This window comes from Hippopotamus amphibius, chromosome 11 (assembly GCF_030028045.1).
Source record: "Hippopotamus amphibius kiboko isolate mHipAmp2 chromosome 11, mHipAmp2.hap2, whole genome shotgun sequence".
Taxonomy (NCBI): Eukaryota; Metazoa; Chordata; class Mammalia; order Artiodactyla; family Hippopotamidae; genus Hippopotamus; species Hippopotamus amphibius.
In genome coordinates this window covers 55795262-56948694 of record NC_080196.1, presented here as the reverse complement: position 1 = coordinate 56948694, position 1153433 = coordinate 55795262, and the positions used below count along the sequence as shown (strand labels likewise).

The 1153433-nt window shown below is 36.4% G+C and overlaps 1 protein-coding gene, 1 non-coding gene and 2 pseudogenes across 2 annotated transcripts; 2 read left to right on the top strand and 2 right to left on the bottom strand.

The window, feature by feature from the left end:
• The first annotated feature begins 315110 nt into the window (after positions 1-315110).
• On the top strand, positions 315111-315608 carry LOC130832101 (centrosomal protein of 19 kDa-like; annotated as a pseudogene).
• A 188745-nt stretch (positions 315609-504353) lies between these two features.
• LOC130832200 (U6 spliceosomal RNA) lies at positions 504354-504456 on the bottom strand. The gene has a single exon (XR_009048272.1). It is a non-coding gene; the product is annotated as a U6 spliceosomal RNA (small nuclear RNA).
• A 6694-nt stretch (positions 504457-511150) lies between these two features.
• On the bottom strand, positions 511151-1112633 carry RIT2 (Ras like without CAAX 2). The gene is given in 11 exon segments (XM_057698203.1): positions 511151-511318; positions 511320-511379; positions 548062-548084; positions 706840-706859; positions 765444-765592; positions 823858-823875; positions 867153-867167; positions 877116-877146; positions 883645-883654; positions 920456-920516; positions 1112535-1112633. Coding segments are annotated over 11 exon segments (654 nt in total).
• Positions 635781-636461, top strand: LOC130831470 (YEATS domain-containing protein 4-like; annotated as a pseudogene).
• Positions 1112634-1153433: the final 40800 nt, after the last annotated feature.

Here is a 1153433-nt window from a genome sequence, read left to right as displayed (position 1 = left end):
TCATCCCCATCAGAAATGTATGAAAGTGCTTGTTTTCCCACAGCCTCACCTACAGGTTGTGCTGTCCACTTTGGAGTCTTGCTAATCTAATATATAAGAAATGATATCTTGTGTTTTCAATCCTCATTTCCCTTATTGTGAGCAACTTTTTATACAGCTAAGGACTCCTTGAATTTCTGTCTCTGTGGCTGTATGTTTACTTCTTAGCCCATTTTCCTATTGGGTTGTTGGGCTTTAGAAGCTATTAGTATATTAGGGACATTAATTATTTCTCTGCTATGTTAGTTGCAACTATATTTTCCCTGTTTTTCATTTATCTTTTTGCCTTTTCCCTGCCCTCATCTCATCCCATGATTTTCAGAAACTACCCCTCTTACCAGGCATGACCAAAACTACCTTCTTTAGTTTCCAGGACCAAAATCATAATAATCACAACATTAAAGTAGATTATTACAAAAATAGATTCTCAGTTCCCTTTGAGTTCAAATGCAACAGTATTGTAATATCTCAGTTTTATTCTAGTTCAATAGTTTAAAAAATTTTTAAGTTTGGTTAGGTTTAGTCAGAACTGCCTCACTGAAAACCCATTCAAACATTTTTAGTTTAGCTGAAGGTACGACTTAAAGTATAAGTTTATATCTATTGAAATTTCAGTAAATAACCCTTTTGACTGGGCTCCTTCTATATCAGTGATGAGAAGAACACACTTGTGTGGCTCTAATACACCATCCACCTCTTCTTGTTTTTGAGAGGTTTATCTATAAATGGAGGCATGATGGTAAATCTAGCAACCTCACAGGGCCTTGTACTTATTCAATGATAGCCAGATAAAAAGAAAGCTTTGAAAGACATAATGCATTTTAGGAATGCACCGTGGCTAATACTGGTGACCAAGATGAACTCAAAAATGTAGGAATGAATTTGTCAGTATTGACCAGACAACTTAAAAATGATCGCGTCTCTCTCATTTGTCAGTAAACGTTCTCAACCTGTCTTACCCAGGGGCTGCTCTCATATCTCACCCAAAACTTTTTTCTGCCTGTGTGCTTATATCCTGAATTTCCCCGAGAAAATAAGGAAAAGAATGTGTGTCTATTTGTACACATGTGACTCTGGTGGGCAGAATTTGGGAGGGTGTGGAATATTGGAAAGTCATGGAAGCTTTACCTAAATGATCTAATTTGGCTTTGAAACCAGTTATAGGGCTCAAAGCTTTAGATTGCCCTGCTAAGATTCTAACAGACAAGGAAGGGAGAGAGAGATGCAGAAAAAGGTTATCACTCAAACCAAGATGGAAGAAAAAGAAAATGCCACAGGCTATCAAAGAAACTACTACTGATGTGTCATTTTTCAGAAGCCCCACAGAATTTAAGCCACTGAAATATAATTTTGATCTTTTCTCATCACTTTATAAAGTTGTCTTGCTTAAATGTCCAGGATTTGTCCTGTTTCCATGACCATGTTTTAACATCCTTTGTTAAAATACTCTGCTCCCCAAACCTGTCATTTAGGACATGGGTCATTTTTTCTTGTCCTTATAGTCTTGCCACCAATTAATTCAGTCCACCTTAATGCATTTTTTTTACACAACTGAATTACATCATGGTTTTTAATTAAATGGCCTTTTGGTTTAATACCAGACAGATCTGTGAATTAAGAGGCCAGAACTGGAAGAAACCTTGAAGGTTATCGAGTTTAAAACCTCATTTTACTCATAAGGAAGCTGCAATCTAGAAAACCAGAGTCCTCAAAGTTTACACATATTTCCAGCTTGACAGAACTAAGGAAAGAATCAGGTTCCTTGATTCCAGCCTGGGGCTCCTTCCACCACACCTCCTACTCTCAGCTCTTGCTCTGACACAAACCTGCTTGTGTGGCCACAGGCAGTTCATGTGACCTCTCTTTGCCTTGGCTTTCTTGTTTAAAAAAATGGGGGCAGTGTAAATCTCATTCCTTCTATTGCAGATGTGCTTTGTGGATCAGAGGAGACATGTGAATTTGCATTTACACAACTGGACCTAAAAATCACTTTGATAGAATAAAATTCTATCCAAAGGTAATATATCATTCTATTGAGATAGCCATGGACCAAGCTTATGTGGAATTGATTCTGGTTGAGAATAATGATATTGACAATGCTGCAAAGATGTCTGTGTGTGTGTGATCCTGGGGTTCGTGAAGTGAGGAATAACATGAGGGCAAAGTAAAACAAAACAAACCAAAAACAAACATAAAACAGAATATAAACCTGAACACCTCAAAACAGCCTCCCAAAGACCCCAGGAATATGTGATCTAAGGAGATTTCATTAAAAGGAAGTATAGGGACTTATAAAACAATAGCCAGTATGTGGTAGATTAAACATCTGCTGCAGATGTAAATGGAATCCCACTTGGAAACAGCCATATCCCCTCTAGAAACAACACTGTTCATAAGAACACAATATACAGTACAGAGAAGACACATTAACCCATTAATTTAAAGACTTTCAATCTCATTTTTATTTATATTTAAGCTTTTAATTCTGGAATAATTCATCATTGCTGGTACTTAATGACTGGCTTGATGATCGTATATCCCAGGATGGAGCTGAGAGCAGTTAACACACTGACAAACTGGTCATTACCTACCTTAACGATCAAATTCTCTGGAATTACAACTATTACAAGCCATAATTAACAGTTTATAACCCTTATGTTTTGTATTTTTTTCCTCTTAGTGAGGAAAAAAAGAAAGGAACTCTTCTTGAGCCTCAGACAGACACAATGAGTGCTGGTCTATCCAGTATTTCCTTTATCAGGGAGCACAGCTTCTGAGGCAGGTCTTGTTTCTTTAATCATCATTAGGACTCAGCAAAATAAATGCTGGTCTGGTTGACTGAACAAACAGGCCCAGTCTTCTTCTCATTAGAGCATCACGCAGGGCTTACTCCTGGACAGTACAGCCTCCCAAGTGCCAGAAATATTTCCATCAGTTCTTATTTGGTACTGCAAACTGCAAGCTTGGGCAGAATTTATTCCATAGAAAAACTCCTAGACCTCATGAAGGCTTGCAAAACTTGGGCTGTGCTAGTGAAATTTATCCTTTTCATACATCCTTTCTTCCCCATGTGAAGTAAATATTTTATGCCATCTCATTCTCTCTCCCTGCTCTTAAATACCTTCTTTCCAGAATGGCTAATGAACATCAGCAGATGTGAATCAATAAAGCTTCTTTTTTTTTAGCTTTTATTAGAGTATAATTGCTTTACCCTGTTGTGCCAGTTTCTGCTGTACAACAAAGGGAATCAGCTATATTTATACACATATCCACATATCCCCTCCCTCCCATGGCTCCTTCCCACCCTCCCTATCCCGGCCCTCTAAGTCATCACCAATCATTGAGTTGATCTCCCTGTGTTATGCAGCAGCTTCCCACTAGCTATCTATTTACATTTGGTAGTGTATATATGTCAATGCTACTCTCTCACTTCGTCCCAGCTTCCCCTTCACCCCCTGCTCACCCCGTGTCCTCAAGTCTGTTCTCTGCATCTGCGTCTAATAAAGCTTTTAAGCCAGTGATAAAGTCTTAGTGGCAGAATTCGCTCCACACCCTTGGCCTTGAAGACCAGCACTGACCCTGCTAGGGATGAAGGTAACGTGGATGGGGTGGGGGGCACAGCTTTCTTCTGGAGCATCATCCTCACAAGTGAGGACCCCATTGTGAACTGAGAAACTTTCTATTAACCTGTGATGGCTCTACCACCTAGTAGTTTCTTTAGTTCTTAAAACAGTTTTTATCCTTAGAATACAGTGAAATGATGGGGAACGAAATATTTACTTTAAAAAATTTGTGGTCAGCTATAAATTTTTTTTTATTATAAAGCAAGTTAAGTTCTGTGGTTTTAATTTTTTCTGAAGAAAAATCTTCCAGATAGAAAAATACATATTTCCATGATTAAATCTGATTAGAAATTTCCTGTGATAGCTGAAACTTAAGATTTAAAATATATTATATAATTTATGAAATACATAAAAATATAACATATAATGTAATGTAATATAGTTTGTATATAACATATATGAAAGTGTGTAGTGAAGGATATGCTCCATCTGACTTGGGTACACATGTGTACCATGACTGTACCCCAGGTGTCTCTCTGAGACTCTGGTTAAGCAGGAGCCCAGCACTGGCACCTCTCTCACCGTCCAGTGCAGGAGATCATTGTCAACAAGCCGTGATAAATGAGGAATCTCTGGGTTTTATGGAAGTGCCTGTTGGTGTGGGAGGGTGGGGGCTAACCTAGATTGGGGTCTGAAGAAGGACTTTTGGTGAAATGAGGTTTCAGTGAAGAGGTGGGCCAACATTCTCTTTTAGCAAAGACCCCAGAACCTTGAAGGAAGGCAGGGGGTCTACTAAGCAGAGACACCAGCAGCACTTTCTCAAAAGAAACCGAGGATCATTAGCATGGCTGGATTCTAGACACAAGATGAAAAGTAACTGTAGGGGCTTCCCTGGTGGTGCAGTGGTTAAGAATCCGCCTGCCAATGCAGGGGACATGGGTTTGATCCCTGGGCCGGGAAGATCCCACATGTGGCAGAGCAACTAAGACTGTGTGTCACAACTACTGAGCCCATGTGCTGCAACTACTGAAGCCCGCCTGCCTAGAGCCCCTGCTCTGCAGCAAGAGAAGCCACTGCATTGAGAAGTCCGTGCACTGCAACGGTGAGTAGCCCCCGCTTGCCACAACCAGAGAAAACCTGCGTGCAGCAACAAAGACACAACACAGCCAATAAATACATACATACACACATACATACATACATAAATTTAAAGAAAAAAAGAAAAGAGAAAATAACAGACATATACTTGGTCCAATATTAGAAAAAAAAGTAACTGTAAAGTAACTGTAGACATTGGAAGGGTGGTGGGGTGGAAAAACGAAGAAAAAGATATATTTGAGTCACAAAAGTATTGTACTCAGCCTGAAAATTGGGGCACCATTTTGAAATATTAGGAATTTAGAAGGAAAGGTTTTCATGCAATATACTTACTACTAGAAGAGGGGAGGTTCTTGTTGCTAGCTACTTCTTAATGCCATCAGAGAAGGAAAGTCTGATTAACATTTCATTGCACCAGTCATGGCCTTTACCTCATTCACAGCCATTACCCAGTAGGGTAATGAGGACCCTGCTCAACTTCATACATTGTAAAGACTATAATGGTTGACAGAAAATGGCCAAGCTCTTCCTTGTGAGTCATCTATTACCAGAAGCCTCCCCTTTCCTGGAATTCATTTTTTTGACATAAAAAAAAAATCTGGCCAAATTTTCACTAACACAGCTATGCCTCTATTCCTAGGGCATGCTTCAAAAAGCTTCCTAAAGGACATTTTCCTTTAAGAAAAGTATATGTAGTCTCATGGGGGGATGATGTAGGGGATTTCTTAATGTTTTTCCCTGTGTACTTAACTGTCACATGTTCTGACACCTAATTATGACTTTTGAAAATAGCTTTCATTTACAGGGCAGTAAAACAGTGAAAGTTTCAACTATGGTACCCAATTAAGCAAGTATTTTGCTTTGGTCCACTGAAGATAGTGGAAAAAATTGTTTATTTTACTCCTATTATAACTTCTTTTCATCAGTTTCTTGACAAATGGTATCATTTATCCGATTTTCTTTTAATACTAGGATGATAACTCTGAATTTTAGCAACCGTTAAACTTTTAAGATGTGTACACAATTGAATTTTCTTGCATGCTTTAGTTTTGTTCCCATATATTCTGTATTTCATGGCTTTGTTCTTTACTGCCTTCATTATAAGTTAAACATACAGTCAGCTTTGTTTGGAATTAATATCCAAGATGCTGCTCCTAACTATTGATCACAATTCATTTTAAATTAGTGAATTCATTTAAATGAATTAATTGGCTCATTATTTATCTATAGTTGATTCCAAATTTTATTGAGAATAATGTAATAAGAGATTTGGCCCTGATAATTTTGGCATCTCCATAACTCAGGACAAGAGATGGCTCATTGTCTCGCTCCTCATATTGCAGCCCCATAATTTCTCCACTTACTGCTGCGTAGAAAAATCAACATGGTAATGAGTGGTTGGCAAATAAACAAGGGAGGTTAAATTGCCCGTCCCAGAAACAATTGCATTTTGTCATGTGGCAAAAGATATATATTGTTAGAGTGAGGGTAATGTAAAAATACTAACCCGAGCCAGCACAAAAGCCAACACTCCTTCAAGAAAACTGTGCTTTTCCTTCACCTGAGCTTCCTCAGCCTTCCTGATTACTCCAGCTTTTTATAGTTCCCCTTGGCTCTTTATTCATGAGGCATTTACTGTAGTGTTCTTTAGCCTACCTCAGTTGGTCTTTAATTTTCTCCCAAATAAACTCCTTAAGAACAAATACCAGGGACTCCCCTGGTTGTCCAGTGGTTAAGACTTCGCCTTCCAATGCAGGGGGTGGGGGTTTGATCTCTGGTCAGGGAGCTAAGATCCCACATGCCTCACAGCCAAAAAAAAAAAAAACAAATATAAAACAGAAGCAATATTGTAACAAATTCAATAAAGACCTTAAAAATTGTCCGCATCAAAAAAATCTTAAAAAAAAAAACCCACATACCATTTAAAAATATTTTCTTCTCGCTTACAGTCAAGCTCAGCTACATGTAGGCAAAGATAATAGCCAAATAATCTAATAATCAGCATGTTGTGGCAATGGCACAGGCTCTAGAGACCCCCAGCTTTGTCAGGTGTTGACCCTTTAGTTGCTGCATTGTGGTAACATTTAGGAGGTGCTTGAGTTGGGGCTGGAGTAGTTAAGGACAGTCACAAATCAGGTTGGAAGTATTTCAATATCTTAAGTGGATTTTTAACCCTAGATATGAAAAATGATTACTGTTGCTAGAACTCAGATATCTCAGACTTCAGCAGCCTGTGACTAAAGTCATGTCTTCTTTTGACTTTCAGATCATTATGACACAATCCCCCATGTTGCAAGCCTACAAAAGCTCAGACTTTTACCATGTCCTCCTCCTCAAATGTCTTTGGATATGCTCAGGATGGCTGATAGGCTAGTTCCATGGATACACTCCAGGTTGTGGCTGCCTACTGCAGCTAGCTATTGGCTTCAGACTGCTATACTGTTCCTCTGTAGTTATTTCTGCCACTAGGAAACCACTTTTTTTAGACAGCTGCTATTTCCTTTGCACTTTTAACTTTAGTTGTAGGCCAGGCCTTGCTCATAAATCCACACAGTAATGGTGGAAGACAGCCTCTAGTGCTTATAAGACTTCACACAAAGTTAAAGGAAACATGGAGAAACTAAAATCTGGAAAATGATATGATTCTTGCCAAAGTCCATTAGCTATGGACCTCTTCAGTGGAATCTCCAATGGGTCCCTTCTCCTTATCTCTGCTTATTGTAGGGACCAACCACAACCAGTAGGTAGCTTTTGAACAAGGTTCTTCTCAAGACCTAGAACTCAGTTCTCTAAAGTCAAAGAAAGTCCTTTTTTATTCCCCTCCAGAGCTTCTAAGTCTATCTCCTTCACTGACCCCTTTGCACCCAACTGTAAGACCATTTCTAGCTTCTACAGTTTTCCGAGTTGGGACCACTTAGTTCTGGATCACCCCACAAGCAGAATGCTAGAGGTCCACTCCAAGGTTAACCTGAGTCCAGCCCTGTTAATAACTTTTAAAGACTTTTCTCTAGCCTGAAAGGCAGAGAGAATGAGGACTGAACATACCTTCTGCCTTTTTATTGTATTTCCCAATTTTCTGTTAGCAAACATTGAACAAGAGCACATATGTGCACATCTCAAGAGAGAAAAGAACTTTTGATGTAGGGGAGTTTAGATCCTGATCTGGGAAGACAATATAAGAAGCAGATGTTATGATTTACATAATTTTGCAAAATTATGCCCATTTTACAGCACCCTAATAAACAGAACATGATATCTGAGTCTGAAGTACCTGTATTTGGATTCTTGCATAACCTTCCCTTCTTCTATAAAATAATACGAAGACAGTAATCTTAGATGGAAATAACTAAGACCATCCATCAGATTGACCCCTCCTAGAAGAAATGGACTGTTTATATCAGTTGAAGTGTCTTTCCCAGGTTCTAAACCAACCTTCCAAGAAAATCTAGAGGTCTACTCTTTATCTGATATTCTGTGACACTGATGAATTTGATGTTATTTTAAAAAGCTAGAGTTACAGAGAAAATTTTCTCTGTGATAGTTTTTTTTTTCCTCCTAGAGTACATGTAACATGGAACTGTGGTGTTTATGAGATACAGTTGGCCCCTAAGAATGAAAATGTTAAAAAGCCATGGAGGAGGTATAAGCATAATAGGGGTTAGAGGGCAGGTGTGAACAGGTAATATCGGGATACGCGTGTGTAGGCAGTATGACAAGCCTGTTCTGTTTTAATGCCCAAGATGTATTTTATCACATGTATAGGATACTATTTACAGATATTAATGGGTATTCCTACTCATGAACATCTTTAATTCCTTCCCCCTCTCTTGGGCAGCAGAGGCAGCTTTCTGTAGGCACTGCCTTTGGGGAAATGACAAATATGATGGGAATAAGGAATAATTGGCCAGCTTTGACTTTGTCAAGCCCATCACAGAAACAACGGTCTGGAAATCAGGCTTTTCATTTGTAAGAGGAAAGATTTTTGATATTAAAAAATAAGCATGGAGCCAACTCTTGGAGGACTGAATAGAGTTTTTATTTGTTTGTTTTTTACTAACAGCTAAAACAAAGGGCAAAGAGAACCTGGAAACTATGGATTGGTGCTTAAAATTTCTGCCCAAAAGTGGCATAAAAACACTTCCATTCACATACCATTGGCCAAAGTAAGTAGTCATATGATCTTATAAAATGGGCTTAATTTTATAGAATTATGCAAATTATAATATCTGATCTTTATGTTCTATAATAAGCTTGATCTATAGATTTAATGCAATCACAATCAAAATCCCAGAAGGTTATTTTGCAGACTTCACCAAACGGATTCTAAACTTTATATGGGGAGGCAAAAGACACAGAATCCCTGAGATGATATTGAAATAGAAGAACAAAATTGAAGGACTGACACTTCTCAACTTCAAAACTTACTATAAAGGTACAATAAGCAATACAGTATTGTACTGGCAAAAGGGTAGACAAATAAATCAATGAAACAGAATAGAGAGCCCAGAAATAGGCCCACATAAATATAGTCAATAGAAATTTGATAAAAAACAAAGACAATAAAATAGAGAAAAAGACAGTCTCTTCAACAAATGATACTGGGAAAGCTGGACATTCACATACAAAAAAAAGGAATATAGACACACACTACACTCTTCACAAAAATTAACTAAAAATGCATTATAGACCTGAATGTAAAACAAAATAAAACAAAAATCTAAAAAATTCCTAGAATATAACATAAGAGAATATCTAGATGACCTTGGATGTGGCAATGACTTTTTAGATACAACACCAAAGGCATGATCCATGAGAGAAATAATTGATAAGCTGGACTTCACTGAAATTTAAAATTTCTATTCTACCAAAGACACTGTCAAGGGGATAAAAAGATATTTGCAAAAGACATATTTGTTAAAGACTGTTAGCCAAAATATAAAAGAATTCTTAAAACTCAAAAATAAGAAAATGAACCCCTTGATTAAAAAATGAGCCAAAAACCTTAATAGAGACCTCACCAGAGAAGACATATGGATTGCAAATAAGCATATGAAAAGATCCTCCACATTGTATGTCATCAGAGAAATGCAAATTAAAACAGAGACACTATTACACAGCTATTAAAATGGTCAAAACATCTGTTGACATCAAATGCTGGTGAAGACGTGGAGCAGAAGAAACTCTCATTCATTGCTGCTGGGAATGCAAAATGTACAGCTACATTAGAAGAGAGTTTGGCTGTTTCTTACAGAACTACACGTACTCTTACCATATGATCCAGCAATTGCTCTTCTGATATTTGCCCGGAGGAGTTAAAAACTTATGTCTACACATAAACTGTACACAGATGTTTATAGTAGCTTTGTTCATGACTGACAAAACATGGAAGCAATCGAGATGTCTTTCAGTAGGTTAATGGATAGCCCAGACGATGGAACATTATTCATCACTAATAAGAAATGGGCTATCAATCCATGAAAAGACATGCAAGAAACTTAAATGCATTTTACTAAGTAGAAGAAGCCAGTCTGAAAAGGCTACATTTTTTATGATTCCAACTATATGACATTGTGGGAAAGGCAAAATGATGGAGACAGTAAAAAGATTAGTGGTTGCCAGGAATTGAGAGGAAGAAGGGATGACTAGGCAGAACACAAAAGATTTTTAGGGCAGTGAAAATACTCTGTGATACTAATAATGGACACGTCATTATAAATTTGTCAAAACCCACTGAAGGGGGGTGGACCTTAATGTTTAACTGTGGACTTTAGATGATAACAATGTATTAATGTAGGTTCATTAATTGTAACAAATGTACCACTCTGATGGGGGATGTTGATAATGGGGGAGGCTATGCATGTGTGGGAAAAGGGACTATATGGGAAATCTCTATTTTCTGCTCATTGTTGCTGTGAACCTAAAATTGCTCTGAAAAACAAATTATATTTTTTTAAAAATTACATTTAAAGGATCCTCCCTAGAGAATGGAAAAAGCATGTCCTGGTTGATTAGTTGTTTGATTCCCCTCCTCCCCCACCCACCCACACACTTGTAACTCAGACACAATGCTTTCTAGGTGTATTGTATGTCTGACTGGTCCTGGGATTGCTGAGGAAGCCGAAACCTGTGAGATTCTTCCACAGAGAAGTTTCTGGCTGGAACCATATCCAGTCAGCTTCTTTTTCTCTATTTTAGTCAAGAAGGAAATAACCTGACAAAAAAAGAAAAACAAATTATAAAGTCAAAATGACAGGCAAGGAGTGAAAGAATCAGGCCAGTAGTGATGAATGAAATGTCCTACTTTTGATTTTCCATGTAGTAAACACTTAAAATTGATTTTCGGTATTTCTTCCAATATTCTTAGCTACTACTCTCTATTTCCTGTGACAGGTTGGATGTCCCATCTTATGTCAATCTCCCTCCCTCTTTTTCCCTCCCTCCTTTGCTATTTAGTTAACACTTGGTATCCTTTAAATACATTTAAATGTTCTTTCATACAGTCTAAAAAATAGCTTATTTGCATATTAATCCAGCAACTACAGAAGACATCAAAATGTCTAAGATGGATGAGTTTAGCACTGAATGTAACACAGGCATTTGAATCTTAGACCATGGTAAAATGAGAAGTGACATTTCACAGAAGGAGAAAGCTATTTTTACCTTAGTGTTTAGAGATGGCTTTTTAGAATTGTTGCTGTGTCCCAGGGTTTCCCAGATGTGGCCTGGAAACATTTCAGGAAGTCAGTCAGCCACTCCCTGGGGCTTTCTAATGACTGGCCTCCTGTCTGAACTGGTTAACTCAGCTTCAATGTATGTGGCTAATTCAGGAAGGAAAATGAGACCAGTGCCATCCAGGGATTTGATTTTCTTGTTTTTTTTTTGTTTGTTTGTTTTTTCTTTTGTTTTTTTCTCACAGAAAAATCACTTCCAACTTCTTATCTACTTAAAAATATGCACTATTGGCCTAAGGAGAGAAATCTAACGCAGTGGGGACATAGCTGTACAAACTACCAGTTGCCTCTCCCTTCTGGGATAAAATACACTTTTAGTATATGTGGTGGATCAAGGCTGTCTTCTCCGTATATAAGCATTAGTTTCAATTTAATAGGACAGGAATAGAAGAATTTGCAACAAAACCTGGCTCACTTCAGCTGCTGCTGTGCAGTGATGTCAGTGGCTAATCCCTGACCGTCCATTGCAGTTCAGTGTTCCTGATCAGGAAATGTGACTGGTAATGATCAGTCAGGCTTCTTACTGGACAGTCAGTGGACCCACGCTCCCCACTGGTTGGGTCATCTGCTTCATCAGGACTGCAGACTGATGTGTGCCTTCGCTTCCTTCAGTAACAGGAGGTTGTTTCCTGTTCGGCAGGCCTTTCTAACTCTTCCAGAACATGACCTTGACTCTCCACTGGCTTCTAGAGTCAACCCTGCTGAATGCTCCTCTGAAAACCCCTAGACCTTAAGGAGTGGCACAATCTATAAATTAATGTTATTTCCCTTTTTAGTGAAGGTAATATGGCATTTCTCCATGTCCGGACATTTTTATCTGTATCATGAATGGTTTGATTCTAAATCAAGAGCAAGCACAACCCAAAACAATTAGCCCATTTCCTCCCTTCAGGGCCTATGGAATCCTCATGGCAGGAAGTACTTGTTAGGCACGGATCGACACTGGCGAGGAGGCTTTGCTGACTCAGGTTTGTGTTCTCTCACATTACCTTCCTCTTGGTGAACTATCACCACTGTGTCTGCAGCCTGGACTTACTGTTAGCATTATGGCCAAGACTTTAATATCAAGGATACAAGGTTACTTTTGAGAGCTCTTCATCAATCTGTTAGCTTTACATATCAGGAAAAAAAACTGTTCTGTGGTCATAAAACTTCTGGACACAACCACATCACTTAATATTTGCAGTCAGCCATTAAGAGAATCATGCTTAGTCTTGACAAGGTTGAGTCAGACTAGTGAATCAAAGGTAAAATAGGGATTAGGAAGTCTAGGGTTTGCTGAATCTGTCACAAATTTCTTTGTGTCTCACTTTTGTAAACTGAGTGGTGCATATACTAATTAAAGAATCTGACAAGATGTAGAACTTTTCAGGTCTCTTCCTTAAAAAGATTCAAAGTACCCTAACATACTTCATAAACATAAGATATGATTGTGTTTGCATCTTGTGAGAGCTTCAGGGCCTGACTGGTGGGGGAGGGGGGAGGGAGGAAGGGCGGAATATGATTTAAAGCTTAAAACTCCTTCTTCCTTTAAGATTGATTCTTGCAACTCCCCTTTGTAATCTTGATTGTAAACTAAGGGCGGAGTCAAGAAATTTTAAATTCTGATGAATACCATGACCCTCTCGGGGAACAGATCAAACCTTAATCCTCAGGCTAAAGTCATTGTTTTTAGCAATCAATCCATTGCTGCTGTAAATTCCTATTGTTAGAGGTAACTCCATCAAACTAGGAAGTGGGATTATAATTAACTCCTCTTTTTAGGGTATATAAGACGCATGTACTACGCATGTACGACTCCATCGTGGGTCTCTCCACCCCCTCCTGGTGTCTGTGCCAGAAGCTATTGTACTTTTTCTCCTTAATAAACAGTTACTCTGCTGCTTAAACCTGAGCAGCGGCTTGCTACTGATCCTGAGGAGAAATTCTTTTCCTTCGAAGATCACGAATCCGCACCCCTAGACGGATTTCACGGCATCACTTGGCTTATTAACAGAGACAAGATGCAAACTGCCGAAGCCTATCTGATCTCATTGGCCATTTGCCCTCAGTAAGGGCTCTACTGCAAGCTCTACTGCCTTCACCCACTCCCCGCCCTGTGGCCCTTTTGAGGAGAAGGAAATTATAGATGCTAGAAACACCAGGCCACCTTTCTCCTTCCCCCATATTTTCATTAAATTAAACAACAGTTTCAAAAAAAAAAAAAAAAGCCTTTACACAAGCTCTTAGGCTATCTGTTTAAATAATTTATTTGATGTTTAGTTTAACCTGATTTCACTTGCTCAAATAATACTGTGGGGGGTGGCAATAAAGTGTGAAAAAGTATGAAGTTGAAGTTTGGAGGTAAAAATGAGAGAACAGGAGCCCTAGCTTGCCTCATCTATTTGCAAGCTTCTACAACTGCTGGAAAGCCTATCACATCTCCAGGGAGCACTGAATTTAAAAATGTCAGTCACCTCTGCAGTGGGACCAGTCTCTAGAGCTGTGTTGTACAATCAGATAGTTACTAAACACATGCGGTTATTTAAATTAAAAATTTAAACTTAAATAGAATTAAAAATTCAGTTCCTCAGTTGCACTATGATATGTCAAGTGCTTAACAGACGCATGTAGTTTTATGGGTACAGAACTGGACAGAAGGTTCTTTTGGACAGTGTTGTTCTAGAGAATTTGAGAATCAGGGCCTTCGCTCGAATATTAAATGCATCTTAGATAATACTTTCTCTAGAAATATTTTTTCTTGAGTTTTTTCTGAAAATATTTTATTTTATTTAATTTTTAATTTTTTTTATTGATCAGATATTTGTGATTATAAAGCATGGAAAATAAATCTTTTCTCATCAAATTGATAATAACAATGGGAAAGGGAAGTGCTGATATTAATGGAACGCCTCTTAACGTGTGTTAGACATTGTGCTCGGCATATTAAAAATCACCTCACACACACAAAAGTCACCCCACTTATACACAGCAGATCTATGAGAGAGGTTTCTGCAAGTATGTCCATTTTTACAGATGGAGAGAAGACACAAGTTCTACAGTTAATGATGGAAGAAAAGAAGAACAAATTCAGCTTTGTCTCACAGCCAAATTAGCCCCCCTAATCAATACACACACACAGCACACAGGCAGTTATTGTCTTAAACTAAATATTACCCTCATTTTAGTACTAGTACTAAAGTGCATAGTACTTTCTGGACTCTAAGTATTAGATTTGCTTTATATTGCTTGCACGGATCTCAGATTTGAATTAAAAAGAACTGCCATCAAATCAGGAATCGAACAAAGTTTGCCATGATTAAAACTCCTCTTTCTATTTGGAAAACCCTCCCTTCAGGATGAGATGAGAAACATTCAGTGTAAAACGTATGTAGATTAATACAGTCATCAAAGAGACTGGAGTGAGAAAGATGTAAAAGGGAAAACAGTAAAAAAAAAAAAAAAAATCAACTGTTTCCTCTAATTACCTGGTAGTGAAGAGCTTCCTGTACTTGTCATGTATGGCTTGAGAAATTCAGTCCTCAAGTAAACCAGCTGGGACACACAAGGAAGAAAGGCCAGCACATCTCAGATGTGTGCACAGACTCAATTCCGAATCATTAAATGGCTGAGATGCAAAGAGAAGCATGTAGCTAGTCCTGCCTATTCTTATGAACAAGGCAATGAGAGATCCTTTTGCCACAAGATGTCAGGCAGTAGCTCACCAAGAAAGACTTATTTCTGCAATAGTGGAGAGTTTTTACAGAGTCTGGATGTAGCCTGTTTGATTGCTCAGAAACTCTGTCTGGGAGGTAGTAGAACATAGTGGTTAATGACCCTGGCTCTGGAGCTGGAAATATTTGGGTTTGAATCATAACTCCACAGCATACTAGTTGTATGGGCTTGGAAAAGTTACTCAACTTCTCTAATCTTTGGTCCTTCTCTTCCAAGGATGGAGAGTTCCCACCTCTCAGGGTGGTGGTAGAAACCAAGTGGGATGTCACATATAAAACACTTGGCAATCTGGCTGCATAAAGTACTCAGGATTAGCTAGTATTATCATCATCATTATTATTAGCAAGTCATTTTTATTGAGACTGAACTGCCATTTTTAGCTAGAACTCACTAATCTTATTTGTCCCTCAAGATTTATAAAGAAGAAACCTATTCTACTATATGGTAACCAGTCCAACACATCAATCAGATCTAGTTCTTTCAACAATTCCTCATATGACAAGATCTTGTACTAACCTTTTGTATACTAATAATTACTATTCATTTAGAAAATGTAATTCTTAAAATGGAATCTAGCATTTTAGATACAGTGAGACAACAAGATCACTTCCCAAATTTAGATAGGACACCTTTGTTAATAACAAGTAAGGTTACTTTATTTCCTTTAAAAGTTAGCCATAAGAGGACTTTCCCATTAGGGAAAATCAAATAGACATACTTTTCTTTACTCCTCCCACTAAGTATGATTAAAAATCCTGGACATAACATATACAAGAAATATAAACAGACTCTGAAAGATGAAGGAAAGTAAGCAGATCAACAAGGGAACTTGGGACACAAATGGAGTGGTTGGTTCCCTGGGTTTCCTTTTTTGGATTTATATAACTCAGATTGTGTTCTAGAGAAGCTGGCAACCTAGGAACACCAATGGTTACACACCATAAAAATCCCCAATAAAAGCCCTTTCTCTCTAGTTAAAGGGCCAGGATGACAATGAGGGACCCCTCCCGCATAGCTTTAGACTGCTTGGACAAACTGAAAACAATCATAGTCTGGGTACTTAAACAGCAGTCTTTATTTCTCACAGTTTTGAAGTCTGGAAGTCTGAGATAAACATTCTAGCATGGTAAGGTTCTGGTGAGACCTCTCTTCCTGGCTTGCAGAGGGCTGCCTTCTTGCTGTCTTCTCACATGATGGAGAGAGAGAACAAGCTCTTTGGTGTCTCTTTGGATAAGGGCACTAATCCCAACAGCCCAGGCCCCCTGCCCTTGGCCTAATTACCTCTCAGAGGCCTCAAATGTCATCACATAAAGGGTTGGGGCTTCAACATACACATTTTGGAGGGACACAAAATTGAGTTCTTGTCAGGAGAGGCCTAGTGGAGAGTCAAAAGTTTTACCACATCCCAGCAGTAATAAGGCCACCTCCACTTCTACTCTGTGGTGTCAGCAGAGACAACATGGAGACCAGAAATGCTACACCTTTACCCCTCTCAACCAAAGAGGTATCATGCATTAACTGTAACTGATATTAAAACATCAGCTAAAAACCAGCCATTGGACATCATCAACCAACAGGATCTAATTAATATTTATAGAGTGTTCCACTCAACAAGAACCGATAAACATTATTTTCAAATGCCTACAGAACATACACCAAGGCAGACCATACCCTGCACCACAAAACAAATCTTAACAAATTTAAAAGAATTAAAATCATCCACAGTGTATACTCTGACTTTGAATAAAACTAGAAATCAGTAGCAAAGTGATAATAGGAAAATCTCCAAACATTTGGGAACTAAACAAGAAATTTCTGAATAATGTGTCAATAAGAAGTCTCAAGTCAAATAAAAAGTATATTGAACTGAATTAAAATTAAAATACAATTTATCAAAATTTGTGAGACACAGCTAAATCAGCGCTGAGAGGAAAAATTTTATCCTTAAATACTTAAATAAGGGAAGAGGAAAAAATCTCAAATCAATAACTTAAGCACTCATTAAGAGAGGCAAAATAAATAAAGCAAGAAGAAGGAAATAATAATAAGGATAAGAGCAGAAATCTGTCAAATTAGAAACAGAAAAAACAGCCAAAATCAATTAAATAAAAAGCTCTTTTTTTGAAAAGATAAATTAAATTGACAAATCTGTAGCAAGACTGACAAAGAAGAAGAAAGAGAATACATAAATTACCAATAACAGGAATGAAACCGAGGACATAATTACAGACTATGAAGACAATAAAAGATTGCTACAACCATATCTCTACAAACATATTTGATACCTAGATGAAATCTACCAATTCCTGAAAAAACACAAACTATTATGACTCACCACTATGAAACCAGTTATTTTGAATAGCCCTATAACTATTAAGAAAATTGAATTTGTAATTGAACAGCTACCCCAAAAGAAATCTCTGGCCCCATACGGTTTATACTGGAGAATTTTATCAAATATTCAATGAATAATTAGCATGAATTTTATAATCTCCTCCAGAAAATAGATGAAGAGAGAATGCCTTACTTATTTTATGAGACCAGTATTAACCAGACAAAGCACAAAAAAAGAAAACTGTGAAAAGAAAAGAAAAAAACATCTCTCATGAACTTAGACAAAAAATCCTCAATAAAATATTGGAAAATTGAAATCCTATGATTTGACCAGGTGGGATTTATTTCAGGTATGCCATATGCCTTCCTTCACCAATTCATAGCCTCAATTCCCTCATACTTCCCTTAATCCCTCCTTGAAAATCTATTCCTTAGCAAAGGTTAAACCAGTCTTGCTCTTTGGAAGCTGCATTTAGTCTCCTTTGTTTATGGTCCCCAGCTCAACTGTCATTTTAGCTGTATCTCTAATTCAGGAAGAAATGGTTTGGATCCCTTGACAAAGGGAACTCAGGTATAAGTTAAGCAGAAGGAGATGAGTTTTGAGCAAGGGCCCCTCATCCCTTGAGACTCTGAGATTGTTCATTTTAGGTGGCTGGTTCTATTTGAAGAGCCAGCAATATCGAGTCTCCATATTGGTATTCAGAACCTTCTGGGGGCTATGATCTGTCACTTTTAATTGCTGAGTCTATGGTACTTAAAATTGCTTTAACATTGTGGTCTGTAATCCATTTGGATTACTTATTCTTTTTCGTTACTTCCACAGCCAAACTTATGCTTTCATAACTGGCTTTTGTTGCTAGTACATGGAGGCTTATAAGAAGGCCACATTTAAAGATAGAGACAGGGGAGGATGTGGCTGAGATGGTGGAGTAGGAATACCCTGAGCTCACTTTCTCCCATGAGCACACCAAAGTTACAGCTATTTATAGAGCAATCTATAAGAACAATCTGAAAACGAACAGGAAAGATTTTCCACAACTGAAGATATGAAGAAGGAAACACAGGGTGGGTTGGAGGGGCAGAGACACAGTACAGTCAAACCCACACCCCTGGGTAGGTGAAACACAAACAGGAGAATAATCACAATTGCAAGGGTTCTCCCCAAGGACCGAGAGGTCCATTCCATTAGGCTCCCTAACCCAGGGGTCCTGAACCAGAAAGACAAGATCCCAGAACATCTGGCTTTGAAGGCCATTGGGCTTGCATGCAGGAGAGCTGGAGGGCTGTAGGAAACAGAGATTCTGTTCTTAAAAGGCACACAGAAATCTCACATGCTCCAAGTGCCAGTACAGAGAAAATAATCTAAAAAAAGCCTGGGTCAGACCAACTTTCTGATCTTGGCGAGTCTCCTGGAGAGGCAGTAGGAAACTAAGAATCCCTCTAGAGACATAGATGCTGGTAGCAGCCATTTGGGGGGTGGGGTGCTACCTCTACCATAAGGACATCGGTGCTGGCAAGTTTCCTTTAGGAGTCCTTCCTCTAGCTTACTAATTCTAAGGGCTTACCCAACCACCAGCAGACTGACATCAATCCTGGGACCCTGCAGCCAGCCAACTGGGACCTAGCCCCAGCCACCAGCAGACCAGCAGCCACTGCATGCACAAGGCATGGTATGGCAGTCAACTGGGCAAAGGCCCAGCACCACCTACCAGTGTTCCCACAGTAGTCAGCCCTACTACAACAGAAGGGCCCATATACCCCAAATAGAGGGCTGTCCTAGGGCATGTAGCTCTGGTGACCAGTGCTTCTGAGCATCATAGGACATCTCCAACATAAGGCCACTTCTCCAAGATCAGGAAGCATAACTGATCTACCTAATACATAGAAATAAACACAGAGAATTAGGCAAAATGAAAAGATAAAGGAATATGCCCCAAACAAGGGAATGAGACAAAACCTCAGGAAAAGAACTAAGTGAAGTAGAGATAAGCAATCTTCCCAATAAGGAGTTCAAAGTAATGATCATAAAGATGCTAAACAAACTAGGGAGAAGAATAGACACATACAGTGAGAAATTTAACAAAAAGTAGGAAAATGTAAAGAAGAACCAAATGGAGCTGAAGAATACAATAACTGAAATAAAAAATACACTAGCGGGAATTAACAGTAGTTTAGATGATACAATGGAATGGATCAGCAGACTGGAGACCAGAGTAGTGGAAATCACCCAAGCTGAACAGAAATAAAAAAGAATTTTAAAAAATGACGATAGTTTAAGAGACCTCTGAGACATTATCAAGCATACTAACATTCAGATAATAACGGTCCCAGAAGAGAAGAGAGAGAGAGAGGCAGCAAACTTATTTGAAGAAATAATAACTGAAAACTTCCCTTACCTAGGAAAGGAAACAGACATCCATTTCCAGGAAGCATAGAGTCCTAAATTAGATGAACTTAAAGAGGTTCACACTGAGACACATTGTAATTAAATGGCAACAATTAAAGATAAAGAATATTAAAAGCTGCAGGGAAAAGCAACTAGTTATATATAAGGGAACTTCCTTAAGATTATGAGCTGACTTTTCCTCAGAAACTTTGCAGGGAGTGTCATGATATATTCAAAGTGCTGAAAGGGAAAAAAAAAAAAAAAAAGCACAAAACAAGAATACTCTAGCTGATAATTCAGATTTGAGGGAGAGATAAAGTTTTGTAGACAAGCAAAAGCTAAAAGAGTTCAGCACCACTAAACTAGCTTTACAAGAAATGTTAAAAAGACTTCTCTAAGTGGAAAAGGAAAGACCACAGCTAGAAATATGAAATTACAATAGGAAAAATCTCACTGGTAAAGAAAAACATATAGTAAAGTTATTAGACCAACCGCTTATAGAGCTAGTAGGAAGGCTAAAAGACAAAATAAGTAAAATCATCCAAATCCACAAAAAAGTAATTAAGGGAGACACAAAACAAAAATATATAAAGTATGATGTCAAAAATATTAAACATGGAGTGTAAAAATGCAGGATTGGTATAATGCATTCATATTTAAGAGATTATCAGCTTACAATAATCATATATATATGATTATATATAAATCTCCATAAACCAAAAACCTACAATATTTACATGCCAAAAAATAAAGACAAAGGAATCCAAACATTACACTAAAGATGATCAAATCACAAAAAAAAGAGCAAAAAAAGAAGAAAGGAACAAAAAAGAGCTACAAAAACAACCAGAAAACAATTAACAAAATGGCAATAAATACATCACTATCAATAATTACTTGAAAGGTAAATGGACTAAATGCTCCAATTAAAGGCACAGAGTGGCTGAATGAATACAAAAACAAGACCATAAATATATGCTGCCTACAAGGGACTCTCCTCAGATGTAAATACACACACAAAGAAGCTGAGGGGTTAGGAAAAAAATCTTTAATGCAAAAGACATGAAAAGAAAGCTGGAGCAGCAATACTAAGGAAAAATAGACTTTAAAACAAAGACTGTAATAAGAGACAAAGAAGGACAGTACATAATGATAAACAGATTAATCCAACAAGAAAATATAACAATTATAAATATATACGCACCCAATATGGCAGCAACTAAATACATAAAGCAAATGTTAACAAACATAGAGAGAGAATTTGATAGTAACACAATAATTATAGGACATTTTAACACCCATGTATATCAATGGACAGATCATCCAGATAGAAAATCAATAAGGAGAAACTGGCTTTAAATGACACATCAGATCCTTTGAACTTTATATATATATGAATGTCATATATTATATACATATATAAAATTCCATCCCAAAGCAGTAGAATACACATTCTTTTCAAGTGCATGTGGAACATTTCCTAGGATAGGACACATATTAGGCCACAAACAAGATTGAATAGAAATAAAAAGGTAAAATCATAACAAGGATCTCTTCTGACCACAATGGCATGAGACTAGAAATCAGCTACAAGAAAAAAACTGCCCAAAACACAAACACATGTAGGCTAAACAACATGCTAACCAATGGGTCACTGAAGAAATCAAAGAAGAAAGAAAAAAAATGCTTGGAGAAAAATGAAAATTGAAATACAATAATCCCAAAATCTATGGACATAGCAAAAGCAGTTGTAAGATGGAGTTTAGAGCAGTACAATCCTACCTCAGGAAACAAGAGAAATATCAAACCACCGAACCTTACACTTAAAGGAACTAGAAAAAGAAGAATAAGGAAACCCAAAGTTAGTAGAAGGAAAGAAATAAAAAAGATCAGAGCAGAGATAAACTAAATATATACTTAAGAAAAACAATAGAAAAAAATGAAACAAAGCTGGTCTTTGAAAGATGAACAAAATTGACAAAACTGTAGCTAGACATATTAAGAAAAAAAGAGAGATTGCCCAAATAAATAAAATCAGAAATGAAAGAGGAAAAGTTACAAGTGACACCACAGAAATACAAAGGATCAGAAGAGATTACTACAAACAATTATGTGCCAACAAAATGAACAACCTAGAAGAAATGGAATAAATCCTAGAAATGTGCAATCTCCCAAGACTGAATTAGGAAGAAATATAACATATGAACAGACAGATTATCAATAATGAAATTGAATCAATATAATAATAATAATAATAATAATAAAAACAACAAACAAAATGCCAGGACCAGGAGGCTTCACAGGTGAATACTACCAAATATTTAAAGACAAGTTAACACCTATCCTTCTCAAGCTATTCCAAAAATTAAAGAGGAGGGAATGCTTCTAAAACTCATTGCATTAAGCAAGCATTGTCCTGATACTAAAACCAGATGATGTCACCACAATAAAAGAAAATTACAGGCTACTATTATTGATGAATATAGATGTAAGAATCCTCAACAAAATATTAGCAAACAGAATTCAACAATATATTAAAAGGATCATACACCATGATCAAGTGGGATTTATTCAAGGGGTGCAAAGATGGTTTGAGATCTGTGAATCCATCAATATGATATCCCACATTAACAATCTGAAGAATAAAAATCATATGATTGTTTCAGTAGATGCACAAAATCTTTAAAAAATTCTACATTATTTATGACAAAAACTCTTTTGACAAAATGGAAAAAGAGGGAAGATACTTCAACATGAGAAAGGGTATATATGACAAATCTATAGCCCACATCATACTGAACAATTAGAAACTTGAAAGCATTTCTTCTAAGATTAGGAACACAAGAATGCCCACTTTATTCAGCATAGTATTGGAAGTCCTAGCGACAGCAATCAGACAAGAAAAAGGAAAAAAAAAAAAAAGGTATCCATACTGGAAAGGAAGAAATAAAACTGCTAGTGTTTGGAGAATACATGATACTATATAGAAAATCCTAAAGACATCACCAAAAACTATTAGAAGCAATGAATGACTTCAGTGAAGTTGAAAGATACAAAATTAAAATACAGAAATCTGTTGCATTTCTATACTATAATAATGAACTGTGAGAAAGAGAAATTAAGAAAAGTATTCCATTTACAATTGCATCAAAAAGTATAAAATACCTGGAAATAAATCTAACCAAGGAAGTAAAAGACTTGTACACAGAACATTATATGATACTGCTGAAAGAAACTGAAACCCACACAAATAAATGGAAAGATATACCATGCTCATAGATTGGAAGAGTAAATATTGATTAAATGACCATACTAACCAAGACAATCTATAGATTCAATGCAATTTCTATCAAAATACTAGTTCCATTTTTCACAGAACTAAAACAATTTTAAAATTTTTATGGAGACAGAAAGGATTGCAAATAGCCAAAACAATCTTGAGAAAGGACAAGACTAGAGGTATGCTTCCTGATTTCAAACTATGCTAGAAAGCTAGACATCAAAATAATATAATACTGACACAACAACAGACATAGATCAATGGAACAGAATAGACAGCTCTGAAATGAACCCACACTTATATGGGTAACTAATCTATGACAGGAGGCAAGAATATACAATGGGGAAATGAGCCCCTTCAGTAAATGGTATTGGGAAAACTAGATAGCTACAAAAATCAAAGTGGACAACTTTCTCACACCATATGCAAAAGTAAACTCAAAATGGATTTAAACCTTAAGTATAAGACCTGAGACCATAAAATTCCTAGAAGTAAATATAGGCAGTATGCTTTTTGATATTGGTCTTAGCACTACTTTTTTGGATTTCCTCAGCAAGGGAAACAAAAGCAAAAATAAATAAATGGGACTGCATTAAACTAAAAAGCTTTTGAACATTGAAAGAAACTATCAACAAAATGAAAAGGCAGACTCCTGAATCAGAGAAAACATTTATAAACAATATATTCAGTAACAGGTTAATATTCAAAATATACAAAAACTTATTTGTCAACATAAAAAAAACCCAAACAACCTAATTTAAAAAATAGGCAGAGGGCCGAATAGACATTATTTCAAAGAATACGAGATGGTCAAAAGAAAAATGAAAAGATGCTAAAAATCAATATTTATTAGGGAAATGTAAATCAAAACCACAATAAGATACTACCTCACATATGTCAGAATGGCTATCATCAAAAAGAGCAAATAATAAATGTTAGTGAGGATGTGGAGGAAAGGGAAGCCTTGTGAACTGCTAGTGAGACTGTGAATTGGTGCAGGCACTATGGAAAATGTTATGGAGCTTCCTCTAAAATATTAAAAGTAGAACTGTCATATGATCTAGCCATTTCACTTCTGGGTATTTACCCAAAATAAACAAAGATGCTAATTCAAGAAGAATATAAGCAACCCAATGTTTATTACAGCATTGTTTACGATTGCCAAGCTATGGAAGCAACCTAAGTTTCCACCAATAGATTGAATAGATAAAGAAGTTGTGGTATATATATTCAATGGAATATTACTCAGCCATATAAAAAGATTGAGACCTTGTCATTTGTGACAACATGGAGGGACCTAAAGGGTATTATGCTAAGGGAAAAAGTCAGACAAAGAAAGACAAATACTGCATGATCTCACTTATATGTGGAATCTAAAAAACAAAACAAATAAGCAAAACTAAATGAAAACACTCATAGAGAACAAATGGGTGGTTGCTAGAAGGAGGGGTGGTGAGAGGTGACAAAAACAGGTGAAGGGGATTAAAAGGTATACACCTCCAGTTATATAATTAATAAGTCACATGGATATAATATACAACATAAAGAATATGGTCAATAGTATTGTAATAACTCTGGGGACAGATGATCACTAGACAGCTTGGTGGTCATTTCATAATGTATGTAAATGTCAAATTATTATGCAGTATACCTGAAACTACTATAATATTGTATGTCAACTATATCTCAATTAAAACATTTAAAATAAAAAATAGATAAATAAACATAGCATCTGGGGCAAATTCTTCTACTCTTTCACTCTGCCTCATCCCTTTTGCAGGCAACATCACTCTGTGATCACTTCAGCCTTAGGTCAGTTGCATCTCCTAGATTTAAAAAGCAGACAAAACTCAACAGCCTCACTCTTTGAAAAGGTGACAGTCACATCAGTGTGATATTTTTTTCTTCGAAGAGTGAGCTGTTACCTCAGGCTGCCAAGTGTCCTCCTACTGAGAAAAGAAAGTGATGGCAGTTGAGTACCTCATGCTCAGCCCTGAAGCATACACCTGCTTATTCTCCCCAAGTACCAAACCCAACACCTTGTCCCATTTCTGGTACACTACATAGTAAATGGAAATCTGCTTTCATCATCTTTTCCTCTGAGAAGAGAGACAGTCCTTGGGCAGCCTGACTTGAAATTAATGAGATTATGGTATACTTCTTCCTAATCAATAGACAGTCAAATTATTGTTTCTTCCAACCCCCTATGCTTAAAAAAAAAAAAAAAAAAAAAAAAAAAAAACTATAAGATAAATAAGCAAATAAAACAATATAACCTATGTGGATAAAACCAAATGTATGTGGTGGATGGAGGATTTGTGCTTAATTTACATGTCTTAGTCCTCTATTCTAAATTGAAGAATAATCAGGATTGACTCCAGGTTTTGAAGAGCAAAGGCATGGTGCTCTGGGGAGGGTCACTGTACCACCTCCAGGAGCATAGAGGAAGGAGACCTCTCTGAGGTGTTAGCACCCAGAAAAGGAGATCACCTGTGGAATTTCCTCTGGTCCCTGAATGTACCTTTCTTAAGGCAGGACAAAGGAAATGCATCATTTTTCAGTTTTGAAAATATCTGAGGTTTGGATTTCAAAGCACTGAAGTTTTCATTTAATTTTATTTTTTATTTTTCAGTTTTCTTAATATGGACAGTTTTTCCCCCTGGAGCACCTAGGTTCCAGAAGCATGAGGCAGAAAAAAGACATCTTTAGAAGGTTATTTCTGCTCTTTTTACCTAGAACAGGGCAACAGAGGTTGGGGGAGGAGGTGGTGGCAGGTCACATGGAATTCTGATCATTGGACTGGATATAACAGGCAGATCTGAGCAGGGATTTGGGGGCTCATAAGGAGAGAAAGTCTCTCTTGTGGTGTCTCACCTGAGTGGCCTGCTGGAAACTTTATCCCTCTTCTGAGTGTTGACTGCTGTGTAAAGCAATAACCCGGAGCTTGGGTGACCACTTCCAGCTCTCCAACCCAGACCAGGTGTCTTTCCTTCTACCATTTGTCTTTGCAGCCTCGTTCTCATCCTTTTTAGTGTTCTGGGTTCCTCGAATTGACAGGTAGTATATATTTGATATTGCAGATAATTTTGTTTGGGGGTAGGATCTCAGCTTAATATTTTGGTTAGCAACTTCTTATATTACCATTTTGGTTGTTTTATAGAGGTGACCTTTATTTTAGAGATGCACATACATACTTACATATAATAAATAGGTTCTGGCTAATAACACAAGTAATTTTACATCTAATAATTCTACATGTATTACTCTATACTCAGAAATGTTATTTCTACTGCACCATTGACTCAGAGGTGGCATCCTTAAAATGTGTTGTGGTATAGGAAGCAGACGCTGGCACAACTTGAGGATTTTTTTTCGCATAGCCCTCTAAACCACAGCAAGGAAATTTACTTAAAATAATTTATTTTTTGGTATACACCTTCTAGCTTATGCAGTGCTTTCACATATAGTATATTGGCTATTTTCCCTGAAAAAATAATTGTGGGAAACAGGATATGTTTATTCATAATTAATAATAAAGAAACTGAGTCTCAGAAATTAAATAGCCAGTCTATGGTTACATTGTTGGAAACTGCCTAATAAACCCAGCTTTTGATTCCCCAGGCCAGCTTCTCATTCTGTCACATCTATCCTACCTTCTTACAGGTATAGACTGTCAATGCATAACTGATATCAGTTTGGGGGCCATAATGGAAGGAAAGCATAGGCGCCTATTATTGCCTTCATTGAATAACTGCTTATATGCCTGTGTCCCCTTGCATGTTCTCTGAAGAAAAAGGGAAAATAAACAAAAGGATAGCATCTTATTCATCTCGTATGACACATAGTAGGCACTACAAACATAGAGTTTGGGATTGTAGTCCAGATTCTTTTTTACATTAAAAGATTTTAAAAATTAATATATGAATACATACTCATAAAAAAATTTCAAGCTACAGACAAGACGTATAGGATAAAAAAGCTACAATCTTTTCCCCATTAAAAAAATGTCAGTATAGTATTCCATAGTGTGGATGAAACATGATTTAACCATTGAGCTTGCCACCATTTTTTCCTATGTGACAAACAATGCAGCAGTGGACATTCTCATGCATTTGTCTTTGTGCACATGTACAAGTATTTTGGTAGATTTCTAGAAGCAGAATTTCAGAATCAAATTATAAGTTCATAAGTAACATTGATAAATAATGTTAAATTGCCTCCTGAAAAGCTGTGTCCATTTCTAATACCACTCACTTCCCATATCCTTGTGAACAATGGATTTTGTCAGTCTTTAGAACTTCTGTCAGTGCAGTCTTGTCTTTCACAGCAATTTTTCTTAAGACCTTAAGCAATGTTATTATTTTATCCTGTAAGCAAAATCTATAAAGTGGGTTTATAAATCATACTCCAGGAAAGTAATGAAGCTCAAAGAGGGAATGACTGTGAAGTGTGATTGTTGCATATTTTCATGGAAACTCAGACTAGAATCATATTCACAAATGTGGCCTAAACCACTGTTTTCAATAACTCAGAGATGAAATTCTTCCTCTTCCAAGGCTGTTTGTGGGATATAGATTGTAAAGCTTTTAGAAGCATGAAGACCTCACATGCACCATCTCCATGCGACAGACACACAATCATTCTCACTGCATTATGGAGCAGGCACTGAAGTGGGACTGTAGCACCCATCTCAGTTTACGCCAGTTACTCGTGTGCCCTGAGGATAAGCCCCCACTGTCCCTGTGGAGTTTGCTGAGAACTGAGAGTTTCGAGAGTTCTTAATAGGACCATGCGGTCCTCTCTGAGAAATGCCAGAGTAGGCTAAAAATGCTGATGTTAGATGAGTGCTTCTGCTTCCTATATGAAAATGTTGGTGTTATGTGACCATAGTCATGAGTGGGGCACCATAACTTGCTCTGAAATTTAATTTAGAAGTCTTCTGTGCTGCAGAGGATACTGAAATTCTGCTTCTGCAAGGAGGAGGAAGCGGGGTAATGGATGTTGAAGTGTATTTTTAGTCTGCATGGGCCACCATTTTGGATTTGTCATGGAGGGAATTTTCTAGCTGTGACTCGATGCGACAGATGAGACTGTGGCTCTAGCCCATTCTCTAACTCAGGCGGATGAAGGGATTGCACTCTGTTATTGCTCACTGAGGAGGCTAACACAAGACAGGTTCTTTTCATGTTAGCCAATCAACAGTTATTGATGGAGCATCCTGTGCTAGATGTGGAAATTAAAGGAAAAATTAAGGACCTATTTTGCACAAAACAGTTGGCAAACTTTAACATTTTGCTAGAATGCCTGGTGCAAGTCAGAGTTGTTCTTCATCTCCTCTCTCTGGTGTTCCCATTGCTACCACTCTAATTTAAGTAAGTATTGATTTTCTTAAGTCTGTTGACTCTGTTTGTAATTTCTTTTATTGTAAAACATATACACTGCTGCAATATTAGTCTTTTTTTTGTAAAAAAAAAAGTTTTATTGAGATATAATTGGCATGCAATAAACTACACATATTTAAAGTGTAAAATTTGATGTTTTGAAATATGTAAATACACCCATGAAACCATCTCCACAATCAAGATGGGGAACTATATACCACCCCTGAAAGATTCCTTCTGACCTTTTGCAATCCCATTGCTCTCCTTCCCACCTCTACTGCCCGCTAACTGTCTAACAAACCACTGATCTGATTTCTGCTATTACTGATTATAGTTGACCATTGAACAACATGGGTGTGAACTGTGGGGGTCCACTTACAGGAGGATTTTTTTTTCGGTAAATGCATACTCCAGTACTTCATGATCCACAGTTGGTTAAATCTGGGGATTTGGAACCTCATATCCAGAGTTTGGATGTAATATGATACTCAACTCTGTGTTTGGGGGTGTTGACACCCCTAAGCTCTGAGTTGTTCAAGGGTCAACTGTCGCTTGTCTTTTCTAGGGTTTCATGTAAACAGAATCACACAGTGTGGATTCTTAGTGGCCTGGCTTCTTTGACTCAGCATATTTATTTTGGTGGTCAAACACTGCATGTATCAGTAGTTCTTTCTTGTTTATTTTCAATATTAGTCTTTATGTAACTTCTGCTGAAAAGGCTTCAAAGTCACGCACAGTTTAAAGTTACCCACAGTTTAAAGTCCACATTCTTAACACATTTAATTCAAGGGTCTGCATTATCTGATTCTCACCACACTTTCTAGTTTTTAGCTTTTACTACTTTTGTCCTCCAGTTTGTTACTCTTTCCATGTTATATTCTTTGCAGTTCTACCAACATTTTCCCTCTCATTTTTCTGGAGAGTCCTTACCTCAAGGATCATCATCAAAAACATTGTCACTTCCATGAAGCCTCTCTTGATTACTTAAATAGCAATTCTTCCTCCCATTTCTATATTCCTACAGCCATTGGTTTGCAAGTCTCATGATACCTAACCTCCTGCTGCCTTTATGTATAGGCAATGGCAGAGGGTAAATATCCAAAAGGAAAAAAAAAAATATTCTTCTTTATATCTTCTTCCCAACAGCAGTGATTGGTATATTCTAAAGAAGAATTTTAAATAAATTAATGATTTTTAGACTGCAGAAATACAGAGAAGAGAGCTATCTGTATGAGTTGAGATAATTAGAAGAGATGTAAATGTGAGATTGGATTTTTCAGAATTCCTTATATGGTCAGCCATCCAGTTTCCCTGTTTGTGGGGTTGTGTCTGGAGTTATTTGAAGCCTTTCCTGAGAATGCTTGGAGACAAGGTAGGCAAAATCTTATTCTACTAAATGTGGCACTTAATATTACAGGATCTGGTTGCAATGTTTTAGGCCTCAGCACAACTGCATAACATTTTACGGGCTCACTTAATATAGGGATTTCTCATTTTCAAAGAGAGTCATTAAAAATATTAAGCTATTAAGTGTTTACAAGGTGATTGTGTGGTTGTAATTACAAATGTTCTCTTCATGGTAGACATTTAGACAAGGGACCATTCCCACCTTCACAGAGCAGATTTTGCTTTTAGCTTTTTCTCCCAGATATAACTAAGTTTCAGCTTTGTCTTTTTCAGGAAAAAAAAAAAGTTTTCATAACGTTTACTATTTGTGAAGAGATTTGATTTACTTGAGGGAAGATTATAGCTTCATATGAACTCCCGGAAGATTTCTTCTCTTCTCTAGCGCACCAAGTTTCAGAGGGGGCAGCTGTGGACTTGCCATATATGCAAGGGTAGGCATTTTCCAGGATGTTCCCAATGCTGCCCAGAACATTACTTAAATCAGCAGGAGCAGAAGGCAGATGAGGGAGCATAGCAACATCCAGAGGAGCCTCTGGCTGCCCCTCTAAGCCAGAGCACTTGGAGAAAGCACAGATTCATAGTACACTTCAAGCACACCCCTGCCTCCTGGCCTTTGTACTCGGAGTTCCTTCTACCTAGAATACTTCTCCTCCAGATACCTGTGTAGTTAACTTTCTCACTTCATTCTGCTCTCTGCTCGGATGTGACCTGATCAGAAAATGCTTTCCCGACTGCCCCAAATTAATTAGCATCCTCCTTCCCATCCCACCCCTACTCCCAGAATCCCACTCTTTATTCCATTTGCCCTACTTAACTTCTCTTCACAGTACTTACTGCCACTTGACATAATATATATTTACCTTTTTTTTTTTAACTCTCTATCTCTACCTATTAGAAGGTACACTCCAAAAGGGCTAGTCTTTTGTTTGTTTTCAAATTACAGTATCCCTAGAGTTTTGAACAATACCTGGCATTATTAGGAACTAAATAAATATGTATTGAATGAAAAAACAAAGTTCTTTAAGACACTGGAAAATAATAGTTTTAGACTCAAGGGGATCTTAGAGATAATTTAGTGCAACCCTTTCCCTTCACAGAGGGAGAAATTGGAGACCAGAGAGGTGGCGTGGCCCCCTGAGGTAACGCAATGGTAAAGCTGGGACCCAACCCTGCAGGCCTGACTTCCAGACCACACCCTACCCCACATGGTCATCTCAATCCCACACGAGGAGCTCTCTCTCATTTTAAACCTTTTGACAAGGAAAATAAAAAGCCAGTTTCCTTCTAAGGGAATATAATCAAGATGGGTGTCTGGGGTTGATTATTTGCCAGGGCAAAGAGTGAGTCCCACATAATTGAGGACCCAGGAATAAAGCTTCTGTATCTCCTTGGTGTATTTAACATATAGTGTTGCTGTTGTAACCAAAGCAATTGAGCAAGCAGGAAACACACTGAGAAATCAATATCCCTCGCCACTTAATAATGACATATCATTTTGTAAAATGGGATGCTGCAGCGTGGGGGCAGCTGAAGCCATTTGTTCTCGATGGTGACATTTTGTGCAGTGTAACAACACACCACACATAGTTAGCAGAGGCTGAGGTCCCAGCCCATCCTAACAGGTTGATAGAAAAGTTTACCAAGAAACATACCCTATTCTGAATGGCTTGATCAGACCCACTCAAACACAAGGTGTTGGGAATGTTTTACAAAATAGCATTCTAATGTATCATATTTTCTTTGGGACTGGAATCAAGTTAACCTAGCCCCCTCAGCCCTGATGATGCCTCTGTGAAGCTAGTGGCATGATTTCCTGCATACACTGTCTCCATCCTTTTTATGGTTCTTGGAACTGTTTCTGTGCCTGTGATTACCCTTCTCTTCTCACCAATTCACATCTTTTCTGTTCTTCACAACACTATTCAAACTCACATTTGACTGTTGTTTTCCTCAAACTGATTCATAATTCCTTTGTGTTGCTCCTGCATCCCATTCTCGCATGTTCTGTAGCTATTGTGTTCATACTGCATTCATGCCTATTCTTGTTTGTGAATGTTCCTTTGCCATCATGTGAGTGGGGAAGGGTAGGAAGAAAGGATAAGACTTCTCTCCAGGAGTTTCCAAGCTTCTTGTAAGGGAACTCTAACAGTCTTGAATCAGTTAAAGGATAATTAATGGTAAATAGCATAGCATTGATGGGGTGATTCCCTGTCGTGAATGTTACCAGTGGGCATCCCATGGGGATAATGATGAAAAAGAAACAATTCTCTATCAAGAGCAACCTGATGGGTACCAGGAAATCCTCCATATATACAAAGGTTTCCTCCAGTCAACCCCTGAAAATATACCCTTAGTTATTGGTTCCTTCAACCTAAAAACTTTCACATTTTTTAGAATGCTCTTTTAAAATAAATATGTCCTTGAGATTTAGAGCCTTTTACTGTCCACATTATAGGCAGATAAACCCATACCTTGAGGCTTGCTGCCTGCAGAGTACTGGAAGTGAAGGATGGAAGTTGAAAGATCCAGAAAGGCAAGAAAAAGAAAGTCACCTCTGGTTAAAACGGTTTCTCTCTTTTTCATTCACAATTTTGTTCAAAACTCTTCCTACTGATAGGAATTGTTTAGAGAGCCACATCCCTTGCTTTAATGCCCTTGTATTATGGTAAACAAGAAAAAAAATGCTTATGTGTATTTGGGGGTTTGAATTCTTTATTATAGGAACTTTCATTTTTTTAAAGTAATTTTTCTTGGAAAAGGTTTAGTACTTTTTCCAAGTTTTAGAAATATCAGCCTTGCTCAAATGGAATCCATAATTGGCACTTGACAGAATCACTCCCTAAACATTTCCTGAGAGTGCACCCCAGAAAATAACTGGCTTCTCTCAATGCCAGGTTTGCAAATGATCCAAGACAAACTTGGTTTTCTGTCTGTGAATGTGTGGATGTAATACAAGAGGGACGATGGGGCTCAGTCTAGCAGAAAGCAGCACAGGCAAAAGGGCCTGATGCTTTGTTATCAGGAAAAAATTCCTGTCCATCCTTATGGTTAAATTAAAATGAAGGCCCACGTTATCACCTTGGTGACATGGTTGTCTGTCTGCCTGCTCCTTCCATTCTCCACAGGCGTTAGAGTGTGGGATGAACTGGGAAGCAGGTGTTTGAAAAGAAAGACACAAATGCAATTTTCTCCTAGTGTCAGAGCTTCATCACAAATCTCCCCAAAATAGGGATTGTCCCTGCTGGAGCCAGGAGCCCGATTACCATTTCTAGAGAACAGGAACAAAAGGGCTCAAATCACAGGTCTTTTCCAAGCACACCCTCTCTACTTTGCCTTGTGTTCTCTTCTCTGAAGTTTTTCCCATCATCAACTTCTAACATAATTATTGGGGCATGAGAGTGTTTGGCTGGGCCCACAATGGCCTGGGAATTTTTTAAAAATGGGCGAGCTTGTGTTGCCATAATAATGGCTACTCTGTGCACCGAGGCCAAATAGAAATACAGAGACAGATTTTGGAGGAAGAGAAAGATGGCTTTATTTTTCTGCCAGGCAGAAGGGATGACACAGCAGGCTAGTTCCTCAAGAACTGTGCCCACCCTCCTTGGGAGTCAGGGAAGGTTTTATACATGAGGCTCGCAGTCTGGGTAATAGTCGATGTGGTGAGGGTCTTGTATTCTTTTCTTCAGTAAATTCATAGCCAAAGCTGGCACCAGGCAGCACAGCAACCGGGTCTGGTATTCCTGAAGTTATCAGCCCATGACCTTCTTTCTGAAATGAAGAGTGCTACAAGGGAGTGTAGGGGGGAAAGGAATGCCAGGTGCAAAGTGTAATTTGTATAGAGTCAGACAGTAATCAGTTTTGTGAAGGACAAGTCTAGCTACAAGTATTTGTTAGTAGTAACAGCTAAAGAATAACCAAGATTGTTTAACTCTTTCAGGCCTGGTTATCTTTCTCCTCTAGCCTGTTCAGTGTTCTCTTTGTTTTCCTTGCTCTCAAGAGGAAAAAGGAATAATCACCTCTATTTGCATTGTAACACTGGTTGTACATTTAAGTAATGCTACGTTGTTCAGATGCTGTATGTTTTTCACAGCACTTCCAAATGCCTTATGTCTTGTATTCCTCCCAGGCTCTGTGAGTTAGCCAGGACAGGAAAGGAATGACAGAAAGTGGGAGACCATCAGCAGAGATCATTGTTTTCTCTCTACCCCTCCCCTATTCTGATTATTGAGGAGCCTGAGACAGAGAAGGGAAGTAACCTGCCTGCAGTCACACAGACAAGAGAGAAATCAGATCTCCCAACTCTCAGCCCAGGCTGTTACTGTTGAAAAATGATAGAGAGACAAGCAGAAAAACAGGAAGGTGACATATGTATGTAAATAAATTATGTTGATTTGCAGTTAAGGGAAAAAGGAGCTTGGTTCAGAAATATCATAGCCTGAGTGGCTTAAACAGCAAACATTTATTTCTCACAGTTCTGGAGGCTGGGAAATCCAAGATCAGGGAACTGACAGATCCAGTGTTTGGTGAGGGCCTGCTTCCTGCCTTGTAGAAGGCTCTCTTCATTGCAGCTCTTTCCTGACCTCATCTAATCTCAATTACCTCCCATAAACTTCACCTTTTAATATCATCACAATGAGGATAGAGTTTCAACATTAAATTCGGGGTGGGAATGGGGGTGGAACACACATTTGGTCCATATCAGGAACTTCAGAACCTCAGATGAGGAAGGTGAGTGTAGCTTTATATTCGGAAAAAATGTGCCAAATGTTTTTAATCGACACACTCCTCCCCCACTGTAGAGAAAAAAGCATTTAATCCTTCTGCACTTTAAATGTCTATCTCCAAATATGTAAGGAAAAATGCATGTGGATGTGTGTGGCAGTGGGAGGTGGACTCATGTGAATGCGTCCCCAAAGGTGCTGGTTACCTGTGGAGCTCCATGATGCTATGTTGACTCTATTGAAGGTAGGTGGAGGCTCCACATCCTGGCTCTCCTGGGAGTTTGGGGAAGACAAGGCATAATATTTCCCCAGCATTCTCTTTGATTCCTCCTCTCCATGATCACTTTTCAGTGCAGCCTCTGGGTTTTCCCCTTGGGAGATGACACACACCACCTGGAGAATGATGACATCTGCAATGAATCGGATTATTTTATTGACCATTGACTAGCTCTATAACCTTGTGCAACTTACTGTCCCAGTTTGCCTTATTTTTTCCATCTGGAAATTTTAGAAGGTAATATTGAGTTGGCCAAAAAGTTCATTCAGGTTTTTCCATAAGATAGTATGGAGAACCCGAATGAACTTTTTGCCCAACCCAATATCTTCCTCATTGGGTGTCTTTGAAGAATACACATGTTAGGTATGTGTAGTGGACATCTGTCATATTTTCTGGCTCCCAGGAAACCTCCACTATGAAGCAGGTTAATAACAAAACAGGGAAGAACAAAGCAAAAATAGGAAAATACAAGCCCCAGGGAATAAAGAGCTTATGGCCTCTTTCACAAGACCCTGCCAGGGGCAGCACAAACATCTGGGTCAATGAGATAAGAAAAAAACTAATGTATGACCCAACACAGCCAATAATAAATAAATAAATAAATAAATAAATAAATAAATAAATAAATAAATAATGTATTTTAAAAACCCAACAAAACAAAACATCGCTTTTAGACTTGTTGGTTTTAAAGTGGAGAAAAGATGTAGGGAAAAAAAAAAACTAACGTATGCACTCTGGCTTCTGAACATTGCTTCTGCATAGATAAACATAGCTATAGGCTCCCAAAAGTGCAGGAACTAGTCTACAAAAGGAGAAGCTCTCCTTAAGTTCAGGGTTCAGTCTTTGGATATGAATCTACTGAGCCTGTGCCAGTACAATAAACATTGCTTCCTACATTATAAGCCTCAGTGTCCTGCCGACCTCTACCGATTCCTCCAACAGCTATGTTTGGGGAATGTACAGCCTTATTAGTCCTTCCTCTTACAGAAGCAGCTAAGAGCTCATATCCCAGTCTTCATGGAAGCAAAATCAGAAGCTCTTTCAATTAGGTGTATTCTTTTTTTTTTATAATATGCATATCCTTTTTAAAAATTAATTAATTAATTAATTTTTATTTATTGGCCGTGTTGGGTCTTCATTGCTGTGAGTGGGCTTTCTGTATTTGCGGAGAACAGGGATTACTTGTCATTGTGCTGCATGGGCATCTCATTGTGGTAGCTTCTCTTATTGTGGAGCATGGGCTCTAGGCACATGGGCTTCAGTAGTTACAGCATGTGGGCTCATTAGTTGTGGCTCATGGGCTCTAGAGTGCAGCCTCAGTAGTTGTGGTGCACAGGCCCAGTTGCTCCACAGCATGTGGGATCTTCCCAGACCAGGGATTGAAACTGCGTCCCCTGCATTGGCAGCCAGATTCCCAACCACTGTGCCACCAGGGAAGCCCCAATTAAGTATATTCTTGAGATTGGTTTAGAAAGGAGTAACTTGAGAGAAGAGGTTACAGTGGATTGTATTATTTGTTGGCAGGGTTGGCTACTGCCAACCTGCTCAGTTGGTTACTGAGCCTTTTTTTGTTGGTCATTGGTGATTTGAAAATAAAGTTTCTGGTCTAAAATTGATATCAGTGAGGGTACCATTTATGGTTTTGATAGGGACAGAGTAATGGGACAAAATAGGTGATTAAATAGTTAATCCCACTAGGGGATTGTAAGTAGGAAAAAGTATGGGACACCCCTGTAAGCTAATGATTACTCAAGAAAGCAGGTCTGCTTAACCACAAAACCAAGCAGGCTTGCTTAGCAACAAGACCATGTGACACAAGCACGAGACATGCCCCCAAACAATAAAACAATTGTGGCGTGAGACGCACATTCTGCCCAGTGATCTCAAGTTAATGACCCCTAGGACATGCTCTCCGCACACATAAAAATACAATAACTTATGGAAAAGTGCTCACTCTACAGAGACCTGAAATAAGATTTACAGTCCCAGTTTGACCATATAGGGACAAAAAACTCTCTTGCCCAACCTGGAGGAGGCGCTGATGATGGGAGCATAACATCAACTCAAGAAAGACAAAGAAGATCCTTTCCCCCTCCCCATCTTTCCTTTGATTATAAAACTGTAGCCCAGTAAGTTCTCAACATGGCACCCTCTTGCCCGCCCACTTGTAAGCCTCACAAGTATCCTATTCTAATAAATCACTTCTTATCTATCATTTTGCCTCTCACTGAATTCTTTCTGCACTGAGACATAAAGGACCAGGCTCCTCAGAACATCCCCTGCAACCACACCTATCCATTTCAGCTTCTGGTCATTCTTATCAGCTGACATATTGGTTAACCTAATATATTTTCTGTGTAAGCCTGGGTTGAGTTATATTTTTCAGTTTCCTTGTTCCCTGAAGATGTGTATATGTGTATTGAGTGTGTGTGTGTGTTTCCTTCTTGAGATCAGAGGCCAGTCCATTTGCATTTATATCAGAGAAAGTATGATGTTGACTACTTTTATTGTTTGATTTTACTCAAAAGGGTGCTTGTGAGTCCTTGACTTAAACTGACTGTCTTGGTGGACTTGCCAATTTGGATTTTCATTTTCTTAATCACTGCAAATTGTATTTTGACCTTCTTTTCCATGATGGCTCTCAAGGTTTTGAGGTTTTTCTTCTAGAATGATTAGTGTGTATATTCTAATTTGGATCTTTGAACCCACCATTTCACTAAAATTTCTTTATGTGTTTTATAGCTCCAGTCCCAGGACAGTTTTGATTCCCTGGTTCCATCTGCACAGATTTTAATCCCCTTGGGGAAAATTACCTGTTTTTCTTGGGAGTCCTTGATTCAAGTATATAATAATGGGCTTTGGAAGAAATGTGTCTTTAGAAAAACTGTGATAATCAAAGCAGTTTAGATCCTACTTGTATGTGAGGCAAATGTTTCCCTGGCCAGCAACCTGGTGCCACTCAAGGTGTTGCAATTTTAGTACCTTTTCACATGCTGGACCCTGGAAGTACAAGATGATAATGCACAGTCTCTGTGTGCCCTCACAGAGTCCGTGGTCTGAAAGGAGAGACACATAGATCTAACCTTGGTGTGCAGGTATAAGGAGATGTCAGTAAAGGCTGTCTGGAGGAAATATTTGAAAGGAAGCTTAAAAAATAAACAGACATTTGCCAAGGGATGACAGGTAGCAAAGATATGCCAGGGACGTAGAGCTGGGAAGACCAGTGTCACTCAAAATGCAGAGATATGAAGTGATCTGTTTAGCTAGGAAATTACAAGCCATGCTCAGGATTAAAGCAGAGGCAGTGAGTGGTCACAGGGGCTAGGGAAGGTGATCATGTAAAGGAAGAAAAACTCTGGTCCTCTTAGAGTTCCTGACTGGGTCTAAAAATTAAACTGACAAAGATAGATTAACAGGAGAAAAAGCATACAAATTTATTATATAAATTTTACATGATCCAAAAATCTTCATAAGGAAATGAAGACCCAAAGAAATGGTTAAACATGAGTGTTCTTACTTTGGGTTTGATAAGCAGTGGAAAGTTGTAGAAAGACATGATAGGGCAAAGAGTATGAGCTAAGTGTAATAAACTCAGGGAAACTTAACAAGGCCTGTTTGTTCATATTTTTCTCTGTGTCTCTTTTTCTTCAGAGATAAGTGTCCACTGGGGGAAAAATATATAACGCATAAATTGAGAATTATATTTTATTTGGGGACCTTATTGAGGGCTATAGCCTGGGAGAAAGCCTCTTAGATAGCTCCAAGGAACTGTTCCAAAGAAGTAAGGGAGGAATCAGGATATATAGGAGTTTTGCTGAAAAAACTATATTGAACATCAAAAGATAACTGCTAATCACAAAATACAGAAATCTCAACTTAACGATTTCTACATGTGGGAAGATGCAAGAGTCTGGGTTCATTGAAACTATTCCTTTGATAAGCATCTTAAATATTTAGGGCCAGTATCCTGTTTTTCTCCACCCTGAATTCCCCTCAGGGCACCATTGGGTGGCTGAAGTAGCTGATGCCTTGATGGTAGGCAACATTTTTTTATCCACAGTACCTCCTCTTGGTCATAAATTCGACCAAGGTTTGGGAGACATTTTATGACCAATTTGACCCACTGCAATAGGAAGTCTCATTCCTAGACTAGGTGAAGATTTTGTTGATAACATTAACAATATGTTAATTTTTGGATAAGGGCCTTTCGATAACCTAAAATTCTCTGGATCTTATTACATCTTACAAAGTCTATTATGATCCAGGAAAAGTTTTCCCTTGTTGCTTCTTCCCATATCTGGTATTGCATCATTACAATTATTCTATCTACATAGTATATATGATTGACTGCCTCAAGACATTTAGCCATCAATGATTTTGTTGGAGGCCTGCTTACACATTGGATAATGCAAGAGACACCAATCTTATAAAATAGACAGGATATAAGTAATGTACTTAATAACATTAATAAAGTCATAGTACAGCAGAGAGTGGCATAAGGCATAAATAATTTGAAAACAACAAGAGAGGACAAAGTAAAACAATGATTAGTGTAACTAATTGTAATCTGTTTGATTAAGCCATCACGACCACAGGGGAACCAGCTGAAGAAGCCAAATTCTGGAGGGATTAGGTAGAGAGAAAAACATAAATGTTTCATTTTTGTTTACAAAGTATACTTTATCAATTTGTAGGTCATAGTGTAACAGGAAAGATTATCTGGAAAACAGATCAAAAGCCAGTATATTTCAGAGAAAAAAATCATAAAATTATAAATCATATTTATCAGTTCATTTTGTCCCATGTAATTTATTAATCAATAGTTATTAATTCAACCAAAGTGACAATAAAAAATCTTTAAGGCAAACATTGATCATTTAGAAGGCAAAGAAACTCACACTCTGTTATCAAAAGTAGGTCAACATTCTAAGAAAACTTTGTTCTCTTAACAGAGAGAGAAAATCAAACTCTAGTCCTGCATCAGCCCACCCTAGATAACAAAATTCATTTACCTAATTAAATTCAATCCAAATCCAGCCTGACCAGGCACCAAACTCTTTCACCAGGGCTCCCTTTCTATAAACATGCCTCAGCTTTCTGCATCCATATTAGTTTATCCCTTATTTTTCTTTCCCATTTAGAAACAACCAGCTTTAGGACAAAATCACTTTCTTTCCTTTTAACAAAAAACACTTCCATTCCTCATACCTTCTTTTGCTGAGAACATATTATCGCTTTAGCTTTAATTGCATATATTATAATTTTAACCCTTAAAAATCTTAATGTCTAGTGAAACCTGAGAAGTAACTAAATTGTGAACTGTTTGTCACACCGGCATTTCCTGATTATCAAACTAAGAGTATTCCATAATCTCTAGAAACATATATCTTCTCATAGCATAATTTCCTTCCTCAATGTGGTACAAAATATGTGCCAAATATTTGTAGCTTCCCTTTCATAAGAGGACAAAAGTAGGTAAACTTTGACCTGTTTAGCAGTCTATGTTCCAGTATTATATCTTATTTGAAATGATCTGGATATGCAATAAATTCCATAACTTAACTTAGCAAAACTCTAAAGTTTCAGGTTACTGAAAATGTGGAGAAACTATTTTAGATAGATATACCCAAAATATAATTATTCCTGAAGAGTTCACCTAAAAAACTCTTATCTCATTTACCTCTATTTTATAACTTATGGAAATATCATCATACCAATTTTTTTTTTTTTTTCTGACAAACTCTGCAACAGAAATAACATGAACTTATTGACCTTCTGTAAACCTAGGTAACATAACATTGGTGACTCCAAAAACATGTCCTCATCAATTAAATAAAAGTCTAAGCTAACTTTAATATATATGTATAATGTACACACAGACATACAAACAGACAAAACTAGAGACCTCATAGCTTTCACTTTAAAACTTAGGTGTTAAAATATAAACTTTCTAGTTTATAAATAACTGTTGGAATAAGTTAAGTTTATTTGCTCAGATGACTGAAGTTTCATTATTTGTGGAAAAGACTTTTAAGATTTGTGTTTGTCCTTGATAAACCCTTAAGGAGGCTATTAATTAGATTTTGGGTGAGGGAGTCTTTCCAGGGTTTCAGTTTAAAAAGTAACCCCCTCCCCACCCCCCACCTTTTTTTCCTTTAGTTTCAGGTTCTACCTGATTGAGCTAACTAGGCTCAGGGGCTATGTTTTGGGCTATATTTACACTTCTGATTTGTAGAGATTTGCAAGACAAAGACAGTTGCTTTTAATTCACAAAGAACTGGTCTGCTGCCTAAATAAGATTAAAAGATTAATTTGCCCAGCTACATTTTCTTTAATTTGCTTTTTTTGTATCAGTGAGAAGATTTGCAGCTAAACTGAAGATCAAGAGTTCTAGGTTCTAGAGTTCTAGGGTTCAATTTATAATGCCTTCAAAAGTTTCCACAAGGCATTCAACAATACCCTCTTTCTGGGGGCACCAGTTAAATCCAGAGCAGAAAAACCTATATTGTTGTTTTTATCAGCCCCTAAATATTATCTATGACTTTTTATTTCATATTGTGTGCGCTCATGTAACCCTGTTGTTTTCCTTTAGTATGTTTAATTAATATTGCCTGAGGGGCAGATCTATATGCCCTGTCTTATAATACCAAGAAGGGGAAGCATTCCCCAGTGAGACATAATATCTATCCCACAGTATAATTAGGCAAAAGAGATATAACTATCTTACAAAAAATCCACCTAAATATACCATTTTTTATAAACTTTCATCTCAATTCTATCAACTTTTATACCTTAAAGTTTAGTTTCCACTAGGACCCCATCAACAAGCCTTAGTCTTACAAGGAGTCCCAGAAGCTTTCATTTTTATCTATTTTATCTGTTTTTATAGAAAGGCTTTGTGGTCCCCAGTGAGGGGTTGAGCCAAGGGACTCAGGGCCTTTCGTTAATCTTTTAACTTGATTAATTGGCCTAACTGTTGCCCCAAACAATTTCTGGTTAGGTACTTCAGTGTAATTTTCTTCCAGCTTAATATATATAATATATTATATAAATATATATATAAATATATATATTAAATGGGATAAATAGAGCAGACTTGTTTGGGGTCCTTTAATGTTAGAGACTGATAAGAGGCCCCTTTAGCTCATCCAACCTTAGGTAGTATTGTATCAAAACCTTTTGTTTTAATCCTATTAATATCTGCTTTATTTATCCCATTTCTTAACAACCATCTAAAGATTTCTATTTTGTCGGCATGAGTCCCTTTAAAATTTTCACCTTTTTGGGAAGTAGTCTCTTGATTGTTCCCTCAGCTTCTTCTTATTCAACCTAATTAACAATTAATCTGATGTTTTACTAGGATGTATAAGACCCATTGAGGGAAAGCCAAGATGACAAATAAGGCTTCTCAAAACTTTTTTGTTTGTTTGTTTTAAACTAAGGGAGTTCTGGACTTTCCTGGTGGCACAGTGGTTAAGAATCCTCCTGCCAATGCAGGAGACATGGGTTTGAGGCCCGGTCTGGGAAGATCCCACATGCTGTGGAGCAACTAAGTCCATGTGCTGCAACTACTGAGCCTGTGTGCTGCAACTACTGAAGCCCATGTGCCTAGAGCCTGTGCTCCACAACAAGAGAAGCCACCACAATGAGAAGCCCTCACTATGCAATGAAGAGTAGCCCCCACTCGCCACAACTAGAGAAAGCCCACATGTGGCAATGAAGACCCAACTCAGGCAATAAATAAATAAATAAAAGACATTTAAAAAAATTAAAAAATAGACTAAAGGAGTTCTTATGTTTGCCATTATCAACATCTATACCTTTCACTAATACATATTTTTTTATGTACCAATAAAACAGCTGGTTATAATGAGAGTTCTCTAAAAATTTACCAATTTAGATGATTCTGTAATTTAATTGATCTAGCATTTGACCATTAATGAGTAGTCTCTTAATAGTGACTCAAACCAAGAAGATGCAAGAGGAGTCCCCACAAGAGAATGCAGGATGTAGCCTTCACAAGATCTAGAAAGTTTACTTCACCAAATAGTCTTTTTTCTCATTTTATTTTATTTATTTTTAAAAAAATTTTTCATCTTTATTGGAGCATAATTGCTTTACAGTATTATGTTAGTTTCTGCTGTACAACAAAGTGGATCAGCTATATGTATACATATACCCCCATATCTCCTCCCTCTTGAGCCTCCCTCCCACCCTCCCTATCCTGCCCCTCTAGGTCTTCACAAAGCATTGAGTTGATCTCCCTGTGTTCTGTAGCAGCTTTACACTAGCTATCTATTTTACATCTGGTAGTGTGTGTATGTCAATGCACTCTCCCACTACATTCCAGCTTCCTCTTCCCCTCTGTGCCCTCAAGTCCATTGTCTATGTCTGCATCTCTATTCCTGCCCTGCCACTATGTTCATGAATACCATTTTTCTAGATTCCATATATATGCTTTAGCATAAGGTATTTGTTTTTCTCTTTCTGATTTACTTCACTCTTTATGATAGACTCTAGTTCCATCCACTTCATGAAGAATAACTCAATTTTGTTCCTTTTTACAGCTGAGTAATATTCCATTGTATACATGTGCCACATCTTCTTTATCCATTCGTCTGTCAATGGGCATTTAGGTTACTTCCATGTCTTGGCTATTGTAAATAGTGCTGCAGTGAACATTGTGGTACATGTATCTTTTTGAATTATGGTTTCCTCTGGGTATATGCCCAGGAGTGGGATTGCTCGGTCATATGGTAGTTCTATTTTTAGTTTTGCAAGGAAACTTCATACTGTTCTCCATAGTGGCTGTACCAACTTACATTCCTACCAACAGCACAGGAGGGTTCCCTTTTCTCCACACCCTCTCCAGCATTTATTGTTTCTAGATTTTTTGATGATGGCCATTTTGACCCATGTGACATGATACCTTATTGTAGTTTTGATTTGCATTTCTCAAATGATTAGTGATGTTGAGCATCTTTTCATGTGTTTGTTGGCCATCTGTATGTCTTCCTTGGAGAAACATCTATGTAGGTCTTCTGCTCATTTTTGAATTGGGTTGTTTGTTTTTTTGATACTTAGTTGCATGAGCTACTTGTATATTTTAGAGATTAATCCTTTGTCAAGGATAGCCTTCTTAATGTCTTTCAACTGAAAATAACCCACTGAATTGTTGCAGGAAGCGGGACCCCTTCCAGGGCCCAAGAGTGGGCTCTTGTCTAACATTCAGAGACAAATTGTCTGAGGAGACACACCTGCTGACAAAGCAAGAGACTGTATTGGAAGTGGGTGCCTGGGAGGAAAGCAGCAGGGTAAGGGAAGCCAGGAGAACCGCTCTGCCATGTGGTTCACAGTCTTGGGTTTTATGGTGATGGGATTAGTTCCTGGGTTGTCCCTGGCCCATCATTCTGACTCAGGGTCTTTCCTGATGGTGCATGCATCACTCAGCCAAGATGGACTACAGTGAGAAGGATTCTGGGAGGTTGGTAGGACATGTGGTGTGGCATTTCCTCTCTCCTTTTGACCTTTCCAAAATTCTTCTGGTTGGTGGTATCTTGTTAGTGCCATGTTTCTTACCAAGACCTCCTGTTGTAAGATAACTCATGCAAGTGGTTACTATCTTGCTTGGCCAAGGCGGGTGGTTTCAGTCAGTGGTTCCCCTAACAGAGTGTCTTTCAATTGAACAAAATCTTTTCAGTGTCTTTCAACTGAGAATTACCCAAGTACCCCTTCTTTAAACTAAGTTTCAAGGCAAACCTACTCCTCCTGAGATTATTTTACCACCATGAAATAAAACTTAGGATCATCAGCAAATAACGGGAGATTCAAGACCCAGGAGAGACTCACCCAAATTTGTCTGGATTCTCTGAGAAGGTAGACAGGAACAAGAAGCCTCTGCTGGACCCAAAGGTCTGGTTCCTTACAGGGTTCAGCTGAAGGAGACAAGTCTGCTCTGAGTCCCTTTGTTGGCCACCAAAACCACTGACTGGAAAAAAAAATGCAATCTAAAAGTTGAGAGTTATTTTTATTTGGGGACCTTACTGAGGACTATAGCCCAGGAGACAGCCTCTCAGATACCTCTGAGGAACTCTTCCAAAGAGGTAAGGGAGGAATCAGGACATATAAGCATTTTTGCTGGGAAAATATATGTAGTCAAACATCAAAACAATACTGCTAATCACACACACACAAAACCAAAACCAAAAACAAACAAAAGACATCTCAATCTCATGATTTTAGTGCTTTTCTATGTATGGGAAGATCCAAGAGTCTGGACTCATTGAAATTATTCATTTGATATGCATCTTAACTATCTAGGGCCAGTATCCTGTTTTCCTCCATTTCCTCCATTCCCCTCATTGCCCCCAGGGTGCTGTCCGAGTGCCTGCAGTAGCTGATGGCTTGATGACTGGCAACAGTTGCTGTTTGTTTGCTGAAATGGCAGGCAGATATTTTTTGTCCCCATAGGGATGTTCGTTTTCTTCAGGTATAGGGAGGGAGGGTACCACTCACATGAGGGTTTTAACACTTGCTTCAGGGGAAGGTCAGAAAGTCCTTCCTACACATGCTGTTTCTCAAATTCCTTCATCCTGAAATATTCAGTATGGCAAGGTGCCATATTTTGGGGTATCTTGTCCTGAACCCTATCAGAACAGAGGGTCTTGTTTCTGATGGTGGGCACTGATACTTTGCTATGACTGTCAGCCTGAGCAACAGGCCAGGTTAGTGTGGACAGGCTTAGGTGATTGGCAGAGCTAAGGGGAGGCACACATAGCCTACTTCTTGCCCCTGAACTGGAGGTCAGCCTTGTTGTGAGTAGCTGCTTTTCTACTCCACAGGTACCTCTCTAGACCTGGCTTACTGAGGAAGCATCCCTTCCCCCAGCAGGTATGACTGGTTATGCACACAGTGCCTCCTCTCCTTACTGAGATAAGGAACACCTAGGGAAAACCCACAGCCCAGTCTGCAGCCTGTTTGCCTTTTATACCTTGGGTAGCTTTTTTCCTGTAATTTTTTACTCTGAGGATGCAAATAATCCTTATCTTCCTTGGGGGCACAGGTGACAGTTCTACTGCTAACATCAACCACTTTCCCTGTAATCAATATTCTGATCCCCACCCTTGAGAGGGTCTCAATGATTTTTTTCAGATTCTTGTAAGACTGATTTGAAGGTCTTCTAATATGTTATACATCACCCCCATCTAGGGGATTTTCTACAGTTCATGAAACATTCTGGGCTTTTACATTTTATTAGGATCTGGGTAATCAAGTTTAATCCTCAGACTTTCAAGACTACCAGGGTAAAAGTCAACTTTTCAATTATAACTATGCTTTGACATTTGAATGAGTTCTCACTGCAGGAATGCTTTTGAAAAGAGATCTGGCTCATCATGATGGACAGATGGGTGGAGCTTGTCAGCAAGCTACTTCCTTAGGATGTTAATGGAAGAACATCCCCATTCTGAGAATCACTGCTGGTAACTGAGATAATCAGATGTTGCAAAGATGGGCACTGTGAACAGATGAACTCCTCAGTGATGGCAGGGGACAGCATGTGACCTCAGTATTTATACTGTTTGACCATGATCATCAAAGCTCTCTTCTATTTTAAAACAGAAGAAACTATCATCAGTAGATAAAACTGGATTTAATAGTAAGCCAATGCAAGCTCATGATTTTCTGAACTATGTTTCTAAGGATGAGAGAAATAAATACTCCAAGCTACTTTTATAGATTTTTTTTTACGTTGATACTATTTTGGAAAGTAGATCTCACAGAACAATCTAGTAAAATGGATATTGTTACAGGGGAAAATACCACAAAAATCATCAACCTTCACTCTTGGATTAAAATTGATCCATCCTTTCTGATTGTTTTCCTTATTTATTCCAGATTCCTCAGGGTTAAGTTCTAGAAAGATTATGTTGTAATGACATTTAATTGGCATTTTAAATAAGGGGTTCATAGTATAGGTGAAGGTGTTTTATAATGGTTGTAATTTGGAAGCAGGCAAGAGCAAATATTATCCCTAGCTTGTGAGATAGTTGGGCTGAGAACGCTCTGTGTCTAAACAGCAGGGTCACCATCCCCTCCTTCCTGTGACAGTAAAACACTTTGTACAAATGTTAATCAGGCCTCCAATGGTTCAAGGTTCATTTAAGTTCTTTCACAATTATTTCTAACTCTAGACTCTCCTTTTGAAAACCTTTGCATATTAATAGTAAGTATTCCCACACTTCTGGAGGACATAGTGTGTACAGGTATACTCTTTACATCATGAACTCATTGAAATACTAATCCTGAACACTAATTACAGTTACTATAGCTGTGACAAGGAAGAGCTAAATGGGAATCCAAGTTAGATCTCTTTCTTTAACTTTAACCTGTGCTTTTAGTTGCTTTTGTTATTATAATTATACATAATGGCCTGCCTCAGGGAACCCTGCCCCTCTGCCTGAATGTTAACTAAAGTACCTCTGTTCAGCTCACAGGCAGACAATCTGCCCTGCCCACCTGTGAATGGCTTCAAGAAAAAAGAAATTAACACATCCCTTCACCAAGGCTGGTTATTCCAGGAGATGTTTTACAAGACTGACGGCCCTTTTTACTTTACTTTGCTACCACATTTCCCTCCCTGATTCTGTAAGAGAAAGTGGCATCCAGACCCCAATAAGATGGGTGGTTTGGGGGGACCCTAGCCCACCAACTTCTTGGTCTGTTGGCTTTCTGAATAAAGTAATCTTCTCTGCCTCAAAACCTCATCTACAATTTATTGGCCTGTTGTGTGGCAAGCAGAGCAAGCTTGGGCTCAGTAACATAATGATCTCACATATGAAAAATTAAGGCTCAGGCATGCTAATAAATTATGCAGGGTCAGCCATCTAGTATGCAGCTGAGCTAGGACTCAAATGCAATTCTCATGGACACAAAAGGCTTTTTATTCACAGAACAAGCTTCCATTCTCTAGCAGTATGTCAGTTAGTCTCTGCTATACAGAGTGTTGCCTGGCTTTTCTCAACTAATTTAGGTTTGTTGTCCCAGTGATTACCTTCAAATTCTATATGTTTAATAACCAGCTCTAGATTATTGCCAGCAATGGCCATTAAGCTCCTTGAAAACCACTGGATAATACTCTTTCCATGTTTTCTATCCTGGGCTTCATTTATTCTTTGGTGAGTGTTCTGCATATTCTTATTAGGACATAGTGTTCTTTAGAGGAAAAGATGTACAAAATAGGTGTGGAGATCTCTGTCATTTACTAAAGTTATCTGATCTTAGTTGCTGCTGACATCTAAGATTGTAGCACTCCCAGGTATCAGCAGGGCCATTACAGAGATTTCTCCATGATTGTCCCATTGACATTTGACTTGAAAAATCTGATCAAGTTTATGTTTAGATGGAGTATCAAGAGTAAACTAACCATAAAAGTAGCACAATCAATAACTGGTATACAATAAATTTATTTAAAAACAAACATAAGCCTGAATTTCATTCCTTCTCCAAAGGAGCTCTTCCTGAATTAAGACAAGTGCCTTTATCTTCTGAGCATATTTTTGTTAAAAAGGAATGAAGGTAATATTCAGTAGAATGCATTTAATTTTTTTTCCTTTCATGTTTGAAACACAAGTTAGAAAGAGGAATTGTCACAAGAGGGCTTGTATTTCCAGGACATTGTCTGTGCATTCATCTTAGGAATGTGATGTATCATGTAAAACATTGCAGTTTGTCTGTGGAATAAGGCCTATTGGGAATCCACAAAGCTATTCATGCAGAAATGCTCTGGAAGACCTATTTAGACCAAGCTTGAATACATTCTACTTCTTTTATCTTTGCCAGCTGCTCTATTTTGAAGCCAGCCTTGCTGTTCTCAAAGAGCTTATTATTAAAATTGAGCTAAGTGTGGCCCAGTTTTCACCATCTGTTAGAAGACGGATCAATGCTAGTGTGCTTACAAACTACCTCATACATTCTCTATCACCAGCATATATTTTAGAAATAATATAGATATATCTTTTCTTGATCATTTTTACTAAAACATTTGAGTGACAATATGGCATTCTGCTTGGTCAACATTTGGTGTAAATAATCAATAGGAAAAATACTTAAGTTGTTTCTGGTGGCTGATATATAGGTATCTTTACAACTTGTAAGCAATAACCAACCTGAGTGACTATCCTTGCATAATCACATAGTTTAGTGTTTGTGTGTGTTTTCTGGGTCCTGGGGACCTTTTGGATCCACCCATATGGTGCTCAGACAACAGTTTGATGAAAAGCCAGCCAACAGAATGTATGTATTTTGTTATTTTAACAAAAAAATATTATGTATGGTCAACCTTCATTCTTCCAGGAATATGTTTACAAAAAAGAATATTGCAATCACATGTATAGTCTGCTTAATCAGAATTAACCATTTTATACTTAGATTATCAGTTTCCAAAGAAATGAAATACAATGAAATCAATGTCCACTAAAATGCTGTGGAATATCATTGACAATATGATTAACATTCTAAAAACCTTCCAAAGCTTTAGGATCATTCTAAACATGAATTTAATTATCCAGAATATTAGCTAGAAACAGGGAAGATGAGGGAGTTGGGTTGCATTAACTTATTTTACAACAGATCCTGGAAGTTTTCTTTTTTCCTTAATGCATTCACAAAATCATGTATGTGATTTGATTGTAAAAGCTAAGTTATACAAGAACAAAGTTAGATATTTGAACTCTCGTTCAGGCAGAGATATTGGTGTGAGAAAAATTCAGCTTTATCTTAAGATATAGGTGATTTGGAGCCCCTACAACAAAACACTGTCTTTTTTGATGGTCACAAGTGCTTATGAAAGATAGTAAACATAGTGTTTTCCAAGGACAGACACTAATGTAAACAATTGTTGCTGTTTTATGTGTTATCCACGAGGAAGAGAGAGATGCCTTACAATAGGAAATGCCTCTCCTGCTTCTCCCCCCAGCCCCCACCCCCTGCCTCTTACAAGCCAATTTAACCAACATTTTTAGGGAACCAGCACCTATTCAGATGTTCAGTTTAAATAAATATTCTGTATAAAGTATTCAAAAGCCTAATGTGTCTTTTGAAATGACCATTCTTTGAATTATCCCAAGCCATTTTACTCCTAGCAATGGCAGTACTTCACTTTAACTTTAGAAGTATTTTCCTGTCCTTGCTCTCACTAGGTTTTGCAAACTAACTTGAGGTACTGTGGGATAGAGTTATAATTCCCATGCACTGGTGAAACAACAAACAAACAAACAAAAAAATGAGACTCTGAATTCAGTACAGGCAAGAAAGAAGTGTTTGAGAATCTACCAGGTGAGAAAAAGGAATATTGGCCAGTCGGAGAGAAGTAATCACATCATTACCATTTTCTAAATAACCCAGAATAATGACATTGGGCATTAAAATGCTTTATACATATGTCTTTTTCTTTAAGCTACATATTAGGTTTTCTTTTTATTATTATTTTTTCAACAACATTTTTTTATGAACTTTGGCAATCCCAATCTCCCAATTCATTCCCTCCCAAACCCCTCAACAACATGTTAATGAGCAAATATTACAGCCACTATTCTCTTGACTGGAATGGCCACCAACTGTGTTGCTGTTTCAAGTGGGAAAGCCCTACCATGGTCACTTACTCCACCTATGAGCACCAGCTTGGGGATGCCTCTCCACCATTGCATTGAGGCCTGAGGTCCCTATTTATTTATTTATTTATTTATTTATTTATTTATTTATTTAATTCTTTTTTTTCCCTAGATCTTTATTGGAGTATAATTGCTTTACACTGTTGTGCTAGTTTCTGCTGTACAACAAAGTGAATCAGCTGTATTTATACACATATCCCCATATCCCCTCCCTCTTGAGCCTCCCTCCCACACTCCCTATCCCACCCCTCTAGATCATCATCAATCACTGAGTTGATCTCTTTGTGTTTTGCAGCAGCTTCCTACTATTTCAGATTTTGTAGTGTATATATGTCAATGGTTCTCTCTCACTTTGTCCCAGCTTCTCCTTCCCCACACCGCATGTCCTCAAGTCTGTTCTCTACATCTGCGTCTTTATTCTTCCCCTGCCACTGAGTTCATCAGTACCATTTTTTTAGATTCCATATATATCAGTTAGCATATGGTTTTTGCTTTTCTCTTTCTGGCTTACTTCACTCTGTATGACAGAATCTAGGTCCATCCACCTCACTACAAATAACTCAATTTCATTCATTTTTATGGCTGCATGATATTCCATTGTATATATGTGCCACATCTTCTTTATCCATTCATCTGTTGATGGACATTTAGGTTGCTTCTGTCTTGGCTATTGTAGATAGTGCTGCAATGAACATTGAGGTCAAGCTCCCCATTTAAATAAAATTTTTAAAAAAGGGGTTTAATTCTCCCTGTTGAAAATAAAGGAAGAGTCTTCTCATCCTTCTCTTTTGTTAGAGCATATGCATTAGAAAACTTGTAAGTTCTTTCTCTGTCTCTCTGAAATGTATGCAGGTTTTTCTAGAAACTAAATAAGCCCCTTGACAGATTTATAACTCAGGAATGTCTTTCTTAAGGGTCTGGGAGCCATCTCTTTGAAAAGTGAACATTAACAAATGAATATTTATAACTGGAATACTTCCTGCCATATCAATAAAGAAAGGATGTCACAGTCATCAAGCATTGCAGCCCTGGCTGAAAAGAATACCTGTCGTCAGACTGCAGCTACTCCCTGTGATGAGCCCTGAGAAAACTCAGGGTGTGTCAAGATACTGGCCCAGATAGCTAAGGTGCATATCAAAGGAATGATTTTGGTAAGCCCAGACTCTTTCATCTTCCCATACATAGAATAGTGCTAAATTCCTTAACTTGAGATATCTGATTCTCTTTAATTAACAATAATCTCTTGAGGTTCCCAAATACCTGCCCTTTGTTGCAAAACTCCTAAATAACCCGGCTCCTCCCCTAGCATCCATGGAATAGTTTCTCAGAGCTATCTGAGATGCTGCCTCCTGGGATGCAGTCCTCATTTTGCCCCAAATAAAACTTAACTTACAACTTTCACATCAAGCATATATTTTTTTAAGTCAACAACATCAAAGGATGTAGTACCCCTATTCTGTAGCTTCTGTGGGACAGTCAGAGCCTAACTTCAGTGGGCACTTTGCTCCAAGTTGCAAAACTACCTCCCATCAAAAAGTTATGAGAAGTTTTTTTTTTTTCCTTTGTATAAACCAATTAAATAACACGGGTGGTCACTCCAATTACCAGGTAAATTTAGGGTAAGTGTGTGTATAATAAATGGTGCTGTTGTGTCCTCTTATTTGAGAATTAACTATTGCTTATCTAGAGACCACGTAGGTAGTGGGATGTATCTTCCTGGTTATAAACATATAAGACTTCTTTCTGTCTTGCAGTCTCTCAAAGGACTGCCTGTGATGTGTTTGACATTCTGGTTTAATGCTTATTCAATAAACTGTTTTCTTTCTCTACAGCTTTTATGAAGAGGTTTTCTGGGTTGGGAGAAAATTTTGTTTTTAATTAATACTTTCCCCAACTATTTAACATGTAACTTTGGGGCTTTGTGAGGAAACATCCCCATTAGATGGTAAAATAAGGTGATGAGAAGCAATTCAGTTCAGAGCAGGCACTATTTTTACTCCAAACAAAAGAGGACTCTTGGTTGATGGGGGGAAACTCTGGAGGCACTAATTCCCATGTAAGTGAAAATGGAAATACTGACTAGCAAGTTCACCTCAATTCGATCCCTTCTCTGCACATTTAAAAAATGTTCCTCGTATATGACCTCTACTCAGTCTACTTTTCAAGGCACTTATCAGACTGTAGACTCTATTCCAGGAAAACTCTCCTGGATTGGTTTCCAGACTTCTGGACCTTTCCATCCAAGACTGGCACCTATTCTTCAAAACATTCCCTTCTTTAATCCACAATTGCTTTCAAATGGCTTTTCAAAAAGAGCTAACAGCCAATTAACATATTTCCAGCTCAGGAAGACAGATGCAGATGTAGAAAACAGACATGTGGACATAGGGGTAGAATGGGAGGGTGGGACAAACTGGGAGACTAGGATTGACATATATTCACTACCATGTGGAAAATAGATAGCTAGTGGGAACCTGCTGTATAGCACAGGGAGCTCAGCTTGGTGCTCTGTGGTGACCTAGATGGGCAGGATGGGGGGAGTGGGAGGGAGACCCAAGAGGAAGGGGATATATGTATACATGTAGCTGATTCATTTTATTGTACAGAAGAAACTAACACAACATTGTAAAGCAATTATACTCCAACTTTAAAAAATGCTAAAAAAAATGCTAAAAATCAAAACAAACAAACAAAAAAAACAGCTCAAACCCTTAATAGCATGATTTTTTGAGGCTTTGCTTTTCAAAATTCAATAGGACCATGAAGATGGTGAAGTGGTGGTAGTGGTGGTGTCGAGGAGGATAGGGTAGTTTCTCCAAGTACAGATAATATACAAATAAATAATAAACAAAATTAAACAACATTGAAGTGTTCATGTTTCAAAAATATTTGAATTTTCCAATACTTTTTCAAGTGCATTTAGTTTATTGCTTCACATTACTTGAATCTGCACCTGTCTTTTGGAACAGAATTTGTGCTTTGTAATTCACTCAGTCAAGATACAGCTTCCACTCTATAATAGGGCATCTTGAATTCAAGGCAATTCTCACAGATTTGGGCATTTCCTTTCCTTGTCTTATCTCTGCCTCCAACAAAGTCACACTAAACATTAAAAGGCTCTGAATTATTTAAGCAATTTATATACCATTTGGGTAAATTTTCATTTTATTAAATGTTTCTCTGTGTGAGTTTTTATTACCTCCTTTGGCTCCAAAGGAATTAACACCTAATAGGCAGGAGGCTTTTCCCTCCTAGTATCCACCTCCAGGCTACTTGGCTTCTTCAGGGTTTTGCTTCAGTGTTTTCCCAACTATAGAGTGAGACATTCTTCTCAGTGTCTTCAGGAGCTAGCACTGGAGGGGATGAGTGATAGTCTTTCATCATGCCACTGTTGAATATTCACCTGGACCATTCTGTGTAATGCATTTACTTTCTTTTCTACACACTGTAGCGTATACCAGTTATAATATTAACAATAGTGTTAACGTAATTTGCCAGTTTCTAAGCTCTGACATTATACAAAGAATTGGAATAACTTTATATATATTGTTTGACTTCTAAAACCATGTGAGAAAGGTACTATTTGCATCTCGATTATCCAGAAAAGAAAATTGAGGGTTAATACATTGAAATAGCTTGTCCATGGTCACATTGACTTCAGAGCTGGACCTTTTAGCCAAGTTGCTATACTACTATAAGGTAGATAGAGTTTCTATTTAGTTACTAACCTTATTATAAATGGATTCAAAATAACATTGTTCCCCTTTTATGAACCAGGAAGCTGAATCAGTATCGCATGCTAATTAAGAATGTAGCTTCATTGTCTGAAGGACAGTGTTGGTTGTTTCTATTACTGTTATGCTATTATTAACAAATGAGGGAGTTAAAGATACTTCTTAAGTTTGGTAAGGGAACATTTCCAGTCCAGGATGTGTGTGTTTCTAACACGACACACTCTTTCTCTAGATTGCTGTAATGGAAGGGACTGTTTTGTTCTTTGGAGACTGTTTTCCACAAGACTATCCTAACCTACCAGGTTCATCCATGAACTCAAAATCAGTAATGTGAAGAACAAAATGAATTCAGGTTGTCTGAAAAAAGAGACCAATTTGCAACCAAAATATGAAATGAGTTCAAAATAGTATCAATGAAGAAATAGACCTATGATTTTGTGACAGTAAAATCCAACTATTCTGTCATTTTAGTTAACCCATTTCCCACCATAATTTTAGGTCTTCAGAACCCATTCCAGAGATCTTGTATGGAACTTCCAAATAATAACCTCAAAGAGTAAGATATTTAACTTCCCTGATATTGAACAATACTGAGTAATAATCTTTAATGGACTATTATTGGAATCTGACAGAGAAGGGATATCAGTTAGAATGAAAAGATAAAAGGAAATTTGTGTAGTTCATGAAACCAAGAAATTGACACACACTCAAGGCCTTTATCTATTAGCTCTATGAAAAATAACCCATCTGTCCTGTCTGCTTAATACGAAGGCCACCCTTTAGCAAAATGCAGCCTGGATTTGAACTGTAAGATCTCTTTAATGCCTTGTAGAGTTTTTGCTATATTTCATTTATAAACATAAAATAACAAGCATACTGTCCTGGAGAAAAGTTCATTTTTAGCAAGGCTGCTTTTTAATTCAGGTATAACACAATGCCCCAAGACTCTTCTAAACTTTTCCTGGTAGGTATTTTCAGATCTATTTATCATGGTCACAACATGAAGTAGTTTCTGATTTATGTGGTGAGCTTCAGACTTTTGGTATTTTCTCTCCTAGCCTCAATCCATCAGGAAGCAGAACTGCATCACATTTAACACTAAGACAGCACTGTGGATAGTGCCCCAGTACCCAGGGTGCATAACAAGGAGGACCCTGGAGGATACGGAGGGCTCAGGATGTGAGCTGGAAGTGTAAGCAGCTTAAACTGAAAATTTTCAAGTTTATAGGGTTTTTATGTATTTGGAGCAAAATAATGCATTCTGGTGAATTAGAAAAGCCAGAGCTTTCATGTATAAATGGAGAATTACAGCAAAACTCCATGATTTTTATATTGTTTGAACAAAAGCCTTTTAGGAGGTTTTGGTGAGAGAGAGAAGGCCTTCCTCAGAGCTCTGGGCCAATCAGACCATTAACCTCAATATCATCATATTCCCATTATCTGGCACAGGACCTCATATTAAAGGTGCTGGTAAAAACAGGTTGGGTATAACTCAAAGTCAAGTCCTTCTGTATTTGCTATACCCCCTAGGTCCCTAACTTGTACCACACCATCATTTCACATCTGTGCTTTACTTAGGGTGATACCTGAGATTTGTCGCACTATTTTCCCATCTAGTTTCCATTTTTGGTAGCGGAGCCGTGTTATATCCAAATTCTAGTTGAGGTTATTTTGGCTGAAGAAAGACATGGAACAAGTTGTATACTTGTAGTTGGGTATAAATATATGTCCTGAAGCCTAGCCAAATGCTCATCATGACATTACATTGTATCTCTGCACATGCTTGATACTAGATGCTCAGTAAATTTGCTAACAAGTTTAGACAGGTGTAATGAAAAAAATGTGGGGCTGTCATGTAGCTGTTAGAGGGTTTATAATAAATGCTGGCCAAAAGTCACTTGTTTATTTACCAAATGTTTACTGAGGACATACTATGTGGCAGGCACTAGGCTATACACTGAAATCTAGTCTTGACACTGGGAGCTCAGAGTCTATTGTAGTAACATCCAGATTAACAAATAATTATGACCCAGGATGGTGGCAGCTATGCCAGAGCATCAAAGAACACAGAGGACAGAGCAAGCAAATGGTGTGGGAATTTGGAAAGGGATTCATAGAAGAAAGCAAAACAAGTTGCATGAAATTGTTTACTTTTTATTATAAAACTTTTTTGTTGTGTAATATAACACACTTAAAAGTGCATAGAACAAAGATGTATAATGATTTATCACAAATTGAACATTCATGGAAAACAGTGCTTCTCAAACTATCTGTGGTGGACTGTTTATTTCCCTAATTCATCAGTTTAAAAGTTACAATTAAAGTGAAATACTAAAAAGGAATGGGAAAAATACAGATTTACAAAAACATGTACTTTTAGAAAACCAGTAAAAATGAACTGCAGAAAAGTAAAAGGAAAAAAAAAAGAAAAACAGAGACAAACAAAATCCAAATCTTTTTTAAAAATTTTATTTACAGTTGACCCTTGAACAATTTGGGGGATTGGGCCACTTCCAACTGCACAGACAAAAATCCCAGGATAACTTTACAGTCAGTCTTCCATACCCAAGGTTCTGTATCCAAGAACTAAACCAACCTTGGATGGTGTAGAACTGCAGTGTGCATTCACTGAAGAAAACCCAGGTATAAGTGGACGCATGCCGTTCAAACCCATGTTCTTCAAGGGTCAACTGTATTCATTCATTCTTAGGTAGAAAGGAACTTACTGTTTTGAGTTTTTATTGCTTTAAAATTTTTTATTGAGGTAAAATTTACATATAATATTATGTTAGTTTCAGCTGTACAACATATTGATTCAATACACATATATATTATGAAATGATCACTACAATAAGTCTAGTTAACATCTGTCACCATGCATAGTTCCTTTTTTTGTGAGTAGAGCTTTTAGGATCTACTCTCTTTGCAATTTTTAAATGTGTAATATCATATTAACTATAGCCACCATGACATCACCATGACTGTTTTATAACTGGAAGTTTGCCCCTTTCAATCACCTTCAAAAACCATAAAAATTACCTGGTGAAATAAAGATTCTGAAAATTTACTCTCAATTTCTCTACTTATCTCATGTGGATTCAAACACAAATGTTGGCAATTAGAGTTCAATTACTGAAAAAACTCATAAGACCCAAAATGACCATGCTTGCAAATACACATTTAGTTAGAGAAATGGATACAAGGATATAATATGACTACAACATCAAAGTAAGGCTGTCTCCCAGGGAGGCATCCAGAGAGGCCAGATACAGGCTCCAGTTGTCTTACCAATGCAGAACCTTACTGGACACACTTTCTCTTTTGGACCATTAATATGTGCATGGATTATTTTGGATCAGGGAGCCCAAACTGGAGTTCCAGCTGGTGCTTCTGATACGTGCTGGTCGTGTAGGCATATTCTTGCTATATAACCCTCCCCAATGGCTGAGCTCTCCAGGTGCCACACTGAGACTGGATACAAATCATCAGTCTCAATGTTATCAATAAATAATGCTGACAAGATGATACAAACTATCCCTAAATTCCTCAGACCCATGTTTACAAAGTGCTACTACTAATCAGTACATTTCATGTCTCGACCAATGGTCAGTGCCTTGCAGGTATGTTAGCAAAACAGCTCAGGCCATTTCCAGGCTTGCTGGAATTAAATATCACAGCATGACTCGTAAGAAACAGTTCATGGACTGGCACTGCTTTACAGATTATGCTTGGAGTGTCACTGATGGCTAGGTAAATGCCATGACCAGCATCCCTTCCGAATGTATGATCATCACTTTTTTGCCTTTCTTCATTGTTTTCACATGATTTTTGTTGTTGTTGTTTTGCTTTGTTTGTATATATCATTGGGATAATGAACTCTATGTTATTTTATGTCTGTATTCTTTCATTCAAAATCATTTTGTAAGATTCACCCATGCTGTTAAATACAGTTGTAGTTTGCTCACTTTCACTGCTGTAGAAGCTGTGCCCTATTTATCCATTTGAATGCTGATGGACATTTGAGTTGTTTTCCATTTTTTACTATAATGAATACTGTTGTTACAATGACTTTTTATGTATGTTTTCACAATTCTCTTGGGCATATAACTAAAGTGGAACTGTGAGCTAATGTGTTATGCACATGTTTAGCTTTGGTGGTTACTGCCAAATAGTATATCAAAGTGGTTGTCCGATATATCCTCTCACCAACAGTATAAAATTTTCTTTGCTTCAAATCCTTGCAATACTAGTATTGTTAATGTTTAATTTTTGCTGCCCTGATGAGTGTGTAGTTGAATTTCACTGTGGTTTTAATTGATATTTCTCTGAAAATGGAGGCGGTTCAACACGTTTTTATTCACTTATTGACCACTGGGGTAGAGACTTAACTTATTCAAGCCTCTTGCCTATTTTTCTATTGATTCTATTTTTCTCATTGATTTGTAGCAGAACTTTTTGTATTCTGGATATAAACCTTTCTTTAGATATATATGTTACAAATACATTCTCCCAGTGTGCAGACACATTTTCACTCTTCTAAAGGTATCTGACAGTATCTGTCATTACTCACCTTGTCTACTGAAGTTTAGGGATCCCTACAAGCAGGACTTGAGACAAGGATTCAAGTGCAAGTTGTTTATTTGAGATCTGATCCCAGGAAAAACTTGTTGAGAGTACAAGAGTGAAAGAAGACTGCTAATTAAAAGTTTCCTATCAAGCAATTTATCTTGAAAGCTTAATCACAGTGAGGAATTCACGAATCAATGTAGAAAGTGTGCATTAGAGTTACCACATCCAAGGGGTAAGCAAACTGAAGTATTTTCAAAATATTCTGTGCATCTGTGGTCCTAGGGGTAGCTTAATTCTCAGGGACAAATTACTTCTAGCCTGTCATGTGAGCAGATGAAATAACCCCAATAGTGCAAGAAAGTGAAGGAATGAAGGTGCTGCTAGATGGCTGGTTTTCACTGAAGTGCTAAAAGTGAGCTGGTATAGACAAAGCACCAATAGCACTTATTATACTTTCTAATGCTTATAGAATTTCTTTCTCTTGCCTTAGCATACTGGCTAGAACCCCTAGTCCACATCAGAGAGAAGAAAAGATAGTGGTCATCCTTGCATGGATATTGGTCTCAAAGGAAAAGCTTTCACTATTTTACCATTCACTCTGATGTTTCCTATAGATTTAGTATAAATACCCTTTATCAAATTAAGGAAGTTCTCTTCTATCCATAATTTGTTTGTTTTTTGAATCACAAATGGATGTTAAATTATATCAATTATTTCTTGCATCTAATGTAATGATGGTATAATTTTTCTCATTCTGTTAATGTGGTGAATTACGTTGATTAATTTTTAAATGCTTAACTAATTTTGCATTCCTGGAATAAACCCATCATGTTTGTTTTGGTTATTATATATTACAGAATTTATTTTGGTGTTATTTAGTTTAAGAGTTTCACATTTGTATTCCTGTATGAGATTGGCTTTTTATTTTCTTTTGATTCACTTATCAAGTTCTCTTATGAAAGTTATGCTGATTTTCTTAAACAATTGGAAAGTTTTTCCTTCTTTTTCTATTTTAGTGAAGAATTTGTAAGTTTTTGGCATTTTTCTTTATTTAAATGCTTGGAAGAATTCGCTGGTAAATACACTTTGTTGGCAAAGAAAGATCTAAACTGAGATGCATGAATTCACCCTATTTCTAATTGTGAAGCAACCAGAGTTGTATCTATAGTAAACCAAAGGACATAAGCTATTTCTGAATAAAAGGTCATGGGGTAAATGTCAAAATGCTAATCTTATTTTGAGCTATTAATATCTTGTTCCCATTTATTTATAACCTACTTATGCTCTAAGATCTACATAATCTCTTGCCTTGAAATGAAAAACACTTCATTATAATTCCAGCCCACACCTATCTGCTTCGAACTTATGTTCTATTGATGGACATTTAACCTAATGATATTTCTCAAATTGTTTTAATTTTTTAACGTGGAAATATTTTAAATTACAGATTCAGTTTCTTTAACAGTTGTATGAATATTCATATTTTTTGTTCTTTTTGCACCACTTTTATCAAATAGTACTATTTAAGAAATTTTTTCATTTTATTAAAATTTTAAATTTTATTAAGTAACTCATAAGAACCTTTTTATTATGTTTGTAATAAAAAATGTCTCTACATTTCTCACATTGGTTATTTTTGTCCTTTATCATTTTTTCTTCATTGGTGTCGCTGGAGCTTTAACAAATTTGTTGGTCTTTTCAAAGAACCATATTTGGCCTTATTGACGCTATTTTGTCCTTTTAATTTTATTGATTTATGCTATCTTTTTATTTTTCTACTTTTTTGGGCTTACTTTGCTTGACTCAACCCTCAGCCACTCAGGGGAAAAGTGGTACCAAATGTCAGGCTTTGCATTTTGGTTTGATATTTCCTTACTGTCTTGTTAGCTTTTCAAAACATTGTGGCAAATGTTTGCAAATTTTAAGTCTTTAGATTTTTCCAATTGTCCTCAGAGACAGAATTGGTACAAATTATCTGATCTACTATTACTAAAAGTAGAAGTCCCCAATTATTTATTTTTTGGCATTTTTGGGGACATTGTGTCATCTTTTATTTGTTTGTTTCTGAAAACATTCTCAGAGGCTCTTAGATAAAAACAAATTCTACAATTAAAACTGCATTAGTCAACAAATCAAACCTCCTAGAGGCAGTGTCTAGTAGGGAAGGGAACAAATGCCTTAAACCCTCAGGCTGGTAACTTCTTTATGGGCTTCCATCTGCTCTTATGCTTACCATTAAAGTTCAAGAGTGAGTCCAAAATGCATCAGTGTGAATGGAAGATAAAATATGTGGAGTGAAGTAACATTTCTAAGTGTTCATCACTCCTTCCCTACCTTTCCTTTAGCATTTCTTGAAGTCCTCTTTTATGCACCAGACTAAATTGTTAGACATAAATCACCCTTTATAAACTATAAACAAGAGCTGTAAATACTTGTATATTAAATAACTTCTGGGTTTAAACATGAGAGGAAAAGCTTCAGATGAACATTTACCAGATAAAAAGACACCAGGACTGAAGTAAGGATAAAGGAGCGTGGTTATGGATAGAGGAGGAGGGGACTGAGAAATCTGTCTTAGCTTGGGATCCTATAATGATACACCATAGACAGAGGAGCTTAAACAGCAGATATATTTCTCACAGTTCTGGTGGCTGGGAAATCCAAGGTCAAGGTCTCAGTTGATTCAATTCCTGGTGATGACACTTTGCTTGGCTTGCAGATAGCTGTCTTCTTGCTGTGCCTCACATGGGGGAGAGAGAAAGAAAGCACCTGCCAGTGCTACTTCTTTTCTTGTTTTTTTCCTGGCACCTCTTTTTGTAAGGGCACTAATGCCCTGTGGGGGCCTCACCCTCATGACTTCATCTCAACCTGATTACTTTCCAAACACTCTGCATCCAATGTCATCACATTAGGGGCTTCATCGTATAAATTTGGGGTCACAAACACAAACACATCTCTATAACAGAAACTGTGAGATATGCCGAAGCAAGAACCACCTGAGCTCGGGACCTTCATGGAAACTGAGTCAGCATGACTAGCCTTTACCATGAGCATCTGGTGAGATGGTCTTGCTGCCCTGGGTTTGCATGTTGTTTGCTCCACTTGAAATAGGATTGTCTGCATAGTATGATTTGGCTTACTGTGGCACAGTGCATCTCCTGTGGATACCTCACATTCCTTAGAATGGGCATTTATAAAACTCCCTCTGACCCACCAAAAGGATAGAGGTTTGATGGGTGTTGTTGGCACTAAGGTAAAATTCCATTCTTGACCAAACTGTGCCACCAGAACTAATTTGGGAAAATTTGTAATGGTAGCAGCAAAACATACCACTTCCATTCTGTATGTATAAAATGCATGCTTTAGTGTTTATATATGCATACTTATATATCATAACTCAATGTTCTTGCCCTTGCAGAATGGAATAGTTTGAGGGAAGATACATACACACACACACACACACACACAGGCAGAGAAAGGTCATTGGGTTACATGTCCATCAATAGCACAGAAATTCAAGGCAGATAGGGGTGGGATGGAGTTGTAAGGAAGTGTTTTTGTAAGACATGATTTTATCTAGATCTTGGGAAATGGGTCAGAGGAGGATCTCCATATCTTTTACTCTCTATCGGAGAGGAATATATTTCCAAGAATTATCCAGCAGAATATCTCTTAGATCTTATTGCCCTAGTCCTGCTGCCAGGCTTGGAAACTATCTACCAGTATTTTACTGGACATGGGCATTTCCAACAAGCAAAAAAGGCAAGGGGTATTGTGATCAATAATGGAACCACCACATTTAGTAAAACTGTTAAAGAAAATACAATCTTTTAATATTCGTCTAGGCTTTACAGTATTTTGAAGGTATCATATCACAGTCATGGAGAAGCAGGAGAAGACAATGGTTTTAATATTAATTTAATGATATTAATCATAACACTAACTGCTCCCAGTAATTGGCATGTACTGTGTACTAGTGACTGTACTACTTAATATTCTGTACATGTATTATTTCATTTATTTCTTTCCTCGTGAGGAGAAAATATAATTCACCTCAGTTTACGGATGAGAAAACTTAGGCTTAGAAAGGTGAAGTAATTTATTCAATATCTCTCAAATGGAAAGGGAGAAAATCACATTCAAATTCTGGTAATCAGCTTTCTGATTAGGAGTACCTAATGATTTACCATTCTACCTCCCTGTGAAATAATTGCATACCTCCAAGAAGTCAATGGTTCTTTTCTCTTGAAAGGGTTGGACTGTTCAGAATGGGGTATGGGGTTCATACTGACTACTTGAAGAACTGTTATCTTTCCACAACCTGTGTCTGAGCCTCTTTATTCCCCAGAACGAGAACCTGGCAGAAGAAACAGAGATAATCTATGTGCAAATCAACTGCTGAGATCAGAGGGTGTCCCGAAAATCTGTGAGTTCTTCGAGGATATGAATTCTGCCTTTCCTGTTCAAAGTAGCATTCTCAGTGCCTAGCAAATCACCTGCTGGGCTTCAAACAAATATTTATCATTTATTACCAGTTGGTATTACTTCTGCTGACCTCATATTGCATGAAATGAAAGATGCAAGCATTTGATTTAAACTATTTCTTTTTGTAATGTATTTAAAAATTGCTAGCACTTCTCAAAAATATTAGAAACGTAATAAGTAAGTAAGCCAGTTTAGGTATAAATTAGTTCATTAGGTCTCTATGTCCCTTTTTTTGAGACAGATCTTTAAAATAGTTAAGACATAATGGGGATAATAGGTGAAGTGCTTATGGAAGTAGAGAAGCATGAGGATGCTTATGGGTGGGGTGCTACCCAGTAAGGCTGAATGTGGACAGAGCCTGATTGGGTAGCATGAGCATCATGAAGCCTTGGTTAGAAGGGAGAGGTGTCATCAAGAGAAGAGGGAATACAGTTATTTCATCAGTATTGTTTCTACCTGAACTCATTAAGATATAGTAGGAAGAATTCCAGATAAAAGTAGAGACCCTTAATTTTAGATGTGATTCCATCAGTAGTTTTAAAAAGACTTTGATGAGTTTTTCTACTAAACTGGAATTTCAGTTCTTCTGCTATATAAAAAGCTCATACCTACAACTCTACTAGTCTGTGATGCTGAAAGAATAATTGAATTTACCATTTCACAATAACCAGAGATAACAAATGCATGACAGACACACAGATCACCATTCCCAGCACTGCTCCTATTGCAAGACATCACTTATTAAGTGCTACATGCTCTCCCAATGAATCAGGATGTGACCTCAGGAATTATTAACACAGCACTCCAAGAGGCCTCTACTTTACAATCTAAGCTGGCATATAGGGCAAAATATACTGTCATACAAGTTCCATAAGTAATATTTCAATGCTTATATTATTATTTAAATATTTAGGGTGCTATTTTAATTTTCTATTGCTTCTATAACAAATCATCACAAATTTAGTGACTCTAACAATACCAATTTATTACCTTATAGTTCCAGAGGTCAGAACTCCTAAAATCAAGTTGTCAGCAGGGTTTTGTTCCTTCTGGAGGCTCTAGGAGAGAATCCTTTCCTTTTCCAGCTTTTAGAGACCACTCGCACTCTTTGGACATGGCCTGTTCCTCCCTCTTCAAGGCTAACAGTGAACATCTTCAAATCTCTCTGGCTTCTACTTCCATTGTCACATTTTCTTCTCTGCCTCTGCCTCCTTATTCTCATGACCCTCATAATTATACTGGGTCCCTCAAGATAAACCAGGATAATCAGCCCATCTCACAATCCTTAACAATCACATCTGAAATGTCCCCTTTTCCATCTCAGGTAATGTATTCACAGGTTCTAAAGATTAGAACACAGACATCTTTGGGAGGTCATTTCTTTTCCTACTGCAGATGTTTAAAGTTTTATATGTTATTTAGCTCCCCTTGTTTATTCTTTTAAATATCATCAATAATGGAAATAGATGTCCCATAACCAGCTAAATATATTTTAAAATCAAGTTTAATAATCAAACTAAGCAAAACTTTTGAATCAAAAATAAGGTTTACCTACAAACAATGAGACAGATTTTTCTTTCCTTTCCATTGGAGCTACTAATCTGGTTCTGAAAGTATTTTATAAGGAGATGACCCAGAAATGCAGAAAAGAGAAATGCTATTAAAATAAGGGCACAAAATTCCAAAACAGATGTTCTGAATGGTGTAGTCATGTGCATGTGTCTGTTACCAGTCCAAGCAGAGAACCTGAGTTTAGAGCACTTGCACTGCTGTTTGCTGTAATACCACCACAGGACCTGATTCCTACATATATGCCAAATGATTGCATGGATAAGGTAATGATATAGACACCCAAATATATGTGCTAGTGAGTTGACATATCTAAAATTTTGTAAAAATGGAAAGTATCTTAATACACATTCCAATATCTTAGGGAAGCCCATGATATCAATATTCAAGCATGTAAATTCTATTTGAAATATTTTCCAACTACCTCATTTTCTTTTTTTAAAAAAGAGAATAACAAGGATTGCTTCATTTCTATTGTCCTCTTTGCTATTTTGATCATATTAATAGTAAGAGAGATATAGCTTCCTTTGAAAGGAGGAATAATGAGTTCAGTCCTTGGTAATTGTAATCACTTAGCTGCTTTCCTGAGAGCCCCATCTGCCCTTCTAGCCCATCTGCTAGTTGTTAACACTTAGTCAGTCACTTGACAAATCCAAAATCTGAACTGAGATGGGGGTGGGAAAGTGAAATCATGGTTTCTGATGATTAAATGTGATTGACAAACCCACACATACACCCCCCCTGCCCCACAAGATACTTCTATTCAGGCTCAGCTTGAGTGGGACCTGGAGCCAATTTGGTCCAAGAATATGTCAGAATAGCTAAGGGAAGATGCACCGAGACAGATGTTCATGGTTTTGCTAGGCATTAATTTGTTCAAGAATCAACTTTTCTTTGTCACAGAAGCTGATAATAAAATTACTTAATTGTTTAATCATCATTATATTAAAAAAGAGACAAAATTTACTCCAGTTTCCCAATGGAGAAAAATGTGGCTTTTGGAAACTGTAGACTGATTTATTTAACACAAGTATTCATCAATATTCAGAATAAATTATTTAGTGGACCACTTGAATGTACTCAGGAAGACTGTAGAGTCTTCTATTCAAAAGGGGGCATAGCAACTCTCCAGGTGAGTCTTTCTTATTTTAGAGTTGAGAAAACCAACATCCAGCAAGGTCAAGGGAATTACAGTGGCCATTTACAATGTTTATTAAACACTGGTTACACAGTGAGTATCTTTTTGTTTGGTGGAGTGGAGAACACCCTTTCAAATTACTCTCAAACCTTCTTGCACTCCAAGATTCTGAGCTGTGAGGACTCCACATGGGACCACCAGCTGACACCCTTCTCCACCTGACAGATTTTCACTCTAGTTTGAAAATTTTAGTAATGAGATGGCTTAAACACAATCAATGATGAAATAATTTCTTTGGGACAACCCATTTTATTGGACAGTTTTAATTATTAGAAGTCATTTATCTTTAGTGTAAATTTTTGCCATTTAAACCCAACTCATTACTTATTTCATTACCTGAAGATACACAGATTAATTTATTTTCTTTCCTAGCTGGTAGTCTCTTAGATATATGAGAATAAGTTTCAATCATTAGAAGAAAATTCTTATTTTCATATCCATATTTTTCAACAACTTTTCTCTAAGGGAGAAAAATTATTTCAACCTAATATCATCTCCCCCTTTGAAAATCTACTAGAAGAAGGTTAGCAGACTAACAGCAACAAATATCCAGGCAAGTTCAAGCTGCAAACACCTGAGTAAATAGTAATTTGCATGGAAAATATTTTTATAGGTATTTCTTTAATTTGAGCCTGGATTATTATGTTATATTAAAATAAATAGCATGAACTTAGACTTTGTTACTAGCAATATAGTGTCAAGAGTAGGCAAATCAATTCTTTCACTGAAATATGCATTGGTAAGATGGCATTTAGAGTTTTACATTTTGATATAATGACCAGATTAAAGAGAAAATTTGATAAACATCTTAGAGTCCAGGAAGAGACCAAAAGAATGACTAGGATATCTGGAAGTCATGTCACATGAAGAATAATGGGTAGAATGAGAAATATTGACTAGGTAGAAAAACATCTTAAGAGAGAGACGTGGTAAATGCCTTCAAGTAAATTCAGTAGTATCAGTTAAAATGAGTTGGACTTAATTTGTGTCACTTCAGAGAACAGAACTAAGGCTTTCCATTGGAAGGTGCTGGAAAACAGAATCTGTCTTACTATAAATAAGAAAGAGTTTAAAAAGTAGGTTGCTAACAGTAGAATGTTGAAGCACTTCCAGTTAAGGCCAGAATGCTTGGCATGACTAGAATAATAGAGAAGAAGTCTTTTGAGAAAAGATGTCCTTTACATTTCACCCAACTTAGATGTTAAAATAAAGAATTACCAAGGATATACCATGTAAAGTGCACTGATAGATTGTGTGGAGTTTCAAAAGGAGTGCACAACAATCTTTCTTTCTTAAAATGTTTCAGCAGTCAAAATATAAAAACATGAACATGTTACTGTATTATAAGCCTTTTGGAGGATGCATGATATTTAATTAAGAGGTTGGGGGACTTCCCTGGTGGTGCAGTGGTTATGAATCCACCTGCCACTTTGAGGATTAAGATGGCAGAGTAGGAGAATGTGTGCTCACTGCCTCTTGCAAAAGCACCAGAATTACAACTAACTGATGAACAATCATCAACAGAAAGGCACTGGAACTCACCAAAAAAGACACCCCACACCCAGAGACAAAGGAAAAGCTGCAATGAGATGGTAGGAGGGGCACAATCTCATTAAAATCAAATCCCATAAATGCTAGGTGGGTGACTCACAAACTGGAGAACAGTTATACTGCAGAAGTCCACCCACCAAAGTGAGGATTCTGAGCCCCATGTCAGGCTTCCCAATCTGGGAGTCCAGCAATGGGAGGAGAATCAGACTCTGAAAACCAGAGGGATTTGATTGCAGGACCTCCACAGGACTGTGGGAAACAGAGACCCCACTCTTGGAGGGCACACCAAAAAATGTGCTCACCAGGACCCAGGGGGAAGGAGAAGTGACCCCATAGGAGACTGAACCAGACCTACCTGCTGGTGTTGGGAGGTTGCCTGTGGAGGTGGGGGGTGGCTGTGGCTCACAAAGGAGACAGGGGCACTGGCAGTAAGGGTTCTGGGAAGTGCTCATTGGTGTGAGCCCTCCCAGAGTCCACCATTAGCCCCACCAAAGAGCCTGTAAGCTCCAGTGCTAGGTAGCCTCAGGCCAAACAACCAACAAGGTGTAAACACAGCCCCATCCATTAGGAGACAAACAGATTAAAATTTTACTGAGCTCTGCCCACCAAATTGGATTAAAGTCTTACTGAACTCTGCCCACACAGCCCTTCCCACCATCAGTCCCTCCCATCAGGAAGTATGCACGAGCCTTCTAGATAGCTTCCTCCACAAGTGGGCAGACAGCAGTATCAGTAGTATTTCATCTTGTGGAACTAAACACCACAGCCACAGAAAGATAGAGAATGTGAAAAAGCAGAGGACTTTGTAACAGATGAAGGGACAGGATAAAACCCTAGAAAAACAACTAAATGAAGAGAAGACAGGCACCCTTCCAGAAAAAGAATTCAGAATAATGATGGTGAAGATGATCCAGGACTTTGAAAAAAGACTGCATGCAAAGATCGAAAAGTTTACCAAAGACCTAGAAGAAGTAAAGAACAAACAGAGATATGCAACACAATAACTGAAATGAAAAATACACTAGAAGGAACCAATAGCAGATTAACTGAGGCAGAAGGGCAAATAAGTGACCTGGAAGACAGAATGGTGATAATCAGTGATGCAGAAAAGAATAAGGAAAAAAGAATGAAAAGAACTGAAGACAGCATAAGAGACCTCTGGGACAATGTTAAATGCAGCAACATTCACATTATAGGGGTCCCAGAAGGAGACGAGAGAGAGAAAGGACCCGAGAAAATATTGGAAGAGCTTATAGGTGAAAACTTCCCTAACATGGGAAAGGAAATAGCTACCCAAGTCCAGGAAGCTCAGAGAGTCCCAGGCAGGATAAATCCAAGGAGAAACATGCCAAGACATAGAGTAGTCAAATTGACAAAAATTAAAGACAGAGAAATGTTATTAAAAGCAACAAGGGGAAAACAACAAATAACATACAAGGGAATTCCCATAAGGTTAACAGCTGATTTCTCAGCAGAAACTCTGCAAGCCAGAAGGGAGTGTTGTGATATATTTTAAGTGATGAAAGGGAAGAACCTGCAACCAAGAATACTCTAGCCAGCAAGGATCTCATTCAGATTCAATGGAGAAATCAAAAACTTTACAGACAAGCAACAGCTAGGAGAACTAAGCACCACCAAACTAGCCCTACAACAAATGCTAAAGGAACTTTTCTAAGTGGGAAATATAAGAGAAGAAAAGGACCTACAAAAGCAACAACAAAACAATTAAGAAAATGGTACTAGGAACATACATATTGATAATTACCTTGAATGTAAATGGACTAAATGCACCAACCAGAAGACACAGACTGGCTGAATGAGTACAAAAACAAGACCCATATATATGCTGTCTACAAGAGACCCACTTCAGACCTAGGCACACATACAGACTGAAAGTGAGGGGATGGAAAAAATATTCCATGCAAATGAAAATCAAAAGAAAGCTGGAGTAGCAATACTCATATCAGATAAAATAGATTTTAAAATAAAAAATGTTACAAGAGACAAGAAAGGACATTACATAAAGATCAAGGGATCAATCCAAGAAGAGGAGATAAGAATTATAAATATGTATGCACCCAATATAGGAACACCTCAATACATAAGGAAAGAGGAAATGCAAGGCAGAAATAGAGACACAGGTGTGGAGAACAAACACATGGACACCAAGTGGGGAAAGCAGGGAGATTTTGGGGGGAATGATTTGGGAGATTGGGATACCAAATTGTACACTCTAAATATATGCTCTTTATTGTCTACTAACTGTATCTCAATAAAAGTTCTTAAAAAAATAATCCACCTGCCTAGGCAGGGGAAACGGGTTTGAGAACTGGTCTGGGAAGATTCCATATGCCGTGGAGCAGCTAAGCCCATGCACCACAACTACTGAGCCTGCATGCTAGAGCCTGCGAGCCACAACTACTCAGCTGAAGTGCCACAACTACTGAAGCCCATGTGCCTAGAGACCATGCTCCACAGCAAGAGAAGCCACCACAATAAGAAGCCTGTGCACCTCAATGAAGAATAGCTGCCGCTCTGCTTCAACTACATAAAGCTCGTGCACAGCAATGAAGACCCAATGCAGCCAATAAACAAATAAATAAATAAATTTATATTAAGAAAAGAAGTTGGATAATCACAAAGAGCAGGAAGAGTCAGAAAAAAATGAAGAAAAAAATGAATGGTAAGAGAAAGAGAAATGGGAACTATGAGGCAGATTGAGTGTGGAAGTGTGAATACACACACTACGATCAGAGGTTACAGGGTTGTTTTAGAAGAGCTGCAACTATAATACTGGAAAGGTGATTGTGAAGAGATTGTGTTATTGCTTGAAAGACATATTTTGGAGGGTGAACTTTATTTTTACACAGTTGGCCATTTTATGCCTTTGCTTGGACAGATAGATAGCATGATGAACACAGCACTGAAAGGAATAAATCTGGATGAGCTTGAATAATGAAAATCGGCAGTGAGCACAGTGAAACAGATTGCACTCTGGGAGGAGAATGGAAGAGTTCTCATGGTGGTGAATATGTCGTAGGTCACTTCAACAACTCCAGGCATCAACAATTGCCTTCACACTCATTTAGCAACTTGTCTATGTCAAATAATGAGAATTACCACTTTAAAGCCTTCAGCAACCTAGCAACCACAGAACCATAACAATGTTGTTTATTCTCTCCTTGGCCATCCTAATGATGAATGATTCTATTGTTTCTTAGGCTGAATTGGAAAACAAATATCTGTTGGAATACACAGTAACATTAAAATTTTCAAACAGACGAGGTTATTAAATGACTTTAGTTCTGAGAACTGGTTTTCATCACTAATTAGTGCCTGGAATTGTCAGAGAACAAGTGTCTTGCCCCTCCACTATATTTAGAGACTTGGTAAATGTTACAAGTCCAGGAATACACACACACACACACACACACATATATGTATATATATTTCTTTATACCCAACAATTTCTGAGCATAGGTTGATAAATAGGATTTAGTTACATTTACATTTGCTATGGAGATACAAATGTCAGAAACGTTCACATAATTTTCTAGCTTGGTCAAATTGTAACCTTAACCATGATGTAACTCCTTCTTGCTTAGAAAATGTGTTCCACTTGTTTAATTTTATGTTAAATTTCTTGTATTTATAACTTTCTTTCATAGATTGGCTGAGGGTAAACCTGGAATATGATAAATGGTAATGTTTTAGACTCCTGAGCCCTATTTTCCTCTACATGATCTGCTGGTAACAATAATGCCCTATTAAATACATTCCAGTGAGTATTCTGCATAGTCCAAATTAATTTGGTTGTAATGTTTGTTTAATTACAGCACTTAACATAAATTTTATAGTTGTCTATTCAAAGTGAAAGCCTGTTAGATTTTAATTTAAAAAGGAGAGAGTATATTTATTGTGCAATTGACTTCTCTTGTAACCATTGTGATTGCATAGCAAGGCAACTGGTGGATGCAATTTCCAGGAAGGTTCAGCTGCCTAACCAGAAATTCTCTCCTACCTTGCTTCTTAAGATAACTGAAATGCTGGCATTAATCATTCATGGATTCTTTTATTCTTTCCATAGTAATTACATAATTATTTTGGTCACTGTATGCGTCCAACTCTTTACCAGGAATTTAAAGGTAGTGAAGGCGGAATAGCATACAACATAGATAAGAGAGAGACATGAACATTGAGTAGCTCAAACCAAATAGCATCATAGAAACACAAATTTCCATTTATCATAGAATGCAGTGAGTTTTATAACAGACATGTGATGAGGATAATAGTGGTCTAGAGGAAGAATTAGCTCACTCTGCCTAGTAGAGATTGGAAGACTCCTCAGAGAAGTGTGAGGGGTTCCGGAAAGAAAGTTCCCTTGGAAGACATTATCAAGGCAAGAGTACACAGATGTGGCAAAGTTAAGAATATTCAATGAATGATGAATGGCTCTTTGTGAAGATGGAAATCAAAGGCAATGGGATGGTGAACAGGAGAGGTTTGCAAAACAGATAGAGTCCAGCATGTGGATGTCTTGTGTATAATGATTCAATGGGTTTGTTTTTAGCTGAAGGAGGAAAAAGATGCCTCTAGAAAGAAATGGAGGAATTGCAGGTGGGGTTAATAGAGGAAAAAAAAATAATGTGTGATATAGTTCTGGTTATGAAAATGGAGGACGTGAGACAGGAAGCAAAGAGGTGAGGCTGAATAGAGATAAAAATGAATTTTGAGATCATGATAATAGAGATTATTATTTAGAAATGTGTGGTTATGCTCTTTAGTAGCCCTCTATCAAGAGGCCAATCCTCTTTGGGTATAACAGGAAGTTCTCTTTAGCAGCAGTTGAGAACAAAGCTCCCAAGAATGGTGGGTGGGACAACTAACTGCCTGGAGTAGCAAGGGTGACAGGGAGCCAGGGCTTGGAATGTGGCAGGGAAGTGAGACAGGGACCTGAAAGGAAAACTTGTAGAACTTGAAGGATAAAATTTTTCTCTTAAAAAACTTTTTAAAGAGCTCTTGGGAAATCCATACATTAGTGTGTTGGCTCTTGCCAGCTCCTCTGAACCATGATTGGACCATTAAGCCCCACTCGATTTCCCCACTGGAAGTCCATCAAGATGTTTGGGCACTGAGAGAGTGCAATAGCCCAGCTTGCCTTAACTGTGGTTTCTATTCATACGGGGCCTTTAAAGGGTTATAGTGTAATCATCAAAGCTATTGCACAGATATTTTGGGGTGTTGGTGTAAAATTGTTATAAAAATATGAGCAAACAGGATTTAAGAAACTCCAAGTGCACCCTACATCTTATTGTGAACCCCTGGCACTTCATAAAAATCCTCACTAACTGAATATTAGACTTTATATGGTAGCAAGAACTAGGAACAATTTAGTATGAATGGGTTAATTGTGAAATTTTGGAGTGCTCTACATTTGCCACTAGGTCTTATTTGGTATCCTAGTTTTGTCAATTGTAGTCTTTAAATTTTTTTTAAAGTAGTAAGAACTAAATCAGATAATGTCTGCCACAGCTTTCACCCTCCATGTTAGGACTACTTAATGTCCATGGATTTCAGGTTTGAGTTTCCTCTGTAAAAACGCTTGTAAACATCAAAGAGTTGTACAAGTATATAACACATTAGTAGTAGTAGTACTATTTTTGTTTGTGAGACATGTGCATGTCTAACACGTATGTGCTAGAAATTATCAATCTCAGACTTAAATACAAACAGAATTCATTCATATTTCATATTTCAAAAATTATTTATTTTTATTATAAATGTAATGCCTGCTTATTATAGAGTTTACTACAGAAAAAAATAGATAAAAAGTTGTGTTTCTGTCACTCAAAGCCAACACATTCTGATGTGTTTTTCTTTAGAGATTTCCTGTGAAAATGTGTAGTTTGTTTTTTTATATGGTTGTGATCATATTTTATATCATGTTTAATTCTGACTTTTTTAATTTAACATTGTAGCATGAGGATATTCTTGTGTTATTTTAACCCTAAAGAATCATGATTTTTAGTAACTTCATAAAATTTTAACCATTGAATATGTCACAATCTGCTTATGAGTCTCATAAAAAAAATTAAGGATCTGTGATTTCTGCCATTTTAAGTTGCTCTTTTGTGAGAGTATTTTAATTTTTCTTATGTTGGAGTATATCCAACTTTATCAGCACAAAACGCAGAATGAGGTGGAAAATTATGGGAAGGATATGAGAAGTTAGAATCCATTCAAGCTTAATAGGCATAGGTCCCCAGATCTCAGTCTTAATGATGTGTAAAAAGTAGAGATATTTAAAAAGCCCCCAAGATTATTGTGATTCACAGTGAGCCATAAATACACTATAAATGCTCATGTCATCTTGACAGTGTAGAAGAATTTCTCTAATTAAATGGAATTCTCTAGATCGGGGGTCTACACATGTTGTCTGTAAAGGACTAGATGGTAGACATTTTGGGTTCTGCAGATCATATGCCCTTTTTGTAAAAGCAACCATGAACAATTTGTAAATGAATAGTTTCATTTATAAATGAAACTTACAATAAAACTTTATTTATAAAAATAGGCATTGGGTTGAATTTGGCTCCTAGGCAATAGTTTGCTGACACTTCCTCCTGGTCATGGTTCTAGGTATCTGTATTTTGAATGTGCTATATAGCACTCAAAACGTGGACTTTAAACCGGACAGATTTATTGTTTAAAGACATAACTATGATAAGGTACTTAGAGTGACAGTGTTGTTAATCACTTTCCCTAGAGGAGAGCATATTACAGATAGAGGTAGTCTTCTCATATTCATTCTAGACTAATAAATACTTAAGTAGCCCTTTTTATATGCCAGGTACAGTTGTAAGTGCATTAGATATATTTATTCAATGAAACTTTAGTAAAACTATGGAGTTTGTTCAATGTTGTTAGGTTCACTCATCTAATCTCTTTGATTCTTCAAAAATTCTTCATCCCCGGCTCCAGTGTACCTATTTTCTCCTCTTCCTTTCCAAACCTAGGTTATTGTTAGAGAGGATAGCACAGGTCATTTAAATCAACTCTAATGGTAATAGCATCAACAAACAGTGTCTCGTGGCATAATTTTCCACTAATGAGAGATTTGGAACAATCTTTCTTTGTCCCTACTTCTCACCTATAAAATGGGGGACATGATTAGATGAGTGGTTTTTATGGCTCACTGTGAATCAGAATAACCTTGGGGGCTTTTTAAATATCTCTACTTTTTAAGTATCATTACGACTGAAATCTGGACATCTATGCTTATTAAGCTTGAGTGGATTTTCACCAAGTGGTCCCCGTCGTCCTCAACCTTGCAGGTCCTCACTGTAGTGAGAGCTTTATAGGGTCTGATCCTTCAGTCACACCTCTAGAGATTCTTGTTTTATTGGTTTGAGGTTTGGTCTGGGCATCAGTACTTTTTAAGATTCACAGGTGATTCTACTGTGCAGCTCCTGAGCTATACTGAAGCTAGTCATCTGTTTGCAGACAGATTTGGAAAAAATGCCAAGATATTTTCTTTTCTCATTATTGAGAATAGGTGATTTCACATAATTAACTGAAAATACTACAGTGAAATATGGCATTTAGATTATGGATAACAATGGCTATTCAAGGTTATGTTTCTTCTGGGCATATCCAAACTTATCCAAATAATTTTGAGAATGTTACATAACTTCTTGGGGCCTTAAAAGTTTCTCTGAAAAGCATTTGGAGTCTAATAAATTTCATGATTTAACTCACGACCTTCTCCTGAAACTCAAAATGTAAATATAGCATATTAAATAACTTTGTTTTTAGAAAAAAAGTAATATCCTGAGACTGTATTGAAGGGCAGAGTCTAGTGCTGCTTGTTTAAAACTGAATTCAGTTAGGAGACTTGGATTTGTGTATTTGAGCCTGGAAGATTCAATAATCAATCTGTCAAGAAACTAATTTATCTCCTATATTGGTGTGTAAGAAAGGCACTATGTAAGGTGCTATGGAGAATAACAAACTGAAGAAAATAAAATTCCTACCTTGAGTAATTTATAATCTTACATGATGATACAATTTAAACATGAAATGTAAGTTACTAAATGCCAAGTGCCAACTGCTGTGTGAATTCTAAACCATAAGGCTGATCTGTGGACAAATGGTAATTAGAGGTGACTTAGATAGAACCATGCTATCTTATACAGTGCAAGCGACCTGTATAAGAACACCTGGAATGCTAGTTAAGAATGTAGATTCCTAAGACACATCCAGCCTACTCAATCATTCTCTCTGGGCAAGGGCATGGGAATTTGCTTTAAAAACAGAGTATTCAAGTATTTATTATGTATACAAAACTTGCATACTCTTCATATAGTAGATCCAATATGAGCTAGGCCTTAAAAGATGGGTTGGAGTTGTGTAATAGTGATGAGGAAACTCTGGAGTTCATACACAGCTAGAAAATAGCCTTATGCCTGCTCTGCTTCTGTAAAACCTGCCTGCTGCACTAGAGTGAGGACAAAATACTTTAACAATCAACTGGAACCTAAAAGATGATCAGATAAGTATGGAATGTTCTGTTCCTGTCCCTGCTTGCCTTTGTTTGAAAACCCTTTGTATGTAACCCCTAGCAACGCTGTGCTCCATAATCACCTGTATCCTATGGAAACTGAGTAACCAATCAATTAATCCAATCAATTAATGCCCACTGTAGCCAATCAAATAATGCCCACTGTAGCCAATCAATTAATGCCAACTGTAGCTATGTGTTTCAACCTATTTAAAGAGATAATTCACCTGTAATGGGGCCCAGAATTTTGGAGCATTAGCTCATGTGGGTCCGCCAGCTCAATAAACCTGAGTTCTCCAACCCTCCGAGTGTGGCGCTTGGTTTCTCATGGGATTGATTTCTACAACATTTTTGGAGGCTCCAGTGAGATTCCAACCACACTGGCCCCTTAAGCTGCTGAACTGGTGGTTTGGCTGGGTCGGGGCAAAGGAGCTCTGAGATGAAAGAGGAGGCATGTCACCTGGTGGTTTTCCGGGTTCTCTTTTGGACTGGTGCTCCGACTCTCTGGATGGCTGGGACCCAACTGGACTAATTGGAGGGATGGACCAACTCACCAGGAATGGCCACAGGATAAGGTAAGGCCTCAAGGCACTGAACCCACTCAGATCCTGTCTCAGGATGGAAGAGGAGGTTGATCACCTCCTAAGGTCTTTGATAAGAAGACTACTTTCCAGAGGGGGTAGGCACCCACCAGTTAGGGACTTTCCTAGAGGCGGGAAGCACTGTGATAAACTCTGATCTGAATGTGTCTGTGAGTGAGCACCCTGGTTTGTCCTCGTTCCGGGACAATTGTGTGGCTTCACGGCCTTTGTGGCCATGGGGTCCGAGTGGGCCCAAACCTGTGGTTCCATGGTGACCTCATACAGCTCAGGGCAGTATCTGCCTCTGGCCCCAGTCCCTCCCTGTGAGTCAGATTCAAGTCGGGATTCTATACCACCCACCAAAGCTAAGAGGCACCCAAGTTCCCCTTGGGGATGTGGTCAGGTGGGCACCTGAGTGGTCTCCTCTTTGGAGGGGGCACCCATCCTTGTTTGTTTCTGCACCATCGACACAGGGTGGGATACATGGGGAGGAAAAGAATAATTGCCCTTTGCTTTAGAGCCCCTACAACTTTGGATTATCCTCCCCTTTCCTCAGCTAATGTTCTGAGTCAGTATATTGGGTTTTCCCTTCTCCCTCCTGTTTAAGGAAGCAGGTTGCACTTGTTAGGGTGGGTGGAAATTCCTCAAAGCCAACTGTTTTGGATTATATGATGAAAAATTTTAAGAAAGGTTTCTCTGGAGACTATGGGGTTAAGATGACCATTGGAAAGCTCCACAAACTGTGCGAGCTGGAGTTGCCCACCTTTGGGGTAGGATGGCCTCCGGAGGGTACCCTGGATCTCCCTATGTTTAGAGCAGTGTACCAAGTGGTGACAGGGTCCCCCCGGGCACCCAGACCAGTTTCCATACATAATTCCTGGTTACAAATTGCTGTTCAGCTGCCTCCCTGGGTTCAGTTCTGTGCAAATAAGCAGGGACAGTGTAGGATATTTGTAGCCCAACCAGCTTCAAGAAAAAGTAAAGAACAACTGGCCAAGGTTATCCACCAAGAAGACCCTGAAGAAGAGCCCCCTCTACCTCTGCCCTATATACCAATGGCTCCACCAGCTCCCATTCAGCCTCCTCATCCTCTACCAGACAGCCCTCTGCCCTCTGTGTCTCCACTGCCTCCAAATCCAGAGCCCCCTCCAATCCTGAAGCAGCTTTGCTCAGCTGGCCAACCAGCACAGCCCTGCAGATGCCCCTGCAAGAGGCAAGAGGTCTGAGGCCCTCCTCAGGTCTATGAGGATGTCTCCGTCCAGCCAGGATGCCCAGTCCTTTATTATCAGCCCTTCAGTACTATCGACCTCCTCAACTGGAAACACCATACCCTGTCCTATTTGAGGAAGCCACAAGCAATGACTGACCTCCTTGAGTCCATTTTTCACACCCACCAACCTACCTGGGATGACTGTCGCCATCTCCTCCTGACTCTCTTCAACACCAAGGAATGCTGCTGGATTCTATCAGAGGCTCAGAGATGGCTCCAAGAACAGACACCAGCTGGTACAATAGATTCAGCAGCCTGGGTCCTGGGGGCCGCACCAGATATCCGGCCCAACTGGGACTGCAACACCCCAGATGGGACGCGTTCTCTTGACCAGTAGCCTTTGAGTGGGAAGACCCACACAGTGGAAGGAAGATGCAGCTGACTTGGACCTGACTGCCACAAGGCTTCAAAAACTCACCTACCTTGTTTGGTGAAGCACTGGCCACAGATCTTGCTGGCTTCCCTGGAAAGGCTCTGAATTGCATCCTACTCCAGTATGTAGATGACCTGTTCTAGCAAGTTCCACCCAAGAGGACTGCTGGAGAGCCCTATTGGCCCTACTCTCCAGCACAGGATACAAGGTGTCATGGAAAAAGGCTCAGATCTGCAGACAGGAGGTCAGATACCTTGGGTTCATCATCTCAAGGGGACATCGGGTGCTCAGACATGAAAGGATGCAAACCATCTGCTCAATACCCCAGCCAAGCATTAAGAAAGAGGTCTGAGAATTCCTCAGGGCTGCCGGATTTTGCCGGATCTGAATATTGGGTTTTTCTGAAATTGCCAAGCTGCTATATGAGGCCACAGCAGGATCTAGAAGTGACCCCCTAGAGTGGGGACCTAAACAAGAAAAAACTTTCAAAGAAATAAAAAGACATTTAACCAGCACTCTAGTGTTAGGGCTGCCAGATGTGACAAGGGACTTTAATCTCTTCATGCACGAGAGAAATCATACTGCATTGGGGGTCCTCACACAAACAGTTGGGCCATGGCAGCACAAGGTCACATATTCTGTGGCTGCGGGATGGCCATCATGTCTCCAGGCATTGGCTCCTACAGTATCCCTGGTCAGGGAAGCAGACAAGCTTACACTGGGGCAAAATATAAATGTAAAGTTTCCCCACACTGTTACTACGTTGATGAACAGCCAGGGGCATAAATGGCTGACCAATGCCAGAATGATGCACTATCAAGGACTGCTCTGTGAAGACCCACGGGTCCACCTTGAGACTGTGTGGACACTGAATCCTGCCACCTTCTTGCCTACAGAGGCCAGGACCCCTGATCACAGCTGTGAAGAGGTTTTAGATGAAATCTATTTGATCAGGCCAGACCTAATGGACACTCCCCTTCAGAACTCAGAACTAGAACTGTTTACTGATGGAAGCTGTTTCGTCCAGGAAGGACAACGCAAAGTAGGCTATGCCATAACAACAACAGAGGAGATAATAAAGGCTGAGCCCTTGCCCCAGGGGTGGTCAGCACAAAGGGCTGAACTATGGGCACTTATCTAGGTGATAAGGCATGCGGAAGGGAAGCAGCCAACATCTACACAGACTCAAGATATGCCTTTGCTACTTTACATGTACATGGAGCCATCTACAAAGAAAGGGGGACTACTAACAGTAGGGGGAGAAGAGAGAAAAAACAAAGAAGAAATCCTTCAGTTGTTAGAGGCAATTTGGAAGCCCTTCCAGGTGGCAGTCATCCATTGCAAAGGCCACCAAAGAGGAACTGACAAGGTCAGCAGAGGGAATCGGCTGGCTGACCAGGCAGCCAAGGAGGCAGCGGCCCAACCAAATCCTACAGTAAGCCTTGAACCAAACTCTGAAATCCTCTTGGCACCAGAATTGCCCTCATCTCTGAGGTATACCATAGAAGAAGACCAATGGGCTTAAATGAGGGAGGAACTAAGGGGAAGGAAGGCTGGTGGAAGCTTCCAGACCAAAGGCTCTTTGTTCCTAGTACTATAGCCATTCAGCTAGTAAAGCAACACCACAACACAACTCACTTAGGGAAAACTGTGTTAGAAAGTCTACTGAGCCACTACTATTTCGTTCCTAAGCTCCCAACCCTGTGTGCCCAGATCAGGGCTATGTGTGAGACTTGTGCTTGAAACAATGCCAACCAAAGACCAAGACCCAGCCTCGGGGTACAGAGAGTTGGAACGTTACCCTTTGAAGATTTAGAGATGGACTTCACTGAAATTAAGCCTTGCTGGGGCTATAGGTATTTGCTCGTGATAATCTGCCCTTACTCGGGATGAGCTAAGGCCTGCCCCACGCACACTGAGCAAGCACAAGAGGTAGCCAAGGCCCTACTAAGAGACATAATCCCCAAATATGGGCTACCTCTCTCCACAGGGCCTGACAACGGGCCAGCCTTTGTGTCTGAGATAGTCCAGACCTTGTCCAAGGCACATGGAATCAAATGGAAGCTTCATGCCACTTACAGGCCACAAAGCTCAGGGAAAGTTGAATACATGAATTGGACTCTTAAGACTATGTTAGCTAAACTCTGTCAGGAGACCCAGTTACCCTGGATTGACATGCTGCCCCTAGCCTTGCTCCAAGGCTGGTGCACCACGAGGTCTTCAGGATATTCTCCCTTTGAAATCTTATACGGGAGACCCCCTCCCCAGTGGTAGGGAGACTCAAGGGAGACCCCCAACAACTAGCTGACCTGGAGATGTCTCGACAGCTCCAGGCCCTGGGAAAGGTCTCTTGCCATATTACCTGAGAAGCCCTAGAAAGGACTCCCATTCCTTTGGGCAATTGGGTTCATCCCTATCAGCCAGGAGATGAGGTATGGGTAAAAGATTGGAGAAAGGAACCACTTCAGCCTGTTTGGACGGGCCCTCATACAGTTGTCCTGGCAACCTCTACTGCTGTTAAAGTTACAGAAGTAACACCATGATCCACCACACCTGGGTGAAAAAAGCAGCACCTCTAGAAGGGCAAGAGACCTGGACTGCAAAAGATCATCCAAACCAGCCACCTTGGGTCTTCCTATGGAGACACCCAAGTCCAGTCTAAGAGCTTCAGCCCTGCTCCAGTCACTCCAGGGCTGACTGGTCTACACATGGTGGAAGCTTGAGGAATTTGATGAAGGACAATCTGAAAATCAGGATTATGATGACACCCTGCCTTATAGAGACTAGTTACACTACTGGCCTTGATGTTCTCTATAGGCCAAACACAAGGGGTCATTTTGGCTATCATCTGCCCAAAAGTAGGGGAATTAAGTGGAATCAAATGTTTTGTGTAATAATAATTTATATCCTACTAAGCTGTAGTGCATTAGAAAGCAAGATGGACCCCTCATGTACTCCATGTATCCACATGACTAGATCAGGTCAGGGAATCACATGGACCACTATTCATGAGAGTGATTTCCAGCCTGGCTGAAGCCACTGCAGATAGTAGAGCCACCGTACACCTTCTGGCCCTGAGAGGTTATCAATCCATGGGCCTAGATGATCACGAAGTTGACACCTCATAAAGATTTTTAGGGGCGTCAAGAGGGGGAATAATGAGGGAACTCTGGAGTTCATACACAGCTAGAAAATAGCCTTATGCCTGCTCTGCTTCTGTAAAACCTGCCTGCTGCACTAGAGTGAGGACAAAATACTTTAACAATCAACTGGAACCTAAAAGATGATCAGATAAGCATGGAATGTTCTGTTCCTGTCCCTGCTTGCCTTTGTTTGAAAACCCTTTGTATGTAACCCCTAGCAACGCTGTGCCCTGTAATCACCTGTAACCTATGGAAACTGAGTAGCCAATCAATTAATCCAATCAATCAATGCCCACTGTAGCCAATCAAATAATGCCAACTGTAGCTATGTGTCTTAACCTATATAAGGAGAGAATTCATCTGGAACGGGGCCCAGAATTTTGGAGCATTAGCTCATCTGGGTCCACCGGCTCAATAAACCTGAATTCTCCAACCCTCCGAGTGTAATGGTTGATTTCTCATGGGATCGATTTCTGCAACAATAGCAGTTAAAATTTATTGAATGCTAGACACTGTTTCTAATGGTTTAAGTGTATTACCTCACTTAATCATGCCCCCCAAAAGTGCCAAAAGATGTTAGGCACTTTTATTGTTATCCTTATTTGACAGATAAGGAAACTGAGGCAATGGGAACCTAACCAGCCTGCCCAAGTCACAATGCTGGTAGCTGTCAGAGTCAAGATCCAGGGCCAGGCAGTCTACTCCAGAATCTATGCTCTAAACCACTTTTTCTCTAAATAAGAAGGAAGAAGAGCATATCAGTGCATATGAACACATGGATGAATTACATGTAAACAAAATTCATTAGTGGCCTGGAGAGTAAGTACTTTTATTGAAATTTTTGTTGAAAGCAGGAGAGAATTATGATTCAGTCCCTAGGCACACAGCTGACCCTGAGGTGCCACTTAGGAATGGAGAAAACATGATAAAAAGTTTGTAGTTCAAGCCATGATCCTGAAGCCAGGCTTCCCAGGGTTGAAGAGGTTAGCAGGTCTGTCACAAAGGATCCCTGAGTCCAAAGCGTATTTAACAAGGCTATAGATTATCAAGAGGCTGCTATTACCTTTATGGCCTATGTGACCTATTTGATATGGTTACAATGTAATCCATCTGGGGGACCCAGGTGTAGGCACAAAACCAGAGCAATTTAATTAACCACCCTTCCCTCTCTCCTGTGAGGCTGGAATCTGGAAGACTTATGGTAAAGAAAATGATGTTTTTTTCAGAGAGAAGAAAGTCAGTATTTCGGAGGTATTTTTAGCTTGAACAAGTATTATATTTTTGTGGGCATTCTGGGCATGATCATGGGAAACAAGGAAAGGCTGGTACAAGCAGGGCAGCTGCAGTCTTGAAGGTGGTAAGTGGGGCAGAGCTGAAGCTGGTGAGGGAAGAGCTGCTGGGACTGCGCCCGCTGGATCTGACTGCCTTCTTCCTGTGCTGTGTAGCAGCCTGCAGCACTGGCCGCGGAATTAATCTCTGAACCAGCACATAAACCAAAGATGAGACAGAACCAATCAGCTTGACAATGTTGCAGGGCATGTTAAAACTTCCTTTACTTTGTTGGTTTGCAAGGACCATTCCTTCTTCTTGGATATTTTCACTGGACTCCCGTATACACCCTTCTCAACATTGAACAGAAAAGCTGTTATATAAAGTCCATGTGAAATATGAAGCACATCAGACAGAAATTAGAGTTACTGTGACAGCTGGCATTGCTATTTAGTTGATCTTATCTAATCAGGACCCGTCAACAGGTGCTATCTGTCACCATATAGTGTTTTAAAATGTAGGTCTTATTATTACTCTAGCATGGTGAAGCCAGCAGGTGAGGAGAAAATTGCCATTGAAATAAGTTACTCACAGTTCCCAAGAAGAGGGGGCACACCATGCCACACAGGACCATACAAGGGGGCACCAGTGTGGATCAGGAGGCAGAGAGAGCCAGGAGAAATGTGGGCAAGAGACTTCACTGCAGTTTATGACAGAAGAAATGGGTGAGGTAAGGAAAGCTGACTATTTAGGGTTGACTAAATGAAAAATTTCATCTGATTCTAGGGCATTGGGCATGCTCCTAGGTGCTTAATACCTGGCACTGGGATGACTAGGGCAGGGGAATATTGGTGTAGCATATAACAGCCCCATAGAGGAAGCTGGGGGTTGGCTCTGGAGTGGTTAGTGTGCATATACATGGAAAGCATGCACTGAGTGCAAGTTCACTAACTAGGAATTAGCTGGCCCTGGAACAAGCAGTCTCTCCAAGATCATCAGGACTCCAGATGTCAAAACATCAGAAAATATAAAAAAGCATGATTAGTACCTATAGGGTGGGTGCTTTATTTTAGGACCTAATGCCACAATAACATTTGTTGAGAATGGCAGTCTATAAACACTACAGTAGAACCTGGCTTTTTTTGCATAGATTTGAATCAATTTATAGAATGGATGGTTTGTCTTGTGTGCACATTTCAATGCAACTGGAACGCTCTTTTCTTTTCTTTGCATACAATATAGTTGGGTGAACTTGGGTACACTCCAAAAATCTAATTCATCCTATTATATGCTCCAAGTTATCTCTGTTTGAGTTTCCTGATCATAAACATTTTTTTTGAATATTAGACCTCTGATGCAATATGGTTTATTTTGCTCACACTACATTTTATTAATTTCATAAACTAATTTTAAAGTCCTGTAAAATTATTAAGGATCTGAAAGATTCACTTAAATTTTTTTGTATAATACTCTACTATATTATAAGAGAAAATTTAAATGGCTAGAATGCTATTAAAAAAAAAAAAAAAGAATCCTCCAGTGTCTCAGAACACATCTTTTGAGAATATCAAGTGTCTACTATCTGTAGTTTTACTACTCAGTTACTTTAAGAATTATTTGATAAAACAGACCACAATTACTATAATGTGGGGCTCCTTTTGAGGAATCCTAATTTGAATTGTATACAAAAGAAATACATACTCTTTGTAGAAAATAATGACAAATAAAACAAACTCCAAAGATAATTACTTCTAAAAATTTGAAATGTATAGTTTTAGGTATAAAATATTTTTATAGGAAACTGAATCACCCCATGGGTGCCTACTATTTGTAACTTACATATTTAAGTTATGAATATATTGTCATATCTAAAAATAGTTACTACATAATAATAGCTAATATCTCATTATATGTTTACACTAAGATTTATTTAAGCAATCCCCTACTGTAGGATATTTACATTATTAAATATGTTGTTAATTTCCTTTGGTTATATTATTAGAACTGGGAATGACGAGTCAAAGAATATTCATGTTTTCAATTCTTTTAATAGATAAGACAAAAATAACTCCCAGAGAAAATGGTATAATTTACAGTTTCTTCACAAGTGGAGAAGTATTAGTTTGATAGTCAAGAAGATATTCATTGTTTTCATTTACATTTCTTTCATTACTTATGAATGCTACCATTTTTTCATGGGCCTATTGTTAGTTTGTATTAATTCTTCTGTGTAATGCCTGTCTGTATTTTATCCCTTTTGTCTTTTGGTGGGTTTATAATTTTTTATCTCCTAGGACTCACTATTTTTATAATACATTAACTGTAGCAAATTCTTTTGATGCCCCGCGTCACATACCCTTGACCTCCTTCTGATTTTATCCACAGCTGTGGAGAAGAGTTCTATGCAAGGTCAGATTTTCTGACATGCCCATCATATATGTCTGCCTCCTGTTTTAGGGAATTCTCCAAAGCCTTGCAGCCTTGTTGGGTGGTGTAGGTTAATCCTCACCCAATGAGGGATGGGAGAGAGTGAAGCAATGCTCCAGCCACCGTACATTGGATGGTTAACTCTGGGAAGCATGTTTTGTGCTTCTTAGAGGTCCCAGTGGCTACCATGCCCTTCAGCAGTGACACCAATAATGTACCATTCTTTGTTTCCTCTTCCTTTCCTGTTTCACCTCATCCCTGCTCTCTCACTCTTTCTTCCTGTCATCACCTCCTACATAAGCTACCTGCAGTCAATCTTTGTTCCAGTCTCTGTGTTTAAGGGACTTCTCTGTGCTGGGGTTCCAGACCCTCTGAGGTAGTCAGCATTTAGTTCTCTTTTATAATCTGTGACAAGTGGGAATGTTGAAAATCCACCCCCTTTGGGGGTGGTCCAAAGATGCCATGATACTTTCTGAAAAACACAATTCAGCCCTCTTTCTGGATGCTTCATCTCAGAGTTTTTCAGCTTAAATATTTCATATCTATATTAGATGCGCTTTAGTAATTGGCTTGGGTGGGATTTGAGGATCACTTACTGTCTTAGCTTCTTAAAGAAAGTTAAAATTATTGATTTTATAAGATTGGATCATGTTCTGCCTTAAGCAGTACAGTAGGCTAAGTCTGTGGAATACTGAAGTCAGTAACAAAGTTGGGTGGGCTGGAGTCTTAGGGAAAGAGCATTGTTGAAGTCAAAGATAAGTTTGAAGTCTAGCTCTTGTACCCACTGGCTGTGTGTCCTTCGGTAATGTATTTAACCTCTCTGAACCTTACTTTTCTTTTCAAGTTATTGGAGATGCACAATAATCTATTTCCTGGGGAAGAAGCAATTAGGGAATGCATGAAATTGTATGCAATATGTAGTCTAGCATCTGACATACTGTAGAGACCCAGGGAATTGTTGCCATTTTGGAATAATTACTTGGCAATTCTCCCTTTTCCTTCCTGCATCAGAAAATTTTCCTTTTGTTCTGTGTCATTTAAACTAACATACAAAATGACATTGTTTCTTACATCTAAAAATGACTCTTACTTAAACTGTACTTACCCCTTAAGATAATATCCACTTCTTGTCCTTTTCTCCCATTCATGGTAATATTTTCCAAAGAGTAACCCAGAGTTTCTATCTCCAATTGCTCTTCTCTCTGTGTCTATTTCTCCCTTACTGAGGTACAACTTATATATCATAAAATTTATCCATTTTGCATGCATAACTTGATGATTTTAGTGAATAAGGGTTCATGGAATGATGCTTTTGAATGAGATGTCCATGGTATCAGGCTGAGGCTGAGACGTGCTTGAATTTCTCCTCTTTCTTACCTTGATTCTCCCGCTCATTTACTGCTTTCTCCTGGGGACACTTACTTAATAAATCACTCCCACTTATGCCCTTGACTCTGTGTCACCTTCTGGGAGAACCTAACCTCGACAGATGGCCAAATGTCAGAACTTGTCACAGCCACAGTCAGGATTTATTTTCTAGGCTTGGAAGGAGCAGGCAGTCATCACAGCAGGCCTGGAAGCAAAGTTAGAATCTTGAAGAAATGTGGCATACTAAAAATTTTGGGGGGAAAGATGAGAAGACCAGGGTCTGCAGTGGATAGTGTGATCACTTACTCTGAACAGTGATTGAAACAGATGACCACTGGCCCTGTGTATTATCCAGATCCACCTTCTTTCCTTAGACCCATCATTTTTGTCTCCTGGGGCCAGGTTCTGTTATTCCATGTCTAGGTCACTGATGATGTAAGGTATTCTGCCCTTATCTGCCCAGGCACAACTTGGGTTTGTATTTGGGTCTTCTTCAAGGACCATATTTTGACAATACCAGGGAGGGTCCTGGAGCTCTTAGATATTCTTAGCTAAAGTCTTCTTCCCTCCCTCAAGGTGCCTCTCCCCCTCCCTCATGTTGGCCTTAAGAGTTACTTACCTACTTTCCAATACCTTAAGAATAATCTGTAAGATCTTTAGTTCAACCTTATATTATATGAAACAGTACACAAAGTGGAAGAGGAAGAGAACTTTTGGGAGAAGCACACCCATGAGGGAGGTGGAGAAAGAGTATATACTCACACAGCATTTTGGCCCTGCCCATCTCCATCACTCATGAGGGTATCCTCCTAATTATAACTCAGTAGAGGTCATGTAGGACTAAGGTACATATAGCAGTTTCTATTTACCATGGTAGTAAAGCATATGCCTTTAAATCACTGCTAATGTAATTGGATGGATAGATATTTAAGGAATAAAATTTAGTTTTATACAACACTTGTTCATGGGAAAAAACTAATTCTATTATGATTTTTACCATTTTCTGTCTGTTGAGTTTTACTCAAAAGTGTATTGACCCTTTAGGGATTTATATTTTTGATTATCAGCAATGTTCTGTTTGCATTTGATAATTATTCATCGCATCCTTATGATTAGGCTGCCTGTATAAAAGTAGCATCTTGTGTTCATAAATTGCTGATCTTTAGAGGCAGAGCCCTGTCTGCTAAGTCTCTGACTTGCCAGTTAATAATCATTTGTAAGAACTTGTCAACAAAATTTTCAAATTAATGACCAATCCATGTTATCTTAATATAAATATTCCCCTGTTTGTAAACTTCCTCATTTGCAATGAATTATCTGGAGAATTAATGGGGAAAGGTGAGTCAGATATAGCCCACTGATATTGACAGTGTTATTTTACTGTCCAAGCCATCTCCTGTTTACAATTCAAAAAAGGCTACATGGGTGTCTGGTGGGGGTGTATCAGTGGCACAGCATGAGGGAACAGGGCACATCAGTTCTGGATTGAATCACAGTCACCGGTTTTAATAAAGAAAATCAACCAGAAACCTGTCAAGTATTTGGGCAGCATCTTCCCTGATATTTTCCCTGCTATGCCTTCAGATTACTGAGCAGTAGCTCTAGCTCTGCAGACCACTAGGAAAAAGGACATCCTCTTGTGTGTGTGGTCAGGGCCCAAAACATCTCCTTGACAGATTAGGGCTTAGCCATGATTAGCAAAGGATCCTCTGAGCGCTAAACCTCCTTCCCATGTCACAACATTTTTCTGGAGTCTATAGAGGGTGTTGTGAAAGGGCAGAAATCCCTGACAAGGTCAGAGCCAAAGGGAATGAGAGAATGCTTCTTGTCACTGCTGTTGTACAAATAAAGAGCCCTGAAACTCTGGTGTCCTCATTAGTGGTGCAGAATATCAAAAGGCTTCCTCATGAGCCTTGGCACTGCCCTCTGCAGATGACAGCGGTTATTTGTTTTCTCATGCTGGTTATCTGTGAAAGTCCTCAGCTCTCTCTGCTGGATGGTAGCCTTGCTCTCTTTTAATGTTGTGTTTGTCCTTACTTCTTTCTTCTTGGTAACCATTCCTGACACACAGACTCTGAGTGGTGCTAGGGAAGGAACATAAGACAGAACAGAAATAAGACTCCATTTTTGATAATCAAGGGAAATGGAGGAGAGGAGTCTGTATTTTTGGTACCTCCTATGGGTTGTATATGCTGACAATGTTTTTCATATGTTAACTAATCTAGTCTTCATAACAGTTACTATTTATTCCAATATTGTGGGCAAATAAACCATGTTAAGTACTTTGTCAATGACCCTACAAGCCCAGGTCTTTTTGACTATGAAGCCCCTACTTACCTACTATTTCCTGCCACCCCTATGCTCATATTTCATACAGTCTGAAGTAGAGGGATTTCCTGCTGGATTCTCAGGCAGCTTTGTGGTGGGAAGATTTGTGTTATAGTGAGCAGCAGATGGGATGTAGAATTAGAAGACTTGGGTTGGAATTCCAGCTCTGGCACTTACTAACTGTGTGGGCTTGGATAAGATAGAACAAGATAAATCTGAAAGCAATGGGTGCATGTAAGATAATCAGTAATTTAGAAAAATATGCCTTGGATAAGTGAGTTAACATCCTTAGTTTCAGGGCCATCACCTGGAAAGTGAGGCAAGTTTTATTCCTGAGCAAACTGAGGTTCAGAGAAGCTCACATGCTCAACCCTCAGCCTTCAGCAGAACTGTGCAGGGAGAAAAACTGAAAGTGGACTTTCTCATTCTCCCTCCTGGATGCTGACATGCTCCTAAGGGCCCAAAGACTCTTTCTTGTCTGTCTTTTCTCCTACAAAGTTTTAGTTTTAGCTCTTTAATTTCAACTGAAATTTGACTCTTCCAGGGATTATTCATTTTAACAAGGGTTATTGTAAGCAGTGGGGGAGATGCTCTTAGGGGTAGCAGGCCCTTCTTAGTTTCCCCGAATTTTTCCAGGGGATTCAATACCATGTGAAGACTGAATCTTAATGGTCACTACTTTGATGTCATGCTGAAAACCACTGTGCTCAGTATCTAACACTTTCGTAGTGCTTACCACGTGCCAGGCATTGTTCTTGTGTGACACGTTACCTCATTTAATTTTCAGACATTCCTATGATATGGGTACCAATATTTATTCCCATTTTCCAGAAGATGGAACGGAAGAATGGATAGGTTAAGTAACTTGCTTAAAGTCATGGAGCTAACAAGGGACAGAGGTAGGACTTTACCCAAGTAGCCCCAGTGTATACTGTTCACTGTCTGCTCCTCTCTTAGAATAAACCAGGGTAAGTGATTGTATTGCAGTGTTTTATTTTTTATTTTTATCATCAATAGATAAGAGAGAGGTGCATTGAAGAAAAGGATACTTGAAGGTGGGTAAGCTTCCTTGAAAGAAACTGAAATACAGTATTAAGTTATCCCTTTGTTCAAAATCCATTTCAAAGAATATTAGGAATAAATATGTGGTCCACAATCTCTTATCCATGACACCCAAATCCAAAAGACTCCCAAACCCAAAAGTTTTGTTAAATTTGTGACAAAATAACTTGATAATCAAACCAGACCTGAACTTGAATGTGACTATTCATAGTTTTTATACCACTTTGTGTGAATACATATATATTTTTGCTGTAGAAAAAATTAATACATTTGATTATGAGTTACTGCCCAAATCAAACTTGGTATATTATGTAAGATATAGTATATACACAATATTTTCTTTCTGAAATTGAAAAAACAAACAAACAAACAGAATTTGAAACATAAGTGGCCCCAGCTCTTCAGGAAAGCCAGTGGATTTGTGTAATATAGCATAAATAATACTGAGTTCATTGCTTCCTGTGTGGTGCTGAGGCGGTTACAGTGTGTTTTGTCCTTTCCTACAGTGGAGTGGCCTGTCTTGGAATCCCTAACTAGCTCTGATTAGAGAATGGTGCTTAATCTCTACCATATCCAAATTCTCTCCATACCATGGTTCCTAACAACCTTCACAGGGCTGCAGATCGAGATGGTAGATTGAAAACGCTGGTCGCATTGGTAGTATTTTGGAGAATGATTTTTTTTTTTTTTGCGGTGGGATCTTCCTGGAGCAGGGATCGAACCTGTGTCCCCTGCATTGGCAGGCGGATTCGTAACCACTGCGCCACATAGGAAGCCCCCGCATTGGTAGTAAAGTTGGGAAGATTTCCCTTCTTTGTAGCACAAAGCCATCTGTAAATCATCTGTTCTAGATATTTATTAGGGGTTGATGTCCTGTGGGAAGACATTCAGAAGTCTTTCTGAAACCTTGAAAATGTTAAAGTGTGTGGGCCGAGCGACTGGATGCAGAATGTCCTGCTTGAGCAGTGGAGGAGCTAAGGGTGCGGGGCGTAGAGACTATGGGGGCATAGGCAGAAAATTGACCCTCTCTGGGGACGCAGCCCCTTTCTCACTGCGTTCTTTATATCACCCTGTTTGGCCCTGGAGGATGACTGGTTAGCCAGAGACGGGTAAGATTCCTCAGGGGAGGAGCAACCTAAGACAGCCACAGTCGCAGAGGGGCCAACAGGGGTGGGGCACAGACCCTTAATCCTTCTGAGAGAGGTCTCCTGCCCCCAGGGCTGCTTTGCTCTCCACGCCCAGCTCAAATCCGCACCCTGCTCAGATCCACACCTGCTCAAACTGGACCCAGGAGGCAAACAAAGATCATTGCCCCAGTCATGTGAGGCCTTTGGTTGTTTATGAGATTAACCTGGTGGGATGAATCAGCAAGGCTAACCTGGTGGGATGAATCAGCAAGGCTCTTGATCCTAGAGGTCTTGAGTCCCCCGGTCCCATCTTTCTCTTCAGTCTGTGTCTGTGTTTTCTTCAGTCTGTGTCTGTGTTTTCTTCAAGCTTGCGGCACCCGTCACTCACCTCGAGTCGCCGAGCTGGTCTCGGCAATGTCCATCTTGGGAATGTATAATTTGGACTTTTCCTTTTTGAAAATTGCTACATTTCCCTCTGCTGCCTGAGTTATTGCCTCTTTATTGTTTCCATCTATCATTATTCCCTCCTTGTCTCTTACTTCCCTCCTCCCACAATCTAGAAGGATGGGGAGAGATGCCCATCTCTAAGGAAGTCAGATAAAACCTGGAACACAGAGGTAAGGGAGAGTCTAATGCCAGGACAGACCAGAGGCAGGAGGTGGGAGATGAAGCTGCATCTATGACATAATGGGAGAGAGCATCTCCCTTGCTCCAGACTCCCTTTTAGTTTCCTGTCTTTTGAGCTCATACCCTCATTTGCTTCCAGCAGAATGGGACGTAGACCTGGAATGGCAGACACAGAATCTGAACAGAGAAGAGGTATGAGCACGGGAGAATCTGGCAGCTTATGTTTGAGGAAAATTACTCACAGGTAATCATAGACAAAGAAAGTTTCTGAGTTTCCACAGAGAAAGAAGGATTCTGGTCAGAAGGCTTATCCAGAATCCTCCAGCTTGGTGTTCTTAAGGGGCATATTCAATCCCTCCTCTACTGCTCTTTTTTATATTTCTACACATGCACCTTACCAGAGAACCCCTCACTTGTATGCATGTAGTTTTTTTTTAATAGTTTCTATTCTATTCTATTTTATTTATTTGTTTATTTAGTTGGTTTTGACTGTGTTGGGTCTTCGTTGCTGAGCATGGGCATTCTCTAGTTGTGGTGAGTGGAGGTGACTCTTTTGCAGTGCACAGGCTCCTCATTGTGGTGGCTTTTCTTGTTGTGGAGCACAGGCTCTAGGTGCACAGGTTTCAGTAGTTGCAGCATGTGGGCTCAGTAGTTGTGGTTTGCAGGCTCTAGAGCACAGGCCCATTGTTTGTGGTGCACAGGCTTAGTTGTTCCACGGCGTGTGGGATCTTCCCAGCCCAGGGATCGAACCCATGTCCCCTGCATTGGCAGGCAGACTCTTAACCTTTGGGCCACCTGGGGAGTCCCTGCATATAGTTTCTTTATAGGTCCTGATATACTTGCTTCAATCACGTTGGGGTCCAATGCCTTGCTTCATGCACAGGCAAGCGTGTGGACATGTGTGTGTGTGTTTTGATTTCTATAATTGGCTTGTACAAAGCACAGGCCACAGTTAGGTGACTGCATCTGGATTATGAGCTCAGGTATGTTTTCTCCTGTGTAAGCTTGGGAAAAGTGAATGGACTTTTTTTTTTTTTATGCAAGTACTTATGGGTTTAATGGCCTGTTGGCTTCATATCTGGATCTTCTTTTTGATAAGTACAACTTCTACTCAGGGATCATGGTCTGAATAATGAAGGTGAGTAGCAGGCTTGGAATATGATATTTGAGTCTGGTTTTTTCACCTGCACATGATAAGGAGATGGACGATGCCATAATGTTATGGGTAGAGACTGGCTCCCTTCTCAGATGCAGTGATTTGGAAACCTGGATCCCAGGCTCTTAGCTGAGCTAAGAGTACAAAAAAAGGCTTTGATATTTGCCATTTTACAATTCTACAATTATTAATAAAATGTATTTTCTTCTTTTAGTTTTATTTGTAAAATAGAAAGAGTAAGCTATTTGAGCTCCAAAAAATCTGTTTTGCTTACTCTAATATTCTGAAATAAAGATCTTAGCACCTGATCTGTCAGTCATCTGGCAAAATTAGAACAAATCGCTACCTAATATCTTCATCACTGTGGTGACCATAGGCCTTGATTTGTTTGGGGGCCATTCTGATTGATGTCTTTCGTGCTGAAATAATTATTGATTGATCTCATTTTACTCTCCAAGCGGTCTCATTTTAAATTACAACTTACATGGTTATCCTACTGATAGCACACTTTTGTTCCTAATCAGACTCTTTGTATTCTTCACAAATATTATCCTCTAAATAAGGGTAAATTGTGGTTGCTTTACTGAGTCTTATATCCGATTTGGTTCCCTTTTCCTTCCTGCCCTAACAGGTGATAAATAAATAAAACAAATGGCCTCTCAGGAGCTGTGGTCAACTTTGCTCCTATCCAGCCCCAATTTGAGGTATTTTTTGTTCCTGTCCCCATCACTCAGGCCTTGAAAGATGATAGATTGCTGATTTCTTCCTTGAAATGTGACATGATGTATAAGACTGCATACAGCAAGGGCCAAGGGAAAGAACTATAAAAAGGGACTGTCCTGTACAATGGGAAATTATTTAACAGGGTTGGCCTTTTGCATGGGGAAGAAATAGGAACCTTCATATAATATGATTTCAGAAGTTCAGGAAAATTATCTTCTCCACAGTTCTGATAGATGGATAACCTTGAACATTTTTTTGAACTAAGGATAAAACATTTACTCCTGCAAAAAGAGCATTGGCTTAAATTATAAACAATTCTGTGGGAGAGAATTCAGTGACATCCAAACTGAGCCTTCACCCACAGCAACCTAGTTCCCATAAATAGAAATAGAGGGCTCATATCTAGGGAGGGTACAGTTCCCCAGGTAAAGAGCCGCATCTGAAGTATTGTGACCAACTCTGGGTGTATCATTATCCATAAGAACTAAAAATCCCAGCACAAATTTGTTATTATTTACAGTATCATCTCTGTTAAGATGTGTTTGTTTTAGTTTTCTAGTTTACTAGTTAGGTTGCTTCTCTCTCATCACCTAGCAGATCGCAGCAGAGTTTTGAAGCAACAGTGGGAAAGGTTAGGGAAAGGAGGACTGAGAGAGGGTTGCCTCAGTTATGCTCTAGCCACAGATCTGGGTGATCTAGGAGCAATAAGAAGTAGTGCCCAATCTAGTTCACAGAACCTCTCACAATCACTTTGGTGTGTTTTGCATCTATCCACTTTTCTCTGTATTCTCAATCCTAATAATAAATGTATTGAGCATTTTACATGTAATAACATTTAATTCTCATAAAAACTCTAGGAGGGAAACTCTATCCACATTTTATAGATAATGAAAGTGAAGCTTGGACAGATTAAGCAACTTGCCCGAGATCACACAGCTCTTATGCAGGAGAGCCAGGATTCAAGCCCCCGCTTATGCATTCCAAGCCCACATTCTTTTTTTTTTTGCCTTTTGTTGTTTTTTAATTTTTTTCTACTAATTCTTTATTTTTACCTAGTTTCAGACTTAAAAGTTGTAAGTGAAAAAATCTTGTATGCCGTTCACCCAGGTTTCCCAAATGCTAACATTTTGGCATATCTGTATTTGCTTTACCATTTTCGATCTCTCTATATATTGCAGAGATAATGTCTCTTTACTTCTAAGTATTCCAGTGTGTTTTCTAAAAAGAAGGAATTTGCTTACACAGCCATAGTACAGTCATTAAAATCAGGACATTCATATTGTTACAATAATATTATCTAATGTGTAAACCTTAACTCAGATTTTAATTTTTGGCCCAATAATGTCCTTTATAGTTAAAGAAAGTCCTGGATCATGTTTCACATTCAGTTCTTGTGTTTTTTCAGTTTCCTTCAATTTGGATAAGTTCCACAGTCTTTCTTTTTATTTTGTAACATTAACTATTTAAAAATAATACAGGCCAGTTATTTTGTAGAATGTCCTCCAATTTGGGTTTGTTTGATGTTTCCTCACAATTAAATTTAGGTCATGCATTTGGGGCAGAAATACCACAGATGTGATCTTGTGTTCTTAGTGTGCTATGTCTGAAGACACCTGACTTGGATCTGTCCCTTTTTCTGCTGAAGTCAGCTTTGATCACCTGATCAAGATCATGTCTTCTAGGTGATTCCACTGTAAAGTCACTATTTTTGCTTGTATAATCAATAAGTATCATGTCAGAAGACACTTTGAGACTCTAAAATCTTCTGATATTCCTCAAATTTCACTTGGGAAAAATTATTAGCATTCACTTATGATTCTTGACAGAATCAATTATTATGATGATGAATGCCAATGTTAATTTTCTAATTCCAACATTCATTCTACATTTATTTGTTTGTCCTTCTACTATAAAGAGGAGCCTTCTTTCTCCTTCCCTTTGTCTTCTTCCCCATCCTTTCTTCTGTCAGGGAGGAAGAAATTTTTCTCTTCCCTTCTAGGTTCTCTGGCTGGACCACAAGACAGATTAACAAGAGGAAAACAAATTTAAATTTGTATATGTGGGACACCATAAGAATATTAGGCCCAAAGGACAGTCAGGCAATTTCGGCTTTTATGCTATTCTGAGCTAAAGAGAAGGGGGTGGGAGTCTAGAACATCAAAATGGACCAAAGATAATTCACAGGGAGATGTGAGAAGAAAATGTTTGGTAAACAAATGTTTTCCATGCCCTGTGGAGAAGTCTTTCTTATATAAAAGAAAGTTATATTTGGTAATAGCTCACTATCTGAATCCTTTTAGGAAGTTAAAGGGATGGTAAAAGGAAGAACTTCCCAAGCCTCTGTCTCTTTAGAATAAACAGCCTAAAATAATCCTCATGCCAAAGAGATACATCTTTGCGTGGCAAATTTTGTTCTCCTACACTTCCTCCTTCCCTTCTTTCCTCCCTTCCTTCTTTCCTTCCCTCCTTCCTTCCCTTCTTCCTTAAGATTAGACTCATGAATTCTTATTTAAAGCGTTACAATCCTTTTATATTCTTAAAAAAAATTTTTTTTTGATGCTCAAATTGTCCCATATTTGGTCAGAACCCATTCAAGCCCATTCCTAGTTCATTGAAGCTAACTTCAATGGAATAGGTGTTTTTGTCAAGTCCCCATCACTCTTTTGAGCGCTTCCTTACTGTCAAGACATTCTAGCCTCATCTTGCAATTTCCCAGCCCCAGCCCTGAAGTCTACCATTCTGCAAGTGGCCCTTGTTCTTATTGGAGAATGTATTTGAAACCTGTATTTGGGCATTAGGTTTGTAGAATCTGGACTCAAAACCATTGTGATGACTCAGCTTTCTTGCCTTTCTTCTAGGCTCTGATAGCACACTGATGATGTCCTTGCCTCCACCCTACTCCACTCCAGTTTGTCTTATACACTGTAGCATGACTGTTACTTTTGTTTTGTTTCAAAATGCTGCTATGATCTTGTAAACTATGTGCTTGTTAAGACCTGTTATGGCTTCCTTTTGCAGTGGAAACTTGAAAAAATACTTAACATGCCTCTGAAAACCAGCCTCTTCTCACTCTGCTCTCTTTCTTACTGTCCATCCTTTAGGCTCCCTCTTCTTTCTTTAAGTTCCCGGGAAAGCCCATATTACTCCCAATTCAGGCTTTGCCTGTGCCCACTCTTCAGTCTGAAATGCTTCCATTCCCAACTCTCCATCCAGTGTCTAGTCCTCAGATCCCAGCTCAACTGTCCGTTCTTGTGACCTCAGTCAGTCACCAGGTCCTGTTTCTTTATCTCAGTTTGTAATTATGTGCTTAATGCTGTGATACTTTAATTAAAGCCACTAACTCTCCATTGTAAACTCCATCCTTATCACTGCATCCCTAAAAACTGGGACAGGATCTACCACATAGTAAGAGTTCCATATAAATTTGGTGATGAAGTATGTACTACCCACATAGAGGCATGCCTTGATTTAAGTATTTCTACATTGGAAATGACCAAGTTTAGTTTCTTTTTATTATTTTTTTGTAATTGTCTTGAAGTAGCCATGTAGTTGTTATAATGAGTAGTTTCAGAATTAGTCACAAAAATATAATTTTTAAATTAAAAAATAACAGGAAATCTGATGTTGTGTGTTTTCAATAATAAGGCAACAAGAATTTAACTTAGGCTTTTGACTTGAAGGAGATAATATTTTAAGTAACTGATCTTTGAGGAAACAATGAGTGGTTCTAAAATAAGGTTTGTAATGGAAATAACTTCTCTCTCTCTCTTTTTTAAACAGTTGATGACGCTACTTTGGCTGTCATTGATATTAGATTTTCAGAATTATTGTCAGAAATATCCTAATATTATTTTGAATCAGTAGCACTGTAATTAATGGTATAATACTCTAAGCAATATCAGTGTCCAAAAATCATTGTGATCTCTCTAGCTGAATAATTTTTTCCCATGAGAAAATCGTTATCAAGCTATGTCCATATTCTAAGACTCATTTGTTCATTCAATCTGCTACCTTGCCCAGTGTTATGACAAAGGATTGCTGTCAGTTCAGTTTTACCTTAAAATGGTAGAAGGAGTAGGTAGTAGGTTTGCACTACTCTTTAAAAGGCTTTTTAAAAAACATCTTATTCCAGCCCTATCTCTTTCTAAGACTTTTTAATTTTCTTCTAGACTAATTTTTAATAGACTAGCAATCCACAGATGAGAAATAAAAACCCATAGAATCGGTGATTAAAATATAATGGAACATTAATTTTTACAAGTATCCTCAATTCCCATGGCAAATTACCAAATTTTACAGTTTTAAAACAGTGAGTAAAGAAAAGTTTACATTAGGGATGAAAAATGTACGTATGCATAATATCCTTAAGAAAGACAGTTACTGCACCCTTATTCATTGGCCAGTGGACATTTGTCTGATATGCACACAGGTCCTACGAAAAACCTGGCTCATTAGCCAAATGAGGACAGTGTAAGGACTAGGAGTGTGTTGAGGCATTTGTGTCTAGGCATGGTGACCAGGGCTTTAAAAGAGTTAAAATTTATTCTCCCTGGGACTTGGGCCTTCGAAGGAAACCCTGAAGCAAAGATGGGAATGCATGTGGATTTTACTCAATTCCTCTGCTTAGAGTTACTGTTACTTTCAGACACTTTTAAAAAATTGTAGCATAACCGTGTGTGGTATGCATAATAAAGTCTATAAAGTACACTAATATTATGAATAAAGCTCAATGAATTTTTACATATATGCACAAGGTACCTATAATCAGAAGATGAGGAACATTTCTAATGCTCCAGAAGGCTCTTTCATGCACCCTTCCATTTGGCTGCCTTCTTACCCCACCCCATTCCCATCCATAACTACTAATCTTATTTCATATAATAAAATCATACATTATACACCTTTTGTTTCTAGCTTCTTTCATTCAACACTAGCTATAAAAATCATTCTTGTTGTTGAATGTACCAGTGAGGGTTTTTTTATTGTTATACAATATTCCATTTTATGGAATTATTACCATTTGTCCATTTTCTTATTGATTGCCATTTGGATTACTTCCTGGTTTTTGGTTATTTGAAATAAGGCTATTATGAACATTATTGTACATGTCTTTCGGTGGCCAAATGTTTTCATTTCCCTTGGGTATATATCTAGGAGTAGAATTTCTGTGACAAAGGGTAAGTTAATGTTTAGTTTCACAGATGCTGAGGGTCTATAAAAATATAAATAGTTATACCATTTTACATCCATGTAGGCAATATGTGAGAGTTCTGATTACTTCAATGCTTGACAATATTTGGTACTGACAGTCATTTTAATTTTACCATTTTGGCATATAGATAAAGGGTTTTGAGGGGTAACTTTTGGCTTTGGATTTTCACATGGTCTATGACTATCTCATTTTAATCTTCAGATTTAGCATCTTACTTAGCTATCTTCGTAACTGGTCCTGGCCACCCGCTTTGATGGCAGTTTTCCCAATGTGCTCCAGTGTATGTTTGCTTGGAATTGCATTCTGTCTACAACACCACTCTGGCTTTCTTTTTCTTTTTCTCTTTCTAGGCACAAAAAGCTTTTAGTTATTTGGATGTACCTAAAAATAAGGTAGGATTGCTAAAATGTATAATAATCGTAAACATTATCACTGCTTATTTTTTAATTTAAAGGTCATGTAATTTACATAGATAAAATGCAGTCATTCCTCAGTATCTGTTGGGGATTGGTGCCAGGGTCCCTGCAGATACCAAAATTCACATGTATAAAATGGCATAATATTTGCATATAACCTACGCACATCTTCCTGTATTAAATTATTTCTAGATGACTTACTTAGGATATCTAATACAATGTAAATGTTATGTAAATAGTTGTAAATACAATGTAAATGCTATGTAAATTATTGCTGAGGCATGGCAAGTTCAAGTTTTGCCTTTTGGAACTTTCTGGATTTTTTTAAAAAATATTTCAATCCACAGTTGGTTTAATTCCCAGATGCAGAACCCATGGATATGGAAGGCCAACTGTGTGTAGAAAAAACACATAGAGAAAAAACTGCTACTCCACCAGTACCACCTGCTTTCAACACTGCCAATCTGAGATCACTGGAAAGAGTTAGACTGATGTTATTTATATACAGCTAAGTAGAATAGGAGGTGGTCCTCAAATGATGGCTAGCCTTTGTGTTACTGATCCAAATGCTTATCCCAATGAAAGGAAGTGGGAATACTTTGGTATTTTCAGCTCTGTTAGCCAAGTTTAAAAAAATAGAAATTACAGTAAAAACTAAGTTAAATCAGGACATATAAGGAGTGGGAAATTTCATCAATTATGGTTAATAGAAACAAGAATCTTAACCAGATTAACACATTTTTGTCAACCTTTCTTGTGGGCATTGCCTTTCTGTTCACATTTGTTTTATGTCTCAGTAAGGAGAGGCTATTGAACATGATTGATTTTGTCTCTGCAGACTGGGGATCTTAAAGAGCCTTGGTGACATCTTAATGGCCATGAATTTTCAGTGTTCTGTACTAAAGATAGAGACAGAAAATGAGGAGATCACACTGAATCTATAATGACTTGAGGATTTGCACTGGATTTGTGAAGTTAAATTGCTCCATTTGGTTTTCTTGGCTTCTGCTTCTTTCTCTTGAATTGAAGAAAATAACCCATGGAACTGAAGAAAATACTAAGTTTGTCAACTGTGGTTATTACAGTTTTAATTAACTGAGGCTTTACCATCACTTGCTAATAACTGCATTTTTCCAAAGTGGGAGGCAGACTGGGAAAACATGGATGAAAATAATAAATATTACACAAGAATATGCAAAATTGATATTTTATCGTGACTTACTGAAGTTCACTTTATTAAGTAAAAGCAATAAGTTCTGAATTTATCTTATACTGGAACTGAAAGAATTGGCTTAACCAAGGAAGTATGTTGTTAAGAAAATAACATGAGATTTGAAGTTTAAAGGCCAGAATCCAAACTCCAGATTGTGACATTGACCATGACATTAAATTATTTTGTGCACCAGTTTGTTCAGCCTCAAAATGAGAAATAGTATCAATAATAATAATAAACTTAAAGATTATTGTGATACTCAAATTGGAAGATATACATAAAGTTGTGTGTGATGTGTGAAACCTTAGGACAACAGGCGATGTCATTATCCAGGTATCAAATGGAAAGAAACAGGATTGCAAGAGGAGATGGAATGGGATGGGGTTGGGACACTGTCTTTACTGTGTTCATTTGACTGATCATATGTACAGAGATAAGGTGACATATCTTTTAGTAACTAGTGAGTTACTTAAAGTCTCCTTGAGCTATTTGATAGGAAGCAGCTGGGCTCATCTTCCCAATTTTTATCCTAAGTGCTTTGGTTATAATAAAGAAACTGAAACTCACCAGGTTAGGGGTTATATCTGATGAGGGAAACATTAAATTATCTGATTAAGCATAATTCGGGTGAGAAAAACTGTCCATCAGTGACTTGTTCCAAGGGCTGGGGGGAGCCCCTTGGTTATGCTTATAGCCTGAAACAGATGAAGAGCTGAGCTGTGCAGATTTCCAAGAGTAGAAAAAGGAAGAATTTTGTGCACTGGAAAAAAAGCTGACCTGAAAATCTAGAAATCTGGATTTAAGAAGCAAAGAAGCAGGTGATATTGGCAAAGTGGCCTCTCTTCTTTGCACCTCATTCTTATGTGTGTAGGTGGGTGGTCCTCACATTCTTCATCCTCGTCTACTCCCCCAGTAGATAGCCCTTATAATGTCTTATTGCTCTCCAATAATCTTCCAAGAAAGAATTTGAAACCATTCACGTTAAGATACGAATAACTGATGGGATTTCCCCTATAAAGGGGATGGAGACTTTAAGCTAAAGGAATGAAGCACCAGCTGTAGATTTCCAGGCATTAATCAAAAGGTGGGGGAGTTATTTTGGAAGCTAGGAGGAACCTTCCAACAGCCTACAATCATAGCTTGTAGGTAGCTATGCTTTCTTCCTGTGTTGTCATCTGGCACAAGTGGAAAGATGAATAAGAAGATGTGAGAAGCAATGACCCTGGGTAGCTAATCACAGTGTGCAGGCCCTGTATGGGTACCAAAAAAAGCAGATGAACCTTAGGGGGAAAGAACTCACCTTTCTGCCCTGCTTGTCTAGCTTGTATCCCAACTCCCTCTCTGTGGGTTCCAGGTTACTCTATTTAATAAAATATCCCATATTTGAAGCTTAATGCACTTTATGATTAAGCAGAATTATATGCAATTCTGGAAGAGAAAAGGTTTGACTAAGTATGTTTAGTCTCTGGACCACTTGGGAGATTGCTAGAAATGCAGAATCTCAGACTCACTTCAGACCCACTGTATAGGAATCTGCATTTGAACAAGTTTTCTAGATATTTTGTATGCATATAAAGGTTTGAGAAAGCACTGAATTCATATATCGGTACATCTATTCCCCAGTAATTAAAATCTCTGGTGAGTGTCACCAAAGGCTCTTTTCCCTAATTTAAGCAGTTCCTAACGCAATGCTGTTTTCATCCTCTAGCTACTAATATACAGTTGTCAGATTCCCCAGGCCTGCTCTGAATTGCTATGAAGCTCAGCTATACATATTTAGTTCTTTTAATGTTTGCTCATAAATCAAGTCCTGCATTCCCTTAATCAATCCAGCAACTTTCGCCTGAATTTGCAGCCATTTGTCAACATCTTTCTATATCTGAGAAGCCCTAGACCTGAATGTAATTTTCTATGAGGGGACACAGATATTACTTACAGGATTTAAAAGTCCTTTAAGATATGTGATCAAGGCTAATAATTAAACAAAGTGAAGGCAGTGTATGTGCAAAGACTAAATCAGTTAGAAACCCAACTGGCAGTAGAATTATCACCATCACCGTTGTGCTAACTACAGCTCAAAAGATAGATGGCTCTTAAGCTCTTATCATGTGCACATTAGGTGCTAAGGATATGAAGAGGTGTAAGACAGGACCCCATTCCATGGAAAGGTGTGAGTCTTGTCGGAGAAAACAGGTTTCAATAAAATAAATAATAGAAAGCTACAAAGGACTATATACCATGTGGGAAATAAGTGGTTGAGAAATGGTGGAGGAAGAGGAATTACTGTAGACCAACACTCTTAGGAAAAGTTTCAGAGAGGCCTTAAGAACATGCACAATGTAGATTAATGGAGAAAGTTAGAAAGGACTGTTTGAGAAGAGTAAATAAAGTAAAGGTATGCTTCTAAACAAAACTTTGACTTTTTTCTTTGTAGACTCCCCACTTGCTGTGTTCTGAGACTGACCATTTCTTTTCCTCTCTACACTTCCAGTATTCTCCAAACATTTTAGTAATCATATGTTGTTTTTAAAAGATAAAACAAATGATATGTATTTTATGAAGAAGAGGGAAAATACATGGTTTATATTTCTTTACATCTTAGTATCTCTTTCATCCAAAAGAAGAAGAAACTCAGCAAAATAGTGTGCACAGAGGAAAAAACGAGGTCTCCTTAGCTGCCCTCTGCTCCCCTTCAGTCTGGCTGCCAGAAAGGGGAGAAGAAGAACAAATGGCCCCCAACAACATTTTCTAGTGAACATTTGAAATGAGACTCAGAATACCTGAGTTCTATAGCTGGTCCTACAATGACCAATTTATATGATGTTGCATGTCACTTACTCTCTCAGGTGCCAAATGGGGGTTGCATTATGATTGTCCTGTACTCCCTACAGACCTTTTTTGGGTGATAAGACCTTCATATGGACTTCCAACATCCCTGATTTAAATCTGGGATATACTGTTATCAAATGACCATCTAATTTATTGTTCAAATCCAGACACCTGAGAATGAAAGGGGCCTTTGTCAATATTTACACCGGAACAGCTGTTATCAACTGGGGCCATACTGGCCCATCAAGCTTCTTGGTCACCCCAGCTAGTGCAGACCAGACCATCACTAGAACTCTTTCGGGGGAGAGAGAAGGGATTCTTTGTCTACACAGGAACAGATTGTTTGGCTTTGCGAAACTGAGAATTGTACTCTCCAGTTTAAGCAGTTCTGTGCAGAATTTGTGTTTTGTGTGAAGGACACGTTAGTGCATGGAGTGAAAGATGAGGATTTGCTAGATGTAATGATTTTCCCATCTCTCCCTATCACCTCTGGTTTGGCAGATTGAGTTAGAACTGCTCTCAAGGCCACTGAATAGATTGATGCATATTCTAATTCCTAATGCCTACAGGGCAATAACTCAGGCCTGATTCCTTCAGCTACAATAACAAGGTTTATTTGATTGCAGTTTGAAGGCTGTTTGGGGCCTTGGTAGGAGAGTATGTCCCCTGGCTCAAATAGGCTAAACATCTGCTAACTTCTTCCCCAACTTTCTCCTTAACTTTGCTTTATTGTTATTCCTCTCAGGAGGCCACTAAGCAGGACCTTGTGGTAGGAAGAATGGAAGTGACATTTGTATCGTTATTCAGCACATTTAGGCAGTTTATTATCAGGGAACTCATTCTCCCACACTCCCCAAGGAACTTAATATGAAATAATATTAACATATTAAGTACATATTGTGAGGCTGCATTAATTAATATAATGTTCAGCTCTCTTGCAAATTGTGATCCAGCTGTGTTTCTTTTACTGAAATCAAACGTGGAGGGGTGTTACATATGAGAGGTAACATGGTGGTCCAGAGAGTGACTAGGCATAGAGGATGCCGAAAACAACCTTGTGCAGTGTGAAGAAAAGAGCAATGTGAAAGTTATCTTCTAGAATCAGAAAGCATCCCATGGAGAAAAAGAGTGCTTTTGTGTGCGTGATGATCCAGAAGATGAAGTGAAAGCACCAGAAAAAAGAACGTCCAGGCTAGTGGACCTGAGGCCAACCCATGCATATGACAGGTGTTTTAGGAGAGGCTGGTTATTAGGATGGCAGAGTTTTGCACTGAGTTAGTGCAGATCTGTAAGGAATCTCTAAATCTAGGATTCTGTGGCGGTCTGTGATTTGTATACTAACCTGAAGTTATCTAGTTCTCCTCAACTGTAAATACACTTAAACCCATAGCACTTCATTGTCACAACATTAGATTACTATTCTTATTCTCTGCTCTGTAGAGTAGTACCTCATCTTAAATTTTCAACAGTGATCCCTTTCAAATTTGGAAAATACTTTTTCTAATTAGAATTGCAATGAAGTTTTTGCTCAGCTCCCAAACATTCCTTTCCTTTCACGTGAAAGAGATCTGGTTTTACTCAGGTTTCTATCTCTTCACTATTCAGCTATATTATTCAAGAAAAGCTAAGTCTACCCTCTGTTTCAAAGATACGCTCTGATTAAACTAATCATGGTGCTCTCTTGCCAGTCATTGGTCTAGGAATGTACATATGACTCAATTCCGGCTTGTGAGACTCAAGGAGAAAACGGTTGGAGGCCTTTGCAAAGATTCTTGCTCTTATGAGAAAGGAAAACAAGGGTTCATTTCTCTCTCAGAAAGCACAGGAGAAAGCTTGGTCTCAGTGACTGCTGGCATCCTTCAAAAGGCCATGAAGAAATCTAGCTTGAAGAGAGTCCATAATGAGAGAAGGAAAGAATAACAGAAATGGAGCTGGAGCCCCATTGGGCCAAAGCAGAAGGCCACCTACCTCTGAACTTTCAGGAAGCTAATAAAGTTCCTGTTTAAGCTAATTTCTATTGCTTGCATCTGAAAGCATCCTAATTAGTTCCTTCCAATCTTGATAACCTGATCCTCTAGGATGAACAACCAGATCTTTTCCCTAGCTGCCCCTTCAGTAATCTCCCTGTGTGACCAGCCTGTGTGGACAAGATAACACCTAGAGGAAGATCACAGGAGCAGCCACGCCTGCACACAAGCCTGCATGCAGTGGGGGATGCTGACAACTCTGATGCTCTATCTCAATTGTTAACTGAAATGACTTCCCTTCTTCTCTTCAAAAGTTTCATGGACAAGCAGAAGCTTCAGAGTGGTTTTGGGAGGACACTGAGTCCACCCTCTCCCCAGACTGCTGGCATTCTGATTAAAGATGCCTTTCTTTTCTACCGTTTGCAAGTATGTAACTGATTTTGTAAGGGGTGAGCAGCATGTCTCAATTTATTTGATAACATACAGACCTTATTTGTTTTTTTTTTTTGTTTTTTTTTTTTTTTTTTTCAATTGGTAAAATCATGTGATTTTTGTTCTTTACCATGTTACATAGATTGCACTTTCAATGTTGGAACAGAGTTGCAGCTTTGGAATTGTCAACTAAAAAAAATGCACAACATGAGAGTTGCAAGTCGAGTTTATTTGGGGCAAAATGAGGATTGCAGCCCAGGAGATAGCATCCCAGATAGCTCTAAGAAACTGTTCCAAAGAGGCAGGGGGCAAAATTAGTATATATGTAATCCTGGTGAAGGAGAAGAACATGCAATCTAACACATATTTTTGTAGTGTGTTTCTGCTAGTCACGAGGAGCAGACGTCACCATGTGGGGATTTAGTGCTTTTCTAGATATAAGGAGATGCAAGGGTTGAGCTCATAAAATCAGCTCCTAAAAACATCTAACTATCTGAAGACCTGTTCTTCCCATTTTCCAAAGCACAGAGTGCCTCATTCCCGGTCTCCACTTTGAATTTCCTTCAGGGGATGTTGAAGGTCAGCCACTGCAGCAGCATGAGTGATTTAATCCTTGTAGAGGTAGATGGCAAGTGCCCATGGCAAGTGCCAATTCGTAGTTGACAGAATAAAAACCTTATTTGAATTCTATCGGTTCTTCTGCTAATGTCTGTGTTCCTTTCCCAGGATCCTATCCAAGACTATATACTGCATTTATTACACTTTCTCTTTAGTTTCTTCCAATCTTGAACAGTTTCATAGTCTCCTTGTCTCTCAATATCTTGAGACTTTTGGAAAGTGCTGATATTTATTTTTCATGATCATTGATCAAAGCTCTACTCAGTCTTCATATTTGGTGAACTCATGAATGCAAATCGTTCAGTGTTCCTGACATCTTTGGTAGTAATCTCTCCTGGAAAACATTTTTCTTTACAAAGGGGTGGCAATCATCACAGTATAAGAGTTCATTTAGAGGATTTTTTTTAGTGTTATATTAACAAAAGGGATGCTGTCAATTTTTTTAAATTAAAAAAAAAATTTTTATAATTTTTTAATAAATTTATTTATTTATTGGCTGAATTGGGTTTTCATTGCTGCACATAGGCTTTCTCTAGTTGCAGAGAGCGGGGGCTACTCTTCGTTGTGGCACATGTGGGGTCCTCATTGCTGTGGCTTTTCTTGTTGCAGAGCACCGGCTCTAGGTGAGTGGGCTTCAGTAGTTGCAGGACGCAGGCTCAATAGCTGTGGCTCATGAGCTCTAGAGCGAAGACTCAGCAGTTGTGGTGCACAGGCTTAGGTGCTCTGTGGCATGTGGGATTTTCCTGGAGCAGGGATCAAACCCATGTCCCCTGCATTGGCAGGCAGATTCTTAACCACTGCATCACCTAGGAAGTCCCTGTCTTGATTAATTTTTAAGTCATTTCCAATAGTCCTTTTGAAGGTTTTGGGGATTTTTTTTTTTTTTTTTTAATTTTAGGCCACAAGTGTTCCTTTTAGGGAATATATATTGAACACTTATTATGAGCAAGGAATTGTACTTCTTATGAAGGACACAAAGCTGGTATGACATAGTCTCTGCCCACAAGAAAAACAAAACATTGGGCTACATCTTCAGAGGACAGTAAACAGTGATCCTTAGGTTCCTTTCATTAGTTGTGGCTAAAAGCCTATAAACTGTTATCTTAATCAGCATCAGTATCTGGGCCAGTTTTTTAGGAAAGAAATATTAGCTTGGAAAGTAGGAAGGGTGTCTTTCACTTCATTCTAGAAAAATATATAAAAGAGAGTAAGTATCTCCTGTGTCACCAGAACAAAGGAAGATTTGTCGATCATGGAAGATGTAAGCAGATGAAAATTTTTCGATATATATTTTCCAAGGCTTGAAAAATGTGGTATCTGGTTGCTGGACTGTCAGATTTTCTTTAACAGCCATTTAACATGAGTCATCCCTAAACCGTTGAAAGAAATGTGGAATCAACATTATTATAGCCTTTGCAGAGCAAGGTATTCATGAAATATACCTTGCAATAATGTTGAACATTCTAATTAATTATCATCAAAATGAATGTGCTATTTTCCTAGAAATAATTGTCACTTTCTGAAGCTCAAAAAATATAGTTACCGAGATTATAATTTGTTCTGAAATAGCAAAAAATGTGCACTCTTCATCTATAACGTCTTGTAGCCAGTGGAGACAGCTTGGGCTGCTGGCATTGATTAAATGTAGGCACAGAGCTGGTGCATTTAATCAATCATAAAAGTCACTTTAATGCATTGTATCACTCCAAAGCAGGAGCGATTAGAGAAGTTGTACTGCAGGAAAGAATACAAATGTGGGACATTAAAAGGGGAAGGAAAAAAGAATCACTTCCTTCTATGTCAGAGTCTTCATGTTTCAAGATGTGTGAAATGGATAAAGTTTTACATGCATTATGTGAATCATTTTGGCTGCATAGGTGTGACAAAACAACCATCATTCGCAACTTGTAGAGCGATGGCCACACCCGTGTAAGTGAGTGTAAATAAATGTAGTAGTTTGAAACAGAAAATAATAATAACATTAAGGACATTATTTTTAATGAACATTTTATGGTATGTCACTTCTCTTGAAAGTTACTTAATTCCTGCCCAAATGAGCATTTGTAATATCACTCATGCCCCAGCTACAGCAAAGGAAAGAAGGTAGTGGTAGAAGAAGAAGGACAAGGAAGAAAAGAAAGGAAGGCAGGGAAGAGAAGAAAAGGAAGAGGAAGAGGAAGAACTGAGGTGCTATGTAATTGGTATTTCAGATTGAATATAAGAAAATGGTCAGTCCTGTGAATCACCATGTGGCATGGAATGATCTGGGACTAAGAGAAATAATGATGACATATGATTCTATCATATGACAAAAGAAGATAGAGGGGTCATCTCATCTATTTGGATAGGTGGATTAAGGCTTTTCTTGGTCCGTTCTAAGGAAGAATTACAGTTAATGCCAAAACCATGTGGTATGCATGAGTGATACTTTGTATTACCTATATATATAAAGTGTGTCTGTCTATCTATCTATCATCTATCTATCTATCATCTGTCATCTATCTATCTATCATCTATCTATCTATCATCTATCTATCTATCTATCTATCTATCTATCTATCTATCTATCATCTATCTATCATCTATCTCTCTCTCTCTCTCTCTCTCTACCTCTCTCTCTCTATGTAACTTTAGTTAAGAATTAAACTGTTTATATCATGTGCTCAATTAATTTTTTTGTCATCTTTGTAAAGTCTTGACATACGAGAATCATTGAGGGTTGCTGAGGAGACAGTTTTGAAGGAGCTGAATCCAAATGACATCTGAAGTTGAAACTGTGGGTTCCAGAATTGGCAGAACAGGGAACTATTACCCCTGATAATGGTCCCTTCTTGTACCATCCTGCAGTATTTACTGCCAAAGTGTCTACCCATCTGTAGAAGGAAACTGAAGGGGAGTCTGCCTTCTCAGTGCTTACGTGGAGCCCTCTCTTACCTCCAGTTCTTCTTGCTCATCTTTTAGCCTTAGTGTTCTAGGATATATTTTAGTTCTTGATTATTTTTTAACCACTTTATTGAGGTATGATTGACATACCAAAAGCTGTACATATATATGTATAAGACTTGATGAGTTTAGACAAAAGTACACATCTATGAAACCATCACCACAATCTATTCCATAAACATATCCATCATCTCTAAAAGTTCCTTAATATTTTTCATGAACATTAGTTTTGATTGCACAATGATAGTCATTAAATAAGCATCTTTTAAATATTTAAAAAAAATCAATTCACAGGGTTTAAAGTTTTGAGCTGGTACTGAGCATAATAAACAGCCACTGTCTTCAAGGGATAGAGAGAAGGCAATGTTAATACATATGACATCACATGATGTGAATGAGTTGTGTAAGAGAGCAGATACGTGCCAATTGTGGGATAAAATTACTGTAAGAGCTGAGAGAAGTTCGAAGGAAAATACAGTCAGTGAGATTGCAAGTGGTCAGGGGAAACTTCAGGGAGAAGGTGGGATTAAACCTGGGCCATGATGATGGATTTGATTAACTGAAATAAATGGAAAGATTGACTGAGAGAAGCCATAGAGGCATATGAGCTGAAGAAGCTTCCCAAAGTCTCCTGTGAAACAACAGAGGGAATAGGGATCTTTGGGGGCGATCAGGAATGTTAGAGAAGACAATGACTGAGGATAATTGCCACAGAGACCACTCTTTCTGAAATGTTTCAAGATGTGTACTCATAGTATAGTGTCTGCTAATGCATTTCTCTTGATAACACAGCTCTGCTGAGGAAAATCCCAACAGAAAGGGGCCAGGGAGGACAGTTTTTTTTAAGGTAAGTTAAGGAAGAGGTCTGAAGGCAAATAGTGTTTAAAGACAGTTGGGGTCATGCGGTTAGGCAAGGAGAAGGACTCAGGCTATAGAAGACTGACCCTGTCCTTACTCAATCCTTTATGACAAGCTCTGGCCGTCCACATGTATATTGGCAATGGCTATTTGTCTCACAATTTATATTGTCTATCTTTTTCTTTTAGAATTAGAACCTCTAAATTTAGGAGGATATGTGGTTGCCTAAAGTAAAGACTAAAATTTCCAGATTTCCTTGCACTTAGGCAAAGCCATTTGTTTAAGTTTTGGACAACAGGTGTGAGAAAATTCACATGTTAAATTTCAGGGCATTCCCTTCATAGAGAGTGGGCATGACTTCTATGTCCTGTTGTTCCCCTTTCTGCGGGCTGGAATGGAGTGTGATGATGAGCTCTCTTAGACTATGAGGACGAGGCAGCACCCTAGAAAGTGCAGAACCACAAGGGCCTCCAACTCTGTTGTGTCACCATGCTAGGACTGGACTAACAGATTTACATGTGAAAAGGAAATGCACTACTCTTTGACTTGAACCACTATATTTTGGGGGGTTTCTTTCACTTAGTGATTGCAGCCAAGAAGTCTATATTTTGGTGTGTATTTACTAAAGACCTCTTGATTATGTGAGTAAATTAGAGAAAGATTTTTCAATATACATGCATAGCATGTGATCTGATCACATTTTCTTGTGAAGAATTTGATTTTTTTCTTGGACTCAGACAATTCACTCTGCATGAAGAATGGCAGCTTCATGGCTCCATCTATATTTTTACCTTATTTATTCATGTTGATAGTGGAATTAGGGACCATAAACATACAGCTTGCTGCTTCAGAGTGTTGTGTCACTGCTATAGTTATTAGAGGAATATAGCTGCTTATTTTATAATCCTTATTTTGGAATTTCTTTTGAAATTGGGTGTTAAAACATGAAAGCACGTAATTTCTTTACAAAGAATTGTCAATGTCTCTACTTTGAACTTTCAAAAGACCAGGAGAAAAGAAATAATCATTTGCCAGCAGCCATTGTGTGAGGTCATTCAAATCAGCCAGGGTCATCACAAATGGTGACACACAGGCTTGTTCTCTGTTGGGTTTCATGATTTAATTTCCCTGACTTCCCCGACACTGAATAACTTATAGTACAACATTTTAAAAGATGTGGGCATTGAACTCATAGAAGTTACAGGGCTGTGTTTCTCAAGGGAACAGACACTTCTCAAAAGTCAGTGTTGGCTCCTGCTTGGTTTCTTCTGCTTCTACCACCCTCCAAGTCCAGAGTCATTTCCGACTGAGACAAAGGATTAGCAACCTTGCAACAGTGTCCTTCCCAGTCGGCAGGGAAAGGTTTTATGACAACCCTGGACTTTGAAGCAGAGAAGTGTGGTCTCACTCAGCCACATAAAATCATAGCCTTTGAGCTAGTCTGGAGTGAAAAATGTCTGAAAGCGCAGTTTCTGGGTGATCAAACTTCATCAGAAGCAAGAGCAATGACTATAAAAATCATTTAATATTTTAAAAAATCAAAATTTCTGGGGTGAAACATTTTTCTTTCCCACTTTCTTTCACTGAGTTAATAAATACACTTCTGCTTCTGTTTATTCCTTAACGTTCTTCCTTTTCTGTCTTCCACCATTGCTTCTTCCTCTTGCTGGAGAAATAACACGTTTAAGATCATAAGGGCTAATATAATATGATATGAAGAAATCTAGATTCAATAACCCAAGGGTGCCATAGGGTAGAGGAGACAGGCAAGCATGTCGAGGAAGCTGCTATTCTTTCTGCCTCAGAAGCATCCCTGCTCAGTCTCCACACCAGCAAGTTACCCAGCAAAGATTCAGTGACATGCAAGTATATCAAGCAGATTTACTAATTTATGTCCATGGGATTTGCAAACTTCACTGTAATGTATTCTGAAAATTTTGCATTCTTTCGACAAGATATATTGAATCTCAGGCCCTGGGCTGTGATTGATCCTAATGCTAGGGTAATGTATTAGACTGTCACACAGTATCTGACAGGCTGTTATTATGGATTTTAAAAGGTTAGCATCCTGGGTGAAAATCCTCAAAGGTCATTCCCGGAAAAATAATTTAGGTTTTGAAATTTGAGGTGAAATGGAGAGCTGTTTCCACTCACAATGTGGGCAACATCAAATACAAGGTGTTGTGTCCAGCTGTCTGCTTCGAGGTGTGGCGTGTCTGTTTGGAGAGAACTGCCCAACCCAAGGTCATGAGATTCATTCCCAAGTGGGAGACATTGATTTTCTTATTTCTGATCTTTAAGATACCTGTAACCTAGGCCAGCTTTCTCTAAATAAGTATCCTTGGAACCAACAGGACTCCAGAGGAATGTTGATATGCCACATCACTATAGGCATCCCTTTGAAAAATTAGGCCATCAGCAAAACGCTTAGATTTTTCCCACATTTCCACCCAATTCCTTCTTCTCTCAGGTCTCTATCAGATGGCCCAATCTTAGAAATCTCTGCAAAGGATACTGGCAATAACACAACTCTGATGCTAGCAGAGGTTTAATCAATGTCTTGAGGATTAAAAGCCCTAAACCTCAAAGGAATAAAAATGTAATGACTGAATAAAAGCTTATTTGGTTAATGTTTTGGGAGAGAAACCAGGGCAGGGGCCCCATAAATCAAATTGTTGGCAGGCTTAGGTCTAGCCTGGCTGACCTCTTTCCTCCCCTGGGTAAAGAAAGCGAAACACTGGTGGCAGATCAAGAGTGCCAGTTGGCATAACACAGGAGATCAACTCAATGATGGGTGATGACTTAGAGGGGTGAGATAGGGAGGGTGGGAAGGAGTCACAGGAGGGAGGGGACATGGGTATATACGTATGAATACAGCTGATTCACTTTGTTGTACAGCAAAAACTGGCACAACAGTGTAAAGTTATTATACTCCAATAAAGAGATTTAAAAAAAAAAAAGAATGCCAGCTGCATGCGGGGACGTCATATGTGGTAAAATATACTTGGGTGACTATCCCGGGCCTCTTCTCAGACTAGCTGAGTTACTTTAGAAGTAATATTTCCTTAGTTGATTCAAAGGGGAAGTTAGGGTGAATGATTTCATCTAGTACTTCAAAGTTGATCTCTTTCGTTTTGGTGTTCTGTGGCATACACGGAAATAAGTTTGAGAATGAGAATGATAGGAAACATAAAAGCCCTGGGGAATTTTCCCTAGTGTAAGCAACTCCATGTGAGAAAAAAAGATGTCTTATTCAAGGATAGTTACAGGGAGATATTGCCCACAACATGCTTGAAGTGATGACATTCTTACTCAGTACTTTGGGCAGAGCTGATTCTAACTGTTCACTGAATATGATTTTGTGGAACTGTTACAAAGTGTCATTCTTTGCAACAGATGACGTTCCAGGTATATGGTAAAATTATCCTATCTTGTTTGGGCATCACCCAAATTTTAGGAGGTTGAAATGAAATGGTTTGGAACAAATTAGATATTTTTCCCCACCCCATCAGGTACAAATTTATAAAAATAAAGTTGTTTGTTGGAAAATATATGTATCTAAAGTCATAGAATACTATGAGGAAACTTTTTGAATTGTATATTGTCTGCTTCAGTAAAAAAGAACTAACACAGAGCTAAGCAGCAATATTATCCTTTAGCTTGGAAGGGAGAACACCAGAACCTACAGCTAGGGCTACCAGTTTTAAGGTATAAAGGAAACCGGGCTCTTCCTCTGTGGTATGATATGAGAGGTGAAGGTAAGGTCCCACCTGGACCAAAAGAATTTGTGTATTACAGGATGCTAAGATTGCAAGGATCCAGTGGTTTCAATCATAGGATATTGGCATGGAAGTAAACCAAGTACACAGCTAGACACATTCAATCCATTTTTAGTTTCCCTCATTAGAATTGTTGTTGCCAGGTCAGCAAGATTTCTCTGTGCGCATTTCACCCTTTGCACTTACCATAATATTTTATCATTATTTCCTTATGTACCTTTCTCATTACTTGACCACAGATCCCTAAAGGTAGGGACTGATCTTGCATAAGATATTTCTTAACATTCTGTGCTTATCTAAATTTGGATATTTGATACAAACAAGTAAAGCAAATTTTATTTGGCACATGAAAACTTTCATCTGCAGATGTTCTCCTTTCAGAGAAACATCGCACTCATGGTAAACCTAATACCCAAGGTTCAAGTAGTAAGTGGGTTTCATCTCAAAGCTGTATAACAAATCAAAACATCACTGCACACAGGTAAATGTGACTGCAATAGCTCCTGAGATAGGTTCATGCAACACCATTCCAACCTCCTTGTAGCCTGTTTCCTGAAGCTAAATTCTTCATTTGCTGGACTCCCTGGAGCTCAGATTGCTGTGATCTGACTCAGCCAAGCCGGTGCAACTGGATGAAACCCGGAAGGCAGATGTAAATATCAGAACACAATGACGTGCAATTTTGGTGTAAAATACATTGGTGGAGTCCCTCTTTTTTGTTGTTGTTGTTGTTTGTTTGTTTGTTTTGCAGCAGTTGTAGTGGAGGTTCTAGTGTTTTGGGTGTTAAGCAGCAGGTGGCACTATCAGTGGGATTCTCACCAAACACCTCTGTGGTTTGCATGGGTATCTCTTTTTATTAAATTAAGGTAAGAATAGATTCTGTCACCTGCAAGGAAGAGCACTGACTCACAGAATAACTGGGACCAGAAGTGGTTGCGGATAGCAGATTTACAAAGAAAAGGCAGTCTGTAATGAGCTTGCTGATCTGGATGGGGAAAGATCCAGTTACTGTTATAGGGTGGGGCACTAGCATTATTCCATGCCACCCAGTGCAAACTGCTATACTTAGGTTATCATCTGTGGTCACCAGAGGTGAAAGAATGATTTGGACAGACTGAAAGAACCCTGTAATAGAACATAATAGAGAACACAATTACAGTGGAAAATACTGTCTATTTCTAATTATATTGAAGAGCTTAAAGAGAAAAAAAAAAATAGTAGATTCAAGGTTTTAAATTCTAGGCCAGTTAGAGAATAAGGGCATTTAAATGCCCTACCTCAAACAATCTCCTGTAGTTCCAGGGCTGATGTGTGCAAAAATAGTCACAGGATCTTATCATGTGGGTTGCTGAATTAAAATGTAGATTAAATTCACAACTTCACTAGATCTTCAGATAAAAGACTACACATTTGTTGGTAAAGAGTTAGACCCTGAAGGAGTGGAATTGGAACATTTGGAGGAGTTTGAATAGCTCCACTCCTCCAAATATACTAAGGTATCAGAAATATTCCCTCTTTCCTGTGAGGTGAGGCCAACTGTGATGCTTGAAGAGACTGTGATGACTTCAACAGAAAAGGATGCCAGGTCTCCTGACCCACTGGACTGCTCCATGTGGCATCTGAAGTTAGATCACAGTGTGCTCTTGAGGATCAATTAAAAGTGTAACTTAGATGTTGACTTATACATTTCCATATTTTACATCCACAGAAAATCTTGGGATATTCATATGGGAATTGGTCCCAAGGGTGCTAGACCAGGGAGGGAGTAACATATTTTAGATCAGGTTGAATTTGTCAATTTTGGGGTACTTATAAGAGACCTTGGATTTAATATACTAGGGCAAACTAGCTCAAGTAACTGAAAGTGGATTTAATTGTTTTCTTGGATTGTTGAGTAAAACTAGATTCAGTAGTAACCTAAGCCAAAAGAAGTGAAGATGCCAGAAATGCCTTGGTTTAATGTATAGCAAAGAATCTAAAACCTTAGGAAAATATAAGATTTTGGAGTGGCTTTATTACATACGACTGGTCATGTTTTCCAAAATATGTCCTGCAAGACAGCCTAGATGATATTTATTACTGATGAGGGACATACCAGACACTTGAAAGTACTTCACTGGTTGTCCTCCTAGGGCGGGGTAACCGTGGAAAATGAAACCATTAATTGGATTCCTGATTTCAACGAGAATTCTGGGTACCCAGAGTAGCAGAGGCAAAGTATTAGTTATTAATACACAGGAGTAAGATTGCCACTGAAAGCAGCAGGGCATAGCTGGTCATCAGAATAATTTGATCTATGTGGAATTTTGGCAATGGCTAATTGACCATGGGTTTCCTAGAACTGAAACAGATGGACATTCTACTTGATCTGTACACCTGAAAAAAATAGCTCAGGGCTTAATGAATAGAAGGCTGACTTGAATCAACACTGTAGACAGTTGCAGCCCTTCAACCAGCTTATAAACATGATCTAACACCATTTAAGTGAAGGGGCAGTTGGGCACTTAAAGAAGATTCCCGTATATAACTTTCCAAGTATTTACTTTAAATTTTTCTCCTAACCATCCTCACATAGACCTGTGGCAAATTCAAAGTTAATTAAACCTTGATTAGGAAATACCTACTATTTGGAATTATTGAACTCTGGCTCTGTGAAAGTACTGCTCTGTGAATGGTACTGGGATTCAGAGATCAGAGTTGAGACTTACAAATACCAGGTAGTAAAGAGAACTCAAGCCTGACATTATCGCAGAGTAGGCCCATTGGATCTATAAGCCCAACGTGTCAGAATAGCCTTCCTGCCCTTCACCCCACTTTGTCACTGCTCCATCTTGCTTCACACGCATCATCATAGTTTGGCTTCAGATCAAACAACCTTTCTCTTTAGTCTAATTGCATTGTTGTCATTCTTTCCCTTTTCTCCTGTCACCTTTTGTTGCATTGATTTCTGACCTTTATTTAATTTACATTATAAAATTCTAGAATTCAGGGAATTAGAGAACGGAAGGAAAATACAAGAAAATGTTATGCAAAATTCGAATGATAAGATTATGAGACTATAGAAAATAATAATTTTTTAAAGCTCTTTATTGGAATATAATTGCTTTACACTCTTGTACCAACTTTTGAGGTACACCAGAGTGAATCAGCTGTATTTATACATATATCCCCATATCCCCTCCCTCCCGCGACTATAGAAAATAATAATTTTTATCCTGAGAGAAGTCCTTTAAATATCTGAAGACAGCTTTCATTTTCCTCTCCGAGTCTTCTTTCCCCAGGCTGAACAGCCTCAGTCTTTCCAAAGAGTCTTTGTAGGGCCAAGTTTTGCTTTCTTTTTATGAATCTATTACTCCTTTTGTGGGTGGGCACCCATTTTTTATGTGAACAAGTTTACCAATTATGCTTCTATCAGCACACACAAAAAAAAGATTATTCTTTCCCTGTTCTAATCTCTATATTTTTATTAAGGGTGCCCAGCTTTCTGCTACCTTTTCTTCTCTTTCTTTTTTTTTTTTAATTAGTTACACTTTGTATCTCTCTATTTCTTCCAGCTGAAACCTATAATGCCTTTTTACCTATATCTTCCTTTAGCATTCTTGAGTGCTTTTGAATTCCTGCTGCCCAACTAATATTGTTATCATCCATAGTTTTGCTCCAACCTATGAGATATACTCTTTATCACAGTTAGTGGTAAATTCCCCCTACTCTGACCTCTACTCCAGAGTTATACCATGACTACTGGTTTATAAGCCTGAATGTGGCTCAATCTGCTGTCCACACCTGTATAATTCTGCATTGCCCCTCTTCTGTCTGCATTCTATCCAAAATTTTGCTTTACACCTATATCTTGGTACTAATACATATTTATTTTAGTTTTCTTGGGAAGACACTTAGTTCCTCCCGATCCTATCTGAACACTAACAAAGACAATTCCCTGTCTTCTTCACCCCATGACTTTCACAGAGTTATTTCAATATTTTGACAGCTATAATGTTAGTATTGTGTTTCCTTTATTCCCTCCTTTGACTTAGATAGAACTCTATAGGCATTTGAGACCCCTGAATCAATGGTCCAGATCTTAACTTTTCACTAACTTTGACAACCATCTCATATTTCCCTTCCTCATCTGGCCCAGAGCTAACCTGCTGCCCCTTTTGCTGGAACACGGGGAGCCTTGGTGTTCTGCAGGCTGACAAGGTGAGACGCACTGAATATAGTCTGCCCTGATGGGGATGTTTTCAGATGCAATCAGCCTCACTAGAGGTACATGTGCTCAGAGAAGTCTGGTCCTGGATGCTCCTCCAGCAGCTGTCCTGCAGTCCTACGGCTGTGCACTGGCTGCCCCAGGCTGGCAGTGTGGCTAGCAGAGCATGGCTGTCACGGAGATCTTGAGATAATTCAGAGAAAAAGCCCAGCAATCATTTAGCAGAAGATATTATACATGCAGACTTTCCCAAACCATAAAGCTGTGAACATATTAGAAAACTAACAAATATGTGTTGGAGGTCAGACAGGAGGCATTATTCCTTTGGAAAATTACCAAAATGTTGAATTATGGTCATCCTATTTCCAAAAAAGGAGTGAGCAGAGTAAATGATGATTTATTTTGAAACATTATAACTTTAAAGCCCTCATATTGTGGAATCTGTGACTCACAGCTCCTTAATGCCTATGGTATCCACTCTAAAAAGGGAGACTATAAAATAACTGGACCAGTTAAACAAACTTGCCAGAATTTTCTAAATTTTCCAAATGCTCCAAAATACTTACCTCAGAAGACCACTCAACTATTCTAGAAACCATTGCTTAACATATCTAACTCCTAGTAAAATCAAAACAGAATAAAATAGAACAAGTTTAGCAAGCATTGCTCTACTCAAGTCTTCAATGTTCACCCACCACCAAATTTATAAGTTTACCAATTAAGGCACCTCCCAAGTTAGCCTCAACTCACCTTCCCCCTCTTACTCTTCACTGAGCAGTTTCAGCACAGTGAAGTTAACTCTAGAACTGTAGAAAATGTAAAAGCAAAACCTAGTTCTGCCTCTTACTTTTCCATGGCCTTAGAAAAATGTCTCATATATTCTGAGTCTCAATTCTCACATCAGTGAAATGGAGATACTGATATTTTCCTTTGTCACCATTATAAGTATTCAATTAGATAATATGTAATATGTGTGGATCGACACAGTTGACTCTTAATAAGTGTTACATCCCTTTCTTTTGCATTCCTCATATAAACTTATTACTTCTGCCATACTCACTGGTCCTAGTATTTGGAATGTTCATCCAATTTCTCTCTGCCTACCAGATTCTGATCACTTTTGAAGACTAGTTCAAGTTAGACTGCTGTCCCCTCTGGCCAGAGACGTCTCTATATATCTTTTATCTCTGGCTAGAAAGCTCTTCATATCTCTTTAGCACTTGTAAGACTAATAATGTATTTGCCCTTCACTGGCCTATGTTGTTAAGTAAAAACAAAATTCCTCATATATATTTATACTGGCCGTGCTCTCTAGTAAGGTATCATGCCTACGGGAGACACTGCAATGTAGGGGAAAGAGCAAAAGCTCTGGCTGCAACAGACCGGATTTCTACCTACAAAATCCCTGAAAGATGATATGTTTTGAGAGATAGACATGCGGACAGTTAGGTAGCTAAATATTCTGCTTCCCTTTTAAGTATGTATCTGTCTATTAAATGTAGACATGCAGTTTTCTATATGTGTATAGGTAAGATTGAATATAAAAGATTATAGGTAAATCAAAAAGTTCTTGTAAAAGTCAAAACTGAACCAAGAACAAGAAGTACTAGCTGTACCAGTAGTCCTTCAGAATAAATGAGATGGTGTTTAATATGATAGATCAGCCAAGAATCCCAAGAAAAGAACTGATCGCAGAAATTATGTCTGGAATCCTTTGGGTAGCCATCATCCTTGCCTGCCTCACTCTTTGTATCTAATTCCACACCCAAAATATGTTCCAACTATGTCTACTTTTCTCCATTTCCACAGCCACCACTCTAAATGAAGCCACTTCTCAATCACCAGATTTATTGCATAATCTCATCTGGTCTTTCCATTTCTATTAGTTTCCCCTTAGAATCCATTTTCAAGAGAGTCAGAATGACTTTTTAAACATATAAATCAAATTGTGTCACTACCCTAATAAAATGCCTAATGGCTTTCCTTTGAAATATAATATTTTAATCCTTCCAAAATCTTTTTTTTTTTTAACCAAGAGATTGTACTGCATGCAGATGCCTTGCATATACTTCTCTGGTAGAGCAGGTCAGTGCCTGAGATTAAGAGAAGTCCAGGGGGCCAATGGGAGGTTAGTTGATACTGTATTTTGCATGAATAAAGAAGTGACATTCTAGGCACTCAACATGGAGGAAATTTTTGTTTCAACATAAGCCATGTGTGAATAGTGACCAAACCAGAATAGAAAAGAGAATTCCACAAGCAGTCTTTCAAACTTGCTATCCTGTCTCAAGTCCTTCCCACTCTGTCCCAATTAAGCCCTTAATTGTGACTAGAAAGAAAGAAGCTGAGTTTTTATTTATGTCTTGAAAAGGCAGGAATGAAAAAACAATGCAGTTCAGTGAAACTTTCAGGTGAATATGTGTTACTTTATCTGGTTTATACAACACTTTCTATTAATTTCCCAGGAAACAAGAAACCCTGTGAGAGCTGAGACCTTTTGGTTTTCAGAGCTAATAAAATGCTTTTATTTAAGCCAAAATGACCCCCCCCCCCCAACACGCTTATGGTATCAGTTGGGATTGTGTGCACACTTGGATCCCCCTCCCACTTTCCAAACATGAAACATCTTATTTTATTTTTTTATTTTATTTCTTCTTAACCTTTTAAAAATAATTTAAAATGAGATGAAAGTTTCAATAACTATACAAACAACTTCTATTTACCCCTTGTTACTATTCCCCAAATGTTAAGATTTTACCATCTTTGCTTTCTACTCCCTGACCTTTCTATCTTTTTTTTTTTTAATTGGAGTATAATTGCTTTACAATGTTGTGTTAGTTTCTGCTGTATAGCAAAGTAAATCAGCTATGTGTATATATATCTCCCCTCCCTCTTGGACCTCCTTCCTACCCCCACCCCAATCCCACCCATGTAGGTCAGCACAGAGCACTAAGCTAAGCTCTCTGTGTTACACAGCAAGTTTCCACTAGCAATTTATTTTACAAATGGTAGCATATATATGTCAATATGAATCTCCCAATTTATCCTAACCTCACCTTCCCTCTCTGTGTCCACATGTACGTTCTCTACATCTGCGTCTCTATTCCTGCCCTGGATTTAGGTTCATATGTACTGTTTTTCTAGATCCCACATATATGCGTTAATATATGGTATTCATTTTTCTCATTCAGACATACTTCACTCTGTATGACAGACTCTAAGTTCATCCACATCTCTACAAATGACTGAATTTCATTCCATTTTATGGCTGAGTAATATTCCATTGTACATATGTACCACACCTTCTTTACAGTGTTCAGTCTTACATTTAGGTCTTTAATCCATTTTGAGTTTATTTTTGTGTATAGTGTTAGGGAATGTTCTAATTTCATTCTTTTAAATGTAGATGTCCAGTTTTCCCAGCACCACTTACTGAAGAGGCTGTTTTTTCTCCATTGTATATTCTTGCTTCCTTTGTCAAAGATAAGATGATTATAGGTGTGTGGGTTTATCTCTGGGCTTTCTATCCTGTCCCATTGATCTATATTTCTGTTTTTGTGCCAGTAACATACTGTATTGATTAATGTAGCTTCATAGTATAGTCTAAAGTTGGGAAGCCTGATTCCTCTAGCCCCATTTTTCTTTCTCAAGATTGCTTCCACTCTTTGGGGTCTTTTGTGTTTCCATAAAAATTGTAAATTTTATTGTTCTAATTCTATGAAGAATGACACTGGTAATTTGATAGGGATTGCATTGAATCTGTAGATTGCTTTGGGTAGCATAGTCATTTTCACAATATTGATTCTTCCAGTCCAAGAACATGGTATATTTCTCCATCTGTTGTGTCATATTTGATTTATTTCATCAGTGTTTTATAGTTTTCTAAATACCGGGCTTTCACTCCTCAGGTAAATCCATTCTTATATATATATTTTTTTCTTTTTGTTGTGATGGTAAATGGGATTCTTTCCTTAATTTTTTTCCTGATCTTTCTTTGTTAGTGTATACAAATGCATGAAGTTTCTGTGCACTAATTTTGTATCTTGCAACTTTACCAAATTCACTGATGAGCTCTAATAGTTTTCTGGTGGCATCTTTAGGACTTTCTATGTATAGTATCATGTCATCTGCAAATGGTGACAGTTTTACTCCTTTTCCAATATGGATTCCTTTTATTTCTTTTCTTCTCTGATTGTCATGGTTAGGATTTCAAAAACCACGTCGAATAAAAGTGGTGAGAGCAGATACCCTTCTCTTGTTCCTGGTCTTACAAGAAATGCTTTCAGTTTTTCACCATTGGGAATGATGTTTGTTGTGGGTTTGTTGCATATGGCCTTTATTATGTTGAAATAATTTCTCTCTATGCCCACTTTCTGAAGAATTTTTTGTTGTAAATGAGGGAGGGGGGGAATGTTGAATTTTGTCAAAAGCTTTTTCTGCATGTGTTGAGATGATCATATGTTTTTTATTCTTCAGTTTGTTAATATGGTGTATAACATTGATTGATTTGCATAGATTGAGGAATCCTTTTATCCCTGGGATAAATCCTACTTGATCATGGTGTGTGATCCTTTCAATGTATTGTTGGATTCTGCTTGCTAGTATTTTGCTGAGGAGTTTTGCATTTATGTTCATCAGTGATATTGGCCTGTAATTTGTGTGTGTGTGTGTGTGTGTGTGTGTGTGTGTATGATATCTTTGTCTGATTTTGGTATGAGGGTGATAGTGTCCTCATAGAGTGACTTTGGAGGTATTTCTTCCTCTGCAATTTTTTTGGAAGAGTTTGAGAAGGATGGGTGTTAGCTCTTCTCTAAATGTTTAACGGAATTTGCCTATGAAACCATCTGGTCCTGGATTTTTGTTTGTTGGAAGATTTTAAATTACAGTTTCAATTTCATTACTTGTGATTTGTCTGTTTGCATTTTCTAATTCCTCCTGGTTCAGACTTGGAAAATTGTACCTTTCCAAAAATTTGGCCATTTCTTTGAGGTTGTCCATTTTAGTGGCATATAGTTGCTTGTAGTAGTCTGTTATGATTCTTTGTATTTCTGTGGTGTTAGTTGTAATTTCTCCTTTTTTGTTTCTGATTTTATTGATTTGAGACCTCTCCCTTTTTTTCTCGGTGAGTCTGGCTAAAGGTTTATCAACTTTGTTTATCTTCTCAAAGAACAAACTTTTAGTTTTACTGATCTTTACTATTGTTTTCTTCACTTCTATTTCCTTTCTTTCTGCTGTGATATTTATGATTTCTTTCCTTCTACTAACTTTGAGTTTTCTTTGTTCTTCTTTCTCTAGTTGTTCTATGTGTAAGGTTAGATTGTTTATTTGAGATTTTTCTTGTTTCTCGAGGTGAGATTGAATTGCTATAAACTTCCTTCTTAGAAGTGCTTTTGTTGTGTTCCACAGCTTTTTGGTCATCATGTTTTCATTGTCATTTGTTTCTAGGTTTTTTTTTTTTATTTCTTCTTTGCTTTCTTCAGTGATCTCTTGGTTATTTAGCAGCACATTGTTTAGCTTCCATGTGTCTGTGTTTTTTACAGATTTTTTTTTCTATAATTGCTTTCTAATCTCATAGCATTGTGGTTGGAAAAGATGCTTTATGTAATTTCAGTTTTCTTAAATTTTCCAAGGCTTTATTTATGACCCAAGATGTGATCTATCCTGGAGAATGTTCCCTGTGCACTGGAGAATAAAGTGTATTCTGCTGCATTTGGGTGGAATGTCCTATAAATATCAATTAAATCTGTCTATTGTGTCATTTAAAGCTTGTGTTTTCTTATTTTCTGTCTGGATGACCTGTCCATTGGTGTAAGTGGTGGTGTTAAAGTCCCCCACTATTATTATGTTACCACCAATTTCCCCTTTTATGGTTGTTAGCATTTGCCTTACGTATTGAGGTATACCTATTTTGAGTGCATAAATATTTACAATTGTTGTATCTTCTCATATTGATTCCTTGATCATGATGTAGTGTCCTTCCCTGTTTCTTGTAACAGTCTTTATTTTAAAGTCTATTTTTATGTGATGTGAGTATTGCTACTCCAGCTTTCTTTTGATTTCTATTTACATGAAATATCTTTTTCCATCTCCTCACTTTCAGTTTCTATGTGTCCCTAGGTCTGGAGTGAATTTCTTGTAGACAGCATGTATGTGGGTCTTTTTTTTTTGTATCCATTCAACCAGTCTGTGTTTTTTCATTGGGGTATTTAATCCATTTACATTTAAGGTAATTATCAATATGTATATCCCTATTACCATTTTCTTAAGTGTTTTGGGTTTGTTTTTGTGGGTCTTTTTCTTCTGTTTCCTGCCTAAAGAAGTTCTTTTAACATTTGTTATAAAGCTGGTTTGGTGGTGCTGAATTCTCTTAGCTTTTGCTTGTCTGTGAAGCTTTTGATTTCTCCATCAAATCTGAATGAAATTCTCACTGAATAAAGTAATCTTGGTTGTAGGTTTTTTTTTTTTCCTTTCATCACTTTAAATATATCCTGCCACTCCCTTCTGGCCTGTAGAGTTTCTACTGAGAAATCAGCTGATAACCTTATGGGGATTCCCTTATGTGTTATTTCCTGCTTTACCTTTGCTACTTTTAATATTTTTTCTTTGAATTTAACTTTTGTTAGTTTGAGTAATATGTGTCCTAGTGTGTTTCTCCTAGTGTTTATCCTGTATGGGACTCTTTGTTTTTCCTGGACTTGGGTGGCTAATTCCTTTCCCATGTTAGGAAAGTTTTCATCTATGATCTCTTCAAATATTTTCTCAGATCCCTTTTCTTTCTCTTCTTCTTCTGGGACCACTATAATTCAAATGTTGGTGTGTTTAGTGTTGTCCCAGGTGTCTCTGAGACTGTCCTCAATTGTTTTTATCCTTTTTTCTTTATTCTCTTCCTTGGTGGTAATTTCCACCATTCTATTTTCCAGCTCACTTATTCATTCTTAGGCCTCAGTTATTCTAATATTGATTCTTTCTAGTGTATTTTATATTTCAGTTATTGCATTGTTCATCACTGTTTGTTCCTTAGTTCTTCTAGATCTTTGTTAAACATTGGTTGTATTTTCTCAATCCATGCCTCCATTCTATTTCTGAGATTTTGGGTTATCCTTAGTATCATTACTCTGAATTCTTTTTCAATTAGATTGCCTATTTTCTCTTCATTTATTTGGTCCTGTACATTTTTACCTTGCTCTTTAGTCTGTAACATATGTTTTATTGTCATCTCATTTTTTTTTTTTTTTTTTTTTTTTTTTGATAAGCAGGGCTGTGTTCTTGTCTTACTGGTTGTTTGGCTTGAGGCTTCCAGCAGTGGAGTTTGCAGGCTGTTGTGTAGGGCATGTCTTGGTGCTGAGATGAGGACCTCTAGGAGACCTCACTCTGATTAATATTCCCTGGGGTCTGAGGTCTTTGTTAGCCCAGTTGTTTGGATTTAGCACTCCTACCACAGGAGCTCAGGCCCAACCCCCAGTCTATGAACCAAGATTCTGCAAACTTTGTGGCATGCAAAAAAAAAAAAAAAAAAAAGAGAGAGAGAGAGAGCCTAACAATAATAAACAATAAAAAATAAAATAAAATTAGAAAAATAAAAATATATTAGAAAAAATATATAAATGAAATACCAACAATGAAGTAAAACAGAATGACCATAGTAAAAAGGAAAAAAATCCCAAAAGGCCAGAAAAGACCTTGGCTGTGGAGGGTGTGATGCTTATGTGGGGGGTGGGCTTAGATGGGGGCAAGACCTAGACTCAGGAACCTGTGGCCAGAAAAGGCCCTGGGGGGTGGAACATTAGGTGGAGCAGGTTTTAGGCAGGGGAGGGGCCTAGGTTCAGGATGCATGTGGCCAGAAAAGACCTTGATGTAAGGGGCAGGGCTTAGGCTCAGGGCACAGGGAGGAGGCATTGGAAAACAGAGAATCAGGCTGGGGACCTCAGCAGGCTCCCTGGGGCACAAGTGGGTGGGGGAAATACTGGCTGTGTTCCCTTCCAATCATCCAGTCCCCTGAGGGTCTCTCCCTATCCCTGTTGATCCCCCGATGTGTGGGCCACTCCTGAGCATGGGAACCCCTCTCCTCCCCCAGCCTCCACTTCTTCTACCCCCTGATTCCCCACCATGTCTTACCTGGTCATGGGTTCCTGGTCATGGGGATAAGGGGTTCCTCTTATCCCCTCAGATGTCTGAGGTCCCTCACCAGTGCCCAGTAGGTGCTCTAGTTGTGAGGAGACATCAACTCTGCAGCCTCCTACTCCCTGAAAAATCTTTCCTTGACAGAAATCCAGAGTTCTTGGGAGCTCAGTGACCCAGCTTTCCTGCCAGGTCCCTTTCTAGGCCTTAGTGTCATTCACATTTAAAAATGCTTCTCTTCTAGTCAGAACCTGAGAATATCAACACAATATTTTATGGAGACATCATAATAAATAATGAAGGGGAAATACAAGCATAGAGCTGCCCATCAAAGACCACAGGGTATAAGTAAACCTGTTGACTTACAGAAGGAGAGAAAAATGGAAGTGCTGTGTTAGGATATAAATAGAGAGAATTTCTTGTAGGGCTGGTTTGGTGGTGCTGAATTCTCTTAGCTGTTGCTTATCTGTAAAGCTTTTGATTTCTCCATTGAATCTGAATGAGTTCCTTGCTGGGTAGAGTATTCTTGGTTGCAGGTTCTTCCCTTTCATCACTTAAAATATATCACGCCACTCCCTTCTGGCTTGTAGAGTTTCTGCTGAGAAATCAGCTGTTACCCTTATGGTAGTTACCTTGTATGTTATTTGTCGTTTTTCCCTTGTTGCTTTTAATAACATTTCTCTGTCTTTAATTTTTGTCAGTTTGACTACTATATGTCCTGGCATGTTTCTCCTTGGATTTATCCTGCCTGGAACTCTCCGCACTTCCTGGACTTGGGTAGCTATTTCCTTTCCCATGTTAGGGAAGTTTTCAACTGTAATCGCTACCAACGTTTTCCCAGGTCCTTTCTCTCTCTCTTCTCCTTCTGAGACCCCTATAATGCGAATGTTGGTGCATTTAACGTTGTCCCAGAGGTCTCTTATGCTGTCTTCAGTTCTTTTCATTCTTTTTTCTTTATTCTTTTCTGCATCAGTGATGATCACCATTCTGTCTTCCAGGTCATTTATTCGCCCTTCTGCCTCAGTTAATCTGCTATTGGTTCCTTCTAGTGTATTTTTCATTTCAATTATTGTGTTGCATATCTCTGTTTGTTTGCTCTTTAATTCTTCTAGGTCTTTGGTAAACTTTTCGATCTTTGCATGCAGTCTTTTTTCAAAGTCCTGGATCATCTTCACCATCATTATTCTGAATTCTTTTTCTGAAAGGGTGCCTATCTTCTCTTCATTTAGTTGTTTTTCTGGCATTTTAGCTTGTCCCTTCATCTGGCACAAAGTCTTTTGCCTTTTCATTTTCTCTGTCTTTCTGTGGCCGTGGTTTTCAGTTCCACAAGACAAAATACTGCTGATACTGCTCTCTTGTGGAGGAAGCTATCTATGAGGCTCATGCGTGCTTCCTGTTGGGAGGGACTGATGGTGGGTAGGGCTGGGTGCGTGGAGCTCAGTAAGACTTTAATCCAATTTGGTGGGCAGAGCTCAGTGACACTTTAATCTGCTTGTCTGCCAATGGGTGGGACTGTGTTCACACCTTGTTGGTTGTTTGGCCTGAAGCTACCTAGCACTGGAGTTTACAGGCTTTTTGGTGGGGCTAATGGCATACTCTGGAGGGCTCACATCAATGAGCACTTCCCAAACCCCTGCCACCAGTGCCCCTGTCTCCTCAGTGAGCCATACCTGCCCCGTACCTCTGCAGGCAACCCTCCAACACCAGCAGGTAGGTCTGGTTCAGTCTCCTATGGGGTCATTGCTCCTTCCCCCTGGGTCCTGGTGAGCACACTTTTTTTGTGTGCCCTCCAAGAGTGGAGTCTCTCTTTCCCCCAGTCCTGTGGAGGTCCTGCAATCAAATCCCACTGGTTTTCAAAGTCTGATTCTCTGGGGATTCCTCCTCCCATTGCTGGACACCCAGGTTGGGAAGCCTGATGTGGGGCTCAGAACCCTCACTTTAGTGAATGGACTTCTGTGGTATAACTGTTCTCCAGTTTGTGAGTCACCCACCCAGCATTTATGGGATTTGATTTTAATGCGATTGCACCCCTCCTACCATCTCATTGAGGCTTCTCCTTTGTCTCTGGATGTGGGGTGTCTTTTTTGGTGAGTTCCAGTGTCTTTCTGTCAATGATTGTTCAGCAGTTGGTTGTAATTCCAGTGCTCTTGCAAGAGGGAGTCAGAGCAAATCCTCCTACTCCACCATCTTGATCCTCCTCCCAGGATCCCTTGTCTTCTAAGAGCTGTCCTTGGACCCACTCCTGAGATGCAGATACCTTTGGCTTGCTGAAAAGTTGAGAATTTCTTAATGAAATGTGAGCATAAGACCAGAATCACCAACTATATATTACTGAATGAATCCAACATTTCCTAACTGCATATCTTTCTAAAGCAGTATAATTAAGAAATGAAACATGAACATGTAGAACTGTCACTGTTAGTATTGAAAACAACCTTCCTTTTTTTAAAAAAAAATTTACAGAATACTTTTGAACAATTTCTTTTCTTTTTTTTTTGGAATATAATTGCTTTACACTCTTATACCAGTTTTTGAGGTACACCAATGTCAATCATCTGTATTTATACAGATATCCCCATATTCCCTCCCTCTCTTGACTCCCCCCCTGTACAATTTCTTAAAGTTGACTACATCATTTTGAAAGCAAAGAATATCAATAAATACTTTGACCTTCTATTATGTTTTCTATTTTTGGATAGACAATAGAGTAAATAGAAGAGAAATAAAAGAATTTTCTTTGCTCTGACAGAGTTTGTTGTCTTGGAAAGAAAATAAGTCTATAAAACAAGGCAGGGTAGCATCAAATGCTAGAGTTTTCAGAATAGCCTTCAAATGCTCTAACACTTTACATTTGTTAGAAATCGAATCACATTTGTCTCAAATACCATTCAATGTCTTAGAAAAACACTAATGTAGGAACGATGTGACTGTGGTGTAGTATAAAAATGTACTAGTCTACCTCTCCTCAAGGAGAGGTTAAAAAAAAAGGCCTCTACGGCTATTGGCCCAGGGTCCTAAGAGGATCACAAGTTCCTTTTTACCATTTGTATCCAAAAGTATCCTTCCTGAAGTATGTTAATTTGGAAGATTCATGCAATCATCTGATTTTTTTTAAGCTCTTTATTGGAATATAATTACTTTACACTCTTGTACCAGCTTTTGAGGTACACCAAAGTGAATCAGCTGTATTTATACATATATCCCCATATCCCCTCCCTCCCATGACTCCCTCCTGCTCTCCCTGTCCTGGCCCTCTAAGGCATCTGATTTTAAAAAATTGCAAATGTTTTTCATTTTCAGTGGCTTTTTAAAAAAGAATAACAACTGAAAATTCTTTTCAGCCTAACTCCAGCAATTTTACTTGCTATATCTAACTCTGATGGGAACCCAAGATGTGTGAATGAAAATTTGACCTAGTTACATTACTGTCTGTCATTATGTTCCTTGTTCAGAAAAAGAAGGGATTTATACCAGGTATCTAAATTCCCTTGCTAATCAAAATTTCTCTTTTAAAATCTCATGTATTTGGGACATTCTCCAAATGTCTTAATGTTTTTTCATCCATTAATGTATTTTTTGGTTATGGATATTCTCATTCTTCCCTGTCTCTCTCTTTTATTAGAGTTCCCTATGCTATACAGTAGATTCTCATTAGTTATCTCTTTTATACACAGTATCAATAATGTATATATGTCAAACCCATTTCCAAGTTTGTCCCATCATTGTTATCTCTTAGACATAAGATTCTGAAAGATCCAGAAGATAGCAAGTGTGGTAACAAACTAACCATTCAGAGTTCCAAATAACCCTAAGGCATAAATCCAAATCCAAAACTCAAAAGGACTTAATGTTCTTTAAATGAATAAGATGTAATATACCTATCTATCATCTATCTATCTATCTATCTATCTATCTATCTATCTATCTATCTACATCTAGTTTACTTTGGTCACTTACTTTCCTGTTCAATTGCCATCAGATTCCACTGATTTTAGATCAAATCTTCATCATCAGTGAAATATTCTATATTCATAAGTAAATTCCACTGCTAAATAGTTCTAGGCCTTGCTAAATTGCTTAACTTCTCAGTGCCCTGGCTTTCCCATCTCTAAAATGGGGGAAGTTGTAGTATCTTTTCCATTGGATTATGATGAGGAAAAGATGAGATAATACAATAATATAGTTAGCAATGTCCCCGGCATATACTAAAGTAAGTGCTAGCTATGATTATATTATCATCATTTGCTGGACTATTTAAAATACCTTCCTTTGTCATCTCCTTGGGATCAGTGTTTGAATTGCAACATTTCTTCCTGAGGGAAAACAGAATTATGTAAAATCAGAATTTTCTTTGCAAAAACTAGATTCTAATCAGCTACAATGATTTAAAACCTTCAGTACTTCCCATTGTGTATAGAATAAAGTCTAGACCCCTCACCAAGGTGTGGAGACTAATGGAACTAATTGAAACTAATGTTCCAGCCTTATCTTCAGGTAATAGTCAACTCTGCACCATAGATGATGCTAACTTGGACACATGGCAGGCAAGACTCATGGTCTCTAAGGAACCCACATACTGTGCTATGACTGCACGAGTCCTGATGTACTTTCTTGCCTCTGCTTTTTGCTCAATCTTCCTTCTGCTTGGAACATCCACTTGCCTCCTTTGTATGTCTAATGAATGTGAAATTGTCCTTCTAATGAGTTCCAGCTTTTCCATCCTTCCTTCTTTCCACCTATTCAGGTGACCTCTTCATTTTGAAGCCTTTCCTATGATCCACGTGTATGGAGTCTTTTGCTTCTTAATGTTCGCACAGCACTTTGTGTATATTTCTAATACAGCTCTGAACACACTGAAATGTTCTTGGTTGTTTTTTTATGTACATGCTTTCCCCTCTCCACTCAGCATTATAAAGTCACTGAGAGCAATGGGCTTGGCTGAGAGTGGGTGAGAGTTGGGAGGGGATGGGTCTAGGATAAACACTGTTCCAGGTGTTTTACTTATGCTTTCATTTAATCCTTACAAGAGGCTATAAGGATTAATGAGCCTGAAGTAACTTTAGAAGGCAAAGTTACTTGTCACAATTATGTAGTATAAAAATGCAACATAATTCTCAATTGAGGGGAATCGTTCTTTCAAAATGACTGAAGGTACTAACCAGGTAAATATAACTGTCTTTTTTTTTTTTTTTTTAATACTGAGGATTTTATTTTTTCTCTGTTTTTTTCCAGCCTTGTTGGGATGTAATTGGCATTTAATCTATAGATTCAATGCAATTCCTATAAAAATTCCAATGACATTTTTTACAGAAATAGGAAAATAAAATCTAAAATTTGTATGAAACCACAAAAGACCCTGAATAGCTGTGCAATCCTGAGAAATAAGATCTGGAGACATCATATGTCCTGATTTCAAATTATATTGCAAAGCTATAATCATCAAAACAGTATGGTACTGGCATAAAAATAGACACACAGATCAATGGCACAGAATCAAGAGCCTAGAAAAAACCTTCACATATATGGTCAATCAATATTTGATAAGCCAAGCCAATATTCAAATAAGAAAGGATAGTCTCCAATAAATGGTGTTGGGAAAACTGAATAGAAATGTCTTTTGGATAATTCACATCCCTATTTGTTTCCACCAAGAAGTGGTCCTTTTATCTTGATGATGAAAACTTAGGTTTAGAGTAACCCTTTTTACAGGGCAATGTTTTTTAATACCATCCCCAGAGTCCAAGATTGCATAAATGGGCTATTTTGAGAGAAGAAGTTAAAGCTCTTTTATCATTAACCCCCTTTCACCAGAGAAGCTATAATTTTGTTTGTCTTATAAATTGAGGTTCCTTGGTGTTTAAAAAATAAACTATCCAGCTTAAAATATTTAAAATTTGCTGATCTACAGCATCTTTAAAGCTTTAAATCTCATCATATTCCCTGAGTAAACTTTCACCAAAAGCCACCCACAAATAAGCAGTAGATCAATTTTTAATTTAGTTCAAATTCTATTTCTCATGCCAAACTATTTTGAAAAGCAGAGAGGGTAAATTAAAGTGTTGTGGGATGAAGAAATTTACAAATTCCAGTTTCACTGCAGATTGGCCTTGAAGTTCTGAAAATGGAAGCTGCAGGGCTAAGAGGAAGAAAACTCATTCACCCAGACCCCAATTTTGATTTTGGTGACAACTGCATCTTAAACCCCTTGGCTTTCCTCAGGTGGTGCCACAGCTGAATGCAGCCCTCTCTCGTAGCTTTCACGGTGGAGGGGACTGACTCTTTGGACCCATTTTTATGGTTTCCACTCCCTTTGCTGTGGAAGGTCTTTCTCCTTAATAAGTGTGAATGAATGTACAATTTCCCATCCTCAGTCTGAGGCTTGGCTCAGAAAGGACTTTTTCCTTTCTATGGGGCTGAGCCGCCCTGCAGACAGTGTCAGTAGGAAAGGTCACCCTCTGATACACTGCCCAAAAGCTAGTTCTGCAGGCCAAAATGTGTTCAGCCTCCCTGCTGAACTTAAAATTTACATATGTGAAGAGATGGCCTTGAGCATGTTGGGTTTTTGGAAGAGCTCTGTCTGGGGATGAAAATCCTGCCTATGGTGACAGAATTTATTTTCTGAGCAAAAGGAGTTTTTAAAGACAAATAGAAAAGGAAATTGGTGTTGAAACTTCCCTGCCTCTGTAATCCAACCCTATCTTACATGTTCAACCTTAGTCTTCTTTTTCTAATTTTTTTAATTTTTAATTTTTTAAATTTTAAAAATAAATTTATTTATTCATTATTCATTTATTTACTTTATTGGTTGCTTTGGGTCTTCGTTGCTGTGAGGGCTTTCTCTAGCTGTGGAGAGCAGGGCCTACTCTTTGTTTCAGTGCATGGGCTTTTCATTTCTGTGGCTTCTCTTGTTGCACAGCAAGGGCTCTAGGCCTGTGGGCTTCCATAGTTGTGGCTCATGGGCTTAATTGCTCTGCGGCATGTGGGATCTTCCTGGACCAGAGCTTGAACCCATGTCCCCTGCATTGCCAGGTGGATTCTTAACCACTGTGCAACTAGGGAAGCCCCAACCTTAATTTTCTTAATGTGTATCCTCATCTCTGGTCTTTGCCCTGAGAGTCTGTATACATTTCGTTCCTGTTTGAAGGGCCTCCATCCCTCCAACTTTTCTACCAATAAGCTAAAATCTCAGATATTTGTCCCTTGATTTTGTTGTTGGTGTTGTATTGTTTTTTTTTTTTTTTTTTTTTTTTTTTTTTGGGCATATTATTTCAATAATCTGAACTTTGATTGCTAAAAAATGTCGATAGTAATAAGGGATAATAAAATATCATTTATAAGGCTATTGTGATTATAAATAATATCTATTTAATGGGTCTACCATATATCTGATAAATAATAAAGGTTCAATAATTGGTAGCTACTATCAATTATTATTGGGGTTCTAACTAGTTAAAAGGTCATTTTAGATATATTTCAATTCTTTAGTGATCACTTTCTTTCTTTTTTTTTTTTTTTTTTATTTTATTTTATTTTATTTTTTTTATTATTATTTTATTTTATTTTTTTTGGGGGGTACACCAGGTTCAATCAACTGTTTTTATACACATATCCCCATATTCCCTCCCTTCCTTGACGCCCCCCCCTCGATTCCCCCCCACCCTCCCTGCCCCAGTCCTCTAAGGCATCTTCCATCCTCCAGTTGGACTCCCTTTGTTATACAACAACTTCCCACTGACTATTTTACAGTTGGTAGTATATATATGTCTGTACTACTCTCCCGCTTCTTCTCAGTTTCCCCTTCACCCCCCACCCCCTCCCATACCTCGAGTTCTCCAGTCCATTCCCTGTATCTGCTTCCCTGTTCTTGTCACTGAGTTCATCAGTACCATTTTTAGATTCCGTATATGTGAGTTAGCATACAATATTTGTCTTTCTCTTTCTGACTTACTTCACTCTGTATGACAGATTGTAGTTCTATCCACCTCATTACATATAGGTCCATCTCATCCCTTTTTATAGCTGAGTAATATTCCATTGTATATATATGCCACATCTTCTGTATCCATTCATTTGTTGATGGGCATTTAGGTTGCTTCCATGTCCTGGCTATTGTAAAGAGTGCTGCAATAAACATTATGGTACAAGTTTCTTTTGGGATTATGGTTTTCTTTGGGTATATGCCCAGGAGTGGGATTACTGGATCATATGGTAGTTCTATTTGTAGTTTTTTAAGGAACCTCCAAATTGTTTTCCATAGTGGCTGTACCAACTTACAGTCCCACCAACAGTGCAGGAGAGTTCCCTTTTCTCCACACCCTCTCCAACATTTGTTGTTTCCAGACTTTGTGATGATGGCCATTCTGATCGGGGTGAGGTGATACCTCATTGTGGCTTTGACTTGCATTTCTCTGATGATGAGTGATGTTGAGCATCTTTTCATGTGTTTGTTGGCCATCTGTATGTCTTCTTTGGAGAAATGTCTATTTAGGTCTTCTGCCCATTTGTGGATTGGGTTATTTGCTTTTTTGGTATGAAGCTGCATGAGCTGCTTGTATATTTTGGAGGTTAATCCTTTGTCCGTTGTTTCATAGGCAATTATTTTTTCCCACTCTGAGGGTTGCCTTTTAGTCTTGTTTATGGTTTCTTTTGCTGTGCAAAAGCTTTTAAGTTTCATGAGGTCCCATTCGTTTATTCTTGATTTTATTTCCATGATTCTAGGAGGTGGGTCAAAAAGGATGTTGCTTTGATGTATGTCAAAGAGTGTTCTGCCTATGTTTTCCTCTAGGAGTTTGATAGTGTCTGGCCTTATATGTAGGTCTTTAATCCATTTGGAGTTTATTTTTGTGTATGGTGTTAGGAAGTGTTCTAATTTCATTCTTTTACATGTTGATGTCCAATTTTCCCAGCACCACTTATTGAAGAGGCTGTCTTTTTTCCATTGTATACTCGTGCCTCCTTTGTCAAAGATAAGGTGCCCATCTGAGTTCTCTATTCTGTTCCATTGATCTTCCTTTCTATTTTTGTGCCAGTACCATACTGTCTTGATCACTATGGCCTTGTAGTATAGTTTGAAGTCAGGAAGCCTGATTCCACCAACTCCATTTTTCCTTCTCAAGATTGCTTTGGCTATTCGGGGTCTTTTGCGTTTCCATACAAATCGTAAGATTTCTTGCTCTAGTTCTGTGAAAAATGCCATTGGTAATCTGATCGGGATTGCATTAAATCTGTAAATTGCTTTGGGTAGTACAGTCATTTTCACGATGTTGATTCTTCCAATCCAGGAACATGGTATATCCCTCCATCTGTTTATGTCATCTTTGATTTCTTTCATCAGTGTCTTAAAGTTTTCTGCGTACAGATCTTTTGCCTCCTTAGGCAGGTTTATTCCTAGGTATTTTATTCTTTTGGTTGCAATGGTGAATGGGAGAGTTTCCTTAATTTCTCTTTCTGCTCTTCCGTTGTTAGTGTATAGGAATGCAAGAGATTTCTGTGCATTAATTTTGTATCCTGCTACTTTACTAAACTCATCAATGAGTGCTAGCAGTTTTCTGGTAGAGTCTTTAGGGTTTTCTATATATAGTATCATGTCATCTGCAAAGAGTGATAATTTTACTTCTTCTTTTCCAATTTGGATTCCTTTAATTTCTTTTTCTTCTCTGATTGCTGTGGCTAACACTTCCAAAACTATGTTGAATAACAGTGGTGAGAGTGGACACCCTTGTCTTGTTCCTGTTCTTAGAGGGAATTCTTCCAGTTTTTCTCCATTGAGAACAATGTTGGCTTTTGGTTTGTCATATATGGCTTTTATGATGTTGAGGTAATTTCCTTCTATGCCCATTTTCTGGAGAGCTTTTATCATAAATGGATGTTGAACTTTGTCAAAAGCTTTTTCTGCATCTATTGAAATGATCATATGGTTTTTATCCTTCAATTTGTTGATATGATGTATCACGTTGATTGATTTGCGTATATTGAAGAATCCTTGCATCCCAGGGATAAACCCCACTTGATCGTGGTGTATGATTTTTTTAATGTGCTGTTGCAGTCTGTTAGCTAGTATTTTGTTGAGGATTTTTGCATCTATATTCATCAGTGATATTGGTCTGTAGTTTTCTTTTTTTGTGACATCTTTGCCTGGTTTTGGTATCAGGGTGATGGTAGCCTCATAGAATGAGTTTGGGAGTGCTTCGCCTTCTGCAATATTTTGGAAGAGTTTGAGAAGGATAGGTGTTAACTCTTCTCGAAATGTTTGATAGAATTCGCCTGTGAATCCATCTGGTCCTGGGCTTTTGTGTGTTGGGAGATTTTTAATCACTGCCTCAATTTCTGTACTTGTGATTGGTCTGTTCATGGTTTCTATTTCTTCCTGGTTCAGTCTTGGAAGATTGTATTTTTCTAAGAATGTATCCATTTCTTCCAGGTTATCCAATTGATTGGCATATAGTTGCTTGTAGTAGTCTCTCATGATGTTTTGTATTTCTGAGGTGTCCGTTGTGACTTCTCCTTTTTCATTTCTAATTCTGTTGATTTGCATCTTCTCCCTTTTTTTCTTGATGAGTCTGGCTAATGGTTTATCAATTTTGTTAATCTTCTCAAAGAACCAGCTTTTAGTTTTATTTATTTTTCTGATGGTTTCCTTCCTTTCTTTTTCATTTATTTCTGCTCTGATCTTTACGATTTCTTTCCTTCTGCTCACTTTGGGGTTTCTTTGTTCTTCTTTCTCTAGTTGTTTGAGGTGTAAGGTTAGGTTGTTTATTCGATCATTTTCTTGTTTCTTAAGGTAGGACTGTATTGCTATAAACTTCCCTCTTAGAACTGCTTTTGCTGCGTCCCATAGGTTTTGGGTTGTTGTGTTTTCGTTGTCATTTGTTTCTAGATACTTTTTGATTTCCTCTTTGATTTCTGTAGTGATTCCTTGGTTGTTTAATAGTGAATTGTTTAGCCTCCATGTGTTTGTATTTTTTGCAGTTTTTTTCCTGTAATTGATATCTAGTCTCATGGCGTTGTGGTCTGAGAAGATGCTTGATATGATTTCAATTTTCTTGAATTTGCTGAGGTTTGATTTGTGACCCAAGATGTGATCTATCCTGGAAAATGTTCCGTGTGCACTTGAGAAGAAAGTGTAGTCTGTCGTTTTTGGATGGAACGTCCTATAAATATCAATTAAGTCGAGATGGTCTAATGTGTCATTTAAAGCTTGTGTGTCTTTATTTATTTTCTGTTTGGATGATCTGTCCATTGATGTAAGTGGGGTGTTCAAGTCTCCCACTATAATTGTGTTACTGTCGATGTCCCCTTTTATAGCTGTTAGCATTTGCCTTATGTATTGAGGTGCTCCTATATTGGGGGCATAGATATTTACCATTGTGATATGTTCTTCTTGGATGGATCCCTTGATCATTATGTAGTGCCCTTCCTTGTCTCTTTTAATAGTCTTTACTTTCAAGTCTAATTTGTCTGATATGAGTATTGCTACTCCAGCTTTCTTTTGACTTCCATTTGCATGGAATATCTTTTTCCATCCCTTCACTTTCAGTCTATATGTGTCCCTTGGTCTGAAGTGGGTTTCTTGTAGGCAGCATATAGAAGGGTCTTGTTTTTGTATCCATTCAGCCAGTCTGTGTCTTTTGGTTGGAGCATTTAATCCATTTACATTTAAAGTGATTATTGACATGTGTGTTCCAATTACCATTTTCTTAATTGTTTTGGGTTTGTATTTGTAGGTGTTTTCCTTTTCTTGTGTTTCCTACTTAGAGAAGTTCCTTTAGCACTTGTTGTAAGGCTGGTTTGGTGGTGCTGAATTCTCTTAACTTTTGCTTGTCTGGAAAGCTTTTGATTTCTCCCTCAAATCTGAATGAGATTCTTGCTGGGTAAAGTATTCTTGGCTGTAGGTTTCTCTCTTTCAGGACTTTCAGTATATCTTGCCATTCCCTTCTGGCCTGCAGAGTTTCTGTAGAAAGGTCAGCTGTTATCCTGATGGGTTTTCCCTTATATGTTGTTTGTTGCTTTTCTCTTGCTGCTTTTAATATTTTTTCTTTGTGTTGAATTGTCGTTAGTTTGATTAATATGTGTCTTGGTGTATTTCTCCTTGGGTTTATTCTGTATGGGACTCTCTGTGCTTCTTGGACTTGGTTCATTATTTCCTTTCCCATGTTGGGGAAGTTTTCCACTATAACCTCTTCAAATATTTTCACAGACCCTTTCTTGTTTTCTTCTTCTTCTGGGATGCCTATAATTCGAATGTTGGTACGTTTAAGGTTATCACTGAGGTCTCTGAGGCTGTCTTCTAGTCTTTTTATTTTTTTATCTTTTTCCTGCTCTGTGGCGTTTATTTCTCCCATTCTATCTTCCAACTCACTTATTCGTTCTTCTGCCTCAGTCATTCTGCTGGTTAGAGCATCTAGAGTATTTTTAATTTCAGTTATTTTGTTATCCATTGCTGTTTGTTTTTCTGAGTTCTTATGAACTGTTTCTTGTACTTTCTCTAATTTGTTATCGAGATTTTGTATCATTTTTACTATCATTACTCTAAATTCTTTTTCAGGCATTTTTCCTATTTCCTCCTCATTTATTTGGTCTTGTGGGTTTTTTTCCTGCTCCTTTGCCTGCATGGTGTTTCTTTGTTTCCTCATGGTTGTCCAAGCTTTTGGGGTTGCTTGTCCTGGTGATAGAGGTGTTTATAGAAGACTGTCCAAGCCTCAGACTAATGTCCAAGTATTGGATTAGACGAATATTCAGTCTAGGAAACACATACATGTATAAGACACACAATTATTGAATCCGTTAGGACATAAGGCTCTAGAAAGACCTGACAGAACCCCAGTGTGCTATCAGATATTCAGAGACAAACCCAGCAGAAATTGACAACTGAAACAGAACAAATCAGAGACAAAAGCAAAAGCAAACAAACAACAAATAACACCCTACACATACAAACATCAATCCAGGGAGATTTTGTAAGCTAGGATCAAATATAGAAAAGAGCCAGAGTACCACCAGAGAGAATGGAGATTCTCAGAATGTAATTAGACAACTGTACTAAGAACTAAGATAAAGACAAAAGCCTAATATTAATACCAAGGCAGTGCATCATCTGGAGAATAGAGCAAGGAGTCTGAGCAGACCGATAGTGTTGCTTATAAGTATGTTAAGATAAAATACACTTAAAATGGCTGGAAGAAAGGGGAACAGAAGAGCGTAATGTGGTTGGAAATATGCAAAGAAAAAGAAAGGAATAGAAGTGTATAAAAGAAAGGGATGAAAGGAAAGTATGAAAGATATTTTGTCCGTACTACCAAAAACTTAGCTAGATATAGAAGTATTTTAAAAGGCAAAAAAAAAAAATAAAAAAAAAAAAAATAAAAAAAAAAAAGAGTAAAAAATATCCTTATAAAATTATGTTGTAAAACTTGTAGATCCCTTAGGGCTAAGATCGTATTTAATAAATCAAAAAAAAAAAAAAAAAAAAAAAAAAAAAAAAAAAAAAAGAGAAAGGAAAAAAAAAAAAAAAAAAAATCCAGAACTGATCCCCGAATGGACCAGTTCAATAGGTATTGATACTACTATTTCTGTTTCCTTAGCGTCTCAGCTGTAAGTGTCCTTTTCCTTGCCTTGGGTTTTTTTTTTTTTTTTTGCGTTATTCTGTGACCAGCAGAGGTTCCTTTATTGTTTGTCTGTAAGCCTCGGTGTGTGGGGAGGGAGAGGGTGCAATAGTGGCTCCTTCTCCTGGGAGGGAGTGAGCAGTGGCGCACTGTTGCTTCAGTCAGGCTTGGAGGTGCCTGTTGCAGAGGGCGCTGGTGGCTCAGGCGTACACAGAAAGTCTTAGAGTTGGGCCTCTCTCGGGGTTTTTTCTTTTTGATGCTGGTTTTTTTTTTTTTTTTTCTCTCGGCAGCCTCCCTGCTGCTGGCGTTGCAAGGAGTTTTAATCTAGCCCCGCCCGAGCGCCTGAGGGTGCTTGTTATCCCTGAGCGCCTTATGTGGCCCCGCAGGGCATCTCTCCGCTGCCTGTTGCAGAGGCGCAGAAAGAGAGAGAGAGGCTATGCGCGCGGCTCCTCCCCCGCGCCCGGGAGCCTGCAGCCTCCAGCCGCCATTATGGCCGGGCAGCTCTCAGGGATCGGCACTCCTCTCCGCGGACCTCCTCCCTCCTGTCCTCTCGGTCCGTCACCCTACCGGCAACAATGTTTCTCCCCCTGAACCAGCTCTCCGGTTCCCACGCTCCCGCTCCTGGACCCTCCGTTCAGCCGCGGATCGATGTCTCGGTCCGGGAACGCTGAGCTGCGCTGCGGACCCTCCGTATGTTTCTCACTCCCTCCCGTCTGCCACAGCTCCGCCGCTTCACCCTCTTTGAGCCCTCGTAGATGCCTCCCTACCGGCTATGTCAGGTTCTCCGCAGCCCTTTCCGGTGTCCGAGGCCGTCTGCTGGTGTTCAGCTGGTTCTCTGTGGGAATGACTGTGTCCTTCCGTGCATTCCCAATGCATCTGTGGAGAGGGATGCACTCCACGTCTCTCTACTTCGCCGCCATCTTTTTCTCCCTCTGTTGTATTGTTTTTTGCTTTCAGAGACAAGGCTATTGATTTGTTCTGCTTTTAAACATATACCTTCTCCAGGTCTTTCCTTTATTATTGATATTATTGTTTATGATTCAATGTGAATGTTTACTGGAGTCACATGGCCTAAGAGAGATGGAACTACACACTTCATGAATTTATATCATAGGACCTACTAGGTCCCCAAGTTGCAAGCATAGCTGATAATGAGCAATTGCTTATTTATTCCCAAGAAGTGGCAGAGGAAGAGGCAGTTATTATTTTTCCAGCTGAGAAGATTAATGAATAAACTCTTTCATATTTGAAAAAAAGACTATCTTCCCTTTAGCAATGAGGTGCAGATTTTGTTCTTTTTTTATGATTGCATAATCTTCCATTGTGTATGTATACCACCATTTCTTTATCCATTCATCCATTGATGGACACATTTGTTGTTTCCATATCTTGGCTATTGTAAATAATGCTGCATTGAACATGGGGGGCATTATATATTTGAGTTAGTGTTTTTGCTTTCTTTAAATACATAGTCAGAAGTGCAATTGCTGAATCTTATGGTAGTTTTAGTCTTAATTATTTGAGGAAACTGCATATTGTTTTCCATAATTACTGTACCAATTACATTTCCACCAACAGTGAACAAAGGTTCTCTTTTCTCTACATCCTCACCAGCACTTGTTAGCTTTTATCTTTTTGATACTAGCCATTCTAACAGGTGTGAGGTGATATCTCATTGTGGTTTGATTTGCATTTCTCTGATGATTAACTATGTAGGCCATCTTTTCTTGTACCCTTTGGCCATCTGTATGTTTTCTTTGAAAAAATGTCTATTCAGATCCTCTGCACATTTTTAAATCAGATTGTTAGGGTTTTGCTTTTGTGTTCCATGATTTCTTTGTATATTTTGGATATTAGCCTCTTATCAGATATATGAAAATTCTCCCGTGCAGTAGGTTGCCTTTTCATTTTGGTAATGGTTTTCTTTGCAGTGCAGAAGTTTTTAGTTTGATGTAGTCCTACTTGTTTATTTTTGTTTTTGTAGATTTGAGCTGATTTTCTAACAATGAAATGGTTAAATGTCATTAAGGAAGCCTCAGTCTCTTGCCTAGTTCTTTTTGTAATCAATACCTTAAATTTAACTGAGTGATTGGAATTTGTCGAAAAAGGGCAAAAGTGGAGAGGGGTATAGTGATGAATCTGGACCAAACTTGGTCAGAGTTCTAACAGTAAACATTCAGAGAAAGTCTCCACAGATAAACAGTGAGTACGAGACACTTTGAGGAGCGTGCAGCATGGACTCAGACAGAATTGTTGGTGTTGCCAGCAGGACTCATGTTCTTGAAAGAAGGCATGAGAACAAGGATGGGGTCCAGTTCCAAAGAAATGAGGGTACATTTACGGCCTCACAGTAAGTATGTATGGGTGATGAGACATCATTGCTAGGGCTGTCGTATAGGAAGGATAGTCATCATGTTAGGAGTCCCCACATACGCAATACTTCTTCATATGCTTTCATTGTACAGTCCTAAAAAATACACTGTACAGTGACTTATTCAATCCCACAGAAAAGATAAAGATTACTATTTGACTTTGATTAAAGTCAGTATACCTAGACTCATCTTTAGCCATAGATGTTGTATGTATGTGTGTGTGTGTGTGAGATATAAATATTACCAGCTCATAAAATTAGTATGCAACTGAGTATATTTTGGAAATGCTGATCTAGATTCTGTGTTTTACCTGCTTTGTGGCCTGGACCTAAAAGTCTAGCACCTTAAGGGAGTCTGAAAGCCTTCAGCTATAGAGACTGCAGTGCTCAAGGGGCAAGAGGCTTGTTATATAACTTGAGTTAAATTTCATATGCAAGAGTGAGTATAAGGTCTTGGCATACACTGAGAGGATATGCATAAGGAAATTAAAGGGTGATGGAGAGAAGGAAATATTTCTCTACTAATAGATTGAGTGGGTAAAGTTAGCACTTATAGTTGGATGTTGTAGGAAAGAGGAAACGTGATTTTGAGCATGGAATGATGAGTATAAAATTGTACAAAAGGGTGATCCACTTGTAATGCCACACAGAATGGACTGGAGGAATAGAAAGTTCAGACTGAGCAGCCAAATGATATTCTATTGTACTAATAAAGCATGGGATGATATTGGTCTGAACTTGGGTGATCATATTGTGAGTGGAACTGAATATAAGAAGGAATGACTATAAGACCAGATACGTTATCTATCATGACAATTGAAAGAAAAAGAGAAATTATTATTTCGAAATTTAGAGCCCCAATGATGGGAGAATGATGGAGGTTCTCTAACAGAAAAGATACTATTCAATGGGCTACCAGGACTTGAAATGTCATTTGTAAGGGAAAACAGAACTGGTGCTGGGAATTTCTATAAGAAGATCAGCAGAGATAAATAAGAACATTATTAAATAAGTTTAGCATCATAAGCAAAATTAAATGTGTGTGCCATCTATATAAAAGTTGCTTATAAATTATGTTATTTGTTGGTTTATATTATTCAAGTTTAATTTTTTCCACTTCGAATTATTTGTGTTGACCACATGTTTATATCATGGAGTGAGAACTTTCATCAACTTCTTCTTTTGTATTATAAAGTAAATATCTTTCTCTTTTACATCTTGGTAAAGGCAAAAGAAGAAATTTGGAAATTGCTTTCAGACACTTCCTTGTGCTTCTCTTGGGGTATGGTTTCAAACATGTTAAAGGAATGTGCCATCTTACAGATCTTTAAACAACTAATGATTTTTTATGTATTTGCATCCTACTTGCACAATTAGTAAACTCAAAACTTATGGATATTGCAAATTAGATTTACCCAAATATTCAAATGTTGATCGAGAACTTAACTAAATGTTCCAAATCTTAATACGTCAGATTTTCTTAAATGCTTTAAAGTGCTTAAAAGATTAAAAAAGTGACTAAAGTCTTTGAAAACCAATTTTAGAAGTGATATTGGAAATATAGCCATTTAATTTATTTGTCACAGAGTTTTGACAAGAGGGGGTTTAGCAGATGAGTGGGGATTCTGTTCCAATGAGATATGTAGGGGCTTCCCAGGCATTGGCCAGAAAATCTGCACTCCAAGGCCTTCTCCACACTGAGAGTAGGCTCCTGAAGATATATTAAGTGAAACTTGTGTGATGAAAAGGCCCTAAAGTAGGGTGAAGATTTTTTTTTTAAATTGAATTTAGTCAAATAATTGGCTAGATAAGAGTTAACTTTTTCAGGACTGCTAAGTATCTGATTATTTGCAGGTATGCAGATATTTATTTATTTATTTATTTCTGTTAAAAGCAAATAGTCATTTGATGCACAGTTATTTTAAAACATACTTGAATATGCTTAGGATGGGTCTGTGATTACAAATTGTAAAAATTATGAATAGTAGGTTAGAGAATAGTTAAAAGTCTCCCTTCCAACAAATGCATAGTTAAAAATTTAAATTTGTAAAATCTTTTAAAAGATTTTTAAATATTTACATTTAAAGATTGAAGTTCAGTATATATTCTGGCTCTGTTTACTACCAAAAGCCAAAGTCTGTGGGGATTCTCCCACATTTAGAGATTAGGAAAATTAGGAGAAACCAACAGAGGAAATTGAGGAGTAGCCAATATAATACCAAGATGAGATAAACCAAGAGAGAGTGATGTCTTAGGAACTAATTGAAGAAAGTTCTTCAACAAAGAAGGAATGAGGCACTGTGACAAAAGCTACAGGGCAGTTATCTAAGATGAGAATTGAGGACTGAAGATGAAATTTAGCAACATGAAGATCATTGGTGAAGCTGGCAGGATCTACTCCTGTGAGGAGTGGGGATGAAAATCAGACTGAGGAGGGTTCAAGAGAATATCAAGAAGAAGAATTAAAACGAAGTATAGGCATCCCTTTCAAGGAGTTGTACTAAAAGCAGGACGAGAACTCAGGCATTAAGAGAGAGATGTAAGATCAGGAGAAGGTTTTATAAAATGGTGTCATATCAAGCACGTTGAATTACTGGTGGAGACGATCCAGTAGAGGGGTAAACACTGTTGATATAGTGGAGGGGGGGTGATTTCAGGAGTAAATCCCTGGGCATCTGAGTCTGCCTAAAAGAAGAAGCATGGACAGTCTGTTCACTGTTTCCTCAAGGCCGCATGCATGGGCACAGGTGTAGAAAGATTTGTAATTTTGAGGAGGGCATGTGTGGAAGTTCTTTTCTCATTGCTTGTTTTTGTTTGTTTGTTTGGGTTTTTCCCAATGAAATAAAGTCAACAGCTGAGATTGAGTTGTAGAAGTGCTGTTAAAGAGATATTGGAAGAAAGAAAATATGTTAAATGATTATTTAGGAAAATGAGTCAATTCCCAACTTTACCAGACAATTCTGTTGATCCTTTAGGCATCTCAGAATAGTGTGCACTTCTTGCTGGCTCAGGGAAAGCCTCTTCATTTTGTCTTTGGCTGCTGTGCTATAAGGAATAACCATCTCTTACATCAATCTGTAGGGGCTAGACTGAGAAATGTGGAGATCCTGGGCAGGCTAGTAATTGGGTATCCTTTCAAAATGATTTTATCTAAGTAGTGAAGGTAAGGCAGAGCTTGCTTTAATGCATCATGTAAATTGGCTCTCAGGCAGCCACCTAGATGGTTCACTCTGTAACTGAGATCCGACCCAAATGAATGTTCATAGTGAGACATGGTACAAGTAGCATATTGGGCTCATGAAAGTTGGAAGTAGCAGTGGGGCAGGAATCAAGAGATGTGGATTCTGGCCTGGGCCTTGTCACTACTCACCTTTCTACCTGCAACTTGTGAGCAATTTACTTGTTCTTATGTGCAATTCTGTCTCATCTAGAGTTGGATTAGATTATCTTTAACAGAAGTCTAAATTCTAATAGGTAAGTAATTTCATTACCAATCATAGGTATAGTACCTAAAGAGATTGCCTAAAGGAAGAGGGAAAATAATACATTGCAGAACAATGTTGCTTACCGTTTCCCTCTGCAACAAATGTTGAGATCATCTTACCAGGCTGCTTGCTCAGAACACCCTTGACACACCAGCTTATTTAGCAGATCCAGATCTTTTAGGTAACTTTCTGATGTCAATGGCCAATCCCCACCGAGATCTATCTAGCAGAAATGGGGGAGAGAAAAATCTCATCTGTTCCTACATGATTCTTTCCCAGAAGGACAGTTTTAATCTTATATTCTTGGTTTTTGCCAGATTCAGCACTCTCTGGTTTCTCTGTCTATGGAACTAAGTGTGAACATACACACACACACACACACACACACGCATACATGCACACACACATCTGTTTCCTGTGCATCTGCCTCTGTCCCGTCTGTGTACTTTCAGAGGGTATAAAATACCTGCACCATTAACATGTTATATTGTAATGAATTGGATTGAATTTATTAGAATTCATAATGTTCCTCAGGACCAGGCATATTCTGATTAAGGAGTAACATGTGACCTTGCCAGACCCTAGCACAAGTAGAAATCAACAAATGTGTGCCAGTTGACTTGGATTTTTGCCATTGAGCCAAAGTTTATGTCTTGATTGGCTCCAAATGAGTGTCCTACCTTATAGTCCAGGTAAAGATTCTGTGTTAATGTCCCCTTTTTCTCACGCCCTATCCTACCAAGCACAATGATTCTTAAACAATACATTTTAGTGAATAAGGAAATAGAATGCCTTCAATTGTTTGGGCATTCAGGAGAATATTGGTAAGGACCCAGCTTTGGGGGAGGCAGAGCTAATTCCTTAGTGATTATTCTGCAAATGAACACTGGCTAAGTTACAACAGAATTAATGTAAAATTAAATATTACAGTGAGGCTATTATCAAAAGAGGTCACGGTGATGAATGGCTTATTTAAATGAGACCACCAGAAGGAATTAGAGCTGGAACCTATTAATCCCAGTCAGTTTTCAAGACTCCATTTTTATGCAGATTAAACTATACTTCAGGTTGATAAATCAGCATGACATCTCTGTGACAAGAGCCAAATTTCTTTTCCATGCTTTATTTTATTTCTATGTTGTCAGGGCCACAGCTGAGTGGACACAGCTCAGAGAAAACATCCAGCATGGGCAGCAGTGATTAAGACTAGAGGGGCAGGCGATAGTTTGGTTCACACTGCTGGTCTGACTTCCTTTTCTTTGAGTGACAGCCAGTGAATTTAGGCCTGCCAATAATTGTAGAATTATTTATGTGTTGATTGTGTTGGCACCTCATGCTCTCTTTGCTCCTGGTGCTTTTTCTTAGGAACGTCCTTGTCTTTCCAAGATATTGTTTTTTTTTTTTTTCTCTTTGTAAAAGTCCTGGTGTCACTAACGTATTTTTTCCTCCATAAATTAAGCAAAACCCAGTTAGATATTTCTGAACAAATCTAAATGCTTTATGTAGAGCTTAAGATGAAACAATTGTGAACCTAAAGCACATAAATTCTGCTATTTGCCTGATTGAAAATGGTTGACTACGGAACATTGGATGGAATGGAATGATGGATAACGCAGCTGGGAGTAAGGGCAGCTAGTGTAGCCCTACACTAACTAGTTCTTTGATCTTGGACAAATCACTGAAATTGAAACACATAGCACAGCACATTGTGCACGGTAGGCTCTCAATGAATATTTAGTATTCAGTGGAGTGAACTTAACTTCTCTGATCCCAGACTTCCTTCTAAATTAGGCAGCATATCCTGCATGGATGGAAAAGTGTGACAACTGCAATTGACCTACTTGCCTTGGGAAATAGGCCCACTTGCTCTCAGTGGTGTCAACAAATGTTCTAGATGAACAACTACCTGAAATAATTCAATATTATTTAGTGTTTTAAAGTTTTTGAAAATGTTTTTCTCTCTCCGATAGCTGGGTATTCCTTGAAGAGGAGGAAGAGTAAGAATTCTTATTTGCTTGACGAGGAAGCACAAGCGCAGAGATGAGTGGATTCTCCAAAGTGACAGTTGATCCTCACACCCTCAGGGCTAGAACTCAGATCTCCCATGCCTAGAACCACACCCTGTCCTGCACCACTACTAACACAGGTTGTAACTGTTTCCTTGCACAGCAACTTAGAGAATGATACTATTTCATGAAAAACAAAAACAAAAACAAAAACAAGAGCGTGGCCAAGCAGAATTACCCTATAGGTGGGAAGGCCATGGGCACCTGGAGGTTGAAATCCCAGTTTGTCAGGGTGCACCTCACCTCGTTTTTGCTCGGCTGCACTCCTTGTCACTTACTGCACCATTGACTGGCCCACGGAGCAGTGAATGGGTTGGGGAGGGAAGGAAATTGGCTTGGTCCCCAGAAGCATCTTGTTGTGGTGTGACATGACCCAATTATGTCATGAGCAGTAAGTCTCACTGAGGGAAGTGGCCTGGAACCTGGCCAGGACAGGGGAGAAACCACATGGTTGGTGACTACTGGATGCTCTCACTGCAGCAAGAAGTAGCCTCCTAACTGGGTGCCATCTTGGGAGCCGGCATTATTGCCAAAGCTAAGAGCAGGCCTGGTTGTGTGCATAGCAGGTGATTCTCTTAGGACTATTATAACTTTCCCCACTAAATATACTACATCCATGTGACATGGGTAGCTGAGATTCCTTTGTCGGGGAACAAAGACTTGATTTATAGCTGGTAGTTAGGCTTATAGTGCAAGATCCCTGTACTGAAAATATGTGGCGTTTATACTCATTTATATCAGCCAATTTACATAACTGACTGCACTTACTTCAGAAGGAAGGTAGATATTGGAATTCCCATGCACCCCGCCCCCCACTATACACACAGGCACATACTGCTACGTATTCTCTTGACTTTTCGTGTATTGTTTCCTCTGCCTAGAATCTTACCGTAGATAGTTTCTAGTCACTTTTCAAGACAGTGATTCAAGTTTACCCACCTTGTACAGCCTTCCTTGATTTCCTGCCTGGGTTGAGTTTATCCTCTTTCTCTAGGTTCCCAGAATACCTCACCCATGCTGCTACTGCGGCATATATGACACTATATTTTCATATACTGTTCTTCTTAGGCATGCTGATAAGAGATACCATTATGGGAACAAAAATTTATTTTTAGGTTTTAAACATTTGTTTTTAATTTATTAAATTTATTTTTGTTAAATGTTACTACCAGAACAATATTTTTAAGGCTAATGATAATGTGATATGACATCTTTATATTAATTAACTGATATTGTTTTTGTTCTACCTTTATTGCACAATGGAGTTTTTATAACATTTTCTGAATATTGATGAGATTGAGGTCCAAGTGCTATCATGCTACTCTGAGCCATTTGCATAATGCATGGAAAATATCTCAAACAAAAGGAACTTATGAAGACTTATCAGTGGGATAGAAGGACTCTCTAAACTTGAGAGCAAAATTTTCCTTTTACCCCTGGATCAGAGGTGGTCTGGATCCTTTCAGGGATTCATCCAGGCTTCCTGAGGGCCTACAGAAGCCAGATTTAAATTAAAAATATTCATAGTGTAGCTATTGCAGTGATATGTACAGGGAAGAGACATCATTTAGACGTTTATAGATGAGGCAGACATTCCAGTATAAGGTCAAGGAAAAGGACTGGCCACTGGAAGGGAAGAGAGGTAAGCTCATCCTCCCAAAAAAGTCATTTTCCTGTCCCTTGGCAGTTGTACCTATGATACCCACTATCTTAGTGGCCATCTTCTCCCTAAGATAGCTGGATCTATGTCCTACAGATACAGAGATTTGGCTAGTCTTATGCCTGGCTACCAGATCCTTCCCAAATTGTAATTCTGAAATTCCTAGGAGTCCAATGTGTAAACCTGACCACACCGTCAATGCTATACTAACTTGTCATAATTGATTCTCCTAGTCCTTTGACCTTACTCCAAACCTGCTATTCCATTAGCCAGCTCATTACCCTGCCACCCTCACTCTTCTCTGGATAGTCAGGTACTGTTATCCATACCTTATGTACTGTGGTTCTAGAATTGATGTGTGAAATCATCCCTTTGACTCAAATGCAGTGTTGATGGGGAAAAAAAAGTCAACAGTCTAAGAAAGAAACAGAACATTTTATTGGAGCCAACCTGAGGATTATAACCTGGGAGACAGTCTTTCAGAAAGCTCCGAGGACTGTTCCACCCATTAGAGGTCAAAGCACAATTATATAAGTTTTTGAAATAATGGGTTATATGTCAATGATGTGTTGTTGACAGTTTACACAATCCAGATCTACACTCACAAAGCAAGTGGTTGGTCATGGGTCATCATGTCTCCTTACAAGATTAAGAAGGAAGGTTGTCTCCTAACGAGGTCTGATTAATGCAGATGAACAGCACACACTAAAGGAGAGTGAGAAGGCCCAGATGGGCAAGGAAAAATTCTGTCTCAATTTATCTTCTCTTGTCATAAAATATGAATTTTATTTTATGAAATCAAAAAATCCCATTCTTGGTACTCCTGTCACTTGACTGTACATGTGCATAGATTTTGGAAACCCAAATCCCCCTGGCTCTGAGTTTTTGTTTTCTCACCTTCTTCAGTGAGCTTCTGATCCATGCCTTAGCACACCTTCTGTGACATCAAGCCTGTCATATCAACATACATGCTTTTTCTTAGAAACCAATGTAAGTACTATATTAGCCAGTGAAGGAGAGAATGAGAATTGGTGAGAATGATGAGGAAATTGAAACTTCCTCTCCTCTATCTTGCAAAGGTCTGCTCACCACTCTCAGTTAAACAGTAAAATGAATTACTAAGAGTGATCAGATAAGGGAAGACTGTCTGGCTCTCAGGCACCCACCCCAAGCCTTTGTCTGAGACCCTTTGCACATAGACTTGTTAAGTGACCATTAACTTCAACCTGCAACCAATGTGAGAATGCAAATTGTGACCTTAGTCCTGATAGGAATGGAATGTCCGGCTCCTACAAGTTCCTGTTAGGACCCCCTACTATGTGTGTAACCCCTGGCAACTCCTGTGCTCTGTAACTGCCCGTGACCTATAGTAATTTGTAGCCAATCAGTTTGTACCAATTATAGCTGTATGTTTTAACCTATATAAGGAGAAGACTCCCCGGAAATGGGGCCCCAGAATTTTGGAGCATTAGCTCATCTGGGTCCGCCGGCTCAATAAACCTGAGTTCTCCAGCTCTCTGAGTGTTGTGCTTGGTTTCTCGTGGGATCAGTTTTTTTCTGCAAGAAGAAGGATGGGTCTCACAGTATGAGAACTAATTTAGAATTGACTATGACTATTTCCTTGATTCTGAAAAACATATACTTGTTTTCTATATTTTTTTATGTTTCTGAAATCAATGTATCCTATAATTAATAATTATACCTAATGTTTAAAATATCTTTTTTCCTGAAAAGCTTTTATTGAATCAGTATGTTGAATCAGTGCTGGGTTCTAAGAATGAAGGAGTAGAATATGTCTTCAAATATTTTGGTTACATTGCTTCTATAGCCCTAAGGAGTATGTTGTATAGCTGGGAAAGCTGAAATGAGTAGAAACCGAAAATCAGGGATCAGTCAAGGAGCCAGGGGACTGGTTTTTGTTTTAACCACCAATTCCTTCATAACTATTTACTCTGAGCATCTGGGCCTCCTTCCTGGAGGAGTATCTTGCATGCCCCAGGCTGCTTCTTTTGTGTTTTAAGCTGAGGTTAGTGGAAGCTCTGTCTGAATTCAATATTCTGCTTTCTCATGGTGAGCTGAGCCTTTCCAAGCACAGGTAATTGAGCACCAATTATTATATTATTTGCAGTTTTTGCATACTTCCTGTATGCCGAGCAAGCACTTCATATACATTTTATAATCTAATTCTTGCAACAAACCCATGAAGTAGTAACTATGATTCTTTTCACTTTTATGGATAGGGCAGAAGGTCTTGAAATCTAGAGATACTCAGCAAATTACCTCTTTTTTTTTCTCATGTATCTTTTATTTAGTCATTTATTCTTTTTCTTTTTTTTCTTTTTTTTGTGGGGGAGGCTGTGTTGGCTCTTCATTGCTGTGCACATGTTCATTCTGGTTGTGGAGAGCAGGGGCTATTCCTTCTTGTGGTGCATGGGCTTCTAATTGCAGTGGCTTCTCTTGCTGTGGAGTACAGGCTCTAAGCACATGGGCTCAATAGTTGTGCTTCGAGGGCTCTACAGCACAGGCTCAGTAGTTGTGGTGCATGGGCTTAGTTGCTCCGCCGTATGTGGGATCTTCCCAGACCAGGGCTTGAACCCATGTCTCCTGCACTGGTAGCCAGATTCTTAACCTCTGTGCCACCAGGGAAGTCCCAGCAAATTATCTCTTTTTTCAGAAGAAATTTGTAAGGAATTTATATCAGTCTGTGAACTATATCAGTCCACCTTATTAAATGGCCATTATTCCTATTCACAATAGATTTTATACCACCTTAACTGAATGTTGTTAAGATGGATATATTCTCAGTCACTCTCACATATGCATGCTGTGTGTATTATTTATCAGTGACTTCACTGAGGCAAGCTGAGATCAGGAAACAGGAGGAGAGGAGACAATAGCACCTGGGGGTTGGGGAACAAATGTTAGACCAAGGGGGAAGGTTCATGCCAGAGAGCCTGTGAACTTCAGTATCGGCTCACAAGCCTAGTGTGTACAGAGAGGAGACAGAAGCCACTAGTGCCTAAAACTGAGGAACAGGGAGGGATTCTGGGAGGTCATCTAATAGTTATCTTGTCTTCAGACAGCTCTAGATTTAAGCTATTCTGAAAGCATTTATAAGGAATTCAAAATGAAAAAATGTACCTTCTTGGTCTGTAGTAGAAGACAAACAAAATGCAGGAGTCTGTGGGTCAGTTCTGAGCAAGATGTCTTTTTAAAAATGCATCACAACAGGGGGTGAACACATACTTGAAATGGCTTGGAATACACACAGAGGCTCTGTACTTTGACCTTGACTAATGCCAGAGAATGCAAATCTCCCCGGCAAGGAATCTGCACCCAAATAAATAAATAAAATAAAAGGAAAATGAGAAATAAATGAGCCACATTTTGGTATTTTTGTAATGGATCCCTGAGATTGATAAGAGAAAAAAACATTTGAATTCATCTTGGAATGCTGAGTTCATAGCCTGTGTACAAAATGTAAATTCCATCCTTCCTAAAATTCCTTTACAGGCTGCTCCTCCATCATGTTTCATGAAAGAAAATGTGTTTGAGAAGAAAGAGAAAAGCACCACTCTAGGATCTTAGCTCTGCAACACTAATTCCTTCTTACAGTGACAGAGACCACAGCTGATGCTTTTGAAGTTAAGTTTAACTTAGGAAAAGATTTGTGAGCTTTTAAGAAGATCTCTGGATGGAAAAGCTGTATCAGAATTCTTTTTTTTCTAATCTAAACTTCACTGCACAAAGCATTTGGAGATAAGGGAAGTGGAGGGCATTATTAACTGGAGAAAAAGTGATGACTTCTTTTTTGTTCATTCTTAATAAATTATGTGCTTTCAGCTAAAATAAATGGTGCTGTGTGTTCATAGTGTTTCACACTTCATGTTAACTCTTTTTGTTGTTTCTCAGCTGCATGTGGGCCAGGTTCTTTATGAAGATTAACTTTTATTTTTCCATGAGGTGATCTAGAGCTCTGGATAATGAAAATTATTCCCTTAAACTGGGGATGAGAAAATGGACAAAGGTGAGGTGCTTTTCCTCTGGTCTCTGAATATGTAATAAATATAGTTGACACTGGTCTGGATTGCAACTGTATTTTGGGGGAGGCTTTGCCCAGTTGTGTATTGGTAAATGTTTAACAATGAGCTTTCCAGGAAAACCAAAACCAAACAAATAAAACCTTGATTATTATGTTTGCCAGTTACATCACTGATTTCAACCTACCACTGCTTTAACAACTGGCCCAGAATTTCCCCAAATTTTACCACTTGGGAGCTACATGAGTTGGCTCTGACACATCACTGACTTTATCTCTTTTAATAAGCCTTTTCCTCTCTAAAGCTTCTCAATCAAAATTGGGTTAGTCGTTCTAATAAGCAGCCACCATGTTCACTACCACAGAAACACGTTAAGAAATCAGGACTAAACACTGAGCCCTGAAATACATCACAAGGGGCTGGACCCCAGGCTTACTGCTTAGGTCCATTTGCGGTTCATAGAAAAGAGTGTATATCAAAATTGTGTCAGTTCTCATTCCTGGATGGCTGTGGATACTATTCAGTTTATTCCTTCCCTTTTATCAGTTTGTCAAAAAGGAGAAAAAAATACAACCAACTTTCATTTAAACAAAAGAGACATTACTTTTAACCAAAAGTCTATGTGCTTTGGCAGAAATATTGAATTTGTCCATCATTGTACAGTTCTAGCCGCTGAGTGCTTACTGCCTGAAATGCTTTGTCATACTTTCCACCTGGTCTCCTTCTTGGTCAGCTGCCCAAGGACACAAGGTTTATACCCAGCCGATGAGACAATCTGTAGATTTCAGCTGTGACTTTTCTGACCCCAGTTACTCTTTATTATTTGGTTTGTTTAGGAATGAAGCTGACACACTCAATGGCCACTCAATGATGAACTAGGGTAAATAATATTGACGCTTTTCTAATTGCTAGGCAGTGCAGAGGAAGTGACGAAGTTGGCTCATGGCTGGACTTTAGGTAGGTAAGGAGGTGAGTGAAGTTTGGGAATGGGGGCTGCTTGGTTGGTGTTAGGAGTATAATCAATACATTTAGAGAGCAACATTTAGGGAGAAATCGGAGGGTTAAGATTGCATATATCAGCCAAAGATAATGTAGTCTAGCCCAAATTATTGACTGACACACCTTCCCACTATCTCTTAGCCTTGCAACCAGGGTTATTTTCCTGGTAAAGAGCAAAAATACCAAAGTATATATAAGCAGAATGTATATATATATATATACAGTGTATATACATATCATCCTGATAAAATGACAAACTTGTCTTGGTTTGTTCAGGGTTTTAGAGCTCTAGATACCATGTCCTTGGAACCACCTCAGTTCTGATCTGAGCATCCAGGAAATAACATTCTCATTGTAAGTTTGTGTGTTTATGTGTAGCAAATCTATTGAATCAGGTCTTCCAAACTACTATGCTACATGTCCATCAATTGACATGTTGGCATGTACAAATGTTTAACCACATATTCTCCATCTGGTTATTCTATCAAGTCTGGATATTTTAATGTTGTCCACAAAGAAGTCACAAGGGGCTGGTTCCCTGAACTCAAAGTATAATAGACCAGCATGCTGGTTTGCACATCTTAACAGACACATCAAAAATGACATAAATTGTTATGAAGTGACAGTTCTTGGAATTTTGACAGAAATTGATATTAAATGTACTGTTTAATAAAATAAAGAAATTTGCCTTTTTGTTTTTCATTCATCACTTTTTCATTTTCCTGTCAGTTTAGTGATTTTTAAAAGGTTATGTGACTGCAATTTAGACAGATTGGGTCTTAAATTTTTCATCTTCTACTTGCCCCAGTCATTTACACACTTAAGCTTCCATTTTTGCTGTAAAACCATCCTTTGCAGGGGGCTTATAAGATTTTAGTGAGGTAATATGTATAAAACATCTGGTCCATAGTAGATGCTCCATAAATATTGGTTCACGTCCCTGCATTTTTTTGAACAGCACTATTTTGGCCATGTCCGGTATTCTAATCTCCCTCTTACAATCTGCTCACGCAATTAACAATGGTTTTATAATCACATGTATCAGCAACTGCTCTAGGAGATTGTCTTATAACAAAGAACAGCAATTCATTCAATGAAGCTTCCATTCCCACAATACTGATACACAATGGGCTAATAAACAAATGTGTCTGATTACTGTCTAATATGAGGCTAAATAAAGATGGATGTTCATTCAGTGCCTAATATAAATGAAAATATATCTACTTGAGACATAAAACAGAACTTTGATAAGGAAAATGAGTCCTTTCATGTTCATTCTACACTGTTTCTGAATATTATTTAGATATCTATACTTTAAAAATTGACTCTAATCATGGTAAGCTAAGTCCAGATGCCAGTCCTGAGTGACTGGTCATTTGACTGACTGGATTGAAGCCAGCCTGGATTAACTCTCCACATATGCAGAGCCAGTGATGGAGATTAGTGTGGAATACTAAATACAAGTACTAGATATAAAGAGGATTTGAAAATATGTTTAAGTTCATACAAACCTCCCATTTTCACAGATGAAAAAATTAATGTCAGAGTGGTGGTCTCAAAATCACGCAGAGAATTAGCAACAATCAGGGCAAAGGTTAAGACTCTTGACCTCCCAGTCAAGAATCTCTCTACCGCATTGCCTATTTTATGAGAAAGATTCAGGGAGGGACTTGAAAGCAATGTCTTTTTCCAACATTCAGGACACACTGATTTTTTTTTAGAAAAAATACATTTTATTTTATTTATTTATATTTAAGAATTATTAAATATAGGGACACTGATGAGCCAAATGGAGGGAAAGCTCTCACATTCCAGCTTGAACAATTCCACTGGAAATTTACTCCACTACTCATTTTTCAGGGGCTGTTACCCTGGTCAATTGGCTGCTCACCCCTTAAATGGCATGATTGGGTAATGGATGTCTCTCTTAAATCTTGACCTGTTACATTAATTGCCTGCTGTTGATAACTGTTTATGTAAACACATCCAGGGAAATGGGGAATAGCCTATTGAGAAACATCAGGATAAGAGCCCTTTAAGCAGTGAGAACCAAGAGGAACACAGCTCAGAGTGACATCTGTCACTATCTTAAACAGTGACTCTGTTATGAATATCACTCTTGGACTTACTACCAACAGACAGAAGAATCTTTTTACAAACTTAATTAGTAAAGGAGATTGTCCCACAACCCCGCAATGATAGGTATGACAAAATTGCAATGATCCCTGAGAAAATACAGCCGAAGGACAAAGGATTCATTACTGAAGCATGCAATAGGAAAAACAGACCAATGTGGACCTGAGAGCTGGTCAGGCACTGCTTTCCCTTCTCTTCTTCTTTTTATTTTATTCAGGTACAGACTTCCAGAGTGATTTTAATTGTACTAATGTTGAAGGATGTCTAAAGCTTGTAGATGTTTAGGGTTCATATGATTTGGAATGCCAAGCCCAGACAAGGCGAAAGGGAGGGCTGTCTGCTTAGAAAAGGGTTAGGAAGTTAAAGCTTAAGGGAACTAGTTAAAGGGTATTTTAGGTCCCCATTAGTTTGCTATGGAGCATTTACTATGTACCATACACTTTGCTAGGCATAGGGTAGGAATGGTACATAAGTTAATTATTACTGCTAAGCCATTTCCAAACTCAGTAGCTTTAAACAGCAATTATGTATTATAGCTCATGTGTCTTCAGGTCAAGAAGAGGTTAGTTGATTTGGTTGGACTCAGCTGAGCAGCAATTCTTCGAGCCACAGTCTTGTCCACACTTGCTCCACACTGAATTCTTGGCTCAGGGGCCCCTCCCTGTATATTTATTCTTGGGCACAAGTTGAGGAGGCAGTGACTGCCTGACAAGGCTCTTCTCATGATGCCAGGTGCACAAGAGGGCAAGCAGAAACACACAAGGCATCTTAATAGGCATTGGGATATGCACAATTCACCTCCATCTCATTTTATTGGCCAAAAAAATACTTTTAGCTAAGGGCAGTGTGAAAGGGCTTAGCTGTAACTCTATAGGATGAACTGCAAGGTCACATGACAAAGTTGGGGAAACAGATCAAGAGTTGGTGCCAATAATGCCACCTACCACAGATTATTTGAAGATATAAAGATGATTAATATGCTGTATTCAAGGAAATCATAATATTGTAAGAGATAGAGAAGCATTCAAGGAATAATGATATAGATTATCTGGTGCCTCAGAGGTGTATACAAGATTGTGGGCCAGTTATCTAGTGTAGGAATATGTATTCCACCTGTGTTTGACCAGTGGGTAAATAAATGAATACCAGAGATCCAGAGATCCAAGTTTTGTTAGTAAAAAGTAATGGTTGTATATTTGCTACAGATTCATTTTCCTTCCTCCCTTCCATCTCCCTCTCTCTTTTATTCCCTCTCTTCCTTTCTTTTCTTCTATTTCTTCTCCTTCTTCTACTTGCCCCTCATCCTCCACCAGTTCTTCCTCCTCTCCCTCCACCTTCTTTTCCTTCTTCATCTCCTTTTTTTCTTTTTCTTTTGCTGTGAGTTTTGGAAACCCAAGTATGAGAAATAGGGGGTCTTGGGATCCTGACTGACTCTCCAAATTTCCCTTTCTCCATATGGCCAGTATATATACCAACTACTTGCATGAGCAAATAGTTGAAAAGCACCTTTAAGATAGATGTGTTTAAATTTCACATGTGATGTATTACAGATGTGTTTTTCTTCCTAATTATGCTCTGGAAATTTTGGATTCTGCAGAAACTAAATAACATATCAGGGGGCAGCAATTCTTGAGGTCTGTCTCTGTGACCTTTTCCCCAGAAGACACTGAGATGAGTAAAACAAAGATCCCATTGTCCTAGACAGTAATACATGTGTGGTCTCATGTCTCCCTTCAGAGGTTTGAGCTGCTTTACAATTTATAAGTAGGAAGATATTACAAACCCCTTTACTAGCCAACCTAACATCAGGGCTGACCATCTGTGAAGGAAAAGTGCCTAATTTACTATGACAAATAATATAGGAATTTCTTTCTGTTTAAAGCCTTATTCATTACTTGCCTGTCACCAATGTCTAATATATTCTTTTATAGAACAGGGGCTGGTAAACCATGACCAATGGGCTGTATCACCCAGTGCCTGTTTGTAAATATAGTTTTAATGGTACACAGTCACATCAATTCATTTGCTTATTTTCTGTGTCTATTTTTGTGCTGTGATAGCAGAGTTGAGTACTTGTGGCAGAAACTATATAGCCTGCAAAGCCAAAAATATTTGCTATCAGACCATTTACAGACAAAGTCTGTTGACCTCTGTGTTAGAGACACATTCCTTTGAGTTTCAATTTATTATCCAATTGAAACATAAATACTGGGGGATAGTTTTCAGTACTTATGAGTAGGGGAAACTGTAGGAAATATAAACACCCTTAGGAAAGGGTGAGGCACAAAACACTTCTTATTTTTAACATAATTTGACTTTTCTCCTACTTTACATTCAAATATCATATTCCCCACCATTTCCTTGCTGTGCCCATTACTTCTCAATACCACCATTATTATTCAAGTGATTTATCAGGTTGAGGGCTCTCACAATAAATTGCTTTCATATGAAAGTGGTAAGAAGTGAAAAGAGCTGAGCGTCTTTTGAATTTCAGCAATACCACTTGATGGTGATGAAAACTTGAGCAAATTACTTAATTCCTCTGAGGGGCAGATTACTTATATTGTTGTTGTTGTCAATTTCACATTGCTGTAGAAATTGTTCTGTGTATTAAATACAATAACATATGAAATAAGTAAAGAAATAACTTCATGAAGCATAAGAATACATATAACAAAATTGAGAAGAAAGAATATTCAAACAGAGACTTGAAGATTAACTGTCAAGCTTAGAAATGAAACATACAATCACTAAAATTTAAAATCCTTTTCATTGAATATTTGCTAGTATTAAAAAGTATTAGATTCAGATATATAAACATACATGGGTTTAAAGAAATATAACATTGAGTGGAAAAAATGATATATACTCTGTTTTAATTATTTGTATAAAGTTTGACAAGCAAAACTATATTATATATTTTAATCTATTTATACATACACAATGTTATGATATTTTCTTACTTAAAAGATCTGAATCAATGGCAAAACACTACCATTTCTTGTTTTCCTCAAACATTTTATTTTGTTGAGTGAGTTAGTGTTGGGGGAATGGATTGCTTATTAATTGAAAGGACTACTGAATTGAATGTGTAGAGACCTGAAGATTTGTCTCAGTTCTGTCACCAGTGGAGTGTTTGATAGTGTATGGTAGTAATTATGCTTCTTAAATGCTTTACTATTTCTAAAGAATTTCATGGATTGTCTCATTTAATCCTCACAAAGGCCAGATAAGGGGGATGTAATTTGTTGTTTTATTCATAGTGACGCTGAGGCTCAGCTATGTTTTCTGCCAAGTCTATGTTTGCCAGATTTAGCAAATAAAAATACAGGATGCCCATTAAATATGAATATCAGATAAACAACATTTTTTTAGGGTAAATACATCCTATGTGGTGATTTATCTGTCAACTCTGTAAGTATCACAAAACTGCAAATGACAAAAGTAGTCCTGTGATAGTAACCACTGATTTCAGGCCCAGGTTCTCTCTGCTTTATCAGAACTGGTTCTTTGGCCATTCATTCAATATTTATTCTTTAATACAACAAATATTTATTGAACTCTGAGTTTTAAGTAGGGAGTGGCATGGTCTTATTTAGCTTCAAGAAAGTCACTCAGATGACTAAATGAAAAAGGATCAGAGAGCAAGATGAAGTCTGGGAGACCAACGAGGGGGCTGATGTTGGGTAGTTGTTAGCGCAGATCACCAAGAAAGGGGACAGAGGAAACAGAGCAGGGTTTTCCTAATGGAATCGGGACATAATGAACATGAAGTTTAGACGTGTTGAACTCATAGCACGTGGAATACTGAAGTAGGGAAGTCCAGTAGATGGTGTGAGTACTGAGTATGAAGATTAAGGTAGAGACTTCATTTGAAGGAATAGATTCAGAAGTCCTTAACATTTGGCTGGTACATATTCCAGCTATGTGCCAGACCCTGTATATTACAATATATTGCCTTGTCCTAGCTCTCAAGGGACTTGCTTTTAGTACAGTGAAGGAAACAGACAAATAAAAAATTAGTTAGAATACAGAGTGACATGGTCAACATTGAAAGAATATTTAAGGTTCTCTGGGATCCAAAGGAAGAAATGACCTCTAACTAGAGACTAGAAATGGGAGTGGAAATTTGTTCTGTGCAGAATGGTAGAAGAGCAGCATAGGCAGAAGGCCCAGAGTTAGTAAACACTTAGAGGTAGGAAAGAAAGCACAACACTTTAAAGAAGCTCCTTATGGATGGAGAATGGAAGGTAAAGTATTAGTAAAATGACATGAACTGGAGAAGTAATCAGGAATCCATTGTGAAGAGTGTAGACAGCCCTACAAAGGACTTTTACAGTCATTAAGGGATCTTTTTCAGGGAAGCGGCTGATCAGATTTGGGTCTCAGAAAGATCACTAAGGCTGTGTGAGAAATGGACTAGAGGGAAATAAAGCAGAAATGAGAGACACTGGACAAGAGGCTGTTCTAATAATCCAGGCAGGAGATGATGATGACTTGAAATAAACATTTTGAGAGTTCTTTAGCGGGTACAGTCAGTAGGATAGGAAAGTGAATGGAGGTGGAGAGCAAGAAAGAAGAATAATTCAAATCTGAAAATCTGGTGACTTGAGCAACCAGAAGATGGTGTGGCCACCCCTGAGACAGTGAGAACAAGTACTGGAAGTGGAACACATCTGGGGAGAAGAAAGAAGGATGTGGTTTTGAACACATTGAGGTTGAGGTGTCCGTGAGAGTCATTTGGTGCCAACTGGATACAGGAGTTTGGAATGTAGTAGAGAAATAGGTTGAAGCAAAGACTTGGGAATTATTACTAAGCTTTAGATAGGTTTTAAAGCTGCAGAAGTAGATGAGATTTACTATGAAGAACATGCAAAGTGAGGAAAGAAGAGGTCCTCAGGTAAAACTCTGAGGAATGGCAATATTGTACATATAAATAGAAAAAAACAACCTGTGGTGGAGGTAGAGGAGCTATCTAAGTAGGAAGAAAATGAGAAGAAGAATGTGGTGGACAGCTGAGTCCATTCTAAGTTGCAATAATACTGGAGAGATGTGATACAAGAAAATGGGGCAAAAATTACAAAATTACAGTAAGATGGTTGAAGAATCAGAAAATGGAAAGCAGGGTGGACAAAGAAAGAAAGATAGGAGGAAATAAACAGAAAAATAATAGAGGTCAAAGCTCATAAACTCCCAATGAGGTCAAAACAAAGTTGAGAGAAGTAATTGTATAACTACTAGAAGGGCAAAAGTTGTGTTCAGGGTATGAATTAATTAATTAATTATACTTTTAAAAATTACACAAATAATGTAGACTCCTGTTTGAAAGTATTTTTGGAGAATCACTAATTTATACTCCTGAAACTAATACAATATTGTATTTCAACTATATTTTATTTAAAAAAGTTAATTTTAAAATTTAAAAGCTAAGTAAAAAATTCACAGGATATGAATTTCAGACAGTAAAATACTGAAGTGTCTCCTCATCTTCCCCATGATCAACTCTTTCTTTCTCAACCATTCTTAGCAGTTTGGTGTTTATTCTTTTAGAAATTTTTCTATACATTTACATATACACTTATATACATATATATTACATGGTTGAACATAACTTAGTTTTTAGAAAAATGGATCATAGTACTCAGAATGGCTTTTTTCAATTAACAATATGTCTTAGTGAACTTCCACAAGTACATTTACATCTACCTCATTTGTTTAAATAATTGCATGATATTTTGTATCCCACAAGTATAATCATTTATTCAACCATTTTCCTATTATTGGGCAATTGAGTTGTTTGAGAATTAAATTTTAAATCAGATGTTTCAGAAGTGGGACAACACTGGGAACTAACAAAGTTCAGGGTGAGGGCATAGGAGTGGATAACATAAATAGAGCTCGGGAGACATTGGTGAAAAAAATGCAGCAGAGAGTACTGATGACTTAAAACCAGGGATACTGAGGCCACCCAGGGTAAAGGCAGAATTTGGTATGGGCCAAACGAAGGTGAGCTCTGAGTTGTATTGAAAATCATGTAATTAGGTGGAAAGAGTCACAAGACTGGCATCAGCAAATAGTTCTCAATGTTGGTCATTCTGGGTTTCTTAGGATTTTATATGAGGTATGACATTTATTTAGGTGGACTTATTTCTTTGTTGCTCCTATTTCTTGCTGACTAGACAGCTTTCCTTGGGGCCACTCATCTATGTCTATGCAATTCCATTCATCACTCACAGAATCATTACTTTTCCTGTGTATTGTTGCCTCCTGAGCTTTCCATTTTCTGAGTCAATAGAGTTGAGCACTACTGTACATTTCACAAATATTGCTGGGAAGGGACATGGGGCATGAGTTAGAAAGATAGTTCCCTTTCACTAAAGGATGTACATAATTCATTTCTTTGATATAAGTCTTAAGGAAGGCAACTCTCAGATTAAGCGTAGGACCTTTAAAACACATACCTATGCATATTACGTCAGGCAGAGCTGTGTTCAGTTAAGATCAAATCATGGGCAGTTATTGAGCACCTATTGTGAGCCAGACACTACGCTGGGCTGTCTAGGAGAAAGGAAGAAACATGAAATATAGTTTTGCTCTTGAAGTATTTACAACTAACTGGGGAGAGCAAAAATGAGCATGCAGGAAATAGGATAAAAAATATATCTCTCAATAATTAAGAAAAGGTGTTGTAAAGTATTAACTTGATTAATGGAAAAATGAATCACGTAGATAGGAACTGCCATAGACTTTGAAAGAAAAGTGAGATATTTCCGGCTGCAATAAAAAGGGAAGATTTGAAGGAAAAAATTCGTTTGGGCTTAGATCTTAGTGTCTTAAATGAATGTTTCAAAGTGTATGAAGGATTTGAATATATGGCCAAAATTAAGAAGGTAACATGTAAGATGACTGTTTGAGAATGATCTGAACATAGAGATTAAAGTAGCAAAATGTATGGCATGTCTTTAGAATAGACATATTAATAGAAACATTAGGAGTTAGAGCCAGACAATGGAGGTTATAGAAGCTAAGCTTAAGGAGTTTTGACTGCTTCACAGGACAGGGGCATAGTTAGAACTCTGATATAGGGAGACATTTTGAGTAACGGTAAAGAAAGAGAAAAGCCTGGAAGCAAGGAGACCATGAGAATGATGAGAATGCAGAGAGCCCAAGTGAGTAGGTCTGAGCAGATGCAGCACAGGAGGAATAGGGTAGAGAAACATTGGGAAGAAGAGAATTGGCTGAGCCACAAGAGCAGGGGTTCTTCCTGGTCCCCACACGTTTATCTCAGGGCTGTTGCACCAGTGGAGCCCTCCACCTGTTTTGCTCTTCTTTCACAATATTGCAGAGCTGGCTGTTTGTTGTCTTTCATGCTTTCAGAAAGCTCTTTCTATAAATGCTCCAGGAGCTTTCTCTCACATTATGTTACATTATTCTCATTGTAAAACCTTTTATTATTCCATAGTATCTTACTCATTATTCATTCACTCATTTATTTGCTTGCTTATAATCTGACTTACTTCAGAAAGTGTAACTCCTTCAAGCAGAGGCCTTGGCTACAATTATTCATGGCTATAATCTGCAGCACCCAGACGCTTCACATAGTAGATGCTCAATAAATACTGGTTGATAAAAGAATGGCAGAGAGAAAAAGAATGCAATGGTGTAAACTTAACTTCTGGAGTCTGTTGCCCACATTATTTTAATGGAGAAGACATGAGAATGAGTTTATGCTTTAGGGAATGCAATTGAGGATTTGGTGCCAACAACTATCAGAAATGTTACCCCCAGGAAATTAAATGTTATGTCAGAGAATGGGTGTAAGAATCTTTGTCCCCTTATGCTGAAAGCCTGTAAGACTAATTATAAATTCCTTCCACTGCACTGAAAGTGTTTCCTACAGGTTCTAATATATCAGAAATATCTCCAAGGCCCCTTTCCTTCCAATACCTACATTCTATGATTTTAATTTACTGAATTCATAATCCAGCTAAATATTCTTTTCATATAAGCGCTCAGCTAGGGTAGTCACACACTTATTCCACTGAAACTTCAAATATCTAAAATATTTATGAATGTTACCATAAGGGTCAATATTCATAGCCTATTTCAAGAACCACACAATTAAATACATCCCATAACTTTTACACTTGGTTTTTGTTTAAAGTTTTCTGACTAGGAATCACTAATTTTTAAAAATGAAATGCTTGCCAAGTTTGAAGCAGATTTCTCCTATGTAACTGAATTTTCTACAGTGAAAAGTGAGAAGAATAAACTGAACTTCATGTTAAACTACCCATTTTTGATTAAGTATTGTCTGATGAAGTAAAAGTCTAAAATTTATGTATATCCTTTGCTTAGGGTAAAAACAATATTTTAAATAGAAGGCATCTGAAGCATTTCAGCAAACATGTGTTTCAGTCTGATGAACAGCCTCTAGCAGACCCATATTTAGAAGGATTAAAGTTAAAAGACATCCACACCCCTCAAGGGGAATTGAAGATAATGGGTTATCCTGTCTCTGAAACAGCTGGAACAGATTCCTGACATGAAGATGGGAGAGAAGGAGCAGTAAATGAGTTGAGGTGACTAGTACTGATAAAAATTGCTACTGTATCTAAGCAGTACTCATTTATACTTAGATAGAAAATCCAGAAACCTCATTATGATTGCAAAAAGGATATGGTCTTCTGCTCCAAAAAGATTTTGTTTTTATTCATTCACTGCTTTCAGAAATACTTTTAGCAGCGGTCTAAGTATGCCATGATGATTTCGAAAGAAGGCTTAACAGTCCTATTAAGTGTAACTGACTTAAATCCATGCAAAGCTGGGTAGAAATGGTCTGAGAATCTCCCCTGGGAGCATTATTTGAGGAGTATGAGGGGAGGAGGAAGGAAGAAGTAAGAAAGGAAGAAGTAGTCCACTGAAGGGAGAATGCGGATAAAGCAAACCTGGGGCTTCCTGTGCTCAGCTTCACAATGTTATTCCAAGACCTTGCTCAAAAGTCACTTTCTTCTGAAAAGAAACTCTGGAAACCAAGAAAAATGAGTATAGCAGTGGTTTCATTTTCTAGAAAGTCCTACAGTCCAGCTTTGAGAAATTTCTCTTGATCTAGAAAAAAGTTAGGTAAAAATCCCATGAGGTAAAGCTGTTGTGACTTAATTATGGGCTTTCCCTCCTGCAAGGACCAGCCACCAAAACATACAAGAGCACAATCAGCCTGTGTACTCTGGGCCACAACAGCACATGTCTCAGTGGACTTGGCATAAGTACCACTACTACCAGGGGAGCAACTGGTGCCCTTCAGAAAATAAGGACTCCTCAGCCTATTAAACACAGACATGAAGAGGGATACAAGGCAAAACAAGTTTATGACTTGACCCTATTACTTAATCTTCTGAGGTGTTTATAAATAACTGATGTTTTCTCTGAGTGACAAGACTAGGATTTTTCTACTTTACATAATGTCAAAGGGCCTTGACTCTAATGTCTTCTGTGGAGCTCTAGGTGGCATCTCTGGATGGTGTTGATAACATCTCGGAGACTTATTCGAGGACCATCCCTCAGCCCCTTCCTTCAGAGAAGGCATGATCCTCATCCTATTCTATGGATATTACAAGGGAAATGCCATGCTGTCCAGTGAACTATTAATAAATGACACTGATTGAAGGCTAGTTGATAATGATGTTGCTGGACTTATTTGATTCCATCAGGACTTCCCTGGTGGTGCAGTGGTTAAGAATCTGCCTGCCAATGCAGGGGACACGGGTTCTATCCCTGGTCTGGGAAGATTCCATGTGCCATGGAGAAACTAAGCCCATGTGCCACAACTACTGAGCCTGTGCTCTAGAGCCCATGAGCCACGACTATTGAGCCCTCGAGCCACAACTACTGAAGCCTGTGTGCCTAGAGCCTGTGTTCCGCAACAAGAGAAGCCACCACAATGAGAAGCCCGCACACCACAACAAAGAGTAGCCCCTGCCCACTGCAACTAGAGAAAGCCCGCATGCAGCAACAAACACAGCCAGTAAATAAATAAATAAATTTATTAAAAAAAAAGAAATATATATATATTTCAAATTATATTCAGCCTTGAGCAAGGGTCTTCCTTGAAAATGAAGATGTCACATTTTTCTCCATACTCTGTAAAAGAATGCTTTCAGTTTCCCATTTATGTATAAAAATTTGAGAATAAGATTGTATCACCAATGCTTATATTTAGTTTTAATTAGCAATCACTTCTGAGCTGCACAATGAAATGCTTCAATAAAAGAAATGGAAAATTTTAATAGTCTGTCAGTATTGGTGCAAAATATTTTTTTCAAACTGCACAGATTAGAGAACTATGCTGAAATATAGATTTTTAACTTCTTATCCAAGCCATACATCTCTTTTCAGTCTCTAGGATTCTTAAATGCTAGTGTGTGCTGGATTTATTCTTGAATGCTCACAACCACCGTCCTTCTCCTCCAGCCTCCCCAGGCCACACATGAGATGCACAGTTTTCATGTGTGGTTGGGAAATTTCCTTTATTTTGGCTGGAGTTGTGCAGGCTAGAAATAGTTTTTTTCAAAGTAGTCTGGAAATAATTATAAAACTTGGGCAGAGAAAGGGGAGCATGGGTTTGCATAGTGGGTTATCTGGGCATAGGGGACAGAGGAAAGGTGGTGCAGAGACACATTTTATCCTAGGAAAATAAAGTAAAGCAAAATAGTAAAAATAAGTTTAATGTTTGTTCAAGTACATCTAAAAATAAATGGGGAGAAAGTGAAAACTGTGTGCCTTGTAGTTAAAGAGCAGAAGATTAGGACTCTCTCATTTTCATTTTCTTCCAATTAGCCTGCATAATAGGCAGAGCCATCAACAACCCATTCATTCATTGGGCAACTATTCACTGAACACTAACTATGTATCAGACCCTGTGGCAAGATATGCTATTTCAAGGCAGAATCAAATACTGTTCTTATCTGCCAGGAGCCCCTAGCTTGCAGAAAAGAAGGTATATACACAATCAGTTAGGGTAGGGAGGAAGTGGTTTGTAAAGACCCCGGGAAAGTGCCAAGAATAAAAGCACCCATCTGCAAGGTGGGGCACAAAGTGTCAGGGCAAGGCACAGAGGAGATGATAACTGAAGGATGAGCAGGAGTTTATTAAGCAAGGTGGGAAGGCTATTCCAGAGCATGACAGATGCATGGACACAGGCACTATGCAACGGGGTGGCTGAAAAGGCTGTGGGAAGTCTGATGTGATTCTAGTAGGTGCCCTTTTGGGGTCAATGATGGGTTTCGAGGTTTGCAAGGTAGGCAGACACCAAGTCATGGAAGACTTTTCTTGTAATGCATAAGGATTTGAGCATGATGAGTGAGACAACTCTTCTTAAAATCACATTTTTTGCAGACTTACACATGATGAAACAGCTACTAAATGAGAAGATATATAATGATACAAAGCAGTAATTCATTCAACACTGCACTTGTAGGAATTTGTCCTTTATTAATCACAACCAGAACATTTACTGAACACCTACATTGTGCCTTTCACTGTGCTGGGAAAGGGAGCTCACAGATTGGAAGAGACACTTTCTGTTCTGAAGTTGTTAGTGTTCAGCTAGGGAACCAGTAGTTAGCAAACCAGTGCAACATACTGTGTTAATTCATATGATGGAGGCCCCTATAAATATAGGAGGAATTAAACAGATGAGAGGATCCTAGGCTTTATTGGAGGTGTCAGGGAAAGCATCACTGAATAAGGCTTAATTTATCTTTTGAAAAAGGAGTAGAAGTTTTCCAGAAAGAAGCACCACTGTGAAGGAGGGTAGAGGGCATTCTAGGAGGAGGGAACAGCTTGTACAAAAGCGTAGAAGTAGAAAAAAGCAAAAATGGACTTACCGAAGCAGAGGTTGAAGAACTAATGAATTATGATTGAGAAGTCCTCCTTTTTATCTAATTGGAAAAATGGAAAGAAAAGTAGTGGATTCTCCAACTGTGTAAGGGGTGGGAAGATCCTTGACCATTTAGTTTGGTGTTAGGATGCCTGAGCATAAAAAACTTTTAGTTAAAATGCCTGGTTATTACTGAAATCTACAGCAACTCTCTGCTTGGTTGAACCTCACAATTAAAACAACAGAGAAAGCAGCTTTGTAGAATTAAACAATTTTATAAAAGTGGGAATAAAACTGAAATTATATATGCTACTAATTTGAAAATACAGATCAGAGAGAAAATATCAAAATGGTAACATCTGCATTTTTAAAAGTTCTATTTATCGCTGCTTTGCAACCTACTGTTCTTGGACTATTACCTTGATGATTAAACTTTTCAATTACATGTTGCTTTATACAATCGTTAATTAGTTCACTCACATAAAACCCAGTGAATAAGCAGAGGGATTTTATTACCCACTGTTTCACAGATGAGAAAGCAAAGGCAGCAATGTTAAGTGGCTTCCTGATTTCCTCCTGTTGGGTCTGGGGCCAGAGGATGGGAGTCTGCCTCCTGCTTGCCATCCTGGCTCAACTCCCTCAGTTCTGCTCCCAGCCCCACTCTTTCTACTAATTGGGAATGGGTGCCCCTGGTGTTCTTGAAAATTAATGGTATTCAGGGCTACAAGATGTATCTGTCACAGCCTATGTTTGTTTACTTGTGACAATTAGCTGGCAATTACCATCTGCTCTGGAGGTGATGGTATTAGTCCCTCCTTCTTTGGAAATGTTGACCTCTAGAAAGTAGAGCATTTGCAAAGGCCCAAGTTCTTAAGGAAGGACAGTGGACAAATGAACTGGACCTTGGGCCCTCTGGAGTGGTGGGGGAGGCTTCATGTCAGACATGAAAGGAAGCAAACTGAGTGGTTTTTTCTCTGTTCTTCTTGCCTCTCCTTTTTCTCCATCCTCTCTTTTCAAACCATGCTTCCCTTTCCCAGTTAGAGTTCCCATCAGACTATTAAAAAGGCTGCTAAAGATTAATGTGGCCTCCTTGGACTTTGGTTTTCTACTCAAATGACCAAGAATGGCAGTTTGGAGGACAAGGCTGTCTCCACACATGTTGTGCACCAAGGGGCTGCCTGTGGCATGAAAATGGCACTGAGGAGCCATGAGAGAGGAGAACCATAGGACCAGACAAGGGGCAGGATATGAGGAAAGAGTTGTATGGTGATAAGGAATGTCACTAGTGACTGCTTTGCAGGAATGTTCTGCTCCTTCTGGGATGATGGGCTTCTTGGGCTCTGTCAGGTAGTCTCATGCCTACAAGGAGACCCAGCCAGTGTATGAAATTACAAGGAAGTACTTTAATATATGTATACACATACACAAACTCAAAGGCATTATATTTACTTAATTTCAGCATATAGAACATCTGTCAAGTTCACTTTGTCTAGAACCTGGCTTAGAAAATCTAAAAAAATTTGTGAAATTCTGTAGAGTTGTTTTCAGACCAGTTCAAGTTCAGATGACTAACTTATCCGACTAACCACACTCCTTAGAGAGTTTTTCCTTCAGATAAAACATTTTTAGCAAAGTGCCTGAAAGTTGTCCTTCAAAATCTAAAGAACCTGTGTCGGTGAGGCAGGCTGGTAATAATTTGCCTTAATAGATGTGACACATTATAGATTTTATCTTGGAGACTTGAGAGTCATCATGAAAATGGCACTTACATTCTAATTTGTTGAGAGTTGTTTGTAAGATTCTTGTAAGTGTTTCCTTGGGAATTAACCTATTCACATTCAGGCTGAGTACAGGAATGTGCTTAGCTGATTCCTCCTAGAAATGTAAATGGAGTCAAGACGTACACATTTTTCTGGTACTAGGAAAGCAACACCCCTTCTCCATCACCCCCAGCATAGAAAGCAAACAGGGAGGGGATTTGATTGTTATTCTATGTGTATACCTTGAGGAGGCTGCAAGACCCATTCATGGTGAAAAAATACCTATCAGGGTTATTAATTCCATTCCTTTAGGTTAAGTTGTACTCCTGAGGAGAATGCAATCATGAGGTAGTAATTAGGCTGTCACATAACAAGGTCTCATTCACTGTATGAGCAAAGGAGAGACACTGAGCCTACCTTTGAAGGAGTGGTGGAAATAATTAGTGGAATGAGCTTGGGCTTTGAGGTCCTATAGCGTACTGGGCAACTTCGGGCTAGCTGCTGAACTTCTCTAAGTCTGCTTTTCACAGCTGAAATATAAGGAAGACATTTGCTACTTTTGGGAGTAATGACAAGGATTAAAATTGCTCTTGTATGGTGGTAGCGTATCAGGCACAGGTTCTAAACCAATAAATCTTCTCCCAAATCCCAAAGGTATTAATTATTAGCCCCTGTTTAAAAAAAAAAAAAAAAAAAAACATCAATGACCCTAGTTAAAGGGACCACTCTGATGGATTTTTGCAGTGGGGAGAGAGAGCAGGCTCCACTCATAATGCAACCTGGACAAGTGGTAATTTATAGACGAGGAACTGGGTGAGGGTCAGTGCAGAGAAATGGCTAAAAAGAAACATCAAGGGTAAGGAAGAATTCTGGCTAAACTGACCTGACAGGATTCCTGTTGAAGGCAGGCCAGGTTGATCAGACATCACCTGGCAGGGTGGGTGAAGGATGAGAAATCTAACCACATATGGAGGGTGGGAGTTCTGGCTAAAGTGATTTAGCAGAATTCTTGCTAAATTAGACCATGCAGAGATGAAATCCCCAAATCAGGCCTAGTTGGAAAAGAGTTTGGAGGATCCTGAGTGGAGTTTGATCTATGAAAATCTTTCTCACTCCAGAGGTTGCATTTGTCTGTGATTGCCAAGGCAATGACAGGTTCTGACACGGGGACAGAGGTAAAGACAGACCCAGAGCTAAGGGCGTTGCCCTGAGAGGTGGGCGTGTGAGGCAAGCCTTGGGCTTCCAGGTGGCCTGCTTATGGCAGGCATGGGTATAGCACAAGAGAGAGGAGCCTCCACTTCCTTGCATTTTTGCCTGGACCAAGTCAAGGAGCTTAGAGACCTCCTGCCTCTGGAACTGCTACAGAATTGCTTACAATTTTGGGACTCTACCTGGATTATAATTTAAAAGTGGTAGCCTCACTTGGACCCCTTACCAGAGGAAATGAATCTTTTGACTGACAATTCCATTTCCCAAGCTTAAAATAAAAGGAAAGAGTGGGACTTTTTAAAAGGTTTCCCAGAAAATATAATTGTTGTTTTTTTAAAAGAAGCATAAAACCAGCCAGATGGATAAGGACATATGGGTTAATGGCTGAATCTGCATTTCACCTGCATCTGTGGCAGATATGAATGTTTTATAGGTAATGAGGTCCTCACAGGAGAGCTATGGCATAATGTCCTGACATGTGTAAAGTTGTAAAATATAGAGGGAGATTTAACAAGCAGAATGAACTGCCCTCCTGCATATTAACACAATTATGCACCCGTGCACACATCTAGGAGTAAATAATATATTTATAGCATTAGGATTCTCCAAAGGATATTCAGCAGACTTTGCAATTTGCATTTTAATTTTCTTATGAGAAAACCTTTCTATTCGTCTTGAAACTTCCAGGAGCTCTAAGCCTTTTTAGATCTTCCTGTGGTCTCTGCCTTCTTGCTGTGTTCTGCAGCAGAGCTGTCAGGACTAATCGTACACTCAGGTTCCAACCTCTACTGTCCAGAATGGAAGCTGGGGTGGAGAGTGATCCAATCTTTCTAATATGGACATGCTGCTGCTCTGGGAGGACAGAGGTTCTGAAAGCCATGAGATGTCGATGCCCACCTCCATGTTTCTAACTATCGGTTTGCCCTATAATATTTGGCTTTTCTGTTCCTTGCCTAACGTCCTTCCCTAAAGCCTTTGGGGGACCCAAGACTCTGTTAGAATAGCCTAACTCTTGAAATATTTGTATTTAAAGTGTGAGAAGAAAGTAACATTCTTGGGCCACTAGCAGAAATGAAACAGGTTAGAGAGTCAGTTCAAAGAGGGAGAGGACATTTCAGCACTGGTCTTCCCTTGAATCATGTTCTTTTTGTTAAGATTGTGAAACCTCTTCCCTACCTGAGTTAGGCTCCCCTGAATCACAGAAGCTTAAATATCTCTTCTTGTTTTCTGAAGCTGTCCAAGTCTGAGTCCCCTACCTCCTACAGAAGCCCTGGGGGACTTTTAGAAGTTGGAAATCTTTGGTTTGTTTTTGATTTGGGTAGATCAAATGAAAGGTAATAACTTGTAAAGTTGAGAGTTCAGAGTTCTCTGTGCCTTTGCTTATACAGTCCTAATTTTCAGAGTGTCCTCATCTCCCATATCTTACCTTTCCTTAGAGGCTCAAAAAGACCAATATCTACATGGCTTGGCCTGACAAACCTGGGTAATGCTGATCTTCCTCACTAAGCTGCCATAGCATCATGAAGCAGGTATTCTTCAGCTTATTGTGCTCTAATTCAGTGTTTTTCAAACTATAATTTGTCTGTATATCACTTGGGGATCTTGGAAAAATACAGATTTTGGTTCTTAGGTCTGGAGTGAGTTCTGAGATTCCTCATTTCTGACAAATTCTCAGGGATATCCATGCCACTAGTCTTGAGGTTCTAATTGATTTGTGTGTGCTGGTCTTGAGTACCCAATACACATTTAATGGTCATGAACCATAAACACCTGGCCCTGTACTGCCTGTATGGCATGTTGATGAGCAAGTGGAGAGGGGCCCTGAGCTCACTCAGTAGTGGAGACAGGAGAGAAGGTAGTCAAGTGCTTGGATGCCAAGGCACACCGTGTCAAGAACTGTGAAGGGTCTGAGATTTTACCCTACTTGCAAGCTTACAAATTCATCTGCCACTGTGTCATGAATGCTGGCAGAAGACAGAGACTCCTGAGTCAGAGATAAAGGACAGTTGTTACTCACAGCAAAAAATGGTAGCCAGAGTATCATCATTTGTGTTGGTTTTCCGAGCCCCAGTTGCCACTGGCCATTGCAACAAGGACACAGTGACCCCTGCATATACAGTGGCCTGATTATAAGAGAGAGACCTCAAGCTTAGGGAATTTATAAAGGGGCTGAAAGCAAACCTTCTCAACTTTGACCCTAAAAACAGACATTATATCTGTTATCCTGGATAGCAAATACATCTGCCTTCTGCCCAGATGCAGATTCTCTGTCTTCCAAAGTTTTTGCTATTCAGGCATCCTTGAAAAGATAGTTCGGATCAAAAGCTGTCAGTGCCTCTGTTCACAAGATATGCAGGAAAGTGAGACACATGGAGAACTGTGTTCCAGTACACAGGTGAACATATTAGATGGATTGGATGATATTTGAGGTGTGAATTTGCTATGGCAGCTGTAACGAATTACCACAGAGTGGCTTAAAACAATAGAAATTTATTCTTTCACAGTTCTGGAGGCTAGAAGTCCAAAATTAAGGTGTTAGCAGGACCATGGTCCCTCCAAAGGCTCTAGGGAGGAATTATCCCTTGCCTCTTCCTACCTTCTAATGGAAGAAATCCTTGTCATTCCTTGACTTGTAACTGCATTACTCTAATCTCTGTCTCTTTCATCACATAACCTTCTTCCCTGTGTGTCTGTATCTCTATGTCTCTAAATATTCCTTTTCTTATAAGGACACTAGTCATTGGATTTAAGGCCCAAGGTAATCCAGTAAGACATTTTCTTAGCTGGATTACATCTGCAAAGACTCTATTTCCAGAGAAGGTACCTGGTTAGGACTTCAGTGTATCCTGTTGTGGGATACAATTCAATCCACAATACTTCAGTAATAAAAAGAAATTTACCATATACTTCCAGTATGAAAAATAAAAGTTGGGGAGAAAAAGATGGCGGCGAAGTAGAGAGACGTGGAGTGCATCCCTCTCCACAGATGCATTGGGAATGCACGGAAGGACACAGTCATTCCCACAGAGAACCAGCTGAACACCAGCAGACGGCCTCGGACACCGGAAAGGGCTGCGGAGAACCTGACATAGCCGACTGAATATTCGTCTAATCCAATACTTGGACATTAGTCTGAGGCTTGGACAGTCTTCTATAAACACCTCTATCACCAGGACAAGCAACCCCAAAAGCTTGGACAACCATGAGGAAACAAAGAAACACCATGCAGACAAAGGAGCAGGAAAAAAACCCACAAGACCAAATAAATGAGGAGGAAATAGGAAAAATGCCTGAAAAAGAATTTAGAGTAATGATAGTAAAAATGATACAAAATCTCGATAACAAATTAGAGAAAGTACAAGAAACAGTTCATAAGAACTCAGAAAAACAAACAGCAATGGATAACAAAATAACTGAAATTAAAAATACTCTAGATGCTCTAACCAGCAGAATGACTGAGGCAGAAGAACGAATAAGTGAGTTGGAAGATAGAATGGAAGAAATAAACGCCACAGAGCAGGAAAAAGATAAAAAAATAAAAAGACTAGAAGACAGCCTCAGAGACCTCAGTGATAACCTTAAACGTACCAACATTCGAATTATAGGCATCCCAGAAGAAGAAGAAAACAAGAAAGGGTCTGTGAAAATATTTGAAGAGGTTATAGTGGAAAACTTCCCCAACATGGGAAAGGAAATAATGAACCAAGTCCAAGAAGCACAGAGAGTCCCATACAGAATAAACCCAAGGAGAAATACACCAAGACACATATTAATCAAACTAACGACAATTCAACACAAAGAAAAAATATTAAAAGCAGCAAGAGAAAAGCAACAAATAACATATAAGGGAAAACCCATCAGGATAACAGCTGACCTTTCTACAGAAACTCTGCAGGCCAGAAGGGAATGGCAGGATATACTGAAAGTCCTGAAAGAGAGAAACCTACAGCCAAGAATACTTTACCCAGCAAGAATCTCATTCAGATTTGAGGGAGAAATCAAAAGCTTTCCAGACAAGCAAAAGTTAAGAGAATTCAGCACCACCAAACCAGCCTTACAACAAGTGCTAAAGGAACTTCTCTAAGTAGGAAACACAAGAAAAGGAAAACACCTACAAATACAAACCCAAAACAATTAAGAAAATGGTAATTGGAACACACATGTCAATAATCACTTTAAATGTCAATGGATTAAATGCTCCAACCAAAAGACACAGACTGGCTGAATGGATACAAAAACAAGACCCATCTATATGCTGCCTACAAGAAACCCACTTCAGACCAAGGGATACATATAGACTGAAAGTGAAGGGATGGAAAAAGATATTCCATGCAAATGGAAGTCAAAAGAAAGCTGGAGTAGCAATACTCATATCAGACAAATTAGACTTGAAAGTAAAGACTATTAAAAGAGACAAGGAAGGGCACTACATAATGATCAAGGGATCCATCCAAGAAGAACATATCACAATGGTAAATATCTATGCCCCCAATATAGGAGCACCTCAATACATAAGGCAAATGCTAACAGCTATAAAAGGGGACATCGACAGTAACACAATTATAGTGGGAGACTTGAACACCCCACTTACATCAATGGACAGATCATCCAAACAGAAAATAAATAAAGACACACAAGCTTTAAATGACACATTAGACCATCTCGACTTAATTGATATTTATAGGACGTTCCATCCAAAAACGACAGACTACACTTTCTTCTCAAGTGCACACGGAACATTTTCCAGGATAGATCACATCTTGGGTCACAAATCAAACCTCAGCAAATTCAAGAAAATTGAAATCATATCAAGCATCTTCTCAGACCACAACGCCATGAGACTAGATATCAATTACAGGAAAAAAACTGCAAAAAATACAAACACATGGAGGCTAAACAATTCACTATTAAACAACCAAGGAATCACTACAGAAATCAAAGAGGAAATCAAAAAGTATCTAGAAACAAATGACAACGAAAACACAACAACCCAAAACCTATGGGACGCAGCAAAAGCAGTTCTAAGAGGGAAGTTTATAGCAATACAGTCCTACCTTAAGAAACAAGAAAATGATCGAATAAACAACCTAACCTTACACCTCAAACAACTAGAGAAAGAAGAACAAAGAAACCCCAAAGTGAGCAGAAGGAAAGAAATCGTAAAGATCAGAGCAGAAATAAATGAAAAAGAAAGGAAGGAAACCATCAGAAAAATAAATAAAACTAAAAGCTGGTTCTTTGAGAAGATTAACAAAATTGATAAACCATTAGCCAGACTCATCAAGAAAAAAAGGGAGAAGATGCAAATCAACAGAATTAGAAATGAAAAAGGAGAAGTAACAACGGACACCTCAGAAATACAAAACATCATGAGAGACTACTACAAGCAACTATATGCCAATCAATTGGATAACCTGGAAGAAATGGATACATTCTTAGAAAAATACACTCTTCCAAGACTGAACCAGGAAGAAATAGAAACCATGAACAGACCAATCACAAGTACAGAAATTGAGGCAGTGATTAAAAATCTCCCAACACGCAAAAGCCCAGGACCAGATGGATTCACAGGCGAATTCTATCAAACATTTCGAGAAGAGTTAACACCTATCCTTCTCAAACTCTTCCAAAATATTGCAGAAGGCGAAGCACTCCCAAACTCATTCTATGAGGCTACCATCACCCTGATACCAAAACCAGGCAAAGATGTCACAAAAAAAGAAAACTACAGACCAATATCACTGATGAATATAGATGCAAAAATCCTCAACAAAATACTAGCTAACAGACTGCAACAGCACATTAAAAAAATCATACACCACGATCAAGTGGGGTTTATCCCTGGGATGCAAGGATTCTTCAATATACGCAAATCAATCAACGTGATACATCATATCAACAAATTGAAGGATAAAAACCATATGATCATTTCAATAGATGCAGAAAAAGCTTTTGACAAAGTTCAACATCCATTTATGATAAAAGCTCTCCAGAAAATGGGCATAGAAGGAAATTACCTCAACATCATAAAAGCCATATATGACAAACCAAAAGCCAACATTGTTCTCAATGGAGAAAAACTGGAAGAATTCCCTCTAAGAACAGGAACAAGACAAGGGTGTCCACTCTCACCACTGTTATTCAACATAGTTTTGGAAGTGTTAGCCACAGCAATCAGAGAAGAAAAAGAAATTAAAGGAATCCAAATTGGAAAAGAAGAAGTAAAATTATCACTCTTTGCAGGTGACATGATACTATATATAGAAAACCCTAAAGACTCTACCAGAAAACTGCTAGCACTCATTGATGAGTTTAGTAAAGTAGCAGGATACAAAATTAATGCACAGAAATCTCTTGCATTCCTATACACTAACAACGGAAGAGCAGAAAGAGAAATTAAGGAAACTCTCCCATTCACCATTGCAACCAAAAGAATAAAATACCTAGGAATAAACCTGCCTAAGGAGGCAAAAGATCTGTATGCAGAAAACTTTAAGACATTGATGAAAGAAATCAAAGATGACATAAACAGATGGAGGGATATACCATGTTCCTGGATTGGAAGAATCAACATCGTGAAAATGACTGTACTACCCAAAGCAATTTACAGATTTAATGCAATCCCGATCAGATTACCAATGGCATTTTTCACAGAACTAGAGCAAGAAATCTTACGATTTGTATGGAAACACAAAAGACCCCGAATAGCCAAAGCAATCTTGAGAAGGAAAAATGGAGTTGGTGGAATCAGGCTTCCTGACTTCAAACTATACTACAAGGCCATAGTGATCAAGACAGTATGGTACTGGCACAAAAATAGAAAGGAAGATCAATGGAACAGAATAGAGAACTCACAAGTAAGCCCAAACACATATGGGCACCTTCTCTTTGACAAAGGAGGCACGAGTATACAATGGAAAAAAGACAGCCTCTTCAATAAGTGGTGCTGGGAAAATTGGACAGCAACATGTAAAAGAATGAAATTAGAACACTTCCTAACACCATACACAAAAATAAACTCCAAATGGATTAAAGACCTACATGTAAAGCCAGACACTATCAAACTCCTAGAGGAAAACATAGGCAGAACCCTCTTTGACATACATCAAAGCAACATTCTTTTTGACCCACCTCCTAGAATCATGGAAATAAAATCAAGAATAAATGAATGGGACCTCATGAAACTTAAAAGCTTTTGCACAGCAAAAGAAACCATAAACAAGACTAAAAGGCAACCCTCAGAATGGGAAAAAATAATTGCCTATGAAACAACGGACAAAGGATTAACCTCCAAAATATACAAGCAGCTCATGCAGCTTCATACCAAAAAAGCAAATAACCCAATCCACAAATGGGCAGAAGACCTAAATAGACATTTCTCCAAAGAAGACATACAGATGGCCAACAAACACATGAAAAGATGCTCAACATCACCAATCATCAGAGAAATGCAAGTCAAAGCCACAATGAGGTATCACCTCACACCAATCAGAATGGCCATCATCACAAAGTCTGGAAACAACAAATGTTGGAGAGGGTGTGGAGAAAAGGGAACTCTCCTGCACTGTTGGTGGGACTGTAAGTTGGTACAGCCACTATGGAAAACAATTTGGAGGTTCCTTAAAAAACTACAAATAGAACTACCATATGATCCAGTCATCCCACTCCTGGGCATATACCCAAAGAAAACCATAATCCCAAAAGAAACTTGTACCATCATGTTTATTGCAGCACTCTTTACAATAGCCAGGACATGGAAGCAACCTAAATGCCCATCAACAAATGAATGGATACAGAAGATGTGGCATATATATACAATGGAATATTACTCAGCTATAAAAAGGGATGAGATGGAGCTATATGTAATGAGGTGGATAGAACTACAATCTGTCATACAGAGTGAAGTAAGTCAGAAAGAGAAAGACAAATATTGTATGCTAACTCACATATACGGAATCTAAAAATGGTACTGATGAACTCAGTGACAAGAACAGGGAAGCAGATACAGGGAATGGACTGGAGAACTCGAGGTATGGGAGGGGGCGGGGGGTGAAGGGGAAACTGAGAAGAAGCGGGAGAGTAGTACAGACATATATATACTACCAACTGTAAAATAGTCAGTGGGAAGTTGTTGTATAACAAAGGGAGTCCAACTGGAGGATGGAAGATGCCTTAGAGGACTGGGGCAGGGAGGGTGGGGGGGAATCGAGGGGGGGGCGTCAAGGAAGGGAGGGAATATGGGGATATGTGTATAAAAACAGTTGATTGAACCTGGTGTACCCCCCCAAAAAAAAAATAAAATAATAATAATAAAAAAAAAAAAAAAAAAAAAGAAAAATAAAAGTTGTGAACACATGCTCAGGCTAATATGTAGCGTTGTGTAACAGCAGCCCATTTTAGGGGAGATGGTTATGTAGCTTGCTGAATTTGATGCTATTTCAGCAGACATTTTCTTTGTTAGAGAATAGTTACTTAAGGTCTGAGAAAACCAGGGTGAAGTAATTCTCCAGTCCCTGATAAATCCAGACTTCATTCTCTGTGGACTTCATTGTTCACTGTGTTTATATTTTTATCCTTTAAAAGGACATCCTTCCACCCAACCCTCTTGACCTCCTACCCCCATTCTGTTTTCATATTTTACTGTGAATTTAAATTTCTGGATCTTCCCACCCCCTCAGGAGTAATTTGCCATTGAGAGCCACATTTCTTATGAAAGCAAAGACTCTCTCCTTCCTCAAAAAGAAGTGTAGGTATTGGTTATAGGTTAAAAAGGCATTTTGAGGTAAGAATCTTGTTCAGATGCTCTTATCATCATCACGGATGCCAGACCTAATTAATAAACCTTCATGTGTGCCTGGATACCGCACTCAATTTGTAACCAGACTTGCTTCTTCGCTTGAATGTCTGATGGCTTTGCTCTCTTTTATCTCATATCTATTTGAGATAAGACCCAGGGTATGCAATGAAAGGAGGGCAAAGGCATAGACAATCCCATAGTTAGGTGCTTTTGACTCCCTCTTATTTCTCAAGATGGCTTTATTTTTTCCTCTTAAGGAACAGTCCTTGTTCCACTCATGGGGTACACCTGGGACATGTATTTGAGTTGTAAGAGCATATATCTATTGAATGAGCAAGAGTATGGAATAGACAGCTGCCTCATTCGCCCTCAAGAATCCTACAAGAGGGTTGGTGCAGGGGAGTCCTGTACATCCTCTTATTCTCATAAAATTCCTTGAAAGCAAAGGCCATTCTGACAAAAGTTCCATATAACAAAGCTGTGTCTTTGTTTCAGAACATAAGCCTATAGTGAAAATTTGCTGATCTAGTTATAATTCACTGCAAAGAAAATCGCAAGACAGCTGATCAGAGGGTTTTATTCTTCGCCCAGCCAATGAAGCAGTCCCTGTCTACAGCACAAATCTTCTTGTGCTCTTGGCACTGTTTCACAACAGTAAAAGAGCCCATGGCTCTTCACTGCCCTCCTTTTTTGCTATCATGTTCATTCTTCTTAACCCGTCACAACCCAGTAAAAAATTTGCCCAAATCCACTAACATCACTCCCCAAAAGTGGACTCCTAAATAACCTAAATTTGGCTGAAATAATGTTTATATCTTATCCACTCACGCGAAGGCACAAACATAGATTCCTTTTTTTACTGCTTTGTTTTGAGGAAGCTCTCACTAATGTTCAGGACAGTATATGCACTAAGGATAGGTACATGAATGTTGGTCCCTGTCTTTCAGGAGTTCCCTGTGTGGGTGACTGCATGGGGTGTGGGTAGGATGAGAAGGAAAGATGGAGAGATGAAGTATAAGCAGGATTAAAAGAATGGTGTAGTGAACACATATAGTAGGGAACATTCATTTTGTGCTAACTGGGTCAGGAAGAGCTTTAGAAGAAACAGAGGACTGAAATGAGTTATGAAAACTACTTTACCTATAACCAGGTCAAACTGTGGAGTGGAGTTTTGGGAAATAGCACATGCCAAAGGCAGGAAGCTCTACTCAGGGTCTGGTGAAGCTTGGCCATCAGTAGACATTCAATTTATTGATTGATGTTAGGGAAGCCCCCATTCTGGTCCAATTCTAGCTTAACAAATAACATGAATGCCCAGTGGGGTCTATTAAAATGGATGTGAAATATGTTGCATGCAGAAATGTGAATGTACATTACAGAAGGTTGCAGTACATTCACATATTTAAAAAAATGGAAAGAAAAACCTGGACTTCTCTGATGAGCTATGCTACTTCTTTCCACTTAAAGTGATTAAAAGCAATACTTCATAGTTCCATGGAGCTTTCTGTGCTGATCCATTCCTCCTGGGTAGCGACCATCTCTTTTTACTCTGTATATGATGGTACAAAACAAAACAGCAATATGACATCAGCTATAAAAGAGAATCTGGGAAAAAATAAAATCACACAATACTGTGATTCTTTGAATTCAGGACTGTGGGGCAGGTTCTATACATATGTGTTTCTCTTTTATCTCTTTCTGTGAGAGGTCCCTGCATGTGCAGTTAACAAATGGACACCCTTGAGTGCTCTTGGGTGCTGTCTGTTGGCCATGCTGTGCTCTGCCTCTGAGTGCAAAACTGAATGGTCAGCAGCATTGCCAGCTGCCCACTCTCTGTGTGTCCTAGTCTTTGGGCAGTGTGCATGAACTTCAGGGGGTGTGTTTGTGTGCAGAGGGTGAGGATGGAGAACACCAGAGGCTTCCTGTCAAATGAACCTGAAGAGGAGGTCTGTGTGGGTTTAATTGACCTTGTAGAGTGAGTCAGCCAGCCTGAGACCTGCTGGGTGGAAAAAAAATAGAGTGTGAGAGGTGGCATGAGGGGTGCTGGGAATCTTCAGAGAAGCACTTTGAAGGTTAAAATAAAATACCCTCTTCATAAATCAGAGAAAGGACCGCCTAATGTGTAGATACAGTGACTTTTTTTTGTTTTGTTTTGGTATTGACTTTGCCTTGTCTATTTGGGAAGTTTCTGAAGAAAATACCTTCCAGAGGTGCATATGTATAAGTATTCAATAGACATGCCCAAGTTTTCAATTCGGTCTCATTCAAAATTCCATGTGCTTATTAAATGTCTGCTATGTGTCCTTTGCTAGATACAAGAGTAGAAGGTGCTGAGCTCACACTCTTGTTGGGGAAAATGAGAATGCACACCAGCAAGTGTGGTTAGTAAGTTCAGTTCAATGCTCCCCCAAGAAATTAGTATTATTTAAGTTTTACTGAGTGCAATGTAAGGAAGAACACGATATTTGCCACTTTCCGCCTGGTTTCTTGAGACTCTTTGAGCCTACCTTTCTTCATTTTTAAATGATAGAAAGCATCTTGTCACATTCTAATATGATGGTGGCAATTGGTTCAACACACAGCACAAAATGGGCACTTAATAAATACTGTTTTTTTCCCTTGCCCTGTCACTATGTCCCTACATGGAACTCTAAACTTTTAGGGGCTGAATTTCTTGACCTGAGCCCCAAGTTTCCTGGGAACAGGATTCGAATAGAGATGGTTCCACTGCTGTGGAGTCACTGCCCTACTTTAGCTTCTATTAGATGAGACATTCTGAATCTTAGGATCAGTGGAGAAGGACTATAACTTCCCAGCATCATCATTTGCCTCCACTACTTAACATGTGCTTCTGGAAAGTCCTGATTTGTGATCTATATTATTCCACATTATTTCCTTCTTCTAAGGCACCTACTTCTAGAAGATGCTCCCGATTAATGCTATTTCTTGTCGCCCACCATTTCAACCCTAATACTGGCAGTTCAATGGTTTTTTTTCCTATCTTTGTTTACCTTCAAAGGTGAATTTATTACTAGCACAGTCTGTTTCATGTGTCTGTGTATGTAACATGTTGAATATTTGCATTTTATGTACCACTTTGAGATTTTCAATATATTTGTTTCCACTATCTCACCTATTTTTTACAATGGCTTTAAGAAGTGGGAGATCAGTTTGAATCATATTCAACTACAGAAAAGGATGCAACAGCTCAGATAAGTGAGATTATTTGTCCAAGTTCACACAGCTAGTTAGACTCAGAGTTTAGATTTCAGATCTATTCATTCCAAATTTAATGTCTCTTTTCTGCACAATTATTTAATTTATTAAAATAATTTTCAATAAGGTGTTTTAGATAGAATAGGTCAACTTCTTTGGGGATCTTCACCTTTTAATGAAGACCTTGGATGCTTTGCACCAGAGGAGTCATTTCACATATAAAATGTTCCAGATGCCATAGCAACCCATAAGTGGTATAATGCAGTAGAGGGTCCTGTCATCATACATTTGGTCTGTTGCCTGTGCCACTACTAGCCTTGCTTATGATATCAGCTGATTTCAATCATGTATTGACAAATATTCCATAGAAGACTATACTGTATGCTAGAATTTTAAGCAAGATTTCAGTTAATCTTCATAAGTAATTTACAAGCATGATTTTAGTTAAAGTAACTCTGTGAGGTCTATTAGCATCTTCATTTTTAAAGTGAGAAAACTGAGATGGAGAAATGTTAATTAATCAGACGTTAAGCAGCTGACATTAATCTTTACATACAAGTTTGACTTAATCAATGCACATAAATGCTTGTTACACTTCTGGCCTCAGTTCTCGCTTCAGTAACTTAGCAGCAGCCCAGAGCTGGAATACGTTGCTTGAGGCTCTTTCAGAATCATAGTTATCCCACCCTCTCTGCTAATATTCCCTTATATCCTGTTGTCTTTCTCTATTGTCACCTGAAGCAGCCACATTAGGGGGGCAGTCCCTGGGCTAGGAGCCCCTGACCACTTCAGAAATGCTGCATGACGACCTTGTCTCCTGGGACTGGCCCAGTCCACTCTGTGATGGGATCCCCCACATATCACAGTCCTACTTTCCTGGTCCCAAAGCAGAACACGGAGCACCTGGAACCCTTTAGTGTCTGGTGCACTTTACTTTGAAGTCAGACTGTTAGCCACACCTGGGTGGTTCTTTTTGACAGCAGTTCCTATAACCAACCTCATGCCTCCCCAATACTCCCAGCTTTTGCTATATTTAAAGCCATACTTTTTTTTTTTTTCATGTAAAAAATTGACATCCTCACAGCAGAGGATGTCTCTGGCTCCACTGAAGCATGGCAACCTCTAACTAGAGGACAGGACTTACATGGATTTCTCAGCTGCAGTGCTCAATTAGTTTTTGAATATATATATATATATATATATATATATATATATATATATATATCCCATCCCCTCAACCCCATTTTCCCCTAACACACTGTCAAACATGTCAAACACAGTGCAGCTTTCTGATGTGGACACTGGCTCATTAGGCCCCAGCTGAGATCATTAAATTCTGTTTCTTTAAGGCCAGTGGAAAGGGCAGATTTGCACTTCCTTTGACAGAGCTCATCTTAAATTTCCTCCCTATTGTGAGATGGATAGTCGGGGATGAATCAGTGATATTTCAGACCCCACTGGGAGCAGACCAGCTATTCACAGGGTTGAGATTTCTGGGCTAGAACAGAAAACAAGGAGCCACTGAATGAGCATGAATTGCTGGTGTGGCCTCCTTCCAGGGGCCAACTCTAATAGCTTTACTTTGTTCCTATAAAACAGAGTTTCTCAATCTTGGAACTATTGCCATTTCGGGTCAGGTAGTTCTTTCTTGTGGGGAGTTATCCTATGCGTTGTGAGATGTTAGCAACATGCCTGATTTCTACCCAGTAGATACCAGTGACACATCCTCTAAGTTGTAACAACTAAAAATGTCCCATAGGGGCAAAATCAGGTCCAGTTGAAAAACAATGCTTTAAGATATTCCAGGAGTTTGTCTCCCTCAAGTCAACTCTTTAGAGAGAATCCAACCAGAAATCTAAGTTATGAGATAGTGGGCATTAAAGCATTTGATAGCTGTCACTAATATGGCCAGACAGGGAAGAATTGTGAATCAGGGGCTTTGCAGTGGCTTGCAAGTTCTGTTTTGTTTACCATCCTTTCCACTCCTACCTCCTTTATATGCTGCTCACTGATATTTAGGCTCAACTGCTGTCTTGTAGCATGTTAGAGTCCCTGTTATAGGTTGGACCAAAGTTGGATCTTCTGGTGACTCCATACATTCTCATGACTACTTTTCTTCCCGGAATACCTATGACACATTACTTTAATGTGTTTTGTCCTCCAAGAATCTTGTAGGCTAGAGAAACAATGCACATATTCATAATCTTGTATTAATAGTTAAAAAACATTCAAGATTTTTGTATATACATATATGTATTCTTTCAGTATATAACAACTAAAGAAATGGATAATGAGAGATTTAGACACCATAATAGGATTTCAGAGGAGTTATACAATTAGAAATTTTCAAATCACACCTCTATCTAATTATGAGACTAGCCTTGGTTCTCAGAGTTCAGAGTTGGGGTGCCTTAAATAGAATTTCTTTACTTATGATCCTATAGGACAGTGTTCTTAAACTGTGTTCTGTAACATCTGTACACTTTTTAAATGTGTGCCCTTAATATATGTGTTATCTACAAATAAGTGAAATTTTAAATCATGCTAAATATTAAGTTGATTTTTTTAAAATGTAGATACTTTTATAAGTTGAAATTATATTTTCTTTCTCCATTCCCACAAAGTCAGTTTATTACTCTAAGGCTGCTTGGATCCCTATCCTGGAAACCACTTTTTAGTCTTCCATGGATGAGCCTCAGGGGACCTGAAACTGGACACATAATTTTGTGATCTTAGGCACATGGTGTACGTTTCTGCAGAGAGGTCCACAGCATTCATACATTTTAAAAAGAGATCCCTAATTGAAAAGATGATAAGAGCCATGCAGTAGTCTTTGAGAGTGATCAAGCATTCATACAGGGAGCTGTGGTAGAGTCTATGCTTTTTTTTAAGGGTGCAAGGATACAGAGCAGCCTTCTCTTTAAATACTGGTCCTTCTTCATCCCCTGATCCTGAATCAGGGGAGTTTACTCAGTCCCCACCATCCCTCTGTGGTAATTGTGAGCTAAATCTTTTTAATTTTGCAAATAAACAACAACCTGGATTTGGAGCTAGAAGGATTTTAGTGATCCTGTCATCTTCCTTTCTACTTTTAGAGATGATAATAGCAGAGCACCCAAGATCATCCAGTCCTGCTCCTTGTGTCCCTTTGTCCCTGTGTGCCACAGAGCTACTACTTTCTGAAGGTTATTTTTATAGCTAATTCATGGTACAACTGTTTTAATATCAAAAAGCAAAAAATTACAATAAATCAAGGACCTCTAGTATGCAAGTGTTAGGAATATTTAACACGTTTCTAGAATTCATCTTGAATCTCACCCAGATCTAAGCAGCGTGACAAAATTACTGAAACAACATCCTCATCATTAAGATGGATGTAAGTGTTTGAGGGGAAACAAATTGAAAGGGTGAGTAAATCTCCAGTATCTTAAGGAGCTGAGAGGACCCTTTTTCTTTGTCTGTGATGGGGCTGTTTTGGGATGGCATTGGCAATGTGTGCATGCACATGTCCACATAAATATGCACTAATGCATCAGAATGGTTTCAAGTTAAAAGAAATGGGGAACAGCATAAATAACAGTGCTTTTCCTAGACACTGTCATTGCATAATCATATGACCTGGAGCAGAAAGAATTTCTGCTTGTTTCTGAGGTCAGTTGCTCATCTCTAGTGTTTCAGTCTCTGTCCACACAGTAGGAGACTGTGGTTGCTGGCATATCTGCTCCTCCTCTGGGGCAGGAAAGTTGTGGTGAGATGTGTGATCAGGCATCACTGCTGTGCTACACTTCTCTGTGCTCAGAGGACCATTGCCTCCCATTGCTACTGCTGGTGCAGACATCCACTCCTGGGGCTCTGAGCTCATGCTTTCCTTCCTCCTTAGAGCACTGCTCATGCTTAGGACAAACTGGGGACCACTACAGGTAGCACTTTTCTCACTGTGCTCCCAGGAGCCTCCATCAGGCCATGATACTCTTATCTGACGCACATTGGGGTTCTGAGTGAGCTTGTGCAGAGTCTGAAAACTACTGATTTAGCCCACCACGCTCATTACTCAGAGAGGGACAGTGATTTATCTATAGTCTCTTCTTATGGTCACTCCTCTGTAGTCACAGGGAATTCAAGTTCTGCTTCCCATCAGGTCTTTATTCTGTTAAGCCCCATAGCCGTTCTCTGTATTTCCCTATTTAAATTAGAAGCAAGAGAGTGGGTTTATATCCCAGATGTCCAATCCTGGGTTCCATAATGAGAAGATATGAAGTAGATTGTATCGGGCCCTTCACCTGGAGCCAAGTCCAGCAAATCCTAGCAGGACTTAGCAGAGTGAAGCCAAGCAGTAACAAGCGTGCACAAGAAGCAAATGCTTATTGTTATAAGCCCTGAATTTCTTTTTTTCTTTCTTTTTTTACAGTAACGTAACACCTGTGAAAGCTGACTAACACAAGCACTTACTATATGTCAGACACTGTTCTGAATCGTGGAGATTCAGTATTGAACAAAACAATCAAATTTCTCCCCCAGGAAAGTTGTATTCTCCCTCTCTCGCTTCTATGTGTGTTTGTTTATGTGTTTGTGTAGGATAATATATGTTCATAAGGGAGTGTTTTCTATATAATGTATGGATATGACTTTGTTCAAATGCCTGCAGACATGCAAGAAACTGTGTTCACTCATAAGTCAGGAGTAGTGACTCAGGGTGGGGGAGGGAAAATAGCAACTGAAACACAAAATAAGTTTCTAATCAGGTCAGTCAACCTCCGAAGGCTGTGCTCTTCCCTTTACACTACATAGCTTGCACTGCTGTCTTTTTAGACTCTTCTGATTGTAGGAGGCCATTCAGCAAATCTCTCAGGGCAGGGAAACAATAAAGATTTTCCCATTTAAGATGCTCCAGAAGTGTCCGTCCCTCCTCCACATGACAGCAGGAGCAACAGGGTCAGCTCACAGTAAAGAAGAGCAGGAACAGCCTCCATCGAAGGGCAGAATGCTCCCACGTTGGCTGCCCCACCTGTAGCAGCCTGGATAACCAGTGTTGATGCTTCATTACCAGGTGGAAGAAAAACACCTGCCTTATACAAGTGTGTCAACCTAATAAGGTCTTAACACAGAGATGAAGACTTTCATTCCCAGGAAGCTGGTAAATGCACATAATTGTGTGTCCCTGAGAACAGCTGTGGGTCATGCAATGTCTTTCTGCTGATCAAGCAGGTTTCAGCCTACTTGTCTCTATTTACACGGTTTCAGAATTGCCACAGCACCCATAGTACTGCAATCATGTGTGACCTTATAGGTGTACTGGTAACAATTATGTAAATACAATTTCTATAGTTTAAATGATATCTTTCTCACACTTCAATGTACTCAAAACACACACATACACACATACATATCTGTTTATCTCTGTAGAGCATACTATACATTTCAACCATTTTTACATAGATCACTTCATTTCCTCTTTATAGAAGCCTTGTCATGTGCATTGAACAGGGGTTATTTTGCAGTTCATTAATGGGCCCAGAAAGTCCCAGTAGCTGGGCTGGTGAGACACAGCTTCAAAAAGAAAGCTGTTTTCCAATCCCATTGTCTGGTATTCTTACCATTTAAGAATGTTTAGCAACCACTTCTTGTTCCATTTTATGAATATCTGAAGACCTTCACATTTTTAAAACCACGGTTTCCAAAAAGAAAGAGAGAATTGCTGTTTTACAGGTAAAGAGAACTGCAGAACAGCCTCCTCTGTAAGGACTGGGAAGTATGAACTTGGTCAGGATCTAAAGTAAGAAAACAGAAAGGACAGAACCCCAGTCTGTAGGGTGGCAGGCTAGTTGTACATTTTTATGGGGGGTGCCTGGTGTAGAACCTGACCCCGAGTGAGTACTTAACATGTTTCTGTTGAGTGAGTGAATGAATAAGTGTATGAACAAGTTTTCCAATCTAACACCATTACGGTAACCAAATCCAATCTAAGCCTCGTGGGGTGCATACTTAAGAAAATAATGTGCTATTTGAAGTTGGGCACATGCCCTTTTCCAGAAACACACATATCTCCAAGGAATAATCCCAGCCAGCCTCTCTACTTCCTCACACTCTCTTCTTCCCAGCATTCTGCAATCTGTGGAAATGCCATTTCTATGGTCAATGGTGACTTTTTCCTTCTTTGGGGTCTCTTGCTTCTGCCTTCTCCTCTCCAGCCCCATCACTACCACCCAAGTTCAATCCCTCTTTAGGATACACCTGAACTACTGCTATGACATGACTTAACCACACAGCCATGTCAGAGCTTGTGAGCTACTGCTTCCCAGTGATGAAGGTTGTACTTTAATATCTGTTCATTGGGATATAACACTTTTGCCTTCTCTTAACTCATGTGTTAGACATTGTTCAATCTACAGATTATACTGGTCTGCATCTGCTAACCCTGTTTAGTGATTCTGAGTCTACTAGAGCAAATGAGAGGGAGAGCAAGGCCGAATGTTCTGATGCCAGCTCGGTTCCCACCATCTATTAGACATTGGTTTATGTACAGCAAATGAACCTCTCAGGAAAACTGAAGATCAGGTTTGTGGTACAGGAAAAAGTATCCAAGATTTTAAAAATGTAAAACTCCATTTAAATGTAAAATAAAAAGTTACTATCTATTGAACATCTATGTATATGGCAGGCAATTGTGGTTTTTAAATCTATAATTCTTATAAAATCGTAAAATGAGATTTCCATCTTACAACTGAGGAAACAGAGCTCTTTCATAGAGTGTTCATCCAACTTTAGAATGTTTGGTTCTAGTAATCATGGCCTTCCACGTGTCGAAATATGATTCTACTCAGGAGCTTCAAAATCTCCCCATTGAACAACGAATCCAAGCCAAGCTTCTTGGTTTGACATTGCAGACCCTCACATCAATGTTTGTAAGCTTCTATGCCTGACCACTGAAGATTTCTTTACTTTTTTCCTGACTCCCTAAAATATACCTTTGGTTCAGGCTACAGCAATTTCTTTATTATGCCATTCCCCTCCCAGCCAAATCCAAAAGTATTATAAGCCCCTCCCTAAGACATCTTTCTCCTTAAACCTTTACAGAATAAAACCTAGTCTGGTCTCTCACTAAGAATAGAAGTGCCATGGAAACTCAGCTAATTCACACAAACATGCTATTGTTTAAAAAGTTTCTTAGAATTGTCCTCTTTGTTTTATGTGTTTATTCGCATTTTCCAAACTAAACTATAAACTATGAGCGGGGCAAATAACTGATTTTTTTTCCATTTATTTTATTTAGAGTGTACAATTTGGTACTTTTTTTCTTATTAGTAATGTATATATGGCAATCCCAATCTCCCATTTCGTTTTCCCCCAACCCTCCCTGCTTTCCCCACTTGGTGTCCATACGTTTGTTCTCTACATCTGTGTCTCTATTTCTGCCTTGCAAACCGGTTGATTTGTACCATTTTTCTATATTCCACATATATGTGTTAATATACAATATTTGTTTTTCTCTTTCTGACTCACTTCACTTTGTACGACAGTCTCTAGGTCCATCCATGTCTCTACAAATGTCCCAGGTTCACTCCTTTTTATAGCTGAGTACCACATCTTTTTTATTCACTTGTCTGTTGATGGACATTTAGGTTGCTTCTATGTCCTAGCTATTGTAAATAGTGCTGCAGTGAACATTGGGGTGCATGTGTCTTTTTGAATTATGGTGTTCTCTGGGTATATGCCCAGTAGTGGGATTGCTGGGTCATATGGTAACTCTATTTTTAGTTTTGTAAGGAACCTCCATACTGTTCTCCATAGTGGCTGTATCAATTTACATTCCTACCAACAGTGCAAGAGGGTTCCCTTTTCTCCACACCCTCTCCAGCATTTACTGGTTGTAGATTTTCTGATGATGCCCATTCTAACCAGTGTGAGGTGGTACCTCATTGTAGTTTTGATTTGCATTTCTCTAATAGTGATGCTGAGCAGGTTTCATGTGCCTCTTGGCCATCCGTATGTCTTCTTTGGAGAAATGCCTATTTAGGTCTTCTGCCCATTTTTGGATTGGGTTGTTTGTTTTTTTGATTTTGAGCTGGATGAACTCTTTATATATTTTGGAGATTAATCTTTTGTCTGTTGATTTGTTTGCAAATATTTTCTCCCATTCTGAGGGCTGTCTTTTCGTCTTGCTTATAGTTTCCTTTGGTGTGCAGAAGCTTTGAAGTTTCATTAGGTCCCACTTATTTATTTTTGTTTTTATTTCCATTACTCAAGGAGGTAGATCAAAAAAGATCTTGCTGTGATTTATATCGAAGAAATAACTGATTTTTAAAAATATTTCCTCAACCCTTTTCAGAGAACTCCCAATTATAGACAATCTTGCTCAATGAATTATTTATCTGAACATATCTTGAAAGACAGATTTTTCTTAACTCTTCTTTGGTGACACCTACTTGCCCCCTAAAGCTATTTAATAGTAACACTTTAAAATATTCCACATTCAAAGCCCTTTTTAATGTAATTGCTTAATGCAAGCTCACAGTCTCTTCATAAGGCATTTCTATTTTGCAGATGAAGAAACTGAAGTCCAGTGGCTGAAAGGAGTGCCCAGGCTTAAACAGAGTCAAAGAGGAAATCAGAACTGGAACAGAGGTCTTCTGATACCCTGTCCCAAAGTACTTCCCTCCACCCAGACAGCTTTCTACCTTCCATTGTATTGCATTCCTCTGGCGCTCTGTCCATTTGTAACTTTCCCTTCTGGCATGCTCTAAGGATGGCATTAGCATAATAAAAAAGTGATTTACAGTGACATACCAGATTCCACAAATTTCCTAGCGATAAAGGCCTACTGAATTTGGGCTTATAATTTTGATGAGTGAAACCATTGTACCCTTTTGTGTGAACAGGGTTACAAGAAATGTTTTCTGACAAGCTTGGTGAGGCATGGTAACCCGGCAGGGCTCGTACATCATCTGCCAGTTATGACATTTAGATCCAAAGCCTTCCTTCTGTGTCCTGTCCCTTCTTCTGTTCCTTTATGAAGGTGCAGCTCCCCGGTGAGGATGCATTATCATTCCTTCAGGCCGATCTGTCAGCTCGCTGAAGTGCAGTCAATGGCTTTTCAGACTCATGTGTAGTAAATTCACAGCCATCAGTGGAACAGCTGGAAAATCACAGGCCTCAATAAAACCCACGTGTCCCTGAATTCAGCCTCTGCACTACAGTTTCCAAGTTGCTTCATCCATTATCTCTTACAGGTGTGCTCTGGGTTATGCGATTTGACCACATTATACATTTAACATTTTCCTACTGACCCCAACATTACCAGATACGTCAAAGACAGTTTCCAAGTGCCAATTAATACTAAGGAATCTAAGAAGTAATAAGAAACATTTGATTGTTTTTAGTATGTATGTAAATATTCAAAGCATTTGTTGTTGTTTTTTTGAGTAAGGTGAAACTTACCACCATACTGTTCTGGAACAACAATGTTTTCTGAGTTACCTGAGTTAAATCAGATAAAGATTTCTGGAAATTTAATTTTAACCAGGTTTTAGTTATCAGTGTAACTAACCAAATAGTATATATTAATTCAATATAATCTAAAATGTAAATATGTTTATTTGTTTTAAAAACATTTCCCTAGAGGTCCAATAGAAATAGAAGTTGAGTCACATACGCAACGTTTACATTTTCTAGTAGCCACATTTTACAAAGGTAAATAACAATTGCAATTAATTTTAATAATACATTTTATTTAACCCAATATATCTAAAATATTATTTAAACATGCAATCAATATAAAGATACTGAGATAATTTAAATTATTTCTCTTTTTTCTTCCAGTAAGTCTTCAAAACATCGTGTGTGTCTTATGCTTAGAATGCACCCAGTATGCACTAGCAATCCCAGTGGTATGTTGGAACAAGCTTGTGCTGGATTTCCAGAGCTTGACATTAACTTTCAGAATTTCATGAGTCAGTGGTAAATTAAAATCGGCCACTGTAAGAATATTTATTCCACAGAAATCTTTAATTGCTCCAAATGTTTTGGAAGGTGGGGTGGAGTGGGGAGCTGATTGTTAAACATTTACCAGCACACCACCTCCTAATAGTCACTGTAGTTAGTGGCTACCATATTGGACAATGCATCCCTAGATAACAACAATAATTATATATTCTGTAGACATGTTTCTTAAGCATGTTTAGAACACTCTTTAATTTGTTCTAAGTATGGTGACAGGATGATGCTTTTCATAATGGACACCACTGGAAAAATACCAGAAGAGAGAAAAAACAATAAAACAGTGACTCATCACCTATTAGTTTTGAGACTCCGTAGCCACAACTGGCTAACTACCTGCCACTTCCATTCAGGTCCTGCTTTGGGCTTGGGGGAGGATTGCTTCTCTGGTCTTTAGGAATATGCCTAGTTGTGAACACTAGCATTGGTGAGGAGAGGACTAAGGAGAGAGATTAGCACAAAAACATTAGAAAGATACAAGCTTTCTTATAGATATTATAAGTAACAGTTTTGTTTTTGTGAGAAAACAGAGATTTTTGTCAAGATATTTGTTTATATATTTAAACCTCATTAAGGGTTATTAATGTTATATATTAAAATGCACATAATTCATTAACTTTTTAAGATTCCCTTATGTACTTCTAATATGTTAAATTTATTTATCTATTTTTAAATATTTATTTATTTGTTTATTTTGGCTGCATGGGTATTAGTTGTGGCACAAGGTATCTTTGTTGTGGCATGTTTAGTTGCAGCATGCAAGATTTTTAGTTGCAGCATTCAAGCTTCTTAACTATGGCATGCAGACTCTTAGTTGCCGCGTGCGTGTGGGATCTAGTTCCCCAGCCAGGGATTGAACCAGGGTCCCCTGCATTGGGAGCACGGAGTCTTACCCACTGGACCACCAGGGAAGTCCCCTAATATGTTAAATTTAAATGATTAAATCTAATTTTAGTGGACGAGGATCATGGGGTAAGCATTCTAGGATGTTTTACTATAAAAGTCTCTGACGTCTGTAACAAATATACATTCTTCCATAAAATCAACAATAGCTTGCTTTTGTTGGGTGTGTAACTATGCACCAGGAACTTTAAATATTTATTTCAGTTGATTTACACTATGATCCTAAGTGGTGGATATTATACAGATTCTAAAGAGCAGGAAGCTGGAGCTCAGGAAAGAGAGTTTGAAGTTAGCCATCTGGTAAATGGTACACCTGAGTGCTGAATTAAGGCCTTTCTTATTCCAAAGTCTGTGGTTTTTCTCTGGGTCATACTGGTTCCCTAGAACTTCAACTCAAGTTTACTGGATTTTACTCAGTATTTTTCTTACTGAGGAGACGGAACTAAGGTAAGGCTGGAAGCATCATGATCTTAGAAACATAAAGCCTCTTTTGTAAAAAGGGTAAGTGTGGTACACAGCTGAGGAAAAGAACAAGCTCAACATGTCTACTAGAAACTAAGCTTTATCTTGTTTACCCTACGATCCCTGGTAAATATGCTAATACTAGTATACTATGGATACTAAACAAACATACATAAAATGAAATTGTACTCTCATAGAAAAGAAAAAAAACAAAAGAAAAAACAACAATAACAAAAAAGCCCTTATTCTCCAAGTATGATAATGAAAGGTGGCATTTCCTGAGCACTTACCATGGGCCTGGCACTGTTCTAGGTGCTTTCCTTGTATGGACTCATTTAATCCTCATCAATTGCATAAGGTAGGTACAATTAATATTCCCATTTTACAGATAAGGAAAGATGAGGCACATGGAGGATAAGAAACTTTCCCATGCTACTAATAAGTAGCAGAAGTGGGATTTAAACCCAAGCATTCTGCATCCATGATGCATATTCTTAGTTACTACAACATATGGTAGACAAGCCACAGGCACCTCAAATGTTAAAAAAATAATAAATCATGAACATATTACTCCAAAGTGACTATGAAAAAGAGATGTACATAATACCATAAATCAGTTCAGTATTAACTGCCAAATTAGAAATAAGAAATTACTGCAGAGGGAGAAATCATGTCCTACTCTCAAAACGTGGATGATGGAGGAGTGGGGATTTAAACAGGCCGTTAAAGAATAAGTAGGATTTGCATAAACAGAAAAAGATGAAAGTATATTCTATCTGGAGAGAACAGTATGAGCAACTCTGAGTGGCTACGTGGAGAACAACTCTGAGTCAATATATCGCACTGAAAATTTTGAAAATGTGAGAGTGGTCAACAGCAGTGGAAAGGTAGTTATAAGCAAGAATAGGCTTACATCTGTCTCCTGTGCAGTGGAGAATTCAATTTTTTACACATTATAGACTCCTATTTGTGGGACATTCATTTCAGGCACTGCGAGGATATTAACACCTTCCCTGAGGTGCTAATAGTCCAGTGTGCTATAAGACCAATAAGCATGATGCCCGTCAAGCCAAGTGTCACAGAGGAAAAGAAGGAGAATGTGGAAGTAAAAGGAGGGAGAGGTGGAGTATTCTATTGGAGACTGTAGGAAAGGCTTCAAAGGTTATGCTGTGTTTAGAGAATAGTATTTGGTTTGTTTCAAGCATAATTATGGGATGAGGAACAGTGGGAGGTCAGACTAGAAAGGTCATTTGAGGTCATAGAGTGGAGAATGTTGAATGCTGGGTGTAAGAAATTTATACTTCATCAATAGCAATTGGTCAGTAGGCAGCCCTGAAGGGTTTTAAGCTTCAGAGCTAGAATTACATTTCTACTTCAGGAAAAGAAATCTGACAGTTATGAGTGGAATAAAGTGTAGTGGAGGGAGCTGTAGGCTGGAATTCATGTTGGTGGTTATTGTAGAAGACTGAACTAGAGATAATGATTTGTTCTGAGTATAAAGAGGAAAAACCCAAGATTTGAGAGCAGGGAAATAGCAAGATCAAAATTGTAAGACTTTCCAATTCTCTTATTCTCTCCTGCATCCATTAATATGTTCTGAGATTCAGAGACAGCAGGTGTGGTGAAAATGTAAGATTTTAGGGGTATCAGATAGTATCTGAAAGATTAGCCTTCTTTTGAGTAGGTGGAAAGTTGATTACTTATGGCATAGAGGTGGGGAAAAAGGAAAGGCATTCTCCCAGGATATAGTGTGAGAATAAATTAGACACTCTTCTTAAAAGGTGATCTCAGTTATATGCATTAGCAGAAATGCTACAAAAAAGTATTCATTTTTTCTTAGTCTAATCTAGACATTAAAGTATATCTAAGTGTATACCTCATGTCTAGATAAACTACATATCATTACTTCTTAAATTATCTGTGGTTAGAGCCCTTTCCTTTTAAAAAAAGTTTTCTTTCCATCACTGAATTGTATAAATTCCTGTAGAAATAAAATGAATAAATAACCGACATACATAACATACGGTGCTAATTTTCTCTACAATAACAATCATATTACAATATACAAAATATAAAATTAACATTTTGTATATCTTACATTTATATAATTTATATATCAAATATATTTCAATAAAAAACTGATGTGAATACAGACTCCAATTTTTTAATTATTTTATTCAACAAAAGTAAGATTACTATCAAATTGCTACAACAATTTCTAAATGCATATTGTCAATTTATGAGTTTCTCTTGTCATACCAGTGACAAACAGCTCAGGCACTAGCACCTGTTTGCATTGCCCACGCTTCAAATAACATGGGTCTGGAAGATCATTTCTACAATGTGATTTCCAAGATTTCAGGAAGGCCCAGAGGTTCTCTTTTCTCCTTTTCTAATCCTCTAGTTCTAATTTACCTACCTCCTGCATATTTGAGAGAATACTTAAAATTGTATTTTTTTTTCATGTAGATTTTTTGCTTAAGAATTAAGTGCAAATGCACTGACCTTACAACACATACTTGTGCAATCCTCATATATATCTCACTGAAGAGAAGTGAAATTAATAACTGGATAGAAAGAACACAAAACAACACCACTACTCTACATGAACCTACTGCCCAAGCCTGTGCTCCTTATTCACCATCTACTAAATTATCTTTAAGCCTTTTCCTTCTTAGGCCATCTCCATTTAGCAGGCTCCTTTTTCTTCCCCATTCACTAGAATTTTATCCTCCTTTAACTCCTATCTCAAGTTCTGGCGCCTTTGTTAATATATTCTTGACCATTGCAGCCCAGGGTCGTTACACTTTTCTCAGACATTTTTGGATTAACTGATTATACTCTCACTTGGAATTATTTATAATTTATTGCCTCTTGCCATTTCTTGCTTGAATATTGTTTTCTCTGCTTTAAAAATGTTTTATTTATTACCTACACTTATTTGTCTTGTTTTCTTTTTACACACCTACAGATGGACAGGGGAACAGTATTAAGAATAAGTCAACCACCTTTATTAAGAAAAAGAACTCAGCACCTAATGAACCCTTTGTGTGTATCCCTCATTACATCTTCTTGTTTCTAGCAGGTGCCTGCTATCCTGACCTTTGTGATGATTATTCTTTATTCTTCTGGACAGCTTTTCCACCTATGACAATATTTACAAATAAATTCCTAAGTGCACATAAATATGTAAACACATCACTTAAGCATTATGTATATATTTCAGAATCTATGTATCTATACACAGATGTAGATATATTCCTGATATTATATAAATATACATATATATATACATATAATAGAGGTTTGCCAGTTATGAACCTAATATAAATGGAATCATGCTATATGTACTGTTTTTTCCTCAACATTGTATTTATTAAATCCACTTTGTTTTGAGTAACTTAGGTCGGTTATTCATTTTCAATGCTCTATAGCATTTCTTTGTATAAATACTTTTATTATCTATTATATTGTGGATGAATTTTTGGCTGTTTCCAAAGTTTGCTGTTGTGAACAATGATTCTGTAGACCCATGTTCAATTTATTCTAGTACACATGTATAGTAATGATTCTATAGTATATACTCAGGGACAGGATTGCCACATGGCTAGGCATGGGCATGTTCCACTTCACTAGGCAACACCAAACTTTTATCACATTGGTTTTACAAGTCTTTAACTCTTCCAGCAGTCTATGACAGTTTCAATTGCTCCATATCTGAGCCAGCATTTGACGTGATGCATTTTACTAGTGTCCATCAATATCTTCTGTTCACGTCTCCTTCCAGGAGCATTTCCTAGCCTCTTTGAAGTTAGCCAAAAGCATGAGACTTAGTTTGTCCCTGCTTTGAATAATAAGTATTTCTGGGTGGAAGTATTTAAGGACTTTTGAATAATTCTTTACATTCTTTTCCTGCTGCAGCAAGTGTATATGGCAGTGTCATGCAGTAGTAAAACTTCTTTTAGCCTTGTCCCCAATTTATTATCATGTGCAGAATCCTTAGTCAAGCTCCTGTGTTGAACTTAGTGCATGATTAAGAAATAATCTTTTATTGTTTGAGGCCAGAGGATTTTTATTTTTAAATTACTGCTTAGCCTATGCCATCCCAGCTTAATACTCAATGTATTGTCAGACTTTGTAATTTTTGACAGCCTGATAATTCTGTAATTGTATCTCACTGACAGTTTAATTTGCATTTGTCTGATTATTGTGAATTGGTATTTTTCATATATTAATATTTATTTGAGTTTCCTCCTCTGTAAATGATCTTCAATAACTTTGTTCCCATTTTTCTATTAGCTTGTTTGTCTTTTCCTTATTGATTCATAAGATGTCTCTATATGTTATAGATAATATCTTTTGTCAGTTATGTGCTTTCAATTTGTTTTGCTTTTTCACTCTATGATGTCTTTTGAAGTTTAGAGAATCAAGTTTGAAATTGATTAATCAATCAATCTTCACCTTTCTGGTTAGTGTATATTGTGTCTTGTGTAGCCTTTCCTTACCCCAAGTTTATGAAGATATTCTGCTCGATTCTCTTCTGAAATTTTTGAAGTTTTGTCTTTTGGGCTGAAATCTGAAGGAACCCATAATTGAATTTCATATATCATGGGAAATAAATATCTAAATTTATTTTATTCCACAAGAATAACCAATTGTCCAGGCACTATTTTTATATAGTCTATCCTTTCTCTATAGATCTGCATTACAACCTCTGTTATAAAGCCCATCCACGTTCATATTTTACATCAGTCTGCTTATGGACTCTCCATATTTTTCCAGGGATATATTTGTCTATCCAACAGTTCCACACTGCCTTATTTACTATAGCTCTATAATAAGTCTTGATATCTAATGTCTCCTGTCCTCGATCCATTTCTTCACAATGTTTTGACCATTCTTTATATTTGTCCTTGCAAGCACCTAAATGTGTTTGCAAGGACAAATATCTAAATTAGCTTGCCCCATTCCATGGTAAAATCTGTGGGAATTTACATTGAATTTATAGATCAACCTGGGGAAGGACTGACCCAGGATCCAGGAACGTAGACTCTAACTCCATTTATTTAGGCCTATTTTAGTATCCCTCAATCATGTTTCATAATATTTTCCATATAGGACTTGTAAACCATTTGGTAGGTTGGTTTTCAGGTATTTCATATTTTTGATGCTATTGTAAATAGCAGCTTTTACATTTAAAAAAATTTTATTTGTTTTTGGCAAACAGCTTTGTACTTTATTTTCTTGTGGAATAATTTTGTGTCTAGTAATCTTGTTAAACTCCCTTACTAATGCCAATATTTTTCCCATAATTTCTTTTTGATTTTTTAAAAATAACACAAACACATCATTACCAATGACTGTTTTCTGTTTACAAATTTTATAACTTTTATTATTTTTTTTAAGTTCATTATTATGTTGGCAAATAAAAATGATGATAAAAGGCATACATAATTTTTTCTGAAAAACAATGCTTTAAATGCAGCAGTATTAACTACTGGATTTACTTTAAGATTTTTTTCCTTTTTTTTCTTTATCTATATTTTTTTCTAACCATATTTATACCAGGAAGAAGAAATTTTCTTCTTTTTGTAGTTGGCCAAAATTTTTTTTCATCATAAATATATGTTGAATTTTATTAAATGTTTCTATGACATCTATTGAAAAGTTCCTGTAATTATTTTTCTTTGATTGTGTATGCAGTGATTTATGTTCATTTCTAATGTTAAATCAATCACTAATTACTATGATAACCCAACATGGTCATAATTTATTCCTTTTAAAATTGTTATATTCCATTTAGTAATATTTTGCCCTAATTAATTGCATCTATGTACATGAGTCATTTTGGGCTGTAATTTTTCATTCACATAGTCTCCTTGCCAAGTTTGGTATCAAGCTAGGCCTCAACAGGGACAATTTTTACTCCTAGGAACATTTGGCAATATTTGAAGAAAGTTTTAGTTGTCACAAGTGGTAGGGAGATGCAATCTAATGAGTAGAAGTAGGGATGCTGTTAAATATTCTTTAATGCACAGGACAGCATGCCACAACAAAGAATTATCTGACCAAAAATATTAATGATGCTGAGGTTGAGAAACTTTGTTCTAGTCTCAAAATTGTATAATATGTCTAAAATTGGAATTATTTATTTTCTTAATGTATAGTATACTCATCAGTGAAGATATGTGGGCACAGGATTTTCTTAGCAGGGATTTTTGTTTTTTCTATTGGAGTATAATTGCTTTACAATGTTGTGTTAGTTTCTGCTGTACAATGAAGTAAATCAGCTATATGTATATGTATATCCACTCCCTCTTGGACCTCCCTCCCACCTCCCCACTCCACCCCATTCCACCCACCTAGGTTGTCACAGAGCACTGAGCTGAGCTTCCTATGCTTTATAGCAGGTTCCCACTAGCTATCTATTCTACACATGGCAATGCAAATATGTCACTACTAATCACCCAATTCGTCCCACCCTCTTCTTCCCCCATCTGTGTTCACATGTTCATTCTTTACATCTACATCTCTATTCCTGCCCTGCAAATAGGTTCAGCTGTACCATTTTTTCTAGATTCCACATATATGCATTAATATACGATATTTGTTTTCTTCTTTCTGGCTTACTTCACTCTGTATGACAGACTCTAGGTCCATCCACATCTCTAAAAATGACCCAATTTTGTTCCATTTTATGGCTGAGTTATATTCCATTGTATATATGTACCACATATTCTTTATCCATTAATCTGTTGTTGGACATTTAGGTTGTTTCCATGTCCTAGCTATGGTAACTAGAGCTGCAATGAACATTGGGGTACATGTGTCCTTTTCAATTATGATTTTCTCAGGGTATATGCCCAGGAGTGGGATTGCTGGGTCATATGGTAGTTCTAGTTTTAGTTTTTTAAGGAACCTCCATACTGTTTTCCATAGTGGCTGTATCAATTTACATTCCCACCAAGAGTGCAAAAGGGTTTCCTTTCCTCCACACCCTCTCCAGCATTTATTGTTTGTGTATTTATTGATGACGGCCATTCTGACTCGTGTGAGGTAATAGCTCATTGAAGATTTGATTTGCAATTTTCTAATAATTAGTGACGTTGAGCATCTTTTCATGTGCCTCTTGGCCATCTGTATGTCTTCTTTGGTAAAATGTCTGTTTAGTTCTTCAGCCCAGTTTTTAATTGCATTGTATGTTTCTTTGATACTGAGCTCCATGAGCTGTTTGTATATTTTAGAGATTAATTGTTTGTTCATGCTTCGTTTGCAAATATTTTCTCCCATTGTGAGGGTTGTCTTTTCATCTTGTTTATGGTTTCCTTTGCTGTGCAAAGCTTTTAAGTTTCATTAGGTCCCATTTGTTTATTTTGCTTTTATTTTCATTAAAATAAAGGTGGGTCAAAAAATATCTTGCTGTGGTTTATGTCAAAGAGTGTTTTTCCTATGTTTCTTCTAAGATATTTATAGTGTCTGGCCTTACATTTAGGTCTTTAATCCATTTTGAGTTTATTTTTGTGTATGGTGTTAGGGAGTGTTCTAATTTCATTTTTTACATGTAGCTGTCCAGTGTTCCCAGCACCACTTATTGAAGACACTCTTTTCTCCATTGTATGTTCTTGCCTCCTTTGTAATAAATCGGGTGAGTATAGGTGTGCATATTTATCTCTAGGCTTTCTATCCTGTACCATTTATCACCGTTTTTGTGCCAGTATCATATTGTCTTGATTACTGTAGCTTTGTAGTATATTTTGAAGTTGGGGAGACCTATTCCTCCAGCTCCGTTTTTCTTTCTCAAGATTGCTTGGGCTATTTGGTGTCTTTTGTGTTTCCATACAAATTGTAAAATTTTTTGCTCTAATTCCATGAAGTATGCCATTGGTAATTTGATAGGAATTGAATCTGTAAATTGCTTATAGCCATTTTCACAATGTTGAATCTTCCAATCCAAGGATATGGTATGTCCCTCCATCTGTTCAGGTCATCTTTGATTTCTTTCATCAATGTTTTATAGTTTTCTGAGTACACAAGTCTTTTGCCTTCTTATGTAGGTTTATTCCTAGGTATTTTATGTTTTTGTTGCAGTGGTAAATGAGATTGTTTCCTTAATTTCTCTTTCTGATTTTTCATTGTTAGTGTATAGGAATGAAAGAGATTTCTGTGCATTAATTTTGTATCCTGCAACCTTACTGTATTCATTGATTAGTTCTAGCAGTTTTCTGGTAGCATCCTTAGGGTTTTCTACATATAATATCATGTGATCTGCAAACAGTGACCTTTTTTTTCTTCTTTTCCAATTTGTATTCCATTTGTTTCTTTTTCTTCTCTGATTGCTGTAGCTAGGATTTCCAAAACTATGTTGAATAAGAGCAGCAAGTGTGGACATGCTTCTCTTGTTCCTAATCTTAGAGGAAATGCTTTTAGCTTTTCACCATTGAGAATGCTGTTTTCTGTGTGTTTGTAATATATGGCCTTTATTGTTGAGGTAGTTTCCCCCTATGCCCATTATCTGGAGAGTCTTTTTTTTTTCTCATAAATGGGTGTTAAATTTCGTCAAAAGCTTTTTCTGCATCTATTGAGATTATCATATGGTTTTTACTTCCTTAATCTGTTAATATGTTGTATCACATTGATTGATTTGCATATATTGAGTAATCCTTGCATTCCTGGGATTAATCTCACTTGATCATGGTGTATGATCCTTTTAATGTGTTGTTGGATTCTGCTCATTAGTATTTTGTTGAAGATTTTCGCATCTATGTTCATCAGTGATATTGGTCTGTAATTTTCTTTTTTGTGATATCTTCATCTGGTATTGGTATTATGGTGATGGTGGCCTTGTAGAACGAATTTGTGAGTGTTTCTCCCTGTGCAATTTTTCGGAAGAGTTTGAGAAGGATAGGTGTTAACTCTTCTCTAAATGTTTGATAGAATTTGCCTGTGAAGCCATCTGGTCCTGGACTTTTGTTTGTTGGAAGTTTTTTAATTACAGTTTTGATTTCATTACCTGTGATGTCTGTTTATATTTCCTAATTTTCCTGGTTCAGTGTTGGAAAATCGTACCTTTCCAAGAATTTGTCCATTTCTTTGAGGTTGTCCATTTTATTGGCATATAGTTGTTTGTAGTAGTCTCATAATCTGTTGTATTTCTGAGGTGTCAGTTGTGGCTTCTCCTTTTTCATTTCTAATTTTATTGATTTGTGTCCTCTCCCCCGCTTCTTTTTCATGAGTCTGGCTAAAGGTTTATCAATTTTCTTTATCTTCTCAAAGAACCAACTTTTACTTTTATTGATCTTTGATATTGTTTTCTTTGTTTCTATTTCTTTTATTTCTGCTCTGATCTTTATGATTTCTTTCCTTCCACTGAGTTTGGGTTTTCTTTGTTCTTCTTCCTCTAGTTGCTTTAGATGTAAGGTTAGATTGTTTATTTGAGATTTTTCTTGTTTCTTGTGGTGGGATTAAATTACTATAAACTTCAATCTTAGAACTGCTTTAACTGTGTCCCATAGTTTTTTGGGCATTGTGTTTTCATTGTCATTTGCTTCTAGTTTTCTTTTTTTTATTTCTTCTTTGATTTCTTCAGTGATATCTTGGTTATTTAGTAGTGCACTGTTTAGCCTCCAAGTATTTGTGTTTTTTACAGTTTTTTTTGTAATTGATTTATAATTACATTGTGGTCAGAAAAGATGCTTGATATGATTTCAATTTTATTAAATTTTCTGAGGCTTGATTTGTGACCCAAGATGTGATCTATCCTGGAGAATGTTTTGTGAGCACTTGAGAAGAAAGTGTAATCTGTCACTTTTGGGTGGAATGTCCTATAAATATCAATTAAATCTATCTGGCCTATTGTGTCATTAAAACTTGTGCTTCCTCATTTTCTGTTTGGATGATCTGTCCATTGGTGTAAGTGGGGTGTTACAGTCCCCTACTATTATTATGCTACTATCGATTTCTCTCTTTATGGCAGTTAGTATTTTCCTTATGTATTGAGGTGCTCCTCTCTTGGTTGCATAAATATTTACAGTTATTATACCTTCTTGGATTGTTCCCTTGATCATTATATAGTGTCTTTGCTTATCTCTTGTAACAGTCTTTATTTTAAAGTGTATTTTGTCTGATACAATATTGCTACTCCAGCTTTCTTTTGATTTTCATTTGCATGAAATATCTTTTTCCATCCTTCACTTTCAGTCTGTATGTGTCCCTAGGTCTGAAGTGGGTGTCTGGTAGACAGCATATATATGGGTCTTGTTTTTGTGTCCATTCAGCCAGTTTGTGTCTTTTGGTTGGAGAATTTAATCCATTTACATTCAAGATTATTATTAATATGTATGTTTTTATTACCATTTTCTTAACTGTTTTGTGCTTGTTTTTGTGGGTCTTTATTCTCTTTTGTTTCTTGCACAGAGAAGTTCTTTTAGCATTTGTTGTAAAGCTGGTTTGGTGGGGCTGAATTCTCTTAGCTTTTGCTTGTCTGTAAAGCTTTTGATTTCTTTATTGGATCTGAATTAGTCCTTTCTGGATAGACTAATCTTGGCTGTAGGTTTTTCACTTTCATCACCTTAAGTATATCCTACCACTCCCTTCTGGCCTGCAGAGTTTCTGCTGAAAAATCAGTTGAGAAACTTATGGGGATTCCTTTGTATGTTATTTTTTGCTTTTCCTTGCTGCTTTTAATATTTATTTCTTTATGTTTAACTAGTTTGATTAATATGTGTGTTGGTGTGTTTCTCCTAGGGTTTATCCTGTACGGGAATATCTGTACTTCTTGGACTTGTGTGACTATTTCCTTTCCCATGTTAGGGAAGTTTCCTACTATAATCTCTTCAAATATTTTCTCAATTTTTTTTCTTTTTCTTCTGCAACCCCTATAATTTGAATGTTGGTGCATTTAGTGTGTCCCAGAGTCTCTGAGATTGTCTTTAATTTTTTTCACTTTTTTTTCTTTATTCTGCTCCTTAGCAGTTATTTCCACCCTTCTGTCTTCCAGCTCACTTATTCATTCTTCTCCCTCAGATATTCTGTATGGATTCCTTCTAGTGTATTTTTCATTTCAGTTATTGTGTTGTTCATCTGTTTGTTTATTCTTTAGTTCTCCTAGATCTTTGTTAAACATTTCTTCTATTTTCTTGATCTGTGCCTTCATTCTATTTCCAAGATTCTGGATCATGTTTAGTGTCATTACTCTGATTTCTTTTTCAGTTAGGTTGCCTATTTTCTCTTCATTTATTTGGTCTTGTGAGTTTTTACCTTGCTCATTCATGTGTTACATATTTTTTGTTGTCTCAGTTTTTTGTTTGTTTATTTATTTATTTATTTTAATGGGTGAGATTTTGTTCCTGTCTTACTGGTTATTTGGCTTGAGGCTTCCAGCCTTGAAGTTTGTAGGCTGTTGGTTAGAGCTGGGTCTTGGTGCTGAGATGAGGACCTCCAGGAGACCTCACTCCAATGAATATTCCCTGGGGTCTGAGTTTCTCTGTTAGTCCAGTAGTTCAGACTCAGCACTTCCAGCACAGGAGCTCATGCCCAACCCCTAGCTCTTGAACCAAAATCATGCAAGCTTTGCAGGGTGGCCAAAAAAAAAAAAAAAAAAAGGAGCAAAACAATAATAAAGAGTAAAAAATAAAATAAGATTAGAAAACTAACAAATATGTTAGTATATATATATATATCTATATATCTATATATAGTTGAAACAACAACTGGACGTTAAACATTTCCAGAATCACAAAAAAGTGGAAAACAAACAAACAAACTGGAAAAGGCCTTGGCCAGAAAAGGCCTGTGGAGACAGGGCTTAGGCCAGGGCAGGATTTTGGTGGTGGGCAGGGTCTATGCTCAGAACCAACAGAGTTGGAAAAGACCCTGTGTGGGGTGGAGGTGGGGCTTAGGCTCATTGCAGCAGGAGGGACCAAGGAGTGTGTCTGGCCAAGGACCAGGTCTAGGACCTCAGTAGGCTCTCTGGGCCCAGATAGGCAGGGAAAATGCTAGGCACATTGCCCCCAATCCTCTGATCTCAGAGTGTTCCTATCTGTTGACTCTCTTCTCCTTCCTTGCAGCTCCCTCCTACGCCCCTAAGACCCACATGGCCAGCGGGGGCCCTGAAAAGTGGTGAACCAGACCTGGAAGCCCAACTGGCTTACCAGGGACAAGAGGGTGAGGGAAATACCCTCCAGACCTCCCCTGATTCCCTGGCCCTGGAGGGTACCCCTGTCTGCCTCTTCTCCTCTTCCCCCCTCCACCCTCCCTCCAATGCCTCTAGGATCCCTGAAGCCAGAGGGGACCTCAGAGGGCAGAGGACCAGGCCCAGGAGCCCAGCAGGCTTCCTGGAGTGAGAGTGGCTGGGGGAAACACACTCCACGTCCCCCTTGATCCTCTGATCCCAATGGGCCCCTCCCATCCGCCTCTCCCCTCTAGGACCAGTGCAGCTGGAGGGGGCCCCAAGAAGGTAGAGGACCTAGCCCAGGACCCCAGAAGGCCTCCCAGGGCCCAAATGGCTGGGGGAAATGCCTGCAGCACCTGCCCTGATCCTCCAGTCCTGGAGGGTACCCCCTACCATCCACCTCTCCTCCTCTTCCCCCCCTCTTCTCTCCCTGCTATGCCCCTAGGACCCATGAGGCCCAGAAGGGGCCTCAGAGGGCAGAAGACCTTGCCTGGGAACCTAGCAGGCTTCCCAGGCCCGATTGGGAGGGGGACATGCTAAGTGTGCTCCTTCCTGATTCTCTGAGCCCTCAATGATCCCTGCAGGCATGGGAAGCCTTCCCCTTTCCCAGCCACCCCTCAGGGGCTCCAGTCCTCTCTGGCATCTCCCTTACCCCCACCCGCCACACACACACCTCACATACTACTTGGTCACTCAGGGCTTCCTCCTGTCTCCTTGGACGTTAAGGTTTGCCACCAACATCCGGCAGGTGCCCTGGTTGTAGGGAGACACAAACTCCACATCCTCCTGTGTCACCATCTTGACTCTGCCTCCCTTTGTGGGGGTATTTTGACCTTATGTTGCTTTAATGGCTTTAGAATTAGTCAGGTTTTCTAATTCTTTAGGTAGGGGGTTTAGTAAACAATGTTTCCCTGATAATTAATTTATTGTATCCAATATGTAAAATTTATTGGCTAGAGTTGCTCATAATATATCTTATAAACTTTGTAATGTTTATGTGAGCTAATATATATATACATACACACACACACATATATATATATTTGTAGTTTCTTAAGAAAATAAGGAGAATCTCTTGTTCTAATATTTTGTCTTTGGCCCTATCCCTGGCATGGAACTCCTAAAATGCTTGTAAATTCCTAAATGATAGGAGCACTAAGAGTATATTTTGTTCTAATGAGGAGACTCTGGGCGGGTTCCTGGATGACTCCTGGTTGGAGGCTGGTCAACAAAAAGACCAAGCCATGATCAGAAGCTTAGAATTTTCAACCCCACCCCACTCTTCTCCAGAGAGGGAAGAAGGGATAGAAATGAGTTAATAATTGATTCTCTTGGGAGATCAAGATGGCAGAGTAGAAGGACACAGACCTGACCTCCCCCCATAAACATATCAAAAATAAATCTCCTTGTGGAGCAATTCTCACTGAACAGTTCCTGAAGACCAACAGAAAGACTTATACAACTAAAGCTGTAGGAAAGAGACACACAGAATTAGGTAAGAAGGGAAAGCAATTGGGTTAAACTTGTGCCTCTGGGAAGGAACACAGAAGAGAGTTAGATTACATGGGCTTGGAGATACTCCCTGGGGAGTGAACAGTTTGAATTACATATTGGATGCCCCAGTCCCCTTAGGGGAATAAGTCCCCTTTGCTGGTTTGAAAACAAGTGGGACTAATAAGAGGGCTGTAAGTAACCTAGACTTCACCCATGAAGCGAGCATAAACACTTACTTATGCCTGAAAAAAAGTTTGAGGAAGCAGATTGAAACTGCTGGGCAATCTGGCTGATTTCCTATAACCACCCTGGATTGCACCCCAACCTGAGCCAAGAGTCCACCCAGACCAGCTTGTTCCATGAGAGATGGAGCTGACTCAGACATGGAATAGCATCTGAACAGGACAAGGGCAGTCACTTCAAGAGCTTATGGAGGCAGCACATGGGCTATGATATGGAATTTTGACTGGGGTCAGGACTGCTTCAGCCCACACCCAACACCATGCTGAGCAGTTGCTCCAGGCCCTCTTGCTCCAGCAATGTTCCCCTCTGGGGTGAGGGTGCTGGTGCTGGGAACAGGAAGACCATGTACTTAGAGGGAATGGAACCAGTTCAGACCTGACCCTCAGGTTTTCTGCTGCAGCAACTTGGGGCATACCCCTACCCCAATAGAGTGAGGTTGATCACTGAGCAAAGAAGCCCTGGATCTCACTTGACTCCATGGCTCTAGCTTCTCCATCATGATCCGCACGTCCTACTAAGGTGATAGCTGCCAACATGCCCTGGGGGAAGACGTGACTTGTACTCACATCAGATCCAGCTCTCCCATCAAAGCCACTGGGTACATACAGACTGTATAGGGACACTCCTACACAAGGCAACCTTTCAGGAATGAAATAGGTAACTGATTCACCTAATTTCATAGGGACAGAAGGTTAAGCAAAATGAGAAGACAAAGAAATTTGTTTCAGTTGAAAGAACAAGAAAAACCCCTGAAAAGAAAAGAACTAATGAAACAGAAATAAACAATTTACCAGATAAAGAACTCAAAATATAGACAGAATTCTAAAAGGAAGCAAGAGAAAAACAAAGAGCCATATAAAAAAAAAGAAGCCCATAAGCCTATCAGCTGATTATTCTGAAGAAGTTTTGCAGGCCAGAAGGGAATGGAATGTTGTATTTAAAGTGCTGAAAGGGGAGAACCCTGAACATAGGATACTCTACCCAGCGAGATTATTATTTAGAATTGAAGGAGAGATAAAGAACATCTCAGACAAGAAAAAACTAAAAGAGTTTATTAACATTAAACCTACCCTAAAACAAATGTTTAAAGATCTAGTCTAAGTGGAAACAAAAAGGCTAAGACACGAAGTAAGAACCTACAGGAAAGGAGAAATCTCACTAGTAAAGGCAAATATATAGTAAAAGCTGAGGATCAACCATTTAAATAAGCTAGTATGAAGATTAAAAGATAAAAATATGTAAAATCAACCACAAATACAATAAACAGTGAAGTGGTAAACATGAAGATGTAAAATATAACATCAAAAAAAGGAGAAATAAAAAATGTGTATCTGTTAGAATATGTTTGAATTTAAATGACCACCAGTTTAAAACAAGTAGATATAGTTATGTCAACACATATGAACCCCATATTAACCATAAATCAAAAACCTTCAGTAGATGTACAAAAACCAGAGAGAAAGGAACATAGGCATACCACTAAAGAAAATCATTGAACTACAAGGGAAGTAATTAAAAGAAAAAGAAAGGAAGAGATAAGAACTACAAAAGCACCAGAAAACAAGTAACAAAATGTCAATAAGAACACACCTATCAATAATCCCTTTAAACATCACTGTACTAAGCACTCTAATCAAAAGACATTGGGTGCCTAACTGGATAAAAAAAAACATGATCCATCTATATGCTGCTTACAAGAGACTCACATCAGTGCTAAAGACACACAGAGTCTGAAAGTGAGGGGATGGAAAAAGATATTTCACACAAATGAAAATGACAAGAAAGCAGGGATAGCAATAGTCATGTCAGACAAAATAGACTTTAAAACAAAGTCTATTGCAAAAGACAAAGAGGGGCATTATATAATGATAAAGGGATCAATACATATATGCACCAAATATAGGAGTACCTAAAATATATAGCAAATGTTATCAGACATAAAGGAAGAAATTGACAATAATATAATAATAGTGTGGGACTTTAACAATGCACTTGCATCAATGGACAGATCATCCACACAGAAAATCAATAAGGAAGCAGAGGTCTTAAATGACACTTTAGACCAGTTGGACTCCATAACTATTTATAGGACATTCTATCCAAAAAGAGCAGAACACACATTCTTTTCAAGCACATATGGAGCATTCTCCAGGATAGAGCACAGGCTAGGCCACAAGTCTCAGTACATTTAAGAGAATAGAAATTATATCAAGTAATTTTTCCAACCACATGGGCATGAAACGGGAAATCAGTTATAGGAAGAAAACTGGGAAAAACACAAACGTGGAGACTAAAAAACATGCTACTGAAAACAACAACATCAACAATGGGTCAGTGAAGAAATTGAAGAGAAAATCACAAAATACCTCAAGACAAGTGAAAATAAAAATATAACTTTCCAAATATATGGGATGTAGCAAAAGAAGTTCTAAGAGGGAATCATATAGCAATACAGGCCTACTTCAAGAAGGAAGAAAAAACTCAAATCTATCTATCTAAAGGAATTAGATCTAACCTATCATCCAAAGGAATTAGAAAAAGAAGAAAAAACAAAGTCCAAAGTCAATACAAAGAAAGAAATAATAAAGATCAGAGAGGATCAATAGATGAATGGATAAAGAAGACATGGATTATGTATGTACAATGGAATATGTATATAGATAAGTCAGAGTTGAGTTGAGTCCTTAAATACCCTGATGGTGTCTGAGAATTGATTGTTTGTGTGGGGGAAACTTGCACATGTTTGGTAACCAGAAGTGTCAGAAGTGAAGCTTTCTCTGTGAAGATAAGAGACACAAAGGAAAGAAAGACATAAGGTAAACTTTTCTTTTTTCCCCCTGCATAGAAAAGTAGAAAACTGAGTTCCTTTTTATCAGTATACAACATCTGTTGTAATATCCCTTTTTTTAAAATTTACTAATTTCATTTATGTGTGCCTTTTATGTTTTTTGGTTTATTTGTTTCTCACCCTTAGCCAATCAAACTGAATTTTTTCTGTTTTATTCATTTTTTTTGAAAGAACCAACTTTGAGTTTGTTGGTCCTTCCTGTTACATATTTATTTTCCATTTTGTTAATTTTTGCACTTACCTTTATTATTTCTTTTCTGCTACTCTTTTTAGGTTTATTTTGCTGCATTTTATTAAGTTCTTAAGATAGATATTTGGTTCATTAGTCAGATTTTTATATTTCCTAATATAAGCATTTTAAAGCTATAGATTTCCCTACATATTTTTTTTATAATTACATACTACTGGTATTTATAAATGTTCAGTGTGAACTTAGAAATTATTGTATGTAATATTCTATATCAGTAGGTCCAGTGTAGTAATCATGTTGTGATTCTATAGTGTTAATTCTTTTTGTTCTGATTACTGAAGGATGTGTTATAATCTCATTATGATTGTGAATTGTCTTTTTCTTTTTGAAGATATGCCAATTTTATCTATAAACATTAAGACTACATTATTAGTTACTTGGTAAGCTTAAAATTATGTATTATTGATAGTAAAGCTTTTTGCTTAAAGGTATATTTTGGGAGGTGGGACAAGATGATGGTGTAGCAAGAATCTGGGTTTGCCTATTATCATGGAAACACAAAAATTACAACTAGATATAGAGAAATTATCTCTGAGAATGACCTAAAAACCAGCAGAAAAGATTTTCCACAGCAAAAGATAAAAAGGAGAAGCCACATTGAGATGGGTGGGGAGGAGACACCATCTGGCAGGGATCCATACCCTCAGTGCTGCAACATACAGGCAGAAGGGATATCATAGTCTCAGAAGTCCCCTCTGAGGAGAGATGGCTCTGAACCCCATATTGGATTCCCCAGCCCAGGGGACAGGACCTACATTGGGAAAATGAACCTCCACAATGTTTGGCTTTGAAAATCAACAAGGCATATGTCCAGGAGAACCAGAGGGCTGCAGAAAACTATGAATTTTCTCTTAAAGAGTCATGCAAAAATTCACTTGCTTCAAGTACCAGCACAGAGGCAGCAATTGGGAAAATGCCTAGGTCATATGTGAAGGGTATTCATTAATTTTAGGGCATGAGGGTATGCAACTGATGGGCAGGGATTTGGTAGAACTAGCTCTGGGTACAGAGGAGCTGTATATACTGGATATTCCAGCCCCAAACAGCAGGATACACATTATTTTCAATTAGGCATGAAAAATTCTCCAGGATAGATTATATGGTAGGCCACAAAACAAATCTCAATATATTTAAGAAGACTAAAATCTTATTGAGCATCCCTTCTGACCACAACAATATGAGACTAGAAATCAACAACAAGAAAGAAAAAAAAAAAACCCTGGAAAAAATGACACAACACATGGAGTTTAAACAGCATGCTACTAAACATCCAGTGGGTCACTGAAGAAATCAAAGAGGAGATCAAAAATATCTGGAGACAAATGAAAATGAAAACACAATGTTCCCAAATGTATGGGTCACAGCAAAGGCAGTTCTAGAGGGAAGTTTATAGAGACACAGGTCTACCTCAGAAAGAAAGGAAAACCACAAATAAACCTTACACCTAAAGGAACTAGAAAAAGAAGAACAGACAAAGCCTAAAACTACTGAAAGGAAGAAAATAGTAAAGTTCAGGGTGGAAAGAAATAAAATAGAAACTAAAATAACAATGGAAAAGATCAATGAAATTAAGAGATGGTTCTTTGAAAAGATAAACAAAATTGATCAAACTTTAGTCAGACTCATTGAGAGAAAAAGAGAGAGGACCCAAATAAAATCAGAAATAAATGGAAAGAAGTTACAACCAACACTATAGAAATACATATAATCATAAGAGGTTACTATGAAAAATTGTATGTCAAAAAATTGGACAACCTGTAAGAAGTAGATAGATTCCTAGAAATATACAGTCAGGAAGAAATAGAAAATATGACCAGATGGATTACCAGGGATTAAATTTAATTAGTAATCAAAAAACTCTCAACAAACAAAAGTCTAGAACCAGACTATTTCACAGAGAGTTTGGAATTCCTCCAGATGTTTAAAGGAGACAATGCTTATACTCCTCAAATTATTCCAACCTCACTCTATGAAGCCAGCATTATCTTGATGCCAAAACCAGACAAAGATATTCCCAGGGAAGAAAGAAAGAAAGAAAGAAAGAAAGAAAGAAAGAAAGAAAGAAAGAAAGAAAGAAAGAAAGAAAGGAAGGAAGGAAGGAAGGAAGGAAGGAAGGAAGGAAGGAAGGAAGGAAGGAAGGAAGAAAGAAAGAAAGAAAAAGAAAGAAAGAAAGAAAGAAAGAAAGAAAGAAAGAAAGAAAGAAAGAAAGAAAGAAAGAAAAAGAAAGAAAGAAAGAAAGAAAGAAAGAAAGAAAGAAAGAAAGAAAGAAAGAAAGAAAGAAAGAAAGAAAGAAAGAAAGAAAGAAAGAAAGAAAAAGAAAAATTACAGGCCACTATCCTGATGAACGTAGATGGAAAAATCCTTGACAATATATTAGCAAACTGATTTTAACAATACATTAAAAGGATCCTATACCATGACCAAGTAGTGTGAAAAATTTTGTGTGAGGTAAAGTTGGAAAGGTAGTTTAATCAACCTCAACCTCAACCTTTAAAAGTTTCCAAAATTTTGTTCTTTTTAAATTAAAGGGGTTTATTTAGAAATATTAATTACCTTTGATAAACAGATCAAATCATTGAGAGTTTGAAAGCAGGAAAATTTACTGTGAAACATATTAAAATCTGAGCTTGAGGTGGTTAAGAACTGGATAGGGGCACTTGTAATAAAAGTGGAAGTAAAGGAATGGATTCAGGACATACTGTGATGGAGGACATATCTTGAGTCCTGATTGGATGTGAAAAGGATAAAGATAAAAAGTAGTAAAATTAAACTATGGGATTTTTCAAGATAGTAACTAGGAGCAGGTTGTTTCACAACTAGAGAACAGAAACTGGGAAATATTTTGAGGGTGGAGACAGATGTAGAGATGGAGAGATAGAGCTAGAGATAGGGGAGACAGAGAATGTTGTTTGAGTGTGTATTAGGGAAATAGCACATTGAAAGAGGTATTGGTTGATGCTATGGGTCAGTAGTTGACAAAATTGTCTGCCTATCAGAAAAATTTGCATTGCTCTTTAATTAATAAAACATGGACCACACCTCTAGAGAGTGGTGGTCTAACTCAATACATCTATATATGTTTAAAATATACACATAATAAACCAATGAACCTAACAAACAAAAGCTTCCCAAGGGATTCTCAGGGGCAGGGTCCTTGCTAAGTTACATGACATTTTTGTGGAATTAGGGAAAGGTAATGCCCCCTCTCTCCCTGAGGCAGATTCGACCTTCTGCCAAGGTGCAGGACAAGGTGAATACAGTATTGGCTGGATTGCAAGCCCCACTCACCTCCTCCTTGACCATGTATTTGTGTACAGTACGTTTACCATACAACCAAGGGTATCAGCCCTGCTCATGGGCAACTTAGAGTTGGATCTGCTTACATAAGATCACAGAATATTAAGAGGTCTCACATATAAATATCTCCTGTGTATTCCAAAATATCAGCCACAGCCCTGGGATTAAATTCCAATTAGCAGAGGGAAGTTTTAAAAGCCTTTTTCTGTGTCACTGTGCACATTTCCCTTAATCTACCTTTTGTCATTTCTCATTGGACTACCTCATCTTATGCAGTACTCTGACTACTCCAATTGCTAGTGTAAGCTCAGGGTATCCTTGGATACCACCTGGGAATTGTCTCTCACTCCTGCCAGCCATTTATCCGAGATTAACCTCTCTCAAGAGATGAAGAAGAATTCATTGGTCATATTTAAGTGGACTTGCAAAGTTAGCTTATCATATTTTGCTTAATTTGTAGGATATAATCAATGGATTACTAAGCAGGAATTATGCTCTAAGTGATTTACTAATACTCAGGACAAAGTAAAAGGAGAGTGGACATTTTTACTAGTGACAGCAGTGATACACTGCTGTGCCAAAGGGAGATAAAGATGGATGGAGCACCAACCAGACAGTTATGCTGCTAAGTCATGGAACATCTTTAGGTAAATATCAGAAAAAGAGTTACCTTATATTTGCAAGTAAATGATAGTGCTTAAATTTGCTTCTAATAAAAACTATCTTCCCTGTGAGAGAGTATGCGTCACGTAGAGACATGTCACATCATGAGATTAGATTTAGTTTTTCTAAGTCTACCCACATTTCCTTCTATTAAGGCCTAAATTCTGCCTTAAATATTAATTCCTGGATCATAAACAATCCATGTGAGAAAACTAAAATTCAGACGAGTGAAGTTGCCAAGGGCCACATAGCTGTTTGTCCACAAAACTAAGGCAGAACTCCTGAATTCTACTTTTATGTGTTTTTATTATGACGTTACATTTCGGTTAACCACTATCTTGCCAGTATTCTAGTTCACAATAATTTCAGGAGAGACTGCGTAGTAAGTTCTTAACACTTTAGTATGAATGAATTATAGCTGCAAGATAGTAGGAACCAAAGTAAGATATTATTGGATCCTAAGAAGTGAGGAGAAATGGAAAGTGATAAAGGAAATGGAAGGTTGAGGAAAGAGAGGTTAAAAGAAAAGCCTTGGAGTGCCAGAGGGAATTTTTGGCTGACCTAATTTTCAAGTTTGCCCTGGGCCTGTATAGTTTTATAAAATATAGAGCATTGTTCATTTAATTGATTGCTTCCCAACACCACTGTTTATTATCTGTGAAGTTTTATGTTACCAGTTCATTTTATTCCTATTCCTTTTATTGTGAAGAAGGCAAACAATTGTGCTGTCATTGAAGTAGGCAGTGCCATCTGCAAAAGTGTTCTGCTCCCATGAGTGGGTATTTGTGCTCTTTTCAAAAGATTTTTAAATCAGAAGAGACTGTTACCCAGCACAAAGAGAAATTCTTTAGTTCCTTGATTCCCCACTGTCTTTTCTAACTTGCCACTGCAATCTTCATATAGCTGAAGGAAGTCAGGCATGAAATGGTGTTCTATTTAGTTTAATGGTTAACAGAGAGCTCCAACAGCTGCATTTAGTATATCACCCAATGCTGAAAGACTTGATAATTATTAATAAGGTGAAGAAAGATTTGGTTTATGACACTATATGGCAGAAATATCCTTAACCCTCTTTTTCTCTTCACTGTCACAAAATATATTGGAGAAGGATGCTCCATAATAGTGCTTTTCTAGCTTTTGCTTGCATAAAGCAAGTAGCTCATGGACCTGTGGAGTTCAAAAGAGAGTTAAAATTGCACAATTTCCTATAGATTATGAAAAGATCTTAGCAGTTCTCTAGTCCAAATCATTTTATTTGTCAGTTAAATAAATCAAACCCAGAAAAGTTGTGTGACTCCAATAAGTTAGTTAATATACAGCTTCTTTTTCTCTCCTTCCCTTCTTTCATCCTTCCCTCTTCCTTTTTTCCCTCCTTTCTACCATTTTTCCTTTATTTTTTCCTTACTCCTTTCCTTCTTTTCATCCTCCCTTCTTATCCTCCTTCCTTCCCTATCCCCTTCCTGCGTATCTTAGTGTCACAAGAAGATTATTTTTGATACCTGTCTTTCAATCCCATACTTGTAAAAACAATTTTTATTCAATATAAAGGATTGCTCCTCCCCACACTCACACAGTGGGTATTTTCTTGATAGATAAAATGTCCTTCTCCTGGGAAAATAAAAAAGAAAATTAACATGTAATATTTGATCTCCTTGCTCTAATTATTATTACATTTCCTAATCCCAATAGTCCTAACCTTCAAAGCCCTCAGTGCAACATAGTGCTATTTCAATATTCATTAATTAACTAGATGAAGAAATAGTTTTATCTAAAATTAATTAAACCTTTATCTTTCATCTCATAGGATTAAAGATTAAAGACTCTAAAAATGGTTACTGTAGTTATTGATAATTTTGACTGAAACATGAAATACACTGCAAATATGGATAATTATACTAATTTTTCAGAGTTGTCTCACATTATCATCTCATGTGAGCCTTATAACTACCCTCTTCACTAATATAGATAATATATCATTATTTAAATTTTGTAGATGGGAAATGAATTTCTGAGATTTTATATGATTTGGTCAAGGTCACATGGTTTATTAGTATTAGAGCCATGACTACAAACCAGATTTTCTAACACCCAGCTCTATGTTCTTCCCGCTATACCAAACTATTTCCACTCATGATAGCAATTACTGTCTAGGGATAGGGAGATGAACCAGAAAAACTGGACTGAGAAAGAATTGTGGGGAGAGTGAGACCTGAGAAAGCACAGCAGAGGAGGGCAGGGGAAGGTAGAATTTGCATATTTTCATGCAGGCCCATGTGAGTATGGTAGTGGGATGTCAAAGTAATGGAGAAATACCTGGTTCATGAGAAATAGACACCTCATCCTTAGGAAAATAAAGACTGGATCAGTCTGGAAAATTGAGTTGCAGGGTTGAGGTAAGCACCAAGGATAGCTCCAAAGCAAGCTAAGAATTCAGGCAACGGTCATACACAACACAGTGAAATTGATCCGGCAGGAAAAAATAGTAACTGGAACAAATAAGATTATATAGTACTACTGACAAGTTTCTGCTCTTTGATCTTAAAGAAATAGTCTATCCACACAAACTTTTCTTTTTCAGTGTTAAATTTATTCTCTTCTTTTGTGTAACCTGAATGCATCATTGATGTGCTTTCGAGAGTGATTAAGTTCAGTCCCATGATAGCCCTGCAATATCCATTGTCAGATACTTCCCATTCTAGGGCTCCGTGTCAGAAGTTGTGTGTGTAGCAAGATACCCTGTACTTAATAAATATATACTTAATTTTGCATTGGTACCTAGTAGGCAAATATTTTGTGAATGTAAAATTTACTCCAAGAACAATGGCGTATCATGTTACTGTTACTATGTTAATGACATTTCACTTCACTTGGAGGGCCTATTTAACAAGATGGTCTAAAAGATATGTCTTGAGCTACTTCTATAATTTTATGTAAATTTATTGAATATAAAATAATTTATTTTTCCAAAAGATGCTATCCCTTTTAAAGTAATTATCATGGGAGATTTTAAACAAATCCAAACAATATTCCTATTTTTGAACTCTTTTGTATACTTTAAAAAATTTACCACAGTGCTTTACAGGAGCTTGAACTAGAATAAATGCCACCCAAAATGCTTGTTGATAAGTATCACATATACCATGGAATTATGATTATGAAATAGAAAATAGAAATAATCCCCCCAAAGAATTATGGAGATTCTGATTCTTATTCATCTCATTTGATGTAAGTCAGGGACATGGTTTCTGAATCCAAGCTTTTTTATTAATTAACTGTGTAGCTTTAGGCAAATGTACTGACCCCTCAGTTTCTTCATCTAAAAGATAGGATTACATGATCTTTCAGTTTCCTGCCAGCTATATCAGTTTGTGTTTCTATTATCTATACGATGCCAAAGCCTATATCAGTTTCTCTTAGGGAAGGTGTGATCTTTAAAAAGTAAATTATGAGTAATAAGGGACATTTGCAAACTTCCAGTGAATAGAATGAAGTTCACAAATAAGTGGCCAATTGTACATATTTATCTTCACTTGGGACTTCAGGAAAGAGCATTGCCAAGACATAAGCTTTGGATGAGACAAGTAGTCAAGAAAAATGTCAGAGGGCAGAGAAAAGCAAAATGAATGAGAGTGAGAGAGTGGTTAGAGAGTTACAAATATTCAGAAGAACTAGTCAAATAAATGACACGGACATATCTTTAAACAAATCATGGATAGATTCAAATAAATATAACATAAAAATCAACATAAGGAGGAGAACAATTTCTGTGAAAGTTTGTACATTTTTTGACTTAAGAAGTAATTGAGGATAGATACCTGAGAATGGGATAAAAAAGATATCAGCAGAGGTCACCATACCAAATGAGAATGAAAAGCAATCAGCCCAATTACCTCTACATTTTATAGGATGTCACATGTTCTTTCTAAGACTTTTGTAAATCCCAGGGTCTTTCAGCTTCCTAAGCATTTCTTGTCTCATGTCTTCCCTCCATCCAGGCTTGGACCTTATTACAGCCTCCTTCCTGTGGTAAATCTCTGTCCTATGCTCTCTGTTGAGCCAACATTGAACTTAGTGTCTTGACATGACTGACTGGCTACCAAAGCCACTCTTCAAAATGGCTGTGAATTGCAAAATATTTGGCATAATGTTACAGAAGCAAAAACACCCTGTAATTGAATCTTTAACATTCCTGTTGTGATGCTTTTAGGCCACCCTACCATTTGGAATTCTTTTCTGGTCTCCTTAGGTATAAATTGGGCCCTTACACTTAGGCAAAACCTTTCCCTATTCAATTCCCTTCCTCTAACTAGCTCCACTGGGGACATGCTCTGCCTTTAACAAGGATGCAGATTGTACCCTTCATGAGGTCTGTGGTCAGGTTTCCTATTATCAAAAAAGCCTAATGCTATGTTTAGAGAAGTCAATCAATAACAGTATTAGCTGAGTAAACACAATACTATCCCAGACTGTTGAGTCTGGGAAATGTTTTTGAGTTTACCTCTTGAGATCTCTACAACTGCACATTGTTCTCAGACCATGAAACTATCACAATACTTATTGTTTGAATGTTTCCCCTCCAATCACACACATCTATCCAGAGATGTTTTTAAGCATGGAGACTTCAACACTGAAAATAAAGTAAACACAAAGCATGTGGCTGGTAAACATTACCTATCTGCAGAGAACATGAAAAGCTTGAATTTCTGTCAAATAAATCTTAGGTCAAAGTGCTAAAGTACTTTTGCACCCTTTAAAGGAAGGCTATATGTCAGGAATGGCACTGACAGCAGAAATAAATACATGAAACTACCATTATCACTAAGTAATTGCTTATTCTTTAACATGGGCTTGCAGTGTTGCATTATTTCTTAAAACATCATCCTGTAATCCCAAAATCCAAACTTGCAAATTCCTAGGAGTTGTCAAACTGCCATGCTGATTAAATGAGAAATCTGAGCATTTGCATGCAAAAGAAATTCTTAGGGCCTTACTCAGCTACAGGGAAGAATTAGAAGAATAATAGGACCAAGGATTGTGGTCAAAAATCATCACTAAGAAAGTGGATATGCTGAGGCTAGGAAAGGGAAAAGGATAAAAACCATGCAGGGGAGGATAGGCATGTAGGAGAATGAAAGCTTTTAAGTGCTGTGCTCCCAGTGCAGAGTCACAGGTTTGGGGGCAAAGTGATGATGAAAACAAGCTGGCAGGAATCAGAGAGAGTGGAGGGTGAGAAGAGGAGGGAGGGAGTGAAATGTGGAGGAGGGAAGGGAGGATGCTGGAAGGTGGATATGATTCTGAATGAGAATGTAATTACCATGTAAGTGCTTACAGCACCCCATTCCTCAAAATGAATTTGGGGCCTCTATCTGGTTAGGTTCCCCTTCTTCTCATTCCATTCTTCCCAAATGTTGTCAACATGTCTTCCTTGCCCCACTTATCTTTCTAAGGAGAGTTCTCTGTACAAGACTGAATCTTTTGACTTTAGAGATGAATTTTTAGGAGAAAAGAGTGAGTTGGATGGAAGAAGCTTGAGGGAAAGGTGAGATTCAAGGAAAGGCTTGACCCATATAATGAGGAACTAAAAAGAAGGAGAAGAAAAGTTAGCAAGCTGCACATTGAGGAAGGCTTTAATTTAGTTTTAGGCTTTGTTTTCTTTAACATTTCATTTTTTTTTTCCCAGAAGTTTTAAAAAGGCACCTGTTGGAGCACGAGTTGCAAAATGTAAGGAAGGTAGATTTGAGTCCATAGACTTTTAGTAAGTGCTGCTCATGGATTATTATTTAAATCATCATTTTGCTGCTTAGGAAATAAGAAGCCAAAATGTTGAGTTATTTTGAAATGCCTTTATTTGTTGGATTTTGTTTCTTGGTTCAAAAAGAAGTGTAACCCATAGATCTCAGATCTATTCAAATTGCATTTGAAATAGAGTGTCAGATCTTGGTACATGACACTTAGTTTGTTCAGTTGGAAAGACTACAAAAAGGGGTAAATGATTCTGGAGGGCTTCTTTAGTAGAACCATGAAGTGAATAAAAAACATGTAAGAGCCTTAGGCTACCATAATTTTACCTGTGAAAGCCAGACTTAAGTAAAAACATGACTTAGAATAGAACAGCTGGACTGCTTGTCTTTTTACACACTTAGAATAGTTTTAGTATCTTTTAACCCTGGTATTGATGCCTGTGGTCTTAACATTACAAGGAACACTAAGAGTAAGAAATATGAGTGGCATACCTGTGCTGTTTCTCATGGGGGTAGGATCAGGCTTTCATTTGGCAGAGAGAGAGAACAGATTTAAACCAATTAAAATGATTAATATTGACTAGGGATAAGGTTTTGTATTCTAGCAGATGTTTTTTAAATGTTTACTTATATACCATGATTGTGCATTTCCTATAAAGAAGGTATGTATTTCAAAATTATAACCATGCTTATATATTTGTTTAGTTTTCTATAATATCAAGTTATAGATTAATACCACTCTCCAAAATTACTAGCCACATATGAGAAAGTCAAAATCATAAGGCTTAAGCTATCCTAAATGATAAAAAAAAAAAAAAAAATCACCATTTTGCAGGTTTAACTGGAATTTGAGAAAAATCTCATAGGTAAACTACCAATCTTTAAAGGCAATTGCCCACAAAGAGTGCTCAATTTATGTCACATCAATTGCTGTATCATCTAATGGAAGTTGCATTTGCCATGTAATTTTTTAATATTTTTCTTGGCTTTTTTCTTATTTTTTTAGCATTGCTATGGAATATATACATAAAACATCATTTTCATGTCACATTTCTTTTGAAAAATATTTAATGAGTCTTTGTCATTGCCTATAGGATAAAGATCTAACCTATTACTTGTTTTTTTTTTCTATCTTTATTGGAATATGATAGCTTTACACTGTTGTGCCAGTTTCTGCTGTAGAACATAGCGAATCAGCTGTATTTATGTATATACCCCCATATCGCCTCCCTCTTGAGCCTCCCTCCTGAGCATCTGTCCCACCCTCCCTATCTCACCCCTCTAGGTCATCAGCAATCATCAAGTTGATATCCCTGTGTTAGGCAGTTGCTTCCCACTAGCTATCTATTTTACATTTGGTAGTGTATATATGTCAATACTACTCTTTCACTTTGTTCCAGCTTCCCCTTCTCCACCTCCCCATGTCCTCAAGTCTGTTCTCTACCTCTATGTTTTTATTGTTCCTCTACCAATCAGTTCATCAATATAATTTTTTTTAGATTCCGTATACATGTGTTAGCAAACGGTATTTGTTCTTCTCTTTCTGACTTACTTTACTCTCTATGACAGACTCTAGGTCCATCCAGAATAAACCTATCTAAGGAGGCAAAAGACCTGTATACAGAAAATTAGAAGACTGATGCAAGAAATCAAAGATGACACAAGCAGATGGAGAGATATACAACGTTCTTGGATTAGGAGAATCAATATTGTGAAAATAACTATACTACCCAAAACAATCTACAGATTCAGTGCAATCCCTATCAAATTACCAATGGCATTTTTCACAGAACTAGAACATTACTTGGTTTTATAAAATTCCACAGAATATTATTTTATTTTAAGTATCATCTTTTTACAGATTCCATTAATAAGTTTGGTAGAAAGAAAGCTGACCTGAAGGACCCATTCAAAATAATTTAATCCTTTATCCCAAGGAGAAAATATAATTTGCTGTATCAGTTTCAACTTACCCCATGATTGCCTTCTGCCTAGATCCCACTTGCCTTTGTCGGCCATGACCTACTTCCAGTACTTTGTCCAGTATGTGGAACTCCCATGTTCTCTCTTGCTTCTTGACTATTGCATATGCTCTGCCTGGAACATTTTGCCCCAAACTTGTAGGCCAGTTATCTTGTTTTAGCTACCTTTTACCCATCTTTTAGGTAACAAACCAATTTCCCCATTCTCTGAGAAACTTCTGGGATACTTGCGCTTGGATAGGTCTCATGCTATATGTTGCCGTATCATCTTGTCCTGCCTTTATCATATATAGATATTGTTATACTTCAGTGCAATTGTTTCCAATTATCTGCCTTCCAATAGACTGCAAAAATCTAGGATCATGTTCATCACATTCATCATATTTCAGTGCCTCCCATAGTTCCTTTATTACAGCATTCATACAAGCATGATTTGAAAACTGAGGCTGTGAAAGGTAAAGTTTTTGTTAAAAGCAGAAGGAAGCACCAAAGAGCAAAGTGATAAATACAAATTATAGTACCAAAACAATTTTTCAAATATTGTGTCTGAGTGGACGGTACAGTCATGAATAAGGAGCTGCAACCAAGAAGACTGGGCCAAGGAGTCTTCACTTTTACTCTAAAACCCACATGGGCCTAATATTTCCTCTAGATGGTTTGGATCACTTTCATAGTATGCCTACAGTTTCCAGTGTCATTCCTTTATTTTGATGTTCTAGTTTTTGAAGTTTATTTTCTTCCATCTATCGAATCCTAGTTTCAAAATCATTTTCAGTTTTAATTTTTACTGAGAACCTCCTCTGACACAGTTATCTTCTACCTCCCAACCTTAAATTGCTGTCCCAATACTTATTTTATCATTGATGTTATTATTATTCCCAATTTGATCCTAAACTCCTCCAGGGCATGAATAGTGCTTTCTTCACTTTTGGTTCTCTCTCAAATGACCACAAGTTCTGTCAACTTGTATGGCTGGTAGTCCAAAAACAAACAGCCTACTGGACTGCTCAGTTTTCCTGGAAGAAAAAATTATTATTTGGCAGGATCAATAATTATTTTAGAAACAAAGAATGCATAGATTAGAAAGTAACCATCTCATTAAAGATAATTATGTATTTCTTATTAATTAAACAATTTGTTAATTTATTATCTACCTTATTTTAACAGGATGTGAGGTAGGTAAAAACATATGGCAAAGTCAAAAGTAACTTGGACTCTGATTAAAAGATTTGGTTTAGACTCCAGACTTTGTGAGTGTAGGCAAGCCCTGTGAGCATTCTGGGCTTCAGTTATCTCATTTGCATAATTAAAGGCTTGGATCACAGAATTTTGATATCTTGACTAGCTAGAACAATTCTGTGAATGTCTCTATGCTGTGCAAAGAAAGAGCTTCAAATCTAGTAGGATAAGTACACATTTTTCTATCAAGAAGGTCAATATTTGTCCATGGAAAGTTAAAAAAAAATCTATTGATGGTAGAAAAACTTTGTCTGAATGTTTCAATGTGTTTATAAGTGTATTTATTATTTTATAGAGATCCTGTCAATAATAGATTTGGGAAACACTGAAAATCCCTATTACCCACCACAGAAACCCCCACAGCACAATACTATATATATATAAAACAACAATGACCAAAACTCTAATTTTATCCCATATCAGCAACTTGAATTTTACTTTGCTGCTCCAGTGAGTTCTACAAAAACATGCTGTGCTTGGCTAACTGCTGGACATAGTCACACCTATTTAACGTGGAGGAGTTTGCAAATGCCACATTCCAAAGTGGGTTGAGGGAAAAGTTTTCAGGAAGACAAGTCACAGCTAAATAATTACCACTCAGATCTTTTCAGCTTTCAAATATACAATAGCATTAAGCATAAATTAACTACATCAAGGCTGCATAATAGACACTGGGTAGAGGACCTTTGGTTTTATGTCTTTAGTTTGAATCTACCCCTCACTTTAAGATTGACTGAAAGTCATTATCCTTTGTCAACTGTTTGGTGACTTGTGAAATGAGTTATTGGTCTTAGTTAAGTTCTATAGTCAAAAACTTCACAATTGATGATCTTTGGTAGCTGCTGGAATTTAAGAAGGAGGGTGAGAGATTGAATTGGTCATGAAAACTGAATTAGTGTGTTTCTGATCCACCTTCTAAACATACATTGAGGCTTAGAGATTTATGCTTCTCTAGAAGAGAATGATTTAAGTCTCTAGCGTTGCTGATTAGACATCTTTCATTAGTATAATATTATGGAGACCATTTGTGGCTTTTTCTTCTAGCTAGGAAAGCACAATTATCTCTAATTTCTTTCTTCACATAAAGAGATATCTGAGGGCTTAGTCATTTCCAGGATAGGTTTTGTTTTTTTATTTGAAAATCTCACAAAGTACAGAAAAAGCACTGAGATCTCATACCCTTTCTTATAATCGTCTCTATAGGGGCAAGAACATGTTGGAATCAGATTGTTATTTCTAACTATCTAGAAATAACATGGTTTAGTAGAAAACATACTTGTTATGTGAAGGTTCTTGCTGCTTGGTTTTTAGTTCTTGTTCTGCCTCTGTCTGTAAAACATTGTGTGCCCTTTTACCTATAATCACAGGGCTAGTTTTTTTTGATATCAGCCTTAATGTCTTCTTAGGAAGGTCTTTCCCCACCTCCTCTTCCCTGGCAGTTAGTTACTTTATTCATCTGTGTACTACTGGGACTTTAATTTTATACCTTTTTGTTTACTTTTTATCTTTTTCTTGACCTATTAATGTAGAACCTAAGCTCCATAACAGAAGAAACTCTAGCTATTATGTTTAGTGCCACATATTTAGAATGGTTTCTGGCATACAGTAAGTTCTAAATAAATATTCAATGCTCGATTGACAGATTGAGTAAATGAATTAAGGGGATGCAGTATATTTGGAGGAGAATATAGCTCTAGGAAAAGAAAGCTAACTAGATGCCATCCAAGATCATCAGCCAATAGAAGGTTCTAGGTTTGACTTTGGTGCCACAGTGGAGATTAGGCCTTAAAGAAGAAAAAACTGGAGTGATGTGTCAGAGAGGGAGCCCAATTCAGTGTGGCTTGTCAATAAATGTGCTTTAGGGGCTTGATATTCTGACAAGAGTTTGCCCTGGTCAGGTGAGGCTTAGGCAACACAGGAATGCAGCAGGCAGATCAAGGTATAACTCCCAGCATAAGGCAAAGATGAACATAAGTGGAAAAGAGGGTAGGAACCATTATTGTCCTGTCCAATTTGGAATCCTGAAACTGTGGCTTAATGCCAGGCATTTAAGAAATGATTAGGAAAATTAGGCAAGAAACATGCATGAGTGTCAAATTAATGAATGAATGGTTAACCTATGTATATAAAAGCAATTACTGTAATGCCTGTTATGTTAGTCATTTGTCTTCACTCCCCTTTTCTCTGCCTTTATAAGTTGTAGCAAATGGTGGAGGTGATGCTGCTTTCAAACTTGTCAGGTATGCCCATGGGATGGGGATTGGCTCTTGAGGGACTGGCAGATACTGCTATGTGGAAGTTGGAAAAGACAAAGACGATGGGGAAATGAGGCAGAGCCAGAAGCACTGGTTGCTGCTGTAAGTAGAATCCCTAAAGAGAGTATTAATGTTGTCATTACTCAAGTGACATTTCTTCAGGAGTTTCTCAGTAACGTGAGTTAGATTAAGCTTTATATAATTAACCCTAAGAAATTATCTTTAATCAAGAATTCAATTGTGTAATTTCCTTGTCCCCTGATCTCTCTATTCCTTCCTAATCTTTTTGGTGCTCAATCCTATTTTATACTAGATTGATATCTGTTGAATCAACTGCCCTGGCTATCTAAATGACATTTGTTCTAAAGAAGAAATAACAGTCTTAATTCCCTTAGTATATTAGTTTTCTAGTGCTATAATAATAAAGTACCTCAAACTGGGTGCCTTAAAACAATAGAAATGTATTTTCTCACAGCTCTGGAGGCTAGAAGCCTGAAATCAAGTTTTTGGCAAGGCTATGCTCCCTATAAAGAGGGACTCTTTATAGAAAAGACTCCTTCTTTCCTCTTCCTAGCTTCTGGTGGTTGCCAGCAACCACTGGCATTCCCTGCCTCGTGGGTGAGTAACTCCAGTCTCTGCTTCTGTTTTCACAGGGCCTTCTCCTCTATGTTTCTGTTTCCAAATGTCTCTCCTTTTGTAAGACTCATGCCCTAATCCAGGATGACTTTATGGTAACACTATTACATTTGCAAGGACCCTATTTCCAACTAAGGTCACATTCGCAGGTTCTGGCTGCATATGAATTTTGGGAGGACCCTCTTGAACCGAATACATGTAAATGAGAGGGAAAGTACTATTGTGGGATAGACCCAGGCTTAGCACCATATTGAGAAAGGCCTGAAAAAATTTTCACAGTGAGTAGATTTATTTTACAGATACTTTTTCAAAAGGGAATGCGCCTTAATCATTTTTATAGTCTTCATTCTTAAAAATAGTTTTATATATAGTAGGTATTTATTGAATAGTGAATAAACAAATTTGAATAAATGAATATTACTAATGACCTTCTTGGCTGCCCCCCTCCATAGGCCAGTAACACCACCAATGGAGCTTTGTATTGACTCAGGGGCTAGGGTAGGAACTGCCTGGATTCAGACGCCTTGGTCTCCTGGGCCTGCCACACTTTGTTTCTGATATGTCTGTCACCTGGTCAATATGTTTATGATTGCTTTTAACACTTGAATTTTGAGACTGTGCTTTGAGAAACAAAGTCTGCAGCGTGAAGAATTATCTGTTCAACAATGTTACTGAAAAACTGGACCTTAAATGAACTGTTTTAAAATAATATTTGTATAGACAATCTACTTAATATAAGAGATAGTTGATACAAATAGCTGTTCTTCAGTTGATAACCAGCTTTTTGGCTAAACTCGACGGTATTGCTTTTTTTAAAAAAATATTTAGACAGCGTAATTCCAAGCCTTAAAACAAACGAGCCTGTAGAGGGAGACAACATTATTGTATTACATTTGCATAGCACTTTCTAATTATCTCATTTGATCAGTGCAAAGTAGGCAAGACATGGATAATTTTCTTCACTTCACCGAGAAGAAAACTTAGGCTCAGAGAGGTTGAGTAGTCATATTAAAAATAACAAGGAAATAATGACTTCACGTCTTCATATCCTAGTCCCCTGCTCTTTCCAGAATATTACCCTGCTTCTCATCACCTAGAGTATCTGAATGGTTAAATTAGAAGATTATTTTAGCAATGACTACTCAGTCTGAAGAAGTTATAGCTCACATCTGCATTGGTCATACAATGGATTTTGTTTTACTATTAGACTTTTCTTCTTCATATTCAATTAGTATTAGCATTATTTTCTTTTTTCAGTCATTTTATTACAACATAAATAAAAGCATAAAATTAAAGAAGAAGAAAGACCTGTGTAAAGAGTGTCAGATCCACAGGCTGATAGCTTGAGTTTAAGTCCTGTGTGATTTGGGATGAGCTGCTGCCCTTCTAGGGCGCTCAAATGAACTCCAATGTGGACCTCTGCACTTGCAGACCTTGTGATATTTCAGCATCTGGTTGGAGTGAGGGAGGAAAGATCTGGTGGGAGGAATTTGGAAACAATTGTTCATTCTAATTGCTTTGCCAGTTACACTTTGCCCAGCACATGAACAACTTTGGGCCTACTGATATTTGCTGTGACACTTAAATGTTCAGCACAGTATTGATTCCAAATGTCAAGCCCTCTGCTTGGGTGATATTTCTGTGTGATGAGCAGATTACCACAGAATATTAATCAAACCCTTTAAATACACACATACGTGCAAATGCACACACACACATTCCTATATGCACAGTACCAGCAAAGAGCAATTAAAGTGCACATTTAACCAGAGCCCATTCCCAAATTTAACAGAAGCAAAATAGCTATGTTTTAAGTGTCGCTAAATTGTTTGCAGTGAATTTTCCACCAAGATATTTAATTTACTGTTGTAAAATAAGGTTACATGGTTTGAAATGGTACCTAGGACAGTTAATAACCAGATTAGGAACAATGATGTAATAGAAAAATAATCTGAGAGAGAAAATATTAATTATTTTCCCATGTACTAACCAGAAAAAATTAAATGTAATTGACTTACCAGTTGAAAGAAACAAGGTTTTGAAGAAAATTTCTGTTTTTCTAAAGCATCTACAGAAAAGTTGATAAGAATATTTCAAATGGTTGAAAGACAGTTTATTGGTAAATATCTAGAAAAGACATGTATGTTGATTAATGTTAGTTTATGTTGGTGTAAAATCATTCTTAATATTCTGTAATTAACTGATTATTTGGCATCTTAGAAGCATGAGCCAAACTAACAACCAAAGTTGATTATATCCACATCATCTCATGTTTTTGGTGACACACAAATACCATAACATAGACTCTCTCCACAAACCTCAACATCTGTGTTTTTTTCTTGCCCAAAAGGAGATGACCTCTTCCTGACAATTTCCCGCACTATAGTAATAATGTCTCACATCCATGCTTTCCCCTCACTTCTCCTGTCTCCTGACCAACTCTGATGTTTCTTCATGTGGTTCTGCATGGTGCAGTGTGCCTCTTCATCTTGGGAATTGTAGGTAATTAACTCTTCTTCTGACCTTTGTGTCATGATTCAGTCATACCTATAAATTAAGTCTGGGTACATTTTAAAAAGTTGTTTTGAGATTTCAATTTTAAATGATTCAGTTGTAAGCTTGTTCAGCTTTTTTGAGATATATACATATGTATATATATAAACACGCACATATATATAGACCAATAGATACACAAATAGATATATTAAATCATTTTATCAGATAATTGTAGATGTTTAGTTTAAAATTAGCAAGAAAATGTTTAACCCACACTCACTTGAGAAATTCATGGTGTTTATATTAATGAACCAGAAATATCTGATCAAAATTAAACCAATATATCTTATGATTTAATAAATTAGCTGTGAAGTTCTATCTGATACTTAGATCATATGAGATGTCTTTCATTTATTATTATTATTTTAAATTTTATTTGTTTTTGGCTGTATTGGGTCTTCGTTACTGCTCACAGGCTTTCTCTAGTTGCGGCGAGTGGTGACTACTCTTCGTTGCAGTGCTCAGGCTTCTCATTGTAGTGGCTTCTCTTGTTGTGGAGCACAGTCTTTAGGTGCACGGGCTTCAGTAGTTGCAGCACACAGGCTCAGTAGTTGTGGCACATGGGCTTAGTTGCTCTGAGGGATGTGGGATCTTCCCAGGCCAGGGATTGAACCTGTGTTCCGTGCATTGGCAGGCAGATTCTTATCCACTGTGCCACCAGGGAAGTCCCTGAGAGGTCTTTCTTAGCCCCAGTCTCCTCTGATTCTGATGTGATAATGCAGATCAGAATGTCCTACAAATAAAAAATGAATTCTCTATTTAGCAGCGTCTTTCTTTGTTTTTCTGGTAGATTGTCCCATGTTTTTCCTAAAAGTGGAATTGCAAAGAAGCCTTTGGCTGTTTGGAAGCAGAACATGGGGCTTATTATTGTGCAAAGACAAAGATATCCAGCCAGAAACATACTTTACAATCAAAGCTTACATCATCAGTATTATCCCTTTGTTTGAGGTCCTGTGCCAGAAACTATGGTTTGAAATTTTCAGTTCCTCGAAGCTGAGGCAACAATATTCAAAATTGTCAGTGGATTTATTACAAAAGAGACCAATACAGACATTTAATGGAAAAAAAATGCATTGTTCTGATTAGTGGACCATCATATAGAACAGTGATGTGAATGTTTTACCACTAGAGCACCAAATTCACTCCTTGAAATAATAACACACAAAACCATGTGTTATTGAGTGTTAAGGATGTCCTTTTATGTTTCCTCAGAAAGGTGGGGATTAACGATGACTTGCCAAGCATTTATAGAGTAATCTTGTTTATAACTTCAAAAGGCACATTAGATGTGATAAAGCCAAATAGCCCAGCATTCTTATTTGCAGTGTTATCTCCTTTGTTGCATATGTGCAGCTGATGTACTTATGCTGTTGGAGCACTTTAATAGGTCACACTATCAGGAAAAAAGATGGAGTTTTAAAGGCCGGATTGGATCCTGCTAAGAGTAATCCAATACAGTAGATTTGATCCTATCAAGTACATGAGAAACTCTGGAGATTGTCAGGCAGCATGTGGAGTCCCCCTGAGCTCACTTGCTTCTGGTTCTGTGTGATTATAAAGCCCACAAGGCAGGGGTATCCAATCCAGTATCACCAAGAAAGTGACAGCAATACTGTCAATGGAATATATTTCCTTCCATGCTAAAGACTGTTAGATGCTGTTAAATGAACCTTCCAATTAGCTATTTTTTTTAAAAAGCTATTTATTGGAAGGAATTTAATTTCATAGCCTTAAGAAGTGAATTTGTTTGTAGTTCCAGCTGTAAGAAAAAATGTCATAAAGATATCATTAATATCATGTCCTGACTTAAAGAAAGTGGAATCCTTTTCTCTTAGTTTCTTCATCACTCTTGGTAGTAGATACAATTCCAAGTCTATGAATTTAGCTTTCAAGAAATATGGCTTTCATTATTTTTTTTAAATCAATTTAATTTCCAAACCTGACTTGAGGTTGGTAGAAATTTTAAATTACATCATTTGACCTTTATGCCCTAGTTTTACCAAGTCTTATGCCAAAGTTCCATGATTGTACACAGAGCTAATGTTCCAGAGAGGCCCATATGGTAATTATCTGTTTTGTCCATGCTGGTAATTGTGGAGATGGCTTTTGGCTTAGCTCTTATTGTCTTTGAGTCTTGAATCACCCACTTTCTGTGCCTTGAAAAGAACTTGGCATTTTTGGTGAGGTCTGGGATTTGCTTTGTTCTAAGTCCTTCCCTACTCCTCAGGGCATTGCCAAGATTAGGAGAAGGAATCTGCTTCACCAAGCATTTGGGGCCCTTTATCTTCAATTCTCAGAAGTCACCCTTCTCTTCTCAAATGCAGCTTTAGCGATCATCAAATCAAATGGCTCTTGAGGCCAAAGAAATAAATCATTGAGGCCATTAATTTAGAGTTTCAAAGGTCTCTAAAATGTCCTCTGTCCAGGACACTTGGGATATCATCTCAGTGACTGTGGAGTTTTTTGAGAAATGGAACATAGGGAAGGAAGTATCTTCCCAATAAATTCTTCACAAGCAGCATTTCAAACCGGCTGTGTGCTTCTGGGAAAGCAGCCTAAACTTATGCCTTTTGTGTCTTGATCTAATTTCCATGTCCTACAGGAAGTCTTCCCATGTCACGTTATGATCCATTTGATGTCCATGTAACAAATTCATATACAGTTGTGTATCACTGTCATATACTGCTATTTAGATTCTTATTCATCTATGTCATGCGTCTTATGGGATAAATGAGGTCATTTAGGAAAGCAACTGTTTCATATTTGAATTATTCAAAGCCATAAGCACAGAAATTTGACATTGTTGAATGTCTAGAAATAAATAATCACCCAACCTGTATAAGGGATCATTCAATCCAAACTACTCAGTTGACAAAGAGAGAAAAATAGGGTAGGGGTAGAGACCAAAGAGGAAAATAATTTACTCAGTCTGTTCAATGCCTATATTTCTTCCTTTCCAGAAGTCAAGGATAACTGTCTCCTAGTGACAACCTCAGTCATGCCATGCACAGTGATATTGTGCTTGTTTCAGATTAGAAGAAATTTAAAGAAAATTATGGCACAGAATCCATTATATTAGCAGTTCAACCTTACACTGGAACCATTCTAATTTGATATCTAGATTTTTTTCTTCCAGGTTTATTGAGATATACTTGGCATACAGAACTATGTATGCCAAGTATGCCAAAACTAAAAAAAATAGAAAAAATTTTTTTCTTGTATTGAAAACTTTTAGGATTTACTCTCTTAACGACCTTCATATACAACATACAGCAGTGTGAATTATATTTATATGTTATACAACATCCCTAATACTTAATTATCTTATAATTGGAAGTCTCTCTTTTAACTGCCTTTATCAAATTTCTTCTTCCCCTGCCCATGTCTGGTAACCACAAAGGGGACCTCTTTTTCTTTGTTTTTGAAGTATAATTGGCCTACAAAATTATGTTAGTTCCTGTTACACAAGCTAGTGATTTGGTACTTTTAAATGATCACCATGAGTCTAGTTATGATCTGTCACCATGTTAAGATATTACATATCTATTGACGGTATGCTCCACACTATATATTTAATACCCATGACTCATTTGTTTTGCAGCTGGAGGTTTTTACCTCTTAAGTTCCTTCACCTGTTTCTTTCCTACCCCCAACCACCTGATGTTTTTCTTTACCTATAACTCTCTTTCTGTTTTGTTTTATATGTTCATTTGTTTTGTTTTTTAGATTTGACATATAAATGAAATATATAGATTTGCCTTTCTCTGTCTGACTTAATTCACTTAGTATTATACCCTCTCGGTCCATCCATGTTGTTGAAAATGGCAAGATTTCATTCTATTTTTTACGGCTGAGCAATATTTCATTGTATATATGTACCACATCTTCTTTATCTACTGATGGACAGTGGGTTGCTTCCATATCATGGCTATAGTAAATAATGGAAACAATGAACCTATGAAGGCCTATATCTTTTTTAATTTTTTTGAAAATGTTATTGATGTATACTTGATTTACCACATAGTGTTAGTTTTAGGTGTATAGCACAGAGATTCAGATACATACACTGGGGCAGTGTGTGCCGCTAAGCCAGCAGCTGGGAAAGCTAAGGGAGCGCTGCGGTGGCTGATGGGCACCAGCCGCCATGGAGGCTGTGCCCCGCATGCCCATGATTTGGCTGAACCTGAAATAGGCTGGTGACTTCCACTTTCAGTCGGCTGTGAAGAAGAAACTTCAGCCACCTCTTCCCTCTGTTCGGTAGGGGGAATGATCAAGCCATAGAGGATTTTGTCAGAGTTTAAAAAATAACCTGTCAGGCTTCCTAGGTGGAGCAGTGGTTAAGAATCCACCTACCAATGCAAGGGACATGGGTTCGATCCCTGCTCCAGGAAGATCCCATTTGCCACGGAGCAGCTAAGCCCAAGTGCCACAACTACTGAACCTGTGCTCTAGAGCCCATAAGCCTCAACTACTGAGCCTCTGTGCCACAACTACTGAAGCCCTTGTGCCTAGAGCCTGTGCTCCACAACAAGAGAAGCCACTGCAATGAGAAGCCCGCGGCATGGCAAGGAAGAGAAGCCCCCTGCTCTCTGGAACTAGAGAAAGCCAGCATGCAGCAATGAAGATGCACCACAGCCAATAAACAATTAATTTAAAAGATACATACACACACACACACATTCTTTTCCAGATTCTTTTCCCTTATAGATTATTGTAAAATATTGAGTATAGTTCTTAGTGCTATATAATAGGTCCTTATTGGTTATCTATTTTATATATACTAGTTTTTGCATACATCTTTTCTAATTAGTGTTTTTGTTTTCTTCAGAGAAATACCCAACTGTGGAATTGGTGAATACTATGGTGGTTCTATTTTTAAGTTTTTGAGAAACCTCCTTACTGTTTTCCATAGCAGCTGCACCAACTTACATTCCCATCAACAGTTTACAAGTGTCCCATTTCTGCACATCCTCACCAACACTTACTATTTGTTGTCTTTTTGATAAGTCATATTCTGACAGGAGTGAGGCAATAGCTCATTGTGGTTTTGATTTATATTTCCTTGATAATTAGTGATGTTTAGCATCTTTTCATGTGCCTGTAGTCCATCTGTATATCTTATTTGGAAAAATGTCTATTCAGATCCCCTACACATTAAAAAAATTTTTTTCATGTTGAGTTGTATGTGTTTTGTGTATTTTGGATATTAAACCCTTATCAGATATATTTACTGCAAATATCCTCTCCCATTCAGTAGGTGGCCATTAATTTTGTTCATAGTTTCCTTCACTGTGCAAAAACTGTTTGGTATAGTTCCATTTGTTTATTTTTAATTTTGTTTCCCTTGCTTGAGGAGGCATATCCAAAAAGTCCTACTGAGTGATGCCAGAGAGCATAGTGCCTATGTTTTCTTCTAGAAGTTTATGGTTTCAGGTCTTTTTAAGTCTTTTAATCCATTTTGAATTTATATTTGTGCATAGTGTGAGAGAGTAGTCTAGTTTGATTCTTTTCCATGTAGTTGTCCTGTTTTCCCAACAAAATTTATGGAAGAGTCGATCTTTCCCCATGGTATAATCTTGCCTCCTTTGTCATAATTTCACAGAGAAGTGTGGGTTCATTTGTGAGCTCTCTATTCTATTCCATTGACCTATGTGTCTGTGCTAGTACTCTACTGTTTTAATGGCTATAGCTTTTTAATATAGTTTGAAATCAGGGCACATAATAACTCCAGCTTTGTTCTTTTTTTTTCAAAATTGATTTGGCTGCTCAGGGTCTTTTGGGTTTCCATACAAATTTTAGAATTATTTGCTCTAGTTCTTTGAAGAATGCCATTGATAGAGATTGCATTGAATCTGTTGATTGCCTTAAGTAGTATGGTCATTTTAACAATATTATTTCTTCTAATCCATGAACATCTGTTTCCATCCATTAGTGTGATCTTCAATTTTTTTTTTAAATCAATGTCTTGTAGTTTTCCAAGTGTAGATGTTTAACTCTTTAGTTAGATTTATTCCCAGGTATTTTATTCTTTTTGATGTGATTGTAAATGGTGTTGGTTTCTTACTTTCTCTTTCTGATAGTTCAGTGTTAGTGTATAGAAACACAACAGATTTTTGTATATTGTGTTCTGCAACTCAGCTGAATTCATTTATTAGTTCTAATATTTTTGGTGGCATCTTGAGGAATTTCTATGCACAATATCATGTCTTCTGAATTTAGTGACAGTTTTATTTCTTCCTTTGCAATTTGGATGCCTTTTATCTCTTTTCCTTGTTTGATTGCTGTGGCTAGGATTTTCATACTATGTTAAAACTGTTGAGAGTTGGCACCTTTGTCTTGTTCTTAATTTTAGAGGAAAAATTTTCAGCTTTTCAACATTGAGTACGATGTTAGCTGTGGGACTGTCATAAATGGCCTTTATTATGTTGAGATATAGTCCCTCTATGCCAATTTTGGTGAGAGTTTTTATTATGAAAGTATTTTTAATCTTGTCAAGGCTTTTTCTGCATCTCTTGAGATGTTCATGTGATTTTTATTGTTTCTTTTCTTAATGTGGTGTATCAGGTTGATTGATTTACAGATATTGAGCTATCCTTGCATCTCTGAAATAAATCTCACTTGATCATGATGAATGATCATTTTATTCTATTGTTGAATTTGGTTTGCTAATATTTTTTTGCAGATTTTTGTATCTATGTTTATCAGTGATATTGGCCTGTAATTTTCTTTTTTTGTGATACATTTGTCTGCTTTTGGTATCAGAGCAAAGCTGGCTTTGTAGAATGAGTTTGGAATGTTTCCTTCCTTGGCAATTTTTGAGAATTGATTGAAAAGGATAGGTGTTAACTTTTGTCTAAAAGTTTTGTAGAATTAACCTGTGAAGACTTTTAGTCCTGGGCTTTAGTTTGTTGAGAATTTCTTTTATTACTGATTCAATTTCATTATTAGTAATCTGTGTTTTTTTCTTTTTTTTAACAGATAGTCCTCTAAGTTCAAACACAGTGTAATAGATCTATATATATATATTTACTCCCTTTCCCAACACTTTGTGTTTTTGAAGTCATATTTTCCATCCTCATGTTTAACCCTTCACAGTTTATGGTATATATGGCTGATTTTATATGTTTTTGTCTTTTATTCTTCATACTGGCTTATTCAAATGATTGATCTTCAGCTTTTCTATATATTTGCCTTTACTAGTGAGATTTTCTCCTTTCCTATAGATTCTTACTTCTTTTCTTTCTCCCTAGGAGAAGACCTTTAAACATTTGTTTTAGGTTAGGTTTGGTATTGATGAACTCCTTTAGTTTTTGCTTGTCTGAGATGTTCTTCATCTCTCCTTCAATTCTAAATGAAAATCTTGCTGGGTAAAGTATCCTAAGTTACAGGGTTTTCCCCTTTTAGCACTTTAAATATAGCACTCCATTTCCTTGTGGCCTGCAAAGTTTCTGTAGAAAAATCAACTGATTGCCTTATGAGAATTCCCTTGTATATGACTCTTTGTTTTTCCCTTGCTTCTTTCAGAATTCTCTCTATACCTTTAACTTTTGTCATTTTAACTAGGGTCTGTCTTGGTGTGGGTGGGTTTGTGTTCATCTTGATTGGGACCTTCTGTGTTTCCTGTACATGGATATCTATTTTCTTCTTCAGGTTTAAGAAATTTGCAACTGTAATTTTATTACATTTTCAACCCTCATCTTTGTCTCTTCTGGGACCCCTATAATGTGAATGTTGTAATGCTTGATGTTACATCAAAGATCCCTTAAACTGTTCTGATCTTTAAATTCATTTTTCATTTTGCTGTTCTGATTGGGTGATTTCTACTTTTTTGTTTTTCAGATCACATATGCATTCTTCTCTATCACTTAGTCTGTTGTTCCTTCTTTTGTGTTTTTTTTAATAATTGTATTTATTTATTTATAAATATTATTTTTATTTATTGGCTGTGTTGGGTCTTTGTTGCTACACATGGGCTTTCTCTAGTTGCAGAAAGTGGTGGCTACTCTTCATTGTGGTGCACAGGCTTCTTACTGTAGTGGCTTCTCTTGTTGCTGAGCATAGGTTCTAGGTGCACGGGCTTCAGTAGTTGCTGCGTGTGGACTCAGTAGTTGTGGCTGGTGGGTTCTAGAATGTAGGCTCAGTAGTTGTGGTGCATGGGCTTAGTTGCTCCACGACATGTGGGATCTTCCCAGATGAGGGCTCGAACCCATGTCCCCTGCATCAGCACTGGATTCTTAACCACTGTGCCACCAGGGAAGCCCTATTGTGTTTTTTATTTCAGTTATTGTTCTCTTCATTTCTGACTTTTTAAAAAATATTTTCTAGTTCCTTGTTAAAATTCTCACTGTGTTCATCTATTTTTTTCATAATTCAGTTATTATTCTTACTAGTAATGCTTTGAATTCTTTATCTGGTAAATTACTTATTTCTGTCTCATTAGTTATTTTTTTCAGGGGTTTTCTGTTGCTCTTTCACTTGAGAGTAATTCCTCTGACATCATTTTGCTTATCTTTCACTATCTCTATGAAATTAGGTGAAACCTATGGTGGTCTTGAATGAGTGTTCTTATGTGAAGTGTCCCTATGCAGTCTGCATATGCCCAGTGGCTTTAGTGGGAGAGCTGGATTTGATGTGAACACAGGTCACATCTTTCCTCAGGGAGTGCTGGCAGCTATCATCTTGATACATGGTAGGGCTGGAGATGGATGAGCTAGAGCTGGAGTTAGATATAGGTGAGGTTTCTCCTTTATTTAGTGGCCATCACTGCACTATCAGGGCCAGGGTCAGGTCTCAAGTTGCTGAAGCAGAATCCCTAAGGGTTGGGTCAAAACTGGCTTGGTTCCCTTTAAGTGTGTGTGTAGTGTTCCCCCTCCCAGCATCAGCACTCTCACCCCAGAGGGGAGTAGTGCTATAGAAAGAGGTGTTGGTATGAGCATTCCACTAGTAATGATGTGCAGGCTGCAGTGGTCTGGCCATCATAGAGATCCAGATTGCTTCTCATGCACAGACTATGAAATTGCCAGTAATGACTGTTACTCCCTGCTTGGATGCTGCTTACTATTTGAGCTGTCTCAGTGTCTTGTGGCCAAGCTTTTTCCTCAGTCATTGCAGCTATTGCTCCAGTGTGGAACTGAAATGTGAGGTAAGCACTGCCTATGCATTCACTCAACTCAGGCTGGGGTATGCACCAGGACAGTGAAAGGAAACCAGTTAGCCACCCATGCAGTTTTAATCTTCCTTCACTATCCTGCTTTGGGAGAAAGCAAAAGTCCCTTCATTTCTCATGAGCAGAGTTGAGGCTTGCCACAAACCTCCTGTTAGTCCCATGAGCCCTCCAACCAGCCAATGGAGGCTTATCTTCCATTTGTCGGAGTCCAGGACTAGAATGCAAGAATATGGCTCAAATTACTCACTCCCTAGGAAGGGTCTCCACCATGTAATCTCCCTTTTCCTTTGAGTCCAATCCCAGAGGCACATGTCCCAACATGATGGTTTGTATTCCCTTCCTATCTGATTGCATGTGGGTCTCTTGCAGCTGTATTTGTATAAGATTCTTTCTGCTAGTCTCCAATTAGTTTTCAGTAAGAATTATTTCACATGTAGATGTATTTTTGATATATTTATGCAGAGAGGTGAGTCCTCTGTCCTAATCTGCCATCTTTATTTGAGTCACTTCTCTTGTTTTTTTCTTGATAAGTCTGGCTAAGGGATTATCAATTTTGTTTATCTTTTCAAAGAACCAGCTCTAAGTTTCATTATTTTTTTCTACCATTTTGTTGTTGTTGTTGTTTTGTTTTGTTTTCATTTCATGAATTTTTCTGCTCTTATTTTTATAATTTCTTTTCTTCTACTAACTTTAGCTTATGGTTGTTCTTCTTTCTCTAGTTCTTTAGGTGTGAAGTTAGATTATTTATTTGAGATTTTCTTGTTTCCTGAGATAAGTTTTTATCACTATACACTTCCCTCTTAGAACTGCTTTTGCTGTATCCCATAGATTTTTGATAGTTGTGTTTTCATTTTAATTTTTCTCCACATACTTTTTAATTTCTTCTTTGATTCCTTCCACTGGTTGTGATCCATTTGTTGTTTAGTAGAATACTGTGTTGCCTCCATGTGTTTGTGTTTTTTGAAGACTTTTCTTGTTTTTAGATTTATACTCTCCCAGTATTGTGGTCAGAAAAGATGTTGATATAATTTCAACTCTCCTAAATTTGCTAAAACTTGTTTTGTAACCTATCCTATGATCTAATCTGGAAAACATTCTATGTGCACTTGAAAAGAATGTGTATACTCCTGCTTTTGAATGCAAAATGTCCATATGCATATATATATAATCTCCATCTAGTTTAATATATCATTTACGGCCAGTGTTTCCTTATTGATATTCTGTCTGAAAGATCTGTCAATTGATGTTAGTGTGATGTTAAAATCATTTACTATTGTGTTAATTTTCAATTTCTGCCTTTATGGCTGTTAGTATTTGCCTTATGTATTGGGGTGCTCCTACATTGGGTGCATATATATTTACAATTGTTATATCACCTTCTTGAATTTATCCCTTGATCATTATGTAGTCTTTATCTCTTGTTACAATCTTTGTTTTAAAGTATATTTTTTCTAATATAAGTATTGTTACCACACTTTCTTTTCATTTCCAATTTAAAAAAATGTCTTTTTCCATCCCCTCACTTACAGTCTGTGTGTGTCTTTAGATCTGATTTCACTCTCTTGTAGGCAGCCTGAATATAGGTCTTGTTTTTCTATCCATTCAATCACTTTATGAATTTTTATTGGAGGCTTTAGTCCATTTAAATTTAAGGTAATTATTGATAGGTATGTACTTACTACCATTTTGTTAACTGTTTTTGTAGTTCTTTTTTGTTCCTTTTTTCTTCTTTTGTTTTCTTTGCTTGTGATATGTTGACTATCTTTAGTATTATGTTTGGAATCCTTTCTTTTTTTCTTTGTATGTGTCTATTATAGATTTTTTTTATGGTAACCATGAGATTTATACATAGATATCTCTAATATATGTGACAACATTAAGTTGCTGATCTTTTAAATTCAAATGCATTTTAAAAGCCCTGGATTTTTACTCCTACCCATGTTTAATTTTTTTGACATCATATTTTACATATTTTTGTTTTGTGTATCCTTTAACTACTTATTGTAGATATAGGTGCTTTTCCTAATTATGTCTTTTATCCTTCCTGGTAGCTCTACATGTAGTTGATTTACTACCTTTACTGTATATTTGTCTTAACCAATAATACTTTTTCTTCATAATTTAAATGTTTCTAGTTGTGGCCTTTTCTTTTTCACCTAGAGAAGTCCCCTTTACATTTTTAGTAAAATTGAATTGTTGGTGCTGAACTCTTTTAGCTTTTGTTTTTCTGTAAAACTTTTGAATTTTTGATAAAATTTGAATGGAGGCCTTACCAGGTAGAGTATTCTTGGTTGTGGGTTTTTCCTTTTAATCATATGATATGTCCTTTCTGGTCTGTAGATTTTCCAGTAAAAAGTAAGCTGATAGCCTTTTGGGAGTTTCCTTGTATGTAACTGGTTGATTTCTCCTTGCTAATTTTGATTCTCTCATTATCTTTATTTGCTACCATTTTAATTATAATGTGTCCTGTTGTGAATACCTTTTTTGGTTCTTTTTGGAACTTTCTGTGCTTCCTGGACCTGGATGTCCTTTCCCACATTATGGAAGTTTTCAGCTATTATGTCTACAAGTATGTTCTCTACCCCTTTCTTCTCTTTCTCTGACCCCTGTGCTGTTAATATTAGCATGGTTGATATGGTCAAATAGGTCAAACTGTCCTCATTGCTTTTTTTTTTTAACTTTTTATTTTTTTTTTTTATTTTTTACACTTAACTGCATATATTTAGAGTGTACAATTTGGTATCCCAATCTCCCAATTCATTCTCCCCCCCAACCCTTCCCACTTTCCTCACTTAGTGTCCATATGTTTGATCTCTACATCTGTGTCTCTATTTCTGCCTTTCAAACTGGTTGATTTGTACCATTTTTCTATAGTCCACATATATGTGTTAATAAACAATACTTGTTTTTCTCTTTCTGACTCACTTCACTCTGTATGACAGTCTCTAGGTCCATCCATGTCTCTACAAATGTCCCAGTTTCATTGCTTTTTACAACTGAGTAATATTCCATTGTATGTATGTACCACATCTTCTTTATCCATTCATCTGTTGATGGACATTTAGGTTGTTTCCATGTCCTGGCTATTGTAAATAATGCTGCAATGAACATTGGAGTGCATGCGTCTTTTTGAATTATGGTGTTCTCTGGGTATATGCCCAGTAGTGCGATTGCTGGGTCATATGATAGTTCTATTTTCAGTTTTGCAAGGAACCTCCATACTGTTTTCCATAGTGGCTGTATCAATTTACATTCCCACCAGCAATGCAAGAGCATTCCTTTTTCTCTACACCCTCTCCAGCATTTACTGTTTGTAGATTTTCTGATGATGCCCATTCTAAGCAGTGTGAGGTGATACCTCATTGTAGTTTTGATTCACATTTCTCTAATAGTGATGTTGAGCATCTTTTCATGTGTCTCTTGGCCATCCATAGGTCTTCTTTGGAGAAATGCCTATTTAGGTCTTCTGCCCATTTTTTGATTGGGTTGCTTGTTTTTTGATATTGAGCTGGATAAATTGTTTATATATTTTGGAGAGTAATCCTTTGTCTGTTGATTCATTTGCAAATATTTTCTCCCATTCTGAGGGTTGTCTACTCATCTTGCTTATAGTTTCCTTTGGTGTGCAGAAGCTTTGAAGTTTCATTAGGTCCCACTTATTTATTTTTGTTTTTATTTCCATTATTCTAGGGGGTGGATCAAAAAAGATCTTGCTGTTATTTACTTTGAAGTGTGTTCTTCCTATGTTTTCCTCTAGAAGGTTTATAGTGTCTGGCCTTACATTTAGGTCTTTAATCTGTTTGGAGTTTATTTTTGTGTATGGTGTTAGGGAGTGTTCTAATTTCATTCTTTTACATGTAGCTGTCCAGTTTTCCCAGCACCACTTATTGAAGAGGCTGCCTTTTCTCCATTGTATATCCTTGCCTCCTTTGTCATAGATTAATTAACCGTAGTTTATCTCTAGGCTTTCTATCCTGTTCCATTGATCTATATTTCTGTTTTTATGCCAGTACCATACTGTCTTGATTACTGTAGGCTTGTAGTATAGCCTGAAGTTGGGAAGCCTGATTCCACCAATTCCATCTTTCCTTCTCAAGATTGCTTTGGCTGTTTGGGGTCTTTTGCGTTTCCATACAAATCATAAAATTTCTTCTTCTAGTTCTGTGAAAAATGCCATTTGTAATTTGAATGGGATTGCATTGAATCTGTAAATTGCTTTCAGTAGTAAAGTCATTTTCACAATGTTGATTCTTCCAATCCAAGAACATGGTATGTCCCTCCATCTATTTGTGTCATCTTTGATTTCTTTCATTAGTGTCTTGTAGTTTTCTGAGTACAGGTCTTTTACCTCCATGGTTAGGTTTATTTCTAGGTATTTTATTCTTTTTGTTACAGTGGTAAATGGGATTGTTTCCTTAATTTCTCTTTCTGATCTTTCATTGTTGGTGTATAGAAATGCAAGAGATTTCTGTGTGTTAATTTTGTATCCTGAAACTTTACCAAATGCATTGATTAGCTCGAGTAGTTTTCTGGTGTTTCCTTAATTTCTCTTTCTGATCTTTCATTGTTACTATATGGGAATGCAAGAGATTTCTGTGCCTTAATTTTGTATCCTTTGAATTTATTAAATTCATTGATGAGCTCTAGTAGTTTTCTGGTGGTATCTTTAGGATTTTCAATGTATAGTAACATGTCATCTGCAAACAGTGACAGATTTACTTCCCTTTTCCAATTTGGAGATATTTTATTTCCTTTTCTTCTCTGAGTGTTGTGTCTGGGACTTCCAAGACTATGTTGAATAATAGTTCTGGGAGTGGACACCCTTGGACACCCTTATCTTGTTTCTGATCTTAGAGGAAATGCTTTCAATTTTTCACCACTTGGAATAAGATATGCTGTGGGTCTGTTATATATAGCCTTTATTGTGTTGAGGTACGCTCCCTCTATGCGCACTTTCTGGAGAGTTTTTCTCATAATGGGTGTAGAATTTTTGTCAAAGGTTTACCTGCATCTATTGAAATAATTATGTTGTTTTTATTCTTCAATTTGTTAATATGGTGTATCACATTGATTGAGTTGTGTATATTGAAGAATCCTTGCATCCTTGGAATAAATCCCACATTATCACAGTGTATGATCCCCTAAATGTGTTGTTGGATTCAGTTTGCTAGTGTTTTGTTGAGGCTTTTGGTGTCTATGATGGTCAGAGATATTGGTCTGTAATTTTATTTTTGTGTGCTGTCTTTGTCTGGTATCAGGGTGATGATGGCCTCATAGAATGCATTTGGGAGTGTTCCTCCTTCTGCAATTTTTGGAAGATTTTCAGAAGGATAGGTGTTAGCTATTCTCTAAATGTTTAATAGAATTTGCCTGCAAAACCATCTGGTCCTGGAATTTTGTTTGCTGGAAGATTTTAAATCTCAGTTTCAATTTTATTACTTGTGATTGGTCTGTTCATATTTTCTATTTCTTCCTGATTCAGTCTTGGAAGGTTGTACTTTTCTAAGATTTTGTGCATTTCTTCCAGGTTGTCCATTTTATTGGCATGTAGTTGCTTGCAGTAGTCTCTTATGATACCTTGTATTTCTACAGTGGCAATTGTAACTTTTCCTTTTTCATTTCTAATTTTATTGATTTGAATCCTTTCTTTTTTGCCTTCATGAGTCTGGCTAAAGGTTTATGAGTTTTTTTTTAATCTTCTCAAGGAATTGGCTTTACTTTCTTTGATCTTTGCTATTGTTTTCTTTGTTTCTATTTCATGTATTTCTTTTTTTTTTTTTTTACTTTATTTTATTGGAGTATAATTGCTTTACAATGTTGTGTTAGTTTCTGCTGTATAACAATGTGAATCAGCTATAGGTATAGATCTACCCCCTTCCACTTGGACCTCCCTTCCATCCCCTCCCCCATCCTGCCCATCTAGGTCATCACAGAGCACCAATCTGAGCTCCCTCTGGTATACCACAGGTTCCCTCTAGCTATCTTACACATGGGAGTGTATTTATGTCAAACCTAGTCTACCAATTCATCTCACACTCCCTTTCCCCTACTGTGTGCATGCATCTGTTCTCTACTTCTTGGTCTCTATTCCTGCCCTGAAAATAGGTTCATCTGTAATATTTTTCTTTTTTTCATATATATGCATTAATAGATGCTATTTGTCTTTCTCTTTCTGACTTACTTCACTCTGTATGACAGACTCTAGGACCACCCACATCTCTACAAATGACACAATTTCATTCCTTTTTATGGCCGAGTAATATTCTATTGTATATATGTACCACATATTTATCTATTCATCTGTTGATGAGCATTCAGGATGTTTCCATGTCCTGGCTATTGTAAATAGTGCTGCAATGAATACTGGTGCACATGTGTCTTTTTAAATCATGGTTTTCTCAGGGTATATGCCCAGTAATGGGATTGCTGAATCATATGGTCATTCTATTTTTTAATTTTTTAAGGAACCTCTATACTGCTCTCCACAGTGGCTGTGTCAATTTACAATTCCTACCAACAGTGTAAGAGGGTTCCCTGTTCTCCTCATCCTCTCAGGTATTTATTGTTTGTAGATTTTTGATGATGGCCATTCTGACAGTTAGGAGGTGACACCTCATTGTAGATCTGATTTGCATTTCTCTAATAATTAGTAATGATGAGCATTTTTTCATGAGCCCCTTGGTCATCTGTATGTCTTCTTTGGAGAAATGACTATTTAGGTTTTCTGCCCATTTTTTGATTGAGTTTTTTTTTTTTGTTGTTGTTTGTTTGTTTGTTTTTTTGATATTGAGCTGCATGAGCTCTTTGTATATTCTGGAGAATAGTCTTTTGTCTGTTGCTTCATTTGCAAATATTTTCTCCCAATTCTGAGGGTTGTTTTTTCATCTTGTTTATGATATCCTTTGCTGTGCTAAAAATTTTAAGTTTAACTAGGTCTCATTTGGTTATTTATGTTTTTATTTTCACTACCCTAGGAGGTTCTATTTCATTTATTTCTGTGCTGATCTTTATGATTTATTTCCTTCAACTAACTTTGTATTTTGTTTGTTTGGGTTTGTGTGTGTGTGTGTGTGTGTGTGTGTGTGTGTTATGTTGTTGCTGTTGTTCTTCTTCTTTCTCTAGTTGCTTTAGGTATAAGCTTAGGTTGTTTATTTGAGATTTTTCTTCTTTTTGAGGTAGGATTGTTTTGCTATAAACTTCCTGCTTAGAACTGCTTTTGCTGCATTCCATAGATTTTGTGTCATCATGTTTTCATCACCATTTGTTTCTAAGTGTTTTTTAATTTCTGTTTTGATTTTTTCAGTAACCTCTTGCTTATTTAATAGTATATTGTTTAGTTTCCATGATTCTGTGTTTTTTATAGCTTTTTTTTTTTTCTTGTAGTTGATTTCTAATCTTGTAGTATTGTGGCTGGAAAAGATGCTTGATATGATTTTAATTTTCTTAAATTTACTGAGGCTTTATTTGTAATCCAAAATGTGATCTATCCTAGAGAATGTTCCATGCTCACTTGAGAAGAAAATATATTCTGCTGCCTTTGGATGGAGTGTCCTATAAATATCAATGAAGTCAATTTGGTCTAATGTGTCATTTAAGGCTTGTGTTTTCTTATTAATTTTCTGTCTGGGTGATCTGTCCATTGGTGTAAGTGGGGTATTAAAGTCCCCCACTATTACTGTGTTACTGTGGATTTCCCCTTTTATGGCCTTATATGTTGAGGGCTTCCTATATTGTGTGCGTAAATATTTATAATTGTTATATCTTCTTCTTGGATTGATTCCATGATCATTCAGTAGTGTCTCTCCCTGCCTCTTATAACTTGTTTATTTTACAGTCTATTTTGTCTTATACATTTATTGCTACTCCAGCTTGTAATTTTCATTTGTGTGGAATACCTTTTCCCATCCCCTCACTTTCAGTCTGTATGTGTCCCTAGGTCTAAAGTGGGTGTCTTGTGGGATGAATTGGGAGATTGGGATTGCCATACATACATTACTAATAAGGAAAAAAATCAAATTTTATGCTTTAAATATATGCAGTTTATTTTATGTCAATTGTATCTCAATAAAAGTTCTTAAAGAAAATAAATAAATAAATAAATAAATAAATAAATAAATAAATGTGAGTGTCTTGTAGCCAGCATATATATTGGTCTTGTTTTTGTTTGCACTTAACCAGTCTGAGTCTTTTGGTTGGATCATTTAATCTATTTATATTTAAGGTAATTATCAATATATATGTTTCTATTACAATTTTCTTAATTGTTTTGGGTATACTTTGTAGTTTTTTTTTTTTTTTTTTCTTCTTATCTTGTGTTTCCTCTTAGAGAAGTTCCTTTAGCATTTGTTGTAAAGCTGATTTGGTGGTGCTGAGTTCTCTTAACTTTTGCTTCTCTGTAAAGCTCTTGATCTCTCCATCAAATCTGAATGAAATCCTTACTAGGTAGCATATTCTTGGTTGCAAGTTTTTCACTTTTATTTGTCACTTTCATCACTTTAAATATATCCTGCCATTCTCTCCTGGCCTGCAGAGTTTCTGTTGAAAAATCAGCTATTAATTTTATGATGTTCCCCTTGTATGTTATTTGTTGCTTTTCTCTTGCTGCTTTTAATGTTTTTTCTTTGTATTTAATTTTGTTAGTTTGATTAATATGTGTCTTGGCATGTTTCTCCTTAGGTTTATCCTATATGGGATATCTGCATTTCCTGGCCATGGGTGGCTATTTCTTTTCCCATGTTAGGGAAGTTTTCAACTATAATCTCTTCTAATATTTTCTCAGACCCTTTCTCTTTCTCTTCTCCTAGGACTCGCATAATTCAAATGTTGGTGCATTTAATGTTGTCCTGAAGGTTTGAGACTGTCCTGATTTCTTTTCATTCTTTGTCCTTTATTCTGTTCTGTGGTAGTTATTTCCACCAGTCTATCTTTCAGCTCACTTTTTCATTCTTATGCCTTAGTTACTCTACTATTGATTCCTTCTAGTGTATTTTTAATTTCAGTTTTTGTGTTGTTCATCACCTTTTGCTTGTTCTTTAGTTCTTCTAGGTCTTTGTTAAATATTTATTGTATTTTCTCTATCCATGTCGCCATTCTGTTTCTGAGATTTTGAATCATGCTCACTATCACTACTCTGAACTCTTTTTCAGGTAGATTGCCTATTTCCTCTTAATTTATTTGGTATAGTGGGTTTTTACCTTGCTCCTTCTGCAACATATTTCTCTGTCTTCTCATTTTGTCTAATTTACTGTGTTTAATGTCTCCTTTATGCAGGTTGCAGGGTCATTGTTCCTCTTGCTTCTTGTGTCTGTCTCTGCTGGGTGAGGTTGGTCCAATGCCTTGTGTAGGCTTTTTGGTGGGAGGGACTGCTCCCTTTGTTCTGGTGAGTAAAGGTGACTCTTTTCCCTCTGATGGGTAGGGCCAAGTTAAGTGGTATGTTTTGGGGTATCTGTGAGCTTATTACAATTTTATGCAGCCTGTCTGCTGATCAGTGAGTTTGTGTTCTTGTCTTACTTGTTTGGCATGGGGCTTCCAGAACTGGATCCTACAGGCAGTTATCTGGAGCCCAGTTTTAGAATTGGGATGGAGTCTTCTGGGAGAGCTCTCTCAGATTTATATTCCCTGGGGCCAGGAATTCTCTGGCTATCCAGGGTCCTGGACTCAGTACTCCCTCTCCAGAGGCTCAGGACTGACCCTTGGCTGGGGAATCAAGACTGTGTAAGGCACTTGGTTCAGCAAAGAAAAAGGCCAAAGGGAGGAAACAGATTAAAAACAAAGACAAATAGTAAATACAAAAATAAACAAACAGCAAGAATTTTAAAAAATTTAAACAAATAGACAAAATCCAAGAAAAGTGGAAAAAGCAGAAACAATTAAAAACAAAACTAACAAACACACATACACATAGAAAAAAAAAGGAAACAAAAATGAAGAAAACAAAAACCAAGAGAACAACCAGACAAAATAACCCCAAAATGAAATCCAACAATTAAAACTAATGAAAACAAAAACCAAAAAATAAAACAAAAGCAGAATGTAAACTGAAAATAAGAAAAAGAAAAAGAAAAGAAAACCTAAAACAAATACCCAAAAATTATCAAAAAATATTAAAAACAGAAACAGGAAAAAGGAAAAAAGGAAAACAAGGAAAAAACACAAAACAAAGAAAAAGTAAAGTAAAATTAGAAAAATAGAAAATAAAAGGTTCTTGTTTTATTTAAAGGTTTAATTAAAATTTTTAATTAAAAAACTTAAAAATAATAATAATAAACAACAGAACAAAACACAACATAAAAAATACAGTAATAATATTTTTTTGGGGTCTAAGCTGTCAATATCCTTGCCCCCACCATGAGCCACAGCCAACTTCTGCTTTCCCAGGAGGCCCTCCACTATCTCTATGTAGATCTCTGTACATGTTGTGGGCACTGTGGGGGCAGCTCAGACTCTGACCTGGCTCAACTCCCATGTGTACTTACCCCCAAAGTCCATGGCTAGACTGGTCTCAGTTGTGGGAACACTTGTAGTCCCTCAGATATTCCATCAACACAGAGTTCACCAAGCTGATAGTAGGGCTTTACTCTGTGGCTTGTGCAGCTGCACTGAAAGGTATTCATTCCTCTTCCTTAGTTACCCCACCCCTGGGGCTCAGCTGTGGTTTTAGCTCCACTTCTGCATGTGGGCCACCCACAGGGCTCTTCTCCCAAGGCTGGTCTCAAGCACTTGGGTCTGCCCTGGTGAGAATAGGGCACAGAGGCAGCACAGCTGCCAGGGTTGTGAGAGCCCTGGCTTTGACAAGTGTGTGAGGGGGTCAGTGGCCATGAGAGATCCAGTCCCACCAGTGAGGAGGTGCATGTGGAAGCTGGCAGCCATGGGCATAAGTGATCTGGCACTAGTGGGAGACTTTCCTAGCACCTGGCAGTCTTTATGAGAGGATCAGTGGCAGCTTTTCCTAGTGACTGGTGGCAGGCATGCAAAAGCCAGCCATAGTGGGGGTCTTTCCTAGCATTCAACCACAGGTGTGTGAGGGTCAACCCCAGTCAGGGCTTTTCCCAGTGCCTGGTGGCAAGTACATATGTGCCACCCTGGGCTTGGACCTTTTCTAGTGACTGGTGGCAGACACATGAGGGCCAGCCCTAGCAGGGCCCTTTCCTAGCATCTGGTGGGGGGGGGGCAGGGGCCAATGTGTGGGGAGAGAAAACCTGTATGGTGGCTCCACCCTCTACATGTCACTCAACAGTTGTGCCTTGTTTCTACAGCAGACCATGTTTCCTCCATAAGCATTCTTGATTGTGAATTTCCTTCCTCCCATCCCCTCAGGCTGTCTCTTTGCAGCCAACACCAGTCCTCAATCCAGGTTTGCTCTCCAACCCCCATGTCCCAGCCCTTGTACATACCAGTGGACACATGTCCCAATCTGGGGCACCCAGGGCTGTGGCATGTACTGTCTCTGTAGTTCTCACTCTGTTCTGTCTGCCACAGAGAAGCTGCTTCACCCTCCTCTGACAGCCTCAGATGCTTCCCTTCTGTCCCAACTGATTTCCCAGTCAGTAAGGGGGTTTCCTTGGATGCAGGAAACTCTCCTCTTCCTCAGCTCCCACCTCCCCCCCAGTGGCACAGGTCCCATCTTGCTTCCTTCCCTCTTCTTTTTCCCTTCTTTCTTTCACCCTACTCAGTTATGTGTGGATCTTTCCTGTGCTTTCTGGTATCCAAGGTCTTCTGCTAGTGTTCAGTCAGTGCTCTTTGAGAATTTTTCCATCTGTTGATGAATTCTTGGTGTATTTGTGAAGATAGATATACTTCATGTCTTCCTACTTCTCCACCATCTCTATTTTCACATTTTAATGAGACTACCTTCTGAATTTAACTCTTTGTAGTTCAATCCAGTACTTCCTTTTGTGGAACCTTACCTAAGTGATAGAGATAATGATTGAACTTATTAATGGTTCTGGAGTGGTAGTTGTGTTTCCCATTCTCCCTCTCTCCCTCTTTCATTTTTCTAAAAAGAACCATCAGATTCAAGAATGAATGGCCAAACTCTATAAGGGGCTTCCCCAGACAAGGGACTCTCCTCTCACATTCTTGCCCAGACTTTGCCCAAACCCCTTCCCATATACACATCACTTGATAATTGATACTTGCAATTTCATTAGTAAAAGCTTCTCTATTTTGTTTGTACAAATTATCCACTAAAAGCTGCTCTTAGATGCCCATGCCTTAATGTAAATGAACTCCTGATGCTTCACAAAATACAGGTTTATGAGATAGGGGCTGTGGACACTGACCACCATAAGAAGGAGGAGAAGACAGCAGCCAAAGAAAAACATCAGAGAGTGATAGAGGTCTGAGAGGCTGTCAATGTCAACAAAGAAAAGGACTTAATTCATTATTTTGCAAATGACATGCTCTTCCTTTTTTCTAAAATTCAAATTAGGATATTTCCACTAGAACCACTTATTCAGTGCTGCTGTTTGAAAAATATATACAGATATTAGTCCATGGCTGATGCTGGCTAGCATGGAATCAAAGCAGAAAGGAGACAGTGAAGGACCTGGTAGGAGATTCATTACAGGATGATATATACTGTAACATTTAGACTTTGTTTTTAAATAGATTTGCAATGCTTCATGTTTTGTTTTGTTTTTTTTTCACTTCCACACTTTTTTCCCCCAAACATGCCAACACAGTGTCCTCAAGGCATGATCTCCCCATTCAGGTAGTGCATAAGAACCAGAGATTTAAAAAAAATAGTCCCTAATATATTAAATTTAGGAGCAGATGCCAGAGAAGAAGTGACCAGATGCAGGTTTTGAATCAGTGTGATATCCCTGCTGTGTCCTCAGTTTGCCTTCTCTTTCATTCTCAGTTGCTTTAACAACCCCCACCTATTTCTCAGTGCCAGCTCTCTCCTCACAGTAGCAGAGCCTGGGAGATTGTATCCATTAGAAGAAAAATAAATTTTATTCTTCCAATTCTCCCAAGAGTTGATGCAAAGTCCTGCTATCAAATAACACAGGGAAGATGCCTCTCAAACCACTGATCAGTTTAAAAATATATAATAGGTGAAGAGGAAAATACAATTTGCTAATGGAAATTTTGAAGAAAGAACACCAGATATGAGGAGCCAGCATATAATTGAGCTATTAATTACCATCCTGGTCTTTAGGTAGTCACTTATTGGAGTGGGTAAGGCATGAGCAGGCTCATGTACTCTCATGAAGTAGAAGATGATATTCTCTAATGTATGTTTTCTTATTTTTTTGATTTCATGAGTTTTCATTGGAGAATAACATTCATTTTTGTAGGTTCTACCAATGTTCCAAGACCTGGCACCCATTCTCCCTCATGTTCTTGCTTGCCTGTTGTGGGATAAATTATCTGCAACACTCTCTATTGCTGTTGGAATTCACTCCAATAATAAAATCCTACCAAAATAATAGCTGCTAACAACTTAAAGAACCATCTTTCATTAGGATATTAATTGTATTGGGATTCTTTTTTTTTTTTTTTTTTTTTTTTTGGCACACGGGCTTAGTTGCTCCGCGGCATGTGGGATCTTCCTGGAGCTGGGATCGAACCCGTGACCTCTGCATTGGCAGGCAGATTCTTAACCACTGCGCCACCTAGGAAGCCCTGTATTGGGATTCTTAAGTGTGATTCTGAGGAATGATTTTGAGACAGTGATGAATAGTGGAATAATTATTTCTGATCAGAGACCATTTCTTATTAAATCATACCTGTTCCACTTCCTGCTAAAGCCAATCAGGCTTAAATGACTCAGTGAAATTCAGCCCTTGCCCCATTTAGCCTGGTCTTTATATCCTCATTTCTTCATTTGAATATGTTAATGATTACTCATGTATAGTGTTCTAGTCATGTACTTGGTATGCAGGAGAAAAGATACAATTCCTATCTTAAGGAAACTGCAGGTTTCCAACAACTAGCCTCTTCTGAAAGTGAAGAGGTGATTCAATGCTTTCTAGTTTGACCTCTTTGCACCTCCAAGTTGTCAGGAAAGCATGTTTGGAGGGTGGAAGGAAAAAGAAAAAAGTAATCTAGAGTCAACAAAACCTTTTTTATTGAGTGTGTAGATTCACTGGTGGCTCCTCCTAGCTCTTAGCTTGTGAATTAACATATGGTGACTTTTGTCAAAGGTCCAGCTGAAACACTGTCCTTGGCCCTCTGGAAGATAGAGCTTGATCAAGTACTGACTTGTGTGGCACTAAGTTCAAAGAAGTTCTTCGATGAAGGTGGGCCTTGAAGAGTTAGATTAGCACCAGGCTAAAAGGAGGTTATTCCAAGTGGGCCAGTGAGCTTGTCAAATATGGGACTAAATGTTTCACAAATGTGGGATAAGACTTATGTTTAATGATCTATTTCATCTTGGGAATGTAGCACTGGAAGATCTGTGGGGTCAGGCAGATCATATAAATGATTAAAGAGAGAGGGTGAGAATTAGAGGCTGATTGGCCCATACCAGAACTTGAGCTTAGCATGAAGTGAGTGTTCTCTTGGTCAAGAAAATTTAGAAAGCTGCTTTTGTGTATGTATACTCTTCCTATTTAAAATGTTGATCATGTAGTTTTTAAAACCTTGTGGTGTAAATGGGAGACATATTCTTGGTGGATCTTTTCTAAACACTGCCAGTATGCTTTTGTGCCTCTTCATGAAGGTATTTAGATTGACAGACTTTTCAACAGTCTTTTCAAAATGTCTTTCAAAGGGGTAAAAAACTCCAAGTAGAGAGAAAAATTAGAATGATGATACTTGGAATGTATGTATACAATGATAAAACAAAAACACAGGAAGAAATCCCTGAGAAGAAATGGTTCTATTGAAGATACATCTGACATTTATTGTGTATGATATTTCCACAATTCACAGTGATTAGCTTTGAGGTAGAAAATAGAGACAAATAAGACTATTTAGGTATGTTAAAGGTTTTTTTCCTCTCTATTTTTTGTAAAAACTGCCAAGTAATTTTATGGTATCCATAACTTTTCTATGCATTTCAGAACACTGACCTCTTGGAAAAAATAACACTTATTTGTTGAAGTTGTAAAATGCATAAATTTTATCTGAAAACTAAAACTTGACAGCAAGTTGTTTGTATCTTGTTTTTAATCAAACATTGCTGAAGAAAAAGTAATTCTCATTTTTATAGTTAGAAACAGGGTATCACATAATGAGAATAGAGCTTTTCAATTGTGAAAAATGATGCCAAGAATGACTGAAAAAGATAAATTCTCCACACACACACAGTGTTACAACTTTTATGCCATGTATATCTATTTTCCTAAGATAGCCTTAAGTGACAAGAAAACATATGTTTTCCCACAAAGGATAGAGTCCAGGCTGCTTGAGTTAAATATCAGATTTTGCTTTCTACAAGGTTCCATAGTTATAAGTATTCACTATAATGACATGAAATCACACCATAAATGTATGTAACCACTTCCTTTTACATTCATTATTTGGGAGCAGAGGAAAAGCTCAGAATTAGACATGACATCCACCTAGTCTGTTAAAAAGAAAAGGCTTGTAACATTTTTTTTTAAACAAACTCAACTTGACATATTATATAATAATGAGAATGTATTAGCCCAATTAAAATAGGAATAATTGGAAGATATTTCTTATCTGACAAAAAGTTATTTAAGTGATAATTGGTTTATTAATAAATTCACATGGTATAATTATTGCTGTTTCAATGATATCAGACAAATTTAGCTGTATTTATTTTGTCAGTCAAAAATCTCTGGGATACTGTGGGCATACATAATAAAAGTGAAGAATATAACTGCTATCTTTAGGACCAGCTTCTCAGTAAAATCTTATTAAATTTCCTTTGACTACTTGGGTTCTCATTCAAACTCTGTGTGTCTTTGAGACATTCTTACCCTTTTCTCAGATTCTCTGGAGGAGAGAACCTACCACAAGTTCCCTCATTCATGCCCATTATTCAAATTGCTGTCCAAATAGGCTTTCAAATTATTACATATTATTGACAAAAAAGTCAATTAGAAAGAAAGGAAAATTTTCATTCTAGCCAAATTGAGGATCATAACCTGGGAATAGCATCTCAGAAAGCTTTGAGAACTGTTCCTCCTGTTAGAAGAGAAAACACAGTTATATAAGTTTTTTGAGACAGGGTGTTGTACACTGATGTATCATTGACAGTTTACACAATCCAGATCTAAGCATCATAATGGCCCCTTATGAGATCAAGAAGGAACGTTATCTTTTAAGGAGTTGTCTTGTTGGTGCTAGAATGTTGCTTTTTATGTGAATGGGGGAGATTTAGTCAATGCATAATGTAGATACACAGTACACACTAGTGAGGAGAGAAGAGGCCAAAGGACAAAGAAAGTCTTTATGTTTAAATTTTTCTTGTCTTGCCTTAAAATATGAATTTCATTTCCCAATATTTATACTTCAGTGTGAGTTTATCACTCTCATTTTAAGGTATGTTTCTGTTTAATGAAAAGCTTTGGTTTATGGAAATGGAATCTCAGTCATTAAAAAAAATGGAGGAGGAGGAGGACTTGATGACAAGATGGCAGAGTAAAAGGAGGCGCGATCACTCCTCCTTACAAAAGCATTGAAGTCACAACTAACTGTTGAGCAACCATGAACAGACAAAATAATGGAAAGTACCCCCCCAAAAATAGCCTATAACCAAAAACAAAGAAGAAGCAACAATGAGACAGTAGGAGGGCTACAATTGTAATAAAAACAAATCCCATATCTACTGGATGGGTGACTCAAAAAACTGGAAAATAATTACAAATGCTCACATGTAAAGGCAGACATAAAGTAAAGGTAGGAAATAATCTGCACAGAAATACATCAAAACCAGCAATTCTGAGAAGAGAGTACAGATGCAGGATATTGGAAATGCATTTGAAATTAAAAGAACAGCAACTTAAAACAATTGTGTTTATATATAGACTGTTATATCAAATTCTCATGGTAACCTCAAACCAAAAATCTATAATAGATACACACACACAAAAAGAAAAAGTAATCCATATACAACACTAAAGTGAGTCATCAAATCAGAGAAAAAAGAAAACAAAAGAGGAAGGGAAGAAAAAAAGACATACAAAAACAAATAAAAAACAATTAAGAAAATGTCAGTAGGAACATACATATCGTAATTACCTTAAATGAAAGTGGATTAAATGCTCCAACCAAAATATATAGACTGACTGAATGGATACAAGGCCCATATATATGCTATTTACAACAGACCCACTTCAGATCTAAAGACATGTAAAGACTGAAAATGAGGAGATGGAAAAAGCTATTCCATGCAAATGAAAATAAAAAAAAAGAAAAATCTAGAGTAATAATACTCATATTAGACAATATAGCCTTTAAAATAAAGACTGTTAGAAGAAACAAAGGACACTATGTAATGATCAAGGGATCAATCCAAGAAGAAGATATAACAATTGTAAATATGTATGCATCCAACGTAGGAGCACCCCAATATATAAGGCAAATACTAACAGCCATAAAAGGAGAAATCAACAGTAACAATAATAGTGGGTGACGTTAACATACCACTTGAATCAATGAACAGATAATACAAACAGAAAATCAATAAGGAAACACAGGATTTAAATGACACATTAGACCAGGTGGACTTAATTGATATTTATGGAGTATTCCACCCAAAATCAGCAGAATAAACCTTCTTCTCAAGTGCACATGAAACATTTTCCAGGACTGACCACGTGCTGAGCTGCAAAGTGAACCTTGGTGCATTTAAGAAAATTGAAATCATATCAAGCATATTTTCTAACTACAATGCTATGAGATTAGAAATCAACTACAAAAAATAGTAAAAAACACAAACACATGGACACCAAACAACATATTACTAAACAACCAATGCATCACTGAAGAGATCAAAGAGGAAGTCAAAAAATGCCTAGAGACAAATGAAAATGAAAGCACAACAATCCAAAACCTATGGGATGTGGCAAAAACAGTTCTGAGAAGGAAGTTTATAGCAATAAAATCTTACTTCAGGAGACATAAAAAAAAATCACAAATAAACAACCTAACATTACACCTAAGGCAACTGGAGAAAGAAGAAAAAACAAAACCCAAAGTTAGTTGAAGGAAAGAAATCAAAAAGGTCAGAACAGAAAGAAATGAAACAGAAACAAAGCATACAATAGGAAAGATCAATAAAACTAAAAGCTGGTTCTTTGGAAAAATAAACAAAATTTATAAACCTTTAGCCAGAGTCATCAAGAAAAGAAGGGAGAGGGCTCATATCAACAAATTTGGAAATGAAAAAGAAGTTATAACTGACACCACAGAAATACAAAGAATCATGAGAGATAATTACAAGCAAATATATGGCAATAAAATGGAACATCTGGCAGAAATGGACAAATTCCTAGAAAGGTACAATCTCACAAGGCTGAAACAAGAAGAACTAGAAAATATAAACAGACCAATCACAAGCACAAAAATTAAAACTGCATAAAAACCTCTCAACAAACAAAAATACAGGATCAGATGGCTTCACAAGCAAATTCTGCAAAACATTTAGAGAAGAGCTAACCCCTATCTTTCTGAAAGTATTCCAAAAATTACAGGTGAAGGAATACTCCCAAACTCATTCTATGAGGCCACCATCACCCTGATACCAAAACCAGACAAAGATACCACAAAAAAAAAAAAAAAAAAAAGAAAGAAAGAAAGAAAAAGAAAAGAAAATTACAGGCTAATACTAGCAGTTCGAATCCAACAATATATTGAAAAGATCACATACCATGATCAAGTGGGATTTATCCCAGGGATGCAAGGATTTTTCAAGGTCCTCAAATCAATCAGTATGATATGTCATGTCAACAAATTGAAGACTAAAAACCATATAATCATCTCAATAGATGCAGAAACATCTTTTGACAAAATTTAACACCAATTTATGATACAGACTCTCCAGAAAATGGGCACAGAAGGAACATACCTCAACATAATAAAGGCCATATATGACAAACCTATAGTTAACATTTACTCAACAACAAAAAGCTGAAGGCATTTCCTCTAAAATCAGGAACAATACAAGGATGTCCTCTCTTGAAACTTTTAATCATCATAGTTTTGGAAATCCTAGCCACAGCAATCAGAGAAGAAAAGAAAAAAAAATCTAAATTGGAAAAGAAGAAGTAAAACTGTCACCGTATGGTATTATACATAGAAAATCCTAAAGATGCCATCAGAAACCTTCTAGAGCTCATCAATGAATTTGGTGAAGTAGCAGGATACAAAATTAAAGCACAGAAATCTCTTGCATTTCTATACACTAACAACAAAATATCAGAAAGAGAAATTAAAGAAACAATTCCATTTACCATTGAATCAGGAAGAATATAATACCTAGGAATAGACCTACTTAAGGAGGCAAAAGACCTGTACCCTGAAAACTATACAATGCTGATGAAAGAAATTGAAGATATAAACAGATGGAAAGATATACCATGTTCTTGGATTGGAAGAATCAAAATTTTCAAAATGACTATACTACCCAAGGCAATCTGCAATAACATTTTTCACAAAAATAGAACAAAAAAATATTAAAATATTTATGGAGACACAAAAGACCCTGAAGAGCCAAAGCAATCTTGAGAAAGAAAAGTGAAGCTGGAGCAATCAGGCTCCCTGGCTTCAGACTATACTGCAAAGATACAGTCCTCAAAACAGTATGATACTGGCACAAAAACAGAAATATAGATCAATAGAACAGGATAGAAAGCCCAGAAATAAACCCACATACCTGTGGTCAATTAATGTATGACAAAGGAAGCAAGACTCTACAATGGAGGAAAGACAGTCTTTTCAGTAAATGGTGCTGGGAAAACTGGAGAGCAAATGTAAAATTATGAAATTACAACATTCTTTAATGCCATACACAAAAATAAACTCAAAATAGATTAAAGACCTAAGTGTAAGACTGGATACTAAAAAGCTCTTAGAGGGAAACATAGACAGAACATTCTTTGACACAAATCACAGCAAAATCTTTTTTGATCTGTCTCCCAGAATAATAAAAATAAAAACAAAAACAAGTAAATGGCACCTAATTAAACTCAAAAGCTTTTGCATAGCAAAGGAAACTTTAAATATAACAAAAAGACAACCCACAGAATGGGAGAAAATATTTGCAACTGATGTGATCAATAAGGAATTAGTTTCCAAAATTTACAAATAGCTCATGTGGCTCAATATTACAAAGACAACCAAATCCAAAAATGGGCAAAAGATCTGAATGGACATTTCTCCAAAGAAGGCATACTGATGGCCAAGAGGCACATGGAAAAATGCTTAACATAGCTAATTATTAGAGAAATGAGAACCAAAACTACAATGAGGTATTACCTCACACTAATCAGAAAGGCCATCATCAAAATAGATCTACAAACAATAAATGCTGGGGAGGGTGTGGAGTAAAGGGTACCCTCCTACACTGTTGATGGGAATGTAAATTGATATAGCCACTATGGAGAACAGTATGGAGGTTCCTTAAGAAACCAAAAATAGAGCTACCATATGATATAGGAATCCCACTGCTGGCATATATCCAGAGAAAAACATGGTGTGAAAATATACATGCACCCCAATGTTCATTCCAGAGCTGTTTATGACACAGGTTGGAAGCAACATAAATGTTCATCAACAGAAGAATAGATAAAGATGTGGTACATATATACAATGGAATTTTACTCAGCCATTAAAAAGAATGAAATAATGTCATTTGTAGCATCATGGATGGACCTGGAGATTATCATACTAAGTGAAGGAATTTATACAGGAATTTGTCTCTCACAAATATCATATGATATCCATTATATGTGGAATCTAAAAAAAAAAAAATGATACAATTGAACTTACAAAACTGAAACACACTCACAGTCTTAGAGAATGAAATTATGGTTATCAGTGTGGGAGGGTGGAGGGGAGGGATAGATTGGGAGTTTGGAGTTGACATGTACTATATTTAAAACTATATTGTCACTACTATATTTAAAACAGATAACCAACAGGGACCTATGTATAGCATGGGGAACTCTGCTCAATATTCTGTAGTAACTTAAATGGGAAAAGAATTTGAAAAATAATAGGTACATGTACATGTATAATTGACTCACTTTGCTGTACATATGAAACTAACACAACATTTTTAATCAATTATTCTCCAATATAAAATAAAAATTAAAAATAATAAAATAAAAATAAAAAATGAGGAGGATATATTTAGGCTAAAAATGATACTTTTCAAAGTCCCTATAACCACTAAAAAGTGTAGCCACTCTATTATACTACTATCATGTCATCCCCACTTGTCCTCAAGGAGCATGCAATTTAAAGACATGATTGATGTATGCAAAATAATTGACAAACCAATGAATACATAATTAAGTGTTGACTCTGTTGAGGAGGAAGAAAATTTTCTCCATCCTTCCAGGTTCTTCTAGCTGGTCTAAGAATTAAATTAACATGAGGCAGATTAACAGGAAAAAAACAAAAATTTAATAACAAGTAAACATGGCAGAGACCCCAAAAACCTGAGTAACCCACCAAAATGGCTGAAATCCTTGCCTTCAATACCATCTTCATCTAAAGATGAAAGAGAATGTGGAGTATATGGGTTTGGGATGTCAAAGGGGATAAGGACAATTTATATGGAAATAGAAAAGCAAATATACTGTGAATAAATGTTTGCTGGGCCATGCAGAGACAATAGAGAACAGAAAGGAATTTTAACAAACAGACTTTGCTAGATTCCTCTCTGTCCACAACCCCTAGTTTATACTGCAGTTATATATGGTGTTAGTTCTATTATTGTAATTGGCTCCCTATTTAAATTCTTCAGGCAGTGTCAAGGGAGGTCAGAATTTCTTCCTGAGTCTTTCTTTGGGCTTTAATTATTTTCAGCTCAAAATAATCTCCATGACAGAGACTATTTGAATGTGAATATGTTTTTGGCCAATTTGTTTCCACTCTTTCCAGCCCCTTATGTACCAAATCCTCAGGCTCCCTTAGTTTTCTCCGAAATATCAGTATTATCTTTGAATTTAGAAGCTGTTAGAATTAGATCTAAGGAGCCATGACCATCTCTCATTTAGGCAGCTGTAAATGAATTCCATTAATTTATTAGTGAATCTTTGGACATTTCACTAAACAAGTTTCAATCAATTTGAGAATGTTCTTCCAGGAAAAAAATAAGTCCAGACACTAAAATAGACAGCTGGAAGAAATCAGCTAACACTATTTTATTTACTGACTTCACATGTCTTTTATTCTATTATTTTAGTGTGGGATTTGTAAAACTAAATCCTCCAAGTAGCAAATGTGCCTATCATGTCAGGTGTCGTCAATAGTTAAGACAGCCACCAGAAGCTTTTAAGAACCCATATGTAGAAGACTGAATTCCTTTGTCCTAGGAATGAAGCAAGATGTATATTGTATTTCAAGAGATTTCCACTCTGTTGTATCTCAAGAATGTTTCCTTTCTCCTGGCTTGTGTTCTATGTGTACAAACATGAGTATATGAGATTGTATCTCTGACTCTTCAATCCTACCCCATGTCTTTCTATAGCTGTTTCTCTTAGTTGAAGAGAACTCCCATATTTCTCATGTTAATAAATAAAATAAGCTGTTAGTCTTTAATTACTAAATGAACATTTCTTAACATGACAATAATTGAAATTATATACCTTTAAATGTATTAGTTAAAAAACAGAAAAATCTTTTATTCTTGTTAAAATTTAGGTTTTTGAAAATTTGACAAAAAAATTAGGTTAAGTGAAAACAACAAAGGAACTCAATATTGGACATGGTATCTTTAAGACTGAATCAACTCTTCATTGTAAAATTTAATCATGAGCATTTTATTATAGTTTAAATAACTAAAAAAATAAAAATTAAATGATTTAAAACAGTTTTCTTTGTAGGAAATTAATAACTGAAGTCCATGTACTCCATTTAATTCTATCTGAAAAATACTCAAGGAAACTTCATTAATGTAAGTTGGGTTTAAGTGAAAATATTTTTACAAGGTCCTTAGAGTCAAAATATGAGCCTCAATTGAGTGGATATCCTTAAATCTAATTTGAGATGAATTACAGATTTAAATATAAAAGGTGAAACAATAAAGCTTTTATAAGAAAACATAGAAAAATATCATGACCTTGTAATAGGTATAATTTCTTACACAGAATGTAAAAAATGCTAATTATAGGAATTAAAACAAAAAGTTCATCAAAAGATATTTTTAAAAGTGAAAGGCAGCCCAATAAGAGAGGAAGATGATCATTGAAAATCATGTGTTCAACAAAGGATTCATAGACAGAATATAGAAAGAATTTCTAACAGTCAATTTGAAAAATCAACCTAATGTAGAAGTGAACAAAAGTCTTGAACAGGCACCGAATAAAAGAAGATGTCTAAATGACTGATAAACATACAAAAAATAATCACAGGGAAATAAAAATTAAAACCATAATGCAATTTACCAAAACTCAGCACAATAATTAAAGTGAAATATAAAGACAATGTCAAACTGCTGACATTGATATGGAGTAAGGATCTCTCATGCATTGCTGGTACAAATCTAAATTAATACAATTACTTTGGAAAATAGTTTAGAATATCTACTAAAGCTGAACATATGCAAACCTTCTGACCCAGAAAGTCTACTTGTATTCCCAAAAGAATGAGCTTCTATCTATCAAAAGACATGTGAGAGAATTATTCACAATAACACTGTTGATTATTTCTTCATAATGAAAACTACCCAAAAGACTGTCAAGAATAGAATAAATATGTTATTATATATTCACAAATGGAATACTATATAGCCACTATAATGGATGAGCTCTGAATACATGCAACGTCACAGACATATCATCAATTAAAAGTAATTCTATAGTATTAGACACTAGGATAGTGGCAAAGTTAATCTATAGGATTAGAACTTAAGCTAGTGGTTTCCCTTAGTCTTGGTAGGAGATACCTGGTGATCAGAAGGAGATACAAACAGGGAAGTGCCTTCCACAATCTGATAACATTCTGTTTTTTGATCTGAGTGTCAATTAGAGAAGTGTGTTCCCTTTTTTGAAAAGTATTTAAGAATGGTTTGTATATTTTTTTTGGAAATTGAGTGTGATTTGAGTACTTTTCTTGTATGCATACCATATCTCTAAAGTGGGAAACAAAAAAAAAAGTATTGAAATTAATATATTCTAAATGTCCCCTCACTTTACCCCTCAATATCTGTCCTAGGAGAAAATAAGAATAAAGGTCCATAATTACTGAGAGAGAAATATCCCATAACACTTCCTCACCCTTCCCAACTAGGTAGATGCCTGGAGTCTACAATGGGAAGTACATTGAGATGAACTTGTTTTTCTCCTAAAGGAGGAAAAAGTTAGGGAGAAGCCTCTGTGAAAGATTTTCTGACATCTTCCCAAAAGGAGGTGCTATAACATTCTCAGTCCTGGAGAATGTGTGTCTTTCAAGAAGACCTCTTTTATTGTCACAGCAAGGAGAATGGGGTGAGTGAGGAACCCCAGAAAGAGAGTTGCAATGCTCCCTAAAGCTAGAACTCCTTGTACCAGTGCAAGGTCAGGAAAGGGGTAAGAGGAAGAGATGTACAAAGAGAATTTTCTGTGATAAACTTTGAATAGTTAATATATAATGAAAATAGATCTAATATCCTTGGATGGTGAGCTGCAAAACTGCAAAAAACAAATGGAGAAAGTTGAGTGAATCACTCCTTACTGTCTACCTAAACCAATTTCCAATGACCATAAAGTCAAACTGTGTATTCTAAAATATTTACATCTGAAAATAAGGATTTATAAATTATGTGAAGCATATACATAAGTACCCAATCATATTCTTAAGACTTTCCCATTTGTAGAATGATTTGTACTCCAAGATTTGCTTTTTACAGTGACTGGCACATGAGAACTTTTGTCTACCATCCTGAGAATCCAGGGGTTTGGCCACATAGGAATCTTATCATGATCCACAATTCTTTCTGAAAAAGGAAACTATCAGAACAAGCAAGTTCTTGATAGAGTTTTCCATAGGAACCTAGTGTTGTTTTTTTTTTTTTTTTTCTTTTTTAGTGGCCAAATGAAAAAACAATATTGAAACACTTGATATTGTCCATTTTCATTTCCTGACAGTATCTCATTATCCTCCAACTTCCTCCTTCCCTTTTGTATTCTCATTAGTCTAAGATAGTTCTAATACTACTAACTGGAAAAGCAATTATTCAGATAATTTAGGTTAAAAAATAGCACACAGCCTAGTTGACTGATTTTATTATTTCTCACAATATTTATTTTATTGTCCTGAATAACTTTAATAACTGTTCACTTGGCCTTGACATTTACATATCAAGACAGCTTCCAGTGATTATCAAACACAAGATGATATTTTCAAGTCTTTTTGGAGTGTTCAATTTCTTTTTGTCCTATAGTGAGACAGCAAGGCTTTATTTTCATGCCCCTGTAAAATCACTGCATTTCAGACAACACAGTTTGGAAAATGAAGAGGCAGGATGGAAATTTTTCTTGAAACTTCCCCTTTCTAGAAATGAAGAATTTCTTGACTTGAGCCTGATCATTGCTGTATCAGAAGAGATATTTGTGAAAACTAATAACATCAGATGTGCTTCAACATTTATATTTCCTGCTGAATTAATACATCCTCCTGAAAATGCTGGATATGTGCATATTTAGATAACTTTTATTAGCTAATGAATTAGAATATAGTGAAAGTGAACACCTTCCAAATCACTAGTTTACATATTTAATTAAAGCTCTGTTAACTTCATTTAATATGCAAAATAATGATCCTGGGATTTGGGGATAGGAGGGCTTTTGTTAGGGAGCTAGAATGTGCTGATATCATGAGATTTTTCATAGATTCTGTAAATCATATATATGGAAAATGTTGTTCTACATGTTTAAAGGTTTGAGGCAAAGAAAAAGAGGTTTGGGGAAAGTGACAATTTTTCAAATCTCCCTCACTTATATGTTAAATTTAGTATCCAAGAAAAAAAGGAAGAAAAAAAAAAAAACACCTCAAAATGAGGTCCTGTCTCCTTGATCAGCAGATGACAAGTTTTCCAGGAGTTACAGATGGGAACCTCATGTGTCAGAGACCTCTTTATAAGATGGAGATAATGAACCCCTGTGCTTTGCCAGAGCTTCTCACTTAAGAAGAAATGTGTCTTGGGACTTCTGAGGTGGAGCAATGAATAAGAATTCACCTGCCAATGCAGGAGACATGGGTTCAATCCATGTTCCAAGAAGATCCCACACACCACGGAGCAACTGAGCCCATGAGCCACAACTATTGAGCCCATGTGCCACAACTACTGAAGGCTGTGTGCCTAGAGCCTGTGCTCCACAACAAGAGAAGCCATGCATTGAGGAGCCCATGAACCACAACAAAGAGTAGCCCCCACTCACTGCAACTAGAGAAAGCCCATGTGCAGTAACAAAGACCCAACATAGCCAATAAATAAATAAATAAATTTATTTAAAAATGTGTCTCTACTTGTTCAGTTATTTCTTGGCATTGTTTAATGCTTTAAACTATTTTCAATGTATTTAAACACACATGTTTTTTAATTCCTCATTGTTGGTCCATGAGTTAGGAAGGGTAGTTTACAAACTTCATTTTTAACAGGAAATACTGAGGTCCAAGTGTCTTGAGGGCTCAAGACTATGTGTTTAAAGTCACACAGAGTAGAAATAGTAACTGTTAGCTAGGTACTACCCTAAGTCTAATGGGCCTGATGTCTGATAACTTAACAAAATGCCTAAGTATGATTCACTCCATGTAGTCACATGTGGCATTATATTAAGGAAAGAAAAAAAAATTGGGCTGGAGGTTGGGAGAGATTTCTTATTCTGTACTCACCCTTTCAGAGTCAAGGGAATTTCTCATATATTTTCTTTCTCAGCTATAGTTATGGGTATTAATGTGAAATGATTTTGTTGTGTTGGTGGTTGTGTTCTTAAAGTCATGTTCCTTTGGGGCCTATAAAATATGCAGAAACATATATTTTACATATACAGATAATAATACAGTCTACATCTTTCATGTTATCTTTATCCTTTTGGTTACTTGACTGGATGAATTAGAAATTCAATAAACCAGAATAAGAAACATTAGTTAATCAAAATATATTTACTTAGTATCTGGTTCTGTGATACATGCTGTGCAAGATACAGAAAAATCTGAAACATGGTTCAAATCCTGGTACTGACTATATTCTCTGAGGTAAGATATTCATGCATAAAACCAAGAACCAATGAAATTCTAAAATACTTTATTGACAGTAAGGATGAAGTGGGAAATCAATGTAAGAAACATTATCAGGTAGAGGCTAAATGCAAGAGTTCTGAAGCTAAGCTGTCCAGATTCAAACCCCAGTTCCACCAGTTACTAGCTCTATGACCTCACTCTTACCATCCCTTTACCTCCGTTTTCTCATATATCAAATAGAGATGATGATTTCAACTATTAGAGCAATTGTGAATATTAAATTAATTAAATTGTATAATAGAGAAACCAAGATGGTAGAGGAGTAGGGGGACATAGAGTTCATCTTTCTCCACAAATGCATCAAGAATACATCTACAGATGGAACAGTTCTCATGGAGCACCAGCTAAACACTAGTAGAGGACTTTGGACACCGGAAAGTACAAGAAAAATCCCTGCATAACTGGATAGGATGAAAGAAGAGAAAAAGAAGAGGAGAGTAAGTGGGACAAGATCTGTGCCTCTGGGGGTTGCTGAAGAAGAGGAGAGTTTCTCACATCCAGGGAAGCCCCCTCACTGATGAGGGAAATAAGTTGGGGCAGAAGGGGAGCATCTGAGGCTGTTGGAGGAGGTGAAATGGGTGGTCTTTGACAGACAGGACAGAGTAAGAGCTACACGGACAGTGTGTGCCACAGCCCTGTGAGCCCCCAGACTGGGAGATGTGTCCACCAGTGCACATGGGGGCTGAGAGCTGGAATGTGGGGATTGGAGGGAAACCTGGGGGAAGGACTGCTGTTGGCTGTAAGCAGACAGCCAGAGGGGATGGGAGGGAGGTAATCTACAACTGGAAATGCTTATGGAGGAAACCCAGACTGTCATAGAAGCAAAGCACAGCTGTTGAGTGATGCATAGGGTGTGAAACAACCATTGCAGCCTCTCTCTCCCTATGTGCCAGCCGCCTGCCCCATCAGACACTAAAAAAAGCCCACACCAGGGCAGACTTCTTGTACCTGCCACCAGGCTTTAAGAAAAGCCCCTGCCAAGGATGATCTTCTCATGCACAATGCCAGGGTGATAGGAAAGTTGCCCACTAGAGCCAGATCTCTTGCTCCCATGGCCAGTGGCTTTCCTGTACATTTGTCACCACTGGGGCCACTGCGACCCAGGCAGTCATGCCACCTCTGCACCCTGTCCTCACTCGAGTGCTCCAGGGCAGCCTTGGGATCAAACTCCTGTGAGTGGCCCATATGCAGAGGTGGAGCTAAAACCACAGCTGAGCCCCAAGGATGGGGTGACTAAGACATAGGGACAAAAATCTCCCCATGCAGCTGCACAAACCACAAATTAAATCCCTGTAATTGACTTGATAAATCATGCATCTATGGAATATCTGAATGGACAAAGAATGTTCCCACAATTGAAACTGGTCTAGCTGTAGCAGACAAGGAATTTTGGGCCTAGTACATGCTGGAGCTGGGCTAGGTCAGACTCTGAACTGTACCCACAGTGCCCACAGAGGGACCAGTGACTTACCAAAAGGTTTTGGAGGGCTCCCTGGGGAGGCAGAGGTTGGCTTTGACTCACAGTGGGTGCAGGACACTGACAGCTGAGACCCCAGGAAAATATAATTATTGCTGTTTTTTTATGTTGTGTTTTGTTCTGTTGTTGTGGGGTTTTTTCCTTGTTGTTGCTGTTGTTGTTGTTACTTTCTTTTTCTTTAGTTTTAAAATTTTTTAATATATTTTTTATTTTTTTATATTTCTATTTCTGTTACTTTTTTGTTGTTCTGTGTTTTTTCATTTTTTTCTTTCTTTTGTTCCATGTTGTTTTTGTCTTTCTTTTCCTTTGTTCTATTTGTTCTTACCTTTTCTTTATAATTGTGTTTCTATCATTTTTGTGTTTGTTTTGTTTTCTTTGCTTTTTCCTCCAGTTTGAATTCTTCTGTTTTTTTTGGGGGGGGGGGTTATGTTTTGATTTAATTGTTTGATTTTATTTTGGGGATTCTTTTCTTTGTCTGGTTGTTCTCTGTTTTTGTTTCTTATTTTGTATTTGTCTGTGTTTTTCTTGTTTCGTTTTGCTTTTACAATTTGTCTGTTTTATTTGTCTGTTCATTTGTTTGATTTAATTGTTGCTTTTGCTATTTGTTTGTTTTTGTCTTTGCTATTTGTCTTGAGTTTTGTTTGTGTTCATTTGTTTTCTACCTGCCCTTTTTTCTCTTTTTTTTTTCCAATTTTTTTGTTGAACCATGTGGCTGGCAGGGTCTTTGTTCCCAGGCCAGGAGTTGGACCTGAGTCTCTGGGGTAGGAGTGCCAAGTCCAGGATGCTGTAATGCCAGATAATTCTCTGCCCCAGGGAATATTAATCAGTGAGATTTCTCCTGGATGTCTCCATCTCAACTCCAAGACCTGGCTTCACCCAACTGCCTTCAGGCTCCAGTGCTGAATGCTCCATACCAAACAAGTAAAACAGGAAAACAAATCCACCAGATAGGCTACCTAAACTCATACTAACCCCACAAACACTCCAAAATACAACACTTTATATGGTCCTGTCTAACAGAGGGAAAATATCCAGCTCCACTGACCAGAATGCAGGCAGCAGCCCCTCCCACAGGGAAGCCTACACAAGCCACTGGACCAACCTCACACACTGGGAGCAAACACCAGAAGCAAGAGGAACTACGACCCTGCAGCTTGTGGAAAGGAGACAACAAACACAGTAAGTAATACAAAATGAGAAGACAGAGATATACATTGCAGGTGAAGGAGCAAGGTAAAAACCCAAAAGACCAAATAAAGAGAGAGGAAATAGGCAATCTACCTGAAAAAGAATTCAGAGTAATGGTAGTAGAGATGATCCAAGACTTTGGAAATAGAATGGAGGCACAGATAGAGAAAATACAAGAAATGGTTAACAAAGACCTGGAATAATTAAAGAAAAAACAATCAGTGAAGAACAACACAATAACTGAAATGAAAAATACACTAAAAGTAATCAATAGCAGAATAACTGAGGCAGAAGAAAAAATGAGTTGAAAGATAGAGTGATGGAAATAACTGCTGTGGAACAGAATAAAGAAAAATGAATGAAAAGAATTGAGACAGTATGAGAGATCTCTGGGTTGACATTAAATGCACCAACATTCCAATTATAGGGGTCCCAAAAGAAGAAGAGAAAGAGAAGGTCTGAGAAAATATTTGAAGAGATTATAGTCAAAAACTTTCCTAATGTGGGAAAGGAAATAGTCATTCAAGTCCAGGAAATGCAGAGTCCCACAGAGGAAAAACCCAAGGATAAACATGCAGAGGCACATATTAATCAAAGTAATAAAAATTAAATACAGAGAAAAAATATTAAAAGTGGCAAAGGAAAAGCAAAACATAACATACAAGGGAATCCCCATAAGGTTATCAGCTGATTTTTCAGCAGAAACTCTGCAGGCCAAAAAGGAGTGGCCAAATATATTTAAGGTGATGAAAAGGAAAAACCTACAACCAACACTGCTCTACCCAGCAAGGCTTTCATTCAGATTTGATGGAGAAATTAAAGCCTAACAGAGAAGCAAAAGCAAAGAGAATACAGCACCACCAAACCTAGATTTGCAACAAATGCTAAAATAATTTCTCTATTTAGGAAACACAAAAGAAGCAAAAGACCTACAAAAAATACCCAAAACAATTAAGAAAATGGTAATAGAAACAGACATATCAAAGGTTACCTTAAATGTAAATGGATTAAATGCCCCAACCGAAAATCACAGACTAGCTGAATGGATACAAAAACAAGACTCATATATATATTGTCTACAAGAAATCTACCTTAGATCTAGGGACTGAAATTAAAGGATGGAAAAAAGATATTCCATACAAATGGAAATCAAAAGAAAGCTAAGAGAGCAATACTTATATTAGAAAAAGTAGACTAAAATAAAGGTCATGACAAGAGACAAGGATGATCAAGGGATCAATCCAAGAAGAAGATATAACAATTGTAAATATTTATGCACCCAACATAGGAGCAACTTAATACATAAGGCAAATGCTAACAGTCATAAAGGGGGAAATCGATAGTAACACAAAAATAGTAGGGGACTTTAACACCCAATTACACCAATGGACAGATCATCCAGAAGGAAAATTAATAAGGAAATACAAGCTTTAAACAACACATTAGGCTAGATAGACTTAATTGACATTTTTAGGACATTCCATCTGAAAGCAGCAGAATGCACTTTCTTCTCAAGTGCACGTGGAACATTCTCCAGGATAGATAATGTCTTGGGTTACAAATCAAGCCTCTGTAAATATAAGAAAATTGAAATCATATCAAACATCTTTTCTAAGCACAATGCTATGATACTAGAAATCAATTATAGGAAAAAAATTTAAAAAACATAAATACATCGAGGCTAAACAATATGCCAGTAAATATCCAAGAGATTACTGAAGAAACCAAAGAGTAAATGAAAAAATACCTAGAAACAAATGCCAATGAAAGCACAGTGACCCACAACCTATGGGATGCAGAAAAACATTTATAAGAGGGAACTTTATAGCAATACAATCCTACCTCAAGAAACAAGAAAAATCTCAAATAAACAACTTAAACTTACACATAAATGAACTAGAGAAAGAAGAACAAACAAAACTCAAAGTTAGTAGCAGAAAAGAAATCATAGACTTAAGGGCAGAAAGAAATGAAATAGAAAAAAAAAATAGCGAGAACAATAAAAGTAAAATCTGGTTCTTTGAGAAGATAAACAAAATTGATAAACTCTTGCCAGACTCATCAAGAAAAAAGGGACTGCATGAAAACTGATAAAATTAGAAATGAAAAAGGAGAAGTTACAACTGATACCATAGAAATACAAAGGATCAGAAGGGACTCTTACAATTAAGTATATGCCAATAAAATGGCCAACATGTAAGAAATGGACAAATTCTTAGAGAGGCATAACCTTTCAAGACCAAACCAGGTAGAAATAGAAAATATGAACAGACTAAATACAAGTAATGAAACTGAAACTGTGATTAAAAATCTTCCAGCAAACAAAAGTCCAGAACCAGGTAGCTTCACAGCTGAATTCTATTGAACATTTAGAGAAGAGCTAACACCTATTCTTCTCAAACTCTTCCAAAAATTTGCAGAGAGAGGAGCACTCCCAAAGTCATTCTACAAGGCCAATATCACCCTAGTACCAAAACCAAAGTTATAACAATAAAAGAAAATTACAGGCCAATATCACTGATGAAAATGGATGCAAAAATCCTTAAAAATGTACTAGGAAACCAAATCCAACAGCACCTTAAAAGGATCATACAGCATGATCAAGGATGCAAGGATTCTTCAATCTACACAAACCAGTCAATGTGATACACCATATTAACATATGGAAGAAAAAATCCCATGGGATCATCTCAATAGATGCAGAAAAATCTTTCAACAAAATTCAACACCCATTTATGATAAAAAATTCTTCAGAAAGTGGGCAGAGAGGAAACCTAACTCAACATAATAAAGGCCATATATATGACAAACCCACAGCAAACCTTGTTCTCAAATATGAAAAACTGAAAGCATTTCCTCTAAGATGAGGAACAAGACTCTTGCCACTATTATTCAACATATTTTTGGAAGTTCTATCCAAGGAAATCAGAGAAGAAAAAGAAATAAAAAGAGTACAAATTTGCACAGAAGAAGTAAAACTGTCACTGTTTACAGATGACATGATATTACACATAGACAATCCTAAAGTTGCCACCAGAAAACTACTAGAGCTAATCAATGAATTTAGTAAAGTTGCAGGATAAAAAATTAATACATAGAAATCTCACATTTCTATACACTAACAACAAAAGATCAGAAAAAGAAATTAAAGAAACAATCTCATTTACCATTGTAACAAAAAGAATAAAACACCTGAGAATAAACCTACCTAAGGAGGCAAAAGACCTGTACTCAGAAAAATATAAGATACTGATGAAAGAAATCAAAGAGGACACAAACAGATGGAGATATATACCAAATTCTTGGATTGGAAGAATGAATATTGTGAAGATAAATATACTACCCAAAGCAATCTAAAAATTCAATGCAATCCCCATCAAATTACCAATGGAATTTTTCACAGAACTAGAACAAACATTTTTACTCTTTGTTGGACACACAAAAGGCCTTGAATAGCAAATGTTCTCTTGGAAAAATAAATGGAACTGGAGGAATCAGCCTCCCTGACTTCAGACTATACTACAGGGTGACAGTAATTAAAGACAGTATGGGACATGTGCTCACTCCCTCTTGCAAGAGCACCAGAATTACAAATAACTGCTGAACAATCATTGACAGAAAGACACTGGAACTCACCAAAAAGGACACCCCACATCCAGAGACAAAGGAGAAGCTACAATGAGATGGTAGGAGGGGTACAATGGCGTTAAAATCAAATTCCATAAATGTTGGGTGGATGTCTCACAAACTGGAGAACTGTTATATGGCAGGAGCTCACCTACTGGAGTGAGGGTTCTGAGCCCCATGTCAGGCTTCTCAACCTGGAAGTCCAGCAATGGGAGGAGGAATCCCCAGAGAATCAGACTCTGAAAGCCAGTGGGATTTGATTGCAGGAACTCCACAGGACTGGGGGTAACAGAGACTCCACTCTTGGAGGGAACACAAAAGAATATGCTCACCAGGACCCAGGGGGAAGGAGCAGTGACCCCATGGGAGACTGAACCAGACCTACCTGCTGGTGTTGGAGGGTTGCCTGCAGAGGTGAGGGGCAGCTGTGGCCCACCAAGGAGACGGGCACTGGCAGCAGGGGTTCTGGGAAGTACTCATTGGTGTGAGCCCTCCCAGACTCCACCATTAGCCCCACCAAAGAGCCTGTAAGCTTCAGTGTTAGGTAGCCTCAGGCCAAACAACCAACAAGGTGTGAACCCAGCCCCACCCATCAACAGAGAAGCAGATTAAAACCTTACTGAGCTCTGCCACTCAGCCCTACCTACCATCAGTCCCTCCCATCAGGAAGCATGAACCAGCCTCCCAGATAGCTTCCTCCACAAGAGGGAAGACAGCAGTATCAAGCAGTATCAGCAATATTTCATCACTGAAAACCACAGCCACACAAAGACAGAGAAAATGAAAAGGCAAAAGACTTTGTACCAGATGAAAGGAAAAGATAAAATGCCAGAAAAACAACTAAATGAAGAGGAGATAGGCACCCTTACAGAAAAAGAATTCAGAATAATGATAGTGAAAATGATCCAGGACTTTGAAAAAAGACTGGATGCAAAGATCAAAAAGCTTACCAAAGACCTAGAAGAATTAAAGAGCAAACAAACAGAGATATGCAGCACAATAACTGAAATGAAAAATACACTAGAAGGAACAAATAGCAGATTAACTGAGGCAGAAGGGCGAATAAGTGACCTGGAAGACAGAATGGTGATAATCACTGATGTGGAAAAGAATAAAGAAAAAAGAATGAAAAGGACTGAAGACAGCCTAAGAGACTTCTGGGACAGTGTTAAACTCACCAACATTCACATTATAAGGGTCCCAGAAGGAGATGAGAGAGAGAAAGGACCTGAGAAAATATTGGAGGGATTATAGTTGAAAATTTCCCTAACATGGGAAAGGAAATAGCTACCCAAGTCCAGGAAATGCAGACAGTCCCAGGCAAGATAAACTCAAGGAGAAGCATGCCAAGACATACAGTACTCAAATTGACAAAAATTAAAGACAGAGAAAAGTTATTAAAAGCAACAAGGGAAAACAACAAATAACATACAAGGGACCTCCCATAAGGTTAATAGCTGATTTCTCAGCAGAAACTATACAAGCCAGAAGGGAGTGACATGATATATTTAAAGTGAGGAAAGGAAAGAACCTACAGCCAAGAATACTCTACCCAGCAAGGATCTTATTCAGATTCGATGGAGAAATCAAAAGCTTTACAGACAAGCAACAGCTAAGAGAATTCAGCACCACCAAACCAGCCCTACAACAAATGCTAAAGGAACTTCTCTAAGCGGGAAACATAAGAGAAGAAAAGGACCTACAAAAACAAACACAAAACAATTAAGAAAATGGTACTAGGAACATACATATCAATAATTACCTTGAAGGTAAGTGGACTAAATGCACCAACCAAAAGACACAGACTGGCTGAATGGATACAAAAACAAGACCGATATATATGCTGTCTACAAGAGACCCACTTCAGACCTAGGCACACATACAGACTGAAAGTGAGGGGGTGGAAAAAGATATTCCATGCAAATGGAAATCATAAGAAAGCTGGAATAGCAATACTTATATCAGATAAAATAGATTTTAAAGTAAAAAATGTTACAAGAGACAAGAAAGGACATTACATAAAGATCAAGGGATCAATCCAAGAAGAGAAGATAATAATTATAAATATATATGCACCCAATATAGGAACACCTCAATACATAAGGCAAATGCTAACAACTATGAAAAAGGAAATGCAAGGTAGAAACAGAGACACAGATGTAGAGAACAAATACATGGACACCAAGTGGGGAAAGTGGGGAGGGCTGGGGGGGAATGAATTTGGAGATAGGGATACCAAATTTTACACTCTAAATATATGCTGTTTATTGTCTGTTAACCATATCTCAATAAAAGTTCTTAGAAAAAAAAAAAAGGATAGAGGGTGTAAGCATTATCTGGGAAGGCAACATAGTATAGTAGTGTAGGGATTGCATTCAGAGTCAGAAAATTCTGGTTTTATTCTGACCTCTGCCACCTAACAAGCTGAGTGACATTGGAAAGATATTTATCTCCTTGAATCTTGAATGGTGGACAGAATAACGGCCTCTCCAAAATGCCCACCTCCTAATCCCCAGAACCTGAGTCTATCACCTTACGTAGCAAAAGCATCTTTGAAGATGTGATTAAGTAAGAATTTTGAGATGACAAAATTATCCTGAATTTGAGTGCAGCCAATACAATCAGAAAATTCTTATGGGAGAAGGCAGGAAGTTCAAAGACAGAAGAAGGAGTTGGGACCAGAGAAGCAGTGGTTGGAATAATGCCGTTTGAAGACAGAGGAAGGCGTGAAGAATGTGGCTGGCCTTTAGAAGCTGAAAAACGCAAGGAAATATTCTCCCATGAAGCTACTGGAAGGAACACAGCCCTGCCAACATCCCTTTCTTTCTTTTTTTCTCTCTCTCTTTCTTTCTTTTTCTTTCTTTCTTTCTTTCTTTCTTTCTTTCTTTCTTTCTTTCTTTCTTTCTTTCTTTCTTTCTTTCTTTCTTTTTCTTTCTTTCTTTTTTAATAGAAGACTTTTGACTTCCAGAACTGTAAGAAAATAAATCTGCATTTTTCAAGGCAAAAAAAAAAAAAAAAAAAACAGTATGGTACTGGCACATAAACAGAAATAGAGACCAATGGAACAGGATAGAGAGCCCAGAGATAAACCCATGCACTTATGACCACCTAATCTCTGATAAAGGAGCCCATAATATACAATGGAGAAAAGACAGCCGTCTCAATAACTAATGCTAGGAAAACTGGACAGCTACATATAAAAGAATTAAATTAGAACATTCCCCAACACCATACACAAAAATAAACTGAAAATGGAATAAAGACCTAAATTTAAGCCTGAACAACGTAAAACTCTTAGCAAAAATCATAGGCAGAACATTCTTTCAAATAAATCACAGCAAATCTTTTTTGACCCACCTGCTAGAGTAATGAAAATAAAATTCAAAATAAACAAATGGGACCTAATGGAACTTAAAAGCTTTTGCACAGCAAAAGGAAATCATAAATAACATGAAAAAACAACCATCAATACTGGAGAAAAAATTTGCAAATGAAGCAACGGACAAAGGATTAATCTCCAAAATATACAAATAGCTCATTCAGCTAATATCAAAAAATAAAAAACCCAATAAAAAAATGGCTGGTAGACCTAAATAGACATTTCTTCAAAGAAGATATACAGATGGCCAACAAATACATGAAAAGATGCTCAACATCACTAATTATTAGAGAAATGCAAATCAAAACTATGATGGGGTATCACCTCATATTGGCACAATGGTCATCATCAAAAAACATACAAACAATAAATGCTGGAGAGGGTGTGGAGAGATGGGAACCCTCCTTTGCTGTGGGTGGGAATGTAAATTGATACAGCCACTGTGGAGAACATTATGAAGGTTCCTTAAAAAAACTAAAAATAGAACTACCATATAACAGCATTCCCACTACAGGGCATATATACTGAGAAAACTATAATTCAAAACACACATGCACCTCAATATTCATTGCAGCACTATTTACAATAGCCAGTATGGAAGCAATCTAAATGTCTATCAAAAAGCAACAGATAAAGAAGATATGGTACATATATACAATGAAACATTACTTAGCCATATAAAGGAACAAAATTAGGTCATTTGTAGAGATGTCGTTAAGCCTAGAGACTGTCATACAGAGTGAAGTAAGTCAGAAAGAGAAAGAAATATCATATATTAACACATATATGTGGAATCTGAAAAAAATTAATATACATGATCTTATTTACAAAGCAGAAAATAGAGTCACAGATGTAGAGAATAAATGTATGGATACCAAGGGGGACAGAGGAGGATGGGATCAATTGGGAGGTTGGGATTGACAATTGTACACTATTGATACTACAAGTAAAATAGATAACTAATGAAAACACACTGTATAGTACAGGGAATTCTACTCATTGCTCTGTGGTGACCTAAATGTGAAGGAAATCCAAAAAAGAGGGGATAAATGATTCACTTTGCTGTACAGTAGAAACTAACACAACATTGTAAAACAACTATACTCCATAAAAATTAAAAATATATTTAAAAAATAAATAAAATATATAATATTCTCAAACAGCATATACCCAATAATTGTTGGCAATTCTTATGTTCTGGGGCAATTCTAGAGGCTTGATGCAGGAGATAGCTCTTGGAATATATTGTACACAATAAAGGAATTTGAATGGAGGAGGAAATGGATTCTCAGTCAGGTTAGTGGGGATGTAAGTAGCTAACTCATGGGTTAGGGAGAAAACCAGGTCACTTGGAACACAGGAAGCAAGTAGAGGAAAAATAGTGCTAATCAGGTAGGTAGTTGTAGAAAAAACTGGTTAAGAAATGATTTCATGAAGAGCTGGCCTGACCTGTGATGTAGGGTTATTAACCAAACTGCCTGAAAACTGGATCAGAAACTTTACTCTTATCACTGCTTCCCAGGCTCTCACTGGATTCAAAGACATTTGCTTACACAGATAAGGCTGGTTGCATGACTTCTTATATAAGTATAGACTTAGTAGCAAATTATCTAAGAAAAATGATTCAGAAGTGATTATTCAATGTTAAATTCTAGAAATTAATATCTTTTTCTATAACTTCCCTGGACAACATTACAATACATGAATGAATGAATAAAGAAAATCACCAGTCCATTGGATGCTATCTCCATGCAGAATGTTCTGCTGACACACAGATCCTCAGTGTTAGCCTTTAGAGAGGGGTTATATTATATCCCAAAGTAAATGATTCTAACTTGTTTCTAATTCCTTAAGTCTTTCTGAGAGACACTAGCTAATTGCATATACATCAAACTAGATCATTAATGTATTGATTTATTTGCATTACTGTATATTATAGTGTATTATACATTGTATTCAATAAAGTTCACAGAGCAGGCTTAAAGTGGTGTACATCAGTGATTGCCTATGACAATTAAAAAAGAGTTTGCATCAGAATATAGATCTAAACATTTCCTCCTTAAACAATATATGTTTTGTTATGAAAAAATACTTTGGTTTCAACTCAGACATGCAAAAAGCTTGGACATCATCACTCCCATCTTCAAATGAAGTAAAAGTGTGAACAATCTGGAAATGAACAACTTTTCTTGGGCCTTTTGAAGAAGCGAGATTGTAGGGCAAACTGACACTCCAAAATCTGGAGAAGAAGGTTAATCTAGAGAATCACAGCTAAGATCTGCTTACCTGGAATGGAAGCTACTGGAGCCACAAACTGATAGGAACATTTAAGTGGAAATTTTGACAAATTGCTGGGAGCTGAGTGTAAACTAGTGTAAGTGTGATGCTCCTGAGGCCACATCCTTGTGGGGACTCCCATTTTTCTGTGGGTTTACCTCCAGAAAATACCCCTCATGGTTCTGGGTAAGTGGGGATAGAGTAGTGGTGGTGGTATGAGTAATCATTGTGAAATAGAGTGTTCTCCATAACAAAGGCCTACTTTCCAAGGGAGGAGACTTTGCATGAGACTTAGGGCAGTGTGGAGAATGGATTTTTATGGCAGTTTAGCCCCCTCTAGTTTTCCTGTCTCATGAAAGGGTGGAAATAAAAGCTAAACAACTGGAGAAATATTAATGAAGGCCCCAATCTATATACACAGTCCCACTAAAAAACTGAGATTTAATCATAATATTATAGAATGCTCCCTCTCTCCCATTATACACTTACCATCATGACAACAAGTTTCCAGTATAACACTAGTGGATTAGAGCTGAAAAGTTACAGGGCACATACTGCCTCTGAGAAGGAGTGCTTAGAAAAGTGCAAGTCAGGAAAGACATAAGCAAGGAGACCAGAAACTTTGTAGCCTCTGACACTTACAGGTACAAAACGAATTAAGGACAGCCCAACTTTTGGCCAAATTCACATAAATGCTAACAGTATAGGGACTATTTGCCTCTGTTCTTATACCTAATACGACATGTCTGGCTTTCAACCAAAAATTAGAAGTTTTGTCAAAAGGCAAGAAAACACAATCTGAAGAGACACAACAAACAGCAAAACCAGACTCAAATATGAAAGAAATGTTGAAATTTTCAGGCAGGGAATTTTAAATGACTACCATTAATATGTTAAAATCCTAATGGGAAACAAACAAACAAACAAACAAAAAACCCATGCAAGGACAGATGAGTATGGTAAGCAGAGAGAGAGAAACTCTAAAAAAAATTCCAAAGGAAATGTTAGAAATCAATAACACTACTACATCGGAAGATGTCTTTGACTCATCAGTAGACTGGACACACTTAAGGAAAGAATCAGTGACCTTGAAGATAGGTCAGTAGAAACTTCCAAAAACTTAAATGCAAAGAAAAATGAGAATGGGAAAAAAAAAAAAAAAAGGAATAAGACATCCAAGAACATGGGACAGTTTCAAAAGAATGTCCATGTATACTAGAATTGAGATAGGAGGGAAGGGGGCAGGGCACAACCTTTATAAGAATGACATAGCTGTTGAGGTTACAACAAAAACTGGTGGGAAGCAATTAGGCCCAAGATGGTGGAAGATGAGGCTTGCAGAGATCTTGAGCCTCACTACACGCTTGTTTACTACATTAGCATGCTAAATGACACACCCACAGGTGCCATGACAGTTCCAAGGCTAACAATAAATGGTCATAATTCCTGGAAATCCCTGCCCCTTCCCCAAAATAGTTGGAGTAATCATCCCATTCACTAGCCTATGAAATTACCCAGCTCAAAAAAACTAACCACCCCATAATTCAGGGCCACTCATGCCTTATGAGGTGGACCACATTCTGTCTATGTAATGTGTATCTCTCAGTAAGCCTGCTTTCACATTACTATGTTTAGCTCTTGAATTCTTTCTCTCTCTCTCCCTTTTTTTTAAAGGATTTTTTTAATAGTATTTATTTATTTATTTGCTGTCTTGGGTCTCTGTTGCTGTTAGGGGACTTTCTCTAGTTGAGGCAAGTGGGGGCTACTCTTCATTGTGGCATGCGGGCTTCTCATTGTTGTGGAGTAAGGGCTCTAGGCACATGGGCTTCAGTAGTTGTGGCACATGGGCTCAATAGTTGTGGCTTGCAGGCTTTAGAGCACAGGTTCAGTAGTTGTGATGCATGGGCTTAGTTGCTCCATGGCATGGGAGATCTTTCTGGCACAGGGGTGAAACCCATGTCCCCTGCATTGGCAGGCAGATTCCTAACCACTGCACCACCAAGGAAGTCCCTTGAATTCTTTCTTATGTGAAGCCAAGGACCCTCACTTGGTGACCTGACTCAGGAACGTGCCAGAGGCCTGGGACATGACCATCCTCTCACACCCCATTTCCCTGCACCATCTTTACAAAAGAAGAGGAAGAAGGTGGTCTTCTCTCCCTTCCTACTTTTCCTTGATTATAAAAATGTAATCCACTTAGTTTTCAGGGCAAAACCCTCTTGCCTGCCCAGTTGTATCTGTCATAAAGATTCTATACTAATAAATCTACTTCACTGTCACTTTGCCTCTCACTGAATTCCTTCTGCATGGAGACATAAAGAACTTGAGCTTCATTAAGTCTGAAAATGAGTTGTGTGGTTTTAGTTGGAAGATTGTGGGTTTGAGTGCCATATGAGGTGCAACTGGGATTGAGTCCTAACTGAGGTGTAGTTTCAGAATAAGAAGAAATAGAGAACTTAGCAGATGAAATATTGGAAGCAACACTGGCTTAGAAATTTCTCAATTGATTACAAACACCAAACAATAGATCCAAGAAGTTAAGAGAACACCAGGCAGGATAAATATCAACACATTGCATGTTAGGCATATCACATTCAAACAGCTGAAAATAACAAAAAGAAAGTCTTAGAAGATGCCAATGGGTAGGGGAAACTTACCAATAGATAACAAGGATAAGAATGGCTTTATGCTTCTCATTAGAATCATGTAAACAAAGAGAATAGAGGCAAATATATTAGAATATTTAAAATCTTAAAAGAAAAGAAACAACCAACCTAGAATTTTATACCCAATTAAATCTTCCTTCAAAAGTAAAAGATATAAAATTTCTTTGATAAATAAAAACAAAGTGAAGAAATTAATTGCTAGCTAATCTGCCCTGCAAAAAAATGTTAAAAGAAGTTCTTCAGGGAGAAGGAAAATTATACAGTTTAGAAAGTTGGGTAGAAAGAAAGAAAGAGAGAGAGACGGAAGGAAAGCAAAGGAAAGGAAAGGAAAAGAAAGGAAAGAGAAGGAAAGGGAAGGAAGGGAAGGGAAAGGAAGGGAAGGAAGAGAGGGAAGGAGGGAGGGAGGGAGAAAGAAAGAGAGAGAGAGAAAAGGAAGGAAAGGAAAGGAAAGGCGAGGAGAGGAATGGAGGGAAGGAGAGAGAGAAAGAAAGAAAGAAAGAAAGAAAGAAAGAAAGAAAGAAAGAAAGAAAGAAAGAAAGAAAGAAAGAAAGAAAGAAAGAATGAAAGAGAGAAAGGGAGAAAGAGAGAAAGAGAGAAAGAGAGAAAGAGAGAAAGGGAAAGAAAAAGAAAAAGAGAGAGAGAAGGCAGACAGGCAGGAAGGAAGAGAGGGAAGAAGGAGCAAAGAAAGAAAGAAAGGGAAGATTTAAATATAAAATATTTTAATTTTTACTCTTAATTGATCTGAACAATAGCTTTTTAAAGTGCTACTAAAAATGGGTAAATATAGCATATGATTAAGTGAAATGAATAACCACAATTTATTAGAGATGGGAGAGACAAATTGGTAATACTCTCTTCTAAGCTACCTATACTCCATGTGAAGTGGTATAGTATTATTTGAAGGTGAAATTAGTTTACTTAAAATGTGTATTGGCAACTCTAGGATAGCCACTAAAAAACAAAGAAGTATACCAATAAACATGAAAAAAAGAAGTATAATTAATATGCTAAGAGAGGAGAGAAATAGAATATTACAAAATGATCAAAGAAAACTAGAAAAGGCAGAAAGAGAAGGAGGAAACAAAGGATAAATGCAACAAATAGAAAAGAAATGCATAACATCATAAATATTAATCAAAACATACAAATAATCACATAAATGTGAAATGCTTAAGCATACTAATTAAAAGGCAGATAAAAAAATAAGATCCAGTGAATTTCCTGGAAGTCCAATGGTTAAGACCCCACATTTCCAATGCAGGAGGCATGAGTTTAATCCCTAGTCAGGGAACTAGGATCCTGCATGGTGTGCTGCAAGGCCAAAAAAAAAAAAAAAAAAAAAGTAATAAAGACAACATAATCACATAAAAAAGTAAGATCCAACTATACATCATCTACAAAGAACCCACTTTAAGTACAAAGACTCAAGTCAAAAGTAAAGGTGTAAAGATATACCCTGTTAATACTAATTAAAATAAAGCTAGAATGATCATATTGATTTTAAACCAGGAGACTTCTGAAATAAGAAAGTTATTGGGAAAAAAGGGACATTACATAATCATGAAGGATTCAATGTTTCAAGAAAACGTAATAGTCCTAAATGTATATGCACCTAACAATGGAATGCCAAAATGTATGAGGTAAAAACTGATAGAAATGAAAGGAGAAATAGACAGACACTATTATAATTGGAGACTTCACTACTGCTCTGTTAGTAAAGAAAAAAGTAATAAATTAATGAAATTAAAAGTAATGAGTTATTAATAAATAAAATTATTAAAAATAAAATAATTTAAAATTATAACTCTACATATAAAATAAATATCTTTAAGTCTACAGTGATCTGAATAAATAAATAAATGTGGGAGAAGAGACAAATCTCCCTTGCAAAAAATTCCAAATTCTATAGATTTTCTGCCCTCAAGATTGTAGAACACAACTCTCCACTTCTTAAGTGTGGGCTGTCCATAGTATCTTCCTCCCAAAGAGTACATTATGGGGGGTGGGGCATGGGGGAAAAGTATGTTTCCAGTGGTGAAACCTCACAAATACTATCTCAGCTAAGTGGTTAAGGTCAACATCAATAGTGATGTCATGTAGATAGTGTGTAATTTTTTTTTCTATCCTACTGTGTGTAAAGTGGTATCTCACTGTGGTTTTAATTTGTATTTCTCTAATGAATAATGATGTTGACTTTCATTGACTCTTGAACCTGTGCCAGTCAGATGGTTACTCCCACAGCTCCACAGAAATTGCTCTTATCAAGTTCACCAATGATATCCTTTCTCCTAAAACCAATAGCCAATTCTCAGGTCTCCTATTTCATGAGTCAGTAGTTTCTGAGACAGTTACTTACTCTCTCCTCTTTGAAATGTTTTCTTCACTTTTTCTTTCAAAATGCCATAATTGCCTTGCTTTCCCACTCAGTTTTCTTTCCTGGTTTCTCTTAATGTTGTTGACTGCTTAACTTTGGCAAGATCTCTTATTTTCCACTTCTCTTATCCATGTATACTCATTTCTCTGTGCATGAACACCTCTTCCGTGCTCCAAGCCTGGAGATGGGCCTCTGAAACTTACATCTTCAGATCAGACCTTGTCCCTGATTCCAGACTTGTATACCCAATTGCCTTCAAGACATTTCCACTTCGATACCTATTAACTAGACCCAACTGCTAATCTGTCCTCCGCTTCCTCCTCCTTAAACCCATGAAACCTGGTCCTCCAATGCTCTCCCTTGTCTCAGTAAACAGAACTCCATTTTCCAGCTTCTCAGGCCCAAAAATGCTAGAGCTGCACTGTCCAAATAGCCACAGTCATATGACACTATTTAAGCTTTTCATTCATTCATTCTTTGATTATCTCAATCAGTCACAACAACATTTACCAAATTCCTACTGAATTCCATACACTTTGCCAGGTTTGCGAATGCAAAAACAATTAATAGACAGAGTCTGCCTTCCAGGAGCTCCAAGTCAAATGAAACAAAGAGAATGTGATCCATAATTAAGCATATTTAGACACAATCTTCTAGGACTTTTGTTGTCACAGAAGGAGATGATTTAGATTTAAATTATTAAAACTATAAACATTTACAAATACAGATCCTCTGTTGCACTGGCCACATTTTACAAGCTTCAGGGCCACATGTCGTTTGTGGATAGATAGTGCAGGTCTACAACATTTTCATTAAGACAAGTTTCTACTGGATATTGATGCTGTCCTGACCATTGATCCTTGACCCTTTTCTTTCTCATACCCAAAATTCTGATCCATCAGCAAATCCCATAGATTCTACCTTAATTACAGATTTAGAATGACTATTCATCACCTTCACTGCCATCACTTTGTCTCCAAGCTGCATTTCTTGCCTCAATTTAAGTTGCTACCTCACACCTGGATTACTGCAGCACCTAACAGTGATCCCTGCTTCTATCCTTGCCCCCTACAGTTTGTTATCCATGTAAGAGCTGTGTAAGTCAAGTCAAATCATGACCTTCCTTGGGTCAAAAACCACCTATAATCTCATAAAGAAAAATCTAGACCTTACAGTGGCCCAGGTTTTGCATGAACTGGTCCCCTGTGTGCTCGCTGACCTCACTGCAGATAGTATGTACTCTTGATATGATGTGACAAAAATAGATCTTCCTCCCCAAAACACAAAACCCCAGTCTAGTCATGAGAAAAAACTTCATAAAAATCAAAATGAAGGGACTTTCTACAAAATACATAACCAGTACTCTTCAAAACTGTCAAGGTCATCAAAAAAGAGGGAAGTGTAAGAAACCATCATAACCAAGAGGAGCTTTAGGAGACTCGAGTCTTAAATAAATACAAAGTAGTATCCTGGATGGGATCCTGGAACAACAACAATAAAAAAATATTAGGAAAAAACTAAGGAAAACTGAATAAAGTATAGACTTTAGTTGATAATAATACACAAATATTGATTCCTTAACTATAAAGAAAAGACCATATTAACATAAGATGTTAACAATAGGGGAAACTGGGTATGAGGTACATGGGAACTCTGTGTGTGATCTTCTCAATTTTTCTATAAACCTAAGACTATTCTAAAAAATGGTTTTTAAAAAAGTGAGCCAAACTTGTGTGCATAGTGACATCAATGATTTACATGCTGATGCAATTATTTTTTATCTCACCACAGTAACAAGCAATTTGACCAGCTTTCTTCTTCTGTCACAAACCTTGGGGAGCACTTGTATACATCACTTCTACTCACATTCCAAACTAATCATGTCGCCCCATCTAGATTCAAAGGAAGCTGCAAAATAGTTTTCTTGTGTGTCCAGGAGGAAACTGTAAGAATTTATGGAACTCATGGGTTTGTCTGTGCCAAATACTTTCAATGGATCCTTTTGGGAACTGCTGAGAAAAGACTGAAATGGTTGCCAGGTAGGGGAATGGGAGCCCATTTATCAATCTCTTCTCATTGCCTGACAAGCTCACATAGTTTACATCTATGGCTGTTTTCTTTCCCCTTTAAGGTTTCCTTGACCTCCCTGGGTACATCATCCTGTTTTACACTCTCTCAGCACCAGATACCACAATTGCAATTTCACATTTCTGTGTGTGATTGGATAATGTTTGTCTCCTCCCTTAGATAGTAAGCTTGATTAGGGCAGAAACTGGATTTTTTTTTTTTTTTTGCTGATTTTTTCCCTTAACATTAACCCAATGCCTGATGGATAATGGCTGCTCAATAAATATTTGTCAAATGAATGTGTAGAAATTATTTAAAATGCTGCATCAGTTTGCTAGTCTGGCACACATAGTACTGGAGACTAGGTGGATTAAACAACAAAAATCTATTTTCTCATATTTTGGAGGCTAGAACTCCAAGATCAAGATGTTGGCAGGGTTGGCTGCTCCACAGTCCTCTTTCCTTGGCTAGCAGATGGCCGTGTTCTCCTCTGTCTTCACCTGGTCTTTCCTCTGTGTGTGTTTGTGTCCTAATCTCCTCCTTTTATAAAGACTCAAGTCATATTTTATTAGTGCCTACCTAACAGCCTCATTTTGACTTAATCATCTCTTCCCAGGCCCCTATTTCCAAGTTCAGTCACATTCTGAGGTACTGCATTTTAAGACTTCAACATATGACTTTTGAGGAAACACGGTTCAGCCCATGACAAATGTGTTGTCAGTGCTGGGACCTAAAAAAGTGGGTCTATGAGTCAGTGACTTGTTTAGGTACCTCCTAGATTTAGAGGGTTAAGGTTCTATTCTCATTTCATCATTTCTCATTCTGTGTTCCTGATATCTCCTCTACCTAGCAATTATCCATCTGTTTCCTTTGATCTGAGGGGTTGGCATGGGATCTTACACTTCTGACTCTCTTTAATGTTTAGGTCATTATCTTTTATTTAATGAATAGTTCTATTTTACATGCATACATTATAGATATTTCCCCCATTTTACTAATGAGCAATATACTTTATACATATGGTATTTCTCCATTTTGCTAATGAGCAATACAAACAAGCTATTTTTTTAATTTGATTTTTTTTATACTAGAAGCTTTCACATTTCTTTCAGAGTCTTTCTAGAAATCCTATAGTCAGTTACAGAAGGAAGCTCCCTGGAACTCCAAAATATGCTCACAAATACTGAATGCACATGGCATCCATCCCTTTGCATCACTTCCTCCTTGAGCTGGAAATCTCAGGAAAAATGGCAGTCCTGCACTCACATCCTCTTCTCAGGATCAGTCTGAGTGGTTCAGATAAGATGGGGAAGAGCTTTTAGACATCTGACTACTTAGTCTGAAAGACCATGTTTGATAAGGCTTGTCCATGGCTAAGGAGACCGTAATGTAACAATGGGATTTCTGTATCTTTGTAATGATTCCCCAGACTTCTATCCTTGAAACTGTTCTTCTCCACTCTCAGGGGGTGATTTATGCACCCTTCAGGTGTGGGTAGTAAGCCTCAAAGGCAGGATGATGGGAGAGGCTCAGTGAAGTCCAGTTCACTGATAGGCAGTTTCCTGCTGTTGGGAACTCAATTTACAGATTGGATTCCATTTTCTTCTTTTCCATTATTATAAGTAAGGAAAAGAAGAGTGAGGATGATGTTTTCTTTTACCTTTTCCTTTAGAAGAACATATTACAATATGAATATATTAATATTTATCTTCTCTATAAATGAGGCCACTAATGCTTTTTACTGTCTACCTAGATTCTCAAAACCTTGTTCTCACCATTTCCTTTCACTTCCAGACACAATCCTCTTTTAGAATTTAGTGTGTGTGTATGTGTGTACGTGGAGGGTATATATGTGTATGGGCATCTGTGTATAACTGTGTGTGTGTGTGGCTGTTGAGGGACACTGAGTAATGTTGTTTCCTTTTTTTTTTTTTTTTTTTTTTTGCCTAGGAATAATTGGTGTCAGTTTATGGTGGGAGAGCTTTTGTGTGTGTGCTGTTTTTTCAAAAGTAGATATTTGAAATGATTGTATTCAGATGACTGACTTTCCCTACCAACCCTCTAGGAAAAAAATCAAGCAAGAATGCTCTGCATTTTAATTAGTTGTTTTTCCCTCTTGAAGTGTGTTGTTTTTAAGGTCATCAATTTACAGTAGGAATATTCCTTTAAAACATTGGGATAAAATGGAAAGAGTGCTTTGATATAATTTTAGGAAAACCTCTTGGATCTCAATATTGATTGTCTAAATTAGGTCCATGTAACGTGATTATATAGCAAAGTAAAAGCAAAAAGTTGAATAATGTTGAATATAAAATGTCCTCCAGGGCACTGGACATCATGAGGGATTAACAGAAGTCCCTTTGCTATGATATACTGTAAATGAAAGAGACAGAATATCATTCAGTGTTATACAAAAATAGCAGAGTGAGCAAGACAATGAGAAAGAGATGTGCATGTACAGAGGATCACCAGGCCAGAGAATTTTAAGTGCTAATAGCTTTACTCCTGCATATTCCATCAGTGGGATAAGCTTTGTCCTTTCAGTCTCAGGGACACTTTGAAGGTCTTTGCATTCATTAAATTTTTATATGCTGCATTTTGTTCTTTTTACTCCTTTTATTTTATTCAACACACTAAAAAGGAACATGTTTTTTGATACATTGCTCAATAAATACAAATCTGTTGCAACACAATGCATACCATTTATTAGCATTTGCGTTAGTTCAAAAAAACAATCCATCCATGGATTTCATTCCCAGCATTAAACAAATGATATTAAAGGGAAAGCTCCCTTTGTACAAGAGAGAAACTGTTAGAAAAATGACTACATTTCAATATGAGAAATTGATTATGATAAATTTCTGTTTCAAAATCACCAGGTAAAATGCCAATGCCTAGGAATGTATTTTAGGAACAAGCCAAGGTTGGTCATTAAGACAAAGAAACATTAAACTAGTATTTACAAATGGAACTAACTATGTTCAATTCCAAAGAAAGGAATCCTGTGGTCAGGACAAAGCCCATTCTGGCTCTGTAAACAGATGTTAGCAGTGCCCTTGTCAGAGCCCTCTTACATTCTGGGAGAAAAGTAAACAACTCCAGGGATAATGAGGACTCCACATATGTCATTCCTCAAAAGTGAAAGGCGGTCCTCCCACTTTCCCTTGAGACATTTCTTCCCCAATGTGGGGATTTTTCAATTGCTGTTCTGGATGGCACACATATTGTTTCCATGTACGCTAAATCCCTCTCCTGGGTTTCTGCAAGAGTAGTTAATCTACCTAACAGCATTTTGATTAGACAAAAGGATCATCTGGTCCTATCTGGGGACAGGAAAGTGGCATGAACAAAGGCTCTGCTTATATCTCTTTTTTCTAAATGATTTCCTAATTTGTAGAAGGGTCCTTGAGAGCATAGTCTCTTAGGAGCTCTCTGCTGTGACTGTCTATTCTTCCAGGTTAAAGGCATAAAAAGCTTTCTGCAGTCTATTTGAAACTGTCTTCTGTGTCCCTTAAAAAATGGTATTAAAGTTCAGGAAAAGTAAATTTTGACTGTACATAGTTAAATAAGAAGGGGTTATAGCAGAAAAAAAAAGATTAAAAATAAGTTCTGGCTTAGTAAGGCTTTTAGTAAGAGAGAAAATCAGGAAGAGTCTGTTTTTTTGTTTTGTTTTTTGTCTTTTCTCTCTCTAGGAGTTATTATATCTGAACATGAGATCCAAGAAGCTGCTGGAAAGGATTATAGCCTTCATCACTTAAAGGTACTAGCTACAAATTGGATTAGCTCTCCTTATCAGTTTTGGGTTGATAAATACCCATGTAATGACATAGCCCTCCATAATGAAGTGCCCTGTTAATACCTATCAGTGGTTGGTCAGAAATAAATCCTTGAAGAGTGAATAATGATAGTAGCCATATTTCCCAAACTAAATATAATGAATAAAACTCTGAAAAAAATGCAAATTCTTATTTTAAAATTTATCTACAAATAAATGTGTGTTATTAACAGCTTCAGTTTGTTCAGTCCTCCCTGTGTCCTTCCACACTGACTCTGGGTTTGGCCATATGACTTGCTTTGACCAACAGGATGAAAGCAGAGACTTAACAAACCCTTTTTCTTTGGGCTTTCTCTCTTAGTTTCTATTGGAACACTACTACTAGGTGAGGGAGACTATGGAAATCTCTGGATACTGAATGGTGGGAGTAGAGATGCTTGGCCAGCAGTCAGCCAGCCCTAATCTGATCCAGCAGCTGTCAACAGACTCATGAATGAGCCCCAGATAAGACCAGCCAAGCCTAGTCTAGGACCACAGAATGACCCAGCTAAGCTCAGCCTGCATTGCTGACCTGCAAAAATGTGGGCAAAATAAGTTGTTCTAAATTTGGGGATGGTTTGTTACATAACAAAATCTGGCTGATACATTACAATTTAAGAATGTTCCTAAAATCCTAGAATGTCACAGTGGGAAACACTTCACTCCTTGATATTCTATATGAAGAAAGTGTGTTCCAGAGATGTGAAATGACTTATTTAAAGTCCCATAGCTAGTTAGTGACAGCACAGAAGCCTGGTTCTCTTGGCTCTGCACTAAGTGATCTTCCTACTAGATGATTACTGTGCTTTCTTTTGTTTATGCAAAAGATATTTTCCTCACAGTGTATGTGCTGGAGTTATCTCACTAACAATTAGAATGGGGTGTGCTGCACACATTCACCTGTGCCATTCCATGTCCTCTAGTGATGAGTTCCCGAACTAACCCTGGTTATGGTCAGTGGTTTGCCTGTGCCTGTGGTGTATGTAGGGATATTCCCCTCACCCCCATCTTGAACTCATTATCTCTCTAATCCTGGATCAAGTAGTTTCTAAGCAGCCGTTGTATGGCAGCTACTAGGCTGGCTACCCACACTTACATAGAGTTTGTAAAGAGACAATGAGTTCAAATATGTTTAGACAGTAGGCAGCATAAACTTTATGTTCATTTCAGTTGTCCTTGCCTCCAGATCCCATGGGCATGATGTAGAGATAGGACTTGGTGGATACTATGCATACAAGGATTTGTTTCACAGAGGAGGGACACTGAACTTAGGAAACTCCCAATCTTTTATAGAAATTGCTAGCAAACTTGGCCAAACTTTGTCCTGCAAGGAACACATTATCTTCATTATCTTTGTCAGGAAACAAACATACTGTCTGATCTGGAGGGGGGCACTATCTTTAGCTTCCAGGGATATCCAACATCGTTGAACAAAGTAGCCAAGGTATTTGGCTCAGAAGATGTGAAAAAATGCCAGATCCATAGAGAATTATTGTTACCGAGTCCAAGCTCACTCTGCTTGCCACACGACAGGCCAATGAATTGGAGACCAGGTGTTGAGTCAAGGAATCCAACTTTATTTGGAATGCTGGCAGACTGAGAAGATGGCAGACTAGTGTCTCCTAAAAACCACCTCATCAGGGTCTGGATGCCAGTTTCTTTTTTAGTATCAGAGAGGGAGGAAAGGGGAAGTAAAGTAAAAAGAGTTAACAGTCTTGCAAAACACCTCCTAGAATGACTAGCCTGGGGATGCGTTAATTTCTTCTTTTCTGCAGCCATTCACAGGTGGGTAGGGTTCCCTGAGGCAGACCATTATGTATATTATAATAACAAAAGCAATGAAAAGCAAAGGTTAAAGTCAAAGAAACAGATCCAACCTGGAGTCCAATTTAGCTCTTCCCTGTTATAATTCCCCACTGTCAATATCCATTCCATAATCTTGTGGGAAAAGGGGTGTCAACGTTCTAACTGGTCCATCAGATGGATTTTTCCAGGGGTGTCCACCATTGGTGTCAGTGTTTCAAATGTTGAGTTTTGTCTTTTGTTCCACTTTGGAAATGTCTGCTTTCCATCTGCAGATTTAAAAAATATTTACAAACTAAAAGTTGAGAGTTATCAGGAATTTTGAAGGCTTCAAGTCCAGGAGGCCACATCACAAGTTAAGGAATTTAACATTTTTCTATGTATGGGAAGATTCAAAAGGCTGGGCTCACCAAAATCATTTTTATTTTTCATATCTACCACAGCTGCCTAAGGCCTGCATCCTATATCTTCACATCATGAGTTTCCTTGGGGCTTACCATACAAATGGCTGCAGTCCAATGGCTGCTAGATGGCAGATATTCTTCTCTTTCCTGAGTTTTCTCAGGGTTCACCAGCTCACATTGAAGGGCTGCAGCTGCCGATGACCAATCCTCTCTTCTTGGTCAGGAATTTGACCAGTATTTGGGAGACATTTCATGATCAAATTTTGTCCCAAGGTGCTGGGAGGCTCATCCCAGTTCAGGCAAAAATTCTTGACATGCCACTCCAGGTGCTAATTTTTGGATTAGGCCCTATTGATAATTAAAGATTCTCTGGATCCTCTGTCTAATTGTGATACAGGAGATATTGTCCCTGTTGCTTCTTCCCATACCTAGAATCATATTATTACAATTGTTTTATGTTATAAATGTGATCTATTTCCTTAAGACCTTTAGCCATAGACATTTTGTTGGAGGCCTGATTACATACTGGGTACTGTAAGAGACAACAATCATAAAATAGAAAGGATATAAGTAATGTAGCTAGTGACACTGACAAAGTCATAGTGCAACAGGGAGACACAAAGCACAATTTGGAAACAAAGAACAAAAAATGATTAGTATAACTAGTTGTAATCCAGCTGCATTAAAACACCAAGTTCACAGGAGAGACAGCTGGAGACACAAAATTCTGGAAGGATCAGGTAGAGAGAGATAAAGAGAAATATTTTGTCTTTGTTTACAAAGGCATACTTATCAACTTGTTGTAGGTCAAAGGTTTTTCCAGAAAACAAGGATTAAAGCCAGTGTATTTTCCAAAGTCATAAAGTTATAAATCATATTTACCACTTCATTTAGTCCCATGTAATTAATTCCCATTAATCTGGATCAAATAATCAGGTTTCCCATTAGTTTTTGTCATTTGTTACCCAGTCCAATGATATGATCTAAGGACTATCAGAAACTTATATTTGTTAAAAATTTCCTTTTTATCAGTCTTCTTGAAAATCTTCATTTTGTTAAAGCATCAAGACAAGGCTTAAAACAACATGGTTAAAGATCTGAGTACAATGCAATTGGCAGGAAACTTGGATATAATATTTTAGAATAACTAGCATTGTGGGACATATCAGGACATATCAGATGTTAGGGATTCCATATAAATTTTGGAATATCTATATAAATGGCATTTATCCATACACTCTAACCTAAGGTTCATCTCCAATTACTTGACAATGTTTTGAAGTAATTTAACATATCAAATAAACTTAGTTTGACATCTCTTTCTGAGATGTCCCAGAGGTGTTCTTTTGAAATATCCCAGAGTCAGTTGAAGCCTAAAAGCTTTAGTCAGATTTTGATATTTTGGAAATTTGTTAAAAATATCAAAAATGTTTTAAAACACAACAGGATCATAGGTCACTGTGAAACAATACTTATTTATTTAACCAAAGTCACAGAATGATTGAAAGAAAACAAATACAGATCACCCAAGGGCACAGAAACTCATGCCATCTGTTAACAAAAAAAGAGCATTTTTAACAGACCAAATTCAGTCTTGTATTGGCTTACTTAACAAAATCCATTTACTTAGTTAACCTCAATCTAAATTTAGTTAATTCTCAGTAAAATGTAATTCCATTTTTCAAATTTTATTGACTGAAAACACACATTCTACCATACTGAAATGTTTTATTATTTTCAGTAGCTTTAATTATGTATTTACATTAGACCCCAACTCTTAAAAACTTTAATATCTCGTGAAAACAAACAGACAAGTAATGGTCACCAAAATCTGAAGAAACTATTTTAGATGATTTTTTTAGAACATAATTATTCTTTTTTTTCTTTTTCTTTTTTTTAAGCTTTTTATTGGAGTATAATTGCTTTACACTGTTGTGCCAATTTCTGCTGAACAACAAAGTGAATCAGTTGTATTTATACATATATCCCCAATCTCCTTCATCCTTCAACTCCTTCCCACACTCCCTATCCCACTCCTCTAAATCATCACCCATCATTGAGTTGATCTCCCTGTGGTATTCAGCAGCTTCCCACTAGCTATCTATTTTACATTTGGTAGTATACACATGTCAATGCTACTCTCTCAATTGTCCCAACTTCCCCTTTGCCCCCTCCTCACCCCGTAGAACATAATTATTCTTATAGTTTACCTAAAAGCTCTTATCTCATTTACATTTACTTTAAAATTTCATCCTATCAAGTTATTTTTCTTGCTGATAAATTTGCAACAGATATAACAAGATTTTATTTAGCTTATATTACACCTAGGCACAATAAAAGTATTATACTTAATGTTGATGACTCTAAAACATGTCTATATTAATAAAACCAACAAGCTTAAGCCACCTTCAATATCAGATATCAGTTTAGTACTGAACATTTTCCAGATCACATAAAACTGAAATTCATTCTGGCAGATAGTTTTCTATTTCTGAGTATTTGTATAAGCACTTAATTTTTTTTTAAAACCAATTAAGTAGAGCTCTTTTATGAATTCATTTTCATCAATACCATACACCTACAACACACATATAGATATATATGAACACACAAACACAGAGGCCTCATAGTTCCCATTCCAAAATTTTAGCCCTGTACAACATAAAACCACCAGTTATAAGAGGTTGGGTTCAAATTGGGCTTCTAGCAGATGGAACAAATCGAGGTCACCTGTCTAAATGGCTAAACCCTTTTTACTACTGTTTACAGAAAAGACACTTAGGATTTCTATTTATTCTAGACAAGTCAAGTTCTAAATTAATGTACCTCTTTTTTCAAATTTGCATTTAAAAAGATAGCAGAGATAAGAGTTCCTGAGGCACCAGGTAGGATATTTGCATCTCAAAGGTACAAGCAAGTTCCTCCCTAGATGACTTTGTTTCCCCTTTGTTTAATACTTATAAGCCTCATAAGATAAGTATGGAAGGTTTTGGGAGTGGTAAAAAGAATTGGTGTGTTTTGGATTATTTTTGGAGCCACAATTAGATCAAAAAACAGACATTACTAGTAGGTATTAATTTAATACTGAATATTTCCCAGTTCATGTGAACCTGAAACTCAATTAGCTTAATTTCTCCTGTATTTAGAATTATTTGGTTTGTAAGTGCTTACTTTTCTTTAAGCCAATTCAATCAAGTTAATTTACAAATTAACCTCAACAGTGTTATCCAAAGACAAAGACACATACAAACACACAGAGAGATCTCATAGTTCTCATTTCAAAATTTTAGCCCTGAGTCAGATACAGCAATGTAAAACTCTTCAGTTTACAAAAGGTTGGACTAAGTTTGGGTTTTGGCAGATGGAAGAAATCAAGCTCACTTGTCTAGATGGTTAAACCCTTTTTTACTAATATTTATGGAAAACAAGTCAAGTTTTAAATTACTGTACCCTCTTTTTCAAAATTTGCATTTTAAAAAGATGGCAGATAAAGGTTTCTGAGATGACCAGATAGGACATTTACATCTCAAAGGTGCAAGCTGTTTCTCCTAGGATGACTTTGTTTCCCCTTTGCTGGTCTCTGAGCAGACAAAGGCATTGAAATCATATGGGCCTTTAGCATATTTTTCTGAGTGCATTCAGCGTTTTCAGCCATATCACTTTTATTGAAAACTGAATAAGCCAATTGGATGTTGGAGTCTGAGGACAAGCAATTGTTTTCTGAATTTTGTACCTGATGTCTGGGGCAGACTGGACTATGAACTGACTAGCCAAAAGGGACTGTCCCTCAGGGGAGGAGGTATCCATGTTCTTTTGGGGTCCATGGGCCTGTAGGGTGAGGTCTTCTAGTTAGCCTTCTAGAGGTTGTAAGAATGAATGGTTTTATACATCTACAGAAAATCCCAAGACTGGAGTAGACTGAGATGTTTCCTGTGTCACTTTGGTGTTTACCAAAGAATATGTGGCACCTGTATCTATTACAAAGATAGTCAACTTGTTCCCCACTGTCAATGTTACCCAGGGCTTCTCTGGGGAAATCAGAATTGGATGCCTCAAGCCCATGGGAGTCCCCTGGCCCCTTGTAGGATCAGAGCAAGGGAAATTGACCTGCTGCAGAAGTGGCTCCCGGTCCAAACTGGGTGCCCCATTGAGTCTTATATGGTGATACTAAACCAGGTCTCTGTGCCCCAGGGCTAACATAGAAACCTCTATTTGATCCCCATATGTAGGGGAAACAAGAGGCTGTGAACATGCTGATGGCATGGAGGGAGCAGTTGGAACAAATGCCAGAGCAGCATGCTTGGCCATTGAGGGAGCTGGAATAGGCTGAAGGGGATTTAAATTTTGAAATAACATGTTCCCACTCACATTTTTTCCTCTTCCCTTGTAGAACAGGTTTCCCCTTGAGTTTATTTTCATACCACTGTACCATAAGGTGGCAACCCTCTGATTCCTTATCCTCCTGATGCAATAGCATAAATACTCCTATATACAGAATCTCATCTCTTTTCCCCCGCCCTTGGCAAAACACTTTTAACTGCAAGATGGTATAATAATTGAGTGAGCCATTAAGGGGCCATCTTTCTTCTGATCCTCTAATCCATATTGGGTTCACACCCTATTAAAATATTATAATATGTCTTTCTTAGTCATAGGCTTATGGCTATGTTTTGCCCATTTATCAAATATATGCCCCAAAGGGCTCTCTTTGGGGATTGATGGAGTATTCCCCATTTTTATAAGTTTGATAACAGCAAAACACAAAAGACACAGACAAATTCCAATACAAAAGGCATAAATAAATTTTAGCATCGATGCACACAAAACCAAGGCAAAACCCAACAAACTAGTTCCCAACTCAGGTAGACTTACCTCACAAAAACTAATGAACTAGTTCCCAATGAACTGGTTCACCAAATCAGGTAGGGTCTGACAACAATTCACCCCTCCAATAGGATACCCCAACCAGATTTGTTTGTCCCATAAAGGAAAAGCCCAGATTGAGGGGGAATATGCATAGTGGAGTGACTTACCCTCCAGAATTGAATGAGTCCATCGACTCGTAGCCTCAGATGGAACCAAAGTTCCCCAAATGGAACTGAAATTCCCCATATGGGACCGAAGTTCCCCAGATGGAACCAAAGTTCCAGAATTGAATTGAGTCTGTTTACTCATAACACAAAAGGATACACAAAACAGAAACAAGGCAAGACCAAGACAAATGAAGCAGTTACCAAATTGGGTAGACTTAATGTATAAAACTGAATCCATGAACTCGCAGAAGTTAGTCAGTTCCTTGCTTCAACTGCCAAGATCTGGGGTAGCCAGTGCCACTTCAGGGAAATTTGAAGGGAAGATCCTCAGGACAAATGGTCCTGGCAGCTGCTAGGGCCTTGCCCCAATATTCCCTGATTGTGGCTGGCTAGCTACTAGCAGCAAGGCTTCTGGATGGCTAAGCCAAATTTGTTACTGAGTCCAAGCTCACTCTGCTTGCTGCATGACAGGCCAATGAATTGGAGATGAGATGTTGAGGCAAGGAATATGACTTTATTCAGAAAGCCAGTAGAATGAGAAGATGGCAGACTAGTGTCTCCTAAAAGCTATCTTATAGGGATCTGGATGCCAGATTCTTTTATAGTATCAGATAGGGAGGGACAGGGAAGTAAAGTAAAAAGGGTTATCAGTCTTGCAAAACATCTCCTAGAATGACAGCCTCAGGGAAGGGATGTGTTAGTTTCTTCTTTTCTGAAGCTATTCACAGGTAGTAGGGTTCCCTAAGGCAGGCCATTATGTATGATTATAAAACAAAAGCAATGAAAAGCAAAGATTAAAGTAAAACAACAACAACAACAACAACAAAAAAAATCGGATCCAACATGGAGTCCAATTTAGCTCTTCCCTGTTACATTATCTCCCAGCAAGCACATGGGTTTGATCTTGGAGAGACAGCAGTGAGCAGTGGCTTGAAGTGAGATCTTAGTTCCCTGTCCAGGAATTGGACCTGGGTTACCTGGGTGAAAACCAGGAATCCTAGCTGCTAGTCCACCAGGTGCTAGTGGCTAGTAGTAAAGTTGCCCTTGTTCTTGCCCTGTTTGAAAAATGAATTTCTCAAGGAGGCAAAACTGTAAAAACAGGTACAAAGTTTATTATTGGAGACACAGCTCAACACTTGGGAGAGGACACAGAGAAACAGTTTGCATATTTAAGACAGAAGCAAGGCAGAAGTACACACCTGGAGAGAAAGAATGTGGACACCCTCCCTGATGAGAAGGAGTACAGTAAAGAGGTGGTTAAATCATTTACATAGGGCAGTTCTTCCAGGTCTTTTTCTACCTTTAGCCACTTATCTTGCTTCTTTTCCCACATCTTATCTGCCCTAGGACCGTCTGCAATACGTGTGCACAAATTTCTGCCATGATGGGTTGCAGTGCAGAGGCCTGTGGGAATTTTGATAACATTTATTATGGGGTGATGCCCCCTCTCTTTTTACCCCTGAGGAGCCTTCCTGCACATGTGCAGTCAGGGAGATATTCTTGACCTCAGGAGTGGTCATCTTATCTCTTTACTCTAGCAGAGCTCAACTTTGCCATTCACTTTTTCCTTGGAGAGTCTAGGGAAAACAAAGCTCCAATTTACTCTGCTTGGCAAACTCCAACTGCTCAGCCCAGAGGTCCTTCTATCTCCTGCCTCACATTTAGTTCACCTTCACATCTTTTCTGGTTTATTGCAATAGTCTCTGACCACTCTCACTGTTTCCATTCTTGATTCACATCCACTCTCTATAGTTGGTAGAATTAACTTTTTATAACAAATCTCATCCTAACAGTGGTTCTTCACTGCAGTGATGAAATCCTCAGCATCTTATATTATTATATGATCAGCCTCTGCTCTGCTCACCAGTGTCATCTGTGGTTAAAACAACCTCATTGCTCTCTGGATTCCTGAGACACTTTGGGTTTCTATTGCTTCCTCAAACCCACTAATTTGTTTTTCATTTCAAGGACATGGCACATTATTTCTTGGAATGCTAACTCCTACAATTAATCATCCACACTCCTCCCCACCACCCCACCAGCTTTCTGGTGGCTTCCTCCTTCTTAACTGATAGATGCCATCTCAGAACCTAGAATTGACTTGGCTACTAGTTTCATTATACTCACTGGTTTTATTCATTTTTTTAAGAACAGCTTTATTGAAATAAAGTTTATACACACCAAAATTCACCCATATAAAATGGACTATTCAATGGAATTATAAAACCATTAATCAATTCTAGAACATTTTCACCATTCCAGTGGTTTTATTGTTAACACTTGAAGAATTTTTAATAATATACATTAGTTGGCTTATTTTTTTGTCTCCCTCACTACATTGTAGGCTCCAGGGGGATAGGGAACAGGTCTCTTTATTCACTACAGTATATTTAACACAATCATATAATCTAGCACATAATAGATGTTTAAATATTTATTGGTTGAATGTGAAGAGGGATCTTAGGAGAAGAGTTTTATACATAAAGGGAATAGTGTGATTAAAAGCCCCAGATGGGAAATAATATGACAAGTTTAAAGAACTGAAAGAAACTGGAGTAGCTTGAAGAAGAGAGCAAAGGAGTCCTGGTATTAAGATAAAACTGGTGAGGCAGACAAGGGTCTTGCAAGGTTTTGATAAGAATCTCATTTTAATAACTATGCCTATTCCACTTTATTTTCTGCTTGAAGTTACTGAGAAGCCTTTGTCTAGATCAAATAAATGGCATTTGAGCTCCTTTTCCAACTATTTGAGTGTTTGAAGTTTCCCAGAGTTTACATATTTGCTGAAGTATTGTTGGGATGTATCCTCACATGATACAGGCTAATCTTTGTGCAATGTCTGAAGCATAGATTTTGCCATGATATTACTTAAATCATGGTAGAAAATATTCTATTGAATCAATGTCAGGCTTATGCCTATTTGGGTCCTCTAGTCTGGCCACTACTCCTGAGTACTCACTTAACGCTACTCCCCATTCTACCAAAGCCCAATCTGGAACAGGTGTCAAGATAGGACTTTGGAATTCAATCATCTGGACAACAAATCTGTGTCATGCCCTGGCCTCTGCTGACCTTCCACCTCTATTTTTCCTTTAGATTCCAGCCTCTTCTAGTAGAAACTTCTGATATAAAGTTGTTCCTTTGACTTCTATTTTCCGTAATAACACTGATGGCCCATCTGAAAAGGCATACAAATGATCAGTCATATCATGGGTCAACTTCTCCTCATCCATCCACAAGGAAACTGGGGTTTTTCTTATTAAAACAGTGGAAAACAAGACACAAGTTACTTTTTCAACCTGTCATTATACTAGTTAATCTTTGTTTCTACAGAAATTTTACCCTGAGAATAATGAGAAGAAAGATCAGTGAGGTGTTTTAAAGCACCTGGGAAGTAATTGTCAAAAGAAGTGAATTCTAATTTGGACTTTTTAGATCACTGAGGCTGGATTGGAGGGGACACAGACTAAATATTAAGTAACCATTTCAGTATGAAAACAAGAGATTGTTGGCAGCTTGGTTCTTGGGGAGTTGTGGTGAAAATGAAGAGGACAAACTCAGAAAATATTTAGAAAGTAAAACTGACTGGACACTGAGATGAGGGAGATGGTAGAGAGGGAAGAGTCACAGATGATGGCAAGGTTTCTGACTTGCATGACTGAAAGAATGGTGCTACTACTTATCAGATTGGGACCTGGGAGGAAAACAGGTTTAGACAATGAGGGGGATTAGCTCAGTTTAATCAAAAATGCTTATGTGATAACCAGAGGTTGGCAAGTAGAAGGTGGGTTTTATAGATCTAAAACTCAGAGGAAAGGTCTAGGATGACGCTATTAATTTCAGAAACAGTAGCCACTTTTCTGTCCCTATCTTACTTGACCTCTTAGCAACTTTAAACAGAACAAAAACTTCTATGTTTCTTAAAATAGTTTCTTAGTTGGCTTTTATGATACTTCATTCTCTGATTATCTTCCTGTATTTTTGGTCATTCCTTCCTTGTCTCTTTTGCTGCCAACTACTCCTCTTTTCAACCTTTAAATGTTGGGTTTGATATTGGGACAATTTATCTTCTCCATTACATCTCCCTTGCCAAGTAATTGCGAGTATTTTTCTGCCAGTGGCTTTCATATTTACATCTTTAGTCAGATTATCTCCCCCCAAATCCAGATTGATGTTAATATATTCACAATGGAATTCTTCCCTAACATTCCCCTTCTCAGTAAATGGTACCATCATCTATCCAGTTGCTCAGGTCAAGAATAGAGTTGATGTCAAACACTTAAATCATCATAAAGTCCTTTTGACTCTACCTCCAAAATAGTCCAAAATATGGCTATTTCTACTTTCTTTCAAGCCATCATTTGATTTCTCTGGGACTATTGCCATAGCCTCTAAAAATTTTGCACTGCTTCATTGCCCACCCTATTTATTTCCTTTTTCTATACAGTAACCATTTACATTTGATCTTTTTTCAAATGTAAATTAGATATCATTACCCTGCTCAACACACTCCTTTGAATCCCTAAGTATCACACTAAGTATCAAATCCTGTTTATAAACGCATTTGACCAGGACCCAGGAAATCTATTGAAACTCCACTACAACCTTTACCATACTTTGTCTCTATAATTCAGCCACAGTTGCTTTCTCCAAACCCTATTCCTCAAATGCATCAAGTTTATTTCCTCCTAAGGGCCTTTACACTTGTTTTTTATTCTGATGGATAGCTCTTTACATGTGTTGCTTTTCTTATCACTCCTGTCTTAGATGAAACATCACAACCTCTATGAGTCCTTTCCTGATTACCCAATCTAGAGTAGTCCTGATTTGCTTCCTGTCACATTAATCTATTTTATTTAATCATATCTTATTTGTTTATGTTTTATTGTTTGCCCTCTCCCCTAAATTTTAAGCTCTTTTAAAAAAGGAATATATCTGTTGGGTTCAGTGTTATATTTTAGCACTTAGAATAATGTTGAATGAATGAATGAATGAATGAGATTGGTAAACATATTTTGATAATTGAAGTCATAGACATAAATGAAATGACTCAGGGAGCAAGTACAGTGTAAGAACAGAAATTGGCTAGGACCATGTTTTAAGGAATGCCAATATTTTTTTAAAAGGCAGTGAGAGAATGATGAACTTGTGATGAGAGAGGAAGGTAGAAGCTAGGATAGGGTAGAATATGAAAACAAAGAGAAGAAAGAAGGAGTGCTCTTTTATGTGCAAGTTTCTTTTGAGGTCAAGTAGGATAAAACCTGACTTACGTTTATTAAATTTTCTAATATATAAATTTTTATGGACACTTAGGTACATCAATAGGGTTTTTTTTCTTTTTTAAACTGAATGCCCTAATGATTTCTTGTAAAAAGGGAATAACTGTGGACTTTATCATACTCGTAACTTTCTCAGTTTTAAGTCAGCCATGCACAAAAACCTCATTGTAGTAGATAAAGATGCTGCTGCTGCCTCATGGTCATCTAGTTGAATTATTAGCCAGGTTTTTGCTCATTATAAGGATTTAGCCTTATAAAGAACTTTTTTTTTTGAGGCTAGAAGTAGGACAGTATAATGAACAGTATAATATCAAGTTTGGCCCACTACTTGTTTTCATAAAGAAAGTTGGAGCACAACCATACCCACTTGTTTCTATATTGTCTTTTGAGCTATAAAGGGCCAGTAGTTGTGACAGAGTCCCCATGGCCCATGAAGTTTAAGAAATTTACTATCTGGCCCTTAACAGAAATTTTGTCAACCCCTGACTCTTGATTTAAGTCATGAGAATACCTATGTTTTCTCTGTGGGAAATCCCCCCTTCAGAATATGTTTCTTTGGAGTAGGGATATAAAAAGCAGTTCATGCTCATTTTTGTTTTCCTTGAAATCTAATGAGTCCTGGTTAAAAAATGTTGCTTACCACTGATGTAGTAATTATTTGATTAATATTACAAAGTTATCCTAGAGGTGAAGACTAAAAATGATTGTTACTGTTGAGAAATATTTATAGTACCTCTGGGAAACATTTACTAATAGAATATGTCTCAAATAATCAGAGAAAATTTAAAAAGAGTCAAATAATGATTTTTTTTTCCCTAGAACTTAAGGAAACTGATTCTATTGTCTACAGATTTATATTTAACTGAACAGAAGTTTAAATTTGAATATTTTCCTTATCCATTATGAATGGTAGATGGTGTAGAGAGACAAAATGGGAAGTCAGTCAAAAGCACACATAAGGGCGATTTTAATAAGATTATTTTAAATTTATTTACTAAAATTTTATGGGATTGTATGATATGTAATAAAGATTTAGCACTTCCTAGATGTTGCTTTGCATGTTTAAAAATAAAATTTATGAAAGATGAAAAAATACTCTGAATTTTTCACTCATATAAATCTGTCTATCTATTAGTTATCTAGGTGGTTCAGGCCAACATATTAGTTTGACAAAGAAATTTTCTACATGTTTATTGCCCTGACAACAAAGACAAAGACCTTGACTCCTTAACTAGGTAGAAGTTTTAAGCTGAAGTCAAAAGCAGTCTTCTGCCTCTAGTATCTGATAGAGCAATTCTTCAGTCTGAGAATAATCTTAACTTACAAGTTCAAGAAACAAAATAAACTCCAAGCAAGATAAATGGAAAGTGGAAATGTCTAATTAGGTCTTCCACTCATTTTTTGATTGTTTGTTTGTTTGTTTGTTTGATATTGAGCTGCATAAGCTGTTGGTATATTTTGGAGATTCATCTTTTGTCAGTTGCTTCACTTGCAAATGTTTTCTCCCATTCTGAGAGTTGTCTTTTTGTATTGTTTATGGTTTCCTTTGCTTTGTAAAAGCTTTTTAATTACATCCCATTTGATTATTTTTGTTTTTATTTCCATTACTCTAAGAGGTGGATCAAAACATATCTTGCTGCAACTTATGTCAGAGAGTGTTCTGCCATATTTTTCTATACGAGCTTTAGAGTATCTGACATTACATTTAGGTCTTTAAACCATTTTGAGATTATTTTTGTGTATGGTGTTAGAGAGTGTTCTAATTTCATTCTCTTACATGTAGCTATCCCATTTTCTTAGCACCATTTATTGAAAAGGCTATATTTCCTCTATTGCATATTCTGGCCTCCTTTGTAATGGACTAGATATCCAAAGGTGTGTGGGTTTACCTCTGAGCTTTCTATCCTGTTCCATTGATCTATATTTCTGATTTTGTGCCAGTACCATACTGTCTTGATTACTGTAGCTTTGTATTATCATCTGAAGCCTGATTCCTCCAGCTCTACTTCTCTTTCTCAAGATTGCTTTGGCTGTTCAGAGTCTTTTGTGTTTCCATTCAAAGTGTAAAAATTTTGTCATAATTCTGTGAAAAATACCCTTGGTAATTTGATAGGGACTGTATTGAATCTGTAGATTACTTTGGGTAGTATAGTTATTTTCACAATATTGATTTTTCCAATCTAAGAACATGGTATATCTCTCCATCTGTTTGTGTCCTCTTTGATTTCTTTCATCAGTATCTTATAATTTTCTGAGTAAAGTTCCTTTGCTTCCTTAGGTAGGTTTATTCTTTTTGATGTGATAGTAAATGGGATTCTTTCCCTCTCTTTCTGCTTTTTCATTGTTAGTATATAGGAATGCAAGAGATTTATGTGTATTAATTTTGTATCCTGCAACTTTACCAAATTCATTGATTAGCTCTAGTAGTTTTCTCATAGCATCTTTAGGATTTTCTATGTGTAGTATCATGTCACCTGCAAACAGACATTTTTACTTCTTCTTTTAAAATTTGGATTCTTTTATTTATATGTCTTCTCTGGTAGCCATGGATAGGACTTCCAAAACTATGTTGAATAAAAGTGGTGAGAGTAGACATCCTTGTCTTGTTCCTGATCTTAGAGGAAATGCTTTTAGCTTTTAACCATTGAGTATGATGTTAGCTATAAGTTTGTCATTTATGGCCTTTCTTATGTGGAGGTAGATTTCCTCTAGGCCACTTTCTGGAGAGTTTTTATCATGAATGGGTGTTAAATTTGACAAAAGCTTTTTTGCATCTATTGAGATAATTACATAGTTTTTATTCTTCAATTTGTTATTATGGTGTATCACATTGACTGATTTGCATATATTGAAGAATCCTTGCATCTCTGGGATAAATCCCTCTTGATCAGGGTGTATGATCCTTTTAATGTGTTGTTTGATTCAGTTTACTAGTTTTTTGTTTTTTTTGTTTGTTTGTTTGTTTGAGGATTTTGCCTCTATGTTCATCAATGATATTGGACTGTAATTTTCCTTTTTTTTTTCTTTCTTTTCTTTGTGATATCTTTGTCTGGTTTTGGTATCAGGGTGATGGTGGCCTCATAGAATTAAGCTTGGGACTATTCCTTCCTTGGTAATTTTTTTGAAGATTTCCAGAAGGGTAGATGTTAACTCTTGTCTAAATGTTTGATAGAATTCACTTGTGGAGCCAACTGGCCCTAGGTTTTTGTTTGTTGGAGGATTTTTAATCACAGTTTCAATTTCAGTACTTGTGATTGGTCTGTTCATATTATCTATTTCTACCTGGTTCAGTCTTAGAAGGTTGTATCTTTCTGAGAATTTGTCCATTTCTTCTAGGTCTGTTTTATTGGCATATAGTTGCCTGTAATAGTCTCTTTGTATTTCTGTGGTGTCTGTTTTAACTTCTCCTTTTTCATTTCTAATTTTATTGATTTGTGTCCACTCCCTTTTTTCATGATGAGTCTGGCTCACGGTATATCAATTTTGTTTATCTTCTCAAAGAACCAGCTTTTAGTTTCATTGATCTTTGCTATTGTTCTCTTCATCTCTATTTCATTTATTTTTGCTTTGATTTTTGTGATTTCTTTCCTTCTACTAACTTTGGGTTTTGTTTTTCTTCCTTCTGTAGTTGGTTTAGGTGTAAAGATAGGTTGTTTGAGATTTTCCTTGTTTCATGAGGTAGGATTGTATTACTACAAACTTCCCTTTTAGAACTGCTTTTGCTGAATCCCATAGATTTTGGATTCCAAAGAATACATACAGTTGGCCAACAAACACATGAAAAGATCCTCAACATCACTAATTATTAGAGAAATGCAAATCAAAACTACAGTGAGATATTACCTCACACCCATTAGAATTGTCGTCACCAAAAATTTTACAAACAATAAATGCTGGAGCAGATGTAGAGAAAAAGGAACACTCTTACATTGTTGGTGGGACTGTAAATTGGTACAGCCACTATGGAGAACAGTATGTATGTTCCTTAAAAACTCAAAATAGAGCTACCATAAGACTCAGGAATCCCAGCCCTAGGCATATATCTGGAGAAAACCATATGGAAAAGATGCATGCCCCCTATTGTTCATTGCAACACTATATGCAATAGCCAGGACATGGGAGCAACCTAAATGTCCATTGACAGAGGAATGGATAGAGAAGATGTGGTATATATAATGCAATGGAACATTACTCAGCCATAAAAAGAAACAAAGTAAGTGTCATTTGCAGAGATGCTGATGGACCTAGAGACTGTCATATAGCATGAAGTAAATCAGAAAGAGAAAAACAAATATTGTGTAATATTGTTTATATGTGGAATCTAGAAAATAGTAGAGATGAACTTATTTTCAAAGCAGAAATACAGTCACAGATTCAGAGAACACATTTATGATTACTAAGGGGGGAAGGGGTGGAAGGATGAATTGGAGAATTGGGGTGACATATATACATTACTATGTATAAAATAGGTAACTAATGAGAACCTACTGTATAGCACAGGGAACTCAACTCAATGTTCTGTGGTGACCTACATGGGAAGAAAATCTGAAAAAGAGTGAGTATATGCATACATATGACTAATTCACTTTATTGTACACAAGAAACTAACACAACATTGTAAAGCAACTATACACCAATAAAAGTTAATAAAAAAGATAAATACAAAGTAGAAACACATCTATAAAATCAGTGTAAATACTACATATTGATTTAACCTAATTTTATGACATAAAATATGGGGAGACAAGTGAATACTGGAGTCATAGTATGAAGGTTAAATTTTTATATTTCATAGTAGAAAATTAATTACAAAATTGTAGAACTGATAAATTAACATGCATAAATATAGCATATTATTTAGAAAACTCAATTACATATATGAAGAAATGGAAGGGTAGAAACTGACTCCTGGAAGCCTGAGATGTAAGAGAAAGTTTTAGGGCTAGAGAGGTGGAGTGACTGCTGTTTGACAGCATAGTCTTTTAGGTCATATTTGAAATTTTAACATATATATATGCATTACTTTGATCAAAATTACATTAAAATTTTACTTATATAAACATACAACTAAAATTCAGCTGATGGTACAGGAACAGAAAAAAAAAAAATAGTAATTAAGATGAATGTAAAACAATGCACCTACCCCAGAGGAAGGTGAGGGAATTCAGGGAAAAGAAGAGAATCGGAAATTAAATTCTAATTTACATCCTTAAGGAACATTAGAAGAATACTGCATCCAAGAAAATTAATAGGCTGCTATGAAAGGGGAGAAATCAGACAACAAAAATGACTTTCTGAATATCAAAATAAATTTAACCACTAAAATAAAAATAACCAATGAATGCGCAGGTTGTCAGTTGGGAAGACAAGTTAGGGACATCTGCAATTTATAGAAAAACTGTAAAGAGATGTAAAAGAGTTGAAAATCATGAGGAGGAATGCAAAATAGACTCAGGGTAGATATAACTCTGTGAAATCATTTCCAGAAATAGAGAAAACATATACTAGAAAAGATAAATATGAAAGAAATATAAAATAAAATTCCCCCAGGGCAAAGACAAAATTCAAACCTAAAGATCTATCTATAACTGAGGATGATGGACATTTAAAAATCATACCTAAACGTATTCTCTGAAATTTAACTTTTCCAAGGGAAAGAAGAAACCTTATAAACTTTTAGAAATAGATACAAAATAAATATAAAAATAGATTATATAAAGAAAGGTATGAGATAAAAATAACATCAAATTCTCACTAGCAATTTTGCCTAACTCCAAGAACAGTTAACTTTTCTTTTTTTAAGCTCTTTATTGGAATATAATTGCTTTACACTCTTGTACAAGTTTTTGAGGTACACCAAAGTGAATCAGCTATATTTATACTTATATCCCCATATCCCCTCCCTCTTGTGACTCCCTCCTACTCTCCCTGTCCTGGCCCTCTAAAGCATCACCAATGATTGAGTTGATCTCCCTTTGTTATACAAAAACTTCCCACTAGCTACCTATTTTACAGTTGGTAGTATATCTATGTCTATGCTACTCTCTGATTTCGTTCCAGTTTCCCCTTCACCCCCACCCCCACCCCTGTGTTCTCAAGTCCATTCTCTACATCTGCATCTTTGTTCTTGCCCTGTCACTGGGTTCATCAGTACCATTTCTTCAGATTCCATATATATGAATTAGCATATGGTATTTGTTTTTCTCTTTCTGGCTTACTTTGCTCTGTACGACAGTCTCTAGGTCTATCCACCTCATTACATATAGCTCAATTTCATTCCTTTTTATGGCCGAGTAATATTCCATTGTATATATATGCCACATTTTCATTATCCATTCATCTGTTGATGGGCATTTAGGTTGCTTCCATGTCCTGGCTCTTGTAAATAGTGCTGCAATGAACATTATGGTACATGTTTTTTTTGGATTATGGTTTTCTCAGTGTGTATGCCCAGTAGTGGGATTACTGGGTCATATGGTAGTTCCATTTTTAGTTAATTTTGTTGAATATTACTAAGCTGAATACACTATAAGTACCAATTTATCTTCACCACAATCCTAATATTAGTGTTCTCATTTTATGAATGAGGAAGGCGAGGTACAGAAAGGCAAAGTAATTTACTTCAAATGGCTGAGGAACTAAGAATCAGAGCATAACTTGAAATCTATGACATGTGCCTCCAAGGTTCATCTGCTTAAATATTAAAGATGATGAAGAAATTCCCGTAAAAGCCTGACGTGATCAGAGGTGTGGTCAAAACAGCAGAATAGGAAGATCCTGAGCTTACCTCCTCCCATGGGTACAACAAAAACAAAACTATTCACAGGGCAACTATCTACAAGAATGACCTGAAGATTAACAGAAATGATTTTTCACAACTGAAAATATAAAAACAAGAACCCCAGTGAGATGAGTAGAAGAGTGGAGACATGGTATAGTCAAGACCCACACCTTCAGGGAGGCAAACCACAAATGGGAGAATAATAAATATTGAAGAGGTTTACCCCAAAGAGTGAGAGTTCTCAGCCTCTCATTGGGTTCACCAGACTAGGGGTCCTGCATCATGATAATGAGCCCCCAGAACATCCAGCTTTGTAGGTCAGCAAGACTTACATACTGGAGAGTTGAAGGGCTGTAGGAAACAAAGACTTTGCTCTTAAAGGGCACATGCGAAACCTCACACGCTTCAAGTCCCAGTGCAGAGGCAATAATTTGAAATGTGTCCAAGTCAGATACACTTGCTAATCTTAGAGAGCCTACTGGTGAGACAGAAGGCAACTAGAAATAACCCTGGGGATATCATGCTGGAAACAGTCATTTTGGGGAGCTCAATCTATGAGAACACTGGTACTGGAAAGTGCCATTTTGGATTCCTCCCTCTAGCCTAATAACACTAGAGATTAACTGACCACTAGCAGGCCAGTAATAGTGCCAAGCACTCAGTGCCCCATAGCCAGGTGCCAAAAGAACAAGCCCTGCATCCAATGAGCCAAACACCAACCCCAGGACCCACCAGATCAACTGGCTGCTGAGATAAGACCTGGTCCCTCCCAACAGCCAGTTGGCACAAGCCCCAGGACCTCCTGGGCTGCACAGCTAATTGTGCCAGAATGTGGTCCTGCCCACTAATGGAGTAGCAACAACCACATGAGATGGGGCCTGGTAGCCAACCAGGGCATGGGCCAACCATGCCTGCCAGCTCACCCACAGGAGACAGCCCTGACACAACAGGCTCACCCATGCAGCCCACAAGGGGGTGTCCCTAGAGCATATAGCTCTAGTAACCAGAAGGTGATGTGCTGCTGGGCCCTGCAGGATGTCTTCCACTTGAGGTTGATTCTCCAAGATTGGGAAATGTAAACAACATATACCTACTACATGAAACTAAAAACAGAATTAGACAAAAGCAAGAGACAGAGAAATATGTCACACACACACAAAAAAAAAACAACTAGAAAACAAAAAACAAAACCACAGAAGAACAACAAAGCAAAGTGGGGATAAGCAATCTACTCAATAATGATTTCAAGTTAATTATCATAAAGATACTCAACAAACTTGGGAGAAGAGTGTATGAACATAGTGAGTAGTTTAACAAAGACTTAGAAAATATAAAGGAGAACCAAACAGAGCTAAAGAATACAATAACTGATGTAAAAAAATACACTAGAAGGAATCAACAGTAGATGATACAGAGGAATGGATCAGGGAACTGGAAGACAGAGTAGACGATATCATTCAAGCTGAACAAAAAAAAAAAAAGAAAAGAATAATAAAATGAAGATTGTTTAAGACACCTCTGTGACAAAACCAAGCATACTAGCATTTTAGGGCTCACAGAAAGAGGAGAGAGAGAGAAAGCAGCAGAAAACTTAACTGAAGATATGAGCTAAAAACTTCCATAATGGGGGGGGGGGCAAATATTCAGGTCCAAGAAGCACAGAGGTTCACAAGCAAGATGAACCCAAAGAGGTCTATACCAAGACAAATTAAAATTAAAATTACAAAAATTAAACATAGAGAGAGAATCTTGGAAGCAGCCAGGGAAAAGCAGCTAGTACATGGGAACTCCCATAAGACCGTCAACTCATGTTTCCATGGAAACTTGCAGGCCAGAAGGGAGTGGTGTGATATATTTAAAGTGATGAGAGAAAAAAACCTATAAGCAAAAATACTCTACAAAATAAGGCTGCCATTCAGAACTGAAGGAACGATAAAATGTTTTACAGGCAAGCAAAAGCTAAAATAGTTCATCATAACTAAATCAGCTCTACAAGAAATGTTAAATGACTTCTCTAAGCAGAAAAGTAAAGAACACAATTAGAAATATTTAAAAAAATGAAAAGAAAAAACTCATTGATAAAGGCAAACCTACAGTAATGGTAGTAGATCAATCATTAAAAGGCTAGTAGGCAGGTTAAAAAACAAAATTATTAAAATCATCTATATTCATGATAAGTAGTTAAGGAATACAAAAACAAAAAGATGTAAAACATGGGGTCAAAACTTTAAAGGTAAAGTTTGGGGGGGTAATGAAAATGCAGAATATAGTTAGAAAAAATTTTTCTTAAGAAATCAACTTAAAATAATCATGTGTGCATATATAGGATGTCATATATAAACTTCATGGTAACAACAAAATCTATTATATATATATATATATATATTATATTATATTACATACACAAAGGACAAAGTAATCTAGAAATAACGCTATAGATAATGATCAAATCACAAGAGAAGAGAGCAAAAGAAGGAAAAAGAAGGAAAAAGAACTACAGGGAATTCCCTGGTGGTCCAGTGGTAAAGAATCTGTCCTGCAATGCAGGGGATGTGTGTTCAATCCCTGGTCAGGGAACTAAGATCTCACATGACACAAAGCAATTAAGCCCACATGCCACAAATACTGAGCCCATGTGCCTCAACTAGAGAGCCCACATGCTGCAAAACTACAGAGCCCATGTGCTCTGGAGTCCTGTGCCAAAACTAGAGAGAGAAAACCCGCACACCACAACTAGAGAGAAGCCTGCACACTGCAACAAAGATCATGTGTGCCACATCAAAGATTCCACATGCTGCAACAAAGATCCTGCATCTTCATTGATGTGAAGATCACCTTCCTCCCCACAAATACATCAAGAATACATCTACATTGGGAGTAGCTCCTATAGAATACCCACTTAATGCTGGCAGGGGACCTCAGACTTCCAAAAAAGGCAAGAAAATTCCCACATAAGTGGGTAGGGCTAAAGAACAAAGGAAAAAAAGAGAGAGAGACAAAGGAATCAGGATTGGACCTCCCCCTCTAGGTGGGAACTGTGAAAGAGGAAAGGTTTCCACACACTAGGAAGCCCCCTCACTGGTGGTGATGGAGGGTGAGGGAAGCTTTAGAGCCTTGGAGGAAAGGGCAGCAGTAGGAATGCAGAGGGCAGAGTGGAGAGATTCCCACATGGAGGATCAGTGACAATAAGTGCTCACCAGCCTAAGACGCTTGTTTGCTTGTCCACTGGAGCGGGTGGGGGCTGGCGCTGAGGCTTGGACTTTGGAGGTCAGACTCCAGGGAGAGAACTGGGGTTGGCTGTGTGAGGACACCCTGGGAGGGCTAGTGTGTCACAGCTAGCCAGTGGGGATCTGAAGGAAAAACCTGGGCCTTCTGCAGAGGCAGATAACCTTTACTGCTTCCTGCTCCCTGCAGTCACAGATGGCAGGGCAATGCCTATGCAAGTGTGAGCCATGGCTGTTACCTTAGTCCCCAAGGCTGCCACCACTGCAACCAAGTATCCTGTGTGCAAGGCAGGTCAATACCCACACTCCCCTGATAGCCTGTGCAGCCCACCACTGCCAAGGATCACACAATCTGGGGCCAATTTCTCCAGGATAATGCACAGCACACTTCAGGCTCATGCTGACCTCTGCCACTTTAGACACTTCCCACACATTTCAATTGGACTGCCATATCCCTCACTCCCCTGGCCTGAGTGAGCAAGTGAGCCCTAATCAGCCACTGCTTTTGTCACCTCTTTCCTGGGTGGGGAACCAATGCCTGAGAGTGGCTCACATGCAGAGGCAGGTCCAAAACCAAAAATGAACCCCCTGGGCTGTGAGACCAAAGAAAAGAATGGGAAGTGTCTCTGTGCAGCCACAGGATGAGCAGATTAAATACCCACAATCAGCTTGGTAGACTCTGCATCCGTGGAATACCTGAATAGATAAGTGTTCCTACAACTGAGGCTGTGGAATTTGGGGGCAACTGTGGACTTTGGGCATGAGTGCATATGGGAGGAAGGCCAGGTCAGAGTCTGAGCTGACACCATAGTGCCCATAGCAGGTGCAGAGACCTACCTAGAAGTACTGGAGGACTTCCTTGTTTGCTTTCTGCTTTTGACTTGTTTCTGGTTCTATGTTTTTATTAGCTTAGTTTTTAGTGTATATTTTTGTATGTGGGGTTGCTTATTGGTTTGGTTGCTCTCTTATTTTTTTCTCCCTTTTTTTCTGTTATTTTTTCTTTTATTTTCTTTTTGTGAGTGTGTGTGTGTACATCTATTTGTGTGATTTTGCCTGTTTAATTTTGCTTTTAGCATTTGTCACAGGGGTTAATCTGCTCTTTTTCTTTCTTTCTTTTTTTCTTTTTTTTTTCTCCTTCTTTTTCCTTTTCTTCCATGCTGTGCAGCTTGCAGGGTCTTGGTGTCCCAGCTAGGGGTTGGACCTGGGCCTCCAAGGTGGAAGAGCTGAGTCCAGGATGTTGGACCACAAGAGAACTCCTGGCCCTATGGAATATTAATCAGTGAGAGCTCTCCCGGAGGTCTCCATCTCAACACTAAGATCCAGCTCCACCCAACAGCCAGCAAGCCCCAGTGCTGGATGCCTCATGTGTAACAACTAGCAAGACAGGAACATAACACCACTCATTAGCAGAAAGGCTGCCTATAGTCACACTAAGCTCACAGACACCCTGAAACACACCATCAGACATGGCCCTGCCCATCAGAAGGACAAGATTCAGATACGCCCACCAGAACACAGGCACCAGTCTCCCCCAACCAGGAAGCCTACATAAGCCACTGGATCAACCTCCCCACTGGGGACAGACAACAAAAGTAACAGGAACTATGACCCTGAAGCCTGAGGAAAGGAGACCCCAAACACAGTAAGTTAAACAAAATGAGAAGACAGAGAAAGATAGAGCAGATGAAGAAACAAGGTAAAAACCCATAAGACCGAGCAAATGAAGAAGATATAGGCAGTCTAAATGAAAAAAAAAAAAAAAAAAAAAAAAAAAAAAATCAGTGTAATGATAGTAAAAATGATCCAAGATCTCAGAAATGGTATGGAGGCACAGATAGAGCAAATACAAGAAATGTTTAACAAGGAGCTAGAAGAACAAAAGAGCAAACAAACAGTGATGAACAACATAATAACTGAAATTAAAAATAATCTAGAAGAAATCAATAGCAGAATAACTGAGACAGAAGGACGGATAAGTGACCTGGAAAACAGAATGGTGGAAATAACTGCTGCAGAGCAGAATGAAGAAAAAAGAATGAAAATAATTGAGGACAGTCTCAGAGATCCCTGGGACACCATTAAGGCACCAATATTGGAATTATAGGGGTCCCAGAAGAAGAAGCATAAAAGGAAGGGTTTGAGAAAATATTTGAATAGATTATAGTTGAAAACTTCCCTAACGTGGGAAAATAAATAGTAGATCAAGTCCAGGAAGTGCAGAGAGTCCCATATAGGATAAACCCAAGGTGAAACATGCAGAGACACGTTAATCAAACTAAAAAAGAAAAAAGAAAGAAAAGAAAAAAAAAAAAAAGAAAAGAAAAGAAAAGGAAAAAATATTGGCCCGGGCTGTGGCCTGACGCGGAGACCCCCACGTTGTGCGGGGAACCGCCCGGCCCAGCTCCCGGCTCCCAGCCCCGCTACCAGGTGTGTGCTGGGGCAGAATCCAGCCCGCGATCGCGCCTGCACAGCTGCGTTGGTCCCCTCTTTCCGCAGCGCCAGGCTCTGCCTGGCCTCGAAGTCAAGCGCTCCTGGGCGCGCTGCGGTCGGTGGAACAGCGCCTCACGGAGCTTTCGGACGTTCAGCTGCCGGAGATGCGTTTTGCGTCCCTCTCTGTGGGTGAGAGTGAGTCTCGCCCTGGTGGTTCGCGGGTAGGGAAGGCGTCGTCTGTCTGGTGGCTGAGCCCGCACACTTTAGGTGCGGCGTGGCAGATCACGCAGGTCCCGGGTCCCTGAGGAGAGTGTTCATGTCTAGGGGGAAGAGCTGGGTAAACGGATGGATGCGTTAAAGAAGAAAGATGTTGGAAGATGCGACCTGAAACTGACAGCAGTACAAGCATGCTCTTAAGAAATGTGGAGCAGGAAGTCATTGTGTGACTAACACATTTTCATCAGATTTCCTCTGATTTACTGTGAAGTGTATGTCAGAATGACGTGCACTGCCAAGAAATGTGGAATCAGGTTCCAGCCGCCAGCTATTATCTTAATCTACAAGAATGAAATGAAAGGGAAAAATCGCCAGCGCGTCATGCCAATCCGAAACTTTTCAAAGTATTCAGATTGCAGCAGAGCTGCTGAACAATTAAAGAATAATCCACGACACAAGGGCTACCTGGAACAAGTATCCCTGAAGCAGCTAGAGAAGTTATTCAGTTTTTTATGAGGTCACTTGTGGGGGCAGAGTTTGGCAGAAACAATGGAACAAATTCAACGGGAAACAACCATTGATCCTGAGAAAGACCTGAACAAACTAGATGACAAGGAACTTGCCAAAAGGAAGAGCATCATGGATGAACTTTTTGAGAAAAATCAAAAGAAGAAGGATGATCCAAATTTTGTATATGATATTGAAGTGGAGTTCCCACAGGATGAACATCTACAGTCCTGTGGCTGGGACACAGAGTCAGCTGATGAGTCCTGATAACGAAACACGAAAAAAAAAACTATCGGGTAGCAGAAAATCCCTGTTTATACAAGACCATAGATTGGTTGTAGAAAAATCTGTAAAGAACACTCTACATATTGGGTCACGTTTGGATTGACCATGTTATTTTGCAAAACCAAGATGTGTAGAGCATCTGCTATGTGGGTGCATGTGGAAATAGGAAAAATAATGCAGGAATCTTCCTTTAAGGAGCTTACAGTCTAATTGGAAGATAAGTGAAAGCTTGTGAAAAGCTAATTTAATGGTATTAGGCAGCAAAAACATTAGATCCAAATGCTTGATAAAGGCTAGAGAGGATCAGAACCTGGGTTACTGTAGGGTAGAATAGTCAGGGAGGACTTTGTCCTTCAGTGGCAAGATGATACTCTGCCTGGCCCCTGAAGTGGTAGTATTTGGATAGAAGCTTATATAGGGTTCCAGATTAGCAAAACTGGGAAGAAAAACAGGGGGATGTTACAGGGGATTGGTAAAGAGATAGGGATTAGAACATTTTATTTGAGGAACAGTAAGCAAATTGTAGTTTGATAAGGTCAGAGGGCATATGTGGTTGTCCGGGGATTAGCCTGTGTGCGTTGTCTTATCCAAATGTAGCTCTGGAGTAGAAGAGTGCCCCTGCAGAAGCCTTGCAGCTGCAAGTGGAGGTGATTTGATGGACAGCAGGGGATTTCTGCCCCCTATCCCTGCCCCAGTATCAGGAAATACATACTAAAGACATTCTGAGACCTTGAACCTCTTGCCATAAATAAGAGGTTTGTTCGTAAAATGGGAAATCTACCCATAGTAAATGAACATAGGTACTGCCAGTTTAAGCCTATTCATGAGTCTGTATCTCCAAAGAGAAGATCTTTGTTGAACAAGGTTATATGTGTGCAGATATATCTTTCTTCATATTAGAATATTATTTAATTGGTAGAGATCCTCTGTTTTCTGTAAGGAAATTAATACTTATTAAGTTAAAACTGTAAAAGTCATTCATTCTTTCTACCTGTCCATCCCTACTCTACCATTAAAAGCCTCATTAAAAAGATCGTTCTTACAGTGATACCACCAAGGACTTAAAATGGCCATGTCTCAAATGTATATTTGTCAAAGGTGGCAAAACAAATTTCAGAACTGGAGATCCTTCCATAACTACATAGTGTTTCACTGTATAGATGTAGATGATCTATTTTACAAGTTGACCTTAGGTTGTTTTCCCCTTTCACTATTCACAGTAAATAACCTCGTACATTCCCTATTTTGCTGAGCTAAAAATGATGCCTGGAGGGGAATTGCTGGGCATGTGCATCCTGAACTTTAATAGATATTGCTAGATTGTTCTGCAAAGAGTTTCATTCATTCAGTAATGTACTTAATAAGCACCTGCAACATGCTGAGCCCACACTCTTCTAGAGTCTGGGGATGCAGCGTGCACAGCAAGGTCCTGCCTTTACAAGGTGACAGTCGGCTGGGAGAGGAGAGACAATAAACATTCATAGGATGGTGTCATAGGATAAGTGCACAGAGTTAAAAACAGGGCAAAAAGAGAATGATGGTATGGGCACCATTGTTTTTGATAGGGCCTTCAGAGAAGACCTCACTGAAGAGGTGACATTTGAGCAAAGGCCTGAAGGAGGTAAGGAAAAATTCGTGCATTTCAGTGGTAGTGGAGAATGATAAGTGCCTAGGCCCCAGGGCTGGAGTGTGCTTGGTATATTTGAGGAAGAGTAAAGAGGCCAAATATGGCTAATACAGATTGAGCAAAAGAAAAACGATATGAGATGAGGTTGGAGTGTATTTTACCAATGCACAGTACACACCATGAAGGTTGTGGCAGCTTAAACTATCAGCAACACGTAAGAGTACCTGTCTTCCCCACGTGCTCATCGACAGAGTTATCAAACCTGATCTTTGTCAGTGTTATAATTTAAAAATGATATCTCATAGTTTTAATTTGTATTTCTTTTATTATGAGTGAGATGGTCTTCATATACTTTTTATGAGATAAGCCATTTTTTTATGAAATAAAAACTATGTCCTTCAAAAAAAAAAAAAAGAAAAAATATTAAAAGCAGCAAGGGAAAAGCAACAAATAACATACAAGGGAATACCCATAAGGTTATCAGCTGATTTTAGAGCAGAAACTCTGTAGGCCAGAAGGGAGTCCAAAATATATTTAAAGTAATAAAAGGGAAAAACCTACAAACAAGATTACTCTACCCAGAAAGGATCTCATTGAGATTTGATGGAGATATCAAAACTTTACAGACAAGCAATGTGAAATATCTTTTCTTAATCTGCTGTGGTATGTGAATTTCATTTTCACTTGAATCAAGGTGCATTCTTAAATTCTTTGGCTAAATTCTCATATCACATAAATATGCTTGTTCATTTTAAAAATCTTATTTACCAACTTTTAGTCTGATTTATATATAAATAAATGTTTATATTAAAATAACAAAAAAAATGCTTTACAGACAAGCAGAAGCTAAGAGAATTCAGCACCATCAAACCAGCTCTACAACAAATGTTAAAGGAACTCTCTTGGTGGGAAAACAAGAGAAGAAAAAGACCCATGAATACAAACCCAAAACAAGTAAGAAAATGGTACACATATATATAGATAATGACCTTGAATATAAATGGATTAAATGCTCCAACCTAAAGACACAGACTTACTGAGTGGATACAAAAACAAGACTCATGTATATGCTGTCTATAAGAGACCTACTTCAGACCTAGGGACACATACAGACTGAAAGTGAAGGGATGGAAAAAGATATTCCATGCAAATTGAAATCAAAAGAAAGCTGGAGGAACAATATTCATATAGACAAAATAGACTTTAAAATAAAGACTATTACAAAAGATAATCAAGGATGTAACATGACCAAGGGATCAATCCAATAATAAGATATAACAATTCAAAAAGATACATGTACCACAATGTTTATTGCAGCACTATTTGCAATAAGCAGGACACAGAAGCAACCTCAATGTCCATCAACAGATGAATGGGTAAGAAGACATGATGCATATATACAATGGAATATTACTTAGCCATAAAATGGAATGAAATTGAGTTATTTGTAGTGAGGTGGATGGGCCTATAGTCTGTCATACAGAGTGAAGTCAGAAGGAGAAAAACAAATATCATATGCTAATGTATGTATGTGGAATCTAAAAAAATGGAACTGATGAACCTAGCAACATGGCAGGAATAAAGATGCAGACATAGAAAACTGACTTGAGGGCATGGGGGGAAGGGGAGGATGGAACATTGTGAATGAGTGGCATTGACATATATACACTACCAAATGTAAAATAGATAGCTAGTGGAAAGCTGTTGCATAGCACAGGGAGATCAGCTTTGCGATTTTTGTTGAACTAGAGGAGTGGGATATGGATGGTGGGAGCAAGGCTAAAGATGGAGGGGAGGACTTCCTAGGTGGCACAGTGGGTAAGAATCCACCTGCCAATGCAGAGTTCATGGGTTTGATTCCTGCCCCAGGAAGATACCACACATCACGGAGCAACTAAGCCCATGCACCACAACTATTGAGCCTGCACTCTAGAGCCCATAACCACAACTATTGAGCCCATGTGCCACAACTACAGAAGCCCACATGCCTAGAACCCATGCTCTACAACAAGAGAGGCCACCACAATGAGAAGCCCACTTGCCACAATGAAGAGTAGCCCCTGCTCACCACAATTGGAGAAAGCCCATGTGCAGCAATGAAGACCCAACACAGCCAATAAAATAAACAAACAAATAAACAAATAAATAAATAAATTTATTAAAAAAAAGATGGAGGGGATATGGGGGTACATGTATAAATATAACTGATCCACTATGCTGTACAATGGAAACTGACACAACATTGCAAAACAAATATACTCCAATAAAGATGTATTAAAAAAAGATGCATATATATATTGCCTATAAGAGACTCACTTCAGATCTAAAGGCACACATAGACTGAAAGCAAGAGGATGGAAAAAGGTATTCCATGCAAATGGAAACAAAAAGAAAGCCAGGGAATTTCCCTGGTGGTACATGCTTAAGAGTCCACCTGCCAATGCAGGAGACACAGATTCAATCGCTGGGCCAGGAAGATCCCACATGCCACAGAGAAACTAAGCCCATGCACCACAACTACTGAGCCTGTACTCTAGGAATTCAAAGCCACAACTACTGAGCCCACACACTGCAACTACTGAAGCTCACACTCCTAAAGCCCATGCTCCACAAGAGAAGCCACCACACTGAGAAGCGTGTGCACTACAATGAAGAGTAGCCCTCACTTGCCACAACTATAGAAAGCCTTCATGCAGCAATGAAGACCCAACAAAGACAAAAATAAATAAATACATAAATAAATAAATAAATAAATATATAAATACATCTTTAAAAAAAGAAAAGAAAAAGACAGTCAGTAGATTTTAAAACAAACCCTCTAACAAGAGGCAAAGGACATTGTATCCATATTTTTTTCAAGTACACATGCAACATTCTTTAGGATAGATTACATGCTAGTCCACAAAATAAGTCTTAACAAATTTTAGAAGACTGAAATTGTATCAAACATCTTTGACCACAACAGTAAAAGACTGGAAATCAACTACAAGAAGAAAAAGAAAAAGCTGCAAAAAACACAAACATGTGGAGGGTAAACAATATGCTACTAAACAACAAATAGTTCACTGAAGAAATTAAAAAATAGCTGGAGAGAAATGAAAATGGAAACATAGCATTCCAAAATCTATGGGACACAGCAAAAGCAGTTCTAAGAAGGAATTTATAGTGATACAAGCCTACATAAGGAAATTTTTAAAATCTCAAATAAACAATATAACCATACACATAAAACAACAAGAAAAAGAAGAGCAAACAACACCCAAGTTAATAAAAGGAAAGTAACAATAAAAACTAAAGTAGAAATAAATGAAACAGAGACAAAAAAAAAAAAAAAAACACAACAGAAAAAATCAATGACAATAAGATCTGCTTCTTTAAAAAGATAAACAAAATTTATAAACCTTCAGCCAGTCTCATCAAGAAAAAGGCAGAGAGGACCCAAATAAATTAAGTCAAAAATGAAAGAGGAGAAATTGCAATGAACATCACAAAAATACAAAGAATCATGAGATTGCTCTGAACAATTATACACCAATAAAATGGACAACCTAGAAGAAATAGATGAATTCATGGAAACATACAATCTCCTAAAACCAAATCAGGAAGAAATAGAAAAATGTGAACCAAAGAATTACCAGTAATGAAATTGACTCAGTAATAAAAGAACTCCCCAAAAATAAAAATCCGGAAAGAGATTGCTTCCCAGATGAATTCTGCAAAACATTTATGAAAGAGTTAACACCTATGTTTCTCAAAACATTCTAAAAATTGAAGACAAATCAATGCTTCTAAACTCATTCTATGAGACCAGAATCACCCCATTACCAAAACCAAAGACACCACAATAAAAGAAAATTAGAGGCCAATATCACTGCTGAATATATACACAAAAATTCTAACCAAAACATTAGTAAGACAAATTCAATAATACATTTAAAGGGTCATACACCATTACAAAGCAGGATTTATTCCAGGAATGCATGATAATTCAATATCTGCCAACTAATCTATATAATACAACCCATTATCAAATTGAAGAATAAAAATCTTATGGTCATCTCAATACAAGCAGAAAATCTTTTGACAAAACTCAACATTTGTTTGTGATAAAAACTCTCAATAAAGTGGATATAGAGGAAAGATGTCTCAACATAATAAAGCCTATATATGACAAACCCACAGCTAACATCATACTCAATAGTGAAAAGCTGAAAGCATTCCCTCCAAGATAAGGAACAAGATAAGAATGCCCACACTCATCAATTTTATTCAACATTGCATTGGAAATCCTAGTCAAACAAGAGAGATAAACAAATCAGAACTGGAAAGGAAAAGTAAAATTGTCACTGTTTGTAGATGACATAATACTCTTCATAGACAATCACAAAGCATCCACCAAAAAATATTAGAACTTCTAAATGAATTCAGTGAAGTTCAAGATACAAAGTTAATATACAAAAATTTGATACTTTTCTATATACAAATAGCAAGCTGTCAGAAAAAGAAATTAAGAAAGAATGCCATTTATAATTGGATGAAAAAGCAGTAAATACCCAGGGGTAAATCTAAACAAGGAGGTAAAATACCTGTACTTGGAAAACTATGAGACATTACTGAAAGTAATGGAAGATGACATAAACAAATGGAAAGATATACCATACTCATGGATTGGAAGAATTAATATTGTTAAATTACCATACCCTCCAAGACAATCTATAGATTCAATACAATTCCTAACAAAATACCAATGACATTTTTCAAAGAACTAGAACAAATAATTCTAAAATTTATACGGAAGTACAAAAGACACTGAATAGTCAAATCATTCTTGAGAAAGAACAGATCTAGTGGTATTATGTGCCCTGATTTTGAACTATAATACAAAGCTACAGAGCTCAGAACAGTAAGGTACTGGCATGAAAACAGGCACATGGTTCAATGGAACAGAATAGGGAGATTAGAAATGAACCCACACTTATATAGTCAATTTATCTATGACAAAGGAGGCAAGAATGTATACAATTGGGGCAAAACATCCTCTTCAATAAATGATGTTGTGAAAACTGGACTTCACGCAAAATAATAAACCTGGACTACTTTTTCACACATTATACAATAATAAACTCAAAAGCGGATTAAAGACAAATGTAAGAGCCGATACCATAAATTCCTACAAAACAGGCAGTACACTTTTTGTCATGGGTCTTAGCAGTATTTTTTGGATATTTCTCCCCAGGTAAGGGCAACAAAAATGAAAATAAACAAATAATATTACATCAAACTAAGAATCTTTTGCACAGAGAAAGAAAATATCAACAAAATAAAAATGGAGAATACTGAGTGGGAGAAGATAGTTTTAAACAATATATCCCATAAGGGGGTTAATATCCAAAATATAAAAAGAACTCTTACAACTCAACATAACAACAACAACAACAAAAACCAACCCAACTACAAAAGGGCAGATAACCCAAATAGACCTTTTCAAAATAAGACATGCAAATAACCTACAGGTATATGAAAAGATCCTAGGCATCACTAATCATCAGAGATATACAAATCAAAACCATGAGATGACACCTCACTTCTGTCAGATAGCTATCATCAAAAAGACAAGAGGTAACAAGTATTGGTGAGGGTGTGCATAAAAGAGAATTCTCATGCACTGTTGGCATAGCTACTATGGAAAACACTAAGGAGGTTTCTTAAGAAATTAAAAATAGAATGCTCATTCAATCCAGGAGTTCCATGTTTGAGCATTTTTTGAAGAAAACAAAATACTAATTTGAAAAGATATATGCACCCCAATGTTCATTATTTAAAATAGCCAAAATATGGAAGCATCCTAAGTGCCCATTGATAAACAGATGGGTAAAGCAGCTATATACACACAGTGGGATACTAGTCAGCCATGAAAAAGAATGAATTCTTGCCATTTGTGACAACATGGATGGACCTAGAGTGTATTATGTTAGTGAAATAAATCAAACAGAGAAAGATGAATACCTTGTGATCTCACTTATATGTGGAATCTAAGAAAACAAATGAATAAACATGAAAAAACAGAGAAGACTCATAGAACAAACATGGTTGTCAGAGGGAAGGGTTTTGCGGGAGGATGAGTGAAATAGGTGAGGAAGATTAAGAGGTATAAATTTCCAGTCATAAAATTAATAAATCACTGGATCTAATGTACAACAACAAGAATAATATTATAATAACATTTTAGGGTGACACATGTTAACTAGACTTACAATGATGATCATGTTGTAATGTATTAAGATATCAAATCATTATGTTTACACCTGAAACAAATATAATATTGTAACTCAATTATACTTCAGTAGGAAAAACCATTCTGGGTGGGCAAATTATATTTTCAGTTATCTCTATGTATTGCACAGCCAATAATCAAGTGTGAAAGCAATAAACAAACATACACATGCAAAAACAACATTTTTCAAATATGCATGTTATTTGATATAGACCTATGTCCATTATACTCAATTTGAATATATTATTTAGGATATATGCTAGTAAACTAACAATGGCAATAACTCTAAGCTTGAGTTGAAACAATCAAAGTGAAAAGGTGAAGAAATCAAAGGAGGCTCTTGTGACGCTGAATGCCTGTGGCATTCTCTTTAAAGCAACAGAGATTTAGAGACAGACAAACCCATTTGCTTCCCTGTGGATATTATTTCACTGCCCAAGTAGTCCGTAGAGAATGATTTTTACATAATATTCATATTGTTAATCCTTTCATTGAATGATAAATTTTGTAATCAACTTTTAGAGAAAATATAGAAGATGATTTTAATCAGGCAACAAACTGTATATATTAAATATAAATAGAAATTTAAGAACAAGAAAGTAGAGAAGAGAGCAAGTGGAAGGACATGTATGTGCTTATCATCTTTCCTATTAAGAGTCCACAAATATATGCCGAGATTGTTATGACAAAGAATGGGAGTTTTAGTTTAATATCTAAAGTTACAACATTGACCACTAGAATAAAATATTATTATATTCTTATAATACTATAAGAAAAATCAGAAGACAATTTACTGTTAATGTGCTACATTTAAAAAAAATATTCAAAAATTTTAATGGAAACCCCAAGAAAACTTTAAAAACAACAAACACATTATAAAACAAAAATGGCAAACTACTAATAGTGGTTACTTCTAGGGGTAGGATAAGAGGAAGACTTAAAATTTCACTCCTTTTTGTGTTTTAATTTTTTAAATCATGCATAAACATATTTATTAAGAAATAAAAGCAATTGTAAAATGAAGTAAATGGCTGACCTACACAATAGGGAATTGATTGAACAAATAGTAGTATAATAGGTATCAGAGAATCCAATGTCCCCTTTGGAAAGAATAAGACAAGTCAACATTCTGTCACTGAAAGGTAACACTGGTTTAAGAAATATAAAAAAGTAAACTGCAATAAAAAATACAGAGCATAATCCAATTATGTTTAAAAGTATATACTTGTATGTGTTTTTGTGAGTGTAATTGTGTGTCTATGTTTATATTTCTATACAAAGGCATCTGGAAGAATGAAAGAGATCAGAGGATTTCCGCTTTTTAGTTCAGCCATTCAGTTTTATTTGAATTTTATAATGAGTATTTTATTATCCTAAAATGACTGTGTCATTACTCTCTGAAGAAAAGTTATTGAAGTTAAAAGACAAGCATAGTTAGATCTCTCTAATTAAAATAGAGGCAACAAAAAGTTTCAATATATTTTGAGACTCAAGGTTTCACAATTGAAAGTATTGAAGGGCTTCCCTGGTGGCTCAGTGGTTAAGAATCTGCCTGCCAAGGCAGGGGACAAGGGTTCAAGCCCTGGTCCAGGAAGATCCCACATGTGTAGAGCAACTAAGCCCATGAGCCACAACTACTGAGCCCATGTGCCACAACTACTGAGTCCATGTGCTGCAACTACTGAAGCCCCCGTGCCTAGAGCCCATGCTCTGCAACAATAGAAACCACCACAATAAGAAACCTGCACACTGCGGTGAAGAGTAGCCCCTGCTCTCCACAACTACAGAAAGCCCACTCGCAGCAACAAAGACCCAATGCAGCCAATAAATTAAAATTTTTAAAAAAAGTAACCAAAATCCTACCTAAAAAAAAAAAAAAAAGGATTTAAATCTCTTGCTTTATTTTTCCTTCTAACTTTGACTAGGACCTTTTTGACTAGGGTGCCTTTTCTTTCCACACCTACTTGTCTAGTCAATGGATTTGGTTCAGTGACAGGTGGGTTACAGTCTTCTAAGCATAATAGTTCTTATATGTTTTATAATCTATTCCTCTTCCAGATCTCTAAATGTATCATATCTCTCTCACACACACAGAGTTACCCAAAACTGACATGATAGCTCCAAAGAAATGAAGAAGATATCTATAGTAACCCTCCTTCAGGCTAGTTTCTCAATCTGTTAAAAGAAAAAAGTTATTTTTGGTAGAGTTATCTAGGTACTCTAAACTATATACAGTCACCTAGGGCCTTAATTATCTATCTATCTATCTATCTATCTATCTATCTATCTATCTATCTATCATCTATCTATCTATCTATATTTTGCCACTAACCAAATTAAAAGTAAAATGAGAAATTTTTCTTTTCCTAACAGCTAAAATTGGAAGTCCTTTTAAAGAAGCTATTTTTAGTGAAATCTGTTGCTAAGCTTCTGAGGGAGAAAGTGAGATCCTGGGGCATAATTTCTCTCTGTGTGGCTCATTGGCCTCCTGTTATCTGTCCAATATGACTGTTGAAATTCACATTCCTGAGTCCTACCTGAATAAACTGAAACAGAATTTCTGGCTGGGAGGCATCCTCTGAGATTTATCTCATAAATGTCTTAAGGAAGACTGACAGAACTTTTAAGAACAGAATTATTTTCTATGTAATTTGATACACAGCTATAATGGTAAATGCCCTCCACCTAGTATTTACTTTCTCCATTTATTAAGTAATGACCACTGCATTCTTAAATGTTTTTATTAGGAATTTTTTTTTATTGTGTTTTTTGTTTTTTGGTTTTGATTGTGTGTGTATATGTGTAACAACCAAGTTGGTGGTTCACAACTGGGTCAGTGCTATCGGGACCAAAGGAAGCAGACTTAGAGTTACTTGAAGGCAGAAGAGAGCCTTAGAATTTGAGCCTCTAGGGGACTACCCAAAGGCTTAGGAAGGCTTTGTGTGTCCATACACTGTGTATTAGGCTTCTAGTCAATCTCAACTCAAGGATTTGGTCTGGAGAGCAGCTAGGTCACATAATTAAACAATTTCCAGTAACCTCTTTTGTTTGTGTGGTACTAGCTGAGGCCTTCAAGAGCGGTCAGTGGATATTGCTGAATGCTATTTTCTCTACAGGAATTTCCCCAGGGAGTTGAGAGGCACCATGTTTGCAGCCCTGAAGATGCATATACTATCATTGCTCACCTACAATTTAGTAACAAGCAGTCCTGGCTAATGCTCTAGTGTGACAGATCCTCTACCCAGCCTCTCAATCAACCATCTCAGTAAAAGATAGAGTAGCTCCTTTGGGAATGGACTTTGTTTAGAAGTTCAGAAATCTCAGCTTTCTTCTTTCTGATTCACTAGAAGAGAAAGAGTACAGTACGAGAAACAAGAAAGATGAAGGACCCTTTCATGCAGGCAGAGTGCAGAGTCATGGGATTAGTGATATTCTTAAAAGCCACTTGGTATACAGGTGCTACAAGAAGACCTTGGGCCTTGTTTACAATGAAGCATGTGAAGGAATTCTTTGTGGTATGTAAATAATCATGACTTTCATGTGGCAACCTGTACAGATAATTTTGTAGAGGGAATTGATGTTAGAGATTAAGTTAGGCCACTCACCCTTAATTTTCAGAGAAACTGAGCTCCAAAGATTTTCCCAAACTCACAGTTTGATTGTAGCAGAGGTGGGATGAAGGAGAATGGAGAGTAACTGCTTAATAGGTACAATGTTTGCTTTTAGGGTGATGGAAATATTTTGAAACTTAGAAGTGGTTGCACAATATTGTGAATGGACAATATTAACTGCCACTGAATTGAACACTTCAAAATAATAAATTTTATGTTCTGTGAATTTTTCCTCAATAAAAATAAGTAAACATATATATGCCATATATGGTATATATATATATATATATATATATATACACACAGACACACACACACATATAGTCTCAAGCTTTTTTGTTCTTTTCAGCAAAATAGTTGGACAGAATTATCTAGTCTGCCATTTTCTTTTTTTGTCGAAAAGACCTAATAGGCAAATGTGCTTTTATTTATTTAATACAAATCCCTTGTGTGTTCTACTCTCAACAAGGGTTTTTCATCCTTGGCACTGCTGATATTTTGAGCCAGATAGTTCTTTGTTGTAGGTGATTGTTCTGTGCAATACAGGATGTTTAACAGCATTTCTGGCTTCTACTCACTAGATTCAAGTAGGAACCCAGCCTCAACTGTGACAACTAAAAATGTTTTCAGACATTGCCAAATATCCCGAAAGGCAAATTTGCCCCTGGTTGAGAATTTCTGCTCTAAATTAAGTGTTCTTAGCTTGGCTTGCATCAGCTCCAAGGAGGATCTATGAATGCTCTGAAATTGTATGTACCCAGGAAAGAAAGTATAGTAGGAGTTAACAGTTTCATTTGAAAAAAGTTTTAGAAAGTTAAAAACAGGTTTGAAACTTATTCTCCTCCAGGGGTGCTACATTAGGAGTCCAAGGCAAGACTCATTCTAAATGTTTTCCTTTTGCTTAGTAGAGGTTTAATCTGAGGTCTGGGTAGGCAGTTTTTGTGTGTTTGTTATTGTTATTTGTTTTGCTTTTAAAAATCACAAACAGAATTTAAAAAATAGAAGTAACTTGTAAGATATTATGATGTCTCAGTCAAGCCTCAGATCAGGAGACAGAACTTGCTTTAGGCATTTCAAATAGAAACAGGTTTAACAGATGAAATTGGATGCTATGAAAATTACTGTAAACTTCGAATTGTCATCAGTTTACTTCTGGGTCTCACCACCTCAGTCAGGGTACAGAGTTCAACAAGTTGCTGTTGTAATCACTTACACTTTATTTTTTCTCCACTGCAGTTGGCTCTCTCAATTGCAAAGTTTTTGGCAAGGCATTGGAATGCAGAGACCAGCTGCTGTAAAATATTGCTCTCCAATTGCTGGGGCATGCGGATTGGTCCCTGTGCATTTCTGCCTGCAAACACCACCCAAGTGCATCAAATTAGGAGAGCCAGAACCACATCCAGATTCTTAGCTAAAACAAAGTCTTGGAAATGTAGGTTTTTTTCCCCTTGATTTTCTAATCTTTTTTGGTAGAAGAAAGATGGAGTGGGAATTTCAAGAACCAATTTAAGCAGCTACTATGTAAGGATATTCACTTAGATGATGGATTGTGTGAGCATAAATACAAAAAACAAAAATCAAAGACCCACAAATTTTTTGAATACTGCTCATGAACATGAATATAGTAGAAAAATGGTCATTTTTACTAGTTTTCAAATAAACAGAATCTGACACAATGTTATAGCCTAGACTGGGACAGTGCAAATCTCTGGGCTATTCCTTCAAAACAAAGAAATAAGCTAAAAAGATATAGCTAAACTCTAGAGAAAATAGCAGCTTTAGATACCTAATGCTGAGCACTTTCACTTGAGAATTGACCTTATCTCAAGGGTCAAGCTAAATAGAATTGAAACAAATGTGCATCAATTTTACTGTATGTAAAACAACAAGTGACTGATACATTAAAAAAATCACATAAACTACCAACACAAATTTTTTGTTCTATTCCTCCATCACTTAACCCTCTTCATCATGTAATTTATGTAAATCTTTATTTGGATAATCCAAATAGTTTTCACACTATATTCTCTGGTTGAAGTTTCTTGTGCTGAGCAGAGTACTAAAGCTTTCTGATGAAAGTTAACTTGAATCCAATGGCCCGTCTTTCTCCATAGATAATAAAGTCCTTTACTTACCAAGAAACTTTTACAGAAGTATATTTTAAAGTGAGAAAAACCTGGAGAATCTTTATTTTATTGGAACTCCAGCATGCTAATTTTCACACAGGGCAGGAGAGCTCCTGCTAACATTAGGCAAGTCAATTTTCCATTCACCTGACTCCCACATGTAACCAATGATGGAAAGGGCTGCCTGGTGTGCATACTTGCTACACTGAGGATCTCTCTGGGGGATTACCTGCTATGTAGAATTGAACTGAAGACACTTTATTATTCTTTCTCCTTTTGAAGAAATACACAACACTCCCCATCAGATACTTTTGCTCATGAGGTACCTGACCCTTCCTAAAACAGATGAAATTAATCTTAATTAGATTAAATGTAAATTGTAGTGACTTGATGTTTTACTTTTCCTAGCATATTTGTGTTTGAAACTCAGTTCAGCATTATTCAGAAGATGTTTTTGGTCAGGGCAACTCCCAAATCATATTTTGTAGATTACAGCATTATTTATGCCTGCTTTGTTACTTGAGCAGGAGATTCATTGGGTAATATCTATAAAAATCAGTTGTTTTTATAGGCAACAAAGGACTATTCATCAATATATACATTTATACTGATTGTGATAGTATCCTGGTTATATGAAAGACATAAAATAATTGCTTTTTAAAGATACAACAGTCCAAATAGTATATTTTCACTAAAAGTTGACCAGATCTTACAAAATTTCAAAACAATCTAGTCTATGAGCCAAATGAGGTAAAAAGGTGATTCTTTACATAAACAGAAAATTCTTTACTAAAATATCCCTCACAGTATTTTTTCCAATAGAGAATATGTCTCCAGTAGTAAATCCACTTAAATACAACTGAAACATTTTAAACCATCTTCAAACATTCATAAATTATAGTCATTTTTTAAATTAGAAAACACTTAATCTTAGATTCCACAAGATTATTTGTTTTGTACAAGACATATTCTGACACCAGACAGCAATATCTAACAGTGTCATAGTACTGAATCTTTGGACAAATTAAATGTTTGATTTTTAGAGTTCATATTATGAAGAAGGAGATGTCAGAGATGTCAAAGAACAAAAATAATTTATTGCTTATTTAGGTGAAAGAGGCTGTGCTGATCAGGTACACTCTTTTAAAGCAGAGCAGGGCCATGATCTTATAAGATTTTTAGGAAGTCTGGCATTCAAGGTCTGTAAAACTTTCAGAAGTGTACTTTGATATCAGCTATAGAAACATGCATGCTCAAGTGAGGTTATTGTTCATGGGGTAACATTCAGAATCTTGTTTTTAGGTGTGAATGCACTCTGATTGTCTGACTTGGAAACAAGTTGCTGTCACTGATTCATTGTCTTGCAGAAATGTATTCATTGAGTTGCCCTCATTGATTAAATGCTAACATGGCTACAGAAATATAAACTTTTCCTAGTACTGAGAAAATATTTCTCTTTATAGCATAATTATCTTCAATACTATAGATAACAATAAGATATTTTGGGGAGGCTTTGTGCTACAAGTAATAGAACACTAAACTCAAATTAATTGGCTAAAGTCATTAGAAAATTTTTGGCTGACAAAAGAGAAAGTACAGTGAAAGGACCGTCTTCAAGGATTGAATTAACATCTCTGAATTTCTTTACCCAAATTTCCTGTTTCTCCCCTCTACAAAATGTTGGCTCCAACCTGTCTTTAGAGGAGGGAACACAGCTATTCTGTATTCTCATGTGACAGCATCCAGTGGAAAAAGGAGGTTAGCTTTATGTTATGAAGATACTTTCCCCTCAATCTAGTCTCCTTTCATGGTTGGTCTGAATTGGGTTACATGCACATTTTTGGATCAGTCACTGCAAAGGAGGAGGAATTATGTTTAGACAAATCAGGCCCATCTCAAGATTTGTTGGTGATTTCAGTATTCCCTGAGGTGTATAGGTGGTGGCATGGATAATGGAACAAAATCACAGGTTTAGAAGGATAGAGGAAGAGAGACTAGATAGGGGGAAGGGAACCAACAGAATCCACCAAATATAATAAAACAAACAAAAAAGTAGAATGCTCAATATTTGTATTACAATATGTAAAATTTACTATATATTTCATGTTTTATTTTATTTGATATTCACAACCACCACTGGTAGATATTTAGAGTAGTTACTGAATGTATTCATTTTTCTAACAATATTTTTTACCTCCTTTTAACCTACACTGCATCCATTCTCATTTTTTAGTTCCCAAGGAACTCTATGTTCCATTTCTGAAGACAAACCAGAAACTTTTTTTTCTATGACATTGACATATTTCAGTCCTTATCTTGAAAGTTTGTTTTGATTCTTTTTTTTAAAGTTAAAAGCCATTTCTTCTATTTTTTCTTCCATTTTTATTGAGATATAATTGATATACAGCACTGTATAAGCTTAGGTTGTATGGCATAATGATTTGACTTATACACATCATGAAGTACTATCATAATAAGTTTAGTGAACATCCATCATATATAGATGAAAAATAAAAGAAAAAGAAAAAAAAACTTTCCTCGAGAAGAGAACAACTTTCATATATAACATAACAGCAGTATTAATTACATTAATCATAATGTACATTACATTCCTAGTACTTATTTATCTTCTAACTGGAAAGTTGTACCATTTGACCACCTCCATTCAATTGGTGCCACTACCCTCCCCCCAACTCCCCTCCTCTGGTAGTCACAAATCTGATTTCTTTTTCTATGAGTTTGTGTTTTTTAGTTTGTTTGTTTATTTGTTTTATTTTTTTATTGGCTGCTTTGGGTCTTGGTTGCTGTACGTGGGCTTTCTCTAGTTGCAGAGAGTGGGGGCTACTCTTCATTGCAGTGTGCAAGCTTCTTATTGTAGTGGCTTCTCTTGTTGCAGAGCATGGGCTCTAGGCTCACAGGCTTCAGTATTTGCAACACGTGGGCTCAGTAGTTGTGGCTTGCAGGCACTAGAGTGCAGGCTCAGTAGTTGTGGTGCATGGGCTTAGTTGCTCCACGGCATGTGGGATCTTCCTGGATCAGGGCTTGAACCCCTGTCTTCTGCATTGGCAGGTGCATTCTTAACCATTGCACCACCAGGGAAGCCCTGTTTGTTTGTTTTCAAAGTGTAATTGACCCACAACACAGTTTGTGGTGATTTGATATTTCTATACATTACAAAATTATCTTCATGGTATATTTTGTTAACATCTTTCACCATACAAAGAAATTATAATAAAATTGATGATATTCCCCATGCTTTAGGGTTCATTTCTGTGACTCATTTCTTTTGTAACTGAAAGTTTGTGCCTCTTAGTCTCCCTCACTTATTTCACTCATTCCCTCAACCTCCTCCCCTCTGGAAACCACCTGTTTGTTCTCTGTATCTATAAATTCTATTTCTGTTTGTTTTGTTCATTTGTTTTCTTTTTAGTTTCCACATATAAGTGAGATTGTATGGTGTTTGCTGTTCTCTGTCTGACTTATTTCCCTTAATGTAATACATTCTAGTTCCAACCATGTTGTCACAAATGGCAAGACTTCATTCTTTTTGATGACAGAGGCATACTCCATTATATATATACCACATCTTCTTTATTCATTCATCTATCGATAGACACTTGGGTTGATTCCTTACCTTGGCTATTTTAAATAGTGCTGCAATGAACGTAAGTGTGCATTTATCTTTTGTAATTAGTGTTCTTGATTTCTTCAGATAAATACCCAGGAGGAGAATTGCTGGATCACACGCTGGTTCTAGTTTTAATTTTTTTTAGGAAACTCCATACTGTTTTCCACAGCAGCTGTGCAAATTTACATTCCCATCAACAGTGAACAAGAATTCCATTTTTCCATCACTTGTTATGTTTTGGCATTTTGATGCTAACCATTCTGATGGGAGTGAGGTGGTATCTCATTGTGGTATTGATTTGCATCTCCCTGATGATTAGTGATGTTGAGCATCTTCTCAAGTGTCTATTGGTCATTTGTATGTCTTCTTTGGAAAAATGTCTATTCAGGTCCTCTGCCCATTTTTAAATTGGATTGTTTGTTTCTTTGCTATTGAGTTTCTATAATTTGAATATTAAACCTTTACCAAATATATCATGTTCAAATATGTTCTTGCATTAAGCTGGTTTCCTTTTCATTTTATTGATGGTTTACTTTACTGTGCAAAAGTTTTTAGTTTGACACAGTCCCAGTTGTTTATTTTTATTTTTGTTTCTCTTACCTGAGGAAACAGATCCAAAATATATTGCTAAAATTGATGTCAAAGGGCACACTGCCTACATTTTCTTTAAAGCGTTTTATGGTTTCAGGTCTTACATTTAACTCTTTAATCCATTTTGAGTTTATATTTGTATACAGCATAAGAAAATGGTTCAGTTTTATTCTTTTGCATGAAGTTGTCCAGTTTTCCCAGCACCATTTATTAAAGAGGTTTTCTTTTCCTTATTGTACGTATTTGCATTCTTCATCATAGATTAATTGACCATGTATGTGTGGGTTTATTTCTGGGATCCTTATTCTGTTCTCTTGATATATGTGCCAGTTTTTGTGCTACTATCATCCTGTTTTGATTACTGTCACACTGTATTTTAGTTTAAAACCAGGGAATATACTTTAAGCTTTGTTCTTCTTTCTCAAGACTGATTAGCTATTCCAGATCTTTGTATTTCCATATGAATCTTAGAATTATTTTTTCTAGTTCTGTGAAAAATGTTATTGGTGCTTTAATAGGAATTGCATTAAATCTGTAGATTTCCTTGAGGTCTATGGTCATTTTAACAATATTAATTCCTCCAATCCATGATCATAATGTATCTTTACATTTGTTTGTACTGTCTTCAGTTTCTTTCATCAGTATCTTAAGTTTCCTGAGTACAAGTCTTTACTTCCTCAGTTATATTTATTCCTAGGTGTTTTATTCCTTTTTTTTCTTTTTGCAACTGTTTATGGGATGAAAATGAAAGATTTTTGTATATTAATTTTGAATCCTGAAACTTTATGAATTCTTTGATGAGTTTTAATAGCTTTTTGGTGACACTTTTAGGATTTTTCTATATATAGTATTATGTCATCTGCAAACAATGACAGTTTTATTTCTTTCTTTCCAATTTTGATTTTATTTTTTTTTCTTGTCTGATTGCTGTGAATTTCCAATACAATGTTGAATAAAACTGACAAGAGTGGGCATCCCTGCCTTGTTCCTGGTCTTAGAGGAAATGCTTTCAGCTTTTGAATACATTAACTGTGGGTGTGTCATATGTGGACTTTATTATATTGAGGTATGTTCCCTCTAAGACCTTATTGTTGAGAGATTTTCCATAAACAGATGTTGAATTTTGTCAAAGGCTTTTCATGCATGTATTGAGATGATTATGATTTTTACCCCTCAATTTGTTAATGATGTTTCACTGTAATTGATTGTGGATTGAACCATCCTTGGATCTCTAGGATATTTCCCACATGATCATGTTGTTTGATTCTTTTAATGTATTGTTGAATTTGATTTGCTAATATTTTGTTGAGGATTTTAGTATCTGTATTCATAAGTGATATTGGCCTATAATTTAATTTTTTGTGGTATCTTTCTGATTTGGAATCAGGTGATATTGACCTCATTAATTGAGTTTGAAAGAATTCCTTCCTCTTCAATTTTTTGAAATAGTTTGAAAAGTATGTGTTAACAGTTATATTAGTGTTTAATGAATTCACCTGTGAAGCCATCTGTTCCTGGACTTTTATTTATTGGGAGTTCTTTTATTACTGTATCAATTTCATTACTGGCAATCAGTCAGTGAATATTTTCTATTTCTTCTTGATTCAGTCTTGAAAGATTGTATGTTTCTAGGGATGTATCCATTTCTTCTAGGTTGCCCATTTTATTGGTGTATAATTGTTCAAAATAATCTCTTATGATCCTTTGTATTTCTGTGGTTGTAAATTTCCTCTTTCTTTTCTGATTCTATTGATTTAGGCCCTCTCTCTCCCCCTTTTTTTCTTATTGATGAGATGCTAACATTTTATCAATTTTGTTTCTCTTTTCAAACAACAATTAATCTTGTCTACTTTTTTTTAGTCTCTGTTTCATTTATTTCCCCTCTTACATGTATTGTATATTTCCTTCTACTAACTTCAGGTTTTATTTGTTCTCTCTCTCTCTCTCTTTTTTTGTTACTTTATGTGTAGTTTAGGTTGTTTATTTGAAATGTTTCTTGTTTACTGAGGTAGGCTTGTATCAGTGTGAACTTCCATCTTAGAACTGCTTTTGCTGTGTTTTATAATTTTGGGGTTGTTGTGTTTTCATTTTCTTTTGTGTCCATGTATTTTTAAATTTCTTCTTTGACTTCTTCAATGACCCATCAGTTGTTTAGTAATATATTGTTTACCCTCCACATGTGTGTAGTTTTTCCAATTTTTTTCTTATACTAGATTGCTAGTGTCTTCCTGTTGTGGTTTGAAAGATGCTTGATATGATTTCAGCCTTAAATGTACTGAGACTTGTTTTGTGGGCTAGTGTGTAATCTATTTTGAAGGATGTTCTATGTGTACTTGAAAAGAATGTGTATTTTGCTGCTTTTGGATGTAATGTGCTATATGTATCCATCTGGCCTAATGTGTCATTTAATGTCAGTGTTATCTTATTGATTTTATGTCTGGATGATTTGTCCATTGATGTAAGTAAGGTATTAATTTCCCCTACTAATATTGTGTTACTGTCAGTTTCTCCCTTTAGTGTGTTAATATTTGCTGTATGTATTTAGATTCTTTTAAATTGGGTGGATATATATTTACAGGTGTTACATATTGTTGTTTGATTCATTTATCATTATGTAATTATCTTCTTTGTCTCTTTTTACAATCTTTGTTTTAAAAGTCATTTGGAATAATATAAGTTTTTTGTTTGTTTTTTGTTTGTTTGTTTGTTTGTTTACCCTGGCTTTGTTTTTGTATCCATTCAGCTACTCTGTGTCTTTTGATTGAATCAGTCCATTTACAACTAAGGTAATTATTAATAGATATGTACTCATTGCCATTTTGTTAATTGTTTTCAGATTGTTTGTATAGTTCCTTTTTGTTTCTTTCTTCTTTTGTTCTCTTCCCTTGTGATTTGATGACTGCATTTAGTGTTATATAATGACTTTGTCATTTTTATATGTGTATCTATTATAGATTTTTGGTTTATAGTTACCATGATGTTTATATATAGCTATATGTGTGATTATTTTAAGTTCATTATTTATAATTATGATTATATATGATTATTTTAAGTTGAAATTCTCTTATGTTAAAATGCATTTTAACAACCCTGCATTTTCACTCCCCTCCACCTTTACCTTTAATGTTTTCCACATAATATTTTACATCTTTCTGTTTTTGTATTCCTTAACTATTTATTGTGGACATAGATGATTTTAATACTTTTTAACCTGCCTATTAGCTTTATAAGTGGCTGATCTTCTATCTTTACACTATGTTTGTCTTAGCCAATTAAATTTTACCTTTTTTTCCCTCATATTTCTAGTTTGGTATTTTCTTTTATGCTAGAGAAATCTCTTTAAAATTTCTTGAAAATCCAATTTAGTGGTGCTGAACTTTTAGCTTTCATTTGTCTGTAAAGTTCTTCATCTCTACTTCATATCTATATGATAGCCTTGTTGCACAGAGTATTCTTGGTTGTAGGTTTTTTCCTTTCATCATTTTAAATATATCATGCTACTCCTTTCTGACCTGCAAAGTTTCTGCTGAAATGCCAGTTCATAGTCTTATGAGAATTTCCTTGTACATAACTAGTTGCTCTTTCCTTGCTACTTTTAGTACTATCTTTTATTTTTAATTGTTGTCATTTTAATTACAATGTATCTTGGTGTGGACCTCTTTGGGTTGATCTTGTTTGGGATTCTTTGTCCTTTCAAACCTTCATGTCTATTTGCTTTCCCAGGTTAGGGATGTTTTCAGCTATTGTGTCTTCAAATATGTTTTTGACCCATCTCTCTCTTCTACTTCTGAGAACCCTATGATGCAAATGTTAGTATGCTTGCTGTTGTACCAGATGTCTCTTAAGCTATATTCACTTTTTTAAATTTCTTTTTTCTTCTCTCTCTCTCTTTTTTTTTTTTTCCGTTTCACTTGGGTGATTTCAACTGCTCTATCTCTCAGTTCACTGATGTGTTCCTCTGTATCATCTAATCTACTCTTGATTCCTTCTACTTTATTTTTCTTAACTTCAGTTATTGGATTCTTCAGCTCTGTTTGCTTCTTTATATTTTCTAACCCTTTGTTAAACTTCTCACTGTGTTCACCCATTCTTCTCCTGAGTTCTGTAAGCATCTTTATCATCATTACCTTAAGTTCTTTTTTGGGTAGAATTGCTCACCTTCACTTTGCTTAGCTGTTCTGGGGCTAATTACCAATAGTACACTTTTGTAATTTATTAAATTTTTTCAGATTTCAATGTAATAAGTTTAATAAACATTTCCTTCAACCTGACTTGTCTCTTAAAAGCACTATGTTCATTTGGCTTCCATGGCCACTAGAATGTAAATCTGTTTTTTCTATACTTTATGTTAATAAGAATAGTAGTGACCAGTACAGTACTTATGACAATAAGATTTTTTCATCTCAGGACTTTTTATCAAATACCATTGTGATAAATGTGACAATGCCTTTTATTTTTGACCAAAGCAAGATCAAAATTTTATGTTTATTATTTTAATGTCTGCAAGAGGCTAAATTTGACAACCTCTGACCCACAGCCCCAACAAATATATTCAATTCCTATATTTGTAATGTTATAATTCATGTTCTGTTGGGCTGCACCCTGCAGGCCTGCAAATACTATAATTGCCCAGCCCCAAGACAGAAGAAAGAGCCCATCAGTGACAGAGATGTCAATGGTTTAATAGATGGATGATCTTAAGCATTTGAAGGAAAAGAGTCATGAAGTGACACCCAACCATGGAAGGGACAGCAGATGGCATGCTGGACATTGCAGCAGCAGTCTTTGCTGGGGAAGGGGGTTGACTACCAGTTATAGGGGGAATTAATGGCTCATTGGTTACTAGAGAAACTAGCAGGCAGAGGTCTTCTCTTTGTTAAACTATAAAAGACAGCCATTCTGATTTAAAGATTAAAACAATCTCTAGCTGGGGCCCAGAGGCAAGTATGTAGGTATTTAATGATTGGGCTCTGCAATTAAGGGGGATGGTCAGTCATGTCGGTATGGTGTAGGTGAAGCTGGGTCTAGTCAAGCAGTGGATCTATAGAAAGCAATCAAACAGCCATCTCAGGTGGCCTGATCATATGTGTCTTGAATAAAAAGTACTCATAGATATCATTTTAAAAATGGTACCTTTTTTTAATGTTGTATTTATTCTTGTTTGTTTTGGCTCAGATTTCCACCTCTACATATCATTTTGATATGTGATCGGACATCTATGTTTTAGCCTGGTGTCCTTAAAGTCTACTAGAATGTCTTTTGTCAATTATTGATAACTATATTGCAAACATAAGGCCAAAGGGAGAATTCTTTGGCTGCTGGGAGACTTATATTAGATTTATTCCTCTTCAAATCTAGAGGATTAATATTACTTCCTGGACTGATGAAGACTAGTCTCTGGTTGTTAAATTCAAATTCTATCTCTGTCTCTCCCTCCCTTTCACATTCCCTCTTTTTCTCCCTCTCATTCTTGTCCATTAACCTTTCAGTCAACTTCTTTAGCTGGATTCTATCCTTTTTCACTTAGAATCTTTGCTTATATCCTTAATCCTATATCCAGGTCTTAGAGGATAAGGTGCTCAATTCTACACTACTCTTTCTGGTGTCATGAATCTATTGTGCAAATATTCTATCTGGGTTTGGGTAAATTTATCTGCATGTCCAATAGTATGGCATCTCTGAAATAGACTCATTTCTTTATCCTAATCATTAAAGACTGCCTATCTGTAGATATTTCTGGCACCCCCCACCTTTTTTTCTTCCTCTTCTTGTTATAAAAATTTGGCCTCTGTACACCAGTGCCAGGTTTAATCTCAGAGACAAAGTTTTGGGTGAAGTAGAAAAAAAATGGCTTTATGTCATGGCACCAAACCAGGAGTCCAGGGAAGCTAGTGCTTAAAAGACCCAAGCTCCCCAAAGGCTTTCAGGGAAAGGTTTATAAAGATGGAGTAAGCGAAGGGGTTTGTGGGGTATGTGGTCAGTTCATGGACATTCTTCTGATTGGTTGGTGGTGAGGTAATTGGGAGTCAGCATCATTAACTTTCAGGTTCCAGCTGGTCTGGAGTCTACGTGCTTGTGGGCAGCATACAGTTCTTCCAGCTGGTGGGGGTTTCAGTATCTGCAAAACAGCTCAAAGAACATGACTCAGAATATTATCTATAGTTCTTGAGGAAGAACTAAAGGTCCTTGACTTTGTTTAATGACTAAATTATTATTTTATCTTGTTTCACTGATTTCCTTTCTTTCTGCGTTTTCTCACTTCTCTGATTAAATTTATTCTTTAAAGTTTTTCTACACACAAAAGGCAGGCAGAGGACATGGGTGGGGGTCTGTTCTGGAAAGGCCTCACAGGTTCCTGCTCATTTATATTCCCAGTTGGCTCCTTATGTTTAAAAGCTCCTTCTACAACCAGTGTGCCTGGGCTGTCCTCTCAAACAGTCCATTTCTAATGTTGTGTTTCTCTGCTAAAACATGGATATTATGGACACAATTAAAATATTTATCACTAAAAGAGCCAGTCTTATTATGACCATAATCTTCATAATAACATAATTACCATCATCAGCTTGGTAGAAGTCAAAGGGTTGAATTAGAGCTATTAAGTGTCCTGTGGTAACGACATGATAAGGGAGTGAAAAATCACAAATACCAAGTTATTATTACCCAATCTTCTTCAATGTCAAATGAGCCTTTCTAAACCAACCCTGCTACATTCTCTATTGATTAGCATCACCTCTAAAATGGTAATTTATTTGAAATTGATCAGCCATTAATGTAACACTTTTAAATGCCAAGATTTAAAGCTGAATATTAAAACAGGAGACCATAAGCTGTATTCACCTATAATGGTTTCTTAGATAAGATTTAGAGTTCACGGAAACTCTCAAATCCCATGTTAGTTGACCAAAAGAAGCTCACAGGTCAGTTTAATTTTCCACTCAAAAACAAGAAAATTAACATTTAAAAAGTCACTTTTATTGTTTCAAGACACTTTATGCTTAATTATCACTAAAACTCTATTATTATACTTATCTCATAGATTTGAAGACAAAAGCTCAGAGAGATTAAATAGGTACTCAGAGAAATGAAATAAAAGAGCCAAGGCATGGATAAAAAACCTACATTCTTTCTATACTTTGCTGCCTTTCAAGGAGGAAAATTGCCAGAAACTTTACTAGTTATGTTACCTTAGGAAAGTTGTTTAACTTTTCTAAGCTGTAGTTTGTCTCATCTCTAAAATGGTTATAAGAAGAGCAACTACTCCACAGGATTGGCATGAAGATAGTTTCTATCATATAGGAGATTTTATCCATGCTATGTGATAATAAAGAGTATTATGAAGATTATGATTGCTGTAGATTAAACTATTCAGAAAAAAATCTGGAGGAAGTAAAGTGGTGTTTTTAGAAAGAACACAGTACTGGAAATATACTCAGGAAGAGGAAGAACAGGAAGATGCTTCTAAGATTTCAAGCCTGGCTGATGGGGAAGATTAGGATCTCATTATATAGGAGGAAAATAATAAGAGTAGGGATTCTTTTGGAATCAAAGATGTTGGACTTTTTGTTAGCATATGAAGTTTTTGAGTCTCTTAGACTGGCAAGATGAAGATGTCTAACCTAGAGTTGTATATGTGGGGATGGTGTTCAGGAGAGCAGTGATGGCTTAAAAGCTATGTCTGTGAGGTCTCTGCATACACCTCTGGCTGAAGCTAGTGGAATCAGTGATGTAGATCAGAATGAGAATTTAACGTGTGTGAAAGAAAGTAATGGGAATGAAAACTTCATATTCTCTGCATTAAGAACAGAAATAGGGAAAAAAATGTATCAGCCAAAAAGACAGAGACCAAGTATTCAACCTATTGACTGCAACTTGTAGACTGGAGCTTTTGGGGGAAAATATTTGCTCATATTTTAGCTTAAATTCAAAACAACTCTGCTAATTCAAAAGATGTAAAGACATTTTGGCCTCCCCAAATTTCTGTCCAGAGCACAGAGACCAATGATGGGTAACCTGAAGAAAAGTGAACTATTTTGTTCTATTTTCTGCTTTTATATGGTATCAGAGTAATGGTTGCTCATCATTTTTTAATTTTCCTTCCATTCAGACACTGCAGTTTTCAAATAACTAAGGCAGAAAGTTCAGGGTTGGAAGCCTGAAGCAGATGGTAGAGAATTTTAACAAGAGATACTTCCCTAGAATAATATTAGATTATAACTTCATCTACCTGACCTCACATCTTGAGGGTAGAGAACATTTTTTCACAGAGTAGCACTCAAATATTGTTAAGAAAATCAATGAGTGAATAATAAAAAAAATGAGCACATAAGATATGGCATGAGCCCAGGTAAAATGCTGTGGTTGAAACTATAGCTTTTCTTGTATTTTAACAATTTAGAGAATCAGATAAGCAAGCAGTGGGGAGAGGAAAGAATATTGCTTCAGACTATCAAAGCTCACTAGATACATGAGTACAAAACAGTGGAATTTGGGAAGAATCTTTTCAAATCTAGCTACACTGTAGCTGTCTGAGAAGTAGAATTCTCCATCATTCAAGTAAATGCTAAAGGAAGGCAAGGAACGTCTGTATAGAGACACTCTTTCTGTTGACAAGTATCAACAGTGAGTAGATTTGCTTTGTCCATGAGAATGTGACATGTAAACATAGAAATATACTGTAAAACATAAAAAAGGAAGTAAATATTATGAAGATCTATGAGACAAATACACACACATCTGAAAATGTTCTCCTAAAAATTTAGAAAACTACTTGCTATACTCAAAAGGATACAAGTTTTATTGCTCTATGTCTATAAGAGAGAATAATAAATACACAAAGAAAGAAAACAACTAAAGTGAAAGATGATACTAAAGTGTGTGAAGAAAATAAATTTTAATGGAAAAAGATCTGCCTGAGAAAAGGAGCAATTGTGTCATTTAAAATTGCAAGGGTAATATGTATACATATAGCTGATTCACTTCATTGTGCAGTAGAAACTAACACAATAGTGTAAAGCAATTATACTCCAGTTAAATAAATAAATAAATAAATAAATAAACTGCAAGGGTAATAGTTGGAAATACAATTCATCAAAATTCAGACTGCAGAAAGTTGAATCAGTAAGGTAGGGTATAAAATTGAAATACACTTCAATGTAAAGGAATAGAACTAGTACATGAAAACAGTAAAGAAAAAAGATATAAAAATGGTAATAATTCAAATTGAGATTTATGGCTATTTTTGAAAAGAAAAGTTAGGAGGGAAGCAATAATCTAAAATGTGAGGAAAATATTTCCAGAATTGGAGAAAGACACAGGTATTTACATTGAAAAGTTCTGTGTGTCTCAAGGAGATAAATTTAATAGAGCAACAGTTAGTAAAGAACATTTTAAAAATCTCAGGTATCAGTCAAAAAAGAATAATTTAATGTCAAATAATCAAAAATCATTCTGGCATAAGCATTTTTCTTAGCAATACTGTGTTAGAAGAAAACAAAACTTTACATGAGTATAGAGGTTACAGCAAAAGTATTGAGGACTAAGAACTATTTATTATTAGAAGAAGAAAAAAAAAGTGTCTCAGGTAAAAAGAAGTTTCAGAGAATATGCCCCTCACATTATTTTTCTCATGTGTGGCCCTGCCATCTCCAAAATTTCTGCTGTCTACCAAATGGAGTGGTAAATGAGAGCACATTGGGAATCTTGCAGATGTTTTTTTGGGCAGGCCTGAATGTGATCATCATCTCTTTGCCCACATTCCATCCTCAGGTACTCAATCATGCAGTATTTTTTTTAATCTTTTTCATCTTTATTGGAGTATAATTGCTTTATAATATTGTGTTAGTTTCTTCTGTACAACAAAATGAATCAGCTATATGTGTACATTTATCTCCATATACCCTTGCTCATGAGCCTCCCTCCCAACCTCCTTATCTTTAGGTCTTCACAAAGCATCAATCTGATCTCGCCGTGCTCTGCACCAGCTTCCCACAACCTACCCATTTTACATTTGGTAGTTTGTATATGTCAATGCTAATCTCTCACTACTTCCAAGCTTCCCTTTCTGTCCCTGTGTCCTCAAGTCTGTTCTCTACATCTGCATCTCTATTCCTGCCCTGCCACTAGGTTTACCAGTATCATTTTTCTAGATTCCATACACGTGCGTTAGCATATGATATTTATTTTCTCTTTCTGATTTACTTCACTCTTTATGACAGACCCTAGGTCCATCCACCTCACTACAAATAACTCAAATTTGTTCCCTTTTATGGCTGAGTAATATTCCATTGTATATATGTGCCACATCTTCTTTATCCATTCATCTGTCAATGGACATTTAAGTTGCTTCCACGTCCTGGCTATTGTAAATAATGCTGCAATGAACATTGTGGTACATGCACCTTTTTGAATTATGGTTGTCTCAGGGTATATGCCCAGTAGTGGGATTTCTGGGTCATTTGGTAGGTCTGTTTTTAGTTTTTTAAGGAATCTCCATACTGTTCTCCAGAGTAGCTGTTTTATCAATTTACATTCCCACCAACAGTGCAGGAAGGTTCACTTTTCTCCACACCCACTCCAGCATTTCTAGATTTTTTGATGGTGTGAGGAGATACCTCATTGTGGCTTTGACTTGCATTTCTCTAATGATTAGTGATGTTGAGCATCCTTTCATGTGTTTGTTGTCAATCTGTATGTCTTCCTTGGATAAATGTCTATTTAGGTCTTCCACCTATTTTTGGATTGGGTTGTTTATTTTTTGATATTAAGCTGCATGAGCTGTTTATATATTCTAGAGGATAATCTTTTGTCAGTTGCTTTATTTACAAATATTTTCTCCAGTTCTGATGGTTGTCTTTTTACCATGTTTATGGTTTTCTTTAGTGTGCAAAAGTTTTTAAGTTTTATTGGGGCACATTTGTTTATTTTTGTTTTTATTTTCATTATTCTGGGAGGTGGGTCAAAAGGACCTTGCTGTGATTAATGTCATAGAGTGTTCTGCCTATGTTTTCCCCTAAGAGTTTTATAGTGTTCAGTCTTGAATTTAGATCTTTAATCCATTTTGAGTTTATTTTTGTGTATGATGTTAGGTAGTGTTCTAATTTCATTGTTTTACAGGTAGCTGTCCTGTTTTCCCAGCACCACTTATTGAAGAATCAGTCTTTTCTCCATTGTATGTTCTTGCCTCCTTTGTCATAAATTAGGTGACCATATGTGTGTGGGTTTATCTCTGGGCTTTCTATCCTGTCCCATTGACCTATATTTCTGTTTTTGTGCCAGGACCATACCTTCTTGATTACTATAGCTTTGTAGTATAATCTGAAGTCAGGGAGACTGATTCCTTCAGCTCCATTTTCCTTTTGCAAGATTGCTTTGGGGACTTCCTAGGTGGTGCAGTGGTTAAGAATCTACCTGCCAATGCAGGGGACATAGGTTTGATCCCTGCTCTAGGAAGATCCCACATGCCACAGAGCACCTAAGCCCATGTGCCACAACTATTGAGCCTGTGCTCTAGAGCCCGCAAGCCACAACTATTGAGCCCATGTACCACAACTACCAAAGCCCACATGCCTAGAGCCTGTGCTTCACAACATGAGGAGCCACCACAATGAGAAGCCTGCACACCACAATAAGAGTAGCCCACACTTGCCACAACTAGAGAAAGACCATGTGTAGCAACAAAGACCCAACACAGCCAATAAATAAATTAAAAAATATAAAGAAAAAGATTGCTGTGGCTATTTGGGGTCTTTTGGGTTTCCATAGAAATTGTAATTTTTTTTGTTCTAATTCTGTGAAGAATGCCATTGGTAATTTGATAGTGATTGCATTGAATCTGTAGATTTCTTTGGGTAGGATAGTCATTTTCACAATGTTGATTCTTCCAATCCAAGAACATGGTGTATCTCTCCATCTGTTTGTATCATCTTTGAGTTCTTTCATAAGTATCTTATAGATTTTTGAGTACAAGTCTTTTTTCTCCTTAGGTAGGTTTATGCCTAGGTATTTTGTTCTTTTTGTTGCAATGGTAAATGGGATTGTTTCCTTAATTTCTCTTTCTGACTTTTCATTGTTAGTGTATAGGAATGCAAGTGATTTCTGTGCATTAATTTTGTATCCTGCAACTTTACCAAATTCATTGATGAAATCTAGTAGTTTTCTGGTTGCATCTTTAAGATTTTCTATGTTTAGTATCATATCATCTGCAAACAGTGACAGTTTTACTACTTCTTTTCCAATTTGTATTCCTTTTATTTCTGTTTATTCTCTGATTTCTGTGGCTAGGACTTCCAAAACTATGTTGAATAAGAGTGGTAAGAGTGGACATCCATGTTTTGTTCCTGATCTTAGTGGAAATGCCTTCAGTTTTTCACCATTGAGAATAATGTTTGCTCTGGGTTTGTCTTGTGTGGCTTTTATTATGTTGAGGTAGGTTCCATCTATGCCTATTTTCTGCTGAGTTTTTAATCATAAATGGGTGATGAATTTTGTCAAAAGCTTTTTCTGCATGTATTGAGATGATCGTATGGTTTTTATTCCTTAATTGGTTGATATGGTGTATCACATTGTTTGATTTGTGCATATTGAAGAATCCTTGTATCCCTGGGATAAATCCCACTTGATCAAGATATATGATCACTTTAATATGTTGCTGGATTCTGTTTGGTAGTATTTTCTTGAGGATTTTTACATCTGTGTTCATCAGTAATATTGATCTGTAATTTTATTTTGTTCATGATATCGTTGTCTGGTTTTGGTATCAGGGTGATGGTAGCCTTGCAGAACAACTTGGAAGTGTTCCTCCATCTACAAGTCTTTGGAAGGGTTTAAAAAGTATAAGTGTTAGCTCTTCTCTAAATGTTTGATAGAATTCACCTGTGAAGCCATCTGGTCCTGGACTTTTGTTTGTTGGAAGATTTTTTATTAAAGTTGCAAATTCATTACTTGTGTTAGGTCTGCTTATATTTTCTAATTCTTCCTGATTCACTCTTAGAAAATGTGTACTTTTCAAAGAATTTGTCCATTTCTTCAACTTTGTCCATTTTATTGGCATAAAGTTGCTTATAGCAGTCTCTTATAATCCTTTGTATTTCTGAGGTGTCAGTTGTGATTTCTCATTTTTCCCTTCTAACTTTATTAATTTGTGTCCTCCTGCCACTCCTTATCTTTTTTGATGAGTCTGGCTAAAGGTTTATCAATTTTCTTTATCTTCCCAAAGAACCAACTTTTAGTTTTATTGATCTTTGCTATTGTTTTCTTCATTTTTATTTTATTTCTTTATGCTCTGATCTTTATGATTTCTTTCCTTCTACTGACTTTGGTTTTTCTTTGTTCTTTTTTCTCTACTTGTTTTAGGTGTATGGTTAGATTGTTTATTTGGGATTTTTCTTGTTTCTTGATGTGAGATTGAATCCTATAAACTACCCTTTTAGAACTGCTTTTGCTGCATCCCATAGGTTTTGGATCATTTTCATTGTCATTTATTTCTATGTTTTGTAATTTCTTAGCTATTTAGTAGTGCACTGTTTAGCCTCCAAGCATTTGTGTTTTTTATAGTTTTTTTTCCTGTAATTAATTTCTAATCTCATAGTGTTGTGGTGAGAGAAGATGCTTGATAAAATTTCAATTTGCTTAAATTTTCTGATACTTGATTTAAGACCCAAGATGTGATATATCCTGGAGAATATTCAATGTGCACTTGAGAAGAAAGTGTGTTTTGCCACTTTTGAGTGGAATGTCCTGTAAATATCAATTAAATCTATCTGATCTATTGTGTCATTAAAACTTGTGTTTCCTCATTTTTTTCTGTTTGGGATGATTTGTCCATTGGTGTAAGTGAGCTGTTACAGTCCCCTACTATTATTGTGTTACTGTTGAGTTCTCCTTTTATGACTGTTAGTATTTTCCTTATATATTGAGGTGCTTCTATGTTGGGTGCATAAATATTTATAATTGTTATATCTTCTTCTTGGATTCATCCCTTGATCATTATGTAGTGTCCTTCCCTATCTCTTGTAACATCTTTTTTTAAAGTCTATTTTATCTGACACAAGTATTGCTACTCCAGGTTTCTTTTGATTTCCATTTGCATGGAATATCTTTTTCCATCCCTTCACTTTCAGTCTATATGTGTCCCTAGGTCTGAAGTGGGTCTCTTTTAGACACCATATATGTGGGTCTTGTTTTTGTATCCATTCAGCCAGTCTGTCTTTTGGTTGGAGCATTTAATCCATTTACAGTCAAGGTTATTATTGACATGTATGTTACTATTACCATTTTCTTAATTGTTTTGGGCTTGCTTTTTGTGGGTCTTTTTCTTCTCTTTTGTTTCCCACCTAGAGGAGTTCCTTTAACATTTGTTGTAAAGCAGGTTTGGTGGTGCTGAATTCTCTTAGCTTTTGCTTGTGTTTGAAGCATTTCATTTCTCTGTCAAATATGAATGAGATCCTTGCTGGGTAGAGTAATCTTGGTTATAGGTTTTTTTCTCTTTTATCACTTTAAGTCTATCCTGCCACTCTCTTCTGGCCTGTAGAATTTCTGCTGAAAAATTAACTGATAACCTTATGTGGATTCTTTGTATGTTATTTTTTGCTTTTCCCTTGCTGATTTTAGTATTTATTCTTTGAATTTAATTTTTGTTAGTTTAATTAATATATGTCCTAGTGTGTTTCTCCTAGGGTTTATTCTGTATGGGACTCTGTGCTTCCTGTACTTGGGAGACTATTTCCTTTCTTATGTTAGGGAAGTTTTCCACTATAATCTCTTCAAATATTTTCTCAGACCCTTTATTTTTCACTTCATCTTCTTGTACTCCTATAATTCGAATGTTGGAGTGTTTAGTGTTGTCCCAGAGGTCTCTGAGACTGTCCTCAATTCTTTTCATTATTTTTTCTTTATTCTATTCCTTGGCAGTTATTTCCACTATTCTATCCTCCATCTCACTTATTTGTCCTTCTGCCTCAGTTATTCTGTTATTGATACCTTCCAGTGTGTTTTTCATTTCAGTTATTATGTTGTTCATCTCATTTGTTTTTTTGTTCTTTTAGATCTTTGTTAAACATTTCTTATAATTTCTCAATCCATGCCTCCATTCCATTTCTAAGATTCTGGATTATCTTTATTATCATTACTCTGAATCCTTTTTCAGCTAGATTGCCTATTTCCTCTTCATTATTTGGTCTTGTATTTTTTTATCTTGTTCCTTCATCTGTGACTTTTTTTTTTGTCATCTCATTTTTCTTTTCTGATGGGCAGGATTGTGTTCCTATCTAACTGGTTATTTGGCCTGAGGCATCAAGTACTATAGTTTGTAGGTTGTTGAATAGAGTTGGGTCTTGGTGCCAAAATGAGGACCTCTGGAAGACCTCACTCTGATGACTATTCCCTGGGGTCTGGGGTTCTCTGTTAGCCTGATGGTTCAGACTCAGAGCTCCCACTGCAGGAGCTCAGGCCCAACCCCCAACTTGTGAATCAAGATCCCATAAGCTGCTTGGGATGGAAAAAAACAAAGAAAGTAGCAGTACAATAACAAAGAATAAAAAATAAAATGATTAGAAAACTAACAGATATGTTAGAAAGAATTTTTTTAAAAAATAGATGAAGTAGATGAAGCAACAACTGGAAGGTAAAACAGAACCACAACAGGAAAAAAGAGGAGGGAAAAAAAAAAGCCAGAAAAGGCCTTGGCTATGGGAGGTGGGGCTTAGGCAGGGGCAGGGTTTAGGCAGTAGGTGGGGCATTTGCCTAGGCCCCACAGGGCCAGAAAAGGCCCTTGGAAGGGTGGGGAGTGTGGCTTAGGTTCAACAAGACAGGAGGGCCCCAGGAGTGCCTCTGGTCTTGGGGGTGGAGAACCAGGTCTGGGATCCCAGCAGTCTCCCTGGCCTGAGTGGGTAGGGGAAGTGCTAGATGCTTCCCCCAGTCCTCTGATCTCAGAGAGTCCCTCCCCTTGGCCCCTCTTCTTAATGATGCAGTCTTAATTCAAGAAGTTTGAAAACACAGTGCTCCTATGTATTAAACAAGATCAAATAGAATTGGTGAATATCTCTCTACTAATGTTATGTTCTCCAACCTTTTCCCTTGGAACTATAAGTTCAGTAAGCACATGATCTGCCTTCTAAGTTATAATAAGTGGCAGTTTTAGCAAATATTTTGCCACCATAAAACAAAAATCTCTAGAAGGCCAGTCTACTATATCCCTTTCTTTACCACTTGATGCCTAACTTCTAAGCCAATGCCATATGCTTTAGGATTTTATTTCTGTGGCATCTCAATTTTAATATAAATATCTGGCTTGCTTGAGGCTACTCTCCAGCATCGCCCCTCCCCATACACCAAATCTCATGGTTTAACTCAATGGAAGTATATCTTTAGCACAGTTCTAAGTGGGATATAAGTGGTGTGGAGACTCTCCTAGCTGATACTCTTCCAAGTAAAGGTGCAAGGTCCTTGGCTTATTTCCTAGAGTGGCTCCATTACATCACACATGCAGAAGAAAACTGAGCATATGTAAAGTCACTAGATATAGATTATAGTTTTTAGGCTACTGTATGGAGAATAGGTTATAGGAGCAAGGTAGAGAAGGAGGAGACTATGTAAGAGATTATTGCAACAATCCAAGTGGGTGAGAGGTGATGATGGCTGAAGAAAAGAGTTAGAGATGGTGGTGAGAAGAGATAGGATACTAGAAAAAAATTTAAGGAACAACCAATAAGTTTTGGTGAGCAATAAAGAGTCAGGATTTACTTCAATGTTTCTGGCATAGGTAACTAGAAGGACAGAATGTCCCTGAATTGAGATAGAAAAGCCAGGGGAAAGCAGGTGTTTAGGGAAAGGTCAGAAGATGAATTTAGGGCATATTATGTTTCATGTGTTTGAAAGCTATCCATCTGAGATTTTGAGTAGCCAGATGGATAAATGAGACTTCTCCATCAAGTCCATGGCTTTATATATCACATATAAATAAAGAGCTGCGTAAGAGTAAAGAGTAGGAAAGACTAAGACTAAGGAATGGTAGGAGGGGTAGTAAAAGACTCATATATTTCCTTTGGGTGAGAAAAGGTATCTGAATATACCACTCAACTTTTAATTTTAATAACTATAAATACATAAGTACAAGAATATTTTGAAAAACTTAGAGGTAAATTTTAGTAGAGTTAAAGCATACTTTGTACCTTATAAATTCCTGTACAAGAAGAAAGCAAAGGAAATATAATTTATGTGGTGAAAAAATGAAAGAAAGCAAACAGCAAAAACATATTAAGGTAAATATTTTAAAAAAGAAAATAAAAATTAAGATAATAGGTGATTGAACATGTAAATATGTCAGTTATGACATAATTTAAACAGATTAAAATATGAAGAATCAAAAGGAGGTTTTTTAACTTTATTCTGCTTAATAAACAGAATACACTGAAAATAAAATGACATATGAGTTAAAAATGAAGTGTGAAATATACAAGCAAGAGGAAAATGTTGAAAATATTAATTTCAAGATATTTTAGTATTCAAGGCACCATAGATAAAAGAGGATTATTTTATAAGGATAAAAGGTAGAACCACAAGGAAGAAACAAAAAACAAGAACCTCAGGTATCAAATATAACTGCAATTGCACATAAAAATAAATATATCAGAAATCAATACACAACATTATTATGTTAGATTACCTGTCTCAGCCTATACTGAACTAAATAAAGAAATAAAGAATCTTTGGAGTAGATCAATAATACAATCCCAAATTTAAGTGAATAGATGGATATCAAATTTTGTACCACACAGATTAGTTTCCTTGTGTTTAAGAATGCATTATGTACTAGGCACAGAAAAGAGAAAGCAGCTAACAGTCACCAAGCCTCTGTTATGTGTCAGCAACTGTGTTGGATATTTTATGTTCATTATCTCTTTCAAATTTCTAACTTTCATACAACTATGTGAGATTGGTGTCACTCTTCCCATTTTACATACAGAGATTTCAAGAACATCAGTTCAAATTATATGTCATATAAATAGCAGAACTCAAATCCAGATCTGCTTGTTCTAAGGTCTGAGCTTATTGCTTTATTCCATGTGGCATTAACTTTACTCTTCCAACCTAAATGGCCATCAACAGATGAATGGATAAAGATGTGGCACATATATAAAATGGAATATGACTCAGCCCTAAAAAGGAAAGAAATTGAGTTATTTGTAGTAAGGTGGATGGACGTAGAGTCTGTCATACAGAGCGAAGTAAGCCAGAAAGAGAAAAACAAATACCGTATTCTAACTCATATATGTGGAATCTAAAAAAATTGGTATTGATTAACCCAGTGACAGGGCAAGAATAAAGATGCAGATGTAGAGAATGGGCTTGAGGACATGGGGTAGGGGCTGAAAGGGAAGCTGGGATGAAGTGAGAGAGTAGCATTGACATATATACACTACCAAATGTAAAATAGATAGCTAGTGGGAGGCTGCGGCATAACACAGGGAGATAAACTCGATGATGTGTGATGACTTAGAGGGCTGGGATAGGGAAGGTGGGAGGGAGTCACTGGAGGGAGGGGATATGGGGATATATGTATAAATACAGCTGATTCACTTTGCTGTACAGCAGAAACTGGCACAACAGTTGTAAAGCAATTATACTCCAATAAGGAGCTTGAAAATTTTTTTTTGTTACTCTTCCTCTTATGTATGGGATAAGCAAATACTTAAAGGTTTGGAAGGTAAAATCCACTTGCTCCTCACCCCCACCCCCCACTCCAGCCCTGTTGAGTCTTGGCCAGCAGGTTCCCAGTCTAGTTGTCTTTGGGGGTGGGGAAAGGCTCTCACCCATTGGTGCTGCTCATGCTTCTTGTTAGAGGATAAGCCCCATGACTCAATTGCTCAGTTAAGTGTTCTTCCCATAATCCTCACATGTTTGATTGTCTCTTCCATTTTCTTGTTTCCCAAGAGGCAGATCAGGCTGTCTGGTATGCTGACCCTCCTCTAACTGGGTCCAAGATGAAATGACTAAATTCAACTACATTGCTGAGACAATGTACAACCATTGTTCTTTAATTACTCCTACTTACTTTCACCACATATTGTGATTCGATTGCTTAAAACCATAGCAATAGTTGCCACGATAATAAATGCTTCCCTGAGTGTTAGATTAATGTTCCCCTTTGTTTCCAGCTTATCTCCAGCCTGTCTTCAGTAATATACTCAACCCAAACAAGCATATTTTTCACTCACAGCCTGCCTTTATGCGTCCCACTGACAGTTTCTTAATAAATAATGCATTTCTAAATGTTCCTAAGTTTTTCTCCTTATTAATAACTGCAGTAGATTTCCCAGGGCTGTAGGGTTTTATTGGTCACTGGCTATATTTTATTCTTCCTGTTCTTCTACATTTTACTTTCTTAGACTACTCTCTAGACAAGCAGAATGTAGTGACAACATTGCCCCATTCATAGCAGACATTCAATAATTATGAGTTAAGTATACACTAAACATTCAAATCTATAACATAGACTCCATTGTGTTATTTTTGCTAGTTTATTTTTGTAGCTCTGGCTCTTTTTTCATGGGAACCAAGGACAAGCCTTGGGTTCCATTGAGAGAAGCTTTGGGACTGGTTTTCTGGAGACATCATGTTTGCAAAATGCATTCTGAGGTCCAATGATCATGTTTGGACATGAGAACTTCATTTTTGGTGTTTGTACCAAACTATCTTTTCCTTATTTTATCTATAAGTGTGAGAAATTGTAACTAATGCCTGAAGATAGGCCTTTTTAATCAAAAGAACATTGGCTCGATACATTCAGAAAAACACTGGTCAATTCAATAGGGGAAAAAAAAGAGCAGATCCACAAAATTACTCATTCTTCACAATGTGTTCCTCTGTTCTCTTGATAATAGCACAGAGAACTCCACTTAATGCACTGTGGTGGCATGAATGGGAAAGAAGTCCAAAAGGGAGGGGGCATAAATATGTATGGCTGATTCACTTTGCTGTACAGTGCAAACTAATACACCATTGTAAAGCAACTATACTCTAACAAAAATTAATTTAAAAAAGATAATACTAATCTGGAATGTTCTCTCTGATATTCCTCCATGAAGTGTTTTCTGGATAGCCCATTTCATGACTCTCTACTCTGAAATCACCTGGCTATCTGCTACTTGACTATGTTCATATCCAGTATGAAATGAATATATGTTCTCTTGTAGGATTCTCTTATTATTTCAGTGTTATGATTTCTTCCAAGTAAATTTTGGGGAGGATAAGGCTTTGGCTTAGTCACATAACATTTAATATGTGATGTAGGAGAGTAAGGACACTCAAAGAAATGTGGCCTGATTCACTGATTTGTTTACATCACTTATGTTTCATCTTTTTTTTGTGTTTTGTATCTTCTTTCTTATGCTTGTCACGAATTTTCTTGATGGAATTTCCACAAGCAAGCAAATATGTTTTCAAGGTTCTTTCATATCTGTGCTGACAATCAGATTATTCTACATATAGTAGGTGTTAATATTGATAAATGATGTTGTACTACAGAAAGAGGGGAAATTTCACCATGATAAGGCAATGGTTGAAGTAAATTCTTATTTCTAGAAAAATTAAATAAATCTTTACTGACTACAATACAACATATAATCTATATCATGAGATTTCTTGTGCTGATGTAAAACTTGTTTAGCACCTAAACTGACTGCATATGCTCAGCTTATTAAAGAAAAAAAGAAATGTTGAAAAACAAAACAAAACAAAACAAAAACAAATACTTTTGGGTTCTAGGACGTTTTGGCTTGGAAATTCTGATAATTCTACTTCTCATAATTTATGACATATGCAATCTCACAAAAGCATTCAGTCTTTGGGGATAGATCCTAACAATTTGTATCCACATGCTCTAACCTTACCTCTTCAGTGAATACCAATTAACTGCCAGTATTTGGGTTTTTTCACACAAACACTTTCTTTGCCATGAGAAACTTCAGCCCTGCACCATTTGGGTGGAATAATTCTGAGGTGTGGATATTATGTTAACTCCCAGAGTTACCCTGTTGGCTTAAACTGCAGTGCTCTATGGTGGTAGTCGGCTTGAAAAGTTTCCCTTTGCTGTTTCCCTTCCTTTATTGTGCTTCTATTCCATATCTCAGCGCTCCACTCCCAAACCAGCATTCCCTTCACTGTCTGAATAAAATACTTAATGTTTGAATTTTTGAATCACCTATTTCTGGGGAATCCAAACTTGGACACTTATATACTACTCTTTTCAACAGAAATATACATTTTTACTTCAATTATTTTAATTTATTCATTTTATTTAATCATTTCTTTTATAGAAATCCATTCCTGACAAATATAGAGTCCATGTTGGTTTTTTTTTTTTTTTTAATTTCACTTGAGAAACAGGAAAAAGCATCCTCATGAAAAAAGAGTGTGGAACAAGCTCAACTTGTATACTTTTTGAGAACTGTGGCCTCTTACATATAGGACTGCTGAAGAAGTCAAGTAAAGACTTTGGAAACTAGCTCTGATATGGAAAGAAGCACTTGCCTTCAGAAACAAGGGACAATTTCAGTTTTTCTGTTTATCTTTGGGTTACTAATAGGATAGAAGCAAACCAAAGTTCTGATACCATGGGCATAACATCACTGAGACAAAAATGAAATCCTAAGTGATGCATTTAGAGTCCAAATCTTGTGTAATCCTCTAAATTGCCTTAATTTCCATTTCAGGGCTGATCCAGAGACACTGTTTCTTAGGAATAGCTGCAAAAAGTTTGTCCCTGAAACTGCAGTTGGGATGTGAGACACCGGCTCAATAAAAATAAAGAGATGGCATGAAATACTCTGGAGTTGATTTTCTTTCCTGACTATATATATCAGACCTTGGTTTACCACTCACTCATTTTATAATTAGAGTGTTGAACACTACCCATTCACTAAGAATGTGAAGCTAACTTACATCTCTGATTAGAGTTTGTTACATTTTATATTTTGGAGTCCAATAATTTTAAATACGATATTGTGTATATTATATATATGACATTACATGTATATATATAGAGATAGATAGATATAGATATACACACACATATGAATATACATACATATGCAAAATCCCAGTCATACTTCCACGAGCCTTCCTAAAGTCAGCTATTCTCCTCCCCAAACTTCTTTCCTAATTCTCAATCCCCAAATGAACACTCTGCCTCTTCCCCCTTCCTTAACACATTCTGCATCAATTATACATTGTATGTATCATATATGTGTATATATATGTATATATAATATCTGGACATGTTCTAAGAAGTTATCATCAAATACACTAATTTTCAAATTCAGGAGGCATTTTAGATCCTTATATTTCTGGACATCTCTGCTACATTGATTTTGTTAATCACTTTTCTCTTCTTCAAGATTCCCTTTTTTTCTTCTATTGCATAGCACCATTGTACAGTTGTGATATCTTCTTTCTCTGTGATGATCCTTTCTCTTCCACTTTGGTACCCCTCAGGTTTCTGCCCTCATCTCATTCTTCTTCTCTATGTGAACTCACTCTGTGTTTGATCTCATGTCTCCTTATGGTATCAATTAACATGTATATGCTGAATCTCAATCAGTATCTATAGTACAAAGCCTAACTTTAAGCTTCAGTTTCACATATGTGATTGCATGATGGGTACATTCAGCAAGTATCCCAAACACAGTAAGGCCAAAATAAACTATGTTTATTTTTAACTAATTTGCTTTTTTATCAATCACAAAATGTAATAGCTTTCCTCCCAGTTATCTCTCTAGTTCACCCTTTCTTCTCCATCCCTGTTATAGCATTCATCTCTCACTTGGACTGCTGCAGTAGCCTCTCGAATTGGCTACCTATCTATAGGACTGGATCTTCAAATCCAATCTCCACTGTGTCACTAAGGCAATCTTTCTAAAACATAAATTAGACCATGTTGTTCTGCTGAAAATCAATTGACCCCTCCCATAAAATATAGGCACTTAATACTGCATATATCTGCTGCCAGCCAATTTCTATATACTTATTTTTCTCTAATTCTTGTGTCAAACTTTTGTTTTAGCAACATAGAACTTATGTAGCTGCTTGCATTTCTTTTTACCCTTCCTCTGTGTCTTTGCTTATTTCTCTACTCTGTTGTGAATAAATAACATCTTCACTTCCCCAATTCCAACTGAGCACACTCATTATTTAAGGCTTAATGTCAGGTATATGAATAGACCACTTCACTGAAAAGCTTTATTACCTTCAGGAATTTCACATATAATGAAGGTGACATTAAATCAATTGGGGAAAGATAAATTAAATAATAAGTAATATTGAGAGAAACTAGTTGCCATTAAAATAAAATCAGTCTCTACATCTTATATCAAAAAAACTTTTGGTGGATTAGTTATTTAAATATCAAACAAAGAAATTGTAAAAGAAATAAAAGTAAAAATGATGGAGGAAACTTTTTTATTACCCTTGAGTGTGGGAGAGGCCTTTCCTAGCATAATACAGAGCAAATAATCCTTATAAGAACAAAGCCAACAAACAAATAAAACTCTGACACATAAAAAGAAAAATACCTGTATGGCAACACAGAGGTACAGAAACACACACACACCGAGTCCATATATTCCAGAAAAACAAAGACAAAATAAGAATGTCAAGGTATTTGCAGCTCATATAACATGTAAGTGGCTAGTTCTCTGAAATTTTCAGTCATATGATTCAATTAGTCAACAGAATGATAAAGGCAATGAACAGACAGATAGCCCTCTGAAAACAAAATACTAATACTTTTTAAGCTTAGGAAAATGTACTTGGATCCACTCTTAAAAAAAACGTACTTAAAAGTATTCACTTTGCTGTACAGCAGAAACTAACAGAACATTGTAAAGCAACTCTACTCCAACAAAAATTTTAAAAAATAGTATACTGTGGCACCATTTTTTTTTTTTTTTTACTTTTCTGAATGGCAAAGATAAGGTTTGATAGTGAGTTATGGAAGATTATAAGAAATAGGCAATCTTTATATTTTTGCTCAGTAATTTAGAAATATATCTCAAGAATAAGAAATGTAAAACACGTTGACCCAGCAATTTCTCTTCTAAGAATTTATTCTAAAGATACATTTACTCAAATGTGTGAAATGACCTGTATATACAAACATATTCACTGTAGCATGGCAGAATTTCAGCAAAGGTTTGGAAAATAAGTTAAATGTTCATCAACAGGGACTACTTAAATACATTATAGAACATTCATATGAGGGAATTTTATATAGCCTTTATAAAAATGAAGTTACTCTATGTACTAATATGAACAAAATTTCTTAGACACATTGTTAAAAGAAGATCTGAAACAATATGTAGTTCTGAGCTATTCCATATGTTGTCATTAGCCACATATGGCTATAGAGCACTTGAAATGTGGATAGTGTGATGAAGGAAATTAATTTTTAATTTTAGTTCAAATTTGCCTGATACTTGAGTTTAGTTATTGGGAAAAAATTAAGTATGTTTGCAATGATCTGTATATGTGAATTTGCTTTTGAAGCTGTTAATTTTATTAAACCTAGATAAAAAATCAAGTATTTTAGATGAAAATTCATTCTCTGAATTGACATTTTCTATAAGTATAAAACACACTAGATTTTGAAGATTTGGTACAAAATGTAAAATATCTCTATAATAATATTTTAACTATATTACACATTGAAATTATATGTTGGATGTACTGGGTTAAGTAAAATATATTAATATTAATTTTACTTTTTTATCTTTGGTTTCTAGAAAATTTAGAATTACAAATTTGGCTAGAGGTTTTATTTCTATTGGACAATACTTATATCCAGTGTGCTTTTCATGATAGAAAAAAATTATGTATATATATTATTAGAGCATAATTGCTTTGCAATATTGTATTAGTTTCTGCTGTACATTGAAGTCAATCAGCTATATATATATATCCTCTCCCTCTTGGACCTCCCTCCAATCACTCCATCCTGCCCATCTAGGTCATCACAGAGTACCAAGCTGAGCTACCTGTCCTATGCCACAGGTTTCCACTATCTGTTTTACACATGGTAGTGTATTTATGTCAAACCTAGTCTCCCAATTCATCCCACCATCCCCTCCACCCCTTGTGTCCACCTATCTGTTGTCTTGATCAGCATCTGTATTTCTGCCCTGGAAACAGGTTGACCTATACAATTGTTCTAAATGCCACATATATGCATTAACACACAATATTTGTTTTTCTCTTTCGGACTTACTTCACTCTGTATGACAGACTCTAGGTCCATCCACATCTCTACAAATGACCCAATTTCATTCCTTTTTATGGCTAATATAACACTGTATATAAGTGCCACATCTTTATAATCCTTTCATCTGTCAATGGACATTTAGGTTGTTTCCATGACCTGGCTATCATAAATAGTGCTGTAATGATGAACATTGGGGTACAAGTGTCTTTTTGAATTATGGTTTTCTTAGAGTATATGCTCAAGGGGGTGATTGCTGGGTCATGTGGCAGTTCTATTTTTAGGTTTTTAAGGAAAGTCCAGACTGTTCTCTACAGTGGGTGTATCAATTTGCATTCCTGTCAATAGAGCAAGGGGGTTCCCTTTTCTCCACTTCCTCTCTAGAATTTATTTATAGATTTTTTGATGGTGGCCATCCTGATCTGTGTGACGCGATACCTCACTGTAGTGTTGGTTTGCATTTCTCTAATAATTAATGATTTTCAGCATCTTTTCATGTATTTTTTGGCCATCTATGTGACTTCTTTGGAGAAACGTCTATTTAGGACTTCCTTTTTTTTTATTGGGTGGTTTGCTTTTTTGATATTGAGCTGCATGAGCTGTTTGTGTGTTTTGGAGATTAATCCCTGGTTAGTTGCTTCATTTGCAAATATTTTTTTTCCCATTCTGAGGGTTGTCTTTTCATCTTGTTTATGGTTGCCTTTGCTGTGCAAAAGCTTTTAAGTTTAATTAGGTCACATTTGTTATTTTTCTTTTTATTCTCATTACTCTAGGAGGTGGGTCAAAAAAGATCCTGCTGTGATTTATGTCAAAGAGTGTTCTGCCTATGTTCTTTTCAAAGAATTTTATAGTGTCCAGTCTTAAATTTAGGTCTTTAACCCATTTTGAGTTTATTTTTGTGTATGGTGTTAGGGAGTGTTCTAATTTCATTGTTTTACATGTAGCTATCCAGTTTTCCCAGGACCACTTATTGAAGAGGTTACCTTTCCTCCATTGCATATTCTTGCCTCCTTTGTTTACATTAGGTGATCATAGGTGTGTAGGTTTAGCTCTGGGCTTTCTATCCTCTCCCATTGATTTATATTTCTATCTTTGTGCCAGCATGATACAGTCTTGATACTGTAGCTTTTAAGTACAATCTAATGTTGGGGAGCCTGATTCCTCCAACTCTGTTTTTCTTTCTCAAGATTACCTTGGGGATTCTGGGTTTTTTGTGTTTCCATAGAAAGTGTAAAATTTTTTGTTCTAATTCTGTGAAAATGCCATCGGTAATTTGATAGGAATTGAATCTGTAGATTGCTTTGGGTAGTATAGTCATTTTCACAATATTGATTCTTCTAATCCAAGAACATGGCATATCTCTCCATCTGTTTTTGTCATTTTGGATTTCTTACATCATTGTTTTAGATTTTTCTGTGTACAGGTCTTTTGCTTCCTTAGGTAGGTTTATTCCTAGGTATTTTGTTCTTTATGTTGCAGTGGTAAACAGGATTTTTTCCTTAATTTCTCTTTCTGATCTTTCATTGTTAGTGTATAGGAATGAAAGAGATTTCTGTGTATTAATTTTGTATCCTGTGACTTTATCAAAATCATTGGTTAGCTCTAGTTTTCTCATAGCATCTGTAGGATTTTCTACGTATAGTATCATGTCATCTGCAAGCAGTAACATTTTTACTTCTTTTTCAATTTGTATTCCTTTTATTTCTTTTTCTTCTCTGATTGCCGTAGCTAGGACTTTGAAAACTATGTTGAATAAGAGTGGCAAGAGTGGACATCCTTGACTTCTTCCTGATCTTAGAGGAAATGCTTTCAGGTTTTCACCATTGAGAATGATGTTTGCTGTAGCTTTGACATATATGGCCTTTATTATGCAGAGGTAGGTTCCCTCTATGCCTACTTCCTGGAGAGTTTTTTTTTTTTTTTTTTAATCATAAATAGGTGTTCGGTTTTGTCAAAAGCTTTTCCTGTATCTATTGAGATGATCATATGGTTTTTATACTTTATTTGTTAATATGGTATATCACACTGATTTGCATATATTAAAGAATCTTTGCCTCTCTGAGATAAATCCCACTTGTTCATGGTGTATAATTCTGTTAATGTGTTGTTGGATTTGGTTTGCTAATTTTTTTTGAGGATTTTTGCTTCTATATTCATCAGTCATATTGGTCTGTGATTTTCTTTTTTAGTGATATCTTTGTCTGGTTTTGGTATCAGGCTGATGGTGGCCTCGTAGAATGAGTTTGAGAGTGTTCCTCAATTTGCGAATTTTTGGAAGAGTTTGAGAAGTATAGGTGTTAGCTCTCCTCAAATGTTTGGTAGAATTTGCCTATGAGGTCATCTGATCCTGCACTTTTGTTTGTTGGATGAATTTTAATCACAGTTTCAATTTCATTACTTCTGATTGGTTTGTTTATATTTTCTATTTCTTCCTGGTTCAGTCTTGGAAGTTTGTACCTTTCCAAGAATTTGTCCATTTCTTCCAGGTTGTCTATTTTATTGGTATATAGTTGCTTGTAGTAGTCTCTTATGATTCTTTGTATTTCTGTGGTGTCAGTTGTGATTTCCCCTTTTTTCACTTCTAATTTTATTGATTTGTGTCTTCTCCCTTTTTTTCTTGAAGAGTCTGGATAAAGGTTTATCAATTTTGTTTATCTTCTCAAAGAACCAGCTTTTAGTTTTATTGATCTTTGCTATTGTTTTCTTTGTTTCTATTTCATTTCTTTCTGCTATGATATTTATGATTTCTTTCCTTCTACTAACTTTGGATTTTTTTTTTTGTCCTTCTTTCTCTAGGTGCTTTAGGTGTATCGTTAGATTGTTTGAGATTTCTCTTGTTTCTTGAGGTGAGATTCAATTGCTATGAAGTTTCCTCTTAGAACTGCTTTTTTTTGCATCCCATGGGATTTTGTGTTTTCATTGTCATTTGTCTCTAGCTATTTTTTGATTTCCTCTTTGATTTCTTCAGTGATCCTTTGGTTATTTAGCAGTGCACTGTTTAGTCTCCCTTTATGTTTTTTACCTTTTTTTTTTTTTTTTTTTTTTTTAGAATTGATTTCTTATTTCATAGTGTTGTTGTCAAGAAAGATGCTTGGTATGATTTCAATTTTTATTTTTTTAATTTTCTAAGTGTTGATTTGTGATCCAAGATGTGATCTGTCTTGGAGAATTTTCTGTGTGCACTTGAGAAGAAAGTCTATTCTTCCACTTTAAGGCAAAATGTCCTATGCATATCAATTAAGTCTGTCTGGCCTATTTTGCCATTTAAAGCTTGTGTTTCCGTCTGGATGATCTGACAATTTCTGTAAGTGAGGTGTTAAAGTCCCCCACTATTATTGTGTTACCATCGATTTTCCCCTTTATGGCTGTTAGCATTTGCCTTATATATTGAGGTGCTCCTGTGTTGGGTGCATAAATATTTTTAATTGTTATATCTTCTTTTGGGAATTATCCCTTGATCATTATGTAGTGTCCTTTCTTGTCTCTTGTAACAGTCTTTATATTAATGTCTATTTTGTCTAATATGAGTATTGGTACTCTAGGTTTTATTTGATTTCCATTTGCATGGAATATCTTTTTCCATCTCCTCACCTTCAGTCTCCATGTGTCCCTAGGTCTGAAATGGGTCTCTTTTAGACAGCATGTATATGGGTCTTGTTTTTCTATCCATTCAGACTGTCTGTGTGTTTTGGTTAGTGCATTTAATCTATTTACATTCTAGATACTTATCAATATGTCTTTTCTTATTACCATTTTCTTAATTGTTTGGGGTTTATTTGGTGTGGTCTTTTTCTTTTTTTCTGTTTCCTACCTAAAGAAGTTCCTGTAGCATTTGTTGTAAAGCTGGTTTGGTGGTGCTGAATTCTCTAGCTTTTGCTCCTCTGTAATGCTTTTGATTTCTCTTTCAAATCTGAATGAGATCCTTTCTGGGTAGAGTAATCTTGGTTGTAGGTTTTCCCCTTTCATCACTTTAAGTACAACCTCCCACTTTCTTCTGGCTTGCAGAGTTTCTGCTGTGGAATCAGCTGATAATCTTATGGGGATTCCCTTGTATGTTATTTATTGCTTGCTGCTTTTAATATTTATTTTCCATATTTTGTTGTTTTTGCTGTTGTTGTTAGTTTGTTTAATGTGTGTCTCACTGTGTTTCTCCTAAGGTTTATCCTATATAGGATTCTCTGCACTTCTTGGACTTTGATGGCTGTTTCCTTTCCCAAGTTAGGGAAGTTTTTAGACTATAATATCTTCAACTATTTTTTCAGACCCATTTCTTTGTCTTTTTCTTCTGGAACCCCTATTATTCAAATGTTGGTGTATTTCATGTTATCACAGAAGTATCTGAGACTGTCCTCAATTCTTATTTTTTCTTTCTTTCTTCTTTCTTTCTTTCTTTCTTTCTTTCTTTCTTTCTTTCTTTCTTTCTTTCTTTCTTTCTTTCTTTCTTTCTTCCTTCCTTCCTTCCTTCCTTCCTTCCTTCCTTCCTTCCTTCTTTCTTTCTTTCTTTCTTTCTTTCTTTCTTTCTTTCTTTTTTCTTTCTTTCTTTGTAATTCTGCTCCTCAGCAGTAATTTCCACCATTCTATCTTCCAAATCACTTATTCATTCTTCTGCCTCAGTTATTCTGTTATTGATTTCTTCTAGTGTCTTTCTCATTTCATTTATTGTTTTGTTCATCACTTTTTGTTCTTTAGTCCTTCTAGGCCTTTGTTAAACATTTCTTGTATCTTCTTGATCCTTGCCTCCATTCTGTTTCTGAGATTTTGGATCATCTTTACTATCATTACTCTGAATTCTTTTTCAAGTAGATTACCTATTTCCTCTCCATTTATTTGGTCTTGTAGGTTTTTACCTTGCTTTTTCATCTGTAACATATTTTTTGTTATCTCATTTTTTTTTTTTTTCATGGGTGGGGCTGTGTTCCTTTCTTACTGGTTGTTTGGTCAGAGGCATCCAGCACTGGAGTTTGCAGGCAGTTGGGCACAGCCAGGTCTTGGTGCCAAGATGAGGGAGAACTCACTCCAATTAATATTCCCTGGGGTCTGAGGTTCTCTGCTAGTCCAGCAATTTGGACTCAGTGCTCCCACCACAGGAGCTCAAATCCAAACCTCAGCCTGGGAGTGAAGATCCTGCAACTTGCATGGTGTTGCAAATAAATAAATAAATAAGCAGAACAATAACAAAGAATAAAAAATAAAATAAAATAATAAAAATAAAACCTTTATTAGAAAAAATAAAAATATAAATGGAAAAACAAGGTAAAACAGAACCACAACAGCAAAAAAAAAAAAAAAAAAAAAAAGCTGGAAAAATGCCTTGGCTGTGGGTGATGGGGCTTAGGCAAGGGGTGGGACCTAGGTTCAGGACTCACACTGCCAGAAAAGGCCCTTGTGGCCATTTGAGGGGGGGGCAGGACTTAGGCTCAGCTTGGCCAGTGGGGGCTTTGGAATGTGGAGGATCAGGCCCAGAGGATCAGACCTTCAGCAGGCTCCCTGGGTCCAAGTGGGCAGGGAAAATGGCCCATTCTCTTCCAATCCTCCTATACCTCAAGTGTCTCCCTCCATTCCTGCTGATCTCCTCAATGTGGAGGGGCCTCTCCTAAGCATTGGAACCCTCCCCTTCCCCAGCTGCCCCTCAGGGACACCAGTCCCTTCTGGCCTTTACTTCTCCTCCCCCCTCCCTCCCCTCACTTCCTACCAAGTATCTCAGGGTTTCCTCCTGTCCCCTTAAGTGTCAGAGGTCCCCTACCAGTGCCTGGTAGTTGCCCCAGTTGTGAGGAGATGTAAACTCCACATCCTCCCATTCCTTCCTCTTGACTCTGCCCCCAAATTATGTATTTAAAAATGTATGGAGTATATCTGGAAAGACATACAAAAATTTGTTTATGTCTTGAGAAGGAAATTGGCTAGCTATAAGTCAAAAATATAAGAGAGGCTTAACCTTTACTCTCTTCTCATTTGTACTTTTTGAATTTGTTTTCCATGGGCTTACCACTTATTTAGAATTAAAATAATAAACATAAATTACAAAAATAAGATTTAGTGTTTGTGAAGGTTTCCAGGGGTCCTTCTCTGAGTCCCTTCACTAGTCAGGATGAGAAACCCTCATTCCTTCTATAATTCACAGATATGACTAACTTTATACTTATTGAGTTGTTTCATAATTGTCTATTTGCACCATTATGCCACACACACAGTGAGCTCTTTGAGGACAGGAATAAATCATTACCTAACTTAACACTATAGAATTCTTAGCAATAAATAATTCCTTAGGAATGTAAGGAAGGAAGGAAGGAAGGAAGGAAGAAAGACAAATAGAAAGAAAGAGAAAAAATTCTTATTTTTCTCTACTGTTGATCTTAACCTTGATATTCCATGCTGTGAAACTAAAGGAGAGAGATGGCAGAATTTTAAAAGTGAAAGAAAAAGAGAATTTTAAAGAGGAGGAGGAACTAGGGAAGCAGATAGGAGGGGATTTCACTTTCTCATCATCCTCCTTGCTCTATGGTCACCTTTGTTGTTGTATTCATGACCGAATTCATGTACAAGGAGTGAGGCCATGGATGGGCCCCATCATTCTGCTGCTTACCAGACCTTGGGAGATCCAGAACAGATGCCAGAGAAGGACCAATTTACCCACCTCTCAGTCAGCTACTTCACTTGTTCTCCTGTCCATGGCTTCTATTCATTGATCCTAGCTCAGTCCCTTTTAGGTAGGAAGAACAATGTGATTTCCTTTCATAAGGTGATCTCTTGTACCTTGAGAAGTTTACTTAAGTTGAAACTGAGAGCTGGATTGGCTTCCTGAAAATCTTATCCTCCTTTCACTGTCAACCAGAAAACAAAGTATCTTTCATTTAACTTCTTATAGATAATTGACCAGAAATGAAGAATTTTGTTTTGTCTGGAATCATTTATTTCGGATAAAATTGAAACATCTTCTTAAAATGTATTGACCTGTGGTAGCTAGAAGCTGAAATGCTAAAAATAAAATATTGTTAACAAAATGCATCACATTTCATAATAGGACTGGGGCAGTTGAAATACTGAGAGAGATGCCAATGCTTTAAATGCAGAGAATTTGTATGTTTTCTGTTGTTGTTGTTCTTTGGAAACAAACTGGCCCCAAGCACAGAGCCTATTAATGACCTTTAGAAGCTGAAACCATGCTAGAAATGTGTCATTCTCTTTTGTTCATGTAGGGACCTATATAATGGCTGGAGTTCCAAGTGCAAAATGACCTTCAAGAAGGATTGTATTCTCATGCTAGATCGGGATTAAAGATAGTTAGAAAGATGTCATGGTTGGGTCTCTATTTTGTCATTGGATGCTACGCCTTTTCACATTCTTGTAACATAACTCAGCATGTATGATGTTTATATCTCTTCTCTCTCGATCAAACTTAGAAAAGGGTATCAGGATATCCATTGTACTGAAGTCAGAAACCATATTTTGTTCAATAGATTGATTCATATTTTATCAAAATGTTACTGCCTTTCTTATACTAGCAGAGAACTCACATGTGGACAGGAATTAGAGAACTGCTAGGTCTGCAGCAGATGCACATTCTTTTTATCACATCCCTTTTGGACAGGTTCACAGAGAGTGTATTATGCTTTTAGACAGATCTGAATCATAAAACTCTTTTCCTTTAATGTATCTACATTCTGCTGCCCTGCAGCTTTCATCCTTAGTTTTTGCACAATTCTTTTTAACCTAGTAGAATAACTTCAATCTTTCTTTTTCATGGTGGTCTTTGCACCCTGAGAAAGTTACTTTATCTTTCTTTGCTTGTTTTCTCTTCTGAAAAATGCAGATAAATATTAGTATCAAGTTCTAGGGTTATGGCTAATGATATTTGTCATAGTAGTAGGTTGCTAATACCACTACTAAGTGAGATGTTACATATAAACATTTTATAATACAGTGTCTGGCACAGGTGAGCATTCAGTAAATATTGCCTATTTTTACCATTATTTAAGACAAGACCATGGTCTAATTGAATCTTCTCTTCTCTAGAATAAACGTTATTATCAGTCTCATCTCTGAATGGTTTCCATGAAGTGTAAGTATCCTCTACAGTGCAGCAAATAAAACTGAACATTCCATCTTGGTTGGGGCTAAATGACAACACAGAGTGGACTGTTTCTGGGAGTGCCCTCTGGGGACTACAATTCTAGAAAACTGCTTCAACCAACTTTACTTTTTCCGACAGCCACTAACTCATATAAAGTTTTCTATACCTTGAAACTAACTTCACATGATCTAGATTCTAATCTGTACCTTTTTCTGTTTTTTGTTTGTTTTTTATAAATTTATTTATTTGCTTATTGTCTGTGTTGGGTCTTCATTGCTGCACACCAGCTTTCTCTAGTTGCAGTGAGCAGGGGCTACTCTTCATTGTGGTGTGCAGGCTCCTCATTGTAGTGGCTTTTCTTGTTGTGGAGCATGGACTCTAGGTGCGTGGGCTTCAGTGGTTGCAGCACATGGGCTCAGTAGTTGTGGCTCACGGGCTCCAGAGCACAGGCTCAATAGTTGTGGCACACAGGATTAGTTGCTCTGTGGCATGTGGTATCTTTCTGGAGCAGGGATCGAACCCATGCCCCCTGCATTGGCAGGCAGATTCTCAACCACTGTGCCAGCTAGGAAGCCCTCTGGTTTGTCTTTTAACTTAAGAGCAAAACTTTGCATTTATCCCTAATAAAGTTTACATTGTTGAATTTCATTTTACCCCTTTGTAAACAGATTCTATTTTTTAAATAGGTATTTCTCATCAATTATATTTTTTAAAGTCATATAAGCATTGTACTTATTTCAAGCATGTATTTCAAGTCATTTTCAATAGAAACAGAGTATGGTACAAAAGGATTTGATTTGTTCTTTAACTGTACTCTCAATACTGTCTAGTCATCCCTGTGTTGATAAGAAGATCTGTTCAACTATCCAGAAATCTACAGTTTTGCTTCCTTATTGGCAATATTCATTATAATAAATAAACCTAAATTCTGTAACTTTGATCAATCCACACTAGAAACTGAAGAAATAGGAATCTAGAACCAATTACCAAGGTGTCCTAGAAAGGGCCCAACCCTACCATATCAGGGTTCATATCTTTCTGGATAAGGTGACTTGGGCCAGTATAAGAAATTAAGAACATGGATCTGTAGGTATCAGTTTGCTTTAGGCATTTTAATTTTTACTATAGGAAAGTTTGTTTTATCTTTATACATATTTTGTACTGTTTTTTAGCAAATAAATGTATATTGGCACTCTAGTCTCTAGGCTGTCAATTTAGCACTTAAGTTGATTTGCCTTTTTCTTTTTTTTTTAAAGAAAAATATCACTGGGAACAAAGGAAGCAATCAATTTCACATTAGCGAAAGAGCTAAGATTTAATTTTCTAATTTGAGTATTGCTGCACATCATTTCTGAAAAGGTGATTGGAAAATTGTGCACTAAGATGGTAAAAGACTTGTTCAACCAAAAAGAAATATTTAATACTCTGTCTATTAGGTAAAGTATTTGCTAAGAATTCAGAGATAGTCTGTCACTGAGCACAGAGATTAAGAAGAAATGGCTTCTGAAGGGACTAGGAGAGAAGACAAGTCAGATCTAGGTCAAGGGTTTTCTTAATGGGTCTGTGGTATCTTCTATAACTAAATGTACTCAGTTTCTGTAATAGAGATAAAAGCATTGTGGTCTTAAGGATAAAACTTTCTTTTCACTCTGATCCTTCCCTGCTATGAACAATCAGACAGTGTAGAAATATTGCACTTATTTTTATACTCACACAGCTCCTCCCATTGTACTGATGAACTTTGTAATATATTATTTCAGCAAAATATTTATAATTTAAAAATTCTTTAAAATAAAGTAATTACCTTATCTCACTAAGCAATTTTATTTGTCTAATCTTCTCCAATCCCTGGTATAAATGTAATAAAATGTAAAAGAAGTATAATAAGATGTTTGTAGATTCTCAAGTTAGAAAATACTTTTAACTGGGGTATTGGTTGACTGTGCTTATTGTTCAAAGAAGCAATGACACTCAACAATTTGATAGACTCAGCAATTCTTCACATTCTACTCCTAGAATCTATTTCCATCAGAGGCATTAGTGAAATTCATAATTTTATTAAGCAGTTGGCAGGAGAAATGGAAACATATTTTGCATACCATGCTCCTCATTGTAGTCCTTGATGAATTCCCATTAGCATATATTTTCTTACCAGTTGTCTTTTCTCTCAAACCACCAGCCTTTATGTTCCTCTTCCTCCTGCCCCTCCCCCATATAAAACTTAACCACCAATGAATTTCACTCCACTCTCTCTCTCTTTTTTCTTTTTGCAGAGTGCTTGAATTCAGAAAACAAAGACAACTTTAATTACCATATTCCTTAGAAAGATGGTGAAAATTAAGAATTAAATAGGTACAACATGTGTTCTCTTACATACAAGAGTAGAATTCATGGAATGGCTAAATATCAAGGTAAGAGCATTTTGAACTGTATCCCTGAATTAGAATTTTCCCCAGCATCCCTTCCACTAGACAGTACCTTAAAGAAAAAGAAAGTAGATCTCATTAGATAAAATGTATCATTTGCTCATATTTGAATTTCAAAAAAAAATCTTACATTTCCAAATAAAACAATAGCCATGAAGGCACACTAGTTTTACCAGGAGATCCTAGACTTGGCCTTTATCAACAACTACTTGATCTATAAAACAGTCAGAAAGCAATTAACACAATGGCAATGGTAAGTCCTTACCTGTCAATAATCACTTTAAATGTAAGTAGATTAAATTTTCCAATAAAATACATAAAACAAAATAGAGTGACTCACTTCAGACTTAGTGACACACATAGACTAATAGTGAAGGGATGGAAAAATATATTTTAAGGAAATGGTAACCAAAGAAAAGCATAGATAGCTACATTTATTATCAGCTGAAATAGACTTTAAACTAAACATGGTAAAAAGAGACAGAGAAGGTCATTATATAATGATAAAGTTTTGAATCCATCAAGATGATATAATAGTTGTAAACAGTTATGCATCCAATATCAGAGGACCTAAATATATTAAGCTAAAACTAACAGAGCTTAAAAGAGAAATAAACAGCAATGCAATATCTGGGGACTTTAATAGCCCACTCTCAGAAGTCAATACATATTCCAACCAGATAATCAATAAGAAAACAACATTATAGATGCTCAAAGAGGTTTGAACATCACTATAGACCAAATGGACCTAACAGACAGACAGAAAATCCCATCCAACAACATGAGAATAAACATCCTTCTCAAGTGTACATGGAATATTTTCTAGGATTGACCATATATTAGGCCACAAAACAAGACTAAGCAAATTCAAAAAGATTTAAACCATACCAAGTATCTTCACTGATCACAATGGTATACAATCAGAAATCAATAACAGGAAGAAAACTGGAAAACTCATGAATATATAAAATTGAGTGCTCTCCTGAATAACTAATGAATAAAAGTAGAAATTAAAGGTGAAATTAAAAATATCTTAAAATAAATGAAAATAGAAACACAAAATACAAAAACTTATGGATATAGCAAAAGCAGTTTTAAGAGGGAAGTTTATAGCAATGAACACTTACATTAAGAAACAACAGTTTTTTTAAAAAAATAAATCAAGATGGCAGAGTAAGAGAATGTGGAATTTCTAACCCCATGAACACACCAAAAATACATCTATATGTGTAAAAATTCTCATGAAAACTAACTAGAAATTGGCAGAGGAGTCCTGTACAACCAAGGCTGTAAGAAAGATACACATGTAATCAAGTATAAAGGGAAGAAAAGAAATCAGGCCAGGATCTGTGCCCCTGGGAGGGAACTCAGAGAAAAAGACAGATTGCACAAGCAGTCATCCACACTAGGGAGTGAGAGCTTTGAGCCAAAGATTGGGCACCCAGTCCTGAAACACCCTTGGCTGGTTAGAGGATTGCTGGGAAAAACAGAAGGGATGAGGGGAGACTGGACTCCACTCATGAGGTGGATGCTCACACTGGCTAGCCTCTGAGGCAGGGTAGAGAAAGGTCTGCTCTCGTAGTCTACTAAAGCAGCACCCCAAAATCTGCCTAGGTATCTAATAGTGGCCACTTCATCACAGTTCACCCCCCTGATACACAGAGAAACCATGTGGGCCCCCATGTCCTGTGGGGTGGTTCCATAACATGGTGGGAGCAATAGAGGCTGTAGACAGTGATTAGCTGTGAGAGACAAAGAGAACTTGGCAGGATGGGAAGAGGACTGCTACTGCAGTTGGTGGGTTTTTCACTACAGCCTCACTGTGCACTGTAGCCCAAGCTAAGCAAACTCTCTAATATCACTTACTCTATGCCACAGCTTGGAACTTGATCTGGGGTGCCCATGACCAGGGGTAAGACTCTACCATGGGATTCAGAGGTAACCTGGTCCCAGGGCAGAGCTTGGGTGAGGTGGTTAAACCTTTGTGCTTACTCAAATGATGCCTCAGAAGTCAGCCATATTTCTGAGAGCAGTTGTTCTATCATCACTTACCTTCCAATACAAGATGAGAATCCGTGTGGACACTGCTAGCCCTGCAGAGTGACTTGCATCATGTCAAATCCAGCTTTCCCATCAGAGGCACTGCACACACATAGTCTATACAGGGATGTTTCCTTATGAGAATATCCATTCAAGACCACAAAAGGTAACTGTTTCACCTAAATTGATAAAGGCAGAGAAAGTTAAACAAAATGAAAAGGTAGAGAAACTGCTCTCAATTGAAAAAGTAAGAGAAAAACACCTGGGGAAATAGTGAAACAGAAATTTTAAAAATTATGATAAAGAATTCAAACCATCAATATAAAAATATTAATTGAATTAGGCAAAAAATGATATAAACAGTGAACATTTTAACAAGGAACTAAAAAATAAAAAAGACCCAATCAGAAATGAAAAATTCAATAGCCTTAATAAAAAATATGCTAAAAGGAATGAATAGCTTACCAAGTGATTCAGAAGAATGCATAAGTGATCTGAAAGATAGAATAATGGGAATCACCCACTCAGAACAGCAGAAAGAAAAACAAAACATATTTTTAAAAAATGAAAACAACTTAAGAGATGTCTGGGATGACATTAAGTGTTCCAACATTCACATTATAGGGATCCCAGATAGAAAGTGAGAGAGAAAGTGTTCAAAAATATAGTTGAGGAAATTATGGTTGAAAACTTCCCAAACCTGAAGAAGGAAACAGGTATCCAGTTACAGGAAGGAGAGAGGGTTCCAAATAGACCCACACCAAGACATATCATAATTGAAATGGCAAAAGTTAAAGAGAGAATTCTAAAGGCAGCAAGAGAGAGAAACAAAGAGTCATATACAAGGGAATCCCCATAGGGCTACCAATAATTTCTCTGCAGAAACTTTGCAGGCCAGAAGGGACTGGCATGAAATATCCAAAATGCTAACAAGGAAAAACCTGTAACTTAGGATGCTCTACTCCACAAGAATATCATTTAGAATAGAAAGAGGATTAAAGAACTTCTCACACAAGCAAAAACTAAAACAGTCCATCAATACTAAACTGAACATAAAGAAAAGTTGAAGTGTCTTCTCTAAGTGGAAAAGAAGTAAGAATATATAGGAAAGAGAAAATCCCACTAGGAAGGGAAAATATATAGTAAGGACTGAGAGTCATCCACTTAAATAAGCCAGTAAATAGATTAAAAGACAAAAAAAAAATGTGAAAGCAACTGTAACTATAATAAACAGATAAGGTATTAGCAGGAAGATGTAAAATATGACATCAAAATCACAAAATGTGAGAGTGGAGAAATAAATGTACATCTTTTAGAATGTGTTTGAAGTTAAATGACTATTAGTTTAATAAGAGTAGGTAAAATTACAAGTCAACATATACGAACCCCATGGTAAACACAAATCAAAAACTTACAATAGATGCACAAAAACTAAAAAGATGGGAACACAAGCATACTGCTAAAGAAAATAATCTAACCACAAGGAAAGGAACAACAGCAAAAAAGAAATGAAAAGAGAAGAACTACAAAAACAACCAGAAAACAAGTAGCAAAATGGCAGCAAGTATATACCTATCAATAATTACTTCAAATGTTAATGTACTAAATGTTCTGATCAAAAGACATAGGCATGTTTGATTGGATTTAAAAAATACCTTTCAATATGCTGCCTACAAGAGACTCACTTCATGGCTAAAGACACACACAGACTGAAAGTGAGGAAACAGAAAATGATATTTCATGCAGATTAAAACAAGAAGGTGTGGAGAGCAGTACTCATATCAGACAAAGTAGACTTTAAAACAAAGTCTATAACAAAGAAAACATTTTATAATGATAAAGTAATCACTACAAGAAAAGGATATTATACTCTGTAACATGTATGTACACAATACAGGAGCACCTAAGTATATAAAGCAAATATTATCAGATATAAAGGAAGAATAGACCATAGTACAATAATAGTAAGGATTTTAACACTCCACTTACATCAATGGACAGACCATCCAGACAGAAAATCAATAAGACAGTGATGGTCCTACATGGTATGATAGACCATTTGCACTTAGTAGATTTCTACAGGATATTCCATCTACAAATAGCAGCATGCACATTCTTTTCAAGTGCACATGGAACATTCTCCAGCATAGATCACATGCTAGGCCACAAAATAAGTCTCAATAAATTTAAGATAGTAATTATATCAAGCAGTTTTCCAATCACAACTGTGTGAAACTAGAAATGCACTACAAATAGATAATTGGGAAAAGAACAAATAGTTGGATATTAAAAACATGCTAGTACAAAACAAGTTGGTCAATGATAAAATCAAACAGGAAATCAGAATATACCTCAAGACAAATGAAAATGTAAACACAACACTCCAAAATCTACAGGATGCAACAATAGCAGTTCTAAGAAGAAGGTTTATAGCAATACAGGCCTTCCTCAAGAAATAACAAAAACTTCAACTAAACAACGAAACCTACCATCTAAAAAAATATGGAAAGACTAAAAGACAAAACTCAAGGTCAGAAGCAGATAGAAAGTAATAAAGAACAGGCAAGAAATAAGTAAAATAGAGATTAAAAAACAATAGAAAATATCAATAAAACAAAGAGCTGAGTTTTTGAAAAGATAAACAAAACTGATAACCCTTCAACCAGGTTCACCAAGAAGAAAAAAGAAAAGACCCAAATAAACAAAATAAGAAATAAAAGAGAGAAAAAAATCTGATACTACAAAGTATAAAAAAATCATAAGAGAATGCTACAAACAGTTATGTGCCAACAAATTGAACAACCTGAAAGAAAGGGACACATTTTTAGAAAATACAACCTGCCAAGATGGAATCAAGAAGAAACAGACAAGTTGATCAGACCTTTCACTAGTAATGAAATTGAATTTGTAAACAAAACAAAACAAAACAAAACAAAACACCTGCTGCCAAACAAAAGTCCAGGATCAAATGATGTCACAGGTGAATTCTATAAGCCATATGAAAAAGAGCTGATACCTTTCCTTCTCAAACACCAAAGAGGCAAGAACACTTTCAAATATATTCTAAGAGGCCACCATTACCTTGATACCAAAACCAGACAAAGATAACACAGAAAAATTACAGACCAATATCTTTGATGAATATAGATGCAAAAATCCATAACAAAATATTAGAAAACCAAATCCAACAGTACATAAAAATGATCATACACCATAACCAAGTTGGATTTATTCCAGGGATGCAAAGATGGTTCAACATTCACAAATCAACTAATGCCATACCCAACATTAACAAAAGGAAAGATAAAAATCACAAAGTTCACCTCTCTTGACACAGCAAAATCATTTGACAAAATTTAGAATCCATTCCTGATAAAAACTCTTATAAAAGTGAGTATAGAGAAAATATATCTCAACACAATAAAGGCAATTTATGAAAATTCACAACTTACATCATACTTAATGATGAAAAGCTGAAAGCCTTTCCTCTTAATTCAGAAACAAGAGAAGGATACCCAATCTTGCCACTTCTATTTAACATAGTATTTGAAGGCCTAGCTATGGCCATCGGGCAAGTGAAAGAAGTAAAATGCATCCAAATTGGAAGGGAAAAAGCAAAACTGTGAGTATCTACAGATGACATGGTACTTTGTATGGGAAACCCTAAAGTCTCCACCCCAAAACTATTAGAACTAATAAATGAACTCAGCAAAGTGGCAGGATATAAGATTAATATATATAAATATATGCTTTTCTATACATGAATGAACTATCAGAAAGAAAATTTCAAAAATTTCCATATACAATTGTATCAAAAAGAATAAAATACCTAGGAATAAACTTAACCAATGGGGTGAAAGTCCTATACTGTGAAAATGATAACATATCAATGAATAAAATTGAAGATTATACAAATAAATGGAAATATACCCCATGTTCCTGGATTGGAAGTATTAATGTTAAAATGGCTATACTCCCACACCAATCTATAGGCTTAAGGCAATCCTTATCAAAATATCCATGTTATTTTTAACAGAACTAGAACAAATAACCCTAAAATTCATATGGAACCACAAAAAAGCTTCAAATTATGAAGGCAATCTTAACAAAAATAAACAAAGCTTGGGGTATGACCCTCCCAAATTTCAAATTGTACTACAAAGCTACAGTAATCAAAACAGCAAGGTACTGGTATGAAACAGACAAGCAGATCAATGAAACAGAATAGACAGCCTAGGTGTAAACCCATGAACCTATGGTCAGTTAACCTACAACAAAGGAGGAAAGGATATATGATGTAGAAAAGATAGTCTCTTCAATAAATGGTGCTGGAAAAACTGGACAGCTACATGTAAAACCATGAGATTAGAACATTCCTTCACACTATATACAAAAAGGAACTAAGAATGGACTAAACACCTACATGTAAGACCCGAAACCATAAAACACATAGACTACAATGTAGGCAAAACAATAAATTTTGCCTTTGAAATAATTTTTTTTAATATTTTTAAAATGTGTCTCCTAAGGCAATAAAAATAAAACAAAAATAAATAAATGGGATCTAATTCAACTTAAAAACTTTGCACAGCAAAGGAAACCATCAGCAAAACAAAAAGACATTCTTTGGAATGTGAAAATATTTGTAAATGATATAATCTACATGAGGTTAATATCCAAAATATATAAACAGTTCATGCAACTCAATATTAAAAAAGAAACTCAATCAAAAAATGATCAGAAGATCTTAAAGATATTTTTCTAAAGAAGACATACAGATGGCTAACAGGCATGTGAAAAAATGCTGAACATTGCTCATATTAGAAAAATGCAAATCAAAACAATGAGATATCATATCACACCTGTAGAATGGCTATCATCAAGAAATATTCAAATAACTGATGTTCAAGATGAAGTGGAGAAAAGGGAACCCCTGTATACTGTTGGTTGGAATGTATATTATGTAAACTGGTGCAGTAACCATGGAAAACAGTACAGAGGTACATCAAAAAACTAAATATAGAACTACCATATGTTCTACCAATTCCACTTCTGGGTATATACCCAGACAAAAATGAAAATACTAATTCAAAAAGATACATGCACCCCAATATTCATAGCAGCACTATTTACAATAGTCAAGATACGGAAGCAACCCAAGTGTTCATCAAGAGATGAATGGATAAAGAAGCTGTGGTGTATATATATATATATATATATATATATATTTAGTAGAATATTACTCAGCCATAAAAAAGAATGAAATATTGCCACTTTCAGCAACATGGATGGACCAAGAGAATATTATGTTTAATAAAATAAGTCAGAGAACAACAAACACTGTATGATATTACTTATATGTGGAATCTAAAAAATAAGACAAATGCATGTATATAGCAAAACAATAACAGAATCACAGATATAAGAAACAAACTAGTGGCTACCAGAGGGCAGAAAAAAGGGATAGGGGCTCATTAGGCATATGGGATTAAGAGATACAAACTACTATGTATAAAATAGATAAACAACAAGGATATATTGTACAGAACAGGGAATTATAGCCATTATCTTTTCCTAACTTTTAAAAGAGTATAATCTTTAAAAATACTGGATCACTATGCTGTCCACCTGAAACTAATATAATGTAAATCAATTATATTTCAATTTAAATAATGTAGAAAGAATTCAAACAATCTGACACTACACTTCAAGGAACTAGAAAAAGAAGAGCAAACAAAGCCCAAAGTTACTAGAATGAAAGAAATAAAGAATAGAACAGAAATAAATAAAACAGAGTGAAGAAAATAATAGCTATTTGGAGGCTTAACCATATTGCAGCCAATGCATGGGAAAAGCAAAAGAATGTATCATAAAAAGGGAGAGTTCAGGGACTTCCCTGGTGGCACAGTGGTTGAGAATCTTCCTGCCAACGCAGGGGACACATGTTCAATTCCTGGTCTGGAAAGATCCCACACACTGTGGTGCAAATAAACCCATGTGCCACAACTGCTGAGCCTGTGCTCTAGGGCCCGTGAGCCACAACTATTGAGCCGTGTGCCACAACTACTGAAGCCCACACACCTAGAGCTCCACAACAGGAGAAGCCACCACAATGAGAAGTCTTCACACTACAATGAAGAGTAGTTCCCACTCGCCACAACTACAGAAAGCCCATGTGCAGCAGTGAAGCCCCAACACAGCCAAGAAATAAATTAATCAATTCAAAAAAAGAAAAAGAAAAAGGAGTTTGTTTCACACAGGAGAAATTATCTTTCTTGTCAGTGGGAGGTGGTGCCAGGAAAGAATAGTGATATGCAAAAGGTCAGAGGCAAGTGTGAGTGTGGATATGGAACAGAAAATTCTGATGGTTTGAGAATATTCAGATATGTCTGATTTTTAACTTCTCCATCACAGGCATTAAAGATCATCCATATTTAGTAATTTAGGTATGTACAAGGCTATATGCTGAGGCAATTATCAAGTCAGAAAGGAAGGATTGGCCATTGACTTTAGCGACATCCTGTATCATGCCCAAAAGGCCAGGTAGAACCAGGCATATCTAACTGAAATCAGTCCAGGGGAATACGGGTGACGTGACCCAGATGGTATCATCATGGACACAACAAGAACCTGAAGCAGATGCCAAGATCATACAACTCTTCTCCAACTCCTGAGCTATGAAAGTTTCTCCCTGTCAGGGGTTGGCCCTATTCTTAGAAGGCAGAGAAGGATGGAATGAGGAAAATCTCAAAAGACCAAAAAATTGCCCCTCCCCACAAAAAAAAAAAAAAAAGAAAAGAAAAGAAAACAGGCTACAAATCTTAGGAGCCTAAAATAACTTTAATTAAGGTGAGAGTGGGGATGAAAGAGCTTTAACACAAAAATTAAATTAGAAATTTGGCAATCTGGTTAATATTTTGTAAATTTTGATCCCACTAAAATGTTTATAGTTAAGAGTTAAAATGAATTGTCAAAAGGAGTTGAGCTGGGAAAAAACACATACTGCGACAAGGAGAGAAGAAGGAGAGACAAAACAAAGGGGATGCTAGTGAACTTGAGTTGTCCATCAACTAGATCAAAAAACTCAAAACATCATACAAGTTAAGAGGTCAGAGAGGAGCAAATTAGAAATGATACAAAGAAAAGCAGCATTAAAGTGAAATGAGATGAGGTCAATGATCGATTTAGCAAAATTTTCATGATTTTTGAATTTTTTCTCTTTTTTTCCCCAGGCTTGGATTGACATTCAGCAGATAAGGGAAAAAGAACTTCAAAGCAGCAAAGCCATGCTTACTGGAAAAGGATGCCCTCACATGAAAATGCCTGATTTTTGACTGTCTTTTCTCATCTCTCCAGATGTAGGTTCCTTTCTAAAAGAAATGTTCTTCAATTTAAATAGAATATCCATGTTTTACTGATTTCTCAGTTGGAAGAGTTCTTTAGTTTTCAAAGCTGACAAATTTCCTTTAGGTTAAATAGCTCTCAAATAATTGAAAGAGTTCTTTTTTTGTTTTGTTTTGTTTTTCTTAAAGTTTTGCATAATTGTATAAAATTGTAAATAATTTACATTAAAGTTCACCAAAGTAGGCTTGTTCAAAAGTACTACACTGAACAAACAATGGAAAAGTATATGCTTGGAATCAAACTAAAGATTGGATATTTGTCTGCTGACAATGGTCATATAGTCATGATGAATTAAAATTGAATAGGAATATGCCTTGTTTTACTTATTGTATAAGTTTTTTGAAAGAGTAATTTCTCCTGATTCTAAGAAAATTGCTCTCTTTAAACTGAGATGTTTTGCTATATTCTTCATATAAAAATTTTTTCTAAGTTTCTGTTGATTTAGATTACCATTCAAGCGTAATTGACCCTCCAAACTTAACTGGTTTGGCTAGAAGAACTATTGCTGAGCAGCTCTCTGTCACAAATAGTCACTGTTATTTCACTCTCATTCTTCAAAACCACCACTGAGGACTGCTTCCCCAAATTTCTGATTCCACGTCATTGAATTTGGAGGCTTTGTGGGTCTCTATGCCTGCTTGCCTTTTTAGCACTGATTACTCTATTTTGTCTGTTCCTAAAGTTGGTTAAATAAGGTCTTCTTCCTCACTATAAATGATGGACTAATTTGTTTCTTTAGGCACTTCATGGTTAATTTGGTTCAATGCTTCACTTCATCTTTGAGTGACTCAACAGATATTTCTAAACACCCCCACACACAGCAATCTGCAGTAGGCATTCTGAAGGAAACAAATCAAAAGCAAAGCATGATATCACCCCTCAAGGATGGAGGGCCCAAGGCTTGCACTCTTCTTACTGGAAGAGGAAACCTATGTACTTGAAATGCATGTAGAATGTAGATATGCAGAATAGAAGTGCCATTACAAACCAGGTGACTGACAAGAATAGAAGGTTAACTGAGCCTGATGGAGGTAGAGAGTGATGTGGGTAACCCACAAAGAATCAACCATCCAAAGCATTATCTATGTAGTTTTCTGATATTAAAGTAATTATTTGCTCCCTAATAGATCAAATTTCCTAATTACTTAGACTTTTTATTTTTCTATTGTTGTAACAAATTACCATAAGCTTGGTGACTTAAAATAGCACACACCTATTCTCTTATAGTTTAAAGATCAGTAATCCAAAATTAGTTACACTGGGCCAAAATTGATGTGTCAACAGAGTTGTGCTCCTTCCAGAGGCTGAATGGGAGAATTGGTGTCTTTGTCTTTTTCAAAAAAGCCTTAAGAACTGCATTAATGGCACTGCTTGACTCATGGTGCCTTTTTCCATTTATAAAGCAAGCAGCATAGTATTTGGCCTCAGTGCTTACATTGCCTTCTTCTTCAGTGTCAAATCTTATCTTCCTCTTAGAATAGTTGTGGTTCAGGATAATCCCCCCATCTCAAAATGCTTAATTTACTCACATCTGCAATGTCACTTTTGCTCTATAAAGTAACATTTACAGGTTCCAGGGACTAGGATATCTTTGGTGATGGTTGAGGGGGGGATATCTATGGGAGCCATTATTCAGTCTATGACAGACTTCTATTGAACTGACTTCATATTCTAGGAGAAAATATCAGTTGAGGAAGAAGGCAGATGTTTTTGTTTTCCTTTGTTTTGTTTTGGAAAGGTCAGTTTATTTGTTCTCTTTTATTTAAATTATTTAGATAAGAATCTTCTAAATATAGATGACGGTATATTAGTTTTTTGTCATTGTTATTTAGAAAGGATGAATCTAAATTATCATTGCTCCCACATGCTTTATTATACACATAAAAAATCCCAAATAATTTACAAATTATTCAGATTAGTAAAATAGTTGTTATTGGATGCATGTTTAAAAAAAACAAACTGTTTTTCTACATGTCAGAGAACAAACAAAAAATAAGTTGGAAAAAATTACATTTAGCAAAGTAAAACAACAACAAAATGTTTTACAAAGGACCCGCACAGAACACAGTTTCCATTGTCATTGTTGCAAAGGTCTGAGTTCCCACATGGAATATAATGAACAGACAAAGGGATTGGTCCTGGCCTGGCAATGCAAACCTATGGAACTGAAATATGGTAGGTAATTTTCATACCTGAGCCTCAGTGGAAGTCTGTTGGAAATGGTAAATTTTTCACTTTCCTTGATGACTAGAATTCCATTGCATGGATATCTAACAGTTTGCCTATTTTCTTATTGATGGACAACTGCGCTGTTTTGTCTTTATGTATCTTTGGTACATATTATATTTAGGATTGGGATTGTGGGGTCACAGATAGATATACCCTGAGTTAGAAGCTGCCTATTTTCTTCTATTACACAGAATGCATGGCCTAGGACAAATGATTTGTTTCTAGGTCTCTCTGGCTGCATCTCCTCAACTGAAGTCATGAAATCATGGATCACATATCCATAAATGTTGTTTAGAGATTTAATCAATCAATTGAGGGTAATGCTCCAATCCAACTGTATATCTGCAAAGCTAGAAATTTCTACTTATCTTCCTTTTCTATATTTGTAGTGAGCTTTGAAAAATTGCAGTGCCAGGGAAGTGCTAAGTTGTATTATTATGCAGGAGACATAGTTGGGCTGAAGTATAAGTTGTGATAATTCCAGAGTCTTTTAAGATACCAAGAGGAATGGATTGATCTATGTTTTGAATGGTTTAGACACCTGTCTACACAGCTGCATTCTGGCTATTTGTCTTCACACAGTCACATGGCCCAGGACATCTGTCTGTGCTATTTCTACCCTTGAGAAAACTAATGAGGTCATCAGATGTATACTAGACATATCTGGAGAGGCTCAGCTAACATTGGTATTAATGCTGGTCTGGTTTTTTGGTTACATTATAGGCACATATTTTGTAAAGTATCATTTTCAGAGTGGCAATTCTGGGTACTATGATATACGACACATCTTTTGTTTGGAGTGAACACAGCATTTGTTTATCAGTTAATTTCAAATATCTGCTACTACCACTTAAATGAAAAGGCTGCATTTTGACAATGAAAGAAAATGGCTCTCTCCTTTCTGGAAAGGGCCTTCCTGAGAAACGGTATACATCTGCTGGAAGAGAAGACAGGAAATGTCTCCCCAAATTTGCAACAGCAGAAAATGTGGTATGTCCATCACCACTCTAGTACCAAAACCCTGATCCTTAAAAATTAATGAATGTTTGCTTCCTTTGCCCTCTTCACCTGTAAAATTACTCTTCCTCAACCCTACTTACCTCTACAGCTGCGTGTCTCTCAGCTCTACCTGTCCAAATTCTGCTCATTTTTCACACAGTCAAAATATTATCCCAGGTGTTAAGCCTTATTCATCCTTTAAGTATGTTCATATTCTCTTGGACAGAGTTTCCACTGACTTTTGTTTTCATCTTTAATGATATTTGTGTTATCCTTGTCCACCTTTCTTACTAGTGAAGGCCAGGATAATGTCTTATTCATCTTTGTCTCTGAACTGTGGCAGTGCCAGTGATTAACAATGTCCTGATACTTGTTAACTTATTTTATGTTTCTGGGTGACTTATGGAAGAATCCACTAAAATCATTCAGCAGGCCCTTTGTACAAAAATCCTGAAAACATATTATGTACCATAGTTACTAGAATATCCTTTGGGAGACTAGTACACTAAATAATGCTATCTGGAAAATAATTATATCATTTTTGTGAGCCTGGAAACTGAATGTAATCTACGCTATTAACACCAGGAATAAACTGAAGCATCAGGCTAGAAAATGGGCTGAAGAGGTAAAACCTTGAAGAATATGACTGCAGAATTGTATATTCCTGGTAACAAGCTGTAAACAAAGTAATATCTCAGGGACAAGATGTTTTTGAAAGGCTTCCTTCAGGTGTGTTTCTCTATTCATCTTTGGGTTTTTCTGGAAAAGTTTATTCTGGTGGATCTTTTGGTTTTGCATAAATTCTCTGGAATGGAGAGGCTCTAGAAAACAAGACACTAATATGTATGTCAAAATTATATGAGCAGCTGTCATCACTGGAGTAGAGTGACATCTCAATGGGATCAACTACAGGATGATCTTAAAGCAGGCTGAAGAAAGCAGGGTAGGGAAAGGGCGATTTTCTTTCTTGTTGGGTCCAAAAGAGGATTGGTGGCCTTTTTCCTGAGTCAAGAGGGACATGATCAAGAATATTTCTATGGATAAGATTACCCATCAATACATACCACCAAAAATATATGCATAAAATATCAAGCAATTTGGTGACAAGCAGGGGCTAAAGGAGGAGAAGACCGGGGGAAGACTCTTGCCGATAGTAGAACTGTGCTCACTGAACTCTGGTAACAGTATCCCTGGAAACACAGTTTTTTTTTTCCTTATCCCAATCCTAAGTGTCTAGGAGGTTTTGCTAAATTTTCAGGCTGATATTTGCAGTTCTGGGTGGAATAAATGGAGGAGTGTGCAGCCATGCTTGGAGTGAGATGGGAGATGAAGAACTAAAGCACTGTGCAGCAGGAGGGCAAGTGTGGACCAACAAGGAGGTGGATTAGGGAGACCAGAGACAAAGAACCACCACTAATGTCGAGCTTATTGTGGTGGGACTCCTGTTCCTTACAACCTGGGGATAGAGTTCCCTGTAACAAATCAGTGCCAGAGATTGAATGATAGTAACTGGATGTTAAAGGGAGGATGTTCTTCTGAAGGCTGGGAAACTCAGGGACATTTAGTTTTATTTATATAACCAGAAGAAATAGAAACAAAACTCTGGGAACACCAGTCATCCAGTCCTCTTCTCTTGAGTGGTCAGTTCATAGGTAGAAAATCTGAATTCAGCCAAGGAAGCATTAATGCAGTTGACCCTTGATCAACACGGGCTTAAACTGTACAGGTCCACTCACATGCAGATTTTTGCGATAGTAAATACGACAGTATTACATGATCCACAGTTGGTTGGATCCAGTGGTACGGTGTATACATGCAGGTGACTATACACAGATTTTTGGCTGAGAGAAGGGTGGGCACCCTTATCCCCCAAACTGTTCAAGGTTAACTGTTGTATAAAAATATAATTGGCCAACTTCACAAAGCAGATGACATCTAAGAGTGGATCACTGTGAGATTGACCTTGACATATACTGAAGAATGAAGAGAAGTGGAAACTTGAGAGTTATTTTCTTTTTGATCTATGAGGAGAACACGGAGGGGCAGCCTTCCAGTGAAGGTGTTTTCACTCTTTTTGTCACTAATACATGATGTGGGAAAAAAAAGACAACTAAATATGAAATATTTAGGAAAAATGTAATAAGAAGGTAATTTTCTTCCTTATCTCCCCTGTTTCAGATGATAATATATATATATTTAATAGTTTGACCTAAAGCAGTTGGATTTGCTTGATGAGGTGGGAAAATCTCTGAGAATAGGCTTCCTCCTGCGTCCAATAGTGGCAGTGATAGCTCATGTGTGACCTTTGATGTGGTACTGTAGGGCTCCAGTGTAGGCCCTGGCTAGGTCAGGCAGGTGCAGATGCTCTCCACTCAAAGTGCTCAGATAGGCCAAAGTGAGAGGCTCTTGGCTTCGCACATGGTAGTCTGATGGAAGTAGAAATTTAGACATAATTGCATCCATGTCATCCAAACTAAATGAAATTTTGAAACTCTGCATATGGATTTTGTTTCCCTTTTTGATTGTTACAGTTTTCAGGGGCCTCTGTGAGCACTTGTGGATATTCAAATCAAAGTGCTGTTGTGCAGTTTTGTAAAGGTTTTGTCTTCCAGAAAAGAGAGCACTGAGTTTAGAGTCAGACTGTCTTGGTAAACATTTTGTTTAGTAAACGTGTTACTATTGGCAAGTTGCCATAATTCTGAACCTCAGATTCCACATGTGTAAAATAAAATAGTAAGGATAGTAATATATTTTAGAAACAAAACAACCCTCACTTTCCCTTTAATCAAAACACTTCAAAACCTTAATCCAGCATCCATCCAGAGGGTCCTGATTCTCTTCCCACCTCTCTAATTTTATTTTTCACTCCTCTTCTACTTCTACCCCTCACAATACTCTTCTCTCCCTGGTCATTGTCACTACTTGCATCTGCTACCATCATGCTGCCCTGTTTCCTGCCTCCTTGCTTTTGTTCCCAGTGCTCTCCATGACTAAAACAGACTACCTTCCCTCATCCCTGGCCAATTGGATAACACTAAGTTCGTTTTGGAGATTCAAATATTATTTCTTTCATTTAAACAGCTCCTCCTTTTTTTTTTTTTTTTAATTTCCTAGTGGAAACAACAGCTTTTCCTTTGAGTTTCTCCTGACTTGAGTTTTTGTGCCCCCAGCATGTAACACAGAACTGAGCACAAAAAAGACACTTAATGCTTTTGTTGGATGAATGAATCACTGAATGGGGAGTTAGGAGTCCCAAGATTGTGTATCCATGATTCTGAACAAGACACACTTTTCGCTTGTTTGAACACCATTCTTACATCCCAGTCTTTAACACTCACTACAGTGACTCCAGCAAGATTAGTGAGCTGAGATAATGAGGAGCTCACCTTGTAAGAAAGCCCCCATCCACTCATCTCTATTGTGGGGATATAGCATCTTTTCCCAGCTAACTCCTCCAACACACTTCCTCCTACAACCCCAGTGTATGAGTCTAAGCTTCAAGAAACATGGAAATGCTTTCTTCTGCATGGGCTTTGGACACAGTAAAAGCACTCTCTTCTCCCAAGATAAGAGAGCACAGGCCAAGCCAGAGGTGAGCACAATAGTGGATGAGGCTGAATGCTGGCTGCTCCCTCCACCCATCCTTTCACTTCCAAACATATAAGTGTGCATCCATGACCTGTTCACTTCAGCCATGCACATTACCAGCCCCACCCTAGAAGGATTTGGAGATTTTACTCCTGATCAAGAGCTTTAAGGTTCAGGTATTGTTCTTCCAGGAAAGGAGAAAGGATCAGAGTAGAGCAGGTGATCTGTGGTAGAATAAGCTTTTCATGAGAACAAAATAGTGCATGTTTTTGCTACCATTTAAAAATGTTCAAATATATATTAATTGTAATTTAAATAAAAATTTAATGAAATTCCTGGTGCATTTTTTTTGAAACTCTAGATTCTAGATATCAAAGCATAAAATCTATTTATGTGTACCTTTCCACCAAACTGAACTCTCCAGAGGTTCAGAAATAGACCACAGATAGTGTAAAGGCCTTTGTCAGTTGACAAGTCCATTTTCTAGGATTTGTAGCAAATCCCTGTTTAGACTAAGGCTGTATTTTCACAATGCCTGAAAACTAGTCAAGTTAATTCCAAAAGCAGTCACTCAAGATATTTGCCTCATGAATTAAAAAAAGAAATTTTTGATGGACACATTAGAATCTCTCAATGAGCCCTTTGTGTGATGTACTGACACTCTTAGAAAAAGCTACATGTGTGAATTAAGGGGGAAAATATTCTTGTAGCAACAATTTATCATATCATTATATTAGTGTTTAGATTCTTGATAAAAAACATCTAGCTATACCAGGGAAACAAATGATGTATGAAGCATAGTGAGTTCTGCAGAGGTCTAAGGTATTTGGAAGTGTGATTTTGTGTGACCCACATCACAGTGAACATCTGTTGGGGTAGCACACCTCATAGTTTTATTTCTGATACCTAGAGATGAAAAGCACAAATACATGTCTCAAAATCTACAGCGAAGTCATGTGAATAAAACAGGACGCTTCCATCATCAAAGTCTGATTGAACAAGAGTTCAATATGTTCAATGAAAATCTTGGCTGTATTTTAAATTGTATTTACTGTTACAAACTCAGGAGCAACATATCCATTTAAACCCAGGTTTGCTTTCACTTGGTGAGAATAGATGTTTTTTGTTTTGTTTTGGGTTTTTTTGTTTTGTTTTGTTTTTCTTTTCTTCTTTTTAAAATGTGAGCACTGGGAGAAGAAAGATGGTGGTGAAGTAGAAGGATGTGGAATACATCCCTCTCCACAGATGCATTAGGAATACACCAAAAGATGTAATAATTCCCACAGAGAACCAGCTGAACACCAGCAAATGACCTAGGGCACCAGAAAGGACTGCAAAGATCCTGACATAACCGGGTAGGACAGAGGAAAAAAATAATGGAGAAAGAGGAGGAGGAGAAAGGAAAGGGATGGGTCCCACACACTAGGGTGGGGGGATCTGAAACAGAGGGGAGATTGCCAAACTCAGGGAAATATCCCTTATCTGATGGGGAAACCCCTTCTCGAATGGGGAATTTCCTTGGGTCAGTAGGGAGGCATTTACGACTGTTCAAAGAGGGTAAAGTGTCTGAGCTGTAGCAGACAGGAAAGAGTGAGAAACACACAGAGGGTCTGCACCAAGGCTCAGCATGCCCGGACTGAGACGTCAATTCACAGCTGAACAGGGCATCTGGGAGCAGGAGTGTGGGAATTGGAGAACTGGTTCAGGGTGAGAAACATTGTTGGCAGTGGGGAGACGGACCGAGAGGACAGGAGGGAAGAAATCCACAGTGAAGAGTGCCTACCACAGAAAGCTGCGAGACCATAGTGGCGGCTGGATACTGCTGACTCACAAGCAGTGGGGAGGAGCCTCGGGCATAGCCTCTCTCTTGCCTCCTGTGATGGACAGATGAAGAACCCCTGTGGGCCAAGCTAATGCACTCAGGGATAAAAAAGGCCCCTGGGCGGGGCTGGCTTAGAGTGCCTGCAGCCAAGAGCCAAAAGCCTGCACAGTGGCCCAACTCTGAGACCTTCTATTTATACCTGAGCTGCTGGCATCCCTCTGCAACAGGCACTGCCACAGCCGACTGAACCACCGTGACCCAGACAGGGCGCCACTGCTCACTCACCCCCAGGGGAAGGAGCCACTATTGTACCTTCTCTCTCCCCACACACCAGCACTTACAGATGAACAATAAAGGAAGCTCTGCTGGTAGCAGAATAATACAAAAACTCAAAGAGGGCAGAAGGACACTTACAGCTGAGATCCCAAGGAAATAGAAATATTAGTATTAATTCTATTGAACTGGTCCATTCTGGGGTCAGTTTTAGGTTTTTTTTGTTTGTTTGTTTGTTTGTTTTTTAATAATTATGATCTTAGTCCTAAGGGATCTACAAGTTTTATAACATATTTTTATCCTATTTTTATTTATTTTTATTTTCAGCCTTTTTATATATTTCTATTTCTAGCTAAGTTTTTTGTAGTCCTGACTGTATCTCTCCTACTTTCTTTTCATCTCTATTTTATACATTTCTATTTCTTTCTTTTTACTTTCATATTTCCAGTCACATTACGCTCTTCTGTTGCCCTGTCTTCTATCCTTTTTTAGTTTATTTTAGCTTAATATACTTATAAGCAACATTATTGGTCTGCTCTGTCTCCTTGCTTTATTCTTCTTGATGATACACTGCTTTGATACTTATTATTAGGATTTTGTCTTTATCTTAGTTCTTAGTATAATTCTCTAATTTCATTCTGAGAATCTTCACTCTTTTTTATATTTGATCCTAGCTTTCAATATCTCCCTGGATTTGTGTTTGTGTGTGTGTGGTGTTATTTGTGTGTTTGTTTGCTTGTTTTTACTTTTGTTTCTGTTTTGTTCTGTTTTGGTTTTGAATTCCTGTTGGTTTTCTCTTTGAAAGTCTGATAGTATACTGGGGTTCTTCTATCAGGTCTTTCTAGTGCCTATGTTCTATTGGATTCAGTATTTGTGTGTCTTATACATGTATGTGTTTCCTTGACTTAGTATTTCTTTGACTCAACACTCTGCCATTAGTCTGAGGCTTGGACAGTCTTCTTTAAACCCCTCTATTTCTGGGACAAGCAACCTTTGAAGTTTGGACTACCATGAGAAAACAAAGAAACACCATGCAGGCAAAGGATAAGGAAAAAACCCACAAGACCAAATAAATAAGAGGAAATAGGAAAAATGCCTGAAAAAGAATTCAGAGTAATGATAGTAATAATGATACAAAATCTTGATAACAAAATACAGAAAATACAAGAAACAGTTAATAAGGACTCAGAAGAATGAAAGAACAAACAAACAGCAATGGACAACAAAATAACTGAAATTAAAAATACTCTAGATGGTATAACCAGCAGAATAACTGAGGCAGAAGAATGAATAAGTGAGTTGGAAGATAGAATGGGGGAAATAACTGCCACAGAGCAGGAAAGAGAAAAAAAGAATAAAAAGAATTGAAGACAGTCTCAGAGACCTTGGGGATAACATTAAGCATACCAACATTCGAATTACAGGCATCCCAGAAGAAGAAGAAAAAAAGAAAGGATCTGAGAAAATATTTGAAGAGATTATCATGGAAAACTTCCCCAACATGGGAAAGGAAATAATTAACCAAGTCCAAGAAGCACTAAGAGTCCCATACAGAATAAACCCAAGGAGAAACACACAGAGGCACATATTAATCAAACTAATTAAAATTAAACACTAAGAAAAAATATTAAAAGCAACAAGAGAAAAGCAACAAATAATGTATGAGGGAAAACCCATAAGGATAACAGCTGACCTTTCTGCAGAAACTCTGCAGGCCAGAAGAGAATAGCAGGATATACTGAAAATCCTGAAAGAGAAAAACCTACAGCCAAGAATACTCTACCCAGAAAGAATCTCATTCAGGTTCGATGGAGAAATCAAAAGCTTTAAAGACAAGCAAAAGTTAAGAGAATTCAGTACCACCAAACCAGCCTTACAACAATTGCTAAAGGAACTTTTCAAAATAGGAAAAACAAGAGAAGGAAACACCTATAAAACAAACCCAAAACAATTAAGAAAGTGGTAATAGGAACACACATATCAATAATCACCTTAAATGTAAGTGGATTAAATGTTCCAACCAAAAGACACAGACTGGCTGAATGGAAACAAAAACAAGACCCTTCTATATGCTGCCTACAAGAAACCCACTTCAGACCAAGGAACACATATAGACTGAAAGTAAGGGGACGGAAAAGTTATACCATGCAAATGGAAATCAAAAGAAAGCTGGAGTAGCAATACTCATATCAGACAAATTAGACTTGAAAGTAAAGACTATTACAAGAGACAAGGAAGGTCACTACTTAATGGTCAAGGGATCAATGCAAGAAGAACATATAACAATTGTAAATATCTATGCCCCCAACATAGGAGAACCTCAATACATAAGGGAAATGCTAACAGCCATAAAAGGGGACATCAACAGTAACACAATAAGAGTAGGATAATTTAACACCCCACTGACATCAATGGACAGATCATCCAAACAGAAAATAAACAAGGACATACAAGCTTTAAATGACACATTAGACCATCTCGACTTGATATTTATAGGACATTCCATCCAAAAACTACAGAATACACTTTCTTCTCAAGTGCACATGGAACATTTTCCAGGATAGATCACATCTTGGCTCACAAATCAAACCTCAGTAAATTCAAGCAAATTTAAATCATATCAAGCATCTTCTCTGACCACAATGCCATGAGACTAGATATCAATTACAGGAAAAGAACTGCAAAAAATAGAAACACATGGAGGCTAAACAATATACTATTAAACAACCAAGAAATCATTAAAGAAATCAAAGAGGAAATCAAAAAATAGCTAGAAACAAACAACAATGAAAATATAACAACCCAAAACCTATGGGATACAGCAAAAGCAATTCTAAGGGGGAAGTTTATAGCAATACAGTCCTACCTTAAGAAACAAGAAAAATATCAAATAAACAACCTAACCTTACACCTAAAACAATTAGAGAAAGAAGAACAAAGAAACCTCAAAGTGAGCAGAAGGAAAGAAATCATAAATATCAGATCAGAAATAAATGAAAAAGAAAGGAAGGAAACAATAACAAAGATTAATGAAACTAAAAGCTGGTTCTTTGAGAAGATAAAAAAAAATTGATAAACCATTAGCCAGACTCATCAGGAAAAATGGGAGAAGATGCAAATCAACAGAATCAGAAATGAAAAAGGAGAAGTAACAACTGACACCACAGAAATACAAAAGTTCATGAGAGACTACTACAAGCAACTATATACCAATAAAATGGATAACCTGGAAGAAATGGACAAATTCTTGGAAAGGTACAAACTTCCAAGACTGAACCAGGAAGAAATAGAAAACATAAAGTAACAAATCAGAAGTAATGAAATTGAAACTGTGAATAAAATTCATCCAACAAACAAAAGTGCAGGATCAGATGACCTCATAGGCAAATTCTACCAAACATTTGAGGAGAGCTAACACCTATACTTCTCAAACTCTTCCAAAATTTTTCTGAGGGAGGAACACTCTCAAACTTATAAACATGAATTGTTTCTTAACTGTGATATTTGAGTCAAGGTGTTAATTTGACTCATACCTTCCCCAAGACAAATGCATTTTTTATTATGTAGACATTCATTATGAACATTGAGATACTGAAGATCTAATTGCATTTTGCCTCCATTTTTCAGGATTCCTATCAAACTCACTATCTTTTTATTTCCTCTGTTTACTTGGCTTTTCTGGAAAAGAAGATTTGCATCTGCTTGTATGTGGGTGGAACAATGTTCAGGTGGTCCTCCTTCAGAATGGGCCATCTCTTGGACTTTGGTAGTACCACTCTCTGTCTTGCCTTTGGGCTTACTTGTATGAGAAGAAATGGCTGGACAGCTTCTCAGTGGCAGTAGTATTCCATCATCTTCTCTGAAATAAGCCTAAGAATGTTAAATTTATGAGCCAAATAGTATAAGAATGAGGTTCAGCTGCATCAGACAACAAAAAGCTGGTTTTGTGGCAAAGTGGAACCAGGGAGCGGCCATTTCATGGTCAAGTTACTTCAGTTGTCTTACCCACTGGATTGTTGCCAACTTGCAAAGATAAGATGAATTATTAGGAGACTGACTTGCAAATGGTCAAACCAGTCAGTCATACAGCCATAGAAAGTGTAAAGTGGAGGTCAGCTCAGCTGGCAAGCAGTGAGGGTTTTGTAGCTCCAGATTATTTATATGGAATGATCCACATAGTGAAAGGGAGAAGGAAACTGTTTTACTCAAGAGCACTGAAACTGGGAATTCATAAAGATTCTGAAAAGAGTCTTGGAGAGTATCTAGTCCAACCTCTTCCTGTTATATATAAAGAGTTTTAAGTAAAGAGAAATTATAAGTTAGCCAGCATCATTACAGTTAAGCAGAGAGCCATGATTAGAACACAGGATTCTAACTTCTGATTCAGTCCTTTTACCATACCCTAGGGAAATGTGCTCTGCAGTCTCTTCCAATATTCCCTTCCCTAAAGTTGCAACTGAGGCAGTCATATATTCTACCCTATCTCAAGGCAGGTGTGAACTGATGGATGGGTACCTAAGAGGATGAGGGGTCTATCAGCATCGCAAGGAGATAACGATATCCGTGGACCTAGGGAAGAGTGTCTTCCTTTTAATGGCTTAACCTTTAGTTCAGAGTTCAGAATAAGACCCAATTATACATCTAACTACAATTATACATGTGACATTATTCTTAAAAAAATAGCTGCATGCATGTCTAGCACTAAAGAAAACAAGGTTTCAAAAATCTCATGTATGTTGTGCTGTTTTTGTTTGTATTTAATGCCACCTAAGTGATTTTTAAATGCTTATGGTTTTTCTAAACAGTGGATTTCTTGCTTTCTAGCAGGTAGAATTGGAAAATTGGTGGTTATGCTGTTTTGCAAAGACTAATCAGATAGAAGGGATAGCCTCAACTGTTATAGATAAACCCTAGGCCATGACCTTATAATACATTTAACAGAAATGTTTTTGCCTTTGTACACTTGTCCCTGTAATATTTTTTGTAATCAACAAACAAACAAATAAAAAGCCCTGACAAAGTAAATCATACACTTTATTGGCTGTGTATCTTTTTATTTGGTTCTTATGCAATATGTAAACTTCCTCACATTTTTTGAATTGTTTGAAAAAAGTATAAAGCATGAAAATACTTGAAATTATTTATTTCTTTATTTCTATTTTCGCCAAATTATTTGGTGAAACAATATGTTTTTAATGCCTAAAAGTTTATAACTTTTACTTTTTACCTATTCCTTAAGAAATTTAGGTGCTCAATTGCATTTAAGTTCTTTATATTGTCTAAGACTTTAATTAAAAATTTATAAAGGAATCAGAAAAGTTGGTGAATACCTGTGAGAGAAAGGCTCATACATTTTTCAGATAACTACCACCAAAAACTTGGGGGTTTGAAGAGAAAAAAATCATAGGAATGTCTTTTATAGCCATGTTCCTGTGACTGCATTTACCATAAGTGTCAGAATGTTATCATTGGCTATATCTTACTGAATAAGCAGGTGGCTCACCCGGCCTCCATCTCCAAAGCACCTAATAGATATTGTGGGCACACAGATAAATCTCATTTTATGTTATGCTCATTTACAAAAAAAGAGTTAGATTGTGTTGCTTTAAGGGACCCAAGGATATACATCCATTTCAGTCACCCGTAAAAATTACATAAAGTTTAGCCATTGAAAGCTTGTTGGGCATATGCAAAACCTGGAGAGTGTGCTTTGGCCCGTTTCATGTAGACTTGAGAAAAATATATGCCCCTAAGTGATTTGCCACTAGACCTTTAGAAATGAGACAAACTTGTGTATTTTCTTCCTGAGAATCATATTGCAAAGAAGAAGTATTGATTTTCATTTCATTCAGGCAAAATTGGTTATTTATTTTTACTTATGACTATTATAAAACAGGCTGAGCTGCCTTGTTATGATCAAATAAGAATGATCTATAATGTTTTCCTGGGTATTGAATAGAATCCAAACCCTACTGGGGTCAGCAGTGTTAGTCAATTTCCCAGTGTTGAGAGGCAACAAAAGGATGAACATAGATTTTGGACAGCATGTCTGATCAGAGCAATAAACTTTGGCTGTGCCTGCACTTTTATTAGATGCACAAAGGAATCAGCAGCCTCATTTCAGAAATAATAATGATGTAGACTTAGATGGCCATAATAAACTTGTAATTATTTTTCAGTCAATTGGCCTATTTGATCATTCCTGGAATGAAATGCTCTACTGACTCAACATTTATCACACACAGACACACACACACACAACCAAAATAAAGTACTATATTAGTGTCAAATGCCTTTGACTTTCAATACCCCAAAGGGTAGTGCATCTAAAAATATGTAAAATGAACTTTTACACATCTTTATCAAATACTTATCAAATATTTGATTTTATTATTCAACTCCCTAACATTCAGGATGAGGAAACTGAGGGTTATTTTTCTATTATTTCCATTATTTCTCTATGCCTCCCAAGTCCCAAATCAGTACTCATGTCACTAAACAATACTGGTATCTATTGCAGATATTGTAGAAAATGACTTGACAGTCTTTATCCATAGTGCTTCAATCTCTTTTGGTTTTAGTCTATCTTGTTTTTTCATTTCAGGTCTCAGCCTCAATTTTACCAGTTAGAAAGAACTTTAGTGATGACCCTGTCTTCATTTCGCCATTACTCTTTCACAATATCCTATCTATTTCACTCCTAGCACTTAGACAACTGTCTGATTATTCCATGTATATATTTTTCTGTAGGTTTATTTTACTCTTCCTACCATTATGAAAGTTCCCTGAGCAGGACCCACATCTGTGTTGTTCACCACTCTATTTTTAGCACACAGTAGCTGGGGCCATGTAGGTGCTCAATTCATTTTTGAACATTGAATAAAATTAGAGAGAATGAGACCAAAGGAGAAAATAATTAGTAGTGTTTAAAGTCCAGAGGGGAAAGGATCAAGAATGTTAATTGGCATAATATTTAGGAAAATATTTACATAACCTGTAGAGACATAAAAAATATACCCTCTGTGTGTGTGTGTGTGTGTGTCTGTGTGTGTATGTGCATGAGTGCACACATGTGGCTGTTGGGCATGAGGTAGTAGATGAAAGGAAGATTGAAAATGTTTGGAAAAAATCAAAAAGGATTGATAAAAGAGGTCTATGGTAGGCTGAATAAATGTCCCCAACAATGTCCACATCCTGATCCTTGGAACCCATGAATATGTTACTTTCCATGGCAAAAAGGATTTTGCAGATGGGATTAAGTTAAGGATATTGAGATGGGAAGATTATCCTGGATTATCCAGATGGATCCAATGTAATCACAAGGGTCCTGATAAGAGAGAATCAAAAGAGTCAAAGAAGATAAAGTGATAGAAGCAGAAGTGAGAGATAGAGTGGGAAAGAGATAAAGAGTTGAAGATGCTTTGCTGCTGGCTTTGAAAACAGAGAAAGGGACCATGAGCCAAGGAATGCAGGTGGCCTATAAAACCTGGAGTGCGCAAGGAAGTCCATTCTCTTTTAGAGCCTCCAGAAGCAATGTGGCCCTGCCAAGGCCTCTTAGACTTCCGACCTCTAGAACTATAAGTTTGTGTTGTTTCAAGCCACTGTTTCTTGTGACTTGTTATAGCATCAACAGGAAACTAATATGGGATCCTAATAAATATATTCCTTAAATGCTAGTTCCTTTACTCCTTTTAACTTTATTTCCTGAATAAAATAACACATACTCACTGCAGAAAACTTGGAAAATGCAGAAAATGTATATACAAGAAAATAAAATTTCCCTTTAATCTTATCACTGAGAGAAAGAAGTATTAACATTCATGTTTTATTTTTATAAATGGACTTTTGATCAATGAAGACAGGGAAGAGGGATATTAGAATTGACACTAAAAGGATTTTGACATATTGAAATGAATATTTAGTTAATTTTTTAAATTACATGTAATATTTAATGATTATTTCCTTAGCTTTAAGTATACAGAAGTTATGGGATAAAGGAAAAAATAATTAGTAAAAGCCTATATCTACTGCCATCCCCTTTATCAAGGTGAATTTCTCTTATAAAGCCCTGGCATGGCAGAAATACCATTGCCCACTTTGTTTGCTTTACCATCACATTCCATCCCAGGGAGCATGGTGAGTATTAGCCCAGAGTTACAGAATGAAGTTGACAGTCTTAGTACCTAGCTCTGTTCCTTACATGTCCTTTCTCTTCCCTGGAACTCAATTTATCCATAAAACATGTGTCTCCACAGAAATACAAAAGATCATGAGAGACTACTACAAGCAACTATATGCCAATCAATTGGATAACCTGGAAGCAATGGATAAATTCTTAGAAAAGTACAATCTTCCAAGACTGAACCAGGAAGAAATAGAAAATATGAACAGACTAATCACAAGTACAGAAATTGAGGCAGTGATTAAAAATCTCCCAACACACAAAAGCCCAGGACCAGATGGATTCACAGGTGAATTCTATCAAACATTTAGAGAAGAGCTAACAACTATCCTTCTCAAACTCTTCCAAAATATTGCAGAAGGTGGAACACTCCCAAACTCATTCTATGAGGCCACCATCACCCTGATACCAAAACCAGGCAAAGATGTCACAAAAAAAGAAAACTACAGACCAATATCACTGATGAATATAGATGCAAAAATCCTCAACAAAATACTAGTTAACAGAATCCAACAGCACATTAAAAAAATCATACACCATGATCAAGTGGGGTTTATCCCTGGGATGCAAGGATTCTTCAATATATGCAAATCAATCAATGTGATACATCATATCAACAACTTGAAGGATAAAAAACATATGATCATCTCAATAGATGCAGAAAAAGCTTTTCACAAAGTTCAATATCCAGTTATGATAAAAGCTCTCCAGAAAATGGGCCTAGAAGGAAATTACCTCAATATAATAAAAGCCATATATGAGAAACCAAAAGCCAACATCATTCTCAATGGGGAAAAACTGAAAGAATTCCCCCTAAGAACAGGAACAAAACAAGGGTGTCCACTCTCACCACTATTATTTAACATAGTTTTGGAAGTTTTAGCCACAGCAATTAGAGAAGAAAAAGAAATCAAAGAATCCAAACTGGAAAAGAAGAAGTAAAATTGTCACTCTTTGCAGATGACATGATATTATATATAGAAAACCCTAAAGACTCTACCAGAAAACTGCTAGCACTAATTCATGAGTTTAGTAAAGTAGCAGGATACAAAATTAATGCACAGAAATCTCTTGCATTCCTATACACTAACAACAGAAGAGAAGAAAGAGAAATTAAGGAAACTCTCCCATTCACCACTGCAAGAAAAAGAATAAAATACCTAGGAATAAACCTACCTAAGGAGGCAAAAGATCTGTATGCAGAAAACTTTCAGACATTGCTGAAAGAAATCAAAGAGGACACAAACAGATGGAGGGACATACCATGTTCCTGGATTGGAAGAATCAACATCGTGAAAATGTCTGTACTACCCAAAGCAATTTACAGATTCAATGCAATCCCAATCAAATTACCAATGGCATTTTTCACAGAACTAGAGCAAGAAATCTTATGATTTGTATGGAAACGCAAAAGACCCCGAATAGTCAAAGCAATCTTGAGAAGGAAAAATGGAGTTGATGGAATCAGGCTTCCTGACTTCAAACTATACTACAAGGCCATAGTGATCAAGACAGTATGGTACTGGCACAAAAATAGAAAGGAAGATCAATGGAATAGAATAGAGAACTCAGAAGTAAGCCCAAACACATATGGGCACCTTCTCTTTGACAAAGGAGGCACGAATATACAATGGAAAAAAGACAGCCTCTTCAATAAGTGGTGCTGGGAAAACTGGACAGTAACATGTAAAAGAATGAAATTAGAACACTTCCTAACACCATACACAAAAATAAACTCCAAATGGATTAAAGACCTACATGTAAGGCCAGACACTATAAAACTCCTAGAGGAAAACATAGGCAGAACACTTTATGACATACATCAAAGCAAGATTCTTTTTGACCCACCTCCTAGAATCATGGAAATAAAATCAAGAATAAACAAATGGGACCTCATGAAACTTAAAAGCTTTTGCACAGCCAAAGAAACCATAAACAAGACTAAAAGGCAACCCTCAGAATGGGAAAAAATAATTGCCTATGAAACAACGGACAAAGGATTAACCTCCAAAATATACAAGCAGCTCATGAAGCTTAATACCAAAAAAGCAAATAACCCAATCCACAAATGGGCAGAAGACCTAAATGGACATTTCTCCAAAGAAGACATACAGATGGCCAACAAACACATGAAAAGATGCTCAACATCACTCATCATCAGAGAAATGCAAGTCAAAGCCACAATGAGGTATCACCTCACACGGATCAGAATGGCCATCATCACAAAATCTGGAAACAACAAATGTCGGAGAGGGTGTGGAGAAAAGGGAACTCTCCTGCACTGTTGGTAGGAATGTAAGTTGGTACAGCCACTATGGAAAACAATTTGGAGGTTCCTTCAAAAACTACAAATAGAACTTCCATATGACCCAGCAATCCCACTCCTGGGCATATACCCTGAGAAGACCATAATCCAAAAAGGAACATGTACCACAATGTTCATTGCAGCATTATTTACAATAGCCAGAACATGGAAGCAACCTAAATGCACATCAACAGATGAATGGATAAAGAAAACGTGGCACAGATACACAATGGAATATTATTCAGCCATAAAAAAGAATGAAATTGAGTTGTTTGTAGTGAGGTGGATGGACCTAGAGTCTGTCATACAGAGTGAAGTAAGCCAGAAAGAGGGAAACAAATACTGTATGCTAACTCATATATATGGAATCTGAAAAAAGATGGTACTGATTAAGCCAGTGGCAGGGCAAGAATAAAGATGCAAACATAGAGAACAGACTTGAGGGCATGGGGTGGGGGGCGAAGGGGAAGCTGGGATGAGGTGAGAGAGTAGCATTGATATATACACACTACCAAGTGGAAAATAGATAGCTAGTGGGAAGTTGCTGCATATCCTAGGGGGATCGATCTGATGATTGGTGATGACTTGGGTGGGATAGGGAGGGTGGGAAGGAGTTGCATGATGGAGGGCATATGGCGATATATGTATAAATACAGCTGATTCACTATTGTAAAACAGAAACTAGCACAACATTGTAAAGCAATTATACTCTAATAAAGAGCCTAAAAAAAAAAAAGACATACAACAACAACAACAACAAAAACACACAAAAAAATCATGTGTCAGCTTTTCTTGAAAGCCCTCTGTAGCTCTAACTTCCCAGGGCCCAATTTAAAGCTCTCAAAGAAGAACCTGTATTATTTCAATCTCTGTTACCCTTGTTTGTTCCCAAGGGACTCTAGTGAGTACTCATCTGTTTCCCCAAATCACTGTGTAGGCATTTCATTTCTGAAGGAGTTAAAGAAATAAATTATTACTTTCTGGGAGGCACTGATGAGACTGTGAAGAAATCTGTCAGCCTACAACATTTTCATACTGGATACATTTTCAACTGTCCCTTTAGTTCTTAGAATTTTCTTCAGAAAGCCAAACAAATATCAGTAGAAATGTTGAATTACTACTTATTAAAGTCACTGCAATCTTACAAGGCTGGGAGTGGCAAAAGGAACGTTAAAAACACACATCATACCTGCATTCACCTGGGTTCTATAAAATGGGAGCTCTCAGTGTGGATGGCCCTAAGTTTTTATCTCACATTCAGAGTTTAAGAGGATAGAGAAAGAGTTGAGAAACCAAACAGACTGAAGTTGTGTCTGCGTATACAAACTGATTTGGGGGGAACTAAGGTGGAACTAAATTAAATTTCCATTTAGAATACAAACAACCAATTTTAAAGTAATGGGTCTTGCTGAATTCAGCTCCTTCTCTGAATTCTGTATGTGCAAAGACCCTAAAATTAGTGTGAATAGCAAAACTCCTTTACCTTTTTCAGATTTCCCTCTTGAGTCCTTCTTGAGTATGGCAGAGAGTAGAGGAGTGTTTTGAAGAGCCATTCCGTTTATTATGTACAGTAATAATGAAAACAATGAGTTGAATAATTTAAAGGTCTGGATGAGTCATTCAGAACCAGGATCTGAATGACAACTATTTACATTTGAAACAATCTTGAGCTTAAAAAAATTATGCCTTGACTGGGTAGATCAGAACAAGTAAAAAGTTGAAGGGATGATAAAGCTATTTGAAAAAGTGTTTAGAGATCTGAGAGACATTTTTGAAACACAGACCTCTATTTCATGAATAGAGAGAAAGGTCAAGGAAATAGCTATTTGGCAAGAAGAAGATTATTTACTTCTAATACAAGGACTACGTTATATTACATATTTCATAACTGTGAGAGTTTAATGGCTCAAGTTCTGGATTAGTACATCCAGGATTGACTCTTGGTGATGGACCCACTATAAGTGTAAAACCAATAAAATGTCTTATCTTCACTTTCTTGCCTGTACAGTGGGGCTATTAGTAGCACATAATTGTCCATTTCTGGTGAACTTTAGGGGAGATTAAGTGAGATTATACATGTGGTTCCTGGAAAACAGTAAGGGTACAACAACTGTTACCTCTTTGTAGCAGTTGTAGTATTTGTAAAGTACAACCTGAGCAATTCTTATGGGCAAACAGCAAGCTAGAATTTGAAGAGAGAGTGCCATTGAGCAGCTCACACTTTAATGAAACAAATATGTGTAAGAGGATTTGAATATAACACAGAATCAAAGAGAAACATGGGTAAAGCATTATGAGAGTATGGAATAGGAATTAAATCATGGCAAATGGTGATTTCAGGAAACACTATATACGAGCAGTGGTTATTTGAGATCTAATGGGTATGACAAATTGGAGTTTTCCATCAGGAAAATTATTGTGAGAAATGGTTGGCTTTTAATCTTAACAAAAGCTAAGTTAGCATGTGCATGTCATTTATCTAGCTGGGATTTCTGGAGATTGGAGAGGAATATAAAGGTATAAACCTGGCAAGGAGACAAGAGCCAGATTTTGAAAGATATCGTATACCAGTCTAGGACCTTAGATTTAATCTTTTAGTTAACAGGTAGCTAATCAAAATTTTACAAACTGAGGAGTGATGTGATGGCATGATATTTTCTGGTGTTTTATTGAGATCACCATGATAGCATTGTGTAGAATGAATTTTAGGTGAGGAAGATTATAGGTTAAAGATGGCCAAAATGTGCACTAAAAGATGCCCAATATCGCTAATCATTAGAGAAATGCAAATCAAAACTATGATGAGGTATTACCTCACACCAATCAGAATGGCCATCATCAAAAAGACTACAAATAATAAATGCTAGAGAGGGTGTGGAGAAAAGGGAACTCTCCTACACTGTTGGTGAGAACCTAAATTGGTACAGCCACTATAGAGAACAGTGTGAAGGTTCTTTAAAAAAACTAAAAATAGAGTCAATATATGATCCTGCAATCCCACACCTGGGCGTATATGCAGAGAAAACCATAATTTGAAAAGATACATGTATCTCAATGTTCATTGCAGTACTATTTACAACAGCTAAGATATGGAAGCTACCTAAATGTCCATAGACAGATGAATGGATAAAGAAGATGTGGCATATACATATTTTTTCATATATATATATATACACACACCCACACACACACACATATATATATATTACACATACACTGCAATATTACTCAGACATAAGAAATGAAATAATGCCATTTTCAGCAACATGGAAGGACCTAGAGATTCTCATACTCTAAGTGAATTAAGCCAGACAAAGACAAACATTATATAACATTGCTTATATGTGGAATCTAAAAAAATTATACAAATGAACTTATATACAAGACAGAAATAGACACACAGACATAGAAAACAAGCTTATGGTTACCAAAGGGGAAAGTGGGGGAGGGATAGATTAGGAGTTTGGGGTTAACATATACACACTACTGTACATAAAATAGATAACCAACAAACCTACTGTACAGCACAAGGAGCTATATTCAATATTTTGTAATAAAGTATAATTGAAAAGAATATAAAAAAGAATATACATATGTATAACTGAATCATGTTGTTTTACACCAGAAATTAACACAACATTGTTAATCAACTATACTCCAATATAAAATAAAAATTTTAAAAATAAGAAAGAAAGAAAGAAACAGAAAAAGGAAAAGGAAAAGAAAAAGAAGAAAAAAGTAAAAGAATCTCACTTGTGGACAGCCCTTTCAGTCCCTGTCCAAAGTGCCAGCCTGCTCTTCCCAATAGGCTGCCCTATGGATTTTGGACTTGTCTGGCCAGGCCCCACAATCATGTAAGCAGGTTCCTTGCAATAAATCTCATTTTATGTATATAATATATATGTGCCTGTGTGTGTGTATTAGTTTATATATATATATATACACACACACACACACACATATAGTCATATATATATATATATGCAATTATAGAGGAGGGAAATGCATAGAAGACTACTTATTAAGTCCAAGTGAGATACAGAGAGAGCTTTATTTAAGATAGTGAAAGTAGTGATGGGGAGATACATGTATTTCTGAGGGAAAGGGGTTTCAATTCTTAGAAATATGTGGAAAGTAAGAGAGACAGAAATGTCAAGAATCACCTAATAAATGGTTATAAGTTGGATTAACTGTTTTAATCACTGCTTCTATTAATCAAAAAAAGCATGCACATGGAGCTTGGATTGGGAAGTGGGGAGAGAGATTGTGTTCTGTTTTAAGAATGAGTGTAAAGTGGTTAGCTTTCCTAAGTGAGGAAGACCAGATGCCAAGTGCAATTACAGATGAGTAACTGAGTAGAGAAGTCTTTCGTGACCATGCTTGTTTGGGGATTGTCAAATCTGCAGGAGTTAGATGAGACCTAGGCAGTCAATGTACTTCACCAGAGACAGAGTTAAGAAGGTTGGAGGAATAAGCATTTTCTCTACTGGAAGTGAGAATTTAGAAGTGCCACCTGTATTTAATTAAATGAAAAGGTAAATGGAGTAGAATGCAAACAATTGGTGTCTCTCTGTAAAGATTATGTGGGAATTCCTTGTACTATGCTTACAACCTTTCTCTAAGTTTGAAATTATATTAAAAATATTACCAAAAAAAAGTCTTCTGTATAACTGTCAACAGAAATGCTACCAAATAATTACTCATGAATGATTTGAAATATAAAACTTTGTGTGGAATGTAGCCAATTGACCAAATTGCTGAAATATTTGTCTTTAGTAGTCTTTATTAGTCATTTTAATTAATGTTGCCCATATAAGATTTTAGCCTTAATGTTAAGCTCTATGGTAAGGATTAATAAAATTTAACTAGTTGTGCGATACTGTGGAATTCACTTGTCATGTAGAGTGAGGAATTAAGTAAGCTTGTTTACATTCCAGTCAATGAATATCAGTTAGATTTCTTTATGAAGATGCAGGAAGGAATAGAGGAATCAGTGCAGCTATGGGAATTCAGGTCTGTGAGTTTGGCACTCAGATGAATGTTGTTCACATTAAGAGGATTCAGTTCATTCACAGTCTCTGACTTGAGGTTCTTCCTTGGTAAAGGACACAAACAATGGCATAGCCCTTTTTTTTTTTTTTTTTTTCTGTAACAACTTCCCATTTTGTTTAGCTTGAAAAAATCTACTGGAGCCCAAGGGCTTGGAGGAACACCATGCCTTTATCTGTTTCCTTTGGGAGGATAAGGTAAAGAGACATGTTATTTGGTTCTCTGTGCATGGTCATAATGTGCCAGCCAGAAGGGATGTTTTATGGGTTTTCCTATACAAGATGAAGGGGAGTTTGTTATTAGAATATCAATTCCAGTGTACATAGCTCTTAAAATTGACCATTTAATAGTGTCTTCTGTCATCTGGCCTGTAGCCACAAATGTATATTTGAAAATAAAATTAACAAAATTAAATTTTAATGAGTTAAAACATCTGAAAGAACAATTTCATTTAAACTTACAAAAAGTTTACAAAGAGCATTTAATAACAAAATTTAATTTGATGTGGAAAAAATTTTCATAATTTACATTAGCCCTTACCTTTCTTCCCAATAACCTCATCCTGTGATACACTGTGTGACATAATTATTTTGTGTAGTTTTCAGTCAACATTTCTTGGTGGCAAAGCCTAACAGTGTTCTGTGCAGCTACATGATCTTGTGAAAATTATGCAACCATACTAGTCTCAGTTTCCCCCAAATGAAGATATTAGCAGCACCTACATCATCAGCTTATTGTGAGTATTAAATGAGGTAATGCATGTGAAATATTTAGCATGGTACCCAGTCTATGCTAACTGATCAGTATATATAGCTATTATTATCCTAACATGAAAGCTTTAACAATTTTATTCTTTCTCATTCATTTAGTGACACAGTGAATCAAAATAGTCACCTTGATCAATAATCTGAATTTACGCTTTATATATTTTTTATTCTGTGGCCAATTTAATTGAACTCACAATGATGTTTTGTACCATAATCAGTTAATTATATAGTCAGTCAGTTTTGGAAAAGCATCTGCATGTCCCCTTGTTAGCTATTGTAGAAGATACAACATTTATGTTTCTCCCTCAGGGCTACCCTTTCAGCTAGGAACTGAACATGCAGTTACTGTTGGGATGTTCCATGATGAACCTGCCACCCTCTCAATTATTTCAATAGTGTTTAATTCAACATGCTCTGTTTTCATACATGAGGGATATACAGGTTATAAAGGCTCAGGCACTAATCTCAAGAGTCAATCTGGTTGGGAAAATGAATGATCCTAGTACAGCATTATATGTAGCTCAATAAAAGTATATATATAGAGAGAGTAAAATGTTACCAAAGGGTGAAAGAAAAGAAAATTGTCAATTATTCCTAGTAGATCCAAGAGGGCTTGATTGGGAGTGAAGGGCTTGAGCTGGGATCTGAAGGATTGAGTAAGCTCTCAGTTTGGAATTCCAGGCAGAAGGAAGAATCTATATAAATACATGGAAGAATGAAATAACAAGCATGTGCAGAACAAGAACTAATCACTATTTGGTTCCTGAGTATTAAGTGGGTGGAAGAAAAGAATTGAGCATAGATGATATAGGCAAAATAATATGATGCTTTTTGATTGCTTCCATTCCTACCACATTTCTTTATAGGAAATCTAATTCTCCTTTCTTGTTGAGTTTATAGTAAAATGCTATAAACTCCCCATCTATTATTTCCCTGTTCCATGTGAGACAGTAATCTGTGTATTCCATTGTGGGTAATTTCCTTGGATGCAGGCATGTGGGAATGGACATCTCCAAACAATAAAATATACATTTTTCTAATGTCTCTCTGCTGATCTATAATGGAGCTTCTATTCTTTATTCCATTATTCCCAGAGCTACAGTGGCTCCTCCTGTATGGTTCCGAGGGATTTTTTAATTTCCGCTAGCAGTGTCAAATCAACCTTTGAATCTTTCTGAAAGACTATTCCAAAGGGGTTTCTGAGGAGCTTCAGTTAGCAGCTGTTTGACACCTGCCACTTTTTGGGAAATTGTCCAAAGTTTCCTGTCTTAATATCTGAGAAACAAGCCTATGAAATAGCCCATGCTGTCATAATTTTTGTTGATTTTAGCCTTGTTTTCCTATGTTTCAAGTCAGGTCAAATTTTACTATAGTAGCTAAGAGAAAGTTCTAAAGTTGGCTCCTGTAGATAACTTATTCTAAGATGAACGCTATTATGCCCAATTACTTTCTTCTACCCACTTCATACCTTATAACCAAATAATAATTAGTTCTTGTTCTGCACATGCCACTTCTTGGCAGCACACTAATTCAGTGTTGTGGAATGTTTGGCCACAGCACAAAGTTCATTTTTACATAGTTTTTTTTCCACTTACATGGGGCAGAGAAATATATGTAAAAATGTCTTAAATAGTCCTGAGTTTCCCATTTTCCTCCAAATTGAACAGGCAACCAGGTATAGATTTCTGGGCCTTATTCTTGACCCACTAAATCAACATCTCAAGTAGGGGGCACAGAATCTGACTTTTAAAACTACCCTATAGTGATTCTTTTGCTTGATAAAATTTTAGGAGGTCTAATGTAGAGTAAAAAATCTGAAGCTGCTGAAGATTTTTGAAAGTTGTGTTTTGGGAAGATTAATGTGCTAGCATAGTATAAGATGGATTGGATCAAGGAGAAATTGGGGGCTATAAGACAGAGTTATTGTACTTCTAAAGCAGGTGTAAGGGCATGAGAACGGATATTAATCTTGGTGTTTGGATGGATGTGTGGCTCTAAATCATGGTAATGAATAGAGGAGATCTCTATATAAAGGTTTATTTTGATGTGTTTAAAAGTCATCCTCTAGTGTACCAAACCCTGCCCCATCATTAAAAAATAGTGATGGTATGGGCATGTGATATGACTTAAAAGGGCCAAATGTTCCCCATGAACGTTGACAGGAAAGTTGGAATTGAATATGATCATGCAACATCTCAAGGAAAAACATGCACTGAATTAATGATTGAGAAAGCATCATCTTGCCAGAGCTGTGAATGTGACCAGATGGTCAGTCACACATGCCAGTGAGAAACACTGAAGCAGTTTTGTTTTGTTTTTTTTCAAACTAGCTTTTGTTTATTCTAAGTTGAAAGCTATTATGGGAAAAGTCCATAGAGATAGACCAACAATAAAATCAGCAGAGAAAGCATAAAAAATAAAAATTAGAGTTCTCATAAGGACAGGCATAAAGGCATGCAAGTCTGCTCTAGTTATCCAGGTAAATGTAATTTCAGAACAGTTTCTGGAAGAGCCTATTGAAGGGCCAATGTCTTTTGCTCTACAAATTGGAAAACAACAATCCAGAGGGCTCAAAGGACTTTTTTTTTTAAATCTGCAAAGTACTTAATGACAAGCCACAAGAAAAGCCTCATCTTCTGAGGATTTTCTTGAGTTCTTTCATCTACATCACAAAGCGTTCCTACTTTCTTCAAAATGAGTTCATACCAAGTCAACATAAACGTATTTTTTTTTAACTTTATTAATTTTTAAGTAAACCTTTTACTAACACATGGCATACATACTGAAAGATAATGTATACATTGTAAGCACTCTGATTAATGAATTGCCCCAAATGAACCAACCACATGAAAACAATGCAGTAAGGAAATAAAACAGTATCAGTAATTCAAAGTCCCTCCCTCTCTTCTTTCCCATTCACCACTATCTACTCTATTCTCCCAAAGGTAACTATTTTTAAAAATTTTAACAACAGATTAATTTTGCTTGTTTTTATATCTTAAAGGAATCATTCAGTATATATATATATATATATATATAATGTGTATTTTTTCAAACTTCTTTTGCCCAACATTATATTCTTAAGATTTGTTCCTGAAACATGTAACTGTAGTTCATCATTTTTATTTTCATTGTAGGATATTTGTGCTAAATAAATTTGTAGAAAATATTTATCCATTCTACTGTTGATGATCACTTAGTGTGTTTCTACTTTTGGTCTATTATAAACAATATTGCTTTGAAATATTTTAATAAATCTCTTTTATATACCTAGAAGTATAATCGCTGGATCATAAGACTTTTATCTTTGGTAGATTCTGTCAGTTTACTGGCCTATACTTGTGTATATGAACGTATGATTTAAAATCAAGTTAGCACTGCAGATCTGTGGGGAAAAGGATAATCCTCTAATAAATATCACTAGAACAATTAGATATATGAGTCTGAGTCAAAAATTATCTGCACTCTGGCTGTAGAATTTATTTTAATTAGCTTTTGGAAAAGACAAATACATTATTTTTTGGCATAATCTCCTTGCTGTCAATACACTTTGTCCATCTGTCAACAAGCGTTCATATTTCCTCATTAAAAAATGTTTTAGGCTGGGCTGAGGGCCACAATGCACCACTGTCTTCACTTCTTTATCAAAAGTGAAACTTCGTCCTCATAGGGCTGCTTTCAGGGGACCAAACAGGTGAAAGTCTGATGGGGCAAGATCAGGACTATAGGGAATTGGCTTTATTTTTTTTTAATTTTTTAAAATTTATTTATTGGCTGTGTTGGGTCTTCATTGCTGAGTGTGGGCTTTCTCTAGTTGCAGTGAGGGGGGCTACTCTTAGTTGTGGTGCACAGTTCTCATTGCAGTGGCTTCTCCTGTTGAGGAGCACAGGCTCTAGGAGTAGGGGCTTCACTAGTTGTGGCAAGAGGGCTTAGTAGTTGTGGCTCACAGGCTTTAGAGCACAGGCTCAGGAGTTGTGGCACACAGGTTTAGGTGCTCCGTGGCATGTGGGATCTTCCAGGATGAGAGATCCAACCCATGTCCCCTGCATTGGAAGGTGGATTCTTAACCACTGCACCACCAGGGAAGTTGCAGGGAAGATCCTTTAACACCTCAAAATGAAGCTTTTGCGGAATGTCAACAGTGTGGGCAGAAGTGTGCAGAGGTGCATTCTCATGCAAGATCACAACACCCTTGATAGCAGTCCTCTGGATCTAATCTGAAATTTAGGCTTCAGCACAAACTTTTTGAAACTTAAGTTTATCATGGATAATTTCATAGGCAGAGCCATGACTGATTTGCAAATGGTTTGCCACATAATCCACTGTCATGCATCTGTTCGACAGAATCATTTCATGTGTACGCTCAATGTTGTCATCAGCCATGGACGTGGACGGGTGTCTAGCTCCTTCTTGATGACTACCATTTGTGTGATCTTCCTTGAACTTCTGTATGCATTCATACACACTTTTCATGACAAACACTTTCTGCATACTGTGCACAAAGTCTTTGATAAATAATGGCACCAGGTACACCCTCAGGCTACAAAAAAGAATCACTGCAAGCTGCTCTTCTTTCATGCAAATCACAAGTGGGGCAACCATTTTTGCTTGCACTGCAGTTACAAATGATCTGATGTAACATGTTCACACCTGCACAGCAGTGGCTGGGGAGACAGTAGCCTTGAACAGAAAGTGCTGATAAGATAGTGCAGCCAACATAAGTTTTAATACAATGGAGTGTTGTACACTTCATATTCATGACATTTATTTTGCAACTGGAAGTTTGTGCCTCTTAATCTCCTTCATCTTTTTCTTTTTTCCTCCTACCTCCATCTTTTCTGGCAACCACCTGTTTCTTCTCTGTATCTATAACTCTGTTTCTGTTTTATTATAATTAATCATTTATTTTGTTTTTTAGATTCCACATATAAGTGAAATCATACATTATTTGTCTTTGTCTGTATGACATTTCACTTAGCATAGTACCCTCTAGGTCCATCTATGTTGATGCAAATGGCAACATTTCATTCTTTTTATGGCTAATATTCCATGGTATATAAGCACCACATCTTCTTTATCCATTTGTCTTGCTTCCATGTCCTGGTTATTGTAAACAGTGCTGCAATGAACATTGTGGTACATGTATCTTTTTGAATTGTGGTTTTCTCAGGATATATGCCCAGTAGTGGTATGTTGGGTCACATGGTAGTTGTATTTTTAGTTCTTAAAGGAACCTCCATACTGTTCTCCATAGTGGCTGTATCAATTTACATTCCCACCAACAGTGCAGGAGTGTTCCATTTCCTCCACACCCTCTCCAGCATTTACTGTTTCTACATTTTTTAATGATGGCCATTCTGACCAGTGTGAGGTGATAACCTCATGTGGTTTTGATTTGTATTTCCCTAACAATTAGTGATGATGAGCATCTTCTCATGTGCCTCTTGGCCATTTGTATGTTGTATTTGGAGAAATGTCTATTTAGATCTTCCATCCATTTCGTGATTGAGTTGTTTGTTTTATTGATATTGAGCTGCATGAGCTGCTTGTATATTTTGGAGATTAATCCTTTGTCAGTTGCTTCATTGGCAAATATTTTCTCCATTCTGAGGATTGTCTTCTTGTCTTGTTTATGGTTTCCTTTGCTGGGCAAAATCTTTTAAATTTCTTTAGTCCCCTTTGATTATTTTTATTTCCATTATTTGAGGAGGTGGGTTAGAAAGTATCTTGCTATGATTTATGTCATAGAGTGTTCTGCCTACGTTTTCCCTAAGAGCTTTAAAATGTCTGGCATTACATTTAGCTCTTTAATTCATTTTAAGTTTATTTTTGTGTATGGTGTTAGGAAGTGTTCTAATTTCATTCTTTTACATGTAGCTGTCCAGTTTTCCCAGCACCAATTATTGATAGTGTGTCTTTTCTCCATTGTATATTCCTGCCTCCTTTGTCAAAAACTGATGACCATATGTGCATGAGTTTATCTCTGGGCTTTCTATGTTGTTCCAATGATCTATATTTCTGTTTTTGGGCTAGTACTATACTGCCTTGATTACTGCAGCTTTGTAATATAGTCTGAAGTTAGGCAGCCTGATTCCTCCAGCTACATTTTTCTTTCTCAAGGTTGATTTGACTATTTGTTTCCATATAAATTGTAAAATTTTTGTTCCAGTTCTGTGAAAAATGCCTTGGTAATTTGATAGGGATTGCATTGAAAATGCAGATTGCTTTGGGTAGTATAGTCATTTTCACAATGTTGATTCTTCCAATGGTATATCTCTCCATCTGTTTGTACCATCTTTCATTTCTTTCACCAGTGTCTTATAGTTTTCTGCATATAATATTTTGCCTCCTTAGGTAGGTATTCCTAGGTATTTTATTCTTTTTGTTAGAATGGTAAATCGGATTGTTTCCTTAGTTTGTCTTTCTGATTTTTTGTTGTTAGCTTATAGGAATGCAAGAGATTTCTGTGCATTAATTTTGTATCCTTCTACTTAACCAAATTCATTGATGAGCATGAGTAGTTTTCTAGTGGCATCTTTAGGATTTTCTACATATAGTATCATGTCATCTGCAAACAATGAAAGTTTTACTTCTTCTTTTCCAGTTTGGATTCCTTTTATTTATTTTTCTTCTCTGATTGCCATAGCTAAAACTTCCAAAACTATGTTGAGTAATAGTGGTGAGAGTAGTTACCTTTGTCTTGTTCCTGATCTTAGAAGTAATGCTTTCAGTTTTTCACCATTGAGAATGATGTTGGCTGTGAGTTTGTCACATATAGCTTCTATGATATTGAGGTAGGCCTCTACGCACACTTTCTGGAGAGTTTTTTTTTTTTTTTTATCATAAACGGTTGTTGAATTATGTCAAAAGCTTTTTCTGCATCTATTGAGCTTATCATGTTTTTTTTTTTCCCTTCAGTTTGTTGATGTGGTGTATCACATCAATTGATTTGTGTATATTAAAGAATGCTTGCATTCTGGGAATAAACCTCACTTGATCATGGTGTATGATCCTCTTAATGTGCTGTTGGATTCTGTTTGCTAGTATTTTGTTGAGGATTTTTGCATGTATGTTCATCAGTGATATTGTCCTCTAATTTTCTTTTTTTGTGACATCTTTGCATAGTTTTGGTATCAGGGTGATGGTGGCCTTGTAGAATGAGTTTGGGAGTTTTCCTTTCTTTGCTATATTTTGGAAGAGTTTGAGAAGGATAGGTGTTAGCTCTTCTCTAAATGTTTGATAGAATTCACCTGTGAAGCCATCTGGCCCTTGGCTTTTTTTTTTTTTTTTTTTTTTTTTTTGCATTTTATATTATTTTATTTTATTTTTTTGGGGGTACACCAGGTTCAATCAACTGTTTTTATACACATATCCCCATATTCCCTCCCTTCCTTGATGCTCCCCCCTCGATTCCCCCCCACCCTCCCTGCCCCAGTCCTCTAAGGCATCTTCCATCCTCGAGTTGGACTCCCTTTGTTATACAACAACTTCCCACTGACTATTTTACAGTTGGTAGTATATATATGTCTGTACTACTTTCCCGCTTCTTCTCAGTTTCCCCTTCACCCCCCGCCCCCTCCCATACCTCGAGTTCTCCAGTCCATTCCCTGTATCTGCTTCCCTGTTCTTGTCACTGAGTTCATCAGTACCATTTTTAGATTCCGTATATGTGAGTTAGCATACAATATTTGTCTTTCTCTTTCTGACTTACTTCACTCTGTATGACAGATTGTAGTTCTATCCACCTCATTACATATAGCTCCATCTCATCCCTTTTTATAGCTGAGTAATATTCCATTGTATATATATGCCACATCTTCTGTATCCATTCATTTGTTGATGGGCATTTAGGTTGCTTCCATGTCCTGGCTATTGTAAAGAGTGCTGCAATAAACATTATGGTACAAGTTTCTTTTGGGATTATGGTTTTCTTTGGGTATATGCCCAGGAGTGGGATTACTGGATCATATGGTAGTTCTATTTGTAGTTTTTGAAGGAACCTCCAAATTGTTTTCCATAGTGGCTGTACCAACTTACAGTCCCACCAACAGTGCAGGAGAGTTCCCTTTTCTCCACTCCCTCTCCAACATTTGTTGTTTCCAGACTTTGTGATGATGGCCATTCTGATTGGTGTGAGGTGATACCTCATTGTGGCTTTGACTTGCATTTCTCTGATGATGAGTGATGTTGAGCATCTCTTCATGTGTTTGTTGGCCATCTGTATGTCTTCTTTGGAGAAATGTCTATTTAGGTCTTCCGCCCATTTGTGGATTGGGTTATTTGCTTTTTTGGTATGAAGCTGCATGAGCTGCTTGTATATTTTGGAGGTTAATCCTTTGTCCGTTGTTTCATAGGCAATTATTTTTTCCCATTCTGAGGGTTGCCTTTTAGTCTTGTTTATGGTTTCTTTTGCTGTGCAAAAGCTTTTAAGTTTCATTAGGTCCCATTCGTTTATTCTTGATTTTATTTCCATGATTCTAGGAGGTGGGTCAAAAAGGATGTTGCTTTGATGTATGTCAAAGAGTGTTCTGCCTATGTTTTCCTCTAGGAGTTTGATAGTGTCTGGCCTTATATGTAGGTCTTTAATCCATTTGGAGTTTATTTTTGTGTATGGTGTTAGGAAGTGTTCTAATTTCATTCTTTTACATGTTGCTGTCCAATTTTCCCAGCACCACTTATTGAAGAGGCTGTCTTTTTTCCATTGTATACTCGTGCCTCCTTTGTCAAAGATAAGGTGCCCATATGTGTTTGGGCTTACTTCTGAGTTCTCTATTCTGTTCCATTGATCTTCCTTTCTATTTTTGTGCCAGTACCATACTGTCTTGATCACTATGGCCTTGTAGTATAGTTTGAAGTCAGGAAGCCTGATTCCACCAACTCCATTTTTCCTTCTCAAGATTGCTTTGGCTATTCGGGGTCTTTTGCGTTTCCATACAAATCGTAAGATTTCTTGCTCTAGTTCTGTGAAAAATGCCATTGGTAATCTGATCGGGATTGCATTAAATCTGTAAATTGCTTTGGGTATTACAGTCATTTTCACGATGTTGATTCTTCCAATCCAGGAACATGGTATGTCCCTCCATCTGTTTGTGTCATCTTTGATTTCTTTCATCAATGTCTTAAAGTTTTCTGCATACAGATCTTTTGCCTCCTTAGGCAGGTTTATTCCTAGGTATTTTATTCTTTTGGTTGCAATGGTGAATGGGAGAGTTTCCTTAATTTCTCTTTCTGCTCTTCCGTTGTTAGTGTATAGGAATGCAAGAGATTTCTGTGCATTAATTTTGTATCCTGCTACTTTACTAAACTCATCAATGAGTGCTAGCAGTTTTCTGGTAGAGTCTTTAGGGTTTTCTATATATAATATCATGTCATCTGCAAAGAGTGACAATTTTACTTCTTCTTTTCCAATTTGGATTCCTTTACTTTCTTTTTCTTCTCTGATTGCTGTGGCTAACACTTCCAAAACTATGTTGAATAACAGTGGTGAGAGTGGACACCCTTGTCTTGTTCCTGTTCTTAGAGGGAATTCTTCCAGTTTTTCTCCATTGAGAACAATGTTGGCTTTTGGTTTGTCATATATGGCTTTTATGATGTTGAGGTAATTTCCTTCTATGCCCATTTTCTGGAGAGCTTTTATCATAAATGGATGTTGAACTTTGTCAAAAGCTTTTTCTGCATCTATTGAAATGATCATATGGTTTTTATCCTTCAATTTGTTGATATGATGTATCACGTTGATCGATTTGCGTATATTGAAGAATCCTTGCATCCCAGGGATAAACCCCACTTGATCGTGGTGTATGATTTTTTTAATGTGCTGTTGCAGTCTGTTAGCTAGTATTTTGTTGAGGATTTTTGCATCTATATTCATCAGTGATATTGGTCTGTAGTTTTCTTTTTTGGTGACATCTTTGCCTGGTTTTGGTATCAGGGTGATGGTAGCCTCGTAGAATGAGTTTGGGAGTGCTCCGCCTTCTGCAATATTTTGGAAGAGTTTGAGAAGGATAGGTGTTAACTCTTCTTGAAATGTTTGATAGAATTCGCCTGTGAATCCATCTGGTCCTGGGCTTTTGTGTGTTGGGAGATTTTTAATCACTGCCTCAATTTCTGTACTTGTGATTGGTCTGTTCATGGTTTCTATTTCTTCCTGGTTCAGTCTTGGAAGATTGTATTTTTCTAAGAATGTATCCATTTCTTCCAGGTTATCCAATTGATTGGCATATAGTTGCTTGTAGTAGTCTCTCATGATCTTTTGTATTTCTGAGGTGTCCGTTGTGACTTCTCCTTTTTCATTTCTAAGTCTGTTGATTTGCATCGTCTCCCTTTTTTTCTTGATGAGTCTGGCTAATGGTTTATCGATTTTGTTAATCTTCTCAAAGAACCAGCTTTTAGTTTTATTTATTTTTCTTATGGTTTCTTTCCTTTCTTTTTCATTTATTTCTGCTCTGATCTTTATGATTTCTTTCCTTCTGCTCACTTTGGGGTTTCTTTGTTCTTCTTTCTCTAGTTGTTTTAGGTGTAAGGTTAGGTTGTTTATTCGATCATTTTCTTGTTTCTTAAGGTAGGACTGTATTGCTATAAACTTCCCTCTTAGAACTGCTTTTGCTGCGTCCCATAGGTTTTGGGTTGTTGTGTTTTCGTTGTCATTTGTTTCTAGATATTTTTTGATTTCCTCTTTGATTTCTGTAGTGATTCCTTGGTTGTTTAAGAGTGAATTGTTTAGCCTCCATGTGTTTGTATTTTTTGCAGTTTTTTTCCTGTAATTGATATCTAGTCTCATGGCGTTGTGGTCTGAGAAGATGCTTGATATGATTTCAATTTTCTTGAATTTGCTGAGGTTTGATTTGTGACCCAAGATGTGATCTATCCTGGAAAATGTACCGTGTGCACTTGAGAAGAAAGTGTAGTCTGTAGTTTTTGGATGGAATGTCCTATAAATATCAATTAAGTCGAGATGGTCTAATGTGTCATTTAAAGCTTGTGTGTCTTTATTTTCTGTTTGGATGATCTGTCCATTGATGTAAGTGGGGTGTTCAAGTCTCCCACTATTATTGTGTTACTGTCGATGTCCCCTTTTATAGCTCTTAGCATTTGCCTTATGTATTGAGGTGCTCCTATATTGGGGGCATAGATATTTACCATTGTGATATGTTCTTCTTGGATGGATCCCTTGATCATTATGTAGTGCCCTTCCTTGTCTCTTTTAATAGTCTTTACTTTCAAGTCTAATTTGTCTGATATGAGTATTGCTACTCCAGCTTTCTTTTGACTTCCATTTGCATGGAATATCTTTTTCCATCCCTTCACTTTCAGTCTATATGTATCCCTTGGTCTGAAGTGGGTTTCTTGTAGGCAGCATATAGAAGGGTCTTGTTTTTGTATCCATTCAGCCAGTCTGTGTCTTTTGGTTGGAGCATTTAATCCATTTACATTTAAAGTGATTATTGACATGTGTGTTCCAATTACCATTTTCTTAATTGTTTTGGGTTTGTATTTGTAGGTGTTTTCCTTTTCTTGTGTTTCCTACTTAGAGAAGTTCCTTTAGCACTTGTTGTAAGGCTGGTTTGGTGGTGCTGAATTCTCTTAACTTTTGCTTGTCTGGAAAGCTTTTGATTTCTCCCTCAAATCTGAATGAGATTCTTGCTGGATAGAGTATTCTTGGCTGTAGGTTTCTCTCTTTCAGGACTTTCAGGATATCCTGCCATTCCCTTCTGGCCTGCAGAGTTTCTGTAGAAAGGTCAGCTGTTATCCTGATGGGTTTTCCCTTATATGTTGTTTGTTGCTTTTCTCTTGCTGCTTTTAATATTTTTTCTTTGTGTTGAATTGTCGTTAGTTTGATTAATATGTGTCTTGGTGTATTTCTCCTTGGGTTTATTCTGTATGGGACTCTCTGTGCTTCTTGGACTTGGTGAATTATTTCCTTTCCCATGTTGGGGAAGTTTTCCACTATAACCTCTTCAGATATTTTCTCAGACCCTTTCTTGTTTTCTTCTTCTTCTGGGATGCCTATAATTCGAATGTTGGTACGCTTCATGTTATCACTGAGGTCTCTGAAGCTGTCTTCTAGTCTTTTTATTTTTTTTTCTTTTTCCTGCTCTGTGGCGTTTATTTCTCCCATTCTATCTTCCAACTCACTTATTCGTTCTTCTGCCTCAGTCATTCTGCTGGTTATAGCATCTAGAGTATTTTTAATTTCAGTTATTTTGTTATCCATTGCTGTTTGTTTTTCTGAGTTCTTATGAACTGTTTCTTGTACTTTCTCTATTTTGTTATCGAGATTTTGTATCATTTTTACTATCATTACTCTAAATTCTTTTTCAGGCATTTTTCCTATTTCCTCCTCATTTATTTGGTCTTGTGGGTTTTTTTCCTGCTCCTTTGCCTGCATGGTGTTTCTTTGTTTCCTCATGCTTGTCCAAGCTTTTGGGGTTGCTTGTCCTGGTGATAGATGTGTTTATAGAAGACTGTCCAAGCCTCAGACTAATGTCCAAGTATTGGATTAAATGAATATTCAGTCTAGGAAACACATACATGTATAATACACACAATTATTGAATCCGTTAGGACATAAGGCTCTAGAAAGATCTGACAGAACCCCAGTGTGCTATCAGATATTCAAAGAGAAACCCAGCAGAAATTGACAACTGAAACAGAACAAATCAGAGACAAAAGCAAAAGGAAACAAACAACTATTTGTTTGTCACCTTACACATACAAACATCAATCCAGGGAGATTTTGTAAGCTAGGATCAAATATAGAAATGAGCTGGAGTACCACCAGAGAGAATGGAGATTCTCAGAATGTAATTAGACAACTGTACTAAGAACTAAGATACAGACAAAAGCCTAATATTAATACCAAGGCAGTGCATCATCTGGAGAATAGAGCAAGGAGTCTGAGCAGACCAGTAGTGTTGCTTATAAGTATGTTAAGATAAAATACACTTAAAATGGCTGGAAGAAAGGGGAACAGAAGAGCGTAATGTGGTTGGAAATATGCAAAGAAAAAGAAAGGAATAGAAGTGTATAAAAGAAAGGGATGAAAGGAAAGTATGAAAGCTATTTTGTCCGTACTACCAAAAACTTAGCTAGATATAGAAGTATATAAAAAGGCAAAAAAAAAAAAAAAAAAAAAAACAAAAGAATAAAAAATACCCTTAAAAAATTATGTTATAAAACTTGTAGATCCCTTAGGGCTAAGATCGTATTTAATAAATCAAAAAAAAAAAAAAAAAAAAGAGAGAGAGAGAGAAAGAAAAAAAAAAAAAAATCCAGAACTGATCCCAGAATCCCAGAATGGACCAGTTCAATAGGTATTGATACTACTATTTCTGTTTCCTTAGCGTCTCAGCTGTAAGTGTCCTTCTCCTTGCCTTGGGTTTTTTTTTTTTTTTGCGTTATTCTGTGACCAGCAGAGGTTCCTTTATTGTTCGTCTGTAAGCCTCGGTGTGTGGGGAGGGAGAGGGTACAATAGTGGCTCCTTCTCCTGGGAGTGAGTGAGCAGTGGCGCACTGTTGTTTCAGTCAGGCTTGGAGGTGCCTGTTGCAGAGGGCGCTGGTGGCTCAGGCGTACACAGAAAGTCTTAGAGTTGGGCCTCTCTCGGGGTTTTTTCTTTTTGATGCTGGTTTTTTTTTTTTTTTTTTTTCTCTCGGCAGCCTCCCTGCTGCTGGCGTTGCAAGGAGTTTTAATCTAGCCCCGCCCAAGTGCCTGAGGGTGCTTGTTATCCCTGAGTGCCTTAGGTGGCCCGCAGGGCGTCTCTCCACTGCCTGTTGCAGAGGCGCCGAAAGAGAGGGAGAGGCTATGCGCGCGGCTCCTCCCCCGCACCCGGGAGCCTGCAGCCTCCAGCCGCCATCATGGCCGGGCAGCTCTCAGGGACAGGCACTGCTCTCCGTGGACCTCTTCCCTCCTGTGTTCTCAGTCCGTGACCCTACCGGCAACAATGTTTCTCCCCCTGAACCCGCTCTCCGGTTTCCACGCTCCCGCTCCTGGACCCTCCGTTCAGCCGCGGATCGATGTCTCGGTCCGGGAACGCTGAGCTGCGCTGCGGACCGTCCGTATGTTTCTCACTCCCTCCCGTCTGCTACAGCTCCGCCGCTTCACCCTCTTTGAGCCCTCGTAGATGCCTCCCTACCGGCTATGTCAGGCTCCCCGCTGCCCTTTCTGGTGTCCGAGGCCGTCTGCTGGTGTTCAGCTGGTTCTCTGTGGGAATGACTGCGTCCTTCCGTGCATTCCCAATGCAACTGTGGAGAGGGATGCACTCCACGTCTCTCTACTTCACTGCCATCTTGAGATCTCCTGGCCCTTGGCTTTTGGTTGTTGGAACTTTTTAATCACAGTTTCAATTTCAGTGCTTGTGATTGGTCTGTTCATATTTTCTATTTCTTCCTGGTTCAGTTTTGGCAGCTTGTACTTTCCTAAGAATTCATCAATTTCTTCCAGCTTATCCATTTTATTGGTATATAGTTGCTTGTAGTCATCTTTCATGATCCTTTGTATTTTTGTGGTGTAAGTTGTTACTTCTCCTTATTCATTTCTGATTCTGTTAATATAAGTCTCTTCCCTTTTTTTCCAGATGAGTCAGGCTAATGGTTTATCAATTTGCTTTATCTTCTCAAAGAACCAGCTTTTAGTTTCATTGATCTTTGCTGTTATTTCCTTTCTTTATTTTTCATTTATTTCTGACTAGATTTTATGATTTCTTTACTTCTGCTAACTTTGGGGTTATTTTGTTCTTCTTTCTCTAATTGCTTTGGGTGTAAGGTTAGGTTCTTTATTTGAGATTTTTCTTATTTCTTGAGATAGGATTCTATCGCTATGAACTTCCCTCTTAGAACTTCTTTTGCTGCATCCCATAGGTTTTGGGTCATTGTGTTTTCATTGTCATTATTTTCTAGGTATTTTTTTAATTACTGCTTTGATTTCTTCAATGATTTCTTGGTTATTTAGTAGCATGTTGTTTAGTCTCCATGTGTTTGTATTTCTTATAGTTTTTTTTTTCTGGTAATTGATATCTAGTTTCATAGTGTTATGGTCAGAAAAGTTGCTTGATATGATTTCAATTTTCTTAAATTTATTGAGGCTTGATTTGTGACCCAAGATGTGATCTAACCTGAAGAATGTTCTGTGTGCACTTGAGAAGGAAGTGTAGTCTGTTTGTTTGTTTTTTTTTTGGGGGGGGTGGAATGTTCTATAAATATCAATTAAGTTCATCTGGTATAATGTGTCATTTGGAGCTTGTGTTTCTTTAATTTCTGTTTGGATGATCTATTCATTAGTGTAAATGGCATGTTAAAGTCCATGACTATTATTGTGGTACTGTCACTTTTCCCTTTTATAGCTGTTAGCATGTGCCTTATGTATTGAGGTACTCCTATGTTGGGTGCATAAATACTTACAATTGTTATATCTTCTTCTTGGGTTGAGCCCTTTATTGTTATGTAGTGTCCTTCCTTGTCTCTTATAATCATTTTTATTTTAAAGTCTATTTTGTCTGATATAAGTATTGCTACTCTAGCTTTCTTTGATTTCCATTTGCATGGAATATCTTTTTCCATCCCCTCACTTTCAACCTCTATGTGTCTCTCGTTCTGAAGTGTATCTCTTGTAGATAGAATATATATGGGTTTTGTACTTGTATCCACAATAATTTATACATATGTTTTTATTACCATTCTCATAAATTGTTTTGGGTTTGTTTTTGTGGGTCTTTTCCTTCTCTTGTGTTTCTTGCCTGGAGAAGCTCCTTTAACATTTGTGGTAAAGCTCATCTGGTGGTGCTGAATTCTCTTAGTTTTTGCTTGTCTGTAAAGCTTTTGATTTCTGCATCAAACCTGAATGATATCTATTCTGGGTAGAGTAATCTGGGTTGTAGGTTTTTCCTTTTATGACTTAAAATACATCCTGCCAATCCCTTCTGACCTACAGAGTTGCTGCTGAAAGATTACCTGCTAACCTTATGGCTTCCCTTGTATATTATTTGTTGCTTTTCCCTTGCTGCTTTTAAAATTTTTTTGTATTTAATTTTGATAGTTTGATTAATGTATATCTTGGCATGTTTCTCCTTGCATTTATCCTATATGAGACTCTCTTAGCTTTCTGAACTTAATTGATTGTTTCTTTCCCCATGTTAGGGAAATTTTTGACCATAATCTCTTCAAATATTTTCTCAGACTCTTTCTTTTTCTCTTCTTCTTCTGGACCCCCTATAATTCAAATGTTGGTGCAGTTAATATTGTCCCACAGGTCTCCATGGCAGTCATCTCCATTGTTCTATCTTCCAGGTATCTGTTCTTTTGTCTCAGTTATTCTGCTATTGATTCTTGCTAGAGTATTTTTAATTTCAGTTATTGTGTTGTTCATTACAGTTTTTTCCCCTTTTGTTCTTCTAGCTCCTTGTTAAACATTTCCTATATTTTCTCCATCTGTGATTCCATACTATTTGTGAGATCTTGGATCCTCTTTACTATCATTACTCTGAATTGTTTTCCAGGTAGACTGCATATCTCTTCTTCATTTTTTTGGTCTTGTGGGTTTTTACTTGTTCTTTCATTTGTTGCAGCTTTCTCTGTCCTTTCATTTCATTTAACTTACTGTGTTTGGGGTCTCCTTTCCTCAGACTGCAAGGTCATATTTCCTCTAACTTCTGTTGTCTGTCCCCAATGGGGAGGTTTGTCCAGTGGCTTGTGTAGGCTTCCTGGTTGGGGGGGGGCTGGTGCCTGTTTTCTGCTTGGTGGAACTAGATCTTGTGCTTCTGATGGGCAAGGCCACATCCAGTGTTGTGTTTTGGGGTGTGTGTGAACTTAGTATGACTATAGGCAGACTTTCCATTAATGGGTGGTGTTGTGTTCCTGTTTTTCTAGTTGCTTGGCATGAGGTGCCCAACACTGGAGCTTGCTGGCTGTTGGGTGGTGCTGGATTTTATTGTTGAGATGGAGAACTCTGGGAGAGCTCTCACTGATTAATACTCCTTTGGGCTGGGAGTTCTCTGGTGGTCCAACATCCTGGACTCAGCTCTCCCACCTCAGAGATCCAGGTCCAACCTCCAGCCACTACACCAAGGTACTGCAAGATGCACAGCGCAGAAGAAAAGGAAGCGGAAGAAGAAATAAAAGAAAATAAAAAGAAAGAAAGAGAACAGACAAAACCCCAAGACAAATGGTGAAAGCAAAACTAAACAGACAGAACACACAGACACACAGACACAGACACACACACACACACACACACACACACACGAAAAGAAAAGAAAAGAAAAGAGAGAAAACAAAGAAGAGAGCAACCAAACCAACAAACATACCCACATACAAAAATGTACACTAAAACCTAAAGTAAGAAAAACATAGAACCAGAAACAAGTCAAAAGCAGAAAGCAAACAAAGAAGTCCTCCAATACTTCTAGGTAGGACTCTGCACCTGCTGTGGGCACTGTGGTGTCAGCTCAGACTGATCTGGCCTTCCTCCCATGTGTACTCACCCCCAAAGTCCACAGTTGTCCCCAAAGTCCACAGCCTCAATTGTCAGAACAGTTGTCTATTCAGGTATTCCACAGATGCAGGGTCTACTAAGCCAATTGTGGGTATTTAATTTGCTTCTCCTGCAGCTGTACAGAGAAGTTTCCCTTTCTCTTCTTTGGTTCCCCATCCCTGGGGTTCAGTTTTGGTTTCGGTCCTGCCTCTGTGTGTGGGCCTCTCTCAGGCATTGTTTCCTTGCCCAGGCAATAGGGGGAGAAAGCAGTGGCTGATAAGGGCTCACTTGCTCACTCAGGCCAGTGGGAGGGAGGCATGGATGGATATGGCAGTCCAATTGAAATGTGCAGGAAGTGCCTGCAGTGATAGAAGTCAACATGATCCTGAGGTGCACTGTGCATTCTCCCAGGGAAGTTGTCCCCAGATTGTGGGATCCTTGGTGGTGGTGGGCTGCACAGGCTGCCAGGAGGGTGTGGATATTTACCTACCTTGTACACAGGACACTTGGTTGTGGTGGCAGCAGCCTCTGGGGTCCAAGGTAACAGCCTTGGCTTTCACTTGTGTAGGTGTTGCCCTGCTGTCTGTGACCATAGGGGGTGGGGAGCAACAAAGGTCACCTGCCTCTGCAGCAGGACTGGGTATTTTCCCCAGACTGCCCTGGCTAGCTGTGCTATGCTAACTGATCCCCCAGCCCCCTGCCCCAGCCACCAGGCTGTCCTCACACAGCCAACCCCAGTCCTCTCCCTGGGGTCTAACCTCTGAAGTCCAAGCCTCAGTGCACAGCCCCCACCTGCTCCAGTGGGCGAGAAGACAAACATCTTAGGCTGGTGAGTACTGGTCAGCATTGATCCTCCAGGCAGGAATCTCTCCACTCTGCTCTCTGCACTCCTATTGCTTCCCTTTCCTCTGAGTCTCCAAAGCTTCCCTTACCCTCTGTCCCCACCAGTGAGGGGTCTTCCTAGTGTGTAGAAACTTTTCCTCCTTCACAGCTCCCTCCCACAGGGGCAGGTCCCATCTCAATTCCTTTGTCTCTCTCTTTCTATCTCTCTTTTTTTCTTTTTTCTTTTGCCCTACCCCCTTATGTGGGGATTATCTTGCCTTTTTGGAGGTCTGAGGTCCTCTGCCAGACTTCTGTGAGTGTTCTGTAGGAGCTGTTCCCCATGTAGATGTATTCTTGATGTATTTGCATGGAGGAAGGTGATCTCCATGTCTTACTCCTCTGCCATCTTGAAGGTTACACACCACATCTTCTTTATGCATTTATCTATTGATGAGCATCTCAGTTGCTTCCATATCTTGGCCATACTCTGACAGTACTTTATTTTTGAAGGGAAATTCAAGATTATAACTTCTCTAACTCAGTCATATCCAAAATTATAATCCCTCTCTTCATTTATTAAAGTGGTATCTGAATTTATCAAAGTGGGAAAATGCTTGATTAAATAAATATTATGGAATGTTCCTTCTTCCACTCTTGAGATCACTGGTTCTGTTCCTGAATGGCTTCTGCACACCAGATTGCTATCTTCAGGAAAGCTTCATCCAAATCTGGCTCTTACTGAGTTGCAAGGAGGAGTGTAGGCACCCAAGACTGAGGCAAAAGAAGCTTCAGCATCAGGGACTCTTTTTGCCAAGGACTCACTGAAACGTCAGTGTTGTCTGACCTCTTATGTCAGAGAACATAGTGTCAGAATATCCCTGTCCTTGGACATTCTGTTTACTGACTGTTTTTAATAGGACATTTTGCTACCCATATTTCTCCCCAGATCTCTTGGTTGTTGACTGTTTTCATGGACAATTGACCCCTTGACTTGTTGTCTCCTCTATGTAGTCTCATCCTTATCATTTTCATTTTTGTTTTCATGGCCTCTGATCTGTTTATTTCTCGTGTGCTCAGCTTTCTGCATCTGGCTCCTTACTTGATCATTTAAACTCTTGTCCCCCCTGACTTAGCATGACCACTGTAGATAAGCACTTTTTATGCCTGGGGAAAATGTAAAGTTTTGGGGTACTGGTTTCATAATAAGAAGCAAAAATAAACAGTGAGGAGGCAAGGAAGGGAAAGGAATAGCCAGAATAAACAGTGAAAAGTGTATAGAAAAGTGTTAAAAAGAAACTTGCTTAGATATATGATTAAGAGTATTCAAGTTACTTAAGAAAAGTAGCTGCAGGAGACTAGAAGAGAGCGTATATTGATTAGAGGACCAAGTGATAGATCAAAAGGGAGAGGACAGATTGAAGAAAATTAATAACAACAAAATTTTAAGGAAAAATAAACTGCTCTAGTGTAAACCTGAGTTTAATTTCTATTAACAACACAGAAAGTACTTCTGTTCTGAAATTGAGACGGAACCCAGAAAGAACAGCAAATCCTCCAATACCAGAACAAAGCACCATATCATTGTATACTGTATTTTAAACTGTTTCTAGCGTATTTAGCAATGATGTAACAAATAATAGGGATTGAGGGAGAGGTACAGAATAGCAATTTTATAAAATTGTCCTTTGGTTAGATGGTATGAGAAGTTTTGTTGAAGACAAAATGAAAGGACAGGTTGCAGACTGTTCATGGTAAGCCAAAACAAAGAATCAAATTGAAATCTCTGTGTCACCTTTGACATCTCTGAGCCTCATGGAACATGACCTTTATCTGCTTTCCTATACCATCACCTGCATGGGTCAACATCCCTGTCTTTGTCCTTTTATTTTCCTTCAACAAATATAAAGCTATCTTCTTAGGTACTGGAGATGTAAACAACAACATGAAGCATGGAGCTTTCAGTCAGGTCTAGTGGTGACACAGAATACAAATAAATAATTGATCAATTAATTATCTAAATAATAGCTAGAAAGGAGAAGTACAGCTCACTAAGAGTGTATAATTGGACAAGTAATCTGGAAAGCATCTAGAAGATAGTAATACTTATGCTGAAATCAGCCTAGCTTAAAATTTTTAGCACATTCAGAATGACATCCATTTTCCTACTTCTCCCACAACACTTTTTTATCTTGTTCCTTCTCTGGAACTTATCCCTTGGTTCCTCATGGCAGTAGTCTAGTGGCTTTCTTTGAATGGTTGACTAGTACCCTGAACAAATTGTAAAGCTGCACGTCTAAATCATTTTTATATATTCATTTACTTTAGGTCATCAAATCTATCATATCATATTAAAGTAAAAAGTTTTGCTCAAAACAAATTAAATTTAAAAATGCTTATAACAGACAATGGAAGGTTTGAGGTACAGGGGACTGGGCATCACCAGTCACTATCACCAATTTGTGGTCTAAATACTCTTTTTTCCTTAAAGTAGAAGCTAACGTAACCAACAGTGAGTTCCTCTTTGAAGAGTTTGTCCAGTAACCATTTTCTGTCCTCAGTCCTGTAGTGGTTTCCCAACAAGACTGAAGAAACAGCAAGTACAAAATAAGAGGTTGAGCACAACATACTCAAAGAATCCCAAGGAGACACACCTTGGCTGACATGGCGTGCTGTCTCACTGCAAGGGAGAAAAGGCTGCAGTTAGTGTTATGTTTGGGAGACTGGACTTCTGATTCAGGGAACTGGGTTATATTCTGACCCTTTCTTATTCTACCAGTATGAATTTTGTAAGGTTACTTAATCAGTCCTTTCCTTAGTTCCTTCATTTGTAAAATAGAGATAAAAATTATACCATTGAAAGATTGTTTTAAGAATTTAATGGAATATTTTAACTATAACACTTAGCTCAGGATACGACTATACTAATAAAGAATATACATGTTGCAAATGATTGAAATCCAATTTAAAATAGTTTAGACAAACAAGCAACAGGATTTTTTGACTTTTATAACAGAGAAAGATAGAGATGGGGTTGATCATCAGGTCAAATACAGGGAATCAAATGTCCAATAGAACTGCCTCTTCATCACTCCCAACTTGCTCCATTGAGCCTCAGCTTCATTCTTTTCTGCTACAGACCAGTTTTTTCTGTTTGCTGGACGACATGACAAAGGTTCTTCCAGACTTCACCTTGCCTTTCAATGTCAATGGTTGGAAGTGGACTTCATGTCCATACCTCAGCAATATGGAGATCTCCAAAAGGATTTTGCTTCTCCTATCTTGGTCCACAACTCCACACTTGTAGCTATGCGGCAGGGGAATTTAGATTGGTATCCCTCACAGAACCACACGGTTGGAGTGGGGGGAGGTATCCTCTAGGAGGAACAAAGAGATATAGCCACAGAGAGAAGAAAGTAGCCAGATTAAGAAGCGATTGGAATGGTACCAAAGGTGAATGCCAAGTTTCTGTTATGGCATAATCATAAAGTTTGAAAGTGCTTGACTCCAAAATAGGACTGACAAATAACTTCAATAAAATGGGAAGGGGTGAAAAGGGAAATCCCAGCAAGTGCAGCCATTCCTGCATCTCATTTCACAATTTCCAATTAGCCCCCAAAACAAGGATAAAACAACACATCTGTGGCAGGCAGACTAACAGTCCCCAAAGATGTCTATGACCTAAATCCTTACAACATGCGATATATTATCTTACTTTTCAAAAGGGACTTTGCAGCTGTGGTTAAATTAAGGCTCTTGTGATGGGAAGAGTATACTGGATTGTCTTTGTAAACCCAATGTAATCACAAGAATCCTTACAATTGGAAGAGGGAGGCAGGGAGTTAGAGGTAGCAATGGAGATGTGATGATGAAAGTAAAAGTTGGAGTGATCCATTGCTGGTTTCAAAATGGAAGGGTCCAGAAGCCAAGAAATGCATGTGACCTCTGGAATTTAGAAATAATTCCGTCCCAGAGGCCCCAGAGGAATGCAAACCTATCAACAGCTTTATTTTAGCCCTGTGATACTCATTTCAGACATCCGATCTTCATAAATGTAAGATAATATATTTTAAGCCACTAAATTTGTAATAATTTGCTATAGTTGTCATAGGAAACTAATATGACATCAGTTCACTCTTCTACCATCTATCTCTTCTGCTCTCCTTCCCTGTCACCCTCCTTAATTTGCTAGGTCTTCCCCATCATAATGGTTTGTCATTCATTAGCTCATATTTCCCTAAAAAGTGGGGCCATATTTTTGAAAAATAACCTATCACTGAGTGCTCAGGAGAATAAACTCTTGTGCCATTTCACTTTCTACACACATGAGCACAGGACTTCTCTGTATTTTTGTGAACTCATCTAGACAGTGCCCAAGTTAAAGGCAGGCAACAGATGCTTTTATCTTCTCAGTTCATGCAACCAGGATAGGTACATTTATTTTGAATTTTCATGCAAGTCTCTCTGAAGATATTTCAAATAAAAATTATTTGAATATTTTTGAGTTAATTTGCCGGTTATCATTTCTCTAGTTCCAGGCGAATTTGTGGGGAGGAGAAGATGGCACATTACTGGCAGAAGAATGACACAATTGCCATGGAAAGAGTTGCAGAGCATACGTGGAAGAAGCTGGTCTTCACCTTTGTCCATCTCCAGTAATGTGCTGTCAGAACTATCACTAGATCTCTTTAGGCCTCTGCTCATTACTTGGCATATAACTGGTGTATTGAACAAAAAAGGCTTATGAATGCAAAGAGTGCATAATTTATTTTCTTCTCCAATTTCCTCAGTTACTTTGCTTAGGAGGTAGGGAGCTACTTTTCTCCCTTAATCTAGAAGAAAACTCATGCAGAGTCATAACTTTTCTATTATCTCAATTAATCCAATGTTCTGCAGTCAATTTGAGTCAAAACTAGACTTATCTCAGCACTCAGACTGTTCAATTTAATGGAATAGTCAAATTCATTCACCGTCTATTTTACCTGCCTCTCCAGCTGGAGGTTGCTTCAGTCCATGATAGAAATGTAGGCAGATTATTCCTTCTTCCCTTGATCCTCCCCCACAAACTTGCAGTTAATGAGTCCTCCAGGGTTGAATCTTAGTGAAAGAGATAGGGTAAAGGGATCAGAAAAGTTTTTACTTGGACAGTACAGTCACATCTAGCTTTATGCTTTCTGAGTCTGGCAGTGTTCAGTGCTGATGTGGGTTCCTCAATAGGGTTTCCAAATAAAGTAGAATTAAACATGAATTTCAAATGAATAGCAGTTTTGTTTTGTTTTTCTTTCTTTTTTTTTTTTTTAGTGTACTTATCTCCCATGCAAGATTTGAAACATACTAAAGTACTAATTGTTGTTTATCCGAAATTCAAATTTACCTGGTATTTTGTATTTTTATTTGTGAAATGTGACAACCCTATATCCTTAGGGACTTCCCATGATTAATGGGGATATTGAACTAGAGTTCCTCTGGGTTGGGTAATCTTTCCATTCTGACAAAAATACCATGGATGTCTTGGGGCTAAGGCCTGTTTGCTTCTGTAGGGGCTTTACTGGATAAGGTCTAAGATAACCCACAGCATTGCTCTCTCATACTTGACCCACATTTGGTTGGGTAAGAAACACTCATGAAACCTTTGCCTTAGTTAATGCTAGGAGTGAAGTTCAGCAGTTTTATTTCTCCATATATATTTCCTCTTTCCAAGCTGCTAGCCAGATGTTTCATGCTTTTAACTTTTCCAAGTCTATGGTTACACACCAATCCACTTCATTTCTTCACCTGCATGTGACACATATTTCACTCAGAAAAGTTAGGCTGTTGTCCATTCACCAAGCCTGAGGTGGCAGGCTGACACCTCCCACCTCTACTCCTTAAAGAGGTAGGGATTCAGAACCAAGAAATGCCTCTATCTAGAGAAATACTCTCCCGATTTTCTTACTCAATCTCCAATGACCAGATCTTCTTATTCCTTTGAGTCTTGTAATTGATTTTCTATGCTTTCCTTTGACAATGTAACAAGATACACTTTGGTGCATCTTATCTGTTCTATCTTCCAACAAAATTTCTAGTTTAACATTCTGTCTATGTGAAAGGAGAGGTTAGAGAAGATGATCCCTAAAGTTTCTTATCTCCTGTTCCAAGTCAATTTTGTCCTCTTGGATGTTGGACATCTCACTTCTACTGTACAAATTGGTTCTGATCCTGAAGCTTTTCTGTAAGCGCTCTTATTAGAACATTAGAGTTCTCACCTGAGTAACCACAAGAGCTACAAGAAAGCACAATTATTTTAAAAATATACGGGAATACATGTAATAACAGTGGGTACAGCTTCCTAAAAAAGCCAAATTATAAAAATATAACCCTCCTTAAAATTCTTCAAGGCCCCTTATTGCATGCAGGATAGAGTGCAAAATCCTAAGACATCCTTGCATTCCATGATCTGCTTCTTATTAGCCCTCTTATATTTACTTTTAGTCCTCTTCACCATGTACCCTCTTTTTAGCCATTACAAACTATCTATCATTTCTCAGATTAGTTAGGCTACTTCATGCCCCATGCCTTTGCTTACTGTTTCCTGATCTTAAATGCCTGGACCTTGTGTAAGTAGTAGATGATACAAGCCACCTCAACCCCCCAAATTATCTGTTCTTAACAGCCTTTGTTGACCTTCCATTATCCCCTGTTCCAAGAGCTGAAGCACCCTTCTCTGTGATCTTCATTACATTTTACAAACACTTCTAGAATGATCTTAGACAAGAAGGCTTTTAATTAGTACTCAGTCTTCTTTGATTACAAGTCTGTCTCCCTCTACCAGACCCTAAGTTCTTTGAGGCAGGATTTAAATCATTTTTTCTCTGATGCCAGCAGCTAGTTCAGTATTTTCCTCAGGGCATGTGTTGTTCAGAGTGAATGAATGGGGTGTGGGATCCCCTTATATATGGTTACTTGGGATGGAACACCATGATTCTGCTAATATTGCCAGCACCCAAACTCTTTAGGGAAATACTGTTTTGAAACTCTGAGCCATTTCAGAGCCATACAAGTAAAAGTCCTTGCTTTTATGTAACTTTAGGTTTTTGAAAATAAAATAAAACATACTAGAATAAAGCAAAATAAAAACCAAGCCCACCGAGAATATAAGGATTGATCCCCTTTGAGAAGGTTCAATACAGGCATTAAACAAGATTTGAAAAGAAGTAAATGATAGGGGTGAATATATTCCTTTAAAGACAGCATCCCACAGCATCTAATTGAATATTGAGAAGAATTTTAAAATAGAAAGAACAATCTTTTGTTTCTACAAGATACAGTTCTGATTTGATATTTTTTTCTAAATTACTGAGCAATGTTTGCAGAGTATCTCAAAAAGTTTAGTCCGTTTCCTACTAGATAGTATAGGCTCTGTGGCCATCTTGATCTCAGGTGGCCTTGGCCTGCAGCAGCTTGAAGCAGGACTTTGGTTTCCTGCCAGAAATCAAAGTCAGGTTGCGGCAGTGAGAGCGCTGAATCCTAGCCACTACACTACCAGGGACCAGAGGCCAGCAACAAAGATCTTGGACATTTAGCATTATAGAAATGAATTCCCACAAAGACAGAAAGTAGTGAAACAAGTAAAGTGTTTATTAAGAGGAAAAAGTGTATGTGTGGATAGATATACGGACACACTCAGAGAGAGATAGTCGTGCCTTCGTGGTCATCTGAATCACTCATATGGGGCATTTCTTCTAGGCTTCTTGTGGCCAAGCATCTTGCTTTGACTGGTTCTGAGTCCATATGTGGTTTATCTCAGGATCCTTCCATGTGTGTGAGCGCATCTCTTAGCCAAGATAGATTCTAGTGAAAAGGCCTATGGGTAGGTTGACATCACTCCATTTTTGACCTCCAAAGAGCTTCTCTGAGCATGTATAGTCAGGAAAGTCTCCTTGAGCTCAAAAATGAGAAATATGTTGTCTCTATCTTTTATTTGGGCAGGGCTCAGCTCTTCTCTTGCTCCTGCTATTTTGGAGTATCTGTCCACAGGGGATGAATTCCAGCTTCTCAGCCTGGGGCTCATCTATCTCCTGCCTCAATCTTACTATATTGTTGTGTGTTTCTTGATAAAATATACACATCTCTTTCAAATTTTTATAGAATTTAAAAGACTTTATTTTTATTGATGATCGAAATGTATGTGAGAGACTGAATTTACAAATGGAAAATGCTTAGGCCATATATAAAAATAGAGCTCTAACCCACAACCTGCAGCAAGCTGGCCAGGAAACCATCCCCTCATTACAATAACCCAGAAAGCCAGTCTTTTGTGAGTCATGCTTATAAGAAACTAGATTGCTATTTCTAATAATAACCCAGGAAGCTAAACAATAACTTTGGGGCTTCCCTTGTGGTGCAGTGGTTAAGAATCTGCCTGCCAATGCAGGGGACACGGGTTCCATCCCTGGTCTGAGAAGATCCCACATGCCATGGAGCAACTAAGCCTGTGGGCCACAACTTCTGAGCCTGTTCTCTAGAGCCTGCAAGCCACAACTACTGAAGTCCATGCACCTAGAGCCCATGCTCTGCAGCAAGAGAAGCCTCTGTGATGAGAAAACTCTTGCACCACAACGAAGAGTAGCCCCCACACGCCACAACTACAGAAAGCCTGTGGGCAGCAACAAAGACCCAATGCAGCCAATAAAATAAATAAATAAATAAATAAATAAATAAATAAATAAATAAATTTATTAAAAAACAAAAAACAATAACTTCTATAACAATTAATCCAAAATATCCAGGACCTGATAAATAACTGAGAGTTTCCCTAATTTTTGTCCCCACTTTCAACTTAAGACCAAAGAGAGAAAGTCACTTATGCACCCTTAACCAATCACATAAATGCCCCACTTCTAGTTAGCCCAACTACAGCTTCCCCAGGTCAATAGTCACCAGGGCATTTCTGAAACCTCTTCTTTTCCCACTATTAAGCTTTCTCACTCCTCTGTCTTTGAGTCTCTGCCAAACACATATGATGGTAGCTGACTCCATCAGCTATAGCAAGCTCTGAATAAATAGCCTTTGTATTTCCCATTTGATCTTATTTCCACATAGGTGATACTCATATTTTTTTCTGTCTTTAAAACACGATAAATACCAGACACTTAAAATTGCTCTAGTTTTGCTTGTTGTTGTTATTTGTTTGTTGGGTTTGTTTTTGTTTTGTTTTGTTCTGTTTTGTTTTTTATCAAGAACCATGTAGAATCATGGCCACAATTTACAGGGCAGTTCCTTTATTTTTAGATATAGCAGACTGTATTTAGAATCTGGTTAGATTCTGTTTTAACATAATAGCTCTTTTCAGTTTCCTCTCTTTTGTGCTCGTTGCTCCTGATTACGTAGACAGTAATTGCAGTTTTAATTATACTCTCATCTTTTCTGAAGATCAGAAACATTTTAAAAGAAGAAAAAAGTAGTTGATTGTCTGCTCACAAAGGATCCAAAAATACGTTTCATTTTATGAATCAGCAGTTTCAGTTGCTCTTTCTTCACAGCTCTTGTTTGAAAAGTTGCTTGATAGATGAGGACACTACAGGGCAGAGTGCTTGAATATGCAAGCTGTACATGCTGATAGTTGGAAAATTATGGTGTCAACTGCTATGATGTGCAATATGCAAACAGCAGCAGAATAGATGCCATTCTGGCTTCATTGTTCTCTTTGGTGGATGGCTTCCCTGTGTTGTTTTGGAATCACCAAAATCCTGGGAGTTACAATCATGAAGTCTCTTCACAGCTAGTCTGCTGACTTGTGTATCATATCTTTATTCAACTAAAGTGTTCTAAATGCTAGCTAGGTTACTATCCATTTTTTTCATTGTTACTGAATGACTTGGGACACTTTACATGCTATGAATGAATATGTGGGTGGTATTGCAAAAAATGATGTGTTCAGTTTTGAGGGGTGAGGAATGAATTTCTTGATCTGAAGTCTTTCCTTAAAACTGTGAATCAGAGTCAGGAGTGGTCTAGGAAGACTTACCGGCTTCAAAGTTATAAAACTGATGAAGTTTTTCTTTAGTATCCTGCCTCCCAGTTCTGCCACATTTTAAAAATTTGTGGCCTCATTTTTTAAAACTCAATAGACACTGAGGATAGTTACTCAAATACCAGTCATTATAAATCACTAGATTCCTTCCCTTGAGAATATTTACATTAACAACTTTTCTGTAGGAGCAGAAACAAGATTGGTTCCTGACTGAAGGAATTTGAGCCATTTGCAAGCAGAATCAGAAAATGTTTAGAGTAAAATGGAAGCCCTTTCCTAAATCTCTAAAATTAGCTACTAGCAACATTTAGGTTTGATTTTTCTTTTACTAAAATAATTTTTAATCTGTTCAATTGAAAAGATTAGCAGATTTAAGTTCAAGCATTGTTACTTTAAAAGCTATGCATGCCTCTAAAAAAGACCGAGAGAATAAATTCCAGGGCATATGCAGCAGTCCAGATATAGAACTACATAGCTGTCACATAGTTTCAATAATTACAAAATTAGGTGAAATTATTGAATATGAAAAAATAAGAAAACAAATGTGAATATACTTTTTTTAGCTTTTTGTTGGAGTATGATTGCTTTACATGTCTGTGCCCATTTCTGCTGTACAGCAAAGTGAATCAGCTGTATTTATGCATATATCCCCATATCCCCTCCCTCGACTCCTTCCCACCCTCTGTATCCCAGCCCTCTAAGTCATCACCCAACACAGAGCTGATCTCCTTGTGTTATGCAGCAGCTTCCCACTAACTATAAATGTGAATATACTATAAAAGCAAATTGCACCTGTAGGACAGTAGCAATGTAGCTCTCATGAATGAGAAACCATCACATCTACTAAAGTATGGACTCCCAAGAACAAAAGGAACAACTAGCTCTTCCTACACTTCATTTGAGAGTAAGTGAAAAGAAAGTAAGCTTAAATTTTGCTGCAGTAAATACTATCTACTTAGGTGGTTTTGGTAGTAAAATTACACAGTTAAAATAATTGCTTTAATGACCCACTTTACTTTTTTGACACAGAAATTATTTGTTTCTAATAAAATAGAATTTATTAAATAGGACTCAGTATTTTAGATGAGTTCATTTAGTTGAGTTTATTTACAGTATTTTGGATTAATAACAAAAAAAATCATGAGAAATTGCTTTGGTCATTGTCAAAGGTAAAATTTGGACTATGAAAAGGACAAACACTGCAATATAATTGAACTGGATTTCCTTGTTGATTTTTATTTTAAAGGGTTATTGTTGGTTTAAGCACAATCTTTTTCCTTAATTGGAATTGTGCTTATATGGATATAGCTGGTGAATGTGCCTTCAGATATGCATGCAGGTCTTAAGAAACGTACTTATATCTGAAAAATGCAGAAGTATTTATGTCATTTGGTGTATATTTAGCAATAAGACAAATATTTCTAAATAGATAATTAGCTTATGGGATAGAGATGTAAGAATATAAATATATTAAATTTCCAGCTGTTTTCTAGACGTTTGGCCACTAGCCCTGTGTGGTCAAGGCTATTTCTATATTCTATACATCAAAAAGTTACAAAATAGTAGCAATGCATTGAATTTAAAACAGCATATAGGACTTTTATAAACTCAGGAGATTTTGAAGCCTCTGTTCTACAATTACACTAACTCTTCTACAAGTAACTATTCATACAATGAGCATTGATTGTTTACTTATTCAGTGTGTATTGAGCACACTCGGAGCCAGGCACTAAGTCCGGTGCTCAGAATACACTGGTGACTAAGACTCAGTCCTTGACCATAATGAATGTAAGGTTTAGGGAAAGACTGACAGGAATGCAGTGGTTACAGCTGAGACCCATCTTCTGTGACAGTGCAACACAAGTCACATATCCTACCTATTTTAGGGAGTACAGAAGTCATCCAAGAAGAAGCAAAATTTAAAATAAAATACAAGGAGGAGGAGGCAATAATGTCATGGACAGAACTTTAGGCAGAATATGCAAAGGCTCAGCAGCTTTGGAGAAGATGGTGTATTCGAGGAACTGCATAAAGTTGAAGGGCAAATTGTGAATCGAGGCTGATGAGGAAAACAGGGGCCAGGTCATAAGAGTCTTGAAAAGTGGTCTAAATAATTAGGACTGTACCCTGTGGCAATAATAATTCCTTGATAGATATTGAACAGGGAAATTATATGACCAGACTGGACTCTTAAAAGATTGTTAGAACTGCAATGTGGATAATAGATTACTGGGTTAATACCCAGTAGTTGGTATTAATACTCAGGAGTTAATACCCAGGAGTTGGGGTGGAGGATAAACTGCTTTGAGACTCTGTAATTCAGGAGCGTATTGGTAGCCTGAAATAAAGTTGTGTACTGGTGTACAAAGAAATGCACACATTTCTGATACTACATATGAAAGTAGAATCTAAAAGGCTTTGTGAGAGATTGGACAAAGGGAATGAGAAAAAGTAAAAGTCAAAACTAATGCCCAGTTTCTGGTTTAGGCAACTGAGCTTATAGTGGTGTTGTTCAATAAAATAGGCAAGATTTTAAGAGGAATAGTTTATTAGTCAGGATAACTAAATAACTAATGCTAGTTGGTATGTCACCCATACCTGCCCCTGGGAACAGAAGAATCTTTGTCTTGATTTACCTCTGTTTATTTTAAAGCACTTGGCATTTGTCAAAAATGTTTTAGAGCTGTGCTTCAAGAGATACGCACTGATCAACTACCCTGAATGGGCTCTGATTTGACCACAGGAACATGCCTGGCGGTTGAGACTGGGAGGTGACTGAAAACTACCTTTGCTTCATTATCATGCTGAAGCCACTGCCCGGGGGGAAACTTGCACTTTGCTAGGCACAATTCGTGCCAAGTACAAAGAAGCATAGAAGACTGAGCATGTCCCAGCTGCCCCTGGGAATCTCTGCCCCTTTCCTAGAGCCCTGATGACATGCCTGCTTCCTACCCCTTAAAATTCCTTTATTCCCTTCCCCTCAGGAAGAAGGTGTTCTTAGAGCACTAGCTCTCTCTTCTCCATTCCTTTCTCAAAGAATAGTTCCTACTCTGCTATACTGAATCCAGTTGTGTTTGATTGGCATGCATGACTCTGAGCAAAGGACCCACTGAGGAGTCACCAACACACTGGGGATTGATAACAATTAAAGCAACAACCTCCAAATGCCAGTGGCTTCACACAGTAGAAGATTTTGTGTTGCTCACCATACAGTTTGTTGAAAAAAAGACAGTTCACCTCATGGCAACTCAGGGATCTGGGTTGCTTTCGTCATGAAGTTCTGCCATTTCAGAGTCCTTTGATTCCACTTGCACTGGTGAAAGAGAAAAATTTTTTTAAATTATTTTAAGCCCTTAACATTTCTCTAAAATAGCAGTTATTGTTATCCTGACTAATACAAAAGTAGGATGCTACCATAACAAACACTTAAAACATGTGGCAAAGGCTATTGGTCAGTCAGCAAGCAGGAAGAAACCTGACATTTGAGATGGAAAAGATGCCTATACATGTTATGTAGTGAAAAAAGTTTAGAAAAATATTTTTCTGTAATAAATTGGGAAACATACTATATGCCCCAAGTGAAGAACTTCAGTTGTGTGTATCTGTTTTTAGTGGCTGTCTTGGGCAGGTGGCACAATGCAGACAAAACCTCAGGAAACAATTGGCTTTTAAGGATCTTGGCTAAAGTTAAGGAACAAGGTAATATTCTAACTAGATGAATGTGTGGGGGTCAATGGAGATTTTAAGACATGAGAGGATAAGAAGAAATTATTGCAGGGAATCCTGTCTTACACCATATTCTAACTCTAACTCCACTTGTAATCTTAAAATAATTTCTATACTCTGTCCTAAAGTTCCATAGGGTTAGCTTTTAAGCCTCATCAACGCAGGGGATGTCTTCTGCTTCTGTGCTCCCTAGGGCTAAACAGAAATGGAACACACAGTAAGAGGGTAATAAATATTTGATTGGTTTTCAACCACTATAGATATTGAGATGGCTTAATTGGGAAATGAGATTCTGAGGAAAATATATGGTATTAGATTTCAGAAATAGGAATTTAGGAGAGAAATGAGAAAAAAAAAATCCTACTTCCCAGAATTTTGATGAACTTTACCAGAGAACTTTGAGAACATTATTCTGTAGTGATTTTTAATGTGAGTTTCCAGGACACTAACAACCACTTCAGCTGTAAATACATACTGTGCAGAATATGAAACTGCACAGTTATGTCATAAAATACTTAGATATTCCTATAATTGCAATTTTATGTTACTTTTTCATTTTTGTTTCATCTATTAATAATATGTGTACTAATACACTATCAATAAGAGCACCTTCCCTTTTATCATTGTTTAATTTTTACATTAGTTATCAAATCCTGACACAGTCTGGGAAGACAAGCTAGGAGGATACACCTATTTCTATTTAGTGACAGGTCTGGGATTAGAATTCAGCTTTTATATTTCCAGTCTAAGGATCTTGCACTCTATAAATTCAATCAATCCATTTGTAACATTTCCTTCCCAAGTATTTACTCACACAATCTTGTTAGTTTTTCTATCTGCCTTGTTTACCTCATTCCTTTGATATGTTTGAAATAAATAATTACTCTCATCTAAATAGAAATAACTATTTAACACACCCATCAGACATTTATTTCATAGATGGCTTAGAAACAGTGAGGATTTGAGGAATACCTCCACCTGAAAAGCCCATTCAAATTGCCTGAAGCTTTTTTCACTGTACAGGGCTGACGCTTAAAGTCTTGATTCTGTGTCCAATCTCAGGGTACTCCGGAAAACACACTGCACTTGCTGAATCTTTGAAGCACCACAGCTCTTAGCGATAATTTCCTTCAGTCAGCAGGTGGGGACTGTAGGATGGTGGTATTCTCTTGGCCCCTGAAATCACCCAGTGTCAAGTGTTATATATAACTGCCTACGTGGAAAAAGGCTATCTAGGTGAAAGTGTGGATTGATTTTCAGGGAGACTAATAATTTAAAACTATAGCAAATTTTAATTTTCAGAGACTGTATCAAGAACTGTATTTTTTAAAAAGTGCACATTAAAAATAAATAAATAAATAAATAAAAATAAAAAAAGAATATGTATGTGTAACATAGATGATCTCATAATTCTGAGGAACTTCTTACAGTATTTTGCATAATTAAATTATTTACCTCAAAAAAAAAAGTGCACATTACTAGGGAAGTAGTAATATGGTAACTTAATTTTAGTAATGGTCAAACTACATTTTTTAAGAACTTTTATTGAGATACAGTTAACAGACAATAAACTGCATATATTTAGAGTGTAAAATTTGATATTTTTTTCTTATTAGTAATGTGTATATGGGAATCCCAATCTCCCAATTCATTCCCCACCAACTCTCCCCACTTTCCCCACTTGGTGCCCATATGTTTGTTCTCTACATCTGTGTCTCTATTTCTGCCTTGCAAACTGCTTGATCAAACTACATAATTAATTAATTAATTAATTTAGTTATTTATTGGCTGCATTGGGTCTTCATTGCTGCACACGAGCTTTTTCTAGTTGCGGTGAGTGGGGGGCTACTCTTCATTGTGGTGCATAGGCTTCTCGTTGCGGTGGCTTCTCTTGTTGAGGAGCACAGCCTCTAGGCGTGTGGGCTTCAGTAGTTGTGGCACATAGGCTCAATAGTTGGCTCACAGGCTCTAGAGAACAGGCTCAGTAGTGGTGGCACACAGGTTTAGTTGCTCTGCAGCACGTGGGATCTTCCCGGACCATAGATTGAACCCACGTTCCATGCATGGGCAGGCAGATTTTTAACTACTGTGCCACCAGGGAAGCCCTCATACTGCATTTTAATAGGCTCTTTTTTGGTCAAATTGCAGGTAATGACCTGTTCTTCTCATGAGGATAGAATAAAATAAGCCTTTAGCGGTAGAAAGAAACATGATCTAATAAGGAATTCAAATGAGTGGTACTGAGTTGCTGAGTTTGCACTCTATTCTGTACTCCAAATGGTACATTCTTAGTGATCAGATATTTTCAAAAATTATTTTAAATTATGGAAAGAAGATAATTAGTTGTCAGCTGGAGATATTTTAGTTTTCCATACTAATTTTGAACTAGATCTTGCACCCGACTTCCAAACACTTTGAAACAGTACTTGTACTGGAGAGTTAATCTTTCCCAGAGAATATCATCTATGAAATCTCCAGGTAAGGAGTACCTTTTAGAATGGCTGCATCTGGACTGATCAGAGGTGTGGGTTTTACAATTAAGTTCACCTAATATTTTTGGATACAAATTATTTAATTTCTCCATGTCAGTTTTCTCACCTATAAAATGGGAAATAATGCCTGTTGCCTTTTGCAGGAATTCTAAGGAGTCAAATGTACATTTTCATTGAAATAAATATTTGGAAAATATCTTTTTTAACAATACAGTGTTCATCATTCTTATTTCTTATATATTATCATAATCCAGTAGCTTTTGTGGACCTGGGGTACTTTGAAATGTGGTACACTTTTTATTTTCTGTTTTTCAAAATTAGTTCACAGCTTGGATATATTTGAGTGAAGCAGCTCTTCCTTATGGCCCCAATTACATGACTCTCGAGCATATAAGGAAGAGTGTGAAAGAAGATTGTGGGAAAACATAACAATAAAGACTCAAACTCCTTAGAGTCTTCATGGCTTGAAGTATTATCTCTAAAAAGAAAAATAAGGGGAAAAAGAGAAAAAAAGAAAAAGACCAGAGTCTTTCCCCTTATCTACTTTAAGATATTTTCTGTGGCCAGATTTACCTGCATATTTTTTTTAACTCATTAAGTGCCACTAAGCAACTGTATTAGATTAAACTTTATTAGTCTCTCTTGAGCTCTGATTGAGTTTACAAATTCAAGTTGAAGCAAGCAGGTAACTGCCTTTAAAAGAAAGAGTTCCTCCAAATGCTTTCTTTTATTGATATCTTTGTTTCAGACTCTGCTTTTCATTCATGTCACCTGTTCATGTGTACTGACTCACAGAGATGGCCATTGAGGGAACACACACTGTTTGGGTATAAGCACAGGGAAGCAAACCTAGCAAGTAGCATTTGGTTTCTTAAATAATGGTGCCATCTTCCTGGCACTGATGAAGACAATGAAATATTCATGAATTTCTTGAAGACTTTTGGAAAGAGTGTGTGCTGGAATGGAACATTAATGAGCCAGTCTCTCCTGGTTTCATACCAGGAAGGGGATGTTAAATAATTAAGATGTGACAAGCCAGAGTTTACACAGGAGGAGGTGGAAAGAAGCAGTTCTTCAGAGTTGGAAGTGTTCCCCTGACATATTGAAATGAACACCAATCTGGTCCAAGTTCCCTTACATTATTTGGAGTATTCTCTTTAAAAATCTCAAGTTACCCAATACATTACGTTGTTTTGACAAAAAACTGCTGAAGGAAAATTGAACTACTTCAAACATGTTTGGAAATTATTCAATTAGCTTTTATTGATTGTGAATAGCAGTGGGAGGCCATGGGAGAACAATGAAACAATCATACCTCAAGATTCTTGCCTTCTAGGACCCTCAGACTAATGGAAAAGCTATGGAAAAAATTACTCTGTGATCAGTTGTTAAATTGTGTAGAGATTTAAATGCTTAAGGGAGAGATGCAGTGAGCACTGTTGAGCCAAGGACATTTTCATGCATAATGAGGGATTTATCTTGGGCCTTGGAGAAGATAGTAGACTTGCATAAGCAGAGGAGAAAAAAGGTTCATCTCTAATAAGGAAGGAAAAGGAAAGTGAACAAAAGTATACAGAGAGGAATGCACAAGTGTAAAGAGTACAAACTCGTGATGTCATATCGTCAGTAGACAATATAGAAAATAATATTCATATTTTTATACGTGAAAATATGTAAATAAAATGAACCTGTGTCCTAAAGAACACATTGAATTATTTGAGCTAAATATTGGCTCACAACAATGTCCAGTTAAGGTTGCTCTGCAGGAGACATGGACTTGGGCTTTCAGCAAAGGAGACAAACTGAACCCTGAGGAGTTTTTATGTGTGTGGATCTTTCATATCAGATTATGAAAACAGACATTTTCATAGCTTTATATTAAATATGTAAAATCTCGTGGTTCTTTCATAAGAGAAAATATTCATGCTGCTTCCCTTGGTCACCCGTACATTGTCCTCAGAATTGTTAGTCTGTGGCTTTCTTTGTAAGGCTGGGCTTTGCAGATATTTAATAGCTATACTTGCTTATTTGTATTTCTGCTTTCACTTAAATAACTAAACACCCACTGCTCAGAACACAGGGTTTTAAAAACCCACCTCTCTTTCCTTCTCTTTAGCTTACAATCTAGGTTAGAGAAATATATAAATAAGAATGTTTATTAAAAGTCACCCACAGTTTTACCAAAGAAATCACAACTAATATTTTGGTGAATTTCCATTTAGCTTTTTAACCCTGTATGGTATACTTTATGTATGTATTTATTGCAATTGCAATCCTGCCAAACATATAGTTAATATTCAAATGTTTCCTATGTCATTTTCAAAATATACTTAATCTCCACATAACATACTATAATTCATTGAAATATTCCTTTTTCTTGAGTATTTACATTTTTAAAATGTTTCATGATTGTAATTAACACTTTGATAAGCATCACTCAACATCATTCTATAACTCAGGGCTTATTTTCTCAGGGTAAATTCCCAGATGTGAGATGTCTGAATCAAAATGCAACAACATTTTTAGTGATTTGGGCACATACTGCCAAACTATTGTCCTAAAAATACCAGTTCATAATCCAATTTATAATAGTTGAGAAGACAACTATTTCATAAAAGATTCCTTGTCAACTTGGATATTATCTTGAATATTATCTTTAAAAAGATCTTTTGCCAATTTGTTAGATGAAAATAGTGTAATTGTTTTTACTTGCAGTATTTATAAAGTTGAACCTTTTCTCCTGTATTTAATGGTTATTTTTTGTGGATAAGTGTGTGAGTGTGTGTGTGTGTGTGTGTGTGTGTGTGTGAGAGAGAGAGAGAGAGAGAGAGCTGTTTCATCATTACTTTCGCCTACTTTTCTATTTCTGTGAGTAGGATTTAACAACTACTTACAACAATTATTATTTTTGAGGTCCCTGCAAAACTTCTAATCATGATAAATTTGATCTGGAGATTAACAAAGAATTATAGCTAGGAGTTGTTTATCCCCAAACCAAGCATTAGAGGAAGAAAATTGGAATCTCATTACTTTTTTCTTTTTACTGCATTTAAAAATAAGTTCAAGTTATTAGACATAAACCTTAAAGGCTGATTACTTTCTTGTAATAACTGGTTTGATTTTTAAACCCAAAGTCTACTTCTTGGTTTACATTGCTTTATAACATACAACCTTTCGCCTGGTATGAGATATTGAAATTCAGACAGACTTCCAGAAGAAAATGCCTGGTTTCTGTTTTCTGGTTTTTTTTTGTTTTGTTTTGTTTATTAGTTAGTTTGTTTTTTAAGACAGCAAATAGTACATTTCAGTATATTATAATGAGATAATGTTTAAGTGCATGGAAATATTTAATAAACATAATCACAACTTGGGAGTCTTGAGCTTGCTTGTTCATCTCTCTGCTCCCTACAAGCCTGGGGTAAGAGCATCATTCCCCACGGGTATAATTTCAGTCTTCCATTACATTCTTCCCCTTCCCCTACAGTCATTCATGAGGTAGAGTCCATTTTATTGCCAATCTTTCAGTATAAAAATCTTATTTTCATCTGTTTGTTTTCTGTGTCATTCACAGCTTTAAAAAAATACATCTTTCCTCAAATAGGAGAAAGAAGGTCTTTGGCCTCACAATATCTTGCACATTTTTTTTAATAATAGCTCTAATTTGTAGAGCTAGGAAAGGGACTCTTACTATTCTGGAATGAACATTCTAGAATAGCAATTATTCATTACAATGCAGCAAAGAAAATGTAATGTTTTCATGTTAAAAGAGTTTATATCTAGACTCATAAATAAGATCCTTGATGAGCCTAACCTAACAGCATGTTTTTATCTAAATACCTTATTATAAGAAAGTTACCAGTTGTCAAGGAAATAATGTCTGAGGCCCTTGAAAGCAAGACTATTTGGCATACAACTGTAAATGAGTTCACTCTGTCTTAGGGTATCAAAAATTAGCTTTAGTGTTAGCTAATGTGGTGAGAGTAGTAGTTGGGGAGGTAAGGATAGGAAGTTCTCACATGTGTCACTGCTTCAAAAAGTCCACTGTAATTGGGAATGTCAGAGTAAATGCATGAAACCATGCAGGGCCCTCCCAGTTACAAAAGCCCCTCCATGTTCCCTGTGTATTGTTCGTAAGGAAAAAAAGTCTTTAGTCTCTTACACCTTGCCTTCTCTGAGTTCCTAATAGCAGACTCAAGCAGTTATTAGGACAACAGAGTCACAGGACTTCTAGTTCCTCCTGAAAGGAAATAGGTAATTATCTGATGCTTATCTTTGGGTTGTTTTGAAGAAACTAAGATCCCCATCTGGTGGAGGGTGGTGATTCCATGCTGACCACAAGCACACAAGTGTGGCCTCACTGTGCATTGGGTACAGGAACTTGGGTTAGATCACATACACAGATATAAAAATGCCATAACATTCATGAAAAAATAAACAAATACTATTAAAAATTAACTCTAGAGGAGAAATCACTCTAAGGAAGATCAATTCCGGAATCCACATAAGGAAGAATGTATTAATAATAGTTACTTTGCTCATGTGTTGCTCAAGTAACTCTTTATAAGTCAGTTTTGTCAATAAGGCCAGAAGTTTGTGAACAGCCATCTAATGAGGTGTCTGTAACTAATGTAAGCTATTGGGGGAGAGCTTATCCTGTAGTTGTACTCAGTACTTCCTCGTCATTGGCAATAATACATAGTATTATATAGTATTTTATATATATATATATATATATATATATATATATATATACACACTATATATATAGTATTATATATATCTTCCTGTCCTTACTTCATTCTTTACCTATGACCTCTTCATCCCTGGCTTTTATCCAAATCCTCATTTCTGTACTCAAGGTTCACCCTTGCTTGACTTGCACTTGTCTACCCTAATCTTGATTAATTTAGTCAACTTCATCAGTCTTCTAGTTCCTATTTACAAACTGGAAATCTGGCTGCTCACAGCCAACATAATTTCTATTAATCAAACCTTTCAGCTTTCTCTTCAAAATGTCTCTGGGATGTGATTTTTTCACAGTACCACCATTGTTACCACTCTCCTCTAAGCCACCATCATTGCATTCCTGGTTTGTTTCAAATAGTCTCTGAAATGATCATTCTATTTCCATCTTGCCCTACATGACAAGCTGAAAGATCCTTAGCTTCCGGACCTCATTATCTATTAACCCCATTGTTCTACTCCATTCAAAGTGGCCTCCTTAATATTCCTCAAACTTGCCAACAGACTTCTCTATTAGGGTCTTTGCAATTGCTGTTTCCTCTCCCTGGAAGGTCCTTCCCCAGAAACAAATGTTATGATTATTTGTTTCATATTTATTAGACATATTATCAGGGATTTTTTCTCTTGTATAAAAACATACCTTATCTATCTCTATCCCCTTCCCTGGATCATCTTTTATCATAATATGTTGCATCTTTGAACAGAGCATATATTTATCATTTGTCTCTTCTAGAATGCAGTCTCCATGATGGCAAGGATTTTTATCTTTTTGAAAAATTTGTACTATTTGATCCCCCAGGGCTTAAAACAGTACCTGGCACTGAATGGCCCCAAAATAAATGTGTGAATGAAGAAAGTGCAATGAATAAATGAATTTATAATCTTTCTGCCGTTTACTGTATTCAAAGTAATACATCTAAGCCCCTCAAACACTTAAATATTAAAAGAAAATTTTAATCTTATTCTCAGTACAGTTGTCCAGCAAGGAAAATAAATATATGAGACAATTTGCTATGTATAAAGTCACCAAATGACCAATACGTAAGAGGAGTATTTCTGGGATGATACAATTCTTTACTCATATCCCACTTCATCCCGCTCATTGGGGCAACTTAAAAAAGATGAGAAAATGAAATTAGTGGTGAAGTAAATGAAACAAATGAAAAACAAGTTCAGCAAAGGATGAAATTAATACATATAACTACAGGCAGAGGTTGCCCATCTAGCTTTAATTGTCCTCTTTTTAAAAGTAAAGAGGGAATAGAGATCAGCTCAAGATTTACAGTCTGCATGAAGACGATCAAACTTATGCAAGAAGTAAACTATTCTTGATGTTGAGACATGAGGGATACATCCTGTATTGGTCAATTTCCTTGGAAATGTCCCTTTGCCATATCTATGAACCAGAAGACTTGAATAACAGGAGAAGATGCCAGGAGGGTGCTCAGGCAACATAACTGAAAATACCAGGTATGTGATTTGTGATCATTTCATACCTTTCCTTATCAAACCTTTTACATTGCAACTTCATGCATAGTCTCCTGTTTTCCTGGCCAACTGGTATGAATGAAGATGGCTATTAACTATTTTATTCTCATTGCCTGGTACAGTATGACATTAATAAACATTTAAGAACAAAGGAATGAATGAATAAATGAATGAATGAAATTGAAATAAGAAGATAAAGACATTTTAGGGTCTGTGATGAGATATGGTGCTTACTGGAGCTGGAGTGAGTGACCCACGACAGTCAGCTCCATATCTGAGTTATTGGTGGGTATATCTACAAGTTACAAAGACAATAAGAATATTGAATAAACCTCAAACGATCAAACAGCTTTCTTCCCTGTAATGTAAATCCGGCCAGCTCAAGAGGAGTTCTGATCCTACAAGTCAGTATATTGGTGTGGCAGGTCTTAAGGAAGGAGTTAAAGTTAATAAGTATTTTCCTTAAATTCCAGAATTCTTGGGAATACTAACATGTTCCAGTTGCTGGGTGCTACCTACTCCTAGAAATACTGATCATAGGCTTAGTATGGATGTCTGAACTCTAACTCTGACTTTTGCCCTCTGTTTAGCTTAAATTTTGATCATCTTCATTTATTATTTATTTATTTAGAAACTACTTTTTAGCAAGCATTTTCTGGATATTTGGGATACAGTGAAAGAGCCACACCCTGCTCTCACATAGCTCAAGTTCATAGGGTGATGGACAAATAAAGCTGAAAATTGGAAACTTTCCTGTAGCTTATGGGATAATTTCTTGGGAAACCCAGTGGACATTTAGCCAAATGCTACTCTAACAAGGCTGACTATTCAGTTTCTACTTCAAGCCGCCAACTCAAACCAGAGCCTTACTTGCCTCAGGGTCATCCTATATGTCAGGCTTCCCAGTACTGACCCTAAGAACTAGCCCTCTAGTCAAGTGTATTACAAGTCCAAGGATCATTTCAGACATTCCAAACACTATCCTACCTCATATCACTCCCTAACACCTGGCCTGCTCTCTTTTATTGCTGCAGCAGACAGTATGTTTTACTGTGCTTAAAAGACAAGGTGAATTCAGCAGAACTAAGTTCTGATATTCATCAGAAATATGACTTTGCAAAATTATTTAACCTCTCTGATTCACAGTTTGTAATAATGTGCCTTCCTTTAAAGGTTTCTCTGAAGGTCAAAGAAGATGAGATTTTATTCTATCACAATGCCTGGCATAGCAGCTCCTGTATTCTTTCTTAGTTCCCGTGAACACAAGTAGGGCCAGTAAATAATGCCTGAAAGGAGGAAGTAGAATCTTAGGAAAACTGTGAAAGAGTTCACTGAATTTATAAATTGGGGTGATTCCACTGGAGAGTACCCTTAAGTAAGTATTGAAAGCTATAATTTATTAGTAATGTTTGGAACAGAGTGACCTGTCCCTTGGGAAATGTAGATGATGATGTAGTTTTCAAATCACTCTTGTGTATTATCTTGTATTCATTTCACACTTCAAAATACAGTGACCTAAATGCTGTATAGAAATAAATTTATAATAGCTAAGAACCACCACAATTATTAATTGTTTTGAATTCAAATCTATCAGGATGCTTATTAACCTATCTCTGTACAGCACCCATTTAAAATATTTAGCGATTGAAAATAAACTTACAAAAAAATGCCTTTCCAGAAAAGGGAAAAAGATAATTTATCTCATTTTTCTTTGAATAATGCCAGTTTATGTGTATTTCTGAACAGCATCGAAGTTTGGGGTGCCATTGTACTCTTTAACTGTTGATTTGCATTTGAAATCCTCCAACTAATGCAATCTAAAGTGGCAATTTAATTATATTTTTATTCAGTCAGTCCCCCTCACTTGCTCACACTTGATGTTCCTGAGGTTATGAGTCTTTATTAAGGTTATAAAATGCTTCAACCTTCATAAAAGGCATAGCGACTTCCCATGAGGTTCAAAGCATTAATGATTAGATGAAATGAAAAATTATTATCTGAGGGCAGCATCTCTCTTACCACAGAGGCTATTCAAATCATCCAGTTGAAAGGCAAACCTATCCAAAAGCTAATAAGGAATTCTCCCTGGCGGTTGAAATATTGGACAAATTGCTTTTCATCCTGTGATAGGATGTTAACTGGGTGACAGCCAAATGATGCTGCTGGTTCACTATATTCCACCTCTGTAAGCTGGGTAATTGATGGTCTTTGGGTCCAGAGGTCAAAAGTTGTTGGTGAGTTTGCAGTGAGAATCTTCACTATGGAAATGAACCAGTGGTAAGTATTTATTACTTGCCATTGTCTCAGTACTGAAGGCTTTAAGAGGCAAGCCATGCTTCATTCCAGGTTAGTGTCACATTTGCATTCAACTGTTCATGAAAAGTTGTAACTACATCAGTAGAAAATCGAATGCTGACAACCTAAGAAAATGTCACTTATGTGAAAACCAGTTTATAAAGACTTGATCTTACCTTCTTCCCTTCTAAAGCAAAGGAATGTGTAGCAATGTATGTAATACCCATAGGCGATGGTGGTGACAAATAAGCGTCTCTTGCAAAACCAATCTATTAATTTCATCCTATATTTAAGGCCTATATAAAAAAGAGGCTCAAGTGTGTGAGAGCTGGAAAGTCTGTCTTTATCAGTATTTATCCTACCTTCATATATGTAAACATATTCTTTTTTTGCATAATGGAAAGTTATTTATGCTTACATCAAAATCCAAATTCCTTAGTATCAATTAGCATATTTATAAACAGGTAAGTGTTCTTGGGCTTCTATTGCACAATATGGTGATTTGATATGTATTGTCAGAAAGAAAAGGAATGTTAAAGTGATCTAAAAACTTATCCATTTCGTGAGACCACAATGCCCCACCAATGTATAAAGGTGGGAATGAAGGTTGATGATCATTTGCAATGTTTCATAACACATATCAAAAAACAAACAAAAAAAAAATGCAGAAAACCCCCACTGGACTGAGAATTAGGAGACCTGGCTTGGTAATGACTTGGTTTATATCTGTGACAGTTTTAAAAGGTTGTTTCATTTACATAAGTTACTAATTTATGGTCATACTAAGGCCTCTTCCAAGTTTGAACTTCCATAAAGAAGCTACACTTTTTGTTGCTGAATGTGTTTATTATTGAAGCATTTGAGTAATGCCTTCCAGCTACTCCCTGTCAGGAGTGTTTAAACTCTGGTTTCTAATGGAAAAGAGAAGCAAATATGGTAGCTGGAGAACAAGTAGTGCTTAAGTTCTATAGAATAATAAAGAAAAACAAGAAAGACAAACAAAACTACACATGAAGGACACACTCAGTGTACTTGGAGTATCACTTAATTTAAAAATAACCAGAACCAAAAAAGAAATAAGAAAGAAACAGAAGAAAAAAAATCACAAAATGATCTCTTATGTTCTCACTATGTCATAAAACTTTGAGGTTAAGCAAGAGCAGTCTAAGCAAAAGTGCACAGAAGAAAGAGGAAGGCAGTTGGTGACAGGACTAAAGTTGAGCCAAAAACACTGCCAGAAAGATTACATTCACTCTAAGTCAGAAAATACTAACAATGTGCCTTGGTAGATTAAAGCATGTGTGGCAAAGAAGAAATATACAAGTATGTACTACTGGAAATGACAGCTCTATAGAACTTATGGGGGTGGGGAGAAAGGACAAAAGTGAGGGAGAAACATCTTTGGTGATTATGTGGAAAGATAAAAGGCAAAAGAGGAAAAATACCAGTTCCATCCTCAACCACACACACGTGCAAAAAAGACAAAAATTCACTAAAGAATCTAAACTTTGAAGCACTGACAGAAGAATGTGCCGTTGTAACTACTAATATTGTAAACCACCCCAAATCCACAAAATGAACAGAAGAAACTGGATAAATCTAGTCAAAATTGCCATAATATAACAGCAAATATGGTTCAGTACATCTTGACTGACAAAATTCTTCTTCAATGTAGGAAAATAAAGCAGAAGAAAATTGTAAGACTACACTGTAAATTACATTACCACTTTGAATCAGAATAGAAACAAATAAAACTCAGGAAGCAATAAAAGGAGTTGATTGTACTCAGGAACAAAAATAGAAGAAAATACAGAAGTATATCTCAACTGAAGCCTGCTGAAGAAAGTCAGGAAAATAACTTACAAAATGAAAATGAGATAAGAAAAGGAGTAAAAAAAAAAAAAAAAAAAGCCGAAGATGAGGTAATGGTGATGAAGAAGATTTGAAATCTATAGTTTGAGGCCTGCTATGTGAACCCTGCCTGTTAATAATTACATAGAAATGATTGAATAAGTGTAAAATGTACTGTTCCTGCCTCTGCTCTCCTTTGTCTGAACTCTTGCATCCTGTAACCCCTAGCAACTCCTGCGTGTCCTGTAGCCCTTAGCAACCCCAGTGTTCTGTAACCACCTGTAATTTATAGAAACTGTGTAACCAATCACTTAGTACCAACTGTAGCTATATGTCTTAATCTATAAAGGGAGAAAACTGGCCTGAAAAGGTGCCCAGAATTTTGGAGTGTTAGCTCATCTGGGTCCGCCGGGTAAAAAACCTGAGTTCTCCAACTCTCTGAGTGTGGTGCTTGGTTTCTTGTGGGATCAGTTTTCTGCAACAGTCTTAAAAAAAAAAACAGTTTTAAACATACACCGTGTAAAACATTCTCTACACATGAGCCCTCCCTGGAGAATTTACTAGATTAGCTCCATTCAATCAATAGATACATGGGAAAACCTCAGCAAAGGACTGATGTGGGCAACTTAATGCATACAAATGTAGATTTAAGACAAAAACAAAGGCATGAATGCACAGATGTTATATTTATGACAAAACAGAAATAAAGCAACTAAGTATGAGAGAAAAGACGAAACAAAAGGTAGAATAAACTCATTGACTATTGTATAGTCAACAAGTATGATTTAAAATATACCATCAAAAACTAACAAAGCAAACAGTAAAATGTGAAATAAAAAGACATAGGATAAAGGGCATTATAAAAGATATAAATGCAAAAGTAACCATTAGGCTGAAAATATGATCCTTCCTAATTATCAATTTTAATTAAAGAGCAAATAATGCACATTTTGTGAAGAAGGAAGTGCTAAATGGAATATTTATAAATGGAATGGTATATTTATAAATGTAATACTTCCTGTCACATCAATAAACAAAGGATGTCACAGTCATCAAGGTTTGTAGTCCTCCAATGTGAGCCAGTGAGCTGAGAAAACTCAGGGCTGAAAAGAATACCTGCCATCTAGCAGCCATGCCCTGTGGTGAGCCCTGAGGAAACTCAGGATGTGAAAATACAGGTCCCAGATAGCTAAGGTGCATAACAAAGGAATGATTTCAGTGAACCCAGAGCTTGCCTCTTCCCATACATAGAAAAGCACTAAATTCCTTAACTTGAGATACCTGGTTTTCTTTAACAATAATCTCTTGAGATTCCCAACTACCTGCCCTTTGTTGCAAAACTCCTGTATATCCTGGCTCCTCCCCTCCTATCCTTGGAGTATTTTCTCAGAGCCACCTGAGATGCTGCCTCCCAGACTCCTGTCCTCATTTTGCCCCAGATAAAACTTAACTTGTAACTCTTATATTGTGCATATTTTTTTTGTCAACATAAGCATAGCAAGTATAATCTAATACACAAAATAATAAAAATATTGTGACACAATTGAGACCAAGAGAATAGAGACATATCAGTCACATCAATAAATATGAATGAACTGAACTTGTTAAAAGAATTTGATTTTCATTTTGGCTTAAAAAGCAATCCCAGCTATATGCTATGTCTAAGGGACATAATTAAAACAAAGTGATTCAGAAAAGCAAACAAACAAATAATACATACAAAATTATACCAGGCCCACAAAAACAGAGGAATGTAAACTTGATATCTGTAAAAGCTGTATTAAAAAGTAAAAAAAAGAAAAACAAAATTATGAGATACTTTTTCAAGCTAAGTGCAATACCTCAAAATTATATGAAATGTATGAGTATATATGAACAAAATAATATAACAACCACCTTTATGAAGTAAAAACTGTAGAATATGTATAGAAACACCACAGTAATAAGAGACTCTAAGACCACAATCTCAAATCAAGACAGATCAAATGGACAAACCAAAAATAATTAAGGTAGTGGAAAACCTAATCAACATAATCAATAAAATAGATCTTATCATCCTATACCAAATTTTAGACCCTGATATTAGAAAATATACTTCTTTTCCAGTGCTTATGGAACATTTACATAGTTTTTCATACACTAGTTCACAAGAAAAACATCAGGATGTGCTATAAAACATAAACAGTACAAACAGTACTCTCTGATGACAGTGCAGTATAACTAGAAATTATTAACAAATTAAGAAATTAAAAGGCCTTTCCACTTTCTATTAGACAAATCTTGGGTGAAACAGGGAAATACAGATTGAAACCACAGAAGTGAATCAAATAATAAAAATACTACATATAAGAAATCCTGGGATACACTTAAAGCAGTTGTCAGGGGAAAATTCATAACAAGCTCTTTCACCAGTAAAAATGAAAGACTGCAAACAAATTAAATGCCCTGCTGAAGAACTGAAAGAAAAACAAGCAAAAAAAAAAGCTCAAGAGGAAAATAATAAAGATAAAAGCAGAAGTTAATGAGGTAGGTCATAGAAAAACAGTAGATTTGAATGTGTGCATGTGTGTATTTGTGCAAGTGTGCATGGAGAGATGGGTGTGGGCTGGTTCAGTGAGAATGGAGCAGTGTCTTCTTTCACACTTGAGGAAATTCTATGGAAAACACAGGTTTCACTAGGATAGAAAAGATGTGTTTTTGTGTTGAAGTATGTGTTCATATATATTTGAATTTTTGTCTGCAATTCACTGTTTTACAACTTGAAATGTGAACACATGTGATACTCCTTATGTGAATTGTGATTGCTTGTACTGAAATGGCAAGTGGGACCTAACACTTTACAAAACCTAAGCAGAGTTGTGTGTTTATCTCTACAGAAGTGATAACATGAATACGAGAATCTGTAATGTGGATAGCCGCAGTGCTGATGGCAATAGGAAAAGAATGATAGGAATAGGAACATTATGCTTGAGCAAAAAAGAGTATCAGTGCTGGATTCCTTCAATTACAGTTGGGTTTTAGATTTATATTCCTATAGCTTTCTTCACGCCCAATATTACTAAAATTATTTCAGGGAAGAAAAAACTTCAATATAGTTAGTCTGAAACACTTTCACCTCCGACCGCCTTTTCTATGAAGCACTCTTATAAGATTCTTTATTGTCAGGTGAGCTGACACAGATTGTGAAAGAAACCACAGAAGTAAGAAGAAAAGAAAGTTTTTATTCACTTCCCAAGGGAGGAAAGAGGCCAGACACATAGAGTGGTGTTGGCCCCGAAGGGTGGGTGTTTGAGTCTTTTATTGGGCTACAAAGGGCAAGGTGCAGGATAGAGGGGGTGGGTTCATATCTGTTTTGGTCCACAGTTGTATCCAAGCTGGCCGTGCTTCTGTAGGATGTTGTTTTTCTGAGAATCTGTAACTTTTTCTCTTCAGTAATTTTCCAGTCCTTGGGTGTTTAAAAGATACTTGATAGTGGCCCTTAACAGGCATTATTCTATTTTGAACAATGTTAGATTATCAGAAACTACCACATCTTAACAGAGCAAACATTTTGATTAGGTGAGCTGAAAAAAAGATAACTTATTATCTTATAGAATATTTCTCAACATGAGGCTGAGAACAGCTGCTCTGAGGACTGACATTTTATCTTACACATCAGCACCCTGCATATTCCAGGCTTTCAGAATATGTACTGACTAAAAATACCAAAAAGTGAACCATTGTTCACTTTTAACAATTTCTATGCAGATACAGTTTTCCCTTCTTTAGACACATTACAATTTTTCAATTCTTTTTGTGGTTTATACCTCCATAAAATTTCAATGTCCACAAAAAAAGGAAGACACTAGTTTCATAGGACGAGGCTTGAATTATTTTTTCTTAGTCAGAAAAACAGCTTAACTATTTCATAAACTTTTCTCATTTAAAACCAGTTAAACCTGTGTCTTTGATGCTTACCATAAATTTCAGCCATGCTTCATTCTAATATATTCTCTTACTATTTGGTCCCTCAGAAGATGTGAAGGGTGCCAAGTTCCTGTACAATTTATCAGGAAATATTCAATATTGTTTACAGTAAACTTACAAAAATACAATTTACACAAGATTTATCACATTGCTTGCATTTTAGCATGTTTCAAGAACCAGCAACCAAGTTCTTTCATGACTGCTTTTGATAAGAGTAAGTTTAATATTAAATATTAATTCTGCTTCCCATAAACAAGACATAGATATTACTTATTTAGGATGCATTTGTAAAATTATTCAGAGATTTTCATACTGTACTGCAATACCTATATAAGGATCATTCTTCCTTATTTGATCTGTCTTTCCTCATAAATTTTGTTTAGTAGCTTTGTCACCTACTATCTCTCTACATATATGGATATAAATAGATAGATAGATAGATAGATAGATAGATGATAGATAGATAGATGATATAGAGAGACATGTTACTAAGTCCAAGCTCACTCTGCTTGCTGCACAACAGGCCAATGAATCAGAGACAAGGTGTTGAGGCAAGGAATACGACTTTATTCAGAAAGCCGGCAGACTGAGAAGATGGCAGACTAGTATCTCCGAAAAAACCATCTTGCCTGAGTTAGAATTCAGGCTTCTTTTATACTAAAAAGGGAAGGGGGTGTTGTTGATCACTGCAGACCTCTTGGTGCCAGAATCCTTGTTCTTGCAACTGTCCATGTAGGTCAGGTCAGGATGCTCCTGCAAACCTCCAACAAGGCAAATGTTATTCTCTGTTCTGCAACTTTATATGAATGGAAAAGTGTTACACCCTCAAAGGTCAAAGGCTCAAGAATGGGCTATCCTGTATATTTCAGGCTATAAAGCAACATTCTAAACTTGTAGCAAAAGCAATAGAACACAAAGGTTAATGTAAAACCAACAGATCTAACATGGAGTCCACTTTAGCTCTTCCCTGTAACATATGTGTATGTCTTATTGGTTCTGAACTCTGATCAATATACCTGCTAATAGAGCTCTCCTGTTATCTCTTTCTGTTTGGTTGGCTGAAGAAGTTTGCCATATGGAATCAATTTCCTTTCTTCTTTCCTTCCTCCTTCCCTCCTTCCCTTTCTTCCTTCCTTTCTCTCTCTCTCTTCCTTCCTCCCTCCTCTCCCTCCCATCTTTCCTTCCTTTCTCTCAAAACATACCTTCCTAAAGTTGTAATGCTTTACCAACAGAGATCTAGGTTTTCCCTTAGAGGGAGGAAGCCCAGGCTGTGGGCCAGGGGCTTCCATATTGACTCTTATGGGTCCCTGATGAAAATAAAGTGATTCTCCTCCTGATGTGTGCAACTCACTTGGGAACACTAAAGTGAGAAGGATAGGATGCACCACAGGCCTTTTTGGATTAAGCTAAGTATCATCAGGTACAACTCTAATTTCCCCCTAATCTGTGAACATATCCTAATCCTTAAATTTGTTGGGGCTTGTGAGGGGGCAGCTCTATGTTCCTGATCTTTCTAGGTCTGGTTCCATCACAAGATAGAACCTCTCTGGGCAGAAGAAAGGAGAGACACAAAATTTCATTTGTTGACCTCTTAGTGTGTACTCACCACTGAGTTATTTGTTCTACTTAAAGTCATTCAATTCACACTATAATCCTGTGAGGTAAATATGGTCATGAGAACACTTGAAGTCACACATCCTCTACATGTCAGAGCTGCAACTAACACCCACCCCCAAGACGTAACTTCCCTCTCCTAGCTCCCATGGTTGCTCTGCTGGCCAAGGTGGCAGAGATCCCACAGACCCACATCAGAACTGAGGATTGGCCTTACACTTTAACTCTTTGTAGATATGGGATTTTGTTCTTCTAAACACCAATTGGAGCTGCTTAGGTGTCCACTGAAATCCATATTCTTCTTCTTCCAAAATTATAGAATTAGGCTAGGACTCAGCTATCTAGGGAGCACATATCTCAGCCTTCTTTGTAACTAGGTATCACTATATAACTGAATTTGTGCCTGGCTGCCCCAAATTTGGATATCTTTCTGTATAAACTCTTTTCTGCCTTCCTACTGGCCACTCAGGAAGTCATTTGTTGAAGATGATAGAACCACTGTTCCCCTGAGTCTGTGAATCATGGAATGTGGGTAGCTGCCTACTGCCCAAAAACACATACCCTGGACTATTACATGAGTGAGAAACAGACCTTTTTATTTCTTAAGGCACTGAATTAATTTTGGATCTCTTTTGAAGCAGAACATCTTAGTCTACCCTAACCAGGGAGCACTTTGTTTATATTTGTAGTTAGTTTAATTAACATATAGGGTTTGGCTATGTACAAATACAAAGCCTTGTAAATGTATTTATTTTATTGGTGTTTATTTTGATGATTAAATTGATATCTTTGTGCATGACCAAAATTAACCATCAAGTCAACAAGTTGAAAAAAATTCCATCAAATTGGTTGGTGCTCAATGTGTAGAAAAAGTTACTGCTAATTTTTGACTGATTTCCCTTTCTCCTGTATTTTAAGAATAGTATGTGGACTCAATTCTAGATTAAGTGTGTCCTCAGTGCATTCAAGCAAAAATATTTTTATTCCTTTGCTGCTCTCCATTGTATCTATGTTTTAAGTTTACCTCAAGCAAATTATATTCCAGAAACATTACAATGAAAGAATACACATATTTCCAGTATTTGTTTGTTTAATTCATATTGCTGACTCAACTTATGTGATGTCTTTAAGAATAGCAGACCCTATTTGCTATACTGATTAGTTTGGTGATGTCAGTGAAAACTAGACAGTGGAATATATGAATTCTCATAAGGCATTTCTAGCTTCCTATGACTATGACATGGCTATTTTTTATATAAATTTATTTATTTTATTTATTTATTGGCTGTGTCGGGTCTTCGTTGCTGCACACAGGCTTTCTCTAGTTGCTGAGAGCGGGGGCTACACTTCATTGTGGTGCGTGGGCACCTCATTGTAGTGGCTTCTCTTGTTGTGGAGCACAGGCTCTAGGCATGTGGGCTTCAATAGTTGCAGCACATGGGCTCAATAGTTGTGGTTCACAGGCTCTAGAGCAGAGGCTCAATAGTTGTGGTGCACAAGCTTAGCTGCTGCGTGGCATGTGGAATCTTCCCAGAGCAGGGCTCGAACTTGTGTCCCCTGCATTGGCAGGTGGATTCTTAACCACTGCACCACCTAGGAAGTCTGACACAGCTATTTTTATGGCAATAATTATTAGAGAAAGCTATCATTTCAAACTTACTACTTTTTCTTTCCTCACATACAACTTAATCTAGTGTTTCAACAGTACACTTAAATTTGTTTTCATGACCTTGGAACAAGTGCACATAAACTAGGAAATGTCAAACTCTGTCAACCTGGCTAAATATAGATATTCCATATAGTGATTTTCAATGTATTGGGAAAATATATTGATCTGACAAAATAGCAAGATAGTAGTGAGTGACTTCAGCCTTCATCGCCCACCTTACTCCAACTACAAATATTTTTCTCTTTGTTTATACTTTTATCCTTCATGACCTCAGAATTCTTGGCTGATTGGTATAAGTTATGACAACATCTACTGGATCCCAACACATTTTTCATCAAAACTAATTGCACTTAAGGAAAAAAATACAAAATCTTTAATTTTCTCTCCAATGGGCATGATTTGGTTCATGCCTTCATAACTTCAGGTTGTGGTATTATATGTTTTCATCATTCTCTAGACACAGTAGCCTTTTTTTGTGTGTTTTTTTTTTTTTTTTAGCTTTAAGAGTTCCCTTTACAAGAATACTTTACTTCAATTAAGTTGTCCTGTTATAACTTATGAGGTTTGTAATTTGCTTTGTGTCAGATTACTACACTAATAGTTGTCAGTTCTCTATAGTGAATGCCTATCATTTTGCCTGCTCAGTATTCCTCCATATTTCCTGTGACTAGAAACACCTTTCTGGAAACTTCCTCCCCACTCTACCTATGTTATCTCCCCTACAAATACCTTTTCTCCTACATAATTGTAATCTCACCCCAACAACAATTTCTAGTAGAGTAGTGAGCACCTTTATCTAGTCACAGTTGATTAAAGGGCCAATCAGAGTTCTTCCCTAGGATTTTTCAAACCACAATTATCATAGTCAACCTTTTCTCAAGTAGAAATCTGGAGCTCTTGTCAGTCTTGTCATCATAATTTGGTGAAATCCTAGATGTCTATAATGGGAGAGAATGTTCCTGACACGCAAAAAGAATCAGAGATGAGAAAAGGATTGAGAGTGCCCTTGATAAGAAGTATTTGAGTGCCTGGCTCTAGTTGTTCCAGAAGCTAGGTTACAACACTGACCTTCTTAGAGACAGACTGGAGATGATTCTATGAGATATTCCAGTCAGTCTTGTGTTTCCTTAAGTTAGTTTGACTTGAATCACTGTTACTAGCAATTAAAATTGTTGATTACTATTATGTCCTGGGAGATGTAAGCTCGACTAAATCATCTTTTGTCTATCTGTACAAGATGTCCGGTCCTCCATTTTTCTTCAGAACAAACATCTTTTACAATTTTGTGAAGAAAGCTCTATCTGCTAAGAGTGTATTGAACTACAAAGGAATCAAAACACTAATAATCTCACTTTGATGTCTTCATTACTTTCTAGACCTTGAATGTTTGTGTGAAGGGTTTGTTTTCCATTTTTCTTTTTTGACATCTAGAAAGTGTACAGGCTATGGAACTTCATGTAAATACCTTGGTATAAAGTCAATTTATTTTTTCTATTACTTCTCTTCCTTTCCATCCTCCCAAAAGGTAAACTCTTCTTTGAAAATACACTGAAAAAATGTCTTCTTAATAGACATTTCTTTTGCTGATTCCTAGCATTTTAAAACTTCCCAAGTTCTATCATCTTAGGTATGAGTGGGAAGGAACTCAGCTTTTGGGGGGCACTTTTTCCTGAGATTATCCTGCTAATAAAGGCTCCAGGGAACCAACTGGGCAATGTAAAAATATAAGGTCTCCCTGTCTCTCAAAATTCCTATCCTGGGACCAGGTTAGTGCCACCTCACCATATGCCTAGCATATTTCAGGGAGTAAAGTCAAGCTGGAACTGTGTTCCTCTTACTGTTTCACCATGATTGTTTGTACAACAGATGCAGGTAATCCATCAAATCTGGGAGAAATAGGGAGGAAGTTGCCCTCATAGCCACAGATGCTGAGACACAATTACATGCTCTCTTGCAGAACAACACAGGGAATTCCTTGGCAGTCCAGTGGTTAAGACTCTGTGCTTCCAATGCAGTGGATGTGAGTTTGATCCCTGGTCAGGAAAGTAAGATCCCACAGGCTGCATGGCATGGCAAAAAGAGGGAAAAAACAAAACATTATTTTGACCCTTTGGGGGAAAAATATATCATTAATATTAAATCTGTTTAGAAGTAGATTTAAAAAAAGCTTTATGGCAGTAAAAGTTGTAGAGTTGGATGTGAGGAATAATAATAGCATGTGACTAACCCTTTATAGTTTACAAAATACTTTGTGAGCCATTCACACATTTAAAGTATTCAGCAGCTCACAAGAGGCAACATTTTAGACATGAGGAAAATAAATTTAGTTTTGGGATAGGATTGAGAAGTATTGCCAGATGAAGTACAAGTGTGATGTATCCAATTACATTTGAATGTCAGATAAGAAACAAATTTTAAATATATTTCAAATATTGTATGTTTATCTGAAATTCAAATTTAGCTGCATGTCCTACAATTATATATGCTGATTTTGGGAATCCTAGATAAAAGTAAGGTCACAAAGTTTATAATTGGCAAAGCAGGACATTCTTAAAAACCAGTGGAAAATATGATGGCTGACATAAGCTTTGAAAATATTCTAGCATAAACTCAGATGAAATTATTGTCATTGACAGGACATAAGAGACATAATTTCTTCATATCCTAGATTTCCAGGTGAAAACTAGTTTGAAATCTTCCATGAGCAAGCACTGATTTCTGGTGGGTCTTTTTGAAATATATGGGGTATATTGACCCAGTAGGAAGAATTCATCAGGCAGATTTCTTCACTGGCTATCCACCACATCCATCAATTCCTGAGGGGCAAAGAATTATTTGGGTGCAATGTGTGCTCTAGGATATTCATGAAGAACTCGTCCATCATTTAAAAAAATTGACAAAGGAGTTTCAAGTCTCAGTTTGGACCCTGATAGAAAGAAGATCCCAAAATGGACATTTCATGGATAAAAGAGAAATAAGACCCTTTAGCCTTTTGAACTCTTTGGGAATAAGTATGGGAAGTAAGTCAATAAAGCTATGGTAGAAAACTTTGGTAGGCTCCTTGGTTCATTCTCTAGCACAGATATTTATAGATTCTACTAAGTCCTACATATTTTTCACTAATAAAGTTTTCATTAATAACAGTTTTCAGACTGTTAAAGCTGTGTATGAGTATAAACAGGTAAAAAGCCTATTGCTTTTATCAACAGAAATTTTATAAAATTTTTTTCTTAATTCCAGTGTTAGGGATCATAGAGAAATTCCAAAAAGAAACATACAGCATTTTTTTCTAGAAGTGAGGTAACACGAGTTCTGTAACTTGCTTTATAACTAGTATTGTGCTAGACAGCAATGTTCAGTGGTGGCTGTAGCTATCAGGTACGTATTACAGGTTTGTGCTTTGCAAACTGTTTCTTCTTTTCAGTGAGTATATCCACAGAATAGCAAAAATAAGGCCCCAATACAGGAGTCAGGGTCATTGAGAATCCTAGGGTATGAGATATTTCCCTTTAGGTGGCACAGCTGAAAGCTTCCAAGCAAGGAATCAGTTGAATGGTATATAATAAACAAGCATCACTTTTGAATCTACCATTTCAGAGATTAAATCATAAATCTGAGTATTCTGGAATAAAGTGACGTGCAAATAACATTCCTGGTGCATGTCTATAATGTCATGAGAAATGTGGACATAGACCTCTACAGTGGAATGAATGATACCAGAGAGGACTCAGAAAGCCCCAATCTTTATGAGCTTAAACTAAGTGATAGACAGTAAGGAGCTTAACACTTGACCACAAATGCAACACTGAAAAAGCATTAAGTGTGGTTTTCCAGGGCAGTGAAAGAAATTATAAGTTTTTATAAAATATAGATTTATCTGAAAAGGATGATACTGTTTTATCTAAGGAAATTAATCCTTATATGTGATAATAGAAGAGCAGATCAAACTATAGGTAGAAAGTCACACAGATTTAGTTAGGGAGAGGCACAGACATCACTGCTAGTGAAGTTCCTTGGGAATAGCTCCACCCAAGCCCAGTCTCATGGATTCTTCCATGTGAGCACTTTTTCCATCTTACTAGAACAGAGACATCAATAAATCATGACCATTTTTGAAATCAAGTTGCTGTTTATTCCCCATAAGTTATCTGTAGTGCACTGTGGGGAAATGAATAACACATAAGTATCTTCTGCTTAAAATTCCTGCCTTTAGGAATTGAAATTACTTGCCATTTGAGATGTAAGCTCCTTAACCTATTTGAGCAGAGATTTGTCCCTTACAAAGAAGTTAGGTCTAATGAGATTTTACCACAGGTGGAAGTATAGCACAAGGGAGCACAGCATTAGTAAATTTTGCCATATGAACACTGTGATTGTTTGCCCCTAATAATGAGGGAGCAATGCCATGTCCATTCAGAGCAGTGAGGTGTCTGACCTTCAGACAGAAGATTAATGCATGGTAGAAAACAGATAGAGTCTGGGCATAGTATGTGATAGAGCAACAGTTCTTATAAAACAGTTTTAATTGATTCCTCAAATGTTTGACTCATTTTAATTACATAAAAAAAAATTCACTCTAGCCCCGAGGAGAAAAAGTTCACTAATTTGGGAGACAATAAAATCTACTCTGCTTATGTGGAGACTGATAATGTTGTTGACTTGCCACCCTGGAACCCAATTGGCAAATAGTAAGTCAGGGAGAGAATGAGCTCTGCAGAAAGGATTTGGAAGTCCTTGCCTTATCTCTTTATGAAACAGAGAAAGATGAGAAAAGAGAAAGAAACTGTCACTAAACTCTGATGCAGGGAAACACATATACAAGACTGAATTCGATGGACAATGGCTTCTCAGACTACAGCTCCTTTGAACATGCTATTTATCCCCCAAAGCATGAAGGACCAAAAGAGCCAGAGATGCCATCATATAGAACAGAAAGTTATTGGGGAGCATAAAATTGGCATCTCAAGGATGAACTTGCTGGGAAAAAAATCAGAACAAAGAAGTAATACATCTACCCCCTGTTCAAATCCACTTACACGGCTACTGCTTTACAAAGCAGGGACAAGGAAGCATCCATACAACTGGAGACCTGGCATTTTTGTGGGTTGATGGCTCTGGGAACAACTTGAAAGACTGCCACTGTCTCTACTTTCCAACAAAGGTTTTTTAATGACATTTATGCAGGTATTGAAATATTTATTGTTACCAGCTATGTCTGACCAATCTGTAGGACATATTAACCAGGAATCCACTTCTCTGAGGGGCTGAGAAGCCTCACTGAAGAGACATTCTATGAAAAGAAGAATCAAATAGAAAAGCCTGACCCATGAATGCAACCCTAGTAACCAAGAGTGTATGTGCCCCTTGGATTTGAACTGAGGCTCACAGTATAACATAAAAGGTAAGGGGAGAGGAGTGTGAGAAAACATTGAAAAAGCTGTTTTTAGCAAGACCTAGATCACATGCTAGAAAATGAGGTTGCCCTCCAACAGTGAAACTCTAACATAACAACATCACAGAAAAAGTGATAATGAAATTATCTTGTTCTTGACCACAGACTATCAACCAGATTTGGCCTACTGGGGGCTCCAATACATTCTCTCTCTGAGCCTCATTTCTATCTGTAAATTAGTAATGATAATGCCAGTATGTTATGCTATAAAGGGTGGTACATAATATCAGGGGTACAAAGAGTGTTACAGATTGCCTAGTCAATAAATGAAGAAGAAGAAGGGAAAGTAGGAAGGGAGAGAGGGATGGAGGGAGGGAGGAAGGGAGCGATGGAACTAATAACTGAAGCGAGTAGCTTTTCTAAGATCACAAATATGACTTGTAACAAATTCATTAGTAGATTTCAATTTTATTCACTTCCAATCCAGTATTTTTCAAATATGTTAGCTAGCCTATGCGACATCCACAATGAACTTCAAAATAACCTGTCCTGGGCAGTGATATATTGTGTATATGCTAAGTAGTTTAAGCCTCAGCTTTAGAAGCAACTGTCTTCATTGAAGAATATACACTGCAGGGATTTTTTATTATGGGAAAAAAGTCTATACTTTAGAAGCAGCTACTACAAGTCATCTTGATCATCACCTCCTATTACACAATTCAAACTGGTGAGTGGGAGAAATATTTTATTGGCGAATTTAGCAATTCATTTACTATTGGGTGATCCCCTGGATGAGGAAGCAGGGATATGGGATGGCCAGTTGTAGAAAACCATTTTACAAAAGGAACTTGAGCATCAGAGGATTTTGGTATCTGTGGGGGTCCTGGAACCAATCCCCTGAGGGACAACTGTACAACTTTTAGTAGGGATATTAAGTATTTTAGATGACTAAGAGGAGAGGGATTTGGAAGAAGGGATTTAGTTTTGCTGCTACTTATTTCAAAATTTGAAGGCCATGCTATTACTGAATGTACTCCTAAGGTGTCTGCAGAACCCCCACTGAAAAAGTTACTTTTTTTCAGCAAATAAACAGAGTTGAAGATGGGAAATCTAAGGGAACTGAATTTAAAAAAAGAGATTAAATAAGGATGTGGATTTGAGGAGATAACAGTAATGCTTTTTTGAAGCACTTTTGAGAAGCTTATTTTTGGGAGGAATAACACCAGGGAAAGTGGCATTAAATAAATAACGCTGCCAAAATCACATCAGGAGCTTAGATGCTCTGTGAGCACAGATTCACAAAGCTGAATTAATGAGGACATTTTGTATTAAATCATTTGACAACCTGGATGCTATTTGTCATTGAAATGTAACTTAATATACATTTTATGTGCTATAAAATGTTTACCTTCAGATTGAGTGCATTACAATATGAATATATATGTGCATGTGGATATATGTATTTTTCTCAGTCTAATTCTCTATGGGGATCATGCTGTCAGAAGGATGCACCCTTAGATGTTGAACAGGGAGGGCAGGACAATGAACAGCCTCTTGCAGGTGGCCCTGGCAACCTGCTAAAGACTTCCTACCGATGCAGAAGGCTACAGGGCTCCTCACTGCCCTCCACCTGTTCATCTGTACACTCTTGCCATATTCATCTTCCTCACTCTCCAGATTTATCATATTCCTCTCCAATGCACAGCCTTCCAACAGTTACCTATTTCTCACAGATGAAATCCAAATACCTTCACCTGGCAGTTCAGACCTTGCTAGGTATAGCCTACAGAAACTCTTCTTTTGGAATAAACTCAGGGTTTCGATATTTGTTGCATGAACCTTAAACTTTCTTGACTGCACTTTTCTTAAGGCTTTTCAGTCTGCTTGCTTTGCAAAATCTCATTCTGAAAAGATCAAAGGTCTTGTTCTTGTTGGGGGTAAAAAGACAGATGTGCTCCCATTTTCTCTATGTAGTTCTAGGGGAAAAGAAAGAAGGGAATTATAAAAATCTTCCTTTTCAGAGGAAAACACAGCTTGCCCACAAACTCTATTGAAGCATTCATAAGCAATTTACATAATCAACATGAATTCCAAGTGTCTCTGTACTCAATTACATTAGATAAAAACAGTCTGCTCAGTATGAATTCAGTTGGCTTCTCCACTTCATAGTTACAGTTAAGGAAAAGTTTCTCTACCTTACCTGGAAAGAGGATGTTCTAAGGATGAGAACTTGTATCAATGTGCCAAGGAAATTACACTGTAACTTGCTCCTTCTAAAATTATGGTTTATTCAGACTTGAGTCTTGCTATTGGAGTGAGAAACTTCTAAAGAAGGAATTAAGAGAGAGAAATGTCCAAGGACTGGAGAGAGAGAGTTGTGCAGATCCAAATGGAAAAGAGCCTGGCTCAATGCCTCTTGGGCTGTGCCAGCCATCCCATCTGTGGCCAGACTGAGTTAAGGTAGGACAAAAAATCTGTACTATGAAATATGCACCTGTAGATGTTTTTTCCCTGATTGTTCTACTTAAAGATGAATGACAATCTCAGACTAAGAATGCAACATTGTTTTCCCTTTATCTAACATATGTTTAACTGGAGAGCAGTACATTTATGAAGACTTGCATGGTGGGAGCAGCATGAGGGGCAGCTTAGAGTTCCAAAATGAGTCTGGGAAGCAGAAGTAGAGAGAAATGACAGCAAACAGTGATCCCCATCCTTTACTTTCCAAAAAAAAAAGGGATTCAGATGGTCTGAACTGCACATCTGGCCAGAGGTGTGCTAAAGAACACACCCTGAGTTATTTTTCTCTGTCTTCATTTACTACTTACAATTTGTTTTCTAAAATCTTAGGTTGGTTTCAGGTCCCTCTTCCTCTACTTGTCCCCCTTCATATGAGGCTTAATAAACATCAAGCACTCAATATTCTTCAGACTGTGATGGTGGCTGTATTTGCAGGAGGAACACATGTCCTTTCTAATTGCATTCCATTTTTCAGGGCTTTGGTATGTCATTCTTGGTGGCAAGATTTGGGAGGGCTCTATTTGGTGACAGGTGTTACTTTTGCTTTTAAGAGATAAGAGGGTTGAGGCCTGAGGGAAAATAAAGAGGTAGCAGTTCATGGAGAACTTGCAGGTTGCTTCTATGTGTTTAATTCATTTTACCAAGTTAGGAAAGAGGACAGGGACTTAAAGCCAAGACTGGTGCAAGAATGATTCTTCCTTTAGCTACTAAAATCTCTTATAAGGATGAAAAATTATCTTTCCTATTTGTTCCCATCACCAAAAGAGGTGGGGGAAAGAATTGCTAATTTTGGAGGATCAGAGGATTTCAGAACAGAGAATGGATTGTTTTCTAGTGGAAGAAGTTTCTCTTCCCTCTTGTTTCTACTCTATTACACTTACTCCAGAGAGAGATTATTTTGTGTGTTCCCTCTCTCTCTCTCTTTATCTTTTTATCTCTGGCAAAAGAGCAGTGACAGTGGAACATACATAATACACAATGACACATAATGTGATACATGGTTTTATAACAGTGGTTTCAAGACTTTGGATTTTCATGGATTGGTAACATTTCCAAGGACGTACATAAGCACACTGATAACATTTTGGCAAGTAAAATATATATATATATATATATACACACACAATAAATATGAGTAAGCATATAATCTACCATCATCATAATTTGATAACATAAAGGATATTTTAACATAAAAACATAAACATAATAAAATAACCTCAGCGTTTTAAGAAATAATAAATTTGCCTGTAAAAGAAATCTTATTTTTCAATTTCTTCTGGTCAGGTGAAGACTTCATTAATTGTGAAACAGAAAGTCTGAAAGGGAGAACTTACTACTCGATGTTGAGCTAACAATTTAAATCAAATTCTAGATTATAAATTTTTTCTTTTTAAATCTGTTAATATGGTTAATTGTATTAACAGATTTTAAAATATTAACCAAACTTGCATTCCTGGGATAAACCCTAGTTGGTCAAAATGTACTTTTAAAATGTATTCAAATTTCTAAAATTATCTTTATAATTTTCCCAGTGATTTCATAGGAAATGTTGGTCTGTAGTTTTCCTTTATAATAAAGATTTTGTCCAGTTTTGGCATCAACATTTAGTTTGCTGGATGGCAGTTACTAAAAAGATATGTCTACTTACTAATACCCAAGACCTGTGAATATTATATGGTAAAAGAATGAATATCATCATATGTGACCAAAAAAAAAATATGATTACATTAAAGATCTTGAGAGGCAGAGCTTATCCTAGATTATCTTGTTGCCTCTAAATCCATAAAACAGAGGCAATGGGATATTTGAGACAGAGAGTAGAGGAAAGACACAGGCAAAGAAAAGGGGAAGTCAGTATGTCCACAGAGGCAAAGACTGAAGTGATGTGGCCACAAACCAAGAAACACAAGAAGTTGGAAGAAGCAAGAAAAGATTCTCCCCTAGAGGCTTCAGAGGATGTGTGCCCCTGCTGACACTTGATTTCAGACTTCTAGACTCCAGAACTGGAAGAAAATAAATTTCTGCTATTTTAAGTCACCTGGTCTGTATTAATTTGTTATAGCAACCTTAATAAACTAACATGTAAGGTAATAATGGCCTCTTGGAATGAGTTTCTTACAATAGTTTGTATAGAACTAGTATTATTTAAGTTTCAAATGTTTGTTAGAATGTATCAATAAAGCCATCTGGGTTTTTCTTTGTGGGAGGCTTTTGTTATTTGCTTTTTGTTATGGTGGTGGTTTTTTCTACAAATTGATTTTCTGTAATGGATGTAGGGGCTAATCAATTATCTCTCTCTTCATAAATAAACTTTGATTGTTTTGTCTTTCAAGGAATTTATCTATTTCATTTATATTTTCAAATTTATTGACACAGAGTTGTTCTGATGTCATTTATTATTTCTGATATTAGTGTTACCATTTTTGTTTTTTTTTTCCCTTTTGGTGGTTTCAGTTGTGTTATGGCTTGAATTGTGTTTCCCTCCACACACTCCCTCTAAAAAAACACACCATATTGGAAGTCCTTACCCTGAATACTTCAGAATGTGACACTATTATGGAAATAGGATGATTGCAGATATAATTTAAATGATATCAAACTGGAGTAGAATGGTCTTTGAACCCAATAAGACTGGCGTCCTCAGAAAGGGGGACATTTGTGCATAGATACATACACAGGGAGAACTGTGTGAACATTAAGGCAGAGATCTGCAAGTAAAAGAAGGTCAAAGCTTCCCAGCAAACAACCAGATGCTATGGAAGAGGCAATTAGAATAGAGATTTCAAGAAGGACACTGAATCATGAATCAGAAAATATGAGCAAGCTATAGCCCGAGAAATCCAGAACTGTGCGTCTCTTAGTAATGAATTAGAGAGTCCTTTTGGTGGAACTGTCATCACCTCCCCACTATGAAGGGTGCCGCAGAGAGTTTTCACACACTGTGGAAGATCAACAATCCACAAACCAGTAAGCCTAGACCAAGTCCTGCGATGTGATTACCTACTAGGTTATTTCCATATGCTATTGCAATTGCTTTCTTTCACAAATTATTTTTTAATACTATGTGGGAATTTTCTAAGTGGTTTACACATGAGGTTTAAAGAACAATTAGGGAAGTTGAATTAAAGGGGCCAAGTTTAAAGTATTCTATAAAAAAAAGTCTTTTGTGATAGTTTAGCAAGTATTTCACAGAGTACATACTTTGAAATTAACCATTTTTTCAAAATCCATGGTAATTTTGAAATTAATTTTACAGGTTCTCAGACCGCAAGCCATGGCTGATTAACCCAAGACCTTTGTCTTCAGTTGTCTTTTGTTTTTGAGACAGGCCTGGGACCTGGGACCCTTTTCTGGAGTGCTGCAATGCTTGCAAAACATCTCCTCGAGTTCCAAATACAAAGAAATTATAAGGGACTAAAAATAACTGCATGTATAGGCAGCTGGGGCAAATTCTGGACAAAAGACACAAAAAGACCAAAAAAAGCCCAACTGCCACTTTTGAAGCCAGAGCAAAAGCAGGAGGTCAGGAGCAAAGGCAGGGTACTGCATCAGCCCCCTACACACAGCATGACAGAGGGGTGGACAAACCACCTAAACCACCCCTCCTGACTGACCCCTAAATACACCCCTACCCTCACTCCCCCGTGTAAGAAACCAGCTTGCCACCTCTCAGGAGCAAGCAAGCAAGGGAACCTGTTAAGTGTTCTTGCTCCCCCTGCTGCAGCAGGGGCCTCAATAGAGGCTTGCCTAAATTTCTTGTCTGGCCTCTGATCAGTTTCTATTGATTAAGGAGGCCAAGAGCCCTTGTCGGTAACATTTTCACATATTTTTTATGTTTATCAAATGGAGTTTTTAAAATGCGATAACTGGCTGAAATAAATGAAACAAAACAAAACAAAACAGAACTTGACTTTGCCCAATAGATATGTTGCATTTAAATCACTACCCCAAAATTGTCAAAACTAGAGTTTTAACTTCCCGAAAAGACTGATTTCATAGGTAGAAAATGATGAGACCCCAGAAACATTAATTTTAGCTATATTATATATTAGCTAATTGATGCAAATGGCCCAACTGTAAAATTTGCCAGCAGCATAGGTTTTATTTAATACAAAAATGTTTCTTATCTATAAGGAGCAGCGAGGGAGACTTTGGCACACACATTCGTCTCTGAAGCAATGGTATCTTCACCGGTCTTGCCCTTTGGGGAGAAAAAAAGCAGAACAAAGAACAGACATATTGAATTTTGAATAAACACATTCAGCTGCAGTTGTAGGTTACCTACAGACTATGTGTCTCTATTTACTCTTATAAATTCTAATTTTTCTTCCTGTGATTTAAAAAAAAAACATTAATAAATATTTTCAGGGAAGGAGACCAGACTTACTCCCTTAAGAGCTTTCCTTGACATCTCTCATAACATTTCAGCATCTTTCTCATATTTTCTGGTTAATTTAATATGATAAATTTTACTAAGGTCAAAATTTACTAGAGAAAAAAAAGCAAATGATAGGTCAGAGCATCTTCTCTCTCTCTCCTTTGTTATAGCGCCGTTTTCATAATCTGTTGTTACTCTTGAGCATTCCATTCTCTTGAACTTGTTTTTTTTAAGTTTAAGTTTTGTGAATCTCCAAAGGGAATGAATGTTCTTGAATTCAACTCAGCAAACATCTATCAAGCGCTGGTGTGTACCAGTTATGTACAAAATCCTGGAAATACCAGGATATATAGGACACAAGTCATTCCCTCAAGGAGTGTTCATCCAGGCTGAAGCGGGGTGACAGATATCTTTGCCATAATGCAACATAGTAACGGTTGTGTACATTACCTTAAACATTGCCATGGAATCCCAGAAAAAGAAACATTTTTTTACTTGTAGACTTTGTATTCCACTTTACCACTACTTAACCACAACAATGACAAAAGGCAATCTCATAGAGTAATGAACTTAAATGTAATAGCTTCTGATAGGGCCAGCTCAAACTGGTCTTACTCTGTAGATAATAAGATACTGAGTTATTTTTCAGAGATAACAGAACACAACCATGCAGCCAAGCATGTACAGAGGAGACCCAGAAATAACACCCAGAAACAAAGTTTCTCCCCTCTGCATGCAAGCAAAGGACCAGGACAGAACACAACCTGAATGCTGGAACCCCTTCAGAAACTAACAGTTGGTTGTCCAAGAAGATGTGGTGGTGAAGCCCCTTTACCACATCTTACCATAAACTGCCAGGTTCCAAAGACCCCAGCTGAAGCCTGCCCCACTAGCACTTCTGCAAACCAGCCTGCCCTCCCTCAACCCTTAAAATTCTGACCTGACCCCAGATGGGAGAGACATTTTTAAAGCCTTGCCTCCTGTCTCCTTCCCAGACAATCTCTCTTTTCTAAAAAGCCAGTGTCATAGTGGGTTGGGTGGCTAGCTCTTTCTTGGTAACAGCTTACAGGTTACCCTAGGAAAGTCCATTGAATTTGATTCATCCTAAATTTGAAGATGCAATAAGCTCAACATGGAAGGATTCTATAGAGCAAGCACAGTGGGAATGTGAAGCCAGCTTTGTTCTTAGGCTGAAACACTTTTTGTTCTGCACACATCCTTGTACCTACATAACTATACACCTTTAGAAAATTTATTATCTGGACATTATCAGTGTTTTGGGAATAAATGCACTGTGAGTTTTTGAGAGGAAGAGATATCACAATTGATGGCAAATGACTGGAAAGATTTTAATCTACTTTGTTTCTTATGTATCCTTTGGAGATGATAGAGGGTAAAATGCTGGTGAGCCACTTTTTCTCTTTTTTTTTTTTTTCTGTACATCTTCAGGTTTATTGATTTTTAAAGAAACATACAAGAAAGAAAAAACATGGCTAGCTAGTGGATACTTTGGTTCATAAAGATATTTCTACATACTACATTTAATCTACCTAAGTGTATTTAATTTAGATTTAAAATCACAGGGTATATATCCTATAATTATATAGTATTTGTTGGTAATGGAAGTTTATCCAGCCTGGGAAGGCACAGAAGTCATGATTTAGGGTGCAGAGGCCTTTTATATTAGCAAATAAGAGTTCTCAGAACCTTACAGGTGATGATTGATATTGCTATGATTGGTACACAAGGGTTTTTATAAGAATTCCTTTTTAATTTTATCAGAGATCTCCAAATCCTGTCAATAAACTTGAGGGACAGTAAGGATTACTGCTTCTGCAGTTGTTACAAGATGATATGTTCTAACAATATTATTTATTTGAACTGTTTATTTGAAAATATTTTCAAATCCACAGAATAATTGCAATAGCACAAAAAGCTCCTATATGCCCTTTACATAGCTTCCCCAATTGTTACATTTGTGCTAGTATTTTCTCTCTTGTTTTTATTTTCCCTTTTTGTACTGTGTAAGAGTAACCTGCATATATGATATCCCATGAACCTTGAATGATTCAATGTATATTTGCGAGAAGGAGACATTCTCCTCATAACAGTATAACCATCAAAATCAGAAAGTTAATACTATCCAATATCATCATTTTATTAACTGATCCCACTCAAATTTTGCCCATTGTCTTAGTGACACTTGTAAAATCCAGAAGCCTGTGTTGCATTTACTCATCACGTTCCTTTAATTTCCTCCAATCTGGAATAGTGCCTCAGTCTTTCTTTATGCTTCGTGACTTTTATATTCATACTTTTAAAGATTATAGCTCAAACATTTAGTAGAATTTCCATCAATTTGGATTTGATTGTATTTCCTCATAATTTATGCAGAACTTATGCATAAACAAATAACAATTTGGGAAGGGCAGGAAAATATTAAAAGTGATGCTATGTTCTTTTCATTGTATCACATTAAGAAACACATGATATCAATTTGTTCCATTACTGGGGGTGTTAAATTTTATCACATGGTTAAGATGGTATCTGACTTATTTCTCCACTGTACATTTAATTAATAATTATGTTAAATAATTAATAAATATTAATCCTTTCATGAGAAGATATTAAGACTTCTACTGCAATATAGACCTGTCCCTTTTTCTGCATTTATTTATCTTTTTTCAGTTATTAATTTATATGAGAATATAATCATGGGTTCTTATTTTATTTATAATTTACAATCTAAAACTATTTAACATCTCTTTCTATCTCCATCTCTATCCCTGTCTCTGTCTCTATCTCCATCTCTCTCTCTGTCTCTACATCATGCTCACATTATCCCATTCTTGAGTAATAAGAAACCCTTCAAGCTGGCTCTTTGTCTCTTAGGCATAGCTCCATCATTTTCTGCATACATTTGACTTTCTGTTATATATTCTTCTGGGATCATCTGCTATTTGTTGTGCTTCAGTTTTGGAGTCAGCCATTTCACTGGGATCTTTCATTTTTTCTTTTCTTTTCTTTAGATAGAATGGTATTTAGAAATCAAACATACACGCACACACATACACACACACACATATTCTTATCTAATCTCTCTCTCTCTTCCTCTCTCTCCCTCTTTCATCATTCTATCATCTATCTATCTATCTATCTATCTATCTATCTATCTATCTATCTATCATCTATCTATCTATCTATCTATCTATCTATCATCATCTATCTATCTCAAAATCTAGAAGTTCATCCTACTCTCTCCAATTGCAATTCAAAACTACAGGGTTTATTTTAGTATCCGCTATTATTACTTGTACAGAGATAAATCTGGCTCCAATCATCATCAAAGTATTTACTTAATTGCTCAGTCTCCCCTGTGTATCACCAATCTGCCTGCCACAATAACACAAAGCTCATCCTTGGGCGTACTTCTAAATTCCACCCTGGCACAACTTCCAAAACCAAGACTCCGACAAGGAGGAAGGGGAAGGAGGAAAGAGGTAGGGAAAAGTGGTACATCTATTTACTTAATCATTAAAACATGGTTTGTATTTATGTTATTGAAATTGTATTTGAGATATTTCATATCAGTCTTAGCATGGAATATAAACATTTCATTTAAGTTATACCCACTTGACCCACTTTTATAACCAGGTATGATTACCTTTTGAGGTAAAATGAGGGCGCCCATGGCATACATAATTCTGTTTTTTTGTTTCTTTTTCATTAGTATTTAACAATGTTCACCCAAAGGAAAAAGGATAGAAGAGGTAAGAACTGTTACAGAAATAGAAAGGATAACAATGAGGATGGTCCTGTGTGTGTGTGTGTGTGTGTGTGTGTGTGTGTGTGTGTGTGTGTGTGTACACATGAATACTTTTGCATTTTGAATTTTTCAGAGAGCTTGTTATTATGAACTGGCCTAAGATAATTTAGTCATGAAAAATATTATAATCTTTTCAGTAAAAATAAGTATTTATCAATAGTTATAGAGAGATGATAACTATACTTTTCTTCCTTTACAACTATGGGGAAAGGTAACTTCATAATACAAATATTTATTAGCAGGGAGGCACAAAGTAGTCACATAACCTTTTCAGTAGGCTCGATAAAATCTCAGATCTGGCCCTTTGTGAATTCCAAAAACACTATACACTGGAAATAAATGTGGTAATAACTTTAGGGACAAGATCCAGCTGACCTGGATAGTCAGAATCAGGCTATCAAAAACCAGTCGCTAGATACAAGGCCAGTTATGAATCAAGCCTAGTGAATGATTGTTAAATATGAACAATAAAGAATTCAAGATTCTTATACCTTATGCCTGATACTAGGCAGCAGTGTGGACTGTCTCAATAATATCTTAGATAATCCATATATTTTAACCACCATTAATCTTACCAACAATACCTCAAAATTTTGCATACTTTGTGCTAATTAAGTCATAAATTTTACTACTGCAAATCCATTTCTAATACTCACTATGCTGTTTAGCAATATGACCTTGTACATCAAATATACATTTTGGCTCAAATGCCAAATGCCAAATGGCTAAGTGGTAAGACCAGTATTCATCAGAAGCCAAGTTTATGGTCAGTTATTAAACAATTGAGCACTCTGGTATATAGATCAAAACTCTTATGACCAAGCACAAGTTCATGTGCCTGACACACAGCAGGCTAAACAAACCAAAAAGTCAGAGTTTGGAGCAGAGAAAGTCTTATTTCTGGGGAATACAAGGAGACAGATGACTTTTGCCCAAAACCCCCAAACTCTCCAAAGGGTTTCAGCAAAGCAGTTTTATTCATTTGTTTGTTTATTTCATGAAAATGCATTTTATTTGAAATACAGCAGTGGGTACACGTCAATCCCAAATTGCCAATCTATCCCTCCCCCTGTTCCCCCAATAACTGTAAATTCATTATCTAAGTCCACAAGTCTGTTTCTGTTTTGTAAATAAGTTCATTTGCATATATTTTTTTAGATTTCCACATATAAGTGATATCATATGATGTTTATGTTTCTTTGTCTGACTTACTTCACTTAGTATGATAATCTCCAGGTCCATTCATGTTGTAGCAAATGTCATTATTTCATTTTTTTAATGGCTGAGTAATATTCCATTGTATATATGTACCATTTCTTCTTTATCCATTCACCTGTTGATGGGCATTTAGGTTGCTTCCTTGTCTTGACTATTGTAAACAGTGCTGCAATGAACATTGGGGTGCATGTATCCTTTTAAACCATGTTTTTCTCTGGATATGTGCCCAGAAGTAGGATGGCCGGATCACATGGTAGCTATATTTTCAGGTTTTTAAGGAATCTCAATACTGTTCTCCATAGTGGCTGTATCAATTTACATTCCCACCAACAGAGTAGGACGGTTTCCTTTTCTCCACACACCCTCCAGCATTGATTGTTTGCAGATTTTTTGATAATGGACATTCTGACTGGTGTGAAGTGATATCTCATTATAGTTTTGATTTGCATTTCTCTAGCAATTAGCAATATTGAGCATCTTTTCATGTGCCTCTTAGCCATCTGCATGTCTTCTTTGGCAACATGTCTCTTTAGGACTTCTGCCCATTTATTTGATTTGGTTGTTTGTTTTTTTCCACATTGAACTGCATGAGCTGGTTGTAAATTTTGGAGACTACTCCCTTGCTAGTCACATCACTTGCAAATAATTTTTCCTATTCTGCGGGTTGTCTTTTCATTTTCTTTATGGCTTCCTTTTCTGTGCAAAAGATTTTGAGTTTAATTAGGCCCCATTCATTTATTTTTTACTCTGGGAGATGGATTGAAAAAATATTGCTGCCATTTATGTCAATGGGTGTTTTGCCTATGTTTTCCTCTAAGAGTTTTGTAGTGTCCTGTCTTACATTTAGGTCTTTAATACACTTTAAATTTATTTTTGTGTATGATGTCAAATTTTATCTTTTACATGTATCTGTCCAGGTTTTCCAGCACCTTTTATTGAGGAGACTATCTTTCCTCCATTGCATAGCCTTGCCTCCTTGGTCATAGCTTGTTGGATACATGTATTTCAATAATCATTGTTATCTTTTTGATGTCCACATTGTAACAGGATTCTTTTGGTTGAAAATTATATTAGAAAACAAAGTCTGGATTATTGAGGTATATATCAGGTTTGCATTATAGGATGACCTGGTTCCTTGACAATTTTGTGGAATACATAAAGATATATATTTTTTAAATCACGAGTTCAAATTGCTATTTCTACATTAGCTCTAACATTACAGTATGAATATGGGTAGGGATTGGGTAATTTTAAAATAGGGTTTTCAGGGATGGCCTCATAAATAAAGTGATGTGAAGTAACCGTAGACAAGCTTAGCAAACATCCAAGGTGGTCTAGTTAGAGGAAGCAGCAGGTACAAAAACCCTAAGGCATGAGTTTGCATAGTGTGAGGAACAGTGAAGAATTTGAAGTGAACTGAGTAGAAACCAAATGAAAGACGGACTAATGAGGAGATATGTGTCATCAGGGGTGTAAAGGCCCAGGGGTGGGGAGGTGGGGAGTGGGCAATGGACAGATCATGTAGGGCTTTGTAGGTATTCTAAAGTCTTTGTATTTTATGCTGAAAGAGATGAACAGGTATTTTAGGTTTTTTTTTTTTTTTTTTAAGGTAACCAAAGATTAAAATGATTAATAACACTGAGCTCTGGAAAAAGTGAAAAGAAATAGATGCTTAAAGGCTTACTTGCATTTTGGCAAGAGAATTACTAGATCAACATTTCCGGAGGAGTTTTTGGTAATTTGCATTAAAAGCCTCAAATGTTTATAACATTTTATTTTGTTAGTCCATTTGTAAGAATTTTTCTTAATAAAAAAAATGGAACAATGTTTAGAATAATTTGAAATAGGAAAATTAGAAACAATAATCTATTAGTAGAGGAATAATTAAAATTAAGATTATGCAGCCTTTAAAAAGATGACATAAAGCTATAGTTTTCACTTGGTAAGTATATATACAAAGGAAAGAGAAATAAACAGAAAAAATAGGAAGAAAATCATAAGCTGCTTCTTTAGAAAAAACCTCTTAGTCTTAAGTGCATAATCAACTTTCTGGCAGGAGCAATAAAAATCAAAATATAGATGTAAGTAAAACATAATTTAAAGAAAGAAATAGGTTAGCTATTAGAATGTAAAACATCATAAAGTATATGACAATCAATTCACCAAGAAAAAATTAGAGGTAGAAATCTTCGGAAAATTCTGAAATGCTAAATTGACTGGAAAAAGAAACTGCAAATAAATAGATCAATAATTTTTAATGATAGTGAAATGCTCAATAATAATAAAAAAAAATTACTTCCTTTCCCCACCCAAATTTAAAAATGTCTGGTCTAGTCTTCTGTCAAGCTTTTAAGAAATAGATATTTTTTCTTTTATACAGTATTTTCCAGAAAGAAAGAAATGATTATTTAGTTATTTTATGAGGCTTGGATAAATTTTATTCCCAATCAGATATAGATAGGATAAGAGAAGAAAATTAAAAGCAAAGTTAAAAAGCAAATATTAGGTATTCAACTCCACTGTGCAATACAAAAATATATATCACTGTTAAATAGGATTTATCAGTGTTCAAGATGGTTAACCATAAATTACCATACAAATTCCTAAACATGGCCTATAAACCTTTCATAATCTGGCCCCCGCTTACCTGTTTCAACTTCATTTGTGTCTCCCTTCATTGACGCTAGATACTAACCACCAGGTAGTCATCTTTTTCTATACAGAGTCAAACTGTTTCCCAACTCATAGCCTTTGTATCTATAATTCTGTTTCTGAAATTCTTCTACAACAGCTTGTCTATTGGTTATATCCTCTTTTCTTCATATCAGGCCAAATACCTAACCCTCAGATAGACCTTTCTTGACCACACACTCTAAGAGAAGCCCATTTACTCTCACTTCCAGCATTCTCTACGTCTTTTTAAAATTTACAGTGACAGTATGTCTGCATTTACCTTTAGCACATTTGTCATTACCTGGACTGCCTTGCACATTACGTGTTTATTTGGGCACTGCATAGCTCCCAGTGCTAGAACACAGGTGCTGGGGCGAATATTTCTTGTGGAACACACAGGGCCAGCTGCACAACTTTATACAAACTTCATAAATGAATGGAGCATGAAAAAGTTACCTAGTACCTCTGTTTCCTCACTTACTACTTGAGCTAATAATCAATGCCCTACTAACCTTAAAGGATACGTATGATAAATAAGGTACAGGAATGCACAAGTCTATTCTGACACAGAAATAAGACATTTTTATTTGTATTATCACTCTAATCATCATCTTAGCTATTAACATCATTAAGATCACAAAATACATTTTTTTAGGCAAAAAAAAAGTTTTTTACCTTGAAGATGATGATTATTTACATAGAAAATATTAAAGAACCTATAGATAAATCATTAGAATAACAAAGTTCAACTGTGTTTCCAGAATGAACATAAAAAACCCAGAGTATTCCTATATATCAGTAATAATCTTTAGAAACAGCAAAAGAGAAAAATCTCATTTAAAATAGCTACAAAATCCTTAAGTAGGCACTGATTTAACATAATATGTGAAAATTCATGGAAAAAGTGTAAAACTTTATAAAGGTCATAAAATAAACTATAAATTATGCTTATATATCCTGTATTATATATTTTATAGCAAGATAATATCATAAAGACATCATTTCCTTCTGAATTATTTGTTCAATGCAATTTCAATAAAAATCTAAAATTTTTCTTGGAACTTGGTACACAAACCTCAAAATAGAAAAGAAAGGGCTAAACATAGGTTATCAATTTTGAAGGCATGACAGGTATAGAGATTTAAAATATACTACTAAAAATGAATTCTTAACATAAAGATAGAATACTATGCAAATAGAACAGAATACTGCAGTGGACTGGAAGATGCTCCATGAGGTCTGCCTTCTTTAGGAAAGGTCTTGTCTGAGCTGCTGTTAATGCTGTGTGCAGCTGACTTCGGTGCCAGATCCTTCTGGGTTTGCCGTAGCAGAGGGCTGTCTTCCCTGTGGCGCACCCTTCCCAGAACAGCGCAAATCCAAGGAATGATTGTGGAGGGGGTATAAAGGCCAGAGCTCTTTGCTCAATGGGGTACAATTTTTAGGACTTGTTCTAGTCAGAGCTTTCTGTAGGGTTAGCTGAGTCTTTTCTAGCCATTAATCAGTTGACCTCAATATTTGCTCTTATCTTTCCACTGGACACTACAGCAAAGCCTTTGAAGCACTGGAGAGGTGTAAGGCTCCTTTAGCTTCCACTTAGTCCTCAGAGATGACTTGTACACAAGAACTCACGATTTTTTGACTGAGAAGTGTTCATATCTTCACTGGAAAATGGTCAGGGGCACATACTGATTCCTCAAAACCTGAGTTTGGGGCCCAGAACTTTGGAGCATTAGCTTGTCTGGGGCCGGCGGCTTAATAAACCTGAATTCTCCAACCCTCCGAATGCGGTGCTTGGTTTCTTGACGAACCGATTTTTTTCTATTTCTTCTCCAGGACCATGAGCACTACTCTTCAAGGAGAATGTCTTCTGCCCAAGCTTTCAACTCATCCTCGCTTGAGATTCCTCAATGACTCAAGGGGCCCAGTCCTTCCATATCAGTGTGTTTCCATCCATGTCTTGTATCTCTGCCATCGAGAGCACTTGACCCCCAAGGCTGACCTGGGAGGGGAACAAAGAAGGCTGAAAGAACAGCCTTGGAAGTAGCATCCATTACTTCCAACCACATCTCATGGCAGTAAATACACTCAGAAAACTTCAGCAGTTAAGGAAAAGCAACTTTCTTCTTTTACCATCACAGCAGACAAAATTGAAAATGAAAGAATTTGATCACTAGAGGCAAGGCAAAAGATTCTCTTCCACTCTGCTGGTGTTGGAGGGTTGCCTGCAGAGGTGGTGGGCAGCTGTGGCTCACCAAGGAGACAGGGACACTGGCAACAGGGGTTCTGGACAAAATACATTTTTATGTTAGTTTCTGTCAACATCATTTATATGAGGTAAGTCATATGGCAGCTGCATGCTGTAATCATTTCTAAATCATCTCTTCAGGGATATAGATATACCATTCACTACTTGCCTGAAAACCAAGATTATTACTATCATATTTTCCCACCAGTGAGCTGTGGCAAGGATATTTATGTGTGTTTTGTTGCCTTGTAAACAGATGAACAAGATCCAAAAGGGAAACTGCAGTGGCTGTGCTGGAATGAAGTGTTGGCTTGCTTTTTAAAAGCTATCTGAGAAATATGGGGCAGCATGAGAGATGATTGTAAATGGAAGGCATCTGCGACAGGAGCAATCTGTCCACGAATGAGACAAGCTTCCACAAACCGGAAATGAAGAGAAATGGGTGTGAGGCACAGGAAGCACATCAAAGCATTGATTTTTAACAAAGTTGGAAATTTTTGATTAAAAAAAGAAAAGGAATCCAAGGTTGGGATTGTTCTCAAACTTTTCTGTTTGGTTAATGGTGCATGAGTTTCTCATGGACCAATTATTTGTTTCTTAAGTAGTAATACTTGAGGAGTACTCAGAAGGTACCAAGCTTTGTTTTGGGTATTGTGGAGACCATGAAGTTAATCACCCACTGTTCAGACCTGAAGCATGGAAGATGGCATAAACATTTTCCTTATACTTCTGAGTACTTTGTGATTTACAAATTGGTTTTGTGTTCATTATCTTATTGACTCCTGGTACAAATTTTGGAAGTGTATGGGCAATAAAACCAAGGCTGTCTAGGCAAAGTGACTTCTCAAAACTCATTTAACCATAAACTTAACCAAAGTTACTAGGTAGTGAAGCAGGTGGTAAAGCCCCAAGGCAAATCAGGCACTCGCTTCCCAACTTAGTGCTCTTTCCACTCCGTCACACAGGTACATGCTGTCTCAAGGGCAACACAGAAATAATAACACAAACTGTAATGCAATGTCTGTCACGTGAGAGGTTCACATCAAGTAGCTGGAGAAATAAGAGGCTACCTAGGGCGTATGGCATTTCAACAAAGACCAAAGACATGAAACAACTTCTGCCAAGTACAAGTTCATGACCTGACCAGTGCTTATGAGCTAGTCCAAATCTGAAAAAATTACAGAGCGGGCTGCACAAGCAGGCAGTGTGAATATGGAGAAAGTAAGGTGATGTCTGAGAAAGTGCCTAATAAGAGCAATAGTTAATAAGAAGGATCAGTAGGCAGGAGCCACAATCAGGAAACCTTCAGGACATTGGATCTTGAAGAACTGGATCCCTGATCTGCCAGGAGATGTGAATTACAGGGTGAGCAGCAGCACCACAGGCTCTAAGGCAGACTATTCTTCCAGTGAGCAGACTCCAGTGGAGTAGAAACTGAGTTGAAGAATGATAATAGATATTTCTTTAAATATCATTTGGTTTCTCCTGAAATAAACAAGCTAAAAGGAAATAACAAAATAAAACTTACAACCTCCAGTGTGAAGCCAGACTTAAGTAGTGTGCCACATTGGTGGTTCACTTTGACAGGGAGCTCAGCCTGGTTCTGAAGCAGTCAAGTGAGAACTGACAATGGAGGAGTCCCTCTGCCATTTCCCAGGTTTCCCAGAAGACGCTAGTATTAGATAGCTATTCAAATGGGGACTATTACTCAGGATTAATTGTTTTCTTCTAAACACAAAAGAAATAGATGAAAATTTTGCAAAATTTAGAAAGGACTGATGTTAAAATAATTCAAAATGTTAAATCCTGGATATAACCCCACTGCTAAAATTATAATTATATTTTAGTCTTTTATCTACATATGGTGAAATATGTATGTGTATAAAATGGTTTTATGTATTTGTCATGTATAATTATAATAACAAATATATGTATAATTATATGAAACATATATACATATTTAGATAGATAAATATAGATATAGATCATGCTTTATATAAAGTGTGATTACACTAGGTATAGAGCTTTATATGGCCTGTTTTTTCCCACTAACAATTATTAAAAATGTAGAATTTTATGCAGCCCTGGGTGTTAGCCTCACCTCTTTCAAAGGCCTTCTTCTAACAGAATTTATGCAAAAGTGAATTTGCCAGACAATTATCCCTGAGTCCATTTGTTCTGCATGTGCTCCTTTTTGAAAGTTTGCTTCCCTTCTAGTGCCAACATTTCTTCTCCAGAGGCTCAACAATTAGTTCCAGGTCCGTTCTCCCTGATCTAATTTGGCCAGTACTCTACTGACCTCACTGAAGGGGTAATATAGAGAAGGGCACACTCCTCTATGGCCCCATCTATAAATTTTCCTGGAAATATTAGAGGTAGAACATACTTTACTGAAGGATGAAGCAAAATCAAAGGTGACTAATGTTCTGGGGATAGAGGGTAGGGTGGGAGATAACCTGGATATTGAATATGAAAATTCCCAGAACCTAAGGCAAAGGAGCAAACATTAAGACCTTCCTGGGTTCACCATTGTCTTTATTTGCTGCACTGTCTTGATTTGTGCTTTCCCAGACCATGCCACCCCCCCAAAAGGACACACTACCCTGAAGCACCACATTTCCCAAAGTCTGAGCTATTTATTTTCATAAATATACACACAAAGGTGGGGTAATCAGTGACTAGATGGAGAGGGGCCAGTGTATGTGTCCCAGAAAACTAGTTCGTGCTGGGGGCAGGGAGGCTCCAGACCTGGTCTTCTGTGTGATCTTTGCCAGTGTCAAGAGAAGGTAAGCCCTTTAATTTCTCATCTTTTTCCAGTCTTCATGGTGGGAAACTATTAGATCAAATTCACCATATATAATACAATTATGCATATGAACACACATAAACACACACACACTACAAATAGTAATTCTCACAAAGAGGACAACCTCCATTTCCTCTTTGCACATCCTCCTCTACTCCAGGACATGTCCAGGGCCGACTCATTAATAAGAAATGCAGTCTCATAATTGGACTCTTGAAACAATAGGCCATCTACTGAAATTACAGTTTTACTTTACCTCCAGACAGAAAACGTTCTTAAGCTTGATATGTTTCTTCTCTGAGTATCATTATTTACTTAACTACTCATCAATTGTTGACTATTTTCATCTCTCGTTTACAAACATATCAACTTTTAAGGCTTCCTTCACTTCACACAAACTTCACAAAGAAACAGACATATCCAAGTCTGTAATAAGCTAAATGGCAAATACAACAAATCAACTTTCAAAAAAATCTGGGTTCTGATCTTTACTATTTAATTAAGTACCTAAGAAACGTTGGACAAATCACTTAGATTTTGTGTTTCCATTCAGTCTGTTTCTTTACAAAATTGTGGAGATAAGTAAAACAGTCTTTAGGATCCCTTCAAATACTAACTTATTCCTCTAAAACATATTTCAATCTATAATTCTTGGCTCTGAGCCAAGTTACCTCAACATACCTGGAACTGTCCATGATATTAAACAACTATTGTCCATAAAACTAATTATCTTTGATTTTAAGAAGAATTGCATGTGTCAATCATAGTTATTTGGGAAGAATAACTACTGTAAAAATCAAGAAGGGGAGACAATTGCAAAAAAGTTTGTAATCAGGAAGTATCTTGCTCACCTGCAGACTTCCTCCATGCTTTCCATCACTCAACATTCATTGTTGTGAGCGGGACACTTTCTTAAGCACTAAGTATCCAGCAGTAAACAAAAAACAAAATAAGGTTCCTCCCCTGGAGACCTTAAATTCTATGTCTAAAGAATCATCATTAAGAAGCTTGCCAATGACAAACTGGGGAAGGTGTGTAAGCAATGTGGGGAGGTATGAAGGCTTGGTCCTTATGTGGAGTTTGGGAAGGATAGGGTCAAGAAAAGAGGGAGGAGATTTTTTTTATATTAAAACAAACAAAGACCTCTCCAAGCTAAGTCTCAATAATTCTTGTATTTTTGCCCTATTTGGGACAAGTACCTGGCCTGAGTGATCTCACCTCTTTAGAAACCTCTAAGCTACTACTTTTTTTTGCCTATATTCTGAAATACTGACAAATAAATTTTGGCTTTCTATCTTATTTCTTCCTTAGAAGCTTTCTGAATAGTTCTCAAATTTCATTCTGAGAGAGATAATGACAAAGGCCCTCCAACGTGCTAATATTAATTTTCGGCTCCCAATCGACCCCTCACCCACCTTCCTATCTTTGCCTGAGCAAAGATTCATAAATTATTGTACTCATGTTGAGATCCTGACTACAGATGCATGCTCCCAATCAATGTTGGTATGCTATCATTTCCATTGGAAATTGAAGTGTTTCCAGACCAGAGTTGATAACGATAAGAAGGCAAATCAATGATTTATAAGCATGTGAAATGGCAAGACAATAAAATGGAAACAGATCCAGGTTCTACTATCAAGTTGACTAACAGTACTACCAGCTAGTTGTACCATGTTACATCTTTGACCTTTAGTATCTTCAGTCATGGAATGAAACAGCTGGATTTGAATATCTCTAGTGTGTAGATATGTCTTGCTGGTGTAGTTGAAGCAGTCTTATTGAGAGCAAAAAGTCCCTGAACTTCTCCAGGGCCACAATTCTGTAATTCTTACCTCCTCTGGGATGCTTTTATTCTAGGACAAGAAGCCTAAGATGTGACATAAGTATTTGTTTTTTAAGGACAGGAAGTGCTTATAAAGAACATTTAGGATTTTTTTTTTCTACAAGTGTCTGAACAAAGAAAACATGGCCTAAAATTTTGGTACAAGAATGTCTTGATTCTCAGAGAAAAGAAAGTGAATGTCCAGAGAACCATCTTGGATAATTATTATTAACCTAATTTGAGCGAAGGGAGGTTAAGGTGGTTTTAAAAATATATCTACATACTAGTTGATATTCTTACCTCCAAAAACATAATATGGCAGAATTTATGGTTTATAACTTCTGAAAATAGGTAGTAGAATGACTGAGTCTTCTCTCTCTCTCTCTCTCTCTCTGTCTTTCTCTCTGATCTCTTGTTATGAGGGATGCCAGCTACTGTGTTGAAAATTGCTCTATAGAAAGAAACAAGTAATGAGGCACAAAAGATGCCTCTAGTCAGCAGCTAGTGAGGAACACAGGCCCTCTGTACAACACCCTGCATAGAACAGAGGCCTACTGAAAATCACTTGATTGAGATTGGAAGTGTATTGTTCTGCAGTCAAGACTTCAGATGAGACTACAGCACTAGCTGACAGCTTGACTGACGGCAGCTAATGGGAGACCGTGAGTACAAATCACCCCTGTAAGTAACCCTGGATTCCGACCCACAGAAAATAGGATATAAAATTATTTGTTGCTTTGAGGTGCTGAGTTTGGAAGAAATTTGTTATACAGCAACAGGTAATTAAGAGATGCGCCATAGCTCCTCTCAAAGATGCTTTCCATTTCTTTGGAATCTCATTTGTTAAAAAGTAAAATATACACCTCTAAGACTGATCTCCAAAGTTCATTTCAACTTATTTTTCCAAGCACATCACCATACACTTCTGTACGTACCCTGAGTTGCCATCTAACTAAAACTAGACTTTTCACTAGAATTATGCTTTCAGGCTGCCAAGTCTTTTTTTTTTTTTTTTTTTTAATTTTTTTTTATTATTTTTTTTGGGGTACACCAAGTTCAATCATCTGTTTTTATACACATATCCCCATATTCCCTCCCTTCCTTGACTCCCCCCATCTCGAGTCCCCCCCACCCTCCCCACCCCAGTCCTCTAAGGCATCTTCCATCCTCGAGTTGGACTCCCTTTGTTATACAACAACTTCCCACTGACTATCGATTTTACAGTTGGTAGTATATATATGTCTGTGCTACTCTCTTGCTTCGTCTCAATTTCCCCTTCACCCCCCGCCCCCTCCCATACCTCGAGTTCTCCAGTCCATTCTCTGTATCTGCGTCCTTGTTCTTGCCACTGAGTTCATCAGTACCATTTTTAGATTCCGTATATGTGAGTTAGCATACAATATTTGTCCTTCTCTTTCTGACTTACTTCACTCTGTATGACAGATTGTAGTTCTATCCACCTCATTACTTATAGCTCCATCTCATCCCTTTTTATAGCTGAGTAATATTCCATTGTGTATATATGCCACATCTTCTTTATCCATTCATTTGTTGATGGGCATTTCAGTTGCTTCCATGTCCTGGCTATTGTAAAGAGTGCTGCAATAAACATTATGGTACAAGTTTCTTTTGGGATTATGGTTTTTTGGATATATGCCCAGTATTGGGATTACTGGATCATATGGAAGTTCTATTTGTAGTTTTTTAAGGAATCTCCAAATTGTTTTCCATAGTGGCTGTACCAACTTACAGTCCCACCAACAGTGCAGGAGAGTTCCCTTTTCTCCACACCCTCTCCAGCATTTGTTGTTTCCAGATTTTGTGATGATGGCCATTCTGATCGGTGTGAGGTGATACCTCATTGTGGCTTTGACTTGCATTTCTCTGATGATTAGTGAGGTTGAGCATCTTTTCATGTGTTTGTTGGCCATCTGTATGTCTTCTTTGGAGAAATGTCTATTTAGGTCTTCTGCCCATTTGTGGATTGGGTTATTTGCTTTTTTGGTATTCAGCTTCATGAGGCTGCCAAGTCTTTGCATGTGGTTTCCTGGGATGAAAAAAAGGTCCTTCCCACAAAACTATCAGAGTTCAAAGTATATCTCATTTGCAGTATATCCTAGAGTTTAAATACATTGACTCCCATTCAAATGGAACCAAGTTTGCCTTCTAGTTCTGCTCATTGAAAATTGTATGATCTTGGAAAAGTAGCATTCTTACATCTAAATGGGAGTAATATTTTACCTATCTCAAAGAATTGATGTGCAGATTAAATAGGGTTGTACATGTAAAACACTCAGTGCTTGCCATTTGAGCATTTAATAACTGTTTCTTACCACCCTATTGTTATTCCATGGGGATCTTATGTTCACCTGATTCAGATACAATCTCTTCCTTTTGAAATCTGATTATACTTTTTTGTTCTTCTCCAAGAGACTTACTGTATTTTTTAAATTATAATTATTTCTACCTCATAATAATTTGTCTGTAAGGAGAATATTTTATCTCTCTACTCCTTGAAGTGCCTTATACATAGTAAGTGACTGCAAGTAAGTAAGTAACTCCATATGTGTTTGCTGTATTAAGTTGGACCTGGAATTTTTAAATAATTTTTTAAAATGACATTGGCTCCTAAATTTTTTCAAATCTCTGTTGAAACAGACCACTCCAGGTGGGTGGATATTTCCCATACTCTTTATATCTCTATTAAAATACTTTTCTGTAACTACCAAGAGAAATGAATACCTGGGTTGAGCTTAGACTTTAGTACTGCCTAGCTAATGACACAGGTCAAGTCACTCAACTTCTTGAATTTAGTTTATTCAACTTCTAATTTAAATGAATATGTTTAAATTTCCTTTCAGTTCTGACTTCTGAAAGTCATACTTTCCTCATATACACTCCATTTTTTGCTGAGGCTTAATCTGCAGGTAGATAAAGAGATTGGATTTTTGGTACTCCAGTCCTTTTGTCCCTTTCTGGTCTGTATTATAAGAAATTATTTTTTTGTTGGTCAAATAAAATTGACTTTTTAAAATGCTCCATTTGGTCTTCTTCCTATGATTTTACAACATGAGCAGTCTGACATGTGAATTTAATGATACAGATAAAATTCTGGTGTATTCACACAAAAACTGCTTTTATGTGCACTCTGGTTCCTGAGCAGACTGAATGCTTCTGTTCTGGTACAAGAAACAAAGGGGAAAATGGCTATCTGAAAGGTAGTAAAAGTTTATTTTATGTCGTAGTCTCATGTATGCCGCTGGCTGTGCTTACCTTAAACTTTTATATACATATATATATATATATATATATATATATATATATATATTTGCAGATAATAAAAGACAAAGAAAAAATATTTTTGTTCCTAGCAAATTGGGTTGTTTATTAGCCGCATGGGTATATTGATAGAATATATTAAAATCATATATTTTTTGAGAGCTGAAAGAGCACTTGGGGATTATTTTATATAGTGATTCCTATTCTAGGGTTCCTGAAGAGCTATTTTCAAATATTTTCAAAGCCTAATATAAATTATATATTGATTTATGATATAACTATACAAAAATTTTTCAGAAAACTCAGATAAGAGGAGTAGGAATAATAACAGAAGATGTTTGGGCTGGTAATTTCTTTTTTTTGGTCCTGTCCTTTTACAGATAGGGAAATTAAAATGTTTCAATTATTTTGTCAAGGTGAATCAGAATGCTGCTGTCAGAACTCATAAGCCACTTGCTGATTTCCATTCAGAATTTTTTCCACCTAACCTTTTGACGAAAACCATCCTGAATCTGAATTAATTCTCTGTCATCCCAGTAATCAGAGACTTATGCTTCCATCCGTGGGTTCAGAAGTACCGAGGTAAAAGCCTTTAAAGAGGTGGAATCTTATTTTTAGTTGCTGGCCTCTCAGCACCATGTTTACAGTTCTGATGGTCACTGCCATCTCTAGTTTCAGTCTATTTCTGACTTCTATGGATCTCTGTGTTATACTTTTGCTTTCTGTGCAATTAGAACCTATCCAGTCATAGTCCTACTTATTCACAGTTATTGTTATTACTGCTATTATTGTAATAATGATAATGTAGTTACTGAACACCTATTATGTAGTTGCCATTTAATTAAATACTTTGGATACATACTTCATTCAAAGCTTATAAGTTCATGAAGTTTCAGGAAGTAAGACATATTATTTAAGTAACTTCACTGAGATCATTTAGCTTCTGAGTGTCTAGTCCAGGAATACTGCTCAGGCCTTCTGATTTTAAAGCTGATATATATTTAAAGCAAACAACTTGGATATGCAAAAATCATTTTTTCTTTATATAATGTGTCAAAATTGTCAAAATTATAAAATGGATAGAAAAAGATTGGCAGATAAATATGAATATATACATATAAATTAAAATATTTCTTTAGCTGTGTATGAGTTTTTAAAACCATCCTGCTTTAACCAAATTTTTCATGTAACTTACCAACTATCACAGGGGATGACATATACTCTATTATAAATAAAAAGAATTGCTGAAAGCTTGTCCATTTATCTTAGAACTAACTTAAAGTGTTGTAGTTAAAATGTTGTTTTGTTATGCTATGTTGTGGTATAGTATTGACATGCTCATTCTCTTAGTACTTTTCTGCTTCTGTCACTTAACTTACCACCAAGTCATGAAAACAAAGATTCCAGCTAATCTCTAAAGAAGAGTAGAAATTTTTTGTCTAGCAGTCTATAGACCGCATTCAGGATGTCGATGAACTCTATGAAATTGTATATGTATAAGTCTCTGTAACTGTAGGTAAAGTTGTAGATGTAGTTGTATGGGTACGTATAAATGTAGGTGTACATGTAAGTGTGAGTTCATACACATGCACAAGTTGGAAAATTTATTGTGTACATTTATCCTGAGACTCCATAGTTTCACCAGGCTCAGAAATAATATAGAACACAGAAAAATTAAAAACAAAAAACAAAAAACAAAAAAAAAACTCCTGCTTTATAAAAAGTTTAGCATCTTCCTTCCACAATGACTACATCAAAACCCAGGCAGATCCTGACTTACTTACTTATTAGGATTTCTAATCATTCTCCCTGATCCTTTTGTACATCTAACATATACTTCAGGCTATGGTGTAGGTCCATTTTTATTAGATTCAGAGCTTTCTGTAAAAAATGAATATTTTTCTTGCAACTCTGCTCTTCTCTTTTTTCATTCCTGTCCTGCTCTTGATCTTTCTAAACACTTTATTACCATTTCCCTTTGCTTCCTCCTCTCACCAGACTTGATTATCAGGAATTATTATTCAGAAGAATTAGAAACTCCAAACCAACATTTTCAAAATCTCTATCCTAACTGCCTCTTTCTTTTGTAGTCTTCTCTGCATTCCTGTCCATTTATTCCCCACCTGATGTTGGCATCCTACTTCAACATTCACATAATACTCATAATAATTTACATGAATTTAAGGAGCACAATGCCAAATTTCCCCTAATGACAGAACTTTATTATTTTTTTAACCTCATTTGATCCTCACAATGCAGTTGTTGGTAGGGATTACTATTCTTATTTTTAAATTGAAGAAATTAAACCAGAAGAATATAAAATGTTTCATAATCACAAATTCAGTTACCTATATACCTGAGACTATACTCTGCATCTCTTAACTAGTTATCCAAGGCTAATTGCAGACCTCTATTTAGCTTACTTACTGGATAAAATTGGGTAAGTCTACAGCACTAGAAAAGACAATGTGTTTATAATAAGAGAACCTAGATTCATGTCATAGCACTGCTGCTTACTAGATTTGTGACTTTATCCAAATATTCAAATATCTTCTCTGGATGTAACCTTCATCATTTGTTTAAAAAAAAAAAAAAAGGAAATCGTCTTCAATTTTTCTCTAATGTCTCCCTGCTCTAATGCTTTTAACAGTCTGTTGTTCATTGACTCTACTTTCCTGCTGGATGAGAAGGTAATAAGCAAGATGTGAGAAGAACAGCATATTGCTCTTTGGTGTTGAGAGTAAGAACACTTGCACTTCCTTGAAGGAAAGATGAAAATTCCCTCATAGAATGTGCTTCTAGACGCCATTCTTGTCTTTGGCTCATATCACCCTAAATATAGCAGCAGTCAGCTTCACAAGGGGCAAAGGAAACCAAATGGCTCAGAGCAGGATTTTGACACTCCTGTTTTTGCCAATTCCTGCTAAATTGCTGATGCTGTTTCTCTTTGTGAATCACTCCACACGCACTCAGTTGTGCCATCGCCAACTGCTCCTACTGGCAGGGCCCTCTAAGTCTTCACAGACCACTGCTGTGGCAGGATGCCAAGTGGGTGGTGGGGTGGGTGATTGACAACCGAATCTGCATCCTGCCTTGTGGCAGCACAAAACATAACTGCTATTATTACATATGGAGACTTTAAATTGCCCATGTGAAAGAAAATTAACCCCAAATTACTGATAGGAGGTACTTTTAAAACAGATGAAGTGAGAGACCAAGGATACTCACTTCTAATCAATCACCAATATTCTTTTCATTTTTACCTCTTTCACATCTTATATGGTTTTGTTACCCCTCATTTATCCATTAACTTGATGCAAGAGTCTCTTACTTATACTTTTGCTATTGGTTTTGTCAATTGCAATCTATTTTCCTTACTATCATATTTTTATGTAAGGTTCCCTATATCTTTCAAAATAAAATCAGGTCTGCTTGGCATTACATATAATGCCTTTCCTGTGAGAGGCCCTTCCAAACTCTCAAACTTCATCCTTTGTCCCATTTCCCTGCTCACCTTCCAAATAACCCTGTCATCCTATTGGTAGTTTTGCAAACACATGGAAGTCCTTAATAATGATGAATACTTAAATGCAAATTTTTCATGAAGTAAATTATTTATTTTGCAAAGTCTTGACTTTATTCCTAGAAGAGTTAGTTTTTGGTTGACCCTGGATGTAAGCAATTGACCTTGGGCATAGAGCACAGCTTACAGAGAAATTTTTTATACTGAGCACTTTACTGGGCTAAATGGTGGCCTCCAAAAAAGTATAGCTATGCACTGATTCCTGGAACCTATGAATACTACTCTGTATGGCAAAACTGAGTATTACCATATATCTTAGTCAGTTTGAGCTATAATAATAGAATATGGAACAGTGGATGGCTTAAACAACAGAAATTTATTTCTCACAGTTTTGGAGGCTTGCAAGTCATAGATCAGGGTGCTGGTAGATCCAGTGTGTGATGAGGGCACTGTTTCTGGCTTCTCATATCCTCACATGGCGGAGAGTATAGGGAGAAGAAGCACATTCATGTTTCTTCTTATAAGGACATTAATCTTATTCATGAAGGCTCTACCTCAGTGATCTAAGTACCTCCCAAATACCCCACCCCTAATACCATTACACTGGGGATTAGGATTTCAACATACACGTTTGGGGGGGGAACACAAACATTCAGTCCATAACGCCACATGTGATTAAAAAATACCATTAAGCATCTTGAAAGGAGATGCTTCTCCTGTATGATCTGGGTTGACTGTAACTGCAGTCACATGTATTCTTACAGAAGAGAGGCACAGGGAGATTTGAGACAGAAAAGGAGAGAGCAATGCACCCAGGGAGGCAGAGATTAGAGTAATGTGACAAGCCAAAGCATTTCTGTAGCCACCAGAAGCTGGAAGAGGCAATGAGTAACTCTTCCCTAGAGAAGTTGGAGGGAGCATGGCTCTGCTAATATTTGGATTTTGGATTTATAATCTCCAGAATTGAAAGGTAGTACATTTCTGTTGTTTTAAGTCACTGAATTTGTTGTAATTTGTTACAACAGTTACAAGAAACTAACACAAGCACTTTAGTGAGAAACTAGGTAATTGGAGGCGTGTCGAATCAAGCAAGTGGCATCAACCAAAGACATATAAAGCATATAAATGGTTTTCCTAATGTCAAATGATCACCTTAAAGGTAACTTAGAGATTACTTAATCACACATCTTATTTTACAGAGAGGAAAGTGGAAGACTCACTGAGCTTCAGTGGCTTCCCAAAGCTGCACCTGTGGTGAGTGACAGAGCCATTCTCCTGAGGCCCCGCAAGGCTCCCTTCATCAGTCCTCACTGCCACTCAGTAAAAAACAAAACCCTGTTCAAATTAACTCAACTCATAATTGCAAAATGTTGAAATATGGCTAAGTATCCAAAAATAGAAAATTGATTTAGACAAATTACATTACATCTAAATTATAGGATACTGGGAAGCTATTAAAATATTCTATTAAAAATGTAAGAATATACATGGAAATTAATTCACAATATATTATTAGGGAAAACAAGCTGTTCATAAAAAGGAATTCTGGGTATAACCTCATTTTTATAAAGAAATCATAAAGGATATTTAAGCATATAGATTTAGAGATTATATACCAAAGTGTTAATTGCAGTTATCTGTAATGACAAAGATTATAGATGTCTTTTATTTTTCTTTACATTATTTTATCATTTATCCATGATAGAGATGTATTGATTATGCAATTGAAAGGTTTTTCTTTTCAAGTTTCAAAGAACATTCATTGTATGCCTATCCCGTAGGTACTGCATAGGAGACCACTTAGACACTTAGACATCTTGTCTATATTTTACCCGAAGATTAGGTTGGAAGGTGAGATTTAGGGCTATTGAGAGGCAGAAGGTAAAATAAGAACAAACAACAAAGAAGCAAGAATAAATAGGATTGGTAGATGTTTCTCCATAGGGGGAGCCAAAATATTGGCTACAAGACAGCAAGTTTGAGGACGAGCTTTGGATATTTTAGCTTGCTATATATCATGATTTGTGTTTACCTTATTAATTCCAATATATAGATTATTTTGAAGACCCAAAGTTTTCTTCAAGTCTGATCTCAGAGAAGAGATTTTGGATCTAAGGACCATCCAAGGCAGCATAGTCTGAACAGCATGAAGATGTGCCTTTCATGAAGATGGGAGTCTGCTGAAGCATGGCTTACTGGGGAGGGGATGGCTGGGCATGGAAAAAAAAAAAAAAAGGGGGTTAGAAGTAGCTTGTAGAACTAGAGAAAATTCAGTGAGAGAGTGAATGTATGCGTATGTGCAAATCTATGTCTGCATTCATGTGAACTTCAGCCCTTGGGCTATCCCCACTGACCTTAGAAATTTAATGAGATTAATTTTCCTGTGAGAGTTGACTTTTGAACAAAGTGAAAAAGAGAATCAGAAACACTTCAATCTGATTAGAAAAGTTGTGATAAGAAAAGTAAATCTTTAAAGAAATTATTGCTGCTTTTTTACCTTATCCTAGCAAGCTCTAGCTCTACTCGTAACTGAAATGAATTGTTATTCTTATCACTTCTGAGGGAGTATAAATTGATATAACTTTACTGGGAAACAATTTGGCAAATTTAAACAATTTGTCCAAAAATCTTGATGAAGTAATTTTAAAGGCAGACAAAAAATCTGTATAAATATGCCATCACTGTGATATTCATAATACTGAAAACCCAAAAACAAAGTAAATGTACAAAATTGGATGATTAAGTAATATATAGTATGAAAATTTGATGGACTATTCTGCAGTTATTAAAAATCATGTTTATAAAGAATTTAGTGGAAAAAAGTAAGATATTAAATTACACATAAAACATTATAGCTGTATACAATTTGTATATATATACATGCATACACGAAATACTTTGAAGGGTATCTTTTGCTTTTAAGTTTATGAACATGAAGTTATGCATACCAGTTTACTGTATATAATGAGGTATCTCAATAATGTCATATTCATCTTTTCTTTGCAAAATAGTGAATGTCTTATTTTTCCTATATCAAAAGTTCATTAATATTTAACATAAATATAGAGACTAATTGGAAAAAAGTGGAAAAAAAGAAAAATGAATTTTCTCTTTTTTAACTTAAAAAAGTGGAACACACAGATCTTACTTGAGGAATACCTTACACACGCACACAAAATAAAATAGAAAAGATTTACAATAAGAAGTACCAACATTACAATTCCCTGCATTTTGAATAAGGATTTACAACTTTATCTTCTCATGGACCCTACCTGGCTAGCACAGAAGTGCCTGGCATATAGACAGTGTTGCACCCATTGCTTGTGATCTACTCAAAATCCTTCTCTCTACTCTCTTCCCCCACAGCAGCACCCCCTATTAAGAGAACTCTGATTTCATCATATAACAAAATGCTATGCACTTCAAGAAAGGTTGGACAAGAAGGCAAATCTCACTGTGTCTAAACCAATCATGGCAATAGCATTCCCCTCACCCATGACATGTGACTTCATTCTGGTCAATGAGATGGGAGGATAAGTATGAGATTTTTCTTCTGGGAAGATTTCTTAGCTCTTAATGTAATAGAGAAGGGATGGTGCTTTTCTTTCTTATGGATGTAGGTATGGGAAGATGTAATGCAACCACATGAAGGGTGACAGAGCAAAAGCTCAAAAGAATCTGGGTCCTTCAAGACATGAGATATTGAATTAACCAACAGGAGCCACCCCAGAGCCATCCTACCTTATATTTCTTTTTATGTGAGGTGCCAAATATGTTTTATAATTGAAGTTCTTCTGAGTTGGATATTATGTTGCTCAAAACTAAAATAATTTCAACAAATATAAAAAGTAAAGGAAATGTTGAGTTGAATTAATTTAGAAGTATATCAGATCTATGTTCACTAAGTATACTCAAAGAGCTGGGAGACAAGTTTGAGAGGTAGTCAGGAAATAGTTCATGCAGGAGTTTAGGATCTGCAGTAAAGCTTTTCAGTAATGAGAAGCCTTTAGTCATTTTGAACAAAGAAGTGAAAAGATTTGATTCTTCTATTTTTAATTCATTTTTGTGTGCCTCAAATTGTTTACTCTATTTGGAGTTAATTCTTCTTATATGAGAAAGCTGTCTTGCTTCCATTTTTCCCTTAGCCATTAGCCTTTTCAGTGATCTTTTTTTAAGTCTTATGATCTTAACACTAATGCTATTAATCCAGCTCTAGACTTTTGACCTTATTTCTTTTCTGTTCTCTCTTCTATTTGCACATTGGCTCTGGGTATGCTTTTCAGTGCTTTTAGTCTCTTTAAGTATAAAACTCTTTCAAGCCCACAGGGTCAGGGTGAGGGCTACATTTACCAAAGTGAATAATACCAACATAACTGAGGAATCCCTTTTCAAAGTAAATAATTAGTCTTAAATGAATTTTTTCTTTAAATTGAATTTAAGTATTTAAGATTGAGTTTTAGAAAGGCCAACCTATGAATGAATAAGTTGTTTCCCAATTTGAATTGTCTTTATTTCTTTTTCATAACTGTGGAGCCCTTAGATTGTACTCTGAAGACTAAAATTTGCTACTGTTATAGTTGAGTGGAATTTGAAACTTGTGTGAAATACATTGTATTTAAAACTAAGATGACTTTTTCTTTTCCTCTTCCTTTCAATTATGTTGTGTTCTATTACATATCCTCTGGAACATGCCTGCTTAAACATTTAAATGATATTCATCAAAGACCTTTGAGATTCTATTTCCTTGAATAATTAGACTAGAAGTAAAAAATCTCTTCATCCCAAGGGCACTGGTTTGAAACTTGTTGCTATTCTACTACACTGAGAAAATTGCATTCTTAAACATGAGTTTAAATACAGAGCATTTAATAAGTTGAATAAATTTTGATTGTACAATATCAATGGGAAAATTTCTTTTTTTTTTAAGACTGATATAAGGGTTACTGACTTGAATAAGATGTAAGAGACAGGCAGCAATGACCTGCCTTTCAATGGACTTGGATGCACCTTCTAGGCTCTTAAGACTTCATTCTCCACTTTTAGAGCATGAGGTTTTAGTAGTGGTACCCACGAGGCTGAAGTCGTAGTGGGAGAATCCTCCTTTTTCATCCTCTAGAATGAAAAGTACAAAAAAAAAAAAGTATTGTCCTTCTCTTTATCTTTTTAAATAACAAAAATTATATTTTGTTTTGCCCAAGACACTTTTGCTGATTGACTTCTAGAATATGGAGGGCTAATATTTATTTTCTAAATGACCTCATGTGCTCTCTGCCAAAGCATATATCCGTACTACTATGGAAAGGCTTTCCCACATTTTCTATGGAAAGTGCAGAGCACAGTTGTGTTAATTCAATAACACTAGCTACAATTATTTATTTACTTGATCATTTAACATCCACTATATAAGAAACTCTACAGTATATTTTGATACACACAATCTCATCTATTACTCATACCAATTTGTAAAATAGTGTTTCCTATATTCCTATTTTCTAGGTTAAGAAACAGGCTCAGAGTTCAGAGAGATTATAATTTGCCTAACATTATACTACTTAGCTGGTTTTTTAAAACAGTTTGTCTAAAACCACCAAGGATCACGTGACAAGAAAATTCAAAAGAACAAAATTAGGGACTTGTTCAATAGGATTAAAAGAATAGATAAAACATACAAAATGGAGGAGGGAGAGGTCACTAAGAACATTGATTTATTATCTTGCCATGCCCTCATCCAAAAAGTAGCCAACCCAAGAGCTATCCTCTGTGCAGCCTTCTCTTCTGCTCAGTCTTTTCTTCTATATTTACCTATTCTATTGTTTTCTTGATTCTGAAGTTCCCAGATTCTTTCTATTATCATTTTATTTGTCTCTGAAGGGCTTATATTAGCCACTCTAATAGTCAGACCTAAAAGGTTTGTTAGGAAAAAAATTTTTCCTGTCATTTGAGGATGTGTCTTTTTAACTTTCATTGTTTTTTTTAATTAATTAATTAATTTTTTGACTGTGTTGGGTCTTCGTTGCTGTGCTCAGGCTTTCTCTAGTTGTGGCGAGTAAGGGCTACTCTTCATTGTGGTGCACAAACTTCTCAGTACAGTGGCTTCTCCTGCTGCAGAGCACAGGCTCCAGGTGCTCGGGCTTCAGTAGTTGCAGTGCATGGGCTCAGCAGTTGTGGCTTACAGGCTCTAGAAGGCAGGCTCAGTAGTTGTGGCACACGGGGCTTAGTTGCTCCATGGCATGTGGGATCTTCCTGACCCATGGATGGAACCCATGTCCCCTGCATTGGGAGGCAGATTCTTAACCACTGTGCCACAAGGGAAGCTCCTTACCTTTCATTCTTAAAGGATAGTTTCATCTGATACAAGATTTGGGTTGCCAGTTCTTGTCCTTTAGCATTTGAAAAATATTGTACTGCTTCCTTCTTGGTTTCTGATCCCCTTGGCTTCTGGTGAGACATCTACTGTTAATTCAAATTGGTTTTCCTTTCATTGTTAATGCATCATTTTGCTGGCTATTTTTAAAAAAATTGTTCTTTGTATTTAGTTTTCAAAAGTAATTATGGTGTGTCTTGATGTAGATTTCTTTGGGCTCATCCTGTTTACAGTTTTCTCATCTTCTTATATCTGTATGTGTTTCACTAGAGTTGAGAAATTTTCAACCATTACTTCTCTAAATACTTTTCCAATCCTATGCTCTCCTTTCTTCTGGGACTTGATTAAAATGAATATTAGATCTTCTGTCATTATACCACAGAATGCTGAGGCTCTGTTCATTTTTATTTTGCTCTTTTCTCACTGTTGTCCAGATTGGGTGAATCCTATGGATGATGTGTTTTTAAATTCACTAACTCTATTCTCTGTCATACACATTCTACTTTTGAGATTATCTAGGAGGTTTTATTTTTTTAATATCTGTGACTATTTTTCGGTTCTATAATTTCCATTTGGTTTGGATTCAAATTGTTTATTTCTTTGCTGAGATTTTCTATATTTTCATTTGTTTCATGATAATTTTGTAATTGATTGTTGAAGCATTTTTATGATTGCTGCTTTAAAATACTTGTCAGATAATTTAAACTTCTGATTTATCATGATATTAGCATCAGTTGATTTTTTCTTGTTCAGGTAATGATTTTCCTCATTTTTGATATGAAAAGTGATTTTATTTATTATATTCTGGACATTTTAGTTATAATAGAAGATTCTTGATTTTATTTAATTTTCTATTTCAGGTAGTCACTCTGCTTAGCTATAGTATATGAATTCTATCCTAATTTTGTAGGCTTTAGTTCCAATGATAGTTTAATTAACAGAGCCCTCATGTTATTATTATTTTTTAATTAATTAATTTATTTGTTTATTTATTTATTTATTTATTTATTTATTTGCTGCATTGGATCTTCGTTGCTGCACATGGGCTTTCTCTGGTTGCAGTGAGCGGGGGCTACTCTTCATTTTGGTGCACGGGCTCTTCAATGTGGTGGCTTCTCTTGTTGCAGAGCACAAGCTCTAGGCATGTGGGCCTTAGTAGTTGCGGTACATGGGCTCAATAGTTGTGTCTCTCGGGTTCTAGAGAGTAGACTCAGTGGTTGTGGTGTACAGGCTTAGTTGCTCCACGGCATGTGAGATCTTCCTGGAGCAGGGATCAAACCTGTGTCCCCTGCATTGGCAGGCAGATTCTTAACCACTGCACATCTAGGAAGTCCCCTCACAATGTTACTTTGATTTGCTTCATTTTTCTGGTGATGCTGGGGCTTGATCTCTGTTGTTTCCATTTGCATGAACAAAAACTACTTCCCTGAGCAGCCTTATATCACTATTCATCTTCTGGGTAGGCAAAGGGACAAAAGTCACCCTGGGTCTTTTTATGCCACTGCATGAAGAGCAGAGAGAAGCAGGGTTTTGCTGATGCTGTCACTGCCAACCTCTTTTTTTCCACTCGTGATCATGCTAGTCATGCCTACTCACAATGTATCCACTTGCCAGAGGGCTGATGCCCACATTGTTGTTGCTACTTGAAACACTTTAACATCATCTCTTTCCTCTTGGCCTAAACAAATGATGTTCTTCCTTCATATTCCAACCCAATCTTCATGTCTTCAGGGAAGCTCCTGAGCTCCTCAACTAGATCAAATGTTCCTATTATGGACAATATTTACACCCCATGACTCTCCATTATAGCATTGATTATGGTCCCAATTTAAACATTATAAATCTAAATATTTTATTGCTGTCTTTCTTCCTAATTAGACTGTAAACTCCAAAAGAGAAAGAGCCATACTTATTTTTCTACAATTGTATCCCCTTGATTTAGTGAATTATTTGACATAAAGTAAGTTTTCAGAAATTATTTTCTTTGTGTATGAATGGTTTGTTTTTTTGTGTGTGATAACTGATGAGTTAATAAAAATGCTAATCAGGGTGAGTTGCACACAGTAGGAGCTCAAAAATTTTGAGTGAAAGCAAGCAACCTGGTTAAATGATGGGCAGAGGATCTGAATAGGCATTTTTCCAGAGAAGACACGCAGATAGCCAACAGGCACATGCAAAGATTCTCATTCCTAATCCTCAGGGAAATGCAAATCAAAACCACAGCGATATATCACCTCATACCTGCCAGAAGGGCTGTCATCAAAAAGACTACAAGTAACAAATGTTGGCAAGGATACAGAGTAAAGGATACAGAGTAAAGGGAACCACTGTGCACTGTTGGTGGGAATGTAATTGATGCAGCCACTGTGGAAAATGATGTGGAGGTTCCTTAAAATATTAATAATAGAACTACCATATGATGAAGAAATTGCATTCCTGGGTATTTATCTGAAGAAAATGAAAACACTAATTAGAAAAGATATATGCTCCTCAATGTTCATAGCAGAATTATTTACAATAGCCAAAATATTGAAACAAGCAACCTAAGTGTCCATCAACAGATGAATAAAGAATAAATGAGATATATATTATGTATTTTGTATTTTACAAGCTACATAATATATAATTATATGTATAATTCAGCCATTAAGAAGAATGATATTTTGCCATTTGTGATAACTAGATTGACCTGAAGGCTATAGGCTATTATGCTTAGTGAAATGTCAGACAGAGAAAGACAAATTCTATATGTTTTCACTTATATGTGAAATCTAAAGAAGGAAACAAAACAGAAACAGACTCACAGATCCAGAGAGCAGGTTGGTGGTTACCAGAGGGGAGAGAGTAAGAGAAATGGCAACATGGGTGAGGGCGTTAAGTGGTACAAACTAACAGGTATAAAATAGATAAGTTACAAGGATGTAATGTGCAGTGTAGGGCATATAATCAATGTTTTATAATAACTTTATATGGAATATAATCTATAAAAATATCAAATCATTATGTTCTACACCTGAAACTAATATAATATTGTAAATAAGTATACTTCAATAAAAATTTAAGTGAATAAATACATGAATAATACAATGCTGAATTATGTGTTAGTGAATTGAGTACTTGTGAATTAATATCATCTGTTGTTTCAGCTCAACTTTTTTTTTCAGCATATCCTCTGAAAGTCACAAATTTTGTGATTCAGACTCAGTATGAACAGAAAACTGTTGAATTACAGTTGTTTTGAGTTTTCCAGACATCGTCAAGATAGTGGCATAATGCTAGTGCTTTTATTTCTCCCTTTATCTTTTCAACACATAAATTCAGATTCTAATTGTTGTAAATCCAGAACTTCTTACCAGCAATAAATTTAAAACCTTTGGCAGATTTCCTTTAATTGATGCTCTCATGCCATTGTCTAATACACTTTCCTGGAGGGAGTGATTTCCAATAGTAATGCTTTCAGGGTCCTATTTCCCTAACCTATAAAGGGAGGTATATAGTACTCATATTTTACATATTTTAAAGAGATACTATAGATCTATTCCAGAAACCATATTATTATTTTATTTTTTAGCTGATTTTAATTAAACCTCTGGAGAAAACTGAATGAAGCCCCAATTGCAATATAGTCAGAAGATTAAACTATTTTTATGATCTTAGTCACCTGCTAGGTATATCAGAAAACAAAATTTTTCTTCTTTTGAGATAATTTTTACCAAAACTGGGAGATAAAATAACCTTGTTATCCTAACAAAAATTGGTGTCTGGAGTTCCTAACATCTTACAAGCCTGAAGTTGTCATATATCTCTTCTCTCTCTGCCTCCTCCTTGAGAGACAGGAAAACATCAAATGGACAGTGCAGTATGACCGTTTTCCTATTTTTGGCCTGTTGTGTCTCTAAGAGACAGTGAAGGGGCACTAAAATGAAGACTAGAATGAGGGTCAAAAGGCCTGACTGGCCTCACATTCCTGGAGACTTTTCTTTTTCCTGTCTCTCAGTGTTTTCATCTATAGGAGGGAACCAGGTTGTCACGATCTATATGGTTGCTTAAAGCTCTATTATTTTAATAAAATATTAAAATTTATTTAACTTTTTTTAAGATACAAAGGTTAATTACTATGTATTATTTTAATGCATAAGATACATATTACACTGATCTTAACATTGAAACTTAGCACCTGTTTTTTGTAGAGCGAAGTGAAGATTTATTGGCATGTTTTTTTTCTTATATTTATTAAAACAAATTTAATTGAAGTATAGATGATTTACATCATGTTAATTTTAGCTTTATAGCACAATGATTCAGTTGTGTATATACATATCTATTTTTTTTTAGATTCTTTTCCCTTATAGGTTATTACAAGATATTGAGTATAGTTCCCTGTGCTCTACAGTAGGACATTGGTGTTTATCTATTTTATATATAGTGGTTTGTATCTGCTAATCCCAAACTACAGATTTATCCCCACCCCCTTTTCCCCTCTGGTAACCATAAGTTTATTTGCTATGTCTGAATCTATTTCTGTCTTGCATATTGGTTCATTTGTGTCATATTTTAGATTCTACATGTAAGTGATATTATATGGTATTTGTCTTTCTCTTTCTGACTTACTTCACATAGTATGATAATCTTTAGGCCCATCCATGTTGTTGCAAACAGCATTATTTCATTCTTTATTATAGCTGAGTAGTAGTATATTTTATATAGTGGTATTACCACATCTTCTTGACTCATTCACCTGTTGATGGACGATTAGGTTACTTCCATGTCTTGGCTATTGGAAATAGTGCTGATATGAACATTGGGGTGCATGCATCTTATTAAATTATGGTTTTATCTACATATATGCCCAGGAGTGGGATTGCAGGATCATATATTTATTCTATTTTTAGTTTTTTAAGGAGATTCCATACTGTTTTCCATAGTGGCTACACCAATTTACATTCTTATCAACAAGGTAGGAGGATTCTCTTTTCTCCAAACCCTCTCCATATTTATTATTTATAGACTTTTTGATGATGGCCATTCTGACAAGTGTGAGATGATATCTCATTTTAGTTTTGTTTTGTATTTCTCTAATAATTAGTAATGTTGAACATCTTTTCATGTGTGTGTCATATGTATGTCTTCTTTGAAGAAATATCTATTTAGATATTGTGCCCATTTTGATTGGGTGTTTGCTTTTTTGATATTGAGCTGTATGAGCTGTTTATGTATTTTGGAAATTAATCCCTTGGGGATTGCATTGCTTGCAAATATTTTCTATTCTCTGGGTTGTCTTTTTGTTTTGTTTATGGTTTCCTTTGTTGTGAAAAAGCTTTTAAGTTTAATTAGGTCCCATTTGTTTATTTTTGTTTTTATTTCCATTACTCTAATATACGGATCCAAGAAAAATATTGGTGTGATTTATGTCAAAGAGTATTCTGCCTCTGTTTTCCTCCAGGAGTTTTAAAGTATCCAGTCTTACATTTAGGTTTTTAATCCATTTGGAGTTTATTTTTGTATATGTTATTAGAGAATATTCTAATTTCATTTTTTACATTTACCTGTCCAATTTTCCTGCACCATGTATTGTAGAGACTGTCTTTTTCTCCCTTGTATAGTCTGGCCTCCTTTGTCATAGATTAATTGACCATAGGTGTGTTGGTTTATTTCTGGGCTTTCTATTATGTTCCAATCATCTGTATGTCTCTTTTAATTCCAGTACCATATTGTTTTTATGACTGTAGCTTTGTAGTATAGTGTGAAGTCAGGGAGCCTGATTCCTCCAGCTCCATTCTTTTTTCTCAAGATTGCTTTGGCTATTTGAGGTCTTTTGTATGCTTTAATCTTTACTTTTAGTTCTGTTAAAAATACCATTGGCAATTTGATAGGGATTGCACTGAATATGTAGATTGCCTTGGGATATATGGTTATTTTAACAATATTGATTCTTCCAATCCAAGAACATGGTATATCTTTCCAACTGCTTTTGTCATCTGCTATTTCTTTCAACATTATCTTATAGTTTTCAGAGTATAGGTCTTTTGCCACTTTAGGTAGGTTTATTCCCATCTATTTTAATCTTTTTGATGTGATGGTAAATGGGATAATTTCCTTAATTTCTCTTTCTGATCTTTCATTGTTAGTGTATAGAAAAGCAACAGATTTTTATATATTAATTTCATATCCTCAACTTTGCCAAATTCATTGATGAGCTTTAGTAGTTTTCTGGTAGTATCTTCAAGATTTTCTGTATGGTATCATATCAGCTGCCAACAATGACAATTTTACTTCTTTTTCACCAATTTGGATTCCTTTTTTTTCTTTTCCTTTTCTGGTTGCTGTGGACTTTCAATACTCTGTTGAATGAAAGTAACAAGACCGGGCATCCTTGTCTTGTTTGTAATCTTAGAAGATGTGCTTTCACCTTTTCACCATTGAGTATGATTGTTAGCTATAGGTTTGTTATGTATGGTCTTTATTATGTTTGAGGTGTGCCTACTTTCTGCAGAGTTTCTTTTTCGTAAATGGGTATTGAATTTTGTCATCTATTGAAATGATCATATGGTTTTCATTCTTCAATTTGTTTACATGGTATATCACATTGATTGATTTGTGGATATTTAAAATTTCTTGCATCTGTGGGATAAATTCCACTTGATCATGGTGTGTGATCTTTTTAACGTGTTGTTTGAATTGGTTTGCTAGTATTTTGTTGAGGATTTTTGCATCTATATTCATCAATGATATTGGCCTGTAGTTTTGTTTTTCTGTGACATCATTGTCTGCTTTGTTATCAGGGTGATAGTGTCCTCATAGAATGAGTTCAGAAGTGTTCCTTTCTCTGCAATTTTTTAGAATAGCTTCAGTTGGATAGGTGTCAATTCTTCTCGAAATATTTGGTAGAATTCACTCGTAAAGTCATCTGGTCTTGGGCTTTTGTTTTTTGTGAGTTTTTTAATTACTGATTCTATTCAGTGCTGATAATTGGTCTGTTCATATTTTTTATTTCTTCCTGGTTTGGTTATGGGGATTGTACCTTTCTAAGAATATGCCCATTTCCTCTAGGTTGTTCATTTTATTGGTGTCTAGTTGCTTATAGTAGTCTCATGATCTTTTTTTAATTTCTATGGTGTTAGTTGTAACTTCTTTTTCATTTCTGATTTTAGTGATTTGAACTCTCTTGGTGAGTCTTGCTAGAGTTTTACCAATTTTTTGTGTTCCTGTTGATTTCTCCTTTCATGGTTGTTAATATTTGCCTTATTTATTGAGGTGCTTCTATGTTGGGTGCATATATATTTACAATTATTATATCTTCTTCTTGGATTGATCTCTTGTAGTGTCCTTCTTTATCTCTTCTGAAAGTCTTTATTTTAAAATTTAACTTATCTGATATAAACATTGCTACTCCAACTTTCTTTTTATTTTTATTTGCATGGAATACCTTGGTTATTTTCCATCCTCTCACTTACAGTCTGTATTTGTCTCTAGATCTGAAGTGGTTCTCTTGTAGACAATTTATATACAGATCTTCCTTTTGTATTCATTCAGTCAGTCTTTGTCTTGTGGTGGGAGCATTTAGTCTGTTTACATTTAAAGTAATTATCCATATGTTATTCTTATTTGTATTTTGTTTATTGTTTTGGGTTTGTTTTTGTAGGTCTTTTATTTTGTTTTTCTTTTGTTCTCTTCTCTTGTGATTTGATGACTATTTTTATATCTTTATTTCTATTATAGATTTATGTTTTGAAGTCACTTTGTGGTTTTGGTATAGCAGTATATATATATGTGTGTGTGTGTGTGTGTGTGTGTATATATATATATATATATATATATTCACATGCTTTAGTTTGCTGATTTCTTAATTTTAAAAGCACTTTAAATCCCCTGCACTTGTCTTCTCCTCCTGTCACGAATACTGGTTTTGGTATCATATTTTACATGTACATGTTTTACATATCCTTTAAGAACTTCTTGTGTACACAAGTTTGCCTTTAACTTCCCTACTAGTTTGTGTGTGGATGATTTCTTACCTTTGCTGTATGTTTGCCTTTACCATTGAGATTGTCCATTTCATAATTTTCTTATTTCTACATGTGACCTTTTCTTTCCACCTAAAGAATTTTCTTTAGCATTTGTTGTAAAGCTGTTTTGATGGTGCTGAATGCTTTTAGTTTTTGCTTGTCTACAAAGCTTTAGATTTCTCCATCCAGTCTTGATGAGAGCCTTGCTGGATATTCTTGGTTGTAGGTTTTTCCCTTTCATTACTTTAAATATATTGTGCCACTCTCTTCTGGCCTGAAAATGTGGAACACTTCACAAATTCATGTGTCATTCTTGTACAAGGCCCATGCTAATTTTCTCTGTATTGTTCCAATTTTAGTGTGTGTGTGTGTTAGAGACAGAGCTAGACTGAAGAAAAAGGATGAATGAGGTAGGTGATAGTCTGTCTTTGTGAGTTGTGTGTTGCATTCTTACATCCTACCCTGCTTTTGTGGTCAGTGTACCTTTATTCACCTTAATAATCCCTTTACCTTGGGGACTCTGTTTCCTTTGTTCTATCCTGTATGTCCAGATTTTCCAGTAGGGTATATGGACGTATTATCCCTGAAAATGATGAATGGTCTAGGTACTCTTTTTGTTTGTTTGTTTTAACCCATAAAAATTCACATATTCTTTTTCTCTTCCACCACAATCCCTTCTGCACTGCTTTTACAATTGGCAACAAAATCATATGACAAATATATTTATACTCTTGACATCTTACTAGATGACTTAATTTTATACTTTCTAACATTAGTATTTAATAGCATAAGGATGGCCTGAAAGAATGACTGCAATTTTGCCTTATAAACCCAAATAGAAGCTCTAATTAGAAAAAACTCAGGTGCAAGTACAAACTTACAGAAGACAATTTCAGCCAGGTAGATGTTAGAGCATTTTCTAGTATCATGTAAACAACCAAACCAGAAGAACAACTTTTTTTTATTAAGCTCTTTATTGCAATATAATTGCTTTACACTGTTGTACCAGTTTTTGAGGTACACCAAAGTGAATTAGCTGTATTTATACATATATCCCCATATCCACTCCCTCCCAAGATTCCCTCCCTCCCTCCCACGATTCCCTCCCACACTCCCTACCCCAACTCTCTAAGTCATCATCCATCATAGAGTTGATCTCCCTATGTTATGCAGCAACTTCCCATTAGCAATGTATTTTACATTTGGTAGTGTATATATGTCAATGCTACTCTCTCACTTCATCCCAGCTTCCCCTTCACCCCCACCCCACCCCATGTCCTCAAGTCTGTTCTCTACATCTGCAACTTTATTCTTGCCCTGTCACTGGGTTCATCAGTACCATGTTTTTAGATTTCATATATACAAGTTACATACGGTATTTGTTTTTCTCTTTCTGGCTTACTTTGCTTTGTTTCACAGTCTCTAGTCCATCCACCTCACTACAAATAACTCAATTTCACTCCTTTTTATGGCTGTGTCATATTCCATTGTATGTATGTGCCACTTCCTCTTTATTCAGTCATCTGTTGATAGGCATTTAGGTTGCTTCCACGTCCTGGCTGTTGTAAATCATGCCGCAATGAATATTATGGTACATGTTTCCTTTTGGATTATGGTTTCCTCTGATTATATGCCCAGTAGTGGGGTTGCTGGGTCATATGATAATTTCCGTTTTTATGTTCCTAAGGAAACTTCATACTGTTTTCCATAGTGGTTGTACCAATTTGCATTCCCACCAACAGTGCAGGAGAGTTTCCTTTTCTCTACACCCTCTCCAGCATTTATTCTTTCTAGATTTTTTGATGATGGCCATTCTGACCAGTGTGAGGTAATACCTCATTGTGGCTTTGACTTTCATTTCTCTAATGATGAGTGATGTTGAGCATCTTTTCATGTGTTTTTTAGCCATCTGCATGTCTTGTTTGGAGAAATGTCTATTTAGGTCTTCTGTCCATTTGTGGATTGGGTTATTTGCTTTTTTGGTATTAAGCTGTATAAGCTGCTTGTGTATTTTGGAGGTTAATCCTTTGTCAATTGCTTTGTTGACAAATATTTTCTCCCATTCTGCGAGTAGTCTTCTTGTCTTGTTTATGGTTTCTTTTGCTGTGCAAAAGCTTTGAAGTTTCATTGGGTCTCATTTGTTTATTTTTTATTTTATTTTATTTCCATTATGGGTGGATCTAAACAGATTTTGCTTTGATGTATGTCATAGAGTGATCTGCCAATGTTTTCCTCTAAGAGTTTTATAGCAAAAGGAGAAAAACTCCCAAACTCACTCTATGAGGCCACTATCACCCTGATACACAATCCAGAAAATGATGTCACAAAAAAAGAAAATACAGGGCAATATCACTGATGAATATAGATGAAAAAGTCCTCAACAAAATATTAGCAACAGCACATTTAAAAGATCATACACCATGCTCAAGTGGGGTTTATCCCAGGGATGGAAGGATTCTTCAATATATGCAAATCAATCAATGTGATACATCATATTGACAAATTGAAAAATAAAAACCATATGATCATCTCAATAGTTGCAGAAAAAGCTTTTGACAAAGTTCTACATCTATTTATGTTAAAAACTCTCCAGAAAGTGGGCGTAGAAGGAATTTACCTCAACATGATAAAAGCCATATATGACAAACCAACAGCCAGCATCATTCTCAATGGTGAAAAACTGAAAGCATTCCCTCTAGGAACAGAAACAAGACAAGGGTGCCCACTCTCACCACTATTATTCAACATATTCTTGGAAGTTTTAGCCACATCAATCAGAGAAGAAAACAAAATAAAAGGAATCCAAATTGGAAAAGAAGAAGTAAAATTGTCACTCTTTGCAGATGACATGATATTATACATAGAAAACCCTAAAGACTCTACCAGAAAACTGCTAACACTAATCAATGAATTTAGTTTAGTAGCAGAATACAAAATTAATGCACAGAAATCTCTTGCATTCCTATACACTAACAACGAAAGAGCAGAAAGAGAAATTAAGGAAACACTCCCATTTACCATTTCAACAAACAGAATAAAATACCTAGGAATAAAGCTGTCTAAGGAGGCAAAAGACCTGTATGCAAAAAAGTATAAGACATTGATGAAAGAAATCAAAGATGATACAAACAGATGAAGGTACATATCATTTTCTTGGATTGCAAGAATCAACATTGTGAAAATTGACTATCCTACCTGAAGCAATTTACAGATTCAATGCAATTCCTATCAAATTACCAATGGTATTTTTCACAGAACTAGAGCAAGAAATTTTACAATTTGTATGGAAACATAAAAGACCCCTAATGTAAAAGAAATGAATAGGGAAAGCAATCTTGAGAAGGACAGACAGAGCTGGAGGAATCAAGCTTCCTGACTTCAAACTATACTACAAGGCTACAGTGATCAAGACAGTATGGCACTGGCACAAAACAGTAATAAAGATCAATGCAACACAATAGAGAGCCTAGAGATAAATCCAAGCACCTATGGGCACCTTATCTTTGATAAAGGAGGCAAGAGTATACAATGGAAAAAGACAGCCTCTTTAATAAGTGGTGATGGGGAAAATTGGATAGCTACATGTAAAAGAGTGACATTAGAACACTTCCTAACACTATACACAAAAATAAACTCAAAATGGATTAAAGAGCTAAATGTAAGGGCAGACAGTATAAAATTCTTAGAGGAAAACATAGGGAGAACACTCTATGACACAAATCAAAGTAAAATTGTTTGTGATCATCCACCTAGAATAATGGAAATAAAATCAAAAATAAACAAATGGGACCTCATGAAACTTAAAAACCTTTGCCTAACAAAGGAAACAATAAACAAGACAAGAAAACTACTCTCAGAGTGGGAGAAAATATTTGCCAATGAAGCAACTGATAAAGGATTAATCTCCAAAATATACAAGCAGCTCATGCAACTTAATACCAAAAAAGCAAATAACCCAATCCACAAATGTACAGAAGACCTAAATAGACATTTCTCCAAAGAAGACCTGCAGATAGCTAACAAACACATGAAAAGATGCTCAACATCACTAATCATTAGAGAAATGCAAGTCAAAGCCACAATGAGGTATCACCTCACACTGGTCAGAATGGCCATCATCAAAAAATCTAGAAACAATAAATGCCAGAGAGGGTGTAGAGAAAAGGGAACCCTCCTACAATGTTGGTGAGAATTTAAGTCTGTACAGCCACTGTGGGTAACAGTTTGGAGATTCCTTAAAAAACTAAAAATAGAGCTACCATATGACCCATTAATCCCACTACTGGGCATATACCCTGAGAAAACCATAATCCCAAAAGAAACATGTACCATAATGTTCATTGCAGTACTATTTACAATAGCCATAATGTGGAAGCAACCTAAATACCCATCAATAGATGAATGGATAAAGAAGATATGGCACATATATACAATGGAATATTACTCAGCCATAAAAAAGAATGAAATTGAGTTATTTGTAATGAGGTGGATAGACCTAGAGTCTGTCATACAGAGCAAAGTAAGCCAGAAAGTGAAAAACTAATATAGTATGCTAACTCATATATATGGAATCTAAAAAGAAATGATACTGATAAATCCAGTGATTGGGCAAAATTAAAGATGCAGATGTCAAGAACAGGCTTGAGGAAACAGGGTGTGTGGTGAGAGAGTAGCATTGACATAACACTACCAAATGTAAAATAGACAGGTCATGGGAAGTTCCTGCATAACACAGGGAGATTAACTGGATGGTGGGTGATGACTTAGAGGGCCAGGATAGGGAGGGTGGGAGGGAGTTGCAGTAGGGAGGGGACATGGGGATATATGTATAAACACAGCTGATTCAGTTTGGTGTACCTCAAAAATTGACACAACAGTGTAAAGCAATTATATTCCAATAAGGAGCTGTTATATATTTTTTTTTTAAAGATATACAAAAGTATAGAGCTAAAAACAGGGAAGCTCACAGTAAAATAAAATTTGCAAAGACATTTGTGTAAAGAAATGTGCCAAACTCTACTATTATTTGTAGATAGGGCAGTCATCAAGTTTTCAAAGATGTAGGTCCGTCGTATGAAACTAGGTGCCAATTACTGTTTCTTAGATTACATATTCTAGCAAATAGAACAATCTGATAGAATGCAGTATTCACAGAATCATCCCAACCTTAGAAAAGCTCCAGGGGTCACAGCTGCTGAAGGAGGAAAATAATGTACTAACACATTTTAGCAGGATAAAAGCAGAGATTTAAACATTCAGAGCCAAGGAAAGGAGGAAGTGAAGACCAGTTCTATGGCTGTAAGAATCATGTTATCTTTATATCATCGCCATATTTGTTCTTTTAAAAATATTTTGTTTTTTTCCCTTTACCTTTACTTATGAATGCCTTAGAATGAAAAGATATAGTGGATTTGATTTTAGAGTTAATATGGGATGGAAAAAACTAAATAGGTTGTGCCCTGCTCCAAAGAAGATGAAGGTTGAGAAAAATCCAAAGGAAGAGAGTGGCAGCAGTTAATCAGTGAATAAATGCATGTTGACTGCCTTGATCCTAGGGCTTAAGAAAGAACAAGAGCTGTGAAGTCCATGTGTGTTTGAGAAAGGCCCTGGCTCCAAGCTATAAAAGGATGCAAAAGTATAATATTCTGAAAGGCTGAGATTTGAATCTAGTGGTTGAAAATTGATAATTTCTACTCCTTCTTGATGTAGCTATGTTACTATACAAAATGTGTCTTCTCATCTGTGAATTTATAATCCCACTGTTCTGCCACAAATGAGTCTATCAAGTAGTGTTAAACTACCTTGATTCATTCCTGCATTCTCTGAGATTAGCCACTGCCAGAGACATTGAATAAAATAATAACTGCTTGCATCTTTAATGATAACTGTGCCCTTTGTCCTTCATTTTCTCTAATTTATAATAAAAGTGGCCCCAACACATGAAGATTAGTTTGATGGATTCCACCTCATATTCACCTGTCTGTTCTTTATATTTTTTGTTTTAACTTTTGTTTAGTAAACATTCAGAACTGTTCTTTCCAGTAAGGTGCTTTCTGAGTTTGAATTTGAATACACCAATCAATGCAATGGTATAAATTAGTATATGGGCAATTTCATTTTACACACAGATCCATTGTAAAACAAATGTGAAAAAAAGCCCTCTAATTGGTAGAGTTTTATCATATGAGTAAGAAAAGAGAAAAATTTGGCAAAGTGATAAGAACACATGGTCTCTGGAGTCAACATTCCTCTTGCCCTGCAGGTGATCTTAACTCAGGTTACTCAGTCCTAAAAGGGTCTTCTCACTGAGAGGGTACAGGACGTCCTTTTGTGAGTATGTAAACCATCAAATTCATAGAAGCCTCTCTTTTCCTGCTACAAAGACAATATCCCTTTGCTACAGCCCAGTGACTTCACTGTGATAATTTTACTAAAACCTGATGGGGCACAGCAGTGTAATTATGGGGATAATTTATTTCAGCTTTCCAATGACCCACAACTAGTTCCTATTATTAATAATTCCTCTAAGGTTCATCTCAAGCATTCAAGAAAAAGGAGCACAACTTTTGCACTTAAGGAAAGACCAGGCTGCAGACTCCTGCTCTGAGTTTTTTCCTGAGTTTCTCTATTATTTACTGAGATTCCTGGAATGCAAATAGCTGGAGTCTTATCAGGCAAAGGCAGATCCTCTGAGCCTTTTATCATTCTGCCTGCAATTTTGAATATTTTCTCTATAACCAGACAGTATACCAAGTGAAGCCAGACTCTTTAAAGGGAAATGAGGCAATTGGAATGTCAATCTTATTTAGTAATATGTTGTAAAAACTAAGCAGTATAACTGGCTGATTGACAAAATCCATCCAACAGTTAAGGGGGAAAAAAAAAAAAAATTATCTCAAGATGTCCAGTTATGAAGCTTTTGCTTTTACTTAAAGGCAGATATTGAGAGAGAGAATGAACAAGAAAGAGAGAGAGATGGAAGGACAGAGAGAAAATTAAAGCACAATACAACATCTGGAATTGCTTGTCTGAAAATATTCAGAGTGAGACTAAGGGAGTCAGAAGCAAGGAGATCATGCCATGTTCTCTCTCTTCTTCTTCAATGAGCCTTTTAACTTCTTCCACAGGCTGTCTTTTCTTTTCAGTTTCTTTTTGATCAAAGATGGCATGGACTCCTTCTTGTTGATTTCCCTTGTGAAACCATGAAAGGCATCATCAATGCATAATCTGAGGGCTGAAAAAGGTCTCAAAAAAACCACAGTTATATTCTTGGGCCAGACTCAAGGCTTCTTCCATAGAGACCTAGGGGGAAAGTAAACTATATGAAAATGGGAGGAGGAGAGAGACACTTAGAACAAAAGTATGTTCTCTACCATGGTTGTAGACCTCAGTTCCATGAAAAATGTAAAATGTGAGAATTTGTATTTTTTCTTTTTTTTAATTTTTTATTAGGGTATAGTTTTTTAAAATGCTGTGTTAGTTTCTACTATACAGCAAAGTGAATCAGCTATAGGTATACATATATCCCCTCTTTACTGGATTTCCTTCACAATCATGTCACCACAGAATATTAAGTAGGTTTCCCTGCGCTATACTTTTCTCATTAGTTATCTACTTTATACATAGCATCAATAGTGTATATATGTAAATTCCAATCTCCCAATTCATCCCACCCTCCCTTTGACCCTTGGTATCCATACTTTTGTTCTCTATGTCTGTGTCTCTATTTCTGCTTTGTAAATGAGATCGTCTATGCCAATTTTTTCAGATTCCACATGTATGTGTTAATATGTGATATTTGTTTTTCTCTTTCTGACTTACTTCACTCTGAATGACAGTCTCTAGGTCCATCAACATCTCTACAAATGACCCAATTTCATTCCTTTTTATGGGAAAGAATTTGTTTTTAAGGGAAGACTCCTAGAATTTCTAAACTTGAAGGACAATGGAAAATATGAACCTCTGAAAAGTTAATAGACAAGAACTGATTAAAAATGGGATGGAAACCACTCTCCAGACTTCAAATGAAGTAACACAGTATAGTAGTCAAAAGCATGGCTTTAGGTTAAAACTACTTGGTTTCAAGGCCCAGCTCTATTACTTTTTAGCCTTGCAAATTTGAGTAAATATCTTAACCATTTGGCCTCAGTTTTCTCATCTGTGACATAAGATAATAACACCCGTCCCAGAGGCTGTTCATTAGGGCTAAATGAGATCATTTATAAAAGATACATTGAAAGTGCTGGGCACATGTTAAAACTCTATAACTATTAGTTATTATTAGTTGTAGTCCAGAATTTTCAGTTAAGAATAAGTCAGGATGAAGTTGGCATAAAACTTTAAAAACAATCTCTATCAAAAGAAAACAAAAAGTAAAACACTACAATTATGAGAAATAAGCCTTTTTCTATCCCAACACTTCAGAGCATGCATAAAGCTTTAGGAGTCTTCCATGGCATGCAACCATGTCATGGCTCAAGATACTGTAATGTGTATTCTAGAGATTATTAACTGACTGAGGTCTAGGGACTATGCCTATTTTATTAAAGAGTGGATTGTATGTCACTGTAGCAGGGTGCTAATAATCCTATGTAAAATTTAGCACTCCTGTTAGACTCTATGAGATTATTCACACTGGCTCTAAGAATGCAGGAATGAGGTTGTCTTTACTCAGTATGCTCCAACTGCCTTTTTTGCTCATATTAGTCTATTTTCTTTAAATTACTCACACATTTATTTATGTGTTCACTTTTCCTGCCAAATGGAAGTATTTGGTGAACTGGAAACTCCACCAGTCTGGAACCCTCGTGACTATGACCAGGAATAGGATGAGCAGAGCCCCAAATTCACACATGTTGGGTATGTGACATAAGTAGGAGACACACTTTATTCTTTTAAGCTGCTGATATTTTGGAGTTATTTCTAAACAGGGCATAAACTAGCTATCTTAACTGATATACCACACCATAACACTAATGAGTAGTTGAACTTGGATATAGAAACAAGTCTAGGGGACTTCCCTGGTTGTCCAGTGGTAAAGAATCCATCCTGCAATGCAGGGGACGTAGGTTCGATCCCTGGTCAGGAGACTAAGATCCCAAATGCCACAAGGCAACTAAGCCCATGCTCCACAGCTACTGAGGCTTCATGCCACAACTACAGAGCCCATGGACCCTGGAGCCTGTGTGCCACTGTTAGAGAATAGAAAACCCACATACCACAACTAGAGGAGAGAAAACCTGCATGCCACAACGAAGAGCCTGAACACACAACTAAGACCCAAGGCAACCAAAAGTAAATAAAAAACAAGAACAACAACAACCAAGTCTATCTGATTCCAAAGCCAGATCTAGAGCCTTCATTCTAGTCTTTGATAGATTAACCTCACCAGAGGCTATTAAACAGAGATGAGTAACTGTCATGTTCTAACCCTGTTAGAAATCAAATGTCTGGATTCTTTTCATTTCCTTCCTGTTGGTAAACACACTGATCCTTTTCTGAGCTCATTTCTATGATGTAGTAACCTAGTAAGTTCAGCTAAAAGCAACTGACTAAAATTATTTAGTATCTTACCAGCAATTGGACAAAGCCATAAGTTTGTTAAGTACCTAGTCTTATTTCCAAGTAATCACAGGAGATAATCTTAACAAATATTTGACACTGCATATCATGTGTCAGCCTCATGTAACAATTTTCCCCACCAGAAGCCAAGGACATATATTTTACATTCTTCTAAAGCAACACCACATTTTCCAGTACCTTTTTCTAGATTAATCAGCTTTGATGAAACTATATCTAGTCTCAAAATCTCTGTGGCTTGAAAAAACATTTATTTCTTGCCCCACTTCCCCATTAGCAGCTGGAGGGCAGACTGTAGTGGCTCAGCTCCAGGCTGTTGGTTGGTTTCTGCTTCATCCCTCCTCTCTTCTTATTCTGGGACTCTGGCTAAAAGAGCACATCTTATCTGGAATATGATGTTCCTTTGATGGAGAGCAGGTGGGCAGGAAGCAGAGACAACTGCACCCACATCCCAACGGTCAGAGACAAATGGAGAAATCTAAAGTCAATGAAGCAGGAGGTATATACTCAGCTCACACTGAAGGATGGTAAGGATGAGGAAAAAAAAAAAAAACAAATTGTAAAGAAATAATAGAATGTACCAAAATCAGTTATAAGTAAATGCAGTATGTTTTGCAATTTAAATGGACAAAGATTGTCAGAACAGATTGTTTAAAAATCACTTGTAATTGAAACATCTTACACATAAGGATATAGAAACAGGAAAATTTAAAGTGAAATTAATACAAAAAGAAAGCTGATACACTGACTAAATATCAAGCAAATTAGATAGTAAGTTTTAAGAAATTGCTAGAGTTAAAGGGAGTTATATTATGATGATAAAAGATTCACCTATCAGGACGATCCTATATTTTGTATGCACTGAAAAAAGTTATCTTGGTTTATGGGGAAGAAAAGTTGATAGAACAAAAATTGAAAACTATAGTAAGATATTTGAACACATTTCCTGAAGCAATTTAAAGAATAAGTAGGCAAAAAGTCAATAGAAATATGGAAGGTATGAACAAAACAAAACAATCAATAGAAATATGGAAGGTATGAACAAAACAAAACAATCAATCTAAAATACATATATTAGATGTTGTACCCAACAACTGATAAAGGCAAGTTACATTCTCTTCAAATAAACCTGGAACACTTATAGAAGTTGACTTCATGCTAAGCTATAAAGCACTTCTCAAAACACAGCAAATAATCAAATTCATAGCATACTCCCAAACAAATAAAAATTAATCTGGAAATTAATTTTAAAAAGATAACTAGGAAATCCCAAGATATTTTAGGGAAAAAATGTACTTCTACATGGTCAATAGGTCAAAAATATATTACATAAAATTTAGAAAATATTTGGAACTGAAAAATAAGGAAAATATTACACATAAAAACTGTTGGATACCTAAAGCATTGTTTAGAATGCTGTTTATAGCATTACATTAATGTTTTAGAAAGGTAGAAACACAAATTAAAAGATTAAAGTAGCAATCTCAAAAAGTTATCCCCCAAAAGCTGGGCAAATTAAACTGAAAGTAAAAAGAAGGAATTGATAAAGAAAAATAAGTAAAACAGAACACAATCATTCAACAGAGAAGACTAAATCCAATGTTTGTTTTTTTGTTAAGATGTTGAAATGATAGAGTCCAGGCAAGACAGACTAAAGGTGAAAAGAGAGAGAGAAGACAAATAATATCAAGAATGACAAATTGGATTTCACTAAAGATCCTGCAAACATTAAAAAAAAAGATAATAAGAGAATATTATGCCAATTATTCTGACAAGTTAGATGAAGGACAACTTTCTACCAAAACAAAATTTACCAAAACTTACACAAGAAGAATTAGAAAATCTGCATTATCTTTTTCTTTTTTATTAAATTTATTTATTTATTATTTTTTATTTTATTGGCTTTGTTGGGTCTTTTTTGCTGTGTGAGGGCTTTCTTTAGTTGCAGTGAGTGGGGGCTACTCTTCGTTGCGGTGCGCAGGCTCCTCATTACCATGGCTTCTCTTGTTGCAGAGCGTGGGCTTTAGGCGCGTGGGCTTCAGTAGTTGCAGCACATGGGCTCAATAGTTGTGGCGCATGGGCTTAGTTGTTCCGTGGCATGTGGGATCTTCCTGGAGCAGGGATCGAACCCGTGTCCCCTGCATTGGCAGGTGGATTCTCAACCACTGTGCCACCTAGGAAGCCCCAATCTGTATTATCTTATACTTAGACAAGGAATTACATATTTTCAAGTAATTGAAACTTTTCCACTGGTAAGTCTCTATGACCAGATGTTCTTTTCAACATGTGCATGAATATATGTGCCAAAAGACATGTACAAAAATGTTCATATTAACATTATCAGTAATAGGAAAAAAACTAAAAACAACACAACTTATTATCAATGAGTTTGATAAACAAAAATTGTATTTCAGTACAATGGAAGACTGTTTAATGCAAAAGAATAAAATATTACATGTAACAGATAAATTCTGTAAACATAATTTTTAGTGAAAGAAATCAGACTTAAGAAACATTTTGATTGATCTTTTCATTTTAGAACAGTTTTAGATTTATAGAAATGTAGCAAAGATAGTAGAGATTGTTCCCATATGCTCCACATCCAATTTCCCCTATTGTTATGTTATTAGGGGACACATTACATTTTTAGAAAGTTTAAACACAGGAAAACTCTTCTTAGTGTTAGAAGTCAATATATAATGAGTGTTAAATACTTGTATACTCCCAAGTGTTTTCTTTGGAAGGTGACACAAGGGAGTCTTCTGGGAGACAAGAGAGTCTTCTTCCTTGACCTGTACAGTGGTTTCAGGTCAATTCACTTTGTAATCATTTATAAAATTGTGTGCTTATAATTAAAGTACTTTCTGTGTAAAATACATCAATTAAAAACTCAAACAGATGCACCATATAATATGAACCACCCCCCTTTGAATTTGGAGCATCGCCTTACCCTCATGTACAGGCTCACCTAGTTTTGTTGTGCTGTACTTTCTTGCACTTCACAGATGTGTTTTTTACAAATTGAAGGTTTGTGGAAAACCTGTGTAGAACAAGTCTACCAGCACCATTTTTCCAACAGCATTTGCTCACTCTGTGTCTCTGTGTCACACTTTAAATTTTTCCATTATTATTATATTTGTTATGTGATCTGTGATCAGTGTATTCGATGTTACTATTGTCATTGTTTTGAGGCACCACAAACCATGCTCATGTGAGATGGCAAACTTAATAAATGTTGTGTGTTCTGTCTGCCCCACTACTGGCAGTTCCCCCATCTTTCTCCCTCTCCTCAGGCCCCCCATTTCCCTGAGACACAACAGTATTGAAATGAAGCCAATTTGTTACCCTGCAATGGCCTCTAAGTGTTCAAGTGAATGGAAGAGCCACACATCTCTCACTTTAAATCAAAAACTAAATATGACAAAGCTTAGTCAGGAAGGTATATTAAAACAAAGACAGGCCAAAAGCTAGGCCTCTTGTACCAGCCAGCAAAGTTGTGAATATGAGGGAAAAATTCTTGAAGGAATTTAAAAGTTCTACTCCAACAAACATACAAATGATAAGAAAATGAGACAGCCATAAAGCTGATATGGAGAAAGTTTGAGTGGTCTGCATAGAAGGTCAGACCAGCCACAGTGTTCCCTGAAGCCAAAGCCTAATCCAGAGCAAGGCCCTAACTCTGTTCAATTGTATGAAAATTGAGAGAGGTAAGGAAGCTGCAGATGAAAAGTTTGAAGCTAGCAGAGTAACATAACATCAAAGTTCAAGGTGAAGCAGCAAGTACTGATGTAGCAGATGCAGCAAGTTATCCAGAAGATCTAGATCAGATAATAAAGGTGGCTACACTAAGCAATAGATCTTTAATGTAGATGAAACAGCCTTATATCAGAAGAAGATGTCATTTAGGACTTTCATAACTAGAGAGAAGTAAGTGTCTGACTTCAAAGTTTCAAAGAACAGACCGAGTCTCTTGTTAGGGGTTAATGCAGCTGGTGACTTGAAGTTGAAGGTAATGCTTTTTTACCATTCCCCAAATCCTAAGATTCTTAAGAATTGTACTAAATTGACTGTGCACGTGCTCTATAAATGGAACAACAAAGCAGCACATCTGTTTACAACATGGCTTACTGAATATTTTAAGTCCACTGTTGAGACCTACTGCTCAGAAAAAAAAGATTCCTTTCAAAATATGACTGCTCATTGACACTGCACCTCATCACCAACATCTTTGATGGAGATGTACAAGGAGATTAATGTACGCATGCCTGCTAATACATCCATTCTTCAGTCCATAGATCAAGGAGTAATTTCAACTTTTAGGTCTCATTATTTAAGAAATAATGTTCATAATGTTATAGCTAGATGCTATAGATAGTGATTCTTTTGATGAATCTGGGCAAAGTAATTTGAAAAACTTTTGGAAAGGATTCACCATTCTACATGCCATTAAGAACATTCATGATTCATTAGAAGAGGTTAAATTTTAACATCAACATGTATTTGAGAGAAGTTGGTACTAAACCTCATGGATGACTTTGAGGCATTCAAGACTTTAGTGGAAGAAGAAACTGCAGATGTGGTGGAAATAGCAAGAGAACTAGAATTAGAAGTGGAGCCTGAAGATGTCATTGAACTGCTACAATCTCATGATTAAACTTTAACAGATGAGTTGTTCTTTTTTGGATGAGCAAAAGTAAGATATTTCTTAATATGGAATTTACTACTGGTGAAGATGCTATGAAGATTGTTGAAATGGCAACAGAGGATTTAGAATATTACATAAACTTAGTTGATAAAGCAGCAGCAGGGTTTGAGAGGATTGACTTTAATTTTGAAAGAAGTTCTAGTGTGGTAAAATGAAGCACTGCATGCTTCAGGGAGACTGTTCATGAAGGAAGAGTCAATTGATGTGGCAAATTTAATTGTTGCTTTATTTTAAGAAATTGCCACAGTCACCCCAACCACCATCCTGACCAGTCAGCAGCATCAACATCTAAACAAGAACTTCCATCAGCAAAAACCTAATGATTCACTGAGGGCTCAGATGATGGATTGTATTTTTTTAACAATAAAATATTTTTACATTAAGCTATGTACTTTTTTTTCTGACATAATGCTATTGCACACTTAATAGACTACCATACAGTGTAAACGTACAGGCAAACCAAAAAATTTTTGTGACTCACTTTTTCTATTTGCTTTATTGTAGTGGTCTGGAACGGAACCCCTAGTATCTCTGAGGTATGACTTTACAGTAATATTTTTATATCTAAAAATTTTAACTTGCACAATAAATAAGATAGGTAAATCTCTAAATAAACTCAGATCACTTCGGATTACATTTTTCTTCACAAAATCAAGTGATTCTTGTCAGCTTTTGCAAGTAAATACATTAAGAAAAACTTTATCTTTCATATCATTTACATTTCTGAAATCAAATAACAGATTGTGAACTTGTGTTTTTAGTGAGAATATTCAGCATCACAAAGATTGGAAATTATCCCAAATTAATATATAATTTGAATCCAAATACATTCAAATCCTGAAATCTTTTGAATCATAGAATGTCACACAGAGATACTAAAATTAATAGGGAAGAATAAAGGTAAAAATAAGAAAGAAATATTTGAATTCTAGTAAGAAGGAGGCAAAGAGAAAAGGAACAATAACGATAATTTTCGACTCACTCTATTAAGGCTCTCTGTAAATCTATAGCAGTTTAGTCAATGAGGTATTAATTAAGGGCTAGAGAGATGAATAAAATGCAATACAGAACCACAAAACATGATCAAAATATATATATGGGAATTTGATATATTATTAGGGTGGCATTCCAAATCAGTGGGGAAATGAAAGTACATTCAATGGTATACTGATATTGAGTTATCATTTTGGATTATATTTGATGTATTGTTTCAAAGAGATTATTTCCACTAGCACAGGAAGGTCATTTTTCTTTGAGGAGAATAGAAGTAAAAAGGGATTGGAGCTAAGTCTTTAATGAAATACGTAATTCTTTTACACATTTGAAAAATCTTGCTGTACAAATACACATATATATTTATTAAATGTTTCCTAATTATAAAAACATAGCATCACAAATAAATCATTGTAAACATCAAAATTCAGTCCAATATAAAAATCAAGCTTAATCTGAAATAAAATTAAAAAACAAATTCTATACAAAGATTCATATTGAAATAGTATACAGCAAAACAGCACCTTAATAGATGACATAACTGCATATTTTATTATTTGTAGTAGGCTGAAGAACAAATATTTAACTCCATGACTACTTATTACTTTAGGAGGTAACTTAGGAATCATGAACCCTCTACTTCAAAGTATAAAATGTAGTTGAATATATCCTCACATTCATTATCAGAATATTAATTCCATGTAATTTAATGGTATAACTCAGTAAATTTTAGACTGATTATGATAAAGTCTAAATAGAAATAAAAGTAGTAAAATATTTGATCTCTTCTTTAAAAAATTCTTATTAGATCAGTGACCTAAAGTTTTCTATTTTTAAGAAAAATATTAACATAAAAGCATATCTTAAAAATAAATTTCCACATTTCAATAAATTACATCTCATGCCTTTATTGACAAATCATACATTTGTCATTTCTACTTTTTTTTTTAATTATTTTTTTGGGGTACACCAAGTTCAATCATCTGTTTTTATACACATATCCCTGTATTCCCTCCCTTCCTTGACGCCCCCCCCTCAAGTCCCCCTCACCCTCCCCACCCCAGTCCTCTAGGCATCTTCCATCCTCGAGTTGGACTCCCTTTGCTATACAACAACTTCCCACTGACTATCTATTTTACAGTTGGTAGTATATATGTGTCTGTGCTACTCTCTCGCTTCGTCTCAGTTTCTCCTTCACCACCCACCCCCTCCCATACCTCGAGTTCTCCAGTCCATTCTCTGTATCTGCATCCTTGTTCTTGTCATTGAGTTCATCAGTACCATTTTTAGATTCCGTATATGTGAGTTAGCATACAATATTTGTCCTTCTCTTTCTGACTTACTTCACTCTGTATGACAGATTGTAGTTCTATCCACCTCATTACTTATAGCTCCATCTCATCCGTTTTTATAGCTGAGTAATATTCCATTGTGTATATATGCCACATCTTCTGTATCCATTCATTTGTTGATGGGCATTTCGGTTGCTTCCATGTCCTGGCTATTGTAAATAGTGCTGCAATAAACATTATGGTACAAGTTTCTTTTGGGATTATGGTTTTCTTTGGGTATATGCCCAGGAGTGGGATGACTGGATCATATGGTAGTTCTATTTGTAGTTTTTGAAGGAACCTCCAAATTGTTTTCCATAGTGGCTGTACCAACTTACAATCCCACCAACAGTGCAGGAGAGTTCCCTTTTCTCCACACCCTCTTCAACATTTGTTGTTTCCAGATTTTGTGATGATGGCCATTCTGATCGGTGTGAGGTGATACCTCATTGTGGCTTTGACTTGCATTTCTCTGATGATGAGTGATGTTGAGCATCTTTTCATGTGTTTGTTGGCCATCTGTATGTCTTCTTTGGAGAAATGTCTATTTAGGTCTTCTGCCCATTTGTGGATTGGGTTATTTGCTTTTTTGGTATTAAGCTTCATGAGCTGCTTGTATATTTTGGAGGTTAATCCTTTGTCCGTTGTTTCATAGGCAATTATTTTTTTCCCATTCTGAGGGTTGCCTTTTAGTCTTGTTTATGGTTTCTTTTGCTGTGCAAAAGCTTTTAAGTTTCATGAGGTCCCATTTGTTTATTCTTGATTTTATTTCCATGGTTCTAGGAGGTGGGTCAAAAAGGATCTTGCTTTGATGTATGTCATAGAATGTTCTGCCTATGTTTTCCTCTAGGAGTTTTATAGTGTCTGGCCTTACATGTAGTTCTTTAATCCATTTGGAGTTTATTTTTGTGTATGGTGTTAGGAAGTGTTCTAATTTCATTCTTTTACATGTTGCTGTCCAATTTTCCCAGCACCACTTATTGAAGAGGCTGTCTTTTTTCCATTGTATACTTGTGCCTCCTTTGTCAAAGACAAGGTGCCCATATGTGTTTGGGCTTACTTCTGAGTTCTCTATTCTATTCCATTGATCTTCCTTTCTATTTTTGTGCCAGTACCATCCTGTCTTGATCACTATGGCCTTGTAGTATAGTTTGAAGTCAGGAAGCCTGATTCCACCAACTCCATTTTTCCTTCTTCAGATTGCTTTCGCTATTCAAGGTCTTTTGCATTTCCATACAAAGCGTAAGATTTCTTGCTCTAGTTCTGTGAAAAATGCCATTGGTAATTTGATCGGGATTGCATTGAATCTGTAAATTGCTTTGGGTAGTACAGTCATTTTCACGATGTTGAGTCTTCCAATCCAGGAACATGGTATTTCCCTCCATCTGTTTGTGTCGTCTTTGATTTCTTTCATCAATGTCTTAAAGTTTTCTGCATACAGGTCTTTTGCCTCCTTAGGCAGGTTTATTCCTAGGTATTTTATTCTTTTGGTTGCAATGGTGAATGGGAGAGTTTCCTTAATTTCTCTTTCTTCTCTTCTGTTGTTCGTGTATAGGAATGCAAGAGATTTCTGTGCATTCATTTTGTATCCTGCTACTTTACTAAACTCATCAATTAGTGCTAGCAGTTGTCTGGTAGAGTCTTTAGGGTTTTCTATATATAATATCATGTCATCTGCAAAGAGTGACAATTTTACTTCTTCTTTTCCAATTTGGATTCCTTTTATTTCTTTTTCTTCTCTGATTGCTGTGGTTAAAACTTCCAAAACTATGTTGAATAATAATGGTGAGAGTGGACACCCTTGCCTTGTTCCTGTTCTTAGAGGGAATTCTTCCAGTTTTTCCCCATTGAGAACGATGTTGGCTTTTGGTTTGTCATATATGGCTTTTATTATGTTGAGGTAATTTCCTTTTGTGCCCATTTTCTGGAGAGCTTTTATCATAAATGGATGTTGAACTTTGTCAAAAGCTTTTTCTGCATCTATTGAAATGATCATGTGGTTTTTATCCTTCAAGTTGTTGATATGATATATCATGTTGATTGATATGCGTATATTGAAGAATCCCTGCATCCCAGGGATAAACCCCACTTGATCATGGTGTATGATTTTTTTAATGTGCTGTTGCAATCTGTTAGCTAGTATTGTGTTGAGGATTTTTGCAACTATATTCATCAGTGATATTGGTCTGTAGTTTTCTTTTTTTGTGACATCTTTGCCTGGTTTTGGTATCAGGGTGATGGTAGCCTCGTAGAATGAGTTTGGGAGTGCTCCGCCTTCTGCAATATTTTGGAAGAGTTTGAGAAGGATAGGTGTTAACTCTTCTCGAAATGTTTGATAGAATTAGCCCGTGAATCCATCTGGTCCTGGGCTTTTGTGTGTTGGGAGATTTTTAATCACTGCCTCAATTTCTGTACGTGTGATTGGTCTGTTCATGGTTTCTATTTCTTCCTGGTTCAGTCTTGGAAGATTGTATTTTTCTAAGAATGTATCCATTTCTTCCAGGTTATCCAATTGATTGGCATATAGTTGCTTGTAGTAGTCTCTCATGATCTTTTGTATTTCGGAGGTGTCCGTTGTTACTTCTCCTTTTTCATTTCTCATTCTGTTAATTTGCATCTTCTCCCTTTTTTTCTTAATGAGTCTGGCTAATGGTTTATCAATTTTATTTATCTTCTCAAAGAACCAGCTTTTAGTTTTATTAATTTTTGCTATGGCTTCCTTCCTTTCTTTTTCATTTATTTCTGCTCTGATCTTTATGATTTCTTTCCTTCTGCTCACTTTGGGGTTTCGTTGTTCTTCTTTCTCTAGTTGTTTTAGGTGTAAGGTTAAGTTGTTTATTTGATAATTTTCTTGTTTCTTAAGGTAGGACTGTATTGCTATAAACTTCCCTCTTAGAACTGCTTTTGCTGCATCCCATAGGTTTTGGGTTGTTGTGTTTTCATTGTCATTTGTTTCTAGATTTTTTTGATTTCCTCTTTGATTTCTTTAGTGATTTCTTGGTTGTTTAAGAGTGACTTGTTTAGCCTCCATGTGTTTGTATTTTTTGCAGTTTTTTTCCTGTAATTGATATCTAGTCTCATGGCATTGTGGTCTGAGACGATGCTTGATATGATTTCAATTTTCTTGAATTTGCCAAGGTTTGATTTGTGACCCAAGATGTGATCTATCCTGGAAAATGTTCTGTGTGCACTTGAGAAGAAAGTGTAGTCTGTCATTTTTGGATAGAATGTCCTATAAATATCAATTAAGTCGAGATGGTCTAATGTGTCATTTAAAGCTTGTGTGTCTTTATTTATTTTCTGTTTGTATGATCTGTCCATTGATGTAAGTGGGGTGTTCAAGTCTCCCACTATTATTGTGTTACTGTCGATGTCCCCTTTTATAGCTGTGAGCATTTGCCGTATGTATTGAGGTGCTCCTATATTGGGGGCATAGATATTTACCATTGTGATATGTTCTTCTTGAATGGATCCCTTGATCATTATGTAGTGTCCTTCCTTGTCTCTTGTAATAGTCTTTACTTCAAAGTCTAATTCGTCTGATATGAGTATTGCTACTCCAGCTTTCTTTTGACTTCCATTTGCATGGAATATCTTTTTCCATCCCTTGACTTTCAGTCTATATGTATCCCTTGGTCTGAAGTGGGTTTCTTGTAGGCAGCATATAGAAGGGTCTTGTTTTTGTATCCATTCAGCCAGTCTGTGTCTTTTGGTTGGAGCATTTAATCCATTTACATTTAAGGTGATTATTGACATGTGTGTTCCAATTACCATTTTCTTAATTGTTTTGGGTTTGTATTTGAAGGTGTTTTCCTTTTCTTGTGTTTCCTACTTAGAGAAGTTCCTTTAGCACTTGTTGTAAGGCTGGTTTTTTGGTGCTGAATTCTCTTAACTTTTGCTTGTCTGGAAAGCTTTGGATTTCTACATTGAATCTGAATGAGATTCTTGCTGGGTAGAGTATTCTTGGCTGTAGGTTTCTCTCTTTCAGGACTTTCAGGATATCCTGCCATTCCCTTCTGGCCTGCTGAGTTTCTGTAGAAAGGTCAGCTGTTATCCTTATGGATTTTCCCTTATATGTTGTTTGTTGCTTTTCTCTTGCTGCTTTTAATATTTTTTCTTTGTGTTTGATTGTTGTTAGTTCGATTAATATGTGTCTTGATGTATTTCTCCTTGGGTTTATTCTGTATGGGACTCTCTGTGCTTCTTGGACTTGGTGAATTATTTCCTTTCCCATGTTGGGGAAGTTTTCCACTAGAACCTCTTCAGATATTTTCTCAGACCCTTTCTTGTTTCCTTCTTCTTCTGAGATGCCTATAATTCGAATGTTGATATGCTTAATGTTATCACTGAGGTCTCTGAGACTGTCTTCTAATTTTTTTATTCTTTTTTCTTTTTCCTGCTCTATGGCATTTATTTCCCCCACTCTATCTTCCAACTCACTTATTCGTTCTTCTGCCTCAGTCATTCTGCTGGTTAGAGCATCTAGAGTATTTTTAATTTCAGTTATTTTGTTATCCATTGCTGTTTGTTTTTCTGAGTTCTTGAGAACTGTTTCTTGTACTTTCTCTATTTTGTTACTGAGATTTTGTATCATTTTTACTATCATTACTCTAAATTCTTTTTCAGGCATTTTTCCTATTTCCTCCTCATTTATTTGGTCTTGTGGGATTTTTCCTGCTCCTTTGCCTGCCTGGTGTTTCTTTGTTTCCTCATGGTTGTCCAAACTTTTGGGGTTGCTTGTCCCAGTGATAGAGGTGTTTATAGAAGACTGTCCAAGCCTCAGACTAATGTCCAAGTATTGGATTAAACAGATATTAAGTATAGGAAACACATACATGTATAAGACACACAATTACTGAATCCATTAGGACATAAGGCTCTAGAAAGACCTGACAGAACCCCAGTGTGCTATCAGATATTCAAAGAGAAACCCAACAGAAATTGACAACTGAAACAGAACAAATCAGAGACAAAAGCAAAAGCAAACAAACAAACAAATAATACCTTACAGATACAAACATCAATCCAGGGAGATTTTGTAAGCTAGGATCAAATACAGAAAAGAGCCAGAGTACCACCAGAGAGAATGGAGATTCTCAGAGCGAAATTAGACAACTGTACTAAGAACTAAGATAAAGACAAAAGCCTAGTATTAAATACCAAGGCAGTGCGTCATCTGGAGAATAGAGCAAGGAGTCTGAGCAGATCGATAGTGTTCCTTATAAGTATGTTAAGATAAAATAAACTTAAAAAGGCTGGAAGAAAGGGGAACAGAAGAGCATAATGTGGTTGGAAATATGCAAATAAAAGGAAAGGAATAGAAATGTATAAAAGATAGTGATGAAAGGAAAATATGAGAGATATTTTGTCCATACTACCAAAAACTTAGCTAGATATAGAAGTATATAAAAAGGAAAAAAAAATAAAAGAATAAAAAATATCATTAAAATTATGCTATAAAACTTGTAGATCCCTTAGGGCTAAGATCATATTTAATAAAGAAAAAAAAAAAAAGAGTGAGAGAGAAAAAAAAAAAATCCAGAACTGATCCCAGAATGGACCAGTTCAATAGGAATTGATACTATTTCTGTTTCCTTAGTGTCTCAGCTGTAAGTGTCCTTCTCCTTGCCCTGGGTTTTTTTTTGCATTATTCTGTGACCAGCAGAGGTTCCTTTATTGTTCATCTGTAAGCATTGGTGTGTGGGGAGGGAGAGGGTACAATAGTGGCTCCTTCTCCTGGGAGTGAGTGAGCAGTGGCTCACTGTTGTTTCAGTCAGGCTTGGAGGTGCCTGTTGCAGAGGGACGCTGGTGGTTCAGGCGTAAACAGAAAGTCTTAGAGTTGGGCCTCTCTCGGGTTTTTATTGTTGTTGCTGTTGTATTTTTTTTTTTTCTCTAGGCAACCTCCCTGTTGCTGGCTTTGCAAGGGGTTTTAATCTAGCCCCGCCTGAGCGCCTGAGGGTGTTTGTTATCCCTGAGTGCCTTAGGTGTCCCGCAGGACATCTCTCCACTGCCTGTTCCAGAGGTGCCAAAAGAGAGAGAGAGGCTATGCCCGCGGCTCCTCCCCTCCGCCCGTGAGCCTGCAGCCTCCAGCCACCATCATGGCCTGGCAGCTCTCAGGGACGGGCACTCCTCTCCACGGACCTCCTCCCTCCTGTCCTCTTGGTCCATCACCCTACCGGCAACAATGTTTCTCACCCTGAACCAGCTCTCCCGTTCCCACGCTCCCGCTCCTGGACCCTCCATTCAGCCACCGATCGACGTCTCGGTCTGGGAACGCTGAGCTGCGCTGCGGACCCTCTGTATGTTTCTCACTCCCTCCTGTCTGCCACAGCTCTGCTGCTTCACCCTCTTTGAGCCTTCGTTGATGCCTCCCTACCGGCTATGTCGGGCTCCCCGCGGTCCTTTCTGATGTCCGAGGTCATCTGCTAGTGTTCAGCTGGTTCTCTGTGGGAATTACTGCATCCTTCTGTGCATTCCCAATGCATCTGTGGAGAGGGATGCACTCCACGTCCCTCTGCTTTGCCGCCATCTTTTTTCCCCCATGTTTCTTTGTTGGATTATGGTTTTCTCTGGGTATATACCCAGTAGTGGGATTGCTGGATCATACGGTAGTTCAATTTTTAGTTTTTTAAGGAAACGCCATACTGTTTTCCATAATGGCTCTACCAACTTACTTTCCCACCAACAGTGCAGGAGGGTTCCCCTTTCTCTGCACCCTCTCCAGTATTTCGTCATTTCTACTTTTGACCTTGAAATTTGTATACTATAACTTTAATAGAACAACTTGAATCCAAACATGTAAGAAAAAGAAAGTTCAAGAAACATTAATTTTTACAGGTTTCTGGACTTTTTGCTTAGTAATTATGGTTCAGCTTGAAGGCCATAAATATTGCAATAGTATCATTGGAATTATTTTTTTTCCCCACTAGTGGTGTTCTGACTGGTTCAGCAATTGCAGCTTCTGTATAAAGCTCAAAACCAGGATGATTAACATATTTTTCTAAGATGTTATATCTTGTCTCTACAAACCTCAAGTAAAATTAAATATTTTTAAATCACAACTATTCATCCACATGTATAGTAACTGCTAAAAAAGCAGCATAGTGTTGTAAGGGAATTTTTTTTCTTTTTTATTTACCAAATGAGGAGTTTCAGGCCCAGAATTCTTACACACACATCTAATTATGGTAAAAGAGCCTTCAAGTTCTACTCTATTCCATCAAGTATCATTTCCAGTCCTTCTGCTTCCAGTGGGGCTCTTTCCAGTTCCCTTTGCTAGTATCAATATTTCATATATATTATATATATTACATAATGGAATAATTGATTTTTCTGATGTGAGGTGTTACAACCTAAGATGATCCTTAAATGGTAGAAAATTGTCATAGAATATTTTATATTGCATTTACATAAAAGGAAAATTTAAATAAGTGCAGAAATATAAGAAAAAGTAAATATTGTGGAAAGATTACCTGGTGGGTGGGCAATTGGTACAGATAGCATTATAACACCATGCCCTTCTATTACAAAGAAAGGGGGATTGTGATTAAATATATCACCTGGAGGCCTTAGAAAGCACTGGAAGTAAAAAAGGAATAAAGAAAAATGTTTCACACAAGTAATAAAAATTTCAATAAACCAGAGAAACTGTCTTTTTAATATAGGTGACCTTTTCCACCAAGGAAGATCACCATATAATGTGGCAAGTACTCCCTGAAATGCCATATCCCATCTTTCAGAGGAGGCATTTGAATACAGCAACAGCTGCATAGGGGATTGATGAGACTGCTGGGGAATAATGGCTAGCATAGCCTATCCTAGTCTAGGCCCAGCTGCTAATGGGGAGTGGCAAGCATACAGTTCCAATCCCAACAATCTGCTGACTTCAGGAGCTTCATTGTTCGTCACATGTTTTTTTATCTTACACCTGAGCTTGGTAAAAATAAACTGAATTAAATTATTGTAAGGTATTCATGGCAATAATGGTTGTCTTCATATCACAAAAGGAAACTCTGATACTGCTCTGCTATAATTGCTAACCTCAAATGAGGAAAGATTGGCAGAGAGATGGCTCTGGCTTCTCCAGGAGAAGCTTTGCAAGAAAAATATCTTCATGGTTAAGCCTACTGGGCACTTTTAAAACATTTAGCACACAAACTCTTCAGGATTTGTTTTATGATTTTTAATATCTCCCTGTCTGTGTTTCACTTCACTGCTAACCATGGAGCTATTAATTTTTATTACATAGCCTACATCATCAAAGTAAGAGGAATCACAGCTTCCTGAGAAATTTGGGACAATCATCTTATTTGAAGGAAAAGCTGTCTAAACTTAGATTGTTTCATTTTCATTTTGTTTAGTTGTATAATTGTTTTGATCATTTTAACAATATGAGTAGCCCTACCAGTTTTCTTGAGCAGCTTCAGTGAAAGTCCTTTTAACAGACTAAACCTGATTTATTTATTTAATCTGCAAGCCATTTTTTAGAAGTTACCTTCCATTTGAAGATAAGTGCAAATTTCCATTACTCTGGGAGACATATCAGAAAAGATATTGCCATGATTTATGTCATTGAGTGTTCTATGTTTTCCTCTAAGAGTTTTATAATGTCCAGTCTCACAGTTGTCTTTAATCTATTTTGAGTTTATGTGTGTGCATGGTGTTAAAGAATGTTCTAATTTCATTGTTTTACATGAAATTGTCCAGTTTTCCCAGCACCACTATTAAAGAGACTGTTTTTTCTCCATTGTATAGTATTGCCTCCTTTGCTGTAGATTAACTGGCCAGAGGTGCTTGATTTTGTTTCTAGGCTTTCTATCCTGTTCCATTGGTCTATATTTCTGTTTTTGTGTCAGTACCATACTAGTCTGATGACTGTAGCTTTGTAGCATAGTCTGAAGTCAGGGATCCTGATTCCTCCAGTTCATTTTTCTTTCTCAAGTTTGCTTTGGCTATTTGGGGTCTTTTGTGTCTCCATACAAATTTGAAGTTTTTTTGTTCTGGTTGTGTGAAAAATGTCATTGGTAATTTGATAGGTATTGCATTGAATCTGTAGGTTGCTATGGGTAGTATAGTCATTTTGACAATATTGATTCTTCCAATCCAAGAACATGTTATATCTTTCCATTTGTGTCATCTTCAATTTCTTTCATCAGTGTCTTACAGTTTTCAGAGTATAAGTGTTTTGCCTCCTTAGGTAGGTTAACTCCTAGGTATTTTATTCTTTTGGTGTGATGGTAAATGGAGTTGCTTCCTTAATTACTTTTTCCAGTCTTTCATTGTTTGTGTATAGAAATGCAACAGATTTCTGTGCATTAATTTTTTATACTGCAACTTTACTGACTTCGCTGATGAGATCTAATAGTTTTCTGGTAACATCCTAAAGAATTTCTATGTACAGAATCACATCATCTGCAAACAGTGACAGTTTTACTTATTTCCCAATTTGGATTCTTTTTACTTCTTTATTTTTCTTCTCTGATTGCCATGACTAGGACTTCCAAAACTATCTCAAGTAAAAGTGGTGAGAGTGGATATCCTTATCTTGTTCCTGTTTAAAGAGTTGTTGTTTTTTTTTTTTTAACTTTTACCATTGTGTATGATGTTAGCTGTAGATTTGTCATATATGGCGTTTACGATGTTAAGGTATGTTCCCTCTATGCCCACTTTCCGGAGAGATTTTTTTTTTTATCATAAATGGGTGTTGAATTTGTCAAAAGCTTTTTCTTCATCTATTGAGATGATCATATGGATTTTATTCTTCAGTTTGTTGATGTGGTTTCTGGATACTGAAATAGCCTTGCATCTCTGGGATAAATCCCACTTGATCATGTTGTATGATCCTTTTAATGTCTTGTTGGATTCAGATTGCTAGTACTTTGCTGAGGATTTTTGTGTCTATGTTCATTGGTGATATTGGCCTGTAATTTTCTTTTTTTGTGGTATCTTTGTCTGGCTTTGGTACCAGGGTGATGGTGGCCTCACAGATTGAATTTGGGAGTTTTCCTTCCTCTGCAATATTTTGGAACAATTTCAGAGGATAGGTGTTACCTATTCTCTAAATGTTTGATACAATTCACCTGTGAAGCCATCTGTTCCTAGACTTTTTTTGTTGGAAGATTTTTAAGCCCAGCTTCAATTTCATTACTTATGATTGGTCTGTTCATATTTTGTATTTCTTCCTGGTTCAGTTTTGGGAGATTGTACCTTTCAAAGAATTTGTCCATTTCTTTCAGGTTGTCCATCTTATTGTCATACAGTTGTTTGTAGTAGTCTCTTATTGTCCTTTGTATTTCTGTGGTGTCAGTTGTAACTTCTACTTTTTCATTTCTAATTTTATTGATTTGAGTCCTCTGCCATGTTTTCTTGATAAGTCTGGCTAAACATTTATCAATATTCTTTATCTTTTCAAAAACCAGCTTTTAGTTTCATTGATCTTTGCTATTGTTTTCTTTGTCTCTATTTTATTTCTGCCCTCATTTTTATGATTTCTTTCCTTCCACTAACTTTAGATTTTGTTTGTTTTTTCTCTAGTTGCTTTAAGTATAAGGTTAGGTTGTTTATTTTTGGGACCCAATTAAACTCAAAAGCTTTTGCACAGCAAAGGAAACTATAAACAAAAATAAAAGACAACCCAAAGAATGGGAGAAAATGTTTGCAAGTGATGTAACCAACAAGGGATTATTCTCCAAAATTTACAAACAGCTCATGGGATTAATATCATTAGAATAAATGACCCAAACAAAAAATGGGCACAAGATCAAAATAGACATTTCTCCAAAGAAGAGGCACATGAAAAGATGTTCAGTATCACTAATTATTAGAGAAATGCCAAACCAAACTACAATGAGATATCACCTCATAGCAGTCAAAATGGCCATCATCAAGAAATCCACAAACCATAAATGCTGGTGAGAGTGTGGAGAAAAGGGAACCCTCTTGCACTGTTGGTGGGAATGTAAATTTGTACAGTTGCTATGGAGAAAAGTAGTGCGGTTCTTTAAAAAAACTAAAATTCAAGCTACCATGTGATCCTGCAATCCACTCCTGGGCATATATCCAGAGAAAAACATGGTCCAACAGGATACATGCACTCCAGTGTTCATGCAGCCCTGCTTACAATAGTTAAGACATAGAAGTAACCTAAATGTTCATTGACTGATGAGCAGGTAAAGAAGTTGTGGTACCTATATACAATGGAATATTACTCAGTCATTAAAAAGAATTAAATAATGCCATCTGCAACAACATGGATGGACCTAGAGATTGTCATACTGAGTGAAGTCAGACAGTGAAAGAGAAATATCACATGATATCTCTTACATGCAGAATATTCAAAAAAATGATACAAATAACCTTATTTACAAAACAGAAACAGACTCACAGACTTAGAGAACAAACATATGGTTACCAGGGGATAAGAGTGAGGGGAGGAATCAGGAGTTTGGAATTGACATGTACACACTGCTATATTTAAAATGGATAGCAAACAAGGACCTGCTGTATAGCACAGGAGACTCCATAACATGTAACAACATAAAAGAGAAAAGAGTTTGAAAAAGAAAAAAACATCTATATTGTACCTTGGATTTTGCTAAATGCCTAAACTCTTGAGTGCAAGCATATGTTCCACATTCCAAAGCAAACAAACCAACAAAAGTCCAGTAACACTAATTTAGGAAAACTGACCTTTGTGTTAACAGGTCATATTAGCAAAAGTCTTAAGAAACTTTGAAAACAAATGTTCCTAGGTTGTATGAGCATGTACTTCTGCCTTTGCTACCATTTGTAGTTCATGTAACTATCACAAAGATCACTTGTGTTAATTGTGGAAAGAAAACACATATAAGCAAAAGGGGGAAAATAAATACTGCCCCCCTCCAAAAAAGAAAGTTCACAGATGTCATCTCAAACTCCAGGCAAGCACTGGCAAGACTGTTCCACCTTCAGCTGCAGTCACTGACACATGGGAAATTCATTCTTGACAAAACAGAGACTGGGCTTACAGAATGTTCCAACCTAGTGTGCTCTCTCTGTCCTGTTCTCTTTATCCAATTCTCCTTTTCTTTAGGTGAGTGAAAAACAAGTCTGTGATTTAAACAGAGGTTCAACTAGAGAAGCAATGTTAGTCTCTTTTAGTAGGTCCGTCTAAATTTTAGGATCAATTATGTTGGAGCCTCCTTCCCTTGTCATCGTAAGGAAGAGTTAAGCATCCCTCTACTCTTCTCTGTGGTGGGGAGAAGGAAAAGCACTCCACACCTTGGCTTCAAAAACACCAATTCCTGCTACATTCCCATGCCAACTTCTTAGTCCCTGAAATTTTCTTTTCTTAGAGTAGCAAAGGGGTGGGGAATGGGGAAATGTGAGGGTAGGTGTCAACAAAACCATTTTTGTTGTCCCTTTGTCTGGGGCTCTCTTTATTCCTTACAACCTATAGCTCCTCTACACAAACTTTCCATTTTGTTTTTTTCTCCCTCTAGTAAGTCTTCCATTTTTCTTCTTCCCTACCTCTTCCAGGCCTACTCAAATTCTTCACAAACCATCCAGCGTACAGTGATTTCAGTGGCCTCTGCTTTGCTCTGCAACTTATGATCCATAAGAGAAGTTTATGGACCTTACCATTTAGCTGTTTTAAGTCACCAATCAAATAGCAAGGTAGCTGAACAGAAAGCATAGTGTGTCCATTGTAACGCTTATTGTGCTCAGCCTCAATCTTTGTAGGCGGCAGATGCTCATTAAGTATTTAATCTTGATGATGATGATAATAGCATCCCATAAACAGTCTGGTAACCACAGAGTTCAAGATACTGCAATTCTAGAAGCCAGGATATTACTTCCAAATTTATTTGCACCATAGTGTGGCTTATAGCATGACATGACAAAATTTTGCCACAGTGGATAAGAGCATAAATTCTGGAATCAAATTACCAAGATCCAAATTCTGGCTTGCATTAATTCTTAGTCACAGGCTCTTGGGGAGTTGCTTAGCCTTACTGTGCTTCCATTTTCTTATGTTTAAAATCCTACTTCATGTTAGTAGGATTCAATGAGCTATTACATGAAAAACATTCACTGTAATTTTTTTTTTTTTTTTGGTCAGTGTCTGAAAAGAAGATCAGAGGAAATTTTCAACTCTTTTAGATCACATTTTGGCCCTGCTTAGATTTTTTTCTATTCACCATGACATACAAACCCTACATATTGTGACCTCTGTGCACTTCCCCAAACCCAATCACACCACTCTACCCTTACTTATTATATTCAATCATATAAGCCCACACATGCCCAGTGTAATTTTCTTGTCTGCAAGTATTTGCACATGTTATTTCCTCTGCCTGGAATGTGCTGCCCCAATACTTTTCTTGGCTGTTTTCTTCTCATTATTTATGTCCCAGGCTAAATATCACCTCCACTGAGACACCTTGACTAACTATTCTCTGGAAAATATTCTGTGCATTGCCAATAATTCTATCCCATTATTCTGCCTTTTTTTCTTTGGGAGCATTTAATTACTCTCTGAAATTATATTATTACTTTATGTGTTTCTTTTCTGTCTTTCTCCAGTACAGTGTAAGCTTTGTTGTTGCAGGAATTTTGTGAGTATTGTTCACTTCTGTACCTGGTCCCCAGCATAGTGACTTGGTTTTGTAGGTATTCAATATTTGTAGAATGATTCTACTGGAAACTGGCCATGGGAATATAGCTGGAGTTACAATAAATAGAAGAGCAGAGTGGTAGAAAAATAAAAAGGACATTTCCAAACACTGTGATCAGTGCCATGACAGTGGCCAGCACAGGGCATTGTGGCATCATTTATAAGTAATACCCAGCCCCTATTCATGCTTCTTGGCTTCCTGAGGGAGGGTGCCTTCATATGAGATCTGAGTGACAAGTAAGAATTACCTCAGTTAGTGAGAGAAGGTTGGGTGTTTTGGGAACAGGAGTCTCAGATAGAAGGACTAACAAAGCCCTAAGGCAGAAGTAATAATGGTACTTTTGTGGTGTCACCAGTAGTTAATGTGGTTGAGATCAGAGTATGAGGAAGGAAGGAGTGAATGAAGAGCACAATCAGAAGAAGTTAATGAGCTTAAATGCCTAATTTACTTAAATTCATATAAAGTAAAATATGTTTGGAATCTATCAGTTGAATAATAATAATAACAACAATAATAATAAGGCTAATTTCTTGAGTGCCTACTCTGAGTAAAGAAATGTAAATAACAGGTTTTCTCTCTCCTGCTATTCTGGAGAGATATTAGTTGAGTAGGGAGAAAACCAGAACATATTAAGTTAAATGATAGCTAGTCCTTTTAAGGCACAGGATTATAATGGCTCTAGGGTAAAGGGTTTAGACTGCTTTGTACAAGAGTCATTTGAAGTCTCCAAGTCCCTGTGTTTTTCATCCAAGAAGCTCTGGTATACTGGGGGATAAGGTTGCCATGGCAGCCAGTATTTGCTATGAAGGGAAAAAAGAGAAGGTTAGTGCTAAATATTTTGCCAACAGCAATATTTGGCTGGGTCATTGAATTTTTCTCCTAGTGATTTTATTTGTAAAATATCTTGTTAAAATTAAAAATCAATAAACAGCATATGAAATATACATGCTGGACTATGTATGTATGTATGAGTATATATATGTGTGCATGTCTAAGGATATCATCATATATTTGCACTAATAAATGTTGTATTTGATGTATATTAAATGAATGGTTCTCCCTAACCATAATGGAATTAGTTATGAAAAGCTAAGTTTTCCAAATGGCCACAAATTTTACTTTCTAAGCTCCAAAAAAATCTCAATAGTTAATTTATTACATTAATAAATTTATATTAGGTAAAAATAGAGAAAATTTATGTATTATACTTATATATAACAATTACAAAGTTATTACTTATCTATTAATTATATATAATGTTATTACTTACTGTATAACTATATAATGTCTGTATCTCCTGTAGAATATAAACCATGAAGGCAATGAGCATTGCATTCCCAACAACACCTCAGTGTTTTGTACATGAACCATGATCAATAAACATCTTTACTATCTCTTTGAATGTGTAGGTGAATAAATGGATAGAGAGGTGACCAAGAAGGAACCAACCAATTACTATAGCAATTAATTAGAGAGCTCAGAAGCTAGAATATCACTTGAATTGCTGAAGGTTTTAACTCCTTTCCATTAAAATTTATTTTGAGTGTTTCAAATGCCTATACTCTCTGTATAGAACATATGCATGCAGAATCTCTGAACAGAAACAAAAGAGGGCATGGTCATGACACTTCTTTGAACGGAGTCTAGGAATCATATTGACAGATGAGTCTGGCAAGATCTAAAGTAAAGACAAGCTTCAAGCTATGCATCTTTTTGGATTACATTTGGAAAATATATACCATGAAAAGAAGGACAAAGCTGAACAAAATAAGTTCAAGTTTTATTCAATAAGAACAAAATCCTAGGATCTAGAAAAGGCAAAAATGAACTAATGTTCTTTACTCTCTGGCTCTACACACAGGAAGCTGGACTTTTTTTTTTTTTTTTTTTTTTGTAAGCCTGCACTTATTGGAACTACTATAAATTTAGTTTTCAATCTTAGCAGAGGCATCTATGCCCTTTTTAATTATTTTATTTTTTATTAGCTAGTGCCTTTTCCTATCCCTCAATTAGTTCTTCAAAATCTTCACTGGTCTTTTCAGGTCTTTGACCCTATCCTCATTTTCAGCAGATTTTCTTACTCTCTTACTTTACCTCAAAGAGGAAATAAAAGCATGGGAAAGACTGTGACATCCAGGACTGACATCTAGAAGCTCATCTGTATCATTAGCTATCATATTTTACTCTCCCCAGTCTCAGATGAAAAGAGGTTACTGATTCTGTAGAGTCCTAGTACCTGCATCTGGGCTCTGAGTTTTCTTTAATATCTACTTCAAGTCTGTACCATTAGTTGTTCCGGCTCTGTCCCATAGTTTCAGCTTTCCTTTCTAACAGTCTCTTTTGTCCCAGAAAAATATACAAGCCACCTATTATTAAGAGACCAAGAATTTCATTCTTACATCTATTTTTTCCATTCACCATCAAATGTAGATTACTCAGATAATTATTTATATAAGGTCAACAAAAGAAAAAATGGGGCTGAGGCAGGTAATTGATTCAGAGAAGAATGCATAATCTCAAAACAAGACACATTATAGATTTATGTGCTGATTTCTCTTAATCAATCACTTCTGATTTGCACATCAATATTCACAATCTGAATTCTGCTCTCTTTTCTACCCATTCTCATAAAACCATTTTCAAATGCATAAAGTTCATCTCTGTTGTCAAATCTAGTATGAAGGTGAGTCAAAAATCATCTGCACTCTGGTTGTAGAATTTATTTTAATTAGCTTTTAGAAAAGACAAATACATCATTCTTTGACATAATCCTCTTCCTTTTCAATACACTTTGTCTGTCTGTCAACAAGCTTTCATATTCCCTCATTAAAAAATGTTTTAGGCTGAGCTGCAAGCTATGAATGCACCACTGTCTTCACTTCTTCATCAGTAGTGAATCTGGCTCCTTCTTGGTGGCTAACACTTGTACTACCTTCCTTAAACTTCTCTATCTATCCACACTACTTCACAACAAAACACTTTCTCCATACTGCCCACAAAGTTTTCAATAAATGATGGCACCAGGTACACCCTCAGACCAAAAAGTAATGAATCATTGCATGCTGCTTTTCCTTTCCGCAAATCACAAATGGGGTATCCATTTTTGCTCACACCACAGTTAGAAATGAACTGATGTAATACATTCACAGCTGCACAGCAGTGACTGGGGCGAGAGTAGCCTTGAACGGAAAGCAGTGATAAGACAGTGTGGCCAACAGAAGTTTTAATACAACCGGAGTGCAGATAATTTTTGACTCACCCTCATAGATGGTTACCATAATCTTCACCATCTGCAATATTTGACAAGTTGATTACTTCCTTCTTTAAACTCTTCTCCTTTCACTTGTTACACTCCTTTTCTAGATTTTTATAACTTCTTTATGCTTATTTTCTCTGAATATTCATTCTAAATGTCCCGAAAATCCTACTGTTCTCTCACTCATCTCAGAATTATGTACCCGTGGATTCTGTCTTTGACTTTGTTTTTATTCTGTTTTAACACTTTCTCCTTACATACTCTCATTCAAACACATAACATTAGTCATCATTAGAGTGCTTACAAGTCCCATATTAATGCTTTTAAACCTCATCTCTTGGATTAAGTCCAGCACCACGTGTACAACTGTCTACTGGGGAATCGTTCTGGAATGTCACACAAACACTTCAAAATTAATGTGATCAAATTAATTATTTTTTTCTCCCATGGAACATTTTGTTCCATCTTGGATAATGGCAGCAGTACACTTAGTAAGAATTCCGTTAAGAATCTTTGAAATCCTTTTAGATTCTTCTATCTTCCATATCCCTAAATAAAATTGCTAATCACGTCATCTCATTTCTGTCCCTTTATTATTTATGCTGACATCTTCCCTCTCTGTTTTCATGGCCATTGCCTTAATTCAGACTCTGTTAATTTATCCCCTAAATGATTTTCCCATCTTCAGATTTGACCCCCTCAAATCTATCCTTTACACTCTAGCCAGAAGCGCATTTCCATAATATCAAGGCAAATATTTAGTGCTCCAATTTATTTCTGTGATTTCCCCATCATCAGTAACATAGTGGGCAATACATAACAAGTGCTCAAAAATAGTGTTATTAGTCCTACATCTATTAGCTACACAATAAAGTCAGATTCCCATCTTTGGATAAGTAACTCTGTCTCTCAAACATCAATTTTCTCCTCCTTCATATAAGAAAAAAAATAGTAGTGTCTTCTTCAGAAAGTTCTTAAACAGATTACAGTAGATTATGCAGTAATATAGTCAGTAAATTTCTAGCACACAGAATGTACTTAATAAATGTGTACCTAGTAATAATTACTAATGGGACAGTCTGGCCCTTAAAAGAGTAGAGGACATCAGTTGGGCTAACAGAATTAAAAGAGTTTCTCATTTTTTCAAAGCAAAAGAATCCAACGTTGCAATGGCTTTTAGGGCTGTCTTCAAGCCACCAAGTCATTATGTATGTTTCTTTCACATGTCTGTCAATGACTACTTTCTGCAGGCACACACTTATTGCACATTCCTTTGTAAAATAACCCTTTCTGTCAAAGATTTTTCTATTTAGTCAAAAGGGAATTTGAATTTTAGAACTGCAATTGTTATTAGGCATTGTACACTCCAAATTCCTTCTTATGTAAACTAAATAAATGGAAACAGTTTGAGAATACTTAAATTTCCAAGATACTATAGTTCTTCAATACTGAGGTTGGCACTAAAACCCAAGACTCTCTCTTTACCACCATATCTGCCTTGTAATCTAGAACACAGAGACTCTGGAGCTGAAAAGCTGGTTCATGGGAGAAGTTGAGCTCACTGGAAATAAATGTTCAAAGATGAGACTTCCTAAGGCAATCAGGTTTGCATGGAAGTGGTGAAGGAATCTGGACATCTGGATCTGGGTTTTTAACTTTATTAAATCCAAATTTATATTTTTAAAACTTACAGTCTTTAATTTTCTTTTATACTAGAATGTACATTTGTAAGTTCCCATCCCTTTAGATTTGGCAGTATTATATGTAGATTCAAGTGGCTGCACAGATGACAGCTTTTAACTGTTATGGAAACTCCTCTATAGCCTTAGAAACTCCATCCATTTGTTCCTTTCCAATCTCAGTTGCCCAATCCCTCCCCCAGTTGACAAAATGACCTGCCTCTCAATGCTGACCACATAGCATACCAGTACAAGGAAGGTAATCTTGACAAGTCTATTAAGAAGTGGTAGCCTGAGACCGCATCTCCAAGTCAGTGACACCTGTTTTCTCTTCCAGATTCTGGTCATGTCAGAGCAACAGGGCCAACAACACTATCACTGCACTGACTTGTCAGCTCTCTGACAGTATCTGTGCTCCATCCTCTTGAGAAGCAGCTGAGAACATAGTCTGCATTAGTCAAAACAGCATGTCTTACTAAGCTACAAGAGGGAAACGTATCCTATTTAAGAGGATGGTTTCTGAAATATAATGTCCTGAATTCTAATCCCATCTGTGCTACTTGCTAGTTGAGTGACCTTAATTGAGTTACTTAACCTCTCTAATACTCTAAAACTTTAAGACTGCAACTTAAAATGGATTAATGGGATGTAAATAAGATAATAAACAGAACACTTCATGCTTATTACATATTAAGTGTACTATAATTTGGACTTCTTTGTTTGTGTAAGCATTTGGTATGTACAACTGGCTTATCTCCACTCAGAAATCATGCAGTCCTGGTGAGATGTTTGAGTCTCATCTTTATGATGATCACCAGAGAGTGCGATAAGGGGCTTTCTATGCTCAGAATTATTCTGATACAATTGAGTCCTTTATCAAATCTATTCTCAGAATGGTTGAATACTCCTTTGGGCTTATTTTATTGAGTGTCAGAAAAGCTTTTTGTTAAAATCAGGTCTTTTTTTTTTTTTTCCCCAAAAGCAACCAGTATGTTTAATCAATGCAGGGTGGAGATGCTCTTTCTTTTCAGTCTGTCGAAATCCTTAGATACTGTTTCAGTCCCCCTGTTGTTTTTCCCTCATCTTTCTTCTGCATAACCTTTTAAACTTCTTGTATTCCTCTTATTGTCATTAAGATAAAAAATTATTTTATTCTTTTACTTTTCCTTCTCATCTGTCTTGTCCTTTACCAGCCAACATTCTTCTAATCCATTAGGCTTTTCAAAAATAATTCCTAGGCTCTTCTTTATGAAATATTTGTTGATTGCCAAGACTGGGTATGATTACTCTCCCTTTTAAAATTCCTAAGCATTTGTTTTCATTGCTCAGTCTTTTATCACAATTAATACTTTTCTTGCTCTTTACCAAGGCTAAATTTCAGGAGCGCACAAAGTGTTTTCACCTCTGTGTCTCTTTCACCTAGAATAATCATAAGATTGACTTGAAAACTTGACTTCTATAATTTCCTAGAGCCTTCTGACAGCTAACTGATTAACTGACTGTTTAGAAATTCCATCCCTCCTCTCAATTAACAGAGTATTTGTCTTAGGGGTTCAATTTTTCTTAGTTTATTTACTTCCCATAATATGTAGCTATCAAAACAACATAAGTCTGCCCTTGAAATCAGATCTTGGTCTTTCACAGTGGTATCTAATTTGAGAAAATTCTCAGTTTCCTTAACCAATTGTGATTTGTCTAAGTGCAAGCAAGCCATTTTGAGTAGAGAGGTAGATCACAAAATCATGTGTCACAGACATTAGAGACATTAGTGTTGTAAAGAATATCAGATACCATTGCTTCTAAAGCAATGAGATGTGAGCATGGAGCATACAAACTTTTTATGGACACTTTCAGTGATGGTTTTATTCACATATAAGAGAATTCCAGGCCACAATATACAGCTCTCACTGGGTGAAAGTCAATCATATTAAGAGAACATATTTTCCCTAGATTTTCTATCTATTGTCCTAATTTTGGTCTTATAAAGACATTGAGAATAATACTCTCCTTTCTTTTTATAGGACAACACTTAATATTGGAAAGCATAGATGATGTCTTCCATTCATGGAAGACATGAGTATATTGTATTCAGAACATGGTGTTGTCTTATTTTCCAAAGACAATCTTCATCCTGTGGAATGTTAAGCTGAAAAAAAAAAAATGACTCAATGAGAAGAACAAGTAGATAGCTCCATTTTGCTTTGTTCTTATAATGTGTGACCAAAAAAAAAAATCTCTAGAACATAAATAGTTAATAGTAGCAACAACCATAAAACTTTGATTTTAAGATCACTACTTTTCTAACCACCAAGGATGCATAACTGCTTGACCACATCAGACAGTAAAGACCTTTTTCAATAATGATTATTACGCCCTTCGCTAGGAAAAAGGCAGATAGCTGGGTCACTGCATTTTAATTTCTTTGTTACATAAACAATCAAAAATATAGAAGGCTGAAATATACCCTTTGCTATGTCATTATTAGCATTGTCTGCTTCCTAGGAAATATCTTCCTTCAGTGACTTACTCCCGCCAAATACATTTTCTCTAACATGTAGTTTCTTGTGAACATTTGCAATGATTTTGTTCATCTCAAATGAACCAACACATTGTATTCATATATAGTAGATCCTCAATACATGTTTACTTAACTGGAAGAGTCCAGGTGAACATCAACAATGGTGAGTCCCCAAATATTTCTGCTTTTTTGGGTGTCTAAGGTGGGTAACTTAAATTGTCAGAGAAAGAAGAGGGGATCTGGATCAAAAAAACAATGCTCCAGGGAAGAAGAAACCAGTAGAACTTAGAAATGACTTTTACACATGAGTTTCATTTTAAAAGAGGTGAGTTAAGTTCATGTTCTGCAAAGCAACATGATTACCACACTAATTTGGATACCAGTATTCTTATCTATAAAATCAGGAGAGAGAACGAGGTATGTAAGGTTACTTCTACCTCCAGTTTTCAATGATTTCACAAACTCATTGCTATTTTTGCTTTTCTCTTTCCATGCTTGCCCACCCTCTCTTTCTGAAACAATCTTTTTTTATGTCCCATTTTCAGGATTATTACCAAAGTTCACCCAGTTGCTAACCACACCTCACCTTCTATACTCTACACTCCAGACATTTAAAACTGCTTGCATTTTCCTGAATGTATAATTTCCTCTGCCTACATACATTTTCCAGGAATGCAAGCAGATTTGCATTCCTTAAAGATTTTATCTCCAATGTCTTTTTTTTTTTTTTGCAGAAAAGTTGATTTTTTTTATTGTAGTGTAATTGCTTTACAATGTTGTGTTAGTTTCTGCTGCACAACAAAGTGAATAAGCTATATGTATACATATATCCCCTCCCTCTTGGACCTTCTCCCCACTCCCCAATCCCACCAATCTAGATCATCACAGAGCACCAAACTGAGCTCCCTGTGCTAAACAGATAAAGATGTGGTACACATATACAATGGAATATTACTCAGCCATAAAAAGGAAGGAAATTGAGTCATTTGCAGAGATGTGGATGCACCTAGAGTCTGTCATATACAGTGAAGTAAGTCAGAAAAATGTACAGATGAACTTCCAATGTCTTTGATGTAAAGTGTTATCTTTACCCCCACCCCATACATCTTCCCAGGTATCTTATAGGCCATATGCCTTTTTTCTTCATAAACAGCACCAATTAAGGGTAGAAATAATCATGTTAATTTCCTATTCTCAGAATTTAGCTACAGCAGAGATTTGTTACAAATGTGTTGAATGAATTAGATTGACAAAATAAAGTCACAGCATCGCAACATCACTAGTGTTCCCTTCTAATCTGCAGACTTGTATAAGATTGCTATGGGAAGATTTTCTACTAACCTTATTTCACTAAGTACATGCCATCTCCAAGGAAGCTGCAAAGTATTAGCACAAATAATTAAAGCAAAAGTTCACTGACCAAACTAATTTGTGATGCAGCCTTATTTAGTTTATAGTGTTTACTTGCTAGCTGATCTGAGAAATTTGAGTCCATTTATCTAGCGATCTTGAAAAGATTATTGCCTTATATTTAGGGGCACTCAGTCTACCCTTCATCAGTAAGCTTCCCTGAGCCTATATTTTCTTTTCAATGAGGACTTGAAATACCCATTAGGAATGCATAATGAATGCACCTGCAAATTAGCAGGGTGAATATTTTGCAATTATGAAAGTAATTAATATTTTGTTTTTGTCAGAAGAAAAAATTCTTACAAGATTCAGGCATTCAGTAACACGAGAAGAGTAATTCAAATCACCCAGTTCACAGACAATTTGAATACAATAAACTATCTTGGAAAAAGTCTTCATATTTTCTCAGACCAGTTGATATACAGCCTGTCCTCATAAGAAAGGAAATATTTACTGCCTCCATAGGTATTTTATAACATTAAAATTCTGTTTGTGCCTTTTGTAAATCTCCCCTGGAAAAATACAGGTGAGATTAAAAGGAACTCCAACATCCTGGGGAGGAATTGATAGATGGCCTGCCATATTTAAGACAACTGACTCTCTGCTAAGGTCAGCTCTCACATGCCAGAGGACAAAAGCAAAACCCAAGGTCCAGGGAGAGGAGGGAGTGTATTGGCATTAGTGGTCTTCAGCCCTGGTTTAAGGAGAAAGACTATTCTTTTATGTATGTGTGTATATGTATTTAATGTTTGCATGTATTTTTATTATTTACACAGGCATACTATATATATATATATATGTATATATATATATATATATGTACATAGTTTATATATTGCATAGTGTATATAGTATGGGAGGATACATATATCTGATTGAAGGTAAAAAAAAGGAGAGAAATTATTCCATGTCCTTGTGTCCTTGACTTATTCTTACAGGAGATTTTTGCTCCTTACTCTTGCTTGTCTAGTTGAGTTTGGACATTCACCTTCCTAAATGAGTTTGTCAGAATGATACTGGAATTAGCTCAGGATAGATTTTGGTATGAAGTAATTCCATATCATTAGTGAAATCATCTAAATCAGAATGGCAAACCCAAGTGCAGGTCTAAAGGCAGCCTAGCAATAAATTGCCTTCTGAGTACCTGAGCCTGCCAACCACCAGTCATTAGAAGTTCAAGGTTTCCATGGATACCTTGTCTTGGGTACAGGTGAAATTATAATTCTTCAGAAGCTCTTTTCACAAACCAAGTGGCTTGGAATTCAGTAGACATAACTCTAATTAGTTACCAGAGGGAAGCAGGTTTCTGTGAATGGCTTCCAAAGCCCACTTTAATTAAAGGACAAAAAGCCATGAGAAAGTGAAATTGTGGAAAGCAATAGAGTAAAATTTTAACTCAAACCTGATTTTATTGCTCCTTTTGACTGATTCCCTATTGCCTAAAGTAGAAATTCCCAGATATCTGGTTCTTTCGTGTAAGAAGTATATTTTTTATTGAGATTTGGATAGGGTTTTGTAGGCATTTTAGTGATAGACATGTATTATTTTTGCTTTCCCAGAGGGCCTTCTTCCATTTTTGGAAATAATAACCCAATCTCTTGGGACAGTTACCCTTCTCTATTTCTCAGCCCAATAGTTTTGATGTAAGTGACTATATTTTGGACTCTAAGGATAAACAAATAATCCATGCCTGGCTACTTAGAGATCTGCATTTCTCTATCCAAATTTTTGTTTGCAAGATTACATATGACCTAGACAAAGCTAATGAGATCCCCTTCCTTGGAATTTTGAGAGAAGTATTTGGAAATAGTCATGTTTCTTGTTTTTGTGAATATAAATTCCTATCTAAGTAAAAACGTCAATAGAAAGGTAAGAAAAACAGAAAAATTTTGATGATACTGTTAGCAGCTTTTAATCTAGTTATGCCTGAAGCCAACTGAATTGGGTTTTCCAGTTATAGGAGTTTATAAATCAATTTTTAATTTTTTACAGTTTTGTTGTTGTTTAAACTAGTATGTGGGGAGGTATATAAGAACTGAATGGGTTCTGACTAATACAGCTGTCAAGTTTTTATTCTAGCAAATATTATACAGTGATGTAAAGCACTACTGAGACTCTTTTCTGGTCTCTTGGGATTACCAATGACTACAGGAATTACTGTAGAAAGTTAGAAACAAAGAAGATAAATTTCAAATGGCCAGGTTCAATGGGAGCCTGATTTCCTGGTGCTAGATATTTATATTTTACTTCAAGTTTCAAGGACTAAATGGGAATTATTTGCCTCCAGAAATCTCTTTAAATAAGCTACAAAGTAAAAACAATGTTTTCTTGCCACATAAAAAACTAGTGAAGAGGATAGTATCTATTCTTTCCCCTCCCCATCTCATGTAATTTAGAGGGCCATTCTATCTAGGATTACTTGTAAAATATGTTTGTGTCTGTAAGAATGGGGTCCTGTTTCCTAGCTGGAGACTGAATGTTTTCTGATGCTATGCTGTTATTCTCACTATGGGGAATGAACCCTAGGGAAAGTGTAGAGGAACATAATGCATTGGGAGAAATCCAATATTGATTTCCAAGGTAGTCAAGATAAAACCCAGAACCAAGGCAGTCATGGCCAAAATCCCCAGGCTTTCTTGTGGCCTATATCTGATTTGGGAAGAAACTGCAGATTCTGCTTGGCCACTCAGAAACTGCTCCAGGGAGCCAAGTATCAGTCTCTGGAAGAACTGCAGAGTCACTGGATGAGAATGGGAAGGAAATGTAACTGATATCTCCAATGGCAGAATTCCTTCAGACCACTTGGACATTAAAAGACAAACCAATACAGCACAGATATTTCAGGTCAGTGTCAACAAACAGATTAGCCTATGGGGTAGTCACTAGTATCCATAGCCAGCAGAGAAGTCATAATGTCCCCAAAACAGAGCTTTTCATGGAAATAAAAGCAGATACTAATCCCTTCTCCATATCTTCCTCCCTTACTACCTACATACATTTATGCAACTTCTAGAGAGAGAGAGAAGATTGATGGAACAGGAAGAGAGAGAGAGAATGAGAGAATTGTGAATTAGCATTCCCTTCCTTTGGCATGAGTCTTGTTCTAGGTGTGAAACCTCAGCCCAAGCTCTTGAAGATAAGACTGTGAACCAGACTGTGGCAAACAAGATCACTTAGGTCTGGTTATATAGTTACCTGTAATAGGATAGCCTTAAACAAGAACTAACTAAAATGCCAAAGGAAAGGATTGATATTTTTTTGTAAGGGAAGGAGATATCATTAATTGACAATATTAAATTTCCTCCTTTCCCATGCCTGTTCACAATGAGTGGAGAATTAAAAAATAAAATAGATTTCAGTTATGTCTCTGAGTTGACTTCTCAAAACAATCTCCCATCCAAGTACAGACATTAAAAGAAGAAGGAAGGAAGAAAAATAGGAAGGAAAGGAAAGAAAAAAAAAAAGACTGAACCTGTTATTACCATCAGTTCATTTTTTAAAAAGTTAATTTTCAAAGCAAAACATCGAATATTCTCAACAATAACAACAACAACCAAAAGCAACTTGATTAAAACACAGGCAAAAGCTTTGAATAGTTATACTCAATGAGCACTTGGAAAAATACTGAACATCCCTGATCATTAGGAAAATGAAAATCAAAACCACAATGAGAAATCACCTCACACCTATTAGGATGGTTACTATCAAAAACGGAAATGAAAAAAGAAAATGTGTTGATGAGGATGTGGGAAAATTGGAATCCTTGTGTATTGTTGGTAGGAATTTCCAAAGTGGAACAGCCCCTATGGAAATATAACAGTTCCTCAAAAAGTTAAAAACACAATTACTACTTGATCTAGCAATCCCACACAAAATTGAAAGCAAGATATTGAAGAGATATTTGTATACCCATGGAAATAGCATTATTCACAATAACTAAGTAATGGAAGTAAATCAAGTGCCCAGTGATGGATGACTGGATAAGCAAGTTGTTGTATATGTACACAATGGAATATTATTCAGCCTTAAAAAGGAAGGAAATTCTGACACATGCTACAACATAGATGGATCTTAAGTTTATTATGCTAAATGAAATGTCAATCACAAAATGACAATTACTGTATGCTTCCACTTATATGAGGCACCCATTGTAGTCAAATTCACAGAGGCAGAGAGTGAGTGATAATTTCCAGGGTCTGAGCAAAGAGAAAAATGAGAAGTTGTTAAATGGGTATAGAGTGTTAGCTTTGCAAGTTGAAAAGAATTCTGGAGATTGGTTGAATAACAATAGTTAAATGTACTTAACACTACTGAACTGTGCATTTTAAAATGGTTAAGATGGTAAATTTTATGCTATGTGTATTTTCCTACAGTTCTTAAAAATATTAAAAAAAAGATTCTCCCCTATTTTACTAAATAATGGATTAATTAAAGATTTATTGTACTGTTTTTTTAAGTAAAACGAAACTACTAGTACCTCCAAACCCAGGATTATTTTGTAGTTTTATCTTTTATTAAAAATAAAAATTCACCATAATATTTATCACTATTCTCCTGTTAGATTCTATCCCCCATTGGATTATGGAAAATATGATTCTCTTGCTATCTCTCTTGCTGGTCCTTACTCTTTTACCCATACACTAAGATTTGGGAAATATCTAGACCACCTCTTACCATTAGTAGTACTGTCCTTAGACTTGAGTGACAAGGGCCTTTGCCCAGGTGGTCTTGGAACTTAAGAGCCATTTCTCTGGCTCTCTCCTGTGATATCCATCCACACAGAGTAAAGAGATCAAGAGTAGATACTACAATGGATTCCATACTTTCTAGAACTTGATATCTGGGACTTCAGAATTACCTGTCCAAAAGGCCTTAAATCTACTTCTTTGGCCAACTTTTCAATGGAAGTTTTTTTCTTTAACAGTGAGCATACCTCTATATGGGGAGGTGGTCAAATAATGATTATCTGTGAGGGATAGAGTGAGTGAGAAGGGAATGTGATAGAACTCAGTTGTGTAGATATAAGGGCTTTTGAGATGAAGGATAAATCAAGGGTAAAAAGAGAGGAGAGAGGTTGACCTTGAAACCTCTAGGGACCTTCATGTTTACTCTTGACCTGTACAAGCCATGATTATTTGAGGTAGGTCTGCCTATACACATTTTCTAAACACATTTATTCACTTTCATACTTTAAAATTCTACCTGCATCAAAACATCTATCACATCTGTGTGGCCTCCAGCCATACTCTCTCTGCTAAATTTCTCATTACTCCCTGAATATATCTAACTGAATTTCCCCAGTGTCAAATATAATGTCTAAAAATCAATTCAGCACACCCATTTCCCATGAATGCATATTGTTTCCCATTCCCTTGTGCTCTTTTATCTTATTAATAACAAACTAACTTCCTAGTGGTTTGCTGTAGATCCTTATATCTCTTTCCACATACACCAGAAAACCAGTCATAGGAGCTAGAGAGGGGAGGAAGAGTAGAGGCGAATGGTGGGGGACACTTGGGGATTGGAGGATTGGGGAAGAACACATTTACCCCACCCACTGGACCCTGGGGAGCCTGCTGGGGTCCCAGACCTAGTCCTACAATCTCCAAGCCCCCTCTAGCCAAACAGGTCCTGGGGACATGGGAGGGAGGAGGGGGAGGAAGAGTAGAGGCTAATAGGGAGAGACCCTAAGGGATCTGAGAATTGGGGCAGGGGGACATGGCAAGTGTTTCTCCTGACAACTAGGGCCCCAGTGAGCATGCTGAGATCCTGGACCTGATCCTCTGCACTCTGAGGCCAGAGACACTCCACCCCCACCTCTCCTCTCTGAGCTGTGCTGAGCCTAAGCTCTGCCCCACTCCACACCCTGGGCCTTTGCTGGCTGCATGGGTGCATTAGTCCTGAGTATAGGAACCCACCCCCATCTAAACTCCACCTAAGCCCTGTTCCCACCACTCCTCAAAGCCAAGGCCTCTTCTGGCTTTTTTTCTTTTCTTTTTCTATTTTTGGTTCTGTTTTATCTTCCAATTGTTTCATTTATGTTTTTATTTTTTCTAACATATCTGCTAGTTTTCTAATTTTATTTTATTTTGTATTCCTTGTTTTTGTTATGCTTTTTTTTTTTTTTTTCCTGTGCCATGCAGCTTGTGGGATCTTGGTTCACAGACCAGGGATTGGGCCTGTGCTCCTGTAGTGGGAGAACAATGGACTAGCCACTGGACTAGCAAAGAACCTCAGACCCCAGGTAATATTAATTGGAGTGAGGTCTCCAAGAGGTCCTCATCTCAGCATCAAGATCCTGCTCTACCCAACTACCTGCAAATTCCACTGCTAGAAGCCTCAGGCCAAACAAACAGTAAGACAGGAACACAGCCATCCATCAAAAACTGAGGTGACAAAAAAAAAGTTACAGATGAAGTAACAAGATAAAAAAAAAAAAATACAAGATGGGCAACCTATCTGAAAAAAAAAAGATTCAGAGTAATGATAGTAAAGATGATCTAAAATCTCAGAAATAGAATGGAGGCACAAATTGAATGTTTAAAAAAGATCTAGAAGAACTAAAGAACAAACAAACAGAGATGAACCATACAATAACTAAAATGAAAAACACACTAGAAGGAATGAATAGCAGACTAACAGAGGCAGAAGAATAAATAAGGGAGCTGGAAGATATAACAGTGGAAATAACTGCCAAGGAGCAAAGAAAAAAGAATGAAAAGAATTGAAGACAGTCTCAGAGACCTCTGGGACATCACTAAAATCACCAGTATTCAAATTCTAAGTGTCTCCAAAGAAGAAGAAAAAAATAAAGGGTCTGAGAAAATATTCAAAGAGATTATAGTTGAAAACTTCCCTAACACAAGAAAGTAAAGAGCCACCCAATTCCAGGAAGGTCAGAGAGTCCCATACAGGATAAACCCTAGGAGAAGCACACCAAGACACATATTAATCAAACTAACAAAAATTAAATACAAAGAAGAGGGCAGACAGCAGAAGCAAGAAGAACTACAAGCCTGCAGCTTGCAGAAGGAAAACCACAATCACAGAAAGATAGACAAAATGAAAATGCAGAGGTCTATGTCCCAGGTGAAGGAACAAGTTAAAACCCCAGAAAAACAACCAAATGAAGTGGAAATAGACAACTTTCCAGAAAAAGAATCCAGAATAATGACAGTGAATATCATACAGGACCTTGGAAAAAAGAATGGAAACACAGATAGAGAAGATTCAAGAAATGTTTAACAAAGACCTAGAAAAACTAAAGAACAACAACAACAACAACCAACAGAGATAACAATACAATAACTGTAATGAACAATGCACTAGGAAGAATCAATAGCAAAGTAACTGAGGCACAAGAACAGATAACTGACCTGGAAGACAGAATGATGGCAATCACTGCCACAGAACAGAGTAAAGAAAAATGAATGAAAAGAAATGAAGACAGCCTAAGAGACATCTGGGACAACATTAAATGAACCAACAATCAGATTATAGGGGTACCAGAAGGAGAAGAGAGAGAGAAAAGACCCAAGAAAATGTTTGAAGAGTTTATAGTTGAAAACTTCCCTAACATGACAAAGAAAATAGCCACTCAGGGTCAGGAAGTGCAGAGAGTGCCAGGCAAGATAACCCCAAGGAGAAACACACAGAGACACACAGTAATCAAAATGACAAAAATTAAAGACACAGAAAAATTATTGAAAGCAACAAAGGAAAAATGACAAATAACATACAAGGGAACTCCCACAAGAGTAATAGATGATTTCTCAGCAGAAACTCTGAAAGCCAAGGGCATGATATATTTAAAGTGATAAAAGGGAAGAAAAAACAACCAAGAATACTCTACCTAGCAAGGATATCTTTCAGATTCGATGCAGAAAATCAGAAGCTTTACAAACAAGAAAAAGCTATGAGAATTCAGCTTCACCAAACCAGCTTTACAACAAATGCTAAAGAAACTTCTCTAAGTGGAAAACACAAGAGAAGAAAAGGACCAATTAAAACAGTTAAGAAAATAGTAATAGGAAAATACCTATTGATAATTACCTTAAATGTGAATGGATTAACTGCTCAAACTAAAAGACACAGACTGGCTGAAATGATTTAAAAAAACAAGACCAGTATGCATGCTGTGTAGAAGAGACCAACTTCACACCTAGGGACACATACAGATTGAAAGTGAAGGGATGAGAAAAGGTATTCTGTGCAAATAGAAATCAAAAGAAAGCCGGAGTAGCAATACTCATACCAGATAAAATAGACTTTAAAATGAAGATTGTTACTAGAGGCAAGGAAGGACACTACATAATGATCAAAAGATCAATCCAATAAAAATATATACTAATTATAAATATATATGCATCTAACATAGGAGCACCTCAATACATAAGGCAAATGCTAACAGCTATAAAAGATGAAACTGACAATAAAACAATAATTGTGGGGGACTTTAACACCTCACTTACACCAATGGACAGGTCATCCAGACAGAAAATTAGTAAGGAAACACAAGCTTTAAATGACACAATAGACCAGAGAGATATAATTGATATTTATAGGACATTTACTCTGAAAACAACAGATTACACTTTCTTCTCAAGTGCACACAGAACATTCTAGAGGATAGAACACATCTTAGGTCACAAATCAAACCTCAGTAAATTTAAGAAAATTCAAACTGTATCAGTCATCTCTTCTGACCACAATACTATGAGATTAGAAATAAATTACAAAACAAACAAAGAAACATTAAAAAAACAAAATCACATGGAGGTTAACTAATATGCTACTAAAAAACCAAGAAACCACTAAAGAAATCATAGAGGAAAAAAACAAAACAAAACACCTAGAGACACATGACAATGAAAACATGATGATCCAAGCCATACAGGATGCAGTAATAGCAGTTCTAAGAGAGAAGTTTACAGCAATACAATCACACCTCAAGAAACAAGAAAAATCTCAAATAAACAACCTAACATTACACCTAAAGCAACTAGAGAAAGAAGAAAAACAAAACCCAAAGAATAGAAGGAAAGTAATCATAAAGATCATAGCAGAAATAAATGAAATAGAAACAATAGAAAAAGAAAACAATAGCAAAGATCAATAAAACTAAAAGCTGGTTCTTTGAGAAGATAAACAAAATTGATAAATCTTTAGCAAGACTCATCAAGAAAAAGAGGGAGAGGACTCAAACCAATAAAATGAGAAATGAAACAAGAGAAGATAAAATGGACACCACAGAAATACAAAAGATCATAAGAGACTACTACAAGCAACTACATGCCAATAAAATGGACAACCTGGAAGAAATGGAAAAACTCTTAGAAAGGTATAATCTTACAAGACTGAACCAGGAATAAATAGAAAATATGAAAAGACCAATCACAAGTATTGAAATTGAAACTGTGATTAAAAATCTCCCAACAAAGAGAAGTTCTGGACCAGATAACTTCACAGGTGAATTATATCAAACATTTAGAGAAGAGCTAACACCTATCCTTCTCAAACCCTTCCAAAAAATTGCAAGGGGAGAACACTCCCACACTCATTCTACAAGGCCACCATCACCCTGATACCAAAACCAGACAAAGATACTACAAAAAAATAAAAATTGCAGACCAATATAACGGATGAATATAGACACAAAAATCCTCAACAAAATACTAGCAAACCAAACCCAACAACATATTAAAAGGATCATGCATCCAACTGGCCATCAACTGATGAATGAATAAACAAAGTGTTTGTTTTGTTTAAAATCCATATAAGAGCATATTATCCTGCCATAAAAAGGAATAAAGTATTGTTCTCACTTCAAAAAAAAAAAAAAAAAAAAAAAGGATCATGCACCATGATCAAGTGAGATATATCCCAGTAATGCAAGGATTTTTCAATATATGCAAACAAAGAAATGTGGTACACCATATTAACAAACTGAAGAATAAAAAGCATATGATCATCTCAATAGATGTAGAAAAAGATTTTTACAAATCCAACACCCATTTATGATAAAAAATAAAATAAAAAAAACTCCAGTAAGTGGGCATAGAGGGAACCTACCTCAATATAATGAAAGCCATATATGACAAACACACAGCAAACATCATTCTCAATGGTGAAAAACTGAAAGCATTTCCTGTAAGATCAAGAACAAGACGTGGATGTCCATTCTCCTCACTCGTATTCAACACATTTTTGGAAATCCTAGGTACAGCAAACAGAGAAGAAAAAGAAATAAAAGGAATACAATTTGGAAAAGAAGAAATAAAACTGTCACTGTTTGCAGATTACATGACACTATATGTAGAAAATCCTGAAGATGCCACCAGAAAACTACTAGAGCTCAGCAATGAATTTGGTAAAGTTTCAGGATTCAAAATGAATGCAAGAATTCCCTTGCATTCCTATATGCTAACAATGAAAGATAAGAAAGATAAATTAAGGAACTGATCACATTCACCACTGCAACCAAAAGAATAAAACACCTGGGAATAAGCCTATTTAAGGAGGTAAAAGACCTGTACTTGGAAAACTATAAGACACTGATGAAAGAAATCAAAGATTACACAAACAGATGCAGAGATATACCATATTCTTGGATTGGAAGATTCAATATTGTGCAGATGACTATACTACCTAAAGAAATCTACAAATTCAATGCAATTCCTATTAAATTACCAACAGTATGTTTTACAGAACTAGAACAAAAAATCTTAAAATATGTATGGAGGCAAAAAAGATCCTGAATAGCTAAAACTATCTTGAGAGAAAAAAAAAAAAAAATAACAACGAGCTGGAGGAATCTGACTCCCTGAATTCAGACTATACTACAAAGATATAGTAATCAAGAGAATATGGTACAGGAACAAAAACAGAAATATAGATTAATGGAACAAGATAGAAAGCCCAGAGATAAACCCATGAACCTATGGTCAACTAATCTATGACAAAAGAGGCAAGGATATACAATGGAGAAAAAACTTCCCCTTCAATAAGTGGTACTGCAAAAACTGGACAGCTATATGTAAAAGAATGAAATTAGAACACTCCCTAACACCACACAAAAAATAAACTCAAAATGGATTAAAGACCTAAATGTGAGACTGGACACTATGAAACTCTTAGAAGAAAACATAGGAAGAACAATCTTTGACATAAATCAAGCAAGGTCTTTTTTTACCCACCTCCTAGAATAATGGCAAAAAAAAGTAAACAAATGGAACCTAATGAAACAAAAGCTTTTGCACAGCAAAGTAAACCATAAATCAGGTGAAAATACAACCTTCAGAATGGGAGAAGATATTTGCAAATGAATCAACAAAGGATTAATCTCCAAAATATATAAGCAGCTCATGCAGCTCAACATCAAAGAAACAAGCAACCCAATCAAAAGACCTAAGTAGACATTTCTCCAAAGAAGATATACAAATGGCCAAGATGAAAATCTGCTCAACATCACTCATTATTAGAGAAATGCAAATCAAAACTACAATGAGGTATCACCTCACACTGGTCAGAATGGGCATCATCAGAAAATCTGCAAACAATAAATGCTGGAGAGGGTGTGGAGAAAATGGTTCCCTCTTGCACTGTTGCTGGGAATATAAATTGATATAGCCACTGTAAAGAACACTATGGAGGTTACTTAAAAAAAAAATTAGAATTACCATATGACCCAGCAATCCCACTACTAGGAATATACCCAGAGAAAATCATAATTCAAAAGGATACACACATCCCAATGTTCATTGCAGCACTATTTAAAATAGCCAGGTCATGGAATCAACTTCAATGTCCATTGACAGACAAATAGATTAAGAAGATGTGATATATATATATATATATATATACAATGAAATATTACTCAGCCATAAAAAGGAATGAAAGTGGGTAAGTTGTAGAGTTGTGGATGGACCTAGAGACTGTCATACAGAGTGGAGTAACTCAGAAAGGAAAAAACAAATATTTTATATTAAGGCATATATGTGGAATTTAGAAAAATGGTACACATGAACTTGTTTGCAAGGCAGAAATAGAGACACAGATGTAGAGAACAAACATATGGACATCAGGAGGGGAAAACGGGAACTGGGAGGTTGGGCTTGACATGTATATACTAATATGTATAAAATAGGTAACTAATAAAAACCTTTAGTACAGCAAAGCAAAAATGACAAACAAAACAAATAGAAATTAACAGAGAGAACATGAGTACATTATCTTTTATTCTTTCTTTCCTCATCCACAAAGCATTTTGAAATTAATATTTACACAATGAATAAATATGTGAGTAAGTGAAAAAATACATACATATAAAACATATTAAGAGCAGCAAGGGAGATCTTCCTTGGTGCAGTGGTTAAGAATCCACCTGCCAATGCAGGGGACATGGGTTCAATCCTGGTCTAGGAAGATCCCACATGCTGCATAGCAACTAAAGCCCATGCACCACAACTACTTAGCCTGTGCTCTAGAGACCGCAAGCCACATCTACTGAGCATGCATGCTCCCACTACTGAAGACTGTGTGCCTAGAGCCCATGCTTCACAAGAGAATCACAGCAATGAGAAGCCCATGTACCACAATGAAGAGTAGCCCCCGCTTGCAGCAACTAGAGAAAGCCCTCATGTAGCAATGAAGACCCAACAGAGAAATAATTAATTAATTAATTTTAAAAAAAGCAGCCAGGGAAAAGCAACAAATAGCACACAAAGGAATCCCTGTAAGTTTATCAGCTGATTTTTCAACAGAAACTCTGTGGCCAGAGGGGAGTGGCATGATATACTTAAAGTGATGAAATAGAAAAGTTTTTGTTTTCAGATTTTTATTGGAGTATAATTGGTTTACAATGTTGTGCCAGTTTCTGCTGTACAACAAAGTGAATTAACTGTATTTATACACATATCCCCATATCCCCTCCCTCTTGAGCCTTCCTTCCACCCTCCCTATCCCACCCCTTTAGTTCATCACCAATCATTGAGTTGATCTCCCTGTGTTATGCAGCAGCTTCCCACTAACCATCTATTTCACACTTGGTACTGTATATATGTCAATATTACTCTCTCACTTCATCCCAGCCTACCCTCCCCACCTTGTCCTCAAATCTGTTCTCTATATCTATGCCTTTAATCATGCCCTGCCACTGGATTCATCAGTACCATTGTTTTAGATTCCATATATATGTGTTAGCATACAGTATTTGTTTTTATCCTTCTGACTTACCTCACTCTGTATGACAGACTCTAGGTCCACCCATCTCACTACAAACAACTCAATTTCATTCCTTTTAATGGCTGAATAATATCCTACTGTATATATGTGCCACATCTTTATCCACTCATCTGTTGATAGGTTTTTAGATTGCTTACATGTCCTGGCTATTGTAAATAGTGCTGCAATAAACATTGTGGTACATATATTTTTTTGAATTACAGTTTTCTTAGGGTATATGCCCAGTAGTGGGATTGCTGGATCATATGGTGGTTCTATTTTTAGTTTTTTATGGAATCTCCAAACTGTTTTCCATAGTGGCTGTACCAACTTACATTCCCACCAACAGTGCAGGAGAGTACCCTTTTCTCCACACCCTTTCCAGCATTATTGTTTATAAATTTTTAGATGATGGCCATTCTGACCAGTGTGAGGTAATACCTTGTGATTTTGACTTGCATTGCTCTAAAAACTAGTGACATTGAGCATCTTTTCATGTGCTTGTTAGCCATCTGTATGTCTTCTTTGGAGAAATGTCTATTTAGGTCCTCCACCCACTTTTGGATGGGTTTTTGTTTTGTTTTGTTTTGTTTTTTTTCTTGATATTGAGCTGCATGAGTTGCTTGTACATTTTGGAGATTAATCCTTTGTTGGTTGCTTCGTTTGCAAATATTTTCTCTTATTCTGAAGGTTGTCTTTTTGTCTGGTTTATGGTTTCCTTTTCTGCACAAAAGCTTTGAAGTTTCATTAGGTCCCATTTGTTTATTTTTGTTTTTATTTCCATTACTTTAGGAGGTGGGTGAAAAACGATCTTGCTGTGGTTTATGTTATAGAGAGTTCTGCCTATGTTTTCCTGTTAAGAGTTTTATAGTGTCTGTCCTTACCTTTAGGTCTTTAATCCATTTTCAGTTTATTTTTGTGTATGGTGTTAGGAAGTGTTCTAATTTCATTCTTTTACATGTGCTGTGTAGTTTTCTGAGCACTACTTACTGAAGGGGCTCTTTCTTCTCCATTGTATATTCTTGCCTCCTTTGTCAAAGATAAGGTGACCATATGTGTATGGGTTTATCTCTGGACTTTCTATCCTGCTGCATTGATCTATATTTATGCTTTTGTGCCATTACCATACTGTCTTGATTACTGTAACTGTGTAGTATAGTTTGAAGTCAGGGAGCCAGATTCCTCCAGCTCCTTTATTCCTTCTCAAGTTTGCTTTGGCTATTCAGGGTCTTTTGTGATTCCATACAAACTGCAAATTTTTTTGTTCTAGTTCTGTGAAAAATGCAATTGACAATTTGTTAGAGATTGCATTGAATCTGTAGATTTTTTGGGGCAGTATAGTCATTTTCACAATGTTGATTCTTCCAATCCAAGGACATGGTATATCTCTCAATCTGTTTTATCATATTTGATTTCTTTCATCAGTGTCTTATAGTTTTCTGCATATAGGTCTTTTGCCTCCTTATGTAGGTCTATCCCTAGGTACTGTATCCTTTTTATTACAATGGTAATTGGGAGTGTTTCCTTAGTTTCTCTTTCTGTTCTTTCGTTGTTAGTGTATAGGAATGCAAGAGATTTCTGTGTGTTAATTTTGCATCCCACTACTTTACCAAATTCTTTGATTCCCTTTAGTAATTTTCTGGTAGCACTTTTAGGATTTTCTACATATAGTATCGTGTCATCTTCAAAGAGTGAAAGTTTTACTTCTTTTCCAATTTGGATTCCTTTTATTTATATTTCTTCTCAGACTATTGTAGCTAAAACTTCCAAAACTATATTGAATAACAGTGGTGAGAATGGGCACCCTTCTCTTGTTCATGATCTTAGAGGAAATGCTTTCATCTTTTTACCACTGAGAATGATGTTTGTTGTGGGTTTGTCATATGTGGCCTTTATTATGTTGAGGTAGGTTCCCTCTATATGCACTTTCTGGAGAGTTTTTATAATAAATGGGTGCTGAAATTTGTCAAAAGCTTTTTCTGCATCTATTGAGATGATCATATGTTTTTTTTTATGCTTCAGTGTGTTAATATGGTGTATCACATTGATTGATTTGCATATATAGAAGAATTCTTGCATTCCTGGGATAAATCCACTTGATCATGCTATATGATCCTTTTAATGTGCTGTTGGATTCTGTTTGCTAGTATTTTGTTGAGGATTTTTGCATCTATGCTCATCAGGGATATTGGCCTGTAATTTTCTTTTCTGTGACATCTTTGTCTGGTTTTGGTATCAGAGTGATGGTGGCCTCATAGAATGAGTCTGGGAGTGTTCCTCCCTCTGCTATATTTTGGAAGGGTTTGATAAGGAAAGGTTTTAGCTCTAAATGTTTGATAGAATTCACCTGTAAAGACATGTGGCCCCAGGCTTTCGTTTGTTGAAAGATTTTTAATCACAGTTTCAATTTCAGTGCTTGTGATTGTTCTGTTCATATTTTCTATTTCTTCCTGGTTCAGTCATAGAAGGTGGTACTTTTCTAAGAATGTGTCCATTTCTTCCAGGTTGTCCATTTTATTGGCATATAGTTTCTTGTAGTAGTCTCTCATGATCCTTTGTATGTCTGCAGTGTCTGTTACTTCTCCTTCTTCACTTCTGATTCTGTTGATTTGAGTCTTCTCCCTTTTTTTCCTAATAAGTGTGGCTGATGATTTATCAATTTTGTTTATCTTCTCAAAGAACCAGCTTTTAGTCTTATTGATCTTTGCTACTGTTTCCTTCATCTCCTCTTCATTTATTACTGATCTGATCTTTATGATATCTTTCCTTCTGCTAGCTCTGAGGATTTTTTGTTCTTCCTAATTGCTTTAGATGTAAGGTTAGTTGTTTTTTTGAGATTTTGCTTGTTTCTTGAGGTAGGATTTTATTGCTATAAAATTCCCTCTTACAACTGCTTTTGCTGAACCCCATAGGTTTTGGGTCATATTGTTTTCATTGTCATTTGATTTCCTCTTTATTTCTTCACTGATCTCTTGGTTATTCAGTAGTGTGTTGTTTAGCCTCCATAGGTGTTTCTAATTTTTACAGTTTTTTTCCCTGTAATTAATATCTAGTCTTATAGCATTGTTGTCAGAAAAGATGCTTGATATGATTTCAATTTTCTTAAATTTATTGAGGCTTGATTTGTGACCCAAGATGTGATCTAGCCTGGAGAATGTTCAGTGTGCACTTGAGAAGAAAGTGTATTCTGTTGTTTTTGGATTGATTGCCCTATAAATATTAAGTCCATCTGGTCTAATGTGTCATTTAGAGGTGGTGTTTCTTTATTTAATTTCTGTTTGGATGATCTGTCCATTGGTGTAAGTGGGGTGTTAACGTCCATGACTATTATTGTGTTACTGTTGATTTTCCCTTTTATGGCTGTTAGCATTTGCTTTATATATTCAGGTGCTCCTATGTTGGCTGCATAAATATTTACAATTGTTATATCTTCTTCTTGGATTGAGCCCTTTATCATTATGTAGTGTCCTCCCTTGTCTCTTGTAATGGTCTTTATTTAAAGTCTATTTTGTCTGATATGAGTGTTACTATGCCAGCTTTCTTTTGATTTCCACTTGCATATCTTTTTTCAATTGCCTCACTTTCAGTTTGTATGTGTTCCCAGTTCTGAAGTGTGTTTCTTATAGACTGCATGTATATGGGGCTTGTTATTCTGACCATTCAGCCAGTGTTTGTCTTTTGATTGGAGCATTTAATCCATTCACATTTAAAGTAATTATCAATATGCATGTTCCTATAACCAATTTCTTAATTTGTTTGGCTTGTTCTAGTAGTTCTTTTCCTTGTCTTTTCTTTCCTGCCTAGAGAAGGTCCTTTAGTATTTGTTTTATGGCTGGTTTGGTGGTGCTGAATTCTCTTAGCTTTTGCTTGTCTGTAATACTTTTGATTTTTCCATCATATTTGAATGAGATCCTTGCTGGATAGAGTAATTTTGTTTGTAGATTTTTCCCTTTCATCTCTTTAGATATATCGTGTCACTCCTTTCTGACCTGCAGAGTTTCTGCTGAAAGATCAGCAGTTAACATTATGAGGATTCCCTTGTATATTATTTGCTGTTTTCCCTTGCTGCTTTTAATATTTTTTTCTTTGTATTTAATTTTTGATAGTTTGATTAATATGTGTTGCAGTGTGTTTCTACTTGGGTTTATCCTATATGGACCTCTGTGCTTCCTGGACTTGATTGACTATTTCTTTTCCCATGTTAGGGGAGTTTTTGACTATAACCTCTTCAACTATTTTCTCATATCCTTTCTTTCTCTCTTCTTCTTCTGGAACCCCTATAATTTGAATGTTGGTGAGTTTAATGTTGTCCCAGAAGTTTCTGAGAGTGTCTTCAATTATTTTCATTCTGTTTTCTTTATTTTGTTCTATGGCAGTTACTTCCACCATTCTATCTTCCAGGTCACTTATCTGTTCTTCAGTGTCAGTTTTTCTGATACTGATTCCTTCTAGAGTATTTTTAATTTCAGTTGTGCTCTTCATCACTGTTTTTTTGCTCTTTAGTTCCTCTAGCTCCTTGTTAAACATTTCTTGTATTTTTCCACCTGTGCCTTCATAGTATTTCTGGGATCTTAGATCACCTTTACTATCATTACTCTGAATTCTTTTTTAAGTAGACTGCCTATCTCTTCTTCATCTGTTTGTTCTTGTGGGTTTTACCTTGTTTCTTCATCTGTTACACCTTTCTCTTCTTCTTTTTCTTTCTTTCTTTTTTTTTTTTTTAACTTGCTGTGTTTGTGTTCTCCTTTCCTCAGGCTGCAGGGTTGTAGTTCCTCTTAATTCTGTTTTCTCTCCCCAGTGCAGATGTTGGTCCAGTGGCTTGTGTAGGCTTCCTGGTGGGGGAGCTGGTGTCTGTGTTCTGGTGTGTGGAGCTAGATCTTGTCCTTCTGATGGGCAGAGCCATGTCTGGTGGTGCTTTGGAATGTCCATGAACTTAACATGACTATAGGCAGCCTGTCTGCTAATAGATAGGTATGTGTTCCTGTCTTGCTATTTGCTTTGCATGAGGCTTCCAGCACTGCAATTGCTGGCTATTGGGTGGAGCTGGATCTTAGTGTTGAGATGGAGACCTCTGGGAGAGCTCTTGCTGATTAATATTCCATGGGGTCAAAAGTTTTCTGGTTGTCCAATATCTTGGACTCAGCTCTCCCACCCTGGAGGCCCAGGTCTGACCCCCAGCCAGGTTACCGAGACCATGCAAGCTGCACAGTATGAAAAGAAAGAAAGAAGATGAAAAAGAAAGAAAGAAAGAAAAAGAACAGACAAAACCCCAAGACAAATGGTTAAAGCAAAACTGCACAGACAAAATCACACAAAAAGATATACACACACACAAAAGAGAAAAAAAAAAAAGAGAAAGAAAACAGAGAAGACAGCAACCAAACCAAGAAACAAATACACATATGAAAATATACACTACAAACAAGCTAACCAATACATAGAAACAGAAACAAGTTAAAAGCAGAAAGCAAAACAGGAAATCATCCAATACTTCTAGGTAGGTCTCTGCAACTGCTGTGGGCACTGTGGTGTCAGCTCAGACTCTGATCTGGCCTTGTTCCTGCGTGTATTTGCCCCCAAAGTCCACAGCCTCAATTGTAGAACACTAGCCTATTCAGATAATCCACAGATGCAGGGTCTATCAAACCAACAGTGGGTATTTAATCTGCTCCTCTTGTGGCTATCTGGAGAGGTTATCTTTTTTCTTCTTAGGTCCCATAGTCCCTGGGGTTCAGTTTTGGTTTTTGTCCCACCTCTTTATGTGGGCTGCTATCAGGTGTCAGTTCCCTACCCAGGAAAGAAGGGGCCAAATTGGCTGTTTAGGGCTCACCTGTTCACTCCAGCCCAGGAGAAGGGAGGGATATGGCAGTCCAGTTGAGGTGTGCAAGGAGTGCCTGCATCAGCAGAGGTTGATGGGAGCCTGAGGTGAATCATGTATTCTCCTGGGGAAATTGGCCCCAGATTGCAGGACCCTTGGTGGTGTTGTGCTGCACTGGCTGCCAGGAGGGTGTCGAAAGTAACCTGCCTTGCACACAGGATGATTGGTGACCATGGTGGCAGGCTCTGTGTTCTGATATAACAGCTATGGCTCACAGTGACACTTGCATAGGTGTTGCCTTGCCATCTGTGAGTATGCATAGCAGGAAGCTCTTAAGGCAGGCTACCTCTCAAGCACCTTGAAACAAATATCTTTTGCCTCTCCGTCAGGCCCAGACTTTTAGCCAGACACCTTCATGGCTAGCTGTGGTGCACTAACCCCCTAGGCTGTCCTCATGCAGTCAAACTCATTCCTCTCCCTGGGGTCTCACCTCCAAAGCCCAAGACTCAATGCACAGCCCCCAATGGCCTCAGTAGGTGAGCATACCAATGTCTCAGGCTGGGAAGTGCTGGTTGACACTGATCCTCCATGCAGATCTCTCTGCTCTGCCTTCTGCACACCTGTTGCTGCTCTCCCCCTGGGAGCTCTGAAACTCCCCCTGTCCCCACCACTAAGGGGGCTTCCTAGTGTGTGGAAACTTTTTCCCCTTCACAGCTCCCTCCCAAAAGTGCAGGCCTCCTCCAGATTCCTTTGTCTCTCTCTCTCTCTTTTTTTTTTTTTTTTCTTTCTTCTTTGGCTCTACCCAGGTACCTGGGGATTTTCTTGCCTTTTTGGAAGTCTAATGTCCCCTGCCAGCATTTGGTACATGTTCTGTAGGAACTGTTTGAAAATTCTACATCCAAGATTAGTCTACCCAGCAAGGATCTCATTCAGATTCAATGCAGAAATCAAAAGCTTTACAGACAAGTAAAAGCTAAGAAAATTCAGCACCACCAAACCAGCTCTACAACAAACGCTATAGGACTACCTCTAGGTTGAAAGCAAAAGTGAAGAAAAAGAAAAACACAAAACAAACAAAAAACCATTAAGAAAATGCTAATATGAACATATATATCCATAACTACCTTAAATGTAAATGGATTACCTTCTCCAACCAAAAGATACAGACTGGATGAAATGATACAGAAACAAGATCCATATATATGCTGTCTACAAGAAACACACTCAGACCTAAGGACATATACAGACTGAAAGTGAGGGTGTGAAGAAGGATATTCCATGAAAATGGAAATCAGAAGAAAGTGTGAGTAGCAATACTCATATCAGATAAAATACACTTTGAAATGGAAGATAATTGCTAGAGACAAGGAAGGGCACTACATTATGATTAAGGGATTAACCTAAGAAGAATATATAACAATTATAAATATTTATGCACCCAACATAAGAGCACGTCAATACATAAGGCAAATTCAAACAACCATAAAAGGGGTTATTAACAGTAACACAATAATAGTAGGGAACTTTAACACCCCCCTTCCACTAATGGACAGAAATTTAATAGGAAAACACAAACTTTAAATGACACAATAGACCAGATGATTAATTGATAATGATAGGACATTCCCTCCAAAAACACTTCCTTCTCAAGTGCACATGCACAACTTGGGTCATAAATCAAGCCAAAGAAAATTTAAGAATATTGAAATCATATGAAGAATCTTTTCTGACCACAATGCTATGAGATTAGAAATCAATTACAAGAAAAAAAAAAAAACTTAAAAAAAACCAAGCACATGGAGGCTAAACAGTGCACTGTTAAAAAACCAATAGATCACTGAAGAAATCAAAGAGGAAATCAAAAAATACCTAGAAACAAATGAGAATGAAAATATGATGACGCAAAATCCATGAAACACAGCAAAAGCAGTTCTCAGAGGGAAGTTGATAGCAATTCAATCTCACCTCAAGAAACAAAGAAAATCTCAGATAAACAATTTAACCTTACATCTAAAGCAACTAGAGAAAGAAGCACAAAGAAAACACAAAATCAGTAGAAGGAAAGAAAGCATGAAGATGAGAGCAGAAATAAATGAAATAGAAACAAAGAAAACAATAACAAAGATCAATAAAACTAAAGCTGCTTCTTTGAGAAGATAAACAAAATTGATAAACTTTTAGCCCTACTCATCAGAAAAAAAGGAGAGGATGCAAATCAATAAAATTAGAGATGAAAAAAGGGGATGTTACAACTGACACCACAGAAATACAAAAAATCATAAGAGACTACTACAAGCTACTATATGCCAATAAAATGGACAACTTGGAAGAAATGGAAAAAACTCTTAGGAAGCTATAACTGTCCATGACTGATTTAGGAAGAAATAGAAGATAAGAACAGACCAACCACAAGTAATGAAATTGAAAGTGTGATTAAAAATCTTCCAGCAAACAAAAGTCCAGGATCAGATGTCTTCACAGGTGAATTCTATCAAACATTTAGAGAAAAGCAAATGCCTATCCTTCTCGAACTCTTCCAAAACGTTGCAGACAGAAGAACACACCCAAACTCATTCTACGAGGCCACCATCACTCTGATACCAAAACCAGACAAAGATATCACACACACACAAATGAAAATTGCAAACTAATATCAATGGTAGACATGGAAGCCTCAACAAAATACTAGCAAACCAAGTTCAACAACACATTAAAAGATTTATACACCATGATCAAGTGGGATTTTATCCCAGTAATGCAAGGATTCTTCAATATATGCAAATTAATCAATGCGATACACCTTATCAACAAATTGAAGAATAAGAACCATATGATCATCTCAATAGATGCAGAAAAAGCTTTTGACAAATGCCACACCCATTTAGGATAAAAACTCTCCAGAAAGTGCATATAGAGGGAATCTACCTCAACATAATAAAGCAACAGCAAGCATCATTCTTAAGGGTTAAAACCTGAAAGAATTTCCTCTAATATCAGGAACAAGAGAAGAATAACCCACCACTATTATTAACATAGTTTTGGAAATCCTAGCCACTGCAAACATAGAAGGAAAAGAAAGAAAAGGAAAACAAGTTGGAAAAGAAGTAAAACTGTCACTATTTGTAGATGACATGATATTAAACATAGAAAATCCTAAAGATGCCACCATAAAACAACTAGAGCTCATCAATGAATTTGGTAAAGTTGCAAGATACAAAATCAATGCACATAAATCTCTTGCATTCCTATACACTACAAACAAAATATCAAAAAGAGAAATTAAGGAAGCAATCTCATTTACCATTACAACAAATAGAATAAAATACCAAGGAATAAACCTACCTAAGGAAGCAAAAGACCTATGCTCAGAAAAGTATAAAATGCCAATGAAAGAAATCAAATATGACACAAACAGATGGAGAAATATACCATGCTCTTGGACTGGGAGAATCACTACTGTGAAAATGGTTATACTACCCAAAGCAATCTACAGATTCAGCGCATCCCTATCAAATTACCAATGGCATTTTTTTTTTTTACAAAACTAGAACAAAACAATCTTAAAATTTGTATGGAGACAAAAAAAGACCCCAAATAACCAATGAAATCTGGAGAAACAAAAATAAACCTGGAGGAACCAGGCTCCCCAACTTCAAACTATACTAACTATACTACAAAGCTACATTATTCAAGACAGTATGGTAATGATACAAAAATATAAATATAGATTATTGCTGCAGTTTATCCAGAGATAAACCCATGCACATAAGGTCACCCAATCTATGACAAATGAGGCAAGGATATACAGTTTAGAAAATGCAGTCTCTTCAATTAGTGGTGCTGGGAAAATGGACAGTTACATGTAACAGAATGAAATTAGAACACCCCCTAATACCACGCACAAAAATAAACTCAACATAGATTAAAGACCTAAATGTAAGACCATGAAGTATAAAACTCTTAAAGGAAAACACAGGAAAAACACTCCTCAAAATAAACCTCAGGGAGATCTTTTTTGACCCATCTCCTAGAGTAATGAAAATAAAAACAAAAATAAACAAATCGGACCTAATTAACATTAACTCTTTTGCACAGCAAAGGAAACCATAAGCAAGACAAAAAGGCAACCCTCAGAATAGGAGAAATTATTTGCAAATGAAGCAATGGACAAATATTAATTGCCAGAATTTAAAAACAGCTCATAGCAATTAATATCATCCAAATAAACAACCCATTCAAAACATGGGCAGAAGATCTAAGTTGATATTTCTTCAAAGAAGACATACAGATGGCCAAGAGGCACATGAAAAGATTGCAAACATCAGTAATTATTAGAGAAATGCAAATCAAAGCTACAATCAAATATCATCTCAGACCAGTCAGAATGGCCATCATCCAAAAATCTATAAACACTGAATAGGGTGTGGAGAAAAGGGTACCCTCATGCACTGTTGCTGGGAATGTAAATTCACACAGCCACTATGGAGAACAGTATGGAGGTTCTTTAGAAAACTAAAAATAGAGTTACCATATGACCCAACAATCTCACTACTGGGCATATACCCAGAGAAAACCATAATTCAAAAGGACACATGTACCCCAATTTTCATTTCAGCACTATTTACAAAAGCCAGGACATGGAAACATTCTAAATGTCCAATGACAGAAAAATAGGTAAAGAAGATGTGGTACATACATGCAATGGAATATTACTTGACCATAAAAAGAATGAAATTGGGTCATTTATTGAGATGTGGATGGGTCTACAATTTATCATGCAGAGTGAAGTAAGTCAGAAAAAAGAAAACAAATATTGTATATTAATGCACATATGTGTAATCTAGAAAACTGGTACAGATGAACCTATTTCCAGGGCATAAATAGACGCACAGACATAGAGAACAGACCTGTGCACACAGAGGGCTTAGGAGAGTTTGGGACAACTTGGGAGATTAAGACTGACATATATGCACTACCATGTGTAAATAAATATCTAGTGGGAACCTGCTATAAAGCAGAGAAAATAGCTTGGTGCTCTGTGATGACCTAAATTGGCGGAATGGGTGTGGGTGGTGGGAGGGAGGTCCAAGACAAGGTAATATATGTATATATATATACCTGATTCACTTCATTGTACTGCAGAAACTAACACAACACTGTAAAACAATTATGCTCCAATTAAAACAACACACACACAAAAAGAACTATTGTGATACCTCCAGGAAGAGGAGATGATGGACTTTTAGAAGATGGTTGAATGTTTGTCCTTTTATGTATGCTATTAAATTGAGACAAAGCATGTAAAGTATAAAAAGGTGTTTACTTCCACCAAAAAAACAAAAAACAACAACAACAAAAAAAAACCTGTATTAACTGGAAAAATGTGATTGAAAGTAAAAGTGAGTGAATTTTCCATCCAGACTTGTCCATCAGAAATAATGGGGTCCAGGACATGCTACCCAAAATATTGCACCTTGGCATATTGAATATATTAAACCAAAGGAGGTTGAGAAAACAGCAGAAACAGAAATGTTACTCTGAATTTCCCTCTACTTCTCTTTCTTGAAACAGGCCATAAAAGTCTCATATGAGAGGTGCTTTTCCACAGAGCAAGAAAGTATCTTTATCTCCAAAAACCAAGGAATACCAAGGAAAATCAGTCTATGCTAATTTTCCCCTAGTTTACTAATTATGGCATGCTCTTTAACCTATCTTATTCCTCTCCCATCCACTCTTGGTCAAACCCAGCATCAAAATACTCAGGCTTGTTTCTTTGGGTCTTTATTTTAATATGAAGGCTACTGTATCATGTAAAACTTATATTAAATAATTGTGTATGCTTTTCTCCTGTTAACATGTCTTTGTTTAATTTTCAGATTCATAAGAGGCTTGAGAAAAAAATGCCTCACCCCCAGAACACAATAGTAAGTTTGCTTATACTAATGTAAAAGCACTGGCTTTCAACCAAAGATGACTGAGGAAAGGAAGGGCTAGGGTAGTTGGAAGGATGCTTGTCATTATCTTTGGGAAACTCTTTATATATACTGCTGTCACACACCAGGACTAGGGTGACTTTGGAGAATCATATGCTTGGGTAAAGGGTCAGAATAGGAGAGCAGACATGTATATTTGAAATCCTCCTCCAATAAGAGCCACATCCATAGGCTGTATCAAAAAGACATGTAAAGGGACATCTCTAGTGGTGCAGTGGTTAAGAATCTGCCTGTCATTGCAGGGGACATGGGTTCGAGCCCTGGTCCAGGAAGGTCCCACATGCCATGGAGCAACTAAGCCCATGTGCCACAAATACTGAGCCTGTGCTCTGCAGCCTGCAAGCCACAACTATTGAGCCCATGTGTCACAACTACTGAAGCCCATGCACCTAGAGCCCGTGCTCCTCAACAAGGGAAGCCATTGCAACGAGAAGCCCGTACACCACAATGAAGAGTAGCCCCCACTCGCAGCAACTAGAGAAAGCCCATGCACACAGCAACAAATACCCAACACAACCAATAAATAAAATAAATAAAAATTTATTAAAAAAAAACATCAAATTCATTAAAAAAAAGGCATGTAAAATATTTTCTCATCCAAGGAAGAATAAAATTATTTTTATCTCCCTTCTGTGCAAGGAAAAGACTAAACATTTTTTAAAATAAATATTTATGTGCATGTAAATAAGTAAAATTCTTTAAATCCCCTAATATTTATGTCCATATCTATAACACAAAAGCTGGACTTTTTCTCTATTTTATTCTTTAAAATAATTACAGTAAGTCCCCTACATGTGAATGAGTTTCATTCTGAGAGCACATTCATTAGGATACATTTGTTCATAAGTCCAGCAAAGTTAACCTAGGTAACCCAACTAACACAATTGTCTATATAGTACTGTACAATAATAGGATTACAATACTTTTCACATAAAAAACAAACTGGAAAAATAAAGAAAATATTTTTAATTGTACAATACAGTACCTTGAAATGTACAGTAGTGCAGTACAACTGCTGGCATACAGGGGTTGTCATTGAGTAAAGAGGCAAGAAGAGTTAATGACTGGAGGAAGGAGAGGAGGTCAATATGGTATAATTGAAGGGTCAGCAACAACAGGAGATGCAGGGCAAGCTGCAGTTTCACTCATGCCTGACATTGATGGAACACACATTCACATCTTTGAAAGTTTGCAACCTGAAGGTTCATATGTAGGGGACTTACTGTATTATTTTAAAAGACTCACAGGAAACTATCTCCCTATTTTATTTTACTTGGTTTTACTCTAAGTTCTAAAGGCAACACAAAAGAGTTTGTAGAAATTGTCGATCTGGCATAAATGAGAAAGTAATGTAATTGACAATTTTGCCAACGTTGTGAAAAGCAATTAATCAGTGTCCCTAAGAGCCAATAAGTTTGCACTTTTTTTAAACAAAGTTAAAAAAAGAAAAACATTTCTAAGCCCACAGAACTTACAGAACTTATGAGAAGGAAAGCGATTCAGACCATTTACAGAATGTTTTCTCTCAAGTTACAATATAAGACTAATTTTATTTGAACATCTGCACATTTAAAAGGTAGACTCGATGTTTTAAAATTTTAGTTTGTTTTATTTTCCCCTTCTTCTAACACCATTGGTGACTTAGCTGCTTCATTTTTCTCAGTGTCTAATAATTTGACTATAGAGAAAATATCTCTAAATGAGAAGGAGGCTTCCCTTTCCCCTTTTTACTTCTAGAGTAGCATGCTCTCCTCCTGCCCCACTAATTGACAGTATTAGTCCACTTCCTGTAAAAGCCTTGGCCTTGGATAAACATTAAGATATGGCACAGAAACACCACAATTATATTTTCCCTAGGCACTATGTATGTGGTAGAAATACATCTTGTCAATCAGTTAACCAGACATTTTCTTTCTCTACATCATATCAAGTGTTAAGGTTGACTAGAATTTTTTTTAACCAAACTAAATGAATAATTTATCATGGGTATATGGCTTTATTCCATTTGTTTATTCATTTTTAATATCAATATTAGTATAAAATATTAGAAGAAAACTAGATTTCTAGCTAGGTATCTTAGTTTTCTCACAAGCAAAACATGTTTTGAATAAGAGTCTTAGAGTAGATTCTGAACTTTCATGATCATTAATATGTAGTAACAAAAACACAAGCACCACCATGTCTATATGTATGTTTTTCTACTAAGTTTATGTGCAAAAATATGATAGCAGTGATTGAGGCTTCAAACTTTATTATGTTGTTGAGCATATAGCATCCTCTCATTTATATTTTTCTCATTGCATAAGGAACAAGAGAAGTAGACAATGACATATTTTGAGAAGATCATCTTATATAAGTCAAGATAGGCTAGGTTATGTTGAAGTAACACAGATTCCACATCTCAGGGGTACAAAAATGACACGTTTATTTGTTACATACACAAAGTGTCTATCACAGATTGCCTGCAGATTCTGCTTATTGTCACCCTCCCAGCTTGTGGTGACAGCCATCATCCCTAATAAGGTCAATCGTGCACACACATACTTTGCTTTTTTCCTCCAGTACTATTCAGTAGAGAAAAAAAATGTGATAAGTATAACATTTAAGGTGATAAATTGATGTGATGAGAACATGAGAGATATTTTAAAAGCTCAAAAATGGGTTTAGATTACTCTGGCAATAAAATGAATAGTTGCCAGTGCTCTGGCTTTTGGGTCTAATGAAAAGCAGGGAAGAGAAAGGCCATGAACAGAAAGGAAGAACTATATTAGGAAGAATAGATTGTGAAAATAATTATTTCCAGGCCTTAGGAAAATTAAAATTTATAAACAGCTGGAAAAGAAAATAAAATATATCAAAAGGAGAAAAAGGAGCTGAGAATAAGGAAAGACAGCAATTTTGTTAGATTATTTCATTCTTTCACACAGCCATTACTTACTGGTCCCCGAATATGTGTTAGTCCTCTAACTGGCTCTGGACACAGAGTATACATGACAAACCCAGTCTTTAAATTCATGGAACTCACCAGCTCATAGCAACATCACCACCTCCACTGGGTACTTACTACAAACTAACTCTCCGTATTCATTGAAAATTATACAAAAAAAATTGAAAATGATGGTTTAAGAGATTCTTGTCAAATAATTATTTTATTCTGAAAACGAGCAACTTTGTGAGCTATTACTATTATCATGCCCATTTATAGACAGGGCAATGAGGCTCAGAAAGGATTAATAATGTTCCAAAAACTCCAAAGTAGAGTCCAGATTCAAACCTAAGGATTCTGACCCAATATCCCACACACTCAATTGTTGCAAAAACAATATCTCACACCCTCAATTGTTGCAGTATAAAAAATAGCACACATAAGTACTATGAAGGAGCTTAAGTGTGACAAAAAGCCATGGGAGGGGATTAAGAAGGGAAGTGACATTATCTGAGCTACATTTTCAGAAAGATCTATATGCATGTGAACAGAACTTAGGGAGTGTAAGGTAGGGGAAAAAGAAGACAGAAACTTTTGAAGTATTTTGAAAATATACAATAGTGTTTTGGATCAGAGTGGTAGAAATGGTGGCAGAAAATGGTCAGATCTGGGATATACTTTGAAGATACTGGCCACAGATTTCATGTGGGTGTAAGAAAAGAAAAGAAAAAAAAAATATTGCTACTAGTTCTGTGGACTGATTAATTGGATGAATGGTGTGATATTTCCTGAGATGGAAGGAGAAATTTTGGAGTAAGGAAAATTAAAAACTGTGTTCAGAAATCTTTATGTTTAAGATGATTTATTAATTACTCCAACAGAGAAGAAGAGACACCAATCCAGCAGTTGGAAACACGTCTGGATTTTAAAGAAAAAGAAAATAAGGCTAAAGTCATAAACATAGGATACAGCAGCACATAGACAGTATTTAATCTGTGGTACTGGATGTTTGAGAATAAGTAAATCCTCAGGACTTTTAACATTTGCAGACCAGGAAAAGGAAGAGAAACCAACAAATGAGACTTAGAAGTAGTGGCCAATAAAATAGAAAGACAATATGGGGTATGTGGTTTCCTGGAACCCAGGTGAGAAAAGCTTCAAGTTTCAACAGAAAAAAAAGTGTTCAGTGGCAAAGGTTGCTGTTTGGTCAAATAAGATTGACTGTGAACTATGTAGAAGGTTTAATATAATGAAAATCATTGGGAATATTCATAGTGTCATTTAGCTGGAGGTCACCCACAATTTCTGATTTGTTAGAGACTTTAGAAACATAGCCTTACTCCATAGTCTTATTCTCTCTGTATAATGCACTGTTAACAGAAATTGAATTTCCACAATTTAGCCCGTTGAAGAGGCTGGATACTTTCTCCTAAAATAATATTCTTGCCAGAAGCAGCATCTAATCATTATGTAGACACTAGAAGGTTAAATTCATGGGTGGGGGTGGGGGATCAAGATGGTGGAGTAAGAGGATGTGCAGCTCACCTCCTCTGTCAAACACAGTGAAAATACATCCACATGTGGAACAATTCTCACAGGAAACTAACTGAAACCTGGCAGAAGAAATCCTGTATAACAAAGGCATAAAAAAGACTCCCATGTAACTGGGAAGAAATGCTTTAGGTGTCCCTGTGTCCTTGGGAGGGAAATAAGAGGAAAAAGGAGATCACATGGATAGAGATTCACCATGGAAAGTGAGCAGATTGAGCCACAGACTGGGCATCCAAGCCCTGGGGTCCTAAATGGAGGATTCGAGCTGCTTGAAGAAATGCTGTGACAGATAGAAAGGCTAGAGAAGCCCCCTACTCCACTCATGAGCAGTGCACAGGGCCTGGCTTGCCACCACAGGCTGGAGAGAGGTCTGCCCTAGTGGTTGTCACCTGACTGTGCTCCCCAATCCGAGCTGAGTGAACACCCTGGCACTGCTCAGTCCATGACACGGCTTGGTCCTGGATCTAGGCAGGCAGATCCTGGGGGGAAAAAAAAAAAACTCAATCTAAAGACACAGAGGCAACCCAGAAGCCTGGAGGGTGGCCCAGGTGCGATGGCAATGGCCATTGTTGGTACTTAATGAAACAGTGCCACAGGCATAGCCCAGACTCCTGACAGAAACCTAGCCACTTCAATTCCCACAACCGCAATGCCACAATCACCAGTGTCAGCCAAGTGAACACACCAGCTATGTTCACTCTACACCATAACCTTTCACTAGATCTGAGATGACCACAGTAGGAGAAAAGACACAATTGTTGGCTGCATTTGAACAGAGCCACACATGACAACACAGGCAGCACATCAGACCTCTGTAAGCATAAGAGCCTTACTTATTTCAGCTCTCCTCCATTGGGGCTAAGATTCCAGAGCAAGGAGAAAGAAAAACACACACAGGGAACAGAGCCAGCTCAAGCCTGACACTAAGGGCTTTCATTCAAGTAACTTAGGAGAAAATCCTGCCCCTGACAGGACAGCAACTGCCACTGAGCAGAGGGAAAGTCCCACCCCACCCTCTGCTCAGACTCTAGCTCCACTAACATCAATCACATTCCCATCAAATTGATAGTGGCCAGCACATCCTGAGAAAAGATATGGCTGGAGTCCACATCAAATCCAGCTCTCACACCAAAGTCACTGGTCTACATAGGGATGCTCTCACATTCTGTGGTCCCCTTCAAGCACACAATAGATTTTCATTCCACCTAAATTCATAGAGAATAGAAAGTTAAGTAAAATAAAAAGGCCGAGGAACTACTCTTAATTACTCTTGGGAAAAAAATAATGAAACACACTGTAAACCAATTATACTTCAGAAAATTAAAAATAGTAAAAAATTTATAATAAAAATAAATTAAAAAATGAAACAGGGATAATCAGGCTGCTAGACAATGAGTTCAAAAAGATGGCAATACAAATCTGAGCTAAGAAAGTGAATCAATCTAAGCACAAATTATTTAACAAGGAACTAGAAAATGTAAAGACCCAATCAAAAGTGGATAATTCAATTTCTGAGATAAAAAGCATGTTAGAATAAATAAATAAATAGCAGACTAAATGACACAAAATCATGCATAAGTGATCTGGAAGATAGACTAATAGAACTCAATCAGAACAGCATACAGAAAGACAAATAATAAAAAAAAAGCAATGTATGACATCTATAAGATAATAAAATGTGCCAACATTTGCGTTACAGGAGTTCCAGAAGGAGAAGAGAGACAGAAGGAGATGGAAAATGTATTTGAAAAAAGGATGACTGAAAACTTCCCAAACATAAGAAGGAAAGAGATATCCAGGTACAGGAAGCACAGAGGATCCTAAAAAAGATGAACCCAAACAGACTCACACCAAGGCATAACAAATTTAAAGAAAAAAGTTAAAGAGAATTCTAAAAGCAGCAAGAGAAAAAGAATCATATACAAGAGAACCCCAATAAAACTATCAGCTGATTTCTCTGCAGAAACTTTTCAGGCCAGAAGGGAGTGGCATGATATAGTCAAAGTCCTGAAAGGGAAAAACCTGCAACCTGGAATAACCTACCCAGGAAGGTTATGATTTAGAATAGGAAAGGGCTTCCTAGGTGGCACAGTGGTTGAGAATCTGCCTGCCAATGTAGGGGACACGGGTTCGATCCCTGCTCCAGGAAGATCCTACATGCCACAGAGCAACTAAGCCCATGCACCACAGCTACTGAGCCTGCACTTTAGAGCCCATGAGGTGCAACTATTGAGCCCATGTGCTGCAACTACTGAAGCCCATGTGCCTAGAGCCTGTGCCCCACAACAAGAGAAGCCATGGCAATAAGGAGCCCACGCACCACAATGAAGAGTAGATCCCACTCACCACTACTAAAAAGAAAGCCTGCACACAGCAAAGAAGACCTAACACAGCCAATAAATAAATAAATAAATTTATTTATTTAAAAAAATAGAAGAGAGAGAAATAATTTCTCAGACAAGCAACAACTAAGACAATTGAGTAATACTAAACCTGCCCTAAAAGAAAATGTAAAGGGTCTTCTCTAAATGGAAGAGATGAATCTATAGAAAAGGGAAAATTCCAATAGGAAAAGTAAATATATAGCAAGGATCAAAGATCACTTAAATAGGCCAGTACATAGATTAAAAACCAATCTTGTAAAAACAATACAAAACAAAATTTTAAAAATGATTATAACTACAATAAACAAGAAAAGGATAAGCATGAAGCTATAAAATATGACATCAAAACCACAAAACATGGGGGGTAGGGGTAAAAAATGTAGCTCTTTTAGAATGTGCTTGAACTTAAATAATTATCAGTTTAAAGTAAGTAGATGTAATTACAGGTCAACCTGTATGAATTCCATGGTAACCACAAATTAAAAGACTACAATAGATATACAGAAACCAAAATGTAAGGAAATCAAGCACACTACAAAGAAAATCATCAAAACACAAAGGGAGAAACAAAAAGAGGAAGAAGTGAACAAAGGAGAACTACAAAAACAACTGGAAAACAAGGAAGAAAATGGAAATAAGTATATACCTATCAATAATTACTGTAAATGTCAGTGGACTAAATGCTCCATTGAGTGATTTAGGGTGACTAATTGAAATTTTTTTAAAGTTAAAAAAAAAAAAACAAGATTATTCAATATTCTGCCAACAAGAGACTAACTTCAGGGAGAAAGACACACATAGAGTGAAAGTGAGGAGATGGAAAAAGATATTTCATGCAAATAACAATGACCAGAAATCCATGAAAGCAATACTCATATGAGATAAAATAGACTTTAAAACAAAGGCCATAATGAAAGACAAAGAAGGGCATTATGAAATGATAAAGGAATCAATACAAAAAAAGAATATTACACTCATTAACATATAGGAACCCAATACGGGGACACCAAAATATATAAAGCAAATATTAACAGAGGTAAAGTGAGAAGTTGACAATAATACAATAATAATAGGAAACTTTAATATCCCAAAAACATCCCTGGAGATATCATTCAGACAGGAAATCAATAGGGCAACAGAGATCCTAAATGACACAATAGACCAGTTGGACTTCATTGATATCTGTAGGATGCTATATCCCCAAAAAGAAGAATACATATGTTTTTTTCAAGTACACGTGCAATGTTCTCCAGAATAGATTACATACTAAGTCACCAAAAAAAGCATCAACAAATTTAAGAGTATAGAAATTATATCAAGCATTTTTTTCCAACCACAATGGTAGGAAAGTAGAAATCAACAACAAAGAATAAAAGGAAAAGAGCAAACATGTGGAGGCTAAAAACATACTACAAAAATCCAGTGGGTCAATGAGGAAATCAAAGAGGAAGTCAGAAAATACTTTGAGACAAATGAAAAAACACAACTTTCCAAAATCTATGGGATGCAGCAAAAGCAGTTCAAAGTGGGAAGTTCATAGTGATACAGCCTTTCCTCAAAAATAAGAAAAATATCAAATAAACAACCTAACCTGTGACTTAAAAGAATTAGGAAAAAAAAAAAAAAAAAAAGAGAGTGATAGAGAATGAAGACCAAAGTCAGCAGTAGGAATGAAATAGTGAGGACCAGAGAAGAAAAAAAACTAAAATAGAAACAAATAAAAAAATAGAAAAGATCAATAAAATCAAGTGCTCATTTTTTAAAAGATAAATAAAATTAATAAACCTTTACCCCCGGAATCTAAAAATGGTACTGATAAACTCAGTGACAAGAACAAGGATGCAGATATAGAGAATGGACTGGAGAACTCGAGGTATGGGAGGGGGCGGGGGGTGAAGGGGAAACTGAGACGAAGTGAGAGAGTAGCGCAGACATATATATACTACCAACTGTAAAATAGATAGTCAGTGGGAAGTTGTTGTATAACAAAGGGAGCCCAACTCGAGGATGGAGATGCCTTAGAGGACTGGGGTGGGGAGGGTGGGGGGGGACTCAAGGCGGGGGAGTCAAGGAAGGGAGGGAATACGGGGATATGTGTATAAAAACAGATGATTGAACTTGGTGTATCCCCCAAATAATAATAATAATAATAATAATAATAATAAAAACCCTTTACCCAGGCTCATCAAGAAGAAAAGAGATAGGACCCAAATAAATGGAGAAATAACAACTGATACCAAAGAGACATAAAATATTATCAAATAATAGTATGAACAATAATATGCCAACAAATTGGACAACCTAGAAGAAATAAACAAATTTCTAGAAACATAAAGCCTGCCAAGTCTGATTCAAGAAGAAACAGAAAATTTGCACACACCTATCAATTGAGATAATGTTAAATCTATAATAAAATACTACTACTACTACTACTACTACTACTACTACTACTAAACCTCCAAGCAAAGAAAAGCCCAGGACTGAATAGCTTCACAGGGGAATTCACCAAACACATAAAGAACCTATACCTATCCTTCTCAAGCTCTTCCAAAAAAATTGAAGTGGGGGGAACACTCCCAAGTTTATTCTGTAAGGTGACCATTACATGGTACCAAAACTAGACAAAAACACTACAAAAAATTACAAGTTAATATCTTTCTTTGATGAATATGAATGCAAAAATTCTCAACAAAATATTAACAAACCAAATCCAACAATACATAAAGAGAATCATACACCATGATCAAGTTAGATTTATTCCAGTGTCACAAGGATAATTCAACATATGCAAACCATCAATGTGATATACTACATTAACAAAGGGAAAGATGAAAATCACAGGATCATCTGAATAGATGTAGGAAAAGCATTTGACAAAACTCAACATTCATTTATGATAAAAATGCTTATCAAAGTGGATGTAGAGGGAACATATCTGAACATAATAAAGGCAATTTATGACAATCTCATAGTTAACATCACACTCAATGGTAAGTGGCTGAAAGTGTTTCCACTAAATTCAGGCATAAGGCAAGGATGCTTACTTTCATTGCTTCTATTTGACATGGTATTGGAATTTCTAGCCACAGCAATGACACACAGAAAAAGAAGTAAAATGTATACAAATTGGAAGGGAAGGAGTAAAACTGTTACTATTTCCAGTAACAGTTACAGATATAATACTTTACATAGAGAACCCTAAAGCCTCCACACAAAAACTATTAAAAGTAATAAAAATGAATTCAGCAAGGTCATAGGATGCAAATTAATATACAGAAATCCATTGAATTTCTATACACTAATAATGAAATATCAGAAAGAGAAAGTTAAGAAAACAACCCCATTTAAATTGCATCAAAAAGTACCTAGGAATAAACTAAGGAGATGTAAGACCTATACTCTGAAAGCTATAAGGAAACTGAAGATGACTCAAATAAATGGAAATATATCCCATGCTCTTGGATTGGAAGAGTCAAAATTGGTAAAATGACTATACTATCCCAAGTAATCTACAGATTTAATGCAGTCCCTATCAAAATATCTAGGGCATTTTTCACAGAATTAGAGTGAACAATCCTAAAATTTATATGGAACCACAAAAAAACACCAAATTGCCAAACCTACACTGAGGAAAAAAATAACAAAGTTAGAGGTATAACCCTCCAAGATCAGACTGTACTAGGAAACTACAGTAATCAAAATAGTATGGTATTGGCACAAAAACAGACACATGGATCAATGGAACAGAACAGAGGCCAAGAAATGAACCCACATACCTATGGTCAATTAATCTGTGACAAAGGAGGCAAGAATATACAATGGAGAAAAGATAGGCTCTTTAATAAGTGGTGCTGGAAAAACTGGACAGCTACATATAAAACAATGAGATTAGAGTATTTCCTCATATCATATACAAAATTAAACCCAAACTGGATTAACAATCTAAATGTAATACCTGAAACAAAACTCCTAGAAAAGAACATAAGCAGAGGACTCTTTGACATACATTATAGCTATATTTTCTTAGATCAATCTCCTAAGGCAAAAGATATAAAAACAAAAATAACAAATGAGACCTATTTAAACTTAAAAGCTTCTGCACAGCAAAAGGAAACCATCAACAAAATGAAAATACTACCAACAGAATGGAAGGAAATACTTGTAAATGAGACTAATGGGTTAGTATTCAAAATATACAAATAGTTCATACAAAAACCAAACAATCCAATCAAAACATGGGCAGAAGACTTGAACAGGCATTTTCTCCTATGATGACATACAGATGGCTAATTGGCACATGAAAAGGTACTTAACAACGTTAATAGTCAGGGAAATGCAAATCAAAACCACAAAGAGCTGTCACCTCACACCTGGCAGATTGACTATCATCAAAAAGGCCATAAAGAGCAAATATTGGGAAGGATGTGGAGAAAAGGTAACCCTCTTACACTGTTAGTGGGAAGGTAAATTGGTATAGCCGGTAAGAAAAAGAAAATGGAATTTCCTTTAAAGAGAACCGTTATCATACAGCAATTACGATCTTGGATATATATCCAGAAACAATAAAAACATTAATTCGAACAGATACATGCCCTCCAATGTTCATATCAGCACCATTTACAATAGCCAAGACATGAAACATCAAAGTGCTAATCAACAGATGATTGGCTTAAGAAGTGGGGTGTGTGCATGTGTGTATACACACACATACAAGATGGAATATTACTCAGCCATAAAAAGAATGAAATAGTGCCATTTGCAGCAACATAGATGGACCTAGAGAATATTATGCTCAGCAAAATAAGTCAGACAAAGACAAATACTCTATGATACCATTTATATGTGGAATCTGAAAAAACATTACAAATAAATGTATATGTAAATCTGAAAAAGACTCACAAATGTAAGAAACAAACTTGTGGTTGCAAAAAGGGAGAGGAAGATTGAGGGGCAAATTAGGGGTATGGGATTAACATATACGAACTGGCTGTATATAAAAAAATAGATAAACAACAAGAATATATTGTATAGTACTGGGAATTATACCTATTATCTTGTGATAACCTATAATGGAATATAATCTGTAAAAATACTGAATCACTATGTTGTGCACCTGAAACTAACACAATATTGTAAATCAACTATATTTCAATAAGAAAAAAAAAAGATTAAGTTCCTTATACACATAAAAAACTAGAATATAGAAATAATACCAAATTTTAGTTTAGTATCTGGACACTAAATATAGCTATTTTAGCCAGTATAAACTATATAACCCTCAACTGAAAAATAATCATAAATAAGCAAAAATATTTCATAAAATTTTCAATAATACATAAAGAACAGTTGTACCAATCTATCTCTAACTTTGTCTACTATTTCTTGTTTTGATACTTTCTTGCAAATTGGCTTTCAAGAAAACTTTTTTTCATCTCTCCTACAACAACAATCAGGAACTTTTCTATTCGAAGACCTCAATGATATCACATATGTGGAATGTAAAATAACACAACAAACTAGTGAATAAAACAAAACAAAACAAAACAAAAAAGTAGCAGACTCACAGATATAGAGAACAAACTAGTGGTTACCCATGGGAAGAGGGAAGGGGGGAGGCGCAATTTAGGGGAAGGTGAACAAAAATAATTATTATGGGATTATATAAAATCATGTGCATAAAACTCTTGAAAATTTTAAAGCACTGTAGAATTTAAAGAATTTTTCATTCAATTAAAACAACAACAACAACAAATAAAAAAAAAATTTAAAAAACCCTAATGCTGTCTGAGACTGGCTGCTGTGCATTTAGAACAAAAGGGCACTAAAAAGGGTCTAGGTATACATGTACTCTAAAATCATGTCATTAAATCCATTACTTAGGTCAGTTAGAACTTCTCCCTTCAGCAGTCAGAACAGGAATTTTATGTTCATTTCCTCTCCCATGGTGACACCAAAAGAAAAAAAAAAACCTACAAAAATTATGGCAGCTCCAGATGGAGATGTTCCATCTATGAAAAGAACACATAGATAATTTTAGTTAAACCTTGGAAATCTTATCATCAGTTATTTCTCCTCTTCTTTTGATCTATTATCTATGAAAAATATCCTAATGATCTACTGAACTTTGTATAAGGAACTTTTATAAAATACACTGTTACTAATTAAAACTGACACTTAATAAAGACCAAGTGAACACTCCAGCACTTTAAATATATTTTGAAATAAAAATGACAACATCCATATATGGAGTTACTTCACATTTTTAGAAGCCATTCAATCATAAGATTTCTATCATCAGCACCATGCTAGTGGCCCTCCAGTCACTATTGTCAGCTCTTTTACTTCTCACTGGTTGCCTGTATCTTTTCTCTTGAGTCCTAGACATTAAAAACTCCAAACAAACTTAAATGTTCCAAATGCCTAAATCTGAATATCAATTTTTGTATTGCACATATTTCCCTTAGCTGTTTTGTGAGCATCTTAATGATTTTGAGCACTTCCTTCAGAAAATAGGCAAAGACAGCACATACACAAATACAAAAGACATTGTATTTGATTGCTTGTCAGTTACAGCACTGAAAAAAATAAAAAAAAAATCTTAAACAGGTATTGGTAATGATTCATTAAGCTAATTGACTGGTTACAAATTATTTCTGACTTTTCTACATAACCTCCTCCTCCACAAAAATATTAACAGAACTACTACACATTGTAAAAATGAGATATTTGGCTAATATCTTTTTGGATTCCAAAAAATGAATTAAAGAATAAATTAAGAAAGCATTAGGAGGAATCAAGATGGCAGAGTAGGAGGACGTGCGCTCACTCCCTCTTGTAAGAGCATCGGAATTACAACTAACTGCTGAACAATCATTGACAGAAAGACACTGGAACTCACCAAAAAAAAACCACTGCACATCCAGAGACAAAGGAGAAGCTGCAACGAAATGGTAGGAGGGGCACAATAGCATTAAAATCAAATCCCATAAATGCTGGGTGGGTGACTCACAAGCTGGAGAGCAGTTATACCACAGAAGTCCACCCACTAAAGTGAGGGTTCTGAGCCCCACGTCAGGCTTCCCAACCTGGGGCTCCAACAACAGGAGGGGGAATCCCCAGAGAATCAGACTTTGAAAACTAGTGGGATTTGAATCCAAGACCTCCACAGGACAGACTCCACTCTTGGAGGGCACACAAAAAGGTGTGCTCAACAGGAATCAGGAGGAAGGAGAAGTGATTCCATAGGAGACTGAACTGGACTTACCTGCTGGTGTTGGAGGGTTGCCTGCAGAGGTGGGGGGCAGCTGTGGCTCACTGAGGAGACAGGGGCAATGATGGCAGGGATTCTGGGACGTGCTCATTGGCATGAGTCCTCCCAGAGTCCGCCATTAGCCCCATCAAAGAGCCAGTAGGTTCCAGTGCTGGGTTGCCTCAGACCAAACATCCAGCAAGGTGGAAACACAGCCACATGCATTGGCAGGCAAGCATATTAAAGTGTCACTGAGCTCCACCCACCAAACTGGATTAAAGTTTTACTGAGCTCTGCCCACACAGCACAACCCACCATCACTTCCTCCCATCAGGAAGCACACACAAGCCTCCTAGATAGCTTCCTCCACAAGAGGGCAGACAGCAGGATCAAGCAATATCAGCAGTATTTCATCTTGTGGAACTGAAAACCACAGCCACAGAAAGACAGAGAAAATGAAAAGGCAAAAGACTTTGTACCAGATGATGGAACAAGATAAAATTCAAGAAAAACAACTAAATGAAGAGGAGATAGACACACTTACAGAAAATGAATTCAGAATAATGATGGTGAAGATGATTCAGGACTTTGAAAAAAGATTGGATGCAAAGATTGAAAAGTTGCAAAAAAAGTTTACCAAAGACCTAGAAGAATTAAAGAACAAACAGACATATGCAACACAATAACTGAAATGAAAAATACACTAGAAGGAACCAATAGCAGATTGACTGAAGCAGAAGGGAGAATAAGTAAGCTGGAAGACAGAATGGTGATAATCACTGATGCAGAAAAGAATAAAGAGAAAAGAATGAAAAGAACTGAAGACAGACTAAGAGACCTCTGGGACAACAATAAATGCACCAACATTCGCATTATAGGGGTTCCAGAAGGAGAAGAGAGAGAGAAAGGACCTGAGAAAATATTGGAAGAGATTCTAGTTGAAAACTTCCCTAACATGGGAAAGGAAATAACTACCCAAGTCTAGGAAGCACAGAGAGTCCCAGGCAGGATAAACCCAAGGAGAAACACGCCAAGATATATAGTAGTCAAATGGACAAAAAATAAAGACAGAGAAAAGTTATTAAAAGCAACAAGGGAAAAACAACAAAAAACGTACAAGAGAACTCCCATAAGGGTAACAGCTGATTTCTCAGCAGAAACTCTACAAGCCAGAAGGGAGTGGCATGATATATTTAAAGTAATGACAGGGAAGAACCTGCAACAAAGAATTCTCTACACAGCAATGATCTCATTCAGATTCAATGGAGAAATCAAAAACTTTCCAGACAAGCAACAGCTAAGAGAATTCAGCACCACCAAACCAATCTTACAACAAATGCTAAAGGAACTGTCCTAAGTGGGAAACATAAGAGAAGAAAAGGACCTACAAAAGAAAAACAAAACAATTAAGAAACGATAATAGGAGCATACATATTGATAATTACCTTGAATGTAAATGGACTAAATGCACCAAACAAAAGACACAGGCTGGTTGAATGGATACAGAAACAAGACCCATATACATACTGTCTACAAGAGACTCACTTCAGCCATAGGGACACATACAGATTGAAAGTGAGGGGATGGAAAAAGATATTCCATGCAAATGGAAATCAAAAGAAAGCTGGAGTAGTGATACTCATATCCAATAAAATAGACTTTAAAAAAATATTACAAGAGATAAGAAAGGACACTACATAAAGATCAAGGGATCAATCCAAGAAGAAGAGATAACAATTATAAATATATATGCACCCAAGATAGGAGCATCTCAATACATAAGGCAAATGCTAACAACTATGAAAGGAAATCAACAGGAATGCAATCATAGTGGGGGATTTTAACACCTCACTTACACCAATGGACAGATCATCCACACAGAAAATTAACAAGGAAACACAAGCTTTAAATGACACAGTAAATCAGATTGATTTAATAGATATCTAAAGGACATTACATCCAAAAACTGCAGATTACATATTCTTCCCAAGTGCACACGGAACATTCTCCACGATAGATCACATTTTGGTTCATAAATCAAGCAGTGGTAAATTCAAGAAAATTGATATCATATCAAGCATCTTTTCTGACCACAATGCTATGTGATTAGAAATCAATTACAGGAAAAAAACTGTAAGAAACACAAACACATGGAGGCTAAACAATACACTACTAAATAATTAACAGATCACTGAAGAAATCAAAGAGGAAATCAAAAAATACCTAGAGACAAATGAAAATGAAAACACAAGTTTCCAAAACCTATGGGATGCAGCAAAGGCCGTTCTAAGAGGAAAGTTTATAGTGATACAATCCTACCTCAAGAAACAAGAAAAATCCCAAATAAACAATCTAACCTTACACCTAAAGAAACTAGAGAAAAAAGAGCAAACAAAACCCAAAGTTAGTAGATGGAGAGAAATTATAAAGATCAGAGCAGAAATAAATGCAATAGAAACAAAGAAAACTATAGCAAAAATCAATAAAGCTAAAAGCTGGTTCTTTGAGAAGATAAATAAAATTGATAAAACTCTAGCAAGACTCATCAAGAAAAAGAGGGAGAGGAATCAAATCAATAAAATGAGAAATGAAATAGGAGACGTTACAATGGACCCTGCAAAAATAAAAAGCACCATAAGAGACTACTACAAGCAACTATATGCCAATAAAATGGACAACCTGGGTGAAATGGACAGATTCTTAGAAAGGTATAAGCTTCCATGACAGAATCAGGAAGACAGAAAATATGAACAGACCAATCACAAGTAATGAAATTGAATCTGTGATTAAAAATCTCCCAACAAACAAAAGTACAGGACCAGATGGATTCACAGGTGAATTTTATCAAACATTTAGAGAAGAGCTAACACCCATCCTTCACAAGCATTTCCAAAATATTATAGAGGAAGGAACAATCCCAAACTCATTCTATGAAGCCACCATCACCCTGATACCAAAACCAGACAAATATAATACAAAAAAAGAAAATTGCAGAGCAATATCACTGATGAATTCAGATGCAGAAATCCTCAACAAAATACTAGCAAACAGAGTCCAACAACACATTGAAAGGATCATGCACCATGATCAAGTGGGATTTATCCCTGGAATGCAAGGATTCTTCAATCTACACAAAGGTGTTACACCATATTAACAAATTGAAGGATAAAAACCACCTAATAATCTCAATAGATGCAGAAAAAGCTTTTGACAAAATTCAACACCCATTTATGATAAAAACTCTCCAGAAGGTGGGCATAGAGGAAACCTACCTCAACAAAATAAAGGCCATATATGACAAACCCACAGCAAACATCATTCTCAATGGTGAAAAACTGGAAGCATTCCCTCTAAGAACAGGAACAAGACAAGGATGTCCACTCTTGCCACTACTATTCAACATAGTGTTGGAAGTCCTTGCCACAGCAATCAGAGAAGAAAAAGAAATAAAAGCAATCCAAACAGGAAAAGAAGAAGTAAAACTGTCACCGTTTGCAGATGGCATGGCACTATAGATAGAAAATCCTAAAGATGCCACCAGAAAACTACTCAAGCTAATCAATGAATTTGGTAAAGTTGCAGGATACAAAATTAACACACAGAAATCTCTTGCACTTCTATACAACAACAATGAAATGTCAGAAAGAGAAATTAAGGAAACACTCCCATTCACCATTGCAACAAAAAGAATCAAATACCTAGGAATAAACCTCACCATGGAGGTAAAAGACCTGTACTCAGAAAACTATAAGACACTCATGAAAGAAATCAAAGAAGACACAAACAGATGGAGGGACATACCATGTTCTTGGATTGGAAGAATCAACATTGTGAAAATGACTATATTACCAAAAACAATTTACAGATTCAATGCAACCCCAATCAAATTACCAATGGCATGTTTCACAGAACTAGAACAAGAAATTTTACAATTTGTATGGAAATGCAAAAGACCCCGAATAGCCAAAGCAATCTTGAGAAGGAAAGATGGAGTTGGTGGATTCAGGCTTCATGTCTTCAGGCTATACTACAAGGCTACAGTGATCAAGATAGTATGGTAGGGCTTCCTAGGTGGCACAATGGTTGAGAATCCACCTGCCAATGCAAGGGACATGGGTTTGATCCCTGCTCCAGGAAGATCCCACATGCTGCGGAGCAACTAAGCCCATGAGCCACAACTATTGAGCCCATGTGCTGCAACTACTGAAACCCATGCAGCTAGAGCCTGTGCTCTGCAAGAAGAGAAGCCACGGCAATGAGGAGCCCATGCACCACAACAAAGAGTAGCCTCCACTCACCACAACTAAAAAGAAAGCCCACGCACAGGAAAAAAGATCCAACACAGCCAATAAAACAAATAAATAAATAAATTTATATAAAAAAAAGAGAGAGTGTGGTACTGGCACAAAAAAAGAAATTTAGATCAATGGAACAGGATAGAAAGCCCAAAGGTAAACAAGGTCAACTCATCTATGACAATGGAGGCAAGGATATACAATGGTCAAAAGGCAGCCTCTTCAATAAGCTGTGCTGGAAAATTGGTCAGCTACCTGTAAAAGAATGAAATTAGAAAACTCTTTAACACCATACACAAAAATAAACTCAAAATGGATTAAGGACCTAAATGTAAGTCCAGACACTATAAAACTCCTAGAGGAAAATATATAAAGAACACTCTTTGACGTAAACAACAGCAAGATCATTTTGATCCACCCCCTAGAGTAATGGAAATAAAAACAAAAATAAATAAGTGGGACCTAATGTAACTTCAAAGCTTCTGAGCAGCAAAGGGAAGTATAAGCAAGATGAAAAGACAACCCTCAGAATGGGAGAAAATATTTGCAGATGAATCAACAGACAAAGGATTAATCTCCAAAATATATAAAGAGTTCATCCATCTCCATATCAAAAAAATGAACAAACCAATCAAAAAATGGACAGAAGACCTAAATAGGCATTTCTCCAAAGAAGACATATGGATGGACAAGAGGCACATGAAAATCTGTTCAACGTCACTAATTATTAGAGAAATGCAAATCAAAACTGTAATGTGGTATCACCTCATGCCAGTTAGAATGGGCATCATCAGAAAATCTACAACCAGTAAATGCTGGAGAGGGTGTGGAGAAAACGGAACACTCTTGCACTGTTGGTGGGAATATAAATTGATAGAGCCACTATGGAGAACAGTATGGAGGTTCCTTGCAAAACTAAAAATAGTTACCATATGAACCAGCAATCCCACTGCTGGGCATATATCCAGAGAACACCATAATTCAAAAAGACACATGCACTCCAATGTTCATTGCAGCGCTATTTACAATAGCCAGGACATGGAAGGAACCTAAATGTCCATCAACAGATGAATGGATAAAAAAGATGTGGTACATATATGCAATGGAATATTACTCAAAAAGCAATGAAACTGGGCCATTTTTAGAGACATGGATGGAGCTAGAGACTGTCATACAGAGTGAAGTGAGTCAGAAAGAGAACAACAAATATCCTAAATTAACACAAATATGTGGGATATAGAAGAATGGTACAAAACAACTGGTTTGCAAGGCAGAAATAGAGACACAGATGTAGAGAACAAACATATGGACACCAAGTGGGGAAAGTGGGGAGGGTTGGGTGGGAATGAATTGGGAGATTGGGATACCAAAGAGTATACCCTAATATACGCAGTTTATTGTATGTTAACTCTATCTAAATAAAAGTTCTTTAAAAAAAATAATCAGAGCTAACCAAAATATCAAAAAAAATGTATGCATAATGCAAATAAATACTTGTGGTAAAATTAAAAAAAAAAGAATGCTGGAGTAGCAATACTCATATCAGACAAATTAGACTTTAAAAGAAAGACTGCTACAAGAGACTAGGAAAGGCAATACATAATGATCAAGGAATCAATAAAAGAAGAAGAGATACCAATTATAAATATATATACACTTAACATAGGAGCACCTCAAGACATAAGAAAAATGCTAAGAGCTATAAAAGGGGAAATTGACAGTAACACAATAATAGTGGAGAACTTTAACACCTCAATTACACAAATCAACAGATCATCCACACAGAATATTACTAAGGGAATGCAAGCTTTAAATGACACAATAGACCAGATAGATATAATTGATATTTGTAGGACATTCCATTCAAAAAAAGCAGATTAAACTTTCTTTTCAAGTGCACATGGAACATTCTCTAGGATATATCACATCTTGGGTCACAAATCAAGCCTCATTAAACCTAAGAAAATTGAAATCGTATCAAGCATCCTTTCCGACCACAACAGTATGAGATTAGAAATCAATTATAGTGAAAAAATTGTAAAAACCAAAACACATGGAGTCCAAACCATAAGCTACTAAATAACCAAGAGATCACTGAAGAAATCAGATAGGAAATTAAAGACACCTAGAGAAAAAAGACAATGAAAATACAATGAACCAAAACCAATGGGATGCAGCAAAAGCATCTAAGAGGAAGGATTATAGCAGTACGATCCTACCTCAAGAAAAAAGAAAAATCCCAAATATTCTAACCTCACACCTAAAGGAACTCGAAAAAGAAAAAAAAAACAAAACTCAAATTTAGTAGAAGAAAAGAAATCATAAAGATCAGAGCAGAAAAAAATGAAACACAAATAAAGAAACAATAACAAATATTAATAAAACTAAACACTGGTTCTTTGAGAAGAAAAACAAATTGATAAACCATTAGCCAGACTTATCAAAAAAAAGAGCGAGAGGACCCAAATCAGTAAAATCTGAAATGAAACAGAAGTTACAACAGACACTGCACATATAAAAAAAGCACCATAAGAGACTACTACAAGCAACTATATGCCAATAAAATGGACAACATGTAGAAAAAGGCACACTCTTAGAAAGATATAACCTTACAAGACTGAACCAGGTAGAAATAGAAAATATGAACAAACCAATCACAAGTAATGAAATTGAAACTGTGATTAAAATTATTCCAACAAACAAAAGTCCAGGACTAGATGGCTTCACAAGTGAATTCTACCAAACATTTAGAGAAGAGCTAACACCCATCCTTCTCAAACTCTTCCAAAAAATTGTAGAAGAAGGAACACTCCCAAACTCATTCTATGAGTCCACCATCACCCTGATACTAAAACCAGACAAAGATATCCCCCCCAAAAAAGAAAATAACACTGATAAACATAGACACAAGTATCCTCCACAAAATACTAACAAACAGAATCCAACAACATATTAAAAAGATCATACACCATGATCAAGTGGGATTTATCCCAGAGATGCAAGTATTCTTCAATATACACAAATCAATCAGTGGGATACATCATATTAAGTAATTGAAGAATAAAAACCATATGATCATCTCAATAGATGCAGAACAAGCTTTTGACAAAATTCAATACCCATTTATGATAAAAACTCTCCAGAAGGTGGGCATAGAAGGAACCTACCTCAACATAATAAAGGCCATATAGCACAAACCCACAAGCAAACATCCTTCTCAATGGTGAAACTGAAAGCACTACTTCTAAGATCAGGAACAAGACAAGGATGTCAACTCTTACCACTATTATTCAACATAGCTTTTGAAGTCCTAACTATGGCAATCAGAGAAGAAAAAGAAATAAAAGCAATCCAAACAGGAAAAGAAGAAGTAAAACTGTCACTGTTTGCAGATGACATGATACTATATATAGAAAATCCTAAAGATGTTACCAGAAAACTACTAGAGCCCATCAATTAATTTGGTAAATTTGCAGGATACAAAATCATTGCGCAAAAATCTCTTGCATTCCTATATACTAACCATGAAAGATCAGGAAGAGAAATTAATGAAATGATCTCATTTACCATTGCAACAAAATGAATAAAATACTTAGGAATATACCTATCTATGGAGGTAAAAAAACCTGTACTTTGGAAATTATAAGACACTGATGAAAGAAATCAAAGATGACACTAACAGATAGGAAGATATACCATGTTCTTAGATTGGAAGAATCAATATCTCAAAAATGGCAATACTACACAAAACAATTTACAGATTCAATGAAATCCCTATCAAATTACCAATTGCATTTTTTACAGAATTAAAACAAAAAAATCTTAAAATTTCTTTGGAGACACAAAAGACCCTGAATAACCAAAGCAATTTTGAGAAAAGAAAAAAAAAAAAAAGCCAGAAACAAACAAACAAACAAACAAAAACAGAGCTGGAGACATCTGACTCCCTGACTTCAGACTGTATTACAAAGCTACCATAGTCTAGACAATATGGTACTGGCACAAAAACAAAAATATATGTCAATGGAACAGGAGAGAAAACCCAGAGATTAACACATGTATGTGGTCAACTAATCTATGACAAAGGAGGCAAGGATATACAATGGAAAAGGACAGCCTCTTCAATAAGTTGTGCTGGTAAAACTGAACAGCTACGTGTAAAGGAATGATATTAGAACACTCCCTAACACCATACACAGAAATAAACTCAAAATGGATTAAAGACCTAAGTATGAGACTGGGCACTATAAAACTCTTAGAGAAAAGCATAAGAATAACACTCTTTGACATAAATCACAAGATCTTTTTTGACCCACCTCCTAGAATAATGAGAATAAAAACAAAAATAAACAAATGGGAACTAATGATACTTAAAAGCTTTTGCATGTCAAAGGAAACCATAAACAAGACAACATACAACCCTCAGAATGGGAGAACATATTTGCAAACAAATCAACAGACAAAAGTTTAATCTCCAAAATTTACAAACAACTCATGCAGCTCAACATCAAAGAGACAAAAAACCCAATCAAAACTTGGATGGGAGACCTAAATAAACTATTCTCCAAAGAAGACATACAGGTGGCCAAGAGGCAAATGAAAAGCTGCTCAACATCACTAACTATTAGAGAAATGCAAATTAAAACCACAATGAGTATTACCTCACACTGGTTAGAATGGACATCATCAGAAAATCTGCAAACAGTAAATGCTGGAGAGGGTGTGGAGAAAAGGGAATCGTCTTGCACTGTGGGTGAGAATGTAAGTTGATAGTGCCCCTATGGAGAACAGTATGAAGGTTCCTTAAAGAAGTAAAAATAGAACTACTACATGACCCAGCAATCCCACTACTGGGCATGTACTCAGAGAAATCCATAATTCAAAAAGACACATGCACCCCAATGTTCTTTGCAGTACTGTTTACAATATCCAGGTCATGGAAGCAACCTAAATATCCATAGACAGATGAATGGATAAAGACATGGTACATATATACAATGGAATATTAGCCACAAAAAAAGTGATGAAATTGGGTCATTTGTAGAGAAATGGATGGACCTAAGACTGTCATACAGAGTGACATGTCAGAAAGAGAAAAACAAATATCATATATTAACATATGTTTGTGGAATTTATAAAAATGATACAGATGGACAAGTTTTCAAGGCAGAAATAGAGACACAGAGGTAGAGAACACACATATGGACACCAAGAGGGGAAAGGGGGAGTGGGATGATTTGGGATATTGAGATTAACACATATATACTAATATATATAAAATGGATAACTAATGAGAGCTTGCTGTATTGCATAGGGAACTCCACTTTTCTGTACAGTAGGATCTAACACAACATTGCAAAATAACTATATCCCAATAAAAAAATAAAATAAAATAGATTTCAAACTGAATTTCAGAATTAATGAGTGGCAAATGTGATTTTTCCAATCTGTTCTATTTTCTGAATGGTAAGATCCTGTTTTGTCAGTGTATATGGGATATGACAGGAGGTATATAACTTGTCTCTTTAGTGCACTGGCAACTGGAAAAGGAAGACTCAAAACATGATAATAACTACTGCACCTGTACCATAAAATCAACTGTGAAATCACGTTTTCTTATCCTTTTATGGCAACTATTGAAACCCCGTATTAAAGATAACAGTTTCACAAGTTGAAATGATCCTAGATCCCTTAGAAAGAGGCCGCCCAGCAGAGTTACTCAACCTATATCAGATTATGACATGAACTAGAATAAAGTTTCATGTTAAATCAGTGAGATTTTTTTGTAAGCATTACCCTCCATAATGCTCGCATCTAGTGAAAAATAAGCTTCTAGATTTTAGAATAAAAAACTAGCAACTATTCAGTCTCTATAAAAGCATTTGGTACTTAATAACAGACTAAAGAAAAACAATGACTGAGAAAATACCCTAAAGTGCATCAGGCCTTAGAATCTCATTTGAAACATAAGATCAATTGCTTTTTTCATGCATTGGGAATATAGAGCTGAGAAGTTAAAAGAATATCTTTACGCTCATGTGTTATGTGACTTTGCTGCCCATATACAAGGCCTTTGCTGTCAGTTTCAACAGTCCATTGAGGATACCTGGTCTCTGACTTGGTTTAATCTCCATCTAATAATGTTTAATAATTTGTTACTAAATATTGTATGTCAGTGTGAGTGTGTTTTCAGTCGAGTGTAAACAATGAGATCTTCATTTCTGTGCAGCTTTCTCATTAGCCTTTCTGTAAGGGGAACATGGAATTTAGTATGCCTTCTTTTAGCCATAGTGGTATTGTAATATATAAGTTGCCTTGGCAACTCCACCTAATTTAAACAATAAGACACAACAGAGCATGTTTTATGGGGCACTTAATACATGTTTTGGTACATTTCAACCTGATGTTATTTGCTGCCCAATGTGTTTATTAGTAGTCCTATAAAGCATTTTGCAAACAACATTTCTCTGATAAAAATGGAAATGTTTATTTTAAAAATTCAATTTCAGCAAGAACTTTAATTACTTTTCAAGAGATGTTTACATTTTAAGAAAAACAATCTTTAATTATTAACTAGCATAGGACTTGACCCAGAATAGGACAGAGTATAGGTAAGTTTCAAGGTGTCATGCTGCTTTTAAGATAACAGTCTGGTAACATAACAATTTTGTTACATTCAGGTCTAAAAGGAAAATGTGAGCCATACGACTCTAAGGCATTCTGATTATCTAGTGAATCAAGTTGCTTGTAGCTGAAGAGTTATAGTAATAGTTGAAGAATAGATTCACAGATGGTGGGTTATATATCCAAAAATGTGACAAAGAACTTTTAAAGTCAGGATGTTCCAAGGGAAATTTTAACAAATTTTAGCAAATTTAACATCAGCATTTGCAGGATAACAATATACCTATCAAGCATAAATCAGACAAGAAGGAACATTCATCCCAACATGCATTAACATTTATATTCTTAGGAAGTTAAAGATAAATATCTTCCTTGTATCCCCAGTCTTTCATCTGTATCTAACAGGATATAAATGATTAATTCATGGCCTTGGTCATTAAAATTGGTGTCAACTATCACAGCCCACTGTGATGAAGTCAATTGTCTCAACTCACTTGAGGTTCTTTACCATCACTAGCTGACCAAGGCTGATAATTGCCAACTCCTACTTTAATTTCCAGGTGGCAATGACCTGAACTCTGTTATTTTCTGTTTCCTAGGTGTGCACTAATCAGGAAAAGAAGATAGTCTGAGAATGTCAGAAAGGAGAATGAAGATTCTCAACAGAGAGGCCTGAAGATAATTGAGACTATTTTCACCAGCAAAAGCAAAACTGAGGACAAAACACCCATCTTTCTTTGAATATCAAAATATGAGACTAAAGACTAAAGTCTTTAGATCAATGGCTCCTAATTTGTGTTACATCTGTTGATATTTACCATATTAGAAATTAAAACTGACTTTTGATTGTATTTATTAATTCATTGAAGAATAACAACTCATTGCTGTTAACACAAACTTTTATTAAAATATATTTTACAAAAAATGTGGGATAAAACTGACATTGAGTTACATTTCTACAAATCTCATTAATGTCTGGCCAGATACAAGAAAGTTGAATTCAGACTTTTTATTTTATTATTTTTTTTATTTTTAGTATTATTGAATGTGTTACAATTTTGTTTTGTTGTAGTACATGAAGAAAATCTGGGCTTACAAAGTTGGAATAGGGAGGACCATTTGAATAGCCTTTCCAGATTATTGGGGATATTCTTCTTTGCTATTTTACCACTTTGAAATGATATGAATAAATGACTTACACCTTCTTACATTTAAATCTATTTGTCTAATTTGCATTTTGAATGGATTTTTTACTCATGCTTAATTTCTAAATCTTGTATTGATCATGTGAAAAATATTGGTTTACTGAGAGAGGCTGATCTTCCAAAGATTAGTACATTGATTATAAAATATCAAAAGAATCACATTTGCTAATATCAACACCAAGCTCACAAGAGAAATCTTTATGCATAGAGAAGCTGCAACTACTATTGTATTTCTATATGTCACAGAAGTACTTCATGTAGACTTCCCGTTTTGTCAACAAAATATTAAAGTGACATATTAAAGGGTAGAAATTCAGTAAAATTCATAAGTTTTACTGATTCATTAAAGACATTTTTAAGTGAAACAGGGTAATTTTTTTAAGACTGCATGGCCATGAATAATACAAATGTCCACTAATATGATTTAATGTCACTGCTTTGATTTGTGCTAAAGGGTCAGCAGCTTCACTTTAAAAGAGCCAACTTGTATTATTGTGAAAATAATTTTGATCTCCTAGGGTCTTAGGGATCTGTGGACTACACTTTGTAACTATTCTAGATTAACATTTTACAGATAAATTAACCTAAATTTATTAGTAAATAATTAGTAAGTGACTACTGAATTTACAAATGCAATAATTACAAAATTTTCAATGCTAGTCTAATAAAGGACATACTAAGCAAAACTGATGAAATATAAGACAGGAATTTCTAAGCTCAGCATATAGAAAGAATTATTATTATTATTTTTCATCGAAGAAAATGACTTTCTATCACAATAATTTTGAAGGATGATTCCTATGATGTATTTATGGTGGACAGTGTATGGCTTTAAGACAAAACTTGTATTGGTTGTAATTGCTTTAGAATGTGTTTATATCAGGGAAATTTGTGTTACATTTCTGTGTTGATTTCATTATCCTTATGTTACAGGTCTTTTAAGTTATGTGCCTCTGAGTCTTTCAATGTATAAATTTGTTACTTTAAATTCTAAAAAAGACCATTTTATTCTGAGGGGATCATTAGTTCTTTCAGAATTTTCTTGATAAGAAGCAGTCTTCAGGCTCTTCTGTTTTCTTTCAGAATGTATCATTGCATGCATTTTCATGTGTTTTAAGCAGTCTTGAATAAAGTGTGTTTTGAGAACACTGATATTTTAAAATGCAGTATCTGAAAACTGTATCACAGATATTGAGTCAGAATGAAAAACTAAAACATTTCCAGTTCCTCTGCTTTTGCTTTTATAGAAACTACTGTCCCTTAGAAGCACAAAAGAAAGAGACAAAATTATTTTAATACAAGGTGAGTACACATCTCATCTGAAATCAAATAAATTAGATGTGAATTTGCTTAGGAGCTTTAGCAGGTATTACTGGTGTAGGTAACAATCAATGCTAAAAATATTAAGGTAAGATTTTTGATTATGCTAGTGTATAGAGAGATGAAGAAAGACTCAAGGCTGGTTCTTTTGGCATGAGTGGATGATGTGTTAGGAATTGCCCAGCAGACTCTAATGAGCTGTCAGTTGGGAAGCTGATCAGAATTCTCACAGTGATGGGATAAATATCAACAAAGGATAAATGAAAATCTGGAAGGCTTAGTATGGCACCTCTCAAAGTTGTTTTGCTCAATGGAGTAAAAGCAAAATCATTTAGCGTCTATTCTCTCACCTCAGAATTGTATGAACTAACTGAAAAGGCTGAGCTACTGCTGGGAAGTAGTAAAATATTAATACAAAATTCTGTATCACAGATGTTGGCTATTTAGTACGTCTTGAGGTCTACATTCTGCTAAACCATCAAGAGAATCTGGAAAATGACGTACTTCAATAGAAAAGAGAGGTTATAAATTCATGCAAAGAACACACATAAAGGACACGTAAAATCATAATCTTGTGTGAAAATTTACCATCCCCAGACCCCTACCCAGTATTGTTTTTAAAGAGGAGCTAAAATTGGTTTCTCTATAAAGAGAAAGAATAGTTCTATATCTTATTTCAGAATAGATACCATGATAAATTTCTATGTTTAAATAAACTTAAGTACAAATAATTTGAATTTTAAAAGTTGGCTTGAAAAGAAAAAAAAAAGATAATTGAGTATCTTTTTACTTGGTGAGTAAGATGAAAAGGGGTCTACTAACTAAAAGTTTCATTAAACTGAATATTAGGTCTTCTGTGTTTAGTTGCACTCCCTCCTGAAACTACTTTTGTGTTACTTTGCAAATACCTGCAGGAATGGTAAGACATGTAATTTATTCATATAAATCATCACTGGATGTGAAAATTCACCAAAGACTGGAGTCAATAAATAACTGTGAACAATTCTGGCAATAATCAAAGTATAATCCTATTGTTCTATTTAGACTAGTTCTCTCTCAATACCAATTACTAAACTTAAAGTGATAGTGATACTACCAGAAGTGCTAGCCTCTCAGGGTTTACAGTAAAGATCTGGCTTTTCCAAGCTTTATATCAATATAATTACAATGAGAAAAAAGTCTATTTTATTTTTTAGAATGTGTTTATATCAGGGGAATTTGTATTAGATTTGACCTTGTTTTTAACAATTTTACAATATTGTGAGATAGAATAAGGCAAAACAAAAAGTCAAGGTTATATATACTTATTACATTATATGGTTATGAAAAAAGATAGCAAAAGTATTAAATTCAGTAAAATTTATGCTCATATTGTGTTTTGGAAAACTCAAATTTGAATTAATGTTTTAGCACTGGAAAGAAATTTAGAGAAAATTGGAGCCAAATAATTTATTGCAATGAAAAATGTAAGGACAAGAGTAAATGAATTGACCAAAAATCTCTAACTAGAGACAGACTTAAATTACTTGAATTCAAATCTCCTAAATACCTGTGTTATTTTCTCTTAATGGCACTTTAAGAGAGCAGAATTTTTCACCATAAAATATTTCTCTGGAGTATTAATTGTTAAACTGGTTATTTTCAGAGAAACAGCAGACATAGGAAGGGCTCTGAAAACCAAGTGAGATTTTCCCTTTTGTGAGAAACACATTTGTAAGGGTGTCTCCATCTCTGTACCTGAAAAAAGAGGGTGGCCAAATTTCTAGAAACACTTATCAATGGAGAAAGCAATGACAAATCTGCATCACGACCACTCTTATTTACTGTGCTTTTGTCTGATTACAACAGCATGAAACTAGAAATCAACCACAGAAAGAGAAATGAGAAAAAATGATTGCATGGAGACTAAACAATATCCTACTAAAAAAAATGGGTCAATGATGAAATCAAAGAGGAAATTAAAAAATAGCTTGTGACAAATAACAATGAACTCACAACCACACAAATTCTATGGGGTACAGCAAAAATAGTCCTAAGAGGGAAGTTCATAGTGATCAGGTCTTCCTCAAATAAACAACCTAAGCTATCAACTAAAATAATTAGAAAAAGAAGAACAAACAAAAACTAAAGTCAGCAGAAGGAAGGAAATAATAAGGATCAGAGAAGAAATAAATAAAATAGAAATTAAAAAAATAGAAAAATTAAATAAAACCAAGAGCTGTTTTTTTGAAAAGGTAAACAAAATCAACAAACCTTGGCAGCCAGGCTCACCAAGAAGAAAATAGAAGACCAAAATAAACAAAATAAGAAATGAAAGAGGAGAAATAACAACTGAGACTGCAGAAATACAAAAAAAAAAAAAAAAAAAAAAAAAAGAGAGAGAGAGAGAGAAAGAATACTATGAACAATTATATGCAAATGAATAGGACAACTTGGAAAAAAGTGGACAAGTTCCTAGAAATATACAGTCCACAGACCAATCACAAGATGTGAAATAGAATCTGTAATAAACAAAACTCCCTGCAAACAAAAGGTCTAGACCACATGGATTCACTGCAAAATTCTACCAAACATACAAAGAAGAATGTATACTGATACTTCTCAAATTCTTCCAAAAGTTTGAAGAGGAGGGAACACTTCCAAAGTCATTCTATGGAGTCACCATTACCTTGATACCAAAAGCAGACAAAGACACTACCAAAAAAAAGAAAATTACAGACCAATATTTTAGATAAATATAGATGAAAAAATTCTCAACAACATATTAGCAAGCCAAACCCAAAAACATGTAAAAAAGATCATATGCCATAAACAAGTTGGAGTCATACCAGAGTCACAAGGATGATTCAACATAAGCAAAACAATCAATGTGATATTCCACATGACCAAAAGAAAGGACAAAAAACACATGATCATCTCAATAGATGCAGAAAAAGTATTTGATAAAATTCAACATCATTCACAATAAAAACTCTTACCAAAATGGGTATAGAGAGAACATAGCATAATAAAAGTGTTTTATGACAAACCCACAGCCAACATAAAGCATTCCCGCTAAAATCTGGAAAAAGACAAGGATGCCCACTCTCATGACTCCTATTCAACATAGTATTGGAAATCCTAGCTATAGCAATCAGACAAGAAAACAAAATAAAAATATCCAAACTGGAAGGAGATAAATTCGTCATTATATATAGATGACATAATACTATATGTAGAAAAAATTTGTAAGATAACATTTAAGGAGTTTTGGAGTCAGGTATATTTGTAAAACTATACAGCAATGACTATAAATAATAAATACTGGAGAGGGTGGAGAAAAGGGAATCCTCCTACCCTATTGATGGGGATATAAATTGGTGCAACCACTATGGAAAACAATATGGATGCTGCTTAAAAATCTAAAAATAGAGTTAACATATGTTCTGGGAATTCCATTTCTAGGCATATATCCAGAGGAAACTATAATTCAAAAAGATGCATGCACCCCAATATTCATAGCAGCACTATTTACAATAGCCAAGACATGGAAGCAACCTAGTTGCCCATCAACAGATGAGTGGGTAAAGAAGATGTAGTATATAGACCCAATAGAATACTACTCAGTCATAAAAAAAGAATGAAATAATGCCATTTGCAGCAACATGTATGGCCTAGAGATCATCATACTATGTGGACATTTCCAGTTGTTATCTTGTTACTGAGCAGAGCTTGGGTTGCTCACCTGCAAAGCCAATATATTAACATCAGTTTGTGGTGAAGGAAAGTACAGAATTTATTGCAGGGCCCAGCAAGGAGTACAGGTGGCTCATTCTCAAAAGACCAGAACCCCCCAGTAGCTGTCAGGGAAGAAGCAACATTTGGGGTGAGAGTTGCAGGGGCCTGACTTTCTTCTGATTGGTTGGTGGGGAGGGAACAGAGTGATGTTTCAGGAATCTTAATCATCAACCTTCTGGTTTCAATCAGTCTGGGGTCTGTATGCTTGTGGTCAGCCAGGTCAGTTCTTAGTTTCTGTAGAACATCTCAAAGATGTCCATCAGATTTATATATATCTTGAGGAGGAACTAGGACTCTGTTTTATCACTGAACTATGGTCCCTTGACTGCTTTTCCTTTGTTTCTGCCTTCCCTCACTAGTAACTGCTTGAGTCTGTTCTTTGGAACTCTGGCAAGGCCTAGGAGACTAAAGCCTTTTTATACAAATAAGAAATGGGGGGACATAAAGGGGTTTTTGTACCTGGGAGGGCCCCAGAGGATCCTTCTGGGTTTCAATCTCTCACAAGAGATTTTACAGTCTTCTCTGGATTTGCTTTAGTTCATGCCATTCTCCCAGTTTGGAATGACAGATTTATTTCCTTTAACTTAATGAATATGCTGAAAATTTCAGACTTTGGCTTGGAAGTTAAAATAGTTGACCTCAAAACACTCTTCCAATTCTCAAATTTTATTTTTTTGCTTATCAATTGCTTAGGTGTCATCAGTCATTCAGCTATAGACAAAATAGGAGATCTAGAAAGGGATGCTTCAAACAGACATGAAACACTTAAATGCTGCTCTTGATTCTAGAGCAATTCCAGCATTATCTATTCTTTCCCACTGATGAGTAAATGATAGGACTATATCACTAATAACAATTTTGAAAGCTCAAAAACTGTTTGCATTGGAGGCATATTTGTAGGAGACATGTATGTGCAAGGACATGCAAAGCAGGAACTGTTATGCAGGGTCACAGCTAGAAAACAAAGAGCTGGGCTAAAATTAAAGGATCTTACAAATGCCAGAAACCAGAGAAGACAATATGTTGTTGATCCGGGAATGTCATCCAGGCTGTAAACATCTAGCAGGAGTTCAAAAACTTGCATACAATCAAATGGTTGAACTTTGTGTTTAACCTCCTCAATAATAGGATCTGATTTTTTTTTTGTAAAAGAGAAATTTAAAAGTAGATAAAATTATAAATAGCCAATAGATAAAAATAAATACTATCTAAAAATCCACAAATTGTCATGCTTTAGTTGAACAGTGTAACTAGAATTGAATGACTCATCTGAAACACATGGCAAGGTGCTAGAATTTTGGATATATATTTACTGAATAAAAGCATAAAATATCAAGAGACCATATATACAGTGATGAGGGGAAAAAGTCAACAAATGTTACAAATAATTAATTATTCAAGAATGCAAAAACCTGGAATTTTATGTCAAGCAAGCATTAGATAAAATAAATATGAGTCACTTGGGTATAAATATTGAACACTCTACACAAATACGGAAGTGCTGAGCTTGGAAATACATAAATAAGATATTTGCAAGCAGAAGAAAACTTAGAGACCTAGAAGCATGCATAGTAGTGTGCTACAAGTGATAGGAGCTTCTTAGGTCTCTTGGTATAAATGTTGTTAGTGCTGTTCACCAACTATTCCTGACTTTTTATTTTCCAGGACATAGAATTGTGTATACTGGCCAGCTTTAAAGTGAGGTGTGGCCGTATGATGTGCTTTGGCCAATAAGTTATAAGTAGTATTTTAAGTAGTAGTGTACAAGTATTCGTATTCCTATTTTCCTTCCTTGAGAATCATATATGCCCAGATAAGGAGCTTCCCTTGATTTGAGTCCCTTAGTGAGGACAACATGAAGTAGAACTCTTTGTCAATCCAAAATTGACAAGTGTGTGAAAAAGAAGTAAAGTTGTTGTTGTTTTAAGTCAGTGTATTAGGGGAATATTTTTGGCATAAACCTATCCTGAATGATGTATTTGGCCTAGGAGGATCTGTTAGAATGCATCCATGTCTTTGCTACACCTATTGTATAATATTCTGAGGTATTTAATTTTATGCATATGAATTTTGCTTTCTCACAGATAGGATGTATATCTTCCTTATTTTTTATCCCTAGCTTCTAGCACAATAGCTGACATTTAGCAATATTTCCAATGCATTTTTGAGGAAGGAAAGAGAGAGAAAAAGAAAAGAAAAAATGAAAGAAGGACTAAAGGATTAACAAGTCTCAGGCTTTTCAAGTTGACTGAATATCTGATAGACTGATCTAGTCTAGAGTTTTGACTTATATTTATACCTCCCAGTGATGAATCCCTTCGAAAAATTCCCTCAAATAGTTGCAATGCTGTGATTGTACAAGCACTATTTCTCAAAAATGAAATCTGTAAACCTTTGAAACTGCTCACAAGTTATACAACAAGTTTAAAATTTTAAGATTCCAATGGATATCCATATGTGTTTTGAATAACATTCTGTTTTATTTGCATAGCCACCTCAATGAATATTAGATCCTGAGGTTAGGTTCATGTTACAATCTAATTCAGTCCATTTAAAATCTGATTGACTTCAAGGCAAGTTGTATAAGAGAAAGTATAAAAGAACATAATGAGCAGCTCTTGGTTTGCATCTACGAACTTTCAAGAATTCCATAGCAGTTAGTTGAATAGTAACAGTAAATGGAGAGCTTTTACTAAAGGTATTTTTATATACACAGTATTTAGTTTTGAGGTGTTTATTTTAACTAGTTACCTTATCTGCATTGCCAAAAATCTCCAGAAGGTGCTATGCTGCTGGTCTGTTGACGATGCTTCATATAACAAGAATCTAGATTAAGCTAATTTATTATTATTATCATTATTATTATTATTATTATTATCAATTATTATTTAGTTTCTCAAACTATAATATAGCTCTGAAGCAAACAAGAAAAAGAGCTGTTAATAGATTGAACTTCCTATTTAAACTTGATCAAGCTTAATTCAGCTGCCCAGATACAGCCTGAATAAACTCCCGATTATCTCAGAGAATGGCATTCCTGAACTCACCCAGGCGGCAGGGAAGGAAAAGAAAATGTGTTTAAATCACATCAGCTTTTTTAACAGGTCTGAACTCACTTGGTAGGTAAAACATTCAATTGAGGCTAAATTCATTATTTGGTTACTGTGTCCCCAAAGTTGATTCTCTTTCAATACGTTTTTTAATCTACTTAAATGATTTTACAGAATGAAAGACAATGGATTAGATTTGCAGTTTTGTTGGCATAAAGAAAGGAAACTCCATCTTGTGACCACTTTGCTCTATGATAATTAGTTTCATGATTATTCTCCAACAATGTCTTTGAATAATTAATTGGATAAAGTTCATGTAGGTTTGAAATTACTTCTATCAAAATGTTAACATTTTTATATGTATTATTATGATATTTAATAAAGGAGTCTAAATAACAGATTAGCATAGCTTTTGAAGGCAATTGTAATATAATGAAAGTAATATTGGATTGAAATTCAAAGTCTGTCTGTGCTTTTTTTTGAAGAGCAAAACTTATCTTTAAATCAAGATGCAGTGATGGAGCTTAATCCAGGGAAAGGAGGAAGGACTTTGGAACCATTGAAATGTGGGCTTAAAATTTTGTTTGGCCATATAAAAATTATATGACTTGAGACTAGCCAGGTTGTCTGAATTTATTTCCTCATAGATAAAATAGTGATAATAATACCTATCTTTCAGGACTGCTGTGACAATAAAGTATAATATTTATAAAGTATCTGGTAGAGGGCACACACAAAGCAAGCATTCAATATGTACTCATTTACAATAAATAATTATTGTCATGGTTACTATAGAAAATTTAATATTTCCTGTGCTACATTTTTTATTAATGTATAATATAAATTTAAATATAAAATCTGTATTTATATTAGAGTACATATTATTAAAGTAATATATTAGTCATGTTATTCTGATATTTCATGAGTTTTTATTAAAACAGTAATCATTATTATTAAATATGTGTCTGCTTAATATGCTCAATTGTTAAGATAAAATGGGATACTATATATGAAATTTCTTTAAAAATAAGGAATGATATAAATATGAGTTAACTTTTCAGCTAGAATGAATTGGCCACACATTAACAGATTTAGAGTAAAAATATGGATGCTCAGAACGTGCAAAACCAGGCAAGCTGGATCTATAAGGAACTTTGTAATTCTACTTTTTTCTTATTTTTACTACATATTACTCTTGGCACTGTCAGAATCATTTTAAAAGTATCAAATATAACCCTTTTTCTCTCGAAAATCTGAGGACCAGATTCACACATGAAACAAGGAAACTCAAATGGTATAATGCATGGTGATGTTTTTTGGAAATATGTAGAAAAGTGAAGTCTTTGGATAGCACAGTCATTAAATAACTTTTTTTGCTGGGCATCTTGGTATCTAATGTTTGACCTTGAAGTTTAGGTCAAATTTGGAGATACTGCTCCAAGTAGTAATTATGTTCACTTAACTGAGGACATCAGGGAATACAGACAGTGGAATGAACAATAAATGAAGTGCATTGAAAGAATGTTGCAGTGAAAAGTGGATCCTGGGGAGCTGTGGTCAATATACCTGGGTAGGTAGGATGGGGCAGATTTTGGAGCATCTGCACAGCATACAGAAACATTTGGGAGCAATGTGATAGGCAAAACAATGAGATAATAAAGATAGTGCATTAAATCATCAGCAATAAGGGTGGTTCTATGCGGGAAGAATTGGACTGGAGAAAAAAATTCAAGTCATAAAATATACAGCAATCACCAAAAAGCTTATAAATATTGAATCTTTTTTTAAATTAATATTGTCTTTTAAAATGTTCTCACTTCCCATTTCTATTTTAAGTGTTAAATGTGATGAAAAGAATGTATACAATTGAGAAAGGACAGAGCCATATCAATACTGCACAAATTCTTAGATCAGAAAAATCATTTGTTCAAAAAAACAGATTACAAAGGAAGACAGAGGTGATAAGAAGCTCAGCTTGTGATCAGAAGTGAGATATTCTTACCCCCAACAAAAGTTTCTCTTCCTGCATTAAATGATGAAATGATATAGCTGAGGAGGAACAGGAAGCAACCAAATCATGGGAGTTATCAAATTTATATTCACCAAGTAATGAGTATGCAAAAAAAAATGTAAATGCTGCAATCCCTAATTTGTATTCTAACACTTAAAGCAAAAGCCCTTAATTCTATTTCATTAAAATTACCAGAGATTTGGAATAATATGCAAGCAATATGTCAAATATAGGAAATACTGCAATTCATAAACTTTTTATTTCCAAGAATACTGTGCTAAACTCTTATTAAGTATGGTTTTGTTGTTTTTCTTCTTCTGAGGTAAGCCTGATTGTCTTTTATGATGTTGTATTCTCAGCCCAGTGGGCTTTTATTATAATATGTTTTTATATTTAAATAAAACACATCTTTATGCATAACTTATTGTACTCTGCGAATGTAAATTAACTCACTCTATTCATGTTATCCCTAGGTCCTAAAAGATGAAGTTCCTATTTTACATTATATAGGAAAACAATAACATATACAACTGACATGCCTGAATTTATTGCTCAATTTCATCTATCTATTCAATACATTCAAGTCAACAGAGAATTCAATAAAAAGATCAACAGAAAACAAAGAGCAACAGGTACAAAGAAATAATCAAACATGCAGAAACACGCAAACACAACCTCTAATTACTATTTGGGTCACTTTTTTTTAACCAAGTTCCTTGAACAGTGTAGTGAAACTGGTTATCTTCTATGTGATTCCAACATGAATATTCAATTACACTTTTAAAAAATTTTATTGAAGTGTAGTTGATTTCCAATGTTGTGTTAATTTCTGATCTACAGCAAAGTGATTCAGTTATGCATATATATTCTTTTCATTATGGTTAAATCAGAAGATATTGAATGTAGTTCCCTGTGCTATACAGTAGGACCTTGTTGTTAATCCATCCTATATAAAATAATTTGTATCTGCTAATCCCAAACTCCCAATACTTCCCTCCTAATCCACACCCCCTGACAATTGCAAGTCTGTTCTCTGTGTCTGAGTCTTTCTGTATCATAGGTATGTTCATTTCGGTCATATTTTAGATTCCACATATAAGCGACATTATATAGTATATGTCTTTTTCATTCTGACATACTTCACTTAGTATGAGAACCTCTAGGTTCATCCAAGTTGCTGGAAATGGCATTATTTCATTCTTTTTTATAGCTGAGTAATATTCCATCATGTATATATACTACATCTTCTTTATTGATTTATTTATCAATGGGAATTCAGGTTTTTTCCACGTCTTGGCTATTATAAGTAATGCTGCTATGAACATTGGGGTGCATTTATCTTTTTGAATTATAATTTTGTCTGGCTATATGCCCAACAATGGGGTTGCTGGATCATATGGCAACTCTATTTTTAGTTTTTTGAGGAAACTCCATACTGTTTTCCATAGTGGCTGCACCAATTTACGTTCCCACCAATAGTGTAAGAGGGTTCCCTTTTCTTAATACCCTCTCCAGCATTTATTATTTGTAGACTTTTTAAAGATGGTCACTCTGATTGGTGTAAGGTGGTACCTCATTATAGTTTTGATCTGTGTTTCTCTAATAATTAGTGATGATGAGCATCTTTTCATGTGTCTCTTGACCATCTGTATGTTTCCTTTGGAGAAATGTCTAATTAAAATTTCAATTACATTTTAATTTCACTGCTGGCATTTAGCTTTAGTTCCAGCTTTGATCAATAAATATTCATTCATTCTTTCACTACCAGACATGTAGGGGAGCAAAATTTGCCATCCCCAAATGTGTCTTTTTGATATGAGGACTAATTAAGGCTGATTATTTGAATAAACAGAGGACTCTAGAAGTCTTTCTTTTTACTTCCCCCTTAGCTGCCTAATTAATTTAGACAAAGGACCTGTCTGCAAAGAACATGATCTAGGTATGGTGGGAGAAACTCAGCAGGTCCTAGAGATCAGGGTCCACTCTGTCCCACTGTCTCTGCATGGCCCAGCAAACATTTGTTTACCAAATATTTGTTTTTTCATCTCCATGTGAATTGCCTACCTCCCCTTTGAAGTCCCAACACACTACCCCCTCCTTCTTTTGTCTTTAGCTGAAGATCCTATTTAAGGTGAACTCTTAATCCATTTTGAAAAATTACTCAGTTTTTCTGGGTCTCTCCCATGTACACATGTTATTAAATTTTTGTTCAATTTTCTCCTATTAATCTGTCTCATGTCAATTTAATTCTCAGAGTAGGCAGAAGAATCTATAAAGGTAGAGAAAACTTTCTTTCTCCCCAACAGACAGTATATGCAGAGTTAGAGATTTTAAGATGAATATATATCATCATGACCCTGACCTTGAACAGAAACTGAATGTCTAAATGTAGGAGGCAGAAACAAGACAGTTTAACATCATGGCAAATTCTGAAGATTTTTACAAAAAAAAATGCATGATGGGGCATAAATTCATTGATTCATTTATTCATTTTTATTCAAGCATAAAGAGGGGGCATGAAATTTTTCTAGAATGAAGGATTCAGGAGTGAGATTTGTTAGGGTTAGATGAAACTTTAGCTTCTTTATGAGCAAGGAGAAGTTTTCCATGTTGGCAGGTGTGAGATGTTCCTGGAAGCAGGAATAGCATAAGAAAAGGAGCAAAAGAATGACAAAGCTGGATATGCTTATAGAATTCAAGGCTGTGTGATGTTAACCAACTGTAAAGTGAAAGTTGAGAAAATGTAGAAGATTACACACATGTGACTAGTGAGAACAAAATCATCGAGAGTTTTATACACATACCAGGAAGCTAGATAGCTCTAGAAAGGTTCATGTAAGAGCAAGTCATAATTAACATATCTATTTCAAGGGATCACAAGTGGTAATATGGAGAGTAAATGGGAGTGGGTATTAGTATGGAACAGACATTAATTAGCAAGTTATAGTCCATCTCAACATATAGTTTTTTGTTTTTTTTTTGTTTTCTTTTTAACTTTTTTTTTCAATAAACTGCATATATTTAGAGTGTACAATTTGGTATTCCAATCTCCCAATTCATTCCCCCCTTCAACCCTCCCCACTTTCCCCACTTGGTGTCCATATGTTTGTTCTCTACATCTGTGTCTCTATTTCTGCCTTGCAAAGGCAGATTTGTACCATTTTTCTATAGTCCACATATATGTGTTAATATACAATATTTGTTTTTCTCTTTCTAACTCACTTCACTCTGTATGACAGTCTCTAGCTCCATCCATGTCTCTAAAAATGTCCCAGTTTCATTGCTTTTTACAGCTGAGTAATATTCCATTGTATGTATGTACCACATCTTCTTTATCCATTCATCTGTTGATAGACATTTAGGTTGCTTCCATGTCCTGGCTATTGTCAATAGTGCTGCAGTGAACATTGGGGTGCATGTGTCTTTTTCAGTTATGGTTTTCTCTGGGTATATGCCCAGTAGTGGGATTGCTGGGTTCTATGGTATTTCTATTTTTAGTTTTGCAAGGAACCTCCATACTCTTCTCCATAGTGGCTCTATCAGTTTACATTCCCACCAGCAATGCAAGAGAGTTCCCTTTTCTCCACATTCTCTTCAGCATTTACTGTTTGTAGAATTTCTGATGATGCCCATTGTAACTGGTATGAGGTGATACCTCATTGTAGTTTTGATTTGCATTTCTCTAATAATGAGTGATGTTGAGCAGCTTTTCATGTGCCTCTTGGCCATCCATATGTCTTCTTTGGAAAATGCCTATTTAGGTCTTCTGCCCATTTTTTGATTGGGTTGCTTGTTTTTTTGAAATTGAGCTGGATAAACTGTTTATATATTTTGGAGATTAATCCTTTGTCTGTTGATTCATTTGCAAATATTTTCTCCCACTCTAAGGGTTGTCTTTTCGTCTTGCTTATAATTTCCTTTGCTGTGCAGAAGCTTTGAAGTTTCATTAGGTCCCACTTATTTATTTTTGTTTTTATTGCCATTATTCTAGGGGATGGATCAAAAAAGATCTTGCTGTTATTTACATCAAAGAGTGTTCTTCCTATGTTTTCCTCTAGGAGTTTTATAGTGTCTGGCCTTACATTTAGGTCTTTTATCCATTTTGAGTTTATTTTTGTGTATGGTGTTAGGAAGTGTTCTAATTTCATTCTTTTACATGTAGCTGTCCAGTTTTCCCGGCACCACTTATTGAAGAGGCTGCCTTTTCTCCATTGCATACCCTTACCTCCTTTGTCATAGATTAGTTGACAATAGTTTGCCTCTGGGCTTCCTATCCTGTTCCATTGATCTATATTTCTGTTTTTGTGCCAGTACCATACTGTCTTGAGCACTGTAGCCTTGTAGTATAGCCTGAAGACAGGAAGCCTGATACCACCAACTCCATCTTTCCTTCTCAAGATTGCTTTGGCTATTCGGGGTCTTTTGCATTTCCATACAAATCATAAAATTTCTTGTTCTAGTTCTGTGAGAAATGCCATTGGTAATTTGATTGGGGTTGCATTGAATCTGTCAATTGCTTTTGGTAATATAGTCATTTTCACAATGTTGATTCTTCCAATCCAAGAACATGGTATGTCCCTCCATCTGTTTGTGTCTTCTTTGATTTCTTTCATGAGTGTCTTATAGTTTTCTGAGTACAGGTCTTTTACCTCCATGGTGAGGTTTATTCCTAGGTATTTGATTCTTTTTGTTGCAATGGTGAATGGGAGTGTTTCCTTAATTTCTCTTTCTGACATTTCATTGTTGTTGTATAGAAGTGCAAGAGATTTCTGTGTGTTAATTTTGTATCCTGCAACTTTACCAAATTCATTGATTAGCTTGAGTAGTTTTCTGGTGGCATCTTTAGGATTTTCTATGTATAGTACCATGCCATCTGCAAACGGTGACAGTTTTGCCTCTTCTTTTCCTGTTTGGATTCCTTTTATTTCTTTTTCTTCTCTGATTGCTGTGGCAAGGAGACTTCCAACACTATGTTGAATAGTAGTGGCAAGAATGGACATCCTTGTCTTGTTCCTGTTCTTAGAGGGAATGCTTCCAGTTTTTCACCATTGAGAATGATGTTTGCTGTGGGTTTGTCATATATGGCCTTTATTTTGTTGAGGTAGGTTTCCTCTATGCCCACCTTCTGGGGAGTTTTTATCATAAATGGGTGTTGAATTTGTCAAAAGCTTTTCCTGCATCTGAGAAGATCATGTGGTTTTTATCCTTCAATTTGTTAATATGGTGTATCATATTGATTGATTTGTGTATATTGAAGAATCCTTGCATTCCAGGGATAAATCCCACTTGATCATGGTGCATGATCCTTTTAATGTGTTGTTGGACTCTGTTTGCTAGTATTTTGTTTAGGATTTTTGCATCTAAATTCATCAGTGATATTGGTCTGTAGTTTTCTTTTTTTGTAGTATCTTTGTCTGGTTTTGGTATCAGGGTATGGTGGCCTCCTAAAATGAGTTTGGGAGTGTTCCTTCTTCTGCAATTTTTTGGAAGAGTTTGAGAAGGATGACTGTTATCTCTTCTCTTAATGTTTGATAAAATTCACCTGTGAATCCATCTGGTCCTGGACTTTTGTTTGTTGGGAGATTTTTAATCACAGATTCAATTTCATTACTTGTGATTGGTCTGTTCATATTTTCTATGTCTTCCTGATTCTGTCTTGGAAGCTTATACCTTTCTAAGAATCTGTCCATTTTATCCAGGTTATCCATTTTATTGGCATATAGTTGCTTGTAGTAGTCTCTTATGGTGCTTTTTATTTCTGTGGTGTCCATTATAACTTCTCCTATTTCATTTTTAATTTTATTGATTTAAGTCCTCTCCCTCTTTTTCTTAATGAGTCTTTCTAGAGGTTTATTGATTTTATTTATCTTCTCAGAAAAACAGCTTTTCACTTTATTGATTTTTGCTTCTGTTTTCTTTGTCTCTATTTCATTTATTTCTGCTCTGATCTTGATAATTTCTCTCCATCTACTAACTTTGGGTTTTGTTTGCTCTTCTTTCTCTAGTTTCTTTAGGTGTAAGGTTAGATTGTTTATTTGGGATTTTTCTTGTTTCTTGAGATAGGATTGTATCGCTATAAACTTCCCTCTTAGAACTGTCTTTGCTACATCCCATAAGTTTTGGATCCTTGTGTTTTCATTTTCATTTGTCTCTAGGTATTTTTTGATTTCCTCTTTGATTTCTTCAGTGATCTGTTAATTATTTAGTAGTGTATTGTTTAGCCTCCATGTGTTTGTGTTTTTTACAGTTTTTTTTTCTGTAACTGATTTCGAATCACATAGCATTGTGGTCAGAAAAGATGCTTGATATGATTTCAGTTTTCTTGAATTTATCAAGGCTTGATTTATGAACCAAAATGTGATCTATCCTGGAGAATGTTCCATGTGCACTTGAGAAGAACGTGTAATCTGCAGTTTTTGGATGTAATGTCTTTTAGATATCTATTAAATCAAGCTGATGTATTGTGTCATTTAAAGCTTGTGTTTCCTTGTTAATTTTCTGTGTGGATGATCTGTCCATTGGTGTAAGTGATGTGTTAAAGTCCCCCACTATGATTGTGTTCCTCTCAGTTTCCTCTTTCATAGTTGATAGCATTTGCCTTAAGTATTGAGGTGCTCCTATCTTGGGTGCATATATATTTATAATTGTTATCTCTTCTTCTTGGATTGATCCTTTGATCTTTATATAATGTCCTTTCTTGTCTCTTGTAATGTTTTTTTTTTATTTTAATGTCTCTTTTATTCAATATGAGTATTGCTACTCCAGCTTTCCTTTGATTTCCATTTGCATGGAATATCTTTTTCCATCCCCTCACTTTCAGTCTGTATGTGTGCCTAGGTCTGAAGTGGATCTCTTCGAGACAGCATATATATGGGTCTTGTTTTCGTATCCATTCAGCCAGTCTTTTGTTTGGTGCATTTAGTCCATTTACATTCAAGGTAATTATCCATATGTATGTTCCTATTACCATTTTCTTAATTGTTTTGTTTTTGTTTTTGTAGGTCCTTTTCTTCTCTTATGTTTCCTGCCTAGAGAAGTTCCTTTAGCATTTGTTGTAAGGCTAGTTTGGTGGTGCTAAATTCCCTTAGCTGCTGCTTGTCTGTAAAGCTTTTGATTTCTCCATGAAATCTGAATGAGATCCTTGCTGGGTAGAGTATTCTTGGTTGTAGGTTCTTCCTTTTCATCATTTGAAATATATCATGCCACTCCCTTCGGGCTTACACAGTTTCTGCTGAGAAATCATCTGTTAAACTTATGGGAGTTCCCTTGTATGTATGTTATTTGTTGTTTTTCCCTTGTTGCTTTTAATATCTTTTCCCTGTCTTTAATTTATGTCAGTTTGACTACTATATATCTTGGCGTGTTTCTCCTTGGGTTTATCCTGCCTGGGACTCTCTGTGCTTCCTGGACTTGGGTAGCTATTTCCTTTCCCATGTTAGGGAAGTTTTCATCTATAATCTCTTCCAATATTTTCTCAGGTCCTTTCTCTCTCCCTTCTCCTTCTGGAACCCCTATAATGTGAATGTTGGTGCATTTAACATTGTCCCAGGGGTCTCTTAGTCTGTCTTCAGTTCTTTTCATTCTTTTTTCTTTATTCTTTTCTGCATCAGTGATTATCACTATTCTGTCTTTCAGGTCACTTGTTCACCCTTTTGCCTCAGTTAATCTGCTATTGGTTCCTTCTTGTGTATTTTTCATTTCAGTTATTGTGTTGCATATCTCTTTTTGTTTGTTCTTTAATTCTTCTAGGTCTTTGGTAAACTTTTCTTGCAACTTTTTGATCATTGCATCCAGTCTTTTTTCAAAGTCCTGAATCATCTTCACCATCATTATTCTGAATACTTTTTCTGGAAGAGTGCCTATCTCCTCTTCATTTAGTTGTTTTTCTGGGGTTTTATCTTGTCCCTTCATCTGGTATAAAGTCTTTTGCCTTTTCATTTTCTTTTCTTTGTGTGGCTGTGGTTTTCAGTTCCACAAGACGAAATACTGCTGACACTGCTTGATTCTGCTGTCTGCCCTCTTGTGGAGGAAGCTATCTAGGAGGCTCGTGGGTGCTTCCTGATGGGAGGGACTGATGGTGGGTTGGGCTGGGTGGTTGCAGCTCAGTAGAACTTTAATCTGCTTGTCTGCCAAAGGGTGGGGCTGTGTTTCCACCCCGGTGGTCATTTGGCCTGAGGTGACCCAACACTGGAGCTTATGGGCTCTTTGGTGGAGCTAATGGTGGACTCTGGAAGGGCTCATGCCAATGAGCACTCCTCAGAACCTCTGCTGTCAGTGCTCCTGTCTCCTTGGTGAGGCACCGCTGCCCCCCACCTCTGCAGGCAACCTTCCAACACCAGCAGGTATGTCTGGTTCAGCATCCTGTGGGGTCACTGCTCCTTCCCCCTGGGTCCTGGCAAGCACACTTTTTTGTGTGCCCTCCAAGAGTCAAGTTTCCATTTCCCCCAGTCCTGTGGAGGTCCTGCAACCAATTTCCCTGGCTTTCAGAGTCTGATTCTCTGGGGATTCCTCCTCCCGTTGCTGTACCACCAGGTTAGGATGCCTGATGTAGGGCTCAGAACCCTCAGGACTTCTGTGGTATAACTGTTCTCCAGCTTGTGAGTCACTCACCCAGCATTTATGGGATTTAATTTTAACATGATTGTGCCCTTCCTACCATTTCATTGCAGCTTCTCCTTTGTCTCTGGATGTGGGGTGGGTTTTTTTTTGGTGAGTACCAGTATCTTTCTGTTGATGGTTTTTCAGCAGTTAGTTGTAATTCTGGTGCTCTTGCAAGAGGGAATGAGCACACGTCCTCCTACTCTGCCATCTTGATTCTTCCAACCATATAGTTTTTATTAAGCTCAGCATATCTGAGAACCTGGGAGTTCACTATGGGTACAGTCACTCCACTTATATTTTACCCATTTTTCCTTCAGTTTCTCCCAGAGCTTACATTGCCAAATTATAATTGAGTTATGTTAATTCCATACCAGGTGGAAAAAAGCCACTACCTTGAGCCCCACAAGAGCTTTTCACTTGCTATTCCACTCCTATTAGTCCTTCCTTGAAAATCCCACCAGTAGAGTCTCAGGATGTTGTTTTTACCTGCTCTAAGTCTATGTCCAGCACCCTTTCTGATTAGTGGGTACCAAAATTATATACATTGTTAAATATTTTTAATATTAATGCTACTAATCATTATCTCTCATATTACATATCTCCCTCTTATTCTTGACTCTTGGCTTTCTCCTTGGTTGATCATCTTGCTCTTTTCCCTTTTGACTTTCTATTACATCTATCTACTGGCTTTTTTATGATCTAACTTGGAGCTATTTGATATTTTCTTTCTGCTTTGGACTAACTTATCAATACTGTTGATTTCTGAGAACCACTTCTAATTCATGGCCATAGAAGGACAGAATATACTTCAGCCAGTTCTTACTTGTGGTACACAAAATACAGGAGGTTCTGACAATAGATAATGCAAAGATGTCCAGCATTTCATTCATCACAAGAAGGATGAGCTATAGCAAATAGATTTGAAAGCTACTTAGAAGATAAACTACAATGGACTTATAAAGGACTAACTGTGGAGAATTAGAAAGGTGAACTGGCTAAAGTATCAGTTTAGAAGATTACTCTGAGGTCCTTGGTTTTTGATAATTCTAAAGTAGATAGTGTTGTTCTCATTTGATACAAAGAAACCAGGAGAAAATACTGCTTTAGGAAAAACGATAGGCAATTACCTTAATTTTGAAAAAAAAATAATTTGAGGGCCTCTGCAACATCAAATGACCACGGGTTGGTGATACAGATTGAGGAATTAAGACTACGTAGGTAGGAGTTAAATAAATAAAAGTACACAGTGTTACCTAGGAAGACTATTTATGGCAAAAAGGAAATGAATCCAGAGAACATTTCCATTTACAAGGTTCATTGAGAAGGTGGGGCAGAATAGAAAAGAAGGAATGTTCAGAGAATTAGGAAAAGTATAAAAGATTCATTGTTGCAAAAACTGATGAAAAATGGAGTTTAAGGAAAGGAATTATTATTTTTATCAAGCAATGCAGGAGGTCCTGACAAGAAAATGAAATAGTTTGTCTATTGATACAGACATATCAAACCAAATTCAGTGCCATGAAGAAGATTGTGGGCTAATTACAGGGGGTTTGAGGTATAAATAAGATGTGAGAAGAAAGAAAGGACATTTTGCTTAAAGAAGCTGATACAAGATAAGAAGAGAGCAAGCATGAGATCCTTGTACTTGTCACTCTTTCCACCTGGAAATCAAAATTAATTTAAACAGTAACAAAATATTATAGTTAACAAAACACTTGTCTTTAGCAACAAAATATACTACAATTAAACACAGTCTATGCTTTTAAAGACTTTGTATTCAGTGTAATTGGTGTGCTAGCAGGTAAACAAGGATTTGTTTTAAAAAAGAAATCAAAGTAATTAAGGAAGAACTACTGTCTGTCATACAAGTTAATTTCACAATGATAATACAAATTATATGTGTTATAAGTACTCAGGGCAATTCTGCTTTATTTACAAAGGTAGAGAGAAAAAATAGACCTAATTCACTTCATTCTGTTTTACCAGCTTGGCTCTCTATCCTTCTGCACTCTGATCTCTATTACAACAGTTTGACCCATAGGAGCTACATTAATAGTTTTTCTTGTTCTATAATTTTCTTTACGGTTAAACCAATGGGAAACTATGAAAGGGATTGATGTGAAGAAGAGTGACATCAGACTGCTTATTTCTTTGACTTCCTCCCTAAGAGGTCACCTTAGTATGCCTTGGACCCTCTACTGAAAGTCACAGAACCTATTAAGGTGACTCTTTCTTCCTAGGTTTTGTTAACAATTCAGTTTCTCTATCCTTTCAGGCCTTAGGATCTTAACAACTGTGGAATACTGCATTATTTTTTTTCTTGCCTACACTCTGTCTACTTCTGTATATATTTCTCTTATCCTTATTTGAGATGTCCTCTGTTTCCTGCTAGGACCCCGACTAATAGAGAAAGCCTCATTTAACTGCTGAGAATCAGAATCAGGCTCTATATCATGAGTAAGATTTGAGGAAATTAAATAGAATGAGGAAATTTTTAAAAAAGAAACAATAAAAATAATACCTCAAACAATGGCATAAGAATGGTACAAGGTGGATTTATATAACTGTAAATAGGTTAGCTTTGATATAGACCATGCTGTGAAAAATGTGAGAAATAAGACTGTAATTATTTCTTTAAAGCTGTGGTTGTCAATCCGGGATGATTTTGCACCCAGGGGACATTTGGCAATGTCTAGAGACATTTGCAGTTTTTAAGACTTGAGGGAAGGGAGGGAATGGGAGAAAATTATACTGAAATCTAATGGCTAGAGGCCAGGGATGATGCTAAACATCCTACAATGCACAGGACAGCAAAAAAAAAAAAGAATGATCTAGCCTAACATGTCAAGAGTGTCAAAGTTACCAAACCCTGCTTGACAGCTAATTCTGGATTATATTCAGTACTTCTTGATTACTTGCCCTTCCATAAAAACTTAGTCAGGCAGGGAAGATTCATAAATTAATTAAACAAATACTTACTGATTATGTATTTTGTGCACAACACTGTGCAAGGCACTGTATTACAAAACCATACAAAAAGAAACAGTCCCTAACCTCACAAAACTTAGAATCAAATGGCAAAAGAAAACATTAATCAAATAACTACACAAATAAATGTAAAATAGAAGCTATGTAAACTGAGGCTGTTGAAAATATAGCAGCTTAAGATGGGGTGATGGGAGTTGTTGGTTTAATCAAGGAGGTCAAAAAAGATTTGCCTGAACAAAAATTTAATAGGAATTGGGTTAGGTAGGGAAGAAAGCTGAATACAGAGGAGATGGCACATGCAGTGGTTGGAGGTCTGAACAACTGGCCAATCCCAAGCATGTATGTACAGAAATTGTAAAGTATATTATTTCTTTGTTAGAATATTTTTATTTCATGGTTGCATTTGTGTCTGCAACTGTTTGATTTCCAGCTAGGGAATAAATTGTCCAGAACTAAGAACTGTTTCCTATTCCTTTCAAAGTTTCCACATGTCTCAGTAATGTTGTTTAAATGGTACTAATTATAATTAGCTCAATGGGCAATCATGTGCAAAACTCTAGATCCAAAATTTAGGCTCTGAAGTTGTTTGATAATTTCACCCATAATAAAGAAAACTTGTGTGCATGCTTATGGAGAGTGATGAGGATGACAGTCTGAAAAGGAACTGCCTCAAGTTTTCTTAGATCTATAATGTTCCGATCTGTATCATCTGTAATTCTTGGTTTCAATGCTTTGTAAAACATTAATAAAGACAACAGAGCACAATGCCCTAGTATGGAGCACAAGTGGGGTGGCAGAAGACCTAGAGCCTACCTCCAGCTCTGTTCTAATGACTTTGTGATATACACAAACTTCCTGAAACTATGTGTCTGTTTCTCTCTTCTAAAGAGGTTGACTGGTGTGGAGAAAAGGGAAATCTCCTGCACTGTTGGTGGGACTGTAAGTTGGTACAGCCACTATGGAAAACAATTTGGAGGTTCCTTCAAAAACTACACATAGAACTACCATATGATCCAGTAATCCCACTCCTGGGCATATACCCAAAGAAAACCATAATCCCAAAAGAAACTTGTACCATAATGTTTATTGCAGCACTATTTACAATAGCCAGGACATGGAAGCAACCTAAATGCCCATCAACAAATGAATGGATAAAGAAGATGTGGCATATATATACAATGGAATATTACTCAGCTATAAAAAGAGATGAGATTGAGCTATATGTAATGAGGTGGATAGAACTACAGTCTGTCATACAGAGTGAAGTAAGTCAGAAAGAGAAAGACAAATATTGTATGCTAACTCACATATACGGAATCTAAAAATGGTACTGATGAACTCAGTGACAAGAAAAAGGATGCAGATACAGAGAATGGACTGGAGAACTTGAGGTTTGGGAGGGGCCGGGGGATGAAGGGGAAGCTGCGATGAAGCGAGAGAGTAGCACAGACATATATATTCTACCAACTGTAAAATAGATAGTCAGTGGGAAGTTGTTGTATAACAAAGGGAGTCCAACTCGAGGATGGAAGATGCCTTAGAGGACTGGGGTGGGGAGGGTGGGGGGGACTCGAGGTGGGGGGAGTCAAGGAAGGGAGGGAATACGGGGATATGTGTATAAAAACAGATGATTGAACTTGGTGTACCCCCCAAAAAATAATAAATAAATAAATAAAATTAAAAAAAAAGAGGTTGACTGATTATATTTATATTCTACATTCTTTTTTGTTTTTTTTTTTTTTGTTTTTTTATTTTTGGTTTTTTTGGCACACGGAGTTGCTCCGTGGCATGTGGGATCTTCCTGGAGCAGGGATCGAACCCATGTCCTCTGCATTGGCAGGCGGATTCTTAACCACTGCGCCACCTAGGAAGCCCCTATATTCTACATTCTTAAGGAGAGGATGACACCGTGTCTTTGAGGCCATATTAAAACACATTAAAATACTATGCAAATGTAAGGGCATACAAGACAATTTTAAAACAATAATTGGAAATTCAAAGCTTAAAAAGCATCCATATAGAATCCAAAGTGCAAAATATTGGCCAACATCCAAAGAGAGTAACTACTACATTAAAGCTGGCAAGGCAGGCATAAATAATCCATGGAAGCACAGTTCAAACACAAGAAAGAAAGAAGCTGACTGATTCCTACTCTTGAGACTGTGCCACTGAAGACTACAGTGAGGAGCCCATCTATGTCAAATAAATCAACATCAGGCTAGCAACAATGTGACATCTAGACCCTGCAGAAGTCTTGATAGATCCGATGTATTGGTAATCTCAAATCAGACCTCTCTGAAGCCTACATTATGACAGGTTAAGAATGAAAAGTATCCACTTACAGCTTTAGTTATAAAAAGCTCCATGAGCACTCCCCAAAATAAATGTGCAGAGCCAGCTAAATACAACTGTTGGGGCAATTATCAGAATATGTCCCACACATTTGCTTCAAAATTATGAAGATGGATATGGCAAATAACTAATCCTTGATTAAATATTTAGGTTTTACCCTTATACAGCTTAGCTAAAAAGTCAGTGAGAGGAACATGAACTTGTTACTTCTATGCATTTAAGTTCCACAGGCATTTACCAAATACCTATTTTGTTCAGGCACTTTGGCAAAAAATGCAGGAGCAAATATTAAGTAATTAAATGACTGCTAATATAAAAGTCATATTTTGATGGAAATAGCACTGTAGGAGAGTCAAGAGATCAAGCTTCTGCTTCTAAATTCTGCTTATGCATTACCTGTTTCCTAATTATAAAAAGAAAAGTGGATTAGGATAAAAATAATAGTAAACATGGTGGGACTTCTCTGGTGGTCCAGTGGTAAAGAATCTGCCCTGCAATGCAGGGGACATGGGTTTGATACCTGGTTGGGGAACTAAGATCCCACATGTTGCTGGGCAGCTAAGCCCATGAGCCACAGCTACTGAGCCTGCGTGTCTCAACTAGAGAGTGCATGTGGCACAAACTACAGAGCCCACATGCCCTGGAGCCCACATACCACAACTAGGGAGAAGCCCACACACTGCAGTAAAGAGCCTGGGCACCACAACGAAAGATCCCACATGCCACAGCAAAGACCTGATGTGGCCAAAAATAAAAAATAAAATAAAAAAGGTAAACACGGCTTGTAAAATTTACTGACTATTATGTATTGATACCATACCAGGAGTCTTTACATCCACCATCTTATTGAATGTTCACAGCAAGTGTTTGAGGTAGATACTCACATTAAATGGATAAGGAAACTGAAGGAAATTACAGAGCCAAATTCACAAAGTAAGCAAGAGACAGAGCTGGGATTAAAGTGTTTTCTGTACCTATACTTACCCTTTTTCCTTTCTAGTATTAAGGAGCTTGGTCAACAAGCATGTGTTCAATCTTAAGATTATCTTACAAGATTCTATAGATAGAAAGCATAATTACATATCAGTTATCATATCTTCAGATGAAGTATTTTGGTACATGTTTGTATAGCCTCCATTATTTCCCTGTTTATTTATATCAAAATAAGCATTGATGAATAAACACTAAAAAATGATCAACTTTGCTATCACTAATGGCTTCTAGATTCACAAGTTTAGGATTTTGTAAGAAAGATTTGAACTTTCAATTTTCTCCTTCAACATGTAGCACATTACTAACTTTAAATGTGATACACTGAAGGAAGTGAAGATTGGATTGATAAATTCTCTTGGTTTAATTTCATACATTCACAATTTAAAAGTAAAAGAATGAGTGGTAGGTCATAACACAGTAAGTCCATTATACTGTAACAAAGAATAGTCATTAACAAGGAATGACTTATGAAGATGTGCACTGCTGTTATTACCACTGTCCTTTCTTACTTGGAATTAAGTCAATATAAGGATGCAATATTCACAGCTATTCTTGACACTACATTTCCCATTGTAACAAGGAGATAGAAGATTTATATCCATACTACTTTTTAACCTTTTTTCTCAAAGATGCATAAAATTATGTGCTAGTCTAAGTATTAAGTTGAGGAGATAATAATTGACATTTGAGATCTAGTAATGCATAGTTATAAATCAGATAATTTTATATCTCTGCAGATGTATTAATCTAAAAATCAATTTGAAGTAGTGGGATTTTAATAATGATATTCATATCAAATTATTCTCCTAGGCGAATCTCTTGCTAAAGCTAGGTTAAATCCTGTTTCTTTTCTTTTTTTTTTCTTTTTCATTACAGGGAGAAAAAACTAAGGTGGAAAATTGTGAGAGAGGAGAAAAATTCAGACCTCATAATATCACATGAAATATAAAATTTTAACAACTTACGTTGTGTCTGATAGTCATGTTCAGAAGATCACGTACATGAAGTTGAATTAACTTCTGTTTTTAAGCTAAAGAAAAAATACTGGATTGGACCACTCTCATCAATTCTGTTAATTGACGGAATTTAATATTTTGCACACATAATCAGTTTTACAATCATGACTGGATCATAATTCTGTTTAGTCCAATAACTTGATGATTTTAGTTAAACTTGTGTTTCTAAATTTAATGAAAAAATAACAGTCACTGCAGGTTTTTTTTTTAAGTTGGTCAAAATAATTTCATATATATATATTTCATTAAGACAAAACAAGCATTAATTATAGGGAGAAATGGAACAAGTAAAAAATAAAAATGAAATGCTTGAAGTCAAATTCCTTCCATAATGCCTTAAACATAAGCTTGATGTAGATTATAAATTCAGCTCTAACCTTTTAACAGGCAGCACAAACAGGGAGATCAAACACATAAGTCAGGGTATTTATGATATAAATTAAATGATTACTTAGTAAAAATAAAATTTTTCTAGTACTAGGACCAAAAAGAAACTTTTCTTAAAGAAGTAATGCATTTAACCAACGTCCCCTAAAACATCCTCCAAGAAACCACCATTGGAACACTACCATATAACTTTGGCTAGAACATATATGATTAGAAAATATATGGGCAAGGCATTCCACAGATAATTATAGCTAAATTTACTTAAGCATATGGATGTAAAAATGCTAAAGTATGAACAAATAAACTTTATCAGTATGTAAAATAATATCAATAATGGTAACTGCAATAAAGAACTGTAATTAAAATTACAGCTTTAATTTTATGCCTTGTACAACAGTCTGTGTGTGTGTGCGTATATATATATATATATATATATATATATTCACAATTTCTAAATAAAGTTGGTAGATTTTTTTTAATGGAATAAAAAGTTTTGGATGTGTTCAATTGAAAATTTGGGATTGTCTAGCCTACCTTGTAGGTCTATCTGATTCTATGGAGTATCTGAGCCTTTTATTGTTTTTGAGTTATTTTACAACTCTGTAAGTTGTGGAAAACTGATTTAATGCAAATAATTATTGAATATATAAAAATACAATTTTTGTCTTGTGGAATGCATTTTATTATTGCACTGTGGATTTATCTGTTTGGCATATCTTTGTAAAGTCATCTCAGCATTGCTTATTGACTATATGCATGGTACTATTAATTCTCATTTGAATCAGTTGTAATACTTTGTTGGTTTCCTTATTAATTAGTTAAATAAAATTATAAATATTCATTATACATTTCAGTCAGGAATTCACCTTTTTCTTATATGTATTTATGAGTACTCAATGAAGTAAGCACCATCTTACACTCATTTTCACAAAGAGAAAACTGAAAAAGAGATATATTAAGTAACTTCTCCAAGGCTAAGGAAAATGTGGGGGAGGGGAGTAAAAATGCAAGTGTTAAAATGTGTTTGAACTTGAGAACTACAACCTAAAATAATCATGTGTGTGTGTTTATATATTATACACACACATATATATTTCTATATGTAATCCTCATGTGTCCAAAAATCTATAGTAGACACATACACAAAAAAAGAGAAAGAAATTCAAGCATAACACTAAATATAGTCATTAGTTCACAAGTGAAGGGAGAAAAAGAAGAACAAAGAAACAAAAAAGAACTACAAAACAATGAAAAGAATTATGAAAATGGCAATAAGTACATACCTATCAATAATTACTTTAAATGTAAATGGATCGAGGGAGAAAAAAGATGGCAGTGAAGTAGAGGGATGTGGAATGCTTCCCTCTCCACAGATGCATTGGGAATGCACCGAAGGGGACAAAAATTCCCACAGAGAACCAGCTGAACACCAGGAGACGGCCTCGGACACCAGTAAGGACCGCAAGGAGCCGACATAACCAATAGGGAGGCATCTACGAGGGCTCAAAGAGGGTGAAGCGGCGGAGCTGTGGGAGACGTGAGGGAGTGAGAAACATACGGAGGGTCCACAGTGCAGCTTAGCGTTCCCAGACTGAGACGTCGATCAGCAGCTGAACGGAGGGTCCGGGAGCAGGAGCGTGGGAACTGGAGAGCCGGTTCAGGGTGAGAAACATTGTTGCCAGTAAGGTGACGGACTGAGAGGAGAGGAGGGAAGAGGTCCACGGTGAGGAGTGCGGGCCCCTGAGAGCTGCCTGGCCCATGATGGAGGCTGGATGCTGCAGGCTCTCAGGCAGGGGGGAGGAGCTGCATGCATAGCCTCTCTCTCTCTTTTGGTGCCTCTGCAACAGGCAGTGGAGAGATGCCTGCAGGCCACCTAAGGCGCTCAGGGATAACAAGCACCCTCAGGCACTCGGGCGGGGCTAGATTAAAACCCCTTGGAACGCCAGCAGCAGGGAGGCTGCCATGAAAAACAAACAACAACAACAACAACAAAAACCCTAGAGAGGCCCAACTCTAAGACTTTCTGTTTACACCTGAGCCACTGGTGTCCCTCTGCAACAGGCACCTCCAAGCCCTACTGAAACAACAGTGCACCACTGCTCACTCACTCCCAGGAGAAGGAGCCACTATTGTACCCTCTCCCTTCCCACACACCAATGCTTACAGACGAACAATAAAGGAACCTCTGCCAGTCACAGAATAATGCAAAAAAACCCAAGGCGAGGAGAAGGACACTTACAGTTGAGACTCTAAGGAAACAGAAATAATAGTATCAATTCCTATTGAACTGGTCCATTCTGGGATCAGTTCTGGATTTTTTTTTCCTTTTTTTTTTTTTTCTTTATTAAATACTATCTTAGCCCTATGGGACCTAAAAGTTTTATAACATAATTTTTTAATGATATTTTTTATTCTTTTTTTTTCCTTTTTATATACTTCTATATCTAGCTAAGTTTTTGGTAGTACAGAATATATCTCTCATACTTTCCTTTCATCCCTATCTTTTATACATTTCTATTCCTTTCTTTTTATTTGCATATTTCCAACCACATTACGCTCTTCTGTTCCCCTTTCTTCCAGCCATTTTAAGTTTATTTTATCTTAACATACTTATAAGCAACACTATCCATCTGCTCAGACTCCTTGCTCTATTCTCCAGATGATGCACCGCCTTGGTATTTAATATCAGGTTTTTGTCTTTATCTTAGTTCTTAGTACAGTTGTCTAATTTCGCTCTGAGAATCTCCATTCTCTCTGGTGGTACTCTGGCTCTTTTCTATATTTGATCCTAGCTTACAAAATCTCCCTGGATTAATGTTTGTATGTGTAAGGTGTTATTTGTTTATGTGCTCACTTTTGCTTTTGTCTCTGATTTGTTCTGTTTCAGTTGTCAATTTCTGTTGGGTTTCTCGTTGAATATCTGATAGCACACTGGGGTTCTGTCAGGTCTTTCTAGAGCCTTATGTCCTAACGGATTCAGTAATTGTGTGTCTTATACATGTATGTGTTTCCTAGACTTAATATTTGTTTAATCCAACACTTGGACATTAGTCTGAGGCTTGGACAGACTTCTATAAACACCTCTATCGCCAGGACAAGCAACCCCAAAAGTTTGGACAACCATGAGGAAACAAAGAAACACCATGCAGGCAAAGGAGCAGGAAAAAAACCCACAAGACCAAATAAATGAGGAGGAAATAGGAAAAATGCCTGAAAAAGAATTTAGAGTAATGACAGTAAAAATGATACAAAATCTCGATAACAAAATAGAGAAAGTACAAGAAACAGTTCATAAGAACTCAGAAAAACAAACAGCAATGGATAACAAAATAACTGAAATTAAAAATACTCTAGATGCTATAACCAGCAGAATGACTGAGGCAGAAGAATGAATAAGTGAGTTGGAAGATAGAATGGGGGAAATAAATGCCACAGAGCAGGAAAAAGAAAAAGAAGAAAAAGAATAGAAGACAGTCTCAGAGACCTCAGTGATAACATTAAGCATACCAACATTCGAATTATAGGCATCCCAGAAGAAGAAGGAAACAAGAAAGGGTCTGAGAAAATATTTGAAGAGGTTCTAGTGGAAAACTTCCCCAACATGGGAAAGGAAATAATTCACCAAGTCCAAGAAGCACAGAGAGTCCCATACAGAATAAACCCAAGGAGAAATACACCAAGACACATATTAATCAAACTAACAACAATTAAACACAAAGAAAAAATATTAAAAGCAGCAAGAGAAAAGCAACAAACAACATATAAGGGAAAATCCATCAGGAAAACAGCTGACCTTCCTACAGAAACTCTGCAGGCCAGAAGGGAATGGCAGGATATACTGAAAGTCCTGAAAGAGAGAAACCTACAGCCAAGAATCCTCTACCCAGCAAGAATCTCATTCAGATTTGAGGGAGAAATCAAAAGCTTTCCAGACAAGCAAAAGTTAAGAGAATTCAGCACCACTAAACCAGCCTTACAACAAGTGCTAAAGGAACTTCTCTAAGTAGGAAACACAAGAAAAGGAAAATACCTACAAATACAAACCCCAAACAATTAAGAAAATGGTAATTGGAACACACATGTCAATAATCATTTTAAATGCAAATGAATTCAATTCTCCAACCAAAAGACACAGACAGGCTGAATGGATACAAAAACAAGACCCTTCTATATGCTGCCTACAAGAAACCCACTTCAGACCAAGGGATACATATAGACTGAAAGTAAAGGGATGGAAAAAGATATTCCATGCAAATGGAAGTCAAAAGAAAGCTGGAGTAGCAATACTCATATAAGACGAATTAGACTTTGAAGTAAAGACTATTACAAGAGACAAGGAAGGACACTGCATAATGATCAAGGGATCCATTCAAGAAGAACATATCACAATGGTAAATATCTATGTCCCCAACATAGGAGCACCTCAATACATAAGGCAAATGCTAACAGCTATAAAAGGGGATATTGACAGTAACACAATAGTAGTGGGAGACTTGAACACCCCACTTACATCAATGGACAGATCATACAAACAGAAAATAAATAAAAACACACAAGCTTTAAATGACACATTAGACCATCCCGACTTAATTGATATTTATAGGACATTCTATCCAAAAACAACAGAATACACTTTCTTCTCAAGTGCACACGGAACATTTTCCAGGATAGATCACATCTTGGGTCACAAATCAAAACTCAGCAAATTCAAGAAAATTGAAATCATATCAAGCATCTTCTCAGACCACAACGCCATGAGACTAGATATCAATTACAGGAAAAAAACTGCAAAAAATACAAACACATGGAGGCTAAACAATTCACTCTTAAACAACCAAGGAATCACTACAGAAATCAAAGAGGAAATCAAAAAATATCTAGAAACAAATGGCAACGAAAACACAACAACCCAAAACCTATGGGACGCAGCAAAAGCAGTTCTAAGAGGGAAGTTTATAGCAATACAGTCCTACCTTAAGAAACAAGAAAAGGATCGAATAAACAACCTAACCTTACACCTAAAACAACTAGAGAAAGAAGAACAAAGAAACCCCAAAGTGAGCAGAAGGAAAGAAATCATAAAGATCAGAGCAGAAATAAATGAAAAAGAAAGGAAGGAAACCATAGCAAAAATTAATAAAACTAAAAGCTGGTTCTTTGAGAAGATTAACAAAATTGATAAACCATTAACCAGACTCATCAAGAAAAAAAGAGAGATGATGCAAATCAACAGAATTAGAAATGAAAAAGGAGACGTAACAAAGGACACCTCCGAAATACAAAAGATCATGAGAGACTACTACAAGCAACTATATGCCAATCAATTGGATAACCTGGAAGAAATGGATACATTCTTAGAAAAATACAATCTTCCAAGACTGAACCAGGAAGAAATAGAAACCATGAACAGACCAATCACACGTACGGAAATTGAGGCAGTGATTAAAAATCTCCCAACACACAAAAGCCCAGGAACAGATGGGTTCACTGGTGAATTCTATCAAACATTTAGAGAAGAGCTAACAACTATCCTTCTCAAACTCTTCCAAAATATTGCAGAAGGCAGAACACTCCCAAACTCATTCTATGAGGGTACCATCACCCTGATACCAAAACCAGGCAAAGACGTCACCAAAAAAGAAAATACAGACCAATATCACTGATGAACATCCATGAAAAAATCCTCAACAAAATACTAGCTAACAGACTGCAACAGCACATTAAAAAAATCATACACCATGATCAAGTGGGGTTTATCCCTGGGATGCAAGGATTTTTCAATACATGCAAATCAATCAATGTGATACATCATATCAACAAATTGAAGGATAAAAACCATATGATCATCTCAATAGATGCAGAAAAAGCTTTTGACAAAGTTCAACATCCATTTATGATAAAAGCTCTCCAGAAAATGGGCACAAAAGGAAATTACCTCAACATAACAAAAGCCATATATGACAAACCAAAAGCCAACATCATTCTCAATGGGGAAAAACTGGAAGAATTCCCTCTAAGAACAGGAACAAGACAAGGGTGTCCACTCTCACCACTATTATTCAACATAGTTTTGGAAGTTTTAGCCACAGCAGTCAGAGAAGAAAAAGAAATAAAAGGAATCCAAATTGGAAAAGAAGAAGTAAAATTGTCACTCTTTGCAGATGACATGATATTATATATAGAAAACCCTAAAGACTCTACCGGAAAACTGCTAGCACTAATTGATGAGTTTAGTAAAGTAGCAGGATAAAAAATTAATGCACAGAAATCTCTTGCATTCCTATACACTAACAACGGAAGAGCAGAAAGAGAAATTAAGGAAACTCTCCCATTCACCATTGCAACCAAAAGAATAAAATACCTAGGAATAAACCTGCCTAAGGAGGCAAAAGACCTCTATGCAGAAAACTTTAAGACATTGATGAAAGAAATCAAAGAGGACACAAACAGATGGAGGGAAATACCATGTTCCTGGATTGGAAGACTCAGCATCGTGAAAATGACTGTACTACCCAAAGCAATTTACAGATTCAATGCAATCCCGATCAAATTACCAATGGCATTTTTCACAGAACTAGAGCAAGAAATCTTACGATTTGTATGGAAATGCAAAAGACCTTGAATAGCGAAAGCAATCTTGAGAAGGAAAAATGGAGTTGGTGGAATCAGGCTTCCTGACTTCAAACTATACTACAAGGCCATAGTGATCAAGACAGGATGGTACTGGCACAAAAATAGAAAGGAAGATCAATGGAATAGAATAGAGAACTCAGAAGTAAGCCCAAACACATATGGGCACCTTGTCTTTGACAAAAGAGGCACAAGTATACAATGGAAAAAAGACAGCCTCTTCAATAAGTGGTGCTGGGAAAATTGGACAGCAACATGTAAAAGAATGAAATCCGAACACTTCCTAACACCATACACAAAAACAAACTCCAAATGGATTAAAGACCTACATGTAAGGCCAGACACTATAAAACTCCTAGAGGAAAACATAGGCAGAACACTCTATGACATCCATCAAAGCAAGATCCTTTTTGACCCACCTCCTAGAACCATGGAAATAAAATCAAGAATAAACAAATGGGACCTCATGAAACTTAAAAGCTTTTGCACAGTGAAAGAAACCATAAACAAGACTAAAAGGCAACCCTCAGAATGGGAAAAAAATAATTGCCTATGCAACAACGGACAAAGGATTAACCTCCAAAGTATACAAGCAGCTCATGAAGCTTAATACCAAAAAAGCAAATAACCCAATCCACAAATGGTCAGAAGACTTAAATAGACATTTCTCCAAAGAAGACATACAGATGGCCAACACACACATGAAAAGATGCTCAACATCACTCATCATCAGAGAAATGCAAGTCAAAGCCACAATGAGGTTTCACCTCACACCGATCAGAATGGCCATCATCACAAAATCTGGAAACCACAAATGTTGGAGAGGGTGTGGAGAAAAGGGAACTCTCCTGCACTGTTGGTGGGACTGTAAGTTGGTACAGCCACTATGGAAAACAATTTGGAGGTTCCTTAAAAAACTACACATAGAATTTCCATATGATCCAGTAATCCCACTACTGGGCATATACCCAAAAAACCATAATCCCAAAAGAAACTTGTACCATAATGTTTATTGCAGCACTATTTACAATAGCCAGGACATGGAAGCAACCTAAATGCCCATCAACAAATGAATGCATAAAGAAGATGTGGCATATATATACAATGGAATATTACTTAGCTATAAAAAGAGATGAGATTGAGCTATTTGTAATGAGGTAGATAGAACTACAGTCTGTCATACAGAGTGAAGTAAGTCAGAAAGAGACAAATATTGTATGCTAATTCACATATACAGAATCTAAAAATGGTACTGATGAACTCAGTGACAAGAACAAGGATGCAGATACAGAGAATGGACTGGAGAACTCGAGGTTTGGGAGGGGGCAGGGGGTGAAGGGGAAGGTGCGACGAAGCGAGAGAGTAGCACAGACATATATATTCTACCAACTGTAAAATAGATAGTCAGTGGGAAGTTGTTGTATAACAAAGGGAGTCCAGCTCGAGAATGGAAGATGCCTTAGAGGACTGGGGCGGGGAGGGTGGAGGGGACTCGAGGAGGGGAGTCAAGGAAGGGAGGGAATTCGGTGATATGTGTATAAAAGCAGATGATTGAACTTTGTGTACCCTCAAAAAAATAAAAAAAAAATTACTAGAAGGAAATAACAGCTTAAAAGGAAACAATCTCCCATACCCCCGTTAGTTTTATTTCCATGTATATTAATGAGATCAACATAAAAAATAAAATAATTTAAAAAATCAAAATAAAATGTAAATGGATCAAAGTCCCCAATCAAACGATATAGAATCCAGAATAATATTTTTGAAAGATCCACATACATTTGCCCATACTCTCTTCACTTCAGATTTAAAGACACACACAGACTGAAAGTGAGGGGATAGAAAAAGATATTTTATGAAAATGAAAATGAAAAGAAATCTTGGGTATAAATACTTAGAAAAAATAGACTTTAAAACAAAGACTGTAAAAGGGACAGAGAGGGACCTTACATAATAACAAAGGGATGAATCCAACAAGAAGATATGACACTTTTAAATATATATGCACCCAGCATAGGCACACCTAAAACACACACACACACACACAAACACACACACATATATATAAATATATATATACATTGAGGGAGAGAGGGAGACTAAGTGCATTCCATCCAAAAGCAGCAGAATAAAAATTCTCTTCAAATGCACATGGAACATTCTCCAGAATAAATTATATGCTAGTTCACAAAATATCTCAATAAATTTAGAAGATTAACTCATATCAAGCATTTTGTCTGACACACTGCTATGATACTGCCAGTCAACTAAAGTAAAAATTTGCAAAAAAACAAAACAAACATGGAGGCTAAATAATACACTACTAAACAACTAATGGATCAGTGAAGAAATCAAAGAGGAGGTTAAAAAAATACCTGGAGACAAATGAAAACAAAAACAATGTGATCCAAAGTATATGGGAATCAGCTAAAGAAATTCTAAGAGGGAAGTTCATGGTTATAAAAGCGTACCTCAGGAAACAAGGAAAATTTCAAATAAACAACCAAACTTTACATCTAAAGGAACTAGAAAAAGAAGAACGAACAAAACCCAAAGTTAGTAGAAGGAAAGAAATCGTAAAGATCAGAGCAGAAATAAATGACATAGAAACCGAAAAAGTAATAGAAAGATCAGTGAAACTAAGAGCTGGTTCTTTGATAAGACAAAAAACATTAATAAACCTTTAGCCAGATTCATCATGAAAAAAAAAAAAAAAAAAAAAAAGAGAGAGAGAGGGCCCAAATCAATAAAATCAGAAGTGAAAGAGAAGTTATAACCAACACCACAGAATTACAAAGGATCATAATATACTACTATAAGCAATAAATGGACAACCTACAAGAAGTGGATAGATTCCTAAAATGTACACTCTTCCAAGGAAGAAATAGGAAATATGACCAGACTGGTTACCAGTAATGAAACTGAATCAATAATAAATACATCCCAACAAACAAATCCAAGAGCACAAGCCTTCACAGGTGAATTCTATCAAACAGTTAAAGAAGAGTTAATATGTATCCTTCTCAAATAATTCCCAAAAACTGAAGAGAAAGGAATGCTTCCAAGCTGATTCTCCAAGGACAGCATCACCCTGACACAAAAATCAGTCAAAAACCACAAAAAAGAAAATTACAGGCCAATATCACTGATAAAAATAGATGCAAAAACCCTCAACAAGATATTAGTAAACCAAATTCAAAACTACATGAAAAGAATCATATACCATGATTAAGTGGGATTTATACCATAAATACCCAATGGTTTAATATCTGCAAATTAACCAACATGATACACCACATTAACAAATTTTAGAGTAAAAATCTCAAAAAATGCAGAAAAAGCTGTTAATGAAATGCAACATCCATTTATAATAAAAACTCTCCACAAAGTGGTACAAAGGGAATATACCTCAACATTATAAAGGCTATATGTGGCCAAAATCATGCTCAACAGTGAAAAGCTGAAAGCATTTCTTCTAAGACCAGGAACAACACAAGGATGCTCACTCTCACTACTTTTATTTTACATAGCATTGGAAGTTCTAGACACAACAATCAGACATGAAAAAGAAATAAAAGGAATTCCAAATTGGCAAGGAAGAATTAAAACTGTCACTGTTTGCAGATGATATGATTCTATATATAGCAAATTCTTAAGATGCTACCCAAAAACTATTAGAACTAATAAATAAATTCAATAAAGTTGCAGATACAAAATTAATATACAGAAACATGTTTCACTTCTATACACTAACAACAAACTATCAGAAAGTAAGATTAAGAAAACAATACCATGTACAATTGCATCAAACAGAATAAAGTACCTGGGGGTAAATGTAATCAATGAGTTAAAAAACCTGTACTTGGGAAACTATAAGACATTGATTAAAGAAATTGAAGATGACAAAAACAGTTGAAAAAATATACAGTGCTCATGGGTTGAAAGAATCAATATTGTTAAAATGACCATACTCCCCAGGGAAATTTACAGATTCAATGCAACCCCTGTCAAAATACCAAATATCAGAACTGGAACAGATAATTCTAAAACTTAAGTGGAAAGACAAAAGACCCTGGGTAGCCAAAACAATCTTAAGGAAAAAAAAAAAAAAAGGCTGAAGGTACCTTGCTTCCTATTTTCAAGCTACACTACAAAGCTACAGTAATGAAAACAATATGCATAGATCAATGGAACAGAGGAGAGAGCCCAGAAATAAACTCATGCTTATATGGTCAATTAATCTATGACAAAGGAAGCAAGAATAAACAATGGGGAAAGAACCTCTTCAAAAAACAGTACTAGGAAAACTGGACAGTTACATGGGAAAAATCAAACTGGACTACTTTCTCACACCATATACAAAAATAAAACCAAAACATATTAAAAAGTTAAATGTAGGACCTGAAACCATAAAACCCCTAGAAGAAAACATAGGCAGAATGCTTTATTGACATTCATCTCAGCAATATTCTTTTGGATCTATCTCCTCAGACAAGGAAAACAAAAGCAAAAATAAACAAAAAGTGCTACATCAAACTAAAATTCTTTTCCACAGTGAAGGAAATTATGAACAAAACAAAAAGATTTACTAGTGGGTAAATATTTTTGGAAATGATATATCTAATAAGGGGTTAAAATCCAAAATATACAAAAAAAACCTCATACAACCCAATGTTAAAAAAAAAAAAAAAAACTTGATAAAAAACAGGCATAGAATCTAAATAGACATTTTCCCAAGAAAGACATACAGATGGCCAACACATGAAAAGATTCTCAGTGTCAATAATCATCAGGAAACTGCAAGTCAAAACCACAATGATAATTATATTTTTAGTTTTTTTTTTTTTTTTTTTTTTTTCCCAGCAATCCCACTACTGGGAATATACCCTGAGAAAACCATAATCCAAAAAGATACATGCACCCAATGTTCATTGCAGGATGATTTACAATAGCCAGGTCATGGAAGCAACCTAGATGTCCGTTTACAAATGAATGGATAAAGAAGATGTGATAAGTACAGTGGAATATTAGTCAGCCATAAAAAGGAATGAAATTGGGTCATTTGTAGAGATGTGGATGGACCTAGAGACTGTCATACGGAGTGAAGTAAGTTAGAAAGAGAAAAACAAATATTGCATATTAATGCATGTAAGTGGAATCTAGAAAAATGGTACAGATGAACCTATTTGCAAGGCAGAAATAGAGCCATATATGTAGAGAACAAACATATGGACACCAAGCGGGAAAAGGTGGGTAGGATGAAATGGGAGATTGGGATTAACATATATACACTAATATGTACTAAATATGTAGTTAATGAGAACCTGCTGTATAGCACAGGGAACTCTACATAATGCTTTATGGTGACCTAAATGGGAAGGAAATCCAAAAAAGAGGGGATATATGTATATATATAGCTGATTCACGTTGCTGTACAGGAGAAACTAACACAGCATTGTAACTCAACTCTACTGTGGGAAGACTTTCTGGAACCTTTCTGAAACCTTGAAAATGTTGAAGTATGGGGGCCGAGCAATGGGATTCATAATGTCCTGCTTGAGCAGTGGAGGAGCTGAGGGTGTGGGGCATGGAGACTAATATCACCCTGTTTGGTCCTGAGGGATGGCTGGTTAGCCAAAGACGGGTAAGATTCCTCAGAGGAGGAACAACCTAAGACAGGCACAGCCGCAGAGGGGCCAACAGGGGTGGTGCATAGAGCCTTCCTTATATCACCGTGTTTGGCCCTGGAGGATGACTGGTTAGCCAGAGACGGGTAAGATTCCTCAAGGGAGGAACAACCTAAGACAGGCACAGTCGCAGAGGGGCCAACACGGGTGGGGCACAGACCCCCAATATCTGAGAGAGGTCTCCTGCCCCCAGGGCTGTTTTGCTCTCCACCCCCAGCTCAAATCCACACCTGCTCAACTCAGACTCAGGAAGTAAACAAAGATAATTGCCTCAGTCATGTGAGGCCTTTGATTGTTTATGAGTGTAACCTGAGAATGTTAGCCCACGAACTCAATAAAAGCAGCCTGGGATGAGTCAGCGGGGCTCTTGATCCGAGAGGTCTTGAGCCCCCCGGTCCCACTTTTCTCTTCAGTCTGTGTCTGTGTCTTCTTCAAGCTTGCGGCACCCGTCACTCACCTCGAGTCACCGAGCTGGTCTCGGCACTCTACCCCCCAAAAAAGAAACACACAATGAGATACCACCTCATCCATGTCAAAATAGCTATATAAAAGAGACAAAAATAAGAAGTTTTGGTGAGGATGTGGAGCAAAGGGAATCCTTGTGTGCTGCTGTTGGGATTGTAAATTGGTACAGCCACTGTGAAAAACAGTATGGAATGTTCTCAAATATTAAAAAGAGAACTGCCATATGATCTAACAATTTATCTTCTGGATATTTGAAGAAAACAGAAACTCTAATTATAACTAATGCAGGTATTCCAACGTTTGTTGCAGCATTATATACAATTGCCAAGAAATGAAAGCAGCCTATATCCATGGATAGGTGAATGGATAACAAACTTGTGAGAGATATATATATATATATATATAGTCTCTGCTTTCCAAAGGGGAGATGGTTGGGGTGTTTAATGAAATAGGTGAGGACGATTAAGAGGTCATGTTATAGAATAAATGAACCACAAGAATGTAATGTGCAGCATAGAGAGTATAGTCAATAGTATTATGATACTTTGTATAGTGGCCTGTCATGTTGGTCATTGTGTAATGTATAAAAATATTTAATAATTATGTTGTACACCTGAAATTGATATAATTTTTAAGTCAATTACATTTCAATAAAAAAGCAAAAATGTGTCAAAAAGTTATCACCCCAGTAATTTAATATTATACAGGAAATCTAGACAGTATATCACCTCAACAATTTGATATTATAAAGGAAGTCCAGGCAGTATGTCAAGATTAAGAAAAGATTTCAGAGTTGCAATAAATGTTATTTATATATATTACTATGGTTATTTATATAGAATATACTAAGATTTTTGAGAAAGAAAATAATTAGTAAAAGAATTCAGCAAATTTGTTGAATAGAAGATACATTTTCAAATATCAATAGTTTTTACACATACTAATAAAAATTATAAAACTAAAATTTATGTTAGCAAAATAAAATACGATGTACTTAGGACTAAATACAACAAAACTATAGGTATTTAAAAGAGAAAATTACAATCTATTATTGAAAACATGTGAGAAAAATCAGTTTTGACAGTTACTGGGTTATTTAAAATGTGTCAGTTCTCCAAACTCACATGAAAATTTCCAAGCATGCAAATCTTAAAACAAACAAAAATTAAGGAGAGAAGACTTGCTGTAGTGAGTTCAAGGTTTAGTATAACGCTATCTTTCTATAGTAATTAGAACAGAATGATATTTGTGCAAGGATGAGCAGAAAAGACACTGACAAGTGTATGGGCAATGTTATATTTTGGAAGATATATTAGAAATTTGGGGGTGAAAGAAGAATGCTTTAACAAACTGTGTTGAGACAACTGCCTTTCTATTTGGAATAAAAAGCAAAATAGTATTTTATTCCTGTATTGAATCAAATACAAAAGAAATATGAAATGGGTTAAAGACTCAAGAAGCAAAACTTTATAATACTTAGTAGAAATTATAAGAGATTGACTTTAAGATCTCAGAAAAAGATCTCTTAAATCAGACTCAAAAGAAAAATCACACACAAAATAGATATTTTTGTATAAACATCAAACACTTGTTTATAACAAAGGAATCCAACAACACTAAGAAGATAACTAAACACCTACGTAAAAATATTTGCTTCATAAAAAAAAAGGAATCCATTTTGGGGAAAAAAATAATGACCTCCCACACTAATCAGTAAGAAAGGGAAATACAACACAATAGAAATTAGATATGAGCTATGAATAGGCAATTCACAGGAGAGTAAAATGTATGGTCACTAAGCATATGAAGATATTCAATCTCGCAAGTAACCAGAAAAATGTAAAATAAAACTACAGTGAGGGACGCTGCCCGTGGTGAGGAGCTTGCGGTTCTTCCGCGCCCTGAGTGCCACTGGCTCCTCCTCATTGGGCCGGAAACCGTCCTCCTAGGCCCGCGCGGGAGGAGCGGCTAGCCCGCTGCCCTGGTCTCTTTCTCTGGCCGCGGGGGCGGCTTCTTCCGTACAACAGTGTGTTCAAGAGAATGGCGGAATTTGGGCCTGAGTCCGGCAGAAGAGTGAAGGGGGTTACTATCATTAAGCCAATAGCTTGTGGTAATGTTACTCGATATTCTGGAAAGAGAAGAGGACGGACACACGCATCAGTGGATAGCATATGTAAAACCATGTAGAAATGAGGATATGTCAGCATGTGTGAAGAAAATCCAATTTAAATTACATGCAAGCTGTGGCAATCCTTTAAGAATTGTTAGTTATTAAGCTTCCATATAAAATTACTGAAACAGGTTGGGGTGAATTTGAAATAATCATCAAAATATTTTTCATTGATCCTAATGAAAGACCTTAACCCTGTATCATTTATTAAAACTGTTTCAATCAGATACTAATGTGATGCTGGGGAAAAAGACAGTGGTTTCAGAGTTCTATGATGAAATTATATTTCAAGACCCAACAGCAATGATGCAACAATTATTAACATCTCGTCAGCTTACCTTAGGAGCCTATAAGCATGAAACAAAATTTGCAGAACTTGAAGTGAAAATCAGAGAAAATTTAGAAGCTGTGAAAAAAACAAACAAAAAAACAAGCTTTGAAACTGCAGAGCTTAAAGAGATTAAAAGTAAGTCTTGAAACTATAAATTGTTTAAAAAAACGAAATCAGGAAACTCGAGGAAGATCATCAGACAAAAGAAATATAAACAGTTCTGAATAGTAAGAAACTAATAATAAGGTAGACTTTAAAGGAAAGATGGACTACAAATGCTGCAATGTTTCTTAGAAGAACTTCATATATAGTTGTTGACCATAGATTTCTCAGCAATGGGGTCAAAGTATTTGTACTTTATAAGCAATCTTTAATGTGAAATATATGTGTATAATAAGAATGAATTCTGTATAGGTATTTTATCAGCCCATTTCAAGGTAGTTTTGTGATATTAAGCACAATTTTAAAACATTTTTATTGCATAGTATGTATAGCTTATCCTTTTGATAGGCATCAAAATTTCATTATATAACTTGTACAAACTTTGTACTTCCCTAGTAGTTAGAATTAGTGGTAAAGTTAATATGTATGTTTAATTTCTTAAGCTCTTACCTGCTCATATCCCAACTCTTTTGTGTCTGATTTTCCCAGTGCCCAGTAAGGACTCAATAAATGTAGTTTACAGAAAAAAAAAAAAAAATATATATATATATAATGAGATACCATTTCATCTCTATCAAACTAAGGGGAAAGAAAGAAACAATTTGATAATACTAAATGCTGATAAAAAATGTATTTTGCTAAGGAAATTTGAGACCCTCCTGGCAATATCATACATTTTTACAACTTGGAGAGTGGTTTGTTAATATAAACACAATATATTTGTATAATAATACATGTATATTTATCAATTCTAAAAATAGCTTGAGAAATATTTAGTGCAATTATTATCTAACAGTTAAAGCAACTGTTAAGTAAACCTCACATTTGTGTGCTACTAGAATAAAGGTATCATCTTGAACATTCCTTGGAGCATCCTTAAAAATCACCTGTTTGCAACATATCTACTTAGGTGATTTGTTTAATTTGCCAGTAGATTTCTCAAAGACCATTCAGTTACATGATGAGAGGCTTCTATTTAGAGTGATAACTTTGTTTATAGATCAGTTGGCATGTAGCCCTTCATTTTGGCAGAAATTAACAAAGTCAGTTGGCCACCAAAGCAATGAAATTTGTAGAGTCAATGTACGAGAATCAATAAGCCAAGTTGTATATTAATGGGCCAAGACCCTTCATGGTATGAGAACTGATCCTTGGTATCTTGAAAGGACACTCAACATCAGTTCCAAAGAAAGAAATGTGGAAAGTCAAGGGACTTATCATGGCCTGGAGCCTAAAGATTTATTGAATCCTGCTCTCCCATGGGAAACAGACTGAAAGCTGAAAAAGCAACTTCAGCCTTGTCATGTTATCTAAAAACTAAATCTATGTTCTAGAAGTGAAATTAGCATCCTTCTTTTTAGGCTCTGATATTCAGAGCAGATAGACTATCCAAAATAGGCTTTGAAAAAGAGTTTCTTCCAACAAGGGCATCGTTGTTGCCAAGTTTGAGAAGCCTTTTCACCCTGGTTTATTGGCAGGGAGCACTGACAGAAATCCTTGGGATCTTGCCTAAATGGTTGCAGGAACCACTTGGACATTTTGAAGTAAGTATATTAGAGACAGGTTGATACCAGAATCTTGACTGTTTTCCTTACATTTGTCCCTTTTCTGGAGATCTGATTCTACTGATTCTTTAGCAAAACCGATCCTGGCAGAAGAGGGTGGTAGAGAGCAAAAAAAGCAGCTCTTTAAGGAAGACCTGCTTTTTTCTTTATCTTTGTGGTTCATGACTGTGATTGGAATAGTTTTAAATAGAGTTTTGAAAAATAAAATTACAAAAGTAAAATTAATATTAATACTGTAAAACAGACATCTGTTTATAAAGTCTCAACAGTGTGAGATGCCAGAAATAGTACCCTCACAAAACATGACATTATGTTACCTATACATTAGCCCTCATTGGACAGCTGACCTTTGTGTTTCATGTGTCTCTAGGTGGAGCCTAAATGACAGGGAGATCTTCTGAGGGTGAGGATGAGAGTTCGAGTGTGGCTTCTGGTCCTGAGATGCATGTGGTAACAATTAAAGATCAAGAAAAGCCCCCCGATTATGTTGTTGGATTAGAATTTCTCAAACCAATACCATCTTTCTAGATATGCTTCTTAAAAGTCAGCAAAAAGAGCACTCAAACTCAAGGAAACAAGAAAAACTGCAAAATGACAAGAAACAGAATATAAGCAGTGTGTGAGGTGAGGAGATAGAAATTTTAAAAAAAGTAATTAAAACTAAAGCAAATAGTAGTAGGAGTAGCAAAAGCAATGTATACATAATATGTTATAACTCAGTTAAAATACCAGAAAATAAATCTATGGCAAAATTTAAATAAAAAAATAAATGTAAAATAGATGGATTTTAAGATCAAAGGCAGGAATTAAAATGTAGTAGTATTAGAAACATAGTATAAAAAAATAAAGAAGGTTGAGAAAAGCCATATTTAAATGAAAAAGCATTGAACAGTGAGAAGATATGAGACAGATGAGAAAAAGGGGGGAATAAATAAAAATTACTAGGAGCAACTAAGGAATGAGAATTTTTAAGAGTTCTCAGACCTGTCCAACTTTCCTTCTTGAGAGATGCTGCACCACAAATCCCTACCATGTGAAGCTCACAGGCAGAACTTAGGGATGATAACTTGCCAGCAGTGTTCACTCAGCTACCAATCCCTTGAGGGGCAGGCTGATAAAAGCACTATCCGAAAATTTCAGAACATTTGTTCATATCACAGAACATTGCTACAGTTTCTGCGTTTCATAAGCAACACCCAGTTTAAGCTTAAGAAAACATCCTAGTTGTTGGCTAGTTGTTGTCGTGTGCTGTCTGATCAGTTGTTTCCTATTCACAATAGTTATTTGAAGTTGAGTTTATACTACTTTCCACTATAAGATGGTCAAATAGTAACGTAATATGATTCACATCAATGCACAGGGTAAGAACTTCAATAAAGACTTCACCCAGGTGCTGAGGAATTTTCTAAGGAGGAAGAGCCTTCATAAATGGCCCAGGGGAAATTATATACTTTCTGTTTACTGAATTTGCTGGAATAGTGGTGGAAGATTAAACTTTGGATCCATAAAGTGTATAGATCCAAGCTCTACTGGAACTAAATAAAGACAGAATTTTCCTAATCATCTGGAACTGAAAACAGGGCTTCCTAATGAGCCTAGAAATGAGGGGTTCTCCCTGTCATTCTGTCCATCTTGTCTGAGTGTCCTGTAAATGTAAAATAATGGGTGCTATAAGAATCTGAGGCAAGGTAGTGCTAAAATGGGTTTATTATAAATGCTTTTTGATGATAATCTGCTGTTTTGTTTTGTTTTTCTTTTCCAGGACCATTAAATGAATTGATGTTGATCGAGGTCTCCACTTAAAATCAGAATCACTGGGTCACCAATTTTACTTTCTTTCAGAAAGTAATTGGTAGAAATGGATTATTCTTCCCATAGAATTTTCTAATTTACTCTTCTAAATAAGAGCATAGAACAAAGATGTAGAAACTGGAAGTGCTTTTCCTTATTGAATAATGAAATTAAGTGTGCTGACCTCTTGACCATGATGTGTAAGTCTAATGATTTTAAAATTACTTTTGCCTGCTGAGTTGTACATTCTAGCCTGGGACTAATTATCATTTTAAACGGAACAGATTATGTAAATGAGTGTGTTTGACAGTTTATTCTTTTCTTTGTGTATACTATCAGAGGCAGGAATGGTTTCTCAAATAAAACAAATTAAACATCTGTGCTTAAATTTCAGTGTTAAAACACTTGTTTTCTCATAAAGCTGGTTTTATATCTAAACAAGCAAATACTTCAGAAGAAGATTGAATTGAGGGACAGTAGGAAGTTCTCATTCTCCACAAAACTAGCTCCTGTTTTTGTTTTTGCTTTTTTCCCAGATTGGTCCTTTTGTCCTCACTGATTTTTGTTTTAATTTAAATCCACTGGTAGCTGGGGTATGTTTATTTTGGTAGGAGGAATGACTTTTTGGATCCTATCCTCTAAGTGATAAGAAGCAGGTATGCTCAGTGTGAGAGTAGAGGTAGGATTAGTTTGAGGCTCTAAAGGGACAGCCTTTCCAAAGAGCAGAAAATATGACAATCGAGGAGACATGAAAGGCCTGGAGGCAGGAAGAAAATTGTTTGCACCTGTGAATGTTCACAAGTCTTATATTTGACCCAGTTCCTGTAGGTGTAGAACACAGATATTTAAACACAAGCTAAACTTGGAAAAGGATGCCCAAGGAGGGTTGACTACTATTTCTCCTCACTCCATAGCATGGAGTTTGAATCTTAGTCTGGAAAATCATTTGAGTGATTAACTCCTTCCCTGCTCTTTGCTGCCTCGCCTCTTCCCTGCAACAGCTGTGGTTCTGCATTGATCTCTTGGTTTCTAAATTATTAACGTGGATTATCAGACTTGAAATACCACCTGATTTTCTTCTGATCTTACAAACTATCAGGTAAGAACAAGCCACCATGTGTTATATCTTCTATTTTTATAGGTCAAATGCAGACTCAGAGGAGAAAGCTTCAGGGCATGCTACTATCTGTGGAGTGGTTGTACAGGAAATGCTCGAAATGGGTTGGAAATGAGAAATCAGGGTAAAGGTTGGGGAGGAAGAAGCTTGTAGTCCTGTGTGTGCCACTAGTTTGACTCAATCATTTACCATTTGGCACAGGTAAGAATGAATTCAACCGTCAGGCTTAATCTTGAGTCTGGAGCAGCAACAAATGACCTGGTGTTAGAATAAATGTGTGATCAAGCTGTTTCCAAATAATGGTAAATATCAACTGGAAACCATCAATGAAATAAACTTATCCACCATACCCACAAAATGAAAAACAAAAACAAAAACAAAAAACAGATATTCTGCTTCTAGGATTATTTAATGTAATTTTCAAGCAGCTCCCAGCAGAATATACTTCACGTGTACTCGCAAAATATAATATTGTAAAATGACCCTGAATGCAAGTCTCATCCTTTAAATGAGAGGATAAACTCTATCAGCAATAAAGTTATTTTAATTTTATAGCATTTTACAGTACACATACATTCACATATACTAGCTCGACTAACATAAGTAACTTGCACCTGTGATCATGCAGCTTGAAAACTCATGGATCACTCAAACTGATTCTCCTGAGTCAAAATCTAAAATTATCTCAATTACAAATTAAGGTAGAGTCACTTATTCAGTGCTTTTTTATTGATTGATTTGATTCAAACCAGTCAATATAATATAATTCAACAAGTGTTTATTGAGTATCAACTGTGCCCAGCATTTTGGTAAGCATTAATAGAAAATTTAAAAAGGAAATAGATACTGTACTGCTCACAGGAAGGCTGTACAGAAAGACTGTGTAGGAAGACTATAGTAAAAAGGTGCAAATCTGAGAAAAGTGGAAGGGGAGAAGAAATGTTGTGTTGCTCTGACTGCCTGGTGCTAGGTAATTTAAAATGTGCTATTTTAACCTTTCCAACAATCTTTCAAAGCACATACTGCTTCTCTTTTATATGGTGGAAGTGCAAACAAAGAGAAGCCATACAACTTGCCCATCCAGCCCCCATGGGTGTGGACTGAACTCCATCAGCCTCATCATCTCCCCAGCACACTTTGCTTTCTTACAGGGATTATAAAGGCAAAACTCGTTTATTATGTAAGTTCATAAGGAGGAGAGAATACTATTGACTATTTTGTCCAAAGTTCCAATTGGTTTGTTCATGGTGTAGTTGAATGTGAGAATCAAAAAGTCTGAAGTCTAGATTTTATGTTTTAAACTCATTTTGTAGACTTGGGCAATACATGTAAACTATGAATTATGTGAATCTTAATTTTTCTCACCTATAAATGGATGGGTTAGATTAGACCCCAAAATCTACCCTATTTCTAAAATAATACTTTAACTGAACTTGACCCATCTAAATTATATCACTGGATATTTGCAACTCCACTATATATATATATATATATATATATATATATATATATATGTATATATATATGCAATGGTGTAAAATGCAAAGTGTAGAATTTTGCTATCACTTGCCTTCTTTCCCTCTCTCTCTCCATCTTTCTGTGTCTCTCTGTCTCTCACACCCATGCACACACAGATGTCTACAATGCCTTTGAATAGATTTCAAAAATTTCTTTCCAATAAATATTTATATTTATTTATGTATATATAAATTAATTTCTATTAAGTAATAAGGAATTTGAATTATAGAAGTAAAAAATTATTTGAAAGAAATTTTAAATATATAATTATACAATGGATAACCACATTATTTTCTTTAAAAAAATAATCACACTCCAATAGGTATGTTCAATATTTTATCCACTTAAATATGTCTATGTACCTACAAATTAAGCTAAAAGCAATTGACACCACGGTGAATTCATTGCATCTTTTAGAATGCTTTTAACATACTTGACATAAATTAGTCCCAAAACAGACATGATTGCTAAACTCAGCAGAAAAAAAAAAATTCATTTAAATTTGCTGAAAAGAACTAATCAAGAGGAAGTCCTCAAACTGTCCTCACTCTACTCTTCCACATAAGGAGAAAAATAATTCTACTTGAGGTCCATATGAAATTATAATACATGAAGCTACCAATTTATATCCCTCACCTTTAACTATTTCTAACTAGAGTAAAATATCAAGTCAAAACTATTTTGAAAATCCATGTTCTACTTTGGCCATACTCAATGCACTTGTAAAGACCAAATCTTACATTAGAGCACACTACTCATTTGGCATTCCCTTTTATTTATTTATTTTAAATTTAATTTTTATTATTTTTAATTGAGGTATAATTGACATGTAACATTATATTTCAGGTGTACAACATAATGATTCAATATCTGTATACATTGCAAAATGATCACCACAATAAGTCAACATCCAGCACCTTACATAATACAACTTTTTTTTCTTCTGACCAAATCTTTTGATTTACTCTTTTAGCAATTTTCAAATATGCAATACAGTATTATTAACTATTAGTCACCATTCTATACATTACATACCGATGATGACATTCCCTTTTAAAAACTTCTACTTTGTTTATTTAAAGGTTTCTTGATTCAATGGATATGACAGAAGGGCATATACAAACTTGTGTGAGAAACATAAAGTTAGAATAGTACCTTATAATAACAACCTTCAAAATCAGGTTTTTCAAAGTGAAGGAATTAATGCCTGCAGATGTTGGAACCAACTTTAGAATTCATGGGGAACAGATACATTCAAAATGACTAGATATTACTAAAGAAGTATAAATGAATGGGTACCATATTGCCTTGGACAGAATATTTGTTATTTGCTCAAATGGAATTATTTAAATAAAATTAATAAATTTGTATTTAAACAAATGTGAAATTGTTTCATTACTAACAATAATACATTTGTTTCCGGTAAAAGTATCCAAATTATTTCACTTCTTAGGGCTTCATTTTCCTACTTTGTAAAGTGATGGTGGAGAATTAGATGATCATTAAGTTCCCTTTCTAGGTGTAATGTCCTGTTTCTTACCTAAGGAGTTACTTATTTCTTACATAATCCTATTTTCACTTCAGAGTTGTGAACAGAAAAGAAATTGGGTTAGTAATAATCTACTTGGTACAGAAATTTTAACCAAAAATTAATAAGTAAATGTTCATCTCATACTTGATCTTCCTTTATCTCTTCCAAGAACATGTTCATACTTCCTTGACTTGCAGGTCACAAATAACTTAATGCCTCCCTGGAAGCAATGAATCACAAAGCTGCTAATTTAGATTTAGACTTATCAGTGTCTGAGCTAAGCTCAAGGAAACTACACGGAGTAGGATGCTGAGGATAAGGGTACAGCTATCCCTCTATTTGTTCTGTCTTGGGGGCATTTGCCTGTGGAATCATCACAGAGACTATAAGTCAGCATCAGAAAGTAAGAAGACAGAAGAGGGAAAGAAGAAAAAGGTCATGAGGAAGCAAAGTAGGCGAACTTCACTGTCTTTGGAGTTTTACCCCAAAATGGTACTGAGGGGAGACTTCTGGGGACAAAAACTCATTTTTCCCTATGCTGGGCTAATAAAAACAAAGAAAAGGAAAATTAAGCCCATAGAAGTATAAACAGTAAAAGAGAGAAATATGACACCAGACTTTTTCTCTTCTGTTGAGGAGTAGCAATGTGCTGGTAATGTTCATTTTACTTTGAGGGTACCAAATTATTCTGAGATGATATATCATTCTCTATTTAATCCATCCTTCAAAAGGAAATGAGTCATAATTTGAGTATCTCACAGCTTTTACAATATTTTTTGATTTCCCCAATGCCAAGAGTCTCAAGAATACTGTTGCTGATGGTAAGGGCTCTGTGGCTCTGTGCATTACAGGGATTGATAACAGAAGAAATTGACAGACCCACTAAATTCTCTAATGCATTGTTTTGCAAGCTATCTGTAGGGGAAGATTTTTGTTTGTTTCTTTTTGCTTTTCCAGTGGTCACAGGTGGTTACACTGTCTTACTGTGCCTGTCTCCTATTTCACTCAAGCCACAAGCAACTTACCATGTGAATTCAATCACATTCAAAATGACCTAAACCCTCTTCAGTGAAACAATTCAACTACTTATGCCCTTGAACATCAGGACAATGTTAAATTACTATAAAATTTTGTAAACACTTTCAAGTTCTGAACTTATGTCATCGTATACTAATAATAAACAGTTCATGGACCGGTCCAGGAGACTGCTGTCAACAGAAATGCTATTCAGAGCTATTAGGTTATTTGAATAAGAATTTGCCAAACCCTTCTCCAATAAGAACTTAAACTTTTCTCTAATAACAAGATTCTCTAGATTTGGAACGCAACTACATGAAAGGAACATGAATAAAAAAAATACTGTAATCTGGGGCACATCATGTTTTTTCTGTAGTCCTGGTTTGAGCTAAGTCATTTTGCCCAGGTTTTGTTGTGTATTCTTATTGCTCTGTATTTATTAAGTTGAACATTTTAAAAACATCCTTTTAATTGAAATTAAACAATGCATTTTGGAAGCAGCACAATCTAGGTTTATGTCTACCTAGTACCAAGGATATTGGGTAAACATAGATAAGTAACAGTGAAACATTAAGTAGAAGAATAAATCAAGTATATGTCAGGAAGGAAAACACTTGAGTGACATTTTGGGGGAAAATATGGAAGAAAGTCATGCAGATGTCATAGTGATATAAAAACCTTACCATCTCAAAGATGATTAATTTCTCCTCTGAAGTGCTGAAATTCATAGGTGGCACACACAACCTGATCTCTGATTATATATTCCACTGTACTGCTAATTGTTTTCCATATTTTAGTTACTTTTTCTTTTCCAAGTAAATTAAAAGTTTACCAAAGGCTGATTTCAGGCAATAATGTCCTTTTTCTGTGACTCAATAGAACTTATTTTGATTTCTGCTCTACAAAGAAGAGTAATCCACTTTTTCAGCTCTTTTGGAAATATTCTTCCCAACATTTATTTTCCAATAGCCTTTTCAGTTAGAAAACATGATGGACTAGAGCCCTGTTGATGTTTTAAATCAACTTTAAATGACTTTTAGAAGTCTTCCTCCTCCACCTCCCCCTCCCCTTCCCCTCCCTCTCCTCCTTCTTCTTCCGTTCCTTCTTCTCCTCCTCCTCTTCCTTCTTCTTCTTCTTCTTCCCCTCCTCTCTTTCTCTTTCTTTTTCTTCTACTGGTAGTGTTATTATGAAGTGTTAAAAGCAGCTCTTTCTGGATCCAAAAACTCTTTTCTTCAGCTTGCTTTGTTTTCCCTATAGACCATGTTACCTTTTAAACTTCTAGTAGCTTCTAGATTGAAGGCCTCAGCATTTGACAACCTGTGGCCTCTAAAGAAACCTTAAAGCCCGTGGGTTCTGAGCACTAGATGGTTTGCTTCAGCTATTATTTACAACTGAAAAGGATAAGCATCAGAAAAAGCTGCATATGTTATTGAAACTGACATGCACAACTTTCCCCAGATTGAGAAGAAGGGGCTTGTCAGAGTTAATGCACACTTCACCTGTAGAGCAACTTCCAGCAACAACTCACTCAAGCCAGATGGGTCCTGACAATATGTATCACCACACCCAGTCCAGAATGACAAGGAGGATGCTAACATAATAGAAACCAGATCATCTAACAAACATGTTAAAAATATTCCTTCATCTCAAACCAATACATTGTACACTGGAAAATGAGAACAGCAAAATTCCAAAAAACAAAATTTTGAAAATCAAGAAAGGGCCAAGCTACATATCTAACTTCAGCTGATCCCTGTTAGAGGGCCATTCCTTCAGGATCAATACCCCTAATGCATTATTACAGACACCCACCAATCAATGGAAAATGATAAGGGAAGCAGAACCAATAAACAGTACAAGGGAAAGAGAGAGTGATAGAAAAAATAGTGAGAATACCGGACTTTGCTGAAATAGAGGTATGAGAATTGTTGAAAGCCATATGCTTTCTTGCTGATCTAAACTGTTTCCTCCACCTGAAAAAGCTTGGCCTCAGTTGTCTTAACAAGCAGATGGCTAAGCACAGTGTGACTTGAAGACCTGATTACCCTAAAAAGTTCCCTCAAGAAAATTTCATAGTCTGGAATTACATCATTAATTCCATTAATGACATCACATTTAAGTATTGTGTTTTCATTGGTCTTCTTATAAAATGCAGGTGCTCCTGAGTGGTTAACACTTCATGCCATCATCACTGGAATATTAGTAATATAGCATCAAGAACTTAGGAAGTATTAATGCTTTGTGTTAGTGTTGCCAGATAAAATTCAGAACACAATGCAATATTTTTGGTTGAGAGACTGAATATGCAAATGGACAATAGTCAGATCATATATGAAAATGGAACACTGACCCACAAACTTCAGCAACACTTTAAGAAAATTAACCCTTTATCTGCAATAACCAGTCCAGGAAGTCAGCCTACTATAAGTCAGAGTTATTCAAAATCAAACTGCTATCTCTAGGAACAATCCAGAAAGCTAAGCAATAACTTTTTTAACAATCAGCCTAAAATGGCCAGGACTTGATTAATACCTGATTAAGCTTCCCTAATTTTGCCCCTGCTTATAATTTAGAACTAGCCACAAGAAGCAAAATGTGTGCTCCTAATGAATCACATAGGGTGTTCATTTCTAGTTAATACACATGCAGCTTCCTCTTGCCAACAGCCTCTATAAGGGCATGCCTGAAACCTTCACCTTCTTCGACTGTAAAGCTTCCTCATTTCTCTGCCTGCCTTTAGGCTTCTGCCAAAATGCAAGTAACAATGGCTGACTCCCTCACCATGGATGAATAGCCTTTGCTTATTATCCTGTGTTGGTCTTTATTTATTTCCACTGGACATACTTACACTAAAATATTATTGTTTATTTGAAATTCAAACTTAATTGGGCACCCTGTATTTTTAATTGCTAATTCTGGCAACCCTAATTACTATATAGCAAGAAATGCTGTGAGAGTTTGACACAAATTGCCTTTAATTCTCCCCATATTTCAAAGCAGATATTGTCATTCTCAAGTGGGGTAATTGTGGTTTAGAGATATTTAGCAATATGCTTGAGTGTTAGAATGAAGGATTAAAAACTACATCTGTCAGATGGCAAAACCAATGTCCTTTACCATTAGGTTGGCTTTCAAAGTTAAGACAGGAATTTCCACAATGAAATTTGCACAAAATTTTTGTATAAGGAGATCTGAATGCTGCTCTACAAGCCAGAGAGGAGGCAGAGACTGGCATATGAGGATCCTAAGTAGAGGATGTGCTAGATTAGGAAAAGGAAGGAAATGAGAGTAAGTAAATTATGTCAGTGGCAATGTTTTAATAAATACTCTGATGAAAACCCCATTAAAATATCATATAATAAGCATAATAATTGTGACAGACAAAACAGATACACACAGTTTCCTTTCTCTTCCATCCCTTGCTCACTTTAAAGTTGTAAAACAGAATGTCCTTCAGTTGGTATTACAGCAGCTTCTCATCCATAAAGTCTACACTAAATAAATCATTAGGTTCCTTTAGGAAAATGTGCAGTTTTAAAATTACAGCATGATAAATTCTTGTTTTCTAATTTCCCTTCTATAAAGAGCTATATGATAAATTTAGGTGAAATATGGTTTCTAAAAAAAAAAAAAAAAAAAAAATTCTTACTCCTGATAATTTGCTTCTTTCATCTAACAATAAAAATATAATACCCATAATTTTTTTCTCCTTATATCCTGGCCACTCAAAAATAAATTCAAATTTATGACTGGTCTAAATTCTAATCTAAGCACTGGGTTTCAGATTGTATACCCTAAACTTCTTTTACGACCTTACCTTCTCTACATAATTCTAAATCTACCATTCAATAATAATGTCACACCAGTGGAATAAATACGTTAGTTTAGATTGTGTTATATTTATTTCCCTTTCCATCTGTGAATTTTAATAGCCTTTTAATATTATAAAATATGTATATGTTTCCATGATTGTACAAGAAAGCAATGTCCTTACTTCTATTAATTCAGCCTAAGATTTCTCAAACTCTGAAACAGCTGATTTATACCATTAGGCCACATTGAGTCTCTGTTCTCACTCAACCTTCCAGAGCTTTGTCATAAAGCTTATCACCCAGGTCTTGCACATCCTGCATCCTGCATTCATGTGAAGAATTATTTTAAGCATAAAGTTAAGACCACACTTACTCCTACTAAATTTCATTTCTGTGGTGTTTCCCCACTATTCCAGGCTACTTTCAGCCAACTGAGGGGCTAAAAAAGCAATTATTTGCTAAGGGCTAATATGCAACTAATTTGTCTGTTAATGACATTTTTTCTCCAGGGGAGATATTCGTTCATGATCTTTCCGGAGTCTCCTTCTGCTGTGATGCACGTCTGGTTATCATTTCTTAATTTTATTTGCATTCATTTATCAAATAATACATATCACCGACAACTTAACTGTTTTCATCTGTTGGAAAGGGTAGAGGGACATCATCAGACTGTCTAGGAAATAAAATTGCTTTGAGTCTCTTATTATCAATGTCTGTCATCCTCTAACAAAAGTGTATAAGTTACCTAATCAGAAAGAGGTTGAAATAGAATATGTAAATACAAATTTCTGGTATAAAATATTTGATTTTACCTCATTTTATTGAGTGTAACTGTTTTAGAAAATTAACTTGTGTATTAAAGGAGGCAGGGTGACTAGAAGTCTTATAAATATGTTCCTCAGATGTTTATCAAATACACAGACAGAGCTGGGACTTTAAGAGGAAACTCGCTTACTTCACTTGCCTACCTCAAGCTGAGATAATTTTTTTAAATTTATTTATTTATTGGATTTGTTGGGTCTTCATTGCTGCACCTGGGCTTTCTCTAGTTTCGGAGAGCGGGGACTACTCTTCTTTGTGGTGTGCAGGCTTCTCATTGCGGTGGTTTCTCCTGTTGTGGAGCATGGGCTCTAGGTGCACTGGCTTCAGTAGTTGTGGCACGTGGGCTCAATAGTTGTGGCTCATGGGCTCTGGAGTGTGGGCTCAGTAGTTGTGACACATGGGCTTAGTTGCTCCATGGCATGTGGGATCTTCCCAGACCAGGGCTTGAACCCACGTCCCCTGCATTGGCAGGCAGATTCTTAACCACTGCATCACCAGGGACGCCCAAGCTGAGATAAATTTATAATCCTTCATCTTAAGAAGGTTCATAAAGAAAGTTCTCAGTCCCAATAGCTTCCATTATGGCAAAACTAACTTTCTGCCAAATCACTTAGCAGCTTAATCGATGTCAATGCACATGTAGTTAGTATGTGGTGAATGTCCAGTATTGGCTTTAAGGCTGTGATGGGTGTGAGGAAGTATAAACACGTGACACTATTTTTAATGAAATAAACCAATAACAGATGTATGTCAAATAAAGGACAATTGAAACAAACATTCTAATACTGCATAGGATCCATATTCCTTCTAGCCTGAAATAAAGTTTCCAAAAGAAACAGTATCATTTCTCTCAAATGTTAAACTTTCATTTAATATTTTAGGGGTAGGAAGTGTTCATCTTTATGACATCCATTCATTACAGTGACTATTTGTGAAGTTGTTTTCTGAAGAAAAAGAGGAACTTACCACGCTTTCTCCCTCCATAGATTAATGACATCAAATTCCCCATAATTATCTTGTTATCCACTTATGTGTTTTGAATGAGGTTGACTCGACTTCCCAATCCAGATGTGAGCACTTGACTCAGATCTAAACCAATTAGTGAGTTATATCCCCTCTCAAAACAATCATGATGGACATAGGACCCCGTTATTCAGGTTAATAAGAATCAGGTACAAGACTTTTGTTCAAACTATGAGGAAAGAGAAAATCTCTTTCCTGCTTGTGTTACCCCTGAGATGTACTGTTGGCAATCATGAGAAACGACTATTTGAAAATGAAATCATACAGAAGAAAATATGCACAAGAAATAAAGAACAGGTCCTCATGACTTCAGTTGAATTGTGATCTGCTGGAGCTGAAAAAAATTGTACACAATCTCTTCTAATATCATTCTAAGGAATAGAAAACCAAGGCCTAAAGGAATTTAGTGACTCTGATTTCCATCAACTTCAAACCCAGTGGTATTTATATTATCATGTTTTTGTTGGAATCAATTAAATTTAACATATTTAGCTAGCACCTATTGTAGAGTAAATATCATTTAAACATTAGTGATATAAAAGAGAGTAATGTTGTCTCTTTCATCAACTAGCTACAGACTAGTGGTCAAGGCTATTAGGTAAACAGGCAATTCACATAGAGTGTCGTGAGTGCTACACTAAGGGTAAGCACAGGGCTTACTGGGAACCCTAAAGGACACCATACTTCAATTGCAGGAGAGAATGAGAGAGTGACAACATGTTAAACTAAAATCATCATCCATTAGGACTTCATATACTAATGAGTACATGCCTAAAACCCATGAATTTTAAAACCTGACATCTCAGTCTTTCAAAAATCCCCAGGTGCTTACAAGCCTCCCCTATAAACTTCTTATATGTCCCCACTAATAAGATACCAAAAGGAAGTAATAAAATATTAATCTGAAGATAAAAATTTAGAGACTATAAAATACAGTTTTATAAAATTATTTGATGCTCTGACCAAGACTGCTTCCAGGGTATGACTACCTGTCTGGAAACTTTATGCATAGAACTCAGACACACAGAGTTACAAAGGAAAAGAGCTGAAGTAGGAGTGCATGCATATATATATATATATATATAATTATCAAAGCTCCAGATTCAAAGCACAATTCTGCTTATTTATCATGCTATTGGCCTCAATGAAATTGGAATAAAGCAAGCAAACTTAGGGGTTTCCCAGTTTAGAAAGTTATATGAGATCTATTTCATTTTTTAAAGAAATTTTATTGAGATATAATTGACATACAATAAACTGCATATATTTAAAGTGTACAATTTGATATTTTTTCTTATTAGTAATATATATATGGCAATCCCAATCTCCCAACTCATCCCACCCCAAACCCTCCCTCACTTTTCCCACTTGGTGTCCATATGTTTGTCTTCTATATCTCTGTCTCTATTTCTTACTTGCAAACCAGTTATCTGTACCATTGTTCTATATTCTGCACATATATGCGTTAATATATGATATTTGTTTTTCTCTTTCTGACCTACTTTAGTCTGTATGACAGTCTCTAGGTCCATCCATGTCTCTACAAATGTCCCAATTTCGTTCCTTTTTATGGATGAGTAATATTCTGTTGCATATATGTACCAGATGCTCTTTATTCATTCATGTGTTGATGGACATTTAGGTTGTGTCCATGACTTGGCTATTGTAAATAGTACTGCAATGAATATTAGGGTGCATGTGTCTTTTGAATTATGGTTTTTTTCTGCGTATATGCCCAGTAGTGGGATTGCTGAGTCATATGGTAACTCTATGTTTAGTTTTTCAAGGAACCTCCATACTGTTTTTCATAGTGGCTATATCAATTTACATTCCCACCAACAGTGCAAGAGAGTTCCCTTTTCTCCACACCCTCTCCAGCATTTACTGTTTGTAGATTTTCTGATGATGCCCATTCCAACCGGTGTGATGTGATACCTCATTGTAGTTTTGATTTGCATTTCTCTAATATTTAGTGATATTGAGCAGTTTTTCATGTGTCTCTTGGTCATGTGTATGTCTTCTTTGGAGAAATGCCTATTTAGGTCTTCTGCCCATTTTTTGATTGGGTTGCTTGTCTTTTTTGATTTTGAGCTGCATGAACTATTTATATATTTTGGAGATTAGTCTTTGTTTTGTTTGCAAATATTTTCTCCCATTTTGAGGGTTATCTTTTCATCTTGCTTATAGTTTCCTTTGCTGTGAAAAAGCTTTTAAGTTTCAGAGGTCCCACTTATGTATTTTTATTTTTATTTCCATTACTCTAGGAGATGGGTCAAAAAAGATCCTGCTGTGATTGATGTCAAAGAATGTTCTTCCTATGGTTTCCTCTAAGAGTTTTATGGTGTCTGGCCTTACATTTAGGTCTTTAACCCATTTTGAGTTTATTTTTGTGTATGGTCTTAGGCAGTGTTCTAATTTCATTCCTTTACATGTAGCTGTCCAGTTTTCCCAGCCCCACTTATTGAAGAGGCTGTTTTTTGTTTTTTTTCCATTGTATATCCTTGCCTCATTTTTCATAGATTAGTTGTCCATAGTTTATCTCTGGGCTTTCTATCCTGTTCCATTGATCTATATTTCTGTGTTTGTGCCACTACTATATTGTCTTGATTACTGTAGCTTTGTAGTATGGTCTCAAGTCAGGGAGTCTGATCCCTCCAGCTCGGTTTTTTTCCCTCATGATTGCTTTGGCTACTTGGGATCTTTTTTGTTGCCATACAAATTTTAGGATTTTTTGTTCTAGTTCTGTGAAAAATGTCATTGGTAATTTGATAGGGACTGCATTGAATCTGTAGATTGTTTTGGGTAGTATACTCATTTTCACAATGTTGATTCTTCCAATCCAAGAACATGATATATCTCACCATTTGTATGTGTTGTCTTTGATTTCTTTCATTAGTTTGTTACCATTTTCTCAGTACAGGTCTTTTACATCCTTAGGTAAGTTTATTCCTATGTATTCTATTCTTTTTGTTGCAATGGTGAATGGGAGTTTCCTTAATTTCTCTTTCTGATCTTTCATTGTTAGTGAATAGGAATGCAAGAAATTTCTGTGTTAATTTTGTAACCTGCAACTTTACCAAATTCATTGATTAGCTCAAGTAGTTTTCTGGTGGCATCTTTAGGATTTTCTATATATAGTATCATGTCATCTGCAAAGAGTGACAATTTTACTTCTTTTCCAATTTGAATTCATCTTATTTATTTTTCTTCTCTGATTGCTGTGGTAAAACTATGTTGAATAGTAGTGAAGAGAGTGGACATCCTTGTCTTGTCCCTGATCTTAGAGGAAATTTCTTCAGTTTTTCACCATTGAGAATGATGTTTGCTGTGGGTTTGTCATATATGGCCTTTATTATGTTGAGGTAGGTTCCCTCTATGCCCACCTTCTGGAGAGTTTTTATCATAAATGGATGTTGAATTTTGTCAAAAGCTTTTTTTTGCTTCTATTGAGATGATCATGTGGTTTTTACCCTTCATTTTTTTAATATGGTGTATTACATTGATTTATTTGCATATTTTGAAGAATGTTTGCATTCCAGGTATAAACCCCACTTGATCATAGTGTATGATCCTTTTAATATGCTGTTGGATTCTGTTTGCTAATGTTTTGTTGAAGATTTTTGCATCTAAATTCATCAGTGTTATTGGTCTGTCATTTTCTTTTTTTGCAGTATCTTTGCCTGGATTTGGTAGCAAGATAATGCTGGCCTTGTAGAATGAGTTTCAGAGTGTTCCTTCCTCTGCAATTTTTTGGAACAGCTTGAGAAGGATGGGTGTTAGCTCTTCTCTAAATGTTTGGTAGAGTTCATCTGTGAAGACATCTAGTCCTGGACTTTTGTTTGTTGGAAGATTTTTAATCACAGTTTCAATTTCATTACTTGTGATTGGTCTGTTCATATTTTCTATGCCTTCCCGATTCAGTTCTGGAAGGTTATACCTTTCTAAGAATATGTCCATTTCTTCCAGGTTGTCCATTTTATTGGCATATAGTTGCTTGTAGTGGTCTCTTATGATGCTTCTTATTTCTGTGGGGTCTGTTGTAACATCTCCTTTCTCATTTCTCATTTTATTGATTTGAGTCCTCTCCCTCTTTTTCCTGATGAGTCCTGCTAAAGATTTATCAATTTTGTTTATCTTCTCAAGAATCAGCTTTTAGCTTTATTGATTTTTGCTATTGTTTTCTTTGTTTCTATTTCATTTATTTCTACTCTGATCTTTATCATTTCTTTCCTTCTACTAACTTTGGGTTTTGTTTGTTCTTCTTTCTCTAGTTTCTTTAGATGTAAGGTTAGATTCTTTAATTGGAATTTTTCTTGTTTCTTGAGGTAGTATTGCTATAAACTTCCCTCTTAGAACTGCTTTTGCTTCATCCCATAGGTTTTGGATAATTGTGTTTTCATTGTCATTTGAGACCTATTTCTATAAAATGTTGGCAGGTATACAACTGAGACTTGCATACAGAAAATTATTGATGTTTGTAGCAATGAGTGCAGAAACAGTGATGAAACAGAGTCTCTCAGCTCAAGAGAAGCCTCATAATACAGATTCAGTTTTCCAAAGGAATTGATGTCTAAAAGAGCATCCAAAAGACAATTGTTACTTTGGTAAAGAAAAAGGATACAAATAGTCCTGGAAGAGATTCTATGTTACCTGCAGCAGAGATAGTAAGACTACAATGATTTAAGAAATATTAAATAGAACATAATTGATAATTAAAACAGTGTATTACATACAAGAGACTCGATATATATGTGCTTATTAATTGTATGGCAGGATGGTGAGGTAGTCAAAGCAATATTAGAATTTTTGATAGGGCATCTTAGTAGACACTGTTGCTATTTATTGCTAAAAAAACATAAGTATGTTCAAGAAAAGATAATAAATTCAATTTTGATTACTTTCAATTTGAGAGACCTGCAGGATACCAAAATTGACAATTTGGGTATATTGGATTATAATGCAGTCAAAAAATGTCTGGATGGTAATATGGATTTAACAGTCACTATCATGTTGAAGGTAATTTTAACACTGAAACTACAAGAGATAGTTCAGGCATCATCTGTAGAGAAAAACAAAAAGATTTGAAATGATCCTCCATGGGGCATTAAAAATTAAATTTAAAAAAATAAAAGAAATTACAGAGTATAGACAGTAGTTAATCATTTCAAATGGTGAAAGAGCTCAAAAATATAATAAATGAAGATAGTCTATCAAATTAGACAATAAATAAGTTATTGGTAAGCTTGACTAGGGTAATTTCAATATCATATTGGGAAAAGAGGGCAGAAAGCAATGAGAGTGAATAAGAACTAAAAAGTTAATGACCTGGGTTTCCTTCTTAATGAGCTAAGTCACTTTTATAATTTTATATGTGGCCAAGTCAACATCTTTTGAGAACCTACAACAAAGATTGCTTGATTTTCTGTCCATGGGATGACTCTCACATGTAGCTTGCATTTGTATTTTTTGTTTGTTTGCTGTGTAACAAATTAATACATATTTAGTGTCTTTTTTAATAATTTTTATTTGAGTATATTTGTTTTACAATGTTGTGTTTCTGTTTTACAATGTGTTAGTTTCTGTTGTACAGCAAAGTGAATCAGTTATACATACACATATATCCACTCCTTTTTAGATTCCCTCCTCATTTAGATCACCACAGCATTGAGTAGAGTTCCCTGTGCTATACAGTAGGTTCCCATTAGGACCCATTTTATATAAGGCACTGTATATATGTTGATCCAAATCTCCCAGTTCATCCCACCTGCCTCCCACCTTGGTAACCATAAGTTTGTTTTCTGCATCTGTGATTCTATTTCCATTTTGCAAATAAGTTCATCGGTAGCATTTTTCTAGATCCCACATACGAGCAATGTTATATATTTGTCTTTCTCTTCTGACTTATTTCACTCTGTATAACAATCTCCAGGTCATCCATGTTGCTGTAAACAGCATTATTTTGGTTTTTTTTATGGCTGAGTAGTATTTCACTGTATACATGTACCACATCTTCTTTATCTTAAAAGCAGTAGTACTTATAATCTCTCTGACTTTTATCTTCTGCCACCAACTGGAGAAAACTCTGCTTTTAAGGAGTTCATGTGATTAGATTTGGCCCATGTGGATAATTTTCCTTTACCCAGATAATGTCTTAATCACAGGGGTGATATTTTATCATATTCACAAGTTCCACCCATGTAGAGGGAATTACATAAAACAAGGACCATTGGGGGTAATTTCTAGGTTTCTGTCTACCACACTTTCCCTCTTTATTTCAGGAGAGTAATATAAATTTTATTAGAATTATTACTTTTCTTTAGCATATGGTATAAGCCGATTATAATAATAATAAAGCCCTTGTATTATACTTTATGTATATAAAACAAAGTGATTCTAAAGTAAAATTTGGCCCATAAGCTTACACTATTAATAACAGGGATAAAAACAACCACTCTGAATTTTAATGAAATAGTCACTGGTATTCAATTTCTACTATTGGTGGTGTACAAACTTTAGACAAACCTTCCCTTGTTTATGAGTATGTTTAACAAAGTCACACATGCACATGCACACTCAGACACACACACAAATAAAAAATTTAAAGTATGTACTTGAAGGCATCAGAGTGCTACAAAGACAGTAAGAAGCTGGAAAATATAAAAATCCAAGTATTCCATCTAGAATTTGGTATCACTTTTCTAAGGAGGTATATTCTAGAAAAATGTAAATGAGAATCTCAGAAGTTCAGAAGAAATTTTCAGATCCCATGTGAGATAAGGAGACAAATATTGGCGCCAAGGGCCCATGAAGTTTACTCTAACAAATCCACATGCTCTGAATGGGGACCCAAGAGGGCTTCATCATAGGAATAAGCCAGAAACAAACTGTTTCTTACAAGTGTTAACTACAAATTGAAACAATCTCACACACAGAAAATAAATTAATTTTTTATTTTCCAGATTTATATTGTCCCTAGCCTCCACCCAGAAAAAAATTAACATAAATTTTGGTTAAAAGCAAAATAATATCATACTAGGATTTATGCTAGTTTTAAAATATTTCATATAATATTCAGATATTAAAAAAATAGGGCAGATGATAAGAAAATAGAAATTAAATCCAAAGAAGCAATGAACATTATAAAAGACCCACAATGGATTCAGCTTTTTCCCCAGCACAGACTTTTATAGAACTATGATTATTATATTCAAGAAATAAAACAAAGTTGAGAATTTAAAAGCCAGAATTTAAGGGGCACACTTCACAAATCTAAAGAAAAGATCACAACACCAAAAAAAAAATTAAATGTAGATAATCATAATAATATAGGCTTCAAATATATGACAAAATTGATAAAACTAAAAGGAGAAATAGAAAAATCCATGATCATAATGGGAATTTTAACACACTTGTCTTAGTAACTGATAGATAAAACTGACAAAAAAATCAGTAAAAATATATATTTAAAGAGCATTATTGACAAACTTAACCTTATTCATGTAACAGAACATTGCACCCAATAACTGTAAAATAGAGAATATTTTCAAGTGCACATGAAACAATTACAAATATTGGTCATATATTTGCATAATACAAGTTTTATCAAATTCCAAAGAATAAAAATCATTGAGTACATTGTCTCACAACAGTGGAATTGTTAGAAATCATTAGAAACAAAAAGACAAGTAGGAAATCTTTTTATATTTAGATATTAATAAATACTCATATAAGTAACCAATCTATCAAAGAAGAAATCAATACAGAATTTAGAAAATGCTTTGAAATAAATTGTAAAAAATGCTATGTCTTAAAACTTGGAGGATACAGCTAAAGCTGTGCCTACAGGGAAATTCAAAGCTTTTTCTTTTTATGCATATATGAGAAATAAAGTCTAAAAATCAGTAAGCTAAATATTAGTCAGTAAGAAATGAGAAAAATAATATGAAATTAAACCAAAACATGTAGTAGGAAGAAAATAACACATTTTGTTTAGAATTTTGAGCAGAAAAAAAATCTAGTAAAGACAAACCTCCCAAAAAATAAGATGTGAAAAAAACAAATATCATTGAAATAATTTCTGGACATATCAAGCAAAGTGAAAGGGAGCAAGCAGAAAATAAGCAAAATCAGGAAGAAAATAGATGGCATGACATACTTTAAAAATAAGATACTGAAAATAATTATAAACAAGAATGAACAACAACACTAAAAATTTACATTAAATGAGCAAATTCTCAGAAAAATAACACTTAAAACTTACACACAAAGAAAAAAATCATAATAGTCTTATAATTGTGAGAGAAAATAAATCTGTAACTGTGAAACTTTCCGAAAGAAAATGGCTTTTCACTCTGAATAACCTTACATAAATTCTTTTAGGTTGGTATGTTTTCAGCTTTGATAATAAATCCAGAAAAGTAGTTACAAGAGAAAAAAAAAAATTATAGACTGAAGAAATTTTCACATAGTTACGTATGGGAAAGTCATTTTGGCTTATACATAATTTGGCCTAAACTTTATGCTTAACCAGAACAGCCTGTCTTATGGCCTATTAAACATGCATTTTACATGTTGGCAGCTTCCAGCTACAACTGTATGGTCTCAAGATCTCCCCTTATAACTATACAATCATTTTGGACACCAAGAAATCCTTGCTTAACAGGCATCCTTACTACTTGCTAGCTCCAATTCTAATTCTTGACAAACAAGTTTTGTAATTGTGTGGGTTTTGCCTTAATAAGCCTCCCCATATTGTAGTCAGGCAGAACACAATTCAAGTGCTTCTTGACTCTGTCTCCCAGGCTACAGTCCTCAGTTTATCAAAACAAACAAACAAACCCCAAACCTCTCTTCTATTCTTATTGTGGATTGTTTTATTGATATTTCCATCAACAAATCTAATCTCACAAACACAGATGGCAAAATTCTAAATGAAATATCAGCAAACCAAATCTATCAATGTATAAAGGATAATATATTACAAGTTGTTTATTCTAGGAATTCAAAGTTTAATATTAAAAATATCAAGCAATGTAATTCATCTCATGAATGGAACAGAATAAAGAAAAAATACACAATAATCGAAGTAGATGCAGAAAAACATAAAATGCATTATTTATTTATATTAAAAATATTTAGCAAGACAGGAATAAAAAGAGATCTTCACTCTCACAGGAAGTAACAACAAAATATCCAAAGCAAGCATCCTACTTAAATTTAAATGTTGAAACTTTTCCTTTGGGTTGAGTTTGAGTTTTCCTTTGAGTTTGGAAATATGCCTGAATAACCATGGCTGTTTTTCTTCATTCAGACTCCACAATAAGTCATTTTAAGTTAAAATAGGAGTGGCAAATTTTCTCTCAGTTTAAAGATACTTTTCTGTCATAAATAAATTGTAGGAAGTTACTTGGTGTGCCTCAGTATAGATAGTCAAGCCTATTGGTTCACAAATTGAACCCCACACAGGAAGGGCAGGAGAGACTGAAGAAAGAGGCAATCACTACATGTTGGAAGGTACATGTCTTAACAAGAAAGGTAACTTATATTTGAGGCTTGTCATGGGTGCTGCAAGATAAGTAGATCCTGCCCGGGCTAAACCAGAATCTTAAGAGTTTATAGAGAGACCTTAACAAGGTCATCATATATACCATTCAGAAGTTCTCAAAAACGTGTTACTTAAATCTTCGTCCTTGAAAATTGCTCCCACAGTGGGAATGGAGGACAGAGTGTACATTCCAAGTATGGGGAATGGGAGAATTTCTCTAGATCCAGCTTGCAGGTCAACTGCAGTCACGTCCTCTCTATGACCTCTTCCAGTAAAGCCATCTGTCATTCTTCACATTTTCAGTCCATGTAATCATAATTTCTAATCTTTTTAAAAAGCATGTATTTTAATCAAGGAGAATTGTCTTTTACTTTATATTTTAATTACTGGACAGATAGGTGGAATTACTTATAACTATGTTTTAGGTAGGCTTTTGGGGAGTAAAAAATTATAGTCTGGAGTATTATAATTTTCAGTGATCCGAGAAGGAAAATTATACACACACACACACACACACAAATGTTTATATATATAAACATTTATATAAGTAAACATATATACAAGTAAATTAAATAAAGGAAATGAGCATTAGAATTTGATTTAACAAAGTGACATGAATATTTCCTGGGTAACCAGTCAGCAGGACCTAAACAAGATAAATAAACATGCTATCAGTCTGGCTATCAGATTTATAAACTTAATTTTTAAAGAGCTTATAAGGAACTGTCATAGAGGCTGTGGTATACTACCTAGGTCCCCCTATAATAAAGGATTTGTTGCCCAGCTACTGGGAGTGCAGTGACTGGATTGTCTTCACTATCATCCCTTTGGAAACTGCCTCTCTCCAAACTTCCCAGCCCAAGCCCTATTCCAGTGTGGCCCCTATCCAAAGTCTTGTCAGTGTTGAAATATAAAAGCCTGGCCATCTTGATTCAATCAATACAATCCTGGAAGTCAATTCTCTCTCTCTCTCTCTCCCCCATGTATATATACATTCAGAAAAACAAAATTATTGATTATATGATTTCTCTAAGATAGGTCTGTAAACATGTAGATCACTATTTATAGGTTTCTTATTTTCTTGTAATTATGAATTTAGATAACAAGAAATCAGGAGAAATAACTCTTGAATTAGTGTTTATGTTTGCCACTGCATATACACATATTTTAGTCAGACTGCTCAAATTCAAATCCCATCACCCCTGCTTACCAGGTTTAAGAACTTAAGACCTTACATAAATTATAACTCATTTTATTCTCAGTTCTCCCATGGGTAAAAGTGAACTTATTAAAGGATAGAAACCATATGATAATCTCAATAGATGTAGAAAAAGCTTTTTGACAAATCAACATCCATTTATGATAAAAACTCTCCAGAAAGTGGGCATAAGAAGAAATTACCTCAACATAATAAAAGCCATATATGACAAACCAACAGCCAACATCATTCTAAACAGAGAAAAAGTGAAAGCACACCCTCCAAGAACAGGAACAAGACAAGGGTGCCCGCTCTCGCCACTAGTAGTCAACACAGTTTTGGAAGTTTTAACCACAACAATCAGAGAAGAAAAATAAAAGGAATCCAAATTGGAAAAGAAGTAAAATTTTTACTCTTTGCAGAGGACATGATATTATACATAGAAAATCCTAAAGATGCTACCAGAAAATGGCTAGCACTAATGAATGAATTTAGTAAAGTAGCAGGATACAAAATTAATGCACAGAAATCTCTTGCATTCCTATACACTAACAACAGAAGAGCAGAAAGAGAAATTAAGGAAACACTCCCATTTACCATTGCAATGAAAAGAATAAAATACCTAGGAATAAACCTGCCTAAGGAGGCAAAAGATCTGTATGCAGAAAACTATAAGACACTGATGAAAGAAATCAAAGATGATACAAACAGATGGAGACACATACCATGTTCTTGGATTGGAAGAATCAACATTGTGAAAATGACTATACTATGCAAAACAATTTACAGATTTGATGCAATTCCTGTCAAATTACCAGTAGCATTTTTACAGAATTAGAATGAGAAATTTTACGATTTGCATGGAATTACAAAAGACCCTGAACAGCCAAAGCAATCTCAAGAAGGAAAGACAAAGCTGGAGGAATCAGGCTCCCTGACCATACTACAAGGCTAGAGTGATCAAGACAGTATAGTACTGGCCTAAAAACAGAAATATAGATCAATGGAAAAGAATAGAGAGCCCAGAGATAAACCCAAGCACATATGTGCATCTATCTTTGACAAAGAAGATAACAATATACAATGGAGAAAAGACAACCTCTTCAATAAATGGTGCTGGAAAAATTGGACAGCTACATGTAAAAGAATGAAATTAGAACACTTCCTAACACCATACACAAAAATAAACTCAAAATGAATCAAAGAGCTAGATGTAAGGCCATACACTATAAAACTTCTAGAGGAAAACATAGGAGAACACTGTAGGACATAAATCAAAGCAAGATCCTTTTTGACCCACCTCCTAGAATAATTTAAATAAAAACAAAAATAAACAAATGGGACCTAATGAAACTTAAAAGCTTTTGCATAGCAAAAAAAGCCATAAACAAGATGACAGTACTCAGAATGGGAGAAAATATTTGCCAACAAAGCAACTGACAAAGAATTAATCTCCAAAATATACAAGCAGCTCAATATCAAAAAAGCAAACAACCCAATCCAAAAATGGGCAGAAGTCCTAAAAAGACAGTTCTCCAAAGAAGACATGCAGATGGCTAAGAAACACTTGAAAAACTGCTCAACATCACTAATCATTAGGGAAACGCAAGTCAAAGCCACAATGAGGTATCACCTCACACCAGTCAGAATGGCCATCATCAAAAAATCTAGAAACAATAAATGCTGGAGAGGATGTGAAGAAAAGGGAACCCTCCTGCACTGTTGGGGGGAATGTAAATTGTTACAGACACTATGGAAAACAGTTTGAAGATTCCTTAAAAAACTAAAAATAGAACTACCATATGACCCAGGAATCCCACTGCTGGGCATATACCCTGAGAAAACCATAATCCAAAAAGAAACATGTACCACAATGTTCATTGCAGCACTATTTATAATAGCCAGGACATGGAAGCAACCTAAATGCCCATCAACAGATGAAAGGATAAAGACAATGTGGCACATATATACAATGGAATATTACTCAGCTGTAAAAAGGAATAAAATTGAGTTTTTTGTAGTGAGGTAGGTGGACCTGGAGTCTGTCATACAGAGTGAAGTAAACCAGAAAGAGAAAAACAAATACTGTTTGCTAATGCATATATATGGAATCTAAAAAAATGCTACTGATGAACCCAGTGACAAGGCAAGAATAAAGATGAAGATGTAGAGAACGGACTTGAGGACATGGGGCAGGGGCAGGGGTGGGCAAAGGGGAAGCTGGGACGAAGTGAGAGAGTAGCATTGACATATATACACTACCAAATGTAAAATAGCTAGTGGTAAGCTGCTGCAAAACACAGGGAGATCAACTCAATGATGGGTGATGACTTGCAGGTTTGAGAAAGGGAAGGTGGGAAGGAGTCGCGGGATGAAGGGTTTATGGGGGTGTATGTATAAATACAACTGATTCACTTTGTTGTACAGCAGAAACTGGCACAAAAGTGTAAAGCAATTATACTCCAATAAAGAGCTTGAAAAAAGAAAAGCTCAAAAAAAATAAAATTGACTTATAAACAAAGGACTTAAAAAAAAAAGTGAACTAATAATTTTTCTGGCTAACTATGAGCATTAACCGAGATGGTGTATGTTAGGTTTTGATCACAGTGTGTGGCATGTAGTAAGCATCCAATAGAGTTACTGATTGTTATTAATATTTATGTAACTGAGAAGACCCCTAATGGGCCTTTCCATGACAGATTCCTTCCCCATGTCCTCTGCCTGCTTGTTGTTTGTAGAAAAACTGTAGGCTCTCAGGCCTCCCCTGAGTCACAAAAACCTGACTTAAGAGTTAAAGATTGAAAGAATGTGAACATGTAGTGACAACATAGCAGTTGGTCCAGGAGAATTGGTAATAATTCAAACAGTAAATCAGCCATATGGCAGTCACAGAATCTTTAGTTCCTCCCTGAAATACGTAAATAACAGTATCTAATGCACGTTTCCTGAGTTTTTTCACAGATGCTAAGAGCCCCACCAAGTATAAAAAGTTAACTACTTGATGATCATGAACACATAGACTCCAGACCTACCAGAGCCTGAGGATTGATAATGTTTAACATTGTGACACTGCCCTATTACATCACCATCAATCAATAAAAGAATTGTGCACAAGCTGACTACACCCTGTGACTCCCTTCCCTCACCTTGCCTTTAAAAATGCTTTCCTGAAACCCATCAGAGAGCATTAGCGCCCTCAGACTCCTTGTCTGGTGCCTTACAATAAATGCTGTACTTCCCTTCACCATAACCTGGTGTCAGTAGATTGGCTTTACTGTGCAAGGATGAGCAGACTCAAGTTTGGTTCGGTAACATTTGTATTAATACTACCAAAGCATAAAATTTTCTTTATTTTGAGAGTGGGCTTCAACAATAATAAAAGCAAGATGAAGAATCTTCAGTGAAGAACTCTTTAACTCATATCGAATCATGGGACATTCATCCAGCATCTCCTCATATGAACCTAAGGAGGATGATGTCCATGAGTTTCCTAGCTCTCACCCAGCCCAGCACAACATGCTGGGCAATTCTAGGGAGGCAGAAAATATACCAGGGCTTCAGCTCAGCCAGTAATAATCTGATGACCTGGGGCAAGCCATTTAACATTTTCATACCCCAGTTTTCTCATCTATATAATTATGATGGTTTCAGACACACTCTTAGTTTCCTTTGAAATGTGATAATCCATAATTCTCATGAAAAGTATTTTTTTAACATTTTTATTGAAGTATAGTTGATTTGCAATGTTCTATTAGTTTCTGGTGTACAGCAAAGTGATATATATATATATATATATATAATTTTTTTCCATATATACTTTTCCATTATGGTTTATTACAGGATATTGAATGTAGTTCCCTGTGCTATACAGTAGGGCCTTGCTATTTATTTTATATCTAATAGTTTGTATCTGCTAATACCAAACTTCCAATTTACCCCTTCCCACTTCCTTTCCCCTTTGGTAAACATAAATTTGTTCTCTATGTCTGTGAGTCTGTTTCTGTTTTGTAAATCTGTTGATTTGTGTCATATTTTAGATCCCAAATATAAGTGATATCATATGGTATTTGTCTTTTTCTGACTTGCTTCACTTAGTATGATAATCTCTAAGTCCATTCACATTGTTGCAAATGGCATTATTTCATTCCTTTTTATGGGTGAGGAGTATTCTACTGTGTGTATATGCCACATCTTTATCTATTCATCTGTTGAACATTTAAGTTGCTTCCATGTTTTGGCTATTATAAATATTGCTGCTATGAACATTGGGATGCATGTAACTTTTCAAATTATAGTTTTTTCCAGATATATGCCCAGGAAAGAGGGATTGCTGCATCATGTGGCAACTTTAGTTTTTAAAGGAACCTTCATACTGTTTTCCATGGTGGCTGCACAAATTTACATTCCTACAAACAGTGTAAGAGGGTTCTGTTTTCTCCATACCCTCTCCAACACGTGTTATTTGTAGACTTTTTAATGATGGCCATTCTGACCAGTGTGAGATGATACTTCACTGTAGTTTTAATTTGCATTTCTCTAATAATTATAATGCTAAGTATTTTAAAACTAAGATCCAAAGTACACCTCCCTTCCTTTCCTAACATAGTCGAGGAAGTAAAATTTTATTTAAGCAAAAACATTCCATGGTTGTGTGTGTGTGTGTGTTTGTGTATGCATGAATAAACATAAGATGAATAAAAATATTAATTAATCCATTTTCAGGCCACACAGGGACATTTAGGAAAGAAAGATATCTGGCCATGATAATTATCTGGAATGCTTCCTCTTTTACCCCTTCATGTTTAATTTACTATTAGTTAACATCTGGTCAGAAATTTAAGATGTCACCAGTTTTGAATCATTTCACCCTTGGGCATGGCTATCACTCAGTTTTACTGTTACCCACATAATCTAAATTGCTTGAACATGTTTATACACAGTTAATGGATTATATTGTAAAGAGTAAGTTTGGTCTGTGGACTTCTCTGGTGGTCCAGACATCACCTTCCAATGCAGGGGGTGTGGGTTCAATATCTGGTTGGAGAACTAAGATCTCACATGCCTCACAGCCAAAAGATCAAAACATAAAATAGGCTCAATATTGTAATATTCAATAAAGACTTTAAAAATGACCCACATCAAAAATATCTTTTAAAAAAAAGAGTAAGGTTGGTCTGGATGTAAACATGGAGGCAAACCATAATTGATGATGAATGTTTTGAATAAACTTTACACATGAATTCTTTTTGTAAGTCAAACAAAGTTACTGGCAAATATATTCCTAGAAGATGGAGTTATTTCAAAAGCTTGGGGCAGATTTGTTGAGAATGGATGTATGGAAAGAAAAAAATTTGTAGAAGTATTGTGTAGAAGATTCAAGATTTCCCTTTTGATTTTTATTTTGCCTTCACAGGAGATCAAAGTTGTTTCCTTGACAGAAATGTTCTGGCCCCTATCTATTGTTTCATCCTGGATGCAAGTTCCACTTTGTCCAGGATGCTTTCTTGACTCCCTGCTGCCATACCAAATGATCTCATCCATTTCTGAAACTACCATCTTGATGGAACATTAGGCATTCTCTCTTCTATTTTGTCCTGTCACCATTGTGTTCATTGTTTCCTTAACTACTCTATAATTCTCATAAGAACCAGGTGTCATGTTCTTTTATATCTTCCACATTGTCTCCTACAGTAATATACATAAGAGGTGCTCTTGAGTGAGGAAATGAAGAAAAACATTCACAAATTTATGATCTAAGTGAAACTGCTAATAACCAATCAGAATTTTTTTCTAATTTTCTTCAAATGACTCTATTATTTACTCAGTTGATGTCAAGAATCCAGTCAAATGAGATTGCTATTACTCACATGTCCCTGACCATTTTGAGATGGTTATTCTCTTTTCTACTTCTGCAGAACCACTTGATACTTTATATTTGTAATGTGCTTACGATTTATAATTTACTTTCTATATAGAATCTTTTTTCATCTTGATAATAAGCTTGCAGCAAATTAGAAAAATCCTAGTTTTGCCTACAGATTTTTTTAGAATCTGCATATTACAGAATAGGATATTGGGAAGTACTGTGTTTTGAAAACAAAACAAAAAACAATGGCTACAACAACGATAACAAAACAAAAACAAAAGAGGAGGATTCTTCAGAATTGTGCTCAATAGTGCTTCTCACATCATACTTCTAGAACCTGTCAAAGACATAGGAAGAAAGTTGAGAGGCAGTTGCTTTCAACATTTTTTGTTTGTTTTTCAATCTCTGCACTCCTGAAATACAGGTAAGGATCTCAAAGCAGAAAACTCTGACTCTTATGGGTAAAATTGCTCTTTGAGGTGGCTGCAGAGATAAGGTGGACTGCAGTGTATATGAGATTCCATGTATGCCTACAAAGTCATCCCCAAAATCTGCTTGCTTCCAGACAGTAGGGCTGTACACCTGGTCCCAGTACCCCACAGGAATGTAACAGTGATGATCACTATCTACTTTCACTCTCAACTCTCATTCATGAAATCTTAACCTCTAAATTAAGTCATTATGTCCTAAATGACTATTCAAATACATCTATTCAAATACAAAGTGTACCTTAAGATAGTAAAGTGATAGCAGATTATGCTATAGCTCTCTCTCATTTATAGTTTAATACATCTAGACGAATTAGTTAATCAGGTTCCTAGCTGTTGCTTCAAAATTCATGAACATGGCTCTAATACTTAAGAAAGATCAGTTCTGATATAAATTGAAAGTAATAATAAAGGCAATAATTAACTTAGAATATAAAAGAACACTCTTAAAAATCCTAGTGAAGTAGGGGACACAATAATGTAGTAATAAGGCCCTGAACAACTGAACTCTTGTGGGTGGATATGGAGTCCTATGTAGATTGAAGTAATGTCATGCTTACCTCATGGTACACAGATTCTAAGGCTTCATCCTGACTTCCACTATTTATTTGTTGCTCAGAGATGATGTTGAGAGACAGAGAGTAGAGTCAAAGCTAAGTGGAAGTCTATTTCCAAATGATCTCCTTTTCAAAGTTTTGCCCTCTTTTATGATCACATACCCTCTACAACTCTATCACCTCTGCCTCTATAGCTTGTAATTTACAAGTCTCTGTAAAATTAAGTGGATTCAATTTAACTACCTTTTGAGATTTTCTTTTAAGAATCCTGTAATGACTTGAAATAAATGTAATAACTTTCTTGTATGTATGTGTAAAGTTGCTGTTTACACCTTCAGTATTGATATAATGGTGATTTAAAGCTAGTTCTATCTGATAAGCCCTTTGGAGTATTTAATGAACTGCTTTAGGTTGAGACTTCTTTGTTGCATGTGTCAAGATACTATATTTCCATAAACTTTGATCATGCACAGTTAAAATATGTCACTGACATAAATTCAGTCTATGTCTAAGCATAGCAACTAAATCCATCATTTGTAATAAATTGATAAAGTCTCCGTTTTCTGAATTTCTATTGCTTCATTATAAGTAGTTATCTTCTAACATTTGCATGTTTAAAACATAAAACCCAAAGTATGGAAACAGAATTTTGTACTCAAATAGGTTGACAGTATTGTGGGATCTATTTTTTTTCACCTGAGTTCTCTCCTCAGATTTTAAGATACTGTTGTAATTTTAATTCTGCCTCTATAGCACGAATCTGAGAATGTGAGGTTTCTCTCTTAGATCTGTAACTCCTATTGAGTTTATTAAAGTCCTGTGAATATGCTCATCAGTTTTAACTGAATGCACAGAATTTCAAGCTATTTTTGGCTCTACAAAAATGCAACTAGAATATTTCTCCCTAAATCTTTAACCTGTGTGTTTAGAAATAGGTTGCTTTAAATGCTTAGAGAGAAACTCTGGGTTTATACACTGATCAAAGGATTAAATTTGTTATATGTAACAGAATCTTAATTTGCATTCAGAAGTTCTGTTGAAACTAGACTAAAAGGAAACAACCTGTTTCTTTTTTATCTTCTGTTATTATATCATATGACTGGCAGTTTATTACATTGCCTGATCCTTTAGCTATCATGAAAGTATCATTAAAGTTACAATTTATTCTATAACTTTTTTTTTTACAATTTATCCTTTACAATTTTGCTTTATCTTTACAATCAAATTGTGAACTCCTTGAGGGCAAGAATCACATCTTTTACTTCTTTGCTTCTTCACATTCTATAGTGCAGAACTTAACACAAAGTTGTTATACCACTTGTACCTTTACTGTTTTATTAGTTAATAAGGATCCAATAAGCCAGGTGAAGATAAAACAACTTTGGCTAAATTGTCAGAGGCCTATTGTGTTATATCTCTATAGCTCCTTGCCTAGGATTTTTAACATACTGAGCATATAATGACTAACTGGCAAGTGAAAGATCTGAGAAACAAAATTCTACCCCACATTACTAATAAACACAGAGCTAGAACATTCTTATGGGGGGCTGTTTTTGAATCTTCTGTCTTACCTAGGATGTTCTGTTATTAATGTTAGTCCCTACATTTATTATAGGATCTTAATAATATCTGTGAATTCAAATTGGCCTTTGAAACTCAAATGAACATAATTTTCCTTCCTTGCCTTACTGGGTGGGATTGGCCATATTTCCTGTCCATGTGTTAAGCAACAATGGGACCAGGCATACAATTAAACAATTCTGAGAACAAACAATTTGACTAAGCTCCAGAAAATACTCCTCTTACAAGGTAAGACTGCGATCCAATTAAAATAGCTTCCTATGAAGGCTTACAGCTTGCTCGTGGAAATATCATTAAGACCCTTACCTTGCTGTATCCATCCATTCAAAGCCAGTACATCATAAATTCTAAGTGTTCCTATCATTTACCCTTCTTGCAAGACTTACCTTGAAACCACACATCTCAGACAAAAATCTTATAAATACCCTCCTTTGACCGCTCCCTTTTGAGACACTACTAAGAGGCTATCAAGGTAGTGTTCTCCCCTATTGTGGTAGAAGTAAAACACCTAGATTTATCTAGGTAATAAGTTTTTATTGTGACCTTTTGGGAGAGTCAACAATCAACAATATTCTAGTCCTTCCAGTAGGAAATTAAATAGCAGAACTACATAAAGTGCACCCAGTTCTGAAAACCAGCAAAGTGTTTTTGCACAGCTAAGACACATCTATATCAAATGTCATTTTATGAAATTTGAAATTTCTTTAGATAACAAGGCCTATTGAGAGCTTATTTTGGTTTTATGTTAGGATATTAGATAGAAATTTTTTTTCACTGGGGAAATTCTCTCAACCCTTCTAACAGTTCATTTAAGCATTATCATCTTGAAATTTATATAGAGATTAAGAGGTAAATTTTTATTCCAGAAGCATTTGGAAAGGGCAGAATAGTCACTCAAGACATACAGTTATAAGAAAGGTTAACCATCTTCTGCTCACTGCTATAATTCACTAAATATATTGCATGATAAAACTCTGTAATAACTCTCTTTTCCTGACAAAATCTCTAATGAGAATAGAAAATTGAATAAATTCATCTATTCATTTGACCCAACATGTAAGTGGAAAGGGGGAAATGCCACAGAATTACACCTTCTAAAAGTTCACCATTCAGCTGTAGTTTCATAGTTCTCCTTAGATTACTTAGCAATATATCTTTTATAATTCTTACCTCTCTTCATTTTAAAAAGTTCACAAAGTCTAGTCAGCATTGGAGATAATAGTTATGGAGTTTAACTTAGAAGAACATATTGAATTCTGTTCTTTCTATTGTGTGTAACATACAGTTTTCTAGCTTGTCTCGGGCATTATATAGAAGGCAATAAAAAGAGGAAAATACAGAAACAACTGATAAATATTTAACTATATATAGGTAACTACTACAGCTGAATCATAAAATTAGTGAAATGTTTTTAGTATTCTATTTTAAAATCCAATTTGTCTTTTCTCTGTTTATTAAGGGTAATATTGGCAAGAACACTGGACAAGAAGTCATGAGTGTTCTAACCAGATTTTGCTTTGAATTAGATATCACCAAAAGCAAGTCACTTAAAATCACTAAGCTTCAATTTCCCTTCTGATCATGAAGGATTAGACTGAAAAAGTGATTCCTGATTTCTGGGAGAAGTTATTGCCGTCTCTCCACAGACATTCCTTATTGTAACATCAGAGTAGGGGAGCTATTAGTGTCTAGTAGGGAAAGGCAAGGGATACTGTGGAACATCCTACATTGCACAAGACCACTCCCCACCAAAAATAATTATTGATCCCAAAATGTTGTTTCACAATTGATAGTCTCACATAGATCACTTCAATTCTATACTTATTGCCCTAACTTCTTTGTCCATAAGTTTCTTTTCACCTCATTTTTATGTCAAACTACACATTTGTAAACAACAATACTGTTATTGTTGTGAAATACATTAGTATTATTTTTATTCTAGTGTTATCCCTCATTACTCTAGTGTTATTTTTGATGTCCTAGTATAACATTAGGCTATGATTGAATATTAGAATTGTGCAATGAAGTGTTCATGCTCCAGAATGTGCATTGATCTGAATGGGGTTCTCGCTTTTGCAACAGGGATAAATAGGAGATGTTTTGATTAGGAGCAGGCTATAGGTTAAATAAAGATTTATGGAGGAAATTGCATGGTATCTGGTAATACTCAAGATGTTTGTGCTTTTAAAGATCCTATGGCTAGAAGGGTAAGAACAAAAATTGGTGTAATAACATTCACTAAAGACTTTAATTTAGGGCTCAAGTAGAACTTCTTTTGGCATCCATGTAATAAAATGTGACACAGATATAGGGAGAGGGCCATCACTTTGCTCCTGTATAAGCACACATGCTACTGAGGAATGTGAGTTCTCAAGAGTACAGGCATTGGAGCTAGGGAGAGAGAGATGGAAACAGGGCAATTTAAAACAACACAAAGCTTGCTGTGCTTCTTGAGAGTCAACTTTCTTTAGAGTTAGAGTTAGGGTTAAGCATATGATTAATTTTCAGAGTTTTGAAAAAGTTGATTTAGACATATTTTGCTAGTATTTCATTTCTTTTATGGGAGAGCAGATTTTTGGAGGTCCTTAATTCACCAATCTGGAAGTGTTTTTCTGTCCTGCTATAATGTGAACAAAAATTATTTTCTGGTTTCCTTTGATCTCTAGTTGGGGAGAGAATAGGGATGACAGAATGAGAAAACCATTCCTGAGAGGAGTGCTACTTAATCTGAAATATAGAAACATACTGCCAGTCTCTATAAAATCCTCAAAGGGCCATAGCCAGCTTTGTAATAATTCTGCTTTTTATACATTTTTTTTTTAATTCCAGGAGGCAAGTCTTCAGGCAGAGCCTGAAAGAGAGGAGATGAACCAAAGAGAAAAATAACTTCACTCTGTATAACCTTGTTCCTATATTCTCAGGATGGTAAGGGTCTGTGCAGGTTACATTTTGTGTAAGGAAATTATTTTTCTTCCTTAATATCTATCTACCTCTGAGAATTCATCTTCATGAAGGATGTGTGTGTGTCTGTGTCACAAGTCTATTCATATTGTACTTAAATGTACAGAGAAGACATAGCTTCTTTGTCTAAAGCTGATCTGATCTTTCTTATAAGACATACCTATGCATAGCGAGGAAATAAAACAACTATATTTGGAGCAATCTGCTTTACAGTTTATTAGGACCTAACAACTGAAACAATCTATTTAGGTTTACATTGGATGATTTATTCAGTGTTCCACACTCAGCTTCTTCACCTCCAGCCACTCTCAAATTGTGTATGCATATGGGGAAGGGACTTGAGTAACCCAATGATAGTTTAGGCAAGGAGATTTGCCCTCCCTTTCCTGTGTGATTCAACTTTCCTTAGTCATCTCATGCCTCTAAATTTCTGTCATGTATTTAATTAGGTACTTACTTCATAGCCTCTAACTGGTCTCCATAGTGACACCACCAGGTATGCACCACAGTGTGATCCATGGCAGTGTGCTGGCTCTTGGTGAGCATTCGCATGATAGGAGAGCCACGTAAGTCTCGGGAATACAGAAGAGATCATTTCTCTATTTGTCTGACAATGTGTTTCCACCCTATAAATAACTTGATGGTCTTTCGATGTTGGTTTGGGGTTATACATTTTGTTCAGGGATCCTGCAGAAAAGTATTTTTCTAAAGTTTCTAAAAGTGTGTCAATAATCTGTCTTCTATTTCTGTCAATTTATCCAATATACTTTCTTTCCCCTTCACTAGATCCATGCTAAACAGGGGTTAAAGGAAATTAGGAAACTCTGTCTCTTTCAATAACAGCTAGCTTTTAATCTTATTATATCAAAGCATAATGTTATTTTGAATGCAAGTTCTACCTTTCTCTCTGTATTCCTACTCCTTCAATCCTAATCCCACTTTTATTCTGAAAGTTGGACTTTTAAACCTGGTGGAAGGGAATGTCAGGCATGTTGAAAAGCAAAAGAGAAAAGCAGACTACTCTTTTTTTTTTCCAAAATATTACCATTACATACATTTGTAATATGATCCAGAGAGACAGAGAGATGTTGTGATTTATGAAGCCAAACACATTTACCTATAGTATTTGACACAACTGTATTCATCAAAAAGTGGAAATCAGCAATTTGTGGTCAATGTTTTCAAATTATAACTTGTGAACTTGTGCCAATTCCATATTTTGTGAGTCCATCAAATCATGGCCTAATTCTCACAGGATCTCTATACATTTTTTTGCTTATGTCCTTATAGTATGTTATATATCATGCATTGCGCTCTACAACCCAACATCCAAATTTCCAAAACCTACATTTATGCAGGGAAACAGTGATTCCGCCTCCTGAGCAGGTATTGCTTTTCATTGTAATTTAACTCTCTACTGTGGGCATATCAACCTAATAACCCTCCTAATAAGATTATGAAACTTATTGAAACAAAGGATAAAGCTCCTAATACTTTATATTTTCAATAATACCTATGATTAGATTGGGCACAATGCTGGAGGGCATAAGATGCATACTAACTAATCTGTTAATATTTAGATTCTTTAAGTGTCCACAAGATACCAAGTTTGCATTAACACACTTCACATTTTACTCTGTTACTTCTCAGTTTTGAGAGACAGATACATAACAAAGGTGAAGTATTTTCATCCAATGGATTGAGTAGATGTCTCAATCCAGGTAATTGTTGACTAACATTTATAACTCATGAACATCCTCTGGGTAGAAATTACAGAATTCACCATGCTGATATGCCAATGAAATAAACTCTTTTACAGATGAGAATATTTAAAGAAGTATATTTAGTGTGGCAGAATCTTCTACCTGTTGACTTTTGGCATTCAATTGTGTGAGTGTGTGTGTATGTGCATTCATGTGCATGTGTGCATGTGCGTGTGTGTTTACATATTTTGGACTTCTCACCATTCAAAAAGCCACTTTTATTATTGAAGTGTAGTTGATTTACAACATCATATTAGTTTCAGGTGTACAACATAGCAACACAACATTGTTATAGAGTATACTACATTTAAAGTCACCACAAAATAATGGCTGCATTTCCTCTCCTGTACATCTGTGGAACCTATGTATATTATACATAGTAGTTTGTGCCTCTCAATGCCATATCTCCATCCTACCTCTTCCCTCTCTCTCTCCTCCAGTGGTAACCACCAGTATGTTCTCTATGCCTATGAATTTATTTCTGTTTTGCTGTATTTATTTATTTAATTTTTTAGATTTCACATATAAGTGATATCATTCAGAATTTTTTTTTCTCTGTCTGACTTATTTCAGTAAGTGTAATACCCTCTAGGTCCACCCATGTTTTTATGACTGAGGATTTCATTCATTTTTATGGCTGAGAAATATTCCATATATGTGTGTGTGGTTATGTGTATATATATATTGATATATATATATATATCACTCACATGTTCTCTATCCATTAATCTGTAGATGGACAGTTAGATTGCTTCCATATCTTGGCTTATTATAAATAGTGCTTCTGTGAACATAGGGGTGCATACGTCTTTTTTTTTGGGGGGGGGTGGGCACACCAGGTACAATCATCTGTTTTTATACACATGTCCCCGTATTCCCTCCCTTCCTTCACTCCCCCCCCAAGTCCCCCCCACCCTCCCCGCCCCAGTCCTCTAAGGCATCTTCCATTCTCGAGTTGGACTCCCTTTGTTATACAACAACTACCCACTGACTATTTTACAGTTGGTAGTATATATATGTCTGTGCTACTCTCTCGCTTCGTCTCAGTTTCTTCTTCACCCCCCGCCCCTTCCCATACCTCGAGTTCTCCAGTCCATTCTCTGTATCTGCATCCTTGTTCTTGTCACTGAGTTCATCAGTACCATTTTTAGATTCCGTATATGTGAGTTAGCATACAATATTTGTCCTTCTCTTTCTGACTTACTTCACTCTGTATGACAGACTGTAGTTCTATCCACCTCATTACATATAGCTCCATCTCATTCCTTTTTATAGCTGAGGAATATTCCATTGTATATATATGCCACAACTTCTGTATCCATTCATTTGTTGATGGGCATTTAGGTTGCTTCCATGTCCTGGCTATTGTAAATAGTGCTGCAATAAACATTATGGTAAAAGTTTCTTTTGGGATTATGGTTTACTTTGGGTATATGCCCAGGAGTGGGATTACTGGATCATATGGAAGTTCTATTTGTAGTTTTTAAGGAACCTCCAAATTGTTTTCCATAGTGGCTGTACCAACTTACAGTCCCACCAACAGTGTAGGAGAGTTCCCTTTTCTCCACACCCTCTCCAACATTTGTTGTTTCCAGATTTTGTGATGATGGCCATTCTGATCGGTGTGAGGTGATACCTCATTGTGGCTTTGACTTGCATTTCTCTGATGATGAGTGATGTTGAGCATCTTTTCATGTGTGTGTTGGCCATCTGTATGTCTTCTTTGGAGAAATGTCTATTTAGGTCTTCCACCCATTTGTGGATTGGGTTATTTGCTTTTTTGGTATTAAGCTTCATGAGCTGCTTGTATATTTTGGAGATTAATCCTTTGTCCGTTGTTTCATAGGCAATTATTTTTTCCCATTCTGAGGGTTGCCTTTTAGTCTTGTTTATGGTTTCTTTCACTGTGCAAAAGCTTTTAAGTTTCATGAGGTCCCATGTGTTTATTCTTGATTTTATTTCCATGATTCTAGGAGGTGGGTCAAAAAGGATCTTGCTTTGATGGATGTCATAGAGTGTTCTGCCTATGTTTTCCTCTAGGAGTTTTATAGTGTCTGGCCTTACATGTAGGTCTTTAATCCATTTGGAGTTTATTTTTGTGTATGGTGTTAGGAAGTGTTCTAATTTCATTCTTTTACATGTTGCTGTCCAATTTTCCCAGCACCACTTATTGAAGAGGCTGTCTTTTTTCCATTGTATACTTGTGCCTCCTTTGTCAAAGACAAGGTGCCCATATGTGTTTGGGCTTACTTCTGAGTTCTCTATTCTATTCCATTGATCTTCCTTTCTATTTTTGTGCCAGTACCATCCTGTCTTGATCACTATGGCCTTGTAGTATAGTTTGAAGTCAGGAAGCCTGATTCCACCAACTCCATTTTTCCTTCTCAAGATTGCTTTGGCTATTCGGGGTTTTTTGCGTTTCCATACAAATCGTAAGATTTCTTGCTCTAGTTCTGTGAAAAATGCCATTGGTAATTTGATCGGGATTGCATTGAATCTGTAAATTGCTTTGGGTAGTACAGACATTTTCACGATGTTGATTCTTCCAATCCAAGAACATGGTATGTCCCTCCATCTGTTTGTGTCGTCTTTGATTTCTTTCATCAATGTCTTAAAGTTTTCTGCAAACAGATCTTTTGAATTAGTGTTTTAATTTTCTTCTGGAACTCCCATTGCTGGATCATATGGGAATTCTATTTTTAGTTTTTTGTAGAAACTCCATATTATTTTCCATAGTAGCTCACCTATTTGCAATCTCATCAACAGTGTACTAGTGTTCCCTTTCTCCACATTCTCTCTAATATTTGCATTAGACTTTTTGATGTTAGACATTTTTGACAGATTTGAGGTAATATCTCATTGTGGTTTTGATTTGCATATCTCTGATAATTAGCCATGTTGAGCATCTTTTCATGTGCCTGTTGGCCATCTGTATACCTTCTTCAGAAGAGAAAATCTATTCAGGTTTTCTGTCCACTATTTAATCTGGTTATTTGTTTTATTTTTTATTTTTTATTGACTTATATGAGCTGTTTATATATTTTGGTTATTAACCCCTTTTCAGTCCTATCATCTGCAAATATTTTCTCCCATTCAGTTGGTTGTCGGTTGTCTTTTCATTTTGTCAATGGTTTCCTTTGCTGTGCACAAATGTTTAAGTTTAATTAGGTCCCATTTGTACATTTTTTTTTTTATTTTGTTTCTTTTGCCTTAGGAGACAGACCAAACAAACAAAACAAAACAAAACAAAAATTGCTACAATTTATGTCAAAGAGTGTTCCAACTATGTTGTCTTCAAGGACTTTTATGGATTTCAGAACTTACACTTAGGTCTTTAATTCATTTTGATTTTATTTTGTATATGGCATGATAAAATGTCCTAATTTCATTATTTTATATATAGGTGTCCAGTGTTCCCAGCACCAATTATTGAAGAAAGTGTCTTTTTCCATAATATATTCTTCTTCCTTTGTCATAGGTTAATTGACCATGTAAACTTGGGTTTATTTCTGGGCTCTCTATTCTGTCCATTAATCTATGTGTCTGCTTTTGTGTCTGTACCATGCTGTTCTATTCAATGTAGCTTTGCAGCATAGTCTGAAGTCAGGGAGCATGATACCTTATTCTTTATTTTCAAGAGTGCTTTGGATATTCTGGGTCTTTTGTGGTTCTACATAAATTTTAGGATTATTTGTCCTAGTTCTGTGAAAAATAATATGGGTATTTTGATAGAGATTGCAGGAAATCTATAGATTGCTTTTGGTAGTATGGACATTTTCACAATATTAATTCTTTCAATCAGTGGACATGGGATATCTTTCAATTTCTTCGTAGCATCTTCAATTTCCTTCATTAATATTTTATAGTTTTCAGGGTATAGGTTTTTCACCTCCTTGGTTAAGTTTATTCCTAGGTATTTTATTCTTTTTGATATGATTTTGAATGGAATTTTTTTTTTTTGCTTTCTCTTTCTGAAAGTTCATTATTAGTGTATAACAAAGAAACAGATATCTGTATATTAATCTTGGATCCTGCAACTTTACTGATTTCATTTATAAGTTCTAAGAGCTTTTTGGTGGAGACTTTAGGGTTTTCTATACATAGTATGTCATCTGAAAATAGTGACTGTTTTACTACTTCCCTTCCAACTGGGATGTCTTTTTTCTTCTTGTCTGATTGCTGTGGATAGGACTTCCGATAATATGTTAAAGTCGTGAGAATGGGCAGTCTTGCCTTGTTCCTGGTTTTAGAGAAAAGCTTTCAACTTTTCACCATTGAATATGATGTTAGCTGTTGGTTTCTCATAAATTTTCTTTACTATGTTGAGATATGTTCCCACTATACCAACTTTGATGAGAGTTTTATCATGAATGAATGTTGAATTTTGTCAAATGCTCTTTCCGCATATATTGATGTGATCTTATGATTTTTATCCTTTTTGTTAATGTGGTGTTAATGTGGTGAGTTACATTGACTGATTTGCAGATATTGTAGACATATTGAATCCTTTTAATAAATCCCACTTGAGCATGGTGTTTGATCATTTTTATATGTTTTTGAATTTGATTTGCTAATATTGTTGAGGACTTTTGCATCTATAGTCATCAGAGATATTGGCCCATAATTTTCTTTCCTTTCATTTTTATTTTTTGGTATTATCTTTGTCTGATTTTGTTATCAGAGTAATGGTGGCCTCCTAGAATGAGTTTGGGAGTCTTTTCTCCTCTTCAATTTTTGGAATATATTGAGAAGGATAAATATTAGCTCTTCTTTTTATGTTAGTTAGAATCCCCTTGTAAAGCCTTGACTTTTGTTTGTTGGTTTGCTGGGAGATTTTGTTTTTGTTTGCTTGTTTGTTTGTTACAAATACAATTTTACTACTAGTGATCCATTTTTTTTTGGATTGCCTTTAACATTTCTTTTAGGTTATGTTTAATATTGATGACCCCTTTTAGTTTTTGCTTCCCTGAGAAATTCTTTGTCTCTCCTTTTATTCTAAATGATAAGCTTGCTAAGTAGATATTCTAGTTTGTAGTTTTTTCCCTTTCAGTACTTTGAATATATTATACACTCCCTTCTGGCCTGCAAAGTTTCTGCAGAGAAATCAGCTGATAGCCTTATGGAGGTTCCCTCTCATATGACTATTTATTTTTCTCTTGTTGCCTTTAGAATTCTATCTTTAACTTTTTTCATTATGATATATCTTCATGTTGGTCTGTTTGGGTTCATCTTGTTTGGGACACTCTGTGCTTCCCATGCCTTATTTTTTGCTTCTTTCTTCAGGTTTGGGAAGTTTTAGCCATATTTTAATCAAATATATTTTCAACATTATCCTCTCTCTTCTCCTTCTGAGACCTAAATAAGGGGAATGTTGGTATGCTTGATTTTGTTCCAGAGGTTCCTTAAATTTTTATCTTATTTTTAAATTTTCTTTTCTTTTCTCCTGGTCTGATTGGTTGTTTCCATTATTCTATCTTCCAGATCACTTATGAATTCTTCTGAATATCACCTAGTCTCATATTAATTCTTTCTAGTGTATTTTTTATTTTAATAGTTGTATTATTCAGTTCTCACTGGTTCTATTTATATTTTCTGGTTCCTTGTTCATTTAATATTTTTCCTTATTTAGTTAGCATTTATTTTTATTACTAATGCTTTGAACTCTTTATCTGGCAAATTATTTAGTTTTGTTTCTTTGTTTGTTTTTAAAATGGTTTCCTCCTCTTACAACAGAAACAAATTCCTCTGTCTTCTAATTTTATTCATTTTTCTTTATGTATGAGATTAGGTCAAACAATTATCTATTTCAGTCTTGAAGTATACTTATGTGGGACCATCTTTATACAGTCTGTTTGTGCCCAGTGAATTTGATGGGAGAGCTAGATCTGATGTGAGCACAAGTCACATCATCCCCTAGGTTGTGCTGGCAGCTATTACCTTGAGGTGGAGGTAGAGGTGGAGGGTCTAGATTGAGAGCCAGGTGTGAGTTGGGACTTTGCTTCTGTCCAGTGGCCCACACCTCCCTTTTGGGGGTGAGGTTGGGTTCCAAGTTGCTGGAATAGAAGCCCTGAGGTTTGGGTCCAAGCTGGCTTCATTCCCTCTAAGTGTATGCTTTCCCCTCCCCCACAACTGGCATCCTCACCTCAGAAGGGAGCAGAGGTGGAGCAAGAAGGGCTGGACTGGACACTCAGCATGTATTTAGTGCTCACTGTGACAGTCCCACCATGGTCAGAGTCCTGGACTGCACCAAATGCACTGCCCCTTTAAGCACTAGTAGTGGCTGCCCCTGTGCCATTCTGCCATTACAGTCCAAACTGGCTCCATCCCTCACAGCTGAGCACTCCTTTCAGTTGTGGTTTGCCCTAGTGTGGAGCTGCACCATGGAGCAAACAAGGCCAGAGCAGGAGCTTGACTCAGGCTGAGGCACATGCTGGGACAGTTGGGAGAAACTGGTCAGAGTCTCATGCAGTTTCAATCCATTTCCTATGTCTTATTTCAGGAGGAAGCAAGTGCATGCATTCTCTTCATGAGCAGAATCTACATTTTTTTATGTCTCTCTTGTTAGTCCCACTGGATTTCAAACCAGCTCAGGGGACTCATCTTCCCAGGATCAGACCTCAGGTTTGGGGCACTGAATGAGTGGCTCAAACTGCTCATTCCCCAGGAAGGAACTCATCTTGTGTAATCCCCCTCCTTTCTGTGGTCCCTCATAGGGGTGGAGGTTCCAGTCTGATTCCGTGTGGATTTTTCTTACAGCCTTGGTTGTACAAGAGTCTTTCTGTGAGAATTGCTTCACATGTCGTGTTTTTTGTTTGTTTTTTTGTTGGTGCATGTGTGTGTGTGTGTGTGTGTGTGTGTGTGTGTGGTGGGAGGTGAGCTCTTTATCTTCTTACTCTTCCATCTTGATTCAATATCAAAAAAGCCAGTTTGAATAGTACTTGTTTTGATTTGATAATGGCCAGAAAGACTTCCATCGTTGTATATGCTTCACAATCTTCAGGCATATTTCTTTTAAAATGCAAAACTCTAGGTCTTATTCCAGATATACTAAATCACACTGGGTAGCAGAGAACCAAGTCTGCTTTTAAAAACAGTACAAAAATCCTTCACAGTGGTTTTTGGACTAAAGGAAATTTCTGGAACTCTAAACTAAACCATTTGTGGTCCTTGAGGAGACATATATCAGGCCACTGTAGAATCAATAAGTTATAAAAGTATATAAAGCATCAGTACAAGGTTAGCCGTAGCATAGGCAGTGTGAAACAAATGAAAATCTTCTCTGAGTGAAACCTGACAAAAATCAAAGGACCCTAATCCAAATTGTCATAGTTCTAAAGTTTCTCTACCATTAAACATGCCAATATTTAACCATTCCTAATTCTCCTGATGTTTTTAGAAATGAAAAGAACACTCTCCTGCTGTGCCTCTATACATTTCTTAGTTTCTGTAGTCCAGTTGAATAAAAGTTCTCTGGATGAAAATAACAAAGGATTTAGCTGGAACTCTTATTGAGCAGTAAAGCAAATATCTTCCAAATTAAATATGAAGGCCAAGCATGCTTCCTTGGAAATTCCAGGAAATGAACTATATATTCTTACTCTGTAATAACTCCTAGGATATTCATTGGAATCTTCGACACTTCTCCAATCCTGTTTCTGCTATTGTTTGATAGGTTACTCTCCCAGTGTAGGAACTTGGAATATAGCTACAAAATAACTCAGTCTTAATCTCAGATCATCATGCTATTTAATTAATTTCAAATAACCAAAAAAGGGTGTGTATTTCAAGAATAAATCTAAGTAAATTAGAGAAAGCAGAAATAAATAATTGATATCTATGTATTGAGAGACTGAAAGCAAACTAATTAAATCAGGCACTGTTCTATAGAAAAGGAACAAATAATGATGAAATGTCATATAATCACTGAGCTGGGGAACTAGCAACTCTATGCACAAATTGGATAAAAAGACTGTTTAATACACACGTTGCTATATATAAGATAGATAATCAATAAGAAGCTGCTGTATCACACAGAGAACTCTACTCAATATTATATGATAACTTATATGAGAAAAAAAATCTGAAAGAATGAATATATGTATATGTATAATTGAATCACTTTGCTGTATACCTGAAACTCATACATGGTAAATCAACTATATGCCAGTAAAATTAAAAAAAGAAAAAAGAAAAAAAAAGACTTTAAAGAAATGGAGAAAAACTGTATGAATGTGACAGTTAAACAAAATCAATCAGGTCTTTCAGTAACTTTCTGACCCAGAAAACACTAAATAATATCTTTTTATCAGTCACCCATAACTGCCTGCTGGCATGACTGTCTGACTTTTACTTGAAAAGCCTAAATCATCAAAAAGTAGTAGAGCCTGGTATCAACACTTGAAATGCCCACACCACTAGTGAGATTTTCAATTTCATCTATTTTTCACATTATGCCCATGAATAATTGAAAAAAAACAGTTTTGTAAATTACAAATCCACATGAAATCCCTGTATACAACTCATTTAATTTTTCAACCCTTTCTACTACTGTTATTAATAGAGTAATTGGCATTTCCACTGCACATTCTGTATTTGGCAATACTCTGAACAGAAGCCACTATTCTTTGATAAGAGGTAGCCAGTGGTCTGGACCCTGTCTGAGAATGAGTGAAGCACAGGCAGGAAATTAAAAGTCCTTTCTTTAGTTAGCTTGATACTCTTCAAAGAGAATCACTTTTATTGAAATTCTTGGTCTTTTTAGGGAGAAATTCTATGCTATTAAAATCATATTACTCAATCTGCATTCTATCTATGCACTGTAAATAATTATGATTATTTTTCACTGAATCTGAGTCTATACAACTTTCCTCATTCCTGTCCAGCAAGAAATTCCAGTGACTTTGACCTACAGGTTCAATATTCCCCAGTCCCACACTAAGCCTTATCAAATCGAGTGAGAACTGCCCAAGACCCAGCTCACCATATGCCCTATGTACCACAATTTTTGCCTATTTATGGTCATTTTTGCCTAGCATGAAACCCAAAATGCTTCCTTCATTTATAAGATGGACTGTAAGCTTCTCCTCTGGGATCTGAGCACTACAATGAATTTCAGTCTGATTGACTAGAATCCAGCTCTCATTCTCAATAAACTGGACACTGTACTTCATATCCAGAGCTGGTTATAGCCCAGTTACTAACTGAACAGACAACTTGTGCCATGGGCATTGTTATCTAATTTTCCCAATGACCCCTTGCATCACCCTGCAGCATTATAATCTCAATCCTGTGCAAGCTTTGAGGGCTGATAGTGCATAGCTGCCATCCCTGTGTTTCCATAAGCATGGTCTTCTGCATCTCAGTCTTTTCCACTTCTTCAAAGACAGGCTGTTGAAATATCTATGCACCTCAGACCCAAGCGTATCTGTTACTGTGATCACCAGCATATATAGATTGAATTTACTTATTTGACAGAGCTTTTCCCTGTATTTTTCACATGGTATATAATGGCATTCCAGATAACTTGGCAGATGGAAATGTATAAACCTATTATCATAAAATTTAACATAGGAAAGCCTCTTCCAATTTGTAATACACTCCAGATATCACTCACTCATTAATTCAAGAACATATTCCTTTGACATATTTTTTCTTTCAATGCAACATTTTAAATTATTTTAGTTGCAAATAAATTGGCTCTAAATCTAATTTAAGACAATGAAAGGAATTGCTTGGCTCATGCAGTTTAAAAATCCAGAGACAGGACTGGATTCAAATGTGCCTTGTTTCAATTGTTTAATTGTCACCAAAACCCAAGTTTGTCTCTTCCTTTCTCTTGGTCTATTTAATTGGCTTCACCTCACAGGTCTACACTGTGGACATATACAGATTGAGACACCCACCACCCCTATGATCACAAAATCATGGCCAGAGAAAGAGAGCTTCTCTCCACAAAGTTGAACAGAAGTCCTAATTCTAGAACTCATTGGCTGGACTTTCATCTTGTGCCCAACCCTGAATTAATCACTGTAGCCCAGAGGAGCTCAGATTTTCTTTGTTCACATCACCCTTTTGTCTCAATAGTTTTTCATGGTGTGCCAGGGAGAAACAAAACACTTTTGTTTATTAAGTACTTAGGTCCAAACAACACAGTAAGTATTTATGTCTTAACAACATAGTAGCTGTTTGAAAATACAATACACATAAGTTTAAAAATATTTTTTAAGCTCTTTATTGGAATATAATTGCTTTATACTGCTGTGCCAGCTTTTGCTGTATAATAAAGTTTCAGCTGTATTTATACATATATCCCCATATCCCCACCGTCCCACAACTCCCTCCCACCCTCCCTATCCCAACCCTCTAAGTCATCACCCATCATCGAGTTGATCTCCCTGTGGTATGCAGCAGCTTCCCACTAGCTATCTGTTTTACATTTGGTAGTGTTTATATGTCAATGCTACTCTCTCACTTCATCCCAGCTTCTCCTTTGCCCACCCCTGCCCCTGCCTCATGTCCTCAAGTCTGTTCTCTACATCTGCATCTTTATTGTTGCCCTGGCAATGGGTTCATCAGTACCATTTTTTAGATTCCATATATATGAGTTAGCATATGGTACTTGTTTTTCTCTTTCTGGCTTACTTCACTCTGTATGACAGACTCTAGGTCCATCCACCTCACTACAATTTCATTCCTTTTTACGGCTGAGTAATATTCCATTGTATATATGTGCCACATCTTCTCTATCCATTCATCTGTTGATGGGCATTTAGGTTGCTTCCATGTCCTGGCTATTGTAAATAGTGCGGCAATGAACATTGTGGTACATGTTTCTTTTTGGATTATGGTTTTCTCAGGGTATATTCCCAGTAGTGGGATTCCTGGGTCATATGGTAGTTCTATTTTTAGTTTTTTTAAGGAGCATCCATACTCTTTTCCATGGTGTCTGTACCAATTTACATTCCCCCCAACTGTGCAGGAGGGTTCCCTTCCCTCCACACCCTCTCTAGCATTTATTGTTTCTAGATTTTTTGATGATGGCCATTCTGACCGGTGTGAGGTGATACCTCATTGTGGCTTTGACTTGCATTTCTCTAATGATTAGTGATGTTGAGCATCTTTTCACAGGTTTGTTAGCCATTTGCATGTCTTGTTTGGAGAACTGTCTATTTAGATGTTCTGCCCATTTTTGGATTGGGTTATTTGCTTTTTTGGTATTAAGCTTCATGAGCTGCTTGTATATCTTGGAGATTAATCCTTTGTCAGTTGCTTCACTGGCAAATATTTTTTCCCATCCTGAGGGTTGTCTTCTTGTCTTTTATTTTTAAATAACTCCAAGTACTGACTAGTAGGTTGCATGAGGCACTGCACAATTTCTCAAATCTTGGAATCAGATTGGACACCACTACCTTTATTTATTGTTACACATCAATTTTTCACTCAGCATTTGTTATTTTACCACAATAATCTTTTTTTTACAAATATAAAATGCTATGGAAAGAAATATTGTACAATACATTGTTGTTTGTGATGGCCAACAGAAATTGTGCATAATTTTGTTTCCTTTGAAAATTTATAATACCCCATGGCCCACAGTTTGGGAATTACAAATGCCATCAGAATGATGGAATATATTGCTTGGACTTAGCTGGTCATAACCCAGTCCCAGACCTGAGAATGAGGTTGACCCCACATGACTGAGGATTGTAGATAGGTGCTTCCCTAGGAAGACATTCTTAGTGCTGCTTGATTAAAAAAAAAAAAAAAATAGTGTTGCTGAGCAATAAAATGGTCATTATATCTAGTTTATTTTTACTTATTGAAATGTAGTCATTATTTATCTGTTTCTTGTATTTTATCTACTGAGTGAAACCTACAGCTCCCCAAGGGAAGAAACCCTTCTACAGCTGAAATAATTACATTTAATGTCTACACTTTTCATACATTAAAGTTCTTACAATTTACATTATCAGATTCTCCTCTGTGAGTAGAGCTATGTTGATCACAAAATAGATCATGTTCAATAAATGATTATTGGCTGATTGTGAGTGTGAGAGGAACTCTAATGAGCAAAAAATATAGAAGGCAAACCAGGAAGCATTTTTATCCCCTGCATTTATTTTGCAGTTTTATTTTATAGTTCTTAAAGTTTTTCTTTTTTTCTTCTCCTAGTTGCTCCTTGATGATTTTTTAATTTAAAAAAATAGTGATATTACATGGTACTGACGAACCCAGTGACAGGGCAAGAATAAAGATGCAGATATAGAGAATGGACTTGAGGACACAGGGCAGGGGCAAAGGGGAAGCTGGGCCAAAGTGAAAGAGTAGGATTGACATATATACACTACTAAATGTAAAATAGATAGCTAGTAGGAAGCTGCTGCATAACTAGGGAGATCAGCTTAATGATGGGTGATGACTTAGAGGGCCAGGATAGGGAGGGTGGGAGGGAGTTGTGGGAGGGTGGGGATATGGGGATATATGTATAAATACAGCTGATTCACTTTGGTGTACCTCAAAAATTGGCACAACAGTGTAAAGCAATTATATTCCAATAAAGAGCCTTAAAAATAGTGATATTATAATAAGGAGAAAGAAATAACATTTTTCATCTGCTGAACACAAAGGCTATTGAAGATGATGAAAGCAGATACTGGAAAGTTTTAAAAGTAATTCTTACTTAAAAATGAAATTGAGAGAAAGGAACACAGTATTCTTAAAAGCAATTTCTTGTTGGAAAGGAGGGGGTGCATATTTTCTAAGCTAAGAAGATAAACTTTTCTGTCCTTGGCAATGGTTTTGAAATAGCAAGAGGCTACATGGATCAGTGTAAAGAACACTGAAGTGGGAATCAAAAAAAGCAATGGTGAGTGATCTGTGGGGCCTGGGAGAACACAATGTCACTTACTTGCTGATACTTGCTAAATTTAACTTGGAGAACACAGCTTTAGACACAGAATGGGAAATGAAGGCTGATTTTCCATCACAGTCTCATTCCATGGAGAGATAGATGGGAGCAAATTATAAATCAACATAACCCTACTCTTGCTTCTGAATTATTGAGTATGAAACTGAAAACTTGGAGAGGTTTAAACAATCTATCAGCGGCTAAGCTTTTGTTAGAAAATTAGCTCGTGATATGTAATGGAACTTCTTATACATTTTAATTTCTTTTAACAGTTTAAATAGAATTTGAGTAATAGTTTCTTAATGTTCACCACAGAAGGTAACTAAATCTTTAATGGACTCCTGCTGCAGCCTTCTAAATATTGTAATTTAATTGCAGTCTACATAAAAGAGGTTTTCTTCTTTCCTTCATATTTATATTTGCAGATCTGTTGAGATCCCTGTGTTAGTCAAATTGTTTTACGTAAACACAACTAAAATTTACATGTTACTGAAATAGAATCTTTACAATAGAAGGAGACATTCTCTTTGGCATTGTTGAAATCTTGAGATTTAAAGAGATTGAATCTTAACAGAAAAATAGTAGTATGTGCTAGATTTTTGTTCATGTATGTGTTTCCCTGGCCTTGCCACTATGGAACCACTGTTTAACCACCTGGTGTGCAATGCACTTCTCCCTTTAATGAGATCTTAGTTAAAGAATCTTCATCATACTGTGTCAAGAATCACAAAAAACAATTGAAAAAACTTCCTTTACTGGAGAATTTGAGTTTTCTTAGACACCAAAATGTTAAGCTGCAGTTTTGATGATTTTGTAGTTCACAGTTAGCAGGAAAGAAATGGAACCCACGTGAGGATAGTTAGCAAGAAGTACAGAGAAGGCTCACTCAAAACTGCTTGGGGCCCTGAGAATCACACCACATAGACAGGATTCTATTCCTCTGAAGTTAAACTCATCACATACATGCAGCATGTGATTTGACAATATCTTCACAGTTAAGATCTTAGCAAGTAGAAAAATTAAGAACCAGAATAGTCAATATGTAACTGCGACTGGCATGATGAGGGCCATGGCCTAAAATATATCATTTCTGTATACTGCTTTCTTATCTCTCAGCTCTCCCTACTGCATCATCTGCTGCCTCTTTTCTGCACTTCCTCCCACTCTTATTATTTCTCATTCTTCCCCTAATTTCTTTTCTTCTTGGTGTATCTTTAGCATGGTATTTGTGTCCTTTGAAGCAAGTAACAATGAATATAGACTTGTGTTTCATTTTGAGTTTTGGCTATTTGTAAGCCACAGTTGCCTTCTCTGTTAAAAAAGGGAGTGGGGGAGAGAGAGAGAGAAAGAAAGAGAGAAAGAAAGAGAAAGAAAAAGAGAGAAAGAAAGGAAGAAAGGAAGAAAGAAAGAAAGAAAGAAAGAAAGAAAGAAAGAAAGAAAGAAAGAAAGAAAGAAAGAAAGAAAAAGTGAGAGAGAGAAAGAGAGAGAGAAAGAAAGAGAAAGAGGCTATTAGGTTAACCTTAAAGGAGACAGTATTATGTAGAAAGAAAGAGTGTAGCCCTTTGCATACTATAAGGTGCTAGTAAAGTGAATTGTGTTGTAACTGATGTTTTTATTTCTTCATGAACAACAAATTTTGAATATATGGAAACACAGATGCTTGTGTTATGCAGGCAAAACCTTTAGTCAATGCCATTTCTGCACTCCTTATTCAATATGTTGATTTCATTTAACTGCACTGTTGTTTAAAAATACATTTTAGGAGATTTGTAAAAAAGTGCATTTAGAAATCAGGATAATTTTTATTACCATAACAGATGGCTTTAGGAATAATATAAAAAAGGAATAGACCCTATCACCTATGTCACCTATTTTAGTCTTTATTCATCTACACGCAAACATTCTTAATCATTTTTTTTTCCTGTCATTACTTATAGTGAAAAGAATGATCTAATCAACTTGTTCATAACAGAGTTCTAGAAATACATGCATTGCTTGACTCAACTATTTGTATTAAAAAGAGAATAAGGAGAAGGAACAAGGAGAAGGCTTTATACCAAGGATTTAATCTTATATGATGTCGTTATCAGCATGGAGCTTGGGAAGGAGATGGCTTGCCATTGGCTTCTCTTATAGATGACAATGTCAAATCACAAACACCCACAAAAAGTCAATTAAGTTAGTCACTGAACCATATTAAAGTCAAAAAGTTTAGGATTTGGGAAAGGTCTTCCCAGACCATTTACTAGTTGAATACTCTGACTTATAGTATAAAAATTAGGCCTCAGAGAAGCGAGGGGACTCATACACTTCTCATTAGGAGAGCCAAGACTATACAACTCAGGTCTTCTGATTCCCAGTTCAGGTTATTTTCATCCTGTATTCAAATACTCATAATTCATTTTGAAATCAAACATTAATTGAACTGTGTATGAAACATTTTTTAAGAAAATTCACTGATTTGTTGATAAAGATTATTCAAATAAGTTAGTTATTGCTTTTAAGAGAGTAGAGAGAAAGGAGTATCCATGATGAGACAGAAAAGGAATGAGGTCTTAAATTAACTTTGTTTTCAATTTCATGCCTCTTTGCTCTCTTTTGTCTTCACCATTTGTGAGAAAAGCAGAGGGAAGGGAAACAAAACAAAACAAAACAAAAAAACCTTGAATTGTTTAAAGCTAGTAAATATTATTGGAAAACACATTCCCAAGTAATTTTGAGAAATGTATTTTTCTTGCTCATTTATTTAGAGATCAATATTTACTCTAGTGTATTCTTTTTTTCTTATAAGCAACCATCAACTTTCAGGGAAGTGCATTATTCACTGAGCATTATACTTTTCTTTTTTTTTTAAAGTAGATTCATTTAATTCTTTGTTCTTACACAAATTAATATTTTGTAAAAATTAACTACTCTCATATATTAAAATATTTAAAATCAATTCTTAGGAAATTCAAAGATCTAGATTTTTAAAAAATTCTTCCAGCCCTAGAAAGCACAATGAAAAATATGCCCCTCACAGTTCTAAAGTCTACTTTCACTGGATAGACTATTCCCTGTACTAAAAACTGACATGGGACATTAGCCATGGAGGAAATTTATCCTAGTTTTAAATGTCTTTTTCTTTCACAGATTGTCTTAGGAGACCCATTTTTCCAGGGTATTCCGAGAGTAGAGAATAATTCTGCCATTCCTTCACCATTTACTGCCCACGGGAGGTGTCAATTTTAGTTTCAATTTGATTAAAGAGACAGACATTTTAGAAGAAAGAAGAAAACTATCAAATTATTAAGAGGATCAAGACAGTTCAGACAAGATTAGGATGTACAGTTGACCCTTAAACAACACAGGTTTGAACTGCACAGGTCCACTTATACGTGGATAGTAAGTACTACAGTACTCTTCAGTTAATGGTTGGTTGAATCTGAGGATGCAGAGGAACCAAGTATTTGGGGGACTAACTCTAAGTTATACACAGATTAATGCCTGCCTTTTTCAATGGTCAACTGTATGTAAATACACACATAAAGGTAATGTGATTTGATTAATATTCAGTTACATTTTATTTAATATTCTATTTCTACTATGGCTTTGACCTGAGAGAGACCTTTGGTTTCTTTAAGGTGATTTTGACATTGCAAATATTATTTTTATTTTTGTGGCTCTGTCTACAAGTGTAACTTCATTTTGCTTATTTATACTGTTCTCTTTTCATCAATGAATATTTCTTAAGGGCTTACCATGATGCTATGCACCAGGTTCTGGTCTAGATGGTCTAGCCATGCATGAGTGAACAATTCGACAAAACCTCTGATCTTGGGTTTTTGTACACAAATGCACACATGCACGCATACACACACCCTCTATATCACCATAAACCATGCTTAAATTGCAGTTTATTTTTCTATGTTAGGCATTTTCTCCTGAGTTTCTGTTGGAAATATTCTCTTGACTTCCCTTTACTGAAGGTGAGGATTTAGCCTTCTGTATCTCTCTTTCCCAACTCCTACTTCCTATTTACTTATCTTCCCCATACTTTTATACCATATGTTGATTAGAGTATGAATTGCTATTATAAGTGAGCCTTGTGATTCCTCCACAGCTTTCAGTTTTCTCAGGCGTTAATTATTTTGGTCTTCATTTTATCTCTGTGTAGTTATCACTAATTCAATATTAAAATCTCTTCCAATTATTCTTGTTTTCTCAAAGTACATTCAAATACATCAGTTATTCTACAAATAGAGGAAATCTTCCTTAAGAAGTTTCTACTAGAAACTTCTGATCTATTCGAATATGAATGGTTTCTTTCCAAACCTGCTATACAGCTCTCATCCTGTGATAATTTTCACCATTTTCTGAGGATTTGCTTCACTTTCCTTTTGAGTAAAATCTCCCTTTTCTTGAATAATATGTTTTCTTTTATATTGTTCTAGTCTTTCATTGTGATGGAGCATATCTCAGAGTGTCTTAAAAAAAGGTACATGGAGAAAATGTGTTTGTTATCCTGAAATATAAAATATTATTCTTTTATGAGTGTGTGGATTTTTAAAATTTTTATTTTATATTGGAGTATAGTTTAACAATGCTGTGTTAGTTTCAGGTAGCATCAAAGTGATTCACTTATACCTACACATGTATCTATTTTTTTCAAATTCTTTTCCCATTTATGTTATTACAGAATATTGAGCAGAGTTTCCTCTGCTATACAGTAGGTCCTTGCTGGTTACCTATTTTAAATATAGTAGTATGTACTCCCAATCTATCCCTCCTCCTCCCCCTTCCACCCTGAAAACCATAAGTTTGTTCTCTAATTCTGAGAGAACAGAGTTTGTATCATTTGTATCATTTTTTAGATTCTGTATATAAGCGGTATCATATGATATTTGTCTTCTCTGTTTCACTTACTTCACTTAGTATGATAATCTCTGGGTCCTTCAATGTTTCTGCAAATAGTATTACTTCATCATTTTTAATGGCTGAGTAATATTCCATTATATGTATGTACACAAGTTTTTTACGCATTCATCTGTCAATGAACATTGATATTGCTTCCATGTCTTGACTGTTGTAAGCATGACTACAGTGAACATTGGGGTGCATGTATCCTTTTGAACTATGTTTTTCTCCAGATAGGATACATGCTCAGGTGTGGGATTGCAGGATCTTATGGTAGCTCTATTTTTAGCTTTATAAGGAACATCCATACTGTTCTCCATAGTGGCTGTACCAATTTACATTTCCACCAAGAGCATGGGAGGGTTCCCTTTTCTCCATACCCTCTCCAGCATTTACTGTTTGTAGATTTTCTGATGATAGCCATTCTGACTGGTGTCAGGGGATACCTTGCAGTTTTGATGTGCATTTCTCTAATTATTAGTGATATTGAGCATCTTTTCATGTGCCTCTTGGCCATCTGTATGTCTTCTTTGGAGAAATGTATATTTAGGTCTTCTCTTCATTTTTTGACTTTTTTTTTTTTTGATATTGAGCCACATGAGATGTTTGTAAATTTTAGAGACTAATCCCTTGTTCATCGCATTGTTAGCAAATATTTTCTCCCATTCTGTGGGTTGTTTTCATTTTGTTCATGGTTTCCTTTGCTGTGCAAAATCTTTTGAGTTTAATTAGGTCCCATTTGTTTATTTATTTATTTTATTTCCATTACTCTAGGAAATAGATTGCAAAGGACCTTGCTGTGATTTATGCCAAAGAGTGTTCTGCCTATGATTTTTCCTCTAAGAGTTTTATAATACCTGGTCTTATATTTAGCTCTTCAATCACTTTGAGCTCATTTTTGTGTATGGTATTAAAGAATGTTCTAATTTATTTTTTTTACATGTAGCTGTCCAGTTTTCCCAGCACCATTGATTGAAGAGTCTGTCTTTCCTCCATTGTATAGTCTTACCTCCTTTATCATAGATTAATTGACTGTAGGTGCATGGGTTCATTTCTAGGCTTTCTATTCTGTTCCATTGATCTATATATTTGATTTTGTGCCAGTATCATACAGTTTTGATGACTGTAGCATTATAGTATAGTCTGAAGTCAGGGAGCCTGATTCCTCCAGCTCCATTTTTATTCCTCAAGATTTCTTTCACTCTTCCGGGTCTTTTTTGTCTCCACACAAATTTTAAAACTTTTGGTCCTAGTTCTGTGAAAAATGCCATTGGTAATTTGATAGGGATTGCATTGAATTTGTAGATTGCTTTAGGTAGTATAGTCATTTTGACAATATTGATTCTTCCAATCCAAGAACATGATATATCTCTACATCTGTTTGTGACATCTTTGATTTCTTCTGTCAAAATAATCAAAATACCTAGATTAATTCCTAGATATTTTATTCTCTTTGTTACAATGGTAAATGGGATTGTTTCTTTTATTTCTTTTTCTGATCTTTCATTGTTATTGTATAGAAGTGCAATAGATTTATTTGTATTAATTTTATATCCTACAACTTTACCAAATTTGTTGATGAGTTCTAATAGTTTTCTGGTAGCCCCTTTAGAGTTTTCTATGTATAGTATAATGTCATCTGCAAACAATGACAGTTTTACTTCTTCTTTTCCAGTTTGGGTTCCTGTTATTTCTTTTTCTTGTCTGATTGCTGTGACTAGGACTTCTAAAATATGTTGAATAAAAGTGGTAAGAGTGGACATTCTTGTCTCATTGCTAATATTACAGGAAATGCTTTCAGCTTTTCATCATTGAGTATAACATTAGCTGTAGGTTTTTTTATACATGGCCTTTATTATACTGAGGTTTGTTCCCTCTATTGGCACTTTCTGGAGCGTCTTTGTCATAAAGGTGTGTTCAATTTTGTCAAAAGTTTTTCTGTATCTATTGAGATTATCATATGGTTTTATTCTTCAATTTGTTAGTGAGATGTATTACACTTATTGATTTGCATATATTGAAGAATCCTTGCATCCCTGAAATAAACCCCACTTCATCATGGTGTATGATCCTTTTAATGTATTGTTGGATTTGGATTGACAGTATTTTGTTAAGGATTTTTGTGTCTATGTTCATCAGTGATATTGGCATGTAATTTTCTTTTTTTATGGTATCTTTGTCTGGTTTGATGGTGGCCTCATAGAATGAGTTTGGGAGTGTTCCTTCCTCTGAAATTTTTTGAAATAGTTTCAGAAGGGTAGAAGTAACTCTTCTCTAAATGTTTGATAGTATTTACCTGTGAAGTGATATGGTCCTGGAGTTTTATTTGTTGGGAGTTTTTAAATCACAGTTTTAATTTCAGTACTTGTGTTTGGTCATTTATATTTTCTATTTCTTTCTGGTTCAGCCTTGTGTGAATTTATATTTCTAACATATTTTTCCATTTCTTCTAGATTGTCCATTACATTCGCATGTAGTTATTCATAGTAGTCTCTTATGATATTATGTATTTCTGTGGTGTCAATTGTAACTGCTCATTTTTCATTTCTAATGTTACTGTTTTGGGCCCTCTTCTGTTTTTCCTTGATGGGTCTGGCTAAAGGTTTATCAATTTTATCTTTTCAATGAACCAGCTTTCAGTTTAATTGATCTTTTCTATTGTTTTCTTTGTTTCTATTTCATTTATTTCCTCTCAGATTTCTTTCCTTCTACTAACTTTGGGTAGTGTTTGTTCTTCTTTCTCTAGTTGCTTTAGGTGAAATATTAGGTTGTTTGTGATTTTTCTTGTTTCCTGAGTTACGATTTTATTGCTATCAACTTCTCTCTTAGCACTTGCTTTTTTCATATCCCATAAATTTTGGATTGCTGTGCTTTTGTTTTCATTTGTCTATAGATATATTTTGATTTCTTATTTTATTTCTTCAGTGATTCACTGGGTGTTTAGTAGCATATTCTTTAGCCTCCAGGTGTTTTTGTTTTTGTTTTTTTTTACATTTTTTTTCTTGTAATTGATTTCTAATCTCTTAGTGTTGTGGTCATGAAAAAAAATGCTTGTATTATTTAACTTTTCTTAAATTTACCAAGACTCACTTTGTGGCCCAGCATGTGATCAATCCTGGAGAATATTCCATGTGTACTTGAGAAGAATGTATTCTGCTGCTTTTGGTTAGAATGTTACATAAATATCAATTAAGTTCATCTGGTCTAATGTGTCATTTAAGTCCTGTGTTTCCTTATTGATAATCTGACTGGATGACCTGTCCACTGATGAAAGTGGGGTGTTAAATTCTCCCACTATTATTGTGTTAGTGTCCACTTTTCCTTTTATGGCTGTTAGTATTTGCTTTATATTTTGAGTTTCTCCTATGTTGTTGCATATATATTTACAGTTGTTATATATTCTTCTTGGACTGATGCCTTGATCATTATGCAGTTCCTTCTTTGTCTCTTGTAACAGTCTATATTTTCAACTCTATTTTTTCTGATATGTGTATTGCTACTCCAGCTTTCTTTTGATTTCCATTCAAATGAAATAACCATTTCCATTCCCTCACTTTCAGTATGTATGTGTTCCTAGATCTGAATTTGGTGTCTTATAGACAGCATATATACTGCTTTTTTCTTTCTTTCTTTTTTTTTTTTTTTTGTATCCATTCAGCCAGTCTGTGTCTTCTGCATGGAGTATTTAATCCATTTAGATTTAAGGTAATTACCAATATGTATGTTCCTATTGCCATTTTCTTAATTGTTATGGTTTTATTTTGTAGGTCACTTTTCTTCCCTTACTCTTTTATTCTCTTCTCTTGTCATTTAATGATGAAATTTAGTGTTGTGTTTGGAATCCTTTTTCTTTTTCTTCTGTGTATATATTGCATATTTTTGGTTTGTCATTTCCATGAGGTTTTGATATAGCAGTCTACATGAGAACAAGATTGTTTTAAGTTGCTGGTCTTTTAATTTCAAGTGAATTTCCATTATTCTCATTTTTGTTCTCCTCTTCTCACACTTGCTGGTTTTGATATCCTATTTGTCTGTGGATGATTTCCTTCCTTTACTGTATGTTTTCCTTTACCAGTGAGCTTTTGCATTCCTAATTTCCTTGTTTATAATAGTGACCTATTCTTTTATGCTTAGAGAAGTTCCTTTAGCAAAGCTGTTCTGGTGAGGATGAATTCTCTTAGCTTTTGCTTGTCTGTAAAGCTTTTGATTTCTCCATCGAATCTGAATGAGATCCTTTCTGGGTAGAGTATTCCTGGTTGCAGTTTCTTCCCTTTCATCACTTTAAATATATCATGACACTCCCTTCTGGCCTGCAGAGTTTCTGCTGGAAAATCAGCTGATAACCTTATGGGAGTTGCATTTTATGTTATTTGTTGCTTTCCCCTTGTTGCTTTTAATATTTTTTTTTTGACTGTAACTTTTGTCAGTTTGATTACTATGTGTGTCAGTGTGTTCCTCCTTGGGTTTATCCTGCCTGGGACTCTCTGCATCTCCTGGACTTGGGCAACTATTTCCTTTCCCATGTTAGGGAAATTTCAGCTATTATCCCTTCAAATATTTTATTAGGTCCTTTCTCTCTCTCTTCTCTTTCAAAGACCCCTATATTGTTAATGTTGGTGCATTCAATGCTGTCCCAGAGGTCTCCTAGGCCATCTTCATTTCTTTTCATCCTTTTTTCTTTATTCTGTTCTGTAGCAGTGATTTCCACCATTCTTCCATCCAGGTCACTTATCTATTCTTCTACCTCAGTTACTTTGCTATTGACAGCATTTAGTGTGTTTTTAATTTCAGATATTTGTATTGTTCATCTCTGTTTGTTCTTTAGTTCTTCTAGGTCCATGTTAAACATTTCTTGTATCCTTTTGATCTGTACATCCAATCTTTTTCTGAGATCTTGGATCATCTTCATTTTCATTACTCTGAATTCTTTTTCAGGTAGATTACCTAGCTCCACTTCACTTAGTTGTTCTTCTGGGGTTTTATCTTGTTCCTTCATCTGGGACATATTCCTCTGGCATTTCATTTTGTCTGACTTTCTGTATTGAGGTTTCCATTCTTCAGGCAGCAAGATTGTAGTTTCTCTCCTCCTCCTCCTCCTCCTCCTCTTCTTCTACTACTTCTTCTCCTTCTTCTTCTTCTTCCTCTTCTTCTTCTCCTTCTTCTTCTTCTTCTTCTTCTTCTTCTTCTTCTTCTTCTTCTTCTTCTTCTTCTTCTTCTTCTTCTTCTTCTTCTTCTTCTTCTTCTTCTTCTTCCTCTTCTTCTGGATTGTAGTTCTTCTTGCTTCTGCTGTCTATTCTCTGGTGGATAAGGCTGTCTAAGAGGCTTCTAGTTCCTGCCAACTGGTGGGTGGGTGGAGCTGGTTCTTATCTTTCTGGTGCATATGGCCATGCTCAGGAAGACTTTAAGCAGCTTGTGTGCTGATGGGTGTGGCTGTGTTCCATCTTGTTGGTTATTTGTGCTGAGGTGTCCCAGCACCTGAAACTATGGGATGCAGCAAAAGCAGTTCTAAGAGGGAAGTTCATAACAATAAAATCCTACCTCAAGAAATAAGAAAAATCTCAAATAAATGACCTAAACTTATGTTCAAATCAATTAGAGAAAGAAGAACAAAAAGATCCCAAAGTTAGCAGAAGGAAAGAAATCTTAAAGATCAGATCAGAAATAAATAAAAAAGAACTGAAGGAAACAATAGCAAAGATCAATAAAACTAGAAGCTAGTTATTTGAACAGATAAAAGAAATCATAAACCATTAGCCACACTCATCAGGAGATAAAGGGAGAAGACTCAAATCAACAGAATCAGAAATGAAAAAGAAGTAACTGACATCACAGAAATACAAAAGATCACGAGAGACTACTGCAAGCAACTATATGCTAATAAAATGGACAACCTGGAGGAAATGGGCAAATTCTTAGAAAAGTACAATCTTCCAAAACTGAACCAGGAAGACATAGAAAATATGAACAGAAAAACCACAGGCACTGAAATTGAAACTGATTAAAATCTTCCAACAAATAAAAGTCAAGGGCCAGTTGGCTTCACAGGTGAATTCTCTCAAACATTTAGAGAAGAGCTAACACCCATCCTTCTCAAACTCTTCCAAACTACTGCAGAGGGAGGAACACTCCTAAACTCATTCTACAAGGCCACCAAAACCCTGGTACCAAATCCAGAAAAAGAAGTCACAAAAAAAGAGAATTGCAACACAATATCACTGATGAATATAGATGCAAGAATACTCAACAAATTACTAGCAAACAGAATTCAACAGCACATGAAAAGGATCATACACCATGACCAAGTGGGGTTTATCCCAGGAATGCAAGGATTCTTCAATATATGCAAATTGATCAATGTGATATACCATATTAATAAATTGAAAGATAAAAGCCATGTGATAATCTCAATAGATGTACAAACAGCTTTTGACAAAATTCAACACCCATATATGATAAAAATTCTCCAGAAAGTGGGCCTGGAGGGAACGTAACTCAACATAATGAAGGTCACATATGACAAACCCACAGCAAACATCTTTCTCAATGATGAAAAACTGAACGTATTTCCTCTAAGATCAGGGAAAAGAAATAGGTGCCCATTCTCACCACTATTATTCAACATAGTTTTGAAAGTTTCAGCCATAGCAATCAGAGAAGAAAAAGAAATAAAAGTAATCCAAATTGGAAAAGAGGTCAAACTGTCATTGTTTACAGATGGCATGATACTACACAAAAAAAATCCTAAAGTTGCCACCAGAAAAATACTAGACATAATCAATGAATTTGGAAAAGTAGCAGGATTCAAAATTAATGCACAAAAACCTCTTCCATTCCTACACACTAAAAATGAAAAATCAGAAAGAGAAATTAAGGAAAGACTCCCATTTACCATTGCAAGAAAAATAATAAAATATCTAGGAATAAATCTACCTAAGGAGGCAAAAAGACCTTTATGCAGAAAACTACAAGGCAGTAATGAAAGAAACCAAAGATGACACAAACAGAAGGAGAGATATACCATGTCCTTGGATTGGAAAAATCAACATTGTGAAAATGACTATACTACCCAAAACAATCTACAGATTCAATGCAATCTCTATCAAATTACCAATGACATTTTTTTTTTGCAGAACCAGAACAATGACAACAACAAAATACACAATTTATATGGAAACACAAATGACCCTGAATAGCCAAAGGAATCCTAAGAAGGAAAAATGAAACTGGAAGAATCAGGCTCCCTGACTTCAGAATATACTACAAAGCCACAGTAATCAAGACAGTATGGTACTGGCACAGAAACAGAAATATGGATCAATGGAACAGGACAGAAAGCCCAGATATAAACCTACATACCTATAGTCACCTCTTCTTTGACAAAGAAGGGAAGAATATACAATGGAGAAAAGACAGCCTCTTCAATAAGTGGTGCTGGGAAAACTGGACAACTACATATAAAAGAATGAAATTAGAACACTCCCTAACACCATACACAAAAATAAACTCAAAATGGATTAAAGACCTAAATGTGAGGCCAGACACTATAAAACTCTTAGAGGAAAATATAGGCAGAACACTCTATGACATTACTGACAGCAAGATCCTTTTTGACCCACATCCCAGACTAATGGAAATGAAAACAGAAACAAACAAATGGGACCTAATGAAACAAAAGATTTTTCACAGCAAAGGGAACAAAAAACAAGACAAAAATTCAACCCTCAGAATTGGAAAAAAAAAAAATTTGCAAATGAAGCAACTGACAAAGGATTAATCTCCAACATATACAAGCAGCTCATACTGCTCAATACCAAAACAACAAACAACCCCATTCAAAAATGGGCAGAAGTTCTAAATAGATATTTCTCCAAAGAAGACATACAGATGGCCAACAAACAGATGAAAAGATGCTCAGCATCACTAATTATTGGAGAAATGCAAATCAAAACCATAATGAGGTATCACCTCACACCAGTCACAATAGTCATGATCACAAAATCTAGAAACAGTAAATGCTGGAGAGGCTGTGGAGAAAAGGGAACCCTCCTGCACCCTTGGTGGCAATGTAACTTGATACAGCCACTATGAAAACAATATGGAGATTCCTTAAAAACCTTAAAATAGAACTACCATATGACACAGCATTCCCATTCCTGGGCATATACACTGAGAAAACCATAATTCAATAAGGTACCACAGTGTTCACTGCAGCCCTATTTACAATAGACAGGACATGGTAGCAACCTAAATGCCCATTAGCAGATGAAAGGATAAAGAAGGTGTGGCACATATATACAACAGAATATTGCCCATCCATAAAAAGGAATGAAATTGAGTTATTTGTAGTGAGGTGGATGGACCTAGAGGCTGTCATACAGAGTGAAGTAAGTCAGAAAGAGAAAAATGAATACTGTATGCTAATGCATATTTATGGAATCTAAAAAAAATGATACTGATGAACTCAGTGGCAAAGGAAGAATAAAGACCCATATGTAGGGAATGGACTAGGGAACACAAGAGGATGGGGAGGTTGGGATGTAGTGAGAGAGTAGCATTGACACATATACACTACCAAATGTAAAAGAGATAGCTAGTGGGAAGCTGCTGCATAACACAAGGAGGTAAGCTTGGTCATTTGTGATGACCTCTAGGGGTTGGGTATGGAGGGTGTGAGGGAGGCTCAAGAGGGAGGAGATATGGGGATATATGTATACATATAGCTGATTCCCCTTTTGTACAGCAGAAACGAACACAACACTCAAGCAATTATACTCCAACAAAGATGTACAAAAAATGAAATAAATAAATAAATAAAATATAGTTTAAAATAAGACAAAAATAAAGGAAAACAAAGACAAGGAAAAAATGCAATATAGCAAAAACTACAGTAGAAATGGGAAAGATAAAATAAAAAATATATTAAATATAAAAGCAGAAAAAAGGAAAAGAAAAAGTAAATTAAAAACTAAAAAAAATAATAAATGAGCAACAGAACAAAACAGAAAAGTAGTGATAGTAATAATGTTTTCCTGCCGGCTTAGCTGTCAGTGTCCTTGACCCTACAGCCAAACCCTGCCTACCCAGGATGTCCTTCAGTACCTCTAGGTAGGTCTCTGGACCAGCTCTGGGCACTGTGGGGTCAGCTCAGACTCTGATCTGGCCTTACTGCCACGTGTACTTGCTCCCAAGGTCCATAGCCTTAAATATGGGAACATGTTGTCTATTCAGGTTTTCCACAGATGCAGGGTTTACCAAGCCGATTGCAAGGATGCAATCCCCTGCTTCTCTGGCTGCACGGAGAGATTTCCATTCCTCTTCTTTGGCTGCACTGCCCCTGGATTCAGCTTTTGTCTTGGCCCTGCCTCTGCCTGTTGGCCACTCTCAGGTCTCTGTTCCCCTCGCAGACAAGAGGGAGCGAAAGCAGAGGCTGATTAAGGCTCACTTGCTCACTCAGGCCAGGGAGAGGAAGGGATAGGGCAGTCACAGTTGGGATGTGCGGGGAGTGCCGATGGCAGCAGAGGCCCGTGTGAGGTTGCAACAGCCTGAGGTGTGGCTGCCCAGGCTCCCAGGAAGGGGTGGGCAGTGACCTGCGTTTGCCCACAGGACTCTTGGTGGCAGCAGGGGCTGCCACCTTGCCTGCCTTGGGACCACCATAACAGCGCAGCTCAGGCCCGCCTCTGGAACTCCCATGGGCAGTGCCTTGACGTCTGTGAGTGCCAGGAGCACGAAGCTCTGATGGCGGCCCACCCCTCTCCTCATGCTCCCTTGAACCGTGGTCTCTTGCCTCTCGGCAGGCCCAGGCTTTCTCCCAGACTCCTGGCTAGCTGTGGTGCACTAGCGCCTCAGGCTCTCTTCTCGCAGCCAACCACCGCGCTCTCCCTGGGGTCTGACCTGCGCAGCCGAACCTCAGCACCCAGCCCCCACCCGCCCTGCGGGGTGAGCAGACAAGCTTCTGGGGCTGGCAAGGGCTGGTGGGCACTGATCCCCTGTGCAGGAGTCTCTCTGCTTTCCCTCCACAGCCCTGATGCTGCCCTCTCCTCCGAGGTTCTGAAACCCACACCGTTCCCGCCAGTGAGGGGGCTTCCTAGTGTGTGGAAGCTTTTCCTCATTCCCGGCTCCCACCCAGAGGCACAGATCCTGTCCCTATTTCTTTGTCTCTCTCTCTTTTTTTAATTTTGCCCTACGCAGTTATGTGGTGATTTTCTTGCCTTTTTGGAAGTCTGAGGTCTTCTGCCAGCATTCAGTAGGTGTTCTGTAGGAGGTGTTCCACATGTAGATGTATTTTTGATGTATTTGTGGGGAAGAAGGTAATCTCCGCATCTTACTCCTCCACCATCTTGAAAGTCCTCAGAATTCACTTTCAAAAATTTTAGAGCATTGTTTAATTGCTTTTAAAATCTTAGTGCTGCTATTATTATAGAGAAAGAATTATTTTCAGTCATAATCACTTACTTTTGTGTCACCTGACCTCTTTGTTTTGTTTGTGTCTTTCTGTAAAGCACTTTTTTTCTTTAAATTTTCTATTTATAAATTGAGTCTTTTTTGTTTGTTTCATAGGTGCAATTATTTTCTGTGTCTCTGAGTATAGCAATGATAGTTGCTGTTGTTTTAAATGTCCTTCTCCATTTCCAAATTTCTTTTTTTTTAAGCTCTTTATTGGAATATAATTGCTTTACACTCTTGTACCAGCTTTTGATGTACACCAGAGTCAATCAGCTGTATTTATACACATATCCCATATTCCCTCCCTCCCTCGACTTCCCCCCACCCTCCCCATCCCAGTCCTCTAAGGCATCATCCATCATCGAGTTGATCTCCCTTTGTTGTACAGCAACTTCCCGCTGTCTACCTCTTTTACAGTTGGTAGTATATATATGTCTCTGCTACTCTCTCACTTCGTCCCAGCTTTCCCTTCGCCCCCTTCTCCCCCCAACCTTGTGTCCTCCAGTCCATTCTCTGCATCTGCATCTGCTTTGTTTTCACATGTAGCTTTCATGTTGAAGGCTTTTTTTCAAATGACACCTAATCAGATGCAGTCTGATCATGTTTAAAAATGAGGCATTAAAAAGCTGTAAGAAACTGAGTGCATGGGCATGATTTTTTTTTTTTTTTTTTATTGTGGGCTTCCTGTTATGGTGATTGTTTGAGATTGAATGATTTAATTTTGATCTCAATATATTTATGTGTTACATTTTCATAGGTTGCTCATTTTCTCCTGGATAGACTGACTCCAGTCTCCTGATACAGCTACTGGATTTCTGGGAGCTGATTGGAACAGAGTGTTAAGGCTTGCAACATACACTTTTCAAATATTGCCTTAATTTCTCTCTTTTGAGCTTGATTCCACCTCCCTTACTTGCTTCTGACACCCCTGCTACAGTCACTGATTCATCCTTCCTGAAGCCAACCTTTATGTACATGGGAAAGGTGTAATATTATAGCTATATGTCAAAAAAGTAGGGTACCTAGTGTCACAAGTTCTTATCTAGACATCCTGGCAATTCCCCTGTTAATAACCTATCTTCACTTCATCTCCAGAAAAACCTAGGGCCTTTTAGGAGTTCTGTAGAATTTATCAGTTTTTTTGGGTTTTTCCCGTCAATTTTCTCTACTGCTAGTTTAAGATCTGCCTTCCAGCTTCCAAACTTTCATTGTTCATGTCTTATTTCTGTTTTCTTAATCCTTGTAGGCTTGTCCCTTTAAAAAAATAGCCTAAGTATTGGTTTAGTGGAGTTCCAAGAGGTTTGAAAGTTTATATATGTATTCAATATACCACCTGGAGCAGAAATCACTCTGCCATGCTTGAAAATGCTTTGTTTTTGTCTTTGATATCTGCATCATTGTTCTCTCCTTATTCTTCTCCCTTTTTATGGCTATTTTTCACATTTCTTTCCTAGGTATTTATCCCTCCTCTAGTCTATAAAACAATTATTTTCCTCAGAGTTTCCTATCTCCGTGTCTTTCCTTCTCTGAAACTTCATCATACTTTAAATTCTTCATTACACATTGATGACTGTGAAATCAAAATCTTGACCCCTCTGTTTCAGAGGAGTGATTATAACTGCAAGTATATGCATCCACTATGGATTTCTTCCTCTCTTTACCTCTTTCCTATCCTCCACAGAAGTGTTGCTTCTCTGATGCTTAGAACCCCGTCATGAATGGCATCACAAGCTACCCACTAATCAAAGACAAAATAAATAAACAGAAACGGGGAATTACTTAAATACTTTGTTTTCACACATTTCCCTCATCAAATTACAGTTGGCCAAAAAATATCACTGACTTTTCTCTTTTAGTAATATCTTTCTTTCCCTCTCCCTCTCTACCCCTGCTTTCCCTTTGCCATTAACTTGTTCAGTTATTAACAATTTTTACATTTTTTCTTATTATAATAGTCTCCAGTTTTGCCCCTTTGATTTTTACCTTGTCTCCAGAATGATAATCTCTAACATAAAGAGAACTAAGTGACTCTCTTGTTTAATAGCTCCAGTAATACATCTTTGTCTAAATTCTTGTGTGAAAGTCCAAGGCTCTCCATCATCCTGCTCCTTAGTACTCTGCACCTTCCTTGCTATCCTTGCTTTTTCTTTCCTCCAGATGCATGCTGAATTCCATCAAATGACTTGAAGTGCTTCCAATTGTCCATACTTTTTTACTTCTCTGCATATGCTGTTCCTTTAGGTCTTCTTTATCTAACTAATCTCAGAACTTTCTTAAAATTTCAACTCAGATATCATACCCTCTAGGAAGCATTCTCATCATGGTCAGGAAGGTTAGATGCCTCACTTCTGTGTTCTCTATAACTTTCTCTCAGTGTGTTCAACATTTTGTTCATTAAGGTCCATTAGAGCAAGAGTTTGATGGCAAGAGTTTAATCAAGGACGAGAATTGTATCTTGTTCACGTCCAGTAATTGATACTTAGATAGTGGGTAAGAAATGCTTATTGCATTACTGAATGAAAGTAAGGTTGAATGAGCAAAGCTGACTCTAATTATGAACACCACCTGTTGTGTTTGTTCAAGAAATAGTTAAGGAAATGCTGAATATGTAAAGGGACACATTTGGAGAAAAGAAGGAGTTAGGAGAGAGTAAAAGACAAAACTTTAATTGTTCATAATTTTTCTCAGATCTATTCCTGCTGTATTTGTCAGTCTGTGTGGAACAAAAGAGAGGGCATACTTATAATTCAGAGCATTATGGCATGACTACTATTGAACTGGACAGAAAGCAGTTGATTTACCATATTCAATCATGCTTTATAATCAGCAGTGTGGTTGTTGATTGGACCTATAGTGCAGCAAGGCAAATTTAAAACAACAGATTAGGATGAATTGGGAGATTGGGATTGCCATATATACATTACCAATAAGAAAAAAAAAATCAAAGTGTACACTTTAAATACATGCAGTTTATTGTATGTCAATTATACATCAATAAAAGTTCTATAAAATAAAATAAAGTAAAATAAAATAAGCAGCTGGTTAGCTAAGACCCTCAATATACTACTGTCCAAGTTCACACTGAGTTTCCATTCTGTTTTCCCTAACAATTTATGCTCTGAATCACATAATCTTAGTGTTTTATAATGGAAGCATATATCTTAAAATCTTAATTGTATCCCAGGCATAGGGGATGAATCATTCCAGAGCTCATAGTTCATTTAATTTTTTTCACATAATTGTAAAGATCTTATTTTCTCTTTGCTACAGAAAATAAGCATTTCATGCTTTTTCCAAATTATCCTCTTGTTTCCATTTATACCTCCCTATTTCAGATGAGCGAGGTCACTTGACACCTTGCCTTCCATTTGATTAGTTTTTTACTACGTTTTCTGCCATTCAAGTTTATTGCTGAGCAGTAAAAGACAAGCTTAACGGGCTAGTATTCAAAAGTGGGAAATCATCCAGCTACTGAGCCATTGGAGATATCGAATTAGAGGTCGTTTTGATCCATTCTCTCCCTTCTTAATATCTGCCTCCAAATGCTTGTTGCCAGAATGTGAAGGGTCTGGATCTCAGACTATGTTAAGCTACTTATTATAAGGCTGAAAATTTTCCATTACTCCAATTTTCCTATTTAAAAATGTTATTAAGGTAGCAGTGTTTGTTAAATTCAGCAACAATGAATTACACCTGGGCCTGTAGCTATATACTTTATGTGCTTTGACCTAAAGAAATCATTAGTCCAGTTAATTCATACTAATTATTCCATCTACTGGGGTTAGCTAGTGCAGCAGACTAGGTAATTCAGTCATGAGGGATGAAGTTTTTCTTGTCAGCATAACAAAACTGAAAGCTGGTATCAAGTCTAGTCACTAGCACTGTTAGCTGGCTTGGCTTGGGTCAATCAGTGGAATTCTAAACTCTGATTTCTGCTTCTGGCAAGTGAGGTGGTTAGATGAGAGAAGGACCACAGTGTAATACCAGTCATGGAGTCCTACTGAGATAATTAATTCTGGTCCTGGAACACTCTTATAGCCTATGAGTATGCTGCTTGTAATTCTAGTAAGTTTTGGAGAACTAAGAACATTTTTGGATTTTGCCTTTAATATGCCTTAAATATTTTTTGACAGTGAGTGGGAAGGTTGATAACGAAGAGAGTGATTGTATGACCACCACTTGTTTTATAAATAGGGACGTCACTGACAGCACATGCCTATACCCATGTGCTCTTTTCTCCTTTTTCAAATAGACCTCTTGCTTCTAGATAAATCATATGCTTCTTGAGCATCTCTTGTGTGCCAGAAACTGTTGTAGGTGCTAATTGCACAGTGATGAACAGTACAAAGTTCTTCATGAACTTACAGTAATTATATATGTGGGTGTGTGTGTATATGGGCATTGATTTTCTCCACACAGAATAGAAATAATGAAAAAAAAATAATGTTAACCTTAAGAAGTTATATTTAATTACTATGTGTAGAAATTTTCTTCTTGGTAAAGAAAAAGTTTATTCTGAAATCGCACATAGAGGAAAGTTGTAGGTTTGTTTTAGAGCATTTTCAAAATGAAGAAAGCATCCAGGAGGATTTCCATAAACTTCTACTTGGAAGCAGGATGACAGGAGAGAATCTGACAGTGTGATATATTCTTCTTTAATAAGATCCCTCTATGATTTTTTTTCAATTTACACACAATAGAAAAATATGATATCAAATATGAAAGTATATGCTAATATAAATTACATATTTATATTAATAAAATCACTGTTTAAGAATTAAATAAAAAATTCTCGCTCTATAGCTAGACACCAATAGTTAGGGTCTACAAGTTACAAAATAAGATAAATTTTGAATTGCTGCTAAAGAAGTTTATTGGAATTTGAAGTGGTTTATGTGTGTGTTGGGGGGTGGTTTCTAAAATGTTTTTCAGAATCCCAGACAGACCTGGTGTGTTAGCTTATGTAAAATTCTGATTACTACACAAAATGCTACTAAGGCTAAGTTAGTTTTGTTTCTAACCATAAAGCCAGGAACAAAGGAAGCCACTGATCTAATATGGTTTAATGGGCTATTGCATGATGCACAATGGCAGAGTAATTGTTCTGTAGTTAATCTGAGGTACTCTGTTCCACCTATGACTATGCTAATTTCCTTGCCAAACATTATCATACTTTATGTGCATATCCTCTGTGGAAGAAATTGGACTTAACAGCCTCAGCAGGAGACAGATTCCAAATAGCACTTTCATAAAGTGGTTACTATAGGTGAGTGCATAAGGTCTCTCAGATTTCCTTTTGCTTTGTTCAACTTATGAGAGAAAAAGCAATTTTTTTTCTCCCAGTGGGAAGCCGCAATGCTATTTTCAGAAATAGTTGAATTGTGAGTATGTAAATAATTCTTTGAAATAGCATTTTATGACTCTAGGCACATAAAGAAAGAAAAGATTTATGTAAATCTTAGGTGATCCCAAATATTCAGATGTTTAACTCTGCAGAGATACTCTGTTCAGATGACTCTTTAAAACAATGATTACTTCTAAAAACAAGTCCTCAAAGATCATGGTCCAGCTGCCATTGTTTTCTGACCAGAATCTCAGAAAGGCTAAGTGCTGCCCCGAGCATGATATGGCTCATTAGGGGCAAGTCACTGTCTTTTCCACCATACTCTACATTATAGAAGTTTAGGGGTCATTTAACCTTAAAATATCTTTAAAAGTTTGCAAGACAATAAAATTATACATAATCATCCAAATAAATGCAAGTTATAGATGTTACAACATTAAAGGTTGCAGTATCTTCAGACTTAGCTTAGAAAAATGTTCTTAAAATTTGGTCAATTTACAGACAGAGTGTAGCAATGAATCAAAACCATTTCAAAAAATAAAAAATAAAAACAAAACCAAAACAAACAAACAAACAATTGGTAACCCAGGATCTAAGCAGTCCCCCCTGGGAACTGACAACTCTTGAACTTTAAATATCTTCTGAGGCTGCTTGTCCCCATGGATTCTCAGTTAAATTCTCTCAGCACAGAGGATATAGACTCTCAGGAAATCACCCTCTCTCTTCTCTAATGTCAACAGTTAAGCTCATAAGTTTAAGAGCCCAAGACAATATTAGTCATCTGAGAAAAGTTCCCTTTGGAAATCTCCAGGTATACCCCTGTAATAAACAAAAGGATGTTAAGGTCTAACTTTCATTGTAGTTAATAGATTTATATCACATTTTTTCTTCATGATGGCAGTTGATGTTATGTAGATCTCTTAGGTTGTGTCATTTCAGAGGTTTTGGTGTCTCATTTGTTCTCAACATTCATCCTCCAGTCTCACCCCCATGATTAAAGATGTTCATTTGATCCTCTTAGAGAGTCCTGTCAGTGTAATATTATATTACATGGAATAGTAATCTGGTAACCTGCTAATTATCCATAGATCACAGATTAATTTGTCAGATGAGCAAAATGACACCCAAGAGGCTCAAGGAAATAGACACAAAGTAAGACTTTGGTTAAGGGAAGCTAGAAAATTTTAAAACTTGAAGCGAGTAGGAATGTTTTTTGTAATGCAATCAGTGGCTATCACATGAGGAGGTCTTCAGACTACATAGCAACAATCTTTCTCTACTTTACAGGCAAGCTTCTTTAAAAGCTATCTGTACTAAAATTGCCATTTCCTCAACTCTAGTTCTCACTTTACCCAATTGTCAGAAGCTTCTACTGCAGAATCCTACTGAAACTATTTTCACCAAGGTTACCAAAGTGAATCGTTTGATAGCCATTAGACCACACCACTGAATTGACTTCAAAGTCAGTTGTGATATTGGATTGCTTCTGTTGCTACTTTCTTAAATCAGGTTAACAGTTGGTTAAAAGAAACGTGACTGGCAGCAAGATAAAGTTAGAACATTAACATGGAAGCAGAAAACAAACAGACAACTCAAAAACTTTAGGTGCTAATTTTATAAGTAATATTTAACTCAGAGGTGACAAATTGGACTTGATTATGTCCCTAATAAAAACACCAATCACTAATGGAAACTAAATGGAAAGAAAGCTTTGTCACCAATTAGAGAACAGTCAATTGGAGTCCACAATGAGAAGAGATATGTGAAATATTAAAAATATATTTTCATGAACGGTTGCTATTACAGGAGAGGGCTGGTGGGATAGCAGTAATATCCCATTAGTTGTAAGACATTCTTTATGGATATTAAAGACCAGCAACCAAAGTCACTTAAAATAAATGCAAGACTGTTTTTGAAAGAGTCAAAACTTATTTTCATATATAAGTTTGGGGATTCTGGCTTAATATTCAATCCCACAGTTTTATAGTACCAATGATTCCATATTTTACAACTTCTTAGATATTCATGGTACCAAACATGGAAGCAACCTTATCATATTAGCTCTATGATACCAGCATTGAAGGATATAAGTCTGAAACCACACTGCCTCTTCCTTAAGAAGTGTTTTATTAGTAACCAACATGTGTGATTATATTAATTGTGTGTTCTCTCTAAAATGAACTGCTTTCAATTTCCACTTTAAATGGAATTGAGAAAGACAAAGAGGATTTACTGCAGCCTATGATCTTACATGATAGACTGTTGATTAAACTATGCATTTTAAAAGTTAAATTTTAAAATACATTTCCATTTCTGTCAGTTGTAGTATTTGCTTCCCATCAAAAACATCATAAAAACTCCATCAGACAACAGAGGGATGATTATTTAAAACAGATTTTAGTAATTTTGTGAGCAGAATAATAATATGAGTTTAGTAACAAGTGGTGGGGTTTAAATAGACTACTAATAAAAATGATGAGGCGCTAAGTATCAAAATAGGAAAAGGTAGACCATTAATAAATCAAGAAGTCTGGATTTTATTAATTCATATCTTAGCTATTTTGCCTCTATTATGAATAGAGAGATTATAATGCCAGTCGTCTTACAGTCAGTCTATTGTGGCCAGGTAGGTCTGCAGGAACATTTGGGAAATTATACAAATTGTTGTGAATCTTAGAAGAGAGAAGGTAACTGGGCATTTAAGTTTTATTGCCCTTTCTTGATTTAATGAAATCTATGCAGCATGTGAGTGGATGGCAGATTATTTTGTAGCACATAATAAATGCTAACCTAAGTTTTGGTGCAAAGCATCAATACAACAAATGAAATAAATTAACATAGAGAATAATAGGAGGGTAATATATTAATTAAACTACAAAAATGGTGATAGTAAGATTGGCTATTTTCTAACTATGAGATAATATATGGATACGTGGCTACCCATCAAATTTCTTTGGATTAGAAATAATTTATATAGAAAAAATAGATAAGAGGTCCAATATTTTGTCTTTGTAAGACCTCAGTGCCACATTCTTGCTTAAAGTATTAGAGAGTTCAAATTCTAAGTCATTCAGAATTATTTCTAGAAAGAAAGGATAGAAATTGATAGGGCAAATATATTACAAAATTATGATGTAGTCAAAATAATTTTAGCCACAAAATTATTTTATACATATATTTAAGAATAATATTCCATTTAATTTATTGTAAAGTGTGGTATTGGAAAAAAAAAGAGAGAGAGGCAATGAAATTGAGACCAATCATACCTAATCAGATGCTAGGCAAAAGAAAACACCCAGAACTTTAAGGATTTGTTAGAAGGGTTACTAAGGAGACAAAATATATACATGTTTAATGGATAAATATTCCACAGCTAAATATCAAGAGAGAAAATAACAGTTCCTTTGAGAGAGAAAAATGTACATTCTATTTGGAAAAAGTAATCTTAACTAGAATTTTATACCCAGTGATGGTCATAAGTGATTTCATGGAAATCGCTCCTTGAGTTTGACAAATATCATGAAATAGGAAGTTCTAGAGTTCAGATTTAGTTGATGATATAAAAATCTGGTCATGTATAGCCTTGAAAGTTCCAAGAAAACAGGTGGTCAAGTTCAGGAAGGTTCAGAGGTGACTAGCATACAATGTCATGGAACACTAAGGGGACTGGCAGCATGTTACAGGGTTCAGTTGAGTACAGGACTCTGTGTAGAGAAATTTAATATTCTCTCCTAACTGGAGGATGCCAAGTTGCATGCTAAAGAAGATACAATACTGTATCCAATACATCTAAAAACATCTAAAGCTTACTTTCCATTTATCTGTTCTAAGTTGGAAGCCCCTCTTTCCTCAAATCCAATTCAATCTTAAGGGTACCCATTTACTGGGGCACCTGACTGACTATGTCTTGACTTCATGTTACTTAAAAGACATGTGATCTTGGGTAGGCACATTTTACCCTAATCAGGTACTACTCTTCCTGATTTTGCCCTTGGAGGGTCATTTGTGAATATTTATAGGCAAGAGATACATGGTATCCAGAAGTATAAACTTCGAGGGTAGAGAGGACAGTGGGAGGTGAAAAGGCACAACTGAGCCAAGCATAGGGAAGAGATTATAGTTTTAGAAATCAAACTTGATAATGGGAGAACTTTCTAGAGGCCAGGTGTAAAAGAAATTGCAAAGTAGAGAAAAGCATAGGCTTTGAAGTCATGCTGACCTTTATTAGAATCAAATATGCTAATATTATCTGTAACACTTGGGAAAGAAATTGTTGTCTCTAAGCTTTAGTCTGCTCACTTGAAAAATTAACTTAATAACATATTACAAGTTTGGCCGCAAGCATTAACTGTGTGTTTGTATTAATATTTATATTTATATATTTATATTTACCCATAGCAAATCTTGGCATTCAGTGGTACTCAATCAATGGTAACCACTTCTATCAGTTTTGCTGCTATAAATGTTGCTCCAGGTTGATCAGTAAGCTGTGGTTCTAAAAGTTTTTAATTTTTCCCCCTTAGAGTTAAGATGAAGGCAAGTTATATGTTATTTGTCATGTCAATTGATGTGGGGTCTTTGAAGCTTTACCTTTAATATGAAAAACTGTTCAGAAGCAACAACAGAGATTCCAACATGCTCAAAATTAAGGACCCCCAACCAACTATGTACCCTTGGTGATCGTAGATACATAACTGTGTGTCTTAGAACTACTCTCCCAAGAAACTGCTATCATAAACACATCTTCCAATTAACAATGAGTAATTCTGTAGATTCCTGAGTCTGTTTTAAAGGATATTTCACTGTTTAACATGTTGATTTTATTGGCTTCTCTGAATTCCAGACCTACTACCACTTTGATGCTAAGAAATTGGTAGCTGCAGAATCTTGATTCCTAAAATGCTATCATAAGGAAAAACAGAAACAGAATCCTTCTTGATGCTTAGTAATATTCTTTCACAGAAGAAACTGTTTTATTTTCAGGCAGGATTTTATCATGAAGAATGAGGGAATACAAATCATCCGTCTGCTCTGGACCTTGTAAAACTAAGCACTGTTAGATAAATGTATCAGAATGATAAAATCGCTCCTTAAGGTACCAACAGGAGCCAGTCAGGTCGCTGAAAATAATGCAATCTCTCCTCTCGCAAGTTAACATAGAGGAAATGAGCAGGTGGAAAGAAAAGAACTAGGAATCAATCACATAATAAGGTGTGTGGTTTTTTTGCCCTTATAATGTGTAACAAGATAATAATGTTTTTTTCTGTAATGTGCTGAAAGATTCTCTCAAACCTGGAGTCTCCATCTATCACATTCCAGGTAATCTTTTTTTTAATCTATACTAGCGGATTTTATTTTTTTCTTTTTATTGGAGTATAGTTGATTTACAATGTTGTGTTAGTTTCAGGTGTACAGCAAAGTGAATCTGTTATACATATACATATATCCACACTTTTTAGATTCTTTTCTCATATAGGCCATTACAGAGTATTGAATAGACTTCCATGTGCTATACAGTAGGCCCGTATTAGTTATTGATTTTATATGTAGTAGTGTGTATATGTCAATCCCAATCTTCTAATTTATCCCTTTCCACCCTTACCCCCTGGTAACTAAGTTTGTTTTCTACATCTGTAACTCTATTTCTGTTTTGTAGGTAAGTTCATTTGTACATTTTCTTTTTAGATTCCACATATAAGTGATATCACATGATATTTGTCTTTCTCTGTCTGACTTACTTCACTCAGTATGACAATCTCTAGGTCCATCCATGTTGCTGCAAATGGCATTGTTTCATTCTTTTTTTAAGGCTGAGTAATATTCCATTGTATATATGTGCCACATCTTCTTTATCCACTCCTCTGTTGATTGACATTTAGGATGCTTCCTTGTCCTGGTTATTATAAACAGTGCTGCAATTAAGATTGGGGGGCATGTAACTTTCAAATTATGGTTTTCTTTGAGTAGATGCCAAGGAGTGGGATTGCTGGATCATATAGTAGCTCTTTTCTTAGTTTTTTAAGGAACCTCCATTCTGTGCCCATAGAGGCTGTACCAATTTACATTTCCATGAACAATACAGGAGAGTTCCCTTTTCTCCACACCCTCTCCAACATTTATTATTTGTAGATTTTTTAATGACAGCCATTCTAGCTGGTGTAAGATGACACCTCTTTGTAGTTTTGATTTGCATTTCTCTAATAATTAGTGATGCTGAGCATATTTTCATGTGCCTCTTGGCTATCTGTATGTCTTCTTCAGAGAAATGTCTATTTAGATCTTTCACCCCCTTTTTTGATTGGCTTGTTTTATTTTTTTGATATTGAGCTGCATAAGCTGTTTTTATATTTTGGAGATTAACCCCTTGCCAGTTGCTGTGTTTGCAAATATTTTCTCCCATTCTGAGGATTGTCTTTTCATTTTGTTTATGATTGTCTTTGCTTTGCAAAAGACTTTAAATTTAAATACATCCCATTTTTTTATTTTTGTTTTCATTGCCATTATTCTAGGAGGTGAATCGAAAAAGATCTTGTGGCAATTTATGTCAAAAATTGTTCTATGTTTTCCTCTAATAGTTTTGTAGTACGTGGCCTTACATTTGGGTCTTTAATCCATTTTTAGTTTGATTTGGTGTATAGTGTCAGGAAGTGTTCTAATTATATTATTTTACTAATGGCTGTCCACTTTTCCCAGCAACACTTATTGAAGAGACTCTCTTTTCTCCGTTGCATATTCTTGCCTCCTTTGTCATAGATTAGGTGACCATAGGTGCATGGGTTTATCTCTGGACTTTCTATCCTGGTCCACTGATCTATATTTCTATTTTTATACCAGTACTATACTGTTATGATGACTGTAGCATTATAGTATACTTTGAAATCAGGTAGCCTGATTCTCAAGCTCCGACTTTCTTTATTAACATTCCTTTGGCTATATGGATCTTTTGTGTTTCCATACAAATTGTAAAAAAAATTTTCTAGCTGTGTAAAAAATTTCATTAGTAATTTCACAGGGATTGCATTAAATCTGTAGATTGCTTTGGATGGTATAGTCATTTTCCCAATATTTCTTCTCCAACCCAAGAACACGTGATATCTCTCCATCTGTTTATGTCATCTTTGATATATTTCATCAGTATCTTGCAGTTTTCTGAGTACAGGTTTTTGCCTATTTAGGTAGGTTTATTCCTGGGTATTTTATTATTTATGTTGTAGTGATAAATGAGATTGTTTCCTTGATTTCTCTTTCTGATCTTTTGTTGTTAATGTAGAGGTATGCAAAATACTTCTGGGTATTAATTTTGTATCCTGCAAATTTACCAGATTCATCGATGAGCTCTAGTAGTTTTCTGGTAGCATATTTAGGATTTTCTATGTATAGTATCATGTCATCTGCAAACAGTGCCAGTTTTAATTCTTCTTCTCCAATTTGGGTAGCTTTTATTTCTTTTTCTTCTCTGATTGCCATACCTAGGACAGCTAAAACTATGTTGAATAAAAGTGGTGAGAGTGGACATCCTTGTTTTATTCCTGATCTTAGAGAAAATGCTTTCATATTTTCATCATTGAGAATGATGTTTTCTGTGGGTTTGACATATATGACCTTTATTGTACTGAGGTAGTTTCCCTCTATGCCCACATTCTAGAGAGTTTTGATCATAAATGGGTGTTTAATTTCTGGAGAGTTTTGATTATAAATTGATTTTTAAAATGGGTAGTTAAGAGCTTTTTCTGCATCTATTGAGATGATCATATGTTTTTTTTTATTCTTTAATTTGTTGATGAGGCGTATCACACTGATTAATTTGTGTATGTTGAAGCATCCTTACATTCCCTGGGATAAATCCCACTTGATCATTGGGTATGATCCTTTTAATGTGTTGTTGGATTTGGTTTGCTAGGATTGTATTGAGGATTTTTGCTTCTATGTTTATCAGTGTTATTGGTCTATAATTTTCTCTCTTTTTTTTTTTTTTTTTTGTAATATCTTTGCCTGGTTTTGGTATCAGGGTAATGGTGATCTTAGAGATTGTGTTTGGGGGTGTTCCTTCCTCTGCAGTTTTTTGGAAGAGTTTCAGATGGGTAGGTGTTAGCTCTTCTCTAAATGTTTGAGAGAATTCACCTGTGAAGGCTTTTGGTCCTGGACTTTTGTTTGTTGAAAGATTTTTAATCACAGTTTTAATTTCAGTACTTGTGATTGGTATGCTCATATTTTGTATATCTTTCTGGTTCAGTCTTGGAAGGTTGTACCCTTGTAAGAATTTGTCCATTTCTTCTAGGTTGTGCATCTTATTGCATAGTTGCTTCTAGTAATCTATGACTCTTTGTATTTCTGTGGTGTCTGTTGCAAATTCTCCTGTTCCTTTTCTAATTTCATTGATTTGAATCTTCTCCCTTTTATTCTTGATGAGTCTGGATAAAAGTTTAACACTTTTATCTTTTCAAAGAACCAGTTTTTAATTTAATTGATCTTTGCTATTGTTTTCTTCATCTCTATTTTATTTATTTCTCCTCTGATCTTTATGATTTCTTTCCTCTACTAACTTTGATTTTGTTTGTTCTTCTTTCAGTAGTTGCTTTCATTGTAAGGATAGGTTGTTTATTGAGGTAATATTGTACTGCTATAAACTTTCCTCTTAGAACTGCTTTTGCTGCATTGCATAGGTTTTGGATCATCATGTTTTCATTGTCATTTTTTTTATTTATTTATTTATTTTTTGGGGGGGTACACCAGGTTCAATCATCCGTTTTTATACACATATCACCATCTTCCCTCCCTTCCTTGACGCACCCCCCCAAGCCCCCACCACCCTCCCCGCCCTAGTCCTCAAAGGCATCTTCCATCCTCGAGTTGGACTCCCTTTGTTATACAACAACTTCCCACTGACTATTTTACAGCTGGTAGTTTATATATGTCTGTGTTACTCTCTCGCTTCGTCTCAGTTTCCCCTTCACCCCCCGCCCCCTCCCATACCTCGAGTTCTCCAGTCCATTCTCTGTATCTGCATCCTTGTTCTGGTCACTGAGTTCATCAGTACCATTTTTAGATTCCGTATATGTGAGTTAGCATACAATATTTGTCCTTCTCTTTCTGACTTACTTCACTCTGTATGACAGACTGTAGTTCTATCCACCTCATGACATATAGCTCCATCTCATCCATTTTTATAGCTGAGTAATATTCCATTGTATATATATGCCACATCTTCTGTATCCATTCATTTGTTGATGGGCATTTAGGTTGCTTCCATGTCCTGGCTATTGTAAATAGTGCTGCAATAAACATTATGGTACAAGTTTCTTTTTGGATTATGGTTTTCTTTGGGTATATGCCCAGGAGTGGGATTACTGGATCATATGGTAGTTCTATGTGTAGTTTTTTAAGGAGCCTCCAAATTGTTTTCCATAGTGGCTGTACCAATTTACAGTCCCACCAACAGTGCAGGAGAGTTCCTTTTTCTCCACACCCTCTCCAACATTTGTGGTTTCCAGACTTTGTGATGATGGCCATTCTGACTGGTGTGAGGTGATACCTCATTGTGGCTTTGACTTGCATTTCTCTGATGATGAGTGATGTTGAGCATCTTTTCATGTGTTTGTTGGCCATCTGTATGTCTTCTTTGGAGAAATGTCTATTTAGGTCTTCCGCCCATTTGTGGATTGGGTTATTTGCTTTTTTGGTATTAAGCTTCATGAGCTGCTTGTATATTTTGGAGGTTAATCCTTTGTCCGTTGTTTCATAGGCAATTATTTTTTCCCACTCTGAGGGTTGCCTTTTAGTCTTGTTTATGGTTTCTTTCACTGTGCAAAAGCTTTTAAGTTTCATGAGGTCCCATTCATTTATTCTTGATTTTATTTCCATGATTCTAGGAGGTGGGTCAAAAAGGATGGCACTTTGATGGATGTCATATAGTGTTCTGCCTATGTTTTCCTCTAGGAGTTTGATAGTGTCTGGCCTTACATGTAGGTCTTTAATCCATTTGGAGTTTACTTTTGTGTATGGTGTTAGGAAGTGTTCTAATTTCATTCTTTTGCATTTTGCTGCCCAGTTCTCCCAGCACCACTTATGGAAGAGGCTGTCTTTTTTCCATTGTATATTCTTGCCTCCTTTGTCAAAGATAAGGTGCCCATATGTGTTTGGGCTTACTTCTGAGTTCTCTATTCTATTCCATTGATCTTCCTTTCTATTTTTGTGCCAGTACCATACTGTCTTGATCACTATGGCCTTGTAGTATAGTTTGAAGTCAGGAAGCCTGATTCCACCAACTCCATTTTTCCTTCTCAAGATTGCTTTGGCTATTCGGGGTCTTTTGCGTTTCCATACAAATCGTAAGATTTCTTGCTCTAGTTCTGTGAAAAATGCCATTGGTAATTTGATCGGGATTGCATTGAATCTGTAAATTGCTTTGGGTAGTACAGACATTTTCACGATGTTGATTCTTCCAATCCAGGAACATGGTATGTCCCTCCATCTGTTTGTGTCGTCTTTGATTTCTTTCATCAATGTCTTAAAGTTTTCTGCATACAGATCTTTTGCCTCCTTAGGCAGGTTTATTCCTAGGTATTTTATTCTTTTGGTTGCAATGGTGAATGGGAGAGTTTCCTTAATTTCTCTTTCTGCTCTTCCGTTGTTAGTGTATAGGAATGCAAGAGATTTCTGTGCGTTAATTTTGTATCCTGCTACTTTACTAAACTCATCAATGAGTGCTAGCAGTTTTCTGGTAGAGTCTTTAGGGTTTTCTATATATAATATCATGTCATCTGCAAAGAGTGACAATTTTACTTCTTCTTTTCCAATTTGGATTCCTTTTATTTCTTTTTCTTCTCTGATTGCTGTGGCTAAAACTTCCAAAACTATGTTGAATAATAGTGGTGAGAGTGGACACCCTTGTCTTGTTCTTGTTTTTAGGGGGAATTCTTCCAGTTTTTCTCCATTGAGAACAATGTTGGCTTTTGGTTTTGCATATATGGCTTTTATTATGTTGAGGTAATTACCTTCTATGCCCATTTTCTGGAGAGCTTTTATCATAAATGGATGTTGAACTTTGTCAAAAGCTTTTTCTGCATCTATTGAAATGATCATATGGTTTTTATCCTTCAATTTGTTGATATGATGTATCACATTGATTGATTTGCGTATATTGAAGAATCCTTGCATCCCAGGGATAAACCCCACTTGATCATGGTGTATGATTTTTTTAATGTGCTGTTGCAGTCTGTTAGCTAGTATTTTGTGGAGGATTTTTGCATCTATATTCATCAGTGATATTGGTCTATAGTTTTCTTTTTTTGTGACATCTTTGCCTGGTTTTGGTATCAGGGTGATGGTAGCCTCGTAGAATGAGTTTGGGAGTGCTCCGCCTTCTGCAATATTTTGGAAGAGTTTGAGAAGGATAGGTGTTAACTCTTCTCGAAATGTTTGATAGAATTCGCCTGTGAACCCATCTGGTCCTGGGCTTTTGTGTGTTGGGAGATTTTTAATCACTGCCTCAATTTCCGTACGTGTGATTGGTCTGTTCATGGTTTCTATTTCTTCCTGGTTCATTCTTGGAAGATTGTATTTTTCTAAGAATGTATCCATTTCTTCCAGGTTATCCAATTGATTGGCATATAGTTGCTTGTAGTAGTCTCTCATGATCTTTTGTATTTCTGAGGTGTCCGTTGTTACTTCTCCTTTTTCATTTCTAATTCTGTTGATTTGCATCTTCTCCCTTTTTTTCTTGATGAGTCTGGCTAATGGTTTATCAATTTTGTTAATCTTCTCAAAGAACCAGCTTTTAGTTTTATTTATTTTTCTTATGGTTTCTTTCCTTTCTTTTTCATTTATTTCTGCTCTGATCTTTATGATTTCTTTTCTTCTGCTCACTTTGGGGTTTCTTTGTTCTTCTTTCTCTAGTTGTTTTAGGTGTAAGGTTAGGTTGTTTATTCGATCATTTTCTTGTTTCTTAAGGTAGGACTGTATTGCTATAAACTTCCCCCTTAGAACTGCTTTTGCTGCATCCCATAGGTTTTGGGTTGTTGTGTTTTCATTGTCGTTTGTTTCTAGATATTTTTTGATTTCCTCTTTGATTTCTTTAGTGATTCCTTGGTTGTTTAAGAGTGAATTGTTTAGCCTCCATGTGTTTGTCTTTTTTGCAGTTTTTTTCCTGTAATTGATATCTAGTCTCATGGCGTTGTGGTCTGAGAAGATGCTTGATATGATTTCAATTTTCTTGAATTTGCTGAGGTTTGATTTGTGACCCAAGATGTGATCTATCCTGGAAAATGTTCCATGTGCACTTGAGAAGAACGTGTATTCTGTCGTTTTTGGATGGAATGTCCTATAAATATCAATTAAGTCGAGATGGTCTAATGTGTCATTTAAAGCTTGTGTGTCTTTATTTATTTTCTGTTTGGATGATCTGTCCATTGATGTAAGTGGGGTGTTCAAGTCTCCCACTATTATTGTGTTCCTGTCGATGTCCCCTTTTATAGCTGTTAGCATTTGCCTTATGTTTTGAGGTGCTCCTATATTGGGGGCATAGATATTTACCATTGTGATATGTTCTTCTTGGATGGATCCCTTGATCATTATGTAGTGTCCTTCCTTGTCTCTTTTAATAGTCTTTACTTTAAAGTCTAATGTGTCTGATATGAGTATTGCTACTCCAGCTTTCTTTTGACTTCCATTTGCATGGAATATCTTTTTCCATCCCTTTACTTTCAGTCTATATGTATCCCTTGGTCTGAAGTGGGTTTCTTGTAGGCAGCATATAGAAGGGTCTTGTTTTTGTATCCATTCAGCCAGTCTGTGTCTTTTGGTTGGAGCATTTAATCCATTTACATTTAAGGTGATTATTGACATGTGGGTTCCAATTACCATTTTCTTAATTGTTTTGAGTTTGTATTTGTAGGTGTTTTCCTTTTCTTGTGTTTCCTACTTAGAGAAGTTCCTTTAGCACTTGTTGTAAGGCTGGTTTGGTGGTGCTGAATTCTCTTAACTTTTGCTTGTCTGGAAAGCTTTTGATTTCTCCCTCAAATCTGAATGAGATTCTTGCTGGGTAGAGTATTCTTGGCTGTAGGTTTCTCTCTTTCAGGACTTTCAGTATATCCTGCCATTCCCTTCTGGCCTGCAGAGTTTCTGTGGAAAGGTCAGCTGTTATCCTGATGGGTTTTCCCTCATATGTTGTTTGTTGCTTTTCTCTTGCTGCTTTTAATATTTTTTCTTTGTGTTTAGTTGTCATTAGTTTGATTAATATGTGTCTCGGTGTATTTCTCCTTGGGTTTATTCTGTATGGGACTCTCTGTGCTTCTTGGACTTGGTGAATTATTTCCTTTCCCATGTTGGGGAAGTTTTCCACTAGAACCTCTTCAAATATTTTCTCAGACCCTTTCTTGTTTTCTTCTTCTTCTGGGGTGCCTATAATTCGAATGTTGGTACGCTTAATGTTATCAGTGAGGTCTCTGAGACTGTCTTCTAATCTTTTGATTCTTTTTTCTTTTTCCTGCTCTGTGGCAGTTATTTCCCCCATTCTATCTTCCAACTCACTTATTCATTCTTCTGCCTCAGTCATTCTGCTGGTTATAGCATCTAGAGTATTTTTAATTTCAGTTATTTTGTTATCCATTGCTGTTTGTTTTTCTGAGTTCTTATGAACTGTTTCTTGTACTTTCTCTATTTTGTTATCGAGATTTTGTATCATTTTTACTATCATTACTCTAAATTCCTTTTCAGGCATTTTTCCTATTTCCTCCTCATTTATTTGGTCTTGTGGGTTTTTTTCTTGCTCCTTTGCCTGCATGGTGTTTCTTTGTTTCCTCATGGTTGTCCAAACTTTTGGGGTTGCTTGTCCTTGGGTTTTTTTGCGTTATTCTGTGACCAGCAGAGGTTCCTTTATTGTTCGTCTGTAAGCGTCGGTGTGTGGGGAGGGAGAGGGTACAACAGTGGCTCCTTCTCCTGGGAGGGAGTGAGCAGTGGCACACTGATGTCTCAGTCAGGCTTGGAGGTGCCTGTTGCAGAGGGCGCCGGTGGCTCAGGCGTAAACAGAAAGTCTTAGAGTTGGGCCTCTCTTGGGGTTTTTTTTCTTTTCTTTTTTTTTTTTTTTTTTTCTCTCGGCAGCCTCCCTGCTGCTGGCGTTGCAAGGGGTTTTAATCTAGCCCCACCCGAGTGCCTGAGGGTACTTGTTATCCCTGAGCGCCTTAGGTGTCCCGCAGGGCGTCTCTCCACTGCCTGTTGCAGAGGCACGGAAAGAGAGAGAGAGGCTATGCGCGTGGCTCCTCCCAGCCGCCAGTGAGCCTGCAGCCTCCAGCCGCCATCATGGCCGGGCAGCTCTCAGGAACGGGCACTCCTCTCCGCGGGCCTCCTCCCTCCTGTCCTCTCGGTCCGTCACCCTACCGGCAGCAATGTTTCCCACACTGAACCAGCTCTCCTGCTCCCACACTCCCGCTCCTGGGCCCTCCGTTCAGCCGCGGATCGATGTCTCGGTCCGGGAACGCTGAGCTGCGCTGCGGACCCTCCGTATGTTTCTCACTCCCTCCCATCTGCCACAGCTCCGCCGCTTCACCCTCTTTGAGCCCTCGTAGATGCCTCCCTACCGGCTATGTCGGGCTCCCCGCAGTCCCATCCGGTGTCCGAGGCCGTCTGCTGGTGTTCAGCTGGTTCTCTGTGAGAATTACTGCGTCCTTCCGTGCATTCCCAATGCATCTGTGGGGAGGGATGCACTCCACGTCTCTCTACTTCGCCGCCATCTTTTCCTCCCCTCATTGTCATTTGTCTCTAGGTATTTTTAAATTTTATCTTTGATTTCTTTAGTGATTCAATTATTATTTAGTAACATATTGTTTTGCCTCCATATGTTTATATTTTTTACAGTTTTTTTCCCCATAATTGATTTTTAATCTCATAGCATTGTGGTCAGAAAAGATGCTTGATACAATTTCAATTTTCTTAAATTTACTGTGGTGATTTGTGGCCCAACATGTGATCTATCCTGGAGAATGTTCCATGTGCACTTGAAAAGAAAGTGTATTCTGCTGCTTTTTGATAGACTGTCTTCTAAATATCAATTAAGTTTATGTAGTCTAATGTTTCATTTACGGTTTGCATTTCCTTATTAATTTTCTGTCTGGATAATCTGTCCGTTGGTTTAAGTGGGGCATTAAGTTCCCCCACTATTATTGTGCCCATGACAATTTCCCTTTTATTGTGTTAGCAATTGCCTTATATATTGATGTATTCCTATGTTGGATGCATATATATTTACAATTGTTATATCTTTTTCTTGGATTGTTCCCTTGATCATTATTTAGTTTCCTGCCTTGTCTCTTATAACAGACTTTATTTTAAACTCCATTTTTTCTGATGTTAGTATTGCTATAGACAGCTTTCTTTTGATTTCCATTTGCATGGGATATATTTTTCCATCTCCTCACTTTTTAGTCTGTATGTGCCCCCTAGTTTGAAGAGGGTCTCTTGAAAACAGAATATATATGGGTCTTGTTTTTCTATCCATTCATCCAGTCTTTGTCTTTTGGTTGGAGCATTTAATCCATTTACATTTAAGGTAATTATTGATATGTGTGTTCCTATTGCCATTTTTTAATTTATTGTTGTAGGTTTTTTCTCTTGCATTACTCTGTTGTTTTCATCTCTTGTTTTTCCCTCCTAGAGAAGTTCCTTATGTATTTGCTGTAAAGCTCATTTGGTGGTACTGAATTCTCTTAGCTTTTGCTTGTTTGTAAAGGTTTTGTTTTATTGATCAAATCTGAATGTGAGCCTTTCTGGGTAGAGTATTCTTGGTTATAGGTTTTTCTCTTTCATTGCTTAAAATATATCATGTCACTCTCATCTGGCCTGCAGAGTTTCTGCTAAAAATCAGCTCAAAATCTTATGGTGATTCCCTCATATGTTATTTGTTGCTTTCCTCATATTTATTTTAATATTTTTTCTTTGTATTTAATTTTTGTTAATTTGATTAATATGTGTCTGAGTGTGCTTCTCCTTGGGTTTATCCTGTATGTGGGTCTCTCCACTTTTGGACTTGGGTGATTATTTCCTTTCCCATGTTAGGGGAGTTTTTGACTATAATCTCTTCAAGTAGTTTCTCAGTCCCTTTCTCTTTCTCGTCTTCTTTTAGGATCCCTATAATTTGAATGTTTGTGCACTTAATATTGTCCCAGAGGTCTCTGAGAGTGTCCTTATTTCTTTTCATTCTTTTTTCCTTATTCTGTTCCATGGCAGTGATTTCCACCATTCTATCTTCCAGCTCACGTACCCATTCTTCTGCCTCAGTTACTCTGCTATTGATTCCTTCTAGTGTATTTTTCATTTCAGTTATTGTATTGTTCATCACTATTTTTTGTTCTTTAGTTCTTTTAGGTCCTTGCTAAACCTTTCTTATATCTTCTTAATCCACGCTGCCATTCTTTTTCTGAGATCTTGGATCATCTTTACTTTCATTACTCTGAATTATTTTTCAGGTAGATTACCTATCTCCTCTTCACTTAGTTGTTCTTATAGGTTTTTACCTTGCTCCTTCTTCTGCAACATATTTCTCTGACTTCTCATTTTGTCTAACTTTCTGTGTTTGTGTTCTCTTTTCTGCAGGCTGCAGGGTCATAGTTCATCTTGCTTCTGTTGTCTGCCCCTGGTGGGTGAATTAGGTCCAGGGGCTTGTGAGGCTTCTTGATGGGAAGGAGTGGTGCCTTCACTCTGATGAGTGGGTCTGGGTCTTGTCCATCTGGTGGTCAGGGCCATGTCAAGGGGAGTGTTTTGGGGATTTTTGTGAGCTTAGTATGAATTTAGGAAGACTGTCTGCTGATGGGTGGGGCTGTGTTGCTGTCTGGCTGGTTATTTTTTGGCCTGAGGCATTCCACCATCTGAACCCTTCTCACCCCCAGCTACTCTTTGTTCTTCCAGTAATTTGCCAGCTGGTGACAGGGAAAGATATGGGTGCTGATCAATATTTCCAAATATTGCCAACATATTACATAGTGGTGAACTACTTTGATTGTCTCCAAGCATCAATTTGAGGAAAATAATTAAACCACACCTCCTCATGTATGGCTTTAAAATGGGGGCAAGAATGGGGACTTCCCTAGTGGTACAGTGCTTAAGAATTTTCCTTCCAATGCAGGGGGTGTGGGTTTGATCCCTGGTTGGGTGCTAAGATCCCACATGCGTCATGGCCAAAAAACAAAAACAAAACAAAACATAAAACAGAAGCAATATTTTAACAAATTCAACAAAGACTTTAAAAATGGCCCACATCAAAAATATCTTTAAAAAAATTGGGGAAAGAATTATAAAACCTTAAATTAATTCCTTCTTAGACAATAGATAAGATAATTTCTAATGTTATACATTTGAAAATGTAATAATTGATTTTAATAATGAACTAAGTAATGGATTCTAAATTTCTTTCAAAATGAAGAATAGCTGATTTTATAATGCTGTGATTTATTCTGTCCCTAATTTGCAGATCTGGGTATACTGTCACTATCAAATGAGAGGCTGCTCTATTTTATAAAAATTCAGGACAGTATTATTTTTTAATTTATATAATCCCCCAGATCCATGTGCCTTGTCCAGAGCTTATCAAACGAGATGGAAATTTTTTCTTTACCTTAGTCAATAACTTACTTGATAATAAATTAATGAGATCTATCTAAATCATATTAGCTTCAACTCTACACTAGTGCATATATGAATGTCTATCACTGCAACTATAGTTGGTCTCATATGGGTAGTTAGTTTGCTGTTACAGTGTGTTCTGAGACAAAAACTGATAGAGAACTGGTGGAGATACGAGGAGAAATAGATGAATTCACTAATATACTAGGATATTTGTAACAGAAACAGATCCAGTAGTCAGCACTTCTGTAAGGACATCCTGGAATTCAACAGTGACTTCATCAATTGAATATAATTGACATCTATAAACAACAGCAGAATACACATTTTTCTCAAGCTCACATGGAACATTCACCAAGACAGACCACATTCTTAGCCATAAAACACACCTTAAAAATTTAGAATAATAGAAATCATGCAATGTCTGTTCTCAGACCAAAATGGAAGTGCTTTAGAAATCAATAACAGACTTATAGCTGGAAAAGTCCAAAGTATTTGGAGAGTAAACAGCAACTTGTAAATAACATATAGGTAAAAGAAGAAACCTCAAGAAACTTAAAATTATTTAAACTAAATGAAAATAAAAACAACTTAGAATTTGTGGGATGCAGTAAGAGGAAGACTTAGAGGGAAATTTATAGTATTGAATACATATATTAGAAAAGAAAAGATATCTAACATTGGTAACCTGAGCTTACACCGTAGGGAAGTAGAAAAAGGGCAGCAAATTAAATCCAAGTAAGCAGAAGGAAAAAAAAATAGAGAAGAAATCGATGAAATTAAAAACCAGAAACAATAAGAAAAAGCAAAAAAAAAAAAGAAAGAAAATTTTTAAAAAACCAAGTCTTTGAGAAGATCAATAAAATAGTTAAGCCTCTTCCTAGATTAACTAAGAAAAAAAATTACTAATAGCAGAAATATTAAAAGAAGGAGCATCACTACAGATTCCATGAACATTAAAGAAAGGAAAAGGAATATTATGAACTGTTCTATGCCCACAAATTTGATCAACTAGATGAAATGGAGCAATTCCTTAAAAAACACAGTCTGCAAAAATTCACACAAAAAATAAGTAGACAATCTGAATAGGCATATATCTATTCAAGAAATTGCATTAACAAGTACTAACCACAGAGCACCAGGCATAGCAGAACTCACTGTATAACTCAACCAAATTATACCAATTCTCTATAATCTCTTCCTGAAGATAGAAGCAGTAGGAATATGTCAGCTCATGTTATGGTACTGGAATTACCAAAATACCAAAACCAAACAAATACATTTTAGCAAACTACTGAGCAATATCTCTCATGAATATATGTGCAAATATCTTGAACAAAATACTAACAAATCAAATTCAATAATGTTTAAAAAGAACTATACCCCCCCATGACCTAGTGGGATTTATCCCAGATATAAAAGACTAGTTCAACATTTGAAAGTTAATTAACATAATTTCTCATGTCAACAAGTTAAAGAAGGGTTAGTGTTGTATCAATATATGTAGAAAAAGTATTTGACAGAAACCAACACCAATTAATGATAAAAGCTCTTGGAAAACTAGGAATAAAGAGGAACTTCCTTAATTTAATTTTAAAAACCTACAAAAAGTCTATAGCTAACATCATATATAAAGGTGAAAAACTCAAAGTGTTCCTGTCAAGGACAGAAACAAAGCCCTTTCACGACTGATTTTCAACATTGTACTGGAAGTCTTGGATAATTTAATATGACAAAAAATAAATAACAGGTATACAGATTGAGAGGGAAGAAATAAAATTATTTGGCCAATGACATGACAATCTATGCAGAAAATCTGAGAGAATGGACAAAAAAAAAATTCTAGCACTGAAAGCCATGATAGCAAATTTGTAAGATATAAGGTTAATGTAAAAATTCATTTACTTTCTGTTATACCAGCAATGAACAGAAGAATTAAAAATTAAGACACAATATAATTTATATTAATATCCTTGAAATGAACTACTTAGACATAAATCTAACAAAATATGCATAAGATCTGTATGACAAAAACTACAAAACTCTGATGAAAGATACCAAGAGAGAACTAAGTAAATGGAAGGATACTTCATGTTCATATATAGAAAGACTCAATAGTGTTAAGATATCAGTTCTTCCCAACTTGATCTATAAATTCAATACAATCCAAATAAAAATTCCAGCAAATTATTTTGTGGACATCAACAACCTGATTCTAACGTTTATATGGAGAGGCAAAAGACCGAGAACAGCCAACACAATATTGAAGGACAAGAACAAAGGGAGCAGACTGACACTAACAGACTTCAAAATTTACCATAAAGCTACAGTAACCAAAGAAATGTGGTATTGGTAAAAGAAAAGGCCAATGTGTCAATGGAGCAGGATAGAGGGCCCAAAAATAGATTCCCATAAATACAATCAATTGATATTTGAAAAAATAACAAAGTAAATACAATGGAGCAAAGATAATCTTTACAAGTGGTGCTGGAACAAATGGACATACACAGGAAAACATAGACACAAACTTATACCTCTCAGAAAAATTAACTCAAAAGGGATAATAGACCCAAATATAAAATGCAAAAGTATAAAACTCTTAGAAGATAGCATGAGAGAAAATCTGGAAGACCTTAGATATGGAGATGACTTTTTACTTAATTTTTAAATTTTTTTCAAGTTTTGTTGAGATACAGCACTGTAAAAGTTTAAGGTGTACAGAGTAATTATTTGACATATAGATCATGAAGGAATTATCACAATAATTTTAATGAATATCTACCATCTAATAGAGATACAAAATTAAAGAAATAGAAAAATAATATTTTCCGTGTGATGAGAACTCAGGACTTGATCTCTTAACAACTTTCATACACAACATGTCTAAATGGTCCATTATATCACTGATATAATGTTAATTGGAGCTAGTGAACAGAAAGTAGCAAATATGTGAATTATGCTTATCATGTTGTACATTACATTCCTAGTGCTTATTTATCTTATAACTGGAATCTTGTACATTTTGACTGCTTTCATCCAATTCCCCTTCACCCACTTCACGTCTCTTTTGATCTCTTTTGCTATGAGTTTGTTACTTTGTGAACTATAACAATGCTATATTAGTTCCTGTTACACAGATAGTGATTAGATATTGCTATATGTTTAAAAATGATCACCATGGTAAGTCTAGTTATCATCTGTCACCATACTAAGATATTACATAGTTATTGACTATACTCCCCACACTGTACATTTCATACCCATAACTCATTTGTTTTGCAACTGAAAGTTTGTAACTCAATTTTCCTCACCTATTTTTTCCTCCCCCAACCCATTCTCCTCTGGCAACCACTTGTTCTCTGTACGTTTAACTCTGTTTCTGTCTTGTTGTATTTGTTCATTTATTTTGTCTTTTAGATTCCACATATAAGTGAAATCACACAATATTTGTCTTTCTCTCTCTGACTTATTTTACTTAGAGTAAAACCCTGTAGGTCTATCCATGTTGTTGCAAATGGTAAGATTTTATTTTTAAGGCTATATAATATTCCATTATATATATACATCTTCTCTATCCATTAATTTATTGATGAGCACTTAGGTTGCTTCTATATCTTGACTATTGTGAATAATGTCACAGTGAACATATGGGTGCATATATATATTTGTTGAATTAGTATTTTGTTTTCTTTGGATAAATACCCAGGAGTGGAATTACTGGATCATATGGTAGTTCTATTTTTAATTCTTTGAGGAACATTTCATACTGTTTTACATAGTGACTGCTCCAATTTATATTCCCACCAATAGTGCAGGAGAGTCCCCTTTCCTCCATATCCTCACCAATGCTCATTATTTGTTGTTTTTTTGATAATGGCCATTCTGACAGGCACGAGGTGATATCTCACTGTGATTTTGATTTGTATTTCTCTCATGATTAGTGATGTTGATCATCTTTTCATGTGCCTGTTGGCCATCTCTATGTCTGCTTTGGAAAATGTCTGTTTAGATCTTCTCCCATTTTTTAGATTGAATTATTTGGTTTTTTTTGATGGTGAGTTCTGGTGATGATTTTATATATATATATATATATATATATATATATATAAAACACCAAAGCCATAATCCTCCATGATGAAATCAATTGATAAGCTAGACTTTGTTAAAATTAAAAATGTCTACTCTTTGAAAGACAATGTCAAAAGAATGAGAAGACAAGTCACAGACTAGGAAAAAAATTGCAAAAGACACATCTGATAAAATATCCTTATACAAAATATACAGAAAAATCTTAAAACCCAATAATAAGGAAACAAACAACTCAATTAAAAATGAGTCAATGACCTTAATAGATACCTTACCAGAGGCACATATATGGAATATAAGCAAATAAACAGATGTTCAACATCATATGTCATCAGAAAAATGAAAAATTAAAACAACAAGGAAATACCACTACACACCTATCACAATGGGCAAAATCCAGAACAGTGATGACACCAACTGCTAGAGAGGATGTGAAACAAAAGGTACTCTCATTCATTGCTGGTGGGTCACAGTGTTACAAGCCACTTTAGAAAAGAGTTTGGCAAGTTTTTATAAAACTTAATACCATCCAATAAGTACATCCAGTACAGCCTTTGGTATGTACCCAAAGGAGTTTAAAACTAATATCCACACAAATATTTACAGCAGCTTTATTCATAATTGCCAAAATTTGGAAGCAGCCAAAATGTCTTTCAGTAGGTAAATGGAAAAATATGATGCATCTAGATAGTGGACTATTGTTCAATGTTAAAAAGAAATGAGCTATCAAGCCATGAAAAGACAAAGAGGAATCTTAAACTCATACTGCTAAGTAAAAAAAGACAATCTGAAAAGGCTGCATATTGTATGACTCCAACTGTATGACATTAAGGAAAGGACAGAAGTATTTTGACACTAAAAAGATCAGTGATTGTTAGAGATGGGGAAGGGGGAGGGATGAAACACAGAAGAACTTTAGGGCAGTGAACCTATTCTGTATGTTACTACAATGGTGGATACATGTTACTACACATTTGTCAAAACCTATAGAATGTATAATACCAAGAGTGAACCCTAATATAAACTATGGACTTTGCTTGGGTGATAATGATGTGTTAAGGTAAGTTCATCTGTTGTGACAAATGTACCACTCTGTTGTGAAATGTTGATAGTGGGAGTGGAAAAGGTTGTATGTGTGTGGGAATATGGAGTTTAGTGGAACACTTTGTACTTTCCACTTAATATAAAATTGAACCTGCTCTAAAATATAAAATGTTAATTTAAAAAATACATAAAAATTAAAATGCATTTTAATAAAACGTGCAACACTTCTATCAATTGCATTTGTTATATAAAAAGTTAATACATGCTGTTTCAAAAATAAGTGATATAGTCCTTTTAAAAAGCACTGAGGGTAACCAGCTTCCCTCAGGTTTACTGATACATGAAGAGATTCTACTGGCCCAACATTAACTCAGCCTATTCACAAATGTACAGTTATGGTATGTAAGTTAATTTAAATAATCCTTTTAGAACTAGGAGTCTTTGTCTTTAACACATGCTAAAATTTCCAACTTCATTGCACCCTAGATGGACTATATTATTTATAGCATTATAACTACAGTATAATGTGGTTTATTTAAATTAATTTCTTGCAAGGAAATAAAGTAGACTCACCATTGACTATACAGTGTCATGGATATTTCATTTCTTAATAACTCTGCTATAATGGGAGACCTATGATCTTGAATATATTAATTCAAAGGAGTTGTTACCAAAAGAAAGGTGATGGTTTTACAATATCCCAGCTGGAAAATTTGTGATCTATTTCTTTTTTAATGGGTTGGTGAATGACAAATGTGCCTTAAAGCTAAGGAGAATAGCCATTTTGTGATGGACACATTACTGACAAGCTTCCTTTTAAAAATGTATACTGCTATAAAACATTTATACATATAATTACAAAAGATAAACACACTATCTTATGTAACATAAGCAGGTATGTGTGTTGACAACAAAGGGACAGAGGAATGCAGAAAGAACATTAGGTTGTACTGCTACTTATACTCTATTACTTTGAATACTCTCAAGTAGGGATAAGAATCATTTAACCAGATATACCCTTGTGCTATAAATTTGTTTTATTTTGTTTTCTACAAATGACATACATCTAAAGAGTTGAAGCCTCCACTATTGCCTCCAAAGGAGGAGACACTATTGAGTGATTTATTTCAGTTATCATTAAATATATTGATGGGTTTAGGCATTATGGTATTATGCATTATGCTAGAATGCAAGAAGCTGGGTGATTTTGGCATGTTTCTGGCTACCATCAAGATGACCTCATGAAAATCATTAGGCTTGAGTGGTTTCAACTTAAAAATGAGAGCTTTAGGATAGTTTTATTCTAAACTTGCCTTTTAACTCTAAGTTTCTATGTTCTTTATGGAGAAGTAAACATACCTACTCTTTATTTGGACTATTCCATAACATCATTCTATTATAAACAACATCCAAACAGAAATTTTCATCAAAGTTACCATTAGCAAGAAAGAATAAAAAAACATGAAAGCAACAATAAGGATTTTAATTTCACTTTTATCTTGTTGTAGGTAGCTTGAACCCTATTAGGCAAGAAACTTAGCTTTTTCAATTCTTTAAACATGAAGGAAATTATGGAGGGAGAGAAGGAACACTTCTTAAGAGCCAACAGAAAGGTCCAAAAAGTTGCCTTTTAGGGCATTTGCTATGTAGTGGCCAAGGTCACTAATATAGTTTGGTATTTTAGACTCACTCAATACCATCCTATTTTCTCTTGACTATGTTATCAAATCTGAAACAAACAAACAAACAAACAAACAAAAAAAACAAAAAAGAAAACAACAATTTAAAAATTTATAAAGATAAATCACCTTACCTCTTCCTTATTAAGCTTACACAAACAGAACTGTATTAAGGAATAGGACATCTGCCTGAGGTATAATTGTAGGATGGATATTAAAATATCACTAGAAATAGACAAAATGAGGATATTTATGTTTACTAGAAACTATATTCAGTTTGTAGTTGGAATAAAGGTTTTGATAAATCTTTTGGGTGAAGGGAAAGCTTTGAGCCTTCCAACAGACATACTCAACTCAAAATAGATCATCATTCAATAGCTTTAAAAGAGAAAGGTCTGAATAACTGCAGAGTTTGTATTTGGTGAAGTCCAAAGTATGCAGGCAGAGCAGAGGACAAGTAGAAACCCAGAACTGGTACCAGCAGTCCTTTTTCCTTGCCTTTTCCTAATGCTGCATTCAACATCAATCCTTAATTGAATACTTTACTATTTTAAAAATAGTCATATGAATATCCATCAAACATCCCAAGATATTCACATGCTTTTATGGAGTTGTCATATAGTCCTCTATCTCCATATTAAAAACATATAAAGAAGGATTATTAAGATCTCTAAATAAATTACTAAATTAATTCAAATATTTTATCCATATCTTATTTACATGAGCCATATAAATCTTATCCAACGTCCTCACTAAACATTGTGTGTGGGTGTTTATAGCAGTTTTATTCATAGTTGCCAAAATTTGGAAGCAACCAAGATGAATGGGTAAATAAACTGTGGTACATCCACATAAAGGAATATTATTCAACATTAAAAAGAAATGAGCTATCAAACCATGAAATGACATGAAAGAAACTTAAATGCTTATTACTAAGTGAAAGAAGCCAACATGAAAAAAAGCATATCATATGACTCCAACTATACACCATTCTGAAAAAGGCAAAACTGTGGAGACAGCAATATGATCAGGTTTTGCCAGAGGTTAGATGGAAGCAAGGAATGAGAAGACCACACACAATTCTCAGGCCAGTGAAACTATTCTGTATGACACTGCAAGAGTAAACACGTGTCATTATACATTTCTCACCACCCATAGATGGAACAACACCAGCAGTAACCCTATCATATACTGGGTACTGTGGGTGACAATGATGTTTCAGTGTAGGTTCACTGATTGTGACAAATGCACCCCTCTGGTGGGAGATGTTGATATTGAGGGAGAGTATGACTGTATGGGGCCAAGAGGTGTATGGAACTCTTTATGTGCAATTTTACCATGAAGTTAAAACTTTTCTAAAAAATGAAATCTATGAAAAACAACAACAATAGCAACAGCAACAACAAACCTATCCATGAGGGAAGACCCAGATCAGTGTTACTTCTTGCCAAGGTTTATGTTCACATTCTTCAATCTACACCCTGAGTTTCCACTTCTGAACTCTGTAGCACATTTCACCTGAGCGCTAATTCAGACCGTAGTATATACCTTGTAGTAGAGTACTTTGCATTGTTAAAAAGCTTCTTATGTATAAGCATTATTTTCCTAGCTCAGGTGAACTTTTCTTTTCTGTAAAATCTATCCCAGGGCTGGACTTAACTATGATTAAGAAATTCTCATGAATTAATGTACTTTAATACTAACTTACTTGGAGCCCTTTGAATTATACAAATTCTTAAGCTATTAAAAAAAAATCTCTGTTCTTATAATATCTTAGTGTTTCAGAGGAAATAATCCTGCTTAAGAAGCTGAGATCCATGTTACTAAAGGGTTTTGCCCATATTAAATCTTTCCTGCCATTGTGTGTCCTGAAACTTAATGTGCAGAATCTGGAGTTGCTTTGAATCCAAACAAAATACAACATATGAAAATTCAGGTGGAGAAAACACCAAAGCCATTTGGGAAAAAAAGTGACTTGAATTAGGTCTATAAAATATGCATTAGTTGCAAAATACTTAAAGAGAAAACTAAGAATATTTATATTTGGTTGAGAAAAACATGGCTAAATAAAATTACCTGCAATCCCATTGTCTTATAAAAAGATCATCTAACTCATTCTGTTTTACCTGGGAATAGGTCTGCATACTAAATGCTCAAGTTGAGCTAGCAGAACTCTAGATGGTCCACTAGAGTGTGGGAACTAAGATTGATGATCTTTGCTATCTTAGCCTCCATCAGCCTTTGAGGTAAAAATCATTACTACAGTATGGTGGACTTTATTGAAATTATATTACAGATATATAATCAATGGACCTTAAAAATCCAAAGCCCAGGGCACTTGACAACATCAGATTTATACTCTTTAAAAGCTAACTCTCTAATTGTAGGATCTTAAAAACATGAAGTTATGTTAAGAAATGAAACATATTAGAAATGAAAGACTATCTTTGAAATAGGTTTTTAAATGTTCGTGTTAGTAGGAAATTTCTAAGTATCTATAACAATGATGGAAGAGAAGGAAGAAAGGAGTCAAAGATGGAAACATCCAGGGACTTCCTTCTTCTATGGGATTGTGTACATCTCCTTCATTTTTATTTCTCTTTAGTCCTTTTCATTCTCAGTCAAAACTCATATTCATAAAGTGTTTTTAGCTCATCAGATTAAAACAATTGACACTGAAATATGAATGAACCATGGAATTAATCTCTTCACAAAATTTTGCATCTAAAGATAAACTTTTAGAAGCAGTAACTTATCAATTGATATTGTGAGCTGTGTTCAGGACAATAAGCTTGATAGAGCTCTCTATGTCAGAATGCTGAAGGCATCCAATGGAAACAGCACAGCTCAGTTGAACCCTTGCAGCTGTACATCATTCCTGTCACATCCCTATGGATACTGTGTTGTCAGTGACTCATGAAAATGAGGAGAAGAAGGGATGTTAGCATAGTCAAATATTGTCCATCAAATGGCATAGATGTCACAGACTATGTTTTTCTTGCAGAAATCTTGCTGCTTCCTGAAGGAGTAAATTAAGAAGAATATGGTTATTAGCAGAACCCCATTTAAAGTGACCTCATTTTAAAATACCAATAAAATAATGCTTTGCTCAGTATATGGTCTGGGTTATGTTAATAATGAATGTTCATTATTAAATATCTTGAATATTTCTGATACTGGTAAATAATAGACTATAAAAACTCTAAAGAGGAAATAAAAATAAGCAGCATAATAGACAAAATTAAGTCAATTTACAATTATAGTCAACTTACATAAAATTATAGTGTGTTATCTGAAAGAAATGATACTGTGGTATGATAAGGCAATCATACTTTTTGGAAGATGATAAAGTTTTATGTACATAGATATACTTTTGAATAGTACAAACCAGTTTGTATGAAAAAAGTTCAGTCACTAACCATAATTGCTCTAGGAATAGAGAAGCAATTTTTGCTAGGGATTACATGACTTTTGTCTTTGTCACTCCAGGTAGCTAGAATGAAAATAATTCAGGTTATGAATATCCTAGTTTAAGAGGGGAAGTCTCAAGTATATATACAGGGAGGAAGAGAGAGAATTTTTCTCTTATCCTCAATGAGGAAACCTACAGATAATTTTATGACAAGGAATTAAGCTTTGGCACTTTAATCTCATGTAATCAGATATAGGATTCTTTGATCCTATATGGGAAACTTCTCTCAAACCTTTTTCACCCCACCTCAATACTTATGATTTTCATTTTAGTGATTCTTTTTTCCAGCCAACACTGCATTGCCTTATATGGGAATATTCAGGCCTTCAATTATGCCCTTTACATTGTTTTCAATGATTACTATGTGTTACCAGTTAAAGACTTCACATAAAATAGAATTTTCCCCTATTTTCTGACACAGAAAAATAAACATGTATTTTAGGTTTTTGCTTTTAAGTACTGTTCAAAGACATATTTTTCTTTATACTCTATGTCTGTCACTTTCCAAATATGCGTTATTTGGGGACAGAAGGATATCTGAAAATAAAATTCAACATTAAAGTAACAGTACTTGTAATACCAAAGTAAAAAGCCACCATGAAATAATGTGATTGGGTCCTTCTGACTGAATACATCTGAGAGATGAAGGACTTTAATTGAGATTAGAACCTGGATTCTTTTCCAGGATTCCTGCTAAATAGTTGTGTGATTTTAAGAGTGCCTTTCATGTTTGATAAGCTTCATTGTTCCCTTCTAGCAAGTGCAAAATCTTAGATACCTATTAACTGACATAAACAGGTCTCTCAATCACAATATAGACTGGTAGAAGCAATTTGCAGAATGATATATACTTAGTGAATTACAAAAAGGTTTAGAAAGAATACACCAAACTGATAATAATGATTTTCTCTGGGATTGGAACCAAGATGGAACTGGGACAGGTACAGTGGAAGGCAACCAAAGCCAGATTTACTGGAAGTTTGTTTTCATGTATCACTTCTAAGAAGGCATATATGGTCTGTTAATTTGTAGCAAAGGAGACAACAATACACATAGGGAAAACACAATCTCTTCAATTAAAGGCACCGGGAAAACTGGTTAGGCAAATGCAAAATAATGAAACTAGTTCTCTGTCTTACACCATACAGAAAAGTCAACTCAAAAAGAATTAAAGAGTTAAATATAATACCTGAAATCATAAACCTCCTAGAAGAAAACATAGGGATAAACTCCTTGATGTTGGTCTTGACAATGACTTTTTTGGACTTGACACCAAAACAAAGACAACAAAGTAGGACTACATCAAACTAAAAAGCTTCTTTCCAGCAATGGAAACCATCAACAAAATGTAAAGGCTACCTATGGAATGGGAGAAAATATTTGCAAACCACATATCCAGTATGGGGCTAATATCCAAAATGTGCAAAGAATGCATACAAATCTATAGCAAAAAAATAAACAACTTAATTAAAAAATGGGCAAAGAACCTGAATAGACATTTTTCAAAGAAGTGTGCAAATGGCCAACTGGTACATGAAAAGATACACAACATCACTTATCATCAGGGAAGCACAAATCCAAAATGAGATATCACCTCACACCTGTCAGGATGTCTATTATCAAAAAGACAAGTGACAACAAATGCTGCTAAAGATTTGGAGAAAGGAGAACACTGGGACACTGTGGAAATGGAAACTGGTACAGCTACTATGGAGAATAGTATGAAGCAACTTCAAGAAATTAAAAATAGAACTATGATGTAATTTAACAATCTTTCTTCTAGGTATATATCCGAAGGAAACAAAATCATTACCTCAAAGATGTATCTGAACTCCATGTCCATCTTTGCATTATTCACAATAAACAATGTATAAAAATGACCTAAGTGACCATCAGTGGATGAATGGGAAAAAAAAATGTGACGTATGTGGGGTGTGTGTGTGTGTGTGTGTGTGTGTGTGTGTGTGTGGTGTATACTGGCTGTATTCAGTAGGAGTGCAACTTTGGAGAAAACAGGTATCTTCAACCAAGGGCAATGTCCAGAAAGTGACTCAGCTGTGAGCATCAGCTGTCACTACTCCCAACAATTAGAAGAAATGCCTTAGTCCTGCAGGGGCATCTGGGTGGTGTACTGCAGCAACCATTACACCCTTCTGTCAAGGATTAGCCTTTTCTTTCATGTTCAGAGATGGATAAATGTAGTAGGGTTTTTTGTTGTTTTAAAATTTTATTTTACTAAATGAATGGATAGGTACATGAATTGCTGAACTGAATAAGTAGTTTCAGTAAGAAAATGAGTAAAAGAATAATAATCCAAAAAGCACAATCCAAGTAGCACAAATATTTAAGCAAATGATTACGGAGTCTCTTTTTTTTTAATGTGTTTGTGGTAAAAGAACAAGCTAATTGGAGAATAAAGAAACCTTATGAATGGAAGAAAAAAAAAACTAACTAATAGAAACAGAGAGTAGAATAATGGTTGCCAGGGGAAATTATGAGAGGTTGGTAAAAGATGAATAAGTTCTGAGGAGCTAATGTCTAATATGTGATTATAGTTAACACTGTACTGTACAGTTGAAATTTGCTAAGAGAGTAAAACTTTAGTGTTTCAGTGAAAACTTTAGTGAAATAAGTAAATATGTGAGGTAAAGGATGTTGTAAATACCCCCATGGTGAGAATCATTTCACAAAGTATAAGTAAACCATCATGTTGTACATTTTAAACATATTACAATTTTATTTGACAATTATACCTCAATAAAACTGAAAAAAATATTTCTACTAAAATATATTTTCAAAAATATAATTCTAATAATTATTTGTTAGAAAAAGAGAAAAATCCCCCTTTTTAGCCTACATTTATAGATACGGAGAGTTAGGACATGGGCACATCTTTTGTGGGGACAATATTCAACCTACTCTGACTTCTGACCAACCAGAGGGCAGTTTCAGTTGGTAACAAAGGATTCAGGTCCATCAGCATACCAAGAAAGATAGTGACAAAGAATGAGCAGAGGTTGAATAAGAAAGGACCAAGTGACTTAATGGGAGATATAAGTTGACAGACTGCTCAAAATAAAGAAGACAAGAAGCTCATGGGTAGAACTGAAATTCTAGATCAGTACTGTCAAAGTATCACAACAGTGAATTTGACTTTAGGGTTGAAAGACATAATGCTGGCCTTATATGAAGGTCGAGTCAGGCTGAATTTCTCAAATAGTGGTTCATGGACCACCTACCTACATTAGAATAATCCTAAATACTTGTCATGCAGATTCTGGCATCCCAGCCCAGACACATGAATCTGAATCTACAGATAAGGAACAGGAAGCTTCAAGACTGATTTGGTTCAGTGGGTGAGATAGTTCCAGGCCAGAGGGAGAGACCATGAGCGCTGACATCCCTTGGATAGAGAGCAGGACCTTGCTGTCTCTGGTGCCCAGCTATGTCTCCTCTATATCCCTGATGTCTCTGTTTTTCCTCAGCATTTGCTTATTTATTCTATACCAAAAAAACACTTTTCTTTTAGTGTCTTTTTGTCAAACATTCCCCAGCCTTCAAGATTTCAAGACTCAGTTCATATTGGTACTTTACTCATGAGCCCTGCAATGATCACCTTTAATCTGACTCATGGTCAAAGTCCAGGTTATGCAAAAGTGTGGTGCATTAAGGGCTCAGCTTTGGGGCATTCATTTCCTTCAGGAAATAGTGCTTAAGATACAAAATGGTTTGACCATGCCCTGGAATTTGAATATTTCAATTGTCAAAGCAAAAGGCTATTTGTGCTGCATCTTTTTTCCTTTGTAAAGGAAGAATTTCAAGGCAATTTTTCTACTCCTATTACTCATTCAGATCAGTTGATTGTAAACTAGCAAAGAAAACATGACCTTAAACATTCGTATTGTTAAACACATCAGGAAAGAGTATTTATCCAAATGCTTACTACATTTAACTCAAATGACAGCAAACAAGAAATATTTAAGTTATTTCCATAACACATCAAGATTAGTTTTTTTATGTCATTCAAATATAGAGCATCCTTTAATAACACAGTTTTACATTTAAAAAAAATTCTTAGTAAAACTTCCTCAGCGTTGCACTACATATACAATCTTATATGTTATTAAATTGAGCAGGTTACACTGATAATTATAAAACTATGTAATTTCAAAACAAATAATGGAATTGAATTACTGAAATTAATAAAAAGTGAACAACCAGAAACTAATTACTAACTATATCCCAGAAATATTTAATAATAAATTAGGGACTTCCTAGATGGCACAGTGGGTAAGAATCCACCTGTCAATGCAGGGGACATGGGTTCGATCCCTGCCCCAGGAAGATGCCACATGCCACGGAGCAACTAAGGCCATGTGCCACAACTATTGAGCCTGTGCTCTAGAGCCCATGAGCCACAACTATTGAGCCCATGTGCAGCAACTACTGAAGCCCACACACCTGGAGCCCGTGCTCTGCAACAAGAGAGGCCACCGCAATGAGAAGCCCGCACACCACAAGGAAGAGTAGCCCCTGCTCACCGCAACTGGAGAAAGCCCGTGTGCAGCAACAAAGACCCAACGCAGCAAATAAAATAAATTAATTAATTAAAAACTAAAAAAATAAAAAAAATCAATTAGTACTTACAGAGTAAGTATGCATTATATGTCTTAATTAATCTAAATTAAGTGTACAATTAAGAAACAGGACAATTTAGTTTAAATGAGGTGTTTTTAATTCTAGAAAATTTAGTGCTGCATAATTTGGGAGAAATTTCTGCTTCTCTTAGGTGGAAGATATGATTACAATACCTCATATGTGACAGATATTGTATAGTCACTTAATGAGTTTTAAAATTGAAATGATGGCTCTGGAGATCTTTGCAAAACCTACCATTGGAGTCAAAACTAAATAGGAAGTCAGGTTAGCAATCCATGACATAAGAGAAGCACAACAAGAAACTAATGCAATTCAGCTCATTCCCAGGTATAAATTATTAGGGTTACACTGTGTCAGGTTAATATGGCATGGCCATAGTTTTCAGTAGAAAAGAAGCTAAAAAGCATACCTGTGAACTCTTTTAGTGAAAGAGTGTCTTGATAGTATTGGCTATATCTAACTACAATATTGTCATCTGTCTGGCTCAAACTTCTACTGTTGTCTTCCTTTAAAGGGATACACATATACCATTAAATAATTCTCTCTTTTTTAAGACCAATGTTGATAGTATTTCAATAATAGCAAGACATATGAAGATAATACAGATTCAACTTTGCAGGCTCATGCAGAAGGGCTGGAGAGAAAAGGGACAATTTGTAGATGTTGGCAAGATAGAAAATTTTATGAAACTGTATCACACAGAAGATAGCAAAGGATGAAATTAGAAAGTAAGTAAAGCTTATCTTTAACAGTAAGTAATTCTCAAAGTGTGACACATAGAACTTTGGACATTCCCAAGACTTTTTCAGCAGATCCCTGAGGTCAAAACTATTTTCATACTATTAATATGATTTTATTTGAGAACTTCCCTGGTGGAGCAGTGGTTAAGAATCTGCCTGCCAAAGCAGGAGACATGGATTTGACCCCTGGTCCAGGAAGACCTTACATGCTGCGGAGCAGCTAAGCTCGTGTGCCACAACTGCTGATTCTGTTCCCTAGCGCCTGCATGCCACAACTTCTGAGCCCACGTTCCACAACTACTGAAGCCCATGCACTCTAGGGCCTGAGTGCCACAATTACTGAAATCTGCATGCCTAGAGTCTGTGCTCTGCAACAGGAGAAGCCACTGCACTGAGAAGCCAGTACACCACAATGAAGAGTAGCCCCTGCTTGCCACAACTAGCGAAAGCCTATGCACAGCAACAAAGACCTAACAGATTCAAAAGAAAAAAAAAGATTTCATTTGGTGTTTTCATTGGTTTATTTCACTTTTTCACTGTTGGCATTTGTAACAATGTTGCAAAAACAATATTGAGTAAAACAACTGATGCTTTAGCATGAATCAAGTCAGTGGCACCAAATCAAATTTGTATTATTTTATTCTTTGCTGCCACATGCTCACAGTACAAACAATGAGTTTAATTGAAGAATAAACTTGATGCAGCAGTGAACATTATTAATTTAATTAAATATTGACTTTTAGGTCCACATCTTTTTAATATTGTGTGAAATACAATAGAAGTTTGCATAAAGCACTTTTGCTGCCAATGTACAATGGTCAAATTAAAGTACTTACACAATTGTTTGAGTTATGAGCTGAACTAGCCACTTTTTATGGAATACTATTTTTGCTTGAAAGAATCATTAACAGACAAACCATAGTTATTCAGACTTGAATACCTGGCATACATTACCTTGAGAATTAAAGAAGTGAAACTTCCATTTCAAGAACTACTGACAACATTTGTGACCAATAATAAAATTTGAGCTTGCAACCAAAAGTTAGAATTTTAGAAAACTTGTATTCTTTACCATGAGCTTAACAAATTCCCAATTCTAAAAGACTTTCTAAGTGAAATTAATAGTAACGCTATTGAATCTTATTTTTTTATAACTAAATATTTTACCATTTGAAAAAACTGAATAACTCCGTAAACCAATGTTTTCTGAAAGATGTTACAAAGCTATGCATGCTTTGGTAAATTGTCCATACAAAATCAAGGTAAACCAATGAATTTTGAGGTAAGAGAGCCTGAAATTTCATTGACATGGCTTTAGATTCCACATGGCAATTAATTTTTAAGAAAATATTCCTTGTGTTTTCCTGTACTGTCAAACAAGAATATCCACAACTATCTGGAAGAGCTATGAACATATCTTCCCATTTCTGAACTTAGTTTTCTTTGAATATAATTTAACCAAAACATGTTTATCACAGATTGAATAGAGAAGCAGATAAGGGAACCCAGCTGTCTTTTTTTAGGCCAGACATTAAAGATATTTACAAACACTATAAAATAGAGTCCCTCTATCACTAATTTGGGGTGAAATATAGGCTATTTATAAAAATCAGTTATTGATATTAATGTGTAATCAGTTTACTATTGTTAACTTATATGACCTAGATAACAATAATAAATTTAAAGTTTCTTTTAAAATTTTTAATATGGTGAATATGAACATATTTGATTGAGATAACACAGAAGCTCCTTAAGGGTCTTTGATAATTTTAAGAATGTAAAGGGATTCTTGAGCATTACTGGCCTTTATGTTTTCTTACTTATAAAATGTGTATGAGTGTACCATAATTGTGACCAGTACCTAGACATGTAGCAAGAGTCTAAAGAAAGCAAATTATTATGAATATAAATTCAGAAGAGGACAACAAGGAAATGCAATCAGAGAAAGGCCCTCGGGCACTTCAGTGTTACTGAGGATGTTCTGATTCTTGAGTTGGGTGCAGAGTTTGTGGATATGCGTTATTATTATACACTTCATAATGGACATATATTCTATTATATCAACTATTTTGAAATGTTTAAATATAGAAGTAGAATTCTAAATAACAATTAATTAAAAGATGACATGGTAAACATTGGAGGGCAATTGGAGTATGAAAATGCCTTTTTTGTCAAAAGAATAAAAGCATCTAATAATTTTGGTTTTTCTTAGGAGAAAAGAAAAATGAATATGTGAAAACATGGAAGGTAAAATAATGTAAATCTAAGCTTTAACTTCTAAACTATAGGAAGGATAAAAAAGGAACAATGAATTGTTAAAGACAGAAATATTTATTTTTTTAATTTTTTTATTTTTTTGGGGGTACACCAAGTTCAATCATCTGTTTTTATACACATATCCCCGTATTCCCTCCCTTCCTTAATTCCTCCCCCAAGTCCCCCCCACCCTCCCCACCCCAGTCCTCTAAGGCATCTTCCATCCTCGAGCTGGACTCCCTTTGTTATACAACTTCCCACTGACTATCTATTTTACAGTTGGTAGTATATATATGTCTGTGCTACTCTCTCACTTCGTCTCATCTTCCCCTTCACCCCCTGCCCCCTCCCATACCTCGAGTTCTCCAGTCCATTCTCTGTATCTGCGTCCTTGTTCTTGTCACTGAGTTCATCAGTACCATTTTTAGATTCCGTATATGTAAGTTAGCATACAATATTTGTCTTTCTCTTTCTGACTTACTTCACTCTGTATGACAGATTGTAGTTCTATCCACCTCATGACATATAGCTCCATCTCATCCCTTTTTATAGCTGAGGAATATTCTATTGTGTATATATGCCACACCTTCTTTATCCATTCATTTGTTGATGGGCATTTAGGTTGCTTCCATGTCCTGGCTATTGTAAATAGTGCTGCAATAAACATTGTGGTACATGTTTCTTTAGAGATTATGGTTTTCTTTGGGTATATGCCCAGTAGTGGGATTACTGGATCATATGGTAGTTCTATTTGTAGTTTTTTAAGGAACCTCCAAATTGTTTTCCATAGTGGCTGTACCAACTTACAGTCCCACCAACAGTGCAGGAGAGTTCCCTTTTCTCCACACCCTCTCCAACATTTGTTGTTTCCAGATTTTGTGATGATGGCCATTCTGTTCGGTGTGAGGTGATACCTCATTGTGGCTTTGACTTGCATTTCTCTAAAGACAGAAATATTTTTAAAGAGAAACAAAGACATCATAAATAGAAAACAGTAAATAAATCTCAATGTATCAGTAATTATAAAATATGCAATTGAACATTGTCTTTAAAATAGTTTCTAAAATTACATTTAAAGTTAAAATGAAATCCTTTTAAAAGGACAATTTAAACAAAATGACAGAGAAGGTAAAGAATTAGAGAAGATAACTAAAATTAAAAAAGGTACAGTAATAGAATTTGATTTATAAAGCAGTAAAAAGGAGAGGTATAAAATATTTTTTAAAAAAACAGCATTCTACAAGACTCAACAACCATATACTCATATGCTCTTAAAATCTTCTTGTATACAATACAGACTAACAAAGTTATAAGAAAAGTGGACAAATTTTCAATCTTAGAATTATAAATCTCAGATATACTTCTTTTAGAATTTGATGTAATAAGGAAACCAATATGAAGTTTGCATAATAGAGATATTGACAAGCAGCCTCTTGTCTTGCTAAGGAAGAAATTTTTTAGGCAAATCACAAAATACAGCACAGAATGCAAACTTGAGATAAGTGATTAAGTGAAAAAAATAAATGACTAACTGGTATGTGCATGTATAACATAAAAGAAACAAAAAATAATGATTTATAAGGAACTCATTAATTCACATGCAAAGGGTAGGTAACAATAAAAGTATGGGCAAAGTATATAAAAAGATAATTCATAGAAAGGGATAACAAAGATACATGAAAAAGTATTACACTTAATTAGTAATCCAAAAAATGCAAATCAAAACAAAGGAATGAGATAGAATTTTACACTAGACTAAAAAACATTTAAAATCCAATAATTAGGGTGTAGAAAGGTGATTTTTTACATATTCTAGAGGATGTGTAAATAGGTACAATTATTTTGGAAAGCAATTTGTCAGTACCAAATAAAACTGAAAATTTTCATGCTTTCTCCCAGTTCAATTTCACTTCATCCTGCTAAGGAAGTTCTAGCCCATGTGTTTGAAGAGATATGCACAGAAATGTTCCTGGCAGCATTTCTGGCATTGTGAAAAAACTAGGGGAAACAGTTTATAATAGGTTGATGTAAATTTCAGTGTATTAATTGACTGGAATATAATTTTCAGCCATTGAAATTAATGAACTAGTTATATATGTATATCAACATAGATATCAAAATCAGCATTGTATGAAACAAGAGCAAGATGCATACATGCCTAGATGATAGGCAGATAGGTAGATAGATAGGTAGATAGATAGATAGATAGATAGATAGATAGATGATAGATAGATGATGGATAGATGATAAACCTCTATGTATGAATATATGTGTGCATGTGTATCCCATATGATGTATTTAAATTTACTTACATTTTAAAATAAGTAAAATTATATTACCTATTATTTCTAAGTACACATTTTGTAAATGAACAAAAATACATTTATGATATTATTTCTGCTTCCAAAAAGCCAGAATCTAGGGCCGATGATAAAATTGATTAGAGGCTTGCGTTAATGCACAGAACTAGGGAAAAAGTCTGAGGAAAAGAAAAGAACTTACATTTATAAGCAATACTTTTTCCCTTTATTAAATAAAAGTAACTAAGGCAAATTTAAATATATACAACTTCTTATACATCTCTTTCCCCAGGAGCACTTTCGTTTTAAGACTTGTTTCTCTCTTGGAATAAAAATTTTCACTCCCTAATATTGAATTGTATGTATTTCTTTATAAGAAATATCTCCTTTGACTATACGAAAAGTGTCCTTATTCCTGGATATTTTCTAATTAAAATAAATTTTAGAAGAAGAAAAAGGTAAACCTTAATTTAAATAGTAGCATGATGTACTTAAGACACTCCAAAGATGTTTCTGAAATTATTGGTTTCTGAGAGAGAAAACTTCCTATCCAGCCTTTCCCCTGCTGCTCCTTATGGTAATTTTAATTGCTAGTTCATTTTTGTAACATTACTGATTAGAATCAAATGACATACATTACTAATTGCCGTGTATAGAACACTGCATTTCAAAACCTAACTTGCTTGCCACAGATTTTTAGTGACTATTATGAAAATGGCTTTGTTTTTTCCATTAAGAGAATCACCAATGAAAACAATGCAGCTTTCCCAATCAACCCCAATTTCTTTATGCTATACTCAATTTCCTTATGCTATACTTGGACTAGCCAACCTTCTTGTCTAGCGTCTCTCTCTTTCTCTCATTTTCCATCATCTTTCTGAGAGCTGATGTTTTAAATTCAAGGTATGGAAAGTGGTGAAATAACTTGGTATGAAAGAGGTGGACAATGGCTACATTTAGACGGAATTGGGCACTGAAATTTACTCTGTATACTATCAGGAGTGTTGCATACAAGGGATGAAACATTCTGAAATATGCATTTGAAAAAAAAAAAAATAAATAAACAGGAAGCTCAAAGCAGAAACCTACCAAGGGTACTTGCCACAGGCTGGGAAGAATTTACCATAACCACTATCTCACCTACATGTGACTGATTCAGCATTCCTCTCCCCACTCATCCACCACCCACTAAGATGGCTACTGCCTGCCTAAGTCCTAATATAGGACTAGATGGGTATATTCTTGGCTTTAAATAGTAGACTTTAGGGGCCAGGCCCTGACCCAAGTAGCTCACACATCTTTTCAAAAATATACTTAAAATTCAATCACACTCATTGGCATTTAAATTAATTTATGATCAATTTGAAATAGCTAGATATATGTACAAGGCCGACAAGCTTAAACTACTTTAACAAAGAGTGTGCTGGTCAGAGAAAGAACATGTCATTAAAAATTGAGAGTGAGTCCCCTTCTGGTGATAGCCCACAAGGCAATTTTGAACAACTCTCCTACTGAAACAAACTAGTAGAATTAGAGAAACAGATAAAGACATATATAGTTTCTGGCTGCATTAAGTTGGTGTGGGATTTTAGACTAAAATTATCCTGCCAGAGGTAAATTTGATGTCACAGTGTCTAAAAAAATCAAGAGTAATGAAAAAGACAGAGAGAGAAAGAAACTTTAAATGGATCTAAAAAAGTAGTATCCATCACAAGTTTTTAGATAATGATGTTTAGGATTTTCAAGTGTAGATTAAAAATTTTTAACAAATATTATGAAATTTAAAAAGCAGAATTACTAGAATTTAAAAATACAATTGATATTAAGAACTCAGTGGATGAGTTTAAGTCAAATTAAGTGTAAAGGAAAAGAGAAATTGTAAACCAACCAACCAACAAACAAACAAAAACAGAGTTCAGAAGAAAATACCTAGAATGAAGCACAGGGAGATAAAATAATAGAAAGTGCAGAAAAAAATTATAAGTGAAACACAGGATAAGGTGAAATGTATTAACATAGGACTAACTAAAATCCCATAAGAAAGGGAGAGAATAAGACAAAATAATATTTAAATAGCTAATGACTAAGAATTTTGCAAATCTGGTGTTTTAAAAATAATTCCTAACTCAAAAGCACTACAGATAAAAGTAGCAGATACCCAAAGAAAGAGCAAGAGCGAGAGAGGGAGCGGGAGCAAGAGCGGGAGCGAGAGCGAGAGCGCATGCGCTCACGCGAGAGCGCCATAAGAATTACAAGCAGAGGAGAAACATCTTAAGCATCAAGGGTAGGGAAATGTGGTGTAGAAGATGTGATATAGAGTAACTTCAAAATAACGTAGATGGGTATTTGATTTTCTAATACAAACAATGGATACCAGAAGAAATGGAATGCTATCTTCAAATTGTTGAAATAAAATAACTACAAATCTGGACCTAGATTAAAAGCTACTCAAAAACACATATTCTTATCAAATACACATGGTACATTTAGCAAAATTGAAAATTTGGCATATTAAACAATCTATACTCTACATATTTCAAAGGACTAAAATTACACAAAGTATATTCATTAGAATATAGTAGAAAATAAGCAGAAATTCAACAAAATAATAACTTGCAATTCATCATATGCTTAGAAATTAAGAACTATACTTCTGAGAAACCCTTGAGTTAAAGCAGAAACTACAATTGAAACTGGAAAATATTTGGGGCTTAATAAAATATAACATAGAAATTTAGGATATAGCTATATAGCTAGCCTTCCTTGGAAAGACAATTATAACTTTAAATGCATAATTTAAAAAAAGAAGAAGAATGAATGAAAATCAATGAGCTAAGCAACCATCTCAAGCATTCAAACACAGAATAGCAAATAAAACACCAACAAATTTGGAGGAATAAATATGTAATCAAAATAAAAAGCAGGAAATAATAAAATAGAAGATTTTCAGGACAATCTCACTAATACAGTTAGATATAACAAGTAATAAATCAAAACCTGTGTTTATTCCAGAACTGTATGGTACATATTATAATTAAAAATGAATCAGTGGAATTCAGTATTAGTAAAATTACAAAGCCAAAAGTTGGTGCTTTGAAAAACTAGTAAAATTGATAAGTCCTTGTCAAGACTGTTCAATAAAAAGAGAAGCACAAATGAACCATATGAAGAATTTAAAAGGGGATGTTACTTCAGTTCTTACAGCCTTTAAAAAGATTACAAGAGGTTATTATAATAATTTTATGCCAATAAATTTGAAATTTTTACAAATAGAAAAATACAAAAAAAAAGTATCCAATGAATAAAAGAATAAGTAGAAAAACTGTATATTCTTATAACTATTAAAAATGTTGAGTTCATAATTTAAAACTTTCTCCCAACAAATACTAGGCCCAGAATGCTTTGCCAGTTAATTTACTCCAAAGCTTTTAAGAAGAAACAATATTGATCTTATACAACTTATTTCAAAGGTAGAGTTGCCAACTGTGGCCATCATCACCTTGCAACCAACAACTGACCAGGATCTAACTAAAATCAATTCAATCTCACTTGTTATCTTATACACAAAAAATCCTAAATAAAACATCAGCAAACAGAATCCAATAATATGTAAGGAATAATACTTCAAGACTTGGGATTATTCCAGGAATATATGATAGACTTCACAAACTAAAAAATTACTGCAATCCTTAATTTGACAATAAAGAAGACTCACGTGATCCTCTCAATAGAAAAAGCAAAACTCTGATGAAATTCAGCACTCTCTCATGATAAAAACTCTGAACAAATAATGACTAGAAAAAAAATGTTCATAATTTTATAAATAGGTACCCTGAAAAAATTACAGGATGCATACTTAATGAAGAAATGTTGAGAGTTGTCTGCCTGAAATCAGGAATGAGACAAGGATATCCAATTTACTTTATCTTTCAAATTGAGATCCACAATCCTATTCAACATGGTACTGAGTATCATAGAAATACATTTTTAAAAAGGTATTATAAATGTTGAAGAGATAATAATAATACTCTCATTATTTATAGATGGACTAATGATATATGTAGAAAATGCTGAGGATAAATTGTCAAAATCCGTGAGCAAAGTTGGTGAAGTTGTGGCAGACTATATTTTCCAAGATGGATGCAACAAGGTGTCCCATCCAGCATTCTCTTCAACATGTGATGTTGACAATCTGCCCATTGAGAGATGAAGTGTACGTTCTCTCTCCTTGAATCTGGACAAAACTGCAACTGTGGAGGAAGTGATGCCATATGAATTATGAGGTTAGGTCATAAAAGGTGATGCATACTTGCTCTTGGGACTCAAGCTTCATTCTCTGAGTAAGCCCATTGCATTTGAATAGGATACATATAGGTGCTCTGGCAAACAGCCAATAGCTGAGATCCTAGCCAACAGCCAGCATCAACTGCTGGATATGTTAATGAGACAGTCTTAGAGATGACTCTATTCCCAGATAATATCTGACCACTACCATTTGAGAGATTCTGAGCAAAAACTGTCTAGATGAGCCCAGCCAACCCTCAGAACCTTGATGAATATTAATAAAATGACTATTGTTTTAAGACAATGTTTTAAAAAATGATTGTTTTTCAGCAAGGAATAACTAGGTCAATATATTAAAAAATATATAAAACAAAATATTAAAAATGGTATGAAAATACAAAAAATAATGAAAGATGTACAACAAAATTTCCTTAGGAAAAAACATAAAATATTATGGAAAATATTAAGAATTTTACAATGTCCATTGACTAAAATACCCAACAATATAAAGTTGTAAATTTTCCTCAAGCTTATCTATATATAAATTGCAATTCAATTAAAATACATGTGTGTGTTTGCATATGGAAAAGCTAATTTTAAAATTTTATGAAATTGTGAGCAGGAATAGATAGGACAATCCTAAATAAGAAAAATAAATTAAGGCCTTTTGCTACTAGACATCAAGCCTTATTGCAAAACTACTGTTACTGAGACATTGTGTTTCACTGCAAGGATAGATAAATAGATAATAGAAGAAATAAGAGTAAATAAGTGGACTAACAAATACATGAATATTTGCTTTATCACAAGGTGACACTGAGGAATAATGAAGAAAGCAAGATCTCTTTTACAAATGGAGCCAGGCCAAAGTGACATTTATATGGAGGAAAAAATGTTTGATCCCAACTACAGGAAATCTGGTAGGATGGCAGATATAAATATAAAAGGTAAAATCAATCATCTGGAAGAAAATAAAGGGGATAATTTTAACAAAATGTCTTTCAAAAATCTATAAAAAGCACTAACCATAAAAGAAAAGATCAATAAATTATACCACATTAAAATTAAGAATTTCTGTTGATATTAAAAGAATGAGAAGACAAGCCATTGAGTGAGGAAAATATGCTTAACACATGTTTCTGACAAATGGTCTACATCCAGAATATTAAAGACCTTCTACACAGTTAAAGGGACAAGACAATTTAATAGAAGACTGGGCAAAGGGCTTGAATAAGACTTCATTAGAAAGGAAATGGAAACCACCCCTCTACATTTGGAAAGAGAATCATTCTCATTAATATTTAAGAAAATGCAAGCAAAACCACATGGAAATGTCATTACATGCAGAACAGAATGTTTAAAAATAAAGACTGACAAGTTGGTGAAGATTTGGAGTAATTAGAATTCTCATACACTTCTGGTAGTAGTATCAATTTAAACAACTGCTTTAAAAAACAGTTTGGCAAAATCTACTGAAGTTGAACATATGCAAGTCTTATGACCTAGCAATTACACACTAAATATTAACCCAATAAAAATATTGCATGAGTGCTTTGAATAATAAAAGAGAGAACATTCACAGCATTATTCATAAGACCCCCAAGCTGGACACAATCTAAGTCTTCATTAACAACAGAATGGATAAATAAATTGTGGTATATTCATACAAAATAATATTTTATTATAATTATAATGAATAGGTATATAAACCCATAGATGAAACTCACAAATATAATATTGACTGAAAGAAGTCAGAAATGTGAATAATGTTTTAAAATTTCATTTACTTAAAGTATAAAAAACAAAGCAAACTAATGTGGTTAAGAATCAGGATGGTGGTTTCCTTGGAAGAGGAAGGAAGAAGTAAAGCTCTTCAGGAAAATCAAGGGCATTTCCAGGGTGCTGGATTTTATTTCTCGATCTGTGTGGTGGTTACACAAATATGTTTAGTTTTAATATTAAGCCGTACTTATTATTGGCATACTTTTCTGAATGTAAGTCTTTAACTAAAAAAAAAAAAAGTTATTACAAGGCAGCCTAAAATGGGATTTTCCAAGTGTTATAATAAAGATTCTTTTTCAGAAATTCTTGTGGGTAAGGTAGGGTACAATCCTCTTTGGTGGGCAATATAAGTTTTGGTTTCTTAATTGCAAAACTACTATTTTCCCCTCTCCTCTCTTCCTGCTCAAAAGAAGGTTTCATCTATAAAATCATGTAAAAGTGGTATTTTGTAGAGAAAAGGCAGGTTTAATGGGAGACACATTGATGTGAGCATCAGAAGACCAATGTAGTTTGTTCTCTGCTTTGCTCTTGACCATCTGTTTGACTTTGTGTCCTTTCTACTCAAATTGTACTCTTTAAAGCAAGTGTGTTGGACTAAATTATAGCTAAAAGCCCTCCCAAATCCAGCTCTCAGGGTTTCTTTGTGCATTGGAACAATGAGATTAAAAGAGGTCAGTACCATTTGAATCAGCCAATTAGTGCTTATACAATACCTTTGGTTATGTAACCAAAACACTGCTAAACTTGATGAGACACTGAAGAGAATTAAAATCAAAAGATACTCACTGTGAAGGGCTTACAGCATAGTTCAGAAAAATAAATAAATATATCCAGAACAAAGAGTAATTGTAACACCAAGGTGAACTGAAGGAAATCATAAAAAGGAAAGTTCTATCTAGAATTATTATGGTTAAGGTGGTAGAGAAAGTTTGCTTTGAGCTGGGCCTTGGGGAATGGAGAAAATTGGTGAGACTAACAAAGCAAATATATCGCCTTAGATGTCCAGCATGAGCACAGGCAAGAAATAAAATGTGAATATGCATGGGAATGATTTCTCTGCAGCTCAGCAATGCTAGCTTCTAATCTAGCTTCTTTATCCTGATACATTAAGGATAAAGAATGTTTAATGGATGGAAATTGATAAAACCATCATTTGCTTGGGACCCACTACTGAATTTTGTAATTTGGAAACAGGATTCCTTTAAAAACAGCTACATGGAATCCAATCTATCGTGAAAAATAGCATCAGAGAACCCCCAACTGTTCCAGGACCCACTTTACAACTAGGGCATTGGCAGGCAGAGAAATCCTCTCACAGAACCAGCATCACCCCTGCCTTCTATCCTCCTGCCCTTCAACAAAGAGACACAGGCTCAGGAGCTTCTGCCCTTACTTCATATAGAAGGTGATTCAGAGACATCAGTGGTCTAGAAATTTTCTTCAAAGCCTCCAGACAACACCATTAGGGATTTGAGCAGGAACCCCATCATCACTAATGGAATTAAACAGAACAGAATAAGGAGTGCAAAAACAAAACTGTCATAGTGTCTAAAGCAAACAAATGTAAGTCAGAATCCACACACTAGCCAAAATATAGTAACCACCTGTTAAAATAGAATAATTAAATAGGGTCAAGTCTCCAATCATAATGACTAAGATGTGAAAGATACAATAAAAATCATTCATCATTATAAAAACTGGAAAAATCATTATCTGAATAAGAAAATACAATTACTTGATTCTAGTACTAATACAAATCAGATATTAGAATTATCTGATAAGGATTTTCAGGCAGCTGTTATAAAATACTTCAACAATCATTACAAATTCTTATGAAACAAATTTTTAAAATCTCAAGAAAGAAATAGAAGGTATAAGAAAGTATCGAACAAATTATACAACTGAAAAATATGCCAACTAAAAAGAAAAAGAAAAAAACAAGCAAACAAATCTCACTGGATGCCCTCAATAGGAGAGTGAAGAAGGAAAAATATATAATTAGTTAAATGCAGATCAATACAATTTACTCAATCTGAACAACAGAGAGAAAATAGAATGAAAGAAAAAAAAATTAGGGAATCTGTAGAATAATGGCAAATACCTAACATTCTAATCACCAGAGTCCTGAGTGAGAGGAGAAATAGTGTGGAATTTAAAAAGTGTTTAACAAAATAATGGTTGAGAACTTCCCAAATTTGAAAAATTACATAAACCTATAGATTCAAGAAGCTGAGTAAAAACCAAATAGGATAAACCCAGATAAATCTACATGAAGACACATCATAATTAAAGTTCTGAAAAATAAAGACAAATAACAAATCTTCCAAATATCCATAGAGGAATGATACATCACCTATAAAGGAAAAGTAAGTTAAATGATAGAGAATTTCTCATACGAATTCATTGAGGTCAGAAGGAAGTGGTGCAAGCTTTTTCAAGTGCTGAAAGAAAAGAACTGTCAAATCCAAATCCTGTATCTGGTGAAATTATCCTTCAGTAATAAAGAAGAAACAAAGACACTCTCATATGAAAGGAAACTAAGAGAATTCATTGCTAGCAAATCTACTTTTAAAGAGTGGTAAAAATAAAAATAAAAAAAAATAAACTGCACCAACAAAACCTCTGCAAACAGAAATAAAATGATAACAGAAAAATGGGACCTTCAGAAACCAAAGATTAGAATGAATAAAAATAGCAGTAAACATAATAAATATATAAATGAAAACACAACACATCAAAAAATAGAAAAAGAAAGAAAATAAGAGCAAAATAAACTCAAAACAAGTTGAAGGAAAGAAATAATAAAGAGCAAAAATTACAATTTATAAAGAAAAACAGGAGAGAAAACTACTAAAACTAAAAGTTGATTCTTATAAAGAAAGATAAAATCTGTCAACTTCTAGAAAGACAGACAAGAGATAAAAAGAGAGAAGCCTTAAAAATTAGTATCAGGAATCACAACAGATCCTACAATCATTAAAAAATAATAAGGGAATGTTGCGAATAACTGTACTCATCAACTGAACATGTTGGCGGAAATCAATAACTTCCTTGAAAACTACAAACAGACAAAACTCAGTCAAAATCAAACAGATAAAATGAATAGTCCAAAACTATTAAGAAATTAAATTTTGATTTTCAAATCTCCCAAGCAAGAAACATTCAGGCCCAGATATTGTAAATGAAAAATATTACCAAACACACAAAAGAGAATTAACATAAATTTCACACAATCTCTAAAAAAAAAATTGGAATACTTTCCAACTCATATTATGAGGCCAGTATTACTTTGATACCCAAACCAGATGAAAACTTCATAGAAAATGAAAACTGCAAACCTGTAACTCTCACAAATTTGATGTTAAATTTTCAACAACATTTTAGCAAAATATACAACAATGTACATAAAGAATAATACACCATGATAAAATGGAATTTATTCCAGATACAGGAAGCTGATTCAATATTGAGAATCTTGCAATGTAATCTACCATATCAACAGGATAAGGGAGGAAAATTATATGATCATACTAATGCCTGCTTTCTCTCTAAGGCTGCATTCAATTCAAGGGTGTCTGTTTTCCTTACACTTACGTAATGTAGTACTAGATGTTTTTTGCCACTGCAATAAGACAAGAAAGGGAAGTCAAGGGCATACAAACTTGAAAGGAAGAAATAAAACTGTCCCTATTTGTAAATGGCAAGTTTGCCTACATAGGAAACTCCAAGAGAAAATCCATTTTGAGATTTAATAAGTTCAATGAGGTTATAGAATACAAAAACAAGACACAAAAGTTAATTGCATTTCAATATACTGACAAGGGACAACTGGAAAAAGAAATAGAAAAAAAAAAAAGCACAATACCATTTGCAATTGCTCTAAATAAAATTACTTAAGTATGAGTCTAACATCTATGGTATCTGCATGATGAAATGAACACTAGACTTGAGTTCTGCAGGAATTTTTATATGAATAGTCATAGCAGCTTTAATCATAATAACTGAAAACTGGGAATTGCCCATGTCACTATAAATGGCGAGTGGGTAAGCAAACTATGGTACCATCCAAACTGAATATTATTCAGTAATAAAAGAAACATTGTTGATGAACATAAAATGTTGGATGTACCTCAGGATATAATGTTGAATGAAAAAAGCCAATCTCAAAAGGATACATACTAGATGATTTCATGTACATAATAATCAAATCAAAAAGTTACCAACCAAAAAGTAAAATAATTGTAAAGGTAGAGAATGGACTGTGAGCCAGCAGTTTCTAGGAGCTGGGGACTGGGGTAGGTAGTGGATTGGTGTGGCTCTAAGGAGCAGCGTGAAGGAGACATGGTAATGGTACAGTTGAGTATCTTGATTGTGGTGGTGTATGCAAACTATCTATGCAATAGAACTGTATGTAATTATACACACATGCAAGAATGAGTATGTGTATAATTGGTGGAGTTAAATAAGCTCTATGGATTTAACCTATGTCAAATTTTTTGGTTTTTGATATTATTCTACAGTTGTGTAATTCGTTAATACTGGGGATGCTAAGAGAAGGGTGCATGGGACTTTCTACACATTTGTTCACAACCTCCTGTGCCTCCACAATTATTTCATACTCTGAAATATGAAATTTTAAAAACAAGATGGATTATGTCATTTCCTAAACATGTGGTAGAATAAAGTTTTAAAGTTTCCAACGTGCAAATAACAATTTTTCCTCTTTCAGAGTATTTGTAATTCTACCTATAGTTATCATTCTTTCGGTTTTATAGAATTGCCTTGGTCTCTAAGATATACATGTATATACATATATATATATACACACATATATATACATATATATAAACTGTCTGCTCATATACACACACATACACACACACACACACACACACACACACACACACACACACATACAGATACACTGATTTATTGGGAATAGCTGGAAGCCTGACTGAGAATTGAGGAAAATTTTCATGAAAGTCAGAGTTTGAGCTGGCCAGGATACCTATGAAAGCTCATAGAGAGCTAAAATCTTGCATAGAATAATAAAATACTTAGAACTTTACTTCAGTATTTATTTCCTTTTGGGCAGCTATTTTAAATGATTGGTTTGAAAAATCATGAGAGATCTATTCAGAGCAATTTTGTAATCTTGGATTTCATTTCAAGGAATTAGCTTGATTCTCTGTACAACATTTCTTTCCTCTTTTCCTTAAAAAGAAACAAACTCATTTCTATAAGCTTTCACTGACTTATCAGTTTTATAAATGTAGTCAGTGATCCATGAAAACCAAACAATACAGTGTAAAACCATTTAAATAAGCAAGGGAAGCAAGCAGTTATGATGTCAATTCAAACTGAGCAGATACAACCTCTACTCCAATGGAACATAAAACTACCAAATAAAAAACAGTTCAGTGGTATGTGAACACTATATATAGGCTGCAATTTAGATTTTTATAACACATTGCCAGGATAACTGGATTTAATCTATAATATTTCCAACACAGATGTTTTTAGATAAGCATTAATTAATTTTATTTAAAAAATTATTTTTATATTTTAAATGTGTGTGTGCACATGTAGGGATGTGCATTTACTTCTTTTTCTTCTAGGCCTCAAATATTTTGTTCAACACCTTTGAAATGCTTGTGGGGTCTAGGCTTTCCTAGAGGACCTAAAGGATAAAATTACCCTTTATGTCCTTTCATCTACATTCTAGCCCAGTGATTCCCTAACTTTGGCATGCTTCAGAACCACCCAGAGAATTTGTTACAATAGATTGTTGTGCCTACCTCCAGGCTTTCTGATTTAGTAGGACTATGCTGAGGCTTGAGAATTTGTTTTTAACAAGATTCTAGGTGATATTAATTCTTCTTGTTTGGGCACCACACTTTGAGAACCACAGGTCTCATCCATAATGAGTTTGTTGGTACATGGAAAAATTAGCTTAGCTTTTCTGGAATGATATATATATATATATATATATATATTTATGTCCTTCTCATCTATCTCCAGATTACTGAGTTTTACTTAATTCATGAACTAGTGGAAGAAAGCAATAATTTATACAGAGCTCTATTTTTCAGAATTCAGTTACTTCTAAATTGTTACTGTATATTTCACAGCTGAAAATTAGAAAAAATAATTTCAAAATTGCTTTTGCAAAATCCATGCACTGATATCTAAACACTGTGGTCATCAGAAAGCTCCCTGGGCCTTCACTAGGGATTAATGAACTCTTTCTTTTCACAAAATTCTTATACTTTTGGTTTGCTAGTTTATAACTTGTGAAATAGCATATTAGAACATGATAATAACCAAAGACTATTGCAACAATCCAGGTGAGGGATGACGATGGCAATACCTAATATTTATTGAGTTCCTACTTTGTGCCAAGAAATATCTATGCTAGATAATCTACTGAGTTTATCTCATCTACCTCCCCCCCATAACCTGATAACCTATAAAAGATGTATTAGTATCTCCATTTTATATAAGAAGACACTGAGATTCATTTTGGAGTATATGATATTTATTAGGGATCAACACTCATGAAGAAGGAGAAGAAATCTGGCTTAGGAAGAGGGAAAGTTTGAACCTCAATTCAAGACTGACAGAGTTTTTGACAAACCAGCAAAAGAATCTGGAGCAAGATTTGCTTTTCCCAGTTTCCCATATTGGGCTGCAATGACTGGACCACACTGGAAATTTGTTTCCCTCAGGAAATATATGACCTCAGGTAAGGAGGCTATGTGAAGGTGAGGCTGATCCTGAAGTATTTGATGGCTGGAACCTGTCTACCGATTATACCTCCTACCTTTGTGCTAGGAAGTACTTCTTTGAAGGAGAATTCAGGTGTCCATCTCGTGTTTACTACCAATTTTTCCAAGGACATGGTAATTGTCTCAGTAAAGACTGAAACTCAAGGAGTATTTATATGATATATTTAGTTTCTTTCTAAAATATATTTGCTAAATATATTTCTTAACCATGTCTTAGGAGTCTATGATTGACACCCACTGTATTATTTGGTAATGCAACGATGACCTCAGGTGCCACTGAAGGATGTAGTATAGCTCATCCTTACATGCAAAGTCTCCAAACCTCCACTGTAATTTTGTCACCTGTCATCCTGTCAGTGTGCTGCATGAGTATGGAATCTGTGAATAGTTAGTGCTACTCCTTTCACCAAAGTTACCATCTTTCCTCATTCTGATGGCTAAATCTCTTAACTGGTTTTCCTGTCTCCATTCTTGCCACACGCCAATACCTAGCCTGACAATGAAAAATTTATTCATGCCACAACTCTGCTCAAATGTTGTAAATAATTTCCCTTCACATGTATGTATGCATGTATGGATGGATGGATAGATGGATGGATGGATGGATGGATGGATGGATGGATGGATGGATGGATTTATGAATGTGTATATAGTTTTATTCATACCACTATTTTTGCAGTGTGGAATCAGTACACACACACTCAGATTGTTTGTTATATGTCTTCTCCACTATAATTTCAGATTCTTACAAATAGAGATTTTCTCTCTCGTGTTTATTCCTAAAAAATCAGATTTTAAAAATAGTAGCTCTTATCCATTGAGTGGTTATTAAATATTTGATAAATACAAGCATTGAATAAATAAACAATGGTAGCACCCCCCCAAAAAAAATGTAAAGGTCAGAAAGCTGATTTGTATTCAAATTCTAATTCCACAACTTACCAATTTGGATAAATTATATAAAACCTTAAGCTTTGTTTTGTTCATTTTCCATTTTAGTTGGAGTTAATACATAAGATTTTTTTCACCTTACAATGATATGAAAGCTATATGCAATAAGTAGAAACCTTAGTTTGGAATTTGAATTTTCATCTTTTGCTGGGCTAGCGACATGCAGTATGATACTCTCTCATGGTGCTGGGCAACAGCAGTGAGCTACAGCTTCCCGTCAGCCACTCGATCACAGGGTTAAACACTTACAACCATTCTGTACACATATAACTTTTCTGTACTTCACTTTCAGTGCAGCATTCAATAAATTACAGGAAATAGTCAACACATTATTATCAAATAGGCTTTGTTAGCTGATTTTACCCTGTTGTTGGCTAATATAAATGTTTTGTGTACATTTAAGGTAGGCTAGGCTAGGCTGTAATATTTCATAAGTTAGGTATATTAAATGCATTTTCAGCTTAACAATATTTTCAACTTTCAGTGGGTTTATCAGCCATAACCCCATCATAAGTGGAGGAAGATCTGTATGTATTTATTTTTATGTTTAAGTGTCTTCAAGGTAGGTCCCATCTGTGAAATTATTCTTAGGATGCTTGATATATGTGTACCAAATAGGCTAGCCTTTGCAACTCCCTCTGAGCATTCCATTCCTTGTGCACACTCACAGCTTCATGATTCATTTCCTACTCTCTAGATTATACTTGCTGCACCTTTCTAAAAGAACTGAAGCCATTCACCTGATCCTTACTACCTGGTCAGGATGCTTCTCCATCAGCATCTTTTTTCCTAAAAAATGTGGCCCACATTTATCTTTCCTGGTTTTCAATAAAGATTGAACTTACCCATGGTGCCATGTTTTCAACATTTAGTTTTGTTGTTTAATATGTTTTCCTGCCTACTTCATATGCATAGATCCTTTCCAAGGAGAAAGGAAAGTCCTTAAGGACAAGGACTAGGTTACTCATTTCTTTACTTCAAAGCTTCCACCACTCTGGAAAGATAAGTAGATGCTTGATATAACTCTAAATAGAAGGTATTTTTCTTAGTACAACAACTCCTGATTCCCACAGACTTCATATGTCCCACTCAGTAAAGGAATGGAACTATTTTCATTAGATAGCTCACTGATGAATAAACAAAAATATTTCAGGATCCCAAGTCAGTATTTGGGCTGTGGAAAGCAGTGTTTCAAGACCTCAAGCTGAGCATTAAGCTGCACTTAGACTGTCAGCACTGAGGGGTTTGTCTTGGTCTATCTTCAGGATAAAATGATTTGTTTTCTCTAACTGATGTAAAACTTTTCTAATTTAGCTGCCAAATCTCTGGAACTCATTCCATTCATAGCATCATTTTTACTTTGAACAGTTGGTTAGAATTTCCCAAAAACAAAAACAAAAAACAAAAACCAGGAATTATCTTCTTCTACTCTCCAGTGTGACAGTAGAAGATACAATGAAGAGGGACAAAGACCATAGAAGCAGGGACCTAATATCTAGGTATTTTAGAAAAGTTTTAGAAGATTCTAGATGGAATCTGGACAAAATTATTCAACTGATTAGAAAACAGTGTCTTTCAGCAGTTTTGAACCTCATTTCCTTTCTTTTATTTTCCCTAACACTCTTCCCCCCAACTTCTGGCTATTACTGCTTTGTCCAGGTCCTAGAATGTCTCACTTCACATCAAAAGAGTTATCATTCTGATGCTTTGTGCTCTATCTTGCCAATGAAATACAATTGCTTATGTTCCACTCTCTGAGAAGTATGCTAAGATTCAGAGGTAGATATAAACAGTTTCATGAAAAATAATAATGGCTTACAGGCCAACAGGATAACATAGTGAGATTTCAAATGAGAACACTCTGGGTATTATCTCCCAACTCTAAATAGCTGGGAGACTTTGAGCAAGTTACTAAATGTATTAAAGCTCAGTGGACTCATAGGTAAACAAGTATCATAAAAGAGCCTGTGTGTGGGCTTGTGGTAGGAATAGATGCAATTAGGTGTATCTGCCTGGCACAGAGCCTTGCAAATACTAAATGAATCATCAGCATCATCAGTGTCAAAATGAATATTGCTTACAGATAAAATATTATACTTTAAATAGAGCCTTTCAATATTTTAGCTCAAAGAGGTGAATGATAATAATAATAATAATAATAATAATAATAATAATAATAAACAGCAGGCACTAAAACTCATTTACTTTTCTTGGAATAAAAGGACTTGTGGTTCACCAAAATGCATTGAGAATGCAGGCAGCTATACTAAACAAACAGGTTAAGAAATCACTTTCATCATCAGCTCTCTTTCATTTCAACATCTTTTAATGCAGACAGGAGGAAGAAGAGCTGTCAAGTAAGAATCCTACTTCTTTGCCTCTCAGCAGTGAACAAAATCACCAGCATGATTTTCTTCCAGGTCTTTGAGAGTTTAACTTTTATTACTCCATCTTATCTCTATTTTATTTATTTCTCCTCTTTTCTTTATGGTTTCTTTCCTTCTACTAATCTTGGGTTTGTTCTCCTTTCTCTAGTTTCTGTAGGTATAAAGTTAGGTTGTTTATTTGATGTTCTCTTATTTCCTGAGATAAGCTTGTATTGCTACATACTTCCCTCTTAGTACAGTGTTCCGTAGGTTTTGGGTTGTTGTCTTTTTATTTGTCTCTAAGTATATTTTTAATATCCTCTTTGATTTCTTTAGTGATCCATTGATTGTTTAGTAGCATGTTGTTTAGCCTCCACATGTCTGTGTTTTTTGCAGTTTTCTTGCCTTGTAGTTAATTTCTACTCTCATAGCATTGTGATTAAAAAAAAAAAAAAGATGCTTGATATGATTTCAGTTTTCTTAAATTATCAAGGCTTGTTTTGTGACCCAGCATGTGGTCTATCATGAAGAATGTTCCATGTGTATTTGACAAGAATGTGTATTCTGCTGCTTTTGGGTGGAATGCTCTAAAAACATCAATTAAGTCCTTTTGGTCTAATGTTTCATTTAAAGCTTGTGCTTCATTATTGATTTTCTGTCTGGATGACCTATCCATTGATATAAATGGGGTATTTAAGTCCCCCACTATTATTGTGTTGCTGTCAATTTCTCCTTTTATGTCTCTTAATATTTGCCTTATATACTGAAGTGCTTCTATGTTGGGTGCATATATTTTTACTATTGTTATATCTTCTTAATTGATCCCTTGATTATTATGTAGTTTTTCTCTGTCTTGTAACAGTCTTTATGTTAAAATCTGTTTTTTTTCCTGATATAAGTATTGCTACTCTGACTTCTTTAAAATTTCCATTTGCATGGAATATTTTTTTCCATCCCCTCACTTTCAGTCTGTATGCATATCTAGATCTGAAGTCAGCGTCATGTAGACAGAATATATATGGGTCTTATTTTTATAACCATTTAGCCAATCTGTGCCTTTTGGTTGGAACATTTATCCTATTTACACTTAAGGTAATTATCAATATGTATGTTTTTATTGCCATTTTGTTAATGTTCTGGATTTGTTTTTGTAGGCCTTTTTTTCCCTTTTCTTCTTTTGTTCTCTTCTCTGCTGATTTGATGACTATCTTTAATGTTGTTTTGGATTGCTTTTTCTTTTTTGTGTCTACATCCATTATAGATTTTTAGTTTGCAGTTACCATGAGATTTTTGTATAGCAGTCTATATATATACATAATTGTTTTAAGTTGCCGATGTCTTACTTTCAAATGCATTTTAAAAACCCTGTATTTGTGCTCTCCTCCCCTCATGATTATTGTTCTTGATATCATATTTTATATCTAAATATTTTATTTATCTCAACTGTTTATTGTGGATATAGATGATTTTACTGCTTTTGTCTTTTAACCTACCTACTAACTTTGTGTGTGGATGATTTCCTACCTTTACTGTCTTGCCTTTACTGGTGAGCTTTTTCATTTCATAAAATTCATTTTTTTAATTAATTAATTACTTTATTTTATTGGCCATGTTGGGTTTTTTTTTTTTTTGCTGTGCACAGGCTTTTTTTAGTTGTGGTGAGTGGGAGCTACTCTTCGTTGTGGTGTGCGGGCTCCTCATTGCCATGGCTTCTCTTGTTGCAGAGCACAGGCTCTAGGCACATGGACTTCAGTAGTTGCAGCACATGGGCTCAATAGTTGTGGCTCATGGACTCTAAAGTGCAGGCTCAATAGTTGTGGTGCACAGGCTTAGTTGCTCTGTGGCACATGGGATCTTCCTGGAGCAGGGATCGAATCTGTGTCCAGTGCATTGGCAGGCAGATTCTTAACCACTGTGCCACCTAGGAAGCCCTCATTTCATAAAATTCTTGTTTTTCATTGTGGAATTTTCTTTTGTACCTAGAGAAGTTTCTTTAACATTTGTTGTAAAGCTATCTTGATGGTGCTGAACACTTTTAGCTTTTGCTTCTCTGTAAAGCTTTTGATTTCTTATCAAATTTGAATGAGATCCTTGCTAGGTAGGGTATTCTTGTTTGTAGGTTTTTTCCTTTCATCACTTTAAATATGTCATGCCACTCCCTTCTGGCCTGCAGAGTTTCTGTTGAGAAAACATCTGATAGTCTTATGGGAATTCCCTTGCATGCTATTTGATGCTTTTTCTGTGCTGCTTTTGATACTCTCTCTTTATCTTTAATTTTTGTCATTTTCATTACAATATATCTTGACGTGTTCCTCTTAGGGTTAATCCTGTATGGGACTCTCTGCATTTCCTGGACTTGAGTGCATTTCCTGGACTGTTTCCTTTCCCCGGTTAGGGAAGTTTTCAACTATTAAGTCTTCAAAGATTTTCTCAGGGCTTTTTCTCTCTCTTCTACTTCTGGAACCACTATAATGTGAATATTAGTTCACTTGATATTATCCCAGAGGTCTCTTAAACTGTTCTCACTTAACTCTCTTTTTAATTAACTAATTTATTTATTTATTGGCTGTGTTGGGTCTTCATTGCTGTACATGGGCTTTCCCTAGTTGATGAGAACAGAGGCTACTCTTCTTTGCAGTGTGTGGGTTTCTTATTGCTGTGGCTTCTCTTGTTTCAGAGCACTAGCTTTAGGTGTGTGGGCTTCAGTAGTTGCAGCATGTGGGCTCAACAGTTGAGGCTCACAGGCTTTAAAGCACAAGCTCAGTAGTTGTGGCACATGGGCTTAGTTGCTCTGTGGTATGTGGGATCTTCCTGGAGCAGGGATCAAACCTGTGTCCCATGTATTGGCAGGCAGATTCTTAACTACTGTGCCACCTAGGAAGCCCCTCACTTAACTATTAAGGCTCAATCTCAAAAGTTACAGAGTATCACTTCTAATACACTCTGCCACTCAAAACAAATCATAGGGAAAGCCCAGATCCAAGAGGATGGGAGAAACAGATTGTGCTTCTTGATGGAGAAGTGATAAGGACACTGAAAAGTCACATGTGGAATAAAGTATATTGTGGTGACTAACAAAATCTATCACAGGTCTTCAAAGACTTCTTAGAAAACTTGTGTGCACTGTTTCTTTCTCATAATCCTCAATATAAATATCAAAAAGCAGTCATACTTTGTCCTATGTATTCTCAGAGGAAAATACGGAAACCGACAGATAAAACTGACACTCAACTGATGAAAGTGTACCAGGCAAATTTTGCTACCCACCAGGACAGGGGAATCTCATAGGTGAGGCAGACCTGAAAAATGAGCTCTTTAAGTTTGGCAGCCTCCTGGAATGACTGGTGGTCAGTGACAGAGTAGCAGATTGTGAATCCCTCCCCACCTCACATGTACTGCTTGCATATGGCTGTGGATTCTGCCTGCAGGGAAAGAGTAAAATTATTATGTAATTTAAAACAATGAAGACAGCACATAATATCAGCAACATAAAAACTTAAATGGAGAGAAATTAGGAAACTAAGTAGTTTGGGTAGAAATTTTCTAAAAGTGTATTTGTAGGCTTTGCATATAAAAGAGCAATGTGAGGTCTAAATATACCATTATGAAATCTGAATGTTTTAAACTGTTCATAGTGTTGATCTTTAATCACAGAAGATTTGACTTAAGAGATCTTAGCGGATGTATGTTAAAACACAAATTTACTCATGAACACTTGGTGAGAATTTATATGTTATATACTTCTGTTTTCTACTTAATGACCTAATTTTATGAAAAGACATCTAAATTTGTACACTCCACACATTAAAACCTAGAGGAACTAACTAAATTTCTCCTCAAAAATATGAAAACAAATGAGTCTTACGTTATCTTTGTGATTGAAGGAAGTTATTAAAATAAATAATCCCAGACCCAGTGATATGTTTGTGTAATCTTAGATCTGTCTGCCTTGAGGGACTTAAACAAAGGGATCTTAATCACTGAGTTATGGGTCCATTTCTACATTCTGTTGAATCTTCCATCCTCTCTTTGCAGAGGAGGACATGAACTCCCTCCATAATGTACCAATATCCCAACCTGGGAGACATTGCTGTATCAGTTTTTATGTTACATCCCACTGAAACTACAATTGCCTAGCAACTAAAAATTCACTATTGGATCTGGCTTGTGACAGGAAACATTTATTTTACTCTGAAATATTTGTTTTCATGACTATTATTCTGAACCTCTTGCTAAAAATCACAAAAGCTAATTAAGACACTTGTAACAGGAAACATAAAACTTAGACTCTAGCTGTGAAACAAGCCATGCTAAACAATAAAAAAACAAAAAAAAACACAAGAATATATGGTGACTTGGACCATTTGTGAGACCTTCTTTTCAAAGAAAGGAAGATTCACATCAGCTTGAGCTGTATTTGAAGACTTTGAAGAGAAGATGTGAATTCTTCACTCAACAGTTTACAAAAAACTGATCTGAGAAAAAAAAACTGATCAGAGTAATTGTCCAAATAAATGTCAATTTGATTTAACATGGTTTAGCTTTTAAAGGATGGCAGCCTTTGCATAGATCCAGAAATTTTAGAAAACCAGGGTGCTTACAAGTCCACAGAGAGTAGTAAAGTTAAAAAGGTCCTGAGTTAGTTGGTGAATCTCTTAAGGTGTTTTCAGTCAGTATGGAATGAATGCAAACAATATCACTGAATTCAGCCAATCATTTAAAGGTGTAAGAATGAGCCCATAGAAAAAAGAAAAAATATCCAAGGGTAGGTAGTCAGCTAATGTAGAGTTGCTTTGAATAATGCATATTCTCTGACCCTCAATATACCGATTTACTAACTACTAAATTTTACTTTAACTTAATCCTAAATTTTACTGTGTGAGTGAAACAAACTAACATGGGAGAAAAAACTTCTACTGGACACAGTTTCTGCATCTCCAAAACAAAGTTAGATTGTAAAATCTCTGAGGTCCCCCATACTTCTGACTTTCTTTGATTTTGAAAACCCTGTGCCTCAATTGGAATGCCATAGCTGACGTGGATTGACTAGAGAAGTATGGACTGAATTGCTAATTAATATTTCCCAAACTTATAATTATATTTTTCATATAGAAATGATAGGATCATCATAGAAATATATGGAATCTTTCAGAAAATGTAAATGGATTTGTTGCATCAGTTTATATTGTTTAAACCATAATAAAAGTGCAAACTAAACTGGAGAAGAACTGTTTTAAAATTTACAGTTCAGATTATTTGTCAATTATTATTTTAAGCATTAAACTTATTTTTAATTGTCTAGTGTTTATTGAAAAATAATAAATAAACACTGCAAAATATTTAAATGGTACAAGTATATAAAATTAATTTAGTTTTCTTTCCACCTCCAACTCCCAGTTTTTTCCCAAATGCATCAGAGTTAATAGTTTCTTTATCTTTACAGAAACAGTGTGTACACAGAAAGAGACATATACATTTCACATTTATTCACCTCTTTATACAAACATAGGAACATAATATACCTAATTTTTTTTATTTTAAATCTTAATTGAGACTTAAGAACCCTAATATGCCTTGAATATGCCTAATATAACTTGGAATTGTTCCATATAAGCACACACAAGTATTAATTATTATTTTACCTGGTTACATCCTTTTATGCATAATTCCTTTTATGCACATACTATAATTTTCTTAAATAGTTGTCAATGAACAGGCATCTAGATGTCCTCCTTTTATTCCTTTTACAAACAATGCAACAATGTATATTCTTAAAATTCATGTTCCACAAAATTATGTATACCTGGGAAGTAGCACTGCTAGATCAACGATAACATACAATTTTATTTTTGAGAAATACTGCCAATTTCACCTGTAAAGACATTGTACCAATAACACTCTGTCCAACATTATACAAAAGTGATTGCTTCCCCTCATTCAACAAATGCCACTTATCATCAAAGGTTTCTATCTTTTATAGATTTTAAGGTAAAAATATTATCTTGTTCCTTTAATTTATATTTAGTTCTGAGACATTGAGCATCTTTTGTGTTTATTGTTCATTTACAAATTCTCTTCTAGATATGAATTCAATTTTGTTGTAAGAAACAAAATAGTTTTTTATTTTAAATTAGAATTTTTTTTAATTTGGACTGGAGAAGATTCTTTATATTCTTTATATCTTTATAGGTAAAACATAAGAAAAAAGCAGTAAATTTGACTACTTCAATAATACCTACACAATAGAGAAAAGACTAAAAATTTTAAAGAGCCCAACAACCTATTAGGAAGATAGGAAAAGTACATAAATGTGAAATTCACAAAGAACAATACTGGATGGATTGGTAAGTGACTATCCAATAGTGCTGGTTAACCAGACTCAAAGTCACATATATGTCATCTTTTTTTTTTTTAATACATTTATTTATTTTATTTATTTATTGGCTGTGTTGGGTCTTTGTTGCTGCACATGGGCTTTCTCCAGTTGCTGTGAGCAAGGGCTACTCTTCATTGTGGTGCACAGGCTCCTCATTGTAGTGGCTTCTCTTGTTGTGGAGCATGGGCCCTAGGCACATGGGCTTCAGTAGTTGCAGCACATGGGCTCAGTAGTTGTGGCTCATGGGCTCTAGAGCGCAAGCTCAATAGTTGTGGTGCACAGGCTTAGTTGCTTCGTGGCATGTGGAATCTTCCCAGGGCAGGGCTCAAACCCATGTCCCCTGCATTGGCAGGCAGATTCTTTACCACTGCACCACCTAGGATGTCCATATGTCATCTTAAAAATAGATAAAGTATGCCTCACCTCTGACCTGATTTGTAGTCTCCAGGTATAAGGTTCTAGCATCATAGTATTTTTTAATCTTTTTTAAATAAATAAACTTCATATGTTTATTTATTTATTTATTTACTGGGTGTGTTGGGTCTTTGTTGCTGTGCACAGGCTTTCTGTAGTTGTAGAGGGCAGGGACTGTGCTTTGTTGCAGTGCGTGGGCTTCTCATTGTGATGGCTTCTCTTGTTGTGGAGCACAGGCTCTAGGTGTGCAGACTTCAGTAGTTGTGGCACATGGGCCTAGTTGCTCTGCAGCATATGAGATCCTCCTGGACCAGGACTCAAACCTGTGTCCCCTGCACTGGCAGGCAGATTCCCAAACACTGCACCACCAGGGAAGTCCCTAGCATCATAGTATTTTAACAAGCTCCTTGGTTGATTTTGCTTTGTACTAGTATGTAAGGACACAAAACTTTGCATCTGTGTACAAAAGTTGTCTATATAATCTGAAAGTACAGAATCTTGAAGACATAGTACACAGCTTCTAGGTCTGTTACTCACTTACCGTGTGTCTTCTAACAAATCATCTAAGCTCTCAGCACCTCAATTTCCTCTTTGTCAAAGAGGGATTAGGACACACACTTAACCTGTCTTACAGAGCTATATATAGAAAGGATCAAGTGAGCAAAGAGTAGTGAAAATATTTTGATAAATTTTTAAAATACAATACAAATTAAGCCTATTGCTATCACTGGTACATATCCTGCAGAATACAACATTTCACTTGGGGGCACAGGTATGAAATCCTCTTTGAGCTGCAATAAATATGTGTGAAAGCCTTTCTTAAGTATGCTAAATCAGAAAATTATTAAGCTTTTTTCTCCAAATAGGAGAATCTCACCACCAATAAAACAGGTATAATTAAGCTATTCCAATAAATGCAGAGGATACTTCCTCTTAGCTGACCTTATCCATACAATCTCTTTCACAGCATATATATGTGTGTTTTACTGAAAGGTGCACTGGAAGTTGGTGGAGCCCAGAGAATTGAGCAGAAGATCTGCAACTACGTATCAACTTATTAATATATGATACTGAAATCACTTTACAAGGAAAAATGCTATGCTCAACATACTGCTTCCATTTCATTCACCCATGAATTAAAGATCTGTGTTTTGTGTTCTGTGTATCTTGAATGTGAAGTACTTCTTCACTTGCTTCCTGCTATAAATAAAAGTTGTTGCTTAATTATTCAGGAACATTACTAGATTCTATTTGTTATCTGTAAGTATCAAAGTATATATGAAATAGACTCACTGTAAAATGATACAAACATAAACATTTCCAATATCTTCCAAGCTATTCTGAATACAATGCTGCAGCTTGATCACTTCCATTTGATACACTTTTTTGTAATAAAATAGTGTAAAAATTCTCTTAATTCTGAAAACAAAGAAATAAGTTTTGATTAGTTTCATATCCCAGTTTCTTGATTATTGGAGTAAGTATTTTGAGCAGGTATTTGGAAACTTATGGACTGAACCAGCTCTCCATCGCATTCAACTGGTGGTATTACATTGCATGAATGCACTAGCACTATAGTCAAGACGAGCCTTTCAACTGCTTCCTAGTACAACACACATGACATTGTCTATACTGGTTGCTAAACTCACTACAACCACATCTCTGCACCAAATTTATCTTCTTAGTATAAAAGAAGTAAATCAACACACAAAATAGTAGCCAAGAGCAAATATTAGGAGAACTCCAAAGAGAGGGTACCTGGGCAGGTTTCCCAGAGGAAGGGAGAGTGAAAATTCTGCTCAAATAGTAAGTCACAACTAAAGTTTCCTGAGCCCTGTCAGGGACACAAGACTGGACAGTGGTGGATGTACAAGGTGGCATGAAGTGTGGGGTTAGAAAGTGCAGGACATGTGGTGTGGGACTCGCATACATACTTAAGATGTGAAATGATGTTACAGAAAGAGACATGAGTATAGCTCATGTAAAGGGGTGGCACATTCCTGTTGTTGAGTGAAGTCAGGTAATTGAAAACCATGACAACCTCTTGGATTTGATGTGACAGTAAACCAAAATCTCAAAAGAAAGCAGGAAAGCAACATGCAGCCCTGTTTCAGTAGAATTGGTTTGGCAATAGTAGGAGTAATGGAGAGGAGAGAGATGGAAGGCAAAGAGGAATTCTTGAAGGCTTTTGCAGTAACCCTGATTTTTCCATAGAAGAAGAAATAGAAGGGGGAAATACTTAAATGAAAGCTCACAATACAGAGAACTGGGGAGAAGAGAAATATGAAGAAAAAATTGATGCTCACTGATTTGGGTGTAAGAGAGACAGGAAGTGGGAAAATGCTATTGATGGTTCAATCAAAAATACTAGGCAATAGGTCAGACTTTTGCACATGCCCTACCTCTGCAGTCTATATTATCAATTCCCACATTGATATTTAAAAAATCAAAATATAGAGATACTAAGTGGTACAGCCAAATTCCTAGAGATACCAATTAGAAAATCAGAGATGCATCATGCCACACTACCTAGCCAAGAAAGGAAAAAGTAAACAAAATATGGCTCCAGATTTTGTAGCTCTGGAGCCTGGAAAACAACAGAAGTAATAACAGAAAGAAGTTAGTTAACAAAATAGGTAAATTAAGGGCTATTGTATCTCATATATGTTTGCACTAAAAGAAACTATCCATAGGTAACTGGAAATCTGGTTTATGTAAAAGAATAAAATCTGAAATGTGTAGGTATGAAAGCCACAATTGGGGGCAGGGCAAGTCTTTTGGACTGACCAATAGGAGCAAGAATTAGGGTGTAAAGTTGGCTAATCTGGATCAGTTTTGGGGAACAGTGTTGATTTGCCACATTTTTCTTGAGCTCTGGAGCTTTATACCACTGTGAGTATATTTATCTATTTGAAAGATTTTATGAATTACTTCACTCTGTATGACAGTCTCTAGGTCCATCCACATCTCAGCAAATGACCACGTTTTGTTTCTTTACATGGCTAATATTCCACTGTATATATGTGCCACATTTCTTTATCCAAAAATGGTACAGATGAGCCTGTTTTCAGGGCAGAAATAGAGGCACAGACATAGAGAACAAATGTAATGACACCAAGGGGGGTCACATGCTCAGTGCTTAATAAGGGTGTCACATGCTCAGTGCTTAACAGCTCCCAGATTTTGACACTTATAACTCTTTCTTTCTATTGTAATTCATGTGCTTTGTTCTCATTCCCATCACTAGGCTCTAAAGTACCTGAGAAAAAGGACTGCTGAGCATTGTATATTGCAAAGCACTAGGGATGGTGCCTGGATCAGAGCTCAGTATATCATTATATTATCATTTGGTTAATTACTTACTTTAAGCTAAATGTTTTTAAAGTAATGTTATCATTTCCTCGATGATATGCACTTTAAAGAGAGTGAAGTTTGAAGGCTGGAGGATTGAGACAAAAGGAAGAGCAGATCAAATCTCTACACTAAATGGATAAAGCTTTTATGTAGTTATTTACTCATTCCTGCACATGTAAGGCCAGGCCTAGTTTAACTTTTATGTAGCCACATATCTCACTGAAATCTGCATCAATTGGAGAACAGTCTATTGTTCTCTACCTTCAATTATTTGTCTTATTCTAAGAGGTAATAAAGGCTGAATCTTATCATTTTGGATGCATCAGATTTATTTCCCAGAGAAATCTGTTTTCCATTTTCCCCATTTGTTTGACATGTACTTCGTCAAGGCCTTGAAGTTTCATGACTGTTTCTGGTAGTTCAAATGACTAAAAGATATTACTATCACAGTTGGCTTCCTGTTTATCCTGGAGGTCACTTATACTGGGAGCTACTTTCCTGCTGATAAAACCTACAGGAATACATCTTGAAAGAAGGCAGCTTAACTGTGTTAATAAATAATTTTATTCACTGCATTTCAGTCATTCCTGATGTGATACTGAAAAGATGGTCCCAAGAAAAATGCAGTGAACTTTAAAAATCCACATATCAAAATTGTATTTGCTAATTTATTTAGAGCACATGATAGGATACTACTATAAATAAAGAAAATGACATATATATACGATGTATTCTAAAAAGCCTCATTATCACACAAAGTAATTCATATTTCTATTGGCTGAATGGAAAAAATAAATAAATTAATATTTGGTACTTCCCCAGGTAAAAACCAAATCATCTTGTTTTGTAATGCTTAGAATAATTTGTTTCCAGAAAATCCAAAAATTGTAGAGTTGTACTGAGCAGCCAGCACTCCCTCACCATGCAAATGAGTAAGTAATGCCTATTGAAGATAACTGTTTGTCCTCCATAATTTCAGAATTATGGTGACAGAGGTTCTTTCCTTCACTAAATTCTATTCAGGCTCCCTCGACCTTTCAAATAGGTCTCAGCTTTCCAACCTTGGTTTCTGTCTCTTCACTGTCCATTGTTATCAAGAATTCTGCTACATTGGTTTATCTTGAATCCCTCATCCTCCTACCTCATCACCCTAATATCTAACCAGGTTCCTCAACCTCCAGTACCACCAGGTGATGTCTGATGACCCTGGCCTGCCTTCAGTAAAAACATCTTAGGTAGATTTATCCAGAATCCCCCCTTACTCTTGATATTTACTCAGTTATTTTCCATATCCCACCCTGCACATTGGCTATAAATTCCCATTTGTCAATGATATATTTGAAATTGAGCCTGGTTCTATACAGAGATCTATTTTCCCCTGTTATAACAATCCTTAATAAAATTTGTTTTTACCACTTTACTGTCCAGCTCTGTTTTTTTTTTTTTTTTTAAAAACAACAACCATACAGAAATTAGAGGGTTCTTGACTTGTAAAATACTGGTATACATTATGCTGTAGTTTAGATACAGTTTCCTGAGTGGTTTCTGTAATTGCAGGGTCTCTCTCTTCCAATATATCCATCATTCATTTATTTCCCTAACTAATCTTTTTTAAGCATTATATTCCTTAAGTTGCTCTTCTGCCTCCAAGGTTAAATGGTTGCCCATTTGCTTTCACATCAAATCTATACTCATCTATCTGAATTTAAGATCCTTTGCAATCTGATACTATGACACATATCCAAATTTATCTCCAATTAATCCTCAGTATTCACTGTATATTCTACTGGGGTCACTTCTCTCATGGCTTGATCATATAAATTGTCTCCTCACCACTGTGCCCCACACTTGAAATTTTTCTACCTAGTGGAGAATTTAGTGATTATCAGCTGTCACTCTTTTACTCTGCAGATAAGAAAATCAAGTCCCAGAAAAACTGTGAAGACATCATTTTCTCATGAGGAATTAAAACACAGCCAGGTCAGAAAATCCAGTCTTCCAATCTCTCTTACATTGTGTGGGAAGCCGCCCTTCTCCTTTAGTGACCTGACACATGCTCTTCATGGTCTACTCCATTTTTAATTTTTTTTCTTTTAATTTTCTTCCAGTATAAATTTAAGGTGTACAGCATAATGATTTGACATACATCATGAAATGATTATCACAAGTTTAGTAAATATCCTTCATCTAGTATAGATATAAAAATAAGAAATAGAAAAAAATGTTTATTGTGATGAGAACTCAGAATTTACTCTCTTAACAACTTTCAAATACAGCATAGACAGTGTGAATTATATTTATCATGTTGCATGTTACATTCCTAGCAGTTATTTATCTTATAACTGGAAGCTGTACCTTTTGACTGCCTTCATTTAATTCCCTCTCCCTCGATCCTCGCTTCTGATAAACAAATCTCATCTCTTTTTTCATGAGTTTGCTTGTTTGCTTTTGAAACATAATTGACCTACAATAGTATGTTAGTTCATGTTACACAAACTAGTGATTCAACATTTCCATATATTTCAAAATGATTACCATGATAAATCTAGTTATGTCACCATGCAAAGATATTACATTGTTATTGACAATATTCTCCACACTGTACATGTCATACCTCTGACTCACTTATTTTGCATCTGAAAGTTTGTACCTCCTACTCTCCATCACCTATTTGTTTCCACCCTCCACCCTCTCTCTTCTGGCAACCACCTGTTTGGTCTGTATCTATATCTCTGTTTCTGTTTCATTATGTTTATTCATTTCTTTTGTCTTTTAGACTCCACATATAAGTGTCTGGCTTATTTTATTTAGCATAATCCATTCTAAGTCCACCCATTTTGTGGCAAATGGCAAGATTTCAATATGTTTTATGGCTGAGTAATATTCTGTTTTATATTTTTATATATATATATATATATAAAGATTTTGTTTCATATATATACATATATATAAATATTCTTTTATGTATATATCACATCTTCTTTATCCATTCATCTAACAATGGGTACTTAGTTTCCCTCCATATTTTGGTTATTGTAAGTAATGCTGCAATGAACATAGGGGTGCTTATATCTTTTCAAAATAGTATGTTTTCTTTGAATAAATCTCAAGAAGTGGAACTGCTGAGTCACATAGTGGATCTATTTTTAATTCTTTAAGGAACCTCCAATACTTTTTTCCATAGTAGCTTCATTAATTTACATTCCCACCAACAGGGCATGAAGATTCCTTTCTCCACATCCTTGCCAAGGTTTGTTATTTGTTGTCTTTTTCATAATAGGGATTCCCAAGGTGTGAGGTGATATCTCATTGTGGTTTTGATTTGCATTTTCCTAAATATTACTGTTGTTAAGCATCTTTTCATGTTAGCCATTTGTATGCCTTCTTTGGAAAAATTCCCATTCAGATCTTCTGCAGTTTTTAATTGGTTTGTTGTTGTTGTTGTTGTTGTTATTGTTGAGTTGTATGAGTTCTCTGTATCTTTTGAATTTTAACCCCTTATTGGATTCACTGTTTGCAAATTTCTTCTTTCTTTCATTGGATGGCCTTTTTGTTGTGTTAATAGTTTTCTTCACTGTGCAAAAGCTTTTTAGTTTGATGTAGTCCCATTTGTTTATTTTTTCTTTTTATTCTCTTTCTCAAGAAGACATATCCAAAATATATATGTATATATATCGCTAAGACTGATGTCAAAGAACACACTGCCTATGTTTTCTTCTAAAGTTTTATTTAAGTATATAATCTATGTTGATTTTATTTTTGTGCATGGTGTGAAATATAGTCCAGTTTGATTCTTCTACGTGTAGCTGTCCAGTTTCCCAAACATCATTTATTGAAGAGGCTGTCTGTTTCCCATTGCATATTATTGCCAACTTTGTCATAAAGTAATTACTCATACAAATGTGGGTTCAATTCTGTGCTCTCTAATCTGTTCCATTAATCTACGTGTCTGCTTTTGTGCCAGTGCTATACTATTTTGATTACTGTAGCTTTGTAATATGTTTTGAAATCAGGTTGCATAATACCTCCAGCTTTGTTCTCCTTTCTCAAGTTTGCTTTGGCTATCTTTTGTGTTTCCATACAAATTTTAGAAATATTTGTTCTAGTTCTGTAAAAAATGCCTTTGATATTTTTGATAGGGATTGCATTGAATCTGTTGATTGCCTTAAGTAATATGGTCATTTTAACAGTATTAAATTTTCCAATCCATGAATATAGTATATCTTTCCATTTGTTTGTGTCATCTTCAATTTCTTTCATCTGTGTCTAAGAGCTTTGCAAGTACAGGTTTTTCACCTCCTTATTTAGATTTACTCCTGGGTATTTTGTTCTTTTTGATGCAATTGTAAATGAGATTGATTTCTTAATTTATATTTCTTATAGTTTGTTACTAGTGTACAGAAACACAACAGATTTCTGTATATTAATTTTGTATTCTACAACTTTGCCAAATTCATTGATGAGTTCTAGTAGAGTTTTAGTGTTGTCTATAGGATTTTCTACATATAGTGTCATGCCACCTCCAAACAGTGACAGTTATACTTGTTCCATTCCAATTTTCATTGTTTTTCTTTCTTTTTCTTGTCTGAATCCTGTGGTTAGGAGAGCCAAAACCACATTTAATAAAAGTGGTGAGACAGTATTCTTGTGTCGTTCTTGAACTTAGAGGAAATGTTTTCACTTTACACCATTGATTACATTAGCTGTGGGCTTATCGTATATGACACACTATGCTGAGGCATGTTCCCTCTGTATCAACCTTGTTAAAAATTTTTTAAACCTGAATGGATGTTGATTCTGGTCAAAAGCTATTTTTGCATCTATTGAGATGATCATATTATAGTAAGTCCCCAACATATGAACCTTCAAGTTATGAACTTTCAAAAATGTGAACATATGTTCTATCAACATCAGGCATGAGTGAAATTGAACCTTGCCCTCCATCTCCTATTGCTGATGATCCTTCAGCTCTACCATCTCTGATGTCTTTTCCCTCCTCCAGTCAGTAACTCCTTGCCTGTTCACTTGATGTCAGCTTCTGTATGCCAGCTGTTGCACTGTACTTTTCAAGGTACTCTACTGTAAGATTAAAAATATTTATTTTTTGTATGTGTTTGTTTTTTTATGTACTATTTCTGTGAAAAGTATTATAAAACTATTACAGTACAATGCTATATAGCCAATTGTGTAAGGTGGGTATCTAGGCTAACTTTTCTGGACTTATGAACAAATTGGACTTACAAATGCTTTTTCAGAATGGAACTTGTTTGAATGTAGGTCACTTACTCTATACCTATTCTTAATGAAACATCCTTGCAGCCCTGGGATAAATCCCACTTGATCATGATGCATGATCTTTTTAAAATTATTGCTAAACTAAGTTTGCTAACATTTTGTTGAGGATTTTTGCATCTAAGTTCATCAGGGATACTTGCCTATAATTTTTTTTGTGTGTGTGATGTTTGCTTGGTTTTGGTATCAGGGAGACTCTGGCCTTGTAGAATAAGTTCAAAAGCATTCCTTCCTCTGAATTTTGTTTTTTCATAATAATTTGAGAAGGATGGTGTTAACTCTTCCCTAAATATTTGGTAGAATTCACCTGTGAGGCCATCTACTCCTGGGCTTTTCCTTTTTTGGGGAGAGTTAACTTATTACTGATTCAATTTCATTATTGGCAATTGTTTTGTTCATATTTTAAAATTCTTCTTGGTTCAGTCTGAGGAGAATTTACATTTCTAGAAATGCACTCATTTCTTCTAGGTTGTTATATTTTACTGCCATATAATGGTTCCTGATAATCTCATGGTCCTTTTCATTTCTGTGATGCCTATTGTCATTTCTTTTTCACCTCTCATTTTATTGCTTTGGTCCCTCCTCTCTTTTTTTTTTCTTGGTGAGCTGGGATAAAGATTTTTTTTGTGTCTTTTCAAAAAAATGATATCAGTTTCACTAATCTTTTGTATTGCTTTGTGAAACTCTCATTTATTCCTGCTTTAATGTTTCTGATTTATTTTACTTTACTAATTTTAAGTTTTGTTTATTTTTCTTTTTCTAGTTCTTGTAGGTGTAAACTTAGGTTGCTTATTTGAGATTTTTCTTTTTGCTTGAGATTTTTCTTATTTGAGATTTTTCTTGTTTTCTAATTGAGCCTCCACGTATTTCTGTTTTTTTCAGGTTGTTTATTGTAGTTGGTTTCTAGTCTCATAGTGTGGTACTTGAAAAGATGCATGATATTTCAATTTTCTTAAATTTACTGAGGCTTGTTTTGTGGCCTAGCGTGTGATCTATCCTGGAGAATGTTCCACATGAACTTGAAAAGAAAGTGTATTCTATTGCTTCTGGCTGGAATGTTATAAAAATATATTCATTTTGTCAATGTATTTTTTAAGGCCAGTGTTTCTCATTGATTTTTTGTTTGGATGAGCTGTCCACTGAGTAAGTGGGGTGTTAAAGTCCTCTAGTGTTACTGTGTTACTGTCAGTTTCTCCCTTTATATCTGTAATATTTGCATTGTGTATTTAGGTGAGCCCACATTGGTTGCATATATATTTAAAACTGTTATATCTTCTTGATTGATCCATTAATCATTATGTAATGTTCTTAGTCTCTTCTTAGAGAATTTGTTTTTAAGTCTATTTTGTCTGTTTGAAGTATTGCTAACACAACTTTCTTTTCATTTCCATTTGCATGGAATACCTTGTCCATCCTCTCATTTTCAGTCTACATGTTGATTAGATCTAAAGTGAGCCTTTTGTAAGTACCATATATTTTGGTTCTGTTTTTGTGCTCATTCAACTACTGCATGTCTTTTTGTTGGAGCATTTAGTCCATTTAGAGTTAATTATTACTAAGTATAAACTTGTGCCATTTTGTTAATTTTGGGGGGATTGTTTCTTAGGTTTTGTTGTTGTTGTTCCTTTGCAATTTGATCCCTCTCTATTCTTTGTGGGTGTATCTATTATAGATTATGGTTTCTGGTTACAATTATATTTATATATAGCAATCTTTCTATGTATATATATATATATGTATATATATATGATTATTTTAAATTGCTGATCTCAAGTTCAAATTCTTTTTAACAATCCTTTATTTTTACTTCCCCCACTTCCATGTTTCCTGGTTTTGACACCATATTTCACATTTTTTTGTTTTGTGTATCCCTTAACTACTTATTACAGAAACAGATAATTATACTACTTTTGTCTTAACCTTTCTATTAGCTTTATACATGTTGATTGATTACTTTTACAGTATATTTGCCTTTACCAATCAGCTTTATTTTTTTTTTTAATTAGAGAAATTCCTTTAACATTTTTTATAAAGCTGCTTTTATGGTGCTGAACTCTTTCAGCTTTTACTTGTATATAAAAATATATATATATATCTCTTTTATCAAGTCTGAATGAAAGCCTTGCCAGGGAGAGATTCTTGGTTGCACATTTTTTCCTTTCATCACTTTAGATACATTATATCACTATCTTCTGGCCTGCAGAGTTTCTGCTAGAAAGTCAGCTGATGCCTTATTGGAATTCCCTTGTAGGAAACTTCTTGTTTTTCCCTTGCAACTTTTAATATTTTCTCTTTAATTTTAATTTTTGCCATCTCAAATTTCAAAGTATCTTATTGTGGTCCTCTTTGAATTGATTCTTTTGGGGAATTTCTATACTTCCTGTAATTAGATTTCTGTTTCCTGTCCCATGTTAGGGAGATTTTCAGATATTATGTTGTTAAATATGTTCTTTGCCCCTTTCTCTCTTTTTCCTCCTTAGGGGGCCTCTATAATGTGAATGTTAGTGTAATTGATATTGTCCCTAAATTTCTTAAGCTTTTCTTTTTATTTTACTTTTTACTTTTTTTTTTAATTCTTTTTTTTTTTTTTTTTTTTCTCTACTGCTTTAGTGATTCATACTATTTTCTCTTCCAGGTCTCTGATCTATTCTTCTGTATCATCTAATCTGTTAATTCCTTTTTGTGTATTTTGTATTTTAGTTATTGTAATCTTGATCTCTGTTATACTTTCTCTTTGTTAAAAATATGTAACTTCTCACTCTGTTCATTTTTTCTTCCCCTGAGTTCTTTGAACATTTTTACATTCATTACATTGAAATCTTTATTGAGTTGATTGTCTAGTTGATCACTTAGTTCTTCTTGAGTTTTATCTTGTTCCTTCATTTTTAATGTTTCTCTGCCACCCATTTTACTGAATTTGCTGTTATTATTGCAATCTATTTGGTAGATTGGTTATGTTTCCCAACCTTTGAGAAGGGGCCATTTATAGAAGACATTCTATGCATCTCAACTGTGCATTCTTTTTTACGTTACCAGAGATATATTCTCTAGTAGTGCACCTGTGTTGGTGTGTGGGTCCTTGTTTTGTGGTGGGCTGACTACTCTGGGTGATATGGTAGGTATTGCTGGCCCCCAGTCATTGGCTGCCAGGTCCTGGCTTGTGTGGAGCCTGCTGGTTGCTAGTGTCCCAGAGATAGTACTGACCCACTTCTGGGTGGAGCCATGTTCAGAGGTGGGTGGTTGAAGGTCTTGGGGGTCCTGGATCAAGCACTGGTCTGCTGGTGGATAGGGATGGTTCCTGACACAGCTGGATGTGTGGCCCAGGGTGGTCTAAAGCTGGTATTTGCCCAGTGGTGAGCAGGACTGGATCCCAGGGCAGCTGTCTGAGGAGTCCAAAGTGTTTTACAGCTGTTGTCAGCCTTCAATTGTGTGGGGTTGAGGCTTTTGGGGTTCTGGGGCTAGTGCTGGCCTGTTGGTATGGGCTGCATTCTGACACAGCAAGCAATAGGGCCACAGTAGTCCTTGGGGCTGGTGTCTACCACTGGTGGGTGACAACATGCCCTGGGCCTAGAGCTGACATATTGTTAGGCAAAGCCATGTCCTGGGGTCTCTAGCTGAAGGTCTTGGGGGTCCTGGAGTTGGTGTTGGCTCTCTAGTGATTGGGGCCAAGCTCAGTTTTTCCTGGGGCTAGAGTCTACTCATTGGTTGGTGGTCCTGGTCCCATGGTCTCTGGATGCAGGTCCCTGAGGATTCTGCATTTGGTGTGTTGACTCAATGGTGGGCAGGGCTGAGGCCCTGTCAGTTCTGGAACTGATGCTTCTCCACTGGTTAGTGAGGCTGGGTCTAGGGACTAGTGCTTGCCCACTGGTGGGCCAAGCCAGGTCCTGAAGTCTCTGGCTTCAGGGCTCTTGGTACCTCAGGGCTAGTGCTGGCACGCTGGTGTGGGGTCTGGGTCTTAGACCCCCTGGTGGACAAGGTCAGGTTCCAGGGCATCTGCTGGCTCAGGGGGTCTTAAGGCAGCCAGCCTGTTGGTAAGTGGGGCTGTGTCTCCACTTGGCTAGTTTCTTGGCCCAATGTGTCCCAATACTGGTACCAATAGGCCTGCCCATGTGGCAGTGCTAATAAGCTAGAGAGAGGATTCTAAAATGGTGCTTGCCAACACCATTGTCCTCATGGTAGAAGGAGCTCCCCAAAATGGCTATCTCCAGTGTCTATGTCCCAAAGGTGAGGTTCATTTGCCTCCTTCCTCTCTGGGAGGCTCTCCAAGATCAGCAGGTGAGGCTTCTTTCAAAATATTGCTTCTGCCTTGGGTCCCAGAGGATGTTAGATTTGTGTGTCCACTTTAAGAGTAGAGTCTCTATTTCCCACAGCCCTCTGGCTCTTCTAAAAATTAGCCCCACTGGTCTTCAAAGACAAATGTTCAGGGTGCTTGTCTTCTTGGTGCAGGACCTCTGGGCTTGGGAGCTCTGTGGGGCCAGGGCCACTTGCTCCTAGGGAGAATCTCTTGCATTTATAAAAATCCTCCAGTTTGTGGATCACCCACCAGGTGGTACAGGTCTTGACTCTACTACGTGTCCTCCCCTACTACTCATTGTGGTTCCTTATGTATATCTTTAGTTGTAGAGAATCATTTCTGTAGTCTTCCAGTCTTTCTCACCAATTGTTTCTCTGTAAATAGTTGTAATTTTGGTGTGTCTATAAGGGGAGGTAAGCTCAGGGTTTTCCTACTCTGCCATCTTGGCCTCACTCTCATTCCTTCTTCTTTTATAGATCTATGGCTAATGGGCCCAGCCCTTATTAGTAATTGTTCTGTTTTATATATTTTTATCACTCATGAGTCTCAATTAGCAATTATATCTTTAGTGTGTTGATTATTATTTGAGTCAGATTTGTGTCATCAAGTAGATTTAAAACATTTATGAGAGTCAAACATCAAGGTGATATAAACATTAAGCACAGTTTAGGAAACAGGTTTTGGATATATGGAAATTTCAATTAAATTGTTGCTGTTTGAATAAATAAATGCCATTTCAAATAAATACATTTTTACACTTGCTCTATAAAGAATGTCTGTGTTCTGGAACAGTGATAAATAAGGAAGCTTCTAACACTACACAATTTTTGGAAATATATAAGACTATATTTTACTTGATCAATTTTTCATGAAATTTGGAGGAAAAAGTTTTGACAATATATACTTTTAAAGAACATTTACACAAGTAAAATCAGTAAAAATTTTGTCCTCAAATCAGGCAATCTCTCTCTCTTTTCAAAATAATTTTGCATACTTGTATACCAATATATTAATTTTTTGAATACATAAAAGTTATCATTTGCCCCAAATTATTTCACCTTTCTGCAGCAACTGCTTTACCAAATAATTTGGTTATACAAATGTAATTGTGCTTCATTCCACTTTTAGACTGAGTTCCTCAATAACATAAAAACATTTTAATACTAATTTGGTAATTTTAGAATAATTTTCATCTAAGTATTTAAAAGTTACATATTAAACAGTAAGTATTCCAAAAAACAGGTTTATTGCATAAGGATAAAAAGTCAGTAAAAATATGAAGATAATGGGAAAAGTAGGGTAATGAGGAAAACTGAGTTTTAAAACTATCAAAGTTGGCTACTGTCATAGTGTTGTATGTGAGATGCCTCAAAATGGATTCAATGGGGAAGATAATATTTCATATGAATCATAAGTTTCAGTAGTCAATAAAAAAGCATAGATATTAATATATTTCTCATCTAACACATCAGCTTTATTATTTTAAAAAATGCACTTTGGTGCCCACTATATTTGAAAATTTGAAGCAATTCATTCTTAAAACCATCTCTATTACAGCAATATTTAAAAATTGAAAATTTGCTCTGTATGATGGTACACAATTTCTCCATTCTTCCTCCTACCCACAAAATATAATTGCAATCACAGAGTTTTTTTTCTTAAATACATAAATACTATTGGAAAACAAAATAATGAAAAGAGTATCTTAAAATTTCTAGGAGATTGAAAGTGAAATAAAGCAAAACAAAAACAGATTATCAGAAGGCTTCCTAGTGTAGTCTTGGTAGTTTTTAAACATTTAGTCACTAGCATATAGAAAAATAGTGGGCTAGGGGGTGTTTATCAGAATAATTAAATAAAGGAATATCTGGGACAAGTGGCACTCCTTTCCTCCACTTTAGGAGCTCTCAAAGCCCTGCTGATCTTTTTGAGGGAGATGGAAGGTCTAGCTTGGGGATATCCTAATGTGGGTTTTGAAGCCTCAAGAGAGACAGCATAAAAGATGCTGAGGTAATTCTGAACTGCTTCACAAAAGAGTAGAGTGGAGTAAGGGTGAATAAATGAGAACCCTGTTCAGAGTGGAGATGCATTGTACTAATGGATTCCCTTATATCATCCCTAGAGCAAACATCTATTTCTCTCTTGCCTTTTCGTGAAAGTCTGCTGCCTGGAAGTCTTTTAGATTGCAGTGTATAATAATGCCTCAGAGCTAGCTAAGTGCCATCATGGCTTGGGCTAACCTATCATGACACATAATAAACAGTGTTCCTGCAATTGTATGTGGCACACGCTAGACTCTAAGATCCAAGAAGGACTAAGACTTCTCTGGTGTGTTCATCCAGATAGCATCATATAGGAGAATTTGATATGTAATATTAGACAGTAGCATGTTCTGAATAACTAATAAACAAATGATACATTAAAAATCACACTGTCAGGTACATTCTCATTTAACTTGTGAAGTTATCAGAATGTATATAAACTTCCATTTCCCAACCAGCTTTTGTCATAACAAAAATAGAAGGCACATTTCCAGTCACACCAAACAATATTAGGAAGTTTCCATTTAAGAATTTGAAACAACGTAAAGTACAAGAGGATTTTATTTAGTTCAGGGAACTCATAAATATAGACCATTTTTAGAAGTTTTAGACTCCTGAAGTGAAAAATCAGAGACATTATACATTTTTCTAACATCCCAGACACTTTTCCTGATCACTCACCACTTTGTGACCTCTATCTTTAATGAACTATTATGCTTAGAACATCAATTTAACACTTAAATATATGTTCTTACATTACATGTGGCAGACTTGTCACTCCAACTCCACATCAAGGACAGAGTACAGGTGATATAATGAAGAGAACATGTCTTAAGTGCCCCATATACATAACTTTGAATTTTCTGGGCGTTTTTTCACTTCTCTGTCCATCTATTTCCTCATCTGGAATACGGAAAATCAATGCCTCTCTAATACCACCACCAAGTAGATTAAATAACATAATGTGTAAAAAATGTCTTATGTTTGGTTCTAAAGTGAATTGCCACTAAAAAAATACTAGCTATATCCCCTCTATCATTTTTTTCCATCCTTGTGGAAACCAAAATAAGGAACCCTAATTTCAATGTTTTATTACTGAATAATGTGGTCATCAATTTTGTTAGCAAAATATTCTTGAAAACATGTCTACCTAGGTGGAGAGTACTATTATCAGAATGATTCTAAAATTATGTTTTATGTTACTTGAACTTCAGAGGTATATCAGAGAAGCTGACGAAGGGGATAATAAGAGCTTGACTCTCCCAGCAATATGGTGGCAATAAGTCTGGCATGCATGGATTCAGAGGTAAGTCAAAGGGAAAAAGAAGATAGGTGGGAGATGTGCTCTGGAGAACATCAAATCCATCTGCAAAGCTGATTTAGTTGTCAACTAACCACAAAGCCTCCTGCTCTACATATCTCAGAGTTGAATTCAATTTTCTCAAATTTAGATTGAATAGAAAAGAGAGTTAATAAAACAAGGATGAACTATTTCAGGGAAATACACAAATTTGCAAACAACAGAGATAAAAAAGCATTAGGGAAAAATACAAGCTAACCCAATCTTATCAGATGAAGGACCCAGGAAATAGTAATTGTGACTACTTAAGCAGGTAATAGAATAAACAAAACCCTTCAAGAAGCGGATTGGCTATGGTTATTTGAGACGCAAATGTAGGATAAAGCCCAGGCCTGAAGAGTTTTCTACCTCTAACAGTAGACTCCAGTGATTGTAGAAGGTTGCCTTGTGTTAAGAAAACCTCAGCATAGACACAGAGTAGGAAAATGGAAAGGTGTTCAAATATGGGTCTCCAAGATATTCCAAGAGTTCCGTACTTAGCACAGAGGTAATATGACTGATGTGAGAGAAAGAGGAAAATGTAGCTATGCTCCACTTGACATTCATGTTCAAAATATGATATTTGAAAGCTATAAATGAGAAAAAGATAATGTATTGAGTGTGACTGATGGGACAAAATAATGGGAAAAATGTAGGAAAGTAAAAACAAGGGACTTTTAAGAACAAATGCAGAAGACCTGCTAGTAGAAATGCCAGTCCCAGAGATATTTTAAATGAGACTGAAGAAGTGTGAACTCATGTATTTCATGAGATTTCTAGATGAGGAAGGAAAAAAAATGCAATATAAAATACGTTTTTCTCACCTAGCTTTCAGGATTCAGTAAAGATTAACACACTTGGTATGTATTTCTGAAATCTGCAAGCCCTTTCTCCCTGATCCCAGGGCCTTCAAAGGTTTTGAAAGAAGACCTAACAAGATAACAATTTTTCAACTTTAAAGCCCACTTTAGGAGATGATTTTGTTTCCACAAATAGCCAACTGTCTACTCCAGTGTTAGAATTTAGCATTATCAACTGAAGGATGATACTAATGTGAAAAATATTCTATTTATATTTAGGCAAAATTATCAAGAGAAATATTAACCTACTCTGACAAAAGGTTATTAGTAACACACATGATAGACTACTTCTGATTTGCTTGAAAGAGATTAAACAAAATGACTAATCTAACAGAAATTTTGTAATAGTCATTCACAACATAAGAAAGCAGATGATTTGGAAGTATGAAAACTGTCACAGAACTACAGCTAGCAAGAACCCAGAGAGGTGGAGTTGAGTATGGGGCTCCGGAGCCAGACTTCTGGATTTTAATTTTCACTCTGCCACTTGGTAACTTCTTGGGATTCTTTTTTTTTTTTTTTTTTTTCATCTGTGCAGTGGGGTTAATAAGTACCCACCTCATAAAGTTGTGAGAACCAAGTAAATTAATACAACTGAAGCTCTCTGAAGATTTCTCTTTGCAAAGCATTTCTAAGAGTTCCTGGGACACAGTAACACTCAATACAACTTTGCTATTATCAATATTGCTTATCCTAATAAATTTGTTTCTTCTGCTTAACAAGAAAGATCTAATAGTTCTGTTTGTCATAAATGGTCAGAAATGGGATGTGGAGTTTGCAATTTGGACTTGCCCCTATTAATCACCTATTTTAGGCTGACAGAGTTTCATATGAGTCTAAAGTCACAGATAACTTTCTGCTCAAGGAAATTTTAATTATTCCCTAAAATGATTTACTAATGCTTAATCTGGTATTAATACTAAAAGAAAATACCTGTTTTAAATTTTAAAATTTTGTTTTATTTCATATTGATTCCAAATACCTGTTCTTGATTCCAGGTAAAAATACCTTCATATATGTATATACATATATGAAGTTACACACACAATTCTCTCTTCCAACTCTATGCCAGAAAACAATATGACCTTTTATAGCTCTTGGCACATCATATAATACATAAAAACAAATTAAAAATACTTAAGTTTTAAAAATTTTTCATAAGATTGAATATAATGATCGGTGCCAGAAGGATGTGCTTGAGAGGATTTCACAGAAGTCCATGGGAATTGAATTAATCTGATAATTCTCCTACTATTTATCTACCTGAATGAAGGTCTTATAGGTATAAATCACACAGATTAACAGTCTGAGAAGCAGCTAACCATGGTGTTTTAATGCCTTTGTGCAACTTAAATGCAACTGAAACAATAACAATGGCTCAGGAAAGATACAGTTTAATACCCTTATGCACTTGCTTATGTGGTTCCCTGTGACTTAAATTTCCTTTTCATTCCTTCAAAGTTCAGTTTAAATGTTGCAGGTCACATCTTCTCAAGCTTCTATTCAAAGTAGAAACGCTGTCTTAGATATTCAATGTCTAATAACATGTTTTATATATCTATATATCTATCTCTATATCTATACATCTATATCTATATCTATATCTATATCATCTATCTATATCTATCTATGTCTATGTCTATATCTATGTCTGTGTCTATCCTTGTTCTACTCTCTGTACTGCAAGGTGGGCTATCTGGTAAGGTGCCTTTGCCCTGTACTTATTAGGTCCTCCACAAACATTTGTCACGGAAATGAAGAATCACACTTTATACAAAGTCTTTTACAGTTTATGTAGCTCTTTCGTGAGCTTTTTTTCTTTAATACAACAGTATTGAAAGGTATAGATTAGGGAAATGAAGCTCAAAAATAATATCACATAATTGACTAAGGTCACATGCACTGAGTGAAGGATGATGATTTGAATTTAACTTCATTTGTCACTAATTCTTGTTCATTGGTCAATTTGCTCTAAAATAAAATCTAAGTATTTACATTTAAATGATACTTGAGTAAGTAATAGTCCTCTCAGGCACAGTGTCTTCATTTTCAGAAAAAGTGATGATAATCTCACTCCCTCCTAACAAACAGGATTGCATTCAAAGTCTTAGGCTAGTGGGATTTTGTACAATAAAATAAATGGCATTGCTGCCTCTGATAGTGTAAACCAGAGTTCCATTATTGGTACTTATTCCTAGTTTTTCTCTTGGAAAATTGCACTCATTCCATCATGCTTGACACTCAGGCTGCTAACATATATATTTGCCTTCAGACATTATTCAGCAGAAGGGAAGTTTTAAACCACATCTGAGGGAGAAAAGGAAAAGTTTGATCTTGATTGTAGGGAAGGGTATACCCAGACTAACACTTTACAGAAGCAAAAGAGAAATGAGCAAGAGTTGTGTATCATTTTTTTTAAGCAGATTTGCATGACGAGATCCAAGGGCTTCTGTTATGAAAGAAAATAGATTGGTTGTACAGTTTCCTCAGGGTAGGAAACTGTCAAGCTGGTGTGATTTAAGGAACACTAAAAGACATTCTCAATGACCTCCCCCCCACTAGAATTCCTTATTTTCTGGGTTAAAGCATCAAAACTTTCTGTTTACAAGCAAGTGTGTTTTCTAGGAGGGATGAAGCTTTCATTGTTTGCTGCTCATAGATATAATATGAAGTGTTTGATTAGCAAAGAGTAATACAGTGCAAGTTAAAACAGTGCAAGTAAAACCAGAATAAGGCATGTAGACACATTTTGCTAAAAATGCTTTCCTTGAATTCATTGTTCTTGTTACTCACATACCCATTTATAATGTTGGCCTTATAAATCACCAATAAATAATCGGAACTTGAAGAGCAGTCGCAGAATACCACGGTCCCACATTGCAGGATGCTCCATGGGAAACTTGGTCACTTTGAAAGAAAAGAAACTCTGCCACCAGCACATTATATAATCTGGAGTAAGTAATAGTCCTCTCAGGCCCAGTTTCTTCAATTTCAGAAAAAGTGATAATAATCTCTTGCCCTCCTAATAAACAGGATTTTTGTGAAAGAATTTCCTATGAGGAAAAAGTGCTAGAAAAATGTAATATTTTATCGCTTTAAAATACCACTAATATCTAGCACATTTAGATAGAATTAAGTACTAACATTACTAAACATTACAAGACAGTAATACTACTGTGTTATTATTATTCAGGTGTTATTCTGTGACTATATATATTTTTTTTCAGTTAATTTTAAGAACAACCCTATGGAAGAGGAAATAACAAACTAAAGAGAAGAGAAACTAAGAAACTGAGAGGTTAAGTAACTTGTCAAAGCTCACACAGCTAGCTAGAGTCAGAACTGGGATTATTGCCATAAGTACTTTTATTTTTCTCATTTCCATTTAATCAGTTTATAAACAAATAAGCACTTTTCTTATTGGTACTCAAATCCTTGAAGTATCATTTAAATGTAAATACTTAGATTTCATTTTGGAGTTATTATCTGAATTGCTTAAGTTAACAAAATAATGAATATATCAAATACTTGCACTGGTTTACCTGTTGCCTTTTTCAAAGTTGAAACAATCCCTAGAAGTTACAATTAATTATGTAACAATTTCTCCATATGGCTTGGCATGGGACCCACTTTTCTCTGGTGCCCAGACTGAATAATGCTGTGAGGTCTCAACTGCTTCTATATACATGTCCCACCATTGGGACAGTAGAGGAAGGATGGACTGTCAGCATCTCAACTTCCTGCGTAGGATTCCAATGAATTGGTATATTTAATATTCAATTGGATGCCACTGCTACATGTAGTCTTCTTCTTCTTAGTTAACTGTCACTCTAACTTCCTGTTGCTTTGGTCCTAAATTATGGAGTTATCCTTGACTTTTCTCTGTTTATACTTCTGTAACTCACATTAAATCTATTAGCAAATTTTGTCAGTTCTACCTTCAAGGTATATCCAGAATCCAACTACTTTTCCTTTACCACTGATACCAACTTGTTGCAAGTTACCATCTCCTTTGACTTACTTTATTGCAGTAGCCTCCCAGTTGCTCTTCTTGCTCCTACATTTGTTCCTCCCAGGTCTGTTATCAACACAGCATTCAGAGTGAGCCTTTTAAATGAAAGCCAGATAAGGTCTCTTCCTTACTCAGAACTGGCTAATGGCTCCCCATGTCATTCATGGGGAATGACAATGGGCCACAAAGCCTTATACAGACTGTCTCTCATCGTCTACATCTCTGATCACGTGTCTTATTATATTCTTCCTTCTCATCCCACTCCAGCCAGGCCAGCCTCTTCTCTATACTTCAGATGTGCTGGTCAAGCTCTTGCCTCAAGGCCGTAGTGCTACCTGGTCACTCTGCCTGCAAATGTCCACATGGCACACTCCCTCATCTCTTTCAGGGCTTTATTCAGATGTTACTTTCCAGAAAGACCTTCTCTGACTGCCTTATTAACTACCCCCTCCCAACACATACACACACACACACACTCACAGCTTATTTTTTCTCCATAGTTTTCATTTCATCTAACAGAGCATTGAGTTTGGTTGTTTATATATGCCATTTATTTGTCTGTCTTCTCTACTACAACATAAGCTTACTGAGGCTAGAGATTTATTTCCCTTTTATTTGCAGCTATATCCCCTAGCCCCTAGGCTATGTGTGGTACAGGCAAGTTGTCACTGACTGTGAGGAAGGGGTGTTTGGCCAAATGGGCACTTGTGACTTGAAGAGCAGGTACACATCTCAATGAGGTTGACTCTGCCTAGCTTCAATGTACTATGTTCACATGGTAAAATAGGGAGGACCAGAATTCTGGATTTTTGGGAGCAATCTCCTAATATTAAGACTGAGAAAAGATTCAAAAAAGTTTTTCTACTGTTGTTTAACATCAGCTCTTCAAACAAACAAACCCTATATGGACAGGGGAAGGTATGCCCACAAGTCACCACTTTTGGGGCTCTATTTTGAGCTTCTGAGATGCTAAGAATCCTTTCAGATCAAACACTCAAAGGATGCATTACTGGATCACATGTATTTCATGAAAATGTATAATTTATAAGAACCAATATTTTCAATTATCCTAGGAGAGAGATTATATCACTCTGGAAATTCTCTCTCCATTAAGCCTTCTAAGGAGTGATGAGAAGGCAGTTACAATAATTAGAGGAGTTTTGAGAGTGATTATTTTAATTATTGCATGCTACTAAAACTCAAGTATTAGTGTCTGGGTTTGTTCTCTTTTGTTTATAAAATAGCATTTCTCAACATTTTCCATAATAGTTACATTATCAAATGTGGTAGATTTCTATCTAACATTTTTTTTTTTCTCAAAAGTAATTTTTTTCTCTCTGATGACTTTAACACTTGTTTAGATTAGATATTTTATAGGTGAATTTATGTCACTGACTATTTAAAAGTAATGTAAACTTCTCATTGATATCAATTCCCTAGGAGGTATTCTGCAAAGTATAATCCCATTCTACAAATGTGCATGGCCAGTGAGTGAATCTAGTTTTTTTAACTGCTTTTCTTGTCCCATGGGAGAGAAAATGATGGGATATCAGTATAACACCCATTTAGGTTAGAATTCTTCTTTGAAGAGGCAAAGTAGAGTAGCAAATATCTCTTCTGTTAGAACACTGCAGGCTGAGAGAATTCGGGCAACAATACTGTGTGAACTGGGTATATATTTTTAACACTGAAACCATGTACAAGCCCCCGTGTCCTTGTCTTTTGAAGTAAAATGCTGACTCAAGAGTTAATGATTAGGAAATGTGAAGTTGTAGAAACAAAGAATAACTGTTGGGCTGGGGACCAAGTAACAATTTAGACTATAATTCACCACATCGCAGAATCACTGAAATCCCAGTTCCCTGAAAGATATAGATGAAGGCCTGACACATATTCCTAAGTTGTTTTTATAGGAAGAAGCAGACACCCACCAGATGAAAACTGCTGACCACAAGGGCATAGACTAGTTGAAACCAGAAGGCTGATGATGCTTGAAACTTTACCTTAATGACAAAGAATCTGAGAATCGTCCACGAGCTGACCACACCCTGCTCCTTGAACACTATAAACTCCTCACTATCCGCTTCAGGGTGGATCACAGTCTTGAGGGCACTAGCCCACTGTGGTCCCCCTTTGCCTGGCAAAGCAATGGAAGCTACTCTTTTCTACTTCACCCAAAACTCTGTCTCTGCGTTTCTATTCGGCACCGGTGAGCAGAGGCCAAATTTTGGCAACAACATGGCAAAACGTACATTTGCAAACACAGGTGTTGCTGTTAAGTGTTTCCCCCTGACAGAACAAAAATAAGTTTATTTCAATCAGGCAGTGAGAATGTTATATTTGATGTGGTTACTTGTGTAGCTCTTTTGTATTAAGTGTAATCTTTCTTTAACTTCTGGTCTTTTATACTTTTTTTAAAAAAGCATACATTTTATTTTCCTCTCAGACCTGTGCAATGATTCAGTTTATCTTATTTGTTAGGGAATGTGTTTATAAGATGAGAAAGCTACATAGAGCAAATCTGACAGTGAGAACAAATCAGTTTATAAACAAATCAAAAAAAATACTTATATTTTGATAGATATTAAGCTAGTTATACCCTTTAAAATATTTGCATGAGAAAACACAGAAAATGGGATATGAGGTAAGTGGGGTTGTTGTAGACAAAGAAGTACTGATTTGGAAATGTTTTTATTTAATTCTTAGTTCTTCTCAAAAAGTCATACAAAAGCAAATTTTAAATGCTATGAATACTTTGGATACACATTTTATGTAATCACACATTATCCTTAAAAAAATAAAGATTTGCAAATGTAAAATTAAACTAACCATGATATGTGGACATTATGAAAGAATACAGTAGTTTTGTCTAACGGGGTACAATCTTGTAAGCCAATATGGCACTGTTATCAAAAGTCAAACTTTTAGCAAACTCCTAATGTAGGGCAGTGGTTTGGAAACCCTCACGTTCATCAACATCACCCAGAGGGCTTCTTCACACACAGATTGCTGGGCCCCAGAATTTGTGCTTCTAACAAATTCCCGGGAGATACTGAGACTGCTAGTCTGGGAACCACTTTGAAAGTCACTGATGTAGCCAGTGTGTTTCTACATCCCACCTTGCCAGTAAGTCTGTTACAACTCTATTAAATACTCAGTAAAATTCTTCTGTTCAGGAATTAGTCTACTCTCTTTCAAAATTCAGTGAATCTAACATTTCCTATCAGTTATTAAACTAGTTTATTGGATAGATTGCTTAAATGCTCTACTTAATCGTGTGTAGTATACTTATACTTCAGAGAATTTCCACTGGTTAAAACTAGTTATTTTCTTATTTGCTAATATATGAATATTATTACTTATTATTAATAAGATTATTAACTTTAGGGGATATTAATTTAGGGGATATTATTTTAGGGATAGAACTGACTATTCTTGCTAAACAGCAAAGAAGCTCTTCAAACTAAATTTTGTCAACTTTGTTATTAAGGGAGTTGTGAAACAACAAGGAACTGGAATAACCAAGGATAATATTGACCTAAAATCTCTATGAATATAAGGAGAGACTACAGAATTTCCAGCTGAATAGATCTGAGAGTGATTCATGGAAGAGCTAGCTTAATATTAATTCTTGACCTAGAAATATAGTTTAGACATGTGGATATAGAGAAAACTGACCTTATAGGAGCACACAAGAGTATTCTTAAAGGCAAGTTAGTTGGAAATTGAGATGCATAGATGGTGAATCACTTAGTGGTTCTATTTGCAAAGAAGACTTAAATGAGAACAAACTGAATTCTGTTGTCATGAAAATAAGGCTGACAGCTGGATTGATTAATCTATTTGTGGAGTCCAGGTCTAACTGTGAATGTTGTGATCAGTTGATTCTTTACAATTCAATGAGTGACTCTTTCATTAACCATGGCTGAGCACATTAAGAAAATAGATTTTTTTTTTTTTTTGCATTTCATGTATTGGTGTTTGTTAATCCCTCTGTCATTTCATGACTCATTTTGCACAGCATGTTAGAGGGAAGAAGATGCTTAGATACCACTGATAAAAATTGTACTTAATAGGAACTTTAAAAGATACAGATATAAAAATGAAGGATTTTCTCTACGGAGAGTGAGGCCTGAATCAGCAACACTGCCACTATTCCAGCACAGTAAGCATGAGGTAGGCAAAGGAGTTAGACACAGAAAAGAGGGTCAATAGCATGAGGATGAAGAACTGAGGATTGATATAGAACACCTTTGTCCAATGTTCATAATAACTGTATATAAAATGTACTTAAGTAAACAGAAGAATAAAATGTATGTAGTCCTTTTCCTAGAAATGCTATTACTTTTACCATGTTTTTGGTCCTATAACTAAATTCCTAAACTAAATAACTCCTCCAGGTATAATTTATACATGTGTATATGTATATATATATATGTATGTATGTGTGTGTGTGTGTGTATATATATATATATATATATATATATATATATATATATATATATATGTAAATACACACAGTAGCCTGACGTGTTATTCATATATTCAAAGGCCATTAGTGAGCTTGGTTAGAGGAGAGGAAGGATGTTTGGCTGTTACAAATTAATATCCAGGGCCTGATCTTTGATATCTGATCTTCCTCAATGATAGTCTGAAGTCAACAGGAGCACAGAAGGATTTGCCATTTAGTGTAAATGACCAGTATGGCAGGTTCTAAGCCAATGACAAACAGGCATCTTATTATTGAATTATCAGTCTAAGAATGAGCTACATCAGATGGGAGGATGAGAATGTAAGTCAGAACACAGAATACAAGTTCAGGAAGTCTATATGTGCTCTAGCTAATGGACCTGGGCAGAATGCAAATAAAGAATGTCTCACTTTTTGCCCAAGGCTCATGCCTGACTTGTCTTGGTTGTTTATTAATACATCCTTTATGTCCTGAAAAGTGTCTGATTTGGATGATAAATTATGTGGTCATCTTAATAAAAGAAAAATCAATAGAAAAATAATTTGTTTGGGGGAGTTCTCCATTAGCTGGAGCAAACGTAAAGCAAGCAAAACATTCTGATAGGAGAACTCTTCTCCTAAGTCACCCTCCAGCCCTTCACTTTCCTCTCCATTTCACCTCAAGACACAGTTATACCCCAAAGCATAAGAAAGGAAATGAGAAGTCAGAGAATCCTGCCCACCTTGGCAGCTTAGAACTCTCAGAGCAACTCTGCTCTTGTTAAAGCTTCATTGGTTTTTCAACTCACTTTTTTAATTCTTCTGATTTCCCACAGCTCAATATCCCATCTGTGTTTCAGCCAGTCACACAGCTGGGGATAAATTAAAATAGAGATTGCTGCAGTAATACTCAAAAACTAGGAGCACTAATTAGACACCCTGCGATATAGACCAGGGCTTTCAGGCCAAAAAGAACTATACCACACATCTCTCCCTGTTTCAGTACCAGGCGATGTGGTGTCCTTTGACTGGAGGGTGGTAAGGAAACAGAATAAAAGACCTGCAGAGGGACAGAATGACATGGGGCTTTGGCTTTAATAGCCTGAAAACTGTATACTCCTGTGGAGAGAACATTTGCAGAATGTGGTTGAATACATAAGGAAAAAATCACACTGAATCTTGTCCCATTTGAGCTACATTCCAATTTGTTCCCCAAAAGGAACTTTCTTAGGGTTTGGCCTATGTGTACACAAGAAGGAAAGAATCAGTATCTGCTTCTCACCTATATCTACATGATAGAGAAGTATTTCTCAGCAGTTCTAAGTTTTGTTTTTTTTTGCCATAGAGAGACAATGAAACACAGAGAGGACTCTGATCTCTTGTTACCCCCACCAGGCCTAGATCATATTTTTGGCAGATATCTTTAGTCATAGCTCTATTCTGGAAATAGGACCTTCATCTAGATTCTTTAGGCAGCTGAGGAAACTTTTGTTTTTAAAAAATAATTAGTTTTAATTAATTCTCATTCCAAAGAGACAGATTTGGGGATGGCAAATTTTGTTTCCTTACCATGGTTTGAAATTTTTGTTTAGTCAATTGAAATATAATTATTATACTATAAAACTCAGCATTTTAAAGGGCACAATTCAGTTTTTTTCAGTATATTTACAAAGTTGAGCAACCATTGACACTAAGTCCACAACATTTTCAACACCACAAAAAGAAATTTCAAAACCATTAGCAGTTATTCCTTCTTCCCACTACCCCCAGATCTTGGCAACCACTGATCAACTTTCTGTCTCTATGGATTTGCTTATTTTGGATAATTCATATAATTTGTATAAGATTTGCTTATGGTTTTTATGCAGTCCTTGACATTTTGGAGATATCTACGCACACTCCACATTCCTGCTGGAGGACAACAAAGATTAAAAGAAATAGGTCTGATCCCGAATAGCCAAAGCAATCTTGAGAAGGAAAAATGGAGTTGGTGGAATTAGGCTTCCTGACTTCAAACTACACTACAAGGCCACAGTGATCAAGATGGTATGGTACTGGCATAAAAATAGAAAGGAAGATCAATAGAATAGAATAGCAAACTCAGAGGTAAGCCCAAGCACATATGGGCACCTTATCTTTGACAAAGGAGGCACGAATATACAATGGAAAAAAGACAGCCTCTTCAATAAGTGGTGCTGGGAAAATTGGACAGCTACATGTAAAAGAATGAAATTAGAGCACTTCCTAACACCATACACAAAAATAAACTCCAAATGGATTAAAGACCTAAATGTAAGGCCAGACACTATAAAACTCCTAGAGGAAAACATAGGCAGAACCCTCTATGGCATACACCAAAGCAAGATCCTTTTTTACCCACCTCCTAGAATCATGGAAATAAAATCAAGAATAAACAAATGGGACCTCATGAAACTTAAAAGCTTTTGCACAGTGAAAGAAACCATAAACCAGACCAGAAGGAAACCCTCAGAATGGGAAAAAATAGTTGACAATGAAGCAACTGACAAAGGATTAATCTCCAAAATATATAAACAGCTCATGCAGCTTAATGCCAAAAAGGCAAATAACCCAATCCACAAATGGGCGGAAGACCTAAATAGCCATTTCTTCAAAGAAGACATACAGGTGGCCAACAAACACATGAAAAGATGGTCGACATCACTAATCATCAGAGAAATGCAAGTCAAAGCCACAATGAGGTATCACCTCACACCAGTCAGAATAGCCATCATCAAAAAATCTAGAAACAACAAATGTTGGAGAGGGTGCGGAGAAAAGGGAACTCTCCTGCACTGTTGGTGGGAATGTAAGTTGGTACAGCCACTATGGAAAACAGTTTGGAGGTTCTTTAAAAACTAAAAATAGAGCTACCATATGATCCAGTAATCCCACTACTGGGCATATACCCAGAGAAAACCATAATCCAAAAAGAAATGTACCGTAATGTTTATTGCAGCACTCTTTACAATAGCCGGGACATGGAAGCAACCTAAATGCCCATCAACAAATGAATGGATAAAGAAGATGTGGCATATATATACAATGGAATATTACTCAGCTATAAAAGGGAATGAAATGGAGCTATATGTAATGAGATGGATAGACCTAGAGTCTGTCATACAGAGTGAAGTAAGCCAGAAAGAGAAAAACAAATATTACATGCTTACTCATATATACGGAATCTAAAAAAAAAGAAAAAAAAATGGTACTGATGAACCCAGTGACAAGACAAGAATAAGGATGCAGATGCAGAGAATGGACTGGAGGACACGAGGTTGGTGGGGTGGGGGGTGAAGGGGAAGCTGGGACGAAGTGAGAGAGTAGCATAGACATATATATATTACCAACTGTAAAATAACCAGTGGGAAGTTGCTGTATAACAAAGGGAGATCAACTTGATGATGGATGATGTCTTAGAGGGCTGAGACAGGGAAGGGGGGGGAGTTGAGGGAGGGAGGGAATATGGGAATATGAGTATAAATACAGCTGATTGACTTTGGTGTACCCCAAAAACTGGTACAAGGGAGTAAAGCAATTATATTCCAATAAATAAATAAATAAATAATAAATAAATAAAAAGAAAAAGAAATAGATCTCATCCTCAGTAATCCAGCCAACCCTGGCTCAGTGTCCTAGGAATAAGAGCAGATCACCAAATAACTTTTTCTATTTCTCCGTATGCCCCTCTTTTGCTGTCATTCTGCTGGATTTTTTTAGCATCTTTTTTTTTTTTTTTATTGAGGTACAGTTGATGTACAATATTATATAATTTTCAGGTGTACAACAGTGATTCACAATTTTAAAGGTTATATTTCACCTATAGTTATTATAAAATATTGGCTATATTCCCTGAATTGTATAATATATTATTTTATCTTATTTATTGTATACATAGTAGATTGTATTTCTTAGTTCCCTACCCCTACTCTATTCCTTCCCCCTTCCATCTCCCTTCTGGTAACCACTAGTTTTTTCTCTTTATCTGTGAGCCTGTTTCTTGTTTTATTCACTAGTTTTTGTTTTTTCTTTTTAGATTCCATGTATAAGTGAAATCATACAGAATTTTATTTCTCTGTCTGACTTATTTCCCTTAGCCTAATGCCCTCCAAGTTCATCCATGTTATTGCAAATAGTAAAATTTCATTCTTTTTTTGACTGAGTAGGATTCTATTGTATATATATATCACATCTTCTTTATCCATTCATCTGTTGATAGACACTTAAGTTGCTTCCATATCTTGGCAAATGTAAATGATGCTGCTATGAACATTGGAGTGCATACATTTTTTTGAATTACTATTTTCATTTTTGTAGATATATACCCAAGAGTGGATTTGCTGGGTCATATGGTAATTCTAACTTTAGTTTTTTGAGAAACCTCCATACTGTTCTCCATAGTGGCTGCACCAATTTACATTCCCACCAACAGTGTATGAGGGTTCCCTTTTCTCAAAATCCTTGCCAGTATTTGTTATTTGTGATGTTTTTTTGATGATAGCCATTCTCAAAAGTGTGAGGTGATGTCTTATTGTGGTTTTAATTTGTATTTCTTTGATCTGCTGACTTCCTGATTATTTGGGCATAGTGATAGGCACCTATAACCCCCACAGACTCTTCAGGCTTTGTGGCCTAAGATGAAGTTTGGAGATAAATGAAACATTTACTGAAATTTGATTTCCTTTTTACTCCCTTTTGTTGATTTGAGACATGCTAAGTCTAATCACAGATTTATCCTATTAAGGGTAATGACCTAATGATTAACAAGAGAAATGTGTCTGTGGTCAAATTGCCTATTTTAATTATTCCAAGAAAATGTACCATCAACAGACAGCTGCTAGCAGTCTCTTGGATAAAAGTTTACCTGCACATGGTGCTATCCTGATTATTATTTTCTTGGTACCTAGCAGAGGAAAAATAATCAAAAAGTTCAGAGGTAAGCAATTTCTCACTAGTTAAGCAGTATGAAGCAGAGGTGAAAGGTCCGAGCCTGATTTGTGTCACAAGTTGTAGTGGAATCCTGGTGTCACAGAAGGCAGCTAAGAGAGGAGATAAGAGCAAGCTGGTTAGGAGTTGTTTGGCAAGAAATCAAGGGGAGACTGTTGTAAATCAGAGAAGCCACATCCTAGCTGAGAGAAGTAAAAATCTAGAGGACAAAATGTTTACTGATGATTCATTCAGACAAAGAATATTTGGTGTCTGGCCTATCCTGTGGCAAGGGACTTTTAGGGACCATAAAATACCTGATCTGACCTTACGCTGGTTAACAGGCATCAGTTAAAACATGGAATAATTTTAAATGATACATACTTTTTTGCATTTGTTTAAAAAGTACAAATATATATTCATCTTTCAATCTTTGACAATGAGCCAACACAGACATTTTAAAAATAAGTCTGCCAAATGGAGTTATATTTTTGCACAAAACATCCATAATGCATAGTGTGTACATTGAAGTTTTGATATCTTTAAAGTGGAGCAAGAATTTAAGATTCTTTTGAATGTATAAGAGTTCAGAATTGTAGATTTTTAATGCCAAATTTTTAAACCATCTTGCACACCCCAATTTCAATTACAATTTGAGAGGTAGAGGAGCTGAGACTCATCATTAGCATACCATTTTGAAACTCAAATTAGTTTAAAGGTTGGCTCTCTTCTCACATGTTTTATCAGTTCAAGTAACATACTTACATTATATGATTACAAAATTATGTAAAACTAGGGTAAACTGATTGAGGTGATAATACCACAATATACTTGGTAAGCATATGGGGGAGAGCTGAAGTGCAGGTGAAGTAGAGAGTAATCTGGCTGCCAGGATCAATCAAAAGATTTAGAAAGGGAGTAGGGCCTCTGCTTAACCAGATAGGTGAGTCAACGTGAACGCTGGTTAAGAGTTCCTACTGTAACAGGTAGCAAGATCAGAGTGAGGTATTGTGTCACAGATTTTGGAAGACAGAGGCTATTTTTACATGGCAAAAAGAAAAAACAAGGTTTATATAAAGGAGTTTCTTATAAAGGTTTTATGTTAAGAGTGGGAATTTGGAAATTTTGCAGCTTTATAAATGTAGATCTACATTTTTGTTTTTTTAATGTAATTTTGCAACAGCACTCTAACAATTCTCATTTATTGGTCTATATAGGGCTGAGGGTCTGGATCTGTAATGCTACAAAAAAACATAGAAAATTATTTGACTGAAGTATTTATTCTTCCAGGGTTTACTCATAAATTCACAAACTAGAAATGTTGTTTTAGCTCATTCCAGGTACTAAGATAAGTATAATATCATTTCAACTAGCATAGAAACTCTTAGCCAGCCAAGAGTTAAGCTAAGAGTGAGTTAATATAAAAATATAGCCTCTATTTATGGTACCTAAATAAACTAGTAGTGATTTTCATGAAAATAAAGGGAAAATACTTTTATAACAAAATATTCTTACAAAATAACAATATGTAATTTGACCATGAAAAATACTAAAATATCAGACCATAACTAGACCATAACTATATTTCCAGTTATGTTATGTAACTCTACAATATTTCCCAAAATTTTATTTCTGTATCTGAAATGAAATGGTCTCACCAGAAAGTGAAAGAAGCAATAATTCCTCCTTAACTATCACAACTACTAAAATGGAGTAATATAACATTTTGATACCAATTAGTGTAAGATCCTCCCCAAATGGTATTTCTAATAGTGAATTTTATGTTTCAAATTGACTGGGCTAAGGGATGTCCAGATACCTGGTACAACATTAATTCTGGGTGTATCTTTGAGGGTGTTTCTGGGAGACATTAGTATTTGAATTGGTAAACTGAATAAAGCAAATGACCAATCTGGGTGGGCATCATCCAACTCCTTGAAGGTCCAGATAAGACAAAAAGGTGGAGAAAAGGTGAATTTGCTCTCTTTTTGCTTGGATTGAGATATCTATCTTCTCCTGCCCTTAGATATTGGAGCCCTGGGTTCTTGGGCTTTTGGACTTAGATCAGGATTGACATCATCAGGTTCCCCAGTTCTCAAGGCTTTGGACTTTGATTTACACCATAGGCTCTCCTGATTCTTCAGCTTGCAGACAGCAGATTGCAGGATTTCTTGACCAACATAACTGTGGGAGCCAATTACTATAATAAATCTCCTTCTCATACTTATCTATATCTGCATCTATATCTCTAGAGGAAAAGGGTAATATCACTTTGCATTTTATCGCAAGTGGGCTTTCCTGAAGTGTAGTGGAAAAAAAATAACAAAGAGAGTGGGAAACATTTAAAATTGTTTTTAAAACTATTTTTTATTACTTGAGGACTCAGTTTATGAGTCATTAAAAATATTACTAATGAAAATGTATTTTGAGCTTCCATTAGATAAGATATTTCAGCTTTCATTTGAAACAAATTAATTCAGGATGTGCAAATATTTTTGGATAATAAGCTGGGAGAACCCCAATAACTGTCAGAGCCACTCACAAAAGTATTATGTTTAGTGAAAGTATATTTATCTGAAGAGCCTTTGGGAATCAAACAGCTTTGCTACAAAGCTGAAAGCAGGGTGAAATTTTTTTTGACTTAGGAGCCTAGTAATAAAAACATATCTTTTGATTTCTTAGTGATACTAAAGACACATGTTAGCTTAGTGGGTGAACTCATCATTTAGTTTCAAAATGTCATTCTAATGTAGATCCTCCTGTAACTTTCTTTAACCTCTGATTTAGATATTTTCATTTGCATTAAAAAGAATTAAAAAATCAGAGCATGTTTAGCAATACAGACAAACAGTCTTCAAGATATCTATAGTAAGTGCTCCTCATCAAATTCTATTGATTAGAAGAAGATTTTAAATGCTTTGAAGGCATTTAATGGCTCTAGGGTAATATATTTTCTAACTCTTTTGGTCACAGTCTGTCTCCAGTTGCACATTGAAGTCACAATCAACATGTTTTTGCCAGCAGTTGGTCCAAATAATAACCCAAATTTCTTGAATGAGAGTATTTCAGCAGCTCTGCTGCCTAATTGCAAAATTGGTTTCTAATGAAGAATTGATTTCTAACTCCATCTGTTTCTGAATTTCAAATAAAATGAAACACACTATTTTCCAGGACATTTGAAGATTTTTAGGTATAAGATTAGGTTTAATAGAAAAATAAAAACCAGGAGTCTTGAATCAAGAAAAGGAAAAAGCTAGATTTGTTTTCTTTTCCAATTGATTGAAAAAGCATGTTATTAAGAAATATTTGCAATATACCTGGCAAAAAACTATACTTACATAGTCACATAAAATGACAAGGCATATTCACTCACTTAAAGGCTTTTCAATCTTATAAAAGGAGACTAACTGACCTACTTAAATTTTGATATATCAGCTATATAATAGTATATAAGAACTGCTGGTATTTCACAATTGATTTTCTACTGCATTATGGTTATCGTACTCAGGAATCACAGGTCATTTGAATCAAATTCATGTCAATTTCAGGTAACAGTTTTTACCCCTTCTTATCATATATGTTGCCAACCTGCCAACTTGGGCTGTAAAGTGTAGAAATATGATCTAGAAAGAAACAGCAAGCTTTTTCCTTTAAGCCTTAAGTTTCAAGAACTTAGTTTTTCATTTCCTTTCCTCTGATTTCTGTCTTGACCCTTCATAACTTTCTGGATATAAAAGATGTTCCAAACAAACCCAGAACCTTTCTCATCCTTTGACTATTCTGTAAAAAAGAACACAGAAAAAAACTTTTAACATCATAATATTGCTATATTCCTGAAGAAAAAACAATATACAAATCCAAGTTTATCATAAAAGTTTCCTACTCTAAGAATGTCTATCATGAGAAGCATTACCCACTTGTTTTTCTTTTAAGAGACTCAGATATTGGAAGTCATATGTATAAATATACCTCCTCAGTGAAATTAAGTTTGTTGGGAGAAGCCCTCCTGCATTACCCTTCTCTAGTTATCATTTTGTCTTAGCAAAAATAATTGATTTTTATTCTCTAAGTTAATTGAGAGCTGCTTCTATGACACATTAGTGACATTTTCTCTTAATGAGCCATGTACATCTTGCCTCCACTACCTAAACTGCAAATTTATTAAAGACAGGAAACATTTTTCAAATTTGTTTGAATCTATCATAGCTACTAGCACTGGTGAGAGAGCATAATCCATGTTCAAAACATTATAATTTACTGTTGAATGAATGAAATAATTTTGAGAATAATATAGTAGAGCAGAAAATGTTTTAGATAACATTTAATCTAAGCTCTTTATTTTAAAAATGGGAAGAAAGTGAATCACATAGACAATAAATACTTTGTCTAATACTACATAGTCCATTTATGTCAGATGTAAGAAAAATACAAGTCATATGCAAAACTGTATCATTCATGTTCATTGAGTATTTATTCTTAACTGGGTTCCTCCATCATGATATAGCTAGATAAGAATTACAGAAAGTGGAGGAAGTGTCCAAGATGGCAGAATAGGAAGACCCTGGGGTCACCTTCTCCCACAGACACCCTAAAATTAAACTAGTTATAGAGCAACTACCTATGAGAACAACCTGAATTTGGCAGAATATATTTTCTATAATGAAAGACAAAGAAAGAATCACAAGATGGGTAGGAGGGGTAGGAGATGTAGTAAGTTAAGACCCACACCCCAGAGTAAGCAATCCATAAAAGGGAAGGATATCATAATTGTAGAAGTCCTTTCCAATAAGCAAGACTTCTTGGAGTTATATTGGGATCCCCAGCCTGGGCATCCTCACCAGGAAGACAAGCCTCCAGAATCTCTGGCTTTGAAAACCAGTGAGGATTTTGTTTGGGAGTGCTGAAGAGCTATGGAAAACAGAGACTCTGCCCTTAAAGGGTGCACACAAAATCTCACACACTCTGAGTTCCAACGCAGATGCAGTAGTTTGAAAGGAATCTGGATAAGATCCACTTACTGGTCATGAAGAACCTCCCAGAGAGGCATGAGGAAACTGTGGTGCCTTCTGGAAATGAACAAACTGGCACAGCTATTTCTTTTTTTACTGTGATAACACTGGCACTGGCAAATGATATTTTGAAATCCTCCCTCTAGCCTATTAGTGCCAAGAACCTGACCACAGTATCCAGCAAGCCAGCACAAGTCCCAAGCCCCTCCAGGCCATGCAGATAGTGGTATGAGGACCATCAGGCTGACATGGATCCCACACCCCTTAGGCTATGCAACCAACCACAAAGGAAGCCTGCTTTGCTCCAGAGTCAATGCACAAGGCACAGCCTCATAGCTGATCAGGCTGGGGGCTAGACCGAACTACCAGGGTGCCTACAATAGCAGCCCTGCCACAACAGAAGGGTACATGTAGACCACATGGGAGCACCACTAGAACATATCTCTGGTGACCTGAGGGGAGCAGGCTGCTAGACCCCATAGGATGCCTCCTATATAAGGCCACTTCTCCAAGATAAGAAAATGTAACTTGTTTACCTAACACATAGAAATAAACATAGATAATTGGCTACAATGAGGAGACAGAGGGATATGTTCTAAATGGAGGAGCAAGACATAATTTCAGAAAAAGAACTAAATTAACTGGAGATAAACAATCTAACTGATGAAGAGTTCAAGGTAATGACCATAAAGATACTCAACAAACTCAGGAGAAGAATGGATAAAAACAGTGACAATTTCATCAAAGTATTAGATAATATAAAGACGAGCAAAACAGAGCTGAAAAATACAGTAAGTGAAATAAGAAATACACTAAAAGGAATCAATAGTAGATTAGATGATACAGATAAATAGGTCAGGGAACTGGAAGACAGAGTAGTGAAAATCATCCAAGCTGAATAGAAAAAAGAAAAAAGAATTTTAAAATATAAGGATCGTTTAAGAGACTTTTGGTACAACACGCATACTAAGATTCACATTATATGGGGACCAGAAGGGGAAGAAAGGGGCAGAGAACTCATTGGAAGAAATAATAGCTGAAAACTTTTCTAATTTAGAGAAGAAAACAGACATCTAGATCCAGGAATCACAGAGAATCTGAAAAAAGTTGAACCCTCAAAGGTTCACAGTAAGACACATTAAAATCAAAATGGCAAAAAAAAATAAAGATAAAGAGAGAATCATAGTAGAGAAAAGCATCTAGTTATGTCCAAGGGAACTCCCATTAGAGTGTCAGCTGACTTTTCAGCAAATTGACATACTAGAAGGGAGTGGAACAATATATTTAAAATGATGGAAGCAAAAAAAAAATTACAACCAATAATACTATAACCATCAGCATTATTATTCAGATTTGAAAGAGTTACAAAGAATTTTACAAAAAAGCAAAATCTAAGAGTTAATTCCACTAAACTGACTTTTCAAGAAATGTTGGAGAGACTTCTCTAAATGGAAAAGAAAAGACCACAACTAGAAATAGGAAAATTATAAAAAGAAAAATTCCACTTGTAAAGATAAACATACACTAAAGGTAGTAGATCAGCCAGTTATAAAGCTAATAGGAAGGTTAAAAGTTGTAAAATCATCTATATGCACAATAAGAAGTTAAAGACTACAGAAAGCAAAAATATGTAAAAGGTGATATCAAAATATTAAATGTCAGAGTGAGTGTAAAAATGTATAGTATTTAGAATCCATTTAAACTTAATAGATCAACTTAATCATATATATGAGTTATATATATAATCTATATATAAATCTCATGGTAATCACAAACCAAAAACCTATAATAAAAAAAAAACACAAAAAGGAGAATGAAATCCAAACATATGAATAAAGATAGTCATAGAATCACAATGGTATAGGGAAAAAGAAGAACAAATAGAAAACCCCCCTAAAAATTGAAAAACAACCAATTTTTTAATAGCAATAAATACATACTTATCAATAATTAAATGTGAAAGGACTAAATGCTCCATTCAAAACACATAGAGTGGTTGAATGGATGCAAAAACAAGATATATATATATATATATATATATATCCTACAACAGACTCATTACAGATTTAAAGACACACACAGACCGAAAGTGAGAGGATGAGAAAAGTTATTCCATGCAAATGGAAGTGAAAAGGAAGCTTTGGTAGCAATGCTTATATCAGGCAAAATAGACTTTAAAACAGAGACTGTAACAAGAAAAGAAGTATGTTATGCAATAGTAAAGGGATCAATCCAACAAGAAAATATAACAATTTAAAATATATATGCATCCAACATATAAGCACCTAAATAGACAAAGCAAATATTAACAAACATAAAGGGAGTAATTGATGGTGACAATCTAAAACACTTTCTCTCCAATCAGGAATAACACAAGGATGCCCACTCTTGCCATTTGTGCTCAACATAGTATTAAAAGTCCTGGCCACAGCAATCAGACAAGAAAAAGAAATAAAATGAATCCAAACTGGAAAGGAAGAAATAAAGCTGTCAGTGTTTTTAAATGATACAATACTGTATATAGAACAATTATAAAAACACTGACAGCAAAGTAGTAGACTAACAAATGAATTCAATAAAGTTGCAAGATACAAAATTAATATACATAAATCTGTTGAATTTCTATACACTAATAACAAACTATCAGAACAAGAAATTAAGAAAACAATTACATTTACAATTGCATCAAAGAGAGTAAAATACCTAGGAATAAGTGTAACCAAAGAGGTGAAAAATCTGTATTCTAAAGAGACATTGACCAAAAAAATTGAAGATGGCACCAATAAATAAAAAGACATACCTTGCTCAAAGATTGAAAGAATTAATACTGTTAAAATGACCACTCACCCCAAGGCAATTTCCAGATTCAAAACAATTCCTATCAAAATATCAAAGGCATTTTTCACAGACAGAACTTGAACAAAGGACTCTAAAATTTGGATATAAACAAAAGACTCTAAATAGTCAGAGAAATGTTGACAAAGAAGAAAAAATCTTAAAGTATCACACGTCCTGATTTCAAACTACACTACAAAGCTACAGTAATCAAAACAATATGGCACAGGCACAAAACAGATACACAGATCAATGGAATGAATAGAGAGCCCAGAAACAATCCCACACATATATCATCTATTAATCTATGACAAAGGAGGCAAGAATGTATACTGGGGAAAAGATAGCCTCTTCAATAAATGGTATTGGAAAAAATGGACAGCTGCATACCAAAGAACTCAAAATGCATTAAAGAATTAAATGTAATACCTGAAACTATAACATTCTAGAGGATAACATAGAAAGTATGTTTGGCATTGGTATTACCAACATTTTTTTGGCTATGTCTCTGCCCACAAGGGCAACAAAAGCACAAATAAACAAATGGGACTACATCAAACTAAAAAACTTTTGTATAGCAAAGGAATCTATCAAAAAATTAAAAGGCAGCAAATAAATCATAGGAGATATTTGAAAATTATAAATCTGATATGGGGTTAATATCCAAAATATGCCAAGAACTCATACAACTCAATATCAAAAAATAACCACATTTTAAAAATGGGCAGAAAACCTGATTAGACATTTTCCCAAAAACATACAGATGGCCAACAGACACAAGAAATGTTGCTAAGTATTGCTAATCATCAGAAAACACAATTTAAAACCATAACAAGATACCACCTCAAATCTGTCAGAGTGACTATCATCAAAAAGATAAATAATAAGTGTTATCTATGATGTGAAGTAAAGGGAACACTTGTATACTTTTAGTGAGGTTGAAAATTGGTGTAACAACTATGGACAATAATATAGAATTTCCTCAAAAAAGTAAAACTAGAACTCTCATATGTTCCAGCAATTTCTCTTCTGGGCATTTTCCTGAAAAAAGAAAAACAAAAACATTAATTCAAAAAGATGTTCTTTGTTGGGTAACTGTAATAGTCAAGATATGAAAAAACCTAAGGTCCATTTATTGATAAATGAATAGATAAAGATGTGGTACATATGCACACACACAGAGGAATATAGTTCAGCCATGGAAAATAATTAAATTTTCCCATTTGAGAGTTGGATGGATCTAGAGTTTATTATACTAAGTGATATAACTCAGACTGAGAAAGACATATACTGAACGGTCAGACTTGTATGTTAAATTGCAAACAAACAAACAAACAAAAAAAACAGCTCACAGATAGAGAGAGCAAAAGAGCGGTTCCAGAGGGAAGGGGGTGGAGGTAGGCAAAATGGATGTAGGCAATTAGGAAGTACAAACCTCAGTTATTTCTTTTGGTTATATTTTTAATTTAATTTTATTTTTAAGCTCTTTATTGGAATATAATTGCTGTACACTCTTGTACCAGCTTATGAGGTACACCAAAGTGAATCAGCTGTATCTATACACACATCACCATATAACCTCCTTCCCGCAGCTCCCACCTGCCCTCCCTGTCCTGGCCCTCCAAGGCATTATCCATCATCGAGTTGATCTCCTTTTGTTATACAGCAACTTTCCACTGGCTATTTTATGGTTGGTAGTATATATATGTCTATGCTACTCTCTCACTTCATCCCAGCTTCCCATTCGCCCCCCACACCCCCCCCAACCTCATGTCCTCCAGTCCGTTCTCTGCATCTGCATTCTTATTCTTGTCCTGTCACTGGGTTGATCAGTATCATTTTTTTTTTCTTTTTTTGTTTTTTTTAGATTTCATATGTATAAGTTAGCATACAATACTTGTTTTTCTCTTTCTGGCTTACTTCAATCTGTATGACAGACTCTAGATCTATCCACCTCATTACATATAGCTCCATTTCATTCCTTTTTATAGCTGAGTAATATTCCATTGTATATATATGCCACATCTTCTTTATCCATTTATCTGTGGATGGGCATTTAGGTTGCTTCCAAGTCCTGGCTATTGTAAAGGGTGCTGCAATAAACATTATGGTATGTTTCTTTTTGGATTATGGTTTTCTCTGGGTATATGCCCAGTAGTGGGATTACTGGATCATATGGTAGTTCTATTTGTAGATTTTTAAGGAACCTCCAAACTGTTTTCCATAGTGGTTGTATCAACTTACATTCCCACCAACAGTGCAGGAGAGTTCCTTTTTCTCCACACCCTCTCCAACATTTGTTGTTTCTAGATTTTTGATGATGGCTATTCTGACTGGTGTGAGGTGATACCTCATTGTGGCTTTGACTTGCATTTCTCTAATGATTAGTCATGTTGAGCATCTTTTCATGTGTTTGTTGGCCACCTGTATGTCTTCTTTGGAGAAATGTCTATTTAGGTCTTCTGCCCATTTGTGGATTGGGTTATTTGCTTTATTGGTATGAAGCTGCATGAGCTGCTTGTATATTTTGGAGATTAATGCTTTGTCAGTTGCTTCGTTGGCAAGTATTTTTTCCCATTCTGAGGAGTGTCTTCTTATCTTGTTTATGGTTTCTTTCACTGTGCAAAACTTTTTGTTTCATTAGGTCCCATTTGTTTATTCTTGATTTTATTTCCATTATTCTAGGGGGTGGGTCAAAAAGGATCCTGCTTTGATGTATATCATAGAGTGTTCTGCATATGTTTTCCTCTAAGAGTTTTATAGTATCTGGCCTCACATTTAGATCTTAAATCCATTTTGAGTTTATTTTTGTGTATGGTATTAGGAAGTGTTGTAATGTCATTCTTTTACATGTAACTGTCCAATTTTCCCAGCACCACTTATTGAAGAGGCTGTCTTTTTTCCATTGTATATTCTTGCCTCCTTTGTCAAAGATAAGCTGCCCATGTGTGCATCAATTTATCTCTGGGATCTCTATTGTCTTCCATTGATCTATATTTCTGTTTTTGTGCCAGTACCATAATGTCTTGATCAATGTAGCCTTGTAGTATAGTTTGAAGTCAAGGATCCTGATGCCTCCAGCTCCATCTTTCCTTCTCAAGATTGCTTTCACTCTTCAGGGTCTTTTGCAATTCCACACAAATTGTATACTTTCTTGTTCTAGTTCTGTGAAAAATGCCATTGGAAATTTGATAGGGATTGCATTGAATCTGTAAATTGCTTTGGGTGAGACAGTCATTTTCACAATGTTGATCTTCCAATCCAGAAACATGGTATGTCCCTCCATCTGTTTGCATCATCTTTGATTTCTTTCATCAGTGTCTTATAATTTTCTGCATGCAGTTTTTTGCCTCCTTAGGAAGGTTTATTCCTAGGTATTTTATATTTTTTGTTGTAATGGTGAATGGGAGTGTTTCTTAATTTCTCCTTCTTCTCTTCTGTTGTTAGTGTATAGGAATGCAAGATATTTCTGTGCATTAATCTTGTATCCTGCTACTTTACTAAACTCGTTGATTAGTGCTAGCAGTTTTCTAGTAGAATATTTAGGGTTTTCTATGTATAATATCATGCCATCTGGAAAGAGTGACAATTTTACTTCTTCTTTTCCAATTTGAATTACTTTTATTTGATTTTCATCTCTGATTGCTGTGGCTAACACTTCCAAACTATGTTGAATAATATGGTGAAAGTGGGCAGCCTTGTCTTCTTCCTGTCTTTGGAGGGAATGCATTTAGTTTTTCATCACTTAAAATGATTTTGGCTGTTGATTTCTCATATACAGCTTTTATCATGTTGGGGTAATTGCCTTCTATGCCCACTATCTGGAGAGTATTTATCATAAATGGATGTTTAAATTTATCAAAAGCTTTTTCTGCATATTTCGAAGTGATCATATGTTTTTTATCCTTCAGTTTGTTAATATGATGTATCACATTGATTGATTTGCATATATTGAAGAATCCTTGCATTCCAGGGATAAACCTCGCTTGATCATGGTGTATGATCTTTTTAATGTGCTGTTGGATTCTGTTTGCTAGTATTTTGTTGAGGATCTTTGCATCTATATTCATCAGTGATATTAGCCTGAGACTAATTTCTTTTCTGTGTGACATCTTTTTCTGGCTTTGGTATCAGGGTGATGGTGGCCTCATAGAATGTGTTTGGGTACATTCCTCCTTCTGCTATATTTTGGAAGAGTTTGAGAAGGATATGTGTTAGCTCTTCTCTGAATGTTTGATAGAATTCTCCTGTGAAGCCATCTGGCCATGGGCTTTTGTTTGTTGGGAGATTTTTAATCACAGTCTCAATTTCAGTGTTTGTGATTGGTCAGTTCATATTTTCTATTTCTTCCTGGTTCAGTCTTGAAATATTGTACTTTTCAAAGAATTTATCCATTTCTTCCAGGTTATCCAATTTATTGGCAAGTAGTTACTTGTAGTAGTCTCTCATGATCTTTTGGATTTCTGTGCTGTCCATTGTTACTTCTCCTTTTTCATTTCTCATTCTGTTGATTTGTGTCTTCTCTCTTTTTTTCCCTGATGTGTCTGGCTAATGGTTTATCAGTCTGACTTATCTTCTCAAAGAACCAGCTTTTAGTTTCATTGACCTTTGCTATTGTTTCCTTCATTTCTTTTTCATTTATTTCTGCTCTGATCTTTATGATTTCTTTCCTTCTGCTCACTTTGGGGATATTTTGTTCTTCTTTCTGTAATTGTTTTAGGTGTAAGGTTAGGTTGTTTATTCAATATTTTTCTTGTTTCTTGAGGTAGGGCTGTATTACTATAAACTTCTCTCTTAGAACTGCTTTTGTTGCATCCGATAAGTTTTGGGTTGTCATGTTTTCATTGTCATTTGTTTCTAGGTAGTTTTTGATTTCCTCTTTGTTTTCTGTAGTGACTTCCTGGTTGTTTAATAGTGTATTGTTTAGTTTCCATGTGTTTTTATTTTTTACAGTTTTTTTTTCCTGTAATTGATATCTAGTCTCATGACATTGTGTTCAGAGAAGATGCTTGATATGATTTCAATTTTCTTGAATTTACTGATGCTTGATTCATGCCCCAAGATGATATCTATCCTGGAGAATGTTCTGTGTGCACTTGAGAAGAAGTGTATTCTGTAGTTTTTGGATGCAATGTCCTATAAATATTAATTAAGTGAAAATGATCTAATGTCTCAATTAGAGCTTGTGTTTATTTATTTTCCATTTGGATGATGTGTCCATTGGTGAGAGTGGGGTGTTAAAGTCTCCTACTATTATTGTGTTACTGTTGATTTCCCCTTTTATGGCTGTTACCATTTACCTTATGTATTAAGGTCCTCCTATGTTGGGTGCACAGATATTTACAATTGTTATATCTTCTTCTCAGATTGATTCCTTGATCATTATGTGGTGTCCTGCCTTGTCTCTTGTAATAGTCTTTACTTTAAAGTCTAATTTGTCTGATATGAGTATTGCTACTCCAGCTTTCTTCCGACTTCCATTTGAATAGAATATCTTTTTCCATCCCCTACCCTCAGTCTGTATGTGTCCCTATGTCTGAAGTGGGTTTCTTGTAGACAGCATATAGAAGGGTCTTGTTTTTGTATCCATCCAGCCAGTCTGTGTCTTTCGGTTGGAGAATTTAATCCATTCACATTTAAGGTAATTATTGACATGTATGTTCCTATTACCTTTTTCTTAGTTGTTTTAGCTGTGTTTTTGTAGGTCTTTTTCTTGTCTTGTGTTATGGCCAAAAGGAGTTCCTTTAGCAGTTGTTGTAAGGCTGGTTTAGTAGTATTGCATTCTCTTATCTTTTGCGTGCCTGTAAAGCTTTTGATTTCTCTCTCAAATCTGAATGAGATTCTTGCTGGGTAGAGTATTCTTGGCTGTAGGTTTTTCTCTTTCAATATTTTAATTATCCCCTACCACTCCCTACTGGCCTGCAGAGTTTCTGCAGAAGGAGTAGCTGTTATCCTTATGGATTTTCCCTTATATGTTATTTGTTGCTATCTCTTGCTGATTTTAATATTTTTTCTTTGTGTTTAATTTTCATTAGTTTGATTAATATGTGCCTCGGTGTGTTTCTTCTTGGGTTTATTCTGTATGGGACTCTCTGCTCATCTTGGACTTGGTTTACTGTTTCCTTTCCCATGTTGGGGAAGTTTTCACCATAATCTCCTCAATATTTTCCAGACCCTTTCTTTTTTTCTCCTTCTTCTGGGATGCCTATGATTCATATGTTGGTATGCTTAATATTATCCCCAAGGTCTCTGAGACCGTCTTCCATTCTCTTTACTCTTTTATCTTTTCCCTCTCTGTGGAAGTTATTTCCCCCATTCTATCTTCTAACTCCCTTACTCATTCTTCTACCTCAGCAAATCTGCTGTTTATATTATCTAGAGTACTTATAATTTCATTTATTGTGTTGTACAATACTGTTTGTTTGCTTTTTAGTTCTTTTAAGTCCTTAACTGTTTCTTATATTGTCTCCATTTTGTTATTGAGATTTTGGATCATCTTTACTGTCATTACTCTGAATTCTTTTTCAGGCAATTTTCCAATTTTTTCTTCATTTATTTGGTCTTGGGGATTTTTATTTTGCTCCTTTGCCTGCAAGGTGTTTCTTTGTTTTCTCATTTTGTCTAATTTATTGTGTTTGCTGTCTCCTTTCCCTATTCTGCTTAGTAGTAATTTCTTTTATCTCTGTTCTGTTTGGCTTGAGGTGTCAAGCACTAGAGGTTGCTGGCCTTTGATTGGGTTTGGAACTTGTTGTTGAGAATGAGAACTCTGGGGGAGCACTTGCTGATTAATATTCCATGGGGCCAGAAGTTCTCTGGTGGTCCAATGTCCTAGACTCTGCTCTGCTGTTTCAGAGGTTCAGGTTTGGCCCTGGCCAGGGCACCAATACCCTGGAAGCTGCATGGCACAGAGAAAAAAGAGGTAGAAAGAGAGCAAAGAAAAAAAAAAAAAGAAGAAAAAAGAGAAGAAAGGGAAAGGGCAGACAGATCCTGGAGATTGGTGGTGAAAGCAACTCTAATCAGTCAAAATCACACAAGGAGATGTGCACACTTGCACTTGCAGAAAGAAACAAGGAAAAGAAACCAATGGGAAGAGAAAGTGGAAGAAGAAAGAAAAGAAAGGAGAGAGTACTCATACCAATTACAAGCAAATCCACATGCACATATGTACAGTAAATATTTAACTAACAAATGCCTAAAACCAGAAAGAAAATAAGTATACCAAAAAGTCCTCTAATATTTCTAGGTATGGCTCTGCCCCTGCTGTGGAGCAGACTGTGGAGAATTAAGACTGTGATGTGATATTAGTCCTGTCTGTATTTGTTCCCACAGTCCCCAGTTTTCCCCTACATCTGCAGTCTCTATTGTAGAAACACTCGTCTAATCAGGTGATTCACAGGTGCAGTTTCTTTCAAGCCTATTGTGGGCAAAATCTCAGGGATTGCTTGCAGCAGCAGAATTCAGTGAGCCTGAGGTGGGCTTCCCCTGCTGCCAGGAGTGTGTGGCCAGTGAATTGCCTTACATACATGACCCTTGGCAGCTGTAGCTGTAAGGGTAGTGGGCCGGCGGTGTGGCGGTGGAGGCAGGGGAGTGGGGAAGTGGGGTGGAAGGTTGGTGAGTGGGCATTTGGCAGGACCCAGCTGTGCCCAAATTGGGTGGGGCATGGGGTTGGCTAGTTTCTTGATCCAGCAGTCCCCGGGCTGGAGGCATGGTGGCAGGGGTGTGGGAACAGGGCCGGTGGGCAGGTGGGTGGATGTTCAGTGGGACCCAGTGGTGCACAGCACTGGCTTGGAGCTGTGAGCTTTTGGAGCCAGCAGCCTTGAGTCACACTGCTTAGCTGCCACCTGTGGTTTCGCAGAGAGGGCTTTTCCTCCCAAGCACTCTGGGACAAAAGCCCCCTGACACTCTGTCTATCCCAGGTTTTTCCCCAAACTATATTGCTGGTGCACCAGCATGTCAGGCTTTTCTCATGTGTCCAGCCTGTGCTCTCTCCCTGGGAACTGTTCTCTGAAGCCTTCCTCTCTGTGCCCAGCTCTCACCTCCTTCACGGGTAAGCAGCTGCACTTCTCTGGCTGGGGAGTGCTGCCTGACTCCTCCCTGTGGGGATCTCCACTCTGCCCTCAGCAGACCTGCCATTACTCTCTCCTCTGGGTGCTCCGTGGCTCCCCCTGTCCTTCCCCACCAGTGAGGGGGCTCCCCCATATGTGGGAGCCTTCCCCCCCACAGTTCCCTCCCAGAGGGGCAGGTCTCCTGAGAATTCTTTGTCTCTTTTCTTTTCCTTTCTTTCCTTTCTGCTACCTGTTTTTGTGGACTTTCTCTTGCCTTTTTAGAGGTCTGAGGTCTCTTGCTGGCCTTCAGGTGGTGTTCTCCAGGAGCCACTCCCCAAGTGGTTGTGTTTTTCAAGTATTTGTGTGGAGGAGGGTGATAATTTAAAATTATAATATGTAACAGAGAGAATATTAAAAGGTTATTGTTTAATTTTCACTAGATAACTTTTTAGAAAATCTGAAGAGAGTTGAATACTTTTTATGTGGTTTACCTAAAACCTGAAATGTAGTAAATTGAAGATATAATTTTATAACTCTGAGCTAGTATACATCTCTAAGGTATTAAACATTTAACCCAATTTAAAAATAGAAAAACAATTAAAAAACAAAGGCTCATATAATCTATTTTTAAGAACTTTCTCAAATAATTACTGTTATCTTCATTGCGTGTGCGTGTGTGTGTATGTGTGTGTGTGTATAAAGCAGAGCATTTTGGAATATTTTGTACTGGACACTTTCTTTTGAGAAAGAAGTTAAATCATGGATGAATCAGCAAATGTAATGTATCAGTGTATTTATCAACAATGACATCATTTGAGTGTGTAATTTGTGCTGCACACTCAGGCATAGAATCTGCAATGTTGAAAAAGACAGAGTTGATTTCTACCCACTTAGAGTTTATGATCTCTGTGTGGGGGAATATACAAAAATAAGCAGACACCTTGGTGCAGCTCACAAGTGGACAATCTGCCCTGCCCACCATGTGAGTGGCTGCAGAAAAGAAGAAATTAACATATCCCCTCATTGAGTCTGGTCATTCCTGGAGGTATTTTGCAAGACTGATGGCCCTTTCACTTCACTTCCTCTCAGCCTCTCCCTCTCTGATTCTATAAAAGAAACTGGCATTCAGACCCCATAAGATGATTTTTTGGAGACACTAGTCTGCCATCTTCTCAGTCTGCCAGCTTTCTGAATGAAGTCATATTCCTTGCCTCAGAAAAAAAAAGAGAAGAAAAAAAAAAAGCAGACAATTACACAGTATTTTAATGAGTGTTATATTAGTAGTGTTTGCAAAGTACTTATTTAGGTTAATGGCAGAAGAACTGCAAAGGAATGAGAAAACTGAAAAGAGGGTTTGGAAGGAAGAAGACTGTGAGACACCAGGAAAAGAGAAAGGAAGTTGCTTGTGCTCTGGTATAATCCCTTCTGTCAAACCTAAAATTTTGTTGAAATTTTATATAAGCTTTTTGGGTATATATGCTTGTTGGGTGTAAAAAAAAAAAAAGGTTTTGAAAACTGGCTGAATATAGCCTCTAAGATGACCCATGGTGAAGAAACGCATCCTTTCCCACCATGGAAATAATATCTTAAGAAAGAGTTTCCATTAGAAAATAATCCTGGGAATTTGCATGAATTATAAGGCAGAGTTTTGATTTTTTTTCCCTCTATGCTAAAAAATTTGCAACCAAGTGAATTTTATTTAGGTCTTTGAAGGGTAAGGACTCCCTGATGATATCTGATGTATACAGCAACTGAAATCTTTCCCCTAGACATATAAGCAGATTCTAGTGGGGTAGTTTATACTAACCAGCATCTCTCTCCTACCCCTAGGGAAAAGTTCAATGTCTCTGTTCTGGGAAGTCTGACCCTAAGATGGTCAACCATATGCATTATGAAAGGTCTGCAGGCAGATTTCCCAGTGAATGGCACTGCCTTGCATTGTAGGAAGCCTTGCCACACACATCAGACCCAGTGAGGTGGTGCAAGCTGGAATGTTTCCTTTGGAATTGCAGGAAATCTTATGGAGAATTTTACTTACTGAGGGCCTCTACTGGAAGATATCATTCCAAACAGTGGCTTCTTGGAGTAAAGACAAGCTGATAGTGAGTCTTCTGACAAGAAGTAATAGTCACCTTTTAGGGAGTAGACTTACAGCCTGGGCAAGAGTTTGCTTAGATAGCAGCCAAATTAATGTTCTTCCCCAAAATACATCTATAGAAACTAGTTCAGGACATCCTTTCAATGTTAGGCTTTTTAACCTTTTCCTTTTAGCCTGAGAAGATAGAGGAATCCATGAAAAATGTGATTGCCTGGCTCTCTTTTGCCAAATAGTTATGAGAAACCATAAGACTAGGCCACAGGTACTGATACTGAATGTCTCAAGTCCTTTGTCTCTGCCTCACATATTGTTGTTTTGGAATAAGAAGAAGACACAGATGCCCTCTGTTCTCCAGCTTCTTCAGCAAAGAAAGGTGGTGCATCTTGTTCTACTTTTCATGCCCTCATTCACCATATCCATGATAAATAGTTTCATGATCCTAAGGCCATGATCTGTTCAATGGTTACCTTCCAGAGTTTTTGCAAGACAGAATGAGTTTAAATACAGATGATCTCTTCATAGAAATAAAAACAGATGTTATGGTGAAGGCAATCATGGGAGTCCCAGAGCCCTACTGTCTCTTCACCCTCACTCAATGGACACCTACTAAAGGACTCCAAAGAATCTCTGGAGCCCATAGATACAATGAGAACATCTAGTGGCAGAGGTTTGATTTATACCAAAACGGCTCCATCTGGGAAGATAGATAAATGTACTTTTCCCTATGCCTCCTGCTACGTGCAACATAAAACCATAGACATTCCATCAACAGATGAATGGATAAAGAAGATGTGGTACATGTATACAATGGGATATTACTCAGCCATAAAAGGAATAAAATTGGGTCATTTGTAGAGACATGGGTGAACCTAGAGATTGTCATACAGAGTGAGGTAAGTCAGAAAGAGAAAAACAAATATCATATATTAATGCATATATATGGAATCTAGAAAAGTGATACAGATGAAACAGTTTGCAAGGCAGAAATAGAGACACAGATGTAGAGAACAAACATATGGACACCAAGGGGGGAAGCCAGTGGGGGTTGGGGGTGGGATGGATTGGGAGATTGGGATTGACATATATACATTAGTATGTATAAAATAGATGACTATTAAGTAAAAAAAAATCAAATTTTACACTTTAAATATATACAGTTTATTGTATGTCAATTACATCTCAATAAAACACTTTTTAAAAGAAAAAATGTACATTATATACAAAACAAGTGTAAGAAGATTCTGAAAGACAGAAAGAGGCAGATTTGCTAGGAACTTCAGGATCCATATGAAAATAGCAAATGAGTGTATAAAACATGTTCAGCATTATTAACCTTAGGTAAGTGCAAATTAAAGCCACATGAGCTATCATTATATATGTATCAAAATGGCTAAAAAAAAAAAAACAGTGACAACACAATGCTAGTTAAGTATGTAGAAAACTCAGATCACTCACACATTGCTGGTGGGTACATAAAATGATATCACCACTCTGGAAAACTGTTTGGCAATATCCTTTTAAGAGAAATATATATATTATTATATATATTATATAATATATATCCTACATGTAATATACAAAACAGCAGAGAGCCATTTATTGCACAGAAATGAAGACCTATGTTCACACAAAAACACACTAACAATGTTTCCAAATTGTTTTCAGTAGCTTTATTTATATTAGCTAAAAACAGGAAACATCCCAAATATCCTCCAATGGTTGTACGACCTGTGGTACAAACATCATGGAATACAACTCAACAAATAAAAAAAAAAAATGGAGTGTTGAAACATCCAACAGCCTGGATGAATCTCCTAGAATTATGATAATTATGCTAACTCAAACCAACCCAATCACAAAAAGGTTACATGATTCTATTTATATAATATTCTTCAAATGACAAAATTACAGATATCATTAATAGCTTAATAGTGACCAAGCATTATGAAAGAAGTGGACTGTGGCTTTAAAAGGTACCATGAAGTAACCTTGTGGCAATGGAAATATTCAGTATCTTGACTGTATCAATATCAATATCCTGGTTGTGGTATTGTACTATCATTTGCAAGATGTTATAACTGGGACAACTGGGTGAAGGAACATAGCATCTCTCTGTATTATTTCCTAAAATTCCACTGAATTTACAATTGTCTCAAAATAAAAAAAAATTATAAACAATGTTCATTTATGTTTAAAAATTTCAAAATCTCAAAAAAAATCTTAGGCATAAAAAACAGCTCGTTTTATCTAATACTGGGTATCTAAACAAGTAAACATTATGATAATAGAGAAATGCTAAAATTGTCCTCTCTGAGATTGGGATAGAAGATAAGAATACTCATATATATATTTTATTCACTTTATACCAGTGATTCTATCCTGTTCAGATGGGCAAAAATATGATTGATGTTAAAAAAACAAAAAGGTGTAAAAAAAGGTACATGTCACTATTTATGGAAAATATATTTTGAGTATATAGAAAATTTAAAAAAGCGTGTGCTCTTTTGATTCTTCCATCACCACGAATATTTCCTGAGATGCCCACTGATGTCAGAAACAAGATAGATATCAGTCTGAAGGGAAGATATTTCAAATAATCCACAGATGTGTGAGGGACAAATAAGTGTTATTATTTTCACCAGATTTTTGGCAGTTACAAGCAATTTCACTCATCAGAAAAATATGCACATGTACAGTTACACATGTGCAGGAAAGGCATGAATGAAAATATTTGTTAGCTTTGTTCATACTGTCCCTAAATTAGAAACAACCCAGAGTTCATCAGTATGAACCACAAATGATATGGTATACAAATAAACTCTAGTGCATTAATTTTGCTATGAAATGTAGAAAACTGTAGCACTCTATAACATAGTTGAATTTTATAAATATAATGTTGAGTAAAAGAAGCTAGACTTAAAAAACACACATTGCATATTTCCATTTATATAAAATTCAAAAATAAATATTCAAACTAAACTATAGTTATTGGAAAATGATATCTTAACCATGAAAGTGATTATTTGAATATTTACTTTGTGATAAATTATTGCTTGGTATATGTTTCTGTATCTGTGTTATACTTTACTGAAATATATATATCCATATATGGTATATATATCTATATATTTGATATGTATATTTATATCAAAAAGGGAATGTTTTAAATGACTCAAATGTAAAAAAAAAAAAGGAGAAAATACCCAATTCCAGTTCTCCAATTGTTCATATTTTTCTGGTAACAATATTTGCATAAAATTAGCCTATGACAATTTTTTCAAATGATTTCCTCTTTCTTCCTCTAGTCTAGATCAATTTATCTCACATTGTGACAGCCTTTAAATAGTTAGTCTTCATGTTGTATAAGTCCTTACAAGGCTTATGAATATAGGTTATGGAGATGGAAGACAGAATGATACCAAAAGACCTTTCTGTCCAAAATATCTTTCTCATTGGCCTCGCATGGTGCCCCAAATTCCACCCCTTCTGCTTCATTCTCTCCAGTTAAGATAAGCCACTTAATTTCCAGGAACTCCCTATTAAAATGCAATAAAGCTACAGGAGAGGTAAAATATGAAGCTATTATCAAGCACAAACACCTTACTCAGCGATTACTTTTGCACAAAATTAGCTGTCATGACAGAAAGCAGAAAGCATGGCCCGAGGGAATGATCAGCAGGGATGATAACATAATGGAAGGGGAGGGAAAACACTGTTAACAGCTATGGGTATGGAGACTTGGAGAGCACAGAGGGAACCAGGAAGCATGAGGGCACCTGAGGGCCAGAAAGGACCTCAGGTTTTGGCCACAGCCTGACAAGGAGCAATATATGCATAGGAAGAAACAGTTCATTCTTTCTCCTTCTCAGAACTGGCAACAAAATAAAGCCATTCTGTGCCCTAAGCTTGTTGAGTGTGGCATTTTAATAACTGAATGTTATGTGTATACCAAAGATGAATTTGACATAGAGAAACATGTTATTCAGAATCTCAGGCTTTCCTTGTGTGAAGTCAGATAATCCTTAATTTGCCAGTTCTCTAGGAATAAGGGCTGCCAGAATGAAACTTCCTCTACGTATAGAGGAAGAAGTGGGGTTATTTTTAGAACAATGAGCTAAAGTAGTGCTTCATAAACTTTCCTGTACATACAGATCTCCTTGGGATCTTGTTAAAGTGCACAATCTGTGTTAGTAGGTCTCAGCCTGGGATTCTGATTCTGTATTTCCATTAAGATACCCAGTCATGCCCATGCTACTGATCCAGGACTGGTAGCAGTACTGTCCAACAGAAATACATGAGCTCTATCTATTATGAGGAATAGGATCACACAATTATGGAGGCTGCGAAATTGCAAGATCTGCAGTTAGCAAGCTGGAGATCCAGGGTAGATGATGGTGTAATTTACAGTCCAAGGGCAGGAGAAGACCAACATCCCAGCTCAATCAATCAAGCAGGCAAAGTTTCATCTTACCTAGCTTTTTAAATTCTACTCACGTTCTCAATTGAGTGGATTAGGATTACCCACATTAGAAAAGGTAGTCTGCTTTAATCAGTCTACTGATTTAAATGTTAATCTCATCCAGAAACACCTTCACAGATATACCCAGAATAAAAGTTTGACCAAATGTCTGGGCAGCCCATAGCTCAATCAAGTTGTCATGTAAAATTAACCATCACATTTCTCTATGAAGCTTTCCTGTATTTGTTCAGTGAGAATCTTTATGGCCTCTCCTATACTTCTATAACACTGCACATAGCTCTATTAAAGCACTTTAGCCATTCCACTCTAATTATTTTTCTTAATCTCAGTTATTTGAAAGCATGGAACATGCCTTATTTATCTTTGTAATGCATTTTGTAGCATTCTGACAGGCACATAAGTGGTCAATAAATTCAGTTTACCTTTTGCACTCTGCTCAGTTCTTTCAGATGTACTAGCTCATTTAAGTTACATAACACACTGTATATAGATCAATATGTCCAATTTAATTATGAAAAAAGAAATAGATATTAAACTTTACAAAGCTCATGAAGCCAGTAGGAGGTGACTGGGAGAAAAGCTAGGTCTGGTAAACACCAAAAGCTGTTCTTATTTTGCTAACTGGTTGTTTTTTTTTTTTTTAAGACTAATCAAATGAGTAAAGAGATTTACTTTGAAACTTAGGTGTTGTTTCTTAACTGAATTGAGTGAATACATAGTTACAAAATCTGGTCCATATTTAAATTAGTACTCAGATGTAAATAATAGAGAGCTTAATCTTTCATGAAACCATATTTAGTGAAAGACGGAAAAGTAACATAATGGACAATTGTTAAATTTGTGACCACCTGTATTTTTTAAGTCCTACTTTCCATGATTGAGATAGAAGCAGCAGCTCATATTCCCAGCCTCCTTTGCAACAAGGTTATAGGCATGTGACCTAGACTATGCCAAGCAGATCTATCCAATCAAATCCCTGATTCAAATGTGAGCCATATGAGCGTGTCTGTGTCATGGTATTTGAATTTCTACTTGGATGATAAAGCATGGCAAACACCACACCCATGAACCATGGCAGCAATAGAAGCTGCATTCCTTGATCAGCACAATGACAGCATAACTTAGACCTGGTTGAAGATGCATATCCTCAGAATTCACTTCTGTGCATCCATGTGATGTATGTCTAAACTCTTTCCAATTTTGGTCACCTTCAGATCATCCTAAAGAAATGACTGCCCATGACTCTTTAAAGAGGACTTCAACATGGTCACCCATCAGCCCAGCTCTTCTAGTGAGAAAGATCTTCCCCAAACCTTGCACTGATCCAGCCTCCTCTTATTATTGGCTTTTGCAACATGGATGATTTACTTTTCTCTTCTCTCTTTCACAGCAACAGTTTTAATTTATAGCCTAAATGTCACTTTCAAACATCTGGTTTCCATTTACCTTTCTACCACTCAGTGACAACAGCTTGGTGTTTCAGAGCTATGCATTAGAGCAGAAGATAAGTGCAAACAGCTGCTGACTGATTTTTCTAGCACATAATTTACACTTCAGTTTTTCCCTCCCTTCTAGGTACCAAAAGTAGAAAATATCTGCTAAGTCTGGAAGCTATATGACTAGCATCTGCATACACACACACACACACACACACACACACACACACACACACACTCACACACATTTTGTTAAGTGCTATTGACAGGTATTTATAGATGTGTACCTTTTTTCCCTATCTCTCTTTTTTCCTATTCCTTTCTTATTATAGTCAATGTTACAGTTGAATTTTGGAAAAAAGGAATGTTTGAGAAGCTGAAGCAAACAAACAGACAAACAAACAAAACCTGGCCTGAGGTTATTAGCTGTCTAAAATTTTGCTTTGATTTGCATTTTTATGCCAGGCAGACATAGCTAGTGATATTAATTTGTATCCCATATGTATCATCATGGATTTCATTTACTCACTGAAAAATATTTTGAACACCTTCTTCATACATTTGACCCTTGAACAATATGGATTTGAACACAAGGGTCTACTTATATGCAGATTATTTTTTTTCAAAGAATCCATACTACAGCATTACACCATCTGAGGTTGGTTGAATCCATAGATGTGGAACTGAGGATACATATGGGAGTGCCAACTATAAAGTTATGCAGGGATTTTTGATTGCACAGAGAGTGTGGGGGTCAGCACAGTGGTCAACAGTATTTTGCTCTGGGGCACAATTCGAACAAAACAGACATTGTCATTACCCTCACATATTTTTAACCTGAAGGTAGAGAACCTAAAATAATATAAGGTGATAAACACTGAAGTACAGTTTTATTAAGTCAAGGTGTTCCCACCAAACTCTTGTGAAATAACCAGTGATTTCAAGTAATATTCAATTAATGAGGATGAGAAGACACTGTCAATAGTTCAGATATTAAAAGTCTTGAGGCTTATTGATATAGAAAATTTTTCCACACTTCCCTCTACTGTGGGAACAGAGAAAGCTGTGGGGAAAGGGAAAGTAATGAACTTATGTACACGTATGCATTTCTTATCCATTCACAACTGAAGGAAGTATTAGAATATTCATGGTGCAGAACAGTGTTTCACTGAAGATAGAATCAAGTAGTTGAATGTGTCAAATTAAGGAGAATTTCCAAAAACAGAGATAGCCCAGATAATTATAAAGTAATTTAAGAGTAGAAATTGAATGAAAAACAGTAATTTGCCCATGGGTACACTGGGGATTTTACTAGGAGACTTAAAAGTTTTAATTTCTTTTCTTTCAAATTTTAGAGAAGTTAAGATTTTCAAAAGATACAGGGTTTCCCTGGTGGTGCAGTGGTTAAGAATCCACCTGCTAGTGCAGGGGACATGGATTTGATCCCTTGGCCAGGAAGATCCCACAAGCCACACAGCAACAAAGCCCATGTTCCACAACTACTGAAGTCCATGTGCCCAGATCCTGTGCTCCATAACAAGAGAAGCCACTACAATGAGAAACTGGAGCATGGCAATGAAGAGTAGACTCCATTCGCCACAAGTGGAGAAAGTCAGTGCACAGCAACTGAGACCCAACACAGCCAAAATAAGCAAAATAAATAAATATATAAATAAACAATAAAATAAATCTTAAGAAAAAAAAAAAGGAAAGATACAAAAGAGACTGCCCCTACAGTTAGGTCTTTAATCCATTTTGAGTTTATTTTTGTATATGATGTTAGGGAGTGTTTTAATTTCATTCTTTAACCTGTAACTGTCCAGTTTCCACAGCACCACTTATTGAAGACACTGTCTTTTCTACACTGTATATTTTTGCCTCCTTGTCATAGGACAGATACTCTAAGAGGAAAACGTGGGCAGAACACCCTTTGACATGAATTGCAGCAAGGTCTTTTTTTGACACACCTCCTAGAGTAATGAAAATAAAACCAGAAATAAGCAAATGAGACTTAATTATACTTAAAAGCTTTTACACAACAAAGGAAACTGTAAATAAGATAAAAAGACAACCCTCAGAATGGGAGAGAATATTTGCAAATGAAGCAATTGAGAAAGGATAAATCTCCAAAATATACAAACAGAACATGCAGATCAATATCAAAAACAAACAAACAACCCAATCAAAAAATGGGCAGAAGACCTAAGGAGACATTTTGTCAAAGAAGAGGATGGCTAACAAACACATGAAAAGATGCTCAACATCACTAATTATTAGAGAAATGCAGATCAAAATTACAATGAGGAATCACCTCACACTTCAGGATGACCAGCATCAAAAAATCTACAGAGGGCAGACAGCAGTAGCAAGAAGAACTATGATACTGCATCCTGCAGAATGATAACCACAATCACAGAAAGATAGACAAAATGAATGGGCAGAGAACTTTGTACCAGATGAAGGAACAAGATAAAACCCCAGAAAAACAATTAAATGAAGTGGAGATAGGCATCTTTCCAGAAAAAATAATTTAAAATAATGATAGTAAAGATGACTGAAGACCTAAGAAAAATAATAGATACAAAGATCAAAGAGATACAAGAAATGTGTAACAAAGACATAGAAGAATTAAAAAAACAAACAAACAGAGCTAAGCAATACAATAACTGAACTGGAAAATACACTAGAAGGAATCAATAGCAGAATAACAGAAGGAAAAGGGAGACAGAAAGGACCTGAGAAAATATTTGAAGTGATTGTAGTCAAAAATTTCCCTAACATGGTAAAGGAAATAGCCACCCAAGTCTAGGAAGCATAGAGACTCCCAGGCAGGATAAACCCAAGGAGAAACACAGCAAGACAAATAGTAATCAAACTGACACTAATTAAAGACAAAGAAAAATATTAAAAGCAACAAAGGAATTATGACAAATAACATACAAAGGAACTCCAATAGAGTTAACAGCTGATTTCTCAGCAGAAATACTGCGAGCCAGAACGGAGTGACACAATATACTTGAAGTGATAAAAGGGAAAAACTTACAACCAAGAATGCTCTAACTACCAAGGATCTCATTCAGATTCAATGGATAAATCAGAAGCTTTACAGACAAGCAAAATCTAAGAGAATTCAGGACCACCAAACCAGCCTTACAACAAATCCTAAAGGAACCTACAAAAACAAACCCAAAACAATTAAGAAAATGGTAATAGGAATATACATATTGATAATTACCTTGAATGTAAAGGATTACATTCTCCAACCAAAAGACACAGACTGACTGAATGGATACAAAAACAAGGCCCCAATATATGCTGTCTACAAGAGACCTACTTCAGACCTAGGGAAAGGTACAGACTGAAAGTGAGGGGATGGAAAAAGATATTCCATGCAAATGGAAATCAAAAGAAAGCTGGACTAGCAATACTCATATCAGATAAAATAGACTTTAAAATAAATAAAGTTACAAGAGACAAGTAATGACACTACATAATGATAAAGGGATCAAGCCAAGAAGAAGATATAATAATTATAAATATATATACACCCAATATAGGAGCACCTCAATACATAAGGTAAATGCTAACAGCTATAAAAGAGGAAATTGACAGCAACACAATAATAGTGGTGGACTTTAACACCTTATTTACACCAATGGAAAGATCATCCAGACAGAAAAGTAATGAGGAAACACAAGCTTTAAATGACACAATACACAAGATTGATTTAAGTGATATTTATAGGACACTGCATCTGAAAACAGCAGATGACATTTTTTCTCAAGCGCACATGGAACATTCTACAGGGTAGATCACATCTTGGGTCACAAATCAAGCCTCAGTAAATTTAAGAAAATTGAAATCATATCAAGCACCTTTTCTGACCAAAATGCTATGAAATTAGATATAAAATACAGACAAAAATTCAGTAAAAACCACAAACACATGGAGGCTAACCAATACACTACTAAATAACCAACAGATCACTGAAGAAATCAAAGAGGAAATCAAAAAATATCTAGAGACAGATGACAATGAAAACATGATGATCCAAAACTTATGGAATGCAGCAAAAGCAGTTCTAAGAGGGAAGTTTCTAGCAATGCAATCCTACCTCAAGAAACAAGAAATATCCCCAATAAATAATCTAACCTTACACCCAAAGAGACTAGAGAAAGAAGAGCCAACAAAACCCAAAGTTAGTAGAAGGAAAGAAATCATAAAGATCAGAGCAGAAATAAATGAAATAGAAAAAAAAACAAAAAAACAAAATAAAAACAATACCAAACATCAATAAAACTAAAAGCTTGTTCTTTGAGAAGAAAAACTCAATAAATCTTTAGCCAGATTCATCAATAAAAAGAGGGAGAAGACTCGAATCAATAAAATTAGAAACAAAACGGGAGGTTACAATGGACACTGCAGAAATACAAAGCATCATAAGAGACTACTGCAAGCAAATGTATGCCAATAAAATGGACAACCTGGAAGAAATGGACACATTCTTAGAAAGGTATAACCTTCCAAGACTGAATCAGGAAGAAATAGAACATATGAACAGACCAGTTACAGGTAATGAAATTGAAACTGTGATTAAAAATCTTCCAACAAACAGAAGCCCAGGACCAGATGGATTCACAGGTGAATTCTATCAAACATTTAGAGAAGAGCTATCACCTATCCTTCTCAAACTCTTCCAAAAATTGCAGAGGAAAGAAACACTCTGAAACTCATTCTGTCAGGCCACCATCACCCTGATACCAAAACCAGACAAAGATACTACAATAATAATAATAATAATAATAATAATAATAATAATAATAATAATAATAATGTAAATTGCAGACCAATACCACTGATGAATATATATGCAAAAATCCTCAACAAAATATTAGCAAACATATACCCAACAACACATTAAAATGATCATACACCATGATCAAATGGGACTTATCCCAGGGATGCAAGCATTCTTCAATATACCCAAATCAATCAATGTGATACACCATATTAACAAATCAAAGAATAAAAACCATATGACCATCTCAATAGATGCAGAAAAAGCTTTTGACAAGATTCAACACTGGTTTATGATAAAAACACTCCAGAAAGTGGGCATAGAGGGAATCTGTCTCAACATAATAAAGGCCATATATGACAAACCCAGAGCAAACATCATCCTCGATGGTGAAAAACTGGAAGCATTCCCTCTAAGATCAGGAGCAAAACAAGGATGTCCACTCTTACCACAACTATTCAACATAGTTTTGGAATCAAAGAGGAAAAAGAAATAAAATGAATCCAATTTGGAAAAGAAGAAGTAAAACTGTCACTGTTTGCAGATGACATGATACTATAGGTTGAAAATCCTAAAAATTGTACCAGAAACTACTAGAGCTTATCAATGAATTTCATAAAGTTGCAGGATACATAAATAACACACAGAAATCTCTTGCATTTCTATACACTAACAATGAAAGATCAGAAAGAGAAATTAAGGAAACACTCCCATTCACCACTGCAACAATAAAAAAAAAAATACCCTGGAATAAACCTACCTAAGGAGGTAAAACACCTACTCAGAAAACTATAGGACACTGATGAAAGAAATCAAGATGACACAAACAAATGGAGAGATATACCATGTTCTTGGATTGGAAGAATCAATATTGTGAAAATGACTATACTACCCAAAGCAATCTACAGATTCAATGCAATCCCTATCAAATTACCAATGGCATCTTTTAGAGAATTAGAGCAAGAAATCTTACAATTTGTATGGAGACACAAAAGACCCCAAAAAGCCTTTGCAAACTTAAGGAAAAAAGACAAAAACATAAAAACAGAAAACAAAAAACAGAGCTGCAAGAATCAGACTCCCTGACTTAAAACTGTACTACAAAACTACAGCAATCAAGACAATATGGTACTGGCACAAAAACAGAAATATAAATCATTAGATTAAAAGTCCAGAGATAAATTCACACACCTATGGTCATCTAATCTATGACAAAATAGGCAAGGATACACAATGGAGATAAGACAGCCTCTTCAGTAAGTGGTGCTGGTAAAACTGGACAGCTACATGTAAATGAATGAAATTAAAACACTCTGTAACACTACACAAAAATAAACTCAAAATGGATTAAAGATCTAAATGTAAGGCTAGACACTATAAAACTCTTAGAGGAAAATATAGCAAGAACACTCTTCGACATCAATCACAGCAAGATCTCTTTAGCTCCACCTCCTAGAGTAATGGAAATAAAAACAAAAATAAACAAATGGGACCTCATAAAACTTAAAAGCTTTTGCATGTCAAAGAAACCATACACAAGATGAAAAGACAACTCTCAGAATGGGAGAAAATATTTGAAAAAGAATCAATGGGCAAAGGATTAATCTCCAAAATATATAAAGAGTTCATCCAGCTCAATATCAAAAAAACAAATGGCCCAATCAAAAAATGGGCAGAAGACCTAAATAGGCATTTCTCCAGAGAAGACATACAGATGGCCAAGAGGCACATGGAAAGCTAGTTAACATCACTAACTATTAGAGAAAAGTAAATCAGAACTACAATGAGGTATCACCTCACAGCAGTTAGAATGGGCATCATCAGAAAATCTACAAACAATAAATGCTGGAGAGGGTATGGTGAAAAGGGAACCCTCTTTCACTGTTGTTGGGATTGTAAATTGATACAGGTACTATGGAGAAAGTGGGGGAGGGAGGAGGTTGGGGTGGGATGAATTGGGTGATTGGGATTGTCATATATACATTCACATGTATAAAACAAATGACTAGTTAGAAAAAATATATCAAATGGGCACACTTTAAATATATGCAGTTTATTGTTTGTCAATTATATCTCAATGAAACTCTTTTAAAAGAAAAATAAACAAATAAAAGGGATTCTTACCATAGACAGGAAGTTGCAGTTTCCTTTATAGAACTCTGATTAAAAAAAAAAATAACTACAAACAATAAATGCTGGAGAGGCTTTGGAGAAATGGGACCTCTCCTATACTGTTGGTGGAAATGTAAATTGGTATAGCCACTGTGGAGAACAATATGGAGGTTCTTTAAAAAAATAAAAACAGAGCTACTATATGATCCAGCAATCCCACAACTGGGCATATACCCAGAAAAAAACATAATTCAAGAAGACAGATGTACCCCAGTGTTCATTGCAGCACTATTTACAATAGCCAGGACATGGAATCAACCTAAATGTTCACCAATAGAGGAATGAATAAAGAAGATGTGGTACATATATAGTAATACAATGAAATATTATGAAGCCATAAAAAGGAACAACATTGGGTCATTTTTAGAGTTGTGGATGGACCTAAAGAGTGTCATACAGAGTGAAGTAAGTCAGAAAAAGAAAAAAAATAGTATATTAATGCATATATGTGGAATCTAGAAAAATGGTATAGATTATTTTACTTGCAAAGCAGAAATAGAGATACAGACATAGAGAACAAATGTATGGATACCTAGGGAAAAAGGAGGGTGGGAGGAATTGGGAGGTTGGGATTGACATATATACACTATTTTTTAAAATATTTTTAAGAACTTTTATTGACATACAATTGACATACAATAAACTGCATATATCCAAAGTGTATAATTTGGTATATTTTTTCTTATTAGTAATGTATATATGGCAATCCCAATCTCCCAATTCATCCCCCTACTTTCCCCAATTGGTGTCCATATGTTTGTTCTCCACAACTGTGTCTCTGTTTCTGCTTTGCAAACCAGTTGATTTGTGTCATTGACACATATACACTATTGATACTATGTATAAAATAGATAACTAATGAGAAATTGTATAGCACAGGGAACTTTACTTAATGCACTGTGATGACCTAAATGGGAAGGAAATCAAAAAAGGAGGGGATATATGTGTATGTGTAGCTGATTCATTTTTCTGTACAGTAGAAACTAACACAACATTGTAAAGCAAATATACTCCAGTAAAAATTAATAAAACGGATACAAAAGACAATATATCCAGAAAAAAATGTGACAAAAGGAGTCTGTAATGCTGTTGAATGGCAAAACCATTAGAATTCCTCTACTTCTTATTCTCTTTTAGGAGAATTGTACTGAGAATCAAAATATAAAAGTGAAATTTGTAAAGAGAATAAAATCCCAAGATATGCGATTAGATTTTAAAGAAGTATGTAGCTACTGCAATGGAGTGCAAATCTGGTTTTTTAGAGTAATGATAGTTTAGGCTTCTACAAAATATATGAATGGAATTTTGAACCATCATTGAGCAGGGAAATGGGCATCAGATAAGCGTTTGAATTACAATACCTGTTGATAAAATGGAGAAGTATAAATAGGAACCAAAGATGATTGGAAAGAAGAATAAATGTTTGAATTACCTTATTCACAATAATAAATGGTAGAGTGTTTCACTATGTAGGAAGTTTTCTAGCAGTTTGCTATATATCCTGTCATTTGACACATTGTGTTTTCCATTTCTATTAATGATTTTCAAGAAGATAAAAATAATACATGTTCATAAGGGAAGATGGTTATAAATAAAGATAGTGAATAGTTTAAATGATATACTTGGTGTGCAAAAGATCCCTGACAGGGTTGAAAAATGGACTGTTTATAATAGGACAACACTCATTGGAGATTGATGTGAATTTATGTAAGTCCTTTTTTCCCACTCCTTAAAATCTATGGGCAGGATTAGGAAATTTGAGTTCAAAATTTTAATTATAATAAAATATCTGAACATTTTTCTATTGATAAGAACCCCAATATGAATCAACAAAGTAAGGTATTTCCAAAAGCCAGGCAAAGTCTCTTGGGCTATAGCAGGTAGGGATTGGGAAGGTGAGAATATCTGTATTTATTTAGAACAAGGAGTTAAGAACCCACCATATTATTTATCAGTCAGGCTGTAAGTGAAATATTACATTTATTGCAGTGGGATACCACTCTGAGATATTAATACACTGTAATGTACACAGGCAGGGACATGAGATATATATGGATTTGAAGCCTTGCTATAGAAGAGATAATTAAGGAATGGAGGATTTTGAACCTAGAGTAGAGAAGGGTCAGGCAGTGAGTGTTTCTTATCTTCAAATTTTTTTAGTGCTTCCATGTGAACAAGAATTACACATTTTTTTGTGTGGCTGTAAGGGACTGAGAGGAAGACAAATAATTCAAGTGTTTGATTAAAGGACAAGATAAATATTTTAGCTCAAATATAAGAAAAAAAAAAAAAAAACTAGTAGAGGCAAGAAAAGGGCATTGCCAAAAGATAGGATGAATTTTCATGAAAGAAAATGCATATAGGCAAATATGGGTTGTAGTTAGAGGAGATGTTGTAAAGAGAGTTCAAACATAGAACAGGCTGTTAGATTGGGTATTTTAAAACATTTCTTACATCTTTTTAAGGAGGAATTACAGAGACAGAGATGAGAAAGATGATTGAAAGAAGATTTGAGGATAGAAATGGAGTAAGAAGTAGTACTTTTACCATAAAGGCATTTGGGATTTTATGTGGAGACTTAAAAGTTTGATTTGACTTCTTTTAAACTTTATTTTTTTGTTTTCTTTTTATGTTACATCCTCACTGTACTTAGTTTTTTTTTTAACTTTTATCAAATGTGGCTATTTATCAGTTAACATGGGATTGAGTAATTTTAAAAATTTCTGTTTTATGTCTGGAAAAATTAAGAACCCCCACTGTTCTGTGTGTGTGTGTGTGTGTGTATGCAATAAGACTGAAATTTCAGAACTTCAGGAGGAAGAAACAATTTAAAAGACATTCCTCCATAGTTGTGACATGTGGGATCCTTAGTTGTGGCATGTGAAATCTTAGACCTGGTGCAATCAGATAAGATAAACAAATATTTTGAGAAAGACATCCCCCATATCAAAGGTTATTTTTTAAAATACCTAGATGTTATTGACACAATATCACTTTCTGCCTGAAGGTGGACCTCTTCAAGGGGCATATAATAGAAGAAATTGGCTTCACCTTCCAGATGAGCTCTTGCATGGACTAGAGCATCACTGAGCCAATGGAGGAGGGAATATTCTGAGCCTTTTTATTTCTTGTGGTATAAATTGTGATTCGTTATGTCTGTGGTAGGCAGAATAATATTATCCCAAGATATATGTATCCTAATCCCTAGAACCTATAAGTGTACTATATTTCATGGCAAAGGGGAATTAAGCTTGCAGATGGATTTAACCTTGCTAATCACTTGACCTCAGAATAGAGAGAAAATCTCAGATTATCCAGGAGGGTCAAGGTAATCACAAGGGTTTTTAAAGTGGAAAAAGAAGGCCAAAAAAGAGAGTACGAGAAATAATGTGACTAAAGAAGCAGGGGCAGAGAGATACTGTGCTCCTAGATTTGAAGATGGAGAAGGAGAGCCACAAGCCAATAAATGTAGGCATCCTTTAGGAACTGAAAAAGCAAGGAAACAGATTCTTAACCAGAGCCTCCAGAAAGGAATGCAGCCCTGCTGACACCTTGATTTTAGCCCAGTGAGATCTGGGTCAGGACTCTGATGTCCAGAAATGTAAATTTGTATTGGTTTACATTTTACATACATTTTAAACCAGTATATTTATGTAATTTGTTATGGCACTAATAGAAAACTAGTACAATATCCAATCATAACTTTATTTTCCTTTTTTCAGATACATAGGTACATATTAAATGAGCAAATAATAGGAGTTCACTTTGAGGCAGTTTTAAATAAGAGATTTTCCAATGCTGTATTTCTTCTTTCATTTGCATATATGGAACTGATCTTTTTGAGTGAAAACACAAGGACCTTGATATACCTTGATATACCTTGCTTACAAACAATAATCAGAGTTGATTTGTTTTATCTCTTCAGGAGGAAACCTCTTATAACAAGAATGAATCTTGTACAGGTTTCCACTCACCAGCAAAAATTCACTGAATCAAGATGAATTTTTCAGTGCTAATCACACATACTTCTTGACTTTCATTTAATTGACCCTGATGCCAATGTCTTTAATAATTTGAAAGAAAGGACTCTACAATTTTATGAGATTACAGCTAGTATTCTTTTCTTTTAAAGAACTTTTATTGAGATACAGTTAACAGACAATAAACAGCATATATTTGGAGTGTGCTATTTGGCATCCCAATCTCCCAATTAATTCCCCTGCAACCCTCCCCACTTTCCCCACTTGGTGTCCATATGTTTGTTCTCTACATCTGTGTCTTTATTTCTGCCTTGCAAACTGGTTGATTTGTACCATTTTTCCATATTCCACATATGTGTTAATATATGATATTTGCTTTTCTCTTTCTGACCCATTTCACTCTGTATGGCAGTCTCTAGCTCCATCCATGTCTCTACAATTGTCCCAGTTTCATTGCTTTTCACAGCTGAGTAATATTCCATTGTGTATATGTACCACAACTTTTTTATCCATTCATCTGTTGATGGACATTTAAGTTGATTCCATGTCCTGGCTATTGTAAGTAGTGCTGCAATGAACATTGGAGTACATATGTCTTTTTGAACTATGGTGTTCTCTGGGTATATGCACAGTAATGGAAATCCTGGGTCATATGGTAGTTCTATTTTTAGTTTTGCAAGGGGCCTCCATACTATTCTCCATAGAGGCTGTATCAATTTACATTCCCACCAGCAGTGCAAAAGTGTTCCCATTTCTCCACACCCTCTCCAGCATTTACTGTTTGTAGATTTTCTGATGATGCCCATTCGAACTGGTGTGAGGTGATACCTCATTGTAGTTTTGCTTCCCACTTCTCTAATAATTAGTGATGTTGAGCAGCTTTTCATGTGCCTCTTGGCCAGGCATATAATTTCTTTGGGGAAATGCCTATTTAGGTCTTCTGCCCATTTCTTGATTGGGTCATTTTTTTTTTATATATTGAGCTGGATGAATGGTTTATATATTTTGAAGAATAATCCTTTGTCTGTTGATTCATTTGCAGATATTTCTTTGCTGTGCAGAAGCTATGAAGTTTCATTAGGTCCCGTTTATTTATTTTTGTTTTTATTTCCATTACTCTAGGGGGTGGATCAAAAAAGATCTCACTGTTATTTACATCAAAGAGTGTTCTTACTATGATTTCCTCTAGGACTTTTATAGTGTCTGGCCTTACATTTAGATCTTTAATACATTTTGAGTTTATTTTTGTGTATGGTGTTAAAGAGTGTTCTAATTTCATTCTTTTACATGTAGCTGTCCAGTTTTCCCAGCACCACTTATTGAAGAGGGTGCCTTTTCTGCATTGTATATCCTTGCCTCCTTTCTCATAGATTAGTTAACCATAGTTTATCTCTGGGCTTTCTTTTCTGCTCCATTGATCTATATTTCTGTTTTTGTGCCAGTACCATACTGTCTTGATCAATGTAGCCTTGCAGTATAGCCTGAAGTCAGGAAGCCTGATTCCACCAACTCCATCTTTCCTTCTCAAGATTGCTTTGGCTATTCAGGATCTTTTGTGTTTCCATACAAATCATAAAATTTCTTCTTCTAGTTCTGTGGAAAATGCCATTAGTAATTTGATCAGGATTGCATTGAATCTGTAAATTACTATCAGTAATATAGTAATTTTCACAATGTTGATCCTTCCAATCCAAGAACAGGGTATGTCCCTCCATCTGTTTGTGTCTTCTTTGATATCTTTCATTAGTGTCTTATAGTTTTCTGAGTACAGGTCTTTCACCTCCTTGGTTAGGTTTATTCCTAGGTATTTGATTCTTTTTGTTGCAATGGTGAATGGGAGTGTTTCCTTAATTTCTCTTTCTGATCTTTCATTGTTGGTGTATAGAAATGCAAGAGATTTTTGTGTGTTAATTTTGTATCCTGCAACTTTACCAAATTCATTGATTTGTTCAAGTAGTTTTCTGGTAGCATCTTGAGGATTTTCTATGTATAATATCATGTTATCTGCAAACAGTGACAGTTATACTTATTTTCCAATTTGGATTCCTTTTATTCCTTTCTTTTCTTTGATTGTTGTGGGAAGGAGCCTTCCAACACTATGTTGAATAGTAGTGGTGAGAGTGGACATCCTTGTCTTGCTCCTGATCTTAGAGGGAATGCTTTCAGTTTTTCACCATTGAGAATGATGTTTGCTGTGGGTTTGTCATATTTGGCCTTTATCATGTTGAGGTAGATTTCCTATATGCCCGCATTCTGGAGAGTTTTTATCATAAATGGGTGTTGAATTTTGTCAAAAGGTTTTTCTACATCTATTGAGATGGTCATTTAGTTTTTATGCTTCAATTTGTTAATATGGTGTGTCACATTGATTGATTTGCATATATTGAAGAATCCTTGCATTCCAGGGATAAACCCCACTTGATCACTGTGTATGATCCTTTTAATGTGTTGTTGGATTCTGTTGGCTAGTATTTTGTTGAGGATTTTTGCATCTAAATTCATCAATGATATTGGTCTGTAATTTTCTTTTTTTTTATGGTATATTTGTCTGTTTTTTGTATCAGGGCAATGCTGGACTTGTAAATTGAGTTTTGGAGTGTTCCTTCCTCTGCAATGTTTTGGAAGAATTTGAGAAGGATGGGTGTTAGCTCTTCTCTAAATGTTTGATAGAATTCACCTGTGAAGCCATGTGGTCCTGCACTTTTGTTTCTTCGAAGATTTTAATCACAGTTTCAATTTCATTACTAGTGATTAGTCTGTTCATATCCTCTGTTTCTTCCTGATTCAGTCTTGGGAGGTTATACCTTTCTAAGAATCTGTCCATTTCATCCAAGTTGTCCATTTTATTGGCATATAGTTTCTTGTAGTAGTCTCTTATGGTGCTTTTTATTTCTGCAGTGTCCATTGTAACGTCTCCTGTTTCATTTCTAATTTTATTGATTTGAGTCCTCTCCCTCTTTTTCTTGATGTGTCTTGCTAGAGGTTTATCAATTTTGTTTATCTTCTCAAAGAACCAGGTTTTAGTTTTATTGATTTTTGCTATTGTTTTCTTTGTTTCTCTTTCATTTATTTCTGCTCTGATCTTTATGATTTCTCTCCATCTATTAACATTGGGTTTTCTTTGCTCTTTCTCTAGTTTCTTTAGGTGTAAGGTTACATTGTTTATTTGGAATTTTTCTTGATTCTTGAGGTAGGATTGTATTGCTATAAATTTCCCTCTTAGAACTGCCTTTGCTGCATCCTGTAGGTTTTGGGTTATTGTGCTTTCATTGTTATTTGTCTCTAGGTACTTTTTGATTTCCTCTTTGATTTCTTCAGTGATCTGTTGGTTATTTAGTAGCATAATGTTTAGCCTCCATGTGTTTGTGTTTTTTACAGTTTTTTTCCTGTAATTGATTTCTAATCTCATAGTGTTGTGGTCAGAAAAGATACTTGATATGATTTCAATTTTCTTGAATTTACCAAAGCTTGATTTATGACCCAAAATGTGATCTATACTGAAGAAAGTCCCATGTGCACTTGAGAAGAATGTGTAATCTGCTGTTTTTGGATGTAATATCCTATAGATATCTATTAATCCAAGCTGATTTATTGTGTCCTTTAAAGCTTATGTTTCCTTATTAATTTTCTGTGTGGATGGTCTGTTCATTGGCGTAAGTGGAGTGTTAAAGTCCTCCACTATTATTTTGTTACCATCAATTTCCTCTTTCATATTGTTAGCATTTGCCTTATGTATTGAGGTGCTCCTATATTGGGTGCATATATATTTATAATTGTTATCTCTTCTTCTTGTATTGATAACTTGATCTTTATGTATTGTCCTATCTTGTCTCTTGTAAAATTTTTTATTTTAAAGTCTACTTTATCTGACATGAGTATTGTTACTCCAGCTTTCTTTTGACTTCCATTTGCATGGAAAAACTTTTTCTATCCCCTCACTTACCATCTGTATGTGTCCCTAGCTCTGAAGTGAGTATCTTGTAGACAGCATATGTATGGGTCTTGTTTTTGTACCCATTCAGGCAGTCTGTGTCTTTTGTTTGGTGCATTTAGTCCATTTACATTCAAGGTGATTATCAATATGTATGTTCCTATTACCATTTTCTTAATTGTTTTTTTTTTTTTTTTTTTTTTTTTTTCTGTAGGTCCTTTTCTTCTCTTATGTTTCCTGCTTAGAGAAGTTCCTTTAGCATTTGTTGTAGGGCTGGTTTGGTGGTGCTGAATTCTCTTAGCTGTTGCTTGTCTGTAAAGATTTTGATTTCTCTGTCAAATCTGAGTGAGATCCTTGTTGGGTAGAGTGTTCTTGGTTGTAGGTCCTTCCCTTTCATCACTTTAAATATATCATGCCACTCCCTTCTGGCTTACAGAGTTTCTGCTGAGAAATCAGCTGTAACCTTATGGGAGTTCCCTTGTAGGTTATTTGTCATTTTTTCCTTGTTGCTTTTAATAACTTTTCCCTGTTTTAATTTTTGTCAGTTTGACTACTATATGTCTTGACGTGTTTCTCCATGGGTTTTTCCTGCCTGGGACTCTCTATGCTTCCTGGAATTGCGTAGCTATTTCCTTTCTCATGTTAGGGAAGTTTTCAACTAGAATCTCTTCCAATATTTTCTTGGGTCCTTTCTCTCTCTCGTCTCCTTCTGGGACCCCTATAATGTGAATGTTGGTGCATTTAATGTTGTCCCAGAGGTCTCTTAGGCTGTCTTCAGTTATTTTCGTTCTTTTTTCTTTATTTTTTTCTGCATCAGTTATTTTCACCATTGTGTTTTCCATGTCACTTGTTCACCCTTCTGCCTCAGTTAATCTGCTATTGGTTCCTTCTAGTGTATTTTTCATTTCAGTTATTGTGTTGCATGTCTGTGTTTGTTTGTTCTTTAATTCTTCTAGGTCTTTGGTATACTTTTCTTGCAACTTTTCAATGTTTGCATCCAGTATTTTTTCAAAGTCCTGGATCATCCTCACCATCATTATTCTAAATTCTTTTTCTGGATGGGTGCCTATCTCCTCCTCATTTAGTTGTTTATTTGACATTTTATCTTGTCTCTTCATCTGGTACAAAGTTTTTTGCCTTTTCATTTTCTCTGTCTTTCTGTGGCTGTGGTTTTCAGTTCCACAAGATGAAATACCGCTGATACTGCTTGATTCTGCTGTCTGCCCTCTTGTGGAGGAAGCTGTCTGGGAGGCTCCTGGGTGCTTCCTGATGGTAGGGCCTGATGGTGGGTTGGGCTGGGTGGGCGGAGCTCAGTAAAACTTTAATCCAATTTGGTGGGTGGAGGTCAGTGACACTTTAATCTGCTTGCCTGCCAATGGGTGGGGCTGTGTTCCCACCCTGGTGGTCATTTGGCCTGAGGCAACCCTGCCCTGGAGCTTAGTCTCTTTAGGCTCAAGCCAATGAGCATGTCTCAGAACCCCTGCCAACAGTGCCTCTGTCTCCTCAGTGAGCCACATCGGCCCCCCACCTCTTCAGGCAACCCTCTAACATGAGCAGGAAGGTCTAGTTCAGTCTCCTATGTGGTCACTTATCCTTCCCCCTGGGTCCTAGTGAAGACACTTTTTTGTCTGCCCTCCAAGAGTGGAGTCTCCATTTCCCCCAGTCCTGTGGAGGTCCTGCAATCAAATCCTACTGGCTTTCAATGTCTGATTCTCTGGGGGTTCCTTCTCCCATTGACCCCCAGGTTAGGAAGCCTGACGTGGGGCTCAGAACCCTCAGGACTTCTGTGGTATAACTGTTCTGCAGCTTGTGAGTCATCCACCCATCAGCTAGTATTCTGCTCAACCAGGTAGCAAACTGATGGCTTGAGATTTAAACCTCTGCTTTTTCTTGTACCAGAAATCTAATCCTATGCACTCTATCATTCTTTTTTATATTAATTTATCTATTTATTTACTTTTGGCTGCATTGGGTCTTTGTTGCTCTGCACAGGCTTTCTCTAGTTGTGGAGAGTGAGAGCTACTCTTCATTGTGGTGCATGGGCTTCTCATTGCAGTTGATTCTCTTCTTGCAAAGCATGGACTCTATGCACAAGGGCTTCAGTAGTTGTGGCATGCAGGCTCAGTAGTTGTGGTGCACAGGTTTAGTTGCTCTGTGGCATGTGGGATCATCCAGGACCAGGGGTCGAACCCATGTCCCCTGAATTGGCAGGTGGATTCTTTACCACTGCACCACCAGGGAAGTCCCAATGGTATCATTCTTACTTTTCTTTTTCCCTTAGTGATATATACACAAACACATTTTTATGTAGTTCCTGTAGATTTACCAAGATTTAGAATAATGTTCATTATGGTCTAGAATAATGTGTCTTACTCTCCCTTTTGAAAAAAAAAAAAATCTCATACCTACTTCTTCCCCAAGATATACCACATGATCTCCTTGTGTAACAACAACAACTGTTTTTTCTCTTCTTCTTCTGTGCCCTATTCAGGAGAAGAATCAAGGTATGATCTAAATTGCTTTTTTCCCAAGGTGGCCCTTTCAACTGCCAAGAACACTATAGATGCCTTTGGCCATCAGTGGAGATGACTGTTTTGGTTAGTCTTGAGAACTTTTCTGCTTAAAATACAGTGTCTCTAATGTAAAGAATGTTCATTTCATGGTATTATTTATAAATCCACTTTTGAAGATGGAGAACCCTAAATGATATGTTGTATATAAAAATATTCAATTATTAAAGGGTGTCTCATTCCTGTTCTTCAGTTCTGAGTCAACATACTTCAGAGAGGCACACTCTTAGCAAGTCAGTTTTCCCTGCCCTGCTTAGACCAAGTTTAGCTCATTCAGAACTGCAGTTAAAGATGTTTTATGGAAACATGACCTGCAATCATTGGTGTGCAATACATTATGGTATTTTTACTGTGTCAAAGGGTTCTATAAACATTTTAAAAAGTAACTTTCAAAAGCTTTTTGTTTTTGTTGTTAGCATGAGCCATGACACAGGACTTCCCAGCAGCCAGATTTAAATACACTTGGAGACCCCAGATGCCCCATTGTGTCCTGCATTTTTGGCAAATACAGTTGGTCCATTGTGCTGGCTCTTGACTTTGCTCCTATACTGATCTTGCCCTAGGAATGCTCTTGTTCTACCTCTGCTTCACACATTCTCCAGGACTTAACCTAAGTACATCCTCCTATTTCAGGATACATTCATTAGGTAGAAGTAATAATTGCCCTTTGCCTCTTTTCCTCACTGACCATCCTTTGTTGTAAGGTTTTCCACACTGCATTTTTTACTGTAATTATTTATTCTGGCTATTATCTCCCTATTATCTTGTTAGATATGCAGGCTCAGTAACTGTGTCTGTTTATATGTCTCCACAGCATTGAACATAATAATTGGCTGACAGAATGTGAATCAGACTACCAAAAAAAAAAAAGTAGTTGGGCAGAGGAAAGGCCATTGTGCCAGAATCTAGAAAATATGATTTATGTGTCTAAGACTTCCTGGCTGTGTCAAGAAGCACTAACAAAGCATCACAGTCCTCTGAGACTCAGTTTCCTTATATAGTGATTTCTCCTATAACACTTGTTTTTTAAGTGGAAATTTGTTTCAAGGCAATTGATATATTAGGAGACAACTTGAGCATATGTAAATGTCAGGATTTTCAGCATAATTTGGTCCTTGAGAAACACTAGGTCAAAACAGAGAACTTCATCCAGATGAACTGAGCTGAGTAGAAAGAAAACACTTACATATATACTTTACACATAAACACACACACACACCCCTCAAACATCTTTTAGCTTACTATCTCAGTCCACCATGTATTATGAACCTCACTTATCCACATATAGCATTAAAACTTTTGGTCCAATTTCCAATCACTTTTCTTCTACAACTTCATAATAACTTGCAAGCTACAATTCTTCGAATGCCCACTTCCACAAACACTTTTGGATCTTTTTAAACAGAAAGAACCATATTTATTATAGTATTTATGTGTTTCTTAATCATTTAATATGTGAAACTGTGCTTCTCTTCTTATTATATTCCTATCTTTTTTTTCTTTAGTATGTCATTGATAAAACTTTTGAGTGTTGAATCTCTATCCCACTTTCCCCATAAGTTCATTTTTTCTTATTAGTGTAATTTTTCATAGTGCAGTGATTTTTAGGAATGTATGTTGTATTTAACAAAACTGATTATATGTGAAATGGAAACAGAAACACAAAACCTCCCTATTTCATATTGGTTATTGTAACAAACATATAATATGAAAGTACTTTGAAATTATAACATAAGGCTTTGCTAATACCCCATCTCCCTCTCCAAGATTTGCCAGTATTTGTAATTGTTATTGTTTGTAGAAGATATTGTAAGGTGCTTGCCCAATATCTCTTCTGTCCTTATAACTGTATCAGTGTTCTATTGATATAAAACAAACTACTACAAATTTAGCAACTTAAGATAGTGCTTTTGTGGACTGAATTGTGTTCATATGTTGAAGCTCTACCCCCAAATGTCACAGGATCTTTGAGGAAGTAATTAAGGTTAATGAGATTTTCAGGGTGGGGACCTAATTTGGTAAGATTGGTATCCTTTTAAGAGGAAGAGACACTAGAGCACTCTCTCTCTCTCTCTCTCTCTCTCTCTCTCTCTTTCAGCACACACATAGAGGAAAGCTTTTAAGGGAACATAGAATCAACAAGCCAGGAAGAGAGGTGTCACCAGAAATGAACCCTGCTGCCACCTTGATCTGGAACTTCCAGCTTCCAGTACTCTGAGAAAATAAATTTTGTTGCTTAAGCCACCCAAACTAGCATTCTGTTATGGTAGCCCAAGTGAACAAACAAAAACGCCTGTTTATGAATTTACAGTTCGTATTGATCAGACCCCTGGGTGTGGCACATTTGAGTTCTCCTACCACATTCTCACAAGAAAAATCAAGGTGTGAGCAGGGTTGTGTTTTTATCTGAAACTTCAGATTCTTTTCCAAGGCCATTCAGGGCAATGGCAGAATTCAGTTCCTTGCAGTTATAAGACTGAGATCCTTGTTTGCTTGCTGACTAGCGTGTTGCAGAAGACTGATCCCATGAGAGACCAAGCACCACACTCAGAGGGTTGGAGAACTCAGGTTTATTGAGCCCACAGACCCAGAAGAGCTAATGCTCCAAAATTCTGAGTCCCATTTTAGGGGAATCTTTTCCTTATATAGGTTAAGACATATAGCTATAATTGGCACAGACTGTTTGGTTGGTTTAAACAAGGCTCTAGTTGAGTTTGGCACAAACTGATTGGTTATATAATTACTATAGGTTACAGGCAGTTACAGAGTGTGGGAGTTGCTATGCATTACACACAAGGGGGGAGGGTTTCCAAACAGAAACTTGCATGAGCAGGAGCAGGACATTCCATACTTATCAGAACATCTTAAGGTTACAGTTAATTACTAGATCATCTTGTTCTTATCACAGCACAGCAAGCAGATTTTACAGAAACAGAGCTAACATAAAGTTATAAACTTAAAAAATTCCCTCATCATTCCCTGCTCTTGATGCCCTTGGAAATTTCATAAGGTGTTAACTTCTTGCTCATCCAGGTCCAGGGACTGGTAACCTCTCAGGGATAGAAGCTGTGCGGTGGCCCCCCTATCTGAGGTGGCTTCATCTAGGCTGGAAATTATCCTCATGAATAAGGGCAAGAGACAAGGTAAGAGGAGGCAGGTCCCAAGGAGGAGCAGAACTATTTCCACAAGAGTTTTGAATCCGCCTAAGTAAGAGAACCACCCCCAAATATGTCACTGGGATTCTATCCTTTCCAAGTCTGGATTAGGACATGAGCTATTTTAGTCATCTTGCTGCTGTTTTTGTTTTCTTTTATAACATTGCCCTTATCATTTATCTGTAAACAGTTACTGTGATTGAACTTCCCATAGATGCCCACCTCTGCAGCCAGTAAGTAATCTAGGGCCAGGTGATTCTGATAAATAGCATTACACATCTTGGTTTGTTGTTTTGTCAATAAATTAAGAGCCTTGGCCATTTCATTAGTAATGATTTCAACTACCGCCTCGAGCCAGATAATTCTGTTAAGCATGTACATTGGGATTCGGAAGCCCCAGGATCCGTCTTCTGCCCAAGTGGCTGGCACATAATATTGGATTATGTGTTCAGGATGCCACTCATCATCTTCCCAGTTTTCAATCTGTAGAGACCTGCGTTTCCTGGTGAGGTCTCTGTCTTCGTAAACTGGGACCCCTAATGATTTACCCTGGGCTAAGGGAAGTAGGAAAAAGGAGGAGTACATGTAATCAAACACATTTTTTGTTGGGGGGTTTTGCTAGTCATGAGGAGCAGATGTCACCATTTAGGGATTTAGTGCTTTTCTAGACATGAGGAGATGCAAGTGTCGGGCTCATAAAATCAGCTCCTTAAAATATCTATCTAAAGACCTGTTCCACCCATCCTCCAAAGCACAGAGTGCCTCATTTCTGGTCTCTACCCTGAATTCCCTTCAGGGGATGTGGAAAGTCAGTAGCTACAGCAGCACAAAAGTCCTGGTACAGGCAGATGGCAAGTTCCAAATTATATTTGACAGGGCCCCCTCATGGTCATAAATTTGACCATGCTTTGGGAGGCATTTCATGACCATTTTGTCCCACAGTGCTAGGAAGGTTCATTCCTAGGTCTGATGAAGATCTCGCCGATAGGCCACTCCATGTGCCAGTACTGGGCTTTGTAACAAAAGCCAAAGCTCTCTGGACCACCTGTATTCCTAATCTGTTATGGTCCAGGAAAAATTCCCTCTTGTTGCATCTTCCCATATCCAGAGTTACACTATTACAACCATTGATCACATACAGAACTATATATTTGATCAACTGCATCAAGTAGCCTAGTCATCATTATTTTTGCTGGCAGTTCAGTAACACATTTAGTAATACAAGAAGCAATAATCTTGAAAAGCAGGAACAATACAAATAACATAGCTAGTAGCATCAATAGAGTTACATGTAAATACTTAAGCCATGAGCTTCCCATGCCAGACCAGTTTTTGAAGAGGTCAAGACTTCAGAGTGGGTCACAGAAATCTGAGCAGGTATTATTAATTGGCCAGGCAAGGGGATCCCCCAAACATGACTTTTTTTTTTCTTTTTTTAGAGCAAATTTCCTAAGGGCCATCCAATTAGAGCCTTGGAGGGGAGAAACCCACCAAGGCAACACAAAAGTACTAGTCATAGGTAATTGGTCTCAAACACAACAATTGGATTGATTTTCAAAATTAGCATAGGATTGTGTCCATGATAGAAAAACATTTGATTTATATGCAAAGATCCAAGAAGTCAAGAAAATATTATAAATGCTTATACAAGTCAGGTCCAGCATCTTGGGCTAGCTGTCTACTTCTGATGTCGGCTTCTTCTCATCCTAGTGTGAGTGTAGTTTCTCCTTTGATAAGTGTCCTTCTGTCTAGGTTGCAGATTGTCCTTTAAACTACATCCTTTTAGTATCCATAATCCTCTGGTTGCAGGTTGTGGGGCATCTGGTTTTCATCTAAAGATAGATTACTGAGATAAGCTTCAGAAACAAACTTAGGGTGTCCTTTTAAAAACTTAGTTGGATTTTACATTACTATAGAGCAGCAGCAAGGAACTATCCAGGGAGTGAATCTTAGTAAATGCATATCTGCATCAGCAAAACTGGCACTTAATATTTATCGAAACATAATCTTCTTTTGCCTAAAATTACCCTCATTTTTACCTAATAAAACCAGATTAAGGCTCATTTGTTTACAAAATAAGTCTGGTCTCAAAAGAAACTTGGCCTGATAATTTATGTAACTATAATTGATCATATAGGCTTTTGGCTTTGTTGAAACTTTTATAAGGAGCCTCAGACTGGACTTTTAAAAAACCTTTCAGGGCTAGGAATGCCATGCCAAGGGCTTGGGCTTATCACAGATTTTTGCTTAACAAATATAGGTGAATTCCTCCCTATTCAATGTTCCCAAAATATCTTGTTTTCTATGCCTGTTAGTGAGGTAGCCCTTATAATTTATCTGATAAAGCTGCTGGGAACCTAAGAGTTTTCTGGAGGGAACAGATAGAGAGAAAAGATAAATGTTTCACTCCTGCTTACAAATGTACAATTTACCAAATTATTGTAAATCATAATTAGTTTGAAGGGAAGGTTTTCCTTACACCTGGAAAATGATTTAAACCAGTAATTTTTTTAGATAGAAACCATAAAATTTATAACCATATTCACCAGTTTACTCAGTCCTATGTAACATCCTTTTTGTTAACAGCTTATGAAGCCATCAGCTTTCTCATTAGGATTCTTCAATTTTTTTACCCCGTTCAGCATGATGGTCTGAAAGTCAGAAACATGTATTTATCCAAAAATCCTTTTTATAAATCTTCTTGAAGAGTAAGCATTTTGCAAAGGCAACAGAATAAAACCAGAATCATCTTAAGACCTAAGGCTTGTTTAAAGTCTGATTGCAAGGTCAATCAATTTGGTTATTGTTGTGTCATACAACATTTTAAGATAATAACTAGAATTATGACTGATAACATTTTACCAGGACATATCAGAATTTTGGGAACTCCATATAATTTCCAGAATATCTATATTAATAACAATTACCATACACTAAAATCTAACATTTATTATTCATTTGATAATACTTCCTATGTAACTTAATGTACCAAATGAACCTAGTTTATATCGCTCTTTGTGATGTTTCAGGGACCCTTTGAAGCATCTCAAAGTTAGCTAGAGGTCAAAAGGACTTCATCAGAATTTGTTTTAGGAAGTTTTGTCCAAAATACCCAAAAAGGATTTAGAACACTGTCAGATAGGCTCACAGGTAACTGTGAAACAGTAGTTAGTCACTTAGTCAAAGGAACAAGAACAGATCACTTAAAAGGTAAGGAAACTTAAAATCTTTTATCAAAGGGCAGTTCAACATTTTAAGAAAACTTGTCCCCTTAACAGAGAAAAGCCAAATTCAAGTTTCGCACCAGCTTACTTTCCAAATTAATTTACTCAACTAAATTTATCTAAACTTAGTCAATCCTGATCACGCACAAAACTCCTTTCTTGGGTCCACTTTCCACAAACCCTGTCACTTTTTCTATCACTACTTTATTTCCCATTCAGTCATCTGTAAGTCAGACTTCTTTTCTTTTCCCTTAATAAAATGTAATTCCATTCCTCAGACCTTCTTTACTGAAAACACACATCCTACTTTCCTTAAGCAACTATGAACTGTCCCTTGTGACAGCATTCTGTAGATTGGTGAACAGAAATACCAGTGATATTTTCTAAAAACATTTGCTTTCTTTACAGAACGTGGCACCAAGCATATTTATCAATAGTCCTAAATATATTTTTGTCTCTCTGTAAAGTGAAGCCAATGTTCAGTGATTTATGTTTCAGAATCTTATTTTATTTGGGAATGATCCAGCTAGTCAATAAGCTTTCATCACTTAATTTAGGGCAACTCCAGAATTTCAAGTTACCAGGATCTGGAGAGACTATTTTAGGTAGGTATTCCTAAAGCATAATTCTTCTTGACAGAGTTTATCTAAAAGCTCTTACCTCATTTACATTTTCTTTCCTAAGAAGTTTCTTTACATCAGGTTACTTTCCTTGCTGACAAATTTGTAACAGATATAACAAGACTTTATTTAGCTTATATTACATCTAGGCACAATAAAAATTTGTGTAAAAATTATACTTAATGTTGATGACTAAAATATGTCTGTATTAATCAAACCAACAAGCTTAAACCATCTTCAATACCAGATATCAGTTTATTACTGAATTTTCCAGATGTCATGAACCTGAAATTCATTCTGGCCAGATTATTTTCTATTTCTGAGTATTTATAAGTGCTTAATAATTTTTAAGGCAATTAGAGCTCTTTTATGAATTCTTTTGGCAATACATACACCTACAATGAACATATAGATACATATGAACACACAAACAAATACATAGGCCTCATAATTCTTATTCTAAAATTTCAGTACTGAGTCAGGTACAACATGAAAGCCATCAGTCACAAGGGGTTGGATTTAAATTGACTTCTAGCAGATGGAACAAATAGAGGTCACCTATCTAGAGGTCACCTATCTAGATGGCTAAACCCTTTTACTATTTGCAGAAATGACACTTAAGATTTCTATTTATTTTTGACAAGTCAAATTTTAAATTATTATTTTTTTAATCTGCACTTAAAAAGATAGCAGAGATAAGTGTTCCTTATATGACCAGATATGACATTTACCTCAAAGGTACAAGCAAGTTCCTCCTAAAATGACTTTGTCTCCCCTTTGTTGACAAGTGTAATTTATTTCTTTGACCAGCAAGGAGAGGAGCATGCATGGAAAGGGCCTTGTCTTATGGCCTTATAACCTAGGTAGCACTGATGTCACCACTCCTGGGAAGCCCAGTATTCTCAGACAGCACGATTATGTGCCACCTTGAAGATGGCCCTGATCATTAAATGTCTCAGGTAGATGGGGCTGAAAGGAGGTGGTCCCTTGTAATGGGGTTCACAGAGGAATAACTTCAAGTGGGGATCTGGAGGGGGTCTGGGGTGATTGATCTCTCGAGGGCACTGAGCAGGTGGAGGAGCAGTACGTGTACTCCTCACCTAAGTGAAGAGCCTGAAATCCTTGGGGAATCAGGGGATTATGAAGGAAATCTGACAGAGGAAGGCAGCCTCATAATGAGAATACAAAAGTATACAAGAACACATCAGAGTGTGCCACTCCTCACGGACCGGCCCAGGGGACCTGGAGAGAGAGGTGCAGATCTGTGGCAAAAGGGGCAAGTCTTCTAGGGAAAACCTAACTTCTCAATAAGTTGGCTCAAAGAGTCAGCTGACAGAAGGGAAGAGTGAGTTTAAAATTTTAAGAAAACTTTGGCAGAGGGCCCTAGGGCAAAGGGGTCATTTGGACATACACAATTGCTAAATCAAATCAGTAACCAATCCCCCCCGTGTCAATGATGCAAAGATAAACAAGGATTGGTGTCCCCTCTGAAGAGGAGTTCACTCAGGTGCCCACCTGGCTGTGTCCCCATGAGGAGGTTAGGTGCCTCTTAGCTTTGGCAGGTGGTATAGAGTCCCACTTGAATCTGACTCGTAGAAAAGGACTGGGTCCCCCAGAGACAGATACTACCCTGAACCATATGAGGTCACCATGGAACCACAGGTTAGGGCCCACTCAGACTCCAAAGCCACAAGGGCCATGGAGCCACACAATTGCCCTGGAACAAGGATGAACCAGAGTGTTTACTCACACACACATTCACACCAGAGTTTATCACAGTGACTCCTCCCTCTGGGAAGGTCCCTAACTGGTGGTCTTCTTCCTGAAGACCTTAGGAGGTGATCAAGCTCCTCATCTGTCCAGAGATGGGACCTGACTGGGTTCAGTGCCCCAGGGCCTTACCTGATCCTGTGGCCATTCCTGGTGAGCTGGTCCATCCCTCCAAAGAGTCTGGTTGGGGCCTGGCCATCCAGAGAGTTGGAGCACCAGTCCAAAAGAGAACCCGGAATACCATTGGGTGGTGCCCCTCTTCTTTGGCCTCAGAGCTCCTTTGCCCTGACTTGGCCGAGCCAACAGTCCAGTGCTCAAGGGGCTGGTGTGGTTGGAATCTCACTGGGGCCTCCAAAAATGTTTCAGAAAACCAATCCCATAAGAGACCAAGAACCACACTCAGAGGGTTGGAGAACTCAGGTTTATTGAGCTGGTAGACTCAGATGAGCTAACACTCCAAAATTCTGGACCCCATTTCAGGGGAATCTTTTCCTTATATGGGTTAAGACATATAGCTATAACTGGCACAAACTGATTGGTTGATTTAAATAAGGCTCTAGTTGAGTTTGGCACAAACTGATTGGTTACATAATTACTATAGGTTACAGGCAGTTACAGAGTGTGGGAGTTGCTATGGGTTACATGCAAAGGGGGAGGGTTTCCAAACAGAAACTGGCATAAGCTGGAGCAGGACATTCCATACTTATCAGAACATCTTAAGGTTACAGTTAATTACTAGGTTATTTTGTTCTTATCACTGCACAACAAGCAGATTTTACAGAAACAGAGCTAGCATAAAATTATAAACTTAAAAATTCCCTCACTAAGAGATCACACTCAGCTCCCAGAAGCCACCTCATAGCTTAATCACATGGTACTCTTACAACATGGCAACTTACTTTTTCAAAGCCATCTAGAGAATCTTCGACATTTAGACTCTCTTTTTAAGTGTTCATTTGTTAAGGACAGTCCCATCCAAGATAATTGCCCTTTTTATTAACATAAACTCAACTGATTAGAAACCTTAATGACATCTGGAAAATCCCTTCACCTTTTCCATATAATGTAAAATTTCATGGGGGTGGCATCCCATTATCTTTGCCATATTTTATCAATTAGAAGCAAGTTATAGATACTCCCACACTCAAGGTGAGAGGGGATTACATAAGGATGTAAGTCATTCAATGTCATCTTACGATTTTGCTTACCATAAGAAAAACTCAATTTTGTTCAGAGTAACAGTGTTTCAATAATTATCAGTCCCCTAACACTCTGTTTCAGATATGAATACATTATGACTTATAGCAATTTCCTAGATGAGGTTTCCAGGAAAGCACTTTAAAGGGGCAGAATTGTCTTACATCTCTGTTTTATTCTTTGCTGTTCACCTTTCTTTCTTCTGTTATGAATATAGATGTTATGTCTAGATTTCCTGGAGCCACTTTTTTGTCCATAAACTTTGTAACCATACAGAGAGAAAGGTGGAATTGAATTCATGAGATTATTGGGCCCAAAGGTCTCTCTTTGCTGTCACAATTCTGGATTGCATGCCTCTAGATCACTTGACTCATGAGGACAATTTCCCTTTTATGATTAAACCCTATTTTATAAGTCTCTAAGTAAAATAAGTCTCCAAATAAAATAAGAAGCTAAATAAAATATGTAACACAATCAAGAGCAGCTTTCCTCTGTAGCAATGCTGATAAATATTCCTATCAGTCCCCATCATTTCACCACAGTGCACTTCAAAAAATACAGAGTATATTGTAAGTTTCCTTATGTCCTTTCCAAGTTTTTATAGAAATAAAAAAAATATTTCTTCTTTTAATGAAATATTTGATATTCCTTCCATGGGAGAGAGGGAGCACAATGTAGGGTAGTAAGTAAGAGGAAGTAGTAAAAATAGAATAGTGGAGATAATGAAATAGAATTATTAAATTATAGTGTCACCAGTCCTCAACTCTTTACCACCAATGTTTGAGTTAATTCTATCTCATTTTAGTCAATATGATTTCAAAGGCTGCTATGATTAACTTTTAATTATCAAGCTTGAGAATATGAAATTTGATTATGTCAGAGATATTTGCAAGTTAAATAGTTATTATAAAGTTGTTTTACAAAAATCTGTGAAATTGTCTAATAATAAATAATAACAAAGTATTGTTGCTTTCTAGTTCTATTCGTTTGAAAAAAAGTTCATTCAGGTATTTTGTTGCATCTTATGGAAAAACTCAAATAAACTTTTTGGCCAACACAATATATATATAAGCAATTGATTACAAAGGAATATTTTAAATATCTACAATGAATATTTTTGTCATCTCTGAGATTAGACCATGTTTTGAGACATAATATGTCTGAGTGAAATGATAGTGAGAAAACACTCAGAGTATAACACATGCACACCCATTTTATATTATGAGGGGTTCACTCCATTACTCTGATGTTAGTTCCATGTTGGCATGGCATTGCTCAACTTTGTGGCAATGATATACAATGAAACAGTCAGTGTTGTATTTCTCAGTAAGTCAAAATTGGGTTCTGGGAAGGTGGTAGTAGCATAGGTTTTGAATCCTCCTAAAGTCCCTCATTAAAAAAAAAAAAATCCTCAGGGCAAAATCACAACCTAAATGCCAAAGTTTTCTATACACCCCCAAGTATGAGTGGGCCAGAGACATATTCCTGAAAGTTACAAGTCCTACATGGGGTCAGCACGTGTTCAGGAGAAACATAAGTAAGCAACACTAGGGAGGTCTGATGGATCTGAGAACTCCAGTACAACCAACTGGTATTCACTCAAAAGATCAGAAAGTCAACTGGAGAACAACAGCTGAAACTGGGAAGGATTTGCATTGTTCAACAGCAAAGGAGGGAGAGGGACCCTCTGTATCGTGAAAGTGCTGGAGTAGACGCTCAAATGCTTGCAAAGCTAAGCAGCTGTTTTCCATGAGCAAGTTCTATTCAGACATAAAACTTTCGGGAGAAAGTATTGAGCATGACAGCCTTCATAGAAACAAAGGAAACAGTTTTAGATAATAGTTGGGGAAGATAACAAAGACAAAAGCCTTGTCTTTGTTCTCTCAAAAGAGAACAACAACAAAAAAAAATAAGCCTTGAACAGAAAAAAATTGTGCTTTGTAGTTGCAAAATTAAAAAAAAAAAAAAACCTATCTTAAATGTTGCTTCTTTCTAAAAGTTCAGGAAAACTGATTTCAAGAAAAAACTATAGCAGGATTGAAGTCAGTTTCTATACAAATATAAGTGAGAAAAAAATAAAGAGAAAATAACATCCCTGTAGACAAGAAAATCATGCTGGAAATATAGCACACTATTTGGAAAAGTTATCAAATATTTTGAATGTGTTAAAATGCATTAAGAAAAAAATACCAGATATTAAGTAACACAAGTCAGAATTAGGAGAACTCAGAAGCCACATGATAGAACTTAGGAAAGAACAACGCATGTCAGAAATAGATGTTAAAGTTGATAGAATACAGAGTGAATAAAGGCAATGCCTTAACATTCATTTAAGATAAAACAAACAAACAAATGAAAAACTTAAAGGAAAAGAAAATTTTAAATCAAAATGACTCAAGAGAATTACAAACATGTAAGACAGGAGAAGATGTTCCAGAATATTAATAATAGTGGTCTCCAAAAAAGGAGAGCAAAACAAAAGAGGAGAACAAATATGGAGCATACTGCAGTTCACAAAGATTCTCTGAAATTAAAAAAAAAAAAAAGAATTGAATTTACATATTAAAAAATAGACTGTGTGCCTAAGGAAATCAAGCTAGAATCATCATCACTAAGACAAAACCTCATCAAATCATTGGACTTAGAAAAACAAAAAGTTATTGGGAATCCAGGCAAAAAGAAGTAGAAAAAAATAGAGTAATATAGTGCAGGTACTTAACAAAAGAAACTGTAGGCCAAGGATTTTATATTCTGAAAACTGACTTTCAAGTGTAAAGGCAATATGAAAAAACTTAGGATTGTTGTTTTGACAAACCCTATCTTAAGAATATATTGGGGAAAATAATTTCAGATGACTAAAACAACAGGAGAGACATTGAAATAAATGGTGATAAACCTTATTTCTATATCATATTTATATGTAGAATTGAGTATGTGTGGCAACTTATGTAATAGCTATATGCTCTAACAATAGGAATACAGTACAACTGTAAAAAAAAAAAATGCTAACAGAATGGGATCAGCAGGTAAAAGTTTTGTTTTTAATCCGTTCACCGAAAAACTCTACAAACTTTGATAACCCAGTAGCAATGACTCTTCCCAGCACACAGTTTGTGGCCTTAAATAATCATTTTGCATTAAAATAAACCAGGGCTTCTTAAAGAAATGGCTGGGGCTTCCTAGGTGTCTCAGTGGTTAAGAATCTGCCTGCCAATGCAGGGGACATGGGTTCGATCCCTGCTCCAGGAAGATCCCACATACCACAGAACAACTAAGCCCCTGCACCATAACTATTGAGCCTGCTCTTTAGAGCCCGTGAGCCACAACTATTGAGCCCATGTGCTGCAACTACTGAAGCCCATGTGCCTAGAGCCCATGCTCTGCAACAAGAAAAGTCACGGAAATGAGGAGCCCATGCACCACAATGAAGAGTAGCCCCACTCACTGCAACTAAAAGAAAGCCCGCACACAGCAAAAAAGACCCAACACAGCCAACAAAATAAATAATTAATTAATTTAAAAAAAAAGAAAGAAAAAAGAAATGGCTGTATATCCAGTATACTGAGGTGGGAAATAGGCACCATGACCCAAAGAAAGCTTTCAACAGGCCTTTCAGGACTTGAGAGTCAAGAAGACTACCACTGGTAAAAGATGGTGCAATGTTAACATCACAGGGCAATGATGGCCGGCCTATAAAATATGTTTAAATTTATAATAATTATATAAAATCTAATTGGTCACTTTTGGAGGATGCTAGAAAATCAGCTCACTACTTTGATAGTTGTAGTAAAGGAAAAGTCTCAAGCAAATCTCTTGCTGTTTTTGTACTAGCCAAATCACTGGGTACCAAAATAGTTTTGACAGAATATTTCACATTATGAGAACATTCCAAAAAATAAGTCAAAATTATAGAATTGGAAGTCACTATTTTGGAAACCTTACTGAGTTAAGGATCTAATTATTCAGTACCAATCACTGTTAACAGCATAAAAGAGAGGCAACCAGACACTATGTGCCTTTGGATCAAGGATGCACACCACATATGAGTTGTCTTCCCACAAAATATCAAACCTGAATCTGATTAAACCTTTAGATCCAATTACAAATTTGTAGAAAATTTAAAGTGGAGACATGCAATAAGCCACAAAATGAATAACACTAGAGGACAATTGTATGCTTTTTAAAGCAATAAATTGCTTAGAAACAAAGTGATAGAGGGGAGATATATAGACTGTATATATATGTATACACACTATATATATATATATATATACACATGCTAGTATACATATGTAAATTATTATACATATAAAATCTTATATACATAATTATATATGCATATAGATACATAGCATATATTTGGGGATTTTAGAAGGAAGACAAGGCTAACTATAGTGAGTTGAATGATAAAATCACAAAGACAATTAGGAAGTAATTTCATAAAAGGCCAATAGAAATTACTTGGAGTGGAGAGGGCATGGGTGAAATTTTGGGGTGATTGGTAAGGTTCAATCTTCTTTCATGGGTGGTGGTAACAGGGATGTTTTTCTTATAATAATTCATTAAGCAGTACCATGTTTTACATTATCTTCAAGTAAAAGTAAAAAAAAGAACTAAAGTTGTGATTCCATTTATTTCATTATGAAATGTCTTATTATGCCATTCAATTTAAACTTCTGAACAAATCTTTTCTTTTCATGAGCTATGAGAAAAAATTTGAATAGTTTTGTATAAATCTCTTTCTGTCCTAGGAAAAAAAAATATTTTTTAAAAGTCACCTTGATAAATAATTTATTCTTTTTAACAAATATCATCAATATATTTTTAATTACAGCAAATACACAAAATGAAGAATTCAGAAAACCTTATTTTGTCACTGTATAAATTTGAGGAATCTGTAGACTCTGTGGAGATCAATTTCCTAATTGATTAAAAAAATGCAGAGATTGTCTGTTTTGTTAAAGTTATGTGGGCATCAGATAAGAAATTAAGTTGAAAACATGAAAAAGCAACAAAAAGCATTACCTTATCAATAGGAAATGTGCCAAATTCCCACTACTCCAAATTATTTTCAAGTGGTAAAAATTGTAAATGTTTGATGTTTGTTCCAAATATGAATTAGACACAAATCAAGCCATACAAATGTAAAGAATCTTAAATTTATCTAAATGTCATCGAAGACATTCCAATCCCCTATGTCTAACTGGTAATGATTTTGGTTGAATATACACTACCCAATCATAAATATTTAACATTTTTTAATGTAATATTGTTGCTTTTTTCAAAGAAAAAAACATAAATGCAAGTAGATATCAGCTATATTTTTCAGTAAATTGATCTAACTAACTGAATGGCTGGATAATTTAAGACAAAATGGCCCAAATGGATTTTGTACTTAAAGAGTTTTTCTTGTGTTTTCTCATGCCATCTTTGTAGGGATAGGAGGAAGCAGACTTCCTTAAAGAGTTAAAATGCTTTTACTTTTTTTTTTAATGTTTTCATATTCAGTACAAGTGGAGTAGAAAAAGAGAAGTGTCAAGCAACAGAAAGTTGGTCATAGGTGGAATTTAGAGAAATTAGGCAGCTGAAATATTTGACAATGTATCCCAATTCTTCTTCCAATAGCCTGAATATTTCCATGATTTTATTAAAGATGATTTCAGAAATGCTTTTCTGCATCATTGGATACCATTTTAACCAGACTAAATCTTATGGAAATTTATGTTTAATTCTAAAACATGTTCCACCCATTGCTGTTTTCCAATTAAAGCATGACATTGACACATGCCCCACCCAGCCTGATGCGGTGTTGAGAATGCACACAATTTCACATGCTGATATCTCTCCAAACCAGGAAGTCACTTTCAGCTCTGATTTGCATAATGCATTTCTTTTCAGATTAGTCACATGATTCATAAGCATCCTTGAGTGTCCAGTCTCATTCACTCTGTCATGTTTTCCTTATTTCCACTAACAGACTCAATTAATTTTCCTAGCTTTTGCCAAAATGGCTGCACACAGTAAAAACTATGGTTACTTATCTGTTCCAGAAAACACTGACATCCACTGCAATTTAGAAACTGTTTCCATTGGTGAGCATAATTAATTGCCAAATTTGTATCAGCAAGTATTTCCCCTTACTACATAGAAAAACTCTTTCAACTATTCTATATTCAATATTTATCACACTCCGATCTTGTACTCCATAGCCTTCATCCTGGTCTCTTAATAAAACACTGCAGGTTTATAGGAAAATTCTCATGATGAACTATTGCTATCAAACATGAATTAGACTTCAGTCCTATAACAAAAGAGAATTAATGCAAAAATGGCTTTACAATGTAGATATTGAAGAGTTTTATTATGTTTTCTTACCAACATATTTTATTCTTTTTTCTCACTCTCACAACTCACTTGAACTTTGTGAATTTTTACTCCTTGAACATTCAGCCAAAATATGGAAATTAAATTCTGTGTTTCTGCCTTTTACCTCATTTCAATCTGACATTTTTTTGTATCATGCATAATCCACAAGGAAAAACTATCAACTTTCCTCTGCAACAACTTTGTTCACTTTTGAGTTGTTAATAATAATTATAAACACTTTAAAATCAAATTAAAAGGGTTTTCTTTAATGGTTACATTTCCAATGGAAGTCCCAGATTGTATTTCTGTTTCACAAAGAAAGAACAGCCATTGGGCATCTTCGTTCTGTACTATTTGTGGGTATACTGCCAGTTTAATTGAAAAACTTTAAATCTTTTTAAATGCACCCATATGCACATGTACCAGAGCTCTAGGCCATGATTAAGTTTTACAGGGATAAAACAGAAAAACAAAATGTAGAGGTAATCGTGCTGAGGTTAGAAATTTTCCACATTCTCAAGTTTACATAATTTGGTGAGAAAGATGGGAGAACAATAGCTATTCCCAAGACATAACTCTAGGTGCTGGGGACACAGCAGTGAGGCAGAAAAGCAAGGTCTCTGTTCCTATGATAGACAAATAGCAGATATTGATGTGTTATGCAGAAAAATTTATAAAGATGGTGTGACAGAGATAGATTCTAAATAGAAGATATTTAAGGTGATAATTAAATAACAAAAAGGACTCAGTCAAAGTAAGTAGGTGGAAAAGTGTTTGGGTAAATGAAACAATTATTGGGTAAAGGCCCTAGAATAAGAATCAAGCTCAGTTGTGTTGAAGGCATAGAATAAAGGTTGATGCTGACTACAGAATAAGGGTCGGGGTAGAATGGTAGAGGATGCAGTGTGAGATTAGAGAGATAGACAGGGGTTTCACAATGCAACCAAAGCTTCCTGATAACCATGCTATTCAAGGTGCAACACAAAGCAAGAGACATATCAGCCCCTCAGGATGCTGGATGGAAGCCCACAAGAGAAGAAGCAGGGGAACAGGAAAACTGTAATCTCTAGCATAAATTGCATAATGTTTCCCTACTTCTTGTTTTGTTATATCTCAAGCAAATATAGATTAAGGAATATTTAGGTAAAGAAGAGTAACAGAGAAATTAGTTAGGCAAATAGGAGTTTTTAATCCTGATAATAACCTATTCCTAGGCCTACTTGAAGAAATTTACATTAAAGTCCGCTGATATGAATTTGATCCTTTTAACTCTGTTCATTCTTCATTCACTCCCATAAACAATCCTTTCCCTCTACTAATCCTAGAGTTATTTCGGGATCAGCTTCAGTTTTATGTGCCCCTAGTACTTTCTGAGACTTCTCTAACTCAAAGGGGTCAGTTTTACTCTCTGAAATTCCATAACAATTATTATAAATGTCATTTCTTTGTAGTATTCCATAGAGTGTTACCTGTGCCTTTTAACCAAGCTTTTGTGTTTTAATAAGTGGCATTGATATTTTGATATTAAATCAAAGATCCTGTAAGTTATAAATGGTAAGATATTTAGAGTCAGAAGAGCATTTTGGTATCTCCGCATAACTCCAATGAGTAACTGCCTATGCTTCCTAGGCTTGTGCTCAACGCAGTCCGCACTCTAGAAGAGAATTAAGAAGAGTTCAGCTGTGAGCAACACCAATTGGTAAAATTTAAGGTTCTTCAGTGCTCATCTCATTTCTATTTTTTATATGGTGTGACCTAGAAATACAAATTACTATGGACTGAGCATTATTGTGTAAAGGTCAGGAGTATTTGCTTAAAATTTACTTGATTGCAAAGCAATGGAAAAATACCTTATCACCTTCAAATACTGTTTTTCTTTCTTTCTTTTTTTCTTTCTTTGCTTCAATAAATCAAAATCATAGTGTTTTTCAAATGGGAAAAGTAATATCTATATGTGACCTCTTCAGAGCTGCATTCTAAACTTAAATTGATGTACAAAGAGCTGTCTTGTTTAAAATATAGTAGAAATCATTTACACTGAGAGATTTGTATATTATACCTCTGAGCACCTAAGGAAAATAATAAATTTTCAGATTTCATTTAAACCCATGGTAATAAAAATGGTAGTGTCTCTATTCTTCCCATTCCTGATTGTTGAGTGTCATCCCCACTTATTTTGTTGCTATTACTTTTATACTCTATCCCCCAAGGATAATGTAGCTAAACATATTTATTATGTATTAGTGTGTATATAAATAAAAGTTAGCATATATTTACCTAATATGATTATAGAGAAGAAAGTAATTTTTAAAGCAGGACTTTTGATAGTCTATATAGTTAGTCACATGCATTATCTGAATCAGTCTGCATCATAACCCCATATTTTAAAAAGACAGATATTAACCACATTTTATATTTGAAAAAACTCTGGTCCCAAAAGGTTAAGTGACCTGCTAAAAACAAAAAATTCTGAAAGAAAAAAATCATCACATGAAGATGCTACATATATTACCATACTTTGACTTTATAAATATTTTAGGAACTCTATCACATTAGCTCCAAAGTCAGCTGATTGCATACAAAGAAGGGGAAAAAAGCATTAGTACACATTATTTTGTGTACCAAATACATTTCTCCAAATCAATCACCTAATCATATCCTTTTTCCAGAAGTCAAATATTTTAAGATTGAACATTTCCTGTGTATGCATGTATGTTCAATACATAATAGTCATGTTTTCAAAGCTTATAACATCACTGAAATTATGGCTATTCAAAGTGATGCCTCTGAAGGGAACAATCTTATTTAAATACCTGGATCTGGTGCTTTTGTTTACAAACTGTTACACTATTTTATGATCAACAATTGTTTGTTTTTAAAACAAATTCAATATGTTATGAGATAGCTAGTTAGATAGTGTGTATATGTGCTGTGAATATAAATATTTATTATTCATTTTTACTTTCTTTAGTGATATTTAGTGATATTATAGTGTCAGGGACCAGAACTAAGAATTACTGCTCTTGTAGTTTCTAATTCCCAGCAGGGAGAATATTGACCTTTCATTGTCACTGACAAAATGTATTCTGCCTAGTATTTGTAGATGAGCTCAGAAAAGGAAAGTACAACTTTAGCAGAAAAACATGGGATCTTCTGGGGCCAAGAGAGCAGGGATATTTTTCTTATACTTCCAAACTTTCCAAAACATCCTTATAACATAGATGTTTTCTTCTGCATAATATAGACCCCAAATCATTGGACTTTTATGACTCATTCTCTCTTCCATTTGAAACTCTTACTGTGGTAATAGTGACCACTTGTATGATCTTTGATTCCACTGAAATTTGAATTATGTAATGCTATAGACTTAGAAACTAGATAAATAATTGTATTAAAATTGTGGATGAATAAAGAAAAAGGTAAACTGACTTTGAAAAGGGGTTTGAGGTCCTCTGTTATGAATATCTTTCATAACTGAGTCTTTTCTGATTTCTTCAAGATTCATCTGCTCTAGATACAAAATGCTGCCATAATTGAGTCATTACGCTTCTCTTGAGGAGTAAAATTAAAATATCTGAGTCCATTCAATGAATACAAATTTAGTTTCTTCAAAGTTGCATTGCTGGGCAAGAATCTGGGATTTCAAAAGCAAAGATGATCATGAAAATAGCCGCATTCATGAAGGCATGGTGACTCCTGGGCAATGGGAGTGTTGGGGAGATTCTCCTTGATGAGGAAACACTTGTGATGAGTTCTGAAGCAAGAATAGACATTAACTAAGCAAAACAGACAACATTAGGTTAGGAATAGAGGTGGAGCTTCAAGGCATAAGAATAAATTTAAACTCATTGATCACTTTGTAAAGGAGCACTGTGGACAATGAAAGGCATTGATTTAGTACAAAACAAAAGACACTATTGCTTATTGGCAGAGAGAAAAGGGGACAGACTGGAGCCTGATGAGATTTAAAAGGTTGAAAAAGACCAACCCATGTACAGTTTAGCAAGATATATGAATTTTTTCTCCTAAATTCTAAGGAAAGTCAAGGCAATGAACTGAATGTGCCTCACCCTTAAATTTATATATTGAAATTCTAACCTCAATGCAATGATATTTAGAGGTAAGGCTTTGGGGAGAAAATTTAGTCATGAGGTGGCACGCTTATAAATGGGATTATTACCTTTATAAGGAGGGGCCAAGGAGCTACCTAGCTCTTTTTCCATGGTGTGAGGACAAAGCAGAAAAAAAAAATGAAAAGAAAAAATAGTTCATCTCTAAACCAAGATGAGGCCATGTACCAAGAAACCAACCATGCTGGAACCCTGATGCAGACTTCCAGCCTCCAGAAGTGTGAGAAATAAAGTTTTGTTCTTTAAAACCACCTAGTCTGTGGTAGTCTGTTTTAGCAGTCCAAACAAAGACACTCATTAAAGATCTGTAAGCAGAAAGAATGATGTGTATGTGTGTTTATGTACATATGTATTTGTGTTTTGTGAATATATGTGAAGATATGATCAAGTTTGAAGTCTCAAAAGATCACTCTGGAGACTTTCATTTTAAAACAGAGATTTTAACTTCTGCCCCAAATATTTAAATATAATTAAAAAACAAACAAAACATTTTTAAAATATAATACATAATCCTCTAACTTGGCCAAGAAATAGACTATCAATCAGTGCATTAAAAAGGGAAGGACATTGGACCCCCCCCTTCCCCATCCCCATCCACTGGCCCTGCCTCCACAGGCACTGGGAGGGGAATCTATATTATCAGGCTCACCTGCCCCTCAAGCAAGGCCTCCTCCACTTGAGCAGGCTCCAAGGTCCTGGGGGCTGCCACCACCAAAGCCTCCTTTGGCTGCAAAGGCCTCAGTGGACCCACACATGCTGCCCATGCCAAAGCCTCCTTAGGAATCAGCCCTGGGTGCCCCAGCCTGAGACAGGAATCCACCAGTGCTGGAGGAGTCTGAGTGTTAAAGCATGGGGTTAGGAAAGCAGATCTGGGGAGAAGAGCACTATTGGCTGCAGAGACAACCTGAGGGATGGGAGTGAAGGGCTCCATGTCTGGGAATGCTCCTAGAGGAAGCGTGGTCTACCTTGAAAATGAGGCACCATTGTTGTGTTGGTGCACAATGGGTGGGGCCACCATCCCAAACTCTCTCCCAACACTCCAGCCCCTGCCTCTGTGAGCACTAGGACAGACACCCACCAGAGTAAGTGCACCCCAATCTGCTGCAAATTCTTGCCAACCTCTGCTGCTGCAGGCACTTCACACACATCCCAGTTGTGGCCACCTTATCTCTCCCCAGCCTGAGCTAGTAAGAGTGTCCCAATCAGCCTCTGCTTTTGTCCCCTTTTGCCTGGGCAAGGAACAGATGCCTGAGGCTGTTCCACATGCGGTGGGGGCTGGGGGGCAAAATCAAGGCTGAGGCATAGAGGCTGTGTGAATGAGGAAGAAGAATGAAAATTTCTCCATGCAGCTGCACAAACCACGGATTCAATCTGTGCAATTGACTTGGAAAACCCTGCATCTGTGGAATATCTGAATGGATGACAAGTGTTCCCACAACTGAGACTGGTCTAGCTCATGCAGCTGTGGACTTTGGGGGCAAGTACGTGTGGGATTTGGGCCAGGTCAGAGTCTGAGCTGCCCTCTGCCCTGAGTACCCACAGCAGGTTCAGAGACCAACCTGGAGGTATTGGAGGGCCTCCTGGTGAGGTGGGGATTGGCTGTGGCTCACAGTTGGGACAAGGCACTGACAGCTGAGGATCCAGGAAAATATTATTATTATTATTATTATTTTGTTTCATTTTATTTTGTTGCTGTTTTATTATTTTTTATTTTTTAAATTTATGTTTTCTTTTATTTTTTTAAATTTTAATATATTTTTTATTTTACTATTTTTACTTTACTTTTTGGTTGTTTTCTGGGTTTTTTGTTGTTGTTCTTGTTATTTGTTTTGTTTTTATCTTTTTTGCTTGTTTTTGTTGGTTTTGTTTCCTTTGCTTTTCTCTTAGTTTCCTTTCAGTTTTTATTTTGTTTTGTTTTGTTTTGTTTTGTTTTTTGTTGTTAGTTTTGCTTTCATTGTTTGTTTTCATTTTTCCATTCGTTTGTTAGGATGTTAGCTTGTTTTTGTTTTTCTTTTTTATTTTTTGTTTGTTTATTTCTTTGTTTTTGTTTGTACATTTTCACTTTTATCAATTGTCTTGGGTTTTGTTTCTCTGTTTGTTTTCCTTTTTTTAAAAAATTTTCCCATACCACGTGGCTTGCAGCGTGTTGATTCCCCAGTGAGGGATTGGGCCTGAGTCTCTAGGGTGGGACAACCGAGTCTAAGAGTCTAGACCACCAGCAAACTCCCAGGGAACTTAATCAGCTTAAGCACTTCTGGAGGTATCCAACTTGACACCATGATCCAGCTCCACACAATTTCCTGCAGATTCCAATGCCAAACAACCAGCATGACAGGAACACAGGGCCACCAATCAGCAGACAGGCTACCTAAAGTTGTATTAAACTCATAGATGGCCCAAAACACACACCCTGATATGGTCCTGCCCATCAGAGGGACAAGACTCAGCTCCACCCAACAGAGCACAGTCACCAGTCCCTCCCACCAGAAAGCCAACATAAGCCCCTGAACCAACCTCACCAACCAGGGGACAGACACAAGAAGCAAGTGAAACTATGACCATGCAGCCCATGGAAAGGAGACCATAACAAAGGAACAAGGAAAAAACCACAAGACCAAATAAATGAAGAGGAAATAGGCAATCTACCTGAAAAAGAATTCAGAATAATGATAGTAAAGGTGATCCAAACTCTCAGAAATATGATGGATAAAATACAAGAAATGTTTAACAAGGACTTAGAGAAACTAAGGGGAAAAAAATGATGAAAAACAATAACTGAAATTAAAAGTACTCTAGAAGGAATCAACAGCAAAAAAAGAAGAATGGATAAGTGAGCTAGAAGGTAGAATGGTGGGAATAATTGCCACAAAGCAGAATAAAGAAAAAGAGAATGAAAAGAATTGAGGGCAGTCTCAGAGACATCTGGGACAACATTAAATGCAACAATATTCAAATTATAGGGGTCCAAGAAGAAGAAGAAGAAGAGAAAGACAAAGGGTCTGAGAAAATATTTGAAGAGATTATAGTCAAAAACATCCATAACATGGTAAAGGAAATCCTCAATCAAGTACAGGAAGTGCAGAGAGTCACATACAGGATAAACCTACAGAGAAACATGCTTAGACAAATAATAATGAAACTAAAAACTTTAACACAAAGAAAAATGCTAAAAGCTGCAAGGGAAAAGCAACAACCAATATACAAGGGAATCCCCTTAAGGTTATCACCTGATTTTTTCAGCAGAAACTCTGCAGCCAGAAAGGAGTGGCATGATATAGTTAAGGTGATGAAAAGGAGAAACCTACAACCAATATTACTCTACCCAACAAGAATCTCATTCAGATTTGATGAAGAAATCAAAAGCTTTACAGACAAGCAAAAGCTAAGAGAATTCAGCACCAACAAACCAGGTTTACAACAAATGTTAAAGGTACTTCTCTAGGTGGGAAACATAAGAGAAAAAAAGATCTACAAAAACAAACCAAAAACAATTAAGTAAATGCAAAGAGGAACATATATATCAATAATTAAGTAAATATGTTAAATGCTCCAACCAAAAGACACAGCCTGGCTGAATGGATACAAAAATGAGACCTGAATATATGCTGTCTATGAGAGACCCACCTCAGTTCTAGGAAAACATACACACTGAAAGTGAGGGGATGAAAAAAGATATCCCATACAAATGAAAATAGAAAGAAAGCTGGAGTTGCAATGCTCATATCAGATGAAATAGACTTTAAAATAAAGATTGTTACAAAAGAAAAGGAAGGACACTAAATAATGAGCAATGGATCCATCTAAGAAGAAGATATAACAATTGTAAGTATTTATGCACCCAACATAGGAGCACCTCAATACATAAGACAAATGCTAACATCCATAAAAGGGGAAACTGACAGTAACACAATAATTGTGGGGAACTTTAACACCCCACATACACCAATAGACAGATCATCAAGAAAGAAAATTAATCAGGAAGAACAAGCTGTAAATGACACATTAAACATGATAGACTTAATTGATATTTATAGGAAATTCCATCCAGAAACAGCAGAATGCACTTTATTCTCAAATGCACATGGAACATTGTTCAGGAGAGATCACATCTCAGGCCACAAATTAAGCCTCAGTAAATGTAAGAAAGTTGAAATCATATCAAACACCTTTTCTGACCACAACACTATGAAGTTAGAAATCAATTACAGGGAAAAAAAACTATAAAAAACACAAACACATGGAGGGTAAACAATATGCTACAAATCATCAATGGATAACTGAAGAAACCAAATAAGAAATCAAAAAGTATCTAAAGACATAAGACAATGAAAACATGAAGATCCAAAACCTATGGGATACAGGAAAAGCAGTTCTAAAAGGCAAATTTATAGCAATACAATCTTACTTCATGAGACAAAAAAATCACAAATAAACAACATAACCTTACACATAAAGCAACTAGAGAAAGCAGAACAAACAAAACCCAAAGTTAGTAGAAGGAAAGAAATCATAAAAATCACAGCAGAAATAAATGAAATGGAAATGAAGAAAACAAAGGCAAAGATCAATGAAATTAAAAGCTGGTTCCTTGAAAAGATAAAATTGATAAACCTTTAGGCAGAACCATCAAGAAAAAAAGGGAGAGGACTAAAATCATTAAAATTAGAAATGAAATAGAAGATACAATGGACATCACAGAAACACAAAGAATCACAAAAGATTATTAGAAGTAACCATACACCAATAAAATGGACAACCTGTAAGAAATGGACAAATTCTTACAGAGGTATAACCTTCTAAGACTGAATCAAGAAGAAATAGAAAATATTAACAGACCAATCACAAGTAACAAAATTGAAAATGTGATTAAAAATCTTCCAACAAACAAAAGTCCATGAGCAGATGGCTTCACAGGTGAATTCTATCAAACATTTAGAGATGAGTTAACATCCATCTTTCTCAAACTCTTGCAAAAAAGTGCAGAGAAAGGAACACTCCCAAACTTATTCTACAAGACCACCATCACCATGATACCAAAGCCAAAGATACCACAATAATAATAATAATAATAATAATAATAATAATAATAATAATAATAATAATAATAATAATATTCCAGGCCTATATCACTGATGAGCATAGACACAAACCCCTAAAGAAAAATACTAGCAAAGTGAATCCAACAACACGTTAAAAGGATCAACCATGAACAAGTGGGATTCTTCCCAGGGATGCAAGTATTCTTCAATATAGGCAACTCACACAATGTGATACATTGTATTAACAAATTGAAGAATAAAAACCATATGATCATCTCAATAGATGCAGAAAAGCCTCTTGACAAAATTAAACACCAATTTACAATAAAAACTCTCCAGAAGGTGGGCTTAGAGGGAAGCTACCTCAACATAATAAAGGCTGTATACAGCAAGCCCACAGCAAACATCATTCTCAATTGTGAAAAACTGAAAGCATTTCCTCTACAATCAGGAACAAGACAAGGATGTCCACTCTCACCACTATAATTCAACATAGATTTGGCAGTCCTAGCCAAGGCAATCAGTGAAGAAAAATAAAAAGAATCCAAATTGGAAAAGAAAAAGTAAAACTGTCACTGTTTGCAGGTTACATGATACTAAACTGTTACACCTAATCAATGAATTTGGTAAAGTTGAAGGATACAAAATAAATACACAGAAATCTCTTGCATTCCTATACACTAACAACAAAAAATCAGAAAGAGAAATTAAGAAAACAATCTCATTTACTATTGCAACAAATAGAATAAACTATGTGCAAATACGCCTACCTAAGGAGGCTAAAGACCTTTACTAAGAAAACTATAAGATACTGATGAAAAAAAAATCAAAGATGTCACAAACAGATGGAGAGATATACAATGTTTTTGGATTGGAAAGATCAACATTGTCAAAATGACCAAATTACCCAAAGCAATCTACACATTTAATGCAATCCCTATCAAATTACCACTGGCATTTTTCACAGAATTAGAACAAAATTTTTAAAATTTATATAGAGGCATAAAAGAACACAAATAGCCAAAGCAATCTTGTGAAAGAAAAACAGAGCTGGAGGAATCAGGCTCCCTGACTTCAGACTATACTATAAAGCTACAGTAAGACAATATGGTGCTGGCACAAAAACAGAAATACAGATCAATGGAACAGGATAGAAAGCCCAGAGATTAACCCACATGCCTATGGTCATCTAATGTATGAAAACGGAGGCAAGAAAATATACAATGGAGAAAGGATAGCCTCTTTAATAAGTGGTACTGGGAAAACTGGACAGCTACATGTAAAACAATGAAATTGGAACATTCCCTAACACCATACACAACAATAAAACTTAAAATGGAATAAAAACCTAAATGTAAGACTGGAAACTGATAGGAAAACATAGGCAGGGCACTCTGACATAAATTGCAGCAAGATCTTTTTTGGCCTACCTCCTACAGTAATGAAAATAAAAACAAAACATTAACAAATGGTACCTAATTAAACTAAAAATATTTTGCACAGCAAAGGAAATCATAACCAAGATGAAAAGCAACCCTCTGAAATGGAGAAAATATTTGCAAACAAGGCAAATGAAAAGGGACTAATCTCCAAAATATACAAAGAGCTCATGGAGCTCAACATCAAAAAAAACAAACAACCCAATCAAAAAATGGATAGAAGAACTAAACAGACATTACTTTAAAGAAGACACACAGATGGCCAACAAAAACACTTGAAAATTTGTTCAACATCACTAATTGTTAGAGAAATGCAAATCAAAATTACAATTAGGTGTCACCTCACACCAGTCTGAATGGCCATCATCAAAACCTCTACAAACAATAAATGCTGGAGAAGGTGTACAGAAAAGGGAACCCTTTTACCCTGTTGGTGGGAATGTAAACTGGTACAGTCACTATGGAGAACAGTATGGAGGTTCCTTAAAAAAACTAAAAATAGAACTACCATATAATCCAGCATTCCCACTACTGGGCATATGCCCTTAGAAAACCATAATTCAAAAAGATACATGCACCCCAATGTTCATTGCATCACTATATACAATAGTCAGGACATGAACACAACCTAAATGCCCATCAGCAGATTAATGGATAAATAAGATGTGATACAGTTATACAATGGAATATTACTCAACCATAAAAAGGAATGAAATTGTGCTATTTGCAGAGATGTGGATGAATCTAGAGACTGTCATACAGAGTAAATTAAGTCAGAAAGAGAAAAAACAAATATTATATAATGCTGTTTATATGTGGAATCTTGAAAAATGACACAGATGATCATATTTGCAAAGCAGAAATAGAGACACAGATATAGATAACAAACATATAGCTACCAAGGGGGCGTGGGGAATGGGATGAATTAGGAGACTGAGATTGACATATATACACTACTATGTGTAAAATAGATAACTAATGAGAACCTATTGTATAGCACAGGGATCTCTACTCAATGCTCTGCAGTGACCTAAATGGAAAGCAAATCCAAAAAAAAAGCTGAGATATATGTATACATATAGCTGATTCACTTTGTTCTACAGCAGAAACTAACACAACATTGTAAAGCAACTATACTCCAATAAAAATTAATTTAAAAAATGGAAAGGAAATGAGGAAAGAAAAGTTGGAATAAAAGCAAAGAGAAATCATAGTAAACATAAAACACAGAATGGAACAACAGGAATCAGTCCAAATACACCAGGAATCAAAAAAATAAAAAAAGAATGAATTAGACTAATCAATTGAAAACAAAAATGATCTGCGTTGAAAAACTCTCATAAAAACTACATATATAGATAGCAATAAAATATTTGATAATCTACACAGTGCCACATTGTAAATAAGCAAAAATTTACAATTTTTCAGCCATATGCGATGATATGGATGAATTTCACAAATGTAATGTTGAATGGAAAAAGTCAGATGCAGAATAATGTAAATTGTACAATTCCATCTGTATAAGTATTATAAATGGTCGAAACTAATATAAATGTTTAGCTTGGTTGTCTGCTTGGTTTTAAAACTATTAAGAAAAGCAAGGACAACCCAGGGTTCTAGAGAGAGCAGTTATTAGTAACGTGAGGGGCGCTTCTGAAATGCTGACAGTATATACTGTTTTAGCTATGTGGTAGTTATGTGAGTGGTTACAGTGCAATGAATAAATATTTCTGTCTGTCTGTCTCCATGTCCTCATTTCAGCTGATATAGTAAACTTTGATATGAAATGTCAAAATGTTGACCTCTTTATTCTCCAGGAATCATTTTAACATAGTGATTAAAAATCATACTAATTACATTAAAAGCCTTAAGTAGAATCAGCTGTAGCTAAAAACAAAGGTTCCCTTTGAAGAGGTTATAAATTAGGAAACAATTGTTAGAAGCTCTGATTTGGGGTCAAGCAAATATGCATTTGGAATTTAGTTCTAAAAATTTCTAAACATATGACATTGTAAATGTATCTAAATAATGCTAAAGAATTGAAAATACCAAGAGGTACTTCACAGTTCTAAATACAATATTGTGTAAAATAATTTACACGTTCCTCTTTCTTTAAAACAGCATGAATTGGTGGAGGAAAATGTAAATTGTTAGCTCTTTTAAGTTACACTTAGAAAAAATTTTATATCACAAGTTGAATTCATCAGTAATTATTCAATTTTTAGTATGAGTATTTCACAATTTCATTGTTCATTGGCTCATTAGAAGCCAATAGAATGCTAAAGATATCTTTGCAAATAAATCTATTGAAAAAAGACCAAGTATAAGTCATTTTACTTCATACTAAGTGCCCACTTATAATCATTGAAACAGCAAGCAAAAAAATGAGAAGTATTTCTGTTGTGATACATTGTTTTCTTCAAGGGCATCTAAATCCATAGAAATGAAAGAATGGGTATATGTCTCTAGTGATTTAGGTTAAACATAGATGATTTTAATAAACTATTGCACATGGTCTACAACACAGATGATAAACTAAAAGTTTTCAGGGTGAAGGTACTATCTGAAAACTCTATTAAAATAATAATAAAAAGAAAGATTTTGTTGTATAACAGCAATTGTGGACTATATTTTTGGGAAAGGGAATTGTTATAGCACCATATATTTTTCCTGTGTTACTCTTTTTTTTAATTTTTTTTTTAATTTTAAGCTCTTTATTAGAATATAATTTCTTTACACTCCTGTACCAGGTTTTGAGGTACATCAAAGTGAATCAGCTGTATTTATACATATATCCCCATGTCCCCTCCCTCTGGTGACTCCCTGCCACTATCCCTGTCTTGGCCCTCTAAGGCATCACCCATCATTGAGATGATCTCCTTTTGTTATACAGCAACTTTCCACTAGCTATCTATTTTACAGTTGGTAGTGTATCTATGTCTATGCTACTCTCTCACTTCATCCCAGCTTCCCCTTTGCCTTTCCCACAACCCCATGTCCTCAAGCCAATTTTCTATACCTGCATCTTTATTCTTGCCCTGTCACTGGGTTCATCAGTAACATTTTTTAGATTCCATATATATGTTAGCATACAATATGTGTTGTTCTCTTTCTGGCTTACTTCACTCTGTATGACAGACTCTAGGTCTATCCACCTTATTATATATAGCTCAATTTCATTCTTTTTTTATTGCTGAGTAATATTCCACTGTATATATGTGGCACATTTTCTTTATCCATTTTTCTATTGGTGGGCATATAGGTTGCTTCCAAGTCCTGCCTATTGTAAATAGTGCTGGAATGAACATTATGGTACATGTTTCTTTTTGGATTATGGTTTTCTCAGGGTATATGCCCAGTAGTGGGATTACTGGGTCATATGGTAGTGCCATTTTTAGTTTTTTAAGGAACCTCCAAACTGTTTTCCATAGTGGCTGTACCAACTTGATTTCCACCAACAGTGCAAGAGAGTTCCCTTTTCTCCACACCCTCTCTAACATTTATTATTTCTAGATTTTTTGATGATGGCCATTCTGACTGGTGTGCGGTGACACCTCATTGGGTCTTTGACTTGCATTTCTCTAATGAATAGTGATGTTGAGCATCTTTTCATGTATTTGTTATCCATCCATGTCTTCTTTGGAGAAATGTCTATTTAGGTCTTCCACCCATTTGTTGATTCAGTTATTTGTTTTTTGCTATTAAGCTGCATAAGCTGCTTATATATTTTGGAGGTTAATCCTTTGTCCATTGTTTCATTGGTAAGAATTTTCTCCCATTGTAAGGGTTTGCTTTTTGTCTTGTTTATGGTTTCTTTCACTGCACAAAAAGCTTTTAAGTTCCATTAGGTCCCATTTGTTTATTCGTGATTTTCTTTCCATTATTCTAGGAGGTGTGTCAAAAAGGATCTTGCTTTGATGTATGTCATAGAGTGTTCTACCTATGTTTTCCTCTAGGAGTTTTATGTTGTCTGGCCTTACATTTAGGTCTTTAATCTATTTTGAGTTTATTTTTGTGTATGGTGTTAGGAAGAGTTCTAAGTTCATTCTTTTACATGAAGCTGTCCAATTTTCCAAGCACCACTTATTGAAGAGGCTATCTTTTTTCCATTGTATATTCTTGCCTCCTTTGTCAAAGATAAGCTGCCCATATGTGCTTGGGTTTACCTCTGAGTTCTCTATTCTGTTCCATTGATCATCCTTTCTATTTTTCTGCCAATACCATACTGTGTTGATCACTGCAGCCTTGTAGTATAGTTTGAAGTCAGGAAGCCTAATTCCACCAACTCCGTTTTTCCTTCTCAAGATTGCTTTGGCAATTTGGGGTCTTTTGCATTTCCATACAAATTATAAGATTTCTTGTTCTAGTTCTGTGAAAAATGCCATTGGTAATTTGATAGGGATTGTGTTGGATCTGTAAATTGCTTTGGGTAGGATAGTCATTTTCACGATGTTGATTCTTCCAATCCAAGAACATGGTATGTCCCTCCATCAGTTTGTATCGTCTTTAATTTCTTTCAACAGTGTCTTATAATTTTCTGCATACAGGTCTTTTGCCTCCTTAGGAAGGTTTAATCCTAGATATTTTTTTCTTTTTGTTGCCATGGTAAATGGGAGAGTTTCCTTAATTTCTCTTTCTGCTCTTTCTTTGTTATTGTATAGGAATGCAGGAGATTTCTGTGCATTAATGTTGTATCCTGCTACTTTACTAAATTCATCGATTAGTGCCAACAGTTCTCTAGTAGAATCTTTAGGGTTTTCTGTGTATAATATCATGTCATCTGCAAATAGTAACAATTTTAACATATTATCTGAAAAGAGTGACAATTTTAATTTTTCTTTTCCAATTTGGATTCCTTTTATTTCATTTTCTTCTCTGATGGCTGTTGCTAAAACTTTCAAAACTATGTTGAATAATAATGGTGAGAGTGAAACCCTTGTCTTGTTCCTGTCTTTAGAGGGAATGCATTCAGTTTTTCACCTTTTAGAATGATGTTGGCTGTTGGTTTGTCATATATGGCTTTTATTATGTTGAGGTAAACTCCTTCTATGCCCATTTTCTGGAGAGATTTTTTCATAAGTGTATGTTGAATTTTGTCAAAAGCTTTTTTTGTCTATTGAGATTATTATATGATTTTTATCCTTCAATTAGTTGATGTCATTTATCATATTGATTGATTTGCATATATTAAAGAACCCATGCATTCCAAGGATAAACCCCACTTGATAATGGTGTATGATCTTTTTAATGTGCTGTTGGATTCTGTTAGCTAGTATTTTGTTGAGGATTTTTGCATCTATATTCATCAGTTATACTGGACCGTAATTTCCTTTTTTGTGACATCTTTGCCTGGTTTTGGTATCAGGGTGATGGTGGTCTCATAGAATGAAGTTGGAAGTGTTTCTCCTTCTGCTATATTTTGCAAGAGTTTGAGAAGGATCGGTGTTCACTCTTCTCTAAATGTTTGATAGAATTCTCCTGTGAAGCCATCTGGCCATGGACTTTTGTTTGTTGGGAGATTTTTAATCACAGTCTAAATTTCTGTACTTGTGATTGGTCTGTTCATATGTTCTATTTCTTCCTGGTTCAGTCTTGGAAGATTAAACTTTTCTAAGAATTTATTCATTTCTTCCAGGTTATCTGATTTATTGGCATATAGTTGCTTGTAGTAGTCTCTCATGATCTTTTGAATTTCTGTGGTGTCCGTTTTTACTTCTCCTTTTTCATTTATAATTCTGTTGATTTACATCTTCTCCTTTATTTCCCTAAGTCTGGCTAATGGTTTTTCAATTTGACTTTTCTTCTCGAAGAACCAGCTTTTAGTTTTATTGATCTTTGCTATTGTTTCCTACATTTCTTTTTCATTTATTTCTGATCTGATTTTTATGATTTCTTTCCTTCTGCTCACTTTGGGGTTTTGTTGTTCTTCTTTCTCTAATTGTTTTAGGTGTAGATTAGGTTGTTTATTTGACATTTTTCTTGTCTCTTGAGGTAGGACTGTATAGGTATAAACTTCCCTCTTAGAACTGCTTTTGCTCTGTCCTATAGGTTTTGGGTTGTTGTATTTTCACTGTCATTTGCTTCAAGGTATTTTTTTGATTTCCCCTTTGATTTCTTCAGTGATATCTTGGTTCTTTGATAGCATATTGTATAGTCTCCATGTGTTTGTATTTTTTACATTTTTTTTTTTTTTGGATAATTGATATCTAGTTTCATGGCATTGTGGTCAGAGAAAATGCTTGATATGATTTCACTTTTCTTGAACTTACTGAGGCTTGATTTGTGACCCAAGATGTGATCCATCCTGGAGAATATTCCATGTGTATTTGAGAAGTGTATTCTGTAGTTTTTGAATGGAATGTTCTATAAATATCAATTAAGTCTAGGTGGTCTAAGGGGTCTTTTAAAGCTTGTGTTTCCTTATTTTCTGTTTGGATGATCTGTCCATTGATGTAAGTGGGGTATTAAAAAGTCTCCTACAATTATTGTGTTACTGCTGATTTCCCCTTTTATGGCTGTTACCATTTGCCTTATGTATTGAGGTGCTCCTATGTTGGGTGCATAGGTATTTACAATTGTCATATGTTCTTCTTGGATTGATCCCTTGATCATTATGTGGTGTCCTGCCTTGTTTCTTGTAATAGTCTTTACTTTAAAGTCTAATTTGTCTGATATGAGTATTGCTTCTCCAGCTTTCTTTTGACTTCCATTTGCATGGAATATTTTTTTCCATCCCCTTACTTTCAGTCTATATGTGTCCCTTGGTCTGAAGTGGGTTTCTTATAGACAGCACATAGAAGGGTCTTGTTTTTGTATTCATTCAGCCAGTCTTTGTCTTTTGGTTGGAGTATTTAATCCATTTATATTTAAGGTGATTATTGACATGTATGATCCTAATACCATTTACTTAATTGTTTTGGGTTTGTTTATGTAGGTCTTTTCCTTTTCTTGTGTTTCTTGCTTAGATAATTCCTTTAGCAATTGTTGTAAGACTGGTTTGGTGGTGCTGAATTCTCTAAACTTTTGCTTATCTGAAGAGATTTTGATTTCTCCATTGAATGTGAATGAGATTCTTGCTGGGTAGAGTATTCTTGGCTGTAGGTTTTTCTCTTTCAGGACTTTTAATATATTCTGCCATTCCCTTCTGGCCTACAGAGTTTCTGAAGAAAGATCATCTGTTATCCTTATGGGTTTTCCTTATATGTTACTTGTTACTTTTCTCTTGATTTTCTTCCCCACAGCCAAGGCCTTTTCTGGCTTTTCTTTTCTTTTCCTTTTTTTCTCTCCCCACTTCCTCACTTCAGCTATTGCAGTTGTTTTACTTTCCAGTTGTTGCTCCATCTATTTTTTTAAAAACTTTTTTTTTATAACACATCTGTTAGTTTCTTATTTGTATCAAATTTTTTACCTTGCTCTTGTTCTGCTGTTCTACATTTTTTTTTTCATTTTCCTGCTCTACCTGGCTTGTGGAAACTTGATTCATGAGACTGGGGTCAGGACTGAGCTCCTGAGATGGGAGCTCTGTGTCCAAAAATTGGACTAACAGCAAAACCCAGTTCTCAGGGAATATTCATCAGAGTGATGTCTCCCAGAGGTTCTCATCTCTACACCAAGACCCAGCTATACTCAACAGCCTACAAACTCCAGTGCTTGAAACCTCAGGCCAAACACCCAGTGGGACAGGAACACAATCCTGCCCATCCACAGTGGGGGTAAATGAGATGACAAAAATATGTCACAGATGAAGGAACAAGGTAAAAATACAGAACACCAAATAAATGAAGAGGAAATAGGAAAATTGTCTTAAAAATGAATTCAGAGTTATGATAGTAAATATGATCCAAAATCTCAATGACAAAATTCAGAAAATATAAGAAACAGTTAATAAGGACTCAGAAGAACTAAAGAGCAAACCAACAGTAATGAACAATAAAATAACTGAAATTAAAAATACTCTAGATTGTATAATCAGCAGAATAACTGAGGCAGAAGAATGAGTATGTGAGCTGGAATATAGAATGGGGGAAATAACTGTCACAGAGCAGGAAAAAGAAAAAAAATAAAAAGAATGGAAGACAGTCTCAGTGACCTTGGTGACAACATTAAGTGCACCAACGTTTGAATCATAGGCATCCCAAAAGAAGAAGAAGAAGAAAAAAAAAAAGAAAGGGTCTGAGTATAAAAACAGATGATTGAACTTGGTGTACCCCCCAAAAAATAATAATTAAAAAGAAAAAAAAAGAAAGGGTCTGAGAAAATATTTGAAGAGGTTATAGTGGAAAAGTTCCCCTACCTGGAAAAGGAAATAATTAATCAAGTCCAAGAAGCGCAGAGAGTCCCATACAGAATAAACCCAAGGAGAAATACACCTGCATTACTCTTTCATTACCTTTGACACCGCATTTTAAGAAAATTTTAGGGCCTGTCAAGCAGGACAGCCAATAGAAACAACCTAAAGCAGTATTATTTTTTTTAATTGTAATATATTGGAGCTGCAATATTATGTTAGGTTCAGGTATACTACTATAACAACAGCCATTTGCACACATTATAAATTGACCACAATAATAAGTCTAGTAACCATCTTTCCTCATACAAATTTATTACAATATTATTCACCATATTCCTAATTCACTAATATTACATCCCCATGACTATTTATTATATAATTGGAGGTGTGTACCTCTTAATCCCTTTCACCTCTTTCTCTCAATCCATAACACAGCCTTCTTCTGGCAGCTACTTGCTTGTTCTCAGAATACTTGAATCTGATTTTGTTTTTTTCTCTTTGCTTGTTTCTTTCTTCTTTTTCTTTTTCTTTCATTTTTTTTATTCCACATATACATGATATCATGTGGTATTTGTCTTTCTCTGTCTGATTTACTTCAATTAGTATGATGTCCTCTAGATCCATCCATGTTGTTGCAAACGGATGGATTTCAGTTGTTCTATTTTTGTTTGTTTATTTTATCTGTTTATCAGTAGACACTTAGGTTGATTCCATATCTTGGCTGTTGTAAATAATGCGACAATGAACGTTGGGGTGTATACATATTTTCAAAGTAGTGTTTTTATTTTCTTCAGGTAAATTCTCAGAAATGTATTGCTGGATCATATGGTAATTCTACTTTTAATATTCTTGAGGAACTGTCATAATATTTTCCATGGTGGCTGCACCAATTTCTACCACCATGAACAGTGCACAAGGGTTTCCTGTCTCCACATCCTCACTGACACTTGTTACTTGTTGTTATTTTGATGATAGCCATTCTGACAGGATTGTGGTTGTATCTAACTGTGGTTTTGCTTCACATTCCCCTGCTGATTAGGGATGCTGAATATCTTTTAATATGTCTCTTTGTCATTCTGAATGACTTTGGGTAAACATCTGTTCAGGTCCTCTGTTCAATTTTTAGCTTGTTTATTTTTTGATGCTGAGCTGTATGAGTTCTTTGTGTATTTTGGATATTAACCCCACATTGGATATAACATTTGCAAATATCTTCTCCCACTCAGTCACCTGCCATTTTATTTCATTGATAGTTTCCTTTGTTATAGAAAAGCTTTTTAGTCTGATATAGTCCATTTGTTTATTTGTGATTTTGCTGCTTTTGCCTGAGGAGATAGATCCATAAAATATTGCTAAGCTGATGTTAAACTGCATATTGCCCACATTTTCTTCTGGGAATTTTATGGTTTCAGGTTTTACATTTAAATCTTTAATACATTTTAAGTTTATTTTTTGTATGGTGTGAGAAAGTAGTCACTTTGATCCTTTTGCACACAACTTTCCAGTTTTTCCAACAGCATTTATTGAAAGAGGCTGTCTTAAACCCCATTGTATACTCTTCTTTAAAAAATTTATATATTTATTTATTTATTTATTTATTGGCTGAGTTGGGTCTTCACTGCTGCATGTGGGCTTTCTCTAGTTGCAGAGAGATGGGACTACTCTTTGTTGCCATGGGTGGGATTCTCGTTGTGGTGGCTTCTCCTGTTGCAGAGCAGAGGCTCTAGGCACATGGGCTTCAGTAGTTGTGGCACGTGAGCTCAACAGCTGTGGTTTGTGGGCTCTAGAGCACAGGTTTCGTAGTTGTGGTGCCTGGGCTTATTTGCTCCACAGCATATGGGATCTTCCCAGACCAGGGATTGAATCCATGTCCCCTGCATTGGCAGGTGAATTCTTAACCACAGTGCCACCAGGGAAGTCCCCCCATTTTATAGTCTTGACTCTCTTATTATAGATTAATTACCTATATAAGAGTGAGTTTCTTTCTGGGCTCTCTATTTTGTTCCAATGATCTATGACTATAGATTTGTAATATAGTTTGAAATCAGGGTTAATGATACCTTCAGCTTTTTCTTCTTTATCAAGATTGTTCTTGCTATTCAGGATCTGTTGTGTTTCCATGCAAATTGTAGAATTATTGGTTCTGGTTCTGTGAAAAAATGCCTGTAGTATTTTAATAGAAATTGTGTTGAATTTATAGATTTATTGCCTTGGGTAGTATGGTCATTTTATCAATATAATTCTTCCAACACATGAGCATCATATATACTGCCATTGTCATCTTCAATTTCTTTTATCAATGTCATAGTTTTCTGAGTACAGTAAATCTTAGATTTATTCCTAGGTATTTAATATTTTTGATGCAATTGTAATTTTAATTTTCCTTAATTTCTCTTTCTGATAGCTTGTTGCTAGTGTACAGAAATGCAACAGATTTCTGTATATTAATTTTGTATCCAGCAGTGTGACTGAAATCACTTTTCAGTTCTAATAGTCTTTTTTTTTTTTTTTTTTTTTGGTGGCATCTTTAGGATTTTCTATGTATAAGAGCATGCCATTTACTAAATCTTTTCCAAATTAGCTTTATTTTATTTCTTTTTCTTCTATAATTGCTGTGACTAAGGGTTCCCATACCATGTTGAAAAAAAGTGGCAAGAGTTGGCATCCTGATCTTGTTCCTGATCTTAGTGGAAAATCTTTCAAGTTTTCACCAGTATGATGTAAACAAAAGTCCATCATATATAGACTTTATTATATTGAGATACGTTCCCTCTGTACACATATTGTTGACAGTTTTCATAGTAAATGATGTTGAATTTTGTGAAAAGCTTTTTCTGCATCCATTGAGATGATCATATGGTTTTCATTCTTCAATTTGTTAAGTGGTGTACCACATTGATTGATTTTTGCATATTAAACTGTCCCTACATCCTTGGAATAAATCCTACTTGATCCTGGAATAGGATCCTTTTAAGTATTGTTAAATTTGTTTTGCTAATATTTTATTGAGGATTTCTGAATCTATGTTCATCATGGATATTGGCCTGTATGTGTGTGTTTGTGTGTGTGTGTGGTGTCTTTACTTTTCATATGAAGATGATGCTGGCCTTGTAGAATGAGGTCAGAAATGTTCCTTCTTCTTCAGATTTTGAAATGGTTGAGAAGAAATATTAATTATTTAAATGTTTGGTAGAATTCACCTATGAACCTGTCTGGTCCTAGACTCATTTGTTGGGAGTTTTTGTTTTGTTTTGTTTTGTTTTGTTTTGTTTTGTTTTTGGTTTTTTTTTTTTTTTTGGTTTGTTTTTTTTTATTATTACTGACCCTAGTCATTACTGATAATTGGTGTCTTCATATTTTCTACTCTCTGGAGATTGTACATTCCTAGAAATTTATCCATTTCTTCTAGGTTGTCCATTTTATTGATATATAATTGCTCATAGTAATCTCATGATATTTGCTTTACTGTGGTGTTAATTACAACTTCCCCTCTTTCATTTCTGATTTTTATTTTTTGGCCCTTTCCCTTTTTTCCTTGATAAGTCTGGCTAAAGGTTTAAATCAATTTTTTCAAAGAATGTGTTCTTATTTTTACTGATCTATTTAATTTTTTAAGTTTCTATTTTACTTATTTCCACCCTGATCTAAATGATTTCTTTCCTTCCACTAACTTTGGCTTTTCTTTTTTCTTCTTTTTCTAGTTCATTTAGGTGTTAGTTTAGATTGTTTGAGATTGTTCTTGTTTCCTAAAGTAGGCTTATATCACTTTAAATTTCTCTCATAGAACTGCTTTTGCTATGACCCACAAATTTTGGATAAATGTGTTTTCATTTTCATTTGTCTACAGGTATTTTTTGATTTCCTCTTTGATTTCTTCAGTGACCCACAGTTTGTTTGTTAGCATATTGCTTAGCCTGTACATGTCTGCGATTTTGCAGTTTTTTTCTTGAAGTTGATTTCTAGTCTCATACCATTGTCAGAAAAGTTGCTTGATGTGATTATAATCTTACTAAACTTAGACTTGTTTTGTGTCTATCATATAGTCTTCCTGGAGAATGTTTCACATGCATGTGAAAAGAATGTCTATTCTACTGTTTTGGGATGAAATATCCTTCATCTATCTGTTATTTCCATCCTAATGTGTCACTTAAATCCAGTACTTCTTATTGATTACCTGTGTGGATGGTCTATCCATTGATGTAAGTGGGGGGTTTAAATTCCCTACTATTAGTGTGTTACTATCAATTTCTGCTTTATGTTTGTTAATATTTGCTCTATGTATTTAAGTGAACATATGTTGGTTGCATTATATTTATAATTGTTACATCTTCTCATTGGATTGATCACTCTATGTGATGTCCTTTATCTCTTGTTACAGTCTATTTTAAAGTCTATTTTATCTGATATAAACTTTTCTGCCTCAGCTTTCTTTTGATTTCCATTTGTATGATAAAACTTTCTTCATCCCCTCGTTATCAGTCTCTGTGTCTTTAGATCTGAAGTGATTCTCTTGTAGGCAGCTTATATATGGCTCTTATTTTTATATCTATTTGGCCACTATGTCTTTTGATCAAAGCATTTACACTTAACTATTAATAAAAATGTACTTCTTGCCGTTTTGTTCATTGTTTTTCTGCTATTTTGTAGTTGTTTTTTGTTCTTTTCTTCTTCTTTTCCTCTATTCCCTTTTGATTTGATTACTATATCATCATGCTTGGGTTTCTTTCTCTTTTGTTTGTGTGTATCTGTTATAGATTTTTGGTTGTTGGTTACCCTAGGATTCATATATAATAACCTATATAAATATGATTATTTTATGTTGATAATCTCTAAAGTTTGAAGGCATTCTAACAACTTTGCATTTTTCTCCCTCCTTTCTCCACTCAATGTCTTTGACATCATAATTTACATCTTTTTATTCTGATTATCCCTTAAATATTTATTGTGGATATAGATTAATTTACTACTCTTATCCTTTAACCTTCCTTTCTGGCTTTATAACTGGTTTATCTACTACCTTTAGTGTATGTTTTTATCATTGAGATTTTTTCTGTTATAATTTTTGTATTTCTAGTTGTGGCCTTTCTTTTCCTCTTAGGGAAGTCTCTTTAAGGTTTCTTATAAAGCTGATTTAGTGGTGCTGAACTCTTAGCTTTTGCTTGTCTGTAAAACTCTTTATGTCTCCTTAAACTGTGAATGATAACCATGATGGGCAGAGTATTCTTGGTTGTAGTTTTTTTGTTTGTTTGTTTGTTTGTTTGTTTTTTTATCACTTTGATATATCATGCCACTCCCTTTTGTCCTGTGAAATCTCTGCATAACAGTAAGTTGATTGTCTTCTGAGAGTTTCCTTGGATGTAACTATGTGTTTTTCTCTTGCTGCTTTTAAGATTCTCTCTCTCTCTCTTTTTTTTTTTTTTTTTTTTTTTTTTTTGCCATTTTAAGTATAATGCATCTTGGTGTAGACCTCTTTGGATTCATCCTGTTTGGGACTCTCTGTGCTTTCTGGACCTGAATGTCTGTTTCCTTTTTCAGGTTAGAGAAGTTTTCAGTTATTTTTTCTTTAAATAAGTTCTCTGACCCTTTCTCTCTCACTTCTCTTTCTGAAATCCCTACAATGTAAATGTTAATGAGCTTAATGCCCCAGAGGATTTTAAAACTATCCTCATTTTTAAAAATTATTTTTCACTTTGTTCAGCTTGGGTAATTCCCACTCTTCTGTTTTCCAGTTTACTGACCCATTCCTTTGAATCATCTCATCTACTGTTGATTACTTCAAGTGTATTTTTTTATTTTTGTTGTTGTGTTCTTCAGCCCTGTTTGGATCTTCTTTATGTTGTCTAGCTCTTTGCTGAAACTCTCACTGTTTTTATCATTCTCCTCTTGAATTTGTTGATTATGTTTATGATCAGTATCTTGAACTTTTTATCAGGTATATTGCTTATCTCCATTTCACCTATTTCTTCTTCTTAGGTTTTGTATTATTCCCTCATTTGGAACAAAGTCCTCTGTCTCCTCATTTTGCCTAATTCCCTATGTTTGTTTCTAGGTATTATGTAGGTTGGTTATGTTTCCCAGTCTTGTAGAAGTGACCTTATGTAGACTTCCTATGGAGCTCAACAGCAGCCATCTACTCTAGGGGTATTCCCTTTGTAGGCTACATAAGCCCTTCTGTTGTGACAGGCTAGCTACTTTGAGTGAGTTTGTAGGTGGAGCTGGCCCCTGCCTTGGATGGCTGCTAAGTCCTGCCTCATATGGTGGCTTCCATCATGCTGCTGTGAAGGGCTGGGTCTCAGCTTGGCAGGCTATGAGATTGGGGAGGGGGTATGGGGCTGATGCCACCAACAAGCCTTGGTGAATGTCTTAAGGATCTTGGAGAAGTCTGTAGTTTAAAAAGCCTTTTCTCCCCTTATTTATTCAAACTCCTGGGGTGTTTACATTGCAAAAAATGACAAGATTTACATCTTCAAGGGATAGAGAAAGGTTTCAACTTTGGGGGATTTTTTTTCTTTCTTTTTTTCCCTCTCACTCAGGAGTTTGGGGTATAGTTCTCTATTATTTGAAGTCTTGGTTAATTACTATTTAAATTTACCTTTGTGCTAGGTGTGAGATGACCTGGGTGCTTTGTCTGTTTCATTGTCAGTTACCATAACCTCTTCCCTTTAGCTCTCTTCATTTTCCATTGATTCCACCTCTTAATGTTTCCATCAGGCCTTGTTACCAGGGCTTGGACCTTAATCCTTCACAGTCCGTGCCTTCCTAGCTTTGCAGAATGGCATATTGAAGTCTTCAGCTTATTATCCTGCTCTGCTACCTTTTCTATTAGCACCAAATCTAGGGTTTTCACCTCTAGCAGGGCATTGGTGGATAGGTGAACTGTCCACAGTAGAGGTTAACACACTGTGGATGTCATTTGTTTCTCTTCATTGATGCTATATTATCTGTGAAGTTTCTTAAGCAAATGCATTAGACTAGCTGGCAAATTCATGGTGTCACCATACTCATATGATGTTTCATAAGTGTCTAACATATGGGCCAACCCTCCCCACGTAGATATTGAGGGCCAGCTTGGGATTTCCCTCATGGATGTTTTGTTCCCAGGGCTCATTTCATTGGTCTCCTGGTTGAGTCACCAATTCTTGGTTTGCAAATTGGACCTTGTACATGAAGAGTAAGAAGAGACCAAAGAAAGAAGCAGACCACTTCTGACTGATGGTTGTGGTTTTAATAAACAAAATAACATGTATGTGGTTTGCCTTGGACATACCAGTATAAATAGATCTCTGCACCCATCTGCCAGAATTTTAAAAGTTTATATAAAGGGTCTTATATAAGGCCTGGGTTATCTGGGTTCAGTAACATACCATCCAGATGGTCTCAACAACAAATTGATCTTTCAAGTTTATGTCCTTGAAATAACTCCAGCTGTGGGAACAATGGATGCAATATACATTTCAAAGACAGGGGAGGGATCAAGGAGCCTCTGATTGCCCTAGTGCACCTCACAGTCCAACTAGCAGTCATCTTGATGACCTCCTCCAACAGTAATACTTGAAACCTAGATTTATTTATTTAAGTGCTAACAATATTTAGATTTAAGGAATGTTTACAGTATGCTAGATTCTATGCTAAAACTTTGCATCTGTTATCTCAACTAATACTTACAGCAGCCTCATGTGGTAGGAACAACAATTATTTCAATTTTTCAAGCAAAGAAATTGAGTTCAATAAATCAGGTGTAGGAATATAAGCCCCTTCCTTGGCTCACACAGCTGGGGATCACATGGTATTTAAAGTTAGAGTCATTAAAGTTCCATCTGTGAGGCAGAAAGACTGGCCTTTAATTGTATAAAGTTTATGTTATTTACAAAGAATCAATAATAATATTAATTTGGATGACTATAGGAAGACAATTCTCTTTGCAACCTTACAAACACACACTGCAAGACTAAAACAGTATACTCCAGAACTGCTCTGCTACTATGTTGATGCTGATGTAAACTTTCTTCTTTTTTTCCAGTCCCTTGAAGGTGTTATAAAAAGATTCCCAAACAAAATTAGTACAAGGTCAAATCATCCTGTAAAAGTTTTCATAGTAACATCTTTGATCAGACTACTGTCTCCTTTCATTCTGACTTCCTTTCTCTCACATTGTCCTTAACATCAGGAGTGACTAGGAAAGAGGCAGAGGGCAACTCAGAGACCAATAGACTATAATAATGAAGCTGAAACTTCAGAGCTTTTCAGTTGCAGTGGTTCCTTCCAAAGCCTTATTCCTAATTTTGTATTAAAAATTTTATGTATTTTTTTTTCTTAAAGAGGTAGGAGTATTTCTGGAAGACATATCAAATGAATTAGCAAGAACCTGACTATACATAGAAGTGATTGCAAATCAAATAAATATATTTGATTACACACAAGTGAAATGTGTCCTCAAATTAACCTTCTGACATTATTACATATTTATTGGTAAGTTTGCATTGTCTATCACTTCCACTGAAATGTAATCTCCATGAAGGCAGAGTCTTTGTTTTGTTCACAGCTGTGTCCCAGCTTTAAGAAGAGTACCCAGCACAGATTTGGTGATTATTAATTATTTATTAGAGAATGAATGAACATGAGCCAGAATATTGGTAGTCAAAGCAACCTGAGTCAGAGTTATTCTGAACCCACAGAACTCAACAGAAATAAGATTATATTAGCATCTATAAATAATGAATGTCTCATTCAGGAGGAGACTGGTTTATCACAAGTGCTGAGAGGTAGTGTAGCATTCAGTGCAAGACCAGTGCAGTCCTGATGGATGTGGCCCATGTTCTTAAATTTTGATATCATTAAATTTTCAGTTTATTAACTCCCTTTAGACTGATTTGATCCCCAAGAAGCAAGATAGCCATCATAGAGATGATATGCTGCTAATATACATTTTTTTGATAGAGACTTCACATGGTAAATGGAATCAGGGATTTGTAATTATGAATTTTTCTCCTTTATGTAGTTTAGTCACAGTAAAAAAGGATCATAATCATAAGTGCTTTGAGTAATTCCAGTTGCAGGAACAGTAACATCTTAGTAAGTTAATAAATTGTTATTCTGGTGATTTTGCCATCCTCTCTGGATAGATTCCCCAGGCATTCAAAAAAGAGCACAAAATCTCTGTGGTCTTTTCTAAGAGCTTTCCTTGTTTCCATTTTTACCTTTCAGTTCAACTGACTTCTACTAATGAAATCACAGTATTCATTTTGCCGTGAGCAGCATGTGAACCAGTTATATCTACATTAGCTCATAGAACAATTATGAGAAACAGTGCCATCACCTCATTTTTATAGGTGAGAAAAGGTCAGAAATTTATGCTAATTTATTCACCTGAAGGGCCAGTAAATACCTTAGACATTCACTTATTCAATTTATTGATCATCTGCTGTGGATCAGGCACTAATCTAGATTCTTGGGAGACTTCAGTAACCAAAACACTGTCTATGTTCTAGCTAAGGGAGACAGATGTAACTTTATAATAAAGAAGAAGGTAACATATGCTATGAGAAAAATAAATAGAAGAGAGTGGATATAATCAGGATTTCTGGTTGTGCTCAGAATAAGCCTGATTGAGAAGAGGCATCTGAACCTGAAGGAAAGACTTAAAGAAGGTAATGAGGTTATCGCTCTGAGTACCTGAGTGATCAAGTGCAAAATCAGGTGCAAACAGGTCAAGATGAGAAACCACCTTGCATGTTCCAGAAACAGCAAGAAGCTTAGTGTGGTTGAAATCAGAAGAATGAGAGAGAATGTTAAAAAATGAAAAGAAATAAAACCAGAGGGGCAAGAAGTGTTATTCTTAAGTACATTATAGGCCTTTGTCAGTATATTAGCTTTTCCTTTGAGTAAAGTAGGGAAATCCTGGAGGGTTTTGAACAGGGTGCCATAATCTAGATTTTCTTTTTTAAAGCTTGCTCTGTCTGCTATGGTGAAAACAGACTGGAGAGTGGGGTAAGAGTAGAAGCAGGGATTACTATTAGAAGCCAGAATAGTAATCCAGCTTGGAGATTCTGATAGCTCATATCAAGATGGTAGCTGTAGAAGCAGTGAGAAATAAGTGGATTTTGGATATATTTAGTGAGTAAAGGCAACAAGATTTTCTGAGGGTATATTGTGTATTAAGAGAGAGGAATCAAAGAAGATTCAAAAGTTTTAGGCATGAGCACCTGAAAGAATGAGATTGCCACAGAGATGAGAAAGAAAGACTATAGAAGGGAAGTTTTGTGGGCTTTGTGTGTGTGTGTGTGTGTGTGTGTGTGCATTTGTGGGTTTTTTTATGTTTTTTTATGGGTTTTTTTGGATACAGATCTGAAATTCAGGAGATGTAACATATAAATGACACTCAAGGCCATGACTCTGAAAGAAATTACCAACCAAGAAAATGTGGACAAGAGACAAGAAGAGGACTAAGAATTGAGTCTTAGAGGCAATTCAATATCCAAGAGAGGAGAAAGAGCCAGACCAAGAGTCAAGGAAGCTGTTGTAGAAGTTAGAAGAACACCACGAGAGTGTGGCATCCTGAATTTCAAGTGAAAATCTGAATGGTAGACCACATAAAAGACTGCTGGAAGATCAAAATAGAGAGAATTAAAGTTGACCATTGGATTAGGCTCTAGAGAGTGAAGATAACCTTGATTAAAAGCAATTTCAGTGGAGTGATGGGATTAAAAACCTGGTTAGAATTGATAGAAGAATGTAGGAGAAGGGGAAGTAGATGTGGTGGCACAAACAACTTTTTGAGTAGTCTTACAGTAAAGGCAGTGAGATACAGGGCAGGAACTGTTGGAGGAAGTAGAAACAAAACTGATTTTATTTTTTTTAATATTTATGATGCAAGAAACAACAGCATTTTTTTATGATGATAGAAAATTCTCTTTAAAAGAGAAAATATGTTTGAGCAAGATTCTTGCAAGAGAGGGAGATGTTATCTACTAAATAGAAAATACAGTCCTGGCTTTTATAGGAGCATGAAAAGTTCATATAAGTAATAAAATTAGTAGGACTACCAAGGATGGGTACAGAGTGGTGGGTAGCTTTGGAAGTATCTTCTGGATTAAAGTTCTTGGAAATTTAACTCATGATTACTTCAGATTTTCTCAATAAGGTGGTAAGCAAGGTCATCAGGGAGAGCATGGAGATGGGAAAGTTGGTGATTTTAGAGGAGTAAGTAATCTATGCCCTAATATGTTTACCAGGCATCATTCAAAGCCCATTTGAGATCCATGATAATATATTTAAAGTGAGACCAGGCAGCATGGTTGTGTTCAGCTGCCCCAAAGAAGTTTTAGAACAGACAAAGGTTTGGATTTAACCTGGGTGGTGCTTAGCTTACTACCTCAAACAAGAAATGGCTAAGGGGTCTGAAATTACATCATCATGGAATATAATTTAAGAGCAAAGAAGAGGATACTAAACTCATCCATACTTTTTTTAATAAACAAGTATTTTGAATAATTGTTGATAACCATGCATTATGCTAGATTCTGTGTGAAATACAGTGAATAAGGCAGACATGGTTTCTACCATCATGGAGCCTTTATCCCACATGGGGAAGATAGAAAAAATAACAAAATTTTTAACGCAGAATTTGATAAATATTATTAGGAGAACAAGTCACATGTTGATGTTGACAATCCATCCGTGTGGTACACATGCAAATGCTTGTGTTTGCATTTATGTGTTGGGCAGTTAGTTTTGGTAAAGTGGTAAAAGAAGACCTCTCTGAGAAGGTGATGTGCAAACAAGCTGAGACCTAAAGGATAAAAAGGAACTTACTATGTAAAGAGCAGAGGGAAGATACTCAAGGCAGACAATAGCACATTGACAAAAACAGAAAGCCAAAGTGGAGCTGTCTTGTCATATTTAAGGAAGACTAGTGTGGCTGGAGCACAGCAAACAAGAGCATAATATGGTATGAGCTAGGAAAGAAAATCCAGTGCCAGCATGAAGCAGAATTCAATTTCTAATCTGATTTTATATGAATTTCCTTTCTATTCTACCATGTTTAGAATTCTAGAGTCACTAAGAAATATAATTCTTCAATTTCAGTTTAGAAAGCCTTATTTTTCTTCAAGAGTTATACTGTAGGACTTATTCTACCTGGTAGTAATACTCTCCTGTCTCCAAATCTCATGCTCTCTCTTCATAGCTGATTTGTAGATCATAACTTTGTGGTTTGCTCACTAGAATAATTGAACACATTAATCTATGCTAATGTATAAATGACTCTTAATAGCTCTGGGCATTACCTCTCCCCTGAGCATTTACATTTCAACAGGGATATTCTAGTGGCACAAAGGAGTGACTCTATCAGCACATATTTTAGACACTGAACAGGCCCTTTCAGTGTAATTCAAACACACTATTTTTCTAAAATCCTTAGCTTAGGACCTTTATATTCTACCAGAGATACTGAGAAATGTATACTTAATATAATACATTTGTCCTATGGTAGTCTAATCACTGATATTTTTTTCATTTTTATGCACTACAGTACAATAACAATTGCAGGGCATGATGCTATTCTACACACAACCTGTCTACATTGTTAATGTACTTTGTCACTTATGTTAGTCTCTTTTTTTTTTTCAAGCTTTCCAAATTATTCAGGAAGATTTAACTATATATATAACATTTTATCATTTTCTTTAAGAGATTGTTACAGTCCTAACCAATTTCTCAGGCAGTATATAGATCTCACAGGTGAGTATATTATGCAGTATTCATAGCCTGTAAGTAAAATTAAAGTTCTGAACACTAAAAGAGGAAAATAATTCACAGAAAGTATGTGTTCCTTGAAAATAGGATATGTAAGTACAGCTGGATATTTGTTGGTCATGAATTTTGGGGTACTGTGAGTATTGTATAAATGTACTGTGAGTGCTAAATAAATGTGTGTTTTTAAAGCTATTTTCTTTTTGCAGGAAAAGCAATCCAAACAAACAATTGAATAGGTCCTTAAGTCACGTTTAATCAAATTGTGTTCTGTACTTACATAATGACCTCAAGTAATCCTAATACCATGGGGAAAAAAAGGGGGGGGGTGGCCAATTGGATCTAAAAAAAAAAAAATCAAATCTTTATAGACATATGATCAGCTCTTAGAGATGATGAAATAGAATTAAGAAGGGAAGCTCAAATCAGAACAAATTCCTTCCTATCATTGTGCATCATTGATTCCTGTGCCTTGTACAATGCCTGAAACATCATAGCTGCCTAAAAAATATTTTTTAGTTAACTAATATTGTTACCAGCTCAGGTTCACCTGCTTAAAAATATTGAAAGGAGTGGGAAAAGTAGAATAGGAGCAAAGAGTAAGAAGAGAAAGCAGAAAAAACAATAATAGGCATTAGCATAGTGCTTTTATTTTTCAAATAAGTCTTCCTCTAGTAACCGTTTCATGTTAAGAAATAGCCATTAACATATATAGAGAGAATTCCTGCTAAAGACCACTAGCACACATTTGATTAATTATTGTTCCCTATGATGCTAAAGTTAACTGTAGCAACATCTAAAAATGATTACTGCTTTTCTAGAAATGTATTTTTTCATCCATTTTTCATTCAACAAGTATTTATTGAGCATCTACTGTATGCCTGGCATTCTGCTAGGATCTGGGGAAATACTACTGAATCAAATGTTTGGGCTTCCTACCCTTATGACACTTTAACTGAAAAGATAATTAACTACACACTTTTTTAATTGCATAGAAATAAATAATATTAAGAAAATACTCAAGGTTCTGAAAGAATGCATGAAAGAAGGACTTTATTTGGGGTAGGCAAAGGGAACTCTCTTGAGGAAGCAAATTTACATTGAAACTTAATCATAGCATGAGATAACCAGGCAAAGATGGAGGGTGGAGAAAGAAAGAGCATTCAAAGTTAAAATATGTGTATGAGTATCTTAAGGCAGAAAGTGGTGTGGCTTGTTTGTGAATTTGAAAGAAGGTGGATTTGGTTAAAATCCAGAAAGGACTGGAGGGTGGCAAGCGTGTCAACAACAGTAGCAAGGCCATGAGAGTGTTCACTGTATGCTTAGAATTTTCTCTCCATTCTAAACATAACAGACAACATTGGGAACTGCTATAATCCAAATTTGTGTTTTTAAAGATATTTCTGGATTCTGTGTAAAAAATAATCAGAAGAGCTAGTCCAAACTGGAAATGAGAGTACTGAGAATAAGAAGACAGGAAGAAGGTAATCAATAATTAGTTGAAGTTGGAACATGCTTACTTTTGTCTGCCTTGGAACTATCTAAATGTAAATGTTAAGTAGGCTCTCAGTAATATTCATTTTTACCTCAGAGAAAAGTACATGAGTGTAGATATCTAAATTATTAACCAGTCCTACAAGATTGTTAAAAATATGGTCCCTGACAAATCTTTGCTTCCCTTTTGCCACTCTGTACACTATGTCCTTTACTTCATCCTTAGGACTTCTGGTTCCCCAAATACCCCATCTCAGTCACATGTTGTGTTGTCTTTCTTGTGCCTGTATATTTTGTTCTTATGGGAATATCTATTCTTCCTTCCTCTTCACTTGCCTAACTCTTATGTATCCTTCAAAACTCAGTGCAGAGAGCATCTGCTCTACACATATTCCCTGCCCCTTCAGATCAAGTGAGATGGATTGTTCTTCCTCGGTACCTTCTGCTATTTGTGTTTCATAAAATCATTGTATGATCATGGTCTTGTTTGCTGATTTATAGACTGGGAATGCTTTGAAGTTACAGATTGTGTTTTTATCTCTATACATCCTGCATTTAGCATGGTATCTGACAGCACATTACATACATTTTTAATTATTTTTTATTGGAGTAAACTTGATTAACAAAGGTGTGTTAGTTTTTGCTATACAGTATAGTGAATCAGTTATATATACATATATACTATACTCACACATATACATTCTTTTTTACATTCTATTCCCATATACATCATTACAGAGCATTGACTAGAGTTCCCTGTGCTATACAGTAGGTTCCTATTAGTTATCTATTTTATATATAGTGGTGTGTATATGCCAATCCCAATCTCCCAATTTATCCCTACCCCCCTTTCCCCCTTGGAAACCATAAGTTTGTTATCTACACCTGTGATTCTATTTTTGTTTTGTAAATAGGTTCATTTTTACCATTTTTTATTCCACATATAAGCCGTAACACATGATATTTGTCTTTTTCAATCATTTACCATCATATTGAAAAGAATAACTGGGGGTAAACATAACTAAAGAGACAAAAGCTCTGTATTCAGAAGACTATGATACTGATGAAAGAAATCAAAGATTATACAAACAGATGGAGAAATATAGTATGTTCTAGAATCAGAAGAATCAATATTGTCAAAATAATTATACAACCCAAAGTAATCTACAGATGCAATGCAATTCCTATCAAATTAGCAATAGCATTTTTCACAGAATTAGAGCAAAAAAAGTATAATTTGCATGGAAATACAAAAGATGCCAAATAGCAAAAGCAATCAAGAAAGAAAAATGGAGCTGGAGGAATCAGGGTCCCTGACTTCAGACTATAATACAAAGCTACAGTAATCAAAACAGTATAGTACTAGCACAAAAACAAAAATACAGATCAATGAAACAGGATAGAAAGTCCAGAGATAAACCCAAGCACCTATGGTTACCTAATCTATGACATAGTAGGCAAGAATTTACAATGGAGAAAAGACAGTCTCTCCAATAAGTTGTGTTGGAAAAATGGACAGCTACATGTAAAAGAATGAAATTAAAACATTCTCTAACACTATATACAAAAATGAAGTAAAAATGGATTAAAGACTTAAACATAATATTGGATACTATAAAACCCTTAGAGGAAACCATAGGCAGAACAGTGTCTGACATAAATTGCAGCAAGATATTTTTTGATCCATCTCCTAGAGTAATAAAAATAAAAATATGCATATATAATATCGTATAGTGGGTTTCCTAGGTGGTGCAGTGGTTAAGAATCTGCCTGCCAATGCAGAGGTCACGGGTTTGATCCCAGCTCCAGGAAGATCACACGTGCCATGGAGCAACTAAGCCCGTGTGCCAAAAAAAAAAAATATATATATATATAGTATAGTTTTATAAAGTTTTAATATGATATATATGATAAAGTTTTGTAAGAGTGCAGGGAAAGGAGGCAATAAAAACAGCCTTTGAGGACAGTGAGAGATAATCATCAATTACATATACAACTTAATCAAAATTATGATGCTTTTGTTGCAGGAAATAAAGTGGGGTGTAAAAGGATGGTCACATCCCAGGTCTCAGGTGAATCCCTGCTATGGCTGCCAAGTGTGGGTTCTTGGCTTTGTGCAGGAGATAATTCAAGAGCAAGCCACTGTAATGTGAAAGAAGATTTATTTAGGCAGATACACAATCCATAGGCAGAGTGTGGATCATCTCAGAAGGCAAGGGATTCCAAAATATGAGGTCATCTCTTTTTATATGCTGGGTAATTTCATAGGCTAATGAGTGGGAGGATTATTGTAAATATTTTGGGGAAGGGGTGCAGATTTCCAGACACTGGGTCACCACCCACATTTTTGGCCTTTTGTGGTTGGCCTCAGAACTGTCATGACACCTGTGGGTGTGTCAGTGTGCAGTGCTGATGTATTACAATTAACATATAATGAGTCTCAAGGTGTACTGGAAGTCAATCGCCTGCCATCTTGAATCTAGTTGGTTCTAACCAGTTTATGTCATGTCCTCAACTGCTTTGTCATTCTTTTAAAGGCTGTGCCCTGCCACCTTCCTGTCTCATTCCCATTCAGAGATTTTACTTTCATAATCTTATGGGAAGCATAGAGTTAATGATCTGTCTTTGGTAGATGCTTCAGGGCCAAGTAGGAGCATCAAAACTCCCTGTTAGGGAGTAAAAATCTGTGGATGTCTGTCCTAGGGGTCCCAGGTGCAAGAAGGCTCCTTGTTTTAAATTGGTATGGGTTGTAATCCTCACATAGCCATCATCTTGATGGGGAACTGTTATATCTGCTTCTGTAGCCTTCTTATGAATCTTCTTGAAGATGAAACACTTTTGTAATAGCATCGGCACAACAATAACTATCTATAAATGACAAAATATTTAAAAGTCACAGGGCTTCCCTGGTGGCACAATGGTTAAAAATGTGCCTGCCAATGCAGCGGACATGGGTTCAAGCCCTGGACCAGGAAGATCCCACATGCCCAGAGCAACCAAGCCAGTCCACCACAACTACTGAGCCTGTGCTCTAGAGCCCATGAGCCACAACTACTGAGACCATAGACTGCAACTACTGAAGCCCATGTGCCTAGAACCTGTGCTCTGCAACAAAAGAAATCACAGCAATAAGAAGCCTGCTCACTGAAATGAAGAGTAACCCCCACTTTCTGCAACTACAGAAAGCTCGTGCACAGAAACAAAGATCCAATACAGCCAATAAATATAAATAAATGGATAAATAAATAAAATATTTTTTAAAAGTCACAGTTAAACATCTGATTACAGTGTAATCAATAAAGAAGCTTGGTTACTACTATGACATACAGCATTTTAAGATAACAGCTAGGACTTTAGCATTATCCTAGGACATATCCAAATTCCAGAAACTTTATGTAATTTTTACAATGTCTATATTCATAACATTGATTTACACAGTTTATCTTGAGTAGGTTTACCACACGAGATAGTGCTTTCCTTGTAATTTAACATACCAAATAATAATGGTTAAATATTTCTCTGAGATTCCTCAGGAGCCCTCTACATCATCCCAAAATTAGCTGGAAGTCAAAAGAATTTTAATTAAAATTTAATTTGGGGAATTTTGTCAAAAGATTTAAAACATTTGGTCAAATAAGATCATAGGTCACTGTTAGACAATACTCATTTCTTAACCAAAGTTAGAAGAGATCCCAAAACTAAATAAAGATCATGTAAAGGCAAAGAAACACACACAATATTTTTTCAAAAGCAGCATTCCAAGAAAATTTTGTTTTCTTAACAGACTGAATCCAAGTCTTGTCTCAGCCCACTCCCAACAAAATCCATTTACCCAACTAAATTTTCTTTTCCTTTTCCACAAACCATTTACAACTTATTGTATCTATATCACTGTGCCACTTTTTTCCATTTAGAAGAAACCAGCTGTAGGACAAAAATCACTCTTTTTCCTTAAGATAAAGTAATGTCCTTCCTCATACTTTCTTTTTTTCCAAACACGTATCCTACTTTTCTTAAATGCTCAAAACTGTCTTCTACACCAGTATTCTGTAGATGGGTAAACATAAATACCAATGATTTCTAAAAAAACATGTGCTTTGTTACAAAGAACATCTTATAGTGGTACCAAACATATTTATCAATAGTCCTTTAGCTTCTCTGTTTAGTAATTGATGTCTCAGTATCTTATTTTATTTGGGAATGGGTGGTCTAGATATTTAATAAACTTCCATCACTTTATTTAGAACAACTCTAAATTTCAAGTAAAATTCCAAGTACCTGGAGAGATTATTCTTAAGTAGACATTTGTAAAATATAATTATTTCTGAAAAGTTAATCCACAAGCTCTTATCTCTTTTGTATCTAATTCACTTGTAAAAATTTCATTATACCAAGTTACTTTTCTTGCTGACAAGTTTTCAACAGATATATATAAAAACATCTTATTTGATTTCTAGTAATCATAGGTACAACAGAAGTATTATACTTCATGATAACTCTAAAGATGTCTATATTAATCAAACCAACAAACTCAGCTAATACCATATTTAATACTGAATATTTTCTAGACCACATGAACCTGAAATTCACTCTGGCTATTTTCCTTCATATTTATGAGTATTTACATAAAAATATCAAGGTCACCTCTAGATGGCTAAATATATATATATATATATATTACTAAGGGGAAGACACTTAAGATTTTTTTTTGTCTTTGGCTAGTTCTAAATTACTCTCTTTTTCAAAATTTTTATTTTAAAAAGATGACAGCCTTTTTTTTTTTTTTTTTTTAAGATAGTACCACTGGGTGGAGAAAAAGATGGCGGCAAAGTAGAGAGACGTGGAGTGCATCCCTCTCCACAGATGCATTGGGAATGCACGGAAGGACGCAGTCATTCCCACAGAGAACCAGCTGAACACCAGCAGACGGCCTCGGACACCAGAAAGGGCTGCGGGGAGCCCGACATAGCCGGTAGGGAGGCATCTACGAGGGCTCAAAGAGGGTGAAGCGGCAGAGCTGTGGCAGACGGGAGGGAGTGAGAAACATATGGAGGGTCCGCAGCGCAGCTCAGTGTTCCTGGACCGAGACATCGATCCGCGGCTGAACGGAGGGTCCAGGAGCGGGAGCGTGGGAACCGGAGAGCTGGTTCAGGGTGAGAAATATTGTTGCCAGTAGGGTGAAGGACCAAGAGGACAGGAGGGAGGAGGTCCGCGGCGAGGAGTGCCTGCCCCTGAGAGCTGCCCGGCCATGATGGCGGCTGGATGCTGCAGGCTCCCGGGCGGGGGGGAGGAGCCACGGGCATAGCCTCTCCCTCTCTTTCAGTGCCTCTGCAACAGGCAGTGAAGAGACGCCCTGCGGGCCACCTAAGGCGCTCAGGGATAACAAGCACCCTCAGGCACTCGGGCGGGGCTAGATTAAAACTCCTTGCAACGCCAGCAGCAGGGAGGCTGCCGAGAGAAAAAAAAAACCAGCATCAAAAAGGAAAAACCCTGAGAGAGGCCCAACTCTAAGACTTTCTGTGTACACCTGAGCCACCAGCGCCCTCTGCAACAGGCACCTCCAAGCCTGACTGAAACAACAGTGCGCCACTGCTCACTCACTCCCAGGGGAAGGAGCCACTATTGTACCCTCTCCCTCCCCACACACCGAGGCTTACAGACGAACAATAAAGGAACCTCTGCTGGTCACAGAATAACGCAAAAAAAAAAAAAAAAAAAACCCAAGGCAAGGAGGACACTTACAGCTGAGACGCTAAGGAAACAGAAATAGTAGTATCAATACCTATTGAACTGCTCCATTCTGGGATCAGTTCTGGATTTTTTTTCTTTTTTTTTCTCTCTCTCTCTCTCTTTTTTTTTTTTTTTTTTTTTGATTTATTAAATACGATCTTAGCCCTAAGGGATCTACAAGTTTTACAACATAATTTTTTAGGGATATTTTTTATTCTTTTTTTTTGCCTTTTTATATACTTCTATATCTAGCTAAGTTTTTGGTAGTACGGACAAAATATCTTTCATACTTTCCTTTCATCCCTTTCTTTTATACACTTCTATTCCTTTCTTTTTCTTTGCATATTTCCAACCACATTATGCTCTTCTGTTCCTCTTTCTTCCAGCCATTTTAAGTTTATTTTATCTTAACATACTTATAAGCAACACTATCGGTCTGCTCAGACTCCTTGCTCTATTCTCCAGATGATGCACTGCCTTGGTATTAATATTAGGCTTTTGTCTTTATCTTAGTTCTTAGTACAGTTGTCTAATTACATTCTGAGAATCTCCATTCTCTCTGGTGGTACTCCAGCTCATTTCTATATTTGATCCTAGCTTACAAAATCTCCCTGGATTGATGTTTGTATGTGTAGGATGTTATTTGTTGTTTGTTTGCTTTTGCTTTTGTCTCTGATTTGTTCTGTTTCAGTTGTCAATTTCTGCTGGGTTTCTCTTTGAATATCTGATAGCACACTGGGGTTCTGTCAGGTCTATCTAGAGCCTTATGTCCTAACGGATTCAGTAATTGTGTGTCTTATACATGTATGTGTTTCCTAGACTGAATATTCGTTTAATCCAATACTTGGACATTAGTTTGAGGCTTGGACAGTCTTCTATAAACACCTCTATCACCAGGACAAGCAACCCCAAAAGCTTGGACAACCATGAGGAAACAAAGAAACCCCATGCAGGCAAAGGAGCAGGAAAAAAACCCACAAGACCAAATAAATGAGGAGGAAATAGGAAAAATGCCTGAAAAAGAATTTAGAGTAATGATAGTAAAAATGATACAAAATCTCGACAACAAAATAGAGAAAGTACAAGAAACAGTTCATAAGAACTCAGAAAAACAAACAGCCATGGATAACAAAATAACTGAAATTAAAAGTACTCTAGATGCTATAACCAGCAGAATGACTGAGGCAGAAGAACGAATAAGTGAGTTGGAAGATAGAATGGGAGAAATAAATGCCACAGAGCAGGAAAAAGAAAAAAAAAAATAAAAAGACTAGAAGATAGCCTCAGAGACCTCAGTGATAACCTTAAACGTACCAACATTCGAATTATAGGCATCCCAGAAGAAGAAGAAAACAAGAAAGGGTCTGAGAAAATATTTGAAGAGGTTCTAGTGGAAAACTTCCCCAACATGGGAAAGGAAAAAATTCACCAAGTCCAAGAAGCACAGAGAGTCCCATACAGAATAAACCCAAGGAGAAATACACCAAGACACATATTAATCAAACTAATGACAATTAAACACAAAGAAAAAATATTAAAAGCAGCAAGAGAAAAGCAACAAACAACATATAAGGGAAAACCCATCAGGATAACAGCGGACCTTTCTACAGAAACTCTGCAGGCCAGAAGGGAATGGCAGGATATACTGAAAGTCCTGAAAGAGAGAAACCTACAGCCAAGAATACTCTACCCAGCAAGAATCTCATTCAGATTTGAGGGAGAAATCAAAAGCTTTCCAGACAAGCAAAAGTTAAGAGAATTCAGCACCACCAAACCAGCCTTACAACAAGTGCTAAAGGAACTTCTCTAAGTAGGAAACACAAGAAAAGGAAAACACCTACAAATACAAACCCAAAACAATTCAGAAAATGGTAATTGGAACACACATGTCAATAATCACTTTAAATGTAAATGGATTAAATGCTCCAACCAAAAGACACAGACTGGCTGAATGGATACAAAAACAAGACCCTTCTATATGCTGCCTACAAGAAACCAACTTCAGACCAAGGGATATATATAGACTGAAAGTCAAGGGATGGAAAAAGATATTCCATGCAAATGGAAGTCAAAAGAAAGCTGGAGTAGCAATACTCATATCAGATAAATTAGACTTGAAAGTAAAGACTATTAAAAGAGACAAGGAAGGGCACTACATACTGATCAAGGGATCCATCCAAGAAGAACATATCACAATGGTAAATATCTATGCCCCCAACATAGGAGCACCTCAATACATAAGGCAAATGCTAACAGCTATAAAAGGGGACATCGACAGTAACACAATAATAGTGGGAGACTTGAATACCCCACTTACATCAATGGACAGATCATCCAAACAGAAAATAAATAAAGACACACAAGCTTTAAATGACACATTAGACCATCTCGACTTCATTGATATTTATAGGACATTCCATCCAAAAACAACAGAATACACGTTCTTCTCAAGTGCACACAGAACATTTTCCAGGATAGATCACATCTTGGGTCACAAATCAAACCTCAGCAAATTCAAGAAAATTGAAATCATATCAAGCATCTTCTCAGACCACAACGCCATGAGACTAGATACCAATTACAGGAAAAAAACTGCAAAAAAGACAAACACATGGAGGCTAAACAATTCACTCTTAAACAACCAAGGAATCACTACAGAAATCAAAGAGGAAATCAAAAAATATCTAGAAACAAATGGCAACGAAAACACAACAACCCAAAACCTATGGGACGCAGCAAAAGCAGTTCTAAGAGGGAAGTTTATAGCAATACAGTCCTACCTTAAGAAACAAGAAAAGGATCGAATAAACAACCTAACCTTACACCTCAAACAACTAGAGAAAGAAGAACAAAGAAACTCCAAAGTGAGCAGAAGGAAAGAAATCATAAAGATCAGAGCAGAAATAAATGAAAAAGAAAGGAAAGAAACCATAAGAAAAATAAATGAAACTAAAAGCTGGTTCTTTGAGAAGATTAACAAAATTGATAAACCATTAGCCAGACTCATCAAGAAAAAAAGGGAGAAGATGCAAATCAACAGAATTAGGAATGAAAAAGGAGAAGTCACAACGGACACCTCAGAAATACAAAACATCATGAGAGACTACTACAAGCAACTATATGCCAATCAATTGGATAACCTGGAAGAAATGGATACATTCTTAGAAAAATACAATCTTCCAAGACTGAACCAGGAAGAAATAGAAACCATGAACAGACCAATCACAAGTACAGAAATTGAGGCAGTGATTAAAAATCTCCCAACACACAAAAGCCCAAGACCAGATGGATTCACAGGCAAATTCTATCAAACATTTCGAGAAGAGTTAACACCTATCCTTCTCAAACTCTTCCAAAATATTGCAGAAGGCGGAGCACTCCCAAACTCATTCTACGAGGCTACCATCACCCTGATACCAAAACCAGGCAAAGATGTCACAAAAAAAGAAAACTACAGACCAATATCACTGATGAATATAGATGCAAAAATCCTCAACAAAATACTAGCTAACAGACTGCAACAGCACATTAAAAAAATCATACACCACGATCAAGTGGGGTTTATCCCTGGGATGCAAGGATTCTTCAATATATGCAAATCAATCAATGTGATACATCATATCAACAAATTGAAGGATAAAAACCATATGATCATTTCAATAGATGCAGAAAAAGCTTTTGACAAAGTTCAACATCCATTTATGATAAAAGCTCTCCAGAAAATGAGCATAGAAGGAAATTACCTCAACATAATAAAAGCCATATATGACAAACCAAAAGCCAACATTGTTCTCAATGGAGAAAAACTGGAAGAATTCCCTCTAAGAACAGGAACAAGACAAGGGTGTCCACTCTCACCACTGTTATTCAACATAGTTTTGGAAGTTTTAGCCACAGCAATCAGAGAAGAAAAAGAAATCAAAGGAATCCAAATTGGAAAAGAAGAAGTAAAATTGTCACTCTTTGCAGATGACATGATATTATATATAGAAAACCCTAAAGACTCTACCAGAAAACTGCTAGCACTAATTGATGAGTTTAGTAAAGTAGCAGGATACAAAATTAATGCACAGAAATCTCTTGCATTCCTATACACTAACAACGGAAGAGCAGAAAGAGAAATTAAGGAAACTCTCCCATTCACCATTGCAACAAAAAGAATAAAATACCTAGGAATAAACCTGCCTAAGGAGGCAAAAGATCTGTATGCAGAAAACTTTAAGACATTGATGAAAGAAATCAAAGATGACACAAACAGATGGAGGGACATACCATGTTCCTGGATTGGAAGAATCAACATCATGAAAATGACTGTACTACCCAAAGCAATATACAGATTCAATGCAATCCTGATCAAATTACCAATGGCATTTTTCACAGAACTAGAGCAAGAAATCTTATGATTTGTATGGAAACGCAAAAGACCCCGAATAGCCAAAGCAATCTTGAGAAGGAAAAATGGAGTTGGTGGAATCAGGCTTCCTGACTTCAAACTATACTACAAGGCCATAGTGATCAAGACAGGATGGTACTGGCACAAAAATAGAAAGGAAGATCAATGGAATAGAATAGAGAACTCAGAAGTAAGCCCAAACACATATGGGCACCTTATCTTTGACAAAGCAGGCACGAGTATACAATGGAAAAAAGACAGCCTCTTCAATAAGTGGTGCTGGGAAAATTGGACAGCAACATGTAAAAGAATGAAATTAGAACACTTCCTAACACCATACACAAAAATAAACTCCAAATGGATTAAAGACCTACATGTAAGGCCAGACACTTTAAAACTCCTAGAGGAAAACAAAGACAGAACACTCTTTGACATACATCAAAGCAACATCCTTTTTGACCCACCTCCTAGAATCATGGAAATAAAATCAAGAATAAATGAATGGGACCTCATGAAACTTAAAAGCTTTTGCACAGCAAAAAGAAACCATAAACAAGACTAAAAGGCAACCCTCAGAATGGGAAAAAATAATTGCCTATGAAACAACGGACAAAGGATTAACCCCCAAAATATACAAGCAGCTCATGCAGCTTCATACCAAAAAAGCAAATAACCCAATCCACAAATGGGCAGAAGACCTAAATAGACATTTCTCCAAAGAAGACATACAGATGGCCAACAAACACATGAAAAGATGCTCAACATCACTCATCATCAGAGAAATGCAAGTCAAAGCCACAATGAGGTATCACCTCACACCAATCAGAATGGCCATCATCACAAAGTCTGGAAATAACAAATGTTGGAGAGGGTGTGGAGAAAAGGGAACTCTCCTGCACTGTTGGTGGGACTGTAAGTTGGTACAGCCACTATGGAAAACAATTTGGAGGTTCCTTAAAAAACTACAAATAGAACTACCATATGATCCAGTCATCCCACTCCTGGGCATATACCCAAAGAAAACCATAATCCCAAAAGAAACTTGTACCATAATGTTTATTGCAGCACTCTTTACAATAGCCAGGACATGGAAGCAACCTAAATGCCCATCAACAAATGAATGGATACAGAAGGTGTGGCATATATATACAATGGAATATTACTCAGCTATAAAAAGGGATGAGATGGAGCTATATGTAATGAGGTGGATAGAACTACAATCTGTCATACATAGTGAAGTAAGTCAGAAAGAGAAGGACAAATATTGTATGCTAACTCACATATACGGAATCTAAAAATGGTACTGATGAACTCAGTGACAAGAACAAGGAAGCAGATACAGATAATGGACTGGAGAACTCGAGGTAATGGAGGGGGTGGGGGGTGAAAGGGAAACTGAGAAGAAGCGAGAGAGTAGCACAGACATATATATACTGCCAACTGTAAAATAGTCAGTGGGAAGTTGTTGTATAACAAAGGGAGTCCAACTCGAGGATGGAAGATGCCTTAGAGGACTGGGGCAGGGAGGGTGGGGGGGACTCGAGGTGGGGGCATCAAGGAAGGCAGGGAATATGGGGATATGTGTATAAAAATAGTTGATTGAACCTGGTGTACCCCCCAAAAAAAATAATTAAAAAAAAAAAAAAAAAAAAAGATGACAGAGGTAAGGGTTCCTGGAGAAAACAAGGTAGAACATTTGCATTTCAAAGGCATGGGAGGAGAAAGGCAAGTTCTTCCCAGCATAACTTTGTTCCCTTTTTGTTTAATACTTGCAAACTTCTTGAGATAAATAGGGAAGGTTTTAGGAATGGTAAAGGATTGATGGGTTTTGAGTTATTTTTAGAGCCATATTGCTGGTCTGGTAAAGACTAGATTTGTAAAGTAAGGACATTTTTTTGGCTTTTATTTTTCTTTTTTGAAGAATTGGATGACTACCTCAATGATATTAAAGGACTGAAATACCCATTTACCTATGTTGGAATGTTTTAATTTCCCTCATTTAGTTTTTGAGAGAAGGCCTCCTCCAAAATTCTTATCAGGTATGGTTAGTTTAGTCAGACCAGTGGCCTCCCATTTTGGTAATCTATTTATAAACACTTTTGGGGACACTCCCTGGGTTTAAGAAAATTTTAAATTATGCCTCTCAGTCCAGCCTTTGATCTGAGGAGGAATGCCTCCTCATGTGATTCCATTTCTAAAGGTAACTGGACAATTTTTAGTCAAATTATTGTTCATTCCTTCCCTATCCTTTGGGAACCCTTAGCTAGAATTTTACAAGCACACAGAGTATAGACATTCATAGCATTACAGTGTCTGTATTTCTTCACTCAAATGAAAAGAGATATTGGGAGCCTGAGTGAAAAGGAATGGAGAAGAAAGTGATCTTTAGTTCTAGCACTGATGCTGAGCAGGGCCCTGTGTGGGCAGCTTCTGGGCACAGAGGCCTTTTTGTCCCCCATTTCTTGTAGGCAAAACTCCAGCCTCCATGACCTTCCCTGTGCTCCAAAGGGCAGATTCAAACAGTTACTAATGAAGGTAGGAGCAGCCATGAAACCACCTGCAGCAAGATTAAAGGGACCAGTCAAGCTCATCAAGATTAGGAGAACACCTGAGACCCTACACACACCCTAATCCTGTCAGCAACCCTACCATTTTGAAACATTACAGAAAAAGATTACAAGACTGTTACTGCCTTGATTCTTATCACATACCTCTGACCATTACCCCTGACTATATAACCTCTCTCTATTGCCCAGTGAGGGGTGAGGGCACAGTTCTTGTGATGCTAGCCTATTGTGTTCCCCTTTCTCCTGGCAAAGAAATAAATCCACTCTTTCTTTCTCCTTCATAAATCTGTCTCCATATTTCTGTTTGGCATTAGTACACAGAGAGCCAAGATTTTGGCAAGAAATTTGGGGGCTCATCTGGGATTGACTAGTGGGCAGGCAGCCCCATAGGGCCCCTCAGCTTGATCAGACACTTTGAGATTTCTCTCCATGCCAGCCTCCTCAGGGAGAGCAGAGGGTTGGAGTATTTCCCTGAGGCCAGATCACCAGGGTCTCCCTGCCTTAGGGCCATGCCCCTGATCACAGCTGATTCACCATCTCAGTGGAAGAACTCTAAGTCTGCAGTGAAGAATGGGGGAGAGGTTGCCCTAGCAGCTGGCAAGGCTTTTTTACCTTGAGGACACCTTCCTTTTCCCTTCTCCACATCAGCCTGGACTTCTACTCTGAGAAGATATTAACTCTTGGAGGATCAGAAAGAGGGCATTAGTTACATTGTGACATATCTGCCAGCAATTTGGTAAGTCCCCCAGAGTGCATGCCATGGCCTTTTTGACTTTGTCCTTTGAGATACTTTGTTTCCATTGGGGGAACTTTGGTTCCAATTTGGGTAGTTCTCCCTGTGAAGGGAAATTCCACTTGTAAGGAGCTTTGGACAAAGGTCAAGGTCTAGTGGGACTTGGAAGTCATGTTTGGGGCATTCTTGCTGTTTGCCTTTTGATTTCTGTCTCTTTGTCATTTGTTTTACTTTGAATTTAACTTCTGGCTGGCAATGTTTTGGTTTGGTTACTTTGAGCATGCAGACACCTAGTACTAACTGCTCAAACTTAAATGGGAAACACTTCCTCTAATGTTCCACCCCCTCCTGGGAGACGGTTAGGAAAAATGTTAAATGACTGGTCAACCTATAACTATGATCCAATGACAAAGAAAAATGACCTAAAAATGTGTCTCTTACAGTTAGATCTTTATTACCACAGGAGGTTCCCTTATGTGCAAGACTTTCTCCTATAATCAAAGGCCTGGGAAATCAGAAAAAAACTCTCCTGTCTTGGGGAGGTGGGGAACAAAGCTTCCCCCACTTCTGCAAGTTCCCTCACTCCTTCATATTCTTCTGATCAAACTAAGACCCCATTTCTCCAGAGGGACAATTCCTGCTGGAAAAACATCTTGTCAGCCAGTCTACCTTGTTATCAGGACCAATTTCAGCACAATCTGGTCTAAGTTTTCACCATGAAACTATGACTACAGGAGAAGAAATGTGATTTTTGACAGTGTGGCCACAATATTCTTTAGACTCTGGAGAAAATTTGTTAAGATAAAACTTTTTTTGAAATTGAAAAATCAATTATTTTTGCATTAAAATTAGGGTAAGCTAGCTTGCTAAAATACTTATTTTTCATAATTCTGATCCTGAGGAAACAAATCCTACTAGGAGAACATGTTTTTCTCTCCCTGTGCCTTGAGACCATGGCTTTCAGGAACACCTACCTTATCTAGACCATCTCTAATTCCTGAGACTTAGGGAAAAAAAGGAAGGACACTTAATTTTTTTCTTATTCCAACTATTTATGAACTAGTGAGTTTTATATTGTGATATTTGATTCATGACTAAGTTTGGAAAATGAAGCTATGAGATCTCTCATTGTGTCTGTCTGGATATATGTATATCTCAGTGTGTCTTTGTCTTTGGATATTGTTGCTGAGGTTAATTTGTAAATGAGCTCTATTTAATAGGCTCAAAGAAAAGTAGGCACTTACAAATCAAACTGAACAATTCTAAGTTTTCACAAGAGAAATTAAGCTAAATGCTGAATAAATTTCATGTTGACATGAACTGGGAAATATTCAGTATCAAACTAATAGCTGGTATTAATGTGTGTTGATCTAATTAACATGACTTTAAAAATAATCCAAAGCCCACCAATCCTTTTATCACTCTCAAAACCTTCTCTATTTATTTTAAGAGGCTTGTAAATATTAAACAAAAGGGAAACAAAATCATCCTAGGAGGAATTGCCTGTACCTTTGAGATGCAAATGTCCTATTTGGTCATCTCAAGCACCCTTATCTCTGCCATCTTTTTAATGCAAATTTTAAAAAAGAGGGTAAAGTAATTTAGAACTTGACTTGTCAAGGATAAATAGAAATTCTGCTTCTTTTCTAGCCATCTAGATAGGTGACCTTAATTTGTTCCATCTGCTAGAAGCCCAATTTGAATCCAACCCCTTGTAACTGATGGGTTTTATGCTGTACTTGACTCAGGGCTAAAGTTTTAGAATGCAAACTATGAGTCCTCCATATTTGTTTGTGTGTTCATATGTATCTAAATGCTTGTTGTAGGTGTATGGTATTGCCAAAAAGAAATTCATAAAAGAGCTCTACTTAATTCATTTTAAAAAAAATTAAGCACATATACATACTCAGAAATAGGAAACATTCTGGCTAGAATGAATTTCAGGTTCATGTCATCTGGAACATATTCAGTACTAAATTGATATCTGGTACTGAAGGTGGCTTAAGCTTGTTGGTTGATTAATATGGACGTGTTAGAGTCATCAATGTTAAGTACAATACGTCTGTTTTACCTAGGTTTACTAGAGGTCAAATAATACCTTATTCTATCTGTTACAAATTTGTCAATAAGATAAGTAACACAATGTGAAAAAAACTTTTAAGGAAAGTAAGATACGTGTTTTCAGTAAAAGAAGGTGTGAGGAATGGAAAATACTGAAAAGATTAATGCATGATCAGGATTTTCTAAGATTAGATTGAATTTAGTTGGGTAAATGGATTTTTTTAGGAATGGGCTAAAATAAGACTGGATTGGTTTTTCCCTCCAAAGTAGTCTTGAAATGCTGCTTTTGTCAGATTGTGTGAGTTTCTTTGCCTTTAAGTGATTTGTATTTGCTTTTGAGATCTCTTGTTACTTTGGTTAAGTAATAAGTATTGTCTCACGATGACTGATAATCTTATTTGACCAAATGTTTTAAAACTTTTTGACAAACATTATTTTGTCAAATATTAAATTCTAATTAAAGTTATTTTGACTTCCAGCTAACTTTGGGATACTTTAGAGGGCCCCTAAGGTATCTTAAAGAGAAATATTTAATTAGGATTATTTGGTATGTTAAGTTAAAGGTGATAATTTGTAATTCTGATTGCTGTAACCAAGTTTCTTTATTGGTTACCCTATAATCAGATGCTTAACCATTCCTTTTAAGTCTTTTGTCATTTATAGATACTTTTGTACTGTGATACTGTTATAAAAAGTGCTTCATCCTCAAGGAGATTCATAGAAAGACTGTGGAAGCAGTTACAACAATTCCACATTAAGACCATGGCTATGTGTGGATTCTAGCCCATACTAAGTTAAAACAAGGATCTGTCCTGCCCCTGGGGCCCCTAGATCAGGCATCCATATATTTTTCTCCCTGATAGACAGGGCTGATGCCCCTACTCAGGCTTGAAGCAGTTACCAAAACAGGACCTCTGCCCCTCTGCTTCCAATAAGAATATGGGAGTAAAATCTCTGAGGGGAGAATGAAATAGGAGGAAAGGGGGTAGGGTACAAACTCTAAAGGAATAACATAGCCCAAGGACATGATATGGACTGATTAGAACCAAATAGGTCCAAGATGGTGGATGAGTCAACTTTCACTAGACCTTAAGGCTCCATACACACTCATCGTAACACATCAGCAAGCTAAGTGACACACCCACCAGCACCATGACAGTTCTGAGGCCAACCTTCAAAGATCAAAAAGTGGGTGGTAGCCCAATTCAAGGTAAAGAAATTTTTTAAAGAAAGAAAATATAAATGAAATAAGAGCTTTTAGATAAACTCTATTAAGAGTGATTATGCTGGACTTCCTAGGTGGTGCAGTGGGTAGGAATCCACCTGCCAATGCAGGGGACATGGGTTCAATCCCTACCCCAGGAAGATACCACATGCTGTGGAGCAACTAAATCCATGCACCACAACTATTGAGCCTGCATGCTAGAGCCTGTGAGCCACAACAATTGAGCCCATGTGGCGCAACTACTGAAGCCCATGCATCTAGAGCCCATGCTCTGCAACAAGAGAGGCCACTGCAATGAGAAGCCCACACACCACAATGAAGAGTAGCCCCAGCTTGCTACAACTAGAGAAAGCCCATGTGCAGCAACAAAGACCCAACACAGCCAATAAAATTAATTAATTAATTAAAAAAAGAATGATTATGCTTTAGAAATGTCTACCTAAAATAGTCTCTCCAGATTCTAGTAACTTGAAATTCTATAGTAGTGCTAAATTAAGTGATGGACGTTTATTGAATAGCTAGGTCATTCCAAAATAAAATAAGATACTGAAACATTAATAACTGGGCATTGACTTCCCCTTACAGAGAAACTAAATATATTTAGAACTGTTAATGAATATGTTCAGTGTCATCCTGAGATGTTCTCTATCAGAAAGCATTTTTTAAAAATTATCTCTGGTATTTATGTCCACCAATCCATAGAATGCTAATGTAAAAGACAATTCATAATTACTTACTTTTAGTTTTCACTAGAAATTAAGGTTTTAAGAAATGAGGATCCTAATTTAATCATGTAGTTAAAGCTAATACAGATAATAAGGAAACATTTCAGGATGACTGACCTCAAAATCATCTTAAAACAATGCTCAAACAGGAAGAAACTACACTCACACCAGGGAGAGAAGATGACATCAGAAAGTTTGCTCAAGATCCTTGACCTGACTTGTATGATCATTTATAATGTCTTCTTGACTTCTTGGACCTTTGCATATGAATCAAATATAATCAAATATTTTTTCTATTATAGGCATGATCCTATGCTAGTTTTAAAAGTCCTTCCAATTGTTGGGTTTGTGAGCAATTACCTGGGTTACTTTGGATAGTTCTTCTCAAAGGCTCTAATTGGTTGGCTCTTAGGAAATTTATTTTAAAAGAAAGATTGTAGTTATGTTCAGGCCACTATTGATATTACTAGATTGGCTCTCCTCACCTAGCCAATTAATAATGCCTGTTCTGACTCTGGGCATTAAATATGAATTTTCCTGTCTTACTGAATTTCAGAGCAACAAGCAAAATTTCAGTCAAGGAATAAAACCTCCTACAATTATGGTATGGATTTATGTGGTTAATATCAACTTTGGTCATTTAAGTTCAAAGGCCTCTCTATGTTGGGAACATTTAAATCATACTAAGGATAATCAGTCTAGTAACATTAGAATGTTAAGCTGGGTGCCATGAACCTCTGATAAAATGATAATGTACAGTTCCATATGAGATCAATGATTGTAATAGTGTGACTCTGGATATGGGAAGAAACAACAAGAGGGAATATTTTTCTGGACCGTAAAAGACTAGTGAGATAGGTGGTCCAGAGACTTTTGGCACTGTTGATGAGGCCTACTCCAGTAATAGCAGCATATTGAGTGCCCTATCAGTGAAATCTTCACCAGCCTTGGGAATAAACATTCCTAGCACTGTTGGATGAAATGATCATGAAATGCCCCCCAAACCATGGTCAAATTTATGACCCTGAAGGGGCCCTGCCAACTGAAAATTGGCACTTACTATCTGCCTCTGCACAGATTAAGTCATGGCCACCATGGCCACTGACCTTCAATACCCCCTGAAAGGAATTCAGGGTGGAGATTGGGAATGAGGCACTCTGTTCTCTGAGAAAAACTGGCAGAATATGCCTTTAGATAGTTAGTTATTTTCACAAGACTTTATGAACTCAAATTCTTGCATTTTTCCATATCTAGAAAAGCAGTGAAATCACTAACAGTGACATCTGCTTTAACATTGAGGAGTGGAATGCATTTGAATGTCAAAATGGAATAACTATGGTAAAACTCGGTGACTGTTATGGATGTGATTTCAGACACATTCATTCCTGTATCTTTACAAACGAGCTATGTCAGACTCCACAAGGATTTAAAAGTTCCCTCACCCTATCACCTCACACCCATCAGAATGGCCATCATCACAAAATCTGGAAACAACAAATGTTGGAGAGGGTGTGGAGAAAAGGGAACTCTCCTGCACTGCTGGTGGGAATGTAAGTTGGTACAGCCACTATGGAAAACAATTTGGAGGTTCCTTCAAAAACTACACATAGAACTACCATATGATCCAGTCATCCCACTCCTGGGCATATACCCAAAGAAAACCATAATCCCAAAAGAAACTTGTACCATAATGTTTATTACAGCACTGTTTACAATAGCCAGGACATGGAAACAACCTAAATGCCCATCAACAAATGAATGGATAAAGAAGATGTGGCATATATATACAATGGAATAATACTCAGCTATAAAAAGGGATGAGATGGAGCTATATATAATGAGGTGGATAGACCTAGAGTCTGTCATACAGAGTGAAGTAAGTCAGAAAGAGAAAGACAAATATTGTATGCTAACTCACATATACAGAATCTAAAAATGGTACTGATGAACTCAGTGACAAGAACAAGGATGCAGATACAGAGAATGAACTGGAGAACTCGAGGTTTGGGAGGGGATGGGGGGTGAAGGGGAAGCTGAGATGAAGCGAGAGAGTAGCACAGACATATATATACTACCAACTGTAAAATAGATAGCCAGTGGGAAGTTGTTGTATAACAAAGGGAGTCCAACTCAAGGATGGAAGATGCCTTAGAGGACTGGGGCAGGGAGGGTGGGGGGGACTCGAGGTGGGGGGGAGTCAAAGAAGGGAGGGAATACGGGGATATGTGTATAAAAACAGATGATTGAACTTGGTGTACCCCCCAAAAAATAAATTAATAAAAAAAAAATTTCCCTCACCCTCTTCAATGAGATTTTGGCTAAAGATTTGAGAGGATTACACCTGGATCAAGGTTGAATAGAGGCCTTTCCAGCCAGAACCAATAAAACATCAGAAATGACAAAAAAATCCTTCTTAAGGACATTATTAAGAAAACTCACAAAGCTATGCTGGAAAAGTCTCCTGAAATGCAACAAAGTCTTGCAAATTGCTCTCCATATACTGATGGCCCCTAGAATTGGGCTAGGATTGAGTCCTTATTGAGCCCTTATGAAATTATATACAGGAGACCACTCTTATATCCTAAGAGTAAAAAGAAAAACATTTCTAACACAGGAGGTAAAGATTAAACAGTATGTTCAACAGATTGGATGATTGTTAACCACTAGGCATGAGTTTGTGTTCCACAAATCTCTCCATCACTTGGAATCTCCCTTACATCCCTTCAAAGCAGACGACTGGGTGCTGCTGAAAGTGTGAAAAAGAGCAATGACCTGAGCAGCAACTTGAAGAAAAATGGAAGGGATCCCATGACATTCTTCTTACTACTCACAACTCTCTAAAATTGGATGGAATAAAATCATGGGTACATCACACCAGAGTAAGATTACCAGAGATGGACCAGCCAAAGCTGCCCACAACCAGTGAGCAGACTCCCAAGAGCAGATATTTCACCCTTTGGGAAAATTTAAGCATTTGTTTTGACAAACAAAATGAAAGTTATTTCTCATACTTTCTACCTATAGATTCATATGCATATTCTTTGGATAATTCCTAGAAATAGGAAGCTGTGTGGTCAGCTTCCTATTTCTAGGTCTTCAGGATTGCCATAATGGGTTTTCCCCATACAGGGAATGGTTTGGAAACAACTGGCTACAATGTCTCTCTGAAGTGCCGGTTCCAGCCTGGGCTTCAGACTTATTTTCCTGAATTCCTAAGGAAATGAGATCTTTTCTGCCTACTAAAGTTCTAGTTGTCACTCTTACCTCTAACTGAATCTGCTACACCAAAATGGCAGAACAAGGGATTGAGATCTTAATTATATAAGAATCAGATCCAAGATTTGGAACTCAAATATTTCTAATCTGGTATCTATTCCCCAAAATTTAGGCAGGACTATGCCCCATCTGTCCATGAAGTAGTTAGGGTGGCTATGACCTCATTCCCTGAAAGATTTGGAGAAAGATAAAGCTGAAGTGGGTATAAAAACCAAGTCCCCCTAAAGCCAAGTTCTTCTGCCAAGTTTATGATTAACATCTCTGTCCAAAACAATTGTTTCCTTTTCTCATCCAACATATGTTCTCCTCAATATTGAGAAGTATCAAAGAAAAGAAGGGATTGATGCTAAGCAGGGCCCTGTGTGGGGGTTTCCTGGGCATGGAGGCCTTTCTGTCCCCCATTTCATGTAGGCAAGACCCCAGCCTGCATGACCTTCCCTGAGCTTGAAGGGCAGATTTGAAAACTTAATAATCAATGGAGGAGCAGCCATGAAACCACCTGAGGCAAGATTAAAGAGACCAGAGAAGTTCATTAAGGTTAGGGGCCACTTGAGACCCTGTGCACACTCTAATCCTGTCAGAAACTCCACCCTTTTGAAACTTTGCAGAAGAAAGGAGAATGCAAGACTGTTACTGCCTTGATCCTTATCACATACTCTGACCACTACCCTTGACTATATAACCTCTCCCTATTCACCAGTAAGGGGTGGGGGCACAATTATGATGCCAGCCTATGTTTTACCCCTTTTCCTGGCAAAGAAATAAAGCCACTCTTACTTTCTCCTCTATAACTCTGTCTCTATATCTCTGTTCGGCATTGATGCACAGAAAGCCAAGATTTTGGCAATAGCACTGTGAACCAGTTTAACAGCCCATAGTTTAAGAACCTAGATGGGGTGGTATGAAGACCTCTTCTGGCTTGGGACTGAGGTAAACTCCAAGAACAATTATTTTTCTTGATGGGTGACTTCTCCATGAGGGTTTCCAGCTTGGACTATTGTCTGCAATTTAGTGAGCAAGTCCCTTCCCAACAAGGGGATGGGGCACTCAGGCATCAGCAGAAACTGATGTGTAAAGGTAAAATTTTCTAGCAAGCAGTTGAGGGGAGGGGTGAATAGCTTGGTTTTTGGCTTTCCATCAATCTCTACTATCATAAAGGATGGAGAGAACAAGGGTTCAGGGAAATTAGTCAGCACAGAGTAGGTGACCCCCATATCTAATAAGAAAATAACTTTCTTACCTGCCACATCAAGGATTACCCAAGGCCCCTTTGGAGAAATGACTTGGTGTTGTTTGCAAGCCAGGGAGAGTCCTGGGCCCAGTCAGTCTCCAGTCTTCTAGGTTATCAATGGTTTGGGAGCCCTGAGTCCCCTTAGGGACTGGGGGCAGTCCCACTTCCAGTGGCCCTCTTGTTTGCATATTGGGCAGGGTCCCAGTGCACTTTTCCCTTATAGGGAGCATTCATCCTTCCAGTGGCCCTCTTGGCCACACATAAAATAGATGCCTTCTTGGCTAGACAGTGGCTCTGATCCAGGCTTCCTGGATCATCTTTTCACCATGGATCTTCACAAGGGAAGGTAACACTCAGGTGGTGCAGGGGTTAGGGATGCTGCCAGTAATTGTGCTTTTTGCTGTTGTCCCTGAACCCTTTTTGCCTCTTCAACCCTATCCCTATTGTTAAATATTCCAAGGGCCAAACTCATAAGCTGATTTATGGGCTTCTCAGGTCTCCAGCTACCCAGATGGGGTATCAGGGGTAAATGGTCCAGAAAACTGCCCCCCCCCACTCAGAAGTGGGAGAGATAGGAGTTCCCAGCTGTGGGCCTCAGGTAGGTGGTCTCACAAGAGGATCATCTGAATCATTAGGCTCCTGTAGGGGAAGAAGACACTTTGAAGTGATATGAGCCAGGCATACCCAGCAGGAATTCTTTTGATCTGGCTTTTGGAATAAGGTTATGAACATTTGGATGTTATAGGACTTCCCCTCATTTACCTTTCCTTTTAGAAAATAGGCCAGGTGCATGATAGCATTATAAATCAATGATCCATTTTCTGGCCAGATGTCTTGTTCCCCTAGTTTGTATTGGGGCCATGCACTATGGCAAAAGAAAATTAATTTCTGTTTTCTTTTAAAATCATCCTATCTAAATTTTCCCCAGTTAGCTCATATATATCCTAGAGGGGAGACCTTTGCAATGCTTGTAGTTGCCCCCATTTTTAAAAAATTAGAACATTTAGACAAGATATGTGTTTGCTGGATCCTGGCCAGATGGTAGCTACTTGCCCTGGTGTTATCCCAAGGTCAACAGTGAGCACCTGAAATATGTCTGCTCAGTGGACCTGAGGAGGTCCCTTGGACTAGTGAAGGAAAGGAACAAGGGCCAGTGGGAGAAAAAGCAATAATGTCCCAGGGCCTAAATCCTTCAGAGAGGGAGGGAGGAGACCAAAGGTCTGAGCAAACTAAATGGATTAACTTTATCACTGAAACAAAAGGAAGAGAAACAGAGGTGAACAGTAGGGTTGGAGCACCACAAGGTAGTGATAATATAAGACAAAATCTCCCCTCAGGATATGGTCTTTGTGATATTGAGGAGGGTTACTTCTCCACAGAAATAAAAGAGGCAACACCCAACCTGCTGGAAAAGCTGTCAAGGAGGCTCAAGGATCAACAGACAGTCCAAGAAGTTAGGAGAGGTGGGTGATATAAAAAAAATCCAGTAGAGGAGGGAAGGGGTACTGCCACAACACTTCCTAGAATAGAGGGGAGTTGGCAGAAAGGTGTGTAGCCACAACACTTCCTAGGCCAGAGATTTGTAAACCCACTGAGAAAGGTGGCTGACCACTACCTCCATCCAGGGGTTAAGTCCACTGGCAATCCCCACAAGGGAAGTGCTTACCCACAACTTTCACCCAGGGATGTCTGGGATCCCCACTAGATGTGACCCTTAATAGGGATCATGTCTGGCTCAATATCACAGTTGGCAAGGGGTTGAAATAAGAAGAATGACTGAGTGGGACTAGGAGGGTGTACAGCCACAACAGTTCCTGGTATCAAGTATAAATTGGAACGTGTAATCTGCCTATATAAGAATTAAATCACTTTGTGCTGCTGTAGCTGCTGACCTTGAACATCCCCTGAAGGGAATTCAGGGTGGAGACCAGGAATGAGGCATTCTGTGCTTTGGAAAATGGGTGGAGCAAGTCTTCAGATAGTTAGATATTTTCAGGAGCTGATTTTATGAGCTCAACCCTTGCATCTCCTCATATCTAGAAAAGCACTAAATCCCTACATGGTGATGTCTTCTCCTCATAACTAGCAGAAACCCCCTACAAAAAAATGTATTTAATTACATGTACTCCTCCGTTATCAAGAATACATATATACTGATCTTCCCCCTTGCTTCTTTGTAACAGTTTCTCAGAACTATCTGGGATGTTGTCTCTTGGGCTGCAGTCCTCATTTTGCCCCAAATAAACTTAATTCACAACTCTTACATTGTGCAATTCTTTTTTAAGTTTACACTAGTGTGGGAGGGGACTGCAACCCTCTTGAGGGAATTGATCACCCACAACATCCACTCAGGGGAACAATGAGGCCATAAGCCCAAGAGCACTTGAGGAAGGCCATGCTGAAATTCTAGAGGAGGACTCATAGTTCCCAAATTTGGGCCTCCAAAAGTTCTGGCATCCCAAAACCAGACTAACAATGGGTAGAGATGGTTAATTGCACTCAAGGAGCCTCAGAGAGGAAACACCCAACCAAGTTGCCAATTACTTGCCCCTCAGTCTTAATTTGGATGTCTGGTGGTTGTCTTGGTGGATCTTCCCCAGTCCAAAGAAACAGAGTGATAGGAGAATGAGAGAGATTGAAGGGAAAAAAGCCTTGGCCTCAGTGGGCACCTTCACAGCCAGAGAACTGGTCTCTGCCAAATCCTGTAGGCAGCATCAGGATCTCCTTGAAACTACACATCTCAGGATAAGTCCCAAACACCCTCTACAAATGAAAGCCATAGCCCAATAGTGTGGTGGGAGCTCGCCCAGAACAAAGTAACACAAGGGCCTGGAGGCCATAACTCAGCTAGAAAAGAATGCAGTTGGATCCTGCCATATCTTTATATGCCCATTAACCCTAAAGCCCCTCTCCATGGTTCCTGCATAACTCTGTTCCTATGTAACTCCTGCCTAACTCTGTAAGTTAGCAATGGCCCAGAGGACATAGAAGGGGAAGTATTCAATCAGGTTATATGCTCCTTTGCTTGTTACCTTTTTTGGGAGGCAAACAATTCCAATGTATAGGAGTTTAATGAAGGTATATAAGGTGATGCCGCACAGTGTGTGGGGCTCAGCCTTGGGATATGAATCTGCTGAGCCTGTGCTAGTACAATAGACATTGCTTCCTGCTTATAGCCTTGGTGTCCTGTCTGCTGATTTCTGCTACAATGGGTGAATTGAGATTATGCCCTTTGAGGCCCCACATCAGATGCCAGAAAAGATGTTGTAGCAAAAAGCAGTGCTGAAGTGTGAGAGGATACCCATGTCCCAGGTCTCAGGCAAGACCCTGGGACAGGCCAACAAGTGTGGATTCTTGGCTTCACACAGGAAAGAATTCAAGAATGAACCATTGTAAAGTGAAAGAAGGTTTATTCAGGGAGATACACACTCCTTAGACAGAGTATGAGCCATCTCAGAAGGCAAGAAACCCTGTAATTTGGTGTGATTCATTTTTGTAGGCTGGATAATTTCATAGGCTAATGAGTGGGAAGGTTATTCCAAACATTTAGGGGAAGGGGCACAGATTTTCAGGAACTGGGCCACCATCTACATTTTGGCCTTTTATGGTCAGCCTCAGAACTGTCATGGTCTCTGCAGGTGTGTCATTTAGCAGGTTGATATATTACAATAAGTGTATAATGAGTCTTAAGGTCTATTGGAAGTCAATCATCTGCCATCTTGAACCTAGTTGGTCCTAAGCAGTTTTTGTTGTATCTTCAACTCATGTCATTCTTTTAAAGGTTGTGTCTTGCCCCCTTCCTGTCTCACTTTGTAACTCAGAAGGAAGGCAAATCCTTCATGGTTCAGAATTTTCTGTCCTGTATCAAAAGCCCTATTCAGAGCAAATTATTTGAGACTATATTTTGTTTCTATCTGTATTAATTTGCCAAGTGAAGTGACAGCTTTCTATGCTCACATGTTTGCCTTCATTCAATTATCAATAAGTATGAACAGAAACAATTCCCAACATTTGAAGGTATCAGTAAACAATAATTTGGACTAAATATACAGTATACAAATGAGAACCTGATATTTATATTGTTGGTTTTGAAGAAAATGACATCATATTCTGTGCAGAAAAAAATTAACAACTTGATATCTAATTCATATTGATGCAGAAACTTGACTTCTGTGCACAGTTTGAGTCCCAGAGACAGAGTTTTTGGTGAAGTAGAAAAGAATAGCTTTATTGCTTTGCCAGGCAAAGGGGGCCATAGCAGCCTAATGCCCTCAAAACTGTGTGTCTTAATGTGGGAGGGGGGACATTGTGAGGAGATTTATAGTTAAGGGAAGGGGTTGCTGATAAGGATCAGGGTGTCTGCAGGGTCTCCTTTCCTTCAATCTGGAGTTCATCTTGCATCAGGTGGTCTCATGATGGGTGAACTGTGACCTTCTTTCTGGAATGAAGAATGCTTCATCAAGTTGTTAACATCTTCCATTTGGTGGGGGTTTTAGTTCTGCAGAAGAGCTCAAATACATTGTTATGTATATCACTTGAGGGGGAACAAAGACTCTGCTCCAAGCCTGCACTATTGTTTCTCAACTATTGTCTCTACATCCCCTCCCTTCTCTGATTAGCAACTGTTTGAACCTACCTTTTGGAATTCAGGGAAACTCATGGAGGCTGAATGAAGCCTATTTCCTGCAAACAAAAAACGGGGGATACAGAAAGACTTTTGTGTCCAGAGCCCCACAGGGTCCTGAGTGGTTTCAAGGTTAAATTAGAATTATACACAATAGAGTTTTAAATTTTAAGCAAGTAAAATGAGATTTAAAAGACATAGCAAAGCAAACTTTCTTAAGTAATTTTCTCTCAGAAGTCTTTCAGAAGTCCAGATTTCTCTGAAAATCTCCTCAGAGGATCTTGAAAGAGTGGTAGGATTTTTCATCTTTTAAACATAGAGGAAGTTGTAATCCTATAGTATAGCGAATGCAACTTAAGAAAGGGCCATTGAATTGCCTCTCAAAACCCCTTACACTTTGCTTTTCTTATATTAATAATTGCCTTCAAAGATATTATAAATATTTGTGTATTTGTCTTAATTCCTCTTCCTTAATTGAAAATTCCTCAAGGGCTTGAACTGTGATATTTTAATCTTTTTATTTCTAGAGGACAGATTGCTTTGCAAATAGTAAGCATTTAAATATCTTTCTGCCAATTAACTTGCATAAAATGGTTACCTCTAATGATTAACTGATAATTAAAAATGGCATATGTGCTTTTGGTGAAAGTGTTGGATAGCAGGCCTTTGGTCTAAATGTTTCTTCTTATTATTTACATGATTGTTTTACTGTGGAAAATTCAAACTTGTACTTAACACAATGTCTAATGCTTAGAGATACTCTTTTAAAAATTAAAATGAGTTTATCCATATTTGACACTTTTATAAGGACCTTAATTTTTGTGAGAGTTCTTCTCACATGGAAGAATAGAATCAATGCTTTCAATATCCCTTTCATAGGTATCTTCTGTGGATTTGTAGACACTAGATCCATTGGTTACTGACTTTGACAATGTTGCCAGTTAATAAGGAGAGCAATTACTCCTTTGGTAAGATCATTGGTACCAGATAATATCCCTAAACATATCAATGATAAAGCAAACCTGAACTTTCATAATTGATGTAGATTTGAAAGAAAAAATAATCCTAAGCTGAATATAAGGGAGAAAATAAAACCATACAAATTCTCTAAAGATTTCAGAGAAAAACTATTCAACAACCTCCATCAGTATGAGGACAAACATATTTGAACAGGGATTGAAAAATATCTATTTCCTGTATAAATTGTTAAATATACTTGATAAGTGCATTCTCCTCTAATTGTGTGATTTTTTTTTAATTTACTAATATGAATTTCCTCTTGAATGAGCCAGACTGAGTTATAATTATGTGGCTTGAGTTAGTGAAAAGGAAATCATTTGGGACTTTCACCTTCCTCTAGTAGAATACCAATGGAAAATTGTTAACCAATATTCCCATTAGAGAAGCCAAGAAATGAAATGATGAAAAAATTGAATGAAAGTAATAAATTCTCTGTGTCTTAAAACTGTTTCCTCTAAAGCTATTTTATTTATAGCCAGACAAATGTATGATTTCAGCTATCTGTTAGTATGGAATGAACAATTAGCTTAATCTGAAATGATGGATGTCCCTCATGGATATCTAAAGGAGCCATCATCACATTCTTCTCATTTCCTCCTCTTAAAGGAGCTATTTATAATTTATTCCTATATATTGCCCTATTCAAGCCATTAGACATGAGAAGCCAGAGAGCCAAAGTTAGGTTTTTAAAATGCATATAAAAAGCATATAAAGCTTAAACAGTGATGAAAACAACAAACAGTATAGTGAATTTATGATTTCATAAATGATATTTTATACTGTTGAATTTTCTAACAAGATAAAGGATTCAGAGCTTTTGCCCAGAGATTCTTTCCTGTAACTCATAGTGTGGTATGTAAAGTTATCAACATTCCAGAATCAAAATATTTAGAAAATTGACTTAGAAGAACAAAAAAGTGTTGCAGAAAACTGCTCTTAAAAGTTTACACAGTAATTATTTTCTCTTCAGAAACATAATCCTTTGAGAAAGTACTTCTTGACTAATAAGAAAGTACTTCTTGACATACAGATTTCCTATACTTAAACCTTACTGAGTTTAATTAATAAAAAGTCTTTGCTGAATTATGGGATATCTTTATTCATTTCAGCAGTAGTATTTATGCAAATACCCTGGTGGATTTGCAGAAAGGGATACAAGAGAATTATGTGTAGGATAACAGTTTATATATACAGCAGGACCTTGAATTAAAATTGCATGATGAGCAAAATAGGAACTAGAGGATCTTGCCTATTGGAGGTGAGGGTAGGAGATATTTAGACTGAGGGAATAAGAAGTTTAAGTGATGAGGTGTAGTCAAAGGAGCTCACAGTCTAGGCAAGGAGGCAGCCATAAGGGGTCCAAAAGCCATTTTATCCTCTACCACAAAATAATGCTTGATGTGTTTTCAATGCCAATGTGTTTCTAGACAGAGAATGCTATGGCAGACTCTACTTGGAAATTTTCAATTGATTCTTTAAAGTGGCTTTTCTATTAGTAAAGCACTTTTAAAGATGTCTTTTCTGCTTTAATTGAGGAAGAAAATGTGTTCCCAAGTGCAATGTTCTTGAAGTGTATTATGATAGAAAGAAAACTGGATAGGAAGAATGAAACATGACTGGAGGTTTGGTTCTGAAAATATTTTGATTCTTTGGGTCTCAATTTCTTCATTTTCAAGATGAGGATGGTGAACAAAATTATATCTATACCTATATCTAAAATCCTTTCCAAATGCACCCTTAACATTCTCAAATCATTCTGCAATAAAAAGTTCAGACTGTAAAGTGAGCAAATGACCAAATATGTGTACAATTACATCAATTTTATTATCTACAGCTCAGTTTTTATAATGCAGGCAGATACCTGTTAGTGTATCCTGAAATCAACTTAATGTATTCCCTCATCATTTATCAGAAAGACACAGAATAACAACTTCCCTAGTGGTGCAGTGGTTAAGAATCTGCCTGCCAATGCAGGGGACACAGGTTTGAGCCTTGGTCCAGAAAGATCTGATATACCACAAAGAAACTAAGCCCATGCACCACAACAACTGAGCCTGCACTCTAGAGCCCACAAGCCACAACTACTGAGCCCACATGCCACAGCAACTGAAGCCTGCATGCCTAGAGCCCATGCTCCACAACAAGAGAAGCTATTGCAATGAAAAGTCCACTCAGTGAAATGAAGAGTGGCCCCCAATTGCCACAACTAGAGAAAGCCCATGCACAACAATGAAGACCCAACCCAACCAAAGATAAATAATTACATATCTATAAAGAAAGAAGCAGAATATGATGGCAAATACAAGAGTGCATAACAAGGAGTAAGGGCAAATATTGTTTCTTGAAACTTTTCTTGTGGTAGCCTACATATCATATACGTATATGTGCACTGAGTCTACAGTAAAATATATTTCTTATTCCCCATAGGTATCAATGTTTGTGAGCAACATAGAGTGTCTTTATTTTTGCTAAAGAATAAAAGAGGCTTTTACTCACCAATAGTTGGGTCATAATAATCAGGGAACTGATTGCTAGTAAACTGCATTGTCATTGCTGAAAAAAAAATAAATTAAATTTAACAAAAATTCACCAGTTCATCAATAAATTATTAACCAGTATAATATTAGTATTCTAATAGGTTCTAGTAAGTAATTTATTTCTGAGTGACTAATTTAATTACACAATGTGAACCACAGAATGATAATAAGAGAAAGTTCTAAAGGGGGGAAAACGTATCCAGAGGGAAAAATAATTCCAGATATTTCTCTGGAATAAATTAGTCTAAATTTTAAGTGTATTTTAATAAAAATTGCATTGAAGTAAATATAAGGATGTTCTTCATGTAATAAGAATGTAAACTAGCTGTAGGATCTTTCTTGGCTTGCTCTGGTTAAACAGTTGGTATTGATAGGGAAGATATTTGCACTAAAAGATCTTCCTGTACATTTTCTGTGACTTAACTTCCTCATCCTTAAAATAAAGAAATAACCTCCGAGGTCTCTATTAGTTATGAAGGTACATGATTACATGAGTTTTTATCCTTCATTTTTCACAACTAAAATTATTTGTCACTATTATTTTGTCTAATTCATGTTATTTAGAACATGAATTTGCATTACCTTTTTTTTGTGTGTGTCTCCTCTAAGTTTTCTACATTCTTTTCAAATCTATAATTTTGTAGAATATATTTAATGTTTTTGTTGTAGAATTTCCCTGGGTAAATTTCCATTATTAGGAGAAAAAGAAAACTCTGAAGCAAAGCAACAAACTAGGGGAAAAAATTGGTAGATAATAGTTATTTTACCTTTTGTGTGTGTGTGTGTGTGTGTGTGTGTGTGTGTGTGTGTGTGTTGATGAAGACTCTCTCTTTGATCAACTTTCTCTTTAGCCAGATTTATCTAAGTCCTCTTTAAAACCAGGCCTTGACCACAGCCCCTGTCCTTGCTAGGCCTGCACAGCCCAGTTGTAGCAAGAATCCCACTAAGTTAGTGTAGAGAAATTACCCTACCATTCATATCTATCACGCTGGCCTGCCTTCAGTAAGAATCCTTTTAAATCTGCTTAGCAAGAATTCTCCTACCTTTGATGTCTCTTCTTAATTATTTTTGGTCCATCAATGGATATCCTCCCATTTCTGCCTCGCTTGCCAGTAAAACCCCACTTTTCCTTGTATTTGCAATTAAGCCCAGTTCTGCAATGAGGTCTCTTTACCCCTAGCTTCTGAATAAAATATGTTTTTACCATTTTAGTGGCTGGTTCTTGTTCCTTTTAGCAGTGTACATGCTATAGAAAATGATCAGAGCAACGAAGACTCAGTTAAATTCAACCAACCTATACAAGGCACTAGCTAAAAAATGCACAGAAATAGAATCTGACACAGTAAAAAAGAATTTGTTTACACTTTAACAGTATTTACCTCCTATCTTGCATTAAAAAAGGAAGACTGCATATGAAAGTATTACTTAATTTGACAGTTTACAGCAAATTATTTAAATGCAAATCAATATTCCTTATAGATATCCTTAGGAGTTAGAACACTTTAGGTAAAAAAAAGAGTAACATGTTTATTAAGTGGATAGTGAGACTTTGGAAAATGTTTTTCATAAATTTTAAAGTAGCAGTCTCCTCTATCTCTAAATACCTGGATGGTTTACTCTCAAGAAGAGCACAGAGGTCATAGGCCTGGTTTAATAATGAAAAATTGGCTTAGTCAATCAACTAAACTAGAAAGATAACTCAGACTCAGTAAAAATTTATAACAAAATGAACAGCTTCCTCCACAAGAGAGCAGACAGCAGTATCAAGCAGTATCAGCAGCATTTTGTCTTGTGGAATTGAAAACCACAGCCACAGAAAGAGAAAATGAAAAAGCAGAGGACTTTGTACCAGATGAAGGGACAGGATAAAACCCCAGAAAAACAACTAAATGAAGAGGAGATAGGCACACTTACAGAAAAATAATACAGAATAATGATGTTGAAGATGATCCAGGACTTTGAAAAAAGTCTGGATGCAAAGATTGAAAAGTTCACCAAAGACCTAGAAGAATTAAAGAGCAAATAAGCAGAGATATGAAACACAAAAACTGAAATGAACAATACACTAGAAGGAACCAACAGCAGATTACCTGAGGCAGAAGAGCTAATAAGTGACCTGGAAGACAGAATGGTGATAATCACTGATGCAGAAATGAATAAAGAAAAAAAGAATGAAAAGAACTGAAGACAGCCTAAAAGGCCTCTGGGACAGTGTTAAACGCACCAACATTTACATTATAGGGGTCCCAGAAGGAGACGAGAGAGAGAAAGGACCCGAGAAAATATTGGAAGAGATTATAGTTGAAAACTTCCCTAACATGGGAAAGGAAATAGCTGCCCAAGTCCAGGAAGCGCAGAGAGTCCCAGTCAAGATAAACCCAAGGAGAAACACATCAAGACATATAGTAGTCAAATTGACAAAAATTAAAGACAGAAAAAAGTTATTAAAAGCAGCAAGGGAAAAATGACAAATAACATACAAGGGAACTCACATCAGGTTGACAGCTGATTTCTCAGCAGAAACTCTGCAAGCCAGAAGGGAGTGGCACAATATATTTCAAGTGATGAAAGGGAAGAACCTACAACCAAGAATACTCTACCCAGCAAGGAGCTCATTCAGATTTGATGGAGAAATCAAAAGCTTCACAGACAAGCAACAGCTAAGAGAATTCAGCACCATCAAACCAGCCCTACAACAAATGCTAAAGGAACTTCTCTAAGCAGAAAACAGAACAGGGGAAAAGGACCAACAAAAACAAAAACAAAACAATTAAGAAAATGGTAATAGGAACATACATATTGATAATTACCTTGAATGTAAATGGACTAAATGCACCAAACAAAAGACACAGATTGGCTGAATGGATACAAAAACAAGACCCATATATATGCTGTCTACAAGAGACCCTCTTCAGACCTAGGGACACATACAGACTGAAAGTGAGGGGATGGAAAAAGATATTCCATGCAAATGAAAATCAAAAGAAAGCTGTTGTACTGATACTCATATCAGATAAAGTAGACTTTAAAATAAAAAATGTTACAAGAGACAAGAAAGGACACTACATAAAGATCAAGGGATCAATCCAAGAAGAGGACATAACAATTATAAATATATATGCACCCAATATAGGAGCACCTCAATACATAAGGCAATGCTAACAACTATGAAAGAGCAAATGCAAGGCAGAAATAGAGACACATATGTAGAGAAGAAACATATGGACACAAAGTGGGGAAAGCAGGGAGGGTTGGGGGGAAATAAATTGGGAGATGGGGATACCAAATTGTATGCTCTAAATATATGCTGTTTATTGTCTGTTAACTGTATCTCAATAAAAGTTCTTTAAAAAAAAAAAAATGAAGAGATCCACTCCAACTTTCTCCTATCACTAATTGATGAATTTAGAAAAGTAGCAGGATAAAAAACTAATGCACACAAATCTTTTGCATTCCTATACACTAGAAACAAATATGAAAGAGAAATTAAGGAAACACTCCCATTCACCATTGCAACAAAAAGCATAAAATACCTAGGAATAAACATGCCTAAGGAGGCAAAAGACCTGTATGCAGAAAAGTATAAGACACTGATGAAAGAAATCAAAGATGATACAAACAGATGGAGAGACATACCATGTTCTTGGATTGGAAGAATCAACATTATGAAAATGACTATACTACCCAAAGCAACTTACAGATTCAGTGTAATCCCTATCAAATTACCAATGGCGTTTTTCACAGAACTAGAACAAGAAAATTTACAATTTTTATGGAAATGCAAAAGACCCCAAATAGCCAAAGCACTCTTGAGAAGGAAAGGCTGAGCTGCAGGAATCAGGCTCCCTGACTTCAAACTATACTACAAGGATACAGTGATCAGGACAGTATAGTACAGGCACAGAAATAAAAATATAGATCAATGGAACTGAAAAGAGAGCCCAGAGATAAACCCACACACATATGGGCACCTTATCTTTGGCAAAGGAGGCAAAAATATGCAACGGAGGAAAGATAGCTTCTTCAATAAGAGATGCTGGGAAAATTGGACAGCTACACATAAAAGAATGACATTAGAACACTTCCTAACACCATACACAAAAATAAACTCAAAATGGATTAAAGACCTAAATGTAAGGCCAGACACTATAAAACTCTCAGAGGAAAACATGGGAAGAACATTCTATGACATAAATCAAGGCAAGATCCTTTTTGACCCACCTCCTAGAATAATAGAAATAAAGTAAGAAATCAACAAATGGGACTCAATGAAACAAAAGCTTTTGCACAGCAAAAGAAACCATAAAAAAGACAAGAAGACAACCATCAGAATGGGAGAAAATATTTGCCAATGAAAAACTGACAGAGGATTAATTTCCAAACTATACAATCAGCTCATGCAGTTCAATATCAAAGAAGCAAATTACCCAGTCCAAAAATGGGCAGAAGATCTAAATAGACACTTCTCCAAAGAAGACATGCAGATGGCTAACAAACACATGAAAAGATGCTCAACATCACGAATCATTAGAGAAATGCAAGTCAAAGCCACAATGGGGTATCACCTCACACCAGTCAGAATGGCCATCATCAAAAAATCTAGAAACAATAAATGCTGGAGAGGGTGCAGAGAAAAGAGAACCATCCTACACTGTTGGCAGGAATGTAAGTTGGTACAGCCACTATGGAAAACAGTTTGGAGGTTCCTTCAAAAACTAAAAATAGAACTACCATATGACCCAACAATCCCACTCCTGGGCATGTACCCTGAGAAAACCATAATCCAAAAAGCAAAAAATACGTACCACAATGTTCATTGCAGCACTATTTACAATAGCCAGGACATGAAGCAACCTAAATGTCCATCAACAGATGACTGGATAAAGAAGATGTGGCACATATATACAATAGAATATTACTCAGCCATAAAAAGGAATGAAACTGAATTATTTGTGGTGAGGTAGAAGGACCTAGAGTCTTTCATGCAGAGTTAAATAAGCCAGAAAGAGAAAAACAAATACTGTATGCTAACTCATGTAGATGGAATCTAAAAAGAATGGTACTGATGAACCCAGTGACAGGGCAAGAAAAAGGATGCAAATGTAGAGAACAGATTTGAGGATATGGGGTGGGGGGGCAAAGGGGAAGCAGGGATGAAGTGAGAGAGTAGCACTGACATATATCCACTACCAAATGTAAAATAGATAGCTAGTCAGAAGCTGCTTGCATAACAGAGGGAGATCAACTCATTGATGGGTGATGACGAGAGGGTTGGGATAGGGAGGGTAGGAAGGAGTCATGGGAGGGAGGGGATATGGGGATATATGTATAAATACAGCTGATTCACTTTGTTGTACAGCAGAAACTGGTACAACAGTGTAAAGCAATTACACTCCAGTAAAGAGCTTAAAAAAAAAAAGAGAGAGATGCACCTATTCATTAATATGATTAAGAGCCTCAACATCCATTATATGTTAGTCAGTTATTCATGCTAAAATCTTGACAAAGTCTTTGGACATTTTACCTCTCATATATTCTATCTAGTCACCATTAATTTTTATTTTTACCTCCAAAATATTATTCAAATATGTCTAGATTCTTTCTCATATTACTCTAGTTCAGAACCTTATGTTTCTCTTAAAAATCTCTTGCAATAGACTCAAAACTCTTTTCTCTGTAGCTGTTTTCTTTCCCTTGCATTAGAACTTTTACAATGATACTTGAATTATCATTTGAAAAAAACATCATGCATATGTCATCAACTCTTAGGATAGTTGTTAACACAAAATTATAGTATACGTGGTCTTTCCTATTGCCCATCATACCTTTTCAGCCTCAATTTACACCACTGTCCAAACAGCTACTCTGTTTCATCAGACTTACTGAAGGACTTTCCATTTATGAGCAGGCCTTTATCCCATGTCTTAGAATGGCCTTCACCTTCTCCTTCATTTTCATATCATACTAACAAAGATTTTCCTTGACTAATCTTTAGTAAGTCTCCTCTGAACCCTCCTCTAAACTAGGCTTTGACTTTTAGGGTTCCATGTTTTTCCCCATATTGCCCACTTTTAGCAACAATTTTGCTGTCATTTTAGAGAGAATGCCCCACAATTGATATCTGATCACCCTTGATATCTGATCAAACTTATCATCCCCCACCATCATCCTTCAGGTGATATCTAATTACCTTGGCCTGCCTTCAGCAAAAATTCTATTGTGTGTTTAACCAGAATCCTCCCTGTGCTCTTAGCAAGTTTTTCCATCCACATTTCTCCTTGAGTATAAATTCCTAATTGTCCTTGCTGTATCTGAAATTAAGCCCAATTCTATACTGAATTCTCTCTTTCCTATTGAAATAGTTCCTGAATGCAATCCATTTTTACTCCTTGAAATACTGTCTAACACTGCTTCTCTTTACCAATGTTAATAATAATCCACATCTCCACTCAAATATCACACCATTGAGTCCAAAGTGCTAACTAGTACACCATGGGGCTTGTTGCAAATGCCATACCTGTGCATATTAATCAACACATTTAAACTCTTCATCTACCAGGTGCCAGTATGTGATAGTCATCAAAGCTCCCAAGAAGTATTAGAAAACAATGTGTGTAATTATGGGCTAAGTTAATAACTATATATTTAGGAAATAATTTTGAAGGCTGAGGAAGTTTGGAACAAACTTAAGGAAAATATATAAGTATTTTAAGAACTGATATATATTTGATACTAGACTTGAGAACCACAGGACCAGTATCAGAAATAAATGATTCAGTCAAGGATTTATCTATTACACTTATTAATAAGAAACCCAGCTTATATTTAGATGATGGAATTTGTGCTTTATTGGAAACCTGCTGCTTATTGTATAATTGAAAAATTCAATTCTCAAACCCTCTGACTTACCACTGAGACAGAACCAAAGAAGTGAGAGCCAGCTGAGCTTTGTTCCAGAACTTAAAAAGATAATTTTAGAAAGATTGATTTGTAAAAGTTTGTTTTGTGTCTTACGAAGTGAATACCTGATGGGACATCTAGGAGTCAGTTCCCTTTGCAGAGATAATAAGATAAACAAACAATTTTTGAAAAATTTCCTCTAACTGCCCATTAAATTCAATGTTGGAGGTAAGCAATCTACTGTGTACCTATTAATATGACTGAAGCTTAAATTTCATTTATTTTACTATGTCCAACTTTACATTCTCAAACTTTTGGGATTCTATTTCTTTTGTCAAAGAGCCATTCTGTGAGAAACTCAATTACAGCTCCTCCTCTCTTTTCACAGATTTCAATTGTATTGATGTTATAATATCAAATCATTGGTTTCAAGAATCTAATGAAAATGAAGGTCTATGTCTCCTTCCCAAAATATACATTTTATACACATATGTGTATAATATTGAGAGATAAGTAAGAATCAATAGGTCCCAACTGAAGACTTATCCTAGCAAATACCCATATAAATCAGCCTTTTGCTTAGAAAAATATACATGAACAATGTGATCTGAGAGCATCTGAAAGCCCCGACTACAAAATTGCCTTTCAGAAACTCCTAATATTCAACTTATTCATTTCCTACTACATATATGTTTTATGGTTTTGTTTTTGTTTTTGTTTTTGTTTTAGCCATGCCCTGTGGCATGATGTGGGGATGTGGGATCTTAATTCCCTAACCAGGGATTGAACCTGTGCCACTTGCAGTGGAAGCATGTAGTCTTAACCACTGAACCAACAGGGAATTCTCTCTAGATATGTTTTTAAAAAGAAAATATTACCTTGAGAAGCAGTAGACGAAGTTCCTAACACTTGCGTGTAAACCAGTTCAATGGATCAAGTTGACAAATCCGACTTGGCAAGCATGACCAATGTATACTCAAAATATTCAGGAAAGATATAGGCAAGCAGGGCAAGATAGTACTAGAAATAAATTTTACAAATATTATTCTAGAACTTACCCTGGCTGTGGTTCTGCTGTTCTTTAAAATATAACAAGAGTCATTTTGGGAAATTTTGAAGAAGAGTAATTTGATATTGAGGCCAGGATAACTTTTCCATACACTTCAGAAAACCTGCTAAGTCAACAGAGTCAGAATTTTGGGCTGGGTGGGGGGTAGGGGGGTGGGGTGGGGTGGTGGTGAGTGGGGGTTACCAGAAGTCATAGTCTTTCAATAATGGGAGACTCTTTTTCTATGTATCTGTTTGAAATGGCTAATAAATGTTTTACAAAGTACTGAACCTCTGGATGATATAAGGCTGGATTTATTATGTTCAGAGATTCACTTACCATCAAAATCATTACCAATACACATGTAGCAGTCCTTGCCTCGGAGGCTGTATCACTAAACTCAGCAGGTGGCCATGGATATTAGCCAGCAATAAGAATGCTCAGGAAGGAATGGGATGATGGGAGAGAAGCACAAGAATTGGTTGTATCTCATCAAGTATCTTAGATTCCTTGATTTAAATAGAATTGTGTGTATGAAACAGGTAAATACTGGTATTAGACCATAGAATCTTTATATCAAAGTTAACCATTAGGATACATATCATTTGTTTTTATGAAAGCTATTGATTTTTTTAAATTTATTTTTGGCTAGGATCTTAATTCTCCAACCAGAGATCAAACCATGCCCCCTGCATTGGAAGGCAGATTCTTACCCATTGAGCCACATGGGAAGTCCCAAGGCTATTGATTTTTATATGTTAATTTTAAACTCTTCTATCATGATAAAATATTTGTATTATTTGAGTTATTTTATCATGATATTTTAGGAGTTTCTAGCATCCATCTACAAATTAAAATAGTTACCAATTTTTATTTTCATAATTAATTTATCTTGTGTATATTCCTTGAGGATAATCTTCAGGACAATATTAAATAATAATGCAGATAGTGATCACATTTAATTTTTCTGTTGACTGTAGTGGGAATAACATTTTTTTTTTTCACAGTAAGATACTGGCCTTAGCATTGTAACATATTTACTTATTTCACTACATTATGCTGTAGTTGTTCAATTTGTGCTTTCTTGAAAATTTTAATAGAGAATAAAAGTTGTAGTATTTCAAAGACTTTTTCAGTATAACAGAGATAATTATCTACTTTTTCTGCTAAGAACCATTAATATGGTGATTTATTATAAATTAATTTATAAATTAATTTATTATTAATAATTATTTATTATTATGTCTATCTTAATAGACCTCTGGATATTAAACCAATATTTCATTCTTAGAATGATGTCTATTTGGTTATGATGTCTTACTCTTTTTAAAGTTACTAGACATGCTAATAAATTACTTAAGATTTTCAAGTTATTATCCATAAGTAACATTTGTTCTACATCTTTCCTTCCTGGGTTATCTTTATCAGGATTAGACACAAATCCTGTGCTTCCATTACAAAATAATTTAGAAGATTTTATTAATTTTCAGTGCTCCAAAATAAATTATATACCATTGGAACTATGCTTTATACATTTGGTAGAATCTCCTGTGATACCAGCTTGACCTGTTGCCCTTTTATTTATTTTTATTTTTTTAGCTTTTTATTGGAGTATAATTGCCTTACACTGTTGTGCCAGTTTCTGCTGTACAACAAAGTGAATCAGTTGTATTTATACATATTTCCTCCCTCCAGGGACTCCCTCCCACCCTCCCTATCCCACCCCTCTAAGTCATCACCCATCATCGAGTTTGATCACCCTGTGTTATGCATCAGCTTCCCACTAGCTATCTATTTTACATTTGGTAGTGTATATATGTCAATGTTACTCTCTTACTTCATCCCCGCTTCCCCTTCATCCACACCACGTGTCCTCAAGTCCATTCTCTATATCTGCATCTTTATTCTGACCCTGTTGCTGCCTTTTTAATAAAAGTAGTTTCCTGAAAAGTTTTCTTTATTTATTTTGTATACTTTGTCTTTTTAAGTTTTCTAACTCTACTAGGGAAAATTTTAGGAAACTGCATTATCCTAAGAACTTATCCACCTATGTATTCAATATTATTTTCAAAGAGATACATAAGCTTATCCAATAATGTTGTAATTTCTATTGTATCAGTGATCATTTCCTCCTTATAATTTTTTATGTTTGCTGTCTCCACTTTTTTAATTTGCTTAAATTATCTAGTGGTGTGTCTATTTCTGTTGATTTATTTTCAGTCTTACTGTTACTCTTTCCCTTACCCATGAAGGACACTTTTTTTTTTGAAGGACACTTTTAAGTTTCTTTAAAATATCTTTTAATCAAGGAATTATTACTAGAAGCCAACATAAATTTTTGTACATTGCCGCAGTCTACATGGTGGAAATCTATATATAATTTATAGATTTAAAAATTAGGTCTCTAGCTAAAAGTATGTCTAAAATGATGGGTAATTTTCTTTTTCAGGTCAACTGTGTGACCATTATAAAAAAGGTCAGATAAGAAACAGTGATAGGAGACTTGTTATACTCCATGCACATAAATGCTTCCTCATGTCAGTTTCTCTTTCACTTGCTTTATAGATACAAAAAAAGTGCAGAGGGCATACAAGTACAGAAGACATTTAAAGATCAGAAAAGTTGAGTCATCCAATCTAACCTTAATTAGGGATGAAAATAAAGAATGTTTAGTGAATTAAGCCTTGGTCTTTTTGATTTCTAAAATTATTAGTAGATGATCATGGTTAGCAAATAAGAATTTTTTTGGCCTATAAAAATGGGCACTGCTTAATACTAAGCTGAAGACAGCATCAGATAATATGTGATGGATTTAATATTGAAGACCCTTTTCCTTTATTAATGGCTACAGCTTTAACATGTTATTTAAATGTAGTGCTTGCCTGAACTTTATAAAATATTCATTAGCGTATACAATAAATAATAATTAATTGCATCTTCATTGTTCATGCACAAGTAGTGGTGAGAGATTAAATACAATCATTTTCAAAAGCAAATACATTTTGCTTGTACTCATCTCTCATGCATAAATTTTTATATTTAAACTTCTATTTCTTATTCAGATACTCCATTAATTTACTATTTCAGTTTTTTATTTAAGCTCTTTATTGGAATATAATTGCTTTACAATGCTGTACCAATTTTTAAGGTACACCAAAATGAATCAGCTGTATTTATAGACATATGCCCACCCTCCCATGACTCCCTCCCACCCTCCCTATCCTGGCCCTCTAAGTCATTAGCCATCATCGAGTTTTTCTCCTTATGTTATGCAGGAATTTCCCACGAGCTATCTATTTTACATTTGGTAGTGTATATAAGTCAAAGCTAATCTATCACTTTGTCCCAGCTTCCCTATTTCTCCCCCCCAACACTGTATCCCCAAGTCCATTCTCTACATCTGCATCTTTATTCTTGCCCTGTCACTGGGTTCATCAGTACCATTTCTTTTTTTTTTTTTAGATTCCATATATATGAGTTAGCATACGATATTTGTTTTTCTTTTTCTGGCTTACTTGACTCTGTATGACAGACTCTAGGTCTATCTACCTCATTACAAATAACTCAATTTCATTCTTTTTTATGTCTGAGTAATATTCCATTGTATATATGTGCCACATCTTCTTTATACATTCATCGGTTGATGGGCATTTAGGTTGCTTCCACGTCCTCAATATTGTAAACAGTGCTGCAATGAGCATTATGGTACATGTTTCTTTTTGGATTATGGTTTGCTTCAGGTATACACCCAGTATTGGGATTGCTGGGTTATTTGGTAGTTCCATATTTAGTTTTTTAAGGACCCTCCAAACTGTTTTCCATAGTGGCTGTACCAACTTACATTCCTGCTAACAGTGCAGGATGGTTCTCTTTTCTCCACACCCTTTCCAGCATTTATTGTTTTTAGATTTTTTGATGATGGCCATTCTGACTGGGATGAGGTGATACCTTATTGTGGCTTTGACTTGCATTTCTCTAATGATTCGTGATGTTGAGCATCTTTTCATGTGTTTGTTGGCCATCTGTATGACTTTTTTGGAGAAATGTCTATTTAGGTCTTCCACCCATTTGTACATTGGTGTATTTGATTTTTTGCAATTAAGCTGCTTGTATATTTTGCAGATTAATCCTTTGTCTGTTACTTCGTTGGCAAATATTTTCTCCCATTCTGAGGGTTGTCTTCTAGTCTTGTTTATGATTTCTTTTGCTGTGCAAAAGCTTTTAAATTTCATTAGGTCCTATTTGTTTATTCTTGATTTTTATTTCCATTATTCTAGGAGATGGATCAAAAAGGATCCTGAGTTGATGTATGTCATAGAGTGTTCTGCCTATGTTTTCGTCTAAAAGTTTTATACTGTCTGACCTTACATTTAAGTCTTTAATCCATTTTGAGTTTATTTTTGTGTATGGTATTAGGAAGTGTTCTATTTTAATTCTTTTACATGTAGCTGTCCAATTTTCCCAGTACCACTTATTAAAGAGGCTGTCTTTTTTCCACTGTATATTCTTGACTCCTTTGTCAAAGATAAGGAGCCCATATGTGTGTGGATTTATCTCTGGGCTCTCTATTGTGTTCCATTGATCTATATTTCTGATTTTGTGCTGGTACCATACTGTCTTGATCACTGTAGACTTGTAGTATTGTTTGAAGTCAGTGAGCCTGATGCCTCCATCTCCATCTTTCCTTCTCAAGATTGCTTTGTCTATTTGGGGTCTTTTGTGTTTCCATACAGATCGTAAAATTTCTTGTTCTAGTTCTGTGAAAAATGCCATTGGTAATTTGATAGGGATTACGTTGAATCTGTAAGTTGCTTTGGGAAGTATAGTCATTTTCACAATGTTGATTCTTCCAATCCAGGAACTTGGTATGTCTCTCCATCTGTTCGTATCATCTTTGATTTCTGTCATCAGTGTCTTATACTTTTCTGTGTACAGGTTTTTGCCTCCTCAGGCAGGTTAATTCCTAGGTATTTTATAGTTTTTGTTGCAATGGTGAATAGGAGTGTTTCCTTAATTTCTTTCTTACCTTTTGCTGTTAGTGTACAGGAATGCAAGATATTTCTGTGCATTAATGTTGTATCCTGCTACTTTACTAAATTAATTGATTAGTGCTAGCAGTTTTCTAGTAGAATCTTTAGGGTTTCCTATGTGTAATATCATATCATCTGCAAAGTGTGATAATTTTACTTTTTTTACAATTTGGATTCCTTTTATTTCATTTTCTTCTCTGATTGCTGTGGCTAACACTTCCAAAACTATGTTGAATAATATGGTGAGAGTGGGCACCCTTGTCTTGTTCCTGTCTTTAGAGGGAATGCCTTCAGTTTTTCACCTTTTAGAATGATGTTGGCTGTTGGTTTCTCATGTATGGCTTTTATCATGTTGAGGTAACTCCCTTCTGTGCCCACTTTCTGGAGAGCTTTTATCATATATGGATGTTGAACTTTCTCAAAAGATTTTTCTGCATCTATTGAAATGATCATATGGATTTTCTCCTTTAATTTGTTGATATCATGTATCACATTGATTGATTTGTGTATCTTGAAGAATCCTTGCATTCCAGGGATAAACCTCACTTGATCATGGTGTATGGTCTTTTTAATGTGCTGTTGGATTCTGGTAGCTAGTATTTTGTTGATGATTTTTGCATCTATATTCATCAGTGATATTGGCCTGTAATTTTCTTTTTATTGTGACATCTTTTTCTGGCTTTGGTATCAGGGTGATGGTGACCTCATAGAATGAAGTTTGGAGTGTTCCTCCTTCTGCTGTATTTTGGAAGTTTGAGAAGGATACATGTTTGCTATTCTCTAAATGTTTGTGATTGGTCTGTTCATCTTTTCTATTTCTTCCTGGTTCAGTCTTGGAATATTGTAGTTTTCTAAGAATTTACCCTATTTCTTCCAGGTTATCCAATTTATTGGCATATAGTTGCTTACAGTAATCTCCCATGACCTTTTGGATTTCTGCAGTGATGGTTGCTACTTCTTTTTTGTTTCTAATTCTGTTGGTTTGTATCTTCTCCCTTTTTTACCTAATCAGTCTGGCTAATGGTTTATCAATTTTATTTATCTTCTCAAAGAACCAGCTTTTAGTTTTATTGATCTTTGCTATTGTTTCCTTCATTTCTTTTTCATTTATTTCTGCTCTGATCTTTATGATTTCTTTCCTTCTGCTCACTTTGGGGTTTTTTTGTTCTTCTTTCTCTAATTGTTTTAGGTGTAAGTTTAGGTTGTTTATACAGAATTTTTCTTGTTTCTTGAGGTAGGATTGTACTGGTATAAACTTCCCTCTTAGAACTGCTTTTGCTGTGTCCAGTAGGTAGTGGGTCATCATGCTTTCATTGTCATTTGTTTCTAGGTTTTTTTTTTTTTTTTTTGATTTGTGCTTTCATTTCTGCAGTGATTTCTTGGTTGTTTAATAGTGTATTATTTAGCCTCCATATGTTTGTATTTTTTACAATTTTTTTTCAGATAATTGATATCTATTCTCATGGCATTGTGGTCAGAGAAGATGCTAGGTATGATTTCAATTTTCTTGATTTTACTGAGGCTTAATTTATACCCCATGATGTGATCTATCCTGGAGAATGCTCCATGTTCACTTGAGAAAAAAGTATATTCTGTATTTTCAGATGGAAAGTCCTATAAATATCAATTATGTCAAGATGGTCTAATGTCTCATTTAGAGCTTGTGTTTATTTATTTTCTGTTTGGATGATCTATCCATTGATGTAAGTGTGGTGTTAAAATCTCCTACCATTATTTTGTTACTATCAATTTACCCTTTTATGGCTGTTAGCATTTGCCTTATGTATTGAGGTGCTCCTATGTTGGGTGCATAGTTATTTACAAGTGTTATATGTTCTTCTTGGATTGATACCTTAAACATTATGTGGTGTCCTTCCTTTCTCTTGTAATAGTCTTCACTTTAAGGTCTAATTTGTCTGATATGAGTATTGCTACTCTATCTTTCTTTTGACTTCCATTTACATGGATTATCTTTTTCCATCCCCTTACTTTCAGTCTGTATGTGTCACTAGGTCTGAAATGGGTCTCTTGTAGACAGAATATATAAAGGTTTTGGTTTTGTGCCCATTCAGCCATTCTGTATCTTTTAGTTGGAATGTTTAATCCAATCACATTTAAGGTAATTATTGACATCTATGTTGCTATTACCACTTTCTTGCTTGTTTTGACTGTGTATTTGTAGCTCTTTTTCTTGTCTTCTGTTACTGCCTAGAGGAGTTCCTTTAGCAGTTCTAAGGCTGGTTTAGCAGTGCTGCATTCTCTTAACTTTTCCTTGTCTGCAAAGCTTTTGATTTCTCTGTCCAATCTGAATGAGATTCTTGCTGGGTAGAGTATTCTTGGTTGTAGGTTTTTCTCTTTCAAGACTTTATTTATCTCCTGCCACTCCCTTCTGGCCTGCAGAGTTTCTGCAGAGAGATCAGCTCTTATCCTTATAGATTTTCCCTTGTATGTTTTTTGTTGCTTTTCTCTTGCTGCTTTTAAAATTTTTTCTTTATGTTTAATTTTCATTAGTTTGTTTAATATGTGCCTCAGTGTGTTTCTCCTTGGGTTTATTCTCTATGAGACTTTCTGCACTTTTTGGACTTGGTTTATTATTTCCTTTCCCATGTGGGGGAAGTTTACCACCATAAACTCCTCAAATATTTTCTCAGACCCTTTCTTTTTTTCTTCTTCTACTGGGATGCCTATGATTTGAATGTTGGTACACTTAATATTATCCACAAGGTCTCTGAGACTGTCTTCCATTCTTTTTATTCTTTTTTCTTTTTCCTGCTCTGTGGAAGTTGTTTCCCCCATTCTATCTTTCAGCTCACTTACTCGTTCTTCTGCCTCAGTTAATCTGCTGTTTATACCATCTAGAGTATTTTTAATTTCAGTTATTGTGTTGTACATTACTGTTTGTTTGCTCTTTAGTTCTTCTAGATCCTTAACTTTTTCTTTTGTTTTCTCTATTTTGTTATCGAGATTTTGGATCATCTTTACTATCATTACTCTGAATTCTTTTTCAGGCAATTTTCCAATTTCTTCTTCATTTATTGGTCTTGTGGATTTTTATTGTGCTCCTTTGCCTGTAAGGTGTTTCTTTGTTTTCTCATTTTGTCTAATTTATCATTTTTGCTGTCTCCTTTCCCTATTCTGCTTTGTAGAAATTCCTCTTATCTCTGTTCTTTTTGGCTTGTGGTGTCAAGCACTGGAGGTTTCTGGCCTTCCATTGGGTTTGGAATTTGTTGTTGAGAATGAGAACTCTGGGGGAGCACTTGCTGATTAATATTCCATGGGGTCAGGAGTTCTCTGGTGGTCCAGTGTCCTAGACTCTACTCTGCTGTCTCAAAGGCCCAGGTTTGGCCTTGGCCAGGGCACCAAGACCCTGGAAGCTGCACAGCATGGAGGAAAAGCAGGCAGAATGAGAGCAAATAAAAAGAAGGAAGAAAGGAAAAAGGCAGACAGATCCCCAAGATTGGTGGTGAAAACAACTCTAATCAATCAAAATCACACAAGGAGATGTGTACACTTGCACTTGCAGAAAGAGATGAGGAAAAGAAACCAATGAGAAGAGAAAATGGGAGAACAAAGAAAAGAAAAGAGAGAATACTCATATCAATTACAGGCAAATCCACATGCACATATGTACAGTAAATATTTAACTAACAAATACCTAAAACCAGAATTAAAATAAGTACACCAAAAAGTCCTCTAATATTTCTAAGTATGGCTCTGCCCCTGCTGTGGAGAGGACTGTGGAGAATTAAGACTGTGATGTGGTATTAGTCCTGTCTGTATTTGTTCCCACTGTCCCCAGTTGACCCCTTTGTCTGCAGTCTCTATTGTAGAAACACTCATGTAATCCAGTAACCCACAGATGCACATTCTTTCAATCCTATTGTTGGCATTAAATCTTCTCCTCCTGTGGCTGTTTCTCTTTCTCTTCTTTGGTTCTGCACACCTTGGGGATAAGTTTTGGTCTTGGGCCCTACTTTGCATGTAGGTTGCTCTCAGGAGTCAGTCCCTCACCTAGATAAGAGGGGGTGAAAGAGGGTGCTTGAGTCTTACTTGAAACTTCAGGTCAGAGGTAGGGAAAGATATGGTAGTCTTGCTGAGCATGGGATGGCATGGAGAAAAAGGAAGTAGAAGGAGAGCAAAGGAAAGAGGAAGAAAAAAGGAGAGAAAGGGAGAGGGCAGACAGGTCCCCAAGACTGGTGGTAAAAGCATCTCTAATTAGTCAAAATCACACAGGGAGTTGTGCACACTTGCACTTACAGAAAGAAAAGAGGAAAAAAAACAAAAAACAAAAAGAAGAGAAAACGAGAGAGCAAATAAAAGAAAGAAGGTACTCATACCAATTACAAGCATATTTACATACACATATCTATATATTAAAACTTTAACTGACACATTCCTAAAACAAGAAACAAGATAAACATACCAAAAAGTCCTCCAATATTTCTAGGTATGGCTATGCCCCTGCTGTGGAGAGGACTGTGGAGAGCTCAGACTGTGATCTGAAATTAGTCTTGTGTGTATTTGTCCCCACAGTTCCCAGTTGTCCCCTATTTCTGAAGTCTCTGTTGTGGTAACACTCCAGGTTTCAGGTGCTCCACAGGTGCAGCGACTTTCAAGCCTATTGTGGATGAAATCTCCCAGATTGCTAGCAGTAGCAGAATTTAGTGGGCCTGAGATGTTGGTGGGCTTCCCCTGCTGCCAGGAGTGTGTGGTCAGTAACTTGCCTTACACACAGGGCCATTGGCAGCTGTGGCTGTACTGGCCGTGAGCTGGCGGTGCAGTGGCAGGGGTGGGGGTGTAGGGGAGCGGGTTGGAGGGCAGGTTAGTGGCTGTTTGGCAAGACCCAGTTGTGCACAAAGTGGGCAGGGCATGGGTCAGCTAGTGTTTCCATCTAGCAGTCTCAGGGCCAGCGGCACTGTGGCAGGGACGGGGCAACAGGGCCGGCGGGCAGGTGGGCAGATGTTCAGTGGGACCCAGTGGGCACGCAGCACTGGCTCAGAGCTGCAGACTTTTTGAGCCAGCAGCCAGAAGTCATGCCACTTTGCCGCCACCTGTGGGTTCATGGAGAGGGATTTTCCTCCCAAGCATTCTGAGACAAAAGTCCCCCGATTCTCCATCTGTCCCAGGTTTTTCCCCAAACTCCCTGTCTTGCAAATGCACCAACCTGCCAGGCCTTTCTCATGCACCAGCCCAAGCTCTCTCCCTGGAGACTGCTCTCCGAAGTCCCAGACTCGCTGCCCAGCCCCCACCTCCTCTGCAGGTGAGCAGCTTAGCTTCTCTGGCTGGGGACTGCTGCCTGACTCCCCCATGAGGGGATCTCTCCATTCTGCCTTTGGCAGTCCTGCTGTTGCGCTCTCTTCTGGGTGCTCCACAGCTCCCCCTGTCCTTCCCCACTTAAAAGGGGACTCCCCATGTGTGGGAGACTTCCCCCCTCACAGCTCCTTCCCAGAGCAGTTGGTCTTCTCAGAATTCTTTTTCTCTTTTTTTCCCCTTCTTTCCTTTGTGCTACCCGATTACGTGGAATTTCTCTTGCCTTTTTGGTGGTCTGAGGTCTCCTGCCAGCTTTCAGGAGGTGTTCTCCAGGAGCCACTCCCCAAGTGGCTGTGTTTTTCAAATATTTGTGTGCAGGAGAGTGATCTCCACACCCTACCCTCTTCCATCTTTCTCCACCGACCTACTATTTCATTTTAAAGTTAAATTTAAATCAACTGCTTCTTGTTTTACATTGTTTAGTATTAAAATATCAAATTTATTTATATGAAAAATCTGACAATATTATATATCACCATCCTTGGAATATCAGAGACAAAGACTGTCAGTTATGAAAAAGGAAAATTATGGAAATAAAAGAGTAAGTTTCTACCAAAAAATTTAAAATATTAAAATACTGCATAAAATCACACTACTTCTTTAGTACTCCCTCTACCAAAGCATTTGATATTTATGGAAAGTACTAAACTGAAACACTTTTTAGACTGCTATAATTTAATAAGAGATAAGAGATTAGCAAGTCATTGCTTTCCCTTTGGGATTAGACAGTCTATCGGTGAAGTAAGAAATATATGATGGGAGTCTGGTCACTAAGATTTAGTCCCATTTTTCTCTTGTTTTTTTGTAGTACCTTGACAAAATCATTTAAATTCTCTGTGCCATTTTTCTTGTCTGAAAAATGAGAGAAAGAAGGAAAGACAAAGCTGCATCCAGACCAAGCATTCTGCAAAACCTTTTTCTTCATCTCGTTGTCCTCACCATCATTACTATTAGTTCTTCATCTATTTAGGATCTGGTTATTTTCTCTGTTCTAATTCTGCCTTCTATTTAGTCATTCTGTTTCATTCATGCTGGCTTCCTGTGAGTTTTCCAAACCTTTCCAACCATGATCCTTCCCAAGGAAGTGCTTTTCCTGGTGCTGTTTCCTTTGCTGGAATGTTCTTCATCCAAATAAATGCTTGGCTTTTGTCTTTAAGATTATTATGCATGTGAGACCTCATTTGGGAGGTGTTCCTCACCTCTGAATTTAAATTGAAACCCGTTCTTCCTCACTAGAACTCCCTATGCTCCCTTCCTAATATTCAGTCATTCATTCATTCATTAATCTATTCAAAATATTTATTATGTGCTAGACTGTATTTTAGGTCCTTGGGACACAAAATGGACCCCTGCTCTCTAAGGGCTTAAAATGTAGAAGTAGGTGGGGAATTGGAAAGGAAGACAAAAAATAATAATGTGCACATACTTGCACATGCATTAATAACATGTTTGATGTTAACAACTGCTATGAAAAAATGTAAAGTTATTATAGAATTGTTTTTAATTATAAAGATACAGTACATTAAGGTGAACTTCTATGGAAAAAATGTAATGGCTATACAATTTCCAGGAAGAGTAGGAACAAGGACACATTTTACACTATTAAAGAACTTGTTCATGTAGTTTTTAAAAGAAAAATAGTGAGTATAAAATTATTATGTTTTTTATATCCCAATGGATATATTTATAAAAAAGTAACATTTTAAATTTAAATGATTGTTATTTATAGTAAGCTGGGAATTATATACTTTAAAATAATTTAAATTTAACATGAGGTTTTTAGATATCAACCTAGAAGTATGCAAGTTGGGTACTTAATTTTCCAAAATTCCTTTAAGTAACATTTTAACAAAAATGTTTTAAGATCCAGGCATTAACTTGATCAGGGTTACAGATCTAACAAGGAATCAAATTGGTTAGGTCTTAGGACTCCAAAGTCAGACACTTTCCATTGTGCTAGTTGCTTCTTATTTGTTCCTCTCTTAAATGAAAACTTGTGTTCTGTCATGAATGGACCATGAATATTTGCTGAATAATAACATGGATAAGTGAGAAATATCATTTTTAATGAATAAATAATTGAATATCTAAAATTATCTTAACTGGCAGTTAAACTCAGGTGAAAATGGTTGATAAATCTTTTATTTGTCCACCAGCACTCACAGTTACAAACATTTTCTAAAATGCACTGAGCTGAGGGCCAAGGACAGCCTCATAAGAAGCCATAGCATAAAATTTTTTCCAAGGAGGACATGTACTGTCCTGCTGAGTACCTTGAGGGAGTTGAGGTGGCTACCAACCTGGAATGCTCCCAAACAGGAGTGAGAGAATCCTTTATAAAGTCAAGGTAAAAGGGAGATACTAAGGATAGTAGTATAATAGAGTCTTCATGGAGTTTGGCAAACACTTCTAAAGACTTCTAAATTCTCTTTATAGCTTTATTTTTAATAAATTTTTATTGAAGTATAGTTGATTTACAATGTTGAGTTATTTTCTTCTTTACAACAAAGTTAATCAGTTGTACATATACATCTATCCACTCTTTTTTTAGATTTATTTCCCATATAGGTCATAAAAGAGTATTGAGTAGAGTTTCCTGTTCTGTACAGTAGGTTTTAATAACTATTTTATTTCTAGTTGTGAGCATGTGTAAATCCCAACCTCCCAACTTATGCCTCCCCCACTTCTCCCTTGGTAACCATAAGTTTGTTTTCTACAAAACCATAAGTTTGTTTTCTACAACCGTGACTATATTTTATTGTTGTTTTTTAATGGGTGCTGTTTTGAACATATGACCCTTATGATTCACTTTTTCTTTAAAAAATTATTTATTTTTTTATTTGTACATTCATTCATTCATTTCTTGGCTGCTTCGAGTGTTAGTTGAAGCATGTGGGATCTTTCATTGCAGTGCACAGGATCTTCACTGCAGTGCACAGGTTTCTCTATGGTTGTGGTGAAGGCCCAAGGCATGTGGGATCTAAGTTTGCCAGTCAGGGAATGGACCAGAGTCTTCTGCACTGCAAGATGGATTCTTAACCACTGCAGCATCAGGGAAGTCTCTCTGTTTATAAATAAGTTTATTGGTACCATTTTTAATAGTTTCCACATATAAGCAATATCATATGATATTTGCTTTTCACAGTTTGACTTACTTTATTCAGTATGGCAATCTCTAGGTCCATCCACGTTGCTGCAAATGAGTTTTTTTTTTTTTTTTTTTTTTTTTTTTTTATGGCTGAGTAATATTCCATTGTGTATATATTCCACACTTTTTTTTAAGCTCTTTATTGGAGTATAATTGCTTTACACTGTTGTGCCAGTTTTTGCTGTACAACAAAGTGAATCAGCCGTATTTATACATATATCCCCATATCGCCTCCCTCCTGCAACTCCCTCCCATCCTCCCTATCCCACTCAACTAAGTCATCACCCATCATCAACTTGATCTCCCTGCTTTATGCAGCAGCTACCCACTAGCTATTTTACATTTGGTAGTGTATATATGTAAATGCTACTCTCTCACTTCCTCCCAGCTTCCCCTTCACCCCCCACCCCATGTCTTCAAGTCTGTTCTCTACATCTGCATCTTTATTCTTGCCCTGTTGCTAGGTTCATCAGTACCATTTTTTTAGATTCCATATATTTGCGTTAGCATATGGTATTTGTTTTCCTCTTTCTGGCTTACTCCACTCTGTATGACAGACTCTAGGTCCATCCTCCTCAATCAATACAAATAACTCAATTTCATTCCTTTTCATGGCTGAGTATATATGTGCCACATCTTCTTTATCCAGTTATCTGTTGATGGGCGTTTAGGGTGCTTCCACGTCCTCACTATTGTAAATAGTGCTACAATGAACATTGTGGTACATGTTTCTTTTTGGATTATGGTTTTCTCAGGGAATATGCCCAGGAGTGGGATTGCAGGGTCATATGGTAGTTCTATTTTTAGTTTTTGAAGGAACCTCCAAACTGTTTTCCATAGTGGCTGTACCAGCTTACATTTCCACCAACAGTGCAGAAGGGTTCCCTTTTCTCTGCCCCCTCTCCAGCATTTATTGTTTTTAGATTTTTTGATGGTGGCCATTCTGACTGGAGTGAGGTGATACCCCATTGTGGCTTTGACTTGCATTTCTCTAATAAGTAGTGATGTTGAACATCTTTTCATGTGTTTGCTGGCCATCTGAATGTCTTCTTTGGATAAATGTCTACTTAGGTCTTCCATTTGTGAATTGGGTTATTTGTTTTTTTGGTATTAAGCTGCATGAGCTGCTTGTATATTTTGGAGATTAATCCTTTGTCAGTTGTTTCATTGGCAAATATTTTCTCCCATTCTGAGGGCTGTCTTCTTGTCTTGGTTATTGTTTCTTTTTCTGTGCAAAAGCTTTTAAGTTTCATTAGGTCCCATTTGCTTATTCTTGATTTTATTTCCATTATTCTAGGAAGTGGGTCAAAAAAGGATTTTGCTTTGATGGATGTCATAGAGTGTTCTGCCTATGTTTTCCTCTAAAAGTTTTATAGTGTCTGGCCTTACATTTAGGTCTTTAATCCATTTTGAGTTTATTTTTGTGTATGGTGTTAGAAAATGTTCTAATTCCACATCTTTTTTGGTTGCTTCCATGCCCTGGCTATTGTAAATACTCCTGCAATGAACAATGGAGTACATGTGTCTTTTTGAATTATGGTTCTCTCTGGATATACACCCAGGAGTGGGATTTCTGAATCATGTAGTAGCTCTGTTTTCAGTGGAATTTTTTGCTTTGTTTTCTTTTGTTTGTTTGTTTGTTTTATTTTGTTTTTTCAGGAACCTCCATAATGTTCTCCACAATGGCTATACCAATTTACATTTTTACCAAGAGTGTAGGAGTGTTCCCTTTCCCCCACATTCTCTCCAGCTTGTATTGTTTGTAGATTTTTTGATGATGGCCATTCTGACCAGTGTGAGATGATAACTCATTGCACTCTGATTTGTATTTCTCTATTAATTACTGATGTTGAGCATCTTTTCATGTGTCTCTTGGCCATCCGAATGTCTTCTTTAGAGAAATGTCTATTTAGATCTTCCATTCATTTTTTGATTGGGTTGTTTTATTTTCTTGATATTGAGCTGCATGTGCTGCTCTTATATTTTGGAGATTAATCCCATGTTGATTGCTTCATTTGCAAACATTTTTTCACATTCTGTGGCTTGTCTTTTGTTTATGGTTTCTTTTGCTTTGTAAAAGTTTTTACATTTAATAAGGTCCCATTTGTTTATCTTTGTTTTTATTTTCATTACTCTAAGAGGTGATTCAAAAAGGATCTTGCAGCGATTTATGTCAGAGAGTGTTCTACCTATGAGTTTCCTCTAAGTTCTATAGTATCCAGTCTTACATTTAGGTTTTTATTCCATTTTTACTTTATTTTTGTGTATGGCATTAGGGAGTGTTCCAATTTTATTCTTTTACATGTAGCTTCCAGTTTTCTCAGCACAACTTATTGAAGATAGTGTCTTTTCTCCATTGTATATTCTTGTCTCCTATGTTGTAGATTAATTGACCATAGTTATGTGGGTTTATCTTTGGATTTTCTGTGCTGTATCATTGATCTATATGTCTGTTTTTGTGCCCGTATCATATTATTTTGATTACTTGGGCTTTATAGTATAGTCTGAAGTCAGGGAGCTAGATTCCTCTGCTCAGTTTTTCTTTCTCAAGGTAGCTTTAGCTATTGGGGGTCTTTTGTCTTTCCATGGAAATTGTAAATTTTTTTCTTCTAATTCTGTGAAAAATGCTATTGGTAATTTGATAGGGATTGAATTGAATGTGTAGATTATTTTAGGTAATGTAGTCATTTTAACAATATAGATTTTTCCAATCCAAGAACATGGTATATCTCTCCATCTGTTTGTATAATCATTTACTTACTCAATCAGCATCTTATAGTTTTCTGAGTACAGGTTTTTTGCCTCATTAGGTAGGTTTATTTCTTGGTGTTTTATTCCTTTTGGTGTGACAGTAAATGGAATTCTTAATTTCTCTTTCTGATCTTTCTTTGTTAGTCTATAGGAATGCAAGAGATTTATTTGCATTAATTTTATAGCCTGAAACTTCACCATATTCGTTGATTAGCTGTAGTAGTTTTCTAGCAGCATCTTTAGCACTTTCTACATATAGTATCTTGTCATCTGCAAACAATGACAATTTTACTTCTTTTTCAATCTGGATTTGTTTTATTTATTTTTCTTCTGTGATTGACACAGCTAGGACTTCTAAAACTATGTTGAATAAAAGTATGAGAGTGGACATCCCTGTCTTGCTCCTAATCTTAGAGGAAATGCTTTCAGTTTTTCATAGTTGAGAATGATGTTTGCTATGGGTTTGTCATGCATAGTCTTTATATGATAAGGTAGGTTCCCTTTATGCCTTCTTTCTGAGAATTTTTATCATAAATAGATGTTGAAACTTGTCAAAAACTTTTTCTGCATCTGTTGAGATGACCTCATAGTTTTTATTATTCAGTTTGTTAATGTGATGTATCATATTGATCAATTTACATATACAGAAAAATCATTTTATCCCTGGGATAAATCCCACTTCATCATAGTGTATAATCCCTTTAATGTGTTGTTAGATTCAGTTTGCTAGTATTTTGTTGAGGTTTTTGGCATTTATTTTCATCAGTGATATTGGCCTGTAGTTTTCTTTTTTGTGATATCTTTGTCTGGTTTTGGTATCAGGGTGATGGTGGTCTTGTTGAATGAGCTTTGGAGTGTCCCTTCCTCTCCAATTTTTTGGAGGATATTCAGAAGGATATGTATTATCTGTTCTCTAAATGTTTGATAGAATTCACTTGTGAAGCCATCTGTTCCTAGACTTCTGTTTGTTGGGAGTTTTTTATACCACGGTTTCAATTTTAGTATTTGTGATCAGTCTGTTTATAGTTTCTATTCCTTCCTGCTTCAGTCATGGAAAGTTGTACCTTTCTAAGAATTTGTCCATTTCTTCTAGGTTTTCCATTATATTGGGGTAGTGTTGTTTGTAGTAGTCTCTAATTATCTTTTCTATTTCTGTGGTGTCCACTGTAACTTCTTTTTCATTTCTAATTTTTTTGACTTGAGTTCTCACCCTTTTTTTCTTGATGAGTCTGGCTAAAGGTTTATCAAATTTCTTCATCTTCTCAAGAACCAGGTTTTAATTTTATTGGCCTTTGCCATTGTTTTCTTTGTCTCTATTTCATTTATTTCTGCGCTAGTTTTTATGATGTCTTTCCTACTACTAACTTAGGGTTTTGTTTGTTCTTCTTTTTCTAGTTTCTTTAGGTATAGGATTAGGTTGTTTGTTTGAGATTTTTCTTGTTCCCTGAGATAAGATTGTGTTGCGATAAACTTTCCTCTTAGAACTGCTTTTGCTCTATCCCCTAGGTTTTGGATTATCATGTTTTCATTGTCTTTTGTCGCTAGGTATTTTTGGATTTCTTCTTTGATTTCTTCAGTGATCCATTGGTTGTTTAGTAAAATACTGTTTATCTTCCATGTGTTTGTGATTTTTATATTTTTTCCCTGTAATTGATTTCTAATCTCTTAATGTTGTGGTCAGAAAAGATGCTTGAGATGGTTTCAATTCTCTTACATTTACTGGGTCTTGATTTGTGGCACAAGTTGTGATCTATCCTGGACAATGTTTCATGTGTACTTGAGAAGAAAGTGTATTTGGTTGCTTTTGGATGAAATGTTTTACAGATATCAATTAAGTGTATCTGTTCTCATGTATCATTTAAGGTTTCTGTTTCCTTATTAATATTCTCTCCGGATGACCCATCTATTGGTGTAAGTGATGTGTTGAAGTCCCCCACTATTAGTGTGTTATTGTCAATTTCTCCTTTTATGATTGTTAGCATTTGCCTTAGATATTGATGTGCTCCTATTTTGGGTGCATATTTATTAACAATATTATATCTTCTTCTTTGATTGATCCCTTGATCATTATGTAGTGTCCTTCCTGGTCTCTTGTAACAGTCTATTTTAAAGTCTATTTTTTATTTTTTTTATATGAGTACTGCTACTCCAGCTTTTTTTTTTTTTTTTTTTTTTTTTTTTTGCACAGAATATCTTTTTCCATCCCCTCACTTTCAGTGTGTATGTGTCCCTTTGTCTGAAGTCAGTTTTTTGTAGACAGCACATATGTGGGTCTTGTTTTTGTATCTGTTCATCCAGTCCATGTCTTTTGGTTGGAGCATTGAATTTGTTAACATTTAAGGTAATTATCTGTATATATGTTCTTATTACCATTTTCTCAAAATTTTTTCATAGGTCCTTTTCTTCCCTTCCTCTTTTTGTTTTCTCTTGTGGTTTGGTGATCATCTTTAGTGTTGTCTTTGGGTGCTTTTTCTGTTTTGTATGTGTATGTATTGTACTTTTGGGGTTTGCTGTTCCCATGAGGTTTTGATACAGCAGTCTATATATCTACAAGGTTATTTTAAGTTGTTGGTCTCTTTCCTGCCTAGAGAAGTTCCTTTAGCATTTGTTGCAAAGTTCGTTTGGTGGTACTGAATTCTCTTAGCTTTTGCTTGTCTGTAAAGCTATTGATTTATCTGTCTAATCTGAATGAGAGCCTTGCTGGTTAGAGTATTCTTGGTTGTAGGTTCTTTCCTTTCATCACTTTAGTATATTGTGCCACTCCTTTCTTGTCTGCAGTGTTTTTGCTGAAAAAATCAGCTGTTAACCTTATGGGGATTCCCTTGTATGTTATTTGTTGCTTTTCCCTTATAGTTTTTAATATTTTTCCCTTGTCTTTAATTTTCATTAGTTATATTAATACATGTCTTAGTGTATTCCCCCTTGGGTTCATCCTGTATGGGACACTGCACTCCCTGGACTTGAGTGAATGTTTCCTTTCTCATGTTAGGTACGTTTTCAGCTATAATAACTTCAAATATCTTCTCAGGTCATTTCTCTTTCTCTTCTCCTTCTGGGACCCATATAATGTGAATGCTGGTGTGTTGACAGTCTCAGAGGTCTTGAGACTGTCCTCATGTCTTTTCATTCCTTTTTCTTTATTCTGTTCTGTGGCAGTGATTTTCAACACTCTGTCTTCCAGCTCACTTATTCCTTCTTCTGGCTAAGTTATTCTGCTATTGTTTCCTTCTAGTGTATGTTTCATTTCAGTTATTGTGTTGTTCATCTCTGTTTCTTTGTTCTTTAAATCTTCTTGCTCCTTGTTAAACATTTCTTGTATCTTCTCAATCTGTATCTCCATTCTTTTTCTGGGATTCTGTATCATCTTTACTATAGTTTCTCTGAGTCCTTATTCAGGTAGATTGCTTATCTCCTCTTCATTTAGTCATTCTTTTGGGTTTTTATCTCATTCATTCATTTGCAACATTTCTCTGTCTTCTCATTTTGTCTAACTTTCTGGGTTTGTGGTCTCCTTTCCATAGACTGTAGGCTCACAGTTCCTCTTGCTTCTGGTTTCTGCCCCTGGTGGGTAAGGTTGGTCCAAGGGCTTGTGCAGGCTTCCTGGTGGGAGGGACTGGTAGTTGACTTTTGGTGTATGGAGCTGGGTCTTGCCCCTCTGGTGGGCAGTGCCATGTCAAGTGGTATGTTTTGGGGTGTCTGTATGCTTAGTACAACTTTAGGCAGCCTGTCTTCTGATGGGTGGGGCTGTGTTCCTATCTTGTCGGTTGTTTGACCTGAGGCTTTCCAGCACTGGAGACTGCAGGTTTTGAGGTGGGGCTGGGTCTATGCACCAAAATGTGTATCTCCTGGGGAGCTTACTCCAATCAATATTACCTGAGGCGTCTGCTACCAGTGTCCTTGCTTCCACAGTGAGCTATACTCAATCTTCACTTCCCTAGGAGGCTCTCCAAGACACCTAGGTATGTGTAGTCCAAGTTCCTATGGAAGTACTGCTTTGTGCTGGGTCCCAGTGCATGTGAGAACTAGTGTGCACTCTCCACGAGTGGAGTTTCTATTTTCCCCAGCCCTGTGGAGCTCCTGCTCTCAAGCCTCACTAGCCTTTAAGGCAAAATGCTCTGGGTGTTCTTCCTCTTGGTGCCAGACCCTCAGACTGTCTGGGAGGACTATTTTATGTGGGAAGTCCCTTTGTAGCCTGAATGGGTTTAATATTTTTGTTGTTGCAAGCTTGTTTGTTTTTTTAATAGATGTCTGCCAGCTCTTTCCTCCTATGCTAGCCATTATTCCCTTGATAGGAGGCGTGGCTGATGTTGTGTTGATAAGAGCCTACACTGGGTATTGAGCAGGGCCTCCCCTTTGCTATGTAGTTGTGACTGCCCTGTCAGAGCTTGGGTCTTCTCCCTAGCTGTTGGAGTAGAGTCTCCCAGGTCTGTTTCTTAGCTGTGTTTTTGATCTGCAGTATGAGGTAGGTGGAATTGGAGCACTCCTACTGGGAGGGAAGATACTGTTTATTCAACCTCTGGATCTGTTCACCTGTGGATGTGCTCTGTTGTGTCACCTTTCACCCACTGTGCAATATCTCAGATTACACTGTTGTTGGCTCTGCTCTCAACCCCACCTTAACCATGGCTTTGCTGGAAATTGGCCCTGGTGTCCTTCAGATGTTGTTTGCAACAGGCCACCAGCATAGATCCACTGAAGTCAGTTCCCAGGATTGCAGTAATCAGGACCTGCTGTGGGCACTATGGGGGCAGCTCAGACTCTGGCCTGGCCCAACCCTCATGTGTATGTGTTCACAAAGTCTACAGCTGCTAAAACTTGACCTATCTTGGCTGCAGGGACACTCACTGTCTGTTCAGATGTTCTGCAGGTACTGAGTTTACAAAGCCAGTCACAGAGGTGTCAGTTTGTGGTTTGCACAGCTGCAAGGAGAGATTTCAGGTTTTCTTCCTTAGTTGCATGGCCCCTGGGGCTCAGTGCCACCTCTGCATTTTGACCACCCACAGGAGTCTGCTCCCAAGGCTGCTCCAGAGCACACAAGTCTGCCCTGGTGAAGAAGGGGCATGGATGTGGCAGCAGCCAGTGTCATGAGAGCGCCCACCATGGCAGGAATAGGGCATGGAGGAGGAGATGGTGGCTGTCAGGGTTACAGAAGCCCCTGTGGGGATGGGGTGCATTAATTCTCTGGTGGCCATGGGTGCAAGACAGCAAGCCCCCATGGGAGCCCTTCTTAGTGCCTGCAGAAGCAGGAGCTGGAGTGTGGGGAGAGAGGCTGCAATGGTGGCCCCACCACTTGTGCGTCACTTAACAATGGTACTTCACTTCTGTTGTGATCCAGGTTTTCACCATAAGCACTCCTGGCTGTAGACTTCCTCACTCCCATTTCCTTGGTCTGTTTCCTCACAGCCAACAGCAGTCTTCTTCTCAGGTTTGCTTTCCAAACCCCACATTCCAGCACTCAGCCACTGCCCACAGTGGTGGACACACTTCTCAGGCTGGGACACACCGGGCTGTGGTACCGACCATTTGTGTAGGTCTCACGCTGCCCTGCCTGCCACAGACTGGTTGCTGCTCTCTCCTCTGATAGCCCCCAAAGCTTCCCTTCTGTCCCAACTGATATCCCCACAGGTGAAGGGGCTTCCCCAGATGTGGGAAACTCTCCTCTCCTTCAGCACCCCCTTCCTCTCCTCTTCCTTTTTCCTTCTTCTTTCTTTTGTCATAACTCATTATGTGGTGATCTTTCTTGTCCTTTTAGGTGTCTGATTTCCTCTGCTAGTGCTTGGCTGGTGCTCTGTGAGAACTGTTCCATTTGTAGATATATCATTGATGTATTTGTGGAGAGAGATGAACTCCACTTTCTCCTACCCCTCCGCCATCTTGATTCCTCTAACTCTTTATAGCAGTTAATACTGAAGAGTTTGAACTGTTGGGTAGACTGGAAAGAATGTTGAATCAGAAATTAGGTAACAAGGCCCATGCATCTCCTGCCTAATCTCCACTTTAATGCCACTATTCTTTTTTACTAACTTATGCATTTCTAACATGAATGAGTTTCTTTTTTGTTTTCTCTAGGGGCACTACAAGTTCTAAAATTCTATAAAATTAACATTTAGACAGAGGAATTCAGCAATAGTGGTTTGGTGACTTGTAAATTAAAAGCATAATTCAACATATTTATATGTGGATGCATGAAGCTCAGTAATCCAAGAAAATGCCAAACCTGTGCTTTCAAGGGCTGGGTTTTCTTAACCAATTATTATTTTCTTATAATACAACCAACATGGTTCAAAGGTGTACAGCAAGTGTGAGAATATAATTTAATTTGCTCAGTTACAGATTTATTGAAGGCCTGGTGTGTTCCCATGTTCTTATATATGTGTGGATATAGAATGAGGATGATTGAGAATGAATGGATTAAGATTTGAAGGTTGAGGAATAGATTGGAAAATGGCACCATTTGGCTGGGGGTATGGTAATAAGCTAGGGAGTTATCAATACATAGGAGAGGCAGCCTTTGAACTTCTCCATTTATCCAAGGATTTCCCCTTCTGTGGAATGCTGTCAGTTATTTCCTTTTATTTTTCTCTCCCCATAAACCCTCTGCTAACATAAAAATTATGATTTTCAGGACATTGAAAATTATTTTATCTTCACTGACTGATTTCAAGAAATGATTGATGAAATACAAAAAGAAGTGATGGATATTAAAACTCAGTATTACTAGTCATTATTTTTTTGTTCTATACTGACAGTTTAATTTGTACTTAATGAAACAAAAAAGAAAACTAGATATTTTCACTGATCATTTCCCAAGGATTTTATAATTTAGGATAAATCTCATCTCCTTAAGTAAGTAAAATACTGCTGATGTCCTGTGCACATGCACTAAGATAAATATATCTTCCCCTTTAGCTCCATTCTTAGTGAAGTAATTAATGGAGATAATTTTTGGGGTCTCCTTCATGTGAATGTGTGATGGGACAGAAAGGGTCCCAAAGTACTCAGATTTTATAATGTGTATAATTTGCCCTGGGAGTTATCATGGACATTAAAATCTAGTCTATATTAGAATTCATATTCTTATTATTTACTATAATAAGAATTTACTCTATTTGACACCCTTATCCTTCACTAAAAGCATTTTCTGGCATTTTATCATGTTAGTAACTAATAGACAACATATGCCTTGGGGTGGAAAGTTTTACTTTCATAGCTTTAGAAGACAGCCAGAACATGAAACACCTGTGATTTAAATGTTTATTATAATATTGTATCTTTGCTAAGCATTTTCCTTTATTTGATGAATCTCCATCTTTTTCTAGAAATTTTGTAATACTCTTTATAGACTAGGTCATAGGCTAGTGACAGGATTCAGAACATGCTATACCAAAATATGACACCTTGACCTAGTGAATATTTTAAGGTGAAGGGATGTGAGAAATGACAGGTACAGGAAAGACCTTTCCCATCTTTCTTGAAGCAGGTTATAAGACCCTCTTCTGAGAGCTGCCCCTCCCATGCCTGGAGGGAAAAAGCATCTTTGTCTCCTAAGGAGGGATGCTGAAAGACCGAGCAAACAGACCTTGGTAAGTTCCTCCAGTTTATCACCCTTAGTTCATCATACCCCTCTATCCTATTACATTTTCCATGACTTTCCACTCTTCATCAAACCTATTATAAAAATGCTCAAGCTTAACTGCTTCTTCAGGTCTTTATTTTTTAATGAAGTTTCCAGTGTCATGTAAAACATATTAAATAAATTTATATGTTTTGTCTTGCTAATCTGTCTTTTGTCAGTCCATCTTACAAGGCCCCAGGCTGAGAACCTAAGATTGGTAGAGGAAATGATCTTTCCTCCGTCTGCTAGTCAGCTGCCTACTTTACCAGAAGAGCATTGGAAGACTTGAAGAATTTTCTCCTGACCCATCACATCTTTCTTTTTCCTGCCTGAAATTTCTAATTCAGTGCCTTGTGCCTTTCATGATTCTGGGTTCCTTGACTCTCTTTTGAAAACATTGTTATGATAGGGATAGCATAGTATAATTAAAGAGTCAGTTTAGAAATCCCACTAGGGGATTAAGGCCAGAAAGGAATTTTAAGGGAGTTTGGGAGACTGTTGTAAGCTAACAATTACTCAAGAAAATAATCCAGCAGCCTAGCAACAATCTACACTGCCTTGAATGTAGACCCAGTGCATCCAAGTGCCAGACACACTCAAGCTGCAATTCCTGGTAATTGAAACACAAGACAATAGGTATGGGGTCCAAAACTTGTTGTATGAAGTCAGAGAGTTAAAAGTCTCAGAAGAGCAGCATTTCTGCATGTAGCCAAGACAGAAATATAGGTGAAAGGGGGAAAAAAACTATGGGAAATGGGACAATATACTGAAACCTGAGATGAATTTTCAGATTTTAGTATATGTTACTACCATTTTGTTAATATACATATACTTTAAATAGTGCCATGACTGTCCCAGTTAAACCATATAAGGCCAAGGGAGGAACTAATAATGTAAGCCTTGATGTCTGCCCAAGAATGAGGAAGAAGGTGGTCTTCTCCCCTCCACACATTTTCTTTGATTATAAAAGTGTAGCCCCCTTTGTTCTCTGGGCTGCTGTGCTCCCTTGCCAGCCTGCTTGTATATCTCACAAATGTCCTATGCTAATAAATTCACTCTGTGCCTGCCACTTTGCCCCACACTGAATTCTTTCTGTGATGAGACAAAAGAACCTGAGCTTCAGTAAGTCCTTACACCAGGTAAGCAGTTTTAATCAAAAGACAGTGTGTTTGAATACCCTCTTGGTCAGAAATCATGGCTCCAAGTCCCAATCAGAGTTTTGGCTGAATTCTAGTCCCATTCAAGAAGGCATGCAGTTTCAATTAGGATCTATCAGCTTTTACAGTCCTTCATGATACAACAGATGCTTTAGACAGGAAGAAAAAACTCTGAAAAGGAGGATGGACCATTCTCTGAATAAAAGGTATATTTTTCCATGGCCTTACCTAGATGACCTCCAAATACTTATTATAATCTTTATAATAATATACTCCTTCAGGGCATTTTTTGGTTTATAGATAATTTTAAACTATGCTTTTATCCACAGCAGAGTAAAATGACATAAACTGAAATGTAAAAACTAATAGACTGGGTTTCAGAAGCAAATTTTAGTGGCAGTCCTGATAGGCTTGAATGATGGAACAAACCCAGAAAGATGAAAGATAAAAAATTAATGCAAAAATGTTATATTTTAGCTTGAATAATAAATTGCACAATTAAAAAGATATTAAATGAATTAGACCTGGTATGACATCTGTTCAAAGAAAAAAATACATGGGGCTTAGAATTAGTCAACAATTATCTGACACAAAATAAAATTTAAAGGAGATGCACAGTTTAGGGCAGATTTTATTATTAATTTTCAACATATCACAGGCTGGTTCATTATATTGGTTGTTATGGTGACGGGAACATTTTTGCATTTTCCATTGGTTTGAGCCAGCAACTGGGATGGATTTCATCCAGTCTCCAAGACAAACATGCTTTCACTCCAATACAGCCCTGAGATGAGGTCTGCCCACAGCTGGACTTCTTTTACTGGCTTCCAAACAGCTAAGCTCAGGGCTTTGGCTGCTTGGGGACTGGAAGCACTTTGCTGGCAGATAACACAGATAGTTGCTCCTTTGCTCCATTAACATTTACAGAATTGAATCATGCTTATTCTGTCCAGAGCTGTGGTTCTCAAAATGTGGTCATGGAACACCTAGAGGTCTGAGAGACTCTTTCACAGGATTAATGAGATTCTCTCTTTTCCAATTTCCTACCTGTACGAAGCTGGATTTTTTTTCATATATTCAAGAAAAATAAACTGAAGAATACTGAATACAGAAACAAATAGGTAACTCCAACCATTTTTTAAGCTAGGTATCTTTGGAGATGTAAAAATAAGTAAAATAATGTCATTCTTTTCAATTTATTTTGAAAAATATAAATTTTTAAGTTACTTGTTATATTTTTTAATTAATATTTCTTATACCTTTTAAATAAATTAGTTCAGTTTTATAAAAATTTAGTTTTAGTATATAATACAGTACATATCAATAAAAATAACCCATATAATCAAAAGCTTTTTGGGGTCTTCAGTAATTTTCAAGTGAATGAAATGAACCTAAGACCAAAAAAGCTTGAGTACTACTAATCTAGGGCAAAACCTCAGTCTGGTTAAACAAAAGCAGGTGGAAGAAGTATGATTATTTATATTCAATTAACTTTTTATTCAAGTAATAACATTTCTAAAGCCTATAGTTAAATATTAAGCAACATGGAATCTCACTTTATCGAAATACCCTAAATATGACTCCAAAATACCTAAATATGACTCCAGATATCTCTTCTCATTTTCATTTTCTATCTTTTCTTCTCTATGCTTCCATGTCATATTTTCATGGCTAATGTTCTAATGTATTTTCCTTGTTATCTTTTTCTTTTCCTCTCTCTTTCTGTATCCAACTGTTTCTCCCTGTCCCTCTCTTTATTCCTTCCCAGAACTTGCTGCCATCTCTTTCTATTTACCACTACTGTAAGTGTACATATTATCAAATTATGAAATTAAAAATAAATGTTTTGTTTAATAAATAAAAATTTAATATATTTATATTGAAGCTCTCCTTTTACTCTCCCCTCAAGAGAGCTAAAATTAGAAGTTTGGTGACATTTCTAAAAACCAAAAATGACACCAAAAATAAATTTTTAATTTATACTTTAATATAGTGTTTGAATTTTTCTCTAGAAATATTTTAACATTCTTAGAACAGCATAAAAAGAAAATAAAGTAAAAATAGAAACTTATTTTATTATGGGAAGTGAGGAGTCTTCAATTAGAAGAATAAGTGAAATGTGAAGAAAAGGAAGAAGTTACTGTGACAAAATCTGAAGCCAGGGGTTTTTTAATATCAATATTTGTTTTTAATCTGTTATTTAAAATTATTTGTATGATTTCTTCCAGAGAGTAGGGCCACACCAGGGAGAAACTCTGTAACAGGATATGGCTAGAAAATTTGGCATAATTTAATGACAGATGTCAAATTTGATGTTTGTTCTTGCTTTGTATTGAAATTATACTCAGCTGTTCAGGGTTCTACTGTTTAGACCCATCATGTGGTGGAAGCTGGATGTTTGAAGAGGATGGTAGCCTTAGGAACTGAGAGGAAAACTCAAAGCACCTGACACAAACGAAGCAGCTGGCGATGTCGACCGACTCAGGGAAATTTAAGTCATCTTTGGAATCCTCAAAGGATAGAGGAGGGCATACTGACCTTCCCATGGTGTGTTGTGCTGGGGCTTGAATTTAAATCACGAAATTCTCTTTCATTAAAATGAGAAATTTTCTAACTTCTAATCCAGTCATTTTAATTATTTTTGTATTATATTGGTTAGTGTTATCTTCTACCAGATGTAAATTTAGATTCATCACTGACTCAATGACAAGAATCTTATTTCTCTTTTGTATTCATATTAATATTGTCCATTATCAAACATGATACTAAGTATATTCAGTAAAGATTGCTGACTGACTTGCCACTGATATGAAGAAACATCAATTTTTTTGAGCCAAAAATTCAAAGAGATGGCTATTTAAGTTGTAAGATTACAGTCAGTGGTCATTGTGGTGAAATAATTATGGAAACCAGTACAATAAAACATTTTCTAAATTTGAATCTTGACTCTGTTACATGTTTGTTACTTTGGGAGAATTAGTAAATAATTTAAATAATTTGTTTTGTTTCTCAGTTGCCACATCTGTAAAGTAGTATTAATAATAATACCTACTATTGAATTGTTATGAAAAGTAAAAAAAATATGTATAAAGAACTAAAACTAGTGTTTGGTCAATTCTAAGGTCTTAATGAACATTATCAAGACCTAAAAAATTATTTTATTTGGAAAGATTTACATGATTTATCTTTTCCAATATTGCATTGTGGTCTCAGGGTCAGATTAACTAAAATATAATGTTTTTACAAACCACAACACATATGTTCATATGATGTTATCCCATCTGTTTGAAATATAAGATTTCAATTAACTAGTGTTTTGCTTTCATGAATACACCTTAATTGATAATTCTTGTATTATCCTGTGAATGCCAGTTGTTCATTTATTTTTTTTAATTTTTGAATTATTGAGTCAATAGAGAAGAGAATATAATCAATGTACTAATTTCTAAGATTGTTTAAACCACATGATACACTGGAATTAAAAGAAAAAGTTGTTTAAGCTAGAATATATATCCTGATTACTTCATTAGGATTGTTTTCTGTTGTTTGCTCTTCTTAATATGTTAGCTGTAGCCCTACTAGTACAGCACTCCAACTCTCTAGAGCAAAATCTAAGTGAATTAAAAACAAACAAAACAAACAAACAAACAAAAACCTGGCAAACCAGCATTGACATTCATGGTAATAGTGAATATGGTGTGAGATCTCTCAAAGACAGCCTGTACTTCCCTTTCATAAACAATGATACAGTAGGAACTACTTGGAATTTGTCCGGGGTTTAACAGAAAGGTCATTAAGCAATGGTGTGAACTGAGTTCTCACAATGGCTAATCCTAAATTAATTCAAACTAATCACAATAACAGCTGTGGTTTAATTTCCTTAACTCTAAACCACAGGGGCTATATTAGATACACTATTAATTTTTTTCTACTGTACTTTTATTGAACAAAAAAAACGCACTACTGTTGGGTACCCTGTTAAATTTTGGGACACAAGAATTGAAATAGGTAAACCCTGTCTTCAAGGAACTCACAGTAGAGTAAAGGACACTAAGGGTTATGATATTTAATCTCAGGTTCTTATTTAGGCAAAGAAGAGGGGAATTCAATCTAATTTTAGAGAGGTGTAATGATTTCCCTGAGACAACAGGGACAATTCTGAACCTTAAATAGTGAATATAGTAAATGTTTGTTTAAAATGTGCCTGGAGTAGGAATTAGTGGAGACTTCCAGGCAAAGGAAACAGTATATTCAAGGAGTACCAAAGGCTAAGACATTGTGCTCACTTCAGAAATTTCTGGTAATTCAGTATAGAAGGAGCCCTGGTGTGAAAGGACCAGATGGAAGATGGAGAGGTAAGCCAAGTTCATATTGACAAGGCCCCATTATACTAATCATTTAAAATTTTATCCTGAAAGCAATGGGTAATTGTGAAATAATTTTTAAGGGGAAGTGACATATTCAGAATTGCATTTTGAAAACAAAACCCATTGGCAGAAATGAAACAATAGATATGAAGTGGCATTACTGGATGAAGGGATACCTGTTAGGAAACTGCTATGGGAAAGCTAGGTAAGAAATAATGAAGGCTTGGCGTATGTCTCCAGTAGAAGTAGTAGGAATGGAGGAATGGATTTGATAAACATTATAGGAAGAAAATTTGTAGAAGTTAGAGACTGATTAAATGTATGAGGTGTGGAAGAGGGTTGTTTTTCTGGGTGGATGGGGTGGTGCTCTTTGCTAAGAGAACACAGGAATGGGGACAGGTTGGAAAGGCTGATGGAATCCCCATATTGGATAGTTCAGTTTACATTTCCTGGGGGTTTATAATGGGAGACATCCACCAGAAAATTGGACATATGAGTCTAGAAATCAGGAGATAATCCCTCAAATATCTTTCCAAATAATTTTATAACTCAATTTACCCAAAATTACTTAACTAAGAAAAACATTTTTTAGTGCTAACTATATGCTAGCCATTAGTCTAAATCTGAATAAGTGAAAAAAATGCATATTATTTACATATTTGCATTGCTCTTGCTTTGAAGTAGCTCACCAACTCAGGTGGGGTATAAATCTTGTTGTCCAATAATTAACCTACAAAATATAGAAAGTAGAATGCCAAAAGAAACATTCAGTTTTTAATTCTTTAACCTATTTTAGAATATCCCTCAATCACCTTTTTCCAGTTAAAATTCCTAGTTTTTCAAGCTAGAGCTTCCTTTGAGCCTGTCTTTTTGTGTAGCTTTTGGATTATCACAAGACTGTTCATATCTTGTATGACACAGGTACAAGGTACCCAGGGCTCTGCCAAAGTTTTACAACCCAAGTATTGCCAGACAATGACTTCCTGGACAATGACACTTCCCTTATAAATTTATCTTAAGCGTTTTCTCTTGTTACTTCCATTGCTTTTCTGTTCAACAATTGTTAATAAATAACAATCAATTCCCTTTCCCTTCTCACAATGTCAAACTTTAACTATTGCATTAACTTTTATTACATATATATTTTTAAGTTAAATATTTCCATTGATATATGTGAAAAAGAGTCATTATAAGACATGGATGCTCTAAGAAATTTAATTAGGATTATGTAAATAATAAAGAACTATATATAGAAATTATTAATTGGACTTTCTTGTTTCTATTATAATATCTGTGGTGATTTATATAATGTAAAATCTAATTGAAAACAGATGATATTTCCTAACTCTAATTTCCTGAATCTTTCATGGAATTTATTATATAATCTCCCATAGAAAACTCTCTAATCTCCATTGCATATAGGATCAGTTCCAAACTCCCTAGTTTGATGCTCAAAAATTCTTCCTAATCTGTTAGACTGAATTTGAACATGAAAGTGTGAACTCCAGCAACTGATCCCCTTTCCAGCCTACACTTTGACTCGGCTCCAGCCATGTATGTTTCCTTCTCTCTTTAAACTCACCAACATTTAGTTCAGTTTATCTTCTTTTCTGTGATCTTTCCTGATCCTTCCAGTCTTCAGTGACCCTAATTATATTCAGCACTTATTCTCTGTCTCCCATCTCACTTTCTTCATGTATGCATACACAGTTCCCAAGTTACCTATAAAGGAGAGGGTGAGGGAAATGACCAGGAGGAAGCAAGAGACAACAGTTTTATCTTGCCCTCTAATTCCAGGCACATTGCATATTTTCTTAAGTCTCAATAGCACTTTTAGATAGATATTATTATATGCATATGATTAAATGAGACTCAGAGAGGTTCAAATAACTTCTTAAAACTCCCTCAGTTTTTAATGGGGAACTGTATTTGAATTCAAAGCTGCCTGGTTTGTGCTCTTCTTCCTCTTGCCTATGGACAGAATGTAGTGGGCATGGGCTTTGAAATTGGGGTGCTAGTGTTTAAATTGCAATGCTGCTCCTTATTCACTATGTGGACTAATTTATCAAACATTTTCTATATTCTCTACTAAGGACTTTACAAAGCTTATTACAGGTAGGGTTGAGAGCAAGAACCCTAAGCCAGGGTGGTAATATTGTCACTTCATAAGTAAGGAAATTGAAGCACAAGGAGTTTGGGTAACTTACCCAAGGTCATAGAATTAAAGGCACAACTGGACTTCAATCCTGGGCAGTCTGAACCTACCCTCTAAAATATTATGCTAATCAGTATGCCTCTATGGAGAACTACTCTAAACCCTTTAAGTAGCAACAGTTTCCTCATGTGTAAAATGGATATAGGATTATTTAGAAGATTAAATAAGATGATAGGAAAACACTGAGCACAACTCGCACACAGTAGTAACTAGATAATAATGATTGTTGTTACCTTAATTATTTTGTTGCCAAATTAAGTTGTATAAAGCCTGCTCAGGCCCTAGCCTGTCTGAGGTCCTCTGCTTCAGCAAGGGAGGATGCTCTTTCCATTTGGGTTCAAGGAGCCAAGTAACAAAACTGAAGCTGAGATCAACACATCACAAGCTTTATTCAATGGCCAAAGAATGGAGAAGCAGGAACTAAGTTCACAGAACAACTTCTCACCCACAAGATGAGAAGGATTTAATTTTAAAAAGTAAAGAAAAAGGGAGGAAGAGTGAAGCTAATGATGGGGAGGCGCATGCATTAGTCTACCTGGGAGGGACAGGGCTTTTTCAAGAGAGTGGGATACCACTTCCTTGGCACTCTTTTTTGGTCATCAATGTCCTGTAATGGCCATTGGTAGATATGTTATCTAATATGCTAATATAGTACAGTCGGTGTATAATCAGACTCAGGGCCTGCTGGAGGCCAGGTTTTTTGCCATCTTGGTCCCAGTTGGTTCCATTTGTTTTGTTGTTGTTGTTGTTTATTTGTTTGTAGCTTCCTTTCTTATCTCTATACCCTTTAAATTAAAGATTTATGTTAACTCCTGCTAAAGGTCAGGTTTGGTGGGTTTAGAGCAAAGACCTGAAGCAGCTCTGGCAACAATTAGAGTGTGCTGTCTGCAGGGCTGGGGGCAGGAATTATATATTTTTATCTCACCAAAAAGTAGTTCTGTGCATGTAGTTACTTGCTTCATAAAACTTTGTTGATTTTATTATTTAATATATTAGTTATTTTGAAAGATGGTGAGGTGAAAAAAGAGTGTTGTCAAATGTTGACAGATACAACAATACAGTATTAATTTTTTTTAGATTTAAACCATAGTCAGGGGACTTCACTGGTGGCACAGTGGTTAAGAATTCACCTGCCAATACAGGGGACATGGGTTCAAGCCCTGGTCTGGGAGGATCCCACATTCTGCTTAGCAACTAAGCCTGTGCACTACAACTACTGAGCCTGTGTTCTAGAGCCTGTGAGCCACAACTACTGAAAACCACGTGCCTAGAGCCTGTGCTCTGTAACAGGAGAAGCCACCACAATGAGAAGTCCTTACACTACAACAAAGGAAGCTCCGTGGGAGAAACTTCCTCATTGGACCTTGTATCCATTTAATAGCAAAAACCTTCAATATAATATACCTCAGAATCTGAGGACTTGCTGTACTCATATTTTCCAATAATATTGCAATCCAAATGTATTTTGTACTCTGTTCCATTATTTTCTATCATTACTCCCTTTAGAACATTCATATCTAAAGGCATGCACAGCATAGCACCTAGAATCATTGGAATGTAGAATTCTCTGGTGATCTGCAATCTGTACCCAGAGAGAAAAAGTTATGGAGTCAGCCTTTTTCTGAAAGTTAGTTTTATTTGTCTCCACCTCCAAATTCTATCCAGTCTCCTCCTAAATATGTGCCTGTGATTGCAAGGATGACAATTCTAGAGTGCACAGTTAGGTCAGTACTCAAATATCCCTCCGAAAAAAATGGAAGAACTGAAAGTAGACAGGATAATTACATCACCCAATGGATGACACAGAGAATTCCAGGCTGAGATCCAAAGGTGTCCCTTTGAGACAATTTGTAAATTATTACAAATAAGATTAGGAAGATTGCTATGTACCAGAAAGAGGACTAATCTGTAACTCCTAGGAACTAAATTGAATGACATCAAATAAACATGTTAAAAATAAAAAGGATGTAATAAAGAAAGGTGGTCTATATGGGATCAGTTGAAGAGTAATTACATGACAGTGATAATTCAGTAATGACTAAGGAGCTATAAATATTATCTGGAAAGTGAGTACTTTAATCATTAGAAAGACAAACTCAAAATAATCTTGGTAAAATTCTCCACAGCCCTCTCCAATTCCTTATACTCTCTTTCATGTTCTGCTTTCCTATTTTTATTTTCCTATTTACCTGTCTGTTTTCTTATTCTGTTTGCTTGTACCTTGATAATAAAAAGGTTTCTTGGAGCAGCAGAAAAGAAGTTTCTGGTCATTTCAAGAAGAACAACTTTCACTATAAATCGGCATTTCTGGTTTGCATAATTTTATTTTATTGAATTTTTATTGGAATATAGTTGGTACACAATATTGTTTTAGATTCAGGTGTGTAGCAAAGTGAATCAGTTATGCATATTCATTTATCCAATTTTATTTTTTTAGATTCTTTGCCTATATAGGTCATTAGAGAGTACTGAGTAATTTCACTGTGCTATTAGTAATCTATTTTATATACAGTGCTGTGTATATGTCAATCCCAATCTCCCAATTTATCCCTCCCTTCCTTCCTCCCTGGGTAACCATATGTTTGTTGTCTACATATGTGACTCTATTTCTTTTGTAAATAAATTCATTTGTAGTATTTTTTTAAATTCCACATATAAGCAATATCATATGATATTTGTCTTTCTCTAACTTCACTCAATGTGAAAATCTCTAGGTCCATCCATGTTGCTGCAAATGACACTTTTTTTTATGGATGAGTAATATTCAATTGTATATATATACCACATCTTCTTTATCCATTTCTCTGTCAATGGACATTTAGGTTGCTTCTATGTCTGGGCTATTGTTAACAGTTCTGCAATGAACTTTGCGGTGAACGTATATTTTTGACTTACAGTTTTCTCTGAATATGTGCTCAGGAGTGGGGTTGCTGGGTCAAATGGTAGCTTTATTCTAGATTTTTTAAAGAAACTCAATACTGTTCTCCATACTGGCTGTACCCACTTACATTCCTAACAAGAGTGTAAGAGGGTTCCCTTTTCTCCACACCCTGTCCAGCATTGATTGTTAGTAGATTTTTTGATGATGGCCATTATGACCATTGTGAAGTGATACCTTGCTGTAGTTTTGATTTGCATTTCTCTAATAAATGGTGATGTTGAGCATCTTTTCATGTGCCTCTTGGCCATCTGTATGTCTTCTCTGTAGAAACATCTATTTAGATCTTCCACCCATTTTTTGATTTTTTTTTTTTTTGATATTGAGCTGCATGAACTGTTTGTATATTTTGGAAATTATTTGCAGATATTTTCTCTTATTTTGAGAGTTGCCTTTTATTTTGCTCTTGGTTTGCTTTGCTGTACAGAAGCTTTTAAGTTTAATGAGGTCCCATTTGTTATTCTTTGTTTTTATTTTTATGACTCTAGGAGGTGGATCAAAAAAAGTTCTTACCGGATTTATGTCAGGGAATGTTCTACCTGTGTTTCCCTCTAAGAGATTTATAGTATCTGACCTTTCACCTAAATATTTAATCAATTTTGTGTTTATTCTTGTATATCATCTTAGGGAGTATTCTAATTTCATTCTTTTACATGTAGCTGTCCACTTTTCCAACACAACTTACTGGAGAGATTTTTTCTCCATTGTATATTCTCGCCTACTTTGTCATAGTTTAGGTGACCATAGGTGCTTGGGTTTATCTCTGGACTTTCTACCCTGTTTCATTGACCTATATTTCTGTTTTTGTACTAGTGCTATACTGTTTTGATTACTTTAGCTTTGTATTATAGTCTGAAGTCAGAGAACCTGATTCCTCTAGCTCTGTTTTTCTTTCTCAAGATTGCTTTTGCTATTTGGGGTCTTTTGTGTGTCCATACAAATTGTAAATTTTTTGTTCTAATTCTGTGGAAAATGTTATTGGTCATTTGATAGGGATTGCATGGAATCTGTAGATTGCTTTGGGTAGTATAGTCATTTTGACAGTGTTGATTCTTCCAATCAAAGAACATGGTATATCTCTCCATCTATTGTGTGTCATCTCTGATTTCTTTCATCAGTATATTATAATTTTTTGGGTGAAGGTCTTTTGCCTCCTTAGATAAGTTCATTTCTAGGTGTTGTTTTTTGGGTTTTTTTTTTTGTTTGTTTGGTGTGTTGGTATATGGGATTTTTCCCTTTATTTCTTTTCTCATCTTTCTTTGTTAGTGTATGGGAATGCAAGAGATTTCTTTGCATTAATTTTGTATCCTGCAACTTTACCAAATTCACTGATGAGCTCTAGTAGTTTTCTGGTAGCATCTTTAGGACTTTCTATGTGTAGTATCATGCCATCTGCAAACAGTGACATTTTTACTTCTTTCCAATCTGAATTTCTTTTCTTTCTTTTTTCTTCTTTGATTCTCATGGTTAGGACATCCAAAACTATGTTGAATAAAAGCAGTGAGAGTGGATATCTTTGTTTTGTTCCTGATCTTACAGGAAGTGCTTTCAGTTCTACTGTTGAGTATGATGTTAGCCATAGGTTTGTCATATATGACCTTGATTATGTTGAAGTATATTCCTTCTGTGCCCACTTTCGGAAAGTTTTTGTCATAAATGGATGTTGAATTTTGTCAAAGGTTTTTCTGCATATATTGAAATGATCATATGTTTTTTTTTCTTCAGTTTGTTGATGTGGTGTATCACATTGATGATTTGCATAGATTTAAGAATCCTTTTATCCCTGGGATAAATCTCACTTAATCATGGTGTATGATCCTTTTAATGTATTGTTTCATTTGGTTTGCTAGTATTTGTTGAGAATTTTTTTGTCTATGCTCATTAATGATATTGGCCTGTAATTTTCTTTCCTTTTCTTCTCTTGTGTTTCCAACTAATATTTGTTGTAAAGCTGGTTTGGTGGTTCTGAATTCTCTTAACTTTTGCTTCTCTGTTAGTTCTTCTAGGTCCTTGTTAAAGGTTTCTTGTATTTTCTCCATTCTATTTCTGAGATTGTGAATCATCTTTACTGTCATTACTCTGAATTATTTTTCAGGTAGATTGCCTATTTTCTTTTCAGTTGTTTGGCCTCATGGGTTTTTACTTTGCTCCTTCATCTGCAGCATATATTTCTGTCTTTTCATTTTGTTTTACTTACTGTGTTATTTTCCACAAGTTGCAGGGTCATAGTTTCTCTTACTTGTGGTGTCTGCCTCCAGTGGGTAAGGTTGGTCCAATGGCTTGAGAACTGGTGCCTGCGTTCTGCTGGGTGGATCTGGATCTTGTCCCTCTGATGGACAGGTATGCATTAGGTGTTGTTTTTTAATGTATCTGTGACCTTAGTATGACTTTAGGCAGCCTGTCAGCTGATGGATGGGGCTGTGTTCCTGTCTTCTTAGTTGTTTTATGTGAGGAGTCCAGAACTGGAGTTTGCTAGCCATTGGGTGGAGCAGGTCTTGATGTTGAGATGGGGACCTCTGGAAGAGCTCTCATTGATTAATGATCCCTGGGACCAGGAGTTCTCTCATGGTCCAGTGTTGTGGATTCAGCTCTTCCACCTCAGAGACTCAGGCTGGACCCCTGGCTGGAGCACCAAGACCCAAGCCAATTGTAGGGATTTAATCTGCTGCTCCTGAGGCTGCACAGAGAGATTTCCCTTCCTTTTCCTTGATTGCACTGCCCCTGGGGTTCAGCTTTGGTTTTGGACTTGCCACTGCATGTGGGCCACCCTCAGGTATCTGTTCCTCACCCAGGCAAGTGGGGGCAAAAGCAGCATCTGATTATGGCACATTTGCTCACTCAGGCCAGGGAGCAGGAGGGATACAGCAGTCACAGTTGTGATGTGCGATGTTCAGGGAGCGCCTGTGGTAGAAGAGGCTGGCAAGAGGTTGCAACAGCCTGTGGCACACCATGCCCTCTCCCAGGGAATTTAGCCCTGGATAGCATGACCCTTGCCAGTGGCAGGCTGGGCAGGCTCCTGGAAAGGTGTGGACAGCAACCTATGTTTGCTCACAGGCCCACCAGTGGCAGCAGTGGTAGTAGCAGAGGACCTGCCCCTGGGGTCCCAGACAGCAGGCCCTTGGAGCTCATGAAGGTAGTACCCTGCCATCTGTGAGCTCATGGAGAAAGGATCACCTATGGCAGGCCCACTCTTCTCCTTTTGCACCCCACAACAATGGTCCCTGGTCTCTCTGGCAGGCCCAGGCTTCTTCCTGGGCTTCCTCAGCTGTGGCATGTTAGCTTCTTCAGGCTGTCTTCAAGCAGCCAACCCCAGTTCTACTTCCTGGAGTCTGACTTCTGAGGTTTCTCAGCACCCAGTTCCCACCCTCCCTGGTGGGCAGAAAAGTCACTCCCTGGGTGATTCAGGCTGGGAGTGCTGGTCAACACTGACCCTCTGTGTGAGATTTTCTCTGCTTTGTCCTCTACACCCCTGTTGCTGTGCTCTTCTCTGAGGTTCTGAAGCTCCTCACTGCTGTCCAGTGAGGGGGTTTCCTACTGCGTGGAAACTTTTCCTCCTTCACAGCTCCCTCTTGGAGGCACAGGTCCCATTAAGATTTCTTTGTCTCTTTTTTTTTTCTTTTTTCTTTTGCTCTACCCAATTATGTGGAGATTTTCTTGCCTTTTTGAAAGTCAGAAGTCTTCTGCCATTTTTCAGTAGATGTTCTGTGGGAGTCATTCCACATGTAGATGTACTTTTGATGTATCTGTGGGGAGAAGGTTACCTCCATATCTGAATCCTCTGCTATCTTGAAGGTTCCCCCTGTACTATATTTTAAATTACATCCTTCCTACAAACACAAGGGAGAAACATTTTTGTCTTTCTTTAAGGAATTAATAAAGGAACTACAGAAAAGTTATAGTGTGTATCCTCCCAGGTGTTGATAACAATTTATTTTATTTAATCATTTTTATTATTTTCTGGAGAACTTGAAGGTAATCAAGCTATTCTGACTTAGCAGTAGATACACTTGATGTTGAGAAACCTAACTCATTTGCTTCTAATTCATCCCCTAATACAGAACTGTCAAGCACCCATAACCATAATTTCTATCTTGGTTTCCTACTGCCATTTCATCATTGTTTTCATCACCAGGAATTCATCAAGCCCTCCTAGAGGACATGGTTTTGGATTGGGCTTGGTGGTAGAACAGAAGGAATTATACTGTATGCACAGCTTTTCTTCATAAGAAGAAAATGGCTAACTTTTTTTTTTCTATTTTTTGAGGTGGTTATTCACATAAACAACTGAGAAGCAATTTATCAGGCTGAACTTCTCTCTTGAACATGTCATTATTGTATTTCAGAAAGTATAGTAAATCCACCATCAGAATCAGCTGAAGAACACTTTAAAACTAGGATATATCACCCCCTGACTGATTCCAAAGATCTGGAGGGGTACTTTTAAACTGATGCCTGTAACACTAACCAAGATGAATCCAATGCACAACCCGGTTTGACAGCCCAAGTGTAAATGAAAAAGGTGAGCAGGTTTAAAACCACAAATATAAACCAAGGGGACATCTCAACAGATTCAAGCTCTTCTTTGCTTTTCAGATTCAGAAACAAACATTTGTGAGTGCACCATGGGAATAATAAATGCTAAGAATATTTTACCCTAATCAATTCTTTTTCTAAAGGAAAGAATAACTGAAAAACTGGATGGAAAGGCAAAAAAAAATAACATACAAGTGAATGCCCATATGGTTATCAGCTGATTTTTCTGCAGAGACTCTACAGGCCAGAAGGGAGTGGCACAATATATTTACAGTGAGGAAAGAGAAGAGCATATGACCAAGGATACTGTACTCAGCAAGGCTCTCATTCAGATTTGATGGAGAAATCAAAAGCTTTATAGTCAAGGAAAAGCTAAGATAATTCAGCACCACCAAACCAACTTTGAATCAAATGCTACAAAAACTTCTCTAGGTTTGGGGGAGGGGGAGAGGACAAAACTAGAAAAAAGAAACGTAAAAATTAAAAAGTTCCCAGGAAAAGGCAAATAGACAGAAAAATAGGAAATCATCCACACTCAAATATGATATAAAAAGCAGCAACACTGAGAATAGGACAGTACAAATGCAGCAAATGGAAATTAAGAGACCAGCAACTTAAAACAATGTTGTGTATATGTACAGACTGTTATATCAAAACTTCATGGCGGGGAGTCAAGATGGCAGCATGGGAAGATGCGGAGATCACATGTCCTCACAAATAGATCAGTTGTCAGAGGCTGGGAGGATCTGATGCCCAAGAAGACTGGAGGAAACCTGGAGCAACCAGGTAGGACCTGGGGGAAGTCAAGGGGCCAGAGAAGTGGAAGCCAGACAGGACTGGTGCCCCTAGGGGGTGGCTGGGTGAGGGCGGAGGTTCTTGCCTGGAGAGACCCTAGGGGTCTAGGGGGATTGGGAGACTGCATCTGGGTTTCTTCCTCCCAGATGGGAGAGGTCCCAGGCATGGGAGCATTCTAGGCTCCCCAGGGGGTCCTTCACCCTCCAAGGCCCCCTCCGGGCTGCCTGGATCCTAGGGGTGTAGCAGGGAGGGAGGAGGGGCAAAGAAGTGGAGAGGCAGACTGGTGGGGGGGGACTTTGAGATCAGGGGAAGGGGATGCAAGAGGGCATTTTGGCTGCCTTCTTGGCCAGGGAAACCGAAGGGGCTCCCGGGCCTGGTCTTTCAATCTCCAGGCCCCTCTCCAGCTCTTGGGTCCTAAGGACATGGCAGGGAGGGGGATGAGGGAAGAGGAAGAAAGGCAAACAGTGGGGGTGGGAATGGATTTCTCAAGATCTGAAGAATAAGGGGGGTGCCACTGGATATTTCTTCCAGGGAGGTCTTTCACCTTCCAAGGGCCCCTCCAGGTCACTGGTCTTAGGGGTATAGGAGGGAAGTGGTGGGGGGAGAAGAAGAGGGACAAAAGGGGGGTAGGACTCTCTGAGATCAGAGGCTCAGGAGAGGAGCGCAAGACATTTCTGCTGCCCACTGGCCCAGGAAGGTTGCTGAGCTCCCAGGCAAGGTCTCCAACTCTCCAGGATCCCCTCCCAGATGCATTGGTCCTAGGGGTGTAGGATCATGGCAAGGGAAGAGGATGAGAGACAGACCAGTGGTGGGACTTTCCAGGATCAGAGGACCAGGGGAGGTGCAGAGAGCCTTTTCCCTGCTCACTTGGGCCCAGTGGGTCTGCTAGGATCCCAAGTCTGGCCGCTTGGTCTCTGGGGCCCTCTCTGGCTGCATGGGTCCTACAGCCATGGGAGGGAGGGAGGAAGGAGAGAGGAAGAGGAAGAGAGGCAGACAGTGGTGGGAGGACCTTACAGGACTGGAGGATCAGGGGAAACCTTGTGGGAAATCTTCCTACCCACTTGGCACCGGGAGGCCTCTTGTACCCCCCGGACTGGTCTTCGGTCCTCCAGGGGCCCCTCTAGGTCTCACTGGTCCTAGGGGTATAGGAGGAAAGCAGGGGAGAAGAGGAAAGGCAGATGGGGAAGGGACCTTCTTGGATTGGAGGATCAAGGGAGGTGGGGAAGGTATTGACCCTGACCACTAGCCTGGGGAAGCCTGCTAGGCTCACAGACCTGGTCTTTCACACTCCAGGGCCCCCTCCAGCCACTTGGGACCTAGCAGAGTGGGGAGGGGGAAGAGAAAGAGAAGCAGATAGGGACCTTATGAGACTGGGAGATCTGGGGAAGTGCCACAGGCATTTCCCTAGCTCAGCTGGCCCGAGGAAGCCTGTTGGGTGTCAGCATCTGGTCTCCAGCCTTCCAGTGCCCCCTACAGCTGTGAAGGTCCTAGGGGAAAAGGAGGGAGGGGATGGGGAAGAAGAGAACCCAAGGGGGAGGGACCCTCCAAGAGTGGAAGACTTGGGGAGGTGTCTAGCATTTCTCCCACCAACTCAGGCCCAGGGAGCCTGCTAGGTACATGGACCTGGTCTTTTGCCTCTAGGACCAGAGACATTCCTGGGCCTCTCTACCTCACTGGACCTAAGTCCTATTCCCCAACATGCCCAGGGCCTTTTCTAAGTGTAGGCCCTGCCCACTGCCTAACCCCCTGACTTGTCTAAGCCCCACTGCCACAGCAAAGGCCTTTATGGCTTTCTTTTCCTTTTTTCATTTTTTTGTTTTTTCCCACCTCCTCACTTCAGCTACTGCAGTTGGTTTATCTTTCAGTTGTTAGTCCATCTATATATTTTTTAAATTTTTTCTAACGCATTTGTTAGTTCCCTATTCTTAAAATAATTTTTATTTAGCTATTGTTCTTCTGTTCTACATTTTTTTTTCTTTTTCATTTACCTTCTCCACAAGGCTTGTGGAATCATGATTCACAAACCTGGAGTCAGGCCTAAGCTCCTGAGGAGGGAGCTCTGAGTCCAAAATATTGGACTAACAAGGAACCCCAGTCCCCAGAAAATATTAATCAGAGTGAGGTCACCCAGAGGTTCTCACCTCAACACCAATACCCCGCTATGCTCAACAGCCTACAAACTCCAGTGCTTGAAACTTCAGGCTGAACATTCAGTGGGACAGGAACACAATCCCGCCCATGCAAAGAGGGGAGAATGAGATGATAAAAAAATATGTCACAGATGAAGGAACAAGGTAAAAACACACAAGACCAAACAAATGAAGAGGAAATAGGGAACTTAGCTGAAAAATAATTCAGAGTAACAATAGTAAAGATGATCCAAAATATTGATATCAAAACAGAGAAAATACAAGAAACAGTTTTTAAGCACTCAGAAGAACTAAAGAGCAAACAAAGAGTAATGAACAATAAAATAACTGAAATTAAAAATACTCTAGATGGTATAATCAGCAGCATAACTGAGACAGAAGAATGACTACTTGAGTTGACAGATAGAATGGGGGAAATAACTGTCACAGAGCAGGAAAAAGAAAAACGAATAAAAAGAATGGAAGACAGTCTCAGGGACATTGGTGACAACATTTAGCTCACCAACATACGAATCATAGGCATCCCAAAGGAGAAGAAAAAAAGAAAGGGTCTGAGAAGATATTTGATGTGGTTACAGTGGAAAACTTCCCTAACATGGGAAAGGAAATAATTAATCAAGTCCAAGAAGCACAGAGAGTCCCAGACAGAATAAACCCAAGGAGAAAAACACTGAGGTGCATATTAATCAAACTAATGAAAATTAAACACAAAGAAAAAATATTAAAAGCAGCAAGTGAAAAGCAACAAATAACATATAAGGGAAACCTCATATGGATAACAGCTAAACTTTCTGCAGAAACTCTGCAGGCCAGAAGGGAGTGGCAGGATATACTGAAAGTGCTGAAAGAGAAAAACCTACAGAAAGTAATATATTACCCAGCAAGAATCTCATTCAGATTCAACAGAGAACTCAAAATCTTTACAGACAAACAAAACTTAAGAGAATTCAGCATCACCAAACCAGCCTTACAACAATTGCTAAAGGAACTTTTTTAAGTAGGAAACACAAGAGAAGGAAAAGATCTACAAAAAAAAACCCAAAACAATTATGAAAATGATAATAGGAACATGCATGTCAATAATCACCTTAAGTGTAAATGGATTAAATGCTCCAACCAAAAGACACAGACAGGCTGAATGGATACAAAAACAAGACGCTTACATATGCTGCCTACAAGAAACTCACTTCAGACCAAGGGATACACATAGACTGTAAGGGGATGGAAAGTAAGGGGATGGAAAAAGATATTCCATGCAAATAGAAGTGAAAAGAAAGCCAGAGTAGTAATACTCATATCAGACAAATTAGACTTTAAAGTAAAGACTATTACAAGAGACAAGGAATGACACTACATAATGATCAAGGGATCAATCCAAGAAGAACATATAACAGTTGTAAATATCTATGCACCCAACATAGCAGCACCTCAATACCTAAGGGAAATTCTAACAGCCATAAAAGGGGAAATCTACAGTAACACAATAATAGTAAGAGACATTAACACCACACACTCACCAATGGACAGATCATTCAAACAGAAAATAAATAAGGATACACAAGCTTTAAATGACACATTAGACCATCTCAACTTAATTGATATTTATAGGATGTTCCACCCAAAAACTACAGAATACACTTTCTTCTCAAGTGCACACAGAACATTCTCTAGGATAGATCACATCTTGGGTCACAAATCAAGCCTCAGTAAATTCATGAAAATTGAAATCATATCAGGCATCTTCTCTGACCACAATGCCATGAGACTAGATATCAATTACCTGAAAAAAACTGTAAAAAGTACAAACAAATGGAGGCTAAACAATACACTATAAAGCAACCAAGAAATCACTGAAGAAACCAAAGAGGAAATCAAAAAATACCTAGAAATAAATGACAATGAAAGCATGATGACCCAAAACCTATGGGATGCCACAAAAGCATTTCTAAGAGGGAAGTTTATAGCAATACAGTCTTACCTCAAGAAATAAGCAAAATGTCAAATAAACAATCTAACCTTACACCTAAAACAATTAGAGAAAGAAGAACAAAAAAACCCCAAACAGAGCAGAAGGAAAGAAATCATAAAGATCAGATCAGAAATTAATGAAAAAGAAAGGAAGGAAACAATAGCAAAGATTAATAAAACTAAAAGCTGATACTTTTAGGAGATAAACAAAACTGATAAACCATAAGCCAGACTCATCAGGAAAAATAGGGAGAAGACACAAATTAACAGAATTAGAAATGGAAAAGGAGAAGTAACAATGGACGTGGAAGAAATCCAAAAGTTCATGAGAGACTACTATGAGCAACTATATGCCAATAAATTGGATAACCTGGAAGAAACAGATAAATTCTTAGAAAAGTACAGTCTTCCAAGACTGAACCAGGAAGAAATAGAAAATATGAACAGATGAATCATAAGTATGGAAATTAAGACTGTGATTAAAAATCTGACAACAAACAAAAGCCCAGGGCCAGAACGCCTCAGGTAAATTCTATCAAACCTTTAGAGAAGAGTGAACACCTATTCTTCTCAAACTCTTCCAAACTATAGCAGAAGAAGGAACACTCCCAAACTCATCCTACAAGGCCACAATCACCCTGATACCAAAACCAGGAAAAGATGCCCCCCCCCCAAAAAAAAAAGAAAAAGGAAAATTAATGGCTAATATCACTGATGACTATAGATGATAAAATCCTTAACAAAATTCTAACAAAATCAAAGAGCACATTAAAAAGATCAGACACCATGAGCAAGCAGGGTTTACTCCGGGAATGCAAGGATTCTTCAATATACACAATCAATCAACGTGATACATCATATTAACAAATTGAAGGATAAAAAGCATATGATAATCTCAATAGATGCAGAAAAAGATTTTGACAAAATTCAACATCCATTTATGATAAAAGCACTCCAGAAAATGGGCATAGAAGGAAATTACCTCAACATAATAAAAGCCATATATGAAAAACCGAAAGCCAACATTGTTCTCAATGGGGAAAAACTGGAAGAATTCCCTCTAAGAACAGGAACAAGACAACGGTGTCCACACTCACCATTATTATTCAACATACTTTTGGAAGTTTTACACACAGCAATCAGAGAGGAAAAAGAAATAAAAGGAATTCAAATTGGAAAAGAAGTAAAATTGTCACTCTTTGCAGATGACATGATATACATAGAAAACCCTAAAGATTCTACCAGAAAAATGCTAGCAATAATTGATGAATCTAGTAAAGTAGCAGGATACAAAAATAATACACATAAATCTCTTGCATTCCTATACACTAACAATGGAAGAGCAGAAAGAGAAATTAAGGAAACTCTCCCATTCACCATTGCAACAAAAAGAATAAAATACCTAGGAATAAACCTCCCTAAGGAGGTAAAAGATCTGCATGCAGAAAAATATAAGGCATTGATGAAAGAAATCAAAGATGACACAAACAGATGGAGGGACATACCATGTTCCTGGATTGGAAGAATCAAACTTTTGAGAATGAGTGTACTACCCAAAGCAATTTACAGATTCAATGCAATCCTGATCAAATTACTGATGGCATTTTTCACAGAACTAGAGCAAGAAATCTTACGATTTGTATGGAAATGCAAAAGACCCCAAATAGCCACAGCAATCTTGAGAAGGAAAGATGGGGTTGGTGGAATTAGGCTTCCTGACTTCAAACTATACTACAGGCCACAGTGATCAAGACAGTAAGGTACTGGCACAAAAATAGAAAGGTAGATCAATGGAACAGAATAGAGAACTCAGAGATAAGCCCAAGCACATATGGGCACCTTATCTTTGACAAAGGAGGCACGAATATACAATGGGAAAAAGACAGCCTCTTCAATAAGTGGTGCTGGGAAAATTGGACAGCTACATGTAAAAGAATGAAATTAGAACACTTCCTAACACCATACACAAAAATAAACTCCAAATGGATTAAAGACCTAAATGTGAGGCCAGACAATATAAAACTCCTAGAGGAAAACATAGGCAGAACACTCTATGACATCCATCAAAGCAAGATCCTTTTTGACCCACCTCCTAGAATCATGGAAATAAAATCAAGAATAAACAAATGGGACCTCATGAAACTTAAAAGCTTTTGCACAGTCAAAGAAACCATAAACAAGACAAGAGGGAAACCCTCAGAATGGGAAAAAATAGTTGCCAATGAAACAATGGACAAAGGATTAACCTCCAAAATATACAAGCAGTTCATGCAGCTTAATACCAAAAAAGCAAATAACCCCATCCACAAATGGGCAGAAGACCTAAATAGACATTTCTCCAAAGAAGACATACAGATGGCCAACAAACACATGAAAAGATGCTCAACATCACTCATCATCAGAGAAATGCAAGTCAAAGCCACAATGAGGTATCACCTCACACTGGTCAAAATGGCCATCATCACAATGTGGAAACAGCAAATGTTGGAGAGGGTGTGGAGAAAAGGGAACTCTCCTGCACTGTTGGTGGGAATGTAAGCTGGTACAGCCATTATGGAAAACAGTTTGGAGGTTCCTGAAAAAACTAAAAATAGAATTACCATATGATCCAGTAATCCCACTACTGGACTTATACCCAGAGAAAACCACAATCCCAAAAGAAACAAATACCATAATGTTTATTGCTGTGTTCTTTACAATAGACAGGACATGGAAACAACCTAAATGCCCATCAAAAAATGAATGGATATAGAAGATGTGGCATATATATACAACGGAATATCACTCAGCTATAAAAAAGAATGAGATGGAGCTATATGTAATGAGGTGGATAGATCTTGAGTCTGTTGTACAGAGTGAAGTAAGTCAGAAAGAGACAAATATTGTATGCTAACTCATATATATGGAATCTAAAAATGGTACTGATCAACCCAGTGACAAGACAAGATTAGGGACACAGATGCAGAGAATGGACTGGAAATCTTGAGGTTTGTGGGGGTGGGGGTGAAGGGGAAGCTGAGACTAAGTGAGAGTGTAGCATAGACATACATATACTACCAACTGTGAAATAGATAGCCAGTGGGAATTTGCTGTATAACAATGGGAGTTCAGCTCAATGATGTATGATGCCTTGGAGGACTGCAACAGGGAGGGTGGGGGGGAGTCAAGGGAGGGAGGGCATATGTATATAAATACAGATGATTGACCTTGGTGTACCTCAAAAACTGTTACAAAAGTGTAAAGCAATTATATTCCAATAAACAAATAAAATAAAAGCCATATATGACAAACCAACAGCCAACATCATTCTAAATGGTGACAATCTGAAAGCATTCCCTCTAAGAACAGGAACAAGACAAGGGTGACCACTCTCACCACTAGTATTCAACATAGTTTTGGAAGTCTTACCCACAGCAATCTGAGAAGAAAATGAAATAATTGGAATCCAAATTGGAAAAGAAGAAGTAAAATTGTCATTTTTTGCAGGTGACATGATATTATACATAGAAAACCCTAAAGATTCTACCAGAAAACTGCTAGCACTAATTGATGAATTTAGTAAAGTAGCGGGATACACAATTAATGCACAGAAATCTCTTGCATTCTTATACACTAACAACAGAAGCGCAGAAAGAGAAATTAAGGAAACGTTCCCATTTACCATTGCAACAAAAACAATGAAATACCTAGGAATAAACCTCCCTAAGGAGGCAAAAGACCTGTATGCATAAAGCTATAAGATACTGATGAAAGAAATCAAAGATAATACAAACAGATGGAGAGACATAGCATGTTCTTAGATTGGAATTATCAACATTGTGAAAATGAGTATACCACCCAAAGCAATTTACAGAGTCAATGCAATCCCGATCAAATTACCAATGGCAATTTTCACAGAACTAGAATAAAAATTTTACAATTTGCATGGAAATGCAAAAGACCCTGAATTGCCAAAGCAATCTTGAGAAGGAAAGATAGAGATGATGGAATCAGGCTCCCTAACTTCCAATTATAATACAAGGCCACAGTGATCAAGACAGCATGGTACTGGCACAAAAACACAAAGGAAGAACAATGGAACAGAATAGAGAGCCCACAGGTAAACCCACACACATATGGGCACCTTATGTTTGACAAAGGAGTCAAGAATATACAATGGAAAAGAGACAGCCTCTTCAATAAGTGGTGCTGGGAAAATTGGACAGCTACATGTAAAAGAATGAAATTAGAACACTTCCTAACACCATGCACATAAATAAATTCAAAATGGATTAAAGACATAAATGTAAGGCAGACACTATAAAACTGCTAGAGGAAAACATATGCAGAGCACTCTATGACATCCATCAAAGCAAGATCCTTTTTTGACCCACACCCTAGAATAATGGAAATAAAATAAAAAAATAAACAATTGGGACCTAATGAAACTTAAAAGCTTTTGCACAGCAAGAGAAATCATAAATAAGACAAGACGTGAACCCTCAGAATGGGAGAAAATATTTGCCAAAGAAGCAGCTGACAAAGGATTAATATGCAAAATATATAAGCAGCTTGTGCAGCTGAATCGCAAAAAATCAAATAACCCAATTCTCAAGTGGGCAGAAGACCTAAATAGACATTTCTCCAAAGAAGACATACAGATGGCAAACAAACACATGAAAAGATGCTCAAAATCACTAATCATCAGACAAATGCAAGTCAAAGCCACAATGAGATATCACCTCACACCAGTCAGAATGGCCATCATCAAAAGATCTAGAAACAATAAATGCTAGAGAGGGTTTGAGAAATGGTAACTCTCCTGCACTGTTGGTAGGAATGTAAGTTGGTACAGCCACTCTCAGAAACAGTTTGGAGGTTCTTTAAAAGTAAAACTGAAACTACCATATTACCCAGTAATCCCACTACTGGGCATATACTCAGAGAAAACCATAATCCAAAAAGAAATGTGTATCATAATGTTCATTGCAGCACTATTTATGATAGCCAGGACATGGAAGCAACCTAAATGCCCATCAACAGATGACTAGAACAAGATGTGGCATATATACACAATGGGATATTACTCAACCATAAAAAGGAATGAAATTGAACTATATGTAATGTGGTGGATAGACCTAGAGACTGTCATACAGAGTGAAGTAAGCCAGAAAGAGAAAAACAAATACCGTATACTCACTCATATACATGGACTGTAAAAAACCTGGTTGATGAACCCAGTGACAGGGTAAGAGTAAAGTAGTAGATGCAGAGAATGGGCATGGGGTTGGGGGGGTGGGGCTAAGGGGAACCTGCAATGAAGTGAGAGAGTAGCATAGACATATATACACTGCCAAATGTAAGTGGATAGCTAGTGGGAAGTTTCTGTATAACAAAGGGAGATCAACTCGATGATGGTTGATGCCTTAGAGGGCCAGGACAGGGAGTGTGGGAGGGAGTCATGGGATGGAAGGGATATGGGGATATATGTCTAAATACAGCTAATTCACTTTGGTGTACCTCAGAAACTTGTACAAGAGTGTAAAGCAACTATATTCCAATAAAGAGCTAAAAAAAAAAAAAAAAACTTTCATGGGAAATGCAAACAAAAACCTAAACTAGATATACACATACACACACACAAACCACTAAAGATGGTCATCAAAACACAAGAGAAGAGAGAAAAAGAGAAATGAAAGAAAAAGACCTTCCAAAAAAACACAAACAATTAAGAAAATGGCAACAGGAACATACATATAGATAATTACATGTAAATTGTTTCAATGCTCCAACCAAAAGACACAGACTGCTTAAATGGACACAGAAACAATATCCATATATGTGTATCTACAAGAGATGCACTTCAGACCTAGGGACCCAGAAAGACTGAAAGCAAGAAGATAGAAAAAATACTCCATGCAAATGGAAAGCAAAATGGGACTGGAGTAGCAATACTCATCAGAAAAAAATAGACTTTTAAAATAAAGACAGTTACAAGAGGCAAGGAAAGACACTACATAATGATCAAGGGATCAATCCAAGAAGAATCTGTAAAAAATTGTAAATATATATGCACCCAATATAGGAATATCTCAATATATAAGGCAAATGCTAACAGTCATAAAAGGGGAAATCAACAGTAACACAATAATAGTGGGGGATTTTAGTACACCTCTTTTAGCAATGGACAGATCACCCAGACAGAAAATCAATAAGGAAGCATCAGCTTTAAATAATACAATAGACCAGATGGACTTAATTGATATTTATAGGACACGCCATCCAAAAGCAGCAGAATACTTTCTTCTAAAGTGCACATGGAACATTCTGCAGGATAGATTACATCTTGAGTCACAAATCAAGCCTTGGTAAATTTACAAAAATCAAAATCATATCAAGCACCTTTTCTGACCACAGTGGTATGAGATTAGAAATCAATTACAGCAAAAAAATTGTGAAAAATTATAAACACCTAAAGGCTACATGATGTGCTACTAAATAACCAATAGATCACTGAAGGAATCAAAGAGGAAATTGAAAAAAAAATACCTAGACACAAATGACAATGAAAACAAAATGACCCAAAACCTATGGGATGCAGCAAAAGCAGTTGTAAGAGGGAAGTTTCTAGCAATACAATCCTACCTCAAGAAACATGAAAAACCTCAAATAAACAATGTAACTTTACACCTAAAGAAACTAGGAGGAGGAGAAGAAGGAGGAGGAGGAAGAAGAAGAAGAAGAAGAAGAAGAAGAAGAACAACAACAACAACAACAAAAACAAAGTCAATAGAAGGAAAGAAATCATAAAGATAAGAGCAAAAATAAATGAAATAAAAAGGAAAACAACAACGAAGATCAATAAAAGTAAAAGCTGGTTCTTTGTGAAGATAAACAAAATTGATATATCTTTAGCTGGACTCATCATGAAAATGAGGGAGAGGACTCAAATCAATGAAATTAGAAATGAAAAGGAGAAGTGACAAAGGACAATGCAGAAATACAAAGGATCATAAGAGATTACTACAAGCAACTATATGCCAATAGAAAGAACAACCTGAAAGAAATGGACAAATTCTTAGAAAAGTATAAACTACCAAGACTGAACCAGGAAGAAATAGAAAATATGAACAGACCAATCACAAGTAATGAAATTGAAACTGTGATTACAAATCTTTCAACAAACAAAAGTCTAGGATGACCTGGCTTCACAAGTGAATTCTATCAAACATTTAGAGAAGAGCTAACACCCATCCTTCTCAAGAAACTCTTCCAAAAATTTGCAGAGAAAGGAACTCTCCCAAGAGCACTCTATGAGGTTGCCATTACCCTGATACCAAAACCAGACAAAGATATCACAAAAAAAGAAAATTAGAGACCAATATTACTGATGAATATAGACACAAAAATCCTCAACAAAATACTAACAGAATCCAACTGCAGTCTAAACAGATCACACACCATGATCAAGTGGGATTTATCCCAGGGATGCAAGGATTCTTCAATATATGCAAATCAATCAATATGATAGACTATACTAACAAATTGAAGGGTAAAAACCATATGATCATCTTGATAGATGCAGAAAAACTCTTGACAAAATTCAACACCTATTTATGATAAAAGTTCTCCAGAAAGTTGGCATTGAGGGAAAATACCTCAACATAATGAAGGCCACATTAGACAAATCCACAGAAAACATCATTCTCAATGGTGAAAAACTGAAAGCCTTTCCTCTAAGATCAGGAACAAGACAAGGATGTCCACTCTTGCCATTATTATTCAACATAGTTTTGGAAGTTTTAGCCACAGTAATCAGAAAAGAAAAAGGAATAAATGGAATACAAATTGTCAAAGAAGTAAAACTGTCACTGTTTGCTTATGATGCAACCAGAAAAGTACTAGAGCTAGTCAATAAAATTGGTAAAGTTGTAGGATACAAAATTAACACACAAAAATATCTTGCATTCTATACACTAAAAATGAAAGATAAGAAAGAGAAATTTAGGAGACAATCCCATTCGCCATTGCAATGAAAAGAATAAAATACATAGAAATAAATCTACCTAATGAGATAAAAGACCTATACTCAGAAAGCCATAAGATACTGATGAAAGAAATCAAAGATGACACAAATAGGTGAAGAGATATATCATGTTCTTGGGTTGGAAGAATCAGTATTGTGAAAATGACTATACCACCCAAAGCAATCTACAGACTCCATGCAATCCCTATCAAATTACCAATGGCATTTTTCACAGAACTAGAAGAAAAAAACTTTAACAATTTTTATGGAAACACAAAATCCTTGAGTAGCCAAATCAACCTTGAAAAAAACAAAAACAGAACTGCAGCAATTGGCCTCCCTGACTTCAGACTATACTACAGGATGTAGTAATCAAGACAGTATGGTACTAGCACAAAAACAGAAATATAGATCAATGGAACAGGATAGGAATACCAAAGATAAACCCATATATCTATGGTCACCTAATCTATGACAAATGAGACCAGAATATAGAATGGACAAAAGACAGCCTCTTCAATAAGTGGTGCTGGGAAAACTGGATAGCTATACATAAAAGAATGAAATTATGAAACTCCCTAACACCATTCACAAAAATAAACTCAAAATAGATTAAAGACCTAAATGTAAGGCCAGACATTATAAAACTCTTAGAGGAAAACATAAGAAGAATATTCTTTGACATAAATAACAGCAAGATTTTTTTTGACCAATTTCCTAGAGTAATGGAAAGAAAAACAAAAATAAACAAATGGGACCTAATGAAACTTAAAAGGTTTTTTTACAGCAAAGGAAATCATAAACAAGATGAAAAGACAACCCTTAGAATGGGAGAAAACACATGCAAATGAATCAACAGAAAAACAATTAATCTCCAAAACACACAAATAGTTCATACAGCTCAATATCAAAAACAAAAACAAAAACAAAGACAATCCAAAAATGTGTGGGACACCTAAATAGACATTTCTACAAAGACATACAAGTGGCCAATAAACACATGAAAAGATGTTCAACATCACTAATTATTAGAGAAGTTCAAATCAAAACTGTAATAAGGTATCACGTCACATTGGTCAGAATGGCCATCATCAAAAATCTAGAAACAATAAATGCTGAAGAGGGTGTGGAGAAAAGGGAACTCTCCTGCACTGCCGGTGCAAATGTAAATTGATATAGCCCCTGTGGAGTAATAGCATGGAGTTTCCTTAAAAAACTGAAAATAGAGCTACCACATGACCCAGCAATCTTACTACTGGGCATATACCCTGAGAAAAGCATAATTCAAAAATATACATGTACCACGATGTTCATTGCAGTACTATTTACAATAGTCAGGATAGGGAAGCAACCTAAATGCCCATTTACAGATGAATGGATAAAGAAGATGTGGTCCATATACACAATGAAATATTACTCAGCCATGAAAAGGAACAAAATTGGGTCATTTGTAGAGATAAGGACAGATCTAGAGATGGTCATACAGAGTGAAGTAAGTCAGAATGAGTAAAACAAATATCCCATATAACACATATATGTGGAATCTAGAAAAGTGGTACAGATGAACATTCTTGCAAGGCAGAAATAGAGACACAAAGATAGAGAAAAAATGAATGGACACCAAGGGAGGAAAGGAGGGGAGGGATGAATGGGGAGATTGGGATAGATACATTTACACTAATCTGTATAAAATAGATAACTAATGAGAACCTGCTGTATAGCACAAGGAACTCTATATAGTGCTCTGTGGTGACCTAAATGGGAAGGAAATCCAAAAAAGAGGGGAAGTGGGGATAAATGTATACATATGGCTGATTCATTTTGCTTTATCCCAGTAAACAAAATAAAATAAAATACAGCACAAAGTGAAAATCCACAGGTCTCACTTTGAATAAATGGCATGCTCTAATACCAGGGGCAGTACTGTAGAAATGACTATGAGGCTTTTGCACATGTTGTTGTCCTAGGAGGGAAATCCAGGGCAGGCAGATCATCTAGGTGTTGGCAAACAGGTCCCTAAGGTTATGGATTTACAATAGCAAGTTAAAAATTAGGATCCCATAAAGTTGAATTCTGTACTTAGCTCTCAGCTGTTCTCTGAATTTTATTGGCTTCCTTGGTGTGTATGGTTGACCTAGAACATGGGGGTGAAAGTTTACATAGAGACAAACTCCACTACTGTTTGCAAAGTGAAAATTAAATGAAGATGAGTAAATAACATGCTTGTATCTGCTCATAGTGGACACTCAATGACTGGTTTATTATTACACATGCATAAGCCTAAGCTGTCCAGCAGTATCTTGCACAATGATATATTTTGTGGTACAAATACTGTCTACACTTTAAAAAGTTACTGGTACAGACAAAGTTCAGGGTACTAAAGGATGACTCAAGCTGTCTGTAAACCAAAGCCATCACTGTAAAACCCATCAATACCATGGTACACTAAATCTGAAAACCAGCTAAAGTAATATTCCTCCTAAGACTGCAGACATTGTCTTCAAGGTTAATAAGCATTTATTGCAAAAGATTATTGGAAAGTTCCCCAGAATTATTTTCTCCCAGGGAGACATGTACTTAAAGGAGCCATGGTTTAAAGGTAACTCTATCCGCCATCATATATTAGGTTGAGAAGTAACCAATAGGGGACAGTGTAATTGGTGGCACTTATAAAAAAGAAGTTAGCACTTGACAGTCATTTTACTACACTTCAAAGATACTGAAGAAATAAATCATGAAGATAGTAACAAATTTGGATTTTTGAAACCCTAGGCTTGGAAACTCAAACTCTATAGAGACTCAAGTTGGATTCTAAGCACTGAACACATCTGAATTGCTTTGGGCATCAGTAAGAATATGAATTCATGGGTCACCTAGGCCTTGCTGGGAAGAATGACCAGGACAATAACTTTTGAATGAACAAAGCTCTTACAACATTTGAGTTACTTTCAGCAAACAAAGCAAACTCCTTATTTCATTATTCCTGCCTTCTGATATTTCAAATGTTCAAAACAAACTTTTACTTAATTATATTCATGTAGTTTTGCTTTCCCATGATGTGATTCTGAAAAAAAGTATTATTCTTATTCTTATGATGGAGGCTGGATAAGCAAGTCTAAGCATCCCTGGGGGTTGTGTTACCTTGGGATACCAGTGGAGACTACGTTTGGATATAGTACATTGTTTTATCTATTAATTAAGGCAGGGAAGATTGTTAACAGAATGAAATGCTTATTTATATTTGTTGTGTCCAGGTTTTTTGCCTCCTCTTGTTCCCTAAAATATTGTTCTAATCAACAGATCTATTTCCTACTCTCTTTGATATCACAAACTTACTTATTATTTGAGTTAAATCACCGAAGGCTCTAGCCCTTGGCTTTCCAATGTGAAGCACTAAATATAAAATGAGTTACAGCAAATAAGACAAGGTTGGTGCCATAAACCTGTCAACATCACTTCCAGGATTTTCTTTCCAGATGGCACCACATACTTTCTTGGTATTACCTTGCACTGAAAAAGTTGGGCATTTATGAATTTCATGTTTCAATACATTCTCAGTAACATAAAAGAATTGGGAATAATAAGCATGGATCATTTTGAATCGGTTTTGGTGGGGATCCATCACGTGTGTGTGCATTAAATAGGCATTCAATATTTAGTTAGCATGAAAAGCAAAAAAAAAATTAGTTTGGGTTTAAGATTTGGTGATTGCATTCTTCAGTTTTCCATGCTCCATCAAAGAACATCAAATAATCATGGAGGACCAGATGTTGATATTTTCTCTAGCAATGAAGCTAACCTCCAAAGAATTGACAATTCCTTTTTTTGTGTGTATCATCTAAAGCAGAGCCAGATGCAGCAATTGGCTTTGGCTCAAAAATTAGAATTATCTCAAGCCAAATGTCCTTAGGAGGATTTTGGTGTGTCCTGCCTGGGCAACACAAGATACAATATTGGACTTTCTGAAGCTATATGAGAAGAGGCAACATGCAATTTACAAACAAAGCTAAATGGAACTGCAGCAGGAAGATTTTATTTTTTGCAAAGAATCTGGTCAGTGTATTGTACCTAAATTAAAGTGGTAATTAAAATGAAAAAAAAAAAAAAAAAAAAAAAGAAGTGAGTAGTGGCTTCAGAGCCAAGAACTTTGCTGCCATGCTTGATGGTTTAGAATCACAAGCATGGTCATAATTTCATTGATGGTTGTGTTAAGACTTTCTTTCTTATGTATATATTTTAGATTAAAATAATTACTTGGATGTACAGTGACACAAACATTACTTAAATGAGAGGCTCAGCTGTGAATTATCAGATTCAAAAATAAAGATTCTACATTACCTGACTACTCAAAGAGTGGTCCAAATTTAATGTCACCAGGGATTTGTTAGAAATGCAGACACTAAGGCTCCACCCCAGACCTACTAAATTAGAATCTCATTTAACAAGATTCCTGAGTGATTTATATGCACATTGGAGTTTGAGATGCACTGTTCAATTACTTTAAGAAGGTTTATTGTGTCCGTGTTTGTGTGAATCACATGTACAAGAATCACACTGTCATTGAAAATCAGTCTATAAAAGATGTTTTATTTTTCAGTACATTGCAACCCTGAGCCTATGACTAATACTCTTCCCTACTTCTTGTTCTTCAGAAGCAATTTGCCCCCATGTTCACCACAGCTGCCCATCCCTACTGGACTCACATCAACAGAAAACTTCTACAGGGGCTGCAGGCTTGTGGAATGTTTGGGTATAAAGTTGTCTCTATTTTTTTTTACAATGAGAGACATCATGGAATTTTCTTAAAATAATAAGAGTAATTGCTAGGATTTATTGAACATATATATATATACAATGCACACACTTCCCTTGCAAGGTTTTCATGAGTATCATCTCCTTTATCCAAATATATAACATGGGTATGATTATTCCTGTTTTAAAGATATTGATAGTTTCAGAAACTTTAAGTAAATTACCCAAAGTCACACAGGTAGTATGTGGAAGAGTCAGAATTCACAGAATATAATCACTATTGTAAGCAGCTTTTTGCAGGAAAACTTCCCTCAGCAGGAAACCCCTTTTCTTGTTAACTTAAATAAAGCTACATTGTAACTAACTTTTAAATCAAGTGCCCCCATGCTCTATTCATCTCAGGCCCTAGCACAACTTTCAAATCTTTTGATCACAAAATATCTTGCCTAACCTGTTTGTTCTTTCCATAGATCAAAGAAGTAGAAATAAAGAATAAGCAATTAACAGATGACCAGATCTCTCCCCTAGCTTCCCCTCCAGTAATCTTGTGAACAAACTGTGTGAACAAAATAGCATCTAAAGAAAAACCACAAGAAGTCAACAAGGCTACACACAAGCCTGCACAGTTGGGGATGGCAATGACTCTACCATTGATTAACTAAGATGACTTCCCTTTTTCTCTTTAAAACTTTCAAGGTGAAGCAGAATCTTGGGAGATATTTTTGGGGGGACACTGAGTACACCTTCTCCCCAGATTGTGAGTATTCTGATTAAAATTAACTATCTTTCTACCAACATTTCTCTCTCTCATGTATTGATTTTCAAGTAGTGAGCAGCCAAATCCGATTCAGTAACAAATGCTCAATATTGCTAATTATTAGAGAAATGCAAACCCAAGCCACACCTGTCAGAATGGCTATCGTCAAAAAGTCAACCAGTAACAAATGTTGGTGAGAATGAGGAGAAAAGGGAACCACTGTACACTGGGAATGTAAATTGGTGTAAACAGTATGGAGATTCCTCAAAAATCTAAAAATACAACTATTATATGATTCAGCAATTCCATTCCTGGGTATATATAACAACAACAACAACAACAACAACAACAAAAACCCAAAACACCAATTTGAAAAGATACATGCATCCCCATGTTCATAGCAGCATTATTCACAATAGCCAAGATATGGAAGCAGCTCAAGTGTCCATCAACAGATGAATAGATAAAGAAGATGTGAGATATATACATATATATGCGGAATATTTCTGGATATGGCTGGAATATTTATCAGCCATAAAAAAAAAAGATTGAAATACTGCCATTTACAACAACATGGTGGACTAGAGAGCATTATGGTTAGTGAAATAAGTAGACAAATACTGTATTATCACTTATATGTGGAATCCAAAAACAAAACAAACAAATGTGTATAACAAAAGAAAAACAGACTCACAGATATAGAAAACAGACTACTGATTACCAGTGCAGAGAGGGAAGAGGAAAGGGGCAAGATAGCACTATGGAATTATAAGATACAAACTTGCATGTATAAAATACATAAGCAACAAGGGCATATTGTACAGCATAGGGAAATGTAAACATCTTTTTAAAATAACTTTAAATGGAGTATAATCTATAAAAATATTGAATTATTATGCTGTAGGCCTGATATAGTACTGCAAATTAGCTATGTCAATAAAAAAAGAAAGTTAAGAGTAACTACAAATATTTTGCTTCAATATATAAAAGAGTAAATTCTTCAATATGGTCAGCTATATCTCAGTTATTAATAAAAATATCACATTTCTTTCTTCTCAATATGTTCTATATGTCTATATATATCTTAGAGTATAGTCTACAGTCTTCAATGGCTGAAAAGATTTTGTTGAGCCTTATTTTTTTGGAGTTTACAATATGAGAATCATGATTCCTAACATTCTATTAGCATTGACATATATACACTACCAAATGTAAAATAGCCAGTGGAAGCTGCTGTATACCACAGGGAGATCAGCTCAATGATTGGTGATGACTTAGAGGGGTGGGATAGGAAGGGTGGGAAGGAGTCACAGGAGGGAGGGGATATGGAGATATATGTGTAAATACAGCTGATTCACTTTGTTGTACAGCAAAAACTGGCACAACAGTGTAAAGCAATTATACTCCAACAAAGAGCTTAAAAAAAAGATCCTAGGGATTATGCCTTTAATATGATAACACTGTTTACCAATATTGACTCATTCACTTGGCTCCTCAGAGTTGAAGGAGTAGCCAACCTCAGGCTTATATGCAGGGAAGCAAAACTCAAAACCCACCCAAGACCTCTCCTCTTGGGTAAGGAATGATTTAGGGACATTGGTTACCCTAAGCTATTGACACATTTGATAAAAGTCCTTTATTTTACTTCTTTTTTGAAACTGATTTTAAACTTTGTTGGAGTGCTTTTATGGCTCCTCATTTAGTACTATTAATCAGGAACCCAATCTAAAGCCTTTAATGTTCAGTTTTGACTCATAAGTTATTTTCCTTTGCTTAGGGTTTAGATTTTTTTTTAAGATTTGTTTTATTATTGACATTTTATTTTTGGCCATGTTGGGTCTTCATTGCTGCACAGGGGCTTTCTCTAGTTGTGGTTAGCATGGGATACTCTTTGTTGCAGTGTGCAGGTTTCTCATTGTGGGGGCTTCTCTTTTCTCTTGTTGTGGAGCACAGGCTCTAGGCACACAGGCTTCAGTAGTTGTGGTGTGTGGGCTCATTAGTTGTGGCTCTCTGGCTCTAGAGTGCAGGCTCAGTAGTTGTGGTGCATGGACTTAGTTGCTCCATGGCGTGTGGGATCTTCCTGGCCCAGGGATTGAACAATGTCCCCTGCATTGGCAGGTGGGTTCTTAATAAGTGTGCCACCAGGGAAGCCCTAGGGTATAGATTTTTGGGAAGTATTAAAATAAAAATAATACAGTTCTTAAATGACAATTTTGGAAATTAACAAATAATGAGCAGTTTCTCAAAGTCCAAAAATTAGAGAGTTCTTTCATTGTGTTACTAAACAGACAATGAGGTGCATTATGTTAAAAATGAAAAATGAGCCATGGGAATGGTGATGGAAATATCTAGCAGGGCCCACAAAAGCTGGGATTTGAAATTGGTGAAAACCACAAGAAGGAGTGAGGCCTCACCCATGTGCCCCATCCTCAGTACAGAATTCCAATATCTTAAAATGAAAAGCATCTTAAAATGTCAACTACATGTTTTACAGATGAAATAATTTGTGTCCAGAGAAGCTAAAGGATTTGGTTAGGGATGTACAAGCTAAGCAGTGGCAGCACTGGAAGCATTCACAAGATTTCATGACTTCCTTAACATTCAATCATTAAAGTCTCTTAAATGTCTGGATGGATGCTGTCATAAGGTGGCCCAAAATTTCAGAACAGAAATAAGTGGGATCCAGTCCTAAATTTTGTTGAAGAAATGTAGATTAAGGTAAAGGTAATGCTGGCAACTTCCTAACTCCAGAAATCTCAACCCACCATAAAGTCATATACTGGAATATATAATGAACACGTAAAAACATTCATTAATCACTGGTTTCAAGTCAGAGCAATGCATGGCCTTTTCAGAAGTGTTAAATGTATTTATTATTGGTGAATGGCTATTTCCCTGACTGCAGTATTTGTAAGTAATGAATATTTTGGAGGTGACGAATCTTTCTTTACATCCTATTACTAAGCAATGCACATTTCACTTAGGATAACATGGGAATTAAGTAAAGAGGTACAATTTCAGATGGAAAATAGTACTTGGAATTATTAGGTGCCAGGCAGATCTCCATGAAACATTTAAAGAACACTAGAACAATATGATTTCTGGGCAATTTTTCTTCTGGGTTCATATGTTTTAACACAAAAAAGTTCTGAAAGACTATCGATCCCAACAAGGACCCTTTAAAAATATCAAAATTAGAGCATCAAATTCTAATGCTCAACGAAGTAATTGGTTACATGTCACTCTTACTATAATTTAACCAGAATTTTTACATTCTGTAATCACAACAAAAATTCAAGTAGATTTATTTTATTAAGTGCTACTAGATTTTACTGAATTTTATCATCAGAAACTCCATCTTGTCCCACTTCCATCTTTTCTAAGCATTTAGAATAAATCATGGGATGACAACTTATTTCGTTTTAAATGAAAATTTTTTTTTGTTTTTATTTCTCTAAGCCTTCCTTGAGTTAATGTTAGTCAATACAACATTCTGGGATGCTGAGAAAATGTCTTCAACCATTTGCACATATACAGGTACTTTAACAGTAATCAAAGTGGTTTATCTTCTTTATTCACTTGAATAAGTAATGCTCGTATTTCCATCCACCTCAACCTTTGACTTAAAAAAAATAAAGATATTAGACAAGTACATTTACATGCTATTACATATTGTGTGGAAAGTAAGAAAAGAAGGGGAAAAGAGGGTAGAACTAGGTAATTTTAACTTACTACAATTAAGGAAGGTTTCATAGACAACATAGCATTTGAGTAAGATAATGAATATAAATAGAATACATGAAGGCAGAAGTGGCAGGTGGAGTACCTTCTGGATGATATATATGTAGATGTAGATGTAGGTGTAAATGTAGATGTAGAGATAGATAGATAGATAGATAGATAGATAGATAGATAGATAGATAATGACAATTCAAAGCATGGAGTTGAAGTAGAAAAAATAAACACGGTTAAGGTATGTTTAGTGGGTAGTATTTATGTTTGGGCTACAAAGTTATATTCAGATCAATAGAGTGATTTAATTGTAAGACAATGGATTTTAACTTCAGCAATATTTCTCAAATATAAGACCTTAAGGATCTCAAAAAAAAATCCAATAGTTTCACAAGCATTGATTTCAGTTGAATTAAAATTTTTTTTAACTTTTTATTTGTTTATTTTTTACAATAAACTGCATATATTTAGAGCGTACAATTTGGTATCTCAGTCTCCCAATTCATTCCCCCGCAACCCTCCTCGCTTTCCCCTTTGGTGTCCATATGTTTGTTCTCTACATCTGTGTCTCTATTTCTACCTTGCAAACCGGTTGATCTGTACCATTTTTCTATAGTTGACATATATGTGTTAATATACAATATTTGTTTTTCTCTTTCTGACTCACTTCACTCTGTATGACAGATTCTAGGTCCATCCATGTCTCTAGAAATGTCCCAGTTTCATTGCTTTTTATAGCTGAGGAACATTCCATTGTATGTATGTACCACAGCTTCTTTACCCATTCATCTGTTGATGGACATTTAGGTTGCTTCCATGTCCTGGCTATTGTCAATAGTGCTGCAATGAACATTGGAGTGCATGTGTCTTTTTGAATTATGGTGTTCTCTGGGCATATGCCCAGGAGTGGGATTGCCAGGTGATATGGTAGTTCTATTTTTAGTTTTGCAAGGAACCTCCATACTGTTTTCCATGGTGGCTGTATCAATTTACATTCCCACCAGCAATGCAAGAGTGTTCCTTTTTCTCCACATCCTCTCCAGCATTTACTGTTTGTCAATTTTCTGATGATGCCCATTCTAACCGGTGTGAGGTGGTAACTCATTATAGTTTTGATTTGCATTTCCCTAATAATTAGTGATGTTGAGCAGCTTTTCATGTGCTTCTTGGCCATCCGTATGTCTTCTTTGGAGAAATGCCAATTTAGGTCTTCTGCCCATTTTTTGATTGGGTTGTTTATTTTTTTGACATTGAGCTGGATGAACTGTTTATATATTTTGGAGATTAATCCTTTGTTGATTCATTTGCAAATATTTTTTTCCCATTCTGAGGGTTGTCTTTTCATTTTGTTTATAGTTTCCTTTGATGTGCAGAAGCTTTGAAGTTTCATTAGGTTCCACTTATTTATTTTTGTTTTTATTTCCATTATTCTAGGGGGTGGATCAAAAAAGATCTTGCTGTTATTTATGTCAAAGAGTGTTCTTCCTATGTTTTCCTCTAGGAGTTTTATAGTGTCTGGCCTTACATTTAGCTCTTTTATCCATTTTGAGTTTATTTTTGTGTATGGTGTTAGGAAGTGTTCTAATTTCATTCTTTTACATGTAGCTGTCCAGTTTTCCCAGCACCACTTATTGAAGAGGCTGCCTTTTCTCCATTGTATATCCTTGCCTCCTTTATCATAGATTAGTTGACCATAGTTTATCTCTGGGCTTTCTACCCTGTTCCATTGATCTGTATTTCTGTTCTTATGCCAGTACCATACTGTCTTGATCACTGTAGCCTTGTAGTATAGCCTGAAGTCAGGAAGCCTGATTCCCCCAACTCCATCTTTCCTTCTCAAGATTGCTTTCGCTATTCGGGGTCTTTTGCGTTTCCATACAAATCGTAAAATTTCTTGTTCTCGTTCTGTGAAAAATGCCATTGGTAATTTGATGGGGATTGCATTGAATCTGTAAATTTCTTTTGGTAGTATAGTCATTTTCACAATGTTGATTCTTCCAATCCAAGAACATGGTATGTCCCTCCATCTGTTTGTGTCTTCTTTGATATCTTTCATTAGTGTCTCATAGTTTTCTGAGTACAGGTCTTTTACCTCCTTGGTGAGGTTTATTCCTAGGTATTTTATTCTTTTTGTTGCAATGGTGAATGGGATTGTTTCCTTAATTTCTCTTCCTGATCTTTCATTGTTGGTGTATAGAAATGCAAGATATTTCTGTGTGTTAATTTTGTATCCTGCAACTTTACCAAATTCATTGATTAGCTCAAGTAGTTTTCGGGTGGCTTCTTTAGGATTTTCTATGTATAGTATCATGTCATCTGCAAACAGTGACAGTTTTACTTCTTTTCCAATTTGGATTCTTTTATTTCTTTTTCTTCTCTGATTGCTGTGGCAAGGACTTCCAAAGCTATGTTGAATAGTAGTGGTGAGAGTGGACATCCTTGTCTTGCTCCTGATCTTAGAGGGAATGCTTTCAGTTTTTCACCATTGAGAATGATGTTTGCTGTGGGTTTGTCATATATGGCCTTTATTATGTTGAGGTAGGTTCCCTCTATGCCCAACTTCTGGAGAGTTTTTATCATGAATGCGTGTTGACTTTTGTCAAAAGCTTTTTCTGCATCTATTGAGATGATCATGTGGTTTTTATCCTTCAGTTTGTTAATGTATCACATTGATTGATTTGCATATATTGAAGAATCCTTGCATTGTAGGGATAAACCCCACTTGATCATGGTGGATGATCCTTTTAATGTGTTGTTGGATTCTGTTGGCTAGTATTTTGTTGAGAATTTTTGCATATAAATTCATCAGTGATATTGGTCTGTAGTTTTCTTTTTCTGTAGTATCTTTGTCTGGTTTTGGTGTCAGGGTGATGGTGGCTTCCTAAAATGAGTTTGGGATTGTTCCTTCTGCAATTTTTTGGAAGAGTTTGAGAAGAATGGGTTTCTAAATGTTTCATAAAATTCACCTGTGAATACATCTGGTCATGGACTTTTGTTTGTTGGGAGATTTTTAATCACAGTTTCAATTTCACTACTCATGATTGGTCTGTTCATATTTTCTATTTCCTCCTGATTCAGTCTTGGAAGGTAATACTTTTCTAAGAATCTGTCCATTTCATCCATGTTGTCCATTTTATTGGCATATAGTTGCTTGTAGTAATTTCTTATGGTGCTTTTTATTTCTGTAGTGTCCGTTGTAACCTCTCCTGTTTCATTTCTAATTTTATTGCTTTGAGTCCTCTCCCTCTTTTTCTTCATGAGTCTTGCTAGAGGTTTACCAATTTTATTTATCTTCTCAAAGAACCAGCTTTTAGTTTTATTGATATTTGCTATTGTTTTCTCTGTCTCTATTTCATTTATTTCTGTTTTAATCTTTATGATTTCTCTCCGTCTACTCACTTTGGGTTTTATTTGCTCTTCTTTCTCTAGTTTCTTTAGATGTAAGGTTACATTGTTTATTTGGGATGTTTCTTGTCTCTTGAGGTAGGATTTTATCACTATAAACTTCCCTCTTAGAACTGCCTTTGCTGCATCCCATAGCTTTTGGATCATTGTGTTTTCATTGTCATTTGTCTCTAGGTATTTTTTGATTTCCTCTTTGATTTCTTCAGTGATCTCTTGGTTATTTAGTAGCATATTATTTAGCCTCCATGTGTTTGTGTTTTTTACAGTTTTTTTTTTTCCTGTAATTGATTTCTAATCACATAGCATTGTGGTCAGAAAAGATGCTTGATACAATTTCAATTTTCTTGAATTTACCAAGGCTTGATTTATGACCCAAAATGTGATCTACCCTGGAGAATGTTCCATGTGCACTTGAGAAGAATGTGTAATCTGCTGTTTTTGGATGTAATGTCCTATAGATATCTATTAATCCAAACTGATTTATTGTGTCCTTTAAAGCTTATGTTTCCTTATTAATTTTCTGTGTGGATGGTCTGTTCATTGGTGTAAGTGGGGTGTTAAAATCCACCACTATGATTGTGTTCCTGTTGATTTCCTCTTTCACAGTTGTTAGCATTTGTCTTATGTATTGAGGTGTTCCTATATTGGGTGCATATATATTTATAATTGTTGTCTCCTCTTCTTGGATTGATCCCTCAATCTTTATGTAGTGTCCTTTCTTGTCTCTTGTAACATTTTTTATTTTAAAGTCTATTTTATTTGATATGAGTATCGCTACTCCAGCTTTCTTTTGATTTCCATTTGCATGGAATATCTTTTTCCATCCCCTCACTTTCCATCTGTATGTGTCCCTAGGTCTGAAGTGGGTCTCTTGTAGACAGCATATATATGGGTCTTGTTTTTGTATCTATTCAGCCAGTCTGTGTCTTTTGGTTGGTGCATTTATTCCATTTACATTCAAGGTGATTTTCAATATGTATGTTCCTATTACCATTTTCTTAATTGTTTTTTTTGTTTGTTTGTTTGTTTGTTTCTGTGGGTCCTTTTCTTCTCTTACGTTTTCCACTTAGAGAAGTTCCTTTAGCATTTGTTGTAAGGCTGGTTTGGTGGTGCTGAATTCTCTTAGCTATTGCTTGTCTGGAAAGGTTTTGATTTCTCCCTCAAATCTGAATGAGATCCTTGCTGGGTAGTTTATTCTTGGTTGTAGGTTCTTTTCAGTCATCACTTTAAATATATCACGCCACTCCCTTCTGGCTTGTAGACTTTCTGCTGAGAGATCAGCTGTTAACCTGATGGGAGTTCCCTTGTATGCTATTTGTCATTTTTCCCTTGTTGCTTTTAATAACTTTTCTCTGTCTTTAATTTTTGTCCATTTGACTACTATATGTCTTGGTGTATTTCTCCTTGGGTTTATCCTGCCTGGGACTCTCTGCACTTCCTGGACTTGGTAGCTATTTCCTTTCCCATGTTAGGGAAGTTTTCAACTATAATCTCTTCCAGTATTTTCTCAAGTCTTTTCTCTCTCTCTTCTCCTTCTGGGACCCATATAATGCGAATGTTGGTGAGTTTAACATTGTCCCAGAGGTCTCTTAGGCTGTCTTCAGTTCTTTTCATTCTTTTTTCTTTATTCTTTTCCACATCAGTGATTATCACCATTCTGTCTTCCAGGTCACTTAGTCATCCTTCTGCCTCAGTTAATCTGCTGTTGGTTCCCTCCAGTGTATTTTTAATTTCAGTTATTGTGTTGCATATCTCTGTTTGTTCTTTAATTCTTCTAGGTCTTTGGTAAACTTTCCTTGCAACTTTTTGATCTTTGCATCCAATCTTTTTTCAAAGTCCTGAATCATCTTCACCATCATTATTCTGAACTCTTTTTCCAGAATAGTGCCTATCTTCTCTTCATTTAGTTGTTTTTTTGGTGTTTTATCTTATCCCTTCATCTGGTACAAAGTCTTTTGCCTTTTCATTTTCTCTGTCTTTATGTGGCTATGATTTTCAGTTCCACAAGATGAAATAGTGCTGATACTGCTTGATTCTGCTGTCTGCCCTCTTGTGGAGGAAGCTGTCTAGGAGGCTCGTGGGTGCTTCCTGATGGTTGGGACTGATGGTGGGTTGGGCTGGGTGGGTGGAGCTCAGTAACACTTTAATCTGATTTGGCAGGTGGAGCTCAGTGACACTTTAATCTGCTTGTCTGCCAATGGGTGGGGCTGTGTCCACACCCTGATGGTTGTTTGGCCTGAGGCAACCCAGCCCTGGAGCTTACAGGCTTTTTGGTGGAGCTAATGGTGGGCTCTGGAAGGGCTCACACCAATGAGCACTTCTCAGAACCCCTGCTGCCAGTGCCCCCATCTCCTTGGTGAGGCACTGCTGTCCCCCACCTCTGCAGGCAACCCTCCAACACCAGCAGGTAGTTCTGGTTCAGTCTCCTATGGGGTCACTGCTCCTTCCCCCTGGGTCCTGGTGAGCACACGTTTTTGTGTGCCCTCCAAGAGTGGAGTCTCTGTTTCCCCCAGTCCTGTGGAGGTCCTGCAATCAAATCCCCCTGGCTTTCAAAGTCTGATTCTCTGGGGATTCCTCCTCCTGTTGCTGGACAGCCAGGTTAGGAAGCCTGATGTGGGGCTCAGAACCCTCAGGACTTCTGCAGTATAACTCTTCTCCAGCTTGTGAGCCACCCACCCAGCATTTATGGGATTTGATTTTAATGCAATTGCACCCCTCCTACCATCTCATTGCGGCTTTGTCTCTGGATGTGGGGTGGTTTTATTTGGTGAGTTCCAGTGTCTTTCTGTCGATGTTTGTTCAGCAGTTAGTTGTAATTCCGGTGCTCTTGCAAGAGGGAGTGAGCTCACATCCTCCTACTCTGCCATCTTGATTCTTCTCCTCTGAATTAAAATTTGACTGGGAACTCTCTAAGTAAACACTTGAAGCATCACCATCACCATTGTAATAATAATCGTAAGCATATGAACTAAAACCAAGTGACAAGTGTGGATTACAAAACAGGCCATCCAGAATGATCCAGAATATGCTTATATTGATTAATTAATTTCTGTTTAAATGAATTTATAAAATAAAGAAGAAAATCCATAGAGAAGTTTTATTCCCTAGTAGCAAGGATCTGTAAACCCCAATTTGAGGCACTGTCTCATAGTCAATGTAAAGTCATCACATTTTAAAAGCACAATCAAATTGGCACTTTAGAAGAAATATTCTAGAGAATATCATCTTTAGAGATACTTGGGAACTTTTGAAATAACCTCTTCATTAGATTATTCTATCAACTAATATTTAACTAATTCCCTAGGTTCCATCTGGATGCTAGGTGTTGCAGAAACAAAGATGAATACATGGTTCTGCCATGAAGAAGCTCATGGTCTAATTGAGGAAGATGTCCTTGACTTATAAAAATAATAAAATAAATATGTAATGGTAGAGAGATTGACAGGGACATGGCATTTAACCCAGCATGGAGGCCACAGAAGACTGAAGGACTAAGCTAAGTGTTAAACAGTACATTGAAACTGTTTAAGTTTGAGTGTGTGTGTGTGCGCATGCATGTGTGTGTGTGTGTGTTTGTAGGGACAGGATTGGGGCCCTTGAAAAAGAGAACAGCATGAATAAACATTGCTTTGATGTTGCAGAAGTGAAAATTTTGAAGCAGAAGATGTTAGGGAATCAAACTGGGAATGTAAACAGCAGCTAATCCCTGTGGTTGTGGTAAATTGCTGTTAAAGCACCAGCTTTATCTTTGGGCCATGGAGAGCTCTTAGAGAATGGGAAGCAAGGAATGATATAGTTGACTTGGTACTTTAGTAAGATAACTCTAAGAAGAGGAATAGGGAGGGTAGATAGAAGAATATTCTAATACCCCAAGTGATGATGAGTCCCTGGCTAGAACACTGATGATAATAGATAACAAAATGAAAAAAAAATTACATTTAAGAGATGAAATCAGTAGAATAGTAACTACATGTGGGGAGTGATTGAAAGGAGGAAATTAAGGATAAACTAGTTTTCCAGCTTTGAGGTATCTATCAATTGAGAATGACATTAGAATCAGAGGAAAAACACCTTGAAGAGAAAGCAGTGAGTTAATTTGACATATTGAGAATATAGGGCCTGTGGGCTACCCAATACATGACTCTATTGACTGATTAATATACAAATCTGAAACTTGAGCAGATGCTGTGGCTTAGAAATACAGTTTACGATTCAAAAATTATTAAATTTAAGCTTAAACTATTAAGTCAATTTGATGACATTTAAGATAGGTGCAAGTTATTGAGCAATTACAGGAGCCTAGGGTCTTTCCAAAGTCCTTTAAATGAATTATCTCATTTAAGGCTCACAACAAATATATGGAGTAGATGCTAGTAAAATCCTCATTTTACGATGAATAACGTGAGGATTGGTGTCAAAAGAGGAAATGGCCCAAGGTCACAAAGCTAGCTAGGGTTAGATCTCAGACTGAAGCTCAGGAAACCTGACTCCATAGACTATACAGCTTCTTTGGGAAACTGCATAGTGGGAAAAGCTGTGGGCAATAGCAGAATCCTGGAGAATACCAGCATTTTGTGTTTCATATTTATTATTTTATTAGAAGGTGAGCCAATAAGTGAGACAGATGTCAGAGATATTTACAGAGAACCAAGCTACATAATGTCATGGTGGTCAGGAGAATGGAGAAGGAAGCAGTGGTCAATCTGAGAAGCCAATAAAAATCCATAGTTTCGTTTGGCAATTAAGAGATGACATTCATAGAAAGCAGCTTCAGTGGAATTTGGGAATATAAGGGATATTACAATTGTCAAGGTGATAATTGACTTGTTTTGAAATAACTTATGTTTTGAAAGTTCTGAAGAGAAAAAGAAGAGAGAGATTCAAGTAGACTGTAAGCTTTGATTTGCTTTGGTTCCAGTCTCCATTGTAGGGCAACTTCCTTACCTTCTCTAAATTTAGTGTGTTCTAAATAACTCTTAGTGTTTATTTCAGTTAATTTGGAAATACAAACAGTTATTAACACCTCTTTAATTCCAACTGGGCTTGACTTGCTTCTAACATCTAAGCAATCTCCTTGCTTTTGTAAGAACAACAACAACAAAAGCCCACCAACAGCCTATTCCTCATAATCATAAAGCAACCAAGGTAATACTTAAATATATTTGTTTCTTCTAAAATGTAAACTCCATAGATCCCTATAGCTAAAACAAAGTATTACCCAGAATAAGTCTCAAAAATATATGCTAAATAGACAAAGAAAGGAAACAGTGTTTATAGCAATAATGCACGTTGCTTATTCCCTTTAGAGGTTTTCTTCAACTGGGAAATAATTTCCCATGGCTATAGTTAAAAAGGCATATTATCACATTGTCAAATAGATGTAATGAGGTAGAAGGAATTGCTAATCAATACAGTACCATTTCATCACAAAAATCTGAAATTTAAGAATGCAAAGGAAAGCTATAAGCACAATTTCATTTTCTTCACATAGAACAAAACCTGCTATTGTCCTCTAAATTGTTCATTTATATAAAAGCAGAAATGAAATTACAAGAGTGATGACTAGCTCAACTCAATAAAACTAGTCTCTCTGCACCAAGGGCTGTGTTTGATACCAACAATAAAGTGCCATTTTAGAAAGGAAAATTATGGGCTGACCAAAAAATCATGTTTGTTCTTGGGTCATACAGGGTGCACTTTTAACTGGAGTGACTGCAGCAGGGGTTAAGAGAAGTGGTTTTTATTCATGTTATTTATACAAAAACATGATTCACCTATTTACCACAGTGTCCATTAAGTGCATCAGCTATTATGTAGTGAATTTCTCCAACATAATGACTATATTCAGTTGAAAATCACCAGAGCAACCCTTTTATAAAATGATAATGCATGTGAGAAATAGTCAGTTAAATGTCTGCCCGTAGATTTGGGTATTGCTATAGCAGTCCACATGCTTCCTGCACTTACAAGACAGTTTTATATTTATCAGCTTATTTTTCACATACAGCCAGTTTTACCACCACTTAAACCCTGTAAAGGAGCTTTGAATTAACCTTTTCTTGTTACATGTCTATAAAAAGTATCTCTGAAGCAACAATGTAGAAACAAACAAGAATATTAGCTTTTCTCATGGTTCACATCACTTCAAAGAAAAACATTTGTTTTTCTCAATAATTTTCTGAATTCCTCCATCTGAATGATAGAGATCATGTAAAATTTATTTCATTTCATTTTGAAAAGTGAGAATTTTTAATCTAGAGACTTGCTTTAATGGCTCAGTTCTTCTGAAAGTAAATATTTTAAAAATTCCTAAAGATCCTCTTCTTCAAATCTGCCTTGCAGTCAGTCTTAATTTTGAGAACTCTGAATTTTTAGAATCTCATATTTTTATTTAAACTCTAATCTATAGTGTTATCTCTGGGTGGGCCTAAATAAATGCAACTAGATCACAGGTTCTCAATTTATGGTGTCTGTGTATTTGAATGGAAAAAAAAGAGAACGTATTTATTTTTAACTAACCTCTAATTGACAGCTGGCATTTGTTCCATTATGAATATAGTCAACCAACTGGAGCACTGCTAACAGTACCTATGACTTTGTCACCAATAGAAATGACAGTTTTCAAACCATCTGCAAGTTGTGATGATAACCCAAAGCATCGCTAATGATTATCACTACCTTGAAATTACAGTAGTTATTTTTTCTTCTGGTTAATCTTATTTAATATGTTAAAGAAGCATTTACTTTACTGCATCACATTTATTAATATTATGATAAATGTATTTCAATATAATTGGTTCCCTTTGCAAATTCTTCTCCTTTATTTTACATGTTTAAAAGCATTATTCTGAGGAGGGTTTCTGTAGACTTCACCAGACTATCAAATGTGTCTACTACTCAAAATATGACAGGGTAGCGTTGGGGTAACCTGTTGCTTTTTTGTTCATACACTACATCTTGCTTTGAATCAGATGATTACCAAAGAATTTTCAGTTTTCAGAATATTTTTTGGCATCTCTACATATTCTAACTGTTGGTATTTTTATTGCTTAGCAGTTAATGAACAAAATACAGAGTTGGGATCTATCTTCTAAATTTTTTTCCAGATCTATCTGCTCCTAAGATTGTTGGCAGAGTTAAAAATTCAGCCAGTCATTTAGGGCTAAGAATTCTTTAGAGCCTTTTATGTCTATTACAGAATTGCATAAAGGAAATAAAACATCACTTTTAGAGGGAAATGGACAGAAGACTTCAAACCCTCAGGAAATTACAGCCCAAATGTTACAGTGAAAAACAAAATGATCAATTAGCAAGTTAGTCACCAACTCCAGCCAACTAGCAAGGTGGAATTGGTCATCTAGCTTTTGGTCAGAGGACCTTGGGAATTTTTCTCCTGTGCTGGTTTCCTGTACAAAACTTTACCTTCTCAAAATCTCTGCTTTTATATTGCATCTTCTTATTTTGAATTCATTTTTCTCAGGTTCTTTGCAACCTCCCATACTTTCCAAGGTGGTAGCTAATTAATATTTTAATGGAAGTGATACTGTAGAAAAAAGAAAGGTAGAAGAAAAAAATTATTTTCATGTCCACTTATTTTTTCACTCCACATTTGTTGAGCACTTTCTAGGAGTTAGGCAATGTGGAGAGAAAGAAGAATAAAGTATGGTGCCTCTCAGCAAGAGGCACCTCTTATACACCTCAGTTCCTCTTCTTTCTATTATATGCTACTCACACACCCCCTTGGTGTGTTTTAACACATACTACAAGTATCTGAATTTTTAAAGTGACCGTAGACTAGTAAATTGCTTAAAATATTTATAAAAGTGTAACTTATGTGTTGGACTCCCCAGTGGGCCACAGTTTAGTTACCTGAAGAGAAAAGGAAGATATGGCATAATTAGTAGAAGTTAATGACCCTGTCTCCCTAGTCAGATGACAACCCAGCACCCCATGACATAGTGTCAGTTCTGGTGGATCAAAGGAAGGTTGGTTACCATTTGTGTATGTATTTTTAAGCAAAAATTAGGTCACACTGTAATACAGGTTAACAAATTTTTCAGCTAATAATTTCCATCTTTCCACTTCAGTAAATGTTTCTTTTATCTAAAATTCAGACTTATTTCAAAATTCCCCAGTATTTCCTAACATGTCCTTCACAGATAATTGCCTAAACTAGGATCCTATCTAGAATTTTGCATTGTCCCTTATTGTTTTGTGCCTTAAGACTCTTTTTAAGACATAGTACCAAAATGCATCTTAAATTGTTTATTGTTCTTAGTTTTGTGGTGTGGTTCAAACAAAAATATATAATGTTTTATAATCATACTTACATATTTCCTGAGTATATTTAATTTTAAATTGCCTCTGCCTCTTTTATTTCTAGTATGACCAGTATTGCCAGTGAAAAATTCATTCTTTCAAACCAATCTATATATGATACAAGAATAAAATATTAGTTTCTCCCTTCATGAAGGGCTATGATCAGAAGTTATGGTGACAAAAGTTTGCTGATATTTTCTTTTTTTATGTGTCTGTGAATAAATTCCTTGACAAGAAATTGACTCCTTTGTAATGTTTAAATAGTTCAGAAAATGTAAAAGGCTTAGATATAGCCAGTCCTGAGCATACTCAATACATACATATCTTATATTTTTAAAAGACTGGCTTTTTATAGGAAATTAAATTTAATTCTGCCTTAGGGAACACAATTTGAAGCATGCAATTCTTCAGCCTAAATATGCATGCATATTATTTTCTGTAGAATTTAATCATAATTGGAATTGTGTTTGGGATCATCATTCAAAATTGCTGCCTCCTTGCCTTTTGCCACAAAGTTTCATTCTGTTCCCCCCACCGCTTTGTCTAAGAACTCTGTCAGTCCTATCAAAATGCCTTAGCTTTCTTCAAACTGCGCTAGACAAAAAGGAAAGGGGAGAAAATGGGCTTTTTGAAGATGATTGAATTTTATATAAATCCAAAGCTCATTTCCTTTTTGGCTTTAGTGAATAAAAGAATATTTGCAAAATCCTGCAAGAGTGAGCATCACTTTTTATTATTGTTAACATGAAGCCAATTCAATAGAAACAAGCTGAGATGAAGGACAGTTAAACACAGGTCTGGCTTTATAGTGTTGTTAACATTCCTAGAAAGGTTCCTTTTTTGATAATATCTAACTTCTATTCAATTTCCTCTGCATTTTACTTACAGCTTCACACTATTTTGATTCTGAGAATATATAATTTCTTCCTTATACAGAGCTTAAAATAGTGAAACTTAAATGTATAGGGTAGTGACAAAAACAGGACAGTCTCCAAAGTGTTGACTCTGATTTCTGTGGTTCATTAAGGTGCTTATGAGATGCCCTTGTAATTGAGCTGCATAGCTATAGACTTCTTTTCCTAAAGTTTATATTTTTTCAGTCAATAAGTATTTATTGAACATATACTATATGTCAAGCTTGGGATACAGCAGCAGTAAACAGAATAGAAAAAAACAAAATCCCCACCCTGCATAATTTACATTCTAATTAGGTTTGTGTGGTGGGGGGAGGGAATAGGGGTGATAAGAAGTAGACAGTAAGAAAGAAAGAAAAGTATAACATGAAGCATATTGGATTATGGTAAGTGCTAAAGAGAGACCTGAAGTTGAGAATGGGGCAGTCACCAGGTAAAATCTCATAGAGAAGGTAACATTTGATTAAAGCCCTTCAGGAGGTAAAAGAAAAAGCCCTGTAGATGTTTGGAGGGATATCTCTATCCATGATTCTGAAGAAGGCAGGATGGAACAAGAATGGCTTGGGCATAGACAAAAAAGAAGGGAAATCTGGAATTTACAGTGTAGACTCTCACTTCTTCTTGCTGCAACTCTGAATAGCTTGCAGAGCTACTGGGTCACTTGGAGGCTCAGCTGGATTTTATCTTTTTTTTCCTAAGTAATAATAAAAATTATCATAACCATTTAAGTTCTTAATACATTTCAGACACTTTAAGATCTTTATGTATAGTGTTTTTTTAATCCACTCATTTCTCTGAGACAAACCATGGCATCTTATTTACCAGAGGAGTGCCCTGAAATCTGTGCTCAGCTAGTGGATAGCACATCCAGATAACAACACAGATCCAAAGCAAGGCTCCAGACTGTGTACCACTGACTGCTCTGCCACACAAATACTCATACACCTTGAGATGTGTGTGTGGACATATTCACAGATAAGATGAATTACTTTTGTATATTGGCCACTTAAAAAAAATCACAAAGTGAGAGTTGTGAGTTAAGTTTTATTTGGGGCAAAATGAGGACAATAATCTGCAAGACAGCATTTCAGATAGTTCTGAGTAACTGCTCCAAAGAGGCAAGGGTATACATGTGATTTTGGTGAAGGGGGAGTACATGAAATCAAGCACATATTTTTTGCAGGTTTCTGCTAGTCTTGTGAAGGTTACTGCTAGTCACAAGGAGCAGACATCACCATTAAGGTTTTTAGTGCTTTTCTAGACATGAGGAGATATAAGAATTGGGCTCATAAAATTAGCTCCTGTAAATATCTAACTATCTGTAGACAAGTTCTGCCAGATGTTCCCAAAGCACAGAGTGCCTCATTTCTGCTCTTCACCCTGAATTTCAGGGGATGTTGAAAGTCAACAGCTGCAGTAACATATGACTTAATCCTTGTAGAGGTAGATGGCAAATGCCAAAGGCAAGTGCTAATTTGCAGTAAGTAGACAGGGCCCCCTCATGGTTACAAATTTGACCATGCTTTGGGAGACATTTCATGACCATTTCATCCCATGGTGCTAGGAAGACTCATTCCTAGGTCTGGCGAAGGGTTTGCTGATAGGCCACTAAAAGAGCTATTGCTGGACTATGTCTTATTAACAATAATCAAAGGTCTCTGGACCACCTGTCTTACTAGTCTGTTGTGGTCCAGAAAAAAAAAAAAAAATCCCTCTTGTTGCATCTTCCCACATCTAGATTTACACTATTACAATCACTGATCTCACAAAAACTATATATTTTTGTCAAAGGCTCAGTCACATATTTGGTAATACAAGAAAAAACAATTTTGTAAAACAGGCAAAATATGAATAACATAGCTAGCAGTAATATGAAGGTTGTAAGTAAGAATTAAGCCAAGAACTTCCATTAAGTGTGGCCCAGTATATCCTCAGGTATATATCTGACTTAGTCTGTTCTGTACCAATCCTTATCTTTTAGGGAAATTATACATTGGCACTGTTCATAAGGCTCCCAGCCCAATTTCCTAATGTTACTAGGCTGATCATCATTAGTATGATTTAACTGTTCCCAACATAGAGGAGCTTGTAAATTTAAATGACCATAGCCTGGTGTCAACCACATGAATCAATCCCATAATTGTGAGAGGTTTCCCTCTAATAAATGAGAGCTTAAGTTTTTGATTGCAACTCTTCTTGTTGTTTTGATTGAGTTTGAGTGACCCTAAAAGAAAATTAGTGTCTATGACCAGGGTCAGAGCAGGTATTATTAATTGGCTAGATGAGGGGATCCCACCTAGTATAGCAATAGTGGCCTGAACTAGAGTATAATTTCTTTCTTCTAGAATAAATTTCCTAATTACTTTCTTCTAGAATAAATATTCCTAAAATCCAATTAGAGCCTTGGAGTGGAGAAATCCACCAAGGTAATCCGGAAGTACTAGACACAGGTACTTGGCCACAAACCCAACAATTGGATTGATTTTTAAAAACTAGCATAGAATTGTGCCCATGATAGAAAAATATGTGATTCATATACAAAGTTCCAAGAAGTCAAGAAAATGTTACAAATGATCATAGGAGTCAGGTCCAGAATCTTGGGCTAGGGATCTACTTCCGATGCCATCTTCTTTTTGTCCTTGTGTGAGTGGAGTTTCTCCTCTGAGCATTGTTTTATGGTGAGTTTGAGGTCAGCAGTCCTCTCTATAGGCCAGTCCAGTGCAGGGGCCCTGTGTGAGTGGAAATTAATCCGAGTAAAGTCCCTTCAGTTTCACAGTGCATGAGCTAGTTAAGAGTACCTGATAAGGGTCCTTCCATCTAGTTTGAAGATAGGACTTTAAATTATGTCTTTTTCTGTGTGCATAATCCCCTGGTTGCAGGTCATGGGGCATCTGATCTTCATCCAAAGATAGATTACCAAGATAAGCTTCAGAAACAAACTTAGAATGTCCCTTTATAATTAAATTTAACTTTATATTAATGTGACATAACAGCAAAGAACCATCTGGGAAGCAACTCAGTAAATACAGACCTCCATTAACAAAACTGGAATTTAATATTCACTGAAAATAATCTTTTTCTCTCTAAAATTACCCTAATTTCTACCAAATAAAACCAAAATAAGACTGGTTTGTTTGCAAAATAAGTCTGATCTCGATAAAGTTGTTCTTATGCTTTATATAACTATAATTGATAATATAGCCTTTTTGTCTTTGCTGAAATTTTTATAAGGAGTCTCAGACTGGAATTTTAAGACCCATCATGGCTAGGAAAGTCACACCAAGGGGTTATCACAGATTTTGCCTAACAGATATAGGTGAATTCCTCCCTTTTCAAGGTCCCCAAAATACATTGAAAATTATTTACCTGTTAGTGTGGTAGCCTTCCTAATTTATCTGATAAAGATGCTGGCAAACTAAGAGTTTCCCATCTTAGGAGGGATCAGGTAGAGAGACAAGGTGAATGTTTCAATTCTGCTTACTTGTGTATAATTTATGAAATTACTGTACATCATGAATTTGATGGGAAGGTTTTTCTCATACTTCAAAAACACAGATTTAAACCAGTAATTTTTCAGATAGAAGTCATAAAAATTATAACCATATACACCAGTTCACTAAATCTTATATAACTAATCCTTTTTATTAACAGTTTTATGAAGCCATCAGTTTTCCCATTAGAACCCTTTAATTTCTTACCTAGTTCAGCATTATAGTCTGAAAGTCAGAAACTTGTATTTATCCAAAAGTCCTTTCTATAAATCTTCTTGAAGAGGAAGCATTTTTTGCAAAGACATCCAAATAAAACTATAACTGTTTATAATGACAAAAGACTTAAGGAGTCATGTTTAAAATCTGATTATGATGCAATTAACAAAGAAATTTGTTACTGCTGTGGCATATAGCACTTTAAGATAATAACTAGAATTATGACTGATAACATTTTCCCAGGACATGTCAGAATTTTAGGAACTCCATATAATTTCTAAAATATCTATATTAGTAATATTTACCCTACAATATAACCTAAGAAGATTTATTACTCATTTGACAATACTCTCTATTTATTTTAGCATACCAAATGTACCTAATTAGCTTAATATCTCTCTTTGGGATGTTTCTGGGGCCCTTTGAAGCAGCCCAAAGTTAGCTAGTAGTCAAAAGACTTCATTAAAATTTGATTTAGGAAGTTTTGTCAAAAATATCAAAAAGCTTTAGAACACTTAGTCAGATAGGATCATAGGTCACTGCGAAACAATAGTTATTCACTTAGCCAAAATAACAATAAACTATTTTAAAGGCAAATACAGAACAGATCATTTAAAATGTAAAGAACTTAAAATCTGTTATCAAAGGCAGTTCAACATTTTAAGAGGACCTAACAGAGAGGAAAGCCAAATTCAAAGTTTGCACCAGCTTACTTTTAAAATTCATTTACACAATTAAATTCATTTTAGACTTAATCCTGATGATGTATAAAACTCTTTTCTCAGTATCCACTTCCCACAAGGCTTCCATCACTTTCTGCATCCATCACTTTATTTTTTTTTATCCAGAAACAACCAGCTCTTAAGGCATACTTACTTTCTTTTCCCTTAATAAAATGTGATTCCATTCCTCATATCTTATTTGCTGAAAACACAAATCCTACTTAAGGAGCCATGAAGTGTTCTTTATATCAGCACACTGTAGATTGATAGACATAAATCCAAATAATTTCTTGAAAAATGTACTTTCTTATAGAAAATATCTGTCTCACCAAACATATTTATTAATAATTCTAAAGCTTTTGTTTCTCTGTTAAAGGAAGCCAATGTTCAGTAATTAATATTCATATCTTATTTTATTTGGGAATGATCTAGCTATTTGATAAATTTCCATCACTTCACTTAATTTAGCACAACTCTGGAATTTCAAGTTACCAAAATCTGGAGAGAATATTTTAGATAGACATTCCTAAAACATAATTATTCTTAATATAGTTTATCTAAAACTTCTTATCTCATTTACATTTTCTTTCCTTAAAAGCTTCTTCACATCAAGTTACTTTGCTTGTTGACAAATTTCCTACAGATATAACAAGATTTTGTTTAACTTATATTAAACCTAGGTGCAACAAAAGTATGATACTTAATGTTGATAACTCTAAAGACATGTTTCTATTAATTAGATCAACAAACTTGAACATAATTTAATATTGAATATTTTCCAGTTCACATTAACCTGAAATTCATTTAGCTTAATTTCTCTTGTGTTTAGAATTGTTTGTTTTTAGATTTGTAAGTGCTTACTTTTCTTTAAGCCAACTAAATGGAGCTCATTTACAAATTAACCTCAGAAATATGATCCAAAAACAAAGATACATACTGAGACACACCTATATCCAGACAGATACAACAAGAGATCTAGCTTCATTTTCTAATCTTAGTCATGAATCACATATCACAATATAAAACTTACTAATTGTAAGTAAGAGTTGGAATAAGTTAAATTTGAAAAGAAAATTTTCCATTCTTTTTTTTTCTCAGTCTCAGGGATTAGAGGTGACTTAGATAAGATAAGTGATCCTGAGAGCTCTGGCCTCAAGGCAAAAGGAGAGAAAATCACGTTCTCTGATTTGTTGTTCCTTCAGGGTCAGAATTCTAAAGATACATACACATACATATATACATATACATATATATACATTTTTTTTTCCCTTGAAGCTAGTTTTCTCTACTGGTTGGGAAGTAAACAGGAGTCAGTTATCCTTCAAGTGGTATTGTGTACTTAATTGGTGCAATTGAAGGTTCATAATTTTCATAGATACCCTCTTTTCTTTCTTTCTTTTTTTTTTTTTGGTATTGGAAAGTTGCTCAGCCAGTGTAACAAGGGTGTTTGTATGTAATGTGAAACAACCTACATTATATCTTTTGACTAGAGTAGCCAAATCCTCATCTAAGCTTTCCAAAAAAGGCAGAGTTAAACAAAGGATCATTTTGGTTGTTAAAAAATGACTCAGGTGTCAAGTCAGAATGTGGCTTAAAAGTTTTTTCAAACATTTCACAATAGTCTGGAATTGATTCATGAAATCTTTGCTTGCACTGTTGAAACTCTGTCCACTCTATGGTTTTTAGAAAAAGCTCTAGGATAAGTTTGAGTAACTTCTGGGTTAATCCTTTGCATTCAGTGTGAGCCTGTGGTTCAAAAACTACTAAGGGATGTTTCTGTCCTGCTTCCTCTATCCATTCCCTTGCTATGCTTTCAGAAACTGACAGCTACATTAATTGATATTGATCTGAAAACCTGGGCTCATAGGTCCAGATGGTTAATTCAAATTCCTTAGCAAATCCCAATGGATCTTGACTTGGTTTTGGAAATTCCTTAGCCAAGGTTCTAAGTGTTTGCTCAGGTCCAGGGTGTGTGCATAAACACCAAGGATGGTATAGCTCTCATTAGAGAGAGCTATAATTACTTCTGATTTTTTTTTTTTTTTCCTTTACTGGGGAAGAGGGATTAGCGGGAGGCAGAAGAGTTGGAAGAGAAAAAGAGATAGCATCTGGGCCAGGCAATTCAGATAGAAGAGAATATGTGGAAGGAGCAAAGGGAAAGACAGAGTCAGAGACAGCAGCCTTTTTTAGTTTAGATGCCTGTAGGTACCAATCAAAGTAAGCATTCCATTCAGTCTGTTTGATTTTATGCTCAGCTTTTTCTGTGTGCATAAAAATATAGAATATCAGATGAACCCCAATTTGGCCATTTTAGCATAATTTCCCTAATTAAGTAGGTATTTGCATGCATGAGTTTTGTACATACATAAACCTTGCTGAGGTGTTAGAGACTGGCTTTCTGACAACCCTTGTTTTTGTGTTTGAGAGGCTCCATTTCCCATTTTAAAGTTGAATTTTTCAGGGATAAAACTTACTAGTGAAATTGTGTGGTGGGTCAGTGAGCTGTTTGTGAGCTTAAGTCCTCTAGGCATCACCCGAGAGTTGTTTCAGCCTTCTTGTGTGTCTTGGTTTCTTCCACCTGTAGTCTAAGACCACCATGGGTGCTTGGTTTGCTGAATGGCCAATTCTTATTTGCAACCCACAGACAAGCAAGTGTTTTAGTTAATGAGTGGGTTTCCCTATGGGACCACTGCATGGTATGAGAACTCTGCCTCCACTACTCCTGTAAATTTCTCAGTCTCCTGAGTAAGTTGTAACTGGCCAGGAAGAGTCTTCTCCCTTTGCTTTGGAGCAAAGCTCTCATGCACTATCTTCAATTTTATCCAAAAAATTTCTATTAAGGCAGCTGAACTGAGAAAAAGCATCAAATCAGCCTCTTACCTAACCACTCAGCACAGGCCACTCAGTCTCCTACAACTAAGCAAACTCTGGTATTTTTCAACCAGGCCCCACCAGTATTTTTCAGCTGGGTTGGTATTACCTGGTATCTTTCAATGAGCCACCCACCCCTGTATCTTTCAACTTGGGTGTGGGGGCACATACCTGCTATACACCACCAAATAAAACTCAGGGTCAGCAACAAACATGAGAGATTCGAGAACCAGAAGAGACTTAGCCAAATTTGTCTGAACTTCCTGAAGAGGTGGATGGGTGCGAGCGGTCTCTGCTGGTACCAAGGATCTATTTCCCTGCTGAGTTCAGGCAAAGGAAAGAAGTTGACTCTGGGTTCTTTACTCATGGTTACCATAGCTGTTGACTTAAAAAAAAAAAAAAATTCACAGTATGAGTTGAGAGTTTCACTTGTGGCAAAATGAGGATGATAGCCTGGGAGACAGCATCTCAGATAGCTTAGAGAAACTGCTCCAAAGAGGCAGGGGTAAGGTCAGTATATATGTGATTTTAGTTAAGGGAGAGTACATGCAATCAAGCACATATTTTTGGAAGAAGTTTTCTGCTAGTCTCATGAAGGTTCCTGCTAGTTATGAGAAGCAGATGTCACCATGAAGGATTTTAGTGCTTTTCTAGATATGAGGAGGTAAAAGAATTGGGCTTATAAAATTGACTCCTGAAAATCACTATCTGAAAACTGATTTCTCCAGTTTTTCTCAGAGCATGGAGTGCCTCATTTCTGCTCTTCACCCTGAACTCCTTTCAGGGGACATTGAAAGCCAGCAGCTGCAGTAGCACATGATTTAATCCTTCTAGAGGTAGATGACAAGTCCCAATGGCAGGTGCCAATTTGTAGTAGACAATAGGACATTAAATATTCAAAATAACATCAAAGATTTAGTAGTATATTTTTAAGAGGCTCAATCTAAAATCTTCATTCAGAGTTAAGATGGCAGCACAGTAGAAGCACAGAGTTCATCTCTATCCATGGATGCATCAGGAATACATCTATAGTTTCAAAATTCTCACAGAAAACTGGCTGAACACTAACAGAAGACCCTGGACACTGGAAGGACTATAAAGATCCCTGCATAACTGGGTAGAATGCAAAAAAAAAAAAAAAAAAAAAAAAAAAAAAAGGAGAAGGAAGAAGAGAGGAAATGGGATGGGACTTGCACCCCTGGGTGGGGGAGCTGAAGCAGAGGAGAAATTCCAAAATTCAGAGAAACCCCCATCTGACAGGAAAACCCCCTCTCTAATGAGAAAATCAATTGGGTCAAAAGGGAAGAATTTGAGGCCATCAGAAGAGGGTGAAGCCGCCCATCTGTGGCAGACAGGACAGAGTGAGAAATACACAGATGGTCCATACCATGGTCCCAGACTGAGACATGTTCACAGGTGTGCAAGGGGGCTGGGAGTTGGAGCTTGGGGATTGGAGAAGACTCCTGGGGTGAGCACTGCTGTTGTCTGCAGGGAAACGGATTGAGAGGATGGGAGGGAGGAAATCCACAGCAGGAAATGCCTATGGAGGGAGACCAGACTGCCATGGAAGCAGGGTGTTACTGTGCTACATGCAGGGGGAGAAGCCACTATTGTAGCCTCTCTCTTCCCACATGCCAGCACCTGCCAACAAATAATAAAGGAAGCTGTCTCCAGGGCTGGTTGTTAAAGGACAGTCAGTGAGTAATAGAAAAAGACCCCTAAGGTTGGCTCGCATATGCTTTAAGCCAGGCACAAAAAAAGGCTCTCACTAGGGCCATATGTCTTGCACTCATGGCTGCTGGCTTTTCTGCACCACCAGGGCTCCCACAATCCAAGCAATCACACCACTATTGTGTCCCGTCCTTACTGAGGCAGACCCAAGAGCTCCAAGGCAGCCTCAGGACCAGACTCCTGTGGGTAGATCACAAGCAGAGGTGGGGATAAAAACAAAGCTGAACCCCAGGGACAGGGGAACAAAGGAAGAGGATTGAAAATCTTTCCATCAGCTGCACAAGCTAAAGATTTAATTCCTACAATCAGCAGGTAGACCCTGCATCTATGGAATATCTGAGTAGGCAATGAGTGTTCCCACAAATGAAAAAGTTCTAGCTCTGGCAACCATGGAATTTGGGGGTTAGCAAATGCAGGAACTGGGCCAGATCAGAGTCTGAGTGGTCCCCACAGGTCCAGAGACCAACCTAGAGGCAGATGAGGGCCTCTTGGGGAGAAGTTGTCATGTTACTCAAGGTGTGTGCAAGGACACTTACAGCAGAGACACCAGAAAAACATAATTATGACTATTTGATTCATTCACTTGTTGGTTCTACCTTTATTTTTTTTTTTTCATTAATTTAGTCTTTTGGGACCTTTGTGTTTTATAACATTTTTTAATTTAATTTTTTAATATATTTCTATTTTTAGTTTGCTTTTTTGTTGTGCTGTGTTCTTTTTCCCTATCTTTTCTCCATCTCCAACAAAAAGTTTTATTGAGATATAACTGACATACAATAAACTGCATATACTTAATATACTTTATTATTTTTTTATATTTCCAATTTACTTTTTCTGTTGTTCTGTTTTTTCTTTTAATTTAATTTAATTTTATCATTTTATTTTTAATCATATTTATTGGATTGTTCTGTTTCCTTCCTTTATCCTTCAGGTGGCACACTGCTTTGGTTTTATTTTTAGGTTTTGTGTTTTTCTTAGTTCTGATATGAATAGTTTGATTTTGTCTTTGGGGTCTTCTCTTTATCTGGTGGTTCTCTTCTTTTTTGTTTTATTTGGTTGTTTTTTGTTTCTTTTGCATGTGTGTGTTTGTTTCTTATTTTGTTTGTTTGATTTTGTTTTCACCATCTCTCTCAGGTTTCGTTTTCTTTAAATTTTTTTCTTTGATATATTGTTATTGTATTCTTAATATATCTATTTCTACATTGCTCTTCTGTTGTTCTGTCTTCTTTCCCCTTTCTTCATCTTTCGTTTTTATTTATTTATTTTTTAAATTAAGATATAATTGACATACAATAAACTGCATATATTTACAGTGTACAATTTGATTTTTTTTTTATTAGCAGTAACGTATATATGGCAATACCAGTCTCCCAATTCATCCCACCTCAATCCCCCCTGCTTTACACCCTTGGTATCCATATGATTATTCTTTATATCTGTGTCTCTATTTCTGCCTTGAAAACTGGTTAATCCATGACATTTTTCTACATTCCGCATGTATGCATTAATATACAATATTTGCTTTTCTCTTTCTGACTTACTTCACACTGTACGATGGTCTCTAGATCCATCCATGTCTCTACAAATGTCCCAATTTTGTTCCTTTGTATGGCTGAATAACATTCCATTGTATATATGTACCACATCTTCTTTATCCATTCATCTGCTGATGGACATTTAGGTTGCTTCCATGACCTGGCTATTGTAAACAGTGCTGCAATGAACAATGGGGTGCATGTGTCTTTTTAAATTGGTTTTCTCTGGGTATGTGCCCAGTAGTGGAATTGCTGGGTCATATGGTAATTCTATTTTTAGTTTTTCAAGGAACCTCCATACTGTTCTCCATAGTGGCTGTATCAATTTGCATTCCCACCAACAGTGCAAGAGGGTTTCCTTTTCTCCACAGCTTCTCCAGCATTTATAGTTTATAGATTTTCTGATGATTCCCATTCTAATCAGTGTGAGGTGAGGCCTGAATAGAGTTTTGATTTGCATTTCTCTAATAATTAGTGATGTTGAGTAGCTTTTCCTGTGCCTCTTGGTCACCTGTATGTCTCCTTTGTAGAAATGCCTGTTCAGGTCTTCTCCCCATTTTTTGATTGGGTTGTGTTTTTTTGATTGTTTTTGTTTTTGTTTTTTTGTTTATATTGAGCTGCATGAGCTGTTTATATACATTGGAGATAAATCCTTTGTCTGTTGATTCTTTTGCAATTTTTTTTCACATTCTGAGGGTTGTCTGTTCATCTTGTTCCTTTGCTGTGCAAAAAGCTTTTGTTTCATTAGGTCCCACTTATTTATTTTAGTTTTTATTTCCATTACTCTAGGTGGTGGGTCAAAAAAGATTTTGCTGTGATTGATGCCAAAGAGTATTCTTCCTATGGTTTCCTCCAGGAGTTTTATAGTGTCTGGCCTTACATTTAGCTCTTTTATCCATTTTGAGTTTATTTTTGTGTATGGTGTTAGAAAGTTTTTCTAATTTCATTCTTTTACATGTAGCTGTCCAGTTTTCACAGCACCATTTATTGAAGAGGCTGTCTTTTCTCCATTGTATATTCTTCCCTCCTTTGTCATAGATTAGTTGACCATTGTTTGTCTCTGGGCTTTCTATCCTGTTTCATTGATCTATATTTCTTTTTTTGTGCCAGTACCTTATTGTCTTGATAAATATAGCTTTGTAGTATAGTCTGAAGTCAGGGAGTCTGATTCCTCTAGTTCCATTTTTTTTTCCCTCAAGATTGCTTTGTCTATTCAGGGTCTTTTCTGTCTCCATACAAATTTAAGGATTTTTTGTTCTCATTGTGTAAAAACTGCCATTGGTAATTTGATAGGTATTGCTCTGAATCTGTAGATTGCTTTGGGTAGTATAGTCATTTTCACAATGTTGATTCTTCCAATTCAAGAACATGGTATATGTCTCCATCTGTTTGTGTCATCTTTGAATTATTTCTTTAGTGTCTTATAGTTTTCTGAGTATAGGTCTTTTACCTTCATAGTTAGGTTTATTCCTAGGTATTTTATTATTTTCATTGCAATGGAGAATGTTATTTTTTCCTCAATTTCTCTTTCAAAACTTTTGTTGTTAGTGTATAAAAATGCAAGTGATTTCTGTGTGTTAATTTTGTATCCTGCACCTTTACCAAATTCATTGATTAGCTCCAGTAGTTTTCCAGTGGCATCTTTAGGATTTTCTATGTATGGTATCATGTCAGCAGCAAACAGTGACAGTTTTATTTCTTATTTTCCAATTTGGATTGATTTTATCTTTTTCTTCTCTGATTGGTGTGGCAAGGACTTTCAAAGCTATGTTGAGTACTAGTGGCAAGAGTGGATATCCTCATCTTATTCCTGATATTAGAGGAAATGCTTTCAGTTTTTCATCATTGAGAATGATGTTGGCTGTGGGTTTGTCTTATATGGCCTTTATTATGTTGAGTTAGGTTCCCTCTATGCCCACTTTCTGGAGAATTTTTATCATAAATGGGTATTGAATTTTGTTAAAAGATTTTTCTGCATCTAAGATGATCATATAGTTTTTATTCTTCAAATTGTTAATAAGTTATCACATTGATTGATTTGAGTATATTGAAGAATCCTTGCATCACTGATATAAACCCCACTTGATAATGGTGCATGATCCATTTAATCTTTTGTTGGATTCTGTTTGCTAGTATTTTATTGAGAATTTTTTCCATGTATATTAATCAGTGATATTGGTCTGTAACTTTCTTTTTTGTAGTATCTTTGTCTGGTTTTGGTTTCAGAGTGATGATGGCCTCATAGAATGAATTTCGGAGTGTCACTTCCTCTGTAAATTTTTGGAAGCGTTTGAGAAGGATGAGTGTTAGCTCTTCTCTAAATGTTTGATAGAATTCACCTGTGAAGCCATGTGGTCCTGCACTTTTGTTTCTTCGAAGATTTTAATCACAGTTTCAATTTCATTACTAGTGATTAGTCTGTTCATATCCTCTGTTTCTTCCTGATTCAGTCTTGGGAGGTTATACCTTTCTAAGAATTTCTCCATTTCTTCCGGGTTGTCCATTTCATTGGTAGAGTTGCTTGTAGTAATCTCTTATGATGCTTTTTATTTCTGTAGTGTCCATTGTAACTTCTGTTTCATTTCTAATTTTATTAATTTGAGTTCTCTTCCTGTTTTTCTTGATGACTCTGGCTAAAGGTTTATCAATTTTTTTTATTTCCTCCAAGAACCAGGTTTTAGTTTTATTGATCTTTGTTATTGTTTTCTTTGTTTCTATTTCATTTGTTGCTGCTCTGATCTTGATGATTTCTTTCCTTCTACTAACTTTGGGTTTTGCTTGTTCCTCTTTCTCTAGCTTCTTTATGTATAAGATTAGATTGTTTATTTGGGATTTTTCTTGTTTCTTGAGGTAGGATTGTATTGCTACAAATTTCCCTTCCTAGAACTACTTTTGCTGCATCTAGTAGGTTTTGAATCATTGTATTTTTGTTGTCATTTGTCTCTAGGTATTTTTTGATTACCTATTTGATTTCTTAACTGATCTCTTGGTTATTTAGTAGCATACTTGTATTTATATTTGTACAGTTTTTTCTCTGTAATTGATTTCTAATCTCATAACCTTGTGGGTGGAAAAGATGTTCAATACAATTTCAATTTTCTTAAATTTACCAGTGCTTGATTTGTGACCTAAAATGTGATCTATCCTGGAGAATGTTCCATGTGAACTTGAGAAGAAAGTGGAATCTGCTATTTTCAGATGGAATGTCCTATAAATATCAATTAAATCTATATGGCCTACTGTGTCACTTAAAACTCATGTTTCCTGGGGTTTCCTTGGTGGGGCAGTGGTTAAATATCAGACTGCCAGTAGAGGGGATATGGGTTTGATAACTGGGCTGCAAAGATCCCACATGCCATGGAGCACCTAAGCCTGTGTGCCACAACTACTGAGCCTGCACTCTAGAGCCCACAAGCCACAACTACTCAGCCCATGTGCCACAACTATTGAAGCTTGCATGCTTAGAGTCTGTGCTCCACAAGAGAAGCCACCACAATGAGAATCTGGCACACTGTAATGAAGAATAGCCTCCACTCACCACAACTAGAGAGAGCCTGTGTGCAGCAATGAAGACCCAATGCAGACAAAAATAAAAAAATAAAATAAATAAAATAAAACAACTTGTATTTTGTCATTAATTTTCTGTCTGGATGATCTGTCCATTGGTATAAGTGGGGTGTTAAAGTCCCCTACTATTACTGTGTTACTGTCAATTTCCTCTTTTATAGTAGTTTGCATTTGCCTTATGTATTGAGGTGATCCTATATTGGGTGCACATATGCTTACAATTGCTATATCTTCTTCTTGGTTTGATCCCTTGATCGTTAGTCTTGGTTGTAGGTTCTTCCCTTTCATATATTAAATATATTATGCCACTCCCTTCTGGCTTGCAGTGTTTCTGATGAGAAATCAGCTGTTAACCTGATGGGAATGCCCTTGTATGTTGTTTGTCATTTTTACCTTGTTGCTCAATAATTTTTATTTGTCTTTAATTGTTGTTAATTTGATTACTATATGTCTTGGTGTGTTTCTTTTTGGGTTTATCCTGCCTGGGACTTGGCAATTCTTGTAGTCAGGTGGCTATTTCCTTTCCTATGTTAGGGAAGTTTTTGACTGTAATCTCTTCTAATATTTTCTTGGGTCTATTCTCCTTCTGGGACCCTATTATGTGAATGTTGGTGCATTTAATGTTGTTCCACAGGTCTCTTAGGCTATCTTAATATATTTTCATTCCTTTTTCTTTTTTCTTTTCCACAGCAGTGATTTCTAGTATTCTGTCTTCCAGGTTACTTATCTGCTTTTCTGCCTCAGTCATTCTGCTATTGATTCCTTCTAGTGCATTTTTCATTTCAGTTATTGTGTTCTTCATTTCTGTTTGTTTGTTCTTTAATTCTTCTAGGTCTTTGTTAAACATTGCTTGCATCTTCTCCATTCTTTTCCCAAGGTACTATTTCATCTTCACTATCATTATTCTGAATTATTTTTCTGGAGTTTGCCTATCTCTACTTCATTTATTTGTTTTTCTGGTGTTTTATCTTGTTCCTTCATCTGGTACAAAGTCCTTTGATTTTTCATTTTGTATGTCTTTCTGTGGCTGTGGTTTTCATTCCATAGGATGCAGGATTATTGTTTTTCTTGCTACTGCTGTCTGCCCTCTGGTGGATGAGGCTATATAAAATGCTTGTGCACTCTTCCTTATAGGAAGGACTGGTGGTGAGTAGAGCTGGGTGCTGCTCTGGTGGGCAGAGCTCAATAAAACTTCCATCCACTTGTCTGCTAATGAGTGGGTCTGAGATCCCTCCCTGTTGGTTGTTTGGCCTGAGGCAACCCAGCAATGGAGCTTACAGGCTTTTTGGCAGGGCTAATGCTGGACTCCAGGAGGGCTCATGACAATGAGCATTTCCCAGAACACCTGCTGCCAGTATCCCCATCCCTGTGGTGAGCCACAGCTGGCCCCCACCTCTGCAGGTGACCTCCAGCACCAGCAGGTTGTTCTGATTCAGTCTCCTATAGGGTCATTGCTCCTTCCCCCGGGTTCATATTCACACAATACTTTGTGTGTGCCCTTTAAGAGTGGAGACTCTGTTTCTCCCAGTCCTGTGGAAGTTCTACAATCAAATCCCGCTGGCCTTCAAAGTCTGATTCTCTGGGGATTCCTCCTCCTGTTGCTGGATCCCCAGGTTGTGAAGCCTGATATGTGGCTCAGGATCCTCTCTCCAGTGGTTGGACTTCTATGGTAAAATTATTCCCCAGTTTGTGAGTCACCCACCCACCAGTTATGGGATCTGATTTTATTGCAATTGTGCCCCTCCTATCATTTCATTTCAGCTTCCCCATTGTCTCTGGGTGTCAAGTGTCTTTTTTGGTGAGTTCTGGTGTTTTCCTGTCAATGATTGTTCAGCAGTTAGTTGTGATTCCAGTGCTCTCTCAGGAGAGAGTCTCTTTTTGTTTTTTAATTTTTTTTGGTGGGGGGGTTGTTTTGTTTATTTGCTTCGTTCTTCATTTGGCACTCTGCTTTGGTTCTGTTTTGTTGTTGTGTGTGGTTTTTTTTTTTTTTTTTGGTTTTGTGTTTTTGTTAGTTTTTTTTAATTGTTTCATTCTGTTCATGGGTTCTTTTGTTTGTCTGATTGTTCTCTTCCTTTTTTGTTTTATTTGGTTGTGTTTATTTTCTTGTGTGTGTGTGTGTTTCCTTGTTTCTGTTATTGTTTGTTTGATTAAACTTTTTACCATTTATCTGGGCCTTTGTTAGCCTTTTTTAAAAATCCATTTTATTGCTGGAATGAGCAACCTGTGGGGTCCTGGTTTCTCAACCAAAAATTTGGCCTGAGACTCTGGGGTGGGAGCACTAAGTTCAGGACCCTAGAGAGTTCCTGGCCCCAGAGAAGATTAAGCACTGAAAGCTCTCACTGAGGCCTCTATCAGAATCCAAGACCTGGCCCATCCCAACTGACTTCAGCTCCTAGTGCTGGACATCTCACACCAAACAACAAACAAAACAGGAACACAGACACACTTATCAGCACACAGACTACCTAAAGTCATACTAAGCTCATAAACACCCCCAAAGCACACCACCTGACATGGCCCTGATAATCAGAGGGAAAAAAGTCTCAGCTCCACTGCAAGAACACAGGCACCAGTTCATCACATCAGGAAGCCTACACAAGACACTGGACCAACCACACCACTGGGGGCAGAGAACTGAAGCAAGAGGAACTATGACCCTGTAACCTAAGGAAAGGGGACCTCAAATACTGTAAAGTTGAAAAAATAAGAAAACAGAGAATATCTTGCAGGCAAAGGACCAAGATAAAATCCCACAAGACCAAACAAATGAAATAGAAATAGGCAAAGTTCCTGAAAAAAAAATCAGAGTAATGATAGTAAAGATGATCCAAAATCTCAGAAGCAGAATACAGAAAATACAAGAAACATTTAACAAGGACTTAGAAGAACTAAAGAGCAAAAAATAAAAATAAAAATAATGAACAACACAATAACTGAAACTGAAAATATTCTAGAAGGAATCAATACCAGAATAACTGTGGCAGAGGAACAGATAAATGACCTTGAAGACAGAATGGTGGAAATCACTGCCACAGAGCAAAATAAAAAATAAATAAATAAATAAATAAAGTGTGACAAGAAATGAAGACAGTGTAAGAGACCTCTGGAACAACATTAAATGAATCAATATTTGCATTATAGGGGTCCCAGAAGGAGAAGAGAGTCTCACAGTTAGTTACAGACATGTTCTCTCTATGGAAGGAAAAGACCATAAAATTATCAATTAGTGTTAGAGGGAAAAAAAACAATCAGACATCTTGTAGTCTAATATTGTGCCACTGAAGTTTTTGAGGTCAAATAAGTGATATAATTAATGTGTATCTTACATTATTAATTCTACAGGCAATAACTTTACCTGTTCAATCTAGGAAGCATCTGCATTGAAAAACTATCAACACTTAGCTTGCAGAGCACTTTAGCTTCTGTTAACATATTTCATGCTTCTAAGAAACTTATGAAGGAGATAGTGCAAATTTTATTATCTGCATTGATAAATTAAATTATATTGTGGTGAAATGGTTTGTTCAATAATGCATAACCAAGTAATGGTGGGGTTCAGGGAAAAGTAATCAAAATGACAGAAAAATCCAGACCTAGGGCAGCTTTGAGTGCTACTATTTAGGAATAGAAGCATTTCAAATCTTTATGTAAAAAAAAAAAAAAAAATCCTACGCACTCTCCCTAAGATGATGAATAATTCTGTGGTCCAAGCTATGCAAAGCAGACAGCTTATGTCCCTTGGGGAGACATGTGGAACACATGACTCATTTACTAGGCCTTCTGTTCTCCTCTGAAGGCATCCTTAGGAACAATATACCTGTCCAAAAGAAAGTCTGGTTGTGTGACAGCTGGATAAAGCACATTGCATGAATGGACCATAACACCCTTCCAGAGGAGAACCTGTTTCCTGCAAAAAGAGATGACTTTGAGCAGAGTTCTTAGGCAGCAGGGCAATTCTGAAGCACAAGAGGACTTGGTGGATTCCCAACACATCTCTAGCAGAAAACTCATTATGAAAATAGAGAGGAGGCTGAATCCAAATCAAGTTTCAGAGCCCTTCAGCTAAGATGTGGGAGGTCCTGAGAAGGAAACCAGGGATGATTGAGGTCAAAAGGAAAATTGGCTAAAGGGGTTGACAGAGTCATTTGAAATGAGCCTGGAGGAATCTCATCTTGGGAGATTCACACTGACAGGGATGACCCTTCCCCACAGTAGTTTGCTGAAAGCAAAAATGTGTATAAGAGAAGGTGTAGACCATCCAAAAGCCAAACATTTAACAAATTGGATCAGGGACTGTAGACAGCTAATCTGTAATCACTTTGCCACTTGATATTCTATTTCTCTAGACCTAACCTAAGTTAACATAATAAATATTTCCATAAATGTTCAGTGTTTAAATATTCCCATAAATATTTCCTGTGGCTCGCAGCACATATTCTCTTCCCCATGTAACTGCTCCATGTAATTCAAACACAATGCTTTGTTCCTTCCCACATTCCTTCTCCCTCAACTCTCCACCTGTCTGAATGCTACTCATCTTCCAAGGCCTGAAGATATCAAATATTAAGTCTTTCAAGGAGTGTGCCTCATTGATATCAGTGAACTTTAATGCACATTAATTAATCAAACATGTATTGAGCTCTGAGTTCATGCCAGGCAAATGAGAATTAAATTGGTTCCTCCTTACAGATGGCCAACAAACACATGAAAAAATGCTCAACATCACTAATTATTAGAGAAATGCAAATCAAAGCCACAATGAGGTATCATCTCACACTGGTCAGAATGGCCATCATCAAAATGTCTGGAAACAATAAATGCTAGAGAGGGTGTGGAGAAAAGGAAACCTTCTAGCACTGTTGGTGGGAATGCAAACTGATACAGCCACTATAGAAAACTGTATGGAGGTTTCTTAAAAAACTAAAACTAGAACTACCATATGACCCAGCAATTCAACTGGGCATATGCCCTGAGAAAACCATAATTCAAAAAGAAACATGTACCACAATATTCATTGCAGCACTATTTTACAATAGCCAGGATATGGAAGCAACCTAAATGTCCATCAACAGATGAATGGATAAAGAAGATGTGGCATATATATACAATGGAATATTACTCAACCATAAAAAGAAATGAAATTAAGTTATTTGTAGTAAGGTGGATGAATCTAGTGTCTGTCATATAGAGTGAAGTACGTCAGAAAGAGAAAAACAAATACCGTATGCTAACGTATATATATGGAATCTAAATAATGGTACAGATGAACCTAGTTGCAGGGCAAGAATACAGATGCAGACATAGAGAATGAACTTGAGGACCTGGGGAGGGGGAGGGAAACCTGGGATGAAGTGAGATATTAGTATTGACATATATACACTACTGAATGTAAAATAATAGCTAGTGGGAAGCTGCTGCATATCACAGGAAGATCAGCTGGATGCTTTGTGACAACCGGGAAGGGTTAGATAGGGAGGGTGGGAGGGAGTCTCAAAAGGGAGGGGGTATGGGGATCTGTGTATAAATACAGCTGATTCACATTATTGTACAGCAGAAACTAACACAACATTGCAAAGCAATGATACTCCAATAAAGATCTGAAAAAATAATTAGAAAATTAAAATTAAAATCTTCAGTCCAATCAAATATGACCTATAATTTCTGTTTATTCACAAATAGTGTTAGCGGAATCCCAGGTATGGGATGACAAGAAGTAAAGAAGACCTGTAAGAGTGCTTTATATAGGCAGTTGTTGAGAAGACAAAATTCTGCTTGTGCATATGTAGATGTTCCTAGGGTAAGATTCTATAATAAAGAATAAAGAAGGGTGGTGTTGGCAAGGAAGAATTTCCCTCTACTTTTTTAGATTCAACACGCTGGTCTAAGAATTAAATTGACATTACACAGGAGAAAGTCAAACAAAATTTAATAACATGTATACATGGGAGAGATGCAGGATAAATGAGTGACTTTCCAAAATGGTGAAATTCTCATTTTAAACACCATCTTAAGTTAAAGTCAAAAGAGGACCTTGGGGGTAGTGGTTTGGGAACTCAAGGGAAGGAAGTCAATTTACACGGAGATACAAAGCAAATGTTTGTAAACAAACTTTTGCTGGGTCATACAGAGACAATGGGACACAGAGAGTAATTTTAATAAACTTTCCTAGATTCATTCCTGTCTACAACACTCAATTCATACTATAGGTATCTATGGTGATAGCTCCTTTTCTAGAACAATTCCTCTATCTACATTCCTTAGGCAATTAGGGGGAGGATCAAAGTTTATTCCTGACACTTTTGGGCCTTGATTGTTTTCAACTCAAAATAATCCTCATGCCAAAGAGACAATTTGGAGCAGCAAGTTTGCTCCCCTACAGTAGCTAATAGTATCTGGTTCAAACTCACAGTTGGGGTGGAAATCCTTGATCGTGTCTCTGAGCAGATGGCCAAAGCGTCTCCTTGAACACTGTCTTCTGTGACTTTTTTGTCCGATTACTCTATCCCAAGGAGAAACTGCTTCACTTTGAGTTTGTGTGGTCCTTTGTAACTTGATATCTTATCTGTTTCATCTTTATTGCAGTTTAGTGAGAATATTGTATTGTCAGGAGACTCAAATTCTAGTCCAGTGTTGCGTGATTATTTCTCAGTAAATCCTACAAATGTTGAAGCTGAAAGTAAGGCTTTTGTCAAAACATATGTTTAGTTTTTTAAGGAATCACCATACTGTTTTCCATAGTGGGTGCACAAATTGATATTCCCACCAACAGTGTAGGAAGGATCCATTTTCTCCACACCATCTCCAGCATTTCTTATTTGAACACATCTTAATGATAGCCATTCTGACTGTGGTGAGCTGATACCGCATTGCAGTTCTGATTTGCATTTCTCTAATAATTAGCAACATTGAGCATCTTTTCATATGCCTGTATCTTTTTTTGGAAAAATGTCTATTTAGGTCTCCTGCTTATTTTTTATTGGGTTTTATGGTTTTTGATATTGAGTTATATGAGCTATTTGTGTATTTTAGATAATATTCACTTGTTGGTAGCATCCTTTGCAAATATTTTCTCACATTTCATTTGTTCCTTTTCATTTTGTTTATGGTTTCCTTTGCTATGCAAAACTTTAAATTTTGATTGTCTCATTTTTTTTTCAATTTTTGTTTTTATTTATTTTGCCTTTGGAGACTGTCCTAAGAAAGTATTGCTACAATTTATATCTGAGAATGTTTAGCCTGTGTTCTCTTCTAGGAGTTTTATGATGTCTTGTCTTATATTTAGGAATTTAAACTATTTGGGGTTTATTTTGTATGTGGTGTGAGGGAATGTTTTAATTTTGTTTTACATGTAGCTGTCCAGCTTTCTCTTTCCCACTTGCTGAAGTGACAGTCTCCATTGTATATTCTTGTCTCTTTTTGTCATAGGTGTGTGGGTTTATTTTGGGGCTCTGCATTCTATTCCTTTGATCTATATGTCTGCTTTTGTGCCAATACCATACTGTTTTTCTTTTTTCAATAAATGTATTTATTTATTTATTTATTTACTTATTTATTGGTTGTGTTGGGTCTTCATTGCTGCACATGGGCTTTGTCTAGTTGCAGCAAGCAGGGGCTACTCTTTGTTGTGGTGCGTGGGCTCCTCATTACCATGGCTTTTCTTGTTGCAGGGCATGGTCTTTAAGTTCATGCGCTACAGTAGTTGCAGCACATGGGCTCAATAGTTGTGGCTCCTGGGCTCTAAAGTGCAGGCTCAATAGTTGTGGTGCATGGGCTTAGCTGCTCCACAGCATGTGGAATCTTCCTGGAGCAGGGATTGAATCCATGTCTCCTGCATTGGCAGGTGGATTCTTAACCACTGTGCCACCTAGGAAGTTCCAATACCATACTCTTTTGATTACTGTAGCTTTCAGTATAGTCTGAAGTCTGGATGTGTTATGCCTCCAGCTTTGTTTTTTTCCTGAGGATTGCTTTGGCAATTCTGGGCCTTTTGTGGTTCAACATAAATTTTAGTATTATTTGTTTTAGTTCTGTGAAAAATGGCATGGGTATTTTGATAGGGATCATGTTGAATTTCTAGATTGCTTTGGGTAGTATGGCCATTTTAACAATATTCTTTCAGTCCAAGAGCTTAAGGTATCTTTCCCTTTCTTTGAATCATCTTCAGTTTTCTTTATCAATATTTTATAGTTTTCAGCCTATAGGTCTTTCAACTACTTGGTTAAGTTTATTTATAGGTATTTTTATTTTTTTAATTTTTTTCCTGATTTTATACAGGATTGTTTTCTTTTACTTCCTCTTTCTGATATTTCAGTAGTCAGTGTAAGGAAATGCAATAGATTTCTGTATATTAGTCTTGTATCCTGCTACCTTGCTAAATTCATTTATTAGTTCTAATAGGTTTTGTGTTGAGTCTTTTCTCTATGTAGAGTATCATATCTTCTGCAAACTCCTCCCTTCCAATCTGTATACCTTTTATTTCTATTTCTTGTTTGTTGTGGCTAGATTTCACAACTCTGTTGAATAGAAGTAGTGAGAGTAGGTATTTTTGTCTTGTTTCTAAATTTAGCAGAAAGGCTTTCAGGTTTTCAACATTGATTATTGAGGTAGCTGTGGGTTTGCCATAAATGGCTATCATATTGAGATATGGTCCTTCTATACCTACATTAGAGATAATTTTTATCATGAATGGATTTTGAATTTTATTAAATGTTTTTTCTGTGCTTATTGAGATAATCATGTGGTTTTTGTCTTTTCTTTTGTTAATGTGGTTTATTACATTGATTGATTTGCATGTGGTAAACAAGCCTTATGACCCTGGAATGAATCCAACTTGATCATGGTGTATGAACTTCTCTATGTATTCTTGGATTTGTTATGCTAATTTTTAAAATTTATTTATTTATTTATTTATTTATTTATTAAATTGACTTTTTTTGTTAGGAATTTTTGTGTCTATATTCATCAAAGATATTTGCCTCTAATTTTCTTTTTTAAAAATATTTTTGTCTGGTTTTGATATCAGGATTATACTGTCCTTGTAGAATGAGTTGGAAAGTGTCCCTTCCTCTTCAATATTTGGAATGGTTTCAGGAGGATAAGTATAAGTTCTTCTTTGTATGTGTGGTAGAATTCCCAGGTGAGGCCATCTGACCTGAACTTTTGTTTGCAGGGAGTTTTAAAATTACAGATTCTAGAGAAAAAGATGGCTGTGATGTAGAGGGATGTGGAATGCATCCCTCTCCACAGATGCATTGGGAATGCACCAAAGGATGCAAAAATTCCCACAGAGAACCAGCTGAACACCAGCAGACGACCTTGGACACCAGAAAGGACCACAAAGATCCCAACATAACTGGTAGGGAGGCATCTACGATGGCTCAAAGAGGGTGAAGTGGCAGAGCTGTGGCAGACAGGAGGGAGTGAGAAACATACGGAGGGTCCACACTGCAGCTCAGCATTCCCTGACTGAGATGTCGATTCACAGCTCAACAGAGGCTCTGGGAGCAGGAGTGTGGGAACCGGAGAGCTGGTGCAGGGTGAGAAATATTGTTGCCAGTAAGGTGATGGACCGAGAGGACAGGAGGGAAGAGGTCCTCGGTGAGGAGTGCCTGCCCCTGAGAGCTGCCCAACCATGATGGCAGCTGGATGCTGCAGGTTCACAGGTGGGGGGAGGAGCTGCAGGCATAGCCTCTCTCTCTCTTTTGGCACCTCCACAACAGGCAGTGGAGAGACACCCTGTGGGCCACCTAAGGTGCTCAGGGATAACAAGTACCCTCAGGCACTCGGGAGGGGCTAGATTGAAACCCCTTGGAATGCCGGCAGCAGGGAGGCTGCCAAGAAGAAAAAAAAAAAAAAAAAAAACCCAAGAGAGGCCCAGCTCTGAGACTTTCTGTTTACACCTGAGCCACCAGCATCCCACTGCAACAGGCATCTCCAAGCTTGACTGAAACAACAGTGTGCCACTGCTCACTCACTCCCAGGGGAAGGAATCACTATTGTACCCTCTCACTCCCCACACAACAACACTTAAAGATTAACAATAAAGGAAGCTCTGCTGGTCACAGAATAATGCAAAAAAAAAAACCCAAGGCGAGTAGGACACTTACAGCTGAGACTCTAAGGAAACAGAAATATTAGTATCAATCCTATTGAACTGGTCCATTCTGGGATCAGTTTTGGATTTTTTTTTCCTTTATTAATTATGATTTTAGTCCTAAGGGATCTACAAGTTTTCTAACATAATTTTTTAATGATTTTTTAATTCTATTTTTATTTTTTGCCTTTTTATAACTTCTATTTCTAGCTAAGTTTTTGGTAGTACGGACAATATATCCCTCATACTTTCCTTTCATCCCTATCTCTTATACATTTCTATTCCTTTCTTTTTATTTGCATATTTCCAGTCACACTACACTCTTCTGTTCTCCTTTCTTCCAGCCATTTTTAGTTTATTTTATCTTAACATACTTATAAGTAACACTATCGATCTGCTCAGACACCTTGGTCTATTCTCCAGATGACACACTGCCTTGGTATTTAATATTAGGTTTTTGTCTGTATCTTAGTTCTTAGTACAATTGTCTAATTTCATTCTGAGAACCTCCTTTCTGTCTGGTGGTACTCTAGCTCTTTTCTATATTTGATCCTAGCTTACAAAATCTCGCTGGATTAGTGTTTGTATGTGTAAGGTGTTATTTGTTTGTTGGTTTGCTTTTGCTTTTGTCTCTGATTTGTTCTGTTTCAGTTGTCAATTTCTGTTGGGTTTCTCTTTGAATATCTGATAGCACACTGGGGTACTGTCAGGTCTTTCCAGAGCCTTATGTCCTAATGGATTCAGTAATTGTGTGTCTTATACATGTATGTGTTTCCTAGACTTCGTATGTGTTTAACCCAACACTTGGAAATTAGTCTGAGGCTTGGACAGTCTTCTATAAACGCCTCTATAGCCAGGACAAGCAACCCCAAAAGTTTGGACAACCATGAGGAAACAAAGAAACACCAGGCAGGCAAAGGAGCAGGAAAAAAACCCAAAAGACCAAAAAAATGAGGAGGAAATAGGAAAAATGCCTGAAAAAGAATTTAGAGTAATGATAGTAAAAATGATACAAAATTGTGATAACAAAATAAAGTACAAGAAACAGTTCATAAGAACTCAGAAAAAAAAACAGCAATGGATAACAAAATAACTGAAATTAAAAATATTCTAGATGTTATAACCAGCAGAATGACTGAGGCAGAAGAACGAATAAGTGAGTTGGAAGATAGAATGGGGGAAATAAAGAGCAGGAAAAAGAAAAAAGAATAAAAAGAATAGGAGACAGTGTCAGAGATCTCAGTGATAACATTAAGCATACCAACATTCGAATTATAGGCATCCCAGAAGAAGAAGAACAAAAGAAAGGATCTGAGAAAATATTTGAAGAGGTTATAGCAGAAAACTTCCCCAACATGGGAAAGGAAATAATTAACCAAGTCCAAGAAGCACAGAGAGTCCCATACAGAATAAACCCAAGGAGAAATACACCAAGACACATATTAATCAAACTAATGACAGTTAAACACAAAAAAAAATATATTAAAAGCAGCAAGAGAAAGGCAACAAATAACATATAAGGGAAAGTGCATAAGGCTAACAGCTGACCTTTCTACAGAAACTCTGCAGGCCAGAAGGGAATGGCAGGATATACTGAAAGTCCTGAAAGAGAGAAACCTACAACCAAGAATGCTCTACCCAGCAAGAATCTCATTCAGATTTGAGGGAGAAATCAAAAGCTCTCCAGACAAGCAAAAGTTAAGAGAATTCAGCACCACTAAACCAGCCTTACAACAAGTGCTAAAGGAACTTCTCTAAGTAGGAAACACAAGAAAAGGAAAACATCTACAAATACAAACCCAAAACAATTAAGAAAATGGTAATTGGAACACACATGTCAATAATCACTTTAGATGTAAATGGATTAAATGCTCCAACCAAAAGACACAAACTGGATACAAAAACAAGACCCTTCTATATGCTGCCTACAAGAAACCCACTTCAGACCAAGGGATACATATAGACTGAAAGTCAAGGGATGGAAAAAGATATTCCATGCAAATGGAAGTCAAAGGAAAGCTGGAGTAGCAATACTCATAACAGACAAATTAGACTTGAAAGACGATTACAAGAGACAAGGGAGGACAGTACATAATGATCAAGGGATCCATTCAAGAAGAACATATCACAATGGTAAATATCTATGCCCCCAACATAGGAGAACCTCAATACATAAGGAAAATGCTAACAGCTATAAAAGGGGACATCAACAGTAACACAATAATAGTAGGAGATTTGAACACCCCACTTACATCAATGGACAGATCATCCAAAAAAAAATAAATAAAGACACACAAGCTTTAAATGACACACTAGACCATCTCGAATTAATGGATATTTATAGGACATTCCATCCAAAAATGAGAGAATACACCTTCTTCTCAAGTGCACAAGGAACATTTTCCAGGAGAGATTGCATCTTGGGTCACAAATCAAACCTCGGCAAATTGAACATAATTGAAACAATGTCAGGCATCTTTTCAGACTGCAACGCCATGAGACTAGATATCAATTACAGGAAAAAACTGCAAAAAATACAAACACATGGAGGCTAAACAATTCACTCTTAAACAACCAAGAAATCACTACAGAAATCAAAGAGGAAATCAAAAAATATCTAGAAACAAATGACAATGAAAACACTACAACCCAAAACCTATGGGATGCAGCAAAAGCAGTTCTAAGAGGGAAGTTTATAACAATACAATCCTACCTTAAGAAACAAGAAAATTATCGAATAAACAACCTAACCTTACACCTAAAACTATTAGAGAAAGAAGAACAAAGAAACCCCAAAGTGAGCAGAAGGAAAGAAATCATAAAGATCATAGCAGAAATAAATGAATAAGAAAGGAAGGAAACCATAGCAAAAATTAATAAAACTAAAAGTTGATTCTTTGAGAAGATTAACAAAATTGATAAACCATTAGCCAGACTCATCAGGAAAAAAGGGAGAAGATGCAAATCAACAGAATTAGAAATGAAAAAAGAGAAATAAAAACAGACACCTCAGAAATACAAAAGATCATGAGAGACTACTACAAGCAACTACATGCCAATAAACTGGATAACCTGGAAGAAATGGATAAATTCTTAGAAAAATACAATGTTCCAAGGCTGAACCAGGAAGAAATAGAAATTATGAACAGACTAATCACAAGTACATAAATTGAGGCAGTGATTAAAAATCTTCCAGAACACAAAAGCCCAGGACCAGATGGATTCATGGGCGACTTCTTTCAAGCATTTAGAGAAGAGCTAACACCTATCCTTCTCAAACTCTTCCAAAATACTGCAGAAGGCAGAACACTGCCAAACTCATCCTACAAGGCCACCATCACCCTCATACCAGAACCAGGCAAAGATGTCACAAAAAAAGAAAATTACGCACCAATATCACTAATGAATATAGACGCAAAAATCCTCAACAAAATACTAGCTAACAGAATCCAACAGCACATTAAAAAAATCATACACCATGATCAAGTGGGGTTTATCCGTGGGAGGCAAGGATTCTTCAATATATGCAAACCAATCAATGTGAAACATCATATCTACAAATTGAAAGATAAAAAGCATATGATCATCTCAATAGATGCCGAAAAAGCTTTTGACAAAGTTCAACATCAATTTATGATTAAAGCTCTCCAGAAAATGGGCACAGAAGGAAATTACCTCAATATAATAAAAGCCATATATGAGAAAACAAAAGGTAACATCGTTCTAAATGGGGAAAAGCTGAAAGAATTCCCTCTAAGAACAGGAACAAGACAAGGGTGTCCACTCTCACCATTACTATTCAACATCGTTTTGGAAGTTTTAGCCACAACAATCAGAGGAGAAAATGAAATAAAAGGAATCCAAATTGGAAAAGAAGAAGTAAAATTGTCATTCTTTGCAGGCGACATGATATTTTATATAGAAAACCCTAAAGACTCTATCAGAAAACTGCTAGCACTAAGTGATGAGTTTATGAAAGTAGCAGGATACAAAATTAATGCACTGAAATCTCTTGCATTCCTATACACTAACAACGAAAAAGCAGAAAGAGAAATTAAGGAAACTTTCCCATTTTCCACTGCAACAAAAAGAATAAAATACCTAGGAATAAACCTGCCTAAGGAGGAAAATACCTGTATGCAGAAAACTATAAGACACTGATGAAAGAAATCAAAGACGATACAAACAGATGGAGAGACACATCATGTACTTGGATTGGAAGAATCAACATTGTGAAAATGACTGTACTACCCAAAGCAATTTACAGATTCAATGCAATCCCCATCAAATTACCAATGCCATTTTTCACAGAACTAAAGCAAGAAATCTTATGATTTGTCTGGAAACACAAAAGACCCCGAATAGCCAAAGCAATCTTGAGAAGGAAAAATGGAGTTGGTGGAATCAGGCTTCCTGACTTCAAACTATACTACAGGCCACAGTGATGAAGACAGTAAGCTACTGGCACAAAAATACAAAGGAAGATCAATGGAACAGAATAGAGAACCTACAGGTAAGCCCAAGCACATATGAGTACCGTATGTTTGACAAAGGAGGCAAGAATATTCAATGGAAAAAAAGACAGCCTCTTCAATAAGTGGTGCCAGGAAAATTGGACAGCAACATGTAAAAGAATGAAATTAGAACACTTCCTAACACCATACACAAAAATAAACTCCAAATGGATTCAAGACCTACATGTAAGGCCAGACACTATATAACTCCTCGAGGAAAACATAGGCAGAACACTCTATGACATCCATCAGAGCAAGATCCTTTTTGACCCACCTCCTAGAATCATGGAAATAAAATCAAGAATAAACAAATGGGATCTCATGAAACTTAAAAGCTTTTGCACAGTGAAAGAAACCATAAACAAGACTAGAAGGCAACCCTCAGAATGGGAAAAAATAGTTGCCTATGAAACAACAGACAAAGGATTAACCTCCAAAATATACAAGCAGCTCATGCAGCTTAATACCAAAAAAGCAAATAACCCAATCCACAATGGGCAGAAGACCTAAATAGACACTTCTCCAAAGACATACAGATGGCCAACAAACACATGAAAAGATGCTCAACATCACTCATCATCAGAGAAATGCAAGTCAAAGCCACAATGAGGTATCACCTCACACCGATCAGAATGGCCATCATCACAAAATCTGGAAACAACAAATGTTGGAGAGGGTGTGGAGGAAAGGGAACTCTCCTGCACTGTTGGTGGGAATGTAAGTTGGTACAGCCACTATGGAAAACAATTTGGAGGTTCCTTAAAAAACTACACATAGAACTACCATATGATCCAGGCATCCCACTCCTGGGCATATACCCAAAGAAAACCATAATCCCAAAAGAAACATGTACATTAATGTTTTTTGCAGCACTATTTACAATAGCCAGGACATAGAAGCAACCTAAATGCCCATCAACAAGTGAACGGATAAAGAAGATGTGGCATATATATACAATGGAATATTACTCAGCTATAAAAAGGGATGAGATGGAGCTATATGTCATGAGGTGGATAGACCTAGAGTCTGTCATACAGAGTGAAGTAAGTCAGAAAGAGAAAGACATATATTGTATGCTAACTCACATATATGGAATCTAAAAATGGTACTGATGAACTCAGTGACAAGAACAAGGACGCAGATGCAGAGAATGGACTGTAGAACTCGAGGTTTGGGAGGGGGCAGGGGGTGAAGGGGAAGCTGAGATGAAGCAAGAGAGTAGCAGAGACATATATATATATAATATCAACTGTAAAATTGATAGCCAGTGGGAAGTTATTGTATAACAAAGGGAGCTCAACTCGAAGATGGAAGATGTCTTAGAGTACTGGGATTGGGAGGGTGGGGGGACTTGAGGGAGGGTGGGGGGGAGTTGAGGGAGGGAGGGAATACGGGGATATGTGTATAAAAACAGATGATCTTGTTTGCTTCCTCTACCTGGATATCTGTTTCTTTCTCTAGGTTTGGGAAGTTTTCAGCAGAATTTCTTCAAATCCTTTTTTCATCCCCTTCTCTCACTATTCTCCTTCTGAATTCCAGAAACTCTAATAATGCAAACCCTATTATGCATAATTCATCACTCTTTATATTACCCCATAGATCTTGTCTGTTGCTTTATTTATTTTTTCATTTGTCTTTCTGTCTGTTAGTCTGATTAGGTGATTTCCATTATTCTATCTTCCCGAAAATTTATTCATTCTTCTGTGTTATTTAGTCTGCTAGTATTCAAGTCCCCCCACCCTCCCAATCCCAGTACTCTAAGACATCTTCCATACTCGAGTTGAGCTCCCTTTGTTATACAATAACTTCCCACTGGCTATCAATTTTACAGTTGATATTATATATATATATATGTCTCTACTACTCTCTTGCTTCATCTCAGCTTCCCCTTCACCCCCTGCCCCCTCCCAAACCTCGAGTTCTACAGTCCATTCTCTGTATCTGCGTCCTTGTTCTTGTCACTGAGTTCATCAGTACCATTTTTAGATTCCATATATGTGAGTTAGCATACAATATATGTCTTTCTCTTTCTGACTTACTTCACTCTGTATGACAGACTCTAGGTCTATCCACCTCATGACATATAGCTCCATCTCATCCCTTTTTATAGCTGGGTAATATTCCATTGTATATATATGCCACATCTTCTTTATCCGTTCACTTGTTGATGGGCATTTAGGTTGCTTCTATGTCCTGGCTATTGTAAATAGTGCTGCAAAAAACATTAATGTACATGTTTCTTTTGGGATTATGGTTTTCTTTGGGTATATGCCCAGGAGTGGGATGCCTGGATCATATGGTAGTTCTATGTGTAGTTTTTTAAGGAACCTCCAAATTGTTTTCCATAGTGGCTGTACCAACTTACATTCCCACCAACAGTGCAGGAGAGTTCCCTTTCCTCCACACCCTCTCCAACATTTGTTGTTTCCAGATTTTGTGATGATGGCCATTCTGATCGGTGTGAGGTGATACCTCATTGTGGCTTTGACTTGCATTTCTCTGATGATGAGTGATGTTGAGCATCTTTTCATGTGTTTGTTGGCCATCTGTATGTCTTTGGAGAAGTGTCTATTTAGGTCTTCTGCCCATTGTGGATTGGGTTATTTGCTTTTTTGGTATTAAGCTGCATGAGCTGCTTGTATATTTTGGAGGTTAATCCTTTGTCTGTTGTTTCATAGGCAACTATTTTTTCCCATTCTGAGAGTTGCCTTCTAGTCTTGTTTATGGTTTCTTTCACTGTGCAAAAGCTTTTAAGTTTCATGAGATCCCATTTGTTTATTCTTGATTTTATTTCCATGATTCTAGGAGGTGGGTCAAAAAGGATCTTGCTCTGATGGATGTCATAGAGTGTTCTGCCTATGTTTTCCTCGAGGAGTTATATAGTGTCTGGCCTTACATGTAGGTCTTGAATCCATTTGGAGTTTATTTTTGTGTATGGTGTTAGGAAGTGTTCTAATTTCATTCTTTTACATGTTGCTGTCCAATTTTCCTGGCACCACTTATTGAAGAGGCTGTCTTTTTTTCCATTGAATATTCTTGCCTCCTTTGTCAAACATACGGTACTCATATGTGCTTGGGCTTACCTGTAGGTTCTCTATTCTGTTCCATTGATCTTCCTTTGTATTTTTGTGCCAGTAGCTTACTGTCTTCATCACTGTGGCCTGTAGTATAGTTTGAAGTCAGGAAGCCTGATTCCACCAACTCCATTTTTCCTTCTCAAGATTGCTTTGGCTATTCGGGGTCTTTTTTGTTTCCAGACAAATCATAAGATTTCTTGCTTTAGTTCTGTGAAAAATGGCATTGGTAATTTGATGGGGATTGCATTGAATCTGTAAATTGCTTTGGGTAGTACAGTCATTTTCACAATGTTGATTCTTCCAATCCAAGTACATGATGTGTCTCTCCATCTGTTTGTATCGTCTTTGATTTCTTTCATCAGTGTCTTATAGTTTTCTGCATACAGGTATTTTCCTCCTTAGGCAGGTTTATTCCTAGGTATTTTATTCTTTTTGTTGCAGTGGAAAATGGGAAAGTTTCCTTAATTTCTCTTTCTGCTTTTTCGTTGTTAGTGTATAGGAATGCAAGAGATTTCAGTGCATTAATTTTGTATCCTGCTACTTTCATAAACTCATCACTTAGTGCTAGCAGTTTTCTGATAGAGTCTTTAGGGTTTTCTATATATAATATCATGTCGCCTGCAAAGAATGACAATTTTACTTCTTCTTTTCCAATTTGGATTCCTTTTATTTCATTTTCTCCTCTGATTGCTGTGGCTAAAACTTCCAAAACGATGTTGAACAGTAATGGTGAGAGTAGACACATTTGTCTTGTTCCTGGTCTTAGAGGGAATTCTTTCAGCTTTTCACCATTTAGAATGGTTTTGGCTTTTGTTTTCTCATATTGGCTTGTATTATGTTGAAATATTTTATTCTATGCCCATTTTCTGGAGAGTTTTTTTTTTTTTTTTTTATCATAAATGGATGTTGAATTTTGTCCACAGATATTTTCTGCATCTACTGAGATTATTGTATGTTTTTTGCTCATCAGTTTAATAATATCATGTATCACATTGATTGATTTGTTTATATTGAAGAATCCTTGCATCCCAAGGATAAACCCCACTTGATCATGGTGCCTGATAGTTTTACTGTGCTGTTGGATTCTGTTAGCTATTATTCTGTTCAAGATTTTTGCACCTATATTCATCTGTGATATTGGCCTGTAATTTTATTTTTCTGTGACATCTTTGCCTGGTTTTGGTATTAGGGTGATGGTGGCCTCATAGAATGAGTTTGGGAGTGTTCCTCCTTCTGCTATATTTTGGAAGAGTTTGAGAAGGATAGGTGTTAGCTCTTCTCTAAATGTTTGGTAGAATTCTGTGAATCCATATGGCCCTGAGCTTTTTTTGGGTGGAGGGGGATTTTTAATCACAGTCTCAATTTCCATACTTTTAAATGCTCTGTTCATCTTTTCTGTTTCTTCTTGGTTCAGTCTTGGAAAATTGTATTCTTCTAAGAATTTACCTATTTCTTCCAGGTTATCCAATTTATTGGCATATAGTTGCTTGTAGTCGTCTCTTATGATCTTTTGTATTTCTGTGGTGTCAGTTGTTACTTCTCCTTTTCATTTCTTATCCTGTTGATTTGTGTCTTCTCCCTTTTTTGTCTGATGAGCCTGGCTAATGGTTTATCAATTTTGTTTATCTTCTCAAAGAACCAGCTTTTAGTTTCACTGATCTTTGCTATTTTTTCCTTCACTTCTCTTTTATTTATTTCTGATCTATTCATTATGATTTCTTTCCTTCTGCTCACTTTGATGTTTCTTTCTTCTTTCTCTAATTGTATTAGGTGTAAGAATATGTTGTTTATTCAACATTTTTCTTGTTTCTTAAGGTAGGACTGTATTGCTATAAACTTCCCTCTTAGAACTGCTTATGCTGCGTCCCACAGGTTTTGACTTGTGTTTTAATTGTCATTTGTTTCTAGATATTTTTTGATTTCCTCTTTGATGTCTTCAGTGATTTCTTGGTTGTTTATAGTGTGTTGTTTAGCCTTCATGTTTTTGTACTTTTTACAGTTTTTTTCCTGTAATTGATATCTAGTCTCATGATGCTGTGGTCAGAGAAGATGCTTGATGTGATTTCAATTTTCATGAATTTACCAAGGCTGGATTTGTGAACCAAGATGTGATCTATCCTGGCAAATGTTCCTTGTGCACTTGAGAAGAAGGTGTATTCTGTAGTTTTTGGGTGGAACGTCCTATAAATATCAATTAAGTTGAGATGGTCTAATGTGTCATTTAAAGCTTGTGTGTCCTTATTTATTTTCTGTTTGGATGATCTGTCCATTGGTGTTAAAGTCTCCTACTATTATTGTGTTACTGTTGATGTCCCCTTTTATGGCTATGAGCATTTGCCTTATGTATTGAGGTGCTCCTATGTTGGGTGCCTAGTTATTTACAATTGTCATATCTCTTCTTGGATTGACCCCTTGATCATTATGTAGTGTCCTTTCCTGTCTCTTGTAATAGTCTTTACATTAAAATCTAATTTGTCTGATATGAGTATTGCTACTCCACCTTTCTTTTGACTTCCATTTGCATGGAATATCTTTTTCCATCCCTTTACTTTCAGTCTATATGTATCCCTTGGTCTGAAGTGAGTTTCTTGTAGGCAGCATATAGAAGGGTCTTGTTTTTGTATCCATTCAGCCAGTTTGTGTCTTTTGTTTAGAGGATTTAATCCATTTACATTTAAGGTGATTATTAACATGCATGTTCCTATTATCATTTTCATAATTGTTTTGGGTTTGTTTTTGTAGGTCTTTTCCTTTTCTTGTGTTCCCTACTTAGAAAAGTTCCTTTAGCACTTGTTGTAAGGCTGGTTTGGTTGTGCTGAATTCTCTTAACTTTTGCTTTCTGTAAAGCTTTTGATTTCTCCATTGAATCTGAATGAGATTCTTGCTGGGTAGAGTATTCTTGGCTGTAGGTTTTTCTCTTTCAGGACTTTGAGTATATCCTGCCACTCCCTTCTGGCCTGAAGTGTTTCTGCAGAAAGATCAGCTCCTTTCCTTATGTGTTTTCCATTATATATTATTTGTTGCTTTTCTCTTGCTGCTTACAATATTTTTTCTTTGTGTCTAATTGTCCTTAGTTTGATTAAATTGTGCCTCGGTGTATTTCTCTTGGGTGTATTCTGTATGGGAATCTCTGCACTTCTTGGACTTGATTAATTATTTCCTATCCCATGTTGTGGAAAATTTTCACTGTAAACTCTTGAAATATTTTCTCAGACCCTTTCTTTTCTTCTTCTTCTTCTGGAATGCCTATGATTCAAATGTTGGTGTGCTTAATGTTGTCACCAAGGTCTCTGAGACGGTCTTCCATTCTTTTTATTCCTTTTTCTCCTTCCTACTCTGTGGCAGTAATTTCCATCATTCTATCTTCCAGCTCACTTATTTGTTCTTCTGCCTCAGTTATTCTGCTTTTTATACTATCTGTAGTACTTTTAATTTCAGTTATTTTGTTGTCCATTACTGTTTGTTTGTTCTTTAATTCTTCTCAGTCCTTATTAACTGTTTATTGTATTTTCTGTATTTTGATATTGAGATTTTGGATCATCTTTGCTATCATTACTCTGATTTGTTTTTCAGGCAATTTTCCTATATCATCTTCATTTCTTTGGTCTTGTGGGTTTTTTCCGGCTCCTTTTTCTGCATGGTGTTTCTTTGTTTTCTCAGTTTGTCTAATTTATACGATTTGTTGTCTCCTTTCCTTATGCTGCCTAATAGTAATTCCTCTTTTTTCTGCCCTCTGCCCCCTGTGGTGCTGTTTGTCCAATGTCAAGTATGCTTCCTGTTGGGGAATCTGGTGTCTGCCTTCCAGTGTGTAGTTCTGTGTCTTTTCTCTCTGATGAGTAGGGCCTTGTCAGGAGGTGTGTTTTAGGGTATCTGTGAGGTTAATATGGCTTTAGATAGGCTATGTGCTGATGGGAGGTTTTGTGTTTCTATCTTGTTTGTAGTTTGGTGTGATATGTCCAGCACTGGCAGTTGCAGACAGTCAGAAGAAGCCTAGTCTTAGACTTTGATATTCAGCTCTGTGAGAGTTCTCTGCAGTTAATCTTCCCTGTGCCTGAGGACTCCCTACTAGTCTCACATCCTGGTCTCAGTGATCCCTCCCCAGAGCCTCCTACTTGACTTCTGATGGTGTAATCCAAACTTCAGAGGTTGCTTGTCCTGGCAATAAAGGGGTTAAAAAAGACTGTCCAAGACACAGACTAATGGCAGAGTGATGAGTAAAACAAATAATAAGTCAAGGAAACACATACATGTATAAGACACAGAAATGCTGAATCCAATAGAACATAAGGCACTAGAAAGACTTGACAGAGAAACCCCAGTATGCAATCAGACAATCAAAGAGAAAACCAACAGAAATTCAAAACCAAAAGAGAACAAAACAAAAACAAACAAACAAACAAACAAACAAACAAAAAACACACCACACAGACACAAACACAAATTCATGGAGGTTTTGAAAGCTAGGATCAAATGTAATAAAGAGCAAGAGTACCACCAGACAGACTGAAGATTCTCCGAATGAAATGAGACAATTATACTTAGAACTAAGATAAAGACAAAACTTAATAATAAATATCAAAGCAGTGTATCATCTGGAGAATAAAGCAAGGAAATGGAGCAGACTGATAATATTGCTTATAAGTATATTAAGATAAAGTAAACTAAAAAAGGATAGAAGACAGGGAAACAGAAGACCATAGTGTGACTGGAAATATGAAAAGAAAAAGAAAGAAATAGAAATGTATAAAATGTAGAGATGAAAAGAAGGCAGGAGAGATACAGTGAGCACTACAAAAAACTTAGCTAGAAATAGAAATATATAAAAAGGCTAAAAATAAAAACAGAAGAAAAAACAGAATAAAAATCTATGTCATAAAACATGTAGATCCCTTAGGACTAAGGCTGTAATTTAAAAAAACAAAACCAAAAAACCTAGAACCGACCCCAGAATAGACCAGAACAGTAGAATTAATACTAATATTTTTGTTTCCTTGGGGTCTCAGCTGTAAGTGTCTTTCTACCCACCTTGGGCTTTTTGTATTATTCTGCACCAGCAGAGCTTCCTTTATTGTTTGTCTGTAAGTGCCAGTGTGTGGGGAGAGAGAGGGTGCAATAGTGGCTCCTTCCCCTGTGAGTGAGTGAGCAGTGGCGCCTTGCCTGGGTCATGGCAGCTTGGGCAGCTCAGGCTGAGAGAGTGACTCCAACCATGGCTCCTCCCCCTGCTATGACTCTGCCAGTGCACCCTGCTTGGGTCACAGCAGCTCCGTCAACTGTGCCAGTGCCTGTTGCAGAGGTATGCCAGCAGCTCAGGTGTAAACAGAATATCTCCAGAGCTGGGTCACTCTGCAGGCTTTTGGCTCTAGGCTGCAGGCACTCTAGGCCAGCCCTGCCCAGGGGCCTTTGTTATCCCTGAGTATGTTAGCTAGGCCCACAGGGATCCTTCCCTTGTCCGTCACAGGTGCCAAGAGAGAGGCTACACCCACAGTTCCTCCCCCTGCTTGTGAGTCAGCAGTATTGAGCTGCTACTATGGCCATGCAGCTTTCCTTGGTAGGCACTCTCCACTGGAGGTTTCTTCCCTCCTGTCCTCTCAGTCCATCTCCCCACTGCCAACAATATTTCTCTTCCTAAACCAGTTCTCCAGTTCCCACATTCCAGCTCCCAGACCCCCTGTTCAGCTGTGAATTGATGTCTCAGTCCAGACATGCTGAGTTATGGTGCAGACCCTCCGTGTGTTTCTCCCTCTTTCCCATCTGCCACAGCTCAGCTGCTTCACCCAATTTGAGCAGTCCCAAGTGCCTCCCTTCTGACCAAGTGAAATTCCCCACTGGAGAAGGGGTTTCCCCATCAGATAAGGGACATTTCCCCAAATTCGGCAATCTCCCTTCTGTTTCAGATCCCCCTCTCCTAGGGTGTGGGACCTGTCCCTTTCCTTTCTTCTCCTCCTCTTTCTCCTTTTTTTTTTTTTTTTTCCCCTCTGCCCTACCCAGTTATGTCTGGATCTTTGCAGTCCTTTCTAGTGGTGTTCAGCTTGTTCTCTGTGGTAATTATTGTGTCTTTTGGTGTATTTCTGATGCATCTGTGGAAAGGGATGCATTCCAAGTCCTTCTACTTCACCACCATATTTCTTCTCCTCTCATTTTTTTAATTGGGAGTAGTTCCTCTGCTTCTTCATTTTACTTAAATTTCTCTGAATATTAATTTTTGAGGAAAAGCTCTCTAATGTGATCTTTTTCTAGATGTTTATATAATGGTTTTTAATGGTTCAAATATTTTTTTTTTTAAATCTCATCAAAAATGTATCACCTTAACAGTACTTTGCACATGTGGAATTTCATACCTAACTTTGATACTATTTTGGTTTATTTATGGCTACTTACAAGAAGACTCATCTACTGTGATCTTCAAGGGATGTTTTAATGTGGGAGCATCCCTATGTAGAATGTGTGAGTCTGTTATTTTGGTGTGAGGGCTGCTTTTGGTATGGATGTAGGCCTATCTTTCCTCAAAGTGTGCTGACCATTATTACCTTGATAGGGTGTTTTATTAGTGTTGTGATGTCCAGAGATTGCCCTGGATATTGGATAGGGTCTTCTCTTTGCTCTATGGCTCACACAGCCCTGTTGGGGGCAGGGTCTGCTCCCCAGTCATTGGAGTAGAAGCCCTGAGGCTTGTGATCAGTAAGGCTCTGTTGGTCTTAAGTGCATGCTCTGTCCCAAAGGTAGTGAGTGTTGATGCTAGTGAGGCCTATATGGTCACAGCAAACCCATGCATTGCCAGTGCAGGCAACCATAGTTCTGCCCAGAAGTAGCTCAAAGTCACTTCCTGTTCTCCATTTTTCCCCAGATCTAGTGTTAGGCTGGTGCTGGGGGCCAGGGCACTGTGGTTGCAGGAATCAGGGTGGTCTTGCTGCTTCCTTTTACCTGGACTGCCTTTGGGTCAGGCCTCTCCCAGGACCTGTCTGCCTCAGATCCTGATCTAAGCTGCAGTGTGGTGTGGGCAGAACATGAGTGCTTCCATCAAGAACAAACCACTGCATACTCTTGCCCAAGGTCTATCCTCCCTAGATGTTTGCTTCTGTTGCACCATTCAATGTGTGGACCAACAAAATCTACCACTGCTGGATCTGATCCCACTGCCTAAGCATTGATAATGCACTCTGATGGTGAATCTGAAACCAGATGTACTCATGCTGACAATGGGCTACAAGGTTTGGCCCAGAACACACCCCAGGCCCTCCAGGCTGTCTCTGCACAGCTAGCCCAAGTCCTCTTCCAGGGACCATCTGCCCAAGATTCAGTGCCTACCTGCTGCACATACTAACAGCCCTGCCCAGGGCATGTTTCAGGCTGTGTAGTGCAGCAAGATGGCAACCATCAGAGCCAGTCTATGTTTGCCTTTATTACAAACAAGCCAGTGTTTGTACACTCCTTGTGAGCAGAAAGCAGCCTGCTCCAACCCCTCTATCTGTCCCAGTGGAACTCCAAGCAGGTAAGGAGGCTCTCCAGGGCAGGGCCCTACTCATGTGTACTTTCCCTCCTTCACAGATTCCTCTCAGGGGCTCTGGTCCTACCCTGATGGCTTTTTTCTCCCATCCTACATGGTTTTGTGGGGGTATTATTTGCAGCTTTGGTTGTATAAAAGGTCTTATGTCCATTTCCAGTTGGTTTTCTGGAGAATTCTTCAATATGTAGATGTATTTTTAATGTATTCGTTGAGGGAGGCAAGCTCCACATCCTCCTATTCTGCCAAATTCATCCTCTCATCATGTCTATTTCTATAGCATGCATAAAATATATGTTTATAGACTGTATTAGAGATTAAAACAATAGTGTCTAGAGCAGGTAGTATGTAGCATTTCTTCTGGGACATTCAATTTTTTAAAATAATATTATGTTTCTATTTTCTGTGTCAGGTGAGGAAAATGTTACCTAGATGTTGGCTTCTTGTCAGGAAATCTAGCTTAATATTGCCATCAAGCAATGTGAAAAACATCTGTGCTTTTCAAACAGACATACCTTGCTTTCCCCAAAGACATTTTCTCCTAAAAGCGTGCAAATAGAAAAGAGTCTTTCTATATTCAGGGCCAATCTCATACTCACCTCCAGAATATTGCACTTGCTGGCCACTTCCTGCTTTTTAAGTTACTACTGTGGATAATTATTTTGTGTTGTTAATATTTAATTTGCTAATTTCAACCTTCTTGGCTGATATTTTAAATCACAGTCTGGCCTCATCCCATTTCTTTAGCCACATCTCTGCTCTTCACAAACCTAAACCCTCCACATACTGAACCAGTTCTCTTCCTGGCCACTCTGTATGCCAGGTGTGTTTTTGCTTCTAGACCTTTGCCCAAGCTTAGTCTGCTTATCTCCTTCAGCAAGTTGTCCTTCCAGGTACAACTAAATCCCCATCTTTACAAGAAAGCATTTCTTCATCACTGCCACTCTGTAAATCTATATTCTCTGAAATTGGCAACCCTAAATTTTTTATAGATATATTCAACATTCCCCAATAGCCTCTAAGTTCCCTTAAGCCACATTGATACTTGTCTTGTGTACATGGCAAACATTACTAGTTCCACATATTATCTAGCACATTCTGATTTCCAGAAGGGGCCAGAAACAAGTATGTATACAGCCTTGAGATAAAATAAGGAGAAGGGTGAGGGGCATCCTGGACCCCTGGTCCTCTAGACGTTACTGGCCTCATCAATGGAATTTTGGGCCCAAGAGAGCTAGAAACAGAGTCTCAGATTTTCTTTCTTAATATTCTTCTAATTTGTTTCTCTATGACAATGTCCCTTTTACCTGAACTGCATCAGTCTTTGTTTGGAGACACCTATAGAGCCAAGAGGGGTCAGTGTACAGTCTAGGAAAGGACATGGACAATCTAAAGAACAGTGTACCATCCCCTGGCTGGGCTGTGGGATACACAACACAATTAAAAGTAATTCCAGTGACAGAGCAAAGCCAAGTCAGATGTATTGCATTCTGTTTGGACACTTAGCACTCTTTCTCAGGCAAGCATCAAAGATAATTTGTTTCACTTAGAAATAAACCAAGTGTCTTGAAGTAGCTTTATAAGTATTGTTCCAAGTGAATCTTAGATTATTTATAGAAATTTAGAACCTTAAAATCATCTAATTAAATCCTTTAACTTTTCAAATGAAAAACTAAAGACAAAACAAAACAAAGGGTTTGTAAAACTCACTCATGATCACGTGTTAATGAATGCTGGAGTTGAGAAGACTTGTGTTGTGGTATTTTTTTGTGTGTTTTTGGTTTGTTTGGTTTTTACCTGTAAAACTGGAAATAAGACAAAGATGATTGAACTGAAAATTTAGATTTATTGGGTGCAATGTAATTAATATATTTCTAATCCACTATGACATTTTTGTGGCCAAGATACCAAACAAGAAAATATATATCTCCCTGATGCTTTCATCTGTATTAAGACAAAACATTTGCAAATGGAAAATCTCCAAGTTTTTCTTTAGGACTAACAAGATGCCCAGCAGTTATCTGTAAGTGGAGCTGTGATGGCAACTAAAGCCATGGAGTAACTGCAAGTGGGGAAAATGTGATTTAGGACCAGTGAGTCCAAAGGCAAATGTTTCCCCATCTCTGAAATCACTGCTATTTTTCCATTTTGTATTCTCAGCACCAGCAGCATGTTTAAGTAAGCTACAGATATATTATATTTAAACATAATTTTGAAATATATTATATTTAAACATGAGCTTGAAATATATAATCTGGCTTCATCAGGCTCACTATTGGCCAGTGAATTCATTTTTGAAGTTCTTACCTACCAAGAAAATGAGGTATCTTCCCTCTTTGAACTTCAGAACTCTGTCAGATTAGAATATGAGAAAGATTCCTGAGCTTTAGTGTGCTGATTCAGCTTTAAAAAATCACCTTTTGTCATATGCCTGGGTCCTGTCACAGAGACGGCAAATCTCATTCACTATCATCGCAAGTGAGACAAAAATGCTTTTAGATATTGCAGCTTCATCAAAATGTTATTTAATTTCCATCTTCAAAAAATATCAAAGAGGGATTGTGGCATGAAGCTTTAAATTTCACTTATTATTCACCACATTCAATTCTTATCTTTCTATTTATCTATTAGGAACTAGAATCTCTGTGCCTCATTGACTTTTAGGCCACTATTCTTTATTCAGTTCCTTCTCTGTGCCAGAACACCTTTCTCTGTTAGAGAATGTATGCCCATTTCCTAATTCTTCACCTCAACTCTGCAAAGGCAAATGATTTAATGCCCATTCTACTGATGAGAACAATGAAGTCCAAAGACAGTCTATATGTGTTGTCCAAGGCCATATAAATGTAGAAATTGAATCCAAAACTTTCTGGTTCCTCACATAATGCTGTCTTCTAGTTATTGGTTCTGAATTTCTCCATTAGGTACAGTTTTTGTGCAACATTTGAATGTTTGATCACATTGACACAGACATGCAGTACAGAGCAACCACAAACTAAATGACAAAATACCTACCTCCCCCTTTACTTCTTTCTTGCTGCTTTGTTTTTCCTGCCATTAGATTTGAAAAATTAGCATTGACAATAAAGCACTCATTTTGTTTTTCAAAACCCATTATATACCTATTTCATTGGATACTTTCAAAAAGCAGAGCAGAAAGGGGAACTCTAAGTCTCCCAATTCACTGCAGAGGCAACCTGAAACCCACAACAGCTGTTCAGAGACTGGCTTAAGATCACTTGTTGTTACTCACCTACTTATTCCAAGAACAGGACTCTTACTCCCATCATGCCCTATATAATTTCCTGGTTTTTTGGTTGTTTGGTTGTTTTTTCTAAAAGGGGATGACTGTATAATTTATTATCCAAACCAGGACACTCTTAAAAATGAAAGTGGTTTCTGTTAATAATTAAGCTGGCACTACAGAAATAAACTGAGATTCCTGGACAAACCTGAGCAGATGATGACCCTCGTCTTAATGAACTTAAAATTCTCTTTTAAAAAAATAAGACACATTAGCAAAATGCCAGTCATTCCAGTGACGTGTGATGGACACTGTTATGTAACAAAAGTAATCCAGTTTCTTTGGTAATTGATATAATGACCATTGCATATCAGCCTATTAACAGATATGCACAAATACTAATCAGAAAGTTTCAAAATAGTTTACTCTTTGGGCTTTTAACTCATCTTTTATATAAAAACACAGAATAATAATTACAACACTGCTTGTGTCACAAAATTTTATGATCTCTATACCACTCTTTTAAGCAGCTAACATAGTTATTTTTAAACTATATAATAATTTTCATGACAATCACAATAATGATGGTTAATAATTATTGAGCAACTACTATGTCCTAACTGCTTTAAATATGTTCTCTCGCTCAATTATCTCAGTAACCAAGGACTGGGTATTATTATTTTGTCTATATTATATTACAAAGATAGAAACAAAGAGACATAGAGGTACAGTGACCTTCTTGTCTCACTGCTGGTAAGTCTGATTTCCAATGTAGGGGAGCAAAATTTGCCACTCCAAAATGTCTCTTTGACATGTATACTATCTTGAGCTGAAAATAGCTCCAAAAGACTCAGGAAGAAACTTTGACATTTCACATAACTGCCTAGATAGAAGACCTGTTCCAGGAAGGAAGTTGTTGCCATAGACAACTATAATATTAAGCAAGCATGGTAGGGAGGAACCTATCAAAGACTGTTTGTTAAAATTCCCCTCTGTGTGCCATAGTCTCTGAAAGGTCCAGAAAAAATTTGTTTACCAAACATTTGCTTTTCTATCTCCATGTGAATTGCCTTCTTACATTTGAGGTTCCAAATCACTACCCCCAACATTCTTCTTTAACTGTAGATGGTATTTAAAGTGAGTGTTTCAGCCATCTTGGCAAGTTACTCATTTTTTTCTGGGTACCTCCCATATATACACATTATTAAACCTTTGAATAAGTTTCTCATGTCAATTTGCCTCACGTCAGTTTAATTCTTAGACCAGCCAGCAGAATCTAGAAGGGCAGAGAAAAATTTCTTTCTCCCAGCATCATTTACATGTTCTTAACGATTACATGTTATTAGTTCTTCCACTCTGAGATACATAGCGCATGTGCCATCTTACCTGTTTCTTACACAGATGAACAAATCGAAGAACAGTGAGACTGAGTACTTCTGAAAAGTCTCCCTGCTACCAAGTGGGAGAACTCTATTTAAAACTCAGGTAGTTTTATTACCTACTTTCCTCTTTTATCATGCAATGCTTCATGAATAATTACTTTTAATCAACAAGATAGTTCATGAGATAATGCTCTGACACTTCAATGTGTATTTCAAGACCTAGACCAATTAGATTTACTCTTTCACTCCTTAACTGTTCTTATTTCCTTCTACCCTCCCTCTTTCATCATCCAATATCTTTGAGTAACTGTTTTCTTCTTAGCACTAGGCTGCAAGCAATCCACTCAAAAACAATGTCTTGTTTGAGAGAAACTCTGTTTAGGAGACTCACAATCTGTAAATGAGGAATTACTATAGCCTGTGCCATAGTGATGTGTGAGAGAAGCAGTGGGAGCAGCTCCTGTTGATGTAGATGGAATTAGGAGGAAAGATGAAGAAAAATAAATGAGAGAATGGAAGGAACAGGCAGGCTTCTTGAGGCAGTGTTATAGATGTGCAGGCAGGCAGAAGGACAAGAAGAATGGTTGGAGAAGAGAGTCTCTACAGAGGGAGCTGAGAGAAATTAAGGAAAGTCTCCCATTTACCCTTGCAACAAAAAGAATAAAATATCTAGGAATAAAGCTGCCTAAGGTGTCAAAAGACCTATACGCAGAAAACTATGACACTGATGAAAGAAATCAAAGATAATACAAATAGATGGAGGGACATACCATGTTCTTGGATTGGAAGAATCAATATTATGAAAATGACTATACAACCCAAAGCAATTTACAGATTCAATGCAATCCCCATCAAATTACCAATGGCATTTTTCACAGAACTAGAGCAAGAAATCTTATGAATTGTATGGAAATGGAAAAGACCCCGAATAGCCAAAGCAATCTTGAGGAGGAAAGATGGGGTTGGTGGAATTAGGCTTCCTGACTTCAAACTATACTACAAGGCCACAGTGATCAAGACAGTATGGTACTGGCACAAAAATAGAAAGGTAGATCAATGGAACAGAATAGAGAACCTACAGGTAAGCCCAAGCACATATGGGTACCTTATCTTTGACAAAGCAGGCAAGAATATACAATGGAAAAGAGACAGCCTCTTCAATAAGTGGTGCTGGGAAAATTGGACAGCAACATGTAAAAGAATGAAATTAGAACACTTCCTAACATGATATACAAAAATAAACTCCAAATGGATTCAAGACCTAAATGTGAGGCCAGACACTATAAAACTGCTAGAGGAAAACATAGGCAGAACACTCTATGACATCCATCAAAGCAAGATCCTTTTTGACCCACCTCCTAGAATCATGGAAATAAAATCAAGAATAAACAAATGAGATCTCATGAAACTTAAAAGCTTTTGCACAGTGAAAGAAACCATAAACAAGACTAGAAGGCAACCCTCAGAATGGGAAAAAATAGTTGCCCATGAAACAACTGACAAAGGATTAATCTCCAAAATATATAAGCAGCTCATGCAGCTTAATACCAAAAAAGCGAATAACTCCATCCACAAATGGGTGGAAGACCTAAATAGACATTTCTCCAAGGAAGACATGCAGAAAGCTAAAAAACACATGAAAAGTTACTCAACATCACTACTCATTAGAGAAATGCAAGTCAAAGCCAAAATGAGGTATCAGCTCACACCAGTCAGAATGGCCTTCATTAAAAAATCTAGAAACAATAAAAGTTGGAGAGGGTGTGGAGGAAAGGGAACTCTCTTGCACTGTTGGTGGGAATGAAAGCTGGTACAGCCACTATGGAAGACAGTTTGTAGGTTCCTTCAAAAGCTAAAAATAGAACTAGCATACGATCCAGTAATCCCACTACTGGACACATACCCAGAGAAAATCATAATCCAAAAAGAAACATGTACCATAATGTTCATTGCAGCACTCTTTACAATAGCCAGGACTTGGAAGCAACCTAAATACCCATCAACAGATGACTGGATAAAGAAGATGTGGCATATATACACAATGGAATATTAGCCATAAAAAGGAAAGAATTTGAACTATATGTAATGAGGTGGATAGACCTAGAGACTGTCATACAGAGTGAAGTAAGCCAGAAAGTGAAAAACAAATACCATATGCTAACTCATATATATGGAATGTGAAGAACTGGTACTGATGAACCCAGTGACAGGGCAAGAGTGGAGATGCTGATGTAGAGAATGGATTGGAGACACGGGGCTGGGCTGGGGGTGTGCAGTGCTAAGGGGAAGCTGGGATGAAGTGAGAGAGTAGCATAGACATAGATACACTACCAAATTAAAATAGATAGCTAGTGGGAAGTTACTGTATAACAAGGGGAGATCAACTTGATGATGAGTGATGCTTAGAAGGTCAGGACAGGGAGGGTGGGAGGGAGTCACAGGAGGGAAGGCATATAGGGACATATGTCTAAATACAGCTGATTCACTTTGGTGTACCTCAAAAACTGGTACAAGGGTGTAAAGCAATTATATTCCAATAGAGAGCTTAAAAAAATACACTAGAAAGATTCAAGAGTAGACTAAGTGATACAGCTAAATGGATCACTGAGCTAGAAGACATAGTAGTGGAAATCCTCTGATTCTGAAAAGAGAAAAGAAAAAAGAATGAAAAGAAATGAAGAAAGTTTAAAAGAACTCTGGGACAACATCAAGGACACTAATATCTGCATCATAATGGTCTCAGAAGGAGAAGACAGAGAGAAGGGAGTAAGAGTATATTTAAAGATATAATAGCTGAAAACTTCCCTAACCTGGGAAAGAAAACAGTTACCTAAGTTCAGAATGTGCAGAGATTCCCACATAGGATTAACCCAAGGATGAACACATCAAGACACATAGTAATTAAAGTGGCAAAAATTAAAGATAAAGAGAGACTATTAAAAAGCAGCATGGGAAAAGCAACAAATAGCATATGAGGAAACTCCCATAAGGCTATCAGCTTACTTTTCCACAGAAACACTGTAAGCCAGAAGGGAGTGGCATAATATATTTAAAGTGATTCTATAACCAAGAATATTCTACGCAGCAAGGCTCTCACTCAGGTTTCATGGAGAGATCAAAAGATTTATATACAAGCAAAATCTAAAAGGGTTCAGCACCACCAATCCAGCTTTACAAGAAATGTTAAAGGAAATTCTCCAAGCAAAAATGTAAAGGCCACAACCAGAAACATGAAAAGTACCAAATGAAAAAGCTCATTTGTAAAACACTGAAGTACATAAAGGTACGAAATCATCCATGCACAAAGCCAGAAGGAAGCTTAAAAGACAAAAGTAGTACAAGCATCTATACCAACAATAAGCAGTTAAGGAATACACAAAACACTTAGATGTAAAATATGACATTAACACAGTAATCATGAGGGGAGGGGAATAAAAATACAGGGTTGTTAAAATGCATTGAAAGTAAGACATCAGCAACTTAAGTATATATATATATATATATATATATATATATATATATATATATACCTCATGGTAAGCACAAATCAAAAATCTATAACAAATACACACACACAAAAGTAAAAGGAGTCCAAACATAACCCTAAAGACAGTTATCAAATTACAAGAGAACAAAATGAGAAAAGAACAAAAATATCTGCAAAAATAATCCCAAAACAATGAACAAAATGGCAATAAAAACATAGTTATTAATATTTGCTATAAAAGTAAATGGACTAAATGCTCCAATCAATAGAGTGGCTGAGTGGATACAAAAACAAGACCTGTATATATGCTGCTTATAGGATCTAAAAACAAACAGACTGTAAGTGAGGGGGATGGATAAAATTATTTCATCCAAATGGAAATCAAAAGAAAGCTGGGGTAGCAATACTTATATCAGATAGAATAGACTTTAAAGATCATTTGTTAAAAGAGACAAAGGAGGACATTATGTAATGATGAAGGGATCAATTCCAGAAGATGATATAACACTTATAAATATATATGCCCCTAACATAGGAGCACATAAACACAAAAAACAAATATTAGCAAATAGAAAGGGATAAACTGTGAGTAACACAATAATAGGAGGCTATTTCTATAACCCTGTTACATCAATGGAGAGGTCACTCAGACAGAAGATCTGTAAGGCAACACTGGCCTCAGTGACGAATTAGAACAGATGCACTTAGAAAAACTATATAGAACATTTCATTCAAAAGCAGCAGAATACACATTCTTTTCAAATGCACCTGGAGCATTCCTCAGGATAAATTTCATGCTAGAACACAAAACAAGTCTCAGCAAATTTAAGAAAATTGAAATCAAGCATCTTTTCTGACCACAATGCTATGACACTAGAAATCAACTACAAGAAAAAAAATGCAAAAAGCTCAAAGGTGGAGGCTAAACAATACAGTTCTAAACAACCAATGGATCACTGAAGTAATCAAAGTGGAAATCAAAAAATAACTGGATAGACAAATGAAAACAAAAATATAATGATCTAAAATCTATGGAACACAGGAAAAAATGTTCTGAGGGAAATTGATAGCAATACAAACTTCTCACAGGAAACAAGTAAAATCTCAAAGAAACAATGTAAACTTACACCTAAAAATAATAATAAACAAAGTTAGAAGAAGGAAGGAAGTCATAAATATGAGAGAAGAAATAAATGAAATAGAGACTGAAAAAATAGAATACATCAATAAAAGTGAAAAGATAAGCAAAATTGATAAACTTTAGCCAGAATCATCAAGAAAAAAAGAGAGGCCCACATAAATAAAATCAGAAATGACACATGAGAAGTTACAGCTGATACTACAGGTCTGAGACACAGGTATAATATGGCAGGAAGTGAATTGGAGTCCAGCACTTCTGATTATTGGCTTTTAGTTGTATAGTTGTTCCTAAATGTAATAAAATTATTAAGACAAACCAATTATTATGAAACAATAGACTAATAAGTGTGCTTAACTTGAGGCATACTTTGACTTTTAGATGTATGTCCTATATCACATTTACACAGTGTATTTCTGAAAAAGAGGTTGTTATATTTGTCAACACCACTGAAACAATACAGGAGCGGGGTCTCTTTCCTTACTCCCTCCTTACTTGTTTGCTTCTCCACTCCAACTCCTTTGTGTCTACCTGCATAGTGGTGTTTAGACTGGTGAGCAGAGTGGCAGCAGACCTCCAGCACTACTCCACCAAGAACCACCAAATGACTGCAAGACAAACATAATAAAAGAAAGTTTTCTATTCATCTGTTGATGGGCATTTAGGTTGCTTCCATGGCACATATATACAATGGAACATTAGTCAGCCATAGAAAGGAATGTAATTGAACTATATGTAATGAGGTGGATAGACCTAGAGTCTGTCATACAGAGTGAAGTAAGCCAGAAAGAGAAAAACAAATACCATATGCTAACTCATACATATGGAATCTAAAAACATGGTACTGATGAACCCAGTGACAGGGCAAGAATAAAGATGCAGATGTAGAGAACGGACTTGAGGACACAGGGTGGGGTGGGGGTGGGGCAAAGGGGAAGCCAGGATGAAGTGAGAGAGTAGCATTGACATATATACACTATTAAATGTAAAATAGATAGTTAGTGGAAAGCCTCTGCGTAACATAGAGAGATAAACTCAATGACGGGTGATGACTTAGAGTGCCAGGACAGAGAGGACGGGAGGGAGTCACAGGAGGGAGGGAAGGCATATAGGGACATATGTCTAAATACAGCTGATTCACTTTGGTGTACAGCAGAACCTGGCACAGCAGTGTATAGCAATTATATTCCAATAAAGAGCTTTAAAAAAAGTTATCTGGAGCAGAGCACTTTTGAAATCAAGTCATTTGTATTTTTCAGTCATTGTATTATTGAATACAGATACTCTGTGATCAGAGAGAAGAAAGAACTACACTGCTACTTTTGAAAGGGACTGAAAAAAGTAAATTCACAACTTATTAATCAAAATCCAGAAAACTTGTTTGGGCTCAAAGGGAGAAGAAGATAGTTATGTGCCTCTAAGTGTTGTTTTGAAAATTAGCTGCACTGATATTAGGAAAATAGAATAGTGCCTGACACATAGAGCAGTGTGTTATTTACACCAAATGTTGAAACATAAAGTGTTACCAGGATATATATAAAACTACAAATATTCCATTTATAGTTATAAAATATTTGCTTCATTCCTTGTGTTGTACAATTTATCATTGTAGTTTACTTTATACATAAGAATTTGTACCTTTTAATTCCCTACCCTTGTTTTGCTGCTCCCCTTTTCCCTCACCACACTGATAATGACTAGTTTGAGCTCTATATTTAAGTTTGTTTCCTTTTTCTTATATTCACTAGTTTATTTTTGAGATTCCACATATCACAGAGTATTTGCCTCTCTCTATATGACTTATTTCACAAAGCATAATACCCTCAAGCCTACCCATGTTGCTGCAAATGGCACAATTTCATTCTTTACTGGGGCTGAGTATATCCCATTGTGGATATATGTGTCTGGCTTTAGTATGAGGGGAATGCTGGCCCTGTAGAGGGAGTTTGAAAGCATTCCTTCATGTTCAATATTTGGAATACTGTGAGGATAGGTGTTAACTCTTCTCTAAGTGCTTGATAGAATTCAGCTATCTGGTCCTGGAATTTTGTTTGCTGGGAGTTTTTTAATTACTAATTTAATTTCATTACTAGTAATTAATCTGTTCATATTTTCTTATTCTTCTTTGTTCAGTCTTGGGACCTAATTGAAACATACCTATGTTCAATATTCTCCATGGACCTAACCAACGAAATTTAAGGAGGTGTATGTGAAAGTGCTAATGTGGGGGAAATATTTTGTAAAAGTTTTGTCATCAATTATTGGTGGAAATATAGAATGAAGTTTCATTGAAAATACATTAAATGCAGTTAAAAGTTAATCTGTACTTCTCCAGGGAGTTTCTTTTTTTTTTCAGTCAAGTTCCCAATTTTTTTCTCCTAAATTTAAAAGTAAATAAGAAATGTGTTTTGTTCATTCTTTCTTTAACATATACTAATTGAATATTTACTCTGTTTAAGGCACTGACTTCTGTGCTATTGTAACTGAGATAGGCCCCTCCCTCTTATCTTATGTTGTAGCTCCTATCTGAAGTACCTAGATAATAGTATATGATGCTCACTTCCTGAGTTGTTTCACAGATGCTAAAATAACCACCAAATGAAACAAATTAACTACCTGATGATCATAAGCCCCCAGACCTACTGGTGTGTAAGGATTGATTATGCTGTTACCTCAACATCAACCAATTAGAGAATTGGGCACAAGCTGATCACATGCCCTGTGACATCCCTCTGCCCCACCTGGCCAGTAAAAATGCTTTGCTGAAACCCTTCAGGGAGTTTATGGTTTGGGAAGACATGAGCTACCCATTTTCATTTTGTGGCCCTGCAGTAAACCTTTCCCTGCTCCAAACTCTGATTTTTTGCTTTATCTGGCCTCACTGTGTGGTAGGCACACAAACTTGTGTTCCATATAAGACAAAAAAAAAAAAAAAAAAAAAAAACATAAGTGTTGCCCTCAAAATGTTTATACACTAATTCATGGGGGAGACCAGACCATACATGCAGATCCTGAGACAGAGGCATGCTTTGTTTTTTGTTTTGTTTTGTTTTGTTTTTTGTTTTGATTTATTTTGTTTCTCTTCTTACTAAGACCAATGAGTTTCACTAAAATCCTTAGTTAGAAGTTTGTATATTTATCTTAACACTTAAACTGTGGATTTGCTTTAGGTGATATAACTAAATAAAGATACTAAAACTGTTGCAAAAATAAAGGACTGAATAATGCAGCCTTTTTCATTGCCTCATTTGGAAATTCCTTGCTTCCAAAAAGGTAAATGTGGCCATAAGCAATAGGTGGTGATCATCTTTATTCAAATGCTCTCCTGTGACTGGAACTGTGAGCCTGATTTGCCAGGAGCCACATGTGCCTCTGCCCTTCACCTCATTCTCTGGAAATTAAAACAAAATTGACTGTCCTGTTATACAGCAGGAAGAAGATGTGCTACAAAAGAAATTTCATTATATATTCCAAAGAGAAAGATGACCTTCAGATCATTTGTTATTTAGGATTCTGAGTACACCTAATCCCATTCTTGTCTATGATGATTGAAAGAAGATATCTGTTTAATTTAACCTTTCCTTCCTAAGCAATATTTTAAAAACAGTTGATGGGTCCATTTTCCCTTGGATCTTAGCTATATCTTGCTAAGCAGTAGCTACATATATTTAAGTTGAAATAAAAACAAAACATTGAAAGAATTCCAAACATTGATGTCCCAATGCATTTGTCACTTCCAAATGCATTGCTTCCTGGATAATTTTAATGACAGTTATGGTTAGAACAGGTCACAGAATTCTTCCATCTATGGCATCATCACAATATTAAAAATGTTTCTACTTTCCAAGCTATCAGGATATCCACCACCACTGTGAAGTTGTTAGAGGACACAGAAAGAGATTCTAAGGTCTGAAGATGCCAATGTAGTTACCTCATTCCAGGAAAAAATGCTTTTTTAGTAAGAGATCTGTAGAGATCTAACTCTATAACCCACCAAATTGAGGCTCTGGGATTTAGAAGACTCAGGTTACAGACTCTTTTCTAGACCCACAACCTAAGATATGTTTCATCTTTAAAATGGAAGAATCACACTGCCTGACCATTTCACAATGATAGAAGGTTGGAAAGAGATGCCTTGAGGCACTTTTGTGTAAAAGTGATGTTATTCTCTGAAATCTGTTTAACTAAACTCAAACATGGTGTTATCACATGACAATGACAAAATAGTCTCTCACTGAATATGGACTATACATCTGAGTCCGTGAGATTTAAATGTAGTCTCTAAATAACTGTAGGTATTCTGGGTGTATTTTAGACATCTTAAGTCCTCCTTCAGATTAAAGACCACTGTGATTGAAAAAAGTAAGTATCATTGTTCCAAATGTAAGTTTTGTATTGATTTCTAAGGACAAAAGTTCAACACATACTTTTGTGCCCAAGCAGTTTCTTATTATCAGGTAAATGCTCAAGAAATGACAGTATTATATCCTTGCAAGCAATATAGTATTATTAAAGCAGGAATTATGGCTGGAACTTAGATCCTATGACAGTTCTCTTTTCTTTTCCATAGTGATGGGCCAATCTGGAACAGTCAGGGGAAGTTTCAGTCTTTCTGTTAATAAAAGGGACAATTTAAACAATGTGATTTTCATCACTAAACATTAGCTAATGTAAGCTTTGATGAGTGCATGATAGATTTTTTATATATAAGCAGGGTTGTTTCTCCATAATGGCTATTATAATTTTAAAAAAAATAAAATTACAATGTAATCCCACTTACAATTATTTGATTAGCTAAGTCAAACAGAGAAATTTCTTGAGGAATCAATCATGTGAGTAGGTAGGAGAATTTTTTAAGAGCTGAAAAATATCTCTAATTAAACTAATTCAGCGCTTTCAGTTTTTAAATGAGAGAACTGAGCCCAAAAGGAGTAAAGGTGACTATGGTATTTTGTATTAAATTGTGCCACCATCAACCTGTTGTAATTCACTCCACTAACACAGTGGCAAAGCCCAACAACTGGTTTTCATTGAAAAGATGAAAATGTGCTTCCCCTTATTTCAGCTATATCTCAGGGGAAATGTATTATTTTTAATGTTTATTACCATCAACAATTTATTTTATAGACCCTTCTCTTCTACGGATGCCCCGCTGTTTCAAGTAACTGAGGAGTGGTGGGAGATATGTTTCTCAGAAGAAGACACAGTTACATACAATACGAGGGGCTAGAGAACAAATATTCTGCAGGTGATGCAACCTGTCAGCTTGGTGAAGGCAATGCTGTCTTCAGAATTGAAATTTCCAATGAAGGCAAGTCTTTGTTAGCTCAGTGAAAAAGAAAAGAAAAAAATAGGTTTCTGCATTAGCTAACTTTACCACTTTGGTTAAGAGAAGATATGGGGGACAGAGAGATCCGTGAAAACTGGTGAAGACCATGCAAATTGTTGTGGGATCTAGTTGCCACTGATATCAGTATTAACACCGCCTCTTGGAAATATTAAATTTTACTTTCAACACAAAATCTTTATTTTATATTATATTGGGAGATTTATGAAAGATCAAGTATGTGTAAAGCAAAACTGAAAATAGGAACCAGCATGAGACTAGGGTGAGGCAGGCAGTAATCAAGAAAAATAACTATAATGCAATTATTTAAAGTTCAAAAAAGCAATGCAAAGTTATTGGTGATCAAGGGAAGCCAGAGGGAAACTGAGTGACTATATATTTTCATGGCATTAAATATCATAGGAGTGGGACTACAGAGAGTGATTATTTACAGAATTTTCATTGGAGCTCAATATAAAATACCTGTGTATAGCTTCAAATTCACCTTTGCTTTCAAATGTTGCATACTGTGTGTCAGTACATAGTCAAAGATTTTCTCTTTACCTGCTACTTGATAACACTGAATTCTTAACTACTTTGATTTGAATTGAATGTCATTAGAAGGACTAGAGAAGACATTCAGGACAACATGGGTTTGATGATACAGAAAATGGCATGAGGGTTGCATGGAAGTATAGAGAAATTGTGTTGAGAACACATCTATCTTTTTTGTATAAAAACTAAACAATTAATTAATTAATATATATATCATAGAATAGCATCTGGAGAAATTACTTGGAGAAATGACTTCAAGAAATGAGGGATAAAAATAGGTCAAAATATCAGACATAAATTAACAAGCTGTTGTTCCCATCAATCAGAAAAACTGAGGTGGTAAATTCAGCTTGAAAACATAGACAAATACACAAATACAATTGAAACATACTACTTGGGAGCAAATTTATTTTAATCCCTAGCTCATATGTAAAAAAGTAAACTTCATTTTAAATTCAATGTAATCATTTTATCTAAACCAAAATAGCATAAGGAAGATTATGTCTCATATATATCTATGCATTTATCTGCAGTATAATTTCCTGTGCTGACTGATTTGGTAAATTGCATAATACTTCAAAGATGCACATTCTAAGTGTTTAAAGTGCTATGATGATTTGATTGAACAAGATATTTAACATTATTATTTCTAAAAAAATCATATGGAATTTGGATATTATCTAATCTACCTTTTTTTATTACTCTAATATTAAAGATGAGGAATTTAAAATTAGGAGATGTTTGGCCCCTCAACTCTCTGTTGAAAGACTGTTTTATCAGGACACAGTGAACACTTATACACAAAAACATGCACACTACAATAATTAAAACTTTGCAGAGTATTGATAATCAGGAAGTCTTTTACAGAGTACACTTTCAAGAAACAGAACAACCAGATCAAGGGAATAGTTTAACTTGGAGTAAAATATGGAAGAAAAGAAACAGAAGAGAAAACATAAATACTAATTAGTCAAAAGTGTTTACTTAGAGTCTATTAGGGAAGTCTGGGAAAGAACATTTCTAATGAAGACAATCTAGATAAGCACTGAAAAACAGACATAGATAAATTGATTGAAACTGTAAAATTTGGCCTATTTGAATTTCCATTGGCTCATATGTTAGCAATTTGTAGAACTGAGCCAAGGGTCATGCTGTCTCTTGTCAGGGTAAATCTCTCTTGAGATTTAGAAGGGTGTCAAGCCTCCTAAATCCAAAAATGAATCCATATTTTCAAGAAGCACAAGGCATGCTCATCATACCACAGAAGGATTGTGAAGATTATTTCATAATATGTCAAACTCCTATTCAAGTGACAGCATACATTTATATTTATACTATTCAAAGATACGTGCTAGCACAGGAATAGCTATTGTTTCCATGACTGCTGAAGAGATTTTTGCCTTTATATCTTTCTACAATAATATCTAAATTGATTTAAAAATTGTTTTTATTTGTTTGGTAATTAAAGATATTTAATAAAACAACTAAACTTGCCCACTAAATTGAGTGGTAGAGCTCAAAGGTGTTTGTTTTATTGTTTTTCTTGACTTTTATGTTACTTGTATCCTTTCATATGTATCAAGTATTTTATACTTAAAAATACAAAAAATAAATTCCTAGGGAAATTATTTACCATAATTAATAAAATATTTTATGCCACAGTTGCTTAAGTATATTATATGCTATGTTTGGAGTTCTCTGGGAAAGAATGAAGATGAAATATTATGGACTGAAAGGTGAAGGTAATGGAGAAATTAAGAGAAACAGAGAAAGAATTCCAAAATCAGATTTGTGTGCAGAAAAAAGATATTTCTTTGCCCTGATTCAAAGAGTTTTAGCTCTTATTAGAATTAGAAGAAACTCAGTTTAACAAACTAATATGTGAGTGTCCAGTATACACTTAGCCCTGTCTATTCTGGGAGGAAAAGAAAGCAGTGTGGTGTAGAGTAGTGATTCCCAAGTATTGCTGCACAATATAATCATACGGGGAGCTCTGAAAACATCTCAATGCCCAGGCCAAGTAAAATCCTGGTATCCAGGTATCAGTGTTTTTAAAACTCTCCCAGGTGATTCTAATGTGCAGCCAAGTTTGAAAACCAGTTTGGCTCTCACACTTGAGCTTACATCAGTAATACCAAAACAGCTTATTAAAATACAAATTGTTGGGACACAACCTCAGAGCTTCTGACTGTAAATGTGGGTGGGACCTGAGACTTTACATTTCTAACAAGGACCCAAATGCTGCAGTGGCCAAGGACCAGGAAACCACACTTTGAGAACTAGTTCCATAGAGTATATAAAACTAGACTTTAACTTAAAGGAGTTTATATTATTATGAACAGACAGCACATACACAGAGAGAAAGTTAAATATACAAATCAGAATATGTTAAGTATTAAATAAACTTGTTTGGAGGTTGTTTGGAGGTTCTAGCAGGGGAGAATAGCTACCTTTGACCTAAGAATGGTCCTCCTCTAGACAGGAAGCTTCCAGAGGGATGCTCATGAAGCTGTGAGGGAAGAAGGGAACAACTGCCCAGCCAGCCAGATCATCCAAATAGCCCTCACCTCTGTGAATATGCTAAGTGTTAAATAAATAGTACAGACAGTGAAAGAGGAAGAATAAATTATTGTGAGTTTGGAAGTTCACCTCTTGGCTTTTGAAGAATAATTGGAATTTAAATAGGCAAGAGGAAATTCCAGAAGCTCCATTGGAACTGGAAGCTCATTGAGTAGAATTACCTATGCAAAATTAGGTACCAATGTATATGGTTTGTTTGGGAGACAGTAAGGTCTCACTGGCTGAAAAAAAAGATTTGTGCAAATAAAGAGTATTTCCCTTTGGGTAAGTCTTTTTGGAAGCTGGTGCTGAAGTACCTGCATAAAAATCTAAATAAAACAGTTTATCCACCAGGCAGTATGGAAATTCTTAAAGACCTGGAAACATGCTCTTCAGGGCTTTTTATTAAAATGATCGTCAATGGCAGATTCACAGCCAGACTCCAGTGAACTCAATATTACATAAATCAAAACCGAAGTCTTATCTTTTGAAAGACCATTCATCACTTTCAGAAATGAGGCATTTTTAATAATAGCAAATTAAACACAAATGGATATTAAAAACTCCAACAGATGATTAATCAATAAAAGTGAAAGGCTAGGACCTTTTTAGTTAGATAGGGATTAGATGACATATCTTAAGTGCTAGCTCTAAAATTTGAAAATTAAAAAGCAGCTCATGAAGCTTAATACCAAAAAAGCAAATAACCCAATCCACAAATGGGCAGAAGACCTAAATAGACATTTCTCCAAAGAAGACATACAGATGGCCAACAAACACATGAAAAGATGCTCAACATCACTCATCATCAGAGAAATGCAAGTCAAAGCCACAATGAGGTATCACCTCACACCAATCAGAATGGCCATCATCACAAAATCTAGAAACAACAAATGTTGGAGAGGGTGTGGAGAAAAAGGAACTCTCCTGCACTGTTGGTGGGAATGTAAGTTGGTACAGCCACTATGGAAAACAATTTGGAGGTTCCTTAAAAAACTACACATAGAACTACCATATGATCCAGGCATCCCACTCCTGGGCATATACCCAAAGAAAACCATAATCCCAAAAGAAACATGTACATTAATGTTTATTGCAGCACTCTTTACAATAGCCAGGACATGGAAGCAACCTAAATGCCCATCAACAAACGAATGGATAAAGAAGATGTGGCATATATATACAATGGAATATTACCCAGCTATAAAAAGGGATGAGATGGAGCTATATGTAATGAGGTGGATAGAACTACAGTCTGTCATACAGAGTGAAATAAGTCAGAAAGAGAATGACAAATATTGTATGCTAACTCACATATATGGAATCTAAAAATGGTACTGATGAACTCAGTGACAAGAACAAGGACGCAGATGCAGAGAATGGACTGGAGAACTCGAGGTTTGGGAGGGGGCGGGGGGAGAAGGGGAAGCTGAGATGAAGCGAGAGAGTAGCACAGACATATATATACTACCAACTGTAAAATAGATAGCCAGTGGGAAGTTGTTGTATAACAAAGGCAGTCCAACTCGAGGATGGAAGATGCCTTAGAGGACTGGGGCGGGGAGGGTGGGGGGGACTCGAGGTGGGGGAGTCAAGGAAGGGAGGGAATACGGGGTATGTGTATAAAAACAGATGATTGAACTTGGTGTACCCCCCCAAAAAAAAATAAAAAATAAATAAATAAAAAATTAAAAAAAAAAAAATGAGTGCATGTACCAATAGCAATGGGGAGCCACCCAGAGAGCTGTAAAATGTGTGACCTTCCAGGAAAGGCTCAAATTGAGCAAACTACTGAAGCTATCTTGGTTTCCCTAATTATCCTTTGAATTCTCTTGATTATAAAATCTCATTATACACTAGGTTTTCCACATTAAAGAAAAAAAAAAAAAAAAACTAAACAAGCCTTTCAATGTTGAAAAAAAGAATTACTACTACAAAGTCATTCTCAGTGTTCAGAATGATTCCAGGTAGTGACTCTTTACAGTCAGAGTTTTCAAAATGTACAGAAACCTATCTGTTCCTTTCTGGGAAGGACCAAAGTCTTGGAAATCAGCAGCCACCTTCTTCCTTAAAAACTAGTTAATAAAAGTGGCCTTTGGTACCCATCCCTCTAGCCCGTTTGCTCAGGAATGCATGATTTTTTTTTTTTAGCCTAAACTTAAAGTAACATGTGTTATAGGGAAGTAAATGAGAAATGTTTTTCTGCAAAAATGAGGAAAAGAAAGTCATATCAGCATTGAAAAATAAAAGTAGAAAACATAGTCTTCAGCCTGAATAGAACTGAAAAGTGTTTTCGGAAAGACATAATAATAAAAACAGTAACTAGCACATATACAGAAGTGCCAGGTACTGCTCTGAGCATTTTATTCTCATTAATTTATTGGAAGTCAAGTTATTAATTCATTGCAAAGCCATTGTATTACTACCCCCATTTGATGGAAAAGGAAACTGAGATTCCGATATGCTGAGTAATGTGCCCAAAATCACACCGCTACTAAATGAGTGAAGCAGGATTTGAAGGCTGGTAGTAGGGTCTCAAATCTGTGTTCTAAAGCACACTCTGTACGAAATAAAACCAGCCTTGGATGAGTGAACAGTCATGTGAGCATTTGGAATGAAAGGTAGAAACAGGAAGGTGATATCTGAGCTGCGCTCATGCAGGAAACATCCATGCTACTGGCATATGACTGTGAAAAGAAAGGACCAAATGAGGAGAGGAGAGGATGGAGTTTTCTGATTTTCTATTTTGGTTCTATGCAAATAACATAAGGCAAATTTATATGGAAAAGATAACCGGGAAAGATAATCGGGAAAGTGAACACCAACAAAATCGGCTTTAAGCTTTGTAATTATAATTTCTAAATAATTTATCTCTCTTTACTATTTTGAGGGAGGGTGGGGCCTAAGTCAATGCTATGTTTCTAGTATCAGAACAGTGGCTGCAAAACAAGAGCTCAATATATCTAAGCTGCATATTAAATAAATGAATGGCTTGGTTCAAAACCTCCTTAACAGAGGAAGACTTTCAATATTACTATGATCTATAAATAAACTTTCATTTACTCTCTTTCCATTAGAATGTGTAAATGTAAATGTATACTTTTATATCTACAAACATTTTCCTTTCTTACATCAAGTATCAGCCTTTTATTAATATAAAAAAGAATTTCAAACATTACCTACTATAACTATGACATTGCTCTCTTTGGATTATTATATTTAATCTTCACATCAGTATAAGTTCTCTTTGAAAAGGTCTTGAACCCAACTGGAGCACAAACATCTAGTTATCATAAACTGTGTCTATATTTTGTCTCTGAATAATGTCAAGAGCTACATACACTCTTTTTTTTTTTAACATAAGATTGCACAAATAAGCTTGTGGGGTTTTTTTTTGTGGGTTTTTTTTTAAGTGCCAAGAACTTTACATATAGTAATCCCATTTCAGCTGATGACAAAACCATCCTCCCAATTGCTTGAGCCAACAATCCTCTCCTATCAATTATTAAATGTTTTTGGCATTTCTTTAAATTATATCCAGAATCTTATCACTTCCAATCTCCACTGCTACTTTTCGGAATCTTTTAACCCAATGTAAGGTTGGTACAATAGTTATTATATATTATATAATTACATTTCTATATTATATTATCCATAACTTAGAGATGAAGAAAGGTGATTATATTTATTTCTTTATTTTATGTTTAAGTGATTTTATTTACTGCATTTATGCACTAAGGACTTGGGAGAAGAAAGTGGACATTCTAGTTGGGGAAGGCCAACTATTACCGATAATACAAAAAATTATTAAATTAGAAGATAATAGGTGCCACATAAAGAAAAAAAGTGGACCAGAGAAAAGAATATGGTGTATTGTAAAAAGGTTAGGTTTTAAACAAAACAGACTGATCAAGATAGGACCACTGAGATAATAAAATAGAGCAATGATTGTAAGAGATAGAGTAAGTCAAACAGATATCTGGAGAAAAGTATTCCAGGAAGAGGGAAAGGACAGAACAAAGTCCTAAAAAGGAAAGCGTGCATATTTTAGGAAGAACAAGGAAGCTGGTGTTGCTATAAGAGAGAGAAGCAGGAGAGCAGGTAATAGGATGTGAAATCAGAGAAGTGACATAGGCCACTGGGAGTACTGTGAGCAAAACAGGACCTGTGGTAGGGTTTTAAGCAAAAGACTGACAGAACCTAAATGTTAATTTAAAAGAACTACCCTGGCTGCTGTGTTGAAAATAAATTGTAGGGGACTATTGTAGAAACATGGAGAATAGTTAGGGCAATATTGCAGAAACAAGCAAAAGAGAATGCTAATTTGAACCAAGGTGGGATAACTGATTTTGAGAAAGAAGACCACTGGATATATATAAAAGACAAAGCCAAAAGGATTTACTTATGTATTAGATGCGGAGATATGAGAGAAAAAGGAAAGCAAGGGATCAGGCCAAGATTTGGGGCCTAAGAAATTAGAAATATGGAGTTGCCATCAAATGATAAGACCTAGGCAGCAGGTGAAACAAGCTTGGGAAGAAGATCAGTACTTCAGTTTGGGACTTTTTGTTTGAAATTGTTATTAGCAATTTAACTGGCCATGTCAAGTAGAGAGTTGAATAGGTGGCTGGAGTTTTGAAGGGAAATCTGGACTGGAGATACAATATTTTAAAATGTCATAAATCTTTTATTTTGTGAAACTTCACATTACTTAAGAAGATGCAAACCATAAAATATTACAATTCTATGGTTTATCACAGGGTAAACACTCATGCTACCACCACCCACAGTAAAGCAAGAACATTTCCTGAACTGCAGCATCCCTACCCTTCCCAATCACTGCCTTCTGCCTCCCTCAACAGGTGATTAATAGCCCAGATTTTATGGTATATTTTATGGTAATATATATTATACATGTATATTATACATGTATAATACACACATATGTATTACACATAATATCCTAACACAGTTGATTCTACTCACTTTTATATTAATGAATATTTAAACTTCTAATTTGAGGTCGTTAGGAATAATGCTGCTGTGAATACTCTGGTCATGCCTCTTGGTCTACACATATGTAAATTCCTGCTGGGTATATATAGCCAGGAGTAGAATTTCTAGATCATATGGTTAACTTATATATTTCTTCAACTTAACATACAGTGACAAATCATTTTCAATGGTGGTTGTACCAATTTACACTCCTACTACATCCTACTTTACATTTGGTATTGTTAGTCTCTTTAATTTTAGCTATTTTAATATTATCTTCTTACAGTTTTAATATATATATATTTAATTTAATCTAAAGGTATAAAGGTACACAAATTTATCCATGGGGCTAGATGAAATAATTTAGGAAATTAAAGTTAAGTTGAGGTCCAAAAATGAGCCTTGGGCTCTCCAACATTCAACGATCAGAATACAAAGGAAGAGCAAACAAAGTCATATAAATAGTAGAACTGAAGTTCAACGCTTGTCTCTCCACCTTCAAACATGCTTGACTGTCTCAGAATTACACTCAGGGAAAATGCAGATAAGCATTTTAAGAAACAGTTAACTTGTGTGCATGTCACAACAGAGTATTTTATGTAAAATGTTTTCCATTTGCTTTTGTGTGATGAAGTAAATGAGAGATACAATTTTTTCAAGGGCAAAAAATATCAAAGGCTTTTGTGGGGACTTCTCTAGTGGTGCAGTGGTTAAGAATCTGTCTGCCAATGCAGCGCACACAGATTTGAGCCCTAGTCCGGGAAGATCCCACATGCCATACCATGGAGCAACTAAGCCCGTGCACCACAACTACTGAGCCTGCACTCTAGAGCCAATGAGCCACAACTACTGAAGCTCACACACCTAGGGCTCATGCTCCACAACAAGAGAAGCTACTGCAATGAAGGCCCACATACTACAACAAAGAGTAGCCCCTACTCACCACAACTAGAGAAAGCCTATACACAGCAATGAAGACCTAATGCAGCCATAAATAAATAAACAAATAAATAAACAAATAAATAAATGTTAAAAAAAAAAGGCTTTTGTGGAGTGGTTTAAAAAAGGTGGAAACTGACATTAGTTTGCTTAAGCTCTTTCATTATAAGGAAGCAAAAAGAAAGGAGTAAGGGATGAGGTAAGCCAAGGGGAAAAACATAAAGGAAAAGTTCTTAATACTAGCAAAGAAAGTGTTTGTTTTTTTCTTTTAATAGCAGCAACAATGTTACCTATGAAATGGTTCTTCCCTTCTTGATTTTAGAGCTTCCTTAAATTAGGCAGAAGGTATAATGCCTTAATTATAATCTGCTCCTATGTTTGTCTGTTATTCTTAGGAGCTAGTGGTTCCCCTTTCTTTTCACTTTAGAATAGAGGTTGCCAAAATTAAATCACAACCCAGGGTGGTTTTCATCCTCATAGGAAAAATGGAAAATTATGGTTGCTTCAGAATTCAGGTTTACAATCACAATCTAAATTGTTTTTTTCCTACTGTTAACCAAGAATTTTTTTTTTTTTTCATCAAGATGTTAATAAGCATTTTGAACTCAAAAAAACACAGGAGTAAACAAAATTCTACGGGCTTGTTTAGCAAGGTTTTCCCAGAATGATTCATAAAATAATTTTCTTCCTCCATCCATTTTCTGGTGTCCAATGAAAAATTGTTTGGAAAACTAAAAAAACTAAGTTATTTTCAATGTCATATCTGTATTTGACTGCCAGCTGTTTCTGTCCTTTTTCTTTCAAGGAATGTGCACAGCTCCTGATTCTATTGTATCTGCCTTGCTCATGATCACTTCTTAAAAAGTGTAATTTGCATCTTACTAGTTCTTACCTATCTGTTAAGTTTCGGTCCACAATCTTACTTTGGCTTCTTTGTTTTACTGACCATCCTAAACATAGAGTGGTCTTATTAATTTTCAGAACCACTGCCACTAAATTCTATTCATGCTAGCTTAAGTCTATTTTCCTCCCAAGCTACAACCTATTACACTGGTGCCAGTTTCTTTCTCTATATCCATGGCTCTTTATATCATGATATTTTAGAATATTCCTTAATTTTAGTCCACTATGTATGTGCTGTGCCTTATCTCTGCATTTCCCCAAAGATGAAACAGGGAAATTATGTTTGTAAATATTTTTGAGAATTTACTGCCATATCTTTCATGGAAGATAAAAGACTTTGCTACCAAGATGGGAATATAAAATTAAAAAGACAGAAAGTTAAATAAAAATACAAGATTTAAATAATATTTTAAGACCACCAACCCGACACTGGAAGAACCTATGTAAATGTGAGCAGTTATGAAATAAATAGGAATAGTTTTAAATGTTATAAAAGGGAGAATCTATGCTAGACTGAAGTAGATGGAGCAATAATAAGCAGCAGAAAATACTTGCGCAGATTCTGGAAAAACAGATAAAGCCAGACAAACTGAGAGAAAGGAGAAGAGATCTTATGTTGGTGTTATTATGTAAATAATACAGGGAAGAAGTCTCAAGAATTTGGGGGTAGAATAAGAGTATAATAATTTGTCTAGAAGACAGATACAATGCTAAAAGTATAATTCCGGTGGCTATGGGTCTTTTAAAATTGGCACATAGCTCGCACTGAGGGAAGGGAAAAGAGAGAAGGACAGAGACACAGAAACACACAGAGAGACCAGGGGTTAGATGAGAGACACAGTCTAACAAATCATGTCACATGAGGGCCCACATGAAATAGCATTTTGGCAGTACTTCAACCTTTGTAATATCAGTTCAAAATCTTTCCATTTGCACTTCACCTAACCTCATTGTCAAGGTGTTTCTGACTCTCAATTTCAAATCTCCCTGATCCCTCTTGGCTTCTGACATTTACCTCTGTTACCTGGTTTCCAAATTTCTGCCCTCTCTGGCTTGACTCATCTGTGCCATGCAACACAACAGCCCTCCCCATCTGACCAGCCTTGGGGATACCTCCTTGATGATTAGTTGATAGATGGTCCTACAAGTCTCAGACCTCAGGAGTCCTGTGGGCTTTGGATGTCAGGATGTTGGCAATGGCCAAGCCACTGAAGACATTTGATCAGAAGAAGCAAAATGGAATCTCAGGACAATAGGCCTGACAGTGGAGTGCAAACCTAAGTAGTGGGATGTGGTGGGTTAAAAGATAATAGGCAGACACCAATTATCTAAAGTCTTTATAATTTCAAATAACAGTGTGCACTTTGTGCTTCTAAATAGTCTAATTTCTTCATTTAAAAAAATCTATATGTGTGTAGCTTATTGTTAATTTTTACTGCAACAATTAAATATGACTCTTTCCATTTAAATGTAGCAATGTTGTTACTATGGAGAACAAAAATAACATCTTATTATCTAAAATTTACTAAAACAACACATGTATTGGAAAAATTAATTTCAGTCCAGGTTCATATAACAGGCATGGTCTATTACAAAATACAACCACTCTAATCAGGCCCTTTGTAGCTGTTGTAGCAAGCCAAGCAATTGTCCTCAAATCCTTTCTCTAACAGGTAGTTGTGTGTGTGTTTGTGTGTGCATGTGTTTGTGTGATGGGTTAATTAGGATAAATAAAGAGATTGTTTACTATGGTAACTAGCAAGCTACCATTATTATTGTCACTGAAATTACCACTTAAAAGACTAATGCTGAAACTACTCAATGTAAGGGTAGACAGAGCAAGGATAGGTAAGAGTGTGTGGATATACAATGATATATAATGTTGAAACCAAATCACATTTTTCCTAATACCCACCTAAAAGATCTTCTGCCACTACCCTCTCTTACTCCATTGAGGTAAACTGCCTCAGGTGGAAGAGCAGAAGAGAAGGAGGGAGAGAAGGGAGGAGGGAGGGAAGGAAGGAAGGAACAAACAAAGAAATGAAAAGACAACAGTAGGCAACAAATTTAATGAGGATGTAATAATCTGGACACTATGATTCACAATTTTAATATTTTCTAATGTCATCTGCCCAACAATTCTCTAACATAATTTTAATTAATGCCATTGTTAGGATGAAGAAAGTGCGGACTCAAAGAGTTTAAATGAGGGGAGATTGGCACACATGGTGGTCAAAAGACTTTAACTCACCTCCTCCCATGGGCACACCAAATTACAACTATTTACAGAGCAACTGTTGATAGAGAAAAAAACAGAATCTAGCATAAGAGATCTTCTACAACTAAAGAAATAAAGAAGGAACTACAGTAGGATAGGTATGAGGGGAAGAGCTGTGGTATAATCAAGACCCATACCTCAGTGGGTGACTCACCAACAGGGGAATAATTATAATTGCAGAGGGTTCTCCCCAAGGCATCGAGTTCCCTCTCATGGGAGAGACAAGCCCCTAGAATGTCTGCCTCTGAAGGCCAGCAAAGCTTACTTTCAGGAGAGGCAGAGGGCAGTCAGAAACAGGCTCCACTCTTAAAGGGGGCACACAAAATCTCACATGCCCTGGAACCCAGGGCAGAAGAACTAATTTGAAATGAACCTACTATATTTAAAATAGATAACCAACAAAGACCTACCATTAAAAAAAAACAGGTGCAAACTTCTAGTTTTAGGTGAGTACTAGGAATGTAACACACAACATTATAAAGACAATCAACACTGCTATATGTTATATATGAAAATTAAGAGAGTAAAAATTAAGAGTTCTAATCACAAGGAATTTCTTTTCTATTCTTTTAATTTTGCATCTATGATATACATTCACTAAATGTATTGTAATGATTATTTCATAATGTATGTAAGTCAAATCATTATGCTGTACACTTTAAACTTATACAATGCTGTATGTCCAATGACAACTCAATAGAACTGGAAGAGAAAATGAAGAAAAAAGAAGAAAATTATGATGTTGTAATGTTAAAACATTAAATATTTAATTTTCACTTTGTGAATTATTTAATAAATAATTAAGTTGGCTTACCTATCTTCTATGTATTAATTAAATTTTAATAAGCATCATTTATATATAATCACCTGTCAAATCCTATAAATGAGTCTGTATACTTCCAGTAAATGTCTATTATGGAAGACAAATATGTATGATAGAAAAAGAGGTTGGAAAAATAAAAATATATAATTAAAGTAAGAAAAAAAAAGAGCCTTGGTCAGATCCATCTGTTGATCATGGAGAGCCTCCTGGAGAGACAGGAGGCAGCAGGAGCCCCCTCTGGGGACATAGAAACTGGAGACAGCCAATCCGGGGAGCATATTCTACTACATGGATATTGGTGTTGGCAAGTGCCACCTTGGAATCCTCCTCTAGCTTATAAGCACAAGGACCCAAAACCACCCACCAACCTGCTGCCTCCATTACTGGGATACCTCAGGCCAAGCACCTAGCCAGGCATTTTCACCACTACACCCACCAACAGGCAGGCTGACTTAACAACCCCTTGGCTCACATTTACCGCAGGATATGGCTTTGTCCACTTGAAGGCCCAGGACCCAATCCCACACCTCCAGGGCCCTGTGGCCAGAGACTCTGGGGCCTAGCTCCACCCACCAGTGAACCAGCTCTAGACTTAGGTCTCCAAGGTCCTTGACCCTACCCACCAGCAGGCTGGCAGTAGCTCTGTGATCCTCAGACCCTGGAGCCCGAGACCTTGAGCCTTGACATTTACCACAAGAGGACTGGTACTATCCCTGGAACAGGTTCACACATCAATAGGCAGATGCCAGTTCCAAGACCACTACAGTCCCAGAGCATATTGTAGCAGGACTTTACCCTCTCACTGGCAATCTGGCACTAGCCCTGAACAACTTGGGCCATGGCCCTGCTTACCAGCAGGCGAACACCAGCTTTGAGACACCTTGGGTTCCCAAGACAGCTTCCTTCAAATCTGACCAAACCCACTGGTAGGCCAACATAAAGTTCAGGAGCCCACAGCCAGCTGTGTAAGAAAATGGCAGCACCCACCAAAGGCCATCACCAGCTGTGGGACCCCAGGGCTCTGCAGCCAGAGAGCCCAAGACCTGACTTTGGCCACAAGTGCACCAGCAATAGCCCTTATGCCACTTGGGTCTTGGCTCCACCCACCAGTTATCCAACACCAGCTCTGGAATCCTGGACCTTGCAACTGGAGACTTCAGGATCCAGCTCTTCCTGCCAGTGAGTCAGCACTAGCTCTAGGACCCAGTTAACACACTGGTGGATGAGAATCATCCCCTAGATTCCTGGGTCCCCAGTTTTCCCCACCAGAAGGCCAACACCAGCTTCTAGATAACATGGCCTCCTCAGAAAACCTCTCCAGGATCCAGCCCCATGCACAAAAGGGCCAGCACCATCTTTGGGACATCCCAGAACCCACAGGCAGGTCAGGAACTGGCCCCACCCACCAGCAGATAGACACTAGATTGGGGAACCTTGGACTCATAACCACCGACCCCAGAACTCAGATCAGCTCAACAGTGAGCGAGCACTAGACCTGGGACCTCCTGGGGTTCTGCAGCCAGATGCCTCATGATTCAGCCCCAATAACCAGAGGCTGGCAGCCTCTGCAAAAGGCAAAGCCAAGCAACCAACTGTACTGGGGACCAGTCATGCCTGCCAGACTGCTCATAGTAGTCAGCCCAACACAAAGAAGGACCCATGCAGCCCACAGAGGGAGCATCCTTAGTGGATAGAGCTCTAAAGGACCAAGGAGAGTGTGCTATTGGGACATACAGGGCATCTACAGAAAAGCACTCCTCCAAGGGCAAGAAATGAAATCAACCTACCAGACATAAAAATAAAAACAGCAAAGTAGGCAAATTGAAGCAATAGAGGAACACTTTCAAAGCAATACGATAAAACCTCAGAAGAAGCAAGTGAAGGGGAGATGAGCATTTACCTAATAAAGAGTACAAGGTAATGATAACAAAGATAACCAGAGAACTCAGAGAACAATAAATGAATAGAATGAGGAATTATACCTTTTGAACAGAGTTAGAAAAAATAACAGAACCAAACAGGGATGAAGCATACAATAATTAAAATGTAAAAATACACTCAAAGAAATCAACAGTGGATTAGAAAATACAGAGGAACAAGTCAAAGATCTGGGAGACAGTGTAGTGGAAATAACTGAAGTTGAAAAGAAAAAAGAATAAAAAGAAATGGGGACAGTGCTTAAGAATCTGTCTGCAAGATAGGATCAAGATGGCAGAGTAGGAGGAGGTGTGCTCACTCCCTCTTGCAAGAGCACTGGAATTACAGCTGAACAAGCATCAACAGAAGGACACTGGAATGCACCACAAAAGACACCCCACATCCAGAGACAAAGGAGAAGCTGCAATGAAACAATAGGAGGGGCTCAATCCCATTAAAATCAAATCCCATAAATGCTGGCTGGGTGACACACAAACTGGAGAACAGTTATACTGCAGAAGTCCACCCACTAAAGTGAGGGTTCTGAGCCCCATGTCAGGCTTCCCAACCTGGGAGTCCAGCAATGGGAGAAGGAATCCCCAGAGAATCAGACTTTGAAAGCCAGCAGGATTTGATTGCAGGACCTTGGGAGGACTGGGGGAAACAGAGACTCCACTCTTGGAGGGCACACAAAAAAGTGTGCTCACCAGGACCCAGGGGGAAGGAGCAGTGATCCCATAGGAGATTGAAACAGACCTGTCTGCTGGTGCTGGAAGGTTGACTGCAGATGTGGGGGGTAGCTGTGGCTCACTGAGGAGATGGGGGCACTTGTGGCAGGGGTTCTGGTAAGTGCTTATTGGTGTGAGCCTTCCCAGAGTCTGCCATTAGCCCCATCAAAGAGCCTGTAGGCTCCAGTGATAGGTAGCCTCAGGCCAAATAACCAACAAGCTGTGAACACAGCCCCACCCATTGGCAGACAAGCAGATTAAAGTTTTACTGAGATCCACCCACCAAATTGGATTAAACTTTTACTGAGCTCCACCCACCCAGCTAAACCCACCATCAGTCCTTCCATCAGGAAGCACCCATGAGCCTCCTAGATAGCTTCCTCCACAAGAGGGCAGACAGCAGTATCAAGCAGTATCAACAGTATTTCGTCTTGTGGAACTGAAAGCTGCAGCCACAGAAAGATAAGGAAAGTGAAAAAGCACAGGAATTTCTACCAGATGAAGCAACAGGATAAAACCCCAGAAAAACAACTAAATGAAGAAGAGATAGGCACTCTCCCAGAAAAAAGAATTGAGAATAATGATGGTGAAGATGATCAAGGATTTTGAAAAAAGACTGGATGCAAAGATTGAAAAGTTTACCAAAGACCTAGAAGAAGTAAAGAGCAAACAAACAGAGATATGCAACACAAAAACTGAAAGGAAAAATACACTAGAAGGAAAAAATAGCAGATTAACTGAGACAGAAAGGCAAAGAAGTGACCTGGAAGACAGAATGGTGATAATCACTGATGTGGAAAAGAGTAAAGAACAAAGAATGAAAAAAACAAAGTCAGGCTAAAAGACCTCTGAGACAATGTTAAACGAGCCAACATTCACATTATAGGGGTCCCAGAAGGAGAAGAGAAAGAGAAAGGACCTGAGAAAGTATTGGAAGAGATTCTAGTTGAAAACTTCCCTAATATGGGAAAGGAAATAGCTACCCAAGTCCAGGAAGCACAGAGAGTCCCAGGCAGGATAAATTCAAGGAGAAACACACCAAGACATATAGTAGTCAAATTGACAAAAGTGAAAGACAGGGAAAAGTTATTAAAAGCAACAAGGGAAAAACGACAAATAACATACAAGGGAACTCCCATCAGGTTAACAGCTGATTTCTCAGCAGAAACTCTGCAAGCCAGAAGGGAGTGGCATGATATATTTAAAGTGATGACTGAGAAGAACCTACAACCAAGAATACTCTACCCAGCAAGGATCTCGTTCAGATTCGAGGGAGACATCAAAAGCTTTCCAGACAAGCAACAGCTAAGAGAATTCAGCACTACCAAACCAGCCTTACAACAAATATGAAAGGAACTTCTCTAAGCAGGAAACATAAGAGAAGAAAAGAACCTACAAAAACAAACCCAAAACAATTAAGAAAGTGGTAATAGGATCATACATATTGATAATCACCTTGAATGTAAATGGACTAAATGCACCAACCAAAAGACACAGACTGGCTGAATGGATACAAAAACAAGACCCATATATATGCTGTCTCCAAGATACCCACCTCAGACCTAGGGACACATACAGACTGAAAGTGAGGGGTTGGAAAAAGATATTCCATGGAAACAGAAATCAAAAGAAAGCTGGAGTAGTGATACTCATATCAGATAAAATAGACTTTAAAATAAAAAATGTTACAAGAGACAAGAAAGGACACTACATAAAGATTGAGGGATCAATCCAAGAAGAGGAGACAACAATTATAAATATATATGCACCCAATATAGGAGCACCTCAATACATAAGGCAAATGCTAACAACTATGAAAGGGGAAATAGACAGGAACATAGTCATAGTGGGGGACTTTAACACCCCACTTACACCAATGGACAGATCATCCAGACAGAAAATTAATAAGGAAATACAAGCTTTAAATGACACAATAAATCAGCTTGACTTAATAGATATCTATAGGACATTACATCCAAAAACAGCAGATTACACATTCTTCTCAAGTGCACATGGGACATTCTCCAGGATAGTTCACATTTTGGGTCATAAATCAACCCTTGGTAAATTCAAGAAAATTGAAATTTTATTAAGCATCTTTTCTGACCACAATGCTGTGAGATTAGAAATCAATTACAGGAAAAAAAATGTAAAAAACACAAACACATGAAGGCAAAACAATACACTACTAAATAACCAAGAGATCACTGAAGAAATCAAAGAGGAAATCAAAAAATACCTAGAGACAAATGACAATGAAAACACAACGATCCAAAACCTATGGGATGCAGTAAAGGCGGTTCTAAGAGGGAAGTTTATAGTGATACAATCCTACCTCAAGAAACAAGGAAAATCCCAAATAAACAATCTAAACTCACACCTAAAGAAACTAGAGAAAGAAGAGCAAACAAAACCCAAAGTGAGTAGACGGAGAGAAATCATAAAGATCAGAGCAGAAATAAATGAAATAAAAACAAAGAAAACAATAGCAAAAATCAATAAAACTAAAAGCTGGTTTTTTGAGAAGATAAATAAAATTGATAAACCTCTAGCAAGACTCATCAAGTAAAAGAGGGAGAGGATTCAAATCAATAAAATGGGAAATGAAACAGGAGAAGTTACAACGGACACTGCAGAAATAAAAAGTACCATAAGAGATTACTACAAGCAACTATATGCCAATAAAATGGACAACCTAGAGGAAATGGACAGATTCTTAGAAAAGTACAACCTTCCAAGACTGAATCAGGAAGAAATAGAAAATATGAACAGACCAATCACAAGTAATGAAATTGAAACTGTGATTAAAAATCTCCCAACAAACAGAAGTCCATGACCAGATGGATTCACAGGTGAATTCTATCAAACATTTACAGAAGAGCTAACACCTATCCTTCTCAAACTCTTCCAAAAAGTTCCAGAGGAAGGAACAATCCCAAACCCATTTTATGAAGCCACCACCACCCTGATACCAAAACCAGACAAAGATACTACAAAAAAAGAAAACTACAGACCAATATCACTGATGAATTTATATGCAAAAATCCTCAACAAAATACTAGCCGACAGAATCCAACAACACATTAAAAGGATCATACACCATGATCAAGTGGGGTTTATCCCTACAATGCAAGGATTCTTCAATATATGCAAATCAATCAATGTGATACACCACATTAACAAACTGAAGGATAAAAACCACATGATCATCTCAATAGATGCAGAAAAAGCTTTTGACAAAATTCAACACCCATTTATGATAAAACTCTGCAGAAGCTGGGCATAGAGGGAAACTACCTCAACATAATAAAGGCCATATAGCAAACACCATTCTCAATGGTGAAAAACTGAAAGCATTCCCTCTAAGATCAGGAACAAGACAAGGATGCCCACTCTCACCACTACTATTCATCATAGTTTTGGAAGTCCTTGCCCTAGCAATCAGAGAAGTAAAAGAAATAAAAGAATCCAAATTGGAAAGGAAGAAACAAAACTGTCACTGTTTGCAGATGACATGATACTATACATAGAAAATCCTAAAGATGCCACCCGAAAACTACTTGAGCTAATCAATGAATTTGGTAAAGTTGCAGGATACAAAATTAACACACAGAAATCTCTTGCACTTCTATACACCAACAATGAAAGATCAGAAAGAGAAATTAAGGAAACAATATCATTCACCATTGCAACAAAAAGAATAAAATACCTAGGAATAAACCTCACCAAGGAGGTAAAAGACCTGTACTCAGAAAACTATGAGACACTAATGAAAGAAATCAAAGATGACACAAATAGATGGAGGGACATACCATGTTCTTGGATTGGAAGAATCAACATTGTGAAAAGACTATACTACCGAAAGCAATTTACAGATTCAATGCAATCCCCATCAAATTACCAATGGCATTTTTCACAGAGCTAGAACAAGAAATTTTACAATTTGTATGGAAATGCAAAAGACCCTGAATAGCCAAAGCAATCTTGAGAAGGATAGATGGGGTTGGGGGAATCACACTTCCTGACTTCAGGCTATACTACAAGGCTACAGTGATCAAGACAGTATGGTACTGGCACAAAAACAGAAATATAGATCAATGGAACAGAAAAGAAAGCCCAGAGATAAACTATGGTCAACTAATCTATGACAAAGGAGGCAAGGATATACAATGGAGAAAAGGCAGCCTCTTTAATAAGTGGTGCTGGGAAAACTGGACAGCTGCATGGAAAAGAATGAAATTAGAACACTTCCTAACACCATACACAAAAATAAACTCAAAATGGATAAAAGACCTAAATGTAAGGCCAGACACTATAAAACTCCTAGGGGACAACATAGGAAGAACACTCTTTGACGTAAATAACAGCAAGATCTTTTTTGATCCAGCCCCTAGAATAATGGAAATAAAAACAAAAATAAATAAGTGGGACCTAAAGAAACTTCAAAGCTTCTGCACAGCAAAGGAAACTATAAGCAAGATGAAAAGACAACCCTCAGAATGGGTGAAAATATTTGCAAATGAATCAACAGACAAAGGATTAATCTCCAAAATATATAAACAGTTCATCCAGCTCAAAATCCAAAAAATAAACAGCCCAATCAAAAAATGGGCAGAAGACCTAAATAGGCATTTCTCCAAAGAAGACATATGGATGGCCAAGAGGCACATGAAAAGCCAGTCAACATCACTAATTATTAGAGAAATGCAAATCAAAACTACAATGAGGTATCACCTCATACCAGTTAGAATGGGCATCATCAGAAATTTGACAAACAGTAAATGCTGGAGAGGATGTGGAGAAAAAGGAACACTCTTGCATTGCTGGTGGGAATGTAAATTGATACAGCCACTATGGAAAACAGTGTGGGGGTTCCTTGCAAAACTAAAAATAAAACTACTATATGACCCAGCAATCCCACTACTGGGCATATACCCAGAGAACAACATAATTCAAATAGACACATGCACTCCAATGTTCATTGCAGCACTATTGACAATAGCCAGGACATGGAAGCAACCTAAATGTCCATCAACAGATGAATGGATAAAGAAGTTGTGGTACATGCATACAATGGAATATTACTCAGCTGTAAAAAGCAATGAAAGTGGGACATTTTTAGAGACATGGATGGGCCTAGAGACTGTCATACAGAGTGAAGTGAGTCAGAAAGAGAGAAACAAATATTGTATATTAACACATATATGTGGACTATAGAAAAATGGTACAAATCAACTGGTTTTCAAGGCAGAAATAGAGACACAGATGTAGAGAACAAACATATGGACACCAAGTGGGGAAAGTGGGGAAGGTTGGGGGGGGGGAACGAGTTGGGAGACTGGAATACCAAATGGTACACTCTAAATATATGCAGTTTATTGTAAAAAATTAAAAAATAAAAAGTTAAAAGGAAAAGATCAAGGGATCCATCCAAGAAGGGGAGATAACAATTATAAATATATTTGCACCCAGTATAGGAGCACCTCAATACATATGGCAAATGCTAACAACTATGAAAGAGGAAATGCAAGGCAGAAATAGAGACACAGATGTAGAGAACAAACATGGACACCAAGTTGGGAAAGCGGGGAGGGTTGGGGGGAATGAATTGGGAGATTGGGATACCAAATTGTACACTCTAAATATATGCTGTTTATTGTCTGTTAACTGTATCTCAATAAAAGTTCTTAAAAAAAAAAGAAATGGGGACTGTTTAAGAGACCCTTGGGACAACATTAATCATACTAGCATTTGCTCTATAGGGGTCTCAGTAGGAGGAGAGAGATAAAGGGAAAGAGAATATGTTTGAAGACACAATAGCTGAAAACTTCCTTAACCTGGGAAAGGAAACAGATATCCAAATCCAGGAAGCACAGAAAGCCTGAAACAGGATCAACCCAAAGGAGACATATTATAATTAAAATAGCAAAAATTAAAGACTAAGAGAGCATATTAAAAGCAGCAACTGAAAAGCAACAATTTATATACAAGGGAGCTCCCATAAGACTATCAGCTGACTTTTCAACAGAATTTCTGCAGGTCAGAGGGGATTGCCTTGATATATTTAAAGTATCTAAAATAAAAAATCTACAACCAAGAATATTTTACCTGGCAAAGATGTCATTCAGATTTGATGGAGAGATCAAAATTTGTACAAAAAAAACAAGACTTAAAGGAGTTAAGCATCAGCAACACAGCTTTATAATAAATGTTAAAGGAATTTCTCTAAGAAAAAAAGGTCACAGCTATAAAAATGAAAATTACAAAAGAAAAAAGCTCATTGATAAAGCCAAAAATACAGTGAAGTTAGTAAATCAACCATGAATGAAAAAATCTAATAGAAAGATTAAAAGACAAAAGTAGTGAAACCTTCTATATCTGCAATAAGTAGAGTAGGGGTACACTAAGCCAAAAGATATAAAATATGCTGTCAAGAACATTTGTTTCAGGAAGAGGGTAAAAATGCAGGGTTGTTAAAGCCCATTTGATCTTAAGAGATCAGCAACAGAAAATAATCAAATAAATATATACATTTATATATATAAACTTCATGGTAACCACAAACCAAAAATCATTAATAGATACAGACACAAAAAGGAGAAAGAAATTAGTCATCAAGTCACAAGGGAACACAGCAAAATAAGAAGAAATGTACAAACACAACTACAAAAACAACCAGAAAACAATTAATAAAATGGCAAAATCTACAAACCTATCGCTAACTATTTTAAATTTAAATGGACTAAATGCTCCAATCAAAAGACATAGAGCAGCTGACTGGATACAAAAACAAGACAAGTGTATGTGCTGCCTGCAAGAGATTCACTGCAGCTCTAAAGACACACAGAGACTGAAAGTGAGATGATGGAAAAAGGTATTTGATGTAAATGGAAATCAAAAGAAACCTGGGATAACAATACTTAACTTTAGACAAAAGACTTGAAAACAAAGACTGTAAAATGTGACAAAGAAGAACATTGCATAATGATCAATGAGTCAATCCAAGAGGAAGATATAACAATTTTATAAAAATATATAACAATATATTTACAATTATGAATATACATGAACCCAACATAGGGGCATCTAAATATATAAAGCAAATATTAACAGATATAAATGAAGAAATTAATAGAAATACAATAATAGTAGGGGTCTTTCACACCCCACTTATATCTATGCACAGATCCTACACAAAGAAAATCGACAAGGAAACACTGACCTTAAGTGGCACATTAGACCAAAAGATTTACTATATATATATATTATATTTATAAAAAATATGTTTATTATGAGTATATAAAGTGTTATATATAAGTATATATCATATATAATATATAAAGTTATTCAATATATATATTTAAAAATAAAATAATATACATATAAATATATATTTATATATAAATAAAAATATATGTTATATATAATATAAAATATATATTACATATGCATGGCATATATATTATATTATATACATACATAAATATATAAATCATATATTATTATATATGAATATATAATACAGATAATATACATTTATATATAATAAAGATAATATATAAATATATATACACAAATATATATAAATACATTATAAATATATAATATATAAATACATTATATTTATATGTATTACTTAAAATATACAAATTATACATATATAACATATATTATCATATAAATTATAATTGTATATATTATATAATACATATATTATAAATATAAATGCATTATATAAATGTTTTATATCATTATATGTAATTATGTAAATATATACTATATAATAAATAATAAAATAAAAAATAAAAATATATAAAGTATAAGCATATAATAGAAATATAATTTTTATGTAAATATATAGTTTTAGTATATATCTTAAATATATACATATATATTTAATATATATATTATATTTATATATTATATATAATAACTATAGAATTTATATAATATTATAAATTCTATATAAATTCTATAAGTGTGTAAATTATAAAATAAATAATTATTGAATAAATTATATCATTATATATAAATTATATAATTATATAAATTAATAATTTACATATGATATGTATTACAAACATACATTAAATATAGTATATAAAATGTAATATATAATAATACATATAATAATATATAAATACATATAAGTATATATAAATATAACTTTTTAAATAAACATATATAAATATATAGTAAATAATATATTTATTTATTATATAACAATTTAATAATTTAATAACATTATATTTATATTATATTATATACATTACTATATACAATTATATTACATACTTAATTATATGTATGTAATATAATACACACACATTAATACTAAACATACTATATATAATATACTTAATAATATAATTATATTATATATAAATATATACAATATATAGAAATTATATATATTATTTATATATATAATTTATATATTCCTTATATATAAATTATATACAATTGTATATAATTTACATATAAAATATGCACTGTATATATTATATATAATTTATATATATTTGATATATAATATATAATATAATATAATTTAATATTATATATTTAATACTTTGATAAGTATTATTAAATATACATATATTTAATAATAGTTATATTATTAATATAATTAATAAATAATATAAATAGTATATAATATATAATATATATTACATATAATATAATATATAAATACATATAAAATCATACTTTTACATATATATGTGTATATATAATGTTTTTTGTGTATCTGTATATACATTTGTATGTTTTTATTGCATACACAACAGCAGAATACACATTCTTTTCAAGTGCATATGGAACATTCTCCAGTATATATCACATTCTAGACAAGAAAACAAGTTGAAATAAATTTAAGGAAAATGAAATTATCCCTAACAATTTTTCTGACTACAGTTCCATGAGACAAGAAGTCAACTGCAAAAAAAAGCCTGCAGAAAACACAGACACAATGAGGATAAAGTATATACTACTAAACAGTGATTGGGTCACTGAATAAATTAAAGAAGAAATCAAAAATTAACTTGAGAAAAATAAAAATGAAAACACAATGGTCCAAAATTTATGGAATGCAGCAAAAACAGTTCTAAGAGAAACGTTTATAGTGAAATAAACCTACCTCAGGAAACAAGAAAAAAATCAAATAAAAAACCAAACCTTATACCTAAAGTCACAAGAGAAAAAGAAAATAAACCCTAAAGTTAGTAGAGGTAAGGGACTCATAAAGATCAGAGCTGATACAAATGAAACAGAGACTTAAATAACAATAAAGGTCAATGAAATTTAGAGTTAATTCTTTGAAAAGATAAACAAAATTGATAAACCTTTAACCAAACCCATCAAGAAAAAAAGAGGGCCTAAATCAACAAAATCAGAAATGAAAGGAGAGAAGTTACACAAACATCACAAAAATACAATGTACTTAAAACATTATTCCAAACAACTATATACCAATAAATTGGAAAATCCAGAAGAAATGAATAAATACATGTACAATCCCTGGACTAAACCAGGAATACTTAGAAAATATGAGCAGAAAAATTACCAGTGATGAAATTGAACCAGTAATTTAAAACTACCAACGAACAAAAGTGTAGGACCATATAGCTTCACAGATGAATTCTACCAATCATCTTGAGAAAAGTAAACACCTATCCTTCTCAACTTATTCTAAATAAATGCAGAAGAAGGAGCTGCTTTGCCGAAAGCCTTACTTTCAATTTCAAGGTTCATAGGATTCTCTGGCAAAATAACCACTCTACACTCAGGCAAAAGTTTAGAGAGAATTTATTAAGTTAACAAAGATCACAGTATGCCAATTAAGAGAAAAATTAACTAAGAAAGAATAGTAAAGACAGAGGCTCATAAATTACCAGATTGGGGAGGCACTTACACCCAGATCCAAGCAGCATTGGCAAGTCCCTGGAACAGCAATCTGGAGCCCCAGTTGGGAAGGGTTCCAGGCAGTGCATCCACTCCACCAGTGAGACTTCAGATTGGAGTTCTGGGGGCTCCTGCTTGTAATTCCAGGCCACAAGATGGTATCATCAGTTTATGTGTAAAAAGGCAGCTCTGGATTTACTTTAACAATGTTGTTGGTTTCATCATGTAAGTCACAAGATTCTCCAGACTCTGGGGGACTGGCCAGGTCCCCAGGGCTCAAGAAATTCCAAGACCCACTCCCTTTCTTATCGTAAGCACCATCTGACTTGCTAGCAGCAGTTCTTAGGTGTGTAAGGAGGCACTCAGTCCAGCCAGGGTCACAGATCAGTCAGAGGCCTGCTTCTGCCTCTGAAGCCTGAACAAGAGTATATTACTAGCTTCCCCAATAGGAGTGCTTCCAAACTCATTCCAAAATGTCATCATACCCTCATCTCAAAACCAGTTCAAGATATCACAAAAAAGAAAATTTAAGTCAATAGCACTGATGAACATAGAAGCAAAATTCTCACCACAATATTAGAAAACCAAATTCAACAATATATTGAAAGTATCAAATAACATGATCAACTAAAATTTATCTCAGGGATGCAAGTATGATTTAACATCTGAAAATCAATCAATGTGATATATACCACATTAACAAATTGAAGAATAAAGATCATATAATCATCTCAATAGATGGAGAAAAGACTTTTCACAAAATCCAACATTCATTTATGATAAAAACTCTTCACAAAGTGGGTACAGAAGGAATATACATCAATATAATAGAGGTCATGTATGACAAAACCACAGCTAACATCATACTTAATGGTGAAAAGCTAAAAACATTTTCTCTAAGATCAAGAATAAGACAAGGATGGTCACTCTCACCACTTGTATTCAACATAGTATTGGAAGTACTAGGACAGAAATCAGACAAGAAAAAAGGACCCCAGATTGCAAAGAAAGAAGTAAAACTTCACTGTTTGCAGAGGACATAATACTGTACATAGAAAATCCCCAAAACACCACCTGAAAACTACCAGAGCTCATCAATGAATTCAGTAAAGTTGCAGGATACAAAATTAATTTATAGAAACCTGCTGCATCTCTATACACTTATAATGAAAGAGAAATTAAGTAAACAATCCTATTTACAATCACATTAAAAAGAATAAAATACCTAGGGATAAATCTAACTATGGAGGCAAACGCCTCAAAAAACTGTAAGACATTGATGAAAGAAAATTAAGATGACACAAATGGAAAGATAAACTGTTTTTATGGATTAGAAGAACTAATATTGTTAAAATGACTATACTACCCAAGGCAGCCTACAGATTCAGTGCAAACCCTACCAAAAAACCAAGGGTATTTTTCACAAAACTAAAACAAATAATTTAAAAGTTTCTATAAAACCACAAAGGACCTTGAACAGCTAAAGCAATCTTGAGAAAGAAGAACAGAGCTGGAAGTATCACATTATCTGACTTCAAACTATACTAGAAAGCTATAGTAATCAAAAAAGTATGGTACTGGAACAAAAAAAAAAACAAAAACAAAAATTTATGGAACAGAACAGGAAGCTTAGAAATTAACCCACAGGCTTATGGTCAATTAATCTACAATAAAGGAGGCAAGAATGTACAATGGAAAAAAACGCACTCTCAATAAGTGGTTTGCTACAGGTAAAATAATGAAACTAGAACATTTTTTCACACCATATACAAAAATAAGCTTGAAATTGATTAAAGACCTAACTGTAAGGCCAGAAATCATAAAACTCCCATAAGATGAGATAGACAGGACTCTCCTTGACATAAGTCACAGTAATTTTGTTTGTTTGTTTGCTCCTTCTCCTAAGGCAAAAGAAATAAAACCAAAGATAAGTAAATGGGACTTAATAAAGCTTAAAAACTTTTGCATAGAAAAAGAAACAATTGACAGAGAACTACTACATGGAAGAAAATATTGGCAAATGATATGACAGATTGGGGTTAATATCCAAAATATATAAACAGCTCATGCAACTCAACTCCCCCAAAACAAAGAAACCAATTAAAGAATAGACAGAAGACCTAAATAGACATTTTTCCAAAGAAGACATACAGATGGTCAACAGGCATAAGTAAAGATGCTCAACATCTTTAATCATCAAAGAAATGCAAGTCAAAGTCACCATATCACCTTATACCTGTCAGAAAGGCTACCAAAAAAAGACCACAAATAACAAAATATGGATAAAAGGGGACCCTTGTATACTGTTGGTGGGAATGTAATTGGTACAGCCACTATACAAAACAATTTGAAGTTTCCTTAATAATTTAAAACTAGAGCTGCCATATAATCTAGCAATTCCACTACTGGGTACATAACCAAAGAAAATGAAAACACTAATTGGAAAAGATTCATGCACTTTGATGTTCATAGCAGCATTATTTATAATAATCAAGATTTGGAAGCAATCTAAGTGTCCATCAACAGATGATTGGATAAAGAAGATGTCACACACACACACACACACACACACACACAGAATCACAGATACATAATAGAATACTCCTCAGCTATAGAAAAGAAAGAAATTTTGCCATTTGCCTCAACATGGTTTTACCTGAAGTATATACTATGCTTAGTCAAGTAAGTCAGATAGAGAAAGACAAATACTGTATGTTATCACTACATGTGGAATCTAAAAAATAAAACAAATGAATATAAAAAAACAGAGACAGACTCACCCATATAAGGAACAAACTATTGTTTACCAGGATGGAGAAGGTAGCTGGGAGGGGTAAGATAGGGTTAGGGATTAAGAGATACAAACCACTACATACAAAATAAATAAACTAAAAGGATATATTTTACAGCAAAGGGACTATAGCCAATACTTTATAAAGTTAAATGGATTATAATTTATAATTTTTTTAATTACTATACTAAACCTGATATATTTCAAATCAACTATACCTCGGTAGAAATGAAAAGCAAACAAAAAACAGAATACTTAAGTGACCTGCACAAAGTCAAATTCCGTCAAGACAAATAATTAAAAATGGTTATGCCTTTATGTTATAAGCATTACTCAGCACTTACCATGTGCCAGGCTTTGCTGTATTTGCTCTATAAATGAGTCATTGAAGTATTTATTATTGTTATTTCTCATTTACAGATGAGAAAATGCAAATCTGGATTTCCTAGGATTTAAAGCCTCAAGTTCACATTACCCTGTCATACTTTGTGTGCTGAGGCCTCATGCTGAAGATCAAGGATAGATTAAGAACGTGGGATGGTGAGTGGCATGGTAGACCATGTTAAGGGTCTGGGATTTGGAGGTGACTAAGATCTGCACAGACACAGGTGCTGTGTCCCCAAGCAAACTGCTCACCCTCTTCAAGCCCCACTTTCTGTGAATTATGGATAATCCACAAGTATGCTTAGCATTTTCATGAGGATTCAATGAAGTAATGTACAAAAAGCATTTTGAATAGGGCCACACATAAGTACGACTCAAAAATGTGGGCTCTCTTTCTACTTTTTCTTGGGGAAGAAGTGAAAAGACAGAGTAATACTTTAGACAAAACAACAACCATTCCTCCCTGTGAGTGCACAGAGATTTATGTACACACGCACTCTGATATATTTGTTTCTCATTTTAAAGCTTAGTAAGAGGAACTATGTGGTAATAAATTATCTAAGGTTTTCTTATCTATCCAATAAGTGACTACACAAAGAATGGCTTCCCTATACAAGCAGTCTACTGAATAGAGGTCTCGCCAAAACTTATATAAATATTTAAAAGTCCTTGTCTGGTTTTCCATTGTGAGTCCACAAATATTCTATACAATTTTACTACAGTTCAATTAAAGATTTTTTTTTCCCTGGGATTCTAAACTGTGTACATATCTTCTGATTCCCATCAATACAACATCCCCAGAGAAATCACCCTCCTCAACATACTCCTGCATACTCCATCCTTCACACTTACCTTAGGGAGAATCTGGCATATACTGCCATTCCCCTAATATGCTTGGTAGTGGCAGGTGTGAAGTACCCTTGAGTGTGCAGAAAAGAACAGGTCATACTTCAGTGATAATGCTATGGTGTCAGCTGGAGTAGGGTTATAGCAAGCAGAAAGGGCATAATGGATTGCCTGGTACAGTTCCAGTAATAGAACTCAGCTGATGCCTGCTGATGAATGAGAAGATCAGGAGGCACTGTTTGGTGACAGTCATCAAAGGGCTGACATTTATGAGCAAAGCCTGAGTGACTGAGTTGAGATCATTGCTGTGCTCTGCAAATAACAGCCAAATTCAGTGATAAGAGAATTTCCTACATACTTTTAACCAATATAGGGGACTGCTGCCTATCAGTGTGTACAGTCACAACTCCACCACTGCAAAGACAGACACACTCAAAAACAGTCACTATAAGCAACCTAAACTGCAGTTAGAAAAAGCAGATTTTGTGTTGATTTATGGGAGGCAGCATGATCTAATGGGGGGGGGGGGGGAATCCATGATCCAGGAAGTCAAGAGGCCTCTAGTCCCAATGTTATGTCTGAGCAACTGAGCAGCCTATGGTAGGTCACTGTAACTTTATGAGCCACAGTTTGTATTGCTTTCAAAATACCATGTATACATCTCTATCATTGTACCTACCCCACTGCATTACAATTCTCTGTTTACACATAATTTTTATTCCACTGGACAGGGTGAAGATTATGTCTAATTCTTGGTAATAGTTCAGGGTCTTTCAAGGTCTGGGCACACACACACACATCACAACCCTTAATCTTGTTAAATAAATAGACAGGGAAGGTATTTTCTATTTGTGATGTTTAGTTTCTATCAATTACTCTGTAACACACACACACACACACACACACACACACACACACACACAGAGGGACTGAGAGAGAGAAAGAGAGAGAAAGAACATTGCCCTATAATAGATTAGCACCTAGCAGACCTTGTTTATTTTCTTCATTAGCATGATCCCAGACTTCAATAATTTCTTATTATTACTGGGTTAGTACTTGATTTTCTCAAATTGAGAGAATTGTCATCCCTTCTCTATGTGCTGAAGGCCTCCAAGGGGCCCTGAATGGACCAGAAGATAATGTCTTTGATCCATACACATTGAAATGTTTGGTCAGAATGTCCCATGCTTCCCCCCCCCCACCCCAACTAAAAAGGGTAACACTTCAGGTTGTTTGTATAGAAAATTAAAATTTTCAAGTATTTTGGTGTACATAATTTTGTCTGATGTCTAAAATGTATCTATGAAGATTCAGCTGAATTAGAACTCAGGTTCTTTGTACCATATCCTCAAGAAAAAAATAAAATGTCTTAGGGTGGAAAATGGAAATAGATATGTAAGTGTAGGCACCTCAGGATCATCATTTAATATCTCTGTGTCTCTGGGTGTGTTATATATATTTTCTGTGGGCTTCAGTTTCCTCACATACAAAATGGAGACACTAATGCCTACCTCACAAGATCCAAGTAGGGAATAGATGGAGAACAGGTGAACTTGACAGACTATTAGGACACCAGGGTGAATGTATGACTGTGAAGGAGCCCAGGATCATGTGGGGAGTCAGGGACCAATACAAACTTATTCACTTCCAGGCCATTTCTCTGATAAAGACATAGCTGTACTAACTCTTTATAAAAAACAAATTATTTTTTATCCATCTTCATTGGAGTTGTGTTAGTTTCTGTTGTACAACAAAGTGAATCAGCTATATGTATACATATATCCTCATATCCCCTCCCTTTAAGCCTCCCTCCCACCCTCCCTATCCCACCTGTTTAAGTAGTCACAAAGCTCCAAGCTGATCATCTCCCTGTGTTAGGCAGCAGCTACCCACTAGCTATCTATTTTACATTTGGTAGTGTATATATGTCAATGCTACTCTCTCACTACATCCCAGGTTCAACTTCCCCCCACACTAGGACCTCAAGTCCGTTCTCTACACCTGTGTCTTTATTCCTGCCCTGCCACTAGCTTCATCAGTACCATTTTTCTAGATTCCACATATACACATTAACATACAGTATTTGTTTTTCTCTTTCTGACTTATTTCACTCTGTTATCACAGACTCTAGTTCCATCCACCTCACTACAAATAACACAATTTTGTTCCCTTTTATGGCTGAGTAATATTCCATTGTATATATGTGCCACATCTTCTTTATCCAGTCATCTGTTAATGGGCATTTAGGTTGCTTCCATGTCCTGGCTATTGTAAATAGTGCTGCAGTGAACATTGTGGTATATGTATCTTTTTGAATTCTGGTTATATTTTCAGGGTATATGCCCAGTAGTGGGATTGCTGGGTTGAATGGTAGTTCTATTTTTAGTTTTTTAAGGAATCTTCATACTCTTCTCCATAGTGCCTGTATCAATTTACATTCCCACCAACAGTGCAAGAGGGTTCCATTTTCTCCACACCCTCTTCAGCATTTATTATTTCTAGAATTTTTGATGGTGGCCATCCTGACTGGTGTGAGGTGATACCTAATTGTGGTATTGATTTACATTTCTCTAATGATTAGTGATGTTAAGCATCTTTTCATGTTGGCAATCTGCATGCCTTCTTAGAGAAATGTCTATTTGGATCTTGTACCCATTTTTGAATTGGGTAGTTTGTTTTATTTTATTTTCTGGGTTTTGGTTTTGGGGTTTTTTGTTTGTTTGTTTGTTTGTTTGATGTTGAGCTGCATGAGCTGTTTGTATATTTTGGAGATTAATTTTTTGTCAGTTGCTTCATTTGCAAATATTTTCTCCCATTCTGAAGGTTGTCTTTTTGTCTGGTTTATGGTTTCCTTCACTGTGCAAAAATTTTTAGTTTCATTAGGTCTCATTTCTTTATTTTTGTTTTTATTTCCATTACTCTAGGAGGTGGGTCATAAAAGATCCTGCTGAGATTTATGTCTGAGAGTGTTCTGCCTATGTTTCCCTCTAAGAGTTTTATAGTGTCTGATCTTATATTTTAGCCTTTAATTCATTTTGAGTTTATTTTTGTGCATGGAGTTAGGGAGTTTCCTAATTTCATTCTTTTACATGCACAGCCCCAACTATTGAAGAAGCTATCTTTTCTCCTTTGTATATTCTTGCATCCTTTGTCAAAGATAAGGTGACCATATGTGTGTGGGTCTGTCTCTGGCCTTTCTATCATGTTCCATTGATCTTTATATCTGTTTTTGTGCCAGTACCATACTGTCTTGATAAATGTAGCTTTGCAGTATAGTCTGAAGTCAGGGAGCCTGATTCCTCCAGCTCCATTTTTGCTTTGACTATTCAGGGTCTTTTATGTTTCCATACAAATTTTAAGACATTTTATTCTAGTTCTGTGAAAAATGCCATTGGCAATTTGACTGGGATTACATTGAATCTGTAGATAACTTTGGGTAGGATAGTCATTTTCACAACATTGATTCTTCCAATCTAAGAACATGGAATATCTCTCCATCTATTTGTAATGTCTTTGATTTCTTTCATCAGTGTCATACTTTTTTGCACACAGCTATTTGGCCTCCTTGGGTAGGTTTATTCCTAGGTATTTTATTCTTTTTGTTGCAATGGTAAATGGGAGTGTTTCCTTAAATTCTCTGATATTTTGTTTTTAGTGTATAGGGATACAAGTGATTTCTGTGCATTAATTTTGTATCCTGAAACTACGCTTAATTCATTGATTATTTCTACTAGCTTTCTGGTGGCATCTTTAGGATTTGCTATGTATAATATCATGCCACCAGCAAACAGTGACAAATTAACTTCTTTTTTTCCAATTTGGATTTCTTTTATTTCTTTTTCTTCTCTGATTGCTGTGGTTAAAACCTCCAAAACTATGTTGAATAATAGTGGTGAGAATAGGCAGCTTTCCTTTTTCATGATCTGAGAGGAAATGCTTTTAGTTTGTCACCACTGAGAATGATGTTGGCTGTGGGTTTGTCATATATGGCCTTTATTATGTTGATGTAGGTTCCCTCTATGCCCACTTTCTGGAGAGTTTTTTTTTTTTTTTTTTATCATAAATGGATGTTGAATTTTGTCAAAAGCTTTTTCTGCATCTATTGAAATTATCAAATGGTTTTTATCTTTCAGTTTGTTAATATGGTGTATCACATTGATTGATTTGTGTATTGAAGAATCCTTGCATCCCTGGGATAAACCCCACTTGATCATGGTGTATGATGCTTTTAATGTGCTGTTGGATTCTGTTTGTTAGTATTTTGTTGAGGATTTTTGCATATATGTTCATCAGTAATATTTGCCTATAATATTCTTTTTCTGTGACATCTTTGCCTGGTTTTGGTATGAGGGTGATGATGCCCTATAGAATGAGTTTGGGAGTGTTCCTCACTCTGCTATATTTTGGAACATTTTAGGAAGGATAGATGTTAGCTTCTCTCTAAATGTTTGATAGAATTTGCCTGTGAAGCCATCTGGCCCTGGGTTTTTGTTTCTTGCAATATGTTTATCCATAGTTTCAATTTCAGTGCTTGTGATTTGTCTGTTCATGTTTTCTATTTCTTCCTTGTTCAGTCTTGGAAGATAGTACTTTTCTAAGAATTTGTCCATTTCTTCCAAGTTTTCCATTTTATTGGCATATAGTTGCTTGCAGTAGTCTCTCATGATCCTTTCTATTTCTGTGCTTTCAGTTTTTCCTTCTCCTTTCTCATTTCTAATTCTGTTGATTTGAGTCTTCTCCCTTTTTTCTCCTGATGAGTCTGGCTAATGCTTTATAAATACATTTTTTTATCTTCTCAAAGAACCAGCTTTTAGTTTTATTGATCTTTGCTGTTGTTTTCTTCATTTGTTTTTCATTTATTTCTGATCTGATCTTTATGATTTCTTTCCTTCTGTTAACTTTGGGGTGTTTTGTTGTTGTTCTTCTTCTTCTTCTTTCTCTAATGACTTTAAGTGTAAGGTAAAGTTGCGTATTTGAGATTTTTCTTATTTCTTGAGGCAGGGATGCATTGCTATAAACTTACCTTTTAGAACTGCTTTTGTTGCATCCATAAGTTTTGCATCATCGTGTTTTCATTATCATTTTTTCTAGGTATTATTTGATTTCCTTTTTGATTTTTTCAATATCTTGGTTGTTTAGTAGTGTATTCTTTAACTACATGTGTTTGTGGTTTTCAGTTTTTTTCTTGTAATGGATATCTAGTCTCATAGTGTACTGGCTGGAAAAGATTTTTCATATGATTTCAATTTTTTTTTAATTTACCAAAGATTGATTTGTGACCCAAGATGTGATCTCTCCTGGAGATGTTCAATACACACTCACTTGAGAAGAAAGTGTATTCTGTTGTTTCTGGATCGAATGTTCTATAAATATCAATTAAGTCCATCTGGTCTAGTGTGTCACTTAAAGCTTTTGTTTCCTTATTTATTTTCTGTTTAAATGATCTGTCCACTGGTGTAAGTGGGGTGTTAAAGTCCCCTATTATTATTCTGTTACTGTCAATTTCCCCTTTTATGGCTGTTAGCATTTGCCTTATGTATTGAGGTACTTTTATGTTGGGTGCATTGATATTTACAATTGTTATATCTTCTTCTTGGATGGATGCCTTGATCATTATGTAGTGTCCTTCCTTGTCTCTTGTAACAGTCTTTATTTTAAAGTCTATTTTGTCTGATATGAGTATTGCTACTCCAGCTTTCTTTTGATCTCCATTTGCATGGAATGTCTTTTTCCATGTCCTAACTTTCAGTCTGTATGGATCCCTAGGTCTGAGGTCTCTTGTAGACAGTGTATATAAAGGTCTTGTTTTTGTATGCATTCAGCCAGTCCATGTCTTTCGATTGGAGCATTTAATCCATTCATAGTTAAGGTAACTATTGATATGTATGTTCCTATTACAATTTTCTTAATTGTTTTGAGTTTGTTTTAGTAATTTTCCCTTCTCTTGTGTTTCCTGCCTAAAGAAGTTCTTTTAGCATTTGATTTAAAGCTAGTTTGGTGGTGCTCAACTCTCTAAAGTTTTGCTTGTCTGCAAAGCTTTTGATTTCTTTGACTAATCTGAATGATAGCATTGCTGTGTAGAGTAATCTTGGTTGTAGATTTTTCCCTTTCATCCCTTTAAATATGTCCTCCCACTCACTGCTGGCCTGCAGAGTTTCTTCTGAAAAATCAGCTGTTAACCTTATGGGGATTCCCTTGTATGTTATTTTCTGATTTTTCCCGTGCTGCTTTTAATATATTTTCTTTGTGCTTAAATTTTGTTAGCTTGATTAATATGTGTCTTGGCATGTTTCTCCTTCAGTTTATCCTATATGGGACTCATTGCACTTCCTGGACTTGATTGACTATTTCCTTTCCCGTGTTAGGAAAATTTTCAACTGTAATCTCTTCAAATATTTTCTCAGACCCTTTCTTTTTCTTTTCTTCTCCTGTGACCCCAATAATTCAAATGGTGGTGCACAACATTATCCCAGAAGTCTCTGAGGCTGTCTTCAATTATTTTCATTCTTTTTTTCTTTATCCTGCTCTACTGCAGTTATTTCTAACATTCTGTCTTGCAGTTCAATTATCTGTTCTTCTGCCTCAGTTATTCTGCTATTGATTCCTTCTAAAGTATTTTTAATTTTAGTTATCCTGTTATTCATCACTGTTTGCTCTTTAGTTCTTCTAGGTCCTTGTTACATGTTTCTTGTATTTTCTCCATTCTCTTTCTGAGATTTTGGATCACCTTTGCTATCATTACTCTGAATTCCTTTACAGGTAGTTTGCCTATTTCGTCTTCATTTATTTTCTCTTGTGGGTTTTTAACTTACTCTTCTTATTTTGTCTAATTTATAGTATTTGAGATTTCCTTTCCCTAGGCTGCAGGGTCATAGTTCCTCTTGGTTCTGTTCTCTGCCCCCAGTGATGAGGTTGGCCCAGTGGCTTGCATAGGCTTCCTGATGGGAGGAACTGGTGCCTGTGTTCTGGTGGATGGAGCTGAGTCTTTGCCCTCTGATGATCAAGGCTATGTCAGGTAGTGTGTTTTGGGGTGTCTGTGAGCTTAATATAACTTTAGGTAGTCTGTGTGCTGAGGGGTGGGTTTGAGTTTCTCTCATGTTTGTTATTTGGTTCAAGGTGTCCAGTGCTGGGTGCTTCAGGCAGGGTGGAGCTGAGGCTTGGATTCAGAGAGAGGCTTCCATGAGAGCTCATATCAATTAATATTCCTTAGGGCTATGAATTCTCTAGTAACCAAGCATCCTGGACTCATTGCTCCCACCCCAAAGCCTCAAGCCCTACTTCTGTTTAGGAAACCAGGACCCAGTAAGTCATTCATCATGGCAACAAAAGGGATAAAATAATAATAGTAGTAGTATTGGTAATAATAATAATAATAATAATAATAATAATAATTAAAAGGACTAACAAAATCCCACACAAATGGTAGAAAGTAAAATCAAACAAACAAAAACAGAAACAAGGAAACACACACACACACAAGAAACAAAAGCAGAACCAAATAAAACAAAAAGCAAGAGAACAACCAGACAAACAGAAGAACCCATGAATGAAATCATTTAAAAAGGAAACTAACAAAAACACAAAACCAAAAAACAAAACCAAAGCAGAGTGTTACCTGAAGAATAAAGCGAAGAAACAAAACAAACTGACAAAAAATGATTAAAAAAATAAAAGGAAAAGGGGTAAGAAAACAGAACAGAAAAGCAATGTAGAAATAGGAATATAAAAAATGAGAAATATCTTAATAAAAAGGGGGAAAACACAGAACAATAGAAAAGCAAAATAGAAATGGAAATATAAATAATAAAAATATATATTAAAGAAAAAGTAGTAGGTAAAATAAAGATCACAGAACAACAGAAAAGAAACAAAAAATAGACATATATTTAAAAATTTAAAAACCTGTTATAAAACACGAAGATTCCAAAACACAAAATAAAAAAAGACAAATACTAAAACAACGAGAACAAAAAACAAGCAAAACAGAACCAACAAGAGAATGAGTCAAAACATCAGAAAAATATTAGTAATATTTATGTTTTCCTGGGGTCTGAGCTGTAAAAGTCTTTGCACATGCCATGAGCCACAGTCAACCTCTGCCTCCCTAAGAAGTTCTACTCTGCCTCTGGGCTGGCCTCTTGACTTGCTGTGGGCCCTGTAGGGACCACTCAGACTCTGATCTAGACCAATTCCTGCATGTGTTTGCCCCCAAAGTCCACAGCTGCCAGAGCTACTTTGTTTTCATTTGTGGGAACACTCATTGTCTACTCAGATACTCCATAAATGCAGGATCTACCTACCTGATCATGAGGATTAATTTGCAGTTTGTGCAGCTGATGGAAAGATTTTCAACCCTCTTCCTTAGCCACTCCACCTCTGCATGTGGTCCATCAATAGGATTCTGTTTTTGAGGCTGCCTTGGAGCTCTTGGGTTTGCCCCAGTGAGGACAGGGCACAGAGGTGCTATGACTCCTTAGATCATGGGAGCCCTGGTGGCACCAAATGTGCAGGGAAGCCAGTAGCCAAAGGCACAAGAGATATGGCCCTAGTGAGAGCCTTTTATAGTACCTAGTGTAAGGCACGTGCAAGCCAGCCCTAAAGGGGTTTCTTTTATTATCCATCAGCAGGTGCAGGCATCTGGGAAGAGAAGCTACAATACTGGCTCCACCCCCATGTGTGACTTAGCAGTAGCTCCCTGCTTTCATGGCAATCTGTTCTTCCTCTGCAGGCATTCCCTGCTGTGGATTTCCTTGCTCCCATCCCCTCAGTCTGTCTTCCTACAGCCAACAGCAGTTCTCACCCTGGGCCTGTTCTCCAATCCTTATAATCCAGCTCCCAGTCCTGTTTCACACCTGTAAACACACGTCTCAGTCTGGGGCACATAGGACCACAGTATGGAATGTCTGTGCAGTTCTCACTCTCTCCCATCTACCACAGATGGGCCAATCCACCCTCTTCTGACAGCCTCAAATGCTTCCCTTCTGTCCCAATCAATTACCCCATCGGTGAGGGGGTTTCCCCAGATTTGGGAATCTCTCCTTTGCTTCAGCTCCCCACCCTGGGTGGCAGGTCCCACCCCACTTCCCCTTCTCCTCTTTTTCCCTTCCTTTCTTTGTCCTACCCCATTATGCAGGGATCTCTATAGGGCTTTCCCATGCCCAAGGTCTTCTGCCAGTGTTTAGCCAGTGTTCTATGAAAATTGTTGCATCTATAGATATATACCTGAATGATCCATGGAGAGAGATTAACTCCACATCCTCCTACCCCTCTGCCAACTCCTTTTTAAAATCTATTTAAAATCCATAGAGTGCATATAATCTTAAAAGTGTTATCATTCAACATGTTTTACATGAATTATACTTTCAATCATTACTTCAGTGAGTAGACACCTATTAACTTTACTACCGAGGCTTATTTGGGATTGGATAATTCATGTTGACAATATTGCAAGTGAGTGATGATTTACAGTGGTGGTTAGGGTGGTGACAATTAAGGTTGAGAGCAGAGGGCCCACTGAGTCTTGAAATATTTTCATTTTTCCCTTTATTTTTTCTTTTGTCTTTGTAATTCAGAGGATTCAAATAACATATGGCCATTATGTGACAATTATTCAGCTTTCTCAGGTCCAAAGTTCTGCTATGAGATAAAACAAGAGTGCCTTAAGGATGTGGTTGTTGCACTTGGTTGCTGTCCTTGGTTTAATTCATCAGATCAGTCTTGATCTTCTACATTTTTATATCAAGTCTTTGCTGTTGGAGGATTGGCTTTGTGCTGTTTTCTGTTTACAACAGAAAACATTGTTATTGCTTTCATTTTATAATATCCTGCTACACAAAACTCAATGTCAAAAAGAGCCAAATTTAAGAAAGGTGTGGGGCTGAGTATGATTGCTTACTTTACAAATGAGTTTTCCCTTTACAAAAAAATTCACAATGAATGCATTCTAATAAATTCTGAGTTCTAACAAGTTATATGTTTTCAGTTTATTTGTTTTGTTTTACTTTTCCATTTTCGTAAGATAGGTTTTAAGCAAGTCTCAGGAGAGGTTTTTCCAACTGCCCCAAAAGACATCAAGCTAGCAAGACCCCTTCATGAAAAATTGTAACTAACTTTCACATTCCTTTTTTGTCTTTGCATGCTCTGTTCCCATTAAATTCTCATCCTCTCCAATCCCAGCTCTCCCTTTACTTTCTGTTCTCAACCTCAAGAAATACTACTTATCCTTTAGTACACAATTCAGATATCATCACTGCTGTGATTCCTTCTTAACATTAGCAAGCAAATTTAGCACCCCTTACCCTGAGTTTCCACTGCTCTTATGTCAGAGACCTAATATAAAGTTATTTTGCAGTATACATTATTATTATAGTATATATTATTTTCCCCATGAAACGGTGAACTCCTAGAGGGAAGGGGTCATTTAAGTAACAGTATTTAAGAATATCACTTGCATGATATTTCATACATACTTCACACTTGACAAAATTTTATCAAGGTAATTTCCAGATGTGTCCCCAAACTAGAGAAGAACATGTAGATCTCATCTGATGTTTGGATACTTTCCCTAATTTTCTCAAGAAATTTGAGGAAAAAATAACCTATAATTAGAAAGCTTGAATTTCTTTTCTAGTTCTTACTTACTTCTGTGTACTTCTGAACAAATTTCTTAACATTTCTAAACCTCAGATCTGAACATAGGGAACAGATCAATCATTTGCCACCTTAAATACTTTATCCTCAAATAAGATTATAAAACATAACAGGTAAAATGCATTTTGGAAAATAAGATCTTAATATTATTGGGTAAGATTTGCTGAAAAACATGAGTCTGCACTGGAAGAACCAAATGTGAATGCAGGGAAAGCAAACAGATTCTAATTATGCTCTATCATTGAGGAACAGCCTTTATACATCAAACCACAACCATGTAGAAGAAGCAATACTTAAAACAGTTATAGGGATCTTTAAAACTCTGTTTAAGTCTTAAAGTATAGCTGTGAGGTTTTAATTTTGCTTTCCTTTTTGATAGAGGGGAAGAGATGGTAGCATGGAACAAAGAGAGAGATAGAAAGCTAAGTATGGGCCCAGGTTACATGAAATACATTGGATACTTGGTCCAACTTTTATTTAGCTTAGGTATAGCAGAAAAATAGCTTAAATGGGGGTCATGAAGGCTGCATTCTAGAAGTGACTCCATACATGAATTTGGCAGGTCCCTTCAACTCCTAGGACTTCAGTTTCATCATCTTTTAAATACAATGGGGACTATTGTTTATACAAAATAACATTATAAATATTGTAAATACAAAATAAATACATTTTATTTACATAGGATATAATGTATAATGTCCAATTATATTAATTTGAATATTAAAAAGGCATGAATGTATAAATGACAGTGTTAATCCAGATGGTTTAGATCTCTTCTAAATATAATCTTCAGGAGGTATAGAATGAAATACCAATAGCTCTATTTTCTTTTTAATAGTGAGTGGTAGAACTCTTTCCTCTTTCTCTCCAGTGTGTTAAAAATAATGTAATAGAGTTAGGTAAAGCCACACAGAACTCTATAATTATTTACCCCATGACCAGGCACAAGTTTTTCCCCTGGGCTTCAGTTTTTCTATCTGTAAAATGAGGACAACTAATCAGACTGTGATGAGGATTAAATATAAGCATGAAAACCATGTAGCCTATAACTTATACTGGGTGATTAACAAATATTCACTTCCTTCTTTGTTCCCCTCTATAGTAACTGGTACAGGATTCATGAATAGTATGTACTCAATTACTTATTGATCAATTATTTGGGTTTTGAAATTTCACACACACAGTATATTTATTTACCTATACATTTTTTTATAAATATATATATATATATATATATATTTATTTATTTTATTGGCTGTGTTGGGTCTTTCCTGCTGTGTGTGGGTTTTCTTTTTAGTTGCAGTGAGTGGGGGTTACTCTTTGTTGTGTTGCATGGGCTCCTCATTGTCATGGCTTCTCTTGTTGCAGAGCACAGGCTCTAGGCATGTGGGCTTCAGTAGTTGTAGCACATGGGCTCTATAGTTGTGGCTCATGGGCCCTAAAGCACAGGCTCAATAGTTGTGGCACATGGGTTTAGTTGCTCTGCAGCGTGTGGGATCTTCCTGGAGCAGGGATCAAACCTGTGTCCCTTGCATTGGCAGGCAGATTCTCAACCACTGCGCCACCTAGGAAGCCCCTACCTATACATTTTAAATCTTGGGAGAATTTCTGCTCCAGTTAAGTAGAAAATCCTTTCAAAATTTCCTACTCACAAAATTATATCTTAGTAAAATATAAATTACAAAATCCTTAATTTCTTAGTAAGCATAGAAAATCTCCAAGTTTTTTTTTTTTTTTTTTCATTTAAATCTTACAGTCCAGGGGTAGTGGATGATTTCCAGAGGGCAATGTGTAACCCAAAAAGATGTCTTTAAGGAAGTGAAGAATTCTACCTAAGCACACAGACTACCTAAAGCCATATTAAGCTCAAAGATAACCTAAAACATACCTCCTGACACAGCCTTGCTCAACAGAGAGAAAACACTTAGAGCCACACACCAGAAATCAGGCACAAGACACTGCCACCAGGAAACCTACTCAAGACACTGGACAAATCCCGCCACAGGGGGCAGAGAACAGAAACAAGAGGAATTAATACTAGAGAGCATAGGGAAAAGAGACAACAAATCCTATAAATTAGACAAAATGAGAAAACAAAGAAATAACTTATAGGCAAAGAAGCAAGAAAAAAACCTGCAAAACCAAATAAATGAAGAGGAAACAGGAAAATTGCCTGGAAAGGAATTCAGAGTAATGATAGTAAAGATGATCCAAAGTCTTAATAACAAAATAGAGTAAATACAAGAAACACTTGATGAGGACTCAGAAGAATTAAAGAGCAAACAAACAGTAATGAACAACAAAATAACTGAAGTTAAAAATACACTAGGTAGTATAAACAGCAGAATAACAGAGGCAGAAGAATGAGTAAGTGAGTTGTAAGATAGAATGGGGCAAATAACTGCCACAGAGGAGGAAATAGAAAACACAATAAAAAAAAAAAAATGGACGACAGTCTCAGAGACCTTGGTGACAACATGAAGCACACCAATATTTGAATCATAGGCATCCCAGAAGAAGAAGAAAAGAAAGGGTCTGAGATAATATTTGAAGAGGTTATAGTGGAAAACTTCCCCAACATGGGACAGGAAATAATTAACCAAGTTCAAGAAGCACAGAGAGTCCCATACAGAATAAACCCAAGGAGAAAAACACTGAGGCACATATTAATCAAACTAATGAAAATTAAACACAAAGAAAAAATATTAAAAGCATCAAGAGAAAAGAAAAAAAAGTGACATATAGGGAAAACCCATAAGGATAACAGTTTATCTTACTGCAGAAACTCTGCAGGCCAGAAGGGAGTGGCAGGATATACTGAAGTCCTGAAAGAGAAAAAACTACAGCCAAGAACACTCTACCCAGCAAGAATCTCATTCAGATTCAGTGGAGAAATCAAAGGCTTTACAGACAAGCAAAAGTTAAGAGAATTCAGCACCACTAAACCAGCCTTACAACAAGTGCTAAAGGAACTTCTCTAAGTAGGAAACACAAGAAGAGGAAAACACCTACAAATACAAACCCAAAACAATTAAGAAAATGGTAATAGGAACATACATATCAGGAATCACCTTAAATGTAAATGGATTAAATGCTCCAACCAAAAGACACAGACTGGCTGAATGAATACAAAAACAATACCCTTACATATGCTATCTATAAGAAACTCACTTCAGACCAAGGGATATATATAGACTGAAAGCAAGAGGAAGGAAAAAAATGTTCCATACAAAAGGAAGTCAAAAGAAAGCTCGAGTGGCAATACTCATATCAGAAAAATTGGACTTTAGAGAGTATTACAAGAGACAAGGAAGGACACTACCTAACAATTGAGGGATCAACCCAAGAAGAAGATATAACAATTGTAAATATCTACACACCCAACATAGGAGAATCTCACTACATAAGGCAAATGCTAACAGCCATAAAAGGGGACATTCACAGTAACAATATAGTAGGAGAGTTTAACACCCCACTTACATCAATGTACAGATCATCCAAACAGAAAATAAATAAGGAAACACAAGCTTTAAATGACACATTAGACCATCTTGACTTTATATTTATAGGACATTCGATACAAAAACTACAGAATACACTTTCTTCTCAAGTGAACATGGAACATTCTCCAGGATACATCATATCTTGGATCACAAATCAAGCCTCGGTATATTCAAGAAAATTCAAATCATATCAAACATCTTTTCTGACCACAACACCATGAGGCTAGATATCAATTACAGGGAAAAAAGCTAAAAAGTACAAACACATAGAGGCTAAACAATACGCTATTAAACAACCAAGAAATCACTGAAGAAATCAAAGAGATCATCAAAAAATACCTAGAAACAAACGAAAATGAAAACACAACCCAAAACCTATGGGATGCAGCAAAAACATTTCTAAGAGGGAAGTTTATAGCAATACAGTCCTACCTCAAGAAACCAGGAAAATATAGATTAAGCAACCTATTCTTACACCTGAAACAATTAGAGAAAGAAGAACAAAATAACCCCAAAGGGAGCAGAAGGAAAGAAATCATAAAGATCAGATCAGAAATAAATGAAAAACAAATGAAGGAAATAACAGCAAAGATCAATAAAACTAAAAGCTGGTTCTTTGAGAAGATAAAAAGACATTATAAACCATTAGCCAGACTCATCAAGAAAAAAAAAGAGGAAGACGCAAATTAGACGTGAGAAAGGAGAAGTAACAACATACACCACAGAAATACAAAAGATCATGAGAGACTGCTACAAGGAGCTACATGCCAATAAATTGGAAAACCTGGAAGAAATGGATAAATTCTTAGAAAAGTACAATCTTCCAAGACTGAACCAGGAAGAAATAGAAAAGATGAACACACAAGTCACAAGTATGGAAATTGAGACTGTGATTAAAATCTCCTGACAAACAAAAGCCCAGGGCCAGATGGATTCACAGTCGAATTCTATCAAACATTCAGAGAAGAGCTAACATATATCCTTCTCAAAATCTTCCAAAATATAGCAGAAGGAGGAACACTCCCAAACTCATTCTATAAGGTCACCATCACCCTAATACCAAAACCAGGCAAAAATGTCACACAAAAAAAGAAAATTACAGGCCAATATCCCTGATGAATACAGATGCAAAAATCCTCAACAAAATACTAGCAAACATAATCTAATAGCACATTAAAAAGGTCATACAACATGAACAAGTGGGGTTTATCCCTGGAATGCAAAGATTCTTCAATACATGCAAATCAATCAATGTGATATATCAACAAATTGAAGGATAAAAGCAATATGATAATCTCAATAGATACAGAAAAAGCTTTTGACAAAATTCACCATCCATTTATGATAAAAATTCCCTAGAAAGTGGGCATAGAAGGAAATTACTGCAACATAATAAAAGCCATATATGACAAACCAATAGACAACATCATTCTAAATGGTGAAAAACTGATAGCATTCCGTCTAAGAACAGGAACAAGACAAGGATGCCCACTCTCACCATTATTATTCAACATAGTTTTGATAGTATTAGCCACAGCAATCAGAGAATAAAATGAAATAAAAAGAATCCAAATTGGAAAAGAACAAGTAAAATTGTCACTCTTTGAAGATGACATGATATTATACATAGAAACACTAAAGAGTCTACCAGAAATCAGCTAGCACTAATCAATGAATTTAGTAAAGTAGCAGGATACACAATTAATGCACAGAAATCTCTTGCATTCCTATACACTAAAAACGGAAGAGCAGAAAGAGAAATTAAGGAAGCTCTCCCATTTACCATAGCAACAAAAAGAGTAAAATATCTAGGAATAAACCAGCCTAAAAAGGCAAAATACCTGGATGCAGAAAACTATAAGACACTGATGAAAGAAATCAAAGATGATACAAACAGATGGAGAGACATAACATGTCCTTGGATTGGAAGAATTAACTTTGTGAAAATGACTATCTTACCCAAAGCAATTTACAGATTCAATGGAATCTCTATCAAATCACCAATGACATTTTTTACAGAACTAGAACAAGAAATCTTATGATTTGCATGGAAACTCAGAAGACCCAGAATAGCCAAAGCAATCTCGAGAAGGAAAGACAGAGTTGTTGGAATTAGGCTTCCTGACTTCAAACTATACTACAAGACTACAGTGATCAAGACAGTATGGTACTGGCACAAAAATAGAAAGGGAGATCAATGGAACAGAATAGAGAACCCAGTGGTAAACCCAAGCACATATGGGCACCTTATCTTTGGCAAAGCAGGAAAGAATATGCATTGGAAAACAGACAGCCTCTTCAATAAGTGGTTCTGGGAAAATTGGACTGCTACATGTAAAAGAATGAAATTAGAACACTTCCTAACACCATCCACAAAAATAAACTCAAAATGAATCAAAGACCTAAATGTAAGGCCAGACACTTTAAAACTCCTAGAGGAAAATATAGGCAAAACACTATGACATACATCAAAGCAAGATCCTTTTTGACCCACCTCCTAGAATCATGGAAATAAAATCAAGAAAAAACTTAAAAGCTTTTGTACAGTGAGAGAAACCATAAAGAAGACAAGAAGACAGTCCTCCAAATGGGAGAAAATACTTGCCAATGAAGCAACTGACAAAGGATTAATCTACAAAATATGCAAGCAGCTCATGCAGCTTAATACCAAAAAAAAAAAAAAAAAAAAAAAAAAAAAAAACCCATCCACAAATAGGCAGAAGACCTAAATAGACATTACCCCAAAGAAAACATGCATATTGCTAACAAACACATGAAAAGATGCTCAACATCACGAATCATTAGAGAAATGTAAGTCAAAGCCAAAATGAGGTATCACCTCACATGAGACAGAATGGCCATCATCAAAAAATCTAGAAACAACAAATGTCGGAGAGAGTGTGGAGAAAAGGGAACTCTCCTGCAATGTTGGTGGGAATGTAAGCTGGTACAGCCACTATGGAAAACAGTATGGAGATTCCTTCAAAAACTAAAAATGGAACTACCATAAGACCCAGTAATCCCACTACTGGGCATATACCCTGAGAAAACCATGATCCAAAAAGAAATATATACCATAACGTTCATTGTACCGCTATTTACAATAGCCAGGACATGGAAACAACCTAAATGTCCATCAACAGATAAATGCATAAAGAAGATGTGGTACATACATACAATGGAATATTACTCAGCTTTAAAAAGGAATCAAATTGAGCTATATGGAATGAGGTCAATAGACCTAGACACTGTGAAACAGAGTGAAGTAAGCCAGAAAGAGAGAAACAAATACCGTATGCTGACTCATATGGAATCTAAAAAAATGGTACTGATGAACCCAGTGACAGCTTAAGATTAAAGAGGCAGATGCAGAGAATGGACTGGAGGACACGGGGTTGGGGCGGCACAAAGGGGAAGCTGGGATGAAGTGAGAGAGTAGCATAGACATATACACTACCAACTGTAAAATACATAACTAGTGGGAAGTAGCTGCATAACAAAGGGAGATCATTTCGAGGATGGATGATGCCTTAGAGGACCAGGACAGGGAAGGTGGGGGGGAGTCATGGGAGGGAAGGGATATGGGGATATGTGTCTATATACAGCTGATTCATTTTGGTGTACCTCAAAAACTGGCAGAAGGGTGTAAAGCAATTATATTCCAAGAGCTTAAAAAATAAATAAATAAAACTTATGGTCCCAGTAAATTGAGTTGCTCATTCATGTTAAGGCTGACATGGAACTAACTTAGAATTCAAAACAGGTGTATCATTTTTAGTTTCTTCAGAAAAGCAGGCTTCTTGAAATCCCTTCATACAACCAACTCTAATTGACATGTACAGTCCCTTTGCATAAGTGCTCAAATTGTGAGAAGGAAAGTAACTTGTACCTCTATTGACATAGTTCTTCAGCAATATAGAAACTGGCTTTATAATTTTAAAAACATTTTATCAATAGTTCATTTGAAAGGAAACATTTTAACCTTCAACAGCAGGTTGTATTGAGAATCAGTGTTTGAACATTTATATACTGGTAACATCAGTAGGGGCAAAGCCAAAGGATCAGATATGATTCCATCCCTCTTATTCCAAACTTATAGCCATCAGGACAGCATTTTCCAGGCCTGGAACACACTATGAATTAAATTAGCTCTGAAGTTATAGCCAAGTGTGTTATTTATAAAATTAGTACAACTGAAATATTTACCATTTTCATTCTTAACCATCTCTTAGGTAAGCTGGCTTCTCCTGTCTTTATCACTCTGGAAAATTTGCTCAAGTATTTAATTATGAACTGACTTCTTTTGTACATAGTGAAGATGGGAGTAACCCAGGCCATTCTGCTGGCCAATTTGTTATGTTCAAATTTTTCAGGTATTGGAATGGTGACAATGACAAGTCAGTACAATTAATACTGTGGCAGGATCAGAATAGACAATCTCACTTCCAGGGTAAGTATACACTTGAAGGATGCTCCTATCCAACGTCTCTCCAAGTTCCACTTCCTTGGAATAAATGACTGAAAAATAGTCACTCTATTCCCACATCTCCCAAACTCCTGGTGAAACAAGAAAATACCAAACCAGCAAAAAAACAAGGGACTACATGGGCACATTATGTGACCCACAGAACATCTCTCTGACCTCATATACTGCTCATGACAATTCTGTTGATTAGACTCCTGCTTTTCTTTCTCTCTCAAATATCCATTTAATTTCTCACATTGTTCTTCCTCATTGAGTCTGACTTACTATATTCTTTCAAAAAATAATTTTATTTTATATGTATTATATTTCCTTTATCCTTCCTCCTTACCTGCCTCACTAATGCTTACCTATTCTGATTTTTCCTCCTTCAAACTATTACATCTTTTTAAAGGAAAGCTTTTAGAAAATTCCTCATTCACATACAGTTGTTAAGTGTTTCACTTCACACTGACAAACATTTAGTGATTGACCACATCCAGATCTACCTATTTCTTTTCTTTTTATTTATCCCTGTGTTCTTTTTGGAGGGGGTGGGGGGCTGGAAGCATGTTGGGGTATTTAATTTTGTGTCCCTTGCTACTGTTTCAACCTCTTTAACTTTGCTGTCTGCTAAAGGAATACTCCCCTTTCTCCTTCTTTACTGATCAACTTTCATATCATTTGTGGAACCACCATCAAAATTATCAGGTTTTGGAGGGTTATGCCATTCTCTGTTATGCCAAGAATGTTGCCTCAACTTTGAATCCTTTTGTAAAATACTAAAAGTATTGAGTCTTTGCATATATTTAGTCCATGCTAACTCTAATATTTCTCCTTTCTTTTGGCATCCCTAAAGATATATCCCCCATGGGGATCTTCTTATATTTATATAAAAGTTAAATTTGCTTGTTTATTTCCTACTGGTATCCATAACCTCAAGATATTCAACATTTTAATCACCTCAAATCCTACTACATATCTACAAGGGTGAGTCAAAAATTATCTGCACTCTGGCTGTAGCATTTATAGAAGTTTTAATATAACTGAGTGGATTTTTTTTACTATACATCGATTATCAATGTTGTGTTAATTTCAGGTGTATAGAAAAGTGATTCAGCTATACACATACGTGTATCTATTCTTTTTCATATTGTTTTCCCATTTAGTATTTACAGAATAGTGAGCAGAATTTCCTGTGCCATGCAGTAGGTCCTTGTTGGTTATCTATTTTAAATATAGGAGTGTATACATGTCAATCCCAAACTCCCAATCTATCCCTCCCACCCACTCTTCCCCACTGGTAATGAAAAGCGCATTCTCTAACTCTGTGAATCTGTTTCTGTTTTGTAAATAAGTACATTTGTATTATTTTTTTTAGATTCTTCATATAAACAATATCATATGACATTTGTCTTTGTCTGATTTACTTCACTTAGTATGATAACCTCCAGTTCCATCCATGTTGCTGCAAATGGCATTATTTCATTCCTTTTAATGGCTAAGTAATTTTCCATTGTATATATGTACCACATCTTCTTTATCCATTCATCTGTTGATGGATGTTTAGGTTGCTTCCACATCTTGGATATTGTAAACATTGTTGCAGTGAACATTGTGGTGCATGTATGCTTTCAAATCATGTTATTCTCTGGATATATGCCAGAAGTGGAATTGATGGATCATATAATAGCTCTTTTTTGTTTTTTTAGTTTCTTATGGAACCTCCACGCTGTTCTCCATAGTGGTTGGACCAATTTACATTCCCACTAGCAGTGTAGGAGCTTTCTCTTTTCTCCACACCCTCTCCAGCATTTATTGTTTGTAGGATTTTTGGTGATGGCCACTTGGACTGGTGTGAGTGATATCTCCTTGTAATTTTGATTTGCATTTCCCTAATAATTACCAATGTTGAACATTTTTTTTAATGTGCCTCTTGCCCAGCTGTATGTCTTCTTTGGAGAAATGTCTGTTTAGGCCTTCCATTCACTGTTTTTTTTTTTTTTAATAAATTTATTTATTTATTTATTTAATTTATTGGCTGTGCTGGGTCTTTGTTGCTGCACATGGGCTTTCTCTAGTTACTGAGAGAGGGGGCTACTCTTCGTTGTGGTGTTCAGGCTTCTCAGTGTAGTGGCTTCTCTTGTTGTGGAGCATGGGCCCTAGGCACGTGGGCTTCAATAGTTGTGGCACATGGGCTCAGTAGTTGTGGCTCACAGGATCTAGAGCACAGGTTCAATAGTTGTGGCTCATGGGCTTAGTTGCTCCGTGGCATGTGGAATCTTCTCAGGGCAGGGCTTGAACCTGTGTCCCCTGCATTGGCAGGTGGATTCTTTACCACTGCACCACCTAGGAAGTCCTCCATTCACTTTTTGATTGGGTTGTTTATTTTTTTTGAGCTGCGTAAGCTGTTTATAAATTTTTGAGACTAATAACTTGTTGGTCACATCATTTGCAAATTCTTGCATTCTGTATGTTGTCTTTTTGTTTTGTTTATGGCTTCCTTTGCTGTGTAAATCTTTTCAGTTTTATTAGGTCCTATTTGTTTATCTTTGTTTTTATTTTTATTACCCTAGGAGGTGTATCAAAAATATCTTGCTGTGATTTATATCAGATAGTGTTCTGCCTATGTTTTCCTCAGAGTTTTATAGTATCTGGTCTTATATTTAGGCCTTTAATCCATTTTGAATTTATTTTTGTGTATGGTGTTAGGGAGTGTTCTAATTTCATTCTTTTATATGTAGCCATCCAGTTTTCCCAGTGCCACTTAATAAAGAGATGGTCTTTTCTCTATTCTATAGTCTTTTCTCTTTTGTTGTAGATTAATTGACCAGAGGGACATGGGTTTATATCTGAACTTTCTATCCTATTCTATTGATCTATATATCTGATTTTGTGCCAGTACCATAATATCTTGATTACTGTAGCTTTGTAGTATAGTCTGAAGTCAGGGAAAATGGTTCCTCCAGCTCCATTTTTCTTTCTCAAGATTGTTTTGGCTATTCAGGGTCTATTGTGTCTCCATACCAATTTAAATTTTTTTCTCTACATTTGTGAAAAATGTTTTTGGTAATTTGGTAGGGATTGCATTGAATCTGTAGATTGCTTTGGGTAGTATTGTCATTTCCAAAACCTTGTTTCTTCCAATCAAGAACATGATATATCTTTCCATCTGTCTGTGTCATGTTCAGTTTCTTTCCTCAGTGTCTTACACTTTTCAGAGTACAGGTTTTTTCTCATTAGGTAGTTTTATTCCTAGGTATTTTATTATTTTTGTTGCAGTGGTAATTTGGATTGTTTCTTTAATTTTGCTTTCTGATCTCTTTCATTGTTAGGGTATAGGAATGAAATGCAAGAAATATCTGTGTATTAATTTTGTAACCTGCAACTTTACCAAATTCATCAATGATCTCTAGTAGTGTTCTGGTAGCACATTTAGGATTTTCTATGTATATAGTATCATGTTATCTGCAAACAATAACAGTTTTACTTATTTTCCAATTTGGATTCCTTTATTTCTTTTTCTTCTCTGATTGCTTTGTCTGGACTTCCATAACTATTTTGAATAAAAGGGGTGAGAGTGGATATCCTTGTCTTGTTCCTGATCCAAGAAATTTTTTTCTCTCAGTTTTTTTACCAATGAGTATGAAGTTAGCTGTATGTTTTTCATATATAGCCATTGTTATGTTGTGGTAAGTTCCCTCTATGCCCACTTTCTGAAGAGTTATTATCATAAACTGTTGTTGAATTTTGTCAAAAGCTTTTTCTGCATTTATTGAGATGATCATATCATTTTTACCCTTCAAATTGTTGATGTGATGTATCACATTGATTGATTTGTGCATGTTGAAAAATGTTGCATCCTTAGGGTATATCCAATTTGATCATGGTATATGATCCTTTTAATGTACTGTTTGTTTCTATATGCTAGTATTTTGTTGAAGTTTTTTGTGTAGTTTTATTTTTTGTGATATCTCTGTCTGGTTTTGGTATCAGGGTGATGGTGGTCTCATAAAATGAGTTTGGGGGTATTCCTTCCTCAGCAGATTTTTGGAAGAGTTTCAGAAGGATGGGTGTTACCTCTTCTCTAAATATTTGATAAAATTTAACTCTGAAGCCATCTGATCCTGGACTTTTGTTTGTTGGAAGTTTTTAAATCTCAGTTTCAATTTCAGTACTTGTGATTAGTCTACTTATGTTTTCTATTTCTTACTGGTTCAGTCTTGGAAGACTTTACCTTTCTAGGAATTTGTCCATTTCTTTTAGGTCGTCCATTTTATTGTTGTATAATTTCTTGTGGTAGTCTCTAATGATCTTTCATATTTCTCTGATGTCAGTTGTAACTTCTCCTTTTCCATTTCTAATTTTATTGATTTGAGACCTCTCCCTTTTTTTCTTGTTGAGTGTGGCTAAATGCTTATCAATGCTGTATATCTTTTCAAAGAACCAGCTATTAGTTTCATTGATCTTTTCTATTTTTTTCTTCTTCTCTATTTCGTTTATTTGTGCTCTGGTTGTTATGATTTCTTCCCTACTATTAACTCTGGGTTTTATTTATTCTTCTTTATTAGTTCCTTTAGGTGTATGATAAGGTTGTTTATTTTTGAGCTTTCTTGTTTTCTGAGGTAAGATTGTATTCCTATATACTTTCCTCTTAGAACTGCTTTTGCTGTATCTCACAGGTTTTAGATTATTTTGCTTGCATTTTTATTTGTCTCTAGGCATTTTTTTTTTATTTCCTTAGTGATTCATTGGTTATTAAGTAGCGTATTGTTTGGCCTCCACGTTTTTGTACTTTTCAGGTTTTTTTTTTTTTTTTTTTTTTGTAGTTGATTTCTAATCTCATAGCATTGTGGTTGCAAAAGATGCCTGATATGAATTCAATTTTCTTAAATTTACTAAGTTTCGTTTGGTGGCCCAGCATGTGAGCAATCCTAGAGAATGTTCTTATTTTTGTCCCCATTCAGCCAGTCTGCTTTTGGTTGGAGCATTTAATCCATTTATGAGTACATTTAAGGTAGTTATCAATATGTATATTCCTATTGCCATTTTCTTAATTTTTATGGATTTTTGTGAGTCTTTTTTCTTCCCTCTCTCTTTTGTTCTCTTCTATTATGATATGATAACTAACTTTAATGTGGTGTTTTGATTTTTTTTTTCTTTGTGTGTGTATCTGTTGTAGATTTTCTCTTTGTGGTTACCAAGAGATTTTGATGTACATAAATAAGATTATTTTAAGATTCTGGTCTTTTCATTTCAAATGCAATTCCAATATCCTGTATCTGTACTTTCTTTTTTCTCACAATTGTTGGTTTTGATATCATATTTTTCTGCAGATAAATTTTTACCTTTACTGGTCTTTACTGCTGAGATTTTTCATTAATAATTTTCTTGTTTCTAGTATTGGCCTTTTCTTTTCTGCTTAGAGAAGTTCCTTTAGCATTTGTTACAAAGCTGCTCTGGTGATGCTGAATTTTCTCAGCTTTTGCTTTTCTGTAGAGCTTTTGATTTCTCCATCAAATCTGAATGAGACCCTTGCTGGGTAAATTTGCTTGTATGTTCTTCCCTTTCATCCCTTTAAATATATTGTGTGACTCCCTTCTGGCCTGCACAGTTTCTGCTAAGAAATCAGCTGTTAACCTTATGGAAGCTCCCTTGTATGTTATTTCTTTCTTTACCCTTGTTTCCATTAATATTTTTCTTTGTTTTTAATATTTGCTTTTTTTCTTTAATTTTGTCAGTTTGATTAATATGTTTCTCTGTATGTTCCTCCTTGGGTTTGTTCTGCCTGGGACTCTCTGTTCTTACTGCACTCAGGTTACTATTACTGTTTCCATGTTAGTGAAGTTTTCAGCTATTATCTCTTCAAATATTTTCTCAGGCCTTTTTCTCTCTCTTCTCCTTCTGGGACCCCTATAAAGTGAATGTTGGTGTGTTTAATGTTGTCCCAGAAGTATCTCAGACTGTGTTCATTTCTTTTCATTCTTTTTTTCTTTATTCTGTTGTGGCAGTGTCTTCCAGGTCACTTATCTATTCTGTCTTCCAGGTCACTTATCCATTCTTCTGCCTTAGTTACTCTGCTATTAATTTCTTCTAGTGTATTTTTCATTTCAGTAATTGTATTGTTTATCTCTGTTTTTTGTTCTTTAGTTCTTCTAGGTCTTTGTCAAACATTTCTTGAATCTTCTCTGTCTGTGCCTCCATTCTTTTTCTGAGATCCTGGATCATCTTCACTATCATTATTCTGAATTCTTTTTCTGATAGATTGCCTATCTGCACTTTATTTAGTTGTTCTTGGATTTTATCTTGTTCTTTAATCTGGGACATATTACTCTGCCATCTCATTTGTCTAACTTTCTGTGATTGTGCTTTTCATTCTGCAGGCTGCAGGATTATAATTCTTCTTGCTTCTGCTTTCTGCCTTCTTGTGAATGAAGCTGTCCTAGAGGCTCATACAAGCTTCCTGGTGGAAGAGTCTGGACCCTGCCCACTGGTGGATAAAGCTAAGTCTTGTCTCTTTGGTGACCCAGACTGTACTCCAGAAGACTTAAGTAGCCTTTCTGCTGATGGGTGGGGCTATGTTCCTACACTGTTGGTTTGCCTGTGACAACCCAGAACTGAAGACTATAGGCTGCTGGTTGGGGCTAGATCTTGGGGAGGAAATGGCAGCCTCTAAGAGGGCTTATGCCAATGAGTACACACCAGAACTGTCACTGCCTTTGTTTTTGTCCCCACAGTGATCCACACCCTTCCACACCTACCTCTGTAGGAGACCCTCCAATACTGGCAGGTTGGTCTGGCCCAGTCTCTTATGAGGTCACTGCTTTTTTCCCTGGGCCCTGGTGCACACAGGACTTTATGTGCATCCTCCCAGAGTAGAGTTTCTGTTTCCCCCAGTCCTGTGTATTCCTGGGATGAAACCCTTCTGGGCTCCAAAGCCAGTTTCTCTGGGGGCTCCTCCTCCCATTGCCAGATGCCCAGGCTGGGAAGCTTGACATGGCACTCAGGACTTTCACTCCTGTGGGAAACTTCTGGGTATAATTATTTTCCAGTTTGTAGGTCTCCCACTCAGTGGGTATAGGATTTGATTTTATTGCAGTTGCACCCCTCTTACTCTCTTCTTGTGGTTTCTTCTTTGTCTTTGGATGTAGGGTATCTTTTTTGGTAGGTTTCAGCATTGTGGGGGTTTTTGTTTGTTTTCTCGATGGTTGTTCAGCAGCTAGTTGTAATTTTGGTGTTTTCAGTGAGAAGGGGTGAGCTCAGGGACTTCTACTCTGCCATCTTGCCAACCAATCCTATTTCTTTATTTTTTTTATATTTAGTCTCATAAGCCCCTCCAGAAACGCAACTACCAACAACTTGTTTTTCTTATATATCAAAAAATAAATTTTCCAGTCTTTACTTTCATTAATATCCTGTATTTCTTTATTTTTGTAACTTTCTATTTTAATTAAGTTAACCAATAAATTTTGTTTGATCACCCTGCATAGGTCCCATGATGAGTATAATTCCTTAAACTCCTGCCACTTTCTAAAAACAACTTTCCTCTTGGTATTCAAAGTCCACATATACTATGTCAGATCACAGATAAGAAAAAGGAGTCAGGAAGTTTCTAATCAAAGAAACAAACACAACAATCAGCAGTGATATGTGTGTCTGTGTTTGTATATATATTTCATTGAATATCCATAACACTTCTTTATGTGAGTGTTTTTGAGATTAGGAGCACATTTTTCTCATACCATGGCTGTTTCGTAAATATTAAATTATAATTTTAAAAGACATATACATTAAAAACAAATATCATCCAGCAGAAAGTCAAAGGAAAAAATGCTTTTCTCAAAGTTCTATATATCATCACCTTCTGTCTCTCTATTCTCCATCAGTGCTTATTTTACAGTCCTTATACTTTTAAGCATTGTGCCAAATACTTGATATTTAACAGCCATAGCTAGCAAACCCCTAGCAGCACCAGTATAGTTGTTGGTACTGTTGTTGTTGTTGTTGTTGTTGTTGTTGTTGTTGTTGTTATTCACTATATAGGGTTGCCTCTAAAAGATCCCTCCTTTCCCATCATTTGGTATTAAAACTCATCGCTTTTCCCAACTCCTCCTGCTCCCAGCATTACCTCTGTGTTCTCTCTGGCCCTGCCTAATGATCTGCTGTGGGAGCAGCTGGCTTCATTTTCTATCTCCATCTTACCAGAAAAACCAGAGGAGAAACAAGAAGAAAAATGTTGACCCTTTAGCTATCTATCCCACCATCTGTTCCTCTGTTTTCTATGTCAGCCATTCTGATTTGGTAGTAAGGAACAGAAATTGCCATGTCAGTTGTGTTCTTGATGCTTTTATTTATCTGGCACACTTATTTTAATATTGGTTAAGAGAAAAGAGTACATAGAAATGTCCTTTTACAGTAAATAAATGAATGGCTTGCCAAATATCAATGGACACAGAGAGGGAAATTTAACTATTGAACTGGCTTTAATCTCAATGTTTAATGTATCTGTTCATATTCCTCAAATGGAAGTTAGGAAGAGATTTTCCCTTATTAACATGGAAGATGAAAAACATAAAGTGCAGGGGAACTTTCCTAGCTATAAAGCCCTCTTTCTCTGCCTCTTCTTTGAAATTCTAAGTCACTCTACTCTAGTCTCTTCTTCTAAGTTACTAAGGGCCGCAAGACCTCCTCATCGACAATGGTTGAATTTTGGAGCATTCTAATGCTACAGATTTTCAGTTTTATTAGTGAACATTTGTGAATTTGCATACCTTGTGCCTTAAGCAGTGCACCCAAGAGTCTGAGGGTATGTGTTTATTTGAGGGAGACAGAAGGGGGAGGAGAAAGAGAGAGGGAGAGAGAGAAAGAGAGAGGGAGAGAGAGAGAGAGAGAGAAGTATCTTCCAGGTGTGTAAATGATGATACATATGGAGCTTTAAGTAACTGAAATCATTACATGGCAGATTGCATTGCCCTTGGGAAAATTATTAAATGAGTGAAGTTTGCATTTGCTCCCTCTAAGCTACTCTTGTACTTACCTTTCTTTTTTAATGTCACATGATTCCTTTTGAGTGCTCATCTACATAAGTGAAGACACAGGGGTTCAGTGTCTATTCAGAGCCCTCAAATTCCTGAACAGGATCCAAGTACTCTCCACCTCAGCTCTGTCAGATGCTGCTTACCTTTCCAATCATTCTTAGTGGACAAAAGGGGAAAGTAATTTAAGAAGAAATTCTCTCAAAGGGAATGCATTAACTCTATATGTATGTCTTTCTAAACTCCTTTAGGAACTGCTAAGGCCTCCAATCACTAGATGACACCCTACTTCACTCTAGGCAGAAGTTTGGCACATCCAGAGTTCCTTTCTCACTTATTCCATCACTGATATGCAGAGCTCATGACACCCATGTCTACAAAGTCACTCTTCTCTTTACTAGAGCATTTATGATATTTATTGCCATGATTTATTTACACTGAAGTTCACTTCACTAAAAAGTGATGACCCTGCCTTATTCATCTTTATCTCTCTAGAATTTAGCACAACACCTGGCATGCGTTAGATGACTAAGACATTCTTTTTAAGTGAGGGAATTATTTGCACCAAATGAGTGACTATGTATTGCCACTATTAATGAAATTAATCTTTGAAACTGTATTATTTACTATTTTTACCCTAATGAAAAGATAAATCAGGAAGCAAAGAAATTGCAAGTTGGTTGATAACCTCTGAGTAAGTTAATGTTTGGCATGTGCATACTCAGCATGAAATTTAAGACCTTTATAAGCGAGATGATAGCACAATGGCTCATGACAAAAAGTAAACTGGAAACATCAATGCCAAGGGATTAACATAAAAGAGCTAATTTTGTAAATAGGAGGCAGAGTTTTAACTGCACAGTACAGACTTCTCTTTTTCACTGATCTCCTCATAAGCTTATTCAGTAAAATTCACAGTAGGAGTTATTACCTCTTGTAGTGGAAGGATTCACTTTATTACTGAAGACTACTTAAGGTTGAAATATCTGAAAAGTGGGATCTTACATGTGATTTATATAAGATGCATTCATTCATTTATTCATTCAACATGGATTCATTCATTAACTATGGATTAATTTGCTCATTCTCAAAATCGTTTATTCAAATGTGTTGGGGTTTTTAGAAAACTAAAGGAATACACAATATAGTCCATGAGTTCAAAGTGATTATACCCTCTCATGGGAGAAAGACACCTGCATACCAGTCTAAGGAATAAGCCAGAATATGGCAGGTAATTGAATAAATGAATGAGCAAAGTTTGATAGGAACATGGGGGAAGGAGAGAGTGATTCCAAATAGGAAGACAAGGTGAGATATCAGGAAGGGGGAGTACAAGCTTAATTTAAAGTAGGAATTCAAACAGACGAAATTACTAAAAGCAGGGGTACTGAAACTTTAGAGGAAAGGGTGTTTGGTGAACTGCAAGTTAATGATATGTGGTTGGTGAAAACACAGAGACATAGTCCAAAATTTGGATTATAGATGAATCACAAAGAACTTTAAATTATTGCTTAAAGTGTGGATTTCTTTTTTGCTATCTATATATGTATCTATTTAACCTTTAGCAAAGCACAATTGTCAAATTTAAGTAGAACAGTGAATAATATAAGCTTCTGATTTGAAGAAAATCACCTCTAACTGAAGAGACTTTTCTTCTATTAAGCTTTGGGGCTTTCTCAAATTCCAGTGATATGGAGCTAAGTGAAATTTCTATATATTTGTTATTGTGAGGTCACTAATTTGACACTTAGCATTCTCAACTCCTCTCTATAGCTTGTCATTATTACAAAAAGAAACTATGCTGGAAAGCCAAATGATATCTAGCAAAGAGCCAAGAGATAGCTTCTCTAAAATTCTAACCAGGATATTGGTTCAAGATGGTGGAGCAGAAGGATGTGTGCTCATTCTCTCCTGTAAGAGCAGTGGAATCACAACTAACTGCTGAACAGTCATGGAAAGGAAGACACTGGAACTTACCAATAAAGACATCCCACAACCAGAGAAAAAGGAGTAACTGTAATGAGATGGTAGGAGGGGGGAAATTGTGATAACATCAAATCCCATAACCACTGGGTGGGTGACACAAACAGGAGAACAGTTTTATACCACAGAGTCCAACTACTTGAGGGAGGGTTCTGAATCCTATGTCAGGCTTCCCAACCTGGGGGTTTGGCAACAGGAGGAGGAATCCTCAGTGAATCAGACTTTGAAGGCCAGTGGGATTTGATTGTAGGGCTTCCATAGGCCTGAAGGAAACAGATACTCCACTCTTGGAGGGCACACACGGACTTGTGTGTGCACCAGAACTCAGGGGCAAGAGGTAGTGACCCCATAGGAATCTGAACCAAACCTACCTTCTGGTATTGGAGGGTCACCTGCACAAGCAGGGAGGTGGCTGTGGCTCACTGCAGGGATGAGGACACTGGTGATGGGGGCTCTGGGAAGTGATCATTAGCATGACCCTCCTGGAGTCCACCATTAGCCCCACCAGAGGGCCTGAAAGCTCCAGTACTGGGTTGCCTCAGGCCAAAAAAACAACAGGGTGGTGACTCAGTCCCACTCATCAGTAGACAAGTGGATTAAAGTTTTACTGAGCTCTACCCACCAGAGCAACACCCAGCTCTACCCACCACCATTCTCTCCCATCACACAAGCCTCTTAGATAGACTTATCCACCAGAGGGCAGACAGAAGGAGCAAGAAGAACTATAATCCAGCAGCCTGTGGAACAAAAATGGCAGCCACAGAAAGATAGACAAAACAAAAAGGCAGAGGACTTTGTGCCAGATGAAGGAACATGATAAAACCTCAGAAAAACAACTAAATGAAGTGAAGATAGGCAACCTTAGTGAAGATGAAATAGTGCCTTGGAAAAAGAATGGAGAAGATGTAAGAAATGTTTAACAAAGACCAAGAAGAAATAAAGAACAAACAAACAGAGATGAACAATACAATAACTGAAATGAAAAATACACCAGAAGGAATTAACAGCAGGATAATTGAGGCAGAAGAATGGATAAGTGACCTGGAAGACAGAATGGTGGAAATCACTGCCATGGAACAGAATAAAGAAAAATGAATGAAAAGAAATGAAGACAGCCTAAGCGACCTCTGGGACAAGATTAAATGCACCAATATTTGCATTTTAGGGGTCCTGGAAGGAGAATAGGCAGAGAAAGGACCCAAGAAAATATTTGAAGAGATTATAGTCAAAAATTTCCCTAACATGGGAAAAGAAATAGCAACCCAAGAACAGGAAGCACAGAGAGTCCCAGGCAAGAAAAATCCAAGGAGAAACATGCCAAGATGCATAGTAATCAATTTGAAAACAATTAAAGACAAAGAAAAATTCAAAGCAAAGAGAAATGTAACAAATAACATACAATGGAACTCCCATAAGGTTAACAGCTGATTTCTCAGCAGAAACTTTGCAAACCAGAAGCAAGTGGCATGACATATTTAAAGTGATGAAAGGGAAGAACTTACAATCAAGAATTCTCTACCCAGCAAGGATCTCATTCAGATTTGAATGAGAAATCAAAAGCTTTACAGACAAGCAACAGCTAAGAGAATTCAACACCACCAAACCAGCCCTACAACAAATGCTAATGGAACTTCTCTAAGTGGGAAACACAAAAGAAGAAAACAACCTACAAAAACAAAAATAAAACAATTAACTAAATGGTAATTGGAACATCCATATTGATATTTACCTTGAATGTAAATAGATTAAATGCTCCAACCTAAGGACACAGACTGGCTGAATGGATACCAAAACAAGACCCATATATATGCTGTCTAGAAGAGACCCACTTCAAACCTAGGGAAATATACAGACTGAAAGTGAGGGGGTGGAAAAAGATATTCCATTAAAATGGAAATCAAAAGAAATTTGGAATACCAATACTCATATCACATAAAGTAGACTTTAAAATAAAGAATGTTGCAACAGACAAGGAAGGACACTAAATAATGATCAAGGGAACAATCCAAGGAGAAGATATAAAAATTGTAAATATATATTCACCCAATATAGGAGCACAGCAATATATAAGGCAAATGCTAACAACTATAAAAGAGGAAATTGACAGTAACATAATAATAGTGGGGGACTTTAACACCCCACTTACACCAATGGACAGATTACCCAGACAGAAAATTAATAAGGAAACACAAACTTTAAATGACACAATAAACCAGATAGATTTAACTGATATTTATAGGACATTTCATCTGAAAACAGCAGATGACACTTTCTTCTCAAGTGCACATGGAACATTCTCCAGGGTAGGTACAATCTTCGGTCACTAATCAAGTCTCGGTAAATTTAAGAAAAATTGAAATCGTATCAAGCATCTTTCCTGACCACAACACTATGAGATTAGAAATCAATTACAATGGAAAAAAACTGTAAAAAACACATGGAAGTTAAATAATATACTACTAAATAACAAAGAGAACACTGAAGAAATCAAAGAGGAAATCAGAAAATACCTAGACACAAATGACAATGAAAATATGATGACCCAAAAGCTCTGGGATGCAGCAAAAGCAGTTTTAAGAGGTAAGTTTAGAGCAATACTATCCCCTACCTCAAGAAACAAGAGAATCCCAAATAAATAATTTAAACTTACACTTAAAAAAACTAGAGGAAGAAGAACAAACAAAACCCAAAGTTAGAAGGAAAGAAATCATAAAGATCAGAGTAGAAATAAATGAAATAGAAACAAAGAAAACAATAGCTAAGATCATTAAAACTAAAAGCTGGTTCTTTGAGAAGAAAAACAAAATTGATAAACCTTTAGCCAGACTCATCAAGAAAAACAGGAAAAGGACTAAAATCTATAAAATCAGAAATGAAACAGAAGTTACAATGGAGACTGCAGAAATAAAAAAGCATCATAAGAGATTACTACAAGCAACTATATGCCAAAAAAAATGGACAAACTGGAAGAAATAAACCTATACTTAGAAAGGCATAAACTTCCAAGACTGATTCAGGAAGAAATAGAAAATATGAACAGACTAATTACAAGTAATAAAATTGAAACTGTGATTAAAAATATTTCAACAAACAAAGTCCAGGACCAGATGGCTTCACAGGTGAATCCTACAAAATATTTAAAGAAGAGCTAACACCCTTCCTTCTCAAACTCTTCCAAACAATTGCAGAAGAAGGAACACTCTGAAACACATTCTATGAGTCCACCATTACACTGATACCAAAACCAAATATACTACAAAAAAAGAAAATTACAGACCAATATCACTGATGAATTTACATGAAAAAATCCTCAACAAAATACTATCAAACCAAATTCAATAACACATGAAAATAATCATACACCATGATCAAGTGGGATTTATCCCAGGGATACAAGGATTCTTCAATATACACAAATTAGTCAATGTGATACACCATATTAAAAATTCGAGAATAAAAACCATATGATCATCTCAATAGATTCAGAAAAAGCTTTTGACAAAATTCAACAAACATTTATGATAAAAACTCTCCAGAAAGTGGGAATAGAGGGAAACTACCTCAACATAATAGATGCCATATATGACAAACCCACAGCAAACATCATTCTCAATGGTGAAAAACTGAAATCATTCCCTCTAAGATTAGGAACAAGAAAAAAGATGTCCACTCTTGCTACTACTATTTATCATAGTTTGGAAGTCCTTGCCCCAGCAATCAGAGAAGAAAAAGAAATAAAATGAATCCAAGTTGGAAAAGAAGTATAACTGTCACTGTTTGCCTATGACATGATACTGTACATAGAAAATCCTAAAGATGCCACCAGAAAACTATTGGAGCTAATCAATGAACTTGCAAAAGTTGCAGGATACAAAATTAACACCCAGGAATCTTTTTCATTCCTATACACTAACAATGAAAGACCAGAAAAAGAAATTAAGGAAACAATCCCATTCACCATTCCAACAAAAAGAATAAAATACTTAGGAATAAACATAACTAAGGAGGTAAAAGACCTGTACTCAGAAAACTATAAGACACTGACAAAAGAAGTTCAAGAAGACAAAAACAGATGGCAAGATATACCATGTTCTTGGATTGGAAGAATCAGCATTGTGAAAATGACTATACTACCCAAAGCAATCTACAGATTCAATGCAATCACTATCAAATTACCAATGGCATTTTTTACACAATTAGAACAAAAAACCCTTAAATTTGTATGGTTACAGAAAAGACCCTGAATAGACAAAGCAATCTTGAGGAAAAAAAAAAAAAAAAAAAAAAAACAGCTGGAGGAATCAGAATCCCTGACTTCAGACTATACTTCAAAGCTACAGTAATCAAGACTATATGATACTGGCACAAAAACAGAAATACAGATCAATGGAACAGGATAGAAGGCCCAGCGAAAAACCACACACCTATGGTCAACTCATCTATGACAAAGGAGACCAGGATACACAACGGAGAAAAGACAGCCTCTTCAATAAGTGCTGCTGTGAAAACTGGACAGCTACATGTAAAAGAATGAACTCAGAACACACCCTAACACCATACACAAAATTAAAATCAAAATGGATTTAAGACCTACGTGTAAGGCCAGACACTATATAATTCTTTGAGGAAAGCATAGGAAGAACAATCTTTAACATAAATCACAGCAAGATCTTTTTTGACCAACCTCCTAGAGTAATGGAAATAAAAATAAATAAGTGGGACCTGAAGCTTCAAAGCTTTTGCACAGCAAAGGAAACTATAAACAAGATGAAAAGACAACACTCAGTATGGGAGTAAATATTTGCAAATGAATCAACAGGCAAAAGATTAATCTCCAAAATATACAAACAGTTCATGCAGCTCAATATCAAAAAACAAACAACCCAATCAAAAAATGGGCAGAAGATTTAAATAGACATTTCTCCAAAGAAAACATACAGATGGCCAAGAGGCACATGAAAAGCTACTCAACATCACTAATTATCAGAGAAATGCAAATCAGAATTCCAATGAGGTATCAACTCACACCAGTTAGAATGGGCAACATCCAAAAATCTACAAATCATAAATGCTGGAAAGGGTATGGAGAAAAGAGAACCCTCTTGCACTGTTGGTGGGAATGTAAATTGATATAGCCACTATGGAGAACAGTATGGAGGTTCCTTACAAAACTAAAAATAGAGTTACCATATGACCCAGCAATCCCACTATTGGGCATGTACCCAGAAAAAAAACATAATTCAAAAAGACACATGCACCCCAATGTTCATTATAACACTGTTTACAATAGCCAGGTGATGGAAGCAATCTAAATGTCTGTCAACAGATGAATGCATAAAGAAGATGTAGAGTGTGTGTGTGTGTGTGTGTGGGTGTGTGTGTAATGGAATATTATTCAGCCATGAAAAGGAATGAAACTGGGACATTTGTAGAGACATGGGTGGACCTAGAGACTGTCATACAGAGTGAAGTATGTCAGAAAGAGAAAAACAAATATTGTATATTAACACATATATGTGGAATCTCAAAAAATGGTACAGATCAATCAGTTTGAAAGGCAGAAACAGAGACACAGATATAGAGAACAAACATATGGACACCAAGGGGGGAAAGCAGAGGGGGTGTTGGGGTTGGATGATTTGGGAAATTGATATTTCCATATATACATTACTAATAAATATATCAAATTTTACACTTTAAATATATGCAGTTTAGTGTATATCAATTATATCTCAATAAAATTTCTTAAAAAAAATTGTAACCAAAATAGTTATCAAGAAGTAGAAAACAGGGAAGCAGTTACACTGAGAACAAAGCCAAGGAACAATCAGACTAACTAGAGAAAAAAGTACCTACACCCTGGAAAGTTTCTCAACAAAACCAGAAAAATGAATAGCCCTAGGAAGGAGACATAGTAGATATTATGGATTATATAAGTACTCCTGGTCAGGAAACTAAAAGTTAAGCCCACACAGTCTAGTTAAAATAGGCTCAAATAGATCTACACATTTGTGGATGAGTAACCAGAAAGGGAGTGTCTGAAAAATATTGTGGCTCAAGTAAAAGAAATGTTATCACAATGACAAAAAATAAAATCAGATCTATGAAAATTTTCAATTTCTGTAATTTTTGCTCCAAAAGAATATTCACAAATTCTGAAGAGTATGCCTGAATACAATCTCTATAGAAAAGTAGAAAGCTATATAAAGAGTCTTTACACAAAAGTAGTATATATGTTGTATAAAAAGATGGATTTCAGATTAAAGTACAATGGTAGGAGATATAATTTAAAAATCATAAAATGATACAAGTTACTTTAGTACCAGACACCAGAACTGGTACATAGTGGGTTTTCATTAAATATCAGCTCCTATATGCAATGACAACAGACTGATAAAAAAATAATAGAAAGTAATATTGAAAAAATGCAAAGAAATTTATGTTTCAATAATGGATTTTGAATCCAAACCGAAGATGGGAAAATCATATTTGACATTATTAAAACTTAAATCAGTGGAGTGGAGGAAAAAATTAAGAATTCTTCCCAGGATTCAGGGGAAAAGGAAGTAGATGATGATGATGAAAGAAACGGTAGCGATGGAGATAATGGGACAGTCACCCAGTTCATTTTTCTTACTATTCCACTTAGAGAAATGGAGAGTGACTAAACTGTGCATAGTGCTGGATTTGATGCAATGAATCAGTTAGGAATAGGTGTAAGGCAGGTAAAAATATTTTTTTTTCTCCAGTTAACTGTTATGTGTGTTCCTTGGGGAAGAAATATAAGGAATGGCACCTTCAAAAGAAATCGAAACAGAATCCAGAAGCGTTTAGTCTGAGAAGAGAATTTGACTTCACAGCAATAGTTTGGAAACAAAGAAATATTAGGGAAAAAAAACAAAAAATAAAAGAACATAAATCAGACACTGGGGGGGATCCAGCCAGGAGAAATTTCCTGAACTGACAAATTTATGTTTAATTCACATGTTATAAGGGAGATAGCTCTTCCAGAGGCCAATCTTGCCTAGAGAGGATCTGAGGATCTGTTTCCAAAAAATATGTTATTTATATCAATCCAAATAAGTAAATATGTGTCAGTTAGGTTTTGAGCACACGTGAGTGGTCTGATTTTGCTACTGAGCACAGTTCATTAAGATGCCTTTATTTATTGGCCTAAATAAAGATGGATGAAACCTAAAGAGTGAAATGGGAATCAGTGGAGAGAGAGTTTGCAGGGCCTCAGTCCATGTACCTTGTCAGATCAGGAGCCTCTCTTTGTGATGAGGAGAACTTGAAACTCAGCATGACCCTGCAAGGACTTCCTGGGAAGAGACTTCAATGCACCTCACCTCCTTTTTTGTAGAAAAACTTTAGGCCTCTCTTGAGTTTTGAAGAGCAAGTTGAATCAGAGAAGTGACAAAATGCAGAAATAAAGGAAACAAGTCAAACAAGGCAAAATAATAAGAGTTTAGCCATAAAACAAAGTCAAGTACCTTTAGTTCTTCCTCAAGGGCTATATATAATATCCTGAGCCATATCCTTGGGCTGTTTTTCACATAGTAAAACCCCCATCAGGTGGAGGAAGTTAAATACATGCTGACTACCAGCACATAGATCACAGGACAGTCAGAACCAGAAGGTTGACGATTGAGATTCCTGAAACATCACCCTGTTACCTCACTATAAAACAGAGAATTGGGCATGAGCTGGTCAGGCACCCTGTGACCCTTTCCATCATGCTGTCTTTAAAAACACTTCCCTGAAGCCCATTGGGGAGTTCAGATCTTTTGAATGCAAGCTACCCTTTCTCATTGTTTGGCATTATACAATAAACATTGGCTTTCCTTCACCACAGCCTGATGTTAGTAGAGTGTTTGACTTTGTTTCACATTGGGTGAGTGAACTAAAGTTCAATTCAGTAACAAACTTAAGAGCCATTAGAGCTTGCCACTGCCTTAAACACCTTGGATCATGTTAATTCTTTGTCTACTGAGCAGAACTGTGGTTTAAATTTGAACTTCCAGGAAGATAATCTGAGTCTTGAACTCTGGGATAGAAAGACTGTCGGTTTCCTAGACCTAAGTCTCTACCTTAATATCCTCCTCCACATCCCAGATTTGCATTCATGTAGCTTTGGCTCAATACTGCAGAGAAGTGGGATGGAAACAGTTTAGTCCCACTTTGATGAGAAAGCCCTTTGCCCCCTTTAGCACATTTACTGTGTCCTCTTTTGTTCTTTTTAGGCACAACACCACAGGTTTCTGTAACAGTTTTGTGTTATGGATTAAAGACTTCAGTATCCTACTCAATCTCATATAAAAATCCTCTTCTAAATTCTTCCTTTTCTTTTATATTAGAAATTTCATATAATATCTGTCTGTCCACCCAGATAACTAAGCTAAATATGATTCTTCTAAAAGAGGCTGGAGGAAATAATAAAAATCATCTGCAATTGTAATATCCAACAAAACTTTAGTATTCTATGTGGTCCCAAATCCCAACTGAAGTAATTCTTGGGTTTTGCTGTTTTATACATGTATGGACAAAGTCTCCATTTTTTTTCCAAATGTGGATTTGTGATTGGATGCAGAAATGCCTGAACAAACTTCCTGGACAGCAGAAGCCATGAAATATTCACTAGCTGTGCATTTCTCCTTGCTTGCTGATGCACTCAGTGCATCTCATAAATACCCCAAGATAGACCAGAAATGTAAAGTGTACATTTTGGTGGTTAATCTCCAATTGGCAACTCTAAGAAAATAATGTGAGCTAAATGTTAGACAAATTAAAAAGTAAAACAAAGTCCTTATTGAAATTGGTAGGTATTGATTCATTGTGACTCTTAAAGCATCAAAAATATTGCTGAGGTATTACTGAGTTTGCAGAAGAAAGATCAGGATACATAAGGGAGAAGATTGCTATTCACCAAGCCTTCAATTCTTTCCAGTCTCCGAAAGCAATGAGGCTGTCTAAGAACTGAGGCATAAATATCAGTTGATATCTGTTATATGCTAAAAATAGAGTAAGAGCCTTCCAGCTCGAAGCCCAGCTGGACTTTTCTGCAGACAGGGGTACTAGGAAACTTAGATTTTCAAACAAGAAAAGAATCAGTTGAAAATAAATATATCTGTCATTCTTAGCCAAGAACAAGTTTAATAGAAATTGTCTTATGAAAACTCTACAACTATTTAAAAAGTCTTAGAGCTGCAGAAGTGTTGAAAGTTCATCCCAGCAAAATTTGCCATTTAATTAGGAAACCCCACAGATGGTCCTGCTGTTTCTGCTTGAATCCCTTCAGTGACAGCAAACCCAGTCTCCAGCATGAATCCTAAGTGCCAGTGATAGCTCAGTTAGGGACCTAGAACCCAATGACATGATGTAATTCTAAGTCTTGCCATTTGTTGCAAGGATGAAGCACTATGCTTTAGAATTTCCATATATATGGAAATTCTATATAGGGTTTCATGTACATATATGAAAATAGAAATAACATCCACAACAGGCTACTAAAAATATAGCTGGGTTTTGTTTATTATAAAATGTAAAACAAATATATGGTGTATGGTTCATTCATTATTAGTTTTTTGAGGACTACACTATGTTGAAGTAAAATTGGTTTCTTTGCAATTTATTCCTATGTGTTTTGGTTTTACTGTGTGCAACAGCAGAGAGCAGACACATCCTTCTCAAAAATAAGTGTTCACATGTTCTGATGTAGTTATTTTTCTCCAGCTTAGATTTGCCTTTTGGAGGAAAGTACCCTGAGTTACTACCAGGGTTTCTCTTGACAGACACACTCTCTATTATACTACTTACCTTCCTCTGTGCATAACTTGTCTAGTTTTTCAATGTTTTTCTTATAACTGTGGGCTAAAAATTAGCACAATGTTTCCAGTATCACTGAGCACTTCTGGATACAGTGAGATGACTCAGAACCAGGATTCTATGCTTTTATTTAGGCATTTTTAGCTTAATTAACTGTGTACTTGTTAAAATAATTTTGTTTATTTTATATTCATGTTCATCCAAATCCTCCTTTTACTGTTTATTTTGTGATGATTACTTATCCCACTAAATGGAAGGTCAAACTTTTAAAAGTGGAGATTATTCCTTTGAAACCCTAATGGCACCTGGTATAGTGCTGGGCTTATGTATTAAATTGAGTCAAAATAAACTGTGCTTGAAACTTCAATAGACTGCAGACTACCTCTTGTCCCAACACCCTTCTAGAGTTATTTCAATATTCTTCTCACACAAGGTAAGAACATCTGAACCAATGCAATTAACCTGTGTTCAATGAAAGCCTGCATTATGAATATTCAGTGTCCATATATAATCCACACAATAACATTCCCATTTCATCACATGAAGTCTTAGGACAGGCTGGCCTCTCTTTAAGAAATGAACACACCTCAATAAAAATGTGTTAATATGTTAGCAAATTATTGTTCCCTTTAACAAGTCCACCCTGCAAAGTGTCCCTTAATAGCATCCCAGTCTCCCAGTATGTTTAATTGTCTCCAACCATTTGATTGAGAGGCCATGGGGAATGAGGAGAAGGGGAAGTGAAACTTAAAGCTAAAGTGTTTGGAGCCACTCCAAATTGAAGGTCAATCAGAAAATTATTGTGCATCTGGCAATGAAGATTTAAGTCAGAGGCAAGCAAGGGTTTAACTCGCAAAGGCTGTATCCTCACAGATGCTGCAGGAGGCACTGATTACATTGAATGTAGATGCCCAGCCCCCATCCAGCACCACCACTGAGCAGGGCTGCTCCTCAAAGTTTGCAGAGGACTGAGTGTGTTGTGGGCACTTAGCCTGCTCTTCTGTGACTACAAAAGACACTTTCTTTTGTTTTATCCTCTGTAAATACATTATATGACTTATAGCCATCTTTCTTATATTTTCTCTTTCCTTCTTTATTTTTCTTTCAGCACTCTCAATGCTCAAAATTGTGAGCATTTTCTATCCTTCTATCTTTTAAAGCTCTTTTAGGAAGTTATTTAATCCTGTGGTAGCAGAAACTCTGATATTTTTATTAGATCAGGGGTGTGTATTTAGGTAGCTGAAACCTTTTTTTCACACCCTCTAAATTTGGAGATGGGGTTCCATAGACAAAGTTGTGATTAGGTCAGTTATAAGTTACACAAGATTTCCTTTGCTGTGCAAAAATTTTGTTTCCTTAGGTCCCATTTGTTTATTTTTGTTTTTATTTCCTTTACACTAGAAGCTGGGTCAAAAAGGATCCTGCTTTGATTTATGTTATAGAGTGTTCTGCCTATGTTTTCCTCTAAGAGTTTTATAGTGGCAGGTCTTACATTTAGGTCTTTGATCCATTTTGAGTTTATTTTTGTGTATGGTGTTAGGGAATGTTCTAAATTAATTCTTTTACAAGTAGTTGTCCAGTTTTCCCAGCATCATTAATTGAAGAGGCTTTTTCTCCATTGTATGTTCTTGCCTCCTTTGTTGAAGATAAGGTGACCATAGGTGTGTGGGTTTACTTCTGGGCTTTCTATTCTGTACCATTGATCAATATTTCTGTTTCTGTGCCAGTACCATACTGTCTTGATTTCTGTACCTTTGTAGTATAGTCTGAAGTCAGGGAGCTTGATTCCTCCAGCTATGTTTTTTCTTCTCCAGATTGCTTTGGCTATTCAGGGTATTTGGTGTTTCCATATAAATTGTATATTTTTTTTGTTCTAGTTCTGTGAAAAATGTCATTGCTAATTTTGTAGGGATTGCATTGAATCTGTAGATTATTTTGGGCAATATAGTCATTTTCACACTGTTGATCCTTCCAATCCAAGAACATGGTATATCTCTTCATCTGTTTATGTCATCTTTGATTTCTTTCATCAGTGTCTTATAATTTTCTGCATACAGGTCTTTTGCCTCCTTAGGTGGGTTTATTCCTAGGTATTTTATTCTTTTTGTTGCAATGGTAAATGGGAGTGTTTCCTTAATTTCTCTTTCTGATTTTTCATTGTTGGTGTATAGGAATGCAAGAGATTTCTGTGCATTAATTTTGTATCCTGCAACTTTGCCAAAGTCTGTGATTAACTCTAGTAGTTTTCTGGTAGCATCTTTAGGGTTTTCTAATATAGTATTATGTCATTTGTAAACAGTGACATTTTTACTTCTTTTCCAATTTGGGTTCCTAATATGATGAAGAGACAACATTCAGAGTGGGAGAAAATATTTGCCAATGAAGTAACTGACAATGGATTAATCTACAAAATATATAACCAGGTTGTGAAGCTCAATTTCAAAAAAAAAAAAAAAAAAAAAAACCTCACCCAAAAATGGGCAGAAGAGCTAAACAGACATTTCTCCAAAAAGACATACAGATGGCCAACAAACACATGAAACGATGTTCAACATCACTAATCATTAGAGACATGCAAACCAAAACCACAATGAGCTATCACCTCACACCACTCAGAACGGCTATCAGCAAAAAATCTAGGAACAATAAATGCTGGAGAGGCTGTGGAGAAAAGGGAACTCTCCTGCACTGCTGGTGGGACTGTAAAGTGATACAGTCACTGTGGAAAACAGTATGGAGGTTCCTTAAAAAACTAAAAATAGAACTACCATATGACCCAGCAATCCCACTGCTGGGCATATACCCTGAGAAAACCATAATTAAAATTAAAAAAGATACATCTACCACAATGTTCATTGCAGCATTGTTTACAATAGCCAGGATATGGAAGAAACCTAAATGTCCAGCAACAGATGAATGGATAAAGAAGATATGGCACATATATACAATGGAATACTACTCAGCAATAAGAAGGAATGGAATTGAGTTATTTGTAGTGAGGTGGATGGACTCTGTCATACATAGTGAAGTAAGCCAGAAAGAGAAAAACAAATACCATATGCTAACACATATATATAGAATCTAAAAAAAAAAAAAAAAAGGTACTAATGAACTCAGTGGCAGAGGAAGAATAAGATGCAGATGTACAGAACAGACTTGAGCACAAGGGGTGTGGTGAAGGAGAAGCTGGGACAAAGTGAAAGAGTAGCATTGACACTTATACACTACCAAATGTAAAATAGATAGTGGGAAGCAACTGCATAACACAGTGAGATAATCTCAATGATTGGTGATGACCTTGATGGGTGTGATAGAGAGGGTGGGAGGGAGGCTCAAGAAGGAGGGGATATGGGGATATATGTATAAATACAGCTGATTCACTTTGTTGTACAGCAGAAACTGGCACAACAGTGTAAAGCTATTATACTCTAATAAAGATCAAAGGGAAAAAAATAGAAAAACAACAACAACGAAAAATGGGGCCTAATTAAACTTAAAGGTTTTTGCACATCAATGGAAACCATAAACAAAATGAAAAGATAACACACAAAATGAGAGAAGATATTTGCAAACTACACAACCAACAAGGGATTAACCTCCAAAATATACAAACAGCTCAATGCAGCTCAGTCAAAAAAACAAACAACCCAATCAAAAAAACAGAGAAGATCTGAATTGATAGTTTTCTAAAGAAGACATATGGATGGCCAAAAAACACATGAAAAGATGCTCAACATCACTAGTTATTAGAGAAATGCAAATCAAAACTACAATGAGGTATCACCTCATACCAGTCAGAATGGCCATCATCAGAAAATCTGCAAACAATAAATGCTGGAGAGGGTGTGGAGAAAAGGGGATCCTCCTACACTGTTGGTGGAAATCTAAATTGATACAGTTGCTATGGAGAACAGTATGGAGGTTGCTTAAAAAGTAATACAAAACTACCATATGACCCAGCACTCTCACTCCTGGATATATATCCAGAGCAAACCATAATTTGAAAAGATACATGCACCCCAGTGTTCACTGCCGCACTGTTTACAAATAGCTAAGATATGTTAGCAATCTAAATGTCTATCAACAGAGAAATGAATAAAGAAGATGTGGCGCATATACACACACACACACACACACACACACATATATATATACAATTGAATTTTACTCAACCATTAAAAGAAAAAAAAGAATGCTATTTGCAGCAATATGGAAGGACCTAGAGATTATCACAGTAAGTGAAGTAAGTCAAACAGAGGAAGATAAATGTCATATGATATCACTTATATGTGGAATCTAATAAAAATTGATACAAATTTTAAAAAGATACACAAGAAATAACTTCTACTGCTTCCATGCATCTGAAGTGGTAAGAAAAGCACTTAGGATTTCTGCATCATGGGTGCCTCAGGCTGCCATTGCAGCTTAGGGAGCACGTAGCTTTCTGAGGTAAAAGGTCAGGTTGAAGTTTCTGGATTGTGGATTTGAGATTAATAAATGACCCTCACCCCAGGGAGCCAACTGGAGAAAATTTTGAAATTATGAATGTTTTCTTCAAATTGGGAAACTGAGCATCTTAGAGCAAGAAGTCTTCACTCCAAGCTGTCTGTTTATACATATTATATACATACATAATATATATAAACAGCCTGTCCCATCCAGTTGATGACACACTGCTGTGGAAAAAGATTTAGCACTAAAAAGTGTTTACATTTTCAGCTGAGAATAGTTGACTTTCACAAAATGACTCAAATCTACATGCTGCTTTCTCATATCCTGCATTTTTTTAAAAAGGAAAGAAATCAGTTCTACATGAAAACAAGCCTAATGGAGTTCTCCTTACCTGTCATTTTTCTTTCTAAATAAAAATATTAGTTCTTTATATAATAAAAATTAAAATAATAAAAATTGTACTTGTGCACAGTTTACAGATTCTAAGAAGCCCAGAAAGCCCAGAATAAAAATTAAAATTTAAACAAAAACTTAAGTTTTGAAGAGGAACTGGGAGTCAACAATACTACATATAGCCAAAGTAAACTGCCAACCAGGTTGAAGAAAGTCTACTTCGCACTTCATACCAGCAGATGCCACAGGTGAATGATCTTATTTTAGTTTAAATGCTTCATTACCTCATGACCTTTTCCAAAACACAAGTTGATATAATCCACATTTTAATTTGGATAGAAAATAGGAAATTTTGAGTAGACAATAAGAAAAATGTTACTGTGATGTACAAAGCATGCCAAATTTTGATTACCAATTTGAAGATGAAAAATAATTCAGGTACTTTTTCTGATTATATTTTGAAACCATCTCTCTTAAAGACATTTCTCATACAATTTGAATGTGTACAGAATGGTTTTCTGTGATGTTGCTTTAGATATCAACATCTGTCTGGTCAAGAATCCATTTGAATAATGAGGTTGTGTGAGTTACTTAGGACTATCTATCGGCTGAGATTGCATAGGGATCTTGTGTAAATTGGTCTTGCAATATAAACACAGAATATGGTCAATTTTATGAAGAATTTGAGAATACTAGGAAGAGAATCCTATCTTCAAATGTACCCAAATGTGAGTTTGCTATTGGGGCCTTCCAGAGGCCAGGGATGGTTTGGAAACTGAAAGGTGGCCCAGTTTGAAAAGGTGGAGTAGGTGAAAAGACACTCAGACCAATTGAATTGCACCATCTAAACACATTATTGTAGAGCAACTGCAGCTAATGAGAAAGTATAAAATCAAACTAATGTAGCTTTCTTAAGACTATGGATTCTCTGATGATGCCCTTTCTATTTTGATCATCACTTTCCCATTCCTGACTCTTGAGTCTTTAGAAGAAGGCATGCTGTAAAGAACAGGAATGCCAAAGTGAAGAAGATAGATCCATTCTTGTGCCAATTCTAGAGTGGAAGTGAGTTTCCTGCATTCTGAAGTATAGTCCAGATGTGGCGCAGGCAGACCCTGGAGGCTTCCTATCAGGTGTGTAAGTGCTAACGCCTCCCTCCTTTGTTAATAATGAAGCACTCCAGGACTCCCCTGGTAGCACAGTGGTTAAGAATCCACCAGACAATATAGGGGACACAGGTTCGATCCCTGGTCCAAGAAGATTCCACATGCCACGGAGCAACTAAGCCTGAGCACCACAACCACTGAGCCTGAGCTCCAGAGCCTGCAAGCTACAACTATTGAGCCCTCGAGCCACAACTACTGAAGTCCGCATGCCTAGAGACCATGCTCCACAAGAGAAGCCACCGCACTGAGAAGACCGTGCACTGCAGTGAAGAGTAGCCCTCCCGCACTGCAACTAGAGAAAGCCCACACACAGCAATGAAGACATAATGCAGCTAATAAATAAACAAATAAATAAATACATTTATTTAAAAAGATAACATTGAAGTACGCCTCCCTCCAATCTAATTTTATTAAGTGTATTATAGTTGTGCCTTGTTTGATATTTAATATGAATATCAGAAGACTGATCAATGTAAATAAGAACATGAACCAGCTCATTTTTGGTGAATCAGAAGTTGATTGGTTAGTGACAGAATGATAACCTGGCTGACAAATGCACTGCATTTGTCCAGTGGGTGAAAGTCAATAGAGGCAAGAAGGAGGAACTGACCTGGGAAAAAGAAAAAAAGCAGAAGAGATTTAAACAAATTGGGCAGGGGCTACCTCTTCCCTCAGTTAATATGCACTTCTCCAACCTTGTCATTTCACTAATGAGGAACCTTGGCTAGATGAAGAAGAGAGTGAGGACTGGCTGTGGGTGTTATTAGACATAGTAGGAACTAGGTTACAAGTCTATATAACACATGTGGGGCCTGTTGCCATAACAACACACAGTGGAAGATGGTCATACAAAGAAACAACTCAAAGGAGAGTAAGCCTTAATAATGCTATGAGGAGACTATTGATTAGCTTTCCAAGAGAGAACCTCTTAGACTTTGGGGAAACAAAAAATGTTGGGGACATGCACACTGAAAGAAACTAAAGGAAAGTTAGTCTAAACATAGAACTTGAAAATAATGGTAATATGATGTCCATTTGGATCTTGGCCAGATACTGCATTTACTCCATTTAATCCTTCTTTAAGTGTACCTGAGGTAAGGATTAATACTGCCATTTTTCAACGAGGAAGCCAAGGCCCACAGATGTTTAGTAACACACCCAGGATCACCATGACAAGGACAGGATTCAAAATCTCACCTGTTGTCTTTCAGTTATGCCTTGGAACACCTCATTCAATTTTCCATAGATATATTATAAAAAGCAAATAAAAATTGCACATTTTCTGAAGTTTCCTGCTTTGTGCCATGACATTATAGGGGTATATTCCTGCAGGAACCTTGCGGAACTTGGGGGAGAAACCAGTACCATTGTATTCATAGGATCTCTCTAATCACTAGGACACAATCCTTCCCCATGAGTCTGGCACTGATTCTCAAAGCTGAGAGGGATTTCCACTTTCTCAACCAAAGAAAATTTATTTTTGAACTCTTCACTGTTCTTTTGTTATGGACAGCCTATTTTTCATACCATCTCTCATTTTGCTCCTAATAAAAATGCATATAAAATCAAGATTTATTTATCATGTCAGTATAGTAAGGAAAATAAGTGCTGGCTATAATCTAAAGTTCATTAGGAATTTAAACTTCAGAAATTCTAAGTTAATTGCTTTCAAGTTTTAGCTGGTGAAAGATGTCAGTGTAAAGGCTGGAAAACAATGCAAAGGAATAATGTCCATACAGTCACCAAGTACACGGAGACTCAAGGGGGTCAGATTATATCCCACTCTTAATTACTCTGTTAGAGTAATTTTGGTCTCTAATATAGACTGAAAAGATAATTAATGAATTTAAAAAGTGCTTATAGACCAGGGTGAAGAATAACTATTCCATGTGATCCCTCATGAGTTCTCCATCCTCTGCTCCTCCTTACAGCCCCTGGAATCATTATTTAGTGCAGCACCTTGTGGGAGTTTTCTGGAGACCTTTTCTAGTACATAAAATTTTGGCTTCATCATAGATTAAGTGACCATAGGTGTGTGAGTTTATCTCTACTTTCTATCCTATATTTCTGTGCATCTAGGGTCACCGAACCTATGACAAAGGAGGCAAGAATATACAATGGAGAAAAGAAAGTTTCTTCAATAAGTGGTGCTGAGAAAAGTGGACAACTATGTGCAAAAAAGTTAAATTAGAATATTCTTTAACACCATGCATAAAAATAAAATTCAAAATGGATTAAAGACCTAAATGTAAGGCTTGATACTAAGAAACCCTTAGAGGAAAACAGGCAGAATACTCTTTGACATAAATCACAGCAACATATTTTTTGATCCACCTCCTAGAGTAATGAAAATAAAAACAAACAAATGGGGCCTCAGTAAATTTAAAAGATTTTTCACAGCAAAGGAAACCATAAACAAAATGAAAAGACAACCCTCAGAATTGGAGAAAATATTTGCAAATGAAGCAACTGACAAGGGATTAATCTCTAAACTATACAAACAGCTCATGCAGTGCAGTATCAAAACACAAACAACCCAGTCAAAAATGGGCAGAAGAGCTAAATAGACATTTTCCAAAGACATTCAAATGGCCAAAAAGCACATGAAAAGACACTCAGCATCACTAATCATTAGAGAAATGCAAATCAAAGCCACAATGAGGTATCACCTCACACCAGTCAGAATGGCCACCATCACAAAATCTATAAACAATAAATCCTGGAGAGGATGTGGAGAAAAGGAAACCCTCCTACACTGTGGGTAGGAATGTAAATTGGTACAGCTACTATGGATAACAGTATGGAAGCTTCCTTTAAAAAAAACAAAAATAGAGCTACCTTATGATCCAGCATTCCCACTCCTCAGCGTATATCCAGAGAAAACCATAATTTGGAAAGATACATGCACCACAATGTTCTGTGCAACACTATTTAGAATAGCCAGGACATGGAAGCAAACTAAATGTCTATCAACAGAGAAATAAAGATGTGGTACATACATGCAATGGAATATTACTCAGTCATAAAGAAGAATGAAATAATGCCATTTGCAGCAACATGGATGGACCTAAAGTTTGTCATGCTGAATGAAGTCAGACAAAGACAAATATCATGCAATATCCCTTATATGTGGAATCCAAAAATGGAGTACAAATAAACTTATCTACAAAACTAAAATAGAGTTACAGGTGTAGAAAACAAACTTACGGCAACGAGGGTGCAAGTGGTGGAAGGATAAATTGGGAGGCTGAGATTGATGTACACACACTACTACATATAAAATAGATAACTAATAAGGACATACTATATAGCATGGGGAACTCTACTCAGTACCCCATAATGGCCTACATGGGAAAACAATCTAAAAAAGAGTGGATATGTGTATATGTATAACTGATTAACTTTGCTGTACCCCTGAAACTAATAACACTGTAAATCAACTATACTCCAATTTAAAAAAATAATAAAATAAAATAAAATTTTGACATTTTGATATTGCAACCAGATTTGAAAGCATTCAGTTTTGAAAATTGCAATTATCTTGGTTATAAGAAGAATATGAGTACATTTTTTGCCTTTTAATATGGGTAAAATGATTCATAAATTGAAAGGAAAGGTAAATTATGTTTTTCAAGAAACATAATTATCTGCATCTCAAACCTATAGGCTCATAATTACAGTACCTGATGTGATTTTTAAATAAATAGAACGGACATTTTTATGAGTAGATTAAAACTTATGCACTCTGGTGAATATTATTCTTTAAAGCACTCATTATGTGACACAGTTATAATTATTGTAGCAATTCACATGGGGCTCAAATATTTCAGCAACCCTTCTTTTGGGCTTATCTTCAGTTCCAGTTCACAAAATGCAAAAACCATAAGTCTCATGAATTTACTGTGTTTCAAACTGTTAATTAAGTTATCCAATGACTATTTTTCAAACAATGTACCTCAGGCTTTTTGGAAATTCCCAAGGAGAATATCTAAGATGGTTTCCAGCAAAACAGTGTCTTTGGTCTAAGAATATAAAGTAGTATTAATAGGTCCATTGGTACCCATTAAGAGCATCTAAGGTAAGGGGACTAATAAAAAACAGTTCAGAGGAAGGAGATCTGAACACTTCTGAAACTTAAGACCAAATTTATATTATCTCCCAACAAAGTGGAACATTCCTGAATTTAGTCTTATTCCTGGACTTTGTTGTTTGAAACTCTCTAGAAAACTCTGTGAACCTCTTTGAACTTCTGTTTCCTGAGACTCATGATCCTTCCCAGATCTGGCCTGTGATGTGCACATAGCCTGTATCCTTCATCATGCTGTTACTTCCCTGGCACATTGCTCTTCCAATTTTCCTCTCAGCATTCCAGGAGTGATATATAGCTTCCCACTCTTTAGAAACAAAGGAAAAATGACTTTCATTAGGATACCTAACCACTGTTTGTTTAAAACTGTCTCATTACTTAGAACCACTAATTATTACTTGTCTCAAGAACTGTAGCACAATTAAATTCATTTTCCAAAATAAATATGACCTTAATCTTATGAATGGAGTGGCTAAATATGCCAGAATATGAACTGAGTAGGTGTCAATGAAGACGATTCAAGGCATTCTGTTTAAAACACTGCCCCAAAATCTTACCCTTAAAAACCCTATCCAAGCTATTCCTCCTGTCAGATCTTCCTTGGACCATGCTACCACACAACCACCTCATTCCTTACCTATGACACTCATTTCACAATTACTCACCCATTTATCTGTAACTTCTGCTATGTTGTCAGCTGAAACATCTGTAAAATATTTAAGATTAATTAATTCCCTCACTTGTTCATCTTGATCCCTCTAAGTACCCTGATTAGAGTGTTTGTTCTTTTAAAGTACGACTCATGTATCATCATGATTCGTACCCTATGATTAGAGTACGAATCATGTCTCTTCCATACCACTAATAGCTTTAATGTTACCTGTTAATTATTTTGATGAGGATTCCTTGTGTTGACTACAATTGGCACTCACCATTGGCACTTGCCATCTACCTCTATGAGGATTAATTCATGAGCTGCTGCAGCTGCTGACTTACAACACCCCCTGAAAGGAGTTCAGGGTGGAGAGCTGAAATGAGGCACTCTGTGCTCTGTGAAAAACTGGCAGAACAGGTCTTTAGATAGATATTTTCAGGAGCCAACTTTATCAGCCCAATCCTTGTATCTCCCTATATCCAGAAAAACACTGAAATCCTTCATGGTGATGACTGCTCCTTGTGACTAGCAGTAACCTTCTGTAAACAATAAGTGCTTGATTGTATGTTTTTCCCTTTCACCAAAACCACATGTATAATGACCGTTCCCCCACCTATTTGGAACAGTTTCTCAGAGCTATCTAGGATGCTGTCTCCTGGGCTGCAATCCTCATTTTGACCCAAATAAAACTTAACTTGCAACTCTCACATTGTGCATTTTTTTAAGTTGATACTTTGATGGACTTGCTTATCTTATAGGTGTAAATATCCCCTTCCTGAAAGTACTGCATTGTTATTAACACTCTCCTTTCCCTCATCTTACTTTCTTTGGGGAAAATTAAAATTTGGAGCAAAATCTATGTGTTTAGGAGAAAATGACAGGCCTTAGTTCTTGAAACATCCCATTAGCCTGTACCTTACTTGAAATGACACATGAGTGAGAGGTCTAAATTCTTTAGAGAAGTTTAGAGGAAGTCTGTGGGAGGAAAGCATTATGCTATGACTACTGACAACTGAAGGGCCTCATTTTATTTGAAAATACAGACCATGACAATTGCCTATGATATTTGTAATTCGAGTTTAAGGTAAAGTCCTTGAAATCCTAGGATCACAAATGTACAACACCTGGGAATAGCAAATTCAAGCCCAAAAGACAAGTTGAAATTTAACAGAAATAATGTTTACTCTTCTACCTAAATTTTTTAAGTATCTATCTAAAAGTATTTTTCAGCAGATCAGACTGAAAACAAATCTCAAGATTTTAAGTTACACTATATAACTACCATGAAAATCAACATTAGTTTGCATTAACAAAAATAGTTTATATTACACTTTCCTGTATTCTACACTTACCAGCTCACACCTGAAGTACAGTGTTCAATCCTGGAAAAAAATATGTAAAAGAATTATTGCTACATTAAGGCAAATCTGCAGCAGAATGGCCAGGGTGATAAGAAGTTTAGAAATCAAGTTACATGATTAAGACTTACAGCAGGTGATAACATCAATAAAAGAGAAAGCTAAGAAAAATAAGATAAAGAGAAGTCCTTAAAATGCCTGAAGCACTAATATGTGGACAGAGCACTGTTTATGTTGTAAAAACTATTGCTAATCAGTATATATTAAGAGAAGATTCAGCAAAAGAGAGAGGTTGCCTGACAAATTCAGTTACACACAATGGGACCAGATGACTCCAGGAGTAGAACCCCCACTTGCTGTGCTATTCAAACAGGCATTGAAGAAACACCTAAGAATCCTTATGAGGGATTCTAATTCTGCAAATAAGGTGGACATTGAGGTTGTTTGTCTTCATTGTGAGGTATAGAATGCAAAAATAAAGGACTAAGAAAATGGACTTCACTTCCAAAATAAAACTTAAGGTTATCATTAAAATAGTCAATGCTTTTGAGGTATCCTAATCTCTTAATATGTTTAAAAAATATTTGTGAAGGTCAGCATACACCATAGAGCTAACTTGCAATGTCAGAGCAAAAATGATATTCTCTTCCTGCACTATGTTTGGCCTCACTATGCAGTAGCCATATCTCAACCTTTGGCTACACAGGACAACCTGGACACTGAAATAATTATCAAGGAGCCTTTTAAAATGTATTGGTGTGGGATTAATACTTATGTTTCTTTCCCTTTTCACATGCTGTGCTAAACACATGCCATCAAGGCCAAGGAGATAAAGTGAACTTTTTAATTTGAAATCACAAGCAACATTAATTCTCATATAGCTCCTGAGAATGATGAGAGAAACCTACTATTTCCCACATTTGTCTTTATTTTAGAAAAGTTCATCTAACCTAACTGCCACCTTACTTATAGTTTTCTTCCTGAAGGGGTGCAAGATACGATAAGAATTCAATAAGTCAAAAGCCACTTTCAGCCTCATTGTCTCTTTTGTATTAACAAAGCTTCATAAAGGCAGATGGATAACCCAAGCCAACTTCTTTCTCTGATTAACCAAAGATAAATATGCTGTGCCTTATTAGTGAAAAGGAAATTCTTCATTTTTATCAGAGATTGTAGTTGCTTAGTTTGATATAAAAATCAATGGCTCCATTTGGCATTTTTAAATCTTTTTTTTTTTAATTAAAGCAGAGAGAAACTAGATCTGCCAATTGTTTCCTTCCTGCATAAATCGCGAGTTAAACAGCAAATGCTAACAAACTGAATAACTCTTGGCTAACAAACTGAATAAAGATGAAAGTATAGATTCTATATAAGCTATCAGGAATTTTAACACCACCATAAAACTAAGTTTTCTTATTATAATCATTTCAAATAAGTCAAAAATCTTTGTATCCCAAGTTTATACCCAAAGACTTGCCTAATATAATGCACTTTACTAGCTCACGCTGTACTTATTCCCAGACCTCAGCCCATTTCATCCTTTACACACTGCTCAGATCCTATATTCTTTACCCCTCAGTTCATAATAATATCATCTTTTTAGTTTTTATATTTTTATTCTAGTCATTTGAGAATCATATATTGCATTGTCCTGGTATTTAACTTTTGAAATGTGCCATCCTGTTTCTTTAAATAGACTGTAATGTTCTCAAGATTGGAAACCATGTTTTGTAGCAAGAGGTATTCTATTAGTGAGAAAATGACACTAAAAGCAATGAACACACTTGCAAAGCTTTGTATACCAAGATAGTGGGAGACTCAGCTTTTGAACACAAGTTGCCTGATTCATGAAGCCAGATTCTTTCTCATTTATTACCTGTTTCCCTTGCATCTCACTCCAAGATATTGGTTACTATGGGGAAGGCCTGAAAAGCTGTTTAGCCTATATAATGTCTTAATTTCTCTCTCTTCCTTATTCTTTGCATTTTTAAAGGAGGAGAAGAAATTCATCATTTTCTGGAAAGAAAATTAATAATGGAATTCAGGCATTTAGTTACTAGAGGGGATGGTTTTGAGCAAATAAGACCTTTTTCAAATATCATAAGTTGCATGAAAATATAAACAGCTGCCAACTCTGTTAACTTAAAGTCGGTGTCTCCAGGGCATATGCTGGAATAGTGTTAATGCTATAGTCCAAGTGAACTGGGCTCCTCTGCCCTCAGGGCATTCATGCTGGACATAAAATGTATTTCACCTATATCATGTTCACCATTATTTCTCCTAAAGCTGACAGGTACATTCTGGTTTTCTAACCCCTGCATTTTCACATTATCTAATGTGATATAGTGAAAGAGAAACTATAAACATAAAGAGAAAAATAATCAAATTCTTTGTTAAGTCTTATTGGTGCAATAGCCATAATTTCTAATTACTAAGTCTAAATTAATAATGTGGAGATATTAGTAATTTTTAAATGTTCATAATAATTTCCTATCTGATCATTTCCTGTCGTTTTGTAAGCACAATTTGTGCTGGAACTTTCTATTCAAAAATATACGAGAAATAAGAAGGAATGGGAAAGGAACATGAGAAAATGCCCAGTATCTATGGAAATGCTAAATGTGGGGAAATTTCATGGCTGTAAAATACATGAGACAGATGAAAAAGGAAGGTTCTACACACAATTGTGTATATATATAATAAAACAAGAGTAGTTCAAACATAGGAGGTTGTGAACTAAAACAATTAGTGATAATTAATGAAATATATCTTAGAAGACAAGTGTCTCAGCTGTCACTATTATTCAATTTCAATCCAATTTCTTTCTATAATGATTTTCTTAAATATTGGTAGTAATGGTAATAATAACAATTATAGTTGTGTTATTGATAGCTGGCTTATTTGGAGCTTACTGTATATGACTGGCACTGATCTACTTGCTTTACACATATTAAAAGTTTTAATTCTTCACAACAATGTTATGTATTAAGTACTTTATTAGGCCCACTTCACAATAAGGAAATTGAGGCAAAGAGTTGTTAAGCAACTTCCCTGTAGTCTCACAGATATTACCACTCATGGTCCTCACCCACTATGCAATATTGACTCTTTCATCTACCCATTTTTTCCCTTTTTTATATATATTTATTGAATGTGTATCTAACCATTTATTTGTATTCATATCCTGATAGCCAAAAAAAAACCAAAAACAAAAACACAAGAAAAGTAAAAAGCAAGCTTGCAGTGAACTTAGAACTTATAATCAGACATTAAATCATTATAATACAAATAGTTTAGTTTTTTTTAAGAACTTTTATTGAGATACAGTTAACAGACAATAAACAGCATATATTTAGAGTGTACAATTTGGTATACCAATCTCCCAATTCATTCCCCCCCAACCCTCCCCACTTTCCCCACTTGGTGTCCATGTGTTTGTTCTCTACATCTGTGTCTCTATTTCTGCCTTGCATTTCCTCTTTCATAGTTGTAAGCATTTGCCTTATGTATTGGGGTTCTCCTATACTGTGTGCATATATATTTATAATTGTTATCTCCTCTTCTTGGATGGGTCCCTTGATCTTTATGTAATGTCCTTTCTTGTCTCTTGTAACATTTTTTATTTTAAAGTCTATTTGATCTGATGTGAGTATTGCTACTCCAGCTTTGTTTTGATTTTCACTTGCACGGAATATCTTTTTCCAACCCCTCACTTTCAGTCTGTATGTGTGCCTAGGTCTGAAGTGGGTCTCTTCGAGACAGCATATATATGGGTCTTGTTTTTATATCCATTTATATCCAGCCAGTCTATGTCTTCTGGTTGGTGCATTTAGTCCATTTACATTCAAGGTGATTATCGATATGTATATTCCTAGTACCATTTTCTTAATTGTTTTGTTTTTGTTTTTGTATGTCCTTCTCTTCTCTTATGTTTCCCGCTTAGATAAGTTCCTTTAGCATTTGTTGTAGGGCTGGTTTGGTGGTGCTGAATTCTCTTAGCTGTTGCTTGTCTGTAAAGATTTTGATTTCTCTGTCAAATCTGAGTGAGATCCTTGCTGGGTAGAGTATTCTTGGTTGTAGGTTCTTCTCTGTCATCACTTTAAATATATCATGCCACTCCCTCTGGCTTGCAGAGTTTCTGCTGAGAAATCAGCTGTTAACCTTATGGGAGTTCCCTTGTATGTTATTTGTTGTTTTTCCCTTGTTGCTTTTAATAACATTTCTCTGTCTTTAATTGTTGTCAGTTTGCCTACTATATGTCTTGGTGTGTTTCTCCTTGGGTTTATCCTGCCTGGGATTCTCTGTGCTTCCTGGACTTGGGCAGCTATTTCCTTTCCCATGTTAGGGAAGTTTTCAACTAGAATCTCTTCCAATATTTTCTCAGGTCCTTTCTCTCTCCCGTCTCCTTCTGGGACCCCTATAATGTGAATGTTGGTGTTTTTAACATTGTCCCAGAGGTCTCTTAGGCTGTCTTCAGTTCTTTTCATTCTTTTTTCTTTATTCTTTTCTGCATCAATGATTATCACCATTCTGTCTTCCAGGTCACTTATTCGCCTTTCTGCCTCAGTTAATCTGCTATTGGTTCCTTCTAGTGTATTTTTCATTTCAGTTATTGTGTTGCATATCTCTGTTTGTTTGCTCTTTAATTCTTCTAGTTCTTTGGTAAACTTTTTGATCTTTGCATCCAGTCTTTTTTCAAAGTCCTGGATCATCTTCACTATCATTATTCTAGATTCTTTTTCTGTAAGGGTTCCTATCTCCTCTTCATTTGGTTGTTTTTCTGGGGCTTTATCCTGTCCCTTCATCTGGTACAGAGTCCTCTTCTTTTTCATTTTCTCTATCTTTCTGTGGCTGTGGTTTTCAGTTCTGCAAGATGAAATACTGCTAATACTGCCTGATACTGCTGTCTGCCCTCTTGTGGAGGAAGCTATCTAGGAGGCTGGTGCTTGCTTCCTGATGGGAGGGGCTGATGGTGGGTAGGGCTGGGTGGGTGGAGCTCAGTAAAGCTTTAATCTGATTTGGTGGGTGGAGCTCAGTAAAACTTTAATCTGCTTGTCTGTTAATGGGTAGGGCTGTGTTCACATCTTGTTGGTTGTTTGGCCTGAGGCCACCTAGTGCTGGAGCCTGCAGGCTCTTTGGTGGGGCTAATGGCAGACTCTGGGAGGGCTCACACCAATAAGCACTTCCCAAAACCTCTGCTGCCAGTGCCCCTGCCTCCTTGGTGAGCCATAGCTGCCCCCCACCTCTGCAGGCAACCCTCCAACACCAGCAGGTAGGTTTGGTTCAGTCTCCTATTGGGTCACTGCTCCTTCCCCCTGGGTCCTGGTCAGCACATTTTTTTGTGTGCCTTCCAAGAGTGGAGTCTCTGCTTCCACCAGTCCTGTGAAGATCCTGCAATCAAATCCCACTGGTTTTCAGGGTCTGATTCTCTGGGGATTCCTCCTCCCCTTGCTGGACTCTGAGGTTGGGAAGCCTGATGTGGGGCTCAGAACCCTCACTTTAGTGGGTGGACTTCTGCAGTATAACTGTTCTCCAGTTTGTGAGTCACCCACCCAGCATTTATGGGATTTGATTTTAACATGATTGCTCCTCTCCTACCATCTCATTGTGACTTCTCCTTTGTCTCTGGATGTGGGGTGTCCTTTTTGGTGAGCTCCAGTGTCTTTCTGTTTATGATTGTTCAGCAATTAGTTGTAATTCCAGTGCTCTTACAAGAGGGAGTGAGCACACATCCTCCTACTCCGCCATCTTAATCCTATCTCAAATAGTTTAGTTTTATCAATGACTAATTATACAGTCAAGGATTCTGCCATGAAACCAATGTTTGCATGCATGAGATATTGCCAGCTTGGTGATTGCCAGAAATTAGCCTATTCAAATCGTTCCCAATTTTCTGTTCAAGAACAAGCTCCTGATATCGATACATTTTTGCTGCTTCCTATTGTGATTATGACCCCCTTAAAATTACTTTATCCTGGACATGACTATCCTTCAGTTATCACTACTGTGGTGCCAACACCTTAATCACTCCATAGGCCTAGAATTACTAGATCATTCTATTAATCTGACAAATTTTGGTAAAATCTTGCTAAGGAGAGAAGGTATAATATAAAGTATTAATTGCTAATTGAATTGGTAGTATACTTGAAGTTTCCGAGGCTGGAATGGAGTGTTTCTATCCAGTATTCTACTTTATGTAAACTCAACTTACACCTACCAAAAATGCTGAGGATCCACCATGCCCTGTAACTGAGACCCATCTGGCATCATGTCTCAGAAAGAAGATAATGTTTCCTCTTCACCCTTGTGCAAGGCCCATCTGCCACCTCTTAATGTCCTTTAATAGGATCAATTCCTTCTGCTGCTGACCCACTCCTATGGGTTACTGTATCAGTGTAGAATCTTCATTAGGACAATTTAAATTACATCAAAATATAATGAACTATTCTCTTATACTCAGTACCTTATAAATTAGTCAGTTGTATAACACATGACATCATTTGTCCAATGCAGCTATTTTTTCTGACTCTTCTCCCATGTGAGGTGAAACTCATGACTTTCTGCAGGCTGGAAGGACTGGGTTGAATGAATAGAGGTGTCAACTCTTTTTCCTGCTCAAGCAAACAAGAACTCACATGTATTGCTCAAGAACAGACAACAAAGAGATGGAAAACTCAAAAAAGGTGATTAAAGAGTATTTAATAAAGGCTGCTTATAATGTTGAACAATACTGCAGGAGGCCAACAAGGAATAGTAAAGCTAGTGACAGCAAGGGAGCAATTATAAGTGAAGACTGCTATTACAGACCAAGTAAGACCCATAGGTAGGAGACACTTACCCCACAGAAGATAGAAACTCAACCACTGCTGCACAGTCACCCATCAACAAGGGAGATAACTGAGGGGATAAATGCTCCGAGTTCTTTTTTCTCCCTCCTTCTTCTCTCTTGCTAGGATTGATGCATCACCTGGCTGAATCCAACCAGAAGCAAAGTGTAAGGGGCCCAGTTGTTGAAGTCTATAAAGGTCAGCACTAAAAGAAGGAAGAAGAGTATATGTGGAGCAGCCAACAGAGAATATCCACTAAAACACTTAACTCAGTGTGGCCAGTAAATAGCCTATAATATAAAGTAAGTGTGTGCCAATGGATACATAGCTTTCTATCCTGAAAGCTTCATTACAGACCACAGAGGCAAAACTCTGCTAAAAGTTTTTCTGAGAAGGGGATGTGGCACATATATACAATGGAATATTACTCAGCCATAAAAAAGGAATGAAATTGAGCTATTTGTAATGAGGTGGATAGACCTAGAGACTGTCATACAGAGTGAAGTAAGCCAGAAAGAGAAAAACAAATACTGTATGCTAACTCATATACACGGAATCTAAAAAAATGGTACTGATGAACCCAGTGACAGGGCAAGAATAGGATGCAATGCAGTGAATGGACTGGAGGACATGGGGTTGGGGGGCGCAAAGAGGAAGCTGGGACAAAGTGAGAGAGTAGCATAGATATATATACACTACCAACGGTAAAATAGATAGCTAGTGGGAAGTTGCTGTATAACAAAGGAAGATCAACTCGATGATGGGTGATGCCTTAGAGGGCCAGGACAGGGAACGTGAGAGGGAGTCATGGGAGAGAGGGAATATGGGGATATATGTCTAAATGCAGATGATTCACTTTGGTGTACCTCAAAAACTGGTATAAGGGTGTAAAGCAATTATATTCCAATAAAGAGCTTAAAAATTAAAATAAAATAATATAAATAAATAAAAAAGAAGAAAAGACAATAATTTATCTTAAAGATAAATTCTATTTTATATTTACATTTAAGAGGACAAAGATGTTTGTACATTTTAATTACTGTTATCATTGTGGTTTTTATTATTATGTTTTTTTAAATCAGGTTTCACAAAAGGATTTTAGACTTAACACCATATTCTTTCAAAAGTACAAAAATAGACAGCCATAACTGAAGTCGGTGTGGTAATTCTAACAGAAAATTTCAGCTAGGGACACATTGAAATTGGGCATGGTTGTGAGTTCAAAGCATCCTGCAAAACTAAAATCTGATAAGTTGTTGATCTGACACTGTAGTAAGAGAATTAGGTGTCATGAGAAATAGACTTTACTTGAATAAAATAAATAATCTGCATTTGTCTGAAACAATGAGCAGCTAAAATATTTTGAAAAAGTAAAAATTAATAAAAGTGGACTTTTTTACTCAATATGCAAACAATGTAAAAATTGATAGGTTATTGGAACAAAACAGATAATTCTATGCCATGTATATATATATATAAGAAATACATGTTAGGTAAGAGAAACATCACATTATTTACTACCTAACACATTATTTAGGGGGATAATCAAGTTATTACATGATCTTATATCCTATTCTAAAAGATTTTGAGATAAATTAAAACTTTAAAGTAAAAAATAATAACAGAATACAGAGAAAAATGGGAGTGAATATTTAACACACTTATTCTTAATGGTTTACATTAACCCAGGGACCCTGTGAAACAGGACTGAGTTTCACAAATTACTTTCTACTTTTTTATTTCAAACTTGCCTCTGCCTTATAGCATTAGAAACAAATAATCTGTAAGAAATATGACCACTAATGGGGAAGGTATAAAATATTATAAGATGTCCAAAACATTAGATTCCTTTTGTCTGAACCCATCAAGAAAACCAAATCATTTGTAGTTGAGTTTTCAGAAACATTTAAACCATCAAATGTTCCCCAAAATGGAGTGACCAAATTTAGAGCTTGACAAAGTCAAATTCCTTTGGATATATGATTTATTGCTGTTATTTTACTGAAATAAATATTTTTCCTACTTTTTTCCCCTGAAACTTTCTTAAACTCCTTAAATCTTCACTTTGAAATGAATATGTTACTCATTGATTTAAAAACAAAATAAAACAAAGCAAACAAACAAAATTATTAAACCACTACATGCAAGGTTCTGAATTAGTTACTGGTATTATGGAAATAAACAATAGCTAAACATTTAAAACTTCTTTCCACAAATAATCTTAAAATCCTAGGAGAGTTTTTAATCTCTGAGACCCTGCCCAGACAATCATGGACATCTCCTTGGTTATCCGGAGTGATAGAGTAAACACAACTTCCAAACCATCCTTTCTTTCTGTTCAGCTTTGGAAACAGTCTCATGGCACCTTAAAAAGACAACTCAGACCTACTGAATTCTCACAGTTATACACTTATAAGCCCCTCTTCCCTGGCAAAACTCCCTAAAACTGATCCTTTGTGAAGTTTTCTATTCTCACTAAAATAATCTTAGTGTTCATCAGTGTCCTACATCTTTGAGGTGACAACACCTCAGGTGCTATTCCCACACTATACTTTTATCCAGCAGTAAAGGTCATTTTAATAATTATAAAGGAAATTTTACTTCATCTACAAATTTCTGGGCATGACCTTCTCAACTCATCTAGTCTTAATAATAATCCTTGACAATAGTAATCATAAACTACTATGTTTCAACTCTGTGCCTATGTTTTCTCCATCCATTAGCCAACTTCTCATTTATCTAATCTATGTGGTCTCCCATATTCCAGTCTTTTATATATTTACTATTCATAAACAGCTAAATCAATATTAGACTTTTTAAAATAGTGTATCTTTTTTGACTTCTCAAAAGTATAAAATCTGTATCTCACCAGAAAAGACAGTGAAACAAGATTACAATGACTGTTCATCAATGGAAACAGGAAAATTAGAGATACTGAAGAATGGAGATTCATTTTTTAGTAATATCCAACCTTGACACTTTCTTCCTCTTTTTTACTGACTCATTCTTTTAAAAATTTCTTAAGTTGAAATTTTATCCATAATTTCAATGATGAATGTGACTACAGGAGTAAATGTCCAAATTATATTAAACATTTTTCAAATAATTTCATGATCATATTCTGCTCAGGAGAATGGTAGGTAGGATGACAAGAAGAGATAGATAACACTAAGGAATTACCAAGTGCCCATGAAAATGCCTAATGACCTTTAGATTTTAAAGGTAATGAGTATGAAAGTTCTTATATACATATTCTTAAGATGGAAGAAAATTAGTAAAGACATGTATATTTCAAGGAAATGCAAAAATACCACAAGGTGGTTGCTAGTATAAATAAACACTATTCAATAGACATTAACTCCATTAAGTATATGGATTTTCCGTGTTACTTCTAATTAGGAGAATAAGTTCAAAGGTAATCATTGCCTGATTTCATCAAAAAGTTGTTTCATGAATATGCTAATCCTAAGGTTGTAAAGTTTACTATGAGATTCCATTTGGTTAAAGGACTTATTACCTTTTTGTGAACAAACATTTAATCTCTTTCTTAATATCTATAGATGCAATAAAAATTTCTCAGCCTACTCTGGGATCTTCCATAACCTGAACACAACGTCTCTGTACATTTCTTTATAACTTAGTTTACAAACCTGTAGAGAAGAAGAAGAGGAAGAGGAGAGGAGTAGGAAGAGGAGAAAAAGAAGAAGAAGAAAAAAAAGAACAAGAACACTACTCTGTGATAGTATTCAAACCCACCATGTGCATTCTCATTCTTGTATTTTAATTTTTTTCTTTTTTTTTTGTTCTGACCAGCCATCTTCATTCTTAATCATTTAAAATCATCACTTTTCTTCAGAGTCTAGATCAAAATGTTTCTTCCTCATGAAACTTCTCAAATACATCACACTGATTTAGTGTTTAATCTATTGTAAAATCATACTATTATTTAATATTCTTATTATTCTTTAATTCAACAAGTATATGATTAATTAATATATGCCCAGTGATGGTTATGCTTGGGAATAGAATATAGAGAAAGAAAGAGGTAACCTCTACTCTGGTATAACTTAGTGTTTGTTTTCATGTGTATTTGTCCTATTTTAGATGGCAATTGTCCTATTTAGATGGCAATAGTAATAGCTCTTACTATTTTTTATACCTTATGAAGCACAGAAGATAGCTGCTTAACACATAAGCCATAGCAATAAATAAAACCCCCAAAGTTGTACTAAAACAGGGGTCAGTAAAGTTTTCTGACAAGGGCCAGAGAGTGAACATTGTCAGCTTTGCAGAACCTCATGGTCTCTGTAATAATCTATCATATGTGAAAGCAACCATAATTAATTCATAAGTTCATGGACAGAGTTATGTTCCAATAAGGTTTTCATTTATTAAAACAGGCAACTGACCCAATTTGGCCCTCAGGTTGTAGTCTGCTGATCTCTTTTTCACAAGATTCTTCTTGTCTTAAATTGGATTTCCTTGAAGCAGAGCCTGAGACAAGTGTGTAGTTTCAAGAGTAAAACCTAAAAGTGAGGCATAAAGCAGGACAGGGAAGATGAAGGAGCAGAACAAGGATGTGGCCTCAGGAAAAGTCTAGCCTTTCCTCATCTATTGTGGGGAGGGGGTGCCTCTGGAGAAGAACCCTGCAAGGTTATTTCCTCTTCATGCAGAGGAACAAATTACTCAGTCAGTAATTTGCTATCAGTTACTGGGAGGAGAATGTGGAGTGCGGGATATCCCTAAACTCCCTGGCCAGGAGGCTCCCATCAGCCAAGGACAATTCTCTAGAGAAAGGTATAGCTCACACATTGTTGGTGAGCATGAATTAGTGTAAATATGCTGGAGGACAATTGTATTATATAAAAATTAAAATTTACAAACCCGTTTATCCCCATGGAGGAATGTATGTTGTGTGTGATCACAAGGCCTCACCTCCACATGCACTCTGCAGCAGGGTAGCCTGATGCCATGCACGCAGGGCCAGAGCTCCCCAGAGCACCTCTGGCAGAGACCCATAGGCCTGTTAAGGATACAGGCCCAGAGGATTGTGCCCATCACCACTTCTGTCACCATGCTCCTATTGATCTGTGCCCCAGGCCCAGCCACATTCAGTGTGGAAGGGTGTGAGTCCCCATCCTCCCAATAGACTTGACTACTGGGGCCTTCTCTGCAGATAAGGTGGTACAGGTAGCCTACCAGCATTTGTGTGATTGGATCTCTGGCCACCATGACCTTCACCTCCACTTTGCTCAATCCAGCCCCACCACTGTGCTTTGATGAGCCAGTAGCTCCTGAGGCATTGCACTTATACTTGCTGGTCTCTCTGTGGGGGCAGATCTTCCCCAAACACCAGATGAATAAGTGTTCATTTCATCCATGTTACTATTCAAAGCTTGCCTAAAATAATACTCTCCCTTGTCAACTCTATGTCCACAGCCTAATTTATTTTTCTTCATAGCACATTTTCTTACATGACTTAGTATGTATTTATTTATTGTCTCACTGCTGCTAGAATATAAACACCACCAGAACAGTGAGTTTGACTGTAGTTTGTTTGTAGCTGCATCCTGAGTGTAGAAGATGCTTGGCTTATCACAGCTGCTCAATGAACATTTGTTAAAAGTAAATAAAAGTAAAATTGTGCATAGCATTTTATGCAGAAAAATTTAATTTTAAGCATTTATCCTCAGAAAATAATAAAATAAGTGCATGTGTAAACACAGATATTAACATTGATGATATATATGATATAGCCTTCATTTGCAATCAGAGTTTATTTATTGATATCTCCAACAAATGAAATAATCACTAACTAAACACATTATTTATTGAAATTGAAAGCCATATATCCAAGATGTACTTTAGAACAAAAAAAGTCACATCAAAAAGGAGCATGTGCACATCAAAATGGAGAATAATAGTTTTATATAATTTTTACACACACTTGTGCATATGCTCACACACACACACACACAAAGGGAGAAATGCCTTAAAGTTTGTTTAGCAAAATAATGATTAACTCCATGTGATGGATTTTGGGTGATTTTTACTTTCTCTGTGTTTGTTTCCCTTGTTGATTTGATTTTATTCATGAGTATATAATATATATGCCATAAACTAGAAACAACAAATTCATTTTGTTTATTTAACTTGTACTTTCTCTATGAGATCTATTGCAGTTTAGATCAGTTTCAAACAATTTGATAACTGACTTCTTTTTCATTGTCATGTGTGACTTTTTGTTGTTTTTCTCTAAAATAAAACCTTGTACTTATAGATAATTACATAATTTAAAATGTCACCTAATATCCTGAAAATTACACTTTCTATGGGATTAAATAGTGAAAAATTGGATATTTATTAGAGCAATAAACAAAACTGACCATGAAAATTTATTATCACCTTTTTATTAAAGGAAGATTCAAAATTCACCTTAGCCTTTACAAAGTGCCAGATAGAAAAGCTTAATGATGTGATGGCTTTATAGAAACATTTTTATTGAGAAATCAGGGACTGACAGAAAAAAGTTATCAGATTACAAGGACTATATGAGGAAACATATTCACCCAACGTCCATCCAATCTTCACTTTGTCCTTATCTTAGAAATGTGATTCCCACTTGATCCTTCCTAGCTCTGCTCCATGACCCATGTTCTTTCTCCTCATCTCTACCTTGCACCCCTTGTTTCTGTTATCTTTCTCCCTACATATACCACTCTCTAGCCTTCTTAAACTATTTGGTCCATGGTGTCATCTCTCATTCATTAATACTTTTTTCTTTTTTCCAGATCTTTATTGGAGTATGATTGCTTTACACTGCTGTGCCAGTTTCTGCTGTATAACAAAGTGAATCGGCTATATTTATACATATATCCACATATCCCCTCTCTCTTGAGTCTCCCTCCCACCCTCCTTATCCCACCCCTCTAGGTCACCACCAATCATCAAGTTTATCTCCCTGTGCTATGCAGCAACTTCCCGCTAGCTATTTTACATTTGGTACTGTAAATATGTCAATGCTACTCTTTCACTTTGTCCCAGCTTCCCCTTGCTCCCACTCCATGTCCTCAAGTCTGTTCTCTACGTCTGCATCTTTATTTTTGCCCTGTCACTGGGTTCATCAGTACCACTTTTTAGATTCCATACATATGCGTTAGCATATGGTATTTGATTTTCTCTTTCTGGCTTACTTCATTCTGTATGACAGACTCTAGGTCCATCTACCTCACTACAGATATCTCAATTTCATTCCTTTTTATGGCTGAGTAATATTCCATTGTATATATATGTGTCACATCTTCTTTATCCATTCATTTGTTGATGGGCATTTAGGTTGCTTCCACATCCTGGCTATTGTAAATAGTGCTGCAATGAACATTGTGGTACGTGTTTCCTTTTGGATTATGGTTTTCTCAGGATATATGCCCAGTAATGGGAATGCTGGGTCATATGGTAGTTCTATTTTCAGTTTTTTAAGGAACCTCCATACTGTTTTCCATAGTGGCTGTACCAACTTACATTCCCACCAACAGTGCAGGAGGGTTCCATTTCCTCCACATCCTCTCCAGCATTTATTGTTTCTAGATTTTTCGGTGATGGCCATTCTGATCGATATGAGGTTATACCTCATTGTGGCTTTGATTTGCATTTCTCTAATGATTAGTGATGTTGAGCATCTTTTCATGTGTTTTTTAGCCATCTGCATGTCTTCATTGGAATAATGTCTACTTAGGTCTTCTGCCCATTTTTGGATTGGGTTGTATAACTGTCCATGAATTCTTAAATCATCACTTGAAAACCACCCACACTTTGATGGTGCTGGACCCTTAGCAGCATTTTGTAAATAATATTTGAATTCAGGATCTTCAATATATGTTCTTCCAGATTTCTGGATTGGCTACTGCTCACATTTAAATTAGAATAGCTTTGCAATTTAGTTGTGGAAATATTTTGTGTTTGAAACATATTTATAATTATTACATTGTTTCCAAAAGACAGCTCACCCTTGTATCCTACAGCCACTTATGAAATATTCACAATAATAAAATGTATTATAATTTAATTGAAATAATATATGTGACAGGAAGCTCCCAATAGATGTTAGTTATATTTTTAGCTTTTTCTCCCTTCCAAACCAAATACATCTTATAAAGCATTATTTAAACTCACTAAATTTTAATACAAATTTCCAGGGTAAGCTTTAAAAAAGTACTGGCTCTATTTTCACCAATTGTAGCAAAGAACAGAACAAAGAAAATAGAAATGCTGTGGTATAAAGAGGTATAAATATAAGAATTAGTTAACAGCAGATGTGTATATAAGCTCATTTATATATTTTATCCAAAGAAACAAATTTGGGGTTGAGCTTTGACAGCTTTTTAGTCACCTCTGTAAACTTTCTGGATCTCACTCAGGAATGACAGGTAATCATCACATATCACAATAAATATGAACTTATAGTTGAAGATCATAATGAATGTTACTTCAAGCAACAGTGGTTAAATTGGCAAATTACTGTCCACTATAAATAGAGGAAACTTGGAAAGTTGCTGAGCCGTAACATTTGCATCACTAAGACAACTGATACTGAAAAAGGACCCTGCATTAACCAACAAAAGGGGACCATCATTCTTCTTGATAAATGAGTAGAGATTAATCCTGTTTGCTGGTTCATAGCAAATCATATAGTGCTTATCCTACACCAAAATACTACTCCACAAATGTCAGACATTCTCTTTAAACATAGATTAATATTCTTCCACCTTCTGTGGTTACTTTTATCCTTATTCTTATTTCAGCTATAATAACCACATCCTCTTATGGATATGTCATATTTAAGGCCACTTTAAAGAGATTGCTGTGTAATGGACTTTAGTATATCTAAGTGAATTGTATTTGTAGCTTATTTACATTGTTGGCAAATTTATTTTTCCTCTGATATATCTGAACAGATTCTATTAAAAATTCTAAGAAGCTCAACCCCATATGAGCCTAAACAATTAATTGTGAACCACCATTTATCCCTAGTTTTATAACATCAAAAAACTATCGTTTCATTTTTCACTCACTCAGGATTGATATCATTATTATCCATAAACCACATTTTATAGTTAAATACTGTAATACCCTACTGGTAAATATAAATATTATTAATATTCATTAAAACTGTATCTACACATATAAACAAGGGGATCATACACTTCAGACCCAATT